Consider the following 1,108,092-nt stretch of genomic DNA (forward strand, 5'->3'; position numbering starts at 1 on the left):
CACCCCTTCATCCTCTACCACAAATTTATGTTTTGTTCCAACGTCACCATTGACATTCCTCAATGAGCAACTTAGATGGGAGCAAAATCAACTCAATTCATAAGCTGCAATGTTGGACTTTAAATTAAGGCTATGTGAGACTATAATGAGTTTGTGACTTAACATGAGAACGTCCAGTGCTGTTATTTCTTAAGAAGAGAATTTAGAACACCAACAAATGTAGGAAGGAATGCAGAAAGACCTGTGGCTTTCCTCAATTCCTAGAGAATAGTTAAGGTAAATGATGTTCCCAAACCTTGGATAGTTTTCTAAAGAAAATGGAAACAGTTTTGCTTTATAAAACCTTGAACATGCTACCCCGAGAATCAGGCTTCCTTGCTGAATGCTAAACTTGTAACTCTGTTATCTAAGGAGCTATAACAATACCAACAAGCCTTGGGATGCATTTTGCACTTGTGGGCTGCATTGCCCCTGAGTCCCTGGGTTTCCTGGTTCCGTTCTTCAGGCATTAATCAGGAAAAGCTGTGAACCCAGCCTCTCACACCGCATTATGTTTAAGCTCAGTGTCCAGGCCCTCCATGCTTGGCAGGCTCTTCACTCTTACAGTCATTTCTGATACTTTGCTACCGTTTCCCTGCAAGTGGGAGGCTCTCCATTATCAATAGGAGTGAATAACAATAGATCGCCCTCCTTCAAAGCTGGTGGCCAGGCTCTGGATCAGTACCAACAACAGACAGTGACCAGAAGCAGCTCTGAAGAGCCATCTCCAAAGAAAAGATTTATACTCAAAGATGGCTCAGCAGTCATTTACTTGAAACTAAAATGGTCAGCACTCTTCAACTGGAGATAGTAATGAAAAGGGAGACAGAAAAGGTGGAAAGAAAGAAATATCAACTCAGATACATCAGTGTGAAGATGAGATTTTATTAAATCACTCACCTTGGGGATAGGGAAATGGCTCATCAGGTAAGGATCCTTGCAGCCAATCCTGAGGACTTAAATTTGATCATTTGATCCCTGGAATGTACCTCTGGTAGAAGGAAAAAAAAAAAGCAATAAAGGCAAGATGTCCTTTGACCTCTAAATACATATTTTGGCATATGTACACTAATGCACATAACCCCAATAAACCAACGATGTTTTTAATCACTTTTTAATAAACAAGTTTCTGTTTGTTTCTAATCATGACATACCAGACAATCCAGACAAACCAATTCTCCCATGAAGAAAATGGTCCAAACTTGCTCTGTCATTCCAGAACATCCCATCAGAGTCATTCCTACCTTGACATTCTAACTTACATTCTAACTTACTTTCCATTTCTGCCTTCCTTTTTTTCTGCTTGCCTGGTAGACACCACACAGGACTAAGCATATCTTTTGTGTTCTGCAGCCCCGCAGGCCAGGAGAAGGAGGAAGGGGTAAAAATTAAGCCACAGAAAGGAATAGACTGCATTCTAATGAGGCTGTGGGCCCTGAGGAATGGAGGAAGGGAAAGAACTACCTTCTTCCCTGGCAATAGTGTCCATTTTCCTGGGAGCATGTCATTTCCCTTTTCCTTAAGTAGAATTCTCTCCCCTGCTGCAGCAGGAATAGAAGGAGGGTTAGGATCAGACACAGCCCTACCAATTAACATTTATCTTCATACCCATGACCCAAGAGAGACCCAAGAGACCCTATTGCAGATGTTTCTGTAATAATTTTTTATTAATGACACTTTATTCACTCTGTATCTCCCCTGTAGCTCCCTCTCTCTTTTCCTCCAATCCCTCCCTCCCCCCTCTGCATGCATGCCCCTCCCCAAGTCAACTGATAGGGGAGGTCCTCCTCTCCTTCCTTCTGATCCTAGTCTATCAGATCTCATCAGGAGTGGCTGCATTGTCATCTTCTGTGGCCTGGTAAGGCTGTTCCCCCCTCAGGGGGAGGTGATCAAAGAGGAGACCAATCAGTTCATGTCAGAGGCAGTCCTTGTTCCCATTATGGAACCCACCTGGACACTGAACTGCCATGGGCTACATCTGTGCAGGTTCTAGGATATCTTCATGCATGGTACTTGTTTGGAGTATCAGTCTCAGAAAAGGCCCCTGTGCCCAGATTTTTTTTTTTTTTTTTTTTTGATCCTGTTGCTCTCCTTGTGGAGCTCCTGTCCTCTCCAGGTCTTATTATTTTTCATTACTCTGAAAATCTTGTGAGGAAATTTCACTCTCACGTTGCTCTAAACTGTTTCCCAGTAATTCTTAAGATGACAAAGAAAAACGAACCCAGGAGCCCAGCTGGTATCTCTTTAACCAGCCCCAGGTTACTAGCTAAACTCTCAGCACTAAATTAGAACACACAGGTAATAGAATGTCAGAGATGGAAAACAAAGATAGCACAGATGTTAAGCCCACATGCATGTACATTTTTGGACATATTCAATATAGCATAAAAGCCTACGGGTTTGTTCACCTTAGGGCAGCCTAAGGTCAAAGACATCATTCAAACGATGGTTGTTCACAAGCTTTGGAAACTTGGATGTGTCAAGACTGCACTGGGAAAGGCTTCTATTTTCAGAATCCATCACATGTCAGCTGCATGCATGGTTTATGTGAAGGTACACCTTTGACAGGCTGGCTTGGAATACTAAAGAGCAAAGCAAAGAAATGTCAAGAGTCTGACCGTGTATCTTTGTCTTCTTGCATAAGGTAAAAATCGGCCAGTGAACAGACCAACGGTAAGCGTTACACAGGTTGCAATTAGGAAATGTCAAGCAGAGACGAGGAATGAGGAAATACGGTAACTGGGAACAGACAAGCTCCATGTGTTGGAGCCACCCAGATTTCACATAGGAAGTTCAAGATGTGTTCACTTTGAAGTGCTGTGCACTTGCTGACACGCTGCTGGGGTTGGGAGAGGGGGCTACTCCTTCTCCTTCTTATCCAGCTCTGTAAGGATAAAACACAAAGCATGGCAGATCAGCGGCCATGACAGAGGAGGACTGGGCTCAGTCAGGGCACTAGGGTCACAACTGTGCTGTAATGTGAGTTCTTCAGTGGCATGTGGTCAAAGGTCAAGAAGTCAAAGAATCAGCATCTTTGTGCTTGAGAAAATGCTTGAACTGTGCAAAAGTGCCATGAGCTCATCATCTGCTCACATGTCCTTGAAACCCAGCCATTGCGGTCACTTTGCAAGTTTGACTATAATCTCCTTGATGCTTTATTTCCCAAGAAAGCCAGAGAGACTGGGGTGAGGGGGAGGAGAGAGATGGGGTATGGTAGCTTCTTTTATTTCATTGAATGAGTAAAGGCAAACAAACAACAAAGAACAACAAAGGTCAGAGGGCTGGGAACTACGACTCAGCGGTAAGAGCCAATGCTGCTCTTTCAGAGGACTTCAGTTCAGTTCCTAGTACCAGGTCAGGCATCTCACAGCCACTTGCAACTCCAGCACCAGAGGATCTAAGGACTCTTCTGGCCTCTAAGGGCTCTCCCCTCTCCCTTCTCCTCCCCTCTCCTTCCCTCTCTTACCTCCTCCTCCCCACCACCCACCCCCAATCTTTTATGTAGTTTTCCATTGTGTCTAATACACTCCCCTCTCTCTCTCCCTCTCTCTCCCTCCCTCCCTCCCTTCTTTCCTCCCTCTCCCCCTCTCTCTCTGACACAGACAAAGGCCAAAATAAACCAGATTAAAAGCAGACAAAGGCAGGTTTATTATGCATTGCTCCCTGAGCAGGTTTATCAGTCCCAAAGGGGCTAAGGAAGTCTGCTGCCCAGATTAGAGCAGGGAAGTTTTATAAACTGTAGCCAAACGGTGATGACATGTCAGCCATAAACTGGGTTTGTGCTCAAGTATGGTCAAGAACTGACCACTTAGGCCGCAATTTAGGTGTTGGAAGCATCAGGGAAAAAGCTTTCGGTAGATAACAAGAATGCAGAACTGGGGCTCTTGTGTCCTTCTGTTCTTAGGAGGTTTCTTAGTGGCAGGGTTTGGGGAAGGAGAGCAGGGGAGGTCTCCCAGCTTGTACAGGCCTGAGCAGGGGTTCCAGCCAAATACTCTCCTGAATGGGGGCTCATTAAGACACAGGAAGTAAATACATCCTCAAGTCACCCAAAGACCTCTCCCCAGGTTTTTGAAGCAGTAGAATTGCCAGTGAAAGGAGACTCTAGCATGCAAATTATGCAGGGAGCTCCAGGGATGCAGCTTTCCTGAACTGGCATCCATGCTGGCCTAGGATTTTCAGTGATACAGCTGCATTTGAGAATGAGCTTTTAAAGAGCTCCCCATAGCCCTGTGAGTAACCACCCCCCCCCCAAAAAAAAAAAACTCATTCATGAGTTCACTAGGTTCAGCTTTTATTGACCATAGCAACCCAGTTCAGGTGAATAGACATTTGTTCATGTCTCCCTAGGTAAATTGCATGGCAGATACCCATTTTTACTCTTCTCCCTTCTTGCCACCCACCCATCTCCACCCGATTTTGACTCTCCCACCTACTGACTGGCTACAGATTCAGGTCCACTTCTGGTCTTTTGATGATTCCATTGTTAAAGGCCTCACTCTTTCCAAATGATGTAGCAACCTCCTCCTAACTGGGCTGCCTGAACCTAATGTTTCTTTCTTCTAATCCAGTGGTTCTCAATCTGTAGGTTCTGACCCCCTTGGGGGTGGAAGGACCCTTTCACAGGGGTCCCCTAAAGAGCATGGAAAACATAGATGTTTATATTACGATTCATAACTGTAGCAAAATTACAATCATGAAGTAGCAACAGAAATAATTTTGTGGGTGGGGGATCACCGTGACAGGTGGGACTGTATTAAAGGGCCACACCATTGCGAAGGTTGAGAAGCATTGTTTTCATCCAGCTTCTGTCTACAGTACTGAATGCGTGATTCCTGCACTGAGCTGTGTCTGGAAACCAAACCCGGCTCCTCTGACACTGGCTGTCACCTTCATCTCCATCCTTCTGTGTCCTCCTCTCAGGTGCTCTTTTCTTCCACACAGTAACACTACTATTCTAGCCCCAAGGAAATCCCAATTCCTCTGTCACTAATGCTCCCTCTGCTTTGCTCTGAAATATATAGTTTGTTGGGGATTCAAAACCTTTCTTGCATCATCCTAAGTCTTTGAAAAGAGGTCTTTGGCTATTCTTCCATGATCATGAGACTTTTAAATCACTTTACATTATACTCGTCTATTTTCAAGCTTACCTTTTTCATAAGCCTGTGGTTCAACCACATGCCACTGAAATGGGATCATTACACAGTTTACTGTTCCTAAAAGGAAGCACTTAATATTGTCTAATTAGCTGAATATTACTATGGAGGGTAGAGAAAAAAATAGAACAATTGATTTAAAAAGCACAAACCTTGTTTTCATTAGTTTTCACTTACAACACATTTTTTGTTTTGTTTTGTTCTATTTTAGATACAGCCTTATGTACTAACAGCTGGCCTCAAATGCAATGCGTAGCTGAGGATAACTTTGAACTTTGGACCATCCTGTCTCCATGTCCTGAAGGCTCAGATGTGTGCTACCACACAAAGCTTTACGTGTTCCTTTAATATGCTTAGGGCTGGAGAGATGGCTCAGTAGTTAGGAGTACTTGCTGTTCTTGCAGAGAACCTGAGTTCAGTTCCTAATACGCACTAATAGGCCACTCACAAATGCCTGTAACTCCAACCACAGGGGGTACAATGTCCTCTCCTTGTCTCTGCAGGCACTCCATACACATAGCAAACACACAGACACATACATGCATACTCTCTCTCACACACACACTCACACATATGCACACCCAGTACACATGTAAAGAGATAAATGTAGAAGTATTTCTTTGTAAATTTCTGAACAGATGAAACTCACTTAGTGTACTAGTTGCATTTTTGTCAGCTTGACACAAGCTCCAGTCATCTGCGAAGAGGGAACCTTAGCTGAAAAAGTGGCTCCATTACACTAACATATAGGGAGGCATTTTCTTGATTAATAATTGATGTGCAAGGGCCCATCCCACCGTGTGTTGTACTACCAGTGGGCAGGTGGTCCTGACTATAGAAGAAAAGCAAGCTGAGCAAGTCATGATGAGCAAGCCAGTAAGCGTTGTTCCTCTAAGGCCTCTGCTTTGGTTCTTGCCTTGAGTTCTCGCCCCGACATCCCTTCATAATGAAATAATCCATTTCTGCCACAAGTTGCTTTTGGCCATGGTGTTTTTATCGCAGCAATAGGAAGCAAACTGGGGCATTTTTGTGAAATATTCTGCAGTAAGAATGAAAGCCGATTATACTCTGTGTTGTAAGAAGATAGATAATGATTCACAATTAAGTTTCAACATATGAAGAAAGCCATGTTCAAAGAAGAGAAAACGATTTATACAAGAAATAGATTTTTTTACTGGGAAAACTGTCTCTTGCCGTAAACAGCTCCCTGCTTTCCACTGAGTGGAATAAGAACACAAGGGACTTGTAATTTCTGCTCCTCAAACTAACACCCACCCCCCATTGGAGCATATTAAAGAAGATAGCATCCCTGTAGCCCATGCTGCCCCTCTCTTTGCAATGATATATTTTTTTAACCTTGTTATGTTATATGAGTACATTTTTTGTATTCCAAGGTATGGGATATGGAGCTGCTTCAGATTGTCCACAGCCACTAACTGTGATTCCTCTGGTGTTCTCGGGTGAGATGGCTTCTGCCAGCTGTAGATAGTTTCTGTTTGGAATCCTGAGGCTCTTGAGAGGGTATAAAATCAAGAGCCCTGAGAGGGCCTGTGGTGGCTGTTGTCCCCCGTGCTGCTGCTGGTCCCTGCTGCTGCTGGTCCCTGCTGCTGATGTTTGCTGGTTGCTCATTGGAGCTATCCTAAGGACAAAGATTGGGCTTGCCCCCAAGGAACTCAATGCCCTTAATGAGCAGAAAGTAGTCTAAAGAGATCTATGTACACTCCCTTTCCCCTGTAACCTTCTTTGTTACCTACTTAGTGTTGGGGTTGGAAAGGATTGGAGTGAAGGGTAGGAGATACAGGAACCCAGGAAAGTAGCCAAAAAGACCAGTTACACCTCCCAAAGCATACTCTTTCAACAAATATCAGTGGCCAGGATTCTGATCATACCACACTTCATATTTTATGGGATTTTTGTTGTTGTTGTTGTTCTATACATACATATAAAAGCAAAATTTCCCATAGGAACTAAGAAAGCTCTCATAAAACTTAGCTGTACCTCCTCACTTCTCCTTCAGAGGGTGACAAATTCCACCCTGAGTCCCTGAGCTATATTGTCTGTGAATAGTTTATGGCTTCTTCCAAAATAGAAATTTATCATCTTATTTCCCTTTTGTCACTGGAAACCATCGGCATTCTGTACGCTGAACTGAGAGTCACAAGTATTGGAAAAGTGGCCTCCGTTGAGCTCAGGTTATTTCACCCAGCAGAAATGGTACCATCAGCCAGAGCGAGATTTGGATTAATGATGGCTTTCCCATTACATCTGGATTTTATATTGAAAATTCTTTAAAGCAAATTATCAGAAAGTTTATTGATGACCAACAACATTTGTAAAATCATTTTTAAGCAGGGAAAACACTTTCTTCTTGACTTGTCATACCGTATAAGCCCCCTCCCAATTGCTGACAGAACTGCTTGACGTGAGATCTGTTTCACACTTTACCTCATCGCTCAAGATGTGAAATGTGATCTCCTTCCTAAAAACCAGTTGTTTCCTTTCTGACTCCTACACTCTAAAAATTTAAGGTACTGCATCCACAGAGAAGATAGTGTCATTGATTTTCACATTAAAAGAAAATAAGTCCTAGGAGGCAAGTAAGATGATAAAGTGGTGGATCAATAAGAATTTCAATGATGAGAGATTAAAATAAACAGGCAGCAGAGAGCTAAGAGTGAGGCTATGTATTTCTGAAAAGATAATTGTTTGTAACTTGAATCTAACTAATCATGAAAAAAAAAATGTCAGACCTATGGAGCCAGAGTGAAATTCTACAAAATATCTGACCAGTCCTTAGAATAGCCAAGGTCAGAAAAGACCAGGGGATGCCAAGAAATTGTCACAAACAGGGAAGATGCTGAGAAAACTTAGGTGATATGTGGTATCATGAACAGGCCCTGCCAGAGAAGGAAGACACCCATAGGGGAAAAACAAAACAAAACACCTAAATAAAATCTGTCATTAAATTGACAGTAATGCATCATTGGTGATTTTTTGTCAGGGTACATGTGATGCTGAACTGACGTTGGTAGATACTTGAGAACACATTGAACTACTTAATGTAATTAGGTCTTCTCAAAATCCAATACTATATCAAGATATAGGAGCCTACCACAGAGGGCTTCTGAAAGATTCTATCCAGCAGGGTATCAAAGTAGATGCTGAGACTCATAGCCAAACTTTGGGCAGAGTGCAGGAGATCTTATGAAAAAAGGAAGAAATAGAGAGACCTGGAGGGGACAGAAACTCCACAAGCAGAGCAACAGAACCAAAAAAAATCTGGTCACAGGGGTCTTTTCTGAGACTGATACTCCAAACAAGTACCATGCATGGAGATGACTTAGAACCCCTGCACAGAAGTAGCCCATGGCAGCTCAATGTCCAAGTGGGTCCTCGTAAGAGGAAACAGGGAGTGTCTCTGATGTGAACTCAGTGGCTGGCTCTTTGATCATCTTCCCCTGAGGGAGGAGCAGCCTTACCAGGCCACAGAGGAGGACAATGCAGCCAGTCCTGAAGAGACCTGATAGGCTTAGGGTCAGAGGGAAGGGGAGGAGGATTGCCCCTATCAGTGGCCTTGGGGAGGTGCAATTGGAGGAGATGAGGAAGGGAGGGTGGGACTGGGAGGGGACAAGGAAGGGGGCTACAGCTGGGATACAAAGTGAATAAATTGTAATTAATAAAAATAAATAAATTTTAAAAAGATACAACATTCAGGACTGGCTGTATGTCTGCTCCCAACCAGCGAAGTGACTTCAGGTACATTTTGTGCTTTTAATAGCTGTGTGGTTTGGGAACTTAAAACTGCCTTCTCTCTTTAGTCTGGCCAATCTACATTACTAGATTACTACAGTACATGCTTCAAAGACAAACATTTTTTCTACTTCCCTTGAAAGGAACACTTCCTTCTCAACTGTGTCTCTTAAAAATCACCATTAACCTCATAAGAATCATTTGGACTCAAAGCTAGACTTACAACATGTCGTCACAGCAGGAGGGACAGCAGTTGAATTACCTGATAGACAGCATCTCATTCTGTCACCTCCCTTTGGTATGCTGGCCTGGTCACCAGGAGAAAGCGCTGCCAAGATGGCCTCTTCCAGAGCTATCTGAACTCTGCTTCTTTTTCCTTCTAATACTCATCTGCATATATGGAATAAAGAACCTCTAGAGCAGTGGTTCTCAACCTTCCTAATGCTGAGACCCTTTAATACAGTTTTTCATGTTGTGGTGACCCTCAACCATAAAATTATTCCATGGCTACATAATAACTATAATTTTGCCACTGTTCTGAATCGTAATATAGATATCTGATGTGCAACCCCTGTGAAAGGGTCTGTCAACCTCCTAAATGGGTCACAACCCCACAGGCTGAAAACCACTTCCCTAGGGGACCAGGAGGCCTTGATTCTAGGATAGAGGAAACCAACCTAGGCCTGCATGAAGAACCTCCAGATTAAGTGTCATTCCCCAAAGTAACAGCAATACTAGGTCTGCCTGGCTGGTGCCTGCTGAAACTAGAAACTCCAGGGACATGAGAAGTATCCCAGTCAACGCTCAGGATGCGAGGCTAAGCACTGCACTCAGGGTCAGCCGCTTTAGACCCAGAGAAGAGCATGTCTGATTGCATGCGGGTTGATGTCCCAGGTCCCGCCTCTGAGAAAAAGGTACCAGACGGGTCTGATGCTCTTTGGGTGGATGAAACCTAAATGAACATCAGTACAAAGTCCCAATTTATTTCTAATATCAGAGATCAGACCTCTACTCTTGCCTGATGCGTCTAAAACAAAAAGGGGGAACTGTAGAGAGCTGCGGAATGCTATGCCTTAAAGATGGAGCTGGTTTCCGCCTTCCACCTTTCCGATGGTGAGTGCTCTCTGTCACAAACAACTTCATATTTGGCTAAGGCTGAGGATCTGGCTTGCTTCTATGTATGTGGACCTATCTGCATTGCCCACGAGGCACGCTGGGGTTGGCTACCCAGAGGCTATTTAAGCTGTGGGCTGGCTTTCCCCAGGGTCAGAAGATTGTTCAAGGTTCCTGAATAAACTGCATTGAGAAGAACAAAAAAAAAGATCAGAAAGAAGGATAGGAGGATCTCCCCTATCAGTGGACTTGGGGAGAGGTATGCATGCAGAAAGGGTGGGATGGGAGACCAGGAGGGGAGGAGGGAGGGGCTTATGGGGGGATACAAAAGGAATAAAGTGTAATTAATAAAAGTTAAATAAAAAATTTAAAAAAAGAAAAAGATTGCCAAGCCTGGTGGGACAGGCTTGCAATCCCAGCTACCCCTGAATCTGAGACAGGAGGATCACAGGCTGAGCTCCTGCACTGGCCACAGACTGAGCACCAACTCAGCCTGGACAACCTCTGTCTGAAAACAAAGAATTAAAAGAGGGCTGAGCCATAGCTCAGTGGTAGAGCTTTTACCCAGCAGGTATAAGGTCCTAACTTTATTCCCAAATAAATAAGAAAATGATGAAATAAACCCCCCTTGTGATCTCTGCCCCAAGCCTCACATCTCTAGCCTTACAATTAGTCACAAGAACCTCTTTCTTTTTTTTTTAATCAGTTACATTTTATTAACTGTATCCCAGCTGTGTCCCCATCCCTCATTCCCTCCCAGTCCCTCCCTCCTTCCCTCATCTCCACCGTGCCCCTTTCCAAGTCCACTGATGGGGGGACCTCCTCCCCATTCATCTGAACCTGTTTTATCAGGTATCTTCAGGACTGGCTGCAAAGCCCTCCTCTGTGGCCTAACAGGACTACTCCTCCCTTCGGGGGTGGGGAGACCAAAGAGCCAGTCCTTGAGTTCCTGTTAGAAATAGTCCTTGTTCCCCTCACTTTGGGAAACCAATTGGTTACTGAGCTACCACAGGCTACATCTGAGTGGAGATTCTAGGTTATATCCATACATGGTCCTTGGTTGAATGTCAGTCTCAGAAAAGACCCTGTGCCCAGATATATTTGGTCCTTGTGGAGCTCCTATCCTTTCCCCATCAGACTAACTCCCCTTCTTTCTTATGATTCCCTGTACTCTGCCAAAGGTTTGGTCATGAGTCTTTGCTTTGAAAACACTGCTAGTTAGAATCTTTCAGATGCGCTCAGGAGACTCCTGTCATACGTTCAATGCACATCCCATCTGTCTTTCTAAATGAGGATTGATCATCTTACCCCATGTCCGCTCAATTGATTATCTTTTTTAGGTGTATAGATTTCATTATGTTTATCATATCTTAGAGGTCTATATAAGTGAGTATATCCCATGTTTGTCTTTCTCCTTCTGGGATATTTCACTCAGAATGATCTTTTCTAGATCCCACCATTTGCCTGCAAATTTCATGATTTCCTCCTTTTTGATTGCTGAGTAGTATTCCATTGTGTAAAAATACCACAATTTCTGTACCCATTCCACCGTTGATGGACATCTGGGTTGTTTCCAGGTTCTGGCTATTACAAATAAAGCTGCTATAAACATGGTTGAGCAAGTATCCCTTTTGTGTACTTGAAGGAGCTTTGGGTATATACCAAGCAGTGGTATGGCTGGATCACGGGGAAGCACTATTCCTAGTTGTCTGAGAAGGTGCCAGATTGCTTTCCAGAGTGGTTGTACCAGGTTACACTCCCACCAGCAGTGGAGGAGGGTTCCCCTTTCTCCACAACCTCTCCAGCATGTGTTGTCGCTTGAGTTTTTCATCTTGGCCATTCTGATGGGTGTAAGGTGATATCTCAGGGTCGTTTTGATTTGCATTTCCCTGATGGCTAATGAGGATGAGCATTTCTTTAAGTGTTTTTCTGCCATTCGATATTCCTCTGTCGAGAATTCTCTGTTTAGCTCTGTTCCCCATTTTTTAATTGGATTACTTGGTTTGCTGCTTTTCAGCTTCTTTAGTTCTTTGTATATACTGGATATTAGTCCTCTGTCAGATAAAGGGTTAGTGAAGATTCTTTCCCAATCTGTAGGCAGTTCTTTTGTTTTGATGACGGTGTCCTTTGCTTTACAGAAACTTTTCAGTTTCATGAGGTCCCATTTATTGATTGTTGCTCTTAGAGCCTGTGCTGTTGGTGTTCTGTTCAGGAAGTTGTCTCCTATGCCAATGAGTTCTAGGCTGTTCCTCACGTTTTTTTCCAATTGATTTAGGGTATCTGGTTTTATGTTGAGGTCCTTGATCCACTTTGACTTTAGTTTTGTGCAGGGTGATAAATATGGATCTATTTTCATTTTTCTGCATGTAGACATCCAGTTGGTCCAGCACCATTTGTTGAAGATGCTGTCTTTTTTCCATTGAATGGATTTGGCTTCTTTGTCAAATATCGATTATTCATAGGTGTGTGGATTTATTTCTGGGTCTTCTATGCGGTTCCATTGATCCTCCTTTCTGTTTCTATGCCAATACCATGCAGTTTTTATTACTGTTGCCCTGTAGTACAGCTTGAGATCAGGGATGGAGATACCTCCAGATGATCTGTTGTTGTACAGGATCGTTTTGGAGATTCTGGGTTTTTTGTTTCTCCATATGAAGCTGAGAATCTTTTTTTCAAGGTCTGTAAAGAATTGAGTTGGTATTTTGATGGGAATTGCATTGAATCTGTAGATTGCTTTTGGAAGGATGGCCATTTTCACAATGTTAATCCTACCAATCCATGAGCATGGGAGATCTTTCCATCTTCTGATATCTTCTTTGATTTCTTTCTTCAGAGACTTGAAGTTTTTCTCAAACAGGTCTTTCCCTTGCTTGGTTAGAGTCACACCAAGGTACTTTATGTTATTAGTGGCTATTGTGAAGGGTGTTGTTTCCCTAATTTCTTTCTCAGCCTTTTTGTCTTTGGTATATAGGAGGGCTTCTGATTTTTTTGAGTTGATTTTGTATCCTGCCACTTTGCTGAAGGTGTTTATCAGCTGAAGGAGTTCTCTGGTTGAATTTTTGGGGTCGCTCATGTATACTATCATATCATCTGCAAATAGTGACACTTTGACCTCTTCCTTTCCGATTTGTATTCCCTTGATCTCCTTTAGTTGTCTTATTGCTCTGGCTAGGACTTCAAGTACTATGTTGAAGAGATATGGGGACAATGGGCAGCCTTGTCTTGTCCCTGATTTCAGTGGGATTGATTTAAGTTTCTCTCCATTGAGTTTGATGTTAGCTATAGGCTTGCTGTATATTGCCTTTACTATCTTTAGGTATGTGCCTTGTATCCCTGATCTCTCCAAGACTTTAAACATGAATGGGTGTTGGACTTTGCCAAATGCTTTTTTGGCATCTAAGGAGATGATCATGTGGTTTTTCTCCTTCAGTTTGTTTATGTAGTGGATTACATTGATGGATTTCCGTATATTGAACCACCCTAGCATGCCTGGGATGAAGCCTACTTGGTCATGGTGGATGATATCTTTGATATGACAAGAACCTCTTTCATTAAACTCTGGAAAGCAAGCGAGGAGACCAAAGAAGCATGAAGAATTTGAGAAGAACCACCAATCATTGCAGGAGAGGCCTCTGAGCCAATAAGGAGAAAACAAGAGTTGGCAGTCAGAATTAATTAATAGGAAAAAAAATCAATTTAATTTTCACCCTCACATCACTGACCTTCAAAATCTCAAAAGCAAGTATGCAAGGATAAGCCCCCTCTGTCCTTCCACTCCTCCTCTCCTCATGGGAGCGTTAGAATCACAGATCCCTATTTGTCATGTCAAGACTTTCGTGCATTGTGAGGACTGAACTCAGGTCCTCGCACTGCTGTGGCAGGTGCTTCAGCCACTGAGCCATCTGCCCAGCCCAAAAAGTTTCTTATAGCTCTAACAAAGATAGGCAAAATTGTTGAGAGACTGTCCAGCTAACAGTCTGGGGCTGGAGAAGTGATTTGGAGGTTAAAAGTACCTGCTGCTCTCGCAGAGGAACCCAATCTCAGTTCCCAGTATCCATGTCAGATGACTTATAGCAACCAGTAATTCCAGCTCCAGGGGTGTCCAGCATGCCCTTCTGGACTTGGATGGCACTGCACTCACATGAGGGCAACCCCTGGCCCACCCACCCACACAAATTAAAGCAATAAAAATAAATCTTTTTCTAAATGAGACTAATAGTCTGTTTTTTAAACTGCTTGTGTGTCAGGGTCCATGCAAGAAGAACAGCAAACGGCTTAAGAACTCATGGAATACAGCCCACCAGTGAGTAGCACAACCATGATGAGTATGACTCAGAGAGGCGAAGTTCCAGGACTACATGCCCTGAGAACCTCACGCTGTCATGGAGTTTTGCTCTGCTGTTGTCCTTGACGTCCTCACATCCCTCCTAATCTATGAGTTGTATGAAAACCCTAAGGGGGTTCTGAGTACCTCCCCGGGCAGTGTTTCTGGCACTTACGATATTAGTGATTGTTCTTTTCCAAGTATTGCTGCAGGAGCAGATTAATAATCATTCAACCGCCGCCCTTAGAAAGAATGTAGAGATGTAGAGTGCAGTGGCCATTCACAGGTGAGATCCCTACTACTGAGCAGCACTGGAGTTTTGACCTGCTCCATTTCCAACCTGTGCTAGTTCACCCCTCCTTAGGCAACGTGGTGGTCCCCTGATACTGGGAGGTCACTGTATGGATGCCGAGCTTAATGCAGGCAGCTTATCAGCAGAGTGCACTATAGCAGAGAACTCCTGAAGTCAAGTTAGCCTCCTGTCTCAGCCTCTTCAGTAACTGGGACTACCGGCACGCACCAGCCTGGGCAACAGAGTGAGATTATTCTTGTTTCAGGACCTCAAAAAAAAAATCCCTCATTCATTTATCAAGAATGTGCCCTTCTGAACTTCTAATCGTTCCCCAAGATTTTCTACATCAAAGCCGTTAACAAAAACATCTTAACCTAACTTTCCTGACAATCCACCTCAGCTGATCGCTGATTTTCTCACATGGCCCCCAACACTTGTGAAAGAAGACGTACACATGCCATAGTGCCATGTGTGGACCTCAGAACACAACCTTGGTTGTAGAACCGTGTCTCCTACCTTGTTTGAGACGGGATCTCTCATTGTTCGGTGTCGCACGTGATAAGCTAATTAGCCAAAGAGCTTGCAGGGAGTCCCCTGGCTCTACCTCTCAACTCATCATATGGGTGTTGGAATTACTGGTGGCCACTTATATCAAGCTTTGTATGCATTGTGGGCACTGAACTTAGGTCCTTACACTTGTGTGGCAAATGCTTTACTCACCAACCCATCTCCCCAGCTCAAAAAGTTTCTTATAGCTCTAACAACGACTGGCTAAGGAGTGACCAGACATCTTCTCGCTCTCATGTGCCTGAGACCCGATGGTCTTGTTCCCACGAATACACTCTTCAACACTATGAACAACAGGGATCTACTCTATCTACCTGATCTGTATTTTATTTGTGATTTAGAAAGCCACTGAAGGTAGTGTGGAGACAGTGATATAGGTTCTAAGAGTCCATGCTACCATGCTAGCAAAAAAAAAAAAAAAAAGGAAAAAAAGTCAAAAATTGAAAGTGCTTGCCATTTTTTAGGAGGAATTTGTTCATCCTTGACGTTATAAACAAAAATAACATCTAAAAGCCAAAAGTGAAGTGTAACTCAATAACAAACATTTCAAATCGCATGACTCCTCACTGACATAACACAATCAGTCAATTACAGTGTCTATGCCCACCTCTGTGTATTTACCAAATTAGTTTGAAACCATGTGTCATTTTTATGCTTTGACAGAAATATCTACTTACAATATATCTTTATTGTCCAGCGCCCAGAACAGTATTATAAATAAATTTCTGGCACCTCATTTGTCATAAAAACAAATAAATCTTTGTGGAACAAAACAAAGATGGAGAGATAGAAAAGACTTGAGAAAGGAGAGTGACAGGGCACAAATTCAAATGACATATGGCTTTCCCTCTGGCCCCATCACTCTGGGGCAGGTATGTATTTTCTCAGCTGGAAAGCCAAATCATAAGGGCAACTGTTATGCATTGCCACTGTCATGAAGATTTAAAAAATTATTATATTAGGTAGTCCAAAACCAAATGAGATGGCGTTATCTTAAGCCCAGTGTTGGGGCTGGACAGATGGTCTGGTGGGTCAGAGTGATGGCTGCTTCTGCAGACCAGAGTTAACTTCTTAGAACACACACTGGCTGACGCATAGGACATTGCAATATACTGAGTCTTCGCAACTCTAGGGGAGGCTGAGGACACGCCACAGTATGCACGCGGAGGTCAGAGAAGAGCTTAAGATGTAGCCCTCTGCCTGCCACCCTGTTTGATGTCATCTCTTGTTTGGCACTACAGCCCAGTTGTCTCATGAGCTTCCAGGGATTCTCCTGTCTCTGTTCCTTGTTGCAGAAGTGCTTAGATGACATTCATGCCACTGTGTCTGGCTTTCCATTTTCAGGGGATTCAAACTCAAGCCCTAGTGCCTGCCTGGCACGTGTTTTACCCACTGAGCCATCTCCCAAGCCCAGTCTTTTCTATTTAAGTTTCAGTATTATTTAGAACCAGGGAACTCATGGAAGTAAAAATACATGAATCCAAAAGCTTACGTAGAAAACACAATTTAAAAATGTATCATTATACATTATACAATGTATATCATTATACATTCACAAAGCTCCTGGTACACATACCTATTCAATGACCACCAGGTACTTTGATTAAATGTGATACAGTATCAAGGCAATCAGCAAAGTTTACAATTAGTATCTTTTGTTCTTTTATCAATGACACTAGGTAGAATCCAGAATTGGCCACAGCAGTTCAGGAGCCACCTTTAAGTTTTCATTTGACAAGTGATGGAATCTAACAGAAAAAGGAAGATCCAGTGGTGCAGGCAAGCTCATGTGAATAACACAGGGCCCCCCGAGCACTATTGTGCTCTCTATCACTCTCCCAGGATCCAAAGGCAAAACTAGGAAGAGCTGATTTTGAGCTCAGAGGAGCTCTTCCCACCACAATGGAATGGCAGTGTCGTGGCTCCTGAGAATAGTAAGAATAACAGTGCACCGGGCACAGTGGAGCATGCATTTAACCCCAGCACTCTGGGAGGCAGAGGCAGAGGCAGAGGCAGACGGATTGTTAGGAGTTCGAGGCCAGCCTGGTTTTACAAAGCCTATACAGAATCACCAAGGCTACACAGAGAAACCCTGTCTCAAAAGAGAGACAGAGAGAGAGAGAGAGAGAGAGAGAGAGAGAGAGAGAGAGAGAGTGAAATATTGTACATGATGCTGCAATTAAGCTTAAGTTTCGGTGTGCACATCTGGGAACTCAAGGGCAAATCTGCACCCATGTCCATGACGCTGCTATCCAGACAGTGGAAGCATCTGCCAGGGGCCTTCAGCAGATGAAAGGCACTTACTGCCAAGCCTGATGACCTGAACATGATTCCTAGTCCCACATGGAAGAAGAAGAGAACTGACCCTTGAACTACTGCAAGTTGCCCTCACAAGTCATCATAGACACATACACACACACACACACACACACGCACATGCACACATACACAAACACATACACATATACACACATGCATACACACACAGATAAGAAAGAATAAATAAATATATAAATAACCATTAAATGTAATAAGAATTATAAAGAATTGTTACAGAGGAGAATTTTATGTGCTGCAGAATTTTAACAAGAATCTCTTCCCTCTTCAGATCACATGATCTTCTACCTGTACCGACTAACCTTTTGCTGCAAGCTAAGGAGACAGTGATGGCCTGCTGAATGTAATGAACTCCTAAGAACTAAGCACAAGTGTTGGTTTCCTAACTATAGCTCAAATACAGGCCCTCTCCAGCAGTAACAGAAGTCGGTACTGGGTTGCTAAATGAATTTACTCCAGTAAACCAGATGCTCACTGACCTAAACTTACAAGCCAGGCTTCCTTACGGCAAACACATTCCCCTCAAGTGTCCATAGAATTATCAATAGAGGCTGCCCTGGCTGTCCTTTGCATAGCCACGCATCACTGCTGAATTCTAGAACTGAGTTTGTGATGTTTTAAAGAGAGAGAAATTGCCTTATGCAATATAAACACCCACAGGGCAACATCCTAGCCTAAGGGAAGGGAAGGAGAATATTTCTAACGTCTAAGTTCTCTTTCTAACGTCGATTTCAACTTTCGACTTTCACAAAAACTTGAGAATAAATGTAGAATTATGCAGATACACTTTGAACATCTCTGGCTGATATATCCCGTGGAGAAAAGAACTCTAGATTCCTGACTTCATTCCCTCAGAACACAAGTTTTGTGTTCACTGATGAATCAATCAAAGACCTCAGCTACTTATGGAGATTTTGTATACTGTGGGCATTGCTCTACAGGCTGGGGTCTCGAGTGGGAGCAAAACCAAGTTCTACTTGCCTGGAACTTGCATTTCAATATTGAACAAGACACACAAATAACCTGGGGAGATTTATAAAGAGGAGACACGCTGTGATGTTCTCCTCACATCTCGGCAGTCTAGGACTTTTTTAAAGTCCTAGAAAACACACCCAAACTGTAGAACATTCCCTCATCTACAATGAATTTCTGTTTCCATACTGAGAACTATCTTTCCTCACCCTGCAACAATTTTTTCTGATTTTTTTGTTGTTGTTGTTGTTCTTCTCAAAGCAGTTTATTCAGGAACCTTGAACAATCTTCTGACCCTGGGGAAAGCCAGCCTACAGCTTAAATAGCCCCTGGGTAGCCAACCCCAGTGTGCCACGTGGGCAATGCAGATAGGTCCACATACACGAAAACAAGCCAGATCCTCAGCCTTAGCCAAATATGGAGTTGTTTGTGACAGAGAGCACTCACCATCGGGAAGGTGGAAGGCGAAACCAGCTCCATCTTTAAGGCACGGCATTATGCAGCTCTCTACGGTTCCCCCTTTTTGTTTTAGACGCATCAGGCAAGAGTAGAGGTCTGATCTCTGATATTAGAAATAAATTGGGACTTTGTACTGATGTTCATTTAGGTGTCATCCACCCAAAGAGCATCAGACCCGTCCGATACCTTTTTCTCAGAGGCGGGACCTGGGCATCAACCGGCATGCAATCAGACATGCTCTTCTCTGGGTCGAAAGCAGCTGACCCTGAGTCACCCTGCAACTCTTTAGATCTGAGGTGACAAAAACAAGTGCAGTTCCCATGTTTCTGCACACTCCCCTTTGGACAGCATCTCCTCTTTGAAGAGAGCCACACAGACCCTCCTGATGCCCAGGGAGGAGTGGCACTCTTCACCCTGCTCTGAAGCAGGCTCTTGGCTGTGTGTGGACACAGTCATCTCCACCCTTCCTTTTGGTGCAGCTCTAGGATTTAGCTGTCTGTCTGCTGGGATTTCCTGGCCTGTAGGATCGTTGCTCAGTGACACATGATCAGTTCTTCCAGAAGTCTTACTTACATTGTATCATTTGTTCCTCTCCATGCTTTGCCTATGAAGGGACTTTTCTGGGAGGGATGGGGGAGACTATGCTTTTGCTCTGACACCATTATACTGGCAATTAAGTTTCAGTTTGAGTTTGGGGGGGTTGTAATTTATGTTTAAATATTCTTATTTATTATTTATTGCAGTTTATTCACTTTGTATCCTGGCTGTGGGCACCTGCCTCATCTCCTCCCAATCCCACCCTTCCTCCATCTTCTCCCCAATGTCCCTCCCCTAGTTCACTGATAAGGGTGGTCGTCCTCCACTTCTATCCAATCCTAGCCTATCAAGTGGTTATTAGCCATATAATATAGGATAAACATACTAAAATCTATACTAAAGAAGCTGAACAGGAAAGAGGGCCCTAAGGAAGATACTCAGGTCTAACGCAGAAAGCAAATGGGATAGACATCAGAAGAGGGAGAAAACAGGGAACAGGGCATGAGCCTACCACAGAGGACCTCTGAAAGACTCTACCCACCAACGTATCGAAGCAGAGGCTGAGACTCATAGACAAACTTTGGGCAGAGTACAGGGAATTTTATGGAAGAAGGGGGAGATCGAAAGACCTGGAGGGGACAGAAGCTCCAAAAGGAGAACAACAAAGCCCTCCTCCCTAAAAAAAACTGAGTCCTGGGGGCCTTGCAATACCCCAACCAAGGACCATGCATGAAGAGGACCTAAAACCCCTGCTCAGATGTAGCCCATAGACTCAGTCTCCAAGTGGGTACCCTAGTAAGGGGAGCAGGGGCTGTCTCTGGGATAAACTCAGTGGCAGACTCTTTGATCACCTCCCCCTCAGAGGTACAGCCTTGCCAGGCTACAGAGAAAGAAAATGCAGCCAGTCCTGATGAGAACTGATAGGCTATGTAGGGTTCTTATGAGGTAAAAAAAAAAAAAAAAAAAAAAAAAAAAAAGTACTAAAGAAAGTGTTCTCTATGATTTTGAATTCATAAAATGAAGACTAGGTTATTAATTGCCAAAGAGTTACTTCCAGTATTACAGTGTCTCACTTTACCAATAAAATTCATTCATATAGATCTGGAGAAATAGCTCAGTAGGTAGAATACTTGCCTAGAATGTAGAAGGCCCTAGGTTCTAATCCAGCACTTCATAAAACAGGGATGGAGGAGCATACCTGTAATTCCAGCACCCAGGAAGTGGGGATAGGGAGAGGGCAGGAGACTAAGCAGTGAGTTTGAAGGCAACCTGGGATGCAAATGACTGTCTTAAAAAAAAAAAAAAAAACAGAACCACATCAAAACAACACATATCCACACCCACTTGTGCCCATTTAAGAAACAAGGTAAAGTTATCCCTGTGTGACTGTGGTTTGTCCTTCAAAGGGTCATGAGTAAGAAAGTCTGCCCTGGAAGTGGTAGAGCTGAGGTGCAGGCCCTGAAAGAGGTGGAGCCTGCTGGCGGGTTAAGGCTGCTTGCTAGAAGTGTGTTTCTCCCAACAATTCCATCTGTTTTTCAAGGCACGGAATGATCTTTTCCTCCGGTAGACTGAAAAAAAAAAATCACTGTTTGGAGATTAAAGTTATGAAGAGATTTAGAGGGCTTGTGTGCTTTTCAGTTCCACAGAACATAATTCCTTCTAAGTGGGGCTTTAGTTTTGCACTTCTCTGCCTTCCCAATGTAAGGCTCCTGTTCCTTCAGACTACTGGAGTAAAATGAAGAGAATGAGAACACTGCTGACCTCCCAACTACTTTTTATTGGTTCTTTGTGAATTTCACATTATGCACCCCTATCCCACTCATCTCCCCCTCCCCTAATACCCACCATCCACCCTTGCAACCTCCTCGACAACAGAGAAAAAAAAATATCATTATAGAAGCTGTAGTATGTCACAGTGTGTCCCACAGCACACCCTTCTGTCTATATGTCTTTGCTTGCAAATGTTCATTGCAATGATACATTGGTCTGGTTCGAGGCTTCTGGCTTCTGCTACTCGATCAATACCGGAACCTCACTGGGATTCTTCCCAGATATCCCTTTGTTGCCCTGTGTCATGGGTGTCCTGTAGTTTTGGACCTGTAGGAATGGCCAGCTGTAGGGTTGATGTTGGCTGGGTCAATTCAAAGCCCCAGATCTGGGCCTGAGAGGTATCTGAACTGGTCAGGCCACCATCTCTCCCACTCACAAACCCTCGGGACTGGTTCCCCACAACCAGGGCCAGCTCTACCCTATAGGCTGGACAAGATGCAGGACCCGCTCTCCTGAGTGTTACAGCTGGTGAGAGACATGGAAATTCTGCCACTCTCATGACCCAGGGGATAGCTCTCCTACTTGCCGTTAAGTGTCGAAGGATGCGGAAGGGGAGGAGGGTATCTCCCTCTTCTCTGACCTATAGCATAGCAGACAGGAGGCAGGGCTGGCTCTCCTGTGCTCTGGCCCTTGTGGCAGGCTCACCCTCAACCCCCACTCTCCAGGGCCAGCTCTACTGTGCTGCCCAGGCAGGGTACAGGTCCTGTTCTCTCAGTGTTGCAGCTGGTGAGGGGCAGGGATGGCTCTCCTGCTCTCATGACCCCAGCAGGGAATGGGGAGGAGAGTATCTCTTCCTCATCCCCATCACTGCAGGGAAGACAGTGGGAGGGCTGTCTCTCCCATGCTCACATCCTCAGGGCGGCTCACCCCCAATGAGCAGGGCCTGCTCTCCCAAGTACCTCAGCTGGCTAGAGGCTGGACAGCTCTCCTGCTCTCAGATGTTGCCCCTGCTACCCACATCGGGCTGTTCCTCACTACCCCCAAGTCTCCAGTTCTGCTCTTCATTGCACCATATCCTTTTCTTTCTCTTTCTCTTCCATTTCTCCACCACTTATTTGCTTCCCTTAGTGGCACCCAGGATCTCTGAGTGTCTGTGGTAATCTCAGGAGGGACCTTAGAAGTGCTATGGCCTACTCATGCATTACGGTACTGGGCAGGGGTCATGTCAGGCATGGCCCCACCCTCCCAGATTGCAGGAAGATGGACTGGTTGTCATCTCAGGCTAGCTTCCTGTCAGGGCCCCATAGCTTTGGTCTGGTGGTTGTCTTGGGTTCTCTCCTCATCCAGCCTGCCCAAGTGGCTCCTTGCAAGGGCCATCAGTCTTGGGCTCATTCCCACTCTGGGCCCAGGCAGGACTTTCTATCCTGGGAGCCTGTCCAAGCCTTCTTGGTGCCAGACTTATGGTCATCTCAGGCTCACGTTTTTCAGGGAACGTTAGGCTACTAATCATTCAGGTGTTCGTAGGTCAGAACACTGAACATAGACATAGCCTCTCTCCTCTCTGCCACCTACTGACATGCATGTGACACAGCAGCCACACCTGCAAGGCCTCTAGGCCTCTAGGGGCCGATGCAACCACCTTTATGGCTAGCAGGAACCTCCCTTTATTGCAGCAGCCAACAATGGGTCTTAAAGCCCTTTTCTTATGAATCATTTGCCACAGATAAGAACAGTGCAGAACTACAAACTGAACTGGACAACACTGAAGGGCAGCTGCTACCGTTTGATTTAGTTTGTCCTTGTTCATGAGTTGAAAACTCATTCCCTAATGTGGTAATGGAGTCAAGGTGAAGTCCTTTTTAGAGTCAGGGCCTGCTGAAAGATAATTAGGTCATGGGGTTTGGACTTTGTGAACGTATTAAAAGGGTCCCAAGGGATAGTAGTAATAGAGTAGTTCTAAGAAAATGGGTTATTATAAAAAAAAGAATTGTTAAAGGGGGCCTGCTCCTCCGTGGTATCTTTCTTCCTTGTTCCTTCTACATGTGGCTTCTTTCTGGTCCCCTTTACCACTTCTCTGTCATGTTGAGACACATCCAACTGGCCTTTGACAGACACTGACAGCATACCACTAGAATCACGAGCCAAATGCATCTATCTTCTTTTCATTACCTGAGTAGAGTATTTTGTTATAGCAACCCAAAACAGACGAAGGCAGTGACATTTACATTAAAAATTCTGTTTTCTTTGAAATTTTAAGAATGAAATTTGGAGGATGACATGATAGAGCAAATGGTAAAGACACTTACTACCCAGCTTGATGACCCAAAGCCCACATGGTGACAGGGAAGAACTAACTCCTGCAGGAACATATACATGCACACAGACATACAAATATAAACAACTTTTTTTTAAAAAGTAAAACAATGAAATTTGGAATTTTCATAGCAAGGTCCAGCACACCCAGATGAATGGTCTGTTAGGTAGAAGCTGCTTAGATTCCTTCAGAGAGTTAAGAAATGGAGACCAGACCTTGTGGAGCATGCCTTTAATCCCAGTTACCCAGGAGGCTGTGGCAATAGGACCGCAAGTTCAAAGCCTGCCTACGTTACAGAGTAAATTCAATACCAACCTAGACAACTTAGTGAGACTCTATCTCTGGAGGGGACTGGAGGGCGATTCAAAGGTAGAGTATTGTCTAACCTGTACAAGGCCCTATGTTCATTCCCCATACTAAAAAATGAGTGAACAAATTAGTAAATGTTCATAGGAATAAATGAAATGGGTGCAATACTCTCTCAGAGGAAGGGCAGAGGATTAAGCATATCCAAACTTCCTGAGATAGCTTTTAAAACACTGGCCTCTGCAGAGCGTGTGTGAACACAGGACTACACACACAAAAACATGTGCATGAATGTATTCATCACACCACACATACATGTGCATGTGCCATAGTAACACAGATGTTACTATGCATGTATGATGTGTACATGCATGTATGTACCACATCACACACACATGTGCACATATAAATGCATGCATCACACCACACACACACACATATGTACACACAGAGGTAAGTAAGTTCTAGCTGAGGCAGAAAATATGAAAAGATTACAGGTTTCGATTAACAAGGTGACCTTTAAGCAGGATCTGAAATTTGACAGGATTTTCATTACAAGTGCCATATTCATAGGTGGAAAAGAGTAGCAGAGGCAATAGCTAGTGAGGTTGTTGGGGGCATAAATATTTTACAGTCTGCCTGTTGTTTACTGAAAGCAGTGTGCAAAGGTGTCCGCCTAGCTCAAAAGTGCAAATAGGCCAAGATTCTTATTTCACTCCAGATAACAAAGTTGAGAGTTTTCTTGTTGAGAGAAAAGAAAAAGAAAATCTATACATGTATTCCCTCTCTTTGTGTCTTCCTCTATCTTCTTCTCTCTCCTTCCCTTCCTTCTTTCTTCCTTCCCTCTCTCCCTCCCTCCTTCTCCTTCTCTTTTTTCTTCTGTTCTCCGCTACATAACTGAAAAGGAATTTTAAGATGAAAACATCTACAGAGTTTTTGCTGTGAGAGGCAGGCAAGAGCAACGAACCCCTGCCTAACACAGAATGCTGACTTGCAAGCAGATGCATTAATCATAGGACTTTGGCTTTGGCCAGATACAGAGACTCTCATCTTCAAGCCCAAAAGCACATTTCACATTCCTCCTTGAAGGCCAAGTTCAGACTTCACCAGTGTGCAGAAAACTTTGTTCCAGGTCAGAATCAGCAGCTTCACCTTTGTGCTTCCACAGTAAGCCCAGCCTCCGGCAACTCTCATACTGCACTGGGCTAAGTGCTATGCTCATTTTCTCATTGTTATAAGACCTTCTTTCCCAGGGAGACATAAACAATGCTTACCCCTTCCTCAGAAGTTCCCAGTGATGAACCAAAGAATGATTCCACTAACTGGTCCCTGAGGAGCCAGTGAATTTATCGGGCTTACTTATAGAGCATGAATGAGGGGTCCAGGTCAGAGCATTGAGGACCCTCAAGCAGCCAAACTGGAAAATCCTCACCCAGCATAGGTAATGACATCTCCATAGCTACACAGACAGAGCCTCATTAGGTTAACCTTCTCCAGCCTGTATAGTCTAGCATTGCTCAAGACCCCAAAGAGATGTGCAATTATGGCAGAATCACATACAAACATCTGGAAAGAATGGCTAAAATCCAAGGTTAAGGTCCAATGGGCCTTCCTCCTCCTTCCTTCCTTCCATGAGGGAACATCAACAAGTGTGGCAAGCAGGAACAGCTGATCTGTTAACAATGATGGGGACTGTTTTGCTTGGAGGACTGTGCTCTACAGCAATATCTAAACTATGAACTTCTATGGTGTCAGGGTCCATCCAAAACCTTTACATCAGACATACAACAAGCAGTTAATAAATGCTTGATGAATGAATGAATGAATGAATGAATGAATGAATGATTCTGGGAAGACTACACTAGACACATGTGCAGGGAAGGAAGGAGAATTCTTGACTCTAATGCCTATGGTCTCCAAACCTCTTTTCAATAATGTCTGTCTTGCTGTTTCCATCTCTAATTGCAGTCTGCGTTCTCTTTCATCTGCCTATAAGTAAGATGAAGCTTCTTCAAAGTGTAAAATTACGCTTTCTGATTGCAATTAGAAAACACACCCCACCACCACCCTGGCTGTATTTCCCATCCACCATATCTTAGATGGTGTTTTCTCGAAGAACTTACAATGAAAATTCATGTATAGGAGATTTAGAGATGTTCTGAAAAGAACCTAGAAAAGAGACAATAAGAAAAGCTGGGCTGGAGAAACACTGAGCCAATACATCTCATCATACGTCTAATCTCGGGGCTTGAGAGATGGCTCAGTGCTTAAAAAGCACTTGCTGCTCCTTTTGACGACCACACTGCCCTTATCTGGAAGCTCACACATGCCCATAAGTCCCAATCCAAGGGGTCTGGTGCCCTTATCCGACTTCTGAAGGCACACATGTGTACACACACACACACACACACACACAGAGAGAGAGAGAGAGAGAGAGAGAGAGAGAGAGAGAGAGAGAGAGAGAGAGACTGGCAAGTGTGGCAAGCAGGAACAGCTGATCTGTTAACAATGATGGGGACTGTTTTGCTTGGAGGACTGTGCTCTACAGCAATATCTAAACTATGAACTTCTATGGTGTCAAGGTCCATCCAAAACCTTTACATCAGACATACAACAAGCAGTTAATAAATGCTTGATGAATGAATGAATGAATGGATGGATGAACGAATGAATGAATGACTCTGGGGACTACACTGGACACATGTGCAGGGAAGGACAGAAAATTCTTGACTCTACTGTCTATGGTTTTTAGACACAAAGATAGAGAAACAATCAGACATGCATACATGTGTATATAAATAAAAATGAAACACAAAAAAGAAATATTAATTTCAGACACACAAGTCTTCACATGGAATTAGTTATTAGAGCACTTTAAAAATTAAATCTACCTGGCTTCAAGGAAGCTGAGCTTCTACATACCTGCCACTGGAGAAGCCTCGGAGGGAGAGGTATCTCTCAAGCATGAGCAGGAGGCTCCTTGTGTCGCAGACAGCAGCATCCACTTGTTTCCAGACTAGAATCCTTGAGGAGCTTCAGAAATATGTGGATGCCTAAATCCTGCCCAGACACTGCTTTCATGAAGGTGGGTTTTGTCACTGGGGTTTTTTAATTTTCCTCAGTTTTTCTAGTATGTCACTACTGCGCTCAGTTCAATCAAGAAGGCCTCATCAAGGTCTGTGTGTTCACCCTTTCCCCCAGAAGCAAGGAAAGGGGTTCCACTGTCTAGAGTGAGGCCCCATTAACATCTGCTGGAAGAAGGAGATCCCAAATCTACCTAATCCCTCAGAAGGGAACTCCCTATCTCCAAATGGCATCACAAACTCCCCATCAGATGTATTTTGTTCTGTTCCTGCCTCAGTCAAATGATTTAGTGTAACCTTTCCGGAGGAAAAAAAAGATACTCTAATCAAATACTTGTGCACTTTGGCCATTGAAACAATGGTCCCTAAGGAATTGAAATCCGCTGAGGAATCTCATGCTTTGCAAAGGAAAAGGCTGAAGCCTGATGTCAGCTGGAGTGGTGCTAGTCTCCCAGAAATAGATTTTACATACCTATGACAACCTGTCAGACCACTTTGCAGGAGGCAGAGGAGCTGAAACAATTATGAGACGATGATGGGCAGGAGTGCATACTGACCAAGATTGCTTAGCTATGTATGCGTCCTGCCTTCCATTTAAACCTAAACTTCATCCAGTGACCCCAAAGATGGCTTGTCAAGTCACTGGCCCTTGCTGCTTTCTTCCCAATGTGTCCATATTTAATGATGTCGCTCTTTGCTATCATTTGTCTATTTAATTGGCCTGTTTAGGACAGGTGACTGAGCCTAGCTTGTTAGGACTTCCAGGGCCCAGGCTCTGACCTTCACAGCTCCAGGAACATTAGCATTTTCCCAGTGTCACAAACCGCTGTCTCGAAATCCATCTGCAAGTACCACTTCCTGTATCCTCATCCAGTTAATCTCCAAACCATGTTCACAGTCTGCTTCTCAAATGTTTCAGAGACATCTCTGACCCCCATAATTATCTGTGGGTTTGTGCATGGGGAGTTCTCTTCGGTGAGGCTGTAGTAGATTCTGTGTGTCTGCTACAGTGGGCCCTTCCACTGACTGGGATGTCCTTGCCCATCACAGGGGTGTACGTATCAGGCATTACTGGTACCCACGTAAGGCCAGCCAGGAAGGATGAAGAGGTGATCCAAGCTGAGAGATTGTGAATGGGGAGTGGGGGTTCTCTCCTGCTGGTTGGAAACTTTCCGTGGTAGATTTGTGCACAATACATCCAAGGACACAGCTTTGTGTGCACACAGACGCGCAGTTCGCTGAATATGGAAGCTGGTCGACCTGCTGAGATCTGAGAGCAGGGCTGAGGCAGAGGAATCAGGATCCTGGAGATGCTGACCTTGACAAGTCCAGATTCTGTTGGAAGAATTCTGCTGTTTGAGGTTGCGGTCCTCCCAATCTGGGTAGCCATTCTGAGCTTGGTGTTAGGGTGCAGGACTCCCTCTCCCCAGCCTCCTACTCTCTGCCCGACCTCATATGGAGAGTGTGTAGACATAGATGCCCCTATCCATATTTGGTATTTGGTGTTTGACACAGCTCCCTGCTAGATCTCCCCTCCCTGCTCCTGTAAGATAACTAGGTACTGTGTTCCCATTCATATGACAGGATCATTCTATTTAATGAAAATCAAGCATCCTTGAAGTGCCTAGTTTTAACCAATTATGTACAACTATCCTCAGAGCCCCTCCCCCACTCCCCAAGGGGTATATAGTCTTTGTTCCCTGAGGTGGTTCCCAGAGTGTCTGATCTCCATCATGCTCACTGCCAGCCTTCTAAGCTCTGCACCTCATCTTCTGCCTCTCCTGCCTTCGTGGGCTGGTGGGAAACCGTCCCCCACGCAGGAAAAGAATCACAACATTCGCAGCATGATGCATGCTGCCCTGGCTGGACTCATATCTGCTTCCTCTACACTTACTGATTTCTCTTGTCTGCTCTCAAGGCTCCAGCACTCTTGGCCCACTGCCTTCCTCATGCACCATGCCTCCTCAGCTTTGTCTCTTATATCCTCTTCTCTTCCTCTTTCTGTGTTTGTTTGAACATAGCTGTCTTTGAAACAAAAACTTAGGTAGTCACTCTTCCAGCAGACATCCTGCCATGTCAAGTCAAGAGTAACTGCCTTCCAGGTCCAGACTCCCATCCCTCTCTCTCACCTCTGCTTTGGAATGGTCTGTTTATCTGAAAGGGAATAAATAAAAGAAGCAAAGTCCCAAGGCTTCTCTGTCCTCTGCAAAATACCACCTGCTGCCCTTCTTTCTTGTGCCCATGCCAAAGACAGCATGTTCTCCTCTGAGGCATGGTCTACACATCATTGTATCCACAGCAATGGCCTCCACAGCAATGGCCTCCACAGCCTTTAAACTGACCCGTAAGGACACTGAGCTGAAAAGTCACTGTTCATGTCTCCTTCTATTTCCCCTTCCTCTTTGCAGCATATGAAGTTCCACCACGAAACCAGGGAATTCCTCTCTGCCAAAGAAAATAGAAAGAGAAATCATTGTTTAACCACAACAAGACTCAACAGCAGGAGCGCCAAAAATATGTATTAATTCCAGATGCAAAATTAGGAACCATATCTTTCAATGGGTATGCCCAGATCTCACCTAGAAGGCACTACATAGAAGAAAAAGAACAGCTATATCAGGCCCAAACAATGGGAATAAAAGAATTGGAATGCAGGCAGCAGACCTTTATCATGGACTGGATGCTGAGAGAGGGCAAGGGAGGACAGGTGCTGGGCACTGTCGGCTAGAGAGACACCTTGCCACAGGCCAGCAGGTGTGGAAGCATGCAACTCTCTCTTGGAATGAGAAACAGCTCTGTGTCAAGGTAGCACAATTATCTCATTTCTTTGCATGTTGGTGACAGGATACAGACGCAGTTCCGGCCAGTATCTAATGGAACCCAGCTGTTCCTTGAAGTAGTGTGGAGCCTTTCCAGGTGTTTAGTAATCATGAGGACAGGTGGAGCAGATTCACACTGAAAAGCCACCTCATCAGACCAAGCCAGTGAGGGACTGGAATGCAAAGAGCTAAGTCCAGGAAGCCCATTCAAGGGATCAGTCTGATGTGGGGATGAAGGGTGACAAAAAAAGGATGACAGGGAAGAAAGCAGATTCCTGGGACAACACATCAGTATGATCATCAAGACATAAACTGAGGAACAGGTCTTAAAGGTCCCTGAATAGAGCCTCCTGTTACGGACTGCAAAGACCAGGGACAGGGGAGTTGTGGGTTCCAACAGAGACTTGAAGGTTTTTGTGTTCTGGGTCTGAAGCACTTGCACAACTGACTCAGTTAAGAAACAGCAGTGCAGCCTCCAGTGTTCTTGTTACAGATACAAAATGGCCAGTGCAAGAGATGTATTTTTAAGAGCCTGTGCTCTTCCGTGGGGGGAGAGGGGAGAGGGAAGAAATGTTTTGCTGCACCGCCAGGGCATTCACAGCTTCAGGGTATCCAGCGCCCTCTTCTGACCGCTGCTGGTAGTGCACTCACATGCGCATGATAGAGACATACACATAATTAAAAATAAATAAATGTTACTTAGCTCAAGGGAGGGTGCTGGAATGTCACTCAGAATGCAAAACAGAATAGAGGGCAGAAGTGAGTGAAGAGAGGGAACTTGGCCAGAGATGGAATGGGGAGGAAAATGAGGGTGGGGATCAGATGTGGGAAGAACTGGGGAGAGAGGTGAGAGGGCTGGGAACAAGAAGGGAAACTGAGGGAGGCATCTCTTTGTCAAGCTGAAGGCCTGTGACAGGTTAGGCTCCTGGGAGGATATGGCTGTGACTCAAGCTGAGACTCCTAATGGGGGAGAAGGGGACATGAAGACTGAAGTAAGCACCTCCTAGCCAGGCAGGACTAGTGGAGGAGGGGAACAACACCCCACAAACAAAACCTTTGATCCAAAAATTACCCTGCCAAACAGAAGTTCAGGGATAAAGACTGAAGGAAAGTCTAACCAATAACTGGCCCAACCTGAGACCCACCCCACAGTAGAGAGCCAGCCCCTCTCCCTGACACTGTTACTGATGTTCTGCTGTCCTTGCAGACAGTAGCCTAACTTGACTGTCATCTGGGAGACTCCAGCCAGCAGCAGATAAAGACAGATGCTGAGACTTGCAGCCAAGCATGGGGCAGAGCTCCAGAGGTCCTTTGTTGGAGGAAAGATGGAAGGACCTGGAAGGGACAGGAACCTCACAAAAAGACCAATAGAGACAACTAATGCAGTCTCATGGGGACTTACAGAGACTAAGACATCAACTAAAGAGCATGCGTGGTCTGGACCTCGGCCCCTGCACATGTGTGGCCGATGGGCGACCTGGTCGTCGTATGGGGCTCCTGTCGAGTGGAAGGGAGAGCTGTTTCTAACGTGGACCCTGTTGCCTGCTTTTGGATCACTTCACCTGGCAGCACTGCCTTGCCTGGCCTCAGAAGATGAAGATATGCTCAATCCTGATGTGACTTGATGTGCTGGGGAGGGTTGATACGGGAGAGTTCCCCTTTCTGGGGGAAAAGAAAGAGAGGAAGGGGAAATAAGGAAAAGGAGGAAGGGGGCAGGGGAAAGGGGGTACTCTTGGGATGTAAAGTAAATACACTGAAATAAGAAAGAAAGTTTTATATTTTGCGGGGGAGTTTTTTTTTTTTTTTCATCATCTCTTGTTTGTATTTTTGCTCTTGAGACAGGGTCTTATGCAGCCTAAATTATCCCTAAATTTACTATGGAGACCCATTAGTGACCTTGACTTTCAGAGCCTTCTACCTTCTCAGCCTGAGTGCTGGGATTGCAGGCATGCATCAGTATGCCTGGTTGATGCCATGCTAGAGGTCAAAGCCTAAAGCTTTCTGTATGCTAGGTAAGCACTGTACCAAATGAGAAGCATCACCAGCTCAACGTCAACTCTTTTTTTTCAGTAAGAAACTGAACTGATACAAAAAAAAACAAATGTCTTTCATAATCCTTGGTAGTGATGTGGGTATTATTGTTGTTATTATTGTTGTTGTTGCTGTTACCTAATAATTTCTACACGTTCCTTTACTCCTGGTGCACTTTCCTTAATGTATCAGACCAAGTATTCATGCTTTCAAGGGAAGATGAAAAACAGACAGGGAAGTCACTCGATCCACATAGACCAAAACCCTAATGGTGCTCAGAACATACAGTGTAGACCCATGAGAGTACCTGATGAGTCAGGGCAACAATTCTGTACCTTGAGATGAGAGAGAATTTCACAAGTTGGAGAAGAGTCAGGAAGAAGATAACAAAAGAGAGAGAGAGAGCTTAGATTCAATCATGATCTAAAAGGGACTGCATGTCTATTCTCAGAGAACAAGGGGGTATTCCAAAATTTTAGGGGATGTAGGGGCTTAGTTCCAAGCAAAGAGTTCTAAAGCAGGAACCATGATGTCAAATCTACAGGAATGAGGCACAGGCTCTGACCTTCAAGCCCTGTACAAGAAGATATGTATGTATATAGAAGGCCTTGATGTCACACAAAAGTGGAAAATTCCTGGGGACAGAGCTGGGACCAGGGAGCACAGGAGGTTTCTCAGAGGACATCTAACAGATAAGGATAGAGACTCCAGTAATTCCATGATTAGTAGCCCTACAATCAACTCCCCTGGATGGGTAGGATCTATACTCCAGCAGCTGATACCGTGGGAAGCCACAATAAAATTAAATGATTGAAAACAACGTTCTATTTCTTATGCAAATGAGGTTGTAGACTAACAAGAAACAGCTACGATTTATCTTACTTGGGCATAGAGCTTGAGCTGGAAGGAGCTTCCTATCAAAGAAGGATGGGAGTCCAGGGGCTTGGGCCAACATTCAAGCCAACCATGTGCTTGGATGTAAGCTTGAAGATGGGCATGCTGACTGTGTTCTGCATTTGTGTGTACTGGAGGTGGCAGGTGCCAGGTTAATGGGGACTCGGTCTTATGCCTTGGGGACAGCCTGTAAGACAGGAAGGTGTTCAGACTAACTGAAATCAGAACATTTTGCAAGTCTCTTTGGTTCTTCGGATATGACTGGGCTATTCAACACTTAAATGTAAAACTCCCTCCTCACCTCACAGTTACATGTAAATTCATCACTTTAACCATAAACTAAATAGTGTTAGAAATGCGAGCAGATGAGAAGCATTTGGTAGTGTGATTACAGGAAATTCACTGATTCATTTTCTCAGAGATAGCATGTTCAAAAAGGTTCAAGACAGGTCTTTAAGGACTGCATTACTATAACCAGTCACCATCGCTTCAAAGGCAGATATTAGTGTAACTGTCTATGTCTTCAAGGGAACAGAAAGGCCTGATATCATTCAGAAAAGTCATTTTCAATTCTGGAGTGAGCCTCCCTGGGGTTCTGGCAACTGAAATGTTCCCCTTGCTATTAATTGGTTGCCCTCTGTTTGTTGTTGTTGTTTTCCTCACAGATATTCACAACATCATGGGCAGTGATATTATAGAAAATTTGAGTTTAGTTCATCACTTCTGAGTGCACTTTCTATGTAAAGATCCAATAGAAGGGGAAACAATGCCTAGAAACAAAATTAAGAAAGTTAGATTTAATCCAGCTCACATATTCCATGCTTTGGAAATGGATATTGCTGTCCTAGTCAATGCTGTAAAGAGACACCATGACCATGGCAACTCTTAAAAAGAAAGAAGGAAAGAAAGAAAGAAACAAAGAAAGAAGGAAGGAAGGAAGGAAGGAAGGAAGGAAGGAAGGAAGAAAAGAAAAGAAAAGAAAAGAAAAGAAAAGAAAAGAAAAGAAAAGAAAAGAAAAGAAAAGAAAAGAAAAGAAAAGAAAAGAAAAGAAAAGAAAAGAAACGATTTAATAGATGGCTTGCTTACAAGTTTCAGAGGTTTAATCCATTATCATCATGCCATAAAACATGGTGGCACACAGGCAGAAATGATGCTGAAGAAGTAGCTGAGAGCTACATCCTTATCTACTGACAGAGGGGGGGGGATGAGGCATGGGTTTGGCATGGGCTTTTGAAGTCTCAAAGCTCACCCCCAGTAATATACTTCCTCCAACAAGGTCATACCTCCTAATCAAGTATTGCCACTCTCAGACGACCAAGTGTCCAAATCTCTGAGCCTTTGGAGGACCACTTTCATGCAAACCACTACAATTGTCAAGTTCTCACATCTGGAAAAGGAAGAATTGAAATGAGATGACACCTTATGTCCCCTCAAATCCACATATCTTAAGCTTGAGCTTACATAGGCCCTCCTGTTCTGCAACCAGGTGTGAGGGAGTGTAGTATGAGATGGATCTCTGTTTCTTCACAGGCAGGCTGATTGCCTACAGCATGCCTCAGATTTCCTCAAGTCTGAGCTACAGGATGGGGAAATCACCTCCCCAAGCATCAGAAAATTAGTCCTAAGACAACATTCTCCGGTTTAAAAAAAAATTCAAACTATCTTAATATCTACTTGAGTGTTAAATTCCAACCCCACACATCTCAAACACACTGGAATCCAGGTTACCCAGATGACTCAGGATCCAACAAGTGGGAAGGCAGAGAAGGGAGAATCAGAATCTTCCTGCAGCATATCCTGGAGGTCTGAACAGAAGGTGGTCTTTCCTCCAAGAAGAGTCTCTAGAGGAAACTGCATAGCAACTGTTCCTAACAGGCAGCCAGCACCGGGCTATTTTTATTTAGAAAATAGTGTGGAAGAATATAAACAAATGGAGTGTTCTCCTGGGAGGCATTGCTAATGTCCTTCCTGCTTTCTATTACTATGATAAAGATCATGACTAAAAGTGGCTTGAGGAGCAAAGGGTCGTTTTCATCTTACACTTACAGTCTTAAATGAAGGGAAGTCCGGGGAACAAGTTAGGAACTTGGAGACAGTAGCTGGAGCAGAAGCTATGGAGGAACATTACTTAGTGGCTTTGTTCCTCAGGGCTTGCTCAGCCTGCCCTCTTTTACCATCCAGGACTACCTCCACAGGAGTGGCACTACCCTCAGGGAGCTAGGCTCCCACGTGAGTCATTAATTAAAAAAAAAAAAAATGCACCACAGGCTTGCCCGTAGGCAGTGTGATGGAGGCCCTGTCTCAGTTGAGATTCCTCTCCCAAATAACTCTAGCTTATGTCGAGTTAACAACAACAACAAAAACAACAGGAAGGATACTGAATTCAGCTCTGTGTATAATCTCCACCTTGGACTTGCACTCTGCAAAATGGGGCTATTGGAACATAGTAAAGAATATTTTGAAAGAATTTTTTGGCACACCTTGTAGATATGTAGTTCTAAGATGTATATGGATAGATACAAATATATATTATGCATAATATATTATGCATCATTTGTATATAAATAACATGCATATTATCATATCTAACATATAGGTTATATATGTATTATTCATATATAAATTGGATTTATATATGTCATAAGTTGTCGTGTAGGTCTATAGTATACCTACCCATATATTTATTCTTGGATAAAAATTTTTTTATAATACATACATATTTTGCGGGCTGTTCTCTAGGGTTGAAAAGAAACACAGAGAAGTTTCCATTTTTTACTAACAGTTCTAGAGATGTAAACACTGATAAAACAAGCTTTTTTTAGTTCAGGTGCAAACATAATTGTAAAATCAAAGTAGTTGGATAGAAACTATGTGATACTAAAATGAAATTGCAAAGTGTCAGTGTGAGCTCTTGAAGTTCAGAAGTGTCATCTTCCTGGTTCTACTCCAAGGAAAGGTATCACAGTGTCACCAGTATCAGTGACCACCCTTTCCACCAGATGTGGTGCCTAGTGCATTCATCCTTAGTGGGCTGAATCTTTTTGGATGAGTGACTAATGTCTCACCTAAGGCAGAGAAGGCAAAAGCAAGCAGGTGCAGGATGTATTTAGCATTCTGGTATCCCACGTGGCTTGGCCTACATAGCTCCCTCTTCTGCTGATACTATAGTAGGGAGCTTCGATATCTTCTCTGCCCATACTGTACCCACACATCTCTCTCCAAACAATGTGTCTAGCAATCTGTTACCCGTGCAAGACACCCACCTTCATCAAACTGCGTGCACACCCCTTTCTGGACGATAGAATAGGTTTCTCCTCCCCTACCTGCAATCAAGCATACAGTTTCTCCCTAGATTCACTCCACTGTGCCTGCGTATGAGGGATAGATATGTTCATGGAGCCCAGAATAGGTTTGACATACATGCACAATGAGGTAAAATCCTATCCCCAAGTGGACTCATAAGGAGAATTTCATATTTACTACATTATACATATGCATAAGAGGGGGGGTGTGCATGACTAAAATCATGAGCAGTAAACAAGGGCTTCAGTGCTCACATGTATCAATTAAAACAATCACCCAGGTATACCCCTAGCAACCAAAGTCCTCCTCTTGAACGTCAGAAAAGGCACCTCCCGTTCATCATGGTCTTGATCACTTTCTCACTGTTATGACCCACTGCTCTCTAGCAGTGTCTCTTTTTAATCCGCACTGTTGCTTTGCTCCTCAATTAATTTTTCTCTCCTTTGCAATGTGTGTGAGTCTTTATTTCAGTTCTTTGGATAGGAAGCCAAGAACCTGGAACTGCCTGGCCCAGTCTCTGATTATAGATTACAGCTTCAGAAGCCAAGGTGATTTCCATACTATGTCAGTCCCTCTGCAAGGCTCTTGCTTGATAAAGTAACAATTCAAAGGTGAGAAAGAGTAACGGGAGAACAACCCACTGAGTTTGAAAAATTGATAGATCAATAATGACTTTCATAGGAGTTGGGGTGGTCCTATTTGTTTCACCATCTAAGAGGCCATTCATTAAACACGGTCTTCAATCTGAATGCAGGTACTTAAGGCAAAGAAGAAAACAGGTATCCAGTAAGCATTTTAATGCAGGAGAGCCATATACTTCTACTGACAGGAACCTGTCAATAAGCATATGAAAAGTGGTGCCATTTCTTGAACTTCTCATGGAATTATTGGTGAAGGCAAGAGTCATGATGATAGCATCTGCTGACTATGTGATGGGGAACAAGAACAAACTGGATTCTGAGAGGAGGGGAAGAAGAAAAAATTGGACAGAGGACTTGAATGAAGTCAGTAGTGACTTGTACCGTGAACTTTAATGATAATCCAGTAAAGACAAGTCTATTAATATAGACTTAAGTGAGAAACTGCAACTTTCTAATGGGTGCTTAGACCTTAATAATTAGTTTAGAATCTCTACAAACAAATTAATACAAAATTCTCATCAGTGATTAGAATCCAAAGAAAACTATCTCTACACAGACTTTTTTTTTTTTTTGGAGACATGATTCATGCTTTTCCCAATGGAACTCTGAAAGTATAACTTTGTCTTTAATCTGCTTTTCTTTGATAATTGGTAGAAACTCAGTTCAGAGAAATGTTATAAAAGACCTAAAACTTTTTTAATACAACAGGAGCTGATGTTTACAGCTGCTCATTTGTAATAAACCCTACAAGGAATTGGCAGCAGCTACATTGAACTGCGGCTGCACTCTAAGGACTTATCCAGAAAAAAAATTACATCCATTTTTTTTAAAGAAAGATTTTACTTTTAATTCTTTTCATTCTCTCTCTCTCTCTCTTTCTCTCTCTTTCTGGTGTGTGTGTGTGCATCACTGTGTGCATGTGTGTGTGTGTCCACAGAGTCCTTTAGAGGGTTTGAGTTTTTCAGAGCTGGAGTTACAGACGGTTGTGAGCCGTCTAATGTAGATTCTAGGAACCGAACTCTGGACCTATGCAAGAGCAGAACATGCATGTTCTCAATTGCTGAGCCACCTCTCCAGGGCCAATTATGTCTATTTTTGTGTTATAGAGCACACTAAGATTTTTCATTTGACTTTGCACGTAATACTTGGAGTAAAAGACCCAAGTACAGTCTCTTCTTGGTGAGGGCAACTACTTGCTAATGTAGCAGGAAACATCATTCATTCATTTATTTTATTTTTTTTAGACAGGGTCTCACAATGTAACCCTGGATGGCCTTAAATTCACTATGTAGACCAGGTTGGCCTTAAACTCACAGAGATCTGCTTGCTTCTGCCTTCACCTGTGCCTCAGGAGTGCTGGAATTAAGAGCACGCACCTCCACATTGGGAGATTTTTTTTTCAACCTGTCTTCCTTTCCAGAATGTTTCTCTTATCTTCCCTTCTTCTTACAAATGCTAATCTATAATACCAGGCATGGACATTTTTGTAATGGCCCACCCAACAACCTCTCCCACCATGTGGATCAATGTCTGAACATTGGACAAGGGTCCAATGCAAACAAGATAGAAAAGGAAAAAAATAAGAAAGGAAGCTTTTCAAAATATTAATGCAGACCATGGGAAGAGGAACTACGTGCCTGTTACAACCCTTGGGAGGTAGAGGCAGAAGGGTCAGCAATTCAAGGCCAGCTTTGGCTACATAGTGAATTTGAGGCCAGTGTGAGCTGAGATCCTGTCTCAACAACTTAAAACAAACAACAAACAAACAAAAAAAAAATCAACCCAATGATAAGCTTTCCAGTAATTGAATCTCAGAGCATTATAACCACTTAATGTCAAGATGTGATTTAAAATAACCATAAAACCACAATGTATGGAATGGTGTATGGATGTCATAATGAATATGTTTTCAATTTAGCATTTACATTTCACTTCCTGTTGCCTAACATTTAATTCCATGATGCCAAAATAGTGGCATTATGTCAACCAGTCAGAGTTTTCAGAAATATTTCCTCAGTGGTAAAATCAGTGAATAGCATTAATGTCTTCTCAACATTATTCTAATTACGTACCTTGATCCTCAGGATAACAGCAGAGTCAACTTCATGCCAGGATGCTTCTGTGGATGGTCTGTTTCTCACAAATGCTGATCAGCAACAATATTGATGAGAAAAATTGTCTGGAGTTCTGGCAGACGACAATTTCTCATGGATTCATTGTGTAGCCTCAGGATCTTTGGGTTTGGGGGAGTATCTCCTGTGTTGATCTCATTCTGGTCTCTCCTTGGCTCAAGGATCATATAATCCCCACCAAAATAGTTCTGATGAGATACAGAGAGAAGAGTGCAGAAGAGAGATGGAGTTTATTGAGACTAACATTAACACTCCAAAGGGGTGAGAGTAGACGCTGTGTTGATTCACAGTTTACTCAAGTGTTACGCTGTTGCTAAGGTTTCTATAACAGACTGCTTTTCCCAGGTCTGTTTCCTGCCCATGTGATGACTGGCCAATATGGTCTAATTTTAATTTTGTTACAACTATTTCTTTGTTTATTTATTAAGTTGTGTGTATGGCGACAGGGGGCACAGGCATAGCGTGGTTCATGTATGGATGTCAGAGAAAAACCCATGAAAGTCTCCTTCCAGCATGTGGGTCCCCGGGATTCAACACAGTTTGTCTGGCTTGGCAGCACTTGCCTTTATCAGGCTGAGCCATATCACCAGTGGCCTAGTTAATGCTTACAGGATGAGATAGCCATCTGGTATGCCTTGGGTTTTTTATCTGAAAGTCTCTGGTTGGCTATAATCTTGGTGTCATATCCCAGCCAGAGCTAACGGTATAACACACACCCCATTCATGTTAACACACAGAGTCCTGCAGTCTCAGCCCCTGGTTAATGAGCTTCTGGTACTGAGGGGAAGATGCGCCTCAGCGCCCTTCAAATTTGCTGGTATGTGACTAGCTTTTTCTGTTCATCCACTGTGGCCTATGGGTCAGCCAGTAACATACAGTTCTGGAAACACTTGTGTCTCTCTGACACCAGACACGCTTCAGCATTCCTACAAGCCAGGTTAAAGCGTAAATAATAGGCCACGGGCGTGCAGAAGGTCTGCCTCCCAGGGGCAGAGAGAGGGACACCCTGGAGCAAAGTCATCCGTGTCCAAAATGAAACCTAAAGAAGATCCCCTTATTTGCTGACATTTTTCTCTTCTGTTTCCCCATTTAACTCTCATAAGTATTGTTATGGTGAAAAATACCACTCCTTCACCCTACTCAGGGTCTTATTTCATTTATTTTCATCAAAGACACATAATTACTTAGTGTAAGAAAGAGTGGAGCAGACAAACTTATCATATAAAATGATGTTCCCCACTTCCCCTCACTCAAGGTTATAGAACTCAACGCTCCTGTTGATTACCTGCAGGGATAGTAAGCACTTCCTCCCTCTAAGTCAGAATTACAAGCACAAATGCCCCAAGAACCCAGGCAGGGGATATAAACTTCAGAACGGGATACGCACAAGCCAGACCTTTTAAAGACAATAAAGTCCAGCAAACTGAGAGCCTGTCTTGTCTCTGCGGATTTAAAGTTAGTTGGTACACCAGCAGTCCCAGTGGACCAAGGAACCTAGCCCTAGCTAAGCTATAGCTACTAGCTCTCCACTTTGGAAACAATTCACATTTTTTTTTTTTAACACAAGCATCCTCTTCTGCTATCCCTCTTCCCAGATTCAGACAATTATGTTGTTTCTCTGTATTAAGACTCTAGTTTACGGTCCATCAACTGCTGTTACTTTTCTTTCTTTTGTTTTCTTGGAGGGTGGGTGGGTTTGAAACAGAGTGTTACTGTATAGCCAAAGTTGTCCAGGAGCTCAATGCTTGCCCTGAGCTTCTCCATGATTATTCTCCTACCTCCACCCTAAGGCCGGGATTAAAGGTGTGAGCCGCACCCACTTGCTACTCTTTATAATAGATATTATTTGTCTTAGTTAAACTTACTATTGCTATGATGAAACACCATGACCAAATTCAAGATGGGAGGAAAGGTTTTATTTAACTTACAATTGCACATCATAGACCATCACCAAAGGAACTTGGAACAGGATCTCAAACAGGGCAGAAACCTGGAGGTAGGAGCTGATGCAGAGGCCATGGAGGAGTGCTGCTCATGGCTTGCTCAGCCCTGCTTTCTTACAGAACCAAGGACCACCAGCTCAGGGATGGCCCCACCCACAATGTACTGCACTCTCCTACATTAGTTACCAATTACGAAAACGCTCTGCAGGCCTGCCCACAGCCCAATCTTCTGGAGGCAATTTTTTTCAAACAAGGAGGCTCCCTCATCTCAGACAACTATAACTTTTGTCAAGTTGACCTAAAACTCGCCAGCACACCATTCCCACCTCCTCTACACCATCCTGCCATTTTTTTCTTCTGTCACTGTGTTTGCAATTTTTATGTTGTGGACATTCACACTGACTTGATTTTTGATCATATCTAGATTTGTCATGTTTGTGTGATAGGCTTGTGGTTATTTACATGCCAGTTTGGCTGAGGCACAGGATACAAATAAATTGGGCAAACCCCAGGCAAATAAAAGTATTTTTAGATGACATTAACATCTAAACATGGAAGCTTTGAATAAGGCAAGAATGTGCTACAAGAATGTGGATGGGCTTCATCCCATCTTTGAAGATTTTGGGCAAAAGACTGAGGTGCCAAGGGAAAAAAATCTCTGCTTCCAGGTATCTTCAGGATCTTTCTATTCTCCTCACCTAGCTGAAGATTACCCACTTCCTCAGTCTTCACAATCATGTAAGCCAGTTCCTTAAAATAAATCCCCATCTTCATTTCTTCATCTATACACACAAATGCACACACACACACATACCACATAAATTATTAACTATGTATATTCCCCCTTGGAGAATCTGACTAATACAAACTTGTGTGCATCTAAAATAATAATAATTTTTTAAAAAACATTCTAAATTGATGATTCCTATTGCATTTCCAAATATTCATGTAATTTCCAGAGTAAGGACTGAAAATAGCATTTGCCGTTAAACCAAATTATACACAGAGACCACAATCCTTTCACACAGATCAATGCACATTGCTCCTGTGTTGTTTGAAAGAAAGCATGCTTGCAGCCCCAGAATGTAGAGATTATATTTTATAATTGCCTATCCATGACTTAATACCTCATTTTAATATGATTAACCAAAGTACATATGCTTTCTTGAAGCTTACGACATTGCCTTTCTTTTTAGTAACTGAAGACACGTCTGTTTCTTCTCCTCCCCAGGGATGTCCTTGGTGAGAAAAGCCTTGGTCACTCCTTGTTTATAGTGACTCTTTTTCTTACATATGCACTTTGTAGCCAAATGTTGTCCTCTTAGCATTTATACCCCTTATTTCCATCCCTAAAATTATGGTTTTCTTTGAAATCACTCCTGGATTCCATCAAGTGTTAGAATTATTTTTAGTTTTTCAGCCCTTCTTTCTTGCTCACTCCCCTAGCTTTGTCTTTTCAGAGAACAAGCATAGATGAAGGCCTTAAAAGTGAGATATTTATATATTTCTTGTTCTTATTGTGTGATTCTATTTTTAACATTTGCTTTGCATCGAGTATTTCCAAGGAATTCTGATGCCATCTTGAATGTTTGTGTGAATGTCTATAAGAAACCATTGTTTTTGTTTGTCTGCTCTTTTCTTGTCTCCAGATAAGGTTTCATCACGTATCCCCTGCTGATCTCCAACTTGGGATCATTCTGCCTCAGCCTCCCCAATGCTGGCATTACAGGCATATGCTATCATGCCCTGCTGAAACCTCTGCTTCTCACTGGATTCCTACACTAAGCCCAACAGTCCAGGCCAAAGAAAAGTTGAGTCACTTTACAGAATAACTCCTTACTAAACTGCACTTTGTAAGAAACCAGTTTAAAGCAAAGAGATGAGGTTCTAGCCAACCTGTGTCAAAATAACCAAGAAGGTCTCAGGAATCTATGAAACGGGCACTACATTTTTAGCTGCTGCTTCCGCTTTCCTCAGCCTTGTCTGTACTGCTCTTCAAGGGGAAAAAAATGATCAAATTGAGGTGTGGGCCTGGGAGTACAGATTGGGAAATGTCCCCTCTTTTGTTCCCAGCAATGCATTTGCATTTACCCGAAAAGTATGCCATTTCCCTTCATCTGCAGTGAGTTTCTTTTCCACTATTATACCGCATAGAAAAGACAGGGTTGGGATTCATTCTGTCCAGAGACAAACCACAAATGTCTCTGCACTTGTGCACCAAGGCAAGGGCCCCCTGTTACAGTTTATTCTGAGATCATACACCCAGATAGAGGTCTTATGGCAATTATGTTCACGCTCATGGACAGAAAAAGAGCCTCAGTCTTCACATGAAAAAAAAAATCTAAAAACACTGTACAACCAACCAACCAACCAACCAACTAGCCAAACAAACAAAAAGACAACTAACCAAACAAACGAAAAGGAGAATAGAAATTTCCATGGAGGGAGATAGAAATCTGAAAAAAATCCAGGTCCACCTAGAATCAATGCCACCCAACTCTAGTACCCACTTCTTTGCCCAGGAAGTCTAAATTTACTTTCACTTTGCTCTGACCTATTTTCTGTCTTTCAATTCATTAAACCACAGGCACAAAAGACCCACAAAGCTTGCTAGGATTAGTTATTTGTTTGTTTGTTTGTTTGCTTATTTATTAGGATGCAGTAGGCTGTTTTTAACCAAATCTCAAACATTCAATTTTGCCAAAAGGACTCAGGAGCCAAGCTCTGGGATGAAATCTTGCTAGCTCAGAGCAGCAGAAAAACTACCTAGCTGACCTTCCTATTTAGCCAATGTCCCCAGGAAATTCTCCTTCCCATGCCATCTCAAAAACCTCTCAAACTCACTGCCCCTCTTTTCTGCGTCCTACGCACCTTTCTGCCTTCCTGACTTCCTCTTATTCTCTATGGAGTTGTTCTATGTTCACTTCCTGTCAACTGGTTGTTTGCTCCGCCTCTTGACCTAGGGCTGACTTCATTTAACCCTGTTTACAATCAGCAGAAAACTCTTAAATTAAAGATACATGCTCTGGTTGAGCAACATCACGACTGGAAACAGGTTTTTCCAGTATAAAACACAATCTCCGGGTTCACAGTGTGATCAAATATCCTGCAAGAGTGGTGTTGCCTGAAAACTAACCTGGTTACAATTTTGTCTCTAGACATCCTCAAAGAGCCATTTCTGAAAAAGATAAATCTAACACAACCCAAATTCTCCTTCTTTTGTGGGTTACTATCTTGTCCAAGCTAAAACTTAAATAACCTATGTATTTGGTGTTCTACAAGTTTTTCAGTTTTTTAATATGGAAACTCTTCTCTCAACTCAGGAAAAAATCTATTCTTTCTATGATTGTTTCCTTATTTTCTAGAATTGTTACTCTTGTGTTTGGTCTGTAAACCATACCCTTAATCTTTATTTTTCCCAAATGTTCTTCAGATTCATGTTTTTGTTTTGTTTTGTTTTTTTACCCCAATCTTTGCATGCTCTATGTCTGAAAATCTCTTCCTATTCTCTCATGTTTTTATGGATTTCAGGGCTTCTTGTGGTTTTTCTAAAGATGGGTGATGAGAATTGTTTATTTTGTGGCTTTTAAGACAAGGTATGACTATATAACGCATCTGAGCTTCAAACATGTAATCCTCCTGCCTCAGCTTCCTGATTGCTGACTTCGAGTCTGTGTACCAAAGGTCAACCAGTTGTATGTTCCTTAGATTTGATTTCTTCCTGAATCAATCCTATCTTAATTTTCTCTTTGATGGAGGCATTTTTCTTTATGTGTCTGTTAAGTCTTGATTCTAAGACTTAAGAGTCAGGAGGGAGATGTAGTTTTCTAAGGATCTGTACTGTTTTCCTCTATGAACAATGCAGGTCTGTCTTCCCTTTAAGATCTCTGTCTAATTGGGACATTGACACTAACTGCCTTCAAACAGAGGGCAGACAGTCCTCCCATTTCTCACACCACCCTCTGCTACCCCCGCGAGTCTGCAAATTCCACTTTCCACTAAACAGTGCTCATCTCCTACACTTCACTTGATGACTATTCTTGGGTGCCCTTTTGTTTTTAGGTTTTGTTTTGTTTAATCTAACAACAAACTTCCATTACCGTCACTTTCTAGAAATTTCTCATCTACCATTCATTCTCTTCACTCCATGGCTTATTCCTGAAGATAATAATGATAATAATTATTAATATTATAATAAATAATAATATCATCACCTGGATAATGAGGAGCAGGTATCATAGCTGCTCATATTTTGAGGGCACAGTCCATCACTGTAGGGAAGGCATGGTAGCAGCAAGTGAGAGGCTGGTCCACCTTCCATTCACAGTCCAAAATCAGAAGGAAATGCAGTCCAATGTTCTGCTCTCTTAGGCTTTTTTTATTCATTGCAGGACTGTTATCTATGGGATGGTGCCGCCTACATTTTTTTAAATCATTTTTATTTTTTTACATTAATTACAGTGTATTCACTTTGTATCCCAGCTGTAGCTCATTCCCTCCCAATCCCACCCTCCTTCCCTCTTCTCCTCCCATGCCCCTCTCCAAGTCCACTGAGAGGAGAGGGCCTCCTCCCCTTCATCTGACCCTAGCCTATCAGGTCTCATCAGGACTGTCTGCATTGTCTTTCTCTGTGGCCTGGTAGAGCTGTTCCCCCCTCAAGGGCAGGTGATCAAAGAGCTAGCCACTGAGTTCATGTCAGAGATAGTCCCTGTTCCCCTTACTAGGGAACCTGCTTGGACACTGAGCTGCCATGGGCTACATCTGTGCAGGGGTTCTAGGTCATCTCCATGTAGAGTTGGAGTATTAGTCTCAGAAAACACCCCTGGGCCCAGATTTTTTGGCTCTGCTACTCTTCTTGTGGAGTGCCTGTCCCCTCCAGGTCTACATTTACAGTAGGCCATTTCACCTCATTCAACCTAATCTACAAAACCACTCGCTGACATGCCCAGAGACTTGACTCCCAGGTACTCTCAGATTCTCTCAAGCTGACAGTTTATAATGACCCATCACATATTTTTAGTTTTTCTTCTGTTCTTGCCTGTGGTGTATACTTCAATTATTACAGAAATAAAATGGAAAAGCCAAGCAATTAGCTCTCAATTTCTCCCAGCCTTTTTGTCTCTCTCCCCTCCTCTCTGATATTTTAATTTATTATAGCTGTTTGGTGGACACAGAAGACCTTTTGATATATATTTTAGAAGGGAAATCCATGAATCACGAGGACAGTTTTTATGGCCAACATCAAGTTCATTTAAGTCATAATTTCTGGTAAAATATAACTAGAAGTAGCTATAAATACAAAGGTTCCAAGAAATTGTTAGTAATAAATAAAACAAATTTCTACAGTTCAAGTAAAGTGTAGTTAACACGCTTTATCTGGCATCGAGGCTTCTCTATCACACTCAGTATTCCACCCACCCAACCGTATTAGTACGTAAAAAAACCTTATTTGATTATCATTCCATAGATACCATTTTCCGTGCCTCATAAAACCAGAACATGTACCTTTTGGTTTTTCATTTTGGGGATAAAGTTTCACTATTTTGCTCAGGCTGGCCTTGGACCTGGAATCTTTTGCCTCAGTCTCTACTGATCTGGAATTACAGGTGGGCCACCATGCCTGGCTCAATTTTGAAGTCTTTTAAACTCATTCTCTTCCGCTGTTTCTGTTTACTATCATTAAAATGCTATTGAAAGTAAGCCATCTTTTACATCTCTTTTTGGTATAGTGAAACACAATTAATAAACTTCATTAACACTTTGACATGGTTCCTTCAAGGTTATTTATTTTGTTACTTGTATACTAAAAGAATTTTAAAGAAATACATTCTAATGTTAATACAAAAAAGAATGTTAAAAGACATAAATTGTGGGCACGTAGCAGAAGCTAGCCAGGCCACCCTTCCACCACTACAATGAACAAATATGCGATGGAGAGATTGGAAGGGTGGAAAAATGAAGTGGTATGTGTGCTGTGGAGAAAGGCACAACTGGTGGTGAGACCCAGGCTGATGTGAGTGGCCTATGCTACCGCCTGAGGCGCTGGCGATATCTGGGCCCATGCTGCCATGGAGGGCCATGTCTGGGCCCATGGTCCTACCACAACCAGGGTCTGTGTTGATGTCTGTCGCCTGTGCTGCCACTGGGACCATATCGGTGTGAGTGGCCTGCGCTGCCACCTGAGGTCATTGAGATGTCTGGACCCATGCTGCCCCCAGGGGCCATGTCTGAGTCCAAGACCCCATTTTTCTGGAGGCTCAGTCTGTTGTCTGTGCTGTTGCCAGAAACTATGTGGAAGCCCGTTATCCTAGCTCCCAATGACTGTAAAGAGCAAAGAAACTACGTTTGCAGTGATAGAGATGATTGCAGAGCCATAGTTGAGAAAGAGGGACATGAAAGGATTCTGTGACAACCTCTACCCTCATCCCAAGCCCCAGCGCACCCCCAAATGTAGCAGCCTAAACAGGAAGCCATCAAAGAGAACTGATAAGAATGCTGAAGTGTAGCTCTCCACAACTGATGGCCTCTGTTGGGGGTGTCAGAGAGGAAGGAATCAGTTCTGTTTAAGGAGCAGACCACTGAGAGTTTGGTCATGTGAGTACACAAATAACACAGATATATAGATATACAAATATAGGTAAGGCAGTGAGTATATAATAATACAAATCGGACTTTAATTTTTTAATTTGCATTTTTAATTTCTTATTTTGGGAAGATCGTGAGGGTGGGGGTGGAAATGGGAGGAATGGGAAATGAGTGTGATTGGAGTGCATGATGTGAAGTTCCCAAAGAATCAATAAAAATATTATGTTGGTTAAAAAAAAAGAGAAAAATAAATAAATTGTGCTGCAGAGCAAGGCTGCAGATTGTAACAGCCCATGTCCTGTTAGAGTAGCCCAATACCACAGACTGGGTGAATTATAAACAAAAAGGGTTTATTTTGGCTGAGGTTTGGAAGAACTTATCAGGCCGTAGACTTGTTGGTAGTACAGGCCAGAGGAATTCCAAGACATGGGGAGAATTCAGTCATGGGTGCCACTCATCAGTTCCTCAATGTCTACCTCTAAACACTTTTGCAAATTAAGTTTTATTCTCTTAAAGCATCAGTTTGGAGATTCATTCTTCAGCCCATGAAGTCCTAGGGACACACTCAAAACATATATGAACCATAGAATGGATTTAAGAAACACCACCATGTTACTCGTTCTGAGAAATGTAAAGAAATGTTTAATTACACAGACGGAGATGACACTGAAAGACAAAAGGAAGGATTCCATCCAAGGCCAGTGGGTTCACTACGGTAACATATACGAGCACGGATGACAACACCAGGAATCCCCACACACAGCATATCTAATATACTACCAGTCACATCACTGGAGAGTCATCCATCCCCAGTCAACCTTCTACCTTCTGTACAGTCAAGAATGTATGAAGGCTACAGGCAGAAAGGGCAGGAAGCACTCGCTGGTCACAGGAATCTCAGCTGGGAAAATCAAAACCATACCTTCCGCCTTGTAGGAGAGAATGTTAGACTCGCTCCCACCATTCCAGCCATCACTGTGTTGTTCCACCCATTCTCTTGCCTTGGGTGTGGACTTTTCTATAGGTCAGCTAGGTAACACCTCTGCATAATAGTGGTGACTATGTCTCTCTTAAAGAAAAACTCTTCGATACAACTGGACCCTACATAAGACGTGTGTGTGCGTGTGTGTGTGTGTGTGTGTGTACATATACATGTGTTATATGTGTGTGTGCATATACAAACTAAATAACCCAATTAAAGAATGGGATATAGAGATAAACAAAGGATTCTCAACAGAGGAATCTCTAATGGCAGAGAAGCACTTAAGAAATGTTCAGCATCCTTAGTCATCAGGGAAAGGCAAATCAGAAGGACTCAGAGATTTCATCTTGCACAGGTCAGAATGGCTATGATCAAAAACTCAAGCAACAACACATGTATGTTGGTGAGGTTGTGAAGAAAAGAGAACATTCCTCCATTGCTGGTGGGAGTGAAAATTTGTACAACCACTTTGGAAATCAATCTGGTGATTTCTCAGAAAATTTGGAATAATTCTACGTCAAGACACAGCTATACCACTCCTGAGCATATACCCAAAAGATGTTCTACCATACCACAAGGACACGTGCTCAATTATGTTCATAGCAGTTTTATGCATAATGTCAGAAACTGGGAACAACCTAGATGTTCCTCAACTGAAGAATGGATAAAGAAACTGTAGTACATTTACACAATGGAATACTACACAGCTATTAAAAAAAAAAGACATCATGCAGTTTGCAGGCAAATGGATGGAACTAGAAAATATCATCCTAAAAATGAGGTAACCCAAACCCAGAAAGACACGCATGGTATGTACTCACTTATATGTGGATATTATCCATAAAGTACAAGATATAACCATCCTACAATCCACAGACCCAAAGAAGCCAAGGAGGGCCAAACGGGGGATGATTGAATCTCATTCAGAAGGGAAAATAAAATAGACATCTGAAGTAGATGGATGAAGGGACCTGGGTAGGAAAGGAGGTAGGAGCAATGGGGGTGGGAATCACATGTGGAGCCAGTGAGGGTGGGGGGACAACTGGGAGAGAGAATGAAAATTGGTGGTGGGTGATCTCTGGGACAGGGGATGAGCCAGGAGTCTATGGGGTGACTCTAACTTAGACTCCTAGCAATGGGGGTTAAAGACCTTGAATTCACCACTTGAAACCTATCCCATGGGAGAGAGCCAAGCTCCCTCACTATTAATGATACTCTGCTATGCTTGCAGACAGGAGCCTGGCATAGCTGTCTTCTGAGAGGCTTCATCCAACAGCTGATGGAAACAGATGCAGTGACTCAAAGCCAAAACAATAGGCCGAGTTTCATGGAAGAGAGGGAAGAAGGATAGAGGGAGGCAGAGGAGTCGAGAACACCACAGGAAGACCTACAGAGTCAACTCACTGGGCCCACGGAGGCTCACGGAGACTGAAACACCAACCAAAGAGCATGCATGGGCTGGACCTAGGCCTCCTACATATGTGTAACAGATGTGCTGCTTGTTTCTTCATGTGGGTCTGCTAGTGATGGGAATATGACTGCCTCTGACTTTTATGCCTGCCTCTGGATCCCTTGTGCCTAGCTGGGCTGCCTTGAAAGGCCTCAGTGGGAGAGGAAACACTTAGTCCTACTGTGACTTGAGGTGCCAGAATGAATTGGTACCCCTGGGGGCCTCGCCTTCTATGAGAAGAAGAAGAGAGAAGGGTGGAGAAAGGGACACATGAGGGTGGGACTGGGAGGAGAAGAGGGAGGAGGCTGGGATCAGACTGTAAAGTGATTCAATTGAATTCTAGGATCTTCATATTAATATATATTTTCATTTATGCATACCATGTATCTGTAAGAGGAAGAAAAGACAGAGACATAAGAAAACAGAAACACAAAGAAAACTGTACAAGAATATGGGAAAGATTGAAAATGGATTTCAAAGATTCCATTATTCGGGTTAGAACAATCCTGTGGACAGACTGAAAGTTTAAAATATTTTCTCCATAAATTGCGTATGCTGCCTATAGAAACCAAAGGCTGGATATAAAAAACAAAACCACAGATTTTAACACTCCATGATTATTGGAGGCCTGACAGCTCAAGTTATGTGATTTGCTGACACCCGGAGCCCTGCCTCTAACAACCATGGAGCCTTATCCAAATCCAGTCTCAAGGCAAACGACTAATATTAAAAAAGAATTACTTAACAAGCAAATGAGAGAGTCGCTTGTTCCCCCAAGTACAGGCTTACTCAGTTCCACAATGGCAAGAGCAAGTCAATTCCCCATTTAGCTGCTACACAGGAACCGCCATCTCTTCTCTGAGAACTGACTCATTGCTCCGCTGCATGGTGTTTCAATACACTCTCTTTTGTTTTTATGTGTCTTTGGAGAATTCTTTCTACCACTTTTATCACCAGCTTTCCATATGCCATTTTGTATGGGAAGACTTCCTAGGCAATGGGAGTGCTTTTTAGAAGGAGCCCTGCAAAGTATCTGTACTCTTAAAAAAAAAAAAAAATAATAAGCACGGAATCAAAACTATTCATTCTCTCCTGAGAGAGAACAGATCAGCCGTGACTCCCTTCTCCCGAAAGTAAGCGAAAAAGCCAAGACTTCAAACAGAGCTTTAAAAAGTACAGGAGGGTGGAGAGCTGGATTCTTGGGGAAAGTGCTTACAGGGCAAGCGTGAAGACCCGAGTTTGGGTCCCTGTAACGCACATGAAGCCAGGCACTGTAGCGTGCAAATCTGTAATCCTAGCACTCCTTGCCTCAAGATGGGATGAGGATATAGGAGGATCCCTATGGAAGGTGAGAACACACACACACACACACACACACCCCATGATGTCGTGCCTGTACCCCTCACCTGCATACAGAGAGTGATTTAAAATGAAACGCTAAGTTGATATGTTGTGAGGAAAGAGGAAGCTGCTGTCAGATGAACGAGAACTAGAAAGAGTTAATAGAGACACTGACTCCGGGAGGAGCTGGCCACAGCTGCTTCTGCCACACAGCAATTGCTAAATCTGGGCATAGACAGGTGATGATAATAGGGGCTTTGATTTTCACAGGACTGCTGCCCGGGAACTCACAGCCAACAACAGTACCTCTGGCAGAGGCAGCCTCAGTCAGCCTTTTTTTTTACCCCTAGGTCCTTGGGCAAATACGTGGCAGTCCTTGGCAAAACTCTCTGCAAACCAGAGCGAAGTTTTGAGTGATTTTCTGAGACGCAGACTTGATTTTTTTTTTTTTTTTTTTTTTTGGCCTGTAGAGAATGGATGGAGGGGATGTTTCAGAAAACTCTCCAGACTCACAGATGGAAAACCTGGAGGGCCAGGGCAAGTCACCTCATGCACAGAGACTTAGCATGAGCCCGCTCTTAGGGACACACAGTAGCAGCCTGTTTCCCCACGCGATCTTTATTGTGCACGTGACAACCCGGAATTCCAAGTCAGGCTGCACCAGGCTACTTTGAAGTTCAGCTGAACGCGACTGCAGCACAGTAATGTTCTCTGGCCTTGTTAGGTACTGTCAACACAGAAAACGCAACTGCCACCTCTTACCCCCCGAAAGGGATAAGAAATAACTTACTTTGGAGCCAAATATGAGTGACCATGGCTGGGAACATAGTGACAAGTTACTCCAAATGCCAAGTTTTAATGTGGAAGCAGTTTCGGTGGGTTCTTAAAGTGACAGAACAAATACATTGGTAGAAACATGGAGTAGGAAGTCCTATCAAAGCTTGAGAAGGCTCGGCTATTGGCCTCAGATACTATTTGACCCCACTCTTCCCCTGTTAGGTTGGTGGACGCTTGTTAGGTTAATACATTGGTTTACAGAGGTTTTCATCTGTTAGTCACAGGATGTCAAGGCTAAAGATAGCTCAATGTAAACTCCAATTCTGCTCTGTACCAGCAATATTCCACCCTCTCCTCAATCGCTGGTGTTCTGTTCAGTCCATCAGCCTTGCAGAATGTGGCAGCTTGAAGGTGCTTTCATTCATAGAGCTCACTGGAAGGAAGGGCTGGCCATTCTCCCACATCCTAGAAGCAAACATAACAGAGCTCTTTCTTTTCTGAGTAGGTCAGTCATTTCACAACACTGACCTTGTATCCAACATTCTGGGACCATAGCTTTCCCATAGCGTGCTGGAAAAAATGAGATTTTAGGACAAAACCTAATGAAGCTCTGTGAAGTGTACTGTCTGAGATTCACAGCTACTTATACCAACAGTCATCACATTTAATTCAGTGGGGTACTCCAGGTCACAGTGAGAATGGAGGATGCTGTGCTTTGTAAAATGGAGCTAGCTTCCAGCTCTTGAAGGCATACGAAGCCTTAGCTTTCTTTCCTTCAGAGGTCTATTTTTAAATACATCATATGCAATATATATGTGCAAAAAATGTTGATTGTCTTCCTAATTTCTTTTTTTTTTTGGTTTTGGGTAGTGGGTATGTACACATATATATATATATATATATATATATATATATATATATATGTGAATGACAATGAAATACATTTGACAATGAAAGAATAAAATCCAACGTGAAATTCTAGCTTCAGAATAGAGAATCTCACTGTGCAGGGGTCAATGTGACACCTGGACTTTGGTCTGCTTAATCGTGGTGTGTGTGTGTGTGTGTGTGTGTGTGTGTGTGTGTGTGTAATCTCTAAGCTCCTTACAATAAAGTTTTAATTAAAAACTTTGTAATTAACTCCCTACGTACACCAAGCTCACCTCAGCTAACAGAGAGCTGCCTGCATCCCTACACTGAGATTTAAACGTGTGTGCCATTAAACCTGGCAGTGTTCAGGCTTCAATTTCCATTTTACATTTGCTTCTTCGTTTGTGTGTGTGTGTGTGTGTATGTGCTGTACATCTATTCCCCAAGGTCCTGGTGTGTCACTCGAGGACAACTTGCAGGAATCAGTTCTACCCTTTCACGCTGCAGGTCCTGGGAATTGAACTCAGTGGCCAGACTTGGCTAAAGCACCTTTACCCACTGCGCCAACTCACTGGACACAAGTTCTTACTTTTAGATCACACTGCACTGTCACTTCAGCAGACTGATTTGGGAACCATTTCTCTACTACACAGGCCAGCCTTCCCTGTAACCTTGACCCTCCTCACTCTCTGAACAATCAGAGTAAGAGCATGAAGCCCTGGGGAAAGATAATTGCCTGTGTCCAGCAGAGTGAAATTGTCTGCTTTGGGGGATTTAACCTATGAACAGTGGCCAGGCCTCTGAATGCTTTCATCCCCACAAACCCGAAAAATACTGCCTGACACGCGACTGAGCAGGCAGCGCCAGCTTGGATCCTGAGTGCTAAGACCTTGCCAGCAATTTATTTCTGCGGTGAGTTTAAACAACGGGACTCCTCATGCATGATGTATGTCCCGGATAAATAATGTAATCAGGTGATGTGCTTGGGTTCCGAGGAGTAGCTCAAATCAGCGATAAGGCAATTGACGTAGGAATTGTTTTGTAGGCCTGAAGTGAAGTCTTTCGTTCCCTCCATGGACACCTGCTGAATCTAAATAAAATCTCATTGTCAGAGCCAAAGACACCACCGTTACCAGACAGTAGCCGTGCCCTGCAGGACCTTGGTTATTTCCTCTATGTCTGTGCTATAAAGGAGGAAGACAGGAAATGGAAGGCTTGCAGTCCCGTATCATTCAGTCCCCTCCCCCTTCAACTGCTGATCATCTGCTTTTTACTCTTGAAGACTCTTATTTGGGGCTGGAATCGCTTGGAAGTAGAAGCTCTCAGTACTGACAGCCTATGTCTCTCATAATCATTTCCTGGCATTTTCCTCTGGATTTCTTCATTCTCTCAGCCAAATGTTTAGTATACTGTTTAGCCTCTTCACTGATTTCCACAGTGTCCACACTAATTTACATTCCTATCATCAGTGAAGAAGGGTTCCTCTTTTTCTGTATTCTCTATGGAATTTGTTATTTGTTCTTTTCAAGGCGGCCATTTTTGTCTAGGATAAAGTTCATAATGATGTTTTAACAGAGTCCAGCATTTTAGTTTCACAGGGTTCCACAAGTTGCGTGGTTGATTCTGAGCTATGGCTGATGTTTATGAATGGAGTCAAGGCTCCAGGACAGGGTAGAAATGGTAAACAGTAGGGATGAAAACATTAAAGAAAATGAGAAAGAGAGAGGACTCCAGGATGGTCAAGTCCAGGTAAATCTGTCTGGACTAAAGAACCTTTCCCTCCCTCTCTCCCTTTAACTCTCCCTCTCCCCTACCCCTTTCCTTTTACCCTTCTTCTTCCTCCTCCCCTCTCCCCCTCCTCCCCTCTCTCTAACCCTTTTTTATTATTTATTTCTACTCTCAAACAGGAATGTCTCAAAATTACTACACAGCCAAGAATAACCTTGACCTTGTATTCCTCCCTAATGTGGGGACTGCAGACATGTGCTACCATGACCAGTTTATGAGGAACTAGGAATTCCAACCTCTTGTTCTGTGAATATTGTACAGGTAGGCCGTCAAGTAAGCATGGTTTTATTTAGCTCATATTAACTGTTGAGCCAATTCTCTTTCACTCTAGGCTAATTTATATGACTTTATGATTTCTATACTGTTTTAAAATATTTACCTTTTAATTAATTTATTTTGTATGTGTGTATGCATATATGTGTGTGAGTGTATTTGGGCATACCCATGCCACAGTGCACATAGGAAGATCACAGAACATCTCTCATGGGTTGTTCCTTTCAACTGAATTCAGGCCATAAGGCCTCTACACAACCGCTTTTATTTTTTGCTTTGAATTTAATTATTTTCTTATAAGACATTATTTGTCAATAAGTCATTTAACATTTTTTCCAGAAAGTTATTTGACATTACTGAAACAGTAATCCACAGAAAACTTAGAATTTATCTATTTTTTTTATCTTATCAATGATTAGTTTCAGAATAACTTAACATAAGAATAAGAATAACCTCTCATTATCTGAAAATGAACTTTTTCCATTAAGAAATACTGTTTTCCCGGGAGGCCGCAATATGTCACACCTTCATTCATTTCCTCATACATCTAATAAAATGAGATTTCAAATTGTATTCATGCTTTCTCCCGGTGCTTTTCATTCCTAACCATAGAAGAGATGATGATACTGGGATGTTTACACTCCTCCAGACCCCTCTCTTGATTCCAACTAATAGATGTTAAATTAAGATTTCTCTTGCAGTATGCCTCTTTCCTTTTTATCCAAAACTTTTGTTTTCTTTTTTAAAGCTGTCAAGCCCACAAGAGGGATTGAAGCCTTGCATAATGAGCTTCCACTCTACTGCTTTCATCTAGGTCATGGATCACTCAGTGAGCTGCTATCATATGGGTGTTACTGCCCTTCAGTGGTCCTTGTCAGGCTTGACTTGAAAGCAAGAGGACCTCAGTTCAATTCCCAGAACCACTGTTAGAAGAGTTGAGTTTCATGGCACATGAAACTCAGGTCAGTGAGAAACCCTATCTCAAGAGAGAGCGAGAGAGAGAGAGAGACAGAGAAAGAGAGAGAGAGAGAGAGAGAGAGAGAGAGAGAGAGAGAGAGAGAGACAAAGACAGAGAGAGAGAGAGAGGCAGAGACAGAGAGAGAATGGTATCCGAGAATAACAACACACTTGTCCTCGGAGTCATCTTGCATTAGCACACATATGCATCTGCATACACAAGTGCAGTTGAAGACAAATGAGCATGTACCCCAAGTGAACACTCACACACACACACCACACACACACACAGACACACAGACACACAGACACACACACACACACACACACACACACACACCCTACTAAAGCTTGTTTCTCTAGATGTTGCTATTGACAGGTGCTGAGACCCTAAGAGATGAAACATCACAGGGGAGGCTCCAGGTCATTGAAGCCGTGTCCTTAGTGGGAGAGTTAAACTATTGGCTTCCACTTCCTTTCCCTCAAATTTTCTAACCATGACAGAGCGGTTTCCCGCTGGGAAACACTCTTGCTATGATACGTTAATTCACTACAAATGTAAAAATACTTGGTTCAATCAATAGCTAAAACTTCCATTACTTTGACTCAAAGTAAAACTTCCCTTTATAACTTGTCTCTGTTGTCTTTTACAGTAATGGAGAGCTAACTGATATGTATGCTTTCTCTTTTTTGTTTTTCACTTTTCTTTCTCTATATGTAAGATGCATGCATCCCATACATTAGTCTCTGTCAAATTACTTTCAAATCAGCTCTACATCTAAATCCCTGAACATTTATTCCTTAAATATATTCTTTTACATACCAAAAACATCAACATCATTCTCCAGAAATCCAAAATTTTACTAAACAGTAATATCAAATACACAGTCTTTATAATAAGTCCCTAACTGGCCCTCAAATGGTCTTACACCTGAGAGACTATAAGGCTAGAACAAATGATGGCCACTGTGGTTGTTTGAATGATACATGTGTCAAATAATCTCTGAATTTTAAATATTTGGTCCCCTAGTTAGTTATGCTACTGGGGAGGCTTGAAAGGCCTGGCCTTGATGAAGGAGGTACATCACTGGGGGTGCGTTCTGGAGTTTAAAAACCCACACCATTCTCAGTTTGCTCTGTGTTTCCGGTTGCAGTTTGAAGATGTGAGCTCTCAGACTGTTGCTCAGGCCACCATGCTTGCCTGCTTCCATGCTCTCCCACCACAATGGTGATAGACTCTAACCCTCTGGAACTATAAGCCCAAATAAACTCTTTTTTTCTACAAGTTAGCTAAGTCAAGGTGTTTGATCAAAACAATAGAAAAGTAACTTAGACAACCCATCCTGTAGTTTGTCACTTCGTCTCCTTAAGACAGTCCATTTGCCTTCTTAGTTTTTGGGTTTTTGTTTTGTTTTGTTTTGTTTTGTTTTGTTTTTTGCCCCAGGAGCAGACATTTTATTAATAGAAACTATCCTACAACGAAGGCCTGTATCTTATACTCATGAATAAAGCCAAGTTGAACATTTTAACAAGGACTTGCACAGGTGACACTGTGTTTCTCTGCATTTAACATTGTGAAGCCCATGGGCAAAACTGAGCCAGCAGTTAACTGATATCTCAGCTCTTCAATGTTTACATATGGCTGTGTGCAAAGGCGTGTCCATGGGCTGCACACATCACAAGACAGCTATGAATATGGTATAAACTCAGTTATGTTATATAAATATGTTTTTGTTTTAGTCCGAAGTGTGGGATTTCAGTTGGGCTATAGTTTGTCCACAGCTGATAATTGTCTCGTATGGGGCGTGACCTTTGACGGATGATAAAGGTCTGCTACCTGTGGCACAAAGAGGGGTGTGAACTAAGCTCTGAGAATATAAGTATGAGAGAAAGAGAGGGTGTGGAGTGCAGTGTTGGCATGTGGCGTGTGGCAGTTTGGAGGGACCCAAGAGATGAGACGACATGGCAGTTTGGAGCAGACAGAGGGAGAGAAATGCTTCCCTCCAGGCACAGCAGCTTGATGGACGCAGTGGCTCTGTTTGCTGTTGATGGAGATTGGTATAGCTCTAACAGAACCCACTGACACTAAACAGCTGAAAGAAGCAAAGGGGTCTGGCCTCCCTCTCCCCACTCACCTTCTCTCTCTCTATCTCCTACTTAAGGTTGAGGGGTTGATGGAAGGGACATAGAGGCCTAAACACCCCAAATAAAGTAGAGTTTTAAAAAGGAGCGCTACAACACGGTCCAACATATTTGTAGGCCACAAGGACATGTTACGTCACAGAAAGGCTGGGCAGACTTGTACTTGAAGTTTCAGTTTCCCTTCCCAGTTCCTTCGCCTGAGCATCCACCACAGCTTGCTCTTTCATCTTCAGAGGCATCAACCTCTTGCTCCTGCTGGGATGAGGATCCCAAACACAACTGTGTCTTGACATCTCAGTGAACCGCCCTTTACTATTTTCCCCTCCCGGTGTGACCTGAGTATCTCAGATCTGTCTCTAGAGTCACATTTTGTCCCTGCTATGAGATGATCACAGACATCTGCTCTCGTTTCCAAATGTCTGCCTGGGAACATGATTGCCTGCTCTACGGATGCCTCTAGTTCTGTCCTAATGCAAAAGTCTAACTCCAGATACCTGTGCCCTCTGTCTTCAGATGTGTGGATACAGCTTTGGCATTTCCATCTCCCTCCTCCTCAGCTCTCCTCTAAACATGTTACCCTGCATGTATTCCATCGTATTTCCTCTTCACACCTCGGTCTGCCTCTTCACAATTTAGCTTTCTGAATAACAAGAATATGGGCTAGGATCATGAAGACCTCAAAAGCATACCCCTTAGAGGGATTTGAAAGAACAGCTGGTGTTCAGGGAAGATGGGTTGGGTTCAATATTCTAGGCACCTAGATGAAAGTCCGTGATAAAACTTCAGAGCAGACAGTTAATTCATGGCATCAGAGACCCATCTCCAACCCCCTCTCTGCTCTGTAACCTGATGAAAGCAGAGGCAATAAACAAAGCTTTGAAGACAAGAAAAACACCTGCTGTCAGAGAGAGCAGAACAGCAGCCACAAGACATGCCAAAGGGTAGGAGCCAGGTCCCTGTTTAGTCTGCAAACAACCTTGAGGGGACATTGAACTCCTGTGCAGAACTCAGATTATTCAGCTGGGGATCCCTGTGCCCTGGAAACTCCGCCATCATCAATCACCCTTAACCTGCACAGCTCATTTTTCTCACAGCAGCAAGTGTAAATAAAAAATAAATCTTCCCCGAAGGCAAAGCTAATGGCCGACCATTAAAATGAGCCTGCTTGGCCTAAATATACAGTGAGGGGGATGTATATAATTCTGCACGAAATGAAAACAGTGTTTCTGAAACAGCCAGGGTGCTAGCAGGATCGTTATTGGGCTGTATTTAATAATGGTAAATATAGCTTCAGATTCCGAGAAGCCAATTTAAATTGGTAAGAAAAAAAAATAAGTCAGGGTTAGAGATGACTGATTTGTACATTTGACACAAAACTTCTGTTAGTTGAACTGGCAAACATGAATCAAGAAGGGATGCGGCATTGTAGCTGTAATGTCAGATTGCAGGGGCTGGTATAGGTGGCAAGATAGCCATTTGAGTTTTGTGCCCAAGCTGATGTGAGCTGCCTCATTGCCTGTGTCTATGAGTCCTAGTGTCCCGCCGTTCCAGTGCCACACATATTTGGTGGAGATGATCAAATTCAGTTCCACCTAAAAATTTGTATGAAATGAGTATGCCGAGACCCCAGGAAGTGAGGACACCAGCCCAGCCTCCTGTCATCCTTTCCAGTTGCATGCTTACAAGTTTTCTCTTTCTCTGTAATCAACTGTGTTTTCTACCTGAGCCTCCAGAGAGCTGCCACCTACGCCCATGTTGTGATCTTAGCCTCAATTGTCCCCTTACTGTGATTCAGAATTAAAACACATTTTTTCCTTGACCCTGAGATAGTGTGGTCAGAAGACCTTGGAGGATCTCTTTTAGAGTAAAGGTGCCAGAAGGTCCCAGAGCCAGAGATCACTGGGTTCTCATTCCATGAGTTCAGCAGACTAAACCCACCACCGACAAGAGATGACTACAAAGGAGAAAAGTTTGGTAAGCATCAGGGCTACCAGGGACAGGACAGAGTGATGTTACAATTGGTACAAAGGCCTGATGCTTACCAGAGCTCCGGCTCAGCAGAGCAGGTCCCAAAAGTGGGTTGCTGTTGCCTGGCTTAGTGGCGTGTTGAAAGAGGAACTTTGAAAATGGGGAGGGGGGGCTATAAGGAGAGTGACTGTGAGCTGCCAATCAGAACACTGTCAGTACCGCTGCAGTTTTTAAGGAACCAGGATGTCTTTAGCCTCAGTCAGCGAATGGAAACCTTTGGGTCAGAACCACTTCCTGACTGCCTGGAAGGGTTGAACTCCTAACCTCAAAATCAGTATGAAAGTAAACTTCTGGATATGTAAGGAAGGTTCTGGGCTGGGTTAACTGAGGTGCAAAAACCCACCCAAAATGTGGATGACCCCACACTATGGGCTAGAATGTGGGACTGAGTAAGAGGAGAGCTGAGCACCAACATTGATCTTCCTACTTCCTGACTACAGATGTAACGTGGGCAGCTGCCTACATGCCTGCCACCATGCATTCCCCGCCATGATGGGTTGTGTGTTCAACCTGTAGTCCAAAATAAGTCCTTCCTTCCTTTAGTGGCTTTTGTCAGGTGTTTTGCCAGAGTCATAAAAAAAGTAATTAGTTCACATACATGTCAATGACCACCATGCACATAAGCCCTACGACTTTCTGCTTTAATCCAATGACTCATTATCATCTACAAACAGCCATTGTTCTTTCCATAACATATTTTTCTTTACCACACTCCTCTGTGTGTGTATGCATATTTTGGGAGTGATTTAAATTTTCATCTACATTCTAAAATTTTTTCCCTTCATTATTGTTGTTAGCTATAGCATGATTGTTTTATTATTGAACTAAAACTATTGTTTTACAGAATTGAACTAACCCTTTTTCTTGACAAAACCTTTATAGGGTTTAAAAACACTTTCCATAAAACATTTTATTTCTTTCTCACAAGGGACAGCATCTCCATATTCTACAGAAGGACTGAGTCTTTCTCAGACTGTGAGACACAGCAGAGGGCACAGCACAGTTCATGTTGACCCAGGAGTGAAGGAAGGCAGGGAATTTGAACTCTTTCCTCTGGTCTTATCCTTGGTCACTGTGGCCCCTCTGCAAAGGCTTTATGTGTTTACTAACAGAAGTCACTTGCCATGTCTAAGAGAGGTGTTGGAGACAGGAACAATAGGCTCTAGAAGAACAATGAAGTGATATGAGAACAGTAGGTGCAAAGAAGAAAGGAAAGGATCGACGGTGATGGAGAAGTGGCAGGTTATAACCCCTTCGGTGAACAAGAGCATCAAGGAAATAACAAGTGAGGCGTTTCTCAGTAGCTTCCAATAACATTCAGTGGAGATGACACACAGCAATTCATTGATCCAGTTACTACACTCAGTGTAAAATATATGTGTATGTGAGAGAGACAACACCAGTATATCCAAGTCAGAGAAGAGACAGAGATGGTGAAACAGTATATGTTCACAAGCTGCCTCACACCCCATGATTATGATGCCTCTTATTTATTGGCACTGAGGGCATATGGAGTGATCAAACCTAATCACCTGTGTCTGCATAGATACACTTTGTGATGGTGCCACAATGCTCAAACCACCTAATGGTACTTTTTAGACTGTATCATCATCAGTAAGTGATGCACAAATGTACTTACATTCGCCAGAACATTCTGGACACTATTGAGGTCTGTGGGATTCTAAAAACATATTCTGCTGTGTAAGCTAACAGTGTTACAGCATAAGAAATTTTGAAATAACCATCTTGTTGGGAAAGTATGTGCGATAAAAGCATGAAGACCTGAGTTTGATCCCCATCTTCATGTAACAAGCCAGGCAAGCCTGGTGTGGTGGTATGAGTCTGTAATCCTAGCAAAGGCTGGGGGTACAGGAGGACCCCCAAGGCTCTCTGGTCAACTGCTCTGATGAGCAGTGCCAGATCCTGTCACAAAATGAAATGGGGGGGTGCTTCAGAGATGCCTCAGTGGTGGTTAAAAGCTCATATTACTCTTCCAGAGGACTCACGTTCAGTTTCCAGTACCTAGATGTTGGGGCTCACAGTCATTTGAAGGGGTCTAATAACCTCTTTTGATCTCTGAACACACCAGCACATACTCATACACAGACACAAACATACATGTAAGGAAACTAATAAAAATAAATTATAAGAACTTCAGAAAGTGGAGGATGATGCAGAAAGACATTTAACATTGGCACTTGGTCTCCACTTGAGTGTTCACTCACCCCTGTATACCCACCTTCACTCACACACATGAACTTGCACATACTCATACATAATATACACACAGAATCTTATTTGCATATATATTTGCCTTTTTACATCAACAGTTTTAGTCTTGTGGGGTGCATCTCTCCTGGACCCCTTTTAATACTGAAATATTTTAATTACAAAATGTCCCCATAGGCTCATCTGCTTGAACACTTTTTCCCAGTTGGTGGGATAGTTCTGGCAGGCTGTAAAACCTTAAGAACCTTCAGGCCTACCCAGTAAATATGGGCCAGGAAAGTGAGGCCTCAGAGAATTCCTGATGACCTTGATTCAAGAAAGCTACACTATAATGCCAACTATTGGCCCTGCCCCTAGTCTGACCTGGGGTGGCTGAGAAAAGAAGAGATGGCCTCCCCCATCTGTCTCTCTCTGCTGTGACAGGCAGGAGAGTGGATCTGCTGCAGCACCAAGAAGAATGGCCCCTGCATCTCACCTGAGCAGGAAACGCATGGGTGAGCTGGTTCCAAAGGCGTGAGAGCAGAAGAGCTGACCCTGCCCCTTACCAGCTATCACATTGGTGAGCTAGCCAGGGCAGTGCTGGAGAGTTCGCCCTAATGGTATGGGAACAGCATCCTCTCAGGCCCAGATCTAGGGCTTTGAGTTGGCCCACCACAACATGTACCCCATCTGTGATCTGCCGGAGTATGTCAAAGGACTGGTCCTGCAAATCAAAAGCTGAAGGGTCTCCATGACTCAGGGCAGCAACAGCATATCCAAGAGGAGTCCCCTTGAGGATCGGGTGTTAATAGTGTAGCAGAAGCCAGAGTCTTCTAAGCAGACCAGTGTGCAATGATCACTTGCAAATAAACATGTATGGACAAAAAGTAGACTGTGTGACACACTGTGACACACTACAGTTTCCACAACAAAATGTTTCTTTGTTGTTGTTGTTGCTGTTACAATTATCTATTTGTTTGTTTCCTTGTCTTATTATATCTTATTTTGTATTCTTTTTGGGAGAAGATTGCAAGGATGAAGGACAGATACGAAGGGACAGGGAGATGAGTTGATTGGGGTGCATAGTATGAAATTCACAAAGAATCAATCTAAAGGTTTTTAAAATTTTTATTTACTTCATTGTATTTTTTTACCATTTTCTAGCTTGAAAATATACACTCAGGAAAAAATGTGTGGACTATATACGTAATAACTAGAAAAGAGAATCCAACATTCATACTCAAGTGGAAATACTTGCAATATCAGAAACTCCCTTGAGACTCACTTAAGCTTCTCCTTCCCAGAATCCCATCATCCTGAATTATCACTTTATTGCTAGTGTTACTACTCATATATATATATATATGTTAGCTTTATGAAAGTATTGAAATCTGTGTCCTTGTGTTTAAAATCTCAAAGCTACAGAAAAGTAGCCAAGCAGTACAATGAACTTTTCCACACTCTCTAGCTTGATTCCCAATTTTAGTGTTTTACTATGGTTTGTATGTCTGTCTCTCTCTGTGTGTATATTAATCTCCATGTACGTAAATATGACATGTATGTACATGCACATACATGTGTATATTTATTTGCTGAACTATTGAAATTAATGTGAAACCCTTGTTTTGGAAAAAAATGTCATCTGTTAGCAACTCTGTCATACTTCCCTACATTAAAAAACTGAAACTATGGCCCAAATAAATCCCTCCTTCCTTAAACTGCTTCTATCAATGTTTTGTCACAATGAAGAAGAAAGTCATTTATACACTTTTCCAAAAGTGTTAAACTAGGGTCAAAGTTCTACACCTAGTTCAAAGAATACACCATTAAAGGCAGTGTTTTGAGTAGATGTCCTCATGTCATTGAGATCTAATATACAAAACTACAAATAGTGAGCAAAACACCATCCCTGCCTACAGAACACTCAGTCATGAGGGACAATAAGAAGCTTTCAAATGACAGTGGAGCAGAGAGATGATCTCACAAGCAAGAGTCCACCCTGAAGGTCCCATTACGCTACCAGAATGTTCAAATCCTAATGAAAATCATCCCCTGGCCCCACTTGGAGGCCATCCTTGTTGTATATCACTCAGCCTCCAGCCACACAGAAGCATCTCCATTTTTCTTAGACAACCAATGACATCTCTCTCCCTGGAAAGAGTGATAGTATAAAATCATATCCATCCAACTGCTCTATCGTAGAGGATCACGTGAGTTACAGTCCAAGCAGCTACACATTCGGGGGCATAAGAGTGAGAAGATTAAAAAAAAAAGAGTGAGAAGATATGAGAGTCACAAAACCAGACAATCTTAAAAAAATAAAATAAATAAATAAGTACAATAGAGAAAAACACATTTCCATACTTAGAACAGTAGCAGTGATCACACTGTAAAATGTCGACCAATGCTCATTGAACAGTAAGTGGTGTAAGACAAGATCATGATCACTTCTGTAGACATTATACAGGAGAACACATGTGTCTACTGATGATATCATAGCTGAGGCCCTGGCATGTCCATATGGGATGGAAAGCTAACCGTTAGCCTTTTCAGGATGGTGTTTATTCATAAACCATAGCCGTAATAATTCTAAAAACAATGACAGTCAGACTGTTAAGGGTTCTCGGGTAAGAAACTGAAGACAATTTTTTCTTTTTTATTTTTTATTTTAATGTTTATTAATTACACTTTATTCACTTTGTAGCCCCCCTGTTCCCATTACTATGGAACCCTCTTGGACACTGAACTGTCATAGGCTAAGTCTGTACAGGGGTTTTAGGTTATCTCCATCAATGGTCCTTGGTTGGACTATCAGTCTCAGAAAAGACCCCTGTGTCCAGATTTTTGGTTCTGTTGCTCTCCTTGTGGAGCTCCTGTCCTCTCCAGGACTTACTGTTTCCCACTTCTTTCATGAGATTCCCTGCACTCTGCCCAGAAGTTGGCCTAAGTCTCAGCATCTCCTTTGATACCCTACGAGGTAGAGCCTTTCAGAGGCCCTCTGTGGCAGGCTCTTCTGAGCACAATTTTAAATCATCTGGCAAACAGGAACTTTACAGTGTCAGGTATTTCTATTTGAACAGTATATGCATTCATAAAAATCTTTCAGATCCATTTGAGTTAACTAACCCAATGTTACTAGGAATCAGCCATCTTCCTATGGAGGCAAAAATCATGTTCCCTAGCTCAGCACTTCAAATCTTTCTTTCTACATAGGTGTGAGAGTATTTTTTTTTTGTAAATAGGGGAGAGGGACTGTGAACACAATAACTTTCATCTAAGTAGCATCAGCAGTGTTGACAGCAGATCTGTTATGCTTAGTGGCACTGTGGTTTGTCTGCACATAGCTTGAACATCTTCCCTTCAAAATTTGCCTCATCAGGAAAAAAAAATCCTGTTTTAGAATTTTAAATTGCTTTCTCTTGCCAAGTATAGAAGTTCTGTCTTCTCAACAACAACAGTCTAAGACAGGTACAATCTACAAATCACTCTGTTATCTGACTGGGAAATTTTCTAGGAAAACTTTAACAGGAACTCCACCAAGCATTAGTGAGAAAAGAATCCAGAGACAGTGAACTTCACAGGCTTCATCCTAAAGGACAGCCAATAAAGGAAGAGAAACAGGAGCCCAGTAGTTCCTGTCTCTGATGCCACTACTCATGAGGCTGAGACAGGGAAAAAAAATCTGAGTTTGTGGCCAGGCTGGGTTACAAGGTGAGTTCCAAGTCATCCAAGGCTTCAGTGTGAGATACTATCTCCTAATAATGAGGGGGAGGGATGGATGGATGGGGGGAAGAGGGTCAGAGGAAGGGAAGGGGGTTAGGGAAAAACAGAAGTAGCACACATTAGATCACCAAAGTGCCTGAATCATGAAGAGGTGAACATTTTTCCAGACCTCAAGAATGATCACAGATCACATGTCTTGTTTTCTCCCTTAATCCCGCTTTATTACATGTGACAATAAGAAAATGATGGTCTGTTCCAGGCAGATTAGGCTCCTTGCGGATAGATGCCTCTTTCAGGACAGGTATTTCAGAAAGACAGTATTGATTCTTAAAGTCTGTTTAAGAGTCCCATAAGGCTCTTGTCCACACACAATCTCAAAAGTCTCTGAGTCTGAATCCAGGGGCGTCTCTTCTCATCCCAGTTTTTCTCTCCCTTTCTCTGCTGATAACAGATGTTTCCACATCGTCAGAATTGAAACTCCTACCATCTCAATTAATTTCCAGTGAAATTTGGAACCTCACATTCTCTGGAGTGAGTCTCAAACATCTAGGTAATGTTGCTAATTTCGAATGCAGGCAATATTGACTCAGTATGTTAACATTTGAGAAAAGTTACTTGTAGGCCTTTTTTTTCTTCTTTTTTTTAATATATATATATAATGGCACCAAAAGTCTTTTGAAAATAATATACTCTTCCCTCTCTGCAACATGTGTAATTTCTAAGAATTTAGATGCCTAAGGACATACAGGGAGGCTAAAGGGAACCCCTGAAGTTTAAATTAATGTTCTTCCACTTGTAGCTAACTGTCTACCAGGAACCAATTGAGCAAAAAATAATTTATTTTAAACCCAAGTATTTTTTTAACAGGAGTCATAAATAATGTTTTCATTGAGGACTTGCCATAGGTTTGTATTTTTAAGATGATAAGTAGTCTTATAGAATAATTTACACAAACTCAACTGAACCATTTATTTATACCTACTTAGTATAAGGCTAACCAATGATTTGACTTTCTTCTTCACTGGCTGTTAGGTTTAATTGCATGGATCTGACTGTATAATGTTATAGTTTTCTTTCAGTTGCTGTGATAAAATATTCTAATTATAAGCAGTTTGGGTGAGGGAATCTTTGTTTAGCTTACACTTCCAGGTCATAGTTTACCACTGAAAGAAGTGAGGGCAGGAACTCAAGCAGGAAGCTGAAGATGAAACGATGAGGAATGCTACTTACTGGCTGTCTCATAGACTCATGCTCAGCTAGGCTGGTTATACAGCCCTCCTGCTTAGGGAATGATGCTGCCCAGAGTGGGATTGGTCCTGCTATCTCAATTAACAATCAAGGCAACCCATCCACAGACATTCCCAGAGGCCAAACTGATGTAAGAACTCATCATTTCTTTTCAGATGACTCTAAGCTGTGGGAAGTTAACAATTAAGGCAGACCAGCACATATGGCATTGCATCTGCTATCATCATACCTGGAGCTTTCCACCCTGAGTAACATGAATTCCTAAGTGCCTTCTCCCCTCTCTGAGAGCAATGAGTGGTAATGTGAAAGTTTTCTTTTTTTTTTTCTTTCCTTTACTTGACCTTATCTAAAATGTAGGAAAGACCTTTCAAATGGAAAAAAAAAAAAGGAGGAAGAGGAGAAGCCAAATTCTATGCGCTTGAAAGACCGAATGTTGACTAGCAGCTGTTATAAAGCATGCTTCCTTCCAAGCAGAGACAATTTCTAGCTCATATCTGCTCAGCACCTAATATAATGTAGTTATTCAAGGTGTGCTTATAGAACGGACAGAGAAAACAAATGAATGAGAGAACAATAAACAATAAACTAATTAACTAGTCCCTTTCTTTTGGCACTTCTAAAGCTGCTGCAAACCTTCAAAGAGAAAGTAGAAAAAAATGTGCAGCTCTAACACAGTGAGTAACAATTAGACGCTTATTCTTTTATATTATTTAATAATTTGCCAAGTACCAAAGAAGTAGTCGGGACTCAGAATATTCTATGATGGGACTGGAGAGATAGCTGGGCAGCTAAGAGCACTTAGTGTTCTGGCAGAGTACCTGGGTACAGTTTGCAGCATCCATGTGGTGGCTAACGTTATCCATAGCTCGAGTTCCAGGGGATTCAATGCTCTCCTCTGGCTTCCATGGGCACTAGGCAAACATATGATCTATATGCATACATGCAGGCAAAGCAGCCACACATGCAAGATAAGATAAATCTAAAACTCCAAGAGTATTCTGTGGCTTTGAACAAGACACATAGTGACTACACAACAGAATCAGACTTGAAAACACATGATGTCTGGCTTCTATCAAGCCTCTAATCACTTTACACAATCATCTTGCACTCTATGTCATCACATAGAGTAAAATGCTACATTTTAAAAGATGGAATCCATCCTTAAAAGCTGTGTGGTGACACACGAAGCCTGGTAACTCCAGTGTTGATGGGGCATGGGGAGGAGGATCACTCGGTCATCTACTGGCACATGCTTGGACCTCACAGAGTCTAAGATGTCCCTAAGATTGTAGACAACAATTGCTTTGTACTTTTAAGGATGGTATCCATCCTTTACAATGTACCGTTACTCTGTGAGTGAGGACATAGAATGGGAAGAAGTACCTCAGTTGGTAAGATCAGTTATGTGCAAGCATGAGGACCTAAGTTGGTATGTCCAGACCCCACGGGAAAGACTGTATGTGACACATGGAGTATGCGTCTGTAACTCCAGTGTTGGAACAGAAAGAGGAGGATCACTGGGGCTTTCTGGCTGCCATAGCTTCATGTTCAGTAAATAGACATGATCTCAAGTAACTAAGATGGAGAGCAATAAGACATGGCATCTGATATCCTCCTCTGGCCTTCATGTATGCCCACATACAGGTGTCCCAGCACACACGTGTGCCTATACATTATACAAACACACACACACACACATTTATACCCAAAATATTATTTAAGAAAGAAATTTGTATATTTTTAAATATTCTTGGGGACATTAGTAATCACAGAAGAGGAAAAGATGGGACAGGAGGAAGAAAGACTGCAACATTTCGTACCTACTGAATTTTTTACAGACAGCAATCCCACACAGACTGTGGTTCAAAGTGAAGCCCCATTGCCACGATTCTGCAAAAGAGTCATCAAGACCAACAGTCGTGTTAAATCATTTGTCCCAACTTTGGGGAAGGAACTGTGTTTGCACTGTGACTGGCCTCAGTTTCGTTCACCACACAAGTTCCTAAATTCAAAAGCTGGATTTCCTTTAAGAGTCTTTATACCGAAGAGGAGGGACATCAACCCTGTATGACAAGTCTTCTTAGTTATTATTCTGTAAATGATTATATATCTTAAACGATGATCTTGGTAGGGCCCCAAGGGCATCCACTGGCACATGCTTGAAACTTAACAAAGTCCAAGATGTTCCTAAGATTGTAGACAACAATTCCTGTGTGCTTGTATTTAAACATTTGTTGAACAGTCACTGCTCTACCTATTAATTATTTGATTCTAAGGTGGTTCAAGAAGACTAGAAATTCTTGCATGAGAAAAAAAAGCCATGGCTGCTTTAGTCTTCCACTATAACTTATATTTGTGTTTGCATTGCTGTCCATGCTTTGTGACTGCTCTTAGCAAATTTTTGCAGAAAGACTCAGAAGCATGAAGGAATGCATTGAACAGAAGCAGAGATGGGAAAACGTGGTGGGGGGGTGAAAACCTTGAGTGGACACAGTTCATTGTTCAGACTTCCTCTCTGGGGAAGGACCTCACTCAGAGAAATACAATGGGGCCTTAAAAGATGCTCAAGTTCATGCAAGGCACACTCCCAAGCACTGCCATACACAGAGCAAAAGCACCGTTAAAAAAGACGTTCAGCACTGATAGAAAAGCGACCACTTTGGGATAACATACAAGGATTTTCCTACCTCACACGCACAAGGTTGAGAGTTTCAGACACGAGCAAGGCCCCAGTCGTCATTAGTACCTGCTGTCGCTCTGCTTATATGCCTCTGTATAACATGTAGTTCTCCTACGCAGCCTCTGTTAGGAACTCAGCAGCCAGGCAAGCAAACAATATGGGATGCCCCATCAACACTGCAGCTTGCAGATTTCCCTGGATTCACAGTTTAAAGACTTTAATAGAATGTTGGTGCTTTGTCAAACATCTATGTTAAGCATCCTTAAACAGACACATAAAAAGAACACATTAGAGGCCTTTAGAGGCCACTAGAGGCCATTTTTCAGGCTAGTCATCTAAAGCTCATGTTATAAGATGTTGCTGGGGGGAGAGAAACTGGAAGGGAAGGATACTGACTTTTGTAAGATTCAACAGAGTCTGGTTTGTTATTATAAATTGTCAAGACCCTCAGTGTTCTGAAACGACTGGCCCCGTTTTAGCACCTTCCCAGATTGTAACACTAAAGTAAACAACACAGAGCTGGTTGGTAGTGGTGCATGCCTTTAATCCCAGTGCTTGGGAGGCAGAAGCAGGCAGACTTCTGGGTTCAAGGTCAGCCTGGTCTACTGAGTGAAGGCTACACAGAGATATCCGATCTCAAGAAAAAAATAAAATAAAGACAAGCCAGTCATCTTCAAAAGTTTGTATACTGACTTGATGCTCCCAACTCACCGTGAGCCACTAAAATCCATTGGTGGCATAAGAGGTTAGTAAGGAAAGGGCTGAGGTTTGAGTATTTGCTCACTTAGCTTTGTAAAAGGCTCCACTAAAGGGAACACGCTCAACACTAAGAAAGGCTTAACAGCTCAACCCTGACCCCACTTGTGGCCGGTTTCCACCAGGTAATGGGTAGAAAATAGCCTTCCTTCACTACCAATAAGAAAGGTCAAGGATTACATGGCCCTGTATTTTAATACTATTCACCACTGATTAGATCGAGAATGAGACTCCAAACTGAGTCCCAACCTCTGTGTCTTGTGCATAGCTGGTGAAGCAGCTGCGATTGGACTGTATGCTCCCGTGCTATGTCACTGGACACTGGACACTGGTCTACTGATATTGGAGGATAGTTAGATATCTAAAGCTGCAATAACTGTGCTCATAAACATGGGAGAAATCAAAGCTGTATCCCACAAACCTTATCTCTGCATCATCTGTGTATGAGCGCATGTATTTTCCAGAGTGATGAAAATTTCTGTGTGCATATGTGTATAAATATATATAAATATATGGGCATAGAGAGAAAAGCTGTCCCATCATACACATTTCTCTTGCCTTATGCCACACACGCCAGATGATTTAATAATTATAATTCTAGCCACCAATATTATTGAGATTTCGTGGGTGAAGCTTACTAAGGGGAATTGGGGTAGAAGACATATAAGCAAAAATAACTAAGGAAGAGGTCATGAATCTGGGAGGAGTGAATAGGTCCGTAGGAAGAGCTGGACAGAGGCTAGGAGAGTACTGCCAGATAATTGAGCACAGAACAAGCAGTATTCCTGTCCTGGACCTGCCTTTCTACTCAATTTCAACTTCTTCTGTACTGGGAAGCGCAAGTACAAAGTCAATAATATGCCTTCACTGCCAACTAGTGGTGATGTCCAGACTCCGAAACACTGCTCCTCTCTCACAATGTAGCAGCCCTTTCCCAACGCCACTGTGACCAGAAAGGACCTCTCAGGTTTCTCTAGAATACTACTTTAAGATTTTAAGCCTTGGCCTGGCATTATCCTTGTGAAATCATTCATTCATTCTTCATTCATTCATCCATTGGAACTCAGACCCAACAATTCAAACATGTCAGGCAAATGCTCTACCCCTGAGCCTTCAATTTTATTTTAGAAGTGCAAGAAACAGAAAGACAAATATCAAGTACATCCCACGAAGGAAACGCAGGATTGAATAATGAACACATACTGTGAATCAGGTGCACATGTTTTCTCGTGTCACAAGATAAAATAAACACTTTTTAATTAAACACAATTCATCTAGAGCAGGAATCCATTAGAACATCAGGGTTTTCAGCTTCCCCTATAATTCCTCTGTGCATAGAAAAAAAAATTGATGGATTAAACTCATCATGCCAAGAAATCTTCCTGAGCCTCGGTGCTTGCAGTGGCTGGCTGCCACATCTGTTGGAGGGACAGCCTTAGACAGATTCCTAGCTGCCGGCTGCCGACTTCTCGCAGGTACAGATGAACAGTGGGCAGCCTGACCTATTTTAATCATAAACCTGGGCATGTTTCGGGAATAATGAACCCTCAGATTAGAGGCTGCAAAGTTCAAAGACTCATTTTGGCTGCGGGAAATAAAAAGATTTGAAATTATAGGTGAAGGAACGGAAGCGGGTGAGATGTGGGGCAGCTGAAAGGGCCGCTGAAAGACAGCTTGTGCCTTCTAAGAAAGCTCCAAGAAAGAGATCATCAGAAGAAGGGACGTGCCCTGGACGCATTCCTCAGCCTTTGGGGAGCGTCCATCAACTTCAGGGCATGAAGGAAAATTTCTCCTTTGACTTCAGAAAGGTGACAACTTCAATAAAGCGGACTTAATGGAATCCAAAGTGGACTGTAAGATGGGATATTCAATCATTAATATAAAGCACAGTTCAGAACTGCACTCCTCTACACGGAGAGTTTGAGCTGATAGGCCAAAAACTTTACTTGGAGAAAAAAATTGAGAATTCTCAGCCAATATCCTTTAAGGTGTTCTGTTTCTTGTGAAGATCATGATTAAGGTTTATCTATATAAGCCAAGAGTTGCATCTTCAATAAAGCCTTCTAGAGCATTCTATGTTTTTCTTTTTAGTGCTTATATCCATACTTCAATACCACTTGAATACTTTAACACTGATTATTATTTATTGGGTGGAATTTTAAAAAAGAATACTGGTTTTTCTATGGAGAGTAGAACCTTTCCTGTGACTTATTCCCCAGACTACAATATTGACTGTAGCCAAGTACCTCAACAAAGATTGCTCAAGAGCCAGAAAGGAAATAAAAGCGCATCGGCATTTACAGGATAGAAAGTAAGTGCAGGGCCCTTACACACACGGCCACTTCATACCCACAGTCACGCCGAAAAGAAGAAGAAATGTGTACTCTAAAACAAAGAAGTCCGGCCAGCGGGGTGGCTCAGGCAGTAAGAGCACCTTCCACCAAGTCACATGGCCTGCATCCCATTTCTGGAACTCACAGAGTAGAGAGTGAGAACCAACTTTTTGTAAGTTGTCTCCTGACCTCCACCCATATGTCCCCAACACAAATAAGTATTAGATGTAAAAACATTAAACGTGAAGAAGCTGAGGTCATTAAGGCCCAGCTACGCACACAGGGTGGAACCTACCAACCTAAAGATGCGGTCTCGGCATCTTACTCAACATAGTATCTTGGCTTCATCCAGCTGATCACCACCTGCTCAAAGGAAGAGAACAAATTGTAGTTGCCAAATTTCAGTCTAGGGCCTCCAGGGACCCTCCTGGACTGGATTTTCTAAACATCCCACCCATACTGTTTTAACGAAGAGTTCTGCCATAATCTATTCAAGAAGGCCAAGTCCTGCCTTCTGAAAGCTAAGCCCCAAGTTCTTATTTGTTAGAAGGATTGAACTGCTGGTGAGAGCTGTGAAGAATGTCCTCATGCCACCTGAAGGGAAATGAGCAGAACTGGGATTTATTGTGTTAGTAAAATGTGCAGACTCAGAAAAGTGAACACTTTGTGGTTCTCTCGTGAGTGGAGTCAAAACTAACTATCTAAAAAGACCCAAGGGATGGAAAGATGGCAAGGCAGTTAAGAGCACCGGCTGCTCTTTCAGAGAACCTGGGCTCAAGTCCCATAACCTTTCTGGGTTCGTGTCTTTCCTTATTATATAATACCCCCAGTGCTGCCACAAGTCTGCAAACAAGAGCTGTAAATAATAGTGGGAATTACACCCAAAGGTTAGCATGCATACTCCTAGCACAGCAGCAGCTCTTACTCCTCAGGGTCAACAGTTAGCAAAATTAAGTTGCCATAGGAAATGTGACTCCAACTGCCAAAGCAGAGGAAGTGCCGGCAAGATGGCTCACTGGGTAAAGGCTCTTTCTGTTAAGTCCCCAGAACTCACATAGTGGAAAGAGACACTAAAGATTTTTGCAGTTTGTCCTCAGTCTTCCACATGCATGCATGCATACTTACACACACATACACACATAGTACCACCACTGCAACAACAATAACACACCCACACAATTAAAAACTGTGTAAGCACAAGAAAACTGCTCTGTGCAGTAAGCCAAAAACTGCATGTCAACTTTTACAATAGAACATAAAAGTAAAACTTTTTCAGCATAAACCCGTATATTATGAAAGGAGAGGGGGAAAAAATCGGTTTGTAGTAGCACACTGAGACCTCTCACTTCAGAAGACTCCCCTAGTAGCAGTAGGCACACCTACTCTCTAAAAGCGTAGTCTCCCCAGTGAATCCCAGGAGGTTTTCTTGAAGCATGTAAAATTGTGACGGTTTCTAGGCCCAACTTGTTCTTCTTCCCCAGCTACCTCCTTCCTTTCTCTACTGCTCACCACACTCCTCCCCTGCTATGACCACCAGGAGGCCTTCTTAGGCTACACTTCCTCCATTCAGTCTGTAAATAATCACAGGTCCTGTTCTGCAAAGTAAGAAAGTTCACTCAGACCTATGATTCTCAGCCATTCTTCCTCAGCTACAGAGGCCCCTACATCAACTCACAGACTATGGCAAAAAAGCAGGACAATAGAGATCCACATGAGGCAGAAGGACACCCAGAAAACTAAGACGTGATCTATAAAGTAAAACCCAAAAAGAGAAGGAGGGAGGGATAGAAGGAAGGAGGGGAAAAGGAGGAAAAGAAAAGAAGGAAGGAAGGAAGGAAGGAAGGAAGGAAGGAAGGAAGGAAGGAAGGAAGGAAGGAAGGGAGAAAGAGAGGGAGGGAGGGAGGGAGGGAGGGAGGGAGGAAGGAAGGAGGGAAAGAAGGAAGGAAAGAAGGAAGGAAGGAAGGAAGGAAGGAAGGAAGGAAGGAAGGAAGGAAGGAAGGGGCAGGAGAGAAAGAGAGAGAAGAGGGAAGGGAAGGGGAAGAAGGGGATATAGAGGGAAGAGAACACCTCTAGAACAACATGGAGACTGCCAGACTTTTGATCCTCAGCCATTCTTTCTCAGCTACAGAGGCTTGTACACAAATTCACAGGCTATAGCATGTATCAGGAAAAGAGGAGAACCACACAAGGCTGTCAAAGCTGCCTTGGTCTACAGGAGCCATCAACTCTTGCGATAAACCCATCCATAAACACATTTTTTCCATCACAACCAACGTGCCTTTCTAAGGCTCATAAGCTGCTCGAAGGCCAAAGCATGTAGGCTCCACCAGAAACTTAAGCTGCAGAATTGAATTTAAAAAAATTCAAAAGTAGACAGTGAGCTGACCACCAATCTCAATAGATAGATAGATAGATAGATAGATAGATAGATAGATAGATAGATGATAGATAGATGATAGATAGATAGTAAATATAAATTGATAGAGATAGAGAGAGAATAAGAGAGAGTTAAAGATAGAGATAAAAGAGATAGAGATAAATATATATCCTGGCTGCAATTGTGAGGAGGTGTCTCCTGATCTTGCTGCTCAGCAAGATTGCCCTTTAAGATTGCCCTTAAGGTATATTGACACAGCAAAGATCAAAGTACACAATACAATGATCTAGTATAAAATCAAATATTATACCAGCTATGACCATCTTTTTAAATGAGTGATAAAGAGCCAAAAGCAAAGTGTACATAATCAAAGTGATTTTGAGTACATAATTTAGCTATAAATAATCATTGAGTGACCTTAATCTAAAAGTCCTAAATATTCTAAGCTCTCAAACTTTCCAGAGAATCAAAATGACAATCCATGTGGAAAAATTACAGGGCTAACTTCATGTGACAGGTCACAGCCAAAAAAAAAAGTGTCTTTAAAATACTGAATGAAGTTGCTTTTCAGACTTTAAGTAATACAAACAGATAAACAAACTTGGGTTTTGGACTTCAGTTTTGTCTCCAAGATAGGTGCATCACAATTGTAGTGATTTGTATAAGATGTCCTCTATAGTCTGGGGCATTTCAATACTTGGTCCCTGGTCAATGGCTCTGTTTGGGTGTGTTTCAGAGGTGCAGCCTTGCTGGAGAAAGTATGTCACTGGCGGTTAGGTTTTGACTTGTACCATTTCTGGTTCATTCTCTGCTTCCTGCTTGCTGTTGAAGACATGAGCCTTCAGGTCTGCTTCAGTCACCATGTCTCCCACTTGCTGCCATGATTTCTTGCCTTGATGGAGTCTAGTACTGTAAGCCAAATAAGCCATTTTTCTATACCTGGATCATGGTATTTTATCACAGCAATACAAAAGTAACAGATATGAAAGTACTGCAAAGTAGTAAAGAATTTAGACTTAAAACCACTCTGATCCCAGGCTTAGGAAGAGGAAAATAAAAACTTGGACTTGATAACCCAATGTCTCTTGCAACTTTCAGCATCCCATTTCATTTAAAGTATAACATGAATCATAAATTTGGGATGAGAGTTTAACATTTCTAACTTAAATGTGACTTTATTCTTATACATACAGCAATCAATTTGAAGATGTGTCCTTGAAAGACAGACTAGTCCCTTTACCATGGCTCTCTTCCAGTCTCCACAGAAATTAGCCCTTTGTGCATTCTAATAAGAACATTCACAAAACTATAGCACTTATACAACTTGAATAATGTCAAGCAATTAACAGTTAACTTAATACCTACCGTTGATAATAGGCAATCTAAGAAAACAGGGATTTTATGTTTAATCAGGGACTCAATAAAATATCCTTTGCCTCAAATGAACCAGAAGTAAAAGAAGAGAGAAAATTTAAAAATGAATCTACAACCTTACCTCATGCCTTAGACTTTCACCAGCTACTCAAAGTCCATATTTTGATACCCAAGGATCACTCTCTCCTGTTGGTTCATGGTCTGTAAGATGCCCCTCACCTGTTTGCTCTTGCCCCCAACCCAAGATTATTTGGAGGAAAAGCCAGTATTTGTTTGCACTTTTTCTGACATATAGATTTTTTTTTATTTCTTTCTAAAGTTGAATATGCTACCATGGAGAAAAGAAACACAACATGAATTCTACACTAACAATAACACTGATCACAATGGCCCTTGGGGATCTCCATCCATGACCTAAACCACTACTTCTTTTGATGAAAAGAAATAACCACTAACCAGTTTTTACATGAATTCAGCCAACTCAAAATACCAAGTCAAAAAGTTACACCTCATGGCTGAGCATGTGTGGTGCTGGTATTTCATTTACCAATTCATGGTAGATGAAATAATTTTAAATGTGTGTTTCTGGCAGGAAAATCATCAATTTTTAAAAAATAATGATCAAGGTACTGTTTTAGTTTCGGTTTTCATCTCAAAATATTTTACTTCCTAACTTCTGGCTAGATATTCATACACCCAACTTTCTCATCAGCCTCCAGGACTCATGAGTAAGGACAAGCAGAAGAACGAATGAAAAGGCTGGAATAAGAGGAGACAGAGGATGAAGAACAAAAGACATGGGAGGAAGTCAGCAATGACTCCTGAGACCATAGGACTGCCAGCAAAACAGCTACCTTCCCCTGCCAAGACTCTAGCTTTCCAGAACAGCCTTCAGCCAGTGCAGACACATGGCCCAAAAGGCCTCAGGACCAGGAAATACCACCCACATCTGGTCCTAAAAAGAAGGCCTTGGACCTAAGTCTGCTTTCCCAGGAAAGTGAGACAGCCATACTGACATGGCTGACAAGATACCAAGGTGCTTGTGTGCCCCTACTGGGGAGCAAGATGTTCTATCACCCCCTTATCTGTGCAACTTGAGAGCATTGTCCAGCCTCCTCTTCCATAAAAAGGACTTGGAACAGAATTCTTCCTCTCTGGTGGCCAGCCAGACAGCCAGGGCCCAACCAGAGCCCGAGGCTGGAGCCTTACAAGTTTCCCTGGGGCTGGTACAGAGGCAATTCCAGGACAACCCAGCCTACCTCCTGATAAAGACATGTTTCCTGGTGATCTTCTCCTTTCCTGCACTTCTGGCTACTCTGCCCCCCAATGGTGTCCCCACTACCCTGTCACCAGCCATGGTGCTGGGTTCTGAGAACGACAGAGAAGGCCTTGGTGACCCAGAGCTCAAAGAATGGGCCAGGCAGCTGGACTGCATGGCCTGCGGAATGCAAGCAAGCCCAGCAGCCACAGACACTGTACCTAGAGCTCCAGTTCCTGGTGAGGATTCTGCCCCATCCCACCTGGATGCTTCTAATGACCTTGACATGCTCAGGACTCGACATGTTCCTGGAAACAGAGGTTGCTGTGAGCAGCAAAGGACAAGGACTGAAGGGGTCCAGAAAGCCACTTATACCAGGCCTGACCAGAAGGCCACAACCCTCTGCAGGAGGAAGCTGTAGACCTGCAGACTAACCTGTCTGCAGCAAGCAACAGGGGCTCTGATAGCAGCGGCTGTGTTACCAAATGCAAAGCCACATTTTTGAAGGACTAAAGTAAATGCCTATTTTTTACGTGAAGAGCAAAAAGAGAGAAGGGTGCGGAGAGAGAAAGATGGGAGGAGGCAAAAGATGAAAAGGAAGATTTAAACTTGAAGGATCAATGTGTCCTGTAGCTTTCAGCAACCCATTTCATTTTAAGTATGACATGAACCATAAAACACTTCAAGTGTTACCCATCTCAATGTTTTAAATTTTTTTCCATTAATTTATTCACAGAAACCAGAAAAACAAAGAAAAGGTCATCCTTAAAAGGCACCGTCTTAAATCTCATCTCAAAGTTTTATTATTTTTCTTAGCGGGAAACAGACCAGAAATAAAGTCGTTCTGGAAGGAGAAACATTTTGCCTTCTTGGTCATTGGCTGTAATTTCATGGCAGGACTTGCACAAGCAGAATATTCTTTGTCCGTCTTCCTGGCTAGGGAGATTAGTACGCTACACATATGGTCACCCAGAGGAACACCATTAGCAGCCGGGATATATTTCTTGTTGAGTCACGCAGTAGTGTAGCATTCCCCTTGGGGAATCTTCCACCTTCTAGTGGTTGTCTGATTACCCTGAGCTAAGTGTGGGCTCACCTTCTTGTGGGTCAGGAAATCCGTTGCAATAACAATATCTGACCATTGTCCACCAAAACAGAGCCATATTTAGTATTCAATAAGGTCACAGTAAATGTGAGGTGGTGGATAGTAGGTATGAGAAACCTTCCCAAAGCTCCATCAGGGAAAGAGAGAAAGTGAGTCCTGATCACAGGAAAGGCCTTCTAACCTGAGAGAAATCCACCACCACCCCCCTTCACGTATTGTGGTGCAGCAGGCAGGTCCTGACAGGGGCTGAGCGTTGGTAAAAACCATTCGCAGGCAAACTAGGCGAAACCAATTTCAGCTGGCTGAAGCTATGAAGACTTCATTATGAGAAAAGATGTCAGCACGAGGAGGGCAGGGGAGGCCACTCGGTCCTGGGGAACCATAGGGGCCCTAAACAGCAAAGCTCTGAACTTCACACCCACATCACTGTGTCTATTCCCTCTGCCGAGAGTCTCCTTTCTTGCTTCTCTTTTGGTAGCTTCGATGTCTTCTGCTTTATCCTAGCTTTCAATGGATCACCTCGTATCTATGAAAACTGACTTAGTCCCTGGACCAAGTATTTTTTTTTCTTTTGGTTGTTTTTCACTTTAAAAAATTCATACACATATATACTGACTTTGGCTATTTTTATAAACACACACACATGCTCCCCTCTCAATCACAAATTCTTGAGAAAAAATCTAAAAGGACATTCTCATTCAAGAGTTCCTCTGGGCCCGTTAGGGGTATGCACTGAAGTCGGACTGGAAAGAAGCATAAGATAGCCATTAGAAGAACCTGGTTTGGTTTAGGCAGGAGGTATTCAGTACCCACCTCAAATGTGTTCCGTGAGTCACCAACAAGACAACCCCCCCAAATTTATACCCTCTGAAGTGCAGTCATGAAACGCAGGAGGCAACTTGGTTCTTTGCAGATATGAACATTTATTAAGTCAAGGAACATTGCATTACCTTGATGAATGTCTATTATAAACTAACATCATTTAATATTCACTGACTACATTAGGTAAAAGTAATACAATATCATTTATTATCCATAATGCTTTTTAAAAGGGAAAATTCATGGCAGAAGGCCAGTGTGAAGAGCTGGCTTTGTCTTATAAGGCATCTCACACACACTGAACCATGTTCCCCTCCTAATTTTTTAAAAATGTGAGCATATGTGTGTACCTATATGTGGAAGTCAGAGGAAAACTTGTGGGAGTTCTATCTTTCTCTTGTATGCAGCCCAGGAATTAACTCTGGACATGTAGCTTGGGGACAAGCATATTTACCAACGGAGCTATTTGCTATACCCTTTCCACACCACATTCTTTAAATCATCTTCTATGATGAGGAGCCAAAGTCTGTGAATTCTTGTGTGTCCTGATGTGGATCCTTCTGTTGTCAGTATTAATAGTGTCATTGCTGTGCTTTGGTGGGCATTAAGCAGAGATTAAAATACGTAAAAACATATTGACATCTCTGAATTTTACAGAATTCAATCTAAGGACTGTCTTTAAAACTTCCAGCATTCCAAGCCATCCACATAAAGGATGGGCTGCCTCACAGAGTCAAGTACTGAGCAGGTAGTCACTGGTGACTTTGGTCTCTTTGACTGATATTATTTATGCTACATCTTTCAATGTATCTACAGGCCCAATATCTGAAATCCAACATGTCTAAAGCCAGCAGGATCTCTTTAAAATCTGCCTCTTACTGTTAACACCTGAGTCACTTTTCAGACTCCTCTTAGGTCTTTGGTTCAATGGTTCAAATCCATCATGCTTTCTAGACCTGGTGGTATAAGTTTAGCTACTTTGGATTGCTGAGGTAGGAGGATCACAAGTTAAAGGCTATCTTGGGCTATAATGGGAGTTCAAAGCAACTTAGTAAGATCATGTACCCCCCCCAAAAAAAAGAAAGTGAAAGCAGAGCTGGAGATGTAGCTCATGGGTGAAATGCAAACTCAGCTGTGAAAGGCCCTTGGTTGAATCCTCTGTATCACACTCCCATTAAGAGTGTAAACTAGTATAGGTACAATGGAAACAGGACAGAGTTTTCTCAGAGAACTAAACTAGACCAAGCTATATGATCTGGTTATGCCTGCTGGCTTTCTCCCCAAAGACTCCAAGTCAATTTGTCTCAAAGATACTTCCTTGCATGTCAGCATTTTCTGCAGCACTATTTCCAACAAACATTGTTCACTAACACACGTAAGTATGGAAGTAAACTAGGTGTTCACTAATGAAGAATTGGATAGGGAAAATATAATGAATATAAAAAGTGGACTTTTCTTTTTTTAACATTTATTTATTTTATGTATGAGTTCTGTATATGTATGTACACCTGCACACCAGAAAAGGACATCAGATCACATTATAGATGGTTGTGAGTCACCCTGTGGTTGCTGGGAATTGAACTCAGGACCGCTGGAAGAGCAGACAGCAGACACTGAGCCATCTCTCCAGCCCCTAAAATGGACTTTTCAAAGAGCAAAGTTATGCTGTTTTCAAGTATGTGGATATAACTTCTGTGGTACCCATCTAATTAAGTCAGTCTTAGAAAAACAAATGCTGCATGGCTACTAGACTTTATGGTTGCATAAAACTGAGTGGACAGACGAAGTGAATGAGGAAGAGAAACTACATAGGGAAATACAAGGGGCTAATAGTGGGGGCTAATAGTGGGGGCCAGGGAGAAAGGAGAGAGCACCAAGGCATGATGGGAACACAGAAGACATGGGAAAGGAAGGAGAGAAAGGTGAGAACCCTAAGGCATGGTGGGATATGCTCAAAATACATTATTATCTACTTGCATGAAAATGACCTTATATCAGCCTGTGTTGGAAAAAAAAATGTTTCAAAGATGGAAGAAATAAAGGCAACAATGTTAAAAATCGGGCAATTCAGATAAATGTATCTAAATCTACTAAATTCACCTTACCTGGCTTCTGAGAAGCAACAGCCCAAAGGGATTTGCTAGCATTGTTTGTGAGCACCCGTTATCTGCTCTGATCACAATCGCTTTTTAAAAAAGCACATTCTCTTAGCTTAAGCTATTCACTTAAAAAAAAAAAAAAACAGTTGAGCTTGCTGTGACCTCCTGAACACAGGCAGACAAGTTTTTTAGGTGTTCAAGAAAACATGGTTTAATGTGCAAATGTCATATCAGTGTTGTACTTTTTCTCTGTTTGCATTTTGCATTGTAATGCTCTGAAAATACTTTATTTTCTGGAATTAAGTATGATGTGGCTACAGATCTACAGGTCCTTTGTGGTGAGGTAAACACATGCTGAAACCTTTCAGCGAACTAGCTTAGAAACACAAACAGCAGATCCCAACCTACCCTATGAGTCTGGAGCAGTGGTTTTCCACCTTCTTAGGGCTGCCACCCTCTAGCAGAATTCCTCAGGTATGGCGATCCACAACGATAAAATTATTTTCACTGTGACTTTGTAGCTGTAACTTTGCTACTGTTACGTACTGTAATGTAAGTATCTGATATGCAGGATATCTGATGTGCATGATATGACCCCTTGCAAGGGTGGTTTGACCCCTCCCACAAGCTTGAGCATCAGTGAGCATGATATTCCTGCTGTGTTAGGAATTAAAACTGGAAGCATTATTCATCTTCAGTGTTAGGGAACCCGGCAAGATAGATCATTGGGAAAAGGTGCTTGCCAGAACTGAGTTTGTTCCCCAGGACCCAGATGGTGGAAGGAGAGTACTGAATCCTGCAAGTTGTCTTCTGACCACCCTGACACACGTGCACCTATGCCTACACACTAAATGCATCAGTTAAACTTTATAATCTTTATATTTAAAAACCAGCAATTCTTGAGTACTTCACAGAGTCGGATGTGAGTGATGCGATCATCCCCACTTACTGATGATGAAAGCTACACTCAGAAAGGTTAAAGTGCTTGCCTGAAACTTTGTGACTTGTAGGTATCTCCACTGTGGTTGTGCCTGGCCACCTGGCTTCCTGTTCTGACCAACTCTGATGCTCTGTGACAAAGCAAAGAGTGATTCCCCAGAAGTCCACAGAGACACCATCTGTCATCAGGTATCACCTGCCCCTTAAGTTCAGGGCAGATCCCAGAAGCACACTTGGCCTGGTATCTGGCTTTTAAGACAATGAGATCTGGGATGCAAAACCACAGGGAAAGTGTAGTAGGGACTGGGAAAATGGAATTCCAGCTATGTTAGAAATGAATATTGACATCAGCATTAAACTCTAGCATTTGGAAGGCAGTCAAGATGGCTCAGCCTGTAAAGGTACTTGTTGCCAAGCTTGACAGCTAGAGTTCAAAACCCTATTGTCCACATAGTGGAGGAAATTGCTTTCTTGGATCTTGCAACAAGCATGTTACACACAGTCTATAAACTGAGGATGTTTAGAAGCCAATACTCCGGTTCCTCAAGTAGATTATCAATCCTGGGATATGCTCAGCACACATCCCATTTATTGGGCTGTGGTCTTCTTCCTGGGGTAAGTAGATTCCAGCTCTTCAACAATACAGATGTTTTCCTATTCATTTCCTGTAAGAAAACCATACATGGCAAAACTAAGTAGTCATCTGAGGTAGTGTTAATCATTCCTTTGCAAACTTAAAGAGAAGAAATTTAATTTTAAAATCATGGCTAGGAGTGAAGTTCATACTACCTACCCAGTATTCACAAGGCCCTGGATTAAAATCTAGCCCTGGAAATTGTTATATTTTCTCTTTTATCTTGTTTTTAATTGTCAATTTTAATCCTTTTTTTGCAACATATTTTAATTATGTTATCCCTTTTCCCGGAGTCTTTCCAAATCCCCCCCACCATTCTACTCACCCAATTTTATGTTGTTCTTTCCCTTTCTCAAAAAAAACCCAATAGACAAAAGAAGCAAGAAACAACAACAACAACAAAAAACACTCAATAACACAAAATTGAAAATTCAAAACTAACAGGCAAGCAAGCAGCAAAACAAACAAAAATGCCCAAACAAAGAAAAATGAAACAAAAAGCTCACAAAAATATCATTGAGGTCATTTTCTCTTGGCCAATTACTCCTGGGCATAGAGCCTGCACTGGTATATGGTAATATATTCTAAAGTTATGTCTCTATTAGTTGTTTGTGAGGATAACTCACTATGAGATCATATAAAATTTTAAATATATAATAAAAGAGTACAAACTTGAAGACTGGAAATTAATAATAAACTTCAAAGTCAGATTATGGCTGAATTGATACATTTGAAGTCTATACTTTAGTAAAGCTCTGAGCACAGTTACTTTATTTCTCCTTGTCCAGATGAAGAATAAATGTAAGAGGCTGGATAGATAGCCCAGCAGTTAAAAACACCTACTGCTCTGGGAGAGGGCTGGAGTTTTGATTCCCAACATCTGCATTATCATCTTACAACCACCTGTAACTCCAGCTCCAGGGTTAATGATGCCCTCTTCTGCAGTCTAAAGCCACCTGCAGTCACCTATGCACACACAAAGACATACATACACATAAGCAATATATTTTTTAAATCTTTAAAAAGGTTAAACCTCAGCTAGCTGTTTTTATCGATGTTAAAAATCACTTAGCAAGTGTTGATTCTAACCAGAAGAACGAAATCAGTGATCTCATCTCCTAAAGGGTCTGTCTGTGGTGAGTGTCACATGGATTAAAATAAAAATTACATGATCTCAGCTTGATATGCCTCTGGAGACAGCTGATAAAAGGAGCCACTCTAACGGTCTGAATTCTCAGGATGGTTTGGAAACGTCACAGCAAATAATGGGCAGCTTTGGAGGGATGGAACAAATTGATGAACCCTGTCAGAGTTGAGTTGTGTTTTTTTATCAGTTTCAAAGGATTTGCTGAGGGTATTCCCATGGCTCTAATCATTCTAAATAATAGGTCTGGCCATTTTCTCTCTCATTAAATGAAATTAAAGCTCCCTGAAATTTTCAAAGCATGTTGTGCTTGAGAAAGCTGATTTTAAAATCTCCAGTTTTTAAGGAGGTCTCTAAGAGAGTTGATGCTCTCTAGAATATCCGATGCTAACATATGAATAACTTTTGAAAACATTGGACTGCTCAGGAAAAAATGCTGGGATGTCAGGCTTTGTTAAGATGTTGGGTTTTCTCATTAGCACTTGTGAGAGTTTGGGCTTGACTCATTTCCTCTGAGTTTAATTTTATCTACTCAGTGGGTGATAGGCTGCACAAGGGTGTCCTAAACTTGAAGCACCACGTTTGAAGAAGGTTCAGCATCATTGGTGATGCTTGGGGGTGATCTCAGTTTTGCTGGCGGCTACTTATGCAGCATGTAAGGTTTCTATACTACTGTGACCCCAGAAGAATTAAAGTCGGGACACCGTAGGGCTTTGGTGACTGCTATGCCTCAAACAGGGGCCGGGATTTGTAAATTCATAAGTATCTGTCAGTTAAAAGATTGGCACTTCATTACTGCTCACAGCGTAAGGGCCTCTTATTCTGCAATCTAAGCTTTTATATACTGGCAGATCTGCTCGCATTACATATTAGAACAAAAACTATAAACCTGTGGGCATTCAATGGGTAATATGGAAATATTAAGCATGACTCTGCACCTACTCATTTCGTAGGTGAAATTAATACATTCTGAGAAACATAGAGCCTACCAAAATCCATGCAAAGAGAAACAGCTAATGCAAATCAGAATCACACTATGGCTTTTGAAGATGGTGAATGGATAGCTAACAACTCCCCAACAGAAAGCGACAAACATAGATGGCCTTCCTTTAGGAAGAAATGGTACAAACTGTCTGCATTTTAATATCCTCCAGAAAATGAAAGCAGAAGGAATATGTCCTAACACATTCTATGAGATTAGTATTTCCCCAATGCAAAACCCAAATACATTCCAGAAAGGAAAACTGAAGCCTAAATCTCTCTTAAACATAAAAGCGAAGATCAACAAAATATGTGCAAATAATACAGCAATATATTAAAATAATTATGCAACATGACCAAGTGGTAATTATTCTAGGTATCTGATGCTTGTTTGAAGCTCAAAATCAATTACTGTACTGTATCTACAAGGCTAAGAAGTTATTGTATCAACAGATACATTAAAATATAAAAAAAATCGAGTGTTGATTTGTGATTTTTAAATAACTAATAAAAAGTGCAATAGAGGACAATTCCATTTTAATTTAGGACATTAAAAATAAAACTTGAGCAAACATCATACTTCATGAAAAGAACTGACAATCCTTCCTTTCATCCTGACAACATGGCATCACGTGTCCTCTCACAACTCCTATTCAACAGAGCTCTGAAGGTGCAGCCAACGAACAGGACAAGAAAAGGATAAAGTTGCCTCTGTTTCTAGATGTAAAAGAACCCCAAACTCAGTAACAAGGAGGCTAGAAAAGTCAACTGATTTTTTTTTAATAAGTCAACAGTGACTGGATTTTGAAATCAGAAGCACAAAGGGCAGGATTGTTATCTTGTTCTTTATGGCTAATATCCACTTAGAAGTGAGTACATATCATACATGTCTTTTGGGGGTTAGGGTACCTTACTCAGGAGGATATTTCCTAGTTCCATCCATTTTCCTGCAAGTTTCATGAAGTCCTGGTTTCTAACAGTAGCTTGATCTTCATGTGGGTCCCCCAACAACTGGAGCATAGAAGGGGCCGGGGGAAGGGTGTCTCTCTGATTCTGATGCTTGCCTCAGTGGGAGAGGATGTGCCTAGTCCTTCAGCACCTCAGTGTGCCCAGGACAGGTTGGTACCCAGGGAGGATCTCCTCCTTCTCTGAAGAGAAAGACAGGTAGAATGAGAAAAGAAGTATATGAGGGGAGACTGAGAGGAGAGAAGTCGCTGTCATCGGGATGTAAAGTGAATAAATAAATAAATAAATAATGGAAAAAATAGTTATACATGTATCAAAATATTTGTAAGATATATAGGAAGAAAACTTTAAGAACTCCATTGAGTCTAACATTTGTTTAATTTTCTTATACCCCATTTGCAGAGGTCCATTCATATTGCTTACATTAGTAATATGCAAAATAATCTTGGTCCAGGGCGATGGCTTAGTGGTTCAGAGTACTTGCTGCTACTTTGGAGATGACCCAAGTTCCACTCTCAGCACCCACATGTTGGCTTATAATTATCTGTAACTCCAGTTCTGGGAGATCCGATGCCCTCTTCTGGCTTCCGTGGCACCAGACATACCCATACGCGCAGTCAAATATTAATTCACATAAAATTAAAATAAATATTTTAAATGTCTATTCCCTGATGATATTATAAAAGTATACTTGCAGATAACTTGGGCATTCCCAGCAAAGGGCCATTTAGGGCTCAAGGCCTGGGGCAGCCTTCGCTAACATGACTACAGAAGTAGCGGGGCAGAGAGTGTGTGACCTGACCTTAGAGAGTCTGCCCTGAGACGAACAACCAATGGCAGGCTCGGAGATGGTGTGGAGGAACGTGATTGGTCGCCCACAGCTACATAATTTGCTCTCTCTTCTGGAATAAATGAGGCTGCAGTCGCTCCTCTTTGGTTTGCATTCACTCTACTCCTGATGTATGAAAGATCTTTTAGGTAGTATTATATCTTCTGAGAAACACCCTCAACCATCCATGTGTTCATTTCTGGGGCCACAGCTCTAAACCATATGACCCCGGAAAAGTTTGTCAAGCTCTCTGAAAACGTTTCTGTTAAATGGCGTGTTAATCCTGTCTCCTTCAGTGGTTGATAATGAACAATAGCTAATATAGCACTTCCCCTTTAGTACCTTGTATATGCTGAATACTTAGTAGCCACTAACTGTTCTTTGTTTTTCTACTCAATCTAATATGTCCCACGAGGGCAAAATTGTCGCGCCATTTCTACAAATAACATATTACACAGGATGCTCTGGCAGAGCTATCTTTGTACAGTTTCATTAATAGGTATTGGTGACACCCCAGGTCAAAGAAGATTATAGCAGAGCAAGTTTTTGAACTTTGAAAGTAGACATTTATCATTGACAAAATCCTTGCACCCTGCCAAAATTATATAAACTGTTTCTTGGCATTGTAATTGGAGAAAAAGAAAATGGAACTGAGAAAATATTCAAAACTGCATCTAGTGGCAAGAGCGATGGCTCAGCGTTTGAGAGAGCTTGCTGCTCTCACTGAGGACTGGACTTTGGTTCTCAGGACCCACCTCAGACAGCTCACAGCTACCCATAGGTCCAGCTCCAGGGGGATTCAATGGCCTATTCTGGTCTCTGTGGGCACACAAACACAACAGTTAAAATTTAATGAAGTATTTTATAATAATAGCCCATATTCACATATTAAAAAACAGTACTGTTAAGGTGGCCATAATCTATAAATAGAGCCATAGAACCAATGCAGTCCCTCTTCTTAGAAGTTCAGCTCACTACTTTGCATCAGTTTAAACCTCGCCCAAAAATAAAAATGTAAAGACTTATGAAAAGGTAAAGAAGCATAATAAAAAAAGAAACAACCAAAAAAAAAAGGTCTTAAGTAAAAACCAAGCACAATTTAATTTGATTCACAGCAATGAAGATCTTGCTCTGCTGACACAGTACAGGCAGACAGATTCATAGACAAAAAGGAGCATGCCAGAAATAACCCTCACATACATGGCCAATTTATTTTAGACAAGTATATGCAATTAACAGTTCAATGGTGTGGTAGAGAAGAAAAGTCTTAAGGTCTGGTTTATCAAATGGAACTGCAATGTCCATGAGACACTGAATAAGTAAATAACTGGTATGGAATTCCCACACTCTACAGGTAAAAAAAAAAAATCAAAGACTCAGAAATGAGCCCAGATACCCATGAACACTTTATTTTTGACAAAGAAGTCAACACCATACAATGGAAAAAGAAAGCATTTTCCACAAAGGGTACTCATATAACTGGATGTCTGCATGTAGAAGAATGCAAATAGATTCATATTTATCACCCTGCACAAAGTTCAGGTCTAAGTGGATCAAAGACCTCAACATAAAACCAGATACACTAATTCTGTTAGAAGAAAAAGTGAGGAAGAGCCTTGAACTCATTGGCATAGGAGACAATTTCTTGAACAGAACACCAAGAGCAGTCTCTAAGACCAACAATTAATAAATAGGAACTAATCAAAATAAAAAGCTTCTGTAAAGCAAAGGACACTGTCAAGAGAACAAAATGACAGCCTATAGGCTGGGAAAAGATCTTTACCAACCCTATATTCTATAGAGGACTAATATCCAAAATATGTAAAGAACTCAAGAAACTAGATACCAAAAAGCCAAATAATCTAATTTTTAAAGTGGGGTAGAGAGCTAAACAGAGAATTCACAACAGAAGAATCTCTAATGGCCTGAAACACTTAAAGAAAAGTTCAACGTCCTTAGTCAGGGAAATGCAAATCAAAACAACTCTGAGGTTCTATCTTACATCCCTCAAAATGGCTCTGATCAACACATGCTGGTGAGGTTGTAGAAAAAGGGGAGCCCTCCTCCCTTGATGGTGGGAGTGCAAATTTGTATAACTGCTTTCTAAATCTGGTGCTTTCTCAGAAAACTGAAGTAATTTTACCTCAAGACCCAGCTATACCACTGCTTGGCATATACCCAAAAGATGCTCCACCATACAACAAGGACATTGCTCAACTATGTTCATAGCAGCTTTATTAGTAATAGCGAGAAACTAAAAACAACCTAGATGTCCTTCAACCAAAGAACGGACAAAGAAACTGTAGCACATTTATACAATGGAATACTATTCAGCTGTTAAAAACAAAGACCAGGGTCAGATGAAAGGGGAGGAGGTCCTCCCCTATCAATGGACTTGGAAAGTGGTAGGAAGGAGATGAGGGAGGGTAGAATTGGGAGGGAATGAGGGAGCGGGATACAGCAGGGATACAAAGTTAACAAACTGTAACTAATATTAAAATAATAATAATAAAAACAAAGACACTGTGCAATTTGCAGGCAAATGGAGGAAAGAAGAAAAAGTCATCCTGACTAAGATAACCCAGACCCAGAAAGACACACATGGCATGTTCTCATTTATAAGTGAATATTGGTCATAAAGTACAGGATAACCATGCTACAATGTGCAGATCCAAAAAAGCCAATGAGGGCCCAAGGGAAGATGCTGAATCTCACTCATAATAGGAAATAAAATAGACAGCTGAAGTAGATGGAGAGCAGGAACTGAGTGGAAAAGAGGGTGGAAGGTAGCAAGGAAGAGATCAGGTGTGTGGTGAGCAGGGGACGTGGGTTAAGAAAGGACCAGAAATTGATGGGGGAAATCTATGGGACAGGGGGGCTCCTGGGAGTCTATGAGGGTGACCCTATCTAGCAGTGGGAGATAAAGAGCCTGAAGTTGTCACCTCCTGTAACCAGGTGGGACTCCCAGTGGAGAGAAGGGCATACCAACCCTCCCATAAAACCTTCTATCCAAATTTTTTCTTGACTACAAGAAGTGTAGGGGTAAAGATGGAGCAGAGATTGAGAGAATGACAAACCAAGGACTGGCCCAGCTTGAAACCCATCCCATGGGAGTGAGCCAAACCCCATCACTGTTAATGACACTCTGCTATGCCTGCAGACAGGAGCCTAGCATAACTGTCTTCTGAGAGGCTTCATCCTGAAGCTGATGTAAAAAGGTGCAGAGACTCGCTGTCAAAGAATAGATGGAGCTTGGGGATTTCTGTGGAAGAGAGGGAGGAAGGATAGAGGGAGCCAGAGGGGTCAAGGACACCACAAGAAGACCTACAGAGTCAACTAACCTGAGCCCCGCGGCACTCACAGAGACTGAACCACCAACCAAAGAGCGTACATGGACTGAGCCTAGGCCTCTTGTACGTATGTAGCAGATGCATAGCTTGGTCTTTACGTGGGTCTCCCAGCAACTGGAGCGGGGGCTGTCTCTGACTCTGAAGCCTGCCTTTAGATCCAGTTCCCCTAACTGGGCTCCCTTGTGTGACCTCAGTGGAAGAAGATGTGCCTAGTCCTGATGTAACTTAATGTGCCAGGCTGAGTTGGTGCCCATGGGGGACCCCCCCTTCTCTGAGGAGAAGGAGAGGGAAGAATGGGGGGAGAGGTGTGTTGGGGGGGAACTGGAAGGAAAGGGGGAGCTGAGGTCAGGATGTAAAGCAAATGAATGAATGGATAAATAAATAAATAAATATATATATATATAGATGGAGGGAAAGTCCATTGAAGCTATAACCTACACTACACGTAAAAATTAACTCAAATATACAGGCCTAGATGTAAGAGGTAAACCTACTAAAGAAGAAAACAGAATAAAATGTTCATGATTATCGACCAGGCAATAGTGTCTTAGATATGACACACACACACACACACAAAAAAAAAAAAAACACAACTGTTGTACAACAAAAATTGCATCAAAAGACATGAAATTTTTCCACCTGGTATGACACTACAAAGAAAGCAGAACAATACTGGAGAAAACACTTGCAAGTCACATATAACAAAAGGCAATCATATCTGCCATGTAAGAAAAACATACATGTGTGTGCACCACAAACATGCAATTGAATCATAAAGAGACAAGCAGAAGTTGTAACATGGACAAATGATATGAGCATACACTGTTCCGTTGCTTAAATATGGGTGACCAATCACACATGAGAAGATATTCAGTGTCATTGACTAGTATGCAAATCAAAATCACAAGAGACCACTTCATGCATGGGAGGATTACTATAGACAGGCAGACAGACAGACAGACAAGAACCAATTCTGGTGAGAATGTAGAATGATGAGAGCATTCTGTGCTGATTCTGCAGTCAAGTAGTTGAACTTTCATAGAGGTGAGCGCTTACTCAGACATTGGCAGAGGTTGGCCTTTGCCCTCTGTGGCAGGTACTTTTTTTTCAGTTTATTTATTTTACAGCCCCTCCCTCTTTTCTTCCCGGTCTCCCCCTTTTCCTTCTTACCCTTTTCCCTTTCCTTTTCCTTCTCCTTTTCTCCCCAGGAAAGGGGAGTCCCCTCCCCCCTCCCCTGTATCAACCTTCCCCAGCACATCAAGTCACATTAAGACTGAGCATATCCCCGTCCCCTGAGGCCAGGTAAGGCAGCCCTGCCAGGGGAAAGTGATCCAAAAGCAGGCAATAGAGTCCATGTTAGAAACAGCTCCCCCCCCTCCACTCGGCAGGCACCCCAAATCTTCATTGGTCACACGTGCAGGGGGCCTAGGTCCAACCACGCATGCTCTTTAGGTGATATCTCAGTCTCTGAAGGCCCCCATGGGATTGCATCAGTTACCTCTGCTGGTCTTCTTGTGAGGTTCCTGTCCTCTCCAGGTCCTTCCATCTTTCTCCCAACACTTCCACGGGACCTCTGGAACTCCACTTCATGCTTGGATGCAAGTCCCAGCATCTGTCTCTATCACCTGCTGGCCGGAGCCTCCCAGACCACAGTCAAGCTAGGCTCCTGTCTGAAAACACAGCAGAGCATCGTTAATAGCGTCAGGGCCTGGCTCTCTACTTTGGGGTGGGTCTCAGGTTGGGCCAGTTATTGATAGGGCATTCCCTCAATCTCTGGTATCTTTTTTTTTTAATTATAAAGATAAAGAGTCCAAAAAGGACACTTCTGACTTTTATTTATAATTTTTTTTAATTTTTATTTTGTTCTTCACATTTTATTCATTATATATTCTGATTAAAGTCCCTTCCCTCACCTCCTCCAGGTCCTCCCTCCCTCCCTCCCTTCCTCCCTTTTCCCCTCATCTCCTTCCTCTAGTGCACTGAAAGGGGGAGCTCTCCACTATTGCCATCTACCCATAGCTTGTTAAGTCTCTTCAGGACTGCTTGGAGCCTCTTCCTCCGTGGCCTGGCAAGGCTGCATCATCCCTGCACTTCTTTTAGCCAGGGTAATTTTTGGATCAGAGGTCTTGTTAGTGGGTTGTAGTTCCCTTCCTTCCCCTAGTCCTGCCTGGCTAGGTGGTGGTCACGTTAGTCTTCATATCTGTCCTCCTCCCCCCTGTTAGGAGTCTCAGCTAGAGTCACACCCCTATGCTCCCAGGAGCCTACCCTGTTTCAGGCCTTCAGCTTGACAAAGAGATGCCCCCCCTCAGTTTCCCTTCTTGCTCCCAACCTTGTCACCTCCCATCCCCATTCTCCCCACAATTGTTTCCCTCCCCATTCCATCTCCTGTCCAGCTCCCTCTCTTCATCCACTCGTAATAGCCAGAAATTGGAAACAACCTAGATGTCCCTCAACCGAAGAATGGATACAGAAATTGTAGTACATTTACACAATGGAATCTACTCAGCTATAAAAAAAAAATCATGAAATTTGCAGGAAAATAGATGGAACTAGAAAAGATCATCCTTAGTGTAGTAATCCAGACTCAGAAAGACACACATGGTATGTACTCACTAATAAGCAGATATTAGACCTATAGTATAGGATAACCATACTATAATCCACAGACTCAAAGAAACTGAGTAACAAGGAGGGCTTAAGGAAGGGTACCAGAATGTCACTCAGAAGAGAAAAATAGAATACAGAGCAGAAGTGGCAGGTACTTTTGAAGCAAGAAGTCCAATACTCCATCTTTCTAAATTCAAAATAATAATGAATTCAGGCATTAAAATGTTACAGGCTACTTTTATGCCTATGCAAACCATCAGTTCGATGAGGCCACATGCTCATTGCATCTTGACTAACGTCAACACTGGCCCGGTTCACTTTGTCATTGTTATTTTCCCTGCTCAGAAGATTGTCAACATAGACTTGCACATTGGTATTTGACACTATATCTTACCATTTTGATAAACGTGGGGCAGTGGTTGAATTTACTTTCCTGGGAGAGTATAGAGGTTTCCTTAGGCAGTTAGATTTGGGGGTAGATAAAACCTGTATACTTCACAGGTCTCTCTGTACTCTGACCCAAATGCCTGATGCTTACACTTCTTGTTTTAGATGGAGAGATGTACTTTGATTCCAACATACTTGCTATGCCCTCAAGGAAATTTGCCCACCACTCTGTGTAGTTCATACTGTTTATGAAAAGCTCTCAGTCTACCTTTACCATCTCTGTTATCTATCTCTTCATCATCTCCATCTCTGCCATCTCCATCTGTAATGATTTCTCTGTTCTATATCATTTCTATATCTGGTATTGTTCATCTTTTGTCATTGCTCTGGCATCTTCATCTTTCCATATCACCTTTAGCTCTGCCCATTATCTCTGTTCATTTCTTCTCTACATGAAGTTATTTGCTTCTCTGCTATTATCTCTACATGAAGTTATCTCCATCTCTGCTATCATCTCCATCTCTGCCATCATCTCCATCTCTACTATCATCTCCATCTCTGCCACCATCTCTCATTATATCTGTCTGCCTGATCTCTTGTTATTTCTCTGTCATCTTTTTTCCATCATATATATTTCATTTCCTTTTTAGTATATCTTCTCTTTTCCTACTCATCAAAATCCATTACCACACTTTAACAAAAACAACACAAAATTCATATTTCATTACATATATATATATAATATGTTATATATATATATTTGAAATTCCCAATTAAAAAAAAATAAGCTTTAAAATGGAAGCTAAGGTACATAGTACTTGATTCATGTCTGTGTAATTAGGTCACAATGGTGTTACTATGGGAAACTACAGCCAACTTTATTTGTCCAGGACGGCGTCATAATAGACAGATGAGGTGGTAGCTTCCCTGAATTCCCTTTTCAAATGTTGTGGTATTTGCTCTGTTCTACAGTGGGAAGAGAAATGGTTAAAACAGAACTCTGAAGGTCTGCTGCATGTCAAGCCAGCTGCTGGACACCAGAGATCACCCTATTCAATGTCCCTGATTGTCCACACAATGATGTTTAAAATGACCCAGATGTATACAGGAAGTGCTAGGAAGGCACACGTTGTCATCTGTAGAGCTGGAATCCACACGCTGCCTCAGTGAGCCGCAGGCCTGCCCTAAACTCATCCCTACCTAGAGTTATATTGAGGCCACAGCTTCTCTGTCTAATCTGCTCATGAATCCTTGTGTTTATTTTGGAAATGATGTATGGTGGTGATCAAATTGTTCTATTCTTCCTTGTATCTTTTCAGTCTCTGTCAGGGTGGCTAGGGCACATGGTGGTTGGTTTGATGTTGTGGCATTATGTTATTGCATTGTGCCTATGGAAAGCTACAAACAGCTTAAGGATAAAATTTCAAATTTGTCCAGACATGTCTTATAGTAGAAAGATTAAACATGGCCGAATATACTGTTTGTTTACTCAGTATCTGGAATGTTCTTCTGCATTATCATTCTATTCCCCAGCATCCATGGATAGAGTAGAATGTCAGAGCACTGGATAAAACCACCACTTGATCAGTGCAGCAACTGGAATCATGAAAATGATAAGTGTGTATTCACCTATTGCTCCATAGGCAAATCAAGATTGTGAAAACAAATCAACACCCAGAAAAGCTGAGCCATCTTCCAAAAACTCAAAAGCAATAACAAGACTGAACCTCAGCTCTCTGACCACAGAACTCAGGCACAGGAAAACTCCCAGTCTGTTTGCTGTGGCCTGGAAGCCAGCATCAGATCAGAGGCGAGCAGCTCCAGGTAAACCTCTCTGTTAGTGGAATGTCTTCAAGGACCTGGGAAAGTCCGAGAGCACCCACCCCACAGACTCATCCAGGGTACTCCACAGACTGATCCATCTGCTCTTAAACGTAGGAATTTAGGGGAGGGTTGTTTGCCTCCAGGACCAAATCACAGCAGTATGGCACAGCAAGTGACTGGGCTAGCTCTACTGAAGTCCATGGTGTGGAGTACAAAGTCCAAGGCTCCCAAGCCTTACGGTTTCAGACTACTCCCCCTGTCTACACCTTCTTCCACTGGCAGTTACTTGGCCTCACTTTTGATTGTATGTGGCTTCTTCTGGCAAATGAGTAGCTTCTGTCTGTTCCCTCTTCCACTTTGATGTCCCTCTGCAACATGTCTACATTGAGATTTCCGCATTGAGGAAACATGATGGATGGTCATCAGACACAAGGACAGCTCTGCAGGGATAAATCCCCACAAAACTGCTTATAGGCTGCTGGTATCTGAGAACTCGGTGAAGACTCTTCACGGTCTTCCTCAAGTTCAACCCGTAAAATACCAATGCTGGCTCCAGAACTGATGCCCCTTCCAGTCAGTTACTGCAATCACTGGGCTGCATGCAGGATCCCAGGGTATACCAGGGAGCATTTTTTGGGCTTTATGCACTGAACTGTGCTATATTATGTTTGTTTGTTTATTTGTTTAGTGTGTGTATGTGTGTGTGTGTGTGTTGCCATGATGCACATGTGGAGATCAGGGAACAATCTTTGGGAGTCTCCAGGATCTAACTCAGGTTTGTCAGGCTCAGAAGCAAACTTGCTGAGCCACCTCATCAGCCCAGGGCTGAGCTATGGATGGATAAATAGCTCAAGCATTTCAGATTCTTCTCTCTGAATTATGCACATAGTACTTGGAGTGTTCTGCATCTGTCCTTCCTTCCCTCCTATGCCCCTCCCTTACCTTCTCTTCACTTCTCCCCCACCCCTCCCTTCCTTCCTCCTTTATCCTCTCTGTATCTTCCTCCCATCTTTTCTCCCATTTTTTTCTTCTATCCCCTTCCTCCTCCCTCTTCTATTTTCATCCTTTATCCTTTTATCCCACAATGTAAAATATGTTTGCTGCTATTTTCACTCACAGGGACCTAGCTCTCTCACTTTACTTAATTTTCAGATTCCTTTGACACTTTCATCAAATATTAATAAACTACTATTCCCTCAGCTATTTTATAAGCCCTGTGATTTCAGACCAGGATGGTTAAAATACCACCTGCTCTTTTCTCCTGCTTCCATTCTCCTGGTATCATAAAAGCTAAATAACAGTGACAGTGTGCACTTTACATGTATAAATCCACTTAATCCTTACTAGAGCTCCTGTGAGCTCCAGTACCGTTCCTACCCCCCTTTTGCAGATGAAGAAAGCGAGTGATTGTCAATCACTCAGTGACGGTACTAATAAAATTAGGCTCCCGATAACCTGAGTCCAGTCTCCAGAAACTAGGTGGTAGAAGAAGAAATGAAGCCTTCCAGGCCTTCGTATGTGTGTTGTGTTGTGCACACTTGCACACCAATAAATAAATGTAATAAAAGTTTTAATGAAAACCTAAAAGAGAATATGCATAAAAGTGCTTAATACAGTGTCTGAAAAGTAAGTGGCCACAATTAGCAGTCCGTTGTTACTGTCCGAGCTCTATTCAAAATGCGAGTACCATGTCAGCCTTCAATATTAAATAAATAACCACTACTTAATAACACTTAAATAACAGCACACTGAACACTAGCCCACACAACATGGAGGCAGATGAAGCCTAAAACCACCCTGCCATCTTGGAGTCTCCCGGTGATCTAGGTTTCGAAATAAGAGCGCTACAAAACAAGCAGTGATGTCAGCCCTGAGTTTAGGAGGCACTGGGCAAGTCAGTCACTCTGAAGAAGCAACATGGGGATGAAAGAGGCACAATGCGGGCCTTGTCTGGGGTTTGTGGAGGCTGAATATGGGGAGCTGCCACCTCACCCATTTAGAAGTAACTTCCATGAAGAAGAAAGGCGGATCTGACAATGGGGAAAACCATGCAAATTTGACAGGAAAAAATAAAAAAGAGGCAGCATCTACATGCTTTGGTGAACAGCAAAAGCTGTGGGTTTTCCGAGCTTTGCTTACTAGATGCTTGGTTTCAACCTCTGCTGAAGTCACATAGTTTCTACTGTGTGCCTTTTTAAGTTCCCAGGACTTGATGAGCTCTCTGTCCGCTTTTACAGGTTACCTATTTCCATCCTACTTTCCCAGACCCACAGAAGCCAGAATGAGGTGAATATTCAATAAATACTTGATATATTTTAGTGACCAAAAACAGATGGGTGCCTACATTCTCAACAAGTCCACACGCCTAAGAAAACACGACCAGTCATGAGCTGTGGAGATTGCTCAGTGAGTGAAGCACTTGTAAAGAGGGTAAAGAAGGTGAGGACCTAAATCCCAACCTCTGGAACCTATGTAAAAGGTTGGGCATGGTGACACACACTAAGGATCTCAGCAATGGGTAGATGGGAGATGGAAGCTAGTGAGACCCAGGGGATGGCAAGCCAGCTAGCCTGGGCTACCTAAGGCCATCGTCCAATTTCATGTGGTCCAGACTATAAAGATACTGACTTTTGTTCCTGCCCCTGAACAAAAGCAAGCTTCTTCTAGTAATGTGATTGACGAGAATGCACACACACATGGATGGAAGCCCCTGGTAGAAAAAAAGAGGGCTATCAGAACGGCAAGAAAAGACTTGCCCTCAGGTTTCAGCAAACCAACTAAAAATCCATTACATAATTGTTTTATTGGCCAAGAAAAGTAATTCTGTACTGGTATGAGTTTAGACATGATTAACAATAGATTCCTCAGCCTCCAATTTAACTTCAGGACATTTGCATTAAGACAAATGGGCAATGGATGATTTGAAGTTTAAAATACAGATCTATTCTGCACGAATGGAAAATTGTTAAATGAGAGGGAAAGAAAACATTTGGATGCAACTCTTGTTCCAGTTAATTCAGGTCCAAGAAAAACTCATTTCTGAGTTACTTCATCTTTATTCAATGAATATCTAAATTTTAGTTGTTTTGGAGGAAAAGTCAGCGATCCTGGCTGGCCTTGAACTTGATATGCAGCCATGATAGACCTTGAACTTTTAATCCTCCTTCCTCTACTCCTGGAGGCAGCTGGGGTTACAAGCACCTGTTTTCCTGAGGCACTGGGCACTGATCTCAGGTCTTCATACATGCCAGACAAGCACTCTGTCAAACGAGATCCAGCTCCTCCCTAACTTTTACTTTTCTAATGAAAACTGCTATTTTCCTTATAGTTTTATAAAGAAGACATTTTTAAGAAAATACTCCAAATAAATTATATTTTGTTCTTTAACTGTGATTGCCCATGTTCTTAACTTTGCATATGCTACTGAAAAATTCATTCTACTTCATTGGATTCGAAGAATAATTTCTGTGGCTGACAATAGCTGCCCATCATTCTGAAGCATGAAGGGTTATGGGAAGACACTCTGGAGGCTACCATAACATCCTGAAAAGAAAATCCCTTTTCCAGTATACTTTTTTAGCTGTATGATCATAATATTGATTATACTTGAGGACATATTCAATATCTTTTATTAGATGGATGCATTGCTTGCAGAAATATCATAAGATAAGAAGTTTTGAAAAGAGCCAAATGCAAACAGTGTTCATATCAGAAAGATTTTCAAAGTGGAGTCCCCATGGGGTATTCTGACCATCCATTGATACATCAACACACCTGGTTCAGGGTGACCCCTCTTCCTGGCCAGGAGTATTAAACAGCAAAATTCACCAAGTCTGCACTCTCAGAAGATGAAGAACCTCAGCCCCCTTGTCTTGGGAACAGCAGCGCTGTCAGATCTGGACTTATTCATGCCAAATGTACATGCTGGTGGGAACCACAGTGCTTCCTGTGTTTGGGTGGAGGCATCATCTTTTTGAAACTTTTGTTGAAACTTTTGTGAAGCCTCTATTTGGATGGACATCTTCCTGCTAACTCAATTACTGCAGATGTTGGTATCCCTACCCCTGCCTACACTTTCTTCACGCATGGTATGACACTGCAGATGCCATATACCCAGTCAAACCTTAGATACACAGTGTGACACTAGGAACTATAGGTCCACTTAGTTCCCATGACTCTCCATTCTCTGTGGTTGAAACTTTGTAATCCCTGACCAACATCAAGCCATTGCCCTCCCCACCCCTGAGAGCTGTTACTCCATTCCCCCTTACCCAGGGCTTTGCTCTCAGCTTCCTTTATCTGCTGGCACTTTGACAACACTCCCTTTCCTTGGCTAATCTACCTAGCATGGTAAAGGTGACTCTTTAGGAATTAAACACACGCTCCAGCCATTTCCACCCCATCCTCTTTGTCTTAGGCAAGCTCACAAATCTGAACCCAACCAAGTCTGCAGGTTTGAATTTAAGGGTCTTTTTGATACCTCCACCCCCACACAGAAAGCTCTGAGGCCACACTAAATTTGAAAGGTCACAAATTAAAATGAGGCTAATCTTCCCTGAACCAGACCTTCCTCAACCCCCGAACCCCATAGCTCAGAGATTGGCACCACTGCCAGCATGTTACGCAAAATTCAGATCCCCGTTCCTCTTTACTAGTCCATGAAACACCAAGTCTGACCATTCACTTCAGACCTAATTCCGTGTTATTCTTGTCTTTTTGGCTCTTGTACCATCACACTTGACCAAACTAGAATACTGTCCGAACTTTCTAATTGATTCTTTCTCTGATACGGATCCATCCTTTACAGTAAACTTTTAAACCTGTAAATCTGCTTCTTTCACTCTCTAGCTTAAAAGTCCTGTAATAGACACAGGGTGGTGGTGGTAGTACATGCCTTTGATGCCAGCACTCTGGATCATGATGAAGAGCAAAGCACTCCAAGAAACCTGTAATTTTCCTGTGATCTGGCCTAGGCCTGCTGTCATCTAGACAGGATAAAGAATTCTCTAGGAAACAAACCTGTAGGCATATCTATGTAGGAGTTTCTATGTTGGATTAACTGAGGTCAAAAGATTTACCCTAAATATATACAGCCCTGTTCCACGGGCTGGAGTTCTTGGAATGAAAGAGTAAGTTAAGTACCAGCATCTGTCACTACTGGCTTCCCGCCTGCATTGTCCATGTTATCTGAATAAGTATTCCCTGTGAAGGCAGGATGTCCTATTGACTCAAAGTTGCCCAGAGAATCACTTATTTTTCCATTAATGGTTTCAGCCCTGATCTGCATCAGGGGAGGAGTCTCATTATTACCATCCTGACAAGCATAAAGATATCCCGAAGAAACACTTGTATTTATCTCTTCTGCTGTTACACATTTAAACAATGAAATTGGAATTTTTCTCAGGCATCTCATGCTGGAAGAAAGAAAAGGCTGAAAATCCGGAACCAGTCAGCGTGTGCTCTTGTGTCCTGGAAAGAGATTTTACACTCTGACAAGGGAAACTTCAGCAGAGATGATGCTGGGTCAGCGATGTATGGACCACACCTTGACCAGGACTGCTTTCCAAAGTGTGCCTCTTGCCTGCTATTTAAACCCAAACCTCATCTCAGAACTATTAACATGGATTTGGGAGGATGGCTTTATCTCTTTGGTCCTCTTCCCAACAGAGCCACATTGAAAAAATCTCCTCTTTCTGTTTTTCACTATTATTGTTTAACTGGTTTGGTCTATTGGGAATGCGTAGCTGGGCCTAGTTTGTTCAGGCTCTGGTCTTAACATCTCTAGTAACACTATCTGTACCCTTTGACCCCTGAATTGTCCAGGTACTTTGGTAGTCTAGGAAAAGGGGAAGGTAAGGAGGCCAGAGGGAACTATACCTAGACAGGGACAGAGCAGATGTCTCCTCACAGCCTTCTGTAGGCTCTGGCCCCATGAATGGAATGTGGGTACCTTTCACCGTGAGGAGTACACATGATAATTTGAGCCACATGAATAGATGTCTACCTGTGCTTGTGTAGTACTCTAAAACAGCAGCCACATGCACCATTAGTGCTAAAATAACCCAATGTTTCCCCAAATGTATATAATTTAGTATTAAATCCTTAGTATTAAATCGTCGTCTTAGACTAGTAATAAGCACACATGAGAAGAGGCTTGTGGGGGGGGGGGGGAAATCATGTCAAGAAAAGAGAATATCTTGCCTGGGCAGAGACAAGAGATTGTAGTGGGACTATAAATCATCTAGCCAACAGACTAACCCTGAAAACATAAATTCATTTTAAGCCATGCTAGAGATAGGTAAATCATTTTTCCTTTCATGAGACACTGTATTTGTCATTCCCAGAGTCCTGCTCCTAACACAATAGCCCTTGCCAGGTAGCTTGGAAGTCTGCCCACTTTTCTAAATTATTCAGAGAAAGTGAAATTTCTTCTTTTCTTCCTTCTTTTTTTTTCTAACTATGCTTTCTTTAGCCCTGTGCTCTTCCCAAACATTTTGAACTTAATTACTTTCTGTCTCTAAAGCTCCCTTCCCTGTTATGTGGCTGTTCATACACCCTGGGTCTGACCTCCATGCTAGCATACATGCCAGGGAATTTTTCCTTCTGTCCTCCATTCTCTGTCTGAGGGAAGCTGCTGAGATTTATAGCTTGCCTGCCCTGGGAGTTTTTCTTTTAAATTCTAATGAAATTGTCTTCAAACTTTCACTTGAGTTCATTCTTAAATTATGCTACTAATGAGACTAAGAACCACAAGAGGGACACTCATTTTTACTTGTATTAACTGACAACCACAAAGGAACTTTCCAAAAATCTAGTAACTATGTTCTCTCTCTCTCTCTCTCTCTCTCTCTCTCTCTCTCTCTCTCTCTCTCTCTCTCCTCTCCTCTCCCCTACCCCCCATGTATGCCTGTATGTGCAGGCCAGATGACAACTTCTGATGTCATTATTTAGGCAACACTCACCTTTTCTCTGAGACAGAATCATTCATTGGCCTGAACTTTGATTAGGTTAAGCTGGTTGGCCAGTAATCCCAAAAGATCCTCCTATCTCCACCTTCATATGTTTGACTACTTGGTCCCCAGTTGGTGGAAATCTTTGGGAAGGGTTAGAAGGCCTTTTGGAGGAAGTATGTCTGTGGGAATGAGCTTTGAGGTTCCAAAAGACTCATATCATTTCCTAGTGTCTCTTTCTGCTTTGTGCATCAAGATGTGAGCTATTCTTTCACTCCATGATCATTGACTCTAAACCTTCTTAAACCATAAGCCAAATCAAATAAGGAGGACATGTGTTTACAAGTAAATGCCACCATGCCCCACTGTTTGTACGTGTTCTCGGCATTGAAGTAAGGTGCTTGTGCTTGCATTACAAAGACTTTACTGAGTTGTCACACCAGCCTCTGGACATTCTCTTCAAATACACATATTATATAAGGATCTGAGTATACAGTGGCCTATGACAGGTTCATCCCTATGAAGGGTTCCATGTAACAAAGGGTATGGGAACATAGCCATCCCTCTTTATCAGAGTTTCCAAGTGTCCAAGTACACACTGGCCCTCTTTTTTATGGGTTTCATGTACCCAGTTCTACTTTATGTGCCAAAACCATTTTAGTAACAATTTGTACATGTTAAATACATACAGGTATTTTTTGTCACTGTTTCCCAAAGATGCATAACAATTACTTTCATTGCACTATATTTATAGGTAATCTAGAAATGACTTAATCTTAGAGGGCATGTGTAGATTCTATACAAAGACTGCTTATGCCATTTTATAAGAGCCCCTGGTAGTTCCTCATGGATACCAAGGACAGTTACTCTGGCTTTACCTTTATCAGCAAAGCTACTCTTCAACCCAACTCTTCTAAAGGCTCCTATTCTTCAGGGACTTCAGCTTTTCCCAGAACACCAATATTTATCCTTGAGGACTGCTACCTACCCCCTTGGGAAGTGCCAAGGCACTCACCTGGATCTTCTTGTGAAAACAATACAAATAATGTAATTTCTAGAAAAATATCCCAGGACACATTAATAAGGTAAAAACTCATCCCAAGCATGCATCTCACCATGTACTAGATACCTGCTCTAAATTTCTTAAGCCTCATGTGAGCAAAGTCTGTATATCATTCCCTCATCTTATCTTAGTAACACCTAGGAGGGCTGAGTTTTGGTTTTGTTTGTTTGTTTGTTTTTGTTTTTGTTTTACTTAATTGAAAATAAAACCAAAGAGACCAAGATCATGAGTCATGTCTTAAACATTCATCCAAAACAACTTATTTTTAAGGAAATAGTATTTTATTTTTGGACCATTGGAATGGCTCAGTGCAGATAGGCTCTTATCACCAAGCCTGATTTTGCTCCCTGGTTGGAAGGAGATAATAGACTCATACAAATTGTCCTCATACGTTGACATGTATACCATGTCGTACACATGCCTTTACACATGCACAAACACACAAAATAAATACATTAAAAAATGGGATAAAAATTAAAAATATTTATTGGTACTGATATTATCTCTTCTATACAAACACTTCATTCATATTTCCAGGTGATTTTTATTTTTATTTTTTAGTTGAGGTTGTCTTAGATTTTTCATCATGGACAGAAGTCAGTGGAAAGATTTTCCAATGTGTATCAGTCCACAGATAGTATTTTTATCAGAATGAGGCAAATGATAATTAAAGGAGATGAACTCCCCCAAGGCTTGTGTTACAGACTTTAGTGCAGTTTAGGGACATACGTGGTGCTCCATAAACTTGTTCTTATTTCACAGCTGAGAAAACTGAGACCCACGTAGGCAAACATGCAAAGTCACACAACTAGCACATCACCTAATTAACACCACATTAGTCAAGGCTATGCTTTCAGTGTGATTGAGGCTTGGTCTCCAAATAACAGTACTGAAAAGTGGCGTGGCCTGGAAGAAAGCCCTGGGGTAGCGAGGGACTCACCAACATGCATTTGTCTTAAGGTACCAGATTATTTATGTTAGTCTCAAGGGACTAGATTGTATTTCTAGTGGACTCCAACAGTTGTATCTTGAGTGTGGATTGTTTTGGAATTCAGCTTTCTAGGCTTATTGTCTTTCTTCTCTTCTCATCATGTTAAAAAACTGCTTAAACCTACAGGAATGTTGTCAGAAACCAACGATAGTATAACTACATCAGTCCCCCAGAACTGTGAACTAAATAAACCCCTTTTCTTTATGCATTACCCATCCTTAGGAGTTTTATTATAGTAATTCAAAATGGACTAGGTCGGTTGACAACTTTTATATGCCAACCGTGATAACATTAGGGAGACCATGCATGAATACTTTTGTATACTTATGACTGCACAAGATTTGTTGACGTGTGCCCCCAGGCTTTCTCAATCTTGAGAAAAAGCTGTTTTTCTTCTGAAGCAGGTGACCTTTTGGAATGACCTCTGCTCTCTTTGGGAATGGAAGAGGAATGATATTTAGTGCTTGGTGACATAAGCAAGTACCCATCAACTCTACACCCTACGAGTCACTTACACAAGAGTATATGAACAACCTTTTCTGGAAATAATGAAAGTTTGGTAAATCAATCATTGCCAAAATCATACAAATAACATTCGACCCAACCATATTACCCAATCCCCACATGACTTCAAATGCTTTCTCCTTCACTTCCAGCCAGTGCTGAATTATCTATGCCTGAGAGCATGAAAATTCAGTGCATAAATCAAAAACAAGTTAGGCTTTTTTTTTTTCCTTCATGCTGTTGCAGAAATATCAATTTGCCACATCATTTAGCAGCAAAGGAGAAAGCTCCAGATGGATCAGAGAAGTGTGAGCAATGAGCCTGATGGCTTGGGAATAATGCTTGGAATTTCTGACCAAACTGAATTTTTCACAGCTTCAATAAAAGATATTAATATGTACAAAAAGTTCATGGTAAGAGCACACTCGAACACACAGACAAACATACACAGATACAGAGAGAGAGAATTTAGGACAAATCCAGTTTTGTATCTGTCTTCCTGCCCTGGCTTTTTTTTCTTAATTGACAGCTTACCAGCTTAAAGGGGAACTTCGTTTGAAGAATTGCTTCCATCAGATTGGCCTATGGTTGTGTCTACAAGACATTTTCTTGACTGCTGATTGATAGAGCCCAATGTGGATGGTGCTATGCCTCAGAGAGTGGTCCTGGCTCATGTAATAAAGGCACCTGAGAAAGTCAGAGAGGGAGCCTGCAACACCCCTTCATGCTTAATACTTCCAGGTTCCTGTCCTGACTTCCCTCAGTGATGGACCTTGACCTGGAAGGAAAGCCAAGAAAACACTTTTCCTCAAGTCAATTTTGGTCAAAACTGTTTTATTACAGCAAGAGAAAGAAATCAAGACATTTGCAAGCATGAACCTGAGGCTCTTAACCACACAGAAGAAAATTCCTGCGCACATATCATAGAAGACGCAGCTTCCAGAGACTCTCTGCTCCATAGAAAGCCTTTGGCTACAGGAGATGGCTCAGCATAGGGGACTCAAGGCCCTCTTCTGACCTCTACAGGCAACTGTGCTCAAGTACCCAAGAACCATCCTATACACACACACACACACACACACACACACACACACACACACAAAATTAAAAAATAAACTTAGATCTTTAAAAATGAGAAAGGCTTAGGACTTAGGAGAGTTGCATTCTGGGTCTGAGTCTGATGTGTGACCACAGTGTTCATTCCTGTGGCCCCATACCCAGGGCCTGTACATATGGTATCTTACGTGCCTTATCCAGGAAATACATCTCCACAGTGAGCTGATATGTCCTGGCATGGACTTGCCACCTCCTGTCTACATCCTGCCTATTCCATGCTCTGAGTGCTTGCTGGTTGCCTTTCATTTAGTTGTCATTGGTCATTCATTCATCAGTTCCAATCTCCCTGATGGTAGACCATCAACTCAGCTCCAGCTTCGCCTCTGGATAGCTTACATTCCACTCTCACTGTCTCCTTCCACTCTAGCTCCTGCTCCTGTGCTCTGGTTATATAGAACATCCCAGTGATATCTATAGTTTTCTTGCATTTTATTTTAATTTATTTTTATTTTTTTCTTTTTTATTTTATTAATTACACTTTATTCATTTTGTATCCCCCATAAGCCCCTCCCTCCTCCCCTCCTGATCCCACCTTCCCTCCCCTTTCTGCATGCATGCCAATCCCCAAGTCCACTGATAGGGGAGGTTCTCCTCTCCTTTCTGATCTTAGTCTATCAGTTCACATCAAAAGTGGCTGCATTGTCCTCTACTGTGGCCTGGTAAGGCTGCTCCCCCCTCAGGGGGAGGTGATCAAAGAGCAGGCCAATCAGATTATGTCAGAGGCAGCCCCTCTTCACATTACTATGTAACCCACTTGGACACTGAACTGCCATGGGCTACATCTGTGCAGGAGTTCTAGGTTATCTCCATGAATAGTCCTTGGTTGGAGTATGAGTCTCTGGGAAGTTCCCTGTGCTCAAATTTTCTTGTTCTGTTGCTCTCCTTGTGGAGTTCCTGTCCTCTCCAGCTCTTACTATTTCCCACTTCTTACATAAAATTCCATTCACTCTGCCCAACAGTTGCCCATCAGGCTCAGCATCTGCTTTGATAGTGTGTAGGGCAGAGGCTTTCAGAGGCCCTCTGTGGTAGGTTCCTAGTTTGTTTCCTGTTTTCTTCTTCTGGCTTTCAGAAGCCCTCTGTAGAAGGTTCCTAGGTTGTTTCCTGTTTTCTTCTTCTTCTGATGTCCATCCTCTTTGCCTTTCAGGATGGGGATTGACCGTTTTAGTTAGGGTCCTCTCTCTTGCTTTGTTTCTTTAGATGCACAGATTTTAGTGGTTTTGTCCTATGTTGTAAGTCTATATGAGTGAGTATATACCGTGTGTGTCTTTTTGCTTCTGGGACAACTCACTCAGGATGATCCTTTCCAGGTCCCACCATTTACCTGCAAATTTCATGATTTCCTTATTTTTAATTGCTGAGTAATACTTCATTGTATAGATGTACCACAGTTTTTGCATCCATTCTTCAGTTGAGGGGCATCTGGGCTGTTTCCAGCTTCTGGCTATTACAAATAAAGCTGCTACAAACATGGTTGAACAAATGTCCTTTTTGTGTACTTGAGCCTCTTTTGGATATATGCCCAGGAGTGGTATGGCTGGATCTTGGGGAAGCACTATTCCTAGTTGTCTGAGAAAGCGCCAGACTGATTTCCAGAGTGGTTGTACAAGTTTACATTTTATTAATGGTTGCTAGGTGGCATATTACATATGTCTTTCCAGAATCTTCTTCAAAATTATACAAACTTAATTATTATAAGACATAGAGACATTGCTTTTATATACTATACTTAGATACATGGCACCTAGATATGTTACTGATACAATTATATGCCACTGTAACTATTATATTTCAGTTTTAAGGCTACCAAGCAGAATTAGAAGGAAAAAAATTATACATTTGCAGTTTCTTATGTTAACCTTATTTTGGGAACTGTACGCATGTGGTATGGAATTAAGTCAGCATCTGTAACATTTCCTAAGCTCAGGATGTCCTTACTCCCGTCTTCCTTCTTTACATTAAGTTGATTAGTACCTCACATTATTTTTTAAGTATTATTATTATTATTATTAATTACAATTTATTCACTTTGTATCCCAGGTATAGGCCCCTTCTTCATCTCCTCCAGGTCCCATTCTCCCTCTCTTTTAACCTCCTATATCCCCCTGGTGAGGTGGCCTTAGTAGGAAAGAGGATCCAGACAGTCCTGATGAGATCTGATAGGCTAGAGTCAGATAGTAGCTAGCGGAGGAGGACCACCCCTATCAGTTACTGTATTTTATTTACAGAATCTCACTGTGTAGCCCTGGCTGGAACTCAGGATTAAAAGCGAAGCCATTAGGCACAGCTTTGCCACTGTTTCTTAACAGATTCAGTGTTTGCCTCAACCTATCTAAGCTTCTCTAAATGGTCAGAACTACTTTCTGGCTCATTTCTCAATCAGGTGCTTCCAGCCAGTCTAAACAAAGCCAGTGGTCCTCCATTTTCTAACTATGAAAACTTGAGAAATGAGGAAGACATCACACTGCTCAGTTACAACTAGTCTGTGGGCCTTACTGCTTTTATTTAAAGTGCAAATATATATATATATATATATATATATATATATATATATATATATATATATATTTGTCCTTTGGGTTTTATCATGATTCTTTACAAGTGCTAGAAATCTGTACGTCATAAAAGGGGCCGACCACAACAGGAAATTGCAAGCAACACTAGTGAGATGACTTTTCTGTAAGTGCCCAGGATTTCAAGGCAAATAACAGAGGGAAAAAAAATCAAGTGTCTTTAAAACAATATCAGGGTGATGACTCAGCTGTCTCAAACACAAGCATGAAAACGGAAGGTTTAATCCCCAGAGAGCCACATAAATGCCTAATGGGCTTGGTAACCCACCTGTAATTCCAGCTAAGAAGGGACAAAGGCGTTCCAGAGCTTGCATGCCTGAGAATAGTAATCTCTGGGTTTGATTGAAACACACACACACACACACAGAGAGAGAGAGAGAGAGAGAGAGAGAGAGGAACAGGAACAGGAAAAACATCTCTCAGTGACTGAGATATTTGTTAGTAAACTAAAGGAATTATAAGTCTAATCACCAAAAAATCAAAAATGCAACCATTATCTATTAAAGGCAAATCTTATTTATAAAAGAGACCATCCTCAAAGCTTACAATTCTCAACCAAGACGCAACCATTCGTGAAGTCGGCATGATAGCTGAGTTGGTGTATTGCTTGTCTTGAAGGCATAAGGCCCTGAGTTTGAGCCTAGAACACATAAACATGCTGGGTATGGTGGCTCATGGTTATAACCCCAAACTAGACAGCTAGACACAACAGAACTCAGGGGCTCCCTGGACAGCCAGCATAGCTTAGTCAGCAAGGTCCTGGCCAGTGAGAAATTCTTTCAATAAAAACAAGGTAAACAGTGCCTGAGGGACTACAGCTATGGTTGACCTCCACTTACATGAAAATACATGTTGTGCAGAAGAAAGCATGCACACACACACTTTTTTTTTTTTAAATCTTCAATGAACAGGAGTCTTTTGGGCTGTAGAGAAATACAAGGCACGTCACAGGACAGTCCAACCCAATTTGAGATGAAATGACCCTCAGTGTCAGGTTGCAATTGGAAAAACAAGGGAGAGGTCTGATCACCCTGGCCAGTTCCTCATTTCTGCTTGAGGATAGGGAAAACAAAGGACACTTTTGAGAACTGTCCTTTGCTATTAAAAGTGAGGCGATTGCTTCAGCCCTCCCAAAACTGTTTTGTATTATTAATTTTTCACTAATGACATTTTGAAAATGCTATGTTAAATCCCGGCCAGAGCCTTGCTCTCAGCAGTGGCCTTGTGGGGGACTCTAACAAGCATGACCCCAGCCTCTTACACAGATTGGACTCATTCATTACTCGGTGCTGTGCCCAATTCCCATCTCAAATTCACAAGAGATGTTTCTGCAGCTGTTAGCTCAATTTGCCCTTGTGATGATTTCCATCATTTCTGGAGGTCTGCCTGCAATGGTTTAAGTATTCGCAGAAAGCAAGAAGCAGGTGTGGGTTGCCACTCAGAGAAGGAGCCCAGAAGAGGCCCCAAAACAGCTCCAAGAAAACACTCTCCTGGAAAAGCTCTGCAAGGCTACTTGAACTGGAATTCCTCCAGCCACAGATGCTATTCTAAAAGCTAACTGCAGGCAGGCTTCTTTAGAATTTGTAGGCACTCTACATTTTGTCAACATTGGGTCATTTTGGTGGCCCTGTAAAACTAGTGCTTCTAAAAAGTTTGGGGCCCAAAGCTCCTACTGAAATATTGTTCCAGGGCATATTATGTTAAGAAGTTAAAAAAAAAAAAAAGAACCAAAACAAAGTGAAAGACTGGGAGATAGGTCATTACAGAGAGCACGGAAAATGCAAGAATAAGTCAACTCCTGATATAAACAGTAATGATAAACATTTCTGTGTTTATAAAGGCTTAATCAAATATTAGTTGATAACATGATGAATGAAGAAATTCAGAAAAAAATTAAAATGTGGTTAAGGTTGTTTGTTTTGTTTTGTTTTTTACTTATTCTCATTTCTATAAGAAATGTCTATATAGTTTAAAAGGAAAAAAAAGATAAGAGTATGTGGAGCTCAGATAGCCAGAGTGGACTAGCAATGGCAAACTGGCCTAGGCTTTTGGTGCATCCATGGTGTAATACACAAAATAAGGATGCTAGGCTGCCGTGGACTCAGGTCATAGAATGGTTTGTGTTAGGATAGCAGCAGAATCCAGACTCCACAGGCCATGTGCCCTGAGCCAGCTTTATTAGGCTCCTGCAGAGAGACCAAAAGCTCTGAAGAGATAGTCTCAAATAGGAAGTGACATGATCAAGACCTAGTGCAGATTCGCATGTGCTCAAGGTGTTCATGCCAGGATGGAACAGGTTGTCCTTGTTGAGTGTGAAGATCACAAACACACGGTCAAGGTGATTTTGTTTGTGTGTTCTGTAGGTTTTGATTTTGATCTCCTATAGCCTAGCCAGACCTCGAACTCTCTATGTAGCCTGAGGTGAACTGTAACTTCTGGTCCTTCTGCCTCCCGGTATGGAAGAAGGACAAGTATGTACCCCCAGACCCAGTATATACAGTACTGGAGATTGAACAAGGGGCCTCACACATGGAAGGTGAGCCACCTATCAACTGAGCTACATTCCCAGCCCCAGGATGCTGTTTCATTGTTGTGTTGTTTTGTTTATGAAATCTTCTAAGTGATTAAAAGTCAAAAATTGGGGAAGGGGAAGTAGTTTACTTATTTAATCAACACTGTCTTAGTACCTGAGGTTAGTGAAGAGCAAATCAAAGGGGAATTAGATCCACCTTCAAACACAGTCTCAAAGCTGACCCCAGCAGGAGCCACCTCCTGGGTATGTGGTGGAGGATGGGGACGGGTCATCCAAGGTGAGTTCTACAGAGAGGCTTCCACCCACCCTGGTCATTGGCAGCATTTCCTCCAGGTAGAGTGGGATCCAGATCACCTGGAAGCCCCAACCCCATCCCAGCTTCTTTTTGAGTCACTGACACAGGGCCAGACTTTGCATTTCTAACAAGCCCCCAGGTGGCCCTGGCTGCTTTGATCTCAGGGATGGGCCCTTTTGAACCTGTGTCTCAAGGGAAGGAGAAAAACTGGCCAAATGAAGATTGCCAGCAAGCATGTGCCCACACTAGCAAGACCACAGCATGGTTAAAACAGGCACATCTTGAGAACAACATGGATCAGTATGAGACATATGGCATGTCAGAGGCCCTGAGACAGCTAGTTAACTCTAGCTAGGTCAGAGCAGCTGTGAAAGAATAATGGTGTAAGCACAGGCAATGGCCACCTTTTCCCCCCAAGTCCCCTATCTTTGAACTGTCCTAAATCACTAACCACTAGCAGCCATTGGATGCAAAACTGATCCTCTCCCTCAAGAAACAAAGAAATTATAATCCCTTCAGTGCAGTCAAGGCAAGGATGGGAATTTTAACAAAGAAAATGGCACTTTCTTTTTTTCTATCTAACATCTAGTCTAAAAGATTAGCTTGACTGGCATGTGTTTATAAGTCCTCAAGATGTTGTAGTCTGTACCATAGCTCCACCTTCCGTGAAAACAGGTTGAATCCTAGAGCCCAGTGCCTCAGAACATGGCCTTCTTTATTTGGAAATAGGGTCTTTATACATAGTCAAACAGTATGACCAATGTCTACATTTTTAAAAGGCCATATAGACCTAGAGACAGACACAGAAATAAGCCAGTATGAAGACAAGCAGGGAACATGGCTTGTGAAACGAGATGAGATGAGAACACCATGTCTACAAGGACAGCCAAAGGTTGCTGGTAGCCAGTAGAAACTGGAAGAGACAGAAGCAACCTCTCCTGGGTGTTTCTCTGTAACCCTGTAGACACCTTGAGCCCATGCTCCTTCCTAGTGTCCTCTTTTTCATGCCAATAAACTATTCTGAATCCCTAAGGAGAGGCACTTATTAGTCCAGCCTTAAAAGCTACTACGGGGGGGAAGGGACTGTCTCCTCTAAAACATACACACGTGTGCGCACACACACCCACCCCTACCTTGACATCTGACATTAAATATCATGTCTTTATATTGTCCTCCAACATTAAATAGCCTGTGTACTCAGTGAGATGGACTGTCATTTTCAAACCACAACAGCACGGATAAAGAAAGATCTGTTTGATTTTGAGGGAAAAAAAAATGGTAACGAATACAAAGAGAGTCCCTGACTCTTTGGGAATATGTATAAAATCACCCACAGCCACATGAATAGCTTAGCTTTGTTGGAGTCACACCTGAAAATCAAAGGTCTACCCAGCTGCCAATCATCTGGCCATTAACCTTATCACTTCCATTCTCTTGGTCTTGCACAGAAGCTTGGAGGAGGAATTCACCACAGGCTTTCAAAAATAATAGTAGCTAGGAAATGCCCACCATGTCTGCAGAGGGCATAATGTAAATCACTTGAACTCTCTAGAGTTAAGGGTCTTTCACTTCCTGTTAGTGTTTCAAATGTCACATTTAGAAGCCGTGATAATTGCCTACTTTTATGACAATAGAAGAGATGCTGGGAGACAGTCCACTGGTTGATAATGCTCACACTTACTGTGTTACATGCAAACTCAGCATATCCACCCATTTGGGTAGATAAGCACAAAGCACAGGAGAAGGAAGGTTCAAAATACCCTACATTAAATGCTCGCCACAAAGTTTGAGTTTAAGCTCCCACTTTCTTTATTAACTTAATTTACTCTTCTCTTTCTTACTCTCTTTTTCTATAGAGAGACAGAGATTGAGATTAATATACACAAATATTCCTCTAAAAGTCAGGCTACCTAGCTGGCCTCCTGGCCCTAAGACAGAGAAGGGTGGACTTGCACCCCTGGAGGCCATCACAGAGAGAATGAGGGCAAACAGATTACCAGAGACAAAGCCAGAGGGGCAAAAGGGCTGCCCCTAACAGCTCCTAACAAGCACATCCTGGGAACCTGTTCAGAGAGAGGGGAATGAAAGAGGAGCCTGCTGATTGGAGTCATCACCTCCAGGTGCCTCTGGGTGGCCCTTCATTCTGGCTTGTTGAAAAGAGTTGCTTCCCTCTTCCCTCAGAAAAGTCCTCACTCTCACACTAGGAAAGCAGATGGATTCTTGTTCATATTCCCTAGTTACTAACTGGCTCACATAATCCTCTAATTTTTCCTCCATAGTTTGAGGGTATTTTTTTTTAGATGGGGTATAATATAGACCAAATAAGACTCCAATTTGATATGTAGCCAAATATGACCTCAAATATGACTTCAAATTTGTTCCCCTTCTTCCATGTCCAGAGTGCTGGGATTGAAGATTATAGACCCCTGGTGGGATTCTCTCTGAATAGCAGGGCAAAATTCTAAACCAACTTGACTCAGGAATCAGGTTTAAGTGATTTTGAGATTTGGAGCCAAGAGTAAAGTGACTTCCCATGAAAGCTTAGAACCAGAGGAGAAAGGAAGAAAGGTTCTTAATGAAGCTAATCTCAACCCAAGGATATTACCTACGCTCTTCCTCCTTGGCCAAGCATGGTGCTGCGTGTTTAACTGAAACCTCTCATGGCATCCTTAAGAACAGTACTGCCAGGACTCTCATTCTCATTTTTTTTCCAGATAGAAAACCCAAAATTAGGAGAGGTAGTAACCTACCCTGGCCCCGGTTCCTGTCACTCATCCTTCACCATTCATTGAGCCATTGCAGCTAGTATCCTTTCTTGAATATGCAAAACTCTAGAAGGCAGACACTCTCTTTGTTCTAAAGACAAGCTGGTAGAACTTGTGTTACAAGTAGCTAACCTATGAAGCCTGCTTTTGGCCAAAAGGAACATGTCAACCCAGCTCTGGAGACCAAGGGATTAATACATGCAATGGACACATCAATAGACTGTGCCCACAGAAGGAAGAAATCACCCTTTGCAAAATCCTTCCACCTGCAGGCTGTAAAACTATTTGCCCCAAACCAAGCCTTCCTCATACATATACAAAGAGCTCTCTTTCTCAGTGGATGTGGGCCAGTGAAGGAGAAAGGATGGCGAGGCAGTCTCTGAAGAGCACTCTGGGGCTCCTGCCAGGCATCTTACTGTGTTTCCCATTCTGTCCTCCTTTGAGTGGCCAGCATGTGGCAGAGATGCCTGGTGTGTTGCACTGTGGGCTACAGGGCTTCCAGTTCACTGTGAACCTCAGCCTGGAGGCCAAGAGTCTTATGCTAACAGCTTGGGGTAAGGCAGACTCAACCAGGAACCTACCCTTAAGCTTCCTGCCTTGACACTTTCCTCCTTCTAAAAACTCCTCGGCACCTGTCTACAGAACGAACGGTCAAAACTGTGCCACTTCCAAACCTGCGTTGCCTTGTATTTTTCTGAATGATGGAAGATCCTTGGGGGGGGGGGGTCAGGCGGTGGGGCTAGATGTCCACTGATGGGTGATTAACCACTGGGTTGCTCACGTTCCACCATCCCTAGATAGCCAAGGGCTGCCGCACAGGCTGAAGAATGATTCCGACTGTGGTACGTGGGTGATGGACAGTCCTGGTGGCTTTCTGGCATTGGAAGTGAACTATAGTAGCTGCTATGTCACTCTGGAGGTGAGCAGACCCCAGCTGTAGGTACAGTAAGAATCCCTCCTACCATAGCCAGGCTGATTGCTGTTGCTTGGCTCTTCAGGGCTCCTACTACGTTATGACGGTTGGACTTCAAGAGGCAAATGTAGCTGAAGATATGGCAGGAACAAGAAAGAGACTGCTTAAGTGCCCTTTGGATCTTCGAGGTAAGCATAGAAAGCATTCAGGCTGGGGGAAGGTCTCTCCTAGAAGGTGCTTTTGGTCCGCTGCTGCCTACACTGGTAGTAGCAACAACTTCTCCCTAAGAAGGACTTTTTCCAGCTCTTCCTTCCATGTCAGCCCTTAGGAAAATTAGTCGTAGGGGAGACTCGAGCTGTTGGCAGGGCATGCCTCAAGCTTGGCACCTTACTTCCCTGACCCTGATCTCACCATGAAGCTTCACCTGTTAGTTACCAAGTTGGAATTCAACTGAGAATTAACTCGGCTAGAACCAGGAGACCCCTCACCCTTTGAAAGAGGCAGAGAACTCAAGCTAGCATTGGGAAGTAGCCGAAGGAGCCATCTCAGCCTGCAGACTCCCACCTCCATCTGCGATCAGTTAATCACTTAACTAGGAACCTTCCCTGGTGGTCTGCGAACCTATTACCATGATTAGAACAGATTCAAACTCAAAATCTCTCTTTCCACTATCTGGTTACCCAAAACAACAGACCAAATGAGTCACAGGCTATACTCAAAACTACCTGTGATTCGAAAAGCTCCCGTGGTATCTCACACCTGTGGCAAAGCTTGATCAGTCTAAAGAGCCAGAAAGATGGTCATTGGGAGGCATGTGTAGAGTCTCGCTGCTCCTACACGTGCTGGAAGAATTCAAAGGAGATCCATTTTGGGGAGACTCTGGCAAGCTGATTTAACATTGATCTTCCTTTGGGATTTAAACTATAGTGAGCAGAGTCAACTATAGTGAGGCTCTCTGGGTGTTCTGAAGTTCAAAGCCCAGGCTTTGCATCACTGATGGTTCATTGAAGGACCATCCTGCTGCCTAGCTTGAGCTCCTCTTCCCTTCTTAATATCCAGCCTCAGATGTTCCAAGTACTGAAGTGTGCAGTGCTGTGCCAGTAAAGGAAAGACTGTCCTGTGCTCCCTCGCCAACATCTCCACAAGACTGTGAAGAGCTGGGCTGCTGCTACAGCTCTGAAGAGGAAGAGGCAGGCTCGTGTTACTATGGAAACACAGGTGCATGCTTTCATGTCTGAAATCAGTTGAGAAAAGGGGCTGAGTGGCTTCTGATAACAGGGAAAGAGAGCAGGGAAAGCTTTATTCAGATAGCAAATACAAAGCAACCGGTTGCTCATGGATGGGCAATGCTGCTTAGAACTAGAACTTTCTATAGTTTTTCATCATCTAATCTAGAAGCCAAACATCAAGTAAACCTGAAGGGACATTAGGAAATTAAGCCTTATACGGCAGGTATTACTAACTGATGAACTTGTTTTCCCAAGGGAGAGCCACTTGGGTAACTGATAGGCTGAGTGTTTTGGGAGAATCGTCCCCAAATGGTTGCTTTTCACAGGCCTCATATCATGCTCAAAAGTTTCCTAGCACACTGAACACTGAGAGCCTAGTTCTAAGCAGTTACACAACGGAGGTGCTTCCACACCTGCCCTATAAAGCAGCTGTGGCCAAGGTACAGCCTTGCCTCTGTGAGGGTGGCAAGACTGAAGCAGGTGGTCGGACCTGGCTTGCTTCCAGGTCATCACTGGGAATTCCAACCTCGCTGTGTGGACATCTGAAGCAGCTGAGTCATTAAAGTCCAACTGTCACCCATCTCTGGTATCCTAGTGACCTTCCATTGCACCAGAGAGGGCCGCTTCTCCATTGCTGTGTCCAGGAATGTGACCTCGCCGCCCCTGCACTTGGGTTCACTACACTTGGTCTTCAGGAATGACAGTGAGTGTGACCCTGTGATGACAACACCCACCTTTGTCCTGTTCCAATTTCCAGTTACTTCCTGCGGGACCAGACGTCAGGTGAGAAGAGCACCTTGGGGTACTGGGGTGGAAACAGTGCCTTGCTGATTGGGAGAGGAGAAGTGGAGATATAACAGTCATGAAGAACAGTCCTCACCACTGGCTGGTTCCTGGACCAGTCTATGGCAAAAGGCACTTAGACTTTGGATGCTTCTGTGAGCATTCAGCAAATGACTCTGCTGTGATCCAGCTTTCCATTTACCGTTCTGTAGAGAGAAAATATAAGGAGCAGGTTCCTCATGCTTCCGGGATCTTGGGTAATCATGGGGAGGATGCTGACTTGGATTGGGGTGGTCCATTTGCCTGATCTCGGTACTTGAATCATCTCATTATCCCTTGGTTCTGCATCAAACATAAGCCGAACTTACCCCAAGTTATTCACAGCCAGAACCTCCTGCCTCTCTGTGGTGATCAAAAACTAGAATACAGAAGAGGATAAGACTAAGTACTTGGTCTGGGAAACATGAATGCAGTATTCAGCCAAAAGACTGAAGTAAACTGTCATCTTTTCACCCACTGTACAGATCACTGGAGACCAGGCTGTATATGAAAATGAGCTAGTGGCCATTCGGGATGTGAGAGCTTGGGGAAGAGGTTCTATTACCCGAGACAGCATCTTCAGGTAGAGTCAATTTTGGCCTGAGAGGCCAAAAGGTCTTTTCCTCATAAGGCAAAAATCCTGGTGTAAACTGAGCTCACAGGAGAACACTTCTCAACAGCTGGTGAACTTACCTGCTCCCTTGGTTGCCACTGCATGTACACCAACTACTGCTTACGTTTACCTAGGCCACTACTCCCAGCCACACAGTCACGTGAGACTTCCTCCACTTGGCAGAGATTTGTTTCTCCTCTGTGGCCGCCTTGTACTTCGTCTAGGCTGTGGCCAAAGGAATTCCCTCCAGTCCTGGTTTTGCCAGGTCTCACTCCTGAGCTTCACTTGTTAAAGCAAAAAAGTACTGTCGTTACCTGAAATGTTACCTTCCCCTCTCAAGGCGTGATGCTCTCGATCCCTCCAATCCTAGGCTCTTCCTCACACGGAGCCTCTCACCTGGGCTTCTTGGCAGCTATTTTCATTCTTCATGGCCCCTCACCTGTAAGAGGTTCACTTCTTTTGCACTAGTCTGCCATTTCATCCAACACACTTGTTTCTTAGTTTTTCTCACCAACTCATACTGGACCTATTTGCATGGTGACAACAGAAAATAACTAACTCTACGGGCAGAAATCACCTCTGTTTTATTTATGAACTTGAAAAAAAAATCACCTGTGACTTGATCCTAAGAAGTTAAAATTGGCAGGTGTGGCCAGCATGCACAGGCTACTAAAACCTTGTTTTCCTGCAGGCTCCGAGTCAGCTGCACTTACTCCGTTCTCAGCAACACATCCCCAATTAACTTGCAAGTGCTGACTCTGCCACCACCCCTTCCTAAGCCCCAGCCTGGATCTCTCTCTCTGGAACTTCAGATTGCCAAGGGTAAGCTTTTCTTAGTTGGCGAATCCTGCCTTAAGTCTAAATCTGTCAGTACCCTAACTCGGTAACATGTCACTCTTATAGGCATTTAGGAGATGAGGTACACTAGGACCATTCAGCTTCCTATTTCTGTTTATACTGGTTTATCACTGTGTGTGTGTAGAGGTTAGAGATCAACCTCAGAACAGCTCCTTGTGTGCCGTCAACCTTGTTTTCTGAGGCAGAATCTCTCATGGGTCTGGAGTTTGTCTCTGCTTTACCAGCTCTAGAATTATAAGCACAGAGCATCAAACCTGGTCTTTTTACATAAAGTTCTGGAGGCTAATTTCAGGTCTTCATGTTCATACAAACAGGAACTTCACCTACTAAGTTATTTCCTAGCCTTACTTCAAGTCTTGTTTTCTTTGTGCAGATAGAAACTATAGCTCCTACTATGGTGCAGATGACTACCCACTGGTGAAATTACTCCAGGATCCTATTTATGTGGAGGTCTCCATCCTTCACAGAACAGATCCCTCCTTGGGGCTGCTGCTAGATCAATGTTGGGCCACACCTAGCCCTAACCCTTTTCATCAACTGCAGTGGCCAATCCTGGTGAAGGGGTAAGTGGATCCACCATGTACCTGTATGAGTGGGTCCCCCCAAGAAGTCCATCCCAACAACTGTGTGTCTTGGCTTAGATGCCCATATGCTGGAGACAACTATCAGACGAAAAGGATCCCTGTCCAGAAAGCACCAGATCCCTTTCCTTCTCATCATCAACGCTTCAGCATCTCCACCTTCAGCTTCACCAATGCTGGAAGGGAGGGGCAGGATTTTGGTGGACAGGTATGGTATCTCCTTCTGTGCCCTTGAAAAGTTTTTAAACCCCCCAGAGCACAGGACTGTTTAACCCTCTGCCACCTCTCTAAGCTGGCTCTTTGACCTTTGACACTGGCTCCTGGTGTTGAAGGCAGCTTCAAGCTCCAAGAACGTAAGTGGCGTCTATCACTTAGACTCTGGCTCTTCTGGGCCATGGTGACATTAACTTAGCCCCATCAAGATGGCTTTAGCACTTTCTCAACTTGGAGAGATGAGGCATGAGGTTGGAAGGTTTCTGCTATGAAAGAGGTTTACAACAGGACATGTACTTGTGAACCTCCAGGTCTATCTGCACTGCAGTGCATGGGTCTGCCAGCCTGCTGGGACACCTTCCTGTACGGTCATATGCCCTGCTTCCAGAAGTGAGTACCGAAGCTGTCTGCATCATAGACTGATGTGAATCCTCATGTCCTGCCCTATCAGCCTTGGCCAGTAAACTTAAGCTGTTCATCTTATCAGTAAAGCTTCCAGGGCTGACTACATTGCCAGGATCTCAGATTTTCAAAAATATAAACTATAATTCAAGTTACGCAAAATTTGATTTTTCAGCCAGAAGCCAACCATGGCCCAACATCTGGCTCAGTTTATACAAGCATACAGCATCAGATCCAGACTTAAACCACGTGCTCTGGGGTCAGACTCAGGTCTACATGCTTGCACAGCAAGCACTTTCCCGACTGACTTAGTTCTTCAGCCAGCCACATGTCAGCTTTTCCCCTTTACATTTGGTCTGTTATCAAAAGCAGATGTCTGGACCTACCTTGGAGGCAGATATTCCATGTGCCCTGAAGGCACACAGGTGAAAGAACCATAGATACACAGTATGAGCTGAAGTTAGCCAGACCCAGACCTCCGTATATGTAGATACTTCTACCTGATCCACTCCCACTTGACTGGTCTCTGGACCATGATTCATGATTCTCGAATCCTTCAAGTTTTATATAAGACAGAAATCAACTTCTTAATAGTTCAGTGACGACATGGTGTAAGAAGCAAAGACAAAACTATTCTGCTTATGCCCATTATTCCCACTTGTAATGACAACAGATTATGAATTTTTCCAGCTCATTTGACTGAAACATAGATGTAGGATTACAACAGCTGTGTCTGCTCTTCCTGTTTGAACAAATAATCTTGGGAATATAAAAGTAACCAAACACTGTCATGGGTGTTCTCTTTGCTAGGAGATGATAGTAGTTGTTGGGGAAAAGGCGGTTATTGAATGTGTTTATCTATGTCCAAATCTTGATGAAATAACACTACTGTAGGATTTAACAAAAAATCTTAGACTTGTTTGGGTTTGTATTAACACACAAGCAGGTTTTTACAAGGTATGGAATGGCGACATGTGCATCAAGGCACTTGGCCTTCTACCTTACCACCTTCACCCTTGGCTTGTATGTACAATGGAAAATTTTTAAGATATTACAAGCTCTCATCTCTCCACCAGGAAAGAGAAAATCTGAGCTTTATTTTGAGAACAGCACTGCCAGCATATCTAGCAAGGGCCCCCTGATCCTTCTCCACACCACTGAGGATCCTGCAGACCTGCTTCACAGATACCCAGGTGAGTGGAAGGGCATCAAATTGCTATCTACTTCTTAGAAAGCCACAGTCTTGCATGCTTGTAATCTCAGCACTTGAAATGCTAAGGCAGGAGAATTATTGCTAGATCAAGGACAGCTGTGCTCCATAGCAAGACACTACTCTTCCTCCTCTTCTGAAATGTTGTTTTTTTGCCCTGTTCCATACTGTTCAATGTAAGTTTTCTCCCCAAAAGAAATCCCCATTTCTGAAGAAGATTACCTCTGTCAAAATCAAGAATTGTTTGTCTCTCTCAGTATACACTAACCTACCTTTCCACTCCACAGGCACCTCCGTGGATTCTCCTGCTCTGTGGGTGGTAGTACTTTCTGCAACCATGATCATCGTTGGAGTCTTGTTCATATCCTACTCGGCCCTCAGAAAACGGAGATAAACTGCCCAGGCCAAATGTCTCAATAAAACAAACTACATTGCTGGCATAGGCTGAGTTAGTCATTTGAAAGATAGTCAAAGACTTCATTTAGAATCACTGTCTGAGCATCACTTTGCTTACTTAGGGAAGAGCATCTCACCTCACTGAGCAAAGAGTAACATGTTGACCTCTTATTTTAGCTCTCTTAGCTGATCAAAACAATGTTTTAGCAGAATACAATTCAAGGGCATTACGTGTACATACCTAACTACGTGTCTTGATTAACTAGGTTTTATAAGCTCAGGATATAGAACAAGGATCTGGGAAAGAAAAAAGTCAGAACTAATCTTCAGGTAGCCACAACACTCTGGGACCACTTTTTTTTTTTTTTTAAAGGGGCCAGCCAGCCAGCCAGTCACTATATATAGCTGCAATCACAGCACATGGGATTCCCAAGATGAATGACAAAGGCCAGTCTAGACTATACAAGAGACCCTGTCATTAAACACAGAAAAGAAAAATGTCAGAAAGTAGCTCTGTATTGGAGCACCTGCCTGGCCTACACAAGGCTATGGGCTCAAATCCTAACACTACCCTAAAGTTACCATCCTCGGTTCTAGAAAATGATTTTAAGAGAGCTGAGCCAAGGCTTATAATTGCATTTCTAACTAGTACAGCCTCTAATCCTAGGGGAGAGCCTGGGTATTCGTGGTGATAATAGAGGTCAATTTGTCTATGATGGAACTAACTCACCTTGGCTATCACAAATAGAACAAAGGTGAAAATGTATCCATTTCAAGAATACTCATAGCTGAAACTCTCACATTTGCTTCTGAAGATGAGCATATTTTATAGCCAGTCTTGTGAACACTAGTGGAGAGTACTGTGGACTGCCAGATGTTAGGCTTGAGCTGTTCACCAACTGCTTTTCATTATTGTCGTTCAGGCTGGCTTCACCATAAATTTTAAACTTCCTGCCTCCTAGTCCAAAACTCTGGGATTACAAGCAAGTGCCACCATTCTATTTTGGCCTTGCTGGGGATTGAACTCATAAATTTGTAAATGCCGGGCAAGCACCCTACCATCTGACTATTAGCCCCTGACTATTCCTTTCCAACACACATACCTAGATAGAGGTATACCTAAATAGCAGAATTATCACTAAGAATATTAACAGGAGGCTGTAGATAAACATAGCAAACATTTACCTCAGGATAAGATCAATGAAGATAATAGGTGAGATTTAAGTTAAAATATTTTATACCCTAAATTTGTTGACTACAATGCCCAAAACTCCAGAGAAATGCTACCTTAAACTAAATTGAGTATTCACTTTTCCTGTACCACCCAAAGTTCAAATGCTCAATTACCTCTGACTCAGAGCTGACAGCATGGTTCTGCAGTATGTTAACTCGGCCATGCTGTCTATGGTATGTGACAGGCACTGTGCAATACACAGGAATAAGAAAGCAGAAAGCTGCCCAGAAACAGCAGTAGAAACATGGAAGGAGATATGCAGAATAAAACCGAGGAAAGGGAGATTGAGATCTCAAAGGGCAATCGAGTCACTGGCTCTTTAAGAGAAACAGGTAGCCATGGCCAGGCATCCTCAGTTTACCAACTAAGCCACACAACTTTGTATAGGGTGCTCTAAATAGAATTTTCCAAGCAAGAAACCTGGGCTTCGGCAGGAAGGCTGGCCCAGTTCAGCCCTCATATGGAGTCATTTAAAGCTTGCCCCTTTTCAGCTTACAACTTATTTCATCTTGCAACTCTGAGGTCACACTCCATCACAGAAGAAAGTCGAGGCAGATAGATACTCAAGACAGAAACCTTAGAGGCAGGAGCTGATGCAGAGGCCATGGAGGAACACTGCTTAATACCCTAATTCTCATGACTTGCTCAGCCTACTTACACAACCCAGGACCGTCTTATTTCCCTTCCAAGGGAAGTAAGGCAACTTGTACTTAATATGAGATGTATATCCAAAGAGAACAATCCTGATAGATAAGGACCCCCATATGAAACCTTCCAAGTTTTTCCTAGAAGGCTTTTAATGTCCTATGGGCCACTGAAGAGGGAACAATTCATATGTTATATGTTGTGCCAGGAATCTCCCTTTCCATGGTGTTTCAGAAATAACATCTTGTAAAACATATTTCTGAAGATATGTTTTTGCTGATGTCCTAACCATGAAATCCTTAATGTTGATCAGATAAAAGGGGATGCTTCTAAAGGGAAGTGTGTTCACGATCTACCACTGAGATGAACAGTTCCTTGCCAGAATTTGTAAGAAGCCGAATGACTGAAACATCAGCTGGGACCCTGTTATAGTTCGTTGTTGCTAATTTGATACAAACTTGGGCCATCTTGGAAGAGGAATTCTCAATTGAGAAAATGTCTCTATCAGACTGGCCCATAGGAAAAGTGTGTAGGCATTTTCTTATTCATGGTGTAGGGATCCAGCCCACTGTAGGTGGTTCCACCCTGGGCAGATGGCCCTGGGTTGTATAAGAAGGCTGAGCAAGCCACGAGAAAGAGGCTAGTAAGCAGCATTCCTCCATGGCCTCTGCATTGTCTCCTGCCTCCAAGGTTTCTGTCTTGACTTCTTTCAGTGATGGAGGGTGTTGTGAGATGAAATGAACCCTTTCTTCTCTCAAGATGCTTCAGGTAATGGTGTTCATCACAGCTACAGAAACCAAACTAGGACAGACCCACAAGCTGATAAACTCTTCAATAATCCAATGATGGAGGGAAAGCCTTTATTTCTATATTTAAATTAAAGGGCAAAGGCAAAACTCTAAGTGTGTAACCCATTTGATTCAGTATCACCAGAGTCTATTCTTTATTTTACTTCTATATATCTGCCTTACAGGCATCTCTATGATCCCTTCCTCTACAAACCATATTGCTTGAAACCAGAAACTTTCTACCAGGACCTCTTCTTGTCACCTGATTGGGTGTTCTGGGTGTGGCAGAAGATGAATTTGTTTATGTCAATGTCTACAGCCCCTGTCAGATCATCAAAGGCAGGAGAAGAGGCATAGAAGACAGTAGTCTAAGCTTGATGTCGAGTTCTTTATTTTCTTTCTATATTTCTTTATATTATCCAGGTGTGTCCATTCACACCTTTCATTACAGTACTTAGGAAGCTGAGGCAGTAGTGTCGTCATGAGTTTGAGGGCCATTTTGGACTACATAGTACTAGGCCAGCCAGCACTACAAAGTGAGATGTGGACAGACAGGCTTAATAAGAACGGTTTAAAGAAATTTTCTCTCATGCTACAGTGTCCTTTGCTTTAAAGAAGCTTTTCGGTTTCATGAGGTCCCATTTATTGATTGCTGATCTTAGAGTCTGTGCTGTTGGTATTCTGTTCAGGAAGTTGTCTCCTGTGCCAATGAGTTCAAGGCTCTTCCCCACTTTTTATTCTAACAGTTTTAGTGTATTTGGTTTTATGTTGAGATCTTTGATCCACTTGGACTTCAGTTTTGTTCAGGGTGATAAATATGGATCTATTTACATTTTTCTGCATGTAGACATCCAGATAGGCCAGCACCATTTGTTGAAGGTGCTGTCTTTTTCATTGTATGGTTTTGGCTTCTTTGTCAAAACTCAAGAATCTGTAGATGTGTGGGTTTATTTCTGGATCTTCTATTCTATTTCATTATCCACCATTTTGTTTCTACGCCCATACCATGTAGCTTTTATTACTTTTTCTCTGTCAATCCTACTGAAATCAGGGACAAGGCAAGGCTGCCCACTCTCTCTCTATCTCTTCAACATAATACTTGAAGTCCTGTTAGAACAATAAGACAACTAAAGGAGATCAAGGGGATACAAATTGGAAAAGAAGAAGTCAAAATCTCACTATTTACAGACAATATGATAGTATACATGAGTGACCCCAATAATTCAACCAGAGAGCTCCTTAAGCTGATAAACACCTTAGGCAAAGTGGCTGGATACAAACTTAACTCAAAAAAATCAGAAGCCCTTCTGTATACAAAAGACAAAAGGTGTGAGGAACAAATTAGGGAAACTACACCCTTCACAATAGCCACTAATTAACGTAAAGTACTTTGGTGTGACTCTAACCAAGCAAGTGAAAGACCTGTTTGAAAAAAAAAGTTTAAGTCTCTGAAGAAAGAAATTGAAGATATTAGAAGATGGAAAGATCTCCCATGCTCATGGAGCAGTAGGACTAACATAGTGAAAATGGCCATCCTACCAAAAACAATCTACAGATTCAATGCAATTCACATCAAAATACCAACAGAATTCTTTACAGAACTTGAAAGAATAATTCTCAACTTCATATGAAAAAAAAAAACAGAATTGTTAAAACAATCCTGTACAACAACAGATCATCTGGATGTATCTCCATCCCTGATCTCAAGGATGTTTTGTTTTTTTTAATTCCATTCATCTGCCAGCAAATTTCATGATATTATTTTTTAACAGCTGATTAAAACTTCATTGTGGAAGTGTACCACATATTTTAAATTCCATTCTTCAGTTAAGGGACATTTGGGTTGTTTCCAGTTTCTTGCTATTATGAGTAAAGCTGCTGTGAACATAGCTGAGCAAGTGTCCTTACGGTGTGATGGAGAATCCTTTGGGTATATGCCCAGGAGTGGTTTGGTGGGGTCTTGAGGCATTTCATTTCCCAATTTTCTAAGAAACTGCCATATTTATTTCCAAAGTGGCTGTACTTTGCACTTTCACCAGCAATGAATGACTAGCATGAGGTGTCACTTGTGTTTTTGCTCTTAGCCATTCTGACAGGTATAAGATGGAAGCTGTTTTGATTTGCATTTCCCTGATGACTACAAATGAACATTGCATTAAGTGTTTCTAGTTTCTTGTCCTTTAGAGATTCCTCTGTTGAGAATTCTGTTTAGATCTGTACCCCCATTTTTATTTGTACTATTTAGTTTGTTGATGTCTAGTTTCTTGAGTTCTTTATATAGTTCAGATATTATCCCTCTGTCAGCTGTGAAGTTAGTGAAATCTTTTCCCATTCTGTAGGCTGCTGTTTTGTCCTATTGACAGTATCCTTTGTTTTATAGAAGCTCTTCAGTTTCTTGAGATCCAATTTATTAATTGTTGATATTAGTACCTACACTATTGGTATTCTGTTCAGAAAGTTGTCTCCTGTGCCAATATCTTCAAGGCTATCCCTCAGTTTCTCTTCTGATAGATTCAGTGTTTCTCATTTTATGTTGTGTTATTTGACCTACTCGAACTTGAGTTTTGTGCAGCATGATAAAAATAGTAAATCTATTTACATTCTTCTACATGTAAACATCTAGTTAGACCACCACCATTTATTGAAGTTGATTTCTTCTTTTAATGGTATTTTTCTGGCTTCTTTATCAAAAATCAGGTGTCCATAGGTATGTGAATTTAAGTCTGGGTCTTTAATTCTATTCCATTGATTAACCTGTCTTTTTTATGCCAATATAATTTTTTAATTACTATGGCCCTGTAGTACAGCTTGAAATCAAGGATGGTAATACCTCTGGATGCTCATTTATTGTATAGGATTGTTTTAGCTATCCTGGGCCTTTGTTTTTCCATATAAAGTTGAGTATTGTTCTAAGTATTGTTGAAATTTTGCTATGGATTGCCCTCAATTTCTTCTGCTTGAGAGACTTTTAATGACTACTTCTATTTCCTTGGTGGTTACAGGTCTAGTTAAGTTGTCTATCTGATATTGATTTAACTTTGGTTAGTGTTATTTATTGAGAAATTTGTCCATTTATTTTAGGTTTTGCAATTTTTGTGGAGTACAGGTTTTTGAAGTATAGTTTTTTTTTTATTTCCTCAGTGTCTGTTGTTATGCCCCCCTTTCTGTTTCTGATTTTGTTAATTTGGATATTTTCTTTCTGTCTTTTAGTTCATTTTGATAAGGTTTTGTCTATCTTGTTAATTTTCTCAAAGAACCAACTCTGTCTCATTGATTCTTTGTATGGTTTTCTTTTTTTCTATTTTATGGATTTTAGCCCTGAATTTGATTGTCTTTTGTTGTTGACCACTCTTAGGTAAGTTTGCTTCTTTTTGTTCTAGAGCTTTCATGTGTGCTGTTAAGTTTCTAGTGTGAGATCTCACTAACTTCTTTATGAAGGCAATTAGTGCTATGAACTTTCCCTGTAGCACAAATTTCATTGTGTTCCATAGGTTTGGGTATGTTGTGTGATCATTTTCATTGAATTACAGGAAGTCTTTAATTTCCTTCTTTATGTCTGTCCTGAGTCAGTAGTCATTCAATATGGAATTGTTCAGTGCTCATCCGTTTGTAGGCTTTCTTTTGTTTATGTCATTGTCGAAATCCGGCTTAAATCTGTGGTAGTCTGATAGGATACAGATGGTTTTTTGGGGTTTTTTGTTTATTTGTTTTTTAATTTTCTTTATCTGTTGAGATTTGCTTTGGGGACCAAGTATGTGGTCAGTTTTGGAGAATGTTCTGTGAGGTGCTGATAAGAAGTTATATTCTTTTGTGGCTGGGTGAAATGTTCTGTAGATATCTATAAGATCTATTTGGTTGATAACATCTGTAAGTGACATTATTTCTGTTTAGTTTATGTCTGTTTTATTTCTGTTTAGTTTATGTCTGGGTAACCTGTTGGTGAGAGTTCAGTGCTGAGGTCTCCCACTATCGATATATGAGGATCAGTGTGCGATTTTAGCCTTAGTAATGTTTCTGTTACAAATGAGGATACCCTTACATTTGGGGCATAGATGCTGAGAATTGAAACATCATCTTGGTGGATGATGTTTTTCTTTGATGAGTATGAAGAGTCCTTCCCCATCTCTTTTGATTAATGTTGGTTTGAAGTAGATTTTTAATAGATTTTAGAACAGCTATACCAACTTGTTTCTCGGAACCGTTTGCTTGAAAACCTTTTCCAACCTTTTCCATTGAGGTAATATCTATCTTTTTTGATGTTGAGGTATGTTTCTTGTAAGCAGCAGAAGGAAGAATTTTGTTTCTGCATCCATTCTGTTAATCTGTGTCTTTTTGTTGGGGAAGTAAGGCCACTGATACCCTATGACCAATGATTGTTAACTCCTGTTATTTTATTGTAGTTGGTGGTGGTAGAATGTGTGTGTGTGTGTGTGTGTGTGTGTGTGTGTGTGTGTGTTTTCCTTGTGTTTTTCTTCTTTGGGTTATGCTCATGTAAGATTATGTATTGCTTGTAGTTTGTGGGTGTGGTTAACCTCTTTGGGTTGAAGTTTTCCTTCTAGTACTTTCTGTAGGGAAGGATTTGTAGATAGGCATTGTTTAAATTTGGCTTCATTATGGAATATCTTATTTTCTCTATTTATGATGATTGAAATCTTTTTCTGGGTACAGTAGTCTGTAATGGCATCTGTGGTCTCTTAGCACATCTGTTCAGACCCTTCTGGCTTTTAGAGTCTCCATTGAGAATTCAGGTATACTTTTCCTAGGTCTGCCTTTATTACCTGGTCTTTTTCTTTTGCAGTTTTTAATATTTTGTTGTTGTTGTTGTTGTTCTATATGTTTAATATTTTGTTTATTATGCAATGATGAGACATTCTATTTTGGTCCATCTATTTGGTGCTCCACACGCATCTTGTACCATTATAGGAATGCCTTGTTTAGATTAGAATAATTTTATTTATGATTTTGTTGAAAATATTTTTAGGATCTTTGAACTGGGAATTTCTTCTTCTATCCCTACTATTCTTAGGTTTGGTCTTTTTATAGATGCAGGTTTTCTGGATATCTTGTGTCAGGAATATTTTAGAGTTAACGTTTTCTTTGACTGACATATTACTTTCTTCTATTGTGTTTTCAGTCTCTGAGATTTTCTCTTCCATTGCTGGTATTCTGTTGGTGATGCTTACATTTATAGTTCCTGATCACTTACCTAGATTTTTCCATTCCCAGATTTCCTCATTTAGTGGGGATTTTGTTATTGTTTCTATTTCCATTTTCAGATCTTACACAATTTTACTCATTTTCTTTAACTGTTTTTTTTTTTCTTGGCTTTCTTTTTTTCCGTATATATTTTATTTATTTATTTTTAATTCTTTATTAATTACACTTTATTCACTTTGTATCCCCTCTATAGTTCCCTCCCTCCTCCCGTCCCAATCCCTCCCTTCTTCCATCCTCTGCATGCATGTCCCTCCCCAAGTCCACTGATAGGGGAGGTCTTCTTTTCCTTCCTTCTGATCCTAGTCAATTAGGTTTCATCAGGAGTGGATGCATGCAGGGAATCTTAGAAAAGAAGTGGGAAACAGTAAGATCTGGAGAGGACAGGAACTCCACAGGAGAGCAACAGAACCAAAAATTCTGAGCACAGGGGTCTTTTCTGATACTGATACTCCAACCAAGGACTATGCATGGAGATAACCTAAGACCCCTGCACAGATGTAGCTCATGGCAGTTCAGTATCCAAGTGGGTTCCATTGTAATAGGAACAGGGACTGCCTCTGACATGAACTGATTGGCCTGCTGTTTAATTACCTCCCCCTGAGGGGGAAGCAGCATTACCCGGCCACAGAAGAAGACAATGCAGCCACTCTTGATATTCTTTAAGGTATTTATTGATTTCCTCCTAAATCAGCCCCACCAGGTGGGACCAAGTGTCTAAACACATACACATATGAGGGGGGAGTTTATAACCAAACCATAAGAAATATCAAGTTGCATGAGCAAATTAGAAAAAAAAAAAAAAAAAGACAAGCATGAAAGCGCATGTGAGTAAGAACTCTCCCTCCCTATTCCCAGTCCCTCCCCAAACAGTGAGTGGTAGCGCTTTGTGTATCTTCTACTCAGAAACAAGCCTCATGTGTGTAGGCTTCTTAGTTTATATGAAAGAAACAATTCTGCCCACCTTTCCTGTACTCAGCTATTTTGGTTGTCTTCTTCTACAGGCACAGAATTCCTGTGTCCCAACAGAGCAATGTCACATTGACTGAAGATACTACAAAAAGACTTTCAGAGCCCTGAACTCTTTCTCCCTTTGTGTCTTCTTACAGGACCAAGGAAAGTGCTCTTGATATCAAAAGAGCTACTTCTGCAAGAAGACTTTGACTTGATTATCATGAGATGGAGTAGCATATGGTTGGGTTGCTTTTATTCAGTTCTCTCAAGTATACACAGGGATGAGCAGAAGGCTGAGCCCTAGAACAAGAACCTTCTGTGTACCTACTTCAAGCTCTGCCTGTGGCTCCAGGCTTTGGTAACACTGCATGCCCTCTCCTTCAGTTTAGGCCTACAGGCATGGTGAGTCTGGCACTTGCTGTTACTCAGAATGCTTCAAAGAGATCATGGGAAGGTTTCTATAAACAAGGCCTTTTGAAATAAAAACCAAGGAGGCAGCTCTCTGTCAAGGTCATATTTGAATTCCACAAGGCAACTGCTTTGGCAATTACCATGCAGAAGCTGTTTTTAAGCAATCTACTGGAGTCATTTGTGTGAGATGACACTGAAGCCCTGAGTCACCTCTGGAATGACTCAGTGCCCCTGCTTTGGGGTCAATCAGATTGAGGCTCTGTATTGTCTGTGAAAAAGTCCTTCAGTTATTTCCTCTAATAGCCTTTACCTCATGACTTTGATTAGCATTCTAGCCTTTAAAGAGTATTCTCTGAAATTGTACATTATAAATTAATAATCATAAGATACACATACAGAGGAGAGACAGAGACAGAGACAAACAGAGAGGAACAAAGAAGGAATAAAGGGGCCACAATCTTGCCTATTAAAAAAAAAAAAAAAAAAAAAAAAAAAAACCTAAACATCACTTTGAGGCCATAAAAATTTAAACACATTAGAAAATGTATTATGTAAAGTGCAGGAGAACACAGAAGGAACTTTCAAAGATCAGGTCAGATGGAAAAATATGCCAGAATATACTCCTGAAAATGTAGAGCACAAAAGCAGAATGATTTCAGTTATACTTATGACCAATCCTTATGTCATGTTGTCAATGAACCGGATCTGCCAACTTTCTTTGTCTTCTTCCCACCTCCGGTGTGGTTCCGACCTTTGCTTGGTGATGAGTGGATGCCTGGAGGAGTATGTTCCTTATAGTGGTCTAGTTTCTAGTAGAAAGCCCGCCAGCAAACTTGCGCTCAGCTCAGCCAAGGATAAAACAGCCCTGCTTCAAGTTATGCATGGAAGGAATAGATTATGCTCTTCAGTGACCAGTTAAATCTGCTTTCCATGAGAAAGTCCTATTTACATAAACCTCCTCACTCTCTAAAACATAGGAGCAATAAACTAAGCTACTGAAGAACACACAGGATTTTGAAAAGCAAACTGTCTTCAGTTTACCTAAGGTGGGGTCTGTCACACTGATAAGCGCCAAATCCTTCACCCTGACAGAGTTCCCAGGAGACAAATGAATGTTTTACTCACTGTCCCATTTTAAATAACTAGGCAGTGACTCCATGAGTTGAATCCGGTTGCACCAGGATAAGGGACTAGAGAAAGAAAGAGAGTACTGTAGTGTCACAGGACTCCTGGACAAGACGAACCCTTCCCATGAGGGGGTGAAGACGACTGTGTTCCCTTATTGTCCCTGTAGCCATGGTTTCTTGTGCTCTTCTGAGCAGGAGTGGGTCATCATAGATACACAAATGCCCAGTAAGCTTGTGTCACAGCAGGTCCTTACCACAGGTGTTTTTCTCAGCTTGTCATGGGTCATGTCTTTCCTCTGTCTTCTATGATGGCTCTATAAACAGACAGCATCACCCAGAGTTTTTCTTTCACAATGAGAGGATGCCACAAGCCATGTGTTCATCCAGGGATCCAGTTCATGGCAGAGCCCGCAGTCAAAGTTACATAAACTAATCTCCTTCAGCCTCCATCTAAAACTTAAGCACATCTCCCTTGTCTTAGCAGGCAAGATCAGAAGTGGTCTTCCTAAGGCCAGGTCACTTCCAAAACCTAAGGGCTGTAAGAATCCTCTTGATTTAAGTACAGGCTTGAATAAGGACTTCATAAGAAAGGTGGGAAGGAATGGCACATATACATGTATACATAGTTACAGAAATCATGAAGCAAATAGCAATTCTATAGAAATAAACCATCTGTTTATTCTAGAGCCTGGATTAGGCCTGTCTCATAAAGGTCATTTATTCAAGTACAATCCTATTTAAAATCCAACTTTGGGTTGGTTTATATTACATATGGAAATTGGTTCGCTGAATAGTCAACTACTTCTAGGTTAAGTACATCAACTTTCTAGTTTTCTCTACAAAATGCTAGTGCTTTAGAAAAGCACAGAATTATATCCTCCTAGTGATCTTCAATTTTCTTCTGGGAAATTCCTGTTAGGGATCAAATAGTTTTTGACTTGTTCACAGTGGGTAAAGCATTTGCTACACGAATGTGAGGATCAGAGTTCAGATCCCCAGCAGTGACATGAAGTTGGGAGCCCTAGTGTGCACCTGCAAACCCCAGTCCTACAGGGAGACAGGAGAATCCTTGGAATCACACAGGCCCAGGAGTCTGGTGTACTGTTCAGTAAACAGCAAAAAGATCCTATTTCAAACAAGCTGAAAAACAGGATTGAAACCCAGCACTCTCTAGCCTGCAACATGCACCATGGCATGCATGCACCCTCACTCAAACACAAATGCATGTGTGTTCATGCGTGTTCACACACAGCATTAAATAAAGTAACCATTATTTATCTTCTTTACAGAGACTAAAAACCACTCAAAAAGACCAAGGCCAAGGAAATTAACAAAAGCCATGCATTTCCCAGCTGCCATCACAGTAGTGTCATTCCCTTCTTTCTTTTAGAATATTTATAACAGCAAATGAGGGTTTTGTTGTTGCTGCTGCTGCTGTTGAATGTATTCCTTTCACAGAATGCATGGGTAGAAAAGCTGTGGCATCACTACCTGTTCAAGTACATGTTTCACTGTCTGCTGCCTTAGCGTAGACTTCATCAAGGAGACCTGAAGCAAAGTGGTATGTACATGACAACCATAGTAGCCAGTCCTAACCAAGAAAAATCAATAAGCAAATACGTCAGGCTCATCCGTCCGACTGTGACTGGGACCACACAGAGGATGGCAATCATGTGCCTCCGTAGCTAGCTCATAGGGTGAAGCTTTCCCTCTGTCACCTGCTCCTTTGTCCTCAGGACTTCCTGTGGTTCCTGCTTCCTTACCAATTCTCCAGCCTCATATTTCTCCAAGCAATCACAAATGTCCAGCCAATATATTGATAAGTTTACAGTACACAGACCAGTACATTCTTCATGGCTTGCAAGCCTGAGCCATGACTTAATTCTGCTTCTCTTTCTTTTGTTTATTATGGGTCACATGTAGAGCAGGCTGGCTTGGAAATCAGGATCCTTCTGCCTTTACCTCCGAACTGCAAGGGCGTGGGCATGAACCACAACTGGTCTCTACTTCCATCTTTGCTCCTTACTCCAATGGGGATCTGATTTGGTTTGGCTTGGATTTGCTAGTCATTCCTCCTCTTCTTCCTAAAGAGATTTTCCTTTTAATTTCTCTCTCTGCTGACACTGCCCTTCATTCCTATCATGTATGAACACATCAAGCTGGAGAAGAAACTATCCATTTCTCCTGAATGTAGACTAATTTGGGGTGATCATTTAAAACCCCTTCCAGGAGGCCAGGGTAGTTTTCTATGAGATCTACAGGGAAAGAAGAAGCTTTGAGCACAAATGTGGAAATGCTCAAGACCATAATAGCCTTGACCTGCAGGTTATCACTCCAATGAATCTGGAGAATTGGAGAATTGGACTGAAACAGAGAACAGAGATACAGAGGCAGAAAGAGAGGAAGGGTGAAAAAACAAAAGAAAGAAGAACAGCAAAGTGAGGAAGAGGGCAGGAAGATGTCAGGGTTTAGAAGAGGAGGGGGGAAGGAAGGAGAAAGAAGCAGGGAGAGAAGAAGAAGCAAGATTCACAACATGTTTGCTCTGTGCACCCTTAGGTCCTAGGTTATATAACATGAGCCATTTCCTTTTGCCTGGATGGCTCTGACTCATGTTTTCTTCACTTGCAGCCAAAGGAGTCTGTTTCTTCCACATCTTAAAGCCAACTTATGATAATTAAGATAATGAACTAACTTAATTCATACAACATGGTAAGTTACCGGTGGCTGGATGTCTGAGCCACACACTCCAAGGTCATTGCTGGATTATGAAAGGACACTGAAGTCCTCTTTCGATAACTCTGTCTGTACTATTGTACTGTGGTTTTAGGTTAACAGAAAGATTAAGCAGTGTGCGGGTTAATTTGAATTGTCAATTTGATAACTAGGAAGAGTCTCAAGGAGGGATTGTTGACATCAGGTCAGCCTGTGAGCATGTGTTTGGTGGTTTATCTTCACTGAGCTGTTAAACGTTGTGGAAGGACTCAGCTCATTGTGGGTGGTACCATTCCTGGGGTCCTGGGCTAGATAAGGGTGGATAAAGCTGGCTGAGCACTAGCAGGTGGGTATTTTCTCTCTCCCTGCTCTTGACTGAAGGCATGACTAGATGCCCCTACCACTGTGACTTCCCTGCTATGATGGGATATAAGCTGGAACTGTAACAGGACTAAGCCAACTTCTTCCTTCCTTTGTGCTTTGTCAGGATATTTTATAATAGTAACGAGAAGAAACAAGGTCAAACAGAAAACATGGAGCTCTCATATTCTTCCTCCTTGCATATGTTAACATTTTTCCTTAGTAAAATATGCATAAGGATAGATTAACCAATGCTCATTAATTATTGTTAACTGAAGTTTGTACTTACATCGGAGTTTAATATCCACCAGCACAATACCCTAGAAGACAATTTCACTTCTCTAAATCATCCTGTACACCCCAGCAATTCACACTTTTCTGGAAGCCTTTCTCCAAACCTTTCTACTGTCCCTTTCTTTACTTGCCTGCAGGGTGTCCATGAAGTTGGAATTACATAATGTGTCGATTTGTCAGACTGGCTCCCTCCCTTGAGGATAGGAATTCAAGGTCCCTCCATACGTGACCACGGCTGACAGCCTATTTCCTCCCATTATCAATAGGGCATACTTTCATTTAGACTGGATTTTAATGTCCCCTCTGCTGGAGACTATCACAGTCACTCCAGGAAGGAGCAACGGAGAACAATGTTGCTGTGGGTTAGATGACTTTCTTGTATGCCTTGCCTGTCCTGTGTCCAAAGCTCCTCTGATTTGTCAAGAACCTGTCTAATGCCACTGCCTGACGCTGCCTTCCGTACTCATCACACCTGGCTTATCACCTTCACACTCAGTCACCTCCCACCTCCTCACATGAGTTCAATCACATTACCTATGGTTTCCTTTTGTTGGTTTCTCAGCAGAGTGAACAGGGATGTCCTGCCCTCAGAGAGCTGGTGAGGTGGCTGCTTAGCATTATTATTATTATTATTATTATTATTATTATTATTATTCTCCTCATTCTCATTCTTCAACCGAGTCCATCTGTAAAATGAAGACATGACATTTATTGAAATGAAAAGATCAAGAAATATATTTACATGTATGTATGTATGTATGTGTGTGTGTGTGTATGTGTATATTATCTGGAAGAATGAAGGTTGTTGCATGAAGTCCTGAGTTCAGATCCCCAGTAGCCACAGAAAAAGTTGAGCATGGTCATAAACCTAGTGCTCAGGTTTATGGGGATCTTGGTGGAGACAGGAGAACCACTGGGGCTTTGTTGTCAGTCAGCATAGTAAAAACTCAAAATAGCCAGCCGTACAACAACCTCCCCAAACAAAATTCAAAATAAAACAACACAGAAATTTAGGTTCACAGAGAAATACTGTCTCTAGGAATAAGGTAAAGAATGATAAAGGACACTTGACATTCCCTTTCTGGTCTCTGCATGTGCATGTGCATACACGGACATACATACATGTGTACTTATAAACATACAACATATACAAACACACAAAACACAAAGAAGAAGTGTATATGTAGTGCCTGGCACACAGCATGCAGTGTACTAATATAACTATTGCTCTTTTGTAATTAACATTGATCTCCACACCCATAACAGATCCCACTCAGCTAACTCTTTACATTAAAAAAAAAAAAAAATCATCCAGTTACAGGCTTTGGTATGACATTTCCATGTGTGTAGCTAAAATAGTTTGCTCATACTGGTGTACCTTAAGCTCTTCCATTCCCCTTTTTTCTTAGTCTATATTCCTAACAGTCTTCTTTTTCCTACCACACCCTTGCCTCCTCCTAGAGGCCATGCATGAGGGAAAATGCTCTCAGGGTAGCCGTTGTTGTGTTCAACCTTTAATTGGTCATTTCTTTCTGACCTTGGTTGATAAGTGCAGTAAGTTCTATTTTACAATAGCAAATCATGTGAGAATATCAACTTCTACATCGTTGCCAGGGTCACGCATTGCTGCATCAGGGATACCCTGATACCATTTCCGTGGTCAGATGTCACTGTGAGGTTAAATGGGGAAGGCCTGTGAAGCAGCTAGCAGAGAGCCTGCTGCCAGATCTGTTTTCTTCGCCTCATATCTCACTTGCCAGGGCAGGAAAGGCCCCAGGGCACAAACATGTTCCTCCAACTGAGCACCCACCCCAAACCATCTGGGTTTCCAAATGCAGGCTACATCACTCACAGCTAACTTGCCCAGGGACTTTCACAAAAATCGAGTCAAAGATTAAAATAAAATTTGAATTTTTTTTTTCTTTGAGCAGTATCAGCACTTGGGATTTAATTACACTTTAAGTGAGCTTTGATCTTACAGTCATGGCCATCTTTGCACCCCCTACACAAACACACACACAGAGTTTAGTAGAGTCTACCTAATTATATTATTTTGCTAAGTCATTAACTATGCATTTGCTAAAGTCATTCCCTGCTACCTCCTATGATTTTTATCCTAATGACTTGCGTGTCTCTTATTATCCCTTGTGCACCTTTTGTGACCATATCAAGGTAGTTGTGTGGCTCCAGGTACCCATCTCACCCTTTTCTTCTCTCCTTCTAAAAGACGAAGTTGGTAGAAAGGCAGTTCCGAGCTATGTGTTTGTTCTAACAGAACAATATCTGAGCAAGTTAAACACCTGAGGCTGAGACATCACCTTGGACAGGAAAGGCATCATTATGGAGTAGTTCTACATTGACAAAGATTGAAGATAAGTATGTGAAGAGGCTACTGCACAAATGGCAACTTACCAATGCAGTGTCATTTCAAAGATGGTAGAAACATGCCTCAAGTCCTCTCATACCTCATACTCATTTCCAGCTGTATCGTAGAAAGAATATCAATGGTACTCTGGGAATTGTCAATCATCTCATAGAAAACCATAGATGTCTCCAAAGCAATTTGAGTGTGATTTCTGCTTTTTGAAGTATGATAGAACACAGTGAGGAGTAGTTCTGAATTGGGAAAGATGGGGAAGCCTAAGAAGCCCCAACGATGGAATGAATGTCTTGCTTATAAACACTGATTACTGCCCCGTGGAATTAAATGAGATACTTAAACACCTGAGGCTTGGACTGATGCCAGTTTTGCTTTTTTTTTTTTTTTCAGCAAATTTGGGTCACTTATAATTGGGATTATGGCGTCAGTGAAGGAATGTACCCTACAAAACTGAATGGTAAATAATTTCCTTCCCTGGAAGCCTTGGAAGTTGTTTAAATATGTTTTAAATGTTTTAGAGCATTTTTTATTTCTTCTCAGTCTGAAAAAAAATAATTTCAGGGACAAATATCTTCAATTTTTTCCATAAATCAAGACCTTGACTCTGGCTAAAACCACTTCCACCAGAGTGCCTAACAGAACAGAGTTTATATGTAAATCTGTAAAAATGACCTCCACCACCCAAGCTAATGAAAGGCTGCTGTGCACTACTCTGAGGAAAACCCCACCAGCATACAGGCAAGAGGCCATTCAACATGCACGTGCCATACATATTTGAAATTTTCATCCATAACTCTGAAGGTGATTTTAAGAAGTGTCTAAAACATTATATATATTTAAAAAACAGGACGATATCAACTTCCACAGACTCACCTTAGAACTCATAAAAGCTTTCAAGGTTTTTAAATATTTAATTATGTGCTTGAGTGTGTATCTATGTATGAGTATGTGCATCTGGATGCGAATGCCCTCAATGGCCAGAAGAGGGCATCATATTGCCTGGAGCTAGAGGTAGAGGTAGGTATGAGTCACTCAGTGTGGGTTCCTGGAAACTGAACTTTGTTCCTCTGAAAGAGCAGCAAACACTGTTAGCCAATGTGCCATCTTTCCACCTCTGAGAAACTCTTAAGTATACCCTAATTTATGGAGAATAATAAATCTCATGGTATTAAGATCTGGGAAAATTTGATATCCCAATTGACCCCATGAGATGTTGGCAGAAGTTGAGAAGTAAAAAGGCAGGAACTGTATCTCCTGAGAGCTTCTCTAGTGGAGCCCCAGAGGGAAGCAGGCCATGATACATTGATGGAGGTAGGACAAAAGTCAGGAAGGAACATTTGCAACACCAGCCATCTTTAGACCAGACATAAAGCATAGAGAACATATGGTGCTGATAGAAATTGGGCAAGGTCAGTGCATTTAGAAAGGGGTTGCTGGAGAGAGTTTATTTTAGGAGATGTGAGAAATATGTCAAGAAGGTTATAATACAGGCACATCTTTATGAATAGGAGATTTGACAGCAAGCTATGGATATATTTGGCTGTAACTCAATAAAAATTATGAAGGACAGAAAAGGAATGTTAGGATTTTACTCCCCTGAGACAATAATGACTCAGAAGTTTTAACCTTTGCTGTGGGAGAGTTGAAGATGTGACAGAAAGTTCAGGCTACACTTGACAGTATCTCAAAAACTAAGATGGGATGGAGGAGACACCAGAGGCACCCACAGAAAGTCAAGCTGCCAGTATGTTTATAAATGTGAAATGCTTCCTTCTCAAACTCCTCATAAAAGGATTTTAAAGGCAGTCAAGTACTATATAATTGATATGGGCACATTGGGCAGAAGCCATGTGCCAATGACACAGACAAGGAATTACAGGGGAGGAACACAAGGAAAAGCTTTTGGAGTTATCAAGTGAGTGAAAAACATCCTAATCCTGCTTTCTTGCCAGAGGGAAGTGTCATTTCCAGGCACAATTTATTATGGAATGGCCTGTTGTAAAGACTTCAGTAGTGTAATTACATCCTGAGCACAATTAGAGCTGGTAGTGTTTCAGACTACCTAAACAACAAAGAGTACCATGAGAAGGCATTTGCTTTACCGTAGTCCTGAAACAATAGTATAAACCATTAGTAAATGTAATAAAAGGCTAGTAGCTAGAGCATGGCATGATGGCAGGTCAAGGTGTTTTCCCCCAAGTCTGATGACCTGAGTTCAATCATCAGAGCCCACATGATGGAAGATAAAACCAAATCATACAGGTTGTCTTCTGATCTCCAAACTTGCACCATCTCTCTCTCTCTCTCTCTCTCTCTCTCTCTCTCTCTCTCTCTCTCTGTTTTGGATGTTATTCAAGTGCATATTAAATGTTTGGTACTTTAATTTTCCTGATGACACACTGAGCCGAGATGTGCACATCTTCATCTAACAGAGAAGAAAGCTGGGCTTTAAATTGATTAGATATTTTATATTTTGTTTGATTTCCATCTATATTCAACAAACCTAGCCTAGTACCTGGCAGAAAAAGATATCTAAAGAATGCATGAAAGAAAGAATCTGGAATGCCTAATCATAAACATTTTAATGTCTTTTCTACTTTTTATCAGAAACAGGACTGTGAAATAGAAATATGTGGTTCCCAATACTCAAAATTCTCAGCAGCCAACAGGGAAGGCTATTTCTTTCCCTTATTCTGAACCTGTTTTTCTCTTTGTATATGTCCCTCTCTGCCTCCATTCTCCTGTTGCTCTCTACCACCACCCTCTGTGAATGTGTATGTGTATGTTAACTGGCTCTCACTGTGTAACCCAGGATGGCCTTGAACTTGGGAACGTCCTTCTTCAGACTCTCAAATGCTGAGATTACAGGTCCATGACTTTTGTCAGTGTTGCTGGATAACTAGATAGAATATCAGCCAGAATAATCTGAAAGCCTATAGAGAGATCCCCAACTGCCCTTTCTTCATTTTTCAGAAGAAAACCTAGACCTGAATACAAGATAATCTTTTAAAAGTAAGCTCACAAGTACAGGTAGTGCACATGAGTGCAGTAGCCACAAACCCAAAATCTATGAATAAATTAAACTGCAAAATGATAGCAAGCTTTAGTGCTATTAAGGATTTAGAAAGGGGGGGCAGGAAAGAGAAAAGGGGAAATAGAGAGAAAATTAACTCGCAGGAGGCAAGAGTGGAGCATCTTCAGAGATTCAAATTGAGGACTGAGAAAGGGTAAAGTCAGAATTGTGTAACTCGGACAATGCACTTCGTACCATACATAGCCAGGGAATGTCCTGTCCTTTATTTGTGTGTTTTGATCAGCTAAGAAGTCAAACTGCCTCTAAATGTACTAGAACACATCATTCTGACACACAGTGGCGGAGAAAGCATCAGACTGGCATGGCTGTCTTGCAACTGGCTAGGGCTCACTGATTCCCAGGGGCACATGTGCCTAAGACTCATAGCCAGGGGAAGCTCGGTTCACATTTTTTCTCTGCACAGCTTCTTCGTGCAGGAGCTGGTTATGCCTCCTCTAGTGGTTCCCATTAGTTTTGCAACGCGGAGAAAGGCATTCAGTACCATGGAGAGTTCTGCAGCCTCTTTACTATACTGTGCAAAGCCTCAAGACCTGAGGTATCAATCCACACAGGAAAGCAGGCAAAGCTGGAACCAATCTTATTGGCAGTGCCTTTGCGAGACAGCTAAAAGATCATAGTCAATCCGAAAACGTGTTGGCCAAACACACCATAAAATTTCATCACAAATTCAAACACACTAAAAATCCTTTATTAGTTGATGTATTAGACTGGGTTCTGTAGAACAGAACTGGTAAGATAAATGTACACACACACATACACTAAAAGAGAATTTAGTAGAATGGCTTGCATGACAGGGGCTGAGCGTGTGGTACCTACTCAGGGCATGAAGAGTGAGGTCTCATCGGGAATAGCCTAGTACTGAGAGATACCTGGAGTGGCTAATTTTCAGTCCATATTGGAAGACAGAACAAGCTGGAAAGGCTAGCTAAATTCACCAGTAAGAAGCATAGGTAAGTCAGACATGCTACCAGAAGGCTTTTTGCATGAACCTCTCTGCGTGTGGGCCGCCCATCAGAAGGTATCAGCTACGCATGGGGACTGTTTTCCCTCCCCAGTTAGTCCTCCCTGTGCTCACAAGGATCTGTACAGAGGCATGACTATTGGTTGACAGCAATCAAGAGTAATCAATATTAATCAACATAATAAAAATTTAAGAGCTGGTCCTAAAACTAAAGTCCTGTCCCCCCACCTTTATTCTTCCCTCCCTCTTTCTCCTTTCCTAAAGCAATCTAAAAAGCAAGTGAGGGTTCAGAGTAAGACTGTGGTTAGAGGGATCAGAAAAATTCATTAAAGATATAGAGATATAGAAATGTAAATATATGTGAGCTAAACACACATCCATTGTCTCTATTGACTCTACAGAGTTTTGCTTTAGAGTCTGGATGTCTTCATATATCTTGCATCATTTTCCTGAAAGGGTTGTTGAGAATAAAATGCAAGAGGCAACAGTAGACAGTTTTGGTGATTGTTTGTCCCTATTGCTGCTGGGGATTGTGTATTCCTCAGCATAGAGTATTTTCATAATTTAGGGCTTGTGAGGATTCTGTCTTAAGAACTGAGAAATTTCATTACTTCTACATTTGTTTCAATCACAGGAGGGTATTATAGTGGTGGGTTGTTTTTTGTTTTGTTTTTCATCTATTGAGGTTACTTTCTTATGCTTTGTGTTTAAAAGAAATTCCCCATTTCATGACACTTTATTTTCCCCTATGGGTTTTGAGTAGCTTTTTCCCCATATTTTTAAGTGCATTTATGCAATTTAAACTTCCATTAGCTTTATCTCATGTGTATTTCATCTCAGACACTGTACTGTTAGATTATTCTGTTCATTTTAGTTTTTTGTTGCTGGAATAATAATGTACCAATACTCATTTGTTATTTCATAGTTTGGGAGGGCAAGGACCCTGCATCATCTTTGGGGTTGGATGGTGTAGGCACAGCTAGTTCCTTTCTGGGGCCCAGAGGTGAGTACATTTCCTGCTCATTCAGGTCACAGGATGATTGGATCCCATTAGCTACAAGAGCTGTATTTTTTCTGGCTGTCAGCCAAGATCAGTCACAAATCCCAGAGGTCAACTGGACACCCCATTTCCTGGCTCTCTTCTTCCATCTTCAAAGTCAACAACAATGGCTCACTTTTTGTACTATGAATTTCTTTGCCATCCCTTCCTGACTCATCTCTTTTCTGCTTTCACCCTGATGAAATTGTTCTAAGTGCTTCAGTGATATCTAGCTACAGAGCATGTTTTCTCTTGTTCATTCTCTCTCTCATTCTCCTCTCCCCTTTGGCCTTTCCAGGCTCCTAGAAAAAACAAACAAACTCCATTTTTGTTTCAAGTAAGAAAACCTAATCATCAGGAACAATTTTGGTTGATTGTGAAACAAAATACTAAAATGTAAATCCTTTCAGAATCTCTGCAGCAAAAGTGACTCACCCCCCCCCCTTTTTGTGAACTTCCAGGACCAAAAGGTAATAAGAATTACCTAGTAAAAACTTTACAGTTACCATGCAAGTTTTTTCTAATTTGTGTTTATTCTTTAGACACTTGGTAGTTCTTAGTATCAGCCATGTTTGTTAAGGAAACATTTTTTTTTATTGTGTCACCTTGTTGACTTTCATATTTAGTCTTGACATCTCATTTTATAAGGCCTTATCTATACATTTTTTCATTTTTTTCATTCCAATGTTTATATCAATTTTATTATTTTTCTTGTGTTATTAGCAACTAACAACTATCACAGCCTGTCGAATGGGCAAGCTAAGCCATATGATAGTGGTAAATAAAGCCAGAGCCAAAATTTAAATCTATCTGTTATTCTAATTTCTCCATTTAATTTGTAGATTTACAAATACTGAACATAGCAGGGAAGGGGTCATTCTTCCTTCCCGACATGGGCAAGAAAGCCAAGTGTTAGTTTTTCCTTTGCTATCAAAACACCTCTGTGAGCTGATTTGACCTTCTAAAATCTTCTTTTGTAATGTTATCTAAAAAGTTTAAGAAAATAGGAACTAAAGCCATGCCAATCATGATGAGTGTCACAACAGTAAAAAAAAAAAACTGATAGTTATGAAAACCAAGCGTTCATTACAGAAATGGGCTCAACACCAAAGCAAACTGTCTGATGGGCATCCCTTATAGCACGGGATTGAAATAGACTTCGTTTCTTCATTCATAAGGAATGTGTTCAACTGTACATATATTGATGACCCTGGGGAAATCCCCTTGTACCAAAATCAGCGTGTAGTCAGTGAACATCACTGATATTTACCCAAAACTTTCCTAATGGTTTCCCATTATAGTCTCCAACGTCATAAAGACTGTGATGATTCACACTGTCCTGGTTGATACAGTGTAAGAAGCAGACAAAAAAAAAAAAAAAACAGAACAAAACAACGACAACAAATTACATTTGGGGCTGACAAATGGCTCAGTGGTTAGGAACACTGTTTGGGAATAAAAATAAGGTGCATCATGTCATTGAAAAAAAATGCCAGCTGTACATCTAAGGAAGGCCATGTATGCTATGTGGGCAGTGGGCATTTGGAAAGCTTTAGCTAAAACCATTAATCTGAACATATTAAATGGATCATAGAGAAATTTGTTTTCAGGAAGAAAATAACAGATGAGACTTGATGAAAATCTTAGTGATTTCTGTATGTGTTGTAGCTTGTGAAGGGATCAGGATGACCATAATAATGTTCCTGTTAATGTCTGAATGAGCAGAATCAACTGTTCCTGAAAGGATGAATGTCATGCTTTGAATTTAGATTGCCCCCCAAAGGCTTGTGTTTGAAAACTTGGTCCACAGCTTATCATGCCATTTCCAGAGGCCATTATGGTACCTTTCAGACATGGATCCAGCTGGCAGATGTGGAGCCTCTGCAGTCAGGACTGATCTCTCTGCTTACTGACCAGCTGAGATATGAGCAAACCATATAACAGCTTCCACTACTATGGATCTGTTGCCATCATACCTTTCTTCCCCTCATACAAACACATTTCTTGAGTTTGAGTCAGGCAGCCTGGTGAATCAGAGAGGTAGAAGGTCACTTTATGTTTGAGGTTCCCTGAGGTATTTCCTGGGAGAATAAACAATACTGATAAGTTTGAGTTCCTTTTTCCTTTGTTTTTCAATCACTGTCTCACCTATCAAAGGCTGACCTTGAACTCACTGTGTAGCCTAAGGGTATCTTCAACTTCCAGCCTAGGGCTTCCTCCTTGGAGTGGAAATTGCAGGCAGGCACCACCTTACTTTGATTTATTCTCTTTTCTTTGATGGTCTTGGAGTGATGCCCTGCTTTGTTGGTCAATGAGGAGAGGACTGGCATGACTTCTACAAATGGCCCACCTTCATTTTTGCTTTTTTCCAATACTGATGTGTGTGCAAAGCTCACTGGCTAAGGGAAGCTCCAGTTCCCCAATTCTAGTGTCTCTTAGTATTTCTATTGCCCAGGAGCTGTCAGTCAGTATAGTGCAAAAGACCTTGACAAATCTATGACTTTATTTCCTTTGTCACTTACCTGGACTGTTGTTTTGTGTCAACTCCAATGTGGACATTATAAACAGAAGACCCAAATCTATCCACAGAATTTCTTTCTTGAGTAACGGGTTATTCTCCAGTGAACCTTCCTCAACAGTGTTCATGGCACAGAGCTATGTGTTCTTTGATATGTTAGAAAGCTGACCTGATCTCTTTGACTCAGACTCTTTAGGGCATAAGATTTCATCTCTGAGAAGGCTTGGAAGCAATTTCCACAGTGCAGCAAGATTTAATCCTTCCCCCAAATAAAAGTGACACAAAGAAACAAACACAAAAGCCAGGTTCTGTAGCTCAGATGGTGTGATGATTAGGCATAATAGAACAGGTGATGTGTAACTGACATCTCTGATGGTCCACGACACATAATACATGTTTAGTTTGTGTCTGTGTGTTTAATTAATTGTTCATTTGTGTTCCCTGTCTCTTTTGTATGAAGATATAAAGTGGATTATAATTATTATAGAACACTTCCGTGAGCAAGGAAGAGTTCTTTAAAGTGAAAGGAGTATGAAAATTTTAAAAGTGGAAAAAGTGGAGTTCTATCATTGAATGATAGCACACGATGTAAAGGGCAAGTGTGGGACTAAGTGCCTGGTAGCCCCAACTCTCCACAGTTGCAAATACGGCTCTGTGTGTCTGATTGTAAAAGGTCTCAGTGGTGTCTGGGTTTGTCCTACACTCAGCTCAATTAAAAACTTAGGATTCTATGATTTCCTGGTACAAGAGAAATGAATAAAGACACAAGGAAGACAAGGATTTTAGTTAAATAGTTTAATTAGAGCCATTTTACAATTCTAAAATTAACAAGCAGACTTGTAATAAAAGATCTCCAATGTTTGCAGAATGACCTCGCTTCCATTCTGAGCCTGTCTTTTTAATTGTAAAGATTAGCATTACATTTAAAAGGACTCAAAATGGAAAAAAAAAAAAGAAGAGGAAAAAACAACATAAAATGAATTGATGTACCTGGTCACCCATGTCTCATTATGCAACCAATGAAATCTCTGAATGGATATTGCTTCAGCTTGGATATCAAAATAATGGCCCCACAAGGTGTCCTTAACCAACAACTGATCACAGGTGGCCAAAAGAAAGCGGAAAACCCAAGACCGCTGTCACATTGGTGATGGATCCAGTGGCTGGTGGGTGACACTGACTCCAGATATATGAAAAAGCCCACAGCACTCTGCTACTATGGATGCAATTATCATGGAAGTCCTCCTGCATTGATCAACTTGTTCCTGAAGGCTTTCTTTGCTCATTTAAACTTGCATAATAAACATGCAATGAATTATTTCTTTTGAAGGTTGTATTTTTTTTTTGCAGTCTTTTTGTTTTCATACAAAGATTTCATAAGTTGCCACGTTGCATCAGTGTTTACCAAAGTGGGGAGGGTAAATGTGACGCAGCTGAATGAGAAGAGCCTCCTTCCGTCCTGAGACACACCACCCATCTTTCGAAAAGGGTACAGACAGCTTTTCTTACCCTCTCCCACCAAATAAAAGAATACAGGAAAAAAAAATTTATATATAAAACCAAAATCGCAAAATCAATCTAGCAAAGAAAATAAAGTTGACATAAAGAAAATAAAGGTGTTTGTCATGCATATTATCTTCTGCATAGCTCAACCCACTTATAGTAAGGCACTATTTCCCTTTGCAACTGGTGTCCATTGTAACCCGTTAAGTGCTACAGTGCTCTATGACCCTCAGACACTTCCTTCTGGGATGGCAAAATAAAGAGCCTGGGTGAGTATGGCTGCCATGCTTGGCTGCACAGGTCTGGCAACTTGTGGAGACTCCATGACCCTCAGGGGAAACTGTCCATGGGTAGGATGGTAGAGTGTCCATGATGAATTTCTTTCCAGAGTTCCTGTTTTGTCTGAGTGTGGATTTGGATTGTTCTTCAGTCTTTATTTCTCAATGAAGATACATGAGGTGGGGGAGAACAGTCAGGTCCTTTGAGACGAAGCATCGGTGCTCTCAGCACAGGATGCTGGCTAGTGGAAAACATGAGTAGGTGTTTCCAAGGGAACAACAGAGAGAGACAGAGGGAAAAAGAGAGAGATTGCTTTTGGTTTTCAGAGACAATCAAGGTATGATGTTAATTTAACTGGTCTTCATACTGTTTCCGGAAACAGTCCCCTGCTGGGAAAAATTCCCAACACCTTTCTTGGTACATCTTCCAGACATAAGATTCCTGTAAAGCAGAGGTAATCGATGTGTTAACAAGGTCTCCAAAGTCTGTGTTATAACAAAGAGCAGACTAGAAGATGCTGAACTCTGTTGCTTTATCACGTAAAACTGGCAAAGTCCAATTGCATTCAGATAGCCCCATTTAAATAACCTTCAGTAATAAACAATCTTCAAATAAACAAAATGTCTTTAGCATGAGCATAATATAATAATGATAAAAAATGTATCTGTAAGTCTCTAAGGATTTCATGTATTATCACTACTAATTTTACCCAAGTTCAAACTATTATCCATTTGTGGTGAGTAACTCGGAAGGGAAATTTCAAAATTTTCTGAAAACCTTAGGCATGAAATTTTTTCCAATTGTAATATTGTAAGTGGGAGTTCATGAGAAAGTATGGGCCATATAATAAACACACTTTTTACAAATGAAAAGAGATGGGATTCACAAGTAAACCCATTGTTAGGAGAAAACAAGAAACAGGACAGGAGCCTACCATAAAGGGCCTCTGAAAGACTCTACCTAGCAGTGTATCAGAGCAGATGCTGAGACTCATAACCAAACCTTGGGCATAGTGCAGGGAATCATATGAAAGAAGGGGGAGTTAGTAAGAGCTGAAAAGCTCCACAAGAACCAAATATATCTGGGCACAGGGGTCTTTTCTGAGACTGAGATTCTCCGACCAGGGACCATGCATGGATATAACCTAGAATCCCACATAGCCCATGGCAGCTCATCATCCAAGTGGGTACCCTAGTAAGGGGAACAGGGACTGTCTCTGACATGAACTCAGTGGCAGGCTCTATGATCTTCCCCCCACCCCAACACCGAGGGAGGAGCAGCCTTGCTAGGCCATAGAGGAGGACATTGCAGCCAGTCTTGATGAGACCTGATAAACTAGGGTCAGATGGAAAGGGAGGAGAACCTCTCCTATCAGTGGACTTAGAGAGGGGCAGGGAGGAGATGGGGGAGGAAGGGTGGGATTGGAAGGGAATGAGGGAGGGGGCTACAGCTGGGATACAAAGTAAATAACCTGAAATTAATACAAAGAAATAAAAATTATATAAAAAAATGTGAAATTAGAATTTTGCTGTTTCATAATAGGCAGCATCTTTGATACTCATTTCACACAAACAGTGTTATCTGAAGGTAACATAATTAATATCTAAAAAGAATGCTTCCTTTTAAATCAAATGTGTATGTCTGAGTGGTTACGTACCCATGAATGCAGTGCTCACGGGGGCCAGAAAGGAGCACTGGATTCCCTGGGGCTCGGGGTCACAGAGGGTTGTGAGCTACCTCACAACCTCAGCTTCCAGAAGTATCCGGCACTCTACTGCTAAGCCATCGCTTTAGCGCCTGAAAGTAATTCTTGCCCTGAGCGTTAAACATCTACATCTCACTGTATTATCTATTGCCTCCCTTCCTACAGTTTCATCCTAAAGATGGTGCATGTCCACTGCTCACCCACCTGTCCTGTGTGTTCTGTTTCATCCTTGTTTATGAGATACATCAGAAAAAACCTACAGAGACAGAGAAAAAGTCAGGAATAGACTACAGGAAAATACAAGTATAAGCAGCAAAGATAGTTACATAGTGTATCTTGGTTGCACTAGGTTATGGAAATAGAGTAAACATTACAAATTCAGTTTTTGAAAAATCAGTTACAATGTATCAGGAAGAAATAAGGATGTTCTCTGAAATGACCTGTCTAATTTTACACACAATTTTATATCTGAGTTACTTTAAAAACAAAACAGGAGTTTCATTCTGTGTTCCTGGCTAGGAAGAAACTCGCTCCATCTACTTCTGCCTCCCCAGTCCTGGGATTAAAGGTATGTACAACCATGCCTGGCCCTTGAATATACATTTTTTTAGGTCAGGCTAGGATCAACACTGATGAATTTTAATTCAAGGCTAACTTCATAAAATTCTATTTTTATCAAGTTAATTGAGTATAGTTTAACCACTTTTCTTCCAATTATGTTACTTGATATAACTTGTCTATTTGTTGCTAAAATTGCATCCAAAAATAAGAATGATATTTTGATAAAACCCAGTTTTAGTTAGTCCCAAGGAAAGGTCATATTTTCATTTAATATGCATGCACACATATGTGTATACAGATATGATAAACCTATATACACTTACATAGATATAAATATACACATACATATATGTAAAACCCAGTGTAAAACAAAACGGAAACAACTGTATAACTGTTAACAAAAACAGTTTTTAACTGAATCTTATGTAGTACCCAGAAAGACATATAGGTCTTCAAAAAGGGTGTAAATGAGAAAATAGGGATGTGGGACGAGGAAGTATCCACATAACTCAGGCTTGCATCTAGAGGGTTCCTGTTGGAAACAGGAACACGGCCAGGCATCTCTGCAAGGCTCTACACCATCCCTACCCTATTCCAGATTCTTCAGTATCATTCATGCAAATATAGACAGTTTCTGATGATTTAAGTCATCCTCCTCCACAGATGAGAGGATCAGTCTTTCTCTCCTGGAGTCCAACCGCTGCCCTGTTTCTGGAGTTTATAGGAATGGTAAGGAACTGGTTACTGGGGAAGGGAAGAGCAACAAGAGGGGAACTCACAAGTAGTTGGCCAGGTTGTGCTCCTGTAGAGTATGGGTTTCAAAGCCATGTGGCACTGTATCAAAGTAATCATTGCCTATCCCACAGATGAAGCACTTGGTCTGGAATTCAAAGGGAGACAACAGAATAGCAGAGAAGTCACAGGATAGCAGAGAATTAAGACACAGTCTGCTGGGTTGTATAGTGTTGCCTCTGAATATTGTTCATTGCTTCTGGAGGAAGGAGAAATGCTTATACAACTCAGGAAGCTCAGAAAACCTACCAGGAACTTACTGGACACAGGCAGTTTACCAGGCTCAGGAAGCTGAACCAGTTACAGGTTCAGTAGGCCCCTCCCTTATGTTAAGTGAGCAGGAAGCGACTCTGGTGCAGCTGTCTATAAGGCAGGATGGAAGCTCTCGGGATGCACCTCTCCCGAGTCATCATCCAACTTTGGTGGGTCTTTCAGTAATGCAACTACTGTCAGTCACTCATGCTCTTATGAGTAACCCCTCAACCATGCTGCTATATCAAATCCATCACCCATGCTGCCATAAGTAACCTCCCTATCCACAGTCCTGTAATCAACCCCTTTTGTAAATAATCCCAAAGCATCCACTGATCCAAGTTAGACTTGGGTGGAGCCAATTATTTGGCCTATCTGGGACAAAGAGTCATTTGTTCAAATTTCCCCAGAAAATGCTATATAACACATTGTTGGAAGAAAGCTTAATATATGATTTCCTCAATATACACCAGACATCACCTTGTGATATGGTCCCTCAGTACAAATTTAACTATCACAACTATATCTTGGGGTTTTCTTAAGTGATATGGGATCCAGAAGGAGGATGGGATATTGATGGCTGATCAGAAATGTCTTTTCATTTTTTACTGCAGCCTACATGCACCCATCTGGACTACGTGATTGATCTGTTCATGACACCCAGTAATTAGCTAAGCAGGATTAACTGAGTCCTCAGAAGAAATTGAAAACTTGCCACCTATCCAAACATAGTTCAGTACCCAAACAAAAGAGGTATAAATCTTAGACCAATTATGAGATGTTTCATCAGTGTTTTGGAAAGGTCCTCTCATGGTCAGGTGCTGGTCCAGGTAATTAATCAATCAAAGGACATCTCTAGGACTAGGCTAATCTGCATTGCTCTCCTCGGGATTTGCCTTTATGCACAGTGCCAGGTGGTTTATGCTTAGGACTGAAGGCCTGTACTGTGAGCTAAAGTGAAGCAGGGCCTTTCCTCATGCCAGGGTTTTAAAATTACAGTGACCATGTACAGCTTCAAGTGAATTCAGTTACCACTGAGGAAACTGGGCATCACTCACAGCATCCCCACCACCAAGCCACAAAGGCCTCACCTCCATGTCTTCCTTGACTTGTTCCTGCTGGTCTCTGAGTTCTCCAAAAGCATCAATGATCAAACCTAGTGTTGAAAAGAGAACATATATGATCAACTGTGATCAACAGTTCAACTCATAACTCCTTGGAAATTTGGGGGTAATTAAATCTGTGTTCCCAGGCCATGATTCTCAAACTTGGCTCAAGAATAAACTCTATTCCCTGTATGGCAAAAGCTGGGAGGTTTATTTGTTTTACATCAAAACACACTTCTTTATTTTCCCTCTAGAGATTTCGCAAGGAAGAAATACTAAAAGAAAAAAGTTCATTTGGCCTTGGCAAAAAGCACGTGATACAAAAATCCCACCTTGCATTTTGGCTTCAGCAGCAGATGGCTCATGGTCAAGATACCCAGGAGCCCCTGGTGTGTGTGTCTCACCTTGTATGATAGCCAAGAGGATGACAATCACAAAGAAGAAGAAGGTGATGTCAAAGATGATACGGTAGATCTCATACTCGTCTCCCGCTGGGTCTTCAATTTCATCACCAATGCCTCCTCCAGCGCGGACGCCCACATACATGTGAAACATGTAACACTGGGAGGCAGAAAGAGAGACACTTCTGAGGGTCCCCGCTAACATGGGGATTTCTCCCCAGTGTCTTATGCTCATTCTAAAGGAGAAGAATCCGTGTGCTTTGTGTCATCACTCTGTTTTCATCCTTCTTCCTGTGACGTGAACGTGTGCCTCCTACATGCCACTGTCTCCTAATCAACACTCCACACTCATCCACCCTGTTCACTCTGCTTAGATCTTCTGTGTTTCTGTGTCACTTGGGGAAATAGAAAAGTGCTTCATTAGCCCCTTGGCCCCTCTACCCTGAACTTTCCAGCCCAGGGAATGGCCTTTCTTCCCCAGAGGCTCTTCACTATATAATCCAGATATTGTAGTTCTCTCTCTTTCTCTCCCTGCATTTCTCTCTCTTTGTACATGCTCTTTCTCTCTCTCTCTCTTCCCTCTCCCCTCTGTCTCCCTCTGCAAAGTGACTTCCCTGGCCTTGTTCCTTGGGACCAGTGAACCTGCCCATGATCTGCCCCCAATAAACCTGTCTTTACACTTTAATTTGAATTGGCTCATTTTGTAGGTGGAAGATAACCTATCACACATGCCCACAGTCGCATCCCCATGTCGTCCTGTCAGGCTCAGAATCCGAATCATCATGCTCACAGAGGTACTTTTCTCAGCCTGATATACATTAAGCCAAAACCATTATGACGCCTGCCCTGAACCCCTATTACTGTAAAAACCCAGCTGGACCCACCAGCACTATTCTGGAGCCTAGAAAAGCTGTTTGTGGCAGCACGGCCAAGAGAGTTCTCCGGAGAGAGCTGGTTTAAGGCTGTAGTACCCAGGCTGGTTTAGGCCTATTTGCACAACCTGTCTCCTTGGAGGCTCAGATGTCTGGATTGTTAGTACCATTTGCTGAGCCTGTGTCTAGATGTGAAATTTTGGAGACAGTCACTTTAATACAACAAAACAAAAAAAAACCAGTATCTTCCTTTCAGGACACTACATTGATTTCTTAAAACTTGGTGGCTAAAACTGTCCATAGTGCCTTTTAGAATAAAGGATAACTTAGTTTCACTGTATATTTTTGTTTTCTTTATAAATTCTTCTTTTTTAAAAAAATTATTTTTTTATGTGCATTGGTGTAAGGGTGTCAGATCCTCTGGAACTGGAGTTACAGACAGTTGTGAGCTGGTATGTGGGTGCTTGGAATTGAACCTGGGTCCTCTGGAAGAGCAGCCAGTGCTTTTAACCACCAAGCCATCTCTCCAGCCATTCTGTCTAAATTCTTTAAATGGAACACGTTGCTTATTTTCACTAAGGAAACATGGTGTCCCGTATTCTTTTCTGAAGGTGAGTCTTCCTATGTGGAGGGCCATGGGGAGTGACAATGGTGGCCTCAGCTGGCCTGGCCTGGCTGAGGAGCTGACAGGGTTGTCTTTGGGAGTACAGAGGGGAGTTTTCCTAGCCTCAGCTTTCCAAACAAAGCTCAAAATGGCTGCATTGGTATGTGAACATTCATTGGTGTCTCGGATTCAGAAGTCTAATTATTACCTTTTCCTGAAAACCAGACCCCCTTTCTCTACTTTTCTTTCCACAGACCAAGCCTAGTTAGGGCAGAAGTACAAGAATCAGTTTTGGGAGCAGAACACTACACTTCTTTCACAGAGTCTTAAAAAATGAGGAAAAAAAAAAGAAATCAATAGGGAAGGAGCATGAGACAGAGGTAGAGATGGAAGGAGGAAGTATGAGGAGGCTCAAAGGGAAGTGTCGGGAGAGGGGGGTGAAGAGATCCAGGAAACAGGAGCCAAAGACCTTGATGGAAAGGTCAGGTCAGATGTGTGAGAACAGCTAATTAACTGAGGTGATCTCCAATAACTGCCTGAGCAGCTAACTTCCTCAAGCTGCTTCTTATTCTCGTTTTCTGAAAGGAATGGTTGAGGGAGGGGGCATCCACGGGTCCTCCAGGTTAGCAAAGCTTCCAGGGAGATGATAAGACTTCTAGGCAAAAATGTCCCTCTGGGCCCAGTCTCAGCAGCTACCACGATCATTTTGCCCCCGGCTGAAGACTTTTTTTTTCACTTTCTCTACATTTTCAAAGAGTCTGTTCAAACCCTATCAGGACAGAGTTGGCTTAATTAGATTCTTAGAACAAAACACCTTGATCTGGGAAGAAAGAAATCCCTGGTGAGCCATGGTTTATAAAACTTTGGCTGCAGTGCCACCTACTGGAAGCGACAGAAGCCAAAGATTGAAGTTTCTGCTGATGACTGCTCTCCACACACAGACATAGCCTGAGAAGCAAAGACTCAGTCTCTCTCCTCTTGCTGAAAGGAGACATCTGACACCTTTCCTCACAGAGTAGACAAGCTCATCACGGCCAAAGATAAGATAAAAACCTTATGGCGATGTGCAGAGAAATGCCTGAACCACACATAGCCACCAATGGTCTTGCTCATGACTCTCAGAAGTCCCTTGAACTGATGATGTCCAGGCTCTGGCTAAGCTAAGAGCCCACTTCTCCTAAAATGAGACTGTAACCTTATGCATACTTGTCAACTTAATTTGATAAAGAAGCACTGAAGATACCAGTACAAACTGTTAGTAACTAACTGTTCTGACTTGAGAAAGATTGGCATTCATTTTCACCATTTTCCCCTTAGGGGCTTGTATATGTTGTCAATATGGTATATTGAATTTGTTTTTGTTTTGCTTTGTTTTGCATTTGATGATTAGTTGGCATGAGGGTGCTTCCAAGACAAGTAGGTCATGAGGGCTCTAGAATGGTAAAATGGATGAATCCTTGGATGGATCTAAACAGTACTGGGATATAGTGGGAGTAAGAGGAAGGGGCTTGATGGAGGAAGTAGGTCCTGATGACAAGTCCTCCAGGATATCTTGCCCTTCAGAACCTCGTGGTTTCTGCTTCCTAGCCACCAAGATGAAACCTACTCTGCTTCATCATGCATCCATCATCACTGCTGTCTGGCACCTCTGAAGCCATGAGCCATGATACACAATTTATGCCTTAAAGTTGTTCTCAAGCATTTTAGAAGTGGCAAGGAAAAAAGTAAAATGGAGACCAATTTCTCTGCCTTTTATACTCACACACCAAACTGCTAGACAAGCCCAGCCAGGAAAGGCTGTGGTATTCCTAAAAAAAAATTAAGGAACACAATGGAAACATTTATGGATGTTTAGTGAAAACTGGGTCATCTTATTGCTGAATACAGTGAAGAATCACACAGGACCCCCTGATAAGAGCAACTAACTGATAACAAATGGACTTTGATACATATGGACAATCTCTTTAAAGTTGTATAAATTCAAATTCCCAGGAAGAGGAATGGGCTGATTTCCCCCATTACTCCACTGGCTGGGATTACTGCGAGCTTTAAATTTTTAACAATAAAATGTAGTTTTCCGTTATCCTGGCCCAAATTTCTTTCTTTATAGTAATAGTCAGGCATCTTTTAGACTTATGAGCTGAATGAATTAATGCTACTATGCATTGCCTAGCCACATAATTGACTTTTTGTCTATTGTCTTATTTCTTATAATGTTTTAAAATTACTTAAATTACATTTTATTTGGTGTGTGTGTGTGTGTGTGTGTGTGTGTGTTGGAGGTTCCATGGCAAGGATGTGGAGGTCAGAGGATTCCTTTCAAGCATCTCTCCCTCCAGCATGTAGGGCCAGAGGACTGAGCTCATATTGGCTGGCCCCAGTTTATGTCTTTTAAAGGGTATAGTGAGATCTGTGCCAATGGAGGAAGCTGTCCCTTCCTTATCATATTGAATATATTTTGGCCAGTTTATCACTTGTCTGTAAGACTTGATTTGTATTTGCTTTTCTCAAAAAGAATACTTTTTTTCTTTTACAAGTTTCTAGGTTTTATATCATCTACAGAAGACCTTGTATCCATTAAAATTTGTTATTATTTTAATGACCTAAACCTGTCCTAATTGCTACCGACTTGAATAGAAAGATTGGTATTCATTTTCATTATTTCCCCCTCAGGGACTTGTGATTTATTGATTTTTTTTTTTTTGCAATTTTTAAGGCAAAAGGCAACATTATGGTAGTTTAACTTCTTTGAATATTTCTACGCACTCCACCTTACTCCAAAAGAGGTGCAAAAATACCTAACTTGTTATTCATCAAGGTATCAGTCTCTTGTTCACATCACTCTTCTGGGACATTTCTTTTTCTAGAGAAGTTTCAGAAGCATCCTGCCAGCGCCCTTGACACTCAAATACAACCCCAACCGTGTACATATTCCATTGAAGGGCCGACAAAAAGACCTTGCTCTTCCCAGCTAGCAACAGTTACTCTCTTATTTCCCCCCTCACAAACTTCAGTGCTCAAAGATAGTAATTTTCTGTGATTTTCATATAAAATGTTCCCCATAGGCTTATGTGTTTGAACACCTCCTCTCCAGTTGGTGGTGCTCTTTGGGGAGGTTATGAAACCTTCAAAGAAATATGCCACTCGTCAGGGGGAGAGGTGAGGTCAAATTGCCCAGCTTTACTTGCTGTTCTGTTTCTTGAGTATGGGTGAAATATGACCCATCATCCTCCTGCTCCTGCCTTCTTGACTTCTCTGCCTGCTGCCTAACTTCCCTGTCATGAAGGACTTTATCCCTACACAACTGTAAGCCAAAATAAACCCTTTTTCTCCTAGGTTGCTTTTTGCCAAGATATTTTATCCCAGGAACACAACCATATCAGAGGCAAGTTGTACAATAGTTCTTGTGTTGTGACACACAACAGTGTGAAAGCTGGAACATCTGTTAACTTTAACAGATGTTAAAGAGTTAACATCTGTTAACTCTTAAAGGACCAAAAGAGGACCTTTAAGAGAAGATATTCAGTATAAAAGCAAAAGTATCAGTTCTGTAAGATATATTTTTGCATTTGAGTAATTTCAAGTAAAGTCAGGCTTCAGAACGCTCTCCAGAAGGACATTCTACCTGCTGTCCTGGAATGTGTGAGCAGCAGGCTAACATGACTGCATTTCTCCCAATTCTAACTACATCACTCAGCATATCTACTAATTACGGAGCTGAACAAACATGGGTAGGAAGCCACCAGAAACAGTACTTTATGCCTGGCTAAACTCAAAATGGCTGTGTTTTGAAGAACCACTCAACCTTTTGTCATGCCTGGGACCTCCTCTCCTGCCCTGGGGATGAGAAAATGTACAGTGGCTTAGATGGAAGGTGTGGGGTGACTCAGGAGCTTACCGTCAACATGTCATCACACTTCATGTCTGGCGTGTCACCGTCTTCACTTTTATTGTAGAACTTTCGGAAGAAATTGAAAGCCACGACAGTATACAGGTATACCACGACTGCTAGCAAGCCAACAGTTAACACGAGCTGAAAACAAGGTGACAAGTTTATCTGCACATGTTCTTTAATTTATCCAGTCTGTCAAAGCAGTTTATGCTAAACTTGACTACTTAATTGACTAATAAGCACACAACACAAATAAAGAACACAAAAATTCTGATTTCATTTTCATACTCAGATCAAATTGATACATATTAGAAAGCAGTTTCAGTGCTCACTTTGCTATTATCTATCTGGCAGAAAATACAGTGTAACATACTCTCCTGCAATAGAAGTCAAATTCTTATATGTATGTATGTGTGTGAGCCTGTTTACATGTATGTGCACCAGGTGGGTGGGATTCCATCGGACTGGAGTTACAGGCAGTTTGGGGCCACCCAACCTGGGTCTTTGCAAGCGCAGTAAGTGCTCCGACCTGCTGTGCCATCTCTCTAGTTGTTAAATTAACCATGTTGGGAGCTCTGTCCTAGTCCACTGTCTGGCAAAGGAGCAGCGTCCACAGAGGTTCTCTCAGAGTGCCTTTGAGCTGCCATGAAGATCTTAGGTTTATTCAGACCCCTAGGTAACGTGTAGGAGCTTCTTGTGGACTTTAGAAAACAAGGGATTATGGTAACAGTAGTAAAAGCAGATATGGTTCCAGTGGTTGGAGGAACACTGATTATAAAATGCAACTAGGCTAGAAGAACTGTTAATCCAGATGATTAGCACAGAATTGTTACCACCGACTGAATGCTTGGAACTGCCAATGACTGAGTAAAATGTACACTTCTGCACTAAGTCACCAGGAATGGAGAGCTCCAGCGTGAACGGCTGTTCCATCAGAACGCTAGTGGGTTTTCTGGACCTAGACCAGCTGTCCCCTATGTCAGCATGCCCTTGTCAATGGTACCTAGTGACATAGAATATCAGTAAGATTTTTTTTTTTCAGTTTGAAAAAGAGAGAGGCTAATAAATTTAAGTGTGACACCTCTCGCTATCAATTCAACCAAGGCATCTGGATTCTGCAACAGTTTTGGACACAGCATAGTATCAGGTGGAACCATATGTTTTCCCTTAAGAGCTGGATTTGTTTTTTGCAGGCTCACTTCCTGCTGTTTTTAGTTTCTCTAAAGGAAGTACGACTTTTTACCTGTTTTCCATTGTGGGTAACTGAGGACAGGATGGTCCTCAATGTTTTGAATCCCATCGCGATGTCAAGGAGGTGAGCAGCAAAAAAAAAGTTGTTATAGTGTCCAAGAACAGACATGGTCATATACCAAGCCAGGTACAGGAAGGACTGTTGGGAACAAACAAGGGGAAAGGCATGTCAGACACGAGACTGCGCAAGAACCAGCAAGAGCCACTGCCATCTCACTCCATGCTAAGCTCTGCACTCACCTCTTCTGACTAGACAGTAATTCTTCTGGATTCATTTTAGTACATTTTACCTTTATTTAGTTTGTTATGAAAGGCTCGGTGTAATTTCTTCCTCTACACCAACTCTTCTTATTCTTCCTTTTACAAATAAGAGAAACGAGCATGCTGTATGCTAAGAGCAGGGTCTCAGCTTCAGCATCGTGCTCGCTACATCACACAAAATAATTCTTTGCTATCGAGGCTGCCCTGTGACTCCAGAATCCATTAGACTTCAAAGACTACCCAGCCATGATCAGTTAAAAAAAAAATGTTACTCAGGGACAAGACTGCCTCTGTTTTGGAACTCATGTCTACAGTCCACCCAAGAATCCACTAACTTTGACTCCTTCCTTTTCTCTTCTTGTCTGTTCTTCATTTGTCTACACACTAAGTTTGTTAGGATCCATTAGAATCTATTGCGGGATAGTTCCTAAACAGTTTCACTGAGGCAGAGTCATACTTTGAGTGAACTAAAGTAAGCCCAATAGCAACCAAAGTATTTCTTGATGTCACTGACATCTGTAGTGACTGTCACTGCATATTTGGTGCTGTTTGTAGAAGCCTCCTAAATCATAATTAAGGAATTACTTTTTAATTAGCCATACATATGTGTATTCATGTCTAGGTATGGGCACACAATGCAATGGCCTCAGAGGCCAGAGAAGGAATCAGCCACCCTAGAACTGGAGTTGGAGACAGTTGTGAGTGCTGTGAACCAAACACAAGTCTTCTGCAAGAGAGGAGGTGCTGTGAACAGCTGCTGAACCATCTCTCCAGTTTCCTGAATTATAACTAACGTAAACGATTCAGTTCCATTACGGTGTAAGTGTCCATGCTTGGTGGACAGTGAAGATGCAGGACTGAAGCCCACTGGTTGCCTTAGCTCTCTGGAGCAGAGCTTCTCCTACAGATGCTGGGTCTGGATGACAGCCACTCCTAGGGGAGGATCAGAACTGTTGTTCTGACTCTAATCTTAGAGGAAGAAAAAAGAAGAGGCTGGCGTCATGCAAGCTTCCGTGAGCATCAAGGGACTGAAGTTAGGAAAAGAAAAATGGCATTTGAAAAGGCACTAAGGATCTAGTGGGAAGGGTTTAGAGGTGACACACTTGCTAGAGGACAGTAAAAAGGAGACACATCAGAACCTTGCAAGAGATGCAAAGCCTGAGGAAGAGGACACTCATGGGAACCTCAAGAGGAAAGAGATAAAAATGGCTTACAAACTAGTCATGGCTGCAGTATTGATTGACAGAGACATACCCTGTTAAGCCTGAGTGACAGATGAAGAAAGAGCAATTCCTAGCAATGGTACTTTGCTCACTTTTATACTAAAAATTACTCCTTTGAATGATAAGAAACACTCTTCGGAATCCCATACTTAATTTGATGACCCTCATTGCTCTTCAGAGATGAACTAAACGATTGAAGACCTAGCAACAACTTTCCGATTCCTCCTCCCACACATCTCCTCCTTAGTACAAATAATTTTTCTTTTTTAATTTTTATCTAGGTGTGTGTTTTGAGCATCTGTACGCTTACGAAGTCTACTATGGTCCCACTGAATTATAAATGGGAATCCATACAAATTTTCAAAGTTTTTCTTATACCAATATATAAGATAGGGTGGTTAAAGCATCTGTGTTCAGGTCTCTTTCAGAGCAACTTCCTCAACAACCCCCTCTGTTGGCAAGAGGCCGCAGTTCCGGGCAAGCGGCGCGCAGGAGGCTTACATTGTCTGTGAACACAACTCCAAGCTTCCACATCTGGTACTTCACATCGATAGAGTTCAGCCTGGAATGACAGAGAGAAAGTGTGGGTGTTCGCATTAACAGAAGATACTGGCTTGGGAGAGTGCCCGCACCTGTCGTGGGCAAAGCTGGACACCTGCTCTGGGGACCACTTGTTTCCAGGCGGAGGGGAAGACCTAAGACCTGCTTGGGGACACACTCCAGGGCTCTACGATGACCTTGGAAAGAAAACAAAATGTCACCACGTTCTTTAGTAACTTAAGTTTACCATCATCATTATTCTTGTACATAGCTTTTATGACATATGTGTATTGCATGTGTCGGGGGGGGCGGGGAGTAGGAGAAAGATGGACAAAGAGAGTGATAAGAATGAGCGGTCATATGTACAGGTGTGTGTGTGTGTGTTGGGTATGCTCTTGTATGTGTATGGCATATGTGTGTGCTCGCATGTGTACAGGGGCCGTACTCTCCGTGCTTTGATGTGAGACACTGAATGGTTGCCTTCATCCATCACTCTCCATCTTACTCCGAGACAGGGTATTTCAGTGAACCTCACCATTTTGGCTAGAGTGGCAGGCCAGCAAGCTCCCAGGATCCGCTTGCCTCCTCCTCCCAACACTGGGGTTAACAGACACGCTCATCCCGACCTGGCTCTGTGTAGGCGCTTGAGATCTGAATTCTGATGCTCATGCTTACACAGCAAGTGCTTTTACCACTGGGCCGTCTCTCTAGTCCTATTGTCCATTCCTTACTGCATTTCAGTAGAAAAGCATCTGATTCAAATAAAAACGTGCATAAACGCACACAACTTACAACTAAGTTTTGTGAACAAGAGCACTGTTTGGCTCCTCTTCTTGGTTTCTCTCTGTAGTGCTGGGGCATGCATGTACCAGGGACCTTGCGCTTTCTGAATGAATGCTCTCCCACTGAGCTGTGGTCCTAGCCCTGCTTCCTTTGCAGACACTCACCTGCCAGCTCCCCCCATTGCCCTTCAGGCAGGATTTAGCCTTGCCCTGATTCCCAAGGGACTCTAGACCCTCCTCCCATGATTACTTCCAGCAAGTCTCTCAGCCACTGCTAATGCTGAGAGAGGCCTGTGAGCGTGTCTCTGCCACTGATCTGCGACCTCCCCTTCCCCAGGCACTACTGCACAAATTAAATGTCTCTCGGTGAATAAATCTGACCACAAACATTCATGAGCTTTGGAATTTTTAAAACGCAAATGTTATAAAAGTCTTCATTTTTTTTTTCAGAACTCGCCACTGATTTGGCAGTTAGACATGACTTGGTCAGCCTTTCCACACCCCAGTTCCAGGCTAGCTGGCAGGTGAGGAGATGGACAGACAGAATACAGTGCGATAGGCTACAGATCTCAAAGTAGCCTCTCCAGACATTAAGATTTCAGTCTAATTACTTTTTAAAAATGATCGCTTTTAAACAGGCCACTCTGAAATTTGAGGTATGAGAATGAGCAGTTTCCTAGGTAAAGCTGATGAGGTATAAGTTTGTTGTTGCTGACTGTTTGCTTTGCTCTGTTTTTCCTGGAAGAACGAAGGTTCCCTTTTCTTAGCTGAGGATTTTCTGGTCTCTTGGTTTTTGTTTTCTTTTTCTGAGGCGAGGGCATTGCCATTCTGCCCATATTCCTCTTAAATGCTTAGGCCCGGCTAACCTTCTTGCTTCAAATTCTCACATGCTGAGATTGTGCACGGACAGACCCAGCTGCATCTCTTTTCTTCTCAAGGCAAAAGTTTGTCTTTGAGCTATAATTATTTTTTATTAACACAAGACCCTTCCACAAGCAGCCCATCAATATCTGTGATAGGTTTCAACATCAATTGTTTTCTAAGTAGGAAGGGAGTTGGAAAAGATCAGTGACTTGGTGATCTGTGTGAGAGCAGCATTATTTTCTGTAGGAACATCTAAAGGAACATAAAGGTTCCAAAATTCAGGAATCCTGAATTTTGCATTGTGGCTTCTTAAGTGAGATTTTTCTTTTACGGTTATTTTCCATCAACCATACATTTGACTGGCGCTCTCACTGGCACTGTCATTAAGCAGTGTTTCTTTTTTAAAGTATGCAATACTTTGTCGACAGAGAGTAACCATGCTGGGTGGAGTTGATTCCACTCCCAGGCGGGGCCCTGGTTGACAAGGGTGGCTAATGAAGGCTCAGGATTGCTCAGGAACAGGTCTTGTTTCAAGAAAACCCTATAAATTAGAGAGAGGGGTGGGCAGTGGCTGGATGTGAGGAAGGTTAAGGATTCTGACCATAAGCTACAAATGTGGAGCATTCTGCCTTTTCTACCACAGGGAGGAAGCGAAGTACTATTTAAATGTGCACTTTCCAAGTTGCATGGGTGGACAAATACTGTAAATATTCCCTGTTTATAAATAGGTCTCGTGATAACGGAAGTTTATTGGTGAGTAAATACCACACAGACTGTTTTGAATCTCGGTGGACACATCAAGGTGGCATGCACGCAGAAGCCGGCTAAGCTTGTAAGTCTCAGCCTTCTAACGGTTTCAGTGAAGACACAGAACACGGAGATCCTTTTCCCAGGCTTGTGTATTCCTTACCGATCTTCATTCGGATTTCCTTATCCATATCTGAAGGCGATAATAACTTAGACTTTTTTTCCGGCCCATTGCTAGCAGTCAGTCTTGAAAATATTTATTATATAAAACAATGAAAGATTTTGCCAATTAAAAGATTGCTATACTTATGTGTGTATGTGTGTGCGTTGTGTATGTGTAAGTATGTGTACCACAGTATGGGTGTGGAGTGAATTCTCTCCTCCCATTGTGGAGTCTGGGGATGGAACTCAGGTCATCAGGCTTGGCAGCAAATACCTTTACCTTCTGAGCCATCTCACGAGCCCATCACCTAATTTAAAACTGCTCAGTGAAGAAATAATCAAAACAAGGCTTTCCTTCTGTCCCTCAAATGCTTTTGTTATTGTTGATGGTGTTACAAATGTAACTAAAGAAATGTGTAACTCAGTAAAACTATATACTTTTCTGCTAATAATAAGTGACCTGAAAACACTCCTGGCAGGTGGCTTTCATACCCCACTTCATGTTTCAAATGACTGACCTGAAAGGCCTTGGCTCCTGAGACTCTCAGCACACTTCCTCATGTATGTGACACAGGGTCTCATGTGACTCAGGCTGGCCTGAAACTTGCTGTGTAGTTCAGACCGGCTTGAACTTCTGATCCTCCTGTCTCCATATTCTAAACTGAAGTATTATAGGCATGCACTACCATGCCCAGCTTGAGCACGAACACACACATGTGTACTTACACACGTACACACACATACACGCATACACCCATGCACATGAGCACACAGCATAGTATGTATGTGCTTAAGAGGACAGCTTGTAGGAATCAGTTCTGTTCTGCCAAGTGGGTCTGAGAGACCTAACGCAGATTGTCAGGATGGACGGCAAGCACCTTTTCCCCCTGAGCTATGCTCCAGATACAGACTGTTTTTAAAGACTTAGAAAACTTGTGATGGGGGCGGGAGAGGTGGCTCAGAGGTTAAGAGCAGCGGCACACACCTGTAATCCCGGCACTCTGGGAGGCAGAGGCAGGCACATCTCTGTGCTGCAGCACAAACAAACCAAAACAAAAACCGAGCAAAGCTGAGCTCTCAAGGGAACGTGACTACGGTGCTTCTTCTAAAACAGTGAAGTGCCTGGGCAGTAAAATGTCATGTAGGAAAAGTGAGTGTGCTTGACTTGACAGCTGCTAAGTGGACAGGGACACACACACATGCTGACCATCCATATGGAGAGAGAGCTGGGCATAAACTGCTTCGGTCTCAAGGGAACTCAACCCAACTCGTTTACCTTAATTAAACGAGCATTATTTCACAAGAGTGCCATCTAAAGAGCACTTCAATTTGAAGGAAAATTTCATGGAGGAGGGTAACATCGTGTTTCGGCACACTATTGCTTTCCGTTTAAAACTATATATAACACAAAGGCAGAAACTTTAGGTACTTTTAAATAAAGGATTACACAGCTTCTGGTTCCAAAGCATGGAATTTAACTTCCCTCCAAAAGAGATTTCTGTAAAAATGCCGTTCTGTATTGTGCCTTTGTTCATATTTGACTTTAAAGAGGATCTGAGGTTACAAAGGGTGATTTAAATTCAGAATAGTGGGTTTTCTTGTTGCTCTCCTCTCACTGTATGTAAATAATAAGGAAGGAATCTCCAAATATTGATGGGAGCCATGTGTGGTGGCTCAGACCTAAAATCCCAGTACTCCAGAGGCCAGAACAGGAAGATGCTGAGTTGGAGGCCTAGGGAGCTGCCAGGTAGTCCAAAGCCTACCTGAGATATTATCTAACGACTTTTAGGTCAGCCTGGACTACACAGGCAGACCCCATTTCAAAAAGGAAATAATAATAGCAATGACAAGGTTAACGGGAAAATAGCCCTTCATTCCAAAGTTCCAAACACTTACATCCTGGCTAGTTCTATGTCATCTTAACACGAGCTAGAGTCATCCGAAAGGAGGGAGCCTCAGCTGAGAAAATGCCTCCATAAGATCCAGCTGTAGGGCATTTTCTTAATTAATGGTTGATACGGGAGAGCCCAGCCCATGATGGGTGGTGCCATCCCTGGGCTGGTGGTCCTGAGTGCTACAAGAAAGCAGGCCGATAAACTCATGAGAAGCAAGCCAGTAAGCAGCACTCTTCCACAGCCTCTGCATCAGCGTCTGCCTTCTGCTTTGAGGTTCCTGCCCTATTTGGGTTCCTGTCCTGACTTTCTTCGATGATGGGCTATGACATGGAAGTATAAGCCAAATAAACTTTCCTTCTCAACCTGCTTTTGGGTCATAGTGTTTCATCACTGCAATAGAAACACTAAGAAAACCCAAAAGTATACAGGTCAGCGTTTTCTGCACTTGCTGTTTTCCTAAGTGAGGGGAGGGAAATCAGTAAGTTAGCTAGGTCAAAAATGCATCCCTTATTTCCATGCCAACTGTAGGGCAGAAGTGTTACTCACACAGCAGACAAGGAGCTGTCTTTCTTGGGCTTCTTCTTCTCTCTTGCATCGCTGAAATCCAGTGCAGCCTTATCCATGCCCAGTAACTCACTGATTCTGTCTCGCCCATAAAACTCTCCATATTTATCCATTACCTGTGGTCAAAGGAGAAGTATGTTATTGGCCTTAACTACTAAGTAGCAACACTTAATACACATGTACAAGAGTAATTTTTTCTTATTTCTATTTTTCCTTACTATGTATTTTCTAGATTTTAAAGAAAATGTGGCCATCTAGTTTACATTCATCTTCTGGGGTCATGCTGTTGAAGTTCTAAGTAAATCTAGAACACTTTGAATAACTCATCTCTGAGGAATGAGATTTCCCTTCCAGTGAGAGAGGCCCAGAAAAGACTGTTCTACAGTACAAAGTGAGAAGGTAGAAGAGGCAGCAGGAAGGTGACCTTCATTCTTCTACCAGGAATTTTGTCAGATTACTTGTGATTGTCAAAGTATGTAAACTTTGTCCTTATCTCACCTGACTGTCGTGATTTACCAGTTGTGTATTAATATTTGTAGCCCATGATGCAGGTTGAGAAAGTGGAGTGATGTCTCAGTCAGTGAAGTACCAAGTAAAAAGCCATGTATCGTAGCCTGTTCCTGTAATCCCAGCACGTACCTGCATGTGGGGATGAGTGCATGTCTGTGAGTGTATGTAGAGGCCAGAGATCAGCGTCACATGTCTCCCTTAGCCCCCTTCATCTTGACCTCATCCTTGAACCTGGAGCTCACGGCTTCTGTGAGAATAACTGGCCAGTGAGTTCTACAGATGCTCCAATCTATGTCCTCCTGGTGCTTGGGTCACAAGCATGTGCTGGGCCAGCTTGTGTGAGTGCTGGGGGTGGAGACTCAGGTCCCACGTCACACAGCAAACGCCAGCTGTGTAACCTCCCTGGTCTTGACCCTGCTGTTTATGTTACATAAATCTATAGTTTTCTCTGGAAACACTCCAGGTTTTATATTTTATAAACTCCCTCTTTATTCTACTAAAAACTTCATAGATATAAGATATTCAAATTGTCTACTTATTTTAAAATAGTCTTTGAAAACTTTGGTACTTTAGATATGCATTTATGCATTAGTCTAATGAGGTCAAGGTGACAATTCACAAGGTAACAAAAAAATGTGCAAAGGTATACACAACAATCAGCAATCACAGATTCTTTCCACCACAAAATATGGACATTCACACACACACAAACACACACACACACACACACAGTGTGTGCTTAATTACAATTGAATTACGTTTAAATTCTTAGTGTATGCCCCATCTCTGCATAAGGTGGTAAGAAAGACTCTCACTGTCCCTTGACAACCACCTTTGGAGAAGCACTGAATGGATAAAGATACAAAATATCTCTTCATAGGACAGGCACGCCTGTGCCAGCACACACCAAGCTGGCATTCACCAGGAAACAATGTGTGGACTGAGCAACTCAAAGAATCGGCAAGGGGCAGAGAGCAGGGACACATGCCTGTAATCTCAGCATTCTCGGGGAGCTGAGAGAAAAGACTCCAGTTTGAAGCCAATTTGGGGGCTACCTGGTGAGTTCCAGGCTAGCTTCAGCAACATTCTGAGACCCTGTCTCAAAAAGAAGAAAGGAGGAGCAAGAAAATACAAAAGAGTGAGCCCTGCACAGCAGCCTTCAGCACACAAACACATATGATATTTTAATTAAAAAATGTGCTCAGCCACATACAGACCCTGTGTGGTAGGGAGGGCAGGGATATACATATATATATATATATATACATACATACACACACACACACACACACACACACAGAGCCTGTAGCCAACGTGGGCAACCCAGACAATATCAAAGCAAATTCTTCTGATTCTTGTCACAGTGTCGACCTCACCGTTCCCTAAAGAAGGACAGGTAAGGGAAGCACCATCTGTCTATTTGGGGGCAAGAGAGTATGGGTTTCTTGGATGCTCTTTTGGAAATGCCTATTCACTTCTCCTGTCACTATGAAATAACAGCAGCAAGCAACTAGAACATACCTCACATCCCGTTCTACATCCAAACCACATCACACTCAAATCTGGAAAACACTGAAAAACTTATTCCCTCTCAGAAATATTACCTTTCTTTTAACAAATTTATCCCAGTAGTTGTTGGGAAACGACCTAAAAGATACAAAAGATGCAAAAGCAGAGACATAAGGGTAGTATTATTTGTTAAATGGCAAATAACATAACTTGAAATCAAGAGAATACTGAAATAAGATGCATGTAGGTATCCTGACATCTACTTAGAAATACAGTGACTCGCATAACCACTCTCATAATTTTTCTAGATCATAAGTGTATAAAATATCATTTTAAACAATAGCATATAAACATATAAGTAGGTAAATCAGAGTAGAATACGCGATGATATGCTAATATAGACCATATATGTATATATATATACACATATATGGTCTTGTCAGTTATTTTTAAAACTAGAACGTCTAAGAACTGTAGCTTGGGCGGTGGCTGAGATGTAGGGTGTTGTCTAGCATGCTCAAGACCCTGGGTTCAAGTCCTGCCACGCCAAAAAAAAAAAAAGAACAAAAACAAATTAGTAGAGTAGAAACATGTCCCTGTTTTGCTATAAAGTTAGAATCTTATTCCCCACTGCAAAATTCAGAGCTGACTAGAAATGGTAACATCAGCAATCCCAGGGCTGCAGACACAGCTCAACACCAGAGTGTTCGCAGAGCATGGGCAAGGCCTTGGGTCCAATCCCCAGCACCACCAAAAAAATAAAAAAAGAATAAACAAACTCAACCGTGATATAATATTTGACTCTTGCAGAGTACGAACACTAAAGAAATACACAGTCAATAATTGTTTCTGTGGTGGAAGTCAGAAGTTGGGATGGAATTATATGTGACAAGTAGCTGTCTGTCTGTTTTCATCTTGACCCCCACAGCTAAATGATCAGGTTTTTTTTTAGGTGTTTGTTTCTTCTCTTACAAGTGACTTCACACTGTGACACTTGTTAGGTTTGCGTGAGGCTGGTTGGTAGTGTCCTCTGAAAGTTCAGACACAGCAGTGCGAATTCAGTATGTTTGCCTTAGACTCTATGGCCCCTTCCGTGATGAGAAGTTTCTGTTTCCTCCACACTTGGATGAGAACACGCTGCACTGTGGGTCGTGAGCCTAGTGCCATACCTCCTCGAGCACTGGGTAATGGGTGTGTGCTCCATCAGCACTGTGGCAATGGCGTCAAAGAACCTTTTAATTAAGAGACTCAGATCAGAGGCAGAAATGGTGGCCTCCATTAGGCTTCTCAAGGCTCTCAGGCTTTTGATTTTCTTGGCTGAATATAAAACTGTTATTCATTTAGGCTAAACTCATAAAGAAACCTTCAAAACTCTAGCAGGGAATTTCTTTTGTCATCCTGAAATTCCTGAGCCCAGGGATACCTCCCATAATCCCCCACTCACTGTGTGTTGATGACGAGTCTGTCCCATTGGCCTTTGATGTCATCTTCTGATGGCTGCTCAGTTATGTAAAGACCATCAAACTCCAACTTCCGTGCCACCTCCTTCTCTCGCTTAAAAATAACCAATGGGACCTGCAGACGGGAACAAACGTGTCGACATCCACTTAGCTGGACTGACATGATCTCTTTCTCCATGTAGTTGCAGGAAGGCAAAAATTGAGTGAAAAAAAAAAAAAAAACAATCAACTGCATTAAGGCAGAAAGAAGCATCTAGAAGTTTTTGGGAAAGCAGCACACGTGTGTAAGTTTTAAAAACATGGGGGTTAATGTCTGACTGGATTAATGGCAACATTCTAAATATTTAAAGAGACAGGTAATTAAAATAATAACATATTGAAATACGTATTATTACAATGTATCAATATGAACAGGTATGAAAAAATCTTATGTCCCTGAATGCATGCTTTTTAACCTCTTTAATCACTCTGTACAGCATGGCTTTATTATATAGAGGTAAATTCAAGTTTCAGTATTGGCAAAAATCTTGGTGCATAAAACAAGCTGTGTCTGTCATCTGCTGCCAATTCCCTTTTCTCATGGGCAGATTGTGCAGGCGTAGGTGGAAGGTATTCATACTGAGGAATATTCACCCCCACAAGGCTTCATACCCAGAGGCATGGAGCAGTGAAATAATAACAATAAAAAAATCAGCATATCTGCCTCGGTGAGGACATCCTCAAGCACTCAGACAGACTATCTTACCATCTTGAATTCTAGTCACCAAGCCTTACTGTTATCCCCGCTAGGGACATGGGGATGAAGACAACTTATTTTGGAGGTGAAATGGCAGGAACTGTGAGTCTTCAATCATGGATGTTGAGAGCTATGTACCTCACAGCAGAACAGTCGTGCCTGACAGGTGTTTAATTATGAGGGACTGTGGGTGGTGGAGGGGGTGGCTCGCTTATGCGTGGTCAAGTTGTACATGCAAACGTTGGCAATATGAGTAATCATCAATAGGCAAAAGCAGACTTGCAATCAATGACTGATCAGTGGAAACTCAGAAAGGTCAGGCCCTCTGGTCCTAGCCTCAGAGATGGAAGCCTATGACCACATTTTGCTCTTCTGCCCTTACTCCTTCATTTCCCTCTACCCCAACCTGCTTCCTGCCCCAGAGGTGTGAATTCCTAGAGCATCCCAAATAAACACCACACTTCTAAATTCCACCCCGGCACTGGCTTCCCCAGAAATCCAGACTACAAACAGGCATTCTAAATATGCAGGTCCCTGGGGACTTACTTTCAAGCAATAGTATCCAATGATGCAAAAGAAAGAGATGACGGTGTGAAGGATGGCTAAGATGCGCAGGGTAGGTTCCATGTAGCCACTGCTCTCCTCCAGGACATAGTGAACTGCAATGATTCTGTGTGGGTTGCTGTCCAGGCTGGTGGTCACTTTAGCAGTGTCGCTGGACGTTCGGGTGGGCAGCTCCTTTCCTTCAACCACAGAAGACGTGGAGACCTGATTCAAACCATTTAAAATACAGTCAGTTCTCTGCTGCTCACGTAATCACAAGCAGAAGGAAGTAGAAACACAACCTTGGTAGACACTTGGATTTGATGGCAGTGCCCAATGGTATCGTGGAAAGACAATCAGGAAAGGATAAAGAAACACCTTTCCAACAGCAAATACAAGTAATAAATACGCTTCTAAAGTTTACGCTGGGGGTCCTGAGAGATGGCTCCGTAGGAAGAAAGCACTTGCTGCCAAGTTTTACGACCTGATGCCTATCTCCAGGAATGACATGGTGGAAGAAAAATACAGACCCTTGTAAGGTATTCTCTGACCGATACATGCACACCGCACTCACTCACACACACACACACACACACACACACACACACACACACACACACCACCACCATGTTAATTGTTTTAGTTCAGGCTAATCCAACCAAGGATTCCAATCTGTGCAGAAAAATGCTAGATACTTTTCTTCTCAGTTATCCAAATAATGTCATGTTAGGGAGGGTTCTGTCACATCCAGGCATCAAAACAAGTTAGCAATTCAGCTGACTCATCCTGGGAACACTGAGGGTGAGCTCTCTGCCTCACTCACCCTCCTAGTCCCAGGCATCTGAGGTTCATCCCACTCACTTCTCGGGAGTGCACGCACCCTGCCTTCCTGGTAAGACTGGGCTTTGGTTTGTCTCTTTTGTCAAGATGTCCTTTAGAATTGGTATACATGAATGCACTTGCAGCTCACAGGGGAATCTCTCCATTGGTATCCATCGCCTCAGACGTTTAGAATGGTCTTTTACCCTCCCCCCACCCCCGCCAACACACATCTATACCTTGTAGAAGAGCAGGATGAAATTGATGGCGAAGGCGACAAACAAGGCCAGCATTCTCATGTTGTAAAAGTTGCGAGCAAAATAGTTCTGAAGGGAAAAAGAATTAAGAACAGGCCACCTAGTAAGAGATCAGAAATGTGCACATGTTTTAAACAGAGCATTTGTTCATTTACTCCGAACTACAGATTGGGAGCCTGTTGTGTCCTTGGTGCTAGAGACACACAGCAAAGGACAAAGTTTCTACCGCCACAACTAGGCAGCTAAGAATAACCACACTCTCGGATACAACATATCGTTCAAGAGCTCCAAATGGCACGTTGATACACAGGTGACGGTTTAGTGGGTGCGATGACAGTTTGGAATAGACGGCTAGGAAAGACTTATCTCAGGAGCTGAGCATGAGCACAGGCCTGGGGGTGGCAAGCTAAGCCAACTGAGACAACACAAGTGGATGGCATGGATACTGAGGACAGGGCCCGAGTTCAGAGTAATGCTGTGGGGCTGGAGAGAGGATTAAGAGAATTTGCTGCTCTTGCAGAGGATCTGGGTTCAGTTTCCAACACCCACACACAGGACGTTCACAACTAATTCCAATTATGGGGAATCTGATGCCCTCTTCCGGCCTCCAGAGGAATGGGGGGTACGTATGCGCATCCACTCACATGTGCAGTGTATGTGCACGTGTGTGTGTGTGTGTGTGTGTGTGTGTGTGTGTGTGTACATACATCCATTCATGGATGTGAGGGGTGGCGGTGGTTATTGTGCTTGCGCCATAGAAAGAAGCAAGTAGAGGGGGAAGTGGGCTCTGGTAGGCTGAGTTCTGGGGGCTTCTGGTGAAGACTTGAGTTGTCTGTCACAGTAAACTGAACCAGTGATCTTTAAACCCATTTTTGAACCCTAGGACTAAACTGTAGGGATGTGAGGTCTCTCCCAGCATTTCCTGGATTTAGAATGTGGTTGAATGACCTAATCCTTCCTGGAGCACCATCTTGTCTCTTCTGTAATGTGAGCATAACAACAGAACCAGACTCTTACATTTGCTATGAGAATTAAATGAGAAAAAATGAGGAAGTCTGTTATTTATTTTTATGTTTAGTTATACTTAACTATATATGCTTCACATGCTGCCACTGTTGTAATGGATAGTTTACTCGAGATGGAGCAAGGTGCTACTGGAGAACTAAAAAGCACAGGATGTAGCTAGATGATGACTTAGAAATCCCTCGGTGGAAACAGTAGAAGCAACGGGGACTGGTTAGTAAGCATGGCTGCAAAAAGAGGTGATGTTGGCAGTGGGTTGACCTCCATGGTGGCTGTAAACCTGGAACAAACTGGGTAGAGCCTCAAGGCACTCTGAAGCAAGAACTGAGATTTTTTTTTCTGTATTGTGTTAGAGGTAAGAGAGAAAGGGTTAAATAAGTGACTGGTTGGCATGGTATATTGAATCGGAAGAAACCAAAGCAACTCAGCAGAAGAGGATGAGGAAGAGGCCACAATGGAAGCAACTATTATTTGCTATAACACAAAGCGAGCGTTAGCATGATAGAGCCTAGTCATAGCAACAATGCCTCTCACTACCCTCTCCATGGACATAACCCCTCTCTGTGGCAGTCTTTGCCCTACAATGGATTCTGGTTTTATTGCCACTTTTGGTTGAGCTAGGACTGAATAACATATTCAAACTGGGCCAGTTATACTGTCTCTCCTAGAAAGTAATAAAATGGGTCACAGAGACCAAGTTCTTTAACTATGGCTATTGAATGAGAACTGTCACAAAGACACGGAGGACAGGGATCTGTGGGGGACACCATGTCCATTACTGGTCTTGTGTGTGCAAATTGGCAAGCAGATGCCAAAGCTACAATTGAGGGAGAAAGGTGGAAGAGTTACAGAGAGATAGGGAACATAGGAACCCCGAGGCAGAGATAGCACGACAGCTTCAGTTTCTTTCCTTATGCAACTGCAGAGACAGGCTCTTCAGGACCCACAGGGAAGCTAGAGTGTACTGCACTGCGGAGTCCTACCCAACCTCAAGAGCATCTACAAAGAGGGATGCCTGCTGCCATGGCAATCACTGACGCATACCAAATTAACAATTATACATAGTTATCGCAGAAACCTTTTTGTCCAATGGACTCTTTAGCAAACATCGCAGAGAAAACACAAAATTTTTGAAATATTTCTATAATATACATATGTAGAGGCTTTGGGAGTATCAGATCATGTGTCAGTGTGTAGAGGTCATGGGGTGTCAAGCAGTTTGAATTGTGTAGAAGGAGCATTAGCTAAAAAAAAAAAAAGAAAAGACATTTTCTCTCAATAAAACCAAATACATGGGGCTGTAGAGATGGCTCAGCAGTTAAGAGTGCTGAGTGCTCTCACAGAGGATCTAGGTTTGGTTCCCAGCACCCACATGGCCTCTCACAACTGTCTGCAATTCCAGTTCTAGGGTATCATATGTCCTCCTGTGGCCCCCTCTGGCACTGCATACATGTGGTATACATCAATGTATGCAGACACTCACATGGACACTTAAAATAAAGATAAACAAGCTGTTTCAAAAATCCAAATACACTAAAATGAGTAGATAAAATATCTGCTTAGCCCTCTGGTTCTGAAGGCTCTGTCTTCATATATCAAACCAATTGCTTAGAGATAATATTTGGGGGGGAAAACCTTGTCTTTAAATATAGACATTTTCTCTTGCTATTTGTCTCTAATTAATACACTGTAACAAACATTTCCATAACATTCACATTGCCTTATAGATCATAAACAAACTAGATAGGTCAAAATCCACAATCTATCAGGCAATGCAAACGTTATAGAAATGTTTGTTACTTGCAAACACTCCATCATTCTTTTCTGAGGGAATTGAGTTCTCTCAGATGTGGGTGGTAGAACTGTTTTCTGGGACCAATGGCTACACATAGGCAGGGACAATCCATCAGCACAAAAAGCCACAGCAGGTGGAAAGCCTCACCAGCAGCTTCTGTTGGTAGGCTATGATTTTCTTCCAGAATGCTGACTCGGGCACCTCTGGTTCCCCGTACCGATGTGTATGAAGCTGCCTCAACTTCTGTTTGCCCTTATCGTCTTTGGCTTTTTCTTCTTTTTCTCCATCCTCGCCCCTGTGAGGACAAAGGAAACACAGGCTGTACAGGAGGTGAAGGACCAAGCAGACACTTGGAAGAAATGCAAAAAGGACAAATAAATCATAGTAGCCATTTGGAAAATAAATTTCGTATGTATGTACATACATGTTCTTGAGTAAGCATCTGCACGTGTGTGCATATACATACGGAAGCCAGAAGACAACCTTTGTCTTCAGGTACTATCCACTTTGTTTTGTGAGATAGAGTCTCAGACTGGATCACTCGTTAGGCTGGGGTGACTGACCGTCAAGGCCCAGGGACTTGACCGTCTCTAACTCCCCAGTGCTGGGATTACAAGAGCAGGCCATCACACCCAGCCTTCTATGTCGGGTTTGGGGATCAAACTCAAGTACTCATGTGAAGCACTTTATGAACTAAACCAGCCCTTTTAGCTGCCAAACCAAGTTCTACCCCAACGAATCATAGCATTGTAGATTTTAGATTAAGGAGAAGGATTTACTGTCCTCCCCACAGATGAATAATTCTGTGGAATTCTAATAAAAAAAATATTTTCTTTCAGGCTGGAAGACATTTTGTACCCACATTTTAGCAGATTTTGTTTACTTGTGTAGTAAAACATTTGATTGTAAATCAGTACAACAAAAAGGACGTTTCTTGCCCTCCCCCTTTCAACACAGCTTCCTTTCTTTTTTTTTTTTTTTTTTTTTTAATTTAGTATTGTGGAGCAAAGCTAAGGCCTCATGCATGCCAGGCAAGCAATCTGCCATTACGTTCTCCAGCCCTCTTTTTCACCATATACTTCGAGACAGGGTCTCACTAGGTTATCTAGGCTGACCCTGAACTTCCTCTATATAACCTAAGTCATCCTTGAACTTGTAGTCTTCCTGACCCAGCCTCCCAACTAGCTACAATGACAGGATTATACAACCAGGCCCGGCAACATACCTTGCTTTTAAATTTGGGTTATCATAGCATAATTCTACTTTTATATTTTATTACACTTGGTCTTAGCCCGAAGGCTGAGAGGTGATTGTTTTATTTGTGTTGGGAGTGGGGCATGGTATTTGGTGGTGAGGGGGCAGGGCATGCCCTTTGTGTATGTAGGGCGAGGTGTGTACCAGAGTGTACTAGTGAAGAGAAGGGGGCAATGTGCAGGAATTAGTTCTCACCCTCTATCATGTGGGTTCTGAGAATCAAACTCAAGTCCTCAGGCTTGGTGACAAGTGCCTTTACTTGTTGAGCCATCTTGCTGGCCCATAATTCAAATTTAACAGTCTCCAGCCACTTGGGCTTAAAATCAAAGTCCCGTACATTTGGCATTTCTCACATATAAAGGACACTGATATGCTAATACACTGATACAGATAAGATTCATTTGATTTTATTAAGGAAAATGGACTAATTTTAATATCGATGTAACCACATTATGTTATTTTCAGATGGCAATGGAGTTAGAACTAGAAATTTAATACTTTTTAAAGAATTAGAGTTTTTATTTATGTTGTAGGTGTAACTTGTGCCTGTGTGTGTGTGTGTGTGTGTGTGTGTGTGTATGTATGTGTCAGAGGACAAATTGAGGGAGTTAGTTATCTTCTTCCACTGTGTGCGTGCTGGGGATCAAACTCAGGTCACCAGACTTGGCGACAAGCACATTTACCTGATAAACCCTATCTCCTGTCCCAGGGCTAGAAGTTTACAGCATAAACGCTCTAAATGTAAAGTAAGACTCCTTCCTACAAGGGTGCCAATGCAACACTCAGTGCCCACCAGTTCTAGGCAACCCTGCGCTTCCCAGCAGGTGAGAACTGAGTGCCTACTGGAACCTGTCACATGGGCCACCTTTTCTACCCTAAATGTCATTTATTGGGCTGTATCTAACAACAGATCCAAGATCTAAGACAATAAAAACAGGCTAATGAAACAGTAAAATAACTGGGGAATAAAAAGGTAAAGCGATTGTTCTGTGAGAATGGTAACGGGACGGGAACCTAAGGTTTTCTTCCAGGCATTTTCCAAAGTCTCTTAGAGCTCTCTAGAGCTCTCTGATTAGGCCAACTTCGCTGCCCAGGATGCCCCAGGGGTCTGCCTGTCTTCACCTCCTCAGTACTGGGATTACAAAGCTGCACCTCGCACCAAAAACTTTGTGTGCCCTTTGGGGATTGAACCCAGGTCCTTAAGAAGCTTATGCAGCAAGCACTTTACTAGCTAACCTACCTCTCCAGCCCAAAACTTTCATTTTTTTTAAACAATCTCTAAGAGATTTCTATGGAATGTGGCCTCAGACATTCCAGAACGTACTAAGCTGGATTTACCACACTGGTTTCTTCCTATCTTTAAAAGGACACACATTTACATATAAGCTTTATCCATCAGAGACAGTGGGATCTCTTGTGGTGATGGAGAATCACACACACGGAATGCCCGTGCAAGACCCCGGGTGGGGGCTAGGCCAGGTGGCCCTGCATGGGATGAGGTCCTGGATTTCACACAGAGGTGAGACTGCGTCACGTGACACCTGTGTAGGTTAAGAGTCTCTATCCAAAAGCGCGGGGGCTACTTGGAGGGGTTCCGGGTCATAGAGGAAAAGCATGCGAGGTGCTACGTACTCAGCCTTCTCAGGTTCAGACTTGCTTTCTTCTTTCTCTTCCTTTTCCTCTTTTGCCTTCTGCTCCTTGAACATGTCAATAGGGAACAGAAAAACAGGATTATTTCAATACTCTTGTGTGTGTGTGTGTGTGTGTGTGTGTGTGTGTGCCACCTGTAGGTACACACATGTGTGGCCACACATACGGAGATCAGAGGACAACCCAAGCCATCATTCTTCAGAGTACTTAGACCTTGCTTTTTTGAGACATGGCCCCATTGGTCTGGGATTCTTCAATGAGGCTAGCCTAGCTAGCTAGTGAAATCCAGGGACTTTGCCTCCCCTCACCTGAGACTATGAGCCTGCACTACTCCACTTGGATTTTTCTTCTTAAAATGCGGCTTCCTTGGATTGAACTCCAGGCCTCCTACTTGCAAAGGGCCATACTTAGACTCCTATTGTTGTAATAGAACACCACAAACAAAAGTATCTTTGGGAAAAAAGGATCTATTGTACCTCACAGCTTACAGTCCATCTCTGAGGGAAATCAGGGCAGGAATCTGGAGGCAGGAACGGAAGCAGAAGCCAGAGCGGAACACTGTTTCCTGGCTTCATCTTCATGCCAGGACTATCTGCCTAGATGTGGCACTGCCCACAGTGGCCTAGACCCACATCAATCGTTAATCCAGGCAATGCCTGGCATACTTGCCTACTGGCCAGTCTTAGGGAGGATTTCTTTTTTCCTCAGTTGAGAGTTTCTCTTCTCAAATGTGTCAACTGGGAAAATAACCAGGACACAAAGCAGGCATTTTACTGCTCTCTAAGCGGGATGACATATCACCACTGAGTGGATTTGGGGAGCTGTGTAGCCACCGGCCAGTTCATAACCCACACAGGAAACTTTTTATTCATACTGAGATAGCAGTTCCATGAACACTTCCCCTCCTATCCCCCATATTTTATGCACACCCTCCTGGCCAAAGGCTGTAGATTGAGAACTCCCTAGGCTCCTTTACAATGGGTTTTCCCATTTTCAGAAGCAACCCAAATGTCTTTATCTTATTCACTGGCTCAAATCTTTATCATTCAAGACCAATTTAAGTCTTACCTCTTACTATCTCCATCTAACTACTAATGTTTGCATTATATCAGCACATAGAAATCCACCCTTTGACAAACCTTTTGGCTTCAAATATCTTGTCCACTCAGTGTTCTCAGATACTTGGAAAATAAGCACAAAGATTAGGGGATGGAAAGATGGCACAACTGACTGTCACCAGCACAACATGACTTTATCTCCATGAAGCATACATCTTAGCAGTTTCTTGTAACAATTCATATAGTCCTTACAGGTCTAGTTTTGCCTTCCAAAGGTCATTTTTTCCAGAAATTCAAGATAAAAGCAAGAGTGAGTGAGAGAGAGAGAGCATAAGAACAAGGAAGAGCCAGATCACATATGTACGCAGGTGGAGGGAGAAAGAGGCAGGGAGAGGAGAGAAGGAGGGAGGAAGGCTAAGATCGGAGAGATAAATGGCATTAATAATTATGACCTAAAGTACCTGAAATTTTTCTTGTACCTCAGGAACAGGGATGGGGTTGGTCATGAGGTCACTGAGGCCGGCATTTGGATTGTGAGGAATTAGTTTGTACTGCCCTCCTTCCCTCTTCAGATCCAAGCCAAAAATGTCAGAAAGCAGGTCACTTTCCTCTGTCAGTTCCTTTAAGTCCGTCAGATCCTCAGAGGGCAGAGCTGACTCTAAGGGCTTCCTCTCTCCCTCCTCTTCATCTCCTCGCACCTCATCCTGAGTGGGGTCTGGCATGTTGGCCAGAAGCTCTGCCACTTTGATTTTCTTAGCACCTTCCACTAGACTACCCCCCAGCAGCAGGCTGGAGACAATGCGAAAAAAGCCCCTACAGACACTGGCCACGAAGTGTAAGAGGGTCACAAGCACACTCCAGTAGGACAAGAAGAAGGCTGTGACCATGTCTTTCACCGTCATCTTCTTCATCCTCTTCATCTGCTTCTTCAGGCTTTTCAGGCTGAGCATCCTAACAAGTGTTAGGACATTGTACCTGAGAGCAAATAAGGCCGACTGGATGGTAAGGAGGGAGAAGAAGCCCATGCGTGGGGCCTGCTCTTCAGGCCTCTCCTTCTCAGTCTCTTCTTTGTTGGCTGACCTCTCATTGAGATCAGACTCTGAGATCTGAGCTGCCAGCTGCATCTCAAAAATGGTGTCTTCACAGAAGTTTACAAAGAGCTCCATCTTCTCCTTTTCCCCTCCCTCATTGACCACATCAAATATGAACTGCCTTTTGGACTCCTTGACCTGTGGCTTTTCCCACTGGGTTCGGCTGGATTCGCTGATCTCAAAATAGACCCTCTCAATGCGCTTGGCACTGCCCATGATCTCAATGCGACCTAGGAAGGGTTGGAAGTAGTTGAGGACGCTCTCTGCCAGCTCCAGGAAGGTCTGCAGCCTCGTGTCATTGGGCATGTGCTCTGAGAGGTTGGTCAACAGAACAGCGACATTGAAGCCAATGTCCTTTGCAGGCTCGTGGAACCGTTTGACAAACTCTTCATAATCCAACGTCTCGTTTTCATCTGTTTCTGCACAGGACAGCAGGAACTCGGTCTCCGACTGGGTATAGTGCTTGTGGCTCTCCATGGCTTTGTGGAAGTCTCTCTTGGAAATGACGCCTTTGCCATCAGGGTCATACTCCTTAAATGTGTCGGAGGATGTCAAGTCCTTTAGTTTCAAAAACATGTCAAAGAACTTGAGAATCATCTCCACATTGTTGGATGACTCCACAAGCATGTCCACCATCTGTTTGCCTATTGTGCCATTCACAACGTTACCTGGTGGAGAAGCATTGGTAGTTGTTTTAAAATGAGCATCTTTGACAAAGCTTATATCTATTTAAAAAAAAAAGTTATACAGACCTGGAATTAAAAATGAGCTAAAGTTAATGATTTAAATTTCCTCCCAATGTATGAGGCCTCAAAAACAGATGTATAATTATTTCTAACCTAACATCTCAAAAAGTGATTATACAAACACGGGGAAAGCCTTAATTACCAAGTAATTAGGTTCCATGCACAAAATCATATTCCTAGGCCTGGGAGGTGGCTCATCAGATAAGGACCCTTACTGTTATGACTAACATCTTGAGTGCCCCCTCTCTCCCCCTCTTTTCTTTCTTATTCCTCCCTTCTTTCCTTCCCCTCCTCTGTCTCTCTCCCTCCCTGTTTCCCTTCCTCCCTCCATCACTGACTTACAATAGAAACTACTGTCCTGTTATCTCCCTATCATCCAGTGTTTGGAGTTTATGAAGCCCAAAACAGATAGTATGCTGTGTGTGGCAAGGGGCTGTAACATCTGTTTGTAAAATGGACACATGTGGTTAAGAGCCCATGGTGGGCTTCCTGGAATGCTGTGAGGAAGACCCATCTCGCTTGCAGCAGGACTGTTCTCTGGGGATGGGATCCTGGTGTGTATAAACTAGAGGAAAGAGCTGAGCATTAGCAGGTGTGCGCTCATTGCTCTGTCCTCTCTGACTCTGGATGCAACAAAACCAGCTGCTTCAAGCTCATTTCCCCGGAACAGAACGGGCCACGGAAACAACCATTTCTCCACTAACTTGCTTTTGTCAGGAACTTTCATTACAGCAACAAGAGAAGAGACTAAGACACCTGGCAATGCATCAGAGCCACTGGGCATTGCTTCTTGGTGTTATATCTTGCTGCACAGTGATGCCAAATACAAGCAAACTTTTGTGGGAAAGGAACAAAAGAGAACTTGAAAATATACATTTAAAGTCCTACCTTCTAACATGGACAGTAGCATGACCACCATGTCCTTCTGGAGATCCATTAGTTCTTTCAAGAGCTCAATCTGGCTAGAATCCTGGAAACATTAATATATTGCATTTGGGATAAGGAGAAGAGCACATGGGAAGTCCTCGCAGAAAACTTCCTGCTTGCTAATACTGAAACCCTAAGGCATCGTAGAACGATGAAATACTTCAAATATAAACACATGGCTTACTGAAGATAGACACATGATGAGGTGAAGACCTTCTACTGCTCACCTGATGTGTGTGTGCTGGCGTGCCTGAGGACATGTGCCCAACAGGTCTTGGGGAATGTGCTAATGCTACACAAGATTCAGCTGCTTCTGCATATTGACACATCTTCACTTGAAAAGACTATAGTTTTCCTTCTCTCTGACTTCTTTGTTCTTATCTTTTTTACATGCATTTATTCCTTTTGAGAGAGACTGTGCATGTGCACGCATGTACACTTACACATAATATGTGCTGATATGCCACTGCAAGCATTTGAAGGCCATAGGACAATTTACAGGGAGTGGCTCTCTCCTTCTACCATGGGGGTTCTTGGCACCAAACTTGGTCCCCAGGCTTGGCAGCTAGTGTTTTCACCTCTGAGTCACCTGTTTTCTGACTCTAACTCTTGTATTCTTTTTTTTTTTGTCTATCACGTGGTAGACACCCATTGCTAACAGATATGCCAGGTCATTAGATACCACCAAGATTCCCTGCACCAAGGCGGCACATTTAGCCAGGGATGACATTCATATTTTCTATTCACGTGTCTTTAGTTTGAAATGGGACATGCATCGTAGAAGGAAAGCAAGAAGCTGATGTTCCCAACAGACATTGTGAATTAACATCAACTCCTTGTTTATCTCCACAACCATCATCTTCTCTCTGACTTTCCTGGTAGTGGGTGAATGTCATCTTTGCTTGTGTGTGACCCTCTAAGAACTTCCTCTCCTTAACAAATTTATCACAGGCTTCAAATCCCTTTTCAATATCCATAAGCGGGAGGAAGACCAGAAAATGAGTCAGAAGGCCGTGAAATGACAGTCTGCTCTCTCCTCATTCCTTCACCTCCTTTGTTCAACCTCTATGCTCAACTTGCATCAAGTGTTCTGGGAGCTGGTTTTGGTGGTGGGGTACTCAGCAGGAACACATCTGGCATGAATTCAGTTGTGCTGCTTTTCAGTTTTCCATGTCAGGGTGGGAGACTTTAGTGGTAGAGCTGTCCATAAGTAAGTCATCCAATGAACTTTCTGATGATGTAGTTGCTTTTAAGTCACTCATCCTCCTATAGGTAACTCAATCAACTCATTGGTTCACCTAAATTGAACTCTGATAGAATGCTTTCTTCAGTCAGTAGATGACCTCTCCATCAGAAGCATAAAGTGTTTTTATTAAAAAATTTGATGTATGGGATAGAGAAATGGCTCAGTGGTTAAGAACAATGGTTGCTCTTGCCCAGAACCTGAGTTTAACTCCTAGCTCCCACATCAGGTGTGTCATTACCATCTAACACTCAGGGGAGCCAATGCTCTCTTCTGGACTTTTTTTCTGCAATAACATACACATATCTAACATAGATAGTCACACAAAACACAACACACACACACACATCTTTTAAAAATCATCTACCATAACTAGCTATGTGATATTTCATTTGTAACTTCATTACAATAAAATGATTTTATTAAAAAAAAAATTTGACAAAAAACATTTGACATATGGTAAAAGAGCCATAGGGAAATGATGTAAAGAGATAATATCAACACATAAGGAAGCAAACGTAGTTGCTGGCAGCCACAGTCCTTGTTGTACCCACTCAGCTAAAGGCCACTGACGTACCTGAGACAGCTTCATCTGCATATGAGCAAATACATGGAGAAAGCCCACAACAGCGTCCCAGAGCCTGCTGTGTGCCAAGCTCTGCTGGTTTCCAGTGCAAGGACCCTGTGGCACGAACACAGGGACAATGATCACTTGGGATTGTTTATTTGGCCAAATAAGCGTTGGGGAAAGAAGAAATTTAACTCCCTGTTTGCATACACTGACTGTCAGCTACTTGTCTAAGAAGAGAGAGACATAAAATGAAAAGAGACACGACAGGGATAAGGTGCCCTTGCCAGTTAGTGTCCTTCCTGAGATTGTCTAGTTAAGCACCCCTAAAAACATCTCTGAAGTTTTGATGGTTTGTTTCTGTATGAACACTAAAACACTGGACATACTGATTATTTCTTCTGTTTATAAGAAAAGGGGAGGTTACCGATGGTTAACCCAGAACTCACTCTGCAGCCCAGGCAGGCCTTGAATTTCAGATTTTTCTACCTTACTGTTGGGTTTCAGTCCTGGGACAAGCATCTGAGGTGCCTATTTAACATACCAAAGGAGGCCCAGCTTCCAGGTTCTCCAGCATTCCGCACTCTGTTGCAAGGAATGGCTTGGCATACCAGCCCTCTGCCCTGAACTTTCCAGCTGTGGGCTTCACCTCTCAGAAGCTCTTCCCTATGTTCCAGACATTTTGAGCTCTCTCTCTCTCTCTCTCTCTCTCTCTCTCTGTAGAGAAAAGGTTTGGGCATTTACCTGGATGTACTCCGTGAGCGTGTTAAACACTTGCTTCGCCACTTGGATGGCTTTGGAGAAGTTGCGCTGGCCCTGCTCATCTATGATGTCTTTCCCAGAGTAGTACCAATAGAAATCACTAATGGATTCCTGGAAAACAGAGACTGTGCTGTGGAAGGGCACTAGCCAGTTGTCACCGACCCAGCCAGGCATGGAAGCCAGCACAGAGGAGAACTTAGGTACAGTGGCATGGGGAAGCTGAGAAGTAAACCCCTCATCAGCACCATGTGAAAGTGCACCATGTGAAAGTCCCCACCGTCCCCAGAAACACCCCCATCAAAATGACTAGCAGAGAACTTAGCTTTGAGAATTATTTTCTGATGACCTTGAATTTAACAAATGTAATAATTCAGGAAGAATAATGTATTTTTCCATTGAGTGAAAATGGGTGTTTATAATGTGGACCTGGCAAGTAGGCAGGCCATGGAATAATGTTTTTAGGGTTACAGACGGCTGCCACCTTTTCTTCCAGAGAAGCCAGGAGTATTTCAGCAAGATGATTCCATGGTGCTTCTAGCTTTTATAGCTAAAGACAGCGTGTAGCCTGCTTATGATCACTGAGAGCTAAAAAAAACCAGCTCCTGTGAGACTCATATTCACCGATATATTCTACATCAACTCACACTTTGATGAGGTCTTTATTGGTTAATTAAATAATATAATTTTGTTAAATATATGAACTACATCTGAGTTTGGTGACATAATCTTTAAGAACTTACAAATATGTGTTCAAGAATGGACTTTTCTCCCATCAAGGAGAGGAAGGATGGGAAGAAAGAAGGAATGAGGGAAGGGGAGAGAGCGTGAGGGACAATGGAAAGGTGGGAGGGAGGGAGGGAGGGAGGGAAAGAGGAGGAAGAGGTGAAAGAAAGGATAAAAATGAAGTGAAGAGTAGAACAAAATAGAGGCAGAAGGAGATGAAGAGAAGAGAAGAGAAGAGAAGAGAAGAGAAGAGAAGAGAAGAGAAGAGAAGAGAAGAGAAGAGAAGAGAAGAGAAGAGAAGAGGAGGAAAGAAACTGAAATGGCCATACTCCTTTATTTTTTCAGAGGACAACAGATCTGTCCTGGTAATGTCATGCTATAATCCCAGCTATTGGGGGTGGAAGTAGCCTAAGACAAAACCCACAAGTTTAAGGGCTTCCTGGGATACAGTGAGAGTTTAAGGGTCAGAATCCTGGTAACAGGAAGAATCATTTTATTTTTAAAATATTAAAGAAAAAGCTGGAAGTTTGAACTTCCATACTGGGTCTGACTCTCTTACAGGAAATGAGAGAACTAAAACCTTAACAGAGCTATTCTCATTGTAGAGCTGCTCCCCGTTAGCTCCAACCTGGTCAACAGGTTAAATATAATTATAGTGTCTGAAGATATCTGTTTTGTTTTTGTTTTTGGAGACAAGGTTTCTCTGTGTAGCCTTGGCTGTTCTGGACTCGCTTTGTAGACCAGGCTGGCCTCAAACCCACAGAGTTCTGCCTGCTTCTGCCTCCCAAGTGCTGGGATTACAGGCGAGTGCTACCACACCTGGCTGTGTCTGAGAAATTTTTAAGCCACAAGGTGTTAAGGTAAAGTTCAAATCAATGAAAATATTAAAACAATTGTAAAACTCAACTTGGGTGTAGGGAGCCAGTGGGAAGAACTCTCTTTTCTATTCTTAGGAATGTCTCAAATACTCTCCCCTGTTTTGTATCAACTGGAGAAGCAGGAAACATGTGTCAAAGTACTTCACAAAACAAATGTAAACTAGCACTGACCTCAAATTGAGAGGTGACAAAAAGCACATATTTACAAAAAGAAAACAATGAGCATGTTAGGGGCCAGGGTCGGAGGTCAAGGTGCTGCCACTCTTCCCTAAGAATTGTGGGAAGGTTGTAATCAACAATTAAGCCCATACCTTATCTAGCCATAATAAATCCACACACATTCAAACCCACTTAACAGCACTTCTGCGGTAGGTCAGCTGACCCCAGTGTCACTTGTGACTGGCAAGTATGACCACTTACCTGCACTCGGAGGAGGTAGTCCACGGTAGAGATGATGATATTGACAGTTGTGTTGTTGCCAGTCTGAGTTCTCAGGTAATTCTGAAAATCTACATAAGACCAAAATCCTTATTAAGACCCCCCTCAGAAGTACAAAATAAGGTGACCCTATAAGTCATCGATGCCACCTAACACTAACATTAGGGTGGCCAAAGGCAGTACTTTGTCTGATGGTTTGAGCATGACATCACTGGCATTTCCTATAAACTACCAGTTAGATAGTGGTAGAGAGTCTGCCTCTCATGTGTCAGAGCCCAGTTGATTTCCAGCCACACACATGAAAACCAAAGTGAGCAATCATCTCCTAGAACATAAGCTTCACAGAACACCAATGCTCCACTCAGACTGAGACATCGCACACATCATCTTATCTCACATTCCAGAGCTCCATGCTTATAAGGGACTGAGGAGGTTTCTATTGTTCAGGACATGAAATGGAATCTTTCGCTCAGGCACCTGACATCACCTCAAGTACTACACCCAATTTTTGGAAAACAAAGACAGTGAGGTGTGAGTCCTGCCTTTTTGGACCTGCAAGCTGACCAAGAGCTCGGTGTGAAAATCAGGAATAGAAATATGCAAAGCTGTAGGCCCAAGGTCAATAAAACTAATACAAAAGAGACAGTCGTCCACATTACTGTGAAGGCATTATTGTTATTGTTGTTTATTAATTTTTACATTCTTTGTTTTCACTAACATTACAATAGTGGGAAGAACCAAGCAAAGCCGGCTATACGGTGCACACCTGTAATCTCAGCACTTTTGGGAGGCAGAGGCTGGAGGAGGCTGGTGTACAGAGCCAGTTTGGGGCCTGCCAGGCTATACAGTGAGACTCTGTCTCAAAAACTGGAAGGGAGAAAGGGAGGATTAGTACAAGGAATGAGGGAAGGGAATAAGTAAGAGTAGAAGTGGGAGAGGAAAGAAATGGAGAGAAAGGAGAGAGAAGAAGGGAAAGGAAGAAGGAGAGAATGGGGGAGGGAGGGATGGAAAAGCTATACAAAGTCTTTGAAAGCATCAGTGGCACCTACCAATTGCCTCAGCCCAGTGTTCAGTGCCTGCAAAACCATGCTCAAGAACGCCCCACCAACTCAGAAGCTGAACCCCAGTTGGAAGCCATGGGTGTCTGCTGTCAGGGCTGCAAACGTCACTTCCTTGTTATCATCAGCCAGGGCTGCAGATCACCCACCTGAGTTATGGCCCTCACAAAGCAGCTGCAGGAATCGGAAGAGGTCACAGGTGAACTCATCATCCTGCAGTACCTTCTCTCCTGTGGGAAGGGCAGAAGATGAATGTGACGGACTGTCCCCAGGCGCCCTCCCTCTCACCCCCACCTCCAGCACTTGCATATCCAGCCAGTAGCTTTCTGCACTCAGAACAGAACCAAGTCCCAGCCACCGCGCTTCTATCTGAAGCTCCTAGATCATGCGCTTGGCAGATACATGTACTTTTTCTGTATCAGAAAAGAACAGGTAAATCTTAAAACTCAGGTTTCTCTCTGTTAGAAGCAGCAGCATGGGTTGGCAACATTTTACAAATAATCCAAAAGTTGAAACTTCCTTCCCTGCTTCCTTGTGTTGTGAATAGTAATGAACTCTTTTATCTTTTATAAATGTTACACTAGCTTTGCTCTCAAGGCCTGGTCATATGGCTCATGACAAAGCCACTAACATATTCACAAAACAGCACCAAAGGTTTCTTTTAATAAATCATAATTAAAAGATCTTTATGGATACTGTCAACTGCTGTAAACTTTTTCTTTTCTTTCTTTCTTTTTCGTTTTCTTTTTCTTTTTCTTTTTTTTTTTTTTTTGCTTGTTTTTTGTTTTTTGAGACAGAGTTTCTCTGTGTAGCCTTGGCTGCCCTGGATCTGCTTTGTAGACCAGGCTGGCCTCGAACTCACAAGAGATCCACTTGCTTCTGCCTCTCTGAATGATGGGATTACAGATGTGCCATCAACTTGTTAACTGAAAACATCAGTACTTCATGTGTTTTAAATAGAGAGATGTCTATTGGGGAGGTATTTTCAGGTAGGGAGCATAATCTATGTGAAACCCCAAGAAAGGCTTGAGGGTTCAGCTGAGAGCTCATCACTAACATAGGAAGTTAAGAAGACAAAATGGATAGTCCCTGGGCAGAAGCCATGTTGAATTACAAAAACTACAAATACTTCATGACCAAGGATGAAGACTCAGGAAAGGGCTTGATCCCTTACCTATTTTGCAATTCACAATCACAGTTTCCTTCGAGACACAAAAACACAAGGAAAGAAACAAACACAAAACAGCATCACACAAATGAGAACTGATTGTTGAAGCAAAAATGTGTAACTGGGAAAAATGTCAAAGTTATGAATGTCTTCTTGGGAATGTATATTTGTTTAGAAAGCAAAATGACCAAAAAAAAATTAAAAAAGGAAAGAAAAAAAAAAAAGAAAGTTGTTTTGCCAGTGAATGGATATACTAACGTATTTAAATAAAATGATAACTTCACAGGCTGGAAATAGTTTGGGTTGAAAAAGAACACTATGCAACCAATGTTCATGTGCTCGGCTAGAAAAATGAATGATCATGGAGACAAGAGAGCTGATGGACTTACCAGTCCGCAGTCTGTGACTTTCAAAGTGAGAGGCTTCATATAATGGTAGGGGTAGGAAGCAAAACCATTTTGATAACTAATGTAAACATTAAAAAGGTATATATAATCATTGTACTTGTTTCCCTATTGACCCCCAAGATACGATAAAATTGACACATATACCAATCTAATAATGCAGCAAGTTCAAAGATTAAGAGGAACCTCCACACATGGCTGATAAGTCCATTCCTCAACGCTTAGTCCATGATAGGAGAACAGTTTAGGCTGATAGACAAGCTAAACTCTCCATTGATGGTTCTGAGTATCATTTTCATGAGCCATGTCAATCAGAAGACTCTTCAAAATGATATTGAAATCAAAAAATCATGAGTTCATTCAGACATATTGATTTCTTTCCCTGTGAGTCCAATAATATTTTATTTCAGAAAGTGGAAAATAGCATATGTATGTATGTATGTTTTTTCAATGTTCAAAATGTCAATGGCAAATATTTCAGCCTTGTGGAAAGTATTCAGAAAAATTAACTCTAAAGTAACAATACTGAGGAAGTCTACCTGCGTGCCTTATGTGCAATAAATTATAACCAATCTTTCATTATTGTTAGCATAGTGATGTTTTCTTGACTATAGGCTGAAACACAAGGAACATCACTTATTTAAGGACACTGCACACAGCAGAAAAATGGGGAAGAAGGGAGAAGGATGGGAGGGGATGGGGGAAGCCTCTTTTCTATCATTGATGCCAGGTACATACCAAGATACTTCTGCCTCCCGAACTCACTCAACTAAAATGCTGCCATCACCCATGCTGCCAGTATGTGGTCTAGTAACAGAGACAGAAGATGGCTTTATGTCTGCAGGTGGTGCACAATCAACAAGTCTGTTTTGTGATATGTGCAAAAGAAATTCCTCTGTCAGATGCAGGCTAAGATTAACAATAAGTAATGAGATGGCGGAGTTAGATGGGGGTGAAATTGCTTTTACAGCATTGGGATATTTACAGTGGTCACATGGGGGCTTATATGAATATGATGCTTAAGATGTCCAATACTATCACACAGAGGGAACAGTTTAGATGCTGTTGCTTGTGAGGAGTCTGTTCTTTGCATCTTAGCTCTTTCCATCTATAAAATGAGACTACCATGTACCCTGCCAGCAGCTCTTCTTCATCCTCACTATGCTTATAGATTGTAAAAAGAATAATTTTTTAAAAGTTTGCATGAGGAGGGGGAACAACGTGCCTGTCCAAGAGATTGTTATTTGTCTATGTTTAATTGTATTTATAGCTTACGAAAATTGCCTTCATTGAAAAGGAGTTATGTATTCACAGAGTTCGAAGTTTTTATTGTGAAGAAACCACATAGACCTCCTTTGTGTAAACTAAGAATGAAACAGTGATTCCACTTTTATGTCACCTAATAAAGTTAACACACTATGATTCTTACAGCTGGCTTACCTGGGTTATACAACAAAGGAGCATCCGTTCAAGTTCAGTAAGCCATGTGGTGCTAGGGGTGGAGATGTGTGTCTGTGTGCCTGTGTCCATGTGTAGAACTAGGGAAGATTCAGAATGACCAGGACACATTGTGAAGTTCTTAGCCTCTTTCGCAGCTAAAGCTTGGTTCAGTTGCTACTAAGATGAATGTATAATAAATTGGCAATGCTTATAATAGAGCCATGAAATTGAATGACATATATAAAAATTCTACACATTAAAAAATAATGGAAAATGGATAGATCCCAAAGACTAGTGTTCCCATTATTGTAGGGTTCTGTTATATCAATAACTCTAATAATAAGCCGCATAATATTGTCCACATCAAAGGAGTTCCCCTGCAATCTCTCATTTAAATGAATCCCAGAAATGCCCCATGGCAATGGAGAAAATTATATTCAAATTGATTTTCAGAGATTTAAATATCCGTTTTGTGTGATGTTAAAGCTAAAAAATTCATACTGAAAATACTATTAAATAGTAGAAACTTGGCTATTTTATTGCATGGCTTTAGTTCTAATACTACTTTTTAGGCAGCTTAATCATAACTTCTGTAGTAATCTCACAATTCAACTAGCAAATAACTTCTTAAAAATGGGATCACAGCTCCCATTTAGTGAGCATGAGTTTGTGCTGGAAACATAATTTTATTTGAGATTTGTAATAATATAAGTTAGGTAGGTATAATCTTTTTTGTAATTCAAGAAACAACTTGGAATGTTGGGAACTTGACTAACACCATATAGCCATTTACTTGTAAAATATCTGAGTCCAGTGACTGTCAATAAGTATCCAAATGACTCCTCTAGGCCAGGTGCCTTTCCAGGTGAACAGTGCCCTGAATCTGAAAAGCCCACAGTCTGATGGAAGAACCAGGAAGGGAACAGCATATTTCCAGATTTCATGGTCTTTCTTGAATCCAATGTATCTTACCATCTAGTCTTTGTAAAGCTAACATTAGTCACCATTAACATCTTTTACTAGCAACCATCATACATACTATATGTTCTTCACATTATGAACTTATGTTTTAAAACCCAAGGAGACCATTTTCAATATGTGGCTTTGGGGAAGTGTGATAGTTAGCATTAACTGTCCATCTGACAGTCTGAAATCACCTACAGCGTGGACTTCTTGGCATGCCCTTGGGGGAGCGTCTTGATTACATGGGAAGACCCATCTTGACTGTGTGCAAGACTGTTTCCTGAGTAAGAGATCCTGGACTGTATGCATAAAGTAGAGAGAGTGAGCTATGCATAACATCCAATGTGCTCTGTTTCTTGACCATGACATCAATGTAACCATCAATTCAAGCTCCTGCTGCCTTGCCTTCCCACCATGATGGGCTGTGCCCTTGAACCGTGAGCCGAAACTGAGCCCTTTCTCCCATAAGTTGTCCCTGTCAGGCTGTCTGATCACAGAAACAAGAAACTAATGCAAGGAGTCTTTCATCTTGAATTTTTTTCATCCGATTTTGCTATGGAGAAGAACAAATTTCTCACCTCATTTTGTGTCTGGCCAATCAAATTGGTTCAAACTCATAAAGGTGCTTTGAAATTTGCAAAGCACAAAAGGAGTGTGCTGGTTGACTCATGTCATGGAGTAGGGAGAAGATATAAGAAACGTAATTAAAAGAGTTTTTTTCTTTCTTTCTTTCTTTCTTTCTTTCTTTCTTTCTTTCTTTCTTTCTTTTTTTTTGTGTGTGTGTGTGTTTAAAGAATGCCAACAAATGGCGCCCAGATGTCCAGCTTAACATAATGAGTAATGCTGTACAGGAGACAGTAGCGTATGGAGAGAATATGCCGTTTCAGGATACAAGCACAAGGTTTACTGCTATCGCTGGTTTTATTCCTGCTTTTCTCCCAGAGGAGATTCTCTGGTTTTGTTTCATTGCAGAGTGGGCAATGCAACTAAGAAATTAGTGGGTAGAGGTTGAAATGTTTGTAAAGCCAAAAGCATCACTAGTAAAAGGAGAATACCTGGTAACTAAGAGCTGGAATTCTCCATAATTGCTACCCAGCCCTGCTCCATGCGCTTTTGGTGTCAAGTTCCCACAGCCTCCTGGGTAGGCTTGGGAGCCGGGAGGAGCAGAAAGCTGTACAGGACAAAAGATTAAAGGCAAAAAGCCTGTTTCAAGAAAACAGGTTCGTCTTGAGCAAACTAAGCTGTCAGAGGAGCAGCCTCAGGTTAAGAGATCAACAGATATTAGCTTTCCCAGTCGCCACTAAAAGTTTTAGATATCGATATGCTCAATGCTGCCTCAATGCAAAATGGTTGGTGTGTTAACTCAAATATATGGTAGGTTTTGCCAAAGAAGCAAATGAGATGTTTCTGGCTGGGTCCTCTGCAAGAACACCTGGGTAACTTCTGGCCATTAGGAATCTAGCTCGAAGCCCAACAGCAAAAAGTATGAGTCAATCCAGAAAAGAAAAGCAGAAAGTCATCAGATTATAAAAGAAAAGGGTTTGGGTCCTTGATTACCTCCTTTTACAAAAGCAATAGCAAGTTTTGTCTATATTAAAAAGAAAATCCATTTTTTTTCAAACAGAAAAGGGGAAAATATTGTGGATATAAACATGTTTTTGTTTTGATCCCAGGTCTGAGATGTGAGACTGATTCAGATAGTCCACGGCACTAGATTATTTGCCTCACACAAGCTCTGAGAGGAACTCTTTGCCAGCTGCAGATAGTTTGAAGTGGAGAACTCTGGAAAGAGAATAAATGCCAGAGCCCAGAGTGTGGAGATCTGAGAGAGAACAAGGCTGCTCCTGCTTCTCCCCTGCTGCTCCTCTGCTTCTCCCCTGCTGCTCCTAGTTGCTGTTGTGAAACAAAAAGATGAAGATCTCCTGAAACAAGGATTGGACTGGCTCCAAGGAACCTGTCAACCCTGACCAGCAGGAAGCAGCTAAGAAAGAACTGTGCTCCCACCAACCCTTTCTCTCTCCTATCTGGTATTGGAGTGTTGGAAGGGATTGGGGTGGAGTAGGAAAAGAAACATTTAAAAAAAATGAAAAGAGTTCCAAAAAAAAAAAAAAAAAAGAAAAGAAAAGCACACCAATCTCAGACATTCAGATTCCACCAAGTGCTTCAAAGGTTTAAAAGAAAATTTGTTTGGTTCTGTGAACCAACATCAAAGTCTTCCCTAAAAGCAAGGGGCAGAATAAAGTACATAGGACACCAAGAGTCACTTGGGAATGGAATTTGAAAAGAGAGAAAGCTAGCACATGGTGAAGCAATAAAAAATTTTGTGTTAGAGTCAAGGTAGCCAGTCCTTCAAGATTAATAGACTCTTCTGTTTAATTAAAAGTTAATCTCTGTTGCTTCAACATCACGGGAATTTGGAAGTTCCAATAAATGTTTAAAACTTCAAGGTAAAATAAATTTTAAAGAGAGCAGAGACTGGAGAGGTTTGTTTTGCAATTTAATGTTTAGGGGGGATTTATTTTTAATCAAACGAAGTCTATAGAATCAGATTGACTCAAAGTTTTATTTTGCCCATGACATCCACACAACGATCAAAAATGAAGCACAGTCTTATCTGCTATTCTCCAGAAGACTTTTTGAAAGGACCAACACTACACTCTCAAGATCCCTCATGATGAGGTTAAATGCTTCTGATAGACAAGAAGCTAAAATTCCAAGGATGGGATGGAAATATTCATATAGGCTCTGTCTATTCTTTCATCTGTTCGTTTTTCTGAGACAGGGTCTCACTATACAGCCCTGGCTGTCCTGGAACTCACAGCCATAGGCCTGCCTCTGCCTCCCAACAGCTGTGATTAAAGGTGCGCACCACTATGCCCAGCTGGTATAAGGTGATTTGTAAGAACCTATATAAACATAAAATACACAGATAGGCACAAAGGGCAGTACGGAGTAGACTACACAGCCACAAAACAAGATTGCTGAAGGTTTTCTGATTTTATCTGGCTTCTATTTTAGTTGTTTTCTTTTGTTTGTTTGTTTGTTTGTTTGAAGGTTTTGTTTTCTGTTGTTGTTCGTTTGCCTGTGTGGGTTTAATTGGGAAGTAGAGGTCTTTGTCAGAGTGGGAGACATTCAGTAGGAAGCAGGAAACAGGAAGCAGGAAACAGGAAGCAAACTAACACGGCAACAACTGCAGTAAGAACCGAAGAATGCACATCCTCAGTCCCAAATCCTGACATACAAACCTGAAACTACCCCCTGGTTCCTAATGCCATTTTCCTTTTCAGATTAGGAATAGCACAAATAACAGTAAAATTTCCAAAAATAAAAAATGAAGGAAGGAAGGGAAAGGAAAGGAAAGGAAAGGAAAGAAGGAAGGAAGGAAGGAAGGAAGGAAGGAAGGAAGGAAGGAAAGATTGATTTTGAAGCTTTACACAAGAAGTGCAAAAATGGGTTCTGCTCATGGAATTCACAGACTCAGCAGAAGGAATCAGCATGCTTACATTTCCACCTTGGCCTTGCAACACAGCTGTGTGGTGTCCACTAAGTCTGGCCACCTTCCTGACTTTCTGACTCATCTGTCTCCTCACTCATAACAACCAGCCCACAGCTTCCCTTACTAGAGGATCTGTGGGCACCAGAACCTCCGTTCATGTGAGCTGGTGAATTCTGTAACTGTGGTCATATTCTCTCCATCAGGATTAGGTACCATCAGAAGATGGGATCTGGTCATCGCTTCCCCAGGACTGAGCCTGTGTGGTGTGAGCTTTGGAAGGAGGGTAGAGATTTTCAGAAGGATGACAAATTTTCCTTCTCCAAAGAGGTGTAATCTTTTCTTCACTTTTAGAGAATATTAAACTAGTGGGCTGAACATGGCAAAGATGGCCACATACCCAAAGTGAGTCACTACAAGAACTCTTCAAGAAGAGTTGGAGAGGGGTCACTTGCAGAGATCTAGGATCAGTGGAATGTTCCAGTGTGTCTCTTGGTTCAAAGAGCCTTGTGGACATACTAGGCACCACTTAAAAATAAATTATATATATATTTCCCCCCATTTTCCTCCTTGTTCCTGCACTTCCCTTCAGAGGTTGCAAACACTGTCTCTTTGAAGAATAAAATGGTGACACTGTCTTGAGTTGTTCTTTAAATTTAGTTCCAAGCATGAAAATTAGCTTTTATGCCAAAGGGTTTTTAAAATCTGTGATATTTTCAAAGGAAAAGAAAAAGAACCTGCTGGCCTCCTGTGGGAAGGCCAGTGGCAGAGTACACTTGACTGGTCACAGTTCATTACTTCTGATGTGTCACAGATTGCCATGCACTTGATACAGTCATAAAGCCACAGTATGTTCATGATGGACACACAACAGGGGGATGGGTGCATACATTCTAGGACTCCTTCATTCACAAAACAGTTGCAAAAACTGGGCCCTTGAGGACCATTGTGTGAATAAAAGAAACACAAGAGAACAAATCAAAACAATGTTATTTAAATCGTGTGCTCCTTCATATCTTGTATATGAATACTTTTTCAACTTCACAGAAATAAGACACAAAGAAAGGAAGACAGCTTGGTTTATAAATGTTAAACAAAGTAACAGGATGCAGGGTAGACATTAAGTAATTTAGCTATCCAAACAGACAATACAAAGGAGAAAAAATGGACACAAAAGTCACTATCAAGGATATATACACAGGTAACCCCAGACATAAAAGCAAACAGCCGCCTGGTTTAATAGTTACCACGCTCATGAGTGATGACTGAGGAAAGGAAGGTGGTACATGACAGTAGTTGAAAGAAAAGAAAATGGAAAAAAGAAGTTGAAAGTAGGGGTTTTTGTTTACTTGTAATGAATTAGAATAGAAAAGTGATTCATTAATCTAGGTAATTCGTGTGTGACATGGAAAATAACGAAGAAACAAAATCAACCTCTGAATGAGAGGTGTACATACCTCTTCACTGTCATGGCCTCTCTGCTTGGGAACTAAAAATCTGCTCTTCTAACCTACATCTGGATGACCCACGAGGAAGCTCCCTGTGTGTCTAATCCACATCTGGATGACCCACGAGGAAGCTCCCTATGTGTCTCTCTTCCTTTTGTTGGAAATGATTGATTTTTTTTTCTTCCTGTTAAGTATGTGTGTGTGTGTGTGTGTGTGTGTGTGTTTGCACATGTGTATGTATGCAAGTGTATGTGGAGGCCTGAGGTTGACGGTGGGAATCATCGCCAACAGCGCCTCCATTTCACTGAAGTAAGGTCTCTCTGTCAAATCACTATATGGCTTGTCTTGCTAGCCAGCTTGCTCTGGGAAGGCCCTGTCTCTCCCTTCTGAGGTTATAATTATAGGTGTGCCACCGTGATCACCCAGCATTTAAGTGGGTTTTGGCTATCAAACTCTGGTCCTCACACTTGTGAGATGAGCACATTAGCCAATAAGCCATCTCCCCAGTCATTGAGATGGATATAAACAGAGAATGAGATTGAAAAACTGGATTTGTTAAGGAGCTAAAACATCCTATAATAAGTTTAGGGGAAACTAAATTAACTTCAGATTCTTATCTGGGAAGTGAAATTTGGACAGAAAATTCATTTACTTTTTGGTATTCTACAGCTGAAAACCACCCAGTACTCTGACATGCTAAAGGCCGGTAGGGAATTGCCCTGATGTTTCTACTATCCCTTTGTCTTCCCATGGGGCCCTGGGGCAAGAAAGTGTCAGATTGTTTAGAATGGTGCTGGTGAGCCTCTTGACAGGAGGAAACTAGACTGAAGGACCAGATGGCTTGAAGGTGATGGCTGAATCTACTTATGAAAACATCACCCATTAAATAATCCACATGATCTCGGCACGGTTACAACAAGCCCAGATATAAAAGATAGGGGATAGTAAGAAAAAATGGCTCTTTTTCCTACTGGTGAGGACTAAAATACACAGGCATAAAAAGATTAGTTCATTCAATAATATTTCAGAATGGCCTGGAAAAGCTATACATGAGAGATGGCACAATGTTTGTTTTATTTTATTTTTTTGAAATAAAATTAACCCAAGAAAGGATGCAATGTTCCAAAACTAATCTGCTGCCGCTGTGCCAAGTCTAAGCCAGGCCAAGCAAACAGAAGCAGAAAAGCAGGCAGGGCCCCACGGACACTAAGATGGTTTAAAAATCAGACGGAAAGAAAAACAACTGAATCAAAAAAATCGAAGATTATTGTTCTTAATAAGCATTCCTAAAATGAATGGGGCACTGCTGATGACTCCCGTGTTCACAGCATTACATGGCAATCTTTCCATTGATAGAAACAGTCTAAGATGACATTAAGCCTGGGGTATGTCTAAATAAAGCAATCACAATTATTCAAGTATAAGAACATCTCTGTTTTTTTTTTTTTAATGAAACAAGATCTAGACTTGAAGAGATGAGAGAAGGATAAATGTGGGGTGGCTAGGGTGGGTAGGGAGGGGAGAGACTGAAGGAGATGAATGTGTGATTGTCCTAAGGAGAAAAAAATGAGCCTGCAGCTTGCTAAAATGGCCAAAGAAGGAGAAACATTATCTCTCCTGCAGGCACTTTGATTTTGCTGATAATTCCCTAATAAGGGTCTTTATTTCTCCTTAGTCTTTTATTTCTTTGTGACTATCCAACTAGGAGAAAGGGCATTGACAGAAGTGTCAGGATTCGTGTGGAATATAGGTTTTAGAGGTACGGCCCCATGTGAACTTTCAAATGAGCTCGTAAGCATGTTATCTATTGAAAAACAGCTCTGGCTCTCCCTGCTTGGAAATGTGGCTGCACGTAAGTACATCTGAGGCAGAGCAGAGGCAGGATCCCTTTCCAGTGAAGTGGTCAATACCTGATCCTTCCTCAGTCACCATCCCAAGTCCTTCTGCTTTGTTTTGCCTCTCAAAGGCATTCAGGTCGAGGACACTACAATAAAAAGGAAGAAGACATTTACAGGACAAATCTTTGCTCAGGAGGGCAAATGCCCTCAAACCCGAAAGGCCGTCATGTGTACTACAGGGCGGTGGCATATGCTGAAAGCATTTCCCAGTCCACTGAATTCCATTCTTGTTTTCCTACAAGTTGATCAGCCATCCTTCCCCCAGGGCCCACAGTGAATCATCTGTGTACAAGGGTCACAGATCTCAGTTCAGAGAGAACATTACTGTCAACAAATGTACAGAAATACAACAGTTGTGTTTCTGCAAGTGGGACTGCTTGGTTCAAGCTCCTATCAGGCTTGTCAGTCAAATGTTCTCTGAACATTCCTAAATAATGTAAAAAAAAATAGAAAATGACTCTTGCAGTGAGATGATTAAAGGTTAATATTAAAGAAAATGAGAAACAGCCCCATAGAAAATTGTCCTCCGTGATCATGGTATCTCCCCTGCCAGGTAAGTATGAATATAATTCTTTAAAGAATATGAAAAATTAAAAAAAAAAAGAAAATTGTCCTCAAAGTTCTCAGATAATACTCAATAGAATTTTCTCTTGTCTTAAGACAAACTAAAACTGTTAAGGCTTATTTTCAATATGGAGAATGTCCTTTATCCTCAAAGCACCCAATTTAAGCCCACAGACTCTGAAAACACCTACCAACGTGGTACGTAAGACATTATTAACACGTCTAAAAACCAGACAGGCCACAAGACACCACCAGCCAGTCTCTCAAAGTCTTTGTTCACGAACGATTCTGGTTTGTCTAATAACTGCAGTGCCAAACAAATGCTATGAATTTCAGCCACTCGGCAAAGCAGGACCAACCACACATCCTTACCTGCAGGACTGCATGAGGCCCGCCAAGCTCTGGAAGAAGCCTACATCCTTCTTCTCCTTCAGGTAGTCCAGCATCTTCTACAGAAACAAAGAAGCCATGTGGCCACTGAGCACAAGAGTGCTGTTAGCTTTTTCGGTAAAGAAACATGTAGAGACACATAACTGGTTTGAGTCCTGAGAATACGTGACTTTTGGACGCTCGGCCTTCAGTGAGAAACCTCTATTACCCCATCAGGGAGCATCACAGAAGAGGGGACAGAGAGAGTGCAAGAGCTATAGGAAAGGGTGTGTTGTAGAGGGCCATCTTCTGGACATGCTGTGGTCTTGCACTCTGGCTCTCAGGTGCTGTGATTACTTACAGAGGCCCTGCACAAAATTGGGACAGTCAACATTCCACCATAGAGGAGGCTAGGGTCTGACAAAACCCCATCCTTCTGTAAGGCTACAGGTAGTTTAATGGTGGCTGGAGGAGGAAGAGGAGGAGAAAGAGTCATTTTCTTCCGTGGTGCAGCCACTAGCAAGTTGCCTGTGTTCCTGTGAGTAATTAAACCCCAAATAAAATCACTGGACCATCAAAAGAAAAAAAAAAGCAGAGGGGGGACTAGTTGGGAAGAGGAAGGGGAACAGTGAATGAGGAGGGGCCGAGAGAGGGTAACGGTGCTGAATATGGTCAAAATATGTTATATATGTGTATACAAGTGCCATAATGAAGCCCACCATTATGGGCTTCATTAATAAGCATTAATAAAACTTATAGAAATAAACAAGCAAGTTATGCTTTATAGTCTCAAACAAAAGAAGTCTATGCACACAGATATTACTGTGGCTGTCTTTCCTGTGAAATAATGATGACCATTTAGAGCAAAACTGTTGCACGCTGGTAGGGTGGCTGTCACTGAATGGGAGCCACCAGGAGCACCATGTTGGGAGAATGGTGCTGGCAATTCCTTCCTGCCTCTGCTTAAGTATGTAGACATCTGGATTTCTTTTTTATATTTTATTATTATTATTATTATTATTATTATTATCTGTATCCCAGCTGTATCCCGCTCCCTCATTCCCTCCCAAGCCCTCCCTCCCTCGTCTCCTCCCTGCCCCTTTCCAAGTCCACCGATTGGGGAGGTCCTCCTCCCCTTTCATCTGACCCTGTTTTATCAGGTATCTTCAGGACTGGCTGCAAAGTCCTCCTCTGTGGCCTAGCAGGACTGCTCCTCCCTTGGAGGTTAGGGAGGTCAAAGAGACTGCCATTGAGTTCCTGTCAGAAATAGTCCCTGTTCCCCTTACCATGGGAAACCAATTGGTTACTGAGCTACCACGGGCTTCATCTGAGCAGAGGTTCTAGGTTATATCCATACATGGTCCTTGGTGAAGTATCAGTCTCAGAAAAGACCCCTGTGCCCAGATATATTTGGTCCTTGTGGAGCTCCTATCCTTTCCATGTCATACTAACTCCCCCTTCTTTCATATGATTCCCTGCACTCTGCTGAAAGTTTGGTTATGAGTCTTAGTATCTGCTTTGATACACTGCTAGGTAGAGTCTTTCAGGGGCCCTCTGCGGTAGGCTCCTGTCCTGTTACTAGACATCTGGATTTCTAGCACACATAAGCCTGCATTTGGGCACTGAACAGGTTTCCAGGCAATAGCTGGTTCCGTAAGCAGCATCAGCAATGGAGCTCTAGAGTAGCCTTGTGCTGGCGTGCTGTCTCAGTCTTAAAATCTGAAGTAGAGCAGACACGGTGGCCCATTTGGTGATTTTTCTTCATTCTCAGAGGGATGTTCAGAGACCAAAATCAATATTTTGGCTAATTATGAATTCAAAACATGCTAATGCCTAGGTCTGTCTCGTTAGCTGCTTATTACACCACATCAGAAAACAGCTATGTCTAATAAGGATATCATGTCTGAGGGGTTTCCAATAAAAAGCACAGGTTGGATTTTTTTTTTTCATTTATATTGCTGCAATAGGGATACACATTCCATAGAATACATACCTTGAGTTTAAGATCTTTATTCTCTTCCTAGGATGGCTATGTGCAGTGTGATGTTCTCACACAAAGCTAGGGGGAACCAAAGAACTATGGTTCTGCCTTCAAGGGACTGGGACAGAGGGCAAATAGCTCAGCCTCTAACCACAAGCTGGGTTGTGGAGCCATCCCATCCCATAGGACTAGGGTAGTAAATAATCCCTGGCTTCAACATGTGATGAATTTAGCAAACAAAACCCCACTTCTAGTTCCGAAGCATCTGTATATATGAGATAACAGAGGCACACTCACGGGTTTAGGGGAAGGTAATGCTTTGCTACATAAAAGTCCAGGGAATGTATAGAGGAAAGGATACTATTAATGGAAAGGGCAGAGGGGACAGGAGGGGACAATGGGAGGGCAAACGCCGTCTTGTAATATGAAGTATTTGAATAAAAGTGTCAGTATGAAACTCTGTGCTTCATATATGGATACATGCTGATAAAGTTGTCAAGGCAAATAAAAAATCCTATCACACGGCTTCCTCAGTGATATCCGTTACCTGCTGTACCGTGGAGTTCCCACCATTTAAAATAGCAATGCCCAGTTTCAAAGTAGCTGCCACCATTGGTCCGGTTTCACCTTAAAAATACAAAAACAACAGAGTTCCCATCATCTCATCTCGCTCATGTTATTACCTCACATTACCACAAAACAAAAACAAGCAAACATAAAACATGTTTTAAGTCCCTTATGATCCCACATAAATCTCTGCTATGGAGAGGGGGTTGATAGATTGATGTGTGTGCCAGAAAGCACAAATGTACAAATGCAACCACACCAACCTTCTGCTGCTAACATTTTACTATAATCTGTGTAATGTGTTCAAGAAGATATACATACATACATACATATATATATATATATATATATATATATATATATATATAATGGGAAGAAAACTTGATTCTGAAGTACTGAGACCTGAAAGCACTAAGGTTCAAAACTTACTATTTTAAAATACTACTTAAATGAGTAGGAGCTACCTAAAGCTCCTCTGAGAGAAAATGTTCTGCCGTCTTTCTTTCCAAAGTATATTTTACCTTTTGTCATTTTCACTCATCACTGCTAATATATGCATGCACTATTTCATGAATATTTTCAGGCTTAAGCTGGAAGGATGACAAAAAAATTAGTTGTGTCTCATTGGTTGTATTTTAATTGTATACTTCTATCTCTACTTGGGGCAGAAGTTTTAATAACATATATATTACTTTAAAAATGGCACTACTTTTTCTACTTTTTCGCATTCCCTTTTCCAGTTGAGCACAGATAATATTAAAAGTGTTGTGCTCGTGTCCATACTGCAGTCAGTCCTTGCTCGTCATTTAATACTCAGGCTTTGGTGTTCACTTTTCTACGTGTTATACTGTGCTCACATGTACATTTGTTTATATGTTACAAAATATATAATCTAGAAAAGTGGCTGGATGCCGTACATGAGGGAGGGCATTCTTTTTTTCTTTCTGAGATTATGTGACCTCACTTAAGTCCACACATGGACACAAGTTATGAAAAAAAGGGATATGAAACTAATTGCTTTCCTAGTTCTAACTATGATGTTTTTTTTTTTCTGGTGGCAGATAAGTGTATAAAATATATCTAATGATGAAGGTATAAAGGTGTGATGCTCCACCCTTGTGTCCTAAGTGTGTATTCTAACTATACTGAAGTTCGTTGAGTTGTGTGTTCTTTGTGCCTGGTTACTTTTATTATGTAATTTAATTTTTACAACTTCTTATTTTCCAGACAGTAGCCCGGCTACTCTGTGTAGCCCTGGCTGTCCTGGAACTTGCTCTGTAGACCAGGCTGGCCTTGAAATGACATAGATCCACCTAAATCTGCCTTCCTTGTGCTAGGATTAAAGGCCTGCACCATCATCCGGCTAATTTTTGCAACTTTTTAACTATATTTAGAAATTTTAAAATGTTTTCCCAAAGATGTATTAACATGAAATAAATAGTCTTGAAATGACTGGTTAATAAGAGGTGGGTAATCTCTTATTAGTTTCAAATGATTCATTTTAAAAGTCTAAGCGTTTCTATAAAAATTCAGCGAATTATGGCCTGAGGACCAAATATAGCCTCCATCTACACATGTAAGTAAAGTTTTATTACAACACAGACTTTGCAATAAATAAAATGCAAAAAAAAAAAAAAAAGCACAGACTTTGTGTTTGTTACAGCATCTATAGAATGGCACGTGTGTAGGGGATGTGTGCATCGGGACAGCGGGAATGAACCTCACTCTTGCTGGCTCTGAGGAGTGCTCCTTGTGAGGTAGGAGCTAACCTCACCCCTGCTGGTGCTGAGTGGCATCCCTGGGGAACAGAATCAAACCTTACCTTTGCTGGCACTGACCGTCTGAAGAACCATCTCAGCTGCCCCGCGGTCATGCAGTCTGGCTTGCTGGTAGAGAAGTTTCTGCTTTTCCATTTCCTTTTCCTGAACACAAATCCCAACCATTTATGTAGCGGCCATCAGACATCACAGCAGCTCTCTACAGACCACATTTCTACTTATCTCTCCATGTATGGGCTCTATGACAACATTATGGACCATTTCAATACCAACAATGTTTTATCAAACAGATAGGCACATCTTCAACTCATGGTTTTGTTTTGTTTTGTTTTGTTTCCCTTGATATTTTTCCCGATATACTTTTAGTATTGGTTTATCAGGATGCGTTTTTTTTTTCTCAATTTTAATTGGTTGATCAGTCCAAAGCCTGTTTCACACTTCATCTTTGAAAGTTGCACGTTCCGATTGGTACATCTGTGCATAGAGTTGGTCAAGTACTTTTGGCAATCTCCTAGGTCATGGCCATAACTTGATACTGCTCAGCAAATGGCTCGAGTTGCAAGTTACCAGTGAATCACAGAAAAACAAAAAAACGAAAAGAACATTAACTTAGACATCTTGGAGTTTAAGCAAAATTGAAAGCTGATATGGATAAAAAAAGGTAGGCTTCAACTGAGTCGTGGATTTATGACACAGATCACCCCGATTGCCACCCCAAAGAATAAGAGAAGCAATGTGCCTTTATATTTTTTTTTATTCTCAGGAGGTAACAAAGGGGACTGCATGGTGCCGCTAGAGCAATGGCTGGTGTTTGTTCTTTTCCACTTAAGCTACCGCTGCGAACATAAAGAAGGACATCCAAAGGAAAATATAAAGGCACAGCAAGTTCAAGGCTGGTATGATCATTCACTTGAGCAATCCAGTTCGCTGGAGAATTGAGACGGAACTAAGCAGTATAAATTGCAGAATGCAAGTTGCATAGAGCCCTGTGACAGCGCGTCCATCAAATGGCGTGGTAGGAAAGCTTAGTCAATGGGACATGAAACGCTCAATTAGTATCATGTCCGTTAACACAACGGCCAAAACATACGTGACCTAGGGCAGTAGGCACCGCAGCAGTAGCCAGGATGACAACTGTGCTGCCGTCAACTTTCCATCCAAAGTACGGAAAATAGACATTGAAAGATGGAAGAGGTTTAAAAAATGAAGGCTTGCTCATTACAGAATATGAGAAATAAAGTGAACTAAAAGGAGGGGGCAGGGGAGAAATGGGCTCAAACAAATGAAAAAAAAAGAAAGAAAGGAAAAAGAAAAGAAACCTTCAAATCAAAAGCAACCGACACAGACATTTATGCTGTTACCAGAGAGTTCTCGCCGAGGCTGGCAAATTTGTTTCTTAAATCTTTGATAATATCGTGCTGCAAAAACAAAATTGATCAGGTGTTTTTGTTGGTTTTTTCCCATGCTTTAGTTAAGAGCTCCTGTGATAAAATTTTGTTTCTTAAATTATGTGATAGGCCTAAATGGAAGCAGAGAAAAAGAAAAAGAGGCCGCTGTGCTTCATCTGTAGCCATGCTAATGCCTAAAAGGGTTGCCTTCATGTTTAAACCTCTTCCTGAGAAATCAAAAACAGAACAGAAACGAAACCACACAGACACACAAAACCATACTGTCATTACAACACGGGTTTGAGGAAACAGAAAAAGAGACCCTTTTGTCTGCTCTTGGTTTAAAATTCATGATCAACATTTGATTCTTCCTTTTTGACCCAACAATCTTTTATTTTCCTCCTGTCACCAGAGCTGAAAATAAAGCCTGTATGTAATAGAGCCTAACCAGCTCCATCTGCAAAGGAGGCTTTTGGGAAGACAACAATAAGAAATGATCACTTTGGGGAACTGTTCCCCTAACCAAAGAGGCCAGAAAGTTAGAAAGAACCATCCTTCTACCAAATGACAAAGACAATCCTCAGAAAACCATGAAGAGGAGACAAATACTGAGGAAAATAGAACCAACCATCTGCTGTTTGTGCTCCCAAAGTGCACAGATGGGCTCAGAGACCTGCTCAGACAACTCATGAAGCAAATCAAGCTCACTGCTGCCATCTTTATCACTGAAATCACACAGGCCACTTGAACTCAGGGAAACCAGGAGTTGACAGGAGAGCAAACCAACTTCTTCTTTAAAAAACACACTCCTTAGACAAAGACCAACCTCCCATTTTTCATATCTGACAACTAAACTTCAAAATAGTAATATATATATTTCTAGGAAAAACTGAAAATATTGAAAACACTGGACAAGTGAGAAATACTTTTGTAGAAACAAAACAAACAAATAAAACCAACCAATCAACAGCAACAACAAAACAAATGCAATCCTGCTTCATGAAGAAAGTTGCAAATTTTCTCTTGGTTCCACTGAGCTTGGGGGCTGGACTCTCTTCAGATCCATGTAGAATTAGGTTTTCCTGGTACATTGTCTTTGGGAACTGCTTCCAACTGTATCACATTAAGTTTTTCATTGAGATATTTTATCATGTCGTAAGAGAAATAAAATCTAGATAACTAAGACAGGAAGATGGATTACATGGAAAGAAATGATATTTTTCCTTCAAATTGATCATATTTGAGCTCTCCTAAGCAAATTGAAATATTGAAACAAATTTTTTTACTCTATCTTTCCTTCTTTCCTTTATTCCTTTCTTTCTCTTCTTTCAGACAGTATTCTGACATATATACATATATATATTATATATATTATATATATATTATATATATCACAGTCTGCCCTGGAACTTGAGGTCCTTCTGCCTCAGTTTACTAAAAACGGGGATTCCAGGTGTGCTCCATTATGTCCAGCATTTGAGGTAGGCCTTTTAAAACTCTCTTACTCAGAGACACAGAATCTTAGGCTTCCTACCTCTTGCAGATTCCATTCACTTCCCTAAGGGTCCTGTAGAAACATCATTGCAGTAGGTCTTTAGTTATTCTCAGGTCCCCAGTGACTGGAGAACAAAACCAGACCAGAACCTGAATATTCTTTGAGGCAAACCATTCTGATTGCTATAAGCTGCCTCAAATTATCAGCTTTCTGCCATTCTAACCAAACTAGTGCCCTTTCAAGATCCACTGGTGTCATAAACCAGACCCCTGATCAAACTGTAGGCCTCTGATGGAAGTAGCAGGTATCAGGAACACTTCCTTCTCGTGTAACTGCAGCTCATGACAAAGTGACATCTTCTTTAGTGGACTCACAAGCTTCCTCCTCCGATGGGAAAATAAAAAGCTTCAGAAAAGGAAATGAAGACACATACAGCTCTTCAACAAATTTTCTTAGTTGAGAAATGAAATAATAATGAACTTCAACTGTTCCTTGATCCTTGAGGGAGAAAATAGTACATCTCCAAAAATATAGATGACAGCATATTTCAACCTGAAGATAGCAAACACCAGATGGCTTAAAAAGAATGTTCTCAGTTGCCTGGACATAGAGCAGCAGAGGCCGCAGCTGACCAGCCAGCAACCCGTGCATCAAAACAAAGAGCTCAGTTGCGTTGATTTTTCTTTGTATTTCAAAGATTCCAATAAGGTCTTCATGTGTTCCTCTTTAAACAGCATGAGAAAGCTGCTATAATCTAAGCAAAGAGAAATTTCCAGACACAGAATTCTTCTTAAGAATGTCTCTCATCATTTAGTGCAAATATCCTTTTGTATCTTAAAATACAAGATAGGGTGGTGCTAGTAATCAAGATTACTTGCAACTAAAAAAAAAAAAAGATGAAAACTAGAAGATCAGTTGTACAAACCAAGTGACAAAGACAAAGGGGTTGAGAAGCAGAGAGATACATTGGTTTGCCATGCAAACAAGCCAGATTAGATTAAAGAAAACCACCCGAAGTGTGAGCCTTATTCTCTTCTGCAGCTAATTGTGTTGCTTTCCAGCTTTAGATTGTTCTTTATATAGAGTTGGTTCACAGTTATTAAAAAACATTTAAAAGATTATAACTTTACGTAATGATATATGTTTTCCAATTACTTAACAAAAACCTTCTATGTGTTTACCATTAAAGGGGGCATATAAGGATGGGAACTTGTTTATATATGTTTTCCAATTAATTAACAAAAAAAATCTTGTTTGTACTTACTAACAAAAGAGGAATATAAGGATGAGAACCTATTGTAATCACAGAAACAAGAAATACTTATAATATTACATTTGATGATAGAAATTTAAAAGTGTTCAAAAAAATCTGAATGAGTGACAGAGAGGATTGGATAGTGAGACACCACAGTGCTATGTAAGTATGATTATAATTTAAAATATTACAAAGGATGTCATCTAATTTCACATTAGCTAAATGTCTAGTGCATTCTGAAAATCTATGTAGTCACTTGCACAGAGCCAAATGGGACTTCAGAATTATTTTAATTCAAGTAAGTAATAATTATCAGATGATACACTTTAGTTCATTTGATATTCTCTTTCTAACTTGCATTCTCTTTGTGGCTGAACTTTCAAACAGTGTGACAATTTCACAGAATCCTACTTCTCTATGGGATGGGAATAATGTCTAAAGTTCTCTATTTAATAAGGAAAGAAAAGAAAAATATATACATTTTGTTTCAAAGCATATATTCTTGAAATAGAAGATTAAGTCGAAGTCTCACTAACATAGTGAAACAAGAGAAGTACCAAGCCAGCAGTGAGCTCTCCAGCTAGTGTCCACATGGTTCTGGCGGCAAGATTGATTGCATCGTGTGATTTTAAAGTTCACTTCTTTCAATATCATTTGTACCTGGATTTTAGGGAGAATAAAGTTCCCCCCCACAGATTCAGCATATTCAGAACCACTTTAGAACAGATGTATTGAGCAATACAACCAGCTCAGTTAAAACAGTTTCTAGCGTGTCTAGCCAGTAGAATTTATTCTCCATAACAAAAAAGCTCCACTAATCGGCCCATTAAAAGCTAGGTAAAGAATAATTCTAAAGTCAAGATGTATCAAATTGATAAGAGTAAGACAGCATGGGTTATCCTGAGCACAAAATTAAATTAAAACTCCCTTTATTTCCTACTTTCTTCTGTTTAAAATATCTTGAATACAGCAAGGAAAGGCCACACAATCCTTTCTCTTATGACCAAGCCTAACAAAAGGACAAAATGTTGAATCACTAATAATATAAAACCATGGATAGATCATGTGATGGTTCTTCTCCACTGTCAACTTAACATGATTTAGAATTACCTCAAAGATAAGTCAACAATTTATGTGTCTGTGGGAATTTTAACAAAAGGTTTAACTGAGGAGGGAAGGCACACCCTGAAGTGTGGACAGCATCATCCATGGGTTGGGGCCTCAAATTGTATAAAAAGAAGAAAATGAGATGAGCTGTGGCATTTATCTCTTTATGCTTCATGAGTGGAGATGCGATATGACTGGGTGCTTCATGCTCAGGCCTCTATAATGGACTGTGCTCTTCAACTGTAAGACAAAATTAACCCTTCCTTCCATGAGCTGCTCTTGTCAGATCCATGAGAAAGGAGTCTAATACAGATCATGAAGGCATTGACATCAGATTCATTTGTGGGAAACTGGGAGTTAAAATACCTTCAGCATTGAATGCTTCAACAACTCATCTCTTGATTATTTAGAGGCCACACCTCTCTAACTTGAGAGAGCATGGTTCTCAGTTCTCAAATATCATTCTTAATCTAATCTAGACTAAGTCTGTACAAATAGCTATATCTTAGATTCGAGTCTCTAGATCCTAACCAAGGGTATCCTTCAGCTTAGAGAGAACATTTTCTACAGAGTACCTTAGGAATGTGCATGTCCCTTCCAGTCTTACCTGAACATAGTACTAATCCTCAGTTTGTACACACAGCCCTAACAACCTTGAAAGAATTGTCAAGGACATTTTCATTATACCCCAACCTGTCCTCACAGAGTAAATTCATTAAATTTAAAAATTCTGTTTCCCTACAAAGACTTTTTGCTTATTGATCTAATTAACAATTGCAATTTCAAGTTGACTCCTAGAAAGCTTGGAATCAAATGTGCCAATCATCGCAGCATACTGGCAAGATTCTGACATGCATTTGTTTGTGAATTAAATTTATTGTTGTGATTCTTTCCTCTGTGGTGTATACTATTTTATCACTTCATCTTACAGTATTATATATCATTACATGATATTTTAAGTATCAAATGAGGAAAGACAAGGATACGTATGTATATACTCAAGTTAAATATTTGTTTCCATATAATATTTTACTGAAAAGTATGTATATTCATACCAACAGAAATTAATTTTCTTTTCCATTTTCCCCAAGTGCTCAGATAAAGAATAATAAAGATTGGCTGTCTTGACCAAATAGTTATCTGTTAGTATTTCTGAAACTGTCCTCAGAAATGAAAAAGAATATGTATGTATAAATAGAAAACACAGAAAAAAAATAAAAATTGATATGATCCTCAGATTTACAGGACAGAGGTCTTCATTTTAAGAAGCTTCAACACAGAGCAGGCCATCATGACCTGCTGTAGGCTACCTAGCACACAGATGAGCACTCAGGTCTCTGGCCCTGTGTAGATAGACAGTTATGTAGGTCTCTGGCACTCTATAGACAGTCCTGTGGGTCTCTGGCAGTGCATGGACACTGTACAGCAGGCTCACCCTGCAGCAGAAGCTCCTCTCCATGGACGTCTATGACTTTCTTTGGAGAAGGTAATATTTATAAAACATAACAATAACACCAAAACCTTTGAGGAGTTAGCCATATGACAGCCAGTGTTCTGAAAGTTATATATATGTGTTGACAGATGAAGTGCTTTAAACACCTGTGTACAGCAGTATCTGTAATCTGTCCTGTCTTTTAGACAGGACAATTCAAGATTCACCTACAGGTAGGTGGTAGAGCCGGGATGAAACATGTACAGTTCATCCAAGTGTCTACACTCTCATTGACTCCATTCTTCCTTATTTGCTCTTCATAGCTCAGTCAAGGAAAACCTTTATCCAAGATTATTCACTAAAAGCCTGGACATGAGGTCAAGTTATCATACCTGTGAAGAACAGGCCCTTCCAACTACAAGTACATGTCCTCTACAGTGTGGAAGGGGCACATGTTCATATGCATGAGTTATATACCATGTAAAGAACTGTACTTCCTGGGGGCTTTCACATATGAGGTTTAGCATCCCTCATCCACCAAACAACTCTCTCTCTCTCTCTCTTTCTCTCTCTCTCTCTCAAAGCTTTGGACTTGATTCTGAGCTCTAAAGGCCCTCTAAGTGACCACGATTATGAAATCTGGATGCCACTATTTCAAGCGTCCACCAAGGAGACTCCTTCCTGATGGAAAAGGGCAGGCATCGAGGTTAGGCTCTGGAGAAGCTGGAGCTAAGATGGCTCTGGTTTCCTGAGGGTTGGCTGGAAAGGCCAGTGAATACCAGGAGGCATGGAGAGATGGGCTTCTGCTACCAAAAAAAAAAATCACTGGAGACATTTTTTTTTCTCCATCCTGCAGAAGCCCATATACACATGGCCTCTTTGGAGGCATCCACCACTAAAGAGCCAAAAGTACCGTTCAATGGTTCAATGGTTAATTCTAATATTTCCTTTCTTCCCTCTATCATTTCTCCTTTTCCATAGCTATTTCTTCCCTGGAACTGTGATACTCCCAATGCAAATGATATGTCAGCACACAAGCCTGTGGTTTTTGTTTTCCAGAAAATCTGGGCTAGCAACACATTGCCAAATAGTATTTCAGTCAGTATAACTTAGAGAAAAAGTACTCCACAACAGAAATTACATCAACCAATCAGACACCTGAGTGTAAACAGTTGATAGATCACTGAACGGATCAAGAAAATAATCGACCAGTTGTCTAGTTAAACTTTATTCTTGGTCAGCCTCAGAGTAAATGGTTTTCATAGGTGACAAACTACAAACAACTTTTTAAACTTAAAAAAAATTTAGTAACACTACTCATGTAGCATGCATTTTGTAAAGAGCAGCATGTTTCTAAATTAGACATCGATCTTTGAAATCACAAAGAAATCATAAAACTACTAGTGTATAACTGAAAACCCCCAAACATGGCTGACTGTTTCACTTATGAACGTTTAGCAATTTCCAGAAGCTTTAAAATTCTGTCTTGGGCTGGGATGGTCAGAGCTGCTGCCTGCTTCTCCTATTTGGGGATCAACAACCAGGTCTCACTGTCAGACAAGCTTGACCATCACTCTAAAGCTAAAGGCAGCCCTCCTTCCTGTCTGCCCCAGCTCTGTAACTGCAGCTGATTCTTCTCCCCAGCTTGACCCACATCTTATACTCAGAACATCACATTTGTCATCTCAGCCTTTCCCAGGAACCTCTCCAAAGCCTCTAGGTTTGGGCCTGCAAATAAATTCCATTGGCTTTCAGATCTCCCCAAGACTGTGTTCAACCTTCCCAATCATTTCTTGGTCCAGAAACTCCTCATCCTGCTCCATCCTATCCACTCCTCCTGGTGCACTGAACACTTATACCAACCAAGAAACCAAGTGTTTGGTTAACGTTTGAATGTTCCTTTATGTTTTCATCACTTAATAACTCATAGGAGTTCTACCTAAGGTGAAAATCAAAATGTAAGAAGTTATGACTAAAGCCACCACTATTTATTATGGAAACATATTGTGTTTTTACTTGTAATGTCTACTATATGCCATGGGCCATGGTGTCTAGCAGACTGGAGCTGAATCTTATATTGTCATCCACTTGGACTTTTAAGATTATAGTGATCCAACACATAACAAAAACATCATTATCCATTGAGCTAACACATTGCAGTTTGTTTTCTTCTAAATAGATTCTTCATAACAATCATTTAAAAAGTAAAGCCATTAAGAGCATTGCTTCCCAGGACGTTTATCATCAACTTCCCTGTTAAAAATAGCCTCATAAAAATAAAATTCAAACTTAACTGAAACCATACAAAGTGAAAATATCTTGTGATTCTAGGTCAAAATGTCTTCTTTTGCAAAATTTTCAGATGAAGTATTTAAAATGCCAAGAGGCAGAAATAGTCATCCAGAGTCCTTTCCTTTTAATGACGTGCCCAAAATCAATGTTAAAATTATGATACATACACCCCAGGTACTAATTAAATGGACAAACAATAGAAAAAAAAAAGAAAGAAAAAGAAAAAAGAAAAGGGAAAAGAAAAAGCCAAACTCACTAAGCGCACCAGCAATACCATTGACCATATTTGACCTGCATAAGTAGCAGTCAAACTGCTGAGGCAGAGCTCTTCCTAGACGAGACAGTCTCTACTTACACATTAACCACTAAACGGCCGGACTCATCCAGCACAGTCGCAACTCAGAGATAGCATGGAGGACACAATTTCAAATCGTGAGTCATTTAAATGGCAAGAAGAATAAACCAAAGAAAGGATACTAAGCACTGCAAACTCACAGAGTGATTCTGAAGACCTTTTCTTACAAAAGAGTCCAAGACTTTGGGTCTAATACAGGTAAATGCCACAAGAAACTGAAACTCAGACCCAGACAGATACACACATACACATGTCTTTACCTTGCTGCGTTGGGATCCTGTGACCTTAAGGAAGGATGAGGACAAGAAGCAAAATAGCAATAAACAGCTGCTCTGGAGACAATGGATAACCCGCAAAGGAAAACAGTATCATTTGCTGCTCATGATCTGTTCTAAGTCACCTGTCTCCTTACAGTGAGGATGGACTTAAGACTAGAACTCACGCATGTTAGCAAGGATTATAAAGGAAATTACACAGGACACTTTGCTCAGCCAGCAATAGTCATGGGTCATTCTCAAATTAGGTGGCTCTTTTATTTGTTTGTTTTTTTAATACACTGATTTCAATACTGCGGAGATGGTCACAACGATTATTTCTGTAAGTGACATGGAATAGTCTAAACTCATTCCTTGGTTCTGTGTGCTGTGTTTCCACCATGAATTAGGAACTGATTGCTGGCTACTCATATTTTTCCAGACTTCTAGCTCAAAGTCCATATTTATAAACTAACAGGAAGAATCTACCCTCCACTTCTTTCTACTTTATTCTCTTTCTAAAAAATAAAATAAAATATTGTAAATCAGAAAGTGGTAGCTAACAACAGCTAGCTAGTCTCCTAAAGAAGCAAAAGTACACTATAAGCAAAGTGGGGAATGAAATTAACTTTCTTTAAAGCTAATTAACATTAAGCAGTAATTAAAACCATAGGCAATATTTAAAGGTTGATAATGTTTGGGAAAATAATCATGAAATGGAATCTAGCCTAGAAAAGATGCGCCTCTACTTCATGCAAGCAAACTGCACCATGGCAACCACTTACATATGTATACCGAATGAGTGACCTAATTGGGCAGAAGTCAAGAGGTCAATTGATTTAGGAAAAAAAAAAAACCCAAACATATCCAATACCAATGGAATCATTAAAACCTAGATACTATGTCAGTGTTCAATAGGCATTGTCCTCATGTGTCTATTGGCAATTGTACCCACAGCATCTCTGAGATGCGAGTAATTTGAAGTGGTCTCATCTCTGTGGGCTGCCAGGTGCACTCATTCTGGACATATGGGTTTTACTATAGTATTGAACTGCTCTAAGCTCCTTGCTTTTATCTTAGCAAACATTAGGACTCAGGTCTGTCCATCCAGCTCTAACATGCAATTCTTGGACACAATAAGCTGCAATAAGCCATGAAGCAAGAAACACAAAAGTCCATTATAAGCTATGAAACAATGTCTCCGAATGGAGAAAAGGCAACTCTAGAAAGATCCATCTTACTTCAAAACTCTTCACTTCTTCCTCACCATCATCGTCTTCTTCATCGTGACAACTCTGATTTGAGAGAGAAAAAGGGAGAGGAGGTTATGATGAGGGAGAAAATACAAAATGTTTGTTTAACCTAAATTCCAAGTGATTTTTGTTAATGTTTCATGAGCACTACTGAAACCAAGTGAATGTAGAACTTACACAACACCGTCAGTGAATCTGTGAGCTAAAATAAAGCTGTTTTCTTTACAAGACTTGACTTTCACAAAATTCAAAGACAAAATGACCAATTTCATCCCCAACAGAGGTGACTAAGGGGTCCATATGAAGGTTCTCACACTGTCTGCGCACTTGACTCATTCGAACCCGGGTGCAAACCTTAAGTAGCGGCAACAAGCCTGTCTTTTGTAGGCTACCATTGCACGCATTAATTAATGCAGATGTACACTGCTGTTGCTATTTAAAATCAACACAAACACTATGCACTGAGTATAGTAATGTATTGCATTAGCAAGACTCTTCTAATCCTTTTGAGTTCATTTTTATCATATTTCACCCAAGGAAGGAAGTAAGTGTTGTTAACAAGACTTTTATTTACGCATAGACATTCACAGTTTGGCTGTTCCATTTTACCGAACCACGGGCATATTCTTAGCTAAGGGTGGCTGAGACTGTCATAGTTTGAGAAGGCAAATGGGGATGGTGACAACAAGAAGGACTCGGAGGAAGGAAGATGGAGGCATGAACTCGGGAGGCAGAGGCTGGGTTTCATCCTGATGCTGCCAGCCGTTAGCTAGTCTGGTTTGACAAGTTACTTCTCTCCGTGTCTCTCTTTCTTCATATTGGCCATAAGAAAAAGCATGAGGGTTCTTAAGGAAAGCGTATGCTTTAATATTTGTAAAGTATTTTCCACCTGGGAAAACATGACCTGCACGTACTGAATCACAGCTAAGAATTCAGAATACAAGGGTGAGCAAAGAATCTGCTCATTAATCAAGGCCTGTGGTGGGAAGAAACTCACTGCCCACTGATGTTAGACCTCGCCTACTGTTCTACACGACTTCTTACATTTGACCAGTGCTCAGTAACTTGTGTAGTGCATAGAAGCAAATGGTGAAGTATGAGTCACAAATCAGAAAAGCACTTGCAATTCAAGGAGACACAGTGCTTTGGGCACAGAGACAGAGATGGCTGAGAGGGTACCAAATAAGATCCTGCCCCTGACTCCAAACTAAATTCTCTCTCTCTCTTCCCAGTTTTTTGAGACAGAGTTTCTCTGTGTAGCCTTGGCTGTCCTATACTTGACTTTTTAGACCAGGCTGGCCTGGAACTCACAGATAGAGATCTGTCTCTATCTCTCTGCGTGTTGGGATTATAGGCATGAGCCACTATGCCTGGCTACAAGCTAAATTCTAAAAGGCTTGTCGGGGTCTCTGAAAATCCCATGAAATATGACTGAAACTTCACTTTTTCTCTTTGGAACAGCTGACATATGAATAAAGTTTATGAAAGGAATATGGGACTGTACACAGGCTTGAGCCAGTCTTTTTTATTTTTATTTTTTACAAGGTTATTTTTTTTCTCATTTATTTATTTTATCCACTTTACATCTTTGTAGCCCCTTCTTGCAATGGGGATCTAACACAGGGGCCCAAGGCCTTTTCTTGTAGATGAGAGGCTGTGGGTCAACTCATAGCCATGAAAAATGAATGAAAATTAAAAAAGAAAAAAAAATAAAAGAAAACGCCTCATTCCCTCTCAAATTTGAGACTGTCCTCATCTCTCACAGTATGGAATTTCCTCCTCCCCTGGTTCTGCTTCATCTCATGAGTGCTCTGGAGTTTTCACTCTACCTACAGATGTTTTCTTCATGTCTTAAGTGCTCTGAGAGTTTCACTCTACCTACAGATGCTTTCTTCATCTCCTGAGTGCTATGGGGTTTTCACTATACCCACAGATGTTTTCAAATGCTTCCCTTGTTCAGACTTGCAGCCCAGTATGGATTTGCTGACCACAGATTTACTCCTCTGTGAGCTCACATTAAGGCTCTCTCCCTTCCTTTTTTCCTAACCATCTCTTAGTACCCCTGCTCTTTCAGACTTGATCAAAGCTTGAATCCTCTTTGAAGTAAGATCACTGAAGCCCACAGCTTGAGCTGCAATCCAATTCTGATGAAATGGAAGAGTGTACTCAGAAGATAACTGAGACACCAGACCCAAGTCACAGATATCCAGTCATCCATCTAACATTTTGCACTGTTATCACTGCTGTAACCAATTATCCGACAGAAGCAGTTTGAGGAGGAGAGTTTTACTTTGGCTCAAGGGTATGGAAGGCATGGTATTGAGGCTGATCCTACCCATAGCAGTGTGAAGATGCTGGTCACATCATGCCAACAGACAGAAAGCAAGAAAGTCTGGGCAGGAAGTGGGCCAGCTGATAATCATGCAAAGGAAAATTTCTCAGTGACCTACCTGTGCCTTCCACCCACAAGACTCCACAGTCTCATCCAAAAGCAACACCCTCTGGGGACCGAGTTGAGTCACGTGTGTCTGTGGATTACCTTCCATATTCAAGCTCGAACAACCCTCCGTGTAACAGTCTCAGTCATCGTTAACATGTCTAGAATTTGATCTATCATCTACCCTCTTCACTCAACACTCGTGATTATCCTGGGGCTCTCCTGTCAGTACAGAGCAACCAAGGCTGAAACCTCAGAAGAAACTGGACTCCAGTTTTACACGTATCAACTCTTGTTAAGAGATAACAAATGAAGTTAACAGCAAATACTACTACTCTACTTAACGCCAGCCCTTCTACAGTTATGGACTCCCAAGAAACCTCACCACAGGCTAAGTAACCTACCACAATGCCCTCAATTGTTCCTCTACCATTTAATTACCATATATGTAAATTGATTTACATTAATTATTTATATGTGTGATTGTGCACCTACATGTGTGTGTATACCATTTGTATGCAGGCACCAGTGGAGGTCAGGAGAGGGTGTTGGGCTACCTGGAGCTGGAGTAGCAAACAGTTGTGAACCACCTGGGGTGGGTGCTGGGGACTGAACTCCAGACTTCAGCAAGAGCAGTAAGTGCTCTTGACCATGGAGCCATCTCTTTAATGCCTAACTAGCACTTTTAATATAACTGTTTCCTTTTTTAAATATTTACTTTATTTATTTACTTATTTATTTGTGTGGGGGGGTGTTTGTGTGTATATGTGTGAATATATGTATATACATTCATGCAGGTCTCCACAGAGGGCAGAAGTGGGTGCTGGATCCTCTACAGCTGCAGTTACAGGTGGTTGTTAGCTGCCTGAGAGATGTGAAGCATGGGGACTGAACTCAGGACCCCTGGAAGAACAGCAAGGGAACTTAACTGCTGAGCCATCTCCCCAGCCCCTAATTCTATCCCTGTTATTCCCATCACATGTTAAACTCTACAAGCATACAATGTAAAAGTTTAGTTATTTTCATCTTGTCATCTTCATGACCTTAGTGGCTAATGGACGAGGGCTAAATAAAAGAATGTTGGGAAACTGGTGACTCCCCGGTCATAAAATGCTAAGCAGAAAATGATCTTGACCTATCCAGGAAGTCAGAGCAAAAATTCCTGAAATCACTGAGATGCTAGGCTCTATGAACTTCACACTTCCAAGATTTAACAACAGCTTTTATGCAGATTCTCACCCTTTGACAAATAAAAAGTTTACTTTTTATAAATGTTAAAATCAAGAAAGATTTATATTTACCTTCGCCATAATATCTGCATACGCCATATAGAGAAAATCTTCCTCCAGTTTGCTATGAAACCAAGGGGGAAAGATCAAGTTTTAAGCAGAAGGCATGTCATATGTAGAGAAACCATCCCCATCTCTACTAATTGCCGTTTTCAACCCATATTCTTCTTCACAGTTAAATGAACACAAAATTTAGACAACGGTAAGGATCCACAAACAAACCACTTTACAATCGGAAAGCAAAGGCCTTAGCACTCTTCAGCAAATGCCTCTCCTGATCTTATAGAAGAGTCCTTCAAGTGTGAGAGAACAAAGGTGCCTTATTACGTACATGCAGGTAAATGGAATAACTCATTTTCTTCACATCACAAGACATGAAGAAGAAAACAAAAGCACACTTAAGTGGCACCGAGCTTTTGCCAGCAGAGTTATATTTGTCATCTAATGGGAGAGACTACGCAACTTACGTCACAGTTAAAAATAATAAGGTGCCCAGAACAATGACTTTTAAGAACAGGACAAAATATGTTTACTGTTCTTTTTCTAAAGAAGTATGGAAATGATTACTACATGAACAATTAAGTTTCTAGGAGGAGTGTCTAACATTTACAAGCGTATTACAGCAGGCCCCAACCTCACTTATGAGAAATACCTCATTACCTGACCAGGCCAGACAGACAGTTGTTCTATGCTTATAGGATGAGATGGTTTTGTTAGAGGGGAATAATAAGAGAGAGAGAACATGAGTGAAAGGATGGACCACATTCAGTGTTAGGAGACAGAGAACAAGGTTGCTGTGGAGTACAGAGACCACATGATGCTTCAGACCCGTGTAGATGTGTAAGGATAATTAAATGATCTCTCAGGGTCTGAAGAGAAAGGAGAAGACCTCAGGCCAAGGGCAAGAAATCAGACAAAGATTCTGTAACCTCCACCACATCCCACCCACAAAGCCAACACCCTTCAGTGTCCCTAAATAGGGAGAAGGAGCCAAGTCATCTTCCTTGTCTAAATCTACAGGAGTTTGCTCTCTAAGGCTTTGGTGCAGTTGTTAGACCAGGAGTGAAGGCAAGAAACATGGGCTGAAACAGGTCTAAGAGATGCTATCCAATGCCTCATCCAGCACCTGAGGGCTTCTTAAACCTCACCTAAATACACTCTAACGGGATGCTGAGGGCCATTCTCACTAGTTTTCATGTATTCTCGCCATGGATTTTGCTTTGAGTTATTTTGTTTTATTTATTTATTTTGTTTTATTTGTGACAGTTTTTGATAGAGGAAGACCTTTTGTAAGAGTCTACAAAATCAGTATAATACAGAGTTAAGAAAACCCAGAATTCCTTGATAGTTTGGGAGAGGGGGTCCTGGAGGGTAACGGTGATGGTGATTGATGTGAGCACACATATGCACATGTGGGTGTGTGCAGAGGTCAGAGGTCAATCTCTAGTGTCATCATTTCTTAGAAGCCATACACTTTGATTTTTGAGACAGGGTCTCTCTCGTTGAACCTGGAGCTCACCGATTAGACCAGGTTTGCTGGTCAGTGAACCCCAGGAACCAGAATCCTCCCCTAGTGCTGAGATTACATACACGTACTACCATGTCTGGATTTTTTATGTGAGTTAGGGCAAGCACTTTACTGACTGAGTCATCTTCCTGGTTCCTCACTAATGGATGCTAATCTATAGGTTTATGTCAGATAGATCATGTGATGTGTGAATAACTCCCTCTTTTGGATAATAACAAGATGAAACTGAGACATAGATAAGTGACAGACAAGACTTGGATATGGATCTCTTTATCCCAGGTCTGCTCTTAACCCTCCCCACCCTACCATTTCTCCGTTAAAGCCGTGCGGCTGAACAGGAGAATGAGCTGATGGAGAGGATCAACTCTTTTCGTGGCTTCATCTTCTTCAGGAGGTTCAGCCCCTGGTTTCTGAAAAAAAGAAAAAGAAAAGCAGACGCATAAATAACTTTTCTCATTTAAAACAAATGCTTAAGACCAGCAATGTGGCTTGCGTCTGCAATCTCAGCTCTTAAGTGGTGGAGGCAGGAGGATCAGGCTTTCAAATTGAAAGCCAGCTTGTGCTACATAGCAAGACAGTGTTTCAATAACTAAAAACCAAAATGAGGGAAATGTAAGTGTTCACCAATTCCAGGAGCAATAGGATGGTGACAGAGAGAACAGAAAAAAAAAAAAAAAAAAAAAACCAAAAACAAAAAACTTTGTTTGCTTGGCAAGTTGTATGTCTGCACATACATACTTTGCATAATATGTTATATGTTTCTGGTCTGGATATATTGCATTGGAACATATATGCACATGTGTATGTGTGTATGTGTGTGTACAGAGGGCAGAGGTCAATCTCATGCGTCATAATTTCCACTTTGTTTTTTCAGACAGGATCTTTCATTGAACCTGAAACTCACGGGCTAGACCAGGTGTGCTGGCCAGCAAACCCTAGAAGTCAGTATATGCTATGTATATGTATGCATATACAGGTATGTTATATGTGGTTGGTATCTCTATAATATATAATATAATACATATATAAATCTAACAGGTGTGCTGATTAGACTACTGGTGTAAAACAGAAGAAGCGTTTGGTAAAAAACCAGTTGAACAAGGATAACCCACAAAATTAAAAAACAAACAAACAAAAAAAAAAAAAAACAAAAAACAAACACTATTCTTATAAGCCAGGATTTAAAACTAACAGAAAGAACATTTTGGACAGAGGAGACTTCAGCTTTAGAAATGGCCAAACATATTATTTTAAAATAAAATGTTGTCACATAATGCATGACATTTAATTCCACACAGCAATATTTATCACATAAAATATTTTCTTGTGTCCACCTCACTTACAAAAAAAAAAAATACCTCAGTACCTGAGAGACAGTTGTTCTATGCTTAGGAAATGAGATGGTTTGGGTAGAGGGAAATAACAAGGGGGAAAAACATGAGTGAAAGGATAACCCCCATTCAGTGTTAAGAAGGAGAGATGCAGGTTGCTGGGCCATGCAGAGATCAAATGGGGCTTCAGGATCTGTGAGAAGACTCATATGAATGTATCATCCAGCCTGTCTGCTTTTGAAAATTGGCAACCACGTATTAGTCTTCAATTCACTTTTCAATTTTACCTTGGCTTTAAGGTGGAAAGGGCTTTGAGAAACAGTTTAGGAGACTAACTTACTTAGTTAATAAAACAACTTACACTTTTCCTTTTACATTGTGAATCATTTGATACTGGTAGCTATATATTTTGGAAAATAAAAGAGGGGGACTGTTGTCATGAATGATGAATGCGGCAACAACTGAAATTAAATTCCTAAGACAAGCATGCAGTGTAATGTTTTTCTTCCAATCCTTTTTCATTGTATAACCCCATTAAAAAACTTACCGCTAAGTCTTCAATCAATTTATCCTCAAAGTAATGCTCTTCTGTTTCAATCCAAGACTTTTCATATCCTTGAAGAAAAAGATTGACAGCCCGATGCCTAAAAGATAAATACAATGTCAAACAAGGGGATTTTTAAATATTTTAACAATAATTCAATAGTACTTTATTACCAGGTTACCTGTGTACTAAAATATGTATATTAAGTACTGTTATGGTAGTTCTCTTCACAGACAATTCCTGTGTCAAATAAAAGCAATTTTCTCAGATCACATATTAACTTTGGGTTTAGTCCTAGCTTAGCCATTTCTAAGCTCTGTAATATCAGTGAATCTTTCAATTTTCACAATTCTCAAATACATGTAACAAGGATAATTGTATCTATATCTCAATCTTATAAGACTTAAAGTGTAATAAATGGTGGATAGTACATTAGATAGACGTTAGTAAAATGGTGGCTGTTATTTCCTGATGGGATTCTTGCTAACATTCAGTAAATACCAACAGAAGAATTAGCCTATATTTAAGTGAATGTTCAAGTTTATATTTAAGTTAAACTTTAAAGTAGAATGTATTAAGTGAAGTTCTTACAACTGTATGAATGAAGACGAAATCTTAGAAGGCTGATTTAAAAAACAATGTTCACCTGAGGTTGAAGAGGTAGCTCTGTGGCTAAGAGCCCTGGCTGCTCAAGAGGACCCAAGCTCAGTTCCAGCACCCTGGGCAGGTGGTTCACCACCACTTGTAACTCCAGTTCCAGGAGGTCTAATACACTGTTCGGGCTTCCGTGGTTGCATACATCTGCAACCCCACCCTGCCTCCACACATACCACACACATACACGTACACACAATTAAAAATAAAATACATATCAAAAAGACGTTTGCCTATGAAAAAAATCAGTGAAGACTAGAAGGGGCAATGAAACTCATCATGATGCTAATGAGAGAAATGAGTAAGATTTAAGTGAGAAAGGACAAAAGAATAATAAGTGATTATCATATTAGAAGTAACAGAACTATACCATTGGATGAGGGAAGTCTGCATTTAACAATAACGGAAGTGTGTTAGGAAATCGTGAGGTGAAATAGCTAGATGGGTTTAAGAACCTTGGAAGTAGGAAAGGAACTTAACAACATGTTTGGAAACACTAGAAATCACTGTAAATTCCTGTACATGAGAAAGGCAAGCTGAAGGATGTATTTAACTATTTCTAAAATCCTCAGTCTCCACACAGCATTTAGACTTGTAAACAGACAATACGTTCAGCCCTCAGGGAAATTCAGGTTCACGGAGCTCAGCTCAAGATGTTCATGAAATGGCTGTAGTGATGTCTTTGTAAAACAAATTCTGTCTCTAGTATGTTAGAAATTTACTGAATGGCAAGGCACTGGTCACTGTCCAGGATTAGGAAAATAAAACCTTAAAATTATATTAGACCTTAAAGTGGGAATCAGAGAGGCCAGCAGGCTGAATGCTAGACACAATGTAACAACCAGAAATTGTACAAGCATACAGAGGGAAACAGCTGACCTACAAGGAGATCAGAGATGTTCCAAAAAGAGATAGAGTTGAGCTGAGCCCTGTTTACAAGACATAAATTTGGTAGTTTAAATGAAAAATATCTCCCACGGTCTCAGGCATCTGGATACTTGTCCCCAGTTAGTGGAGCTGTTGGAGGAGGTGTGGCCTTGTTGTAGGAAATGTGTTACTAGAGTTAGGCTTTAAAAGACTCACAGCATTTCCAGTTTGCTTTCTGCTTTGTGTCTGCAGTTCTAGATCAAGCAGCTCCCAGCTTGATACTCCATCTGCTTTACTGTCACATCCTTTCATGGCGGACTCTCATACATCTGAAGCCTTACACCACATAAACTATTTTGTGTTTTATCACAGTAATGCAAGGTAACCAACACCGCAGAGTTATGGTTACTGAGCCCAGTGTCTTGGGAGATGTTGGAACAACACTGCTGTTTGAGGTTGCAGTCCTTCCAGTCCAGATAGCCATTCTGAGCTTGGTGTTATGTGCAGGACTCCCTCTCCCCAGCAGGGCCCCCTATTCTCTGTCTGACTTTATCTGGGGAGTTTCTCTAGACACAGATGCTCCTAACCACATTTGTTATATGGCCTTTGACACAGCTCCCTGCTAGCTCTCCTCTCCCTGTGCCTATAGGATAATTAGGTACGGTGTTCCCACTCATATGAAAGCCATTCCAGGCACGCTCCTTGTCTCCTGCCCCTCCTGACTTGGTGGGCTAGTGGGAGACAGCCCCCAGGCAGAAGGAAAACCACAGGAGGATACCCAGGAAACTATAGCAGGTCATCAAGCCATACTTAAACGCACCAAGGTATATCTCCATTAACTATATTGCTACACTCCTAAGAAATAAGTGATGCATCTGTTGGGTTTATTTATGTCATTCCTATAAGTCAGGAGTGTCTTTTATTTGCACTGTATGAGAATAATTATACAAATAACATCCATGGCTAGCATCTACTGTGATGAGCACAATGACAAGCACTCTGAATATATGTGTTCATCAGTCTGTTTTAATACTCTATGGGGTCAATCCTGCCACAATCCACAGGCAAAAACTATGTGAGGTAATCCACTTGACCAATGCCATGCAATCCAGAAATTGAAGCTGAAATCTAAGCAATCAGACTTTTAAGAATGTTTCCAATCACACTATATGTCCTTCCCTATGGGAGGAGATATTCTTCAACATATATCATTTTTAAATGACAGGACAGATCACAGTTCTCTACAAAGCAGACAAAAACATTCAACAAGGGAAAACAGACTGTTGAGCTGCAAGAACTGATAACTCTCTCCCGCTCTTCTCTTGATAGATTATCGTTGTCATCTATTACTGAGAGAAGAAATTTAATCTCTTTCAAACATTTAAAAAATTCTGACCTTGGCAGATTGTACAAGGGGGCCATCCGAAAGCAGGCAACAACGGCTCTCTTTCTCTGCTTAGAGAGAAGCTTATGCCACACAGCCTTCTTCGATCTCTGAGGATGCTCCACCTGGGGTAGAATGGGACAAATAAACACACATTTACAGCCCCAACCTGCCCTCAATAGAATGGAATCAATCAGCTGCAGCCTTTAAATTTATTTCAAATTAGCTAAGGATTATTTTGGTTGGGACTATATCCTCAGAGTTACCCAAAGCTAAATTTAAGATGCTTCCAAGTCGTACTTGGTAAAATTTACCAATTTTCCAAATAGCCTGGAGCTCCTAAGCCTTGTTATCTTCAAAGTCAAAGAACCAGAAAAGAACTCTACATAAAAAAAAAATCATTTCACATCATTCTCAAAAATTTCAAGTACTTTAAGTTCTTTTCTTTAAAAATGTCATGCATATGTGTGCATATTTGTGCATAGGTGGATATGCACACATGTGGGTGTTCATATGGAAGCTAGCATACAACTTTGGGTGTCATGCCTCAGTTGCCATCCACCATGTTTTTTTGAGACAAGGTCTCTCACTGGCCCAGAACTCACCAATTAGGACTGTCCAGTCAGCCTGTCCTAGAGATCTGGTTACCTCTGTCTCCCTACTGCTGGAACTACAAGCAAGTATCTCTAGCCTCAGGTTTTTAAACTGGGCTCTGGTGATCAGACTCAAGTCCTCGTTTCGTTCCTCTATTCCCTTTGTGGGTTTTTTGGTTTGGCTTGTTTTGTTTTGTCTTATTTTGTTTTCCTGCATAAAAATGTACTAACTTACATATCCATTGAAATAACTTTTATTGTAAATATGGTAACTAACAACAAATATAAATGGTGTTAATGAAAAGCCCACTGCTCTTTAATAAAAGAAGATAACAAGGCTTTGTGAACTCAGTACGAGGAGTAAATAGACAGATTTAATCTTATAAATGTATTAAAATATGTAGCAATTTTTGTTAGATAAGACAAATGAGAATCTGAAAGTTACAAGAAAGGATGCAAACAGGCTATTTATTTGAATAATGGTGCTTGAAACTTCAAGAGAAAAAAGGAGATTAATCATAAGTATTAGAAAGAAGATAAATTCCCAGTATGGTTTTGTCAATTAATTAGTATTCTCTAGGCAATGGAGCACAGTACTTCCCAGACTGAAATATCGCCGGCCAGTATACTTAGATTTCTGGAAGAAATGAAAATGTTATGTTAGCCCAAAGTAAAGCCAAATATATCATGCTTTGCAGTAAATTCTCAGAATATGAATACAGTGATTTTTGAAGAAAACATTAAGACTGACTGAGCATTGCAGACATCTCAACAGGGCAGTCTGTCTAACTGGCAATAACTTCTCTGACCCTCTCTCCTCCATAAGAGCAATGTAACTAACTAGCAGATGTCTTCAATTATCTTCTTGATGGGTTTATTAGGTAGTGCAGATAAAAACGGAATCAAGAGCCAAGCTGTCCAATGAGACCCAATGTAGCCCAATATAAAATTACGCTTTAGGCCCTGACACTTTAAAGGCAGCAGCGTTGATCAATACATGGCATTCTGCTGAATATGACGACAACCCATAGATGTATATGAAGCTCTTGAGCACTTGAGATACAATTGTGAACTCAAAAGAAAAGGATCCAACTGGCATCTAATCTAAAAATTTGGCCGAGAATTATACAAGGAAGAATTCCAGTAGTGGGAGCGACTACTTTAAACCTTCGCCACATGTTCTTTAAAAAGCCCAGGCAGGATTAGATGTTCCAACACTATCTAGCATAAATCAAAGCAACAGGTTTATTAATGCTCTGATTACATATTCGTGTACGCATGTTTGTGTGTATGTCTAAAGGGGATAGAAAATCAAAATGAATTTTCTAGAGCAGACAGGTAGAAAGGTTCTGGGAACGGTATAAGCCATCTTATTATTCCAAATTCAGTATTAAAGAAACCTTCTTGTCTCTGGCCCACCCTAGTGTTGGACTTACAGATAGACATGTGCCACCCTATTCAGCTTTTACACAGGTGCTGGGGATCTGAACTTAGGTCCTTGTGCTCGCACAGCAAACCCCTCACTGACTGAGCCATCTCTCTAGCCCTCTAATGTTACCTTGCCGACTAGATGTCACGTTAAAAAGAGAACATGTTTCTGTGCATATAGTATAAGTTTCACTTAGTGTATCTAAACTTCACATAAGAAAAGTTAGGTATGTGTATGGAAACCAGGCAATTGCCTGGATATATGCATTTCATAAAGGAATACTTTAAATATAACATAAATATGCAATATAAACTTCTAACTGAGGGCTTCTCAAGAATTACTGCTTTGAAAACTCTTGAACAAAGGGGACAAAATAAAGAATAAAACACATAAGAACTTGGTAGTTAAAACAGGAGATGATTGAAAAATGACACAGAAACATTTTCCTCACTTAGGGTTTTACTGTATTAGTCTTCTATAAATGTAATTTGCTCCTTGTCTCGGAGGAAAATTGTTCAAAAATCTCATAAAACCAAAAGTTAATTCAGACATTAAACCAGTAAAGGACAAAATATCTCAGACATTTTATATTTAAAGTCTTGATACACAAATAAAATGATATATAAACAAAATATTTGAAATCAGATATCACTCTGAGATATTTTTGACAGAAATATTTAGAATAAAGTCTATGATACTAAGAATCTATAGAATTTTAGAAAAGCTTGAAATATATAGTAAAATGAAGTCCTTGACATCCTAAAACATAGTATCTACAAATGTCTCCAAAAACCACAGTCTTGGAAATAATGAACTACATCTTCATTGTAATGAATATTCTAAACATATATGAAGTTTGGGGGACCACAGTTAAAATTTTTGTGCATTTTAAAAATATTCAATGTGTTTCAGGCAATTGTGATTTAATTAACACAAAAATCTGACCTGTTCAAGGTGGAAAAGTACATTTGCTATATCCAGGACACGCTCTACTGTCCTCTCAGGGTCTGACGTGTCTTCTGTCCTGTTTGGCAAGTCTTTATACAGAGCCACTTGCCACCGGATTGCAGGATCTTCCAACTATGTGAAAGGAAACACAAGAAGGCAGCTGAAGAGAGAAGGCATCCAGCGTGCTCACTAACTGGATCTAGCATGGCCACTAAGCAAACATAGCACATACAGAAACCACAGCTGCACCACAGGGGTCTAGGGAGCCACTAGACTGCATGATAGCTCATTTAATAAGATGCTACTACATTACCAAACCTTGCTGAGTAGATTTCAAGCCTATATACAAATACACAAACAGGCAACTGTGTGAGGAAATGGAAAGCTTAGTTTTGCTTGACTGTTATAACCATTTCACTGTGTATGTCTATGTATCTCTACATTTTATGATGCACACCTTAATGTATCACTAAAAAAGCAAGCAAACGCAATGCAGAGATCAGAAAAATAAAACCTTATATATTCATGAATTTATCATGTAGAAGAGAATATAAGAATTACACTGTTGTTCATAATTTTAATCAAGCCTACTGGGAAGACATATAAGGAACCATGAGATGTGACCTAATCTGTGGGTGATTGGGAATATTTCCCCAGAGTTGTTAAGATGCAATTAGGGGAGAAAATATGGGGTGGGCAACTGGGGCCTCAGGACACCAGACTTAGCATCACAGGGATCTTAAAACTCCCTGCAGCCACAGGAGCCTTTTGGGGTAGCTTGGGAAAGTCAAGGAACAGGGACAGGAAACCCCAGCCAGGAGCCCCTGGAACTTCCCAGGATTGTGTTTTTGATACCTTGAAATGAAATGTCAACAAGAGTTCCAAGCTTTTGTCCCGAGACAGAAACTCAGAGAAGCGCAACCGTGAAAACTGTCTCTACTAGCTGCACTCCAGGAAGAATCATAAATGACACTTGTCTGTGTAACCTACAACCTTCTCAGACAATTGAACTCAAATACTGAAGCAAAGAACACAGGAGAAATGTCAATACTTGGCCAAAAGACTGCCTTCAGAGCCTCTCTGCTCTTCATTTTCCCAGGAAACCCAGTCCCTCAGGTACCTCCCTAACACTACAACAGAACACCAGCTGTGGCCTTCCTTCCCTCTTGTCTGGGTATCCTTTGGATCCTTCCTGACCACCCTGATCCTATTTTTTAAATTTATTTATTATTTTATTAATTAGTTTATTCACTTTGTATCCCAGCTGTAGCCCCCTTCCTCATCCCCTCCCAATCCCATCCTCCCTTCCTCTACTCCTCCCAAGCCCCTCCCCCAGTCCAGTGATAGGGGAGCTCCTCCTCCCCTTCCATCTGACCCTAGCCTATCAGGTCTCATCAGGACTGGCTGCATTGTCTTCCACTGTGGCCCAGTAAGACTGCTACCCCCTCAGGGGGAGGTAGTCAAAGAGCCAGCCACTGAGTTCATGTCAGAGACAGTCCCTGTTCCCCTTACTAGAACACCCACTGGGAGACTGAGCTGCCACAGGCTACATCTGTGCAGGGATTCTAGGTTATCTCCATGCATGGTCCTAGGTTGGAGTATCAGTTTCAGAAAAGACTCCTGGGCCCAGATTTCTTGGTTCTCTTGCCCTCCTTATGGAGCTCCTGTCCCCTCCAGGTCTTTCTATCTCCCCCATCTTTCATAAGAGTCCCTGCATTCAGCCCAAAGTTTGGCTATGGGTCTCAGCATCTGCTTTGATACCCTGCTGGGTAGAGTCTTTCAGAGGCCCTCTGTGATGGCTCCTGTCCTGTTCCCTGTTTTCTCCTTCTTCTGATGTCTGTTCTGTTTGCCTTTCTGGATGAGGAATGAGCATCTTACCCAGGGTCCTCCTTCAATCCAGACAAATATAAGCATCTGGGTTGGAGAACAGCCTTCATCTCAAAGAAATAAAATATAAGAGCCACACCATTAAAAATAGACTAAACAATATCCATTTCCTTCTCCTCCACTTTAGAATTTCCATTGAATACGAAATTGCATGTTATGAAACAGAAATGAAGAGAGATCATCTAAAACTTCTAAACTCCTAAGAAGGCATAGTTCCAAATGAAAGAAATAGCTTTGAGGTGGAGATAAACTTAGGAACAGAATTTCAAAATATACAAATGATTTTTAAACACTGCCTGTCCTTTGTTCAGAATAAAATGCTTTCCTCTGTGTGTTTTTTTTTTCCCTCAAAGGACTCTGTGTTTCATTTTTGTCTATATTCACTAAACAGGTATTTTTGATAATGCAAAATCTTTATGTTCTCTCTCATATATTGACTCCCTCAAGGCGTTTGCCGCTAACTAGTGTTCCCACAGAGTGTAAACATGAGGTAGAGTGAGGCTGCTTCACAGTTGGGCCCCTTTGTCCACCTGGACTTTATTTTTTATTTAAAATTATTTTTATAATTTATTCATTTTATATCCTGACTATAGCCCCCGCCCTTGTCCTTTTCTGGTCCCACCCTTCCTCCCTCTTCTCCCTACCCCAACCCCTTCCCTAGTCCTCAGAAAGGGGAAGCCCTCCTCCCCTACCATCTGACTCCAGCCTATCAAGCCTCATTAGGACTACCTTCGTCCTCTTCCTCTGTCACCTGGCAAGGTCCACCCACCAGGAGGAAGTGACGAAACAGCAGGCAACAGAGTCCATGTCAGAGACAGGCCCTGCTCCCCTTAATAGAGAACCCACATGGAAACTCAGCTGCCTACTGGCTACATCTGAGCAGAGGGTCTAAGTCCCCTTCATGCTTGGTCTTTGGCTGGTCTATCAGTCTCTGCAACACCCCCCCAGGCCCAGATTTGTTGGTTCTGTTGGTCTTCTTATGGAGCTCCTGTCTGTTTTGGGTCCTTCTATTCTCCCATTCTCTTCTAAAACTCCCTGCTCTCTGTCCAAAGTTTGGCTCTGAGTCTTAGCATCTGCTTCGATCCCTGCTAGGTAGAGTCTTTCAGAAGACATTTATGGTAGGTTCCTATCCTGTTCCCTCTCTTTACCAGCTTTCAGTGTCTATTCTCTTTGCCCTTCTGAATGAGAATTAGTCCCAGATGGTTTTCAGTGAAGAATTCTACCAGCTGTTCAAAGAAGAGCTAATACCAATACTCTTCAAAGTATTCCACAAAATAGAAATGGAAAGAACATTACCAAACTCATTCTATGAGGCCACTGTCACCTTGATACCTAAACCACACAAAGACCCAACAAAGAAAGAGAACCTCAGGCCAATCTCTCTTATGAACACTGATGCAAAAATACTCAATAAAATACTCACAAACCAAATCCAAGAACCCATCTGGACTTTAAGAGTGGTTACCAGAGGAGAGAGAAGCCAGGGAGAGGCCCTACACAGGCGGCCCTCACATTAGATGAGGCAACAGCACTCTTTCTTCAGAGCGCATGAAGGTTTTGGTGCCACAAGGAATGGACACAGCAGTGAGCCTAGGGAGAGTGTTAGCATGGCTGTGTTACTGGTTTCCCCAAACCAGGATTTGATGGGGAATGGCACTGCCTAGGTGGCTACCATAGGCTCCCAGAGGAGTATCAGGATCTCAAAGCCTGAGATCCATGTGACCACTTTGTGGCACAGACCACGAAGACAAAGACTTTCAATGGGAGCTGTATAAGTTGGAAGACACCAGGAGCCCTTTCCAGGGGTCATTATTTCATCTAAAACCTGTGTCTATGAAACAATTCGTGTCTCTCACTGCATGGGTGCTTATTATATAAACTCTTGGCCTGAGATCAGCTGGAGGTTTTATGATGATTTTCATGTCTCTTGAAAGAAAAGACTCTACTAGGAATTATTATTTTCCTTCTCGATGGGTGAGTTCACATCAGGTTCACAGAAAACTTGCTTTAAAGGTAAGCATGAGTACTTAGAATACAGAACTGTGTTCTACCTGTGCCACATGGCCTAGATTTCCTGTTTGCTTTAACTCACATATTCTTAGGGAAGCAATTCTCATTACCTCCAATAGATGAATAATTCCTAAATAAACACTTTTGTCTGAACAGTAAAGGAAAAATTTTAACTTGTTACAGATATCTGTTTTCATGCCTCCCAAACCAAGAAAAACAGTTATAAAATGTATATGCAATACTTACTCAACCTGTGACACATTCTTTTTCAATTTCAAAATTTATGACCCTCTACTTTTAAAAATACAACATTTATTGCCGCTAGGCAATAAATAATACAAGGTCTTTTAATACAGAAGTGGCCAATTAAAACAACCTTATTTGGTAGTATGAGATTATTTGTATGTAACATTATCCTAAAAATACTAAACATGATTTGGAATCAAAGCTGGCTTACCTTGCCTTGTAAGTGTATATTACTACGGATTACATCTCGTACTTCCTCCTCGGTGTCTTTCTGTCAAGAAATACATGTTACCTAAAAGAAGTCTTTCATAATAAATGCATCAACTGTCACAGTCAAAGAAGAAATCAAAACCCCATTAAGTAGAGTGTGTCTGAAAGGCATCTTTATCAAAATGCATGCTACAAATTTGAAGAATTCTCAGATCCTTTAAAAATCATGCGTGTATGTGTTTGTGTGTATGTGTGCATGTGTGTACACAGTTGTCCATGGATGCCGGAAGAAAGTGCCAGATATCCTGGAGGAGTTGTGGGTGGTTTGTGAGTTGCCATGGTTGGTTTTTTTGGGAGCTGAACTCAGTCCTTTCCAAGAGTAGTATATACTGCTGAGCCACATTTCTACCCCTCAGAAAATATGCTCTACACTGAAAGCACTTTGAAACAAGGCTGCCATCTACTTTACCTACTCAGTAAGGAGGTCGAGGGTCAACAAACAAGAATCTAATTCATAAAAAGAAAGAAGACAAACATATTCTTATGAGCTCACATGGAAATAAATCCATGGCTTTCAGATTTCCATACTATGGCTTTGCATGTCACAACATACTCCATAACGGAGCTGTAACAAGAAGCGTGTACGTGAAAATCAAACATCAGATAACTCTGCTTAAGCCTCCCTCCATTTCACTCATTCCAGGCCACAAAACAAGGCTCCTAAGCATTTCAAGGTTAGTCTTTGGCAAATAGGACCAGGAAAATGTATTCTCTATTTTGCATAAGTACAAACTCTCAATCCCAGAGCACATTTCTGAAAGCTTACATAGTCATCTGCGATTATGCAAGATAAAATTAAGAAAATAACATTAGCAAAATTAAATCCTAATACTTATAAAGGACCACCTGAAAGCTAACACCTTATCTAGCTACCACTGGCATAAAGTGTTTGGTTTCTAATGTTGAAAAATCACCTCTCAAGAATCTGACCATAGCTCTCATAGCAGATTTTATAAAGGAGCTCAATGTAATCTATTTTACCCCTATGGCTTGCTATCCATGTTTGCTTCCAGAATATGGCTTGGAGGTGATTACCATCACTTAGGATAAAAAATGCGCTGAAAATAATAGTCATTGATTTAAGTCCTAGGGTCTGCAGAAAAACTATTTACTAAAAATATAACCATAAATAAAATACTGATAGAATTATTCAAAGGGTGGAATGCCGAAGTCTGGGGGTCTGATGACTAACAGCCCTGGGTGACCAGGAGACTCACCAAGCTAAATCGATTTTTGGCCAGAGCAATAAGCTCTTGGTCCCCGGGGGCACAGATGTTCAGCCCAATGGGCAGTAATCGCTTTAGAGCTGCCACGATCAGAGATGTCTGTGTAGAATACCGGTCCCCTTTGCGCTTCATTTTCTTTCTTTCTTGATCAGAAACGGCTGCCTGTGGAACAAGGATGAATAATGGGATGCCCACCCACATTTCCACATTTCTTTCATTCCAACGTACTACTCTTCTTAAAAGTCATGGCTCCACTGTCCTTATTTTCTCCTGGTCCTTATTTTCAGGAATCCCAGCCATTCTGAAAAGGTTATCTTTTCTTCTCAGCATTTTTTTTTACTTTTAATTTTTCTTCTTCCTATATCTTTCTAATTAACTAATGATATTTTATTCCCATTTACTTTTTAGAAAAAAAGACACATCATAATATTAGGAAGGAATTCCATATAGTAATTTCATATAAAATATTCTTTCTAATTCTCAATTTTAAAAGAAATTTAAGTACAGAAATCTTATTTTTGTTTGGATAGATGCTTTACAATTTACATGCATGTGCAGGATGTTTTTTTGTTTTTTGTTGTTGTTTTTTTTTTAGATATGTACACACTGTCTGGATTGTTTCTAAACTATCTTTGCAGTTTATACATAACTATTACAAAATACATTTTCCTCTTTCGTTATACCTTTAGTGTATCTCCTGAGACACCAAGTGGTATATCAGTCTCAGTAGTAGAGAAATAGTCAGGGGTTTCAGTGTAAAACTGAAGTATCTGGTGACTCTTTTAAGAACTATGCTGGTGCTTTAAGGGTACCTCAATTTTATGATAAGTTCTGATGGGCAGAGAGTGGTCTTCTAATAAAGAAAAAAAAAGTTTTAACCTAGGAAAATAATTGCCCCATATCCACTTCAAGTATGCTGGATTTCTTTTGTAGCAATAATTCTAACCTTAATCAGTTCCATAACAATGACAGACCGACCGTGAGAAAACAAACAACAGGGAATTTAGCATGCAAGTGATTGGCATTGCTTAAAAGAAGGTGACAGTCTATACCTTTAATCTCAGCACTTGAGAGGCAAAGATAGGTGAATCTCTGTGAGTTTGAGGCCGCCTGATATACACAGTGAGTTCCAGGACAGCCAGAGCTAAACAGAGGAGCACTAGCTCAAAAACAACCAACCAAAACAAAACAACAACAAAAAAAAATACGGAAAAAGGTAAAACTTGGTACTGCAAGAGTTCTTAGCACAGGGATAAGTGATGTAGCAGTTGACTACTTTTTTTTAACATTTATTTTTTTTTATGTGTACAGAGTTTTTACTTGCATGTATGCCTGGTACCCACAGAGGCCAGAAGACATCAGGTCACAAAGAACTGGAGTTACAGATGGTTGTGAGCCATCATGGGATGCTGGGAATTGAACCTGGGTCCTCCACAAAAGTAGCTAGTATAGTTAACAATTGAGACATCTCTCCAGCCCCAACAATTGATTCATTGTAAAGGACTGGTAAATACTAAGTCATCATATTGCAGTATATTATTCCATACAGTTGTGCTCCATCAAATCTATAACTTTCTGAATATTAGAAGCAAGAATATTTACATTCTGAAGACATATACTTATTGTATGGATCACATTTTTTATATGTACCAGCTTATAAGAAAGTATTTTTAGTAAGTTTAGTTACTAGAAATCTGTAATCCTTCAGAAGTCATTTTTATGTTTCAGCATTTTACCACACCTGATTCAAACTAATGCTAGAAGGCATCCAAATAGCACAAATGTTTTTTTTTCATCAGTAAGCAATATTATCAAACCAATATAATGATCTTTATGAACTTTCAAGAAAAAACATCTCTAAAATCTATCAACACATAAAAGAACATTGAGACAGATGAGAAGACTCGATACCTTGGACATCTTAGACTTTGTGTCAGTGATGAGGAAGGACATGTTGTTGATTTCATTCTGCACCACAAAGTTCTGCTCTTCTCTTTTGAAATTCTAAGAAGTTGAAAAGAAAAATTCAGTTAAAACTACTTGGAGAAAACAATACAGTCAGAGTTATTCAGGAATCCAGAGTGTCTTCAAGGGCAGATGCTGCTTTGGGTGTATGACATATGCAGAGACAGTTAGAGACAACTGACTCAAGAAACATATATGGAAACGTAGAAATAAGTTTGATTCTATGATATATAATAATATCCCTACTATTGAAAGTACCATTAAGTGAGCCTGGTGATTAAAATACAGAGTCCTCATTCCAAAATATCCTTTAAGACAAAAGTTTAAAGACATTTCATTGGTGTTTGAATGATTTGTGATTGGAATATAGATGCCAATTTTCCAACAGTTTTCCACGTCTTAAAGCATCTAATCCTGGACCCCTCCCATTTGTCCCCTTGGCAAGTATAAATTGGGTTTCCCATGAAAGAGAGGAAAAGGTAAAAAATATACACTTTTCCCAAAGTACTCCAATATGCTAATGTATCATTTAAAATGCGCTGTACAAAAGAAGGAATCATATATCAGGCATGGTGGCACGTGCCAGTGGTCCCACAAAAGCAAGAGAATTACAAGCTTGAGGTCAGGCTAACTCCAAGGCCAGCTTAGGCTATAAAGTGAGATCCTGTCTCAAAATGTGAAGATCAACATCAAGGCAGATCTCTAGGCTACCATGCCCAACCTCTCAAACAAACAAACAAAATACCTCATTTGAGTCACTTAGAAGAGCAGAAACAAACTAAAACAATTTCCAACGATGTCACCGATAACAGACATCAATGCAAATATGCAAATGTATATGTTTCAAAAGTGGTTTTAAATTAGGCAAGTCGTAAATGATCCCAACATGTGGAGGTGAAGCAGCCGCTCAACACCAGCCTGGGCTACATGACACACTGTTTAAAAGAGGGGGGTATAAACAATCATCTTGATGTTTATGGAACGCTATAAAAAATTTATCTTTGGGGAAGAGCCTTGAACTCATTGACACAGGAGACAACTTCCTGAACAGAACACCAACAGCACAGGCTCTAAGAGCAACAATCAATAAATGGGACCTGACGAAACTGAAAAGCTTCTTTAAAGCAAAGGACACTGTCGTCAGAACAAAATGACAGCCTACAGATTGGGAAAGGATCTTCACCAACCCTATATCTGACAGGTGGCTAATATCCTATATAAAGAACTCAAGAAGTTAAACAGCAACAAAGCAAGTAATCCAATTAAAAAAATGGAGTACAGAGCCAAACAGAGAATTCTCAATAGAGGACTAATGAATGGCAGAGAAACTCTTAAAAGAAATGTTCAACGTTCCTAGGTTGTTTCCTGTTTTCTTCTTCTTCTGATGTCCATCCTCTTTGCCTTTCGGGATGGGGATTGAGTGTTTTAGTCAGGGTCCTCTCTTTTGATTAGTTTCTTTAGGTGTACAGATTTTAGTAGGTTTATCCTATGTTATATGTCTATATGAGTGAGTATACACCGTGTGTGTCTTTCTGCTTCTGGGACAGCTCACTCAGGATAATCTTTTCCAGGTCCCACCATTTACCTGCAAATTTCATGATTTCCTTGTTTTTCATTGCAAAGTAATACTCCATTGTGTAGATGTACCACAATTTCTGTATCCATTCCTCCACTGAGGGGCATCTGGGATGTTTCCAGCTTCTGGCTATTACAAATAAAGCTGCTACAAACATGGTTGAGCAAAAGTCCTTATTGTGTACTTGAGCCTCTTTTGAATATATGCCTAGGAGGGGTATGGCTGGATCTTGAGGAAGCACTATTCCTAGTTGTCTGAGAAAGCACCAGATTGATTTCCAGAGTGGTTGTACAAGTTTACATTCCCACCAGCAGTGGAGGAGGGTTCCCCTTTCTCCACAACCTCTCCAGCATGTGTTGTCACTTGAGTTTTTGATCTTGGCCATTCTGCTGGGTGTAAGGTGAAATCTCAGGGTCATTTTGATTTGCATTTCCCTAATGGCTAATGACGTTGAGCATTTCTTTAAGTGTTTCTCTGCCATTCGATATTCCTCTACAGAGAGTTCTCTGTTTAGCTCTGTAGAAACCTGCCACAGAGGGCCTCTGAAAGGCTCTGCCCTGCAGACTATCAAAGCAGATGCTGAGACTTATGGCCAACTGTTGGGCAGAGAACATGGAATCTTATGTAAGAAGTGAGAAATAGTAAGATCTGGAGAGGACAACAACCCCACAAGGAGAGCAACAGAACCAGAAAATTTGAACACATGGGTCTTTCCAGAGACTCATACTCCAACCAAGTACCAGATATGGAGATAACCTAGAACCCTTGCACAGATGTAGCCCATGGCAGTTTAGTATCCAAGTGGGTTACATAGTAATGGGAAGAGGGACTGCCTTTGACATAATCTCATTGGCCTGCTCTTTGATCACCTCCCCCTGAGGGGGGAGCAGTCTTACCAGGCCACAGAAGATGACAATGCAGCAACTCCTGATGTGATCTGATAGACTAAGATCAGAAGGAAGGAGAGGAGGACCTTCCCTATCAGTGGACTTGAGGAGGAGCATGCATGAAGAAGGGGGAGGGAGGGTGGGACTGGGAGGGGAGGAGGGAAGGGCTTATGGGGGAATATAAAGTAAATAAAGTGTAATTAATAAAATTAAATTAAATTAAAAACAAAAAAAAGAAATGTTCAACGTCTTTAGTCATAAGGGAAATGCAAATCAAAACGACCCTAAGATTTTACCTTACATCCATCAGAATGGCTAAGATGAAAAACTCAAGTGACAACACATGCTGGAGAGGTTGTGGAGAAAGGGGAACCCTCCTCCACTGCTGGTGGGAATGTAAACTTGTACAACCACTCTGGAAATCAATCTGGTGCTTTCTCAGACAACTAGGAATAGTGCTTCCTCAAGATCCAGCCATACCACTCCTAGGCATATACCCAAAAGAGGCTCAAATATACAATAAGGACATTTGCTCAACCATGTCTGTAGCAGCCTTATTAGTAATAGCCAGAAGCTGGAAACATCCCAGATGCCCCTCAGTGGAGGAATGGATACAGAAATTGTGGTACATCTACACAATTGGAGTATTACTTTGCAATGAAAAACAAGGAAATCATGAAATTTGCAAGTAAATCGTGGGATCTGGAAAAGATCATCCTAAGTCAGCTATCCCAGAAGCAGAAAGAAGCACATGGTATATACTAGCTCATATAGACATATAATATAGGATAAACCTACTAAAATCTGTACACCTAAAGAAACTAATCAAAAGGGAGGACTCTTGCTAAAATGCTCAATTCCTATCCAGAAAGGCAAAGAGGATGGACATCAGAAGGAGAAAAGAGTGAACAAGTCAGGAGCCTGACACAGAGGACCTCTGAAAGGCTCTGCCCTGCAGACTATCAATGCAGATGCTGAGACTTAAGGGCAACCTTTGGGCAGAGTGCAGGGAATCTTATGAAAGAAGTGGGAAACAGTAAGATCTGGAGAGGGCAGGAACTCCACAAGGAGAGCAACAGAGCAAAAATTCTGAGCACAGGGGTCTTTCCTGAGACTGATACTCCAGCCAAGGACTATGCATGGAAATAACCTAAGACCCCTGCACAGATGTAGCCCATGGAAATTCAGTATCCAAGTGGCTTCCATTGTAATAGGAACAGGGACTGCCTCTGACATGAACTGATTGGCCTGCTCTTTAATTACCTCCTCCTGAGGGGGAAGCAGCATTACCAGGCCACAGAAGAAAACAATGCAGCCACTCCTGATGAGACCTAGTTGACTAGGATCAGAAGGAACGAAAAGAAGACCTCCCCTATCAGTGGACTTGGGGAGGGGCATGCATGCAGAGGGTGGAGGAAGGGAGGGATTGGGATGGGAGGAGGGAGGGAACCACAGGGGGGGATTCAAAGTGAATAAAGTGTAATTAATAAAGAATTTTAAAAAAAAAGATTAATGGATAAAAGAAAAAAAATTGAGTTTAAAAGAGGTCCTATTTTCCTGAAGTCCCCAGAGTCACCTACCATCTGTTCTAAGCTATCAAGTGAAATTCTAGGAGACAAATTAAAGAAATGTCATGCTGGCACTGACTTCAGGGACCAGACAACTGGTCTACCTTTACAAGCCCTAATCACACACCAAACAGTAGATACTTCTGAACGGCATTCTCATACTTACATGGGATTTGGACCAGTAGATGAAGACTTCAGCTACCATGCGAAACAACTCCTCTGCTTCTGGGTTAGGCTCCTTCAGCCACTTTGCCCTGCAGCACATGATGAACAGGTTCTAAGTTAAAGTTAATAAATAAAACAAGCTTTCTCCCACCATCCCCCAACTGTAACTGTCCAAAAGCTTCTTAAAAGAAATTAAAAATTAAAAGTTTAGTTTGATTTTGATAAACTATTGCTTTAAATCTATATCCACACTTATGTATTGTATGTCTTATGTATGTGTACATATATGTATATATACATAACAATTTAAATGTTCTATTCTGTATAAGCTGCTTATACTTGTTCATCTACAGCTCCAATCTCTGCTGCAGAAACAGAAACAATATAACAATAGATGTGCAAAGCATAGAAGGTTTCAGAAAACAAGATCAGTGGTAAGCTGAAGATGTCCAAGATAATTAATGTATACATTAATATTTTGTTATATTATGGCCATGAACAAGCTCACAGGTGAGGAGTCAATGAATCAAATGGTTTACATGAACAGCTGAGACAAGCAGATAATGAAGGACTGAGTGGAGTGATCCACTTTTGCACATTGTACCTGTTATAGTCCACAAATCGGATCAAGAGTGGGTAGAAGGCATAGAGATCCCTGGCCAGGGTGGTGAACTCATCTAGAATGAGCAGCTCAGCCTCAGACATGTCTCCTCTGGCCTCAGCTTTCAGATGATCTTCTTCAGACACTACCATGGCAGCCTTTTTCTTTAGCTTCTCCATCAAGGGTAAGAAATGAGTTTTCAAGAGCTGAGGTTTCACCTTGTTGATGATAGGCTGTGAAAAAACTGTTTGGAAATAGACATTATTGATCTGATGTGAAAAGCACCCATAAAATTGCTGGTATGATAATGGGAGTGAGATCTCCACCTCTTCTCTCTCATGGCTTCTTTAAAGATAGAGCCCATGTCTCTATCCTTTTTCTAGCCACAACCCTAACTACATAATTGATGCTTAAACATGATTACTGAACTCAATTAACGTGCTTACTTTTAACAAAAAAAATTGATGATTTAGAATAAAATTTTTAAGAAGACTTGGAATCATATTGGAAATCAGGAGTAGCATACATAAAGTCCCCAAGTGGAAATGAGTCTTCCAGCCCTTTCATTTTTAGAAGACAAACACTCTCTGCAATGTCATCACGTGGGACCTGCAGTCTCCTCATCTCATCCCGTCCTCAGCTCCTCAAGATTATACACAGCACTGCTGTCCTACTTAGCGTTCAGTGGTAGTTCCTAGGCTTACACAGGCAATTTCTAAGATGGATTATTTTTACCGTAAAGCTATATAATATGCACACATATACATAAATATATTCACATACATACATAATACATTGGGTGATGCATATGTGAGAAAAGTTAAAAATACACCTATTTGATCATTAAAACTGGTATTATTTCTTTTAGTTTTCATCAACAGATAAACTCCTTAACTCATACTATACACAGATCATTCTTCATTCCTTTTAAAATGTTGCATACATATATATGCATATGGATGTATACACACACATATATGTGTATATATATGTGAGCATGAGTATTTCCCAACACACAAAGCATGCTGAAACATGAGTGCTTGGGGAAAATACAATATTTAATAATAGGGTATATAGAAACTATTTACCCATCCTGCCGGAGCTGTGGGGTATTTAGACATCTTCCAGAATTTGAATAGAAACACTGCAATGATAAACTGAACTGTACGCGCTCTACTTCACCTTCGATTCCTCAGCCCATTGCCAAATAATATGAAGGTAGTAGGCTGTTTCAAAATCCTGCTTTATTTTTGTCTCTGTCTGCACAATCATTATTGATGTTACTGGTCATTATTTCTTGTGCTTGCAAAATAATCTTATATAGAAATAAAGAATTTAGAAATCTGCTTGAAATGAGTAACTATGTAATGAGTTGCCCTAATTGTCAATTTCATACAACCTAGGATTACCTGGGAAGAGAGTCTCAATGAGGAACTGTCTACATTGAGTTGGCTAGTGGACATGTCTGGAGGGGGCTTGCTTTAATTAACTTAACTGATGTGGAAGAGTCAGCCCAGTGTGGGTGACACCATTCCCTAAGCAGGAAGTCTTGAACTATATGATGGAGAAATTGAGCTGAGTAAAACAAAGCAGGTGAGCACACATGCATTTGTGTACTTTTGTACTTGATGGATTTGTCAAGACTAGCTGCTTTATGCTCCCGCCATAGTTCTATCATTGCAGCGATGTACTCTCACCTGGAAGTGTAAGATAAAATAAACTCTTTCTTTCAAAAGATGCTTTTGGTCAGAGTACTTTATCATGGCAACAAAAATGAGACCAGAGCAATTAGCAAATGTCTGATCTGATCCATATCTTTTAAAATAGCATAACAGGACTAAGCAATGATAGTTCTGAACACAGAAGAAATCACTGAAGATTTCTGTGGGAAATTTCTTGCCTTCATTATGACAAAGCTTCACTGGAAATAAAATGGTAGAGTAGATTCTTTCCAGCTCTTACCAGCCAAGCGCTTCATCCAGGCACCTTCGTCAATCCCCAGGTTGTTGTAGATGATTTTGAGAATGTTGCCCAGCAGTGTGTTCATGTGCTCTGAGTTGAGGGCTGTACAGCACATCTCCGCTCTTTCTGGGTGGTTCTCCGGACCATGCTCCCACCACCGTGACATGTAGCTGCACAACATGGGCAGCACAACCTCCATCATGTGTGGCATCTGAGTGTAACGGATACCAGACTCTGCCAGCTCTATAATCTCAGCCATGAGCTTCTCCAGGGATGGAATATTTGGGCAGACATCCTCCACATTTGCTGGTAAGCTGAGGGCTGAAGAAACGCAGACATAATTGGATCATGCTCAATACAAGAACAGGTACCATGTGACAGATCTGACTGCCTCAAAAGAACATGTTATTTCAGTTTTGGCTTCAAAGCTCAAACCTGTCTTCCTTTTATCATGGCTGTTACTTCAAAGTTCTTTCTTAACCCCAACATCCTACCAGGCCATCACTCTCCCATTCTAGTGGACATCTGCTCTGCCTACTTCACAGCAAACAAGAATAGCCATGCTCTCTTTGTCCTGCTTTTCACACTCACCATTTTCAAGCTATCTCTGTGTATACCTATTCACTTCCATACCCTCTTTTTAGAGGAAGGAGATTTGAGGTCTGTCTTTTGTTACCGACTATCTGTCTGAATGATTTTCCCACCACAGGACCTTGCTCAGGTCTCTATCCCCAGCCTCTTCCTCTCTAGCAGCTCCTGGCCAGCCATATCTACAGATGTGCAAATGTCCCCAGAAGCTCTAATTCCTAGGCATCATTGTTTGTATAGCAACTAAACTCAACTTTCCAGCACACAGGAAACTCATGACTTTATATCCATAGCTCACTGGTTGCTAGGCAGCTTCTCCCTTTTCCTGAACCACCTCACCTAACCTCCTTCCTTATTATCACCATCTCCAGTCCCTACTCATTTACAGCATTGTCCTTAACTCACACCTTTCTCTTTGCTGAATTAGGTGTTGGCTTCTTTGTGGATCCATTTTTGGCCCCTCTCTTCCTCTGCTTACATATTTGTCTTGACAACTATACTCACTACTGCTGGCTTCCGTTTGCTATAGCTATGAACATTTCAAGTTTTATTTATTCATCTTTTTTTTTCCTGACTAATCCTGTGTTCACTGAAACACAATAGGTTTAAACTTTTCACTTCTTCTCCAACATATTTACTCAGAGAAGGTGTTATCCAATCAGTCGCCCTAGCTAGATGCAGAGGAACCTTCCTAGGCTCACATCTGAGACGATTCTCCCTCCAGGAAACCTCGTAACCACTTCACTAACTGTTCTTTCCAATGGGCATTATCTGGGCACTTGGATTTTCCAGGTCTCAACACAGCTAAACTGTGCCTTTTTCTCCCTTACTGCTGTTAGGAGAGATCTCTAAAATATATCAATCCCTCTCTGTAGTTAGTAAATGGATCTTCTTTGCTATTTGCTTCAGTCCCCATATTTGCTTTTCTCCTAGCCTTGCTTCATGTCTGCTCATCTCTCCTGAGAGCTAGTTCAAGTCAACATTTTCCCTAATGAACCAGAGTGTCTATCCTCCCAACTTCAAGACCCATCCTGATATCTGTATTGGGTCTTCCCAGAGACTCTAGTATAACATCACTTTCTGGTACCCAGTAGTCTTTACTCTGAATTCAACTGCCCATGTCTATCAGTCTCTCTCTCTCTCTCTCTCTCTCTCTCTCTCTCTTTCTCTCTCTCTCTCTCTCTCTCTCTCTCCTACAGGCCAGAACCTCCTGAGGGAAAGAATCAGATCTTAGTCATCTTTGTATTGTATCTCCTCTATCTGCCATAACCTAATGCTACAGAAATCATGAAATTTAATTTGCTTTGATATGCAAATGAGCAGATAATCTGTATGCACAGTTCCTTATCTGTACAGAGGTAATAAATCTACTTTGTTCTTGACTTGTGTCCAAATAGTAATGGATTATAAAGCCTTAATAAGATTATTACACATAAATGAACAACCTTTTGAACTGAACCATTTTCACAACTTACAAATATACAGAAATTATGTCAAAATATTACTATTGCACATTCAATACTTTCATTTATTCATAAGGTGAGACTGACAAAATAGATGAATTAAATGATAATTATTCAGGGTAGTACACATTGCTTGGTAAGATTCACTTAAAAAAAAAAAAGCAACCGTGTACCTAAGTCATTGAGGAGTAAGTTCATAAATGGAGAGGTGTGCAAATTCCATAGACTTAGAAAAATACCAAACAGGAAAAGTCTTCTCAGAGGGCATCTGTGGCACATTTGAGAATTGGTCAACTATTCTAAGAGGTTACTAGAACAATAACTGGAGTCTACTTTCTTTTTATTGACCTCAACTCACATTCCTGTTAGTAAATCTCTGAAATTACCAACAGGGGAGTAAATATCTTTTTCAGTTGGAATCATAAGGAAATTAGGGCTATCCACACAATCAATACTCAGATTGTCCTACACGGAAGAACACGCACAGATCTGGGGTCTGTGCTACACTGAATATACACACAAACTCTTGGATTTTAAGGAGACACTCCTTATATTTAGAAGTAAACTAAAGGTGTTGGTTATGTTTATCAGAATTCCAATTTTAAGCTTTTCAAGTGATAAATCAGCTAAAGAAGAAACTTTATAACACATGAAATAGGACAAGCAAGTTATCATCTGACATTCATATGATCAGTGTATGACATGAACATGTATATACACATACGTGCACACACGCAAACATCTACCAATGAACAAATAACAATACCAGAGCCCTTGTTGACTTACCGTAAGACTAGTCAATAAGAAAGCAGATCAAACTACTTTTTAATATTTGCTGATTACTTTGTCTGCTTTAGTAGAATATCCATTTTTGTCTATATTTCATTAACTTAGGAGCAATTAAACAAATCTTCTTTCAGAAGCATCACAGGAAGCACACATTAAAAATGCTAAATTATAACACTTGAGAACAAGGAGACTCAGCTATCATAAACTGAAAGAGATAATTAAAATCCACTGCTTTACAGAAAACCCCCTATTTACCATCTATGTCTATTCATGATTAAAGTTATGGAATGTTTAGCCCACATATGCACAGATTGCATCAAATTATGGACTACCCCTTCTGTCAATTATGGCAAGAAATCACCTACACCCTGCCCTCTGTAATCAACTCCTCCTCCTCCTCCAAAATCCAGGACAAAGAGAAGCTTCTCTGGTAACCTGGACTCATTCCATCCCACTGCTCCCTTACAAGATCACTACCATGCACTTTCAGAAATAAAACTTCTGGATAAATTATCTCACTCTCCAAAGATCAGAAAACACTGCAGGAAGAAATCAAGACATCAAGACATGGCTTCACTTCTTAAAAAACAAGCACAGTTCTCTATGTTACCTGCTCTTTCCCGTGAAGACCTGGTGTTGTAGATGGAGTAAACATTGTGTTTGTCCAGGTGGGTTTCTAAAAAGGCAATGGGGAAGGCACCAGCAAAGGCGGCTAGGCATTCTCCGAGGGCAGATCGTTGCCTACAAGTGCAAAAATGTTTACTGTTCGCAGACGAATAACAAAGAAGTTACATTAGAATTGGTGAATTTAACCTACGAAAGGGATATCGATATTGCTACTTAAAACAAAACAAAACAAAACAAAACAAAACAAATCCAGGGTTGATTGGAAAAAAAAGAATTACAAATCTTGATCCATTAAGTAAAAGCTAAATTGTTTATCAGCAATAGCCTTAAAATCAGATTACCAAGACAAGCAAACCATGAAAATAACAAACTCTGCACCTGCACTCACAAATCTAAAGGTTTTCTTCTCTTCCTGGCTGCCTCTTCTTTTCTTCCACTTTTCATTTTTTAAATAAAAATAACAAAGAGAGAATTTCTGCTGCTGACTTAGTGAATTCACAAGAGTAGAAAGCTGAAGTAATAATATTGGCTGTGTTTTATGAAAATATACCACATAAAAATAATTTCACAATAGCTATGAAATGTTAAAACGTCAAAATGCTAAAAGCCACCAGTATCACTTGAAATTGATTTATTATTTATAAGAAGAAAGTATCTAAGCAGTCAAACTATGTTTCATTGATTGGGGACAGATATTAAATTCTGATAGCATCTTCTTCACTCTTCCCTCTTTTATTAATAATTTACTTAATTCATGGCTTTGTTGGAATCTTAAGCTTTTCACCAAAGGAACAACTTAAGCATATTATAAATTATAATATAAATTATTATAAATTCCCTAGAAAAGTATACAAATACTATAAGGGTGACTTAACTAATACAAAATATTACATTATTTTACATTTAAATATTTTAATGTTTATTTTAACTGTGTGTGTATTATACATACATACATATATATATATATATATATATATATATATATATATTTGCATGTAGGGCCCTTGGAGGCCAGAAAAGGATGCTGGGCCCCCCAGAACTGTGTAACAGATGATTATGAGCCAACTGAAGTGGCCGCTGGAAAGAGAATGTGGGTCCTCTGCAAGAACAATCTACATGGCTGAGATCTCTCTAGTCGCTACATGATATTCTTATTAGGTAGTTTAAAATATCCCTGAAAATAAACATGCCTAGACACTTAATGACAGAGATTTTTTTTTTGAAAAGTGGGTCCATCATGTGAGTTTGGAACTATGAATTTTTATAGTCATAAGATTTAAAAGCCAGGTTCTAAGTGACCTATTCTTGGGTTCTCTATGTTGCATGATTACACAAATGTCAAGCACAGTCCACCACTATCCTCATCAGTTCACTTGTTTGTGGGTGCTGGCTTCTCTGAGCAGATTCAAGACTCTCCCATGATGGTGGAGAACTAGCCTTTTCACTGTTGCATCCTTGCATCTGGCATTTAACTACTAATTAACAAATAACAAATAATAAATGAAAAGCTAAATCTGAGTAATAGAAAACACATCATGAAAAACTAGACCTGATATATGAAGTTTCTCCTACTAAAAAAAGTATGATGAAAGCTTTTGACATTATAAAGTTAAGGCGAAAGAATATGTATGAAGTAATTGACAAATGTCATTGCACAAAAATCCAAAGTCCCTGTGTAGTCTAGAAGACTACATGCATATAACATGCAAGAAAAGAAAACAGGAAATTAAAAATCATAAATGCCAAGAGTATACACAAAAATAATAACAAATAAGAAAGAATTAAGAAAATGTCTTTGGGAATAAAATTGGGATCCTACTACTGTGTCTACAAAGTCGAAACAAAAAGAAAAGCTGAGCACGTGGGTTAATTATGAGATTTAAGAGTATAAACCAAACCAATTTTGTGAAAAGATAGTGATTAGTCATAACTATTTCACATATGAATGCTTTTAGCTGAGAGTTTCTGAATTTTGGGATTATTATTGGTTCGGAAAATAATTACAAAAAGACACCAGAATCCGTGGGTGCAGGTCAAATGCTGACCGGGAGGTCTTAGTTAACCTGTTGATATCATTTGATAAAGGTGAACCACTTCTGCATGGCATGTGAAAAAATGGAGCTGGTTTTAATGAGCTTCCATCTTACAATATATTTCTGTGTGTATGTGTGTGTACGTCCACATATGTATGTGGGTGTGCAGGCATGTGTGAGTACATCAGGAGACCAGAGGTCAACAATGAGCCGCTTCCTCAGCCATTCTCCAGCCTAGTTTTTGAGTCAGGGTCTCTCATTGAATCTGGGGCCCACTAATTCATCAAGACTGTGCAGTCAAGCAAGCTTTATGGATTCTCCTGCCTCTGCTCCCCCAGCTCTGAGATTACAAGCTCTGTGCTGCTGCACTGGGCTTTTTTGGTTGGGTAATGTGGGTCTGGTCTTCCCTCAGTAAGTCATCTCCTCGGTCCTTACTTGACTTTTCTGGTACACAGAAACAAATAATGCTAGCAGACTGCCTCCTAAGACTTACAAGCTATAAGCTTATATATTTATATTTTATATACTATCCTGCTATGCGAAAGATAAAACATTCAATTTTAGACACTATGTCACTCTACAAAATAAAAACCATTATTTGTGTGTCTTTTGCATAACCCACTGTGCTTTGTAATAATACTTCATAACTTAAAGATTGTCGAGTTTCAGTTGGGAAACTAAATAGGTTAGCCTGGGTTGCTTCAAAAGTAAGAAACATGTATAAGATGAAGTTCTGAGGTGCCATCGCCATTGGTACCAGGCTGTCCTCAGCTCTTACCTTTCCACATAGATGCTCTTGCTGGTTCCCAAGGCATACAAGCTGGTCAGAATTCTGTAACAAGACACCTGCACATCCTCCACTGGGAACAGAGAGAGTCTTCATTGAGAAGTAAACACGGACATAACAGATGACCCTGAGAACGTGTATGCCCAACCCAGAATTCCTCACTAGAGTCATTACAGTGTTTGAAACTTTGGAAAACACAAAATTAGAACACATTTACAAAAGAAAACATAAACGTTCCTTTTCAAAATTTCTTCCTTGCTCAAAACGCTTTAGAGGATGTGTTGTGATTATCCAGAACATTCTCAGAAGTATTTTTAATATTCTTTCTCAGTATGTGAATAAAAAAGAACTTTCCCAAGAATAAAGTAAATTACAAGATTATCTAGAAAGAGAAGGAGTAAATGACAGTTTTGAATATCATTCTGAGGAGAAATAAAGATTCTGTGTCCTACAAAGGTTTGCATGAAAAAGGTCTTTTAGTTCATGCAATGTTGAATATAATAACTGTTTGTTACCATAACTCACACATGATATCTCCAATGATCTGATATTCAGATATGTTTCTTCAGGAGATTTTTAAAAATTGGTTTTGGTTAGATATGTGCTTATCTGTCTATCTGTGAGTATGTACAGGTGCCTACAGAGGCCAGAGGCCTGGGTCCCACTCAAGCTGGATTTACAAGGGATTGTACACCATCTAAAGTGAATTTTAGGATCCAAACTCTGGTCCTCTGCAAGAACAATACATGCCCCTAATCACTGAGTCATCTTTCTATCTGTCCCTTACTAAAGTATCGATGTTAGGAAAATTAAACAGAGTATCTGTGAAATAGCTTCAAATCATTGAATAAAACATGTTTGAAAGCCAAGAAAATCTGAGAAATGTGACTTTCTCATTCCAACCCAGGTAGATATGCCATGCCATGACAGAATAAATTATCTTTGACATAAGACCTATTTTCATCTATAGTCTGGGCCTACTGGTAAAAGTAAAGGTTTTGCCAACGCTAGCAGAAGAGCCACTGAACCCCAGAGTGGCCTCACAATGCACTGTCCATCACCTGGGAAACCCACACTATGAGAGTCTCCGAAGGTGTGTCAGCTCCCTCAAAGTTCCTTGCTCATCCCAAGTTCTCATAAGCAGCCCTGCAAAAGGTCAGGACAGCTCAAGTGTTAATTTTCCACTTAACCTTAGATATTCTGAGGACAATTTTTTTAAAGTAACTTAAGCGTTCTAGCCCCAAACTAGCTAATTAAATATCTTTTGAAATCAGACTTAAACCTATCAGCAGAGCTATCTTTGCTTGTCATAGTCCAATGATGCATTTGGCTCAGCAGAGATAATGTTATTTGGTTGAATAACCTGTGGTCCAGTCAGCAATCTGTGTTGGACTCAGAAACAATTTGGAAGCATTTAATGTGGCATGGCTTTATGCTCTAAATCCACTGAAAATAAGCACTTGAAAAGGTGCAACGGATTCAGGGAATTTGATGGAAGCTGTGCTTCAACATTGCAGAAGATTCAACCCAAAACTGTGACCTTAATTCTGGGTCCATTTGACGTGGAGATCTGTCTCTGTAAGAAGTTTCTATAATTCATACACCCGTCTATGCTACTTGTAATAATCAAAGCATCTGCATGCAGAAGCACGTGGGGATGGCCCTGATGGTCCTAGCTCAAAAGCCAGCTTTGAAGGATCAGGTTTACATACATATCAAATCTTCTCCAAACTGATGCTGGCCGACGTGCTCAAACAGGGACGAGAGCATGGGCAGCAGGGCCACGGTGGTGTAGTTGATGATCTGAGTCACCCCTTTGGGTTGGCTCCTGGTGTGCGTAAACTGGCCCTGCTTAAGGTTTTCCATTGTCTTTTCCAGATCCTCCGCTGCATTGTCCAGAAAGGCCCTGAGAGCACTTTTCACACTGTCCAGGCCCGTCTTCATTACAGTCCTGGGAAGTCAGGAAGGAAGAGATTCGACCTTCTGACAGCAACAAACAGAAGGAGAAAACCTGACCATCTCTCCCCATGCTACATTTCTAGTACAGGATCCACTTAGAATACATTTAACTTTTTAATTTTTTATTGGCTTAGACTAATTACGTATAATGGTTTCATTATGACATTCTCAAATATGCACATAATATATTATGATCATGTTTACCTCCAATTACCCTCTCCTGTTCCCACTGATTCCTCCCTCTTTCCAGGAAGTTCTACTTTCATCTCTTTGTATGTGTGTGTGCTCAAACATGATATATTCATATTTGATAACTGTTTTTAAATCAGCTGCTAGAGAGATCCCTTGAAGATTAAATAATCTTCTTATGATTGTAGAGACTAAGAGCAACTGCATCAGTAGTTTCCAAGGTTTCTTTTCACTTGCACTAAACTGCTCATAAAACCACAAAAATAACATCAAGACATGGGGTCTTTTTTAAAAAAAAAAAACATTCTTATATATCATAATTATATTAATTCATTTAGATAAAAAGGCACCTATTTACCTTGCATCCAAAGTCTGGCCCAAAATATGAAGGCAGTTCACAATTGAAGTGGCATCATTCCCTGAAGGAGAAACAAAACACTATATAAATATTCAGGATTTCCTAACGTTTCTGTGTCCCATGAACACGTGTCACAGATATTTGTTAATTCACACAGCTCAATCATAACTTAATAAAAGAGACTTTTGAAGACTCAAGTTTGAAATCATGCAGTTTCTCTGCTCAAGAGTGGTTATGCAGATGTAAGTTGACAAGCGGTGAAGCATGTCTCATCAGGTAGCAGACATGCTCCAGAAGCATTCGAAAGCATTGCACAAAACTAAAGGAACTTTTGCTGAAATCCTCAGATACACTCCTCTCCCCACATAGCTCACTGTGATGCCTACGGTATGCAAACCTTTAAAGTCAGTGCATACGCTTTCTGAAATGAGATGGGCTAAATCTCTGCACATTTTAATGCTATTTTAATTATTTCGGGAGCCTCTGCCTTCTTAGTCAACTGCCTCAGGGTGAATTATTATGCTTGAATTCTAAGGTAGCAAGGTGGACTGATTTATCCAAACTTTGTTAATCTTTGGAACAAAAAGGAAGCTGCAATTAAACTCATTTAAAAAAATTAAAACAAGAGGTTGGAGATTCTAAGTAGAACTCTTGTTTTTAGAGATTTATTTCATTTTTAATTATGATCATGTGGGTGTGTGTGTGCTTATGTGCATGCAGTGTCTGAGGAAAGCAAACAGAAGGTGTCAGATTCCCTTAAGCTGAAGTTACAGGTGGTTGTGGGTCTCCTGATGTGGGTGCTGGGAACAGAACCTAGGTCCTCTGCAAGAGAAGTATTTGCTCTTAGCTTCTGAGCTACCTGTCCAGAACTTTAAATGGTGTTCTTTTACACAGCTCAAATTGTAATGCTTAAAAACAATGAGATTCATGCATTTTGACTGGATTTTGTATAATTATGAGTGACAGATACAGTGTGTGTGTGTGTAATGCTTAGTGATGTATATTTTTAAAGTAAATAAATAAAATGATAACTCCATTAGCAAATAATTTCAATACCAAAATATGGCCAAACTATACCAGTCTTTGTTCTATATTTTCCTCTCTCTCTCTTTTTGACACACACACACACACACACACACACACACACACGAATGCACACACACACACATTCTCTGGATCCTTAGGATAATGAATCATTTCAAAGTAAGTTTTTGTAACAGCAGAATGTTATTTCTTTAAACAAAAACACATCCTAAAATATCTCACTTACACATGCATGGAACTGGGTGTTCATCCTGGAACAGGAGCAGGCCAACTTAGATACATCATAAGACAAAGACAATCTCAGTTCTAGACAGACACTGTTCTCAGAGACGCTTAGGACTTCAAAGGGATTTCTTTTTCATTGTCTATACCATGCCCAACAAACAAAGCACAATCTGAACCTTCCAGGAATAACATACACAAATTAATTTTCCCATATTTCCTGATAGAGAATAGCAGTGATTATTTCAATACGTGAAGTATTTTGAAAAACTGTCAACGTAAAGCTAATCTGCTAGCAGGCAGAAAGAGATTACAGGTGAATTTTCACTGAATTATGTCACTTAGCATTTACTTTTGAAACTTATCCAAATATAAATTTGAGATGCATGCACTAGTGAAAATTAAATATACTCAACTAGAAAACAGAAAAATTTTCATAAAACAAGTAGCTTTCTTTTAAATATCTGATATTTGTGCTGTGCCAGTATCCTCACAGTTAACACTGTAGTGAACTGTAGTGATATTGTATGTTCAGGTTTCAGACCTCTGTGAGGCCAAACCAAGAGAATTTTGGACAGTATGCTTGTCATGTAAAAAAAAAAAAAAAGTTTACTTGAAAGTCTCCATGTGAAAAATTTGAGAGATTCTCCACTGGCTCAGGGGTGTATTTTGGGGTACTGCATGTCTTACTAAGAAAAATATTTTTCCTTAGGAATTTCTCAAAAAATAGAAACAAAATTAAAGATTGGGTTATTTGAATGCAAACAAAAGAAAGAAAGGAAAAAAAAACTTGCCATTTACAGCACTTACTGATTTGAATGTCTGTTACTTGTCTTCGCCATTAAGATCATAGGCTCCTTGAGCTCAGGATCTGATCCATTCATTCATCCCTTCACTCCCCAGGTATTTTTAAAAGGCCATTTTAAAAATAAAATAAGCCTTCTGCTTAGCCTTATAGGGATGAACGAAAACCAGAAGGGCAGGAATTTACTGCATTTAGTGAGAACTAAGAAGGCAAGTATTAGGGGAATCTCATCTCACGCAGTAAGGATGGCACCAAAGCCCCTAAGCAGAAAGGAACATGACACACTGTAGAGGCAGAGTTTGCGGGGAACGCTGAAGTAGCCCGGTGAGCAATGGAAGGCATGGTGACAACGGATGGAATCCAGCACACAATCAGGCTACTCTACAGAAACGGAAGGCACTGGGCACACAGCAGCAGGATAGGAGGCTGGTGTCTGAGGAAGACCTGGCTGCATGGGACACAGAGTGGGAAGGGGGTTCAGATAGAATGGGTTCTTTGATCTTGGAGTGGCACAGGTAAAAGGGTTTGTAGATTGTCTTCACAGCCTGAGAGAATGTCTCTCACACAGCACAAACACAACTACCACATATTCAATAATGCACTTAAAGAATTAGATTTTCCTTGTGTGTGCAAATAATGCCCTTAACAGACATTACAGGCATAGACCTGTACCATCATCCCTGAGACTGATGTACTTTTATATTCTGCTCTCCCCACAATGACTGAAGGATTTAATATAATGGGTAGGCTTGGGAAGCTCTTCCTGCCTTGAGTTTAGCAAATGGAATTTATATCTAGCAAAACTGAAGAGTAAGAATGAAAATAAAAACAATATTTCTTTAGCCAACATTGGGGTCTTAGAATGGCAAATGAGATCTTCTGTGCTTGTCAAACTGTCTGAGTACTAGTCCCATCCTAAACTGAATTTCCAGAACTCATGTGTGCATCAACTCAGAGTCACAAGGATGCTCTTCAGAATTCACATGGGACAGCATAGATTTGAGCAAGATGGCATTTTATTTCCCTCCCCGCCACCCCACCTACAAAATATTTTCTTTCTTCACCAGGATTCTATGGTAAAAGCATCCATCCTTGGAAAAAGTAACTTCGCCATTTTCCCATGTAACATGAAATGCTTTAGAAGTCTTCAGAAGAGCAGTTCAGAGTGTGGGAGATATGGGTTTCCTTGGTTCTTTGGATGTTTTGATGTAAAGAAAAGACTTTTGAAGGAGATTAAAGACACACACAAATGTGGGAAGCTAACTTTTGGTAATTCTCATGGTGTAGATGTCATAACAATCTTGAGACTACCCAGAAGAATTGCAGATGTAAATTTAATTTGGCAGATAATACAGACTAAATATCCCCAGTCCCTACCAGACTCATCACAGTGACCCCAACTTGTCTGTTTATTTTTCTCCCCTGGTCTTCAAGGCCTAACTATGGAAAGTTAATGTGTATCTTTTTGTGTCTTCTGTTTTGGTACTAATTGTAAAACATAGAACTGTCTCAACTGATTCTTAAATGAAGTCATAAATTATTTTCAAGTATTATTTTTATGCTAATGTGTGTCACTTATATGGTGGTGCCATTACAACCCAGAAGAGGGATCCCTTGAAGCTGAAGTTTCGGGGGTCATGAGCTGCCCAGTGTGTGCACTGGAAACTGAACCTGGGTCCTCTGTTGGACAAGTACACACTCTTAACTGCTGATCCATCCTTCTGGCTCCAAACCATGATATCTTTCTGAACTAAGGAAGTATTTATTATAGATTTAATAAACAGCTTTTTTTCCTGCCAGAATGCAGAAAAATAAAGTGCAAATATAAATGAGGGAGCATGAAGGTATTAAAGGAAAGATTAAGGTGACTATATGCAGGCATCTGCTTAACATTTGCTTAGGTCTCTCAAGTGAAACGCATTTGTGATGTACTTCTGAAGTGGGATATACTTGTACATATACTTTGAATAGCCACACCTTGTACTGTATTTTGAATGTAAATTGATTTGCCTGGGTAAGCACTAATAAATAAGATATGAATAAAACCAATCAGTAAAATCTAATGGATCAAACTAGGATAGGAACACAGCAAGTTCACAGTTTCCACGATATTTTAGTATTTATCAAGTCACATTAGGTTTAACATGTATAACAAATCTCTAAGATTAGTGGTGATTTGTGCTGATCACAAACACAAAAAAAGTAAAAGTTTAGGCATCCAAGTCTCTTGACCAAATCATTCAGATGGTTAATCCTCAAAGGCAGCATGTCCACAGTCAAAGTCCAGTGTTCCATCCTGGTCATCACATGAGTCTAAAGGCAGGCTAGAGTTGTGTTATACAGTTTGTGTGCTAAGACTTAAAGACTCTATTAACTAGACGAGTCTGTATACAGCATGTTTGACTGTTAAAGAAATCTTCTAGCTTAATGGATTTCAAACACAGCATCTAACTAGATATTAATATTACATTAAGAAAGAATAATTTACCCCCTGCATGGCAAAACCAAACTGTATTACACATGTATCATCATTTACCCTTAGATGATATACTTGAAGAAAAAATATGAATCTAAATAACAGGCAAAAGGAATCCTTGCTGATGGAAGAACCATGTAGTATTCCTTTGAGAATGGTTATCATTTTTGAAAAATGGCATAATGAAAGTGTCTGGAATGTTGGAAAGAGTGTCTTGACCCAACTATTGATTACCCAAATGTATAATTCTGAAACATTTCTGATTCTTAAGATGTATGTACTTTGTCATATATGCGGGATACGTTAAATTTTCTAAAAAGGGAATTAGTTAGATATAAGAATAATATTTCATAAGAATATGGAGTAAGTGACCAGTTACAAAGAGCATAATGCTTTTAGGTGAGTACATAAACCCTAGCAGTGACAGACAAGCCCCCATCAGAGCTATCCATAATTAGACAGTACTCTCTGATGACAGTGTTTGGACCTGCTGTCACTCTGGGAAAGTTGAACAGAATATGAGAATCTTGGCAGAAGAATTTTCACATGAATTGTTGTCTATTGATGAGAGGCTAAGCAATAATAGTGAAACCTAAATCATTCTGAAGAAACATCCCTGAAATTTTTAGCTATCTTAAGTAATAATGTAAAAGCTCAGACAATTTATATGGCATATGAGTTAACAGATAAATAGAAGTGTACTAAACATTCCAGATACGAGAAATATACAGTACAATAATGGACAGCTGTACCAAAACCTATCAGTTCTTAAAAACTTTAATAGGAACTAGAATCTGTGCCTGTCTCCATATACTCTATATGTGTGTATTTGTTTGTAAGCCCCTCAGTTTATTCACTGTGATTTTTACAAAAAAGGACTTAGTTTTCTAAATCTATGGTCTTTCATAAAAATATAGTTAAATTAAAAACATTTCTAGCCACATGTCTATAAAAACTATCCCAACATTATCCCCAAGACCTGAAGAGCAAAGGGTTTGAATTTGCTTTGGCAATTTATATAATCAGATAGTAGAAAACTGAGTGACTGGTTTCTGCCAGAGCTGAGGATTCCTAACACTCCAGGTGGTGAGGTGAGGACCACGCTGTACAGCTGTCCAGGAGCAGGTGCTTGAGAGCATGGCCTTCGCCCACATGGACCCAGAGACACATCAGAAAAAGGCTGGGGTATGAGGGAGTGGTGTAACAGGAAGCTACTTTGACCAAGCGAAGCTCTTGGGCACTATGGTCCCAATCACCAAGCTCCAAAGTTTGGAATGCAGGAGGCAAACGTGTCTGTAGTCTAGAACATTAGCAATAAAAAATTTGGATCGATATCAGCTTATTATTTAATCTTTCAGAGAAAACCGAGCAAAAATCCAAGAGCCTGGTTTCATTTTACCCCTGAAATAAAAATACGGCAGAACTTGCCATTTTCATTAGTTCGCTTCTTTAATTAAACACCCTTCGGTTTTCAGTCACAAGCTGGACTGGCTTAGGAAAGACATAGCCCTCTGTGGTGCCAGAGGTAATGTTACTTATATACAACCTCCAGGAACTTGTCTGGCCTATGACGGCCATGCATGCAGCCGTGCAGTCATGCATTCATGCAACATAGCAGCACACAACACAGTGCGAAATTAGCAAAGAAAAGCCCCTGATGGCCATGCTCAGAAATTTCCCAAGGGTCTCCTTACCAAACAGTGAGATCCTATGCCTGACAAGAACTCCAAGTTTGCAGAACAGGCTGAGGACAAAAGAAAAACAAAAGGAGAAAGGGGGTGGGGAAGGGAGGTAGAAAAAAGACAGGGGGGAATTAAAATAAATTAAAGATGAGAAGAAAAGGAAAGAAAGAAAGAAAAACAAAACAGCTGACCTATGAGCCGGAAAAAAAGCAAACATGATGTCACGCAGAAAGGATTGGTTCTCGGAGCAGGATATGGAGTAAGATAGTAAAGAAAGAATTTCTGCGTATCTTAACAAACATGGTTAAAAAAGCACATATTATAAGTAAAGAAACAAAAATAAAATAGAAAGCAAAGCTCATTAATACAAAAGCCGTCTCTATAAACCTCACAAAGAACAGAACTGCAGGAAAACCAAGTGGAAAGAATTTAATTTCCTATGCCCAAACGCGCCTGTTTATTGTCATGGGCACTATTTACAAACAAAAATATGGTACTTTGGGCATAAACATTACTGTGAGTTTTAGTACTCTTTTATTTGGTAAACCATCTCTTCCAAACTCCACTGTGCTCCTTATGTAAATACCAGACATCTTTTGGACTTAGACTTCATGAATTAGAAATCGAATCTGAGCTGATTATCTGATGATCAGATATTGGTAGGTTTGATAACCAGGGGAGTTGGGTATCTTTCTTATCTCCCTACATCAGGTCCCAGGAAATTCACCGCAATTATCAATGGTACATTCCAAATAACCATGGCTTGTATTCTACAATAAGTATCACAACCCCAAATCTACCACCCCTCAGTGGAGATGCCAGAGCTATGAGAGCAAGTGTAGGCTCTGCCTCTTCACCCCTTCCCAGACTCCTGGCCTGCCAAGGGCTCCTCTTGTAAGGAATCCTTTGCTGATGTTGCTCACTCCCTTCTCACTGTCCCTAACCCTGTCCTCCAGACCCAGTCCAGGCTGTACAAACCCCAAGAAGCCTCTCCTGATATCCAGGTCTCACTGCCACTGCCATCCCCAGGTGTTCCTTCCTAGGAACCATCTGTGGAGTTCTACTATGGCACTTAATCACCAGGTCACAGCCTCCACTATCCTACCATCCTCTCTCCTGAGCCCTCCAGGGAGCAGCTCTTGTCTCAGCCCATAACTTCCTGGCACCCTTCCCTGGAGGATTGTAAAGGTTTACCTAAACTGTGTTCCTCCAGCGGGTGAACCTCACTACCCATGCTCTCTGGGGAAGCTCCTACCACCCAAACCCCCCACCACCACATCCCCAACACAGGTGGTATGCAAACACTGGAGACCAGCCACACAGAAAAGTACATTCTGGCCAGATGGATCTGTACTACTTTATAACAACATGGATTAATTGATTGTTAAAATTATATTAATTGATAATTTTTTTTTCTTTTGAGACAAGGACAAGCTAAACATCTCAGGCTTGCCTCAAACCACTCAGAAATTCCAGGCTAGCCTTGAACTCCTAATCCAATTGTTTCTGCTCGTAAGTACTGAGAATATAGGCAGGCGCCACCACCACACCCAGCTGGATTCATTCATTGGTGAACACGGATTACATAGGGTATTTTGTAGTTTTCCCAAGAAAATGTTCATCTGCGAAGGTCTGAGTCAGATTTGAGGAAATCATCTATCAGAGCAAAATATTTCAAAAATAAAGACCTCTGCATGTAGCTCTTAAGTGTGAGATTTGATGTTGATATCTATATTATTTGTACTCTAATTTTATTTACTACTTTTTAAACAAAAGCTACCCTGACCAAGATTCCTCATCTACTGAGCTTCACAGTGGCTTCAAAGTGCCCTTTTTCCAGAGACAGGTTTGTTTCTCTACAAAGACTGACAGCTCAAACCTAAGGTGACACGCTATGTGGCTGCATCCTCGCCTATGTTAAAGGGCTTTGATCACTACCCTCTAGCATTCCAGTGAAGCATTCTGAACTCTCCTGGACTACTGAATTTATAATACTGGCTATATGTAAACCTGGCTACTCCTGTAGGATTCACACCTAGACTGTTGGGCTCTTTCGGAAACAGGACAGTTCTGCATCTCCTTTCACTCAATTCTATTCACTCAAGGAGAATGTGCTAGAAAAAGGTCATTCTTCTCCATCTTACTGCTCCCTAACAATACAGCCTCAGTGAGAAAGATGGGCATCAAAGACTAATTCCTCCCAGAGGGTAAATTTAATATCCCCTTTTATGTCATCTGATTTTGGAGACAGAATCTCTGGGCAAACTAGGATCTGTGATTCTAACAAACCAGAGCCCACATGCCCCCTAAAATACTGCTTGTTACTCAGCTGTTCCAAATCTTACTCCCTGAAGACATGATGACCCTGACTTTAGACATAATAAATGCTTAGGAAAGAATTTTGAGTGCTACGAAATGAGTAAGTCTCTCACAGAATCAGGGGAGAAATTAACTCAGACCCAGAAAACTACTGCTAGGAGCAATCATTAAATATGAATCTAAACCAGTATTACAGTACTAACAATGTATTTCAATGTTTCCTTGTCTAGTCTTAATAGCAAGGTCAGTAGTTAGGATTTCATCTACTTGATTTTGCTCTTTCATGTCTGTGTGTCTGTGTGTCTTTCTGTCTGTCTGTCTGGGTGTCTATCTGTCCCTGCATGCTTGAGTGCACACACAGAAAGAATTAAGTGCTGGAAGAGACAGAAGAAGGCAAAGTTACAGATGAATGTGAGTTATCTAATGTGGGTGCTGGGAACCAAACCCAGGTCCTCTGCAAGAGTAATACATGCTTTTAACCACTAAACCGTTTCTCCACCCCCTTGATCTTATTGTTTGTTCATTTTACTTAAATATTTAGCTCAACAGATTAAAAACTCAGACATCTGAAAAATCTCAGGTGCGGCCATCCTTGCCTCTCAAAGAGATTAACTGCTCACTAGTGGCTGCTTCTAAACTTATTTGGACCATCAGATTTTCATTCTCATTTTTAAAACAGAACACATAAAATGCTACAACGTATCTATAATACACTGTGCAAAGAAAACAGCTGTTAAAGTTGTGTTTACTTCTTACTATATGTGATAAAGTAGGTATTTCCACAAGTTGGGTTAATAATATTTTAAATGCTTTTTTTTTTCCATTTTGGTCATTTCCCTAAGTTAGATATCTCTAGTCATCGTTATTTTTAGATACACAGTGTATTGATCTATTTATCTTCACCTCATCTAGCTAAAGTGAGCCCAGAAAAGCAGGAGATTCAGGGTCCATCATGCTTTGTGGGGTCTGTGTGTCTCAGGGTTTTCTAGCTGCTTGTGTTCTCCCAGTCCACATGGACCTGAACCCAGAGACGTGGATGAGCACCCCTGTGAAATTCTGCAAAACTGCCCTTTTCCTTTCTAGGGAATTCGGGGAGAAAAGCCATGCCCAGGTCAGAAGGGGTGTGGCCTCAGCTGGATGTGACCTTGCACTGCCTCCTGTGCTCACAAGCGTGTTTTATCAACCTCACAGGGAGATCAGTATTTAAGGAGGAGAGAGAGAGTCAAGAGAGACAGAAAGAGACAGAGACACAGACACAGACAGAGAGACAGACAGAGAGTGTGTGTGTGTGTGCAGTGGCATTGGTAGGCAGGGAACTAGATAATAAAAGTTACATGAGCTGGACATTCCAGCCAGTTCTGCCCTCAGACATTATTCCAGCCTGGACTGTTCAATCCTCCCCACCACTAATGAAGGTTCCCCCTAGTCATGCCTCACTCTACTTGATGATATGGCATGATCATTCCACATGGCAGGGAAGTCCAGGCCAAGAGAAATGCTCTTCATGTTGTTTACCCTTGTTGATGAAAATATTGCCCAGACACATTCTAAAAGCTAGGGATGGTTGTGAGCAGTGTTCTGCCAGAAATCTTCATGGCCACTAAGTCCTAACAGAGTTTTAAGAAAGTACATTCCAGAATCACAGTAGACCCACACATTTAACCAAATAAGGCATTCTAAAATGCCAGGTTGAAGGACCCAAGAGAATACCAGAAAGATATGTTTTATTTTGTTTTTTTTTCATTCCATTATCATGATGGGGATATGGTTTATTTTTTTTTAATTTAAAGTGTCTAAGTACGGCATTACCTTTCTTAAAAAAAATAGGAGCTATCAAAAATATTAGATTTTCAAAGAAATTGATGTTCAGAACATTGTTTTCCATACGGAGATTCCTCGCCAGGTTCTGACTGTCACTTTGATTGGTTTTGTACTGATGCCTGGAGATAACACCCTTACTACTTTGTCTTGAATGGTATTTTATTTTGTTTGTTAGTGTTGCCTTTAAGCCGCAAAATAAAAAGATCTGTCTCTAACATACACATGTGTTAACTTGCAGAAAGTCTTCACACCTAGTGTTAGGCTCCCAGGACAGGGGAGGAGATTCTTCTCCAGTCCCTGCTCAAGGTCCTGGAGCTCTCTGACCCAAACAAAACACAGAGAAATAAAACATAAAACTTTAAGGCCAAAGCTCTTTACCTTGTCACCATCTCCTTCTCTTTGTTGGATGCATGTCCTCCAGTGCAGAGAGGCCTGCTTGCAGCAGACAGGAAGTACAGGCGATGGTTTTTGAAATACTGATCAATTAAAGGAAGAACAACCTGCAAGAGAGGAAGGGAAAACAGATCTACAGGGTGAACTACGGGGGGTGAGGATGACAAGAGCTCGGAGCCCACAGAGATCTCTGCCTGTGCAACACTGGACCCATGCTGATTCCGTGGGTACATCTAGATCCCTGCTGCCATCTCCAGCTCATGTGTGTGCACACGTGTATGTATCCATGCGGGCATGTGTGTGAGCATGTGGGAAAGACAAAGTCAGATGTGCTGCGACATAGTTATGAGGAACACAGACATTTTCAACTCAACAGTTCAGAATTATTTTCCTTATTTTCTCAAAATGAGGTATACATGATAGTGTTCATACAGTCCAGTTCAGTGGCCCACAGGCTCCCAGATTCCAGGGATAACCACACACTGAGTTGCTATTATCGGTGAGAGCTCCCAAGGGTATGGTATCATCCTGTTTTCTCACTGTCTACCATGTGTGGTAGCCCCATCATTTCTGTGAAGTGGAAAATGAAACAAGAGGCCCACTCAAAATGACCCTGCTGCCTGCTTCCCTCCACAATGTTCAAGGTGTCCTCTCCCAAAGCCAAGGTCCCCATTCTGTTCAAATTTGGCCCTGCTGCCCTGGACTGACTCTCTTCCTCTGTGTACTCATGCCCATATCTTGGTACACACACTTTCCTGCTTGTGAAGAGCACTTCTGACTCTCCGTGCTCGTTACTGGCAGACCTCAGCTCAGGAGTGCTCCCTTGGATGGGCAGGTCTCTTCTGACCTACTTCTCAGAGAAAAATCTTATATTCTCTGCCCCCCAAGGCATTTGTATACATAATTTTTTACAGAACTCTTTCTTTTTCTCTCTCTCAAAGCCTTTCAGGCAAAAGACAGCAGGAAACGAGGTTGGATCTTTAGATCCATATAGACATTTTCTGGCCTCTAGAATTGTTACTTACTCTATTTTGCTGGATATGGTGTTTTTCTCCTATCTTGTGGCCTGAAAGTTATATACTGAATGACGACACAATTTTATCACTCTCTTGAAAGTCATAACAGAGCCTGAATATACTGGCTGACAGACAGTAAATACTTGATCAAAATGGAGGATGAAATTAAGTCACATTTAACATCTACAAGCAACAACTAGGGATGCTTGGTAAGTGTGTATGAAGGTATTTTAGTGGCATGAATACGTACCTTTCTGATAACTGGGTAACCAGGGAAGCTTGCCATAATGTAGTGGCTAGAAATGATTGATGATTTATCTACCAATCACTAACTGTAGTCTATCAATCTACCATCTATCCATCTATCACTAACAATATGTATCCTCATATAAACCACCCTTTTGGATGGCTAGAACAAACTCTGAGTGCTATTGAGTAGAAAAAAAAGAGGACCAGTAAAATGTGTAATTCTGAAAATACAACTGAAGGCAGTCATTAATCATTCAAAAGGCATGCCATTTGAGAATCTATCAAATGTGGTCTTTATGTGATCTGAAATATCACCAATACAAGTAGATTGGAAGGAAACTTTGAGTAACAATGAGCCTCCAGCTTAACAGCATGGTGTTGTTAAGAGGCACACTTAGCCAAGGGAAATTAATGTATCTGTCACAGTCCCCGTGCCTGTCTACTTCCTGACACACCTAAGGAGGTAAGTGACCCCAGTGGTTAGCTGCACTGTCCTTAGTCCTTGGCTAAAAGAAGTGATAAGTCCCTAGCAATATGCAGAACCCTGACAAGTCCTTACGAAATAGGGTTGACAATGAGGATGGGCTATACTCTTTCTATGAGCAATTTATCCTCTGAGCCTCAGCTTGTGAAAGAGCAAGATCAAGACCCCACAACACAGAATTTATAGCCAAAGCAATATATTCATTCATAAACAGCTAAGCCCTTTAGGTAACAGAAAATGTGTGAAATGTTAAGAAATTGGGCTATTTCTTCCATCTCACACAAGAAAGCCACTAGAATTAGATTGGATTTTGGGGGAGCATAACTAAGTCATGGGAGAAACATGGTGGGAAGAACTGAGCAAATGTAGGGTAAGTAGTGACCAAGAACCCCAGAAATAGCCCCATCTCACGTGAGTCATGCAGGTATTTCTGTAGTGAGAACAGCATTTATGGACAAGCGTATTCTAAAAAAGTAGTGATGACCCGATGAGTCTATTTTGTAAACACACACACTGAAGCAGAAACAAGGCGCATCGTATACTGTACTTTGGCAAAGAACTTGATTTCTTGCTCATACGGGAAATGTTCTCCTTTGCTTCTGCTGCTGCCATCTGTAGACAGGAAGAGATTTTAGGTCCATGTTGAACTTTCAACGTTATAAGAGATTCACCCCCCCAAAAAAAAAACACATAGCGTAGAACACCTTCCTAAATGTATCATCCCACCAAACAGAAGAGAAAGTGCCAACCAGAGGATAAGGGCTAAATTCAGCAATGTGATGAAAAGTCCCAGTTCTTTAAAAGCAACTGGGTCCAGATTAGACAGTCGCTGTGGGTACTCATATGGAGAGTTAGGAGCACAAATAAACCTTGGACCATCCGTGCTGGTTAATGGGCAGCTTGGCACGGCCAGACGTCCCTGAGAAGGGAGTCTCAACCGAAGAATGGCCTAGATCAAGTTGGCCGGTGAGGGTGCCTGTAGAGGACTATTTTAAAGGTGACCTGATGATGGAGGGCCCGGCCCACTTGGGTAGCTCCACACTCCAGGCGGGGTCGCATAGGAAAGCTAACTGAGCATAAGCCAGCCTTCCAACCAGCAGGCGCCATTCTCCATGGCTCCTGCATACCTGTCGTTTGTAAAGTTGGCTTCCCGATTGGGGGGGGACACTGTGCAGAATGGCAAGTCTGCTTTTGAGTTCCTGCCTTGACCTCCCACCGTGATTAATTCCTGTGGCCTGGAAGTAAAAGCTGAAACAAGGCCTTTCCCCGCTTAAGCCGTTGGTCAGAGTGTTTGTCATATCAGAAACAAAACTAGAACATTGTCATTGAGATACGTCAACAGAAAGTAGAAGATCAAAATGCCACATCTTCTGGGGCTCGCAGTGGTGGGGAAAATGGGCATATATTCTTTTTTAATACTATTAATTAATTAAATTTACATCTCTACCATAGGCCCCTCCCTCTTCTCCTCCCAGTCCTACCCTCCCTCCTGTATCCTCTCCCCCCTGTTCCTCAGAATAGGAGAGTCGCCCTACCCAGACACCCAACTCATCTATTCACATGAGGACTGAGTTTGTCTTCTTCACCTGTGGCCTGGTAGAGAAGTCCCATCAGGAGGAAATGTTCAAAAAGCAGGTAACATAGTCCATGTCAGAGACAGCCCCTAACTAGTGGGCCGACATGAAGCCTACGATGCCCATCGGACTTATCTTCTTGGGGTCTGTGCGTTGTAGTATGATTATCTTCTAATATATGACTAAAATCCACTTATAAGTGAGTATATACCATATGTGTCTTTCTGGGTCTGTTACCTCACTCAAGATGATCTTTTCTAGTTCCATCCATTTGCCTACAAATTTTATGATTTCCTTGTTTTTAATGCATGAGTAGTATTCCATTTTTTTTTTAAATGTACCACAGTTTCTTTATCCATTCTTTGGTTGAGGGACATCTAGGTTGTTTCCAGTTTCTGGCTATTACAAATAATGCTGCTATGAACATGGTTGAGCAGATGTCCCCTTACATGGTAGAGCATCTTTTGGGTATATGCTCAGGAGTGGTATAGCTAGGTCTTGAGGTATGGCTATTCCCAGTTTTCTGAGAAGGCACCAGATTGATTTCCAAAGTGGTTGTACAAGTTTGTACTCCCACCAGCAATGGAGGAGGGTTCCCCTTTTTCCACATCCTCTCCAGCATGTGTTATCACCTCCGATTTTGATATTGGCCATTCTGATGGGTATGTTATAGAATCTCAGAGTCATTTTGATTTGCACTGCTCTGATGATTGGGGACATTGAACATTTCTTTTAAGTGCTTCACCACCATTCAAGATTCCTCTACAGAGAATTCTCTGTTTAGCTCTGCAGCCTCTTTTTCCCATTGGATTATTTGATTTGTTGGTGTTTAGTTTCTTGAGGTAGGTTTTACAGCAGTTTTTGATAAAGATGGGCTTGAACTCTAAGGCTTCTGATATTTTCAGTCATTTTTTTAAAGTTAACTTTAAAACTAGCATGCAAAGTAACAGTTCCATTACAACACTTCCACACATTAGACTTTGTTCTCATTTCTTCCCCTCTCCTACTGCCCTTCCATATCCTCCTTGCTCCTCCCTTTCACAGGCATATTTCATTGCTCTTTTTCACTTGCACATCTACCAACTCTGAGGCTACTGACCACTTGGGCCAGGAATGAGGAAGAGAGTCAGGATGTTAATACTCAGCTGCAAAATTAGGATTCTTCTACAGAGCAGAGGTACCCTGACCTATGTCAAAAGAGGATTTTCTGCGAGAAACAAAACCACTCTGATTTCCCCAGGGTTTAGAGCATAAAAGACACAGGCTCAGAATCGATTGTCCTTAGCGTGTTTGCTCGGAAGGCAGGCTCCTTTACCTCCTTCACGTATGCAGAGGTCTGTGCAGACACACACAGGAAAGGTAGTAAGAATCTAAACAACCCTGTCAACATGCAGCACTTTGTCTAGAACTAAAAGTTTCAGAGATGAACATCAGAATCCAGACTGAATAAGGCTCAAAGTGGCTTGTGCTAGGAAAAACAAAAAAATTTTGCTATCAGAAATAAGAATGATGATATATGCTTTGGCAAATCTTAGGTATAAATTCGGAGTAATTTTTTTTGGAAGACAGATGGTATTTTACAATATCAGGAGAAGAAAAATGATGTTATTTATTTTTGGTGTTTTGGAGGGGAGTTAGTTACAACTGTGCAGCGGCACAGAAAGGCCCCTTGAAGAAACTCTCATCACCAGAGGGTTCAAACTTTCAGTACTAAAATGCTGTTCTTAGCTGGGTGTGATGACACAGGCTTTAAAACCCAGCACTCAGGAGGCAGAGGCAGGTGGATCTCTGTGAATCCAAGACCAGCCTACTTGATATAGCAAGCACAGGGCTAGCCAGAGCTGGCGACATAACAGGACCCTACCTCAAAAAACAAAATAAATGAACAACAAGAAGAAAAAAAAAATCCCCCTTTTATTGGAAATATGCATCACCAAAAAAGTTTTCGAATACAGTGTTATGTTAAATACCAAGAAGCTCAAGCGTGAACAGTCCCTGGTCACCCCAATGCTGAAGATGTTTGGTTCAGAAAAAAAAGGCCCTTTGTGCCAGACAAGTACTGGAAGTAACCAAACTTCCCATCAGGGTGTGAGAAACGTGTTGTACACTCAGACAAATGTGGATTTAAAATTCTCAAATGTGATGCATTTTCCAGCAACGTGATGGCTACCAGCTGTTACACACGCCTTTGCACTGAGATGGACAGGACGTGGAGGCAGCCCCATCTTCTACGCTTTGGACGCCCTGGTACTGAGAACGCGGGGCAGAGCAAGAGCTGAGTGAGGAGGAGCAAGACCAGCTACGCTACGTACCAAACTCCAGGATGTACTGATGGGCCTCGTCCACGTAGCGGATGAGCTGCTGCAGGAAACTGTAGGCAAATCGCTTCTCGATGGAAGGTGTGTCCAGATCCAGGTCCTTGAACCCTCTAGGACAGCAAAGGTAAATATAAGAGGGCGCATATATGTATAGATGTGATCTCTCAGAAAACAAAGTTGTACTTCGAAAGCTACACATAAAATTGAAGGGGACATAATACTCCTGCTACTTATGACAAAAGGCGGGATTAGCTATAAAGAATATGTGCATCCAATATAAAACTAAAGAGAATCACTCCACCGCTGGGTGTTAAAATGTTGCATTTATGCAAACAGGAAGTGGTTCTTTTTTTCTTCCTTTTTTTAGTTAGAGATTTTGCTGAAATGATGGAAAGCAGCTGAATGACGTTACGAAAATAACTTAGGGAACAGAAGGCTAAGGGCATTCATGTCTCTGGCATGAGTTGTGATGGTTCAACTGTCCACTTGATACAACACAGGACCACCTGGGAGAAGAATCTCATGGGAACTTCTAGACAAGTTTGGCCTATGACCACGTCTGTGGGTAACTGTCTTGGTTCCCCTAACAGATGTGGGAAAACTAAGCCTGAAAATGGGTGGCCTCATTCCAAAATGTTTGGGGGCCCTGTGTTGTGTAAAAGGAGAACGTTTGCTGAGCACGAATCGTACGTGCATTCATTTTTCTCTGTTCTTGACAGTGGTGCGACCAACAGCTTCAACCCTCTGCCCTTGTGACTTCTCTGAAGATGGACTGCAACCTAGAACTGTGAGATGGAATGCATGCCTTCTCCTTTAAGCTGTTTTTGTGAGGTGTTTTACCACAGCAACAGAAGGGAAGCTAGGACGTGTACTTTGAACATGCTAAGCAGCGGCCCCCAGTCAGGGCACTGGGCTCATTTTCATTTGGAGACCCAGTGAACATTCGGAAAGAACATGAGATGGGCGTCCACTTGCCTGGATACAGCGTAACCACTGATCTGTAGGAACTTGAAGATGTCCTGGGCCTTCTCTCTGTCTTTGGCTTTCTCTTTAGCTGTCAGTGTGTCATAGGGCACTAGGAGGGGGTGGTTTCCTCCTCCTAAGAGATCAGCAAGAAAAATAAATAAATAACCCACACACTCTTAGATGACATCCAGCCAACGGTACATGGGCCTTCTAACAGGCATTTTAAGCCTGAAAATACATGTATTTGAAATATGAAAAGCTGATTACATCTGCCTTCACCGCGGAAGGAAAACAAAAAGCCAAGGGGCATTCTTTATGTAGGCAGAGCCTTAATTTGACAAGCGATAATAAAGAATGAAGCAGTTCAAAACTGGGGAGAGATTTTTAAGACAAGCTCCAGGGTGATGGTTCATTTTTCTGTTCTAAGGAGAGAGGAAAAATGTCTTCAACAAGTAGTTCTTGTGACACCTTCTGGATCACGGTATACATATAACTACACGCAAAATGCATGTAAGCTTGCTAAGTTAAAAGTTGGTCGCTATTGGGTATCTGATATTTGAAGAATTAAACGCTTTCAGCCAGTAGCTTCTAGCAAGATCCTGGATATCCTATACATTTAGAACTTGTAGAAAACAGGTATAATTTTAAAAAAATCATAAGAATTGGCCAGCTATGGGACTACATGCCTGTAACTCAGCACCTGACAGGTGAAGGCAGGAGCATCAGGAGTCAGAGGTCATCCTTAGCTATATACATCGAGTTCAGTTCCACTCTGGGTGACACGAGATTTCGTCACAAAACAAGATAAGAGAACTCATAAGGAGGGGCGAGGGCACCGCTAAATGGCAGTCTGACTCTGGGGACCCCACCTTGCTCTTCCATCCCTCATTTTTTCCCCACTGGCCACATAGGTGTGGGTGCGTTGTGTGGAAAGAAAGGATCTAGAAGAGTTCCCAGGATGCTACTTGAAACATGCCAACAGCTTGCTCTGACTTGTGAACTTGTTCATATGAAAAGAAAGGAAAGCTCAATCCTTGTCTCCACAGTGCAGCCCCACGGCTCAACATATTCCGAGTGATGGTGAAAGTGGAGAGGGAATTGCAAGCCAAAACCTTGTCACTGGTTTGGGGTTCTGCCACTAATTTCAGGACTTTAATTCTGATTCTATTTTTTTTTCTTCCTCTCTCATCATTAGCACATCTCAGTATTAAGCCCAGGGCCTTGTGCATCCTAGGAAGCCCTGAGCTGCAATCCCAGGCCTCATTCCTCTTTCTCCTAATGATGCACGTTTCTATTATGGCATCTTCTTCTCACTTAACCTTCCATACACTTCTCCAGGGCACCAAACACCGGTGTGCTCAAAATAAAACTTTCTCCAGGTTTTTCTAAAGTAAATTCATCTACAGATATAATTACACAATGGTGTAAAAAAAAAATCAGAATGGGCAGAAATGAAACTGTTGAGGTTCAATGTTGAATCACCGGGCGCTGCCAAACTTCACTGCTGGAAGTGACACACAGAGAGAAACACACACACACACACACACACACACACACATCGACACATAAAAATAACATACACAAATATGTATACACATATACAAACATACACAAAAATGTGTACAAGTTAAGGCCAAATGAATAACAATGCAAGAAAATCTTGGTACAGAATTCATTAGCTTGAATAATATATTTATGTAAGTAAATTATAAAAATATTTCATTAGTATTTTGGTACTTTTTAAAGAGAAGAAATGGGAGCAAGGCAATGACTCAGTGGTTAAGAACACCCACTACTTTTCCAGAGGACAAAATCGGTTCCCAGCACCCACACCACAACCACCATCTGCAAGCTCAGCTCTATAAGATCTAATGTCCAGTTCCTTCCCCTGTGGGCACTGCATTCACATACACAAATAAATAATAATGTTTTAAAAACACTATTTTACAAACATTTAAAATAAAGAGGAGAAAAGAAAGCCAGTAACGCAGGAGCCTGAGTCAAGAGGGTTACAGCCTAGTTGGGCTACAGAGAAAGTTTACAGCCGGCCTCACATCTCATAGTAACTCTGTCTCAAACTCAAAGGTAAAAGGAGGGCTGAGGACATATGTCCCTGGAAGAAGGTGTCTCTAAGGCCTAGAATGCACAAGGCTTGACTGAATTCAATCCCAGCACTAAAAATAAAGCTAGAGAGAGTGAGAAAAGAGCAAACACAAGCATGAAGATGGTATAACATAACTAGTGTAAACAAAAGGAGGAGTCTGACATGGGGAGGCATGAGACAGGCAATAGTTTGGCTAAACATGAGGATCGTGGTCAGAGGCTAAGGAATATAACACACTGACAACCAAGTGTCTAGCACTTTGATACTAATTCAGATATTTGAATGGTAGTATAAATCCAGATAGCATTAAGAAACAAAGAAGGGGGAAACATCATTAAAATACAAGGAATACACACTAACAGTAAGGAAATTGGGTTCTTGTTGGAATCACATGCAAGCACATTTGAAAACATTTTTTTTACAAGGAAAGCATGGTGAGGTTTTAAGCAAAAGCGACAACCTACTTCATGGGCATCCTTCACTCCTATAGTAAAATAAAAAACTCTCGGTGTTTTTAAAATATACGTCTCTAGGAACTACTACCTTTGGATTCCAGCTCTATTTTCTTCTTCTTGGCCCATATATTGTGGTAGTTTTCAGCCATCATTTCTGCCATAGCCTACAATGTACAAAATATTGAGGAGTCAACTGACACTTCAGTGAAAGAGGACAAAGCTGTCTTCTCAGGTGGAGACGTGTCTTAGAGGAACAGAGCAGACTATCAGTGCTGAGATGAACCTAAAAGGTACTCAAATGCAACACTCTTCATAGGGAAACCCAATCCCACAGAACTTTAATGATCTGAGAAATTACACAGTAAATATCTCCACACCGTGGATTTGATGGGAATAGCCTTCGTTATTCATTATGCTTAAAATGTATCATTTGCTAATTCAACAATGAAGCTTTATATAGCATGTGGGTATGTACAAAAAACACACAAATACAAATTTGTGTTTTAGCTCATAAAGTTTTATAAAACAACCTGTACCTTCTTAAATAATGAATAGTAACAACATCATATGGACAAAGATTTTACTTATAGGTCATTTGTGTCTAACCCAAGTGAGGAGACTTAGAAGAAACAATGTGATCTTTTCTGGGGCCTTGTGAATTTTGAGGGAAAAATTCTAACATTCGTATGCTCTCTCATAGTCAAGATTACAATGTCATTTTAATTGGTTCCTAATGAGCAAGAGTTTTAAGAGTACACCAAATGTTTTAACATGTGAAGTTAACATTTTAGCACGTGAAGTTAATCCTTAGTTATCTTGAACGAACACTAATCATACCAAGAGCAACATTCTACGTTGACTTGATCACTTAATCTCTACGGAAATAAGTTTTCACCTTTCATTCAAATTCCAAGATACATTCCCTAATGATACAGAGCAGACAGGGCTACAGATGGGACAAATGGAATGCAATCATTTCCTTAGCTGAACACCTTAAACACGCATTCTTGAACACGAGCAATTAAGGTGGTCATCGCACAAAGTATTCATCATTACTTATTTATCTTTCCTCATGCAGTTTGATATCTGTGTGTGTTGGTAGCTCTGGTGACCAGAAAAGAGTGTCACATCCTCTGGACCTGAAGTTACAGATACTGTGAGCTGCTGATATTACAGGAATAAAGTCAGTTCCTTCAGGAAAGTAGCAAGTGCTCTTAACCACTGACCCATCTCTAGAGCCCCAAAGAAACATCTTTAGAAAGCTGAACAGTAGCAGCTTCATCCTGTGTGGTATTCACCAAGGCCCCCGTGAAGGCCTGAAACCTCAGATAGTCCTAGATCCTCAGTACAGTGTATACGTCTTCCCCCATGTACCCTGCAGTCCTGCAATGCTGCACTAGAGTTCATCACCCCTCCCACGCTCCATGCCTCAGGCCTCCTCTGTACCACTGAGCTTGCAGTCTGGGACCATCATAACACAAGGATAACAGAACACAAGCGCTGCCCTACTCTTACAGCCAGTCTGATGACACTGACATCTACTACATGGTTTAACCGAGGTCAATGCACAGAACATGAAGATACTGAATGCAAGATAGAGTCATGTCCAGGGTGAAACGGAGCAGAATGACAAGCAGTTCCATCGTGGGACTCAGAATCAGAAGGGTCAACTGCTGCAGGTACCCATTTCACGTTTCAGACCACAGGGAGTAACAGAAGGCATGAAGGACAAAACCAAGATGGGGACTTATGCCATCACCTTTCAGGGTGCTGGAAGGCCAGGTATGCAATAACCATAAACTCTACAGACTTTTCATATGATCGCCATGATTACAGTGCATGCTATAAACTGCACAGGAAAGTGTTTTAGCTTGCTTCTTATAACTGAAAGTTAGAGACTATTCTGACACCCTGAATACTTACATGCAGGTCTCGAGACAGGGTAACGTTGCTCATGTCGATGGCACGAGGGCTGTACCCATGTGCAGCGTCTATGGACACCTGGATGAGTCATTTAAAAAGGAAATAGCATCTCAGTAAGAAACTGCAGAAAGAGCCTTCAGAAACACATTGCAAGAATCAAGCAGTATTTTCTGAGGTAAGAGCAACAGGATAACTTCAAGGACACTTAAATTTAATTTTATTTGAAAGTCTCACACTCATTTATGGTTAAATAGTGAATCTTATTACCTCAGGGACAGATGGTCTAAAAAGTCAGCAGTATGTGATAAAACCCAATTCCAGCAGTGTTTCCCCGGCCAAGGGTCACTATGACCGTGAGCTTCCTATCAACCTTGGTTAGGTTCCTGGTTAGGTACCAGGAACCAAAGATTCCTTTACAAGCATGTTTGTGGGTCAGTTTGTGAAGATACGTAGGGGAGAATTCTGATTAAACAACTGTACCACGGAACATTTAATGGCTAACAAGAAAATCTTCAGTGGTCAGACTTGTCTCCTTTTCTACATTTTTGCTTCAAAAGCGCATGTAAATTTTTATTTTTACAGCTATAGATTTCTGCTGCTGCCAGCTCTCGTCAGAGAGGCTCCTTTTACAGTGGGTAGTGTGGCTAATACATAGATTCATGATTGATCTAGAACTGAGCCTCCTACACAGTTGTCTTTTGGACCGGACTTGGCCATTGCATACAATCACTCTCAGAGGATGTGGTTACTGGCACAAGATCAAGTGTGTCAACATCGCAGAACAGAGAGATTAAATACATGCATGGAATTTTCAAAGAATAAAAAAAAATTATTATTTAAAAAAAAGAGAGGCTAGAGAGATGAGATGGCTAGGTGCTTGCAGAAGCCCTGAATTCAGTTCCCACCACCCATGTTAGGGTATTGGGTAGTTCAGGATTGCCGACAGCTCCAGCTCTCAGGAGCCTGACATCCTCTTCAATTCTGTGTGTGTGTGCATATGTACACAGAGACGCACACACATAAAGATAAGCCAGAAATAAAGAGTGCATCTCTTTATCAACTTTCCCAGTTTCACTGTCATTCCATGCCTTGTCTCCATCTAACCAGGGAGGGAGACATGAACTCTGGGCCTTCTTTCAAATCTTAAGCTCCATCTTAAAATATTTCATCATCGTGCTATTCTCTTACCAGAAATAGTGCACGTGAGTCATGAAAGAAGACAGACAGCTAACTGATCTTTTCGTTTTTAACTCTATCATTGATCTTTCTCTGGCTCTTTCTGTGTCTGAGTGCCCCAATGTGTGCAGGCAGGCGTGCTTGTGTATGTTCATTAAGTGCATGAAAACATAATTGATAGTGAAAGTGTAAACTCCAGTATGACTCCACAGCTCCACAGGAGCTGTTCTCACTGCAGTGTGTGGAGACATCAGGCTGAGCACAAGCAAACAAGACAGCATGCTTGCATTCGTCTCTCTCTCTGCTCTTGACTATGGGTATGAGGTCATTTTCTCTCTCTCTCTCTCTCTCTCTCTCTCTCTCTCTCTCTCTCTCTCTCTCTCTCTCTCCTGCTACGACTTCCACAGTGATTGCTTGCAACCTGGAATTGTGAGCTAAGGTAACTTTTTTCTCCCTAAATCATTTTGTGTCAATACACTCTATCACAGTGACAGAAATAAAAGTGGATCAATCACCTGGCACAATCAGCTTCTCTTCCTTCCCCACTCAGCTGTCAATCCTTGTCATTGTTCGTCCTCTTGCACAGGTGTAATACAGATGCTGTATTGCATTGTAAGTGACATCTTGCTTGTATCTGAGACAACCTACATGTCCCAAGCCAAGTCACTTAACATTTTCAAAACTGTGTTTGCTCCCTACGCAATGGAGCTAACACTACGTACACAGCCTAGCTCAAAGGTGGGTGTGGCTTAGACAATGGGCAACAGCCCCTCACCACAGTGCTGGGCATACATAAGTGCTCCAGAACCTTGGCTGAGGGCTGCCCCTACTGTCCATTACCTCCGCTATCATTAGCACTGTTCTGATCAGTGAACACAACCAGAATATGAGAGTCACTGGGAGCCACAACTCAGCTACCTCAGTGACACAGAAGCCACTTTAACTATTGTTTCTTTGAAGCCCCCAGGACTCCTGAGCTCTTTAGCTCACTCAACAAAACTATGGTCTTACTGACACACCCTGGAATCCATGGCCACGCCAATATTTCATGGCCATTTCTCTCAAAACTCCACCCATTCTACCTCCGTGAGTTCATCTGACCTGGAACATGTGCCCCTTGAAGTCAGCAATGTTGATGTTAACGATGAACTTATTAGCAAGGGATAATCGTGGGTTAAATTTATAGCTCCTCTCGTTGCACCACCAGACTGCTTCAGAAAAGAGATACTACCGTTTGCTTGTTTGTTTGTTTGTTTTGAGACAGGGTCTTTCTCAGTTCTTTATGGAGACATGGATGCCCTTGAACTTCTGATGTTATGGCTCTGCCTCCCAAGAGGCAGATGGGTACATAGCTAAAGGGCAGAGTGCTTGACTAGCGTGTGTGAGGCCTTTAGTAGTAGTGTGGGAAAATGTGTGTGTGTGTGTGTGTGTGTGCACAAGTGCATAAAACCATAAACATATATGTTTGTGTGCATGTGCTTAAATGACACAAATAATTCATTTCTCGTTGTGATTGTCACCTGGCTTGTCTGGGATATGCGCCGAGTCCGGTTATAGAGGGCCATACTGTCTCCCTCCCGTGTCCTCTCAACTCTCCAGCCCCAAGCCAGCATTGTTTTCAAAGATTCCTTGATGGGCCAGCGGTAAATTTCTTTTTCCTAGGGGAAAAAAAAATCAAACGTTAGTGGTATTATGAGCCAAAAACGAAAATTCAAAATATTTAATGATTTGTTCTGAAACAAACTGCCTTCATTTAAAAATAAGCTGATTATCATTGGATATTTTTAAATAAAACCAAAAATAAAAACATTCAGGAGACGTGTAAGAAGCTGAAGTGTTACCTGACTAGGACTGCTAAGAGGAGAATTGACTCTCACAAGTTGTCTTCTGACCACTACACCACATACACACATAAAAGCACGCACGCACACAACACACACATACAAATATACGATTAAAATGGTTGAGAGAAAATAATAAGGATTTTAATAATAAAATACGAAACAAAAATTTTCCAAACATAATACTTTATAAATGTAAGGGAAAAAACAACAACAACAAAAAATAAAAAACCCTCTCACCTTTTCAGACAAGAGTTTAAATGGCTTCATTAGTGGCTGGATCTTGGAAGAATCTGAGTATGTTTCCCCATAAATCCATCCATTCGCCAACTAAAACAAATAAAATGTTTTAAAAAATAGTTTTACATGTAATTAATTTTGGTGATTTTAGATGTGCATGTGTTTAGCCGATGTTGGGTAAAAATTACCCTGAAGTGGATTACACCCTGCTAAATTGCCTTGAGCCCACTCTGCATCCCAAGGCAGGCCTTGGAATAAAAATTCTCCTGCCTCAGTATCCCAGGTACCTGGAACTACAAGCCCGTACCACATTGGCCTGGCGGAGGTCTAATTGTTAGCCAACTTAATTCAGAGCCCCCCTCTCCATGTTACTTCCAGTAATGTGTGCTAGCTAGTACATCTGGCCTTTTACATCGGTGTTGGGGATCCACACTCAGATAGTCATGTTTGCACAGCTAGTGCTGTACCAAATTAGGTCTCCCCACCCCTTTGAAGAGTCTTAAGCTTTGGTGAGTTTGTACTTTGTATACAGCTGTCCAAGCAGATCTGTGTAGCTTATTAAAATACAGAACACATCTACCAACATAAAAGGCTGGATATGGTAGCCAGCACATGTTGGTAACCTTAGCACTTGAGAGGACAGAGGCAAGAGGAATCTTGGATCTCCCTGTCCAGTCTGGCCAGTCTGACAAGTTCTGACCTCAGGGAGAGACCCCATGTCAGAAGCTAAAGTAGGCAGTGGCCCCTACATGCATAGACACACACATACATGTGCACACATGTTCAGGAGCACTTACAGGCACATGCACCCAAGTTAACAAATACATACAAACATGCACTCACAACACACACACACACACACACACTTTCAGTATTCATCTAATATAAATCTATCTATAAAAACCAGAGTTTGGATAAAAGGTAAATTTTTATTGTGGAGTCACCACTTTCTCCTGAAACCCCACAAACCAACACACATTTAGAAATGATGCTCAAAACTTAACAAACTGATCTTCAGAAATGCTAAAATTTCTAGAGTATGCCATGCTTTTACTACAAAGAAACTAGCAAAGTAGTAACACGAACAGCTTTTAAATAAATGTCCACTGCTAACTTGAACAATGTTCTGTCTTTAAAAGAGAAAGTTGGGGCTGGCAGTTTAGCACAGTGAGTACAAGTGTAGCACATTTGTAATCACAGAGCTTGGGGCAGTGAAGATGGGCAAATCCATCTAGCTGAAATTTCAATGTCTAGAGCCCCTGAGAACCCTAAAACAGAGAGTGATACAGTCGATGAACTCAACCTCTGACCACTCCCCGCATACATGTAAATGACTAGACACACATACACAGAAATATACACTATACACACACAAAAAGGAAGTTGGCATAACTGGGTAGATTTAAGCAGCACCCAGTCATTCACAATGACAGCCTTGAATGGTTAAGATGGCACTTGTAACCTTTACCTTGTCCATGGACCATTTATCATGGGAATGTTCTGCATATTTGTTAATGAAGTATTCTAACTTCTCAGGAATCGTGATGCTATGAGAAAAAGATAAAGGAAAAGAGCTTGGTGTATTACAGAATTCACAGACAATTTTATTCATAGATACTCAAAGCTGAGTAATACTCAAATTCCATTCAATTCATAAGTGTTAAAAAAAACAGTAGTAACAAACGATTGCTTCTTTGCATTTCCAAACAATGTAAGTCAAGCAGATCATGTTCTATCTATTCATCTCAAACTGAGACACCATTTATTGTGTTAATATAAAAAATAAACATAATAAGATATGTTAGTTAAGCTATATTCAAAGATGAAGACAATAGATTATACAAGAAAAGTGAAACAAACCCAAACCAACAGTCAGTAATTTTTAAAACATGCTTTTCTTTATACTTTTTCTTTGGAGTTACTCTGTCTTGAAAAACTGTGTTTGTTGAACTATGAATGAACAATGCTGTTTATTTCTGATCTGCCACGTTTTTTAACTTAATTTCGTAAAATCAGTTATATATGAATGCTTTTTTATATTAGTCCTCCATATAGATAACATTATAAATGTTACTAATTTGGGCTGTAGGAAAAAGTAATTAACAACTTATGCTTTATTGTTTGACAATATTTATTCTTGATTCTTTTCTTGTTTCAATGAGAATTTATCCCTTCGTGTCCAGCATGTGCAATTGAAGAATGGGTCTACTAATAAATGTTAAGACTTGTGAGCATCAAATGTGTCCAGGAATGAAGAACTGAATACATGTGCCATTCCTTAATAAATACAACTTACTAGAGCAGTTAACTTTGAGAATTGAGTTCTAGGTACAACCTAGAAAAATGAGATACTTTTCTGATCTTTAACGACAAAGTTATCAGTTAGTAACTGACAAACACATACCCAAGAAGCAACACTTTAAAGAAAAAAAATCATACCCAAGTAGAAATTACTCAAACCAGCATCTAACCCTATATTGAAGACTCTCCCTAGGGAGCATGCCAGTGTAAATTAGCATGCATGCTAACACTTGCTAGTTCATTTGACTTCATTGATCGACACCCAGACCACAATGTGGCTCTTCTGAAAACGCTAGGTCATTCTGTGTGTGACCAGACACTTACCTATGGAGTCATGTGACCCTGGGATGTTTTGGTGACTTACTTTGAAAGAGATATAAAGCACCAATTACATAATCCAAACACTTAGGGGTGGACTCTTTCCTCACAGGACTATAAAGTAGTATCAAGCATGTACTTTAAAGACATCCTTAGATTAATGGCACATCCCTTGGGTTGATTTTCTGATTGGTGTAGGGAGCTGAACCAGCTGGGAGCTGCTCTGAAGCCTCAAAGTTCAATCTCAGACTGATTCAGAACTGGTAGTTAATAATAAGCACGTGACTTGACTGTCTTGCTAACTAGTCTTGCCAAGTTACCACGAATCAGTAAACTAAGTGAAGAGGCAGCTTTTGAAGCTGTAGCCCTACTTGAACTTCAGACACATACATGAAGCACCCATGTATCCCATTTGTGGAGAACTAAGTGCATTTATGAAGGTTTATCGAGATCCTACACTTGATCTTTACCTAAAGCTATCAGCTCTGACCACATTCTGGCTTATATGCTTATTTCTTTGTGCCAATTTTCACTTGATATTTTGTTCACCTCTTGGTGATATGGAATACATCAACGAAGCCTGACCCCAGCCAAGGTGCTGCGACGGGTGAAATGATCCTGCCACTCACAGAAAACAGCATTACAGTAACATTTTGGAACTATCCTTGGCTAGACATAGCGGTTGATTGTAGTTACCGACACACATTTCAGTTAAATTTTCAACTGAATAAGGCTCATGTACTTTGTTTGAGTCTCCTTCTTCCAGATATTGCAATGTGGCTATCCACTGAGACTCCTCCTTCAGCAAAGAGTACCCTGGAGGGCACACATCTATTTCTGATATTGGTATAGTCACCGTTATTTTTACTGCCATCTGACAAATTCAAAGGAACTCCTATTCAAAGGGGGCATGTACCAGAGAAAGTTCACTTCAGTACCTTCTTCAATTTCAGACTTCACACATCATTTACAATAAAAATCTGCTGCAATAGAAAGAGTCCATACTTTGAGGTATCAACAGGTTGTGGGTTAAAGTTCCCTTCAGAATCCATGGATGACTGTTTTTCCATCATACTGACATAGTTTGACTCCATGTAGTCTGGAGGTAAAGCTCCCGCAACTGCACTCAGGCAAGGCAGGGCCAGTTTGAAAAGCTCTTGTTCATATTTCTGGGAAGAGAACAACAATGGGAAACTATCATCTATGTGACTATTGTTGTGGCTTGCCAACAAATATCCCCCATAGGCTCATGGGTTTGAAACTTGATTCCTAATTGGCGGCGCTGCTCTGGAAAGTCATGGAACCTCTGCAAGGTGGTGCTCTGGTGGAAGAAACTCACTGTCTATAGTGCCCTCGCTCCCCTTCCTTCTCTTTCTCCCCCTTCCCAAGCATCTTGACCGCCCTGTAGACCGTGCTCCAGCTGTTATGCTTTCCCTGGCATGATGGATTTTATAAGTCACTTTCTCTATAAGTTGTTTTGTGTCAAGGTATGGCATCACTAATACCAACAAACCACGTGCCTGGTTTCCTACATTCCTCCACTATTTTAATTTCAGAAACAGTGGTATGATCACAAAGAGTATGTGACAATGTTGATTACTGAAAACCAAAGTATAAAATATCCTCAATGTGCATTATTAAGAAAGGGGGAAAACAAAACTAGGTAACTTCCCATTGTCTTGCTTTTTTTGAAACAGGATCACAACCTACAACTGTGACCCAGCTGGAAACTCCATCTATGCAGCCCAAGCTGTCGTTGGACTTGAGGTCCACCTGCTTCAGCCTCCTCTTTGCCTGGAATATAGACATTCACCGTCACACCTGACACTGTTCAAGTCTTGATTAGTAAGCACATCCCTCCACTATATAGCATCTCACAGAGAACCCGAAGCTTTTTGTTGCTTCAATAAAAACAATGCCCGCCCTCCTCCAACCCCAGTCTTCAATTACCTTTTGAGACAAAGCATCAAAAATGCCCCAAAATAATTTTCTTGATAAATGAAGTTCTTCTTCTGAGGCAGCACCAAAGTTTCCCCACCCACTGGGCAGGCAGTAGTACTTCCAACATCTTTCATAATGATTTGTCAGCAGCTGTACGGGGAAACGGTCATAATATTAACAAGCTAAAATGTCTTTTCAATGTTTCTATTCCTCTTCCACGGCATTCTGAATTCTATAGCATCAGGTCCCTGAAAGGAAAACTCTCAAACACGTGTTAGTTTTGAGGGGAACAGAATTAGTTAAATACTATGTGTCTTTCAACTTGGACACTGATCACAATACAATGTGTGGACCAAAGCTTCAACTTTGAAAACGTATCTTGAGGCAGGCTAGAGAAATGGCTCAGTGGTCTAGCGCATTTGCTGCTCTTGCAGGAAGCCCACATTTGGTTCCCAGCACCTACATCAGGCAGCCCACAACCGCATATAATTCTAGTTCCAGGTGATCTATTGCCATCTTCTTGCTTCAAGTGTTACTGCACTTACATACACATAACCAAACACATACAAATAATTAATGTATCTTGAATAGCATTCGTTCTGAAGTTATTTAGATAGTCATACACCCAACTGTTCTACTTCCTTTAATTTCATTTATTCACAACTATGTGAACTGTTATCTACTGGTCTCCATGCACAATTATTTCCTAGAATCCAGAGATATTAAGTGGAAACCTTACTTTTGTGTGTATTTTGGTTTCCTCTGACTTACATAACATTTATGATGGCCTCAGACCTTAATTCTGTGAGTGAACTCTGAAAATGATTCTATATTTGTTTGCTACCTGCAGATGCCGTCTATGACCATTTTGATTTCTACTGATATGAAAAGATCTATCAGTTATTTAGCAGCTTTGTGGAAAATCTGCTTGTGATCTATATCTGCCAAATTTATAGAATCAGTGTTCAGCAGTCTATGATCCTGTATTGCTTATTTAAGGGTCTCTCTCTCTCTCTCTCTCTCTCTCTCTCTCTCTCTCACACACACACACACACACACACACACACAGAAGTGAGTGCAGGGAAACAGAGACCACACAATGAATCCCTCATCCTTACCTTAAGAGGCATCTTCGCATGCTCATTCAGCAGTGGAACATCGAATACCAGCCTTCTGAGTAGGTGTTGCATCATAGAAGGTCGTAGTTGGCTGTTGGAACAAGACCAGTCATAACAACAGAAACAACCTCAAGATTCAGACATCCTTATATCAGACTATAAAAATTAATTTTTGATCTCTAAACTGTTCGTGAATTTCATGATAATTAAAAAGGACCACGTGATAAAGAAAAATTGGCTCAGAGAGCTGCCCACTTACCCACATATAGACAGCAGACACACTTCTATGGAGTCCCGCTGAGCTTTGGTGAGGGAGCATCCCTTAGACAGTCTATATACAGTGTGCAGCAGAGAGTCAATGAGGGAAGCATGGTGCTCTGTTCCAGCAAACAGGGGAGCACATCTCGTTAACAAAGGCAGGACAGCTGTGCAAAGGTACCGATTGAGGGCCAAGGCCATGTCTGTAGCACTTAGTGCAGCCTAGAGGGAACAAGAGGACACAGCCTTATGGGACCAGCAGAGAACTCAATGCATCACCACACAATCTCCCCGTCTGGAAACAGCAGCAGGACATCTGGGAATACAGTTCTTAGCTCAGTTTACCCACAGGTCATGTGATACTGACCACTCAAGACCATCAATAGTTGGCTGAAGGGAATCTAATAGCATCTATCTTCTTAAAGGGCTCAGGAAGTCCAAGCTCAAGGATCGGTTATGATAAGGTCATCTCCCCTAACACCTATGATGGTACTCTGAAGTTAATAAACAGCCCTATCCAACCTCAAGACACCTAGAGAAGGCCTGGAGGAATACTGTGAACTTGATCTGTAGCAAAGCTAGTTCTGAGAAGACTTAGACCTCAGTAGGATAAGTCATAGTAGAAAATGCCTACAAGAACTTCAATGTGGGCAGAAGAGATGGAAATGAACATATTCACATACCTCATCTCAGATTTGTACATGCATTTTGAATTCAACTGATTAATGTCATTCATACTTCTACTCATATCTCCAAGTATCACTATAAGTATCACTATGTTGACATTTCTACTCTTCAGATTCAGAATGTCAAAGAAGATAAAATTTCCACATTGTTTTCATGATTTTTATAGCTATGGATTTCTTAACTCAAGATCTAAAGTAGTTCATTTAATTGATAAGTAGTAAATAAGTCAGGATAATCTTGATGGAATTTGGTGCCCCACTTTATTCCACCATGTTTCAGACACTAGCCTGACAACAGTAATGGCAGATCCTCCCTGGGGCCACCTAATATACCAGGCAGATACTACCCAATGAGTATTTAAGAGAATGATAACTTCAGGGTGCCATAGTAACTGACAGAACATTGTAGTCATGTTGAGAGGTCTACAATGATAGACCTTTTAATACTCACTGGTTTCACCAAGCAGCAAAAGTGTGTAGGCGAATTGAATTTTTAGGTATTATTTTGTTTTTAGTATGTATGTATTTATGTGTGTATGTCTGTGAGCATGTGTGTATACATATGTAATGAAGTGAGAGGTCATTGTCAGATGTCTTCCTATCTCTCTTTACCTTATTTTTTGAGATAGGGTCTCTCACTGAATCTAAAGCTTACTGGTTCAGCTAGACTAGCTAGTGAGTGATCGCCGGGAACCGTACTGTCTCTACTACCCAGTGCTTAGGTTTTACACACACACACACACACACACACACACACACACACACACACTCCTGGGTTTTTTCTTTGGGTGGAAGAACAAACTAAGGTGTTTTTGCTTATGTGGCAAGCATTTATCAAATGAGCCATCAATCTCTAGGACAATTCAGAGACTCATATGAACAAGCTTTAGTAGACATCCCCATGACCTCACAAATTAAGTTCAGGAGAACCTCTTGGCTCCCACTTATCAGATTTCTTTCCAGTCTTTTGAGGCAGAAAGTTTCACTAGTCAATGAGTTTCCTTTGGGCACTGTCTGTTTGATTTTTTATTTACTCACTACTTCATAGATATACTCACTACAACATAGATATACAGTAAATGTTAGATGATAATGAGCAAAGGAGTGAGCCCTAGGAGACATAGACTTCAGAATCAAGGGTGCAAGTTCACTTCCCATAACATACCGTGTCTAGAGAGGCAGCAGCTCGGAGATCTGGCAGAAAGCCAACCTCAAGGAGATGGAGGAGGAAATCTTGCACCTCAATTCCATAGACCCTGTCAAGGAACAAAACCATGGCTGCCTTGTGATCTGGGCAAAACCCCGCGGACATGTCAGGCTCCACCACCTTCCCATCTACAAGAGAGAAGGTGACATGTTGGTGTCAATGGCCTGGCCATATGTGGGTTGATAATATTTGGCTTTTTGCCAACCATGCCATGTTTTAAGTCAAGTATATTAATAAAATGTTTTCCTGTTTTACCCCCCTCGCACAAATGTGTGCATGGCCAGTGAATGGGGGCAGTTTGAATCCAAGGTCATTTAGATGTTATTTGGGCATCTGTTTGTTCACTTCATATTTGTAAAGGCATAGTATCTGACAGATGCCAAGAAGGAAACCAAAGGCATCAGATAGTCCTGGTAAAATGTGGAGTGGATACCATGAAATGTTAAAAATAAGAAGCACAGGCTGGTCCTGGTGGCACACGCCTTTAATCCCAGCATTCAGGAGGTAGAGCCAGGAGGATCTCTGTGCGTCTGAGGCCAGCCTGGTCTACAAAGCAAGTTCCAGGACAGCCAGGGCTGTTATACAGAGAAAGAAACCTTGTCTCAAAAAACCTAAATAGGAAGCACATACTTCTACTCTTTCAAGGACCATCTCTTTAAACTTGTGTACTACCGTGTGATAGTCAGGGTACCTTTCCACTGCTATGGCTTAGGATAATTATAATTATGGATGAAATACCATAATAGAGAATATGATTACACAATAATCATAAAGTGACAAAGCAACATAATGACACCAGCATAGATTTTATATGACATAGACTTCATTAATTATAACATATTTGAGAGTCATGTCATTTTCTCTCTCAATGCCTAATGCTTGAAGCCTATGTAGACTGGTGCAAAAATGTAATAATTCCTTAAGTTCAGGGATTGGATACCATTAATACGAAGAATTATGAGACTAGTGCCAACTTAAAATACTAGGAGCCTATTTGCTCCCTAGTGGATCACATGATAATTATGCCAAACTGGTCCTGGTAGCACACAGTAAGATTCTATGAAAGGCATCAAAGAATTTTTTTTTCACATGGATGAATGTAATGTTGAAGGAAGCAGAACCAGGGAAAGAAGACATGTGACTATGACCACCCTGAAATAGATTTGCATTTGGAGCCAATAAATGAATTTCATATTTCTACCATGAAAACGAACAAATAGTATTTTAGATAAAATTAAGGGGTGATATTCATCAGTTCCTGTTTATTACTATAGAAATCCTTAATATGACTAATATTTTCATTGCTTTACATTATAAGAAAAGTAGTTCTTAGAGCTTTAACTGCTAACAGGTACTCTGCTGGGAATATGATAGATATGATTTTTAGGTGGGAGACCTGAATCTGGGAGAAGGAAGAAGGTTCTGGAAGACAACCGAAACCCTACATCTATCTGTACAGACAGTCAGGCTATTTTAAGACTTTGTTCCCTGTCTCCATGATGAAGCATCAGTTTGTAAACAGAAAGCTCTCTTATCCCTGGCATGAAACCAACCATGGTATCTTGACTAGTTCCAAAGGGAGACATGATGAAGGCAGTCTATAAAATGGCAGCAAGGACCTGGTAGTTGTAACTCCTGGGGGTTGGCTGCCTTCTTCTCCTTCTGTAGACTAAAGATGGGTTGTTCTCACTGTATCAAAAACTAATGTGCCAGGCTATCTCCCTACACATGGGCAATGATGAGGAGTCCTCATTCACCAAAGGGCTTCATTACAGTAACATTTGCATTGTGGTTTCTACTCCCTCTGGGAAATATGCTGGATGACCATAAGATGAAACACTCTTAAAGGGAGATCAGTCTATCATGATCAGGAGGAGAAGGGTAGTTACCTTATATCACAAATATACAACCTGCCTCATAAATATTTGTAAAGGGGTCTTTAGCATTCACAGTGCTGAACCCACCACATTGTCCTTTTTAGGGACAGTGCACTCCAGACTCTTTCCAGTGAGCGTTTGCTTTGCTCTGCCGGATAAACTTCTGAAAATGTCTGCACCTCTTGACATTTATTTATATTTATTTCCTTCAAATAGTCTAGAACTGAGAGGTCTCTCCATAATAGGATCACAGACAAGTTCTGTGGTCTGCATGTGAAGTGAACACCGTGACGCTTAGTCAACAGGTGCTGTGCACTGACTTCTGGGAAGTTTCTGAAGGTCAACAAACTTGTTCAAGGTCACAACCCAGTGGCTGGAAGAGCCAAATCAGAAATCGCTAAAATGGGTTTAACATTCAACCCAGGCCGACCTAACTTTCAGTTTATTTACATCTGTATGGCATAGTTTTTCAAATAAATAATGATGTAAAGTTCCCATCTCATTGTTTAAAAAAAATACACACACATATTACTGGGATTTAAGGTCTCAGGGTTCTACAATTTTACTATCTAACTGTACTTAAATAAAAAGGGAGCCACTCAGAGGACCAAATGAAATTTTGCTTTTCATACACTTATCCAAGTTGGGACTGATTTTATTTTACTTTAAAAATGGGTGTTACATTTTTTTTTTATTTATGCATGGCCTGTGAGCCATGACCTCAAGCGGAGGTCAGAGGATAGCTTGCAGGAGCCACTTCTCTCCTTCTACCATGCGGGCCCCAAGGATTGAACTCAGGTGCTCTTTGGCATTGACTCTGATATAATCACAACTGCCTGGGACACAAAACCCACAGATGTGCAACCGCTTCTACCGTCTCCACCTCCTCAAACACACAGGACATGGTGCAGTTAAGGGCCTACCCACTTCTGCACTTGAGCAAGCTTCTGACTGGATGGAGGTGGGAGAAGGGATATGAGCATGGATGGAATTTTCACAAAGTACTGTCCTCCCAGTCCTGCTGAGTCACACAGGGTAGACCTTGGTCTTACCTTTGGCTATTGTTGGCATTTGAAATGCAATGCTGATTACGCCCACCAAGTCTCCCAGTGGAATCAGGGATCGCAAAATAGACCTGATTCGGATGGCTTCTCCCTTTCCAGCATGAATCAACTAAACAGGAAGAAGATAAAGAAAGCTTAGAACCAGCTGTGGGCTCTTGTCTATAGTTCTGTTAGGAAATTTTAACATGTGAGAATCCATGTTTCAAGCAATTGTCTGTCCTGCAGATGCATAAAGCTAGCTATCTCTCAGAAACTGCTATCGTGGACATACAGGGAGGCAATCACATCTTACAGTTCCCGTAAACATGAGAAAACACTGCCTTACAGACAGTATAGTCTAGACCACCTGCTTTCTAACAAAGGCTGTATTTCTTTAAATAATTTTTTGGGTACCAAAACAAACTGAAAATCAGAGATACCTATAAATAAGTACCCCTAAAATTACATACACCTACCTATCACCAGAGAAATAACACAATGAAACAGACACTATTTTGAGCCACTAAAAATATGCTAATATTTGTTATTTTTTTAGCCTCTTTCTTGTCTTGGGAATTAATTTTATATCCACTCATATTCCACCCTGATTTGTGGAGGAGGGCTCAGTTTACATGAATCCTGACATTTCATTTAAGACTTCTGGCTGAGGAAGTTTCCATGATGCCAGTGGATCAGGATAGTCAAGAATCTCAGTGGGGTTCTGGAATAAGCCACAGACCTCCAGGGCCAGAATCAGCATCTGTTCCATTCACCACAAGGCACAAGAAGCAAGTATTATTCATGGCCTAGTGGAGGGCTCAACTAACAACTGTAAAGATGGCCGAACTTCAGAAAAGGCAAGGCGAACAAAGTGGGTCATCATTAATCTGCCCAAGTGTTTCCAGACCCTTAAGATGGGCATGACAGTAACACTAAAAGCTTCTATATCTTAACATTTCTTTCTTAGCTCATCTGATCTTTTTCCTGAGACAGGCAATGGTACAAACTGTCCATTTGTCTGTTTTTGTCTGCAGCCACTTCCGGCACTCAGATCTTCCAATATCCCTTCTCAGTTACCAAGGTGAAAATTCACATGAGCAGCAGAAGCTGAGTTAAAGGAAAAAAAAAAAAAAAGATTCTAAATTTTCTAATATTCTAATGGTTCTCTACCTTGTAGTCCTTTTCTGTTTTCAACAGAAGAGAACATCAAGTAGGTTTTATCACATAAGTTTAAAGGAAAGACCACAAAAAACAAACACGGGTATCAAGGGTAGGAAATGAAATGTGCTGCAAGCCATGTGCTCTAGCTTCATGTTTATCCCAACACAAAAGTAGATTTGCAGGTTTGTTTATTCTTTTAACACTTCATACATGTATATGTCAATCATATTCACTACCAACTTCATTCTGCAAACTTCCTCTGCTCCCTCCAACAATCTCACTCAGAAATACGTTTCCTTAAAGAATTAGTAACCCACCTGTCCTTATATGTATGGTTGTAGGGCCATCCACAAAGATATGGCAAACCTCCTTGCCAGCTCCCAAAGAAAAGTGATTCTCCTTCCCCTACTAGCCATTAATTGCCAAGAGCTCCTCAACTAGGGGGTGGGGCATGAGGAGCCTGGAAGCCATTATAGGGGATTACAACTGGTCAAAGTGCAGAGAATAAGTGACTATGGAGTACCTATCCCCAAAATGGACATTATAATACAAGCCTTATACTCAAGACTCAAGGAACATTGTAGAAGGGGTAGAAAGCTTCTAGGAACCCGAAGACCAAGAAGCTGCTGTGAAATAGGTTTTTCTGGACATGGCAGGAGTGCCACATAATTGATCTTTCAACAACTATATCTGCTTTTCAGCTATTGCACAGCTCTACTCAAGTCAAGATAAGCATTATATAAAAGAAATCAATTGTTGGTGGAAGTAGTGGTTTTCCATCAGAAAAAGAAGAAACTGCAGGGAAAATACATTCTCTTCTTAACATGCAAGGGGATCACGTGAGTTTTAAAGACATATGGATGACTACATATCCCATTAATGTCTTGTACTGAAAAGTCTTATTACCAATTTTTATAGCCAATGAGACATTTCCAACTAAACAAACATTCCTTCAGCAATTAGGCTAGAGCTGTTATTTTTAATGGAGTGTGGATATTACCAGTTTGGGGTGCTGCTGTGAGCCCTGCCAGCATACTGTTTTAGCGCTAATGACTGTATCAAGTTTGCTGTCCTCCAGCCCCCCAAAAACACTCACGTGCATTTCAGGAGCACAGCGACCAAGCAGGTCAATCAAAGCTGCATAGAAGGTCATGATTGCATTCCCCATGTGGATGGTATCATCTTCCTCCTCTTCTGTATCACTTTCAGGGATTTTTTTTTCCAAAAGAAGCAGAAAGTAAATGAAGTTGCAGTGCTTGGAGGAAAGAAGGTAGCCTTTCCCTATCGATACGTTTGTGCTTCTCACATTAATAAGGAGTTAAGGATCAGAATTGGGGATCTCTCACTAAGAACACACTGTAAGAGCATATGACAATTCCTGCCAAGGAGCGAAGTTTGCTCATTTGGTAGATACTGATCATTTTCCTTTATTCAGTCTTAAATATTTTATTTACTTTTTATTTATGAGAGTGCGTGTTTGTGTATGTGCACACAGAAGAAGGTGTCAGACCTCTGAAACTTGAATTGCATACAGCAGTGAGCTGCTTGATTTGGTACTATGAACCAAACAGGAGGTTGCTGGAAGAACAGCAAGCGCTATTAACCATTGATCTCTCTCTCCAGCCCCTTGCTTCTTCCCCATTAATCTTTTTTTAATTTTAATTTTTATTAATTATAATTTATTCATTTTGTATCCATTCTGTAGCTCCCTCCCTCCTCCTGTCCCACTCCCCCATTCCCTCCCCCTTCTTCACCCATGTCCCTCCCCCAGTCCACTGAGAGGAGGGAGTTCTTCCTCTCCTTCCTTCTGATCCTAGTCAATCAGGTCTCATCAGTATTGGCTGCATTGTCTTCCTCTCTGTCCTGGTGATGCTGCTCCCCCTTCAAGGGGAGGTGATCAAAGAGCAGGCCAATCAGTTCACATCAGTGACAGTCCCTGTTCCCATTACTATGGAACCCACTTGGACACTGAACTGCCATGGGCTACATCTGTGCAGGGGTTCTAGGTTATCTCCATCAATGGTCCTTGGTTTGAGAATCATTCTCAGAAAAGACCCTTGTGCCAAAAATTTTTGGTTCTGTTGCTTCTCTTTTTGGAGTTCCTGTCCTCTCCAAGTCTTACTATCACCCACTTCTTTCATAAGATTCCCTGCACTCTACTCAAAGGTTGGCCATAAGTCTCAGCATCTGCTTGGATGCCCTGCAGGGTAGAACCTTTCAGAGGCCCTCTGTGGTAGGCCCCTTGTCCTGTTCCTTGTTTTCTCCTTCTTCTGATGTCCATGCTCTTTGCCTTTCTGAATGGGGATTAAGCATTTTAGCCAAAGTCCTCCTTCTTGAACAGTTTTTTTTAGGTGTACAGATTTTAGTAGGTTTATCTTATATCTTTTGAGCTAGTGTACAACAAATGGCTTTCATTGTGGTATTTTTCACATGTTTACATTATATTTTTCTCATATTCATTCTGCCAGCACCCTGCCTTTTTCCAAATAGTTCCTTTTTGCTTTATGCCATACATAAAAAATGCACACACATATACAACATATATATATGTGTGTGTGTGTGTGTGCATCTGTATAGATAGATAGATAGATAGATAGATAGATAGATAGATAGATAGATGCAACATACATATATGTGAATTTTTTTTCATTGCTAGTAACAGACAGCATATTAACAAAAAGTGGTGGGAAGATTATTGTGAAGTAAGTTTAAGGGTGCTTTTCTAAGTAGCACTCAAATAGAGAAAGGGTAACCAAAGACATCATGTATAACATATGTCAGACCCCACATATTTAGAAATGTTACTTCATGTATTCATTTATCCTGATACCAATTACCCTACCCTCACTCCATCACCCACAGACAATCTAGTCTGTTTCTTTCTCTCCCTCCTCAGATTTTCTTTCTGAAAACATTCCATTATCTTGCTGAGAAAATGCAAATATGGCTAGCCTTTGGGGCTCATGTCTTTCCTTCTTGGTGGCTTGAAGGAGGGATCCTCCATTGGATTTAAGAGTCTGCAGAGTAAGAGTGAGTTGCCTTCTAGGTCTACCAGGGAGGTTTCAAGCCTTTGCATGCACACAGGCTAGCATCATCCTGGTCTGAGCTCTCTGGTAGCATTTCTGTCTATGAGAGCAGCTAAGAACTGTCTTAACCATGTATGGCTAACTAATAAACATGCAAGGTCTGTGCCTCTTCTGACTGTGGCAAGAATAAGGCTTCCTTACTTGCAACTCTTTCTCCTCTGAGCCCTATGTTTTATCTTTACATTTGCACTAGCAGTATAGGTGCCTGACCCCTTCAGAGAACAGTTACCTCCACAGACTAAAATCAGGCCCATCTGCATTGCCTCACGGCCCAATTAGAAACCAGTATCAGTGTCTTCTGCCACACATCTGTCTCCAGCACATTAACCAAGCATTCTGCTCCTCAGAATTGTGACTGTTGTCCTGGATGCCACCATCATACTCACCTGAATGAGACCCCACCCCCATTACCCAAGGTCTAAAGGTCTTTCTCTAGCTAATAACACTGTAGGCACTATAAGAACTCAACTTGGAAGGCTAGATAGATGGCTCAGCAGAAAAGAGAGAGCGCATCACAAGCATAAGGACCTCAGTTCAAATCAACAGAACCCACAGAAGAGGCCAGGCAAGGTCACGCATTTCCGTAACCCCAGTTCTTGGGGAGGAGCAGACTCAGCAAGGTTGCTAGGGCTTGGTTGCCGCTAGCCTAGTTCCTAACTCAGTGAGTGATTCTGTCTCAGAGAATGAGGTGAAAAATGACAGAGTAGACCTACATAATCATCACTACCAGTGATTCCAGTTTCAGAAACTCACCTCCCTTCATCTACACTGTACAGGTATGGCCAACCTATGGCCTATACCTATAAAAGTGGCCAAACACTTTGTTGATGACAACATCATGCCCCGATGTCAAGGTTACAAACTTCTGACCTGTGTGTGCTCTTTGCCTAGCTCGCCCCAAAATACCCACAAGATGTGTGTCCTAATTCCACACAATCCCTCCAGCTTATTTCTTGATTCACCCAGTCTATCCCCACAGCCAGCTCCACAGTCTTCCCTTCTAAGACACCCAGTTTCCAAGGGAGAAACCTTTCAGTGCCAGACAGTGTAATGACAACCAACAGAACGTCAACTACATGCTGTCAGCCTGAGTGGGGTGAGAACAACTGCTGAGCATGAGCACAGTTAGACCTACAGGGTTTTGCTGGATCCACTCGTCGGAGAGGGGCCATCTCTAGAAGGATCCTCGGCTATTTTTATGGCTTCTTCCATGGCTGCAAGGAGGCCATTGCCACCTTCTCCTCTCAAGGCAGGGCCAAAGCACTCGGGCCTCCGGATGAGCAACCTCACCACAACATTTGCATTCTCTTCCACACTCTCCCCTGCATTCAAAAGAGGAATGTATGCAAAACAGAGAACTTCTCAGCATTTCTCATTTCAAGAAACAGGCATGCCTTAGAAATACACTATAATAGCAAATTCAAATTCCAGATTACATTTTGGCAGCAGTGGGGCGGTCCGTTCACATGCCACGTGAAAGCCAGAGAACCACTTACAGGAGTTGTTTCTCTCCTTCCACAACATAGATTTCAGGACTAGAACTCAGGCAGTCAGGCTTGGTGGCAAGCACTTTACCCACTGAGCCATCTCAATGGCCCAACGCTTTGCACACATCACAGCTTCGTAGGAGTATTGTTATGGATTGTAAGCGAAACGATCCTCAGAGACTTGTGTGTCTAGATACTTGTCCCCAGAAAACACTGCTGCCTTGGGAATCTGTGGTGGATGACTGGGACCTGGGGTCAAGCTGGGTATTACAGCCTGTCAGCAAGGGCCTGGAAGGAAGTTCTACCTCCAGCTATATCCTAGCTGTCTCTCTTTACATCCCAGTTGGTGCCATGCTAGAAGCTGCACTGACTGCAGGCTCCTGCCAGCCACAGACTAAGCCACCACCGCCACCTTGCTTGCAGTGTGATGGACTGACTAACTTCCTCTCTCAAGGTGCCTCTGTCAAGTAGCAAAGAGAAAAAGTGACAGATGTACACATTATGCAATGTAAGTTGCTTTCTTTGGTAATTTTCCAAGTGAAGGAAAATAGTACAGAAAACTAGTTGCCAAAGGAGAAGATATTGTAATCTTAACCCTTAAGACCCAATTGCAAATATCTAGACAGTGCATACAGATTTCAAGTTAAACAATGGAAGTATGATCCACATTTTAAAAAAGTAGTATCAGGGTTTTTTTTCCCCCTGTGGAATGAAAACTATTAAATAAAACATATAATCTCTTTTATTCATTTCCTTCATTAAAATGCTGTGATGAATATTACTTTTCTTTTCATTTTAAAGAAGTATTAATTTTTACTTTTAATTATGCATATACACATCTGTATGTGCACGTAAGTGTAGGTACCCAAAGAGGCCACAAGAGGGTGTCATATCTCTTGAAGCTGCAGTTATAGGCTGCTATGAGCTGTCCCATATAGGTACTGGGCACTGCACTTGGGTCCTCTACAAGGGCAGATAAGTGATCTTAACTCTGAGCCATCTCTCCAGCCCCCAAACTCTTTATTTTCACTCAGTTTTACAAATCCTCAAGTGGTCATGCCCTACCGTTACAGAAGACAGCAAATCTGAGAAAGTCAAGGTATCGCTCCCCTTCAACTGGGTTCCACCCAATGTCTGGGTAACCCTTGGACACCAGCATTTGACAGCTCTGCAGACCACAGCCAGCCAGGTAGCGAACTACCTACAAACAGATGATGAGCAAGAGAGGTTAGCCTTCACTTAGAAGCAACATAAGCCTATGCTAAATCTGGCGAAAGATCATCGGGCGTGGTTTGAAACACATGCATTTCATTTACTTATGTGTATGTATGTTTGTAGGTGCCCACGGAGGGCAGAAGACAGCACTGGATCTCCTGGAACTGAGTTCTCTGGAAGAGCAACCATCATTCTTAACTACTGAACCATTTCTCCAGCCCTAATAAATGAGTTCTTTTTGCAATTATTTTTAACATCATGATAACTCATGTAAATTTCCTCCCAGAAAGCTTTAATAATAAGACATACTAAAACATAACAGTGTGTAGTCATCAAAATTATGAATGAATTCTATAAGAGAATAATGTTCTTGAATTCCATACCATATAACTCAAGATCCTTGCATACAAGAATTATAGTCCCTGACACACCTCTGAATGTCTAATGACCTCTGGCCCAACTCAAAACCACCTGAGTGGGTCCTCCCATAGCTCAAGCTGGTCAGGATGGGGTTGTAAACCATCTGAACACAGGAACTCCCACCTGAGACGCAAAGGCACCTTAGAGTGAAGAACTGCCTCCAAATGACTCATCCATTCAACGGCCAGGCAGGTGTGAGGAGGTGCTTAAGTGGAGTGACCTTAACTTAGAGGCAGATCACCTCAGCTCTGATCAGACATGTCTCACTAACGGGGCACATCATTTTAAACAAGTTATTCATGCTCCTTTAGTCAATGTCAGTGTTCATAAAACTTGAGCTATACACTGAGTATTCCCCAAATCTAAAATCCCCAAAGCTGTGAAATCTAAAACACTTTTAGTGTTGACATGGTGTCACAAATAGAAAAGTCTACATCTGAGCCCAGATGACAGGTGACTTTCAAAAGGCAGGGGCAGTAAAACACTGACTCAAATATTTTAGTGTGTGTGTGTGTGTGTGTGTGTGTGTGTGTGTGTGGTACCTTTTCACAATCCAGAAAATGCTAATGTCTGAATCGCAATAGCTTCTAAGCATCTTGGACTAGAGATACTCACCCTGCCTTTCAGCAGTACTTTTCAGTGCTACTGGAGATTGCACATGAAAAAATGTCTTCTTGGTTTATCTTTTAATATACTTCATTTCATAGGCACACTAACAGTATGCAACATTTCTTGTGACATAAGAAGAAATCCACCCCCCAAAAAAGCCATAAGCAATGGTGACAGAGCATTACGGGAATAACTTAACAGAGTTCTATCCATCTTAGAAATGAATGTTACAGCTAAAACTTTTATGTCTGTAGCATTGAGGCAAGTGATGTTCAGGAGAAAGGTTACTTAAGGTACTTCAATGAACTCCAAAACATTACATCTTCCTTCCATGGTACACTGCGCCTTTGGCAGCCCCTCTCTCTATACTCATCTATCCCCAGATGAACTGCTTTCTCTCAGTACAAATTTAAAATATATCTTCAATACTACTCACAGGTATTTGTGTGGTATGTACCTTCCTGTACCTGACTTCTCTTACACAGTGTGATAATTTTGAGAACCAGCCACATTGTAGCATCAGTTAACATTGAACTGTTTTGTATTGCTAAATAGCAGTCCATTGCATATGAATGGACAGCCCATAGCTTCACATACCAATCTGTACAGCGATGGGTGTTTTTTAGATGTGGACTATGATGGATTCCTTTCCACTGAGCAAATCCCTAGGAATCTGAAGGCTACGTGTACAGTTCATTGTAAAGAGTGCATGTTTAAACTGATAAACTGTTATGGACCTTTACAGACTCACCATGCTACACTCAATTAACAACACCCTGGCAGGGGTGTCCAATTGCTCCGCATTCTCCCTTTATATTTGGTATTATCAAGGGCTCAGATATTAACTATGTTAAGGGATTTTAAAAAAAATTAAAATAAAAGGGTTTTAAGTGAAATATGGAAGTAACATCTCCATAAGGCAGAGATGTGAAACTTCCTGACACTGATCTGGCATGTCAGGGTACTGGGGAAGAGCTCATTGCCTTACACCTGTAACAAGTACCTGAAGGTGTCCTTCGGAGCCCAACACCTACTCTGAAGCTGGGCAAACATTTGTAAAAATACTGATGTCACCAGGAGCAGTATCAGTAAAAACTGGATTTTTATAAACGTATAAACATAACAATGTCAACCTGCAATGTCAACTGGTGATGGAGCTCATGTATGATCTTGGTCCCCAAAGACCACAGCCTCTAAAGATGCCACACATGTCTTGTTTGGGGTGGGTATAGTCTGTGATGTTTGCATCACAAAGACGCTAACTAACTGCATTTCTCAGAAAGTTTTCCTGGTAAATGTTGTATGACTATATACATTATGTATGTATGTATGTGTGTGTATGTATATATACACATTAATATTAATAAATGATCATTAATAAAAACCGAATGAAATGTTCATTATATATGATGCGCAAATATATAAACTTCCAGTGAAAGAAAATAAAGCCAGAAAGATAAAAAAATAAAAGATGAAGAAGTATAGACTTTCAACATTAAATAATGGGACTTGGAAGAGATGACCATAAACATGACTTTGGAGTCCTGATAAAAGCTATATCTGACAACGAGCCACAGCTCAGAGGGGTAAGGACATGGCAGGGTGGAGGGAATAGTGAACACAAAAGGCCTGAGACAGACACATGTTCTGGCATGTTGGCCATAGTGAGATCTGTGTTGCTGGAACAAGGTGAAGGAGCGGGAAGGACACGGGAGAAGAACACTTTGGAGTGCATGGCGCTGTAAAGTGTGTCTCCCGCTTTTACATCGAGTGGCATGGGAAGCCATTAGGAAGTCCTGGGAAGAGGATGAGGGGATCCTTTTAGGAGGACTCACGAATGTAAGGGAACAATAGGCAGGGACCAAGTGGCCACAAGGAAGGCTTCTGCAGCCATGTTTTCAGGAACATTTCATGCATGCTGGTCAACACACGGGGCTAGACATGCTTAGGAACACCCAGCCTTACAACTTCACTGACATCCTCACTGGGACACATAAATGTTCATATGATATAAAATATACACATGGGAGAACCAAAAAACCCTTAGGGAAACTAGAACTCTATTATTAGATTTCTTAAAAAATCAGATATTATGAAAAAAAAAAAAAGTCATGGACAGGCGATTCCTGTTTCACAGAAAATACTTATGGTAAGATAGACAACCTTTTAAGCGTCTTCATCATCATTACACCTAACTGTTATAGAGTGGGGAACAGAATTACGTCAAATGCAAGAAGACATGTTACGGAATTACAGTCACACACCGTTATTTGGCTATCACCACAGCCCAGGTGTTCAGACTGAAGCGAGCCCAAGAGGACTCCACCAAAGGAACAGCTCAGAGACACTCAGGGCCAGAAGCATAGCTCACCTTCTCCAAATCCGGCTCACGTAGAGCGAGGGCAAGTTCATTGTTGTCCATCACGGAAGCCGCTGCCACATCTAACGGAGTTGAGCCTCTCATGGCTGGCGAAGCTAATTCGAAAGAAGAGGAAATAATGCCTGGATTGTGCTGGAACTAGGAGTACAGCGTAGGAAAACACACCTCCCAACACTTGATTCCTAAATACTACATTATTACACCAGCCTAAATCAAGGTAAGACCTTTGACAACCAAAAACTTTGACTGAAACAGGCACAGACTTTGAAGGTGCTCGGTTGGATAAATGAACAGGCACGACTTCAGAGTCTTACCAAGTTTTGTGATGAGAACACGTCAGATCTACTATGTTTTACAAAAAAAAAAAAAGAAAGAAAGAAAGAAAAAGAAAGAAAAACAAGCAGCAGCAACAACAACAAAAAATGTACTGCAGCAATCATTGCATTTGGGTGTTTGCACGTAAGATCATTAAAACAGACTCTAAACTAGACAGTACAAAAAATAAAATAAAATAAAATCTCTCAGGTGGCAAACCTCCAGGCCTGCCTGTGAACAAGATTTTAGAGCGGGTTCATTGAAAGACTCACCCTAAATATGGGCAGGGGGCTCTGCCGGGAGCCAAAGCTATTTGCTGAAACCAAAGCCAAATAGTGAGCCAAAGCTATTTAGTGGAGACAAAGCCATTTACTGAAGCTGAAGCCAAGTAGTGAGCAAAGATCATTTAGTGGAGACCTAAAGCTATTTAGTGAAAGAGTTATCTAGGACCCTAAGTCATGGGTGATAAATTTGTGAGGACATCTGTTTGTTAGTTTTAGAGCATTCGTGAGATATCTTAAGAAAACATCCTTATGGTATCTTGCAGGTGCAATATTCAAGCCATGAAAGCACTCTTGCTATCTCCCACAGCAGTAATTAAGCCTTCCCCCCTTTTCCTGCCTTCTCCCTATATAAGTTGGGTAAAAATTTCTAATAAAAGAAGCCTTGATCAGACAAACAGACTTGGCTTCCTTCCTTTCATCTCGTCCTACCTCATTCTTTACACACACACACACACACACACACACACACACACCTTTAGGAACCTGTTGAACTCCCGCTGGTCGCTGGTCAGGACAGGGCTCGGACTGAATTTGCAAGTAAATGAAACAGCTGAATGCCACCTGCACCTTCCTTTCTCCTGCGTCTTAATTTGCTCAGATACTAGCAAAGACCCTCACTCTCCCAGCTAATGCCACAGCAGAGTGTGGCCACTGCCACCATTCCTTCCCCACAAGAACGCTTTAGACCCACAAAGTTTGAGCCGGAAGAAACCCTCCCTTCTCTTAAGTTTCTTTTTGTCAAATATAAATACAATAATGAGAAAGTTATGTGATGTGCCTACTATCTAAGTCAAAATTTGTAGCTTTGTCTGGGGTGAGGTTACAAGCAGTTGTGAGCTACCGAACACGGGTACTGGGAACAGAACACCAGTCCTCTGCCAAAGCAGCAAGTGTTCTTAACCACTGAGCCATCTCTCCAGGTCCTGGACAGCTTATTTCTCCTTTAATGATTAAATTAATATCACACATTAACTTACCAAGACCAACGCTGCTGTTTTCCAGTAAATAACTGAGATGATCAAACATGGCTTTCTGATTCTGCCTACTTATCCGACAGAAGTAACAGAGAAAACGGCAACAGTTGGCCACCATCTTGGGGAAAGTGATTTCCTATAGAAAAGGGTATCTAGTTAGTTACTGGATCAAATGATTAGATTGAGCTCTGAAGGTGAGGCTGAAATGGCAGTGTCAACACATCCGTACCCATGAAAACCAAGCTCAACTACTGAAAACCTTCAAACACGCAACCTGCGATTCACTCAGTCCTCAAGCCACTGAGCATCAAGCAGGACGCTGACCTACAAACCCCACCTGCATCCTCAGGCTGCACCTTCAGTTAGCCCTAAACTTACAGGTAGCCTGAGCCTGGCTAAGGGATCAGACTGACAGAGACACAGCTGTGCTACCTGGCTCCACAAATGTCTGGTCCTTCCTGGGAAACTACATAAACCCTGCTGATTATGTTTTATACGACTCAGAAAATATGGATGTTAAGAACTTAGGAGCTGGGCTGGAGAGATGGCTCAGCTGTTAAAGGCTAGGCTCACAACCATAAATATAAGAACTTGGGAACTGAAAGGGACGTACACTGAGTTTGGAGTCTCCTAATGAGATGTGTTTATCAGCATCAATTGTTGTTGACTTTCCAGGGCTTCACAGCCAGCCTGGTCTAGACACCACTTCCTTGCAAAGGGTCCAGCCAGATGGTCCATCTGGTCGGAACACACACATGCATCTCACCTTACCCTACAAAACAGGGTAAGTTCTCAACCTTCCTAAATCTTCAACCCTTCAGTACAGTTCCTCATGTCACGGTGACCCCCAACCATAAAATTATAAAATGAAAGTCTTCATATGTCTTTCTATCCACGGGGCATGAAAAACCTAGGCTTTACATATGGTAAAGAATACACGTTGTGATTTAAATTTAGAGAAATGACTTTTGCATGTCAATTTATAAAATTATGCTGGTTTACAAGAAGTGGTGAAGCTCTTTGCTGCGCTCTTCTAGATAAATGGTTGCTTCATACTTTGCTGTAAATTTTATTTACTAAAGGTTAACAGGTCTTCCCATGATCCCATTCCAGAAAAACCTTTTCACACATTGATTTGGCTCAGAAATTTAGTGCATCCAACTGTTGTCTGAACCCTAGCAATGGCTGAGTCTGAGGAACAGGTGTGTGCCTCGTACTTATGATGGAATGGGATGTAATTTTAAAACACTGATATGCTCTTTGTAAGTTGCTAAACATCCTTTAAAGAGACTGATTTAGGAGACAACAAATGACAAAGCATAATGTAGAAATTTCTTTTTTGTTACTAAGGAAAATTCAAACAGCCAGCTATAACTCTTAGATTCAAGGGTATGTGGGTATGTGTGTGTGACTATCAATGTTCCTTAAACACAAATTGAATAAACAAAAGTAAGAAATAGTCATTCTTGTAGTTTCTCTGCAATCCATGCTCTTAAGAAGGCTATGCCCAACATGGCTTCTGAAGTCAAGGCTTTAGTTTACCTTGGACTCTCCACCTCCAAGGACGTTCACCATGACTTCCATCACTGTTTCATGCATCCCGAGGGCCCTCATGAGATTGGGATGCTGGTAAAACACTTTGTTATTCATGATATCCCTAGAAAGAACATAATTACAACAGTATTATTTTCTACTATATAGTTAAGACTGTGACATGCCTAAAAACAAAGCTCATTATTTAAGAGAAGCTGGATGTATGTGAGGTCTAGAGTACAGAAAGCTCCCCCCCCACTCCAATTATGATAGACAATTAAAAGAAACTTCAGTAGAGGCACTTTGAAAGATTCTAACATCATTTCTGTCTTAAACACTGAAGCATTCCCCAGGATATTTATCCTGAGAAAGAGCATCACTAATTGTAAATAGAAGAAATTCTGTTGACATCTATTTCAGGAGTAATCAGTCAACACAAGAGACTTTTCTAGGCAATATATTCTTGTCCAGGCTAAAGCAATAAGACTCTCTAAGATTCTCTCTGTCTGTCTGTCTCTCTCATGTGTGTGTGTGTGCATGCATGTCTGAAATAAATCTCTCTTTCATTTCTTTTACTGTATCACTCATGTAATGATTTGGTGATAGTATATATTTTCATCATTCTTTTAGACAAATGGGCTGCCACGTAGGTATGTTGGCATTTACTAAGCATATCTTTCATACCACGAAGTATGATTTTATTCCCTAATATAATTTTCAGTTATATTACTAATTAACAATTTAGTTGTTACTGGAACATATTGCTGCTGATATGTTCATTTATCAAGTAATCTCTTAACTACTAGAAGACTTTGTTTTTCATTAGCTTAATTAAAAACACACTTCTCATACATTAAAGGCTTCCTTAGGTTATATTCAAATAGTAGGACCCAAATAACACTCATCTCATTCCATTATAAGTAAAGACCGGAGATCCCAATGTTTGCTTATTGCCATAGACTCTTCTGTTTCAGAATTTATCCCATTAGCACACTTATGGTTTTAGTATGTATCCGTTATGATGAACACGAAATATAATCTTCCAATTCATGCTGTAAATTTAAATATGAATAGGCTCATGATCAATGCACTGTATTGTTCTGTGAGATGAAAACATATATGAGTGATAATGGTGACATCTTTAACCATCCTTTTAATTCCTCTGGATTGTGTTTTAGTTTCATACAAGAGAAAGCAAGTTTATCTGATTTTTCTTCATTGTGTGCGTGTGTGTGGGTATACACTTTGGATGCAGGTGCCCTGGAGGCCAGAAGAGGACCTCAGACCACCGGGAGTTATAAGCAGTTGTGAGCTGCCAGACATTGGTGATGGGAATCCAATTTGAGTCCCATATAAGATCAGCAAACACAGGTAACCACTAAGACATCCTTCCAGCCCTAAGGTTAATTATTTCTTTGTCTTTTATTTTATTCATGCAGCCATGCCATTTTTAGCTTCATTTTTCCTGATATTTAACTCATTATATTCTATTTGTTTTTGTTTGAGATAGAGTTTCACTACGTAGACCAGGCTGGCCTTAAACTCACAAATATCCACCTGCCTCTGCCTCCCAAGAGCTAGAATTAAAGGTATGCTACGATGCCTGGACCTCTTATAAATTTTCATGAATATTTTTTTCATTGCCTTCCACCACTGTACATCCAGATATCTACAGTTTTTCTACATTTTTCTATTGAACCTCATGAAATCTACAATGACTTTTTTTTTTGTTACTACTTGGATTTCTTAAATTAGAACCCTAACTTTAGAATAGCTTCCTGTGATCACTGGGAAAAATGTGGTTGCTTTACTCTCACTCCTAAAGATGGGGCATCAGTGTTAACCCCTAATGTTCATGAAATATAAACTCTCATGACGTTGAATCATCAGAAGTTGGTCCCCTTTCTCCTCCTTTTCCCAGCATTCAATGGATGGAGGCAAGCTTTCTTATTACCTCCTGCTGATAAATGTTCTTCTGTAAGTGTCACAGACTTAACGTGTTTTTATAAATAATGGTGCATTATTAGAGGGCCAAAAAAATGTAGCTGCTGTGTGTCTGTCAATACCATATTACCATCTCCATCTGTCAAGTCAGTCAACTTTTGTTGCTTATCAAATTTTTTCACATAGTATTCAATGTGAAAAGGTACATGTCAGTCCATTCGGTGCAAAATGTCTTCTGGACACCATAGGGGTTCTGTACTCATGAACTTTCAACAGCTGTGATTGTCTGTACAAGAGCTATATAAGACTATATCTGGTGTGGATAGGGGAAGGCTCGCAAGGCCAGAACACTAAGTGAGGTGCTCCAGGCAGTAGTGATTCCTGGGGAATAAAGCCAGTTTTCTTCAGGGATGAAACTTCCCACCCCTACCCCACTCCCAAGTTACCCATGACTCAGCGAGCAACTTTCTAATTTGGTTGAAAAACTTAATCTCTAGGGAGAAAAAAATACTTGACATCATCTCATAAACCAGTCAGAGTTATGGTCTTGGTGTACTTATGGCATCGCTAACTTGATGAAAATAAGAAGAAATGCATAAGCTATGGCTACGTATTTACCCCAATCCACGAATCATTAGCTTCTCTTCTTCTTTACCCATCCTCACACTCAGCAGAGATCGGATCTGACCAAGCGATGCAAGCAGGTTGATGGTGTCTTCCACAGAGACTCCATTGATGGTGTAGGTCTTTGGCAGTGCTCGGACCAGACCCCCAATGCCATCGTACTGTCGATGCAGCAACACAAACATGGCCCTCACCAGCTCAGGGTCCTCGATGACAGACTCTTGAGCCCACCGTACCATCGTCTCGGAAATGAGTTGCTGGAGACTGGCTGCATGTGGCCGTTTGTATCAAGCAGTAAGAGAACACACATAAGTTAGACATTTTAACTCCATAACCTCATAGCCTCACACTGGCATCACAAAAGTTAGGGCACTTTAAGGACACTTGAAACTATAAATTCTTTATAACTGCCACTTAAATATTATCATTCTTTCCATAGATACCATATGTAGTTTATTAAGGATATAAAATTATTACTTCCCACTAAATAATATTTATTATAATTAAAATGAACTATTTCAAAGTTACAAGCTGTTGGGGTTTGAATAAGGCTCATATGTTTGAACACTTGGTCTTAGTGGGTGGCACTGTTTTGGAAGGATATGGACCCTTCAGGAGGTGGAGCCTTGTTAGAGAAAGTATGTCATTGGGGTTGGGCTTTAACCTGGCCCTGCATCCTGCTCCTGTTTCCAAGCTTCCTCACCATGATGGACTCTACCCCATTGGAAATGTAAACCCAAATATACTCTTTTTTTTCCCTAATTTGCCTTTTTTTTCTCAAGGCATTTTTATCAGAACAACAGAAAAGTAGCAAAACTACTATTGAGAGTCCACAAATCTGTCAAAGAGTACAAGGTACTCAAACTTTTACTTTTTTTCCCCCGACTTTCTCCCCAGAAGGTTTGCCATCACTCTATCTCTAAAGGTCCATTTTGCTTGGTTATCCAGCTATTTCCTCAGTTAAGTGGTCTGCAACATGAATTGCATCCATGTGGTTTTATTTAAATTTGGATCTAAACTGTCGCTTAGAATGCCCCTTAAAGGGTTTCATTGTTTCATTTTAACTAAACTAAAAATTCATATCAGACACACAAGACCATATGTGGCATAACATGCAACACAGTCAAACATCTTAAAGTAAAACAGAAGCCTCTAAGGTAGGAATGTGGCTAAGGTGTAATGAGGCTTAATTTCTATCATTACTACACTGGCTGGCTCTCAAAAGAAATTATTTACTTTAAGCCTATATATTATTTAAGAAAAAACAAATCTACCAAATGTATCTAAACAAAAATAATGTGAATAAATGCCAATATATTCCCACACATCTCAAAATCTTACTGTCATGACAACAGGTAAAAGCCACAAATCTTTTAGCAAATGTGACTGGTTAGGAACTTAGAACACTGGCCGAAGGTGGCCTACCTCAAAATTTGTTGTGTCTCTAAAGGATAATGTCATGAATAAGATTTCTACTTTTTTTCTAAAAAGTTATTTTACGAGTACTCTATCTTAAAATTGGTAGCATCTTAGAAATGCAGTAATAAGAATGTGGGATCTGATGGCTCTGCTCCCTGACACCTTCACAATTAAAGTACACTTCTGAAGAACTCAGAGCCCCTGCCTTATTTTGTTCCATGAGCTAACAGCCATTGTTCTTGATCGGATGGTATACAATTAACCAGAAATGTTTCTAAATGTCTAGAAATGGTTTCTAAAACTTAGAAAAGGTTTCAGAACCAAATGTAGTCATAGTTATAGATACCTATTTAATGTTAAAAGGAAAGGTTTAATTTTGCACAATCATTTAAACAATAGGTACACTAACCATGCAAGCTAAGTTATTCCCTTTACAATTTCTCTGTGTGTATGAGTCTGTGTACATGTTCACATGTGTCCACATGAATATGTGGTAATGAATATGTAAATATGGTTGGAGGCCAGAGACTGATGTTGGATGTTCTAGGCTAGTCCTGCATTTTATCTTTTTAGTCAGGGTCTGGCAACAGCTTGAAGTTCACCACCGCAGACAGATTGGTTAGAAAGCAAACCCCAAGGATCTCCCTGCCTTTGTCTCCCCAGCACTGGGATTATAGGTGTGTACCACTGCTTCTCACATGGGTGTAGGAATACAAACTGATTGTCGTGCTTACACTGCAAAGCGCTCTACTGAGCCCTCTGCCAGGCTATGCTTCCTCTCGATAGTCTGCGACCAAATACCTAAGATGCTGGAAATGCAAGGAGCCCATGCCCTCCATGGTGCAGCTCCTTCTCAAGCTGGCTGCTGCTGCCTACGTCTGGGTTCTACAAGCACTGACTTAAAAAGCTGATCCTTGGACGTTAGGACCTCCTACTGAATGTAGTGTTTGTTCTCAGTATGAATAAATATCATGGCTGGGCACTAGAGCAGGGCCCTTTCAAATGCTTACAGGACTTTCTGGAGTCACTTGCAATTGGTTTTTCAGCTTGCTTCTTCTTCAGGTAGGTCACCTTTTCTACCAGGGACAGCAGACGTCCTCTGATTGTTAAGTCATTGCTTCCATCCAGGGATCCATCTTCATCCAGCTCAATTCCTGGCATAAACAGCAGGGGGAGCAGACAAGCAAACCCTTTGAAAATAGGCTCTGCAGCTTTTCCATCCTTGCTGTCAAGCTCCTGGCAGCACCTACTAGGCTACCTCATCCCAGAGCACTCAAACATGACCCACTTCTCAGCCTCTCTCCCTCCTTCCTCCTTTCCCCAGTTCTTGCTATTCCAGGACCACTGACAATCAGAATACACACTGAATGAAGAGCAAAAGCACATCATCAGGAGTAAAGATCAGTTCTGCTCTTTGCCTGACCTTTTCAGCATCACTTTTAGATACTATTTGCCTGAACCTTAACCTACCTGTCTAAAATTCATAGGACTTCTATCCCCATCTGTTCCAAATATGTCAGTGTTTTAAATGAGAGGCAGAGAGAAAAGGCATAACTATATGTCCTAAGCTAGGGAATGTTTTATACCTATAGTGCTAATTCTGCTCTTTGAAGTATATTTTATTGATATTATACAGATAGCATATGCACATGTAGGCAAGTGGGCTTTCATTCACAAAATTAATTAAGATACAATGTGATGTTCTTAATCTCTTCTAGACTAAGATAAGCATAACCTGACTGGTGCTAATCTGTCATCCACGTTTCTCTCTCTCTTTCTCTCTCTCTCTCTCTCTCTCTCTCTCTCTCTTTGTATATGTGTTTATGTATAGATAGATAGATAGATAGATAGATAGATAGATAGATAGATAGATAGATAGATAGATAGATGGATGGATGGATGGATGGATGGATAGATAGATAGATAGATAGATAGATAGATTAGATATCACCTTTCTAGCTAGCTCTTATATCTGCTTGTCTATCCATACACTTCACATCACTGGAAAGATTACAAATTAATTTTCTGTCATTGAAACTCAAACTTCACCACAACATTTCATAAAGAAATACGGGTTTCTTTTCCTTTGATTACTGTTGCTCAACTGAGTAATTTCCTTATCAGGTTAGTCTGTGGGCATGCCTGTGAGGGACTGTCTTGATTTTCAATTGACATAGAAATGTACAGCCCACTATGGGTGTTACCATTCCCTATGAAAGTAGTGATAGGTTATGTTGGAAAGCTAGCTAAGCATGACTGAGCAAGCCAGCAAGCAGCATTCCTACACAATTGATTCAGGTTCTTCCTTGGGTTCTGGCCCTGACTTCTCTCAATGACGGTGTGTGACATGGAAGTGTAAGCCAAAGCCAAATATATATATATATATATATATATATATATATATATATATATATTCCTCTCTTAAGTTGCCGTTGGTCACGGTATTTGACACAGCAACAGAGATTATAGGAGAACAACGAGTTTACCACAGTGAGTCATCAAGTCCTCATGGAAATCCAGGAGTTGGTCTCGGATTTCTTCAGGGCAGGGACATTCACTTTTGTCATCCTTAAAATTGAGAAGCATGTTAATCTAAAAGAAGAAAACAAGACAGGAAGAACGAGGAAGGAAAGAATGGTGAGTTTCAATTCAGGAGCATTCAAAATCACATTTCTAATGTGTACAAATTACTCCCCTCAGTAAGGGAAAAGCCATTGTTTATTATTAACCCTACCAGCATCACAAAATAAGTCAATTCTCTGAGTGTAGGAAAATGGAAAGTAGTTATAATCGTGTAGAATCCTCCTCATGGCTACTAAATGTTAGATTCATACACGATATACTCTTTAATTACAGGAGTTCTTAGGGCCTTAGCAGGTAAGAATATTTTCTGCTGCTCTTCCAAAGGTTTAATTCACAGTGCCCATATCAGGCAACTTCTTGGCACCCTCTCCAAAGGATCTGACACCTTCTTCTGGCCTCCACAAGCACCCACACACACACAGTATACACTCTAACACATTCATACATACACATAAAAATCTTTTTGAAGTATTTTATATTTTCTACAACTTACTATGCTCCACGCAGCCATTATTTTCTAATATTGGCAATTTCCACATATTTTAAAGATAGCTCTTGAGAGGGACACCAATTCAAAAACAAGAAAAGGTCTAAATACAATAGGAAAGTCACATGATAGCTATGCTGACACTGATGCTCACACTTCATTCAAAACTCATGGCATTTCTTTCCATCTGCTTAAGTTTTGGTACCAGTAATATTAAATTTACAAACTAAGATAAGAGGGCTTTGATGTCCTTCTATATTTTCCTTTTGAAAATTCTTCGTTTATAAAGTGCTTTTATTACAGATTTGAGGTAATTATAGATTCACATGCTCTTAGCAGACATAATACAGAGACCACATATGCCTTTGTATAACTTAGCTACTGATACCAGCATTTTTGCCAGTTGAGAAGTATTTTATCTCCATCCATGTCCCTTTAATCTCCATTTACAATACAGTCATCTTAAATTCTCCATACACCCAGTTAGACCCGCAAAAGGCAGCTGTACAACATCTACTTAACCCCCAAACAATATGTGGATAAATCCAGGGCGAAAGAAAACGTGTTTTTATTTACTTGTGCAAGCCTAACACTTTCCGTTGCTTTTTTTTTCCTTTCTGATTTTCTCTGTTCTCTTCTGTCATTTTGTGTTTAAAAAATCTTCTTAGCTTTTTTTTAACAGCATGTTCGAGATAGTTTAATTCCTATAACTTCTCTTCCTTTCATCGCATTTAAGTGCATGCGCGTGATGCCTTCAAGATCAGAAGAGGATATTGTATCCTCTTGCACTTGCACATGATGCCTTCAAGATCAGAAGAGGATATTGTATCCCCTGAGGCTGGAGTACAGGTGTTTGTGAGACACGAAATATGGATACTTCGAACCAAACTTGGGTCCTCTGGAAGAGGAGCAAGTGGACTTAAGCTCTGTACCAGCTCTCCAGCCTCTTCTCTTCCTTTCAAGTATTTTAATGCCCACTTCCTCTTTGGAGGTCTTTTCCACAGCGTGTAGAACTGAGCTAAAGGGTTTTCTTTAGCTGGTTGGGACACACCTTCTTCTCATGCTGGCCCCAATCTTCTCTGATAACAACCTGAAGCTATTCAAACTTATCTTCCCTCTGCAAGTAAGATTTTATTTTTTTCAAGACTTTTTCCTTGGCTGTAATTTTCAGAAATTCGGCTATCCTATACGTTGGTGTAAAATCCTTCAGATTTTCCTGTTGAGAGTTTTGCTGGCTTCTTGAATCTCTAGTTGTATATCCCATAGAAAACCTGTGGGTCACAGTGCCTTTGGGAGTCAAATGACCCTTTTACAGAGGTCGATTATCAGATATCCTATGTATCAGATATTTAAATTACAATTCATAATGGTAGCAAAATTACAGTTATGAAGTAACAACAAAATAACTGTATGGTTGGGGGGGTCACCACAACACAAGGGACTGTATTAGAGGGTCGCAGCTTTAAGAAGGCTGAGAACCACTGCCTTAGAGACTTTGATACTTTAAGACATTTCCTTCAGGGAAATTTTTCAGTTTGCCTATTACAGCTCCTCTTTTGTAGTTCAGTGTCAAGGTGCAATCCTTGTCTCTCTTAGCTTTTCCCCTGGCGGCGTCTCCTACACTGCTCTCTTCCCAGTTAAGATGACACCCTCTGCCCTCTCCATCATGTTCTCCAGCCCACTTCTCATCCAGCCATTGTATTTTCTAATCTAAAATGTGCTGCATTCCTCTGTCTTTTTTTTTCTTTGAGGAGATCCTCTAATTTCTTTCCCCTATTTTGGAGAAGTTTAGTGAGAGTAGTCTTGTCATAATATTAAGAGCTGCAGTCTCCGTGTATTTTCTTTGTTCACTTAAGCCTTTCTTGGCTACTGGTAAAAGACAAGATTTTTTTTTTAACTCAAATGTGAGCATTTTCAGTGTTAGGCAATGAAGTCTGGACCTTATTCAAACTCCTGTCTTAGCCAGCTTTCTCTGACACTAGCCAATGGAAGACTTAGAGAAATGACCCTGTGGCTACTTGCCGATTCTTTTACAAGGATGCCAACGAAAAAGAACCTAGTGTCCATCCCTAGGAGTGGAGGGTTTTTATCATTTGAGGTGACAGAGGCCAGTCAAAGTTGACCCATCTCTGGATGAATATTATCACTATTTGTGGAACCTCAAGTTGTAGCATCCTGACGTTCTTAAACCAACTATGCTTAACCTGATGCCTTTTAGTGATTAGTTATTTATCAAAGAGTATAACAATATGTCATTGAATAATTGATAATAGTTTAAAGTAACCACATAGATTCTTTTGGTGAAACTTAGAATATTGACCAAATGACCGTGGCTAATTTCAACAGAACAGAAAAGAAAAAGCCACTCGTAATTTATCCTACAGTTTTGTAATGTACAGATTCTGAATGCTCTGAAAATACACAATGAAATGGGAAATCCCTTCAATTCTACTCTGGTACCTGCTCTTGCGGTGGTGACCGGAACTCCTTGGTCTTCCTGGCGGTGAGTGCGGCAGACATGTTTAAGGCTTGCATTACTTCATTATATCTGAACCGTTGATTGTCTTGGAGTTTAGCTACAAAGTCATCTGAAAAGGCTACGATGGCTTCTATCCGGTGCCGGACCTGGCAGTCACAGAGGTACTGAAGCAAGAGGCACATCTGAGAGCATAATTTAAAGGACATACCATTAATCAAGTCATAACTGGTGCTAAATATACTTTGTTGCCTATTCTTTCTACAACACATAATCCTAATACTTTGCAGGCAGAAAATTTATTTCATCTTATAGGAGATACATGTATCTGGAGTAGGTAGGTAATCATTTAGAGGCAGAGCAGCCCATGGATAAATAAGAAAACGTTTACAAAGGGGTCTTCTGGAAGGGTTTTCACCACTGGTAAGAAAACAGAATGTCTTTCTTTCAAAACAGATGTAACTGGGTTATAATTCAGCTGTTGGAGGAAGGGGTGTGGTGGTGTACCTTTAGAAGAAAGGACACAGAATAAACATTGCTGAGCAGAAAGACATCACTGAAACGCTGATCCAGGGCCAGAATATAGGGTTCTTATGTTCTTATACAATTTGATCATGAAGTAAGAGCTCACTCCTTAAGTGGCTAGCTTGGTGATTACTTATTAAACACACACACACACACACACACACACACACACACACACACAGATTTTAACCAGTAAACTATTTGTTGATAAATGTGTCTGTAAAAGGTCTGAGGATCGAGTTTGGTGGTAGAATGCTTGCCCCGGAAGTGTGAGACCATGGGTGCAATCCCACGCAACACATAAAAGCAAAACTAAACGAACACACAAAAAATCCGGGGCTGAAGAGATGGCTCAGTGGAGAAGCTTGCTGCTCTTCCAGAAGACTTGCATTCTCAGCACCCATGCGAGGTGCCTACCAATTCCTAACTCCGCTCCAGGGGATCCGAGCGCTATTCTGGCTACTGTGGGCACCTGCCCTCATAAGCATATATCTCCATACAGATGCAAACGTGTAAACAAAACCAAATATTTTAGAAAGTTTCCTAAAAGAATGTAAGGCTAAATTTAGAAAATCACTAATATGCTTAACACCCTTTGTGCCAAAAACACAGGGGCCCGAAAGACCTTAAAATCTTGCATGTCAAGGTAGCATAATTATTTCAGCTCTCCTCAGAGAATTTTCTCTCAATCTCATCTTGTTCCTTCAAGTGTTTTGTCAAAGTACATCACTATCCCCTTGAATCTAGACAAGTCTGACTGCTTGTTGGACAGCCAGACTCTGGGCTGCTATGTTTATCTTCCCCACTCTGCTTCCTGGGAGCAACCCCCTGACCTCTCCAGTTGATGGATTTGGGCAATGATATTAAAAAGAAATTCATGAAGAGGTACGAATTTCCCTAGAGACTATGTACACTCTGGAAGGCAGGTACCCATTTCTTTTTCTCTGCACCAGGTTCATGGTCCAGAATATGACTTCCTTTGATGCTGACTGGGCTGATGAGTAAAACTAATGCCTGTGACTCGAATGTCTAACTAAAGCACGGAAGAGGTATGATATGGATTAAGTAAATTCCTCACACTGTGATGAACACAAAGCCAGGGAGTGTCTGGAATCCTTATGGACACGCTGGAGGAGGAAGCTCTTGCTGTCTAAGAAGAGGTGCCTGCACATGCTCTAACAACAGAAGAGGCGGGGACTGAAGGGGACGCCTGTGCCTCAAATTCACACAACTATCACGTGGGTGAAATGCTTACGCAGAAGCCTGGGGAGACGCACAACTAAATGGGTAGCGAGCTGTGATGGTGACAAATGGAAAGTAAATTCGTAAAGAGCCATACAAGAGAGAAAGGAAGCTAGGTGGGGTTTTGTCACTTTAACGCTTGGCAATTCAGGAAAGCCCCTCCGTTTCTTCCCCAGTTACCTGTAGTTTAACTGGCTCAGGGAGTTTCATCTGGAGCAAGCCTTCCTTGGGCCTTTTGCTCCCTTTGGCTTCTTCTTCACCCATCCCTTCCAGCTTAGAGTCTTCCGCACTGAGCTCCTTCTCCAGGACTCCTCCTTCCTCCTCTGGAGCGGCAGCTTCCTTAAACACGCTAGGCTCGATCAGCTGCAGGATGTGCTTCAGATCCTCGTTGTGAAAGACGCCCATGATGAGCAGGGTGTAGAAGAGCTTGATGAGGGGGACAAAGAGGAACTCTGTGGTCCCACCCACAGGGTCCCGTGCGTGGAGGCTGCCTTCCTTCACTGCCTCTGTGAGCATTTGGATGGTCTTGGCCTTCAGGATGTCCAAGGGGAACTCGGGACTGTACTGATAACATTCATTGCTGATGCTCACGAAACTAGGGGAGGAAAACTGCATCCGAGGCCGGAGAGAGGTGCTGAGGCCTATGCCCGGGAGGCCGTGCTTCTTGTTCTCATCGGGGAAGAGGGTGATGCTCTTCGTCTCCTCTGTCATGGGGACGATGAACTCACTGTTCATCATGAGCCTGGCGGTGGCGTAGGAGCTGAGGTGGATATCAATCAGCAGGTCATAGTAGCCAGTACGCAGCAAGCCGGGCATGTACTTGTTCTCAATGGCATAAAGCAGCTGAGGTTCGTCCACGTGGCTGCACAGCGCATGGGCCACCCGATGGTTCCCAAGGGCACAGACGGCAGAGTAGAGGCGCAGGGTGTGATAATGAAACTGCAGCAACTCCTCCTGCTCTGTCAGCTCTAGGATATCGACAGATCTGTGGAAGGGAGGAGAGGAGAGAGTTAAGGGAGCAGACACAAACATCTTCTAATTTCTGACACTTAGCGGCTTCAGGGTATTTTGTAGATCATTTCTAGTTGGCTTACATGTTTTCTCAGTGAATTTAAGCTTAGCGTTTCAGCCCTGAGATCATCTAGAACTTGCTTCATCTTCCCTGGGAGTGAGGCTGTGAGCACCCTTTCAGATAGGGGTGTTTCAGAGCAAGCCTGGGACTCCCCAGTTTCAGAGCCTGAGGATTCTTGGGGCAAATCCTGGCTTTCCTTTTACAACAAGCTAAGGTGGTGTGAAAAAGAAACCTTTTCCTAGGGCCATAGTGCCACTGTCTCTGCACTATGACCCAGACATGTCAGAAATGGGTGGGTGCACAGAGCACTCGTCCTCTGGTGTAAATTATCCCCACATAGCCTGCACAGGCCCCAGCATCGCCCACCAGAACGACTTATGTCCCCACAGGGAACTTGCATGCAGCTCATGAAACAAGGGATGTGAACGGCATTTGGCTCTTAGCTAAATGAAAGGGTAACTCTCTGACCTCCTTTTTTAAATTACTTATTCTTTGAGAATTTCATACACTCGTGAGTGTGAGGGCATCCTTCCGGGCCTACTAGGGTGTCACACAGCCTTAAATAAAACCGACTCTCCTGCCCCCAGTAGCCATCAACTGCCAATAACTCTGCTAGAGGCTTTGTGAGGCCCTTTCCCACGTCCATCCCAAAATGTGGTTGGCTTGACCTCATGCGGGTCATATGCCGACAGCTCAGCTGTTGCTGGGAGCGTATAAGTGCAGCGATTCTGTCATGTGCAGGAGACAATGCTTTGTCCCATTCCTCCCTGACCTTCGGCTCTTACAATCCTCCCACACCCTCTTCCACAGCGTTCCCTGAGCCTTGGGGGAGGGGCAACCAAGGTGTCTCATTTGGGGACCGAGCACCCCACAGTCACAGATTCTCTTCACTTTGACTAGTTGTGAGTATCCCAGACCTCACCATCCACTGCCGTAAGAAGCATCTCTGATAATGGTACCCTCATCTACATCACCCTGGATTCTTAAGTCAGGTCACTTTGTTCCTTTTAAGAAATACACGTCCAGATAATACCCGACACATCATTTCCGCTAAAGCACCTGTTTTCTTGAATATCTCGATATGTCTTACTGAGTTTAAATCATATAGAAAGTACACAGGATACACTAGCATTAAAAGCAGAAGCATGGCATGAACTTCATCAAAAGAAGGACCTGCTTGTCCAGAAGGCCTTCCTCCACTGTTTTCTTCCTCTACTGTCAGCCTAGAAGAGCAAGAGGGGACCCATGACCCATAGAATTCAAACCAGAAACAAAGGCTTATTTGAGAGCTACTGATTTCTCTAGGTTGTTATGACATCGAAGTCTGACACCTTTAACAGCCCCTGAGGGAGGGACTATTTCATATCACAATAATAACCACTTATTCATTGGACGTTGTTGTGTAGGACACAGTAAGCACTGCATACAGACAGCGTGAAGAGTACAAGCAAGCTTGCAGCCCCGTGAGGGGAGTGAGTCCCTCTCACTCGCCAGATGAGAAGACCAAGACACCACAGAAGAAAATAATAATTGCAAGGCTGGAGAGACAACTTAGAAGTTAAAAGAGTGCTGGAACATGGTGGTTCAATAGCAGTACCAGGGAGGCAAAGAAAGGCACATCTCTGCCTTTCAAGCCGGAGTGGCAAATTCCAGGCCATCCAGGTCTTTACATTACATAATAATTATGATCTCCATTAGGAAAAAACACAAAATGCTGGTACATATCTACAACCAGTCCCAACTTGTAATGACTTCTTAGGTCACTGCGGCTCTTCCCCTCGGGAAATCAAATATTATCAGATTTCTCTGTGGCTACAGGGGAGCCTGGCACAGGCCAGATCCTGGCTAGTCCCTAAGGTCAGTAAAGAGGGTGGTGTGGTCACTTGAATGAGTGTCTTCATTTGTGGTGGTTATCCTGGTGCCTTGCCATCTCAAGAACTTAATTCCAATTACTTTTTTTTTTAATGCAGCTGTGGTCCTCAGGTTTAGGAAAATCTCAAATCATGCATGAAGCTAGTGAAGGTTTAAATTATGCCCTCTCTTATATGATGTATTTATCACAAACAATATTGATAATAAAACACCTGCCATTTCTGATCGCAGTGTACAGCTTAAGAATATTAGCTCCTAATCCACAACAAAGATGGCTGAAGTGAAACCTCTGATTTTTAAGGGAAGCCACAGGAGAACGCAAGTCTCCTCTGAGTCAAGACATTGTGCTTACTGCCCAGAACACACCTAAGTTTGCTACTAAAGTGGTCTTGTTGTCTTCATGTTTTTGCTCTTTAAGCTTCTTGGTCTCAGTTTTTCACATGGTTAAAATGAAGAATTTTATACTGTGGTTCCTGGGATCTCACCCCCAGGGTCCCCCAGATCTGGATGTTATTGCTTTAGCAAGTCTCATAAGTGACAAAGCAGTTGAAAAATACACTTGAGCTAAGTGGGCCACTGTGTGTGGGGGGAGGGGTGCGCATGTATGTGCACGTGTGTAGGGTCAGAGGCCAGCCGTGAATACCATTCCTCAGGAGCTTTCTCTCTCTCTTTCTTTCTTTCTTTCTTTCTTTCTTTCTTTCTTTCTTTCTTTCTTTCTTTCTTTCTTCTCTCTTTCTTTCTTTCTTTCTCTCTTTCTCTCTTTCTCTCTTTTTTTCTGTTCTTGTTGTTGTTCGTTTGTTTGAGTCTAGGCTGACTGCCCAGTGGTCCCCAGAGATCCCCTTCCTGCACTGGGATTCCATGCCAGGCTTTTTGCATCTGGGTTCTGGAGCTCCAACTCAAGTCCTCACATTTTACCTTCTCCTGCCCCAGACCGTTCTTTGGAAGCTCATTTTATTTCCCCAACCCACACCGTATGGACAGTCTAATTCCAAATGGCACATCAGTGATGCATGCCTGAGGCTTACCTGTTCTCCTCTGGGATGTGGAGGGACATGAACTGCAGAGGATCAAGACACTGTACCAGCCAGCCTTGGCGTTCACTGATTCGAGACACATCCACCTTCAAGAACTGGTTGGGCATCCGGCTCCACAGGACATGTGAGAGGAACTGCACGTGCAGACGTGGAGGACACTGAGGCACGGGGTTTTTGTGCTCGCTTTTAAACAATCCCGCTGAGAGAGGCATCACATTCTAGAGCATGGGAAGATAGACAGGGGAGAGGGGTTATTCTGCATAGGAAAGCTAGTGTAAATAAGATGCTCAGTGAGTTAAGATCAGGCAGATAATAGAGAACTGGTTTTAAATTTCCTAAAAGGACAAATGGAGGAAAACGTGGTAAGAAAACAGCTAAAATTTCAGGATTTCGGGACAGGGGAACCAGTGAGAGGATGTGCCTTCCCCATGCATGCCATGCAAGTATGACCAAATATGACCCTTCCTCCATCATGCTGCTTCACAGGGCTAGGCCCAAAGGAAACTGGCAAGCCTTTTGTGTACCAAATATTTTGACAAGAGGAAATTCCACTAAGCTCTCTTTCTCATCATCCACTCTATCTAGCCTGCAGTATACAGAGATCACTGAGTGGATATCACCCATTAAAGCCAAAATTATTAACTTTAATATTCTTATTCCTATGTGATATTCCATTGCATAAATAAGCTTATGATCATTTTTTATGCTACTCTTGTTGAACACGTAAGCTGTTTCCTGTTTGGGACTATTATATATAATATTGATATAAACTTGCCCACATCAGTATTAGAAATTATGTATATTTTTAATGTAGAATGTCAAATCCTCATTCTGATTTTTAAGTAATTTTAAATAAATTAATCTTTTTATGAAAGAAAGAAGAGAGAGAAAGAAAGAAAGAAAGAAAGAAAGAAAGAAAGAAAGAAAGAAAGAAAGAAGAAAAAAAGAAAGAAAGAAAGAAAGCCAAGAACTTGACTTTAAACAGCACAGTTTATTGTTCCTCAACTGGAATGGACTGTTTTATCCAGTTAATTCCTCTAGTTTCAGAAGGAAAGGTCTCTGCTTTGCTCAGAAGTATTCGATCATGTACGATGCTAACACCCTCCCTGTTTGCCTCCAATGCGAGCCTATATAAACATCATCTCTGACATCTCTGTCCCAACATCAGCCTTTCTTTTCCTTTGGAGAGCCTTGGCTGCTTTCTATAGGCAGCTCATTTTCTTATTTCTTATTCCCTCTCATGACTAGAAAAACACATTTACTAAAGAGCTCTGGCGCTGTTTTAGATGCTAAGAATATGTTAAGGAACAAACCAAACGAAATCCTTACTCTCTTACAGCTTCCGTTTTTCTTGTTGGAGATGTAATGAAAAGTAGGAGGGGAGGCTACAGAGGAATCCCAAGACAGAGCCAGGAGAGAGGGGCAGGAGCAGAGGAGAGAGGAAGGGCAGCATGGGAGATGGAAGAGAGGCCACAGAAGGGAAAGAGTCTGGTTTTAGAGATGAAACACAGTGCCCTAAGCAATGGGATGCTAAGACCTGACTCCTGATTTAAAGCACTGGGGATCACTCCGATTGTAGTGTGATAAATCCAAGAGCAAGGATAAAGGAAACCTCACTGGGAGGCTCCTGGAGTCATTCCCTGAGAACTCACAAAGCTGGGGTAAGAGGGAAGGAGAACTCCTGACCTCCATCCACACCTCTCTTTCCACTCCACCCTAGCATCCCTCCTTGAATCCACCATTATATAGCATCTCCTATCATTTAGTAGAAATTCTCCTGGTCCCTTCACCAAAAATCCTCCTAGCTAACATATCTGCATGCTTCCTCAGTTCATGCTGAATTGGTCATTTTGTGTCATCTTTGGTCTGTGACCACTGCCCACTCAGATTCTCCACATGCTATGGCCTCTGTAACATACCTCCTCAGTTCTCCTACGTTCCTGGTGGCTATTCTCAACCTCACTCACAGAGACCACTTCCTTAGCCGATATAATCAGATTCTCCATCCCTCCATCTTTCCCTCTCTATATTAGCTTTTTTCCCCCCATTAACTCTCAAAGTCGAATCACACCTAATCTCTGGATCACTAAAATTCTTAATTTTCAGCACAGCATGTATTTCAGTCTGTCTCCCTGTCTTCCCTCACTCTCTTTCCCTATCCCTATCTCCAATTATAGACATGTACATGCAAATACATGCATTATACATATGTCATTTTATTGAGAAAATATTAATCATTAAGGATGGTAAGATTCTTATTTATGCTGTTTTCACTCCACTCAGCAGGAACTGAGAACCACATTTTACACTTCTGTGCTTGTGCAGTTTAACAAACTGCTAAGCAAGCTACAGGTAACTGGCTCAGCAGGAAAATTTAATCAACCACATCCACCTAGAGTGTGCCTGGTACCCCAACTTTACAGTCACAAGATGAAATCCAATTTCTTTGCTCAGTTTCAAAAGCTCATCTACCTGTGGCATGAACATTCCCAAACCACCCAGACAGGAATAAACTTTAAATAACAGCCTTGCTTCCTTTGCCAAAATCCAATTAACTAATCTTATTAAACCAATTTGTTGTCAAGTCCTATTGCCTTCTCCCGGGAAGCAGTGTGGATCCTTCAGTTCATCTCCATTAGGATTCTCAAGGACCTTATCACAGTTCCCACGTAGACAGTATCAGATCAGCTGCGTACACTTACCAATGCCTGCTCTCATTCCGCATCTCCATGCTTCTATTAGCACGCTATTCCAAGACAAATCTCACTGCACTCAAGACCCCTCTTCACATGTCAGTAAACCCCTCTACATAATATATTTTCATCCTATCACGTGCCATGTACCTGTTAATCTGAACTTCTCACCCTCTACCCAGGCCCCAGCAGCATTCCTTGAGTGCACCCAGAACGAACCACCCAATCCCCATCACCTTCACTCTTCAAACTTCCTTTTCTCTTTCTTTCTGTTAGGGGGACCTTCTCCTAGTGAATGCAGCACGAGAGCACTGGTTAATAGGAAAGCAATCAGCCCGAATACATTCTCCACCCCCTCCACCCAGGGCCTATTCGCTTTCCTTCCATTTATGTTTCCAGAGAACCCCACAGATCATGCTCTCTGTAGAGCACAGGTTCAAGGACTGGCATCTGGTTACCACATCAACGCTTCCTTTGTTGTGTGCAATTTGGTGAGGTAATTTTTTTTCTCTATAAGCTCTGTTTTATTGAACAAGATATTCCAAACAAAGAAACTCTTGAATTATGTGATCAAGTGACCTGAAAGAGGTTTTCAAATATGGCTTTTTCCCCCCTAAAGAATATCTATATTGGTGATAATACAGTCCTGCATCCATTTTGGAAAGCACATGCTAGGCACTCATAGAAAATAATAGGATGCATTCCTATGAAGGAGTCCCTCTTGGTTAGTTTTTATTATCATCCTGAGAAAACCTAAAGTCACTTGAGAAAAGGGAACCTTAGCTGAAGATACTGACACCAGGCCAGGAGTGATACCAGTAGTCAAAGCACTTGGGTTTGTTTCAGAGAGCCCGGTCTTAGTGCCCAGTATTGGCATAGTAGCTCACAACCATCTGTAACTCTAGTGTCAGAGGATCTGATACCTACTTCTGGCCTCCATGGGCACGAGGCACATGCAAGTATTACACATACATACATGCAGCCAAAGCACTCTTATATGCGTGTGTGTACATATAAATGTATGAATAGTTGTCTCTGCAACAGGCTCATCTGGTGCAGGAGAGCCCAGCCACGCTACTGTGGATGGTAGCAGCACTAGGCTTCTGGCCCATCTAAGAAAGCTATCTGAACAAACCAGAGAGGGAGTCGGTAAGCAGCATTCCTCAGTGGAATTCCTCCCCTGATTTTGCTCAGTAATGGACTCTTCTCCGGAAGTATAAACTGAGATGAATCCTTCCGTCTCCATGCTGCTCTTGGTCACAGTGACAACAATGAGAGACAGCTAAAACAGAGTCTTTCTTACCTTTATTCTGCCCAACTCAAACTGGAAAACATTGGGACTCGTAGCTTGTGCGAAAACTGCAGGAAATAACTTTGTGCTTGGCTCCACCTTAAAAAACAAGTGAGTGTGTTGACTATTGGTAAAGAAAGGAGACAAAGAAGAAAAGCATTTCCTCTACAACAACCAAGAGGCACGTTCAGAAGAAGACTAAAGGCGTTCCCATCCATCTTGTGAATAACCTGTCAGTAACTGCAGGATTCACAACAGCTTTGGAGGGAAATGCTGTTAACTTTAACTTTGAAAGGTTTGTCGTTCTGAAAATACTCAACAGAAAATTGCACATGTAGTAAACGCATTTCTGCTTTCCTTCTCTCCCACTTTCTGAGTTTTTCACCTTAGAAAATGTTTCCCTTCAGCAGGAGCAAAAGCCCCAGGGCATCTCTGACCACATACCTGATAGTAAGTGCTTAACTCCTTGCCATTGGCAATGAACGTGAGCAGCCCGCTGGCAGCATCCACGACACAGCCGATCTCCAGACCATTGCTGTTGTTCCGTCCTTGTCCCGGGCTCATGCTTTCTCCTGCACACACCATATAGCAGTTGCTGCGTTTGATGCTGAATGAAAGAGAAAAAAATAAAAATAAAACAATCCACATTGGTACCCTTGTACAAACACGGGTGTGAGAGAAAGCAAGTGTATCTTGAAAACTAAGCCTAAGTTATGCTGTGCAAGCAACAAGCTCATGCTGTAATGGGAGAGATGCAAAATGGGCCCGGGTCTGTGATTCTGCGCAGTGCTTCATTGACTTCAGGGGACAGTCTGCTTCAAGTTTATCACATATCTAAACTTTACACCTAACGACAGGCCAACGAGCCTGGCACCAAATAAGAACTGATCTGTGCTTCCTCTGCAAAACAAAACAAAACAACTTAAATGAAGCTGGACCTTTTTTTTTTTTCTGGGTTCAAAAAAAGTTTAACTATTGAGTAATCATCCAAATTTGATTTTTACCCCCCAAACGCCACTACTTGTCCTAAAACTGAAAAAGAATCTAAACCAGGCAAATCCTACATAAGCCATGAATGCAATAATACATCTGATTGAAATGGTGTGCCTTTATGGACAATTTCTGGCAGTGCTACAGAGAACAGTTAAGTAGATAGTGCACACAGCAATGCTGACGATAAACTCCGCCTGACTCCACCTTCAGCAGAACCTTCATTGGAAGGTTCTACTCCATTCTCTTTGTTTGCACTACAGCCAACACATCACAAGAACAGCAAGGAAAGGCCAGAGGCAGGCAGGAGGGGGGACAAAAACAAAAAGGCTGAAATAAAGTCCTTTTCGGATTGTCCAAATGCAAGTTGCATTTCTTTGCGCCAGGCACCCAGTATTCAGTGATTCTCCCTCATCCTGTTTCCAACTCTAGTAACCTGTTAGAGCATTCTCATATGAATCAGTGTTTTCCTTATATTGTTGCCCTCTTTGAAAATTAAATACATGCCATTTGGGATCCCATGCTGCTATCAAATACTCTTTGCGGCTTTTGCAAAAGCCCTCATCTGTCTGCGGTGCTGAGGGAGGGACAGCGCATTTCCCAGGTCACCAAAAAGGATGGCTCAGCTGAAGAAGAAAAGCAACACTATGGAAGACTCTTTCTGAGACCTGTCATAGCAGATCAGAGAGGATCGCATGGGCGCACAGGGTAGAAGCAAATGGGAGGATCTTCTCTTGTCTTATTCTGCAAGGAAGATGGCCTTCTTCACTTTTTTGAAGGTTTTGGTTTGAGTTCAGTGTTTTACAAATGAGAAAGGATGGTACAGAAAGTGTAACTGACTTACCCGAGGCCACACAGCGAGTCAAGGGCAAAGCTGAGGAAAGAATCCACTGGTCCTCAGTCGGAGTTCAAAGGTGTGCCCCTGGTCTAACTCTAAGCTACCAGCCCACTGTCTGCAAACTCTCCTCCCCACCACACAGCCAGTCCCCAAGAGGTTTATCAGACCATAGGCACGCCACCTCAACTCACCCATTTCTCATTTATAATACAAAGGCCAAGTATTGGCAACCCAAGTCCTTAGTTGTATAACCTGAAGAACATATGATTCTTACCCCAAAGGATGTTGTATTTTTATTATATGACTTTTGCCCTTAATATATTTAGATTACTTGCTGGTTTGTATGAATAAGAAAAGAGGACATTGACATCAATGATTTAATTACATCCTCCTAGAGTTGGAAATATCCTGAGCACAAAATCTAAGAAACAAGAATATCTGGGCCTCTTGATATTTTTTTCCAGACATTATTCTGTGTAAAACCCTGTAAGAACCAACCTCTCATGCACTTTTCCTTTTTCATCTCCTAGAGTGACAGTCACTGTGCGTACTCTGTCCAAATCGAAGCCTGTGTCGTACTGGTGAAAGTCAGATGTAATCCAGCCCACCCAGACATTAGCAGGCTCTTGTCCAGGAAAAATCCTTACTGAGTAATAGTACTGTGGAGACAGAGGAACCAAGTGAGAGCAAGACAAAACAAAATGTGGGTGACATCTGAGCCTCTGGATTGTCAAAGAGTACACTTCTTTATTTAAGACCACTTGGCTGAATTAGAATGGTACAGACAAAGGGAGTAGGAGGCAAAAGGGATTAAGATTAAGTGGTTCTGAGTATTTTTCTCCTCTTCCAGAGGACCAAGAACCCATATTGGATGGCTTACAACTGTCCATCACTGCAGCTCTGAGGGATTTCATGCCTTCTTCTGGACTCCAAGGACATCTGCATACACACAGCCTTCTCCTCTCTCTCTTGGTCTCTCTGTCTCTCTGCCTCTTTCTCTGTCTCTCCCTCCTCTCTCATACACACACACACACACACACACAAATTAATATTATCTGTGACAACATGACAAATAATGAGAGGCTTATACACTCCTAGGTATGTGTGTGCACATGTACATAGGAATACATATAAACAGGTATGTGTATATATAGATATATATGTACATTTTCAATTCTTCAAATGTCTGAGAACACTTCAGAGTTTCACTCGGTCATGGGCCTCTGCATATGTGTGGATTCTCCTTTCTCTTATAAGTAACATTTCAAAATTTGAAGTCACTGGTTTGACTCTAACGCATGAATTTCAAACTCAAACATAGAGGCCCTCAGGGGCTAGAAAGACAGCTCAGCAGTTAAGAGCATGTGCCAGTCTTGAAGAGGTCTTGGGTTCAGTTCACAGCACTTGTGGTAGATTACAACCACCTGTAACTCAGTACCAAGAGACCCAATGCCCCTCTTCCGATGTGTGTCCCTTGTTGCTGCATGCAGATCATGCACACACATACATACAGGCAAACATTTATACACATAAAATGAAAACAAAAAAATGTAAACACAGAAGCACTCTACAACAGATGCAACTATAATTTCTCCAATTTGGCATTCTAGATACATAGTTCTGAAAATTTAAAATGGCAGAGAACAAAAGTTGGGCTCCCTGAAAAGTATAATAAATGACCTTCTCTCGACAGTTTGTTGAGACAAACTAAACTCTATCAACTTTGAAAAGTCCAGTGAAATTATCAAATTTCATTAAGAAACAGGATATCAAAGTCTGTGTGATAGCTGTAAGGAGCGTCACTTAAAATAATTCTCATTTCTTAACAGATATTACAATACAAGCTTTGCTTCAAAATTTCTATCCCCCCAAATATGCCTAAAAATATAAGCAAATACTTATTTTTAAAATGTTATTCAGCGGGCTATGGTGGCACAGCCTGTAATACCTGTACTACGAAGGCAGAGGTAAAAATAATCATTCGTTCAAGGTCAGTTTGACTACATAGGGAGATATTGTCTCAAAAAAAAAAAAAAAAAAGCTGGGAACAGTTGGTAGAGTGTTTATCTATCTTGCAGGAAACCCTGGATCCCATCCCCAGCACCACATAACCTGGGTGTGGTACAATCCTAGCACTTAGGCAGCAGAGGCAGGAGGGTCAGGAGTTCAAAGTCATCTTCAGCTACAAAGCAAGTTCAAAGCCAGCTTGGGCAATAGGAGACCTGACTACCATAAAGTAAAATAAACAGAAAAATAAGCAGAAAGAACCCTGCCAATAACACTGTATCAAAGCAGAGCATTTGGAAAGTACATTAAGTGCCTCTGACACATACCGTGGAGGTCTGCATCAGGTACTCGTAGTCATCCCGGTCATCAGCAAGGACATCTTCCGTGAGTCTTGCAGAATGGCTTGTGCTGTAATCTGGCTTTGTCCTTCTAAGTAAGAATCTGTAACATGTGAGAGGAGCAATAAGCAACGGCAACACATTCCACCCATTTCACACATGACATCATTAGCCAAAGAGTCTCCAAAGGGGCAGCTTTCTTTCCATGGAACATCTAGCAATGGTGCTCACAGCTTGGGGAAGGAAGCCCTCTGACATCTAGAAGGCATATGTGAAGAGAATTGCTCAGGGCCCTCCAATCCCTATAATAAAAGATGGCCCAAACAGAGCGGCAGTAAGACTGCATTTGAGAAACACTGATCTCTGTCTCTGACCACAGAAAATTGTATTAAGAGGGAACGCTCTTTAAGTCTCAACCAAGGACGTAAATATAGATAACTCTGAAGAGGTGACATTCGGGTGCTTACAAGCTAGAAAAACACAAGTTGTGTTATGTTCCTCTGTAAAAATCTTCTGTGGGTGGGTGGATGGGTGGGTGGATGGGTGGGTGGATGGGTGGGTGGATGGGTGGGTGGATGGGTGGATGGATGGGTAGATGGATGGATGGATGGATGGATGAATGGCAACCAAAATATACTAAAAATCATTATCTCTACAGATTGGGCCACTTGATAACCATATTACTTTAAAGCATGCTGTAGCTGAAATGCGGGGACATAGAAGGCTAAAACAAATTAGTATGAGTTCCAGGCCAGCCTGGCACATAGGGTGAGGGTCTGTCTTAAAACATCCAAGCCAAAGGCTGGAGCAGCGGCTCAGTAGATAAACTGCAATACAAACATGAGGACCCCAGTTCGTGTCATCAGCACCTATTTAAACAGCCAGGTGCAGAAGTACATGCCTGGAGTCTTAGAACTGGAGAGGCAGAGACAGGTAGATTCCTGGAGCTCACTGGACAGCCAGCCTAGCAGAATTAGCAAGCTCCAGGTTCCCTGAGAGGCCTTGCCTCCACAAATAAGGGTGATAGTGAGAAGAGTAATCAATCCGGTACCCACCTCTGGCCTAAACACACACACACACATACACACTCAAATGCAAGTGGGCCCACACACAAGTGTGTAAACACAAACAGAACTGCAAGCCCAGACCAGCCATCACCCCGTCTCTGCCGATCACCTTTGCTTTAGGCGTGAGGGTTTTTCCTGAGCATAATCTTTGTGGTTATTGAACTCTGGCTTGGGGGTTTCCTTGTCCTTGTCGATGCGGTCAGGCACCAGATGACCGTGAGCTGTCTTCATCAGAACCTCAAAGTCAGAGTCCACATCGTAGTCCTCTAGGTCACTCTTGGGCCCGTATAGGCCGGCACCAGGGAGCCCTCCCGTCCTGGAGAAGACCTCGGCGCACTCAATGGGCATGCTCAGGCGGTAAAACATGATGTCAGTGTTGCTGTTCTGAGAACCAAAGGACTTCTGAGTGACCTTCAGACACGGGGAACTGTCTATGGTGCCATCTATTCTGGTCACCTAGCAGACAAAGAAGCCAGTTAGTTTTAACTGTCAACTTGACACAATGTGGAATCACTAAGAAAAAAACAATTATCTAGATTATATTGGCCTGGCGGGGAGTGTCTATGAGTGGTCTTCACCAGGTGAATTGAGTTGGGAAGATGTGCCTGCTGGGGGTGACACTATTTCTTAGACTGGGAATCTTGGGTTGTCTAAGAGTGGAGAAAGTGAGGTAAGCAAATGGATGCATGCGACCATTGCTCTTTCTTCCTAACTATGGGTGTGATATAACCAACTCCCTCAAACTCCCACTGTTGGGACTCTCCCTCTGTGATGAATTGGAACATGGCACCTGAAAACTGGAGCTGTGAGCTAAGATAAACCTTTTCTTCCCCAAGTTCTTTTTGTCAGGGTAATTTTATTATTGCAATGAGAAACAAAGCTAAGATATTGTAATTCACATTCTAATCAACACTGTCAATTTCCTGTCTTAACAACAAGCAATGTGTTTCCTGTAGACAGTCTCTGAAGATCTACCCCAAGCAGCATTTTGTAGGAGATGATGAAGCTAGAGCACTGTGTTATGGCTACACAGTCAAACCTGTCTTCTCACGGGTTTCATGTCCGTGATTCACTTGAAGGCCCATGCAAAATATTTGAGGAAAGCTACATTTGTGCTGAATGTGTCTTGTCATTAGCAATATAATATAAGTATTTATATAGCATTCACGTTGTATTGTATATTATAAGTAATGTAGAGGCTTCTGGCATTGCATAGGATGATTTGTATGGATTCTGTGGGAATACTATCATTCTGTTTGAGGAACTAGGGGATCTGAAGATGCTGGTACCCAAGGGAAACATACAACCAATCCCCTGTGAATACCTAAGGATAACTATAATGATCAAGTCCTGCCCTAACTCTAAAGACAGGCTGAATAGTTCATGTCACAGCTGTATACATCAGGATCTATCCCAACATTGTCTTACATAAAATTACATCCTCTATCAGCCTAACCAGCTACTGGGTAAAGTGACTGAGGAGAGGTTAATCCTTTGCTTAGATCCCATTACTATGTAATACATACCAGCAGGCATTTTAGTGATGTAACAATCACTGTCCACATACAAGTTCTCATACATAAAAATAATCTACTTCTAGTTGTGACAAAAAGGTCTGATTATTAAAGGAAAGGCAAACCTCGATGTGTTCATGGTTTGATGGGACCTGGAGGAACTGAGGAAGCCGCTTGCTCAGCCACATGGTGATGTCCCTATTTGTATTAACGGCAAATGGCTCATAACCTTCTTGTAAGCCACAGATGGTAAAATATTTCAAGGTGCTGACATCCTTTCCAAAGTTCATCCTGCCTACTTGCGCCACCCCGAGACTACACACAGGGATGAATCCTGGAAGAAAAACAAGTAACAACCTTAAGTAGTTAATATGAGATTCTCTAAGCGTGGCATAAGAAGCAGATTGCTTCCCAAGTCCTAGCCTTGAGAAATCCATCAACCTACAAAGAGCACAGAGTGCAATGAAGAAGCTACTGAGATTATGAAAAATAGAAGTCCTGACATTGTGATTTGCCAACTACGGACTTCTTAAGACGTCCATCCCTCTACTTGACCTATAAACTACACTTGGTCCTCCAGGAACCTTGGAGTGTCCATTCTAATGTGGACCCCCTCCCCACAGCCTCCACAATCAACAAGTGCCCATCCCAGTGTCACAAATGAAAGTGAGGAAGGACTGAGGACCAAGGGGAGTGTGGCTCCCTTTGCTTTGCTCTTCAACTAGCCAAAGGGCTCAATGTGGCAAAACACCACACACAGTCAGTGCTATTGGCTTTTTCATCTGTGTTATCAAGGAGAAAATGGCTGTAGGTAAACATTTTAAAAGGTTTCTAGGGCTGGAGAGATGCTTCAGAGGTTAAGAGCACGTACTGCTCTTACGAGGGCCTGGGTACAGCGCCTAGCACCCACAGGGAAGATCACAACCATCTGTGATTCAGTTCTAGGGGATCCAGCACCTGATTCTGGACTCCTTGAGCAACAGGTACATGTGGTACACTGACATACATGCAGGCATACACACATACAATGAGAATAAACAAAAATTTTAAACTGTTTATAGCTACTCTGATATTTGAAGAGTTTTTTTTTTCCTCCCAGGAGTTAAAGACTAGGCAGGCAAAAAATAAATATAAATTTGTATGATAAAGCATACCTGTACTTATACTATACATCCATATATGTATATATTATATATTATACATAGTCATATATATGCATGTACAGATATAATATGCCAAAGTTATATGAACACATATAAAAATCACAAAAACATACATAGTCACACACATAGCAATGACTAATGGGACAAAAGTAATAAAATACTTGATAAGCTAATTTGGTAAAAGGAAGAATCAGCTAATCTTTCTATTAATGGACAAGAGACCAAATTATCTTAATACCGCTGTTTCTTTGAGATCTTGGAATCAACTGTTGAAGATGTTATATGCTATTATAATTATTTATTTTTTTTTACAACAAATGAGGGCTGTCACTTCCAAAGAGGAAAGTATTCTTTATACTCCTCATTTCTCTCCATAATGTTTCACGTTAATGTTGGGCAGCCAGCACTCAAGCAAAGCCTGTTGTATGTAGAGTACAGCCAAGAGGGTCCAAGTAGATCCCACAAGAAAACGATGTTTTGCTAATTCTGTCACTCGGATTCACTTGTTGGAGGTACTAGCAGTGTAAGCATTAGATAATCCTTCGATATCAGAAGACAATGAAAGTCACATCAAGGATTTCCCCATATTAGATAATCCATTCCCTGTGCCAAGAGACAGTAAAGGTCATGCCAATAATTCCCCAGGTGCTGAAGAGATGACTCAGGGGTTAAGAGCTGGCACTGCTCTACCAGAATACCTGAATCCAGTTCATGCGGTCACATGCCTGTATTTCCAGCTCCAGAAACCCAAATGCCCTCTTCTAGCCTCTGGGAGCATTGGCACACTCTTTCCTCACACACACATAAACATAAACACATATACACATAAAAATATAAAAAAACAAATTTAAGCTCAGTGTGGTGGCAACATGCCTTTAATCTTAGCACTCAGGAGGCAGAGGAAGATCTTGAAATTTCTGTAACTTCAAGGCCACCCTGGACTACAAAGAGGGTTGTTGGACAGCCAAGACAGGTACACAGAGAAACCATGTCTCAAAAAATAAAATAAAATAAACAGACACACAAACAAATAAAATTTAAAATAATAATGTCCAATGTTTTCCATTTGTATAAATATAAAGGAACGGTTATACAATGGTGCTACCACCAAGGATGGGGGAAAGGATACATCCAGCTGAGCACTGAGGAGTGTTAATGATCAGTTTGTGGTTAACTTTGAATCAGCTGCAGCTGTGCCTGACAGGCCATGCTCCAGCAGTCAGGAAAGTTGTGACAAATAAGGGTCCTCAGGGAATCAAAGGGATGGACAGGATAAATAGAACAGACGGAAGACACTTGAAAGTCATTTGTGCCGATTAGAAAGCGAACTCTCCATCCGACACCACTTAAGAGACAGTAAGGCAGAGTCAGCTCCTTGGACACCAAGCCTCTATTTATTTCTGATCACTGTGTTTATGGAAGAATTATGGGCTGATAAGACACTAGAGACTTGCAAATATCTCCACAGTAGACCTTCAGATGTCAATTCGGCTTCTCTGACTTTTGTTGTACATTTAAGGTACTTACATTTTTTGAAAATTAAGCTAACCAGTGATACATACAAAAAGTTATACATTGAACAAAACACTACATCTCAGGTCACAATTCTACATTGCTTTAATAATGTATATGCCTCTCAGATGGAATAAATATCTAGATTTTAAAAATTCATTCTTCAAAGGTTTATTTGTACATAGGAAAACAGTCACATACATGCATTTCATAAAACAAACACTGTTTCCAGGCAGGAAAACACCAGAATGTTTATCCAAAAGATTTAAAATAGAAAGACTTAATACTTGGTGTCTCTTTTCTTATGTCCTCAACAAATTTCTTCCAATCAATGTGCATTCTTTTATGAAAACAAGGGACAGTTCCCATCACTTTACTAATACAGTACATGACAACATCCTTTCCAGGAATGAATGTGCTGGGGAGCTATGTACACAACGGCTTGCATGCATGTTCTTCAAGCCTAACGCTCAGGGCTGTGTGTGCTAAGACCAGTACCAGAACCCTGCACCAGGAACCCTGCTTATCTCCCTGAGCAAGAGGGAGCTATATGTGGAACATCCTGCTCATATTCATCAAGAAACCTCCAACTACATGTTTCTTTACTTAACAAGTATCAGCTGCCATGTGCCCCAAACTAAGAATAGCAGAGATACCAGCCCCAAACTGCTCACCATCTACCGAGGGCCCGAAAGATGTGAAGAAAGGTTAGCCAGACATTATACCATCCTTCTAAGGATGAGGTATTTGGAACAGAGGAAGGAAGGGAAAGAGGATTCAGTAGCACCTCCAGAACAGTGAATATCTAAGAGCGTGCGGGCAGTAGTCCTGGAGAGGGTTGAAAACAGTCTGACACTCAGCTGACTTAGATCTAAGTCTTAGTTCCACTCACTCCAGCTCTGCTTCCGGACCCTTTGTTTGCTGCACACATTCCCTGAGATTCAGCCGCATTTTCCTTTAACACATCTGAATTCAGATGGTCTCCATTTACATAAGGAAGCCAGGTGTGACATGTCTGTGAGCCTAGAGCTGTAGGAGCAAAAAGAAGACAGACTCTGGAGCTAACCCGCCAACCTGTCAGAGAAGTGAGGGAGCTCTGGGATCAGTGAGAGATCCTGCCTCAAATGATACGGCAGTGAACCATAGTGGAAGACACCCAGTGCCAATCTTTGGTCTCCACAGATACCATAAATACATACGTGTAAACACACATTTGCATACGTGCACACACACATGATTTAGACCCAAATAAAATAAAACAGGAAAGGGCAATAAAACTAATATAGCCATGTTAAAAAAATACAATCTTTTTAGGTGAAGAGTACACAAGACGGACTGTACTAGTTCTTACACTGTTTTAGCGTTAACATTTCTCAAGGAGTTGGTAAAATAATTAAATTCCATTTAAAATGTTGATGCCTTTAAATAGCGTTCATAATAAGATGGAAAGAAATTTCTTTTCATAACATCATTTCAACTTTTTATGAAGGTAAATACACGAAAACGTCAAATCTCTCTTGGTTCTTACATCATTTTATAAAATGTTTAATTTTTAATATTATGAGTTTATGTGTGTGCCTGCATAGAAGCATGTGCACCATGTTTCCAGGTACCCACCGAGACCAGAAGAGAATGTCAGATCCCTCAGTACTAGAGGTACAGATGGTTGTGAGCCACTTACTGTGGATGCTGGGAAGAGAACTCAGGTCTTCTTCGAGAGCACTAAGTACTCTTAACCAATGAGTCATTTCTCTAGATCATTTTTACATAATTTTAATTATATCAATTACAAAAGCAACAAGTGAGTGTAGGTCAATGGAATTTATACTAGTAGATAGAATATAAATTTTAATGTAAAATTATTTATAGACGAAATGCAAATAACTTAGCATTGCTATAAAGCAGTAAAATAAAACTTTATTTGCAAAAGCAGATAGTCAGGGACTTGGTCTAAAACCCTTAGTTTGCTAATCCCTGATCCTGGTTACCTTCTCACTTCAAGTACTTGTCCCTGCAAATATTTAGTAAATGCTCATGATCTACACATTGGTTGTATATCTGTGAACAAATGCAAAAAAGCCCTTAACTGAGGGCACTTATCAATGAAAACAAAATACATAAAAAAAAGAAAGTCACAGGGGTGGAGCTGGGAGGATGGCTCAGTGTCCAGGGGTGCTAGCCGCAGCAGCATGAGGAACTTAATTCAAATCCCATCGTTCACAGAGGAAGTAGGCAGGCCTGGTCACACACACCCACCTATAAAGCCAGAGCATTAGAGACAAAGACAAAACGATTCCTGAGACTTGCTGGCTGCCAGCTAGCTTCCAGCTCAGTGAGATACCCTGTCTCAAGGGAATAATATCCCAACACAACAAAACAGATTTCCATAAAGCTTCATACACACCCAACATCTGTAAATGTTGGTCCCACTTTCCTGTCCTTTATATTTGTTATCTTATAGTCAGTTACCTTAACTGACAATGTACCAGTAATGGAGCCTGGTGATGTATTTCTGAAGAAAGTCTTTCAGGCAATGGGTCTTAGCATAATTAATGCAAATGAGCTCAACTGATTATATCAGTCTGAGCCACGCCCACCCTATTTGTAAATGTGTTCCCTCATCTCCTCCCATGCGCCTCTCCAAGTCCACTGATAGGGGAGGTCTTCCTCCCCTTCCATCTGACCCTCGCCTATCAGGTCTCATCAGGAGTGGCTGCATTGTCTTCCTCTGTGGCCTGGTAAGGCTGCCTCCCCCCTCAGGGGGAGGTGATCAAAGAGCTAGACACTAAACTCATGTCAGAGACAGTCCCTGTTCCCATTAATATGGAACCCACTTGGACACTGAGCTGCCATAGGCTAAGTCTATATAGGAGTTCTAAGTTATCTCCATGAATGGTCTTTGGTTGGAGTATCAGTCTCAGAAAAGATCCCTGTGCCCAGATTTTTTGATTCTGTTGCTCTCCTTTCGGTACTCCAGGTCTTTGTATCTCCCACTTCTTTCATAAGATTCCCTGCACTCTGCCCAAAGTTTGGCTATGAGTCTCAACATCAGCTTTGATACCCTACTGGGTAGAGTGTTTCTGAAGTTGTGTCTTGTGGTATAAGACAGATGGCTTTGACAAGATTTTACTTTCTCTGCTGTGAGCCTCTGGCACCAAAACACAGCCTGTGTAATGAGCACACAAGTACAGCCTAGAAGCTAGCAGTCTCTGTGATGTGAGATAAAACATAGCCATAAAAACCTAATGCTGTCAAAACAACCCTGAGATTTCACCTGACACCTAACAGAATGGCTAAAATCAAAAACTCAAGTGACAACACACGCTGGAGAGGTTGTGGAGAAAGGGGAACCCTCCTCCACTGCTGGTGGGAATGCAAACTTGTACAACCACTTTGGAAATCAATCTGGCACTATCTCAGACAATTAGGAATAACGCTTCCTCAGGATCCAGCCATACCACTCCTAGGCATATATCCAAAAGAGGTTCAAGTACACAATAAGGACATTTGCTCAACCATGTTCGTAGCAGCTTTATTCGTAATAGCTAGAACCTGGAAACAACCCAGATGTCCCTCAGTTGAGGAATGAATACAGAAATTGTGGTACTTTACACAATGGAATACTACTCAGCAATTAAAAACGAGGAAATCATGAAATTTGCAGGCAGATGGTGGGACCTAGAAACGATCATCCTGAGTGAGGTATCCCAAAAGCAGAAAGAGGTTTTCCTGTCTCAGTGGACTTGGAAAGGGGCAGGGAGGAGATGAGGGAGGGAGGGAGGGAGAAATTGGGAGAGAAAGAGGTAATGGGATACAGCAGGGATACAAAGTTAACAAAATGTAACTAATATTAAAAAAAATAAAAAATAAAATTAAAAAGAAAAAATTAAAACAAAACAAACAAACAAAAAAACCATGCTGGGGCTGGCACCAAAGGAAGCTAGAAAAGACTATAAGCATTTCCTAAGGATTAGCAAATACCTCATTTTTTAACCTTCCTGAAATGCAGATAGGTATCCACATATACAACTAAATGGGCCAAATTTTATTTCATATAAATTTGAATTTGGGGGTTAAAAGAAAAGGAACACTAACGCTCCCTTGTGTCGAGAGTGTGCTGATAATTTGTGACAGTTTCCCTATATGTTACTTAAAATGAATCCCATTTATCCTGGTCAGATAACAACCAACGTATAAAATCACTTTCTGGGGCCTAGCAATTAAGAGGATGTCATGAGCTGTGCACTAATTAGTATGAATACTGAATTAGGTTTCATTGCAGCACACATCCTCCTGCCCAGCCCTGTGCCCTTCCAGGCCCTGTATGCTCCTTTTGTGTTTCATGTCTCATGTGTTTTATGACCCTCAAAACCTCTTTTTCCCCTTCTCACAGTTCCTTTTCTAGTTTCAAATCATATATATATATGATATATATATATAATATATATATTAGAGTCTTGTTCACATGTATGCACACATACAAACATTAAAAACCAGGGCCCACATATGAGAAAGAACAAGTGTTATTTGTCTTTCTGTGTCTGGGTGAATTTTCAGTTCTACCCATTTTCGTCCAGAACTCATTTTCTTTAACATCTGTATAAAATTTCCTTGTACATATATGCCATATTTTCACTATCCATTCATCAATTGATGGACATGTAGGCTGATTCCATTTCCTAGGTATTGTGAATAGAGAAGCAATGAACACGTCTGAGCAATCATCTCTGTGGTAAGACAAAGAATTCTCTGGCAGATCCCCAAAGCAATATAGGTCTGGTTCACATGGTATTTCTGTTTTTAATGTTTTGCAAAACCTCCACATTGATTTCCTGATGGTAGAATCTACCAACTGAATGGAAGTGTCATTAAATTAAAAGTGTCAGCCTCCCTGAAAAACTGCAATCTACATGAAAATAAGACCTGGCTTTAGTTGTCTTTGTCACCCCAGACTCTGAAAGAAAGGGGGCCTAAACCATGTCAGATTCTAATTCCTTATTTGTGAAGTTAATGAACAAGAAAACGCTCTAAGCCACCGATAAACCAGTGACACCCTGAGTGAAAAGTTAATGCTGTGGGATGCCATCTGAGTGGCCACCAGTTGCTTTGTTTTATGCATAGATGTCTCCACCTCATCAAAACTCTACCTAAGTAGGATGGATGTCGTTTCTGCTGGGATAATCTCTAGGATGTCTGATCAGATCAGCCACATGACACCCAGCAATTTACAGCCGCCCACTTACCCTAAAACCACCACCAGACCCAATCATGAACCAAGAGAACAAACAGCTTCATTGTACTACAAACACGAATGACAGGAGAACACCATGGCTCTTACCATCACCAACATCAAAGTCCTTGAAGGCCAGCTCAGAGCCTGAGTCATCCAGCAGGATCTCGCCATTCAGTGTGAACATCATGGTGTGTTCATTCATATCAACCATGCAGCCCACGACATCACCTGCTTGCCAAGAGCGCCCATAGTGTTCATTGCCCTGGTGCCACCTCTGGGCCTGCGGAAGGTAGAAGAGTTCCTTGTCACAGAGTCAGACAGATGAGCAGCAGTAGGATAATCTTGGTCAGAACTACTAGTCTGGGGCCATTCTTCAATAGAGGAATTGTCTGAGGAGTCTAAATCCTTAATGTGAACACAGGGTGAGGGATTATGAACAAACCAGGTGCTATTTCATGCTTTTGAGATTTGATATAACCATATGTACTATGGCTTTTAGAATTCACTTTTGCAAACTACAGTGAATGCTTCCCATGATATAGGTTTTTTTGTTCACTCCCGCTCGTACAAACAATTAAGAACTGAGAGTCAAGCTGGGTGCCAACCATAAGAAATAAAAAAGGAAGGAAGGAAGGAGAGAGAGAGAGAGAGAGAGAGAGAGAGAGAGAGAGAGAGAGATAAGAGAGAGAGAGAGAGAAAGAAAGAAAGAAAGAAAGAAAGAAAGAAAGAAAGAAAGAAAGAAAGAAAGAAAGAAAAGTACAGAAAAGATCATGTTTGCCTCTCCAAATAAAATCCCTCTTCTTAGGACCACTGTTGATGCTACTGAAACAAAAATGGAACTCTAGAAACATCTCGGTTTCTTTCTAACATCAGCAAAGCTTCAGATCACACCTAAAAATACTCTGAAGATATCTGTGAAAATAACAAGCCCCAAACCAAACGTGGAAACCAGCCCATTTATATACAAAGCAAAATATCTAGTATAAATACACTTTGAAAAAGAGTTTCAATAAACATGAGCTTGGGGTACAATAATTTATAGGTACAAAATTAGTCATATGAGTTATTTTGTCACATGAATCCTTTAAATTTATTTGGAAGTCCAACCTCCATTGTGAATTGTATATAATGTTAGTGCACTTGTGTAAAGTACTGATACAAATTATTCTCAATGTAACAGATTGCTTTTCAATTTCAAGCTAAATTATGAATCAAAAGGCATTACAATTCAAAATTCCCCTAGCACCTCTATTGTCTCCTTACCCCACCTGACTCCCCCAGATTGATCATCTTTCCTTGTCTTTGGTCTGTTGGGTGCAGAGAGAATGGAACTTCAATTTCTGAAGGCAATTTCTTCCTCTGGTTCACCATGTCTGGTCACCACAAGAATGAAACCAAAGCTGCCTTGCATGTTTGTTAGTTTGTCTAGATAAGGTCTTCCTATATGAAGCCCAGGTTGGACCTGAGCTTGTAACCCTCCTGCCTCAGCTTCCTTGGTGCTGGGATTAATGTATGCACAACAACACTGGCTTCTTCACCACTTCCAACAGACAAGGAAGACTTGTCTCTGTGACAGCCTTTTTGTAAATCTCAGCGAATCTGAAGGACAGGGAAAGAGTCCTGAGGTAGCTACAAGGACATGTCCAAGGTCTGCTGTGAGCCTAGCAAGGAGCCCGGGGGTTCCAGCATCCACACGTGCAAGCAGAGACAGGCCATGTTTCATCAAAGCTACTCACCTTAAAGCCATCAAAAGCAAAGGCACGTTCATCAGAACCCAGTTCCAGGTCCGGTTGGCAGCCTGGCCTGCTCCAGCCCACCCGCATGTCTCCAGCAGTGACAGCCTCAAATTCAAAGTACCAGCGCCCGGCCTTCACCGCATAGGTCTTCTCTGCCCTGAAGATACGGAACCTCTCCCCAGTGCCACTGCACACCTCGGCTCTTGCAGCTGTGGGGTGAAGAGACTGGAGATCATCGAGTGGGAAGTTAAGAGAAGAGAAGGGCTTGATCTAAACTCAGCCATAAAAGCCACGGGGAGGTTGACTATTCCGCTCCACACGCTCTCCTGCTTCACCACCCACCCTCAACTCTGTCAGGTAGAACCATCCAGCACAGAAGAAAGCAGGCAGGGCTTCCTGGGAAAGTTGGGAAGGAACTCTGTGAATGACTACACAGGTGGGCTACTGCCCCTTTCAGAATGCAGCTATCTTTGGGAGAAAGAAAGCCATCAAGTCCTGGGTTTAGGACTAGAAATGGAAGGTAAGACCACATGAACTTGAAGTCGTAGGTGGGAAAAATACGTTAACTGTATCAATTGTATAATAAACTGTTCTGAAAAAAAGGGGGAGACATATAACTGTCTTGTGCCCCTCCCTTTGGCTACCACACTATTCAAACAATAGATCGCAGGAAATGAGGATATCCTTATCTCCTCCTAGGAGAAGAAAAAGTTCTGGGGGCAGCCAGGAGAAGAACTTCTTTCTGGGAGAAAAATTTACGACCTATCCTGGAATCCTATTGTAGGGACTGGACTAACAGGATAGCATCCTCAGCTTCCTTTGGAGGAGGTTGCACCTTCCTGGGACTAGCAAGGTCAAGGAGTCACAACCCTATCAAAGACCCAGAACTCCTTTACAAGTAGAAAAGCCACAGGCTCTGCTTGATTCCGTGGACACTCAGTAGGTAGCTCTAACTTGCGCAAGTTTGACAAGTAATGTTTATATTGAAATAAAAAATAGAATAACGTGACATTAAAAAAATGAACCCTTTAGCAGGTACCTTTCTCCTGCACATAAATAAAGCTATTGGGACTCAGATTAAGAGACATGGAAAATGGACATGATCAAAGACTGTGTTCCCCGGAACTCAACGCTGAGACAGAATGGGCACATGCTGACTGACCAGACAAGCTCAAGGAAGGATCAGATAAGATCTAATGTTCAGTTTTCTCAACAGGCTACAGGTTTAGAGGCTATCAACCACTAGAGGGCAGTGAGAACCCAGCTACGTATGAAAATGACCAATTACACTCGGCAGCACAGAAGGCAGCTTTAGTTTCTGAAAGTCTTACACAGTACCCAGAATGTGCCAGGTGTACGTACATCAGACTTTAAAAATAATTGGTACCGAAGCAGCCACTCTTTCAACTTCCTAGTATTACATCTAATAAAGTCATTCAAATCTCGATGAAAACCTTGTAATGAATAAGATCACATTCCACTTTCAGACATTTCGGTACATCATGGAGAACAATACTTCTAAGGTAGCACAACTCAAATACCGATGCGAGTTTCGTTCATAATACGCGAGCCTTCTCCGAAAATGGGGAATAAATTACAGCTATAACCAATTACACAGAGTCGGGCTCATTTTTTTTGCAACCTGTTCTGCTTCTAACTTGATCAAATGTAAGCCACAACAGAAAAATAAAGATTTAAAAAAAAAATCCTTATTTCCTGTTGCTAGTGCGGGGGGTATCATGTGCCACATTGCACATGGGGATGGCGGAAGGCAGCTTTGTGAGTTCTAGTCCCTCCTTCTACCTTTACATGGGCTCCAGGGGCTGAGCTGCTGTCCTCAGGATTGCCCAGCAGATGGCTTTACCCATGGACTACCCCTCAGGCCACAAACTAATGCTTTTAGCCATATCTAAGGAATCACCAGAATGATTTGGTCTTATACCAGAAAATCATTCACACCTTTTAATCTCCACCTTAGGAAAAAAAAAAAAATCACAGTTTTTCCCAACCAGTCTCTCCACCTGCCAGCATCCTCCAATCTGTCCCCTCTCTGTGTTACCATAGTTATATTTCTATGGTAAGCTGGGATGGCACAGCCAGCTCCTGGTTGACAACTTCCTGGGGCTGGTACTCCCTCCTCAAGTAAGTCCACATTTAGTAGCCAGGGTTTCAATATATTCCATGTAAGTATTTAGGAACCGGCTTCTGGGTTGCCTAGCAACCTATGACGTCGTGTGTCGCCTGCCAGGTGGCCACACCTGGAAGGCATGGTTACCTTCCTCCTTAAAGGGACCAGCCCGCCCTGTGGTCCCTCCTCTTGGCCTCTTCTCTCTTGCCTCTTGCTCCCCCTCTTGCCCTCTTGGCCCTCCCGCCTTTCTCTGTCGGGCATCTCCCCTCTTTCCCCCCTCATGTCTCGCTCTCCCTTCTCTCTTTCTCTCTCTCCATCTCCATCTAATAAACCTCTTTCATATAAAATCTGTTCTGCGCCTCATCATTCATTAATTGTCCCCATCATTCCATTTTTGCATTAATTATTCTCCTATCATCCACGAATGTTGTCTCCTGGCCTGTGCTCTATATTTCGCCCAAGGTTAGAACTATTCCTCAGGTTTTTCCATGAGCAATAATGCCACACACATAGCAACCTCTGTTATGACAATGTCTCACTGTGATCTCTAATTGCTGATGTTTTGATGTGTTCAGTATTTAATTCAGAAGACAGTGTCTCCCCTCAGTGATACCTCTAACGGGTGAGTTGACCTTTTGCACCTACTTTCTGTAAGGTGCCACTGAGGCTCTGCTAGGAGGGAGGCATGTTGTTAGGCTCGAGGGTGTAAGCAAACACGGGAAACATGATCTCACCTCCTATGGCAGCATAACACAACCGCTGCCTCGCTGATCACGGCTCCTGTGACTTCAGAAAGACAGAGAGCTGTTTTCCTGTGGGTTTGCATGTACTCACATGTAGATGTGATGTGCCCATTTTCTGACACAGGGTGTTGTGCAGAACCTGGACCTCTCTGATTCAGTTAGGCTGGCTGGCCAGCAAGCTTCTGGAACCCATCTGTCTCCATCTGCGGGCACTGAGGTGACTGTCACACGTGCCGCAGTTCCTGCCTGTTTTATGTGAGTTCTGGGGATCATACTCGGTTTCTCTCGCTTGTGTGAGAAGTATACATCACCGACTGAGCAATCTTCCTAGCGTTCAATCAACCGCTAATGGCTCCATCTCTAAATTCTTGTGAGACAACTCATTACACATCACGGTTTTCCTCCTCTTTTTTTTCAGTTCCTTGTATGGATATATACATTTATAAAATCATTAAGTCTCTTCTATTCTTTGTCCCTTTTTCTACATTTGTGCGTATTCGTGTCTCTGTGTGTGTGCACGCGTGCGTGCGTGCAGGCGTGTGCACCACAGTGCCCCTTTAGCAGCATGTAGGTCCCAGGTACTGAACTCAAGTCATGGGTCCTGGAAGCAAGAACCAGCTCAATGGCCGCAGTTCCTTCTTTCCTTCCTGGCCTGTGCAGTGTTCTACCCTTTCTTGCCTAATGATCTTCTCCCTACCTGCTGTTATCCCCAACTCTAAATCAGTTCCCTGCTCTGCTGAGCTTGCTGAAAACACACACACACACACACACACACACACACACACACACACACACACATTGTCACCTCTATTAACAGTGTCTCTACTTTTCATCAGACCATGAATGTTTCTCTAGAATCTTCTCATCTTTGCACTCTTTTCTACCTTTGCTGCTGAATGCCATCATCCGAATAAAGAACACTCAGAATCCTCTGCTCCACAGAGCAATGGCACAGTAGCAGCATTCACGTCCCCAAAGTCCTGAGAAGTAACCCAGATGACTCAGTCCCTGGAGCGCGGACACAGTCCCTGTAGCACGGACTCGGTGACAATTGTAACATGTCCATCCTCAGGCCCCTTTCTCCAGCTCCAAGAAACACTGAAAAACAACAGTCCTGCAAGCACAATGCAAAATCAGCTACCCACAAGTCTCTGGGACGGGCAGAATAGGGCTGAAATTCCTCCAAAGGCCAATTCAGAGACAGATAACAATATTTTACCTCCTGGGCCTTCTTCCCTGGATAAATCTCACTTGCAAATCTGTCTGTATTCAACATGCTTTAAAAGTTAGCTCCATGCAAATACCCTTCTCCATGGGGACACTTGTTAAAGCCAGCAGGGGCAGTTCTTTCACATCGCAGCTGCTGAAGGTAGCAGTAACTTTGAGATAAACAACAGCTGAACAAATAGTCTGTCAGAGACACCAGGCCCAAGCTAGCCACCGCAGGACGTGTGGGGAAATAACTCTCGTTTTCCTAGAAATCTACCAAGTTGTGCCTACGCCCCGAGGCTATGAATATAATTCAGGAGAGATCTGAGCAGAACTTCCATCTGGCCTTATCTGTGAAAGACCTTGATGTTAGGTTACAAGCCTGGGACAAATAGCAGAGGTGCCTATTTAACACATCAAAGCGGACCTGCAACCCCTCAGCCTCTACCTGTGATTGGATCCTCCTGGCTGGCATATCCCACTCGCTACCCTGAACTTCTCCAGCCCAGCAGGGGGCTGTGCTGCTCTTCCCTATACAATCCAACCATTTTGGATACCATCATTCTTTGTACCTTTGGGATCTTCTGGCTGACCTGGCTCCCTTCTGTTCCTTCTTCTGCCACTCCCCATCTCCCCAGGTGGCAAATCTCAGTCTGGTTATATCCACTCAGAGGTTCCTGCCTCTGCCTATGCTCTCCCACATATAAACTTTCTCCTCCACAATACTTAGGAGCAGTCATGTTCCCTTACCTTTTCCTTTTATTTCTTTTTGTTTCCATTTACCTGAAGCTGTACACAAGCGGCAAACAAATGCTAAAATGAAATTATAAACGCCTTGGTAGGATGCTAGTAGCAAGTCCCAAGAAGCAGTTTCAGCCTCTCCCTAGAAAGGAGTCTCAGATGATCACTAGCTGGCCACACGTGACAAACAAACTCTACAACATTAGCTCAGAAAAATCCTTAAAAAAAAGTCACAGCACACATAACAACTAAATCAAGAGATGCCATAATATATGATATATGTCCATAATATATGTCCAGATTCTAAACAAAAGTGCTAAGGTGTGCAGATACCACAAATTATAATACTGTATACAGGAAGAAAGAAAACTGATGACAGAACATGGCTCTAAAAAAGGCTGGGTCCAAAAAAAAAAAAAATGAACTAGCCACTTCAAAACAGTTTAAGAAAGTAAACTACGTGAAAGAACTAAATAAAAGTATAAGAGCTAGCAAGATAGTCCAACAGGCAAATTTTGGGAGATATAGCTCAGTGTTAGTATACATGGCTAGCATGCTGCAGGCCCTAAGCCCAGTCTCTAACGCTAGCAAGAACAAGGACCCAACAACCATCAAATTGAAGAGGTAAGGTAGTATTAGCAATAAATCATAGGATTTTAGACATTAAAACAATGACAGGGAGACATGTGGACAATTCTATGCTAGTAAATACAGCTGGTTCAATTGAACAGTAAAGACAAAAAATTCTTCTCCTAGGAACAACGTCCAGGCTCAGAGAATGTCAGCGAAACACTGTTAAAGCCTACAAAAAAGAAAAAAAAGCAGTAACAAAGCAGATGATTCTTTCAGAAGATAGGTGGATGGAGAAGAAGCATCCCTACTTTCCATTATGAATCCAGCTTTAAAGCCTATCAAAACATAAGGAAATCATTACAAGAGATTTCTACATCAACATTTCTTGTGACAACAGATGTGAAAATTCTGAAGAACATTTTAGCAAACAGTTTTAGCTGTACATAGGAAAAGGAGATGATGCATCAGGACTAAGCAGGGCTATACAAGAAATAAAAAACTTGGCTTAATGTCCAAATATCAATACTTTATAGCACATTAGAGAAAATAAAATACTCTTTCTTGCAGGTGGCAAAATCATATACATTTAATATTAACAGCCATTCATGCCAAATTCTTGCATAAACTAGACTATCTCTCCATTGTGATGAATGATACCTATTTAAAAAAAAAAAAGGATATTCTTAGCTAATGTGAGTCCCTAACCCAGGGCTATCTCTCACCCAGAGGAGGCATTCTGCAGCTCCTCTGTCTTCCACTCTGCTCCCTGAGCTTTAGAGAGCACTTATCCACCACTTCTTTTCAGCACTGGGTTTGCATAAGAACAAGCCAATCAGCAGTCCTGTGTAGATGGAGGAAGAGCCCACGGGCATTATCCTCTGTTGGACTATTTGCTATCAATAGATTCCAAGAAAGGGAGGACTACTGCAAAAAGGAGGGCTACTGCCCACAACTCTGTACCCACTGAATACTCCACAAGCCTCCAATGCAGAGTTCTAGTCCATTTATGGCAAAGATGGCCCTAGATAATCAAAATGGGTCACAATGCAAAAGTCATGAACCTAGAACAGGAACTGAGGAACCGACAGCCAAAGCCTGAGAGTGTTGGTAATGGTGAAGGTTGGGGAATAAGAGGGCAAGGGTAATCCAAAAATATCACATACATTTATGACATGGTCAAGAACCAAAAATCAATCAATTAAAAAAAAAAAAACAGGAAGAAAGAAAAAAAAATCTATGATCCAGGGAAGTAGTTCAAGCAAGGAACAAGGTCCTGAGTTTGGTTCCTAGAATGGGAGAAAGAAAGACCCAAACAAAATCCTACTTATTATTAATACCATGTCTAACAGTGAAGTGTTAAAATGTTTCCCCTCAGACTGAGACTAAGCTGGGTCCCTTCTCTCTCCACTTGTATTTCACGTTGCTCTGAATTCCTCACATACTCAGTCAACCAAAAAGTAAACACAATTATTGTAAAAGGAAAAAATATGAGACTTGGTCTTATTTACATAGAGACAAAGCTATGAAATTTATAAAAATAAACAGAAGACACACATACACACACACACACACACACACACATTAACACACCCCTCCGATCCGAGGATATAAAATCAACCTGCAAGTATCAACTTGTATTTCACATTACAAAACACCATACTAAACAAAGTTAAATAAAAACTAATTTTACCTGTAATATTATGAAATTGCCGTAAGAAATAATGTATATAGCCTTTATTCCAAAAAAAAAAAAAAAATCACTGAGAGAAACTAACAAGAAAGCATAAGGTATACCGTGTTCACAAATATGTGAACTGCTGTTAAAAGATCAGTCTCCCCCTACCGATCTTTAAATTTAATTATCATCCGATCAAGATTAAACTGATAGGTTGAGGATAAAAATAAAGAAATGCCGAAGGGGAAGAGCAACAGCAAGCACCTGCATGGGCAGGGGAGGCTTACAGAGATGAAGGATAGCACTGAGCCACCCACTGTGAGGTAAGTCTAATCTTCCCAGGGGTGGGGTGAACCACCCAGACCAGCAGCCTCAAGTGGACACCTCAAGTAGAAAAAAACTGGCATTCTTTACCTTTTCAGGCTTTCCTTTGGCTCTGAAAACCCACTACACGATTTTGCAACCAAGAGGGAAAAGGCAAAACCAGTACCGTGGTCCTGATCAGGAGCTTCCAGGTGGTAGCCGTAGCCCAGGAGCGTGCGCACTGCCTCTCGGAGGCTATCTTTGTTGGACTTCTTGGTTCTGTCGTCCAAAAGAGTATAGGGAACGAGACGAGGGTTTCTTCTGTTCTTCACATCCTGTATTGGGGAGAGGGCTTGAAGTCACCTGAGCCATGCAGCAGTGGAGTCTTGGCACAAGTGAGCCGAGCATTGTGCTGGCTGAGCTACGACCCACAGCCAAAGCCTTTGCATCTGAGGAAGCACCATCAGTTCTTACACCATCTCAGTTTAGGAGGAACTGTGAGGTAGTGAAGGCTCTCCATCTCTCTCTCATGCACACACATGCACATGCACACACATACAAACTGTAGAGTTAAGCTTGGAGACTTGGAAAGAGGAGGCATGAGGACTGCAAGTTCAATACCAGCCTTGGCTACACAGTGAGACCTTATCTCAAACACACAGAAAACAAAACAAAAGAAAACAAGCTAAAGGACTGGACAGGTCCAAGGAGCTCTGCGTTGTCTCTTCTTTCTCCCCTTCCTCCCACAAGTTTAGAATGAATGCCTGACCATTCACTGCTACCTGGAACCAAGTCATATAGATTGATTGTGGAAACAGTGACATTCCAAAGCTACTCTCTCTCAGAACAAGCCTTCCCACCAACACAGCTTCAAACCCTACTTCCTGTGTGCCTCACTCCTGACGTGGTGTTGACTTCCTCCATCCTAGCATCCCAATCCAGAACCCTGGTTGCTTCCTGGTGTCATAGTCTCCAGAATGGCACACCAGGAGTCTGACTGCTGGAGAAGTTCCCCTGGCTGCTCTGCATACTTGTGTTGGAGACCAACTGTGAGAGAGCAAAACAAGAGAGGAAACTACCAGGCAACTCTCTCCAAGAGTTCACAGCCTATTTCTGAACCAAATAAGGCCAGCGAGAGGAAGGTGAAAACTCAAAAACTTCGTCATTTAGACGATAGGCAGCAAGCTTGAGGAAAGTTCAATCACACACACACACACAAACACACAGACATAGACACATACACACACAGAGACACCCTCACACAACATAAACACATATACATCACACACACACACGCACATACACACAGACATAGACACATACACACACAGAGACACCCTCACACAACATAAACACATATACATCACACACACACACCTCTATTTTATGGAGGTAAATAAAGGCTATTTTTCATTATTTTTCAAGATGGTAAAGACTTTCAAAATACATTTTAAGCCATGTGTTAGACTTTAAATGGAAACATATTCTAAGTTTTGAGCAATTATCCATTTGTCTCCTGAAAGTCTTCCAAAAAGGGCATCCCACCGGGAGCTACCAAGAGACATTCTAAGACAGTGACGAGTGTTGGCTCTGGAGTCAGAGAACCTAAACTAAGTCTGTGACCTACTGGCTGGCCGCTACTGGGCAAACTCTTCTCCCTAAGGTTCTGTGCCTACTATGTATGTGTAAAGTGGCAGTGAGACTCTTTCTTCCTTGGTGGAAATGTTGCGAGTTAAACACGGTAACTACAAAACCCTAAGCTTGGTGGCAAGCATCTAGTAAAAATTGGTTGCAGAATTTGTGAGGTGCCAGGCACTGCTGTTGCCTTCTAGGTCACACGAAGAGGTCAGGTATTTTGTTAATGAGGGAAACAGTGGCACACAGGACTTTGATATCAAGACAAAACTAGGATGCGGTTAAGGGGCGAGGCTATATTTTGCTTTTACCCTCTGCTGCGCTGCCTCCGCCTCCACTCAAAGGCTGCCAGCTACTCCCATGAGTCCCTCTATTCAGGAAATAATCTATGACCATTAATCCATACTCAACGCCAAAATCTAGGAACCTCTGAAAACTTGTTTTTCTCCTACATGGAACAAAAACTCATTTGGTGCCCTGAACAGATGCAAGGCTGTTCACAGACTTATTCTTCAGAGGGTTGTCATGCCTAGATTGCACTGGAGGAGTAATTCACAGTCTACTGCCCCCTGAGGGTGTTCTGTAACATGTAAGATATCATCTGATCACTCTGAAAAACAACACAGAACAAAACTTTAAATGGAATTCTGATACTGTGAGTCGTAGTTTCAGGAAGTGTGGATCTTTTTTTATTATCGCTGCAGGTTAATCTTCACATTTCAAAAGTCTCTCCTAGACAGTCTCAAGGTAGGGAATGCCTCATACCGTACCACAAACCCCTCTTGTGATATGATCCACTCGGTGCAGGTGAGGAGGGACGGTAGCTCAGCTCGCACGTGCTGTCATGATATCACACAGAGCTACATGCACCTCATTTCTTTTGTTACGGCATTTATTCTTGCTGTAGATATGGTTGGAGGCGGGGCATTGCATTCCACAGTCTACATGTGGAAGTTGGAGGCCAACTTCACGGAGTTGGTTTTCCCTCTGCTTTTACATGGGCAATGGGTGTGAGACCCAGGTTGTGAGAGGAAAGCAGGTTACCTACTACACCTACCGAACCACCTCAGTGGTCTGGAAGGGCAGAGCTGCCTTGCCCAGATGGATGAGCACACTAACGTTTACAGACGAGATGTAACTGTGAAGAACCACAGCTTCTCCTCGTCGGTTGGAAATGATGACCATCCACACTCAGAGAGAGAAACCCGGGTACCTGCTGGATGCCGTAAGTCCAGCCCTGCCGGATTCGGTCCCGGGCCCACACGTTGTGAGCATTTTCAGCCAACTTGTCCACCATCGCTTCCTGAGAGGGGGTGAGTTTTATAAAGCTCAGATCCATTGGGGCAGGCTTGTAGCCACTGGTCAGCTGGTAGCTGCAAAGCAAACAGAGAAACTTCAAATTGCTCTTTCTCTTGAGATCCTGTGACAGAACTGTCCTTCCCAGTCCATCTAGTCCCAGTTGTTCTGTTGAAGACTGTGGTGACCAGACCTACAGGGCAGTCAGCAAGCTTGAGCCTCTTTTGCTTCAGTTGCTGCCTGGGTAATGAGGACAGCCATGGGGTCCTTTAGTTTATGTCTACATGCAAACAAAACATAAACAAATACCATTTACCTGTATCTGAAAGGCACAAAGGACCTACAGCTGTGTGCTCCTAATAGCTGAGGCTTTGGGGGGGCTTAAAACAAAAGTATTATTTAAAATAAGCAATACCTAAGTGCTTTTTCTTCATGCAATTTTTTTAAAGATTTAGAGAGAGAGAATGCACAATGACAACAGAAGCCAGAAGAGAACATTAGATCCCCTGGAGCTGGAGTTGCATGGGGTTGTGAGCTGCCTGACATGGGTGCTGGGAACCAAACCCAGGTCTTTTGTAAAAGCACTATGTGTTATTAACCATAGAACCATCTCCCCAACCCTAATACTGGTTTTCTTCAACTTTTGGTGTATGTGTGTGTTATGTTTCTTTGTGTGGAAATCTATGGTGATGTCAAGCGTCTTCTTTATCTATCTCCATATTGCTTTCTGAGACAAGGTCTCGACCAGAAGCCCACTGATGTAGCTAGACTGTCTGGCCAGTGAGCGCCCAGGGATTCAACCATCTCTTCACCTCCCCACTGCTGGAATTACATGAGTGCACCAGCATACCCAGCATACTCACTGGGCACTGAAGGGCCTGCTGAGGGGCCTCTCCCTAACTAGCTATCATCAAGTCCCCCAGATAGTAGAGTTTGAAGATTAATCTATAAGTCATTGACTAAGGCCAACACCCATGCAAGTCATCCTCAAAGAGAAAAAGATGCCTCTTGGTGAGCAAAGCCAACTAGAGGCTTTCCTGCCACCTGTAATGAACCAAGGAGGCACCTTGATAGCTTAGAGGAGGGAGGGAGGGATTCTTAATAAAACATTACAGGCAATTCTATTCATGCGAAACAAGATAATTCTGACATTCTTAGTCCTCTCCCTACATAGAGTTTCCCCCTAATTTGCTTTGATCTGTGAATGATCTCAGTGAGAGCTGTGAAGCTGTGCTTATACCTGTTAATTTGAAGTTGGGTTGTAATTAGATGATGCTCATTTTCTGATGTAGTGTGTGTGTGTGTGTGTGTGTGTGTGTGTGTGTGGCCTGTGCAAATGTACACGTGTGGAGGACAGATGTCATTCCTCAGGTGCAATGCATCTTGTTTTTTTTTGAGACAGATTCCTCCACTGGCCTGGAAATCACTAAGAAGACTAGCTTGGATGACCAGGCAGCCCCAGGAATCCAGCTGTCTCAGCGGCCCAGGACTGTGTTTATAACTGTGTTTATTCACCTGAGTTTCTATCACCCTGCGCAAGGAGAGAAAAAAGGAAGTTTTAAAGTTAACTAATAACCTCACCAAAACAAAAGTGCCTAACCCTTCACCCAAACCTCTTCCCATCTGCTCCTTAACTTCAAATCACCTCTTCATTTGTGAAGACAAATGTAGGTGCCTTTGAAAGTCAAACATTCCGGGATGCATTTGAGGCTGCTGGCCTAGTGAGTGCCTCACAGGGAGCTAGTCATTACTAAACCACATTTCTGTGTGTAGTACATCCTAAGAAAGAAACTAGGAATCAATCCAGGATCTAGGGAGATGGCTCCATGAGCTAAGTGCTTGCTGTGCAAGTGTGAGGACGCACGTGTAGATATAAAACCTTATAAAACCAGTGATAAAACTGGACATGTCTGTAATCCTAGCATTCCTAAGTAAACTGACAAGCAGAGGCAAAAAGAGTCCCCGAAAGCATGGTGGATGATAAAAGAGATCTTGTCTCAAACAAGGTGGAATATAAGGACCTGCACCTGAGGCCATTCATTTGACCTCTACACGCATGCTACAGCACATGCCAGAGTCATACACATGAACATACACAAGAGTAAAATCAGCAAACCAAAATGTATATTTTAAAGAAACATATAAATGTATTTTGGTTTTTAAAAATGCCATTTCATCATACTAATGCTATTTAATAAGGTACACAGTGATCAACCAATGGCTCATATGAAGTACTATCTTGAAAAAATAAAGAGCTGAGGCTTTTCAATAAAAGGAAACTGATGTTATTCTTGGGATCTAAACAGCTTGAAATAAAGCTTTAGATTGATTCCTAAGAATTCACAGGAAATAATGAATAATTCCTGTAACAATTCTTGAAGAGCAAAATCCAGTACCCTTCCAACAACAGACACACCTTACCTTATAGAACTTTCTGAAAAAAATCCTAACAGAATCGCCTACTATATCGCCTTTCATAGATTTGTTAGTACACCTACTTGAACATCCCTATTCTCGGTGCCAGTAATTCTACAAAATTAGATCATCAGGTATATACACATATATTTATTTTATATATAATATATAATTAAGCACACCTGTAACTCAAATACAATACCAAAAAAAAAAAAAACCAATACATTCCCTTGCAATTATTATCTTACAGATTTATTTTGCCAAGTATATAATCTGGTAAAATAAAGTTAAAAACTATAGTCTGGGTGTTGGTTTTTTTAAAGTACATTTTTTAATGCTCTGTGAAAAAGGAGAACAAAAGTAATCCACACATATCCTGCTGAACTGCCTGCTCCATGTGCATCAAAATCCCTGAGGGTGTAAACCACAACATTCATATCACTGTATGAGCAGAGGAGGTTCCTGTTAAGCGACAGACCAGTTTAGCAGTCCATTCCCACAGGACCCACAGACTTCCTAAGGGGGTACTGTAAATGAGCCTAAAAAAGACCAACTAACATGTTGTAGCCAAAGCACTCAAGAAACCCCTTTTTTCCCAGCCACTCTTACCCTCCTTAGTATGGATCAAGCTAAATGAAGGTGGGAAATCACTGTGAAAGATTCATGATAAACACGAGAAGATGAAGTCCGGATTACAGAGACGTTAGCTTTAAATTTGCTCGGCAAATCAGCCCTCCCAGGGCCTTGGAACAAATGGGGACACTTCAGAGAACCAGACAGTGGAGAGGGGAACAGCATGTCTTGCTGGAAGCATATCTAGAAATGAACACTTACTTGGCTGACCTTTCCATGGAGAGGGTAGGGAGAATACTCAAACCACACTCTCCAAAAGACAACTAGAGCAGAATTAATTTGAAACAGAAATTAGAATTGGGAATGTCGAGGCTTATATTCCTTCTATTATTTCACACATTTTTGTTTGTTTTAAAATAACTGACTGACAGGGTGCAGGGCCACACCTCAGTTCCTTTTGGGGAATTTTCTTTTGCTCCTCAGCTTTCTTGAATCAAGACAAAAGATCATTTCAAGAGAGGAAGAGCGATCACTAAGTACACTCAGTAGACAGCATCTTTTCAAAGAGAGGCAGAGAACACTGAGTAGTGTGAGGAGATGGGTTGAAGATAAAGCTCTGGAGGAAAATTCCTCTGTGGCTGTCTAGTCACAGAGGATCCGTTTTCATTAGAGACACAAAAAGCAGGTAAGAGGTGTCACTTCAAAATGCAAACACAGAGGACTGAGGAAATGAGGACTCAGTGGGCAAAAGTACTTGCCACATAAACCTGATGACCCAAGTTTGGGACCCTCCCCAGAACAGGCAGAGTGGTGTAAACATCTGTAATTCCAAGGTTCCCTACTGGGAGATGAGACATAAAGAGTCCCTAAGAACTCATGGACCATTTGTTTATAAGCATCTGGACACCTAAGATTGATGCCCAGAATGATCCTCCATTTCTCTTTCATTTTATTCATGGAGTGAGGCAGGATCTCCCAACAAAAAGAATCACCCACCACCAATATGACAAGTCTTGCTAGCCAGTTTGCTTAAGGGATCCTGTCTCTACCTTCTCAGGCAACAGGAAGTCATCACGCCCACTTGGTATTTATGTGGATCCCTAGTAATCTACACTCCTGACTCCACCGTTGCAGGCAGGTGCTTGGCTACTGAGCCACTTCCTCAGTCTGTTCAATATTTCATGGTGTAGCACAGGCCTGTCTGTCTCCTTCAAGGTTTATTCCAGTGCGCTGAAGATGCATGTCAGTGATCAGGCACAGGTGAGTCATTCAACTTACTTCTTGGGCAGCTTCATTTTTTTCACCTTCTCTTCAGCGTGTTCGTCTGCTATACCCACGTGACATCCTAATGCCAGCAAAGTCCTGGAAAAAAACAGAGATGAGCCTGAAGAACAACTTCCCTACATCTGAAAGCACCCGGACAAGAATACGTGGGAGTGAGATCTCACCGTCCACCTTGCAAGAGAAACCCAAGGCTCTGCTTCAAAAGCTAAAGGAAACACAGCTCATTTAGTTCCAGGTAAGGGCAAGGACGACAAACACTAAAAAGGCACAAACCCTTAGCATTAAAAGTTGGACCCTCCCTCAAGCCTTTTCTACACAACTATGTTTCTTTCTCTAAACACCTAGCATTTCCAGTTCTTCTATGTTGTACTGGAGTAGAGGTCTCTGCATTTGGAAAATCAGATACACGGGTCTGCACAGGAGTGCTGGCACTGATCCTTTTTACCACAATGAGTACGTGCAGGAGCTATTTCACTGTAACTTGCTATTTTTTATATTCTACTACAACCTTCATGGCATCGCTATCACATATAAAGCTGATTACTTAAAAATCCCCAAAGAGATTTATATATTGTACTTTAATTTTTTTTAGATTCATTTTATGTGTACAAGTGATTTCTCTAAACATATGTCTGGGTGCTGTGTGCATGTCTGGTGCCTGTGAAGGTCAGAAAGGACATTAGAGTCCCAGGAACTGGAGTTACAGATGATTGTGAGCTATCATGTAGATGATTGGAGCTGAACCTGGATCTTCCACAAGAGCACTTATTGCTCTTAACTGCTGAACTCTCTCTCCAGACCTATTTCTTGTGTTTTTTTAAATATTTTATTAATTTGTTTATGTATTTTTTTATTTATGCGGAGGGAAACATATACAAGTGGGGGTCAGAAAACAACCTGTGAAAGTCAGTTTTCTCCTTCCACTGTGTAGGTCCTGGGGACCATCCTGCTTGGCGGCAAGTGCTTTTAACTGCTGAGCCATTTCATCACTGAAGTGGGTTATTTGTTGTTATTATTGGAACTGTCAAAGTGTTTTAACCCATTTTCATTTAAGAGTCCTTCAAGGCTATTTTCATTCCTTAGCTGTTTTAAACAATGGTATAATGAATAACTGAATACATAGAACTCGTAAGTGCCTGGGTCTCCATCTGCCTACATAGACATCGACATACATGATGTCTGTCTGGATATTTTATCTAGCCATCTATTATAACTTCATGGATGAATGGGTGAATGGGGAGATGTTATTAATAAAATAAAGAATTTTCCAATCAAAACAAGGCTAACCAGCAACAGAAGAACAGAAAACTGTCTTATGGAATCAATCCAAGTTGTATATACTCAAGAACAGGGTCCTGGGGAAGAAAGCACGTTAACCATTGTCCTCTGTTCAACCATCCATTCAGTAAGAACTTGTTAAATGCTTAAGTGCCAAATCCTGTACAATGATAGCAGGAACTTCTCATCCGGGTCTTGGGATCAATGAGACATGCAGAGGGCTATGAAACCATCAACTGAGAATGCCAAAGCCAGCTCTGAAGTGATTAAAGGATGACAATAATGTTTGGATTTATTTTAAATTTAGATAATAAGCCTGTGAATGCGTGCCCACCTAGAAAACTGATTATACCATAATTCCTAAGCTGGTGTGTGTGTGTGTGTGTGTGTGTGTGTGTGTGCGTTCTGCATGAATTTTGACAGTTCTTACATTCCTATCAAGGAAAATTGGTGCCTCAACATTACACTTTGCAAAGGTAGGGACTGTGAATCTATGCTGATAAAGTCACATGGACAATGATACCATAGGTAAACCTAAAGCACTGAAAATTCAGTTGGTATATATAATCTTTTTATGGGCTGTTTGTTTTACCATTTTATTTTGTTTTAACTGTGCGTATATGTGTGGATTTTCCATGAGGACAGTGACCAGAGGTGAACTTACAAAAGGTTGTAGATTTTCTGAGAAAAAAGTAGGTACTCTTAATCACTGGGCTGTCTCTCCAGCCCTTTCCTATGGGTTCTAAAGAGAGCCACAGGGTTCTATAAACTGTAGTGTGACCCTCTCAGTACAGATTCATGCAGCCTTTTAACCTTCTTCCCAACAAACACTTCCTAGAAAAAGTGTGGCCTCATCTCACACAGAGAGTGACCATCACAGGCCAGGCCTGAACAAAGACACAGGGCAGTGGAGATCCACCAGGTGACTGCTGTGAAGAAGGCATGCTGCAAGGTACGGAACTCCTGAATCCATCACAGTGTGAGAGCGAGAAGGTACTCACAAGCAATTTCAGTAAAGTTCGAACTATGGCAAGTTATGCTTTTCATAAATAGTTTTGAGATCTATTTTAATAAGAATCACTAATACCTCAAAAGCAAGGCTCTGTTGGCGGAAAGGGTTATGGAAGAAGTGAAATCTGCCAGGCAGACAACACAGATGTCCACAGGAGACAGGGATATTTGTGGTGGGGGGGTGGAGCTGACTGGAGAAGATATTCGTAGGCTACAGATAAAAAGAAACTCAGGACAAGCTTGGCATCTACTCTCAGCTCAGCAAACATCTCTTGATTATGGTGACTTGTTAGGTCAATGCATAAACTCCAGTGAGTCATAGTATGCAGGCATTTGGTCAAACATTATTCTAGATCATTCTATGAAGGTGTTTTTTTGTTTTGTTTTGTTGATTGAGAGTAACATTTAAATAGATTGACTTTGGGACATGTGAAAGCCCAAGAGAAGAGACTGACTGACCTTCCTCAAGCCAAGCGCTATGTTTCAGGAAGAATCCATTCTGAGAACTGCTGTTTGGTTCTGTGGGCTAGCCCATCACAACTTCACACATCACCCAACCCAATGTGTGTCTCTCTGTCCATGTCTCTTTCTATCTCTGTATATGAATATGCCGGTGCCTCTGTGTGTGTATGTGTCTGTCTGTTTCTCTGCATATAAACATATCTGTTTGTCTGTGTCTCTGTCCATCTGCCTCTTTGTGTGTAAGGAGAGTTTGACTGGTCTATCTGTCTTGTCTGTCTCTTCGCATATGCACACCTATCTTTTTCTGCCTCCTGCCCCACTCCCTCTCCATGCACATATATATTTATAAGTATGTCTGTCTTGGACAAGTTTCTCTCCCTGTCATCCTCCTATCTGTGTGCATGTGCTCTCATTCCCACATGTATTTCAAGAACTTGTTATGCCTGACAGTGAAAATGTGCATAGGAACAGCAAGCTTTCTCCCCTCTAATCTGACTTTTAAAGAAGCAGGTAAAATCAGTGAACCCTAAAACCATGTACATGAACACTAGTTAGCTGAGAGGAGCAATAAGGAAACGTTCAGAATAAACTCATGAGCAGAATCGTTAGCATTCCCTTCAGGGCAAAACACTACACACGGCGTCTACCGATTCATCACACCAGCCAGCAGGGGCTGTTAGAAGGGAGATCAGATCATACACAGCAGTCAAAGGTTTAGCGCACTCCATGCAAATTTGTCCATTTCTACACTCAGATGGCCTAGCTGTCAATTGTTAGAGTGACAAGGAATGCACTGCAAATTTAACTTGTAAAACATGGGGAAAAAACAAGCCACTATGAATTATGGAATGAAATGTATGAATGTTATGCCATGACTACAAAGGAAGGACAGAGCTGCAGACTGTCAAAGCTGGTCATGGTGATACAGAACACATTCCTTGGCCCAACCCGATCACCGGCTGCCTTCAGTAGGTTCTTCATTGGCCTATTGTGACCTTCTAGGAGGGTCCAGCAGAGGCTAAGCTCACTCTTAATGTGTTTATTTCCATGACATTAAGCTGTCTCTGCAAAATGCGGCGTGCCCCGAATCCCTAGCCCAGCATCAGAAATGTCATCAGGTTTTATCCTCTGCGTCTGTGGTAAAGTAGCTTCAGTGTGAGTTACTCCTTGCTCTTAACAAACAGGAAGCAAAGAAAGGGGGCAAATATAGAAGCACATCAATATAAGGAACTAATGTGATGAAAACCATTTTTATAAAACACTAAAGATGGATATGGTGGTGACAGGGGGTTGTAGGGGCTGGAGGGATGGCTCAGCAGTTAAGAACACTTGCTGCTCTTCTAGAGGACACAAATTTAGTTCCCAAGGCCATGTCAGGCCTCTCACTACTACCTGTAACTCCATCTCCAGGGAATCTGATGCCTCCTCTAGCCTCCACAGGTATGTACTCACACACACGCTAAGACACACACACACACATACACACATACTACAGATAATAAAAGTTATAGGATTTTCAAAAAAAATTAATATTTTAAAATAAAATCTGAAAACATATTCCTTTATTTACTCTGCCCAGCCACACTATTTATTCACAGGAGAGATGGCTGAGTCAGGTGCTTGCTTTGCACGCATGAGAACTTCAACTGGATACTTGGAACGCACATTTGAAGAGGCCTGTGTGGCAGTACATGTCTGTGAACCCGGCCCTCATTAGACAGAGAAGGGCAAGGAGCCCTGGGGCTTGCTAGCCAGCCATCTATTCAAACCGCTGAGCTCCAGGTTCAGAGAGAGGCTCTGTCTAAGAAATAAGGTGGCAGACACTATAGGGAGACACTGGTGTCACACTCCACTTGTGAATGTAAGTGTGTGAGTGTGTGCACACATTCAGCCACACACACTCAGGCACACACACACACACACACACACACACACTTGTACAGTATCCGCATCATGTCTAGCTCCCTTTGGAGATGGCATAAATTAGCTGACAGTAGTTATTCTCAAACTTTCCTGCACTAGTAGCCTGTCTCCCATTATGCCCCCAACAGAGAGCGCTGTTGTTACATAACTTAGGAAACAGCATAACTTGACCCTACCCACATTTAGAGACTGACAGTCCCCAGGTACATGCAGGGCCCATCATCCAAAATGAGTATCAAGTTCACTCTGATAAGTAGCTCTTCCAAATACATTAAGTCAGTGCTCTTTAAGATAACTGTGGTGAAGGGTTAATTTTCTCTTCACTATTTTGTCAGCCAGATGCTCTGATAAATAAATAATAATAAATAATAAAACAATTATGTAAATAATAATAAATAATAAAACAATTATGTAAAATTAAAACATTTAAATCAAGGTATATAATATAGGTGCCTATATTTTTAACTTATCACATTTATGGAAATTTCTCTTTTCTAATATTTATCTAATATTTCTAAGCACTTAATTTTCATATCTGAAATCAGCACAGACCAGTAAAAGTTTTTGACCAGCCCAATACCTGGTACACACTCCAAGCAGTGCTGTTAGATTCTAGAACTCTTGTATTCTTTAATTCCCTTAAGCAATCATAGGCTTCTCTTTGGGAAATATTGATCTATAGCAAGGATTTATAAACCAAGAGGTCCATCACATTTTGCAGAGGCTTCAGTAGAAACTGTGGAGGCAGGTGGGACCAGATCTGACCCAGGTTACGACGCACAGGCCTGTGTGGACTTTCATAGATCCTAGCTGCCTGCCGAGACTGTGGACCCGGGGAAGAATGCCAAGTGGTTCTGAAGTTAGGCCCATGGGTCCAGCTCATGCTGCAGACCCAGGCAGGATGCCACAGCTGATGAGCACAGTGCTTGACTCTCTGAGAAAGACTAGGAATAGAGCTTCTGATGATACATGTCAATCCCACAGAAGAAGAGAACACCTCTACCCTACCAAGACTTGCCCTTTTAGGAACACTGAAAATAGATGATGATGAAGATAGATAGATAGATAGATAGATAGATAGATAGATAGATAGATAGATAGATAGATAGATAGATATAGACAGACAGCTAGGTAGATAGATGATAGATAGAGGTTAGACAGAATGATAGATAAAGATAGATAGATAGATAGATAGATAGATAGATAGATAGATGGATGGATGGATGGATGGATGGATGGATGGATGGATGGATGGATAGATAGATAGATAGATAGATAGATAGATAGATAGATAGATAGGAAAGATTCAACCATCAAACAACTCCAGAGACATGTATACCAGCAAAGGAACAAAACCAACTCAAAGTCAAAGTTTTCAACAAATATTGATCCAATCCACCTACACCTCATGGAACTTTCTATCGGCAGAAATAGCTTCCAAGCAGAGTTAAAGTGGATTGTGTCAATGCCTGGCAACCTGAACTTCATAAAATATGAAGGCACTCACTTGAGGGTTTCTAATGACATCTGCAAATTGTAGTTGCGTTCCTGTTCCGGCAGCTTGCAGAACTCCACCAGACATGGGTGCTGTCTCTTGTTGTCATCTCTAACCTGAAACAGGATGGGAAGTCAGCATAGAGGAGCTCCCAGTGTGAAACATAGCTGTGTGCAAAAAAAATGGGATGGTGGAACTCCCTGACAGCTGGCCCTGGGAGGCTTCTAGAATCTTCAAATGTCTACTTGCAGAGGCTGTCATTGTCTGCACTCCCTACCCTCTTCCTGTTGGCATGGCATAGTTCTCCGCTCCCACATGCTTCTGCCATGCTGGCTCATAAGACCTATAAGCATGCTCACTGATTCCTTCCAGAACCTGCTCAAATCTCCTTTTGCTCACGAGGTTTACCCCATTGCATTCTTAATGTTGTAGTCTGCCCACTAGCCCCACTGTCAATTTATTTACATTGTATATGATACAATTAAAGTTATTACATAATATTACAAAATAGTATTATTTGGTAATAGATTAGATCATTTGGGAGGGAGGGGTTTACTTAGTAGCCCCAACTGATCTCAAACTCAGGATCCTTCTGTCATAGTTTTCTTGCTGGGATTGCAGGCCTGCAACCCTCATGCCCAGAAGACTAGATCTTTACTTGATTTATTGTCTATTGCATGTATTCTAGCCCTTGGATAATATCCATGCCCCTGACACATAGCAATAACAGAAATGAATTCTACACTCATTTAGTGACTTTAGCTTTACTTAGTACTCACTTAGTACTTACTTAGTACTTTTTCCATCTAAGATTAATTTACTCAGGGACATGAAGAAGCAACATGACTGACACACATATAAACTCCAAGGTAGTTTGGTTGCTCATCCAAGCCTTCATAATCACCTTCTGAGATCACAAATGAACCCGTGACCTTAACAGATTGAAGAACACAATACTTTCTTCACAGTAACTCTTGCCAGTGTTCCTTGGTGTCCACTGGGGTCTGTGTGCAGGACTTTATCAATCTTGCTATAACGTAGATCCAAAATAACTGACGGATGCTCAAGTCCCTTCTCTAAGAGGGCCATGTCTGCACGCAGAAACCATGAAATGCCTCCCGTGAAATACACAAGTCTAAATGACTTCCAACACCCGAAGAACTGAAAGTGTTGGGCCAATAGTTGTCATGCAATCTTGCTTAAGAACAATGACAAGAAAAAGAAGCCCATCCATGTTGGTTTCTGATGGAAATTGTTTTCTGAGTTTTGTTCTTTTAAAACTTACATGTGACTGAACCCACGAATGTAAAATCCAACAGTAAGAGCCAAGTGCGTTAGCAGTCACTCTACATTCTAGATTACGAATGTAGATATCTTGGCTTAGTAATTAAATTTTTGTAATCTTTGTAAAGACCTAAATTACATAGATACCCCTGCCATGGTGGAACCCTGATGACAGCCATGAACTGTGAGGGAATGAATTACTCCATGGGAATTATAACCATGCTCCATATATACCATTGAAAAAGTGTGTAAACATGAGTATTTTTTTTCCTTTAGAGCTAAATCAGAAATCATGACTTTATTCCTTTCTTTCTCTGTACCATTAGAAATGAATACGAATTACAAATGAAGCAGAGTTACAAAATTAAACTGAAGACTCCAGTTTTTGAGTCCTAAATTTTAAACATGAAAGCAAAAATAAATGAGCCTGGACATAACCCCCTGTTTATGTCATCTCCATCTACTTCTCTACCCTATGCCTGGGAAGAGCCAGTACCCCCATGCTTTCAAGGTAAACAGAATGAACCAGAACCCCACCTTATCCCTTCCCTCTCTTACCATATCCTATTCTGGACTTTAAAATCACCCCCGTAATGTCTCACCACCCGTACTTCTAGGCACCCAAGGATTAGAAACCCAACTCTTCTCCAATACCTGTTTTACTCTCTCTGCCTCTACCACATTATCCTCATGTCTTTTATACTATCAGGGTTCTCTGGGCCCCAGTGTATGGACAAAAGCTTGCCACCTCTCACTACTTTAGTCCCCCAAAGCCCAAAGCTCTTATGTTTGCATGGCCAGACTTATCTTTCTTCCTCTGTACCATGGCCCCTTGGCGCTCTATCTTATGACTTCACTGGGCCACTAGCAGGTCACTGGAAATGTCCCATTTCTTCTTCTTTCTTCTTTGATGCATGCTGAATCTCTGTCTAGACCACAACCCTGATCTCGGGATGCCTCTAATATTTGTGCTCACCTGAAAGCTTTCTTTGATTTCTTAAAAAAAACCAAAACCCTACATATTCCATTTTCACCTTGAGGTTGTTTGTATGTCTATCACTCAACTAAACACAAAGTTCCTAAAAGCCAGACAGAATCATACCTAGTGGTTCATGGCTGTCATCTCAGCTACTCAGGAGGCTAAGGCGCGGAGATTTCAAGTTCAAGGTCAGCCTGGTCTACAGAGTGAATTCAAGTTGAGCCTGGTCAACTTAGTGAGACCGAGAAAGTAAAAAGTGGATGGGGGTATGACAGGGATGGGGCATACACCTTAGTGGGAGAACACATTGTTCCCTTAAATACCTGGAAACTATGAGGGCTTTGCATGGACCATAAAGAGCCTATGGAACTAGATTTGACCAAAGTGTAATGAGAATTATTGCATTCTGTTGTTAACTGAAACACACAACTGAGACCTCTGGAAAATGTATGTCTGGGGTCATCTTATGACCTTGTAACAAACCATCATATCCAAGCACAGGCACAGTAAATGGCTGCTACTCTATGGGAATTTCTTTTGTCTTTTGCACAAACTCCTTTTTAATCTTCTAAGCCTATAACCATTCTTGTCTCACCTTTGGTGACTTTTGTCTACGATTCCTCTGGCAGCTGACATGCTGACAACCTCTCTGCCTGGTGACTTTAGCCAATCTTATAATTAGCACGTATCTACCTCCCTGGATTTTAAGTGTCAGTGAAGCCAAGCAAGCTGGGTGACTCACATTCGTAAGCTCAGCAAATGGGAGGTTGAGGCAGGAAGATGGGCATGGGATTCAGTGCCAGCTTAGGCCACAAAGTGAATTCCTATAACCTCACAAAAACAAAGAACATGCAAAGAACAAAAAAGCCAAAGAATGACACCCAAAGGAAGGTATCCAGTCTTTGCCAGCTGGAGCAATGTCTGAGCATTATTTTTAGTGGAGGAGGGGATCTTTATTTGGGACTGAATTCCAGAAGTTATACAGTGAAAAACTGAATCTCGTGTTTTGCCAACTAAGCTAGCCCAGCATGATACAGGACTGTCCAAGAGTGTCCCCAAACATCCAGCCTTTTGCTCTTGTCCTTGCTTGACCCCCAGAGATAGAAAGTAAGCCCACTGCTGAAGACACCATGCACTTCAGAAACAAGGCCCAGAGACCTCTGAGCTGGAACTGACCTGAATGTCCCCTCCTCCAGGACTACCTTTCATGCTACCAGAAGGCATCACACAAGCTCTCCAAGTAGGGTGGTCACCAACAAACCTACTCAGCTATCACACCTATGAACTAAATCGACAACCAGCATTGCATGATAAACCCAAGGGTACAGTAGTCGCACTAATACACTGGTAGTAACTAGCAGCTCTGTGATTAGATTTAAGGTCTGTCCAATAAGAGCAAAACCATGCCTTAGCTAACTTCTCAGTGCTGGTAAAGTCATAGATATGGAAAGAGAACCTACAGCCACTAATATACTAAACCAGCACAATCCCTAACAGTAATCTAAATATTTGTCTTTGTACCCAGAGATAACTGTAGTCTTTACCCTTCATCAAGGACACTTTTCTTTGCAACAGATGGAGACCGATACAGAAAACCACAATCAAACAAAATGCAGAGTTGTGGAGCCCAGCCCCAATGGACACATCTACAAAACATGCTTGTATCTAAAGCTCAGGAAACATTGCAGAGTAAGAGACAGAAAGGTTGTAAGAACCAGAAGATCAGGGAGTTTGATATGAGTTTGTATCTCTTAGTAATCTCAGAAGCCACTACCATCGTGACTGTTCAAACATGAGTTGAACAAGGCAAATACCAATAGACATGCCAAAGTGGGTAGGGAAAAGCCCATTAGGATGTAACATTACCCAAAGAACTACAGGCAACTGAGGAACACTGAGATCTGGACAAATAGTCAGCCTTGAAAACAAACGCTCAAGTAACATTATACAGACTGTACAGGTTATACTAGGGAATATATATGTATTATTCTAATCTCAAAAAGCAAAAAAGAAAAAGGAATGGAAAAATTCTCTAAAGTGGAAGGCAGAAAATGTGCTCCCAAGTTACTGAGGTGTTCCGTATTAACTATGCAACTTCTGCCAAGACAACTCTATCAAAATTTTCCACATGGTTCCCACTAGGGAAACTAAAATAATGATCAGAATCCAGTGCTCTGTAACGACAGTCCAAGCTGAGAGTCTTCACATGAGAGCTCATGTCAAAGGACAAAACACTACATACGTATGAACAGTTAGCATGACTACCAACACTAATCCTATACTCCATTTGGAGATCAATGTGCCATGTGTGCCATGTGTGACGTGTACTAATTTCCAGACTGAGTCAATCATGAGAGAACACATCAGTCTTCAGGATGCTCAGTATTGTAGTATCCTAAAAGCACAGCATCACCAAGCTCCTGTTAAAATACCTTTACCACAAACTGAAATGTCCACAGAGAGGCATATGCTTAGGTTAAGCAAAGCTTTGCTGACACATTGTAAAGTCAAACCCTCAGTAAATAAAGTATTTGGAAACATATACGACTATTATTGGCCATATTATCCTCAGATCATGGAGCCAAATGTGAGCATCTACCCACAGGTCTCTGCTGCTACACATTCTGGGACGTGAAGAGAACATCAGAGACAAAACAAAGTGACTTATTTATTTTGATTTTTGTTTTTGCCGTTTTCTAGCTGGGAAATAAAGGCTCGTTATTTATATTTAACTTGATTTTCAAAGCAAAACTTTCAGTCCATACACGAGTAACTTTCGAGTCAGAGAGTCTGCCAATACTGCCATTCCCTTTGGCTTTTAAAAAGACTTGCAGGACTAAGAAGCCTCAAAATAAAAACCAATTCTATTGATTCATGTCCCACCACAGCAGGCTGAATGAGAAAATGTTATCTTTCCAAGTGATATATGAACAGAATCTGAGAATAAATTTCAAAATCATATACCGGACCATACTGCCAGCCAAGTTCAATTTTATTCATAACCCAGAGCTCGTGGATATTCTCTGCCAATCTTTCTCTTATCCTCTCCAGGTGAGGAGGCAACACAATCTAGAAGAAAGGAAGAGAAAATACTCATCAGAAACAAATGTGGAAAGGAATCATGCCTACAAGCCTTACCAAGAACCAAAAGAAATGCCTGACAGACAATTAAGATACAAAAAGAAATCAGTTTCTAAACCAAACATTTCATGGTATTTATTAGACAAACGTCGGTGTATGTTTGTATTTGTGTGTGTGTGTATTTATGTGTATATGTGTATATGCATTTGTGTGCGTTTAGGTGTCTGTGTTTGTGTGTATGTATTTGTGTGTGTGTACACTTAGGATTGGAAGAAAATGAATGGACAAAAAGAACAGAGTAAAGTATAATAAGGTAGAAAAGAACAGTCATTGGGTACTGACTGATCCCTTGATTTGTTTAGTGATTTACTCAAAGCATTGCTAGTACTGCCAGCAAAACATTGGCCAAGCATGATTTCACTTGCTATCTGGAACAGAGTGACCTGGAGAAATAGCTAAAACAATGGATCGTTGCCATTAACAACCTGCTGTCTGCCACGCAGGCTTCTGTAAAATCTCACACCTTGCGATTTTAGAGCATAAAATGAAAATACAAGCTAGACCCAGCCTCGAAGCCTTTCATGAGCTGTCCTGGCTTCATTCCACTGATGACTTCTCCTCTCTTACACTCTCACTGGTGTCGGGGTGCTTATTCCAGAAAGATTATTCCAGGCATGCCTGTGGTGACAACTGAGAGGTGCTGAGTAGATATGGACCGATACCAAAGTGCACACCAGTCATGAAGAGGAAGCATCCCAGCATTCTTAAGGACACCTGGCCAGTGTACATGGGCCCAAGTGCAGGGCGAGTCAGGAGGCTGCAGATAACTCACTGGCTCCATTAACCTGAGCATCTAACAACAGCGACTACCACGACCTCTACTGTGCCCCTTTCAGTGTTTTCCCCAACGTATGCTCAAGGAGCTGGGCAAGCCAAGCTTTACACTTTCCTATTAGAAGGAGAAAGTGTTTAAGGGTTTCTTGGTGAAGACCAAGGTAGTTGACCAAATGAGGAGATGATGACTAAATGAAGTTTCTGAGACCTGATGCTAAGTCAACTTTAGATTCTAGAAATGCCTTCCTTGTTCCAAACTAACAAACTACCTGAATGAACCAAAGTCACAGCGCTTACTTGTTTATTTGTGGTGTAATGGATAATCCCTTAGACCAAACGTTCCATGCATCCTAACTGGCAAGGTACCTATTGTTCCCAGAGTAAGGTTTGTTCACCCTGAGCCATGATCTCAATCTCAACCCCAAATAAAAGTCATTTAAATATCTTCCACACTATAACTGTACCTATATGGAAGAATACTTAAAACTCTGCACCTGCACTAAAAAAATAAACACATCTGCTCCAAAATTAGAATGTCATGTGGTATTGGTTCATGTGTAATACATTACTTCAGATATTAAGTCACCTTACCTCATTACATCTTAAAGTCACTTATATAATTTTGCAACTAACTCCGTCTTGTTGCTATACCTAGTTTTTAAAAGTATAATATGCATTTAGAAACTAAGGGATATAAATTAGTTTTAATTTCTTTCTTACTTATTTTTCTCTCTCTTATGTGTGCACATGTGTGTATTCAGACACGCATGTGGAGGTCAGAGAACAATTTGAAGGAATCAGTTCTTTCCTTCAGTATGTGGATACCAAGGACTGAGATCAGGTCATCCATAGTGGCAAGTGCCTTTACCTGCTGAGTCACATCTCCAGCCCCAATATTAATGGCTGTAATAAAACTTTCAAAACAATCCAGAACACAGACTGAAAAAAAGAAAAGGAGAGAGAGAGAGAGAGAGAGAGAGAGAGAGAGAAAGGAAAGAAGGAAGGAAGGAAGGAAGGAAGGAAGGAAGGAAGGAAGGAAGGAAGGAAGAAAGAAAGAAAGAAAGAGGAAGAAAACAACCTCACATTGTGATACATTGGAGCATTATGAAAGCAGATCAGTAGGTTGAAACTCTACTTTACAAAAAGCCAAAACACAGAATAGAAAATAGATGAATGGAGAGCAGAAAGGGGAGTACTAGTTTATGAGTTTATTTTGCTAGTTGAACGGCTAAAGAGTTGATTGTTGTGGGCTGCAATTCAAGCTTGAGAACCATTGCATATCAACAGCTATCAGGGTCCCTTTCTGTACCTGGCTGGTGTCCACAGGAACAGGTGTGAAGGCAGCTTGGGTCAGGGACACTGTGGGCCCCAGCAGGTCTCGTGTGTATGTCCGCTCTTGCTTATATTCTCTACTGTGTTCCACTTTCAATTTCTCTTTGGGCAGAACAGCTTCATAGCAGGCTGCATAGCCAGGTGGAGGGAGGAACTTGAATTCTCCATGTCGCCCCCCAAGCAAAAAGCGAACCCTAAAAAGGAAGCAAGTTTGAGTCAACCAAATCTTTGATATACATAAGAGCTTTCTAACTGAAAACATTAGGGGAATTTATTAATACAAAACTAACTTTATCATGAGCCACACACTTCCCAAGAATGGCTTAAATGAAAAATGTATCTGAAGACATGGTCCCCAGCAGGTGGCGCTGTTTGGGGGGGGGAAGGCTTTAGAACCCTTAGGAAGTGCAGCCTTGGTGGAGGAAATACATCACAAGGGGTGAGTTTTCAGGGTTGGTAGCCTCACCCCTCCTCTTGCTCTGGCTCTGCTTCCTGTAGAGGATGGAAATGTGACAGACCACCCAGCTTCTACTCCAGCTGCCATGTCATACTTTCCCTGCCATTATGAACTCTAACCCTTTGGAACTATAAGCCAAAATAAACACATCATCACTTCTGGTCATGGTATCTCATCAAAGTACCAGGAAAGTAACTAATACAATATCACAATAGTCTTATCACCTAGGAATCTAAGAGCCTCTCCCCCTACAAGGCTAAGCAAAAGAGCATCAAAAAGACCAAAGAAGAAAACTCAGCTCAAATATATTCACAGGTCAGTGATGACCTACCACTTGATGAACTTGAAAGAAAAGTTTCATGATGCAAGGTGCATTATCATATTTCCACGGAAGAAGAACACATTTTCAACACCTCAATGTCCCAAGGTACCCAAGGACTAATCAGACACAGTGAGGATGAAACCTAACTGTGTACTTAACATGACAGGATCCAGATGAGTTACTAGAAAAAAGTAGCCACTGGCCTGAATCTAATTTCCTAAAGAAATTCCTTAAAGAAGTCTCCTTGCTCTCTTTGCTAGAGAAAGTAGGTGGCCATAGTTCCAATATTTTGTCAGTTTTAACAGCAAAGTACTCACTAAGATTGTATGCACGTTACACTCAATTAAATATAAGGTGAGTTTTATTGAAGGAGCTTTGAAACAGTGACATGACAGTACTGATATAGGTGTTCAGCTTACAAAACAACAATTAACATTTTTAACTCCTTGTAATTAATTTTTGAGTTGTTTCATTTCTGTGCCTCCAAAAGAAAGTAGTAAAAATATAAAAATAATGCAAAACTTAAATATCCACAAACTTAGAGAAAGAAACATAATTTGTATAAATTAACCAGAAATGCCCATGTCTGCATGAATAGCTAATGTCTCTGGATCACTGTTCTTTGATATGGTGCCTTATAATAGAAATATCCCTGGGAAATTATTGAAACTAAAAGAACAACCAAAGTAAAAAGACAGTTGGGAGGAATAAGAGAGTTTCTCCCATTATGGAGACACACAAATATACTAGCAGGTGACAACAAGGACAGTTACTATGACAGGCCATCGTGGTTTAAAATATTCTTTGTAGTAATTTGAACCATGCCCCTTTGTAGAATACCAGAGTAAAGTTCAGAAATGGATGTGAAATTTCAGGACACTGAAAGCAGGGGAGCCCTAAAGTGTTCCACAGGGCAATGAACAGGTTGGCAAAGCATGGGGTTCAAGGGTGGACCTCACCTCTTCCTTCAAGGAACAGGCAATACATGAGGAAACAGACATCTCAGAGGGAAGTACTCAGGCTAGTGAAGCAGGGGAGAGCCCTCTGTGAAAAGCATGAGAAATGAGAATGGAGACAAACCAAGCGGCAGAGAGGTACTAACTTTATCCCGGCAGAGAAGCTAACAACAGGAAAGAACAGGCCATCGACGTTGAAGTTCTCGAACATTCCTTGCACGGGCTGTCCGTTGATGCGGAACGAGATGCTCGGTGCACTTAGATCCAAACAGCAGCTGATGACATCGTCAGTTCTCAGCAGGTGCTGGTTAGGTGAGCTCACAGTTCGAGCTATACAACCTGTTAGGGGAAGCGGTAGGTAAGATGAGGTTTAACCCAGAGAATCAGCCTCCCAGTCAGAGTGAGCGTGATGGGGCAAAGCGCAAGGGAAGAGCACACACCATGGAGGTTAATGTCCACTGTCAACTGTGCAGGACTCAGAACCACAAAAGTGACCAGCTTCTGGGTTTATCTAGACCTTAAAGGTGGATGGTATTATACCATGGGCTGCAATCTCAAACTACATAAAAAATAGAAAGAGACCTGACACTACAATGGTACTTGTTACTTCCTGGCTGTGCACACAGCTGCTTCCTGTTCCTGCCATCACGCTTTCCCCACCATGATGGACTGTATTACCAGGAACAGTAAAGCAAAGGAGTGCTTCCTCAATGATTTTTTTTACAAGGATCTTTTCGATGTTACAAGATGTGACTAATACATGGACTGTGAGTTTCCAAAAGAAATATCATGTACTATAAACTCTTAGTCAAAAAGAAAGCAAACATTTTATTTTTTTTCAGGAGCTAGAGAGCTTGACTGGAAAAATGGGCCTTGTCATGTCTAGAAATTTCTGCATGTATATGGATGCTATTTGATGCAGAAATAATCTCAGAAAAAAACATTATAATGATGCCAGAGGATATCTAGAAAATCAGATGAGTGATGTCCTTTCTCTTACATACCCTCTCTATTTCATAAACCCAAAGTACATTCAGGATAGTGAAAGAAGAGACTGTCACTGTTCTTGCAGCATATTGCTTGTTGTGAGAGAATTAAAGGCCATTTTGCTTTCATTTTATAATGAAACTTATTTTACACATGGTATTGTTTGGCTTCTTAGGTACAGCAAGATACAGAGGCATGATGTTATTTGACAAATGTTATACTTTCCCTTGGATAACCAATGATAACAGTCCATTCTTGATGACATCACAAGTCCTCAGCTAATTAGTCCCAATGGGCATCCCCTACACACAGCATACTACAACAAAAGGAAGAAATTGGTCTCCTCAAAACATAGGCTGACAGGCACAAACATACACACAATTAGAGCAAGGATAAAGACAGACTTCATGATTCATGATTTGCTTTAAATTTTTATTACATCTACTTAATATGTTTATGGACATTATGTGATTTGAATTAAAAAATGACCTCCATAGGCTCATATATTTGAATGTTTAGTCATCAGGGAATGGCACTATTTAAAAAGGATTAGGAGGTGTGGCCTTGTTGGAGGAAGTGTGTCACTAGGGCTGACCTTTGAGGTTTCAAAAGCCTACCCCAAGCCCAGTGTCTCTGACTGCAGATTAGAATGTAGCTCTCAATGGCTTTTCTAGCACATGCCTGCTATGTCTGCTGCTCTGCTTCCTGCCACAAGGATAAGTGACTAAACCTCTGAGACTGTAAGCAAGTCCCCAGTTAAACGCTTTATGTTATGAGAGTTGTCGTGGACTTGGTGTCTCTTCACAGTGACAGATCAGTGAGTTAGACCGGAGCATATACATGCATGCGCTCAGGTACACATATGTGCCATAGTGTGCTAGAGTTTAGAGGACAACTGTGCACATCTGTTCTCCCCTTCTATCATGTGTGTCTAGGGGATTGAACTCAGGTCTTCAGGACAACAGCAAGTGCCTTTACCAACTTAGCCATCTCTCCATCCTCTAGGCTTTGCATAAACACAGACACACAGACACAGACACAGACACACACACACACACACACACACACACACACACACACATTTTATGCCTAGCATACCAGGAGTTCTAAGCAAGAGCACATTTCAAACACCCGTGATAGACAGTTTCTGCTTTCGAAAATGTAGACACTGTTTGGATCTTATCAGGGTCATTATTAGGTACATCTTCCAGAACACCCTGAATATTATAAAAGCAGCCTCAAAAGGAAGAAGAGACAAAAACACGACAGCAAAGCAGCCCCCGAGAAAATGCTGATCTCCTTGATAGTGTCGAGATCCACAGTTAATAAGAACGTTTCTATTTTAGCCATGATACTAAAATTACACACTTACTACAATCCAAAATATTGTTCAGTTTGATTGACATTGCTGTGGGGAAGCTAATGAAAACCTAAGGGTCATCCGTGTCCTCTGCTCTAGAAAGCCTATAGGAGCCAGATAAGACGGAGAGTGTGTGAGGAAACTGCAGGCCATGGTTTGGATGGCCCACACAGTGTGGAAGCGGCATGATCACGTCTCCAGGGAGAGGGCTTCTCCTTGCATGCTACTCCATTGCACCATTCTTGTTTCTGCTTTAGTCCACAGGGACGAACAACAGGTAGATACACAACCGTGGGTGATAAATCCACACTGATCTTTCCTGTATTGTTCCACAGCCCTCCTCCAAACATTTTTTATTTTTATTTCAATTCTCTTAAAGTACCCAGAGTTTTGTATTCTGTCCTCATCTGGGATGCTTCAATAACAGTGGTGTAGATAGTTGAGTGTAAGAGAATAAATGAAGACGTCACTCAAAACTTGACTCGGAGCCAAGTCCCTGTTCTGAGAAATACGGGTCTCTAATTACACAATGTTTGGTGGTAAAACATGTGTTCTCTCCTAGAAACTGCCAGCTTGATGCTTTAAACCCTACAACAGCCATTAAAGAGAAGAAAAATAAAAGAGCAACTCCGCGGAAGTTGTCTCAATTCATATGAATGGGATGCAGAACTTAGGCAAATTCCACCTACTTTACGTTGGTCCTTGTTGACTGAACCCCCAATTAGTAAAGCATGCCATCAGGTCCTAAGTGGAATAAACACAGCTTTTAACTAAAACTATATGACTCATTGTTTCTTGACACCTTAAATCATGGACAAGGGGCCAGGGAAATGGCTCAGTGTTGACAAAGGCTTACAGCACATAAATGAGGACACGAGTTCAGATCCCCAGAACCCATGTAAAAGACAGACATAGTAGCATGCATTCCCGCACCCCTATGATGAAACATGAAAATCTTCAGAGTCTGTGGGCTGGACCAGAGGTGGTCCCCTGACCGTCTCTCTCTCTCTCTCTCTCTCTCTCTCTCTCTCTCTCTCTCTCTCTCTCTCTCTCTCTCTCACACACACACACACACACACACACACACACATATCTCACACCTGGAAAATATTTTAAAGTTTAAAAATAAGTCCTCTTGACCACAGAGTTTCAGAATAATTTTCTCACGGAATTCTGTGACCTGCCATCTTTGCCATGGCACATTTATACGTTCATGATGCTCTATCCTTACTTGTCACCTTAGCACTTTATCATAAAGGCGTAAAGCACAGGTTTCCATTGCAGCAGCACGAAGCTCTTCTAATATGTCAAAAGGAAAAGCTGCAAGGTGAGTGTAAGGTGAGAAGTAGTGGAATGCCCAATAAAGCAATTCCAGGCTGTGTCACCTGAGGAAAACTTTGCCCCCAACCACCTTATTGTCAAGACAAACACCTTATTGTCACTCATCATCCAGCAGGAGTCCTATTTCCTGTGAAGCAATTCTCAAAAGTGAGCATAATGAAGTTCAGGGCATCATAGACCAAATACACCATAAAACAGAACTTAGCCCTGTGTTCGGCTAAGTGTTCTTTTTCTGTCCTTGGGTCCACAGAAAATTACTATGGGAACAAGGAAGTACAGTATGGAATTACTATGGAAACAACAATACAGTATGGCTCTGACCTGACTGGATCATACACATAGACGGAGGCAATATAAGCTATTCTGAGACCCCTGGCCACAAGCTCCAAGAGTTAAATCAGGTATCTAAAACACGGCTCCCTCATGACATCTGAACTACAGGCCCTGGATTAAGGAGATCCAATAACTATTATTACATAGACATAACTCTACAGGGTGCCCTGAGTTCAGTAATCTCATTATCATCAACTCCTGGATTCAGTTCACTTAAGTTTTTAAGCCCCCTTTCCCAGATTGTGTTAGGCTTCTACACTATTAAACACCACTCACAACCAAGAGAGCAAGTTCAGCTTCTATAACTTGAGGTGATTTTCTGCGTCTTCTACACAATAACTGTAAGATATGTCAAGGTCACCCCATAACTATGTCATAAAAGCAGCCTCGTGAACCGAACATGCCTGTGATACCCAGGTGAACCCTGGCCTCTGAAAACAACAGTACTCTGCAAAATTAACACTATATTATTATGCAAGAACTAACCTTCGAAGTAAACTAACATACTTATTTGTGATCTGGAGAAAGAAATACACACAATTTTAACATATAGCATTTGCAATAGTAAATCAAAATCAGTTCTGAGAATTGGCAGCTTATCTTGACTATACATGTAGTTTTAATCTTCCACACCTATCAAGCCAAGGACTACCATGCTATGAATAGACTGGTATGTACAGCTACCTTTTCACTGGCTCCTGCTGTTACACTATCTCACAGGAATGTAAACTAGTCATTGTACTGCACGATTTCTCCGATGAACATTAAATCTTTGCACACACCAATTAAAGTGAATCAGAAACACATGAGATCTTTGTGGTCTGTTCATGCACTAGAATGTTGTTTTAAAACACATATTCATGAGCTTTACAGCCCTTTGAAAATGTACCATGATTGCAATTCTTTTTCTTTTTTTTTTTTGTAGTAAAAACAAACAAACAAAAAACAACTCTTGCATTCATTGTCTCAGTGTTGAAGTTCTGAACAACAACATGTGACATGCACAACAGGGTCACAAGACCTCCATCTGGAAGTTGTTTAAGGAAAAGCGACAGTGCCTACCTGACCAGAGGTGAAGGCCGTCGAACCCATAGGAGAAGAGGTCATCACCAACACCATTGCCACCCCACTCTTCACCGCCACCGGGGTATGGTGAGTACCCTTCGGTGGAAGCCCAGCCCACACGCAGGTGAGTGGCTTCCGCTGTCACAAAGGGTTCCGTGTGGTCCACCATGAGCTCGTAGTACCACTTCTTATACTGGGCGGATCCCTCGCTGACACCCAGGAAAATATTAGGCCTCATGCTTTTAGACAGAAAAAGACAAAGAAAAGTTCCATTGGCTTCTTTCCTCGTTATCTTAACTGTTATTCCTGATTCTCTATAATGTACATCTATGATAGTCAATGTTGTCCACTTGACAGGATCTGGGATCTCCTTGACAGGAGATCAGCTTCTGGTCATGTCTGTGATTATGTTTCTAGATTCAGGTCACTGAGGTGGGCAGTGCCATGCCACGTGCCTGGGTCCTCGGCTAAACGACGATGAGAAAGGAAGCTAAGCACCAAGGTTCATCTCTTTGCTGCCTGAGAACAGGTGCAAAGTGCCTACCCATCTCACACACCTGTTGCCTGCCTTCCCCCACTGGTCCCCACAAATCACAAGCCAGAATCAACAACCCCTCCCTGCACTTCATTTGCCATGTATTTTTTTCATGGCAAGTAACTGATCCAACATCCTACATCTACGTTTTAAAGAAGATTACAAAATTGTAAAACCACCACTGAGACTCAGGCAGACGGTAGACCAGTTCACCTTGATCTTCTCAGCCAAGTCATCCAGGGTCTAATGCTAAACTGATATTTTGAGATTTTCATATCATTCATTGGTCAAATATAGATCACAAAATGACATACTTGACACAACAGGACCCCGTAATAAGTAGAGCTGTGACTAATCCAGGACATGTGACTCTTTCTAGCACATGTGCTGTTTCACATGGACTACGATGTGGTCAATGGTAACACAGGACAAAGGAGTGTTGTTGCTATCTGCTCCTTACTTGCTGTGAACAGAAGACTTTTTGGCAAATTTCACTTAAGATCATTTGTAGACGACCCTGCTTCTATTCCCAGAACCCTATAACTGCCTATAACTCCAGCTCCGGGGGATTTGATGCCCTCCTCTGTCTTCCAGGCACACACATGGCACACATTCATACCACCCACTCAAGCTCATAAACTGAAATTAAATAAATCTTTTAGAAACTGCTGCCTGTCTAGATGCTGGACATCTATTTACAGAAGAATAAAGTAGCAGGAAGCTTCTGCAAAACCCTTAGCTACTCTACCACACAGAACATTTTGTTGGTTTTTGTTTGTTTGGTTGATTTTTTTGTTATTATTTTGTTTTGTTCTCTTTGTTGTTTGGTTTACTGATTTCTTTATCTAGAAGAATAAGAAAGACAGCACGGCATGGTGTTCACTAGCTCAGCTTCTGCAGACAGACCCCCATCCCACCCTATTCATCTATAAAAGATAGGCAAAGGCAGTACCAAAAAAAAAAAGCCTCACATAATACAGACGGCATGAGCCACAGGCAAATCACAGCACATAGTAGCTTATAGGTGACACTCATGGCTGTCAGAGCCGCTAAAAGGCAGAGCCAGTGGAATATGCCACTTCATTGGCTATTTGGTTTGAAATGTGTTAGACTCGGAGCACTATATTTTTATCACCTGTAGCAGGCACATTCGCAGAGTACTGAAGAACAGTGCAACTTCTAGCAATGAGTCTACAGCCTGCTCTGAAGATACCAGCAATCTGTCTACACAGGGAAGCGAACAAACCCTCACACACATGTTTTGTTAAGTCTGTATTTTTCTCAGACTATCTATTGCTATTTTATTAACCCATCTGCTTCGTAACAACTCCTTATGTAAAACAAACAGACCTTCTGCTGACTTCCTAGAGAGAGTTCCTCGCTGTGGTGTGGGAATTTACCTGCTGACGTGATTCACAAGACGGGTCTGCAGTAAGAGATCTCTTCCTGGCAGGAGATTGTCACAGATGAGATGCTGGTTAGAGCGGACAGCCACTCCATGGCAAACACAGAGGGAACACAACACATCCAGGACCTAGGGAGAGAGAGACCATTTGGAGCTGACTCTGACGCCAGCCTCAACAGCACTTTCTACAAGGCAAACACAACCCCAACTATGATTGATCCATCATTTTTCATTTACTTTTCTTTGTCTTTCTTTCTCTCTCTCACACCCATTCACTCTTTCTCTCACTCCGTGTGTGTGTGTGTGTGTGTGTATGTGTGAAGTGTGATATACATGTGTAGGTTTGGTGTGCATGTGTGTATGCATGTTCAAATGTTTGTGGACACGCATGTGTGCTTGTGTATGAGGAAGACAGTTTGATGCTGGACGTCTTCCCGAAGCATTCTCTCCTCCTAACACATTGAGGCAGGGTCTCTGGCTTGCACCCAGAGCTTAGCAATTCGACTGCTCTAAGCATCCAGCTTGCAGGAGGGGGCTCCGAGATCTCTGCCTCCCGAGCACCGGAATTACAGGAAGCTGTCCCCGTTTCCCAGCATCCGTGCAGATGAAGGAGGGCTGAACTCTGGTTGTCATGCTTTCACAAGCACTTTATCGTGCCTCACCCACAGCCTCAGCCTGATCATTTCAACATGTGTGTTCCAGTGACTCTCCAGCTTTCTTTCACATGTTAGAAAGAACTGTCTGTGTTCCCACAATTTACTAATTTATTTTTAGCTGATACATGGATACAAAAAAACCTATACAGGTATGTAAGCTATTAGGTACAGCGTGGACGTATGGACATGTTGTATGATGTTCAAATTATGATGAATAAATCCACCTCCTCATTTATTATTCATTTTATTAGTAATGTTGTGTTTTCTAATTATAAAGTAGAAAATTGGTAAAATGCTCAAAGTACCTGCTATATAAGAAAAAGTATTATATTTTCTTTTGTTTTAAATCATTATATAACATATTATATATTTGGTCCTCTCAGAATTTTACTTCTTTTTTTTTTTTGCCTTGTTGCACATTTATTCTATTTTTCTCCCTGGTTTGCATTTTGAGTAGGCAATCACATGCAAGTGGCTCAAAATTCCCATTATTTTTATTATGGTGAAGACATTTTAAATCCCCTCTTCTAGCCTTTTGAAATGTATGGTCCACGCTTCACCATTTAATGACTCTAGCATTCACTCCTGGGAAGCAAAGAGCTTCCTTACCTTGTGGTTTCTCCCGTGCTTGTCCAAGAGTGAGATGATGGATTTGATGTGTCCCTCTTTGATGATATTCAGGGCTTCTGGACTCTCCACCAGCACACAGTGAAGCACCTCCAGAATCCCTGCGAACAAGAGAAAGGCCAAAGAAGGTGGATGCTTTGGGAACCGGTTCCTTCCTCCCCCACACCCTCCCCATCAACTGCACCCACCCAGTCGGCTTGACATGTAATTACTCTGTGCTCAGTGTGTTCGCCACGGGATACTGTGGGAAGCGAGGCAGGTGCGTGTACCTCGGGAGTGTGATGGAGGGCAGTGTGGCGGGCTTGGGGGACTCAGCAAATGTATTCCCCTCCAGATATTCATGGAGATGGCGGGGGTTGGGGGGCACAGAACAGAAGTACAGGCTTGAGCGGCAGGCACGCCAGGGCGGGCCAGTATTCGAGAGAAGCATGGATGGCCGTGCTTAGTCAGATACTGAAGCTTCCTGGCATTAAAACCATAATCCTATGCCAGCAAGAGAGAGGAGTGTGCAAAGCTCAACAACTTGAGCTGGGTCCCAAGGAGGGGGGGGAAATTGATTTTAAAAAACAATAGGAATAAACACAATAGTACAGAAGTGAAAACATATAAACTACAGCCATCACAAAAGTAGAATATATTTTTTGTGTTTTCATAAAAGAGCAAAGACAAAATGGGTTTCATTGTGTGAATGTTTAGTGTAAACTTGAGAAGGGAACGGAAAACCACGTTCCTTTTTTTTTTTTTTTTCTATCATCCTGTCATTGGGTCGGCAAAATGGCCCAGGCTGATAAAGGTGCTTGCAGCCAACCCTGACCATCTGAGCACGTATCCCCAGGACACACATGGCAGAAGCCTCAAGATGTCCTCTGACCTCCACAAGTGCACTGTGGCACACTTGGACACACACATACACACACACACACACACACACACACACACACACACATCTGTATACACATGAACACAAACAAATTAGTTGAACAATTAATAATAAAGAAACAAACTAGCCACCATTATTGTTCATCTTCAGTCAATAATAACGGTGCCTGTTGTCTGTAACCATGACAAGCAAAGCACTGGCTCTCTTGGTCTCTCTAAGAATTGCACAGAACTGGGAAGACACTTCTAAAGCCCTGTAGAACAGGGTTTTTTTTATCCTTTTGCTTAAAAGAGATTTTTATTTTTATTTTTACAATTTATTCATTATATACCCCAATTGAAGACCCCCTCCCTCAACTCCTCCCAGTCCCACCTTCCCTCTCTCTTCTCCCCCCATCCCCTTCCCCTAGTATACTGAAAGGGGGAGTTCTCCTCCTCTGTCATCTGCCCATAGCTTATCAAGTCTCATCAGGACTGCCTGCATCCTCTCCCTCTGTGGGCTGTCAAGACCGCATCACCAGTGATCTAAGATCAGGCAACCAAATTCATGACAGATGCAGTCCCTGCTCCTCTTACTCGGGAACCCACATGGAGACTGAGCTGCCAGTTGGCTACATCTGAGCAAGGGGTCTAGGTCCTCTCCATGCATGGTCCTTGATTGGTGCATCAGTCTCTGCAGGACCCCCCTGGGCTCAGATTTTCTAGCTCTGTTGGGCTCCTTGTGGGGCTCCTGTCCACGCTGTGTTATACAATACCCTGACCCCTTCTTCCATAAGACTCCCTGTGCTCTGCTCAAAGCTTGGCTGTGAGTCACAGCATCTGCTTTGATCCAGTTGGGTGGAGCCTTTCAGAGGACCCTCTATAGTAGGCTCCCATCATTTTCACTCCTTTCTACTGCTTCTGGTATCTATCCCGTGTGCCATTCTGAATGAGATTTAACCATCTTCCCTAGGGTCTTCCTTGTTGTTTAGCTTCTTTAGGTCTGTAGATTTTAGTATGGTTATACTATATTATACAGCTAATATCTGCTTATAAATGAGTATATACCATGTGTGTCTTTCTGTTTCAGGGTTACCTCACTCAGGATGATCTTTTCTAGTTCCATCCATTTGCCTGCAAATGTCATGATTTCCTTGTTTTTAATAGCTGAGTAGTATTCCAAGTTCTTCTGTGTCAAGTGGAATTCACATTCTTTAAAAAAGATGCTTGCAATGTCAGGCTTACAAAAGAGTATGCAATGTCAGGCTTACAAAAGAGTATGCAGAAATCATTCTCTCAGGTCCTCAGGACCTACACCTGACCCAAATCCTTGTCCTCTGTAGATGAGGGCAGTGGATGCTGACCTTTCACTGTGAGTTAAAATATCCATGTACGCTCAATTTATATAGTACCTCAAACTCTGGGCCAATTTAGCAGTTGTCCGACAGCCTGATGATAATGAAAATAAAAAAAAAAAATCAAAGAGAACAGAAATTCCAAAAGCCAATACTCGAGATAAAGATGTTGACATCAATGTAGTGAATCTGCCCGGTGCTATCACTATCATCTAAGCTGGTGCAATCAGATAAACTCCTCATCCTGAGCCCATATAACATACAATACCGGTGACAGGAAGGTACTGTTAGTAGATTTTCCACACTGTCCTGATGTTTGTTGTATTTTTAATTTCGCTCCATTATTTATTACTACAGAGCACATGAGTGCCTACTTTCATTAATAGAGTTTTACTGTGCTGTACGAATGCATCCATTCACTGACTGCGGCAGCTCCCCGCTACAAATCAGAACGGAGGGGCCGCACTTGACACCTCAGGCACGCAGGCTCTGAAATATTTATCTGGATGGTAGAACCTGAGGTCAAGAGAGCTAGTTCCTTCCCAGAGAAGGAAGGCTACAGGGGCCTGTTCATCCCTGCCACCCAAGAAAGGATGAGCTGTCAGTGAGAGAGGAGACCCATACACCAAACCTAAAGGGCCCTTTCCTAACCCCTCCAGGCTTGAAAACAGGAACCCATTTCTGGGGCTTGTGGTATTTTGAATAAGCAGCCCAGACTGAGGCGTTAGTTAGCCTTTTACGGAACGTTGATAAGCCTTTGTCACACTCAGAAAGAGAAAACAACAAGAAATGGAAGACAAAGAACAGGTTCTCTTAGCAAATAATGGCCCTCGAAGGCTCATAGCATGCTCAAAACTGAATGCATCAGAAAAGGAATGCACTACAAAACAGCTTACACTCTGAAGCAGAAGAACGGTGATGTGATAATGAACCACGGACAGCAAGATGGACACAAAGACAGAGAATCATTAGAAGCCAATGGGTCAACTACATTTGTACACCCAGCATTGAACAGCGAGAAAGACTGTCTCCAACAAAGGCAGAAATCAAGGAGCAACACCTGAGGAGACTCTCCTCCAGTCTCCACATGAATGTCGTGTCAGGTGCATACTTGTGCTCTCTCTCACACACACATGCAATATACATACCCCGAGATTAAAATAAGAAATGATTTGAGTTTCAGTATAAGATAAACGACTAATGTATTTTCAAGCCTTCTGACAAACGAAAGAAATGGCATGGAATTTTCTTTCTTTTTTGTAAACAAGGTCTAAGTCATAAAGCAAACAGAACTTATCCTAAGTTGGGTTTCTAGATCTTGTACAAATGGGGAAAGAAAAACCATGTATATATCACATTAGCATTCAAAGGCATAAAACGTGATAGCAAGAGCAGTGTCTTTGAGCCTAACTGAAAAAAAATATAAAATTATGTATATTTTGAATTTTTCAGAATGCTTTTGATGCCAAAGAGAAAAATAAACTCATTATTTCTCAGGCTCGTGTGATATTGAGGAAGGAGAAAAGCTGACAAAGGTAAAGTCTGAAAACAGAACACAGATCTATGAAAATGGGAACCAGTGCGCAACACTCTCATGCATGCATCAAGTAGCAGAGCACACTCTGGGAGAAGTGTCGGCAAAATAAACAAGCCAAGAAGAGAGACTGAGGTTTGGGATTGGAGGGTGAGTGTGAATCCAAAGTTTCCTGGGGTAAATTAACTCAGAAAAACACAAACAGAGAGTAGTGCAACGGTAGTGTACAGTTGAGCCCAATTAGGCTTCTAGTGGCTGCTCCCTTCAGTTTGAGGAGCGAGGATTTATGGAGGACAGAGAAACCACAGTTGCCAAAGGACAGTGAAGAAAAGGGAATGCCAGGTCTAGACAGTTCATGACTTAACAACCAGATAAGCACATAAGAAATTTTATACTATTCAAAAAATTTGTGGATACATTGTTGTATCTACAAAAGGCAATAGAGATTGGAGATGTGGTTGAGGACATTGGTAGAGTGCTTGGCTAGCCTGCATGAAGCCCTGGGTTTGATCTCCAGCACTGCTTAAAACCAGCTATGGTGGCACACATATCTGGAATTGGAGACTACAGCATCAGAAGTTCAAGGTCATCCTCCACTACACAGTGAGTTAAAGCTTGCTTAAGTCATATAACACTCTGACTCAAAGAACAAAAGCTAACAAAATACTCAGAGTAACCTGAATCATAAACATTACAAGACGTCCCTATGCTGTTTTGACTTTAGTTATTTTTTTCATTCATCAGTTTATCACTGAGTGCATCCAGTACCAACCTCTGTAAGTATTTGCGCTAGCCTCTGTAAGCTCTTGAGGAACATCAGCTCTAGTGCTGACACAGGCTCAATCCTCCTCTGCTTTCCCTTGACCTCACACAAGTGGCATGCCAGCGCTTGGCCTTGCCTACTCTACCTTTGAACGGAAATCTGATGGTAGGATGGCAGGAATTCAGAAAAGCAGAACATTCAGGATAAGCTTCCCTTTCCTGAGACACAAGGACCAGATTGTTTTAGATTCAGGAAGTTCCTCATTGTTGTTTTAGATTGGCATTGCATATGCATAAAGATATATTTTACAAAGTCCAAGTCTGAACACAAAAACCCCATATACCTTACATACACAGTCCAAAAGTAATTTGATTTACTTTAATGTATAATACACGTGTTTATTTATTTACTTGCTGTGTATGCAAGTGTACATCACAACATGTGTTGTGAAGGTCAGTGGACAACTTTGGGAGTTAATTCTCTCCCACTATGTGAATCAGGAATAAAACTCAGGTTGTCAGACTTAATACTAAGTACCTTTATCTGCCGAGTCATGGTGCCTAAAGGCTACTTCATACAATGTGCTAAATAACGTTTTACATGGAATACTGATAGTATGTTACAGATGAAGGGGTACAAGGCTTTCTTCTACTAGACATTGAGTAAACTATGCAAAACACTGCATTCTGGCTGTGAACCAATACATAAAGTCACCCACCCAACTCTCTACTTGTAGTGTGTTGTTGGTGACAAAAATAGGGCCTAGGGGACCACTTACCCTCAGTTATCCGTTGCTTGTCACTGCTCTCCAAGAGATGTGTGTAAAATACAGTCACCACAATTGCCTATGTCAGATCAAGTCTTCACAGCTTCATACATTATCATATCCACCCCCATTTCCTCTCTAACTCACCACAATCATTCCGGAACAGTCTCCTCCTAACCATGTTTGACTATATGCACAGATGTAGGGCCTTCTATAAGTACATGGGAAATTCAAGGAAGGGAGGAAGGAAGGAAGCAGCTGCTGGGGAAGTGACATGTCTATAACTCCTTTGGTAAGCAATGAGACTCGGGCAGCACCTTCACCCTCTATCTGAAAATTTGGGCTGGGTTGATCTTGTGCTGGTCTTGTGCAGGAAACCACAGCTACTGCGAGTTCATGAGTATACCGGCCATATGCAGGGGTTCCTGCCACACTAACAGTTCTGGAGATTATCTGTGTTGCAGTACACATAATTCTCAGGTCTCAGCCTTGCATCAATGTTTAAATAGACAAGGCCCTTCCTTAATAGGGCTTGGAGAAAAATTGACAGTCATAAAACAGAGAAAGTTTCCATGCTATATGCTCAGGTAATTGTTACCTCAAGAATCCAGTGGGCTGCAAACAGCATATTTGCTATTGCTTACCCCAGTGTCCTTTGTAATATACTGAAGAAATTTATTTATTTTTTTCTAAAACTATCTAGAAAAGAGAAAGAACCACCATAAGATAATCATGAAGGAGGCCAATAAGGCAGAAGTAGAAACTGTGCAGATATAATAACTACACAGGAAATCCCTGCCCATTTGAGGACTTGTAGTCCTAACGAGGAACAAAGTACATGCTAGAAGCCGTAGTCCTATCATCCATTGAACAGTCTAGGGTGCATCACCCATGACTGAGCCAACCAGGAAACATCCCCGTCTGTAAGCCAGAATCCAACCAGCCTTGCTATCCCATCATCCTTAGCACTACGGCTAGAAGTGAACAATGGTCTTCAAGTAACCATGGGAAATGATTATAAAATCACTCAGCTACATGTTGTGTGTGAAGCAGGGCACCTTTCATTCCTCATTTTAAAGTAGTTAAAGAACTCTTTCATTGTAAGAACCATTTTCTAGGAATGTAATTTCCCATCCATCTCCTCTATCTGCTCTAAGAAAAGCAGTCTGAAGAGGATAAAGATGTCAGGAAACATAGTAGCTTTGAATATTTCTTTTACCTCCTTTTTTTTCACATTAAAGAAAGGTTCTGTTTCATTTGGAGTCTTTTTTTGAGGGATACCCCCACCTGCTACATATCATCTTGTTGATAAGATACAACGAAATACAAATGCCTTTCAAATGAGCTCCACTAATTCTCTACCTCTGCCTTCCTAGTGGAAACTTACATATTTTGTGCAAAAAAACCCCAGAGCTACTGTGAGGAGACAGGAGCTCCACAAGGAGACCAACAAAGCCAACAAAACAGGGCGCAGGGGCTCCTGCAGAGACTGATGCACCAACCAAGGACAATGCATTGAGAGGACCCAGGCCCCTTGCTCAGAGGCAGCCAATAAGCAGTTCAGTCTCCATGTGGGTCCCCCTCTGATGTGGCTGAGGAGTGCTTAATTTTTGAAAGGATCAAATCTAAATTTAAATTTTGACAATAGCTAACTACTAAATTAGGAACCTTTTTATTAATACTTCATTTCAAGCACTTGGAGTAAATAGCTTTACAAAATGCATTTTATAGTTTCCTGCATTCATAAGGGATTTCAAGACAAAGCATGGTTTATGAGTCTTGACCACCCAAGACTATTGCATAAAAACACCACTTTTACAGACCAGAATAACTACAGATCAGGGTAAGGACACATGACTGACAATGGCATGGGCTATTAGGGTATAAAGAAGTACTGGCCCTTTGGTGGCTGTCACCAATGATTTTCTTTTGAAAATGTCCAATGCTCTTGTGATTGATTTACTGTTTTGTGTTTTAGAGGGAAGGAAATAATCCCTCTATTATCCCATGATGAACTTTCTGTGAAATATAAAGCTTTGAATCAAAAGCTAATATTGATTGGTTCACAAGATAAACTATATTCTGTGTGTGCTCATGAATTTATACCCTCAGAATCTATGTGAAAGCCAGAGGCAGTAATAGGCATCTGTAATACTAGGGCTCCCGTGTGGGTGGGACAGAGCTGCAGACAGATCCCTGATGATCCCAGGTAATGAAGAAATAAGGCAGAAGGTGAAGACTGATGTCCAACTTTGTCCTATGACCTTCACATACACACGTATGTACGCACAAACACACATATCATACACACACATGCACACACCACAAGAATTTTTTAAAAGCTAGAACCACTGTCTCCAAGGGAATAGTCTTTTTCTCTTTCTCTGTGTCCTAAGAGTTGAGGTGGTCTCCCTCAAGTAACTGTGATTTCTCCATCAGCAACAGTGGATCTTGAAAAAGAACCTAGTCTCTTTGATTCAACATGTCACATCTAACAATGTTATCAAGGAGGAAGTCTTCACAGGGTACCAGAGGCTGAAATACTGTTACCCAAGTGGTGGAAATATTACCTCTAGACTATGAAGAGCTTTAAAACTCCAGGAAATCATTAACTCTGATAACTTCAGAGTGTTTAAAGCTGCCTGTGTCCAGGAACTGAAATATTGCATTTCAAAGCTCTAGCAGCTGAAGCCCTGAGAACTTGGCTCTGCACTGGAGGGGAGTTGGCAGGATTCTCAAGTTAGGACTCTTCCATCACTGTAAAGCTGTGCAGGTACGGAGTACTCAAAGGACTCAAAGGACGATGCTCAGCGGAAGCCCACCTGACCCCTGACTAATGGGCTGTCTTTCTTTAGCTGACTCATGCTCAAAAAAAGCACTGCAAGAGCTGAGATCACCTACAGCAACGGTTCTCACCTGCAGGTCATGACCCTTTTCAGGGTCGCATATCAGATATCACATATCAGGTATCTACATTACAATTCATAACAGGAACAAAATTATAGTTGTGAAGTAGCAATGAAATAATTTTATAGTTGGGGGTCACCACAACATGAGGAACTATATGAAAGGGTTGCAGCATCAGGCAGGTTGAGAGCCACTGGCTTAAAGAGGAGCCTGGCCATGGAAACACTTCACTTTGACCCACTGTACTTGAACAGGGCAACCTGCTATCTTGTTGACGAACTATGGCCTCCTAGGCACAGCCGTACATTGTCATGGTTTAAACGTGCACTGTCTCCCACAGACGGTGATATTTAAATCCTTAGATCCCAGTTGGTTCCCCATATGAAAACTATGACAACCGAAGTAGGAAGAGAGAGGACAGTTATATGAGAGTCTGGGGACAGGGAGGAGGGGGAGTCACTGGTCAACGGTGAGGGATTTTCAGAGTTCATGCACGGAACGGATGTCCTACTTCATAGACAACCTTCGGGTGTTTATGAAACCTCTTTAAATACACTATGGTGCTATATCATTTGGGAAGCTAACATTCCACATCCACCCAAATGTCCTGCATCTCTGAATTCTTTTGATTACAAAGGAAAAAGTAAGAATTCTAAAATCTAAAGATTTTGTCAATTGAGTGTGTCGCGAAGTCATCAGTATGAGGAGGAAGAAGAATCCCAGCTCTTTAGTTGACGTCAGGACTTTATCATTAGACTTATTTTATAAATGTAAGTGGACAAGGCTTTGCTAGATCTCTGCTGTGAATTAACCTTCCCTGGAAAAAAGTTTCACCCATCCACCCTCCCCGACACACACACTAGCCCTTCTGCAAGGCTGAGTAATTCACCGTGACATCAGTGAATGTGGAGTGGTGCAGGTCCAGAGATTAATTGTTATTTATCTTGTGCTATCTTTAGCATCCTTAATAGCCACTCCTTGCCCTCTGCTGTGTCTGACTTAACATCCCTGTAACTAACAGATAAAACCTCTCATAATGTAGTAACTTAACAAATCCCTTGTTTCCACCAATCCGAAGGCTGAGTGTCATTGGATAGCTCTGAGGCCTATGGCTGAGCTTTCCTTATTCTGCTGTTAATTCATCTACTCCACTTTTCCACTAAGCGTTTGGGAAGTGTTCTGATTCGCAGCTTTCTTAGTTCTGTTATGATACAAACTTCGTGAAACTGCTTCTACATTGGAACATGGAATTTGGGGTAACCTAAGTCTGTGTTCTCAGGCCATGGTCACTCATATTTGGCCCTAGAATGGATTCTTTTCCTCTTTCAGGAGTTCTGTTGTTGTATCAACACTCTTAGGGGACAACTAAGAATAGTAGTGGCTCAATCAGTAAATTAAAGCATACTCAACCAATTAAGAAGAAAACACAAGAAACACTGAACATGCACACTCATTTTGTCTTTAAAGAACAAGAAACAGGTAAACAGGAAAGAAAACTGCACACTTCAAGGTAAAAACCAGGAACATACCAGAGGATGCTTCCAGTCTTTCTAGTCTGCTGATCAGCCAGTCGAGGGAGCCAGAAAACTGAGCACAGTTTTTACGATTTCCTCTAATTAGAGCCGCTGCAAAAGAAGAACTCACATTAAGGTGATTTTTCAAGTTCAAGGACCAACGTAAGGTCACAGGAGGCATAAAATATGGGATGGAGAAAACAAAGCACCTCCCGTCATTATCTAAACCATATGCAAATGCAACTAGGAACACATTTGCGCACATGAGACTGAATATTTTGCAAATGCCGTAGCATCTCTGGGAGAGGACTGAAAACTTCTCATTAGAAGGCAAACAATTCCAGAAAGCAATGCTCCATACCGGGAAGTGATAATGAAGAGTAACAGAAACCAGCTCTCTGGAAGTTTCCCCTCTTGGATGCTAACACACATTGCTTTTAATTAGCCATCAGACTGAACTATTTGATCTCTCCAGAGCCCAATTTTCACACGCATACTCCGAAGAAGTTAAGAACATATCGGATTTCCTGAGACAAAATAAAAGGACCCACAACTAGCAGCTATGATTATAACAGGTGTGCTGGGAGAGGTAACTAAATGAAGCATGGGGAAAAGATGGCAGGGCCAATCAGTAATAAAGTCATAAGCCACTCTGTCTGTGGACCTGTCTTTATTTAGAGACTCCCAATCATATAGAAGACAGAAATGGTTTAGAGAAACCTATTTTAACTTTGCCTAGCGTTGTGATTTCTCAACTTCTTTAACCGAAGATCCTTTCTCATATGAAATTCTGAAATGACATTTATTTCCGCCCAGATTATATACTCAAATAAAAAAAATCATTTTTTCCCATTAAAAACTCAGCAGATTCAGTTCTGTGACAGCAAGTCTAGTAATTTTTTTAAACAAGAGTTCTATGCTTACACCTGTTAAGACGGTTCAGAAACAGTGTAAATGCTCACAGGTGCGGGAGACATTTTTGAACAGCAGGACGTTTAAAGGCAGAAAATATGTCCCCAGCAGGGAAAGTCATTATTCACTGTCTAGTCACGCTAGGAAGTAGATTGAAGGACTGAAGTCTGAGGCTCTTGCCTCGAACCTATTGCTTAAGAATGGGAAGGTGAAAAGCCCATGGTTAGACTGTGCACGCCACCCTTAAAAGATGCCCTTCACATCTCCTTCCAAAGTAAGTCAACACATAAAAATGATTCCTGCTCTGACAGAAAGATAGAAATACACAAAAGGACAAGAAATGTTCTCTCCCTCTGCCTAAGGGGGGACTTCGGAGCCCCAGGAACAGGATAAAGAAAGTGCACACAGTAACCAAGCTTGCCAACCCTCAAGACCCATATATGGTGGAAGGAATGACTGAGTCCTGCAAGTTGTCCTCTGACCTCCACATGTGTACCCTGGCATGCCCATGCCTCTCCTACCAACAACATACAATGCATACGACATCGTAAAAAAAAAAAATCAATGAAAAACAATGGCATCCTTATTCATCATGCTAGTCCTAGGATGACGGTTCTCGTGTTCAAAGTGCAGTGTAGGTTTAATGTGAGCGCAACATTACAGTATAGAACCCAAGACAGCACTCCTTCCTAATAACAGAAAAACACAAGTCCAGCCACACGCGTTAACTGCTGCCTCACTGGCCCTAATCTCTAAGGCTTTTCATCTTCCACACACGCTGTGTCCCCTAGGTTATTTAACAATTGTTGACATCAGAGTACTGGTCCCTGTGTGTGGCTCTCTGAATGCAAGGGAGAATAAAATGTGAACAGAATACAGTGTCTTGTACGTCTTCCTGTGCTGGACTTTAAGTTCTTTTAAATCAAATATTCTTCCTTATTAAACCTCTTCACAGCACAGAAAGCTTACAAGAGAAATGATTTCTCAGCTGCACAAATGGATAATTGGTTGCTAGTGTAGGCAACAAGAATATTGTTGTGTTACAGTACTTAAGTAACTGTAAATTAGCTTCTGTACAATAAAAGCATTCCAACTAAGCTCTTAAGAAGCAAATGCAAACTCATGGAACTAATTTTTATGAACGTTGAATAATTGAGTCTCTTTAAACGTTTATCTAGCCAGAATGTGAAAGTAAGCATTATTAGTTCTGTATGTTTGTGTCTGTGTCTATGTCTGTGGAAATCAGGGCTATGTCATCCATGTAGGTATGGTACTTGTTGCTAGCTTCTAATTCACCACAATTCTCAATCCTTGGCCTCCTGAGTGCTAGGGTTGTAAGCGTGTATCCACATACTCAGCCTCATTACTGGAAACCGATCTTTAAAAAAATTATCATTAGGTGCTGGTGAGCTGGCTCAGTGGATAAAGGCACTTTTTGTTGAGCCTGATGACCTGAGACTCACACAGGGATCCCAGGGACTCACAGGAGAGGTGAGAGTTGTCCTCTGATTTCCACATGTGCACTGTGGCACATGAACCCACATGTGCTCACATGAGCCCACATGTGCCCACATGCACACACAATAAACAATGCAATAACAACGTTCTTATTTTATCACATGATTTGGTGGCTTGAACAAAACATCCCCCATAGGATGATGTATTTGAACCCTGTCTCCAGCTGCTGGTGCGATTAGAGGAGGCTCTGGAGAGGTGTCTTTGTTGGAGGAATATGTCACTAATATGGGCTCTGAGAGTTTATAGACTTGTCGTTTCTGGCTGGGTCTCTCAGCCTCATGTTTGCAGCTCATCCTCCTGCTCCGTCAGCCATGTCTGCCACTTGCTGCCATGTCTTGCTGCTGCGATGAACTCTTATTAACCCTCTGGAACTGTAAGCCCAAATAAACTCTTCCTTCTATAGGCTGTCCTGGTCGTAGTGTTTTATCATAGCAACAGAGAGGGAACTAATCTGTACAAATACTCTACTCAAGCTATTCACTTATTTTATGTGAGACCTGATTTAAAATAGTGAAACTGACTGACATATATATATGTGTGTGTGTATATATATATATATATATATATATATATATATATTCTTTACTTAAAAAAAAAAAAGACAAAGTGAATTTCATAGAAGCAGTGCTTTGGGTTATGAGCCCTGTTTCGGAGCTATGGATATCCAGACCATTCTTTGTTCTCTTAGTTCCAGTCCATCATGTCATCATGAGGGCTAGTGGCTGGTGCTCAACAATATGTTAGATTAACAGCCTTTGGGGGACACAAGTCCTTAATAAATTACATGAGGCTTTCTTCCCTTAAAATAGGCTTCACACTAGATGACTACATCCATTTGTGGGGTAACATCAGTGCTCTGAGCACGTTAGGCAGCCTGTACTCAGCAGCAATGCCTGGGAGGTTAACTGCATCAGACACGTGTTCAGTTTACTGTATTTTCAGCTTATGAAGCGCTTGTGAAGACGTGGCTGTCATGCACTGAGGAGCACCTGCCGTATTGTGACATCCTGTCTTCATACTCACATGGCTCTAAGCTTTGACTCAGGCTTTCCCAAAAGAATGACAGACTCGGAGATTTGCCAATGGATTGAAATGTCAATGTCAACCCGGGAAGCTCTGTCACCCATCCACACTAGTCAGCTTGCACTGAGCACGTGATGCATCCCATACACTGATGAACTAGGCAGATTCTGGGAAGCAGCACCGAGCTAGAAGCCCTCTCACTAGCCTCTCCTGCTCACAATCAGTAAATGCACAGCCAATGGGTTCTCCACAGCACAGGCAGCAGGGACTGAGGGAAGCAGACTCACAAAGATTTAAAGAACATTTAGATTACTAGGAATTTAGATTACACTTCAAGAGCCACTAAAAACTGGAGCTGAAGAATTTAAGAGACTTTTAGAGATTGGGACGTTGTCCCTGAGGACGGGGGAACTTGGCAACTCTTTGGGTGATCCTGCCCCAAAATGCTGGAAACAGGGATGTGCTATGCCAAGGACATCAGGAAGGAAGTGCCATGGTGCGACTGCCCTGTGTCTACATGTAGCAACATGTAGCAGCATGGCTTTAAGAAAAAGAGGCTGTGCTGATGTCACCAGGTGCATATAGCCAAGAAAGGGACAGCAAAGAGCCACTCAGATGAAGGTAGTTACTGCCTCATCACAGGAACTGTAAGACAGACGGGCGCTGCTGGGAAGTCCCAATATGCCTGCAAGAGAAAGAAGTTCTCAGCCACAGCTAAGCCTTGGGGATGTCAACCATGTCCTCCTGCACTAGGGAAGAATGCATAGCCATGTAAGAAAATACTAATAGTGCAGTCTCCATCACCATCCACAACAGATCAGGAGCAGCCTTCTAAATAAAAAGCTGCTTAGAAAGATGACTTCCAGGCGATGCAGGCTTACAAACACAGGGCCAAGCCCAAATATACGCAGTGGATTCCAGGATCTATTGGCTTGCAACAGGCTATGTGATCTTCTTGCCCAGCTTCCCAGCCTTCTGAAAGTGTTAAGATAGTGGCTTCATGCCAGCATGATGGCTCAGCAGGTAAAGGCACTTGCTGTCAAGCCAGACACTGTGTTTGATCTGAGACCAACTTCTATAAGTTGTCCTCTGGCTTCTACTGGCAAGCTGTAGCATGCATACACACATGTACACACACATAAACATAAAAGGTAGACGATAGATAGATAGATAGATAGATAGATAGATAGATAGATAGATAGATAGACAGACAGACAGATAGATGGCTAGATAGATAGATTAAAAACTTAAAGAGATGATCTGTACAAGTATGTAACCATTTTCAGAAAGGCAAAATGACACTGTTGGCAATAAAATTAAAGTCCTATGAAACTATCTATGATTGTCATTGCTATTTCATGGAGATGAGACCATAACAAAATGGAAAAACGGGGAAAGAAGCAAGCCTTGGTTTGAAGTACAATGCCTTTCCAGGACTTTGGGGGACAAGACAGGAGTATCTGTTCAGACAAGCACTCCTATGCTGAGCACTTGGGAAGGCCAGGCGCTTGGTTTTCATTGCTTGCAGCCTTTCCCAGTGTCCTGGCATCCAGGACGATCTGCCTGCCAGCAACACTAGGAAAGGGTCTGGAGGCACTGAAGTCTCTAGCTGCTGCATCCTCCTGTGAGAGCCACTATCCATCACTGTGACAAAATGTCAAAGAAAACAGTTTGAAAGGAGGTAAGATTAATTCTGTGTCATAGGTTCAAGCTAGAGTAGGCTGACTCCTCTATTTTTTTGTGCCTGTGGGAAAAATAGAAGCATAGTAGCAAATGGGCATGGCCCAGGAAAACTGCTCTCCTGGTGGAAGCCAGGAAACAGAGAGAAAGAAGGAGGGGATAAGGACAAGGTATGCCTGCCTAGGACACACTTCCATTGGCCCACTTGCTCCCAGGGCCTCACCTCATAGCTTCCACTACCTTAAATGATGCCCTTCTAATGATCAATGTTATCAGCTTAGCTGGATCTGGAATTAACTACAAGGCCAAGGACTAGGGACAACTGTGAGGGATTTTCTTGATCAGGTAATCTGAAGTAAGAAAAGTCATCATAAATGTGGGCAACACTTTCCAATGGCAGCCCAGTTAACTGGGAGTTTCTCTTCGCTGCTATCAGAATCAAGAAGCTTCTGGCTTCCAACCTATACTGAAGACCACCAGCTCTACAGGGATCCTTCAGCCCCAGACTGGGATCGCTGATGTATACAGCCTTGTAGACTGAACAGCTATTGGGTTTGGGGACTCTCCAGTGTGAGGCAGCCATTGTTGGACTTCAAACCTGTATCGTGTGAGCCAACATGATAATCGCCTTTCAAGATACACTCATTCTGTTGGGTCTCTTCCTCTAAAACACCCATTCCTAATACACAAACAAATTATGCTGGTTATAATCCATTTGATGAGTCAACTGATTAGGTCAGAGCCCCTGCAGCCCAGACATATCCCAAAGGCCCCACTTATAATGCTGCACTGGGGACTAAGCCTTCTCCTTCCCAACTCTTCAAGGGTTCAGAGACTGGTCACATTTCCTAAACAAGAAAGAGAGGCAGTCTTCTCTGTTTGTTTTATGCTTCGAATCTTCAGCAAATGAGTATTCACAGTTTGCCAAAGGGCCACTTCTCAGACATCTTCAGAAAGCCATGCTGGCTTGTCTGCATCCCACAAATTAATTATGTGGATGTCAGAAAAGATGTATGAATGAGGGACACAGTGATGCTCTTCCAATTCCAAGTACAGGTGTCTGTGACATCCTGACGTCTTCCCAATGGCAGCTCATAAATCCACCTTCATCAATCTCTACCTAAGACCCAGCCTCGCTAAGTCTATGTCAAGCACCAAATTGTTACAGATTATCCCTCTCCCTTCCCTGTTTGCTTTCCATACGACAAGCACCCCAAAGAAGAGCAGCAACAGCAGGCATCTACTTGCTGGCAGCCAGGTTTGTTTTTATTATGTGCTTGTTTTATTTTTTCTGTCTATCCCTTCTCCATCCATCAGTCGCTGTCTCCTTGTCTGTCTCTGTCAGTCTTTGTTTCTCTCTCTCTCTCTCTCTCTCTCTCTCTCTCTCTCTCTCTCTCTCTCTCGTGTGTGTGTGTGTGTGTGTGTGTGTGTGTACACACTGAGTGTAGGACCCAGGCCCTTAATACAGGTCATACAAGCATGCTACCCAAAAGGTATGCCCTTGAATCCTGTTTACCTCTTTGGAAGAATCAGGGAGAAAAGAGTTCATGACTCTTTGAAGTTGATATTTGAAGTAAATCTTTTGAGACCTGAGGAAAATGAGCTACCTATGAGTGACATAGAAATATATTATAGAACCCTAATGACTGTGTTAGCACTGAAACTCTTCTAAACTGAAGTATAAACTCAGATGGGCTTAGTCTGGAGCCAATGGAAACTGAAAGTCTCTGAAAATCAAATGGTAATCCATGTTTTCACTTCTTAAATTTTCCCTGGTCATGAAATCAGTGGTCACTAGAATAACAGTAAGAATGAAAATAAACCAAAGAAATGTTGTAAATTTAAAGTTTGTCATAATCCCACCCAGCTAAAATACCTCTAAACCATTTAAACTACTCTGTGTACAAGAGGAAGGACTCTCATTTTCCCTAATACATAAATGCTTTTGAGTTTTTAAAAATTAAGTTGGAACCAATATACAGCATTTTTTTTTCTTTTACCACCACAAATCTAAATTAAGTGGCATGTATTACCACTTTGGTCAATTATAAAAGTTGTGCATGACAACAGATTATAAACAAATGTGTCACAGAAGTAGAAATACAAGCTAAAAATCAGGAGTCCTCCTGTCAAGAAATGGCCATGCAGCACTTTTCCATATATTCTTACAGAATTTCTGCCTCCTCTACACAACTCTAATTTTATGTAGTTGGGATCTTTTTAAAAATAAGATTTTATTTGTGTGTGTATGTGTGTGTGTGCAGATGACTTCAGAGATCAGAAGAAAGCATTGGAGCCCCTGCAGCTGGAGTTACAAAGGGTTGCTAGCCACTCAGTGTGGGTGCTGGCAAAAGAATATGGGTCCTCTGCAAGGTAGTGCACTCTTCTACTCACTGAGGTAAATTTACGACCCTACAGTTGGGATTATAATCTACACATAAGTAAGCCTTTTTGTTCCTTCCCAGGTAACATCACACTGCAGGTTCCCAATCAGAAATAGAGAAACAATTGGGTCTGCTTCATACGGTTTTCCAAATGACAGATTTATTTCAGTTTTCAGTGATTCCACAGAACTACACTACATAAGTACACCACAAGCTCGGCAGCCAACCCCCCAGAGGTACAAAGATTGCCTCCAATTTTATGCTATTTGCAAGTAATTCTACTGTGAATGCTCTTTTCACACTCACATAAATACTCCTATAGAATACGTTTCTTAAAGTAGAGTGTTTGAGAGCAAAGGCTCTTAAAAGTCCATCATTCATGTTTCAACCCAGAACACATTACCCAGCCTTTCCCCAAATGATATCATCCAAATTATTTTCTGAGCCAACATAGTCAACACGTAGGATGCCTAGTTATGTTTTAATTTGCAGTTATTTGCCATGGTAAAAATCTTTCATTATTTCATTCACATGTTAGCTGTTATTTCTACCTGTTGACCATTTTTTTATTAGCTATTATTTACTTTTATTTTGGATATATAAGACTCCACATTTTAAAAGAACTAATTAGGATTTGACTTTCATGGAAACTCTTGCATATTTCTCCAAGTCCCAGGGCTTTTTGATTTTTGTAATGATATTATCTATCATACAAATTCTTTATTTTATGTCGGTGGCGCTTAAACTTTCTAACACTGTGACCACTGAACACATTTCCTCGCGTTGTGGCGACCCCCGGCCATAAAATTATTTTCACTGCCACTTCATAACTGTAATTTTGCTACTGTTATGAGTCATGATGTAAATATTTTTGGAAATAGATGTTTGTCAAAGGGATTGTGAGCCATAGGCTAATAACCTCTGTTTTATGTTACCCTACTTACTGGTCTCTGGTTAGTCACATACTACCATTATTTAATGATAATGGAATGAGATGATGAAGGCAACACAATCACCGTCCTTGCTGGCTTTGTGATTTCTGCTGTCTGTCTTCCCCCATGCCACCCTAAGCTCCTTGAAAGCTTACATTGGTGCTGTATTTTTGGCCACCACTGTACCCAGTGCCTGAATCAGAGCATCTCCCAAAGTAGGTATTTAACAAGTAGCTAACCAATTTATGAAATCTGTGCAATGATCTGAATATTGGGATGAAACAGTCACATGTTGCAATCCTAATCCTTAGGAGTGACAATAGCAGAGGGAGTCATTGGGTTGGAATGAGGTCATGGGAACAGAGAAATTATCAGCAAGGTTAGATCTCCTTAGGAAGATCCTGGAGAGATGTTCACACCTTCTGTAGAATATAGTCAGAAGACGCCTCTAGTAAATTGTCTCTCAATGGCCCTCTGTAGACACATAATATGCTGATGCCTTGAACTTGGACTTGTGCCTCCAAAATTATGGGAAAGCACCATTGGTTGTATGTAAGGCATCTATCTACCTTAAATATTTTGTTACAACAACTCCAACTTCATGAGAGCTGCTATTGGCATGGATACATACCAGCCTCTAAGCCCATGTTCCCCTGGCATGAACATCTCTGCTGTACAAGGATGCCTCATCCAGAGACCAGACAAGAAGCTGAGGTGCTTAGGGAGGCAGGCAGAATGAAAAAGAAACCCTTCCTGAGATGAGGCATTTTAATAAATATATATTCGGAACAATCTGGAAGAAATAGGTGTGGAGGTAGCTTAATATGAACACATTGGAAAAATACCCTTTCAGACTTTATCTTTGCTGTTTTAAAAAATGAAGTGTTTTTTTTTTGTTTTGTTTTGTTTTTTGTTTTATTTATTTGTATGTATGTGAGGCGCTGGTTAACCTGAGTGCAGCACCCAGAGAACCCAGAAAGTGTGTCAGAGTCCTGGAGCTGTAGTTACACTCAGCTGTGAGCTGTCTAATATGGGTACAGGGAATCCAACTACGGTCTCCTGCAAGAGATGTGCGTGCATCTTTTCATCCAGAAAATTAAATTTAAAAGTAAAATATATTCATGAGTCTGAAACAATGGATCTTAGTAACATAAGCTATTACACCACCAAGATGTAAAATTTTAGGGAATTCTAATTATGTCAATATTAAGTAATAGCACCATCAAATACTTTCTTAATCAAATGAGCTATAGATAATTAAGGAAGCATGGATAGACATTTTAAAATATTCAAATCTTGCAAATATTAATTAACTATAGATATTCTGGAAGTATAATTCTTGATTGGAGAAAGTAGTGGAAAGAGGCAATATAGAGCAGTTATAAAGAGTGATTGAGGTCAGGCTTGGAAGGGAAGAGGAAGGCCAGACATGGGATGTCATGTTCTAGGAAACATAGAGACCAGTGTTAGAGTCAATGAAGATCCACGCGGAGTGAGGGTAGTCTCCCTGAGCTCTGAGACTATGATGGGAAGACAGGAGGATCCGAGTTAGAGAGAGTAGCCAGAACCTTTATAGTATTTCATCATCCAAGAGGTCTCAAGCTCAGTCACACCGGGTGATCCTTGGCCAATCAGTGCCACACATCCCAAGACCCTCAGACATTCAAGATCCTCACACAACGTGATGTCATTTTTGTAAACAACCTGTGCACCTCCTCCCACCCACTTTACATCATCCCTGTATCACTTTCATCAGACTAAGTAAACAGCTAGTTTACTTAGTTCTTTATTGTTCAGGGGATAATGACAAGAAAAAAAATCCAGCCATGTTTAGTTCAGATGAAGTGGGTTTTTTTTCTAACATTTTCAGTCCACGGCCATTCAAGAGTGTAGGTGCTACACCAGTGAATATGGAGGGCTTATTGTATTTGCTGTGAATCATCTAGACACGGGATGCTGTGGGTGCAGATGTGTGAAGGAGAGGTGCTATATTTAGAGAGAGAACAGAGTAAGAGAATTAAAAATCTTCAGTGCGGCAAGAAGTGTAAAGAAACTTTTTCCCCTCTTTTGATGTGAAAACCAAACAACTTATACTTTCTAAGAATAATCTGACTATTATCCTCTACAAGCTAATCTAGAATTTTCTTTGTCATATCCAGGATATGTACATAAAGTTTCTTTTCTAAGGCATGTTTGAACTACAGCAGAAGACAAAGACAAAAGCAATACTGTGTTAACAGGGGAAGGAATGACTATAGAAAGTCGACAAAAGGAAAGGGATGCTGGGGACTGAGGAGAAGGCAAGAAGAAAAGTCCCATCCTACTCTAATCATGTGATGTCAAAACCAAACACCAGCTTCTCAACAACCTACAGTGAAATCATCACCACTTCACAGACAGCATTCAAAATGATAAATGTCAGTCATTTTCTGCCTGGCATGGTAACTCATGGAATTAGCAGAGTAACGCCAGAAGCAGGCATCTTTATTTCCTCCTTTTCTCCCATCAGGATACTGAGATTCATCTGTGTCCAAAGTCATGTCAGAGGAAGAGGCTGGGGTCTGGGGAGAGGGAGAGATATTGTCACAGAAGCTGTTGGCTACAGATGAGACAAGGCTTCTATTTCTCAGTGAAAGGGGCTAATGGAAAAAGGAGTAAGAAGCCCGTTGTTTTGGATAAGGCAGATCAATGGCTACATCCACCCTGCTACCAAAAATCAATGAAAATCTCTGCAATGGGTTTATTAAATAAGTTAAATTAATGTTGATTGAACATGACTGCCCAGTGTGAGGCAGAAGGTAAAATCACTATGCTTAAATTCTTGGTTCATTCAGCCATTTAGATGGATGAAGCACATGAATCAGCATCTATAATAAAAAGGAGGGTTTCCCCTGTAACCTCCACCCCCCAGCTGAGAGCCATGAAGTACAGTGGCTTAACTTGAGCTTCAGGAATTGGCTGGTGCTGGTAGAATCCCACCTACCCACCCCTTTGCCAGACTGTGTGCAGTTTGGGACTGTGTGCTGGCAGGTGTGTTTCAAAGGGATGAAGGAAGCAGTGTGCTCTTTTTCTCAAGACAAAATTTCCTTTACCTCCCACCATCAAACCAGAAGTACACTGCAAAGGATGTAACACGTGGGCCCGGCAAGATCTAGCTCAGATCATGAAAGGAAACCCAGACTGTGGGACGCTGACCACACAGAAAGTAGACACAAACACACACACACACACACAGAGACAGAGACAGAGAGGTGGAGAGAGATGGAGACAGAGAAAGATAGACAGAAGTTCTCTGTCAGACTTACATTATATGACATTTAAGGCATGAGTTTGTCACTCAACCCATACGACCTTTGCCATCCCTCTCGACAGGGAAAACTAAGACGTCATACTGTGTGGATGCATGTGCAAGCTGTTCCATCTTCTGACATGCCTCTGGACAAACACCCACCTTGTCTGAACTCAGTCCACGTTACACCACGTAAAGAAGTTACACTGAGCTCTTAGAGAGCTACCAAACTAGGCCAAAACCACACCAAAATGAAGTCGTTTTTCCCTCTGTCTCGTCTCTCTCCCTCTTTTAAAAAAAGAAACTCAGTGCCATCAATCCCATATTTGAAAGTAAAATTACTCTCAAGAATTTTGGTGCCACAAAATTTTTATCCTGATAATAGCTTTGATATCTTTGGTCCTGTTCAGAGGAATGTGAACGCCAGCGCCGAACTGCAAGTGCTTAATTTTAATGGCATATCAAAGTGCTCACCTCCCAAAAAAAAAAAACATTAAAAATTCTAAGAAGAACAATTATGAATAAATTCTCTTATGACTCTATAAATTTTAATGAAGTTTAATTATATTTTAAGGGATTTCCAAATATTTTGACTACCCTTTCTTCTTCACATTACAAGTACTTTATCATTATTCTTTATTCAGGTAGACGTTCCTCTTCGTCAGAACTCAGTCACCTAATTAATATCGATGTATGAATAGGTATTGGGTATCTACTATATGCCAGGCATTAAACCAAATCACATAGGCACACAACCCGGAAGCTGATAGTCTTGCCTTTGAAAGTAACCTTAGTTACCAGTCACTAGGAATTGTGCTGAACGATATCATACAGGTAACATGTTAGCTGCTGTAAAAGCGGTTTGCGATGGGGCAAAGCCGGTCTTGGCGAGAGACACGAAGAGACTACTGAAAAAGTCTGGGTCAAAACCAAGGAAGAAACATGTTTGTGCAGAGCCAATGGGGACATGATACAAACCTCCTCAAGTGTTGCTCAAAATGAAATATATCTAGAAGTTGGTAAATCAGAACTTATGAACACTATAGAAGGATAGTAGACCAAGCCCTGACAAACCAGAGCTGAAAGAAGAGGGACTTTGTAATACTAACCTGGGAGCCAAGAAGGGAATAAGTAATACCGATTTTTATAGGAGGCCTGCAAAAGCCACCTCCCCTAACCACGGCACAGCTACTTCTGCAGCGGCCTTCCTCACTCGCAGAAGGAATTATGCACAAAGCATTGTTGGCTTTAGGTTATCCTCACTAAAAATTAAAAGTCCTGACTAGGAGGCACACTGCAAAACTGTTGTGGCTATCATAAGATCTTGTCAAATTTGCCATAGAAACTCAGCCATGGTCCTTACCCAGCAACTCGTACAGAGAATTCAGGATGGATTTCCAAGACTCCCCTGCTTCCCGTCCCGCGACGTCTGCAAAGTGGGCTGCGCTGCTGTATACATGCAGGCGGTCTATGCACTCCAGAACCAAGTTGATCATTCCCTGGAAGAGGGGGTAAAAAAAAAAAAAAGCACCATCTGAAATTAACTCACCAGTACAATCCCAGCACTCAGGAAGCTGAGGCAGGAGGATAGCTGCAAGTTTAAGGACAGTCTGGGCTACAGTGTAAGCTTCTGTCTTAGGGGAAAGAAACTAATTGTGCTCAGACCAAGAAGATTTTAAAACGGGGGTGGGGTGAGTGGGTGGGTGATGACTTGATTCTGAGAGAGGCCTAGCTTAACATTGTCAGCTCACTTTAAAGGAAACTAAGATCATTTAATCAAAGGATAAAAAGAAACACATTTGCCCAAGAAATTAAATGTTCTTCAGATAACTTAGGTTTTCAGTCTTGGTTTGCATTCTCAAACAGAAGTGAAAGAAAGTTGTATAATTGTGTTCTTCACACTGGCCTTTCAAGGTTTAACAGTAGTTGGCATGAACAGGTCCTGACTGGCATTCTACTATTAGTACCTCATCCTTATTTTCAATAACCATTATTATAACTACTACATTAAAGACATACTAAATTAAGTGAAAGAAATCCACTAAAAAGAAAATTTCAAACAAGTGAAAAATTCACTCATAAAGTTCTGCAGAAAGCAGCCTGCATTTGAAAATGCACCTTCATGGTTATTGTCAGGTTGAGCCTCTCAAAATGAGGCAGGGCCATGAAAGGAAAAGCTATGAAACATTGAGTAGTCAAATTCACTCATTGGACAGAATTTTAGCAGCAGCCATGGGCCTTAGAACACTCATGGGTTCCTTCTGGATGGTTTTGTATAACCAAATGACAAAGAAAAAAAATACCTTATTCACATTAGACTGAATATGTCCAAATTCATATTTTAAATTGCTATTGCCTAATATTTAGATTGAATTTCCTCAGATATGAAATAACTGCTGTACAGCAATCAGGCCAATGATCTGGCATATGTGATGATGTGAATTCCTTAACTTAACCTCTCTTGTTCTAATTATTGGCTTACTGTGATTTTTGCACCTTTATGATCATAGAAAAATTTTTTTATTTACAAAAAGAAATAGTTGCAAAATTTAGTATCAGTTTCAAAAGCACCAAGAAAAAAAGACAGCTTTAAAAGTATAACAGATTTTGAGATTATGGAAACTAAATGACATCCTCTACACTTTTCCTCAGATGCATATACAAGGTACTTCTGGAAGGAAGGAAGGAAGGAAGGAAGGGAGGGAGGGAGGGAGGGAGGGAGGGAGGGAGGGAGGGAGGGAGGGAAACAGAAAAAGAGAGAGAACATTTGTTTTTAGTCATATGCATATATACATGTCTGTCTTTGGGTATGTGATGTGCACATGAGTGTAGTACTTTGAGAGGACACAAGGGGGCACCTCATCCCTCAGAGCTAGAGTTACAGGCAGTAAGCCTCCTGATAGGGGTGCTGGGAAGCAAACTCAGCTTCTAGATGAGGGCAGTACATCTTCTTAACCTCTGAGCCATATCTCTCCAATTTAATTCTTTCTTGAAAAAAAAGATCATCACTCCTATGTTAAGAACACAGAATTGAAATGCCTGCTGAGCCCCTACCTGGCTCTATCATCCCCAATACCCTTCTCCGAAAGGCTTGAAACCTGTCAGCTAATGTTGACACTAGACATTAGGCAAACTGGTTGTTGTTTTACTCTGGCATAAAGTGTGGTACATGAGGTGTTTTGTTTGTTTGTTTGTTTGTTTGCAGTGGGACATCTGGTTAAATAAATCATACACACTAAGGCACGCATGACACTAGAAGCAGCTCAGGGACACATCGCTCGCTTGTACAACACACCTGGGTTTGTCTGCAGCACCACAAAAAGTAATATATGCAAAATGAAAGGCTGGAGGTACTCTGTTTATGCAGGGACCCAGAGCTCATCTTCATCCTTAGGAGTTATTGCTCTTGTTGCTTCTACTCCAAGCCGAAACCTGAGGCTCTTTCAAGTAGTTTCCTGTAGCCTGCTATATAGTTTGCAAGGCCCCATAAGGGTGTGTGTGTGTGTGTGTGTGTGTGTGTGTGTGTGTGAAGCCAGGCCTATTTTCTTTTTCTGTTTTTTTAAAATTAATTTATTTTTTATTAATTAGTTTATTCACTTTGTATAACAACTGTAGCCACCTCCCTTATCCCCTCCTAATCCATCCTCCCTCTCTTTTCTCCTCCCATGCCCCTCCCCAAGTCCACTGATAGGGGAGGTCCTCCTCCCCTTCCATCTTAGCCTAACCTATCAGGTCTCATCAGGACTGAAAGCATTGTCTTCCTCTGTGGTGTGGTAAGGCTGCTTCCCCCTCAGGGGGAAGTAGTCAAAGAGACAGTCACAGAGTTCATGTCAGAGACAGTCCCTGTTCCCCTTACTAGGACACCCACTGGGAGACTGAGCTACCACAGGCTACATCTGTGCAGGGATTCTAGGTTATCTCCATGCATGGTCCTAGGTTGGAGTATCAGTCTCAGAAAAGACCCCTGGGCCCAGATTTCTTGGTTCTCTTGCCCTCCTTATGGAGCTCCTATCCCCTCCAGGTCTTTCTATCTCCCCCATATTTCATAAGAGTCCCTGCATTCTGCCCAAAGTTTGGCTATGGGTCTCAGCATCTGCTTTGATACCCTGCTGGATAGAGTCTTTCAGAGGCCTTCTGTGGTGGCTCCTGTCCTGTTCCCTCTTTTCTCCCTCTTCTGATGTCTGTCCTGTTTGCCTTTCTGAATGAGGATTGAGCATCTTACCCAGGGTCCTCCTTCTTGCTTAGCTTCTTTAGGTGTACATATTTTAATATGTTTATCCTATATTATATGTCTCATATCCACTTTTTTCTTTTTTTAATATTAGTTAGTTTATTAACTTTGTATCCCAGCTGTATCCCACTCCCTCATTCCCTCCCAATCCCACCCTCCCTCCCTCATCTTCTCCTTACCTCTTTACAAGTCTACTGATAGGGGAGGACCTGCTCCCCTTTCATCTGACCCTAGCTTATCAGGTATCTTCAGGCCTGACTGCAAAGTCCTCCTCTGTGGCCTAGCAGGACTGCTCCTCCCTTGGGTGGGTGGGGGAGGTCAAAGAGCCAGCCATTGAGTTCATGTCAGAAATAGTCCCTGTTCCCCTTACCAGGGTACCCACTTGGATACTGAGCTACCATGGGCTACATCTGAGCAGTGGTTCTAGGTTATATCCATACATGGTCCTTGGTTGGAGATCTAATATCCACTTATAAGTGAGTATATACCATGCGTGTTTTTCTGCTTCTGGGATACCTCACTTAGGATGATCTTTTCTAGTTCCCACCATTTGCCTGCAAATTTCATTTCCTTGTTTTTAATTGCTGAGTAGTATTCCATAGTGTAAATGTACCCCAATTTCTGTATGCCAGGCCTATCTTCATGGAGCCAAAACAAAACAGTTGGATTAAAGAGTGCTCATTTGTTCAGCTTATTAGGGCTGTGTTTTTAAACCCGTGGCTTTGAATGTAGCTAAGAAGCACCTTCAAATAATTTGCTGCAAATCTAAAACCATGAAAGTCAAGTCTGGGACAATTACAAAGCAGAGAGCATTAAATAACATGGCACTACCTCCGCTGGAGTCCACCCAGCAATGTTCTTATGGCAGTGATAAAAACGGCTCACTGAAAGCTTATGGTAAAATGAGTGTCCCTTGCCAGGGGAGTGACACATAAATAAAGACAATCACCATGTTTCTTCCAAGCCTGACCCTCTGCTCAGTAACAGCCTTGTTATTCTCTACTGGGATGTGTAAAGATGTGGAATGGACAGATAATTTTCTTCATTGCAAAGTCATTTTCCCAAGGGGGTGACAGAAAAGGAACAGGTGTGATCTCACCTCTTCCTGGAAGAGATTCTGCCTATTCTTCAGTGCTCGCAGCCTGTTCTGCTTGTCCTCGTGCTCCAAATGCTCGTCTGGCGGGTGGAAGTAGCCGATAAGGTCCTGCAAACTCAGGCTCACAGACTCGATGGGCAAGTCAATGGTGGGTGGCTTTGCTTTCTTGCTGAGAGTGTCCAGGCCCCTGAATCACAGCAAACACTTCTCTAGGTTAATGACCTACAATTTCAGTTCAATGTATTTCAACTGGCAGGTGATTTGACATTGATACCCTCTCTAAAGAAGGCATAGTCAAAAGAATGTGGGAAGCATCCTTTCTACCAGCCAAAATGGCCATATTCATACTACAAGTGTGTAACATGGCATCCACGTATCTAAGACTGCAGCATCCAGAGTCATGCCTCTACAGCAAACCCTATTGGGCCAATGAAGAAATGGTCCAAATACAAAGCCAGCTGATAGCACCTCATAGTGCTAGGTACCTTAGGACGTGAGGCCACATCTTCCTTGCTGCATTGTGGTATACAGAGACTAACAATTGCAGCAGCTTCTTCCTGGATGTTTACAGCCTGACACTTCTGGCCTGCAGAGAACTCCTATAAAGACTAGCTAACCCTCCCTCTGTGCTACACCTAATAAATATAGGCTGGGGTTCTCGTTTTCAGTAGCAGATCCCATCTGACCTCAACTTTACTGTCTGCAAGTCTGTGTGTCTGTCCTTTCTTCGTTCCCTTGATACACAAGCCAGGGTTTCAGAACCCAAGCTTCATAGGTTGTGTTATCAACCAAAACAAACTGGCTCCTAGTTTCATCACCTCTACATGTTTTCCAGATCAATATAATCAATTTGTATTGTGTAGACTGCTACAACAATATAAATGATACCAAATGGAAACCCAAATAATAATTTGTTTCATGGGTAAGCAACTATTTCAATTATTAAGCAGAAAAAAATTATTCATTTTAAGAATCACAGTATTTTTAACACTGCCCGGAATTTACCAAGTATCTAGATGTCATTATCCTTGCTACAACACAGAATTTAATAAGTCAACCAAAAAAATGATTATAAAATCATCATGACCGATAGCTGTCTATCACAAATTAACATTTCCTAAGATGCAGGTTTAATCATATTCTGTGAGCCTGGCAAAGCAGATATTTATGAGGACGGAGTATTTTAGGATGATATGCTTGTAAATCCAGGGAGAAAGCAAAAAACAAAGTATCAAACAACTATCACTGTACAAATCACCTTATGAATCTGTTGAAGAGAAACACTGTGCTCCGGATAACGCGGGCCGTGCGGGACTCTTCATGCTGAGATCTGGATAAGTTCAAGCCATCATCCATGTGGCCTTCGTGGTGCATAATGGCCTGCAGGAGCGTGGGAACAGAGTCATCTTTCCAGCAAGGCATCCTGAAGGAGATACGCTCTTGTCCTGTGTGCAGGCACGACCCTGTAACCCTAGATACTCAGTGGGTAGACAGGAGGCATGCAGACAGAGCGCAAGACCAGCCTTGGTGACCTAGTGAGACTCTATGTGAAACTAAAAGAATAATGAGGGCTAGGGGTATAGATCAGTGGTTGAGTGGCTGCCTCGCTTTGGAAAGACCACGGATTCAATCACAAGAACTCCTCCTTGACAAAAACTGATTTCAAAAAACCCTCTTGAAAGCTGAGCCAGGAGAACGGGGCCTGGAAGGAATTAGAGTCAAAGGAGTGAAGGGTAGATCTAAGTACAATGAAATGCATTCATGCATGAAAGAAAAAAAATAAATCATTTTTTAATTGAGCCATAATAATAAATAGAATCAAAACCAGGCAAAGGGATACCATTGTGTTCAGAGTACATGAGAAGCAAGGTCCCTGCACAAAATAGCCATGGCGTATGCTGATTATGCTATTGTTTTAAAGACGGTTTAATAAATGTTTTAAGTTGAAGGAAACAACAGTAAAACATTGGCCCATATCTACATTCAGTGATTTATCCACAGTCAGAAAACTGTAAACCAACGGAGAAGGCAACATTATACATCCTTTGTATTACTCTGTAATATCACCAGCTGTACTGCGGGCTGATCACTATGCACTAACCCCTGACGTTGAGGTCTCACACACACACACACACACACACACACACACATTAAGATCCCCATAAATGCATACACTCACCCATATACACACATGTACTCACAAACATATGCACACAAACACTCACATATGCAGACCCACACATGCATGTTCTTTGTTAGTTTTTATATCTTGAACATTCCATATAAGCATAGCACAGGGAGAGAAATGCACATCTCTTCAGTGCACGAGCAATGAATTTGCCAAAGAGATCACACGCACGGGTGACCAACATACACACCACAAAAGAGAATACTAGCATAGTTGCAAATCTCCCCGGGGCTTCTTTTCTGTCCTGTCCGTCACGGTACTCACCCTTCAATGGCCTCAGTCAATCAGCTGCAGAAAATATGTGAGGAGCCAGTAGGGCCCTTCAGCACCCTCCATTCAACACTTACTGAAAGGTAACCAGCACCCTGAATCAACTGTATGAACTAGAATTTATAACTGGGACTAAAATTATTAAATATCTTGAGTTAAGATATCTAGTATCCTGAGTTAAGGAGGAACCCCTGAAGCAAAAATCAATGAGACACAAATCTGTACTCAAAGGCAAGATGCTTCTCTTGCTTGCCTTTATTAACAGAAAAAATACGAAAATAATGTATAAAAAGTCTCACGAAAAGGACACCTAACAAAGTGGAGAAGTGAAATGATGAAGATAAAAGTTGAACTTAATGAAATAGAAGCAAGACACTAGAAACGATGAGTAAATCCAAAATTCGATTCTCTGGGAAGATACAAAAATAAACCTCACACAAATTTGGCTGGAAATAAAATAGAAACAAAAACAGACAATACAGGAAGTTGATTATGATAATATAATACTCTGTGAATATCAACAGCAAAAATAAACAGCAAAAGGCCTGGCTAACCCAAAGGAATAATCAACAGAGATAGCCATGGGGGCACATTTCTATAGTCCCAGAACCTAGAAGTTGAGGTTTGAACCCCAAAGTTTAGCCTGGGAAACAAAACAAAACTCTATCTCAAAAATAACAGTAATCCCCAATATTCTAAAGGAGTTTCATTCAACTAGGTATAAAATTAATTACACATAGCTTGTTTTTAGAAAACACTGGAAGGATAATTTAAGGCTCACTAGCTAGAGGACCTTAGGGCTGGATGGTTGCCTACATGAACAGTGTTACAGTTTCAGAGAGCTGACATCCTAGACCATGGGTTGGCAAACTATGTCTTCTCATCTGTCTTTATAAGTCCGTGGTCTGGGAAAAGTCATTTCATTTTCACGTGGTTGAAAGGAGACCAATGAAGAGTGATGTCTCAGAACATGTGGAAATTAATAAACATGCAAATTACATGAAATGAAAACTTAATGACTCATAAAGAGAATTTAATTTTCCTCATGAATATATGTAATAATCCTGAATAAAATGAGCTAATTAAATATAGTAGGATTTTACCAGAATAATGGGCTATGGTCAAGTAGGGTTTAATTCTATGAATGTAAAGATTCCTTAGTAATTAGACGTCTGGTACCTTAATTATATGAACAATCTAAAGGAAGCTAAAACATGGTTTTTATCAGCTTTAACTGATAAAACTCAGCAATCACTGTTAGGTGCAAAAAAACTAACAAAAAGTAATAAAATGATACTACTTGAAAACAAAAGTCTCAGTAGTTCCAAGGATGCAAAAACCCATAACACCTACAAAACAGGAGTAAAAATTCACAGTAAGAAAAATTTGTAGTGAATTAAATGAAAACAGCATAAAATTTTAAAAAAGACAGATGAAGATTTTTAGAGAAAAGGATATAATTAATTAATAATAATAATAACAATATAATAATAATATATAAGGAAACTTAAATCTCAAAACAACTGAAAGAAACACAGAAGTTTACTGAGGGGGAACATGGCCAGACCACAGAAGAACAAGCATGTTTATAAGAGAACCATAGTAGGTGCACGGACCACTCAGCATGTCTCCTGCGTTCCTTCTGTGGCTCTCCAAACACAGCATCAGCAATTTGGACTCTGTGATACTTAACTGTGATTATAACTTTGCATGGATTGAGAAGCACCTAGGGGATTAAAGAGGCACAGTTTTAAGTGTGTCTAGAAGGGCATTTCCAGAGAGGATTAACTTGTAGGACATTTCTCATTCAAAGTGCAATACAGAGTAAATCGAACTGCATAGGGAGTGTCCTTAAAATTCAGGAAGCTCTCTATGAATGCCTTCAGAGGACAGAGGGCATAGAGTGGACAGGCTGTGAAGGCAAGGACTTCAATGTGATCGTTTAAGTTTAGGCTGTGAAGAATGGATAAACCTTCAGCTGCACTAAAGAGAAGAAACAGCCCACCCCGAAACTGAAAAGCTATGGTTTTCTGAGGGATGGCAAAAGGTGTGCTTAAAAAAACACACTGGCTCTAGAAATTGGGCAAAGGAGCCAGGAATGGTGGTACAGCCATTCCTTTCATCTCAGCACCTGAGAGGCAGAGGCAGGCAGATCTTTGTGAGTTCAAGGCCAGCACAGAGTAGTGTGAGAACTGCCAGAGCTACACAGTGAAACTCTGTCCCAAAAAAGAAAAGAAACAATGGAAGGTTTAACAGAATGCAGGCAGGCCTGGAAGGGTAGCACCACCAAGGAGAACGACTATCTCGTGAGCAAGAGGGGTAGAATGAAGAATGAGGGACGAAGAAAACTGGGAAGAGTAAGACAGAACATGGAAGACAGAGTGTTTATTCCCCTAATATTTGAATATGTAAACCCCCAAACCGTAATCCTATACATCACTGAGAAAATCCCAGCAAGGGATCACCCTAAAACAAACAAACAAACAAACAAACAAACCGAACTCTATTATGGCAGGATTGTTGCCCAGGATTCACATGGCTGGAAATCTCTTAATTCATTGATAGTAGTTACTATCACATTCTCAGATACACAAATGGGATCTGGAAAATGGGGCACTAGGGATACACGCACGGGCAAGCAAAGCGATCTTCAGAATCTTTTGGATGAAATACTAAAGAACAAATGGTGGACCTCAACCTTTAGAGTGTAAAACGATAAACCCAAGGCAGGTGGCTGACACCATTAGTTTTTGTGTTTAAATTTTTTCGTTGTTTCTGCCTTCCACCTTCCCGATCGTGAGTGCTCTCTGTCACGAACAATTCCACATTTGGCTAAGGCTGAGGATCTGGCTTGCTTCCATGTATGTGGACCTATCTGCATTGCCCACGTGGCACGCCTGGGTTGGCTACCCAGAGGCTATTTAAGCTGTGGGCTGGCTTTCCCCAGGGTCCGAGGATTGTTCAAGGTTCCTGAATAAACTGCATTGAAAAAAAAAATTTTTTTTTTCGTTGCAAATATGGCTGCAATAAGGTGCATTTGTGTATGATCTTACCTTTCGCTGTATGGATCCCATTCGTGCTGATTTCACATCCACAGACTGGTAGGTTAGCCACAGGCCTGTGTCTACATGTTGTATATAGCAAATGGAGTCTCCATACTTGATTTCTGAGGTTCCCATGCCATCGACTTCTTTTCTCACCCCCACATCCAATTTTTCCTATGTATAAAATGAGAGTAACATATATTTAAAAAAAAAATCACTAGTCTATGTCATTAGAATACTATCTTATAAAACCATTCCTTAAAAATGTCAGTTCTCTAGGTCCCCTGAAGTAATGGCAACGGCCAAATATTATTTTTATTGGCTTTTTGGCTTGGGTTTTTTGAGCTGGCTCTTTGGGGCTTTAGCTTAGGTCTTGGGTTTTTGGGCCTTTTCCTCCAGGTCTGTCAGCTGAACTCATGAGCCTTTGGGTTTTTTCCATCCAGACCTGAACTGAGAAGGAAGGTCAGCTGGGTGCTTTCTCTGCCTCTCTGAACTAGCAGGTTTCCACCCCAGCATCTGGTTCCTACATCTTGATTGGTAAAATAGAACAGTTGGGATTTTCATTATTTAAAACAACATCCTGGCACCCAGCATGGGCCTTGAACCCTGAACCCTCAGAAATAGTGAATTTTCTAAATATGATCCAAAAAGAAGGCCCCAGCCTTCTGGAGTATGCTGAAGATATACCTAGTGCAGGCATTGGACTAACAAGCACAGATCAACAAGACATGGCAAGGTAACCCTTTGCCTTCGGGAAATACCCAAAGGGACCTGGCACAGGCCCCAGCATCAAATTCGATTCCGTCGTTTCCTGTCAGCGTAGGAGAAACTCATCCACAGAGCAATTAAAAGAGTTAATGCCTGTTGTTAAAAACAACACTGCTCTGGATTTAATCAAGGACAGAACAGCTTCAATGGATAAACAAAAAAGTTCAAGAAATACCACAAAACAATATATTAGCGAACTGCTCTAAATGATCAGAGACCTAAGCTAAAAATAAAAATAAATGGCATTGTAATTAAAGGTCTAGCAGACACAGGAGCAGATGTGACAATAATTTCACCAAAATCTTGGCATCCAGATTGGCCTCTTCAGGAAGTAAGTATTCAGCTTCTACGGATTGGATCTTTATCTCAGGTAAAACAAAGTGCAAGATGAGTCAAGTGCATAGGGCCAGAAGGACAAACAGGAAAATTACAGCCATATGTGGCTAATATAGCCATGAATTTATGGGGATGCGATTTGTTACAGCAATGGAAAACACAGATTAACATTCCCCCAATCTCAGAAACAAACTATAAAATAAAGACTGCTTCTGAGAAAAATATCGAAAGGTATTATCCGGAACAGTCGGACTGTCCAGGTTGCCTATAAGCAGGACACAATAGGTGTTAGTCTTTCAAGGGCACCAACTGCCCTACCTGTAAAAGGGTTAAGCAAGCATAAAAAAATAAGTTAATGAATAGTAAAAGGTGGGTGGGCTGGAGAGATGACTCAGAGGTTAAGAGCACTGTCTGCTCTTCCACAGGTCCTGAGTTCAATTCCCAACAACCACATGGTGGCTCACAGCCGTCTATAATGAAATCTGGTGCCCTCTTCTATGTGGGCACACACATGCAGGCAGAGTACTCTATAAGTAATAAATAATAATTTTTTTAAAAATTGTTTTTAATAATTTTCATCTATGTGTGTCTGGGGTGTGTGTACAAGTGACTCTGGAAAACAGAAGTATACATCAGAGCCCTTTGATATGGAGTTACAGGGGTGTGGGGCCCCTGACTGGGTGCTGGAAAGCAAATTGGTTCCTTTGGAAGAGCAGCTGGGCTCACAATGGCTGAGCCATCTTTCTAGCCTACGGCTCAGTCTTGTCATCTACAAATAAAAGTATCTCTTTAAAGGGTCAGAACAAAAATGAGACAGCACTTGAACATATTTGGAATTTAAAAATAAAATCCCTTCAGCCAGCCTGAACGACTTTGGCCATAATGCCTGTGAGGGTGCTGACATTCATGCAGTTGTCAGTGATAACGGAATCTTATTTCCCTCAAACTAATTAAAGCTGTAGTTTCTGCTCCTGCAGTTTCCAAAACAGACGGCAGAGTTTTGTGTTTTTAAGAAGGGCTGAGATTCAGGAACTCACTAGGTCAAAATTTTCGAAATTCCTTCTTTGAAGGTGTATGTGCATGTGTATGTGCATGGGTGTGTGTGTGTGTGTGTGTGTGTGTGTGTACACATAGCTACAGGCACTCTGAAGCCAGAACAGAAAAAGGGTAACATATCCCTTGGAGCTGGAGTTACAGGCAACAGTGAGCCACCTGATGTGAGTGCTGGGATCTGAATTCTCTCTCTCTCTGCAAAATCAAAAAGCACTACTTTGGTTGTTGCTGTTGTTGTTTTGTTTTACCTGTATGCATGTCTATATACCATGTGCCATCCCTAGCATGCTTGGAGGCCAGATGTGGGCCCTGGATCCCCAATAACTGAAGTTACAACAATTGTAAGCTGCCACATGGGTTCTGGAAATCGAACCCTCAATCTCTGGAAAACAGCCAGCGCTCTTAAGCACAGAGACCATCTCTCTAGTCCTGTCATGTTTCTTAAAATTGCAGTCTCAAAGCTGAATGGATGCCTTCTTATTCCTCATTCATGCTTTCACCGAATAACTGCACTTGCTAAGTTGATGTTATGTTGTTTCTAGGTCTTTGGTTATTTGATTATTGATGAAATTGGGGTGTGTGGGTGTGTCTGTGTTTACTTGCTTGTGAAAGCCAGAAAATAGCCTTGAGAATTATTTCCTAGGCACTGTCCCCATTTGCTCTCTGAGACAGGGTATCACACTGGGAAAGTTTACCAAGGATGCTAGGCTGGCAGGGCAGCAAGCCCCAGGGATCTGCCAGTCTCTGCCTTTCTAATACTGGGATTATAAAGACATGCCGCCACACCCAGATTTTTTACATGGGTTCTGAGAATCAAAGTCATGTTCTCCTAATGAAGGCAAGCGCTGAACTGACTAAGCCCATCTACTATATAAATGTTCACTGAAGAATACCTTGAAGTAAAAATTATTTGAGTTTGTTTGTTTGTTTTTTATCTAAAGGAACCATTCAAACAAAGCAAAAGTGAAGGCTAAGTATGGTAGAACATGCCTATCATATCAGTTCTTGAGATCCACGTGAGGTAGGATTGCTTCAAGTCTAAGGCCTGCCTGCTCTACACAGCAGATTCCAGGCTAAACAAGGCTACGTAGGAAGGCCCTCTTCTTGAATTGCCTTGTCCAGACTTAATATGAGGGTTTATGCCTAGTCATATTGTAACTTGTTATGCCATGTTCAGTTGATATCACTGAGAAGCTTGCTCCTTTTTTTTTTTTAACAGGGAAATGGAGGAGGAGTGAATCTGGGAGAAAGGAGAGGTAGAAGAGGGTGGCTGGGGAAAAAAGAGGGAGGGAAACTTGTGGTCAGCATATAATATATGATAGCTAAATAAATAAATAAATAAATGACTGCAGAGAAAAAAATTAACACAAAACAAAAAAGTCAGAGTCTTTATCCCATCTGACTTTTTTTCTCTTTCTTTTGTACTGATAATTAATGAACCTTTATGACCCTAAAGTGAATGAGCAGATAAACTTCAAATTTAAATAAGTTTCAATTCTCAGTACAGAGAGGTCAAGGTCACCTCAAAAGCATACAACTATCAACTAAGTTGAATGAACTATTATGCAAATAACTTGCAACAGTAGTCTAAGAATCAGCAATAAAACAGATAGACTATTGTAATTTCATTCTATCAGATGAGATGGAGTGCTGATCTACTTACGCCAACCCTGTCGATGGGAAAATTAAATTCTGGAAAATATAACAATGTAATTATCTCTTCAGAAGAAAACAATGAGCCTCTCAACATTTTTGTTCTTTTATCTGGGAAATTAGTTTATGGTCTAATTATTTGTGTTTTGAGAAGTCCTGCACTCATTAGCTGTGCACAGAGGTTTTTTGGCTCTTTATTGTAATGGGCCACAGTCACTGCAAGGGGTTTTAATGAGGAGATTTCCAAGGGACTGTGTTCTGATTGTAATGGCAACCTTGAGTCAGGTAAGAACTTGCTGAAATGACATGAGACAAAGAAAGCTGAAGGAAGCACCCAGGGTCCTGGCTGTTCTTTTCTTTGTTCATTTCTTATAGCTCTGGAGTAGGAGAAAATCAGATGAAAACAGTCAGGCATTCCAGCACAGGGTTGGGGCTGGGTATCTCAGGGTTCTTGGTCTCTTGCTCAAAAGACTGAAACAAGAGCTCACAGGGATTTGCAAACGTGTAAAGTTGTCTTTAGTCACGGGGACCACAGATCAGAAACACTCTGTCTGTGTGGAGGAATGAGCCTGTGACTGCAGGTGCTGGTGGAGGTCAGGGAGGGTGTGGATCGCCCCGAGGTGGAGTTACAGGCAGCTGTTAGCCTCCCAGTGTGGGTGAGTCCTGGGAATTGACCGCCAATCCTCTGTAAGAGTAAGGTAGGTTCTTGACTGCTGAGCCATCTCTTAAACCCAAGGAGCTTCATTTATTTCTCTTTATGTATTTACCTATTTATTCACTTTACATCCTGATTGCAGCCCCCCTCTGCCAATCTCCCCTTACACACCTCTCCTCCCATTCTCCCCTCTCCTTCTCCTCAGAGAAGGGGGAGGTCCCCCATGGGTACCAAGCTGCTCTGGCACAGAGGTTGAACTTCTTTTTTATGGGACTAAAGGAAGGAATGGTTTGTTTACTAGGGGCGTATTTTGAGAAGTTCTCTATGTTGCTTATTGAGAGATCAAGCCTACTGTGAACTTCCTGTCACACAATGCTTCTGATTGTAATCAAATGCACGCCCGATTATGCACAGACATAAGATGGAAAAAGAGTTTCCCCCTGAAAATTCACTAAGGGACACTGTTTGGCTGATTGTACACATGCTTCAAACCTGTCTGGGCTGGACTGATCTTCCAATCCTTCTAGACTCTAAGTTTAATGGTTGTTAAGGTGAGAAAAAAAAAAACTTATCCCATATAAAAAGGGGGGTATGCCTGTAGCTCACTGGAAGTAGGGGTTCCAGGCTGCTAAGGCATCGCTGGACACATTGTTTAGAAAGGGATGTGCTGCATTGTACTTCCAGGTAAAGACTCTAGGCTTCCGAGAGCATTACTGGAAAAAGAGTGTGTGTATCAAATCCATGCCCTGTGCTCAGCTGTCTCAGATGTGTTGAACAACAAAAAGTACAGAGCATCATGAGCCAAGTGGATGACATAGATAAAAGCCTCCAGTAAAAAATGAGCCTATATTCAAGTAGAGTAAGCAGATGAGGGAAGTGGTAACCGCACAAAAACTCCCGACTTCCTCAAATCGGGGCCTTTAATTGGTCTCATTGAGTCTTGAATGGTATTCCTTTCGATCAAATTACTATGCTTTAGAAAACTGAGATTGGTTGTACTTCTCATGGCTCACTATCATAATTTTTGGAAAATCAGAACAGCAGAGAGGAGTTGGACAGTAGAACTCTTTAGAAAGGCAAACGACATTTAGCCTGGCTTACAGATGCCGGCCTTTTCCTCAGGGTGTACCTGGCTCCGTAAGTACCTTTCAGGCAAAAGGAGAAAACTGCCTCTGTGGCTTGAGGTATTGAAAGAGACACACTCAGAACCAGAGGGATCCAAAAATCTTTATAGAAACCAATCCTTCTCGACCAAAAACTTGTGTACACGAGGAGGAGGTTCAGAATGATGCGGCAGGTGGAGCCAGGAGAACTGAATAGAAATATAAGCAACTGCTCACTGCCAAGGAAACAGGTTTCAGTTTAACAGTTATCTGCCTGCAAAAGTGAAATACGTCTTAGGGCAGGGCAGGGCAGGGCAGGGCAGGGCAAGGTGGGCTAGGGTGGGGGTGAGCAAAATTCAGTGCCCAAACTCTATAATTTCTGATATCAAAGTAAACGTCAAAAAAAGAATTGTGTATGTGGGGAAGCAATGTAAATGTTGATCCTGATCACACAGCTAGAAGACAAAGACCTTAAGACAGCTATTTTTATGTTCCCATTTTCATGTGTTTATATGTGCACATGTGCATAATTTTACATGTGTACGTGTGTGAGCACATGTGTGGGTAAAGTTACACGTGTTCTTGTACATGTGCAAGCCCAAGTTAGATGCTGGGAATTATTCTCATTTCTCTTCTACCTAATTTACTGAGGCAAAGCTATTTACTCAATCAAAGCTCTAGCTCATTGATAAGGCTAGACTACACAGCCACCTTGCTCTGGGGAGCCCTGCCTCTGTCTTCTAAGCCTGGAGCTCCACATAAGTTCAGGGGATCCAAATGCTGGTCCTCATATTTACGCTCCAACCACATTAACCACTGAGCCATTTCTCTATTCATTAAAGCTTCTATTATACATATAAAATATATTTAAAAGCCAGGAGAAAAATCCTTTATACACACAAGGAATATACAGATAGGCGACTACTGTCAACAATTACAATGTGTATTTCTTTCAAACACACACACACACACACACACACACACAAACTGATAGCAATAATCAGAACACTGGGTTGGCTGAAAACCACAGGAATTAGAAGACAAAAAGTCAATGGAACTGAAATAACATCAGAAGGAATACCCAATCTGAAAATTACACAGATACCAAAAGTGCTCTTGCGGCCAGACATGGTGGCTCATGCCTGTAACCTCAGCAATGGGAGGATGACTTCAGCAAGGGGACTGCTATGAGTTTGAGGCCATTTTGGGATGCAAAGTAAGTTCCAAGCAAGATTTGGGGTTTGGAGTAAGACCCCATTTCATATAAAGCAAACCAAAGCAAAACAGACCAAAACACAACACACTCTAAGATAAACATATTTTCTGCTGTTAAATAGAAACTTGGCTCAAAAGGCCACACAGTTTAATTTGTATAACTGATCTACCCATCAGGTTCCTGTTATACCAATCAAAGAAACCCTGAGATCATTGCTATCATCTTGCCATTTATTCACTCATAGCTATTTTTGTCCATTTTTAGATCTTAGGGACTATAAGTTCTCAAGAACATATTTTCAACCCATCACTGTGCAGACATTTATATACTGGCATGAATACTGTCTTCCATGATTGATCAGTGTGCTATTTGTTGAAATTATTCTATATCCTTGGGATCTGAACCTTGTCTGCAAATATCAAGCTCTGGAAAAAGATTTGTTTTTAATTATGTCCATTTGTGTGTGGGCATGCACACCTGAATGCAAGTGTCACAAAGGCAAGAAGATGCATCAGGTACTTCAGAACCGGAGTTAGAGCTGTGAGCTGCCCAAACTGAGTCCTGAGAATGTCGCTCCTGGCCTTTCGATAGCATCACATGCTCTTAAATGCTGAGCCATCTGCCTAGGTACACAAAAGGCCACTTCTCAATGACAATATGTTATGTGAATGAATTAAGCAAAGACTACATATTCCTACCCCTGATCCACAGAAAATATGCCAACAAGACACTCAGATAATTCCTTTTAGGAAATGGCTTTAAAAGTAGAAAAGAATGCTTCCAAATGGGCGTGCTAATCTGGCTTGTTATGAAGTGGAAAATATTTCTGAGCCAACAGTGGCCTTAGTAAGAGACACAGAAGCACTGTTGTTACCAAGCTAGACTCAGGCACACACTAAAACTAGTGCTGTGGATCTGTTATCTGGACTCTTCTAGTACTGGCTGGCATCAATCATCTTTATCCTATAGAAGTGCTGGGTGACTAATTGATGGAGGAAACTGACAGGTCTTTAATCTTGAACAAGGATAGTCTTGACCATTTTAAATTACACATTAAGTTATTAATAATATTTAGTTACATACCTTAAGACAAACAACAGCTAAAGTTCAGAAGAACTAAAAGGTCAAAATAGAATGTGCAGCATTAGAAACAGGCCAGCAGCTAGAGGCGTCTGCTGCCAAGGCTGAGGACCTGGGTCTTAAACCCGGCACTTCTATGGTGGAAGGAGAAAACCAAATGCCCCAGTTTGTCCTGTGACCTCCACATGAACTCTGTGACAAGAAGATTTAATGTGCTTCTTTACAATGTCCTAATACAATGAGAATAGCTGGTCACTGGAAAAACAGGCCTCAAGGTTCTCCCCTTGGCCCGGCTGCACTGTGGGTGTCCTTCTCCCACAGGCAGCCCTTAGGTATCAGCAGACAAAGCTCCACAGTAAGTCCCTGAACGTGCAGGTATCGCCGTACTTCTGCTTCTCTGGCCGGGCCCTGACAACAACTCTCAGCACCATGGAAGGGTGAGTGGCGCTCCCATTCATGCTGACTGCTATTAAAAAGAGAATTGGCATGCATGCAATCGAATTTGTCTGTTTCCTAGGAAAACCGTCTTCTCTACCACTTTTATTTTCTCAGCTCCTCTCTTGCAAGGTCATTATATGCAGCGCCTTTGAATTTAATCCTGATACAGGCAAAGTTCATCTCCATTTAAGCTGTGAGGTTGGGGCTTTCTGTTATTTTTTTTTTTTTAGTTAGCATGCCAAGTACCAGGTTTCATTTAGACATACACTCACGCGTGTGTACGCGCACACACATGTACAAACACACACACTTACACTTTGTTCTTATTTCCATCTCTCAATGTCCGCTCCCATCTGTTATGCTTTAATTCCCTTCCTGGCTGCCCACTGATAATTTTGTATAGCTGTTTTTATGAGAGAAATAATGTAAAAATAAATCTACTTTAAAAAAAAAAACTGTTTACCCCCTTACTCACTGGAGAACTCTGAAATGCAAACAAAGACAAGTGAGTGACTTCCCTTCTCTGTTTATTAAGATTTATCACCGAGGGTTAAGTCTGGATCAGTTTAATGAAGCATCAGTTTCTACAACTGCCTAATGAAGATTGAAAATAATCTTTAAATGCCACAAGCTCATTACTAGATCAAAATGACAGAGAGCATCAAATTTGAAAGGCAGATTATACGGCACACTACAAACTGCTAAGCTTTGCTCTTCTTGGTGTGAGTGTACTCTTTGAGGGCTGGAGACGTGGCTCAGCTGAGAGGCTGCTTTTCTAGCATGCCTAAAGCCCTGGGCTGGATCCCTAGCAGCAAATGCATATACCAGGCACGGTATTCCTAGCATTTGGGAGCTGAGGCAGGAGGATAAGAAGTTCAAGGTCATACCCAGATACAAGGCAAGTCTGAGGTAAGGTGAGGGAGAATGGGAAGGGAGGGAAGGAGGGAGGGAAAGAACTTCAAATCTCATATTTTCTGAGCCAAAAATAAAAATCTTAAATAAAACAATACACAAAGAAGCTCTAGAAATGTTTCCATCTATTTTTGCCCTCATCTCCAGAGTCCTTTTAATGGAATTGCTAGTCTCCTTTGAGACTGTCATTCTATCACCTCAGTGCCAAAAGACTTCTATTCGTGGTGCACGAGGGAGGGAAAGCTGCGAGTTCACCTACCAAGGAATATGTCAGTAGCATTTTAAACTACAAGAAAATTACACTGGTGTAATATATATATATATATATGGCAGGTCCTACCTTATGATTAAAAGTGACATCTAAAGACATCCATGAGAGGAAGTTAAAAGTTCTAAGTGGAAAGTATACCTTATAAAACCTACAGGCATGAAAATCCATTCTTCATTATTTCGACTCTTCTTTAACAGGGCGCCCATGTGACTTACATTATAAACTATGTCCTATATCTGATTCAATTTCTACTGAATTCAACTGGGGATTTTTTTTTGTCAACTTCTAAACTTGAGATTGGCTACTGAGCATTCATTCACATCAGTGTCACAGGCACCCCTGCGACAACCTCAAAATACGTCTTTGTTGTCAACTAGTAGCATTGGTTTATTTGTTTTTATCTTCTGTAACATATTTTAAACCCTTGTTATCTATGAATCCTAAGGAAGAATGATCTTCCAGATATATAAGTTTTGAGAATATGGCCTCAGGGGATAGGCCTTCAAGTACAGCTGCTCGTGTGGAAGGCAAGGCAGCAAGACTGCCAAGTCCAAGGTCTCTATTCAGTGAAGTTCAAAGGCAGCCTGGGAAACTTATTGATACCCTTTCCCCGAATTAAAGGTCAGAAGAAACCTGGGAATGTAATAGTGCCCAGGGGAAGAATTTGGTATGACCAAGGCTGTTTACTCACCAGAACCACACGATGAAAAGAATGTCTCAACCAGAAACACTGAAGGACTGCTGATATAGATACAGAGCTCCACCAGAGTAGAGGCAGGGCAGTGATGGAGCCCAGGGCCTCATGCATGCTGGGAGAGTGCCCCCCTCACACCACCACTGAGCTATACGACTGGTAGAGCTATGTAACCTTTTCACATTTTTTATGTGTGAGTCAGGAACTTACAAATTTGACCAGACTGGCCTGGAACTCACTCTGTCACCCCAAGATGGCCTTTAACTTGTGCTCTCCCTTCCTTGGTAGCTGAGATAAAAACCTCAGGTTTGACTTTCATTTTGGAATTCATAAAGCTCAAGATACCAATAGAGTCTAAAACAAAAAGTTCAGCATTTCCACTTGCCAAAAAAAAAAAGAGGCTCTTGAAGGCACACTTCACGAATACCTGAGTCAAACACACACCGAAAAGAAGGCACTTTTGTCTTCCAGGATGAAAGTGCTCATTTTTCTTACTGAAAAGAAGGAAAAGTGCAACATACGGGTCCTATCCATCACTGACACTGCCCGGGGAAAGAAAATGGCACATCGTTCTGTGCGTGTAGGGGCAGGGGGGCTCGAGTGAAAAGTCGGTGGTAACATACTTACCTTGTAAGAGTGAGAATCTGAGTTTTATCCTTAGAATCCACATTAAAATAAAAATTAGACAAACGCTTGTACTTCCAGCTCTGGGAGTAAAATTGGGTAGATCTCTCAGGGGCTCGCTGGCCAGCTAGTCTAGCTTACAGGCCAGTGAGAGACCCTGTTTCAAAAAACACGATGGATGGCTCTTGAGGAAGGACATCTGAGGTTGACTTCTGTCCTCCTCAGGCATATGCACACACATTCCTGTGCATCTGTGCCAGCATGAGCCTGCACATGCGTTCAAGATATTTCTTTGTGCCTTCATGAGTGTTCACATATATGTGTTTGTTTGTGAGCTCAACATGCATTTTAAAAATACAGAGCTAGGACCAAATCACCAATAAAGAATAAACCTGCGTATTCCATTTCTCTAAAATAATATCAACACTCTAATTTTATTTTGTTTCCCTTGGCTTAATATGTCTTTATTATATAATAGCAGATAGCACTTTGCAGCATGAATGAATTTTAATATCATTAGGCTTCTTTCCAATTAAAATGAGGCATTTTAAACATTACAATCAGCACTATTAACATGTTTAAGCTTTCACAGTCTATGTGTGGGGAATATATTTTTATATGTGTATTTCTGTGACATTTACTTGGTCCTAAATTCTCATTTTTACATTGTAACTTATTTTAAATAAAACTAAGCTATCAAGATAGCATTTACTACCATGAATGCTGCTGTATACCTCTGACCCCAGAACTTAGACGGATAAGGCACAAACACCATGAAGTTGAGGCCAGCCTACAATACATACAGAGTCCCAAGTCAACCTGGGATATATAAAGAGACCCTGTTTCAGAAAAATTTTTATACAAATATGGCGCACCAATTTCTGCCCATCAAACAGAAGCACGTAAGTGGATTTTCTTCTTAAATATCAAGAATACCTATTTTAAAAATACGTTTTGCCAATCAAGATTACATAAAACATTACCCAAAAATTATACCCTGATTTATCCTTCTTCTACAATAACACACGAATGTATCCATACCCCTAAGTGTGTCTGTTAGACAAAGCTCAATTCTGATCACAGCAGTACTTCCCATATGGTTACTGATAAGCTTCTGAAAGTCTACCATCTGCAAATAAAATATTTAGACTAAGTAATACCATGGAGAGACTTGAGAGGTGGCTCAGCAGTAAAGACCACTGTTCTTATTCACTCCCTGGTTCCACAGTGGGTGCTTTACAACTGCCTGTAACTCCAGGGACTCAACTGCCCTCTCCTGGCACCCATTGGCAGCCTCCTCACATGAAAGCATATACACACAGACTCATAAATAAAAGTAAATCTTTCAAAAAACATATAATGGACAGTGTGTTCTGATAGGACTGCATGATCCAAAAAAACACTAATATTTTGGTAAAGAGGAAAGAGAAGCGGATGCGATAACAGAAAAAGAAATGGGACAAGACAAAGTCACTTCCCTACTTTTGGATAACACAGAAAGAAAAATCTCAGTCATCCGGGGCACACCAGAGTCTTGGAAGCGAGGAACTGAGGTGAGGGGGAAAGTCATTTTCATAACGCTTAAGTCGATATTCAGAGACAGGCTGACTGGGAAGAAGACACCGTCAGGGGAGCCTCAAGGCTAGGCAGGTGCGAGCTATAGTTTGGAAATTAGAGAGCCCCTCTTTCTCAGGGAGGAGGACAGGCAGGATCAAGGATTTGAGATCCTTCTCCTAGCAATGTGCCCAGCTTTGGACCAAGTACTCACCGTCTGGCAGCTCCTTGCCCCAGAGTTAACTCTGTTTCTGTCAGTGTACATTGGAAATGAGAATACAGTGGAAATATAGATGAAGAATATACATACAGTGTAATCCCACACATAGAGAAAAATCTGAGGCGGAGTCCAGACTAACTGCTAGGTGACCCCAGAGCCGCCATTCCTGAAAACAAACAAGGGGCAGGAAGGTGTGGTTGGTCCACATTCACTTTCTCAGGGCAGCCATTCTACATTCTACAAACTGTCGAGTGAGGACTATGCTTCTCTCACTGGAAGACTGCAGATGTTATAAAATGTCTTTAAAATGATGCGCTTGGGGCAGGAGAGATGGCTTGGCTTTTAAAGTCACTTGCAGCTCAATCCCAGAAACCCACGTAAAGGCGGATAAGGCAGACAGAGAGAACACACTTAAAAAGGTTGTCCTACACCCTCTACAGGCATACGCACCCCCCATAGCAGCAAGTGGAAAGTAAACTTAAAAACAACCAGTTTTACAGCCAAAAAGAGTAACATCCATACACCAGTCCAAAACATGAAAATTGATTTTTATCAAAAATCAACTGTCCATGGTTTCTGAGATCAAAATCCCCTAAAATTTTCTTGTCCTTTAATCAAAAACAGTTTCAGTTTTAAAAAGGAAGAAATCATCAACGGTTTTAGAGGCAAAACGGTTCACTTTAAATGTGAAAATAGCCTAAAATTTCAGATGCAAAGCAGTAGCTAAATGCGTTATCATCAATCTACACTGAAGAATATCGAATTGCCAACATTTCATTATGAAAGGAATGTTTTAGAATAAGGCATTTTATTAAATAATGACTAAAACCAACAGAATATATAATCAAGTTTGTTGACTGTCAACATTTCTTAAAAGTTGCAATAAAGACGAAGTTATTTTTGAATGACAGACTGCAAATTATCTTAATTTGCTCCTGTTTTAATTACTGCATACTCTACTTGATTTTTCACAATTATTTATTTAGCAGCGGTTGAGTGTGTGCAAGGGCACTGGAGGACAACCTCTGAGCATCATTTCTTTCCTTCTGACATGTGGGTCCAGAGGATCAGACTCGGACTGTCAGGCTCAGAAGCGACACCTTTACGTGTGGAGCCATCTTGTTGGTCCCTCTTTTTTAAGTGTGCTATGCCAGCTGAGTATGAACCAGCATGTGGAAACAGGTTCTCAGCAGCTGGCAGGGTTGGGTGGTCCTGTGTATGGGGTAGGAAATGAGCTTCAGAGAAAGAGTTCATCACCATCATGATCAGACAGCATTATTTGACTGTCAGCTTCCAGAATGAGAGTCCCTGAGCAGAAACCATGGAGGACCTAGGCAGTTCAAAGAATGAAGCTGCAAGCTCAAATCCAACACTGACAGAATGTTCAGAGAGGACTCCGAGGGGGAAAAAAGCTACAGCTGTTGGCAAAATGTACCAAGAGCTTGCAAAGTTGTTCTCAGCTCTAGATTTGGCATCTCCATTTCTAGGAATCTTTCCTAAAGAAGTAAGTCAGAACTGTGCACCAACCATCATTCTAACAGTTGCCACCCTCCAACTGATTATGTGCTTACCTCTGTCTACTGTGGTGAGCAAAGCACTCCACACACTTGCTTACTTGTCTTTTTTCTTCTCTTTCTTCTCCTTACTTCCTGTCACTTGTTTATAGACTATTTATTTATTTTACATGTATGTGGCACACACCACACACACACTCACACATATGCATGTTCACATGTTTGTGGGTGCAGATATGTGTGTGCATGGCTGTTGAGTCCCAAAGTTGGCAACGTTATGTGTCCGCTTACATCCTTCTCCACTCTCTCTTACTAAGGCTGGATCTTTCACCTGGACTCGTTCGTCCATTGGCCAGTCTGGCCTGTCAGCTTTCCCAGGGATTTTCCCCCACCCTATGCTGAACCCCTTACTTGCCTCCTGAGAGCTGGGATTATAGGTGTCTGGTGCACAGACGGTCAATATAAAACCTCCCCTCCCCCACTCTTATTTTCTGATCTCTCTAAAGTTTGTGAACTTAAAGATCAGATTCTTCCATAGCCTACACAAAGACACAGACTTTGTATTTGCTTTATCTCCTGAAGAACTATGGTTATCAAGACTGCATTAGTGATTTGGTACATAAATGCTGTAACTTACATCTTCAGTGATTTTTCACTCTTTAATGCCATGAAATACATACCTCTTGTCGCCTGCAATGCTTTCATTTGCTATTATCCCAGGGTCTATTCCACTTAAGCTTCCTTCTTGCTTTCTTCTCGCTCCGTCCTGCTATTCCAGTAGCCATCCCCTTTTCCCAACCTCTCCAAATAAAGTTTCATTATGGGTCTCTATCATGGCTTCTATGTCATTGTCTAATACAAAATTATTTTCGCTTTAAATTGCAGTTCTTTGACTCATATATATTGATAAAGCCGGAGTGTTGGGCCCATGCCCTACTATGTATTAGGTTCTCTAGTTTCCTTCTTTGACAGTCTCTCCTCTCTGTGGCCTTGGCTCGCTGGTTGTCTTTGGAAGTATCTGTGCTTGTGGTTCTTCCTGGGAAGTTTCTCATTCATGTCAGGCGGGAGGGTGAACACAGCACCTTCTTGCTCATCAACTTTACTTTAGTAAATACTGTACATAAATGAATATTTACCTTGTCACTGTTATATCTGTGTTTCTAGGGAATGGTTTCTCAGGGTTGTTGGTCTATTTGAAGAAGGTCTCTATGTAGTCAAGGTTAGCCTTGAACTCATGATCCTCCTGCCTACCTCTCCCTCAACATCACTCTAATTTTGACTCCCAAGTATTGGGATTTTAGGTACAAGCTGTGGTATCCAACTTGATTTCTGATTTTCAAAAAATTAGAGGGGACAATGAAAGGTAATACTGGAGTGGGTAGCAAATATGAAGTGGGTGGCAAAGAAAGGATTATTATGTAATATATAAAAATGTCATAATGAAACCTGTTACTTTGCATGCTAACTAAAAAAATCAACAATTCTAAAAGGAAATATATCAATGACATAAAATATCACTATGATTCTATTTCATAGGAGGTGACCATATCATTCCATGTTCTTCTTACTTTTTCCTCATTCCCACCAGCTTTGAAGACATGGTTTTTGCATTTTAAATGTTATACTTTGGAAAATCGTTTTAGTTTTTCCCAAGTAGTTGTTATGTCTATCTGCACATGTCTGTGTGTGCCCAAGACACATGTTAGTGATGCATCTATATGTGCAGATGTACAATCACACATGTGGAAACCATGTGTATCATTCTCCAGGTTCTCCCCACTTTGTTTCTGGCAATAGGGTCTCTCTCTGGGAGCTGGAGTTCACCAATTCAGCTAGCCTGGCTGGCTAGTAGCCTCAGCGATCCACATGTCTCTGCCTACTGACTGTTGGGGTTACTAGTGCAAGCCACCAAGACTTGTTTTAATGCACAGCTGTGCTGTCTGAACATGAAAGGCTGCACTAGGATAAGCATAGGAAAGAGGAAGTTTGGGCTATATCCTGACTTGAAAAAAAAAAAAAAAAGAAACAAGTGTAAGCGTGTGTCCTTGATTTCTTAAATCTAGGTGACTTTGGTCTTGTTTCTAGACATGGCTAGATCCCCTGGTGGTGACAGTGTTCATGCATAAGGAGACAAGAAGGTGATTGTGGAACAACCTTGTAGGCCCTTTTGGCTTTTAAAATCTCCATTGAGAGAAGTCAGGTGATATTCAAAGATGTCTACCTTTATATGTGACTTGGTCTTTTTCCTTTGCAGCTTTTAATATTTTCCCTGTGTTCTGTACATCCAGTGTTTTGATTATTATGTGCCATGGGGAATTTATTTTCTGGTCCAGTATATTTGGTATTCTGTATACTTTGTGTACCTTGATAAGAATCTCCTTTGTTAGGTTACAGGCATTTTCTTCTATGATTTTTGTTGCAAATGTTTTCTGTGTCTTTGACATGGGTTTTACCTCCTTCCTCTCTCTGTTCCTGTTATTCTTAGGGTTGGTGTCTTAGTGTCCCAGCTTTCCTGGATATTTTGTGACATGATTATTTTAGATTTAAGATCTTCTTTGACCAGGGTATCCATTTCTTCTATTGTGTCTTTGCTGCCTGATATTCCTTCTTCCATTTTATCGGTGAGGTTTACCTTTGGGTTCCTGTTTGAGTTCCAAAACTTTTCTCTTCCAGGTTTCCCTCAGATCAGGTTTTCAGGTTTTTGAAAGGTGGCAGCACAGAATACCATACTTAGCAAAACTTTCAATCATAATAGATGAAGAAAACAAAACATTTCATGCTAAAACCAAAATTAAGCAAATATCTAGCTACAAATCCAGTTCCGCAGACTGAACTAAAAGAAATACTCCAATAAAGAGAGGTTAAGCACAGCAAAGAAAATGGAAGAATAAATAATCCCAGACCAGCAACTCAAAAGAGGACACATACCGCCACCACCACAACAACAAAATAATAGAAATCAACAAACACTACTCACTGATATCTTTCAACATCAATGGTCTTGATTACCCAATAAAAAGACGCAGTCTATCAGAATGAGTGTAAAGATAGGATCCATCCCTCTGCTGCATCCAAGAAACACACCTCAACATCAAGGATAGACATTACCTCAGGGTAAAAGGTATGAAAAAGATATTCCAAGAAGATAGACACAAAAAAAAAAAAACAGGCCATTGTAGCCATTTAATATCTGACAAAATAGACTTTAAACAAAAACTAATCAGAAAACATAGGGACAGACACTACATATGCATCAAAGGAAAAGTTCACCAAGAAGACATTGCAATTCTTAATATCTATACACCATACACAAAGGCACCCAAGTTTATAAAAGAAACACTAATACAGTTTAAACTATATATTCTTGCTTACTCACTGATAGCAGATGACTTCAATACCCTACTCTCACCAATAGGTAGGTCATCCAGACCGAAACAAACAAACAAACAAACCAAAAAGCTTGAGATAACAGATATTATAAACCAATGGACCTAACAATATTTACAGAACATTTTACCCAAACACAAAAGAATATATCTTCTTCTCATCAGCTCACGGCACTTTCTCCAAAATTAACCACATACTTGAACACCATGCAAACCTCAAAAGATACAAGAAAACTGAAATAACACCCTGACAGTACAGAATAAAAGTGAATATCAACAACAGAAACAACAGAAAGCTTAAAAACTCATGGACAACTCTCTACTGAATAAAAATCAGGTCAAGACAGAAATTAAGAAAGAATTTTAAAACTTTCTAGAACTGAATATTAATGAGAATTAACACACAACATACCCAAACTTATGAGATACAATGAAGGCAGTTCTAAGAGGCAAATGTATAGCACTAAGTGCCTACATAAAAAAATTGGCAAGATCTCATACTAAGAACTTAACAGCACATCTGAAAGCTCTAAAACAAAAGAAGAAATCACACCCAAAAGGAGTAGACAGCAAAAAATTGCAAACTCAGGGCTGAAATGAATAAAATAGAAACAAACAAACAAATAAAAGCAATACAAAGAATCAATAAAACAAAGAGTTGTTTCTTTGAGAAACTCGGTAAGATTGGCAAACTCTCATCCAAATTAACTAAAAGGTGAAGAGAGAATATCAAATATAACAAAACTATAAGTAAAAATGGGAACATAACAATGGACACTGAATAAATCCAGAGAATCATAAGGACATACTTTAAATAAACTTATATTGCATCAGATTGGAAAACCTAAAAGAACTAGATAATTTTCTTGGTATATGCCACCTAACAGAGCTAAATCAAGATCAGATAAGCAGTGTAAACCAGCATATATCCCTCATGAAATAGAAGCAGTAATTAAGTCTACCAACCTAACCAAACCAAAACACCCAGGGCCAGATGGTCTTAGCACAAAATCTTACCAGACTTTAAGAGTTAATATCGATATTCCTCAAAATATTCCATGAAATAGAACAGAAAACACATTGTCTGACTTTATGAGCTCAAAGTTACCGTGATAACCAAACCACATAAAGACCCTGCCCAAAAGAAAGATTTTCAAACAAATTTCTCTTATGATCATATACGCAACATTATCAATAAAATACTTGCAAACTAAATCCAAGAACACACCAAAAAATCATCCACCATGACTAGGTTGGCTTGATCCCAGAGACATAGGGATGGACCGACATACATAAATCAATAAATATAACCCACAATATCAACAAACATAAAGGCAAAAACCAAATTATTATCTCATTAGATGAAAAAAAAAAAAACACTTTGAGAAAAAAAAAAGTAGTACTCCTTCATAATAAAAGTCATGGAGGGATTAGGGATACAGGGGGCATACCTCAACATAATAAAGGCAGTTCACAGAAAGCCCATAGACAACTTAAATGGAGAGTAATTCTAAGCCATTCCACAACAAGCAGGGATGAGATAAGGTGTCCACCCCACAAACAACTGATATCATGGAACCGTTGCTGAAGACAACACCAACACAACTCACTGGAGATGGAGAAGTCAAGCTGCTGTCTACCTCTTGGGTAGAACCTTTACCCCTATGGGTTGGCATCTTTGGTACAGTTAGTTACTTTGCATGTGACCAAAGGAGAAATGTAAACACCAGTGTGCCCAGAAACCCTTTGATCTACAGTGCTTTCCTGCCTGCCAGATATCTAGTAAAAAGAAGGCACAAAGCTTATAGGAGTAACCAACAAATATCTGATTTAACTTAAGGCTCACTCTACAAGATGGAATCTATATCCACAAAACTGAGACTGAATAATTCAGGGACTAGCGTAAAATCAAATAATGCTGTCTTAAAAAAAAGTATCAATGCTGAGAGTGGTAGTGCAGGTCTGTAATCCCAGTACTAGTTGGGCAGAGAGAGGTGGATATCTGTGAGTTCAAAGCCAGCCTGGTCTACAAAGCAAGTTCCAGGACTGCTGCACAGAGAAAACAAAATAAACAAATAGTAGCAGTAAAATTACTCCTAATAAAATTCTGCTATACATATCAATCAGTGGGTTGCTCAATCATCATCAAAGAAGTTTCCTCCTGCACCAGGTGGGAACAAATAAGAGCCCCTCAACCAGACAAAATACAGATAATGAGAGACCTTGGAATACTCTGCTCTAAATAGTCCTCTCCATCAAGTCCTTCCTCTCATGGCTCAGGGAACCCTGTGGTAAAGGGGGTAAAAGAATGTAAGAGCCATAGGGGCTGGAGGACACCAAGAAAACAAAGTCCTCTATATCAACATGCTCAAAGCTCATACAATCTGACAGAGTCGGAGGTGCTTTACATGGGGAATGAACAGGTCTATATACCAGATGGGGTTCTAGAGCTGTAAGGAGAAGTCCCCATCCCTAACCCAGAAGCTATCTCCAGTTGATAACCACTTGTAGATGAAAATTTAATTTCCTCCAAGGGAGTCTCACTGGGCAAGCAAACTATTCTTAAAGGTAGGCTGCACGCCCAGCAGAGATGGCCAACAGAAAAGGAACTCAATGGCATCATTGGAGGTTTTTTTTTGTCTCATAATGTTCTGTCAGGGCTTGTCTTTTTTTTTTAATTCTATCTTTTTAAAATTCCATTTATATATATATAGTCTCTCCTTTTTGCCCTTCAGGTCCTTTGCATATATATTATGGCTTCCAGTTTAATGTTTTTATGGAATTCCTGAGGGAGCAAACGAGTGAGCTGTTCTTGGGTTCTTTCTTTCTGTTTGTTTTGTCCTATTCTGATGTGTTAATTTTTATTTTAACTTATTATATTTTATTGTATACTATTATCCCTTAGAAGCCCACTTATTTTCCAATGAGAGACAGAAAGGGAGTAGATCTGAACAAGAGAGGAGGGGGAAGGAACTGGGAAGAGTAGAGAGAGGGGAAACCATAATCAGGATATATTATTGAGAAAATATATCTTTTCAATAAAAGCAAAAAATATAGAACTTTATATTTAAAAAAAGAAAGAAAAGAAAAGAAATTTAAAAAGAGCTGAGGGTACACTTTACCTAAAAATGGAAGCTATGAAGCCAACAGGCTATCCCAGCCAGTTCCCACCTTAAGGAAGAGAGAGGCTGGGAGGAGAAGCTAGGGATGAGAAAGCTGCATCAGTTCTTCCTGTGTTCCCAACATCAAAGAAACAGAGCAGGGACACATGGTCAGAAATCTCAAAATGACACAGTCCATCTTACCTTGGAAGACCGGAAGGCAAATGCTGTTGATTTTACATCAGCTTTTTCTTTGTCCATGAGTAGAAGGTTCTTGTCTTCCATGAGGCTTAAGTATTTTCCTGTTGTGACATGTCGGAGTCGGAATGGCTGGCCCCATCTTATGTGACTTCCACTCCACCTGACAAGACAACCAGAACTTGATCACATCAACATCAAAGAAGCAGCCACTGAAATGTGTAAGTGTGGCTCTGTATGTGTGTGCAACAAATGTGAATAAACACTCTAACTAGCATGTGTAGGCATATGTGCTACATGTCTGTATGTACAAACATCTTAGAACCAGGTATAAAGGAGGAGACAGATGGAGAAGCCTGAGGGTAAACTCACAGCTTTTATACATATAAGGGAAAATGACTTTAAATATATAGCTGTAATATTTCCCTTGCTTTATATATTACAAAAAGGCAACTTAATTTTATGCACATAGATGCACATTTAATAAAACTTTACTTTTTACTGTAATACTTATCAAAAGTATTGCTATTTAAGTGGATTTAATCATCTTAATATACATATAAAAGACAATTTTTAAATTATTAAAGATTATGAATATGGAATTTTGATGTTATAGACCAAATGAACAATATAAAAGTTTGCAAGAACATCTTATTGCTAAGGAGAATAATAGAGGAAGAAGAAAAACTCAGGTAATCGCAAAAACACACCACCATGAAGTAAAATCTCTCAAGAGATAACACAAATGAGAAAGAGGAATACAAAACACTGTTTACCCATGAAGAAGAATTTGAGTATTTTTAAGTAAATGAAGGTGACTGTTGACTCAACACAGTATTTATTCTCACTTGTTTGTTCGGAAAGCAGAGATGAAGCCACTTGATTTTAAAACGTCGCTTCTTGAGGCTGGGTGTGGTCATATATGCCTTTAATCCCAGCACACAGGAGGCAGAAGCAAGCAACCTCTGAATTCAAGGCTAGCCTACTCTACAGAAAAAGTTACAAGACAGCCATGGCTATACAGAGAAACCCTGTCTCAAAAAAATAAAACAAACAAAACTCCCAAAATATTGCCCCTTTAATACACAGGAAACTATTTTCTAACCATCTGTTAAACTGATTAGGATAGTATTAACTGAGAATATAACAAGTTTTCTAGGATTATAATTTGGGATACCTGAGCAAAATGAGTTCAGATGCTAAATTTTTGTATTCATTATTATATTGGTAGATAGCTCAAATTTAAAAAAATCTATAGACACAGATGCTAGTAAAACTGTCTTGTCCCTCGTCCAAAAAGTTTGTATTCTACAGCAATAACTTTCTTTAAAGTGCAATATTATAGGAAAATACATTGACAACACAGTCCATCTGAAACAAAGACTGAACCTTCCAATTATTTTTTAAAGTTCTAGCTGATATCTCAGTTTTGTCTAATCAGTTTAAAGATAGATAGCATTCATTTAGATCAACTAAAAGGCACTCTTTAGATAACTTCTAAACATATCAGAAACATGTGCATGTATGTGCATCTAAATTCATACTGCTACAATGAATACTGTGGTGATTTTTGCAACTACCCAGAATTTTCTGCTCCAGTATCAAGTGACTTGTGAGTAAATTCAATGGTCTCTGCTATTTGCACCTTTAGAAGTTTATGTCTACAACCTTTCAGACTTCAGATGAGTAACAGACGTGCAGATAACTTGTCCTGCTTCCAAGCCTGACATCACTCTGTCCTAGCAGCACTTTATGCCAGGAAGATGCTGGGTGTGGGGTGAGATAATGTTACAAAAGCAGAAGAGACCAAAGACAAAGGCAGGCTGTAAGAATGTATGAAATAAGACTATTCTCAGGTCGCCTGGTGAATCGAGACAAACAGAAGAGGCAGAGAGAGACATGAGGAACAAAGGGTTGAGGACCACATTCGTTCTCCACATTGCTTGCTGGAATTGTTAACAGGACCATCTCACCCTGAGTTGGAAGCCAAAGGCACTGACCATTCTTTACATCGGAACCTTGGGCTGGGTTGAGTTCTACTTACGCAACTCTTAGAGTTTCCAGTCTCCAGAGGGAGCGTGCGTGAACTGAGACAGCACCACCTTCATAATGAACTGTTCTGTTGACATAAACAAAAGAAATTAAGATTGAGCTTAACAGGTTTAATTCCTTTGAGCTCTATCTTTTGAACAAATTGAAAGAGAGCACGGTATGAAACAGCCTTTGAATGAACGGTTAAAGATCTATTGTGATGCAGGGGATAACACAGCTAGAAATAAAAATAAGTGTAACAATGATCAGCCTAAGTTCTTTTGAAAAATAATTTATTTCATTTTATTTTATGTGCATTAGTGTGAAGGTGTCAGATCCCTTGGAATCAGCATTACAGACCGTTGTGAGCTGCCATGTGGGTGCTGGGAATTGAACTCAGGTCCTTTGGAGGAGCAGACAGTGCTCTTAACCACTGAGCCATCCCTCCAGCCCTCCTAAATTCTTCTTTAATAAGCACTTATTTAAACATATTTTCTCACCATTATTTCCCCCTATAATGCTAATGTTTTTCTCTACAGGAAACATTTTTACCAAACCTTGGTTTGTGGGAGTACACACCAGTTTAGGCGTTGTTTTATACATTGTTGTGTAAAGATGTGCATGTAATTGTTCAGGGCTCTAAATTTGGCTTTAATTATTTAAAATACTCCCAAGAAATGCAAGAATACTGTTTCTTAGTATTTTAATACAGTCATTTGTAATTTACACCAAATTGGCAATGTATGACAAAATATAAACAGACGGGGCTAGAACAGTGGGTCAGTGGTTGAGAGTACTTGTTCCTCAGAAAACCCAGGTTTGATTCCTAGTACCCAGGTTGTATGACTCACAACTCCAACACCAGGTGAGCTGACACCCTCTTCTAGCATCCACAGGCACCCCCCCACAAACATCCACATACACACAAATACATAAGTAGAAATAAAATCTTTAATACATAATTCACGCATACACATGAACAAAAAAAAAATCACAAAGAGTACATCTTGGGATGTGTATCACGAGGGCCCAAGTACCAAAACGTTCCTAATAATTTAAGATGTCAAGTAGTTTACATAACTTAGTCAAACTGGTCTCTGTGACCACCCTTCAACACTGTTTCAAGGAAACCATGGCTTGTGAACACATCCTGGCTCTTTCCCCAAGCCTTCAGCATCTCCTCTAGAGTATGTCCTCATGATCTAAACATAGACAGGAATGTTTTCTTCCAAACAGAACACCGGCACCTTGGTCCTCCTCTCCAGCCACCCTCTCTGTCTCACTACCGCCGACCTCCTGTTGGCTCTCCTTGTGCTCCCATCTCATTTCCATCCCTATTTCTCTATTGAAACACAGTTTGGTTCGGCCATCAGACAACCTTTCTGTCATGAATTCCAATAGGCTTCTTTTGAAAAGACACTGTAAAAACCCTTGCTGCCTAGGCCATGCTTCTAACACCATTCTTTTGCCTGAGTCTCATTCTTATCACTTTTGACATCCCTCTTCATTCTATCTTTATTATGGAATTTCTCAAGTACACACAAAAAGAAGAGTAAATAAGCCCTTGCTCGCCCAGTTCAAAATGTCAACAATGATAAAGATAGGACCAACCCAGCTTACAGCCTATAATTACACCTTCTCAGACAACCTGTAAAAATATTGATATTATGAACTATCTAGCAGGTCTGTGTGGAGCTGTGATTGCGGGTGTCTGGTCCACAGGATGGGGTTCATGAAAGTTGTCAACAAAAAGGTCTACTTTAAGAGATAACAAGTGAGATTTAGAAGGTGTCAAGAGGATAAAATTGACTACTGTGCTTGGAAACAACTGGTGATCCAGGACAAAAATAAGTACAACACACCCAAATACAGGATGGTAGTCCATGAGACTAACACAGACATTATCTGCCAGATTGCATATGCCGGTATAGAAGGGATATAGCATGTGCTCATGAACTGCCAAAATATGGTGTGAAAGTTGGCCTGACAAACTATGCTACAGCCTATTGTGCTGGCCTACTGCTGGCCCACAGGCTTCTCAGTAAGTTTAGCATGGACATGATCTACGAAGGCCAAGCGGAGGTAACTGAGGATGAATACAATGTGGAAAGCATTGATGGTCAGCCTGGTTCCTTCACTTGCTATTTGGATGCAGGTCTTGCTAAAACTACAACTGCCAATAAAGTTTTTGGGGCCCTGAAAGGAACTGCGGGTGAAGGCTTGTCTATCCTTCATAGTTCCAAACAATTCCCTGGTTAATGACTGTGAAAGCAAACAGCCATCGCAGAAGTACATAAGAAGCACATCATAGGTCAGAATGTGCAGACTACATGCATTAACTAATGGAGGAAGATGAAGATGCATATAAGAAACTGTTCTCTCAGTAGATTAAGAACAACCTAACTCCAGACATGATGGAGGAGGTGTACAAAAAAGCTCATGCTGCTATCCATGAGAATACAGTCTATGAAAAGAAGCCCAAGAGAGAAGTTAAGAAGTGGAACCATCCCAAAATGTCTCTTGCCCAGAAGAAAGATTGGGTTGCTCAAAGGAAGGCTAGCTTCCTCAGAACTCAGGAAAGGGCTGCTGAGAGCTAAAGCAATTTTCTATGAAAATTTTTTGTTTTCATAAGACAATAAACTTATTGGCCAAACAGCTATTTCTGTGTAAAACTGTTAATTATGAAACTGTAGGAAATAGCAGGACATTACAAAAGCAAAGGAGTGAATAATTTTATTTTGCTTTTTTTTTTTAATAGAAGTGTCTTACTGTGTACTATCTCTGGGTAGCCTAGAACTCAGATCCACCTGTCTCTCCTAAGATTAAGGGCAAATATCACCACACCTGGCTGAGAATTTTTCATCCAACAAATAAAAAGCTTACTTTTGTCCAGAAAAGCCATTTTACATAGGTTACAGCAAAGTTCATGACTGTTTTCTGGGCTTGTAGTTTTTCCTGGAATGAGTTATCCTCCTGATAGTTGGATCTGGTGAGCAGCAGACCCATTATCCTAGGACATAGTTCTTCCATCCATTTTATTACAACCAGATGATTAATGGGAAGAAAGGACCTCAAAGTCAACCTTAAAATCAAACAGCTGGTACTAATCCATGGCTTTAAGATTTAAGAATGGCAATGAAGTTAAGATTTATGTTTAAGCAAAAAGGGCAGGACATTTTCTGTGTTTCATTTTATGAATATGTTGAAAGGTACATGCCAGACCTGAATACACATAAGGAAATAGCTTGAAAGGGTCCAATATTAAACCTTGCACATGGGAAAGTGCTGGGTGATGCATTTATGCCTCTTAAGGAACAGCCCTTCATCCGACAAGATGCAACAACTGTCTTCCATGATTTAGTCCAGTTCTAATAGTCTGTATCCAGCAAGATTGTGTGGGTTTTGATCACCTCTAACCTTAAAGTGATACTGTGAACTCACCAAATAAACAGTTACTACCTATCTACACCACAGCCTAAAATACGCCTGTAGGCTGGATGATACTAAGATGAACCTATCAGATCTTCAGGTAATTAAAGTTCACCTCATTTCAGTCACACTCATAACTGCATGTTAAGTTGTGGGATAAATGCTGAAGCTAAAGGCCACCTGACAGTTTCCTCCACCTGAAATTAAAATGTAAGTATAATACAATAAACCATGCTAATTACCCAACTTTCTAATAAAGGAGTCATTTTTTTAAATATTGATATTATAAACTATCCAGTAATTTATCAGATTTCCTAAATTATCTCACAAAAACTTTCTTCTGTGGCTTTTTTTGTGGCTTTTATCAAGATTCAAACAATATGTGCATATTGGTTATCTTCCCTTTTATTCTAAACAAGTGCCCACTACTTCTCTCTTTCTCTCTTCTTCTTGGGCCTATGTGGGGTGTTTGTTTTGTTCATGTTTTGTTTTTCCCCCTTCTTAATATTTATTTCATAAAAAAATTCTCTCCCATTTGTCCCATATAATTTTCTATATTCTGGATTTTTCTAACTGTATCCCCATGGTGCTAGAGTTTATGGGTGATTGTGTGCTGCCCAATAGGGATGCTGGGAACTGAACTCAGATTCTCTACAAGAACAACAGCTCTTACCATGGAGCGATCTCTTCAGCTTCATGGTGTCTTTTATTTCTAAATCTACCTCTAACCACAGTTGCTTACTAAACTCAGATTTTTTTAATAATATTTCAGAAATATTCATCAACTTGCTATGATAACACAACCATCAGGAGAAGCACAGTGCCTGGCTGTTCACTTCTTAAGACATCTCAACAGGCTCGAGACCAGAGGGTTTTAGATGCACTACCAACTGCAGCAACTTTCTGACATGGCTGTAGACAATAATCATGTACGAAACCACCAAAAAATGCTATGCCACACCCTCACCGATGGAAAATAAAGTAGATGTGGAGTTTGGCTCTTTTAAAAGTCTTCAGTTGAGTCCAACGAGGAGATAAGACTTGGATGTCATGGTTTAGAATGGTATCTCCTTGGCAGTACACCTGCTGTGTGGGGTTGGGCATATCTTTGCTGAAGGGGATCTGCCTCCTAAAATGCCAAGATCAGCCTCCCACAGTTGGGACAAGCAAAACTGCCTCTCACTGTGCTTAATGTCCCTTATGAAACAAAAGCCACCCTAATACAGCATCACTGACGCAGGCAAATGAATCTTATCCTTTAGTGAGATAGAATGTTCCCAAAATCTTCCTAAGGCCCAAGCTGGCCCCACGGGTAGAGTTTCTGATTGAGGTAAAGGGTGAAACCCGGGCCTCTGCATTTCTCGTAAGTCCCTGGAAAAAGTACATTCTTCAGATTGACATTTTGAGAGGCAAGGAGCTATAGTAGTTATTTCACTGGGGCTCTTAACCTTGGTTATGTAATAGGAACACTTCTGCAGCTTTAGGAAAATTCAAGACAGAGACAACGCTCAGGCTAAAAAAAAAAAAAAAAAGCCTTCAGTTATAAGTTTAAAAAAAGAAATGAAAAATAATCTAGACATTCTTTCTACTTCACTGTGTGTACATACACAAATGATGATTATGATGATGGTAATGATAGATTATTGCTGATAAATGATAGATAGATAGATAGATAGATAGATAGATAGATAGATAGATAGATAGATTCAAACAGAGGTTGATAGATGACAGAAATAAAATAGATTGAGATAGGTAGGTAGAGAGAAAGATGACAGGCTGGCAGATAGATAAAGACCAATACATGGCTGATGATAGATAGATAAATAGATAGATAGATAGATAGATAGATAGATAGATAGATAATATATAGATGACAGAGTTTAGATAAGTTTTATTTTAACAAAAAATCTTGTGTTTCACCATAAAGAACATGTCCTAGATACATTTTTTAAAGATTTGTTTAGTTTTGTTTTAGGCATATGAGTTTTGCCTGCTTATATGCTCTGCATCATTTGTATTCCTGATGCCCACTGAGGTCACAAGAGGGCATAAGATTCCCTGGAACTGGAGATACAGAAAGCTGTGAGCCAGCTTTGTGGGTGTTAGGAATTGAACTTAGGTCCTCTGCAAGAACAGCCAATTCTTGAGCCATTTCCCCAGCCCCCCTAGACTTCTTGTCATTTTGTTCTGATGGTTAACAATAAAAATTTAGAAATGCAATTTTAAAAACCTAACCTTTTAGAAAATAAAATTTAAAAAAAAACTTTACCAGGAATAAAAGAAATCAAAGAGTTACTGTCCCTGGCACAAAAATGAAGATATAACCATCTTATAACATCTGTTCTTCACATGGAGACTCTGGAGACCTTTAGTCTACCGTTACTCAATTATTTTAAAAAAAGAATAATAAAAGGAAAAAATTCTTGTTGGAAGAGAAGAACAAACCAATACGGGGCTCTCGGATGCATGTCAGTATAAAGAAGACAGGAGTTACCTTCCTTTTTTCTCTGTGAGAAAACACACTGACTAAAGCATCTTAAGTGGAAAGGAGGATTACTCACAAGTCCAGGTACAGACCATCACTATGGGAAAACCAAGGAGGCGGGGACTTGAAGCACATGGCAACATCACAGCCACAGTCAAGAGGAAGAAGAATTAATTAACATATGCTTGCACTTATTGCCCTCTTCTGTAGACTGTGGAAGCAATGTGACCCATTCCTTCAAGTTCCCGCCACTGTGACTTTCCTGACATGGTGGATTAGAAACCGGAACTGGAGACTCAACGAACACTTTTCCTTTCCCCCAAGTTGTGTTTCTTAGTGTATTTTTCACAGCAACAGAAAATAAAACTAAGACAAAAATATAAATGATACACATTTTCTGTGCAACAATAAATCATTGAGTATGTCCCAAATATGCAAACATGCAGTTCTAAATGAGCTTAGAAAAAGGTGCTGAATAATGAACTGAAAATATTGTTTGAACAGAGTGATACAGAAAAACCTCAAGGTTGGAAATAAAATGGGCTTTAAGATATAAATAGTATAGCTATGGTTGTGTAAAATTATGTATCTATGTAGAAAAATTGCTCAAAAATTTTCTTTCATAACTTAAAAAAAAAAAGATTTATTATGTATATAGTGTTCTGCCTGCATACCAGAAGAGGGCACCAGATCTCACTATAAATGGTTGTGAGCCACCATGTGGTTGCTGGGAATTGAACTCAGGACCTTTAGGAAGAACAGCCAATGAGTGCTCTTAACCTCTGAGGCATCTCTCCAGCTCCTTTCATAACTTTCATTTCAACTCAATAGTAGTTTTTTAAATTTGTGTAAGAGTGGAAAGCTAAAGGTAAATTTTGTTAAGATCTCTAAAATACAAACATAAAGCTGAAAGGAAAACAAATCCTACTTCCTTTCTGAAATGTTTTGGCTTTATCCTAACAGTCCCTCTGCACTGAAGTCTGTGTTTGCAAAGTGTTCCAACAGCAGGCATAGAAACTTGGGGTCCCTCGCAAGAACTGACTGCTGACCAGAGGACTCTGATCATTCACTGGACTCCCCCATATAAACAGATAGAATGCGTAGAAGTTGGTGTTTGTTAAGCAAGTCTCCATGGGCTACTTCAGGCTAAATGTTGACTCCAGGTATCAAAACCCTAAATGAAACAAGGCTTAAGGTCCATCCTAAATGACCCAAAGGGCAGTCAAGCTTATTTAAAATTTGGTCCACATGGAGGCATGCCCCTGTTCTATGAAGAGAGTATGTATCACTTATGTCCATCATGGATCTCAGGCATCAGAATCTAGAAAAACTCTTTTTTTCAAAGTCTGTTGAAGTTACTTTCCTACTGCCTTGAAGAGACACCATGACCATGATGTCATGTAATTTGAGGGCTAGTAGTTTTGTAGGGTTGGAGTCCATGATCATGGTGGCAAGGGAGCATGGTAGCAGGCCCGTATGCCTGGCACTGAAGCAACAGCCGATAGCACGTACGTCGAGACTGCAACCCATGAGGCAGAAAAACTGCGCATGAAATTGGCTATAAAATCTCAAAATGAGGTTTCACCCCCAGTGACACACTGGGCCACACCTCCTAATCCCCCACAGAACAGTTCCACTAAGTGAGGACCAAGCATCAAATATATGAGCCCAGGGAGGGCCATTCTCGTTCAAACCACCACGAAGTCCAGCAGGTTTTACCAAATGGCATTAATGTCTTTAAACTCAGACAACCCAATGATTAGCTCATGGCAACTGTCCATTCTACAAGGCAGACCGAAGGGGGGAAAACTCTTCTTTAAGAAGTTAAAAAGACTCATACAAGACTACCCTTGGAGCTACCACTGGGGACTTCAGTGCAAATTGCAGCCATTTGCCAACATTCAAGAAAAGTGAATGGATGCTGTGCTGGCAAGTTTTATGTCAACCTGATACAAGCTAGAGTCACTGGAGAGGAAGGAGGCTTCCTAAGATCCAGCTGTAGACGAGTCTGTATGACATTTTCTTAGTTAGTGATTGAGGTGGGAGGACCCCGCCCATTGTAGGCCCTCACCCCTGGGCAGGTGGTCCTGAGTTCTGGAAGCATTCAGGATGAAGATGCCATGGGGAGCAAGGCAGAGAACAGCACGTCTCCATGGCCTCTGTATCGGCTCCCGGGACTCTAGATTCCTGCCCTCACTCCTTTTGATGATGAACCGTTATTCAGAACTATGATTGATATAAAGTCTTTCCTCCTTCCACTGTTACAGCTACTTGAGGGAAAAGAAAATAAGTAAAAATAATACAAATTGATAATATCCCTAACATCCTCAAAATTATTATTGCAATGCAGTACTATTGATGGAACCCAAGACTTCAAACTACTAGGCAAACACTCTAGCACTGAGCCGAATCCCCAGACCTCTTTCTATTTAACTTACAACAGACCCCACTAAACTGCTCAGGCTGACTCTGAACTCACGAAGCAACCCAGGCTAGTCTTTGGCACCAGATCCCCCTACCACAGCTCTTTAGTAACCAGGATAACAAACCCAAGCTGGTACTAACCACACATTAAAGCAGAAACAAAAATGAATTTAAAAAAAAACCCAGAAACTTCTAGATCATAGATCAGAAAAGCTGAAGTCACTGCAATTTCACAAAAGAAACTTTTAAAGTACACATGTAAATATCCAATCACACAAGCTCATTCAAGACGACTTTAAAAACTCCCAGGCTTCTTACTATACATTATGTTTCCAGAGCACATTCTCCTCCAATATGAGACACTTCATTAGGGAACATATATTTCAGGCTTGCCATGGAAGAGGAACTTTAAATGTATTCTAAGCACAAATTCTCCCCACAATGTCATTAATTCAACTTCTCGTGGTTATTATAACATTGTCCACCAAAACATAAGTAGTTAGCTCTTTTGGTTCTGGGAGTCATAAAATACAATTTAAATCTTATCTCAATTGTTCAACCACTCATTCTCTGGGTAAAAAGCAAGTGCTGTGACAGCTAGCGTATTCATGTTCAGAATCTGAAGCCCAGAAAAATACTACATTAGCATGCTAATGAGAGCACAAATCATTACAAGCCTCTCACCACCTGACACAGGGGTATTTATTCATAATAAAATTTTACAGGGTACACAATTCTAATTAGTGAGCTTTAGGGCATAATCATAAAGCATCATTAATAAAAGACTGGCTGCTATAAGGAGAGCCCTGATGGCTACAAGAATGAGTTCTGGCAGAGGGCACCTTCTCTTGATGACGTTACAGCCATGAGCTCACTTTTTTTGTAGGGCACCAAGAATTTGGCAAGTCACTTTCATATCTCATCATTATTAAATTTCTTAGGGAATCATCTCATTGTACAAACTTGGGCAGGTTGGTAAAGTCAGTGCCTCCATTTCTTTTTATTTTAAGACGTGTGTGTGTGTGTGTGTGTGTGTGTGTGTGTGTGTGTGTGTGTGTGTTTGTGTATGTGTTCCCTTCAAGCCCAGAGGTGGGTATCAGATTCCCTGGAGCTGGATCTACAGGCAGTTGTGAATAATGCAACATGAGTGACGGATATTAAAATCCTTTGCAAGAGCAATATGCACTCTTAATTCCTGAACCATCTCTACAGATCCTGACTGTGTTTCTTTATGCATTCCTTATGTTACTGTGAGGAAGATAGGAATGATACAACCTCTCTCTACCACTGGGAAGAGCCACCTAAGGATTCAAATGATAATACTAAGAGTTTGGAAACAGTCCTTCTGTAGTGATAAGCAAAGACTCCATCAAGTTGGCTTGAACTGAGTTCCTACAGTCAATCAAATCAGTAGCATTATGGGCTTCCTGATATTTTTTATGCCTTGGATCTGAAATAACCCCCTCAGGCTTTGGTTTCGAATGCTTGGTCTCAGAATATGGTTCTATTTTGAAGGCTGTGGAGCTTAAGGGAGGTGGAAACAGACTGGCAGAAGGAAAAGCTCCAGCAGTGGGCCTTTGAATGGACCACTCATTTCCAGCCCTTCCTTACTTTCTCTCCCCCCATTCTACAGCTAGAACTTGCTGAGTCTCCACTACATGGTTCTGCCAACCTGCCTGGCCTGCCAATGATGATCCTTGAAACCATGAGCCAAAATAAAACTCTTCTCCCACAAGTCGTTTCTGCCAGGCATTTTGTCACAGTCATAAACAAGTCACATGAGTCATCTTCTGTTATAAATACAGCTTGAAACATCAAATTAATCTTTGCCTTTAACTCAGCCAACCCCATGTCAGCCTCCTCCTGGGGGTCAATGCTGGAACTGTGTTTCAACATATTCTTGTTGAAATCTTTATATAATCCATCACATCAATAATAGCATAAAATCATGAAACCAGTCACCTACATTATAGACAATCTCCAGAATATTCAGTTAACACAGAAAACCAATTGCTTTGGTATGGTGGGTGGCTCATTCCAGCACTTGGGAGCTGAGGCAGAAGGATCAGAAGTTGGGGGTCATCCTTAGTCATATAGTGAGTACAAGGTTAACCTGAGCTATATGAGATCTTAACTTTCAAAAAAAACATCCAAAAATTAAAAACAAAATTATACATAATGGGATAAAGAAAATAAAACAATCTTTTTTTTCTAACCTAGAAACGGACCCACACAAATATAGTCTACTGATCTTTCACAAAGAGCAGAGATACTTCAATAGATTAGAGGTAGTTTTTTAAGTACTTGATATTCATTTGCAAAATCAAACAAGTAAAAATACCCAGAAAGATTATCCACCTGTCACAAAGCTGACAAACATGGGTATCTTCGCCCTTGTCTGTGCTGGAACACATGAGGTACGTCCCCCCCACCCCTGTAGCAGTAAGCTGGGAGTAGTATTCTTCAGCAACTGGGTCATATAGCTGCGCAGGGTCAAACACCATGTACCTCTCTCTAAACTAGAGAGAGAGAGAGAGAGAGAGAGAGAGACTCAACTCATTCTATGAAGCCCGCTCATGATCTATCAGTTAATCATAATGACAGCTCCTTGAATCATCTTCATGTTACAAAGACCATAGAAGTAAAAATATTGTCACGCATTCCTGCCACATAGCTCTTGTCTACTGAGTCACATCCTAGAAAGCAAATGTAGCATTCATTTCCATATCGTGTCTTCACTGTCCTGCTCAACGGGAACAAGACAACATAAGCAGATTCCAGAAGGGATGCATGCTCAGATGCAAACACAGCACCTTCCCCCGCCCTCTTCCTTTCCTCTACCACTTCCACAGAACACGTAATACCAAACACTCTTGATTCCCTTCCATCCTTTTATTTTTTTCCCATAACTTTTATTCTGTGCATCCAGCTTCTGTGCACATGGCAATGTGTGAATAAACATGTGTGCTTTTATTTTTACTATAGTGTGTAGCCTTCTTGAGAGGAGACAATATCTCTTTTGACACAGTTCAGAGCCCAGAATACGACAGTCACTCACAACGCTATGTAGAATGAACTCAGCTACTCAAAAGATACCATGTAAACCTGTTTTCAAAATAAAAAAAATGATGCTTTATAAACAACATTCACCCCATATTGATTTTCAAACCAGAGATTCAAAACAACATCTCCCAACATAACTGCTTTAAAATCTAGTAACTTGTTGGACATGTCACTCAATGGCAGAATGCTTGGGTCTCAAGTTCAAAACTAGGGACAACCAAAAAATAAAGGCATGCACACTTAATTCCCATAGTGCACTTTGCACTAAAAGGGTCTTGAGGACATTTTATTACATTCACAAAGATTCGTGGAAGAAGATGAGGTATATCCAGAGACAAAATCTGCAACGACAACAACAAAATCTATCATGCTCCAGGTGAAATTTCAGCATTAAATTTGAAGCCTCGACAATGAAAGTCTATGTCAAAGCAATATTAAATCACCACGTGGCACCTGATTCTCTTACTGACTACCAGAACCGCTTCCTCTCTAAAATATCCTATTTCCTAATCTGGAGAGCAGCCTCACAATTGACCCTGAGACACCTACCTGACTGCACACACCCTCTGCAGCCTATACCTTCATTGCTGGCCCTGCAAGGTGTACACTGGAAGTCCTGCAGCTAAATGCCTACCTGAAAAAACTCGAGAAACTTAAAAAGAAACAGTGATGAATCTTTCCTGACCCTGTCAAAACTCTGTCCATTACATAAGATGAGAAGGAAGTGCAGGGGAATATCTATTCAGCTAAACCTTGATGGCTCACTCTCCAGTTCCATTTTGTGTACTTGAATAGCACACTGGCGGCTATTTTTCCCACAGGTCTTATTAACATTCTATGAGAATGAATAGGTAACTTGGAGGATGAATCTCATTGCGAAAAAGCTGAACCCACTCCATTGGTATCCAGAATTACATGCCCTGTCACTGAACTGCTTCCTCTATCACTACAGTTATATTAAATACCACAGTAGAGCAGACCACAGTAGAGCCAACAGTCAAATCTGCTGAGGAGCCCAGCACAGATGATCAAAATGTTCCTGAATTGCTCAGAAGCAAATATTTAGCAATGGACATCTCCTCAGTCATGTCTACCACTTAGAACAAAACCTATGTTGACATTCTATCTTTAATTTTAATAACAGGAAATAATCAGTGGGCATGGCCAAATCAAAATTACAAAGGCCTGTAAGACAAAAATGTTATGTTTTGTTTTGACATACTTCCCTGCTTAAACTCACTATTTAAAAATAATCAAATCATTTTTACTTCTTTTTTCTAAAAAAACAAAATAGATGCTTAAACTATCATTATGCATTTCTTCACCTCAAACAGACTGATAATAACTTAAGAAAGTGCCGCCTGCAGGCTGTTGCCTTCTCTGGTTCTCTTAGACACAGGCAATAGCTTATGGGGGAGAACAAAGGAAGCAGTTTTGAAGGTCTATGTAATGATACCACCAAGATTCAAAATCATAAGGCTTTCCGTAAACCTAATTTTAAGGAAGTCTTTTTTTCATTATGTATATATAATTGCTCTGTTTCACAACTTAATCAAGACACATAGAACATTTCTTCCCCAAGCATCCCCCCTGAGGCTCCATCCTGCCTAGCTGACTCATGTTCTCCCTACAGTCATGATCTGACATCCACGTTCATCTAATTGCACCATGTCAACATGCTATAAAAAGATATGCAAACAGATGTATTCTCGCTGCCTCCATGACCTTGGAAGAATCTCTCGCTATGTTGAGGTGAACACACACTGAGTCTCAGTTGGCAGAAAAGTTACCACGATTCAGTCAAGGTCAGTACCTAGAGCTACATTAACACAGTGTCCAAGCTTCACAGCCTACTGAAGGCAGTGGTAGATTAGAACTGGATCACACAGTTCCTCTCTACCTCAGTGAACACATGATTGATGCCCTTTCCTTCAACCGCCCTCATGCCTTTGTGATTTATATTCAACACACATTTTTTTTCTGAGTCAGACTCAGATACCCCGATTTCCTGCCTGATGGGCAGAGACCTTCTGAATTCACCACACCCAGTTCCCACTTAACCCTCATAACAAACCAACAGCCACCACTGCCATCCTCTGCCCCAACTGTCTCCCCTGAAACTGTGAGCAAAAATCAGATCTTCCCTCCTTGAAGTTGCTTACGATGGGTCTTTTGCCATAGTAACAAAGAACAATGATGGCGAGGGCCTTGCCTTCTGTCACGTGAATTCCGTGATATCCTTCTTTCTAACGGCTTCCCCGACTTAAGATCTCACCTCTAATCCAAGTGTCTTTTGCCTATCACAGCTCTGATGATTGCACCCCCGCCCCACGAATTCCTCCTAGGCATCGCAGGAGAAAAGCCAGGCGATGAGCTGACAGACAAATGACTGCAGTGGAAGCACCTAGCTTCTAATCTTCCTTTATCCTCTCTGCATCACCGAGGGGGAAAACCTGCTTTTTCAGATCACACTTTCATCACTCATATTGACTCTTACGTTTAGCCTTCTGTTTGCAATTAATTCTACAAGCCAACTGCTTTTTTTTTTAATGTCCTCCTCAGCATTCTATGGCCCTCTGGGTGCCATCTGCATCTTATTCCTAACTCACTGCAAGCAGCATGTACTGGTTACATTTTTATCACTGTAGTACCTGGCTTGGGCCACTTACATGGTAAAGGCACTTGCCATCAAGCCTGGTGACCTGCATTTGATCCTTGGGACCCAGACAGAAAAGACTGACTCCCCCATGTTGTCCTCTGACCTCTACATGTACATTCTGGCTTGCAAGTGCACACATGCACACACACACACACACACACACACACACACACACACCAAAAAAAAAAAAGAATAAGTGCAATAAAATATAATTAAACAAATAAAATACCCGGCTAAAGCACTTTAAAAGCCGAAAGCATATTTTGGCTCCCGATTGGAGGGATACAGTTTGTCACGGTGGCAGGAACAGCTAGAGAAGATTACAGAGCTTACCCACATCTGAGCGGATCAGGGAGCAGAGGTGGGACAGAGTGTGACAGACCTAGTAATCTCAATGCCTACCCCTTAATAGACCCTTCCTCCAGCTAGGCACTGAGGCGGGAGAATGGAAAATGAGGAGGAAATGTCATAGACTAACGTACAAAAGGTAGCAGCTGAAGGACCAGCAAGCAGCCTTTAGTCTAGCTGAGCTTAACTCAGTTAAGAGAGCGTGCTCTGAAGAGCTTTTATATTATATGAACGTGGGAGAGGCAGGTACTAGGCTAATGACCCAAAATGGTCACTGTAGACCTTAGCTTGCCCCTTTCTGCCTTCTTGGAGCCAGGTCACTGGAAAAATGTGACACTCCTTCGACCCCTGTGAATCTTCCCCTTAAAATACCATCTCCTTTCTTCTAACTGGCTAGGCTTCTCTGTACAATTCTTTGTAAAGAGTCACAAGCACCTGGAAAGTCCAGCACTTACTGACCCCCCCCCAACTCAGAACCACATCTGTGATATCACCACCTCCCTAAGATACAGGCACATGCACACACACACACACACACACACACACCACACACAGAGAGATAGACAAACACACACACAGACAGAGACAGAGATAAACACACACAGGGGGTATAGACACACAGACACAGAGAAAGAGAGAGACAGAGACAGAGACAGACACAAAGAGAGAGGCAGAGACAAACAGACACATACACGAGGGTGGGAAGGGGACAGACAGACAGACACACAAACACAATAGCATCACCGAGGACTGTGTGGCCAAGCACTGGGGGAAAGGGGTTTCACAGTCACAGGTGACAGCACCTGTAGCTGAGAGAACTTCCCTACAGGCTGTGCTTGCTCTTGACCTTAAGCTAAGGCAGCCTGTGACAGGCAAAACCTAGGAGCAGCTTCCTAGCCAGTCTTCCTGGGCTACTGAAGTGATGGCTGATTTTCTAAAGACCCAGTTGTCCCTTTTTAGGAAATGGGAGTGATGAACATCTATTGAACAAGCTACCCGAATGTGCGGGTTAACATCATGGGAAGCCCCACTCAGAGTGCATAACAAATCACCCAGCGAGCTCCCCTCTCCCAGGTGGCCTCTTCTTTGTCAACTGATTCACAAGGCAACCCTCCAGCCTGTGGCGAACACTAAGTAGTGGCACATTTGCATAATACCTGTACACTTCTCCCACGACCTGCAGACAATTCCAATTTGGTCTCTATGTAAAATTTGAGGAGAAGTAGTCAACTTCATGATTTTTCAGTAAGTGAGAGATGACAGAAAGAAATCCTGAGGACACTGAGACTGGGTGTGAGGTTAAATCTTCCAGAAGCATCATTGCAAATTAATGGGCACTTAATGGCACTTTAAATAGTTTAACTTCATGTATTCTCTCCTCCCACTCAGTTTATTTCGCTCGATGCGTCTTATGTGTTTTAAAGAGATGAAGATGTTCAGTTCTTCTTGTGGTAGTTAAGAAATCAGAGAAAAGCCTTCTCAGGAAGCCATGAGGTAGAAGGTTTCAGTGGGCAATGAATGTATGTGATATACCTTTGGGGATGTTCATGCTTGAAACAGACCTATGCCTAGAAAAGGAAAATTCTTTCAAAGCAAAGAAAACAGATGTGTCAGTCTGTAAGAAATGTTTCTTGGGTTTTGTTTTATTTTGTTTTGTTTTTCCCTATCAAAAGCAATCAGTCCAACAAGGGCCAATATTTCCTTAACCCTACCCCACCCTGCCTTCCCCTTTTGCCAATTAGCCAATTGTAAAGGCAAGCTCTCACCAATGGGATGAGACACAGCCACGACCTACTTCAGTGAGGAAAGACAGAGGTCACTCTATCCAGCACACAAAAGGAAAATGCCTTGACAAATTATTTTCAGCTTGTTTATGTGTTCCTTTGAGCAACACCAAGATTACTCTTTTCCCAACAAATGCATCAAAGCCACTGCAACATGCCAGGCCTGAGTACCAACCTCCGCTGTTCTTCGCCATGTTCTCCTGAAGGGACGGTGAGACACTCATCCATGTGTCCATGGAGCAGCCGAAGAACATCGCCGCCAATGAGATAGCCTGTAAGGATTGAAAGTCGTTTGTGTTCATAATACCACGGCCAGATGCTAAGGGCCTGACAGAGCATCTGACGCAATCATCTACTTGCACAGACAGAGAAACATTGGACTAGAAAATGATCTTGGACCTGTGACCAAATCACAGACATGAATGCTATTGGCTGACTCCTTCCATCCTGCAGTTTGATATTTTCAGCAGAGGGTGTGGCCTCGGCCTATAAACATCACCATTAAATATATAAACTGTGAGCTACGGAGACTGTTCCATCATTAAGTGGGTCCCTGGGACTCACTGGCTGGCCAGCCTCCACTAAGCATCATGATACAGGCCAATGAAAAGACCCAATCAAAAGATAAATACATAAAATAAAGTGAATGAGCATGAGCATGTGCACCTGTACACGACGCATATGCAAACACACACATGCACAGAAACATATGACAGGAAGTAAACAACACTCAACCCTCTTGACCTCAAGCCTCCATATGCATGTAACATGCACATGCACCCACACCCAAACACATGTAGACACTCTCACACACAAACAAGTGGCTCAGATTGGAAGCTGTAAAAGTGAGAGCCAGCACACAAACATCATGGTGAGCCAGCCACTAGGCGCAGGAATATGATGAAAAATGATGACACTAGACTCACTGAGCGGCACCCCGAGGTCTCACAAATGGGGTAAACAGCCCTTAGAGAGCTAGCACATGAAATCACAGAAACCAGCCAAAGCTGACAACACCATGAAAATAAGGGGAGATGAAGTCTAGCACGGGCTTCACTTTTAAATAGCAATTTAGGCAAGATTCTAAAAATGTCATGTTTCTGCATGATAGAATATCAGGACATGAAATGTCTCTAATTAAGCATCAGCTCATTATCACAATTTCAGCGATAAGCATCAACCCTGTATCAAGGACAAGCCTTTTAATTCAAGTGGATCTCTTACCTTGGGCTGCTTCGCTTCCTGAGCTGATAGGGGCCACGCTCCAGAGGGTCTGCTGGAAGGCAGCATCCACGTGCCAGCTGCTGTTTCCATAGGACAAGTGCTGCAGCAAGAGGCAAGAGGAGGCACGGCTGTAAGCCTGGCACAGGGAGCTCTGTCAGCCTGAGGGAAACACTGCTGATTTGGAAGTGTGCATAAGGAACGCGCACCTCAGTCTGTTCTTCGAAGACCGAAACACTAGACGGCCATGGCGGCACATACCTGGAATCACAGCACTCAGGGAACGGAGGCAAAAAGGATCCTGAGTTTAAGGACAGCCTAGACAACATACTCTGACTCAACAATAAATAAACGAACCTAAGCAAGATAATTAAAGCCAGAGCAGGAAAAAGAATAATAAAAGTTACTATTTGTTTTAGTTTCCCTTCTGTTGCTGTGATGAAACACTCTGACCAAACGCAATTTAGGGGAGGGAAGGGTTTATTCAGCATACACTTCCAGGTCACAGTCCATTATTGAGGAAAAATGGCACAGGAACTCAAGCAGGGACCATGGAGGATGTTTCCTGGCTCACTCCCCAAGACCCGTGCTTGGCTAGCTTTGTTATATAGCCTAGGACCGCCTGCCAAGGGAATAGTGTTGCCCACAGTGGGCTAGGCCCTCCAACATCAATTCCAGAGCAAGGCAATCTCCCACGCCTATAGGCCAATATGTTCTAGGCAACCTCTCCAATGAGGCTCTCTTCTCAAGAGATTCTAGGCTGTGTCAAACTGGCAGGTAAAGCTAACTAGAACACTACGTAACTTTAGATACTTTTCGATTTCATCCTAAACGTTACTGATGAACCACCAATCAGAAAACACACAAATGAGTAACAGATACACTGAGAAATATATTTGTAGGAAGAAATTTTCTCTTAAGGCTTGCTGATAGACAAAATAGTATTAAAGTGGATGCTTGAAATTTCACTCACTTTTCTCCATATGACACTGTGATAATATATTGACAACCCACAATATGAATAAGAGCCTCCAGTGACTGTTAGCTGCAGTTTGGTATAAGAGCCAGGAAATGGTGATGACAATTCTCAGCAGCAATTTTACTATTTCTCTTAAACAGAAACCACTGGATACAAAAACACAGTTCACATGGAGAAGAAAATTTTATTCATCCATAATGAAGACTGATATTATGGTGACTGCAGGAAAAATGGATCATTATGAAGGAGAAATAAGATAAACTGGAAGATAAAAACATATCATGTTTTCTCTGATAGCAAAAAATGTGGACTGAAAAGTCGAAAGTATCTGTGCATACATATATGTACGTATGTATGTATGTATGAGTGACTGAGAGAGGAGGAAAAGATCTAGAGGGAGGAAAGAGAAATGAACAAAAGAGTATAGGAATATGTGTCTCATGAAAGCATAAGGGGAGGGTGGAGGAGAGGAGGAAAGCCAGCAAAAGAAGAAATGAAATCAAAGCAGATACAAACAGAAGAATAACTTATAATAAAATGCCTCATATCTATATAAATGTCACAATGGAATCCATTTCTTTTTTTCTTTTTTTTATTATTAGTTATGTTTTATTAACTCTGTATCCCAGCTGTATCCCAGCTGTATCCTGCTCCCTCATTCCCTCCCAATCCCACTCTCCCTCCCTCATCTCCTCCCTGCCCCTTTCCAAGTCCACTGATTGGGGAAGACCGCCAGTCTGACCTTTCATCTGACCCTGTTTTATCAGGTATCTTCAGGACTGGCTGCAAAGTCCTCCTCTGTGGCCCAGCAGGACTGCTCCTCCCTTGGGGGATGGGGAGGTCAAAGAGACTGCCATTGAGTTCCTGTCAGAAATAGTCCCTGTTCCCCTTACTATGGGAAACCAATTGGTTACTGAGCTACCACAGGCAACATCCGAGCAGAGGTTCTAGGTTATATCCATACATGGTCCTTGGTGGAGTGTCAGTCTCAGAAAAGACCCCTGTGCCCAGATATATTTGATCCATTTCTTTCTATACTAACCAAAAATCAATTAAAACAAAAGACGTTTGAAACTGACACTGTAAAATACATGTATTAACTTCATAAGTAATTGTACCAATCAATAGATTTCAAAGTTTCCCAGGTGATCACTGGGTTTAGCAATCGGTTCGTCCCCTCTCTCTAACTCCAACTGTTAACTTGCTTTCATGCAACCCCTTAGTCACCTTTAGGACATCATTCCTATGCTCAGTCCCTGCTGAGACTCCTTTACTGACTCAGTTTTCTTTTTTTCTGATGTGAAAACACTTCTGGTGTTCACCGACCATGCCATTGGCTCCGTAAATAAGAACAGCAGGTTATCCGTGGTGATTAGCACACGACCCAGTTCTTTGATTCATTTCCTTCTCCCCCTTTAAGCTGCTGACAGCGGTTCACAGAAGTGTCTCTCACCACCCAGAGTGCTACCCACTAAACGAGTAAAAGATGCCAGTCGGACCTTTAAGATCAAAACGACATAACTTTTATCATTTATTCTGTGTGAGTGCTGGTGTGTCTGTTTGTGTGCCTGTGTGGACTTTCATGTGCGTGGAGGCCAGAGGCTGATGCTGGATGTCTTCTTCAGCTGTCTCTCCATGCTAGCTGTTTGTCACCGAGCCTAGCCCTCACCAATTTGACTAGACTGGCTGGCAGGGAGCTTCAGGGTCCCTCCCACCCTCACCTCCAGCTCCAGAACTGCAGCCCCATGCCACTATAGGCTCTTTTTATGGAGCTGATGAAGACTGTACTCAGGTCCCCTTCCTTGTATGGCAAACACTTCATTCACTGAGCCGTCTCCCCAGCCCCCAATACAGCTTTAAAAAATCTGGGTTATTGCTATGTCAACGAGTTAGTAAAGAGAATTGTCCATATCTACATACATATGCACACATTCTATAAGTAGTTGAAATACACACACAGACACACAGATATATATATACATTTCACTATATACACACACATTTATAAAGTTCACTATATATAGTTCACAAAATCTTCTGAAAAGAATTCACAATACTAATGCTAATATTCTATTTTGGTTTTAAACCAAGTAAAAGTTCATATACATTCATGACAAACAGATAACCATTTGTTAATCCATCACAGATTCACTCAATATGTTGCCTAAAACATTGCCCTGACCCCGATGGTGTTTGTAAACCTGTAGGGGGAGACAAGTGAGCAAAATAAAATACCATTCACCAGAATAATTTTCTTAAATGTGTAAAGTACAATCAAAATGCTCCAGGAATTATCAAAAGAGAATATTGCCAACTAAACAGCCAGAGCAGGCTTCCTTGTGCTAGGTCTGGGGGGCACGTCTTGGCTCCATGGGGAAAAGTGGGAATTCTCATGGCAAAGGCCTTGAGACAAGAAAGAAGATCACATGGCCTTAGAATGTTGTCTCTAAGTAAGTAGATGCACACTTCATATTTATACATGTATAAATCATGTCAATGGTTTGCCTACAAACGTTTTAAAGATAATAAAATTTTTTTATGAGCAAGTTTGGATTTTTCATTGTAATATATCAGACTGCTCGGCATGGGTCCCTCTGGCTGCGTAAAAAACTCTAATAAAGGAAAAACATGGCCAAGAAATGACCATAACCAAAGGACAGGGTCATGCGGACAGACATAGAACCCTCTCTGAAGCTTTGAATATACACTGAGGAGGGGCGTGAAGGACAGACCTGCAGACAAAGGTGGATTCCAGCTCAAGGAGCTCACACTTCAGGTAACCAGGAGCAACTACAGCAAAAAGGCAATGAGAGAGTGAGGGACTGAAATGTGATCTGTAAGTTATACCTGAGCGTAAGGGTGAATCACACACAACAGACACAGGAAAAGGGGAAAGTGCTCGTCCCGACTATGTCTGTCAGACCCCACTGAAGCGCATTGCCTCTTGAATCGTCCATTTAAATTTGCTGCTTAAGCAGCAAAATAGGAATCTGAACAGGAACAGCACCAAGTTAGGCCTGTTGACATTAAATATTCAGAAGGCAGCAACAGTCCAATTACTGAAAGCAAGATGAGTTGTCCTTAAAGCAAAGATGGATGATGGCAAGAGGGTAAAAGTAAAATCAGCCTTAGGCTCAAAAATACAGCCTTTAGGGAATCCAAGTGTAAGAGGGCAATGTTAAGCCATAGTATCGGGACTCAGGGCACTGGGCTGCACTCAGGTCTCACTCACTCTTAACCTAATGTTAATCACTTCAGCCTTTATTATCTGTTTGTTGGTTTGTTTTTTTGTTTTGTTTTGTTCGTGTGTGTGTGTGTGTTGTATCACGGGCATGCCTAGTTTCCACAGACATCAGAAGAGGGTGTTGAATCCTCTGGAATGGAGTTATAGATGGTTGTGAGTCACCACATACATGCTAGGAATCAAACCTGGGTCTTCTGCAAGAGCAACCGTTATCAAAACCACTGAGTCAACTCTCCAGCCCATGACTTTTCTCACATGTCTTCTAAAGGATGGAATTTGGGTCCTGATGTTTGCCTGGCAAGCCATTTACCCATCTCCTGTAGCCCATGAATTTTAACTTTTAAAATACACAACAGTCATTTGAGCAATTTAAAAAAAAAAAAAGAAAGTAGTTTGTAATTTAGGAGCAGTAGAGCAGGACCCCTCATAACTGCTGATCCCCAAAATTATGGGGGAATAAGATATTAGATGACAGAAACAAAATCTCAGAGGCCTGAGTGACCCAAAGCTCTCTTGGGGATTTTAACCCAAACCCCATAGAGCTATCATCTGACCTTTTAATTTCCTTTCGAATCCTGTGAATTTATTTGTTGCATTCTAAAAGCCGCCTTTGACAGCAGGTCGGAATGCCTTATCAGATTGCCAGAAGGTTCCATGGCCCAACATTTTTTCTAAGATTCCCTGAATTCAGCCCTTGTCTGATGAAGTTTTTTCATTCGTTTATTTATCTCTTATTAAATGTCAGGAACTTGGGCCCTGGTGATACAGCGTTCCAAATAAATTAGCATCCAGGGACAAGTCACATGGGTAAACAAGCCATCTTAACCCTCGGGCTGAAGCTTTTTCTTTGGGAAAAATAAAATAAAATAAGAAAAGATAAATGGGAGACGAAGACATGATGCTTTTTCAAATGTAATACTCAATGGCCCTCACACCTAGACCACAAGGACAGAAAAGGTGGCTCAAGGTAAATAAGGAACTGGGCCTGATGGCTCACTGGCAAAGCATGTGCTTAGGGTACCCCTCCCCCAAAATTGAGCTGGCTTGTAATTACTAATGATCCCTGCCTTCCATCGATGCATTTATGCAGCTTCAGGAAATTCAGCAGCTTGTTATGACATCAAAGTACCTTTCTTATTTAAGGCTCTAAGGCAAGGGTCACAAAGATGGCGCCGCTCGTGTGTGAAGGCTCACGGTGCAAAGCCTGGAGATGCGACTTCTGTCCCTTTTGGTGGCATCAGCATCTCATTTCTAACCCTCTGAAAGCCACGTGTGTTAGTTATTTGTTTGTCACTAATAAAATAATAAGCTAAGGCTGGAGCGGTAACTCAGTCCCAGGGATTGAACTCAGGTCACCAGTCTTGGTGGACCCACACGGTGGAAGAATGGAACCAACTCCTGAAAGTCATGTGCCTACAATGACACGTGCACAGAGCCTGGGTCCCCTGCAAGGGCAGAAAGGGCCCTTAACCACTGAGCTATCTCTCTAGACCCCCTGATTTATTTTTAATCAGATATTGGGCCGCCACGGTTTTATGGATTATAAGATCTCTGCATGTCTACAAAGTGACCTGGAGAACAGAAAAATCAACGTTTCCAAGCGAAAATTAAATAAATAGATCACAGAAGGGAGATCTTGTGCAGGTTTTACAACTGACACATTAAAAATGAAGTTTCATGTGGCTTACCCTGTTTTTTTCCGTTCGAAGTGGGTTCTAAGTCAGTAACACCCGCTTGCCCTGCTTTCACTATGCTTTTTTTTTCTCTTTCTCTTACACATAAGCTGCTTTGCAAAAAGCCTCTTTAAAAGACAAATTGCCCAATAGGAGCACAGGGAAACCCTTCTGGAAAGATTAGGATGCTGTTTCATATTAGAACACCAAAAGGCAGAAGAAAGACAGCTTGTGTGAGCAGTTTACAACCATTCTTACCAAGACACTTTATTCCTTGAGAATCGACCTGTGGCCAACTCGTAAAGCTGACAGACTGCTGATTCCTGGGCACTGCCCCCTCTCCTGAGGCGCGCCTCTGCAGATGGGAGGGAGGAAATCAGCTGCCCATCAGTCCATCACTGCAAGGGCTTCAAGCCTCATTAGTGTTTCAAAGGCAAAGTCGGATTAACCTTTACTGAGCTCAGGAGTGAAAAAAAGAAAAAAAAAATAGCTCAACAGTCACAGACCCGATAAGAAAAAGTCAAAGGCTGGAATTTTAGTTCTCTATGGCTAAAATTCTCTATTTTAACCAGTGTGTTTTGAAACAAAAGTTCTAATTCGTTTTTAATCATGTCAGCATCTCAGAATACAGACCGTGCTTTCACATAATAGATCTTTATTATCTGTAATCGTTCTCTTGCGACCAGGTTTCTCTTCCTCAAGCTAAATATCAGCAGCTTCTTTAACTATTGTACAGAGGCACAAACTTCCCAAGCAAACCATAGCACCTGCTGACTATGGAAGGGCAGGTGATCTGACTTGGATTTCAGCGTTTGATTCTCCTCATGCCCCTGTGTCAGCTGAATTATTCATAATTCCCATACTGCCAGTGGCTGAGGACTCAATAAACTACACACGGGACCTGGGGATGTGACTCGGCCAGCAGAGCCCTTGTCTAGAACGTACAAGACCTCAAGCCCAGATGCCAGCACCTCACATACCAAGCCCAGTGCCACATGTCTGTCACCTAGCCCTTGGAAGGCAGAGGCAGGCAGACCAGAAGTCCAGTGTCGTTCTCGACTTCACAGTAATTTCAAGGCCAGCCTCGGTATCCAAAGTTCATTCACTACTTTTCATCTTCATTTTCAGTTGCTTTCTAAAAACCTTTGAACCGAGTACATCTTATCCATCCTTGAACTCATCACCATAGTCCTCTGCCCATTACTAATCAGTCATAGCGGAATTGTGAGACGGTGATGAGCGATCCCTAGTGCGCGACCGGGATGCAGCCAGCATCAGCATCTTTCCCCTGTCCTGTAATACGCCCACAACTGTTGGGAGGAGACCTTTAGGTGGTGGAGCCTAGAGAGAGGGAGTTAGGGGATTGGGGCTGTGCCTTCCAGAGGAGGATTCTTAGCTTATTCTACCCATACCCAACTGCTATGAGCTGAGGAGTCTTGCTTCTCCCCTGACATGATGCTCTATCACACCCTAGGACCCCAGCAATGGGGCCTCGTGGCCACAGGATAGAACCTCCAAAACTCTGAGTCAAACTAATCTTCCCTTAAATCGCCTGTTTCGCGTATCCGTCACACTGTTGTCAGAAGCCTGACAACATGGTTTGGCCTCGGCACTGCTTCTCAGGAAGGCAGAAACCACGAACCAGTGTGTTCCTGGAGTTTCTTTCTTTCTATGATATGTGGGACTCTGTGGATGTGACCAATAAAAACACTGGAATCCTTAGCACATGAGAGTGGAATCCCAGCCACATGGCTTGCTTCTCTGCTAACCAGTCACCGGAACCGGTGTGTTGGCTAATGCCTGTGACTCCAGCACTCAGGAGGCAGAGGCAGAAAGAAGAACCACTATAAGTTTAAGGCTATCTTGAGCTATGTGGGCTACACAATGAGTGCAAGGCTAGCCTGGGCTATAGTATAGTACACATATATACATATATTTGTTTATATTTATATAATTTTGTATTTATGAATTTATATTATATAGCTTTTATATATTTCGTTTTACATCTATTTTAGTTTTATATCTATGTTACATCTGATACAAATTATTTATGTATTATATCCCTAATATATATATTTGTTGTATATATGTATAAAGTCTACTCAGGAAAATGAAGTTAAGTACTTGGGAATAATGCAGCTCGGAAACTAGTAGTAAATTTTAATGAATCGGGTTTGTTTATTTCCAAAGTTAATAGGCCATGAACTGCACATGCCATTTTTTTTGGGGGGGTCACTTATTCCTGTAGTCTTTTATCACTCAGTAAGCATTCAAGTGCCTCACCTCATTGCCTCTCACAGTAAAGTCTGGGCTGGCTGTTCCCATTAGCATCAGCCTTACTTTACAAACAGCTTATACAGAGGCCAAGGGGCTAGTTCCAGAGCTGGACACGTTGATAGCTGTGGAAAGGAAGTTAGAGGCATGGTTCTTTGAGGTTCTGAATATTCCACTCCTCTGATGCATAGTGAAACTACCTAAGAAAGTGATCCTGCTACACAGCACAAAAGCACCAGCCGGAAAACCACAACAGACATGAACTGCAAGGTCCAAATCAAATGGAGACAGGTGTGGAATGTTGTGCTGAAGAGGGCATGAGTTGTTTCTCTTGCTATTGGGTGCCAAGCACAGTTAAACTTGACATGCATCTTCTGATTATCTTCTGTGTGACACAGCCCTGCCACACACCATGGGTTTAATAGTGTATATTTTAATAAGCTGCACAGCTGCATGGCGTTAGAGATCTACACAGGGCCAATGTCCAAGACTGAAGTGGAGACCCTCTCCAGGCCTCTGACAGCTGTCTGGGAGCCGACTCACCAAACTGCCCATGACAGGAGGCCCTGCTAAGCCATTCCCCGGTCTCTAGCACCACCACTTTGCAAGCAGGAAGCCAGGCAAGGTTCATCAAGAAATTAAATGCACTGGTACATTAAAAATGACCTTATTGCCAAGTGCACCCTGTTTCAGTCTTGGGTGTATGCACATGTCCACATGCCCTTATGTGCGTATGCAGGTACATGTGAAAGCCAGAAGTCAGCTTCAGGAGTCACTCTTCAAATGCCGTCCACTTTGCTACTGTGACAAGCTCACACTGACCCGAAGCTTCCCAAGCAAGCTAGCCTGGCTAGCACCAAGAACCTGCCTGTCCCTGACTCGCCATGATTGGAACAAGTGTGCTACCATATGCCCTACTTTTTTATTTTATTTTTTTTTTATTTTATTCTAGAATCTGAACTGGTGTCCTCATGCTTGCGCACAGCGCCTGATGAGCTGACCTGTCTCTCTGTGTTCTGTTTCCATGTTTAAAGAGTCATAGGGTCCCCTAAAACCTCTTTGATCTACAGTGCTAGAGGCATATTGCCTCTCACAGTAGGCCCTTTAATACACCACTTATTTCCCAGTGACCTACTCTGCCCCATCTTTCTTTTCCATTATCATTGACTGTTTCCTCTTGGATACTTTATGAAGATATTCATGGAAAAAAAAAATTTGAAGATGCCTTTTCTGTTTCTCCTAGTTGGCACCAGGTGCTAACTTGGCACAGCTCTGAATCATCCAAGGGAATCCCAACTGAGAACTGCCTTGTTCGGATGGACCTGGGATGTATCTGAGGGGCTGACAGAGGTGGGAGGGCCTAGCCCACAGCAGGCAGGTCCATCCCTACACAGGTGGTCCCGGGTTTGTATAAGAGAGCAAGCTCAGCTTTAGCCCGTGGGAGTGAACCAGTAAGCTTTTATCCTTTGAGGTTTTCCTGCTTCAACTTCTAGCCTTGACTTCCCTCAATAATGGGTGGGTAACCTGTAAGATGAAATAAACCTTTTCCTCCTCAAGTTCTTCTGGCTATAGTGTTTATCACAGCAACAGAAAAGCAAGGTAGAGCAATGTCTAATTAGTTCTTCAACATTTAGAGAGTTGCCTGGGGTGTGGCTCAGCGGTAGAGTGCTTATCTAGCATGCACAAGGGCTAGGTTGAATACCCACTACTGCGAAAAGGGAAGGCAATTTTTAGCTGAGCATGGTGGTGAAGACCTATCACACCAGCAATGGAGGGTAAGGTAGAAGGATGATGAGTTCAAGGCTGGCCTGAGCCATGTAGTGAGACCCTCTCTCAAAAAAAACAAACAACTAAATAAAATCACAAAAACCAAAGAATGTTGTATACTCTTCCCTTCTACCCTCTATGGATTTCATTCTTCTCTGAACTCCTGTACAGGATTACTCTTTAGATTAGAAAAACTACAACCTATTAAATACGTTAAATTAAATCCATAATTGCCTCACCACAAAAAAAAAAAAAAATCCAATGACTAACGGCTTCATTTCCCTACACTTAGTCCCTCCCCTTTGAATCTAGGCAGTGATGATAACCGACAAGCTGCTGCTCAAAGGAGTCTCTCACACAGTCAATTAGTGTCTTAAGTATCAAAACATGGAACAAGAACCCACTTGACAGAACCTTTATGTGGGGCACAAAATAAAGAAAGTAGACTCCTTTTACATTCTACCAATAAAAGAATCCAAGAGCAGGCACCATCAGCCTCATGAATATGCATATCAAAGTCTTAAGGGATGTCTGACAGACCCAGGGAGCCACCCTCCCCCTTAAGGCCACAGAAGTCTCCCTCTCAGGAGTTACTAACAACTCACCAGCCGAGATGCAAGCCTTTATGAGACATCCCCCTAGCTTTGCTTGTTCCTAAGCACATTTGCTATCAGTTCATCTCTGTCTCTCAGCAGAGCACCATGTCCCCAGTCTGGTCCTGTCCCCAGACTTACCAAGTACCTTTCCGAGGACACGCTGACCAAGATGAGGTCATCTCCAACCCGCACTTTTTCTCCTTCTGATCTCTGCTTAGAGGCAGGATGTATGGTCCACCAGCAGGCTTCCCCTGCAAAGGACAGAATTGAGACATGGAGAAGAGCCAGTTAAGACCCGGTTCCTCTGCAGGTGATGTCACACCCAGCCCAGGACTTTTAGAAAGATGAGATATCCTGCGAACTAATCTCTTGGATCATGAAAATCAAAAGAACTCAGCCAAATTCACTTAGGGTAGGACACATTGAAATGCAAACGTTCTCCCAATGGGGAAATCGGTGTGACAGTTTGGTGTCTCTTCTCCAGCGAGAACTGCTGGAGAAGGACGTTTATTTACATATGTTGACATAAGCCTAGATATGCCAGTCAGCCAAGGTGATTTCATTCCCTAAGCAATCTTATTAAAAAAAAATCTTCTTTTTACATGATTCTCATCAAAAGGAACTGAGGTTTTCTGTTGGGTTAGTTGCTTTATAAATGTTCTTTTGTCAATTCAAAAATGACACAAAGGATTGCTATCTCAAAAATTTCATTGCCATGTCTCCTCTGCTTTGTTTTTTGTTTTTTGGGGTTTTTTTTCCTTGTAAAATACACCAGACCCTCTTAATCTAAGAGACTCTTAGTAGAGAAAGATGCACTGTTTAAGCTGGATGTCGACTGAAACAAATCACTCTGAAGTAAGACAAGCAGCAGCACAAAGCACACATCCATAAGTCTTTGGTAGTACCATCACCCAAACCAGAATCATAAAGGCAGCCAACACACAGTCCTCTCGAAGCCCTGAGCTCAAGTCCAACTGTGTTCTGGTGGTAGCATTCATTTACAATTGTCGTTTTCCTCCTTTACCAAGCTTTATTATTTTTCTTCTCTGAGCACACTTCACTTGTATTGACTCGTGTGTACATGCCACAAACCATAACATGTTTGTGAATACTGAAGGACAGCTTGCAAGAGTCAATTCTCTGCTTGTGCCATGTGGACTCTGGAGTTTGGACTCGGACTCTCAATCTTGCTAAGGCATCTCACCAACCCTTTATTATTTTCCTATAGTATTTCTTTTTGCCAGAACATGTCTACCTTTTGTCCACGGGGGGGTTCTCCTAGGTCCTGCAACCACACGGTAGTACTCAATGATTAATTTTGTATGGATGTGTAAATTGATCTGGGATACATCTTAGGAACTCATGCAGTCAATGTAGAACCTGGGCATGAGCTGTTCTTGCTCAAGCCAGTCTCAACTGCACATCACCAGTTAAAGTTCTTCATTTTCATTCCCTAGTTGCACATTTTCACTTGTCCGCCCAAACACTGACAGCTCGTCCACTATCTCCTATTCATTGCCTCGGCAGTTGAAAATCCATCAACATAAAAGAGAGGAAAAGGTCATCCGCCTTGTGAGTTTAATTCTGGTGAAGGTAAACAGAAAACAACAACAACAACAGAAAAAAAAATCAAATACCATTATGCTTCAGTAATTCACAAAAAAGCAGAGAGCTGGTGGGAAGAGGGACTCCCGGTGTAGGGGAGGATTCAGGGCGTGGGGCTGATAGTTGTGTTAGTCCACTGTGAAATCAGCTCGGTGTATAAAAATGCATGTTCTAGATCACGTGCTTTCGTCTGCAAACTTAAGACTTTTTATTTTACTGTTTGCTAAAATATATTAAGTTTAAAAAACTGAGAAACCAGAAAAAAGTTAAAAACTGAGCTAATAGAAAATGACGTATATATTTAGATACTATATTTATGTTTTAATGCCCAAGATTACCAAAATTATCAAAAGTTAGGTGAGTTCATTACATATTTTTTCATTACCTTCGTTGTTATTTCATGAAAATTTAGTTGATAATGAAAAACCCCTTTTAATGGCTAGATAGAATATAAACTTGTATCTTACATGTGGGTACCATGTGCTCTTTTGCTATCTACATGGAATGCATGAACTTCACATCAGGGTGAAGACCTCTCTAATCAAAGAATCATAACTTTCGTGTATGGAGGAAAGATTTCAGTTCTTTTCCTCTTGCTTGCTGACATTTGCAGGATGTAAAGCTGTTGTCAGTAGTTAACTCACTGCGCTGATTACTGGCCCATGTGTGTTAACGTGGTTTTTGTTTGTCTCACGGCGTTGAGGATAGAATGCAGGGCCTCGCACACATCAGCACTCTACCACTGGGCTACATCTTCACTTAGAATGTATTTTTAAAAGAGATAAAATGGGGTCAGCGGTGGACGGAGGGATGATCCCTATCAGGGAAGAATAACGCAGTAAAAGCGGGCTTCTGTCCTTTCGTCTCGTTTTCTACTTGATACCTAATTTTATTTTATTTTAGTGATATTTAGACGTTAGCCCAAGGCTCCTCGCACAGTTAGCGTGCTTTACCAGTAAGCTACATTCCCAGCCCTGTGACTAGAGCTTCATCCAGATGCCACTCCTGCTCGTCGTAAAGGACAAAATGGTCCAATCGGGGTACAACGAGCACACGGAAATGCAGATGACAAAGACTGAGAGCACAGAGCACAGAAGGCATCAACAAGTTTCATACAGCCTGTCCATCATCAAGTATGGACTGACTTTTCTTCTCTCCAGCCACAAGAAGAAAGGATCTGAAGTCAAAACTCTCTACATCCAATTACCTGTGAATGAAGAACCAAGAGGGAAAATAGACTCTTACTCTACCAAAAATGCCAAAGACAAAAATCATTTTCCTTACTGTACTATAAAAACAGCCATCTCATGTGTCTCTGACCTGACCATGTCTAGCCACCCTCTCTCTGAACAGAGTTTCATTACAGTACCCGATACTCACCTGTGGTATCCTCTTGAAGGCCAACATCAAAGGCCAGTTTGTCAGTGGAAGACCGGGAGGTGGAGAGACAGCACAGATACTAAAAACACAAGATCAGTTGTCACCAGAGAATGTTGATAGTCCTACTAACGGCTTCCACACTTCATCCAGCAATAGACAGGATGAGCAAGTACATGTACGGTCTGTTGACTTAGAATCTTATGGGCATGTAGCCACACATGAGTCATATGGTCATTCTATTTTTAGCTTTTTGGAGGCGCCTCCACACTGATTTCCACGGTGGCTGAGTAGGTTTACATCGCCACAATCAGCACATCAGGGTTCCTGTCTCCCCATATCCTCACTAGCGTTGGCTGTCATTTTTTTTTTCTTGACGATAGCCATTCTGACTAAGGTGATGGGTGATGCTGGAGGGCAGGACAGTAGAAAAGGGACTATAAAAAGGGTTGGGGAGATATAAATGGAGAAGGGAGGGGAAATGAGAGCAAGACAGGATCTATGCAACATGAAAGCAGAAGAGGGGACAACTTAGGGGAAAGAAGACAAGCCCAGTGAGGGCAGAGGAGAGACAGCAGAGAGAGGTGAATGAGAACAAAGCATAATGTACATGCACACACATATCGCAATGAAACCTATTCTTTGTACGCTAACTAAAATCAAATTATTATAAAATAATGTGTACGGTCATATCAGAGCCCAACTGGGCAAGTAAGCTGCTATCAGTCTATCTCTGATTAGTAGTTTGTGTTTTTTTCTAAAAATACTTGATGCTTCTGTGAAGAGTGGAGCACTTCCAACATCTGAGGCAGAGATTGTGTGTGCACAGCAGGACTTGGAAGCAATGGGACAAAGGAAAAGCAGTCCTTTGCCTCTCACAAAAGACTAAGAAATGAGCTCTGTCAGTAGACGAGGAGACAAGTGAGTCGGGACATGTCTGTGTATCTCTCCCTTCATGTGATATTCATAGTCCTTTGCAAACAAACGACATGATCTGACATTAGAAAGCTGTCCCCGAAAGAAACCTGAAAACTACTCACTTTTATCTTCTACTTTTGTTTTCATTAAAAAAAAAAAAAAAAAAAAAGCACACACACCCAGAATGTACTTGGGCGTGCAGTTCTTCATTCTGCTAAAACGAGGGCACCATGAATATACATGTACACATTTCCCTCGGGGAATCTGACTATGGAAACTGCCATGTCTCCTCCCCTCCCCCATCCCTGGGTTGTCTCAAGCATATCTATTCTCAGATATAAATTTTAGACCATTTTCATGCCAACCTCCCCCAACTTCAAACACCTTGTTAAGTGACATAAGAATGAGGACACTAAGATGAATGTGGCGTGAGCTTAAAAATACCGAACCATCTGCGTGAAGCAAGCCCTCTGCCAACAAGAAGGGGAGCCATCAGAGGAAACTCAGAAACAATGGTGGGGATTAAGCAAGGCTGGGCCCCTCTGAAGACCCGGATGGTCCATGCCAACACTCCAGCAACCCTCTTAGGCAGTGTTTCCCAACCTTCCTAACCCTGCCACCCTTTAATACAGTCCCCTGTGTTGTGGTGAACCCAATCATAAAGTTACTTTGGTTGCTACTTCCTTACTATAATTTTGTTACTGTTAGGGATCGTAATGCAAATATCCCTGTTTTCTGATGGTCTGAGGTTACCCCTGGGAAAGGGTCATTCCGTTCTGTCCCCCAAAGAGGTCGCAACCCAAAGGCTGAGAACCACTGCTCTATGGAATATTCACATCGAGCTAAATGGGTGCACGCAGGTTTATGAAGAGGGATGAAGGAACAGGTTGGATGATCAAGGACAGGAGGTGGAAGCCCCAAGGTCCTGGGGCTGTGGCATCAAAGTGACCTGGAGACTCATTCTGCGAAGCACTCACTCTCAAGGTGACGAACCAGAGAAAGATATTTTATAAGTTATTTTATTTTTATCTTCCATATTATGTACATGTGTGTGAACATGAGTGAAAGTAACTTTGGAGGCAACAAAACAGTGTCAGACCCCTTGGAGCATTTTTAAATTAATAATTTAAAACCAATTGGGAAATGGAAAATATTTAAAATTTGGCTTTTATACTTGCCTCTTCCTAGAGTTCTATCAAATGTATTACAGGTATTAAAAATCTATTAACAGCATTAAAAATAGAAACTACACCTGATATGTACGGATCTAACCTTCTTATGAGTGAGAAAACTGGGCCCAAGGGTATTAAGCAACGCATCTATTCAGACTCATTACTATCGTTGCTGAAAGGGTACCCTCAACATTCCAGACAGCCTATCTGACCCCAGATCAGTGTGGCCACGCGAGAGATGAAATCGAGATGTCCACTCACCATACCACTGTAGGAATGGCGTAGCAGTATGGCATGCCCATAGAGAAGTGTCCGGTGGCCTCCGCCTTGAGCAGTCTGAGGAAAGGAGAAAGGGTAGAGAGGAGGAAAGACACGGGTGAGCAAACAGCTGAGCTAACAGAGTGCTCTTCTGTCTTCACCAGAACATTTAGTAGGAGACAAGAGTACTGGTAAGGCAGAGCCCTACTGGTAAGGCGCCCTAGAACAAGTTCGTAAACCTGGACGAAGCCGGACAGAGTTCACCTTCCGCGCGGCAAACACCTCGTGATCTCATCCAGCTCCAGAAAGGTGAACTGCGCTTCAGCGAGTAATCATTACGACTCTAACCGTTCAGTCTGCCTGGCCACTGCCTGTGCCTCCTTTGAACAGGGTACCCGGGTTACCTTTGTATCCAGAGACCTGCTAAGTGCCCAACACACAGCAAGCACCAGGTAAGTATTAATGTGACAAAATCTCTGGGGTTTAAAATTTGTCCTTCTTTCCTCAGGCATAAGTCAAACGCCTTTAGTGATTGGAGAACTTTCTAAAACATAGCTTCTTGGGCCTCTGCTGTGATTCTGATTAGGAAGGATTGAAACAGATACGGACACACTTCATTTGGCAGATTTCCCATGGGGTCACTGTGCCAAGGATCATGGATGGAGAGGGACACACACAGAGGACCTTCTGTCTCAATCCTCTCTGGTGCCATTCCTCTATGATAAACATAACTATTTTCCCCCACCGAAAGTCATGGTGATATATCCTGAAATTCAAAACTTGCTCTGTTGTCTTCTCTGATGTATAGATGATGTATTCAAATTCAGTTCATTGGCCACCTCCCATGAAGGTCATCCAGGATCTCCAGCGTCATCCCATCCCCTTGACCCTTTGCAGCTCTCAGTTACACCTGGACAGTAGCCTCATCACTCTGCAGGCAAGAAACACCTCTCCTTGACCAAACTCGAGATCCCAATGACAGGGACTTTTGGTTCAGTTCTAGCTCCAAGAAAAGGTAAGTAGACAAGAGACATTTGTAAAGTGAAAATCTGGATTGGGTGGGACATTTCAAATTGTGGAAGTGGCTGTGTTTGTGAACAGAGGCATAGTGCCCCTATCTCAATTAAAATGCTTAAGGAAGGAGGTGGGGCAGGGTAATGAAATTCTCATGTGGGGTGACCCTTGTCTCTTCACCATATATTAAACCATCTATTAAAAAAGCTGAAGGTTTGTTATTTAGGAGGGCCTAGGATTTTCATGAAAGGTAAAATTTGACTTTTAAAAATATCAGTGAAAGTGGTTACCCCAGTTCTGTGAGGGAAGGGGACTGGCCTCCTTCCCATAGAGATGACTGACAGAGTTAATATTACAAAATAATGTCAAATAAATCCATCAAAGATAAGTGGATAAAAATGTCCGAAGTTTCAAATGAAATCTAAGCGATATTACTGAGTGTCATCTAAAAAGAGAAAAATTCTCACGTAATGTTCACAAATCATTGTAAGGCACATTTACTGTCGCTGGGCATCCTTTAGATTTCTAGAATCATGGAACAACAAAAATGTCCACCCAGTGAAATCACATTGTAAGCTAAGGTATCACTTTCTCTGTGCAGAAACTCAGCTAGCCTAATACAAAGTTGTCATTATATGAGGTTTTCGTGAAACATGAAATCAGATCTTGAAAGTATCTCACTGAGTCTAAAGTGTCAGTGTCCATACTTAGGTGTAAACTCAATGTACATTCTACACTTATATTTCTTTAGAGAAATAGTCACAGGGGCTATCTCTCTCCTGTCCTTTGTGAGACAGGGACCAGTTGGATTTCTACAGTGGCACTTGAGGTATTCCTGTCATAAGCTTAAATATACAGACCAAAAAAAAAAAAAATCCCACAGAAATATAAAATCTGAATGGTAATAATGAAGACCAATTACGGTAGTTTACCAATACATGAATATGGCTGGTTCTATATTCATATTCATTCTTCACTGTTGTATTTTAGGCTCTATGTTTTTAAAATATATGATTGCAATATATGCTGGCTTGTTAATCTGTTTTTATACTATTGATAATTAAAGTCATTAAATTCACTAACTATAAAATGTCTAAACATCTTAAGTATGGCTGTAATGTGTCATGTCACTTTAGAAGTTGTGGGATAATAAACCAGGATGTGCAGAGAACACTTTCTCTGTGCAGAAACTCAGCTAGCCTAATACAAAGTTGTCATTATATGAGGTTTTCGTGAAACATGAAATCAGATCTTGAAAGTATCTCAGCGGTAGAGTGGTAAGGGTTGTTACCACATGTAAGCCCTGAGTGTGATTCTGACGGAGAAGGGGAGAAAAGAGTGAAGGGGATGGCGGTGGAGAGAGGGAAGGCAAGTTGGGAGTGGAGAGGAGGGATGAGAGGAATAGGGCAAGAGAGGAAAGGGGAGAAGAAAGGAAAAAAGAAAGAAGGGAGTGAGGAAAACAAAGGAAGGAGAAGGAGAGAAGGAAGGAAAGCTGATTAAATAACTTTCCTGTACCACTTGGAGGCTGCTGTGTGTCTTTAGAAGTCTATGATTCAGAACCATAGCCTCAGCAACAGACTTTATACACAGCAAGGAGAATCTGTGATAAGATTTCTCTTGTAGGGTCCAGATAGACAAGTGGAGAAGCTTTTAAGTATATGTACAAATAGTAAGTATCTGGAACAACAGAAAATTAGTTGTTTCATGGAGAAAGAAATCAGAGAAATGCCTCTCTGCCCAACCTTCCCTGTTATCTAAGAAGGACTGAAGGCAAAAACAAGCAGCACCTAGCACCCAGGGACATCGGAGCCTGGTGGGACCTGGCATTTCCAGACACCTACAGAATCCAGGCACAAGGAATTCTCTGATAGTCCTGTATTCCTTATCCTAAATGACAAAAAAATAAAACATATAAAGAATGATCCTAACAAGACAAGACACGCGGCTTGGCCAGCCCAGGCAAACCTTAAGCAGATAACAACCTAACGGTGAGTGGCCGGCCTCTCACTTGTGCTGGTGTGGAAACCACAATCTCCTGAACAAACTACCAGGCTTTTGGCATCACCAACACACGACTCTTAGGGCCAGCAATCACAAACAGGCTCCCACAATAAGCAGGCATCCACCTGGCCATGAATTAAGATTACAAGATACAAACTGATCCTGTGCAGCACTCTCTTCATACTCAGTGGCTCAGACTATACTGATCACATGCATGTGGCCTGCCTCGTGAGGTGCCAACCTTCCCTCAGTAGCCAGTGTGAAGAGCTCTGTCCCACACTTAGCAGAAACCAGAGCCCAATTCAATAATGGAGGTATGCGAGGTATATCATCTGGAGTTAACTGGTTGACCTACCTCATCTTTCTATCTGCATAATTTTCCCCTGCAAAGGAGCTGGGGCAACTCCCCTGTGCATAAAGCACTGTTTAGGGGCTAAGGTAAGCAGAAAATGATTCGATGAGCATAGTAAATGCATATTCAGCAAGAGAAATCGAAATTTTCAACCTAAGTTCACAGTTTATTAATATCTGCAATAAAATGGCATATTCATATTTTCATGCTTATCATTATCTACATAACACAAACATTTGTCATTTGTATGTAATAGAGCACATAGCATTTTCTGCTTATCATATATACCAGTGTTTTCATCTGAAAAGTAAGAGCTGAGTTACATAATAGTTTGTAAGATGTCCACATCTTTGATGAGCAGTGGCTTCAAACAAATAAATTTTAGGCCCTGTCACCTGATCAACAGTGTCAAGTTCTTTACTATTGGTGAATAGAGTCCACCTGGGAAAACCCATAATGCACGTGCCCTGGGATTTGCAATGGGTATGAAAACCTTGACTAACTCATTCAGTGGATGGGCAAGAGGATTCTGTTTTATTTCTTTCCTTTTCAATCTATACCCAAAGCGTTTATTCATATTTCTGAAAGTTTCCATCTTTTGGAATGATGTTCTTTCAGATTACAAGTTGTATTAAGCCTTTATTAAGTGAATACAAATAAATGTCTTTATTGTTTCAGAAGTTTGAGAATAAAAACATCAAGCTTCTTGAATATCATAGGATAATGTAGCTGAAACCACAAGATTTTTTTTCAACCTCACTTTCCTCTTTCTGTATTCAGTTTCTTCTTGCAATGACATTGCCATGTGCTTTCATCTCTTCATGTGTCTCCCTTGAAGGGCTTCTAGTTTCCTACTTCAGTTGAGAAATAAAGTAGGGCTGAAGTATTTTCACTCCTAGAACAACAAGAGTAGTTGTTGATGCCTGTGGTGGTTTGAATGAGCAGTGCCCCTAGGCTGGCGTATTTGAAGACATGGTCGCCAGCTGGTGGCACTGTTTGAGGAGGTTTCAGTTATGCAGCCTTGCTGGAGGAAGTTTGCCATTTGAGGCAAGCTGGGCGAGTATATATTCTCGTCCTACTTCCAGTTAAGTCTCCTCTGCTTCATGCTCACGGTTGAGATGTGATCTCTCAAGTTCCTCCTCCTGCTGCCATGCTTGCTTGTCACACCTTCCTGCCACGATAGACTCTAACCCTCTGGATCGATAAGCTAAACGTACTCTCTTCTCTGTAGGTTGCTTTGGTCGTGGTGTTTTATCACAGCACCAGAAAAGTAACCAGTACGGCACTTCTTGTAATTTCCTAACGTTAGTTCCTGTTAGATTCACACAAGTGTCCTCCAAAGGCAAACAGCTGACATCCCTACAAAGTGAGCAATCTAAACAGGTAGCCATAAAACATACTCTATTGAAAGAATCCCCAAAGGTGACTAGCTAAACTTAATTTGGTGCTATGTAACCAAAAAATGTCAAAAGTTGTTTAAGTTATAAAATCAAAACAGGTGATTTACATTTAAATGTTTAATATTTGATTTCATTTCAAAATTTAAAGGAAAGGTATTGTGGACCCAAATATAAAGCAAATTCATATAACCATCCTAAAATTTATGAAATATAACATATAGCCATCTTGAAACATGGGATTTTGCCTATGACCATACATAAGAAATAATACAGTTGGGCATGATGGTGCACACCCTTAATCCCAGGACTGGGAAGACAGCAGCAGCCAGAGCTCTGAGTCCAAGGCCATGTGGTCTACAAAGTGAGTTCCAGGACAGCTAGGACTACATATAAAAACCCTGCTCAAAAACAAATAAACAAACAATGGAAAGAAAAGGGAAAAAAATAAATACTACATATAACCAAACTAAAATGTAGGAAGTATTACATATACCCACACTAAGGCACATGAATTATCACATATACCCACACTAACACCTGTGACCCATCACATATACCCACACTAAGACAGGAGATGTAACATACTCAGCAGAGGGTCAAGGCCTCACCTTCATCATGAACTTCTGTGGAGACATAAAGAAAAGAGAAAAAAATATTAAATACAGGTCATTTCAAGGATTTAGTTTTAAATATCTTTTATTTATCAAGGCTCCATTGTTGTAAGTGGAGCTATGTCATTGATAAACAGAAAATTCACACTGCTGTTGCAACAGAACTTATATTCAACTACATGCTAGAAAAATGCTATAGCAAGCAAAGTCTTTTTAAAAGAATCTTTACATTAGTTCAGCTGTTTTCTACGAAAACATGCCATACCAAGAAAGGCCTGACTCAACTTACAACCTCCCAGCACCGAGGAGGCATAATCTTCATTTATTCTCTGAAAGTGCTTAAAAAAAATAAGTCATTCCATATAAATGCAGTGATACAAGACAACCCAGCTAATTTTAGTAAAGCTGGTAGGTAAGAAAACATGGTTAGGAGGATCTGAAACATGGAGCCGAGCATCCTTCATGCAAGGAGCAGGAAGCAGTCTTGTGGAGCTGCCTATGGTGAGAGATGCATTCCAAAGAGAGGCACGTGATAGTTCTCCTTTTCTGTCAGCGCAGCACCTCCCTCGTACAGGGCAAAAGGTCTTTTCTACAAAGCGTTACGGATGCATACCTCCCTGTTTTTTATTAGACGCCCTCCAGTTTCCTGGATTTGTTTCTGGATTTTGTTTTCTGGATTTGTACACAGATGATAAACATTCAAGAAGAGGGAAAATGTTTGACTTCCAAATTTAGGGCTGAAGTAAGTTGTTATGAACAGGTATAAAACACATTAAGAAAAAAAAATCTACATATCTCCATTAGGTTTAAAGAAAGCAATGCAGATGTTTGTAAATGTTACAGTTGCTTCCCTGAAACACACAGAAAAAGAAACATGTATACAAACGAATAGAAATTCCACGGTATGTTTTTCATTTTCAATATTATAATTCCAAGGGGAAAACTGTAGAGAATTTTCATTCCTGCCTAGCTCTGCTTGACATTACGGCAGCTTCTGAGCTGTCACCACTGGCGCTTACAGTAGGTAGCAGCAGGTAACAGAAAGAACCATAACAGGTCATACGTGATGGTGGTATGCTCAGCTCTAAATGAACAGGTTTACAGCGACCTCCCTGCCCCCCAGAACTCAGGAAACCTGGCGGAAGGAGTGATGAAAATGGTGGAAAAACTAGAAGATGAAGAGTTGTGAAACAAAAAGATGTCTTCTGGACATTGCATGGCCACTATGCTCATAATCTCACTGTTGCCATGGGACTCTGAACAAGACCTGCACAGGACTGGGTCCATCAACATTTCATTGTGGATACGGAGGGGCCCATGTGGTTGTCATTTTATTCAGTGCTGTAGCCACTGGTTAAGTTGTCCTTGATCCATTAAATAACCTTCTACCCAAGCTCAGTTAAGGAAATCTAATTAAGCTCTGTGGGGCCACACACTAAAGGAACGTGTGTGTGTGTGTGTGTGTGTGTGTGTGTGTATGAATAGACATATATATGTATATTATGCATACCTTTCTTACTGAAAACCTTTTCCATATATGATATAGACACATATGTATATTACATATACATATATACACATGTATTACATATATATGGAAAAGGTTTTCAGGAAGAAAGAAAGGTAGAAAATGGGGATGAAATAGACTTAACGAATATATATACACGTGTGTGTATAGACATATATATATGTATATATATATATATATATATATATATATATATATATATATATATGAGAAAAAGGGTTTCAAAGGGAAAGAAAGGTATAGGAATGGGGGTAAAATGCGAATGTGCTTGCCCTGGAGAATTCTTTATGGTCTAATAATTTAGTCTTGCACTTCTGCTTGATTTCATTCTTAATCTCTTTTATCAGTAAGACTAAGAGCACTCCAGAGGAGACCCCGATTTCCCTGATTATCAGTTGTAACCCCACCGAACTCCCCAAGATTCCTTCCCTGCCACTTCCCATTTCTAGACCCTTAGAAGGAAAGTATCATACAGAAGTAAGTTTGATTCCTGGAATTCACATGGTAGAAGGAGAGAACCAGTCCCCGCCAGTTAACCTCCACCCATGCAGTATAGTGCTTGTACCCCAAAACACACACACACACACACACACACACACACACACACACACACCACATAGAATCAATCAATCCATCCATTGTTTAAGTTATTATTTCTATCTAAGAATCCCTCTTACGATTTTTAAGTAAATTTTTCCTGGGAGATACCCCCAAAAGGTGTCGAGACAGAGAATTGGCGACCAAGGAACATGCACTCGGGAGCCTTAGTATCCAAAAGATCTGACTGCAGAACTCTGGGGGGGGGGGTGTAGGACCCGGAGCAGGTCTAGCATGAGTTCCCCATTAAAAAAAAAAGAATAAAATAACATCCTGTCCCACCCAGAAAATGCTCGTTCAGAGTCAGCCCCCATGACATCCTGTCTCTCCATGTGGTAAGATGCAAGGGTTTTCCACAACGTTCCATTTGCCACCTGTCCCTTATGAGTGAGGCAGCTTCACTGTATCAAGGAGTTCCTTCTCATCAAAGATCTGAGCACATCAGCAGCTGTATTTAATTAATGATGCTCACAATCTATTTTAGAGTATAAACGTAGTCTAACATGAGTAAACCCAAGCTCAACATTTACTCCTACAAAATAAAATCTCTAGATGTATTTGTGGGGAAATGTCAACCTCTGCTCTTATAATGAACAGATTTTGTATGCATGGTTGACTTTGTAAGGCTTCCCTACTGAGAATACCTAATAACGCATGATGAGAAGGGCGCGGTGACTGTAGATCTAGAGAGCATCAGAACGGGGCTCAGGGCTCAGGCTTCAGCCCATAAAGAACAGTTACACACAGGACATCTCCCACAGACACACTCACGTGCCACTCATGTGGCCAGAACTCTGTGTCACTTCTTGTCATCTGGTTGAGCACACATGTGTGGGTAGGCTTCAAACCAATGCAGCATATTCTGAACCAGATGTGTGTCAACCACGGTCTTTTCCAACCTATCAATAACTCAGTACTGACGGTATTTAAATGATTTGTTTTTACTTCTAAGTGAAATAGATTTGACATATATATATTGTCATAACTATCTAGTTCTGCTTCAGAAGGAAACAAATGATGCTGATAAGCTAGAGGAAGCCCCGGTATCCATCTCAGTGACACGCATGCACATTAGAGTGCTGAGGAATGCCTGAGATATGAAGTTAATAGCTACCCAGAGCTTTCTTCTTTTTCCAGCTTGTCTCAAAAGAGAATTTTTCTTGATACAAAACATAACAGTGACTCTTACAGGAGACACGTGCGCAAACCCTCATATGACAGCTGGGAGTAGAATGCATTATACTGTTAAGTTAGAGAACATTTGAAATGATTTTATATTTTAACATTTATAGCAACATTATGATTTTTTTAAGTTGAAGGAGTCACTTGATCTACAAATAATATATCATAATTGATAATTTCAATATTTTTTCGATATCTTTTTTCTTATCCCTCCCACAACCTGAAATCCTAGGCTTTCATGTTGGAAACCAACACCAAGGTTAGGAAAAGGCCAGAGTAGGATGGGGTAGGTGAAAATAATAGTTAAATATTCTTTATATCAAGACTCAGAAGTAGCATTCTCTTCATAAAATGTGAAGAGTTATATTTATACAGTTATAGCTCAATGGATTTATGTTTAAGCAAAGATGCTCCAAAGGGACATTAGTGAAAGGGAGGAAGTTGAGGAAGGGAGGGAGAAGATAGGGAGAAAAGGATGAAGGAAAGAAGGATAAGAAGGAAGTCAGAGTGGCAGAGGCAGGAGAAGAGAACACAAAGGGAGGGAAGAAGTGGACAGAGGATAGAGATGAAGAGAAGAGGCAAGGACAAGAGAAAGGGAGAAAAGAGAGAGAGAGAAGAAAGAACAGAGGAAAAGAAAAGAGAAGGGAATAAAAGAGAGAAGAGGAGGGGGAGGATAGAGAAGGAAGCAAGAGAAGAGAATAAAAAGAGGAAGAAGAAAGAAGAGAGGAATAGAAAGAAAAGAGGAAAGGAAGGGAAATGAAGAGAAAGAGTCAGAGCAGAGGAAAATAAGGGAGAGAAGAGGAGACAGGGAAGAAGAAAGGGAGGTGAATATAAAGGGAAGGGAGGACAGGTGAAAAAAGATAGAGGGAGGAAGAGGAGAGAGGGAAGGGAAAAGGAAGGAGGGAAAGAGAGAAGGAAGGAGAAAAGGAGAAGGAAGAAGAGAGAGGAAGGAGGGTGATGGAATGAGGAGAAGAGGGAGGGAGATAAGGATAGAGAAGAAAAAGGAGGAGAGAAGGATATTGAAGAAGGGAGGAAAGGAACAAGGACAGGAGGAAGAAAGGAGAGGTAGAGAAGGGGAGTTTGAATCTTGATGAAACTACCCAGATTTATGTACAGTACAAGAAAATCCAGAGGCACCATTTTAATTTCTTATACCATATATATATATATATATATATATATATATATATATATATATATATATATGCACTATCTGTGCATATGAATATGTTTATGTTTTAAGCTTTATGAGGTTCCCAAGAACTTTATCTGGCTTGCTGAATGCATGCCATGCAAGCCAGTGAAAGACATGTGAAGATGGGGAACCCATGTCAGAAAGGAGCCATGGTGCACACCCCAGTATGGAGCACCACCTAGGCAGGTGTCAAAGGAGCAGGGCGAGAGTCCATCTGCCTCCATCAGCTGACCACCCACTCAGAAGGCTGTAAGCCCACAACAAGGCAAGAAGATCGCTTTGCAGAAAGAGGGGCTATTAGGCTGGGGGTCTTGCCTCCCTTCACAAGCATCACAGTGTCCCCCCACACACAAGCCTCATGGAGGTACTGCTGGGATCACTCCTGTCCCCAGGACCTGGAACCCAGCAGACTAGTGACTCCTGATGACCAAAGGCTGAAAGGCTACATAGAGCTCCCATGCAGCAGTATCTGGGAAGGAATCACACTACCCACAAATAACTTGGGCAGCCTGGGCAGATCTAGCCTAAGACACCAGGAGAAGGTGATCATCCAGACCAGAAAGAGTAGCTGCATCAGTCTGCACCAGGAGAATCAATATCCATAATGGAAGCTCCCCAAAGTTACCCAAAAAGGCTCTGAATAATTAACTGACTCTGGAATCAGAAGCCTTCCAGCCAACCTTGAGCTCTTCTCTTCCCACCACACCTGGAGAGGACACAGAACAGGATCCTGAAAATCTGCCAGGCACAACAGAACTTACTTCCAATACCCATTGCCTCAGGGATGTGGCCACAGTGGTCTGGGATCTCTAAGCAAAACTTCAGAGAACCAGGGGTTTGGCCCAACAGGGCGCCATGATGAGACTGATGTGACAGAAATAATCATGATACACTATATCTGTCAATATGAGTAAGGCCATTCTAGTTGGGACACATAGAAGAATGCACCCCACAGAGAAATGTGAGGAGATCCCAGGTGTTGTGCATAGCAATTTCCTCTGAGAAAAAATACCCACCCCGCACGCGAAGCTGATTAAAAGGCAGAATTTCCTAAAAGGGAATTCATCCTGCAGAGAAACACCTTAAAACTCAGTAAACACCTCAAAGCTTTCAGGAAGTTCCTAAAACTGACCAGATTCCCTAGGTCCCTCCATTCCAAAGCTTATATAAGCAGTAAAGCTTGCTGTGACTCTCCTATCAGCTGAGCTGCCTGGAAGAGACTCTCTGTAGTGTTTTCTGGGTTTCTAGCTTTTCTGAAGCTGTCACCCATGCTCGGGTGGGCTTTTGGTAATGCATCAGTCTTTGAGTCATTTCTGCTCTCCTAAGTAATGCAATGACACTCCCTGGCTAACCGAGCTGTACTTTGCTACAATCTCATTTTAGTCTGACTTTAGTTCTCTGCCTGAGGTGAACAGATATTTGTTCACGTCTCCCCAAGAACAGTGTCACATAGCACTAGGGAGTTATTTCCAACTGCACTTCCAGTATGTCCGTCACGGTAGAATTTCAAAGTTCAGATGACCAATGGATGAGATTTGAATTATACAGAAAGAGGTCAAAGAAAGTGGTAATCACAGTCTGACCTACACTGACTCAGCAGAGGCTGCTTCTAAGTGAATGCACATCTCAGCAAGAGTGTGTTTGACTCCTGACAGGACGCTAACATTCAGGAACCAGAAGAGACTACCAAACTGGCCGGTGGCCAAACAAAGCCTGGTAATGTCCAGTTTGGTGGTGTTTTCATGACCTCCTTAGAATTAACAAGCAATTTCTAACATAAGAATCACACCAGAAAGACAATTTTAAGATAAGAAATTATTATGGGAAATGAAGAGACATGTGAGCTGGTGAGGCAGATTAAAAGCAAATGAGCACACAGAGCCATGATTGCAAATGCTTTCAAACAATGAGCAGCAGGTGGTTTTATTCATTTATATTTCTCTCTCTATTTTTTACATACACATCTCGACTTTCAAAAGGTTGAAGAGTGGCTTGAGTAGATATTGAAGAAAGTACAAGTCTGGATACAGCACAGAAATGCTACAGTGGAAATGAAGGGTGCAGATACACACAGAAACAGAGAAATGTTTTAAAATGCTGGTATCGAGTGAGTGAAGGTTAAACAAAGAGGTACCATAGCTGTTTTTAGAAAAACAAGAGTCAATAGCCCACCAGGAAAAGTTTGAGCGTGGATCAGAATTTTAACTCTGGCCACGGAGGAAGGTGTATAATTTAAATTAAAAACAAAACAAACAAACAAACAAAAACAGGCAAGACACCGGTAGTTTAAGATATTTGAGCTTTCCTAGGATTGTAATATGGAAGTTCTCAAAGACCAGTATGGGTGTTGTCACCACGGAAACGGTAGGCCTTATCATTAGAAATTGCTCAGATGTAAATGGCTGAAAGAGGATCAAAGGCAGGAAGAAATGCAAGCATCCACATGGACGTACAGTTGTTTGAGGATCAGTTTGAAAGGCCCCTGAACAGTGTCTGTGGCAGGGGAGGTGAGGAAACATCAAACACTGTGTTAAAAGAAGCAGATCCCAAGGATGGAAAAGGGTTGGGCCCCAAGACACAGATGAAGAGAACCAGGCCCGAGATAAGGATGAATGACGATGGTAAAATGGAGGAGCAACTTCAGTCTGTCTCAAGGGACTCCTCCTATGAGGTTGAAAACAAGTTAAAGCAGAACACTGAGAAAGTTGTCATTGGTTTGAACCCGGGGACAAATCGAATGGGGACATAAATCTGCTATGACTGATCTCCACTCAAACGTTGGAGTATTAACATGAGGGACCTGGATATTTTGGTAGATTGGTCTAAACTGATCCCCCACACTTTTTTCCTCCCTCTCAACCCCACCTTATTTTCCTCTCTCTTTTCATTCCTCACCAACTTTTCCTAACAGATGAAGAAATAGTACCAATGCCATTGTACCATGACACAAGCCACTAATAGTGTGGACCTCAGACTTGGCCTCTAGACACCTGTAACTATCCTTCCAATGTGGCAAAGCCATTTGCTTTTCACCTTTGGTTATCAAGATCAAATGGATACAGGAGAAGCCTTGAATTTTCTCTATGACATGTGGAACAACATTGAGGCCGCACTGCAGCATTTTTGAGATGGAACAAGGCATATTGAATATTAGTAACAAACCCTTCCTGTGGCCAGAGACAGATCGACATTTGTATAATTAAAGCTAATTACATAAACCGATCTGGGTTGGGAGTAGAGAGTCCTTTGATGGAGCCCGCTGAAGGTTATGATAATTCGGAGACACAAAAGGTTCTAACTGGTGACCTGTAAAATGTATCCATTGTGGCTGAGCAGTTAGTTCAAACACTAAAAAAAGAAAAGAGAAATAGCTGTGCTAAGAAGCAAAATTAAAAAGCTCAGAGGCAGCAGCGAGCATGCGCTTTGCAATCACAAGTCCTTTGTAAATGCAAGGAAACACATACCCATTTTTCCACATCAACCTGCTGTGGAAAGAAAAAGCCAAAAGAAATTTAAAACAAAACAAAACAGAACAGAATCTCCTAACCATGCTTCTGATGGTCATCCAAGTCAACTGAAATGTGACCCCCCCTGACCCCAAACCTCCCTCCCATTTTAAGGAATGGACAACAGTGTTCAGACTTTTCATTAACAGCGGTTCACCTCAGTAAACAAAAGCAATCCCAGGTAATAGAGCAATCCCACAGGTATTCTGCTGAAACTGAAGCAGGTCCGGAAGACAGCCTGATGCACTAAAGGAGTGAGTTTGGCTGTGATGGAATTCTCAAGCACAGCCCACCATCTTGATGGTAAGAACCCCCCCCCCCCACCCAGCTCCATTTACTTACAAAAGGCAGCAACAATCTGCAGACACAGTGTTCATGGCAACTGAAACACTGAAAGCAGAACTTCTCTTACCTCATTCTTTTGAGCATTACATAAAATTTCACAATGGAAAAAAAAGCATACTTTGTCGAATAATTCTGATAGGACACTCAGATTAATTTCAAGTCTTTTTTTTTTCAGTGAATGCATGGTGTTCCAATCATAGTGTGATTCTTTTAAAAAAATAAAGTAAGTGACATGAGTATTATATTCTCAGTTGAAAAAGAACAAAAGCAAAAGCAAGTCAATAAGAATGCCTTTTAGAATGTTCTTAGATTCCATTATGAAGGGACAAACTCAATTTTAAAAGTAAATCTCCACCACTCACCCCTAGAATAGAATGCATGATTTGTGTCCTGTGAAAACCGATGTTTACTTCATACTCTTTGTGCATAAATTAATTTAGTTTTTTTTTCTTCTTAGAAAATTTCATCAATCAGATAAAAAGCTAAAGCAGTTTAGGAGGAAATCCAGGGTGTAGCTAAGTATCTCCATGTCTTGTAAGCAACATTTATTAAATGTTATAAAATGATATTAAGACTGAGCATGATGGCACAGTCCTTTAATCTCAGTACTTGGGAAACACAGGCAGCCAGTTTGAGGCCAGTCTGAGCTACATAGTGAACTCTAGTCCAGCCAGAGCTACATAGTGAGATCTTGTCTCCAAACAAAGAAATTAAGTAATAAATAAAAAGAAAAAAAAATCAACCTAAACACAGCCCTTATGAAATACCAAGGATCTTTGAGCACAGAGCATCCTGGCTGTCTGAGGGATGTATTTAGTCACCAGCGGCACCTGCTGTAAGGCAACTCCCTTACACTCTAAAACACACTTAAAAAAAAAAAAGTTTACTTATTATTTATAAGGTATTCTGTACCAGCAGGCCAGAAGAGGGCACCAGATCTCATTATAGACGGTTATGAACCACCACGCTGTTGCTGGGAAATGAACTCAGGACCTTTGGAAGAACAACCAGTGCTCATAACCTTTGAGCCATCTCTCCAGCCCCATTGAGAAGGAGCTCTTCACTCAACAGAAAGGCCTGGTGCTCGCTGTGCATGTTTGCTGTCACGTAATTCTAAGTGTTCATTTGTAACATTAGACAATTCTAAAGATGAATGAGTTTCTTTAGATCTAGAGTACATGGAAGCAAAATTGGAGAGGGAAAAACTCCAATGTGACAGCGAAAACGGAAAGGCAGTTCCTGGGGATAAAGGGCACAAGAAGCAGGGGGATGGGAAAGAAAGAAAAACAACACAATAAGGAAATTTTGTTTGAAAACCGCCATAATGAAACCCAATTCTTTGTAAGCTAACGATGAAAGAAAAATGCGTCTCAGTTGTCACAGACTGTCCTGTCCCCAAATGGACAAATCTTATATTTGTATTCTTACGCGAAATTTTTTTTTTAGACAGGGTTTCTCTGTGTAGCCTTGGCTGTCCTGGACTCACTTTGTAGGCCAGACTGGCCTTAAACTCACAGAGCTCCTCCTGCCTCTGCCTCCCACGCTGAAAAAGTATTTTTAAAACATTATTTCTTTTCCATATTTATCAGGAATTTTTAAGTAATATATTTTAATAATATAAACAATTATCAAGATCTATGATGTCATCGTGTTCACGTTTAAATGCTAGACATTCACACAGCACACAGGCTTATACACCATAGCAGAGATAAGCACTGAAGGATTTGTCAGAGGGCAGACTTGGGAATCAAGCCGCAGTTAACTACTGTCAGCTACAGGAGATTTACTAATCATACAGCAGGAGTTAGCGACAACAACACGACACCCCCTCTCTCCAAATACCCAGAGACGCTTAGCAACAGCAAGGGCTAGGCAGTGAGCTGTCAGCCAGACACAGAAGACAAGGACCACAGGTAGGGCTTTAAACACACACAAGCCAGGCAGAGGATTTCATGACATGGCTCTTGTCAGAGTCAACATGAGTCACTTTCCACAATTCCTATAGATAGTGGGGATTAAAAAATAAAACAAAAAAACACATTCTCATGGGGCTAAAAAAAAAAAAAAATTCACAGACACGAAAGAAAAAATCTCCAAAAACTCAGTCTCAGAATCGCCATAAAAAATAAACATTTTCTATGAACTTATCATATGATGGGGGGGGTTTCATTGTTTTCTTTTTCTTGTTGTTTTGTTTTCTTTTTTAACCAGAGCCGTGGCTAAGGCTTGAACTCCCCACATAGCTGAGGATGACCTTGAATGGCTTATCACCCTGCTTCCCTTACAGTCCCCCCATGCCTAGTTAATACAGGGGTTGAGCCAAATTCAGGGCTTTGCGCCTACTAGACAAGCATTCTAGCAACTAAGCTACATCCTGGCCCTGGTTATGTGAGATTCTAAAGAAATATATCTATTCTATCGCGTAGAGAAAAGAAATAATATAGTAATTGTAGCAGATTATGCCAAATGTGTTATTTTATGAACACTATTAAAAAGATCAACCTCATTCTCTTTTTTCTAAGAATATAAATCATTTAATACTGCTAATTTTATAGCACAAAATAAAACAAGCTACCATCTCCAAAAATGATTTTAAAAGATTACATAGAAAATATTATTGCCTGGTGATTATGATCTTTAAGTTATTACATTCATTAACTTCTTAAAATGAGTGAATTCTTGATTGTTTTAACACAGTACCTAAAACTAATGCTTTCTGTTGACTCTCACCATGGGGCCAGAGAACTGCATCCCTGGTGTCCACTGTGAGTATGGACACTGAGCTGCTTGTATATTCTAAAGGATCAAGATGACAGTCCTCTGAGACAAGAGGAACAATGGCCTTGCTTCTAGATGGTCTTCACTGTTTTAAAGTGACATAAAGGCTCCTTAGTCTTTATTGGTAAAATTGAATGGTATTTTGTTTGTTTGTTTGTTTGTTTGTTTGTTTGTTTAAAATACTGGCTCTTTGAGCACCTCCCCCTGAGGGAGGGTGGGTAGCCTGGAGACAATGCAGATAGTTGTGATGTGACCTGATAGGCTAGGGTCAGATGGAAGGGGAGAAGGACCTCCCCTATCAGTAGACTTGGGGAGGGTCACGGGAGGAGATGAGGGAGGGAGGGCATGATTGGGAAGGGAAGATGGAGGGAGCTACAGCTGGGATACAAAGTGAATAAATTGTAATAAATAAATAAATGAGTGAAAAAAGAAAAAGCTATGCAAACATAGTCAGCAACTTATAGTTGTAATAAAAATTACCTTAACATGAATGAACAGAAAACCAAATATCAGTAGCTCTGTGAAGGTAACCTCATTCTTAAAATAAACCAAAAAAAAAAAATCTTAAGAGAAATTCTCATTTAAACACCAGCCTGATTCACCAGAAGACACAGTCCAATAAAAAAATAACTGGTGCTGAAATTATATCATTACATGAAAACAGATACTCCATATACCATTTCTGTTTTGCATTTATGTTTTAATTATAAATTAATGCATAAAAGTATGGGAGTTCCATAACTTTACACTGTTTGCTGTTGCTGCTTCTTGGAATTGTATGTGCCATTTTGGGTTTTTTGTTGTTTGTTTGTTTGTTTGTTTTGAGAATGGTGTTGTGTAGTTATTTCTCCTACCCAAACATCTCCTTCTCGAGAGAAAGGTTCAGGAAGATGGTGAAATTTACAGGACTCAGAAAGTCACGAGACTGGAAGGTCCTCTCCCCCGAGAGTGTAAGAGGCTGCTGGGAGGAGAGCCTTGGGGAGCTGCCTGCAGACGGGGCAGACCTTGCATACCATCAACCTACTTTCTGATGTACGGTAACTGTTACTACGACAGTTGTTGTCGTACACAGATTGTTGATGGGTAAACTTTTCCTTATCATTGTTCCTCTCTTGACTTACTAAGTGTGTAAGCCCTACTGTCAGGTTTCGTATAAACGTATCATTATTGAATTTGTCTTACAAACTGGCTGTGCTTTATAATGAAATGCCCGTCTTTATTTCCATATGGTTTCCTGCCCTATTCCTTTTCAGGCAGTAACTGCGCTACTCCAGCCGCACAGACACATTGCCACACTACCGCTTTTATTCCTGTAATTTAATATACAGAATATATCTGCTAATCAAGCAACAGAAAAAGTGGGACTCGGGACTCCTGAATGCTCAGCCTTATTCATGAATTCTAACCAGAATATTCTATTCATTTATTGCTGCCTTGTATTTGTCATTTTATTTGTATTGTTGGTCTCCTGGTCTTTTTAAGCTGTTACTGAAATATAATTTACAGGGTTAGGATTACATCTCAGTGGCAGAGGGGCTTTCTAGTGTCTACACAGTCCTTAGCTTGATCACCTCCTACCCTACAGCAACCATACCCCCAGAAAGAAGGGAAGGGAAAGTAGGGAGAATTAAAATCGATGGTATAGGAGGTAGGGAGGAGCAAGCAGAGAAGAGGAGAGGAGAGGGAAGGGGAGCAGAGAGTAGGGGAGGGGAAACAATTTACATTTCACAATTTTGCCTATGAAAGCACAAAATTAACAAATGCTTTTTGCCATATTTAGAGAGCAGAAATTCATCACCATAATCTAAATTCAGAACAGATTAAATCCCACTATGTTCTTATTTATTTTCTCTTCATTCTTCTTTTTTATGTTAATGAAATATTTTTATTTCGTTTCCTCTAAAGGCTGCTGACGATACCAGTCTTTTCCATGCTAAAGATTACATTGATGATATTTAACACTCTAGTACAAATTAGTAACTTCAGCATGTTCCGGAAAGAACAGTTTTCAGTCTTCCTGCTTTTTGTGTTCTCTTGGTATCCATTTCAATAGCAGGTATTTACTTACTATTTTCATTCACGTGTGTGTGTGCATGTATGAAGTGATATGTGCCATGTACACACAAGTGCCTGTATCAGATCCCCCTGTGTGCATTCCCACCGGTTCTGGGAACTAGACCCTGGTCTTCTCCAAGAGCAGCCACTGCTCTCAGCTGCTGTGCCCTCTCTCATGCCCCACATATTTAAAACCCCGAGTTTCTGGAAGTGTTAAGCATACCTCAATGTACTTCTTTTGTGCAGGAATTCTGGCTCCACATCCCTAGCTACTTTGACAATTTCCCTTGTCTCAGTAACATATTATTTTTACTTTTTTTTATTTTATTGATTGCAGTTTATTCACTTTGTATCCCAGCTGTAGCTCCCTCCCCCAGCCCCTCCCAATCTCACCCTCACTCCCTCTTCTTCTATGCCCCTCCCCCAGTCCAATGATAGGGGAGGTCTTCCTCCCCTTCCTTCTGACCATAATCCATCAGGTCTCATCAGGACTGGCTTCATTGCCTTCCTCTATGGACTGGTAAGACTGCTCCCTCCTCCGGTAGAGGTGATCCAAAAGCCAGCCCATGAGTTCATGTCAGAGATGGTCCCTGTATTACTGGGGAACCCTCTTGGATACTGAGCTGCCATGAGATACTTCTGTGCAGGAATTCTAAGTGATGTCCATGCATGGTCCTTGTTTGGAGTATCTGTCTCAGAGAAGACCCCTATGCTCAGATTTTTTGATTTTGTTGCTACATTTGTGGAGCTCCTGTTCCCTCCAGGTCTTTCTATCTCCTCCTTCTTTCTTAAGATTCCCTGAACTCTGCCCAAAGTTTGGCTATGTATCTCAGCATATGTTTTGATACCCTGCTGGGTGAAGTCTTTCAGAGCCCTCTGTGATAGGCTCCTGTCCTGTTCCCTGTCTTCTCCCTCTTCTGATGTCCGTCTCATTTGTCTTTCTGAATGAAGATTGAGCATCTTACCCAGGGTCCTCCTTCTTGCTTAGCTTCCTTAGGTGTACAGATTTTAGCATGATTATCCTATATGTCCAATATCCACTTATAAGTGAGTATATACCATGTGTGTCTTTCATCTTCTGGGATACCTCACTCAGGATGATCTTTTCTAGATCCCACCAAATTTGCCTGCAAATTTCATGATTTCTTTGTTTTTAATCTCTGAGTAGTATTCCATTGTATAAATGTGCCACAATTTCTGTATCCATTCCTCAACTGAGGGGCATCTGGGTTGAGAAACATATTTCTTATGTTAACTTAATACCTCTTATTAGAGGAAATGAATTCTAAATTAGTCATTTTCAAATCTTTAACATTTTAACACTTAAAACTTTTTTTTTAATTTTGAGCCTTTTAAAATTTTTATCCCCAAAGTTACAATACTGGTCAACTGTTCTCTGGAAACACAATTACTGACTGTTTTTCCCCTCTCCAAATTTTCCTGCAATCTGACTCAAATGAGAAACAATGTAAAATTAACATTGCTTGGGTTTGTAGGTTTCTTTCCCTACAAACTTGCCATGCATTAAATGTGGACTCAGTGATACCTAGTATTTATTAAGGGATCAAACTGACCAATCAACAAAGAACTTTTAAAAAAATCAACACAGCTATGTTAGATTGTTAGTACTTAACACAGTTCAAGTTCAATGTGAGTCTTTTCCCTGAAAGGAAAGATGCTAATTCTTACGGTGACTCTGTTGTTGAAAGCACTATAGCAGTCTTTCCTTAACTATTAGACATAATGGTCACCAAGAAAACTTTCAATTCTTTTGCAGTCATCTTTTTAACAAACGTGTGTGTGTGTGTGTGTGTGTGTGTGTCTGTGCTTATGAGTTCAGATGCCCAGCAAGGTCAAAGGAGTCACAGGTAGTTATGAACCACATGCTATAGATGGTAAGAACTGAACTGGGGTCCACTGGAAGACCAGGCCCATACTTTCTTATAGGCTGAACCATCTCCCAACCCACCTCTTTCTCATATTAGTACATACTTTATTTTTTTAAAAAATATATTCACTTTAATATGTATGGATGTTTTAACTGTATATATGTCTGTGTACCACATATGTGCTTGATACCCACACATTCTAGAAGTGGGGGATGGATCCCCAGGAACTGGAGTTACAGATAGTCATCGGCCACCATGTGGGTGCTAGGAACCAAACCTAGATTTTCTGCAAGAGTAGCCAGTGCTTTTAACTGCTGAGCCATCTCGAGCCACTTAATGCATACTTTCAAGTGACAGAATTACAGAATCTTTAGACCTCAAACTGAGGTCTCTGTGTGTTTCCAGGAACAGGCCAAGTAATTTCAAAATGGAAAATAAAAAGCAGTCAGTGAGGACACATGGACACAGCATTCTTATTTAGAGAGATTATAAATGCTAAAGCCATATCTACTCATGAGAATAATGGCTGTGGTGTGTATTTTTAAACTGCATGACATTGCAAAATTTTTTCTGCTGTCAGTTTGAAAAAGAAATTTCACCATAAATTTAATTAAGCAAATGAGGCTACAAATTCAAGTCCAGTAATTTGTTGAATTATATGCATTGGCCCAACTTTCCTTTTTACTCTTCTTTGTATTAAATGACCCACATGCTTCCATTTTGTCAGATCTGTCAGTCATGAATCCAGTCACCTCAGAAGTCCTGGATATTCACACGTGACCTAATTCACCAAAAAGTACTTATGATTTTTTATTCAGCAACTCCATTTTTCCCCTCTTAAAGCTTAAAGAAGGCAACAGAACATTGAGATCTCCTCAATTATTCCTCTTATAGAAGCAGGATCTTGACTTCATTGTTACTTAAATGATTCCTCAATTTGTCCAAATTCAGGAAAATATGCACACTTCAGGCTCAAAATTACCAGCACTTCATCTCACAAAAAGCAGAGAGTATGTCAAAGTGGCTCTTACATAAGCTTTCCTTGTTAACAAATTCAAATAATGGGTACCTGACTTAATAACAGGCATTTGGCTGCTGGGTGGGCAGTTTATCAGAATTACTGAGCACAATTAAATGCCTCAAGGAATCCCATTTGAGACAATAAAAAAATAAGAAGAACATAAACAATGTGTGGAGGGGACAATGCAACCACTTAGGACAGACCTCTCTGGATGGTGAGACATTTCTATAATGTATCTATAATCATTCTTACATTATTATGATCATTCTATAATGTATCTATAATCTAGAATCATTGTTATTTAGGGGGACAATAGTAGACCTACTTGTGTGGCAGAAGGTTTAACTTTGAATCTCAAATCTGGGACTGTGTATAAATTTAATGTGTTTTAAAAGACTTAATAACTGACACAAAGGGAAAGAGAATCATGGATAATGATGGGTCTGTTACCTAACTATGAGGAGAAAAATCCTAGATGCTAACCTTAAGGAAACTTCAGATTGACTTGAATACCCCTCGACTTCATGAAAAAAAAAAAAAATATCCTTAAACTCCAGCTCTATATACGGTGAAGAAACAGTGTATACAGAGGTAAACAGTGGTTTTAGAAGAACTCCAGCCCTCTTCCTTTTTTACTATGGTCCTACACACGCCAAGGCAGGTCTGCCATGGACTGAAAGATGACTCATGAATTCACATTCTATGCTTACAAGAGTGCTCATGGGATGTGAACAAAGAATCAGGACCCTCAGGCACTCCAAGAGATGGGGACATGTGCGTGAAGGATATGGGGACTTCAGATGTGTGCACCAGACACCACACAGCTATATGGCTTTGTAGGAATAAGAAATGCCCCCTATAATGCTCACATGCAACTGTCTAGAAAATATAACTAAGATGAGGAACCAAACAAACTCTAACTTTGGTTATTGTGTTCCTGTGAATACTTCCAAAGACCTGCCACCACCATGAGTAAGAACTAGCTAGTAGCGATCAAATAAAGTCAAAAAACGTAAAAGGCACTGCCAACTGGCTCAGCCACTCAGTGCTATTCTAGCAAAAATCCCCAGACAGTTACAAACATTCTCTTCCTTAATGAGTCTTTGGTTACAATGTTTTATCACAGCAATAGAAATGTAACTAATTCTGCGAATAGATCATCACACACATTCATAAATAAATAAATTTATTTCATTTAATAGGAAATAGCTATATGTTAAGAAAAAAAACCTTTTGTATTGTAAGCACACAAGAAATCTGAGAAAACGTCCAAATTGAATGATTCTAATCAAATCAAATAACCTATACATTCAGGGTTCATAATCTAAAACAGCCTATAACTCTGCCACTATGATTAAATTATACTCTGATTAAATTGACCTCCTTATTGAGTTTGATGCTGCGGTCTGTGAACTACTTCAGTCAAATGCAGCCCTTGCTCCTGAATATACAGAAAACAATGTCTACACATAAAAGATGCACATTTCAACCACAGACTTCCACATTGTATACACGATAACAAAACAGGTGAGTTTCAGCTGGAGAACCTTTAGAAAATTATAACCCCATTTATTTTTAATTAAAGTTTCAGTTCTGTGTGTGAAGAGAAAGATTCACACACACGGGCTTTAGACACAATAATGAATAACACATCCATCAGGAAAATTTCAAGTTACTGGCATCCTGGGCTTCTTGGAAATGGTCATCTTTAAGTTTTAATTAAAAGGGGTGCTCCCAGAAACATACATAAACAGAACCCAGTCCCTCAAGACAGTGTCAGTTATAGTAGACATTTGAATATAGCAATTTCTCAAACAAAGAGGTAGTGATATCACACTGCCTCCTAAATAAGGCATGAGTCCATTAGGCATTTCACAGAGGTGAAGGCAAGCTGGAGGGGGCCATGCTGGCTATTAGGAGCTTCCCCTTGCATTCTGAAGCACACGTGTGATAACCACTATTAATTGTCAGCTTGACCAAATCGGGAGTCCCCTAGGAAACAAGTCCCTAGGCATATGGTTGGTTATGACATTTGGCCATGAATGGGATGCGTTAGTTATATTTAGTTATATTTTTCCACGTTTATTTTTTTTAATTTTTATTAATTACAGTTTATTCACTTTGTATCCCACCTTTAGCTCCCTCTTCTCCACACATGCCTCTCCCCTAGTCCATTGATAGGGGAGGTCCTCCTCCCCTTCCTTCTGATCCTAATCTATCAGGTCTCATCAGGACTGGCTGCATTCTCTTCCTCTGTGCCCTGGTAAGGCTGCATCCCTCTGAGGGGGAGGTGATCAAAGAGCAGGCCAATCAGTTCATGTCAGAGACAGCCCCTTTTCCCATTACTATGGAACCCATTTGGAGACTGAGCTGCCATGGGCAACATCTGTGCAGGGGTTCTAGGTTATATCCATGAATGGTCTTTGGTTGGAGTATCAGTCTCAGAAAAGACCACTGTGCTCAGATTTTTTGGTTCTGTTGCTCTCCTTGAGGAGCTCCTGTCCTTATCTTAATTAGATTAAATTAAGGTGGGAAGATTCACCCATTTTGGGCGTCACCATTCCCACGGCTTAAGTCCTGGACCGTACAGAAAGTGAGATGAACATCAGCACTCATCATTCCTTGCCTCCTGATTGTGGATATAACATGACCACCCACCTCCCATCCTGCCACAAAGCTTTCCTTGCCATGGTGGACTGTACCATAGACTGAATCAAACAGACCCTTCCTCCCTTTAGGATGCTTTTGTCTGGTGTCTTTACATGCTAAGGAGAAATTTAACTTACACAGCTGCTTACATATACCTATACTCCAGCTCACAGGAACTAATAAATATGTGAGTTCTACAAACATGAGATGATATTGCTTCAAGCCACCACATTACAGTGATGGTCATTTGTTTTAAGAGGTAGAGGAAAGTGCAGCTAAAACCTGTGTGTGTGTGTGTGTGTGTGTGTGTGTGTGTGTGTGTGTATGCAGCTGTGCAGCTAAAACCTGTGTGTGTGTGTGTGTGTGTGTGTGTGTGTGTGTGTATGCAGCTGTGCAGCTAAAACCTGTGTGACTGCAGTTGTGGATATTTGCTGTGCTGTAATGATTCAGATGTTTTTATATTTAGTCCACAGTTTATAATAGCTTTCTTCTGGGGGAGGGAATACGGACAAAGCTATTCAACCCTACTCAACCCCGTGAGAAATCATAACGATGATGCGAAGACACACAGAATGCCTCCCCTGTGATGGCTCTGTACTATGTTTGTGACCGTATTAAGTGTCACAACTCCATGAGGAAAAAAAAAAATGCTATTGTTTTGTCTCACTTTTTAAATAAGGAGACTATAGTGTAGAGAGATTGCTCAATGGCCTGCCTTACTTTGCCAAGGTTTGGACTTGGGGAGAGTGCTGTACAACCTCAGCATGTGGCCACTACAAGACACAGCATCAGACTCCCTGAAGTTCACCTTTTGTTCTTACACAGGTACAAGATCATTTTTTAATGCAGTTACTTGTCTGAAATCAGAGCCTCAAGGCTCAGTACATGTACTCATAAAAACTCATTTATGGCACTTTGATGTTGTTCAAGTGTATCTTTAAAAACTCATGTACCAGTGAATTTAGCTAGTAGCCTTTTGATGTACTTTTGAGTGTTCTCGGAGTACATGACTCAAAGAGATGGAATTTTAAGAGAATGCTGACAAGTGTGTTAATCTTTCACATTCTACAGCTCTCAGTTTTCACAAAAAAATATAGAACCAACTTACATCTGCTAGCTCTACAAACAATTAAGCCACTGGGGAATCCCTGCCCTTTTTATTAGAAGACGAGGCTATTCAGACACAAGCAATATTCTTGTAGTATCATATCAAATGACAAACTATTTTAGTAAATGGAACCATTCAAGTCACTTTAAGAATACTTCTGAACAAGGTGTGGTGGCTCTAACCTGAATCCTAACACCTTGACTCAAAGGATTTCTGTGAGTGTCTGTTATACAAAGTAAGGGTTCCCCCCGCCTCAGAAAATAAAGAATACTGATGAAAATATCATGTATTCTCATCCTGGAAGTTCCATTTTCTACCTGAATTCTAAAGAATAGCCCAATAAGATCAAACTATTCCTGGGAACAAATGTGAAATGAGATCATGTGACTAGTTTTCATATTAACCCTACACATGTGGAGGACTAAGTTTTAAAATTATGAGAAAATTCTGAGTAGTAAGAAATCCTGCACACTTAACATAGTCCTCACAGGAGCAGCATAACTGTTTTTCTGACCCTGAAATCATAAAAACCATTGAATGCAAAACTCACATTAGTTCTCATTAGAGCCACAGAGACTTTATATGACAGAGCTTATTTCACCAATGTTTAAAAAGTTGGCATTGACTAAATGGATGACTGCATTCAATTCACTCAAAATTCAACTTGATACTATTTCTTCATGACATTTTATCATATCCCAACTTCTATTTACTTTAAAGGCGTCACTCATCTATAGTAAACCACTAAGATCCACATTGACACACACATATCACGAATTAAAATGAGTGACACAAATACCAACATACTTCCCCATCCGAGAACAGGCTATAGGGCATGCCTTGATCAATTTTAATTACATCTTTCTGGATTAAGCTACAGTTAGTTTTTAGTGTCTAATTTTAATTATTGCTGAGGACTTCATACATGAATACTGCATCTGCCTCACTCCCCTGTCTCCTGCCATGTTCCCTCCCTCCCAGTTCATGCCCTCTTCTTTAATTACTGTTGCTACATGCATAGGTAAATATGCACACGTGAATACACCACCTACTTGATTCATTTAGCATTGCTGATAATGGACCCAGGGCTGATCATTTGAAGTTGGACAACCTATGTGAGAGCTGGTGCTCTGAAACGAATCAACTATTCCTTTCTTGGTAGCCATTGATCACCTGTAGCTATTCATCTACGCCCTGCCAAGCTTGTCATGTCAAATGGTGTTGCCATCATGTTGGTCTTGTTCAACCATCCGTTTAGGATTTCATGGGTGCCCTGGAGAGCTGATCCAGCAGAAGATATCTTAGGCCTCAGGCTCTAACTTCTGCAACTCTCCCCTACATATAAAGCTTGGGGAAAACATGATAGTATCTTTTGTATTCCAAACAGCTGTCAAAGAGTCATAAGCCAATGTCAAAAGGGACAAGGTTCCACAGTCTTCCAGAAGCTAGCATACCAAAAGACAGAAAGGACAGGCAATGCCAAGTGTTCCTTTTTAAAAAGTACATGCTCCTAAATAGGTCATACAAGTTGTGTTTTGCAATTATGGCATTAAACAAAAGAGAAGGCTTCATAACAAATCAGTACTTCAAACATTATTTTAGAAAGAAGCTTAAATAAATCTCTTGAACACACTCCTTCAACTATCCTGCATCGCTTTTCACTTGGCGTACAGAATAATTAGATTCAACTACATGTTTAAAAATAAAATAATGTAAAGAGAAGTGTATGTCAAACATTTTTGGTAAGTTAACTAAGATAAAACCATGGATGTCTACTTTATCTGTGGCAGAACTGTTCTAGCTAGAGAAAAATTCAAAACTAAATTCAACTAAGCAAAAGCATTGCAGAGAGGAGTCCAGAAGTCTAACAATAAAACATTAAAAGCACAAATCCCTAAATAGTATTGTAAATTGATTCCCCTGCGGGTATGGGATATGCAGAGCTTTCCTAGTTCAACCTCATAGATTCAGCTCTTTCTAAAGTTAACTTTAGAAAAAGCAGCTTTGCAATTAAAAAAAAAAAAAAAAACTAATTTAGGGCAATTGAGGTAAGCCAGAATCCAGAACACTAGGGAAAGTAACAACACACATTGTCCTGCAAGCAAAAGCAAACTGCTGTTCAGGGTTATTATTATTATTATTATTATTATTTGTTTGTTTTTGTTTTTTGTAAAGACAGAATCAAATTTCAGAACTGGTATGCTTCTGTGATATTTAAAAGCCACAAAAGTTGAATCCAGATAGAAACTACTGTTTCAACAGAAAAAAAAATTTACTTTTTTATAACTTCACTCCACTCCAAGAGAATGGTAAACCTTGTTTAAAGGAAAGATAAATTCTAAAAGAAACTTCATGCCTGTTGATATGGGAAGTTTGTAGTTGGTAGTCACCACAAGTGATTTTAAAATAATATAAAGCGTGTAACATGCTCGAGGGCTGGTAAAACAGCCTTCTGGATAGTGGTGAATAAAATCGCTACTCGCCCCCACATTTAGTCATTATGTTAAAACTTCTGTCTCTTCAACATTGTCATTTTATTTTCTCTGGGTCCACATCTCGCAGTGGAATTTCTAGATCATGTGATAACTCTATTTCTAATTTTTGGGGAACCTTAAAACTGTCATTACAGTAACTTACACTCCTGCCAATAACGTACAAGCAGATTCCCTCACAGAATTTCTTAAGATTTCACCTTAATATTGTGAGATGGATGCGTGATGGTCATGGTGACACTCGTGCTCTGACTTGCACCTAGCAAGAAAACTAAGACACGAAATCATTCTTGCTAGACTTTAGCTTTATTTTCCATTTCATTTTCAAATAATTTCAGACAAATGGAAAACTTTCACAAAAATTACAGTAATCATAAATGGCTTGTCTATATTGGTCACATACACATCTCGTATGTGAAAATCTAATTTATAATAAATGAAAGAAAAAAAAGCAATTAAAGTTTTAAGATGTGTTTAAAAACCTTAAGGCTAAAAAAAGTTAATGTAGCAGCATAGCTGATTAGTCACTATATGAAACTTTTTGACAATATTTCTTAATCTCTTTATTTGTCTAAATTGAAAAAGATAATAATAGCACATTGCCAGTAATGACAAAAGAAAGTCCCAGTTGAATTCCTGGAAACAAAGAGTTTATTAGACTCTGAATCACTGTGGTAACTTGGAAGGTGTGGGGTGGCCATTTATCCTCCTGATTATCTGAAAACTTTGATGAAATGAACAAGAGCAGTCAATAGCCCCAAAAGCAGTAATCCTGTGTCTCCTGAAAAGAAAATGCTTAAAATAATCCAATAAGATTTCAAAGAAAAATACTAACATTAGGAGACAGGACAGGAATTATAATTTTCAGAAGATGGTCTGCTGTCTTCAAAATTACAATTTGCTGAAGCTGTACTTCTATAATTTGATTATTTAAAATACAAAATGGTGCCATGAAATTGTATTAGTTACAAAGATGCTTCAGGCATGGTACTTGGGAAAGGGCATTTGAAGATGACACAGAGCTCAATGACAAACAACCAGGCATAAAGCTAGTAGTATAACTGTGACATGGGGACATGAGAGGAGACACACAAACACCCAAAACCACACACATAAGCATGAAGCAGATGGAGGCTGAAATAAATGTATATGTGTGTATATATATATATATATATATATATATATATACGCACACACACACACACATACATATAGCTTAAGACATCCTAAGCCTGTTAGATAAAGTAGAAGATCAAATGTAAGAAAGCCACATGAAGAAGCCATTGACTTCAGAAAAAAAAAAAAAAAATCACAGTACCCAGGCAGGCAAATATTCACACACAGCTAAGTCCAGTAAAAAACCACAAGTCTACAGAAAGTGGGTACTTACCCCTTCTGACTTCTCCACCGTGTTGGCCAGCATCTCCTGCAGGGCCCGTACAGACAGGGACTGCTCCAGCACAAAGGTGCATATGGACAGGTCCGGGGGCACATTCTATGCAGAGAGAGGAAGAGCCATCAGGGAGACATCCTCCTCAAGTGTGCAGCCAGGTGAACTTCTAAAGCTCCATTTCCCTTCCCCTCTGTCACTTCTCACCATCTTCTTCCCATGTAGGATGGATGGTGCTTATGGTTCATAGGTAATGCCTTATTATGCCCTTGCGAACGTATGTGTGTGTGTATGCTTTTGAGTGTGTGCTAGGCGCAGGAGTATGTATGTGCGCATGTGTGTGGAGGTCAGAGGTCAACAGTGTCATTCCTCAGATGCTGTCCACTTTGTAAATATTTATTTTTAAATAAAATCACGCTATTTTAAAAATAAAGTAGCAAAATGTGTGTTTTGCCTGTGGCAATGCACGCGCATCATGTGTATATCCAGTGTCCTCAGAGGTCAGAAAAGGACATTTGATCCCCTGGAACTGGAATTAAGGATGGTTGTCAGCTGCCACATGGATGCTAGGCACTAAGCCCCGGTTGTCTGCAGAAACAGTCAATATTCACTGACACAGGCTTCTTGCCTTATATAACATAAACACTTATATTTCTGTAGCTGGATTCATATTTCGCCTCTAACTTGGGATTTGGCTCCTGTCTGCAAGTAAGTGTGCACTGTGCTTTTCCGTCTTATTTTTATTTATGTGTATGTAAACTTCATCCGTTTCCAGAAAGCTAAGCGCATCTCTACAGGGACAGAAAGGGCTTTGGTTTCCACAGTGGGTCTGTCTCACTTTGTTTCCTGTTAGGATTCCTAGGCTCCCATCAAGATGGCAAACTTGTTTAACTTTTATGTCTCCTTTCAGCATGCTTCAAGCGACCTTCAGGGCAACATGGAGGCAACTCAAAACGTGTTTTAAAAATGGATGCTGTTTTCCATCTTGATAACTTGACGGCAAAGAGAAAAAGGGGACTTGGAATTTAGTTCTGATAGGTGATCAGGCAAAAGCCACATGGAAAAACTCCTGGGCTTCCTATCTATGGACTGACTAAACACTCCTATTCCAAAGAATTACTGAGACTCAAGTTCTTAAAAATCTGTCTCCCAAGCTGAAAAAAAAATGCCAATAAAATACAATTTTATCTCTCCGAATTAAGAAAAGTCTATGCTCTCATGAAGGCTCTGAATCTCAAATTAAGAGAGCAGCTGCTAGTTGGCCAAGACATAGGAAGAAACCCATAGCAGAGCAGATGGCCTGTGGCTGAGGTGGGCTCGGCAGTGCTTGGCCACCCATCTGCTGAGCAGCTTTTGGCAAAGTATCGTGACCACTGAGGGTCAGCTCCTCCTTGCATTAGAGGAACGTCAAAGAGGAGCAATCAAGTTGCTGCTGCTAATGTCCTGACTGGACACAGGAACCCGGCAAGATTTCAGCCACCAGCTGGTGAAAACCATTGTTCTGATGCTTATAAGTTCCCTCAGTGACAATAGAACTCTGGTCTCATGACCAATGACCTTTCCTGCACACTGTGGGAGGGAAATACTAGCCAGGATACACAAACAACTCAGTGCGTGTTTTCCTCTTTACAGGGCCTTAAAACCTCAGTCATATTGCCAGCCTGGAAACACTGTTTCAGGGTTTTCATTTTCCACGGATGCTCATCATTCAGGGTCTTTTTACAGTCATTTTTTACTATACAGGTAAGTCTATATGGTACTGTGTGTGCATCTGTGTATGAGGATACGTGGAGCCAGAGGCGGATGTCCGTTAGATGTCTTTCTCCATCACTTTCCACATTAGATTTTGAGACAGGATCTCTCCTTAAATCTGGAGCTCACAGACTGATACTAGACTGCTGGCCCATGAGTTCTGTCTCAGACTTTCATACCAGGAGTCTATCTATCTATCTATCTATCTATCTATCTATCTATCTATCTACCACAGCTCCTGAATGTTTAACAGGAGGGCTGGGCATCTGAACTCTGGCCTTCACATCTGCATGGCAAAGACTTTGTCCACTGAGCCACCTCCCTGGTCCCTTTTTTTCCTACCCCTTTCCTCTCCACCCCTCTCTCTTCCACAGAAGTTAATATGAGCACCTCAGCAAAGCAACGATTGTTCCTGTATCAGTGCCTGTCACCTCTGTGAAAGACAAGGGTAAATATTGGCTAATTAACGAAGCTGGTACACCTGGGTGTCCCCAGGCATTGAGATTGTTCTGAAAAGCTTGGAGGCACTGAACTTGACATTCTGGACCATAACAGGGTCCAGGTAGGAGAGAGTAAGCATTAGTAGGTATAAATGAGGAATGATTTGCAGGACATTGCCACTTCAAAGGCCACAGCTGTGCCAATTTAGCGCTTAATTATGAAAATCTCTTGTGAATTAAAAGAGCTTCCAAGGGTTTCCACTCCTCAATATCCATCTTTTAGAACGCAACACCGAAGGACTTCAAGTTGCTACAGAACCATGTTTGAATCCATAATACAGCTTTTAAATCTAATAGTACGTGGGTAGACCAAGCCACCTCTTTAAACTATTTTTTTTAAATACCAAAGACCAACTATGCCCATGCAACACTAGAAATATGCCTGTATGTCACATCCTCCCCACACCCCTCTCTCTCTCAACAGTGTATCTTGTCAACTCTGTCGACATGCATCTTGAATGGGAGTCATTGCTAACTAGCATACATGAAGTTGTGAGGAGCAATACACACACATGAAACCAGAGAAGAGGCTGCTCCTATGGAAGAGGAGTAATGCACAGGGGATGGGGATGGGGCTCAGTCCTTGGCCAGCATGCACAAAGTCAGTAGCAATAACCAAGGATAGTAGTACAATTCTATAATCCCAGCACTGAGGTATTGGAGGCAGAAGATCAGAAGCTCAAAGCCATCCTTGGCTACTTAATGAGTTCAAGGTGAGCCTGAGCGACATTTGATCCTGTCCTACAGAACGAAAAGAGTAATACATCAGGTCTCTCAAAGTCACCAAAGTAGCATATGCCAACACTTAGGCAAGCCTCTGTGTCACCTTGCTTCTAATACTGCCAACGCCAGCCCACTGCAAGCAAGTTGATTTCTACCCTATTAAATGTGAAACAGCAATGATTTTGTAAAGGTTTATGTTGCTGTTGTTGGTAGCTATGTGCATATTTGTGCAAGCATATGTGATGGTATGAAGTTGCCCTCAGAAGCCAGGAGACAGCACCAGAAGCTAAAGTTATGGGCAGTGGTGACCAACTCCATTGGCATGCCGGGAACTCTTGTAAAGGACATGAGTTCTCTATAAGAGTAGCATGCACTCTTATCCATAAGCTCCTTTGGAGTTACCATCAAGCTGTTCATGATTCATGGTTTTCGGGGGATGCTTATCAGACAGAGCTGAGGTCTCCCTGATCACAATATTCAACACCTTTGGTGCTCTGTGTTATTTCTGCCATCTCTCCAACCCCACCCCCTATTACTTATCATCTCAGATAGGAGGATTATATGCCAACCATTTAGACTAGGTATGACCCACATACTTACCGTACCTAACACCCATAGTTTCCAGTCTGTTACATGCATATTAGAATGCTGCTGTGAGAAGGGGAATGAAGGTGAAGAAATCTATTACCGAAGCATTATAGAGTCAGTGAGATGGCTCAGCAGGTAAAAACTCGTCCCCCCAAGCCCAGTGATGTGAGCTCAATCCCTGTGACCCATATGGTAGAAGGACAGAACTGATTCCCAAAAGCTGTTCATATAAATAAAATACAAAATTTTAAAGTTATGGTTATAACACTGAAATATCAGAATTTAGAACACTTTGAGTAAAGATATAAATACACGAGTAAATAAATGAAAGGGACTCAATAATGAATGAATGAATGAATGAATGAATGAATGAATGAATGAAAATGTTAGCCCATTGCCATTGTTCAAACAACTTAATTGACTACAAGGCAATTTCACATGCTGCTCAAAGGCTAGGTTTTTTAATGACTGCATACGCAGCAAGCATCTGGCCTTGTCAAAGTAATACAGAGATAAGAAAAGCAGAAATAACACAGGGCACCAAAAGGTGTTGAACATTAGGACCAGAGAGACCTCAGCTCTGGCTGATGAGCATCCCAACAGGCCATGAGCAGCTTGATGGTAACTCCCGGGGAACTTGTGGGTTGGTAATGTTGTCTCAAGGGAATTTTGTGAAAAGGCGATTTAGACAGAACCCATTCATAGGTGCACTGCCCCAACTTAGTGGCTCTGAAATCATGGTCATTTAGAAGCTGTTGGCCTGGGACAAGCCCTCTGTGAAAGACCAAACAGGAACACGAGTGTCAGCTATAAAAAGAGCCATCCTTTGTGGTCGGCCGTGCTGTGGGGTTATCTGCATGCCCAGAGCTCCTTCCCTTGCTATCTGTAGATGAGAGTCACGATTGCTGGAGAAGGGGCAACATTTTCTGATTGGAAACTCTTGATGGGAGAGGTACAGTGTAGAATTACAGTGCAAACAAGGCCTGTTATATAGAATTAAACTTGGAGCTATGCCTGGGACTTGATTTTCTTTGACTACAGGTGAGAGATCTGGTGTTAAGACTCAGAGATAGAAACCTGAAGTTGTATCTGACAATCCAAAGTGCAGTTTGAGTGATCAAACATTTCACCCCCTCTACCGAATAAGCTGGCTCAAAAAGGGTCAATGGGCAACGTAAAGAAAACAAAGGTGGCTTAGGGATTAAATTCTTACAGAGGACCCAAGTTCAGTTTCAGCACCCATATAGTGGCTCACAACCATCAGTCACGCCAGTTCCAAGGGATCTGGCATCCTTTTCTGACCTTCAAGGATACTGAGCACATCCATATGTGCAGGCAAAATATTCATACACATAAATTAAGATAAATCTTTTTTTAAACAGATATTTTAGGAAGATAACTCTAGGGGGTATATGATGAATATGACTCATGGTTTTATGTATATGTATAGTATGTGTGCATAAGTATATAAAGTAAGTGTGTATATGTGTATATAATGTATGCTCACGTATACTATGTATGTGTTATCTATTTATGCATATCTATATAAACACTCATACATATTTTAAAGGTCAATTGAGGATACATTAAAGAAAGATTTATGGGGATTTCCTTCCCATGGCTGAGGGAAAATGCTAGCATATCCACTATCTAAAATAGAAAACTGAGTGAAAATGGCAATAAATGGGTAACCCAACACCTTCAGAGCCACGAGAGCCCACTTTAAGACATACAGAAGTATGAGAAATATCTTTGGTTTCGATGGATGCTGAACTTTGAGTGAGACATCTCTGTTGTACCTTCCTTGCCTCTGCTCCCCCCGACACACAGACACACACAGACACACAGACACACACACACACACACACACACACACACACACACACACACACACACACCACCTCCTTCTCAGCACATAAATAGGTTTGTCAAGAACACAGCACCCTCTAGGCTGTAAAGACCAGCAGCCCTGACACCCTGTCCAAAGAGCTGACGCAGCAGGTAAGGTGTGAAGGCGGCTAGTGTAGGGAGGCCCCGTGTCCACAAACACTCACTGAAATCACACACGTGAGACACACAGATGGCCTGCAGACTCAGAGACGACCAGCAGTCCTCACACATGTGTTCTCCTCCCTTACGTAGGAGGTCCATTTACAGGGTGTGGGCTCCTGCCTGCTTAAGAGGCCACACAGCCTCTGCACCATTGGTGCTGAACTCTAAGTGATGCATACACAAAGACCCACCCAGGAAACTCTTCTCAAAATAAAAAGAACTTTTTCAGATTTAGACCAGGGACATTAATATTCTCAAATTAAAGATTTAATCCGAGAAATTTACTCAACAATGAAAACTGCATATAAAGATCTAGCAAGAACAACCTTCATCAGGGAAGTACCTGAGTTTAGAATTGCTATATTCTCTAAAATGTACAGTCAAACTTTTCGTATAGGCAAAAAAAAGAGAGAAACAAAGTCTACTCTATACTGCAGTGATAAAACGATCAGGACAACTAATCTCGGACTTAGACCTAATGGGAAAGCACTTGAAAACAGCTATTATTTTCTTACCAATACAACTTAACAATGAAAGACAAGGCTGGTGTATACTTCACTGGAACAAGTATTCCCTCACGTGGGTGGTTCGTCCCCAGCACCAGAAGGGAGGGTAAAGCTGGGGGAAAGTTGCTTTGGCTTGATACCATTTGTAAATGTACATAAACACATAAACATACATAAGCATATACACATGTAACCATCTATGATATGATCTCACACAGAGCTATGGCCCATTCTTTGATATTCTGTATGAAGGGTAAGAAAAGGAACAAATGCAAAACTAAAGAATGGAGAAGATGAGGGAAGGAAAGATCAGAGAGCGGGTAGGAAGGGAGAGAAGACAGTCACACAGGCTGGCTTAAAACATTAGAATATGACACATTTAGCAGCCATTTAAAAATAATGACGGCAGACTGCAGAAATGGCTCAGCAGTTAAGGGTGCTTGCTGCTCTACCAGAGGACCTGAGTTTGGTCCCCTGCGCCCAGATCAGCTAGCTTATATCGACCTGTACTTCCAGCTCTAGAGAATCCAACAGGTACGGTACCCACATGCATGCATGTGTGTATATGTGCGACCACACACACACACAGGCAAAAGTAATTTAAAAAATAAAAATAAGAACAAATGGCCAATGTCAATAAAATACTGGTATTTATAATTAATGTGCATATTCTAAAAACTCTAACCAAAATCCAGAGGATCTTTTTTTCAAATAGTATTTTTTCTCTACATTTTCAATGAATTAATTTTACATCCCGATCGCAGTTCCCACCCCCACCCCCCACCCCTGATCTCCTCCCGGTCCCTCTCTCTCATTTACCTCTCCCCCATCCTCCCATCTCTCCCTTTCTCCTCAGAAAAGGCTCAGAAAAAGGGAGGCCTCTCACAGATATCGACTCACTTCGGCACATCAAGTTGTAGTAGACTAGCCGCATCTTCTATAGTGGCTAGGCAAGGCAGCCCAGTCAAGAAGAGGCAGCCCCAAGGCAAGAGAGTCAGCTACAGCTCTTGCTGTCAGGAGCCCCACATGAAGACTGAGCTACACCATGGCTATATATGTGCAGAAGGCCTAGCTCTGTCCCAGGTATATTCTCTGTTCAGTGGTTCAGTCTCCGTAGGTCTCTATGGACCCCTGTGGGCCCACATGATCTAACTCTGCACCCCCAAGGGTGCACATCCCAAGAACTGAAAGCCAAATAGACTTAGATATAAAATGATATTTATAAAAGGTATATACGTGAAAGCATCAACCGTGAGAAAGCTGGAAAAGCTGTGTCAGTATCATCCAGAGACCAATGGGTTTTAAGATAACAATGTTATGAAAAATACAACTAAAGAAAAAAAAACAAAGGGAGACAATAAAAGATAAAGACAGATATATTAGAAAAACAAATGAACTGAGTTTACACACTATCATGCACCCTTGCATGCCCAAGTAACACACACACATACACACACATGAATCCACAAGGAAGACAGAGATCAACAAAGAAAATTCAACTTTCTTTATTGTGTATGCATAGATCTGTGTGTACTGCAAGTGGTGATGCCAATTATTTCATTTAAATATTTGGTGACCCCAAATATTTCAGTTAGGAACTAAAATTGACCCCAATTTTATTTTTATAAAATTATTTCATTGCTACTTCACAGCCGTAATTTTGCTAGTTAATTAATTATAATGTAAATATCTGATATGTAACCCCAAAGGAGGCACAACACACCGGTTGAGAAACACTGCCTTGGAGGCAGGATCCTCCACAGCTGGTGTTATGGGCATTTGTGAGCTGTTCAACATGGGTGCTAGGAACTGAACTGTGGTCCTCTCTGGAAAAGCAAGAAGCACTCCCCAGAACCACAAAACTCAACTTTTACACTAGTAATACATATGAAATGGAGCTGGAAAAAATATCATTCACAGCAACATAGGTAAGAAACATACTTAAAAAATAACTAGTAAGTTCCATTGTCCATGCACCTAAGCTCAAGGATTTGTATTTATCCTTTGCCCATAGGCTAAAAGTCAGAACACCTAGGTGACTGACATAGCCCAGGAGTCTTCCTGGACTGACACAGTCCAGGAAGGATCTGGCCATTAGCAGGATTCTTCTGAGACAGGTTTATCAGGTCTTATTTTGACAATGCATGCCAGCAAATAGCCAAAAGCTGTTTGACTTGATGCACTCAGTAATGAAATGTTTTTGCTGTAGATAAGATGCATCAATACATGAAAACTTTTCATTTCCATTCAAACACATCAGCCATTGGGGGAGGCATAGGACTCAGGGTCTTGACAAAGCCACAAGGATATTCTAAATTTAGATATTTCTGTGTCCTGCTATGACATGGACAAGGTTTAAATGGAGTCTCCCACCAACACACCAAAAATTCATGTGTTGAAACTCTGAGAGATGGTGCTAAAGGGAAAGGAAAGCAGAATTCAACAAGCAATGGGATAGAGAAGGTAATACAGGAACTAGCCATTAATCCAGAGTTTGACACACAAAATGCCAAGAAAGGGCCACTATTGACTGAACTGTGGATCATAGAAAGCAGTGGTATGAAGAAAGTGATAGTACATTGTGTTGAGAACACCCTAGGCTTCAGAATAAGCCAGTCTTCATGGGAAGACATAAGACATTCTGAAGCGATGCCTTTCTGGTCCAGAAGGAGATGTGACTATCTCACACACTGAGATGCCAGCAGGCTAGGTGATGCTAACTCAAGGGTAGCTGCTGTTTTGGAACCCTGTCCCCAGGGAATGTCATGGTTTTGGCCATCTTTCAGCAGAAGAGCTATGAAATCAGCAGAAGGCACTCTCAAGATCATGCCTGGTGACCTTCTTGGGAGACAGGAGTCAGAGTAAGGCTGTCATGAGACAGCCAGGGTAAGGCTGTCATAAGGCTGTGTGAGACTCCAGCCACTCCTTCCTTCCTGCCCATTCCCAGCTTACATAATATTTCTCTAACTGGGTACAGTCTTGGGAAGAGTTAGGTCATATGAGGGGAAGGTTAACTGCAGATGTCAGACTCCTCGATGCAGTGCCTGTGAGTCGTCACTCATGCTGGCTAGAAGGCTGAGTGATGCAGCTGACCAAGATATTCATATTCCTGTCAGTAACTCCAATTAGCCCAGGGGGTCAGGTCAGTACGTGTCTTAGTTAGGGTTTCCATTTCTGTGAAGAGACACCATGACCACAGCAGCTCTTATAAAGGAAAACATTTAATTGGGGCTGGCTTACAGGTTCAAAGGTTTAGTCCATTATCATGGCAGGAAGTATGGCAACATGCAGGCAGATATGGAGCTGAGAGTTCTATATCTTGATCCACAGGCAGCAAGGAGGAGACTGGAGTGTTTCACACTGGGCATAGCTTGAGCATTTAGGACCTCAAAAACCCACCTCCACAGTGACACACTTCCTCCAACAAGGCCACACCTCCCGATAGTACTACTCCCTATGCCTAAGCACCCAAACACAGCACTCTGTGGGGGCCATATCTATTCAAACCACCACAGTGTGCCAAACTTAGATTAGTTTTAAATGCCAACTTGCCCCAACCTAGAGCCACGTGGGAAAAGAGCCTCTGTTGAGGAGTTGTCTAGAGCAGGTTGGCCTGTGGGCATGCCTGTGAGGGGTTGTCTTGACTGCTGATTCCTATGAGAACACCCAGCCCACCGGGGACTGCAGCATCCTCTGGCCAGGGGGTCCAGAACTGTAAGTGAAGAAAGCAGAAAGTATGTAACCATTCACTTCTCTCTGCTCCAGACTATGAATGAGATGTGACTAGCTGCTTGACTTCCTGCCTTGACTTCCCATCAGTGATGGACTGTCACCTGGCTTTATAACCTGAATAAACCTTTACATAAAATAGCTTTGAGCTGGCTATTTTATCACAGCGACAGAAACAGAACTAGATTGGATAGAATCATTTATTTATAGAACCTGTTACTCCCTTTCTACCCAAAGTGAACAGAACGACAATCACCGGGAAAAGCCAGGCAACATTTCCTACCTGAGATCCTACAAGACAACCTTAGGAAACAGAAGATATTCTGAGAGAAAGAAAAGGGAGAGTTGACTTAAAAGAGGCATGAAGAAGCTGGCTGGTGGAGTGACACGAAAACAATTTTAAAAAGGAAAAAAGTAGGTGGGAGACAGTTGTCTTGGTCAGTAAGCAATTACCTCACAGTGTGAGGATCTGCGGATGCCTGAACCCACATTACAACACACATTCAGGAGACCCTGGAACAGGGCGTAACTGAGGAAGACATCTGACATCAGCCTTTGGCCTCCACACATGCACCCCCATGAGCACCCATGTGCACACACACACACACACTAGGAAGAAGAAGCAAAAAAATGCACCAGGTGGGTACACAAACACAGAAAAAAAAGGCACACCCCATTTTCAAAGGAGCAAATTCAAGAGTGAGGTTAAGCAAGGTGAAGAAGCCAGAGACTGTGAGTCTGATGACTAAGATATCACCAAGCATAGTTAGGGAAAAAAATTAGTAGAAGTAACATGAAAGGATTCTATTTCAGATGTTCCAGGAAAAAAACAAACAAATGGGATTTTCTGTACCACAGCAAGGAGGGATGGGAGTGACAATATAAGAAACTACAAGTTTCAATGAAGAAAAGAGAGAAAGAAAGAAAGAGAGGGAGAGAGAGAAAGAGAGAGAGAGAGAGAGAGAGAGAGAGAAAGAAAGAAAGAAAGAAAGAAAGAAAGAAAGAAAGAAAGAAAGAAAGAAAAGTTAATGCAAGCGACAGGGCTCAGTGGGTAAAGGCACTTTCCACGGAGCCTGACAGTCTGAGTTCAGTCTTGGGAAGCACACAGTTGAAGACCAGAACCGACTCAAACAAGCTGTCCTCTGTCCTCTCCGCAGGTGCCATTCGTGTCCATACTCAGATAATTTCTAAAAGAAATCGAGTAATATCATCCTCCATTACAGTAACTACCCATCTGATTTCCCCCAGGCTAAGGCCGTTTTATAGTCATTCCATCCATGTTACAGCCCAGTTTGTGTTTGGGGCTATCTCTGGTTGATAAAATAAGAAGGAAGCACATTTCTGGGACTTGAATAAAACGCCTGTTCATTCAGTCTCATTTTCTGGAAAAGCTGAACTTCAATTTCTTCATTACCCAGTACCAGGCCATGGAGAAAAGAGAGGAGCAGACCAGTAATGTGGTAATGTGCTAGCAACTGGATGAACCACCTGCCTCTCTGTCCCACACACCAGCATGGGTATCCCCCTTCAGCATCTTGCTGCTTAACCCTTTTCAGTGTCACACACCTCCAACACTAACCACCTCACACTGCTCATGTGGAACTCACACATGTTCAATCAAGTTATGGTGCATTTCATAGCACAGGTGAACCGACCCACGAGAGCTGCCTGAGAAGCCAGAAGCGGGTACCTTCTGGTTTTGCTTTCTTTGTAATGTCAAACTTGCTTCCATCACATCTTTAGGAAGAGATTATACAGCCTCCTTTGCCCTAGAAATAAAGCTGGCCTTGAAAGCTACAAAACGAAGATCTGTGAAAGCAACTGGCCTTGAAAACCACACACTGAAACACAGGGCATCTTTTTGCTGAGTCATCATCCTTCCAAATAGAATTTTAGCTATTAAGCTCTGTGTGCCATCTCTCAAAAGAACCGAAAATTGTATTTGCAATAGAACACTGTGATCTGGTCCAGACACTCCTGAAAATCTGGTAGACATCCAGAAAAGAGGAAAAATTAAGTAAATGGAAGAAGAGGACAGAAATAATGGAAGAGGAGAAGAGAGGGAAGAGGGAGAAAGAGGAAAGGGAAATATAGATGTGGGAAGAAGAGGGGGGGTTGGAAATAAGAGGAAGAGAGACAGAGATGCTAAAACAAAACAACTTCTTAGCATGATTTCAGCCAGTTTATGTTAAGTTTTCCAAAGGCCTTCAGTGTCTCTCTTCCACCAATAAAGGCCCCAAAGAGGTACTGAAATACTTTCTCAAGGATAGCACACATTACCTAAGACTCCAACTAGGTATTCAAATACTTGGTTCCCACAAGAAGCTTTCTAGTTTTTTCTTGCTGCACTGGGATTAAGCCTATGGCCTTGAGCATGCTAGGCAATTGGCTCTACTTCTGAGCTAAACCCCTGGCTCATGTCTTAAGCCCCCAAGTATCTCATTGACCCTGACAACTTTATGTGTGCATTGGCCTCTGTTGTGAGGCATAGATCCATAGGCAAAATATGTAATTAACAACATAATCTCGCATATAGCTTTCCAGGAGACCTGAATTCTTGGCCAAGCCCATGTCAGATCTCACTACAGTCAAGATCTGATCCCTCGTGGTTCAGATGTCAAAAAGTTGAGGGGGTAGAAATTACAGCGCTTTGATTTTTTTTCATGTGTATTTTACTAATGCTGTATTCAGTGTGAGTTTCTCCACAGAGTCTCATAAAATGAGGTGTGTGCTCTTGAGCACATCTGAGTAACCAAAAGGTTTAAGAGTATCCTCAAAAATACCTCATAATACCATCACCCCCGTTTCTGCCTCGTCTGCCAGTGCCTGGTCTGAGCACTAGACATCTGTCAACTTAGTTCACACAGGAGCTTGTTCTCAACAGATCCCAGCTAACCCAGATGAGCATTTTGTTGTCATACGTCAGAATCTGACACGCTTCCAGTGTGGGATTGCCACTCACCAGCAGAAAGCCTTGGGCCACTTCCACAAGGAGTGTTGTGTAACCAAATGTCACTCAGACCGAACTAAGAAGGATAAATTGGGCAAGAAATGTTCACTTACTGATGAAAACTCATTCCTTTCTTACCTATTTTCAGATGAGAATGCTTAAAACCTGTTATAATCTTATCTTCTCATACTCTGGATATAGACATAATTCCACATAGGTGCAAAGGGAAGGAAGGAAGCAAGCAAGGAAGGAGAGACAGAAAGACAGACAGAAAGACAGGGCTACAGAGATAGTTCAGAGGTTAAGAGTGAGTACTAGTCTTGCAGAGGATATATATTCAGTTCCGAGCACCGTCAGACCTCTCACAACCCCCCAGAAGCCCAGCCCCAGGGAGATCTAACCTCTCTGGACTCCATGGGCAACTGTGCTCATGCGGGTAATACCACACACACACACACACACACACACACACACACACAATTTTAAAAATAAAATAAATCCTTAAAAAACTAAATATATAAGAAGCTGTAAATTATTTGTTTGGGTTCATGTTTTCTGTTTGTTTGGGGTTTTGTTGTTTCTTTTATATTTTGGTTTTTTTTAAGGCTGGGTCTCTCCTTATGGCCCTAGCTGCCCTGGAACTCACCGTGTAGACCAGGATGGCCCCCAGCTGAGAAATCTACTTGCCTTTGCCTCCCCAGCACTGGAATTTATAATCATGTGCCACCACTCTCAGCCAAGTGCTGAAATTTCAACTGGAGGCATTCTGGCTCCAGTGTTGCTGCCTCTGACAAGCTTTGATTCAGTTCCTCCAGCATAATGGCTTTGTGTTATTGCCTAAGCTTGAAACCACCAAGGTAACTTGTGGGTATACTGTGAGGAATGTAGTGAGATCAGTCTGTATGAATCAGGGGCACTGGTCACCGGGACAGAGAGTGGCTGTAGGGAAGATGCCCCAAGACAGGAAGGCCTGTCCTAGGTCACTTACATTCTCTCTGTCGCTGCACCTGTGGTCAGAATTCCTAGAGCAGCAAAGTTACTAAATGCCCTTTTTGTGTTCTTTGACCAAAACACCGAGTCACAATACCATGGTCTACTGCCGTGATCTAACCATGAATGGTGCTGCACGGGCCCCTGTTTGAACACCTGTTCCCAGCAGAGGCAGTATACATACATGTGACATAAAAGTCGAAGGGGGCTTGTTGAGAAGAAGTTTGGTGGGAAAGGGAGGGAGATGAGGGAAGGTCACGTGGTAAAAACAACTAAAATGCATTACATCACATGTATTAAACCACCAAAGGATAAAAACCAAAAATTAGTCGTGAAAGTGTCAGTGAAGACACTGCTTCAGGTCTGAGAGTCATTCTGGCTCATGCAAAGAGCCCTGGTAGCCTTCAGTTTACAAACAGATATATCAGTGTCAGCCTGCTGCCGGAACCCGGCATCTGACATCCCGTCCTGTGAGGCTGAGCTCTCTCGATCTGAGGCCAACCCAAAGTAAAGAGAGTAAAAGCCGAGGTAAATCACGGGTTGCTTAATTAGCGTCACCGGAGAAACAGCAGGTGCGCTGAGACGGACCTCCGTCCATCTGTTACATAAAGCGCTGTGTTGAATGAGGGAGAGGCAGAACAAGGCAGCTTCTGTTTCTTGTTTCTTTCTTTTTTCTTTTTTTTTTTTCCTATCAACTCTTGTGCCTGACTTGGTCATGGGCTTATGCAAATTGGAGATTTTAATTAAAATACTGGAACAAACTTTAGTTACTAGTCATCAAAACAGCTCACACTGCAGCCTGCTAGGACTCAGAGCTACAGGGTAGGCTCCAGTGCAAATCTCCTCAGCTCACCATTCTATTTCTTTTCAGCAAGCTGGCTCCCTTACCTCAACACGAAGCTTTAAATCGCAACGAAATTCCAGGAAAGTGACTTCTTCTGAAAGCTTTGAAGGTACAACCTTGAACGTGTAGATCTAATACTGCAAATATATACAAAATGTATGTGTACATATATATATATATATATATATATATATATATATATATGCATTAGAGCTTCCTAGATTGAGTATTGCTCCTTTAAAAATATCTAGCCGCAAATTAAATATTGTTATCCAGAGCTGTTTTGAATGGAGTACTTCAGAAGTAAAATATATACAACTTGTGGAGCTGAAGAGTCAGTCAGAAGTTAAGAATGCTTGCTGCTCTAGCAGAGGACCTGGGTCTGGTTTCCAGCACCCATGTCAGGTAGCCCAGAACTGCCTATAACTACAGCTCCAGGGAATAAGATGCTCTCTTCCAGCCTCTGCAGGCATTATACTCACCTACACACATATATACATAATCTTTAAAGTGTTCACATACATACACAATTCAATAATCAGCATCTATGTCCTAACAGCCAGCTAAAAATTAAATCTTTCATACAGAAATGAAGCAAGCTAAGCGCCCGGCCTTGATTTAATTCCATCCTGAAGAAATAGCATAAATTCTGCTGAAATTATCGCTTACCATTAGGTATGCTTATTCAAATATTGCTATATACATATCCTAATTGCTTATATAAAATTATCTCACATATATTAACACAGCCTATATACACTTTGGGTTAACTTAAGAGTTGATTACTATTGACAAGTGTGCTTATGGCTTCAATGTGCATGACTTAAATACACTCTATTTCCTCTATGGTGATTATTTAGAGGCATCTACTGGTTGTTTAGCTTGTTTTACAAATAGATTGATTTTCTGTAGCAATTTTACATTGACAATAACACCAAGAAGAAGGTGGAGAGAAGTCCCATGTATTTCCTGCCCCTATCACTTGCACCTCACTATCATCAGCATCAAATGAACAGTCTTACTGCCCAAGCCTCCCGGGTTCTTCCTGTTCATCTTACTAACCTCACGCAACTTCTGATCTATTCTAGAGTATCATGTAGCATCATGTAGAGTAGCTTTTCTAGAGTATCACGTAACTGGCAACACATAAGGTGCAGCCTTTTCCAGACTACCTTCTTTCACTTAGCAACGTGTGCTGGAAGTCCTTTCATGTCTTCTCTCAGATTAATGGTTCATTTCTTTTTAGTGTGGAATCCTACCCCACCCACTGTGTGGATACACTGCAGTTCATCTGTTTAAAGCTGCTGAAAGGCATGCTGGTTACTTCCAAAGTTGGAGCACTATGACTTAGGTAAGTTTTTATTAGCATTGACGTGCAGGTATCTTTGCAACCTTACTTTTCATGTCATATGCCCAAGAACTGTGGTAACTGAATCCCATAGTGAAGGCATATTTAGCTGATATAAAGGTGTTACACAGACCTTCAACACACCTGTTCTATTTGCCTTCCCACCAGCAATAGACAATAACTCCCAGGGCTCCGTAGCTTTGCTAGCATTTGCTGTCATCATCATCTGGGCTTGTTCCTTCTAATAGAGCTTGGTTTTCCATTACAAATAAATTGACATCAACATGATATGCGCGTTTTCACAATCACATATTAAACAAGCTGGCCCCAGGACAAATGTGCGTGTAGGAGCGTCTATAAACGACTGTGGAGTGTTTAGCCCTAACTGAAACAGGTACCACACATATTTCCCTTCGCAAGGCTCAGGGAACTGTCAGAGCCAGAGCTTGTGGCACATGGCTGTGAAGCAGTGTCTTCTAGACATGACAAGACCGTTACATACATGACATCACAACAGCTGTTGCTGCACACACAAGACCTACACAAGATCAAGCAGGTCAGTATTCCACGTGGATGGGTGAGGGGCTCAAGAGGCCCCATCTCTAGCTAAAGGCATGTTGGCATTTGATGGTTGCTGGGTAAGAATAGTCAGTTTTCTTCAGGAACCGTGGCCCTGGGTAGGTGGCTGCCCACACTCCAATAGATGGCCTCACACTCATGTGTATATAAGCAGCTCTAACTGAGCTCAGCAGGTTACAGAAAAGAGGGCACAGAGGGGAATGCAATGAGGGTTACAAAAAAGAATGGAGGGGAATGCTGTGAGAGTCAGGGAGGAGTTGGTGAAAAGTGGGAGAATGGAGATTATCAAATAAATTGTAATCATTCACAACATTCTCTCTCTCTCTCTCTCAGTGTGTGTGTGTGTGTGTGTGACATATTACTTTCTAAAGAGGTTGTATGGACTTACAGTCCTATCATAAATGTACGGGACTCCCATTGTCGCCAAGGTACGTAGCCACCCTTGTAACCTTCTCATGGACCATCACAAACACTGCCAAACATCTTCTAAAACATTAGGAAGCTGTGTAAGCTTCCTCTCTTAGAGACATTTCAAATGCCTGAAGTAGTTTGTTTACTTAGATGCTCTTTTCTTGTCATAAACCCAGGAAATATATCTGTTTATTCTCAAGAGTGAATTCTTCATGCCTTACCTGCACAATTTTTTTTTTAATTTTTAAATTTTATTTTATTTATTACACTTTATTCACTTTGTATCCCCCCATTTACCTGCACAATTTAAAACCCAATTTATTCCCCAATCTGAGCTTCATCCTGTTGTTTTGCTTGTTTGTTTTAGGATGTATTACGTTATCTGTCGATATCCGAAGTCTCTCCTTTTGATGTTGTTTTAAGTTTGTTTTGCTTTGATGTTTGTGATTCTTGGAACTTTTTTAAAAATCCGTTTCACTTAAGTATAATTTACAAGCAATAAACTTTAGCAATTAAAGTATACAATTTGATGGGTTTTCAGACTTTTCTACTCTCATTTAACTATCACCACAACGCTGAACTATCAAGTGTTCATCTATTTCGTGGAAGAAACACATCTACAAATGTCTACAGCAAATTCCCATCTACTTCTCCCAACCCTTCATGTTCTACTGCTTCACCAACAAAGAAGTGTTTGGGCTGTTTCTATTATTTTTGTTATTGTTGCTTGCTTGTTGGGTGTTACTTCTGTCTTTTTATCTAGTGATTATTTGTTGTACAGACTAATAAATCCAGAATTGAAGATGTCACTCTGTGCTAAGAACCCATGACTAGGACACTTGAGGCCCTGAGTCACAGTACTGTAGTAATTACAGAAACAAATGAATAGTTCATTTTTCTTACTACATAATGGTCCTTTGTCAGCTGATGTGTCCCACATATTATGTAGTATGTAGGCAACTGGCTGCTTTTTAATTTGAGGCAGTTATGAGAAAAAGTACCTGAGCACACAAGTACAAGGCTCTGCACAGAAGAAGATAAATAACTCTTGAATAGATAACTAAGAGTGGATCACTATAGCATAAAAGTTTAATTTTATCAGAAATAACAAACTATTTTTTAAATGATTGCTCCATTTTCTGTTAAAATGTAATTTCATGATCTTCATTATCGCATACCAAAGTTTGCACCTGAAATATTTTTATGGAAAATATTAGAAAGTTATATTAGCAAAAGGTATTAGCATTTTAATCATGTGAATTTTTGTAATTACCCATTTTCAGAATTGTTCAGTAAAGTCTTTGATTCTTTATATTATGTGTAAATATGACAATAGAGATTCATACTTTATATCACTCCAAGTGCACTGCATCAAACTTGTTAGTATTTTGGCAGCCTGCTTCTGGGTTGCCTAGCAACCTATGATGCCATCATGTGTCACTGGCCAGGCATGTAACCTGGCAGGCATGGTTACATTGTTCCTACAGGGACAGGGACCAATCTGCTACTTTGTCCCTCTCTTGGCTCTTGTCCTCTCCCCTTTCTCTGTCAGGGCGGCCTCCCTCTCTTCCCCCTATCACTTCTCACTCTCTCCTTCTCCCTCTCTCTTCATCTCCATCTTATAAACCTCTTTCATATAAAATCTGCTATATACATCATCATCATTGTTTTATTTGGTCCTAACAAAACCCATAGAGCCAATTAGCACAGCATTAAACATTATTGTATCCACACATGTCATGTTAAAGACATTCAATTACCTCCATAAAGCAAGAAGGCCATCTCTGTGTATTAGAGGGAGTATAGGAGAATGCTTCCAAAGCCAAATGAACTGATGAACTGTAAAAATAGATATCTCAGTATTGTTGTGGGTCTAAAGAATGAAAGGCAAGTAAGAATCAATATATACGCATTAAGCATCTACTTTCCTCAAAAGTATGTTAGTTCCAGAGAGGTGAGACAGGAGAGTAGTTGTCTCTAGCAGCAGATGCTTTCTGGGCTAGAGAAAGCAGAAAAGACCATATAACTCAGTAGCAAGGGAAACAGGAGAAGGAGTTCACCGTGCTTGACATGCCTAGAAGACCAAAGATGGAGGGAGAAAGAAGCTGTGAACAAATGAGAAAAGGAAGAGACTGAGGAATGAGGGAGAAGAAGAAGGAAGGAAGAAAGGAGCAAGGATCGGGAAGAGAGGAAAGGAAGCAAGAAGGGGAGTGGGGGAGGGGAAGGAGAAGATGAGAGACTTTACCTCTCAGAGAGGAAGGGCGTGCAGTACTGATAAAGGAAAGCCTTACAAAGGAAGTCCTGATTAACATCTGAATGAAAGAGGAATGAGCTTGCAAGTGCATGCAAGGGTGCTCTAGGAAGAAAGAAGAGTGCAGCATATTCAAAGGCACCAAGTTTTGTTTTGTACAATGAAAGCAGTACTTAGAGGAAAACTCATAGCACTAAGTGCCTTTAAGAAGAAATTTGTAACATCTCATACAAACAACTTAATGGCACAACTGAAAGCCCTAGAAAAAAAGAAACAGAAATACCCAAGAAGAGCAGACAGCTGGAAATAATCAAACTCAGGGATGAAATCAACCAATTAGAAACAAATAAAACAATTCAAAGAATCAATGAAACCAAGAGCTGGTTCGTAGAGAAAATTAACAAGCCAAACTAACTAAAAGGCAGAGAGAAACTATCCAAATCAGCAAAATCAGAAAAAAAGGGGAACTACAGACAATGAGGAAATCCAAACAATCGTTAGGTCGTACTACAAAAGCCTAGATGCCACAACGTTCAAAAATCTAAAAGAAATGGACAATTTTCTTGATAGATTCCATCTACCAAAATTAAGTCAAGACCAGGTAGAAAGATTGAACAGCCCTATATCCCCCAAGGAAATTGAAGCAGCCATCAACAGCCTGCCTTCCAAAAAAAGCCCAGGGCCAGATGGTTTCATTGCATAATTTTACCAGACCTTCAAAGAAATGCTAACTCCAATTCTCTCCAAATTATTCCACAAAATAGAAACAGAAGGAACATTACCAAACTCATTCTATGAAGCCATAATCACCTTAATACCTAAACCACACAAAGATCCAACAAAAAAAAATTTCAGACCTATCTCTCTTATGAACATTGATGAAAAGATACTCAATAAAATACTTGCAAACCGAATCCAAGAACACATAAAAGATATCATCTACCATGACCAAGTAGGCTTCATCCCAGGCATGCAAGAGTGGTTCAATATATGGAAATCCATCAATGTAATCCACCATATAAACAAACTGAAGGAGAAAAACCACATGGTCATCTCCTTAGATGCCGAAAAAGCATTTGACAAAATCCAACACCCTTTCATGTTTAAAGTCTTGGAGAGATCAGGGATACAAAGAACATACCTAAACATAGTAAAGGCAATATACAGAAAGCCTATAGCCAACATCAAACTCAACGGAGAGAAACTTAAAGCAATCCCACTGAAATCAGGGACAGGGCAAGGCTGCCCATTGTCTCCATATCTCTTCAACATAGTACTTGAAGTCCTAGCTAGAGCAATAAGACAAGTAAGGGAGATCAAGGGAATACAAATTGGAAAGGAAGAAGTCAAAGTTTCACTATTCTCAGATGATATGATAGTATACCTGAGTGACCCCAAAAACTCAACCAGAGAACTCCTTCAGCTGATAAAGACCTTCAGCAAAGTGGCAGGATACAAAATTAACTCAAAAAAAATCAGAAGCCCTCCTGTATACCCAAGACAAAAGGGCCAACAAAGAAATCAGGGAAACAACACCCTTCACAATAGCCACTAATAACATAAAGAACCTTGGGGTGACTCTAACCAAGCAGGAGAAAGACCTGCTTGAAAAAAACTTCAAGTCTCTGAAGAAAGAAATAGAAGAAGACAGCAGAAGATGGAAAGATCTCCCGTGCACATGGATCGGTAGGATTAACATAGTGAAAATGGCCATTCTGCCAAAAGCAATCTACAGATTCAATGCAATTCCCATCAAAATACCAACTCAATTCTTTACAGACCTTCAAAGAACAATTCTCAACTTCATATGGAGAAACAAAAAACCCAGAATTTCCAAAACAATCCTGTACAACAACAGATCCTCTAAAGGTATCACCATCCCTGATCTCAAGTTGTACTACAGAGCAATAATAATAAAAACTGCTTGGTACTGACATAGAAACAGAAAGGTGGATCAATGGAACTGCATAGAAGACCCAGAAATAAACCTACACACCTATGAATACTTGATTTTTGACAAAGAAGCCAAACCATTCAATGGAAAAAAGACAGCATCTTCAACAAATGGTGCTGGTCCAACTGGATGTCTACATGCAGAAAAATGAAACTAGATTCATATTTATCACCCTGCACTGGACTTTAGTTTAAGTCCAAGTGGATCAAAGACCTCAATATAAAACCAGATACTCTAAATCAATTAGAAGAAAAAGTGGGAAAGATCCTAGAACTCATTGGCACAGGAGACAACTTCCTGAACTGAACACCATCAGCACAGGCCCTAAGAGCAACAATCAAAATAAATGGGACCTCATGAAACTGAAAAGCTTCTGTAAAGCAAAAGACACTGTTGTTAGAACAAAATGACAGCCTACAGATTGGGAAAGGATCTTCACCAACCCAACACCTGACAGTGGGAAATATATAAAGAACTAAAGAAGTTAAAAGGCAATAATACAAGTAACCCAATTAAAAAATGGGATATGGAGCTAAACAGAATTCTCTGTAGAAGAATATAGAATGGCAGAGAAACACATAAGGAGATGTTCAACATCCTTAGCCATCAGAGAGATGCAAATCAAAATGACCCTGAGATTTCACCTTACACCCATCAGAATGGCTAAGTTCAAAAACTCAAGAGATAACGCATGCTGGAGAGGTTGTGGAGAAAGGGGAACCCTCCTCCATTGCTGGTGTGAATGTAAACTGGTACAACCACTATGGAAATCAATCTTGTGCTTTTGCAGACAATTAGGAATAGTGCTACCTCAAGATCCACCTATACCACTCCTAGATATATACCCAAAAGATGTTCAAATACACAACAAGGACATTTGCTCAACCATGTTTGTAGCAGCCTTATTCCTAATAGCCAGAACCTGGAAACAACCCAGATGTCCATCAACCGGAGGAATGGATACAGAAATTGTGGTACTTTTACACAATGGAATACTACTCAGCAATTAAAAACAAGGAAATCATGAATTGTGCAGGCAAATAGTGGGATCTAGAAAAAATCATCCTGAGTGAGGTATCCCAAAAGCAGAAAGACACACATGATATATACTCACTTATATAGACCTATAAGATAGGATAAACATACTAAAATATGTACACCTAAAGAAGATAAACAAGAAAGAGGTCCAGGGGTAAGATGATCAATCCTCATCTAGAAAGACAAAGGGGATGGACATTGGAAATAAGAGAAAACAAGTAATAGGACAGTAGCCTACCACAGAAGGCATCTGAAAGATTCTACCTAGCAGTGTATCAAAGCAGATGCTGAGAGCCATAACCAAGCCTTCGGCAGAGTGTAGGGAATCATATGAAGGAAGGAGGAATTAGTATATTCTAGAGGGAGCCCCACAAGGTCCAAATCTATCTGAGCACAGGGGTCTTCTATGAGACTGTTTATCCAACCAAGGACCATGTATGGATATAACCTACAACCCCTCCTCAGACATAGCCCATGGTAGCTCAGTATCCAACTGGGTTTCTTAGCAAGGGGGACAGATATTGTTTCTGACATGAACTCATGAGCTTCCCCTCCCCCTGAGGGAGGAGCAGCCTTGCTAGGCCACGGATAAGGACATTGCAACCATCCTGAAGATACCTGCTAAGCTAGGGCCAGCTGGAAGGAGAGGAGGACACCCCCTCTCAGTGAACTCAGAAGGAGGCAGGGAGGAGATGAGAGAGGGAGGGGAGGATTGGTAGGGAAAGAGGGAGTGGGCTACAGCTGGGATACAAGTGAATGTATAAAATCATTTAAAAATAAAAAAAATATTATTATAAATAAAGAAAAAATAAATTAAAAAAAAAAGAAAACTGAATTGGGTTGTTTATACTTTGGGGTATGTAGACACATGTCGCAAATTACCCAATGAGTAGGTAGCAGCATATGACATGCAACTCAGTATGCAAAAACTGCTGACTGTTCCTTGTCATTCAATGAACACTGTGGAGACGGGGAGTCTGAAGGCCTACCACACCCCTCAATGGAACACTCGGCATTTGCCTGCCTCTGCAACACGCCCTATGTATAATCTATACAACCCAATTTTTACCCGCTCGGTCCCTTTTGGACTTCAGAAACATTAACTCTTCAATGGCCACCCGTCCACACGATTCACCAAGCCTGCACTGTCGTTAAGAGTCGACTACGACCTTCAAGCCAGAAGTCTTCTCTCTCTCAGCTTTAGGATGGGGTGAGGGTTTTTTAACTGACAGAAAAAGCTTTCCCCTGCCACACCTTCGAGTGCTAGCCTCATGGCTTTTGTTCCAGCGGCTTCTTGTGAAAGGCAAAGCTTCGTTTGTATCACACCAGACATCGTCATGCAGTTTCCATGCACCAGATCTGGCCACTGCATTTTTTTTAAATAGCTCATGAAATGAGAGCAGTTTCCTCTTTGTGTGTCGGGGGTAAGGGGATGCCTGGGGAGATACCTCAGTCCTTGCCATGCAAGCATCAAGGCCTGAGTTCGAATCCCCAGAAGACCATAAGAGCTAGGGGCAGCAGAGCACACCTGTAACCCTAGCACTGGGAAAGCAGCCACTGGAGGAACCTTGCAGCTCACTGGACAGTCGGCCCAGCCAACCAGGGAGCTCCTGGTTCAGCAAGACCCTGCACAAAAAAGAGAAATTGGAGAACCACAGCGGAAGACAACCTTGACATCTGACCTCCACCTGCACGTACACACATCAGACACACCCTCAGGAACATGTACCCACATGTGATCAAGACACGAACAGATACACACAAAATGTCCGAAATTCACATTTCAGTGCCCATCAATACAACTTTCAGGCTCACGGCCAGGCTTATCTATTTGCATACGGTCTACAGCTGCTTTGGGGCTAAATGTCAGGGTTGAAAAGAAAACATGACCCAAGATATCTAAAATATTTACTCTCTGGCTCTTCCCAGGAAAAGCTGCCAAGCCAGCTCCACTGGATGCCATGTGTCTACTGTAGTTAAGCTACCCTCTCAGATCTAGAAAAAGAGAAGCATGAAAGCTCCAAGCACAACAGTGTTCTTCAAATTCAGGTCCTAGTGTCAAAGACTGGCAACTTTGGGACAAGGGGATAACAACACCAGTGGTTTAGAGCTCCCCAGGACTGTGGTCCTGAGTTCGGATCCCTGGAGCCCATGTAAACGCTGGGTGGGCGTGACAGTCAGGCTGTAATTCCAGCCATGGGAGGCAAAGATGGGGCTTACCCACAGCATGCTAGTCATGATGTACATGAACAAGCATCTAAAAAGCATGCTTAGTACACATGCACAACACCCATGCAAACTGGAAAAGAGTGTGGGACTAGAAGCTTCTCTCTCCCCTACAAATGTCTGTTCTCTGGCATTGGGTCAAATACCCAGTCCCACCCGAGCCTCTAGAAGGCTGTTCCCAAAGCCTTCAGCACCTGTTGGCCAGAAGGCTACCAGTACCTAACAAGCCATCCTCATCTTCCTGTCAGTCACAGACCACACCTCCAAGCAGAGACCGAGCCGGTAGCTGAGTCAGCAGGGACATAACCCTGTCATTCACTCCACTCGCCACATGACACCTGGGTGTGCAGCAGACAGACCAGGTGGGTTACAGCACCTGCCAATCTCGTTCTAGTGCCTGGACAGACTCCATGGGCAAAGGGAGAGCTCCGCTCCACTCCTGTGCGGATCTGCTCCAGGCTGTCCCATCTGCCCCACGCTTAGTCGAGATCTCTACCAGATGATGGGTAAAGGTTGTTTCTTCTGACAACATTTCGTTTCGTTCTCTAGATCTTGCAAGAATCTTACTAGGAAATCAGACAGCCCTTTCTTAACCACGCAAGGGTTCTTTAAAGCCTTTACAAGTTCCTCTTTACAAGTTCCTCAGAATGAGATCTGCTCATAAGGCAAAATACTGATGTCACATTTATTATCTAAGTCTTCCATAAAATGCTTCCTGGGTGGAGAATTTCAATTATGTCACCTTACTCTACAGTTATGTCCCTTTGTAGCTTCGTAGCCACTCTTTCCTAACTGGGTGGCAGCATCGGTGAGTGTTTAAAGACTAGCAGCAATTATCCATCTATAACTTATGGAAACACACAGTTCTATTTTAGTCTGTCGCCCAAATCAAATGTAATAAGCCATCAGCATGCTATTTAAGCATACAATCACTTATTCTAAATTTTCTTGGGCATGTGCGCGCGCATACACACACACACACACACACACAGTGACCAGAAGACAATCTTGGGCTATCATTCCTAGGAAGCTGGCCACCTTATTTTATGAGACAGGTTCTCTCTCAGGGGCCTACAGGTCACCACACAGGCTAGTTTAGCCAGCCAGCAGGATTCAGAGTGTGGCCTGCCTTTGATCCCTCCGCACTAGGGTTGCAAGGACGTGCCACCGTGGCCAGCTTTTTCCCCATGGGTTCTAGGAATCAAGCTTGCAAGCTCAGCACTTTGTTAACTGTGCCATCTCCCCAGCACTCGTGGAGATATTTTCTCCGTGCCAAACCCACTGCCTACTTTTCTTTCCTCTTAAAATACTGGCAAATAAGTAGTGCATAACAAGACACAAGGACACTGGTAAGCAAAAGTGATTATTAGAAAATTCGCTTTCTTCCCCAACATGCTGGTCTTTCTTTGGTGTCCCTTCCGCCCAAACAAAATCCCCTAAAAGCCCAAATAAACAAACAGAAGGACAGTAATACTAGCACTTGTTTGCCTCTAACATGTTTTATTATTTCAATTAAACGTTAGAGGAAGCACGCTGTGAGGAAGCGTCTGAAGTTTAGGATGTTGCACAAACCTTATTTTTAAAGCCAACCTTTCTTACATCATCTGGCATTTATCTCATGCTGACATTTTTATTCTTCAAATTTTCCCACTTGAATAAGAAGAGCGGTTCATCTGGAATAGCACAACTGTCATGCATCATTGATGCCCCCATGCATTATTGATGGGGTGAATAATATCCTGAAATGAGAAGTCGCCAGAGATAAAATTTTGCTTCTTCATGTCCCATTATGGGAAGATACTTGTAATTAAAGTGATGCCACAGAAACTGAAAGGAATGGAAAGCTTGCTTTCTTTTCAAATGTATATGTATGGATGTTCTGCCTACATTGTGTGTATGTGATCACGTGTGCAGTGCCAGCAGAGGCCAGAAGAGGAAGAGCTGGAGTTACAGAGGGTTGCGAGCCACCACACGGGTCCTGGGAATCAAGACCGAGTCCTCTCAAGAGCCACAAATGCTCTTTACCACCGAGCCATCCCTCCAGCCCCTGAGAAGAGCTCATGGACAACTCTTGAAGGTTAAGAGCACTGGTTGCTCTTCGAAAGGTCCTGAGTTCAGTCGCCAACAACCACATGGTGATTCACAACCATCAGATCTGGTGCCCTCTTCTGGTGTGCAGATGTACATGCAGGCAGAGTATTGAGTAAATAATAAAAAAACAAATCTTTTAAAAAGAATTAACAGTGGTGTTTATTCGTGCTGTGGACAAGGGCTAGCTTAGGTAACACAGCCTGTGACATCTGAAGCTCCAAGTAATCAGTAAGACCCTCACACTATCTCTGCTCACTAAATCAAACGCCGGGTACATGCTTTGTCACGATAAGACCATTAAATAAGAGTGGGTCTTTGTTAAAGTGAATTTTCTTAAGATTGCATTACTCCCTAAACTATGGATTAGATGGTTATATTTTTATATAACAGTGTCTTCCAAACTGTGCTCTTGTGGAGTCCTTGGTTTCCATAAGACCTACTGTGTTTGAGGCGAAATTATTTCCTAGTTTTGTGCTCTTTGTTACTGTTTTAGATTTCTATGTAATCAAACTTTATCAAAAATTATCCTTTTTTTATAATATCATTTAAAACTTGGACTGCTTTGATACAAAATTAGGTATATCATTATGATATTTTAGTTTTTTGAGATAGGGTTTCTCTGTATAGCCTTAGCTGTCCTGGAATTCACTCTGTATACCAGGCAGGCTTTGAACCCACAGAGACCTGCCTGCCTCTGCCTCGCCAGTACTGGGATTAAAGGCATGCACCACCACGGCCCAGCTTAATTATGGTGTTTTAAATTTATATTACACTTATTTTTATGTGTACATGTCAGAGTCATGACAACTTTCCGGGGTCATTCTCCACCTTCTACTGAGTCCCAGTCCCTGGCCAGCTAGCTGGCCAGGTTTAGATGGCAGCAATCAATTTAGCCATGAGCCATCTCACCAGTCCTGCTTCATCAAGGCTAAAGTGCTTGCTGCTATGGGCTTAGATGCCTGAACAAGGTGAAGACAGCAGCACATGGCTCCATATGAGAAGATAGGTATTCACTGTGGCATATTACTCAAAACTGCCCCTGTCAGGAACTGAAGAGTCAAATAATGAAACTGTAAAACCAAATACTACAGAAAGCTTTCACAGAGGGTCCGGGAGGGTTGGCTCATTTGAGTTGGCTACTGTTATTCTGGTCTTCCTATGTGTAAGCACAAAAGAGTGTTTGTTTTTAGTTTTCTCATGGTTAACTATACCTGGTTTCAGCTATTAAACATCAGCGCTGAGTAGTCTCTTCATGTAATTCAAGCCAGCACCAGGGAGCAATGCAAATTTACCAAAGGCACATCCGGTGAACTGGCTATCGTTCAATGAATTATCTTGCTGATCATAAAGTCGTGATAAGCGAGAAGAAGAATAGAACAATCAGAATATCACATTTCCTCCCTGTGCCCATCTATAAGCCACTCCGGTCAGACACGCGTTTTCTATATTATAATAACCAAGTCATCAGCAAGGCCAGCCAGAGCAGGTCACTTTGTACAATAAAGTCTATACTCTACATGTGATTGTGTATTCTTTTTAACACGTGTGCCGAGGACTATGGAGATTGCTCAGGCTGCAAAGTGCTTGCGTTGCAAACTCAAGAACCTCAGTTCAGTCCCTAGTAATCTGCACCTTTGCTGACTGCACCTTTATTTTTATCTTTGAGACAGGATCTTACTCTGTAGCCCAGGCTTTCCTGGAACTTTCTATGTAGCTCAGGTTGACTGGGAACTCTGCAATCCCCAGCATCCCAAGTACTAAGCTTTCTAGTAAGAACTATCACACAGGCCCATTTTATTTATATATTTAAAATGATAGACTAGGGCTCTAAGCATGATTGTGAGTATCTGTAGTCCGAGACTCAGGTAGAGGCTGGGGAAGTAAGATCAGCAGGCTGAGGCTAGCCTGGGTTACAAATTATTCATTTCATGAAAAATTTAAAGCTCATTTGCATACAAGTAGGTAAATGTCTCCTGGGGTTTGGTTTCCTCTATTTGGCTTATTAACCCTTCAATCCATTTGAATCCATGTGAATATCTGAGATCTTATCCCTTTTGATTAAATCTGTTACTGGTTTTTCTACGGATTTGTTTTAAAGAACTAGCTTTTTACACTAACCCATCCTTTAACTGCTCCATCTTGCTGCTTTCCTGTGGGTTATGCTGTTAATCCTTACTCACCTGTCTACTTAGCTGTTTCTTTTTTCACTTTTGAGAAAATGTAAATTTAATGCTATAAATGTCATCTTCACTACACCACACATACTCCAAAGCACCATGCTTTAACACTGTGTTCAAGAAACATAATTTCACATTCCTTTTCTTCTGATTATCCTTCGGCCCAACATTTATTTCCTAGTTTATTCCTTAGCTATCAGGTCTAAGAGATTTTTGTCCTGGGGGAGGGTATGGCTGCTGCTTCACGTAGGTATTGGTAACCCTGCTACAGCCCAGTCCAGAAGCCACAGACTCTCTCTCTCTCTCTCTCTCTCTCTCTCTCTCTCTCTCTCTCTCTCACACACACACACACACACACACATATACAGGTACTCTTAACCACAGAGCCACAACTCTGGCCACCTACTGTCTAAAATTTTAACAACTGACTTCTGCCTCAAAGTTGCTGATGCCCCAAAATCAAAGTCCAACTTCCCAAGTCTATAGAGGCAAAGATGAGATGCTGTTTGTATAAGGAATACCGAGGAAATACCTGTCATGTTGGATGAGGAATAAACAATCATGTCATCAGATGTAAACATTTATATTTTCTTCTGGAAAATCTATATTGATCTTTCAAACCTTTCCTTCCAGGAGAAGATGAGCCTGAATAAACATCTTAGGAGTATAATGCATAAACTCCCCAAGAAGGCAGTCCTGTCTTTGATGGAAAGATGCTATGGTTTGAGCTATTTCTGGGACTGCTTCCAGGCATTCATATATAATTTATAGAGTCTGACTGGTTATTGCCGACAATCATTCTAAGCTCCTTATTTCATGATAAATGCAGGAGACACCAAAGGGAAACTACATCCCATTTTTCTACTAGTGAAAGTCAAATCCAGCCACATCCAAATGAATTACAGCATTCCAGCTGTGTTTACATATTAGAATCATGAGCTGAAGCCTGGAGCTTTGTCCCTTTGTCATTACACGTTAAATTTTTCTAGTTCAGGGCACAGTGCTTGTCACAAAAGAGTTAAATCTGGTCCCCAGAGGTCTAAGGCCTTGTGTATAGAGGCAAGAGGAACACCAGCAGAATCTCTAGAAAGGATCATCCTATAAAGATTTTCAAGATACAGACTAAATGCTACACCCTAGAAATACAGACCCAAAAAAAAAACAAAAACAAAACAAAAAAAAAACATTCAAGTGGGGACTACAGTGGCTACAGTGGCAGTTTGAAAAAGGTGACCCTGAAGAAAGGCTGTTTTATGGGGCTCTGACGGAAAAGTCCCTTTCCTTTATTTCTAGTAGCAATAGGCATCTGCCTCAAAGTTGCTAAAGTCCTAAAAACCAAAGCCCAGAGTCCCAACTGTACATGAAAAAGGCAAAGAGAAAAAGCCTCTGGAAGAAAAGAACAAGGGAGCATGTGCATATCAAAATGAAGCAAGGGAGGACAGGAGAAAGACTAAGACAGTGGGGTCATCCAGCCACCTGATGGGTGGACAGGAAGCTGACTTACATTGTAACACAATAAAAAAAAAATCTCAGTTGCATTCTTTCATAGAAGAAAGAACTTACAACACTGAAAGTAAAAGGGCTACATATTCAGTTCATCTAGGAATCGATAGCAAACACAAAGTCATGTCCACTGCTAGGAACTAAACAGTTCAAGTGAACATCTAGGCCTATATGACTCTAGGCTTGATTGTCATTTAGCATACCCACTGTTAAACTAGGAATATTAATATGAGTGTATATTACTATGTGAGGACAGCAAAATTCAACCTTGGATGTCATTCCTTGGTGTTGTCTAAGTTTGAGACTGGTGTCTCTTACTTGCCAGCAACTATTTACGTAGGTTAGGCTGGCCGGCCAGCGAGTCCCAGGGATCTACCTGTCTGTGCTTTCCCAAGGCCTAGGCTAAACTTTTTTATGTGGATTCCGGGGAATGAAACTGAGATCCTTGTGTGTGCAAGAATTTTACCAAATAAGCCATCACTCTAGCACAGAATATCAATTTTTAGTATTAGAAACCAACTCCCTTAGCAAAGAATCAAAACAAAGTCATCTAATATAATGTTCGATGTAATGAGGCTGGTCAAAAGCCAGGTTACAAGACCGGAGAGATGGCTCAGACGTTAAGAGTGTTGATTGCTTTCCCAGAGGACCTAGGTTTGGTGTCCAGTACCCACATAGCAGCTCACATCTGCCTGTAACTCAGTCCTACAGGAGCTGAGGCTGGACTCTGAGCACACCAGGCACACACATGACAAGCATGCTCACATGTAGGCAAACACACACACACACACACACACACACACACACAAATTTTTTTAAGTCAGTTAAACAGAGACACTTGTTCTAGTTACCACAAAAGAAAAGGCTAAATATGAAGACGCTTGTTCTTGGAGACTCATTCTCAGAGCTGGACCCATCACGGTAAATTTTACAAAGGGAATGTTCCAATAAAATGTGTCAAATTAAAGTAAGTGTAGGAAAAGGGTTGGGATAAAGTTCAGTTGGCGGCTGAATGTGCTCCCACAAAGCCCTCAGATCAAATCCAGCCCCTCGGAAACCAGGTATGTTGGTGCACACCTGAAATTCCAGCATCAGGAGGTAGAAACAGAAGGATCATAAGTTCGTAAGGGCATCCTTGGGCTACATGGCAAGTTCAAGGCCAGCCTGAGCTACATGAGAGCTTAAAAAAAAAAAAAAAAACTAAGCAGGTGTATAATACATCTAATTGGCTGTTATAATGATAAGAATTTCACCTGTCATAAATGACTATAATAAACACATCACATATATACTCAATTGTTAATTTAAAGAGTAAAAAGGTGTTGTTGCATAAAGGACTAATCAAATACTTGAAGCCAAAAGTTACACTTGAGCACAGCCTTTGCCAACGTTATTGTTGAAGCCATGTTGAGCATTTCAAGTCTAGGACATGATGTCTACTTCCACATCTTTATCTGTACAATGAATGTGATCATGACACATATATTCTCTTATGATGGAATTGAAATGAGATTGTGCACACCAAGAACTATATAAACAAAAAGTGCTACACAAGAGCTCCAGGGGCTATTTTCTCATTCATTTGATGACTCCCAAGAATACCTCCTTCCTCCCTTTACCCAATTCTGATCTATTAACCCAGGTGTTCTTGAAGCACAGTTCAAATCCAATCACAGTTCCCACTGCCATTGCTCCTAGTGAGAGGAAGAATCAGCTGCCATTCAGACTAAGCAAGTTCCTTCCTGCTCATCTCCCAATTTCCGCTCTCACTCTCCATGGTCTCAAACCCTATAGGAGCCATGAGAGTCTTTAGAGCCCTTCAAACAAATGGACTCACTGCCCTGCTCCAGTGCCTCACACCACTAACTCCCTTTGCATTACTAAGAAACCTGAACCATCCCAGGTTCTAGGTCATCTTCGGAGACTTCCTCTACTGTAGCTAGCCACTTTGTGCTAGTTAAGCCTTCTGCCCACTCATTCCACCCAAGAAACATTGCATGACTTGGTTCTTCTTGGTTGAGCTTACATGAGCTTAGTCACCACCTCAAAAAAAAAAGTTCCCAGAAGCACTGCAGAAGAACAAGACCTCCCCTAAATGCCGTTTCCCTGATCACTCTGCTTTCCTTCCAGGTCTTTCTTCATTCAAAAACCATGTCATTTATGCACACATTTGCCTCTCCACTATAGAACAGCCATCATGGGTCAAAGCCTTTTCCACACCTGTGAGCCTGTTCATCCCAGGTCTCTGCAACCCATAAAGACTCCATGTTTTCAGGTTAAGAAGTGAAAACATTTTCCTACCCCATTTAGTTTACATATTGCCTGTTTCATAGAAAACAGCAGAGTGCTCCATGAGTGGAACTTGCATACTCCATCAGCCTTGTAAGCTTTCGACCCACCTTGGAATTGGAAGTAGACTCCAAAAAACAAAGTCTGTTGCCAAATCCTTCCGCTGCCAAGCACAGCTTCTGCTGCTCTTTGTGGATGGTTGCGGTGCACTGCAGAACCACCTCATCGTCCTGCAGAAAGAAGCAGAAGGGAAAGTGAAACTCCACGTGGCCAGCTTAGGCGAGATCTACAAACACGGGACTTTACTTTCTACCCATTAAAAATCGCAGCTGTGGGGTGCTGAAGAGAAAGCTTAGCAGTTAAAAGCACATACTACTCTTGAAGAGGACCCAGGTTCCATTCCCAGTTCCCACATGGTGACTCACAACCATTTGTAACTCCAAATCCAGGGGATCTAGGGAGTTGGATATCATCTTCTGACTGCCATAGGCACCAGGCACATTAATGGTCCACATACCTCCAGGCAGGCAAAACACTCATACACGTAAAATAAAATATCTAAAAGAAAATGATTAAGTATGAGCTATGCTAGTTAGTTTTGGTCATCAACTAGACACAACCTTGAATCGCTGGGGGAAAAGTCTTTATTAAGCATTACCTAGAGCAGGTTGGCTGGTATATGGGCATGTCTTTGTTGTTAATTGATTCACAAAGAGGCAGCCCATACAGGGAAGCACCATTCCCCAGGCAAGGGGTCCTCAACATTATAAGAGGGGACAAAGCTACCTAAAGAAAACAATCAAGGAAGGATGTGTTTATTCTTTCTTTGCTTGACCTTGAATGTGATGTGACTAGCTGCTTGAGATCCTTCCTTGACCTCCCCCAAAAGATGATCTAAAACCTTGAATGGAAGGCCAATGAACTCTTCCCTCCTTATATTGCTTTTTGTCAGGGTTTTGTCTTTGTTTGTTTGTTTGTTTGTTTTTAATCACAGGAGCAGAAAGGAAACTAGAACATAAGCTATTTGTAATAACTGCAACCAAAAAACAAACAAACAAACAAAACCTATACTGTGTCAGTTCCTTGGATGTTTCTTTTATCTGTAAGAAAAAAGCTACATGCTGGAGAAAGGAAAGGGCCAAAGCCATTCAAGGTCATCAGTTTTCATCAAAAGGTAACTTTATGGATAAATGAAAAGCAGGATTTTGTGTGTGTGTGTGTGTGTGTACATTCTCACACACTACTTCAATAACCAGAATTGCCAAGAATCCAGTTTTTCAAAGGACATCAGATATCCTCAAGAATGAAACAGGTCCTACAAGCTGGCATGTATGTCAGTCCGAAAGTAACACAAGGAAACACAGCAATAACTGATGGTTAATCACCCTAGTTCTACCACAGAGTGACAATTTCATTCTATCTGAGAAGGTCATCGGATGCTTAAAAAACACAGAAAGACCATTTGTTAGTTCAATACTTAGAAATACAAGAAGGGATTCAAACCAATTACTGAAGGAGAATTACAGACAGATGTGTACATAGGAAAAGGTGATCAACAGGATGACTTGACACAGAGACTGTGACTTAGCCAAGAGGAGGGGGATTAGAGTTGAGCAGAATCCTAAAACCAACCTGGGTTACACAGTAAGATCAATAGCATCCCATTGTCCCCCACAAAAAGAAAAAAGAATGAGCAGAATCCGCCATCCTGGCTCTTCCATGGACCAGGTCATGTGATCTTAGGCAAGACCTTTAATCTCTGAAATGATGATGCAAGACAAAATGCCAGCACAATGACTGAGAGAATGAACAGACACAGAGGAAGAAGACAGAGGGCTGTTTTGTAACAAAGAATCATCATTTAACAGGTTATATCACTAATGGCAAGTGTCTAAAAAAATGCAACTAAGACTTGTAGGATGTGTGTGTGTGTGTGTGTGTGTGTGTGTGTGTATGCTTGTGTCACACACGTGCACACATGTGTGGAGGCCAAAGATCCGATCCCACCATGTTCTCTTCTTTAATCCCTCCTCACTGTTCTTTTGAGGCAGGGTCTCTCAGTGAGACTGGAGCTCACTGACTCTGACCGGTGAATCCCAGGTTTCCTCCTGTCTCCAGTGCTGGGGGTACTGGCATATGCTACTGTATCTGATTGTTTTTTGTTTTGTTTTAACATGGGTTTTGAGATATCAAAGACAGTCCTCATGTTCGCATGACAAGCACTTTATTGACACATCTCACTCCCACCACTTGCATTTTGGCGTTTCAACCCAAAGTCGCAGAAGAACACATAACAGAGGGTAGCATAAAAGCACCCATCGATCTATTCAGTGAGACGTCACATGAAAGAGAGTTGTCCCAGAAGCCCTGCGTGGAGGACTGCATGGGTACTGCATTCCACTGTGGGACGGGAAAGTAAAGATAAGTAAGTAGGGTAAGCCTCAAGAAATAGAAAAGAAGCTGCTTTGGTTAACTCAGAGCAAAGGCTGTGTTCATCTGAAAAAGCACAACTCGACTTTGCATTTCCAACCTTTCTGATGTTTATTGTTCGCCCTCATTTTCCGTGTGGTAGCAGCGCGGCATGAACCGCCAGCAGAGAGCGTCCGCCACAGGCTAAGGCCGGTTGTTGGCATCCGTGCTCTGAGTTCACCTCTGGGTGCTCATTAATTTGAGTGAACATTCATTTTACTTGAAAAGCCATTTCCTGAGGAACAAAAATAGACCGATCTCCCTATAAGTAAGAGCAAATGTAAAATTCATGGGCTGCGTGGCAAAATAAAGGATCATGAAGTGCTTTACATAATCTACTACAAGATCAAAGCTCTATGGCGTTTCCAAACATGCAGTATAATGAGAAAACTGGAAATGGTGCTGATATGCTTACGGGCCTAGAAGACCCCGGAGGCCTCTTACTATTTTGTCTTACATGTCCCATGGACCCAGCCCTAATATGAAAACAACACTCTAAGGTAAAAGAACCGTTGGGGAAAGCCAGAGACTGTCCCGCTGTTATCTGGATAATTACTTGAGTGCATGAATTAAAGATGTCCAAGTGAACAGAAGGGAAGACAGTAAGAGTCAAGAGTAGGTAGGAGAACGCAGAACACAGCATAGGAGGTACATGATAACAGCAGCCCTGCTAAGTAACTTGGAAAATAGAGAAGGCATCATAGTTCCCAAAGACATGAGGCATGCCTGTCCCTCACTATTCCCATGTGATATAAAGACTAGTCGCATACATAGGAGGAAGAAACTGAGGCACAAAGTAACTTTTTCCTCACTACAAGTTGTCATACATGTTCCCATCATTAAAGCTGATGCATTTGAATCTAAAAACCATCTCCCCATTGTTTCAACAGTGAGCTGATCTTTTTTTAAACAATGCTTGTTACCAATAGATTGTTTCTCCAATCCCGACATGCATCCTAGCACCAGAGAATCTTTCTAAAATAGGCCTTGGGTAGTACGAAGAGAGCAGCTCTAACAAATGCCGATGTTAAAAGTCACTCTCAGATTATACAGAATACAGAAAGAGTCCCACAAAGGACATGGATCACAGGAAACATGAGTTCTTCTCCACGAGTTAAAGAGGCCAGCGATAATCAATGGGGTTTTTAAAGTAAGCCTGTAGTTTGGAGATGTAGCTCAGCTGGCAGAACACTTGCCTAGCACGCACCAAGCCATGTATCAATCTCTGGTACTTTATAAACTGTAAGCAGTGGCACACAACTGTAACCTCAGCCCTGGAGAGAAGCAGGAAGAAGGGTCAGAAGTTGAAGGAAATCCTGGAATGTCCACAAACGTGGTGTCAACACTAATTATGTATGGAAACAAATGAAGCTAAACAATTCACTCAAGAACACTGTTGAACACATACAATTGCCATTTATGACAATTTCTCTTCCATGTTGCACCTTAAACTTGGACGTCAGAGCAACCCAGAAACCACGTAACACGATATTCAGAAAAGCTCAGCAACACTACCAAGGAGTCACGCTATAGCCAGGAGTGCCAATCACGACTTGGCTTGAAATGACAGAGCCTAACTTGATACGGCCATGAAGCTTTCTCTAGTATACATCAGAACAATCTCTATTTTATAGCCCTGAAAGTTTCCTCTTCTGACAAAAATATATGCCAAACACTTGATGGACCAAACGGCAGAATGCAAGCCACCTATCAGCTCCCTTTTATTAGCCCATCACTCATCCCCATGCAGATGCTTTCTCCTGTGGTAGAGGGGCCTGCAAACTTTGCACCAAGATCTGGTAGGAAGGACTTGTAGTTTTCTGATTATTGCAACCCATGTGCAGCAACTTTGGTTTTGTTTAATATGTGTATTGATATGTGTATGATGATCTAATTTGAATATGCATATATATATATATACCTAGTATCTATTCCCAACATGAAGACAAACATTGCCTAACAGTGAGGAGCTACAGACTGCTAACATGACCAACATACGTTGGAAGTATGTCTGTGTGGGTCATCATAAGGCCTCTTCCAAACTAGGCTTTGAGACTTGGCTCCTGATGCTAAGCCTGGAATCCATAGTTCTTCTGAACTTGGTCATATGAATCAATTGAGTGTGTAAGGCACACAAGTGATGGCCATCCTGCCTTCTACCTTAGCACATAAATCTAAAAGCTTAAACTTTACATCCACTGTACTCTTTAAAAAAACATTTTTAAACACCAGCTTTTATATTTGATAATTTCATACATTTATACAGTATTCTGGGGCCATATTGACCCCATCACTTCCCCTGCACACCTGCTGACATCATTCTGTTTAGCTAACCCCATCCCACCTTCCTTCCTTTTTCCACATGTATATTGCCTGAATTTAAACATTGGCAGGTGTTACTAAGGGGAAGGACAAAGGGTGTAGAGTGTTAACAAGGCCTGTGGGAGCTTCAGAAGGCAGGAGGTTGTTTGGAAATGGCTCCCTGGCTACAAAGCATGGGACATCTGCCCTAATGCCTTGCTAGAGCAACACTTATGCTCAGTTCACCATAAACCACATTTCATAGCTGAATTTCTACACAATGGATTCAGTGTAACCTGTTGCTTCATTATTTCTTCCTATTTTACAGCATAGCTATCAACGAAGCACAAATGACGAGCGTCATCATATTCTCTCGCTGCTCCTACAGAGGCTTGAATTTATCATTTTCTATTTTGTAAAACAAACTTCGAACACTAAATTTACTTTTAGGCAAATACTGGGCAGAACAGAAAAACACTTTCAATAATTTAGATAAATGTCACCAAGCTGGGTGTAGTAGAACAAGGCCAGTAATTTCATGTAGAGTCGGGAGACTCATAAGTTTGAGGCTAGCTTGGCTGGGGAGTATAGCTCAATTGGTAGATTTTTTTTTTTAAGAAAAAACATACTTTATTTTATGTGCGGTATACAATTTACATGTAAATGATACTGTCATAGAATGTTTGGATGCAGTTTTAAACATAAGAAAATGGAAATTTCAGATTACAAGACCCGTCTTCCCAGAAAAAAAAAATATTTAAAAAATCACTTTCTCTAAGTCAGTTGATGTGACAAATGTAACCACTGAGCAGTCATATCTAAGTCCTACTATAATAACAGTCAGTAGAGTTAAAAAGAAAGCTCGCTCTCCTCAGAATGACACCCGTTCGGTTCTTTAGGAATACAAAATGGATCTAGCTGCTTAAATAAATATACAGATGGCTTGAGCCACATAAACTGGCATCGTGACATACACCTCTAACCTCAGGATTTGGGAAATAGAGGCAGGAGGATCAATGGTTCAAAGACATCCTCAACATACTGAGTTCAAGGCAAGCCTGAGTTACAGGAGAGTCTGTCTCAAAAACTGAAAGAAAAATGAAGGCAGGAAGGAAAAGAGGGAGGGGGAAACACTGAATAAGAAGACTAACATTAAAGAAAACCCTGGAACGGCTTTCTAGTTCGGTAAAAACAAGGGCTCAAATATTGATTAGTTTTTAAGACCTTGTGTCTCAGGGTTTGCAGCCAGGGAACCACGTCCAACCAACTTCCTGTCTTCTGATGCTCCCACAGGTCTTTTCAATATGCTGCCCCTTTTGTCCCTCCTCCAGCGAACACCTGTCCATCTTCCAAGTTCAAATTCAGCCACTGGTTACAGACACAGGCTTCCCAGCTCCACCAGGCTGTAAGTTCTTGTGCTTTGCACTCCCGTCACTGTTTTCTTCCCTTTAGTTTCTTTGGTCATTACGCATTTGTTTCTGTGGCTATTAACGTCCAGTTATTAAATTGAGATTATTGTTACTTAGAAATATAGCTCTCAAACCATAGTGTCAGGAATGGAAGAGGGAGCCAGTAAGCATAAATCAATGAACACATTCATAAGTATGTCAAATGAAGAAATGAGACAAAAAGTCAAAATGTCTAATGGGCAAGTACCATCCTTTCACTCAACTCATGGAAGATACTGCAATTCAAGAGCCAAGCATGAAAAGTTTCTCTCGGTGCTGAAGGAATCCTGCTTTCCCAAACCACAAGCACAGCCTGGGAGAGAAAGAGGGTAAGACATTGAGGAATGCCTAGGGACCTCACACTGAGGTAGAACACACACAGGCTGATCCCAGAACCAAGGGATATGAGGGTACCTCGGAAGGGTCAGGAAATGCTAAGTGTCCTAGAGACTACAACTACATGACAGCCAGAAAGGGAAGGGAGAAATCTCAAAGTTAAGTTTGGAACTAGAGACTCTAGAAACTGATGTACAGGGGAGGTGATGGTGAGGGAGGGGAGAAAACAAGAAGAGACTGAAGGGTGAATTCTACAGCAATGTGAGTAAAACAAAACAAAACAAAGGCCCCTTACCAGGTAATCCAGGTTACCCTCAAATTCACAATCCTCTCAGCTCTGCCTCCCAAGTGCTGGGATTATAGGTGTGAACCACCATGCTCAGCTAGCTTTAGCAATTTTGACCAAATCTACCTTGGATGTGGCTCTCCCATCCATGGGACACATGGAAAGAAAAACACTTCCTTATACAGTGTGTCAGTCTGTCACAGTAGCCCCTGACACCCGAAATCCCTCTTCCAGCTATTCTTTGTAGGGACTGCTGCTCTGGTGTAAGTAGTAAATGCAAAATGAAGGAGACTCAGTTTTGTTTTTTTGTTTTGTTTCAATAAAAATGCTCATGAAGAATTCAAAGACAAATGTAAATATGTGATCATTCCTCAATCGTCCATATTCATTTCTCAACTGCTATTGAATAACCAGAAGCAGAATTCATAAACCATGAGAATGATAAGCTTCTTGAGGATAAGAATCAGTTCTTTTCAGCTCCTCAGGCCACATTCTGCCTGTCAGCATATGCGCGCCATAGCATGAACAGCTGCACGAGAACAAGAACAAGACCTGACCTGCTTTGAGTCTGTCCCCAGGTCTAATTCTTTGCTCAATGAATGTAATGTATGCCTGATGGATGACTGTGGGTCCTAGACCATCTCTGCTTGTTCACAAATGCATGCTGCTGTGCCGACACGTGGAATCACCTTTTAATATGGCCAAGGTGAGAGCCTACTTAAACTGCGCAGTAGATGACCCTGGTAAGTGATTTCATGACTTAGGGTAGTGATTCTAACCCATGGTTCTCAACCCCTTTGAGGTTGTGTATCAGATAGCTGGCATATCAGATATTTACATTACGATTCATAACAGTAACAAAATTACAGTAATGAAGTAGAAACAAGATAATTGTATGGTTGGGAGTCACCACAACATGAGAAACTGTTTTAAAGGGTCACAGCTTTAGAAAGGTTAAGAACCATGATTCAGGGGAAGCCAGGAAATAGGGCGACCCTGGAGGAAAATTACAGTGCCCACATATTAGAGATGAAAAAAAGAATTGTAATGTAACATATGGATCTACAGCACCGACATAAACCCAACACAGCCACTTGAAAACCCCAGGTAGTCCCTAGCTTACCTATTTCCACATAAATAGAATGAAACTTTGATTAGAATTATCTTTCACACAATCTACGCAAGTCAATTATCAAATACCTTTTAAAATATTTATTTTCTTTTTCCTGGAGAGGGTTGTGGCCTATGTATACACGAATGCAGGGCCTGTGGAAGCCAGAGGGTGACAGATCTGAGAAAGGTAGAATTATGGGCAGTCGTGAACCACCCAACATGGGTGCTTGGAACTGAACTCAGGTCCTCTGCAAGAGTAACAAGTGGTCTTAACCTCGGAGCCATCCCTCAGCCCATGTGGGATACTCTTTAGAGATGATCTATATTATTTTATTTATATAGTTGTTTTGTCTGTGTGTGTGTGCGCTATGTGAGTGTCTGGTACCCATGAGGCTGGCAGAGGCACTCAGGTCTACTGGAACTGAAGTGACAGATGGTTCTGAGCCACCATATGGATGCTGGAAACTGAACCCAAAGACCTCTACAAGAGGGGCAATGCTCCCTACAGTTTAATCTTGAAAGCTCAACAGATATCCTTAATAATGCTGGGTGACTCAAAGCCATTCATCATGCCAAGTACTTTACACAACCTCGCTATGGTTGATTTGATTTTACCCAGGTTTAACCTTTTGATTATAAGTCTTGTCTCTGCATTACTTCATAAGGAGGTCTCCAGGGTTGGTCAACTAAAAAACTTACCCTATGACCGAGGAGATGGATCAGTTGCTAACTGTTTGCTATGAAAGCAAGAAGATCCAAGTTCAAACCCCCACAACCTCATAAAAAGCTAGGCTCAGTGGCAGGCACCTATCTTTCTAACACTGGGTGCTGGTTGAGGTGACTACACGTAGATGAGGCCCTAGAGGTTGATGCTCAGCCACTCTAGCCAAATCAGCGAGCTCTAGGACATGTGAGGTATCTGTCTCAAAAAATAAAGTAGAGAGACTGATATCCCAATGTCAACCTCTGGCCTCCACTCACATATACACATGTACACACGCTACACCACACATATACAGACACGTGGACAAAGATACAGACAGAGACACAGAGCCTGAGCATGAGAGGACATGCATGAGTGCTTACACTAGGTGTCTTATCTTGTAGCTCTCTGTGCAGGAGATAAGTAGAAACCAGGTACCCCCTGGAGATGTATGCCTTAGGGGCTGGAGAGATGGTTTAGTGATTAAGAGTGCTGGGTCTTCTCCCAGAGGACCCAGGTTCAATTCCCAGCAACCACATGGTGGTTCACAACACACAAGACAAAGGGGGAAAACTGAAATATGCACTGCAAAACAATCATGCTGTTGTCCATTTTAAACTGCAACATGTATTTATGGCTCAAAAAAATAAACATGGAGTTGGATTCTCTCTGTTCAGTTCTCCTGGGACTTAAAAACTTATCCAAATAGCACCAGCAAGATGGCTCAGTAGGAGTGCCTGCTGCCAAGGTTCACACACAACCTTAGTTCAGTCCCCTGAACCCATTTATGCAGGAAGGTAATAGATTCCGGAAGTTGTACTCTGACCTTCATGCATCCCAAGGCCTATGAGTCCTATACCCAATAAATAAAATTTAACTTTCCAAAATGGAGGCGTGATTTTTATGGGGAGAAAGGCCAGAGCTAGAACCATCTATTGCAGGCAAATTTGTGACGAGTTAATAAGACAGGACTTCTCTAACAAATGATGCCAAGGCTGCTGAAACAGAACTGCACAGAAAATAATTCTCAAATGACAGCATCAACAGCCTCCTTCAAATGTTCATTCATCATTTAACAGATACTTGCTTAGGACACAAATATATGCTGAGAACTGTTCTAAGTGCTTGAGATAAATTGCCTGGTATACCAAAGATCCCCAAACTCATTAGGCTTACATGCTGGGAAGGGAAGAGATCCAATAAACAGAAATACAACGCATGTATAATTATGTTAGAAGATGAAATGTTCTGTAAGAAAAAAAAAAGACAGCAATCTAAGGGGATGGTAAGTGCTGGGTCAGGACTGTCAGGGACTCGCTAAGGGGTGACTTCTGAGCAAAGACTTGGACAGAAGGATAGTGAACCTGAAGACTGTATGGAGATGGAGCCCAGAGGGAGGGGGTTAGGGAGAGGTGATCAAGCCAGAGAACAGGGTCTTAGCAACACCAAGTAAGGTACTGACGTAGGGAGCAGCTCACAGATACACTGCAGGCCTACCATGCTTGAGACCCTTAATTTAAGCCCTAGCACAAGTAATAAAAAGGAAGAGATGTGTAGAGGAGTAGAGAGAGAGGCAACAGAAGGGAAATAAATGGGGAGAGAGGCACAGAGAGGGGAGGAAAAAGGAAATTGAAAGAGGGAAGAGGGAAGAAAAGAAGGGAACAGGAGTGAAGAACCTTTTAGCTAAAGTGAACTCAACCAGTAGGGGAATGGTATGTTAGTCCATAAGGAAGCCAACAACGGAGCCAGAATAGAAAAGGCCTTTATAGCCTACAGACTCTTATCTGTCCTGTAGGAAGTGCTGTACCACTAGGCCAGCCCATGTAGCCAATGGAGAGCACAGGACAGCCTAATGAGGGTTATGACTACCCACACAGTGAGTGGTTCCAGCCAGGGTGGCAGCAGAGGAGGTACAAGGAGACCAGATTTGACAAAGACACTGCCTGGGTGCCTGTGCTGGCTTGAGCTCCGTGATACATGCCTGTCACTTTATTTCATTTTTTTTTCTCATTGCATCAGGCTGCTCTGGCATCTGGCCAAACTAAATGTTAACTTCATATCCCCCCCCCAAAGAGAGAAACACATAACACAATAAGTGCATAAGAAAGAAAGGGGGGCAACAACACTGGGGTTTTGTTGAATTTACAGTTTCTGTGTTAATAAAGGCTTATTTCTATTAATTCTTGAGAAAATTATGATTGTTTACATCTGTTCTGTGACCTTTAACATTTTTAGCCAAAGATTAAAACCTCTTACAATATGATTTATGAATGTATAGAAAACTGAAAGGAAACAGTGGGACTAAAATCAATTTAGTATACTATAACTTAAAGCATTGGAGATATTGAGAGTCGGGGTATTTCATTTCTTTGTGAAAACACTGATCAAGAACAGTTGGGTGGAGCTCATCTGTCCGCCATTTAACTTCCCGTGACCTACAAGCATCAACCGCAGGCCTTGGTGAGAAGACATACTCCCTCTCTGTCGGAATCAGCTTCCAGAAGTTTCCCTGTGCTTCCAACAGGAGGAAGTCCCTGTGAGATATTTCACCCTGTGCCACCTCCTCTGGGACACTGCCTTCCTGCCACCCTGACTATCCTTGTTTACAAGAAACCCACCTTCTCTGTGTTCCGCTGGCTGTGTGTGGAGTCCTTCCAGAGGAGTCACTGTCTCCAAACCTCTTTTCTTTCTTTAACTCCCTCGCTCCACTGGAAATGTTTTTCTTCTAGGGGTATCCCCCTTTTTCCTGGATTTACTTTGTCCATGCCAGCCATGGATTTTCTTGTTGATTTTTACATCTTCTCTGTGCACAAACAAGCAGGGTTGCCCCCACACTCTGCTGCCTATGTGTGATCTGAAAAACAGATGCAGGGAGATGCCACGGACGAAGAGCAACCTGAAACCTCATGACACTTGTACCTGTGGTTCGACAGTGACTGGTGTTCACAAGTTAATGATGCTGCAGAAACCTTAAGGAAAGCCTAAAGTTTCTAACTTGGGGGGGGGCTTTTTGTGTGTGTGTGTGTGTGTGTGTGTGTGTGTGTGTATTGTTTCTAGACCTATTCTTGGGTAGTCCACATATCCAGATGACCTTGATCTTCTGTCTCCATCTACCATGCACTGAGGTGAGTGTGCCACTGTCTCTGGCTCTCTTCAGTCGTTTTTATTGGCAGCAATGTCACCCTGTTTAGACTATGGTGTGACTGCCTAGTTTCAGTCTTCTACCAGCAGATGAGTGCAAGGTCTTCCGACATTTCTCTCCAGTGCTCACATTCTGTGGTTCTGAGAGAAAGGGAAAATGAGGAGAGAGATGCTCCCCTGTACAGTTTCAGTGGGAGAAGTTCAGTGGCCTTTGATGCTTTACATTGACACCCAGGTCTGGCTTAGTCTTCTAGAGAGGGGACGACAGGGTTACTAGCTTTCCTGACTCCAGGCGTGATGTGATCTGATGCAAGGTGTTCTGGCTTCAATCTTTTGCTGGGACGAAATTGGTTGGGGAGGCAAGAGTTTATTTAGCTTATGCCAGGAAAGGGAGGGTAGGAATTCAAGGCCTACCCTGGAATAGAAACCATGAAGGAATGCTGCTTGCTGACTCACTCAACTCACTTGTGCTCAACTAAATTTCTTATCCAGTCCAAGAAAACCTGCCTAGGGACAGTACTGACCATAGTGGGCTTGGCCATTTTACATCACTCAAGACACTGGTGCACAGATATGGCCCACGGGGGGGAAATAGATTGAGGCAATTATTCAGTTGAAGTTCTCTTTCCCCAGACAACACTAGATTGTAACAAGGTAACCGCAATGTTTTTGATCTCATAGACAATAAGCTGCAGAAATAAGGGCCTGCTCTATGCTGGTGATTGGTATATGAAAGCTTATTGCAAGGGAGCATGTAAAGGATTACGGGCTAAAAGCCTGCAGTCACCCTGGGCCTGAGTAATGTCAGCCAAGAAGCAGCTAGACAGGAACATCCCACTCTCAGGCTGGACGGAGACGCCAGACCTTATTTTCTTTCCACCACCCAGAGATGGCGACTGGCCAAACAGAAATCTGAAGACCGCATTGTGTCTTAACATATACAGGTTCTAGCAGGGCTTTTCTAGTCTATCTTTGAAGCAAATGCTTCTGTCAGAAAGGAACTTTGCGTTTTCTTCCCTAAATCAGAGCATTCATCAGGGCTGGGAAATTTTACTGTACCGATAATACCCAGGCAGACATATTCCGCCAGCTACCTCACTAAAACCCTGATGGTCTCATCATGCACCATCAACAATTTCCAGAGAGGAGAAAGCTCAGTTTCCTGACATCAAAGACTTAGCAAACTGAAAGGCTGAGATGTCAACAGAAAAAAAAAAAAAGTCGTATGTGCCTTTTTACAAAGATCAGAGGAACGGAGAGAGACAGCAATGAAGGCTCAGACACACCATCTTGTCAGCACCCACAGATTGTGTCATTTTAGTTTTTATTTTTGTTTTTTTGTTAGAGACAAGGTCACACAGGACCCAGGCTAGCCTCAAACTTGTCATGCAGGTGAAGGCTGGCCTTGAGCTCTTGATTGTCCTGCCTCCACCTATGAGTCCTGGGACCAACATACCTGGGAAGGATCTATATTCTCCTTTAATATGCCCCAACATACAGATCTTTCTGCTATTCCTCAATACGCTGCCGTTTGTCCACTCTTCCTACCTCAACAAGCGATGCTGGCAATCAAGCAGTAATCAACACCAGACACTTAGGAGCCTTCATGTGTATTTCCTCTTAATTGTCTTCAGGAGTGTGGATGTGAATGCCCCTCCCCCCCACCATAGGCTCATGTATTTTCACACATGATCCTCAGTTACGTTGCTGTAGTTTGGAGATATTATAAAAACCTTCAGGATTATTTTACTGGAGGAAGTGTGTCACTGATGGTGGGCTTTGAGGGTCTGTAGCCTGGTCTCGCTTCCTGTTTTCTCTCTGTCAGCTTCTTGTGTGCCGAAGAAATGTGGCCAGCCAGCTTGCTGCTTCAGCCACCATGTCATGCCTTCTCAGCCATTAAGGTCTCAGCCCCTCTAGAACTGTAAGTCAAAATAAACTCTTCCTTCTGTAAGTCGCTGTTGGTCATGGTGTTTTTCCCAGCAATAGGAAAGAAACTAACGCACTGCCTATGCCCTGCAGCCTGCACTGTCTGCTTTCCAACGGCAGCACAGGTCAGCTCCTGCACCAGCCAGGCTCTATGGGAGCCATCGCCTCCTCCATTTCAGCATCCATTCACATCATGCTCCAGGGGCCATCACAGGGAATGACCTTCGTGGTGAAGGAAATGAGGAGATGAGGGTGGGGCAGGCTAGCAAAGAACAGAGAGTACTGTGTATGAAGACCCCAAAGAATGTAGGAACCAGATGGGCAGAGATCTGCAGAGCAGCATTTGCAGCAAATGGGGAAACAAGGTCCTGAAATTCAAAATTCCTCAATCGTGTGTGTAGCTGTATGGCTGTGAACTAGGTGGGCCTTATCTAGTATTCCAAACTATATGACAGAAAACTGAAAACACAATCATGAAGCCATTTGAAACATAGCAAACAGCACATCTCCATAGACACCAAAGTAGAAGAAAGCATCCCAGAAACCTTGAGTCAAAGGGAATTTCTTCCTTCTTATAAATTCTTGAAACTATTTTACACTTCTGCAATAGTATAACAGCTGTGGAAGCATGGAACTTAGGGTTAATAAAAGGTAAGGGAGGGCTAAGGAGATGAGTTAGTGAGGAAAGCACTCACTATGCAAGAATAGAGTTCAGATCCCCAGAACCCAGGCAAGAGCTGGATGAGTGTGACAACTCAGCTGTAGTGCCAATGCTGAGGCAGAGACAGGGGATCCTCAGGCAAACTAGCTAAGACTAGCCAACATAGCAAGCTCCTGGTTCAAACAGGAGACCCTGCCTCAATAGATAAAATGGAGAGCAATAGAGGAAGACATCCAATGTCAACCGCAGGCCTCCACATACATGTGCTCACATATGCACATAAACTTCAACACACATGTACATTTGCATAGCACACACATACATATGCAGATACACACACACGCACAAGCACACACACAAGATTAAGACCTAAAATAGATTAGATAATACCTGTCAGTTAGCCGAAAGTAGCTTATAAAAATGAGCAATTAATCTGATCTTTGTAGAAAGAAGTAAGCTTTCAATAGTATTCTACTATAGGAGAATGAACACCAAAGGGTTTTGAGCAAACAGTGGAAAACTGCTAGACCAGATAAAAATAAAGGACAGATTTTAGGGAGTCAGACTCCACATCATTCAAGAGAGAGAGGGGTTTGGCTTTGATTGGCATATTCACCAAGAAATCACAAACACACACTCCATCTATTTCCACTTTCCAACTAAAAGCAGTATGAATAAAGCAGACACCTGTGACCCTAGCCCTCAGTGGCCTGTATCTCTCACATGGCGCTGAAGACAGGCCCATTTAGCAAGACCTCTGTTACACTCATCTTCATAAACATGCTGAGGCCAAGAAAGTTATCTGACCCTCCCACACCGACAAGTAGATCAAAGAGATAACTACCACAGAAAATGTTTCTATTCACGCATAAAAGAGCTACAGCCACACAGAGCCAAGCCAAGCACTTTAGCCACCAATGGTGTCTCTATCCCAAAAGAGCTCTAGCATAACTTTTAGTTTTTGAGATAGGAACGAGCAGAGTAATGCATTTGCAGGACAAGAAGCAGGGGAGCGTGTGGCTACAAGACAGTGAGAGAGATGTGGCCTGTATCCAAGGCTTGCCTAATACATACATAGCCCAAGGATGACCCTGAACTTCTGATTCTCCTGCCTCTACATTCAAAGATCTGGTGCCTGAGCCAGCTACCATCCCAAGTTTATGTGATTTGCAGGTCGAATCCAGGGCATTCTGGGTGCTGGACAAGACTACCAACTAAGCAACATCCCCAGATCCTCAAATAAAGTATTAATAGACTAAAATAAATTCCAAATTCCCTTAGCATCTGTACTGGCAAAGCCTAGTCTACAAACTGATCTATGCTTCTATACACTTAAATATATTTATTCATTGTAACTTGAAGTATTTAGTGTCTAGACAAAGCAGATGGGACATACATATGGGATATATAAGTATGAATATATGTACATATTATACATATTGGCTTATTTATATTTTAGAGAAGACCATGTGTTCAGGGTGGTATGGCTGTTGATATACGCATAGTTTAGAATGTTGGACACTATCCTCCTTCTCCTCTTCCTCTCCCTCTCTAAATAATAACAGAGCCCACAAAGAGCAAGTGCCAGTCACATGACACAGTCTATGTTAAAATTCTAAAAAGAAAACCACAGCATACTAATTAATCCGGCATTTTGAGTAAGGATTCTGAGAAGCCTTCATTTTAATAAAGAATGCTAAAAAGGGCCTGTTTTAAGGAAGGATACTGAAAAGGCTGCTTATTGCCTAAGTTCTACAAGAGGATATGAAGAGATTAATTTTAGAGGCAATTTTTAAGATCTGAATCTATGCATCCAAAACTCATTATTTCAAGATAAGGCAATTTAACTTTTGAGAACACCATCCTTTCTCGTGTGATGATACAGTGACCTTCAGCAAACATATTTCTCTTAGACTGTATGAAGTAAGGACAAATTTTCAGGATGCAGTAAGGTAATGTAAAGTACTCCAAACAAATACACAGTATCCTACTGTAAGAGGGTAACTAGCAGAGGGCTTTCAACAAATGCAAGGAGCTTGATCTAATACGCATGTTATGTAGACTGTTATGTAGAATGTTCATGCTCTTCTCTCCAGGGCATGTTTTGATGTCTGTCTCCTCATTGCCATGCACGAGCATAGCATCTATCTGTGCATGGGCATAACACCTACCTATGCATTCACAGCTGTTTCACAAGCACAGCCTCTATCAGCATCCATAGCTCTGTGCTAGCTTCTATCAATGCATCCCTACTCTGTGCATAGGCATAGCTTCTGTCTGTGCATTCATGAATTTGCTTTGGGGAAATAGAACAAGATGAAAGTTTTCCCATTCCAACCTTCCATGCATTTCTGTTGCTGGTGAAACTATTAAATTTTCTCCTTTCTTGCTAATGATAAATCTAATTTTTTAATTAAAATGATAATGACCATCCAGTGTAGCAGACACTACAACTCCCACAGTTTCATTGTCTTTTGAATTGATTCTCTTTTCTTACAAACAGTAAACAATGCCGATGAGGGCTTTTCTCTGGCCTGGAAATCCATCAGTGAGCCAGGAGTTTATGCCCAACCATAACGTATTCATGCTAAGAATCAAGATGGGCAATGGTGCAGTAAAAACCAGTCCCTGCAGAAAGGCAGGTTTCTGCCCATCTGTTTTTCTTGAGTATATACTGATGCTGTAGAGATCCCTACAGGGTAACTTGTACCACAAGGAAAATTCAGGGTTTAGGTTTTAGGACTGGATTTGAAAAAGCATGGCCTTGAAATCACAAGAAGTATCAGCCAGGTAACAAAGGTCAAACCAAATGGATAGAAACATAACAGACTTAGTCACACATGAAAAGGAAGATGATTCTGTGTCACTGAAATCTTGTAGCTGGGCACAAGGAACCTCCTGGGGCCAAATCAGGGAACTGGGTTTCCAGCCTTTGTCCTGTGGGGATCCATGGGGCTGTCCTGGGCAGTTAATCTCCCACTTTGCCTTAGCATTCTCACATGTCAGGTGGAAAGCCAGTTCACGATAGTAATTTGTAGTCATTTACCCTCAAACTATGAGTTAACAACAACACAAATTAAGTAAAAGGGGCATTGCTCTTGAGTGAGCCACACCCAGGGTTCATATCCCAGCATTTCCCTTGTCCCTTTGTAGTCACAGGGGCTGTCTTTTTTTTATAATCTATAAAAATAAATGAAACCATATTATAAAGGATTGTTTTAAGGAACTACATTAATCATGAATATAATTTGTACAAAGTACCTAAGAAATGCTGCCCAGAATATAAAAAGATGATAAATAATTGTTCCCTTCTCCTTCCTATATCTGAAAGGATTAAATTCATTTATAAAACACAAGACAGAGCCAATTGTTGCAAATGAAGAGGATTTTGTACTCAGTTAAGGTATTGACAGTAAGAAAACACATGGTTATGAAATTGATTCAAGTATAAAAGGAGCAAAATGTGGAACTATCAAGAAAAATAGAGGGATGTGTTATGGGGTGGCCAGAGCTGAGCCCTCTAAAGACATTAATCATCATCTGTACAATTCTACGAGTGACTGTGTGAAATATCCCAGCTAGAAAGCACAACAAACAGTGTCCAGCAAGGAGAAGGGCCTGGGGTCTCTAAAAGAAAGGCACTGAGATGAGAGGAAACAGGACAGAGATACAGCAGTACGATTCCAGAGGCCCCTGCAGACTACAGAAAGGGCTTTAGCATGCAGCCGAGCAACATGAAAGCCAGTTGCAATCAGCGGACTGCAGATTTTAGCATATTCCCCCTCCAAACACCTCACTTGGGCTGCCATCCTATGGATAGAACTTTTGCTGTGGCCACATCAAACAATGACAGTATCACTGTCACCTGTGTAAGTGTTGGGGAAAAGTTGTTCAAAGGTAGAGCCAACAGGATTTGCTGATGTGGGGTGGACAGGGAGGATAAAGAATGATCACAAGGTTTTATGGCCAAACACCTGGGTAGACAGTGGCACCAAGAACGGAGATTAGTAATGCTAGGGAAGAGGCACTTTGCATTTGGGGAAGGGATGAAGGTCAAGTTTGCATGTGTCTGACTTGTGAGGCCTTTCATCCAATGGAGAGGTCAAGAAGGCGTCTAGATTCACAAATCTGGAATCCACAGGAAATGTCATGGCTGATGATGAGTATTTCAGTTTCTTCAAAGTGAAGGATATATCTAAAGACATAATACTAAGATTGCTGATGGTACAGATAGATAAATGAGACAAAAGGGCTAAAACTCAACCTCACCTTGCAGCTTGTCAACATTAGGAGTTCAGAAGGTACAGGTAATTCAACAAAAAAGAGCTGAAGAGGATGGCCTGTAAGGGCAGAGGAAAACCAGGGGCCAATTAAGAAAAAGACATAGCAACCTTGAGCTACAGGAGAATGTTAAACAGATACCAACTGAGAAGAAGGCTGAGGATTCCCATGGCATTTGACAGCTGGTGGTCATTTACTGGACTCATCAGGTGCCCTTAAAAGAAGACGGAAAGGAGATCCAGAAGGAAAAGGATTTACGATGGAACGGAAGGGGAAGATGCAGAGTGGTGCATGCGGTCAGAGCTTAAAATGCACCCTCAGCAAACAGAACAGTAAGTAGCTGGAGAGGATGAGCAGCTAAGAAAAGAAATATTGGATTGGGGAGGGGAATCCTTTAATATTTCAAGCACTCTTAGGAACTATGGAGAGAGGTACAGAGAGGATATACTCAAATAGACCAAACTGACCTCATGTAAATACAAAAATAGATGGTTAAATACACACACACACACACACACACACACACACACACCAGGATGGGCAATGAGGAAAGGCACCTGAACTTACCCTGTAGTCTTCACACTCAAGCATAGACACGCGCATGTGTACCTGCACACACGTACCCATACTTGAACCAGCACACATCACTGCACCACACATATACACATACTTGGCCCCATACACCAATGGGCCAGCATACACATGAACTTGCATACTTGAACACACACATCTACACAATGTACCTGCACACACATGAACACAATACACACATCCACACAAAGAAATAAAAAATTAACTTGTTCTGTTATCCACTTCTCCTACGTATCATAAAGCTCAGACTAAACAGATCACACGAAATCATGAGATGTCATCCAGTAGTTAATAACCATTACCGTCTGCATCAACAATGAGGACTAGCAGCAGAGATCATGAGCAAAGTCACAGGCGCTCTGTGCAGCATGGCCAGCCAGCAGCATTGAGATGGGATCATTCGCAAGGGCCATGAGCAGTCAAGGCCAGCAGACAGGCACTAAGGAAGACGTCACTTGCAATTCAATATCTGATCAAAGACATGTAATTCATCAATCATTGTTTTATCTCGAGGTTAAGAAAATTGTCCATCAGGACATTTCATGTTTGGCCATCTTTCTAACTCCTTAAAAACACAAACTGAATTCTTTAGAGCTGCCTGTGAGAAGGTGAGGTCCTATCTGCCTCCATCTCTGTCATGTAAACTAAATTCCTCCCTTTACTGATTGACCTGGACAGCAGATCAAATATACAATTCTATTAATTCATATTTCTCCAGCAATAGGAAGGTGCATTTTAAGCTCACACATTAGCTACCTGAGTGACTATTGATGGTGAGGATGGGTAATAAAATGAAGAAAATATCCTAGAGTTCATGTCACAGCTGTCTTTGCAAAAGATGCTATCGTGGTTGATGACCAGTACACTACCTCAAGTCTGATTTTCCCTCTGAAATGGATGGATTTTTTTCAAATGTATCCATCCTTCATTTTAACTTCCACTGGGCCTATAAACTCTGATGCTTCAGGACCTGTGTTTACGGTGGGTGTCAAGCCTTACAGAACCTATGGGTCCGCTCTGCTCAATGGACTATTGGCACTTATAGACCCACCTAAAATAAGGCAGGTTCTTCAGGAAGCAGCCACAGGTCTCTCTCAGCAAGGCTTCTCTCCCTTTTCCTTCCTCCCTCGCAAGTTTGGCTCTTCTTCCACCTACCCAAAAGGCTCCCAAAGAGAGAGGTCTTTGTTCCACAAAACCTTTCTCTTCTGTGTGGCCTCCCATGGTGCTGTCAAGGGCTGCCTATTAAGCTGTCATCAGAGCCCTTTCCCCAGTCAGCTCTGGAAGGTGGAAGGCTCTGCCACAATGGAGCTTGGAACCCACCAGCAGCTCACTAGACCGTGACGTCTGAGTGGGCCCGAGCTTTGTTTCTTTCCCTGTGGAGTTACTGTAAGGGCCTTATTCAAGATCAGCTGTGACAGGAACCCTTCTGCAATGAATGGCTGAGGCAAAGTGGGCACGGGAACTGTGCAGATCTATTATTTAAGACCCGAGAGCAGGGAGGGAGAAATAATACAAAACCTGAGATAAAAAGAAAATGACAAGAAAAGTGTAACTTGGCTAAAAGGATTTTAAAGAAATAAATAGTTTTCAAAACTCTGAGTGCTTCCTCTTCTAGGACTATTTAATTCTTCTAAGTAATTTTTTTTCTTTTTCTTCTTGTTAAAAATATGAAAGAACTATTTATGACAAGGGACATGGTGCTAAATATCTTTTCTTTAAAATTTAAATAAGGGGGTGCGACTTAGTGTTCTTGCTAAGAAGTACCAGGTTCTGAGTTCAGTCTACGTCCCCACCTCCCCCAGCATTGCAACTAGGAAAAGAAACAGAAACAATTGTTCAAATTAAAATATGAAGCAGATGAGAGTTAAAAAAAAAAAAAACTTATACTAGATACAGTATGAGGACAAAATTTTAAAAATGTAAAGGTGGGTTTTGGTTAATAACCAATGATCATTTGCAAAATAATGTGCAGGATCATAAAAATAAAGTCATAAGTTAAACAAAATTTTATATTCATGTTCAGCTAAAGCTGGCAAACAAATGCCTTAGGTTCTCGGTTGCCTGGCTGGCTCTACTGATGAAACATGCACTCCTTAAATCAAGCCATCCAAATGTACACTATTTTAAGAAGAGAGAGGTGCACTTGGACTTCAGTTTTGTGCAGGGTGATAAGTATGGATCTATTTGCATTTTTCTACCTGTAGACATCCAGTTAGACCAGCACCATTTGTTGAAGATGCTATCTTTTTTCCATTGAATGGTTTTGGCATCTTTGTCAAAAATCAGATGTCCATAAGTGTGTGGGTTTATGTCAGGGTCTTCTGTTCAGTTCCATTGATCCACCAGTCAGTTTCTATGCCAGTACCATGCAGTTTTTATTACTGTTGCTCTATAGTACAGCTTGAGATCAGGGATGGAGATATCTCCAGATCTTTTATTGCAGAGGATTGTTTTAGCAATTCTGGGTTTCTTGTTATTCCATATGAAGTTGAGAATTTTTCTTTCAAGGTCTGTAAAGAATTGTGTTGGTAATTTGATGGGAATTGCATTGAATCTGTAGATTGCTTTTGGTAAGATGGCCATTTTTTCTATGTTAATCCTGCCAAGCCATGAGCATGGGAGATGTTTCCATCTTTTCATATCTTCTTCTAATTCTTTCTTCAGAGACTGGAAATTTTTTCATACAAGTCTTTGACTTGCTTGATTAGGTTCACACCAAGGTACTTTACATCCTTAGTGGCTATTGTGAAGGGTGTTGTTTCCCTAATTTCTTTCTCAGCCCTTTTGTCTTTTGTATACAGGAGGGTTACTGATTTTTTTTAGTTAATTTTACATCCAGCCACTTTGCTGAAGGTGTTTATCAGCTGTAGGAGTTCCCTGGTAGAATTTTTGCAGTCATTCAGGTATACTATCATTTCATCTGCAAATAGTGATACTTTGACTTCTTCCTTTCCAATTTGTATCCCCTTGATCTCCATATAAAACCAGACACACTAAAGAAGAAAAGTGGGAAAGAGCCTTGAACTCATTGGCACAGGAGATAACTTCCTGAACAGAACACCAACAGCACAGGCTCTACAAGCAACAATCAATAAATGGGACCTCATGAAACTGAAAAGCTTCTGTAAAGCAAAGGACACTGTCATCAAAACAAAACGACTGCCTACAGATTGGGAAAGGATCTTCACCAACCCTATATCTGACAGAGGGCTAATATCCAGTATATATAAAGAACTCAAGAAGTTAAACAGCAACAAATCAAGTAATACAATTTTAAAAAATGGGGTACAGAGCTAGAGAATTCTCATTAGAGGAATATCGAATGGCAGAGAAACACTTAAAGAAATGTTCAATGTCCTTAGTCATCAGGGAAATGCAAATCAAAATGACCCTGAGATTTCACCTCACACCCATCAGAATGGCTAAGATCAAAAGCTCAAGTGACAACATATGCTGGAGAGGTTGTGGAGAAAGGGGAACCCTCCTCCACTGCTGGTGGGAATGTAAACTTGTACAACCACTCTGGAAAGCAATCTGGCGTTTTCTCAGACAATTAGGGATAGTGTTTCCTCAAGATCCAGCTATACCACTCCTAGGCATATATCCAAAAGATTCTCAAGAACACAATAAGGACATTTGCTCAACCATGTTTGTAGCAGCTTTATTTGTAATAGCCAGAAGCTGAAAACAGCCCAGATGCCCCTCAGTGGAGGAATGGACACAGGAATTGTGGTATATCTACACAATGGAATATTACTCAGCAAAAAAAAAAAAAAAAAAGAAATCATGAAATTTGCAGGTAAATGGTGGGAACTAGAAAAGATCATCCTGAGTGAGGTATCCCAGAAGCAGAAAGACACACAGGGCATATACTCACTCATAAGTGGATATTAGACATATAATACAGAAAGAAACTAATCAAGAAGGAGGACACCAGCTAAAATGCTCAATCTCCATTCAGAAAGGCAAAGAGGACGGACATCAGAAGAAGGAGAAAATAGGGAACAGGACAAGAGCCTGCCACAGAGGGCCTCTGAAAGGCTCTACCCTGCAGGGTATCAAAGCAGATGCTGAGACTTATGGGCAACCTTTCTGCAGAGTGCATGGAATCTTATGAAAGAAGTGGGAAATAGTAAGTCCTGGAGAGGACAGGAGCTCCACAAGGAGAGCAACAGAACCAAAAAATCTGGGCACAGGGGTCTTTTCTGAGACTGATACTCCAACCAAGGACTATTGATGGAGATAACCGAGAATCCCTGCACAGATGTAGCCCATGACAGTTCAATGACCAAGTGGGTTCCATAGTAATGGGAACAGGGACTGTCTGTGACATGAACTGATTGGCCTGTTCTTTGATCACCTCCCCCTGAGGGGGGGGCAGCCTTACCAGTCCACAGTGGAAGACAATGCAGCCACTCCTGATGAGACCTGATAGACTAGGATCAGAAGGAAGGGAAGGAAGACCTCCCCTATCAGTGGACTGGGGGAGGGGCCTGGAGAAGGGGGAGGGACTGTGGGACTGGGAGGAGAGGAGGAAGAGATTTACAGGGGAGGGATACAAAGTGAATAAAGTGTAATTAATAAAAATTAAAATAAAAAAAGAAGAGAGAGGTGAGGTGAGATAGAATTTCTATGTAAAAACCAAATCAAACATGGTAAGAAAACAAGAACTGAAACCCACCAGGCTAAAAAAGAAATGCAGAAAGGAAGGTTTAGCCGCTGTACGGGCAAATAGGAGACCACTGACATGACCGCAAGATTCAAGTGCATCATGACCCATGCTGCTCTGTGGAAGTGATGGGTGCCACTTGCCTTCAGAACAGCAGCAACAGTCCCCGGACAACTGAATGATGTACTGGCATGGAAAAGGTCACATAGAGGAGGAAAAAAAATTGAGAGCCTTTTGGAAGTGAAGCTAGTGACAGAGCATTTGCCTAGTACTCAGCAGGCCCAGAATGCCATCCCCAGCATGAAAAGGAAGAGGGTAATCAAAATTTTCCCAGCACAAGGAGACTTCAGACAAAAGCCACCTCTGGCATTAAAGAACCAGTGGACCACTGCTGCCCAACACACATGTTCAGTTTCTATCAGGAGAGATTTTTCAAGTTCTAAAATCATCCACAAATCTCTGATCAACACTGCTCTTTGCTCGCATTGTATTTCTGGAGAGTTGTCTCTGGGTTTGATACCTGGTTTGTGTTTTTTGAACCTCAAATCATATAAAGCCTGAGTCTTCTTGCATGTAGGCACTTACTGTCCACAGCTCTATTGCTGACCTTCCTCTGTTCCTAAGTTTTAACAGTAATGAATGTTGCCCCAGATGTTCTAAACTCCTCCTTGCTGTCCGTGGGTCCCACACACTAGCAGGTGCGTGGTTTCCTCTAAGCAGTCTGTGGAGACCTCAGATAACTGCTCGGTGAGCACAGTGACACACTACCATTTGTTAGAGAACCAAGAAGGCTTCTCAGCAGGCCTATTATGATACACAACAGAGCATCTTTCAGAATCGCTGATGCAATAGGCAAACAGTGAGGGCTGAAATTCATTTTGAACGGGGAAAGCCTGGGTTTTTTTATGAGACAGTCATTAGTTAAAAGCTGTTCTAACAGTGCGAGTCTCCGCAGGGATCCTGAGACTTCCCTAGAAGCAAAGAGACACGGATGCAGAAAGGTGAGGTTTTTCTAAACTTCTAAATGGCACCTGACACATGATATATGTGACCAGCAACAGCCAGGCAGAAGGAGGAATCCCTCAGTGGTTTGGACGGATAGGCTGCTCAGCACTGCCTCTTCTTGCAAGAAAGCTCAATATTCATCTTCAAGGGGAGCCACTCGGGCTCTACAAATGATGTGAAGAAGGATGGTGACACCCGAACTCCTCTGGACCATGATCAGAACCTTCCTCTTTATGATACACGTTTCTTCTTCCGTGGCAGAATGCCTGACATATGACACTTGACAGCTCAAAGCAGTGAGTTAAAATGAGGTAAAGAACCCAGGTTTCACAGATAATAAGAAAATGTGGTTCCTGAAACATAAAGTGCAGAACCAAATGCCATGCCTCTGTGAGCTCTGCCTCTGCCCTCATGGGGAACCCTAGACGTTTTCTCTCCATTCACCACTATGTGTTTAGTGGGAATGGTTTTCTTCCTTGCATTCCTTTCCCTGAAGGGTGAAACCCATTTAAAAAATTTCAAGAGGAAAATTGTAGACTGCTGTTATCCTTTTTGAACTAACTACTGGGCAGTACCAACGGCTCTCCATACTGCACTCACCACTAAGACAGATGAACATGATGACCAACTCAGCATTGTGTGTGACCACAGAGTGATTCAAACTCCACACTGCTACCTGACAACTTCTAACAACCAGCTTTTGGGATAAATCAGATTCCACGTGTCCTAAGACACATCACATGCTGACGTACGCGATGCCTAGGATGCTTCACGTATGGATGACATCATAGACATGCTGACACACAAGAGCACTGACCCCAATCTCTGGCACACTGCAGCTCAATGTTCTAGAGAAGACAGCACTCCATTCAAGCCCTGCCCTGCCAACAATCCATGTGACTTCTCTTTCCATTATTAGGTTCGTAGAGCAGTATGTTTTTCTGGTTAGTGATCTGCCTCCTTCTTCAAATGCTGGCATCCCTCAGCCTAATGGTTAAAGCCTGATGTATCCCACCCTGTTCATTTCATTCCATTTCCATCCTATCTAAAATGATATCTGTAAATGTTCTTTGAAATGCTGTGTCATCTTAAGACAGTGGCCATGTCAAAAGCAGTACTATTTTGCATTTGTTTACTTGCATAACATTGAACCATTTTTCCACAGGCAGTGAACCCGCTGAAAAATAATACTCTAATTTTAGAAACGATGTTTAGATGAAATCTTGGGGTTGGAAGGAAACTACAAGGTTGTTGCCCACCTTACCCAGGAACGTCATGGTTCTCTCAGCTCCTGAATTTGGACTTAAGGAAGAGGTATCACTAAATCACTCAGTGATGAATGGAAATAAGAAATGTTAGATTTTCCTCCAAAGCACCAAGAAGAGCCCTCTATAACCTGATCATTTTGTCACTATAGACCTAAGGTTTGTTTTAGCGTAAGACTCAAAACAACCACACTATTTGGTAACAGGACCATCGTTACTATGTACATTTTGTAAGTTTTCACCATAATTTTTTTACCTTAATGCAGTTTCAAGACTTTTTAGGCTAATATAAAAGTATGTAGTTGCCACTTAAAATTATATTTGGATTGGAGTGTTTTGAAGAGTTACATAATGTTCAGAACTCATTCAAGAATTCTGTGCCCTGAGAATATATCCAGAGATGCTTTGGGGGCTTTTCCCAATGTCTCTGAAAGAATGATAGATGTCTCAATATTAAGCAATGGAAGAGGTGAGGTCTGAAGGAGAGTGGATAAGGGCTGGCAAGATGGCTCAGTGAAAAACAGTGATGAAAAACCTTCCACTTAATATCAACATACCTAAATATACTGGCTGGTTTTATGTCAATTTGACACAAGCTAAAGTCATCAGAGAAAAGGGAACTTCAAGTGAGAAAATGCTTCCTATAAGACCCAGCTGTAAGGAAGCCTGCGGACACTTTCTTAAGTAGTGACTCATGGGGTAGGCGGGGATGCAGCCCGTTGTGGGCGGTGCCATCCTTGGGCTGGTGGTCCTTGATTCTGTAAGAAAGCAGACTGAGCAAGCTATAAGAAGCAGGCCAGTGAGCAGCACTCCTCCAAAGCCTCTCCATCAGCTCCTGGCTCCTGCCCTGCTTGAGTTCATGTTCTGACTTTCTCTGATGATGAACAGTGATGTGGATGTGTAAGCTGAACAAACCCTTTCCTCCCCAAGTTACTTCGGTCCTAGTGTTTCATCACAGTAGTAGCAACCCTAGATAAGAAACTAAGCAAAGTCTGAAAACTACCTAGAGGTATAACCTAATGTCCAGAAAACTAACTTGTAATTACCCCATCACCCTCCTATTCTTCCCCCAGTTCAATTCTCAGAAAAAAGAAAAAGAAAAGTCAATTTACAGTTAGGAGTCTGTATGCAACATTTCAATTTACATATTTTAACTCATCCCCTGAAGTTAAGAAACTTGAAATTGTTTCAATGTGAAATATGTAAAGAAGCATTTTAACACCTAAAAGTCAATGACCCACCATCCCCCACAAACTTATTGCAGATGCAAACCTGTATGTATTTCATTAGCTCTCTGTTTAGAACATCTCATGAGGGTATTCAACACCAGCATTACAACAGTGAAACCCACCAACTAGAAAGGCTGTGAATTTAGTCTACGTGTAGCCAGGTGGAAAAGCTAGGGGCCAGGGACTGGTGGATGAGGGGGGACTAAGGACCATTTCCAAGCATCCATCCAGCAGAGAAGAACAGCATCTTATCATCTAAGGATGTATATTTTGAGAATGAAAGCATGTGACAGATGGGAGTCTTGCTTTTTCCCAGAGCCTAAAGAGTTTCACTTTTAGATCAAGGTCACTTCAGAGAGCCAAGGAAAAAAAATGTTGGCAGCTCAAATAGTCAAGGAAAACACCTTCTCAGTGTTTCCCCTGTGAGCTCCCGAAGGCACTTCTGTAGTAGCCCTTGGGAATATCCCTAGAACTGACCAATATGCTTGGCATCATAGGGTCCTTAAAGAGGCTTAATTTAGGGATACTTTTCCATTTTTGAATTTTTTAAAAATATGAATCCAAGATACATTCTCTGACAGCAGAAATCATAATTATGGGAGAAATTAAACATAATAAACAAAAATTTTGCACATTAAGCCATAAACACATAAAGAGAGAAATAAAATGTAAAATACTGTAAGTTATCAAAAATGGGCACAATATTTTTTATTTTATTTTATTGTCATTGTTGTTGTTACTTTGCTCAAAATGTCAGGATTTGAGTCCTATGGTCTTTAAAAAGTGTAAAATTGAAGACGATGGTAAAGTCAGCTTTTATCACAAAAAGTAGATATACTTGTTAAAATAATGCAATATAAAATTCAGTGGATCTTTTGTAGCCTCATTTCTGTTTCTGCAATTAAAACAAACAAACAAATCTGACAAAAAGCAATTCATGAGAGAAAGATTTATTTTAGCCCACAAATCCAGGTTACAGTCTGTTAATGTCGGGAAGTCAAAGCAGCAGAAACTTGAAGCAGCTGGTCACCTTACATCCAGAGAGCGGAGAAAAATGAGCGCATGCTTTCCTATCAGCTTGCTGGTTCTTTTCCTGCACCCTTACACAGTGCAAGACTCTCTGTCTAAGGAATGGTACCACCCACAGTAGGCGGGTCTTCCCACATCCAGCACTTAAGATATTCTTCCATATGCCCACAATCCAAGCTAAGGTAGACAAATACAGCCTGCATTCTGATACAACTCAGGACCCCCACAAATGCCAGGGTGGTTCCACCCACAGCGAGCTGGGCCCTCCCTCCCATTAGTCAGGAAAAATGTCTGAGAGACTTCTTTACTGGCCCATCTAATGGAGGCATTGTCTCTCTTCCTTCTTTCCAGAAGACTCTAGGTAGAGTCAGGTTGACAAATCTAGAAAGAAAATCTGGCATGCCTGAAGCCTTAAGTCTGCCCCCCCCCCCAGCAAGAAACAAAGCAGGCAAGCACCTATAATTCTAGCATTAGGGAAGTAGAGATGGGAGGACCACAGGTTCAAAGTCAGCCTGGAACATGTGTGACACTGAGTCTGTGACACTGTTCATCTCTATCCAACCCAGCTTGACTGTAAGATTTGCCTACATCCATGTTTACAATCCACATTACAATGGCTGGCAGAGTCACACTGAAGCTGAAGCTTGGGTTTGCTTAATGTCTTCATCAACTCACTTTTAAAAAGATGTATTACCCCTCAGAAACACTCCAAGAAATTCTTGCTAAGTTTTTAAAGTATATAATGGTCAGTTTGGGAAGAGCGGACATAAGTTTTTAAAGTATATAATGGTCAGTTTGGGAAGAGCAGACATACTCACCATTAGTCTTGGGTTGACACGTGATCATGCTAAGGTCTAGTTATGTGATAGCACATAACACGCCCACCCAGAAAAAAACCAGCATCAACAATTGCACAAGGGCTGCGGAGGTGGCTCCATGGATAACAGCGCTTACCTCACAAGCATGAGACCATGACCTTGACCTCACCATCCACGTAAAAAAGCAGTGTCACATGTATCTGTAGCACCAGTGCTGTGGGAGGCAGGGACAGGAAGATCACTGAAGCTGGATGACTGCCAGCCTGGCTCCAGGCTCAGAGAGAGACCTTGTCTCAAGAGAGCACGTTGGAGAATAATAGAACAGGACAGCTCTGACCCTGACACAGACATGTGTAAGCTCACCGACACACACACACACACACACACACACACACACACACACACAGAAAGAGAGAGAGAGAGAGAGAGAGAGAGAGAGAGAGAGAGCACATCAAAAACAAACCAAAATTTACTGAAAGAAGCTAGAAGCTATCTGGAACTGTCATTTATACCATAAAAAATTATTTATTGCTCAAAAATAAAAAGATTTGCTCAAACAAATGAAGTTTGCACAAGAAAAAAAAATTCCAAGAAGGAAACGGTGCCCTCTGGATCTGTATAAACAGCCTAAGTTTGCACAGTATAATTAAACGCCTTTTAGGTATTAAAATGGATTGGAGCACAGACACAGACACAAAGTCACAATCCACTGGAGTACAGGAACGACTCCAGCAAACATGCCATAACTGCAAGGCAGGGGCTCTTCCATCTTCGCTCTCATTTCCCTACAATCCCTGGTTTTCTCCTGTATCTTTTCTCCCTGTATAAGGGATGAAAACTGCAGCTACACGCAGCTTAAGCTACACATCCCCATCCTGTGGGGGACGAGGTGCACAAGAATGCTGAAGGATGTCCAGCACAACTTTCAGTCATGCCAGCACCCAAACCCTTCCTCTGTGCACATTTCTTCACACAGAATAAAGAAGTTACTGCAAAAATAAATTCATTTTAAGCAAGCTAGGGAACAGTAGGGTGTGTATGGCTGGTAGTAAAAAAAAAAAAACAAAAAAAACAAAAAAACACATCTTTGAAGACACCTATGGGGAAAAAATAAGCCAGTTTCACACTCACTCACAGCCCTGGAGAGTTCTAGAAATGCTAAGAGAGTGCTCATCACACCTACATCTACGATGGAATCAACAGTTATTCACAATATCTCCTTTTGAAAAGAAAAGTGGAAAGTGGTTGGATGGGAGTGGGAAAATCTTAAAAGCATGGGGCTACTTAGCCACAATGACACCATTATTAACACAAGCCTCCTTGGATAGGCTAGTTGGTCCAGGTTGCCTGTCCATGGATTCTAATTCCATAGACATCTCCCTTCACCAAATAACATGAAAAGGCACTCTGTGTCTATACCCCTTTGCTATATTCTATTTCAAAGTCTTAGCTGGTGTTTGTGAAACAAAATCTAAGAAGGCACAATATTTATAAAACTCATGTCCATTCTATGAACGCCAACGCTGGGTTCTCTGCCACAGACCCACACACATGTAGCCAACATGAACTGTATTTTCTGAAGAAATTCTAAAAAGTACTCATTTGTTCTCTCCATACTTCTTCAGGAAAACATTTAACTGGCTTTCAAAAATCAAACAAGGCAAAACAGACATTAAAATGACAAAAAAAAATATGGTTCTTTATGTTTTATGTTCAGCTGCTTAGAGACTAGGCAATTCAGTCAACTACATAAACAATCTTGCCATGCCCATGGATCATGCTAAAATTGTACTCTTAAAATGTGTGTGTGTGTGTGTGTGTGTGTGTGCACAAAAGCAGTCACAGTACAGCTTTTGGGAGTTTGTTACCTCTAGTCACCTTGTGGGATCGAGTGATTGAATGGGGATCAAACTTGGATCATGGGGTTTATGCTTAAGGTCATTTACCTACTCAGCCATCTTAGCAGCCCATCAGCGTGTTACCATCAATCACATAACTACACTGTGCAACAGATCAAGAACCCACATATCCTAACTAAGATGTCCCATTCTTGGGCCAGCCTCTGCCAATTTATGCTTATAATGAGAAATGGATACAATGTGGCCTCCACCCCACCTCTTCTGACGCCCTGTCTGATGGCAATGAGAATGAGATAAGGCCTCCCTTCCTTCTGCCGACTTTCATCAGTTTCAAATGCCATAAACGTCTCCACTGATCACTTCTTTGCCGTTGGTGAAGTAGCATCCCAGATGCTCTTCAATGACCAGTACAACTGAAACAGGCTAGATTCTGCGGGCACACCATTATCTCCTTCTGGAACTGCTTCCCGTGGGTGCTAAGGTGGCCAGAGAGTGCCTTGGGTGCTTTCCTAAGAAAAAAGAATTTCCATGTGCACTGTGTGTTACTCTCAAAGGCGGCAATCTGTTTTGAAACACAATGACTTCCCCTTGTCAGTATTAAATATACAAGCCATGCCACTAACAACATGGGAAAGTGCAGATGTCCTTCAGAGTAACAGAAACAAAGCACAAACACCTCAGTTCAGGAGAAGACGTCTTGAAACTCCAGGACCCAGTGAGAGGGGACATAAGCAGCAAGCAACAGGAACCCAGGAGAGGGTTCCCGCCTAGACCAGCAAATTTCCCACAGAATTACAGAACTGCTGCTGAGCGCCACATTCCAACCCGTCGCATTCCCTACTCTTAAGGTAACATAACGTTTCACTACATTCTCAACATCGTCTACTCATTCTGCTGCCTTTACTGGGAGCCCTTCCTGCCCACACCTAGAGCCTGGCTCGAAAGGATTCCATCAGCACCTACTCTGGATCTTGTTCAGTCCCTTCCCTCCCTCCTTGTGAGATGACTTCATCCATCTGGTAAATTTGGGAATGAGTGGGTGTCCTCGGCTCAGCTCTGCCTTTTCTTCCTATTGGGAATGAGAGCATTATCCAGAGAGAACAGGTCACACCATCAGGAAAACATAGTATTATTGCCTGACTTTGTTCTGTTCTTTTCCAGGTTCTTCAGCATTTCGGGGGGAAATACGGATGCTGTTGACATATTCTACCTAAAGACTGTACCAGGTCTCAGGCTCGTTTGCATCCATGGTAATGATGCTGGTTTCAAAATGGTGCCCGTGTCCTTAAATATGCAAACGAGGTACGCACTACATTCCAGCATGTATCCTCAAGGAGATCCAGTCTTAAGGGCTAAGCATTGTTCCCCCCCCCTTTCCCCTAGCTAACGGGATCTTGATAGCCTTTGGTACGGGTTCTTTCCCCATAGCTATGTGCCTCGAGGAGAGCCACGACCTCACTCCCAACTGCACTGGATATTTTTACTCTGCTAATAACAATTATTTTAGTAATGGGCATTTGCCCAAAGTCTGGTTAATGAGACATAAACAGAAGTCTTTTGGGGAGAAAGGTTTTTGGAAAAACTGTTCCTCTCTTCTATTTAAAAAAAAAAAAGGTCTTTCTACTTCCTCTGGATAGTCTGTCTGGATAGGGTGTCTGGAAGCCCTAGAGCCTTCTTGCTACTGGTTACTAAATGGACTGCATCAAGAAGAACACAGATGAGCCACTAGCATCTAGCATCGGGCCATCCTGGGTCAGAACTGTGATGGAAGCTGCCAGGAAAGCATGATGATACATACAAGCCAACACTTGGTAGGCTGAGCCAGTTCAAGGCCGTGCTTATGTACCACATTGAGCCTCATCTCCAAAAACAATAATGCGGGGGGAGGGAGAGTAACAAAAATAAATCATCTTTGGGCCTCTCCCCCCTACGATGGAAGGCACAGAGGGACGTTCACACCCCACCCACAGCAAGAGCCAAAGCAAAGGCCCTGAAAACCACCTAGGCAGGTGATGACCAGGCAGCCACGCCTACAAAATCCAAAGTCAGGCCTCCTCCTCCCATGTCCTCCCCAGACGTCAGGCCCCAGAGGCTTCGAAAGTACACTTAGAAGAGCACCACCCCGAGGAGGCCCATTCTTGACCACCAGCCCCTCTGACCACCAAAGTACTAGAAATGACAGAAGAGAGTGTGGATGTCAAAGCAACAGTGCAAGGTCAGAAAGGCCTGGACAAAGTGATGAGACATCCCAAGGACCAACACCAACAGCCTGGTGGAGAGAAGAAGGCATGTGTCACGTTGCCTCCTGTCTGTGATGTTCCAGATACCACCAACCAACCGGGTCCTCCCGGCTAACATTAAACACACAATCTTTAAATGTATGGTATACACATATATACATACCTATCTATGCATAAATATATCTACATGCACACAGTCCAAGACATACATGAAAAACAGTCTCTCACTTATAGCCAAACAATCCCTGAAGAGGCAGCCCTCAGAGATGGAAGAGGCCATATTCAGTCCCAGGTCTACTGACTCCCCCGCCCTAGCCTGTTCCCTTAACTGGTGCATTCATTTCACTGGGGCTCAGAATGAACACTAGGAGCCCAAACCAAAGCCTGCTGTGAACAGCGAGAGTAGTGGCTTTGTGACCGTGACATGTCCCCTCTGCACTACTGGGCAGGTATCACATAACTTAAGCCAGCAATTAACTTCAGCATTGAAAGACCAAATTCCCCATTGCAGATGCCTTCGAGAGAAGGCTAGATTTCACTCACATTTCAGAGAAAGATTCTTTAAAAAAAAAAATGTAAAGCGCTGAGCCATTAGGATCCTCCCTGCAGCTTCCCCAGCCTACATTCCCTCTGCAATAAAAGCTAGCTACGCCGAGAAGCTGATGTCAGTGTCAAAGATAACACACACAGTCACATACTCAGGGATGCCCAGCAGGTGTCCAGTAAATAATAAAACACCATAGGTAATGGACAACAGTGCCAGAAAACAACCTGGGGTCATAGAAATATCTGTGTGGCCTTATAGGAATCCTATGATTGCAATCAATAGGCCAACACTTCTACTCAGCGAGGATCCCTCTTAATGTTTACCCACCGTGAAAATGAAAACTACTGCTTTAATAATCCACAGCCATATTTATCGGCTCGGAAATGACAGAGAATTATTCAACTCTATTGATGTTTCCTCGATGGAAGCGAGAAATGAAGGATGAATGTGCACCTGACAGCATCTGGCCGACTTTTAAACAGCTTGGAAATGTTAATAGGATGGCCACCCTGCATATCAAGGTAAAAATTCTAAGCCACAGAGTTATTAGTCACTAAATGATTTTAAACTCTGCTATTAATCCTCCTGTCTCCGTTAACTATCACTTCACATTCAGAATGGCATAGCCATAAACCCTTTAAGCAAAACAAATACAGCAGAGTCTGTGTTTACAGTGGACAAATCCCTGGGCTTGTGTCATGGGTACACTCCCCACCACCAACAGCTTCAGAGCAGACTTCTGCAATGAGCAAAACCTTACCTCCTCAAGGTGGCCCTTTGTTTGCATAAGCATCTGTATACCTACTGTGTACCTGATGCACTCATTCAGTGCTGTGCCAAGCCCTACATTAAAGGATTCAAGTAAACTGGAGCGACAACCTCACGAGTCACACTGGTACCCACAAATATTTCAGTACCTCAGACCTGCACCCACAACTCCTACACAGTCCTCACAGGGACTGGCTTTCCATTCCAGGCAACCTGCTTATGACTTACAGACTTGGGGAGACGAAAAACAAGCGCGGTCTTCCATACTCATTTTCCAAATCTGAAATCTAGCATTACTTTCTACTCTCATAGCTAAGTGAATTTTTAAAATTACATTTGTTGCGGCGTGTGCACTGTATGCACTCACAGGCCACAGTGCACACCTGGAGGTCAGAGGGTAACTTGCACGAGTTGGTTCTCTCCCATGATGCTGGTCCCAGGGACTACACTTAGTGTTCCGTGTTTGGAGGCAAGTGCCCTCACCTGATGCTCCATCCTGCCAGCCCCATTTGGATTTTTAATGTAATTTATCTGAAAATGATTTACAGTAGCAGTCTCACTGTCCTTTTAAAAGATGTAAAGAGCCATGGGAAAGTCTCCTTGTTTATCTAATCTTTCAACGTCTTATTTTATTTGTGCAGTGTCCTGCCTAGTTTGTTGTCAACTTGACACAAGTCAGTGGTCTGAGAACAGGAATCTCATTCGAGGAAATGCCCCCACCAGACTGGTCTATAGGCAAGATGGTAAGACATTTAATTGATTGACGACGGAGCTTAGGGAGCAAGCCATTAAGCTTGCTGTCAGCTCTGCTTCAGGTCCTGCCCTGACTTCCCTCAGTGCAGCCTGAGAATTGTGAGCTGAAATAAATCCTGCCTCCCCAAGATGCTTTTGTCCATGGTGTTTTATCACAGCGATAGAAACCTAACTAAGACACACAGTAAATGAAACCAACACCTAGAGGAAATTCTCAGGGAAGGAAATTGTGCCTGGACTAAAGGTTTTCTCCACATGGGCTTCTAATGCCTAGACAAATGCCAGGACTTGAGCCCAGGTTTAAAAAAGCGGTGGGGGGGGGGGGGAGGACTGGGCAAGATGGTAACACACCAGAGATGTCCATGTAGAGTGAGTCACTATCCCATGGCATCCGAGAAGTCTGGGGCACCATCTACAGGGCCTGCGGGAACCAACTAACCTCAGATACTGAAGTGGAATGGCAGAAGGGAGCCGCCTCCTCTCTTGCAGCTCTCTTGAGAAAGCAGCGCTTCACTCAGTTCCTGACAAGGCTACAGATTTTCTCTGTGGACAGACTTTTAAGTGACTGGGACATGGACAGTGGGGAGGTGGATTCAAAGTCACTTTGCCCTAGTGCTCCTGGCCCAGTGTTTGAGCCAAATGAAAAGGCAAGGGATGCCAAAGTGAAGCTGCCAGTTCCCTCGTATAACAGGATGAACCACAGCACATAGACCCCTTCTCCACACTGACTTGTCTGGGGTGAGGACCACCTTCCGTCCATTCTTCTCCTTCTCTGGCTCTGGAATGATCAAGCCTTGTATTTCCAAGGTCTATTCAAACGTCTAGATATATCTGTGCCCTGAGATGCCTCTTCTCTTGGAAGCTTCTCATGCCAAGCACTTCATTTCTCACATTGATTTTGCAAATATATTCAATGAAGATTTTTATATTTAAAGTTCATCTGCAAGAATAAATTCACAAGAAAGCAAAAATAAATTTCGAAAAGGAGTGTATTGGATTTGGCTATCTCTACTACATATTAAAATTAAATATAAAGTTGTAGTAACTAAAGCAATATGAGACATACAGTAGCAAAAAAAAAATGTTTAGGGCCTCGTGTATAAACATTAAAACACCAAAAGTCAGCCAGGTAGTCAATGTGCTGGGACAACTGAGTACCAATTTGGAGGAATAAAGCTAGCATTCTCCTTTATGCTTTGCCAGAATAAATTTTAGATGGGGTTAAAAATCTAAGTATTTCTTGTTTTTAATTGCTGAGTAGTATTCCACTGTGTACATCTACCAAAATTTCTGTATCCATTCCTCAACTGAGGGACATCTGGGTTCTTTCCAGGTTCTGGCTATTATGTATAAAGCTGCTACAAACATGGTTGAGCAAATGTCCTTCTTGTATACTTGAGCATCTTTTGGATATATGTCTAGGAATGGTACAGTTGGATCTTGAGGTAGCACTAGTCCTAACTGTCTGAGAAAGCACCAGATTGATTTCCAAAGTGGATGTACAAGTTTACATTTCCACCAGCAATGGAGGAGGGTTCCCCTTTCTCCACATCCTCTCCAACATGTATTGTCATTGAGTTTTTGATCTTTATTTTAATGAGCTATACTTAGAAGTAGTCAAAGGAAGTGATAGAGGTGTGTGTTTATCTATAAATGTAAATACCCTGTGCTATAAAACCAGCTAAAGCATATCACAAAGTAGAGAAATCATACAGAATTCATGAAGGTCAAAAAATCCTAAATCTGGCTTTCAGAGATGTATAACCATGTTCCTAGAAGAAAAACAGACAAGGTATACATTCGGAAGACCAAATGAGTGACCCGCACAAACACAAGTTTGGCACCTTGGCTAGATCACCAAACCCTAGAAATAAGTCAGTATGTCACTGTTCCTACCCACAAGCCTAGCAAGTGGGAAAAGGTGACTGTAGCCCACTGTGGTAATTTAGGGATAAATAAACATTATTCAGCATGGCTAGACATGTATATTACATTACATGTTGACTAAATGTTTCCAAAAACTTGTAAAATGTGTATGACATCTCAATACTATTCCTAGGAATTATTTCTTAAGAAAATAATCTAAAAGCCAGGTGTGCTGGGTCATATGCCTGTAATCTCAGCTCTTGGGAGGCTACTGCAAGATAGCCAACACTTCAAAAGTAGCCTGAACAAAACTACGTAGTGAGTTCTGAGCTAGCTGGGACTAGAGGGAGATCTGTTCCAAGAAAGGGGAAAAAACGGGAGAGGTGAAAGGAGAAAAGGAAAGAGGAAAAACGACAGGAAGGAAAGGGACAGGAATGGGGAGCAAGGGAATATGAGAACAGGAAAGAAAGGGAAAGAAGAGGGGATGGAAGGAATAGGAGAGAAAACTGAAGAATATAACAAGTTCTCAAAGGTATGTGTTCATGTAAGTTTACTCCCATACATTATGTTCAGCCAAAGACGTGAGGACTTGCAAAATGCTCACTAATAAGAGTATTGTACAACAGAATACTGTAAAGTTACTGAGTATGGATAGCTGGATTGATTAGTGTCCATGACATCCCAGAAATAGTCATAAATGATAAAGGAAAACTAATATGTATAATGTAAAAGGATGGAGGATGTTCTAGTGACTTTCCTTGCTATGCCCAGCACCACAGAAACTAGGTATAGCAGCCCACCTGTAAAACCAGCACTCAGGAGGTAGCGGCAGGAGGATCAAAAAGTTCAATGTCATTCTTACCTACAGAGCAAGTTCAAGGCTAGCCTTTGCTACAGGAGATCCTCTCCCAAGAAGGAACAAGCAAAAGAAAGTAAGAAGAAAGGAAAAATGAGAATGAGGGGTGAAGAATGCATGCCATGGTTGCGATGGATATAGCTTAGCAACATGCAGAAGTCAATCCCCAGTACAAATAAATAAGTAAACAAACAAACAAACAAACAAACAAACAGTGGAGACTGCATTAGACACAGCACAGGAAAACCTCAGCTCTCATCCCAGAGGTAACCTCAACAAACTAAGTGAACTCTGGCAATCCCATCTATCTGAACTTTAATTTCTTCCCCTGAAAGAGTACTTATTTAAACAGCAAAGGATGGGCTGATGTATGAATACAAACTTGCCATCCTAGCAAAGATGCCTCTTAAAGAACATATGCAATTTTCATCATCAGCACAAAGCCAGATGCAAGCCGTAACTAGCTCCTTGAGTCTGTGCCAGGGGTATGTTCCTGTCCTTTAAATGGGATCCACATGGCACCTCAAAAGTGGGGTGTTCTGCAGGAGACGATGCTTAGTTTCCTGACCATATTTCCACTGTGTTCTCTGACAAAAGCTGCGCTCAGGAGCACTGGAGTCTAGGCTTCAGTCTGAGTTAACCCACCCCACAGCAAAATACACTGAACAGAGGTATTCCTTTGTTCAGTGACAACTACTCTCTGAGTCCTTGGCCTGTCCACCCCTTTCAACAGAAATAGCCACGGCAACACATAAAACATAAGACAATGCAGACATCCTGAAAATTAAGAATATTAATGATCCATATGAATATGCATCAGTTATTAATCTCTGAGGGACTATCCTCAACTTCGGTCTGCTATTCTTAGCCCTTGCTTCTCCTCTTTCAAAAGATGCAATTCTCTTCACAAGGACTTAGCCTGTCATCGAACACCCACTGAATGCCTTGTGCCTGAGGGGATGCAATCAAGCTATGGTCAATCAACCTGGAGGATGAGCCTGAGCAAAATCATCAGGACAAGAAGATACATACATACAGAAGCCAACACTTCTGGGGTTCCCAAGAAGTGAGGGGTTAGGGAAAAGGGGGAGATGCTGGCCAAAAGATAATATATATATGCCACATATATATGTGTAATGTAGTATATTCTAGAATGAATATATATATTCATATATATATATGACACATATATATATAATGTAGTATATTCTAGAGATACTGATGCATAGTAGTTAATGGTGGTATATTGCTCTAAAATTGAGTGAAGCAGTGGATCTTCTGTGCTTTCATTAAGAATGCAGTTAACTATATTGCGGGGAATAGTGTGCTGTCTGCATTGCGGTAGACTTCACAATCTATTTGTGCATTAGGCTTTCACTTATGCATTTAAATTTAGAAATGTTTATCAAATAATAAAGTTGGAAAAATGAACACGATTTCTGTTCTAATTTCCCATTTGTTGCTGTGATTTAAAACACTCTGATTAGAAGCAACTTAGTGGGGCAATTTTTATTTAACTCACACTTCTGGTCCATATTCCATCACTGAAGATAGTCAGGGTGGGAACTTGAAAAAGAAACCATAAAGGAACACTGCTCAATGGCTTGATTGGGCTCATGCTTAGCTAGCTGTTATACAGCCCAGGGAATTGAGCCACCCACAGTGGGCTAGGTCCTCCTTATCAGTTAGCAATCAAGACAATCAACCACAGACCACCCACAAGCCACTTTGATTTAGGCAATCCCTTAACTGAGACTCCCTTCTCAGGGGGCCCTAGGCTATTTCAGATTGATACCTAAAGGTAACTATGATAATAGCTTTTCCAAAGTCAAGACCATCCAAACAAGTATGACAAAAATCATCCTAAGAAAACGCATTCAGCATTTCTAGTTCAAAGCTCTCCTATTCAAGCACTATGCAAAGAAAGCAGCCTGCTTATGCATCTCAATGTGTTTGCTTTGTACAATATACAGTGTTTCAATGGAGGAAATCATTCAGCAATCCACATTAGCATGAACTCTTAGACACTCTAGATTTTCACTATTGTCAATAAACTGTGTAGTCAGCAAACTCCAGTGACAACACCTGGTTTTGTCTGTATCTCAATCATTACCAGGAGAAAACTGTAAAATTCTTCAACACCCAAACAAATTCTACAAAGCGCACACTTGCAGCAGACCAAATGTGCCCAATGCAAGAGCTTCTCCCATAGCCATAAGCAAACCTAGCACCAGATCACTGGGATGCCTAGATCACACAGGCCTCACCTAAAGCAAATCTGAGCTCTTCTGCTTCCCCTGGAACCTAACACCCACTCAACTATTTTCCAAGAGCCATCTAAGGCAAAACCCAAGGAAACATTAGCAAACTACTATAACTTTGTCATTAAGGGCAACTCTGGAAAAGTTAGAACGTTTAGAGCACAGTGGTCCCACTAGCTATGTCTTGGTGGATGTGAGCTACTGTAACAAAGTATCTAAGACTGGATATTCTGTTTAGTAAAAACTAAAGTTATTTTCTCACTTTCTAAATGATGGGAAAACCCAGATCAATATGTGAATATCCCATTAGGAATTTTACTCTATTCTGACCTGGCAGAAGGCAAATTAGAAAGCAGAAGGCAGCAGAGGACAAAGGCTGCATGAGGTCTCCTTTCAAAATCATCAGTCCCAGCTTTGAGAAGTGACTCGGTTGATTATGTGACTCCTCTGCAGGCATGAGTGACAAGCTGACATCAATTCCCAGCACCCACATATAAAAGCCAAGTGTTCTGGTGCACTCATGTAACGGCAGTACAGGAGAGTCCCTGGTGCTCACTGGCCAACCAGGATAACCTAAAAAGCAAGTTCAGGTCCCTCCCAAAGAAGGACCCTATAAAAACAAGATAGATGGTACCCGAGGAGGCATAAGACTCAAGGCTGACCTCTGGCAGACTCATACCTACACAAATAAATAGGTATGTGTGTGTGTGTGTTTGTGTGTGTGTGTTTGTGTGTGTGCGCACGCGCGTGTGTAAATGATAACTATCCTTATCCCACTCACAAGGAAGACACCCTCTAAGATCCTACTTCTTAACATCATTATATGACTAACACCTGGTTTTTTAAACCCCTCAACTATACATAAATATCAAGTGTTACACAGATTTTTTCTCTATAGTTAATGCTAAAAAAATTTATAAAGCTTTGGCAAATAGGTGTGGGAGCTGCTAGAAATGAGTACAAAAAGGGCCAGCAAGATGGCTCAGTGGGTAAAGTGTTTTTTACCACGCCCAAAGTGAGTTCGATTCCCCAGAACCCACCCTGTGAAAGGAAAAAACTGACCCTCGAAAAATGTTCTCTGACCACTACATACACACCATGAGGCACACGTACACACGACACACAAATATATATATGTGCATGCATATATATCTTACAAAATAAATGCAATAAGTTTTTAGGTTTATCAAAAAATAAATGAGTGGCAAAGAAACAAGAACAGAGTGTCATCAGACATAATAACATACAACAGGCATATGCAGATCTTGAAAAGCTTACAAACAAATATAGATTTTGATAGAGAGGATAGGTTTTCCTACATCCAACCTTTCCCTCTATATCATAAATACGTAACAGATGTATCAGTTACTTTTCTGCTGCTGAGATGAAACACCATGGCCAAAAGCAACCTAAAGAAGGCAGAGTTTGATTTTGCTTACAAATCCGGAGAGAGCAAGCAAGGCACGGTAACAGATGGTGGAGCAGGACACTGAGAAATCACATCTCTGTCCACATTCGCAAAGTAAAGCAAGCAAGCTGAAGTGGGGCAAGGTGATAAGCTCTCCAAACCCACCCCCACTGGTGTACTTCTCCAGCAAGGGTCCACATCCTAAAGGTTCCACAACCTTCTCAAACAGTGCCACTGTGGGGACCAAGCGTTCAAATATCTGACCCTATGGAGGATGTCTCTCACCTAAACCATCACTGATACTCTCAAGATCTTAATCCCACCTTCATGTTTTTGTTCGTTCCATCCTTATTTCTCCGATTTCTCTATGGACACTCTCTATTTTGTACTCCCATTCACACAGAAAACCCAACCTATGCTATAGCTTATCCTTTAGTCCTCTGGTGGACCAGTCAACAAGAATCAGTAGATAAGACAAAATAGATCAGAATCAAATGGCCCTTATCGAACTGATCCTGAGTGCACTGCATATTTTTAGCCCATCCGCTGACACATAGTATCAACCAGTACAAGAGTCTTCTCCAAAAGGTGAACCTTTTGAACCTCAGAGATGACAATAGTGGAGGATGGTGAGTGAGGCAAAGAAAGACGCTAATGCCCATTACAGGAAAGGCACTTTTCTAAATGACTATAAGCACCAGGGTCTAACGATTGACTTCACATCTAACACATCAGGTGCTTGAGGAAAGATGGGGCATTCTTATCTGCTTGCAATTTCCCTTTGTAGGAAGACTTACTAAGCTATTTCTGCCCAGGTTGACAAATGCGCATCTCATCAGCTGCTACAAATCAACATGTCTGTCCAGAAGTATTAGGATAGGAAGAAGACAGCTGTCAAGGCTGAATTCTGCAGTGAAATGAGACCTTGAATAATAGAAAGGGCAGAGTCACGACCTCAAAGTGGCATTAATGGACTGAGGGAGTAAATGAGCACCTGTCAGGTTGATTTTCTGCCATTCAGTAGCTAGCAAGGAAGGCAGAGACAACACAGCCTAAAGGTGTTGTGGCCCAGCTATTTTCAGTTTGCAGAGAGGGGCTGGTGTGTGTGTGTGTGTGTGTGTGTGTATGTTTATGTGTGCATGTACGTATGTATGTGTGTACATGTGCATGATATCTTCCTCTATTACTCTCACTTTATTTTTTGAGGCAGGATCTCTCTCGCTCACTCGCTCGCTCGCTCACGCTCTCTCTCTCTCTCTCTTTCTCTCTCTGAGCCTGAGCTAATCAATTTGACTAGACTATTCAGGCAGAAATCACCACAGATCCCCAGATTCCCCGCTATGGGACTAAAGCATATAAATCCCATTTCTTTTCATTTCATTCTTTACACCCAAATCTCCCCAGCCCTATAGCCAATCAAAGACCTGTAACTATATGGCAGTTTGATAAATGTCAGGGTTCAAATATAAACCACCAGGGTAAAGTTGAATAATAAGAAATCACCAATCATGGGGGGGGGGGGGAATAAGGTTAATTTCCTAAAGAAAATCTAAGTGGATACAGCAAGTAATTGTGAAAAATGAAACCTAGATAATTTTTATGTTATGGTAATTTTATACACATAAAATTTGCACTCATATGCTTCTCTTCCAATTCCTCTCAGATACCCCACCATTACCTTCCAAGTCCTCCAAGCTTCATTTCCTTTTTTGTTTGTTTGTTTGTTTGTTTGTTTGTTTGTTTTTGAGACAGAGTTTCTCTGTGTGGCCCTTGCTTTCCTGGAACTCACTCTGTAGACCAGGTTGGCCTCAAACTGAAAGAGATCCTCTGCCTCTGCCTCTGTCTCCCTAGTGTTTGGATTAAAGGTGTGCACCACCACTGTCCAGACCCTTCCTCTTTTTGTTTTTCCTTCTCTCTTTTAATTTATTCACTTTACATTATCCCTCCCTCCTCTCCTCCCAATCTCACCCTCCCTTCCTCTTCCCCTCTCCCCCCTCCCTTATTTCTCAGATAGGGGATCCCCACCCCCACCCCAGCTCATTAAGTTACAACAGGACTGAGCTCATCTTCTTCCCTAGTGACCTGGAAAGGCAGCCCCACAGGCGGGGGTATCAGAAAGCAGGCAAAAGAGTCCATGTCAGAGACAGCCTCCACTCCCCTTACTAGATAGAGAACCTACATGAAATCTGAGCTGCCCATCTGTTACATCTATGTAGGGGGTCTAGGTCCAATCATGCTTGGTCCTTGGTTGGTGCTTCAGTCACCACAAGCCCCTCTGGGCCCCTGTTAGCTGGCTCTGTTGGTTTTCTTGTGGAGCTTCTGTCACCTCCAACTCCTTCTACCCTTCCTCCCATTTTTCCACAAAACTCCCTACTCTTTGCCCAATGTTTGACTGTGAGTCTCAGCAACTGTTTTGATCCACTGCTGATGGGAAACTCTCAGTGGACAGTGATACTAGGCTCATGTCTTGTTCCCTCTCTTCAGTCACTTCCACTGTGTAATCTATTTCCCTTTCTGAGTGAGAGTTCAGCATCCTCTCCTGGGTCCTCCTTTTACTTATCTTCTTTGAGTCTGTGAATGTAGTATGTCTATCTTGTACTATATGACTAAAATCTACTCATACATAAGTACATACCATGTGTGTCTTTCTGCTTCTGGGTTACCTCACTCAGTTTTCTAGTTCCATCCATTTGCCTGCAAATTGCATGATTTTCTTGTTTTTAATAACTGAGAATTATTCCATTGTGTAAATACCACAATTTCTGTACCATTCCTCAGATGAGGGACATCTGGGTTGTTACCAGATTCTGGTCATAATGAATAAGCTGCTATGAAATAAGTTGAGCAAATGTCCTTGTTGTATCTTTTGGGTATATGTCCAGGAGTGGGATAGCTGAGTCTTGAGGTAGAGCTATTCCCAGTTTTCTAAGAAAGCACCAGACTGATTTCCAAAGTGGTTGTACAAGTCTGCACTCCAGCCAGAAATGGAGGAGGGTTCCCCTTTCTCTACATCCTTACCAGCATGTGCTCTCACTTGAATTTTTTATCTTAGCCATTCTGATGGGTGTAAAACAGAATCTCAGAGTCATTTTGAATTGCATTTACCTGATGACTAAGAACAGATGTTGAGCATTTTTTGTTTGTTTGTTTGTTTCTTGGCCATTCGAAATTCCTCTGTTGAGAATTCTCTGTTTAGTTCTGTACCCCATTTTTTTAATCGGATTATTTTGTTTGTTAGTGTTGAATTTCTTGAGTTCTTTTTACGTTTTGGATGTTAGCCCTTCTCGCTGAGTGCAGCTCCTATGCACATGTGTGGGGGCCATCCACTGACCAGGGCATGAGCAAGCAACCACAGGCCACATCCTAAAGAAAACTGACTCTGGCTACCAGCTGCCATAAAATGTCAGTACAAAGCTCAGCTAGGGATTTTGTTTCAAGAAGATAATAAAACAAAAATTTTAGGTTAGAGAATTATACTTCTTTGTTCTACCTTAGCTTTGTAGAGAGAAAAAAAATCAATAAAATAATAAATACAGAAACTCTTTGAAAATCCTAAACACAAGCATTTCTCGAGTGCTCACAGTTGTCCAGACATCACAGTAAACTTTTTCGTGCCCTTTCTCTTTTGCTCTTCAAGTCCACACAATGCAAATCATCTCCTTTGGGGAAGCAACAGTGTTAACTCATGATTACACAATGACTACACTGAAGCGGTGCCCATGGGATGCCCAACCCGGTACTTTCCCTACTACACACCACGATATACGCAGCATAGATACAAATGCATAACTTGCGAACACGCCCCAGCTAATGTATAGAAGAGACTGAACATGACACATGAAACAAACACTGGTGACTTTAAGGGCTAAGATGCTAGTTGATTTAGTTTTCACTGACTATTAATGTCAATGTAGAGTCTACTTTTTTATATTTTCCATGGTTGATGCTTTACAAGACGTAGAATGAGCATTTTAAACTTTTATAGCAGAACCAAACATACTGGAAAATGAAGTGGCTTTTTGTTTTTAAATTATGCATGAGTCATCACTTGACACATCTCAAGGATTTGGAGAACTCTTCACATGTCCGTTCTCAGCTCCATAAACATGCCTAATGGGTACCAGGGGCTTCGTGAGCCACTTACACCTACTTCACGTTTCTTCCTGCTTGCATAGGCTCCTACTTTTCCTACCAAAAAAAAAACAAAAAACTGGGGTTTGGTAAATTCCTAGAGAAGCGGAGTCCAGCCCAGTGCTTCCCCACTGCTGCTTGGCTGCCGGTTACAGTTGCTCCCTTTGTCATGGTTTCACTCACCATAGTTTCAATTATCCACCGTCATGCTAAACAGAAAATACCAGAAATAAATCACTGAAATGTTTCAAACTGCTAATTATCCACAGTGTATAGGCTATTTACCCAGAGCCTATACTTAGTATTTAGCCGCCATCTTGATTATCAAATAGATGACTGTGTCAATATCACAAGTTTCATGGGCAAGTAATCCATTACTTACTCATGGCTCCCCAGGTCAAAGTCAGGACCTAGTAAAGTTATTGTTATCCTTGTTAGCTCTAACTGTTAACTTGACACAGCCTAGACTCATCTGATAAAATAAAAATTTAAAAAAGGTCTCACTTGAGGGATAGCCCAAATTAGAATGGTATTAATAATGGAACCACAGCTCTTGTTTATCTAATGCTCTGGCCCTGTCCTCCTTCATTGTCCTGGACAGTCCATCACCACTCAATGGCTCCATACCTCCCCACCTCTGTAGTCATTTCAGGGACTATTCCAAATGCATCCTGTGGCCTGTCTCTCTGCTATGTATATTATATGGTTTATTACTTGTGCAACTAAGATCCCAGAAGTAAATACTTCATTAGTGATAGGGTCTCTGTGCCTGATAGACCTGGGACAGACATAGAACCTCCTTTCTTCTCTAGAATTCTCAATCAACATTCCACCAAGCCAGCACATCAAAGCCCCGGAAATGAAGGAAAGTCAGTGCATGCCAAGAAATGCTAATATCGCGTCCATACTTGAGAGCACCTAGATCAAAATCAAGACAAGAAGAAACTAAATCTGTTTATGAAGTAATTCGAAAATGCAGAGTAAAGACTAATCCAAGCAAAATTCCTTCCCAAGTGCTCTAGTCAATGGCAAGTGTGTGAAGACTGCAAAAGGGCTCCGCTCCATCAGAGTTTGGATTTAAGAAAAAAAGTTAGAGATAGAGTGGCAGTTAGAAGATATATGGCTCCAGGGGAAAGAAATCTCCTCTTCATTAGAAGGCATTTTCTACTACCCTATTAGAAATACAGTGAGAAAAAAGTGACAGATATAACACACACATTCCCCTTGAACTTGGTAAAATCCTGGTGCCTGCAGCTTTGTTTCATCATGGGCTCTCTACATTCCTATGGATCTGTCAGTTTTGACACTAGTAGAAAATGTGCATCTTGTTTCCAGAGTTTCCAAAGCATAAAACAGTATCAATTGCATTGAAAAGAGACCCAGAGATTGGGGAGATGGCTTGTTCAGTAAAGTGTTTGCCTTGCAGGCATCAAGACCTGAGTTTTATCCCCTAGAATCTCACATAGAAAAAAAGCAAGACCCTGGGCAGATAGAAATAGGATACCTCAGGTTTGTTGGCCAGCAAGCCTGGTGAATTTGCAAACTCTATGTTCATGAGAGACCCTGCCTCAAAACACAACGAAACATCTGACATCAACCTCTGGGCTCTACACAAACTGTGCACACACATACACACACCTTACTCCAAACACATCAGCTTGGGTGACCATCTTTTCCCAAAATCATTACTCAGTGCTTAGCAGCCCATAGAGTAAAAGGTTGGCATAAAGGACCCCTGTTCAGTTTCATCTTACTTAATGAACATCATTACTGTGTCAGGTTCAAAGGAGTCCTTCAAAACTATCCCCAGAAGGGAAATGGCCATAAAATGTTCAAACACATGCCTTGGGCTTTGGATTTGGAAGAATCTAGAACACACCTGATTCACCCTTCTCCTCATGACTGGATCCCAAATAACATCAAATAACTTCATTGTGTATATTCTCTAGAATTTCATCGCAGATAATGCACACTGATGACTACTTATTCCATGCTGAACGTGAGGACATGATTACAAGAAGCAAAAGGAAAATTAAGAAAACCAAACCTTCCTTAGCAATACTCGATGTGTCTGTGCTGAACACCTTAGGTGAGGGTACAGGGTCTCTTGCAGCCTCCCTCCCTTTGTTAAATGTTGAGATGATGAATGTTTCCCATGATCTTCTGGCTCCTGGCTAAAGGCGGTGCCCAAGGATGGCTGAATGTGTAGTTTCTCTTGTGGAAGAAATTTCACAAAATATAAAGTTACTGATAACATATTAAAAACCATCAAAACAATTTTGTTCAAGGACTACATGGGCTATTGTATGCATGAAGCATGGGGTTACGCCATGATTCATCCTGTGCATGTCACCTACCCTTAAATAAACCACATGACTCTCCTAAATGTAGTCTCCTAATGCTATTATTCAGAAACTCTGTTCTACCTACCTCACCACAGGTGGTAATATTGCATAGAAAACAAGGCAGGTATCATCATGGCTAATTAGGGATTTGAACAAGCCTTACCCATTCTCACTGAAGGGGCTAGACCCAAGATGTAGCAAACATTATTCATCTAGGACCAAAAACTGTAGCAATAATCAGAGAATTTCTATCACCTGCTTCCTTCTCTACAAAATATTTCCAATGGTCATCTGACATAGTAAATTGTTAATTAAGAAACTTTTATTTTATATAGATATTTCTCAATGAGAATAATGAATTCTTAGCCTTCATACTGTCCAATACAATGTTATTCATTCATCATTTTTTAAATATTTATTTTTTCTGAGTATATGTACGTGTGTGCATGTGCACCTGTGCATGCACAGAGAGTCCAGTAGAGGGCATAAGGTGTCCTCCTCTATCACTTCCTACCTACTCCTTTGAATCACAGTCTCTCTCTCAACTAGGCTGGAAGCCAGAAAGCCCCACTGATCCTCCTGTCTCCATCCCCTGGTTACAGGTATGCACAGGCTGCCTGGCTCATTACATGAATGCTAGGATACAAACTCCATTCTTCATGATGCATAACAAGTGTTCTGAACTGCTGAGCCATCTCTTCTGCCCCTATTTTCATCCCTTAAAGGTAGACACAAAGTGTCTCTGGACTACACCATAACACTTGATGGTTCTGTCCCTTTATATAGTCTCAACCAGAATTCACAATTGACATCAAAGCCTTTCTGCAGCCAGAGGAAAGCTTTACAGCCAACAGCTCACTCTTCTTGCTAAGTTGGGCTTAGAGAGGTGGTTCAGAGGTTCAGAGCTTACATTGTTCTTGCAGAAGAACAAGTTTGGCTCCTAGCATCCATATCAGGTGACTCACAAACTGCCTTTCACTGCAATTTCAGTAGATATGGTCCCCCTTTCTAGCCTCTATAGGCACCTGCTCTCACATGTAATATGTCTACACAGAGATATACACACATACACATAAATAAAAATGAGATAACTCTTAAAACTATCTAATAGATTCAAGACTCAGTGCAATCCCCATCAAACCCCTATTTACATTAAAACACAAAATTCTCAAAAAAAAAAAAAAGCCAACAAACCAAAAAGATAATCTTGGAAATATGAACATGGAACCATGTCTCTGATAAGAGTTTAACATCCAGAATGTGTAAGGATCAGACAGCCTAATTAACATGGTCAAAAAACTTGAATTGACAGTTCTCTGAAGAAGATGTATAAGTGACTAATGTTATGGTTTCTGTGTGAAATGTCTCTTACCAGCCCAGGTCGAGTCTGGCTAGAGGAAATAGGTCATGGGGGGGGTGGAGTCTTAGAGTTCTATTGCTTGGCCTCACTTCCTGTTCTCACTCTACTTCCTGTCTATGGATACAATAAGACTAGCTGCCTCACTGCCCTGTGACCATGCCTTCCCTGTGATTATTATACTGTATTTCTTTTTGAATCATAAGCCAAAATAAATCCTTCTTTCCTTAAACTGCTTCTTGACAGGTACTGATCAAAGCAATAAGTAAAAGAACCAATAGTGCTTTACACATATGAAGAGATGCTCAACCATACTATGAGAGAACTATAAGTTAAAACCACAATGAGATCACACCTCATGGTTATCAGAACATTCAGCACCAGAAGAACAAAGAACAGGTCTTTCATGAGGCTCTGGGGAAATACTTGCACTCTTTTGATGGGAAGATAAAGTGGTAGCCATTGTGGAAAAAAGTATGTTCCTCAAAAAGTTAAAAATAACGTTACCATGTAATCCAACAAACTCGCTTTCAGTTTGTTTTCCTAGTCTATTCTTCACTAGAAAACTAAAGACAATGACAACAAACAAACATGGGTCCTGTAAAGAACAGAGATGTATTTCTCATAGGTATGGAAGCTGGAGATCTAAAACAGGAGCCAGATGGTAAGGGTCTGGTGAAGGCACCTTCCAGACAATAGCTTTCTGCCTTCTCACCACATTTTCCCACGGAATATAGCTAGTTCTGACCCTTTTTTAAAAATAGGGATGCTAATCTCATTAATGAGGGTCTACCTTTATTATATAATTATCTCCCAAAGCTTAAAACCCCATGAGCTTGATGATTATATCTCAACTTGTGAATTTTTGGATAACCTATATACACATACACAAGAACACACACAAAAAACCACGTGTGCATATACATGAACACATGAACATATGCACATATACTTGGCCATGATCATGAACATGCATGTACATGCATGGAAATACACATGAACAGACCTATGTGCATACTCAAATGAACATGCACATACAAGAACATTATTAGGCTTTTTTAAAAGAAGGGAAATTTGTTACATGGTACAACATGAATGAATCTCTAAGAATAAACAAAACATATGTTTAGTTTTGCAAAGAGGAACAAAGCTAGAAATAAAAGATGCAGAACACAGATAGAAATGATTTCAGGGATGTGACAAGAGACAGTGGGGTAAGTCAGTGGGAAAAGGACAGTCAAGGTATAGTTCTAACCCATATAAAGCATGTGAAAAAGTCAACATCACAGAAAATGCAAAGACAGTTGCCAACTGCAGAAGGTAGAAGGGAAGTGGGTATTAGTATTTTAGAACCCTCAATTTTGCAAAAGAAGAAAGTTCTAGATCTCTGGTGTCCAACCATAAAGTAGAAAGAGAAAGGATATCATACCAAAACCTTATTTTAAAAATTCTGAAGATGAGGGATAGCTCGTTGGTTAAAGCATCTGTCATGAAAGTACAAGGACTAGTCTTTGGAGCCCTCCCAAACACATAAATACCATGTGGGTGTGGCAGCCCAGCTATAATTCTAACTGTAAACGCAGAGACAGGATCCCCATAACAAGCTGGCTAGCAAAACTAGCCATACAGCATGTGTAGGATTTGATTGCCAGATCCTGCCTCAATGAATAAGGTCAAAGATGATTCTTTTTTTGTGTGTGTGTGTGATCTACCATTTGAATATTTCTTTTTTTTCCTTTTTTAAATTTATTTTTACAATTTTTTCTTTATTAATTACACTTTATTCCCTTTGTATTCCCCCTGTGGTTCCCTCCCTCCTCCCGTCCCAATCCTTCCCTTTCTCCACCCTCTGCATGCATGCCCCTCCCCAAGTCCATTGATAGGGGAAGTCTTCTTTTCATTCCTTCTGATCCTAGTGAATTAGGTCTCATCAAGAGTGGCTGCATTGTCTTCTTCTGTGGCCTGGTAATTAAAGAGCAGGCCAATCAGTTCATGTCAGAGACGGTTCCTGTTCCTATTACAATGGAACCCACTTGGATACTGAACTGCCATGGGCTACATCTGTGCAGGGGTCTTAGGTTATCTCCATGCATAGTCCTTGATTGGAGTATCAGTCTCAGGAAAGACCCCTGTGCTCAGATTTTTAGGTTCTGTTGCACTCCTTGTGGAGTTCCTGTCCTCTCCAGATCTTACTGTTTCCCGCTTCTTTTATAAGATTCCCTACACTCTGCCCAAAGGTTGCCCATAAGTCTCAGCATCTGCATTGATAGTCTGCAGGGCAGAGCTTTTCAGAGGCCCTCTGTGTCAGGCTCCTGACTTGTTCCCTCTTAAACTTGTACAACCACTCTGGAAAGCAATCTGGCGCTTTCTCAGACAACTAGGAATAGCGCTTCCTCGCTTCCTCAAGATCCAGCTATACCACTCCTGGGCATATATCCAAAAGATTCTCAACTACACAATAAGGACATTTGCTCAACCATGTTTGTAGCAGCCTTATTTGTAATAGCCAGAAGCTGGAAACAGCCCAGATGCCCCTCAACTGAAGAATGGATGCACAAATTGTGGTACATCTACACAATGGAATACTACTCAGCAATAAAAAACAAGGAAATCATGAAATTTGCAGGTAAATGGTGGGATCTGGAAAAGATCATCCTGAGTGAGCTGTCCCAGAAGCAGAAAGACGCTCAGGGTATATACTCACTCATATGGACCTATAATAGAAGATATACCTACTAAAATCTGTACACCTAAAGAAACTAATCAAGAGGGAGGACTCTTGCTAAAATGCTCAATTCCTATCCAGAAAGGCAAAGAGGCTGGACATCAGAAGATGATTCTTCACATCAAACTTGGGCCTCCGCATGCATGTGCACCCACTCACATGGGCTGCACTCATGTAAATACGCATATACATACCACACATGCACACACAAAATTGGAAGTGGAAAAAAATCTAAAATAGTCAATATCAGGTCTATAAAACATTGATGCAAAATGGTCTGCCTAAATCATCACCTAAGAACTATTTTAAGTTACATAATGCTAATCACTAAAATTTAGTGAACAAAGATGGCAGGTACTGAGCTAAAACTTGTCCAAGTGTTGATTCACTTAACAATCCTATGAGTTGCATCAGGAATAATTATCCTCGCTTTATATAGGACCTTGAGCTTAGCACATCAAACCCTGTCAAGAGCCCCATGAATCCAAGTCCACGTTACAGTTAGTTATGTAATGCAGTAGCTACAACCGTCTAATTACACACTAACCTAGACTGGAGAATAAAACCCCCAATAGATGCCACCTGTTCCAGTGACACTGCTGTGTGGCTGTGATAGAGCACTCTGAACAAAATCAAGCTGGGAGAACGAGGTTTATTAGGCTTGCAGATCACATAGTCCATCCTCCAGGGAAGGCAGGGCAGGAACTCAAAGTAGGAGCTTGAAGCAGAAACCATGGAGGAATGCTGCTTACTGGCTTGCTACCCCTGGCTTGCTCAGCAACCTTTCTTATACAGCTCAGGTACACCAGCCCAGGGATGGCTTTTTCAAATGGGCTGGGTTTTCACACATCAATCATCAATCAAGAAAATACCCCGGAGTCATGCCCACAGGCCAATCTGGTTGAGACATTTCTCAATTGAGATTTCCTCTTCTCAGGTCTGAGCAGACAAAAGCTAAAATACCACCTTTTCCTAATTCAACAAAAACCTGTAACAATAGCAACATTAGCAAGTGCCCAGAGGCACCTGGTGTCCACTCCCTACCCTCATCACAGATAATCCACTGTACCTACCAAAGATGAAGATGAAAAGTCCCTCCTGTCTCTCTGTCCTTTTGACCTACGTTTATAACTAAATGCCAGAACACCAGCTTTGAGGAACTACCCAGCTGAAATGAACCCACCTTCTGACCTTCCCTAGCAAAATTATACCAGGCACTCCTGTTCATGGTCATGGCCATGGTCACAGTCCTTGCCCACAGCAGAATTTCTAGAGTGATGTCAGCTTTCTCCTCTGAACTTGCTGCTTAATCGTGAGACACCACTGTGCCATCAGCAGTCACACAATTTTAGCAATCTGAAGAATAAATTCTTCAAGTCTAAGAAGAAGAGAGCAGGAGCTCGAAAGATAGCTCATTTTGTAAAGTGCTTGTCAAATGAACATGAAGACCAGAGTTTGATCCCCAGGACCTGTATTAAAGTTGGGTACAGTGAAACGCAGTTATAATCCCACACTAGGAGGTAAAAATAGGAATCTACTTGACAGGCTCAAGCAAGTGAGTGATCCTGGTTCCAAAAATAAAAAACAAACAAACAAAAAAATGTGGACAGCAGCTGAGGCATGGCATCCAAGGTTGTCTATGTACTTTATATGGGTGCACACACATACATGAAGAAAGAGGAACAGGCATGGTGAGGAAACCAGATTTAGAATTATGCACAATGAGTCAAAATGCATAGTGGTTTAAGACAACCATAACTCAAAGGCAAACCATAGCTAGCACCACAAATATTGGAGGCAGCAGGGATGCGGGTGGGTTGTCTTCTGTAGTAGATGTAGTCTGGAGAGAGCTTTGAGTTCTTAAAATAATGCCCAAGTCTCTCAGGCCGCAGAACACGAAATGATGGTGCCATCTGTTTACTGTCCAGAGAGCAATTTCAGGATTGGAAAGTTATATGACTCTGTCCCCACTGGGCTGTTATTGCAGCTCTAATCCGAATGTGGGAAATGGGGGTGCAGGCCAGCTATCTCCCCAGTCACTCTGGTAGCTCAGCAAGAGCCAGGCTGCAGCCAAGACTGCCTCTCACTTGGGGAATTGGCAGAGAGCTGATCTCCCTTCGCCTGTAGGTGCCCAACCACAGAGCTTTTCCACCCACCAAAGCCCCTCAAGATCCTGCAGTGGAAGGAGGCATGGCCTGCACAGAAAGGCCCCAGGGAGGCCTCTCCAAATGGCCAGCCTCCTGTGCAAACTCCAGCTCTGCAGCAGCTTGATACAAATGCATCCAACTGCTGAGAACTTAGTGCAGCCTCCCAGGAATACTCAAAGCCGCGGGGGAAGTGAGTCTTTTTGTTTTTTTAAGCTTTTCTCTGTATTCTACAGTAAATCAAGATGATGGGGTTTCTGGGGACATGAGCGAAGGACAGCCTATGCTTGCCTTCACAGCGATGGGGTCACTTATGCAAGCAGGTCCATTAGGAAGAAGGCTCACCACAATTTCCCAGGAGACATCGTTGGGGTGTTGGTAATCCAAGTGGCAAAAACACAATTGTCAAATCAAGGAATCTGGCCCAAACTGAAAATGACTGACACCTTCCCATTTCCATATCAAGCCTCTTCGATCCTTGGCTTCACAAGTTCATTAGGTGGAGTTAAAGTGAAGCCCCCAGAGGGACAGTAAAATGTAGAGTCATCATTATCACCCTAAGAACTTAGGGTTTGTTTGTCTTTTATGTATGTAACTGCTGTGAAATATGCAAGGGTAAACAGCATGGTGGTAAAATAAATTGTTCTGAATGACCCAAAGAAAGGGTGGTTTCTGCCAAGGGTGGTAGTTCTATCTGTGAATGGAACACAAACGGAACATAATGGGACACAAAGGGAAAAAAGATGGATATTTCCCTAGCTCCTTGCTATGAATCTCTCCAAGACAAGATCCCATGAAGAAGCAGGATGTAGGGTTTACCTGTGAGAGGATTTCAGATCCCAAGAAACTAAAGAGTTCCTTGCGGATGCCCAAGGACCTGAACAGCAGCCCTCTGACCCTTGAAGCTAAAAAATTTAGGAGCCCAGACCCAAAGACTGATCTGTGTCCATGAACTATTGGAAACCAGGCCCTGGAACCAAGAACGCAGGAGTTACACTACCCACGGCAAGAGATGAGCTGCCCTGGAGTCATGCTTAGCCTAACTCGTGTGTGTACCAAAGCAGCAGAAGAGCAATGAAGTTCACATGCCTGGAATCCTGCTGCTGACCACACCTCCAGAACTCTGTCTCTGTCTCTCTCTCTTTGTCTCTGTGTCTCTCTCTGTGTCTCTGTGTCTCTGTCTTTCTCTTTCTCTGTCTCTGTCTCTGTCTCTCTCTCTCTTTCTCCCAAAAAATCAGACTTTGACAATTGCCTGGAAACTTCTGGGGCACAAGTCAGAGACAGTCACTTTACCCTGAGAGTTCACAGCTACACACCACCACTTTCTGTCCCCAGAAGATGGGTAGTTCCCGGAAGATGACCTCTGCCTTCCATCAGGTTGCATCCCTACTCCACAGGAACACCCAGTGGGTGCTCCTTGGTTATGTAACTGACGGCAGGAGCAACAAGATCGTCCAAGACCCTTGTTTTGAGTCTAAACAAGGCATCATAAAGGCCACACATAATGGAGCTAGAAGTAGAGATGGGCGAAGGTCTCTGGTTTAGATTGTGTGCTGAGGAAAAGGCTGAGGAAAAGACCACTGCCACATAAACCTGAAGACCGGAGTGCAAATCCCTAGTGCTTGTGTGAAACCCGGGTGTAGTGCATATCCGTAATGCCAGCGCTAATGTTGGGGAGAGACGCGGGGACTTCTGGAGCTCAATGGTCCTCATCTGTCTAATCAGGGAGTTCCAGGCTCAATGAAGAAAAAAATAAGGTAGAGAACCTTTGAGGATGATACCCAACATTAACCTATGGCTTCCACATGCATACATACATACACATGTGCACATACTCATGTACACATACACAGACAACATAAGAACACTTACTTAAAGTCAATTTTGTAAAATAAACCAAGATCTCGGGGCCTTCTGACCACGTGATATTAACAGCTTCAAAGTGCAGAACTCTTCTGCAGGGACTGAAATCTTTCAGTACAACCGAAGAGGAGAAGAAAGCAACCCACTTTTCAGTAATAACACAGAAGGATCTGGAAGGGAGGGAGGGAGGGAGGGAGGGAGGGAGGGAGGGAGGGAGGAAGGAAGGAAGGAAGGAAGGAAGGAAGGAAGGAAGGAAGGAAGGAAGGAAGGAAGGAAGGAAGGAGCAAGCAAATGTACTTATCATACAAGGAGACAGTCTATGATAAATACTAACATACAGCACGGGTCTGCAGACTGCACATGATGGATATCCCCTCCACTGTTGACACGCAGTACCTCAGTGAAGGCTGAAGCTTGACGTTATATAAGTTTTAAATAAAAGCAGGCCACATAAACACTGCTTTTGTCAAAGATGATGTATTCTGCCAAGAACGTATGAGTCCTGCAATTCTGCCTATTATTTATCAAAAAAAGAAAAGAAAAAAAAATAAGTTATGTAATTCTCTGAAAAAGAAATGCAGTCTTGATTAAATTAAGGTTTAATGGCAGTTATTTATGGTTCCTGGAAAGTCCTTCTTTTCTTTTCTTGTAAACTGTATTCCATAATTTGAGCAGACCTGAAAGTTACATGGGGAGGTGAGTGCACGGCGGAGTCAGCATCTTCGCATCTCTTAATTGGGAGAGGGCAGGAGCTACAATCCTCCCGAGGCAGCAGCCTCATGGACTACTTTTTCTGGGGCTTCTCATGCCTGCCACCTCCTCTGCTTCTCAGCACCAGCATCCATCTTCACAGCCTCCGAGTCTAGCTTAGACATGGGCTTTTCCTTGAGTGGGGTCCCCACGGCAAAGGTACCTGCCAGGGTAGGCAGGTTCATGGGACCAACTCTAAAACTCAGGGATATTCCCTGCACCCACCCAGCCTCCCACCCACTGAGTACTGCACTCTGATGTGAAGATGGGTCCTCCAAGAAGGCAGCAGTGGGACAGAAAGCTTTCTACTTGCAACATAGGACATGCCCTCAATCCTGATCAATTTAACTAACCGCAAGCTTTTACAGTATATGGATCCCCATTCTTTAGGTAGTTGGAGCTTTGGATTTCTAAACTGCTGACTCACCAAGGAATTAAGATGCAATATGAAGTTGTCTTCGGCTGTGGAATAAACTCAAAGACTTACGGAAACTTTCACTAGTATCAGCCGACCTCCTTAAAAATCCTTCCTTCCCTTTGGCCATTGATCTCTTATCGCTGTGATTTGAACAAAGACAAAACAGAGATGTGAAATGTAACAAAGGGAGAGGCAGAGTATTGAGACCATGTTCAGGAAGGTCACTGAAAGGTCATTTAGTTGTCTCCATGCCCTGGATCAGTTTCATATACCACTGTGATATTTTTGCTTTCTCCAAGCTCTCCACACCTCATTGATTGCCGCTTTCTCTATCCTCACTACCAGGATGATTACATCATAGTAACATCCAGATACATCCATGAAGTCCCCAGTGGCTCCAAACCCACGACTTTCCTAACCCATTATCAGAAAGCCACATGTAATTACCAAGCGGTAACTCCACATGTAATTACCAAGCGGTAACTCCAAAGGACTGGTTGCAGTTCTCCACCCACAGGCTTCCTGTGATCTCACTTCCGCTTGGAAGTGTGCACCTCTTCCCTCATCCAGCCCTGTAACATATCTTCCTTAATCTATTTTCACACTTGGGAGGCTCAGGAGGATTCTGAGTTTGAGGCCCCCCTGGAATGTACAGTAGAGAGCTGCAGAGTCGGATTTTTATCTCAAAGTGAAAACTAGAAAGAAAGAGGAGGAGGAAGAGGGGAGGAGGCGGAGAAGGAGGAAGATGAGCAAGAGGAGGAGGAGGAAGAGAAGGAGGAGAATAAATTAGACAGAGTAGCCAGTTCCTACCACTCAAAGCTGGCCTGCAACCATACCACAGTTCAGTTTAGTGTGCATCAAGAGCTGGTCATGACAAGCCATGGATTTTTTGGTTGGCCAGATTCTGGCTCTGGTCATTATGGACTCATCATAACACACACTCACTCACTCACACACACACACACATACACACACACAATCAACAAATTAAGAGAATCACAGATTTTAATACAATTATCTCTCTACTAATCCTCCTGCTCAGTCCACATCATAACCATGCTATCCAGTCTCCCACTGCTCGGCACACAGCACCTGCTTCACATCTAGGCTTCATGTGTGTTAGACCTGTCATTCCATCTGGCAGCTACTGTGCAGAGTCATTTCTGCAAGGCAACCGCTGGGTTGGTGGCTTTGGTACTCTAGTTGTGGCACACCAGAGCCAACTTAGACTGTGTGTATGCATCCAACTGTCCTCAGCTTGGCTGCACCTTGAAAACCATCTGCCTTGACACACTTCAGGGAGCTCTGGCATCTCTTGAATAACTCCAGACCGTCCTGTGGAGATGCCAAGGAGCCTCTGCAGAGATCCCAGACTGGATTACAGTGCCCACCATTCACTAGGAGCTTGACACTGAGAAAATGGCTTGACCTTCCTACACCACTTGATGGGCCATTGCTATTTCTTCTTAGTCTTTGTGAAGCTGGATAAAGCCATGGATAAAGTTGCCTACAACACTCCTTGGTGAGGGTTGGTAATTATTATTATGTGTTCACATAATTATTGACTTAATCATATTGCATCAGTTACTTTTTATTGTTGCTATGACCAACTACCCGACAAGAGGCAACTTAAGAGAGGAAGAGTCTATTTTGGCTCATGGTTGAGGGGATACAGCTCATCATGGCAGAGAAAGCATGGCAGCAAAGAGTGAACCAACTGGGCACACTGCATCTTATCCACAGTGAAGAAGCAGAGATGGAATTGGAAGTTGAGCTGGGCTAAGAAACCTCAAGTACCCCAATGACCCACTTCATCCAATTAGGTTCCACCTCAAGGCCTACCTGCAGCTGGGGGCCCAGTGTGTTCAAACACATTGGCCCAAAGGAGGCATTTCACATTAAACTTCCACATATTTAATATAATACTTAAGTAATACCGATATCTTTGTGATAGTAAATGAAACAAATAAAATTAATTATAGAATTAAACTTAATTAGGCAGTCAATTGATATAATTAATTTAGCCAGTTAAGTCATTATTGTTATTATTATTATTATTATTATTACAACTTTATAGCTGAACGTAAAGTCAAATCAAAAAAGGAAGAGTTTCTCTAAAGATCAAAAGTCAGGAACATCGGAGAGAACCATGGATGAGGTAATGAAGGAGGTACAGGGTTAGTGGCCAGAGAGAAATGGAGAGAAATCAAAGTCCAAAGTCACAGCAAAACTGTGAGCAGAGCAGCCCAGTATCCAAAGCAGAAGGGGGGAGCTAGTGACAGGCATCTGTTACTTGTGTCGTGCTTCCCCACTTCTGTCCAGGCAGCCCCCCAACAGTCCACCTTCCCCGGGTACTAGAACAGAGCACCCCACTGCAAAACATGGTAGGAGGGTCTAGCTCCCAACCTATCTTTCACACCAGTGACCTGAACTGGAGCCACTCTTTAATTTACCTGTGCCTCACCATAGAAAACAAGGACATTGTACAGCAGGCTAGGGCTCCCATCAACAACTCTCCTGGCTAATTAATCAATGGGTTCAAACACACCCAACCACAACAACAAAAACATTTTTTAAAAGAGGGAAGAAGGCTCAAGAAGGAGGAGAAGGTGGGTAAGAGAGGGCTGGGGTATGAAAATTGCTTGAGTTTATTATCCATGTATGAAGCTAGCAAAGAATTATAAATAAATTTAAAGATAGAAAGACCCTGGAATTAAAAGCCTTAGCACTCCTGTGTCACATTCCTGGAACTCAGTAAGAAAACCACTTGGGAACCTTGCACTGTCCTGCAGGCTCATCAAGGGCATGCTCTCTCCTTTGACTTGGTCAACCTAAGAGAATTCCACCCCAAGATAGACTCTGCTGAAACCATGACAACCCCTGCTTGGGGCCAAAGATCCTCATATTCTTCCTGGTGCACCACCTGCAAACACTGCCTTTCAGTATGCAGAGTGGTCCTCAACTCTAACATCCATCACTCTATAGTGAGACCCAGAACAACAGCAGCAATACACAGCTGCAAAAACAGTGGGTGATACAGCTCATACTAGGCAGCAATGACAGAAACATAGATTCCCATCTTGGAGATGCTGGAAAGTTAAATGTGGTAACACAAATAAAGGGCATAAGAAATCATTGGGTTCACTGGCATCAGGAACTGTGAGCCATCCCCTTGATTCCTTCTCTTCTGTCTTAGACCATCTCAAGGTCTTCTGAAGGGCTTCCTACTCTCCTGAATTAAAAAAAAAAATGCTGGAGAAACCACAAGCCCAATCCAATCCTAGCCTCAGGATCCTAGCTTCAAAAGATGTCATAATGACAAAGGTGGAGTTCAACCAATGTCATTGGAGACAGCAGATTAATGAACCTCTGTTCAGTCTGTTTCAACTGTGTCTCTTAATATCTGAAGCATTTCTGAGGGTGAATGAAGGCAGCATCAAGACCACACACGGTCTTGTTTCTTCTCTGGAGCACAGACAGGCAGTACAGATAACGTGTGCTAATTAGGATGGTCATGAAGACCAAGGACAGCTCTAAAGGACATCACACTTGTAATAACTGTAATAATTCAGGAGAGAGAACATGCAGAAATAGGCTCAGAAACAACGATACCACAAAGACAGCGAAGCAAGTGCAGCCATCCAGTGTGTGATTCAAGAGCAGCAGGCAAGAAGTACTTTGAATATATTAAATATATTTTCCCATACTATACTGTATGCAGAAATGAAACTCTCAGTGTACTAAAACCCCAAGACTAATAGTAAAAGTTTCGATATTTTTTAAAATAACTTAGAGCAATGGCAATAGTCAGTATTGTTTGGGGACGGGCTGCTTACAACTCAAAGGGAGGTAACCAATACTTGGCACTGAGCTTTATATTTGTAAACTTACAGAATCTGGGATAGAGTCATCAATCCACCCACACAAGATGACTCCATTTGAACTCTTAAATATGTGTATGCATATGTGTATGCCCATGTGTATGCCATGCCTATGCCTGTGTCTATGCCATGTATATACATATGCCATACCTGTACCTATGCCATGCTTATACCTAAGCCATGCCTATGCCATGCCTATGTTTATGAATATTGGCAACTAGAGGAGGAAGAGTATCTTCCTCAGGAATCTAAACCTGTAATCACCAACATAGTTCGATTTTAGGAAGGCACATACTAAGGATTTAAAATTACTTTAAAGTTCAGACATAAAGTAAGTCTTCTGCTCTTTAAGAAGACAGGAAAAGAGCAGGGAAATTAGAATAGGGAGTGTTGGTTTGGAAGGAGAAGCTACGATCAGGAATGTGCCCACTGGGAGGTGCTGCATTGGCTTCTCAATTTATGCATGGCATTGTTTTAAATATTTAAAGCTCTTGATCACTCTCTCTCTCTCCCCCTGATTCTTTGTGTGTGCCCATGTGTGTATGTGCACACACACATATGCTTCCTTTTAGTATTTGTATTGACTTTAGCATTGCAAAGCAATGGGTCTCATCATGTTATGACCTATTACTCCTTACATATATCACTACTCCTTGCTTTTATTCACTCCCCGCTTCCATCTCACCTTTGTTGGCTCCCTTCCTGCCCCAAGTAGTCTCCCGTTCTGCTTTCATGACACCTATATCTCATTTTCCTCTCTTGACCCCCTCCCTTCTTTTGAAATCTCTTCTTCTCCACTCACAGTCCTCCCCTTTCCATGCCTTAAATACGTGCATGTACGCTGTTGCGGAAACTCCTTAAACCACATCTTAAACAATGTCCTCCCTATCCCTAAGGTCCAACCAGAAGCAACAGTACATGTTCCACCAGAGTTCATTCCGGGGAACCAACGAGTTTATCAGGTTTACTCACACGGAGCAACTGATGAGGGCTTATGAACAGGAATTAAAGCAGCTACACCCAGCATGAATGATGGCTCCCCATGGCCACCTAGATGCCACCCCAACACCAGTCTTTGACTGCCTTTATTCTTGAAGCCTCTCACTGAGGCCACAGAAATAATTGCATATACCTGGTTTGGGAGAGTGTCTGGATATGGCGGGGGGGGGGGGGGGGGAGCGTCCATGACATCCCCACCTCGCCTTCTGTAAAAGAAGGTCAATAGTCAGCAAAGCCCAGTTGTGACAGATCATAATGATGGTAGCAGTTTGGCTTGGAGGACAGTCCTGTACATCATACATGTGTCTACGTGTCTTTAAATGTAGGCTCTGTATGAAAGAAAACAAACAATACATGTCTGAGTCTGGCTTCTTTCATTTTGTTTGATGGTCTCCAATTCCATCCATTTTCCTGCAAATGTCCCAATTTCACATTCCTTTTCATGACCCAATAAAAGTTCATTGTGTATACATTCGACATTTTCATTATCCACCCACATAATCATGGATATTTTAAAGAGTATTTAAGAGATTTGGAGATCAAATCCACTATGTCACATGACCTTCTAAAAAATCACCCTCCAATCCTGAAGCAGACAGCTGACTTTATCCTGTAGTAGCAAATCCAGAACAACCTGAGCATCAATCCCTCTAGCAAAATTAAAATGCAAAATACTCTTAATACTCACAAAAGTCCCCCACAAGCCACTCGGATTTATACGTGAGACATAACATAGGCATTCAGGCATGGTGCTGCATGGCGGGAGCTGCAGCTCAGCGGTCGAGCACTTTTGCAGCATGTGTGAGGTCCAAAATTCAACCCCTCACGCTGCAGAACCAAGTGGAGTAGGAGACTAGCAATACACATCCTAAGAGTTCACACCCACTGGGTCCTCTAAGCACAGCCAAAGCAATCACAACTCAGCCACTTGTCAAACACACCGCAGGTGCACATACCCGGGCAAGCAGGGTATGTGCACAGGCAGATACATAAGAATACCTGTTGAGGAAAAGCATTTGAGGGTTGTAAGTCTAAAGCAACACTTAACTTTCTATTTGTCTCCCAGAAAGACTGAAGAAAAAAAAAAACTAGAAATATTTCCCCAAGCCTGGCTTCCCCCCAAACTGAGGCAAAGCCATTATTTCTGCTAGCTTAAAATAGATAAAATAGTTTTAGAAATATATATGAAAGAAGTCCAGTTCAACATGTAGTGACAGGACCCTCAGGGACACCATGCCAGTAGAATGTGATACACAGAGATTTTTCACTATGTAATACACCCATGAAATCTAGTGGAAATGAGACAGGACAATTTTAGATAAACACCAAAATATGAGCCTTCAGTGTCTGAGTATTATAAATTTGCATATTCAAGTGTTCTGCCTAAGCTCGTGATTCATTAGGCAGTTATACATTATTAACAAGGCTGAAGCTCTGCAATCATAAAAGCAGACTCAGGATGACACACCTATTCTACAGAATGAATTTCCAGAGGCTGAAAACAGAAAGCCTTGGTTAGTTAGCATGCAGGCTTTTAATCCTTGCTTGATCAATTTGAATAAACCCGTGACTTAGTTGTTTGCAAATCATGAGTCTCTCAGATCCCTTTTCCCTTCCTAGTGCTTCAAAAATTCTACTTAGTTCTGATCTTGTGTCAGTGCTGGCATATTTATGAAGAGCTCCATCCTGGAGTTTCTCCTGAATATTTAATACAAATTCAGAGTCCCCACACTGTGCTGACTCCTGTGTGACACAGGAGTGAGGAGTGCACAGGAGACCCCTCAGCCCTCAGAAGGTCTGAGGGAAAAGCAGAGGACTAAGCAGGCAAGTGCCACCCTCTGCAGTTACCACAGGAAGAGCAGAGGGATTCGAGAGGAGACCTCAAAGAGGGAAGTGAGATCAGGGGAGGCTCCATAGAGGAAATGGCACCCAAGCCCCAGGTTCACCTAAGTTGAACCTGGCAGGATGAGGTGTAACAATGAAAGTTGGCAGGTAGCATATCAGTAGTGACAGGTAGGATTTATAAACACCCTAAATAAAACATCTATAGTGTAACCCTTTCCCAAGGTTCACAGGGAATATCACAGAAGAGAGGGAGGAAAGATTACAAGAACCAGAGGTTGGGCAGGACCCCTGTGAAACTGTGTCATGTCTTCTGACATGACAGGACCACGGTACTTATGAACTCCCAGTAGCTGTGATGGCCTGCACAGAGACTGTAAAAGATCAAGCTAGTCAGAATTCCAGCATGAGTGGCAAAAGTACTCATGAGGCCCCCATCCTGCCGAAGATACTATTGGCAGTGGATAGCTGCTGCGGGAGGGAGAGTAGATCTTTGTAGATTGCCAGTAGATGGTCCCATACCTATGAGCATATGGACAGCACTGATTAGATTCAGTAGATTATTTTAAAGATATAAAGTTGTAAAGGAGGTAGGGGTGTGATGGAGGAGAATATGAGGAGTTGGGATGAATATAATAAAAAATACATTGTATAGGGTTGGACCCAGGAGCACACACCTTTAATCCCAGCATTCAGGAGACAGGTAGATTTCTGGGAGCTCCAAGCCAGACAGAGCTATAGAATAAGACCCTGTCTTAAAGGCAAAACAAACAAAAAGTACTGTACATGTGTATGACATTCTTAAGAAAGAAATATATTTTAAAATGTGATGAGAAGTGAACCTACATTAGATGGAAATGACTAAGCGTGATGCCTTAGGGAAGGCAAAAAACTGGACCAATCAGCGCCCTCAGCCAGGCTTCTGTCACTGTCAATAGAACTCAGTCATTTTGTTAGCACTAATGTGAGGATGGATTAGGACTGAAGGTACTTAAACCTCCAAGGCACTGCTTAGCATAAATTCACCCCTCTGCAACCCCATTAAATACTTCTGTTCAAATGCTAAGTTAGATGGGATGAAAAGAAATGAAACTTTTTTAAAGTTTCATAATGTTGAATATGAAATATGAATATGAAATTGGGAATGCTTGGAGCTATGTTTTTAAATTTTAAACTATGTTATTTAATCAACTTCATCTTTTATCGCCAAGGACAAACTCCTTCCTAATGCTTCTGTTCTGTAGGTCCACAGCTACAGGAGGACAGATAGGCATAAAAATTGTTTGTGTACACCTGCAGAAAGACATTCATGGTAACAGTGTGCACACACCTATGTCCCCACCCACTGATCTGGAAATCTGCTATTCCAGGAAGAAGACCAAGCAGCTGAGGGTGAAAGGGCGCCACTGATCCAGCTACTCCAGTGCTCCCAGACACACTTCTGAGGTTGCACATACATCCATCCCCTGTGGTCTTTGACAGGCCGGTGAAGTGGGTCAAAGGCTTTCACTGTTTCATCCCCTTGTGGTATAGTAAGAAGAGACACAAACTGGAATGCTTGAGAGATGATTGGTCCAGAAGAACTCTTCTCTCATGACTGACAGGTACATTCCTGGATTGATGCATGCCTGGGTTACTGAGGAAGATGTATTGCTATAAAAGCAGGCGTCCTCTGTCTCGCCATGTGGACTCTCTACAATACCATGAGCCAGAAGAAACACACTTGCCGCATGGCAAGAATTGAGCACCATGTTCTTAAAATCCCTTTATTTATAAATCACCCAATCTGGTGTTCGGTTATAGTAACTGAAGACAGGCAAACCGGGCTGGAGATGCGGTTTATCAAGTCACACAGATAATGAACAGCTGAGGATCTGATGCCAGGACTCAGAGCCACTGTCTTCTGTTCCAAACCCAGTGGAAGGAGTTAGCTATGAAGCAGCACATGCTCAGTGCTCAGAGCACACTCTTCAGTTCAGATCTACATATGCCTAGCCCTGTCTGGATAAAAAAAGCTGAAGATAGAGCAGTTCTTCATCAATAGCATCACCATCCAGCCATCAGTTGCACATTAATCTTTCTACAACCTTTTTTTACAACTGAAAAGTCAGAGCAATAATCCCTTAATACCAATGGTGGTGGTGGTGGTGATGATGATGATGATGATGATGATGATGATGATGATGATGGCAATGACCTTCACAGAGTAACTGAGCATCTGTGGGCTAAATCATTACCAGAATAATCAACAACGAACTAGAGTTTATATTGAAAGCTTTTTGCTTGGATCCTTCTAGATACAGGTTTTGGCATTTCACACTCTGAGTATTAAAAGAAAAAAAAATCCACCACTCTGAGCCTGATGAATGGCATCAGACAAATGACTCTACATGCAACAGGAAAGCCTGACTCTATGTATTAACTCCTCACCACCCACAACACAGTCTCATTTATAACAAAATGGCACCACAGTTTCTAATCTTTCTACCATTGTATGTATGTTGAATGGGGGAAATAAAATCAATAAAACAGAAGTTACAGAAAATATGCAAGCACAAAAGAATTTGTAGGGTGGCAGGGAATGTCCTTAGCGTCCACAATTCTTCCCTTCCTCTCCTAATAAAATCATGCTATCCGTCCTACTGTGTGACACTGGAGATGTGAGTTTCCTCTTTAAAACCCAAAGTCAATTAACAGGTAGTGAAAAGTTAGCTAATAGTATTAAACCATCAATTCTTTTCTCTTCCTGTGCAGTGGTCTGCATTCATTGTTAGGTTCTAGAAATGACATGATGATGTTTTTCCAAGCTGATAACAGTTCTCACACTGTTCCCACGATAATAAGTATTATGATTTGGACGAGAAGTGTCCCTCACAGGAACCTGTGTCTGAATACTTGTTCCCCACTTGGTGTCGTGATTTGGAAGATTGTGGAATCTTTGGGAGGTGGGGCCTAACTGGTGAAAGTGAATTGCTAAGGACTGGACTTAAGGGCTACAGCTCAGGCCCTGCTTGCTGTCAATCCCTGACAGCTTCCTGATACACCAAGATCTAACAAACTCCCATGACTATAAACCAGCCTCCACACCTCGTGTGCCATGACAGCCTGTAATCCCTTAAGCTAGGAGTCAAAATAAGCCTCTCCTCTTTTGGGGTGCACCTGTCAAGTATTTGTTCCCATCAGCGTAAAAGTAACTAACAGGATGGGAGAAAGGTATCTGCCAGGACCTAGGACTGGGAGGCACAAAGAGTCCCCCCTTTCCCAGCAGCAAACAAAATCCAAAGCCTAGAGAAAGAGCTCACTAATTAAATCCACCTTTTATGACTGCACATTAAGAACCTGGTTAAAGGGAAAGTGTTCTTCCTAACAGAAAGAATTAAGCTGTAATATAATTATACCCAATACTACTGGCGAGAGGGGCCATCGTTGAAGCCAGGCACTCCAATTAATTTGCCACTCTCATTCAAAATTGTTAAGTATTTTTAAAGGCACAGCCAAGGAGACTTCTTAGCAGACAGTAACAATCAGACACACACAGTAATATCTAGGAAACACATAATAAGTGCAAACTTCCTTCAGAACACCATTTCCCCAGCACAATAAAAACAAGAGCATGTACATTTATAAAATTTGATTCGGGAAATAATTAACCCTTCCAAGTATTAAAGTAATAAACAGTATAGCAAAAAAATGAGTAACTGATTTTACACATACATGCATACATACACATACACACATTCATGCACACACACACATGTGTATGCACACACACACACATATACTTTTAGCCTCTTGGGAACCAAGCAGAAAAAGCCATGAATAATAGCCTTGCCATCCTAGCTACGGAACTGTATGCGTTTGCAGAGCTTCATAAGCCTCCACCTGTTTGGGAAGCCAACACACAACAAAACTGAAAGCTTCGAGACATGAGCACACAGATCTACTGCAGCCCATTCTGCAGCATTGCACTGCATCATGTGAGTGTCATGGTGAAAGCAGAGGGAGGAACAAGGCCCAGAGGAGTCATACAATCCCACTTGTCCCCATATCATTCGTGATTTTTTTGATGATGCACATGGCTAACGGTGAAATTCTCACCAGGAAGGCACCGAGATGGGAGTTCTGGCACACAGTACGGGGAGCGAGCAATGGGAAGGGGACGATAAATCCTAGCTCTGCCAGTCCACTGACTCAAGCAAACTCTAGAGGTGCCCACCATGCATGCTAGAACGCAGTGGGGGGCTGGTGATGTGGCTGAGTTGTTAGAGCGCATGCCTGGCATGCACAAGGGTTCAGTCCTCAGTTCTTCGTGAACTGGGTTGGGAGGGGAGGGGGGCCGCAGCCCAGCGGAGAAGGGTTTTCACAGATAGGCAGTGAACAGGGTTTGAAATAAGAAGGTCTCCTGTCTCCAGGTTATCTCTCGTGCCCACACTACTCCTTGGTAGTCACTGCCTGTCATCCTTCGTGTTGCTGCTGACATTTCAAAGCCTAGTATTTTAAGACCTCTTCCTCATGGAGGAAGGACTGATGTTCAAGAAAAACCTGACCATCTGCCTGCATCTCCTCTGTACCACAATCAATACCTTCTGGAACCTCCAGGAATGAAAACGACTCAGAACACAGATGGAGAATCAAGGGTGTCGTGCACACACCTCCACCACCTCTCCACCCACACCGCCACACGGCCCTACGCCTACTCGGATTCTGCTCTCCAGAACCACTGCTGGGCACAGCCAGGCTGTCTGCATCCTTCGCTTTTTCCTCCAGCTCCACAGCATGGGCCCGACTGCAACAAGCCAGCCACATAGTCCCCATGCATCTTGAAAGCAGCTTGTAGCCTGAGCTGGTTTAGAACTCACAAAGTAGCCCGGGCTGGCCTTGGACTTGCAATTCTACTGCTTCTATCTCCTCGGTGTTAGAATTACAGGCAGGTGCCACCTCAACTGTCCAGATCTTTGCATCTCTGAGTGACTTTAAACTGTAATTTCAAATTCCAAGGATGTGAGTGTGTGTGTGTGTGTGTGTGTGTGTGTGTGTGTGTGTGAATTTTTTTATTTTTATATGTACGGTGTTTTTTTTACCTGCATGTATATCTATGCACCACATGCTCTCACAGGCCAGAAGAAGGTGTCAGATCCCAGAGACTAGATATACAGGCAGTTGTTATCAATCCTTTGTGTGTTGGGAATTGAACCTGGGTCCTTTAGAGGAGCAGCCCATGCTTTTAACCACAGAGCCATCTCTCTAGCCTTTCCAGGTTATATTTTTAAAATACCCATTCTCCCTGGGACTTCCTATTTGTGTTACTAGCACATTATATAACCAGAACAAAGTGAAAAGCTCAGCAGAGGCTGCGTCTCAGTTGTGCCAAGCACACGGGCTCATGCTGCAACACAGGTCCAGTCTCCAATACTGCAAAGTGCAAAAGCCAATTGCAGTTAGAGGTAGACCCACATGACTGTCCATGGCTCCTGACGGTGGCTCTTTAGCCAGCTGCACTGCTCTTCCTGGCTGACTGGAGAAGGTTAAGTATTATAAACACATATGCAATCATGAAATAAATGCACACAGAAAAACTAAGTTGTTTTCCATAAAAAAAGGAAAGGTTTGTACCTGATGAGAGACACTAGCAATGGGATGATAAAAACCTTAGGAACGTTGCAGTCACTACCAAGGACCCAAGGTGGCATGAAAGCTTAGGCTTCCTTCAAACAGAAAATGTATTCATAAGCTCTTTGACAGTTTTTACAGTCGTTTAAAAAATTAAAAACAGAGCTGCCTATCAACAAAACTATTTTCTCTTTGTACATTGCTTGACTTCATCATGTAATAATTGCGCGATCTTTGTGTATTTTTATGCTGCCCCTTTCCCCTGTGTAAACATTTTTTTCATTTTGCTAGGTAAGTCAAAGAGATACTTTCCCCATTTTTAGTGTGTTTATGTGTATATAAGTATGTGAAAATGTAAGCATTAGAAAGCGGAATTCCACTTCCTCTTATTGTACTGAAAAGAACACTTGTGAAACAATTGAGAAGTCTATTCTGATAAAGAGGCAGAAATTAGTTTCTGCATATCAGATACATTGTGACATATTAGCTAATATAAAATGTCATTCTCTAAATGTATTGTTTACATTTGTCAATATTTTATATTACTGTTAATGTTTGCAAATAATGTCATCTGTGGAAGTGCCGCTTTCGATTCTCAGTGTCCTGTACTACAGAAGCATCCTAACAAACATGTATTTCAGGTACAGATTTTTTTTCTCGATGTAACCCAGGTCATCTTTGAACTCATGACCCTCAGGCCTCAGCCTCCTGAGTGCTGAACGTGCAGACAGACTTCTCATGTCCAATTCATCAGACAGATTGCTAACGGCTTGTCATGAGGGCAATGTGAAAAGTTGCAAAGCTCAAAGTTGCTTCTGTTAATCTCACCACACTTAGTCATTGCTCTCCAGTCTTCTGTTAGCCGGGGTTGTGGGCTGCCTAGACTGTGTGGCTGGGACCCAGAGAGCTTAACTGCCAAGCCACCTTCAATGTCTCATCCATGATCCTATCTTCTTCCCCCAAACTCATACCTCAGTTGGTGAAGGAGCTTGCTGCACAAATCTGGCAGTCTGAGTTCAATCCCAGGAACCCACTGTGGAAGGGGAGAAATGATTCCTGCAAGTTGTCTTCTCCCTTCCACATGTACACTGTACCCCTCTCCCACAATACATCAAACACACAGAAATTTAAAAATAAAAAGGTTAAAGAGAGAAGCACTTTGTCTACTTTTTTGATTGTTGTATCTCATCATCCAGAATAATGAATGTATACAGCAATCACTCAATACATGAATAAAAGATTTGAAACAATATCTAACCCATAGCCATATACATATACATAGCCATATACATATATATCAAGTTTTGTGCATTGCATAATAGCTAGTATAGTTGTAAGCTTTGGTGGTATGCATTTCACCAAACTGGCTCATCACTTTCATCAAACTGTGCCTGTAACTTACTCAGGTACAAATGGTACCCAAAGCATTTCTAAAGTTCCAAGTAGATTCTTTACCATTTTCTTTACCATTTTTCCCTTCAAATATCACACATCTGTTAAGCATTTACAAAAGTGAAAGCACAAATTCAGTCATTTTTGTTCTTGAGGTCCAGAAGAAAATTAAAACACACTTCACCCAGTAAAATGGCAAACACACATAGGAGCCCAAGCCTACCCATCCAAAACAAAAACAAAATGACCTTTTGTTGCCTGAGTGGGAAAATAAATTAGAATCTGATGAGACAACATTTGGAAAATGGTGAATTCATATTCAGTCTAACTGAACTTTAATAGCGTTTAATACACTACACAACCAGAGGCATTATGTTCTGACACCACTCAAAGTAAAGAGAAATCTCTAGGACCTGTCCAAGGAAAACTTTCTACTCTTATGGAAGACCCACAGATGAAAACACCAGAGCTAAGGCAATTTAAGTAAGACAACTTTGTTGCTTTTTGGTTGGCTAAGAAAATAAAGCCAATAGCAGAGTTGATAACTCTATGTTCTCATGTGTCTCCTCATCGGCAGCCAAGACCCTAATGGTCCTTCTGAGTTTAAATCAACATCCAGAACAACCAAAAGAGAAAGCTCCCTTCGCTACCAGATCTCAAAGCAAGGCAGAGCATCCAAGGCAGAAAACAACAGGACTTGCTCTGCTCTCCTTACCCACATGCAAAACCAGGAGACTAGAAGAGAGTAAGCGTATCTCCGTGGCAAAATGCTTAGCCAGCAAGCACAGGGCAGGAGACCTTATCCCTAGCATGGGAAGAAAAAATAACTTCCTGGTCCGTTCTCTAGCAGCAAGTGCACTCTCCAGCTAGGATCTATTGGCTTGTTAAGTCCTTTTAAACAGAGATTAAGACAAGCATAATCTAAAAATTTTAAGTTACAACCTCAAAAGTTGTTTTCCACCAAAACTATAATTCATATATTATCAGACAAACCTGTTTTTCAGCCCCATCCTTAGGAAGCAGGAAGAAAGGGCTGAAGAGAGTCAGGAGACTTAGAGACATATCAGCTTCAGAAAACAAAACAAAACAAAACAAAAACCTCTTAAGAAGTAACAGACTACAAAATTCTACCATGATCTGGGAAGCTATTGGCATTTCACAGCAGCTACGAGAGGGAGAGTGAGTTTTCTTTAATGCTGTGATCCCTGGTAAGGGGACCACACACCAGGGGAGGCCCTACACCCTCAGACTATCTGGACAACAAACAGAACTCAACAGGGAAAGAAGGAAGGAAGGAAGGAAGGAAGGAAGGAGGGAGGGAGGGAGGGAGGGAGGGAGGGAGGGAGGGAGGGAGGAAAAAGGAAGGAAAGAAAGAGAAAGAAAAAAGAAAAAGAAAGGAAGAAGGAAGGAAGGAAGAGAGGGAGGGAGAGAGAGAAAGAAAGAAAGAAAGAAAGAAAGAAAGAAAGAAAGAAAGAAAGAAAGAAAGAAAGAAAAAGAAGGAAGGAAGGAAGGAAGGAAGGAAGGAAGGAAGGAAGGAAGGAAGGAAGGAAGGAAAGAAGGAAGAGGAGGAAGAGGAGGAGCTGGGGAGGAAGGGGAGGAGGGGAAAGAAAAATAAATCTCTCAAAGTTGGGTGAGAAGGGATGGGAGGGTGAACCAGGTAGTTATGGAAGAAGTTGGGAGAGGGGAATATATTTAAAGTACGTTGTATGAAGTTCTCTAGTTAATGTAAATAGTTAAAGAAACGACACACTATTTCTAACAGGCAGTTACAGGATGATTTAAAAAAAAACAGTAAAGCTAATAACTGTCAAATAAAGCACTCAAAAAAAAAAAAAAAAACAGCATAAAGCTCTCAACCCATCCCCTCTCAAGCCCCTTAAGGGCCATCTCTGTACCCAGGAATGCAAATTCATCAGCAAGAGCCACAGTCTCCTCCGCCCTACAGCTGCCCAGACCCCAAACCCAGTGAACTCCAGCCTCCCTCCCTGATCTCTGATGAGTCCCCCAGCACATCAGTGTGTACAGGGTACTGGAGAGTCATCCAGGAAAAGCAGCTATTGCTACTGCTTGGGTGTTTTGTTTTAAGAGCTACATGGCTGGGAACCTACTACAGCTGTCAATTATGGGCTCTTCACATGCAAACTTTCCTTCAAATGGATCCAAAGAACCAACTGATTTCCAGCCTTAGAGAACCCTCTAACTACAACTGTGGGCCTTCCTTCTTTGCCCTACAGGCAAGAAAGCCCAGGCTAGCACAGCCATCAAGCTGGAAAGTTATTGCAAACCAAAGGATATCCTCACCATAGTCCCTGGAGACATTACTCAGCAAAACAGCTCTCACTGGAGCACGCACGGCTACAGCTCCTGCCCCTCTGTGCACCAGAGGACTTCTGGGATTTTTATTAGAAGGTAGGCAATTGTGAGGGTCCCCTTACCCATTTAGGGCCTGCTACACTGACTGACATCAGCATGCTTCTTCTCCATACCCCCTCACAGGGAATCAAGTCAACTCCTGGCAATCTCCAAAAGGACAGGCTCCTACAGCTGCCAGCAGGGGCTCACGGAGAAGGCGCTGCAGAGAGCTGCAGTCAGTGTCATCAAATATTCAACAAAGCACAAGCTTTCAAAATCAAATTAAAAAGCTTGGATGACAGCCTCTTGGGGAAACCATCTCGAGACACTAGGCATTCGTAGCCAAATTGCAGTGGAGAGGGGGTTCTCGTTTGCTTACTTCATTATCTTTCAGCCTCTTCTTGTGCAAACCTAAAAAAGACAATTAAACTTTGTGTCATGTTTTCTGGCACCAAGAACACTCTCCAGCAAGGGTCCGTCAGCTTGTTGCGTCCCTCTGCACAGAGACCGAACCCCAAATCCCAGCACTGACGGCAAATGCTGACATGTTTTACTGCCCAATTTCCACACCGACGTGGGCATCAACAATCACTTCGTGAACCTTTCGGCACTGTGGTACAATCCATAGCAAGAAGTGCAAATGTTCTCCTGTGTCCAGTTGCCAACACAGGGCCTGGGAGTTCAGGTTTTTGCCCTCACAAATACTGCACTGTGTGACTCGATTTTGAAATACAGCTACTAAATAAAGCAAGCCTTAGATTTTACCCGCTTCTTACGGCCAACTCGTTTTATGAATGCTCACACATTTTTTTAACCCTACAGCTGATTCTGCTCCCTACAGTTTCACACTACGAGAAAAAAAAAAAAAAAAAAAAAAAAACTTACCACTTTAAAATCTGGACTCCATACCCCTAGCTGAGGAGTTGTTGATAGATGCATGTCAGGGAAGGGCAAATATTTCTTTCAGTGGTGTAGCCCCCAATAAATTGTCCATAATTGATTACATAATCCCACACCCATGCACACGGAAGCAAGCCTAATTAAGCTCAGTGGGTCATTAAAAAAATAAGATATAAAAGAAGAATGTATTGGGAGGAATAAAGAGTCTAAGGGAGGAAGGGATATAAAACAGGGTAAGGAGGGAATAAATGCAATCAAAACACAGGTATGAAAATGAAAAAAAAAGAGTTAAAATATTTTTAAAACATTTATGCCACAGCCCTGAGGTAATTTACTTTTAAAACCACCAACAGTAGCAAACCACAAGTTGTGCAGTGACTATCCACATTTACCGAGATGCCGTGGGCAGCTGGGTAGAAGGCTTCACTGACCCCTTCCTGCCTCGTCACATTCATCCACAGAGTATCCACTTTGCTGCCGGTGCAACCCGACCTAGATCCCTGCGGAGCCAAGCGAGTGCAATCCCTACAGGGCTCACGGAGCCTGCAGCTGAGAGGGGATGGAAGCTCTGCTCCCCATCAGCACTCATCAGTTGTTCCTGCTCCTTGACGGCTCTCCAGCTTGGAGGCAGCAGTCTCATTAACTAACTCCAGGACACTAATGAAATTACACTTCAGACCATGTACCAGGCAGAGGCAGACTTCAGCCTCCATCAGCTACCCAAGTGGGAAGGCTGGAAGCAGACATAGCCCTGTCCCTCAGATCGCCTCCTCAGTGGTGGCCAGTGAGTGGGGCCAGTGTCCCCAGGCAGCCTCCAAGGGTTAGATCGCCTGTATTTATTCCAAGTCTTGGTGCTAAGGCTCACACTGAATCTAACAGGAAGAGTAGGGTTGCTCTATCTCCCTCTTCAGTCTCCTGTTGAATCAGCTTTTCCCAGAAAGACAAATGTCTGCTCATCCTAAGGTGGGCTTTTAATGACAACTCCAAATGAGGACTCCACCCAAGCCCAGATTGGTGACCAGTGGGTTTATTGGGCTTGTTCACACAGTGTGGGTGAGGGGCTGCTTACAGTTCTTGGGAGACCCCCAAAGCAGCTACATCACTGAAAAGTGAATGACAGCACCCTCCATAACTGCAAGCATGTGGTTCCCCCTCCTTAGTTGGCCTCCCACAGCCTACATACTCTTACACTTCCCCAAACCATGACGCCACAGGCAGGCAACAAAGGAAGAATTATGTATGGCTCTCAGGGAGGGGTAGGAACAAATACCTGGGCTCTCGGGTGAAGTATGGGGACCCCACCCTCTACTTCCATGAGGGATCATCAACAGGCCAGTCTTGATCTGCTACGATAATGACAGCGATGCTTGTTACGCTGAGAAGACAGTGTTTCACAACTCTCTCCAGCTTTCAAAAGGAAAGACTGGTCCTCCAACCACACACTAGTATTAGTAACTAGCATCCACATAAGTTAACAGTACCCTCGGGCAGCAACACTTGATTAAAAGAGGTAAATGGATCTTCTGAATAAGCATTACTTTCATTTTAAAACACTTTATTTTCCAACTACATGTGTGTGGGGAAAGGAGAATCTACCTGTGAATGCAAGTGACCATTAAGGCACTGGATCCCCTGGAGCTGAAATTAGAGGGTTGTAAATCACCCACCATGGCTGCTGGGAACCAAACTCAGGTCCTTTCATTGTGTATGTGTGCATGTATGTAGAAACAAAACAGCTGCTAATTATCAAAAGCACATCCAGATATTAAGACCCTTCTGCTTACCTTTCAGACTGCTGAAACGCAGTCCTGTGGAAATGGTACCTAAGCTCCACCATGCCCTTTTTCTCCTAACTTAAAAACATCGTCAACACTTGTCAACACTGTTCCCTGTTACAGACAGAGGACCTGAATTCTATCCTACACTACTCAGAAACTGATCAGAATAAAGGGCTTCCATTCATTATGTCCTTTGTATGTATCAAATCTGGAATTTTAAGGAGGGGCAACTTTTTGTCTTTTAAAGTTCAAAAATGCAGTACTCTGTAAGGCTAAAACCATGCTGTCTGCATTAGTTCTAGGGACCCCTAGCAGCCACCCCTCCTCTCAGGAAAGATTTTGATGGGGGCAGGGACTCTTCATGGACTTTCATGAAGTAACCACATTAAATAACATACAATGGGCTGAAGACAAGCATGAGAATTTGGGGTGGAAAATACAATAATGTCATTCTCGTTTACTTCTATTTTTTAAAAGTTGCTTATTATAAAATGTTTTTTTATTTTGAATAAAGTAAATGTTAAAGAGTCCCAGTTTTAATTTGTAGCAGGGTAAAAAGAAGCACTGATAAAAGGCACATCAACAGCATCTTTTCAGAAACCCCAGGAGTTTCTGAGCCTGGATGTTGAGGGGCCATTAACATGGAGCATCTCCACAGCCGGCTGACCACAGCCAACTCCTGAATCTCTGGTCAGAAAATTAGACTCAGACACAGGCAAGCCAGGAGTGCTCATGAACCACAGCCAGTGGTTGCTTCCCTCCCTCCCGTCCTTCTTTTTAATAGGAAAAAAAAAAAAACTCTCAGTGAGCTGCTAGAAGTGGGTGATTGAAAGTGAATTCTGGTCCTCTGGATGAGCAGAATGTACTCTTAACAACTGAGCCATCTCTCCAGCCTCTGTCAAAGGACTTCTAGAATACTTATGCAATATAGGTGCCAAATCAAACCAAGCAAAGTTAAAGCTTTTCATTATACAGTAAGGTAATACTGATAATAAATTTCACATTTATTTAAATATGAAAAAATTTCGTTGTCCATATCATACATACCTCGTGTCACCACTCAGACAATAATGCATCCTGATGCTTTGTAAATAGTTCAGATTTTCAGAAACAACTATTTTGCAGTTGGAGGCAGCAGATTATAGCATGAGCACCTGTTCAAAGAGGCTGCTCAAGCCAGGGTAGCCGGGAAGCAAACAGAGAGAAAGAACCTGACATCCTGTAATTCCCTTCAAGGGGGCATCCCAGAAACCCAATCTCAACTAAGCCTCCTCTTTTAAAGGTTCCAATACCTTCCAAGAACACCAAGCCAAAACCAAACCTTTAACATATAGGTCTTTAGGGGAAATTCCAGATTCAAACTACGGCATGTCTGTTAAATTGAGGGTGGGTTTGGGGACAGGGAGATCACTCAGTAGGTAGAGGAGGTTGCCACTAAGCCTGACAGCCTGAGTTCAATCCACAGAACCCACATGATGGGAGAAGTAAACCAGCTCCTGTAAGCTGTCACCTGACCTCTACATGTGCACCATGACACACATGCTCCCACACAATAAGTAAATAAATAAATGTAAAATTGGTTTTGAACATGGCATCCCAAATTAACTCCATCTGACCTTTAAAGCTTCCTGAGACTAGGGAAATATTCACAGGGGTTCAGGTGAAAGTTTACTGACAAAACCAAAAACAATCTGTTGGATAAGTCATGTGATGACTTCATTATTCCATATCAGTGTTCTGCAGCACGAAGCTCCAAGTTCCTTATGCATAAGTGATTCATGCAAAGAGAAAGCAGGATAACCTGTTGCCCAGACCTCTGGATCAGTATTGTTCAACTTGTGGGTTGGAACTCCTTGGAGGGTAGAACAACCCTTTCACAGAGGTCACCTAAGACCCTCGGAAAACACAGATATTTACATTATGATTCATAACAGTAGCAAAATTACAGTTCTGCTAGTTATGAAGTAGCAATGAGAATAATTCTATGGCTGGGGGTCACCATGACCTGAGGAACTGTACTAACCGGGCGCAGCAGTAGGAAGGTTGCGAACCACTGTTCTAGAGAAAGCCGCACGGCACCAAGTCAAGTGCAGAACACTCCACATTTCACAACACAGTGAACTAACAGCACATCCTGCCCGGTCTCTGTTCCCCCAGAGGACGTTCCAAGCAGGAGAGGCAGCTACATAACCAGGGCCCTTTGTTGGCCCTTTGTTCTCCTCAGAAGCTCCATTATCCCTTAGCTGTCACTGGAAGCACCCTGCATGCTTTAAGAACGGCTTGGCCCGGTGTCCCCACTTCCTCCTTCCGTATCTGATCTGGGACTCTTGGCCAAAGTAAGAATAGCCTCAGGAAGTGTGTTCCAGGTGGTTCCTACCAACTGACTGGAGCAGGCATACTCCATGGAACCCAGCTCCACAAGCCAGTGGGAGCTTGGGCAGGAAACTGTATAACCTCCATCCAAACTCACAGCTTCATAATCTGTGGCCATCAGAACTAACCTCACTAGGAACCTATAACACAATTTCACAGAAATGTTTAATGCAGAGAGAACTGTCCCACGTATTCCTATGTATCTATCACCTAACTTTAATAATAATTAGTTCATTGCCAGCCTTCCTTCTGCCATGTCCTCCCCTAAGACTGCTATAGAGAGAGGACATATCACGTCATCTCTAAGGTATGCTTAATGATATTGTTACTGCTCCTCCTCCCGAATCCACAATAATCCCTTAAATCCCTGTTTACATGAGTCCCCTAAAAGAGTGCAACCTCCCATCCCGCACTCCCAGGCTCCCATTTCCTTCAACGCTCCAGCTGAGAACATAAAAAAGCAATCTTCCCTACGTGAAAAGAAATAAATCTGTCTGTAAGTGCTCAATTTGAACTATTTAGGCACATATTTACATGTAAAGGCCACCCAACCGTACCCTTCCTTTGCATTCAGAGAGCACTTCTAGATTAATTGTAAATGAAAACCATTGCAATGGCCAGTAAAATGAGGAGCTCCCAGGTGATACAGGGGCAAAGTACTTCCTCCAGCTGTGTCAATCCACTGTCAAGTCTGTGCACGTGACATTTCTCATCCTTTCCCAAAAATCTCAATAGCAGAGCTGTCTTCTACCATGTGAAAGGTCCAAAAACCTGTTGCATCTTTATTGGAAAGATGTGATCCAAAATAACATTTGTTGTGTCTTGATTGGGGACTGGAAAGATTACTTTCCAGTTAAGAACATTTGTTGCTCTAAACTTGAGTTCAATTCCCCGCATCCATAGTGGATGTTCAGTGAAGAGGGAGGCAGATGAGACAGGGTAATGGCGTGAAAAAAGAATAAAACCCACTGTAAGCATGGATGACACTGTCTGGAAATAAATAATAAATAAATGCAAAGTCCACGCTTTCTTCATTAACTCATTCATTCATCCACAATCATTCATTCTATACCTAGTTTGGGTTAAACATGATGCTGAGCACAGAAAGATAGATAATAGACATGATTCACTCATACCCTAAGGAAGATCACAGCTACTGGGTTAGCCATTAGTGAAAATGGAATATTTTTGTGATACATAAGGCATGGCACACCTATGTTCTAGAGCCAAAGGCAGGGAAGGTAACAGTGGGTTGATTTTAGGGATGAGGGCAGGGGAGGGCATAAAGTTGCATGGGTTAATTGTGAGAGTTTATATGTTTAATCTCCAATTTTCTGCTCAGAAGTCAAAGATAAAAAGCACAAGAAAAGGGTACAGTGTTGGGAAAAGCATGGTACTCTCCTGATCATATGCCTTCTTTACTGGCCTGCCACCAGGCACCTCTTCACCTTCTTCTGACTTGTTTTACTTCAGCTCTACCTCCACCACTCTAAATTATTCCAACCCCTTAACTCATGAGACCACAAAAGCTTCCCCATGTCAATGCAAAAACACAACTCTCACCTAAAAAGGAACAAGAGGTGGTTTATTCTGTAGCCAGATATGAGTGGCCATGACCTGGGTAACACAGACTTAGGTCATCCCAAATTCCATGCTCTAGTGAGGTAGCAATTTTGTGAACTTTTTATAGTAACAGAACAAAGCAGGTCATAAATCAAGACACCTTTCAAATATGCTGGTGGAGGCATCGGGTCGGAGGGTTCTGGCAAGCTGGAGAGCATTGCTTTAGGCCTTGGATGCTGTCTGGCTACTCTTGGCCCTTTGACTGTTGGAAAACTAGGCTTTTGTTAAGTTAATACATTCCAAAATGTTAATCTGTTTGTCAGGACATAGGGTCAGTTTGTTCTGTTAAGTCAGACATAGAAAATGGAAGGGGGCAGGGCATAGCTATTTCGTAGACTATGAATAGCCCAAAATAAACTGTCTCATTGTTAGGCTCTGGACTCTAAGCACAACCATTCCATGTCATTGAAGTTTCAATCAGCTTTTGTAGGTAAGGCTTCTCTCTGGGAATTCTTGTGCACACCAATACTCGCAGCTAGAAGCCATCACCATAGACATTCAACTCATGTCATTACAACAAACACATGACAGTTTATTCCTATTGGCAAGGAAAGTAGTATTTACCTGGTATGTTCAATAACACATCACCTCCTTCAACCCTCACACCAACTTCCTGAGGCTTTTATGTACACTTTCAAGGTAAAAGTTGACTGCAGCGCAAAGTTCAAGGAGCTAACTTTCGGTCCTTATTACTCCACCCCTTTTCTTACTATCTGAGGGGAGGGGGGGTGACACATTATTGTATTCCTTCCAACAGAAACTTCACTGAAGACTTGCTCTGACCTCTAGCCCAGGAACACAACTGAAGTGCTCCCATCTCTGCCATTTCATTAGTAGGAGAAATTCAATGAAGCAAGAAATTAGAACCCTGTGTTCCAGAGAATACTAACTAGCTGGGCTTTAATAAGTAATTGTGCATTCTTTTTTTTTTTTAAAGTCCACCAACAACTTTGAGAGCTATTGAGTCAAGTAAAGTTAAGCAGGTTTCTGTAAAACTTTTCAGATTCCCTAACCTGTTAATGTGCTATAAAACCTCCAAAATGTAGTCAGGAATGCTTCCCGGAGTGTCATCCTCATGTTTTATATATTATTTTAATATGTTATATGTATATATATATGTGTGTGTGTGTGTACATACATATATCATAAAAGTAACAGTCTAATTCAGGGTATAAAATAAATTGACAATATAGTCCCAGGAGCCATTCTAGAACTCTCTGACCATGGCTTCTCTGTAGGGCAGCACTGGTGTGAGCCTCCACAGAGTAGTTTGGGAAGCACTGTCATGATAAGCAGACTGATGGCAGGTGAAGGAGGGGGACACAGAGCCCAAACAACTGAGGGGCCTGATGGGTCCTTCAGGCAAGAGTTCCTGGACGCTGGAGCAGACAGCCACAGGAAAGAGGTGTAAGTGTGAGCGTGGACACGCACACAGAACTGAGCACTAGGGAACTATGAAAGGACTCAGAATCTCTGAGGGATGACCCTCGGGCACAGTCACACGGAGAACCAAATTCCACAGGTGCCTGAGTCTTTCTCTAGAATGGCAGCATGCATTTATACCACCTGGACATCTTCTCATGCACTTCTAATCAGCTTCAGAGTCTTGCTTAGGTAGTCTGTCTGTCCATTTTCAAGGCAGCTGCTTTGTCATTTTCTGAACATTTGTGTCCCATAGTTGGCTGAATAGATGGATACAAATCCCAGAATTCAGTCGCCCAGGGTTAAGGAACAGCAGAATGGGCCTCACTACACTATCCCTCTCAGTCAGATATATTAATAAATGAAAACCCACTAAATAGTCAGCCACATCTACACAACTAAACCAATCACCAGAACAATTTAATGACCAGTTGCATTGTCTACTACGTGTTCATTGGACGTTATTCTAATATGAAACTGGTAATATCCAGTTTCAAAACCATAGTCCTTCTCTTAAATAAAATTCCAAAACAGAAACCTAATTTCTTTTTATCTATTTTAATAAGCTATTATTCAGCAGTGGTTCTTGGCCTCTATAAACATTTGTTTCACTTCCCCTATTTTATTAGATAGTTTAATTTAAGGAAACAATGAAGTAATGTTACTGGGTCCCTATGGATCCTGAGGCTGAGAACACACAACTGGTCCTACTGGTATCTGAGACTTAGAGGAAGCTAGAGCAGCCATCAAGTATCCTTCCTCTGTTGGGGATATTCCTCATCCCCATGACTGACAAGGATGGTAGCGCCAGGGAAATAGCTCAGCGGGAAAAGGGTCTTGCCCTGAGCTTCATCCCCTGTCCCACATGGTGGAAGGGGAGAATAACCTCCTATAAGATTTTCCCTGATCTTTACAGGCACACACGCATGTGCGCATGCGCACGCAGGCACACGCACACACACACACTCACACACTCACACACACACACACACACACACACACACACGAGCATTTAAAAAGAGCTGGGCATGGTGGCACATGCCTGTAATCCCATAATTCTAACACTTGGAAGGGCAGAGGCAGGGGAATCTTTGTGAGTTCCAGACCAGCCTGATCTACAAAGTGAGTCCAGGACAGCCAAGGTGACACAGAGAAATACTGTCTCAAAAAAAAAAAAAATCTAGAAGGTTGTCTTACTACAAGTATGAGTAAAGCAATGTGCATATCTTGAGATCTGCGGAATTTCTCTCAAGACAAAGAGAGAGCTCCGATCCACACAGGCCACTGAGAATGCTTTAGCTAAATCTAGCATGTGTGAAGATTGTAACACCAGAAAAGAGAGCGGGAGAGAAGAAGGAAGAGATTGTAAAGTAAAATGTGGGGGAGGGGGAAAGACACACATGGACTAAAACAGAAGGGGGCTAATGAAGAAGAGGAAGGGGCCTAGCAAGAGAGGAATGAAGGAGGAGGAAGTGAAGAACGGGGTGGATAAGAACGAAGTATGTCTGAACAGGCCACAATGAAGCCAACACTTCAGAAACACTATCCGGCTCTCAGAAAGCAAAGGGGGCATCTGTGGGTGTTGCACTGACCAGTGAGAATGAGAAAAGGAAATGGTTCCTTGCCCAACGCCTGTAATCTTTGCTCTCAAAGGCTCTCAGGGTGCTCACAGCAGTGCAGAACCACCCAGATGTGTCACTGTAAGACGACAATGAAGCACCAAGCCACCCTCTCTAGGAGGGCTCAGAAACGCAAATCTAAAACTGATGAGAAGCCCAGTTCAGCAAAACTTCCCTGCACAAAACCTCAAAATCTCCATCCACGGCCCCTGCAGTCGCTCAGCGTTAGAGCTTCACCAGAGGTCAGCAACAGTGTTCTTTGGGCGGGGTCAGAACAATGACACCTTTTCCAGGCTACGCGTCTCTTTTCCCACTATTCCTCTTCTTCAGCTGTGTTTATCAGTTTATGACCAAGGTGAGTCCTTCCGTTTTACTGCCCATTGGAATAAAAGATTCTAGTAGTATTAAGTATCAACCCAGAAAAAAAATTTGAAGGCATATATTACTTTAATATGCTTCTTTAAAATCAAAAGTCACTCTGCCTAGTGGCAAGATACTATTTCTACAATGGAAAGTGGCATCTTTATTTCCAATGCAAACACAGCCTTGGGTGACTTAAAGGAAAACGAGGCAACAACTCCCAGGGGCATCTTTGAAATTTACAGCATTCTCTTCTACCCATGGCTTAAAATGTTCAGTTTTGCAGGTTGTGTGTAAACTTATTGGAAAAGCCTAAAGATATTTCTTGAGCTGTGGTTTATAACCTACAGGAAATGCCAAAACAAAAGAAGGTGTGCACACAGGAGCCTTATGCTGTCTGGGGGAGCCTCATCCTAGCTGACTCATCCCAGTTGACTCACCACTAAATTATGATTCCAAATGTCTAAAGTATTTTACAGAAATACTACAGCCTAATCTGAATAATGTCAGAATAATGACACATGACAAAGGACCATCCTTGCTCAAAAAATAGCACAGTACAATCAGAATTCAATTAAAGGGTTTTCCTATGAAAGATATATTCTCCTTTCCCATCGGCTACCATTGTACATTTATATGTCCTGTATTCATTCATAGTCACTTGTCACTCAATGGCCAGCACAAGTCACTCTTAACTCATTCATGCTTCGTTCCTCCCCCTCCCCCGACATTTCTGCAATTCAACTCTTCACCATTCTGTATTCTGTCCATTTCTACTCTATGGCCCATTCCATCTATCTGTTGTTGCTCCGGCCCTCCAGTACCTCTCATCCCAGGTCAGAGCACACTCACTGCTCTGTTTCCAATCTCTCCACACCCTGCCTTGTCCTTTTCAAAGACAAATATGATTCATTGGCCAGAACTGTGTTGCTTCCAAAGCCCCCAGGTAGTGTTTGCTGAATCAATGCTAAGTCCTGTCCTTCTGAAAAGCCTGGGCTCTGCCTACAGTCCACCATGACTTCTTCCAGTATGGACTTCTGATCCCTCCCCCACTCTATGAGGCATTACCCTGTGTTCCTTATTATCCACAACAGTAACAAGCAGTCACAGATTGAGCTCAACATCTGTATCTCAGAAGCTCTTGGAGCATTCACCTCTTCATGTGGGAGGTGGGAAGATCAGGGTTTTATAAAGAAGCAGATCAACTACAAGCAGGGAAATCTGAAATTAGGTCTTTCTGCCTGGATCCTATAAACATGTCACTGCCGTGCTGAAGCCATTTTATTTGAATCATTTCAAAACTGACATGAGTAACATCCAAAGAGCATTAATGGCTGGAGCGATAACTCAATAGGTAAAGTGGCTGACAGACACACAAGCATGAGGACCTCGGTTCAGATCCCCAGCATCCACAGAAGGCTGGAAGCAGCAGCCTTCTGCATCAGTAACCTCGGCACTTCTACAACAAAAATGAGAGGCAGAGACAGGACAGTCAAAGGCCAAGTAGTTGACTTGAAAAGCAGTGATCACCAAGACTCTATCCTGAACTAACTGGAAGGCAAAGACCGACACCTAAAGTTGTATTATCTCTCTCTCTCTCTCTCTCACACACACACACACACACACACACACACACCACAACATGTGTGCACACACCATGGCACACACACCTGCATACAGAAAGAGAAAGAGACAGAGACAGAGACAGAGAGAAGCAGCTTGGGGAGGAAAGGGTTTATTTCGTTTCCACCTTCATGTCACAATCCATCACTGAGGAAAACAAGGGCAGGATCTGAAGCAGAGACCATGAAGGACTTTCTTGGGTAGAACATTGAGCGGGTGTTATAAACTAGAATGACAAATGTTTCACATTTGAAATGACTACTACCTATCATCTTGCTTATCCAAAAACTCACAGGGACCCGGAAGCTCAAGGTAGTATTAGAGCAGCTGGTGAACCATATCATGGACTAACCAAGGTAATAAACTCTATCAACGCAATAGTGAGGTTAACAGAGAGAGCAAACTGAAAGTGCAGAAGTACAATATGGAGAGACCTCCCCACACCTTCCAGGGATGGTAAAACCCTCATGCCATTCTAAGTGAGAAATAACAACAAATAACCCTCAAGATCTTTTACAGCCTCTCTTATGTATATGTGTCACTGAGCACAGAGTAATCTTGATCTTCGCTTGCGTTTTCTTAATCTCAGGTAAAAAGAATTGCCTTGGATTTCAAACCTACAGTTGTCAAGTTGTCTGTCCTACCCCAAAACTCCTCCCAAAGAGACCAGTTCAGGCATTTATCACCATTAACCAGAATAAAGACCGCTTGCATCCATCCCCAAACATTAAGGCTGATGTAAAACGAAGGGCAAGTGAAGCCTTCAAGCAACACACACCTATAATCCTGGCACTCAGAGACAGAGACAGGAGGATCACTGTGAGTTTGAGGCCAGCCTGGTCTACATAACAAGTTTCAAGCCAGCCACAGTTTCATAGAGAAACCCTATCTCAAAAAAAAATCTTATATATGGAATTATACATATTTTCTTTATAAAGCACTGTATCATTGGAGACTGAGCCCGGTGTAGAATTTCTCTCTACTCACTAGAATAATCACCTGCTCTGCATCAGATGACATAATATTTTAATTGTTTATTTATTTACTTATTTATTTAATGGATGCATGCACCATGACATACTTTTAGAGGTTAGAGAACAATTTACATAAATCGAGTTTCTCAGAAAAACCCAAGAAACCATGTGATCTCTCAATTTGGGTTAAGAGCAATGGTTAAGAGCACTTGCTGCTCTTGCAGAGAACCCTTGTCCATTCCCCGGCATGGTGCCTGACAACCATCCATAACACCAATTCTAGCAAACCGATGCCCTCGCCTGACCTCCAAGAGCAGCAGGCATGCATGCATGTACAAGCAAACACACACACACACACACACACATGCAAGCAAACACCCATACACATAAAATGAAATAACCAGATCTAAAATAAATACACTGAATCTGGAGCCAGCAAGATGCTCAGGGAATAAACACATGTGACTCACCCAAACTGAGAGCACACATGGTGGAAGGAGAAAGCTGACTTGTGAAAGTTGTCCTCTAACCTCCAAAAGTGTGTGATGGTGGATATGCCACAACACACATACAATAAGTAAATAGATGCATGAGACTATTAAAATAGTATGTCTGATGCAGAGCAGGTGGTTATTCTAGTGAGTGGAGAGAAATTCTATACCAGGATCAGTCTCCAAACCCCTGTTTATTTTTTTAAGTGACTGAAGAGAATGATGAAATGTAGTTTAAAATTCAGAAATGAAATGACTAGAACAGATGAGCGCCATACTTAAAATGCATCCTGGAACTGGGCAAACGAATACGTTCTCCAAGTGAGAAAAGAAGCTGGGTAAATAACAATTCAAAAAACTAACTTCCAGTAGAAGCAGGAAGAGCCTTTTTACTAGCGGACAGAAATTAGGGAAAGGTGAGTATTAAAATGATGGAAAGTGTCACTATTTATAGCTTAAAGATACCACCCACTAAATAAACACATGGAATTCCAAATACTGGAAACAAAGAAATAAGGTTTACACTTAGGCTCAGCATCTTTCTAAATTCTCCAGGAAAAGTGTCACCGTCCTACAAAATGTGGTTCGGGAAAGAAATGGAAGAAGGTAGTGGTAGATGTGATCAATGTGCCTTATATAAATCAATGAGACTATCGGGGAATTAAAACATGATTTAAAAAATACATTTTAAGGATTTTGTAAGGAGAAACGCATCCCATCAATAGAGGGACCACTGGGCCCAGCAACAACAGTGACTGCGAGGGCCACACCTTGCAGTGGGCCGGAGAAAGTCATTTGTGAACCTCGGGAACCCAGTGCCCATACTTTCTTCCCCACACCACCAGATAGCCACCAAGACACAAGCCACACAGTTCTCTTTAGGTATCTTACTATTTAGAGCTTAGAGATACCACTTGCTAAATTAGGATATGGGATTCCAGATACTGGAACCAAAGAAATAAGGTTCTCAATTAACAGCTCCCTAAATTTCCAAGCAAAACTCCCCTCACTCTTTGTAAAGAGTTGTTCCTTCCCAGAGAAAGTCAACAATTGTGTTTTTGTTGATTTATTTGATACAACACTTATCATTATTTTCCAACTGACTGCTAATCCCACATCCTTATGGAACCAATGTCTCTCTTATTAGCACACCGTCTCTGGTCGATCTTTAACTTTCTTACTAATAGTGACATGATTCTGTTCGCTGGTGCTTTGAAGCCTTCAGTTGGTTTTTGTTTTTTCAAACACACCTACAGCTATGAGGGAAAACCCCTTCAGCTTTAATTAATAACAGACACTGGCAGTGAGAAAACCCCACATTTAAAAACATTACGACCAAGGCCTATTTCTCCAGAAAAAAACTATTCTAAGATTAGCTGCCAGTTTCCTGTTGCTCCTCTTTTGGTCTTCATTTCCACCACCAGGCTGGAAAGTCAGTAGTCTCTTGAGGGAAAGTAGTCATGGGGAACTGAGACCTTCGTTTGCCCTGGAGCTCTAGAGCCAGCATGTACTGAGGTCCTTAGGTTGAGAAAAAGGCTCACGATAACAAACCTCACCCTGCCTCAGAGGAGGGAGACAGGCAGGAAGCTAGGGATCCAACCATGGACAGAACTCTCAGAGGCATTGGTGCCACAAGGGGAAGAGTGTCCAGTGAGTCCATTCCACTGGAGAAACTTGTGTGTACACCCCAGGAACTGCTTTAAGAATGTTCATGGATGCACCATCCCACGACGAGAAACAACCGTGATGCCCAGGGGCAGGAATATGGGAACATGCCTGCCCACATAGCCACATGATGGAATGATGGATTTAGTAAGGGAATGCACAGAGCTGCACACAGCAATGTTCAAGTCTAAGAAATAATGGTGATCCCAAAGGACTGGGCCCACGCCCTGCCTACAGATGCTACTGGCTTTTCGTGCAATCATACCTTATATATACAAAACACATTTTATGAACTGACATACTTTTAAGCAGAGGACAAAGGGAGAGATTTGCAGATTATAAAACGCCTCCCCTCACAACAATTTTTAAAAACACATTTACTAAGTGGGTCAGCGTGATAAATGTATTCAGTGACTAGTCATGTCCAGTGCACTAGGGGTTGAGGGAATTGAAAGCAAAACCCAGCTCTCACAGTCACTGCCTCAACGGAATGAGATATCTTGAATTCTTTTGGGTGCAAAAATGGTTCAGGCTACTTCAGTACATAGAAAGTTGAATTCATGTGTCCAACAAGGGGGAGTGCATAACACAGTTTAAACTAGAAAATAAAAAGTTTATATCTTCTTTTATGACCTTTTTTTTTTGTCTGCACTCCATTCCTTCTTGTCACCTAACATTACTTGTTCTCTTAGTAGGCAAACGGCAACATGCAGAAATCCATCTTCCTTCTACCATGTGAGCACAGTATGAACTCAGGTCCTAAGGCTAAACAGCATGTGCCTTTACCCACTGAGCTATCCCACCAGCGGCACCACAGGGTTTGTTAAAAGTAGTGAGGATGGCTTACAATCACTGGCTGGGGAATTAAGCCTATGTGCTACAGATGGGGAAATAGAAAACAGGGAATTTAGGGAACAGGACTTCTAAGAATGGAGGAGGGAACCAGGCTGGTTCTCAGATTCACTGCCAAGCTCACAAGCTTTGACTGAACTCCATAACCAGGCGTGTGCTGCGCATAGAACTGACTATGAACCAGAGACCCCGGAGAAAAAGCTGCAGAGAAAATAACACGAAGGGGGTGGCAGAATCTCTACAACTGAAACGTGATCTACAAGTAAAGACTGAAACCCAAGGAATTCTCAACGTTGAGAATAAGCAAAGAGGCACTCCGTTCCCCTTTCTAAGAGTATTTTCTATGGAGATCTTCTGAGTTCTTTCATGTCTCCGAAAATAAGTGTAAATTCCTTGGAAAGCTAAATAAGGCTTCAGTCAGTTCTGTGACCCCAAAATAGGTTTCTCAAGGACCTGGGAACCATCTCTTTGGAATGTCAATATCCAAGGGAGATAGTGTCCCTATCTATATCTCCCAGTCTCCAACAGAGGCTAGAAGCCCAACTGGGTGGGTGCCTGGCTACAAGCTGTCAAACTGTCTCCTGCCACACAGATAGGAATTCATTCACACCCATCATCAGCCTGTATCCTGGGTGTCCTGACTCAGATGAACTGCAGGCAACCCTGTCAGGTCAAATCCTCTTACCTGAGACCTAGTTGTCTGTCCTGAGAATAGAGATTGCTGTCTGTCTTGTCTTTCAGTTGATTGCTTACAATGGGTACCCTAGTCTGACTGAATATTCACTTGCCAATAAAACAGTTATCCTTCCCTCTTCCTTCATAGAGGGAGTTTTTCAGGGGAGAGAGAAGACTGTGTTTGTAATAATACTTCCCCAACAGAAGTGAGAGAGAAAGCACTTAGATTAGGTGACATCTAAAACCAGTTTCTCAAGCTACAGACCCTAAGAGGAGAGCTTGGCAAGAGGATCAATAAAGAAGTCCTGAGGGTGTGGAGTGTGAGTAAAGCAATGGAGTGGAGGGAGCCAAGCAAGAAACCCATGGCATACTAACATCCCTGATTTCCCTTCAATGAGTAATCTCTGCCTCAGAAGAAGCTGGGTTTTCATGCTTCCATACCAGATGGTTATGGAGTACTCGGAGACGCAGGAGCGCACACACACTGGTACCAGATGATGTCAGAAATTTATCTAGTGTCTAGAGGGAGCTCTAGTGAAGGCCAGCTACAGAGGTCTTCTCTGCAGTACGAGGCTCTCCGAAGCTAGAGAGATGAGGTCAGAAGCAAGGTAGTGGGCAAGACTAGCCTTACCAGTGAAGTCTGCGCGGGATCAGGAGACTCCCTCTTCAGTGACTAAGGTGGAAGTTCAATATGAGATGATTCTATGATTCTTGACATCAATCCACATGAAGGCATATCCACAAACATGCAAAAACATCCATACACACACAAGCACACCACATACATAAATAGATTTAAAAAAAAAAACCCAGGGACGAAAGAAAATAACTGATATTTGCCCATCATGAAAGAGGCCCATCCCCAGGCAAGGGCTGAACTCCAGGGGTCAGGCTACAGGCTTCTTTTGCTACAGACCCTCATAACTGAGGATTCTTTAGTCCTACCACATCCGTTCCAAATTTACTGAAGATAAGTGGAGTATGAGATCATCCTGGTTCTTGGCATCAGATCTAGCCTTGTTTGACTTTCTTTAGATCATCAGGGCCTTGGGGAAGCAAATGTCAGGCAAGACACAGCCTTGGCCTATGTCCATGGGTAAGAAACACCAGCACTCTGGTCTCACACAAGCACCTGGCACACCATCCCTTCACACCAGAGTGAGAGAAATGAAAGAGAAGGAGATTCAGAGCCCATTCAGGCATGCTGCTCTAAGGCTGCTGGAAATAACCTGTACACGCAGGAGGCTACGGAGCCTACCGTGCAGCGCAGAATCCACCTGACTGGCTGGTGATAAGGAGGGTCCTGCTGTAATCTCACGAGGGCTTTTATGAAGTAGGCAACCCTCATCCACCAGGGGTAACTGAAAGATGTCTGATTCCCCAAGATGCAAAAGCTAAATTTATGCTACTGCAGCTCATACACCATCCCATAAACAGGAAACAGAATTGGGAGACAATCCTAAATTTCAGCCCCACCTTAAAAATGTTGCTTCGCTGGAGAGTTAGCTCAGCGGGTAAAGGGTTTGTTATGCAAGTCTGGGACTCTGAGCTCAAATCCAAGCACCCACATTACCACTTCTCTCTTTCTCTCTCTCTCTTTCTCTCCCACACACACACCTCACACATACACACACACACTGACACACACATACACACACACACAAAGCTGTCCAAAAGACATTTAATAAAATCCAGCCATACTTTAATTCATGAGGAAAAAAAAAATCTCACAAAATAAGGAATAAAATGATGTCCTTTGCATAATAAAGAAACTCCACCACCCTACCCCCAAAGCATACATTTTAATTAATTACAAAATATTAAAAGCCCACCTTTGGGGAAGACTCCTCTATTACTGGCAGGAGTGCAGACTTGTACAACCACTTTGGAAATCAATCTGGAGGCTTCTCAGAAAATTGGGAATAGCTCTACCTCAAGACCCAGCTATACCACTCCTGGGCATATACCCAAAAGATGCTCTATCATACAACAAGAACATTTGTTCAGCTATGTTCATAGTAGCTTTATTTATAATAGCCAGAAACTGGAAACAATCCAGATGCCCCTTCACTGAAGAATGGATAAATAAACTGTGGTACACTTACACAATCAAAAGTTCAAAGACATCGTAAGCTACAGAGTGAGCTGGAGGCCAAACTGGGCTTGAAAGACAAAAATAAAAGTATATTAATTAATCGCAGAACATTTCAACAAAGGAATGCCCCACAACATAGCCCACTTTTAATTTCTTGAGGCAGTGAGAGGACCTGACTAACTCCTTTTTGAGACTGGGCCTTAAGCCTGGCCAAAGTTCTTGTCACCATGCCCCCTTTCCTGCTTGAGGAGTTCCTGGAGACACAAGAGACAGGTAATCAATCAGAGGCTGCCCAATATCTAGCCAGAAACTAATTCAGTCCAACAGAAAAGTCCCTATACAGTAATCCTCTCTCTCCCCAAAGTGGAGACCAATCAAAATCGTACCAATACATCCCTTCCTGGGCACTGGCCAATCTCCACTGAAGTCACGTAGCTGTAGCCACAGCTGAAATTCCCCTAAAAACCTTTCAAAGAGCCTGCAAGTTTAATTCGTGCTCACCATTTTGTATGAATGGTCAACTCCGGAATGCTGATTGTTTCTGCAGAATAAACGCTCTTTGCTTTTACATACTATTTGAATATGGGATCTTCCCTCAGCAATTCTCAGACTCTTACAATAGCGTCTCTCACTGACTCTAAAGCTCATCAATGTCATTATGCCAGCTGGCCAGTGAGCTTCCTCCTGTCTCCACTGCAGGACTAGGGTACCAGCACACATCACCACCTTCAGCTTTTCCACGGCTTCTGAGCTCAAGCTCAAGCCCTTGTGCTTGTACAACTGACATGTTACTGACTGAGCCATCTCCCAGCCCCACTGTTAATCTCGAAGAGCCACCAAGCACTGTGCAGGATGGCCAAGTCCCACATGTAAATAAGCACCCCCTCCCAAAAGCTCCATCCCAAGCCCACTGCTGTATTAGGAGGTGGATTTGAAGGGTGTGTCTCCTGGCTTGCCCTTGTACAATGGCTGGGGATCTCAGTCATTCCTATTGCTGGGCTTAGTGTCCTGGCCATGAGGTGAGTGTTTCTGTCATGTGCTGCCACCATGATGTACTTTCTCACCACAGGCTCAAAACCAACAGGGCTATATTAACAGGAACTGGAGCCTCCATGGGGTGGACAGAAGTAAATCTTTACTTGCTGGGTGCCTCTCCCAGACAGTTGATAGTCATTGTCAGCCTGACAGGATTTAGAATCATGTAGAAGACGCACCTCTGGGCACGCCTGGGACAGCATTTCCAGAAGAGACTAGGTGAGGAGGAAAGACCTTCCTGAATGTGAGCGGCAGCACCCCATGGGCTGGGTAGTAGGATGAATTAAGGAAAAAAAACAAACAAACTTAAAAAGGCAACCTGATCACCGCCATCCAACTTCCTGAACACAGATGTGGGCGCAGTGTGACCAGCTGCCTCACGGTCCTGTCACCATGTCTTCCCTGCCACGAAAAGGCTGCACCCTCATGCCAGAAGACATAGGGCAAACCATGCTGCAGAGGACATGAATGCCTAGCGAGCTCCAAGTGACATCACAGAAACTGCCACAGAGCATGGCAGCAGCACTGGGGCAATCCTTACCGCGCTGGTACTCGCTCATTATGTAACTTCATAGGAGACAGGAGCGCATGTTCATCTGAGATGCCATGGAAACTTAATTTTAGCCCTCCTATACATAACAATTTTTATTATTTTTTTGAAAGGAGAAAGTATGTTAATTTTGCAATAAAAAGTACCTTGAGAAAAGTAGTGGCACATGTCCAAATTGTCTATGCTTATCTGTAACTCTCTCTCTCACACACACACACACACACACACACACACATACACACACACTTCTTCAGGACCCAAGGAAAATCAGGCTGCATGAGCATATGTGGGGTTATGTGTGCATATGTGTGTGCGTGCACATGTGTGTGTGTGCACATGTGTGTACGTGCATGCTGAGGCCAGAGAACAAGCTTGGTTAATATTCCTCAGGATCTTTCCCACCTTATTTTTTTTTTTTTTGAAACAAGATCTCTCACTGGTTTGGATCCTGCCAAGTAAGCGATGCTGGCTGGTCAGTGAGCCGCAGGGATCAGTGTTTTTCTCCCTGGTGTCTGAACCGTAAGTGTGCACCACCAAACCCGTACCTTTCTAAGTGGTCCCAGGGATCAGGTTTGTGTCCTCATGCTTGCAAGGCAAGCACTGTCTCTGTCTCACTAAGATTGCGATATCCCCTGGCTGACTCCTCATTTAGCCTTTATCCACCATCATTTTTGTGTTAAGTCCTCTTCTCACTTTTGGCTTTTGAAAAGAAAATGCCATCATTCTGTTAAGACTTCTGACTTGGGAACTAATTTTTTTTTTTTTTTTGCTTTAGATCAGCAGGCAGCTTCTATGGGGTACATCACTGTACATGTGACCCTGTCCTTGAGATTCCCTCCCTCCCTCTCATCTAGAAAGTCTGCTCCCATCATCATCATCATCATCATGACCACCACCAGCATCATCCCTGGCCTTGACCTTCAGCACCAATGTCTCCCACCTAACATTTAACTGGCTTTGAATTTCCCAGCAATTTGATAACCCTGTCCTCTGAATCCCCATTTGAAGCACAGATGACAATTTTGATCTCAAAAGGAGTACAACAAGCTCTCTAGGGTGAGCTCAACGCTCAGGGTCCCCACCCATAACTAGAGGGAACAGCGATGGAGCTAATTTTGTCTCCACACCCATGAGTCATCACCCTGATGTTTGTTCTTGAATCTCACAGCTTAATTTCCCCAAGGATACCAAGAGAGACTATCAGATATACTTTGTCTGGATCTATAGCTTCCATATGGACAATATTCCTTCCATTTCTCCAACAATGTGATCTAATTTACAAGCCCCACAAGGTCACCCATCATGCCTGTCTATAGGGACTTACTGAGGTCTCTGGTGATTTATTGCTTCATTCTTTCTAATGGAGTGTGCATTTGATTGTCAGTCCAGGGTGTCAGCTGGGATTAATACTAAGAACACCATTTTAGACTGTGAAATTCCATTCTCTGTCCCCTGCTTCTCGACACAAGAGTATGGTACTCTCTGCTGAAAATTCTACAAAATCATAAGCTCTTTCCAAACCTGTACCTTCTTTTCCTGGCTTTCAGCTGTTCCCTTTCTCAAAACAAAGAGAAAGGTCCTTTGCCTTGACCGACTCAGTATCTTCCACCACCCTTGCAGTGAATGAGAATCTTTGTAAAATGCAGCCTGGGTGCTTAGCACTGAGTTGGTACTCAAAATAACCTCATTCTTCCTTACCATACTCCTTTGCCTGGAGCCAAGGTAAGCTTCCTCTACTTTCCTCCATGACCTACATGCAACTATAAAAAAAAAAAAATGATGGTGCTTGCTGTTTGCTTGCATTTTTGCAAACTGCATTAAGATGCACCTCTGAGGATATTAATCCTTCATTTCACTTCCATGCCCTCTGTACACCACACCACCCTTGGGCCACAGCAGTCTTGCTAAGCATTAATATATGTGTGTGCACACATAGTGTGTTAAACCGACGGCTGTGAGTCCTGAGGAAGCAGAATGCCTAGCTTTCTAGCCCTGAAGGTGGCCCTAAAGCTTTGAGAGGGGTTCACTCCTCGTGAGAGGAAGAGGTGGCATGCAGCTCTCCAGACACCTGGCCGTCAGCGAGTCCACTGCACTGTGAGGCTGCCCTTGTTGCCCTTCAGAAAGCCATCTGGAAGGCCCTTATCCTCTCAGCAGCCATTAGAGTCTGCTGAGCCAAATCAGAAGGCGACCACGCGAACAGTCACAGCCCACAGCCAAGTGAAGTTCCAGGAAGCACTCTTAAGCTTCAGAACAAGCCCTTACCAACGAGGAAGCTGAGGCACAGAGTTAAGAGAATGTCATGAGAGTGCATGGAGCGCTAGGCGGGTGTGCTAGCCTGCGTCCACAGCATGTTTTCATATTCCGCCACCGTTTCAGAGCCATAACAACTTTGCATTTTTAAAGATGAACTGGGTATGTCAAATCGACTGTGTTTCTGACAGGAACTTAAGTGTAGTTAAGTTGTCCAGAGCTCTTAGAAGTCAAAGTATAGTTTTTAATTACTATGATTCCTAAGGTACCACTAAATAAGATGCTTAACTAATAGTTGGAGCATTTATCAGATATCTGCTGTGTCAGATAATATGAAAAAAGCTACTGACAAAGGATCTCATTTTCTTTCAACACCTGTATGATGAAAGCAATAATTACTAAACCAGAAATTGGGGTTCTGAGAAGTCAGCAATTCCATAAAAATAGACATCTGGCTCTGGGGAGATCATTCGGTCAGTAAAATGCTCATTGCATCCGCACGAGGCCCTGAATCCAATCTCCATCAACAAATCAGAAAGCCCAATGTGATGCTGCACACTTGTAATCCCAGTGCCGGGGAGGTGGGAATAGGAGGACCCCTGGGGCTCACTGAGACCAGCCAGCCTTGCCACATCAGAGAGACACAAGCTAAGTAGAGATGCTTCCTCAACAAACACGGTCCTAAGGAACGGCATCCAAGGTTAACCTCTGACCTCTGACAATGTGCCCCTGTACCTATGTGCCCCTGCTCACACATGTTCATTATAGCTACACACGCTCACACACATGAACATTCACTATCCAATTTCTGTATTAAAGAACAGATAGATATCTTGGTGGAAAAAGAAAGGTGACACTCGTGTCCTTTAACTTTTGAATGTTAAAATGAATCCGTTCTCACTGAATAACATCTCCATGGTGAACAAAGCTCAAATCTATGGGAAGTGATCCAGCATGAGACAAAGGGATTTGAAGTTGAGAGGTGTGGGGCTCTACTGGATAAGGCTGAAGTCTGACGTCTCCAGATAGCCGTTTATTTGTCCTCAGTCTATTACGACAGAGTCCATTTTCTTAGCGGGGTTCTAAAAGTCTCCCCTGATCTGGGTGACCCCAGGTCTTGTAAGGTGCATTATAAAGCCCTTGGGACAGATTACAGGCCAAACCCTTTGCTGATAAGAAAACCACTCCAGCAAGCATCTGGAAATTCCTAGAAATGCTCCACCCTGCAAAGGATCTTAGTCCAGCAGAGACCTTCATTGTATTTGGAGATTTTCCCCTCACCCATAGGATTAAGTAACTGTGTTCTCCTTCTTGTGATAGGACCATGCTACTGCAGAGAAAATGAGGCACTGTACCACTACATGCAAATCAAGTATCCCTGACCCCCTGACCCCAGAGAATCAAACACATTCACCCTTGAAATCCCTCCCACTGCCCAAAGGTTTATCAATCCCTGATTTCAAATAAACGTGCTGGGGTTGCATGCTGCATGATACCATTAGCCTTCCACCATGTCTGCCTAAGACTCCTCATTCATTCTCCACCATCCACATCTCACCAGTCCTCCCGCCCAATGGACCTGAGCCTCACCGGACCTGGATCTTGGCTGCAAGCCAGCCAGGCATGGGCTTCTGCCTGCACCTCTGCCGTGCTCAGCACAGCAGCTTAATCAAGAGCTGTAACACTTTGGTATCGCTACAGGCTTTAGAACATCCAAGCTTCCATTGCCACAGGCCATCTCATGCTAAAAGGGCTAAACTGTAACACTCCATGGAAAGCCTTTTCCACACCCTGGCCTAGCACATGAGCCTCACTCTAAAACGCTCTAGCTGCCCCTGAAAGAAACTAAACACCCCATTCTCTGTCTGGAAGCCAGTTGCAGGCCCATACCAAAATCCAGGCCCCACACTGAAAGAAGGACAGAGAGAAAAGCCAAGGAGCCAACACCCTGACCTGTGACCAGGTTGAACACTTCCCCAGGTCTCCTAGTCCTTCGGTGCATCGCAATCTGTCCCTCTGGCTGACACAGAACCACAACCTCAGTAAAGAACAACCCCACAGCCGGGTCAACAGAGTTTTCCTGCCACTCATACTGTCTAACTGACCCTTCTCAGAGAGGGAGGCATCTGTGGAACCTGGCAGGCCCATCTGGCACTGCACCTGGGCATCTGTCCCCGGACACCTGGAGCCTGGGCCGCCACGACCAGCCGTGCATTCAGATGAAAGCGTCAAGGTGAGAGGGTGAGGAAGGGGGTGCACGCGCCTACAACTCCAGTAGTGACCCCTTGGAAGACTTCGCTAGAGTTCCTTTAACAAAATGCCACAAACTAAGTGAGCTAAAGCACAGGAAATCCTAGAGGCTTCACAGAGGAGGCTGGGTGTCAGCAAGGCTGAAGGGCCCTGCCTGGCTCACAGATGGCCCTTTCTGTGTGCATGGGTACCCTCAGGATTCTTTCCTCGTGCAGAGAACAGTCCCCGTTGACTGGGCCCCACTGAATGACCTAGTCTGACCTTAATTCCCTCTCTATAAACCGTATCTGGAAGTAGTCACCTTCTCAGATACCAGGTTAGGACTTGAATTGGGATCTGAGGAAAACACAGTTGAGCCCATCGTGTCCTTACAACCACCCAGAATAGTCCCATTCTAGATGCATCTTTCGTAAAGGGGTAAACTTATCTCTTTTTTTGTGGGAATCACATTTCTTGAAACTTGACTAACAAAATAATTCTCCTTCAAGGGGTAGAGTGATGACTCAGCAGTTAAGAGCACTGACTGCTCTTGCAGAGGACATGGGCTCAGTTCCCAACACCCACATGGCAGCTCACAGTCCTCTGTAACTCATCTGGCCTCCACAGGCACCAGGCACATACATGGCACCCATACATACATGTAGGCAAAATACTCAGGATCCACATGATGGAAGGAGAGAGAAACTCCTGCATGCTATCCTCTGACCTCTACCTACGGGCTGTGGTACACTCATGTACCCACACGTACATACAATAAATAAACAAATGTAATTTTAAAATCAATCCTTAGAAATAAATAAATGAAAACAGAAAAGGAGTGAGTAAGCTGCAATCAGTTTCAACTAAAAAGCCACCTATAAACGTGACTATAATCCTCCAGTCCAGGGCTTCTCAACCTTCCTAATGCCGTGACCTTTTAAGACAGTTCCTCATGTTGTGGTGACCCCCACCATAAAACTACTTCATTGCTACTCCATAGCTGTAGCTTTGCTGCTGCTACGAATCATAACGTAAATAACTGATATGTGGAATATCTCATATGTGACCCCAAAGGGATCTTGACCCACAGACTGAGAACCTCTGCTCTAGCTGGAAATGAGAGAGGGGTACTGTAGGGCATGTGTGTGAGCGCTGCCAAGCTCAGACTCTGAGAACTGAGGCAAGAACCACCTGCCTGCAGATCCCAACCCCTCCACAGACCACCAGTGTCCCAGCCCAAGCTTCAAACTTCTTTTGAGAATCTAGAAATACACAGTTGAAGTAAAAAAGTAAGCAGAAATTACTTCCCCACCTAACTTGTCCATCGTCCCCACTGCTGCCACGCGTACCTTCCTACAGGGGGAACGGAGTACTTCTCCTCCACCCTGCCCCACTGCTGCAGAGGTGGGTCAGAGTATCTTCTAATGTTATAGAGGTTTCTGGCCACCTGACTACCACCCCCGCCATCTTCTAAGGCCACCAAACATGGCCCTGGGGTCCTCGCTGCGTCCTCAATCTGCTGGTCATTTCCTCTCCCTGCCTTCTCATGGGTTGATTTCTCCTACTCATCCATGAGTGTCTGTTGTTGATTTTGCTTCATTTCATAAGAGGGGATCATGCCACACATCCCGGGCTAGCCTCCAACCCACAGTCCTCCAGCCTCGGCATCCCAAACACTAGGAAGACAAGCTTGACCCACCACTCCTAGCTCAGCCTCTCATCTACAGGAAGAGCTTCTGCTTCTCTCTGGTTAGCTCCCCACAGTCCAGGCTTTCCTCTACCCACATGCTCTGAGGTTACCCCTCCTGCCTACTCTGACCTCAGGTGCCTGTACTACAGGATGGTTAACTTTATGCAACAACTTGATGGAGGCCACAAATGTCCACACAACACATAAATCCCAGGCTGAGTGTGAAGCCGTTTCCTGATGAGACTTGCTTTTGAGTCAGTGAACTCACTAGACTGACCTCCCTATGAAGGTTCCAACCAACCTACTGAGCCTCAACAGAAAAAGAGCACACAGGAAAGAATTTCTCCCACTTGTATCTACTTCATTATCTCATCCTGTTTTCTCCTGCGCCACAGTTGGTCTGGAATTCACAGGATGAGCTTCTGAAGGTCCTCAGATCTTCAGCCTCCCACTGGACACCATAATTTCTACAGGCCTCTACTTTGTAACTTCTCAGCCTCCATAATCACACAACGAGTTTATCACCCCTAATCATCTCACCGAGACACACACTAGAATTCGGCTTCTAAGGCAAGAGGGACAACTCAGTGGGTAAAACACTTGCTGTTACAAGCATAAGGACCTGAGGTTAGACCCTCCCCTCCCCCAGAACCCACAGAAAGCTGGATGCAGTAGAGTGTCTATGGCAAAACCGGAGACAGAGATAGACGAATCCCTGGGAAACTTTCTGACCAGCTAACTTTGACTACACAGAAGTGGGCATTGCATCCCATCTCAGACAAGACAGAGGTTGAAGACCAACACCCAACGCTGTTCCCCAAACTCCACACACTTATCATGGCATACATGCACCTACATTAACATACACAAATGTCTGCACACAGACATACACCACACACACACACACACACACACACACACACACAGGTTTTAAATATTAGAAAGTTGTTTCTATGTCATTTGTTTCTCTGGAGATGATCCCATAATATAACCAAGATAGGGCACCTCCTCCACTGCATCAGAACTTTCTAGAAGGCAAACAAGGCATGCTGATGACTGTGACTCCCCACGTCCTGACATATTTCCTGGTGTACACAGTAGGTCCCTAATGAAAGCACAAAAGCACTTTTACTTCCTCAGCCTGCCCTGCTGACAATAATGTATACCACGTTGGTACACTGCCAACAGGTCACTCTGCCAGGCTGGTCTTCTGCAGAACAGGGAACAGCAAAAACAGGTTCTCCCTTCTTTGTAGGGTTTCGGAGAACTGTTAAGAAAAAAAAGCGGGGGGCTTGCAAAGTCACCATAAGAAATTACAATTCTGAAACAGGAAAAGTCCACATTCTACTCTCTTAACTTCATGAGTTAAGATCTGAAGTCGTATTTCAACCTGTTAAGTCATCACTGCCTTCTCTTTTTCACGTGTCCATGTTGTTTTCACATTCTAACCAAAGATGAAAAAAAACTTAAGAATAGAATTGTTCAGGGGTTGGAGAAGTGGCTCAGAGATTTTAAGTGTTTATTGTCCTTGCAGAGGACCCAAATTTTGTTCCCAGCACTCACATCTTGTGACTCACAACTACCTGTAACTATAGCTCCAAAGGATCTGACACCCTCTCTGGTCTCAACACACACTGCACTCTTGTGCACATACACATAAACACACACACACACGCACACACACACACACACACACACACACACACACACATATATATATATATAATTAAAAATAAAAATCTTTTATAAAAATGCATTGACCACAGCAAGGTCCTAAATGGTTTCATAAGACACAAATCACATTCAATCTTATCATCTACACTCCATTTAAAAGCAACCATAATCACCTTTGGAAGGAGGTTTCAACTTTCCCAAGTTAGTGTTGCAGTCTCTGAGGTAACATTTCACACTTGTTAGAGCCGCTAGGCCTACGAGTCTGCTCTCACTGAAGGGGGAAGACGCCATCTCATCACATTCTAGAGCCAAAGCTGAGCTCACATCTGTTGTGTGAAGTGAACCGTTGTGAACCCTGCTTGGCTGCTGAGGAAGAACAACACACTTTCCTCACAGGGAAGAGGTGATACCACACTTCCTAAAAAGATTCCCTCGTCACTCTCCAGTATTTCTTTTCCAACACGATTATAACACACTTGTGTGTGGGAGTCCAGTTGAGATGGGGTTCTGAGGGCATGGGGGGTAACCTCAGTGTGTGCAAAAGCCCCACTGTGTGGAATTACATTCTACAGTTCCCCGTGTCTCTAAAGGAGAAAGATGGTTACTCCTCCACACCTGGAGGAAAACCCTACATCCCATTAAATCAATACTGAGCTGTTCCTAACCTGAAGCCAGGCTCGCCAGCGCTGAGCTCCCATCCCTGCCAGCAGTCAGAGGTGAGCCCAACATGGCAGCCTGCGTGCAGATAAAAATGAGGCTGCCATCATATCACTTCCTTCCTGACAGCTGCCTGGGCTCCTCTTTCCTCCCCCTGGGAAGTTAGACCTCACAGTCAGCACGGGAACTGCCCCACACTTGGCAGTGAAGACCTTGCTCCTCCTCAGTCCTGAATATTCCTTACAGCAGTGAAGCCCATAGTGACACATATGAGTTCATTTTCACATCCTGTTCCAAGATGTGTTCCTCCTCCTGAATAGATATTATCCTGTTGTTATGGTTTAAGTGTGAATCTGCTCATCACCTCAGATCCCACCTGACAGACTAAGGGAGCACGCAAGGCTCAGAGACGTTGAGGACTGTCTAAGTTGACCATGTTAGATAGGAAGGGTAGAAGCCATACTGCCCAGTGCCTTTACTCACAAGGCTGGGCTGCCTGACCCCAGTATTTCCCTAAGTTAACATTTCTCCCGGGAGACGTATTTTATCCACCTTAGACTTTCTTCCCTTACAAGGAAGATTTTTAGAGAGATTCCCAGGGTCAAGGCAATGGGACAGCAGCAGTTTCAAAATCTAGGTATTTCCAAGCTTCTGTGAGTGTTGGAGGATAATGTGTCTGAACTCAAAGCACTTATACACATGTATACCACAATTAGAGCCTCCTTCAGAACTAGCTCTTAAAGGAAATGTGTGTTCCGTGACTTCTGAAAGCTTTCATATGCTAGACTTTCCTGGCTAGTCAAAGGCTTTTTTCTGTAACAATATTCTTTGAATTAGCTAAAACTTTAGAGAGAGAAAAAAAATGGGGGAGGTAGCAGAGAAGCAGGTGCAGCTATATAACCTAGTTCCTCCCGGCACTCACTACCAACTCCTGCCAGACATAAACTGGCAGCCCTAGCCCTTTGGCCTCCTCCTGACCGCTGTGATTTCAGGACAGAGTCACCACTTCTACCAAAGAGAAGTGAGTGTTTTGTTTTGGGTTGGTTGGTTGGTTGGGTTTTTTGGTTGGTTGGTTGATTGGTTGGTTGGTTGGTTTTGTTTTTTAAGACAAGGTTTCTCTGTGTAGCCTTGGCTATCCTGAAACTCACACTGTAGACCAGGCTGGCCTCAAACTCAGAGATCCACTTGTCTCTGCCTCCTGAGTGCTAGGATTAAAGGCGTGTGCCACCACTGCTGGAAAGAGAAATTTTATATATCAATCTTACAGATTTCAGTAAGTTAAGGAAATAGAAACAAAGAAAACAAGAATCATCTATACCAGTCTTGATAACACTAACCAGGTCAAATTTATTCTGCGGGCATTGATCATTCTTTATTTACTTTATAAAACGGTCCAACAACAACAACCAAAAAAGAAGCATTTCAATGGGGTTTGCTGCAAACTTATATCTGATGGATTATTACTCATCTTGGGGACATATGTATTTTTAAAACCCTCCTTATTTATAAAACCAAAACCTTTCCCCTTTGTACAGAAATGCCTGTTGGGGATAGGATGTGGCCTATCAGACAATATATTTGCCTAGAGTATGTGAAGCTCTGGGTCCAATTCCCAGCATAGTATAAACCAGGTTTTGTGACATAAGCCTGCAATCTCAACTTTAGGGAAGTAGAGGCAGGGCGATCAGAAGTTCAAGGTCATCCTCAGATACACAGTCAGTTCAAGGCCAGCCTGGGCAACTTGAGAACAAATGTGTGTCAAAAAATAATTTAAAATTTTAGTTGAAAGGAAGGAAGGAAAGAAAGAAAGAAGGAAGGAAAGAGAGAGAGAGAGAAAGAAAGAAAGAAAGAAAGAAAGAAAGAAAGAAAGAAAGAAAGAAAGAAAGAGAGGTGTTGCTGACTATGTAGTACTTGGAAAGCCAGCTGAGTGCAGAAGATGCAAGTTTTGTACTTCAGGTAGGAAGGATACCAAGTAAATGTCAAGCCATAGACACCATCTCCACCTCGGCCTAGGGCCTTGAATCCTCCATTTCCCTTATGACAATATTAACCACACAGCAACACAAGATGGCGTGGTCTTGAAAACCAGTACACTGGGAAATGCTTCCACGCATGTGACTGCAAGTCACACTGTTACCCTCTCCGTCTTCACTTGCAAAATAAAGGGTTCTGGTCTCTCCTTTCTCAAAGGTGTGCTGTGTGGATTCTCCAAACTATATTATGGTAGTCCTTAGTTCTTCCCAAACACATATAACATGTCAAGAATAGGCCAGAATTGTGAGAAGATGGCCTAAGCTAGCTTTAACTGTCAACACAGCTTAGGGTCCTCTGAGAAGGGAATCTCAGTTGCTGTAAGCGACCCCAGCATCCTTTGAGGATACCATCCCTAGGCAAGGGGTTCTGAGCTATATAAGAAACCTATGTAGGCATGAAAGTAAGCCAGTAAGTGTTCAGTAAGCCAGCAGTGTTCCTACGCAGTTTCTACTCTAAGCTGCTGATTGAGTCCCTGCCTTGACTTCCTCCATTATGGACTGTGACCTCACTTTTTTGTGATAGTGCTTTATCACAACAACAGAAACAGTTATCAGTGAGTAGGACATGGTTCTAACATCGGGGAGCAGTTGTGTCCCATGATTAAAAGACCATATGACAAAGCCATTATACAAGGGGCCAACAGTGTCACATGGCTGGCTAGGTGGGAGGGAAAAGTCCTCTTTCTGATATAATGGAAACTGCACTAAGAAGTCATTTGCATCTAAAAAGCAGGCATTTGCCCTAGATTCCTACCAAGTGTTGCATTCCTAGGATGCAACAGAGAAAGGAGTCACTTCCGGGATTCTATAAGTTCCTTCAATAAATATTTATGTAGCACCAAGGATCTCCAAGGTAGGGGACTTAGAGCTAAAAAAGCAAATGACTACAACACAGAATTAAAGATACACCAGCCAAACATAAGAATGACAGCAAGTTACACAATGGACTATAAACTAAACATGAGCCAGGAACTCGTGGTATTTTCAGAGTTAGTACATGTCATCAGAGAATCATGGTCCCTGTTCCTAAGAGGTTTATTTCCTCGTAGAGATATTAAACCCATCAACATGAGGCCCCAGAAACTTTTAAATGTAATTACTACTATATGTGGGTTATAGAGGGGAACCACGTATCAAAAGAAAAAAAAAACATTTACCCCCTGAGATTTGTCTCGAAGGGGTGAGCCATTAACTGGTTTTTCTTAATACCATAATTTAGAAAGAAGTGTGTGGGACTTCCTGTCCATGCTTGAGCAAAACTTGTTGGTGGAAAAGGTAAACAAATGTAGCCATTTAAACTAAGATGCACAGAGACATAAAAGAGGAAGGAAGATCTAAAAACAGGGTGGGTTGGGCCCCTACAACCTCTGTACAGATACTGTCACTCTTAATGTTCTCCCTACCCTCTGGGATCCACTCAGCTGTCCACATGGCATTAGTTGATTTTATCATTGCTCTGACTCAGAACCTGACAAGAAGCAACTTGAGGGAGAAAGGCTTGATGGTAAGATCCATCATCACAGGGAAGGTATGTCTGGTGGCAGAAGTCAGAGGGAGCAGGGAAAGATCAGGGCTGGCACTCAGCTTGCTTTCTCGTGTTTTGTTTTACCCAGGACTCCACCCCAAGGAATGGTTCCCTTCGCACTCACAGTGCATCTTCCCTTTTCCTTTCAACCTCCCTGGCCCTCACAGACATGCCGAGCGCAATAACTCCTAGTTGACTCCAAATCCAGTCAAGTTGACAGTGAACATTAAGCATCAAACTTAAACCCCCAGCTGGTGTCCATCTAACAGGCTCTGTGTAGGAACAATAGATGTCAAAGAATGCCAGATGAGACACCCACTCTTCTGGAACTTTCCATGGAACGGATCACATTTTGTCACCTCGTTGTATGGGCTCAGAAAGATCCAAATCTACAACCACACAAGTCCTTCCTCCACTAGAATGCACATGGTGCAGAGTTAGGATGGAGTCACACAGGTGTGTATACTTCGATACTCAAGAGCTTCCAGTAACCCTTACAGAATGGACAAAACTGAGCAGAAATTACAAAGCATGCCGGGGACAGGAGCATTGTCCATCTGATAGCTTCCTGTTCTGTTTCTACTGCACATTCGTGGCTAGATGCCTTCACTTTTCTTCCAAACCTCCCATGGAGCCACATCTTCAAGACCACACCACCTCCAGGGGACCACCTAACTCTCCACCACCCACCAAAGGTTCCCGAACATGAAGAAAGAGTCAAACGCAAACTGTCAACAGACATCCCCCGACCCTTACTTTTTAGAGAAAGGGAGATGAAATACAGCAATTGAAAAACAGGCAGTCATGAAAGACTATCCGTGCTCGAGACAGCCCCCCTAAGTGTTCTTTCCTCTGTTAATAGCCTGACACAAAAGCATGAGAACATTTACCAAACACAGTGCACTTGATTCATCTCTCTTCCAGGCAGTTTCACACAGGACCCAACTAGCATCTGAAGCTGCAAGTTTGACTCAGCATTACATTTGACCTTGTCCGTGTTGGAGAACCTGAGAGTCCACATAAAAGAACATCAAAACCAACCCCAGGAGTCTGCCAGGTTAAACAATCTCTACCAACGCTTTTGAGCACAGAAACCAGTTCAGCAGAAGCACTCCAATGCTAGCTGCTGCCGCCTCTGATACACCCGGGCTTCAGTTTTTCACAGAGTGCTCTAGTCCACAACGAGAGGATTAAGACCATGAGCACAGAGGCAGGAACAAAGATGTTCACAGACAGGTAAAGAAATTCTGGTCACCTGGCTGGGTAGCAGGTGGGCAGCTATCTGAACTGGACTTGCTGCCTTTGCCTAGAGCACTGGCCCTCAAAGCATCACTGTCTGAGAACCTGCTAGAAATGTCTGTCTTCAGCTGCCACTACAAACTCTGAGGCCCAGCAACTTGCACTTTAACAAATCCTTCGGGAGATTCTAACACGTGCTTGCGGAACACTGTCCTTCCAAGCACAACGCCATCACCATCTTCCTCGGAACAGCTGGGACTACCCACAAAAGACTCTCAGGATCCAACCTGTTGATGTTCTCTCACAGAAGCAGAGTGTGTGGATGGTCACTAGACCTTCCTGTGAGTTCACTCCCACCCAACCCATGCATGCTCCCTCCCTTCCCCATGCAGGTAATTCTGCCCCAGCTGCCCATGGTCTAGGGATCTAGAGGGCAGAAGGTCATCTGTGCAGCTATAGAGAAGTCATTATCCATGCTGGCTTGAGACTTCTATGTGGCAGGGCTGCTTTGAGGGCACCAACATTCCTGTAAGTGATCCTTCACCAATGCCCCAGTAAGTCCAATAAACTCATTGGTTCACCAACCTAGATGTGGGTGGAAGCCCACCACTGATGCCCTATCTGGGTTAAGCATCTGTTTGTTCACTTAGAAGTTCATATAATATCACTCACTATCACCCCTGGGTGGTCAGTTGAGAAAATTCTCTTCTGCGGCCTCCAAGCACAGGACATATAACTTGTTTGAAAGCATAACAGGAACATCTAAATTCTCCAATAAGCAAAGGAGATACAGCTGACCGCACCATACCAGCCCAATGTCTGCCTTCTGACCCCAGTTCGGGGACCTGTAAGTTGAGAAACTGTCTTGGTGTTCAAAGCCAGGTCACATGCTCAGAAAACACAGCTGAACGCCACCGAGATGACATTTAAAGCACAGAGCCCCGCTGACACAATCCTCCCCAGAAACTCCCCGTCACAGGACTGCACCCAGTTAACTTCACCAACTCTACCCGCCCAGCAAATGTTTCTGTTCAGTCTCTCAGATCAACTGCGTGATACCCTGCTGCAGGGTGCTGCAGGGAGGACGCGCCGCCCACTCTCCACCCACAGGCAACAGATGCCTCCCTGGGCCAGGGTCCCTCATCTGGTGCTCCCACAGAACCAGCCATTTCCGCACCCTCTGGGGCTTAGCGCCGTAAGCACTGTCCTCAATACTCGCTCTTAGATTTTTTTCCCAGAACAAATAGATAACATCTAGGGGAGAAATCAAGGCAAAAAACCAAGAGTTCCTTTCAAGGTAATCACTTGTTGAAGTCAAATAGGTGAGCTTCATGATCAGTGGGAGAGACCCTATCTCAAAACTAAGGTGGAGAGAGTAGAGGAAACCCCTGACATCCACCTTGGGCCATGTGCAAAGACACCAAACACATGCACATACAATACACACGTACAAACACATACAAAAGTTCACTATATTATATGTTATAAAACAATATATTAATAATAATATAAATTTATAACAGTACATATTTGTGTTATGATGTAGTGTTAGGAAATTTTTATATCCTTTTTGGTACATATGTAACATAGCACTCAATTTTCCCCATACACATACATACGCATTCAGAGTGAAGCCACAAGCTGCCGTTCAGACACCTCTGTGTGTCATGACACCCCACACAGCCACATGGGGGGCAAGTGAGTACATGTCTCCTAACAAGCACAAGAAATAACGCCTCCTCTGTCTCCCATAGTAGCCACGGCCTCCATCTCTGGCACCCACGCATACTCAGACTCCCTCCCAGGGAAGAGAGAACCGTAGGCCCTGCGCACCCCCACGCTGGCTGGGTCTGGGGTTTGGAAGCCCACTGCTTCACTCTGAGCTTCACGGATGACCCTGGAGAGAGCTCTGCCGGGGCCTCTGCAGTAAATCAGCTCCATTCCAGGAATTCAATTAACAGACCTTGCCTCAAGGGCTGGTGCGGGCAGACTCCATGCACCATCCTCCAGCCAAACCAAGACGCTCTGACCTCCCACCCATGTCAGCCAGCCCCTGCACCAGCTCAGACCCCGGCAGGAAGACATCACCGCGCTTATGGCTCTTCTTCCTGCAACACCCAGATTACAAGGTCCCTTCCCCACAGCTTCAGGCCAGAGGTTTCCACGGCCCCCCGAAACTTGGGCGAATAGCCTGACAGAACGTTAAATGTGGGGGAAGCACTGCACTAAAGAATGTTCTAGCGTCAGAATCCTTATTCCACTGAGGTTTTGGGATTTCACAGAAGAGAGTTAGAGAAACTGTGAGCTCAGTCCCGGGGAAGGGCCACGTGTGTGCCAGCAGGTACTCTTGAGCTCAGTCCTGGCAAAGGAGCTCAGGGCCATGCGCGCATCCTGCAGAATCTCTCCCACTGGGCGACAGCCCAAGTCTTTGGCTGGAGTGTATCCCCTCTTAAAGGGATATTTTGTATTTTATGTAGAAACTTTATTTTAAAATGACACATATTTTCAAATAATGTTTTTAACCGAAACACTGTAACTGCGACAACAGAAGCAGACCAAGTCCTTTAAGGCTGGGTAAACCAGCCCCATGATGAAGTAGAGGTTTTCCAGTGCCCTCAGAATAACAAAGAAGATTGTAGACATGAGGTTCAATCCTCAGACAGTTCAAGGACCACCACCAAGAAAGAGGGAGGGGTGTATTGCACTAAAGGGACAGCCATTGCAGGTGTCACGGGAACCCAGGCTGCATGACACTGCCACAAACAAGCATCTCTGTGGACTTGGGACAAAACCTCAGAGACAGAAGTCACCGACCTGAATCTAGCAGTGCCGAGCATCCCAGAGTCGTAACAGAGCAAGGCAACTTTCCAAGTGGTATGGGGAACCCGGAAGACAAGGAAGGGAAACCACGTGCTATTCTTTAACTATAAGACGGCACCACCTACCCCAATCTTCCCCCACACGCACACGCACACACACACACACACACACACACACACATAGGCTCACGTGTTGGAACAATGGGTTTTAGTTAGTGACACTGAAAAGTTGCAGAACCTTTGGGAAGTGGGATTGTGCGGAGGAAGCAGGCCGATGGAAGGTAGGCCTTGTGGGTTAGAGTCAGGTCTCAGCTCTGCCCTGCTCTCTTGCTTTCTGATCCACAAGATATGAGCAAGTTATGTTGCCACGGACCTCCTTGCCTCCCCAGTACGCTGGACTATGTTCTCTGACCTGTGGGCTAAATTGACATCTCCTTCCTTAAGCTGCTTATGTACAACATTTTGTCATAGCAACAAGAAAAGTAACAAATGCACTCCCATGTTTTCCAATAAGGCAAGGAACCATATGGGTGTATTAGTTACTCTGCTCAGTGCTGTGGCAAAATACTTGACAACAAAAACTGAAAGGAAGGAAAGATTTGTCTTGGCTCACAGTTCACAAGGGTACAGTCCATCACGGAGGGGAAGGCATCGTGGGGGGGAGGAGCTTGAGGCAGCCGGTCACAGGGCATGCACAGTGAGGGACCAGAGAGAGATGAATCCCAGGGCACAGCTCATGTTCTCTTTTCATTCAGTCCAAGACCCCGGTCCATGAGGTAAGGCCACCCACAAGTAGGGTGGTTCTTTCCTGGGTTATTCTCGATCCTGTTGAGTTGACAATCGATATTAACTGTCACAGTGAAGTTCATAGTATACACATGTAACTTCTCTGTTAAGACACATAAAATACAAAGTGTTGTTGATGTGTGGATGTCGTTACTTAATTGCTGTATGCCTTACTTTATTTAGCAAATATCATCCTTCCTTGTCTTGTAAGCTTTTCCCTTCATATTGTCCTAATGCAAACCAATCTTCCCTATACTATTGCATTAATTCATTTGTTCAAATACTGACTCCCATGATGATAGCATTAGAAACTGAGGTCTTTAGGAGGCAATTAGATAATGATGATAAAGCATGTATTAATGGCTCTAAGGCCTTCTTTTTTTAAAACAGAAAAGGGATGGGGATTTTATGGAGTGGTACCTCAGCAGTTAAGAGCTGACATGCTCTTGCAGAGAACCTGAATCTGGTTCCCAGCACATGTATGTTAAGTGACTCACTACTGCCTGTAACTTTCACGCCCTTTTCTGGCCTCCAAAGGCAATTACATTTACGTACATATCTACACAAACAAATTAAAAATACACTTAAAGGGGGCTTGAAATACCTTTCCACTATGTGAATTCACAAGGAAAAGATGCTGTCTATGAGGCAGGGAGCAACCATAATCAGATGCCAAATCTATGGATTCCCTTGGGCTTGACCTTGACCTTGGGCTTTGCATCCTGTAGAAGGTTGAAAAATCAATTGTTTCATAGACTACCCAGTCCACAGTGTTTTGACAAGCAGGCCAAAAGGACTAGGGCTGCACAGAAAGATCAAATGAACATACAGCAAGAAACCCATTCCCTCCCAGTGTGCCCCATCACCAGTTCAAACCTCTCTCCAAACCTCATATTCACACCTACCAGCAAAGCCCTTTAACTGTAGCAGCTATGTCTACCCCCACCCCACTCCCACCTCTCTTCCTTCCTTCTCTAGCTACGAAGCTGGAAACACCATACCTGCCAGGGACCTAGGGTGACCCCTCTCTCCTCCTCTTTCTCCGTCTGCTTCTAAAACGTGGGCGATCCTGCTGGCTGAACACAAGGCACCCCCAGAGTTCTGATGCTCTAGAGTGTCTATTCAACCTGCCACTGCCTGGGACAGACTGCAGCAGATTCCAACTGCCTCCTTGCTCCTCCCTACCTGGCTCCAGTCTAGATTCAATCCAGCAACCACAGGAGCTTTCTAAAAGGAAAAATTGCAATACTCTCTCAACTCAAAGCTCTGGCATGATTCCCTAATGCTGCAGCATGAATCCCCCAGTCTTGTGGCTGCTCTCTAGACCCTGCATCAGACCCAGCCCCTTGGCATCCCCTTGGCTGTTTCCTGCCCTCCCACACCCTTCAGCCACCCACCCACACACACATACACACACACTCTGTTGTTGTCCTCTGTCAGCCCCCAATCCACCCAAGGCCAGGAGGGAAACCTACCAGTCTAAAAATGCCCCACTTGCTGATGACCTTAGGCAGCACAGCTTACCCTCTCCTTCAACACCCTTACCCTCTTCTCCTGATGTGTTCCCGGGTATTTATGACTTTCTAAAGCCCAAGCAGATAGTAGGTGCATATTCAACCCTTGAGACTCCCCAAACACCCATGAGAATGGCAGCTGGGCTGGCTCAGGGTTCTGTTCCACCTGGCAGACAAGTTTGCCAGAACTGAGACTCTCGGAAGAAGCCACGCGGGACTCATGGGCTGCGGGAAGCAGCCCTTGCCTGTGAGGTTACAGAAGGCCTTTCTGTACCAAAACCTCTCCGCCGGCAGTCTGCCTGCGTGCCTGACATTGCCAGCAGCAGCAGCAGCAGACCCAGAGCCTCCAGGGAGAAGGGATGTGGTAGAACCTTCGCAGCCATTACCACCACACAGGCACAGACTGACAACAGCATGGAAACCCACATGGGTCCAGTACTTAGAATCTCATTCCCTACCTCCAGCCGCACTGAAAGGTCCTCACCCGGCAAGGATGACTGGCTTCCCATCAGACCCGCCACTGGCTATGTACTCCAACCCCTCCCTAAGTCCCATGAGACCACATGCAATTGTGGCAGAATCATATGGCACGTGACTCATAGGAACAGCGGGATCCTCAGGTGAGCGTCCAATGCTCCTCCATCCCCTCCTTCCATGTGTGAATGCCAACAGTCCACAGGCCCTAGGAGGACTGATGCTCGCAAGCAGGCACAGCTGAAATGATGACATTTGTGGCTGCTGTTTTTCTCGGAGAACCACGTTCTATAACAAGGCCCTCACAGCAAACAGAAAGAGGAGATGCCAGGCTCTGAGAGGAGAAATAAGCCCTACCCTGTCAGGTGAGAGAAGACTCGGCAGGGTGCCTGGCTGATTAATGTGCACTGAAGGTCTCAGAATCCCTCAGAATCCCTTAAGGAACTTCAGCCCAGCCCAAGATGGAGCGGTCTAGCAATTGCTCACTGACAACAGGCAACCAGACAAGAGAGAGAGCCAGTTCTCACAGTTCTCAGCCTTAGACAGCCAAGGCCAGCTAAGCTGGAGACCCCAAGACAACAGAGGATATGACCCAAAACATGGGCAAGAACTAAGGAAGCCATTCGCTTAGGACAGATGGTATGAACTAGCAAGAAAATATGGCCATGTTTGTATTTACTGATACCCAGTCTCCTGCCGTGACCTCACCACTTCCTCAAATGAGCATCCATACTGAATTAGCACCACCTGCACCCTGCTTGTCACATGACCTATTGCTCAGATATGGGCCAGTTGTGGTAAATGGGGGTCACTGACCAGGAGAAGCCTATTGGAAAGCATGGTGGAGCTTCTTGCCTCAGCATGAGGAAGCATCATAAGGCTCACTGGGCGAGGTCCCTGAATAAGGGCAGGGCCCAGCTGCCACGTACCCAAAATACTTTTCAAAAATGTCCATACGCGGCCACTGAGATATCTCAATAGGCAAAAGCATTTTCAGCCAAGTCTGATGACTAAGAGGTCAATCCCTTGAGACCCAGGAGACTTTACAAGCCGTCCTCTGGCCTCGTGCAGGCCACGGCATGCACACACTCACACACGTATACACAATACAGGTAGTAAAAATGTTCACTAGGCACTTTCTGACACTAAGCTCTATTTCTAATGGGCATATTTAGCTTGAATGGCCTCTCAGCACGTACTACTATAAGCCAGCTTCAAGGCCTGAGAACAACCAGGAATGAGCTTCCTGTTCTGCCCATGCGTAAACAAAAGCACAACTCTCAGGTGTCCAGTTTGTTTGGTTTTTTTTTGGGGGGGGGAGGGGTTCAGTTCCTGTTCTGCAAGACCAAGACATCTAGCACACAACAACGTGGATATACTTAACACTAATTAACAGTGCAAGAAGTGAAGTTTAGAGGGCTAGGGCAGATGGCTCTGAGGTTAAGAGCACTAGTTGCTCTTCCAGAGGACCCAGGTTCAATTCCCAGCACCTACATGGCAGCTTGCATGCCTATAACTCCATTCCCAGGGGATCTGATGCTCTCTTCTGTCCTCTGAGAACGTTGCGTGACTGTGGCACACAGGCATGCATTCAGGCAATACATAAAATTAAAATAAAGAAAAACCATTTCTGGGTAGTAAATCTGAGCCAAGGTAATGCATGTCCAGATCAAGAATTCCGGGCTAGCCTGTGCTACACAGCGAGCACCTGCCTCAAAACAAAGGAAACCACAAAAAAGGGTAAATTTTAAAAGTGTACTTTATGGCAATGCAAAAGCTTTTATTTTTTTATTTTCCTCTGTCAAATAGTTTTAAAACCTCCCTCTTTGGACAGCTGGTGGAAAAGCAAGAAAACACCCGCGTTTGTATTTGCTGATGTTCGGCCTCCTGCCGTGACATCACTCTTTACTAAATGAGTCCTAAGTGCACAGCCCCAGGGTGCAACTTGTATCTGGAAGGAAGATAACACTAACCAGGGAAGGACTGCTGTGGTGTTCGTGTGTGTGCCTGCTGTGTGTGTGTGTGTGTGTGTGTGTGTGTGTGTGTGTGTGTACATTAGCAGGTGATGATGGGATACCTGTAACGTGCCCTCTCATGCAGAACCACAGCCTCTCCCCTACACAAGCCCCACCTCTAGGCAAGCTAAGCCACACCCTCTTCCACCCTTACCCCAGTGTGCTTTCTCCTCAACCATCCAGTCCACACTTAGTTGCCTAGTCCTGGCCATCTGCAAGGGCTCAGCTCAACCGCATCTGGCACACCCCCACAGCCCACGGCCATTTCTCTGACCTCTGAACTCCTGTAACCCTCAGGGCCAGAGGCCCACGGGGCACTCATCCAACACCCGCTCAGGTTATTCACTTAGTGGTTGTAAACACACATAGACAAGACGAAAATCATAAGCACAAGCATGATTGCTTTCTCCACTTCTCCAAACCTCAGCCTAGAGAGAGAAAAGCATGTTACATATAGGAAGCTGTTGATTGGCCAAACAGTAAAATAAAAGACTGGAGTACAGATGAAAATGAGTTTGAATTGTTGAGGCCTCTATCGGGGCTGGGGTAGAGAGCTCTGCGGTAGGACGCTTGCCTGGCATGGGCGAAGCCCTGGGGTCTAGCCCCAACCTCAGAGAGAAGGGATCCCTCCTGGGCCTCGGTCAGTGCTGTTAACAGTGCCGTCATCTCTTCCTGCTTAAGAATTTGCAGGATGTTGCCATGCAGTCTTCCCTGTGTTTGTGGAATATGTGAAACTGCCCAACACAGCTAATTAGTCTCCCATGTGTCTGTGACCTCAAAACAGCACTGAAAATTGTATGGACAGAATTCTCCATCTTACTCCCACTGTGTGTGTACGAGAGAGGTGGGTGGGGGGAGGGAAGGGGGGAGGGAGACAGGGAATATGGTGTGTAGTGTGTTATGTAGTATGTGTGGTGTGTATGTTTGTTTCTCTGTGTGTGTGCCTATGTGCAGGAATGAATGTGTGTGTGTGTGTGTGTGTATGTGTTTGTGTGTTGCTACTGAATTGTCTGATGATCATAGAAGATGAAAACCAGAATGACTACAATTGAAGATTACTTCTGCAAGGAGACAGAAGCTCCCCACTACCATCAGGATGCGGCCATGAAACTAACTGACACTGTGAAATGTTGTGTCTAAACTGAAATGTTTTTGTGAGGTTTGTTTCTTTTCTTAAAAACAAAAACAACAAAAAAAAAAAAACATGAAAAGTGGTGGCTGAAATCCGGCAGGATATTTCTTTTTAGCATCCAAGAGCCAAAGAGAACCAAACGGCTGGAGTCAAGAGTGAAACTCACTCCTTCACGGAGCCAGCGTCTGTGCATTCTTCTGCAGTGCCAAGAGGGAGGACCACCCCTCAGACAGACAGCAGGGTAGGGAGCAGTGTGACAGGCTAAAAAGGGAGCTTTCAGTCCCTGTCACACAGCTCTGGAGCTGGTGGCCCCTGCTGATGCGTGTGCCAACTTGGAAAGTGGGATGGTATGGTGGTAGATCTTGCCAACTTCAAGTTAACGCCCACTTTGGGAACACACATCTTGGCATGTCTGTGAGGGAGTCTATTGATTAGTCAAGGTTGGAGGTTTATTGATTAGTCAAGGTGTGCACCACCATCCCAGGGCCTGGGGTCTTGACTGAATGGAAAGGAGGAAAATGGCTGAGCACCAGCATTCGCCTCTCTCTGCTCAGGCTGTGGGTGCAGTGTGACCAGCTGTCTCATTCTCCTGCCACCAGGCCTTCCCCTCCACGACAGACCTCACTCCTCAACTCCTCACTCCTCTTAGCCAAAACAAACCCTTCCCCCCTTAAGCTGTTTCAATCAGGTATCTTGTCCCATCTACAAGTAACCAACACGGATGGCAAAGAGAAACTTTGGGACCAAAGGGGAGAAAACTAAAGAATAGGGGAGAAGTGGTAGCACAGAGCCAAAATGATGAAGCATCTTCCTTTCTCCAGGACAATTTCAAAGGAACCCTAAGGATGTGTGGGACCCTGCTAGTAAGGTCCAAGTCTGGCATTTCCAGATAGCCCCTGAGCTCAGTATATGATGATGGATTCTCTTTCTCAGCTGGGTTCCCTCTCCACACAGAATCAATAGATCTTGAAAAACTCATTTTATACCCTTTGGCCAACATCTCCCCCCTCACCGTCACCCCCACGTCTCTGAAAACCATCATTCTCTGTGCTCACAGGAGTTTTAGATACCATATGTAAGCAAGATTGCACATTGTCATCTTTCAGTGCCTGCCTTGTTTCGTTAGCATGATGTCCTCCCGGTTCATCCTTACTGTAAGAAGTGACAGGATTTCATTCCATTTTAAGACTGAACAGCTTCAGATTCTCGGTATACATATAGCACACATTTTCCTTATTTGTTGTCCTGTCCTTAAAGGCCTGGGTTGTTTCCTTTTATTTTGTAATTTATTTTTATTGTTTTTATAATTTATTCACTTTGTATCCTGATTGTAGCTTCCCCCCCCCTCCCGTCTCCTTCTGGTACCACTCTCCCTCCACCTTCCTCCTCCCCCTCCCCTAGTCCTCAGAAAGGAGGAGTCCTCCTCCCCTACCATCTGACCCCAGCCTATCAAGTCTCATTAGAACTGCCTGCATCCTCTTCCTCTGTGGCCTGGTAAGGCCGCCCCAACAGGAGGAAGTGATTCAAGAGTGGGCAACAGAGTCTATCTCAGAGACAAGCCCTGTTCCCCTTACTAAGGAACACACACGGAGACTCAGCTGCCTATTGGCTACATCTGAGCAGGCACCCTAGGTCCTCTCCATTCATGGTCCTCGATTGATGCATCAGTCTCTGCAGGACCATCTGGGCCCAGAGTTTCTGGCTTTGTTGGTCTCCTTGTGAGCTCCTGTCCTCTTTAGACCTAAAGAAACTAAATAACAAGGAGGGCTCTGGGTTGTTTCTGTATTAGGTTATTGTTACTATTGTTACAATTTCAGAGGAACCCTAATGTCCAAGTCTGGCATTTCCAGGTAGCCCTGAGCTCAGTGTATGATGACGGATTCATACCTGGTACAGTGGTATTATCTGTAGTAGGAATATGCACAGCATGTTGGCACTCCTGTACTATATACTTGAACTTTGCTTAAAGAGACCTTAAGTATCCTCACCACACACACACATGCAATCGGGGTAACAGTTGTGTTAACTACATTGATTATAGCAGTCAGTTCACAATAATGTCGAAGCTTCTCCTTGTACACTCTGAATACGTGCGTGTGTGTGTGTGTGTGTGTGTGTCTGTGTGTGTGTTTCAACACGTAGACCTGTCAGTTAGGTCTCAATAAAACTGGCAACAATAAAAGATATAAGCTAAACAATCAATGACAACTGAATCACTGGCAAATCTGCTGCACCCAGCAATTTTTTCATCTACTTTTGTGTGTATGAGTGTTTGCCTCCATATATGTATTGCACCAGATGTCCAAGGAGGTCAGAAGGGGGAGATAGATGTCTAAAACCAAGTTCTAGGTGTCAGCTATGATGTGGGTGCTGGGAACTGAACTCAGGTCCACTGCTAAGGCAGCCAGTACTATTAACTATTGAGCCACCCCTCCAGACCCTGTGCTAGGAAATTTTATAAAGCAAATAGCTTGACAAAAATTTCTTGCCTTTTTTTTTTTGAGGTCTAAAAATGGCATTTTTGCATACAAATTGGCTATTTACTTGGGAAATGAATACGAAATTGAAGTGACTGCAAGTCTGTCTTGATTTTATTTTCAAGTAGAAACATTTTAAAGCATACATTTTGATAAAGAAAATGTTTAAAGGAAGTTAAATTTGAAATCCAAACCTTAACTCAATATATTTATCTAAAACACAAGATTTTCCAAGGAAACTAGAACAGTACCAAGGCCAACAGGGAGGGGGCATTGGCTTGCCAAGGAATTACAGAATGTAAGATTCGGTTTTCCTCTCTCTGGCCCAGCCATTCCCTGTGGGTGATGCTGACTGGTCCTGACTGGCATAGGCTAGAAGAGGAAGTCAGATCCCCTGGGACTGGAGTTACAGGTGGTTGTGAGCCACCATACGGGAGCCGGGAACTGAATCCATGTCGTCTGCAAGAGCAGCAATGCTCTTAACTGCTGAGCTGTCTCACCAACCCCACAGTTTGCTCTGGTCGCACTGCAAGATGTTTTCCTGTTGCCTTATCCATTCCAATCTGTTGCACTGTAAGTCGGTATCAAGGGGTGCCTAAGAAACAGCAAGAGGTATTAAATCAAAAATCTATAAACTTGCCAGAGACCCAGAGACCAGACTGACAGAGCATCCTTCTTCCTTATTTAACCTTATTTAAACATCGTCACTCAACAAAAGCGGATCAGCCCTGCCATCTGGGGTTCACATCCTAATTAAAAATGAATGCCAAGGAATGATAAAGAACAAACAGGGCAGAGTCTCCTAGATCCTTCAACTCAAGTATTTTAGTTTCTTCAACTTTTAATTTTCAGGCCTTAAATCTCTGTACCTTTTTTGTTTTGTTTTGTTTTGTTTTGTTTTGTTTTGTTTTCAGAGTATTCAGTGGTGATTAAAAAGGAAGAAAAAAAAAAGTCAGTCTGGCAGCAGACCAGAATTCAGAATTCCACCCTATATCTACCTAAGGGACATAGTTTGTATCCTTGACTACACTGAAATAGTTGATTCACAGTCACTGGAACATAAGCATTCCAGAAACTGAGGGAAAGAAAGAAAACATATAGTCAAGCTAAGATCAATCCAACTTGAAGAGGGCCATTAGTCAGACCCAAGTTTGGTAAGGTTTTGAATAAACAAGCTACACTAAAATAGCCCAGAGTCATAAGTGCAACTTAAGGCCTTCAGTTGGGACGCCTGTCCCGTGGAGAGCCTGTGGGATCAGCCAACAGTACCAGTTTCTGCTGGGTGTAGTGCTTCTCATTCAGTGCCATGCAGAAGAAAGGCATGTAGGAACAAAACCCACAGGCTTAAAGAAGGCATGAGAGGGCCGGAACACAACCCCTGCCCTCTTCTGTAACTTTTTCATCTTTCATCCAGGCAGTGAAGTCATTATATCCCAGCTAAGAATCTTGGGGCCAGAGAGATGACTCAAGTCTGTAAAGCGCTTGCCTCAAAGGCATGAGGACATTATTTTGGATCCCCAATCCCATATAAAAAGCCTGACACAATGGCATTGGAGAAATGGGGACCAGAGGGTCCCTAGAGCTTGCTGGTCAGCTGGGCTAGCCAAGTCATTAAGCACCTGATTCAAGGAAAGACCGTATCTTAGTTAGCTTTAATTATCAAGTTGGCACAACTAGAGACATATGACAGGGAAGCCTTGATTGAGCTAGATCAGATTCACCCACCAGGCTACAGATTCACTTCTGTGGGCTACTGTCTTGGTTAGTAATTGTGCCAGAGGTCACAACCAGCTGTGGGTAGGACCATCCCTAGGCAACATAAAAAAACTAACTGAGCATTAGCCTGTGAGCCAGAGAAAGCACCAGTTAGTAACACTCTTCCATCCTGCCTGTCTAGAACTCACGCCCTGACTTCCCCTCAGTAATGGACTGTGACCTGGAAGTGGAAGCCAAACAAACCCTTTTTTACCCAACTTGCTTTGGGTCAGCGTTTTATCATAGCAACAGAATGAAACAGGAACAAAATGGGTGCAGGAGCTATGACTCCTAGGTTAAGTGTTCATACTTCACTTGCAAGGGACCTCAGTTAGGTTCCCAGCACCCGCACTGGGCATCTCATAACAACTTACTAACTCCACCTCTAGGGAGTCCAAAACCTCTGGGCTCTAAGGGCACTGTATATCTGCACTCACATATATACACACACATATACACACAAGTTTAAAAAAAAATTTAAGGTGAATGGTCCTTCTTTGCTCACTTCCCCCTGGCTGGGAGGCCTTGCCAGGCCACAGAGAAAGAGGTTCCAGGCATTCCTGATGAGACTTGATAGGCTAGGGTCAGATGGTAGAGGAGAAGGACTCCCCCTTTCTTCGGACTAGGGGATACAGGGAGGGGAGAAGAGAGAGGGGGAGGGGATTCGGAAGGAACGAGGGAGGGGGCTACAATCAGGACATGAAGTGAGTACATTATAAAAAACTAAAAATTAAAAAGAGGTGGAGAATGATTGAGACACCTAAAGTAGGCTTTTGGAATCCACATGTTTTCATACACACAAGCCACACGTACCCACGCACATATACTCACAGCTGAACACCTATGTACAAACCACATACACACAGACTCTCGCAAGACATCTGGAGGAATGAAAGCTAACAGAAAAGTTCAGACCACATTGAGACAGCTGTTGCTGGGTCTGGACTAAGCTACCCAGAGAGAACTGGAACCTGCAAAGCCTCTGCCCTTGCCATTCTAGGGCCTGTTAGCCCTCATGCAACGCTGCAAAGAAGCCATTTTCATAAGAACAAAAGCTCCAAATGCACAATTCTAGCTTGAAAAACAAAGGCAGATGAAAGGTTCACAGTTTACGAATGAGGGGGAGGAGTAGGAGGGACGCAAGTATGGTGACAAGAGCTGAAGAACAGGGGCCATGTGACTTAATCCCCAAGTGAAACAAGCCTGGGGCAAGATTTCCCAGACTGGCAGCAGAGCTCGGAGCTCGGCTGCAGTGGAAAATATGTGGAGTCAGGCATTGCTCAATGACATAAACTAAAAGGCTGGTTCCTCCTGCTGAAGGGAGAGACTGTCAAATCTGGATTATAATTTTCCTTCCCATGAATCCAGGACCATGAAAACCTATGAGGTCACAAAATAACATCCAGGGGCCATGGCCCTGCTCACTGTTTTTCTCTGATAGTGTCTAAGTCCAATTCATTGAGACCCGGGCTTCTTTAGAAGTAAAACTGTTCCAGGAGAGAGAGTCTTTGCTTTCTCAGGGCTCACTCCTGTCCCTCTAGAATGCCAGACTTCAAGGTCAGCCTCAGGAAGGAATCCAGCTGACATGCCTGTCTAGTCCTGTGGACTCCTCCTGAACCACACCGAACCGTGTGATGAGTGGCCTATTAGAGGCCATCTTGCTTCTTGTCTGGTCTTCTTCACGTGTAATTCTCCCCAGCAAGGAGCACCTGTTCAAAATGGCCTCCAAGAGTCATTCCCAAGCCCTCACAGACACAGCAGAATCCAGAGCTTAGCTGCTCCCTGCAGTCGAGGGAACTACCGCAGTTGCCTCGTGGGCATGTGCATGGCATAAAAAGGGGTCTCAGCCCTCCTGCTGTCAGTTGATGTCACCAGCCATGACCTGATCATATTGTTCGTCACGTCTTGACTACATAGCATTTCCGGGCACGATTCTAGTAAAGAGATTCGCTTTTCATAAAACACACAAGAGTATGGTTATGCTGGGACTTTAAGATTGCCCCTGTCAGAAGGGTGTTGCCCAATCCCACGGCCCCTGTTGTAGAAGTATCCAGGATCCCAGGGACTACAGCCTTCACTGCTCCTTTCATGACAGTTTGTAAGTGTAATGAGATCCTAGAAATGTGCAGAACCCAAGTTGGCATTAATAACTCCAAGTTTCACAACAGAAACAAAGGCGTCTCCTAGCAAGATGAAAAAAGACTGAATAGGGAAAATTTGTCTTACATTCTCGTGCCATGTCTTCTGTGCCTTGTCTCTCTCTAAAACCGTAAGGTGAAAAAAATGCTAAAAGGAAAAAAAGTCTTGATAGACATGTGGTGTGGCTTTTTGAAAATTTAATGCACATCTAGAGCCTGAAGAAACTCCTTAATCTCTCCAAGCCTCGTGAATACACTTAAGACGGTCCTCAGTTCAGACCACTTGTGCTTACTGAGCAAGCCCCCAGAAAACAGCTGATATATAACCCAGAGTCTTCCTAATGTGTGAGACAATGAAAGAAACAGCGTGCTTGCCGAACCAATATTTGTTCAGCACCTTCATAGTCAGATGTTGAATCGGTGAATACTAGATAATCCTCTCCAACCCCCGCAAAGAAGATAATGGCCTTTGTTCGTAAGGATGCCATTACTAAATAAAGTGTCAGTTTGTCACTGTGACAGAATACCTGAGCAGCACTGAGGAGTTATTTGGGCTTACAGTGTTAGAGGGTTGAATCTGTGGTCGGCTGGCTCCCTGGCTTTTAGCCTAGATGGGATATAATACAATAGCAGGAAGTATGTGGGAAACAAGCTGCTTACTCCTAGCAACCAGGAAGCACAGAGGGTGACAGGCAGGGGTCAGGCATAAAATATTCTTTTCTAAGGCCTGCTCCCAAAGTCTCATCTCCTAACCATGGAACATTCAACTATGAATTTATGAATGGACTAAACCATTGAGAAAGTTAGAGCCCTCGTGCTTCAGTAGCTGTTCCATAGAAGACCAGCTGGGAACTCAGGCTTTAACACATTAACCTTTGGGGTCATAACCAAACCCTGTCAGGAGACTAGTAATAAATGAGACCTGTTTTACAAACATAGGGGAGGTCAGGCATGGTGACACAGGACTTGGTAAGTGGAGGCAGAAAGGCAAATTTGAGGACAGCCTGACCGTCATAGTGACACCCTGTCTCAAACTAAAAAAGCAAATACATGAATGGAAAGCTAAATCCCTTTTCATGACCATTTGTCCATTTGGCTACATTCTGTCCTTTATATGAAAAGGGATTTAAAGTTAATTCTTTTTCTAGATTCAACTCCACCATAGGGATTGTGTGTGTGTGTGTGTGTGTGGTGGATAAGCATATAAAAATGTAACCGAGAGTGAAAATGCAAAACCCTGAGCAAAGCTTAATGTCTTCAGAATAACCATTTTCAGCTATACAGAAGTTCACTGAGATGGATAAAGTTTTAGACTAGGCACCTGTTTGAGGGGACACCTTAACAGAACTGTGTGATGTGTTTATCTGTGAGTTCAGCACAATAATGGGGTTTTAATGTATTAAGAAAACAACAAAGTGAAAACTCGGAATGCACAAGCACATGTGTAGTTACCCAGCCCTCACATGGAATCCAGAGTGTAACTGAGCCCTAGAGGATTGGCACATCAGAAGGAAATTACTTTGAAACAGAAGGATCCCCCCCCCCCACAGGGAGCCTGTGTGAAGCAAGTTCTCCTAGAAGCCCTTAAGAGCTGCATGTTGGTTTTCCGTATTTATTGGGTTCCCCTTTGCAGAAACACTCCTGTCTGAACAGCCAGATATGTTTGTGTCGGAGCTCAGAGTGGAAAACAGGTCTTGTGTGAATTAGCTCGGTTGTGCAAAAGCACTGCCATTGATTGGACCCAGTGGAAGGGCCCAGTGGTCTCTCTGGCTGCTCATACTATGCTCCATTTGATGGTCTGCTGCCCTTTAAGCTCTGGTTCCAGAGAGCCGCTCAGTCCCTAATCACTCCCAGCCCAGGGCCAAGCACTTGTCCCAGAGGCCACAGTTCCAAATATACCACCCAATCTTTCTAAGAGGCCTAAGTCCACAATGCTGAAGGTGCCCTCCCCTACATCAACCGGACCTAGCCCAGGGCCACCTGGGCTCCCAAGGACTCCCACTCTGCCTTCCTCTCCCTTCCTCTGACCTGAGGACACTCTACACTGCTGGACAACAGCAACCCACTGTTACTAGGGGCATCAGCAGGCTACAACCGATTATACAGGCTGTCCTGACGAAGCACTCTCTGCAAGAACTTTTTCCCCAACACCAGCGTTGTCAACATGCTTAGGTCTAAGTGGATGGGGTGACAGTCATTCCAGCTGACCCAACTGCCAAATCAAGGCCAAAAAAGGTCAGGAAAAATATGATTACGGAGAAAGTGGTGAGGATGGGGGATATGACTCAGCGGGTGAGAATACCTGTTGTGCACACAGGGGAGGGTGTGAGCACAAATTCCCAGAACCCACATAAAACACCAAGTGGAATAACATACACCCGTAATCCCAGCACTGACCAGTAGGGAAGACAGGAGGAAGACAGCCGGGACTCGATGTCTGCCAGCCAACCTCGTCAAAGAACCATGAGCTCTAGGCTCAGTGAGAAATGAGAGATCCTACCTCAAGGGAATACAGCAGAGAGTGATAGAACGAGACACCAGGTATCCTCCTCTGGCCTCTCTGTGTGTGCAAGGAGATGCTTGTACACACAGGCATGTGTGCACAGAGACACACACAAAAGGGATGAAAAGATATCTGAATGGCTGGGAGTGGTAGCGCATGCCTTTAATCCCAGCACTCAGGAGGCAGGGGCAGGCTCAGGCCTGGCATTAAGGCTGTGCTTTCCACCTCCAGGATTATATTTTATGGAAGCGATACTGTGGGCAGGGTTTGGTATGCAAGATGGTACAGGTCTGGGATTCAAGGGCAAGTGTTCAGAGAAAGAGGGAGGCCTCCTCTCTGATCACAATTCAGGTCTTGAAGAACAGTAAATCTTAGAAAACCAGGGCCCCATATTTGTGAGTCTTTGAATCCAGATTAACAGGGGCTAAGGAATGAATGACACCTTCCTCCTTACATTTTTTTTCCTGTGGGACCCTCTGAGCACTATAAATGAGAATGTGCCCAGCCCTCACATGCAATTCCAGAACAAGCTATGCCATGGTGGACATCATGCCACAGCAGCTACCGACAGCAGAGCCCCCCAGCTGACAACTGATGTGGCCAATCTGGATGTCTTTCCATGCCATCCATTTTCCAAGCCAGATTCTCAGAGTGAACCATTTGATCCAATCTCTATTAATATCTTCCTCCAGAATAGCAACACTCCTCCATCAGCTCAAACTTACCCAACATAAATATTATGTGAAGACTTGTCCAAAAATAAATGTATGCAATTAAATGCAAGTCTGTAATCTTCATTTAACTAGCTTAATTTATTACAAAATAACTGACTCTTCTCAGCACACGTGCAGGGTGGTTTCATACCCTCCTCAACAGTGGCATAATCGGCCTCACCCCCTTGAGCTTCACAAGGACTTCCTCAAACAGGAGTCCTCCTCTTTAAGTGCCTGCCTGCCTCAGTTGGGGTTTCTACTCCTGTCTACAACACCTGGCCAAGAATAACTTGGGGAGGAAAACATTTCTTCGGCTTGAACTTCCACATCACTGTTTATCATGAAAGGGAACCAAGACAGGAACCCCAACAGGACAGGAACCTGGAGGCAGGAGCTGAGGCAGAAACCATGGAAGGGTGCAGCTTACTGGCTTTGCAGCACATGGCTTGCTCAGTCTGCTCTCTTAGAGAACCCAGGACTGCCAGCCTAGGAGTGACACCACCCACAACGGGCTGGGTCCTCCCCCATCAATCACTAATTAAGAAAATACCCTAGAGGCTTGTCTGCAGCCTGATTTTATAGAGACATTTTCCCAATTGAGGCTCCCTCCCCTCAGATGACTCCAGCTTGTGGAAAGTTGACATAAAACTAGCCAGCACACTGCCCACATAAGCAATTTCTCTGCTACCTTTCTCTAGCTAGGATTCTTTTCACATTAAAAAAAAAAAAATCAAGTAACACAGTATCATTTGGTCTTCTAAATCCTTATCTCTCTATGCATCAATCAGTGTGGCTCTCAGTCTTCACCACTGAAGTCTCTCTGTGCAAAGGGCGGGGGGGTTGTTAGCAGACTCAGACGTGGTCAACTGCAGAGTATAATTGTCAGTGGAGTGCTCTGCCCTAAGTGGGACTTGTACGTCCATACCATATCACTTTTCATAAGGCCAAGGAACACATGAAGAAAAGACTTTGAGAGCCAGGGGCCTAGAAGGCCTGGTCGAAAGAGCATCTTCTGAATATGACAGGATAGCTGCCCTCATGACGGCTGCATGAGGTCAGGCCAGGCAACAGTCCAGCATGGATGGGGAAGGACACACAAACTGACACACAAAACCAGCCAGAAGAGTCTGAAAGGGAGTTTCCTTAAAGTAACCTATCAGTTCTGGCCTTTGTAAGCTTTTTTTCCCCTTTTCACATCGATCACTGAGCTCTTAGAGTAGGGGTTTGACATAGAAAACCCATTTAGGATTAAGCAGCTTGAAGTAAATTGTTCTCTGAACATTGAACATTTATATTTTTTAAATCCTGATTTTGCTAGACTAACATAGATTCATCACGGAGAGGTGACCAGGTTAGAGGAGAAAGAGAGGCAGAGAAAGGAAGCAGGAAGAATATAAGACTTGGAAGCATAGTTATACAACAAAGATGGCCCACATCCCCCTTCACACACACACACACCTCTAGGACAGAGTCACAGGCCCATTACTCCACTGCTATCGGTTCCATCAAGTTCATAATTTATGGCTGAAAGCCAACATAGTCTATCTCATCTAGAGAATAAAAGCCCATTCAACCTGTAACCCTGAAGTGACCTTCCCTCCCAAAATTCAGACTCTTCACCATGATGAAGTGACATAGCATGGTCCCAGTCACACTACTTGCCCTTGTGCAGGACTTGTGGAAATCGCTAAGGTGGGTAGGGTAATTGACTGCAGGTATTCCCCTAAATTTATAAGTTGGAGCCCTACTATGAGGTATCTCCAAAATGAGATCAGATTTCAAGCTGACATCTTAAAGAATTTCTCAAGTTAAAATGATATCGTTGGGGTCACTGGACCCCAATCTTCTTGCTCTTTTAAGATGAAGACACAGAAACACTCAAAGGGAAGACCTTGCCAGCCAGGAAAATAGGGCCTAGTCAGAACCATCTTTGAAGACACATTGTTATCAGACTTCTAACCTCCAGACTGCCTTAAAATATATTTCTCTTGTGCAAATGGCTCAGCTTACAATCTTTGTTGCAGCATGCAACAAGCAAATGTCGGGGCATGGGTCTAAAGGAGTTTCTAGACAGAGTTAAACAAAATGGGAAGATCTGTCCCAAATGTAAGCAGCACCGCGCATGACGCAGAGCAAGCTCCCAGGCTGAACACAAAGGAGACAGAGAGCTGAGCGCCGCACGGCAGTCGCCTCTGCTTCTGGCTATGGATGCTGTGACCAGCCGCCTCGAGCTTCTGTCACCTTCCCACCATGGGAGGCTGTACTTTAGGAGGATGAGCCAAAATCGATCCTTTCCCCCCCTTGAACTTGCTTCTTGTCAGGTGTTTTGTCACAACCACGAGAAAAGTGACCTCTGCTCCCCCTCGCTCCAACTCTCAGGGACAGCAGAGTGGACACCAACGTTAACTGAGCACATTCAAAGTTTTCTCTGCTAGGGATTAATTTTATTTTATGCAAATGGGGGACAGCAAACTGAGAAAGAATGAGTAATTCTTCCCACAGGGGAACCGAGACTTGAACTGAGAGGATTCTGATCCCTTATTTTGCCTTCGCCCACCAAATCAGTTTCTTCCCCATAGCTGAGATGGACAAGATTTTTTTTTAACAACACAGTTCCGGAGGAGGGGCCACTGCAAACACCATCTTAATACCCCTAGAGAGTGCTTTTAAATTGGTTTTAATTTGAGGGTTTCTACTCTGTAAGCCTGACAGAAATTAAATTATAAAACATTTGAAGCTCACATTTTACAAACCACGCCAGAATTGAATATAAATGACAACATTGCTCGTGGATGCTTTTTGCTAAAAGACAACTCAATAAAATACATGTGAGGCAAGGCACAGATGAGGGCACTCTGAATTCTGCATTTTCTTATTGTCATTCAGCAAGAGAGGATTCACCTCCCAGGACAAGGTCATTCTGCCTCCCTATGGTCACAAGCTACCAGGGACCAGCCTTGGCCCTTCAGCAGGCTCAATTCACCATGCTTCCTGAATGGGTGCAGAGGGTGAAATCGGCACTTAGCTTCGCGTTAGGTTGAACCTAAATCAGCTTTTGATTTTGCTCTTTGGAAAACGGACAGGGACCAGGCCATTCGGGAAAGTGCTCAGCCAAAACTGAAGCACCGAGGCAGAAAAACAAGGAACAGAGAAAACTACAGGGAACTGCAAGGCCAGCCTCTGGGAATAGGAACAGGTTAGGAATGATAGGAGCCAACCTCAGCTCCTCCAGGCATCTGCATTGAGGAGGAATCAGATTGAGGTCATAAGATACCCGTACTCCACTGTTCCTTTTGCTACCGGAAAATGCTTGCCCTGCTCGTGAATAACAACAATAAGAAGCTTAATGCTAGCTCTCAGCTCTATGGATATCTTCATCTGGTGCCTGCAAGAGCTACACACTTTGTTAGCTATTCAATCTCCTTAGCACCCTTAGCTCATGGGTTCTGGGCGTTCAGGCTTCCTCTTCCTCTTTTTGCCTATGTGGCTAATTGTCCTAACTGCTCTGTGAAGTTAGAGGGAACCTTAGAATCCAGGAATACTGGATAAAAGCAGAGAATACCAGCCTCAAATGGTGAAATTTTTGAAAATGCTGAATCTGAGATCCCATGGGGAACCAAATGAAGACAGAGGTGAGAGAGTGGGCTGGCACTGGCTCCTCCCCCACCCTACCTGACGAAGTGGTTGTAGGTGGGACCTTCTTAAGAAGGAATGCACAAGCAGATAAGGGAGGGCCAGGGACAAACCTGGAAGTATGGATGCAGGTAGTGAAGACACAGGGTGAGGAGGGAATCAGTCATTACGCAATACGGCAGCCGCTGGCCAGCTACGACTGCTGAGCGTCTGGACAACGGTAGCTCACACTAAGAGGGGTACAAAATGCACAACGCGCTCTGGGGGCTAAACAAATAGCCGCCCCATCTCCTTCAGGGACACCCGGGGAGGAAAGCATTCGAGAGCTCACTGGAAACCAGTCACAGAGCCGGTTCAGAGAGCAGTCGGAGGACAACACAGGTAGGCTCAAGCGGAGAGTGAAGACAGAGAAGCAGAGTTGGGGGCATTTTGTTTCATGGTTTATGACAAGGGACACCTGCCTATGTTTACACGTGACTCTGATGGTTCATCTCGGGCGTCAAGCTGATTGCACGGAGAAGCTCCATGTGGAAAAGTACATTCCTGGGGGCGTCTGTGAGGGTGACCCACACAGATTAACTAAAGTAGGGAGACCTGCCTGCAGCGTGGGGTAGTGCCCTCCCACAAGCTGGGGGCAGGAAAAAGCCCTCAAGCAGGCTCTCTCTCTCTCTCTCTCTCTCTCTCTCTTTTTCTTTCTCTGTCCCCATGTCTTTGTACCTCTGTCTCTGTCTCTCTGTCTCTCTGTCTCTCTTTCTCTGACTCTGTCCCTCCATATCTGTCTCTCTCTCTCTCCCTAACCCAGTCTGTACTCAGATCTGTATCTCTTTCTTTTCTGGTCACCAAGATGGGCGCCTCTCTGCCCCACCGTGCTCAGTCCACCACGATGAACTGAACCCCATGAAACTGTGAGTAAATCCCTCCTTCCACAAGTTGTTGATCCTAAAACAACAACATCAGACCCTGGCATGCCTACCACCCCAATTCACATTCTCAAGTCCTCTGAGCTGCTAGATAGCAGCTCACAGGACCACAGACAAACAGGGGTGATCATGGAATAAGAGGCAAGCTATGATTTGTCAGAAGAGGAGCTTTGGGCGTCTATGGTACAGCTATTATCTAAATCCTAGATACCATCAAAAGAAAGCCTAGGTCTGGGGAGATGGTTCAATGTGCAACAATTCAGGCTGTGCCAGGCATGGTAACACATGCCTTTATTCCCCTGTACTGGGAAAGCAGAGGCAGGCGGATGCCTGTGTGTTCAAGGCCAGACTGGTTTGCATAATGAGATCCATGCCAACCAGTGCTATACAGTGAGACCCTGCCTTAAAAAGAGAAAAAGAGAAAGTAAAAGAAAGGAAGGAAGAAAGAAAGAAGCTGGGCAGTGGTGGAGCACGCTTTTAATCCCAGCACTTGGGAGGCAGAAGCAAGTGGAGCTCTGTGAATTTGAGTCCAGCCTGGTCTACAGAGAGAGTTCCAGGACAGCCAGGGATATACAGAGAAACCCTACCTCAAAAAAAACAAGGAAGGAAGGAAGGAAGGAAGGAAGGAAGGAAGGAAGGAAGAAAGAGAAGGAAGGAGAGAGAGAGAAAGGAAAGAAATGAGAGAATCCTTGCCACACAAGTATGAGGACCAGATCTGGTTCAGATCTCCAGGAACCATGTAAAAAGCCAGGCAAGGCTACTCTGTGTGCTTAAAACCCAGCAATGTGGGAGATGGGGAGGGGGGGTGCTGGTAGAACTTGCTGGCTCTCAGTCTAACTCCATAACACACACACACACACACACACACACACACACACACACGCACGCACACACGAAGAAGAGAGGGAAAGAGCGAAAACCAACTGCTCAGGCAGAGAACAGAGCATGGCACCAGTAAGAACACACTGTATCCAAGGACTGCCATGACTCTATCCAGGGCTTTGGATTTCCAGCTACCCCCATAAATTGATCAGGGGAAAATTCCACATGGCTCTGAGGAATTTTATCACCAAATAACTTCCAACAAAGAAGGCACCAAACTGCCACTGGAGAATTTCATCTGCTCACACCTCCCTCCCCCTAGCCCCAGATAAATGAACTCTAAAAAGGTAGCTGTTGACAACTATCCGTGAGGCCTCAAGGGGCGACTCATGGCAAAAAGGAGCTGTCCTTTAGTGTGCCCGATGCAGGATGAGGCTATAATTCTGGATTAGATCCAGGTCCTTATAAACACTCGCAAAACAGAAAGTATGTAACTGCTTACAGAAGGCAAGTCATCTGTCAGCTTGTTAAAAAAAAAAAAAAAAAAAAAAAAAAAACATGTACTCCAGTCTCCGCTTCATAAAAAAGAGACATTGCCCAGGCTCTGTGACTTCTCCAGCACCGAGGGAAGAAGACTGAATGTTGCCTCTCGCTGCCGTGACAATGAGGACTTCATGCATAGACCACATAACTTAAGCGCTCCCTCTGTTAAGCCCACAGAAAGAACCGCAGGGAGAGTGGGTTCCAATTTAACGCTCTTTACATATAGAAAGAACTCACAGAGAGACTTGCAAGCCCTCAGCCCACACACATCTGCTTATCTAAGTACTTGGTGGGCTAACCTTATGATCCCGTGGATTTGAAAACTGTGGGATTCCAGGAGGGGCAGCCGTGAGTGATAGCTCTCCCCGATAGTGCATCTATCACTAATTTTTGTTTTTCTTAACTGGGGGGGGTCATAAAACGGGGGATTTGATTCTGCCAGGATAATAAGTCAATGCACAAAAGCAACCCTGAAAAACTGAAATGAAAGCTGCTTTTACAGGCTGAGGAGATAGCTCCATCAGTAAAGTGTTTGATACACAAGCAGAGGATGAGGATCCAAACATACACACACACGCACACACATGCACACGGGAGGGTATAATACTAATACTTAATTTCCACACCATAAGCAATACTTAACATTTAGCTAGTGAAAGACTTCTGTTTGACCTTTGTTGTGGTCATGTGCGGTCACATGGTCATGGGCTAGAGAGCAGGCTCTAGCATAGGTTTTGAGTCTTGGTTCAAATGGACAAAATGCATGCTTTAAATTCTCTTTGCCTCTGTGAAAATTGGGTGACAACTGTCTGTACCTTGCACAGAGCTTCTTTGCAAAAGTGTCTTCCAAGGGCCCATGGTTAGAGGCTTAAACTTCAGAGTGGGAACCACGGGAGGGTGGTGGAACCCTTCAGAGGGGAGAGGTCTTCTGGTCATTGGGAATATACTCCTGAAGGGGAAAATGGAACAGGGACCTTCTTCCCACGCTCCCATATTAGTCATGAGCTGAGGACTTCAGCTCTGCCGTGTATTCCAAACCTGATGCGCCATCTGGCCATAGGTCCAAGACATCAGTCCATTCACTGTAAACTAAAATCTCTAAACTTCTGAGCCCTAATAAACCGTTCCCCTTTATAGCTAGTCCTCTCAAGTACTTTGTTACAATGAAGGAAAACACAGTCTTCCTTGAGCATATGAATACATGAGCCAATAAACACACCTACCTGATCTAACGCACGTCTCCAGCCTTGCCCAGCTTCCTACCCACACTGTCTGTTACCACTAGATCCATCTACCTTGACACCATTGACCTTCCTGTTTAAAGTCGGGGGCAACCTAAAATAGGAGCCCTATTTGTTTTTCTCAACACCAACAATACAGTGAAGATTCCTATAAATTGTATCCTTTAATATCAAAAATGATAATTATCCACATCCCCACCATACTCACTGGCAATATCTTTAGATATTGAGGTGCTGTCAAACTCATGGTACCAGATACATGATTTCCATAATTCTTTCACTTGAAATGCTGAAATGTATGACGGATCAAAAAAAAAAAAAAAAAAAACTCCCTTCCTTTCCATGAAATGACAGGTTCACTGGTTATACTTATTTTGTTAATAAATTGTAACTGTTTTATCGTTACTATTAAAATATTATTTAAATTTTACAAAAAAAATCCTTAAACAGACACTCAGTCCAGGATAAAATCCACATTCTTTGAAACAACATCCAGGGTTAACCTTCATGTTCTACAAAGATCCTCTCTGTAAATCCTCTCGATCCCAAATGCAGTGGGATGAGGGAAGAAATGGATCATGGGGGGATAGGGGAGGATGGAGAGATGGCTCGGCGGTTAAGAGCTCTTGTTGCTCTTGCAGAGGACCTGGGTTCAGATCCCAGCATTCACAGCAGGCAGCTCACAACAGCCTGAAACTCCAGCTTTATGTACGTGGTGCACATAAAGATAAGCAAATGAGCAGGCACATGCAAACTAATTAGACAAATTCTTAAAAATAAAAGAAAGAACTCCTCGGGTGACTATGTCATGTGCTCCTGATGCATCTGTGCATATTTTTATATTAAAATGCTCTGCTATCCATAGAACAAGGGGCTCAGAACCCCTTCCAGTTCTTTTTTTTTAAGATTTATTTATTTTTATTTTAGGTGTGTGAGTGTTTTGCTTCCATGTACACATGTGCCCCACGTGTGTCTGGCAGCCTCAGCGGCTCGAGGAGGGCATTGGATTCCCCTGGAACTACCATGTGGGTGCCGGGAACTGAACCGAGGTCCTCCACAAGAACATGAAGCACTTTTAACTGCTAAGCGAAGTGCCCAGTCCCCCTTTCCAGTTCCTTTTAACGTTACATGCGAGTCAACAAGTGTGCTCTGTGCTTGCAGCCAGCCACGTGAAAGCTGACAGTCCAGAAAGCCTCCGCTACCTTCACCTCTCAGGATGCCCGTTGCCACATTAGTGGAAATACTCAGGACACCAGACCCCTAGTGTCACCTGGTCATAGCTCACAGGTGTCTTCATTGAAGGCACAGGATGGAAGGTTTCCAGCACCTGTCTGTCCTTCATCCTCTCTGCCCATCCACTGAATGGCAGGAAGTCCACCTTGACCAGTGCAAAATACAATGTCCTGCCAGACAGCAGTCCCCAAAGGCCACACACTTCCCCACCATGAATCACGCCCTGCTGTATTCTACCGCTGTGACCAAATACCTATCAAGGTACAAGTTAGAGAGAAAGGGCTTGTTCTGGCTCACAGTTAGAGTCTAATCCAACATGTCAGAGAAGACATGGAGGCTGGGACACGAGGCGGCTGGTCACAATGTGAAGTCAGGAAGCAGAGAGAGATGAATGCTGTGGGACTTAGTTCATTCTCTCCTTTATATTCAGTCCAAGGTCCCAACCCATGGAATGGCACCACCCACATTCCTGGTGGGCCTTCCCACCTTACCCCCTCATAGACACACCCATGAATGTGTTTTCATGGTAATTCTTAGCCCAGTTAGGTTGACAATAAAGATGAAGCATTGTTCTACTTGTCACTGCCAGTTCTCCTCCCATATCTACATCCCAAGACCCATAAGGACAAGGACTATTTGCCCACTCCCATTAACACACTGGAGAGATTGTTGTTGATGGATAAGTGATCACAGGACAAGGACACTGCCCATTCTGCTTCAAGTCAACTTGAAAGTTAAAAAAAAAAAAAAAGTTAACCAAACAGAAGGGAAGATAATTAGAAATCATGCCCCACTGACATCTGTAGACCAGATAATGCATTTATAATAATACAAGAAATTTATAGTCAGCATGATGAGCAAGGGAAAAACTTTAAAAAGGTAGGATGGAGGGATAAAGGGAAATGTCTGTTAAAGTCATACATTCCACTTTGGGCGTTAAGATTTTAAGAAAAAGAATCGTAGGCTGCAGAGATGATTCAGTCAGTAATGTGTTGCCTTCCAAGAATGAGGACCTGAGTTGAAGCCCCAGAACCCATATTTTAATTCAGGTGTTATGGGTAATGCTTGTAATCCCAGAACTGGTGAGATGGAGACAGGTGGATTCTTGGGTATCCCAAGACAGCCAGCCTAGCCTAACTGGCCAGATCCAGGCTGGTGAGGGATCCTGTCTCAAAACAATGTGGAGTCAGGCATGGTGGTGTGCTCCTTTAATCCCAGCACTAAGGAGGAAAAGCCAGGGGGATCTCTCTGAGTCTGAAACCCTTGTCTACATAGTGAGTTACAGGCTAGGGAGGGCTACCTGGTGAGACTGTCTCAAAAAAAAAAAAAACAACAACAAAGGAATCCACCTGAGGAATAACACTCAGGGTCATCCTATGTCCTCTATATGAGCGTGCACACATGTGTACATGCACGTAAGCCAGGCAAACGGGAACATACACACACACAGGAGTGAGACAGGGAGAGACAGAGACAGAGAACACTTGATAATATTCAAAGGTTAGGAAAAGCTAGTATAATGATGAAAGACAAGCAAGTAGACAGATTAAACAGCATAACGAAAATACCTGAAGGAAATAACCTTGAAAATAAAACATTACAAGAAATGGTCTGAGCTCTTGTCTAACACTACACAGAAGACAAAAATGGGCTTTGCCAAAGCACTAAAAGAAATCATTGCTCATAACTCGGTGCCTCACTGGGTGTAAACATTCGTGAGAGGTGTCTGTCTGCACCCCTGGCGGACATCTTCAAACATTTCCCTTGGAAAATACTTCTCTCCTAAGCTAAATGTTACATAAACATTCCTGAATCTCACAGATTCCTTTAGTCATCTGAGTAACAGGCATTAATAATTAAATCCGTACGAAGGTCCTCTCTGTACCCATAGTACAGCCGTAAATGTCTGATTTGCTGTGCCTAGTTTGAAATTAATTAGTTGTACTAGATATAAATAATGTTAGTCACTAAATCTGTAAAGAAGTAGATTTATGTATCAAAATACACACAAAATAATGACCCTTCTAAAATCATGCCTTTAACCCCCTGTGGCTGCTCCCAAGCGGTTTGCTGTAATGCCATTCTCATCATCACTAGCCCTACCAGATTATCAAGAGACAGCACCGCTGGGCTAATGCAGCACCCAGCGCGGACTGTTCTCTGACCTCTAATACTCTGTCACTTATTTTCTTTCTTGACCAAGAATCTGACAAGAAGCAACTTAAGGGAAGAGGATTTATGTTGCCTCGTGGTCTGAGGGTAAAGTCTACCATGGTAAGGAAGGATGGTAGAGGGGAGCTTGCTTTCGTCTGGGTGGATCAGAAACCAGAGAAAGCATAACACTGGTGCTCAGCTGGCACACTCCTTGGGTACCACAGCCTATAGGATGGTGCCACCTATATTGACCATGGGTCGAGTCTTTCCTCTACAGTTAAATCCCGCTAGAACCACTCCACAGATGTGCCCAGAGGTGTGATTTCTATGAGATTCCAACTCTGGTCAAGCTGCTATCCCAAGAGTGAGTTTCACAAATAACCTTCATTGACATTTTCCCCCAGAAAAACAAAAGAAAAGGCTTTAATTTCATTAACAAAACAAACAAACAAACAAAAAACAGAGATTATAGCCAGGGGTAGTGATGAGTTCCTGTAATCTTGGCACTTGGGGAGGCGGAGGCAGAAAGGTCTCTGTGAGCTTGAGGCCAGCCTGATCCATAAAGTGAGTCTAGGACAGCCAAGGTTACACAGAGAAACCCTGTCTCAACCTCCCCCCCCAAAAAAAAAATAGAGATTATGGTGTCTGGAGCGATGGCTGAGTGGTTAGGAGCATGAACTGCTCTTCTACAGAACCCAAGTTAGCTACTTAGTGGCCATGTAGGTTGGCTCACAACTACCTATAACTCCAGCTCCAAGGAATCTGACACCCCCAGGCTCCATGGGTATGGATATGCAGAGAGACACACATACATACACACAATTAAACATAAAATAAATCCTTAAAGAAAATAGAGATAGTGCTGTCCTAAGGAGCCATTTTCCAATCCATTGTTATATTTCTCTTATTTTTGTAACCTTCCTTCTGGAAAAGGGAATTTGTCCCAGAGTCAGATATCATTATGCCAAACATGACACAGTCCAGAACATTTTGCTCTGTTTGACATCTCTGTTATATGGGTATTTTCCCCCCTCAACTCATTCACATAAGAGCAGCTTAAAAGAATGGCATAGCAACTTTTAAAAAGAAGAATCGGAAGTAAGACGCGAAGTTGATATCCAGACTCACACACACACACACACACACACACACACGGGAGAACACGTAGTACCCAGAGGCACAGGATTTAGAAATGGCCCCACTCAAGTAAGCCAAATAAGTTCTGTAGGTGCAAATGCAACCCTCATCCAATGCTGCTGGAGTAAGTAGAGAGCATCACACCCGTATGAAGACTAACCCACAGTGGGCCACAGGCCTTGGTGTGAAGCTTAACACTGCAAAACCTTCAGAAGACAACAAAGGAGAACAAATTCAGGGCCAGGGACCTGAGGAAGCCTTCTTAGACATGAGGCAAAAAACACAATCCTCAAAAGAAAAGTATTATTAATTAACAGTACTTCACCAAATTAAAAATTTTGGTTCTGCAAATAAATCCACTAGGAGGGAAAAGAAGATAAGCCATGGACTGGGAGGAAATGTTTGTGCAGGTCGCACAGCTAACAAAAGACCGATCTTCATTGAACTCTCAGAACAGCAAGACGGGCTGGAGAGATAGCTCAGCAATGAAGAGGTTAGGCTGTTACTGCCAAGGTCTCAAATTCAGTCCCCATCACCTATGTCAGGTGGCTCACAACCACCTGTTAACCTAGTTCTAGGGGATCTGATGCCCTCTTCTGGCCCCACCAGTTCCCACACACAGATACAAATATTACACATGTTTTGTTTTTGTTTTTGTTTTTTTAATCAACAGGCAAGTAAAAGAAGTGAAGGAAGAAGAGAAAGAGAGATACACATGCTTTGAAAAAAAACAACAGGAAAGAAAAAGAGGTGAACAAAAAAGAAGAGAAAGATTTTAAAATGGGCAAAAGACATGACCAAAAAGTACTGCACAGATGGCAATAAGCACGTGAAATTATGCAGATGTATTCGGCATCACCAACCATTCCAATGATGAGATATTACTAGGCACCCAGTAAAACAGCTAAACTTTTAAAACAGTGACAATCCCAAAGCCGGCAATGATATCCACAAATTGCCTATGTCACAAAAGGCTGGTTGTCATGTTTCATGGGACAGACATTGTGCAAACTGACTTAGCAAGGGTGTCTTTTAAAAACGTAACAGTATACTTATCAAATAACCTAGCAAACATTTCCCCAAGTACTTACCCTAGAGAAATACAAATCATTCCCACCACTAGAGAGCTACCTCAGCTGGTAAAGTGCTTGCTTGGTAAAGACCTGAGTTTAATATCTAGAACATTTGTAAGAATTGCCAGTAATAGTGATGTACACTTGTAATCCAAGCCCTGAGGAGGGTAGATGGAGGCTCCCTATGCCTCACTGGCCAGCCAAACTAGTATATTAGGTGAGCTCCAGGCTACTGAGAGAACCCTCAAAGGCAAGGTGGACCATGCCTGGAAATGACACCCGAGGTTGACCTCTGGCATCTACAAACAAATGCACCCACACATATAAACACATACACTCACACCAAATAAAAAGGTTAAAATGAAGCAACAGTATGCTGTGTCGGCCCTCAAAAGTTACCACCCAGTGGAAGACTTGGCTTCAAACCAAGAATAATGAAACTATTCCTGAGAACACCTTCCCATGGTGTTCTGAATATAACCATAAAACTAGATGAAATGGAAGATTATCTGAAGATACTGGGGACAGGAAGCTCCTCTCACACAGAACATCTCCCAGGACAGTGGAGAAGCGAGGCTGCATTGTGCTGACCGAGATGTTCACATTCAGACAGAGTCCCAGAAAGGTATTTGTAAGATTCATTTATTTGTGGTTTATCAGGGTTCGCCTGCACATATGTATGTGCACCGTGTACATGCAGTACCCGCAGAGGCCAGATGAGGGCACTAGAGTTACAGACCATTGTCAGCCACCAAGTGCATGCTAGGAATTGAACCTGGGTCCTCTACAAAAGCATGTGCTCTTAACCACTGAGCCACCTCTCCAGCCCAGGTATTTAAATGAGACCTAGAAGGAGGCTTGCTTTTGAGAACACAGTCCATGTTGGGGAGGGGAGTAGCATTAAAACACATGACCCCAACAACACAAAAAGAGGGGATAAATGTGGCCCAGAAAAATATAAAGCTACTACTTAATGTGGATATGAGTAAGTTAAGAGGATGTGCCATCATTTCTGGTATAAACACTAAAACAACAGCAGAAAAATAGATATCTTACAAACAAATATAAATACTTGATTAATTTAAAAGAAAGCAAAATAAAAAAAAAAGTGCAAAGAGTGTACAGTCTCAGTTTGTTCGGGCTGCTGCCACAAACAACACAGCCCAGATGGCTTATACACAACAGAACGGCTCAAGCCATTCATAAGGGCCCCAACCTCATGACCTACTCACCTACCACAGGCCCTGCTTTCTGATCCTGACACTGTGGGCTCAGGATCTTGATAAGTGAGTGTGAAGAAGACACTTTCATTCTGTGCTCTGTTTAACATCAAACACTGTGAGATAACAGGCTTCAATCTTATTTTCAAGCTACATATGTATAAGGCAAGATTCCCAACATCAGGCAGAATCCAGGAGCCAAGAACAACAGAGAACTTTTTGGCAAAGCACAGGTAATCTCAAACACGATGGGCCGTCTCTTTTTCCTGAAATTGAGGAGAAGGAACAAAGATCTAGTACCACACTTTGTAGTCAGCGTTTACGGGAAGCCACAGGAAACAAAACAAGGCGAGAACAAGACATGGAAACTGAGGAGCCAAATTAAATGGCCAGTGTGGGACCAGCACCGAATGAGGAGCAGCCGGTGCTCTTAACCTCCGAGCACAATTTTTAAATACTATCACTTGCATTAACATCAATAAACATCAAGTGCCTATGCGTAAATCTGTCCTCCAAAAATGCAAAACCTCTCAGGGAATAAAAAGGTCTAACTGCTGAGAGAAATAGAAAGGCATCTCTTTATAAAAAAGGGACACACTGTGTTCACAGCCAGGAAGGCCGAATACTGTAAGGAAGACATTTCTTCCTGACTGATCTCTGTGGACACGGTCTTATACAAAATGCCAGCATGGCTATAGACCATGGACAAATATAATCTAATCCCAAATTTTAAGCTAAAACGAAAGGGGGCAAGAATATCAAACCTGTTCTTGAAAGAGTGCAATACAGTTTGGGAATGAACACCAAGGCTTGACTGGGCGGCATCAAACGGCGCAACACTTAAAAGTTACAGCCGCTGCAGCAAGAAAAGTCAAACAGACCAACGGGACAGAACACAGACTTCGGCGAGAGCCGCCACCTGTTTCCCACATCTTACCGCTGTGCTGTGTGAGGACGCAGTCTTTGTTACAACCAGGAGGAATCGGCTAGACATCCCGATGAGGGGTAGGGAGAAGGACTGACCACCAACCCAGACTACGGACAGAAAATAAACTCTACATGATTCACAGAAATACATGCTAAAGTTAAAAGGTAGTAAAGGCTGGTGGGGGGGAGGAAAAGATACTGTCTGCAGCCTTTGAGTAGGCAGAGAGTGAAAAAGGAGCAGAGGGCTAGCAAGATGGCTCAGTGGGTAAAGGAGCTTGCTGGTAAGCCTAAAGAACTGAGTTCAGTCCATTAGACCTACATGGCGGAAGCCGAGAACTGTCCCATGACCTTCACACACATACACTGTGTCAGAAGTGCAACACACACACACACACACACACACACACACACACACACACCAAACAACCAAATAAATGTAAAGGCGTAAGGGGTATGGAGGGAGAGAGCAGGACTTCATTACCTTGAGGCACGACTGCTCATCATTATCAGGCGACCAGGAAGAGGGAAAAGGCTGCTGCTTTTGCCTTGCCTGGGCTTGCACAGGTCTTACACGTGCTGTCACAGCTACTGTGAGTTCATGGGCGCAAATGTCCCGCGGCATCTAAAACTGTTGTAAGAGCTAAAGGTGGTAGATGGCCGCTACAAGGAAACTTTGGGAAACTGCCTGGAGAGTTATGCATAGGCGAATACCCACCCGTTCTTTCACGGGAATGGACATGGCTGGAGTTACTTTCTCTCCCTCCTGTGCTAAAAAGCAACTCATACAAGGTCTGTTTTGGCTCATGGTTTCAGGAGCTACAGTCTGTCACAGCGGGGAGGGCAGTAGACAGCTCTATGGAAGAATGACACATGGCAGCTCATGGCGCCAACTAGAGAAGCTGAGCCACTGTAAACTTCAAGGCCCATGCCCCAGTGATCCTCATCCTCCAGTGTAGCCCTACCTCCTCGGGGTTTATAGTCTCTCAAACAGCACCAGCGGTATGGACCAACTACTGATTTGGTCACATGAGTTCAAACGCATGAGCCTGGGAAACAGACAGGTAGATCTCTAGGAGTTGAAATCCAGCCTGGTCTACATAGTGAATTCTGGGCCAGCCAAGGCTACATAATGAGACCCTGTCTAAAAAAAAAAAAAAAAAAAAACAATATCTATCTATATGTGTGTGTGTGTGTGTAATTTTTTAAAGACCAAGAGGGAGTTGGATATGGTAACCTACAATCCCCACACTCAAAAACCTTGGGCAGGGGAGTCACTATTTCAAGGGTAGGCTGGACTACGTAATGAGTTTCAGAGAAACATTAGTTAAGTAGCCAGAACCCCTCAAAAAGAAAAAGGAACAAAGCATGGAAATGAGAAGAAGAGAATGGAAGAAGGGGAATGAAATCATGAAAATAATGGCTATACTTAATATTTCTACAGCTATAAACATAAAAAGTTGCAGCCAGCATTTTATTGAACTCATTAATTTTCTCTTGGGTAAAATAGAAAAGTGTGCAATAGAATATTACACAGAAGTGTGGGGCTGATTTGGCATAGACTTTAATGGAAATCTTACCCAGGTGGCCATGGCTTCTAGTCTCAAATGTTGTTTTTTTTTCCATTTAAAGTCTTCCTAGTAACTATGTGGAAGCTGTTTTGAAATACACATGAAAAAGAACCACTGGAATAAACCAACAGCAGGCTGCCCACACATGACACACCATAGACAATGACTATATCTTTGCAAATGTAACAACATGACATCTGTGTGTCCGAGTTTCCCTCTGTTGCTATGATAAAAACACCCTAACCACAAGCAACTAAGGGGAAGAGGAGTTAATTTCAGTTCACAGCTCTGAGTTAGTGGATCACTGAAGGAAATCAAGGCAAGAACTTGGAGACAGACCTGCTTGCCATTCCACAGAGCATTACACACCACCAAAGACATTCAGCAAGAAGCACGGATGCACAGAAACAAGCAGATCCTTGCTAGCTTTCTCATACTGCAGAAGACCACCTGTCTAGAGCATGTTGCCGCCCATAGTGGGCTGGACCTTCCTACACCAGTTAACAATCAAGATAGTCCCCCAGAGACATGCCCACAGGCCAATCCGACCTAGGCAATTCCACAATTCAGGATGTTCTCTCCGCTGATTCTGCCTTGTATCGAGCTGACATTTAATACTAACCAGCACACCAGAAAGCAATGGTCTTACTTAGCCATATAGATCAATGCTGGACAGAGAAAACATTAGCCTGATAGACCATCCATCCACAAAGCTGATCATAAAGGCCAACAAAAACAAATGTCCCCAAACTTAGCAACTAGCACCCAAATAAAAACCACAGACATAGCCTATAATTTATCCTCACTTATCTTTTCCTCACCTCGCTCCCATGATTAACCATTATAATCTCACTATTCCAGTCCATGGCACAGAAGGATCTTATCAAAAACACTTCAGCAATAATTTTCCCTGCCCAAAAAAGAGAGAGTGAGAGAGACCGAATTTATCCAACCTAAAAATAGAGCATACTTCCACAATATCAGGGCCCTTCTTGGAAGCTATGCTGCTCAGGTATGCAAAGTTCTTGACTCTTCATGGTATGAACAGCAAGCAGAAGAGGATACCACCATTCATCTCCCTGACACTAAGATTTGTGAGTGCTCCTTGATTTCCTTTCCAGATTCTGTTTGGGTCAGATTTTACTAGGCTCCATTATTCAGGCTCCAGGCAGTCCACTGTCGTTGTTAGCAGGAAGATTTAACATCCATTTCTGCACCCTGCCAAATCCTCACATGATCTTATGCAGCTGCTCTATACCAGACTGCCAGGAACAGAGGGAAAAGAGATGTGTGCTTGCTGAGCAGTCAGTCCGTCCACACGGTGCAGCTGCATGAAGGGTAACGCAGGAAGCCACAAGTGCCATTTTCAGGTGACAGTCAAGTCCTTGTCTTCGACCTCCAAATCAGTAGGATTACACATACATATAGGGGTCAGAGGTCAACACTGGTTATCTTTCTCAGTCACTTTCCACCTTCTTTGTTGAGACAGTCTCTCCCTGAACCTGGAGCTTGATTGGCTTGACTGGCTGGGCGTCAGGACTAGGGATCTCCACTTACCTAGTGCTGGGATGACGGACACATGCTACCACACGCAGCTTTCTCACTAGGGTCCTAAGACACCAGACTCAGAGCCTCATGTTTGCAGAGCCAGAACACTCTCCAGCCTCCAGAGCAACATTTTGTTGGCTGCGGCATTTGCCATGTTTCTTGTGCTGCTAATCATGTGAGACTCTCCCGTGACATTTTGTTCTCCGGAAAATGTCCTAGGCAGGACTCAAACAAGAAATGTGTCACAGCAGACATGGCCGTGAGTCGTCACTCTGCAATAAAAACATTGGAAGGCCACCCTTCCACCCACTATGTGTGCCCAAGTGTTACTATGCACACATTTTCCCCTTGTCTCCTTCACCAGGTGAGCAGATGGCAGAGTCTCTCTGAGTTTGGGAAGAGGCAGGTGAGTCCTTTGCTCCACTCCTCCCTTCTCTCCCTTTGATTCTCAATTCTCCCTCACCAACACGAACAAGAGCAGGTTCATGTTCTTCCAAGAGGAGAATTGGGTGTGTGGCCTGGTCAGCCTGAGCTACAGCTCATTCTAAAAGGTATTTTGGCACAAGGGGTGTAGAACATAGACCTTCGCCTTCTGCCACTGGTTAAAGAAAGTTCTTAACAAGATACAGAACAGAGACAGGGGAAATGGCTCCATCGGTAAGAGCACGTTCTGGGCAAATATTAGACCCTCCCTACAAGGCTTGGGGGGCATCAAAGAAGAGAGGAAGGAGAAAAAATACAAAACAAAACAAAACATAAGAACCAGAGGTTGGGAAAAAATGCTGTGAAATGCTGTCTTCCAGACATGTCTTCCTGTACTCATGAACTCACAGCGGCTGATCAAGCCAGTCAACAGGCAAGCATGGATAGGGAAGGGATTATGAGGCCCCACCTCTAGTTGAAAAATGACTGCCAGTTGGTAGCTGCCAGGGGAGGAAAAGTTCTTCAGAGGTATAGCTGCGGGTGCATTGCCCAAGCTCAGGTGGTTGGCCCCACACCCAAGTCCAGGCAGGCAGCAATATTTCTTTTTAAAAAGAAGAGGAGGAGGTTGAGGATGTAAAGGTGGGAGGGGAATCTGTTGAGAGGACTTAAATTGTGTGGGAAAGGGGAGGTGGGGTAGATAGGACCAAGATACACTATACATCTATGATGTTGTGGGGGGGAAAAAAACAAATTGTAAAATACTTTTTTTTTACGTTCTTTAGAAGATACAGGATAGGGGCTGGGAAGATGTGTGAGCAGTAAGAGCAGTTGCTGTGCAAGCACGAAGAACTGAGTTCAAATCCTCAGCACCTTGCATTAAAAGCTGGGCGTAGCTACAAGTGGCTCTTGGGCCTCACTGGCCAGCAGGTCTAACTGAAATGGTGAGCTTCCGGTTCAGCAAGAGACTCTACCTTAAAGGAATGAGGCAGGTGGAAATAGAAGAAGGCATCTGACATCTGCCTCTGGCCTCCACATGTGCACACACAGGAACATACAACAACATACACGTGTGTGTGTGTGATACACACTAACACACACAAATACAGAATGTACAGTTTTTATTGACGTGCCCATGCATTCAGGCAAGGTAAGACTGTACCCCATCTGATATAGCCAGTTGGTAGGTAATATTTTGTCCGGTTGTGTCTTTGACACATGGGAAGCATGTAGATTAGTCTCAGGCAGTATAATAATAACAATAATAGTCACCTCAGAAGTAGATCCCCAGATTGGGGGGAGGGGTAGCTCCGTAAAGTCCCTGGCACACGAACATGAGGACTGAGTCCCAAACCCAGAACCCTTGGAAGAATTAGGTGTGGCGACTTACACTTGTGACTCCGATACTGGAGCGGCAGAGACAGGCAGCTGCCTGGGGCTTGCTGATAGCCATCCTGGCCTACTCAGCAAGCACCAGGTCCCAGTGAGAGACCCTGGCTCAAAAGAACAAAGTGGAGCACTTTGAGGAAGGATACTTGGGGTTGACCTTTTACCTCCATACATATGTGTGAACATACGTGAATGTACATCTATACCTTCCAAAATTCTGGGAGCGTCAACATGTCTCTCTAGGCGGGAGTTCAGTCCATAATAAAATTCAGTCAAAAGCAACCCAAAACCCCCCCTGGCTCCTCAAAAAGCCTTCCTCTTCATTTCAGGTCAACCTCACCTCATTTCTCAAATCTTCTGAGCTCATCTGTGTCTCCCTTCTGTCCTAATATCTACTCAGCCATCAGTCTATTCTCAACAGGATCCCCTTAGAGTGCCCACAACAACCTCCCCAGTGTAGACCTTACTTACCCTGTACCAACTCCATGATGGCGTTCTCCTCATAGGCTCCTTACTATTGTTCTCTGCTCTCACTCTTCCAAATTATCTTATTTAAGTCGCTGCTTCACCAGTTTTCTTAACAGACATGTCTGATTTACTTTCCTCCCTCCAGAGGGAAGGAAAGAACAAGTGATTCCAAGGCCCTTCTTACCTTACAAATACAATTCACACCCCTGACCTTAGTCTCAAGGCTCCCTGCCCTTCTGCAACTGTCCACACTGTCACTTTGTCTATTTCCAAAACATGCCCCCTTGCATTTCCTGCCTGTTCCATCAGAGCTCTGCCATTGAGTGAGTGGGCACTCTTGTGGGATTAACTGGAAATAATGAAAGGATCATTTGGCAAGGAGTGGGCTGGAAGCAAGGGACAGAATCAAACAGAGGGCATGGCTCATGTAGAAACCAGTATCAGCTTTCCTAAGCTGCAAGGGGTCCTGTTGTTTCCCGGGACCTACAGGCAGAAGTCAAATAGACATGGTACAGGGCAAAGCAATAAAGTGTTCCTGGGGAGGAGGGCACTGAAAAGACACCACAGTATCCCCTTTGCCTGTTCTCCTTCCCTGTCCTTCCACCCTCCTCACCCAAACTCCCCAAGTCCCACCCCTTTACACACTGGTGATATGAAAGGTCACTTCTCCAACCAGGTAACCAGATGACTCAAAGAAACACAAAATGAAGCCCATGACCAGGGCTTCACTTCTGTAACCAGAGGACTAGGATGGCATCGTAGCAGCTTGGAAGGAAAACTCAAAAACAAATGTGGACACATAAGCCCACCAGGTGACTGATGCGCTCAGCAAGCACGAGGTCACCAGAGAGAGACAGGACACAAACACAATCCGCAGTTTCTAGCATGAGGAGGTTCAAGAGGTACAAGACTGGATGGTGCATCCTCCAGACACAGTCTGACTTTCCAGAATCATTACTACAAGTTCAAGGAGTTTTAAACAACTCAGAGACCAGAGAAAACTCTATGGGATGGGTGGAGCAGAGAGCACAGCCACCATTACTTCCTATTCATCCATGTCAGTTCTTGGCAAGTTTTCAGGCAGAGGAAGGCATAGGAATAGAAAGAAGAATAGACAGAAAGGAAAAAAAAACAAAGAGAAAAGGGGAAAAGAAGAGGGGGAAGAGAGGAGGGAAGAGAAGAAGGAGGGGGAGACTAGGAAGGAGGATTTTGGCATCTGGAAAAACCTAGCTCACCAGCATCAGTCATAAATTGCCCTTGAGCCAGTCTTCTCGCCCCTCTGCAGCTCAGTTTCCTCATGTGTAGACGTGCAATTAATGGCTTTAAAGACTAAATGAACTGTTCCAGGAATCAAATGAATTATGGCCCTCTTGTCTGAGCTGAATAAATGGATCCAAAATCCTTGTCCTTCCATTTCCCTTCATGATAAAATTGGAGAGTTGGACCAGAATTCCTGAAGCTCCTTTCCAGCCTGAAAATTCTTAACCATAGATCCTGCCTGCCCCACGAAGCCTCAGACAACATACAGGGGGATCAGGTCTCTCTCTCCTCACCAGACTTTTCTGTTATAGTATCTGTTCCCAATCTCCATCCCCAATGTTCTCCAAAGAGGACATTCGGTTTCCCCTTCTCCACCCCTCCCAACAGAGACAGTACAAACTCTCTGAAGGAATAATGGCAGAGGTATCTGTGTCTAAGTGCTGGGTACCATGTCCTGCACATGGCAGCTAGTCAGCCAGTACCGCATGCATGATAAACAGTGCCACACACCTGCTGTCCCTTCTGTGGAGGACAGACTCCAATGGGACAGCTTCTGCAGGCTGCCCTGGGTGACTCAGTCCCTCAAGACAAGAACAAGAAATCCACACTCAAAAATGCCGCCTCTTCAGAAGACAACACGCTCTACAGTGTTCTGAAGAGGACAACAGTGGGACTCAGTACTCAAGTTTCTCTGACAGTCACCAAAGGCATTTAATGGCAGCTTTCCACTGCCTGTGACCGGAGATGAAATACTCTCCAGACATTCCCATGAACAACACGCAAGGACTTGGGAACCAGTCATAACTCCCAGTGATGCCATTGTCCTTGGAGACACATGTAAAGAAGTATCCTGGATAGAGGAGAGAGATGCTCCCTCTGCGTTATTATCAGGTTTAATGTGAAATGAAATGTGCTCTTACTGCCACTAGCTCCATCTGGTAAGGATCACAGCCATGCCCACCACCTCTTCACCTCTGTCCCCCATACATGTCACAGTCCTCACAAGAAGAGCGGATGGCTCCTACCTCTATGTACAAGGTCCGATTGTTTCATCATTCCTACCCTGAATGGCCTATATCGTCTCATAGCTTCCCTGCCCGTCATAGGTGCCAGGCACAGCACCGTGAACAAAACACACTTTAAGTACATGCCTCCTGCATGAGTGACGTTCATGACACTGGAAGCCAATTACTGGATACAAACAGCTTAAGAGAAGTTCTGTCCATCACAGCAAGGAAGATGCGGCAGGGTGGCAGAAGATGGCCACATCATGACAGACCAAAAATGGAGACTAGAAACCAGGCTAAGCTACAGCCTTCAAAGCCATCGGGGCTCATGTGCTAAAGGTTCCACTACCCAAACTGCACAACCATGTAGGGGATGCATTCAAAGCATGAGCCTGCGAGGACATTTCAGATTCAAGCTGCAGGCCTCGAATTAAAGCACCTAACCTATTTGGCAAGAAATCACCCCTCTTTGTATTTATTATCCAGCTTATCTCACAGGGCGAGAACAACGTGTATTAAACCGTGGGCCCTACTGTGTGGCAGGCAGTCCCATCAGGTGTTAGTCATGCAAAATATTCACATTTGACGGTGTCAAGGATATTGCTAAAGAGAGGAAGAAGGGCTGGGGATAAGGCTCAGGCCTGAGGACCCGAGTATAATTCCCCAGCACCAGGTTTGATGTTGTGTATCTGTAATCCCACTGCAGGAGAGACAGAGATAAGAAGATCCCTGGAGCTTGCTGGCCAGCCAACTTAGGCTAATTAGCAAGCCCCAGGTTCCAGTGAGAGACTCTGTCTCAGTCAACAAGGTGAGTGGCTCCAGAGGACTGAAGAGGTTGAGCTCTGGCCTAGACCTAGACACATACACACACACACACACACTTATATACTTGTAACCACATCTATGTCTATGCATACACATGTACATGCAACCACATACGTATGTGTATACACACACATGCATACATGCATAAGTAGCGACATATGTGTGTGTGTGTACACACACACACTGGCACACATGCATAAGCAACCACATATATGTGTGTGTATACACACACACGGGAGAGGGAAAAGCAGGAGCCACGTCCTGCTGTCATTTTAAGTACAATCTCCAGCAGAGAGGCACCTGTTTCACCTTGAGGATGAGTGAGGGTTCTTGAACAGCCAGCTGGAGCTACAACGCTCTATCCAACCCTGTATCTCCCAGTCCTGGCCGACGGCTTGACGTCTCTGTACCAAGCTCCGAGGCTCTCGGCAAGAATCTCATGAGGAAATACACAACCAGCACTTAAGAGTCCTACAGTAGACAACACAGACAGACAGGTCTGCCAGAAATAAAAACTGCAGCAAGAGCAGGAAGGATGGGCCGTAAAACACACTGCCTGACAGCTCACCAGACAGGTGGGCGGGCATTCCTCTAGGCCGACACTGTATGTAAGACCCCAAGAACTTCCACCAGTGTCTAGAACTATTCAGATGTGTCTTCTGGGTGCCCTGAACATCCTCAAGGGGCACATGGACACTGTGTTCTCAACCCATGCCTCTGGCCACAATCACAACAGGACCCCTCACACCGTGCTTGCCTCCTCTGCCCTCATCTCAGACTCTCACCCACCAGACTCCCCACTCCACTGTCTCTACAGGAGGTCTCACCTCCACGAAGGCTCTCTTTCTACTGGTGAACGCATTTGAGTGATTCGCACACTGGAGAAAGGTGTCTATTGCCTATTTACCCTGTTGCTGCCATTGGCATAGATTTCGCTCAAACCCATCCTCGGTAGCTGCCGTATTAAGCATCATAGCAAACTAATATCTGACAACACGATAAACTCCCCACGTGGAGCATTAGATAAGTGAGAAAAGCATATAAAACAGATTGGAGGCTTGGGAGAAAGGTCAGAGAGTAAACTCAAAATTAGCTGGCGTGATGCCCAAAAACTCTAGAAGATGGAGACAGTAGAACAAAGAATGAACAGGTAGATGAGAAGAGGCTGTGACTGAAAGGGGAGAGGTGAGCCTGTGTGGGACAGTGCTCTGAACTGAGAGTTGGGAATGAACCTTCATTAAAAGGTAAGATGTGCTCAAAGGGGTGGGACACATTTGTTAGGGGTGAGGGATAATGATGGATGGCATACACGGTGCTGGTTCTCTGGTCTTTTATGTTCCCTTCGAATTCATGTTGAAATCCCAGCCCTCAAAATGATGGTGTCAATAAATGGGGCCTTCAGAAGGAAATTGGATGGACCCCTTGCAAGTAAGATCAGTGCCCTCATTGTAAAGGAGCGCACAGAATCCGTTTCAGCTCTAGCCTTTGAAATGAATGATGTCATGGTTATATTTTACCCCCAAAGATCCCAGGTTTTGAGACACACATAAACTCATGAAGGCAGAAGAGCCCCAGGAGAAAGAAGAAAGTGGGGTTTGGGGGATAATCAATCGTAAAGTTGGAGCAGAATAAAGTGAACCCCCAAAACACGCTCAAAACTATATACAATAGCCCAGGTGTGTCCTGCTTCCACAACCACATGACGTAGCTTCAACACAGAGAGCAGGTAAGGAGCTTCTAAACAGAGTTTCAGAGGGCAGATGAAGAGAGGAGGTTGGGTTTGGTAAGCAGGGGTTCCCAGCATGTTCAGGAACAAGAAGGAGACGTTAGGAAATTGCAAAGAGAGGTGAAGACTGGGAGAAGAGGTCACGTTTATAGGAGTTCAGCAGTGAAATAAGGCATCAGGCTCAAACCAAGAAGAGGAAAATCCAATAAGGGAGGGATTAATAGACTATAAGAAAAAGCAAAAGGAGAAGCAGGGTTTGGACCAACAGCAAAGAATAGAGTGCTGCTTCCTGGCCTGGGATCCAGGGTGTGTGAGGGCTGTGGCTCAGAAAGGAGGACAGAGACTGTCCTTTCTGAAGCAGGAAGGACAAGGGTGGGAATGGGCAAGGATACTGCCAAGGTCAAGATAAGGACAGAAGGAATGCCAGGCAGATGTGTGGACCTCGAGCAAGGCTTCCGACATTGCCACATACTTCAGTACCATTCTGAGACACTAAACTGTAGTGTGACACCCACCAAGTCCCTTGGGTACTCTTAATCCTCAGTTTCATTCTCTATAAAACTGGGGAGAGGTGGGCAGGCTGGAGACTGTTTCGTAACCGTCTCAACCTACCTAAAACTAAAGCTGGTCTTTTTCTTTTCCTTTCAATAGTCCCGTAAGCCTCAAAGCCTTTTACAATTATAACTTTATAAAAAAGAAAATTTCCTCTAGTTATTCCAAATGATTCTTCAACACCCAAAATCATAGCAATGCATGCAGAAGATGCTCAGCAAATGAGCTTCTGAATCACCAGAATTTCCCCCTGAGTCTCAGGGGGCCACATGTATGCCTTCGCATCCCTCCCTCTCATGCAGACGCTCTCTGCAGCCACCCAGGAGCCCCATGCTGTCATCTTTCTTCAGGAATTCAGTCTTGATTTTAAAATTAAAAGTTAACTAAAGCAAAGTAAAAATAAGGCAGAATGTAAAAAAATAAAAAATAAAAAAAATAGTGTCCTGGGTGTTTTAGATCCTGCCCTTCTTGCAAAGTACACACAGTGATGTCTAAGTGTTTGGGTTTGTTTTGTTTTGTTTTTCTTCTAAAGTCTAATGACATATCACAGGCAATGAGGAAGGGGTTCCATCATTTCCTTGAGAAAGTACCACAGTGCACTTTTATCTCAAGCTCTCTGTGGTTTCAAGACCAAGAAAGCAAAAAGCACAAATACCCACAGCTTGCTGGATCCTCTCCATTGACACTCCTGCAGCTGAAGGAGGAGCCTGGGGTTGCTGTCTGCCTGGAGGTACTGTTTTCACACTGGCAATCTCCCTGCCCTTCTGCAAGCCATGATGAGACATTCCCACCCTGCCTGCACAGCACTGATCATTGACCTTAATGGTTTCTCTTTGCCGCGATGAATTGGTTGGCAATTCCTATGATGCTCTTTGTCGCTGTGGACAAACATGAACAAGCACAGAAAGATTCTCCCGTGAAAGAGCTACCTCTGCAAAGGCTTCTAGCCTTCTTAGGAGAATGATCTCTGCATCCAGGGCCTAAGTTTAAAATCTCTTTGTGTACATGATACTAACTACATGACCCAGCGTGCCACCAGAGTAGCTCAGCTATGTCTACAAAGGTGAAAGAAAAAGTAAAGGACTGAAAACGGAACCCTCTGGCAAGGTCATTTAATAACACATATATTCTTAAGTCGAGGGCATATCCTATACTGCCTGTGAAATAATACAAAAGTGCTTCAGAAAAAGAGTAGTGTTCGGCTGACAGGATGTCCCAGCCAGTAACTGTACTTTCTGCTGGGCCTCCCAACCTGAGCTTGATCCCCAAAATACACATGATAAGAGGAGAGAACTGGCCTCTGCAAATTGTCCCCTGACCTCCACCAGAACACCAAAGAGCTTGCACGCATGCACATACATATACACACACTAAATAAATAAAGTTTTTTAATAACAATGATCTACGTTTTTAAATACAAAAGTATAATCCACTGCTATGTTAGCAATCCCACACAAGTTTTTAAGATAAAAGAAGCCACACACTGAAGCCATGCATGTTTCTGGACATGGTGGGCAAATCCATTAAATGCTAATGGTTTATCTTATGATATGGTTCATCTATCTCCTGGGTCAGGCACATCCACAGCATCCTCTCAGCTCCTGTAAATATAACCAGATCAGAGGGATCATGTCTCCTGCTGGTAGGGAATCCACGTGCAGGGAAGGACAACAAAACCAGCACCAGCACAATGGAAAGGGAGGAGAACTGGATGGATGATAGGCTAACAGTGGGAAAAGCCCTCACAAATGAAGACATCCTTGATAGCAACAGAAAACATTCCCCATGGAAAGACTCCGTTAAAGATGTCACCTCTACGTCTCTTCGCAGTGCTCTGAGAGCTCTTTTCAGAAAAGAAAGGAGGAGGAGCTGAGGATGGTAGAGAGATGCTTCAGTATGCTGGAATGCAGAATCCAAATCTAATTGCCACACTAATAATCAGGGTATGCTAATCAGATTGTATAAATGTCTGGTCCAAAGCACAGTGATGGTGTCCCCATGACTGATTTTTTTTTTTAATGTACAACAGCTCCATCTATTACTATCAGAAAGTCCTCAGTTACAACTATTGTATCAAGATATGCAGTCTTAGTGCTCCTTGGTGCATGTGCCTTTGAAAGACAAAATGAGGCGCTGGGGATGGGCTTGCCTGGCACATGCAAAGCCAGGGGTTCAGTCTCCCCGCACCATATCAACCTGTCATGAGAGTACACGCCTCTGATCCCAGCACTCAGGAGGGAGAGGCAGAAGTTTCAATAGGTCAAGATTATCCTCAAATACAAAGCAAGTTCAATGCCAATCTGGGATTTAAAAAAAAAAAATTTAAAAGGAAAGAAGAAAAAAAAGATAAAGCCAGGTATGGTGATTCCTGTAATTCCAGCCCTCTGGAGGGTGAGACAGGATCTCCATGAATTCTATACCAATCCTGTACTATACAGAGAGCTTCAGGCCAGCCTACGCTACTAAGTGAGAACATAGATAGATAGATAGATAGATAGATAGATAGATAGATAGATAGGTAGATAGATAGATGCAAAATGAAATAACTCATCTTGACACTTGCACATTTAAAAATTGCCCCCTGTTGGGGGCTGGGGATAATGAAGGACTGGCACACTTGCCTTTGCTAACCTCATTAACATCACTGAACCATTAGCATGCTCAGGTTAAAGAATAAAATGGAAAGGATCCAGGGCAGCAGACAGGGGAGCTGGGGAAAGACTTGAAAATTATCATATTAAAATCACAAGCTAAGAAAAAGATGCATTCCTTTCAGATACAAATGGTACACGTGTTCTCTCTCTCTCTCTCTTTTTCTCTCTCTCCCTCTCTCACTGCTCTACAGTGTTACTCCTTCAAGGTCATTTATCATCAGCACAACAACCTACCAATGTTTTATTAAAAGAAGAATCTCCGCTAGGACTGCCAGACCTTACCCAAGCCCTACTTATCAAAGGTGTTGCTCTGGCTGACAGGCAGCTGTTAAGTGGCACAGAGTTAACATGACTGTATATGTGGAAAGAAAAAAAAAAGAAAAAAGAAAAATCCTACAGGCAAGCACAGTACCTCAGTCCCCATTAAGCATTCTGATAACACCACCTCCATAAGCTGGGCTTAACATTTAAGCCTGCAGGGAGCCCTTGAATGCACAAAACCAGCCAAATTTCCTGGCTAATTTTAACCCTGTAGAGTCTGATACAAACTGAATTTTAAAGCCATAGAGCAGCTAAATGTGAAGTCTGGCTTGCTTGGTTTTTGAGGCTACAGCTTGACTTGTTAAAAGCAAAAAAGAACTTTTAGACAATTGTCCACTAAGAAACGTGATGAACCGTACTGCTGGAAAGCTTCAGATACCCTCCTAAACAATGTCTTAATGAAGATGTTCTCTAAAGGCCTGCGGGCTCTAATCCGTGTTCCCCATTGGATCCTCATCTGTACTCCCAGCCCTCTCCGGAATGCCCTTTAATGTGAAAATGACCACCCACAAATACTAGGCAAGACCAAAGAGGGCACGGGAATGGGCTTTTACTGCCACACTCCAGGTTTTATCAAGGTGATTTCACACGTAAAAGTTATCTTCTAGTCAGTATTTCAAAATTTTCCCGTCCGTGGGGTTTTTTGATTATGGAAGGAGCTGTACCTGGAAGCGGGATGCTTAGACTGCTAGGAACAAATCCCAGCGAAAACAATGCAGTCTTAGGCTGAAAGTCCAGGAATCCTGTCAGGGGAATATTCTTGGAAAAAGGGAGGAGATGTGCGTTAGGAAAGACTGGGGTGATGAGGGGAAGGCTAGCCGGGTTGTTGTAACACCGAGTTCCTGCGTTTCTTCGGTCCCTGGAGGCTCAGTCCAGGTTTGGAGGCGAGCAAGGGACTGGGAAGAATCTGCAGTGTTAAAACAAGTCAAGGAGGAAGCAGCTATGCCAGGAGGCACTTACGGAGAAGGAATCTTATTAGAGTGAGGCCAGTCTTTCCCTGCCTGTCACACAGTGTGGAAATTCCGGGCAGCCACTCTCTCCTTGCAGACACACACACACACACACACACACACACACACACACAGGCTTGCTTGCTTGCAGGCATGCACTTTGCTGCACTCGGTGTTCAACAAGCCAGCGTTTAGAAAAAGACACAACACGTTCATAATGCCCACCCTCTGTAAATGCTCCCTTGCGGGGCACGCGCGCGTGCGCGCATACACACACACACACACACACACACACACATACACACACGGTTCCCATGCGCTCTGCAAGCCGTCATCACAAAACCACCACGGCACCATGCCGGGAACCTTGGGGACCACTGGAGCAAGCCCTCCTGGCACTGGCATCAGCCGGACTTGGGGGAACCCTCGGGGCAACCTCCTCAGCCCCTGACCAGTCACTACGTGAGCTCTGCCAAGTACGCGGATTGCCATGTCTTCGCTCTGTGACAGCGCGCAGACTCAGCTCCAAAACCCCAGGGACGGCGACAGCCGGAGTCCCCACGCTCCGCGCGCCCCACGGAACACGCAGCTCTGCTCCCTAGCCAAAGGCTGTCGGAGAGGTCCCTGGCCAGTCCTGGCTCCCACAGCTAGGTAGCACCCGCCCGGGTGCCTGCCGCGGGCTCGCCACGGTGTCACCGCACTGGGTCCTCTTGGCTTTCCACATGCGCGCACAGACACGCGTTCTGCCCTTCCCCGGCCAGACACGCACACCTGCACACATGGTGGTGATGCGGACCCCTCCGGCATCCCTGGACGCTCCTGGCAGACCCGAGGCGGCCCGGCAGCCAGCTGTCACTCTACCGGGACCCGGCTGACGGTTACCACGCGCCCCTTCCCCCGGGAGGACTCGCGCCGAGACGTGGCACTTACAGTTCTCAGGAACTGGATCTCGTCCTCGCCTTCGCCCGCATCAGCCATGGCTCCGCGCTCCTGGCCCGGCCGTCTCTGGAGCCCGGCGGAGCCCCGTGAGCGCGGCCACTCACGCTGCTGCTGCTACTGCTGCTGCTGCGGCTCCTCTGGGCGCTCTAGTCAGTGCCACCCGGGAGGTCCTGCGGGCTCCGGGGACCGCTGCTCAGGTCGCTGATCCTGCGGCGGCCGCAGCCAGGAGCCGGACCGAGGCGCCCCGGGGCCGCGCTGCTGGTGCCGAGAGCCCGGCGGTCCCCTGCAGCGCGGCGGAGGCGGGCGCGCGGGGGCGGCCGAGGCGCGGGGCCTCCCTGCGCCGCGCGCTGCGGGAGGAGGGCAGCCCGGCCCGAGGACGCAGGGAGGAGGGCCCTCTGCCCGGCGCGCTCGGCCCCGGCTCCCGCCAGCTAGTGCCCGGAACCCGCGGAGCTCGGGTAGTGCGGCGGCGGGGGCGGGCTGGGGGCGGGCGGGGAGGAGCTGCCAGCCCCGGCTGCTGCAGGTAATCCGCAGCCCGCTCCTCCGGCCGCCAGCGCCGGGGCCCAGCGCCGCCCACTGGCCGCTCGCGGGATCGGCTGGCGCGTGCCAGAGCGTTCAGCCTTTCCCTGCGCCCCTGCCCCTCCTGACCCCAAGTCCCGGCAAGGAGCTGCTTCCCGCTGAGGCACGCCACAGCCCTCGGCACCCATTTCTAAGACCCCTCGTATTGCACGGGGACGCTCTCCTTCTCCCCGGGTGATATCTGCATTTGGACTCCCTCCATTCTGGTTTCTTCGCTGTTGAGTCAGAGTTGATGCACCACACTCGCCACACATACGCTCTCATCGCAGGGGGCCTGGTATGGATGCATGAGGAGTTTTAACAAATTATTCCGCGACGGAGAGACGGCTGGCTCAGTAGTTAAGGGCACTCTTGTAGAGGACCCCGTTCGGTTGCTAGCACCCACACCGGGTGGCTCACCACCACCTGTAACCCTGGTGCCAGGAGCCCCAATGCCTCTGGCTTCCATGGGTACCTGCGCGTACTCGGTGCACGGAGATTTATGCAGGCACATGCACGTAGGTAGACGTGAATATAGAAAACGTATTCAACGACAGCACACCTAGCACAGCAGGCAACGACAAAGCGGGCATCTTGTCGTGCGCGGTGGTACAAGACACAACAGTTCGCAACCCACCTGCACAAGGAACTGTAGCAAACTGTGGAATGATAAGGACCAGTTCGAATCATTGCATGTCCCTGAACTCACACTGTGGTATCCATTATCCTCCCTGGAAGATAAAATTTGAGCATTCCTCCACCAATGCCATTTCCAAGCCCCACAGGGCTCCGTGTAATCACAGGCAATCAAATCCCCATTTTTTTAAAAAAAAAAGAGCCGTGGGCCAGCTAGATGGCTCAGCTGGAGAAGGCACTTGCCACCAATCCTGACAACCTGAGTTCAGTACCAGAGACCCGCATGGTGGGAAGGAAGAACTGACTCCTACGAGTTCTCCTCTGCCTCCCCGTGCATACACTGTTCGCATAAATAATTTAAAAAACTATGCAACTGTGACTAAGAAAATAAAATGTCTGAAGCAACTGGGACAAGAAATCCAGTGCCTCTTTTTCTTATTTCAAAGTCCTTTCGTTTATATCACTAAATATAGATAGATAGATCCATATCTATATCCATATATATATATATCCATATCCATATATATGGAGAAAGAAACTTTCCCAAGTGCCGAACCTATACATGTTCGAGAATTATAAGATAAAGAATTTTGCGTTCAATTATCTCTGCTGCACATGCCACAGCATCTGAGATATGTCATTAAGATTGACTGGAAAGTTCCACGTGGGTTACACTCCATTTCCGCCTTTCCTAACTTGGTCCGTCCAGAGTAAGGGTCTGGCCTAGTTAAGTCTGTCTTCAAATGTCCTCACTCTCTGGTGGGATATCTGTACTGTAGAAGCATTCCCCATCATCTCACCTGAAAACCTGGCAGGTTTTTGTGTGGCTAGAGGAAGAAACTAGAGACTCGTAGCTGAGTCATCCAAAAGGTAAGTTAGGAAAACAACCCTGTAAGTGAGAAAGATTTCAGAACTTTCCATGTTAAATATAATTTTATTTTAGAAAAAGAAACATAATATGGATATAAATTTTATGTCTTGGGTCTTTAACTCTAGACTTAAGTTAAATAGAACTAGCAAGTGGATATTTTGATAGGCACAAAACTACCATTTAGAAAATTGGAAGGGGAAAGCTATTTTGAATTATTATGAATATTACAACTTTATGTGTTTTTCAGCTTTTATGAAAATGTTTCTTTTTCCCTAGGTTCATATTGCATATATTTCATTTTTATGTATGCTATTGAAACATGTTTTCTTAGTGTTGCTTTATTTCATTAGACTCCTTTTGTAATTTATTTTAATATGTTTTAAATAAAATTACATCACTTTCCTCCTCCTTTTCCTCTCTCCAGTTCCTCCCAGCTACCTTCCCTCAAACCTCACCCACATCCTTCCACTCCCAAGTTGATGGCCTCATTCTTATTGTTACATAAATGTATGTACGTGTGTGCGCATGTATTCATAAATACATATAAACATAAGTTGCTTAGTCCATTTTTTATGTTTTTTATGCTATGGTTTCAGGGCTAAAAACTCTGCACTGAGCAACCAATGAGGGAGCTCATCCATCTTTGTATATTAAATAAATAGCACTCTATTAGATCTTTGTTACACTACAGTCCAAAAGAGGGAGTCCCCTTTGTATTTTCAAAAAAAAAGAGGGAAAACTGTATTTTCTTTTTCTTTTTGTTGTTTTTATTTTGTTTGATCTTGAGTTGGTTTTGTTTGGGGAACGAAATATTGCTATGTGGTCCAGGCTGCCCTCAAACTTCCCACCTCCACTCCCTGAAGGCTGGAGTTACAAGGCATATTCCACTATACCAGGCCAAATGTGCCTTTTTTCCCCATGTGTGTATAGTATGCACGTAGGTATGTATATATGTGTCACTGTGTGGGCGCATGTGACACACCCCACACGTGTGAAAATCAGAGGGCAGTGTGTCAGAGTTGATCTTCCCCTCCCTCCACGTGGGTCCCAGGGAGGGATGGAACTAAAAGCATCAGACAACAAGCACCTTCACCTGCTGAGTCGTTCACTGGAATTTAAATTTCTTTGGGTTTTTTTGTGGGTTTTTTTTTTGTTTGTTTATTTGTTTGTTTAATAAAGAACTTTTCTGCAGTCACCTACTTCAGAATGGGACAGCATAGCTTACCATTAGCTTGTCAAGACTCGAAGACGCAAGATTCTTCGTTGGACTTACTGTTTATTGGTTGCAATGATATTAACTTCTTTCTCAGTTGTTGAAGGCTCTCTAAGCTTCCACAATCTCTATGTGCACCTGCCCTAGGACAATATGCCAGGAGTTCTGCAAAGATATCACCACAAGTCAGTCTTCAGGTGACATGCCTGAATCTTTGGGCCTGCATCATGATAGGGAACCAGAAATGACAGGAAGGATAATAATGGTTATGAAGATGATGAAGATAAAGAGGATGGTAAGGATGACAATGGTGATCAAGCTGATGATAAGTGAAGAGGAAGAGGAAGAGGAGAAAGAGAATGGAGATGAAAATGACAATGACGAAGATAATGTTGGTGAAAATGATGATGTTTTCTTTGTTGAATATTTACTATGACCCAGACATTTGACTTTTATTATTTCTTTTTATCTTCACATATTTCATTTTATGAAAAAGAAACTGAGTCTTTTTCCCCCCTTGGTTTTTCGAGACAGAGTTTCTCCATGTAGCCTTAGCTGTCCTGGACTCACTTTATAGACCAGGCTGGCCTCAAACTCGCCAAGATGCACCTGCCTCTGCCTCCTTGAGCACTGAGGAGTGCACCAGTGAACCTGGCTGGAACCAAGTCTTAAATAACTTACTTTGTCCATGACCATATAGCTGCTGAATTGTGAGGGAGGATCTGAAGATGCCGTGACCTAGATCTTTGTCATTATTTTGTGTTCCTCACATACCCTGATCCCAAAGTAGAAAGTTCAAAAGTCTAGATTAGCATGGACTATAAAAGGTTGCAATCTCTCCCTGGTTGCAGGCAAAGCCAAGGTCCTGATAGCTCCTGGAATGCCAAGTAAATTCCGGAAAAAGACAAGGATTACTCTGTGATATAAATAAAATCCCGCCTATGCTTTTCTCCACACTTCAGATGCTTAGGGGAAATTGGTTTTCTAAGATTTTAAGGTTACTCATCGTTATCTTATCCATTCCTTTCATTGATCTTAAAATTAGTAAGCTCTAACTGTGATCAGCACTCAAGTTTAGAGGGTAAGAACCAAACTATACGTGGAAGAGAAAACTCAACATGATGCACATTATGGGATCAGAAGATCCCTACCTGTCAAAGAAAAGAGTGACTCCCCGTAAAGGAAAGCTCACCAATTAATCACCTTCTCTACTGAGGGAAAATGTGGGTTCTGAGGAAAGGAGTGTTCCTGTGGAGCCGTACACTCTTGAGGAGAAGTGCATTCCTACAGAGCCGTGGGCTTCTGAGGTATGTATAGATTCCTGAGAAGTCTAAAGAGATGTGATTTTCTGAAGAGGTATACATTCCTGAGGAGACGTGAGATCCTGAAGAGACTTGGGTTACTGAGATGTGGGATACTTAAGAGATTTGGGTTCCTAAGGAAGTACAGGTTCCCAAGGAGATGTGAATGTTTGAGTTTTGAACTGGCATAATATGGGTCCCTGAGGTAAGCAACCAGCAGTTTGGCCTTAACTTATGTCTATACTACAATGACCCCTAGATACCAAGAGAGCATGGGTTCCCGACTCCATGAAAATACAAAAATCTACCAGTGATCAAGTCCTTCATATAAAATGATATATTTTGATTTATATTAAGCTTATTCACTTCACTATACCTACACATATAATCCTACACTCTTTTTATCTTCTTTAGATAACATAACTAATTAATGTAACTGTTATGCTACTTGTGGATGTATTGTTTAGGGACTAATGACAAAAAAAAATGTCTACACATGTTGTGTGACACTTCCCGTGGAGACATGAACAAAGGCTTACACAGATCACAATCAGGGCACCACCAAAGTCCAGCTTGAAACCAGTGAGGAATATGGGTAATGGGTTAGTAACAGGAGCAAAAATAACTTGAAGGCAATTCTATCATCAAGAGCCCACCCCCGCATGAGTTACGGCTAATAAAAGCTAAAAACCTGAAGCTCACCACACAAGTTATAGGCATCTCTTCAGATTGGATTATGTCTTTTCTAAGCAGCTTACTTGATCTGAGCCTCTTCCAGGCAGCTTAGCTGTTCTCTTCCAAGCACTCAGGCTTGTCTGGGGGATGTTTTTCAGCAGTACTTACTGTTTATATACATTTGGGAAGGGAGGAGTCTAGTAGATCTGGTCAGTTTCAGGAATTTCCTGAATCTATTGAGTTTACTTCCTGAGATGTAAGGAACTTCCTGCAGGATGGATGTTTAACCTGCATTAGAATATCTTGAGTCTTAGCAAGCTTCTCTCTAAGATATAATGTTTTTATCACAAAGGAAATTGCTATACAATACATCTACAATAAAGATGCATTTGTTCTCAAATAATTTTAATGGACAATTGGCTGGTTTTCAAATAATCCTGATGGACAGTTGGCTGAATCTATGGAGGTAGAGCCCTCAGATATTAAGGGGCTCTCATGGTTGTCTTATACTTAAGGTGGAATCTCAAGAATGCCCTGCCATAATTTAAAGACAGAGGAATATGTTGTACTGTCAAATAAAAAAACTTCCATTTTGTTAATCCACAAGTAAAGCTACATTAAGTATTCTTCAAAAGTCTATAACCTCTATGAAATTAACCAAAATAGCCTCCTCTGTTTTCATCTTCCATTTTACTCGGTTGCCCCATACATTAGATGTCTGCAACTACAGTAAACCATTGTTCTTGTTGTCAACCACAAGGTCACATCAGTCCTAGCTTCACCTTCATTTGACTACAAGTGATCCATGTGTCTCTGGTTAATGTGGTGCTGGTAAATGTAGGTTATAGATATCTCCTACAGTGCTGTGAGGAAGAGCAGAAAGTGCAGGAAGTAGTTGACACTGACTGCCACCATGCTTAGCTGAGTACAAATGGGATAAGGTTTTTTAACTAAAAAAATAATTTTAACACGGTTTTAAATTTTTATTGAATGTCCTAAAGGTGATGGACTACAGAAAGTGAGTTTGAGAAAAGACTCCCTGAGCTTTAAGATCATCATGCTCTAGCCAGCTCTAGATCATGACACTTGGCAGGATTCTAGACTTACTTTCAGGTAGCAGGCTTACTGAGCCACTAGCAGAAATTCACTCCAGTTGTGGAAGACAAAGTTGCTCCAGTCAATACCTCCCCTTGACCCTGTGTTCTAAGAGAGCTGAAGGGACAGGCCAGCGCAGAGCCACCCCAGCATTCCAGTCTGCTTTGCAGTTGATATTCTCTCTGTGCATCCAAGCATTTAGTATGCATTTGCCGTCATTACTGCCTGGCTCGGTGCTCCTCTCCCAGAATACACAATGAGCAAGAACGTGCTGGGTTCCTGGAGCTTACAGTGGTATGTCATGCAGAAAGGTGAGTGCTATGGCGGACACACAGTGTAGAGACGTGAGAACAGGATGGTGAAGGACATAGGGAAAGGCTTTTGGGGACAAGTGATTTGTCAACTGCATGGTAACAAATTATCACCCATCATGTGGAAAGGGGGCAGGTCCAGGAAGAGCAGTGGTCTTTGTTATTAAAGGACAAAGGGGAGAATATCAAGGCTAAACCCCAGAATCAAAGGGTGCCTCATCCTCAGAATATCAACTCAGACCAAGACATGCATTATACAACAGATTACTCTGACTCTATGTGCGTGTGTGTGTGTGTGTGTGTGTGTGTGTGTGTGTGTGTGTATCTCATGCAGGGCTTAGGTGAACCATGACTTTAGCAAGCATTTTTGAGTTCCCCTAAATCCCATCTTAATTCAGTTAGGAAGTTGCCAGGTCCTTAGAAATATTTCTCCTGGGCTAGAGTAATAGATTTTCTTAGTAATGCTTTATTTAAAAACTAAAACAGTCATCTAGTGCCTACTAATCACTGGGTTTTGAGGTAGGTAGAAAAAATGTAAGTGTATTGAGGCTGAGATAGTCAGTACTCACTCGGCTTCAGGGAAGGCACCACAGGCCCGGATACAACAAAACGGGGGACAAGCACTGGCCACACTCTGGAGGGAAGTCTGGAACATCTAGGTAAATATTTCAGATAAAATGCTGGACATTGATTTTTGAAGTTCACCCTTTTGAGGCTATATGAAAGACGAGAGCCTGAGCAAGGCCTTTCACTCATCTACTGTTATTTTTAACTAACTCACAGGCAAATCACGAGGCCTCAAATGAAGCCATCCAAATCAGATGCTTGGGCTGTGACTTCTAACTAGTTCATCTAGATGCTAATTGGTGCCCCACTCCCACCCCGGAGGTCCAGAATAACGTCTGCTTTCCTCCTCAAGTCTCAGGTGAACGGCCAGATAGCAACTCAGTCATGACACTTCCCAGGAAGAACCCCACCCCCAAATCACATTCCCACCCATCTTGTTTCAAAGCCTTCCCAGTCACCGGTAATGGCTGGTCAGGCCAAAGACTCAGATGACATGCTTTGATTAACCCTCTTCCCTCACTGCCCACAACCAATCCACTGGCAACTCATGCCTACAAATAGATCGCAAACCTAGGTGTTCTTTGTGCCATTCTAAGCTGTCTGCATACTTACTCCACCTCAGCAGCCTCTTCTGCCTCCGCAGCCACCTCCAATCCATCCCTCACCCCTCTTTTGCCCTTGAATAAAAGCCAAACCATTTATACCACCATTAGAAGAGCCTTCATTCTCATTCTCAGACCCTTCCCACTCACTAACCATATCTACCCTCACTTGTTCAAAGCATTTCAAAGACACTCTGGTCCTTTTTTTCCCCCACCAGCAAACAGCCCAAGGCCACTTCCCTGGAGACTCCCTCCACCAGACACTCTTCACAGGATTGTCATTCTACAGTCAGGCCACCTTGACCACCCGTCTGTCTACCTTCACCCTAAGACCTGTCTACCTTGACCCGTCTCATTCCTTCTCGGTCTGTTAGCACCATCGTAATTCCCCTACACAGTCACCTCCCAAGCAGAAGCAGGACTCTTTAGTGAAGTCACTTTAGGGCCTATCTCCTACTTCCCTCTCAGTCAGCTTGCCTGATCGTCCTGTCAGATGGGAGGGTGCCATCCTCGGCCAGGCTCTGTTCCTTACGAAGGCACACTGCATACTGCTGCTCTTATTACAATATTCATAGGATGGCTTCTGAACCATATTCTTCCAGCTTCTTCCGTGATGTGGAGGTTGCTCTTATCGGTTGAGTTGGGGAACTTCCAGGTCGCTCTTTTATAAACATGTAACTTACTATTTTTGTGACTAGCTAAACTTCTCCCCCACAGATTCTCTAAAATGGAACCAATGCTTGCTAAGTACTTACAGTGGCAAATATCCAGAGCTTGTGGATACATGACTCAGATTTTCCCCTCAAGGTTTCCATCCAGACCTCCAGAACAAAAACCACATGGTGCTGTTTCAACAAACAGGCGGATGGATGGACAGATCAGTAGACAGATTTTTTTTAACGTCTCAGCCCTGTAACATTTAAAATCAGATTCCTATGTATATCTAACAAGGAAAAAAATACTTTTCTTCTTCTTTCTTCTTCTTCTCCTTCTCCTTCTCCTTCTCCTTCTCCTTCTCCTTCTCCTTCTCCTTCTCCTTCTCCTTCTCCTTCTTCTTCTTCTTCTTCTTCTTCTTCTTCTTCTTCTTCTTCTTCCTATTCTTCTTCTTTTTCCTGAGATAGGATCCCAGATGCCCTCAAACTCACTGTGTAGTCATCATCCTTCTACTTCCACCTGAAGAGCAATGGGATTAAAGGCCTGGTTTGTACGCAGTGCTAAGGCTGTAACTCGGGCTTTTGTGCCTGCTACACAAGCAATCTACCACTGGCTTGGCAAGCCAGCCCTTTTCTATATTCTGTAACGAAAGCATTTATTCTCTTCCTGTTTCACCTTGTGAACTTACTTTAGGTTTTGTATTTTATCTGCTTACGTTTTGTTATTTTTCTGTCTCTCCTAATCAACAGCCCCACTTCCATTCCTGTGATGTTCCATTTGATTCCCATCTCCTGGAAGACCATTGCTATATATATATATATATATATATATATATATATATATATATATAAACCATATATGAGAATTACTTCTTTGTTCTTAACGGAGTTCACATAAAAATGTTCAGTGCTCCTGCTCCGGCTTTGTTTTTATTTTCTCTTCATTTTCAGCTAATTCAATTTGCATACCCTTTAGTACATTTTAATTATTTGTTCTTCGGTATAAGATATCTCCAGCTATCAGGGGAGAAAACAAATAAAAAAAAAAAAACCCTCTTCATTTCAATGCCCTGAAAGGCTTTCAGCAGCAGCAACCAAAAGCCTGTCACAAAACATACCTGACACAGTCTCTCCGCCTCTGTGGTCCCATATCAACTTCAGCAGAAGGCAAGAAACTCCAGAGTCTCAACCTCACAGACTCTAGACATGGAAGTTTAAGGTCAGCCTGGGCACAGCAATAATGCCCTGCTCCCTTGTCACGGAAGGGACAAGACCCCTAGAGTCTTCCTGAGACTTTACCTCACATGCGTTAGGCCTGCCTCTGAGCTTCATTCTGTCCACATATTTCTGATTGTGTCCTGCAGATTTACAGTACTTTTTTTCTCATTGCTGTAAACAAACACCTGACAAGAGGCAACTTCAGGAGGAAAGATTGCTCTTGGCTCAGGGATGGTAGAGTCCACCATGAGGAGAAGCCATGGCAGCAGGAGAAGGAGGCTACTTGCCCACAGCTGGGCAGATCAGGATGCAGGGGGCCCGTGTTATGCCACTCTGCAGGTTCTGCCCTATTTACGCAGTTTAGTACTCCACCCACAGGATGGTGCTGCCAACATTCAGGATGGTCCTCCCTGATCAATTAATCCTATCTGGGAACATCCTCGAAGACATACCCAAAGGTTCACTTCAATAGCCACCTGGGTATTTCTTAATCCAATCAAGTAAATAATCAAAGTTAATCAAAATTAATTAAAAAGACACTCTTGCCATTTGTTTTGTTTCTTAACATCTATCAGCACTTTCTGATACATCATGGGTCTCTTTCTTCTCTGCCCTCTTTCTCCACCATACATCCCCAACCCTTAACACTAACAGGTATTTGCAATCGCCTATCACTGGATTCTGATGATCTCAGGATGTCAGAGCTGCTCTACTGACCAAGGCCACTCACCTTTAGTCTAACCAAACTTTCATATTAAAAAAAAAATGTAGTTTGTAGTATTATGTTATACATGTTTGTTCTCCTAACCTTTATACTCTAATCCCAAATAGAAATACAAAACTAGAAATAAACAGGTATTTTAAGAAATACATATATATGTTTTCTTTAACTTAGAATAAACAGAAACATGAACCTCAAAAATTACAAGATGTGGAATAACATCAGATACTATTACCAAAATGGTAAGGCAGAGCACTCACAAATCAAGAACAGGTATCAGTGCAAAAGGATTAAGAAGAGATTCAAAATGTTAAGCAAAAGAAACTTTTCAACAGAGGTATATAGCAAGTCAAAGTTGAGAAAATTTTCTAGAAATAGAAGTAAAAGATGGGTATGGAAATCAGGACAAACAGATAAAACACTTTGAGCTTTATCAGTCTAGAAAATGTACCAGCTGACTCCTAGTTTCAAAAAGAAGAAAGAGAACAGAGGCAAGAACAGGAGTAACAGAACAGAAGCCTCTGAGGCAAAAGAATTGAAGTGCGTGAGAAGGGCATCTCCAGGCAGCATCTGTGCTCTCTCTGAACTCAAAGAAGGGAGGAGCTGCTCCCCTCCTTGCTGCTCAAGCTGTTTGGTCAGTAGCAGAGCTCCAGAAGAAGACAGTGAGGGGACACAGTCGGGAGGGGTTCACAAACAAAGAGCGTGTCAAGAGCACATCAGCCTTTATTCATGGGCTCAGCTTTTGCTAGACGCTGATGACCTTAGTAAAGCAGAACAGCTCTGCTGACCTGAACCACACATCTTCAGTCTAACCCGACTATTAAGTTTCATGTTAAGGACACTCTAGGGGCTGGAGAGATGACTTGGTGTTTAAGAGCACTGGCTGCTCTTCCAGAGGACCCAGGTTCAATTCTTAGCATCCACCTGGAAGCTCACAACTGTCTGTACTTCCAGTTACAGGGGCTCCGACGCCATCACAGAGATAAACATGCAGCAGAACACCAGCACACACAAAGTAAAAATACATCTTTTTTAAGGAAACTCTGTTGCAGAAGTATGACCTTGAGTCCCAATTTTCACCATTCCTTAATTCAAAATAAGAATACCAAACTAGACCACAGGGGATTCATGGAACTCAGATGGCAGCCGCCAGCAGACACTGCACAGAGTGGGCTTTCCTCTACACTTAATGCTGTGACAAACTCTGAAAGTAAAGTTTAAACTGAATTTTGTAGATTAAAGACATTCCTTGACATACATCCAAAAGATGTCGACCATTCAACAAGGACATTTGCTCAGCAATGTTAATAGCAGCCAGAATCTGGAAACAACCTAGATGTCCCTCAACTGAAGAATGGATACAGAAATTGTGGCACATTTACACAATGGGATATTATCAGCTATTAAAAACTAGGAACTCATGAAATTTGCAGGCAAATGGATGGAAATAGAAAAGATCATCCCAAGTGAGGTAAGCAGAACCAGAAAGACACACATGGTATATACTCACTTATAAGTAGATATTAGCCATATAATATAGTATAATCATACTACAATCTATAGACCTAAGGAAGCTAAACAACAAGGAGGACTCTAGGGAGGATGCTTAATTCTCATTCAGAATGGCAAACAGGATAGACACAGGAAGCAGTAGAAGAGAGAGAACAAAATGGTAACCTACCATAGAGGGTTCTCTGAAAGGCTCCACTCAACAGGGGATGGAAGCAGATTCAGAGACTCACAGGCAAACTTTGGGCAGAGGACAGGGAGTCTTATTGAAGAAGGGGGGAATAGAAAGACCTGGAGGGGACAGGAGCTCCACAAGGACATCAACAGAGCCAAGAAATCTGGCCCCAGGGGGACCCTGCAGAGACTAATGCACCAACGAAGGACCATGAATGGAGAGGACCTAGACACCCTGCTCAGATGTAGCCCGTGGGCAGCTCAATCTCATGTGAATAAGGTGTAAAAAGCATCATGGAAGTGCACACTTCCTGACAAACTAACACAGACTAAGATCACACCCCAGCTTCACTGAAGCCACAGGGAACCAGTTTGGGAAAAAAAAGCATACATGGTTCTGATCACTCCCAAAGCTCACAAGTGGAAATAAAGAAATAACCAGCTGAACAAAACAAAACTGCTCTAAATTTTTCTCATGAAAAGATGGGTTAGCATTGAAGTTTAAAAGCAAAATCTTGAAAGACATCAACAGGTTAAAAATCTTCTCAGGGGATGTTTTTGAAATGAAGAAGTCCTTCAGGAAGAATGAAGGTGGCCTAGCTTCCCACTGCTTGTCTCAGTGCGCTCACAGGACACAGTGGGGGGTGGGGTGGGGGGAGGAGTGTGAGCCAGGTGTGGACAGACTGATGTGCTGGGTTAGCTAGCGCTACTCCCCATGCCAATCCTACATACAGTGCAACTGGCTGCCTGGTACTCAAGTACCTTTATGGAACAGCCACTACCAGCTTTATCACTGGGATAAAAAACTGGCCAAAGCAACTCAGGGGAGAAAAGGCTTATTTTAACTCACAGGCACATTGCGGTGATAGCCCGAAAGTACTTGTGGTGGTGAGAATGGCTCTTTTATTTGGGGACACAGGCATGAACAAGGCAGCTCGTTTACTCTCAGAGGAACAGGAAGGAGAAGGTATGGGTCAGAAGCAGGCTACATTATAATCCTCAAGTTCCACATTGCCACCCCATGAACAACTTCCTCCAGCCGAGGCCCACCTCCTCAAGGGCTCACAACCTCCCAAAATAGTGACACCCGCTGAAAATCAAGTGTTCAAAGATGTGAACCTCTGGGGGGGGGCATTTTATACTTGAACCCTAATATTGTGTTAAGCAATGATGAACATGCCTCCTCTCTTAAGAGGGACTTTTGTGAATGTGAACATTGGTTGTCCAGCTGATTGGATTAAGAAAGGTGTTAGAGGTTAGGAAAACGTATTTTTAGGACTGCAGAAGCTAGCCCTCTTGGGCCACACTGCTAACTATCTCCTGTGTGCCCTGAGCCAGCTCTATCTCCTGACACCAGGGGGTGTGGACAGTTATGACCGAAAGTCAAAAAAGGATTAGTATACATAGCTGCAATGAACACTTTAAACCTTCCAGTACTTCTGCCGTCCTTGGCTGTTTAGCAGTGAACTGAAAGTCTACACAGAAAATCACAAATGACCAAAGTGCAGAGTCTCAGTAACTATGTAGCATTCCTCTCCCAATGAGAACCTACATCACCACCACCCCTTACCCCACAGCTCAGGGAACAGAACACGGTGGAAGACTGGGTACAAAGATTTGAAGAGTCAGGGGTTATGGAGGATAGCTGTAAAACGGTGTCTTCAGGACATGACAGGCAGTTCTAGTCACTGACCCTCAACAACTGGTCGCCTGCACAGGGCAGACACAAGATCAATCTAGTTAATAATGCTCCGGCATGAATTTGGAGGTGGCTTGCTCCTAGATGAAAAGCTACAGGCAGTCAATGGCTACGACGGGAGAGGGACTTTTCAGGGGAGGGGCTCCTGGTAAGTTGCCCGTGCGGCAGTGGCTAACCCTCTACCTATGTGAACAACAGTAACTGAACTCAGTTATAGCTGATACGGAGGTGGAGGAGGACGCAAGGAAGCACCCAAGGGAGTTGGAGTGAAGGGGGTTACGCAAGCTCCTAACACAGGGAAACCACCAATATCCCTACTATGAAACCTGGGAACTACAACAAGGACCAGCCCTGCAAGGCATGCCTCGAGAGTCAGTAATGGCACTCGTGTCTCGGTGGCAACCAAGAGCTCTCTAATTGGACTCATAGGAGGGAAATCATGCCTGGCACTGGAAATCTAGGTAGTGACGTAGATCTAGTGAGGTCACAGATCTTATAGGCGAGGCTACGACACTACGGCCACTCTATTACAACAGCGTTAATTCCTAACTGAATTCTAAATACTTATCCTTAGTCCCACAGATAAGCTCCCACCGCTCCCCAAAGAAGCTTCTTTTTGCAGAAGACTAAGACCATCACAGAAAATCGCAACTGGTCAAAACACACAGGACAATTGATTGTGGGCTGCCCAGCCCCAAAAGACAGATCTACAATACAATTCCTTCCTGTACCTTAGATTAAGGAAACATAGAGGAAGACTGTGGGGGAAGATTTTAAGAGCCAGAGGGTCAGGAAGTTTGCCGTTAGGTTGTGCCTCCGGGAAATAATAGGGAAACTACACTCATAATATACTGCAACAATATGGCTGCCTAAACAAGACCAGAACAATGGCAACTAATAGACATGCTAATGTGGAGGAAGGAAATCTCCAGACGCTCCACCTCTAAAGAAAGAACTATAGGAAACTCGGGACTGCTGGGAGGGGTAGAATTAATATTTCCCAGGGATAAGATCCTAAGTGGTTACTCAATACCAAATGGTCAACCCTGAAATGGTGTATATACAAGCAGCACTAAACAGACTGATTAGATATGTTTATATATTTGTGTATTTATGCACATATATAAAACAATAATAATCAAAGAGAAATGTAAATGCAGTTTTTATTTCCTCAGATGATGGGATGAGATGAGAGCCGTACACAAGCTTTATGAATACATGGCTTGGGCTGAGCCCAGAGCATTTCAATCTAAATTTCCCTAGGCCTAGACCTGGAAGCCTCTAGCCTCTGCACAATCTAATCTTCTAGAAGCCCAGACCTTGAAGGCTTCAGCTTCCATCCTCAGTCTGCTAAACTAAGTCTAGAATGTTTTCAGCCTCTTGAGAATTATTGCTGAATAAGCTCACCCTTTCTAGTTCTGAGCTCTGGCCGGCTGGCTCGGTTCAGCTGTTCTGGCTCAAAACTCCTCTCCAAGCTGACTGATTCAAACCGATGTCTCTCCACTTCTCACTGAACTGCTCTGCTCGGAAAAACTGACCCTGAACTCCGTAAACTGATCTGCATGAATTCAACTGTACTCAACCGTGCCAAACTGCACTGAACTGTAAGGTACTCTCTTCCTCGGTGCTGTACTGTCTGCACAAACCCCTCCCCACTCTCTCGGCACTGCTCTCAAGGGGCTTTTCTTTCCTTCTGTTGGGCTATCTCTGACTCTTTCTGTCAAATCTTTCTCTGATTTTGTCATTTTGTCCCTCAGTTAGACACCCTTGTTTGGGATTAAAGGTGTGTACTACAGGCGTGGCAGAGAGTGATCTGGCAGGGGTTAGATTTGATCAAACTAAAACACATTCATGTATGTAAGGAAAACAAAAAGATGAAAAGTCCTTCTGCATCCCTGACACCAGGAAATCCACAATGACCTTTGACTTGTCATTTTCTAGTGTCCTGGTGTCTGTCTCTGTTCCCTGTTCCTTGTATTCCTTCTGTGTCACCTTCACTCCAGTTTTGGAACACAGCCTCTTTCACCTTTGGTGCTATATGACAGAATTCCAGGTCTTGGCACATTCTCACATAGAGAAGTTTAACTCTTTTCTAAAAAACTCGGACATCTAGACCAAAGTCAGAAGTTTGATTATGACCGACAGGATCCTGTCTCTAATAGGAATTCTCTCTTCTTCTGGAGCCGGTCAGTCCAAATATTCAGTTGTTTTTCTTTGCATTGCATCTGTACGCTGAGCAGCTGGAAACAAATATGTGCCATAGCACACTTTCCCACATACCTTGAGGATTCATAATACACCACCTTTAATTATAAAGAAACACCTTGGTTTAGTTCTCCGGGGCTGCAGCAGCAAATAGTTATAACAAGGTTTCTTTTCTCACAGTGTGAGTGATCAAAAGTCTGAAATCAAGGTGTCCAAAGGCCATGCCATCCACCAAAAGAAATGCCACCTGCCTTTCCTAGCTCCAAGTGACTATTAATATTTTTCTAAATTCTTGCTACTCTCTCCATGGTTTCTGCTCTCCCCATGGTCTCCATCCTCCCATGATCTCTATCCTCCCATGTTCTCCACCCCCCCCCCATGGTCTCCACCATTCTCATGTTCTCCACTCTTCCCACGATCTCTTCTGTCCCTGTAATCTCCATGCAGCCATCTGTATCTCCCTCTGTTCTCTCTTATTCTCATAAGGGCACCACTCACTGGACTTAGAGCATCCTCTAAGCCCAGAACAATTGGGATCATACTAATTAATTATATCTACAAGTACCCCTATACCCAAACAGGGTCACATTTGGAGGCTCTAGGGAAACAGAAATTCAGTTTGAGAAGGAAATGCTGTTCAATCCATTACTTCTAAAAATCTGAAATTGGTGAAACAAGTTGGCTCAAGTGGGTAAAGTGCTTACTGCCCAGGGCTGACAACCCGAGGTCAATTCCCAGAGCCTGCCTAAAGGTGGAAGGCAAGAACAGACCCCACAAAGCTATCCTGTGACCTTTACATCCACACCACAGCATAGGTACTCCATGGTATGTGTATGCCCAGATATACACATTTCTCTCATACACACACACACTTTGGTGGTTTGAAAGAAAATGGCCTCCATAGGCACTTAGGAAGTGGCACTATCAGGAAGTGTGGTCTTGTTGGAGGAAGTAGTCACTGGGGGGGAGGGGTTTCCAGGTCTCATAATCTCAAGCCACGTCCAGTGTGACAGTCTTTTCCTGCTGCCTGCAGATGCAGATGTAGAACTCCCAGCTCCTTCTCCAGCACCATATCAGCCTTTATGTCACCATGCTTCTTGCCATGACTAAATGGACTAAACCTCTGAAACTGTAAGCCAGCACCAATTAAATAAGAGTTGCCAGGGTCGTGGTGTCTCTTCACAGCAATAGAAATCCTTACCAAGACACATACAATAATACTAACAAAACTAAATTACTGAAACTTACATGGCTGGCATCCAGAAATTAGGAGTTTCACTTCCAAATTCTTATGTGAACACATACATATATGCATGCTCACAAACATTTGTATGTGTGCATAAGTTAATATAAATATTCTTAAACGTTTAACTTTATATCACATGTCGGTTATTCCTTTATTTAAGAAGCATTTCTAAAGCACTCATCACGCTAAATGTAGGAATTTGGCTCTTTAATAAACCTAAGTGTCATTGCTCTGCCTGCCCTCTTCACACTGACTCCAAGCCTTTTCTCCTAAGGGAGCCATGTGCCAGAAAGGGAATTTCTTCCAGGCCAGAGTTATTTTCACACATTTGTTTTTAAATTAAAACAATAGTAAAGCGTACTGACATTTTGTTCCTGGAGCATGTGGAGTAATATTTTTATGGTTACTCTGGCAACCACCAAAGCAGGGGTGGCAGAGGAGAAGGAGCAGAAGGGCTGGCCATGGCCACCAGGAGGTGGACGGAATACCTCTCTGAGCTGAGCTGGCTCGGGTCCTAATAGAATAGAGCCCTGAGTCCAGCTACTGGCCAGAAAATGGCCTGGATCCCTGGCCTGGCTCACCATCCTGGGACAGACAGATTATTTTCTCAAGAAAGTAATGATAAACTAAGGAGGGTAGGAATTAGAGTAGCTCCAAAAAAGCAATGTTTACACAGGCCCAGACATCCTGTCAGCACAGAAAGGGCACTTGCTAGTTGAACTATTTGTGGACAACCGATACACATGCTGCCAAGACCACAGTTCAGTGGTGCTAATGTGTATCGAGGGCCTAATTATAACCAAGTACCAGATTCTGGGGCCCAGGCTGAGATAAATGGTATCACCTCTACTGCCTTAGAGCATGCTTAATGTGATTAGACTGAAACACACCCGGTATTGAAGAAAGGCACCTCTGGGTGCGGTGTGCATGAAGGCATCTCCCAGGGATCAGCTGAGAAGACCCACACTGAATGTGAACAGTGCCTTCCAGACTGGAGGGACACGGGAACAGAGAGAAAGTGAACTGAGCACAAACATTCCCCTTTTCTGCTTCCTAACCTACCCAGGTTTGAGCAAGCAGCCTTCTGCCACCAAGGGCAGGAGCTAGGCCTATAGCCATGCCTTCCCCATCACGGTAACTACAGCCCCTGAGCACAGAACCAAACTAACCCTTTGTTCCCTTTAGCTGGTTCCTGTCACATTATCTGGTCACAGCAATCAGAAACACAATTAATATCAACTTCCATAATGGTCCTACTCTTACTGTTCTATTGACAGCCTACTATGTGTGCACACCCAGGGGCTTTAGAGCTATCTTTGTATCTCCTTATTTGTCTCAATAGATTTGTCTATCCCAACCTTAATATAATTAATAACATATTATCTGGTATTTTGTGACTGGGTTCTTCTATTTGTCATAATCATTATTCAGCCTTATCATAGCACATATCATTAATTTGTTCTCTTTTTTTTTTGTGGTCGAATACTCCATTGTATGGGTATACATATTTTGCTAATCCGTCATCAACGGATGGACATTTTGTTTATTTCTAGCTTTTGACTACCATAAATGATTTTGCTGCAGATTGTACCATATGGAATCTAAACCAGCCAAAGACACACCAGGAAGTAGGAGTGACGAATGATTTTAATTGTCAGCTTGATTGGACTGAACATTCCAGGCAGTAGTGGGGCCCACCTTTGGATGTGTCTGTGATAGTAAGAGAGAGGACTGACTGTCGGAGGGATCCAATCCACCCTGATAGGAGCAAGCAGCCACCGCAGAGAGGAGTTACCCTTCCAACCAAACCTTCCCCACTATGACAGCCTGTCTCTTTTGACAACGGGCCCAAACAAACCTCTCCTCCATGAAAGTGCTTTCCTTAAGCATTTGGTTACAGCAATGAGAAAATTAAGTCAGTAGGTAAGTAGACTTGTGTACACGAGGCCGACATATTTTCCCATCCTGAGTCTTAAAAATCAAAATAGGTGTAGGAAAAGGAAAAAGATTCAAAATCCTGCGGAAAGTCAGTATGCCCTGATGGCTGGGTGTAAGCCAGCTTCCTGGGGCATTTGCTTTGACTCCAGCCTTGTGCTTCTAAACAGATAGCCTCACAGCTTCCTTGCATCACAGATCTTGTTTTCTTACTCGTGACAAGGAAGGGAGAGTTCTGCTTCTCAGCTTTGTGGTGAGATTTTAAAAAGACAGCATATAATAAATACTACTGTAGTGCTACCATATGGAAGCCATGGTAGCGATTCAATCTCCCCCTGGTGAGAACTTAAGACATGGGCATAATGACTGGGAACACTGAGAGGCTGTGGAAAGGCCACATCTGAGGCCCAGTCGTGAGGACACAGAAATCACCCTAGTCCAGGCGTACAAGACTAGAGTCTGCTGGACTCTTGGTCATAAGCTAAAACCTCGATGACAAACCTGGTTCCAACCACCCAGCATAACCAGTTTCCTTCTACTCTACCGAGTATCTCATGCTTCAGAATGAGAACAAGAGCCTAGGTGGAGTCAGGGCTTTGAAAAGAGGGCCGCCATCAAAGCCTGCTCCACAGGATTTCCCAGCATTGGAGAGCACAGGTATACACAAGGAGGAATGTCGTGGTCTATCGCCTGGGTGTCCGGGGGAACCCTGGGGCCTCCTGAGGCCTCCGTGACTAACCACTTCCTGCCTCAGTGTGTGTTAACTGGGAAAACAGGAGCTGGGTCAGGACTTCAGGAAGAAGACCCTGACCAAGTGGTAGGAAAAGTGGTGGAAAAGAAACTGGGTTGGCTAGCCACATGACCTGTCCCACTGTCCCCAGCTGACTCTCCAACGTAGCGAAATCGACTTGGGTGAAGGAGAAATTGTTTCACTCTTCTGGTAGATTAGTCACACAATTAAAATTATTTTAAGATAATGCTCTATTTATATACCAAGTATACCAAATAGCTAAGTACAGAACTGTGTGACTCTACAGGCACTTGAAAATATTTCACATTTACTAAAATAAGAACATGAATTAGAACACAAAGCCAGATGGATAATATCTAGGTGATATTATCTAGATCATATCTAGATAGCAAACATTATTGACATTTATGTTTTGAATTATAGAACCACAGACAGGAGCTCATATTTATTAATTCATTTTGAAAGCACCTTGAACATTTTTCAAGTATGGTATTATTTCAAGTATAACCAATTTTTAAACAAATATTGCTCGATTGGTTGTAAGAGCACCTAAGACCAGATTGATTCCATCTGGTTTTTAGGGAGTGGAGGGAATTTTGACATATCTTGACTAATGGGGCTGTCCTGTTGTCTATCTACACATAGAAACTATTATGAAACTGAAACATAAATGTTATCACTTTTAGAACAATGGTTTTCTGGAAAGAACTGGAGAATAGGGCCCCAGGTCTCCTGCCCTAGCCAAATCACTCAGCAAACGTGAAGAATTGTCTCAAAGCAGTTCTAAGTCAGGGGACTGAGAAGGGAGAAGGTTGCTCTCTCCCTTTGGTGGGTAACCATCTAGCCCCTGTCACCAAGTCAAAACAGGAGAATTCTGGGGACTGTCAGCCAGACAATCTAGCAGAAAGAAGGCTCCAGGCTCAGCAAGAGACCCTATCTTAAAAAAAATAAAAGATGACTCTGTCTTCCCACTTATGCACACACACACCTACACACATGTGTTCACACACACACACACACACACACACACACACACACACACACACAGGTTTTTAGAAGTATCCATCAGATGCAGTTAGCCCATAGTTTACTTCAAACCCTCACAGGTAGGCTGCTGTCCTTTGGGTAGTAATTCCAGCTCTTTATTATTCACGTCAGCATCCAAAGTCATCTTCTAACTCTTTTTTTAGAACTATTACCCAAATACCGAATCTCTGGCCCCAGCCCCTGGTGCTTACGTGCGTAGACCTGTTCTCTGAGCAGATATTGTGCGTGAAGCACTTTCTATTTGCAGCGTTATCTCTCTAGCTTGTGGACTCCTAATCCCAACAAGGGCCTCTTCAGCTCTGACTGGTCCTGTCCAATTGTTCCATATAATTCCGTTGCTTATTTGTAGTTCACGGACAGCGTGTGATAGATGTCCAATATCAGTACTCTCCAGAATTCTCGCCTTCCTGCTTAGACCCTCAGGTAGGCTAAGCATTCCATTTATTTTGCATTATCAATTTTGCATAAGCAAATTGATTTTTCAGTAACTGGATATGTGGGGTGTTGTGCATACAGAGGATGGTAGCATGGAAGGATGACATGAACTGAAAAAGAAGCAGAGAGAAGAGTGAAAACTGAAATCATTGAAGAACCAAGCCCTTCCTTCCTACATTCTCTGTTGGTGGCTGAACACTCAGCCATCCGGCGAGACTGTCTTCTACTTCCTGAGGCTGGTATAAACTTACAACGAGGGAGGTGATAAAAAGAGGGTGCAGGAAATGGAAAGGAGGCCTTAGAGTACCACAGAAATGGGGTGACAGTGACAGCCCCCTCACTCCCAGCTCATGCTCTCTCCCACATTGTTTCATTTTTGCTCAGTTGAGCCAGTCCTTAGAAGGTGGTTTAGCAAAGCCCTTTGGTCTCATAGAGTTTAAAGCTCTGTACAAGGACTGTCAGTTTTGTTTTGTTTTGTTTTCTCTCCTTTCTCCTGACATTCGGGCAGATCAGGTCTCTGTGGAGGGTGAAACCCAGATGGGTGCCCTCACCTTCAAATGACTGAGGCATGCTGCCTGAGAAAGGGAAAACTGGCTATCAATCTCAGTGAACATCCTAAACACTGGAGATTTGAGTGTTCTCAGAGCAATTTGTAATCTTAGAAAATGCTTACACCATTTTCTTCCATTTCCCCCAATTTTTCAGCTTCTGATGGCAGATCACTTTTTACTAATCAGAGATATTTGTTATCTCTGAACTACATACAATGGTTAGCTCTGAGGAGTGTAATGAGGACGGATGTCTTGTCACATCTATTCTAGAAGGATGGCTTAAAGTAAACCAACACAGTTAATTATACAGTGCTAGAGAAACAATGAACTCTCCACAGCAACCAGAATGACGGACATCGATAATACTTACATTGCACATTTCTCAAATACATCCAAGACTCTACACAATGTTTTATACCTTGCTCAATAATAATTGTTAAAATTATTATTATTATTATTATTATTATTATTATTAATGCTGTGAGGACTCAAAAGCATTAAACAATGTACAAAGAAAATGTCAGTGCTTTTTCCATTTCTATGCTTCAAGCATGGTCATTAACATCCTTAACACTGATATTCCGAACTGCTCACAATATTGAAAATGTACAGCACAGTACAGCAAAGAATTAACTTGAATGATAAAGCAGTTTAAAAACAGAAACAATCTTCCTAAGAATGGGGGAAAATGTCATTTATAGGAGATCAGGATTACAGTTTGCTTAGAAAGAGGAAACCTGTTAGAAGCAAAGCGTTCTGGGCCCAGGCTGCAGCTCAGGGTTAGACTGCATGCTTCGCATGCCCACAGCCTGGTTTGTCTGATACCCAAGCCTCCCAAAGGAAATTAGCTGTTTGGATATATTTCAATTTCTTTATCTCTTTTGGCAATAAGTCGAAGCAGCAATGACTGGGGTCTCTCTCTCTCTCTGTCTCTGTCTGTCTGTCTCTCTCTCTCTCTCTCTCTCATGTGTGTGTGTGTGTGTGTGTGTGTGTGTATGTAAAATTTGCCCATTTATTTAGCTATTGAGAAGACTAGACATCTAATTCATAAAAAAATGGGAAAATAAAACAATAAAGACAAATTGAAGTTTCTCCTTCACAAACATATATGCTGGGGGATATCATATAAGCAAATATACAAATAGCCTACTTACCTGATTTTTGGAAGCATCTAGGTGGCATATGATGGCAGCTGGAGGTATGGCTCAGAGGTTGCAGAGGACTTGAGTTCTGTTCCCAGCACCCATATCTGGCAGCTCACAACTTCCTGTAACTTAGCTCCAGGCGATCAGATACTCTCTTTTGGCCTTCATGAGCACTTGCACATACACACACACACACACACGTGACATATATTCATGTAGAAACACACACGTACACATAAATAAAAATATCTTTTAAAAAAACTTGCTGTAAGTCTGAAAGGTGGGGGCTGGAGAGATGTATCAGTGGTTAAGAGCATTGCCTGCCCTTCTAGAGGACTCAAGTTGGATTCCCATTCCCAGCACCCACTTGGTATCTCGCAACCATCTGAAACTCCAATTCCAGGGAGCCATTGCCCTCTTGTGACCTCTGTGGGAACTGCAGGCACATGGTGCACAGACACACATGCAAGACAAACATCCATACACATAAAAATAATAGCTTTTTACAATCTGAAAGGTGTACATATTTATATACATCTACACTGTGTTAAGACACTTGTCTTCATCCTGGTGGTATTATGGTTGTTGTTCACCTTCCCTGTGTTTTCTCCTCTCACGCATCTTTTGATCTGTCCTCAGTGATGATCTGATAAAGCTGTATGGTTACCCCATAAAAGGAACCTTCAAATTTTTCTTTAGTTCTTCTGTTGTTGTTGTTTGCTTTGCTTTGCTTTGCTTTGCTTTGCTTTGCTTTGCTTTGCTTTGCTTTGCTTTGCTTTGCTTTGCTTTAGGTTTAAGACCGTGAAGTCACATCTTAATTCTGTTCTTTCCTCTTCTGGTTCCATGAAGTTGTTGGAGATGGAAAAATACAAGATGAAATAAAACAAAATTGGGCAATAAAGGGGATGAGTTTGCTGTCAATGGAGAAGGTTCCAGAATGAGGAATGCGTGAGGCATTTTACAAAGAATGGACAGTCAAGGAAATGGTCGTCCAGGCTTTCAGCAAGAAAAATGAAGAAGGTGGCTACTGAGGGAGTTCCATTAAGGCCAAAGACCATATGAGAAAAAAAAATAGAAACCAGGGAGAAATTTGCTTCTGTCGGGTTAGGCTGGGTTACACCACTACAACAAACAGGACCTAGATTTCAGTGTCTGCCCACAAAAGGTTTTTCTTATCTCCATTGATTGTAAGCCGGACATTCCACTCTGTGCCCTTCTCAATTCAGTACTCAGGGTGACCAGGCATACAGTATCAAGCATTCCCAGTTCCACGGCTGAGAACACGGAACAGTGACCTCACAGCGGTTGCTGGCTCATACTTCATTAGACGAAGCAAGCCATGGAGCAGCATCTACTTTAATGGTCAACAGTGTATGTAAAGGAAGCAAACTTAATAATCTGGAAGACTTTTATATGTCAAAGTGTTCCCTTCTCCTATGAGTCCAGCTCAATACTACATTTTCTTTTACTATTTGTGTGTGTGTGTGTGTGTGTGTATGTGTGTGTGTGTGTATGTGTGTGTGTGTGTAAATGGTGTATATCCATGTTTTTCATATGTGAGATCCAGGCCAGCAAGAGAATGTAGCTCCAAGAGTCAAGGTAGACAGCATCTGAGCAAAGACACTCCACAAGCATGCGTAGAAAGTGCACATGCGCCTGCGTAATCATTTACGCCAGCCACATACGAACATGTACACGCATGCACGCACACAAATATACATATGCACACAAATAAAGTAAACAAAATAAATATAAATAAGAGGCTGATGCCAAGGCTTGTCACTGGACTTTACTAATAATCATGTGATTTATCCTCCAAAGAAGCAGCCCGGCAGGCAGTGGGCTCCCTGAGCAGTCCCTGGGCTCCTCTTTGTGCTTCTAGTGAGTCTGAGGGCAGAGGGTCCCAAAGGAACACGGGCTACCCCAGGAACAAGATGAGCAACTGCTGGGTTGACAGGACAATCATCACACACCTTCACTTGTTCATTTTCACTCTCCTCCCTGGGACCTCACACATGCCTCAACCTTACCCAGCAGCAAGAAGCCATTTGCATTATCAGCGTGCTGAGCTTCCGGACCTCCCTGCTAGAGACAACAAGACAATTCTACCAGCTGATTTCTAAGGCTTATTTCTTGCTTCAGTGTCTACTTTTTCAGCTCCTCTGAGAAGTCAGGAAGTGACGTCACAGATCATTCATGCCAGAAAGACCCATTAATGGGATAAATGTATACTGGTTTCCTTTCGTCACTGTGGCTAAAATAACTGGTACAAACAACTTAAAAGGGAAACTGCTGGCTTCCAGAGCCACAGGCTTCAGGGTATAAAAACGGGGCAGGCAGAGAAGAGAGGCTCAGTCCGTGGCAACAGTACTGTGTAGAGGAGGTTGTTTGTGTAGTAAGAGACAAGGAACAGAGAATGAGGCCGGAACTCTGGTCCAAGTATTACCTTTAAGGGCCCACCCCTGTTCTACTTCACCAGTGGTTCCATGTCCCCCAAAAAATAGTACCATCATCTGAGGAGCAATCATGTAAAGCATAAGCCTGAAGGGGCATTTTATATTCAAATCATGATACCCCCACCATACCCTGTGTCCTGCATACATAAAGAACCAACTTCTAGACACCAAGAAAGACCAAGCCTGGGACCCCCAGAGAAGATCAAAGTTGGTGTCTATTTATTTTCTTTATTTCTTATGCATTAGGGAAGTGGCTTGGGGGTTCATTTGGATAGGACCCCAAAAACTAGTTCACTTTTGAAAGCACACACGAGTCAATAGAGAAATAGACATCAGCAAAGCCATGGCAGAGAGACACATGCTTTATCTAATGACATACAGAGAGGCTGTGCCCTGCCACACACCAGAGCCCTGCAGAGCAAGACCCATGGGACCTTCCTGATAAGAGAGAAGAGGTTCGCTGATGACAAACGGTGACTCACATCACTATCTCCATGACCCCGTGGTGCAAAGCAGCTCTACCGCACTGAAGGAAAATCACAGCTCACACCGTACCAGTACCATTTGTCGCTGAGAGGCCCCTGGTGGACCCCCGTGGGCTCCCGTGATTCCCTGTGATGAAATGAAGGTCACACTGTCTTCATCTCAAGAAGGACAACTGAAATTTGACTATCCAACCCTCCCTGTGGGTCTCTGTGACTTTGTCTTTGTCCCAGCATCTCAAATTACTTTCAGAACTATCATCCATGAGAAGATGGCTATGTCGCCTCCCTGGGCAGTGGCTTGGGGGTTCATTTGGATAGGACCCCAGAAACTAGTTATAGGGGACAGACTGCCACTTTTGAAAGCACTCACAAGTCAATAGAGAAATAGGAGGGCTGTGTCCCCTCCCGGGGCACTGGGTATGCTGGAAGAGCAGGAGGCAGAAGGAGTCTGCCAACATCTAGAAAGCTTCAGAGAAACCACTGCTGGCCTTCGCTTGTCTGTAGAGACACTGGTGGTCATGGAAAATGAAAAATTAATTAGGAGAACATGACTGCTGGGTTTCCTTTATTCTTGAACCAAATCAAATCAATACAGTTCTTAGCTCCTGCCAATAAAAGGCAAAACCTAATTGTGTCTGACTTGGGGACTGTCAGAAAACAGAATCACAGGATATCTGGGGCAGAACAGAGACAAGGCAATCCTCAGAGCCCAGGGGCCAGCTGGACTAGCTCAAACAGCTTGAGGTTCAGGGAGAGACCATGTCTCAAAAAAAAAAAAAATTAGGTGGATGGTTGTGAAGATGACTCAGTGAATAAACACAAGTGAGGACTAACGCTTGGACCCTTTCCTTGGAAAGATGCCAGAGAATATTTTCAAACTCGGGGTTTGATTGAAAGCCCTGACTCATTGAATAAGGTGAAAGAGTGCTTGAGAATGATTCCTGGCATTAGCCTTGGACCTCTACATGTGCACACAGACACACACACACACACCACATACATACCCAAAAAGTAAAGATAGGAATGCTTCCTATTTAATCCTCCGTGTTTTCTTCTTCTTTCCCAGAGCTGAGGGGAAAAAAAAAAAAAAAAAAACTGTTTTTTGTTGTTGTTCTGGTTTTGGTTTTGGTTTGGTTGGTTTTTCGTTTGCCACCTGGTGCTGAAAGAACACACCTGGTGTTAGACAAAGTGCTGTGCCCCATCCCCACCCACGTGTGCTGCAGTCACACAGTGTGACTGGGAATATCATCAGTCACCTCGGTCCATGCAGTAAACAAGGATACCGATGCGTAAAAGGCTGACAGCTAAAGAGGAGATAAGAGGCCATCCTGCGTAGGTGCTGCCTGCGAAGTGACAAGAAGCTGGTGTCTCCTCATCAGCTTTGTCAGAATCTGTGAGCACAGTCCTGTCAGCAGACAGGGCTGAGAGAGGACACGGAGCAGCAGGCCCTCCCTGTGAGAGGTGGAGTGCTGCTCATGACAGCTTCTGCCTCTCCATTTAAGGAAGTGTCGGGCAGTGGTCACCTAGCTGGTATGACTGGCCAGGCCATCCAGAGGCCATGGCGTTAAAGAGAAGAACATCAAAAAACTTTTTATGGAATCTGGAGTTTGTACAGTAGCTACTGGCCCTGCCCCTGCCTGGCAAAGGGCTTGTCCTCAATGCAAGAAAACTCTGTGTTCAGTAACTTGAATCTGAGTAAGATTTTTCCGAGGTAATACGATGGTTAATTTTCACTGTCAGCATGACTGGATGGAGAATCAGCTGGCTTAGTGAGGAACACTTCTGGGCAAATCTGGAAGGGTATTTCCAGAGAGGATTGGCTGAGATGGGAAGACGCACCCTTGATTGTGGTTGATACCACATTCAAGGGCTGGGGACCTGGATGGAGCAAAATCAGGGGAAGAACAAAGACAGCTAAGCCAAGACCTCTTTGCTTCCTGTCTAACCAGAAGTGAACTGTTATATTCTCCCACCACCATGACATTTTGCCTCAGTACATGGAGACAAAAAAAACATGGACTGACTCCTTTGAAACCAAAATAAATCCTTCCTCCCTCTCTGGCGTTTTGTTCGCACCCCTAATAAAAATCAACTAATGCAGGGTGATATCTGGGTGTGGAGGACGTCACGCTGTGAGTAACTGATGCTCCCATCATGCCTGTGGGTGAGTACATGGACTGTGTGTGCAAGTATGCAGAGACACATGCCTGAGGTCTGCGGGGTGACCCAAACTTTCCTTCTAGCAGGCATGCCCAACCTTTTGACCTTCAGATGTGATATTGTCATCTACAAAGTTCATACTCAAAAACCACAAAGTTGAGCTAAAAAGAAAAAACTGCAGAAAGATCATAACGTTTAAAGCAAGTTTATGATTGTGTTATGCCACATTTGTAGATATACTAGGCTGCACATGCCTGTATACCTTGGGTCCCAACCCACACCTCCCAGGGCACCGTGGGAAGGCTGTGCTCCCTCAGTGTGCTTGCTCCAGCAACATTTCCAACCCCACAGAGCCCCTGCTAGCTGAGGGATCTGGGGGAGATGGTGACTTCAGAACACATGGGTCTGCTCTGGCAAGCATCTCCCAACCCACAGCAGAAAACCACAGACCAGAGGTTCCATAATGCTCAAGCATCTGGCTCTGGCCTTAATATTTGACTCATCGTCTCACAGTACAAAAGCCCACAGTACTCATGCCATCAGGCCCCTGATGTCCTCCTCAGACATGAAGACTGGAACTTCTGCTCAGCATCCCTGATCCCTTCCCACCTGGCTTTATCCCATGTCCAAAGCAGGCTACTCTCCCATACCTCCTGAACCCCCAATCATCCCACTGAGTCTTTGGAAATCTCAGCATGTTGCCATAACATTCCTCCATCTCATGAGCTTTTCTGAATTGTCCCGTGGCCTCTTTGTCCTGACTAGGAGCCCCGACTGTCTGCACCCTCTCAAGCACACACTGAGAACAGAATCTCAGACAGACCTTTCTTGGGCTGCAGGGACCGCTCAGTAGATGAATAACTCGTCAGACAAGCATGAAGGACCAGAGTTCAGATTTCCAGAGTCCATGTGAAAAAGATGGCAGCCACTGACAGTCCCGGCACCCTGGAGGTAGAGACAGGAAATCCCTGGGCAAGCCCGCTAGCTAGACGAGCTGTAACTGAAGGCCCCTAGGGTGAATCTTGCCCCGATAAAATAAACCACAGAGCAATAGAGGAAGCCACTTCATGTTATATTTGTGTATATACACACACAGAGGAACACCCCCACATACGTGTGCACACACACACAAATAAAGAGCCTTCTAAGTCCCGTGGTAGACCCGGATCCTGTCTCTCCTATCTCAAAACTCTTTATCCTACACTTTGTTTTATTTCTATCCCAACAATTTTTAGTATCTTGTTTGCCTGGTTCGGTCTTTATTTCACGCCTAAGCATGCTTTATTTCACAACAAAGCATGGAGGCTGTGTGTTAGACACTCTGACCAGAGTCTGGCCCTCAGTAGGCGCTTGCTGCAATTTACATGTGAAGTTCTCCCCCAACATTTTTGTGTGAGTGCTGTGTGTGTAGACATGTGACGTTGAGTTTTTGTGTGTATATGTCTGCATGTGCGTGAGTGAGGGCATATGCATGTATAGGTATTTATATGTGTACATGCAAGCATTGTCTAAGTGTGTGCTATGGGACTGTATGTCTGTAAGTTACGTAAATGTGTGTTTGTGTATCTATGTCTATGAGTATGTTAAAGTGTATGTGTTTATCTATGTCAGTATGAGTGTGTGAGGGTGTGCAGGTCTGAGTGTAAGTGTATGTGTGTGTGCATGTGTGTGTCCATGTGTGAGTGTATGCTTTCTGTGTATGTGCATATGTGCATGTGTTTCTGCTTGAGCATGTGTGTGTATGTGTGTGTGTGTGTGTGTGTGTGTGTGTGTGTATGTGTGAACCTAAACTAAATGAGGCTCAATTATCTACATGAGCTCTAACTCCTGGTTTCCCACATCTAGGGAGAGACTGGTGGTTCATTATCTAAGGAGAATCCTGTAGCTCACAGGCCAGCTGTGAATGAAGACACCACTCTGAAAGCAAATGGTTATTTTCCTTTTTCATAGAAGCTAGGAGTTTCTCAGAATGCTGACATCAAGTCCTTCCCCATAGCCCTCCCCCACTTCCGACACTCCCCCACCCAGGAACATGAGAAGGTCCTTTTCTGAGGAGCCTAACATGCTTCTCACAGAAAGTTTCATACCTCTGACAGTCTTTCCCCCTTACAATATCCCAGCATAGCCTCACAAATCCACAGTGCCACTAGGCGATGAAGATCCTCCAACAGACTTCATAGTACACTATTCTGAAGTGTAAGCAGTTGGTCCAAATCACTAGATATGGTGGAAAAGTCCTTAATATGGGCACTGAGCTCCAAAAGAAACTAGAGCAGCAAAGGCTATGTAGGAAGAAAACTCTAAACATTCTCTAATGTCAACATAGAGAAAACACATTGCTTCTATAAAACTACAGGCTGCTTCCTGAAGGGTACATCCAAAGAACAGAAGAACTCTTCAACGTAAGAACAGAAGTTTGGCAGCGTAATGAAAGACAAAATTGAAGCAGTTTCTGAGAAAGTAACGCAGGGAGAGTCCAGGAGAGAAATGTAAGAAAATTGGAGTATTGATCTAGGCGTTCTGACACTCAGAGAGTAGTTCTGACAGAGAGAGAATGGAAGAGATGATCAACACAATAACATAATTTCCTAGCAGTCAAGGACATGAGTTTCCCTTCAAGGGGGACAAGGAAGTATCTAGGAGACTGTCATGAAAGTGCAGAATATGAGGGGCAAGTAATGAAGCAGACAGAAATCAAAATGACACAGAAATTCAGAACGATGTCAAAAATGTCTTAGTTTTGAAAGGAATCTTATTTCCAGCACAGAACACTATGCTCATCAGATGACTAAGCTGGCGGTAAGGGAGCGTAAATGTTCCCAGTTTAGGATGCTCAAAGCCTTCCAAATTTACCTGCCGGGGCCCTGAACATCAACCTCTAAGGGTGCTGTCTCATATGTGCCCCATCAAGACAATGAAACAAGAAGTCCCGGCAGCAGGGAACCCGGAAGGCAGAGAGCAAAGTGTTTAAGCCTGAGTGTCCTCCATGGGTCCATGTGTTAAGCGCCCGGACCCCAGGTGGTGGTGCCATGTGGGGGAGGTTTTGGAAATATCAGGAGACGGGTCCTATATCTTGCCCTGATGACTCTCTTCCTTCTCTCTCTTCCTCTCCATGTCTTTCCCTTCCCCTCCATTACCCTTTTCTCCCTCTCTCATTCCTGTCCGCCACGAAGCAAGCAACCTCTGGCACACATTCCTGCTGCCATGGTGTTCTGCCTTACTGTGGACCCAGAAACAACAGAGCCACAGATCATGGACTGAGCTTCTGCAACCATGAGCCAAAATAAATAGTTCCTCCCTTTAAACTGTTTTTCCTCTGGTATTGGGTCAGAGTGTTGAAAACAAAACAAATAAGGGGAACAAGAGCCAACATAGCAACTAGACTCCAGGCACTGAAGAAGACGCTCCATCCAGACTGGAGTGCATCACAAAGAGTGATGCTCTATACAGATGAAGGAAAACTGAGGCTTTGCAGAGAGTTCAGTAAGAAAAGGCCTGAATCGATCAAAGTTAAGCAAACAAGGCAATAATCTTAGTTGACTAACAAAAGGCAAAAAAAAAAAAAAAGAAAGAAAGAAAAAGAAAAAGTTCTCATGATATTTAAAGTAATTGTTTTCTACATGGCTCATTGAATAGCATTTAAATATTCGTAGAAAATTCCAGTCTAAATTGTACTCCCACCAAAATTAAGGTATAAATTGGTATTTGGAGAGTTGGAGTAAAGAGCAGATGGGCAGATGTTAGTGGTAGAGGAAAGGAGTTAACCATCATCATGTTCCACAATGGAGTATGAACTGATGGTGTTAAAATAGAAATCGAGAAATGGCCATTAATTGTGGTCTCTGAAGACATGAAAGTAAATACTCAAAGAATTATTTAAAAGAGTCAAATAATTACTGTTATGTGGTCTCTGGCAATTTTGAAGGAAAAGTTTATGAGAATGGATAGACTCTAGGTCCATTCCTAAGATAAAACCTAAGAACACTGAGTGCTGCTCCCATACATGACTACCCACTGCCCTAAACCTCACAAATGAGCAAAGCCAGCTTTTTAGTGATTATAGACTCATAACCACGACAACCAACCAGTCATATCCCATAATATTTCAGTATTCAAGCCAGGGCCACATTAAAGAAGGCTCTGTGTTTCTCTAAGGCACAGAATGTTGAAAGGTCTAGGATACACATGGTCCAACTTTCTGGGAATTTTAGACGTGGAAAATTTACATTTCCCATGCCTGGCTGGATCCAGTTCTCAAGGATTTTCAGCCCCTGGGTAGCTGTCTTAGGGTTTCTATTGCTGTGATAAAATGTCATGACCAAAAGTAACTTGGGGAAGAAAGGGTTTGTTTCACCTTACAGCTTATAAGAGCACCATAAAGGGAAGTCAGGGCAGAAACCCAAGACAGGAACTCCAGCAAGAACCTAGAAGCAGGAACAGGAGCAGGGGCATGAAGGGTTGCTGTTTACTGTCTTGCTCCTCCTGGCTTATTCCACCCACTTTCTTACAGCACCCAGGACCACAGCCTAGGGTTGACTCTGCCCACAGTCAGTTGAACATTCCCATATCAATTATTGATCAAGAAAATACACCACAGGTTTTCCCCCAGACTAATGCAATGGGGGCATTTTTTTTAAATCGAAGTTCCCTCTTCCTAAATGACTCTAGCCTGTGTTGACATAAAATTATTCAGCATAGTAGCAGACACAAATTCTACAAGCCAAGAGTCTTTCATACCATCCCAAGGCATGCCTCTGACGTCTTGCGCCTGCCAAGAAAACACCGCTTACCTTTGTGACAAAACCCATGATGCTCTCTAAATAGCAGCCCAGGGAAGCAGTGACACATGAAATCTGGGAAAATCTGCTTCATATACAAGCCTGGTGGTACACACCTCCAATCCCCTCACAACATTTCTCTGGCAGAAGCCTCTCATCATACTGTTAAGCGGCAGGTTCTAGAATCACCTGGCAGACAAACCTCTGGGGGGTGTGTGTGACTGGACTGTTTCTAGACTGGAGCAACTAAGATAGGAAGATGGACCCTAACTGTGGGCAGCCCCATCACACGGACGGGGGTCGTAAACAGAATAGAAAGAAGAAACGGAGCTCAACACTAGCATTCTTCTCTGCCGGTCAACTGCAGATGCAATGGGACCAGCTGCCTCGAACCCCTGCCATGGCGTCTTTCTCCACCGTGATGGACTGCACCCTGAAACTGAGATTGGTCATTCCAGACAGTTCTCTGCTTCTGGGGGGCCTGAGTGATTGGGAGACAAGCAACAGACCCTCGGCAAAACAAACAGGCTCCAGCTTTAGAGTCGGACTTTCAGTTTGCAGAGTGTGGCCAAATCTATCTGCAGCAGCCTCCCAGGCCCGTGGTTTCTGCAGATGTTTAGGGAACTAGATTCGCATGTTCTCGCGTCCACTGTGGTGGCGAAAATGTGAAAATCCCACTTACAAAGAAAATTGGAGTTTAAGTCCAAAATAAATGACATCAAATTCGCTTTAATCTTGAAGCCTAGAGACAAGATTGAGGGGGAAGGGGATCAGATTAGAGAAAGGATTAAAGGATCAGGATAAACATAAAGGGGCATCCATTCATTGCCCTCTCTCTCATCTTTCCTTCCTCCCTCCCTCCCTCCACTCTTCTCACCCTCTCTGGCTTCTCTCCTTCCTTCTCTCAGAGAAAGCTTGAACTTGGTATATTTTTTTCTTTAAACTTTTACCAAATTAGATAAAGTTAGTCTGCCATCTGTATCTTTGGGTTCCTCATCCATGAATTCAGCCAATTATAGACCAAAAATACCCAGGGGAAGAATTACATCTCTACAAAGCATGCACAGATTTTTTTTTTCTTGTCCTTATTTCCTAGATTACATGCTATAATTACTTACACAGATTCTCGTTTCGTTAGGTATCATAAGCTATCTAAAGACAGCTTAAAGTGTACAGAAAGACGGTACAGGTCATACGCAAGTACCCTAAGCCCTGTTCTAGAAACATCTTCAGCATAAACAGCCTTTAGTCCTGGAACCAGTCTCTTCTGGATCCTGAAAGTCACCTGTACATTTTGCAACTCCATTGCATGCTTCTCCAGTATGAACTTTGTAGAAGACATCACTGTGTCACAATGTCAAAAGGTTAAGACACATTTGCTTAATTTGAAGTCTTAAAAGTAAGACATGGGTTAAGTGGTTTTAAATATGTATACATTTTAATTAGTGCATTGAAATTATTTTTTAATTATTTTTTATTAATTACAGATTATTCACTTTGTATCCCAACCTGTAGCCCCCTCCCTCATCCACTCCCAATCCCACCCTCTCTACCCATGCCCCTCCTCCAGTCCACTGATAGGGGAGGTCCTCCTTCCCCTCCATATGATCCTAGTCTATCAGCTCTCATCAGGAGTGGCTACATTGTCTTCCTCTGTGGTCTGGTAAGGCTGTTACCCACCCCCCTGCGGAGGTGGAGGTGATCAAAGAGCAGGGCAATCAGTTTGTGTCAGAAGCAGTCCCTGTTCCCATTGCTAGGGAACCCACTTGGACACTGAGCTGCCATAGGTTACATCTGTGCAGGGGTTCTAGGTTATCTACATGAATGATCCATGGTTAGAGTATCAGTCTCAGAAAACACCCCTGTGTCCAGATTTTTTGGTTCTGTTGCTCTCCTTGTAGAGCTCCTGTTCTCTCCAGGTTTTTCTATCTCCCCCTTCTTTTGTAAGATTCCCTGAACTCTGCCTAAAGTTTGGCTATAAGACTCAGCATCTGCTTTGATACTTTGCAGGGTAGAGTATTTCAGAGGCCCTCTGTGGTAGGCTCCTGTCCTGTTCCCTGTTTTCCCCCTCTTCTGATGTCCATCCTCTTTGCCTTTCTAAATGAAGATTGAGCATCTTAGCCAGAGTCCTCCTTCCTGATTATGTGTACAGATTTTAGTATGTTTATATTACATTATATGTCTAATATCCACTTATGAGTAAGTATATGTATATATGTCTAATATCCACTTATAAGTGAGTATATACCCTGTGTGTCTTTCTGCTTCTGGGATACCTCACTCAAGATGATCTTTTCTAGATCCCACCATTTGCCTGCAAATTTCATGATTTCCTTGTTTTTAATTGCTGAGTCGTATTCCATCATGTAAATGTACCACAATTTCTGTATCCATTCCTCAACTGAGGAGCATCTGGGTTGTTTCCATATTCTGGCTATTACAAATAAAGCTGCTATGAACACGGTTGAGCAAACGTCCTTGTTGTATACTTGAGCATCTTTTGGATATATGCCTAGGAGTGGTATAGCTGGATCTTGAGGTAGCACTATCCCTAATTGTCTGAGATAGTGCCAGATTGATTTCCAAAGTGGTTGTACAAGTTTACATTCCCACAAGCAATGGAGGAGGGTTCCCCTTTCTCCACATCCTCTCCAGCATGTTTGGGGTACAGAGCTAAACAGAGAATTCTCTGCAGAGGAATATCAAATGACAGAGAAACACTTAAAAAAATGTTCAACATCCTTAGTCATCACAGAAATGCAAATCAAAATGACACTGAGATTTCACCTTACACCCATCAGAATGGCTAAAGTCAAAAACTCAAGTGCCTTAGCAGCATTTTTTTTAAAGAAGCCTTAGCATTCAGGCCCACCTTTATTAAAAAAACAAAACAAAACAAAAAAAAAAAAAACACTGTAAAACCTAACAGCAAACCAAATAATCCAATTTAAAAATGGGATACAGAGATAAACAGAGAATTTTCAACAGAGGAATCTCAAATGGTGGTGAAGCACTTAAAGAAATGCTCAGTGTCCTTAATCATTAGGGAAATGCAAATCAAAACTACTCTGAGATTCCATCTTATATCTGTCATAATAGCTAAGATCAAAAACTCAAGTGTCAACTCATACTGGCGAGGATGTGGAAAAAGGAAAACACTTCTCCATTCCTGATAAGAGTGCAAACTTGTACAACCACTTTGGAAATTAATCTGGCTCTTTCTCGAAAAACTGGGAATAGCCATACCTGAAGACCCAGCTATACGACTCCTGGGCATACACTCAAAAGCAATCGAGTTTAATGTAGAAAGAAAACTAGCCTAATATATAACTACAATTCTCTATGAGATAGAGATAGATTATCTAGATAGCTATGGATTAGATAGAGATAAATATTACAAACTGAGAGGAAGTGAATAGAGAAGATAATTGTCCAGGAAGCAGGGAGTTAAGGGTGCTGAGTTCAGGATGTATTGTATGAGAGAGGAACCGACAAAAAAGAAAAAGAAAAAAATATATAGGCTCTCTCTACATCAGTGCTGTTAGGAAGCAAGGACGATTGCATGACTGGGTTTCTCAATAAATCTTGTCTGTAGGCCAGAATAAAATAAAACTGATTGGCAATGAAGAAAAAAAAAAAAAGATGTTCCACCCTACAACAAGGACATTTGATCAACCATGTTCATAGCAGCTTTATTTGTAATAGCCAGAAACTGGAAACAACCTAGATGTCCCTCATCTGAAGAATGGATACAGAAACTGTGGTACATCTACCCAATGGAATACTCCTCAGCCATTAAAAACAAAGAAATCACAAAATTCGTAGGAAAATGAATGGAACTAGAAAAGATCATTCTGAGTGAAGTAACACAGACCCAGAAAGACACACATGGTATATACTCACTTATAAGTAGATTTTAGTCAGATAGTACAGATAGACATACTACAATGTACAGACTCCACAAAGATAAGTAACAAGGAGGTCCCTAGGGAGGATGCATAAATCTCAATCAGAAGGGGGAATAGAATAGATTGAGGTAATGGTGGAAGAGTGGGAACAAGAACCATCAGAGACGATCAACCAGGACCCAGAGGGGCCTCTGGAGTCTGAAGCACCAACCAAGAACAATGCATGGTCTGGACCAGTGGGCATCTTAGGCTTCATGTGGGGCCATTAGTCAGGGGAGTGGGGATATTTTTGACATGGACTATGTTACCTGCTTTTTGATCCCTTCCCCTTGAGGGGATTGCCCTACCTTGCCACAGAGGAAAAAGGCGAACCCAATCCTCCTGTGAATAGATGAGCTGGAGTGTCTGGATAGGGAGACTCCCCTATTCTGAGGAAACAGGGAAGGGAGGATTCGGGAGGGTAGGTTGGATTGGGAAGAGAGAAGTGGGGGGAACTATGGCCAAGAAGTAAATTGAAATAATTAATTAAAAAATTAATAAATAAATATTTTTTTTAAAAGTCCTGACATGACATTATGAGAAAAGGAACCTCCAGAGGCTGCTGCTGAGCTTGTTTTCTGTTGGCTGTCTACTGCTGGGCATGCACCCTACCCTCAAGAGTAGTCTGTTTCCCCGGTGAGACTCCCTTGGAGAAAACTAAATTTCCATTTGCAGGCGGTTATCAACTGGAGATAGCTTCTGGGTAAGGCATGGGAGCATGTGTCCACTTCTCCTTTCAGACCTAGGATCCCACCTGCCACAGACCCATACAGGCCCTGTGCATGCTGCTTCGCTGTCGGTGAATTCTTATGTGCTTTGGTCCTGTTGTATTCAGAGTGCTTTGCTTTTTTTGGCCACCTCCATCCCCTCTGGATCTCAACAATTTTTTTCTGCCTCTTCCACCTCTTCTGCAGGGTTCCCTGAGCCCTAGTGGGAAGGATTTGATGGAGACATCTCAAGTAGGTCTGAGTGTTCCAAGGTCTCTCACTCTCTGCATATTGTCTGGCTGTGGGTCTGTAGGCTTAGATTTTTCACCAAACCTACTTTATTTAGGGTTCTTTACCTCCCTTCCAACAACCCCCACACACACACACACGTTAGGTAGGAGATTAGTAGGGAAAAGGGTTGTAGACCTGTTTTATCTACTTCCTGCTGATTAGGGTTGATGGGTTTTTAGAGGATTGACAAACTCTAATGTCATCAGAATGCCAGCAGTCCAGTCCAGAGGCCAACACCAAGCAGCAGCACAACGTCAGCAACAGCCACAAGACTCAGTTGGATCGCCCCAGGACGTTCTCTGGAACGTTTCTCTCCGAGGCGTAGTCAAGTGTCAAGCACAAAGAGCAGCACAACCGTGTCGATCCAAAGAGCGATGTCTCACTGTGCATGGGCCTCTGTATATCTCCTGTCCTCAGATTCCACCACAGACGTTCTCAGCTGGCCAAAGTCATGCCCCTCGCACGTGAGAGCTCACCGCAAAACGTCACGGGCCATCTCACAAGCCAACCTCCAGCAAAACATCACGTGCCCAGCTTGCAGCAAAACTGAGTCTTCAAAACTGAAACTTCCTCTTCATCAGTCTCTGTATTTATTCCTATCTGCTGTAGGAGAAAGCTTCTCTGATGCTGGCTGAGCTAGGCACTGATCCATGTGTTATAACAGAATGTCATTAAGGAGTCATTACAGTGCTACATGTTTTGTTTTGTTTTGTTTTGTTTTGTTTTGTTTTGTTTCTCAGAACAGTATTGTTTGGTTTTACCTGAGGTCCCTGGGCTACCTAGTGTCAAGTTCTTGGTAACCCAAGCAGGGTCAGTTATGGATTCCATCTTGTGCAATGAACCTTAAGTCAACTCGGATATTGGTTGGTTACTCCAGAAGCAATTGTAGCTGACTAGAGAATGGCAAACAAGGCTCTGGCTTGTCCTTCTCCCCAATTCACTTTGCTTTGCTAAAAACTATTAAAAGACATCCCTAAAGCTAGCCACTAAGCTCTATTCCTTACTTGGCTGCTTCCTCCTCCTGAGGCCAGCTACCAACATCCAGCTAACAAAGGATTGTAGTCTGGCAAACAAAAGCCCCCTTTGGCTCACCTAATTAACATGCCAAATTAAACTTACACACCTCATCCTAACACGGGGCTTCCCCCTTTACCTTTATAAACCACCATTGGCCTATGGACCATGTCTCCCTCTTTGTCCTTTGTCCCCACCATCCCACTCTGAGACAAATCCCCCTCTCTCTTGTTCCCTTCCCTTTCTCCCTCATTCTCTATCTCCTGTCATTGTTCCTTATTCTCTGCCTTCTGTCCCTCTGGGGCAAATAAAACTCATTTGTGCTGAGAACTTGGTCTTGTGGGTCCTGAGCCAGTACTGATCCTTTCAACGCCTACAAGCCTTATTGATTCTATCTCCACTTTCAGGTCTTTCTTGAACAGTGTTGTTCATTTCATTCCACCGCTTGTTTGTGATGTCATAAATTTCTTTAAGGAACTTATTCATTTCCTCTGAAGGTCCTCCATCGTATTCATAATGGCTATTTTCTGGTCTTTGTCTTGTGTTGTATTTCTCAAAGGACCACTCTAGTAGGATAGTTGGGCTCTAGTAGAGACAGATTGTCCTGGCTATTTGATTGTATTTCTATGCTGACATCTAGGCATCTGCTTTGGGGATGTTTGTAATTCTAGGTGCTGACACCTGATCTTATCTTAGGTGGGTGGGTGTTTTGTTCCTTGGTTTCTGTTGTCCTCTCAAGTCCTTAGGAAAGTGTGGTGGCTGTGTGTTATCCAGTAGAGAATTCTGGAATCCTGCCTGGTGTGGTCACTGGGGATTCAAGATAGAATGTGTTTCTAAGTGTAGGGGAGCTGACACTTAGGAATGAGGATGGGGCTGAAGGGGTCCACAGGAGAGAGAAAAGTAGGGTGTTCTACCAGGATCTGCTTAGTCTCGTAGGGATAGAGTCAGAGAGTAAGGGAGATCACAACAGGTAGTCCACTACAAAGCTGGTGATGAGACTGGGGTATTGGATTTGGAAGAAAAGAGGGTGTGGACAGATCTGAAGCTCAGACTTGCTTCTCTGGCTGGATTGATGGGTTCCCAGAGAATACCTGCTACAGTTGGGGGCTGAGCATGGAGTTGGTGGGGGAGAGGGTTGGTGGAAAAGACTTGCCTGATCCGCTGGAGATAGGGATGGGGGAGGGGGGATGCAGCGCGTGGTCTGCTGCAGAGCTGGAGGTGAAAGTTGGAGGACCAGGTTTGGAGAAAAGAAGGGAGAGGTAGACATCTGCAGTTAGCCTGCCTGCTTCTCTGGCCAGCATGGCCTGTTGGTATCTGGAGAATCTTCCCATTTTCTTAACAGCAACTTTTTTCAAGAGGTTTTCAAATGTTAACAATTTGTCTATGTTTTTTTTTTTTTTTTTTAACTTTCAAGAAATGTTTTTAATGTATATAACACTGATCACAAAACCCAAAGACCTTAAATGTTTTCTTCTTGAAGTTTTCATTTTGCTTTTTGCAGTTAGGTCTGTAACATAGAGTTAATTTGTATGAAGGAACCGGGCATGGCAGCACACTCCTTTAGTTCCAGCTCTCAAGGAGGCAGAGGCAAACAGATCACTGTGAGTACGAGGTCAGCCTGGTCTGTAAAAAGAGTTCCAGGACAGCCAAAGCTACACAGAGAAAGCCTGTATTGAAAAAGAAAACTAAAACAAAAATTGTGTGAAGGTCTATGTTTTGGTTTGGTTTGGCTTGACTAGGTTGGGGCATGTTGACATTAATTTTTCAACAGTTTACTGAAAAGACTCTCATTGTTCCATTGACTCACCATTAACTATTGATGTGTTGTGTTTGTGCAGTTTCTACTCCTAAGTTTTCTGCTGTATCCTCTGATCTATGTCTCCAGCCTTTACCCAGTGCCACTCAGTCTTAAAAACTGCTGGCTTAGAGCAAGTCTTGAAGCTAGGTAGTGCCAGTCTTCTATCTTGGTTCTTCTTCAACACAATATTGCTATTCTGAATCATTTGCCTATTTATATAAACTGTGGAATCAATTTGTTAAAATGCACAAAGCAACATGGTGGCATTTCAGTTGAGATGGCACAGGATCTGTAGCTCACATTGGCATCTTACCAGCATTGCGTGAGGAGGTGACACGCATGAGGCCATGGAAAAATGCCCCCTTTCAAGTACACTTTAGGAAAATATTCTCAAAATAGGGATGAGCCAGACCCTGTCATATATCATAAGCACACAAAATCTAAAGAGCTCATTTGATATTTGGACAAAACATTTACTAAGCAAAGGCTCTCTGTTCAAGGGATTTAGTGCATATGAACAGTTGGGGTGTATAAAGGGCCATGAGGATAAATCTAAAGTCTCTGCTTTTTAAAGAGGCAAAATGAAAACTCCATTTACTTGTCATTAGCTAGGCAGCGATTCATGACTACATCCAGCTAAAATCTAATTTATCTCAGCAAACTAGGGCGTGGTTGCTGCTGACAAAATGAGGAAGAAAATTGAAGCAGTTCTTGTTTTATTTGGGTCAAAATAGAGTTTGATTTCAATTTTCCAGGTCATTTACTTAGAAGTTGTGCATGGCTTTCAATGACTCAGAAACTGTATCATATGTCTCTGTTCTTTAATAGGAGATAATTAACACAAAAGCTCTACCTGAAAGTATCTCTGTATTATTTATGCATATATGTTTGCTATTTATTCATTTATCTATTTAATTTTGCTAAGTACTATGTCCCAAAAACTGTTCTAGGCAGAGAAAAGGGAAATTTCCTAAAGAGAAATATAATAGAGGAGGAGGTCCTGATAGCTCAGGTTGTCACATGCTCATGTGCAAGCATAAGGACCTGAGTTCTATGCCCAGCACCAACACTTAGGGGAAAAAAGCTAAGCATGGTAGGGCATGCTTGTAATCTTGATCCTAGGGAGACAGAGGCAGGTACATCCCCAGGGTTTGCTGGTCAGCCACAGTAGATTATTGGCAAGTTCCAGGCCAGTGAAAGATTCTGTCATAAAAGAGGGTGGGGTTCTTCTACCAATAGCTAAAAAGGGGCAAGAAAAAGAGAGAGAAAGAAAGAAAAAAGAAAGAAAGAGAGAGAGAGAGAAAGAAAGGAAGGAAGGAAGGAAGGAAGGAAGAAAGAAAGAAAGAAAGAAAGAAAGAAAGAAAGAAAGAAAGAAAGAAAGAAAGAAAGAAAGAGAGAGAGAGAAATCTTTCAACCTTCTTGCCTAAAACTAGACATAGACAGCAGGCTCTGTCTAGGGACCCTTTCTGAAGTGTGTTTCCTATAAATAAAGGCCTTAACTGTCTTTTAAATAAAGCAAGGTAGACAACTGAGAAACCATCCCTGAGGTTGTCCTTCGCAAGCATGTGTGAATGCACATGTACACACACACATACAAACACACAGGTACACATACACAGAACAGGCCTGTTTTATAGGAGGTGATGGAGGGGAGCAGTCTGTGAGGTGATGCTGAAATATACATGAGCCTAAAGGATAAAAGAGAATGAGCCCTTGAGAATACCTAGAGGAGAATGCTTTTGTCCAGAGACAGGGACATGCTTGGGGTTCTGAAAAGTTAACAAACTGTAAATGGAAGAGCATGAGGACAGGAAGGGATGGAGTTGGCATGAACCCAAATAGCAATCCAGACAATGCCAGGTGGAAGAGATTGAAAGAATTGGAAGAATCACTGCTGGACCTTGAGCAAAAGTTTAAATTGGTCTGATTTATGTGTGTGGGGGGGGTTTAATACTTTTTTTATATTGTCAAATAAAATACAGATTCAAGAAATAAAAGGCACACAGGTTTAAGTTATCAGTAGCACAGCTTCAAGTACCAGCCAAACCCAAAAGTCAACCCCCTCCAGGCAACCTTTCCAACCACAGTTATCCTCCTCACCTTCTCTGTGGTGGGATTACTTGATGCTCCGGCTTACCCATGGCAGCCTTGGGTGTGTGGACAGTGAGATCAGAGGGCAAAGAGAAATGCATAGAGACTCAGGAGGAGGCTGCGCTGTGTCATCAAGCCAAGTGATATTTCAACTACTAGAGGTAGAGAAAAATGACCTGGGAAAATGTAAAGAAAAAAAAAAACCAACAACAGGATTTGCCCTCGCAGTGGAAATGAGACATGAGAGAGGGGGGTCTGTCAGACCAGAGGAGACACTCAGGAAGTCAGTTCAACTCAAGTAGCCATAAACGTAGAAACTAGACCATCACCTGACAAATGCTGCTGCTGTGGCTTTTCTACTTTACCACTTCAGAGAAGGTCCACAAATACACACAGATAAATTGTTTTGTTTTCTAGTTCATATTATAAATGTCCACATTATAAATGTGCTTAGCAATCTGCATGCTGTGAGGGTTAATCATCATCCGCTTAGCTGGATTGGAGATCACCTAGGAGACACACCTCTAGGCATATCTGTGAGCGTGTTCTATGAGGTTTAATTGAGGATAGAAAACTCACCCTGAACGTGGGTGGCACCATCCCAAGGGTGGGTTTTCAGACCAAGGAGAAGAAAGCGAGCAGAGGACCAGCATCCATTTCTCTCTGCTCCCTTATTGCAGACACAGTGTGACCTGCTGCCCCACACGCTTGCCCATGCTTGATGGGTTACACCCTCAAATTATGAGTCAAATTAAACCCTTTCTTCCATAAGTTGCTTTTGTGAGGCATTTTGTCACTGTAACAAGAAAAGTAACATACGTTTATTTTAGAAAATTTAGAAATTTAGAGAAAGAATTTTAAAAAATAAAAATAAACTGCTGGGTGGTAGGACACATGCCTTTAATCCCAGCACTCAGAAGGCAGAGGCAAGCAGATTTTCTATGAGTTTGATGCTAGCCTGGTTTACAAAGCAACAGGACAGCCCAGGCTACATAGTGAGACCCTGTCTCAAATAAATATAAATTTTTTTGAAAAAAAAAAAAGAAAGGAAGGAAGAAAGAAAGGAAAAGAAAGAAAGATGAAGAAAATCCCCCTTTTGGCTTTTAGAGATAGGATTTCTCTATGTATCTCTGGCTGTCCTGGAACTCACTGTGTAGACCAGGCTGACCTCGAACTCACAGAGATCCACCTGCCTCTGCCTCCCAAGTGCTGGGATTAAAGGCATGCACCACCATTGCCCAAGCAGATACTCCTCTTTTCACCCATGAGTGATGGTAAAACATTACTGGTAGTCTACATATATTCTAGGCCTTGGCAAATATCAGGACTCCAGGGATCAGATCTAAGTCATCAGACTTGGTAGCAAGCATGTTTATTCCTGGAGCCATCTCACTGGCCACACTCAATCCTTTGACGTTTTAACTTTAAGCTGAGCAGTCAGGAATGAACTCTTTTGCTGAGCATACTCAGGAATGGGCTAACTCTTATATGGGTATTTATAGAGTCCCTGAAAAGCATCCCCATATTGTTTTTGTCCAAGGAAGCATTACTCTGGAAGTCACTGGTATGCCCCTTGCCTTAATTGGCAATAAATATTTCTCTATTCTTTCATGTTTGGGCTGTGTTTATTTGAGTTTTGTACTCGCCAAGACGTGAACCCATTGTTCTCCACTATACAGACTCAATTGCTGCTTGGTAAATGGTCTTTCCTTTTTGGACTAGAAGAGCAAAAAAACACTCTGTGTCTCCTTCCCCTCCTTATAAAATTAGGTCTCCAGACTTATGACCTCAGTTTACATTAGCTGAGTCACCAAAGCTCTGTCTTCAAATACAGCCATATGGGCATTAGAGCTTCAACATATAAATTTGGGATATTGGAGGAAACAATCTATATAACTGAATGAAAAAGTAATAAGGAAAAGAAAAGATTTTGACTGGTCCTGGGTTTTAACAGCAAATGAATGAAAAAAAAAAGATATAAAGAAAAAATAAGAAAAGAAATGACTATTCCAAGTATGATGTGGGAGAAAGTTTATTATAGATATGTGAGAGAGCACAGCCAGAGTCAGGAGCATCTGGGAGAATCCAGAGTGGACAAGACCAGACTGACCCGTGCCATGTGAGGAGGGGGTTAGGAGGGAGGGGCGAGAGGGGAGTCAGGCACAGCAGCCAGGAGGCCCAAAGCTACAAAGAGAGTGGGTGACCAAAATGGAGGAACTATATAGGGAAGAGTGGCCTAGCACCCTGGGCTAGAGAGTTCAGACTCGGGGGTGGGATATGCTGGAGTGGAAGACCCTGTAACAGGTAGGAACTAAAGATGAGGGTGAACCTGGCAGCCAGGTCCACTTTGATGTGTTGAATGGGCACCTTAGCCATTTGTGCTGGGTTTGAAACCAGAGGATACCAAACCAAGAACATTCCTAAAACTTTAAGAATCCCTGGGCTAAAGCCGGGAGTGGTGGCACACGCCTGTAATCCCGGCTCTCCCGTACACAGAGGCAGGTGAATCTCTGTGAGTTTGAGGCCAGCCTGGTCTACTCAGCCAGTCCAGGAGAGCCAAGACTATACACAAAGAAACCCTGTCTCGCAAAACAAACAAACAAAAAGAATCCCTGGGCTAGGGATGTGGCTCAGGTGGTAGTGTTTACCTAGCATGCACCAACAAACTGAGAGCGGTGACACATGCCTGTAATTCTCACTCTCTCGGGAGGTAGAAACAGAAGGATCAAAAATTCGTTATCTTCTACTGCACAGCCAGAGGACAATATACATAACACCCTGTCTCAAAAAGACAAGTCTAAAAATTCTAATAACAAAAAAGTATTAATTGGAATAATTATTCTATTTTCATTAATCACAGTCAGATGTAAAACTGATTAATTTGTATACAGTTTAATCTTTGAGGTGGATATGCAGCTCCTGATGTTCCATTTGGATCAGCACTCCTGAGTGCCTTCAGAGTTTTACAGTCTTCTACTATGTGATGATTTTTCATATTGTTTATCATGATGTTGTTTTAGTCGTTTATACTTACTGTTTTTAAGAAGTGCCTCGCTATATCGTTCAGGCTGACCTTGAGTAGCTGGGGCTGCAAGAAGATACGATTGCACCATCCCAAACATCTTATTTTAAAATGCACTCAAATTTGGCCTCTTTGGTTTCTTCCTGAGTCTCGGATTCATATAAAAACTACTCATCCTTAAAATGAAGTCAATGAAAAATTTAGAAATAAAAAAAACACCAATTATGTTCTGATAAGCTGCACCAGCCAGATTCAAGCCCATAAGACTTACATGTTAAATCATTCAAGTTCTTCTTTTCTCCTTTTCTCCTGCAATAAAAGCATCACTCCACTCCACCATATGACCTTTTACAAAAGTAGATCCGAGGCAGAGATAGAATCAACGCCACAGTACACCCAGAGCCTTCAAACATAGAGCGCTGAGGAGCCACTTTCCAACAAATGAATGTTTCTTTAGTAATGTTTTTTTTTTATGATTTATTTATTTTATGTAAATGAATGCTCTCTTTTCATGCACACCAGTAGAGGGCACCAGATCTCATTACAGATGGTGGTGAGCCACCAATGTGGGTGCTGGGAATTGACCTCTGGAAGAACAGGCAATGCTCTTAACTGCTGAGGCATCTCTCCAGCCCGTTCTATTTTCTGTATGAAAGAAATCTTATATTTTCTGGCTAATAAGGTAACGTTTGCAGAGCCCAATGTGTTGTCAAGCTATGTAGAGTAGTTTCCGCCTTCCTCCGTGGTTTGGGAACCTGATCCCTTCAGAGAAGAGCTCAAACTCTCAGGATGCAAAGCACTAGAATGTGAGCCTCAGCGTCGGTGGCATTACGAGGCGAGCCACACCCATGTGGTCTCATCAGAAGGTTTCCAAAGTTCCCAGAACTGATCAGCAAAGTAATAAAATAGATTTGAATGGATCAACCATATTTTCTAATAATGGCATTTGCAGAAAGGACACTGTCTCTATTCTTAGCACAAAAGTGGAGTGTCTGGAATTCCACAGATGTGAGTGACAACCACTAATCAGCGAGGTGACCTCAACTGAGTATCTCCAGTCTCTCTGAATCTTGTCTTCCTTCCTTCTGCAACACAGGAAACTTTGGTGTTGAACCGAGAACATGTAAGGGCTTAGTGTAGAACGCAGCCTGGTACATGCTGCTAAAATTACTAGCATGTGTGTGCACGTGGAGCTGTCCATCTCCTGGACATATGGACATATGGTCTAAGTACAGACAGAGTCTCACACTGAAGCCCTAGGGGTCTGCCTGTCTCCACCTTCCCGGTGCTGGGATTAATTACAAAATACACACCACCATATCCACCTTTTTTTACGTGAATGCTGGGGATGGAACTCGGGTCCTCATGCTTGCAACTTTTCCTAACTAGGAAGTCTCTTTAACCCTGGAGTTATTACACTATAGTTATTTCCATCCACTGTTAACATTTAACATTAACTTGTGTTTAGTCTTGACAGTTGATGCCCACTTGCTTTTCCCCACCTTCAAGTTTCAACAGACCAACAAACACCTCCTTGCTCTTTTAGTCTTCCTACAATGTGGCTTCTTTCTAGCATTTTTCAGCTCACATCCTCCTTAACTGACCCGCAGTTAGCCACATGTGTCCAGAAAATAGTCTTCCAATTAGAGAGTTCAAACCTTTGGAGAGGATTAAACTAAAGAACAGAGACAAGACAGAGACATATCTAGGATGATCTTTGAGGTTTAAAAGAAAAGAAGCGGTTGAATTTTCTTGAACATCAGAGACCTGGGGCTGCCGGATACTAAATAAAACACCTAAGAAGCTTCCTTAAGGCTCTCCACCTCCTCGTTAGGAATACACCATACACCCTGAACAGGGTTGTGCTTTGCATGTGAAATGCCCCCTATAGGCTCATGTATTCAGATGCTTGCTCTCCATCTAACAGTGCTGTTTTGAGAGGTTGTGGAAGCTTTCAGATATGAGGCCTAGCTGGAAGACATAGAGATGCAGAGGTGGTCTCAAAGAAACAACAGAAAAAAAGAGAGAGAGAGAGAGAGAAGTAGGCTTAACGGTTGTAGGTGGGCTCTGTATCCAGTTGGACCTCTGTGCTTCCTTACAGCTAAGAGCTGAAGAACATACCATGTTGCAAGCTCTGGCCCCATGCATGGAGTCCCTGCCTCAATGCCTTATCCACATGGTGGACTCTGTCTGCGGACTGTGAGCCAAAATAAATCCCTCCTCACTTGAGTTGCTTCCTCCAGGTATTAGGCCACAGTGATGTAAAGGTAACTTACACAGTGTTATGAAACACTGTACACAAAGATTAAAACTAGCAGGGCATTGGCCCAGGCCAACAATGGTCCCTGAAAGAATCCATACTAAATCCCTTTAATCTGTTTACCACGTGAAATCTCTGGACGTAACTTGAATAAAGATTCAAGAATGAAGATTCTTCACAGCTGTGGTTAAGACGTGAAAAATCGAACTTTTAAAAACACCGAGAAGGACCGCTTTGTGCATTTCGTTATGGGAGCATCAGTCCTGGCCCTCTGTATTTGGTGACACTAGAGTCTGTTTACAGTTACCAGGCTCCTACCTTCCTTGTCATCCTTACCTACATGACTACCGGAAATGGTAGCAGGGACAATGGTAGAAACAACAGGGGCATGCCCTCTTTCTTGGCCCTTCTATTTAGGACCACAAACACCATTTTCAGAGGACACGGTGTCTTCAGGAGAGTCAGGACCAGGCCACCTCCATCTATTATAAGCCTACACAAAGTAAAGTTATGTCAGAAAGTTACCTACACTGATTTAGGTTCCCATTCAAATTCTCACTGAATAATCCCATCAAGGCTGGGGAGATAGTTCAGTCAATAAGCCTTTGCCTTGCAAGCAGAAGGACCCAAGTTCAATGCCAGAATGCATGTAGAAAATGCTGGGTGTTACACATCTTAGTGAGACCGAGAAAGACAGATTCCTGGGACCCACCAGTCAGCTAGCCTAGCCTAATTGGTGAGCTCCAGGCTGAGACTCTGCCTTAAAGAGGGGGGGGAGGCATTCCCAAGAATGGCATCCGAGGTTGTCATCTGGCTTTCATGTACATTTACACACTTAAGCTCAACTGTACATACACAGAAAATAAAAAAGAATACAATCCCACCATCACTCCCCCGCCCCAGTTCAACAACATCCACGGGAAGCTCTTGGAGCTTGTACTAATGCAAAAATCTGTGCAAAATCATCCTAATTTGCTAATTTATCATCACCCAGCCATGTCCTCCCCAACTGTCCTTTGGCATAGATGCATCCTACTAGATTCACTAGATTAGGTTTTGTGTTCCCCTCCTCTCTTGTTAACTACAGTCAAAAGACAACCAACCCCTGACTCAATCTTCTGTAATGTCTTCATTTCCCCTAGTGCTGGAAACTGCATTAAACTGAGGCTTCCTGCACTGTCCTTTGCAGGTGACCCTGGAGCCCTGGTGTTTTCCCTAGAACGCCAAGTTAGCCCAGACCTAAGGCAGCCTCTTCAGCAGCCTCATTATACTCTGCTGAAAATTCATTTCTCATTTTAATTCCTTTGAACTAAGTGGCTGCCTTCGTGCTTGCTTCTCATCTCCAACTGGCTTGTCCTGACAGGAAGGCCACCACAAAATGCCAGCCCTTTCCCTCTCTCCAGAGCCCTTCAATAGATCCTACCCTGAGGTCAGAAAACTTAATAATCATCCCCTCAGAGACAGGGCTTTAACTCTCTCCCTGACGGAGTCATATTAAAAAGTAACTACGGTCAATGGCTGTGTTTTCCCTGCAGTAAGCGCAATCCTCTTATAATTTCTGTGAGAAAAATCGGAGAGACAAGTTCATGCTGAAGATCAATGTGTACCCTACCTCTCTGTACTCACTGACCCAGAAGTAGCATGTACAGGACTCTGCCTGTAAAAGCATAGAGAACAAAGTAGCAACCATATTTACACAGGATAACTGGACAGGGCAGATTTTGCCAGGGATCTGGGGCTGGTACGGGATTTTGTACTGCAATCTATTTAGCAGACAGCCTAACCTTGGCCATGAACCATGCCTACTCCTTAGCACTCTCAATCTCTTTCTGCTGTTATTGGTTCCTTCTGCTCAGACTCCCATCTTGTATCACGGTTCTGTGTCCCTCCTTCTCTAGCAGCCTTCTAGATCCTTCTTACATGCCTCCCATCCACTCTCTGAAACTCTTATTCAAAGACACATCTTTCTAGCTCACTCTTTCCCTAACCAAGACATACATCAAGGCAAACATTTTATTTGCCAGATGAGGGAAGAAAGATCTTCCCAAGATTGGCTGTAGGAAAATGTTAACACCTGATGTCATGAAGTCTTGATGTCCTATAGGCACAGCCTATCACCTTCAGCCCACATACCCTCAACTTTAAAATCATGGCTACCCCTGATTTCTTAATGTCATCTTTACAAAACCGTGTTTGTTTCTCAGTTTCTCTCTTAACCCAGCTATCATGTAAATAATTGAGACTCTTATATTTGTTTAATAATAGGGTTCACAGCAGAGAACACAGCCGTTATTACTCTATTGTTGATCCTCTAAGACAGTCTGGTTTCCTCCCAGGGTGTATCCAGAGATACTTGCACTTTGTAGCTCTCCTGCTCCAGGTCCTTCTCCTGATGCCACCTGGACCCCTCCCATGGCTGAATCCTCTATTTCCTCCTCTTAACTCCTCATTTCCTGGCTGGCAGGAAGTCCAGCCCTACTCTTTCCCCTGCTCAGTGATTATCTGTAAGCTGCTTTATTGGCATATCAGGGGGCAATTGGGGAGCAGAGTTTACACAATATTGAGATGAGAGATTCTCAGAATCAACCAGATATGGGGTGGGGACAGAAACTAGCATTTGAATTACACAATAACCTCATGCCTACACTGATCCTTTACTTTGCTCTCACTGTCCACCTCTTTACTTAGCAGCTGACATATATTCAGGGATACCTTTCCTGTAGGTACTGCTCCAGGTTCTGTGTCTAGCAAAAGAACAAATACATCACCTCTTTTAGTGGCGCTTCTGTTAAAGAGAATAGAGAATATAAAACGTGTTATGTAATACCACAAGAGACATACAGCAATCCCAGAAGGCTCAAAGGGCTGATGGCAGGAAATGTTATTTACTCTGAAAAGCCCCCTTTCTGGGCCTATGAGTTATGGTTTTCTAGATGAACAGAGCTTATAAAATGACTATATGAGCTTATAAAATGATATATATCATATATATATACATGTGTGTATATATATATCATATATATATGAGTTTATTAGAATGTCTTATACACTGTATCCAGCTAGTCCATCAATGGCTGTCCACAAACAGAAGGTTCAGGAATCCAGTAGTTGCTCGGTCCATGAGGTTGGATGTCTCAGATGGTCTTCAGTATACACCAGAATCCTAAAGAAGTAGATTCTAATGCCAATGAAAACACGGACTTGCCAGTAAAAGCAAGAACCAGCATGCCATGGCCTTCTTTCATGTCCTTTATACAGGCTGACACCAGAGATGAGGCTCTGATTAAAGGCGGATCTTCCTACTTCAAAAGATCTAGATTAAAAGTAGGTCTTCCTGTTTCAAATGATTTAAGTAAGGAAAAGAAATCCTTCACAGGTATAAGCAGCCGCTTGGGTTTTAGTTAATTCCAGATGTGTAATCAGGTTGACAAACAAGAATAGCTATCACAAATGCACCCATCGTCAGCTTCACATACAGCCATATCTCCTTATGTGGTGCCTGGCACCAACTTCTGTCTTAGTCACTGTGCTTTTGCTGTAATGAGATGCCATGACCAAGGCAAATCTTCTAAAAGAAAGCATTTCATTGGTTCAGAGGTTTAATCCATTATCATCATGATGGGGAGCATGGCAGTACGTAAGACACTGCAGCAGTAGCTGAAGCTACATCCTGATCCTCAGGCAGCAGGAACAGAGAGAATGGGCCTGACATAAGCTTATGAAACCTCAAAGCCCACCCCCAATAACAAACCTCCTCCAACAAGGCCACGCCTGCTCCAACAAGAACACACCTCCTAATTCTTCTAATCCTTTCAAACAGTTCCAGTTCCACTACCTGGTGATGAAGCATTCAAATACATGAGCTTATAGGGGGAAAGGAGCATTCTTATTCAAACCACCACAGTAGGAAAAAAGGAGGTGAGGTCAGCCATGTGAGAATGTGACAAGCAAATGTCCTAAAGATAGGCAATTGCTGAAAGTCCAAGGCCAGGGTGCTGTCAGGTTTGCTATCTGTTTAAGGCCTGTCTCTAAGAGAGGTCTTTGCATCTCATGTGGAAAAGAGAAAGAGATATTTTTAACAGTATGTTGTACTTTTTTCTTTTCTTGTTATTGATTCTTTGGGAATTTTACATTATGCACACCAACCCTACTCATCTTCCCATTCTTTTGTATCCACCTTTCACCCTTGCAACCTTACCACCATAAGAAAATAAAATAGAATTTAAAAACAAAAAACTTGTTGTGGAAGCTGTTGTGTCATAGCATGTCACACAGCTTTTGTCCACAGCTTTTATCTTTACTTGCAAATATTGATTGCAATGAGTCACTCTAGCTTCTGCTATTGGATCCTCACAGAACTCCTCTAGGATATCCTGTTATTGCCCTGTGTCATGAAGCTCCTGCAGCTTTGGATCTGCAGGACCGGTCCTTTCACATGCTCCAGCAGCTCACAGTGGGACAGATGTTGGTGCAAGCCAACTGGAAGTCCCGGGTCTGGGCCTGAGGTAGCTGAGTGGGTCAGCCTGCCAGTTCCCCCACACCTGCACCACCAGGGTGAGCCCTCCAGCACTGCCTGCTCTCCTGAGTGCTGCAACAGGTAAGGTGGAGAGCCAGCTCCCCCATCTGCTTCAGGTGGAAAGGGATGAGGGTGGGATGGCATGAGGGTAGAAATGGCATTTCTCCCTCGCCCAAGCCACCCCACAGCAGACTAGGGGCAGGGCCAGCTCTCCTCCCCTCATGACCTTAGGCTGGCTCACCTGTTCCTCACCATCAGGGTCAACTGTACTGCCCAGGTGAGGAGCAGGGCCAGCTCTTCTGAGTGTAGTGGCCGTCAAGGGATGTGGCCATCTCAGCACAGTGCCTCAGGCGTCAGTCCAGACCAGGAACATTCCACATGGCCTTTGATGGTAACATGGACCTGAGACATCAACACAGACCCCGGCTGCAACAGACATGGCCAGATATGGCCCTTGGCTGCAGCAGCATGGGCCCCGGTGTCCCCATGGCCTCAGGTGGCAGCACAGGCCACTCAGGTCAGCATGTGCCCCCATCCATCATAGTAGTGCCTATAGCAGGTGCTTGGGTGTCTTTCTTCGGGCCTCTCTGGCCATTGGGACCAGAGAAAGTAAGGAGATAGTCTATAGAAAAAATAACACGATCAACCATTTAACCTGCAGTTTATAGCTGATTTAAAGTCTTTTCCTCTACCCCAAGTCAGGGCCTAACTTACTCTGTAGGTCAGGCTGACCTGAAACTCACTATGTGTCTTAGTTTCTTTTCTGTTGATGTGATAAAACACTCTGGCAAAAGCAACTTAAGGGGAAAAGGGTTTATTTGGCTCACAGTTCCAATTCCAGTCCACCATTGCAGGAAAGCCAAAATGCCAGGGTACTGAAGCAGCCAGTCATATCATATTCAGCCAAAAGCAAAGAACAATTAATTAACGTATGTATTCTAGTTCTCAGTCATTTTACATTTTTATATAGTCCAGATCTTTTCAATTATGCAATCAAGATAATCCCCAAAGGCATGCTCAAAGCCCATCTCGCAGGTAATTCTAGGTTTTGTCAAGAATATAATTAATGCTGATTGTCACACCATGTATTCTGGGATAATCTCAGCCTCACTTCCATTTTTTCCTCGGCCTTCTGAGTGTTGGGTTGCAAGTATGAAGCACCATGCTTAAGTTAATATTTTTTAATTCTGTTTTATAGTCATTCATTCAAGATTTTTTATTAATAATTTATAAGGCTCTACAGACTCGGGAGTAACAAAATACACAAGGGTACATTCTCCTGAAGTATGCAGGTTCTGTGAATAAAACAAAGCACAATGTGGAGTAGAAACATTGGTGCTAAGAATTATGGAGACAGGAAAAAAAAAACAGGGTGGTGGTCTAAAAAGTGAGGGGTTATCTTATCAAAAAGGGCAGCCATATGACTTGGGCTTTCTTGTGATGACTGGGTTCATGAAGGACAGACAGCATAATGAGCCTCAGAGTAGGCAATCTTACTCGTGTGGGGTTCTGGGAGGAGAGGAGTGGGAGCCTCTTTGGGAAGCCTGGGTTTCCCTCCTCACTTCTCAAGATGGAAAAGCAAAGGGCAGCAGAGACCAGGAACTGTAACAGGTGAACCAGGCTCTACATACCCTCAGACAGGATGAAGGGCCTCCAACGCCTGCTGGATTTTTAAGCTGGTAATGCTGTGTACATGTCTATGTGTGGAAGCGCATATGCGTACAGGTCCGCATCCACATATGTGACGACCAGAGGTTGAGGTCAGGTGTCTTCCCTGATCGTTTCTTCACTTTATTGTGTTACTATTCTTTGGCAGTTTCATATGTGAATACAATGTATTTAGACTGTATTCACCTCAATCTTCAACTCCTCCCAGACTCCTTCCATCGTCCTCCTAACTTCATATCTTCTTTTTTCTTAACGCAGAATCTTGTTAGTACTGTCCATATGCACGTGGGTATAGGGCTGCCTACTGGAGCACAGGCAACCTACCTTGGATCATCCCACTGAATAAAATGGACTCTCCCTCCCTCAGTAGTCATCACCCACTGAACTGGCTCCCTAGACCCTCCGTTAACAATTTCTTATGGGATAAACTACCCTCCAACTGCACACGCTGAAGCCCCAAAGTTCCCCAAGATGTGACTGGAGTCAGAGACAAGGTCTTTATGGAGATAATCTAGTTAAAAATGAAGATCAGGAATGATGACACACCCCTCTAATCCTAGCGCTCTGAAGGTTGGGGCGGGAAGATCACAAGTGTGAAGCCAGTTGGCCAGCACGCAGATCTACGAGAAAGCTAACTTCTGTCATCTGAGCCCCAAGGTCTGGAGTAGGTTGTTAGGGATAAGCTGATACACACCCTTAATGCAAAGCAGTTTGTCAAAAAACTCCATTCTTTATACTCAGTTGAAGTCTGGAGTAGAAATGGAAAGCAAGTGCTTCTTAAGGAGGAGAGGTTTGCAGAGGATTCTGGGAGAGTAAGAGCTGAGCACGTGGATATGCTTGTGAGCCCAGGGGCTGGTCAGATGAGGGAGGGGAGAGAAGGAGAGTCTCGTCACTAGCATTTGCTCTATAGACAGACACAGGTGGGTTCTGGAGTTCCATAACGTCATCATAGCATTCTCTCCTGTTTGAAGGAATAATGTCTCCAGTTGTTGAAAAAGGAACCAGAGGTTCAGGGAAAAGATGTGAGTGCCTCACAGTGAGCTCCAGAGTGGAGACTCATGCCCAAAGCCATGAGTTCTGACGATGGCAGACTGAGGTGGCCTCCTGGATTTGCTCTGCTTACCCTGTGCCTGTTATTCAGCTCCTGACCCTCAGGGCCTGGATCTTCCTAGGAACAAATGACCAGGTCAGTCCTTGACCTGTTGGTTTTATGTTACAACTTTCTGAAACCCCTGGGGGGCAGGGTTATGTCTTCCTTCCCATTCTGTAGTCACTACATCACTTGAAATGGGCACTGTTGAATGTTTGCCAAGTAAATCAATAGGAACCCTTTCTTTAGTTCCTGCGAAAGTAGGAAGAACACCTATGAATTCTTTCAGAAACCCTTCCAATGATGGCCTAAAGATGATTAGTCAGTTATTCATCAACTTCGCAAGGTCCACTGCTGCCCCTCTAGCCATTTCTGGCTTGTGTTATTCAAGAACAAAGTCACACATTCCCTAGCTCCTTCTGTAGTGGAAGTACGCCTGTCACTCCAGTTAAACCCATCTGCTGAGGCTTTCATGGTGCCAAGACCTGAAGAGGCTCTCAGTGCAGGGCCTCATAGCAGCAAGAGGACCATTCACTAAGGGCCGTGTCTTCACTGTAAAAAGATCTGTAGAGTCACTCAGAATGTATAGTAACATACACAGCGTGTGCCTATGAAGAAATACCACCACACTGGAGCCCGGAGAGATTAGCTCTGGGGTTACGAGCAGGTGCTGACCTTGCGGAGGGCCCTGTTTGGTTCCTAGCACCCACAGAGTAGCTTACAACTGCCTACAATTCCATCTCTAGGAGATCTGACGCCACCTTCTGTCCTCCAAAGACACTGTGCTTATGTGTACCAACCCAATCCACACATAGACACACACATAATTAAAAATATAAATAAAAGATTTTTTTAAAAGTCACCACAATGTCGTCTCAAAGTAACCTAACCACTTCTTACTGTCCAGGAATGACCCAAGACATCTGGCCTCTACCCAGACCCATGCATCTAGCTCAAAGCTGCGCCCTGCAGTTTTGTGTTTTCTCTCAGCAAGGACCAGCCCAACAAAGCCAAGGCAGCTTCAGGGACATCCACCTCTGCAGGGGCTCTGAGCTCAATTTAATGCTGCACTCTTTCCATCTTGAGGTCCTTGATACTTCCTGCACCAGGGGCTCTTTCTACCACTGGGCGTGGGATAGCCTTGTCACTTACTGCACTGGCTACTGATCACACACTGCAGGGACTCTTCTGCTACAGCTGCTGTGATTTACAAAGACAGAGAAGATGTCTCAATGCGTGTTGAGAGCCCGCCTTGTCAGGCAGGGCCTCCCAGTGCTTTCATTCACTGAAGTCACAAGAGAGGCCACCGGGAGCAGCAGGATGCGAAGTGAGCTCTGGAAAAAGACTAATAAGCAATGGCAGGGGGTCCTACTACCAGAGCAGAGCTGGGCCAAAGCCAGAAAGCTCTGCCCAATCTTGCTATACGATAACTGGGAGCAGGGCTCAGGCCCTGGGGAGCAGGCACTGGCAAAGAGTGGCCGAGGCACTCAGAGACCGTAAAGACAGAGCCAGGGTTGGAGGAACAGAACCTCATCTCAGCAGGTGGGTCAGGCTGCAGTGAACTCCAGCAAACATGGAAGAAAAGTCATTGATCTGTGTATCCCCAGGGCTCCCGGAGGGCTGCTGAGGAAGGCCCAGAGCCTTCCGACACCACTATCACTATCCGTGCGACAGCGGCAAACTGCAGGCAGGGAAAAGACGGTGCCAGGAGGCTGGATGGACAGGTGAAAGGCTTTTCACTGGAGTTCAAATACTCAGGGTTAGCAGCCCTGGTATCTGATTTTTGGTTTTGTTGTTGTTCGTTTGTTTTTTGTTTGGTTGGTTGGGTTTGGTCTTGTTTTGTTTTGTTTTGCTGCTATATAGTTTTTGTCAAACTCCCAGAATTTAAGATACAGCTCATCTTCAGTGTTTGTGCTAAAATTAGCACTGCTCCACCCCATCTATCTCTGTCTTCTCCTTCCCCCATCTCTCTCTCTCTTCCTCCTCCTCCTTGTGAATAGTGTCAGACCAGGGCAGAGACGCACATATGTATACATGCCCAAACTCGTCCCTGTGTGCCTGGGCATCCCATCTTCACTATCACCTGATTATAAACTATGGAGTCTTCCTCAGCTTCTTTGCCTGTACTCGCTCACGTGTTCACACACCTCTCTCGGTAGCGTGAACATTGCCCTTGATCCCACTGCCGTCTTTCCCAGCTAGACTCTGGCCTCTCTGATACCTTCACACGCATGCCTTTCAGTGAGCTACATTTCAAGGATTCTCCGACCTCTATAGGAGTGAGACTGTCAGTCAATACTCACTGCAATTGCACTTCAAGGCCTGCAAATCTTATGACCAACCCCCTTACCCACTGCATCACACATCTTAAAATCCATCCACCTATGTGTAAAAGCAACAGGAGGGAGCTTCGGCCAGAGCCCGGGACTTGGTCACCTGCTGAGGAACCTTTGTAAACAGGACAGGAGCGCACCATTAGTTCTGCCAATGTTCACCAAGACGGCATCCTGAGGCCATACCAGGATTCTGCCCAGGCTGTTACTTCTTCCTCAGTTTGGGTGGCCCTGCTCTCTTTCTTGCCTGTTAAAATCATTCTTGGGGCTAGAGAGATGATTCAGAAGCTAAGAGCATTTGCTGCTCTTATAAAGTACCCCAGTTCAATTCCCATATCCAAGCTAGGCAGTTTACAACTGCCTGTAATTCCAGCTCTAGAAAATTCAATGCCGCTGATGTACACTGAGTTCAAGTACACATACCCAATACAGATACACACACATATATGCATAATTTAAAAATAGAAAGACATATGCATACATATATACATACATACATACTCATACATAAACATATGTAAAATCATTCTCCTCTTTCTGTGATCTTTCTGGACTTGTGAAAGCAGATGCATCCTCAACATGCAGAATGACACCAGTCAGTTTGTGCTACGGAAATGCTCCAAAACCAACCACATCATTCATTGGTACCAAAGTCCATGCATCCATCCAGATGACTGTAGCCAAAGCTGACAAGGTCACAGACAGGTTTAATGTCCAGTTTGAAACTTAAGCTCTCTGCAGGGCCATTCATAGTACGGGTGAGTCAAATGATTCTGCTCTCTGACTGACAAAGAGGCAAAGACATCATCTCAAAGAATTTCTGACCAGCAGAAATTGTGGAATCCTTGTCATAAATAAACAAATCAAGAAAATATTCTCACCTCCCAAGTCACCCACTGTGACTTTGACCCTGATCCCATACAAATCCCCTTCTGGGACATCAGTTCCTTAGTTTCTATGATGACATCACTACTACCAGGTATGTGACTCTGGGCATCCTTCTTGACTTCATTCACAGTCTTAGTTTCCTCACCCTGAAAAGCAAGGATGATAATAATATTAAAATTGGACAGATGGCTGCTGAGGAGTCTAGGTAAGAGTTTGTTCTTCAACATCTACAGCAGGGTGAGATGCTCTCTTCAGTTTCTTAGCTCCTACCTGTGCTTCATTCACCCTGTGGGTTTTGCTCTGGCTGTCCCGTCTCCTCATTCCATCTGTGTTCTCTGGTTGATTTTTCATTTCTGGGGCTCGGGCATAGTCATTTGTCTTTGCACTAGTGTTGCCTGGCAGAGAGCTTTGCTCACAGTCGGTGTGTAATAAATATTGCTTCGCTGCATTTCCCTGCTGCACAGCCATAGGTGTCTTGGAATGAGGACTGGAGAGCCATCTCTCTCCACACCACTCTTTAATCTGTTCTAGCTTGTTCAGGATTCTGGATGCCAGACAGAGAGCCCACAGACCCAGCCACACACTCAGTGTTCTTTCTGTTGGGGGAGTGGGAATGAATTAGTCAGGGCTCTCCGGAATGTATAGACTGAATCTATATTACCAGGGGGATTTATTACATTATCCTACACAACACAATCTGGGCAGTTCAACGGGACTGCGTGTGTGCTGGAGAGGCAGAGAATGAGGTAGCCGTTCGGTCCACAAGGCTGGATGTGCCAGCAGTCCCAGCAGGACACTTAACGACTGGAGTGTTCTTGGGGAGCCAATGGTCTTCAGTTGACATTGGAAAGCCAGAGAAACTGAGTTCAGATAGCAGCAGCCATGGCTACAGAGTAGATGCACTCACCTGGAAAGAGCGAAAGTGGGCAGACAGAAGCTGTAGCTTTTCCCCTCAAATCTCTTTCTGCTTGGGCTGCTGCCTGAGAGGTCCGGACCACCACTTTAGGAGATCTTCTTCCCCACCCTCGACTACTAATCCCTCCTGGAAATACTCTTCCACAGGTGTGTCTCTTAACTGAGCTCAGATCGGATCAAATTGACAGACACGCCTAACGGTTGCAGGAGTAATGCTTAACCCCAAACCTGAGCTTCTGCCGGTCGGAGAGCAGAATAGAGGCAAGCGTTCCCTGGAATCCGAGGGATGCAACCTCACCCAGTCTGCCCTGGTCAGACCTTTCTCGTTGCCCAGGAAGGAACTTCAGCAAATACTGTGGGCCACCGAGGTGGGGGCCCGGTAGCAAAGAAGCTGCCTAAGAAGAGAGCTCCATCTAGGAAGAAGGCAGAGCTATGGAGGCAGGGGTAACGGCAGTGTCTGTGCTGCCCACTGTTGCTTTGTGATTGGTTGGCACGTACCGATTTTCCTTTTCTTTGTTTTCGTTTACATTTTAGTTGGAGCAGCCCAGCCGAACTCCAGTCTCGCAACTATCTCCCTGCATCAGCCTACCAAGCACTGGGCACGTACAGCTAGGTCGTAAGACACATCTACCCTTAGCGATTTCAGAAGCCACCACACCAATTTCCACAGTGACTGCAGCAGTTCGCAGCCCCACCAACAGCGAATGAGGGTTTCCAGCTCCCCACATCCTTGCCAGCATCTGCTTTCAGTTCCTACTGTACCTTAGGCATTTTGAGTGGGGTGAGATGAAATTCCAAAGTAGTTTCATTTGCCATTTCCCTAATAGCTAAGCATGTTGAAGACTTTTGGGGATATTTCGTAGCCATTTTTATGTCTCCTTTTGAGAACTCTGTTCAGAGTTCTGTAGCCCATTCTTTAAATTAGGCTTTTATTTTCTTGACTCTGCTTTGAATTGTTTTTATATTCTAGATATTAATCCTCATAGGATGGAAGATTCCTCGTACTCTTTGGGCCTCCTCTTCCCTTGTTTCCCTTGTTGCTCAGAAACGTTTTGGTCTGATGGGATCCCGTTTATCAACTGTTAGCCGTAACTCCTGAGTGCATGGAGTCCCGCTTCAGAAAGCTCTTTCCTATTCCGTATTTTGTAGGGTACTGTCTGTGTTATCGTCTGGTCGCCTCAGTGTTTCAGGTTTCACACTGCGGTCTCTGGTCCATTTGCAGTTGATTTTTGTGGTGTGTTACAGATAATGGGTCTAATTTCATTCTTCTGCATGCGGACACCCAGCTTTCACAGCGCCATTTGTTAAAGACTCTATCTTTTCTCCACTGTGTATTTTTTTTTACATCTTTGCCAAATGTTGGGTGTTTGCAGTTACATGCATTCATGTTTGGTTCTTCTGTTTTGTTCCATTGTTTTGCATGTTCTGTTTTTTTACCAATACCATGTTGTTTTTATTACTATAGGTTTATAATACAGCTTAAAATCTGGTATGCTAATCCAGATATATAATCCAGACAGATATACAATCCAGATAGATAATCTGGTATATTAATCCTAAATATTACTTTGACTACTCAGGGTCTTTCGTGGGTCCACAGAATTTTGGGATGGCTTTTTTTCTATTTCTGTGAAGTATGTTGAGAAGACTCAGCATCCTACCCCACAGATTGCTCAGCCATGTTCATTGTTGTTCTGTTTACAATAGCCAGGCAGTGGAAACAACCTAAATCTCCTCAACTGATGAATGGGCAATGAAAACATGATACATATACACTGTGAAATATTATTCATCATAAAGAAAAATGAAATCAAGAAATTTGCAGTCAAATGGATGGAACTAGAAATGTCACCAAAATATCAAGGTAACCCAGATCCAGAAAGACAGACACCACATGATCTCTCTTATTTGTGGTTCCTAGCACCCCAAGTGAGTATATTATCTGAAGTAACCTCAAAAGCCAAGACAGGACCGTTAGGGGAAGACCTTTTCAAATTACTCCCCTAAGAATTCTATTAATTTTGTACTCTCAAGTGCAAGTTCATTATGTTTGCAGTTCTTTTCACCGGGCTTTTTCCTCCGGTGCCTGGTGATGCCTGTGTACACTCTCATTTCATTGGTGAACTGCTGGGCTAGTCACATTTCTGCTGCTGTGTTAAAATGTCCTGACCAAGAGAAAGTTCAGGGAGAATGCGCTTGTTTTGGCTCACAGTCTGTCATGGCAGCAGAACCATGAGAGCTGTCTGCCACGCAGGAAACAGGCTGGCCATATTTCACCTGCCCACAGGAATTAGAGAGAGAACAGGAAGGAAGGCCAGGCTATGAAACTTCAACGCCTCCCCCAGCAACAGACTTCATCCAGCTCCTAAAATGTCCATAACCTTCCCAAACAGTGCCACCATCTGAGGAGCAAGTGTTCAGGTGTGGAAGATCTCCCCTCTCTCTCTCTCTCTCTCTCTCTCTCTCTCTCTCTCTCTCTCTCTCTCTCTCGTTGTTGTTGTTTGAGACCAGATTTCTCTGTGTAACAGCCCTAGCTGTCCTGAAATTTGCTTTGAAGACCAGGCTGGGCTCGAACTCACAGAGATCTGCCTGCCTCTGCCTCCTGAGTGCTGAGATTAAAGGTGTGCACCACTATACCCAGCTGACATTTCTTTTTCAAACTGCAGCAATAACCCATATCCGGGCCACTCCAAAGAAGGGGAACATGTTTGCTTCTACTCCAATTTGTTGCACCTTAGCAGGTGTAAGAGGAGAGTCTGAACCACTAGACGTGGTACCCAGGTCTCTCTTCAGTCACAGAGCGTGGCTGGGGCCCTGCTCTCTGCCCCGCCAAGTTCTCAGTTACCACTCCCGTTTAGAGACAAGGGCTCCTGACTGATACTGTTTGGACAGAAGGAAAAAAATAAAAACGGTATTTTAATAGGGCATGGAGGCAGGGCAGAGGTACTTTTGAGGCAGAGCCTCATGTAACCCAAGCTGATCTTGAACTCCTGACCCTCCTGCTTACCACTCCCAAGTGTTAGGATTACACGTATACAGCACTATGGTGGTACTGGGGATAGAACCTGGCATCTACAATGAACTAAATAGGCACTGTACTGCTGAGATGCCTCCCTACCCATTTTAACTTTTATTAGTGTACATTCATTGTACAAAAAATAGGTTCAAGAATGACATTCATGTTTAAGAACATCATGTACTTTCACTGTATTTATTTTCATCACCCTCTCTTGTCTTCCTTCCCCCTTCCTGTTTATTCCATTCTTCTTCCTAAATATTCCTCCTTCAACTTTCATGGTGTGTGTGTGTGTGTGTGTGTGTGTGTGTCTACATATCACCCAGATTCCACAAGAGAAAAAAAAATGTTAGTTGCTTTCTGAATCTAGTGTATTTGGCTTAATAAGATCTCTAGTTATATCCATTTTTCAACAAATGGCAGCATTTTGTTCCTCTTGATGACTGAATTAAACTCTATTGTATGTGTGTATACTACATTTTCTCTATCTGTTCATTTGCTGACAGGCACCTAACTTGTCTGTAGAGCCAAAGTAAACATGAATTTGCCAGGATCCCTGTGGTATGCTGACTTAGTAATCATTCGGGTATAGTCCCAGGAGTGGAATAGCTGGGTCAAATGGTCATTCTATTTTTAGTTTTCTGAGGAACCTCCACACTGATTTTCTGAATAGCTCATTGACATTACCCCACACACAGTATAAAAGGTTCCGTCTTCCCTAGCATCTTCTCTAGTATTTGTGGTTGTTTGGTTGGTTAATGATAAGCCTTTGGTTTTGAAGACAGTGGGCAAAGCCACACATACACACACACACACACACACACACACACACAAATGTTCTCTAGGGCCTATGCTGTATTAGTCTAAGAGTGGGTGCTCATTCCGGGTATTACTGTGCTGAGCTGAGCCTGAACGCTGGACTCCAACACACAGATATCCTCTAATCAGTGTGTGTGTGTGTGTGGGTGTGTGGGTGTGTGTGGGTGTGTGTGTGCACGCGTGCTCCTGTGCATGTGTTTCTTCTAAAGGGAACGCTCTGGTTCTTTAAAGAAAGAAAAAGAAGAAAAAAGCTTTTGGGGGGAAAAGATGTAGCTCAGTTGGCAGAGGGCTTGCCCAGTACACAAGAAGCTCTGGGTTTGATTCCCAGCATGAACTGGGTAGGTCACACACACACACACACACACACACACACACCTGTAATCTCAGTACCCAGGAAGTAGGAGAATCAGAATGTCATGATCAGGCTTGGCTAGGTGGTGATTTCAAGGCCAGCCTGGTCTACATGAAATTTATCTTCCAGAAAAAAAAAAAAAAAAAAAAGGTTTTAAAAAACACTTTTAAAATGAGATTTTTTTTTTTCTCAAGTGGGGGCTGGTCTGGAAGAGGGAGAAGGAGGGGAGGAAAGGAGAAATAGAAGAGGAATTAAGGAGATATTGGTACCGTCCTCCTTTCAACCTTTTTCTGGACACATTTGATGGCAGCCTGGCTGGCTTTTGAAAGTATCTGAGAGGCGGCAGTGGGCTCCAGTGAGAAAATCCAATCTCTGCTCCTCCAGAGAACTCCATTAGCAAGCTATTTCAGCAGCGGCTTCACCTGAGAGAGGACCGCCAGCAGCCCAACTCCTCAGCGAGCTCTCTGAAGCAGCTGTGTCCCGCTTCTCAGCCTTGACAGCGCTTCCTACTCCTTCCGCCTACTGGAGTGTTCTGGAGAGAGACATCAGTGCAGACGCTGCCTCCCTCCCATGCTCTACCCCAGCAGCAGAGTGGAGCTGGATGCCCTTGTTAACGCTCTCTGCAGGTTGAGAACGTCCTGAGAACAGAAGGGGAGCAGGAATCCTGCCCTCCGAGCAAAATAGCATGGCTCTCCAACACAAAACAGAGTCCTAAGAAGACTGAGAAGAAAGTTAGTACGTCTCCACTCAGAAATACAAATTTACATAACGCAAACAAATACCAAATAGTTATTAGCAAAATTTTACAGCAGCAACTCGAGACGATTACATTTGTGTAGAAGTTTTTGAAAAACTCAGAGTTCATTTTCCCATGAAACAAGAGTTATAAATACATAGAAAGAAGCCATTGATGCCTCTCTAACGTTGAGCCTGGAATCCGCTTCAGGGAATGTGTCCCCAGAGACTAGTGCGGTGGAGAAAAAAAGAACCAAAGATAGCCAATGGCTTGCTGTCGTTAAATTCAAGAACTAAATACTGATCACAAGCACAGAGTGAAATATTTCAAATTTATTTAGAAAAATGAGTGCTTCTGCAGATATCAAGAGTGGTTGTGACACAAAAGAGATGGCTCGATAGTTAAGACATTGGCTGGTCTTCCAAAAAAAAAACAAAACAACCCTGTTTTAAGACCCGGAAACCACAGGTCAGCCTGCAACTCTCTGTAACTTCAGTCTCAGGAGTTCCATTACCTTCTTCCGGCCCCCGAGTGCACCGGGCACACACTTTGCGCACACATATGCAGGCAAAAATAAAAATAAATTTAGAGCTGGAAAGATAGCTCCAAGTGATAGTGGTTAAGAGCATTCGTTTCTCTTGCAGAGGACCCAGGTTTAGTCCCCGGCACCCACATGGTCATTCACAGCCATCCGTAACTCCAGTCCCAAGGAATCTAATGCCTTTTCCAACTCCCTAAGGCACCAGGTATGCAAATAGCACACACGCATTCATGCAGGCATAGGTCATAATTAGAAAGGGGACCACAAGAAAGGAAAAGAGGTTGAAGAAGTGGGGAAGCGCTAATAGAATACCCGTGACATGAAAACAGACCAGAGGTGAGTGGGCAGGTGAGGAAGTGCAAAGAGGAAATCTAGATATGGAAGAAAATGGTGGGAGGAGGACCAACTAAAACAAATTATGCCGAACCAAATTATGTCCTAATGAAACCTAGAATTCCGTATGCTAAGGTTAAAAAACATTAATTAGAAATAGAATAAACAAGCCAGGTGGGGTAATGCATGTCTTCAGTCCCTTGGGAGGCAGAGGCAGGTGGAGCTCTATGAGTTTGAGGCCAGCCTGGTCTACAGAGCGAGTTCTAGGACAGCCAGAGCTGTCCTAGGATAAATAAATGAATAAACAAACAAATAAATAAACAAATCATCTCCTAAAACAGACAAATACACAAAGGCGTTTTTAACATTCTGCTTTTTAATTGTGTCTGTATATGTGATATACAAGAGCCATGGCACCTGTGTGGAGGTCGGAGGACAACCTGCAGGACAGAAGTCAGTCCTCTCTGTCCTCCATGTGGGGCCTGGGATCAAACTCAGGTGAGATCCTCAGGCTAGGGTGGCAGGAACAAACCTACTGAGCCATCTCAGGCCCCACATTCTTCTTCACAAAGGCAACAGTCTTGCAAGCAGGTAACAAGCTCAGCACAGGGTCTCCTGAGCAGCTGCTCTCTCCTCTGCTGTCATGTTAACCATCCAGTCCAGAGGACGAAGGCCGTCACTCCTGCTGGCCACAAAGACATAGCAAGAGGTGCTCACAATGACTACATCGAAGGACAATCCTGTGACCTGACCTCTGCTATGGCCGAAAGAATGAGCCTCAGGGAGTAGGTAATTTCCACTCAGAATCTTTATGTTGAAGTCCTCACACCACAGTTCAGACTGTGGTGTTCTCAGAGCAGGGTGAGTGAAAGATTATCAAGTGCTGAGAACACAGCACAGTGGCAGAGCACTTGCCTAACGTGAATGAGGCACCATCTCTGTTCTCTCCTATTCTAAGAGAGTACTCTGGCAAAGCAGCTTAAGGGAGATACGGTTTATTTTAGCTCACAGTTCAAAGCACAGTCTATCCCAGTGGGGAAGTCAAGGCAGGATGAGCTCCAAAGAGCTGGTCACATCATATTTACCGTCAGGAAATAGAAAGAGGTAAATACTGTTCAGCCCAAGAAAAGGTCCCACCTACAACTTAAGACGGGTCTCCCTACATCAGTGAGCAACACCAAGGCATGCTCAGAGGTCCAGCTCCAGAGGGCTCTAGATTCTGTCAAGTTGACAATTAACACTAACCATCACAAGTTCAGTTCCAGCTACACACACACACACACACACACACACAGCTGAGGACATAGCTGAAGGGGGTAAGGTGTTTTATAAGCATAAGGGCCTGAGTTCAATTCCCAGAACATACGTAAAGAGCCAAGCATGGTGGTACATACTTGAAATCGCAGTGCTGGGAAAGTAGAGACATACAGATGCATAGATCTTCCTGGCAAGCCAACCTAGCCTACTTGATGAGCTGAAATCCAGGCTCGTGAGAAGCTGCCTCAAAACACACGGTGGACAGCCCCTGAGAAATAATACCCTCCAGCATCCACATGAATGTGTATGTTACCTGCACACGTGTGCGTCCAAACATGCATACATACACACACACACATATGCAAATTACTGAGCTCACGCCCCAATTCAACATTGTGGTGGCAAAACGGAGCTTTGTGGTGAAACAATGGAGCACAGTAATGTCACACTGCAGTGCTTTGACAGCAAAATAAAGCACCGTGGTGGCGCACGGCAGCATTGCTATGTCACAGTGCAGCCTTGTGATAACACAGTAAGCGCTGTGAGGGCGCAGAATGTGATTAAACAGTGGCGGGTTGTAAGGAAATGGCGGAACTGTGATGTCACAGTTCAGCATCATGGAGCTACAATATAGCACCATCATGAAGACACATGCAGTGTCGTGATGGCAACGTGAGGACAACCTGGTGTCCATGAAAAAGAAGAAACTTTGCAAAAGGTTGTCCCGTTTGTTTTGATCTTATTTGGTAGGAATGATACATGTTATTTTGGTTGATTGGTCGGTTAGCTGGTTGGTTGATTTCTTGGTTGGTTGATTTTTTTTTTTTTAAAGACAGTTTCATACAGCCCAGGCTGGCCTCCAACTCACTGTATAGGTTGCTGGACTTGAACTCATGGTCCATCTGTTTCAGCCCCCAAAGTATTGGGGTTATAAGCATGTCCCACTACATGCAGCTACATGCTCTAGAAAATCTCTCCTCTATCAGGAGGAAAGGCCATTAGCTTAAAACCTTTCCAGCTGACAAGCTAAAGCTTTGACTATGAAATGTTCATTGTGACCAAACAAGCAACAGTTCTTTAGACAGAAAGGCAAGTGCAAAATTTATAGATGGGTTGTCGTCTTAGGAAAGTCCTCTGTGTTACTCAGGATTCTCAAGAGGAACATAACTTATAGAATGAATGAATATATATATGAATGAATGAATGAATGAATACACACACACACACACACACACACACACACATATATATATATGTGCTTACAGGCTGTGGTCCAGCTAGTCCAACAATGGCTATCTACCAATGGAAAGTCCAAGAATCCAGTAGTTGTTCAGTTCACAAGGCTGAATGTCTCAGCTGCTCTTCAGTGTAGGCCTGAATCTGGAAGAAGGCTCTAATGCCAGTGAAGGAATAAAGTTGCTAGAGAGTCGGCGGGGGGGGGGGGGCGGTGGAGGGGGGAGGCAGGCAAAGAAGGAACAAGCTTTCTTCTTCCATGTTTGTTACATAGGCTGCCACAGAAGGTGTGGTCCAGATGAAAGGTGGCTCTTCCCACCTCAAAAAATCTGGACTAAAAGTGTGTCTCCCCTCCTTGAAGATCTGGATTATAGTGCCAGGCAGTGGTGGTGCACCTGGGAAGCAGAGGCAGGTGAATCTCTAAGTTCGTAGCCAGCCTGGTCTACGAAGTGAATTCCAGGATGGCCAGGGCTACCGAGAGAAAGCTTATCTCAAAAAAAAAAAAAAAAAAAAAAAAAAAAAAAAAAAAAGATAAGTGGGTCTTCCCACTTCAAGTGATTTAGTTAAGCCAAAACCTCTCCCAGTTGTGCCCACCCATTTGGGTTTTATTTACTTCCAGATGTCGTCAAGTCAAGAACTGCCTCTTAATGGAACTTTTCCTGTAAGGAGTGTCAAAGTGCAGTTTATAACAATTCCCTTTCAAGATCTTAATTGGTCTTATTTTTTCACCTCCATAACCGGATAACACAACATTCCACACACTAGTGTAACTGTTGTAGGGAGGAAAAACTGGAGAAATAAATAAAGAAAATAGTGTACTGGTCATTTCAAAGTTACGCTCTTGTAAATCAGGGACAGAAGCAAGGGCAAGGATGGAATGGTTGTTCTTTGGGTCATATCTTTGTGCGTAAGAATTAGGAAGAATGGGGATTCATCACCACGCCAGCTGAAAGCAGTCCATGGGGAATTTGGCTGTTCTCTCTCATTTCTCCTGACTTCTGGGAAGGTTAGATAAGCAGCTTAGTTTCAGTTTGCTGATGTAGAACTTTAGCATGAGTGACTCCATTGTTCTTTTTAGTCTCATCTGTTCAGTCCCAAATGATGGTCTCCTGGAGTATTTATTTAATGGGACCTTGGGGAACTGTCTGTCAACCATTTATTCCCATTCCGTATCATCAGTGGAATCGATATCCAGGAACAGTATCCAAATAGTTGTGGAATGGGAGATAACTTGGATCTGTGCAGGTACGTTCACGGAGGTGAACTTACTGGTGCAGGAGAACTGTGAAAGCCGTTGTGCCTCAGGGCATCACCTAAGCTCCAGTCTCGGCAAGTCCCTCCTCTGCTATCACTCACCCTCTGTCCCTTTATGTTTCCTCGCTCCCTAGAACATGCACACCACTCCCACTCCAGCACTGAGGTAGGCACGAGCGTAGGCGCAGGTACACAAATGTACACATATGTCCTCGCTCCAGTCCACTCACATCATCCACAGACTCTGAAGAAAATTCTCCCTCTCTGATGAGAAAAAAATCTTAAAATTTGGAAGATACTTTGCATTATCACTGCTGTTCTACACACACACACACACACACACACACACACACACACACCTTCCAAGAATGTTCCAGATGTAGTACTAAGTCATCTCAGACTTAGTAATAAGTCCAACTGGGGTCCCATCCCTACTGTCAGTGGACAGAAAGTTGGCTGACTAGAAGGTGAGGCTCTGTCTTGCACTAGCTCCTATAATCAACAACTCCAATCTTTTAATCTACGTTTTCCACAACTCCCTTGTGCTTCACTCTACTGACTCCACGTTGGTGCTAGACAGGAGCAAGGGCGAGCTGCAAAGTTTCCTTCTCTTTTCAAAATAAACCTCTGACTTAGAAATGAAGATTGTTTTGGTTTGCACGTGAAGCGTGTCCTAGATTTTACTGTCAGCTTGGCACAACCTAGAGCCGCCTTGGGAGAAGGACTGTCACTTGAAAATGTGCACAGATGATGCTGGGCATGGTGGTGCACACCTGTGATCCCAGCACTCTGGGAAGCAGAGGAAGGCAGATCTCTGTGAGTTTAAGGCCAGTCTGGTCTACAAAGCAAGTCCAGGACAGCCAAGACTACACAGAGAAACTCTGTCTTGAAAAACAAAACAAGAAAGAAAGAGAGAAAGGAAGGAAGGAAGGAAGGAAGGAAGGAAGGAAGGAAGGAAGGAAGGAAGGAAGGAAGGAAAAGAAAGAGAGAGAGAGAGAAAGAAAGAAAGAAAGAAAGAAAGAAAGAAAGAAAGAAAGAAAGAAAGAAAGAAAGAAAGAAAGAAAAAAGATTGCATAGACCAGACTGGCCCATAATATGTCTATGGGGCACTATCTTTGACTGTTAATTTTTTTGATTTTTCAAGACAAGGTTTCTCTGTGTAACAGCCCTAGCTGTCCCGGAACTCACTCTGTAGACCAGAACTCAGAGTCTCACCTGCCTCTGCCTGGGATTAGAAGCATGTGCCACCACTTCCAGGCTTGACTGATGATTGATGTAGAATCTGGGGCCATTCCCTTGGCAGGCAGTCTTGGACTGTATAGTGCTCTTAGGCATGATCCTGAGAGCAAGCCAGAGTATGAACCCGAAAGCAGTATTCTTCCAAGGTCCCTGCCCTGACTTCCCTTCATGATGAATTGTGACCTGAAAGTGTAAGCCAAATAAATCCTTTATCTCCGAGTTGCTTCTGGTCCGAATGTTTTATCACAGCAACAGGAAAGCAAACTAGAACAGAGTGTCTCCCCACGAGGCTCATATAAATGTCTGATCCTCAGTTGGTGGCACTGCTTTGAGAGGGGACAGGATGATGAGGATGCTAGTTCCATTGATGAGTTCAGAGCTGAATAGGGTATCAGGAGGAACTGGGTCACTAGAGACACCCATAAAAGGCTGTATCTTGTCCCTGGTCATCTACACTTCTACCCCCTCCCCCCCCCCCCTCTACATATCCTGGCCAACATGAAGTTAATAGCTTTCCACTCCTCTTTTTGCCGTGTTACAGGACAGAAAACAGTAGAGGGACATAACCACAGACTGAGACATCTGAAACCGTAATCCCACATTAACCTTTCCTCCATTAAGTTACTTTCCTCCAGTATTTTTTTTTTTTTTACAGTGATAAACTAGAAAGGATATTCTGCTCTGCTCGTAGACCGGTGCCTTGTCCAGCAGTCCTCAGAGAGGCTTCTCCAGCAGCACATGGGAGTCAGGGCAGAAACCCACAGCCAGACATTATGTAGAGTCTAAATCGGAGGTCTCCCTCAGGTCCCTCCCCTCAGAGCTTGGAGAACCCTGCAGAAGAGAAGGAGGAAAGATTGGAGGGGTCAAGAGGGGATGGAGGACACCAGGAAAACATGGCCCACTGAACCGACCAAGCAGAGCGTACATGGGCTCACAGAGACTGTGGCGCCAAGCACAGGGTCTGCAGGGGTCTGCACCAAGTCCTCTGCCTGCGTGTATGTTGTGGCTGTTAGCTTGGTGATTTTGTGGGGGCTGCTAACAGCGTGAGCGGGTGTATCTCTGACACTTTTGCCTGTTCCCGGGACTTTTCCTCCTGTTGGGTTGTCCTGTCCAACTTCGATGTTAGGGCTTTTGGCGTGTTTGCTTGTTGTCTCTCGGAGGCCTGCTCTTTTCTGAAGGGGAGACAAAGGAGAGGGTAGATGGGAGGAGGAGAGAGCTGGGAGCAGTGGAGGGAGGAAAACTGCAGTGGAGATGTAGTGTATGAAAGGAGAATGTTATTTGTGTATTTCTTATTTATTTATGTATTATTTACTTAGTGTGAATGACACTTTATTCAGTCATTCTCTTTACAAGTGAAACCCTGAAAATTCAAAATCAACACTGTTGCCCATGTGTGCTCCATGTTGTTCTGCTGCACTTTGTCTAAATGAATCTTTATGAGCCCGCTGCCACCCGGAGACACACAGATCCTCTCACCCACAATTTCACCCGGAAGACCAAGGCCTCAAGGATGGCATCGTGCTCTGCCATCAGGGGAGAGCTTCAGAGCGCTTTTGCTTAGCTTTCATACAGCTCTAAACTCGTCTGAGCAAAGACTACATGCTTCCCATTAAATTTTTTTTCTCCAATTCATGAACTGGCTGGACTTTGATCTTCTGGAAAGATTTCTGCTGAGGAACTGATACAGAAGTTATAATAGCTTTCCGGACCACCAGCTTCAATTTCCTTGGCCACGGTGATGTTGAATTCCTTCAGCTTAGCCTTGAGATCTCAGTTTCTACAACTCAAGCAGCGCCTGAGAGATGCCAGACTCAAACTCATCCGACTTCTCACCAGTGTGATTCCCAATCTTAGTACTTGAGTTGAACACGGGCTCCTTCTTACCGAGTGCTGGTTTAGAAAGAGGAGAATCTAGTCCAGCATGCCTGTGATCCCAGCACTCAACGAGGCACAGGAAGGAGAATCTCTGAGTTCAAGGCCACCCTGGTCTACAAAGTGAGTCAGGACAGCCAAGGCTAAACAGAAAAACCCTGTCTCGAGAAATCAAAGACAGAGACACACACAGAGGGGATCTATTTTCAATTAAAAAAAAAAAAAGAAGTAAAAATGCTTTGATATTGAAAAAAAAATCCTCCCCGATCAAGAGTGTAAAGTACCTAGACGGTTTCGTAACATCACACACTCTGGACACTTTGTGAACTAATATGCATGGAACCAGAAGAAGAAAGAAGTTCTGTTCTCTTCTCAATAATTCAAGTAATATACGATACTGCTAGCAAGTGGAGAGGTTGTGAATTGTGTTTTTGTTCATGGTTTACCTAAATCTGTTTCTTCACAATTTCTCTCACAGGAAAGATAGATTTCCAGGTATCCAGCTATAGCTATAAGTTTGTTATGTAATTTTTGATTATATGGTTCTTTCTCTTTTCAGGGTGAAGAGCAGACTCTGAGTAAGGAAGCTGGAAATTGATTTATGAACTTGAGCATACAAGCCAGCAATGTTCTCATTATACTTTGGAGATGCATCCTCAGATGATCTGGACAGTCACCTTTGTCACTCTGTGAAAGATGGATTAAGGAAGGACAGAACTTCAGAGCTCACGTAATCCACTCAATGAAAGGATGCTGGCCTGGCAATTCAGATGCACCCAGAGACAGGCAACTCACAACTGCTAAGTAAATGTCTTCTGTGCCTCTGCTGAGTCTTTGTCAAAGGGAGTTGCCCACATAATTATTTTTCCCTTGGAGCTCTTGGCGAGACCACCCAAACTGAGGGGCAACAAGAAAGATGCTTATCCATAAGTCTGCTCTCCCCTGGCATCAGATATTCCCCAAAAGCTTGCTCTTTAGCAATTAAGAGATTGCAACCCTTGTTTCACTACTGTTTGTTAGGCCAGTGTTTTGAGTCATTCTTGTATGCTTTGGGATGTAACTTAAATTAAGATCTACTTTTTTTTTTTATCACAGCAGTCTACAGCTTCACTTATTAAATTGTAATGGCTCTAAGTTAGCTATGATAATATCTGTTATGTATAGTCATCCCCAATTAGAACTAATTTGTACAATAAGCTCCTGTTTACAAAAAAAAAAAATTACAGTCTACTAGGGTGAGAGGCCTAAATAAATCATTTTGACAGGATGCTACAAGGATCATGATAAAGTTCAACTCATTCCCTTGACTTTCTTAAAACAATGTGTCCAGGAAATCTCTCAGAGGCATTAGGGCCTCGGACATCAAGGGGGGAGGGAAGTGAATGAAGCCAGTCATTTGCCAGAGGATCGCTCGAGGATCCTTAACCAACACCCTTCATCATTCTTAACCACTCAGGTGGCACAATTAATGAGAGGCCTGCTGGACTGCTTAATTGAAATGATCCAACTGTAATTAGCACATTTATTAGTTTAACCTGAATCAATGCTGCTAAAGCCTCTGGAAAGACTTTAATCTCAAAGATAAATTAAGACCTTCCCACACTTCTTCATTCTATCGGGATATCTATTCTTACTTCTTGGTATAAATCACTAGCAGGGCCCTCAAAATATTCCAATCAGAGCAGATCTCAACCCATCAGAAGAAATGTAATTAAGTTTCATTGTGAGTTGTTTTTCTGAGGCTTCCTGAAATCCCAAAGGAAAGTCTAGGAGGAGCCGTTTCCCAGCCAGGACCAGATCTGACAGACAGTGACAGGAAGGAGGTGCATTTTCAGAAAAACTTACGGCAGTGTTTTCCAGCCACATCCTGCCTGGTGTAGCAGAATAGGGCAGGTGGCCAGGTCCCTACTCTCCACCATCACTTGTTGCCTTTTGCCTCCTTCTATCAGGCCACACACAGAATCAATCAATATCTAGTTGCCTAGCAGGTTTTTTTTTTGAGCTTATCGCTCCAGATCCTTCATTTGATGGATGCATAATATTGATCAAATTGCCTGAGTGTTGAAAAGCTGTTTTCTGTCGCAGTTTGATGAGTTACCATTTTCTGCCAGATAAAGAAGTTTCCACAAAGCAAGAGAAATTACTTTTCTGGGATCTGCCCTTGGTCTATAGGAACAGACCCATAGTTAAGAGGCTTAAAGTGGAAACAGCAAGACAATTCAGGCTTGGCTGGGGACTGTGCTGCTTTTGACAGAGAATTCCTCCATTCTATGAGTGTTTTCAAAAACCACTATTTCTTTTTGTAGGAAAGAATATTTAAAAGCATTCTTTGGAAACTTCGAAGTAAAATCTATTAAATACCTAAGATGTGGTCTTTGAATAACGCTAAGTGAGAAATAACAGTTTTCAAAAGATACAGCTACCAAGGTCTGATCTATTTTATGATAAATGTCCACTTATCCAAAATGTTCCTGAATTCTGAGATTAAAAAAAAAAAAAGATTTCAGCAGAGATGCCAAAAGATACAGGCTCCGGCGATATGCTTTCCTCATTTTCATATTTATAGTTACTTTCTCCAATAGCAAGAAGCATATATAACAAAACTACTAACCCAAACTAGTGCAAAAATGTTTGCTAATTAGGGTTTACTATCTCTCGAGGCTACATTTCCCCCCATGCTGCACAATGGAGAGATCTTGAGTGTAGAGTCCACTGGGGTCTGAGGAACACTCCCCTTAAAGAATCACCACCCCAGGCCACGTATATAGAGGGTTTCTACAATCTCAGAAATTGCCTTCCTGCCCTCACGCTCGCTGCCCCGATTAGCTGGGTGTCAGCTTGATACCAGTCAGCATTATCTGGGAAGAGGAAATTGGGAAGTGTCTTCACTGGGTTGGCTGTAGACAAGTCTGCAGGGCATTTTCTTCATTACCAATTGATGAGAAAAGTCCCAGCTCAGCGTGGGCGCTGTCACACCTGGGGAGGTGTATAAGAAAGCTGGCGGAACAAGCCAGAAGTAGTAGCCACTTAGCAGGGTTCTTGTGGTCTGTTTCATTTCCTGCCTTGAGCTCCCATCCTGACTTTCTCGCATGACAGACTATAAACTATAAGCTGAAATAAACCTTTTATTCCTTTTTTTTTTTCAACCTTTTTTCCTTCAAAAAAAAAAGTTGCTTTTGTTCATGGCATTCTTATCACACCAACAGAAACCTAACTAGAATACTTACGGTTCTGAATGTCATGAAATCCTTCAGCCTGTACTTGAACTTAGTATGAATGAAATCATACTACTACTTGTCTGTCTGTCTAGGTTACCTGGCTCAACAGATGTGGATGGCATTTGTGCAGCCATGTCTATGAATTATTCATTTTTACTAGTGAATAATATTCCATGGCATGAATATTGTACAATTTGCTTACCCAAGTTGTTGATGGAAACTGGTTTTGCTTTTTTGTCTTGTTTTCAATGGGCTAAGAACACTTAATGTGAGATCATCTCTTACAAAATTTAAATATTTGTGTGTGTGAAGATGTGTATATGTCGGACAAAGGTCAATGTCAGGGGTCTTCCTTGGGAACCATCACCTTATTTTGTGTGTTCTACATGTGTTTGTATGTGCAGTGAGCACAAAATGCATGTGAAGGTGCAGATACACGTATGGACACATGCACATGGTTGACATCAGACATCTTCAATTGCTTTCTACCTTATTTGTTGTTGTTGTTTCATTTTATTTGAGACAGGCTCTCACTATGTAGCCCTGGGTAGCCTAGAACTCACCATATAGCTCATGCTGGCCTTGAACTTAGAGATCTTCCTGCTGTGCTTCCCCAGAACTGAGATTACAGGTTTACACTGTAGTCCCTGTCTAAAAAAAATGTACCTTGCCTTAATTAGAAAGTACTGTATTGCTAAAACAAAACAAAAAAAGGTGCAACATCCATGTGGACATTTGAGCCTTCAGAGAGCTGCATTCTTTTAGCTGAGGGGTATTCCTTCAATGCTGATGGCTACTGTTTGATGGCGAGGTGGTTGCTGGAAAGTGGGACTGTGGCAGTTTCTTAAAATAAGACAACAATAAATCAACAATGAAGTTTTCTGCATTGCCTGCCTGCCTACCCTTTTATGACAGATTTCTCTGTAGCATGTGACACTGTTTGACACCATTTTATCCTCAGGAGAACCTGTCAAAATAAGAGTTTCCAGGTGGAGAGGAACATGCGCACAGACGGCCGAAGTAGGAAGACCATCCGAGCCAGAGTTTGGAGTTATGCTGTGCTACACGTTGTTCATTCTAAGTATTAGTGGTGGGGCCATACCGCGAACTTCACTCTGGCCTGGGCAACATGGTTAAGAGCCAGTCTGTTTAAATACAGAAGTTAAAACACTGTGACAACTACAGACCTATAAAATGAATTTATTACTTAATTTAAATATTAAAGCTGTATGGTCAGATTACTCCTTGGTCCACGACTGTAAAATGGATATTGCATTGGAGGGCATGACAAACCCACAGAGTGAGAGCTCTGTGGCACAGGACTGCAATCCCAGACACCTGGCAGGCCAAGGAAGGAAGAATTCAAGTTTCAAGTCTAAGATAAGTAGCTTCAAGTCCAGCCTGGTGACTTACTGAGAATCTGTCTCAAAACAGTAAAGGGTTGAGGAAATTGCTCAGTGGTTAGAGTACCTGACCAGCAGGCATGAGGCCCATGAGGGCCTGTCCCTCGCTGAGAGATCACAGGAGTTAATGGGTACTGGAGGAAGGTGGATCATTTTTGCCAGCAGTGTGGACATTGATAAGCTGCCCATGTTCCAATAAGGAGACCTTGTGTTCAAATAAGGAACCATAAATAAAGTCAGTGAGAAAAAACCCCAACAACGTCAAAGTAGGAGAGTTACTGTGAAGAAGGGCTTCAGTGGTAGAGAAAGGGACATTGACAGTGAAAAACAGAATGATCAACCAGTATATGCATGTGTTAAACCTCTAAATAATAAATAAATGCTTCTGAAATAATTATGGGTAAAAATTTTTATTGAGAAATTTTCTAAAACTGCCCCCAAGGCCAACAATAACTAAAAATAATTGAGAAAAATATTAAAACAAACATTTTAAAGCATGACTTTGCAAAATAATTGAAAAAAAGTAAACACTTCCCAAGTTCCCAAGAAACTTTTGTGTTTTTAGGTCATGATGTGACAACAAAGATCCCTGAATATCAGTTCCTGCCCTTTGCTGTCTCCGCTTCCAGATGGAGAAACTGCAATGTAGAGCCTTGTAAGCTGCCCGTGTTCAACCAGTAAACAACTGTTAGAGCGTAACAGGGGAAGCCTGTGTGGAGTGGGATATCTGTACACTACAGCTAACCCCACACGAGAACAGAACCAAAACCTGATTGAGGACTCATCCAGAACCACACAGCTTTTAGGCAAGGCTATTAACAAGCATCACAAGAATGCCAGGGACTCACTCATGAAATAACTAACCAGATCCTCTGATTAGTCCATTTATCAAGTTTGTGCAGAGTCCAACAGCCCAATCACTCTGTAGCCCAGGGTAACCTCAAACTCGTATTTTTTCTAGTTCAGTCTCCCAAGCACTGGGATTTCACTATGTCTGGCTCTACCCACCCTATAATGCTCTTACAATGACAATTAAATGTCAACATGGAATGCAGGAGAAACAAACATTCAGAGTGTAACAGACAGTAGGGGACACTGAACGGGATAGTGATTTAATGTGAGTCTTTCTACAGATTTTACTCATAAATAACACGAATAAAAAGCAAGTCTAAAGTGAGTTGGGAGGTTTGAAGGGTTTTCTTTTTCAAATTTATTTTTGTTATTTCCTCTTGTGTGTGTAGTGTGCATTCATACCACATGTGTGCAAGTCCTTGCAGAGGCCAAAAGAAGCCATCGGATCCACTGGAACTGAACTTACATGCAGCATAATACACATGGCAAGCTGCTTGACCTGTGCCTGGAACCAACCTCAAAGCGGTCTCTCCAATCCCAGCTATTAAGAAAAAAAATGTATGTGAAATTATCGACCCCATGGAAGCTGTACTAATGCTCAAAACGTATGCTGTTGGGAGTAAGGTTAGAGGAAGACACAGAAGGGAGGCCTAATTTACAATGAAGGCAGGAAGGGCGCAGTGTCTACAGCTCTCTAGGGAGCAGAGTGTTGACGAAGCCGGTTCTCTTCAGAAGGCAGATGTTTATCCGTAAGTACTCCCCAGAAACACAGGTTGGTAATCTGCAGGGGAGATGGCCAGGCACTTCTGTTCCCAAAGGTTACGGTGAGATAGAGGGAGCCCTGAGAGCTGCTCCTGCGTGTGCATTCATGAAGCAACCCTCTTATTTATGCTCATGGCTGACTACAGACCTCCCCCCCCCGCCCCCAGACATGATGCAGTCTATGTTCCCAAGTACTGGGATTTCACTACACCTCTGAATGTGTATGCATTTCACATGCACACACATAACCTGATTCTGGTATAACAATAAAAAGATTAACATTCAGCTTAAGATACGTTATCAGGTACCACGTTTTTGTTACTGTTGTTGTTTTTACAGGCGTGCACTGCACGCTGGTTAACTAGCTTAATGTCTGAACTGTCAATACGGACTTTGAGAGAACAGCACCCTCCAGGACACCTGGGAAACTTACTCTGGTGAGCCTTCTGTGTCAGTCTTAGTACAGGATGTGGACCAATAAATGTTTGATGAACATAGGAAGCAATGTGTAGATTCATGTATTCATATTATAGAGCATTTCACCTTTTGAGGATCTCAGCCAAAGCAACAGTAGAAGGCATCTGCCTCACAGGCAGGTCCCGTGTCTGATGACACCGCTATGTGAGCCTTCTGCAAGAGTAGTTCAAAGGGCAGATTGATATAAATGGGTTTGCTCCTATTGGCTCTGCTCTGCCACAAGATCTCACCCGAATTCACAAGTTTCCTTTGAACTGAAGGAGGCAATAGAATTGAATTCTCGAGACCAGAATAGGTGGCAACAGTACAGCCAACTAAAATGAGCATCCACATTCTACTCCGCCATGTTTATCCCTCCAGTGCTGGCATCAGACACCCAGGTAAGCTCTCTCCCCTCCCCCTATTTTTAACTGTCATGTCTTCACTTTGTCCCACTTTTTCCTAAAAGGACCATACATGTTTACTGGTCAAATTACTAAATACTTGATAAAATTCATTCTTTCTTTTCTCCACCATCCAGAAATCTTCACTTCTTCAATCCTACATCCTGAGTTTAAAAAAAAAAAAAAAAAAATTGAGGGTGACATTCAAAACCAAACCTTACTTCTCATGATAAAACCTAGTAATTATTCTGCTTTCTCAAGTCAGATAGTCCTGCTAATCTGACACGAATGATGCAAAATTAGCACTTTCCTTCCCCCTCAATGCCAGTGAAGTTACATGACTCAGCCCTGCCCTGCACCAGTCCATTGTCGCAACGCCCTCCCTCCTCCTGTAACCACTCCACTCCATCTGCCCTAACAAACTATCTTCTCTGCTGTGGTGGCCCTCCCCAGCTTAGGTAATGTCAGTGTTCATTCTTTTACTGCATGACAACAGAAGAAGATGCTCAACTGTGTGACATAATAGGAAAGAATTGTACTTAATCTTTATTTCAGTTAAAAGAGACAGGTCATACTTAACCATACTTGGGTGCCTAACCTTCAAGTACAGTAAATTATTTGACACTGAGATTATTCAGAACTTTAAGGAGTCTTTGATGACTCAAGAGATACTTCAAGAATGTTGCAGTGCTCATAAGCCATCACTATGCCTAGTTTTGGGTAAACTTGATGAACAGACCAGATTTGCCTGATGCAACAAGTCTTGCGCATGACTGGAAAAGGTAGAGAACACGTGGCTTCCTGGTTCTGTACAATTTTATTCATCAAAGAGAGGCTTATGCTCTTACTGTGTGCCTGGCAGAATTAAGTCTCTGGTTCTGGCATCAGTTACTGAATACCATGCTTGTCTGTGAGTACCTTAGCAATTAGGATGGGTTCCTTGCCTCTGTGTCTAATATTTAAGTACAGGTTTGTTCTTATTTTCCCAGTGTTACTTTTAATTAGGCAAAGATATTTCACAGGTTCTTTCTCTTGGGCTCATCTGACCTGTTAGGACTAATACAATACTAAGTGTGATTTGGCTTTCAACTCATTTGCAGTTTTAAATTTTCTAACTACAAGAGAATTTACTCCAGACTTCTATACACAACTGACAATTAATACAGGTATATCCTCACTACTTCCTTCCCTCTATTTGCCCAACTTGGAGAAGGGATGTTAAATTCACTGATTCATTTTTAATTCCAAACTTTACTCATTTTTTGTTGCTGTTGTTTTTCAAGACAAGGTTTCCCTGTGTAACTGTGGCTGTCCTGGAACTTGGTAGACTAGGCTGGCCTTGAACTCAGTGATCTGCCTGCCTCTACCTCCCTGAATGCTGGGATTAAAGGCGTGTGTCACCATGAATTTTATTGAGTTTATTGTATAAGTACGGGTGTTCTGTTTGCATACCTGTCTGTGTACCATGTGAATGCTTGGTGCCCACAGAGGCCAGAAGAGGGCACTCAATACCCTGGGATTGGAGTTACAGATGGGTATGAGCTGCCATGTGGGTGCTAGGAATTAAACCCAGGTCCTCTGGAAAAGCAGCCAGTGCTCTTAACCACCAAGCCACTTTTTTTCAGCCCCTTTTTTCAACATTTAATTCATTCAAAGTCTGCTGGCTCAGCCGACCAGATACCTAACCTACCTCTGCTATATCATAGACTGCTGTACAGACTTCACCTTTTTAAATGGTTTTTAAATGGATGTTAGTATTCACCCAGAAACATGAAGGGAGAAATATGATAACTAGAAAAAGGCTTTAGATAAACCACTGTCGTGTAGCAAATTACTATTTTTTTCTGAAAAGGATCATTTGTTTTGATGCTAATATATTTCACCTGGAATCCTTGAACTTTTTCATGTACTCATCTAGAGAGAACTGTTCCCCGCCCAAGACAGGGTTTCTGTGTAGCCCTGGCTGTCCTGGTACTCTTTATGTAGACCAGGCTGACCTTAAACAGACTGGCCAGCCTCTGCCTCCTGGGTGCTAGGATTAAAATGAAGCACTAGCACAACAATCTTAAAGAAGAATTTGTACCATAACAGGTCAGAAAAGTTCTGCCACTGCTAGAGATTTAACCAGGACCTTGCACATATTAGAACAAGTATTTTTAATCAATCACATTTAACATTATCTACAAATAGTAATCTTCTTCTTATCTGAGATTTCACTTCCCATGGTTTTGTCATTCCTGCGAAAATACGGTCCAAATTTTAAACTTGATACCACTCTGAATAGCATGAGGAACTCTCACACTGTTCAACGCTGTCCTGCCAGGGACATGAATGACCTTTGTCCAGTGTAGCAGCACTTTATATGCTGCCTACACACTAATCACTTGGTAGTTGTCTGGGCTACCAATCAATTCCCATGACTTTGCACAAAAAAGTCAGAGTGGCGGTACTAGCAATTCAGCTGTATCAAAGAGAAGTTGTACAGTGCTTTTCTTTCAAGTGAAAAGACCAAAATCATCAACTTAAAAACAAAAAAAAATTATATGCTGGTCTAAGATAAGAACAAGTCTATTTCCAAAGCTGTCAAGAAAGCGAAAGATTTTGCACTCATTTTTAAACTATTTTATTTGGAGTATTTACGCCTCTCCCTCCCTTCCAACACCACTTTAACCCTAGGTAAGAGAGAGAAGGCTAGCGGGTAGAGGGGTACAGACCCTTTTACTCCTCCCAGCTGTTTAGGGTCAATGGGTTCTTTTGGGGGCTATACCAATGTCTGTCAACAGCAAAGACAGCAAGCAGCCTCCTCCAAGCCACTACACTGAACCATTTCTCCCTGCCTATCTCCTCCAAGCTGCCATACCTTCTTTCTGGGCCCCAAATCTATGTCCCACAGAGTCCTAGACCACACTCCTCTCTGTGCAGCACGAGGCAGGTTGCGACTAGCTGGCAAAGACCACACCTCACAGGAGGTAACTATCAGCTGTGGACAAACTAAAGCCCAAACTAAAATCCCACACTTGGAATTAAAACAGAAACATATTTATATAACATAACTGTTTTTAAAGAAACCAAAACTTCCATTACAAAGGATATTCATACTAGTTTTGCTATTGTGCTTCAAAGAACAAAAATTACAGCTACAGTAAGTAGTTAAGATAGAAAACCATTAAAAGTGGTAATGTATAGGGGAAAGGGGACGGACACACACACAAGAAACAGAAAAGTACCACAGTGGTTTCATATATCCATGGGTCACAGAACAAAGGGTGACTACTATTGTCACACTTAAAAAGCAAGGTCTGAAGAAAAAGATGCCTTTGATAATCACATTCGAGGACTTCAAAGTACAAAGAGAGCTTGAGGACCTGCAGACCTTTACTGAGCACCCAGCACTATTTTAGACACTAGACACATAACAGGGGATTGGATTCCAAAGCTGCAATTCAGTCTGGTCACATTCCATCCTTCCAAAACTCACCTCCTCCCCTCATCTCTCTTAGCATATGGTACCACCCACTCATCCACCAAAACCTAAGCTCTGAGAGATGTTAGGTGCATAAATACATCTCTCTTGTCCAACTGGCTTCATCCCTGCTCTTCTGGCTAGAATGTTTTTCCTTTCTTCCAAAAGTGTGTTTGATACACATATTACACACAAAGTGACCATACCAGACTCGAGAATACCATTTTGCTTTATCTTTATTGTTTAAAATATATTAAATACACATTAAATAGAGCATATTTAAAATGTACAAAATGCATTTTAGTAAACAGCCATAAGCCTACCACCCAAGAACTAAAGCAGTTATTCATAATTCACCTGTGTGCTTTTCTCTGGCCCTTTTAATTCCTCCTCCCACAGGCTACCACTAAGCTTAATTTTGGGATTTCTGTAACTTAAGGTTTTGATAAAATATGTAGCAACCATATATATTCTTTGGTCTCCTTTTTGAACTCAATAAAAACCTCTTGCCTTTAAGTAGTCTTAAGAAACTTGTTTTACCCCTATTTTCTTTGATTCATTTTTATTGCCAAGTGAGGCTGCAATTTGCTCATTTTCACTGCACCATGTACCTCAGGGTACCTTATAAAACCACTGTCCCATGAACAGAATTTCAGTTGTTGCTATTACTAACATGATTACACTGCCATGACCAAAATGTAAGACACAGCTGAACAAGAGTGGGAGTCACTTGTTCATATCCCTAAGGTCCAACTGTTCTTAGTTACGTGTTACATCATGTGACTAGCTATAGATCTGCGGGTCCCACTCTTGCAATTGTTACAGGTAGGAAGCAGAACCTCACACTTCTGATCACCACAGAACATCTGTTTACCAGCCTCACAACAATGCCTTTCTCTCTTCTATGTTTTACAAATAAAAAACTTCTAGCTGGGCATGGTGATGCATGCCTTTAATCCCAGCACTCTGGGAGGCAGAGGCAGGTGAATTGCTCTGAGTTTGAGGATAGCCTTGTCTACGGGACAGCCAAGGCTACACAGAAAACCCCGTCAGAAAACAAACAAACCCCAAAACAAAAACAAAACAAAACCCTTCTATACATTATAGTTACTAATTCCCTAAGTCATTCATTTGCTTAGCAGAAGTCCTTACTTTTTTAATTAAAAAATTTATTATTATCATTTATTACAATTTATTCAATTTGTATCCCAGCTGTGGCCCTTCCTTCGTCTCTTCTCAATGCTCTCCTCCCTCCCTCTTCTCCCCCATGCCTCTCCTCTAGTCCACTGATAGGGGAGGTCCTCCTCCCTTTTTATCTGACCCTAGTCTCATCAGGACTGGTTGCACTGTCTTCCTCTGTGGCCTGGCAAGGCTGCAAGAAAGAAACTTAGGCACTGAAGATACATTTGCAGAAACTGATACATCTCTCAAAGAAAAAAATAAAATCAGAAAAGTTACAAACTCAAAACATCCAAGAAAGCAAGGACACCATGAAGAGGCAGAATCTAAGAATAGGAATAGACGAAAAAGATTCCAGGCTCCAAGTTCAAGAAAATATTTTCAAGAAAATCACAGAAGAAAAAATTTTCAACTTAAAGAAAGAGATGTCCTTAAACATACAAGAGGCTTACAGAACAACAAATAGAACAGACCAGAAAAGAAACTCCTCACAGCACATAATAGTCACAACACTAAATCTATAGAACAAAGAAAAAATATTAAAAGCAGCGAGGGAAAAAGGGCAAGTCTTTACTTTTTGGCAGCACTGATTCAAGTCATTTCTGTACTATACCTGACACCATTTCTGCAGTAAAACTTGGTGTATTGGCAGACAAGTTCCCTAATCCTCTTTCTTCATCTGCAGAAACATCTGGTCACTTTTGACCTGTTGCTATTCCACATTAATTCTCTGCTTTCCTTTAACATGACATCAGTTGGTATTGCTGCTGGAAATCTTGACTTTATAGTTCAATTCGGAAAGAGCTGCCATCTTTATAACCTTTCATGTTTCTATTCATGGTTCCTCATCTGTGCCTTCCCTGCTGCTCCATCTCTATTCTTCAGGTCCTAAAATGGGGGTCAACCAGAGTCTTCCCTGAATACTTCTACTACCAGTTCAACACATTTTTGGGCTAACTGTCCTAAAGAAAGACAATATGGGATAAGCTATGCCGTCCGCTGACTAGGCGGTGCCAATTGGTCTTTATTATTGAATATACGGAGATACACAGAAGTCTGGGACACTCCACTGTCAGATGCCTCAGGAACTCCTTCAGGAGCTGAGTGGAAACCTTATTAAGGAGCAAAGATTAAGGATAGAGGAGCCTGGAGTACTGAACAGATGAGATCACCCTCTGAAACAGGCTGGGAGGGCAACTAAGGACAGAATGTAAAAAGTTAAGTAGGTAGAAGGAAAAAAACTTAAAAAAAAAAATGGCTGAGAAATGACCATAAATGTAGAGGCTAACAGAAAATTATCCCAAGGGAGGGAGGGAGGGAGGGTAAGAACGCTGACCAAACCAAAGAGAAGATAACCCCTAGGAAAGCCTCTAGCTCTAATGAAGAAGTCATGAGCGGTAAGAGACGAGAAACACTGATTTAAGATAGGATAGGAGAAAAATAACAGGTACATCAAAGAAGCCCAAATCTGTGAAGAGAACACACATGAGAAAATCAACTGGAAAAAAGTACTCCCATGTGTGTTCATCATGAATGGAGGCAGACTGCTGGCAAAACAGCTCAAAGGAGAAACAGTTACCAACTCTACTAACCCGATTCCCAGCCACTGGTCTACAAAACTAGCCTCTACAGCAGTTAGCAGAGCAAGTAGCAATATGGAGACAATCCCTCTCACCCTTTTTAATGTGTGGTGCTGCATACTGCATGTGAGGTCAGGAGTTACCTCTCTTCGACCATGTGGTCCCAGACTCCTATCTTGCTGGACCTGTTCTTGGTTTTGGTGACAGTCTATTTAACTCAGGGTGGCCTGTTACTCATGCAAGTTCTCCTGCCTCAACTTCCCAAATGCTGTGATTACAGGCATAGGGTAGCACATCCGGCTTCAGACAATTCTTAACTGAGAAAAAGTACAAACATACAAACATACAGCCATAATGCATGTGCAAGCCCCAAGCATGAATCAGTTCATGTCAGAAACTCAGATGCAACAGTGAGGGAAGCTGCTGGGTGCATTCCATCATACACACAAGAGCCCAGTTTAGAATGTTAGCCTTTGGAGCCTAGCTTCTCTGGAATACCGAAAATAAATCAAGAAGAATGCTTTCAAGTTTTCCTTATATTTCTTAGTAAATATCTATATAACTAAACTTGCAAGAAGAGGAAGGAAGAAAGGAGATGAGACAGAGGAAGAGCAAAGGAGGAGGAGGAAGATGATGATGATGATGACAATATGTCAAGTGATTAGATCAATGACATATTCAGGAAAGCCAGCTGAAAGAATGGCAATGAAGTAAAAAGAATATTAGTAACTTTTCAGATGAAATATATTAAAATATTTGAAGGTTATTCTCTCTCACAAATGAATGTTCCAATGCCTAAAAAATATATTTGCAACAGAAATATGTCCTAGAACTAAGTGACTCAGGCTAACGAGTCCCATTTACAATCTAGTACAACTTAAAGAAACTTAAAATAAGTAGACAATTCTTTTCACTCTAAGGGCAAATGATAGTACTCTGAAAATCAAGTTGGAAAGATTACAAATATACAGGATTATCATTACACAACTGTTCTCTTCTTCTTTTCACCTCCAATATACCAGAGTACATGTTTGGTGTAAGTGCTTGGGGGCAACATATGCGGCAAGGGAGGAGTCTCTCTCACAGGAGATGAGTCCTAATGGTGTGTATAACACATGAGAGGCAACTGCTCTTTCTCAGGTAAATGTAAATTGTAAGTGACCAGTCACACCCCAGAAACATTTCCCTACATAGATCGACCTCCTCCCTTGACCTTCTCATTCTTTCTTTGGGTACTCTCAGTGCTGAGACTATAGAGCTCTACAGAATCTCCACTTATTAAATATCTGTGTGTACCCAAACTATGTCCATGCATAACCTTGTTTAAATTTCTTTTCACCCCAATAAGACAAACATATATGACAGTTCTCATTGTTGGGACGCCTAAGCACTTGGCTACATCACAGGGCACCTACACAGCAAGGTTGAATTCTGAGTCCATGCTTTCACAGCCTGTGCTCTGAACAGGTTCTCCGGAAATAACAAAGAACAAGTCAATTTAGCGTATCTAAAATATATCAAGTTTGGAGTCAAAGAACTGAGTGGCTTTCAGCCACCCACAGGTCCAGCTCTGCACAGGACATAGAGGCTCAGTCGACAACCTGCTCAATTCTAAGAATGGCTGGATGTTAACACCCGTGGTAATCACTTTCTGTCTTCCATTTTTCCCCTTAGAGCAAGGGACGGTGAAAGTACAGCGGACAAAAAAAAAAAGCAGCTTGGAAAACGTGACCTTGCCTAGCCATACTAGCATGACAAGGCAAACAGTTCCAGTATTTCTGTCCAGCAAATAGTAAGCCTGCCTTTGCGAGAGAGTTCTACAGCCATTTAGTTGAGCCTCAGAAAATGAGGTATTGCAGGAGACAAAAAAAGAGAGGCACTTTTCTCTCTATCCAAGTCTATTGCTGAAACCACTCAGACTGAAATGTCACATTTCTCAAGATGACACTTTTCTCAGGGGCCACATTTCTCTATACATTCCCATATACAACTTATTTTCAGAATCTTTTTTTTTTTTAACTATGTGAGGAAACAAATAAAAAACTAAACCAAACCAAATAAACAAACCCAAGAACAAGTGTCCTCCAGGGTCAAAGGCAAAAATGGAAAAGAGCTAGTTGACCTGTTTTGAAATGCATAAGATTGTCCTAAAGGCCCAGGGACACCATAAGCCTTGGCACCTTTTTGCTCCTCATTTAAAGTCCCTGAAAAGGTGCTTATTTTCCAGGACCCCAGAAAATCTGCTCTACATCACATGCCACCAGCCAGCCTTCTAACCCTGGCAGCAGGGCAGGGCAGGCAGACACAAAGCTGCTTTTGTTGTTATTTCTAAGGCACTCTAGGTTGTACACCTCGAGGTCAACAAGCATAAAAGTTTAAAAGAAAAAAATGTGAGAGAGAAGTCAATCTGTATCATATCCCAGAATGGGGCCAAGCCATTTCTCCACCTCAGCCACAGGCATGTTCTTCCTCAAAGCATAATCCTCAATCTGCAAAAGACAGAAGCATCTTATTAGAACAAAGTGCTAAGAGTGTCTGATTGTATTTCCACAGGTTTTTCCAATAAACAGTAAGTACCTGGCATTATCTTGTCTTAATAGCAATCTACTGAGGTAAACAAATACAGACTATTTTCTGTCCGCCTACTTGCCTTATGCTCTTGGCAGACAACAACATGTAGAGAAAAAATGCTGACTAAGCTAGCATGTTACACATGTATGCAAGTGTGTGTGTGTGTGTGTGTGTGTGTGTGTGTGTGTGTTCATGTTTGCGAACATGAATTGTGGATAGAGAGGGAGGACTGATTCATGAGATAGAAGCACAGTAATGGGCTGAAATCAAATTAAGACATACACTGGGGTGAGCTTACAAACACAGATATTCATATACACAAACAAAGCACACGGTATCACTTTATTTTCATTTAAAATGGGTCCTCTGGGTCTACTTTAAAGACAGTCATCTAGAGAAGCCACATACTTACCTGATCTTTGGAAATTTTCCCCACAGCAAAATATCTGGACTTTACATTGGAGAAGTAGAGGCCTGATACTGCTGAAGCAGGTGCCATTGCCAAGGATTCTGTCAACCTGATGCCTGAAGAGAACCACAGGAAGCCATCAGTGCCTGGGCAGGGCACTGACAGCATCTGAATAAACCGGACATAAACTCATTCCTTCTAACAATAATAGAGAAAAAAGCTCAGATCACAAGGTATAGCCAACTTTTACCAGGTAGAAAACGCAAATTCATGACATGCATATTCTACCCAGTGGGAGCAAGCCTGGAAAAGACTTCACTCTTTTCCTCCAGCTACTGGCTCCAATTTGTCCCTGAGCCTGAGCCTTCTCAGGTAAGACTGCAAGCCCTGTGTAGTCAGTGATAGCAGGAATGAAGAACAAGTACACAAAAGCACTGGGAAGGAAGTGTCCTCAGGACTCCCATTCTGCACTACTCTATGGACAAAAGCATGAACTCAACAAAGGCTGAATATGTTCTAAGGACCTCCAACTAGCCCACAGGAAATGGGACCCACACCCAGATGTTATGACTCCAAGAGTTGTTTCTGCAGACCCAGAACCAATGCGACTCATAGTTTCCTTTTTTTGATATGATAGTTTTGTCAGCTAATTTTAATTACATCACTGGGTTTGTGATTCAACAAACTGCACATGTCACTGGTAAGTGTGTGTACTCAATGAGCAAGGACAGGATCCTGCTCACTGTCGCCACACACCTGTGGCCGGCTCGATGTCAGCCAGTCTCCACATAGTGAGCTTCTCAGTATGGTCAGGCTGGCTAGGGTAACCAGGAGCTGGCCGGATGCCCTCATAGCGGAGTTTGCGCAAGTCTGTGACACCCAACTGCTCACTACTGGAATAAGCCCACAGTTCGCGGCGAACTCTCTCATGGAGCTCCTCTGCAAAGGCCTGTGAACACAGAAGAGAGAAGGACACAATGAAGCAGAAGCAACCTGTGGCCTCTAGCCCTGCATCACAGTGGCACAGACCTGCTTTCCCCACCTGGCCACAGTCCAGAAAAACTGGGCACTTTCACTGGTGGCCCTGAGACAAAAGGGTGTCTTCAGTCTGAGTTCTGCAGTATCATACTTAGTAATCTGAGAACTCTAGGCCATTTCCTCAAGTCAATGGGACGATAGCTTCACCAGAAGACTAGTGGGACCATGTAGCTGTATTCTCCATGGCCGCTGAGGAGAAAGGGGTCAGGATTTCCCACAGCCTGGGCTGCCCCACCCCACATGCAGCAAGATAACTAGACACAAGTTGCCAACACTAGAGAGAAGTCTGAAAAAAAAATCTGATTTTAATACTGGGAGTTATCAGTAAAATGATGTATCACAATAATCAAAGACTAATTCTGAGCTAAGGGCAAGACTCTAAAGGCAACAACCAACTAATGCTGCAATGAACGTTTCTCTTTGCTCAAAATGAGAAGCATTTGGGAGATACAGAACTTAAAAATATAAGTCGTGTTAAGGCCAGCAGCATCTGGCTCAAGTACAAAGAGACACAGGCTCTAATGGTTGCTAGGTTTTTTTAACATTGTCACGGGAGCTCCAACACTTAGACTCTGCTTCAGCACCCAAGTTATCTGCCAATGCCTTACCTCTGCCAGCCTGTCCCCTAGTGCCTTCACCATGATGCTGTTGTAGTCATCGCCATCATCCTCATAGGCCTTACTCAGCTCTTCAACCCCAAAGCAGGCAACAGCAAACAGACCCAAGTAGTCTCGGACACCAGAATGCAGAGGTGCAATGAAGTCTGAGAGGCAGTGGTAGGGGTCTGTACTGGAGGAATCCTTCTCAGCCTTAAAACCCAAGCATCCGGCAGAGAAGCCATTAGCATGGCCATGACACCAGATCATGGTAAGGAACAATGAAAAGTCACAGGTCATAGGGATGCCTGCCTGCTTCATTCAGCTCTACCCCAACACTCAGAACAATGTCTGGCCCACAGTGAGTATGCAATAGGCACTTGCTGAATAAACAAGATCCTATGGTTTGTGCACGCTCATACACTAAACGGCAATTACTCACCTTGGCCATGTGGGACCAGGGGGGTCTGCAGCATACGAGGTGATGCTCTCATGACCTGATCAATGTCTTTCTTGCAGGATGGGTTGCCCACCACTGGAGTACAGCCTTCTTTTCTCACTTGCACATGTGCTTCTCCCCTTTTCTGACTTTTACCATGTTACACAGCAGCCTATAGCTCTCACTAGATGTGGCCGTCTAATTTTATACTTCTTAACATCCAGAAAAATGAGCCAAAATAAACATTTTTATTTATAAATCTCCAGCCTTAAATATTCCATTATACAACAGAAAACAGACTAAGACGCAGATGAAATAAGATTTTTTAAAAAGAGATGAAATGATGTAACATATATAATCAGAAAACTAGTTGATTTGCTCATTTACACACTGACCAAACACTTCTGAATACCTGCAGTCACTGTTTTCAATTCAGACGAGCATGTTTGAAATGAACCTGACAAAGCTATTAGCTTTCAGTGTACATTGACAGATGAAGTTTAACAAACTGCTGAGGTCAAAAGCATATGGGCCAGGTATTGTCGCCATGGTTTGTTACAAGACAAGTCCATATACAAATAATCTGCTCAGGGCCTAGGAATCACGGTTGGAAGAATGCACAAACCTCTATGTTCGGTCACCAGTACACATAAGCCAGGTACAGCCTTGCAAGTCTATAATCTTAGTGTTCACATCATGAGGACCAAAAATTCAAGGTCCTTTGGTGACACCTCAAGTTTGAGGCCAGACCAGGACACATGAGATTTGTCTGAAAACCAGACACACACACACACACACCATGCACATGTGCATGCACACAAGAAGAATCTGTTTTTTCCTGGGCTCTCTCCACTGCCGGTAACTGCTTCCCTGCTATAAGCTACTAATTTAGCTCTCAGCAATCTCATGAAGAAATTGATCCACAAGCTCCATTTCATAGGTAAGAAATCTGAGACATGAAGTTTGACCCTCTAAGGCTGGGCACTGGCAGGATCCATCAGTTCTAAGAAACCAATGCTCCTTGATATATGGTACTGCTCTAGACTAATCAATTAATCAAAGAGTAGCCTACCCAGAATCTTCTAAGCCATTTGATAGCCATGAGAGCAAACGTAGCTGACCCTGGGCAGAGAATGAACAAGCAACTGCAAGTCAGAAGACAGCTGATAAAAACATAAAGAAGTGTCCCAGAGCTCAGGGACAGAGGTGAATGGTGAGAGAGAGAGAGAGAGAGAGACAAAGCTACTCTGCAGCACAGGACAGAGAGGTCGCTGGTCCCACTGTGCCTTAGAAGGAATGACAATCAGAGCTACTCTGAACAGTAGGCTCCCAGAGTAATGAGGTGCTCAGCTACAATTTTTCAGTGCCCTGCAGATCACCTGCTAATAAAGAGCTACCCAAGTAGGCAATGTGTCCATGGTTCAGTTCCCCTTTCTAGGGACTACTGAAAGGGTGACGTGAGCACCCATTGTAGCAAATGCCCTTATACAGCATGTCCAGACTTCCCAGACACAAAGGTATTTAGTTCACTCTGAAACTGAAAAGACAGCAGAGGAAAACCACAGGCAGGAGGATGAAAGAACAGGCCCAGCAGGTTTTCAGCCTTCGACGCCAGTCAAAGAAAAGCTCCTGATTCACTAGCAAGGAAGGGCCAGAGCTTAGCACTGAACTCCCTGATCTGTGTCCTGTGGTGTCTGACCCTGAGCACACAGAGTAAAGCTATAATTGTTCTCATATAACTCCTTACAGCACTAAGGTCCAAATTTAAGAATCCCATCCTATGTTAATATTAAAATCCTATCACTATGAACTGCATTATGATAAAAAAAAACACAGGGAATTTTAAATTACTAAAAATGTTAGTAAAACTAAAAAGAGTAATTTACTGCAAATTATAAAATTCTAGCTCTCCTTTTTAAATTTTTTTTTATTAATTACACTTTATTCACTTTGTATCCCCCCATAAGCCCCTCTCTTCTCCCCTGCCGATCCCACCCTCCCTCCCCCTTCTTCATGCATGCCCCTCCCCAAGTCTGATAGGGGAGGTTCTCCTCTCCTTCCTTCTGATCTAAGTCTATCAGATCTCATCAGGAGTGGCTGCATTGTTGTCTTCTGCAGCCTGGTAAGGCTGCTCCCCTTCAGGGGGAGGTGATCAAAGAGCAGGCCAATCAGATTATGTCAGAGGCAGTCCTTCTTCCCGTTATTATGTAACCCACTTGGACACTAAGCTGCCATGGGCTACATCTGTGCAGGGGTTCTAGGTTATAGTTCTAACTCTTGACTGAGACAATTGTGTCTATAGCAGCTAAAGTCCTTACATGGTGCCTGCATTTTTAAAGGAGAGACAAAAACAAAAACAAACAAACAAAAAGAAACAGAAGGTATGGGTAGGCTCCTGGAGGATATGGCTGTGACTCTAATGGAGACTCCTAACGCGGGGCGCAGGTGGAGGGGGAGGACATGAAGACTGAAGTGACCTCCTCCTATCCAGGCAGGACTAGTGGAGGGAGGGGAACAACAACCCACCCACAACACCTCTGATCTAAAAATTACCCTGCCCACGAAAACTGCAGGGATAAAGAGGGAACAGAGATTGGGGGAATGTCCAACCAATGATTGGCCCAACCTGAGAGCCACCCACAGTAGAGCCAGCCCCTGACACCATGAATTATGCTCTGCTATGCTCAAAGACAGGAGCCTAATGTGGCTTGTTTGGGAGGCTCCACCCAGCAGCAGATTGAGACAGATGCTGGGACTTGCAGCCAAGCACGGGATAGAGCCCCAGGTGTCCTGTGGAAGTGTTGGGGAAAGATGGAAGGAGCTGGAGGGAAAAGAAACCCCACAAAAGTACCTACAGAGACAACTAACCGAGACCCATGGGGGCTTACAGAGACTGAGGCGTCAGCTAAGGAGCATGGATGGTCTGGACCTAGGCCCTGAACATATACGGCCAATGGGCGGTTTGGCCTTCGTGTGTCGCCTGTTGTGGGGAGGGGAAGATAGGGCTGTTTCTAAGATGGATTCTATTGCTTGCTTTTGGATCACTTCCCCCTGGCAGGGCTGTCTTGCCTGGCCTCAGTGGATGAGGTTACGCTCAGTTCTAATGTGACTTGAGGTAATGGAGAGGGTTGATATGGGGGGGACTCCTCTTTTCTGGGGGGAAAGGGAGAGACAAAGGGGGAAGGAAGGGTAGGGGCTGGGAGAAGAGAAGGGAGGGGGCACCTTTGGGATGTAAAGTAAATAAATTTAAATTTAAAAAAAGAATATGCCATTAAAAACAAAAACAAACAAAAAAACAGAAGGTGTGCCAGGCAGTGGTGGAGCACCCCTATAATCCCATAACTCTGGAGGCAGAGGCAGGGGGATCTCTGTGAATTCAAAGCCAGCCTGGTCTACAGAGTAAGTCCAGGACAGGCCAAGGCTACACAGAGAAACCATGACTCAAAAAACAAAAACAACAACAACAACAAAAACAGGTGTGTACTGAGGAGGACTGTTACAAAGAAAAGTACAGCCAGAGTGCCCTCAAAGGGGCATGCCTCTCTGTATACAAAGCTCAGTGCTAGCTCCCTCTGCCCATGCTTTTTCCTCTGTGAGACAGACAAGCTACCTGACAACAGCACCACCCAACAGTTATACTTTAGCTACCTTACTCCCTCTTTAGCACCCAGAAGGGTGACACTCTTAAGAAATTTGTCCCCATCAGACTTCTCTTTGAGACAGTAAGCCACATAACAGTCTTTAGTAGCACACTCCGATGAAATGCAATTGTTGGGGAAAGTAAATGCCTCCTCATTTCAAGATATAAGATGACTAAAGGACTGAGTATGAGACTGTTCCTTGTCTATCTGCAAACTCTACAGTGAGCCCCCGCCCTACCTCATGGACACCCATGTTGGTGCCTCCTCTCCATCCTCACAAATGTTGAGGACTCAGGCCTATGGAGGGCTGTTTGGATAAAGTGGTACATATTTCTAATTCTCAATGACATTTTGTGTGGTTTCCAAAGCTGAAAGTCAAAGCAGTGTCCTCGCTGTCCACATTCCATACCTGCTGCCTCAGCCCATAGAAGGTGGCTATGGGCTCTGAAGCCTGGGGCACCACGCCTTCTGCATACAGGTGGATGTCATCTTGAACACTCTGTGCTGGCCAAAATCCAACCACACCCCTAGCCTGGAGTTTCTTTTGACTGATCAGTATGTTCAGCATATTCTGAGCATCATCATATACTTTTCTGGCTTCTTCACCTATTAAAAATATATAATAAGAATGTATTTAATGATGACAATAATAACCTGTAAATAACAGTTCTTTTTAAAACACTGCTGCTTCTCCTTCCCCTACCACTTCTCCATTCCCACAAAGACTCTGAGATTTGCCATAGGGACAACCTGCAGCAGAGCACACAGCAGCTAGTGGGTCTATGAAATAAACCCCACTGTGTGCTTCCTCTGAAGCTAAATCTAGGGCACTCCTTGTCAGAAAGAGGGCGTATGACCCCGCTAACTTCACAGTGATAGCTGGGGACAACACAGGGTAAGCAGTGATGTGTGGCCTAAATCCTCTTTAATGGAGCTGTACCTGGACAATTTTGGCACCTGCAATGGTAGGCACCAGACCAGCTCTGGGACTCCTTCCATCGGCTCCCATTAGCTTTCAGTGGCCAACAATGTACTGCTCTACCTGTGTGAAGGGCAATACTACAGCCCCTTCACAGGGACAGCAGTAAGAAGCCCCTTGCCCAATCCTCCTGACCACCCATAAGCAGTTGGCTTTCAGCCTCCTAACATGTCTGGGACCCTCCAGAAACTGACAAATATCCGGTTTCCGAGGCTCCCTCCAGTCGAATCTCAGGATTCACCAGTACTCTTCCCATGCTGCTCTGCTCTGGCCTCCTCTTGCTGTGATGCCATGTCTTTAGGTCTTGGGGGTTGGGTTGACAACTCCTCATGACAACTGAGGAGAGCAATTTCTTGATTTACTCACTTCCCCACTTTATCTTGCAAATTCTTACTCCTTCCTTGGATGTTCTGTGTACAATGAAATCTGCAGTTCCCCACATGGGCACCCATGTCCAAGGCTTCTCGCTTTCCTTCTCTGTTTGAAATGTCCTTTACTTCTGCTTCCTACCCTACACCCAGCCTCAGCAATTCTCATGAACTCTTCAATAACATTTCAAGTACCACAACCACCAGGAAGCCCACTCTAACCTCCTGTCAGAATTCTAACCCCTCTTCTTATGTGAGTGAGATCCCAGGCTGAGCCCAAAGCAAGAGGCCAGCATCAGACCAGTGCAAACCTAGTACTGTCAGCTGCACCAGTGAGTCAGGTACTAAATCACCTGTTGTTTGTCTCTGTGCCAAGCACAGAGACCAGTATGTAACTGATATCAGTAAGTACATTTATTTGAAGAATAAGTGAATATAAGGCCAAGTTTACCTGACATAATAAGGGCAAGCAAATAACGAAATGCTCATGTGAAAGTTGAGTGGGTGAGCACTATATCCAGAAGCAGCTATGTCCTGTACAAACTAAACACTTAGCATATCCTCTTCAGCCACCTTTAGAGTCACAACACCACACCTGAATCCCAGGCAGGAAGGACTTACTAACCTACTGTTTTGTCATTAAATATCTTGGGAAAGCCTCGATTCGGGTACTTGCCCCGGAGCTGCCATACATCAAAGAAAGGCTTCCAGTCAATGTAGTCCACCAGCTTTTGCAGGCTGTAGTTTTCAAAGACCCGGGTCCCAATAAATGTGGGCTTCACTAGAGGAAAGAGGCAGAGCTGTCAGTGTCACACCAGTGGGGAGAGCACTCACACTGACAGACAGAGATGTCCTTCCCTGTTCTTCACTGTGCAACTTACTCCCACGCCTGCCTCCCTCCTGTCACCCGTAGGAGTTGCCTTACGAAGAGCAGAACTTTAAATTACCGCAGAGAAGGAATTTTCCCATGCAGCTGACTGACTACCTCATGCTGGAAACTCTTCCCTCAACCCTTCCATCCCCACCATGTCCAAGAAAAAAAGGAAGCCTTGAGTTCATCTCCGAGCATACAGATGGTGGCAGTGTTAAAAGAAGAGTACTGCCCCAGGGCATGTGTAGTATACTACTTATATGAAGTTTACAAAAACAAACTGACAGCCTTCACTCACACCCACACACTAAGTAAAAAAACATATACAGAAATGATGTAACAGCCTTCACTGCATACTATACACACACACACACACACACAAACAAACAAAGTGTAAGGTCATATACAGGAAAGAAGCAACAGCCTTCACTTCACATACACACACACACAAAGTGTAAAGGCATGTACAGAAATGGCATTTACAGAAAAGTAAAAGCCTTCACTGCATTCTCTCTCTCTCTCTCTCTCTCTCTCTCTCTCACACACACACACACACACACACACACACGCATGCACACAAAATGTAACGGCACATACAGAAATGAAGCCCCAGATTCCAAACTGTGGCTACTTCTGGAGGTGGGGGACAATGGACTGCAATGGATAAATATCTTTGATTTCTTATAAACAAGTAAGTCGTAAATTGTTTCTTAGACTGGGTAATGGAAATACACAGGTGTTCAGAAATTGTCCTCTACATAGGAAGTCTAAACATATCGTAACATACATAATTCTGGGGGCTCTATAGGTAGACTGCTCCAGACATTTCAGGACACTAAGAACACAATGCCACATGGCTACCGGGCCAGGGGCCAAGTCTAGTACTACTGCCAACTCTGAGTGCCTATGTCTCCATATGACTAGGGATCTGAGGACTCGCTGTTCCACTGTTGGCAGCTGCTCTGAAGAACACAGGCCTCTCAGGAAGCAAGAAGAGAGCAGAGGAGCTCTTAGCTGAGCTGGAATCTCTGCCTTCCTGCACTGCAGTGACTCTTCCCATCTGTTCTGCTGTCTTCCTACGATTCAGGACTGGCCTTCTTAACCACCACTGAGTAGGTTTGTTTGTTAACAGAGAGAAACTGAAGAGAGACCACTGGTACCCCAGACTAAAGAGGTCTCTTACTAGAGGCAGGCAGTGACCTGCAACTGTGGAGTTGCTGTGGGCAGGGCTACTCTTGACCAAGCTTCATGCTGAATTCCAGGGTTGCTTTTAGGTCCTACTTCCCAGGGCCGGCAGAGAAGCCCACCCCCACCCCATCGCCCTTCTTACTGAGTTTCACTTCCTACAGCTCTCTGAAGACAAAACATACAAAGGTCATACCTTGGGACCCTTATATCCCTCAGGCAGCAAGTAGAGCCTAGTGACGTGTCGTATCAGGGTCAAAAAGCAACCCAGGAAGTACACCATTGCTAGGCATCAAGGGCCTTCTCAGAATCATTTCTAGCAAAATACATTTTGGATGCATGACTTGCCCTGGTGCCTCTAGACCAACGTCAGAGTAAAGGATAAATAGTGAATAAGCGCAGCATGGACTCTGTTATACCCTTTTAACATTCCCATAAAGTAATCCCCCTTTACACATCAGAGCTTTTCAAATGTAGAACACTTAAGGTCACACAGTGAATCAGAGCCAGGAACCAAGAAGGGATGAGCACCCAGGCTCCCAGCTCCCAAGCCTGTACTCTTTCCACTAAACCACATGAATCCAGCAGGAATGAAATTAGAACCAAGCACACCTACACTTCCAATTTAATCCCCTGATTCTGCAGAACACGTGAGGAACACAGATGTCATGAGCACTGAAACTGACTCCACACATTACCTTGGAAATACAGATTCTGTTAACAGAACCCCCTCTCACCCTGTCTCGGTTTTGCATTTGTACCTCATGTCTCTCTGAGCCTGTCAAAACATCTTACACATATTATTCCCTTGTGAACACCTATGTGAGGTAAGAAAGGTGGCTAGAAATAAAACAGGAAGAAACCACATAACAGAAATTAAAAGAGAAGCATCCTGAAAAAGAACAAAAAACTGAAGTGAGATCCAGCTTTACTGCAGAGTTCTTCAAGAGCTGTGAATGCAAAGTTATTTTATGTTTCAGACATTTGGCCTGCATGCAACTCAGGTCAGTGAGGAGGTGCATTCAAGCACAGCACAGAGAAGGAGCAGAAGACAAGCCTGACCCAGAACCCTGAAAGCCATTCAAGTTATTATCCAGAATTCTAGTTTCTTCAATTAAAATGGAGACAATAAACAATACAGTCATCCACCGGCCTCAGTAAGCTCACTCAGGACATCTCACAGCAGTGTGTGGCACTCAACAGCTCTCCCTATCTACTTTCTTTTCAGTCATTAGAGTGACTCTGTTACACACAACTGAGAATTACTCGTTGCAGGTTCATTCGTAGCCAAGTAACTGCAAACGTCCTAGACAGTGTCAGTTACCACACTTAGCTGTCTCCAGCAATAGCCACAGACCTGGGTGAGGTTCAGACAGCCAATCAATATGGAAACCATGCTTTCTGGCTTGACTCAGGGTTAAGTATTTTCTCTCCTGTTGAAGAAAATAGTTATTTAGTCAGAATCTCATAGCTTTTCTATCTCTAGAATGAAAAAACATAACCAAGAAAACCAAACAAGATAAATAACCAAATGAACAAATCTAAACTCTTTTAAAGGAAAATTCTTATCATTTCCCATCCAATATGGCTTCACACTGCACCAGAATAGGAGATGGTAAAGACTGACGAGTGTTCATTAGCTTCACATTGTGATTTTAAGACTGATCCTGCAGAACTGACCAACTCTTTCAGGACACGTGGTCTTGGAGTTGACTGCCCCGCCATAATTACCTTGAGGACCAGACCAGGGGAGACCCAAGGAACTGTCAGCTGCAGAAAAATGGAAGGAGTAGAAAGAAGGCAGCAGCAGCACCTGGGGCTCTTGAGCACCTCAGAAACAAATCAGCTGTCTATTGCCTCATTCACACTCCTAGCAACTGTTCTAATGCCCCACACAGAGATGGAAGGCAGGCCATCATGACTTCAAGAAGATAACAGTAGGTTTCTGAAAACTAGAGGGGCCATTCCTGGCACATTATTCTGAATGGCAGACAAGGTTGGGCCAGTAAGGACAGGAGGGGCTTGAGAACGACCTGATTTATGCCTCCATTTTCTTCCATTTTTCCCTCAAGAATGAGTCTCAAAATACCATTTTGGAATGATTTACCTCATATTTTTGGGCTGTCTATGAGTTCTTGTTTTACTCTTTCTCATAGGCCTGGTATCTGGCATAGAGCCTAACACCTATTGAGGATCCAGAATGTTTGGCTCTATACAGAGGGGGGAAAAATCCAAGTGTTTTGTGACATAGTCTTACTACAGTTGCCCAGGCTAGCTTCAAACTCATGATCCTCTTGCTCCCACCTAAATGCTAGGATTACAGGTCCATGCTATACTTGAATTTTATTATAACGAACAAACAAAAAAAAAACCAAAGAACTCAGATTTGAACTGGGAAATAGGCGTCTCTCAAAAACTTCACAAAACAGTCAATAAAGCCTACGAAAAAAACCACGTATCCCTCTGATCTGAAATAAGCAAAGACCTGCTTTTATCACTTACTTTGAGAGACTCATAGTGGTCTTGTCTAATATCTTCATATTCTTCCAGTATTTCTTCAAAGTAGTCATCTTTCAGATTTTCATCTAACAGCTGAGAACACTGAAAAACAAGATAAAGTTCAATAACCATAAGGCAGCAAAGGAAGAAAAACTCTACTGAAGCCGGGGAGATGGTTCAGTAGGTAAAGATGCTTGCTGCCAGATCTAACATTCTGACTTTAATCCCTAGGATCCAAGGTAGAAGAAGACAAACAATCCCCACAAGTTGTCTATGACCTCTAAACACATACTGTGGCATTGCACGGCCACCAACCACCCCTGACCCGGGCAAGGAAACTGTCTATGATAGATTCAACTCAGTTTAATAGTGATTCAGTATAATAGTGATTATTGTATAAACTCCACATAAAAAATACACATATCTGAAAACTTTCCTTTCAGAAGATAGCTCAGAAACTGTGGTCACTGTCATCCAGTCTGCATGTTACTAAAGTCTCCCAGATCACCAGGCCCTTCCGTAGATTTCTCCCCTACAAAAATGTCCGTGGTTGTCAAACCATGCCCTTCCACTGAAAACTACAAATGGTTAAGGACAGAGGGAGTTGCTTAGCTCTCTTCTATCTTACACTGCATTTCTAGGTGAATAACTTGGAAATTATAAGACCATGCGGTCTCTCAGATGTCCTCTAGCTGTTGCAGCCTGTAACTCAGCAAACACATGAGAATGACATCAGGATTCATTAGAGGACAAAGGCAAGGAAAGATACCTGGGCAAGGTTTTGTTGTATTCATTGAGAAACTATCTATTACTCTGGGTTTTGACTATCTGGCAACTGTTCTGCTTTCTGGTTGAGCCAGTTGGGCCTATCAAGTTATTACATCTGGAACAAGCTCATTTAAAAAAACCCTACACTCCAGTTAATTCTAGCAATGGTCAACAAAATCTACTCATATTTGTAAATTAAAGGCATCTGTCAACCTGATCAGATGTCCAAGTGCAAGGCATCTTGGTACCATCCTCCAGCTGCTGTTCAGTTCTGTCAATATCCCTGAATGCACAAGACATGCTAACAGAAGTTACTTCCAGCAAGGCAAACACAGCAACAGCATACCATGAACTCGCCTGCTCTTTCATATTTCGCTATGAAAACTGGCCAAAGCAAAATGTACCTTAGTGATACCTCAGCTCTTAATGCTTCCTTTGTTTTCTTCACAACACATTTAAAATAAAGGGAGACCCCCCCCACACTCACCACCACCACACTCTTGGATGCATCTAGGACATGGATTACAGGCGCACTGTATCGTGGTGCTATTTTAACTGCTGTGTGGGTTCTAAAAACAAGGGTCAAGAAGAAAAGCATAACCATCAGTGCTGACAGCTCCTTGCTCAGACACCATGTTCAGAACCATTACCGATATGTTTCTATATTATTTTCAAAAGAAAGACTTCAAATACTTACTTAATTTTTTTTATAAACTAAGAATGCTTTTTCCCCATCCTGAGATGAAAACAAGGTGAAATGATATGAATTAATAGGCCTAGGTTCCAAGGGAGTCTGACAAAATGAGAAAGGTTTGTTCTTAGTTATCTGCCAACAAGGAATGAGTCCCAGCCCAGGTCTGCTTGAGCCAAGGGAGAAACCAGTCCCTGGCAGTCACAGCCTACTGTCATCAAGGTCAAGTTCCTTCCTCCAAATGAGCTGGGAGACCAGCCAGCACCCTGGGGAATCAGGAACCAGGAAGAAGACACAGGACACAGATCTGACTGCTGCCTCCTCTTTGAGAGAGACATCTATACCACTGGCCTCAACTTCACCTTCTAATTGTAAAAAGAAACTCCAGATCTGAATTTCAACAAAAAATAAAATAAAAAGAGGCTAGGGGTAGAGCTGAGTGGTATATCTCTGGCTATAATGCAGAAAGCCGTAGGTTCAATTAATCCCTTATATCACAAAAGTGAATCAATTAATTAAAACAAAGCATAGAAGTAACAAAATTATTTCATACGACCATTTGCTCAGCCCAAGTTTCTCCTGGCAAACTTTAGCATATAGATATTAGGAAGAACAACATTTAATTCTTGTTTTGTTTTGTTTTGGAGACAGGGTTTCTCTGTGTAGCCTTGCTGTCCTGGACTCACTTTGTAGACCAGGCTGACTTCGAACTCACAGAGATCTGCTTCCCTTGCCTCCCAGAGGGCTGAGATTACAGTCATGTGTCATGGCACCCAGCCAACCTTTAATTCTTAAATATCACATTTAACATGTTAAACATATTGTCCTGATTGCTACGCTCTTATAGCAACAGTGTAGGCTATGTATTTGCAATTTCATTAAGAAATATACAAAATTAAAGTGAGAACTGGAAATATACATAGCCTCCCTTCAGTGTTTAAAGTGAGGCCTGCAGATGGAGAGAAGCATCTCACAGGATGGCTACCATGTGTTTCCTGCTCTTTCCTTCTTCCAAATCAGGCCTTTGTACATTCTTTGCCTCAGCCAAAGTATATTGTTACCTTTTACACCATGGCCTAGTGTAGAATTAAAGTATTTTTATATAAACATTGCATGGCCAGTGCTTTAATGAGGCTGGTAAGATGGCTCAGCCAGTAAATGTGCTTACTGCACAAAGCTGACAACCTAAATTCAATCCCTGGAACCCAAAGGCACCTGCTGCCAAGCATGGTGACATGAATTCAATCATTTGGACCCATATGGTAGAAACAGAAACCCTTGTCCTCCAACTGCATGCACGCCATGATATAGGTACACCCAAAAGAACCAACTCCACAAGGTCATCCTCTGCATCCTCTGACCATCACACACACACACACACACACACAAATTTTTTTAAAAGCAAGGAGGAAAAAAATAAGATTGGGGAAATCAAGATGGATCAGAAATAAGAACAGCATCTAAATGCATTCCATGAAATCCTACACATACCCCTACATTCTAAGCTTCCCTATGGAAAGGAAGTAAATCAATGTAAAAAGGAAGGTAATATCACTTAGCTAACTTCTGAGCAATTAGACAGACACAGAAAATTATCTGTAACTAGAGCAATGTGACTTTGTTAAATTTAAAAAAAAAAAAAGTAACTGCCAAGTCTACTTTGTAATATTTGGCTATGCATTGTTAAATTTAACAGCTGACTTTCAGAATGTATACCTTGTGAAGCTCTGTCTATAGCAAGGCCAGATTTCCATATGTGATACCACATCAGCCATACCGCAGAGAGCAGTCGGTAACCTTCCCATGATGGTCATACCCTACTCAAATGTCTCAGAAGCACAGGTCTGTTTCATGCTATTACTGGCTCAGAAATCTGTCTCATGAAAGCTCACAAGTCCTGAGCTGTCATCTGGCGAAAGGAAGAATTAAGCCCTGCTGAACCCTCAATCATTGAGGAGCAGCAACCGGGTCTGAGGAGAGCTTTTCTCTTGTCCAGTGGCTCATATAATAAAAACAGACCATGAAGTTAAATTCAAATCAGCACAAGTAGCAAATTCCTGATCTTAGTGAAGCACACTATGCTATAAAAATATTTTAATTATGAATCCAATGTCCCAGGTACACAACTCCTAATGTAGAGATTTGTTATATTACATAATCTCAATTTTTAAAAGTATTTTGACAACAATTCATAGGTCTTCTTGCCACTTCCCACACTAAGCAAAAGACCAAGTTAAGTTCATGAAGCCCAAGTAACTGACCAGGTCTGGTGGTCCAGACATACAATCCCAGCTACTTGAAAGCTGAGACAGGGAACTATAAATTCAGGGCCAGCCTGGGCTACAGTGAGTTCAAAAGTAGCCAATTTAGTGAGACCTGTCTCAAAAGTAAAAAAAAAAAAAAAAAAAAAAAAAAAGATTTTAAGTGAAAAGGGGGCTGCAAACACAACTTAGCCGGGGGGGGAGGGGGAGAGAGAGAGAGAGAGAGAGAGAGAGAGAGAGAGAGAGAGAGAGAGAGAGATCTTGCCTAGAAAGCACAAGGCCCCAGGTAAAAATACCATTAAGAGAGAAAACAAACTCAAAGCTTCTTTATCAGTGGCCAATGAGATCCCATCAAAGTAATTCTTCCATCTGGTTAGAAAGTGAGCCCTTAGTGGAAAAGAAACCCAGTTCTCTAATACCAACAACAGTGGTAGAATTGTCAAGTCAGTTTTAGCATGAGAAGTCATTAACAGATAAAGATGTAACATTCTGTTACTTGTGGAAACCTCCATTCACAGTGTAAGGACACGATGGTTAGCTCTGTGTGTGAGGCTGGGTATGCCACACTACCCAGTTTCCGGCCCTGCTGCACGCAGTCTAAATGTTGCTCTGAGGATGCTTTTTAGATGTCATAAACATTTAAATCTATAGATTCAATAGATTATTCTCCAAAGTTTGGATTAACCTCATCAAGCAGCTAAAATCCTTCAGAAAATATAAAGCAATCTCATTTAACTCCTGCTTTTTGTGCAAAGAACTTGTGCCTGAAGACTGTCCTCAGATGTGGAACAGCAACAGTAGTTCTTGCCTGTGTCTCTAGCCTACAGATTCTATGTCTTCCAGGCCCAAAATCATAGGAGCTCATTCCTCAAAACAAATCTCTCACTCTCTGAGTAGTTCTAGAACACCTATGATCTTACTAGTATTTCACTTTTGCACTAGGAAAAAAACAAACTGTACACTGTGGAACTCCCAAGTTCAGTGCTCCAGCTTGATACTATATCCTGCCAACCATCAAGTATCTGTGATGTCAGGAATGCTGCAAAAGCCTAGTGTCTCTCGCCATGACCACCATCCCAGAAGAATGTAAACAACACTGCCTATGTGACTCAGAGTGAACCTTCTCCTCCTTATCCCCTTTACACTAAAGTTTCCCCTAAGTCCTCTTCTCAGGAACAATTCCTCCAACTGACAGTTTAGCTCACTTTCATTAGCCTATCTCTAAACTATTACAAAGTTCGAGTACCTTCCAGGAAACTTATAATTACTTAGCCAAACTCCCGCAGAGTAGAAGTAGGAAGAAATGCAAGCAACATCTTCCTAAAAACACAACACCACAGTTCTGCTATTCAGTCTAATTTCCAGAGGGTTCAGAGAACATTTTAATTCTTAGGAGCTGCCTGGAGGATGAGAGGATTAAAGAAAAGATAATTACAAAAAAGACAGAATCCAAAACAAGGCAAGGGGAAGGAAGCACAAAGGAGTTTCCAAGATTGAGATCTAAAAGTCTTCTGACACTTCCCCAAGGAAAGAACGGAAATCTTGTGCAACAAGGAAACTATATGCTAAGCAAAAGAGAGAACAATGGCAAATTTCACCTCTGTCTTAAACCCTGGCATTCAAGAGACTTCAAAGTAAGCATAAGCTCATGCTGACTTACCTTGAAGTGGTTGCGCCTCCTATCAACAATGGAATCTTTATTGCCAACCTCTCCATTTCCTTGGCAACAAAAATCATTTCATCCAGGGATGGAGTGATAAGTCCTGACAAGCCAATTATATCTATAATCAAAAGAGAAAAAAAAATTGACCAGTGAGAATGAAAAAGACAGAGAAAGAAGTAAAACATTTAAAATATACTAAAGATCAGAAAACCTAACATGTCAACTTCTAATTCTAGGAATTTACTATTTGATTTGGGTAATAAGAAGTGTAACTTAAATTTAAATTTGAAGTTACATATTTCAAACAGATTTAGGAAGCCACACAATAAAAATGATCTCTAATTCATGATTACCTCAGATTCGACCATAAAAACAACTATACATGGGGGGAGGGTCCTAACCCATCTGTTTTGCTATGGAAGCCAGTTCCCTCCATCACTAGAGCTCAAGAGGCCACAGAACTCACACACCTCTTTCAAGCCCCAACAGCCTGCCCCTTAGACTCCACATGAGCTGGGCTTTACCACTCTCCGACAGTCTTAAGAGAGTGAGAGAGTGATGCTGAATGCTAAGCCCAGATGACTGTGGCACAGTACCTGCTTTGTGATCCAGAGCAGCTTGAAGTATCTTATCACAGGGAGTCATGACTCCTAAATCAATAACTCTGAGGCAAGAAATGAGATGTGAGAAAATTAACAAGAGTCCATGAGAGACAAAGCTGAAATGAACATTTTAATTTTAGTTACTAACTGTTGCTCTCATGTAAACTGGAACCACAGTATCAAAGGTCATCCATAATATTCTATTGTACAAATGCACTGCATGCTACAGTTCAGGTCTGAAATGCCACCCCCCACCCAAACACACACACCAAAGGCCAGGGTTTAGTTCTCAGATTGACATTTTATTTACTTTTTATTCTTGTGTTTTTGAAGCAGGGTCACAGTGCTTTCATTTCTTTTTTTTTTTTTTTTTTTCACACCCCAGATACTATGAGGCTTTTATCTGACACTTATCATTATGTGCTATGTTGTCACAGGACCAAAAGCAACAGGGCCAACAAGGGGCTGAAATCTCTAAAGTTATCAGCAGAAATAAACCTTTCTTATAAATTCTTACAGGTATCTACAGTGACAGAAAGCTGACTGACACACTGCATTCTTTCCCCCATTCATCTTCTGACAGACACCTGAGTTGCTTCCACTATGCTGTGATTGTTGAGTGGCTCTTACATTCTCAACTCACTTCTGTTTTACAAGTATTGTGTCACAAGAAAAACGAATCAGATAGGGCAAGGTCCCATCACTCAATTAATTGGCAGTAGAGTTGGAAACTAACGCAATCAATCAGATACTAACACAAAACTCATTGCCTTATCTGTCAAGCCAAAGAGTGCTGGTAGACGCCAGTAGAGAGGATGAACAGGAAGAAGCTAGTCCTTGAACATGCAGAACAGCGCTGGGCAGAGCTTGTACTTAAGACAGGAAGAGAGAGTGACTCAGAGACAGCACCAAGAGAGGTCAGAAAGTCTCAGAGAGAAAGAAGGCTCTGAGTGGGCACATGAGTTGGAGGGCAAGCACTGAGACAAAATAGGGAGCAGGGCCTAGGAAAATGCCTCAGCAGTTAAAAGGCCCTTGCTACTCTCGCAGAGGATCATAGTTTAAATACCAGCACCCTAATGTGACACACAAGCCCCTGTAACTCTAACTCCAGGGAATGTAATGACCTCTTATGGTCTCCAAGGTCACCCAACACATACACATAAGAAAAATAACTCTTAAAAAAAAAAAAAACGGGAAGAAATAATGCCAAATTTCAGAGAGGTATACATCCTGAAGCTCTTAGAAACTAGGAACACTCTAGGATGTTCTACCTTTTATGCTTCCATTTTATGTTGAGAAAGTTCCCATTATGTATTTTTAACTTAACCTTATCATATCTATTACGTGATTTAAAAATTAGAGCATGTATTTCCATTTATTTTATTGTCAGAAATTCTTAAAAACAAAGCAATTTGGCATGATTGATGGTACATCTCAGAATTCAGAAGGCTGAGTCAAGAGGATTGCCATGAATTGGAAGCCAGCCTGGGCTATATCTAACAAGTTCCAAGATCCTGCTTCAGGGCTACACAGTAAAATTCATGTATTAAATGAGTCAAACAGAATGCATCATTATTTTTTTAAGTTCACTTAAGAACATCTATAGACCATAACACCAGTTGTCAACAGTGAGTCTGAACACTGAGATAGAAAGCAGGCTTGCTTATTGTTCTTATAGTGACAGATTTGTATCTTGATCCCATACTCTTTTTTTTTTTTTTTTTTTAAACAAAGAGGTGTGTTTTCGTTTTGAGTTAACACTATGGAACCCTCAACAAAAATCGAAAGAGTATCAAGCTGACAACTATTACACTGGGCTCCATCAGTATTAACCAATAGCAAACAGACACTGAAGGTGTTATTTTATTTTGTAATATACTGAAGAAAATCTGGTAACTAAAGATCTCTTCTTTAAGATGACTAAGTATACACTGCTGAACATAAAACTAGGCAAAAGAGCAAATAGCTTCTAAGTCAAGACAAAAAGATATGCTTCTCACAGCTGATTCTTTACACATTGTATTATGTTTCTGACACTTCTGTTGTGAGCCCAGGCTTTGATGACTGAACTCTCTCTCCAGCCCTGTATTATGTTCTTAAATCTGATTAAAAATCATCAGAACAATGACAATAATATTGCTCTCACTGTTCTCTCCTGTTTTATCTTGTTACATTCAGGTACAGCTTACACGCATGAGGAAAATGGAAGTGACTGCTGTGGCTGAACAGAAACAGCAAAAGAGAAGGTTGTAAGGAAAAGGACAGAGACTGCACACTACTCAACTAAAGCAGCAGAGAGGCTCCTCCAAATCCAGGGTCAAGGCCCACCATTACACAACAGAACCCACACATTTTTCAACTGAGCCCATCTGGAAATTGGCTTGTATTTCTCAGAGATTGTGACTTCACTGGCAGAATGGGATCCTGGTAGCTCTTAGACAACGCCCTCAAAAGAGACCTTGTAGACTAGGACAAGGACTATGAGCTCTCCTGTTAAGAGAAGGCACTGCAGCGGCTGAATGGAAGAGTATGATCAGTTCCAATCAACCAGATTCACTTTGAACCAGAAAAGCACAACAAAGAAACAGAGACTGGTTAGGTTGCTCATAAACTGAGACATCAAACAGCAATGGTCAGGCCCAGTACAGAAGCAGTGCAGGTGGTGAGCTGGTAATCCCTTATAAACACTGTAAGTGGAACTCACTGTTTACATGCAGCTCGGGAGAAGAGAAGCTAAGAACACCTATCAGTTTGGTAGGACCAGTGTTTTGAAACAGCGGTGAGTCAGGGAGATGGTCTTAAGATGATGGCAATTAATTCCATTTCAAAATATTAGCTTGCAATTTCGGTTCAGATGGTGCCCTTTAGGCAGTTACATGAACATGTATGTCTGGAGTCTGGGAAGAAAGAACCACATGAAGACACTGAGGTCTCACCAGAATGGTATCTTATTCCAAAGTCAAAACACTGGATAGATGATGTGGTTGAGCCTGTCTTCGGCCTTACTTCTTGAGGATTCCTGTGTCTGCAGCGCCAATGTTACCAGACAACTCCCTGAAAATGCAGGACTTGAATCCAGCCCTACTCTCCACCATCCTGAGTCTCAAGATGCCCAAAGGGACAGGAAAGGTTAGGAAGCACCATCCTGGACAGAGGAGACGCCCAAGGGCTGAGCCTGGACACATTCCTGTGTTTGAGGATGCTCAGAAAGGGAGGAACCAAAAGAAGAGTGACAAGTGGTGAGTGAGACAGACTGAGGGCAGTGAGCAAGGGGACTGGGAAGCAATGTCAACCTGCTGCTTCTTAACCTGTCTTCAAGAAGTCTTGCTGGGAAATGACTGAAATATCTCTAATTTTCTACACACAGAAAGTTTAGGGCCTCACAAAGGCAGTCACTCCCAGCCTTGAGTACCAATCTAGCACCAAGACTGTCCCACAGCATCTTTAAGGGCACACAGATGAACTTTCTGCATACTTGAGAAACGTAAGCTCTGAATTAGATTCCTGCATGACAAGTGCTCCAGTGAGAGCATTTTTACTGTGTCACAAGACCATTAAAGCTAAACAAACAGAAACATTTCAGGGGACACTGGAGCTATGTTTTGAAGAAACTAAGTTACTGTTATCAAGCTAGAGGTAGGGAAAGGCAGCTAAGGCAGGTCCTAGACCATGATGGTACAGGGTCACAGTCAACTAAAACTCCATGAGGTTCCTGGGCCTAGGAGGGTATGACTAGGTCCATCCCTGCTCTGTGTTGCTTGCACTCCCCTGCATTTCTGCTTACTTCTACCCGTGTCCTCCCTCTCTCCCACTTCCTTCACTATCCCTCGCTCTTTGTAAGTGTATACATCCATGTCTGCAGCCTCTCCTCGACACATTACTGTTTTCTGCCATAGGAGAGACTAAAAACGAAGAAAAAAATGAACATTTAGCTAAGCTTTGTGGTACACATCTGTAATTCCAGCACTTGAAAGGCTAAGATAGAAAAAAAAACAAAACAAAACCAAAAGAAACCCCTCAAGTTCAAGGCCACCCTAGACTACACAGTAAAACCTTGGGGGGGAGGGGTGATGAGGAAGGAAGAAAGTTGTAAAAAATGTGAATTTTACAATGTTCTTCCTAAGTGTTTAGAACAGAGCTTCTAAATGCTGTTGAGAGGCTCGGTGGAGAAAAGTTATTTACCACCAAGCCTGTCATCCTGATTTCAATTCCTGGAACTCAAATGGTAGACAAAACCAGCTCCTGAGCAAGCTGTCACCTAACTTCCACAAGTATTTGTATGTGTATACATACATATTGGTTTGATAATATGAAAAAAAGAGAGCTTTAGCCGGGCATGGCGGTATGCACCTTTAATTCCAGCACTCAGGGAGGCAGCAGGAGGATCCCTGTGCAGGAGGATCCCTGTGAGTCTGAAGCCAGCCTGATCTACAAAGCGAGTCCAAGGCAGAGAAACCCTGTCTTGAAAAAAACAAAACCAAACAAAAGAGCGAGTGAGAGAGTGAGCTTTAAGTATGCATTGTACTTGGGATTCAAATTTAGAAAAATCTGTTAAAAAACATGAGTTACTAATGACATCCTGATATCCAACAGTATTTTAAATTACACAGAATTTAGAAAAAAGACAAAAACAGTTCTTTTACTCTTCAGAAGAAATCACAAAGTGAAATTGTGCATATATAGCAAAGATGATATAAGCCTCCATCAATTGATAAATGGGTAAGAAAATGTAATATACACAGGGAATTAAATATTACTCAGTCATAAAAAGAATGAACTATGTCATTTGCAGCAAAATAAATGGAGCTGATGGCCATTATGTTAACTGAAACAATCCAGACACAGAAATATGATCTCCCTCTCCCTCCCTCTCTCTCTCATATGAAGAAGCTTAGAAAGTTGACTTTAAAGTATGAGAATGTTGAAGAGTAATTAATGGAGGCTAGACAGGATGAGGAAGAGGAGGATAAAAGGCTGAACAGCAGGGGCTACAACAGCTAAGGAGAAGAGATGAGCTCTCACGCTCCACAGTCGTACAGGTACTGCTGCACACAACAACCCTATGAAGACCTGTGGCTGAAGAATGAAACCTCCACGTCAGTAAGAACACAAAAGGAGACAAATGCGAGACCAGCATACACTGTATACATGGGTTTCAATGTCACACTTTATACATATGTAACTTAGGACCTGTGGAATAAATATATATTCCTTGTTAATTAAAAACAGGAGAAAGAGGCGGAGGAGGGTAAGAGGAAAGGAGGGGGTACAAATGAAAGAAAACTCAGCTATACTAAACTGTAATTCCTTTCAGGAACTTGATCTTAGCTGTCACTCCCTGACTGCTGCCCCTGCCGGGGTAGCACTTCCTGATGCTACCACTAGATGGAAGCACCCTACTAGTCTAGCCCCCAGAAGTGTGGTCCTGCCCTCCCCACTTTAGTCTTTCCTCCCAACCTCCCAACCTCAATCGGGATCATTTGAGATCAGAAGGTCCATCCTTAATCTGAGCCGTACCTTCCTGTGGCAGCCCACACAACAGGACAGAAGGAAGCTTTTGCTCTCTATGGGCTTGCCTAGGCTAGCCTGGACTCACTAGGTTAATCTACCCACCTCTGCATTTGAGTGCTGGGATTAACTGCTTTTTCCATAACTGAGGGAGTATATCTAAACTCAACTGTCATGCAACCAGTTATCTGATCAAAAATACTTCTGAATATTCTAACTCATTTCTCAATAAAAATTTGAATATCAATGCGGCATTACAGTTAAAGTTGATGCAGGTCAAAACGACACTGGCAAGTAAGTGGTATCACAGAAGAAAGGCTGGGATTTCATTTTAGTGAATAATAAATAGGTGGCGGGAACTGCAGTCTTGATTTTCCAGGCTCAGAAAGAATGCTGTCTTCAAGATACGGGCTGAAAAGAAAGGCAGAAAGACTGCCATGGGGAAAGCTGTCCTCCTGATCCGACTAGCCTCGGCTTTCCTGAATGGAATCTAATCAGGAATCCAGACGAGGGTCAAGTATTGAGAGGAGAGAGGCTGGGAAGGCTCACTGTTAACTGACAGCAGAAAAGAGAACATGAGAGCCACAGCTCCAGCAGACTTCCTGCCAGAGAAAGGCACAGGGAAATCAGCCCATGACTCCAAAGGACTGTTGGTTAGACATGGACCAGGACAGGCAACAGTGACTTTTTCACCAACATAAAATTAATATAAGCCATTAGCTTACCTTAAAATAACTGTTATGAATATTTTTGTTGTGAGTTATCAAAAAGGGATTTTTATCTGCATATATCATTCCAAAAACTACTTCATCATCACTGTGATGGCAAACCTTGGTTGTCAACTTGACTACCCTTGGAAGTGTCTAAAACCCAAGCAGCTGAGAGTACTTATGACGGATTTTTCTTGGCTGGATTATTTGAGGCGAGAGACCCACCCTAAATCTAGATCATTTGAGGTGAGGAGATTTACCCTAAATCTTAGTGGCAGCCCACATAAAAGGACATTGAAGAAGAAAGCTTTTGCTTTCTGTCTGCTTGCCCTTACTCTAGACAGTTAGAACCTACTTCTTTGGGATTCCTACATGGACTGGAAACTGGCAGCTCTCTAGGACCTCCCTGGGACTCCAGCACCAACTGGGACTGCTCAACATCCAGTCTCACTGACTGAAGAACTACTGGCCCCTTGGCCTTTCTATCAGGGAATAGTCACTGTTCACTATTTGGACCACAGCCTGTAAGCCTATCTAATAAATCCCTTTCGGATATATATTAGCTCATTCTCTCAGTTAGAGAACACTAATATAATCATCAAGAGACACAGAGGGTGGTGAGACTAGTAAAGACAAAGTCTTCCTAGAAAGCCCCATGTAACCAACTCTCGTAAGAATCTTGGTCTAAAACCTGACAGTTCACTGACTGGAAAATGGTACATGCTAGCCATGCTGGCTATAAGAAACCTGATGAGCATTACAGACTACGCCCAAAATACATTTTCAAGAAGCCTCCTGGCTGCTTAACCCCTAGGGATTACTTTCTATTCTCTATGTCCTTTACCAAATATGTAAAGATGCATAATTATGAACCTAAAAAAATAAAAAATAACTAAATAAAGCCCAACCCCATCTATGGCCATACCCTACCCCATCCCTCTCAGTAAAGGTTTACACTCCTTTTTAAAAATGAGGCGTTGGAAGAAGTGAGGTCTCAGCTTACCTGAAATTGTTGCAGCCCAGTACCACACCAACTATGTTCTTGCCTATGTCATGCACATCACCTTTAACAGTGGCCAGCACAATGGTGCCCTGGTAAGGGTCCTGCAAAGTGAGGCAAGCAGCTGAGCATGGGGAGGGGTCACCACAGAGGACCACCTGGCTTCAAGAGCCACACAGGTGTTGGCAGAGGCATAAATACCATAATCACTTCAAGGGAGGTTGGAGACCCACAGAACAGCCTCTACTGAGAGTTCTGTGCCTCCCAGAAGTGCAAAGGAGGCCTCCCTAGAAGGTTAGTTAGCCCAGGGATTTCAATCAAGCTCCGGTTCTAGCATCTGAAAGAGTCGACAGCCACACATAGAAACAGTCCTACAGCTGAAGATCACATCTGTAACCCTGAAACTGCCAAGAGTTGGAAGAGAGAAGGAGTTGGCCAATTGCAGATTTCCTTCAGGTTTTGAAAGCTCCAGTGAAGGGAATGTAATTCTCTGAAATAGTTCTTCTGCACACTGAGAGGAAAATGGAGAGGAAATGTATACAAGGCAAGCAACATTTTTTTAACTTGGCCAATTACAAATTTAGATTAAAAATTTAGAACTGTCGGGTTCAAAGTTGTCTAACTTCACAAGGGCTGTAAATAAAGTAAAAAGGCTAGTGGCTGACTCTGATGGTGTAATCAGCAAGGATGAATGGACTCTACAAGTGGTACAGGGTACCACCAAAGACTTTTTGGGAAAGAGCTTTCTAAAAGTAAACCTGTTTCCTCCAAAACATGAACATGGCCAACAAGATGACACAGCAGAAAAAGAAACTTGCTGTGAAAGCCTAAAGACCTGAGTTCAATCTCCTGAGCACACATAAAGAGGGAAGGAAAGCACCAACTCCCTAAAAGCTTTACTGACGAGGCTCCTAACCCCACAAAAACAAGTGTTCCAGGCCAGCTCCTGAAAAGGCTCCAGGTCTGGACTAAACAACTTGCCTCTTCTTCAACCGAACCATTAAGCACTCTGGCTTCTTCTCTTTCTTTTTCCATGAAAGGGATGAGGTGGCCAACAGCCTTCTTCATGACACGGGCTGACTTTATAACCTGGAAAAAAGCAGTCAGACATCATTAGCAAACCATCATGACTGCCAATGTTGACCTGTGAAGCTTCAGAACCAATTAAGAATGGCTGATTTGACCTTCCCAGATTTCTACAGTGAGCAGGATAAGGAATTAGATCCATGGGGGACACCAATGAGGTGTTCAGCAAATGAGACTCAGCAAGAGGAAAACCGAACAGAAACCAAAGGTTATAATTTCTGTTTCTGAACTTTTGCTTAATAGGTTGTTTTTGTTGCTGTTGTTTTTCTGCCTAAAGTCCTCTACTGTCTCTGAATTCTATGCATCTTTTAACTTCCATGTTTCAACACAATTCATCCCCAGCATTCCATAAATCCCCAGGTTTTTAACTCATTTAAAAATGGGGTTTATGAAGAGGTACTTCAAGTTTTTATATGCTTCTGAGCCCTTAATCTAGATGTTCAGCAATGATTTGTTAAATGATAGTTTTAAGTAGTTTCTATAATAAAAAGTTTTGTTTTTACTTAAAATGTACCATTTAAAGTCCCAATATGTTTTCAAGATATACACTCTTAAAGATGACCACGCATTTATTTTGATAGGCACTACAGTATGAGGTTATGGAAAAGCAGAACGTGAAAATTATGGTATTAAGAAGGTCTGCAAGTGTTCTAACCCCTACACACTCAACAGAGGGTCTGGCCAGGGATGGTTCCTAATATACCCAGAGAAGGAGTGACCAGATAATGCTCTCAAGCTCTGTCTATCCTGCAACCTCAGATAATACTCCAACTCAACTATTTACTGAAAACAGAAAAAGGAATGTGCTAAAATTTCTGTTTTACCAACCTGAGGTAGAAACATTTTTCCAGCTCCAAAAAGATCACCAACCACTTTCATGCCATTCATCAAAGGACCTTCAATTATATTCAAAGGCCGGGGATATTTTTCCTGGTTTAACCTGGCTTCTTCAGTATCTTCAACAATGTGTTTTTCGATGCCCTAAAAGAAAAAGGAAGAATGAAAAAGAAGTAGGGGGAAGAAAACAAACAGAAAATATGTATTAAAGCCAAAAACAAGAAATGAATCACAAGGATTCGTAAGAGCATGAATTCCAGAATCAGGCTGACAGAGTTTGAGACCAGGGTCTCATCACTCACAGGCAATTTATTAAGTTTTGGTTTCCTCACTTATAGGATCACAGAAGTGCCAACCTTATGATTTTTTTGATAATCACTGTGATAGAACTTATTTGCAGTGCCTAGTTATTAATAGGAAGTAAGCACACATGGAAAAAAAAGCATTAGTGAAGACTGGGAATGCAGAGTGGTAGAGTATGTGTTTATCATGTGTGAGGGTCGAGGTTCAATCCTGCTAATAAATAAACAGCTCTATGAAATCAGTATCTGCTCAATGGGGTGTAATGGCACATGACTTTAATCCTAACACTCAGGAGGCATTGGCAAGTGGACCTCTGTGAGTTCAAGGCCAGAGTGATCCACATAGTAATTTCCAAGCCAGCCAGGAATACACAATGAAATCCTGCATCAAATAAATAAATAAATAAATAAATAAATAAATAAATAAATAAGTTTGCATCTTCTCTCACTGTAACATTGTTTGGCTAGAACAGGGTTAAGTACTAGAAAGGCTCCCAGGTGAAGTTAAAAACAACAATAAAACAAACAAACAAAAACCTTGGACCTTTCCTCCTCTGACTTGTCTGGCCCTTGCTGACAAGTCTTCCTCCAAAGCCAAGGATCTTCTCAGAAGGTCTAAGAATTAAAAGTTAAATCTAGAGCCAAAAAAAATCACTCTGGAATATTCCAGACTCACAATAGAAGAAACAAAGACTAAGACATTATTTATCTTACCTAAAATTCTATCTATTATAGAAGAGCCACTGCCTGACCAAGAGCTACCTGCTGACTGACCAAAGAAACCTCGTATAGAGAGGATTCTTTACCTCAGAACTACTAATTGAGCCAGGCAAGTCCTTGTTGTGTATGTGGGCCTACCCTGTACAATAACCACTGACTTCCAGAGCATCTTCCACACCTCTATGAAAACTGAACACTGTCAAATGAGCTGAGGGCATAAACAAACAGAAAGATCTCTCCAGGTTAAAATTCAATGGTCAAAAGTCTAAGGCATCTCCCCCTCCAACTACTGGCAGGTAGCAATGGCCAGAGAGACAGGCTCTGGTACTCACCTTCACAAGGGCATACTCAAGGCGTTCTTCAATGGAGCCATTCCTCCACTCATCTGTCTGGATGACTTTCTTCCCTCCTTTGCCATGAGTCTAAATTAAAATTAAGACCAAGAAGTGGGTACAAATGGCATATAGTGAACTATTTGCAGCAAATAGAGAAAAAAAAATCAGTGTCTTTCTTTAAGTTTCCAGACTCCAGTGTGTTCAGCATTAATCAAGTCTGAAGTAAATGTTGAAAAAGAGAAAGAAATCTTTTAAAATCTGAACTTTCAGTAGAGAAAAGGAATGGCTGTTATTTTTTTCTTTCCGTCTTTCCTAAAAATTAACAACTGACATCAAAATATTTCTAGCGCATATGGTTGGTCTCTAACACTCCAGCCCTCAGGAAGGAACAACATCAGCCACAGACAACTGCTGAGAGGCTGGAGCCACGAGCTGCAGTGGCATGCTCCTATAATCCCAGCACCTGGAAAGCTCAAGTAGGAAGATACTGAATTCCAGGCCAACAGAGACTACATAAGGAAACCTTGCCTCAAAGAAATTCAAAGGGAAGAAAGTCTAGAGTGAAGGCAGAACGTCCCTGGAGGTGGACACACTAGGCCGTGTAAGATCACGCTTGGTGGAAACCATGGCTCTGTTCCAGGGAACAGCACCTGAGTGCTTTGGGGATGGCTCTCCTGGTGGAAAGCACCCAAAGAGAAGCTCCTGCACACCTGGCAGGGGCTGCTGTGACAGAATCTGCAGCCTTGGCTGCATTTCCTGGGACTGGCCATAGGGTGATCCCTTTCCTCTGGCACAACACTATATATGCTCTTGGTAGCGTTTTCTTTTTCTTTGTCTGTATATCTTCATAATTCTATGGATTTATTAAAAATACATGACAGGATTGAGATGATGATTCCTGAAGCAACTCAAAATCCGAGAAAGTTTTAAGAAAGACAAAATAGAGATCATACAGTCTCTTGAAGCACATAATTATTCTCAGAAGAGCACATAATACCTTCTGACTCAAAAAATAGTCCTTGCAAGAAAGAACAGATCAGAGAGTACAAATGAGTACAGATAAATATGAGAAAACAGAAAGGGTGGGCCAAGAGCCAACCAGTTCTTGTGCCAACAGAATAAATTTCCTTACCTTGTCTATGGTAGTACAGGAGAGAAATATAGACACTGTCAGAATAGATTCAGATAAAAACTTGTAAAGTTCATTACACAGGCTGCACCTAGGTGTTTAAGATACAACATGCTAACCAGACACAGAAATGTGGTTAACTATGAGCCCAAAGGTTAAAAAATAAAGCTTATGAGAAGGAAACTTGTAAAAAAAAAAAAACAAAAAACTTTCAGAATCATTATCTAGTTTCTTAGAACATATCTGAGAAAATAAAACTGAAAGTGTATGATTTGTGACTTTGAAGTGAAATAAACAGAGAGGTTCAAGCTACCTGGGACCATCTCCTTAACAACAAATTGATGGTTGGTCATCTTCATTACACTGACACCACATCTCTGCCCTTGAACCCACTGGAGCTGGATTCCGGCACATGCTCATCAAGATTTTACTATATACTAAGGGCGGGAAGAAGAAAACATAGAGAAGGAAAAGCTCTAAGAGTGCACGTCTGGGGCTGAATACACGTGGAGGATGCATAAGAGCAACATGGAAGTTTGAGGGAATAGAACCGCCAACCCAGATAGCAATGAAGAGCTTCAGAGAAGCTGAGTCTTGGAGGAAGAGACTCAGAAAAGGGATAAAAGCACAATGTACGCACCCTGGCACACTAGGTAAATTACACTACCTTCATGCTCTCCCCCTCCACCAAGGGTACCAAGTGCCCAAATCAGAAGTCTCAGCGTTTTGTAGCCAGATGGCTCAAAGGACAAGCACTTTCTGTGAAGCCTGATTGATCTGAGTTCAATCCCTAGAAACCATGTAGACGCAGAAGGAAAGACTGACTCCAAAGCTGTCAGATTACCACATGTATGTCTGCAGGCTCTGGAAGGCGGGTTACCACTCCTACCACTCACACCCTCAAAGTCAGGCAGAGCACAGAGAGGGAGGGCTTGGTGAACTTTAGGAAATGCTTCAATGATGGACCAGAACTGACACTGCTGGAGCAACCTCTATGCAGGATAGGAGAGGCCAAGTCACAGAAATTCATTCTGGATGTAAAGCTTCACACAAAGGTAGGAAGGGAGAAGACAGTATTCAAAGTCCTGTAGCCAGAGTCATATTCAAAGTACTGTTTTTAAAGGAAACTCAGGAGAGAAATATGCTCATATTTATGATGAAGGCCTGATCACAGGAAGAGAGGACAAATATAAAACCATTACATTACAATGAGAGTGAAGGACAGACAAAAGGAATTAGGAAGAATGCCAAGGTGCCAAGGTGGTAAGGAGAATACTGATTAATAGGGTACTTCAGAAAATCTAGACAAGAAATAATTAAAGAAAAGCCCACTTAAGGCTCATATTCTCATCACGGATACATATAACAACACAGTCAAAACAATTCCTGACTTGGGGAAGTTTCCTTATTAAAACAGGACACTGTTCAAACATTCTAGAAAAAAATAGCTTACCACATTTGTAAAGGAGTAAAGGAAATTTGGATGCAGACAATGGTAAGTACAAACACAAAGGCCAGTAAAGATTTCACTCAAGTGAAAACAACTACCCCACACCTGACAGCTGTTACCTATTACCTGATTAACTTGATCCAAAAAAATCAATACTTAGAATGAAGCAATCATTTCAGAAGTACATGGAGCACACCAAGACCATCTTACTTTTAATCAGCTATTTAAAAGGACATTCATAATGCAAAGACAAAACTGGGGGACTGGGGATATAGCTCAGTGGAAGAACACTTACCTAGCTGGCATGTTCAAATGCTGGAGCTCAGTTCCCAACACACACACACACACACCACAAAGATAATATAATACATTGCACAAGTTTTATGGTGCCGAACTAGAGTGTTCACCCCTTCTAGTGTTTATAAACTGGAAGGAACTCTACTTGCTACTGGAGAAGAAAGGTAATCGCCAGCCTAGCCACAAGCATTGCGATCTACAATGGCGACCCGCCGGTGTGATTTACCGGTGCAGCAATGGCACAAGCGTTATGGGTAAGAGAAAGCAGCCATCTTTGCTTAGATTTGAAGGCCTACTCTTTGAGATGGAACCCACGCCTGGGTGGCCAACAACCTGAAACTAGATGATAAGAAAATACTATGCTTCTTCTTTACCTGAACCAAAGACTGTTCTGCTCAGTGTCTCACTCAACCACCATCAGAGAGGATTTCTCCTGCAGTTGATGGGAACTAACACAGAGACCCACAACTGAACAATGTGCAGAGTGAAAAACTTTGGAACACTTAGTCCCTAAATGGATTGTCTTTATTAAACCCTCTGCTCAGGGCTTAGGGAGCTAGGAAGAGAAGGCAGAAAGATTGTAAGAACCAGAGGGGATGAACGAACAGGCCTGACACACAAATGAACTCATATAGACTGTGGCAGCATGCACAGAGCCTGAATAGGGCCAAACCAGATGAGATCATAGCACTGAGACAGGTTAGTGGACACAAGATCCCATCCCTAAACAATTAACAGCTGTTTGCAAAGGAAAAATTAGTTTGCTCCAATGGAGTCTCACTGGGTATATAAAGCACTTAAGGATAGGCCCCATGCTCAGCAGCAGACACAAAACAAATATTACCGTTATAGATTTTGTTTTATTTTTGTTTCATATTGCTTTTTTTTTTTTAATCTTACTGGTAGTCTTTTGCTTGTATATTATGGTTTCCGATTTTGTGTTTCTATGGGTTTTGTGTGTGTGAGTATGTGTGTGATTCTTGTGGGTTTTTTCTTATTTAGCCTTTATTAGTAGTATTTGTATGCTTTCTAAGAGAGAAAGGAGGCACGAAGTTGGACAGGTGAGGTGGTAGAAAAGAGCTGAAAGAAGTTGGAGAAGGGGAAACCATGATCAGAATATACTGTATGAAAAAATTATTTCCAATAATAAAATGTACATGTGCACATGAAAGCGTATATATTAAAAATGACTAGAAGTTGTAATAAAACCTCATCATACAGTGGTTAACTTCAGGTGGTAAGAGTGTGAGTGATTTTGATTTTCTTCTGATTGCTTTATTCTGTACTTTTCTACAATTTAATGTGAAATAGTGCACATTAAAAAGAAATCAATTTAGAGAAAGAAGTCTGTTCAGAATACTAAAGTTGCCTCAACAAGGTATATTTCTCACTCCTAATGCTGTTGCAACAGCTTCTCTAGAGAGCTTTTAAAACCATGATGATGATTAATGATCCAGAAGTACAACTCTACACTTGCTCCTATTCTATAATACAAGTAATTACCAATGAGTAATATATTCTACGCCAGAAAAAGCCACCCACTGGACAACTTTTTCCTTTACCTGAGCATATCGTAAGAGTTTCTCAGTAGCTTCAGAGTCTTTGTTCCAGATGAGATCTTCACAGAGCTGAAGAAGGTCCTTATGGATATCATCATACACAGGAAGGTTGCCAGCATTGACTATCCCCATGTCCATACCAAACTAAGGGAAAAAAAAAAAAATGAGGATTTCCACTGATATCCTAAATCACGGATCAGAGAAAATATTCTACAAGATAGCTGGTCACTATTTAACTCTGCTATAGTCTAAAAGCAGCAGGACACAGGTGACGGGGTGAGGGCGCGTGAGGGCACTTGTTCCACTGAAGCTTCATTTAAAGGAGACAGAAGCAGGTCAGTTATTCTGCAGGACTCAGCTTGTAAGCCCTGCTGTAAGTCAAAGTTAGCGTGACATCACTTTTGTTTCAATTCTTTGAAAATTCTTGTGCGTGTTTACAATGTATGGGTACACATATACCATGGTACGTGTACAGAGGTCAGAGGACAACTTTCGGTGTTGTTCTTGCCTTTCATCTTGTTTCCGACAGGGATGCTCACTGAACATGCCACACTAGCTGGCTCTACAGTCTTCCAAGGATTTGTCTCCATCTCTCCTTCCACAGTAGGTGCTACTACTACACCAAGTTTCACACAAGCTCTAAAATTTCAACTCAAGTCCTCAGCCTATGCAGTGAACACTTTACCCACCGCCACCTGCCCAGCACCCAAAGTTGGTTTCACCATACCTTGATTGCATGGTAAAGGAAAACACCATGCATTGCTTCCCGAATGGCTTCCATCCCTCGGAAGGAGAAGGACAAGTTGGAAAGACCTCCACTTATTCTGACTCCTGGTAATGTGTCCTGGCAAAAATGAAAAAGCATGAAAAGATTCTGTTTTGCCAAAAGCCACATGTACATAATAAAATAAAATAAAATAATAAAATAAAGAAAGAAATAAAATAAAATAAAAAGTAAGAAAGTCCAAAGTAACTCTTGCCATTGCACAAAGCCCAGCCGGCCACATACTGTACGTGTACCCTGGCTCCTCTTTTATCACATCACACCTTTACAGTGTCAGGGAGGCACTGTTCATAAACAGCGTTTTCTGCTGAACTTTCATCTCTGCAGAAAAAATACAAAATCCTCTTTCATCTCTGACTACCTCTTTAATGGCCATGGTAAGGTATAGCAATAAGAGTTACATAAAATATTTTCTGGATAAACGACGGGGCAAAGAAACAGAAAGTAAAAGACTGGGTACATGCCTCTACAAATGTGCATGTGCATACATTCCCGACCCTTTCAGAGCTGGAAGGCCTCAATAGCTTAAATAAACAAGCTCTCTAGTTCATCATAAATCCGACAAATCCAGAACAAGGGCAGCTGAGAGCCTATGACAATACCAAGCATTAGCCACGATAACAACAGTAACTCTCACTACAGGTATAGGCCTAAGTGTCCAGGGAGACAGCTTGCCACTGTCTATCTAGCTACTGCACCCCAAGATACATGCTACAGAGAAGCTCAGGCATGCCTAACATGTTAGGTTGGTGCAAAAGCAATGATAGGTTTGCACTGTTAAATTCTGTTCCTTAATGCTGATATACATTCTTGATAAAATTTGGTTACGTTATATCCATTTTAATGTGCAGTCCTGTAGTACAGGTTTCTTGCTAAGTATTTCTTACTTGCTTTTAAAAATAGTTACTTTCTATTATGCATGCCTGAAGTTAGTTCTGGTCAAAAGAAAGGGTCCAGTTCTTCTCCATGGCAATGTCTTACATACAACCAATGCTTCAAAAGTCAAGAACTGAGCTGCAAAGTTTTGACTTGTCTGCCATATTCAACTGATCACTCGCCAACATACTGCCATTTTTCTAGCATCTTCATTAACTTTTTGAAGGAAAAAAAGTCTTCAATCAGCAGGACAGACAAAATTTTTTCTAAGCAGAGTTACTGAATCCGGAAGCACTGACTTCTAAAAAAATGCTTATTAGAAGCTGGGCACATGCCCAGCACATGCCTTTAATCCCAGCACTCAGGGAGGCAGAGGGAGGCGGATTGCTGTGAGTTCTGGTATACAAAGGGAGTTCAGGACAGCCAAGGCTACAACGAGAAACCCTACCTCGAAAAACGAAGAAAAGTTTGTATGTATTTACTTGGAGGAGTACACAGACAAGCCACAACGTGTGAAGAAATCCCAACAACTTGCAAGAGCCAGTTCTCACCCTCCCTAATATGTAGGACCTAGGAATCAGATTCAGATCATCACACTTGACCTTTACCTGCTGAACTATCTCGCCAGCCTGCAAAACACTTATTTTTTAATTCGGAGGATATATATATATATGTATGTATGTATGTATATTTTTTCATTGGCAAAAAAAAACTTATAATGGTTCCTCTTTTAATTAATGAAGATATGTTTGAGCCTAGTTGTGATTTAAAATTCACTATCTGTAACTGTATTTTTGCACCAACCTAAATACAAGAATGCTCACAATACCACTGTTCAACACACGAATTTTAACAGTAGAATGGCTAGTTGTGATTCAAGGAAATAGCAGAATATTATACACTAATAAAAATGAACAAAGGTAGCTATAGCAACACTGATGGAATTTAAAATTAGGTTGATGTGCGCCTGCTGGCACTGCAGAGAGGGTTGGAGGAAGCCTGTAAATTTAAACCAGCCTAGGCTACATAATGAGATCCTCTGCCAAAAAGAAAAAAGTTGCATAGGGAGAAAACAGCTTAAGCATTTTATGACTTGAATTTCATTAAGCTTATGATTTGAATAACATTAAGCTCAAAAAGAGGCCAATTCATACTATGTGGACGTACAGCTGATCTTGTGATTCCCTGGTAGTTCTGTCCTCACAGTAATTGAGGACTGGATTAGAACTATGAAGGCTTGTTCCTAACATAGCAGCTGACAGTCTCTGGTACCACGTTTATCATCTCATCATTTCACAACCTTGTTCTGTGTCTGTTAAAGGCATTGGTTAAGAGCGTACACTGCTCTTGTAAACAGACAACAGACCATTGCATCAGATAGCTCACAATAATCTCTCACTCCAGTTCGAGAGAACAAAACACCCTTTGGCTTCCTTGGACATTTGAATACATTTGTATGACACAGACTCAACCAAGCGCACATGCATTCTCATGTACTCATGCACACACACACACACACATACACAAATGAACAGATTGTTAAAAATACCTATCAGGTACACATATCTTAAATATTAACACTGAATTCATGGCTAGCAGCCCTGCAGCTTATGTCTGAATGAGGCTTATCCAAGAGCCATTTCCTCCATGAGGCACAACACAGCTGTCCTGCACTCGTGAACACTAGAAAGCATGGGCACCAGGACTGAAGGGCATTTTCAAATAGGAAAATCACAAAACTCAGAACAATATAATAAAAGCTCACTGGACAGAACTAACGAGACAGCTGCTTATACAGTAAGAGCTGACTGCCTCCAAGGTCATCCTCATCTAAGGATGTATGAGTCATGGACACAAGGCCATGTCCACAGGTAACATAAAAAGCAGCGTGGGGATGACTGAGGTCAAAATTAAATTTTAGAGCATATACTGGCAAGCACAAAAAGCAATAACTAATTAAACTGAACACGTATGTAAGTACTAAAGTTATTAGCAAAAAACAATAATTAAGTATCAGAATGAAAGGCACTTCATAAAACTGAGAACAAGGTATACCCAGAAAATGAGAGACATACACGGGGCAGTGGCCTTATGTCACTTCAGGAAAGTGAAAGCTACTATATAGTTCATAACTACTAGAGACTTTATGTTTTGTATATTCTTTTTTTAAAGATTTATTTATATTATGTATATGAGTATTCTATCTGCATGTATACCCGCATGTCAGAAGAAAACATCAGACCCCAATACAGATGGCTGTGAGCCACCATGTGGTTGCTGGAAATTGAACTCAGGACATCTAGAAGAGCAGACAGTGCTCCTGACTGCTGAACCATCTCTTCAGCCCCTGTTTTATATATTCTCATGAATTTTACACACCACAATTAAAACAGCATTACATGAAAGATAAAAGTCCCTACATTTTAGAAAACAACTTACCAAGAGAAGGAATGTTACTATTCTCAGCAAATCAGTGTGTGTTAGTTCAAAGCATACACTAAACCAAGCTGATAAACGTGTGCTATGCCTTGGGGAAGACAGCATATACCCAGACTTACTTTAATGACTCTTGTTGCATGAATAAAATTGACAGCATACAAGTTATGTTCCTCCATCCCAGTGCCAATGGTAAGGATGTTGGGGTCAAAGATGATGTCATTTGGATTGAAGCCCACTTTTTCCACAAGCAGATAGTAGGCTCGGGTGCACACACTGACTTTAATATCTGTTTCTGTTGCCTGAGGAAAAAGTAGAAATGTAATTTACAATAGTAAAGCAAAGTGTTATCTATGAAAACTGCATATGTCACTTATTAAAAACACTCAAATTTCAATGACTGGATTTCTCGGAGACCCAAATGTCAAACTTCTAAACAGTCATCAACTTGTCTCAGAACAGAATCAGTGAAAGACTTTATGTTTTCAGTATCACAATTTTATTCCTTACATAAAACTTCATTCATATCTGGTATACTAACAAAGTGGCTTCCTAAAGACAGATATGATTTAAAAAAGCAAACTCCACTAAAGACAGATTAAAAAATCAGCAGCTGAGCATCACACCTGTAATTCCAGCACTTGAGAGGGTGAGGCAGAGCTGTGGCAGGTCACTGTAGGCTACGATGGTAAAAGAGTGCCTCAGTGTCCCGCCCCTCCTGACCTGCCTGCAATGTGCCAACCACTCACACACTCTGCTGTTGTCTTCCCGCACAGTAGACTCAAGGACAAGCACTTACTCCCCACACCCACCTCCCAACACGCTTGTTACCATTTGTCTCAAGTTGTAACCGCATAGTGGCACGCACCTTTAATTTCAACACCCTGAAAGGCAGAGACAAGTGGATCTCTGAGTTCAAGGCCAGCCTTGGCTATATAGTGAGTTCCACGTCAGTCAGGACTACATAATGAGACCCTGTCTCAAAGCAAAAACAAAAGCTAGAAAGATGGCTTATTGGTCAAGAACACTTCCTGAGGACCCGAATTGGGTTCCCATCAACCACAAGGAGGCTCACCTCTTAAATTCTAGAAGACCAGACTCTTTCTTCTGGTCTGCAGGCACTGCTTGCATATGGTGTACATACACATATGCAAACAACATTCATACAAAAAATAAATAAACTATCTTTTAAAAACTATAAATTATCATCATCCTTTTAACAGAATCCTAAAAATACAAAACACAGATTCTAGCATGGCTCACCCTCCCTACTCCTGAGACCATCACACTCAGCCAGGGCCTCTCCTCCACCACTGTCCCACCATTGGCCCTCTCTACTCACTGCTCCTATGATGTTCCTACCTTGCTGTTGCTACCTCAGAGCCTTTCCATTTATCGCTGACCTGCCCAGAACACAAGGCCTAAGTGTCTTCACAGCTCACAGAGTCAACCATCCCTTCAGAGTCTGCCTTAATCACTTCCTCCAGATCAGCACACTACCACCCTCCCCACCTGCTTCTTTCCTGCTTCTTTCTTGGGGCATCTCTTTCCAGATACATTAGTTTGGCAATTTATTATTCTTGGTTGTTTTATTATCTATTATTATCTCCATTGCTAGAATGTCAGCCTTACTGTCTCACAGAGTAGGGCTTGTTAGAATGTGCTTAATACCATGCTGAAGAGATGAGTGAGTGAAGGAATGCCACTTTTACTCAGTGTTTCCCAACTTTGTCAAGGAAGCTGTCTTCAGCTCTCCCTCCATACCCATTAAAATTGCACTCTAGATTTCTGACTATTGTTAGCATAATGTGCTCTGGGGGTGAGCAAAAGAAAAAACCGTAGTCCTTTCTTGCCCACGTTTTCATATTTCATGATACTAGTTACCCACTGTCACTTAAAGAATATGAAATTGAAGAATCCAGAAATTATAGGTCTAAAGTTTCTAATTTCATGCCACTCTAAAAAGTGTGATGAAGCCTCATATCTTTTAAACTGTCCTGCTCTATCCCACCTGGGAAAGGAGTCATCTTTTTGCCTAACGTTCACTCACTGAATACATGCTCTCATGATCCTTTTTCATATACTTATTTTGAGACAGGGTCTCACTCTGCATGACCTGAAACTTGAGGTGCTACTCTAGAACCCTCAGAGAGCCACACACCTCTGCCCCTGAAGTGCTGGAAATAAAGGACCTGACACACCTGGCATGTAATCCCTCTATTCTCAAGTGGCTCCTGAGCACTGGTGGTACTGACATTCAGGCTATACCAAACAGAAACTGTAAAGCACCCTCTGTACGTGAAAAGTCAAAAGCACAGCACGGTATTTTGAGAAGAAATGACATTACGGTATAGTGTTAGCTAAATTCTTACTGTTCCTAACCAAGCTTTACTACATAGGTAAGCATGTGTAGAGAAAAGTACGGTACAGAACAGGTAAGGGTATATTACTATGCTTGCTATCACTCCATAAAAATACATAGCAACTGTGAGGGTCAATTCTAAATCAAGGTGGAAAAAGATGTTCTTGAAAAATAATTAATCCCACTGAAATATCTACTTCAGTCTTGAGAAACCTGAGTGGTAGGAGGATCCCACTGTTAGGATGGAAACCTGAGGCCTACTAAAGTACTGGTTTTGACCAGACACTTCCTCAACTTGAGGGAGCTAGTATCAGTAACCTCACTTGATTGGCAAATAAAAAAGGCACAGTCTGGTAATTTCTATTCGAGCTGCTGTTCCAGAACCATGTCTGCCTGCCTGCCTGGTACCATGCTCCTTACCACTGTGGACATGGACTAACCCTCTGCAACCATGAGCACCATATAAATTAATTCTTTTTAAGCCGCCTTGGCCAGGGTGTCTTGTCATAACAATAGAAAACTAGTAAGATAGTGGTATTCTGCAGTAGCACGAAATGAACTAAGTCAGGACTCTTTTTCTCTTTCAAATGCAAAACCAGCTGTCTGTCCCAGTAGCTTTGTGAATATGTCAACCATTACCCATTGGTGTAAAGACTGTACAATATATCAAATTTCCAGAAATATATTACCTATGTGTGTGCAAATCTGTATTTAATGATAGCACACGTACATATATAAGAGTGTACTGCTTTCTCACCTGAGAAAGCAGGAGGAGGAGCTAGTAGACGCCCCCTCAAAAAAAAAAAAAAAAAAACAACCCACTTACCTGCCCTTCCTCATCGAAAGCCATCACCACCACAGCAGCTCCAAACTTCTTGATCTTCCTGGCCTTCTCCAGGAAGTCCTCCTCTCCCTCCTTCAAACTGATGCTGTTGACTATGCACTTTCCTTGGCAGCACTTCAACCCAGCTTCAATCACAGCAAAATTCGAAGAGTCTATGCACAGGGGCACCTGAGAGAGAAGAACAGGAAGATCACAGGTCACAAGTCACCACAAATCCCTTTTGAAGGGTTCCAAAAAACTCTATTTCTTTTTTAAGGAAAAACAAATAACTTAGGGTGTTAAAAGTGGGGTTTTAATACACTTAATTAGGCTTGAAGTTCAAATATAGAGGAAGATCAGCTCACAACAGATTGTGCATGGGCCATGATTTATAACTCAAAGTTAGGGACTCCAAGAGAGCAAGCAGTTCAAGGTCTTAGGCCTAGTTTACACTTCCAAGCACTTAAACCCTAAGGCAAACGTTTTCTAGCTTCAAGCATTCTACCCTGACTCATATGAAGGTTAAGCCTCTTCCTTTAGGAACAACCCTCTGGCCAAGTTACTCAAATTAAATCTTCTGTTTATAAAAAACAATTCCTGAGCAGGAAAAAAAAAATTTATTAGGAAAAAACATATCTTATCCTCCTCCCTCCAAAATAGTAATTGCTAAAATTCAAAACAAACAACTAAAATGAACACATGAGAGACCACATCTAATACAGCATCTGCTCAAGACACATGAAAGGAATAATTCACTGCTACAAAGAAATAAACATGGCAGGATAGTTGACTTAAGACTATTGTTTAGGCTGGTCAGTCAGTCAGTAACTGACTGCCCCTCTCTAAGGCAGACAGGTCCCTGGCTTTACCATGCTCACCAAGGTAAATGAATAAACAAGTAATGACAAACATGCAGGGAAGGCTAGAATGCAAGACAATAACAACAAAACAAACAAAAAACAAGGAATCTATCTCAGCAAGAGTGCCTGACATCTATGAGGCCAATACCATCAACAAACACACAATTATTATTAAATTGTTTTAAAAAGAGGGTTGGGAGGAGGGAATAGGGAAGTAATACTATTGTCCTAAGTTCATACACGGGTGGCACAAACCTGTAATCTCATTGTTTAGAAGATGGAAGTAAAAGAAGAAGAGGTTCAAGGCCATCCTCAACTACATAGTAATTTCCAGGCCAGCACAGGGTAATAAGACACCATCAAAAAAAAAAAAAAAAAAAAAAAAAAACAAACAACAACAACAAAACCTCTGTCAATTTTGCTTTTCCTTAGCACACTGTAATAAAAACATTTATCTGAAAAGGGTTATTTTCCCTGTTAGGAATAGAGCCAGTGTGGCAGCAACAACTGTGTCCCTCTGAGATACAAGAGTCGGCTCTCAGACTGTGCAGACAACAGACAAAACTCAATCTCTTGAAACCTACTTTTCCCAGATGCCTGTCAACAGCCAAGCTGAAGCCCTATCACTCTCCAAAATCTGCTTCAGGTGGACAGACTGCTGAGTTGGGAAAGCTCAGAATCAGAATACAGGAAGAAAAAAACCAGTTCCCGAGAGGACATACAGACAATGCTAAATGAATGGCAACAAATCCAGTAAACATTCTGGATTATAAACCTTATACAACCTTGGCAATGTCAGGCTCAGAAGCAATGAAGTTGCAAAATCTGGTCATTGCACTGGGACCATCTAGCATGCCATCATCCATGTTGATATCCAGCACCTGAGCTCCCATTTCCACCTGCACTTTGGCAACACTCAGGGCTTCCTGGAGGAGGAATGGGAGAAACATGGTTAGCAGATGACTAGGAAGTCACAGGAGCTCTGTTACTGAAACAGACATGTTGGTTGGCTCCCTGACTCTGGGCCTGTCCCCTGCTCCCCAACACTAACTATGGATTACTAACCCTTTCCACACATCATCTCACTGCTCGGCCAAAGGCATCTTCCTACCATGAAGGATCTAAACTGCTCAGCCTCTAAGCTGACGCCTTTCTTGGTTGGCCCTCACTGGACACTCTACCCAGCCAAGTATCACCTCTGTGTCACAGATCACGTATCACTGCTAGCAACATAATCCCCTTCCCTTACATACTGGTTCAAGCCCAACTCAAGTCTATCTCCTTCAAAAAAGTTCTCTAGAGCAACCATCCAAACTCATTTAATCCCTCAGTGTTTACCCAGACAAGTAAGGATTTTACTTTGCATATGAACGTGTGTCTGCATAACTATATGCTGTGTGCACACAGGTGCTCATGGAAGCCAGTAGTGGGCCCCTGGAATAGAAGTACAGAGAGAACAGAGGGGCCTTCTGTGGGTCCTGGGAACCAAACTGGTGGTCCTCAGCAAAAGCAGTATATATATACTCTTAGCTTCTGAGCCATCTCTCCAGACCCTCAATGATATTTTCTAACTAACATAACACAGATGTTTGTTTGAATCTTCATCATAGATTTGTAGCTCAATAAATGAGCAAACGTAAAAATCAATAATAGATACTTTAGCCTGATTTTTCTTCGCTGCTACCCCTCCCCGACAAAAGAAAAATAGAATGATTTTGTCATTCACTGTGATAAAATATGGAGACATAATTGGGAATATGACAGAGGGAACAAAGATATACAAAGAAAAAGGATAACTACACTAAAACTGAACTAATACTCCCAACCCAAAGGATCACAAATAGAGTAATTTAAAAAAACGGCTTTAGACAGGGGTGGTGTATGCCTTTACTCCCTGCACTCAGGAGGTAGGCAGATCTTAGTGAGTTCAAGGCCAGCCTGGTCTACAGAGTGAGTCCCAGGACAGCCAGAGCTGTTAGAGAAACCCTGTCCCAGAAAAACCAAGAATTAAAATTAAGACTGGTTTCCAGGCTGGGCATGGACAAGCCAGGGCTACACAAAAAGAGGGATTTCAAGTGCTTAAGGGTGCAGCTTAGTGGCAGTGCTTCCCTAGTGCACTCAAAGCCTGAGGTTCGTGTGTGTGTGCGTAGCAGTAGTGGGGTGGGGAGGCAGAGCGAGGGCTGCAGATCAGAAGCTGTAGCACTGGCTTAGCAAGCATGAGCTCTTGGGTCCCACTCTCCACAGGGGAAAGGGATGTTGTTTTTTGTTTTTTGTATCTGGGGTGAGTTAAAAAAATAAAAAAGTGTATCGCAACCCTTGTTCTTGAAGGGCTTATATCTAGTTGGAGGCACACAAAACTGTCATATTAAAAAACAACACAAACAAGCACTAGTACCAATGTGGGGTCAAATACCAAGACTATCTAAATCAGAGAAGATGAAAGCTGACCAACTTTTAACAAAGGTGGTGTATCCTGAGAGGGAAAGTCTTTATCCCACCAAAGCAGGAATAGATTGGAGGAAGCAGAAGAGATAGAAGGTAATCAGCAGAGGTTCCAAAGATCTGAGAAAGAGATGCCAATATCTGATCTATTTCACCAGTCATAGCATAGGTGCTTAAAGGCGGAATGTTCCCAAACTAGCTCAGTTAAGGCATTGTTCCTTTAAGGGCAGCTCTCTCCTTCAAAGTACAGGGCCTTGAAGATCACCTAAGTCAACGAAGGGCTCATCCACCCATTCTGTGCCCTCCACCTCCACTTCAGCGGCATCTCCCTAAAGGTCCCCATAGGCAAGAGAGCACAAGGCAGTTAAGTACATGGGCTTCAGAGACTTCTTTCTATCAATTCTATGTAAAAACAGCCTAAGAGTGTTGGCCTTCCCAACTCTGCATTACCGTATTTGCAGGTGACAACAAGCAGCTGGGCTTCATGGGACTGTGCAAGTTTAGTGAAGATATAATGTGCTTAGCACAGTGACATGGCACATAAGAAAACCTTAATATTATGTCTACCTGTGTACTTCTTCCTAAAGCAGTATCTGCCCTCACTAACAAGGCCATCAAATCTCAAAGCCCAAACAGATATCCAGAGAACAGACAGAAGAATCAAAATACAAGTAGTTCCTCTGACAACTGAAAACACCATCTGACCATTAAGGGTCACAAAAACTTCGAAAGGTGCAAGCAAGAGGCAAGGCATGATGGTAGAGCAACCTTTCAGAATGTTCACGGAGCAGACTGTACTGCTCCAAGCACAGGTAGAAAGGACAGAGTGATGGTCTCAAGAAGTTTAACTGTACCCTACTCACAAAAAGAACTTTGAGACTCCATGGAGGACAATCATGATGGAAGTCCATGGCAACAAGAACAGCAACAAGATGAAGGGGTAGAGGACTGCAAGCACCTAGCACCTGCACTAGGAAAGACAACTCTAGGGGATGCCATGAAACAATAATTAGCAATTCCAAAAAGGAAGATAATCCCAATATTTGGGCGGTAGAGGCAGGTGGATCACTATGGGTTCAAGGCTGGCATGGTCCACATAGTGAGTTCCAGGATGGCCACGGCCACATAGTAAGAGCCCGTTTGGGGCAGAGGCAAGAAGAGGGGTAGTGGTGGGAGGTAAATCCACAGGCTAGAGAGATGGCCCAAAGGCAAAGGTACTTAATGCACAATCACAACCTGAGTTCAGGTCTCAGCACACACGTAAAGCCAGGCATCCCACAGAATGCCTCTAACTCCATTTCTAAGGGATTCAATGACCTTTTCTAGACTCTGCATGCGAACACACATGTACATAAACTCACAATACACACACAAATAAAATGAGTATAATAAAAAAAAACCTGAATCTATTCAGATCCTGAATTGTTTTTTTAAAAAAAATCATTAAAATTCAAAGGAGAGTGAAATAGCTCATCTGGTAAAGATGTTTGATACCAAACCTGACAATCCGAGTTCGATCACCAAGAAGTAAATGTGGAAAAGAATCAAATCTTGCAAGTTGCCCTTTGACCTGCACATGCACACAGTGGCTTGCATATGAACATCCAGGTACAAATACATGCACATGCACACACAATCTTAGTGAAAGAAATTTCTTTGAGGCAAGGTCTAACTATGTAGACCAGGAAAGCCTAATCTCAGAAAGAAAAAAACAAAAATCTACCTGCTTATGCCTTCCCCAAGTGCTAGGATTAAAGATATGCACCACCATGCCTCAGTTAAAAAAAAAAGAAAAAGAAAAAAAAATTAAGTCACAGTAAAAAAACAAACAAAAAAGTCAACTTAAAACCTCAAGCTATCTTCTTCCATTTTTAAATTCATATTTATAGAAAAATTAATTCTATTCCTATTTCTTGAACATGCTCTGTGTTGATTAAGCTTGACTCTATCTTTAGTATTACAAAGCTTAAAGATGCAGACTTCTCAAGGCAAGGGCTTGTTCATTGGTTTTGACCTATAGATAACAGGCTCAGCAGTACCTTCATCAGTTAGCATCTGATGTGGTCAGATGAGTAAGAATTCTCTTTGGAAGGGGCAGAAATAACTTAGCACCTAAAAATATGTGTTCCTATAGAAGACCCAGGTTCAGTTCTAAGGACCAACACGGCATTCCACAACCAGCATGTAGATCCATTTTCTGGGGACCCAATGCCCTCTTCTGATCTATGTGGGCACCAGGAACACACATCGTGCACATACATACATCTAAGCAAAATGCCATATACATGATACATAATTTTTAAAAAACAGGATTCCCTTGGCTTTCACTTCCTATAGAAAGATTTCAGACAGGCCAAAATGGAGTGTATTCCCAAATATCCAAACTTATTCAACAATGAAGGACTAGAAGCTATATCACTCCATGCCCCAAATGTAATGTTTTTTGAGCATTGTCAACAACAGCTTCAACTCTTCCAGCAGCACACCAATGCTGGCTGCCACCTGCATCCTCACATACTTCCTAGGAGCCCTGCAATAGCCAGAACAGATCACACTTTGCTGACATGCAGTCCTCCCAGAGGCATGGCAATGACCCGGGGGTCTCATAAGGATGCTCACTTCATAGTTTCCTGCCATGATGAGTTTAGCAAACTTCTTGGATCCTGCCACGTTACAGCGCTCTCCAATGTTAACAAAGTTGGTGTATGGTCCAATCCTGAAGGGCTCTAAACCTTAAAAGGAGAAGCATTTTGAAAAATTCTTGAAAATGCACATGGATGACATGAAACAAGCGAAATATCTGCAGCTAGAAGATTCAAGTCCACCTGAGCAGATAGACAAGAGATCTGATAGGGAGACAGGGTCACAATCTTCCATTCTCTGAACACTAAAGGGTTCCTGTGCAACTGTGCTCACAACCAGAAGGAACACCTCAGAGCTCTGCGCTGCAAATGCCCCTAGTGAGCTGTACCATGACATGACGGAAATGTCTGAGAATGAAGGAAAGTCATCATCACTCATATTTAACTAAGGGCAAGGGGCAAGAGCCATGAGGAACTTCAAATCAAAGGAGGACTGAGCTTGAGCGGGTCTTGTGCTGCTTCAACTGCTGTGAGTTCCTATGTACAACTACTCTGCTGTGTCTGGAAAACTCTGCTTTTTTTTTTTTTTTTTTTTTTCCAAGACAGGGTTTCCCTGTGTAGCCTTGGCTGCCCTGGACTCGCTTTGTAGACCAGGCTGGCTTTGAACTCAGAGCAATCTGCCTCCTCTGCCTCCCTGAGTGCAGGGATTAAAGGTGTGCACCACCATGCCCAGCTTGGGAAACCCTGCTTGATGCTACCCACAACCTCTAACAGTTGTGGGGTTTCTGTCCCACTTTCCCCTGAAAATCCCTGAGCCTTGGAATGGGCCATATTATGTCTCACTCAGGCCTAGACGGTGGGCAGTGGGCACAAAGTCCCATCATAAGCTGTAAAACTACTGGCACCTGATAGGTGCTGGGATATAGGAAAACAGGGAGGAACAGAAGGAGAGGGAAATACAGTGTGTTACTTTACAAAACTAGTTGGGTGACACCAAATGGACCTGAAAGGTTGGGGAGAAAACTGAAATTGGGGAGAAAGGGACAGCAGAGTAGAAATAGTAGTTATTGGAAGAGCTGGGACATGTGTAAATATGTTCAAAATATGTTCTATAAAATTCTCAAATAAAAAGTAATTGTAAAACAAAAAACAAAAAAACTGTTGAATCAGACATAGTAAGTAGTTCATGACTATAATCCCAGCACTCTGTAGCCTGTAGAAATTTGAGGCCAGCATATATTATGCCATAAAATTCTATCTTTAAATTTTTTTTTTCTTTTTGGCTCCATGATGCTCTATCAGAAATCAGCTTATAGCTGAATAGAGCAAATCTCTTTGCCACCCCATCAACAATGTATGTGGAATGTTACTTCATCTCTCTCACTGAGAGACCATGAGCCTGAAAGTAGCACTGCCAAACAGGGCAATGAGGGAGGACCCAGATGGAGATCCAGAAATCACTGCGGCAGGCCTTCCACCATGACGTGCCCAAGGCAGCCACTAGGCTTTCTGCATATTATCATCTTATTTGCTAAGGAGGAATAGAATCAGAGGTGAATCCAGAGGCAAGTATCAGATAACGCAGGCATACACATTACTCTTTAAAACACAAAGGGTCTGAAGTATCACTGCAGAAAAGGTTCTCAAACTGCCTTTGTTTTTCAAGTATTATAAGAAACAGTCTCCCTGAATAGCCTCAGGCAGGCTCTATGATCACACAACATGAGACAACTGCCCACACCACCTTTCAGCTGAGAAATCAGGTACAGTCAAGTGTTTCTGCCACAGTTATCATAAAAATGAAGCCCAAAACCAGCACCAGCAATCAGAGCTGTCATTAAAAAAAAAAAAAAAAAAAAAATGGCCTTTGAGTCCTTTGCCAAAGCATTTTATTAAGATATTAGTATGAACAAGAGGAAGATTATGAATATGAACTGGGTAATTATACAAGTACTACAGGCCATTTGCTCACGAACTCAGGAAGGAATTACTTTCTATGGTTTCAGCTGATGACTGTTACCATCAGTAATGAGCCTTGTGCCCCTGATCTTTCACATAATCTGGAGGTTTATCTACCAGGCAAACAGGGATAACAACCATCAAATGGTAAGGGTGCTTGGATAGAGAAGGAGTACTTCTCTTGTTTATACACAAGTTAACAAAATTTTCTTCAGGTTGGACATAGTGACACATAATGTAATCCTAGCACTCAGAATGTAGAGACAGGAGAATTGCTAGTTTGAGGTGACCTTTGGCTATACAGTGATACCTGTCCTAACACACCACCATTTCAGAAAAAGAATAAAATAGCCAAACATGGTGATACACGATTTTAATCCCAACACTCAGGAGGCAGAGGCAGATGGATCTCTGTGAGTTTGAGGCTTGATCTACAGTGAGTTCCAGGATAGTCAGGGCTACACAGAGAAACCCTGACTCAAAAGAAGAAAGAGAGAGCAGGAGGAGGAAGAGAAGGAGGGAGGCACATAGACACAGAAAATAAATACACAAATAGATGTAAAGTTCCAAACAAATGGCAAATGTAAAATTCTAACATTAATGTTAAAAAGCAATTAAGATTTTCCAGGAAGATGTTGTTGCCATTACAAAGCATTAAACTTTAACTAAGTTTTAACCATTTGGAATTTTCAATAATTCATACCAATTGGCCATTAAAATTGTTAGGCAATGAATAACAGGTATGCTGTTACTGTGCAGAAAAGACAAGCCTACAGATTCTCCTTGTAAAGAAAAGATAGAATGAGCAATCATTCATTTTTACTCTGAAATTAATCTTTCCACCCCATCCCTAGAAAAAGAGTTTGTTAGTAAAATTTACCTAAGTGCCAAGAAAACTAGAACTCTTCTTTGACCTAATATGCTTCCTGGCATAAATATCACTCACACTTAGAATATGCATGTTAAATACATCCTATGAATGATTTTTTAAATCAAAACTACATCCTCATGACTTACCAGATAGTAACATATGTCCTTCAAAAACACTAGCAGGTGGAACTCTAGGCTTACAATTTTTCACAGCTTCAGCAATTTCCCTAAATGAAAAGAAAAAACACTATATTCATTAATTCAAAGTAACATCAATTTAATTAAGCTAATTTCCAGCTATGAAATTAAGTCTGAATCAATATTACATAATGATATGCCTACTTAAACGTACAGCAGCAGTTACACTGTCAGCTTTCTCAGCAACAGGAAGCTCATCAGTGCTGACTGAGCTGCTTCTGCCATCACAGACTTAAGCCTGAAGCTATGTGGACCAATTGCAAACCTTTTCCCTTCTCCCAGCCCTCAGACAGTCTATACAAATCCACACACAAACTTGGCCTTTCTACCTATTCAACAGTTAACAACCTCAAAAAGAAGTCTGTAGCTGAGAAGTAATAGTAAAGGGGGGGGGGTTGCTGGCAGTGGGGAGAATAGGGTCCTGTGAGTTTGTTTGTTACAGCATGCACACAGCAGGGAAGGTACAGAGAAATAGAGCTTGAATACTTCAAAATAGTTGTTTCTCTCCTCAAAGTTTGTTTCAGTTATCCACACTCTCTTCCACATTGTCAACTTTAATGAATCATATGTTTAGTAAATCATAAAAATCTAGCTTCCTGTTTATTTATGAGGGCCTGTAGTCACTGCTCACTCTACTGCCCCCAAACGAGTATATAAATGAGTAAGTAAAAGCAGGAGTTATACAATATAGATAGGTATACATACAAATACACACATTAAAATAACTTCTCTTTAAACAGAAGAAGTGATCTAAAAAAAGAAAGAGTTAGTCTATGATCCAAAGATAAGATACTTCAACTACTGACGAAACTATAACATAAAAGATGTACTTAAAACTGCGGATGTAGGTATAGTGTGCTGGAGTAGACATTGAGTATGTACAAAATCCTGGTTTCAATTAACAGAACCAAAAGAGACAAATGCATCATAACTTTATAGTTATTAAGAGTCTATCACAGAAACCAGGTGTGCAAGCACACACCTTTAATCCCAGCACCCAGAAAGCAGAAGCAGGCAGATCTCTGTGAGTTCCAGGCCTGCCTGGTCTACATAAGAAGTTCCAGCCACAAATTCTATCAGAGAAGTCAACAAAAGCAGTGAGAAAAAGTATTTGGTAATTCAGTTGAAGAAACATATTGTGTGGGCACACAGAGAACAGTGAGGGCTGGCTGAAAGTACAATAACTCATCCTCTGCCTGAATTCCAATCTTTCTGAGAGCCACAAAGTATAAGGATAAATGTACCCATAGCTGCACTGTGGGTTTCCTCCTCCTTCACAACTGCCCTTGGAAGCATGGGTAAAACAATGACTTCAGAGGACCAGGGAAGAGATTCCTCTGGACCTCAAGATGCTAGTCACCTGGCTGCTTTTTCTCTTCAGGAAAGAATCTAAGGGAGGCATGTGCTGCACCCAAGAAAACATGCCTGTCCTTCTGTTCAAATTATTACTTCCAGGTAGAGTCTTATGTATGGAAATTACAATGTTCCACGGGGAGAAGTTGAGGGTCAGACAAGAGCAATGACAAAGCAGGAAACTGTGGCAGTGATGTGGCAGGCACATGGCAGCACACTGTATTTTTCTATACTACTTTCATTTTTAGAATGTTTCTTAATATAAAGCTACTATTACTCATATTTTCACAAGAAACAATATTATTGACACAGCGACATGGCTTAAACAAAGGAACAGTCTGTGACTGAGGTGTTGACAAAATGGTTCTTTTCTAAGGCCGCATTCCCTGCGGCTTTCAGGCTACTGACTTCTTGTGTCTACATAACCTTCCCTTAACCCCTGCATTGTATCTCATACTTACATGACATGGACACTGATTATGTAGGATTATGGGTGGGTCCACTCATTCTTTATCTGACACCTTTTAAAGGTTCATCTCCAAATACAGTCACATTCCAAGTACTAAGTGTTAAGATTTTAACAGACAAGCTTGTGGGTAGAACAATTTCATTTAGTTAGTAAGTACAGAAAATATTAAATTGGACAAAATGGCTCATACCTGCATTCTCAACATTCAGGAAGCTGAGGCAGGAGGTACCAAGAGTTTGAGGCTACACAATGTGTTTAGCCCAGTCTGGGCTACAGAATATAAGATTTTAAGCCAGATGGAGCTACACAGTGAGACCCTGCATTAAGGGAGGGGAAGGAAGGAAAAGGGAGAGGAGATGAATAGAGGGACAGAAGGGGAGAGGAGAGGAAAGGAGGAACAAGCAAACAAAGCTATCAAGATGGCTCAGATGCCAGCACCCACAAACTGTCCAGTTTACAAATAGCTGTAAACACAAACACACCACACACACACACATACACACACACACACACACAAAATAAAAGGACCTAAGGGTATATGCTATAATCCCAAAAGTTGTGAGGCGTTTTCAGGAACACCTCTACAGTTTCAAGGCCAGCCTGGGCTATATACAATGAAGAGCAGGCCAGTCCTAGATACAGAGAAAGACCCTGCCTCAAAGGCACATAGAGGGAAGGAGTGTAGAGTAAATATGATCAAAATAATTATAGACATGTATGAAATTCCCCCCACAAAATAATAAAAATATCATTAGAAATAATAAAACTAAACCAGTTTTGAAGCAGGAAGAAGAGGTGACCATTACCTGATGTGATCAGGTGTTGAACCACAGCATCCACCAACTATGTTCACCAAGCCATCCACAGCAAAGTCCTGCATTTACGAGAAGTGAGTTCACCTGAACTCTAAAACTACCACAACAGAAGAGCGTTTACTTCTACATTTCCTGAATAACTAAGATTATACTAAAGAGAAATAAATACACATATTTACTTTAGATACAAAAACTTCACATACTCTAGGTAAAAGATACACATGAGAATAGTTGAGATACTATGAAAACTTTTATGCTGTCTGAAACACAGTAGAAATTTTATTTGCCTATATGATGAAATTACTTATGCTTGTGAGAATGAAATGGACAATGGACTTCTAAATAACATACAAGTATCAGCTTTTCAATTTAATTTTAATTTTTTTAAATAAAAAAAGGCCAGGCAGTGCTGGCACACGCCTTTAATCCCAGCAATCAGGAGGCAGAGGCAGGTGGATCTCTATGAATGTGAGGCCAGCTTGATCTATGAGGCATGTTCCAGGACAGCCATGACTACACAGAGAAACCCTGCCTCAAAAAAAAATCAATAAAATAAAAAAAAAAATGAACGTCCTTTTTCATATTAGCCATTATTCAAGTGTTCCATCAAATATGTGGTAAGAACCATACTGATCAGCAGCATCTGGAGGAGCCAGAGCCCAAGGAATAAACGGTAAGGTGAGTAAAAGAGCTAAGAAAGAAAAGCAAGACTATCTACTTCAGATATCTAAAATTATTATCTCAGTACTGAAGAGACTGAGGCAGGAGAATCTTGAGCTCAAAGACAGACCAGACTGTAGAAAAACCCCAACTCAATAGAAACAGAAAAACTGACTCAAAAAAGACTTTAGTGAGCCAGAAGCTAAAAATCAAAAAAAAAAAAAAAAAAAAAAAAGAAGGAAAACAGAGGAAGCATTAGAAGATGAAACACTGCAACAGTAGTAACAGTCTCATGACTCAAAGATGGCAAGTCCACTCAAGAGAAGGAGGCTTTGCAGGGACAGGGAGCCGTGTGAATGAAAGAGAAAGTCATTGTTTGGTAGTATGGCAGAAATGACAATGTAGACATGAGCCACGTCTCATCTAGTTTATAGAGGACCTTACTGGGAATTTTCCAACAGCTAGCACTGATAATCAATAAGTAATAGACAGCTAAACCGTGAATTATGCTTACACTTCCTTGACTCAGAGTACCTAAACTTTACTCTGTTATGTATATACTGTATCTTGAGGAAAAATTCTGCTTCTAAGTATGCTAAAACTAAATTGGAGGATGGCCTCCATTAGGCATGGTGGCACATGCCTATATAATCCCAACTATTCAGGAGGCTGAGGCAGAAGGATAACAAGTTTAAGTGCAACTTAGGCAAGAGAAGACAGATCTCAAAGTAAATTAATTAATGAACGAATTAAAATAAGAATGTATCTATCTGTCTATTCAAAACTGAAATAAAAGGATTCCTGACCTTCAGGTGCATGGCCATCATGGACGGTGTTTCATCATAGTCGCCAAAGGTATTGGGAAGACCTGAGAAAGAACATTTCAACCATTACTCAAAACTATCTTAACAACTGCTTTAAAAGTACCTTAAAGGGTAATTTATAAAATTCTGTATTGATAATAAAATAACTGCTTGCAAAAGTAAGACAGTATTTATATAACAGAGATAGCATAGAAGCAGCAAAATCTGGAGAGCATTCACTCTGCTTTTGCTTTTTTTAAAAATTTATTTTATATGCATTTAGTGTTTACTCTGCATGTATGTCTGTATGAGGGTGTCAGATCCTGGAGTTATTGACAGCTGTAAGCTACTATGTGGGTGCTGGGAATTGAACCAGAGTGCTCTGGAAGAACAGTCAGTGCTCTTAACCGCAGAGCCATCTCTCCAGCCCACTGCTTTTGCTTTTAAAGAGAAATTCACTCCCACTTGGAACAGAGTGCCCCAGTCTCCAGCTCCAAGCACCTTACTACAAGACAGTTCATTCTTTTTACAAAACTGCTTGTATGGAAAACAGCCTGTACACACTTCTATCACCTTTGAACTAATGAATATTTGATATTCAATGCAACCAAAAACAAGTAAAACCAGTCTTCTTTCAAATTAGCAAATATTTCTACTGTGTTTCAGACAGCATAAAAGGTTTCATAGTATCTGAACTATGTGTATCTATTACTTACAGCCTATTAAGGTTGTGTATCTACAATAGATGCTTATCTCTCTTTAGTATAACCTTATACTTTTTCCTCTGACAATCTAGTTAGATTCCTGTTAGATTCATGCCCTGCCCCTAATTACTAAAGGAAAATGAAATGTATGATTCTTTTTTTTGAGACAGGGTTTCTCTGTGCAACCTTGGCTGTCCTTAGACCGGCTGGCCTCCACCTGCCCCTGCCTCCCTAAATGCTAGGATTATAGGAGTGCACCACTGGCACCTGGGTATTATGGATTTTTAAAGATTTATTTATATATATATATATTGTGTATGAGTGTTTTGCTCACATTTATGACTGTGCACCCCTGCATGCCTGGTGCCCACAGGGGTCAGAAGAGAGTGTTGAATACCCTAGAAATGAAGTTATGAATGGTTACAAGCCAACATGTGGGTGCTGGGTATTAAACCCAGGTCTTCTGCAAGAACATGGGCTCTTAACCACTGAATCAACTCTCCAGACCATTATTATATATTTTTAATGTATATATTTGAGGTGAGATGTCTGAGCAAGTAAAACCATTTGCTACACAAGGCTGACATCCTGAGTTCAAGTCTTAAAACCCACAGTGGAAGTCAAGAACCAGTTATTATATCCCAAAAGTTATTCTCTGACCTCCACATGCACGCCATGACACACATGCAATTGCATTCACACATGCAGGTCATATACATATATACTAATAAAACTGTTTCAAAATGCTTAATGTATACATATAGATTTTTTTTTAAGTACAGAAAATGAATTTTAGCCCTAAGTAGCTGACCAGTGCTCAAAACATTCCCGGGAAATCTGGCCAGCCCAGTACAAATTATCAATATTTACTGAATAGTTTGAGATCTATAAATATCTTTGAAATTTTTACGTGCCTTCAACCAGAAATCTTAGCCTTTAGAACATAACAACATATAATATTACCCTTAATGCTTTTCTGCTCATAAAATGAAATGGGAAAGGGCTCCTTATTTTGGCATCTTTCTGGTTATATTCACATGGCAAATTTTCTTAGTGACATAATTAGACTAATTCCCTGAAGTTGTGCCCATTTTGAAACTTCAAGCTGAGCAAAACTATTCTTTCAGGTCTAAGTCAACTGGTATAGACCCAAATACTCTTTTGTTTTTTGCAAAATTTATGTTGCGTTTCAAACAAACATATACACTTGAACCCACTGCCTCTTTCCTTCTCCCTTCCTCCCCTGTATGTATGTACACATATCTGTTACCCTATTTACCATGCCTTGAATATAGAGTTCTTCATGTGCAACCCCTCTACAACATACCTGCATTTGGGTAACAGAGGACATAAGCTGTTGTACATTTTCCAATTGTTTCAATGAAAGGCCTCATTTCAGCTGCACCAAGAGCACAATTTAATCCAATGCTGGAAAAACAGTAAGTGATGTCAGAATCATCATCTTTCATTCAAAATATTTATATGTAAAGGCTATAATAAAGAGAAGAATATGTATAGAAACTCAGATTTTTTTTGGTGAGTAAAACTATCCATATGATTTTTTGTTTGTTTAGATTTTTTTATTATTTATTTAATGTCTGTGAATGATATATCTGCATGTACACCTGCATGCCAGAAGAGGGCATCAGATCCCAGGATAGATAGTAGTGAGCCATCATGTGGTTGCTGGGAATTGAACTCAGTACCTCTCGATGAGCAGACAGTACTCATAACCACTGAGCCTTCTCTCCAGCCCCCCTCCCCCATATGATTTTATAATGGCAGATATTGTCATTGCACACCTGGAGATATCCAGAGTATACAAAAGTAAGCTGTAATGTAGACTAGTAGTCAGTTAATAATGTATTAATACTGAACCACACCAAGGCAAGATGTTAACAGGAAAAACTGGTGAAAGTGGGGACGGGGAGCAATATAGAACACTCCGTGCTTTCTGCCTTTATTATTATTTTTTAATAAACCTGTACCCAATCTAAAGCAAACATGATTCTCTGGTCACCAATTTTCAGATCTTCTTTAAGACTGCTAAGTCCAAGGCCAGGCATGATGGCAGATGTCTGTAATCCCAGAATTTAGGAGGTGGAGACAGAAGACCTCCTTACTGCCACAGCAAGTTTAAGACCAATCTGAGCTCCATGAATGCTGACTCAAGGAAAAAAAGGAGATTGCAAGGTTCAATGCATAGTTAACTTAAACCTGAACACACCTTTTCAGTTTAGCTATTTTCCTAGTACATTTGTTAACTTTCATCTTAGAACACTGTGGTGGTATGAGCGAGAATGGTCCCATGTTTCAGAGACACTCACATGTTTCAATTGGCAGAACTGACTGGGAAGAAATAGGAGGTGTGGCCCTGTTGGAGTAGGTGTGTCACTGAGGCTAGGGGGCGAATGCCTTTAATCCTAGCACTCAGGAGGCAGAGGCATATAGATCTCTTTGAGTTACAGGCCAGCCTGGTCTACAAAGCAAGTCCAGGACAGCCAAGGCTGTACAGAGAAACCCTGTATCGGGGGGAAAAAAAGATTTAAGACTTGCATCATTCCCTGCTTAGTGATTATGTCTTAAGACATGAGCTCTCAGCTACTGCTTCAGGGACATTCCTGCTGCCACATTCCCTTACCATGATGGTCATAAAATCTAAAATTAAGTGCTTTCTTTTTTTTTTAAGGTTTTATTTATTTATTTTATGTATGAGTGCTCTGTCTGCATGTACACCTGCATGCCAGAAGAGGGCATCAGATTCCATGTATAGATGGTTGTGGGTTACCATGTGGTTGCTGGGAATTTAACTCAGGACCTCTGGAGGAGCAGACAGTGCTCTTATCCACTAAGCCATCTCTCCAGCCCACAAATACTTTCTTTTAAAAGTTGCCTTGGTTATGGTGTTTTATCACAGCAATAGAAAAGTAATAAAGGCAACTGCTACCTGGATTTATACTTAAACAAACAAACAAACATTGTAAATCACTGTGTTATCACTAGTAAGGATATCCGAATGTTTTCCAAACTTAGTTCCAATGCTAACTTGTCTTTTCTAGACTTGACATTACCCAGCTAAGCAGTCTTCAAAGCAGCAAGCAATGCTCATTCAGTTCTTAGGGACCTACTAAAGCTCAAATGAAATAGCACATATGGACATCCTTCATCAACTATACAGTTCTCAAACTGACCTTAAGCCACTCTGACCCATACACCTATCCTGTCTCCACGCTTAGCAAAGTCAGCTAAAGTCTTCTAACATAGTTCAGATATTAGCATCTCTGAAGAGTCATCTCTGAATTGTGCAAGGACTCACTACTACATATAGCCAGATTTCTTCCATTGTTTCTGTACAGCACCACATTTTACCATCCATATTTGGGGAAAGGGACTATGAGGGAGGCTTGCATATCTGGGAGTCAGAGGACAACTTGCAGGAGAGGATTTTCTCCTTCTATCATGTAGGTCCTTATGATCAAATCAGGTTACCAAGCTTAGCAGCAAGCGCCTTTACCTGGTGAGCCATGTTTTACATTCTTAATTAATGAAGCATTTCTTCTTCATGTGGACTATTTCACTTGGCCAGTAACAGGGCATATAGCAGGATTTCAATAAATGATGAAGTAATAACACAGGCTTCTACTTGTTACGTTGTTGCAAGCAATTCAACTGGCCTGCCCTCAGAGGTCTCTAGGGTCCTCACAACATCTTATGTCACCACCTGCATCCTATGTCATCACCTGCGCCAGGCATATAACCAGCCATCCACCACGCCACCATCTCTTTCTTCTTCCTCTCTCTCCTCCTCTTCTCTCTGCCTGTTCCTGTCTGTCCCTCTGATTCTGTCTGTCTCCCCACTCTGTATTCTCTCTTTTAAGCTCTCCCACTGTCTCAATTTCACCTTTCCCGTAATAAACCTTTGTAACCACAGCCTGTTGCACAGTGTGTAATTTATATCATAATACTACTGTTCTTTGTTAACAAAGAGTCTGTAATTACGTTCAATGATTAAACAACAGTTTCTCATATATTAACTTTATCACATAAGATTGTTAACTTCTATATACCCCTCCATTCTTAAAAGATAACACTGCTTCTTTATTTTATTCTGGGATGCTTTTTTGTCCCACAAATAATAGGGAGGGACACTGCATTAACACTTGCAATCACTGTTCTGAAAATGTAAACTGTTAGTAGCCTGCACTGCCCAGTGAAGCACAGTCTTAAACTATAAGCACCTACAGACTCACAGGCAAACATTTGACTGCCCAAAATGTAGCCAGCTCTCCTGATATCAACATGGCCCATTTAAAACAGTGGCTTCAAGCCCTTAGAGTCAAGTCTGAAAGACTGGAGGAAATCCAATGCACCGTGGAAATGGCACAGTGGAAACACAGAAGCAAAGCCTCTGGGGCCACATTACAGTGCCCCCAGTAAAAGCACCCAAAAGAAGGAGTCACTTACCACAGTGGATCTGAATGAGACACGCTGATGACAAACGCCTCTCCTGTCTGGCCAGAAAGAGTCCTTCCACTTTTATCAACAATGGTCCCAGAAATCTGGAATAACAATGTAAACAGATCAACAATATAGACTATGGTAAGAATATGATCACAAAGACAAAGTGAAACCAACGAGTGCAAGCTCTTTGCTCTTTCATGAAGAAAAGAACTGAGGACTCAATCTCGAAGTCAGTGTCTGTCTGAGGATCAGAATAGATGTATGCAAGTGACTGGTGAAGAAGGAATCGCAGAGTGACGGAGGCAAGCAGCCTTAGAGGTCACACAGCCAAATCCATCCCTCTGTAAGCCCTAACAGGGCAAGTCCTAAAGCCTTTGTTCAACAGCCTGTCCTCCACCAACCACTTCTAGGCTCATTTTCCTTATTTCTCCAAAGGTAAGCTGGTTATTGACAGGAGTGAGGTGAACAGAAAAAGGTGGTTTCTAAAAGATTACATCATTCTACTATTCCAGGAAGGGGGGAAAACCCGCATTAAAACTTCTAATTGTAAAGGGTTTCTTTAAAGGCAGAGGAGTTATCATGCACACATTTAAGAACTCACAAAAATAGGCCGGGGAGGAGCATAATTCTCTTCAAAAAGTTTCTGGAGTGCAAACAAGGCTGCCTGTTAAGGAAAAAAAAAAAGAATGCCTTTATTTCTGAGAAAGGTCCAAGATCAATCTAGCAGCCCAATCAGAATAACCCTCTCCTAAGACCTCTTCAGGTAGAACACAAGCAAAGCTGAGGAAAGGAAATCCTCTGTAAATGCACAGTCCTAATGCCCCTTCTCAAGTGTAACACTGCACATGATAACGAATGCTCAGGTGACAGGACAGCTCAGAAGTGGAGCCCTTGCCTGGCATGATGCACAGGTCCTAGGTTCAAGCCCAGCACTAGTAAAGAAATATATAAATAAAGCCAGGCATGGTAGGGCATGCCTGTAATCCCAGTACTTGAAAGGCAAAGGCAGGTGGATCTCTGTGAGTTCGAGGACACCCTGGTCTACAAAGCAAGGTTCAGGACAGCCAAGGCTAATACAGAGAAACCCTGTCTCAAAATAAATGAATACATAAATAAATAAATACATAAATAAATAAATAAATAAAATAAACCTGAGCTCACCCAACAAGCTAATTATTTCTTTTGAAGAAGAACTGAAGGGTTAACTTTCCTCCCTGCTTCAATCAAAACAAGAGTAAATAAATAAAAATGTCATGCCTATTTCATTAGCCTTTCACATACATCAAAGGTAGGTATATGAGCCAAAGATGTGCATCACTAGAAAAATCACGGTGACCTTGGGTTGTAAAACTACTTTACCCTGTTAAAAGTCCATGCTTTCAGTACCAAGCAACGATCATCTATTTCTTCTTTCCTTTATCATAAGTCACTCATTTGAAGATTAACACATCTGACATTAAAATATCTTTGTCACTAATATTGTCACTAATGTGAACTTTCCCAGTGATAAGAGGGTTTTTTTCCTGGAAAGTTAAGTCAACAATATTGAAAGCTGGGTGTAGTACGGCACATTTGTAACATCAATACTTGAGAAACTGAAGTAGAAGGACCTCAAGTTTGAGAGTGGCCTATCACAGCATTTCTAGGTCAGCCTGGGCCACCACACAGCAAGACTCTGTTACAAAAACAACAAACTGAAATTTTTCCTACCTTAGAAATAAAAAAGTTGGTCCTTACAATCTTTTTTTTTTTTTTTTTTTTTTTTTGAGGGGGTATGTTTTGTTTGGTTTTTGTTGTTGTTTTTCAAGACAGAGTTTCCCTGTGTAGCCCTGGACCAGGCTAGCCTCCCATTCAGAGATTTGCCTGCCTCTGCCTCCTGAGCACTGGGAATAAAGGCACGAGCCACCACTATCTAGAAGACTCTTAAAACCTTATGGAGAACAAATGCATCAGAATAGCCAGAAAAGTTCTGGGTGAAAGGATGGATTAATAAAAGGAGCTAAGCCTACCAGTCACTTACCTCATTCTAAAACTGCAGCAAACAGCATAGTAATGAACAGAACACATGAACAGACCTCTGTGAGTGTCTTGGTCAGGGTTCCTAATACTGTGCTTGAACGCCATGACCAAAAGCAACTTGAGGAGGAAAGGGTTTATCTGGCTTACAAGCACAGGGACTCAAGACAGGAACTTGGGGCCAGGAACTGAAGCAGAAACCATGGAGGAATACAGCTTACTGGCTTAATCCCCAAGCCTTACAGTCTCCTTATTGTGCAACCCTTCACCATGCATACATAAGTGCAAATGTACTCTCGCACATGCAACTGCATAAAGAATGTAGGCCATACATTTTAAGACCTAAAAATTCAATAATTTTTATCTTCTTCACCAAATAAAAAAGCTGTCCTAATGCTTTATATTCTTGTTTAGCACCCATGTTTCCAATAAAAACAGTACTGTGCTTCTTTTCAGTTGTGTATCTGCCAGTTCAGTAGTTAAGAACACAGACTGCTCTTCTAGAGGACCCAAGTCAGATTCCCAGCAACCATTATCAGGCAGCTGAAAACCACCCATAACTCCAGCTATGCTTCAGGACTCTGTGGGCACCTGTACTTACAGACATATACCCAAACACACAATTTGGAAAAATCCAATAGAAAAAAAGAGCAGAGGACATAAATCACAGAAAAGAAAATAAGGTTTCTAGGCTCAGGTGCAGTAGTATATGCACATGAAAAAGTCAATAAGAGACAGGAAAATGGAGCAAACACAAGAAATTTATTTCACTTCAGTAGTAGCTACTACTATCTTCTAACAATAGAGACTCTTCACAGCTCTCCACCCCCCACTCCAGTTTTCCCCTTAACTTACTTTGGCATTGGCTGTATCAAAAATAGTTTCAATGAGCAAGATATCAACCCCACCATCCAGCAGTCCTTTGGCCTGCTCCTGGTATGCTTCAACAAGCTCATCAAATGCTGCAGAAAACAAATCAAGTCAGTGCATCAGAAACCTGTGCCTTCTGAATGATACCAGGGTGTGCAAAGCTCAAGTCTGGCACTTGTGAATCAATATCGGTTAAAAATGCAATTTAATAGTGGTATGGCTGGATCTTGAGGAAGCGCTATTCCTAGTTGTCTGAGAAAGCGCCAAATTGATTTCCAGAGTGGTTGTACAAGTTTACATTCCCACCAGCAGTGGAGGAGGGTTCCCCTTTTTCCACAACCTCTCCAACATGTATTGTCACTTGAGTTTTTGATCTTGGCCATTCTGATGGTGTAAGGTGAAATCTCAGGGTTGTTTGGATTTGCATTTCCCTAATGGCTAATGAGGTTGAGCATTTCTTCAAGTGTTTCTCTGCCATTCGATATTCCTCTATAGAGAATTCTCTGTTTAGCTCTGTTCCCCATTTTTTAATTGGATTACATCTACACAATGGAGTATTACTCTGCAATGAAAAATAAGGAAATCATGCAATTTGCAGGTAAATGGTGGGACCTGGAAAGGATCATCCTGAGTGAGCTGTCCCAGAAGCAGAAAGATACACACGGTATACACTCACTCATATAGACTTATAGGATAAACCTAAAATCTGTCCATCTAAAGAAACTAATCAAGAGAGAGGACCCTGACTAAAATGCTCAATCCCCATCCCGAAAGGCAAAGAGGATGGACATCAGAAGAAGAAAGCAGGAAACAACCTAGGAACCTGAAACAGAGGGCCTCTGAAAGGCTCTGCCCTGCAGACTATCAAAGCAGACACTGTGACTTTATGGCCAACTGTTGGGCAGAGTGCATGGAATCTTATGTAAGAAGTGGGAAATAGTAGGTTATGGAGAAGACAGGAACCCCACAAGGAGAGCAACAGAACTAGAGGATTTGAACACAGGGGTCTTCCCAGGACCCATACTCCAACCAAGTATCAGGCATGGATATAACCTAGAACCCCTGCGCAGATGTAATCCATGGCAGTTTAGTGTCTAAGTGGGTTACATAGTAATGGGAAGAGGGACTGCCTCCGACACAATCTGATAGGCCTCCTCTTTGATCACCTCCCCCTGAGGGGGGAGCAGCCTTACCAGGCCACAGAAGAAGACAATGCAGCCACTCCGGATGTGATCTGATAGACTAGGATCAGAAGGAAGGAGAGGAGGACCTCCCCTATCAGTGGACTTGGGGAGGGGCATGCGTGAAGAAGGGGGGGATGGAGGGAGGGGTCGAGAGGGGAGGAGGGAGGGGCTTATGGGGGGATACAAAGTGAATAAAGTGTAAAAAAATGAAAACAAAAGCAATTTAAGGATAATACTCCCTGTAAAACCAAATACAGTAGCAGAAGGTAAGTAACTAAGCTGTTCCTCAACTGCTGCACCATGTGCCCTCCATTTCTCATATATGAGCTAACAGTGGGAAGATGCATTAATTTGTTGAACATGAACTTTATTCTCAAAATCTTTAAAATAAACACATCACTATTCCCGTAGATCAACTTATCCCATTAAGAGACAAATATAAGAAACGGGATTTAGGAGCTGGAGCAGTTACCAGTACTTGCTACTCTTCCAGAAGACCAGAGCTCTGTTCCCAACACCCACATCAGGCAGCTTACAACTGCCTATAGCTCCAGCACCAGGGGATCCAACACCTCATACATATACACATACACACACCAAAAACAACAACAACAACAAAAACCAATACAATAAAATAAGTGAGATCTGGATGCATCACGGGTTAAATCTCTAATAAGAGTTATGACCCCATAGATTTCACCCTCCCTCATTTCAGAGAAGATGCCTCTCCAGGAAACAACGTTTGACTCAACCAACAGTGTTCAATAACAACTAGGTAACCTCTGTTAGAAATGCCCTGTGGTGTCTGTTTCCACTGAGAAGTCATCTGTCTTCTCACTTTATCTCCCAACTAAAATGAAAAAATGGCCAGCTACTTAATAGAGGCCCCTATGTAACACCTTTATGTTTGCTATGTAGTTACACCTGACATCATACAGTGTGGAAACAGGCTCCCCATTGTCACATCTAGTCCAGAGAGCAGGGACCATACATCAGCCTGGGAAGAGCCACTCTTAGTAAAGAAGCAGGGTAGCACAACACACACAATTCTGTAAATGAAATCCCATAAGCTGAACTTGCATGGACTTGTCACCTACACAAAATCCATTACCACAAATGGTATAATTAGCTCTAGGATTTTAAGTCCTTTTTATACAATATAATGCTTGCAGATTGACCTATACTCTTTAATTTTGTCAAATCTTAACAAAGCAAGTTCACATATTATAATTTATATCTGTAAGGCTATTATGTTTAGTAATGTGGAGTGCTTCCTGATCAATTAAAAGGTGATAACCTGGCATGGTGGCTCACACTTGTAATCCCCTCACTCAGAAGGCGGAGATGAAAAGAGAATCTGAGAACAGCATGGGCTAGACAGAGTTCTAGGCTGCCTAGTCTGAACTGTTGTAGCAGATCCTGCTGTCTTAAAAAAAAAAAAAATTCCAAAAAGTTGAAGGATAGGAAGTGAGAAGCAACATAGCAGTTATTTTATAATAGACCAAGTGCTGAAATCCAAATTTGCTTCCTTTTTCCTTTTAAATACTATTTCAGTTAGCTTTATAGAAAGCACTGACCCATCACCAAGAACAGTGAAAGCGAGCCCAAATAAGAACAGCAGCTAACGTGTGAGTATTACTGGCACTACCATAAACACATTTATGGCACAGTCACACATTTATTTCTGAGGCCTCACTGTCTAGATTACTGAAGCATCTCCCCGAGGTCCACGCTGTATGTAAGGAATACTCACTGATGTTCCTATAATCTGGCCTTTCCACAGATGGGGAGACAGAAAGTGTCTTATTAGTTGGACCCAGAGCTCCAGCCACAAATCTCTTGATTCCTTTGGGAAAACAGAAAAAAAAGTGTGAAATCATAAGTTGCTCAACCTTTTGGCATGAATCAACAGACTTCAGGGTCCAGTTTGGCAACACGCCTACAATCTCAGCACTCAGAAGCAGGAGGACTGTGAGAGCGAGGCTGGCCTGGGCTACACAGTAAGACTCTTATCTCAAAATAAAATAAGGGCTGGGACTGTGACTGGCACAGTTCCTGCCTAGCACAAATTAGCACTTATCCTGGTTCAACCTCCCCAGGGAAGGAAAAAGAAGGGGGTTAGAGAGACCTTTCCTTGAAAAGAAGACTGTAAACTCTACAACTCAGAAAGCTAAAAAGTCCTAAAAGCCTAAGTTTTTTAGAATTCATTTGAAACAAAACTTATATTGAATAAAAGGCTATTAAGTTTTTAAATCTGTTAGTTACTGAGGTGACCGACAGATTTTCCTAACATTTGTTCATGACTAGGAAATAAAAGGGATATATATATATATATATATATATATATATATATATTGCTATACAATTCAAAAGAACTCTCAAATTTCAAGTCCAACCATTTCTGCATGCAATCTATTACAGCTGTGTGTTGGCACACTTTCTCCCTATTCTTAAGAAAAACTCACTGGTGAGGTGGGAAGGCAGAGGCAGGCAGATATTTGTGAGTTCAAAGCCAGCCTGGCCTACAAAGTGAGTACAGGACAGCCAAGGCTACACAGAGAACCCTGTCTCAAAAACCAAAAAACCAAAACAAAACAAAAAAACCCTCAAGGTCTTGAATTTAACAAGATGCCTCACATGAGAACATAATGTGAACTGCTCTATAGTACTACCCTGCAGGCCTTTCACTCAAGTAAATATTAAATCATAATTAACAATTATAAAGCCTGAAATTCTTTCGATGAAGCAGAATGAATATTACTCGAGTTTGCTCTTTAAAAACTTTTGCCTCTAGGCCAGAAGTGAACTTGTTTCTATAACAGCCTGGGAAGTTATGCTCATATACATATCATAACAAAAGCCAGGAGTCCTATAAGTAACATAGTAACTTTGGCTGTGCTTTACAACTATACAGGAGACTACCAACCAGCTGATAATCTACCCTTACATTGGCATGACAGCACACAACTGTGATTCTACCACTTGGGAGGTAAAGGCAGGAGGATCAATAGTTCAAGGTCCTCCTCTGCAACACTGGGTGAGACCCATCTTGGACTCTTAAGACAGTCTCCAGAAAAAAATTATTTTGCAGCCTGTGAAAAGGTAACAGGCCCAAATGTTCTTTACCTTTCCCAATGCTGAATAATAGTGTTGATAGGTGTAGGAAAAATGTCCTTATCTTTACCTGTTTGCATTGGTTCAATAGCCTACCACTACCTAACTGTTGGGATAACAGGCTCTACAAGTCCATGAACTCAAGTATTATCTCTCAGAAACGGATTTCCTTGTAAATTGCTTTGGTCTTCATTAGTAACTTCCCAGTAACTTGCCAACAATTCCTTCACATCTCTCCTGACTTCACAGGTCCACATCTTTCAGGCTAAACGTAGTTCTTCTACTTCTTTCCCCGTCTCAGAGCCTCCCAACAGTCCAAGTGTTCTTATGGCAGCTAGCCAGGAGGTTAGTTATTTCAGGAACCGCTTTCCGAGTCCCAGCAAGACTGAATCTAATGCTACATCCTCTGTCATCCAGGAAGAGGTCATCAGCAGTCTACATGAGAAAATGCTCAAAAGGAAGTCACTGCTTAAATAAGCCAAGCGTGGATAGCTTTATGAGGATAAGATCAAATACTCTAGTAATAACCAAAATCAAGCAGTTGCAATAGCAATTTAATAACCCAATGATGTCCTTCAAAGGGGAAAAATTATTCCAGTTTAAATACACAGAACATCACGGGCCTATCTACCAAGTCAGGCTGTAAGGATCAGCAGGGTAAAAGAATAAACCCTGAACTGGAGGCCCACAGGGACAGTGTCACTTCAGAGACACTGAATGGTTCACTATAATACTATGGAGAAGCGTCCTGCTAGCAAGTAAATTACCTGCTCTCAGGCCAAAGATCATATAAAAGAAAACTGTACATTACAGTTGAGATCAAAGGACTTGTGTGTATGCAACAAAGAAAGGAGATTGTCCCTTACCTGTCTGCAGAGTTATCTCCTCAGCGGCTTTTCTGGCCACATCTGCAGAGCACTTGTTCATCCGGTAGGCCTAACATATCAACCACTGAAGTTAGTCTGTCCTGCTTTTCCTCCATCCAGTCAGGGATCTATAACTAGCTAATTCTTAGTTGAACTTACCAAGAATGAACTAATGAGATTTGAGCAAAAGCATACTCTGTTTGCATTGGTTCAATAGCCTACCATTACCTAACTGTTGGGGTAACAGGCTCTACAAGTCCATGAACTTAAATATTATCTCTCAGAAACAGATTTCCTTGTAAATTGCTTTGGTCTGAATTCCGGATATCGGGCAAGTCAAATAAGCTGATAGACCCAAAAATCCTACAAATTAGTAAAATATACTAACCCAGGAAGTGGTAGCCTATAATCCCAGCACTGGGGAAACAGACTGAATTCAAAAACTTGCCAAAGCTATATGATGAGATCCAATCTCTAAGGAGAGAGAAAAAGAGAGAGGGAGGGAGGTAAAGAAAGAGAAAAAGAGAGAGGGAGAAAGGGAGGGGGAGAGAGAGAGAAAGAATATCCTAAGGGGAAAAGCACCAACATCTGAGGCAGGAAACCTAAGATCTACGACTGCCTCAGTCAGTGCAGAACCAGCTGGCAGTTTTCATGGCATCTTAGCCTGGCCCTGATTTTCTTACTGGACAATGGTGGGAAAAAGCAGTTCTGAACACCTTAAAAATTACACCTTAAAAATCTTTCTGGGAGGGAGGGGGCTACAGCTGGGATACAAAGTGAATAAACTGTAATTAATATAAAAAATTTTAAAAACTTAAAAAAAGTCTTGCTGGGTGGTAGTGGCTCACATCTTCAATCCCAGCACTCAGAAGGCAGAGGCAGGCAGATTTCTGAGTACAACGCCAGCCTAGTCTACAGAACAGAGTCCAAGACAGCCAGGGATACACAGAGACACCATGTCTGGGGGCGCGGGGGGGACAAAAAAAAACAAAACAACAGCAAAAACAAAAAATCTGATAAAGAGAGCTAGAGAGATAGACCAGTGGTTAAGAACACTGGATGCTCTTCCAAAGGACTTGAGTTCAATTCCCAGCACCCACATAGTGGTTTACAATCATCTGGGAATCCAGTTCCAGGAGAGTCAATATTCTCTTCTGGCTTCCATGGGCACCAAGCGCACTCATGAGTGCACAGAGATACATGCAAGCAAAACATTCAAACATACAAAAATGATCTGTCTTCATCTGAGAAAGGATCATGGACCTCTCACTGGGAAAGAGCAAGCAGGTGAGTCCATACATGCGGAGCAGCTGACAAGTGAAGGGGCCTTCAGAAGCTGTCCACACACCAGGCAGGTGTTCCTAGATTTGTGATCTGCATCAACTCCTTTAACTGCCGAGGCTCCTCAAATTATGCAATTAGCAAACCAGAATATCCTAACAGGGCTTGGTGCACTGTGATGCAAGCTCATCTAGTAGGCCACTTCTGCACTGGACAGCCACGGCCACCTTCTTACATACACAGGTTAGCAGTCAGTAGTGCTGCCTTTCCAGAGCATATACTGTTATTTCACTCAAAAGGCCAGCTGCAACTGAATAGCTGCTACCCTCATAAGCACAAGAGGTTCAAGCCATGATCCCTGATAATAGGAATTAAACTGACTGCTGCTTGGGTGGTTCTGTCACTAGCAATCTCCAGTGCAGCAAATACTAATAAGCACATTAGACGTGAAAGTCTTACCAAGTGTTCAAGGCCATAGTCAGCCTGGGCAATACTAGTGCTGCTAAACGTGTTTGTTTCAATGATATCTGCTCCAGCCAGCAAGTATTCCTGCAGCAAAAGAGAGTAAGTCAGCTATCGTGAACTTAGTGCACTCGGCCCAAAAACAAATATGCCCTTTCATTTTTGTCACCGACAACCACCTTTTAACCAACATGTAAGACAATACACTCAAGACTAGAGATGTAAGCAGACACAAGGATTTCACAAAAAGGGATGTGATTTAGTACATTAGCATAGAACATAAATTCAGACAAAAATTAACACAGTAAGTTGTGTAAATTTAGTTACACTCCTTAAGCTCACTTTGTAGAACAAGTTGGCCTTGAACTCACAGAGATCTGCCTGCCTCTGCCTCTCAAGTAGAGTTCCGAGATTAAAGGCATGCACCACAATGACTGGCTTCTTGCCATTTTTTAACAAATGTATGAGTGCTCTATCTGCATGTACAACTGCAAGCCAGAAGAGGGCATCAGATCACATGGTGGTTGTAAGCCACCATATGGTTGCTGGGAATTGAACTCAGGACCTCTAGAAGAGCAGCCGGTGCTCTTAACAATTGAGTCATCTCGCCAACCCTGTTGTTGCCATTTTTAAGAAAAAAAAATAAGATAGATAGATAGATAGATAGATAGATATACATATATAAAGAGCAGTGGGTGGGCAATAACAAGAATCCTGCCTATTGTGTTCCTTAAATTTTCGGAGCACCAGCGTCTTCATTCAAAGCATTAAAGCCATTTTCTGCCAAGAGGAAGTCTGGATGACAATATCAGCCAGCTATAAGTGACTGGCACACCTATGCACTCAAAAAACAACAGCTCTGTTCCTGAGACCTTCCTACTTTAACTGATCTGCACTGAAAACGCTCCACCCTTAACAGATCAAATTCTGAGATCAAAAGTTTCAGTCTGCATCTCCTACTCCTATATCTGTGTGTGCGCATGCACACACACATACACACACACAAAAACACACACCCCAGATCCCCAGATCCTCTACAACTCTGCTATTTAACACCTGCCTTCTTAGTTTCTCTGTCTGGACAACACTCCATCTCAATCCGACTCAGAGCCTGAGTCCCTTCTCTGATTTTCTAACAATCAGCAAACTCAGTCTTTCCTAAGCTGATGAATAATGTTTGCAGAACTAAAAATGAAAACCAATACAAACACATTTTTAACAGCCATCATCAAGGAGGGAATAACTTAAGCAACTTTATTATGTGTCACAGGATACCTAAAAAACTACTGTGTGTATGTATCTGTGACATGGAGAAGCCACCAAAGCACCATTAAACAAAGAAACACAATGTATAAAGCATATTGCTATGGTCTGAATGTAACATGTACTTAGGTTCATATTTAAAGACTTGGTCCCAACTGATAGCACTGCTTGAGAAGCTTGCAGAAGCCTTGGGAAGTGGGCTGAGCTGGAGAAAGGAGCATATTACTAGTCTCTCTCTGCTCTCTGATTAGCACAATGTAACATTATCAATGCCATGCAACAGCAACTGCTCCCTCCACTGTAAATACTACCACACCTTTCTGCCACAATAAACTGTACCCTCTCTATGAACTAAAATAACCTCTTATTTCTGTTAGCTATTCCAGCAGAGATGACAAAAGTAACTTATACAAACAATCATTAAATTCAAAACATACATAAATTTTACTCATTTAAATGTAGATACAAATGTGTAACAACAACATAATTAGGGCTGGGAGGTGATGGCACACGCCATTAATCCCAGTACTCAGGAGGCAGAGATAAGGAGATCTCTGTAAGTTCAAGGCCAGCCTGGTCTACAGAGTTCCAGGACAGCCAGCGCTACACAGAGAAACTCTCTCTCAAACAAACAAACACACCAAACAAACAAACAAAACAAAACAAAACAAAACAAAAATTTAAGAAGAGAAGCATCAAATGACAGTAGTTATAAGAATAGCATTTATAGCAGTAGTCAAACAGAAATTTATTCTTATTTTTAAAAAAGCAAGACAGGAGGGCTGGAGACATGAACCATTGTATGATTGTATGAACCATACAATCTCAGATATCTATATATTTTACAAAACATATATAATATATACACATAATTAATTTATATTAACATATATCAATTATATACAAGGGCTGTAGAGATGGCTCAGCCATTAAAGGCTAGAATCATAAACAAAAATATACACTGTGTGTGTGTGTGTGTATGTGTGTGTGTGTGTGTGTGTGTGTTTAAAGAAAAACTGAAAACAATCCTAAGGGCACCTCGCAATGCCATATAAAAATTTAAGATATGAATCTTGGCAGGGAGAGACCGTACCCTACTAGAAGAAACAGATCTGTGCTTTCTCTTGCTGTACCCCACCACACACTAAGAACAACAATCCATGATAAGCAGAGTAGGGCCCTTAGCAGACACCAGATCCAACGGCATCTCAATGATGCGCTTTCCACTGTTACGAACCGTAAAAAATAAATGCTGGGACCTGAAGAAATGACTCAATAGTTAAGAGCACTGGGTGCTCTTCCAGGAGATCCACATTTGATTCCCAATTCCCACATGGCAGTTCACAACCATTAGAAATTCCAGTTCTAGGCCTGGAGAGATGGCTCAGAGGTTAAGAACACTGGCTGCTCTTCCAAAGGTCCTGAGTTCAATTCCCAGCCACAACCATCAATAATGAGATCTGGTGCCCTCTTCTGGCATAAGTGCAGGAAGAACACTGTGTACATAATAAATAAATAAATCTTAAGAAAGAGAGAAAGAGAAAGAAAGAAATTCCAGTTCTAGAGAGTCTGACAGCTGTTTCTGGCTTCCATGGGCACCAGGCACACACATGATGCACATACAGTCAAAACACCCATACATATAAAATAAATAAACAGATGGATGGATGGATAAAATGATACACACGCATACATACATACAGATAGAATATACACATGCATACATACAGTCAAAACGGCCATACATATTAAATAAAAAAAAAAAGGAAATGCTGTTTGAGCCACCCAATCTGAGAATTTTTATAGCAGCACAAACTAAGAAACCATCTTTCAGTATTTCTTTTCAAGGCATTATTAGGCAAATATGAAACTACTAATTTGTTCCAGGATTTTTGGTTTTTCAACTGAAGTTTAAATGCCAAAAGGCCAAAAAACAAATAAACAAAAAAAAAAAAAAAAAACCTACCTTTATCATCTGCTTATCGCAAGTGTCCAACATAGTATGGAAATTTTACTTGGTTTTACTTGGTCACTATTATTTCAAACATACCACATTCTTTTTCCATATTCTCTAGAGCACAAGCCATGACAATATGAAATCACCTGAACGAATGTTTAAGAGCCTGGAAATAACTCACCTTATGAATTTGGTAAATGACATCAGGTTGAGTTATACTTAAGATGTCATTGTTGCCTTTCAGGGGCCTCGTGTGATCTTTAAATTCTTCACCTTGGAAATTTTCTTCACTCAGTTTGTACCGCTGGATCATGGTCCCCATTCCACCATCTAGCACCATAATCCTCTTCCGAAGAATGGCTTCAATCTCATCCCGCAGGGTTTTCTTCATCTTTCCTTTAAAGAAAGTAAAAGTTGACTTCAAAAAAATCAAAGATATAAGGGAGATGCAGGTAAGTGGTATACACTTGCACAGTATGTGTAAGATTTCTAAATCTGATCCCCCAGCACCACAAAGGGATAAAAGGGGAAGAGGTGGAACTTTGAACTCACAATACAGAATAAGCAGAGCTCATAAAAGATGTAACTACAGTATTAGAAAATTGCTGTTATTGTCATTTCTAATACAATAAAACGTTTTACACATCACAAAGCAGTGATGAACCCCCAAATGAAGGTGAAATAGGCTCAGCTAGCTTTATTTCAGAGTTCAGAAAAAGTCAACAATTGTTTATGGGGCCTAAGACCATGCCAGGCTACACAAGTCCTCAGGACTTTCTTTGTTAATTCTATAAAGCTATTACAGTTGAAAACACTGGTAACTCCATTCTGACCTGTAAAAGTGTTAGCTTCAGCTATCACTCATTCATCTACAGCCAGAATCAATATCAGTCACATCATGGGGATTGCCTCACTCACCTCTACTGTCCATGAAATAAAAACTTCCTAATACCCTCAACCCTCACCTCTCTCTCTGCCTGCTCCCAGAAAAGATCCCAATCTTACTTCCTAGTTTCTTCTGGAAGGCCACAGACCTTCAGACTGGCATGAACTCAATTCAAGCCTGTTTTCCAGCTTATCATTTCAGTACCTCCAGCATCCGCTGATTCAGCCTCTGCTCTACATCCTTCTCATCCTTTTTACTCTACAAGTGATTAACCTAATCCTGTGCAAATGTCTTCTGTTGCAAGCACCTCAGATTCATCCTGCAGCTGAGCCTGCTGATTTAAATGCAAAGTGTCCCTAAAAGCCTCAGGTACTTGACCCTTGGTCCCAGATGGTCTTGCTGTTTGGGGAGATTTGGGAGCTGCTGCCTTGCTGGAGTTAGTATGTCTCTGGGAAGGGGATTTGAGAATGTATAGTCACATTCTACTTTCTCTGCTTGCTGCTTGTGGTTGAAATGCAAAATGTGATCTTCCAGCTCCTACAGCCACACCTCCCACTTACTGCCATGCTTCCCCACCATGATGGACTCATTATTTCTGGAACAGTAAGCCTAAATAAAACCTTCCTTCTGTAAGTTGTCTTCATCATACAGTATCTTATCACAGCAACAGTAATAATATACAGTACCAACAGAGTACATGATCAGTGACACCCCAATACTTCCCATGGCCCCAACCTACTCTTTCCCACCTCTGCCGTGCGGATTTCTCTCTGCCACTCTTCAGAAATTACTCTCTACAGTCATCAATGACCTACTTGCTACTGAAGACACCAATCTTGGGCTCACATTTCAAACTATCCACCTGACATCTTCCCCCAGAATACCCAAACACTCAAGCTAATTTTCAAAACCAAACTTGCTGTATAGCCTCACTTCCCTATTTCTGGGAATGACAATGTCCTTCCCAGAAATGTAAACGCCAAGTCTCAATAGTATCTGCCTCCCCTCGTCCCTGAAAATAAGCACCTGCCTATTCAGATCATAACCCCTAACAGTGTGGTCTCTAAAATACATTCCACTCTACTAGACATACTCGCTAATAGTGATTTCCATCTTTAGGCCTTTTTCAGGAAAGTCACTTTCATTAAAAAGAAAAAAAAAAAAGATTTCTTTCCTAGAGGGAATATCACGTTCACTTCCTTTCTGAAGCCAATTTACTAGCTAAGTATAGTTGATGAACCTGTTTGGTTTTTAGAGACAAGGCTGTGTGGCCAGGGCTGATCTTGAGCTCACTCACTATGTAGCTACCTCAAGTTCCTGACCTGCTGCTCCTATCTCTCAAATACTGGGATTATGCATGTGCCACCACATTTAGCTGTATTTACTCAGTTTAGGAAGTGGTAAAACACTTCCTCAGAACAAAGTTACGATCCACTAAGCAAAACAGCAGTTTAAGTACCAAAGGAAATCGCTTCCTGAACATATAAAGAAGACGAGGCTGAATGAAGCTTATCTAATAAATGACAGGCAGTGGCCTGGTCACTCCAGGCTATAAACAAAGCAAATTCCGATGTAGCACCACTCTGGCCACCTCAGAATATGAATGTCCCATCAACTGAGTCTAGCATGATTAAGCACTGAGTCTAGCATGATGAAGTTGTAAATGTCCAGGTGACAAAAGACGAGTCATCTGGGTTTTAGTCTCAGCTCCCTTAAGCAGTTACAGGGTTTTGGATAAAACTTTTGTGGTACAGCAAAATAGGAAAACATCATCCCTGCCTTCATCAACGAAAGTGATAATAAAAGATCATGTGTTAATAGCTGGACCTCTGCAGTTACATGTCATTAAGAGATCTGTGCTTGACGTATAATGAACATTTATTAGCTATCCCTACTATTACACTGTTACGATCATTAATTCTAGACTTTCTAGTAACAAGGCCAAAGCTATGGAAAAGGAGTATATATTTTATGTGCATTCATGTTTTGCCTGCATGTATTTCTGTGTGAGGGTGTCACATCTTCTGGAACTGGAGTTACAGGCAGGCTTGAGCTGCCATGTGGGTGCGGAGAATTGAACCAAGGTCCTCTGGAAGAGCAGCCGGTGGTCCTAACCACTGAGCCATCTCTCCAGCCCCGAAAAGGGTATATATAGCCTAGAGGTCCAGATTTCATCAAGTTTCGGCAGAAGCGCCTTATTTTCAGGTTTGGAAATGAAATTCATATCCAATAGAAAGAAGACAATAGTCCATGAAAACAACTAAAACATATCCCAAATGAGGAAAACAAGGAACAAAAACTTTAATCCATAATATGCCAGAATGATAAAGCTGTAATCCACCCCTGGAATGACAGACCATCAGAGCACAGGGCATGACAGTGGGAATGACAAAGGTCACCCATTTCTCTTACTAAGAATGATACTCAACTTTCTAGGGGGAAAAATGCAATGTTTTCCACAGATAATGAAACATGGCCTTTGGCATCAAGCTAAATAGTCAATCCTTATTCCATTATTTACATGTCTTTCTCCTTACAACTCAGCCACTGAGCAAGTAAGTGTGGAGAGTGCCTCCATTCCTCCAATTTTCGTAAAAATACTTGGAGCCAGACATTGAGGCACACACCTTTATTTAGTCTCAGCAGATGGTAAGCAGAGGCATGTGAATCTCTGATTTAGAGGCCAGCCTGGCCTAAAGCATGAGCCCTTGGAAACCCTGTCTTGGAAGGGTGAAGAGAGGAAGGGAAAAAGTGTTACTTTTCAATGCTGTCTTCACTGTAATCACGTTTCAATCAAGAAATACAGACTTTGTTTTCAGTCTTAAACCATTTCATTACAATTCCATCTCCACACATAAAGATCCTGCGATCTTGTTTGCTGAGTCACCAGATAAGCATGAGACCACAACGTTCACATGTTTTTCAAAAACTGAACAAAGCATGATTTTTTTTTAGAAACTTGCTAAATTTGTCCTATCATTTATATGGAAAACTTCTCTGACTGAACATAAAGAAATTTAAGTTTCAAAAACCCAACTTGGAGGGATGAGAGAAGAGTCAGAGAGAGAAGGAATGTGAGTGTGTGTTTGTGGGTGCGTGCTGGGAACTGAAACCAGGGACTTACATATGATAAAATAAACTACCAGGCCAGGACTTATTTTTTTGTTTGTTTGTTTTTTATTTTGTTTTATGAGAAAGGGACTAACTATAGTCCTGGCTGTCCTGGAACTCACTATATAGACCAGGTTGGCTTAAAATTCACAGAGATCTGCCTGCCTCTACCTCCCAAGTATTGGGATTAAAGGCATGTGCCACCATGGCCTGTCCTATAATTTTTAGAGTGAGTTTTATTCTATAAAAACTAAAACAAAAGTACAGATAACAGATTGAGAAAAGATTCATCTATGTCAAAAACTAAAAGAGATTAACATCTAGAATTTTCCTACAAAAATTCCCCTGTGTAATAATACTACGAAGAAAAGAACAATAGGCAAAAGACAAATATAGCCAAAGGAAAGAAATGCTAGGCCTTGGTGAAGCATTTAAAACATGGTGGCAGAAGGATCAGGTTGTTTTCAGCTACACAGCAAGTTCAAGGCCAGCTGTACTATGAGACCGTCTTTAAACAAACAACAACAAAAAAATAGTAAAGAGGAAAACTAGGCAAATAGATAAACAAATTCTTAAATTCAGTAGCTATAAAAGAATTAAAACAAGTTGATAGATAGCTATTATTTTCAACAAATATGTATTCAAATTAGTGACTAATGCCAAAGAAAACCTGAACTGTCATGTTTGCTAGCTAAAATTTAACAGCTACAGACATTCAGAAGAGCAGCCTTGCATGCAATGTAGACAACAAAAAGCACTCTGAAAAGCACCCTTACAGGGCTCAGTTAAATTGACCATGCAGAAAAACTCAGGAATTTCACTCTTGGATATATTTTTCCAGAAAGAATCACCCTTGTCCATGTGAGAATGCAGAGGATACTAGTAAAAGTGGAAAGTAGAGGCAAACTCAGGAAAATTTCTTCCTATATAAAATGTGTTGGATACTCCCCAGGGAATAATACTACATGGCAATAAATAGATATACTATGGCAATATAGCTGGTTCTTTTTTTTTTTTAAGCTTTATTTATTATTTATACAACATTCTGCCTGCATACCAGATCTTACTGTAGATGGTTGTAAGCTACCATGTGGTTGCTGGGAATTGAACTCAGGACCTCTGGGAGAACAGCGAGTGTTCTTAACCTCTGAGCCATCTCTCCCTATAGCTGGTTCTTAAGAAAGGAACAGTGAATGAAAATAAAAGGCAGAAACAATTAACTACCACATTTATGGAAATTTCCATTTACTATATACCATAAATAACTAAACCACCACACCTACAAATTCTGAGATCTACAAGGAAATATATAAATATATGACAGAGTCTACGAAGCAAGAGAATCATGATTAGCAAAATCAAATAAATAAAGAGAGTACATATAATAAATGAGTGAGAGCTGAAAACAAAACTCTGCAACTTAGGTCCTTAAAAGTCTATTGCTGGAGCTGGAAAGATGGCTCAGATATTAAGAGCACTGGCTGCTCTTCCAAAGATCCTGAGTTCAATTCCCAGCAACCACATGGTGGCTCATAACCATCTATAATAAGATCTGATGCCACCTTCTTGCCTGCAGGCACAATTGCAGGCAGAATACTATATAAATAATAAATAATTCTTTAAGAAAGAAAAAGTGTATTGCTAGCAGGGCATGGTGGTACATTCCTGTAATCCCAACACTGTCAGAAGCAGGAGGACCAGGACTCTAAGGCTATTCTTGGCTATGCAGGGAGTTCAGAGGCCAGCCTTGGCAAAATAGGACACTTTCTCTCTCTCTCTCTCTTTTTTAAAAATATTTGTTTATTTAATTTATATATATTGGTACTCTACCTGCTTGTATGTATGTGTGTGAGGTTGCCAGATGCCCTGGAACTGGACCTACAGACAGTAAAGTTGCCATGCGTACACTGGGAATAGAACCTGGATCCTTTGGAAGAGCAGCTAACCTCTGAACCATCTCCCCATCCCAAGATCCTTTCTCAAAACAACCAAAAAAATCTAATCTCACATCATCCATATGTTTATTATCCTTAAAGAATAATGTACAATTTATCATGAGGCCATTGCTTTTTTTTCTAGTAGGTTACGTTTTACTAGGCCTAATTACCATTAGAGAGTCCAGTATTCCTAATTACCACCAAAACTTCTCTTAAATGTCATCCCTTGGAGCCAATGAGAAGGCAAAAGCACGTACTGTGTAAACCTCAAGACCTGAGTTCAATCTCCAGATCTCCACGGTGGGAGGAAAGAACGGTTCTCCTGAGACTGTGACCAGCATGTGCAATTCAGCATACCTGAACAACCGCACCACCACCACTCCTCACATACAAAGCAATAAGAAAGTGTAAAATTTAAATCCTCTTGATGATTATCCTTTCCCTTAGCACAGTGTGAGCATTCACTGAAACTTTACTCTTCTGTGCAGAACCAACCCTCCACCCAAAAAACAGTATCTGTGTTCAGTTCACTAGGTCTAGAATATCTGTATATTTTACAAATGACTAAAGCTGATGCTATACTTGATTTTAGCCAAAAAGTAGAGAAGTGATGATTATTCTGACTCTAAATAGAACAGATTCTTTGACATATCTTTTAGGGTGAATAAAAGAATACATGGTTTCATAATAATCTCCAGTAGACTATCAGAAATGGTTTCATGTGTAATATCTATATGCATGTAAATAGGTGCAATGTAGAAAAGAGTCCAGGAACTTCCCTAGGGAATAAGCCCAAGGAGACCACATTGTATTTCCCACAGTTTGAGTGGATCCTACTGTATTTTGGGGGTGTGGTTTTCTTTTCCTGACTTGAAATATTTTTTAACCAGTGCTATTTGCTATTTGCATTCACAGCAAATATACCAAAAGATGAATAAAGGTAGGACTAACTGGTCACAGAGCCATCAGACGATGAAGGGTAAGTGAGGTGGCACCTGAGAACTGTGTCAGACTGGGACTACAGCTCCGGGTAAATCACTTGCCTAGCACGTACAAAGCCATACAGCAGATCCCCAGCATACCAGCACTGCAAACAAACAAATGAGAAGCAAGCAACTTAAAAACTAAGACAAAGATATCAGAATGGTAGTTTCTAACGTGTGAGTGTAAGTGACAAGCTACAGTGTCAGAAACACAGCCCCTTTGGAGAATGGCCCTAATGAGGGTCTGCAGTAGGACTTCCCATTTGCACAGGACTAAATGGAGTAGAATAAAAACATAATGTTCTTTTCTGCACTATAAGCAAACTACCTCAATGCTTTCTCAGCAGTTTTTCACATTAGCTATTTTAATAATCTGCCACCCTTGCAAGATACTTCTTTCATTTGGGAGCCTCTAATCTCTACTTTGAACTAACTTGCTACATTTTATAGCAAGTTATGTATTATCTGTTTCTATATTATCTCATTTTTGAAATATATACTTCCTCCCACTAATTTTTAAAAGCCAGAAGAGAATTGAGCTGCTATCAATTCACTGGCTCATTTTTTTTTTTTCATTCTTCCACTAAGCATTCATTAGCTATGCTCCTAAAAGCATGCAAGGAGAAAACCAAGAAAACACTAAAAGTTATAGTTGAAATTTTCTCACACAAAGGTTTTGCTGGCCCTCAAGTCTCCTTCCCCATAGGGACACAATCAGGGTCTGAGGTTACACTCTCCCTGCCCACCTGCTGGAAGGATTCACTCGTGGGATCCACACCCAAGCATTCTACCACCAAGCTATCTCTACATCCAGGACACAATCTTGAAGTTCAAGAACCTTAGTTCTTCCTTAAGAACACCTTAAGACTTGACAGTATGATAGGAAATAACGCAGAGGGGAACAACAACAACAAAAAAAAAAGCTGGACACCAGTGACGAAGGGTTTTTAGGATGCTAAGACCTTGGTTGTAAAGCCACTCACTGGACGCCTGTAATCCCAGCACTTGGGGATGAAGAGGGAGGCGAATCGCTCTGAGTTCAGAGGCCAGCCTGGTCTACCAAAGCAAGTCCAGGACAGCCAAGGCTACACAGAGAAACCCTGTCTCGAAGGAAAAAAAAAAAAAAATCAGTTGTAATCCCAATACACAGGTGAGAGAAGAAGAAATGTTTCTAAGCCACAGGTAAGGTGGTAAGGGCCCTAGAACTCGGTTCTCAACCACGGAGGAAAGTGGAGAAGGGGGCAGGGCCAGGGGGAAATAAATATTCAACCATTTTCTTTCATTGCCTGCAAAGAGATCACTCACTACTCAGCCTACTCTAAATTTTCAGAGGCTTTCTGCTGACAGCAGTAACTATAGTCAAAAGAAGTAATCACTCTTTTTCTGAAGCCCGAAAGATGTTATTCAACTAACTATGCCATACCACTGTGAAAAAGAGCAATCTTATTTTACTGCACCAGCGATGTGCTGTTAGGAACTGTCCCACTAGTTTCAAGAGCAGTTTTACCCGCCCTATCTGTCAGATACTCGCCGTCTTCCTACGGCTACACAATGCTATACCACAGTCACTTTCTGTCTTAAAAACAAAAAGGATCTCATGTAACTACCCAGGCTGGACTCGAAATCATTATGTAGAAGAGAATAGCATTAAACTTAAGAGCCTTCCTTTTACTTCCGTGCCTAGTTTTATGCAGAGCTAGGGCTTAATTTTAAACCAGGGCCTCTGATTCTCTCGTATCACCACAGACTTCCCACACCTTTCTTTTTTTTTTTTCCTGACCAGGCTGGCCTTGAACTCAGAGATCCGAGTGCTTCTGCCTCCCCACGTGCTGGGATTAAAGGCGTGCGCCACCACGCCCAGACACCTCCCTCGTCTTAAAGGAAATCTCTGCTCCAATGTTTAAGACACTCAAAATGAAATTACACTCCCTTTGTGTCTTTTCTCATTGTGGAAGCCGGCTCCACCAACATCAGAATTACTCGCAGGTACTATTGCACCGTCCATCCCCATTCCTAAGTACTGGGAAGTCCGGTCAGCCCACGGTCACGCTAATGCTAGGGTTTGCAGAAGAGCAAAAAAAGGGAAACTGAAAAACCATGTGGTTCAACTATCCAGACTGCCTTGGGGCAACCTCCCAGCATCTGAACTCGTCTCCTGCAGACAGCATTCCGTAAATATTTACTGGACACGAGCTTTACATCACGCAGAACTTCTCGGGGGCAACGCTCGAAGCCCCGGGACCGAGCGCGTGCGGGTGGGACCTAGCAGAGACCGCGGCGCCCCGGGCACAACAGAAGCACCCGAGGAGCTGAGGCACCGACTGAACAGCTGGACCGGGGCGGAGGCGTTACCGGGCTGCAGCAGCGCTGGCGACACGCCGCCAAGCGTTCTCCTCCAGCCGGGAAGGCGTGATCGCCAAAGAATTCCACCGCGGGCGGCGCCAGCCAGCGCGGACCGGCCTGAGGACCTGACTGACCAGCTCCCCGATGCTCCAGGGCCGACGCGCGAGGCCTCCGGGTGCCGCGCCGCGGGCACGAGCTTCTCCCCGAACTCCCGAGCGCAGAGTTCGCCGCCACTGTGCAAGGCCGCAGCCAAAGGATAAAGGGGAAGAGAACGTAGACACGGCCACCCGGGACCACGGGGCTCAGCCCCTGCTCCGTTAGCTCGCGGCTCAATCTAGCCTCCCGCGGGAGGGCCCGCCCCCTCCCCGGCTTGTGATTGGTCCTTAACAGCTCCTCGCCGCTGCGTATAGGCTGTTGGTCGCAACCAATCGCCCGGGGCTTTGTTCCGTGGCCCTATGGGAGATGTAGTCCCGGGTACTCCGTCCTTATGGAAACCAGAGCGTCTCTTCTATGGATTCCGGAAATGCATCGCAAAGTCCTTCTCCAAGTTCTAGTCTAGGAATCCATACTATAGCATCGGTAGGCGACAGTGGTGTAGTAGCAAGGGCCAGGAACCCAAAGTCAGAAAATTAATTGTAGCCTAGTTTTGCTGACACTAAATATCTAGTCTCCCTCATCCATAGAAATGAAATACTAGGATGGAAGTGACTATTAGTTTATAGAATTGCAGTAGGGATTAAAATAAAAATTTGTGTGTGCACTGTGGAAATTCTGGGGTAGTGTAGTTGCTAATAGTCACATTGCTAATAAACATTTATTGAGTACCTATATGTAATGTAAAACGTTGATATGCACACTTGGAAAGTACAAGGGGGTCAGTAAGGAGAACCCTTCGCATAAATAATTAAACGTGAGAAAAGAAATGCCTCAAAGGACTTGTGGTAGTCTAAAGCATATAAGCACCTGGGTATTTTCTGTGAGGCACAAAAACAGGAAGGTTCTGGGTTTGGCTAGCTGCCAGCCTGAATGAAAAACTGGTGAGCTACAGGTTCAGAAAAAGATCTTGTTCTCAAGGGAATACGGTGGATAGTGATAAAGGAGCATACCAAAAGTATGATAAGCTAATAAAACAAAGGTCCCAAATCGAGATGCTTTATGAGTGAAAAATGAGAACATGACTTCTCCAAGGTAAGGATGAGGGGGTTTATTGTAAATATGAAGGAGAGTGCAGCCGAAGGCATCTCAAAGAATGCATACTGAACTGGGTCAAAAGAGGAAAGAGAGAAGAGGAGAGCAAGAGAGGAAGAGAAGGGAGAGGGGCAAGAGAGGGGTCCAGGAGCCCAGAGTGGAGGCCCAAAACACTTGTCCAAAATGGCAGGTTCATAGAAATAAGAAGCAGAAGGAAGGGGAGCCCTTAAGCTGGAGAGGTTAGGTGGGGACATGGTGAGAAGTGATGCAAGAAGCCGCAGGTGCTGAGCGAGCCTCGTTCCGGGTCTCTCTGAAATCTGGCACTCTATAAAAACAATGGTAGAAATATCAGAGGGGGAGGTTACAGCAAAGTGGAGAAACCTCAGCTATGGGCCTCAGAGGCTGTCTGAGGGGGTTAGACCTTGGAAACCAGTGTCTTGTTGATACAGTCCAAAGGTTTTTACCTTTTAATCGCAGGGTGTTAGGTCTGACACAGAGGCTGGCATGAATGGCTATTTAGAAGATTAAAATAGTCCAAGATAAATTTAAGAAGGTTGCAGACCTGCAATATTTCACGCTCTAATTCATCACCCAAGCTCTAATGAGTTAATCAGCCTGCAGAAGGTTTGGTTTGAAGGTGCAGCTCCTGGGAGCTGCTATTCACCAGACTTAATCAGCTTAAAAGTCAAAGAGCCAAATTTGATAGCTGTTAATTCCTCTCACCTTTCGCAATGAGATTTAAGAAGAAAAAGAGAACCATGATGGCCATCTTATATTAGAGTGAGATGTTGCTTAAAAACCAAGTATAAATAACTAAAAAAATCCATTTCTGGTACTGATTTTAGTTCTTCTTTTGCAACTTTAGTTCTCTTTTGTTGCCCTGTTTGATCTGTCCTTAGTTTCTTTCCAGTGGTGCCTGTCTTAGTTTCTATTGCCATGACCAAAAAGCAAGTTGGGGGGAAAAGGGTTTATCCAGCTTACATTTTCACAGCGCAGTTCATCATTGGAAGTCAGGTCAGTAATTCACACAGGGCAGGCTCCCTGAGGCAGGCGCTGATGCAGAGTCCATGGAGGGGTGCCTACTGCTGTTAGGTTAAGAGTGGAAGCCGAAAAAACTCACTTCAGAGACGGAGGCTTAAAATGCAAGCTTTATTTTCTGCATGCGCAGGGAGGCAGCCGGTTCAGAATCTGAACTGCATCCCCAAAGGGAGATTGTACAACTGTTTTAAAGGATGCAAACAGGAGTGGAGTGGGCTGTTGAGTTGACCAATCATATTTTGACACAAGGGGTTGAGCAAGGAAGTAAATGTGGGTGACTGGGCCTTTCCAGGTCACCTGATTTCAGGATCCTCCACTCAGTTATTTGCAGTCATGTCTGCTCCTGGACTCTGAACCAGAATTTAGGATGATAAAGGAACAAAGGAGTGAGCAAGCTTTAAATCAAGACAGGCAACACATTTACAACCTGTGTGTCTTAGCTTAGATAACAGATAATGGCACCTTCTCTTTTTACATCCTTTACTGATTAACAGACAAAAATGAAACATCTGAAGAAACAAGATAGGCATTGGGTTCCAGGGCCTGGAAATATGAACTCAGTTTTGACTGCCAGCAAGATGGAACTTGTTCCTGACATGGTTAGACCCGGAAAATTGTCTCTTAACACTACTTGCTGGCTTGTTCACCCTCTTATATAACCTGGGATCACCAGCCCAGGGATGGTACCACCCAAAATGAGCTGGGCCATCCTCCATAAATCACTGAAGAAAACACCCTACAGATGGATCTTACAGAGGCATTTTCTCCAACTGGGCCAGCATAGAGCTTATGGCCTGCTACTGGGTCAATGCTCTATCCTCTTAACCTCTAAACCTCATTCTTAGTCTTCCCTATCCTCATTTCAATTTTTTTTATGAAGTTCTGCCCATAATACCATTTCCTGGCTTTTGCTGAGTATTCACAGGGACATTCTGCCTCCTGTGTAACTACTATTTGCAGAATGAACCATCCTCTTCTGGTCTTGTCTTGCAATGGACCATACAACGCACTCCCTATTCATCTGCCAACATGGCTTCCCTTCCAGGAAGTTCCTAGCCATACAAAAGGAGTTACATATGTGCCTCATCCTTGAACTCCCAAGCTTTTCTTCTGTCCTTTTGTTTTCTCAGTAAAGAAGCCTAACCTGCTGTGGTGTGAACTTGTTTTGAAACAGGGATTCACACAGACCCAGACAGCCTGACTCCCTAAGAATGACCTTGACTTTCTGATCCTCCTGACTCTACCTCACAAGTGCTGACCATACAGGTATGAGCCATCATCCCTGGCCACAACCAAGCATTTTTGTACTGCCCAACAGACAACACAAAGATCAGTCCTGGCCACTCTTATTGTCCAACTTCCTATTAACCTTTCCAGTGAGGGCTTTTCTAATTTCTAGGGATTTTGATTACTAAATGGCCGTTCCTTTATGCCACAGAAATCTCGGGTGAGGGTTCAGAATTTCTTTGATGTTTATAAAAACACAAATGTCCAAGTCATTGACTAGACCTTCATGCTGTGAAACCTAGAAGAAAGAACTGGATGTATACACGATTAACACATGTTTATCTCCTGAGAATTCGGGACTGACCTGCTGTTTAAACATTCCTCCTGAGTCATGCACTACGCACCCTGAAGTGGGTCAGTTCCGACTCCCCATCTCAAGTTTGCCCCACGCTACATACAAGTTTCCCCATCCCTCCTTTTCTTCTTCTTCTTTTTTTTTTTTCCTTTCTTCCTTTCTGAGGCAGAGTCTCATTTGTGTAAGCCAAGCTATCCTGGAACTCCTTATGTAGGTAAAGATGACCTTGAACTTCTGATCCTTCTTGTTTCCACCTACAGAATACCAGGACCATAGGCATGTGCCACTAGACTTGGTTTACTCGGTGCTGGGGCTGGGAACCCAGGGTTCTGTGTGTGCTGGGAAATCATTCTACCAAATGAGCCACATCAGTCAGTCTCTGACTCTTTGAGGAAGGCAAATATAACACCAAAATGAGTGTTTTCAAATACGAGAGGTTTGCTTACAGTTAACCCAGTGTATCCTTTATGATATGATAAATCATATGATAAATGATAATATGATTTAAAAGAACAGATGCTTTTTCTTTGACAGGTTTAATTGATAACTCATGATCAGAAATAAAAACAACCTCTAGGATGACAGTATAAATATTTTATTGTTTCTCATGGCTTATTTCCCTTCCCCATCTATCATTAGATAGTACTAATCCAATCTCTTGCTAAATATTGTAGAGGGGTTAAAAGTTTTTTGAGAAATGAGTTGACTGTGGACACCCTAAAGTACAAGTTCTTAGTTAAGAAAAATTACTTTCGGGATTCTTTTTCACATTTCCAGTTGGAGCAAAGCACCCGCTTCAAATGCAACAGTCAAGGTGAAAGGTCAGTAAGATTATCAGCAAACACTGGTAAATGAAAAAGAACAAATTTCTCATTGTTTGTGGAAACTTTTCAAAGCCAAGGAAACAGATGTAGTCAGAAGACACATTGCCCCATCTCCATTCACACTTTAATGGCAATTAGCAACTGTTTTTGTTTGTTTATAGCTCATTTCCTGATCATTAAGGACCAACATTTAAAAGGAGTTCCCACTTTGTTTGCTACAAGCTGTCAGCATGATGGCAACTCTCTCTTGGGGCGGGGTGTGTGTGTGTGTGTGTAGTTTTGGACAACAGTAATGGAAAATTAATACACACTGAACAGACCAGACACCAAGTGGAAAGTACAGATGATGTCCTGTGTCCTTGACCCAGACAGCCACACGGTGACTCACTGCCCCATTCAACTTGAACTCCTTCCCTCTAGTACTGTTGACTCACAGGAGTGAAGCAAAGGAGTGCAAAAGGGCCTCACCTCCTGCAACCGAGAATGGCACCCCTCTCCATGCTAAGGCATGACAGAGCTCCACCTGAGACCCTATACTGCTGCCTTCTTGTCTTACCGGGAACGGCTATGGTCAGGTCCTTCTTTAAAAACAAACAACTTCTACAAAAAGCTCTGGGGGAAAAACATGAGCATCGTGAATCAAGAGACAGCATTTCCTTCTTGACTCCACCCCCATCTCTGGCAATGGAACTCACTTCCCAAGGAAGATTCCCGCCCCCGCCCCCCAAATCAGACTGTCCAATCCTCTACCGTGAAGAGATGACTGAAAACTCTACTTCAAAGACAGTGAGAGAGGGAAGAGGATGGCTCAGCAGTTAAGGAGACTCACTGCCCTTCCAGGAGACCAGAGTTCAGTTCGTGGCACCTGTGTCTGGTGGCCCAAAACTACCTGTAACCCCATCCCTGACCCTCTCATGCACTGCACTCACATACACACACCTACACAAACACACACATTTGCATAATTGAACATGATAAAAATTAATTATCCAGAAATGTTAATGAAGACCAACAGGATGGCTCAGGAGGTGAAGGTGCCTGCCACCAAGCCTGACAGCCATAGTTGGATCCCTGGGATTCACATGGTAGAAGAGAAGAAACTCCCAGAAGTTGTCCTCTGACCTCCATACACATGTCATCACACGGCCACATACATACACAATGGATTAAAATGTAATAATAGAATAAAAACCCATTTTTTTAGATTTTAATGAGCCTGACTTTGGGGACGCGCTGTAATCTCAGCATTTTGAAGGTAGAAGAAGGAGCATCAGGAGTTTAAGGTCATTCTCAGCGATATACTGAGTTCAAGGTCGACTGGGGCTAATGAGTCTCTCAAAGAACAACAAAAAAGCTTTGTTTTAATTATTAAAAGGGGGCCATACTGACATATGCCCATAATCTCCCTACAATTAGGAAGCTGAAGCAAGAAGATCATCAGTTTGAAGCCAGCCTGTGCTACCCAGAGAAATACTGTCTCAAGAAAAAAAAGTTTTAAATGTTAAATTATCTTTTGCACAAACTATTTTTCCCATGGGCAGGGCCATCTCATAATGTTTAATTCCACTAATGACATTACTTATATTTAAGTCCAGTTGATCTTTAGATAAGCAAGAAAAAAAGAATCCTAGAATCCCAAACATGCCCTCCCAAGGCCAGCCACATAAACGTAAAAGGCATACAGATGTATTTCAAACATCAAACCTTTACCAGACCTTCAGGGTACCAATTTGTGATTGCTTCCCCAGTCATAAATCCTGAATGTTTTGGTTTCCATACTTTCACTAACCACCTCTAGATCACCCTGTTTTCATAGGATTTAAGTGATCTGGTTCACTTAATTTAAAAAAAAAAAAGAAAAAAGAAAACCTACTCTTTCATTTCATTTAGCTAAAAATTCAGAAAGAAACTCAAGGGAAAAGAACCAATACATCACAGGCATTGAAACTGCTTCTGCCTGACACAGGATGGGAAAGAATGAGCTGCAAGGAAAATCCTCTGAGCATGTGCACGATCATGTATGTACAGGGGCACATGTGCATGTACACGATCATGTATGTACAGGGGCACATGTGCATGTACACGTGGAAGCCAGAGGAAAACTCGGTTCTCTCCTTCCACCACATGGGATCCAGGGATCAAACTCAGGCTGTTAAGACTTGCGGCAAGTGCCTGGACCTGCTGAAACATCTTACAGGCTCCTGGGCTCTTCCTTCCCTCCTTCCTTCCTTCCTTCCTTCCTTCCTTCCTTCCTTCCTTCCTTCCTTCCTTCCTTCCTTCCTGTGAGCTCTGAGGCTCAAACTCAGGTCTTTAAGCGCTTCATAGACTGACCTTTCTTCTTAGCTCCTCCCTTATTCTATCTTCTGTTGTTTGTTTTTGAGACAGAGTCTCACTATGTATCCCTAACTATCCTGAAACTCTCTAGGTAAATCAGGCCTGTCCTTGAACTCACAGAGATCTACCTGCCTCTGCCTCCCAAGCTCAAGGAGCAAAGGTGTATGCTACCACATCCAGCTCACCACACCTCTTAATAAACTTTGTCAAAGTTTCCAGGAAACAACCTATACTTCAGCCTTTATTGCATTCTGATAGGGTCAGGGGTTACAGAAACAGCATCAGAGGTCGCTTTCCCCGTAGAGGGCAGAGGAGAAGGCAGTGTAATCCAGGGCCCCGGGAACACTGCCTGGGCCCGAGTAAGGGGGCATTCTCTTGATGCAGTACTGAGCCTGATCCGGGGGCAGCTCTCGGCGAAGTTCCTCTGCCAAGATGTAGGGCTGGAAAAAAAAAACACACACACACACACACAACAAGGGGTGCAAATTAAACAGGGAACACTAGAATATAAGCCATCTTAATATCTATGCATTTCTTATATTGGCAAGGCTTACATGTAGGGAGTCTACTACTCAGTGTCCCAGTTAATGAACAAACACTGGGTCCATATAGAGTGAGTCTACAAGGTGGCCAGCAGGAAATTCAGCATGCTTCGTAAACACACATGGGAATTATTGCCCATACTACTCATATGTGAGTGATAAATGTTCCAACTTAAATTTCCCACCTCATAGGTCAAGTTGGTTTACATCATAAACTGAGGAGAACATAGGAATGAGTCACTTGACTTCACATAACTTATGTTTTTAGAAACACCTTTTCATGCTCTTGTCATTAAAAATATGAAAATATGTCACTGCTAGGAAAAACACTTCTCTTTAAAAAAGGTTAACATTGACATTGGGGGACAAAGCTTTAAAAACATATGGGAACTGTCCTTTAGAAAGCCCTCACCCATGTTCTGGGATGAGCTTTGCTCTTTCCCTGAGCTTCTATCTCTCTATAAACCCCTGCTTAATTCATATTAAAAATATCCAGCTGGAGAATTGGCTCCGCAGGTAAAGGCTGCAGAAGCCTGGAGAACACCGATCGTCCCTGGAACCCACATAAAAGGGGAAAAAGAGAACTGACCACACACACACACACACACAGGAGAATCCCTTGAAAGCCTGCAGGCAAGCTAGCCTTGCATACACAGCAGGACATAAAAGGGTCTCGGTCTCAAACAAGATGAAGGACAGACTGACATCTGAGGCTGTCCTCTGACCGCCACATATGTTAGGGCCCACATGCATGCATGCACAGCCCCTAGGTAGTCAAGATTAAAAAAAAGAAGAAGAAAAACATTTAAAACAAAAGAAAAGCTATGCAAGCAGACCTTATCAGAAGCCAGGATCCGGAAGGAGGCGATGACCTGCTCTGCGGTGTCCGTGTCTGCAGTCTCTCTGGTCATGAAGTCAATGAAGGACTGGAAGGTGACAGTGCCTTGTCCGTTGGGGTCAACCAGAGTCATAATGCGGGCGAACTCAGCTTCACCCTAAGGCAAGGGGGTACAGAGACAGTGAGGGCTTTGGGGTTGGAAAACCTAATGGAACTTCCACATGGTTCTTTTCACTCTCTGGAAAGGGTTCCCCTTGTGGGTGACTGAGGTGCATTTCCGTCAGTTTCACATGTTATTCTGGCATCAAGCATGTCAGAAGGCTGTCCTTTCTGTAGCCCCTGTTGCCCTTTGGGTTACATGACAGCGAGGGAAGAGTCATCAGCCAGCACTTGTTCTTTAGTTTAAATTACCAGAGGAATCAAAGCAGGTCATGTTCAAAATACTTATTAAAGACCAGAAGTACAGCTTGGTATTAGAGCATTTGACTAGTATGCCGCCAGCACCACAAAAACAAACAAACAAACAAAAACAGTGCTATATATATGCATATATATATATATATATATATATATGTGCATATCTGGAATTCTGGTGTTCAGGAAGTTGAGGCAGAAGAATGGCAAATTTGAGGCCAGCCTGGAGTATACAGTGAGTTCCAGGCTAGCCTCATCTGGGTTACACGTGATATCCCAAGTGCTGGGACTACAGGTACATGCCACTCACATGATTTTCTGGATTGTTTTATAGATTTATATATTTAATTTATTCTTACACTGCTGGAACTCTAACCCCTGGGTTAGAGGCAAAGGCAGGAGGATCTCAGCAAGTTCAAAGCCACACTGGGCTATCAAACAAGACACAGTTTCAAAAATAGATAAATACATAACTTCTCAAAGGCTAATACAACGCTCACAGAATGTATTACTATAATCTGTCATCTTTCTTTCCTTTTTCTTTTCTGAGGCAGAGACTTCCCTATATAGTTCTGGCTGGCCTGGAACTCATGGAGATCTGCCTGCCTTTGCCTCCCATGAGCTGGGATTAAAGGCTTGCACTATCATGCCCAGCCTTTAAAAATCTCTTTTCTAGCTTTTAAAATATTAAAGAAAAACACACTTAAAAACTCAGGAAAGTAGATGCCATTAAAATTGTACACTTTAAGTGGTTTCATTGAAATATATGAGTTATATTAATAAAACTTTAAGAAATCACCAGGAAATTTCATATCCTCGTTGCTTTTACATTAAAAGCAAAAACAACAACAACAAAAAAGACAAACAAAAAAACCTTGCTGGGTACAGAATGAAATGCATTTTTAACTCTATAGCATTATTTTCATGTAGTGATAAGCAGATTTTAAAAAAGCATTGCCCTGTGATATGAGAATGAACCACCGGGAAAAGTGTCACATCATGTCCTACGGTCCAGGCTTGACATCATAACAGAGGTTGGTAGAATTTCAGCTCGGGTCTTACCAAGTCATAGCCCATGGAAATGAGGCAGGCTCGGAAATCCTCGTGATCCATCAGGCCATTCTTCCTCTGTGCAAATGCAAAGAACAGAGAGAGAGAGAGAGAGAGAGGGAGCGAGAGAGCAGTTAGGGATGAGATGAACAGCTCTGCTTGACCCAGTGAGCAAGGTGGTTAGGAAAGGCTGACTTATGGCCCAGCTACAATCAGAGGTCATGCCCGATTTATAGGAGGACAAGCCACCAGTACAAGAATGTTAGAAAAATAGTCTATTTAAACAGGGAAGAGGAGACTGGACTGTGACTCAGTGGGAGAGCGCTTGCCTAACATGCATGAGGTTCCAGGTCTGATCCTCAGCACTGCAAAATAAAATAAAAGAAAGGAAAGGAAAAGGAGGCAGGTGCTATAAAGACTAGTTAAAAATGAAGAGAATCCACATTAAAGCCAGGAAAAAAAAAAAAAAAAAAAGAGCCCATCAGGTGCTCACTACTGCCACCTACTGACAACAGCACATACTGCAAACATTTTAGAAACTTCTGGCTTAACCAATCTTGGAACCCACTGTCCAGACACAGTGGTAGGACTGAATCTAGCCAGGGCTAGATGTGGTGGCTTCATCTGTGTGGCAAGCTCAGCTTCTCCCCCAGACCACTTTTTCCTCTCACACAGATCACACAGTGATCTCAGCTCTGTAGAAGCAGGGTAACTGACGTAGAATCCTGGTTGGGGTGGAAAATGTTCCTGTGTACACGTCTGAGGGTTGTAAGGGGGACAGCTCATACCAATATGTCTTTTTTGGCAATTCAGCTGATTTTGTTCACCCAGGAAATGGCGGGTTTAGAAAGCCCTCCTGCGAATGGAACCTGTGTCGCAGCTCTCAGGTCTGTGGTCCTAGCCCGCCCCAATGCCAGCCACGCTGCAGCCCTGCGCGCTGCCTTATAGCTGCCCTGTCCGCTTCCCGTGGTGCCCTGCTCTGGCTCCTGCGCCTGCTTCAGAGCAATGACTCCAGGGGTCAGAACCCTTCTCTCTTTCCCTTCTCCCTTCTTTCAGATGGGAGCTCATGGCAGAGATGGTTACGTGCAGGCTCCCTGGCTTCGCTAAACTAGCTCCCACTGCCAGGGTAGGAGGACGGGCTTTCCGCGATGGCGCAGGAAAGTACTGCTTCCCTATTGCCCTCAGAGTTTGCAATGACTGTGCCACTCACTGTTTCCTCCTCCCACACAGCGCTCGGATCTTGATGTTAAGTTCTGCGGTGTTTGCTCCATCTCATATCTGCCCTTTTCTTCATTTTTATCACTCCTGTCCCTGAACCCAAAGTTCCTTCCTAATCCCTTTCCTTCATTTCTCCAGGAGCCACATCTGGCCTTCTGTTCACTCTCTTCACCCCAACACCCCCACCCCCCAGTCCCAGCTGGCATCCTAACGAGCTTACTGGAAACACAGCTCCTGTGCATTCAGCAGCTCAGATGTCCACTGGAGGAATCTCTCCGGCCACACCCCCTATGGAGCTTCCATCCCATCTGACAGTCCTTTTTCTTATTTATTGCTTTCTCTTTTTTTATTTTTATTTTTCTTTTCTTTCCTTTTTTTTTTTTTTTGAGACAGGGTTTCTCTGTCTAGCCTTGGCTGTCCTGGAACTCACTCTGTAGACCAGGCTAGACTCCTACTCTCATATCTTCCTGCCTCTGCCTTCCAAGTGTTCTTTTTTATTTCTTGAGAGAGGGTCTCACGATGTATTCCTGCCTGGCCTCAACTTGCTATGTGGACCAGGCTGGCCTCAAACACACGGGGATCTTCCTGCCTCTGTTCCCTGCATGCCAAGATTAAAGGCCACCACACCCGCCCCATTTTTCTATCTAGTAAGAACTCTAGAACATCTAAACATCTGATCTTAACACCAACAAACCCCAAGAAAACTTTGTTTCCAGTGCTTAATGTAAATAAACCTTTTCTACATTTAAAAATATTTTAGCTGCACTTGCTTACTTAATCTTTATGTTTGTATGCCTGAGTGAACGTGTGTGTGTGTGTGTGTGTGTGTGTGTGTGCGCCACATGTATGCACAGGCCCTCAAAGGCCAGGGGCCTGAGTTACAGGTGGTTGTGAGCCACTGTGTGGGTGCTGGGAACTGAACTCAGTCCTTTTCAGGAACAGCCAGTGCTTTTTACCACCAAACCAGCTCTCCAGCCCAAGCAGGCGCTTTCCCTAAAGAGAGCTAAGCTTTGATGTTAACTACAGTGTACTAGATCTGCAGGAAACATAGCAAGCTATGTTGGTTTTGTTCGTTTGTTTGTTTGTTTCCATCGTTTGTTGTGGATTTTGTCTCCCGCCCCCCTTTCTCCCAGGCTGAGGACCCAACCCAGTGCCTTGTGTTTGCTAGGCATGTACTCTTACCTGAGCTGATTTCCTAGGAAACAAGGTCAAAGCCTCGATACAGCTTCACTTGACGTGACACTGAGACTTACCACTGCCTGTTTGATAGCTAGTTCCCTTGGGATCACTCAACCAGTCTCCTGTGGACTTTCTGGAGCAGCAAGATTTAAAGTGACCAGCAGGGCATGATGGCATGCTCCTGCCGTCATCTCAGTACTTGAGAAGTGGGGGTGGGGGTGGGGGTGGGGCAGGAGGACCAGGAGTTCAAGGTCATCCTCAGTCACATAGAGACCTCAAAGCCAGCCTGGGATACACGTGACTAAAACACTCAGGGTGACAGTGGGCCTGTTACTCCAGCTATAACTGCCTTTCAAACAACTAGAGAGAGAGAGAGAGAGAGAGAGAGAGTGGTACCCTGTCAAAGTGGTTGAAGGAGGCTCTGAACTCATTCATCTGCTCCTGGGTGATGCCCTTTGCATCTCTCGTCAGGATCTGGGTCTCCACCTCATTGATGGTTCTGGCGATAGTTGTCAGCAGCAACTCCCATCCAACACGGATATGCTACCAAGGGGAAGAACGAACAATCAGCTAGGCCGAGGGGGTTTGGTGCATCATTGTCACAGAAGGAGGGTGACTCAAACAAGCAGGAAATAAGCAGGGCTTGGCATAGGTTTCCTATACTTATTCTATTTTTTTTATAGTTATTATTATTGCCAGTGTGGCAGAGAGGGCTGCATGTGCAGGGGTGATGGGAAATGCTGGAATTGGTTCTCTCCTTCTACCTTCACATGGGTTCCTGGAACCCAGCGCAGGTTGTTAGACTTCATGGCAAGTGCCTTTTCCTGCTGAGCCTCCTCACCAGACTCGCCTACTTTAAAAAAATTTCCACTGCTTCAACTTTTGTGAGATTCAGTAGTGCAGGAAATATTGAGACGTGAGACTAGAGCTTTAGCAGTGACGGTCTACAAAGTGGCCCTTTGCATATTAATGCACAGTTACTTATTTATATTCCATATATTTGGGATTAGGATTTAAACCTAGGGCTTTGCACATACCAGGCAAGAGATGTACCATTAAACTACTCTCCGGTCCACACTTGTAGATTAAATATTCAACGCGGTCTATTTGTCACTAAACACATCTTCCCACTTGCCAAATAGCTGGATGGGTGCTGTGTTTTACCCGGTGGCTCCCAGGGAGACCAAACTGAACCAGAATGGTGGAAATGGGGATGGTCTTGACTTTATATACTAATTTTTAAAATAACGAATAAAGAATGGGTGTAGTGGCACATGCCTGAGAGTTTGGGGTACATGAGACCATCATGAGCAACAACAACAACAGCAAAACCCTAGCCAAAAAACAATGGGAAGAAACGAGGACAATTTAAGTTCCCCTCCAGAGAAGTGTAATGACATCAGTGTGACGATAATAATAACGTTGACGATGAACTATTGTTTGGTGCTTGAAATGGTTCATGGTGTTTAATATCCCTAGTGTTCACACGTACAGAATCTACCAGAAGCAGGGAGGGAGGCGTGCAAAGGAAACCCCTGAGAAGGTGTCAAGGTCAGCAGCAAGAGCAGCCTGCCCGTCTGCCCCCCATACCTCCATGGTGTAGTTAGTGTGCTTGTTGTCGAAGACCAGAGCTTCCTGGATGAGTTGGTGGTCGCCCTCCAGCTTGTCGATGTTGTTCTTGTAGTTGATGATGTTGTGCTCGTACTGCTTCAGCTGGTTCATCTGGTCCTCCAGGGCCCCTGTGATCTGGATGGAGCTTCGAGCGATCTCCTGTGTGTGGGAGGCAAGCGGGGTATGGGGGGCAATCAGTGAGTGGGGCAATCTCCCAGGGAGGCCAGTGGGGGTGGGGGAAGACATGAAGGCAGATAGTGATAGACTGGGCCTCTGGCTCCGTGCCAATGGCCACATCCACATCAGGGAGCCCAAGGCACTGGATGTCCCAGACAGATTAATGACAAGACCACAGGATGAAATAAGGTCAGGTCATGTCTGTCTACGGAATGGAGGAAACACACACACACACACACACACACATGATCCAAAGCAGGAGTAAGGAAAGAGTCCTGCTGACATTTTTAAAGGGTCATGTCCTGAGCACAGCCACCCTGATCTAGTGCTAGAGGCACGGGAACTGACAGACACTGGCAGAGCTGCCAGACAGATATGAGACCACTGAGGAGAATTTCTTATAATTTTAGATGTTTCTACCTCTGAGATAAAGTTAACATTTTACCCCCAAAGAGAGACAGAAAATGCCTCCTGGCTATTGTTGAGAAATCAATAAAATGAAGCCAGATCCTTGGAGCCATTCCAATGCCATTGTTCCTTGAATATTCTAGAAACACAAAGTATGTGTGAATCTTCACCTGTCCTCATCAGGGATGGATGGCTTAAAAATCTAGCTCCAGATTAAAATCAAACCTGAGAAAGAACTTCGTCATTGACAAGAGATGGCGGTGGGAATGTGCCTCTCCCTATAATCAATCCAACCTCTCCAACAGCTTTTGGCATGGAGAGATAAAGGCCACAGACAATGGCGTGGGTAGGGCAGACAGAAGCCAAGGCAGGGACGTGCTGTTCTGAAGCTCAGTATTGATTCCAGGCTCCGGAAGCCCCAGGAAGGCTGCCACCTACCTCCATCTTGTTCTGAATCCAGGGCCCAATGGCATTGGCCTGGGCAGCAAACTGGCGCCTCAGGCGTTCATTAGCATGTTGGCGAGCCAGCTCCTCCTGCAGGGACTGATCCCGGATGGGCACCAGCTGCTTCACCTGTCAGGGCAAGGACAGCAGGGTGAGAGGCCATCTCTAGTCTCATAGCATTGACCGTGGGATGAGCTCACCATCAGATATAGGCCGCTTGGGTATGGAGAAGGAAGAAGGGGAAAGTGGAAAGAAAAGGGAAAACGTTTAGGGAACAGAGAGGAAAGGGAGTCCCCTGATCAAGGGACTAGTTCTGACTGTTACCTTGTAACACCAAGGGACTGCTGCAAGAACAGCTTAGGGTTTTTAAGAGTCTATCTAAGCACCACTCCTCTATCAGGAGTTCTCTCGCTGCAGCACCAAGCCCATGGCGGCTGGGACCACAGTACAGAATCATGAACTTGAAGGTGGCGAAAACTGACATCTTTACTTTCACTCTCCCTGACTGGAAATTAGCGTTTCCTTCATTATGGATGTGGGCATCAGATACACACAGGATTCAGTAGAACCTGGAACTCTCACAACAGCCACCCGGCATTCAGAGGGCAACTCTGTGTGCTTGGCTCTCTCCTTCTACCTCTATGTAGGTTCTGGGGACCAGACTTGGGTCCCCAGGCTAGGACAGCAAGTACCTTCACCCACTGAGCCAACTCAGGGGAGGATTTTAAAATGTTTTCGTGACAGTATTAATATCGTAACCAATATTTACTTTGCCAAATTTTATAATATTTTCTTTAAGGAAAATAACTTCTATTGTCTTTCCTCACAAGTCACAGAAGTTGCCAAACAGCATGACAATTCAATGCATCTATAAAACCTGGAAGGAAGGAAAGTCTGAGGGTGATGCTAAATTAGCTCATCCTGCATCCCAAGGTCTCCCTTCTTCCCTCAACCCTTTCTCCACATCCCACACCCAGCCGACAGCCAGCCACCCACTTAATCCTTCCCTCATGCCATGCCATGGCTGCTCATTTCCTCCCTCCCTCACCCATGCCCCTCCCCCAGCCCCCAGCTGCCCACCTTGTCCCACTTGTTGCGCAGCTCATCCATGGTGACCGTGCTGTAGGGGTTGCTGGAGCTGATGCGGATGTTGTAGCTCTGGATCACCTTCTCCACCTCGTTCTGGATGGCCAGGATGGACTGCCGCTCCCCGTCAGCCTCGGGCAGCGTGGCCTTGAACTGCTCATGGGCAGTGATCAGACTCTATGCCGGGGAACAGCGCAGAGAAGCAATCTGATGAGAGTGTCCCGCTGTGTGTTTATTTGTTTTTAGGGAAGGTATCAAGTAGTCAGACTGGTCTTGAACTTGCTAGGTAATCACACGTGACCCTGAACTCCTGATTCCCCGTCTCCATTCCCAGCCTCTGGGATCAACACATGTACCACCACAACAGACTTTAGTGTAAACCTGGTGTGTGTGTTCACGTGTGTATAGAGGTCAGAGGTCCACCTTGTCTTTTTAGACAAGGACTCCCACGGCCTGGCTGCTCTCTGATGAAGCTAGTCTGGATGACCAACTAGTCCCTGCCCATCTCCCCTTCCCTAGCACTGAACTACAAGCATAAGCTATCATTCCCAATTTGTTCTTTCTTTATTTTTTTTAACATAGATTCTGGGGATTGAACTCATGATTTCGTACCCAGAAGGCAAAACTTCGCTGACTAAATCCAGCCCACATTATCAATTTAATTGGAAAAAGAATTACAAATGTATATTTCCTTTATATTCTGTTCTATCTCAAATTCCCCACAAATGGATTTTGAATAAACTAGGTCCTGGGTGCTTGACAGTAACTTTTCTCCCCAACACCAAAGCCGATGAGTCTTATTTATAGACTTATTTGAATGTTCTGAAGAAATATAAAGCTGAGACACTTTCAATTGGCAGGGAGCAGGTGCTATTTTGGAGGTTCTTTTGTGTGGGTGTGCTCGTCTGTAGTTACATGCATATTTGTGTGCACATGGGAACCAGAGGTCAACATCAAATGTCTTCCTTAATCTAGAACCTTGTTTTCCTTTTTTAAAGATTTATTTTATTTTTATTTGCGTGTGTGGGCATGCATTTGTGTGTGTGTGTGTGTGTGTGTGTGTGTGGTGTGGATATGGGTTTAAGCATGACATAGAATCAATGTAGAGGTCAGAGGACAACTTATGGGAATCAGTTCTTTCCTTTCACCACGTGGATTCTAGTGATTGAGCTCAGGTCAATCAGGTTTGGGGGCAAAGGCCTTTACCAGCTGAGCCATCTTACCAGCCCAGAACCCTAAGTGTTATACACATATTAAGGTATGTGCATGTATGTGACCTGAAGACAGAAGGAAGGAAATTAGCAGAAGTAGGGATAGAAGAGGGTAATGCAGAGTAAATACTTAAGTACAGGATATACTTGGACAAAACGCATCACTTTATACAACAACTATACGCTAATAGGAAGAGTGCAAGTTCAAGTCCCCTCACTTGGATCTCTTCAATGCTGTGGACAATGAACATGTCCTGCAGGTCCTCCATGGCGCCCTCCATCCAGTTGTTGAAGGGTGCAGCTCTCTTGGCAAACTCCAGGTGCAGCTGGTCAATGGTCTCCAGCAACTTCTCAGTTCTCTGAAGATTGAATAGAAGCAAGTGTTACCTCGGATTAAATAAGCTTTTTAAAAATCTTGAGACGTGCAAACACGTGCAAATGTGTATCCAGATCATTAATGTAGGTCCTGTTATTTATACTAGCTGCTGCTGGAATGATGGTAAGCCCTGCTGGTCTCCGAGAGGCCTTCTGTGTTACTTTAGTTTTGGTGCTGGGGATAGAACCCATGGCCTCAGTTATGCTAGGTAAGTGCTCCATTACCGAGCTTATTCCCTGAGGGCCTTTTGAATTAAAGAAAAATTTAATACCATCCAGAGCAGCCTCACATTTAAATTATCTGTACCACTCTCCTTGAAAATTCACACAGATATACAACTTCTTTCAGCTAAAGCAGTGATTTTTCTTTATTGAGACAAAGTCTCATGTAGTCCAGGATTGCTTAAACTTCCTTCCTTCTCTTCTCTTTTCTTTCTTTCTCTTTTAAACAGGGTCTGATATAGCTCTGGCTGTACTGAATTCACTATGTAGACAAGGCTGCCTCTGACTCCTAAGTGCTGGGATTAAAGACTCACACCACTCAACTTTCTATACAGCTCAGGATATCCTTGAACTTTGATCCTTCTATCTCTTCCTCCTGAGTTTTGATTAGTCACTGATGGCCCCAGCACAGTTTTATGGGGTGCTAGGGAGTGAACTCAGGCCCTTCTGTGTACAAGGCAAGTGTTTTACCGATCAAGCTACATTTTCTGACTTATTTTCTGGCATTTTTTCCCTTCCATATTATGTTGGCATTTTCCAGGTACACATCTCAAGCTGTGTCACCCTGAGTCAGTTATGGGCACAGCAGAGCTTTAGTGGAAGAATGGCTCAGTGGTTAAGAGCTCATACTGTTCTTCCAGAGGACCTGAGCTCAATTCCCAGCACCCACACGATGGCTCATAACCATCTGTAACTCCAGTTCCAGGAGATATGATGCCTTCTTCTGGTCTCCTACAGTGCCAGGCACACAAGTGGCACACAGGCATGCATGCAGGTAAAATGCTCACGCACATAAATTAAAAATAATATGTAAGCCTTTAAAAAATTTCCAAAGGATTTTGAGAAATTTACAGTGATTGCTACTTAATAAACAGGGCTTAGACTGTGATCCCCCAAACGTTTTAAAGTTGTGAAGTATGTTTTACTGCTGACTTGATACATTAGAGTGCAAAGCTACCAGCCTCCCTTGGTCCTCTGACTCCCACTTTTCACGTTCTTCTTAGGTCTCCATTTACTGGACAGTGTTTGGTTGTCCCCACATGAGGCCATGCAGAAACACAACTAACACCACCGATTAATTATGGATTCTCTAGTAGTTTTCAGGTCAACAGAGCTTCAAGCTTTTCACCTCCAAGGCCTCTCTCCGCTTCTGCGTGAGTGTCCCCAATCTATCCCACTGGTCACAAATTTTCTGGCACCGATCGTTGACGTTCACAGCATCATGATAGTCCAGTTCACTAGGAAAAGCAAGAAATAAAGATTAATTCTCCCAGATGGTTTGAAGAAAATGGATAGAAGCTGGAAATAAATAAGGAAGAGGTGTGTGTATATGTTCATAAATACACATGCGTATACAAATGTATGTGTGAACCAATGTACACTCATATGTGACTACCTGAGTATTTTTATCTAGCAACCCCACTTTTTTGTGGGGGGATAGAGTCTTCCATTGGCCAGGGCTTTACATTATTTAGCTAGAATGACTGGCTAGTGAGCTCTAGGCATCTACCTGTATCTGTCTTCCCAGAGCTAAAATTAAAAGAACATACTGTCATGCTCATTAAAATATTTATTTATTTATTTGTTTATTATCTATCTATTTATTTATTTATTTATTTAGTGTGTTTGTGTGTGCGTGAGGAGGTCAGAAGATGGATCCCCTGAGCAGGGGCTAATGGCAGCTGTGAGCTGCCAGACGTGGATTCTGGGAACTGAACTTGTGTCCTCTGCAAGATAGGTCATCAAGCTCTCTTAGCCACTGAGTCATCTCCCAGGGCCCTGTGTCAGGGTTTTGAGCATGGGTTCTGGGTGATCAGACTTATATCCTCATGCTTACACAGCAAGCAATCTCTGACAGCCATCTCCCGTTACCTGCCCCTATCCCCACGCCTTTTTTTAAAAAAAGACCTAATAGAAAACTGGTGGGGAGGCTAGTGAGATGGCTCAATCACTAAAGGAACCTGCCACCAAGTTTGACAGCCTGAGTTCAGTCCCTAATGTTGCCCTCTGACCTCCCCAAATGTGCTACTGTAATTACTGCCTGGCTCAGACAAGGGGATCCGTGGGGCTTACTAGGCAGCCAGCATAGCTGAATCATGCAAGCCCTTTCACATTAGGAAATTCTGTTTTGTTTTGTTTTTTTTAAAAAAAATGTGGAGAGTGACTGATAGAAACATTTGAGAGTGACTCTCAGGGTTCCCCACCCCCACCCCACACATACACACATACAAAATACATATGTAACAGAAAACTGGCAGGGCATTTCAGGGTTTTCTGAATTGTCCTCATTGAAAGTATTTATCACTTGGAATAAATGATAAGAATTAACAAAAGTCATGTTAGTCAACACTTTTCAAAGCAGACAGCACTACTGTCTTCTTAATGCCTCTGGCTAGCTTTCTCCTCCTGTGTCCTCTGAGGCCTCCTGACAGCATGACTTTTATATGGAAACTACTCCGAAAGCCAACTATGTGACACAGGTCAGTCCAGCCGAGGCGGCTGGGACAGTCACATGAGTCATGGGGAAGGAGGTGTCCACTTGCAGAGTTCTGTGTCCTTGGCTCCTCCAGACAGGCACGCAGCTTGCTGCCTACTGGATGACCAGTCCAGAAGGAGGCCGTGACTTTACCCAGCACAGAAAGACTCCTAAAACTGGGCGGGACGGAGCTCATCCATTTAGGGACAATAACCCTGTTGGATGCCTCCAGTGTGGTAGAAACAACAAAATAAAACAAAAGAAAGGAGCTTGAATGAAAGTTAACCTCGCCTCTCCTCTGGGATGAGTGTCTGAGTCCTGCATAAAAACCAACCACCCTACTAGGCTAAGAAAAGAGCAAGAACTGTGGCCATCAGGAGACACGTGCAGGGCGGTGCATCTCTAAAACCAGGCTGAGATGAGAGAACTTTCTGGAAGCACCTTCCTCCCCCGCAAACCACTTCCTTGAGGCTTCAGTTTGTTTCCCAGCTTATTCACCCTTGAACTAAGGCAGTAGCTACGCTATGCACACAAAAGTGCATGGAGGTCAGAGGACGACTTGCAAGGGTCAGTTCTCTCCCTGTGCCCTGTGGGTCCTGGGGATTGGATTCAGGCCATCAGGATTAGCAACAAGCACTTTTATCCTCTATGGATTAAAATAAATAAATACAAAGGCATGGTCGTCCCCCCCCCCCCCCGCTATTTCTTTCTTTCATATACTCATGTTTATTGACTTTACTGTTGCTTGGCAGAGGAAGTACATATAATTATTATCTTAGTGTTCTTCCAGAACATTCTGACAGGGACAGAAGCTCCCTGTCCAGTTCCTAAGAGCAGCCCCCAGCTATCTACAAGCACACACTTTTCATGGAACAAAGGCTGACTAAGACTTATGTCTGCTTTGATTGTAAACCAAAAACCAAACCTGCCATCTGTCCCTGAGCAGCTGTACAACCCTGATACAAAATGGAAAGGCAGCAGATCTTTAAAGTGAAAACATTAAAGAGATAAAGGTCTGCATGTTTTCATCTGATATGTCCCTTATGGCCTTGTGTTTTGAATGCTTGGTTCCTGGCTAGTTGCATGAATTTGAAGGTGATGGAGCATGGTGGCATAAGGGAGTCACAAAAGGGGGCAGGGGTTAGAGGTCATATTCATGTCTGGCTCTACTCTGGATGTGCTGGCTACTGTTATATCAACTTGACACAAGCTAGAGTCATCGAAGAGGAGGGAAGGACCTCAGTTGAATAAATGGCTCCATAAGATGGCCTGTGGGCAAGCCTGTAGGATATTTTCCTTCTCTCTCACAATCTCTCTCCCACATCTATCTCTCTCTGTGTGTCTCTCTCTCTCTGTGTCTTTTGTTGGGTTTGTTTGTTTTTGTTTTGTTTTGAGACAGGGTTTGGGTGATTTTGTGTGTATGCAGCCCTGGCTGTCCTGGAACTTGCTCTGTACCAGACTGGCCTTGAACTCACAATGATCCACCTACCTCTGGCTCTTGAGTGCTGGGATTAAGGGCATGTACCACCACTGCCTGGCTGTATTTTCTTGATTAAAAATTGATGTGCAAGGGCCCAGCCCATTGTGGGCAGTGGTTTTGAGATGCATTTAAAAAAACAAAACAAAACAAAACAAAAAAAAACAGAAAAAAAAAAAAAACTGAGGGTCTAGAGGGATGGCTCAGCAGTTAAGAGTACTTGTCCCTCTTACAAAGGACCTTGGTTCAATTACCAGCACCCATATGGTTGTTTACAACCATTCCTAACTCCAGTTTCCAGGGTCCAGTGCCCATCTTCATGGTCACCAAGCATGCAAGTAGTACATATACATACACACAAACAGAACACTCACACATAAAAGATAAAAATCTAATAAAGAGAAAAGCTGAAAAGGAAGAAAACAAACTGAGCAAGCCAGAAGGAGCAGGAGAGTAGGCAGCACTCCTCCATGGCCTCTGTAACAGCTCCTGTCTTCAGGTCCCTTCCCTGCCTAAGTTTTTGCCCTGAATTTTCTTCACGATGACCTGTGATTTCAGGATATGTGATCAGGACATATATGCTGAAATAAGTTGTTTCCTTTCTAAGTTCCTTTTGGACCTGGTGTTTCATCACAACAACAGACGCCCTAAGAAACTAGCTCTCCCTGTTTCTTGGTTTTCTCTATCCTGACTGACTGAAATCCTTATGAAACCGTGAGTAGAAATAACCCTTTTTCCCTCAAGTTGTTTCTGTCAGGCATTTTGACAACAGAATGAAAAGACAGTTGGGGAATGTGGGGAGATAGCCCCCTAGGTAAAAACATTAACTATGTAAGTCTGGTAGCCCAAGCTCAATCCCCAGAAGCTACACAAAAAGGCAAATGGCACATGCAAGCAATCTCAGAACTCAGAACTCAATGGGAGGCCAAGACAGGAGATAAACCCAGCAGCAGGAGTACACATCACAGTGGCAGAAGCCTGCCTCAGCAAGGCAGGAGGCAGCTCCTGAGAGTTCCCCTCTGGTCTGACACACACAATGGTATGCCTATGTCATCCTCCCATTTCCAGAGTAATATTTTTAAAAAAATCATTATTTTAAAAAGGTATCTCTGCACCTGTGAGTTCAAAGGTCAGCCTGGTCTTCCCAAGGAGTTCCAGGACAGCCAGGACTACATACATAGAGAGAGCCTGTCTCAAAAATGAGTGAATAATGCAAGAACTTTTTGTTAAACCACAATGGAAACACCAATGCCTACATTATTTCTAGGGTTTCCCTGTTTTCCCTTATTCTTATACAGTGGTTCCATATAAACTCTGACTTATTCTTAGTATGAGCAGGAAGGAAAATAAGGTTAGTAATAGTCAGATTAACATAACCTAAATCTCATGTTTGGTTACACCTTGGTAGTGTGGAGCAAACAGCACCAAAGATGCCAGGAATAATAGTCATAATAATATAAAATTATTGCTTAAAGTTTATGGGCAACACTTAAGAGTGCTACAAATTACTCACAGGAGCCATTACAGTCCACTAAATAACTTGAGTCCTTTTCAAGACCTCATTTTATTGGTGAGTGGCTGTTAATTAGCAGAGAGCCAAGATTCAAGAGGTCTAAGACTGTGATGGAAGGTACAGGTATAATGTGAGGCTGAGGAAGATAAAGGATTTATATGGGTAAACCTGAGAGGTGGTGTGTCATGAAGCCCTACCTGTTAATTAAGGGGCTCGTGCTCCTCAGAAGTGAGGAACCAGGGACTAAGGTATTGAAGTATATTTTAATTACCGTGTTTTTAATTGTTAAGTGATAGGCAATAAAAATTCCGCAGATGTGGAGCCGGAGAGATGGCTCAGCAGCTGAGAGCTCTGGTTACTCTTGCAGAGGACCTGAATCCAGAATCTCACAGACATCTGGAACCCAATGCCAGGGAATCAACACCCTCTTCCGCCCTCCACGCACACTGTGCCCATACCAGGAACCACAGGTGTAAAGCAGAGGCAGCAAGCCTCTATGCTATGATTAGCCTCAGCACCACAACATCTGTTCCCACAGACCAAAACCCAGAAGGGTGAGGCAGCCCGCTCCTTCAGGGCTCAGGGAGGGACTTCTCCTTGGCCTTTCTCTCCATGTGAGCTATGGGTCCTGCCTCCTGCGCCAGCCTGAGCCAGGCTGCAAGGCCTTGCCCTCCACACTACTACCTTTGAAAGCTGAATAGTTTATGTGGGGTCAGGAGTGAGAGACGGAAGAACCCGAGGACTCTGGCTCACAGCAAGGCTTCAACCTGTTTTTACATTTCTAGACACAAAAATCATCATCCCTGGGGCTTCAGCATGACCCTCTGAACTCAGCAGGAAAGAGTGTTCCCTGGGGACCCTGCAGAGTGCCCATAGCCCACTACGGTCTTCAGCCAGGGTACCAGCACACACTTGAGCTCCTGTGCAATGGCAGCGATCTGTTCCACACGGTCCTGGTGTGCAGCCAGGTCACTCTCAAAGGCTTCATGCTTGCGAAGCAGGGCCCGCACTTCCGTCAGGGACGCCGACTCATAATCCTTCTGCAGCAAGATCTGTTCTTTGCCTGCAAAGGGGACAAGAAGACGCATGAGGCCTATAACTGTTGTGTCCGAAGTCACACAGCAGCTTCCTCACACCAGAATGTGCTCAGAGAGCCCTGGGATTTCAAGGGAGAAGAGGAACCAGCCTGTAAGCAACACCCCACCCCTCTAGATGCCCACAGAGGAGGTGCCCACCAAGAAAGGTGTGGTGCATGAAGAATGCATTTTACAAAGTATAGTCTGCATCATTCTGAGTTACAACTGTTTACTTTCCCAGCGTGACACTCAGTTCAGTTAGAAATTATTTCTACCCATGAGCCACATGGGCTAGTTGAATAAAACCCTCGAGTTAACTGGTGCAACCATGCTCAGTCATGGTGGTACAAACCTGTAATCCCAGCACCCAGGAAGCTGAGACAAGAGAACTGTGAATTCAATTTGAGTATGAGTGACACAGCAGGACCCTATCTCAAAAAAAAATCCAGGCTTCCTTTATGCTATGTGTTTGAAAACTATAGTCTGGGATGAAATGTGATCTGTGTTTTGCTTGTTCTGCTTCTAAACATTAGAAATTTCCCTCTTGGAACCTTCACTCATTCCTCCATAGGTTTTTCTTTATTATTTGTGGGGTTTTTTGTTTTGTTTTGTTTGCACAAGGGGTCTCCAGTGAAGGCTGGCTTTGAACTCAGTGTTTAGACAAGGATGGTCTCAAACTTCTGATACTTTTGCCTCTACATCTCCGGTGCTGGGACTAGAGGGATATAGCACCACGCCCAATTTATATGGTTCTGGGGACTGAATCCAGGGCTTTGTTGGTATGTGCTAAAGCAGCACCCTGCCAACTGAGCAACATTTTCAGGCCTCTCTATAAACATTTCTAAAACCTAGGTACTGCTGTGACTGGACATCCAGATCTGCATCTCCTCTCTGGCTAGTGGCCTATAACAATTGAATTCTGTCAAGCTGGAAATGGAACACAAATGTCCACGTGTCAAATGATGACAACATCGTAGCTAGGATGTGTCAGATACTGACTGAAATATTTATCATATGAACTCACTGACACTTCCCATAAGCCTTGTGAGGGAAACAGTTACAGTATATCCATTCTTTGTTGTTTATTTTTAAGATTTATTTTTATCTTTAATTACATGTACAGGCATGCATATGTCTGTGTGTGGGTATGTGCACATATGTGCAGGTGCCTGTCGGTTCCAGAAAAGGGCATCAGATCCCCGAAGACCTGGAGTTACAGGTCTATGAGCTACCTGATGTGGGTGCTGGAAATAGAAGGAAACAGCACACTTGTAATTGCTGAACCATGTCTCCAAATCCGTGGTTCTTGGTTTGAAACAAGACCTTACTACATAACCCTGTTGAGCTTTGAACTCAATGTGTAGTCTAGGCTGAACTGGACTACATATCTTCCTGAATCAGCCTCCTGAGTGCTGGGATTACAGGAATACACGCCACCAACCCTAGCACAACCTAGGTGGAGGACAATGTGCAGGAGTTGTTCTAACTCAGGGTGTCAGGCTTGGCAGCAAGCATCTTTTCCCACTGAGCAATCTCACTAGCCCACAACCTACATGCTGACAAATCTGAACTGGAGTCTCACGCCCTTACCATAAGCCCATGTCTCGTGCGTGGAGGCCTTCTGCCTGAACTTCTCAGCCAGATGCTCCAAGCGCTCCAGTCTCCGAATCTCATTCAACAGCCACTCCTCATAGCCCTTCTCGGCCTGCTCCAACCTCTGCCAGGCACCAGCAATGTCCTGAGGAGTGGAGAACATTCAAGGTCACAGGTATGACATGTGGGCTTGCAGGGCTCCTGCAGACCCTCAGATTCAAGTCTGACAGTGGTTGTCCTAGGCTTTCCTCTTCCCTTGCCTCTTCTGCTCAACTAACCATTCCACCAGTGTGGTTTCCGAATGTCTAAATAACTACGGTGACCTTTTAAATTATCGCAGCTGTTCTCATCAGCCATGCAGACTTCTCCAGATGTGGACCAAGTCCTACAGGGTAGGAAGGGCGGTTGGTACCAGCAGGAAGGTGAGTGCACAGGGAAGATCTAGCTGTTGTAGATTATAGAGGAATCTCTCTAGCTTGTTGTAGATTATAGAGGAATCTCAAGCTTAAGGCCACAGTCTGTGAAAGCCCGCAGGGCACCATGTCAGGGCACTCACACCAAGAGCTGCATTGTGGAAGGGAGCGGAGGATCAGTAATGAAGCCAGGCGTGGTGGCACACACTGAGAATTCCAGCTACTCGGGAGGCTGGGGCCGGAGGAATGCAAGTTTGAGTCCAGCCTGGGCAACTTAATGAGTTCAAGGTCAGCCTGGCAACTTAGTAAGACCATTTCTCAAAAGAAAATTTTGTAAGACTTGAGGTAGCTGAGGGGCAGCACACTTACCTAGTATGTGTGAAGTCCTGGGGTCCCGCTCCCCACCCCCAGTCCCACAACCCACAAATGGGGCTCCTACAGGGTCACTCATCGTTGCATTGACTGGCAGTCACACTCAAACCAAGGGCAATGGGGGCAATGGACTGCGCTCACTCACCGACACCATCTTGCCCTCGGAGGGCATGAAGGCGGGCCGGTTGCTGATCCGGAGCTTGGTCTGCAGCGTGTTGAAGTTGATCTCCAGCTGGCACTTCTCCTGCACCTTGGGAGGCTTGTGTTTACGACGGTAATCCCGGAAGTCCTCCAGCTTCTTCTGCATGGCCTGCATGGTCTTCTCGGGCGTCCTGTTCTCCAGCCAGGGGATTGTGCGCCGAATCCATTCCAAAAGCTATTTCCAAACACAAAAGCGAGGCTGAAAATGCTAGCAAACTGTTTTTTCGGCTCAAAAATAAAGGGGCCCTCCGATAGGCGGAACCAGTTCTCCCAAATGGCTGAGCATGGTTGCAACTGCACTGACTTAAAGAGGGGACGGCAGCTCTGTGCATGGTGCAAGGAATGACATCGCCCACCCCCGCCCCAGGGCCACAGTGACCACCCCAAGGAGACCACACACAGGTTTAACTTGAACTTCAGGTCAGCACATGAAGTTGTGTTTGACAAAATGTGACATTTACAAGAAACGCAGCAACCAGACATTAGCAGACAAATGCTGGATGGAGCCTCCAAATTCTAGAAGGGAAAAAAAAATCACAAAGGAGGGACACTCAGCAAGGAACTGGGCTGAATGTCAAATGTGTTGTTGGAAAAAGAAAAAAGCTCTAATTTAATAGAGCTTACTCACTAGAGAATTGTACTATAAGCCTAGGACTGATTCTGGGCCAGAGGAGGCTTTATCTTCTAGTTTTTATGCTAATCCATAAGCGATAAGTGAAAAGGGTATTGAATTCCCCAAATCTAGTGTCTGCCCTTCCCCTGAGTCAGTACCCAGGTCTCAGAGATGACCTGCTAGACACCTAGTCATTTATTTACTCTTTTATTTTTTTTTTTGTTTTGAAAATTTACTTATTCTTATTTTATGTATATGGTGTTTTGCCTGCATGTATTATCTGTGCATAACATGTGTGACGTGCCTTCAGAGGCCATAAGAGGGTGTCAGGTCCCTCCTGGAGCTGGAGTTACAGACAGTTGTTAGCCACCATGTGGGTGCTGGGATTCAAACACAGGTCCAGACTCTTAGCTGCTGAACCATCTTTCCAGCCTCCCCCAGCACACACACCTGTTTATATACTCTTATGTCTACTGAATCTTGGGAAAGCGCCAGCAGACTGGAATGAAAACTAGTTAGAATGATGATGCCGCCACAGTCAGCATCTCAGAAGAAAGAATAAATGAAGGACTGCTGCAGATTGAGTATGAATGTCCCTCTCAGGCTCACGTGTCTGCACACCTGATCCCCAGCAGGTGGCGCTGTTTGGGTGGGGCATTGTGGAACCCTTAGGAAGAAGCAACTCACTAGAAGAAGAGTCACAGGAAGCAGGCCCTGTGGTTTTTACAGCCTGGCCCTGCTTCCTGTTCTCTCTCTGCTTCTCGCCTGCGGATGTAGCATAATCAACGCCTCAGGATCCTGTTACCATGCCCCCTCTGCCATAATGGACCATATCCCTTTGGGACTTTGAGTGAGAATAAACCATTTCTCCCATAAATTGCTTTTGTAAGGTTGTTTTATTGCAGCAATGAGAACAAAACCAAGTTAATGACAAGTAAGAAAGTTCTTGACAATTAACCATCCTTCTGTGCTGAATACACTTCCCTCTTGAAGTTTAAGACTGGCCTTAATGGTAGCAGATGAGATTTTTTTTTTCACAGCAATAATAACAATTACAGAAGAAAAAAAACAAAAGAGTTATAGGGAATCAAACAACTAAAGCTCCCCCGTGTCAGCAGCATGAAGGTATACATTCAGTTTATTTTGATCAAATGCTATCAAGTTCCTATTTGGGATGATTTATCTCACCTATGCTGATCATTTTCATATCACAGACCAAATATCAGCTAAATCAAGTTAATGCAAAAATTATTTATTTTTGTATTTATTTTTTTAACCTTGTAAACTAGTTTTAAAATTTAGTTTTAGCTATCCAGTCTTGAATATGGATCTGTACTTGAGTTCCATCTCAGAGGACACAGCTCTGGGGTCCCTCAGCCTGGGTTTGTGTTACAAAGGTGACACAGGGGTAGTGACAAGGAAGCCTTGGTACTCTCTGTGCTATGATAAGGACCATGCAATGCAAATGCATTGCTCAAACCAGGAATCTGAATGAAGAGCTACAGAAATGTATCCGAGGCTCAAAGGATTTGGAAGCGAGCTGTCTTTCCAGATCCTGTCTGCACCTGTGCGCACACATTCACCACACCTCCTCCTCCCAAGAGGTTATGCAGATTCCCCTCACATGGGCTCACAGTGCCAAGCAGGGCCCTTGACATGAAGAGCACCCACCATGATGCCAGCAGCCCACAAGTCAGGGGAATAAACAAGGCGTGTGATGCTGCCTTGAGGGTCTGACCTTTCGGGGGCAGAGCTAAAACTAGAATCCCCTTCCTACCGCCTCAACACATGCAGACTGTCACTGAGCTTTGGAGTCTCTGCACAGGCCACGGAGGGCTCGGGGGGGTTGGGAGGGGACACTGGCACCAGGCATGTTGCTACAGGATGAACAACCTCTGAGGCTAGGTGTGTTTTCTGCTTTTGCCCTCTCTGAGATGAAAAGTGCAAAAACTAAGCATGGACAATCTGTTTGCAGTCTCTGCCTCACCCCTGGCCCCGGGTGCACAGAGCCGGGGCCACCCATTTCCTTTACCTCACTCGCTAGCCTCTCATATTCTTCCATCAGCCTCTCATTCTCTTGATTCACAGCAAGAACCTTACATATCCTGTTAGCTGCTGTCTCGGCCTGCAAAACACAATCGGTAAACAGGATGGCTGGGCGATGAGGGTATGCACGCAAACACACATCAAGCTCAACGCGGTGGGGTGAGGCATGACAGAGGAGATGGTGTGAGGAAAATGGTACAGTCTGGGTCAGGGTGGGTAGGATAGAGGGGATGAGTCAGTTCACACCTTTTTTAGTTTTCACACAGACTTACACGGCAGGCTGAATGTACTGTAGGGAATAATGGGGAGATATCATTAGTCTAAAGCACAAGCTTTATAAAACATTGAGCAAGTTAGTAACAGAAATATGTGGGCCAAGGAAACCAAGATCTCGGGTCCCTGGCTGTCCTCAGGTCCCTGGCTGTCCACCTGGGTGCTCCTGTATACTGACCCTGGCCTTCAGAAAACAAAGCTGACGAGATCTTGTCCTGAATGTATCCATGTCACTGACTTTGAGTGCATGGCAAGACCTCGGCTCTTTTCATGAACATGGAGAACTTCATAGATAGGATACTAGAGACGGGCTTGCCTTATCATGTTCTCTCCCAGCTTCGCTCGGGCTGTTCTGAGGTCTGTGAATGCTTCTGAGGTTGTAACCCTTTTGTCCCTCTGACTAAAAATACAATTAGTATTGAATGATGGGGCAAACTGCTGAATAGAGGACATTTCCAGGCAAATGAGAACAAGCATAAAGGAGGCATTCGCGTCTCCTGGTCGCCTCCGCTTTGCCACTCAATGCATGCGGCACACTCTTCAAGGCACTCTGATCTCCAGAATTTACAAATGTTTCTAACTATTTTCTACTAAAATAGAAGAAATATGTTGGGGGGGAATAGAGAAAAACACACTGATTATGGTCTAGAGCGGTTTGTTTGTTTTTAAAGATGCCTTGCAGTTGGGAACTTGTGTTAGGTCATTATGAAACACTGATATTCCAAGGCCAGATGTGAAGCACACAGACATACGCCCAGAAATACACGCGCACACAGCAGAGCAGCGCAGCCCGCTGCCTGCACAAGGGAGGAGTACCTGCTCCGCTCCCGCAAAAGCATGGTAGAAGCAGGAAACGTAAGTCATGATGGCTCTTTCATCGGGTTTGGGAGTGTTGACAATGTCTGAGGGGGGAAAAAATAACACGGGACACGGACACACACAGGTGAAGAGGAGAAACCACGGTGAACAGAGGGAACCAATCAGCTTATACCGACCACTTTGTTTCATGTTTCATGGGCCCATGACCCTGAACCGTGGGGCAGCTGAACAGCACTGACATGATCCCAGAATAGGAACTTCGGATTACATTTTTGCCCATTTGTTCAGTATGTGAGTGTGAGTGTGTGCATCCTATGGAATGCATGTGGAGGTCAGAGGACAACTCTCGGGAATTAGCTCTCTCCTTCCGCCAGGTGGAGCCCAGGGATCAAGCTCAGCTCGTCAGGCTTGTGTGTAAAGTGTTTTATCCACTCAGCCATTCTGCCAGTCCTTAGGTTAGGGTGTTAGCCTGTGGCCTGCTTCCTTCAGTGGGGTTTTAAATGTGTATGTAGTATGTTAACATGGGGATTTATATGGCATGTATCAGGATGATTACTCCATTTTTGTTGCTTTGTTAGTCTTGTGTGTGGCTCTTACAACCTTGGCTCTGAGAAAGACAGGAAGATGCTAGAGACACAGCAGGACTGTCCTCCTACTTCCCAGCTCTACTCTCACATGCCTTGGGAGCTCTGTGCTCTGGAAACCACCCTAAGAGAGAGGTGAAACTCATTGTGTGGGGGAAAGGGTTGTTTTTAACACCTTTGAAACATACTTACCTTCCCACCAAGAGTAACAAAACAGCTCAAGAAAGGGGCTGTGTATGTGGCTGTGCTGACTACTACCAACTGTATTAGCTGCTGCAAGAAAGACCAACCAGAAGAGGAAAGAAACCAGGTGACGACACAGGCTTTTTTCCTATCAGATCAGTTTTGGTAAGTGTTTTTATTATTATTATTTTTTTTTTTTTAACCTGTCCATGAACTTGGTTGGGTCAGTGAATGATGGGAGCTAAAGTGATACTCTGTCATTATTTACAGTGAAACTCTGACCTTGAGATTGCTGAAGCTATGAATGTAAGGAATATGGGATCCTGTAAGCATATAGAATCTTCTAGAAAACCATGTTGCATGTAAGTAGAAAGTTTTAAAGAAAGCTAGACTAAAAGAGACCAAAGACTGGCTCCTCAGAACCAGGCAGTCTTCCTGCTGAGGAGCAGGAGCAGGAAAGGAGAGCTGCTGAGTGATAGAACATAAATGAGATGCAGAAGGTGAAAGGTGACTTGTGTTCCACATTCTCCCGTGTGTGCGCACCAGCAAAAGCATGATGGTAACAGTTCATATGAGTTACTGTGGCCTTTCGGTCTGGGAGGCTCTGCCAGTGTATTCTAAACCTGTGTGGGGGAAAGACGGTTAAGTGCTTGTGTGCTCCAACCACAGGCTTCTGACGAGCGCTTGCTTGTCAAGAAGAGAGCCTGCCCTACCAGGCAGCTGCTGAGACTGGCTCAAATCAAGGAAGTCGCTCACACGTGCAAAGTCTCTGTCCTGGGTGCTTGTGAGAACCACCATGGGAAAGGAAAGGATTGCAGAGAAGAGGGTATGGCTGCTCCAGAGAAGCCTAAATCACATGAGGCTCCTAGAATTCTAGCACGTTCATAAGGGCTGAGGTCAGGAAGCCTGTGTGCCGGCAGATCTAATCTCAGAGCTCCACTCCAAACAGGTTCAAAGTGGCTACAGTTTCCACCACCTGTTGAAAGTATGGTAGACAGGAAGGGAGGAATGCTTCCAGTTTCCATTGCAAGGGAAGTTCATGGCTAAGAAAGCCAGTTAACCTCAGAATAACCCACACCTGGATTCAGAGACTAACACAAATATCATAGTATGAGGCCAACAATAGAAGGCGGGGAGGCAAAGATTTGCCAAGTTATCCCTAAGCTGACAGCAGGAGATGTGACCCTATTAGGGCAGCGAATGAGTAGAGGAAATGATACTGGAACGCTGTGGTGACAGCAAGGCTGACAGTAGACCGCCCCCCAAAGAAAAAAATCATCCACGGTAAGGTATGATGATCAGCAATGGTTACATCCCAGCATGCTCTGCACCCAAGACCGTCACAATCTTAACAGTTACAAGACTCCTGTACAAGACTGTTCTACAAACTATGGTTAATACAGTGTATAAGCATGCTAGATCATTAAAGGGGAAGAGGAAGAAAAGACAGGATGGCACATGCCTGTAACTCCAGCACTTGGGGGTGCTGAGGCAGGGACCAGGGGTATTACCCATGGTTCTGGGCCAGCCTGAGTTACATAGCGGACTCAAAAACCCTGCCCAGAGAACTGGACAGAAGGGAGGGAGAGAGCTGAGGAGGGAGGGAGAGGGAGAGGTGAAGACTGGAGGGAAAGGAGAAGGTAGAGAGAAAGGGAGGAGGAAATGACAAATGAGCTAAAGCACTCCTTCAGCCAAAAGGACAAAGTGAAGGATAACGGCACACCCGGCCCAGGACCCAGAGACTCAGGAGAAACCCAAGAATGGAGGAGAACGAGAGCAGAGCCAGGGCAGTTGTGGTGGTTGCTGATCCTGCTGACAACTATCAATACATTCAAAAGCAATCCTGGCCTTCCACTTGGGACTAGCATCTGAGAGGCATTAATGAACAGAGAGATGAACCTGTTAACCCACCCTGGATACTAATTCAAGAGCCCTGTGTAGTTCATTACCACAAGGAAGGGTCTGTGGAGAGTCTACATGAACACAAATGTAGTTTGGAGAGGACACTGTAAAGGAACGTTTCTATGCTCCCTTTTGGCTTTCTCCTTCTAGGGAGCTTGGGAGAAAGCACAAAGGCAGGGAAGGATCTCCTAGCAGCTGTTGGCCCAACCAACACGCTGAGGCCAGACTTAGAGCTGTGAGGAGAAAGATCTCTGGTGCTGTAGGAAACCCAGCTTGTGGTTGTTTAGCCCCAAGAAATAACTATTTAGAATTCCCACTGGGGAATAATGGTGCTAACATCAACAAAAGTAAATGGCAAAGCCAAATCCACAGAGGGTGGCAACCTACACAATTCAGGATTCCTCCAGCTCCCAGCAGAGACGATCTTGCTCACAGTAAGTGTTCAGTAAACGTCTGCTGAGGGGTAAGTGCTCGCAGAATAAATGAAATGCACACACGCACGCTCTCTTCAAACGACTGTGCTTTAAACAGTGGGCCACAGGTACAGCCCACATGAATTCGCCACTCCAAAGGGTCACAGGAAGTATTTGAAACAAGTCCCAGAAGGAGAGCTGGTAGTGTGCAGGAGTCCTCTTGGGGCTGTCAACATTACGTTTCATTTAGATAAATTAAAAGCAAAATATGAAGGTTTGGTTAGTACACTGGTGGCCAAATGTTCTATAATTTAAATTTAATTCTACAGCTCTTAGCTGGAAAGATGTGTTAAGTGGTAATCTCACAAAGAGATTTATTTGCTAAACTTATCTCTACACAGGGGAGAAAAAAAGCATAAGTGGTGTTACTGAAAACAAAACACAGGAAGTCTTTTTTTTTTTTTTAAGAAAACATTAAACCAATGAAGTCTGGTGGTAGAGACGTACAGTCTCTGCTACTAGAGAGGCTGAGAGAGGTAGAGCAAATCTGAAGACCTGGCTGGACTATGGCGTGAGTTCAAGAACAGCCTAGGTAAACAAAGGAGACTTGAAACCCTGGCTCAAAATAGAAAGTAAAGAAAGGGCTGGGGATAGCATTCCATGGTAGAGTGTTTGCGTAGACTGAGTACAAGGGCCTGCATTCATTCTCTGGGACCACAGCACTATCTGTGTAATGTGTGTAAATATGTATGCATGTACATATTTATACACACTTGGGATATGTATTTGTATTCTCTGTGCGTATAGGTATGTATGTGTACGTACACAGACATACACACACATACATAATCACATGCTCCTATCTAGATATCAGTCTACCTACCAAAGCATTCTGCTTCTCGGAAGCTAAAGCTGAGATTTTTGGTCAAATCCCGTCTAAAACTCTGCTGGCCTGTTTTTTTTTAGCAACAAAACTCTGACGCTCATGTGTTGAGGGACAGAGCTTCATCAGAGCCGTAAGTAGTTCGGTGTACCATGCCTGTGGTTCTGCAAACTTCCCATCCTCAGCCACTGAGTCTACGGTCTCTAGGTTGTCTTCTGTGACTCAGTAGGCATGCTTTTCGTCTCACCTTCAGCATCCAGCATTTTAGGAATATCCAAGTGCTTCTCTGCTATTTCCATGGCCAGGTTAATGTTTCCTATGGGGTCATCCTGTGTGGAAAACAACATGAGCAGGTTTTTAAAATACCAAAGCAAAAACAAGACACACACCTCACCCCAGAAAGGACACCTTCCTGCTCACACTGGACTAGAACTCTACAATGTTGCTTCTCATGAGACACGGAGAGAAACGTCAAAAGTCACAGAAAGCACAGGACCCATGCAGCTCCGCCTCCCGTGACGTAAGCAAAGTTGAAGGGGGATGCTGGATTAGCAGGTGAGCAGTCAGATATTTTGCACTGGGAAGAAAGGACACCCAGGTACACAACTGGGCTTAGTTTTCAGACTATAGAAAACCCTCATCCGTTCTTAATCACAGAAGCCATTTTCCAGATGTGGAAGGTGATCTCGGAGGGAGATGTTCACCCCAATTATCAGGGGGGGTGTTTGTTTAACGCATCTTACAAAGCCCTACCTTGAGCTGACCCTCCTGTTTCTACTTGCCAAGTGCCAGGTTTACAGGTGTGTACCTCCACACCCAGGGTAATATGTTGGTTCAGAATATAAGCAAGTTGAGGGTAGGAAGACAAAGGCAGGTGATACTGGGTGAAATGCTTAGCTTTCTAGAGAGGTTACAAGGTGGCTGTAAAGAGCAGAAATGATGTTTCCATTAGGTTAAGGGGAAGAAAGTATTAAAATCTCAAGTGAATTCACAGTAGTCATTTTTTATAGAAAAAAAATTATTTTTATAGAAAAATTATGGTTTCTACCTGTGAAATATGCATAACAAGGCCTGTGTAACTGAAGTACTGAAAAACTAAAGACTTAACATAAACTATCTTAATCTATTAAAGAGGTGAATTATGATGAATCTGAAATGGATGGAGGTAAGAGAAAAAAAATCCAAATGAACAACAGTACTAGTTCAAGGACAACTTCAATCAACTTTTACTGCAATGTTTTTTTTTATTATTATTAAATATTTTAAATTTCTTTAAATTTATTATTGGTGTGTGTGTCTTTTTAGGCACATGTGTATCATAGAGTATGTGTGCAGGCCAGGGGGCAACTTCCACTTTTTGGTGCTCTCCTTCCACCATGGGCCCAGAGGTTGAACTCAGGTCGGCAGGCCTGGCCACAAGCACCTTTACCTGCTGAGCCATCTTGTCTGGCCCGTCTGGGCATCTCAGAAACTGCATGGCTTTGCAGTGTGCCGTCCGCTTACTACAAGAGAATATTTGAAAGCCTGGGACTGGGAAACACATTCCAGATGTGCCCAGTGAGAGGGCCAGTGTCATCTCCTTTACCGCACAGAAGACATGGGCGCATCAGGTGAAATGGTTTTTAACTAACTATTGTTTTAATAAAGCATATAGTCATTTGATTGATCTCATTAAGCAAATCCTACTTGCCTGTTTCATGGCTATGTTTATGAAGCTTACTAATCAAGTAAAAGTAATTTTCAAAAAATATATAAGAAAGATTCTGGTGCTCAGAACGGAGTGGTAATTTTGAGACTTCCTGACAACCATTTAAAGAGATGAAATGTAGCAAGTTAGTACTTCCTAGTACACGTAGGGAGTCACGTGACCCTGGACAAGCTCAGGCTCTCCAGCTTTGTAGGTCTACAAAACTAAAATAGTAAGTACTGAAGCCTGGTGTGGCGGTTCATGCCTATAGTGCAAGCACTCAAAAGGCTGCGGCAGGAGAATCACCATGAGTTTAGGGCTAGTCTGGGCTATACAGCCAGACCCTGTGTCAAACTTACAAAACCTAAAGCACTGACTTTAATGTGATGATTCGATGAATATGTATCCATGATTTTACACACACGCTTACATATATTGAGAATATATGGATATGCACATTCATTTATAATAGATTCTGACATGCAGAATGTAAAATACTACTTGTCATTGTATTACCAATTTTCTACCCACTACAGATGACCAATTCCGTAAGTCTTTTCACTTTCAAAATAAAAACTGATCGCTCTAAACTGATAATGAAACAGTCTATTTGGAACAAGATCTTCATTTTATAAAATCCGATAAATATTCATGGGGAACATGTACATATGCTTTAAATATTTCAAGGTAACTCGGAGGACAGGAAAATATGTGCATTGGTGAGCCTGGTAACTTTCTATGATGGGGCCTCCTCCCTCATTTCTGGGGAACAAATCAACCTTCATGGGCTCTGAATGGATGAAGACAGGCTGGAGCGGGAGTAGGGAAGGGGTGGGCAAGTGATAACTGAAAAGAGTGAGGGAAGCCAGGGGGCACTTGCCCCACACTGGACATGCCACACACAGGAGGGCAGCATGCAACAGAGCCAGTTTCCAAACCAAGACACACAGCACACGTGAATGGCCAGCTCAGCACACCAGCACCCAGGAGAAAAATCTGTGGCCTACAACCTAAGGCACACATATCAGGGATGGTTGTACTCTTCGTGGTCCCAACTCTGCCTGGACCATTATTTCTGAAGTGTGGCAATTCCAGAGGAAGGCCATATTTCTCTTTGCTCTACCACCTACATTTTAAAATGTCCTTTTTGTTTTTCTTATGAGACAGAGTCTTACTGGATCGTCCAGGCTGTCCTCGAATTCACTACTCCCTTGCCTCAAACTTCCAAATGCTGGGCACCGCACTTGGCTCTAAAGCTGCTTTTAAAGATGGAGTCGGGAGAGGAGCACCCCTGCAATCGTGATACTTAAGATGTAGAGGCAGGAGATGAAGCGTTCAAAGCCGGCCCCAGCCATGAGAGACCCTGCCGTGACACCCCTTCACCCAACACCAACCTCATCTGAGACCTAGTACACTGAATTGTTTTTCAAGGTTAATCACCTCAAAAAAAAAAAAAAAGCTTCTTTTGTAAGATAAATAACTAATTTCTGCGATCCACAGTGACGTAGTTGTGATGATGCTTTATGTGACTTAAGTATTCTCAGATACAGGAGAACACTCCAGAAAGAAAGGGAATTTAAGGGCTGGGGATACAGCTCAGCCATAAACTCTGCCCTAGCATATACAACCTCCTGGTGCCACATTAAAAAGGGGGAAAGCTGTCCATCTCTGTAGAGGCATGTAAAGCCTTCAACATATGTAAAGCCTTCTGGGCAGCCCACATCCATGCTAGTCAGTGCTGATGTGCTCATTCTCGGGGTGACATGCTGAGTGTGATGGGTGGGGTACACTGAAAGCCACCCCAAATGAATGACCTTGTTAAGCTTTGAGTAGTCAATGAGGTCGGGCCGGTGTCTGTGGATGAGGGCACAGAGTCCAAGGCCATCTTTCCAGCTTCACAACACAGAGGAGAAGAATGTGGGTTAATGTAGAGACCCCGGGTTCCCCTGGGTGAGACACCAGCTGTTCCCAAAGTCATGTACCAAAGGGTCTTTGCCCCTCCCCAATATGTAACACCAATGGATGGTTCAGCCCTGTACTTTCCCATACACACTTCCTTCCCTGTTCCCTTCCTTTCTGATTTGAGCAGGCCCAGCCTTGCCAGGGACCCTACACCTATTCACTGGGTGCTGACAGAGACAGCAATGGAAGAGAAGATAAGCCTGCCACTGCTCTCCTACTCATTGGATCCTGGGGTTTCCTGTTCATCCTTTACCCATTCTCCATTCTCTTCCTTCCCTGATGCTTCCCAGTAACCTCCCTCCCCAAGGACACTGACCACGGGAGTATCTGGGTGATGCTCCCTCTGAGAGTTCTTATAGTACTTTCTGAGCCACTGCCAGCTCCCAGATACTCCGTCTGTCCTCAGGGGGATTGCCTTTATTGGCTTCTCTGTTTATTTTGAGACAGGGTCTTCAGCATGGCTCAGCCTGGCCTCTCAAACCTCCAGCGGCAGCCTAAGTACTGGGACTGCCGGTTGGTGCTACCATTCTGAGCTCACTTTTACTTTTTAGAAGGCCAAGGCCTGTAGGTGAGGTCACAGGGCAGACTTGGATGTCAGCAGGGGCATAGACATCACCTCTAATGGCTCCTTGGACGCTCAGCTCTGAGTGTACTGCTGATGGCAGGGCCAGTGAGAGTGGGGAATGGGAGGCGTCCCCAAAAGAGTTAGAAATGGAAGAAGACCCTGGAGGAAGTATCACTTGGAAGGGCTTGAGTTCATCTTGGCCCAGTGTGAGAAGAAGGGAGAGGTGAGTACAGGCAAACATGGGGACTTGACTTTCACCCCAGCTGGCCATCTCAGTCCTTCCTGCCTTCTTTGGGACAGGATATGCTATATTGGGCCTCTACTTGCAAGGCACAGTTTGGAGATATTCTAACATATTTTTAAGTATAATTTTTAAATATTTCTTTGAGAGTTCCATATAAGTATACAGTACATTTTTAAACATATTCATCCCTACTCCTCCCTAATTTCTCACAATCCCCTCCCCTCTCCTTCGCTCTGTTTCTTTTTAAATAATCCATCTGTGCTATCCATATATTCATGGGCATAGGGCCATCCACTGAAGCATGGTTGACCCAACAAGGGTTACACCCTTAAAGAAAATTGACTCTCCTTCTCCAACAGCCATTAATCTAATCATTTCCTAGGCAGAAGCACCTCCCAGTTGCTCCCTGTGCTGGGACCTGGTCCTTCCTTTCTCCTGCTATCCACAGACCCACAGGAACTCACCATCCAAAGGATGAAAACATGGCCAAGCCTCTGCTCACATGTGACAGGGCTAGAAAGCCGCCTGGGAGCTAAGCCTGCAACCAGAGCCACAGTGTGCTCTCACGCCAAGCCTGGGTTTCACTTATCCTGTTCCCTGTCATTTTTAAAATGTGACTTCCCCATTTATCTTCAGTGTTGGAAATTAAAGCTGGTGGACTAAACAGGAAGAGGTCAGGGTGCAGGAGTGCCTGGAGTGGTTGCAGAGTCTGCTGGGGTTTCATGGCCACAGGTAAGAGAGCACCCCTCTTGCCATCTTGTCCTAGAGTTGGGGCAAAGGAGCCACCAGCTAGGAAGAGCTGTGGCACAACACAGCCTCCACTTACAAACACGGCCCCTTGTTTGCAAACCCTAACAGACTGTCTCCTGTGGGAGACCCTAAGCACTGGGAAAATACAGCTTCACTTCTCCTGTGTAAATCAGCCCCTGAACAGGAGAGATACTGATATAAGCCCATGGCTTCCATGGCCAGGTATAGGCTGACCTTGAGGGTCCTAAGGCTTACCTGGTGTGGAAGTTCTGGATGTTCACATTTCTGTATGGCGCCGTCTTCCTCTGACACCATAGCAACAGGCCTTCTTTGGCAGATGTTTCTATAACGACACCAAGAAAAGGCGTGTGTGTGTGTGTGTGTGTGTGTGTGTGTGTGTGTGGTAGGGGGTGGGGAGGGAGGGCCACTCAGAAGAAAGGTTAGTTTATTTTCTACATACAAGAAATCATTTAGGGGAAACACAGATAATGTCATTCTCATAGCTACGCCTGAAAAGAATTAAATTTAAAATTTAAATTTTAAATTCACTGATCACTAATTTCAAAACCAGGGCTATGCGATGAAGCTCAGGAGTAGAGCACCTGTGTGGTTAGTGTTCTTATGGCTCTGAGTTTAATATCTAGCAACCAAAAACCAAGTAACAAGAAAAATATGTAAAGAAAAAAAACAACCAGTAAGAAAAAAACCAAGGCCTAGTTCACTCCTGCCAGGCTGACTAAAGGAAGATTTGCTGGATTTCTGGTAATCCCCTACTCAGCATAGGGCAAAAGGGGTTCTAAGCCAAGCCCAGCTCTGAACAAAGCATTCATGGCTCTCAGTATGTACCAGGCTGGTGTGCCCATGACCTCTCACCTCCCCTGTCTCTGCCCCTCATTATTACTGCTCTTTTGTTTTTAATTTTACTTTTAACAAAATTTATTACTATGCCTTTTAGTCTAACAACTGTTTGATCACTGTAATTAAATCTTTTTCTTAAATACTTCTTTAAAATTTTTAAAAAGTGTGTGTGTGTGCTTATGTGTGTGTGCGTGCGTGCGTGCATGCATGGGAGAGCACGCGTGTGTGCCACGGTGCACATGTGGAAGCCGGAGGACAATTTTCAGGAGTCAGTATTCTTTTTCCACCTTGTGGGTCCCAGAAATCCAACAACTCACGTTGTCAGGCTAAGTCACCTCACCAGCGCCTCTTGTAATTAAATCTGAATTCTGTGCTGTTGACAGATGTCACCTTGACATTCTGAAGATTAGACCTGCCTGCTCATCTCTCCAGGCACGGCAAGTGCATGCGCGGAACAGGTTCGGGGGCAGGCGGGGCTGCCGGTCAGAGGGGCTGCCTTTACCGTGGCAACTACCAGCTAAGCTAGCCTGAGTGGTGAGGAGCGGAGTGTTTCTTATCGTTCTTCCCAGGCTAGAAGAGGCTCTGATGTTCCTGCTGGTGGTTTTGGTGACTCATCAGCCAGCAGTCATTAAAAACCACCCGGCGGGGCTGGAGAGAAGAAAAGGCTCAGGAGTTAAGAGCGCATACTGCACCCGGCACCCATAGTGGGCAGCTCGTAACTACGTATACTTCCAGCTCCAGGGGGCCTGACTTAAGTCTTCTTGCCTCCGAGGACACCTGCACTCACACACACACATAAATAAATCTTTTTAAAAAACCTACTTCCTACTGGGTGTGGTGCACCCAGTAACCCCGGCACTTGGGAGGCAGAGGCAGGCGGATCTCTGTGAGTTTGAGGCCAGCCTGGTCTACAAAGTGAGTCCAGGACAGCCACAGCTACACAAAGAAACCCTGTCTCAACAACTAAATAGATAGGTAGGTAGGTAGATAGATAGATAGATAGATAGATAGACAGACAGATAGATAGATACCTACTTCTCTGCCTACTGAACTACGTGACAAGACGCCTGCAGTATATGTCCTTAGAGAACTTTGTAGTTCACTGAAGTGATTCCCTTTTTAGGACCCATTTGTGTCATCTAAAACATCAAAGCAAGATATAATGACATTTAAACCTCAATTCAGACTCAGAAATGACAGCCAGTTTGAAGAACACAGTCGGCACTTGAAAACTCCTGCACAATGTGGTTCTATTAAAGTGCATTCCTTCATGCTAATGAAAATAACAGGATGCTTCCTAAAGGTTCCCAATTTATTTAAAAACAACAGTAATTTGTCATGATTGTGGCAGTTTTTACATACTAAATTTAAATACTACAACAGTTAAGCCCACTTTACAGAGCAGATACTATTTTGAAGACTGTTTAACACCATTGCACTAGCTCAGCTAGGAAATCCTGGTTTTGTTTTGTTTTCTCTTTCATCTTTATTTGGAGGGATGCAGAGGATGTTTGGGGGCTAAAACAGAGTCTTATTATGTATCCTTGGCTGGCCTGACACTGTGAAACCTGAGGTGTTTGCAAACTTGTGAACCCCCTGTCTTACCTTCCTGAGTGTTTGGTTTATAGGTGTCAACGACCATGCCTAATATTGTTATTATCATTATTATTATTATTATTATTATTATTATTATTATTATTAAAGTATTCTAGCTGCAAGCCTAAAGGGTCCTAGAGCTAAAAGAACTTTGCCCTAGGGTGTTGGGGGATAGCTTTGTGGTGAAACACGTGTTTAGCATGTGCAAGGTCCTGCTTCAATACCTAGTGAAGAGAGAAAGAGAAGGAAAAAAGGAATAGAGAGGGAGGAAAAGAGGGAAGGAATGAGGGAGAGAAAAAGGGAGGGAGGGAGGGAAGGAAAGAGAATACAAAGAAGAAAGGAAATCCCTCTGCCTATTGCATTAGTTAATTTCTGAACTTCCTAGTACACTTCACAGTAAAGAAAGTCATGTTAAAAACACCATCTGCTCTAAACATGTGCTCATCTTTTGCAAAGTGATTCTACCCCAAGAATAGAACAGCACTGCCAGGGTCTTTTCCCATATAAATATATACAATTTTTGAAAACTCAGTTTAGATACCTCTCCTTTGATCATGTAAGTGACTGCTCGAAGTCACAATATCCTACTCAGATTTTAATTTACAAGCTCGGTTTCCACACGAGGCAACTGGATCGCCATCCGTGACTTTTACCTTCCACTGAGATGTCCTGAATGGCGAAGCGGAGGATGATGGTCCAGATCATACCCAGGGTCATTTTCACGTTGCCATCGACTATTTCTGTGGGCGAGAAAAACAAGTGAATGGGCAGATGACACAATCAGCAACACAACCTGTTGGCAGGTTTACGCAGGAGAGGAGCCGTCTGTTTAGACAAGCGTTGCAGAGTGTCTGGGTGAGCGGTACTTGTGAGCAAATGCCTCTGGTTTCAATGAATTCTAGGTTAATAATATGCACCAGTATCACATACGCTTTGTCACTGCAGACCACCTCGGAGTTCTGGGACTCCACCGGAGGGAAGGCATCCTAATCTCCGCCCTGCCCCCTCTTGCAGTCTTCCCTAAGCAGCAGTGGCAGGACTCAGCATCATCACGGTGACATGCAGCTGGCCCAGCTCCTGGCTTTGAACTCCCTGTGCAGCCCAGACTGAACTTAAACTTATAATGGACCTTAGCCTCCTGGGTTAAAAAATGACCGGCATGTCTCAGGACCACATCTGTCCTGGTGATCAGTTCCTAACCCTGAGTCGTTCAGGTTACCATGAGTCTTCCTTCTCATCCCAGTGACACATCTGAAGAAGACCAGGTGTGACACTTGGTGTTATTTTTCTCACCAATAAGTCTAGAACCTGGTCCCCATTCCTGGCACATGGGTTCTTACGTTGATAAGCAGCGCCTAGAAGGGGTCATGATACAGGCAGGCATGGAGCATGGAGGGAGGGAAGAGAAAACGGAAGTCACAGGCCATCTCCTCCTTCTGAGGCCACCTCTCACCTACCTTCAGCCCCAATAGACACCAGTTTCACTCCCTTGCTGGCTATGTAATCCAAAGCCTTGTTGACATTAGCAATCTTGTGGAACCGCATTTTGCCCCGGTCAGGTTTAGGCAGCCTTTCCCCTGAAGGAAGAAAAGAGGATTATGCAGAGTGCTGCTTGGTTCTGAATCAAGGGGTTGCATACTAGAGTCCAGGCTTTCTTTAAGAGGAGATGATCGCTCTACTGATTCTTGTATGTTCCTAGTTTCCATAACTCACAAGGAGGGAACACAGCCAATGTGGCCAAGAGAACTATACCGTTAGGTCCACCACACCCTTTGCAGATATTTACCGGTGTCTGTTTGGTCTGGCCATGAGCTAGCTGTCACACTCATAAAGAGAGAAGCCAGTTAGCAGCCCTGGACCATTCCGATGCTGGCTGGCTGTAGGAGGAAGTTAGTAGCCTAAGTCACAGAAGTGGTGGCCAGAGGTCTTCCTAGACATCTGGTTATGAGGCTCTCTGGATTAGAGCAGGCTCGCCATCTCCTCAAGGGCCACCCAGCTGACAAGCCCAGGCTGATCTTTGCACAAGTTTCAGAGCCATGTGAAACACGAGCACTGGCACCAGAGGTCATTTATGTCTGTATCTATGCTAGGTGGGCTAAAGATGAAGCAGGTGGCTTGGCAGGTAGCGAACAAGTGTCCACTTTTCTCTCTCGTTGAGAGCTGCAGTAATCTATTTTGTTGGCAGGTACCAAACAAGTGTTCTCTCTCACTAAGATTTGCAGGATACTATTTTGTTTTACTGGGTTATTTTGTTTTTGTTTTTTGAGACTAGATCTCACCATGTACCCTAAACTGACCTGCAACTCCCTATTTAGCGTAGGCTGGTCTCAAACTCATGGTGATCCTTTTGGCTCAGATTGCAATAATAGAGATGCACTGTCACATCCACTCCTAAACATTTTAAGTCCATTCTATACAGAATCCATTCTTCTAGAATAAGAAACAAACAAACAAAAAAAAAAAACAAAAACAAAACTCCAGCTAGACTGCTCTTTGAAAAAGTTTTTCTTGGCCTTGTTCTTTGAGACAGGGTCTTACTGTGTAGACCTGGCTCGCCTGTAACTTTCTGTGTAGACCCAGGCTGGCCTGGAAGTCACAGAAATCCACCTGCCTTGGCGTTGGGATTAAAAGTGTGCACCACTGCACCAGCTTTTCGCCATGCTGTATTCAGCCAAGTTCAAAAGGCGCGTTCGTGGTGACAGATATGGCCCTGCGTATTTCATGTTAGGCTCGGCCTGGTGCCTGCACACGCTCGCACCTGAGATGACTTCCAGAAGCAGCATGAGCTTGAGGCCGTTCCTGAAGTCCTCCTCGATGTTCTCAATCTGCGTGCCAGCTTTGCGCAGGTGTGAGTTGCACCAGGCAGTGAAGGTCTGCAAGGAAAACCAGACTCGGTGAGCACAGGCCAGGCGCCTGGCAGGCCTCTTCTCCCAGGATAGCCCCTGGAACCTTCTAAGGGGTCTCTCAGAGGCTGGGGCTACCTGGGCCTTCTACAGGAAGCAGAATGTGACTTAGAGAAGAACTGGAGACACAAAGGTGAACGCTTGGTAAAATCTTTTCAGGGACAAAATTCATTTGTTTGTAATTACAACTTGAGGAATTTTTAAAATTTCACATTGATTTACTTATTTGTTTTTGTGTGGGAGAGAGGTACATGAGGGCCAGGATGAAATTGTAGAAGTCAGAAAACAACCTATAGGAAACCCTATAGAAGTCCTATAGGACAACCTATAGGAATCCATTCTTTCCTTCCACCATGTGGTCCCAGGGATAGGACGAGTGCTGTCAGGCTTGGCAACAAGCACTTTTACGTGCTGAGCCCTCTCTCCCACCTCTTGAGGAGTTTTTACCTTCCATGTAAAAACTCATGCTGACACTCCATGGCTCCATGCTGACACTCATACCTGTGCCTGCTGAAGGACTCTTAGACTTTGAAGGAAAGAGACTGAAAATAAGGACATGCTTTTATTCCTTGCATTCAGCAAAAGTAAGCTTGCTTGCCAAACAGATACACAAATAAAGCTGAAGGAATGCTGAAACAGTTTCTGTAGAGGGTGGGTGACATTGCATAGCACAGAGCAGAGGAGGGGAGGGACCCAGAACCACTAATTATCAATGAGTAGTTTATCTTGAAAGAACAATAATTTTTAAGTTCTTAGCTAACTCAATTAAAACAAATTTGTAGTATAGTACATCATTTAAAAAGCAAAAATAGTAATAACCTCCTACTAGACTATTCTAGGCCTTGAGCTAGATTCTGTATTTTTTGAAGGTTTATTTTAAAGTGTGCGTGCATGCGCGCGCGCGTGTGTGTGTGTGTGTGTGTGTGTGTGTGTGTGTGTGTGCTTGTAGTACCCACAGAGCACAGAAGGAGGTGTCAGATTGCCTGGAGCTGGAATTACAAATGGTTGTGAGCCACCCAGTGGGGATGATGGGAATTGAACGTGGGGCCTCTGGAAGAGTAGAACACAGCTATGAATCTCAGCCTCTGCTTTGATACCTTGCTGGGTAGAGTCTTTCAGAGGCCCTCTGTGGTAGGCTCCTCTCTTGTTCCCTGTGTTCTTCCTCTTCTGATGTTTATCCCATTTGCCTTTCTGAATGAGGATTGATCATCTTACCCAGGGTCTTCCTTCTTCTTTACATTCTTTAGGTGTACAGATTTTTAGTATGTTTATCCTATATTTTATGTCTAATATCCACTTATAAGTGAGTATATACCCTGTGTGTCTTTCTGCTTCTGGGACACCTCACTCAGAGTGATCTTTTTAGTTCCCACCAGCAAATTTCATGATTTCCTTGTTTTTAATTGCTGTGTAGTATTTCACTGTGTAAATGTACCACAATTTCTTATGAAAGAAGGGTGAGATAGAAAGATCTGGAGGGGACAGGAGCTCCACAAGGAGAGCAACAGAACCAAAAGAAACTGGGCCCAGGCGTCTTTTCTGAGACTGATATTCCAGCAAAGGACCATTCTTGGAGATACTCTAGAACCCCTGTACAGATGTAGCCTATGGCAGCTCGGTCTCCAAGTGGGTACCAAGTGGGAACAGGGACTGTCTTTGACATGAACTCAGTCACTGGCTCTTCGATCATCTCCCCCAGAGCGGGGGGAGGGGAGGTAGCCTTACCAGGCAACAGAGGAAGACAATGCAGACAGTCCTGATGACACCTGATAGACTAGGGTCAGATGGAAGGGGAGGAGGACCTCCCCTATCGGTGGACTTGGGGAGGGGCATGGGAGGAGATGAGGGAGGGGGAGGGGGTTTGGAAGGGGATGGGGGAGGGCACTACAGCTGGGATACAAAGTGAATAAGCTGTAATAATTTTAAAAATCAGGAAAAAAAGTAGTACGTGGTCTTAACCCAGAATCCCTGTCTCCAACAGCTAGATGTGGATTTAAGCTTGGCTACACATAGTTCCACTCCCGAGTGGTGGTCCTGTCGTGTTAACAAACTACTAATGCCGTTTGCCGAAGAAAACAGACGGCACGTTAGTGGTGCCCTACGTTACTCTGTTACTTTTCAAGCTTCTTTTATTTTGGCTTTCACTTGTATGGTATTTCCTGCCAAAACCAGATTAGAAATGCTTTGGGCAGCTGCCGTCTAAGAATGCACACTGTCCCCCTGTCACAACAGCTGCTGGGCTCAGGAATAAAGTGCCTAGCACAGTAAGTGGTGGGGCGGGGGGAGAGGGCAGGCAGGAGACACACAAGGAGGGTCTGTCTTCAGGATGAGGAAAATCAACCTCTCTCAGACAGGCTGCTTTCAAGCAGGCCAAGAAAAAGCACCATGCCCTTCAAAAACAGTTTTCCCCGGTAATAAAGAGGATTTTTAAATTTAGCAGTCACTTGGTTCAAGAACTTCATGAAGCTGATATAGATTCAATGGAAGAAAATGTGTATGCATTTTCTCAGGTTTACAGAAGTCAAATTTGCCCCAAGAGTCTAAATGAGTAATTGCTTCTCCTAAACACTCCTGAGCTTTAGACATAAACATGGAACCCCAAATGCAGACCGAGCACCTACTGAGGAGTCCTCTAGTACCAGGTAGCGCTCAACACTTAAGCTGATTACAGGGAAAGTAAACTCAAAGGTAGCCTCTGGGTTGCACCAGCCATCCTTCAAAGGCTCAATGTGGGGTGGGCGCAGCCATGGAGCTTTCCCAGATCACTCTAGACAGGAAGGCTGGCTATCTAAAGGGAAGACAGCTACAAGAATATTACTTAAGAGTGAGCCATAGGGGGCTGGAGAGGTGGCTCAGCAGTTAGGAGCACTGGTTACTCTTTCGGAGGAACTGGGTTCAATTTCCAACACCCAAATGACAGCTCACACCTGTAACTCCAGTTCCAGGGAGTCTGACGCCTTCACACAGACATACATGCAGGCAAAATACCGATGAACATAAAATAAAAATAAATCATAAAAAGAGATTAATCCATATCAAGCATATGTCCTTGGGGGCTGAAGGCATAGCTCCCTGGGTAGGGTGCTTAAGCATTACTTCTGGGCTTGGCCTCCAGTTCCAGATAAAAACAGGATCTGACCCTAGCACTTGAGAGATAGAAGCAAGAGAATAAGGAGTTCAAGGTCATTCAAGGTCATCGTGGCTACATCAAGAGTTTGAAGCTGGCTTGGGCTACAAGAGACTCTACCAAAAAACCAAAAAAAAAAAAAAAAAAAAAAAAAACCAATAAAATTAGGACCAGCAATATGGCTCAGTGGGCAGTGGGTAAAACAGTATGGCCACCAAGCCTGATGACTTAAAATTTCTGAGATTTTCTGAGATCCATGTGGTGGAAGGAGAAAAATCAAGTTGATTGGAAGGAGATGAGGAAGGGGACTACAATCAGGATATACAGTGAATAATTTATGAAAAATTTAAAAAAATACGTGGAAAAAGACGTCCTTTGACCTCTACATATGCGCCATGGCTTGTGCACATGCACGCACACACTTAAAAAAAGATCAAGAATTTTTAAGAACCAACATTACAGAGCAACAAAACTTCTTGAAAGATGCTCTTGTTCATTTAAGTAACAACATCAAGATCAATTACATATGTGTGTGATCTTACAGAACACCAGATCACATGAAAACTGACAGAGAGAAAAATAAAACAACGTGAACACCGACAGAGTTGCTTTCATTTAGGCTCTACTTAAAATAGGACAAGCTGTGGTACTTGATGTCTTATCTACATCCTTTCACAGTCAGAGTGTCAGAAGCACTTCTGGAGATAGCCCCAAAGCTGCTCGTGACATCAGCACAGGCTTCTAATCCCCCATGGAATGCTGGGAAAACCACTCTGATAGTCCTTTCATGGGTATACCTACCAGTGGAGGTTTCCTGGCTCATATTAATGTCGTGTAAGTCCAGAGGACGAGTATGAGCTAAACAGCCAATGTGTTCACCAGGGCACAGCCCCAAGAAGCTGCTACCCTCTGTCTTTAATGAGTTCCTGAAGCACCAACAAAGGGCATGATGGGGTACCATGGAAAGGGGCTCAGATGGTGCCATGATAATGCCTAGCAAAAAAAGACTAATGCATACTGAAATGGAATTATAAGGCTTCTTAGAATGTTTAACTTTCATTCTATGTACAGTTTTAATTGTCACAGCCTAGGAACACCGTTCCTATACTTTTCTTATCACAGAAGCTTCCAGAAAAAGTCTTTGGATCCTTAGGATACACAAGATAGCAACAAAACTCTGCAACCTTCTGATGCTCTCTTTGTAAGCAGTCTTGCTTAGTGATAAATATACAGCAGCATATATATTTAAGGTCCATGAGAAATGAACCTTGGAGAACTCAAATAGCCACAAAGATAAGACCACCTTACTCCAGGAGCCACCTCAGAACTACATCCCCTACCCAGACGCCGTCTTAAAGGAAAATGGCACTCTAACTGGACACAGGCCATAGAGGAGAGACTCCGAAGTTTCCCACCCCAAAGCTCGCTCTAGAAGCTGTCTGGCCAGTCTGAGATCCTCCACCACCTTCCCTCCAGCTCAAACACTTGTCCACCTTGCTATTCCTTTGCACCTAGTGATAAGTCCAAGTGTTTTAGATATCTCAGTGATAGGTGCATAGCTAAGCACCACGGCATGTGATTGCCACCCCAGTCACTTGTGAGGCTGAGGCAGGAGCATCTGAGTGCAAGGCAGTATGGGCTACACACCAAGGACCAGTGTCCAAAAAAAGGAGTGAGGCAGACATTGAAACATGTTAGAGGAGGGTTTGGCAAGACGGCCCAGGGACTAAAGCAGTACCTATCAAGGCTGGTGATCTGAGTTTGATTCCTGGAATGGTATGGTAGAAGGAGAAAATTCCTAAAAGTTGTCCTCCAACTTTTCCCCCAGGCCCCCACATCACACACACTCACACACACGTAAATGTAATATAATATTAAGAAAAAAAAAGAAGACTTCAAAGTCACCTACAAAGAGAAACCCCAAACCATCTATCCCCAGAAAGGAAAGATAAACGAGTCTTCACCTGCCCCAAATAGACTAAGGTTGAAGTTCCAGAGATAAAGGATAGAAGAGCGGGGACAGACGGTGCCTCTCTGGTTATGAAGATTAATCAACGTGACTGGATTTGGAATCACCTACAAGACACACTACTGGGCATGCCTGTGAGGGCCAGGAAACAAGAAAGATACACCCAGACTGTGAGTGACGCCATCCCATGGGCTGGGGCTCCAAACGGAATAGAAAGAAAAGGGGAGGGAGAAAGCAAGCTGAATGCCAACATCCCCCTATTCTTCCTGACTGAGCACACCATGTGACCAGCCACCTCCTGTTCCTGTCACTGCAGCTAGAGCTGCTCTCCCTGTCAGGCCTTTGCTGCCATGATGAATGTTCCTGAAACTGGGCGTGGGTCAGATATTTTGTCACAATGACAAGGGAAGAGATGCTAGGTGTGGTCCTTAGACAACTGGAGTAAATTCAGAATCCCTTCCCAGCACAGAGAATCACAACCACCTCAGAAGCTTTGTGGGTAGTCTATGGGCACAAGCTGGCTTCCCCTTCCAGTGGTCATCATTCCTGGATTCAGAGAAGAGTTCTCCAAGCCAGAAGAGGGGGGCAAGATTCTGGCTCTGTTCTGGTAACTTGCTGGTCACTCGCTTTCCTTTGGTAAGACCGTGTGAGACACTCAAACCACCTTGGTCTCTCCTTCTGCCATAGTCCTGAACATGACCCAGAGACTCCTCAAACCTTGACACATGTCAGCCAAGGACCAGCTGAAGAGGTTTTCCAGGAACACATGTGAGGTTTACTTAACCTCAAGAAAGGTCATTCCATCTTCACGAAGGACATAAACCCATTGCTTTTCCCACAGTGAAATTAGAACACAGACCAACGTGTGTACTTAATGGTGAGCATTACGTAGGTCTGAACTGAGGACAGGAGCCTGTCCTGTGCTGCTCAGCTGCTCTGTTTGGTTCCTGGCTTCATCTTTTAGTTAATTATACCTGTTAACCTTCCATCCATTTTCATTAATGTTTCATTAAAATTTCTTTTCATGAGGAAATTTTTAAGTAAAAGCAGTTACACCTGTGATTTTTTTTTTTTTTTTTTGTAAGTGTGTGTAATTATTTTTATCATTCCTCTTTGGCTACATGTGTATCTTTTGAGATGGGGACACAGATGTGAACCCAAAGGCTAACCATGAACCTAGCAAGAGTCTGTTTCACATCCCTCCTACTCTTTTGCTAGTACTTGGGACTGAACGTAGGACTTCCTACATGCTAGGCGGGCAGGCGCTCTACCACTGAGCTACCTCTTCAGTAAAAACAGGGCCTAAGTTACCCAAGATGACCTTGATTCACTCTGTAGCTCAGGAAAATCTTGAATGTTTGATTCTCCTGCCTCAGGCTTCTAAGCAACTGGGATTATAGGTTTGTGCCATAAGGTTTGGCTTGGTTACTCTGAGTAAAAAGGTTCTAAGTCTGCCCCAGATCTTTCATGCAACCTTCACCATTCCCTCCTTGTTCTCCACAGAGAAAGTGTGGCAATGTATTAATACATTTCTTTTCTACTCCTTTGCTCAGCTTTTCTGACAATAACTACATATAATACACATTCCAGACATGTCCTCTAAAATGGCAGCTCCTTAGGGGTTTTCTGAATGCAATAGGCTGGACTCTACAGAATGAAGGTCAAGGGAAGGGAAGGCTTCTGAATTCAGCAGTGATAAGACAGCATAAGGGCATCATCAGGGACCATGAAAGCATGCGATGACTCTGAAGTTTCTGGTCACTACCTCTCCTCAGGGAGTCGACAAGTACACAGTGTCTTCTAAGTGTGCCCTGACACTTGGCCTAGCCTGAGACCTTCAGGTGGGACAGCCAAAACTTCCCAGAAAGGAGCAGGGAGAACGGGCAGGGAGCTGAGTCCAGCCTGAAGTCATGGCTCAGAACTCACATTCTATTTCTGACTGTGACACTGTGCAATTATTTGTCCTTCACATCGTGATGGTTGCCCAGCTACGAAACAGGTATAGTCGCTGCCATGGTCGGCATTATGAAACAGTTCAAATGGTTATCAGGAAAAGAAATATAGGAGTGGTTGGCCAGTGCTGGCATTCTGAACAAATTCTGACAAAAAAAAAAAAAAAAAAAAGAAAGAAAAGAAAGAAAAAGAATTAAACACTGTTAAGCTGTTTTTTTTTAAATGCTCCATTTCCCTTTCTATTTATAAAAATTGCTTTAATAATGTCTTCTTTTTAAATAATGTCATCTTTTCTACTTCATAAACTCCTAATTTGTCAAGATCACTTCTGACCAACTTCCTGGTTCTTGAACAGTACTGCAGAAGAAAAGTAAGTTTTAGAGAGCTGCCCATGAGTTCAGCATCTTGGGTGAAAGTAGAGGTGGGAGGACAGAGCTCATTCTTGGAAAGCCATGTTTGTCCAGCACCGCCACTAAGGGGGGATACTCTGCTCCCTCAGAGAGAAGGTGGCCTAACCCTCTGAGGGTGAAAACCCTTGACATTCACCCATGTGGCTGCTTCAGAGAGAAGGGCCTGCCTCACTATGACCCTGCCTGATGCCCTGATAGAAAAGCCTTGATAGTGTATACCCCACTCACAGAGTGACACTATGTGGTCCATATGAATGCTACGGTGCCAACCCGGTCAGTAAGTACCTGGAAAGCCACACTAGAAGCCAAAGTATCAAGGAAAATGTTTTTCTGGGTGTTTGTTTGTTTGTTTTTCTGGCCTCTGCTTCATTCAGGAAGTCTCTAGATCCAGAAGGCATTCACAATAGTGACAAAACATCAGCCATGAGACTCAATCCAAATTGAAAAAAAAAAAAATCCACACCTTCAAAGTTGCACACTTTTCAACTGTTTACAGAATCTTAAAACTTCACCAAAGCAGGACTGGGATGTACCCTACTGGCCAAGTGCTTGTTTAGTTTAGTACACACAGGGTCCTGGGTTCTATCCCTGGTGTGAACATAAATTAACAGAGAGTATATAACATCAGGGACATTAACCCTAAAGACCCTGCAAGCCACTTACTATCAACCCCCGGGAAAGCCTGACGTCCATTCAGAACTCTGATGTTCTCGTAATTTATATAGCCAGGCATCTAGCTATACCCTGGGGGCAGTTATTTTGTTCTCTGCCCACAAATCTCTGCTTAATCTCCAAGATCCTGTTAGACACTGGGGCACAGGGAAGCACAGATCAGCCACCCCTAACTACAGAGTGAGTTCCTGGCCAGCCTAAGCTGCAGTGAGACCCTGTCTTAAAGAGAGAGGGGGAGGGAGGGAAAGGGGAAAGGGAAGGAGAGGAGAGAGGAAGGGAAAGAAAAAGAAAGAAAGAAAGAAACAAAGAATATGAATCAAGCCACTTTAGATTCTTGCACAAATAGGGAAAGGTGTCTCAGATAAACAACCCCTAGCTGTGATTTAAGACTGCCTGTGCCTGGCAGATACCCCACCTGTGAGATCTAAAGATAAACACACTGCTGCTTTGCACAGTTCCTGGGATGTTGCTAGCCAAGGATACAAGGTCTCTGAGCCAAAGATTTCCGACAGGTGTCAAATCTTCATCTTTTTTTAGATTTATCAAGAGTACTGACACCATTGTTACTATATCTTTGTGTTTTTTTTTTTTCCAAGACAATATCATACAGCCAAACATGCTGAAAACAGGCGTGCATTACACTGCCTTGTCCAGTCTGTACGATGCTAGGGATGGAACTTAGGTTTCATGCATGTTAGGTGGGCAGTCTGCCAACTGAGCCACACCTTCAGCCCCATAATTAGCATATCTTTACAGATTAACGAGTGTGAGTGTGCGTACATACATGTGTGCATACCATGGAGATCAGAAGACAACTTGTGGGAGCTGGTTCTCTCCTTCTGCCTCATGGGTCATGGGAATCAAACTCAGGTTGTCAGGCTTGATGGCCAATATTAGCATATCTTAACCTTATCTGATAAAAAGCATTCTGATGATCAGTTTTGCTGATAAGAGGAATCTTTACCTATATAATTAAAAAAATAACCTTATTACTGAGGGGCAATTAAATAATAAAGCTATATTTAAATCAGGATGTGGCTGTACTACACTGGATATACCCACTCTGCCTTCTTCATATTACCCAATGGAGCAGAGTCTGCCCATCCCACTTCAGCGTTCCAACTTCCACACAGAAAAGCAGAGTCCACCAATCCCAGTTGGAGGCAGTCATTAGAGTATAATGGCATGCTTTGGGGGGTTGTTTGTGACAGGGTCTCATGTGTCTCAGGCTGGCCTCAAATTCCCTATGTGGTCCAAACGAAACTCAGGATGCTCTTGCCTCCACTTCCCAGGTGAGTCTGGGATTACAGTAAATCCAGTGAATGAAGTCCTACAGGTGGAGCCCGAGGGCCTCTGAGCAAGCACTCTCCCACCTGAGATACATCCCTAGCCCACGTTTTTTTCTTTCAGACGGTGTTGTGGATGTAAACATGCTCTTGTTTTGATCCCAGGTGTGGGATATGGGACTGATTCAGACTGTCCACAGCAAGCAAAGTATTTGACTTGTGTGGGCTCTGAGAGGGGCTCTTTGCCAGTTGCAGATAGTTTAACTCTGAGGACTCTGGAGAGGGAATAAAGCCAGACAGAGCCCAGAGAGTGTTGGGGGATCTCCGAGAAAGAAGGCTGCTGGTGCTCCCCCTGCTGCTCCTGGTTGCTGTTGATGCAGTTTGATGTGAAGAAATTCAAGACATCCTGAAAGAAAGATTGAACTTGCCCCAAGGAACCTGACAACCCTAACCAGCAGGAAGTAGCCAAAGAGAACTATGCCCCATATCCCCCCTAACCTGCTTTCTCTACTACCCAATACTGGGATGCTGGAAGGGATTGGGGCGGAGAAGGGAGGAAGAGGCATTAAGAAACATAAATAAAATAGTTTAAAAAAATAATGCCAACAAGACAGGGTTTCACTCTGTAGCCCAGGCTGACCTCAAATTTGTAATCCTCCTGTCCCAGCTTGCCAAGTGCTGAGATCATAGGCATAAACTACCACCATGCCTGGAAATTTGTTCCTGAATATGATATCACTCGGCAAACTTTGAAGGTATAACCAGGCTTTTTTTTTTATCCCAAAATGCTAAGAACATGTATCTGTTCAAGTTCTACATTAAAAAAAATTATGCCAAGCTCAACTACAGAATTCTCAAACATTAAGAAAGACTATGTAAGCAGAAAGAGCAGAGAGGGAGAGAGAGACAGAGAGTGAGAAAGAGAGCCAAGACAGCAGAGAGAGAGAGAATGGGAGAGAGAATAAAAATAACAGGGCAACTTCACTGGAGAGGGTGTGTAAAAATAGAGTCCACTCATGGATGATCAAGTGGGTAGGCTAACCACGGCTCCCTCAGCTCTTAGACAGACAGCCTTATCCAGACCTAGCCTTAATCAGAAATTCTGTCCTGGGGATTTGAGGCTTCAACTGCCACACTTACGAGTCTGCCTTCTGTCCAGCCCTCAGACTGCTCAAGATTCCAGACACATGAGTGCTGAGAAGCTGTGCAGCAGCAAATACTGCTTTTGGGGGTTTCTGTCAAAGCTGAATCCACCCTAGATGAGTTGGGGTTTGAGGAATGACCTCTCTGATATGATACTCAAGAAAAAAAAAGGGAGTGGGGAGCTTGGTCAATGGTTAAAGTGTTTGCTGCACAAGCCTGAGGACCTGAGTTCGAATCCCTAGCACCTACCTCTGGGGCCTCACTGACTGCCAAAATAAAAATGGTGAGCTCAGTTTCAGAAAGACTCTGCCTCAAAAACTAAGAGGGACAGTGATGGAGAAGACATATGATGTCCTCTGGCCTTCACACACACACACACACAAGTGGACTTTTACACACACACCCACGAACACACCCCACACACCCGCCCTCTCCCAACACATACAAATAAATGAACAAATGATAAAATAACCTCCAGAAGAAATTATAGCGATGGAACATAGAGGTGGGAAAGGCTGACAAGGTGGACCTCCGCAGGGGGAGAGCTGGGCTTCCGTGTGCCCCCTTGCATGCTCGTCGGCCACCTACGCTCACAGACATGACAGCAGTGGAAATGTGCCCGTCTAAGCTGGGCATGGTGAGTCACACCTGTAATCAAAGAACTTGAGAAGCCAAGGCAGGCCGCTGCCAGCAGCTCAGGGCCAATGAACATCTTTAACATGGATTCACCCTTGTGTGGTTCTAGTTAAGAACTGTCTTTACTGATGGAGGATTTCTAAAGATGTGCAGGCAGGCTAAACGCTCACTACCCCAGTCTGAAGTGTAATCCTTCTTAAGGTTTGTGTGTGCGCGCGTGTGTGCGCCTGTGGGTGGGCGTATGCATATGGAGCTGGAATGGCAGGCAGTTCGAGCCAACCGCCGTGGATGCTATGGACTGCACTCCGTCCTCTGCAAGAGCAGCACGTGCTCCTTATCACTTGAGGCCTAATATCTCTTTTACGTATGAGATGGATATGAATGGTGTGTGTGTGTGTGTGTGTGAAGGTGGGGAGGTGCCTGTTATCGGAGAATCTGAGTGCCCCGTTCTATCTCTCTCTTTCCTTGATCCTTTCACACGGGGTCTTTCACTAAGCTTGGCAGCCAGCAAGCCATACGATTGCTCCCATCTCTGCCCCCACGCACTGCTGGGGTTACAGGTGAACACAGTCACACCCAGCTTTTACACGGGTGCTGGGGATTTGAATGTGGGTCCTCAGGCTTGCACAGCAAATGTTCTTACCCACTTCCCAAAACTTAAACTTGGTTGATTTTGATGATGATAAACAGTAATTAATACAAGAGCAAGGCATCTATCGCTTGCTGACCCTACATCGCAATACACCCCTTTTGTTTTGCAAAAACCAGTAACTGTCTTACATCATGGTTTTCTACATCCTTTTCCCATGTCAAATTTTCCCTTAACGGACAGCATGGTCAGGCACAGTGGTGTGTGCCTGACATCCTAAAAGAAGGGACAAAGAGGCAGGGGGATCAGGAATCTAAGGCTGAGCTTAGACTACAGAGTGATTCCCAGGCTAGCCTGGGATATACAACGAGTCCCAGCTATATGATGAGGCCAGGCTGAAAAAGTCAAAAGTAAGTGAAACCCGATCTGTGTCCCCACATCCCCGCTGAAGCAATGCTGGACTTAGGCTGAGCTGCTTAGCATTTCTCTCTGCCTCATAAAGATCTTACATGATCAAGAAGCTAAAGCCATTTCCATCTGTTAATTTCCTCCCTGCTCTGGAGAATTCCCCCACAACCCTTCATCACAGGAGTCCATTACTCATGCTCCTGATTCTTGCTTTTCAGCTGGGACTACTCATCTCTACCTCTGTCCTCCTTACCTTGGAGTCAAACTGTCTAATGAGAACAAATACTATGAGGCTCAGAGTCTAGGGCTGGCTGACAGTGCAAGCTCACTCAAGGAACACTGTTAAAATTTGCAAGACAACATTACATTTTTTTAGTTAATTTTACGTATGTGGGTGTTTTGCCTGCATCTATGTCTGTTCATCATCGCCTGACACCCATGGAGGTCAGAAGAAGGGGTCACATATAGTTGTGAGCCACTGTGTGGGGGCTGGGAATTAAACCTGGGCCCTCTAGAAGAGCATCTCTTAACAGCTGAGCCATCTCTCCAGCCTCTGAAAGCAAAATTCTGTTTGCTTTTGTTTTCGGACAAAGTCTCACTAGGTAGCCCTCATTGGCCTGGGACTCACAGAGGTCCTCCTGCCCATGTACCACCACACCTGGTGGCTTCAAAACAAAATTTTAATTAGAACAAACAAACAAAAGGCTGGTGACACAGCTTAGCAGGCAAAGGGCTGGCTACCAGGCTTGACAACCTGACTCTTCAGTGTCATCCTCTGACCTCCATCTGCACACCCTGGTACAAGTGCACCTGCACGCGCGCACACACACACACAGAGAGAGAGAGAGAGAGAGAGAGAGAGAGAGAGAGAGAGAGAGAGAGGCTCTAAGCTGTTATGTATCATCTTTTCTATTGTTTTTTTTCAGTGCTGGGGATGGAACCCAGGGCCCTGGCACATGCTAGGTAAGCATTCTATCACTGAGCTATAACCCCCCCCCATGAATTCCCTCTTCTAAAGAAGGGTAACAGCTGATCTCCTGGAAGCCCTTCCTTTTAACTGACTGTCAAATCCAACAGTGAAGAACTGTGATTCTTCCTCAACTACTGTAAGGCTAGAAGCATATGTTAAAGAAAGCAAACCAAACATCTTCACAGTGAAAGTCTACTCCATTTTCTCTGTAAAAGATTAAGGGGGTAGGGGGTGGAGTCAGCACTGAGGATCATGGGAAAGCTACTGGGGCCTGAGCCTTTGAGCTTTATTGTTGTGCTAGGCCAGGAGCCCAGCTCAGGCACTGGCTTGGTGTTCTGTGGGGTCACACCTGCCTCCCCACTCTGGCATGAGATGGGTGGAGAATTCCTCCAGGGACTTACTGGTAAGCAACCATATTAAGGCTCCATCTGATCAATCCTGAGCTACGCTTCCTAAAATAGCCTGTATCCTAGGAGCCAGGGAACCGTGTGTGACATGCAGCTCCTGGCAGGGCATGCCCAACTGTTGCTCAGTTTATTGTACTTTGCTCATTCTCTTCCTGAGGGTGAAGTCAAAGTGTAAGGAAAAGCACCCTGATGTCTCCCACCCCTCAGCCTATCCAGCAACTGGGGAAACAGCTTGCACCACACAGACAACAAAATAAATATTCTTTAATTCAAGTTCACCATACTGTTACTATTTTGGGGGGACCCAAATAAATGGCTGCCCACACAGAGGGATGAAGACACTCATTTGGGAGGAAGCAGCTTTCTGGAACACACCATACCATCTGCATTGCTGCCCCAGACCTCAGGCAGGTACAGGAACAGCTTTCCTTACATATGAGGGGGACGCAAAAAACTCGGGCAAGTTGGGCATTTCCAGCATCCTGCTGCCTCCACACGGCAGGTAGCCAGGCTGGGATTTCTTCATTGAGAAGGTTCCCTCGGGCGAGACGGCTCAGAGATTAAGAGCACTGCCTACTCCTCCGGGCAATCTGGGTTTGGTTCCCAACACTCGCGTGGTGTCTCACAAACAGTCTGAAGCTCTAGTTCCAGACGACCTTGATGGCCTCTTCTGGCCTTCACAGGCACCAGGTATACATGTGGTGCACAATCCTACATGTAGGCAAAACACCCATAGGCATCAAACACTTTGTAATATTTTGTAGAAAGGCTCATGAAAGTGCAGAATGAAGTCTTTGTGGTTTTCAGCCGTCTCAGACATTCCACATTGGGTATAGAACAGGTAAGCATGTGCTACTACGTCACTGCTTTGAAATGTCAGGAAAACTAACGTATGGCCAGCATGTGGCTGGGTTCAGTGGTAAAGGTGCTTACCGCCTAGCCTGACGGCCTGAGTTCAGTCCTTGAAACTCATCCAGTGAAGAGAACCAGCCCCTGCAAGCTGAAGTCCATAGCACACAAATACAAGGTAAATGCAAAAAAAAATAAATAAAACAAACAAACAAAAAAATAAAGTAATTAGAGTGCTGAGATGCAGCACGTCTTGACTATATCAGGCTCTGAGCTGGTTCAAAGCCAGCACCATAAATGGAGGGGGAAAAAATTCTCTGAGGGTCTCTTATCTCCCAGGCTGGCCTTAAATTCCCTGTGTAGCTGAGGCTCACCTTAAGCCAGTCCCTGATTCTCTCAGTTCTACCTCCCAGGGGCAGGGTTACAGGAATACACCACCGTGCTTGGTTTTATGAGGTGTGAAGACTGAACTCAGAGCTTTGTGTACGATTGGCAAATCTACCAACTGAGCTTTCACACCAAACTCAAAATGATACAAAATGTGTTAGCCCAGATGAGCAATGTTTCCCTTCCTTCTTTATCTGTAATTATGCCAAGTCACTTTACTGTACTAATAATCTTCCACATTCCCAAACTAGTGAGAACCCAGAAGCCTTAGCTTTCTGAAGTGGTCCTTTCTTTAGAGGTGGAGTCATCTGTAGCCCCGTCTGGCCTTGTACTTGATATGTAGCTAAGGATCACCTTGAGCTTCTGATCCTACAGGCATGCACCACCAGGCCAGATGAAGGCCCGAGGAAGATAAGTCCTTTGGAATCCCACAGATCCAGTTACCAGATGCCAGCCCTAGCAATAGAGGCCACTGTCACACACCAGGCATCTCTGACACAGTTTTTCCTGCTTCCTGACCAAGTCATTAAAGAGATCAAAGAGAATACCCCACCTGTGTCTCATTAGGGAATTAACAGGAAATGCCTCCTTAAACACAATTTTAGGACACAGTAAATATACTTATCACCACTTTATCTGGAATTTTTAAGCACCCAAACTTAGAAATAAATTCCTGTAATTCTGAGAACTATTACAAAACAAAGCAAGGTGTCTGGCTTTGCTATTGATTTATATATCTATGGATTTATTTTTATTTGTGTGTGTGTGTGTGCGCGTGCGCGCGCACATGCCTTGTATGCAGTTGCTTAAGAAGGTCAGAAGAGGGCATCTGATCCCCTGGAGCTGGGGTTACAGATGACGGAAAGCCACCCAAAATGGGTACTCAGAATTGAACTCAGGTCCTCAGGAAAAGCATCAGAAAGCCCTTAACCAATCAATGTCTTTTCTCCAGCCTCCTGGTTCATATGTTTAAATGATATTTAACTTTTAGCTCTTCAAACGTTCAAGTAAGCAATACCTGGCACAGATTTATATCAAATTGTCTAAAATATGAGAATAAAAGCTTATAGAGGACCCAGGTGCAGTTCCCAGCATCTACATGGTGGTTTCTAAGAGTCTATAACTCCAGTCCCAGGGGATCAAACCCCCTCTTCTGGCCTCCATGGGCACCAGGCACCCACATGGTGCACAGGCATGCATGTAGACAAAACGTGTGTGTGTGTGATCTTTAAAAATAAAACAAAATACTGTTTTTCCCAGAAAGGTAGGTAGGTCTAAAAAGGCTTTTTTTTTTCCATGAATAAAATATCATGTCAAAAGAATAAGAAATTAGAATGTGGGACTTAGGAGTAGTTGGGTGCAGATAGAACACAGAGGAGGCCCATCAGGAAGTCAGGATCTTCAGGGGGAGATGCCTGGTGTGTCATCTGAGGCAGGAGAATCATGACTTCAAGGCCAGCCTGAGGTGCAGAGTGAGCTCCAGACCAGCCTGGACGATGTGTTGAGACCCCGGGTTAAAGTATAAAGTAAAAGTGGGGCTAGGGATGTAGCTCAGTGAGTGAAGCTCTTGGTTCAAGTCCTAGCACTGAAAAAAAAAAATCAAAGTAGAAATCCTGGGAAAGCCACCAGTGCCTGTTGCACAGTATCTAATTGCTTTCCTACAAAGTATTTGTAACCATAAATATCCGTTTCCCTTTTAAATTCAAACAGCCCCTACTTGTGAAACTTGTCTCTTCCCCATGATGAGGGGGACGGATGTATTCTCTCTGTTTCTGCACATTTTTGAAAATTTTTCATAACAAGAAGTCAAATAAATAAAGGCAAGATTTATTTACTTAAACATAATGTGATTCTCTATACTATCACTTTTCAGCACTCTAGGCTGACTTTCCAGGGAACCCTGGCCTCAAAATGTGTTCCTGCGGACAGACAGACATCTGTGGGAGGACAGCTCTAACCTTGGCATTGATCACACCATACTTGGCTCCCCTGAAAGGGGGAATTCCACCTGGGGGTTCTGTGTTATTGATCAAGGACCCTGAAGACAGCAGACAATGCTAACTAACAAAGCCGTGTCTCACTGAACTAGAAGCCAGGCACAGTGGCACCACTCTTAACCCTGACACTCGAGAAGTCGGGAATGGGAGAATTTTGAGTTCAAAACTAGCCTGGGTACATAGCAAGATGCTATCAAAAAAAGTGGGGAGCTGGGATGCTGAAGGCACAGCTCCGTTGGTAGAGTGCGTAACTGGCCTAAGTCTCTGAATTCAGCTCTCTGTCTCTCTCTCCCCCCCCCCCCCCCGCCTCTCACGCACACGCATACACACACAATGCAGTTTGGGAGTCATTATTGAGAATTTCATGTAGGCTTGGCTGTACACAAACCACTGTCCTCAACTGTGGAAGTCTGAAGGAGATGGTTCTTCCACCATCTGGGTCTCAAGGGTTAAACTCAAGTTGTGAGGCGCACGGTGGCAGGCACGTTTATCGGCTGAGCCAGCCCTCTGGTCTGGAACTTCCTGTGGTCTCACCTACTGCTGCATACACGTGCTCAAACGCTTAGGCCCTTGGCTTCTGCTCATTCAGGAACACGCCAAACACGTAATCCCGCACACCAATTGTGTGTGAGATAGCCTTGAAAACTGTGCAACAGGCTGGTTGGCTTCTCCTGGGATCCCTTCCTCCTTCTGTGACATTTCTGTTGCATAAAGCAACCGCTAGAGCTCTGCTTGGAAAAAAAGCCCTAGAGTGACAGTAAACTCCAGAGCTTAAAATGCAGGCTTTTCATTCTCATCTCATGTTCCCAGTTGGTAAGTTTAGGAATTAAAAATGCACAGACACATGGGCCTACCCACAGAGGTAGGAGGTTTCAGACAAGTGAAAAAAAAACAGACATACTGAATGCTGAACTTTTTTTTTTTTTTTTTTTTTTTTTTTTGACAGAGTGTCATGTAATTCAGGCTGGCCTTGAACTCTCCACATAGTCTGATTCTCTTGCCTTCACCTCCTAAATGTTGGGATTATAGGTGCCATCACAGTGGGTTTATAGTGTGCTGGGGATCAGACCTGGGTTTTCTGCATGGAAGCAGCCATTACCAACCGTGCTATAGCCCTAGCTAAATCTCTTTTGTTTTGGGATGTTGGTTATGGATGTGAGCAGAAACTGACGAAAACAGAACTAGTTGGATGTCTTTTTTCTTTTCATTTTTAATTTACATGGGTATCTTGCCTGCGTGTCTGTCTGCACACCACTCGAGGGCCACTGCCCGCAGAGACCAGATGAACTTCAGGTTCCTTAAACTGGAGTTACACGCTGCAACGTGCATTTTGTGGGTGCTAGGAACCAAACCTGGGTGTTTGTAAGAGCATCCAGCACTCTTCACCACCAAGTCACCTCTGTAGCACAACCCCCCTTTCTGCCTACCCTGAAGGTTGGATTTGAAATCTAGTTTTACTACTTATAGTCCAAAACTATGCAATAAAGTGACCATCAACTCTTTTACAAAATTTCAATTGTAAGATAAAATGCATCTTTTTTTCATTAAGACAAAATTCCTTGTGCATTTTCCAGCCACCAAAATCCCTACCTTCACCAGCCACCCGGCAGGCAACTCAACATCTCTGTCTAAAAACTGAACATAAAAACGTGTGTCTTGTACAATTTTTGTGAAATCTAGCGGTGATGTGTATATGGTTAAAATGGTGTCTAGAAATTCTCCTAACAGTTGCTCCTCCGCTTCACACAGTGAAACATTGAGGGAACCAGGGAAGATGTGCCAAAATCCCTCCCACACACACCTTTTAAAAACCTACTGGCGAAAGGAAAAGAAACTCATACATTAAAATATCACTTTTTTACTGTCTGCTTGGGTTTTGTCTTTAATTTGGGGATTAGTGCTATATTGAAAGAAAAGAAAAAGTCCTTCTCCAAAAATCTATTGTACATGGCCAAGATATTCAACAAAATCATCAGTCAATCAGTCACCTCAAACTGCATAGAACTGAAACAGCAGAACGGAAGAATCAGTGTGTGAAATGTAAACCCACAGCTTGTATTTTTCCAACTCACCTGTCTCTCATCAGTATATTTGCTTCCTTTTTAAAACAATTTAAAATTACATGTATATATTTATGTGTATGTGTGCTATCGTGTATGTGTGGGAGTCAGAGAACAATACTGGGGAGTTGGTTCTCCCCTATCATGTAGATCCCAGGAATCAACTCTTAGCGGGACGTGCCTTTCACACTAAGCCATCTTATTGACCCAATGTGTTGGTTTTCAAATTTATATATAATATATGATGTGTATTATATCTGAATATATAAAATATATTATATATAAAATTTTCTGTAGGTGAATTTCTGAGCTGACAAAATTCTGTGTATCATTTACCATTTTCATGACTGAAATTATCCAATATGCAAAATAGTTGTGTTTCTTAATCTTAGAATACCTATATAAGGACAATCCATCTCCTTAATGTTTTAAATGATGAAACAAGAAGTCTGAAGTAGTGGCACATGCCTGTAATTCCAGCATTTGGAAGCAAGCTCCTTCTTGCAAGAAGGAGCAAGAGTTCAATGCAACTGAAACTGTGCTCACTGAAAATTTGTTAAGATTACTGAAGAAAATAGATCTTTGTTTCATCTTAACATACCAGATACAGAATTAAAATTCAACATTAATTTTCACATATATATATCATATATTTATTTTTTCTTTTTGAGGCAGAATGCTCAGCGTGTAGTTCTATACTATGGCCGTTTTGTGATACAGTGGTGACCTCTGAATACAGTCTGAATCTGATAATATAGACAGTGGCTTCATGGGATTGAGCCATAGCAATTTTCAGTTTAGAAAGTCAGAACCATCAGTTCCACCCAATACATACGCCATATCTCAAGAGAAAACAGCAATTACTGTCTTTGAATCTTGCATCACTGTTACAATGTCCCTTGAGAGGCCTTTTGTTGCTGTTCTGAGATAGTCAAGCATCTCACATGAAGCCCAGTTTGGCCTGGGATGCAGGGAAGAGATAAGGGCGACTTTAGACGCCATCCTCTTGCCTTTACCTCCCCAGCCTGACAATTCCTTGTGACTGTCAAAGATGATATTTCTTATGCACCCCCTGTGGTCTCAGTTACAATTACCTGCAGAACTCAACTGCAGCCCCTTTCTGCATACAGTTCCCATTTGCCCAAACAACCTCACGCTCCTCCATGGAACCATGTTTAACTATCACTTGAGAGTCTGTTCCAACCTCCTACACACATACTAAACACCACAAAGAATCCATTTTCGACGTAGACAGCAATTAGTACAAACCATGATGAACAAATTTATTTCCCACCTTGGCAAAACAAACGAATCATGGTAACTCAGTCATGCTAACTTTATGGCCTCAGGCATGATACACACCAGTGCTGTGCAGGCCAGTGTGGCATCACTTATATTTATTCTTCATTTTCTTTTATGAAAAATACATTTTCAATTTTTATTATATACTAGTTATATATAATAATGGGTTTCATTATGACATTTTCAAATACAAACAAATACTTTAAAAATATTTTTAAAATTTTGTGCATAGAAGTATGCATATATACGTATTTGCCTGAATGTATTCTTTGCACCACATGAATGTAGTGCCCACAGAGACCAGACAAAATTGTTGGATCTTCTGGTACTGGAGTTATATACAGTTGTGAGCCACCATGTGGGTGCTGGGATTCGAACCTCAGTCCTCCGCAAGAGCAGTAAGCACTCTTTCCTGCTGAGTCATCTCTTCGGCTCTATAAATTTTGGTCATACTCACCCTCCATTACCTTGTTTTATCCCATTCACATTCTTGCTGATCCCTTCCTCTTCCCAACATGTGTGTTTCTAACTCTGTGTGTGTGTGTGTGTGTGTGTGTGTGTGTGTTGTGTGTGGGAGAGTGTGTGTGTGTGTGTGTGTGTGTGTGTGTTGTATGTGGGAGGGTATACGGTGTATGTGGTAAGTATTTGTGTGTGTGTGTGTTGTGTGTGGGAGGGTGTGTGTGTGTGTGTGTGTGGTGTATGTATGTGTGTATGTGATGTTTCTGTGAATAGGTGAGGGTCAGAGGACAACTTTACAGCTTCACCTTTGTGGATTCTGGGAATCAAGCTCTGGTCATCAGGATGTACAGCGAGTGCTTTTACCCTTAGTGTCATCTTACAGGCACCACTATAGAATCTTAATAGCCCTACAGAACAAGGTTAGTTGGAATTCATTTGTAGCTCAAAGAGTTAAAAACTGTAAAAACAAAACAAAGAAAAAACAGGGAGTGGGGTTGAGTGCTTTCCTAAATGCATAAGTTTGGGTTCAGTTTCCAATAGTGTTAAAAAGAAGAGGAGGAGGAGAAGGGAAAGAGTGGGGGGAGGAGCCACAGACACCTCAACTAAGCTCATGTCTTTCCAAGATCGCTCTTACCAGAGCCATGGGAAAAGGCTGACGATAAGCCAGTGCACAGGGAAAGGAAACTGCACGTGAGGAAACATGGAAACCATGAAGAACTTAGAAATGACACAAGGAGAAGAAGGAGCAGGTCCAGAGGACTCCAGGAAGTGACTATGGAAACTGGGAACTGATGAACCATACATGGAGGAGATGGAATGTCAGTTTGAGACACAGTAATCAGTGGTGGCCAAGCGAATGTGACAGAGTGACATACATTCGAGTTACATACATTTATCACCTGCTCACCATCTGGGTAGAGGTGCCCATCCCTGCCACTTCCCAGCTTAGAACCCTGGGGAAAGAGCGTTTATGCCTGTGTGTGAACTTAGGCTCAGATTTGTATTTGTGCAAAACATAACAACAAAACTACACGAAAAGTTTTCTGGGACTTCTCTGGAAAGACCACATTCTAGTCATTGAAGAGCTTGCTGTTTTAACATGAGGATCTGAGTTCAGATCCCCAGCATAGACACAAAAAGTCAGTGGCAGGAGCATGTGTCTGTAAAACCAGTGCTGTTGCGGCTGAGACAAGGGGATGTCAGCCAGGCAATCTAGCTGAATCAGTGAGTCTCTCACTGATAAAATAATTTCAAAATAATCAGGTGCAGAGAGACGGAAGAAGACACCCATACCAACCCCTCCCCCAACAGACACACCCAAATGCACCTGCAGGCACTGAACACACAGGAGGCCACATTCCTGCACTTTGGAGACCCCTTCCTTTGAAATCAGCAGAGCAGAGCATTTAAATTTACCTCCCCACCATTTGCTTTCGCTTCTTTCTGGAAGAGGTAGTCCCGTTCCCAGGGAAACGGAGGCAGAGTTCTGACTGTCCTCCAACGGATTCCATACCCACTCCTCCGCATTGCACCGTGGCTCCCCACCCACTCCAGCCTTCGCCTTTTCCGCCTTTTCCGTGGGCGTCTCCTAGCTGCAGCAACCAACTGCAGGGCTTTCTGACAGCTCTCTGATGCTGTGTTAATTAAGGTTCCCAGTTAAGACTGCTCTTCCTCCTCCCACGTGCATAGAAAAACGTATTTAGGGCTCACGTTTCTTACTTGGTGAATCTGACTAAAAGGACTGGGCATATCCTATTTCCAGTGACAAACCACAAAAACAAAACAAAACAAAACAAAACAAAAGTGATTGGGGGCATCTTAGGACCTCTCAGGTAAACTAAGCATGTATTTGTAACAACTGTTCCCTTAGGTGGGGTGTGTGGGCTTCCTAAACCTCACGTAAGAGCCTGTCCTCACCCCTTCCTTTATCCTTCCACTCCCGAAAGCTTTCTCTGGCCATGTAGGGCTATCTAGAACTCCAGGCTCTCCTCCCTAGGCGTGGGGGCTACAGCCACTTTGGGCATAGCTGTTTGCTCCTATGATGACACATCCTGTAAGGGACTTCCCATCCAGACAGTCCCCTGCTGATAAAGAGACGCTCTTCATTAGATGCTACAATTGTCAATGCCTCTGCCTCCAGCCTCAGCCGCAGGAACTCACTGGGAAGATCACCTCTGCTTAATTAGATTCGTCCAACAGCCTACCGTGTTTCAGGCAGTTTTGTGGTCCTTTCTAGTGGATGCCTTCCAAGACAATGTATCCCCGTTAACTATTCGTTCTAATGGTCATCACTTTATCCTTGAGGCCCCCCAGCAGGCTTCCACCTCAGACCCTCCCAATCTGAATCAACTTTCAAACAGTCAACTTCCTTAAGCAAGGCTCTTCCTAGCTCAGACCTCAGAAGCTCTGTTGCCTGGAGAATGAAGTCCACATCACCTTGGCACCCGAAGACTGCTGCCACCCACTTGATCACGTTTTCTCCCTCCATTTGTCTCGGCGTCTTCAGCTTTGGTGAAGCTTGTCTGCCTTCACACTTCCTCACACAGTGATCTCAGGAGTACACAGCTAACTTTGATGACCAAGTTGGTTTGGTAGCTTGTTTACATACCCTCTCTGCACATTTAACTCTGAAATTGTCCCCTGTTCCTCTAGGAAGGAGTAAAGGGAGGGGGCTCCCCATAAAATCCTGGGGAGAAGCTGCCTTGTTGGTGCTAAAGGGCTGAATAAAAATCAGTTACATTTCACTGATTGCCCCTCCAACACCTGAAATGGCGTCTCACATCATTTCCTGACACGAAAGGGCTGTTTCTCTGCCCTCCCCACTCCGCCAACAGTAATTACTTCAGTGCAGCCCAGTTCAACTTCTACCCTTTGTAAATTCTCTCCTTATTATTCTCCACCCACAATGATTCTCCTTATTTCACTTCCTGAAGTTTTAAGCTTTAAATGAGCATCCAGCATTTAATATAAAACAGTTATGTGAGGGGGCATGTGTGTGTGTGTGTATTTGTGTATATGTGTGTATTATGTATATGTGTGTGTGAGTGTGTGTGTGTGTGTGTGTGTGTGTGGTGCTGGGGATGGAACATAAGTTTCGCTCACACTCAGCAAGTGCTCTACCACTGAGTTATATGCCCAGCTCATGTTGTATGGTTCATGGTGTATACATTTTACTACTATCAAAAATAGTGCATCTCCATCACCAAGGATTGAATCTTGTACTTCATTCTCCCCCCCAAGTCTAAGCATAGTGCTGATAACTATAGGAGCAATTGGTAAAAACAAACAGCTACTGCCTTACAAGGCTGACAGTAGAATTCAACACATATGGCTCACTTTGCAGCATACAAAGCCCCTTCACCCTAACTCAGTTTAAGCGTGTGACTGAGGCACAATCCAATGATGTATGAAAGAATTTTATCTTTGTTTCATAAACGAACAAACTGAGGCTTGAGATATGCAGGGACTCAACTGCAGTTCAACAGAAAGAACCAAGCAGCAGGGTCTCCTGAATCTGAGAAATTCCATAGCCTGTTCATCTGTCCAAACAATTAGCTCCTTTTTCTCCTGAGAAAAACTTCACACAAGAGTACATGTCACAGCTGAGGGTGTAGCTCAGTGGCAGAGCACTTGCCTAGTACGGATGAAGCCACAGGTTCAATCCCCAATACTGCAAACAAACTCCATGCCCTGAAGTGCCCTTAGCCCACAAAGGACACAGGAGAAGCAGTCCAAAGGCTCCTGACCTCTCAGTCTAATCCCCACCCTGTAGCCAGCTGCTCCCACACACCTATCATTCCAGGCTGCCTGATCCAACATGGACACATGTTATGGAGAGGCCAGGCTGACAGGACAGCTCCACAGAGAATGGGGCCATCTAAACTGGAAAGAATGCAGTCAAACTGGAATGTCCGCAGATTAGAAATGGGTGTTGATCACGGAATCAGGTAGAGATTAAGATAGAAAGACCCTTTAGGTATGGAAACACCTAAGTCTTTTCTTTAAAGATCTGCTCTCGGTTTCAGGGACAGGGCACACTCAGGATTGCTGCTGTGACAAGTTTCCATCTGCCTAGGCTTCCCTGGAGGTTAAGGCTGAGCACACTGCTTGATCCAGAAGAAGCCTGTTTCTACTTGCGTGGAAGACCATCAGTGTTAAAGGTTTTGACAGTCCCTGGAAGCAGCCTAACTTACTCTGGAAATGAGAATCCCTAAACTGCCCTGTATGCTGAAGTTTCTCTCTAACTCCAGGTAGAAGTCTGATACTTTCAGCTGCCACTGCTGTTTCCTGTTTTGTTTTGTTGAGACAGAATCTCATATAGGCCAGGATGGCCTCAAATTCACTATGTAGCTGAAGATGACCTCCAACTTCTGATTCTCTTGTCCTCACCACCAATGGACTGGAACTGGGACCTTTTATGTAGCACTAGGACCTTTTGGATGCTAGACAAACACTCCACAAATTGAGCGACATTCCTAGCCTTTATTACTGTATTAAATGTTCCATCTCTGACACTCAGGAGCTGTTCTCCAATCCTTGAGTTGTAGTTACATTTAAAACACAATCTTCTTTATAGACCATGTAACACCTACCCCATGAACCCAAATACCCCCTCACAGATAAGGTTATCAGGCTAGCACACACATACATCCTAAGTCTAACATCTCTTGAGTGACCTTTAAAAAAAAAAAGCACTGTTCCTGAGGCCTTCTGCAGCAAGGCATTCCACACCAGGGGGCAGGGATTACCACAGTCCCAAGCCTCTAAACTGTGGGTATAATTAGGCACCACATCCATTAGCGCGCCACCAACGTCACTGAGAGCCACCAGCATCTGTTGACAGATTGCATACCCGGCATATCACTGAAATGGCAAGTGCAGAGAAGGTGGCCCACAATAGAAACAATGGCATCTTGTCCGTTCCTGGTTCCAACGGTGGCTCATAGGACAAATATAGAGGCCACTGCCCTGGCTGCACTGAGCTCATGGTTCCACACAATTTCACTGACTGCAGCAGGTTCTCTACCAAAAGTGGAAAGAGCTCTGTGCACATCCGTTTAGGTCTGTGTTCTGAGGGAGTTAGGACTTCGCTTCCCCTACCATCTCCAACACCCAAGCTATCTTGTTTCTTTTTCTTTCCTTCTTTTCTCCCTCCACCCCCCAACTAGTGTTCCAGGCTAGCCTCCAACTTGCAGCAATCCTCCTGGCTCACTCAGCCTCTTGGTGCTGGGATTATGGGTATGTGATGCTACATTCAGCTCAATATATCTTAAAAGGAAAAATGATTGTTTTATACTTTCCAGCACTCTTTTGAACTTAGTTAATATTTCAACTTTTGAATAGCATACTTCAAGTGCTATTATAATAATCGGTCACACAGGAATCCTAACATTAAAAACAAATCGGACAATGCCACTTACACAAAAATCTTATAAATACATTTTAAAATTAAATATGTCACAAAGCATAACAAAACAGCCTCATAAACTGGTGATGTCTCTACCTTCTTTGTACTGTGTTTTCTTAGAATCAACAGAAACTTCTGGAATCAGACTCTAGCTTTCAAACGTGATGGGTAATCTTCCTGTTCCAGCCCTAAACTATGTTACTGTTCCTCATAAGAAACAACCAATCTTCAAAACAAAAATACAGATGCTGAGTTTTTTTAATCCATAAAAAAATGTAATCAAACTTGTTGAGAAAATTTTTTTAAAAAGAAAAGAAAAAAAAAAAGAAATGAGACACTCATTGCTAGAATTAAAGCCACTTTTCAACTTCTTACCAATTAGTTACACACCAATTACAGCCAGATGGCACAAGTATAGCCTTTGGGGCCATGGGCACCTCTCTTGGTAAAGCCCTTTAACTAGACTGTTTCTAAATGTTTCTGTCTCAGTCCCTTGTTCCCAAGAAAGGTGGTGATGACAGACACCTCGAAATATGAGGCAGGAGTGGAAAGGTAGCATCATTGAGGCTTTAAGGCAATAGTAAGGACAGAACTGTTATTGGGAACTTAAGAGAGAGTAGACAAACAAAGAGGAATACTGACATAAAAGTTGTGCTTGGTTATTTGATAATTAACCCAAGCTAGAAGCCTTTTCTCTTCTTGATCACACCACCATAGATTTCCAGCATTATACACACTGTCACAGAATCGCCCACAGGAGCCTCTATAGAAACTCCCATGCACCCTTGCAGTCACACATACTTTCAAGTATCTACTTAAAAGTAGACTCTTAGAAGGGAAATCCACCTTGCCTCATGCCCAGAGAAACAAAAATAATAAGAAGAAGAGAAGGCATGAGGCACTGGCTTAAGGAACTGGCTCTTGTCACAGTGCTGGGTTAGTCTGTTGTCTTGCCTAACCATCCAGGCTATGTGACCAGTGAAACAGAGGTGGAACTCAGCCTCCTGGTGAGCGCCCCCTATTTGTTTTAGCCAAGAGGATCAAGAAGAAACCCTGAAATAGTGGAATGTTCCATTAGGCCCCAGAGAGCACCAACCAAGATGGGGAGGGAGCTCTTGGGAGCTGGCTGTCTCCTTCATCCCTGTGTGCTTACCTCAATGAACTATTAATAGAGTGTGAAATAATTCTTACTTTGTGGGTGAATGTCTAGGGTTCTACAGCATCCCTCTCTAAGCTAAGGAGCGCAACATGTTCAATAACTGGTTTTCAACCACTCTTTGGGCCAGACCTCTAGAGGTTGAGATAGAGTAGTTTTTATTTTGTGTTTTAGTGAGGGGACAGGCTTCGGGCAAATGAAGACACCGGGGCCTGCCACAGAACAACTTTAGGCCAAGGTCATAGACAAGAGTTATAAAGCGGAGACCCAGATTCTTGTCTAACCAAGTCTTTTGGACGCCGGTAGTTTTCCGATTTAAGTTAATTTGAACATACACACACACACACACACACACACACACACACACTCGCGGTGCCCTGCTTGTCTCTGGATGTGCTGTTCTTTCTGACGGGGCGGGGCAGGGTGGGGTGGGAGGCTGGGAGGACGGCAGCACTTCCACTAGGAAGGGGGCTCTTCTAGTGGCCACAGCTGGGAACGTCTCCACCCCATGGGAACCCGGATACAGACACGGGTGAGGGACCCCGCTGACCTTCCTCTGCTGCTTCTCCCAAGCCGGGTCGAGGAGCAGGTCGCGGTCCCACTCCTCCTCCTGGATCATGTACTCATCTTCGTCGTAGACGTAGTTGTACTGCACGCCGGGCTCTATCTGGTTCATGGCGCTGGGTGGCTGGGGCGGCTGAGAAGCAAGCGTAGCGCAAGGGATCGACAGACGGACGGAAGATGGATGAATGGATGGGTAGGCGGCGGGCAGCGGTGACCTTCGCGCGGTTCCTGGGGCGGCACGCCTGGGCGCGGAGTCTCCGGCGAAGCACCAGCTCGCCGGCTGGCAGCGCCGCGCGGATTAATAGCCGGCTGGGAGTCACGTGCCGCAGGCCCCGCCCACAGGCCAGGCCCCGCCCACTCCCCCGCTGCCAGCACGTGCGGTTGGCTGGCAGGATAAGCCCGCTCCGATCCCGCTGCCTTCACTCCGCCCACCCCCGCCCCTCGATGCCTCCGAGGGATGACCTAGGGGCACCTCGGACAGCGACGTGGAGAACGGGAGGAAGAGGACTGGGAAGAAGACACCTGTGAACCTGCTCCGGCCTCGCGCAGCGCACCCACGATTCCAAAGATGCGCTGCAAAGTCACGTTTTCCATGTCTCCAGGAGTCAGCTAAAAAAAATTTCCTTCACCCTCCTCTTCCTTCCCTTCTTCCACGTCCCTCCTCCTCCTTCTTTCTCTCTCTCTCTCTTTCTCTCTCTCTCTCTCTCTCTCCCTCTCTCTCTTGCTCTCTCTCGCTCTCCCTCTGTTTCTCACTTTCTCCCTCCTTCCCTCTCCCTGTCTCCTCCCCTCAGTCTCCCTTCTGTTTTCCTCCTCTTCTTTAGTTCTCTTTCTGCCTCTCTGCCTCTCCTCTACTCCCTATTCCCCCTCCTTCCTCCCTTTTTCCCCTTTCTTTTCCTCTAAAGCTTCTCCTTCCTTCTTTCTCCTCTCTCTGCTCATCTTTCCCTCTGCTAACCCTCAGTCCTCTCCCCCCCTTCCATTCCATCCTTTCACCCTTCATTTAAAAGTCCCTGAATACCCGTTTCTCCTTCCCACCCTCACATGAAGGACTCAAGGCAAAGAACTTGAACCAACTTTCAAAAGCTCAGTTACTCAGCCAAAGCAGGAAGTGTCCATCACTCACCTGCCAGCCATAAATTAAGAGAACTGACAAATGACGGACTGGTGGCCAGTTTCTCCTTACATTTTCATTCCTCCCTGCGGTGCTGCACTCGTGCCCTCTCATCCACTAGTCCTGCTTGGCTGTTCCTGGTGAGTTAAGCCAGCCAAGGAAGCAAAGCCAGAGCAATAGGACGAGAAGGCTGGAACTTCAGATCAGTCATGTATTAACCACCCGCTGCGAGCTGAAAACAGCATTAGGCACCGAGGCCATCTAAGAGGATAGGTGCTCCCGGTTAAGTTTATATCCCAATTTAGTAAACACTGCCAGCAGGTGCTACAGGACAGGACTGTGTGTGGCTCAAGGCTACCAGTTTGCTGCCATGTCGAAAGAGGAAATATGTATGCCTAGAACTGCCAAGTTCCTTAGACGTTTAACATCTACTCTCTTTTGCAGAAAAACTTACACAGTTGGCAAATGCAATGCATTAGTATTTTTTAAAAAACATTCTCACCCCCAGACAAGCTTAGATTTTCCCTTTTGTTCGTTGTGCTCCTCAGTAATGCTATCATGTGTAGCCCAGGCTAGTCTAGAACGGGCTGTGTAGCCAAGGGTGGCTTTGAACTCCTGAGTACCACTACATGTGGTACTTGTGATGCTGAGGATCAAACCTAGGGTTTTGTATATGCTTAGCCAAGTGCTCTAAAACTGAGCTATCTCCTCAGCCCCTAACTTGACATCTTAAAGTTCCCTTTAGATTTAAAAACCAACTCTCTGAACACGTTTATCAAAGTACTACGGTACTTGTCTTTGAACATTTTCCAGAGACCTCAGATTCCAGTTCAAGAGAAATAAGCAGCTCCAAGATTGAAAAAGCTGACACCTGGGTGAAAAACTGTAGGAAGCAGAGGTGGCGCTCAAGGCTCTGTCTCTACTGAAGAACTACAAAGATTACCAAAAGTCAGGAAATAAACAACAACAAAGAAAAGCTGTGACAGCCTAAGCTTCCGGCCTGGGGGAAAGTTTTCAAGGGAACTTAGGCACAGCTCAGCCCAGCTGTCTCCCTAAACTGGGAGGAAGGGCAGTGGGAGAGTAGACATTTACTAGAATTTGCAAGACCAATGACAGAAAGGGAGTTGAGAAAATAGACATTATAGAAATTCACAGAGTTCTCTACAGTCCAATCAGTGAAAGCATGGAAGGAAAACACCTGCCCCTAAGGCATAGATGTCAAAAGGTTCAGAAGGAATCAATACTGGAGCTCACAAAGGGCCAATAACAGTTGTTACTTTACACAGCCGGAGTGAAAAACAGACCCTCACAGAGCATCGGGGAACTCAGAAGTGGGAATTAGTATGTGATTAAATGCACTGGTCCTGCCTGAAAAAAAAAATCACAAAAGAAAAATAAGAAAGAATAGAATAGTGTCTGGGGATTTAACCATGTCCCCAAATAAAACACAAAAATATCTATAGTATTTTAAAAACATTTGACGCTCATCAAGGTGAGGTGGGACTGGTAAGTTTAGGCCAGAAGATGCTCTTCTAGCATGCCCAAGGTTCGGTACCAAGGGCCATAAACACTAAGAGAAAAAAAACCCATCTGTAATACAGACTGAATACAACCTGAAGAAGAGGGAATGTTTTCCAAGTTCCTCCATACAGTAGCCAATGACAGCATAAGAAAAGAAAACTACAGATAAGGATCCATGGAACTCTCACATGTTGCTGGTGGAAATGTAAAATTTCAACCACTATGGAAATCAGTATGGAGTGTTTTTCAGAAAAACTAAAAACAGATCTATCATAAAACCCAAATCTCCCACTCCTGGGTGTGTATTTGAAAAACTCATCATCACAGAGATACCTGCACATCAGAAAGACACGTACATGCTTTCTTTCATTTGTGGATCCCAGACTTTACACAAACCGATAAAAGCATGTGCGCATAGAGGACATAGAAGTAGAGTGAAACTGCCTAGGGGAGTGAAGGGGACTAATAGGAGAGGGGAGAACAGCAAAGGAGACTGGGAAATTATGGGGCAAATAAGCTCAAAGTATATTATAGACTTGTGTGAAAATGCTCTTATATAACCCAACACTGCATATAATGCACATTTAGGCCCATATATAGCTCAATACTGTAGATAAAACCTAGTACTATATGTAATATACATATTATTCCCCCAAGGTCTTTCAGGAAAATAAGTTATAAAAAGTTTTAACACAGGTTTAGTAAACTGGGTTGATGATCATCAAATGGATTTATTCCATAAATGAAGCATGGGTTTAATATTTAAAAAAATAATCTGCCATATTAACAGCCCAAAAAAGAAAAAGCATGTATGATCATCTCTATAGATAGAAAATAAACAAGAAGAAAAATCTTTGACGGAACTCAGAATCAATATAGACACAGCTCTTAGGAAATTAGGAAGAAACTCTGTGAGCCCAACAAAGAGAATCTTACCAAGAATAAAACAAACAAACAGACAAAAACCTTTCACTAACAGGCCTGTCTATTGCCAGTTTCTATTCTACTTTACACTGGAGGTTCTAGCCAGACAGCTAAACAGAAGAAAAAGCAGTCATTTATGGTGGAAAGGAACAATAAAACTGTGAAACTGTGGTGTTGTGTGCAGAAAAACTGGTGGAATCGTCAAATAATCCACCAGGACTAGTTAATCTGACTTCTCATGGATGTAGGATACAAACAAAGCCAATATACAAAAATCCATTGTATGAGATCTTCAGCTTTGACGGCCCCTCCAGCAAGATTCACCAAACAATTTAAAGAATAAAAGCAAAACGACAAAACCTATAATCCTACACAAGTTCTTCTAGAAAACAGCTTTCCAACTCATTTTCTGAGACCAGCATTACCTTTGCACCTAAACCAAGGACAGTCTCAAAAACAGGAATTCTGTTCCTTCTTCAACAGCAATGCAAAGATCAGCAGAGATGTGAGCAAACTGAACCCAGTAATGTATAAAAACAATTTTAAATCTTGCAAAGCATATTTCCAACAGAGGACTTATATCTAAATGTATTCCTGGGTATGATGGCTGATGCTTGTGATCAAGCTCTTAGGAGGCAGAGGCAGGGGCATTGCTTCAAGTCTGAGGCAAGTCTGATCTACCAAATGAGTTCCAGAAAAGCTAGCACTACATACAGAGACTGTAAAAAACAAAACAAAAAAAAAAATATGAATTCTAGGCTTTTCCCTACTTTTTCTTCTGACAGGTTTACTGTGTCTGGTTTTATGTTGAGGTCTTTGATCCACTTGGACTTTAGTTTTGTGCAGGGTGATAAATATGGATCTATTTGCATTTTTCTACATGTAGACATCCAGTTAAACCAGTACCATTTGTTGAGGATGCTATCTTTTTTTTTCCCCACTGTTTTGGCTTCTTTGTCAAAAATCAAGTATCTGTATGTGTGTGAGTTTATTTCTGGGTCTTCTATTCGATTCCATTGATCCACCATTCTGTTTCTGTGCCAGTACTCTGCAGTTTTTAATTACTATTTCTCTGTAGTACAGCTTGAGATCAGGGATGGAGATTCCTCCAGACGATCTGTTGTTGCACAGCATTGTTTTAGCAATTCTGGGTTGTTGTTTTTTTTTTTTCCATATAAAATTGAGAATTGTTCTTTCAAGGTCTGTAAAGAATTGTGTTGGTATTTTGATGGGAATTGCATTGAATCTGTAGATTGCGTTTGACAGGATGGCCATTTTCACTATGTTAATCCTACCGATTGGCACAGGAGACAACTTCCTGAACAGAACACCAACAGCACAGGTTCTAAGATCAACAATCAATAAATGGGACCTCATGAAACTGATAAGCTTCTATAAAGCAAAGGACACTGTCCTCAGAACAAAACGACAGCCTACAGATTGGGAAAGAATATTCACCAACCCTATATCTGAAAGAGGGCTAATATCCAAATATATAAAGAACTTAAGAAGTTAAACACCAACAAACCAAGTAATCCAATTAAAAAATGGGGTACAGAACTAAACAGAGAATTCTCTGTGGAGGAATATTGAATAGCAGAGAAACACTTAAAGAAATGCCCAAACATCTTAGTCATCAGGGAGATGCAAATCAAAACAACCCTGAGGTTTCACCATACACCCATCAGAATGACTAAGATCAAAAACTCAAGTGACTACACATGCTAGAGAGGATGTGGAGAGGATGTGCTGGTGGGAATGTAAACTTGTACAACAACTTTGGAATTCAATTTAGCGCTTTCTCAGAAAATTAGGAATAGTACTTCCTCAAGATCCAGCTATACCACTCCTAGGCATATATCCAAAGTATGCTCAAGTATACAACAACGACATTTGCTCAACCATGTTCATAGCAGCTTTATTCATAATAGCCAGAATCTGAAACCAACCCAGATGTCCCTCAACTAAGGAATGGACAAAGAAATTGTGGTACATTTATACAATGGAATACTACTCAGCAATTAAAAACAAGGAAATCATGAAATTTGCAAGCAAATGGTAGGAACTAGAAGAGATCATCCTGAGTGAGGTACCTCAGAAGCAGAAAGATACATATAAGTGTCACTTATAAGTGGATATTAGACATATAATATAGTGTAAACATATTTAAAATCTGTATACCTGAAGAAGTTAAGCAAGAAGGAGGACCCTGGGTAAGATGATCAATCCTCACTCAGAAAGGCAAACAGGACGGGCATAGGAAGAGGAAGAAAATAGGGAACAGGACAGGAGCCTACCACAAAGGGCCTCTGAAAGACTCTACCCAGCAGGGTATTAAAGCAGATGCTGAGACTCACAGCCAAACTTTGGGCAGAGTGCAGGGAATCTTATGAAAGAAGGGGGAGATAGAAAGACCTGGAGGGGACAGGAGCACCACAAGGAAAGCAACAGAATGAAAAAATCTGGGCCCAGGGGTCTTTTCTGAGACTGATACTCCAACTGAGGACCATGCATGGAGTTACCCTGCACAGATGTAGCCCATGGCAGCTCAGTCTCCAAGTGGGTACCCTAGTAATGGGAACAGGGACTGTCTCTGACATGAACTCAGTGGCCTGCTCTTTGATCACCTCCCCCTAGAGGGGAGCAGCATTACCAGGCCACAGAAGAGGACATTGCAGCCAGTCCTGATGAGACCTGATAGGCTAGGGTCAGAGGAAAAGGGAGGAGGACCTCCCCTATCGGTGGACTTGGGGAGGGGCATGGGAGGAGATGAGAGAGGGATGGTGGGGTTGGGAGGGGATGAGTCAGGGGGCTACAGCTGGGATACAAAGTGAATAAACTGTAACTAATAAAAAAATAAATTAATTTTAAAAAACAAATATGTTAGAAACAAAAACCCTCTAATTGCAACAGTAGAGAAACCATAGGTCTCTTATACAGAGCTATACAAAGACAGTGCCGAGGGGTCCCAACTGCAGTCTGACATTCCGACAGATGCTCAGGGCAGCAGTCATCAGGAAAATGCAAATTCGCACACACTGTGGTGGGAATGATACAACAAGGGCATGAGATGGCTCAGCACCTACAAGCCCTTGCCACCCAAGCTTTATGACCTGAGTTCAGTTCCCAAGAGACCAAACGAAAAGCCAGATGCAGCGGTAAACGTCTGTAACTCCAGCATGCCTACAACGAGATGGAGACAGAATCAGCTGGAAGTTCATGTATGCATCTCAGCAAAAACCAAGAGAGACCCTTCACCCAAAACAGGTGGAAAGAAAGAACAAACTCCTGAAAACTTGTGATACCTCCCCATGTGCGCGCACATGCACGCATTCACGTGCATACAAATAAATAAACAAATGTAACAAAAAAATTTATGGAAAACATTCGTGGGTGACAGATGTGTTCATTATCTTGCTTATACTGACAGTTTCACAGGTGCATACGTATATCAAAATTTAACAGATCGTACATTTTACATATGCAGGGTTCATTTTACACTGATTATACCTCAACAAAGCTGTTGAAAGACTCTGTATTTCTCTGCTCCCCTAACAATTTGGATGGGCTCAGCACCCACAGATGGCGCTTCTTTCAGCATGTCTTACAAACGCCAATGTTTAGCATTCTGCCCATGCTGAAAGTTCAAACCTTCTCCTCTAGCATGACTCCTGGTGATGTCACTCACCTCAATATTCCAAAAGCATTTAATATCTGTAATTAGAGCTTTTATGGCCAAAGCCTGGCTTCCAGCGGCTGCCCCCAAACCAGGCTTAGGCTATAGGCATTGGATCCCCTAAAGCCAGAGGTACAAGCAGTTGTAAGTCTCCTGATGTGGGTGTTGGAAACTGAACTCAGGACCTTTAGAAGAGCATCAGGTACTCTTAAGTGCTAAGCCCTCTGCAGGGTTTGTTTGTTTTGTGTTTGCTTTTGCTTTAATTAATAACTATAGTTGACATATATTGAACACTGATCTTGTGCCATGCGTTCCTGGGAGTGTTTTGGATGTTAACTAATTTAATCTCACAATAACCTTGTATTAGAAGCAAGATAATCACCCCCAGTTACACAGGAGAGAAGACAATATGAAGATAAGTGATTTCCCCACCATCGTCCCACTAATAATTGATGAGATGTTTAGTATTGGTTGTCAGCTTGACCAGATGCAGGGATTCCTAGACAATCAGTAAAAGCCACTTCTGTTATGTGTACAGATTAGCATGTGGCCAGAAATGGAGGGAAAAGGACAAGAAGAAGTATATACACATGTACACTTGATCCTCAAGCAGATAGGTTTTTTTGTTTTGGGTTTTGTTTTTGAGATTGTCACATGTGGATGTCAGACTCCAGGTTCTCCAACCTTAGAACATGGACTTGTGTCAGTGGCTCTCAACATACTCCATATGTGTTGAACACTAGCGTAAGGGAGCACATGGGTTATGTCATTTAGCACCTGTTGCCACCTAGGAGGGAGCTGGGACTCCCGGTTTGTAGAGGCAGTAAACTGACACTGGGAGGGGTATTGGACATGACACGCCCAAAGTCACTCTGATCAAATATGAAATAGATTATTATAAAACCCTCATCCACGGACAAGAGCCATGTCATGCCGCTTTCTTATTTTTTTCTTAACACACTTCCTGTTTGTATAGATTATTTTTCTATAATGTAATTTCCACACAATCTTTTTGTAAAGGATTTTTTTATTACCCTCTCCAAATTTGAATTGTCCCCTTTGACACAGGAACTTTGTTTGTCGTTGTTGTTTGCTTTGCTTTGTTTTGACTTTTCCAGACAGGGTTTCTCTGTATAAACAGCCCTGGATGTCCTGGAAATTGCTTTTTAGACAAGGCTGGCCTCGAACTCATAGAGATCCACCTGCTTCTTCCTCCCTAGTGCTGGGATTAAAAGTATATGCCACCACTCTTGTCCAGGAACTCTGTTTTTTAAATCTACACAACAAATACAGCAAATATCCACATGTAAAGGGCCAATTAAGGAATTTATAGAAAATCTCTAAACTTAGACACCAATGACTTAGAAATGAAAAGCAAATTATGAAAGCCATTTTGTGTGTACGTTCACACATGAGCATATGTATCAGTCATATAATCACTTAATCATATCCATCAAGTCCTGCATTTTATTTCATGTCTGTAAACTCAGCACTTGGAAGGCTGATGCTAGAGGGCTTCCATGGGTTCAAGACCAATGTGGGTTACATAGTGAGTTCTAGGCCAGCTCGATCCACGGAGTGAGACCTTGTTTCAAAAAAACAAGAGAAAGAAAGGGGCAAGGGCTAAGGTTCAGTAAGAACCTTAGGAAGAGGAAGGAGAGAGAGAGAGAAGGAGAGGAAGAGGAAAGAAGGAAGGGAAGGTGCGGTAATAAAATTATATCCATCTATGAAAAGTCTGTATTTGAAAGAACACATCCCAAACTCTTCAACAAATCATGGGAATTGGGTAGAGGGTGGACAGGTGCTGAGGTTTCACCACTGATTTCAAACGATCTTTACTGTTTCCCCCCCTGTGGTGATCACAGGTAGCATTATACTAAATGACAACATCTCTCACTCCATCTGTGGCCCTGCCAGCTCAGCGAACAGTGCTTTATTGAGACCTAGGCATCTGAGTAGCTCAATTTGCACTTGTTATTTCATCCACCCACAGAGGCTGCTATTGAACTCACCATCAGTTAATATACCTGGGTCCTTTTCCCAAACCTAGAAAGAGCGTGGGTAAAATAACAACAGTTAAAACCAATTCAATGATTGTTTTTTTACTGTTGAGAACAACTTTAAAATAACAGGAAATCCTTGACATTTCCTGAGCTTTTGCTACGTCAACCCACCTTCTCTTTTCTGTTGATGATGTTTATGATTTTTCTCAAGCTGCTTCTGGGTCCACAGATCCCTTTCAAAAGATGAGAAAGTATAGGTGGGTGGTGTGCAGACCTGATTTTCATTGCGTGTGGAGGTACTTTAATTTTTTTTTAATAATTTTATGTGTAGATGGAATGCTTTCTCTAACCCCACAAACATTCAATGTTAACAGAGACTTGTAAATGCTTCCATATTTTTTTCTATGACTACTCAGGCATAAATATTATTTTTGTAAAACCTAATTGATGTTAAAGAATATTCACTATTGTGCAATTTCCTTTTGGGATGTGGCTGTGTATTGGTATCATTTTATGTCATCCCACACAGGTCATTACGCTTTGTGAAATATGCTTCAGGGGCTCATGTGTTTGAGTACTTGGTCCCCCAGTGATGCCCTCTGAAGAAGACTTAGGTAGTGGGGTCTCACTGGAGGAAGTGAGTCACTGAGGGGGTGGGCTTTGAAGGTTGTAGCGCAAACCCACTTCCGGCCCTGTGGCTCTGCTACCAATAAGACAGAGTAGACGCTACTGCCACCATGCCTTCCCCAACAGGATGGAGTGGTACTCCAAGAACCCACATAGAGGAATAAACCCTTTCTCCCTTTAGTTGCTTCTGGTACTTTGTCACAGAGACGGGAAGAGTAGCTAATACATAGGTCACTCTTCCTGCAAGCAGCACTGTCTCAATACTTTTGATTGGCTCTTTTACCATTGGCTCTTGTGTGGAGGGAAAAAGGGAGTAAGATCAGTGGTGACAGAGAGGAGAAAGAAGGAATTACAAATCTAAAGTTTCACAAGTCAAGGAGCTTCAAAAACCCCTCTGATCAAAAGTTGTGTTCCAAAATCTCTGTTCTGGTTTGGTCTTCAGTTTCTTTAATAAGCTCTCCAACCTAAAGAAAGTGAAGAAAGGGTTTATTTGGTGCACACTTCTGATCACAGTCCATCTCTACAGGAAGTCGGGGCTGGAACTGTGGAGGAACACTGCTTACTGACTTGTTCCCTGGCTATACTAGCTAACCTTTTTATATAGCTCAGGCCACCTGCCTAGGAATGGCACCGCCCTCAATGGGATGGGCCCTCTGGGCAGTCAAGAAAATGCCACAGAGACGTGCCCACAGGTTAATTAATAGAGGCAATCCACCAACCAAGAGGTTCTCTCTTTCCAGGTGTGTCAAGGTGACAACAAAGATTATAGTCTCTCCTATGCCTGGAGAGCCATCTGAACCAACAGATTCTTCGCAAAGAATGTTGCTCTTGTTTTTGCATCTGAGAAAGGGCCTATTCCAGAGACTCCCAGAAGTCTCCTTTATTTTCTCAGCCTGTCCAGGTACTAGCCCATCCATGTCCCGGGTTCCTGCATTCCTTGTAGTCCCTAACCACCTCCATTCCAGTATCTTTGTTAGTCTACTAAAGCTTTTGGACTCTTCATTGCCATCTGGCTCTATTTCTTTGTTTGCCCAATTTGTGCAAACTTGAATCTCTGTAGAGAACACCTTGTCCTTGCTGCAGTTGTCCAAGACCTAGCCTGGCCAGGTAAGCCAAGGAGAGTATGTTTGTTCCTATGGGCTTGCAGCTATGTGTATGGACTGTTAAGTTTGCCCACTCAAAACCATCTGATTTTGTTTCTGTTCTGTTGCCGCGATGAATACCCTGGCTAAGGTAACTTATAGAAGGCAACTTATTTGGGCTTATGATTCCAGAGGGATAAGAGTCCATTGTGGCAGCAAGCAACAGGAATGGCAGCTGGAACAGACCCTGAGCTTCTATATTAGATTCAAAGTCGGAGCTGAGAGCAAACTGAAAATTACACAAGGCTTTTAATCTCAAAGTCTGTCCCTAGTGACATACTTTCCACACCAGTACCATACCTCCTAAACCTTCCCAAATGGTGCCACCCACTTAACACCAAATTTTCAAGACTATTCCCAAGACTATTGAGGGAAGGCCACTTTTCACTGAAACCACCATACCATTCATTTGTGCCAATTGCATTATATGGGCAACGTCTGAGATGGACGTGGTAGATTTTTGTTTGTTTGTTTGTTTGTTTGTTTAGTTTCTAGGTAATAAGGATTGTTTTGTTATAAAGTGGAAATTCAGGAAGTCAGAAGGTTAATGACTAAGCATAACGCCAGAAAAGAAAGAGGAAGTAAGGGAAGAGGTTGAAGAGTTTTACCTAGCCTCACAGGCTGTTTAATAGGAAGGCGCTTCTGAGAAAAGGATCTGCACATGATTTCTCGGGCTGTATGGATGTCACAGAGTACACTCATACAGGCCAAGATGGACAAGGTCACTTGCTCGGCATGGTTTTTTTGTGCAGCCAAAAGACCCAGTGAGCATAAGATGCGTGAGTCTGCCGCTGTGTAACGCGGTGCACTGTTTCGCAGTGAACCATCTTCCTTTAAGTAGAGGTACACTCTAAAGTAACAACAACAGCAACAACAAAAACAGTCGGGCAGAAAATACAGAAACCAGGAGTGCTGCCATTGTTATTGTTATATCCCGTTCGTAATTATATGTTCTATTCTTGACATTATTGATAGCACAGTTACAGTATCACAGCGCTATCATTACAACACATGCCAGGAATGAGCTTTAGGTGAAAACGCCACGACGGCTATTGTATATAAACTAGGTAGAGTGTAGTGAGACGTTTGTGTTCTTTAAGAGACCAGTTATGTTGGGAGTATGCTTTTGTTTCAATTCCAGCTGTGGGATATGGGGCTGCTTCAGATTGACCATAGCATCTCATGCTCTATCAGGAGTGTGCTTTTGCCAGCTGAAGATAGTTTACATTTGGAATTCTGGGGACTTCAGAGGGTATATAATGCTAGAGCCCTAGAGGAACTCTAGAAGCTACTGCTACCCCTGCTGCTGCTGCTGCTGCTGGTGGTCCCTGCTGCTGCTTTTGTGGTTTGCTGGATTGTTGGTTGCTGGTTATAGGTTATAGATATCCTGCTGATGAATATTAGACTTCCCCCAAGGAACTTGGCACTTCTAATTGTCAGGAAGTAGTCTAAAGAGATCAATGCCCCGTTCCCCCTCTATCCTTCTTTCTCTCCTACCTAGTGTTGGGGGGTTGGAAGAGATTGGGGTGGAAAAAATGGTAAGTAAAATAACCCAATAAAGTAGCCAAAAGCTCTGGATACCGGCCACCATACAGTGAGGAGCCGCCGATATGTCCACCCATCTTCAATGGATGGTCATTCAAAACTGCTCCAGTTTCCTAATCTAGAGGAACAAGCAGACATACAGCATGGAGCCCAGTACTCTGAAGGCCGGCAACTCCTTCCGCTATAGCCGGCTGATTCATTGCGAGACTGTGGGAGCGGAGCCCACGCTGATGGCAAAGGGGTCGTGGAATGCAGATCCAGTCAGTGAAAACCTGACACTTCTTATGTGAGGACCACCATCAACAAGAATGCTCCAACCACCCTCAGCAGCATCAGACACATGATCCGAAAGAACAAATACAGCCTGGATCTTCGAATGGCGGCCATCCACAGGGCCAGTGCCATCCTGTGAAGCCAGAAGCCTGTGGTGGTGAAAGGGAAGACCCGCCCCACCAAGAGTTCCTGAGCATATCTCAGAAACAATAAAGAATCCACTGACTTTATCAACTACCAAAAAGAAAAAAAAAAAAAAAAAAAAAAGAAGAAGAAGATACGTGGTCCATTGTTGGCTAGACTATCTTTAAGTGGTACATACCTGTATTTTGTAATTTTGACTAGGACATGGGTAGTAACTAGAATAATTTCTCAAAACATCCTAGGAGGGTGGTTGAAGAGGATGGAAGGAAGAAAGTGGGCCTGAGTAACATTTGGAAGGTGGAGAAAGAAGATGCTTTGATTGATTCTATGGAGGTGTAGGAAGACAGAAGAAGGTCCCTAGGATTCCTTCTAAATTTTTGACATGCACGGTGGGTGGGTGCAGCGCTTCTTGAGATGACACAGGGAAAAGAGCACGCTCAGAGGTAGGCAGAAGGTCGGGGGAGACAGAGAATGCAGACTGCAGATATCTTCAGCAGTTGCACCCTGAATTAAGGAGCCTGTCCATTCTCAATGAGCAAGTATATTAAGGGAGTATTTTCTCATCTGTGATGCAATACCTGAGAACAGCAACTTAAGGAAAGAAGGGTTTATCTGGGCTCATGTACTTCATCACGGGGAAGGCATGACAGTATGGCTGGCTCGTGCTTGTGGCAGCAGGAATATGAGGGTGCTCGTTCACATCTTAGCAGACCAGAAGCATCGCTGGCCTATAACCCTCAAGGCCCACCCACTTCTTCCTTCCTTCCTTCCTAAAGATTCCACCACCTCCTTAAACAAGCACTGCTAGCTAAAAACCAAGTGTTCAACATGAAACTGTGGGGGCATTTCACACTCAAACCATGACCAGCCCAGCTTTAACCAGGAGAACAACTGGGCTAGAAAGAGGGGTCAGTTCTGAGGGCATCAGGAGAAGAGATGGCTCACTGAAAACAGGCTGTTCAGGTATGCCCACATGCATGAGACTGCAAGCTCAGGGCACGCTTGTCACCGGTGAAGACTGAAAACTGTCATCATGTGCTCCAATGATAAACAGGGTGCGTGGATCTACCGAGCGTACAGGAAGACGAGCCGCTTCTCTTCGGCAGGAGGTCTGAAATTTTTCTTTTCTGTGTTAGTGTCTGCATGTATGTATGTATGTATGTATGTGCCTAGTAGCCTCAGAGATCAGAAGAGGGTGGTAGATCCCCTCGAAATGGAGTTATAGACGGTTGTGAGAAGCTATGTGTGTGCCGAGAACTGAACCCAGGTCTTCTGCCAAAGCAGCAAGAACTTTTTTTTTCTTTAAATATTTTTTTATTAATTACACTTTATTTACTTTGTATCACTTCTGTAGTTCCCTCTCTCCTCCCCTCCCAATCCCTCCCTTCCTTCTCCTTCTCCACGCATGCCCCTCCCCAAGTCCACTGGTAGAGGAGGTCTTCTTTTCCTTCCTTCTGATCCTAGTCTGTTAGGTCTCATCAGGAGTGGCTGCATTGTCTTCCTCTGTGGCCTGGTAAGGCTGTTCCCCCTCAGGGGGAGGTGATCAAAGAGCAGGCCAATCAGTTCATGTTAGAGACAGTCCCTGTTCCCATTACTATGGAACCCACTAGGAGACTGAACTGTCATGGGCTACATCTGTACAGGGGTTCTGGGTTATCTCCATGCATGCTACTTGGTTGGAGTATCAGTCTCAGGAAGGACCCCTGTGCTCAGATTTTTTGATTCTGTTGCTCTCCTTGTTGGAGTTCCTGTCCTCTCCAGATCTTACTGTTTCCTACTTCTTTCATAAGATTCCCTGCAATCTGCCCAAAGGTTGGCCATAAGTCTCAGCATCTGCTTTGATAGTCTGCAGGGCAGACCCTTTCAGAGGCCCTCTGTGGCAGGCTCCTAACTTGTTCCCTGCTTCCTCCTTCTTCTGGGGTCCATCCTCTTTGCCTTTCTGTATGGGGATTGAGTATTTTAGCCAGAGTCCTCCCTTTTGATTAATTTCTTTAGATGTACAGATTATAGTAGGTTTATCCTATATTATATATCTATATGAGTAAGTATATACTGTGTGGGTCTTTCTGCTTCTGGGACAGCTCACTCAGGATGATCCTTTCCAGTTCCCACCATTTACCTGCAAATTTCATGATTTCTTTTCTTTTCTTTTTTTTTTTTTTTTTTTACTGAGTAGTATTCTTCTCCTGAAGAACCTGAGATTCTAAAAGGAAAGAAGCCAGGTGTTAAAAGAACTCGGAAGAACACTAAAGGGCTATTAAAGTTCCTTCCGGGGAGATTTGGCAATGATAAAGATCCGGATAAGATAATTCGAGTTTGAAGTGGCTGTCCTAGTAACAGAAAGCCATGTTCTAAGTCCCCCTAATTCAACTGAACTATGACAAGCACTAAGAAGCAAAAGACTTGATAGAGTCTGAAAACAAGAGGATTCTTCTAGCAGTGAATAAGGCACATTCCCATTTGAAAGTTATTTTTAAGAATAAAATATTTTATGTGTCACAATATGGCTTACATATTAAATAATACTATAATAGGGAAATTGGATATATTTTAAAGCAGAAGAAAACAGAGAGAAAAAATTCAAGTTACAAAATCCCTTCCCCAATAACAGATTTAAAAAAAAAAAATCACTGTTTCTAAATGGCTCCATGTGACAAGTGTATCCAGTGCCTAATCATGTCTAAATTTCTGTTGCTCTAATGGCTGGTGGAATTTAAAAAAAAAAAAAAAAAAGCACCCAACTCAAATAGTTGCTGCTTCAAAGGGTGATCCATGTTGGGCTTTGACATTTGAAAATGTCTCTAACTTCTTCAATACACAGAAAGTTGAACTCATATATGCACCACGTTCAGGAAGGAGAAGGAGGAGGAGGAGGAGGAGGAAACAATGACAGAGTCAACTGTTTCTTTCAAAAGGTTAAGTGAAAAATACTCACTGTCCTTTTTTCATGACCCATGTATACTTTTCCCTATACTCTGCCCTTCCCATGACCTTACATTACCCTCTTACAGGCTCCGTTCTAGATTCTGCTTTATCCACATTTACAGCGTTTAAATATGGCGTAGGCTTGGACTCACATATGACGAAGAACACGCATTGTTTTTGTTTCTGAGTTTGGGTCACCTTGTTGAATCTTATAGTTTGCATGTCACTGAAACAGCACTTTGCATTAGGGTTAACTGACATGGGCCCAAAGTTTTCTGACAGCCCAGTGGCCTATTATTGCCGTCTGCTAACCTTTTTCTGTGTTAGAAAGTAAAATATTTACTACTTTTCCTGTCTCTGGGACAAAACACCCGACAGAAACAACTTAGGGGGAAGATTTACTTTAGTTCACAGCTTCAAAGCAGGGAGGATGTAGCAGCGTTTGTGGCACCAGGAGAGGCTCACAGGTGTGGCAACAGGATCCGGAAGCTGCTAGCCCCGCCCCCAGTGGACCAGGAAGACCGGAAAGATCCAGCGGTACCTGGGGCCAAGCTATAAGCCTCTAGGCTCTCTGGCCACCTCAAATCTACTTCCTTCCGCTAAACCCTCTTTTGTTTCCACAACCTCCCCAGCAGCACCACCATCTAGGGGCCAAGTGAATCTGTGGGGGACAGACCTTTCCCATTCAAAGCACAGCAGAGCTGAAACCGCTGGGTTGTGTTAGAGGAATCATAGGGACACATCCAGCTCCCTCACTGTGAAGATAAGAATTCTGAGGATGAGCAGTTCAGGAGCCTCGTCTAGCTCTAACTGGAGCGGAGAGGCAGGATGCGGTGGCAGAAGGAAAACTGGCATTAGACCAGGCTAGCTCAGTGTCTGGTCCGTCCGGTGGGGAGATTTCAGGGAGCTTTTGGCACCACTCTGGGTTAGCTAGCCATACGTGCGGAAAATAAAAGCTCAGGCTTGAGAAGGTTCTACTTCGGATTGAAGTTCTAGCATCCCTGCGAGCCCTTTGTGAGGGTGAGTGTTTCCTGACCTCTTCTAAAATGATTACCTCAATACAGCCATTCATTTAGTGTGTGAGTGTGTGTGCGCGCGAGAGCGTGTGAGAGACAGACAGAGACAGAGAGAGAACATGTAGACAACTTTCTGGGGGATGGTTCTCTCCTTCCATCATATGAGTTTCAGGGATCAAAGTCAGCTTGTCAAATTTGGCTGCAAGTGCCTTTACTCACTGAGCCACTCAGTCCTTAATCCAAAAGTGTGTGTGTGTGTGTGTGTGTGTGAGAGAGAGAGAGAGAGAGAGAGAGAGAGAGCGGGATAAGGGGGGTGGGTGTCAGAGGACAATTGTGGGAATAGTTTATCTCTTCCTACCACGTGGGTCCTGGAAGCCAAACTCAGATCCATCAGGTTTGCCTTTACAGGCAGCACCACAGCTCTGCCTGCTTTTGAGACACACACTTTGCAAATAGTTTCTCCTACGTGCTGGCTCACCTTCCTGTGTCTTCCACAGACCAACGGTCCTTACATCTTAATGCAGCCCAACTTATTTTTTTTCCTCAGTTGTTTACAGTTGTGGTGATCTGTCTAAAAGGTGAACCCTCAAAGCCAATATCACCTAGATTTTCTCCTACTGCATCTTCTAGAAGTTTTACAACGTAATGTTTTCTTCTTAAATATTTGCTGCATCCCATTTTCGCTGACATTCACCACAATTTCCCATATTAATTGTTTCGTGGGTGATTTTTTTTTCCCTTTGGCATTTATATTTTGTGCTGCACTCTGAGAATTGGGTTTCCTTCTTATTTTTAGCCTGGCTTGCTTTTTCATTACTTCCCCATAGCTATTTCTTTGATAACAAGCTACTGCAGCATCTGCAAACTGGCTGCCTGCGCTGACTTCTTTAGTCATTAGCATATTACGCAATTAGTAAGAGATTACACATCCCTCATTTACAAACGGGAGCGGCTCAGGCCCTCAGAGAAGCACACTCACTGTGTGTATCTGACACAAGGGAGCCCGCACAGCTGAGAAGCTGTGAAAACCCATCCAGGGTCCCTGGAGTGGAGCCCTCAAAGAAAGCACGGTGTTCCCGGCGAGTTTGCGCTGGTCTTATGCTATTAATGAAGCTGCCCTCGGCCTTTTTTCGGACTAACACATATGGTGACAGGTGGAGGGACTACAAATAGCCTTGGCCTGAGAATGGAAAAAATGATAAGCCATGGCCACAGCCTTCAAAGTGACTTCATGACAGGAATGCTAGAGGCAGACATGGGGCTTCAGTGCAGCAGGCCTCCCGGAGAGCAGCGAGTCCTCTGGACTGACGCACCCGCAGGCCTTCCCCGCACTGAGACAGACAATCTCAAGATGCCAGTTATGAGATGCTGAGTTCAGTGTGTTTCATGTATGTACTTCTTCAAATAACACGTTCCTAAGTCCCGGTGGTTCCACCAAAATTGGCCACTTTGTGTGTGTGTGTGTGTGTGTGTGTGTGTGTGTGGAGGGAGGAGCACATGTGTGTGCAAGCATTAATGCATATCGCTCTGCAGATGCTGTCAGCTTTATTTTTCTTCCTTTTTCTCCTTTTCTTTGTTGAGGTGGAGTCTCTTACTGGCCTAGAGCTCATATATTAGACAAGACTGACCCAGGCTAGGTACACCTGGGGTCCTACCTGTCCTTTCCTCCTCAGCTCTGCGATTACAAGGACATGCCACCACGCCCAGGAGGGTTTGTTTGGTTGGTTGTTGTACATCTATCTACCTATCTATCTATCTATCTATCATCTATCTATCTACCTATCTATCTATCTATCTATCATCTATCTATCTATCTATCTATCTATCTATCTATCTATCTAGTGTGTGTGTGTAGCTCAGACAACAACAAGAAGGGAAGTTGATTTCCTTTTTCTACTGTGTGGGTTCCAGAAACCAAACTCAGGTGATCAGGTTTGATGGCCAGCGTCTTTCCCATTTGGCTATTTTTTTCCAGTCCCACTGATTTTTTTTTTCCACATGGGTTTTGGAGTTGGAACTCAGATCCTCATGCTTGCAAGACAGGTATTAGACCTATGGAGCCTCCCCATGCCTAAATGAGCCACTCAGGACCTTTCCTGACAGTGAGCAGCCCGACTGCTTAGAGCTGGGATTTGAGGTACAGGAGCTGGTGGAGCACAGCTTGGCCTGCCTGACAGCCAGCTCCTTTTCTCGGCTGGGCGAGGGGAATGGAAGAGGGATTTAGGATCCCTGAGTTTAAATCCCAGATCCACTTGCCAATTCATTTGGATTTTTTTTTTTTTTTTTTTAAAGCTGGGATATGATCTGGCTTTTACAGGCAAGGTGACTGTGAGGCATTAACCAATGAAAATGAAGCATGCGGTACTGTCTCAGCAGGAAGAAGAGCTGAAAACAAATCCCACGCTTCGCATGCCTTGCCACGGTCCAGTTTCCTAAAGTCATCTTCAAGACCGCATGATACCGAGGCCTGATTCTATTCTGAAATCCGTCACACTAGCTATTGTCTGTGGCGGGTATTGTCAAACCTGAATGTGAGATAGGATTACACGGGAAAAACGTACTTGTTAAAGCATGGTGGAGCTCTTCCTGTGTATAACTGCATATGTGTAAGGGATTACATGTATAAGTGTATACACATGCATGGCAGTGCACACACATGTGGAGGCTCCTATTCCTCAGGAGACACACACAATTTTGCTATTTGTTTATTTATATTAGTGTTCATGTGTATGGTGTGGGCAGGTGAAGGTTGGAGAAAACTTTGGAAAGGTTGGGGAGGACAGCTTGGCCTGCCTGTCAGCCAGCTCATGTCACCTGAAGGCTGGGTGAGGGAGATGGAGAGGGGATTTAGGATCCCACCTTTGTGTGGGTTCCTGGGATTGAACTTGAGTCACCAGGCTTGCACAGTAAGCCCACTGAGTCATCTTGCTGGTCATTTCCACACCTGGCTTTTATATATGTGGAAGACAGAGAGCCAAACGTGAATCCTCATGTTTGTATGGCAAACACTTTACCAACTGAACAGTCACCCAACCGGAAATTGAGCACTTCTGTCAAGTTCCCAACATGGTCCATACTCCTGTCCTGGAATCTGCCTTGAAAGCCAGCAGATTTGGGGAGAAAAACTAATCAAAGGAGAGGTGGCTTAGGGTACTTTCTCCTGTTCCAGGCCTCCCTTGTGTGTGCAACTGGTACAGGTCCACAGTTCCCTCCCTCCCAATGACACACGACACTACGGTAAACAAGTACTTGAAATATCTCTTTTACCCCCAGGGCTTTGCCCCTTAACCCTACAGCCAGGCTTCTCTGGAACTTTATATCCCAGGTTAGACTTCCCTGCCATACCCTCCTGATTACACCCTTCCCCATCTCACCCTTAAAAATCCTTAATCATTAAATCCCTAAAGTAAGGCATTCTATATTTTTATTATACACTCACTGAGCCCTGACAGTTAGATAGCTCGTCCTATCGATAGCTTTAACTACTAAAATAAACAAATAACAAAAATTACCCTTAAGGCAAATGAGCAAATGTTATTTTCAAAGGGATCCTTAAACCTAAGAACCTTCTAAGCTACTTCTACACCCAAAGAGATAAACTTTCTTGGAAGTTGTTCTTTTAGTCACAAGTGTCTTATCTGCTAACCCACCAGGCCAAGCTGTGGATGAAAACAGTACAAGGACAGGGTGTAATCTAGTGAATGATCTAGACTCTCTCCTCCCCTCCCTCCCTCCACTCAAATACCAAATTCCTTCCTGTCTTCAGCTAATAATGTTTGAGCAGGATCTCCAGCAGTCTGCATTTTAAAACAGAACACCCCCAGGAAGGAAGCCATAGTATTATATTTGAAGGTGGAGGGCTTCACCCTCTGACTCACTGAAGGGAGAACACTATTCACACAGCTTCTCTCTTGCCTGGCCCCAACCTTGTCCTTAAGAGCCTCAGTGCTTAACCTGGAAACATACCAAGGAAGACTCTCACAGCATGGCCGAGCTGACGTGAGAAGTCAAGATTGGAGGCTCTTACCAACAAACTAAAGACATCCATATCTTTTTTTAGGATGGGTTTTCCTACGCTGGCACACCTCTCTGGCTTGTTTTCCCTTCAGTCAGAGCTGATAATAGCGCTTGGTTTTATATAGCCCTGTGATTGTGAGTGTCGACAGAATAGGGAAATGCAAAGCCAAGATTTTCTTATATTGCTTCTCTCTGGTGATTAGCATTTCATACATGGAAACAAGCAACTTCAACAACCTTTACCAAGAGGATGTAAGAGACAGGAAGTGTATGAGCCATTACCTGAGGTAACATTTATTAGGTGGAAAGAGGGAGAGTCTGATACGATAGCCTCCGTTCACTGGGACACACTGAGAACTAGTGAACCTGCCAGTGTGTGAGAATTCTGACTATAGTCAAGACTGCCAGAATGAGGCGGTGTTAGCAGAGTAAAGAGGAAAGGATGCTAGCTTTCATCCACCATGGGGAAACCTCTAGAAAAGTAACAAGTGATGGCACCCTCCCTCCCCCACAGTTCCAGTTTGCACCAAGGGAGACAGCGTAACTAGAGGAGGAGTCCCCTTCCTTGGGTTGCTTCACAGTGGCAAGCCAGAAAGTTGTCATCGTCCCCATACAAAGCTGACATGTCCCTGAAGCAAATGGTGTTCCTTTAAAGAGAGGCTGCTGTCCCTGAGGAGCAACAGTTGGAAGGAACTTAGACCCGTCACGTCACGTAGCTGCCTTCTCCTTTCAGAAAGCTGCTACAGACCCTTGTCAAGAATTAACACGTGCTGGGGCTGGAGAGATGGCTCAGCTGTTAAGAGCACTTGTTACTCTTCCAGAGGACCTGGGTTTAAATTCCCAGAATCCACATGGTGACTCACAGCTGTCTGTAACTCACCCTCTTCGGGCCTCCACGGTAAACAAGCATATGTGTGGCGCACATACGTACACACTTGCACATTTGTCGGCAAGTGTTGCCACACGTTGCACGATCACCTTGGCAGGACTGTGGAAGGACTCAAAGAGCAAAGGACTGATATTCACTGCCATTTCTCAAAACTGTCAACTGAAATTCTCTGAGGAACCGATTTCCATGTTAAAGATCTGCAGCTGCTGACCAGAACTTGTGAGGCTGTGAAGAGACGGAATGCTGGCGCAGCTTGCGTTTGCTGTGTTTCCTGTTAGCTGTGACTGACTACCTGACAAAAGTGACCTAAGGAAAGGAGGGTTTTGCTCCAGCTCACAAACTGAAGCTGTTGTCCATCAGGTGGGGAAGACACAGCAGCAGGAGCATGGGGTGGCCCTACAGTCAGGAAGCGGAGGGAGGATGCTGGTGCTCAGCTCTCTCTCTCTTTTCTTCCCTTTGAATTCAGTCCTGGACTCTCTCCCATGAAATGATTCTGCCCACCTTCAAGATGGGTCTTCCCCCCTCAGTTAAACTTCTCTGGAAATGCTCTCACACACATGCCCGGAGGTGTGTCTCCTAGGAGATCCCAAACCCAGTCAAATCACAATGAAAATCGTTGTGAGGGTCCAGAACCAAAATTATCTTGGCCGTCTTTAGTTCCCTGCGTAGTCGCTTACTCTCAAGCTCTGCCACTAGTGTTTTTGTGACAATGACGTAAAATCTTTGGAATAGTACTTAGCAGACTAGTAAATCCTACCAATCTTTTGTTTGTTTTAGGATTTTTTTTAAGACACGGTCTTACTATGTAGCTCTGTCTATCCTGGAACTCACTATGTAGACCAGGCTACACAGATCCACCTCCTGGGGTTAAAGGTGTTCGCCACCACACCCATCTGTCCTAAAGCTAAGAATTCAATTGGATAGCACCGGAAATCTATGGGAGCGATTGGGTGGAAGTAGGCGTCACAGACCGAGGCTAACAGTTGACGAGGGCCACAGGCTTGTAGGCCTGAGCCCTTAATTGTTGGGTCTGTGCCAGCTTTGGTTGGCATCCAAACAGCGTGAAACTGCAGGGTACTATATTGTTTCTTATTGCTGTGCCAAGTCACCTAACAGAAGCAGCTTAGGAAGGGAGAGTTCATTTTTGACTCACTCACACAGTCACTGGGGGGGGGTCATGGTGTCAGGAGCTTACAGCAGCTGCTCATGTTGCGCCTGTAGTCAGGAAGCAGGTAGAGATGGGCGCTGGCGCTCAGCCTGTTTTCTCCTTTTTGTCTTCAGACCCCGGAAAAGTGTCACTCACACATACGATGGCTCTTCCCACCTCACTCTTCCTAATGTCGATAATCCCTCACGGCCTCACCTAGAGGCTTGTCTCAAGTCTAGATTCTGTCAGTCCCTCATCAATATTAACTATCGCAGGCCCTCAACTGCTGTAAGCAAAGTCTTGGAGAGCCAAGTAAGTGCAAGGTGTCAAACCCACTACATTTGGTCACAGAAGTGTTCTATGTATTAGTAATGTCTAAGGATGTCTGTTTATAGATGCTCAAGTTGAGGCAGGTGCCAAGGTCAAAGGCCCAGGGTGTGTACTTAAGGAGGATACTATTGTTTCTATTATAGCTAAAAGGAGAATTCTCAGACTCTACTGTTTTCCAAAAATAACCATGCTTGGTTTAGAGCAAAGTGATATCAACCACTTTCAAAATAATTAAGGCAATATAATCCCAAAATCACATTGCTTTGGTGGGTCATATCTTAATGGGCTATAAGGAGTAAATAAATATTTAGCTTCTTACTTCTTTGCCACCAATGGTAATCGATATCTGAAGATGGGCACTCACTAGAAGGTCATGGCAGTTTGAATGAGAAAAATCCCCCACAGACTCATGTATCTAAATGCTTGGTTTCCAGTCGGGTGCGCTGTTTGTGAAGGTTATGGATCTTTTAGGAGATAGAGCCGGAAGTACATCACCGGGAGGCCGGTTTTGAGGTTTTATTGCTGGCCCTGCTTCGTTCTTACTCTTTGCTTCCTGTGTGGGGTTGAACTCTTTCCTATTCAAACATTCTGAAACCTGGAACCGGTTTCTTCACAAGAGCTGAAGCAGGCCGTTACTGGTGCATCTTGAAATGTCTCCCGCAGACTCGTGTGTTTGAACAATCAGTCCCCAGCTGTTTTGGGTCATTGTGGAACCTTTGGGTGATGTAGCCTAGCCAGCAGACGTGGTGGTAGTCTGAGCCTTCGAGATTGTGACAGCCTCTAGTTCTGGTCTAGCTCTCGGCTTCATGATCTGCCAAGGTCCAGCTGCCACGCACGCCTCCATGCTTTCCGAATGACAATGGCTAGAAACCACAGGCTGAATGAAATCATTTTCCCCTTAAGTCTTGTTTTGTCAAGTGTTTGTCACAGTGATAAATAACACATAGACTAAGGCAAATAATGTCCTAGTATTTATGCCAAGATAGTCCAAGAAGGCTGGAGTTGTTGTTCGGTTGCTTATCTAGCATTTAAGAGGCCCTGGGTTCCACCTTTGCAGCATATAAGATGGTGTGGTGACAGATACCTGTACTCCCAACACTTCAGAGGTGGAGACAAGAAGATTAGAAATTCAAGGTTTTCCTTGGCTAGCCCGCACTACGTGAGAGCGTGACTCAAAAAAACATAGATAGGTAGGTAGTTCAGACCCTGGGGTCCATACAATGGAAGGAGAAAACTGACTTCCCCAAGTTGTTCTTTGACATCCATAACTTCCCTCACCATAGATATCTCTCTGTCTCTGTCTCTCTCATAAACACACACACACACACAAATCATGCAGACAGCCAGGAAACTTCTTCCCGGCAGTTCTGTCCTTCTCTGTGGAGATTTTTTTCTTCTTCTCTGCTTTAAGAGTTCACATGCTGTGGCTCAAGCAAATGTCTGCATTTTGTGCTTCGCCTTCTCTTCAGGATGTTGTCATCCTGAGCTCACAGGTAAGGGAGGGTGTGGAGCATAAGGAAGAACTAAGATGTGGGTGGCTCCAGGATGTCTCTACTTCTGCCCTGAAGCTTTGCCCCAAGCTCCGTGTTTTATAAAAATCATTATTTATTTATCACTTTTGTGTGTGTGTGTATGTGTGTGTGGTGTTCATGTGTATACATGCATGTGTCTTTGAGCACACAGACATGTATGCACATGGATGTGGAAGTCAAGGTTGACATCTGTTATCTGCCTTGGTTGCTCTCTACTTTAGTTGTTGAGACAGGGTCTCTCCCCGAATCTGGGGCTCCTCAGCTAGCTAGACTGGCTGGCCAGCAGGCTCCAGGGATCCACTCGTCTCCACCCTTTCCAGGGCTAGACATGTACCGGGTCCGACTTTAATGAAGCTTTTAGAGATCTTAACTCAAGACTTTGTGCTTGTGTGGCTGAGTGAGCCATGCCCAACCCCCCCCCACACACACACACACACGCACCCTGCCTTTCGTCTGCTTAGCTGTCTCTATTTTGATGACATGCTTGTCAACATCCAAGTTTACCCTCTAAGTCTTTGGCAGCCCCAAGACTCGGCCAGTCCTAAGGTTCTCAGCCGGACTGTTGTCAGCATTTAATTATGTCCGCATCATTCGCCTTTACTCTCTAGCTGCTTCCTGCTAACTGTAAGAAAGTTCACAGGGGAAGCACTGGGCCCAGTGGCCAAGAACTTATGACACCTCCCTGTCTAATTTTCCCTGAGAGCTTCTAGGCTCCTCTCAAAATGTCAGGGACACAGTGAGCACATGAGCAAAGCATCCTTTGGGATTTGGAGATACTGAATCTGCTAGTGGTTCCTTCCTCCAGCCCTCTAGAGCTACATCTCCCTCTCCCCCGCCCCACCCTGCTTGAAAATCTCTGATCCCCGTTGTTGTAATGAAATTTAAATTTAGCATGTGAGGCTGTGGATCACCCTACCTCTGTTTCTGAGAAACAACTGTTTACTATTCTTATACTCCAGAAACCTGGCAACGGCTCACGGCTGGCCAGGGTAAGCTCTCAAGCTCAGGAGCAGCTGTGCTTGCAAGCGACCCCTGCCCCGTGGATCCTCCCAGCCGCACCAGCGGCGTGTCTGAGTTAGGAGGGAGTCCAGACCTAGAACTTTGCAGGGCCTCAGAAGACAGACAGACCCTATTTTTGATGATCCTGTGGATTATTGAGAAAGGAAATTCCAAACAGTCCATGCAGCTCTGAAGAAGCATTCCCTCGCCCGGCCTTCTCTCCTTGTCTCTCTCTGATTCTATTTCTGTATTTCCCTCCGAGGGGATGTTTATGGAGCTGAAACTGAAAAACCGTGAGATGGAAGTGGTGATCCTAAGGAGATGTTCCTGGGTGGGAAAAATGGGAATCGCCATGCTTGCTTCCACCTCTCAGATGGTGAGCGATACAGAGCACCAGAACACCTAACACTTGGCAAATGAACAGCTAAATACTATTGTCATTTTCAACGGGGAATTTGGGATGTGGGCTACAGCCACGTGGAGATAGATGCCAAGTTTGTCACTGAGCACCAAGAAACTGCCTTGTTTGCATTTGCTGCTGGCCACACCAGCCCCAAGCAAAGCCCTCTGCTTAAATCCTCTCAAGTCACGCGCACAGCACGTGATGCTCTGTGCTGGAGCAGGATCACTGGACAGTAGGGGCAAACAGTAATGTTATCTCTACAAGTGACATTCTGGACACTCCATGCCTCGTGATCCCGGAGGCTAAAATGAGACTCTGGCAGTGGGAGGGAATGGAAAAGTGGTGACGTGAGCCACCTGAGTGACATTGTAACCTCAGATGATGCCGGTGGTCAGGGCTATATAAGCTGAAGAGAACAGGTCTGAATGCCTATGACAGTGCCAGGAGCTGAGGATGCTAGGCAACTGTGTGTGAGGACACCTTCCCTGCTTGAAGGTGTCCTCCCTAGCAAGCCTCATCGTGGAGAAAGTGAGGGAAAGCTTCCATCAACGTTTGACATAGCAGATATGCTTTAGAAGAAAATGCTTATGCATTTAAACAATGAGTTTGTTCATGGAAAACTTATCCAGCACAGCACAGCCTGAGCCTACGTGCTAATCATGAACATTTGTACCATGTGTCCACTGTCATAATCACTATGATCAAGGCACTGAGATAGGATCAGATAAGCACACAACACAGAAACAGATTTGAAACCTTTCCAAAGAAGGCTCATAAGCTGGTCAGAGGACAACCATGTGAAGAGTCATTTCATGCAGACACACACATGAGTATTTGCAGGCTTGTCTCACAGAAGAGGGGAAACATTATGGGATACTTATATGAACCATTCTTATGAAAGATACACAGTAGCATTTTACTAGACCCATTTCCCACCCAGGATTCTGCAAAACAAGGCAGGATTCTACGGCACCTACTTTCTAAGAGGCAGACATTAGTTGTTAATATAACAAAACTAGGGGCTGCAGAGATGGCTCAGTCCTAAGAGAACTAGCTGGTCTTCTAGAAGACCCAGGTTCGATTCCCAGCACCCACACGGTGGCTCACACCATCTGTAAATCTAGTTCCAGGAGATCCTATGCCCTCTTCTGGTCTGTAAAGGTACCAGGTGCCCACGTGGAAACCAGACATATATGCGGGAAAAATATCCAAACATAAAACAAAATTATATATATGAAAGAATGGTGAAATCATTTCTGCAAGGTTGTTACAGATTTTTTTATATAACTAAAGGAATCATTTAAAAATACATTATTTGTGTGTGTGTGCACAAGTACACCATGGTAGGTACAGGTCAGAGGATAAATTGTGGTACTCCATTCTGTCCCATCATGTGTATGCAGTCCCAGTATTGAACTCAGGCTGTCAAGCTTGACAACCAACACCTTTACTCACTGAGCCACCCCCCCCCATGAATATATTTTCAGCCCTTTGCATAAGGTTGACAGACAGTGCTGTCTTGTTTCACAATAACTTCCACTCACGGTTCAGACAGACTTCGACATGAAATGCCCTCCACAGGTCCGTGTCTTAAGAGGCTTGGTCTCCAGATGGTGGTGCTGCTTTGGGATATTGGGGCTGAGCTGGTGGAAGAGCTGGCAGCCCCTAGCAGAATCGTTCTAGAATCACCTCGAAGATGGGGCCTCTGGGTAGGCCTCTGGAGCAGTGTCTTGACTGTATTCACTGAGGTGAAAGGCTCTGCCCACTTTGGGGTGGCACCTCAAGGATTGGTGGCAGTCCTCAAGCCTGACCTTAGTGCTCTCTGCTTTCTGGTTTGTTGGGGTGTAAGAAAAACTTGTTGCACATCCCTGCCATCCTGAATCCCAGAATGCCTTTCCCACCATGGTGAACCATACCCTCTCGTACTGTGGGTCAAAATCCCTCTTCCCTTAAGTTGCCTCTGTCAGATATTCTGTGACTGGCATAACTAACACACATCAGGATCAAGAAGGCATGGTGACCAGGGCTTACCATAGGTGAAAGCTACTCGTGGCTCAGCTTGCTGCATCTTGGAGAAGTAGGGAGCAGAGACAGTGCATCACAGGAAGTGAGGGTGGCCTGTGAAGCTCAAGGCCTGCAGCCACCAAGTGGGCTCATGCCCAGAAAGTTTCAGTTTCTTTAAATAAGAATTCATGTCTCCTTCTTCCCCAGATCCAGGCGACCTCAAGTCTATACCTGCTTTCTCTCAATGAATTCGATTCCTGCAGATGCTCTTGTGAGTGGGCTGGCAGGATATTTTTTTCCTGTGACTGGCTTATTTCAGGTAGCACAGTATCGTGGTTTGAATGTGAAATGTCTCCCATAGGCTCAAGTGTTTGGGCACCTGGATCCCAGTGAGTGGTGCATTTTTGGAAGGCTTTCTATGAGGTGGAGGCTCACTGGAGGAAATAGGTTACTGGAGGGGGGTTGTCCTTGAAATTTGTTTTGGCTTAGCCTCACTTCCAGTCCACTTTCTACTTCCTGTTCTGACAAGATGTGAGGAGGTAGAGAGTCCCAGATGCACACTTTTCCATAGTTGTACTATCCAGGTTCTCAGCTAGGGGATGGTGCCACCTAGAGTGGGCAGAGCCTTTCCCCTCAGTGAATACAGTCAAGACAGTCCTGCAGGGGCCCACCCACAGGCCCACCTTCGAGGTGATTCCAGAATGAGTCTGTCAAGTTGACAACATTAACCATTCAACGTAATGTGACATGCCAACCCCAAACCTAACACAGAAACTATTTATTATTTCTTATGCTTCTGTGAGTTGAATGGACAATTCTGCTCTATAAGAGGTCAGCCAGGACCTGATTATCAGTCTGGGTTGTGTGGGTCACTGAGCTTTCCTAAGAGGAAGGCTTCTCTCATATGCTGAGGGTCTTGGCCCTGGTCCTCGGCTGGAGAACATTGTCTCTCCTCATCTTCTGTAGCATCTCCGTGTGCTGTCTCTTTTTAGGAAGGAATCCTGCACTTCCTTACAGTATAGCTGGCAGCTGGGCTCCAGAAAAGCAAAGCAAAAATGGCAAAGAGTAGTATCATGTCTGTCTTGACTGTATTGGTTAAAGCAAGTCTCAGGGCCAGTGCTGGCTTAAGAGGGGATGGTTGCAGAGACAGTTTAGTGGTTAAGATCTCTTCTTGTACTCACAGGAGACCCAAGTTTGAATTCCAACACCAATACAATAGCTCACAACATCTCTAACTCCAATTCCAGGGTATCTAACACCCTGTTCTAACCTCTGCAAGCACACAGTGTGGTACACAGACATACACGCAGATAAAACACTCATGAGTATATATATGTGTGTATATATATATATATATATTTACACACACACACATATATATATATAACAATTAATTTAAAACAGACTCCATTATACCTAATGGAAGAAGCATGCCAAGACAAGAGAAACCATTACATGTTATATTTGTGGACAAAATACCCTCTCAGGTCCAGCTCCCTCTCTTTTCCCATCCTCTCCCCTGTCCTGATACCTTGCAGAGTCTACCCCCTCAACTTGGAGCATCATGATCCCAGGAATCAGAAACACACTTGGTGTGTCTTCATGTTCTCTGTTTGTGGGCTTCCATATTGTTCATGGAGCCTAAGCTTGACCTCTTGTCCCTGTTGCTGTAAAGGGACTATTACTATAGCTAAAACTGTGTAAGCTCATTCTCACTGTCCGTATCAGGCAAGTCTTGGGAGCTCTGTATGATTTCCATCTTTTACCCGAGGCAGCTGAGATCCAGGATGTGCCGTTGGAGGGTGTGAGAGGGCGGGGACAGAGCGGAAGATGGCAGCTTTGGACTTGAGTTGGCTGTCTTGCTAAAGCTGTCGGTGCAGTTCTGCTCTGTTCTCCCAAGCAATGCCTTTCTTCCTGGGCTGTGGTACTGCGTGACTTCCATTGGCCACCTTTGCCCGAGGCTCCTTGTCACTCCTGGGCCTTCTGCCTGGCATCTGGCACTTGCATAACAAGTGCTGCCTGAGGCTGGCTCCATCTTCTTTTTCTTTAACAAAACAAAACAAAAACAACTATTCAACTAGCATATGCCTTGTTATAAAAAAGTAGAATGCATAGCTTGAAGTTTTTCCCCTCCCCCCACAAAATGAGCACATCTTTATCACCCAAATCTAGAAATAGACCATCTCAGGAGCCCAGAACCCCTTACCCTGCCCAGTAACTTCTTATGCCTGCTGCACAAGTCAGTTCCTTGATGAGGCACGAATTCCAGCAACCTTTGACCATATCGTATGTAGAATCTCGGCATGCCCATTCCATATCCGGTGTCTGTTGCTCACTAGGATGCTTGTGAGAGTCTTATCCCAGTGAAGAGCAACAAAGGGTTGGTTCATTGCTGAGGAAGAGTTCAGTGTGTGGTGTTCCCAGCACACGCATCCATTTTTCTGCTGGACCTCTGGCTTGGCTTCGGGTTAAGATGTTCAAATCATGCTCTTGAGGGCCTTCTTGGACATTCCTTCTGTTGCATACATCCAGATTTCTATTGTGAACAGCCTACCTGGGAGCTTAATTAATTGTGAAAGTACCTGTACCAATTTATACCAATTTGCATGGGTGCCAGCAGTATATTTGTGTTTGTTTGTAGTCCTGGCTAGCCTGGAGCTCTCTCTGTAGACCAGGCTGGCCTCAGACTCATCAAGACTTGCCCGCCTCTGCCTCCCGAGTGCTGGGATTAAAGATGGGAGCCACTATTTCTAGCCCCTATCATGCTTGCCTGCCTGTCTGTATCTTCCTCTTCCCCTCCTTTCTCTTTATCTCCTCTTTCCCTCTCTCCCCTCTTTTTTTCCCCCCTGCCATGGAGATGAAAACCAGTGTTTCATGTATGCCAGGTGAGCCCTGAGTTCTACCATCATACGCAAACAATTTCTCTTGTATCAGCCATGCTGGCAATGTGTTGTGAAACCTCACAGGGGCTTTGATGAACTGCACTGAATCTGGATAACATCATTGTTGTTTTAATGACTGTTCAAGTTTCTTGCTCATTTTCCTATTGGTGTGTGTTTGTGTGTGTGTGTGATAATGTCTCAGGAAATGCATATATTCAGAAATGAGCTGAAGGTAAACTATAGAAGGATTTCTGGTAGTTAATTAAAGCCAGCATTCTGCAGGAATTTGTTTTCTGTTTGACAAAAGGAGTCATTTCCCTTGCCTGTGGCAGAAGAAACAGGTAACTCTCCAATGACATGTAACTGTGGCGCCTATCAGCATATCAAAGTCCATGCTAGCCTCCAGGGTCCTATAGTCCCTATTCAGCCCCTCCACTTCTGTCCTAAACTCCCAAGCCTGCTCCAGCTCACAGGCTTCCCTCCTCATAGCTACTCATCCTCCTTATAACCCACATGAGTTTTCCATGTCCCACTTTCCTAGCCCTGGCCACATTCAGTCTGCTTTTATTCCCTCTGCTCTGGGCTCTGCCAGAAGCCTCTGGATATTCTCTCCCTCTTACTCACAATGAAAACCTTCCACCCTAATAACGGAACAGCCATTCCAGTAGTTTCTTTACTGTACCCCCTCAAATACATGCATACATAGATACATACACACATATGTGTATACACGAGCATGCACGTGTACACATATGAATATATAATTTGGAACAAGTTCTTGCATATTCTCCTTATGAGTCATTTGTTAAGAATATGAATTTTATGTAACTATTTTCTGTATCCTCTAACTCACCCTCATATACTTTTTTTTTTTTTTTTTTTTTTTTGAGATAAGGTCTCACGTACCCCAAGCTGGTCTTAAACTTACTGTGTAGCCAAAGACGTTCTGAAACTTCAGAACCTCCTGCCTTTAGCTTCCAAGTGCTGGATTTTAGGCGTGCACTAGCATGCCTGATTTATTCAGGGATGGAGACTGCGCCCAGTCTCATGCATGCTAGGCAAGCCCTCTACCAACTGAGCTACATCTTCAGCACCCCCTCTGTACGTCTCTTCGTGGTGTTTTTGACTAGCTTATCTCCTAAGCACCATCACGTTTAGACTGTGAACTGTGGGTGTCTACTTCCCAGTGGAGTTACAGCACTTCCTCTGGGCCCTCCGGAACACTCCTGGATGCCCCTGTCTTCAGGACAACACCCCCTAAATGCACTGAACGCCCTTGGCATTCAGTAGGCCTGTTCCTGTCCTTCCAGGGCCAGTTTTCCCAGGGGGCAGATCTGGTCTCAGGTCCTGGCACCTTGCAGGCTTCTCAGGCCTCTCTGAAGTTGTCCCTTTGTGGCCAGTGGTGTTCTGGAAGTAAGTTTAGGAGGTCCAGCCAAGTGAATTCTAGGAGTGACAGACCAAAAAGATTAAAAATTAGCAGCTATTATTAAGGCCTGAACTAGGTGAGTGGAGAAGTCCAGTAATGCCCTGAGGGGAAGGACCACCTTACTGCATTCTTTTCCCACCCACTAGAGATAACAGTTGCTAGGAAACTGGTCCATCCCCCTAGGGAGGGACACCGGGTCATTATGGTCTGGGAACCTTCCTCTAGCCAATCAATTCAAATGTAGCATGTTGACCAATAGATGCTTGCCACGCAGTAATTGCCCCTGCCTTGGGCATGCTGGGAGGGACCAGAATCTATATATCACCCAACTAACCTGGGTGCAGGGCGCTCGGCTCCCACCGCTTCAGCGGTGGGGGGTGTGGGCCCAAGCTGCAGCTTGTAATTTACAATAAAAAGAACCTCATGTATTTACAGCGGAGTCTAGTTATTCCTGGTCTTTTGGGGTTCGTGAACTGGGCAGAACAGAACATGTGGAATCTTTAACTGTGCCTTGGATCCTCCCACGTGTTCTAGCTCTTTCTGTCTTGCTCACCTGGAGTCAAGAACTTGTAGCCAAAAAAGACCGAAGCATTAAAGCAGATTTGTGGGTCCCCTCTACAATTTAGTGCCACCTTGTCAATCTGGGCACGAGGGTTGGGGGATTGTGCTATGGAAGACTCAAACACTGTTGTCAAATTGATAAGAAATTCAAAGAGTAAGTATTGAGTCCCTGATATGTCAGTCAGTGTTCCAGACACTGCAAACGTGACGCAAGAAAAAGCAGGCCCTTCAAGGCCTCTTCAAGCGTTACAGCCTTTTAGCTCAGTGCTCTCCCAGTGAAACAGCAACTCTCAAGTGATAGTTGGTAAAACAGCTTGTTCATTTTGTTCAGGGTGAGTAAACTAGGGGAGTGGTAAGGGATTCCCAGGGTGAGCTCGTATGTATCGCTGGCTCGGGCTGGGATGCTGACAATGCTTTATTTACACGGAGATGAATCCCAGCTGCCAGGCTATGTGACCACTCTGAGACTTGAGGAGGTAGGGGGGTCGAGACTACTGTTCTTTTTTTCAGAAAAGAGGGCGTGGTGGCACAGCTTTAGTCTCAGTACTTGGAGAGGCAGAGGCAAGTGGGTCTCTGTGAGTTCAAGGCCAGCCTGATCTACATAGTGAATTCCAGGATAGCCAGGGTTACAAAGTGAGACCCTGTTTTAAAAAAGAAAAAAGAAAAAGTGCTGGAATTAAAGTCATGCACCACCTCAGCCAGCTTAAGGGCGTGCTGGCACAGAACAGGGAGGGCGTGATCCTTATTCCTGCTGACCTCAAGATCGGTATTTCCAGGGTCTCATCACATTTCCATCTAGCTCCGTGCTGGCTTCCTCTGCCGCATAGTCCTCGTGCTCCACACGCTTTTGTCAAATCGATGAGAAATCCAAAGAATAATTATTGAGTACCCGACATACGTCAGTCAGTGTTCCAAACACGGCAGACGTAACATAAGAAAAAGGCAGACATCCATTTTTGCATGCAAAGCACGTGTATTTCGTATTGACAGACAGGCGGTAAACGAGTCAGATGAATACACTCAGCGCGGTGAGCAACATGTGCTAGGGGAAAGGAGAAAGAACGCTATGACAGTGCCCAAGGCTTTTAGCTTTTTGTGAGGTCTTCAGGTAAGGGCTCACCAAAACAAAAGAAACAAACAAACAAACAAACAAACAAAAAAACCCGGGGGGGGGGGGGGGAGACTCAGACAAAGGCCTGCAGAGAGGCTGTCCTAGTTTCCTTTCTGTCGCTGTGATGAAATAATCTGGCCAAAAGCAATGTAGGGGAGATAAGGGTTGGTTTCTAGGTCATAGTCCTTCACCGAGGGATATCAAGGAGTGAACTCAAGGTAGTGAAAGGATTAGGCTAACTTTGTAACCTATATGTCCTCTAAAGCCTATAGTTTTGAGTTTTAGGTCCAGGTTAAGCTAAAGCCTCTTAGTACCTTTCCAGAGAGTGAAGGAATGTGACCCTATCTGTGAGGACAGATATAAAAAAAGGGCAAGCAAGCAATGACCTTCACTCAGCAAAAGAACCACCAGACCCTTGTCCTTGAGATAGCGTTTCTTAGCAACAAACCTAGACTTCTGAGTAGCTTTTGACCTCCAGCCAAGAGCCCGCAGCCCTAATCTTCAAAGATGAGCTAACCACCCTCACCTTCAATTGCAGCTGCATCCACACTTGGCAGGACTGGCCAAGCTTGAGCACCTAAGACTAACCAATTATCTTACTTTATAGCTTCCTCATCCAATCCTAAATTGCCAAAACTAGAACTTCAAATCTCCGCAATTTTTCTTTTAAAAACCTAAAGGCCTTTGTCTCCCGGTGCCACTCTTTGCTGACCAGCAAGGGTGACCCCGTTGTACAATGGTTAATAAACCTCTTGCTTTTGCAACGAGTCTTGGTCTGGGGGAGTTTCTGGGAAGGGTGCGATTAAACTCCTAAGCTGTGAGACCCCAGGTCTTACAGTAGGAACTTGAAGGCAGGCCTGCTCGGTGTTCCACACGAACAGAAAATAACTATCCCTTCCTTTCTGCCTGTTATGAAGCAGAGACAAACCTCAGGATCTCACCCGAAGAGATGAGGCTTCGTAAAATGCAGCGCTTGTCAGAGACTCGGTAACCAATGTTCGTAAGCGTTCCTGTGAGGCCATCTCTTCTGGCTAACACTGCTCAAACTTCCGGTTAGCCTTAGGGGGAAAGAAGAAATTCTGACATCATGATGACAATTCTCCCCGGAGAAGATGGTTTTCATCGATGGGCCCTGCTGGCATTAGCTTCTGTTCTTTCATTTAGGTTTACAGGTCTGTTGATGGACACCACAGAAGCCTTCTCCGACAAGTACAGGCAGTGGAGAGCCGCCTCTGTAAAGGTTTGCTTTAAATGTCCCGGTAGTTTTTGAGAACACATTCTCTGTTCTGGTATCTTTTCAACGTTCAGAAAATCTTTGCAAAGCTGTGAAATTTTTCTTTTAAAAAGTGATTCGTTAGCCTTGATTCCAACACTTAGGAGGCAGACGCAGGGGGGATCTCTGAGTTCAAGGCCAGCCTGGTCTACAGAGTAATGTGGGGATGCCCAGGATCTGTCCTGTCTCAAAAACAAAACAAGATTTTTTTATTTATTTACTTTTTTTTGAGACAGAATCTCATTATGTAGCCTTGAACTTACAGAGATCTGCCTGCGGTTGCCTCCTGTGTGCTGGAATTAAAGCCATGGACCTCCTCACCCAGCTTAAGTGATAATTAACAAAAACAAAAGTTCTTTGAGGGCTGGAGAGATAGCTCGGAGGTTAAAAACAAATGTTGCCCTTGCAGAGGATTTGAGTTAATTCCCAGGTTCAATTTCCACTACCCACATAGTGGGTCACAACTGTAACTCCAAACCAGGGGATCTGACACTCTCCTGTGGCCTCTGAAGCCACCAACTATCCTGCATGATATACACACAGGCAAAAACACCATACACACAAAATAAATAAATCAAGCAAAAACAAGCTTAAAATTTTTGCCTGGATGATACTGTTTTCTTTGTTTGTTTTCTTTCCAGGAGGCTCCTCTGAAATACTGAATATACAATTTCTCAATCTCTCTCTCTCTCTCTCTCTCTCTCTCTCTCTCTCTCACACACACACACACACACACCCCTAGACCCATAGCTTGGCACACTCAAGACAGGCAGTCTGTTACTGTGGTGTGTCCCAGTCCCCAGGGTCTTTAACAAGACTACTCTAAAAGCCTTCTTCAAAGGATGCAATTATTCTCCAGATAAAGAAATGTCATTAAAATTGTGTGACCCACCAGGCAGAGGTGGCACACTCAGGGAGGCAGAGGCAGGTGGATCTCTGTGAGTTTGAGTCCAGCCTGGTCTACAGAGTGAGTCAAGGACAGCCAAGGCTACACAGAGAAACCCTATCTCAAAAACAAAAACACCAACCACAAAACAAACAAAAAATAGTGTGACCCAAGACATGCACTATTGAAGTCCTGGTATATTGTCTCCAGTAAGTTACTTACATAAAGTTATCTATGGGAAGAATCTTAACTTTACATATTAAGCTTTAAAATCTTAGAGGCTGATTTAAGACAGAAAATGAGGTGACACAAAATATTGATTTGCATAGATAAATTAGGAAACTCTTTAATTGCTTTTGTTTAAAGGTATCACACTACAGTTTTTGAAGTATGTATATGCTTGATGTGGTGGCACACCTTTAATTTTCAGTACTTGGAGAGGCAGAGGCAGGTGGGTCTCTGTGAGTTCAAGGCCAGCCTGGTCTACATAGTGAGTTCCAGGACAGCCAGGGTTACATAGTGAGACCCTATCGAAAGAAAGGAAGAAACAAAGAAAGAAAGAAGGAGAAAGAAAAAAAGAAAGAAGGAAGGAAGGAAGGGAAAGAAAAGAGAGAGAAAAGGAAAGAAAATACATATTTCTATAACAGTATTTATACTTAACATATTTTAATTTATTTTACATGTATGGGCATTTTGCTTCGTTCATACATGCATACATGTATATGTACCACTTGCATACCTGGTGCCCAAAAAGGCCAGAAGAGGGTGTTGGATCCCAGAACTGGAGTTATAGATTATTAAAGGTGTGAGCTGCCATGTGGGTACTGGGAAACAAACCCTGATTCTGTGAAAAATTAGCTAATGCTCTTAACCGCTGAGCCCTCTTTCCAGCCCCTATAATTTAAAAAATCTGTCATCCCACACAGTAGGATGATAACGGTCTGTCCCTGGCTCTGGAATGTTGGCTTGTTAAAGACTTCCAGAAATAGAATTAGTGCATTAACTGGAATGCACATATATCACGTTCCAGACATGTTTCCAAATTGCTTGCTAAAGGGTGGGAAGGCCTACCGGGTGAGTATCAGTAATGTGTTAAAATATGTCCTTGTCAGAAACAAGCAATATTACTTTGAATAATATTATTAAATATTAAATGATTAATGAATATTACTCTGTACATTTTATGACTTTAATGTTTTCTTTTTTTCCTTTTTCTGGTTTTTTGAGACAGGGATTCTCTGTGTAGCCCTGGTTGTCCTGGAACTCACTCTGTAGACCAGGCTGGCCTCGAACTCACTGAAGAGCCCCTCCTGCCTTTGTTTCCCTAGTGCTGGGATAAAAGGAGTGTGCCACCACTGCTCAGCTTCTTAATGGCTTCTAGTTTTGTATACATGATATGTTCATAAGATTCATGTCTTTCACATTCTCTTTAGCGTGTGTGTTATTCCCTTGATACAGGCTCTCTCACTGAATCTGGAACTAGGCTGGCAGCCAGGAAGCTCCAGCGATTCTCCTGTCTCCACTGACTCTGTCTTGGGTTATAAGCATTTAAGGCCATACCCAGCTTTTGTTTTGTTTTGTTTTAACATAAGTCTTGGGAATTTAGACTCAGGTCTTCACACATGCACAGCAAGCGCTCTGACCTACCGAGCCATCTCCTCAGCACCTGTATTTAACTTTTAATACTATGGGATACAGATAAAATAAACCATTTATTATCCTTAGATGCCAGTTCTAAAATCGATGTTAGTTCTGGTCTTTTTCAATTAACAAACAATCAATATAGGTGGTGGCAAATATTCAACAAAAATAAGCTAGCATGAGGCAGAGAGAAGAGCAGGGACCTGGGCTACCCCCAGCTCTAATTTAATGCATTTAGCTAAGAACCGCTAAACGTTTTAAATTTCTGTCGCTCCCTAAATGGCATTTGAGCACTGTTTTAGTAAGTTTTACTACATGTGCAGGGTTAATGGATCGATATTTAGACAACAGTATACGCCTTCCTAAGCTGAAACCCAGGGCTTTCAAAAAGGCGCAGGGGGAATTCTACTGACCACTCCAGCAGGCCCGGGAAAGGTGCTTTAGTGCCACCTGCTGGTATCTAGAGGAATACAAGGAATACATTTTTTTCTTTCCTTCCTTCCTTCCTTCCTTCCTTCCTTCCTTCCTTCCTTCCTTCCTTCCTTCCTTCCTCCTTCCTTCCTTCCTCCTTCCTTCCTTCCTTCCTTCCTTCCTTCCTTCCTTCCTTCCTTCCTTCCTTCCTTCCTTCCTCCTTCCTTCCTTCCTTCCTTCCTTCCTTCCTTCCTTCCTCCTTCCTCTCTCCCTCTCTCCCTCCTTTCCTCTCTCTTTTTCTTGTTTTTTTTTTGTTTGTTTGTTATTGTTTTGGAAACAGTTTCTCTGTGTAGCCTTGGCTATCCTGAAACTCACTTTGTAGACCAGGCTGGCCCCAAACTCACAGAGATCCGCCTGCCTCTGCCTTCTAAGTGCTGGGGTTAAACGCATGTACCACCAGGCCAGCTTCCAAAATTTAAAAGTAAAATATTATGTGGGTGTGATGGGAATGCCTTTACTCACAGAGCTTGGGAAGTAGAGGCAGGAGGATCAGGAATTCTAGGCCAGCCTGGGCTACATAAGACACTGGGGGGGGGGGGGGGGTTGCTTTGTTTTGTTGAAGTAAAAAAAAAAATTTTCTAAAGTTGGGAAAGATTTGCTTTGGCTTTCCCATCTTCAATTTATTTTATTTGGATTAGAAAAGTCCCAATATAACAAGTGATCCGAGCTTTGAAAACTGATATCCCTGGGTTTATTGCTAAGATCTTGTTTTAGCTATTGCTTCTAACTCTATTACATTTTGAAATATGAACCATTATATTATTTTTCCCACTTTAAGGTCCTTTTTATATAGTTCCCTAAAAACTAGTTTCCAAAAACTTCTTTTTTTTTTTATATTTTTTTAAGATTTATTTATTTATTTATTTATTTAATTATTTATTCAGTGTTCTGCCTGCATGTGTGCCAGCAGGCCAGAAGAGGGCACCAGATCTCATGGTTGCGAGCCACCATCTGGCTGCTGGGAATTGAACTCAGGACCTTTGGAAGACCAGTGCGTGCCCTTAACCTCTGAGCTATCTCTCCAGCCCTCTCCAAAAACTTCTAAAAAGCAATTTTTAATGACAAGACAATATAGGTACTCAGATTCATAATAATGCGAATAACTTTTCAGTCTTTTAGTTACACATACTTAGCACTTGGCCAAAATCTAGACTTTACGGTTTAAGTTTACTTTGCTAATGATATTCCTATGTCTCTTTCCCTTTCCCTATTTTTCTCCCCTTTCCTTCCTTTTTCTTCTCTTTCCCTCCTTTCCTCTCTCTTTCCCTCCTCTTGCCCCTTCTTCCCCTTCACTTTTCCCTCTTCTCTCTTTTCTTTCATTTCTTTTTGAAAACAGTCTCGCTGGGCAATGGTAGCCTTTAATCCCAGCACTTGGGAGAGGAGACAGAGGCAGAAGGATCTCTGAGTTTGAGACAAGCCTGGTCTAGGGAGCTAGTCCTAGGATAGCCAAGACTGCACACACACACACACACACACACACACACACACACACAAACATATACACACACACACACACCACCCTGTCTCAAGAAACCAAAAACAAAAACACAAACAAACATACTAACAAAACAAAAACGAAAGCCCAATTTTCGGTCTTTCCTAAATACTCACATTCAGAAAGGTCCACTTTCACAAAAGTAGGTTTTTGTTTTTTATTGCTTGCTTTAACCAGCGTTAAACCAACGATGGAAGAGTTCGTTAATAAAAAAAAGGAGAGAAATGCAGGAACTTTGCTGAGAGTGCTTTCAAAAGGGCAGCTGTGTTTCTCACATTTCCTGTCGAAGCCTGAGGCCGGCTCATCTGTGAGCTCCATCTCTGCAGAGAAGTAGATGCTTCCAGAAAAGACAGGCAGAGCACCCAGTCTCACCCGTGTGGGCCACACTGTGTAGCATTTGGCCACAGCAATCTTGAAGCAGGTTTGTTGTGTGGTTACCCAGTACTCCTAGGGCCAGGATGAGGTGTTGACATCATCACAGAGGCTGTGGGGAAACAATCTGTAGGGGTGCTGAAGTTCTGTTTGGACTGGGGACACAGTCACACCCGCATGCTCATTTGCTAAGGTTGCCAAGCAGTTTCACTGAAATTGGTGCATTTATTGTTTCTATATTATGCCTCAAGTAGTCTCATTAAAAAAAAATTACTATTTATGGGGTTGTGTGCAGAGTCAGAGGACAACTTGTGAGAGTGGGTTCTCTCCCTCCACCATGCGGGTCCAGGGATGTAGCTCAAGTCATCATCAAGTGCTTTTGCCCGCTTAGCCAATTCTCTGGCCCAGGTTTGAGTTAAAAGAAAAATGTGATTCCCGAGGTACTGTGCAGACCTTCTCCTACAGCCTTTCTTTCTTACCCTATCCCTTTGTCTGACCCAACACTCTCTCTGGAAACCCGCTAAACACACCAGGGAATCAGGTATACAAACTGAGGCAACACAGCGAAGGGGATGGAGAGATGGCTAAGCCATTATTGTTCTCACAGACAACCTGAGTTCAACTCTCAGCACCCGCACCAGGAAGCTTACAACTGCTTGTAACTCCAGTTCCAAGGGATGATCCTAACCTCAGACACATGCACATATTCAGCTGTATGCACATGTACATATAAATAAATGACAATGAAAATATTTTTAAAAGAACACGTCAAAAAGATCATCCACCATGATCAAGGAGGCTTCATCCCAGAGATGCAGGGATGGTTCAACATACAGAAGTCAATAAATGTAACCCACCCACCATCTAAACAAACTGTAGTACAAAAACCACATGATCATCTCATTGTGTGCAGAAAAGGCTTTTAACAAAATCCAGTACCTTTCATGATGAAAGTCTTGGATAGACAAGGAACATACCTCAGCATAAGAGGTTGAGAACAGTCCAAGATGAGAAACGCTACAAGACATTCAACATCCTTGGCCACCAGGTAAATGCAAATCAAAACTACTTTGAGATTTCATCTTAGACTCGTCAGAATGACCCAAATTAAAACAAAAACAAAAACAAAAACAAAAACAGCTCATGCCGGTAAGGATGTGGAATAAGGTGGGGCACTCATCATTGCTGGCTGGTGGGAGTGTGAACTTGTACAGCCACTGTGGAAATCAGTGTGACAGTTCCGCACAAAGCTGGGAATAGATCTGTCTGAAGACCCAGCTAGAGCACTCCTGGGCGTGTACCTAAAGGACTCTACATCCTACTACAGAGACACTGCCTCAACTATGTTCATTGCTGCCTTATGCATATGCCTTATGCCAGAAATGGAAAACAGACTAGATGTCTAGCAATGGATGAATGGGATAAAGAAAATGTGGTATAACTACACAACGGAATATTACTCGATGGTTTAAAAAAATGAAATCATGAAATCCTCAGGTAAATGTATGGAACTAGAAAAAAAAGAAATCACCCTGAGTGAGGTGAACTAGATAGATCCCCAAAGGAAAAAAAATGGTATATTCACTTCTATGTGGCTGGTAGCTGTTAAATTTTCAATAAACAGGGTACTACCAAAATAACTGTAAAGGCTAGGTATAGAGTAAGGGACTGGGAAGGGGGGGTTGGATCTTCCTAGCAAGGGGAAATAGAATAGTTATAGATAAATGGGGCGAGGAGAGACTAGAACAAGATCAAAAGGGGAGAAGGAAGGGAGGTGAGAGGGAGGAAATACAGAGAAGGACAGCTAAAAGTAAGAGCCATTTGAGGGGATGCATGGAAACCTAACACAGCAGAAGCTTCCTAAAATATATACATATAGGAAGATGATCTAAATGAAGTCACCGAGTAATGGGGGAAGATGAAGCTACAACTGGACATCTTTCTTTACCAAACGAAGTCTCCAGTTCCAAGAATGGGTTACATCTAATCAAATTGTTGGCCAAAAGGGCCCCACAGGAAACCCCAAACAGCTCTCCACAAACTGACAGTAAGGCCCTGTTGCTGAAGACAGCACTTACACAACTCAGTGAACACGGAGATGTTGAGCTGGTGTCTACCTAGAGCCCTCACCCCTACTGACTCGTGTTCATGGCACTGGAAGGCACTCTGCACGTGACCAGAGAAGAGAACACAAACCTACACGACTTTTGTGCTGTAATGGCCACCTGCCTGCAGGATGAGCTGCTGCAGTAGTGGCACAAAGCTCTCATGAGTGACCAACCAATATCTGGTTGGATTTTCAAAAGTCCATGAGATGGATCCCATGCCTGACACTGCTCAGGTGGCCAAGAACCTGAGGAACACCAGGGAACTAGGGGAAAACCAACCACTCTTATATGTAAATGACTCCCAAGGACTTTCTGCTGTAGTCAAGATCAGTGTTGCTTGCTCAGACATCATCAGAGAAATGTCCTCCTGCAATAGAAGACAAACACAGAGACCCCTAGCTATGTGTAGAGAGCGAGAGAGCTCACACTTCTAAGTAGGATGTCTCCATCGAATCCCTCCCCTCAGGGAATCCTGTGGAAAAGGAGGTGAAAAGGTAGGAAGCACCCAGGGGTATGAAGGCAAACAAGTCCTTCCAAACTCAGCAGGAGGGCCTGTGGCAGCAGCGCAGGGCCTGCACAGGTCTCAGGCAGATGGGCTTCCAGCTTCTTCACTCACAAATGAAGAACTCGTTTTCTGCAATGAAGTCTAACTCACTACACAAACCACTCTTAAGGCCAGGCCCCATGCCCAAGCAGTAGATGGCCAACACAAAATTAACTCGGTAGCATTTTTGGAGGTTCTTTGTCTCATAATGCTTTGTCAGGGCTTTTTGATTTTTTGTTTGTTTGTTTGTTTGATCTTACAGGTCCTTTACATATATAGTATGTGGTTTCTGGTTTTGTATTTTTATAAGATTTCTGTTGGGGTGAGTGGGTGTATTTCTGTGTCTGTATGTGTTTCTTGAACTTTTTCTTTGGCTCTTCTCCTTCTGTTTCTTTGTTCTGTCCTGTTCTGATTTGTTTGTTTTTACTTTACCTGCTATTAGTTTGTTTGCATTCTAATGACACATGTTTGTTTGCATTCTAATGATGGGGGGGGAGGCTGTGAATTTGGGTGGGTGGAGTAGTGGGGAGGATCTAGGAGGAGTTGGGGAGGGAAAACCCTTAATCAGAATACGAAACCCTGTCTCGAAAACAAAACAAGATTTTTAAAAGAGGCTATTTTCTTTTTTGTTTTGTTTTTTGAGACGGTTTCTCTGTGCAGCTCTAGCTGTCCTGGAACTCAGGCAGTCTGCCTCTCCCTCCCGGGTGCTGGGATTAAAGGCGTTCGCTGTCGCCTCCCATCTTGAAAAAAACTAGTCTCAATTAAAAAATAAAATATCACCTTTCAAATAATAATAAAAAGGAACAAAGAAAATGCCAGCTTCTAGGAATGCAGACAAAGCGAAAGAGATAAGGTTCTCACTAGCCTCCTGTGGCGAGTGTTCAACACTGGAGTCAGCAGCTCGTTCTAGGTTTGTCCCTGCCTGGTATAGCCGGTGACAAACTCAGACAGGAGAAGCCTTAGAGGAAGTTCCTACAGCGGAGGAGGGGTGCAGAGATCCGAACCCGGCAACGCGGCTTGCTTCGGGCGATTCAGTCAGTCCCTAGCTGGCTGGCTGGCTGGCTGGCTAGCTAAGTACCTTGTGAAGGAACCTTCCGTGCTGCAAACACGCCAAGCTCCAAAAGGCGGGTGCAGAGACTGCTCCCCAGACTTAACCCGAAGGGCACATAACGACAGTTTGCGTGACAGCAAGGATCCGAGGCGCGGCGGGGGCGGAGCTCCGAGGGAGGCGGGCTTTTATAGGAGTGGTTTGTGGGGGGCAGGGGTAGGGAGACTCCAAGGGACAGAGATTGTGGGCGTGGCTTAGGAAATTGCTGCGCGGGATGGGCTTAATGGAGGGTCTTGAAAAGAGGTGTGGGCGGGAGAGCGAGCTCCAGAGAGGAGCGCGAGCCGAGCCGGGGGCGGGGCCTCGAAGGTCAGGCCCGCGGAGGGGGAAGTAGGCGGGGAATTAAGAGACCCGCAGGAGGAATAGGTGGAGTCTGGGAGGTGGGGCTTTTGGTCCGCATTTCCAACAAGCATGTCCCTCGTCTCTTGCCGTAGCGAGAGATAGGAAGTTCCTGTGAGAGTATCTTAGAGTTCCGGGACAGAGCCGGTACCATGTGGGAGCCGCTCTGAAGAGTTGTTAGCCGTCGAGTCCTGCCGATATTCCGAGTTCAGGGTGAGGAGGAGCTAGTTGCGGCCGTGGCTTGGGACGGGTGGCCGGGGTGGGCCTTGAGATCGTCGTCCCGGGCTGGGGAAAGCTTTCGCTGCCCACGTAGAGTTAATGCCGTTGCCGTGGTGATTGCGCTTCGCGGCTCCTGGTGTGCCGGGGCAGCAGGTTTTTGTGCCCTCGAAAGTACCGAGTGCCTTGTTGCCAGTGCGTAAGGCCCGTGCCGCCACCCGCTAGCCCGCTTGAGGTTTCACCAAAACTCTTCACGATGTTTGTTCTTAGCCGGTGTGTCGAGACAGCCGCCCGTGCGCGAGATGACATCCTTAGCCCAGCAGCTCCAGCGACTCGCCCTCCCTCAGACTGATCCCAGCCTTCTGTCTAGACATGAAGTTGCCTCTCTGTTGTTTGACCCCAAGGAGGCGGCCACAATCGACAGGGACACCGCCTTTGCCATCGGTGAGGCCCCTTGCACTGAGCAAAGCTCCTGGAGCAGTGATTTTGATTTCGAGGGCCTTCTCTGTGTTTTCTTGTCTTTTGCGCCATTCCCTTCCCGAGCAGTGCCTGACTTGATTTAGGTTGTTAAGGGGAAAACAAGTCTTACTAGATGTTGAATGTGTTTATAAGTAGTGGTATCTGAAATTTCACAAAATATGTATGAAGGAAGGAAAGTCAAGAGACTGACGCAGTGATTGGCATGTGAGAGGAGTCTTCTGGAATTAGGTATGGTTATAGTAAGGATTAAAAAGAGTGGGTCCGGGTGGAGTTCTTGGCGTGAAGTACTTTCTTTTCTCCTGGTAAGTGTGATCAGATTTACCCTATATGTTAACAACTAAAGCCAGTGTTTGGGAGTGCATTACACATTATAACAAGTAGAATATTTGTTGATTTTGCTTACAAAGAAGTTATAAGTGACTCTTTTCCTAGGATGCACTGGCCTGGAGGAGCTTCTTGGAATTGACCCTGCCTTTGAACAGTTTGAAGCACCTCTTTTCAGCCAGCTAGCAAAAACCTTGGAGCGCAGCGTTCAGACCAAAGCAGTGAACAAACAGCTGGATGAAAACATTTCGCTGTTTCTCATTCACTTGTCTCCTTATTTTCTGCTTAAGCCGGCACAGAAGTGTCTGGAATGGTTGATTCGCAGGTAGCTACCCATGTTCAGCCTTTCAAAACTGAAATAGTTGCAGACACTTGCTAAAGCTGGATTATTAGCATAAGCTAAATTATAAAGTTAATATGATGTCTAGAATGTGAAGTAAATGTGTATTAAACTTGCTGATCTTGAGTAAAATGTCATTAGTTCCTGTTTAGCGTGTTCAGGGTTTTTTGATGTTTGTGGTTTGTTTGTTTAGCTTTTTTTTGAGATGGGGCCTTACTGTTTATCTTGGCGGCCTCAAACTTCACTGCCTCTTCTTGTAACTTTTATTCAACAGACATTAAATGTGATAAAAATATCTGTGGGTGGTCCTTGGTTACTGTCTTTAAGTAAATATCTTGTTTAGTTTAGGTCTTGTTTTTTGTTTTTGTTGAGACAGGGTTTCTTTGTGTAGCCTTGGCTGTCCTGGACAGCCTATGTAGACCAGGCTGGCCTCAAACTCAGAGATCTACCTGCCTCTGCCTCCCCGAGTGCTGGGATTATAGGTGTGTGCCACCCACCTGGCTTAAATAAATACCTTTAGAAAGGTTCACACAAGATTTAGGTAGCTGTTGGAAGATGTGTTGAGGAAAGCTTCATGTAAGTAGTATAAAACCTGTAGACCGCAGGGGCTAAAAAGATGGCTCAGTGGTGAGGAGGGCTTAGTGTTCTTGAAGAGGGCCTCAACTGGCTTCTCTGCACTCACATCAGGGGCCACTTAGAGCAGCTATCTAACTCCAGTTCCAGGGGATCCACTGTCCTTTGACCTTTGTGGGCAAGTGTATGCATAGGCTCATGAAGGCACTATATATAATAGATCTTTTTTTTTTTTTTAAGTACATGTAAAAGAATAGGAGAAAATCAGGAATAAGCACTTGCAAGAGCTAGATTATATAGACTGGAAAAGGTTCAATGGCCCTGACAGAAATAATAAATCTTTCTTACCATTTTTAGCATAGAGAGACTGACAAACAGCTTTCTCAAGTTCGTGTGCAGATTATGTATGACTGTCATTTTCTTTCTGTCTGAAGAAATTAATGTAATTTTATTAATCTTTTGGTTTTTGCTGGGTGGTAGTGGCAGAGGTAGGCGTATCTCTGAGTTCAAGGCCAGGCTGATCTACAAAGAAAGTTCTAGAACATCCAGGGCTACACAGAGAAACCCTGGCTCAACCCTTCACCCACCCACAATCTGTTGGTTTTGGAAATACAGTAGTTAGGAAAGGTGTACGGGGCACAAATAAGCCCAGCAATTGTTGTCTTGTTAGCCTGTTAGCTTTCTGTGGCTTTGTTATTGTGACCACACAATTTCATTAAGTTTGAAAGAAACTGAATAGAGTATAAATTTTGATACTGAATACTGAAAATGCTATTGCCTCAGAATTGATTGAACCATCTTGAATCAAACTTGAATGCAAATAGAGGGTTTATTATCCAAGTACTCTTTATCTTGTGATTGGTACTTAGTCTAGGTGTTTGTACTTCACTGAGACAGGGTTTGGACCTTTTAGAACATGTTGATGTACTCTTGGGAGCAGAGGCAGGTGCATTTCTGTGAGTTTGAGGCCATCCTGGTCTTGTATACACAGCAAATTTCTTGCCAGGCAGGGCTACACAATGAGACTATGTCAAAAGAAAAAAAAAGGATAAAAAACAAAGACCTGTGGATTTTGTATTTTGTAAATCTTAATTGCTTCATATTTTTCCTAGGTTCCACATCCATCTTTACAATCCAGATAGTCTCATTGGTTGTGTTCTGCCATACCATGAGACACGGGTATTTGTGCGGGTGATACAGCTTCTAAAAATTAGTAATCCAAAGAACAAGTGGTTTTGGCTGTCTCCTGTTAAGGTAAGATTGTTAAGTGACATATTCATTTATATATATATAATTCTTATAAATCATAATTGGGATTTTATGTTTTGGGTTGGTTTTGTGTATTGTTTTCTTTTTGTCTTGAGACAGTGTCTCACTGTAAAGCCCTGGCTGGCCTCAGCTTACAGAGATCCGTCCTCTTCCTCTCTAGTTGTTTAGCTAGTTTTGGGGGTACAGTCTCACTTTACATGAAAAGCTAGTCATGAACTTTCGGTTGGTGTTTGAGAAAGGGTCTTGGTATAGCCCTGCCTTGCCTGATACAAACTGTGTGGACCAGGCTGACCTCAAACTTACAGAGCTTCCTGCACCAAGAGCTAATGACAAATGTTAGTGAAGCTAGCAATCAGAACAAGAAAGAAGGAATGGGGAGGGAGTTTTGAATTCAATTTAACTTAATTTGGGGAAAATAAAGCTCTTAATGATCCTAGGGATAGTCCAGTATTACCTAATACCACTAATTTCATTGCTTCCTGCTGAAATTCTTTATTAGTGCCATTTAGTTTATCTGTTTAGTACCCAACATTAGACTATTACATTATACTCTGATGGAGTCTCATAAACTCTGTATACAGTGAGGACAGACTCAGAAAATTTAAGCCACTTGCTAGAGTGGCCACAGTTACTATATGAACCATATCTCTTTAATTTATGCAAGTATTTTAAGCGTTCCAGTCCCTCCATCCTTTAAAAAATGTCTTTGGTACCACAATTACAAATGCAGACCAGTATTGTACAGTGCCAAAAATAAGGATTGGAGAGGATAACTTGAAGAGTATCAGGAATTTCTTAAAATTGTATAAGGTGTTTGGAACGAAGGGCTGTTTACCAGAGGAAAAGGCCTAGTAAGACCTGTTTGCAACAGGAGCTAGAAGAAAGTAGGTGTGTGTCATAGGCGGGAACTTTCCTGCACATGAGCTTGCTGGTGGAGCTGGGAGAAAGGCTGATGAGGGTGAAAGTAGACTGACAGATATATGGGCCTGCACTAGCAGCTAGTGACAGGTGATAAGGAACTTAGCAGTCAGAAGGAAGCAGAGGGAAGGAATCCTTAGTTTTGAATTCCGAAGAAAACTTAACAACTTGGGAGTTTAAAAAGTGCAGCCTGTGTGATAGAGCTGCTGCTCAAGCTGCCTTTTCCAGCATTCATGCTGCTCAGAACATCAAACCATTTTCTCCTGTCTTCCACAGACTTCACCATTATCTAGAAATCACCTCACTCTCCCAATAAAGTTCACTCGCAGTCTTCATTTAGTTGTGTTGTTAGTGATTCCTTACAGGCCATGTGCAGTAATAAGTGGGACTAGCAGTATGGCTTGGCCCGGGTCTGCTTCTGCTGTGAGGATGTTGTGAAGCAGAGTCAGAACAATGTCATGTTGACTCAAAACCCAAATTCTACTAGTAGAACCATTACGAGCTATAGAATTGAGGTCAAATATACATAGTGGTACATAGTGAATGTTTTATACTGAATTCTGCTTTATTCATTGTCATCTTGATCCGTGGAGATTCTAGAATTTCTCTGAGCTTATGTGTTAATTTCAACACCACCAGTTAGAAGGAGAGATTATATCTGTGTTGATGGCCTGCCACAATATACAGATCTAGTATCTACTTGAGGTCATGGTCAGTTGGCAATTGTTTGTAATAGTTCGTTCTTTTTGTCAATAATAGCGATCTGGAGTGCCTTTAGCTAGAGGAACTCTGGTCACCCATTGCTACAAAGACCTTGGATTCATGGATTTCATTTGCAGTCTAGTAACCAGATCTGTGAAGGTGAGCCATGAGCATGTTGCTGAATGTGTGAACTCATAAAATGATTGCTTGTTCTGAGAAAGGAAACATTCAGTGGAACTTGGAAGAGGTCTCTGTGTGGAATGACCGGTCTGCCGTAGGGGTGCATGGACAGGTGGGGAATCATTCTTTTCACCAAAGATATTTCTTACAAAAATAAATTAGCCTATTGCTTGTCAAATTCTAGCAACAGTGATTGTTAAGTAGAAACTATCTAAAACTCCCAGGAAGCTTGTCAGGCAAGTCATTCTTACTCAGTGTTGTGTGAGATACTGAAAGAGCCAGAGTGCTTCAGGAGAGACCATGTGAGCATTGTGTTCCCTGTTTCAGGCTTTCGCTGAGTATCCAGGAAGCTCAGCACAGTTGAGGGTGATCTTGGCCTTCTATGCTTCTACCATTGTATCTGCTCTAGTGGCTGCTGAAAACCTGTCTGACAATGTCGTTGCCAAACTGTTTCCGTACATCCAAAAGGTTGGTCAAATCATTTTATACAAAAGGAATTTGCTTATTTTTGAAAATATAATAGAGGAAAAAAGTGTTTTTAAATTGATAGTTTATTTTGATGGTTGATAAGAGTCAATCAGGTTAAAAAAAGCCTTTTCAGTTCTTAAACAGGTGTCTAATAATAAATATTTACTTTCACTGTGTCCTAGATTAATAATAGACATTAACTCTTATTGGGTCCTAGATTAATAATAAACATTAATTCTCACTGTGTCTTTCTTAGCTGTATTTTTGTCTTACACAAAGGGAAAAGAGCAGACTGTCCTCCAAGCACAGGCTGTGTCTTTCCTGGTCTAGTAGCACTGTTGTCTTCCCAGACACCTGGGAGAGGCTCTGCTTTTGCTTCTAATCCCAGATTACTGTCTTTATTACAGTACAGTTTTTACCCCCATGAGGAATGAGATGGACGTGTCTCTTGCTCACAGGTCAGGCAGAGCTTGCTGTCTCTTGTTGGGATGTCTGGATTAGGAGGCTTTTCTGAGGTCCCTCCCTTCTCAGCCTACACACTTGTCTCATCCCACTTCTGAAGAGTCACTGGTTGTCAGTGTAGATTAGGTTTTATTGATCTTTCTAGATTTACAATGTGTTTATTTGTTAGGTGTTTTAAAAATTACATTTTGCTTAAAGGGCTTAGCTTTTTCACTTGTTTGTTTGTTTGTTGTATTTGTGCATGTGTGTACTGGTATGGAGGGCAGAGGACATCTTCTGTGCGCCTGTTCTGTTCTACCATGTGGGCCCTGAGAACTGAACTCAGGTTGTCAGGCACGATAACAAGTGCCCATACCCACTGAAACATCTTACCAGCCTTAGTTTTTGTTTTTGCTTTTGTTTTGAGGTAGGCTTTTGCTGTGTGGTCTGTACTGGTTTTGAACTGAAGTTCATCCTGCCTCAGCCCCCTGAGTGCTGTGACAACTTGCTTAGAATTTGTTTTTTATCTTATACATGGAAACATAAGGACTGAACATAACTGTGGTAAACCATGCGATAATTCAGTATGTGTGTTTACTTTACTATGTGTAACATTTAAATCTGGGCAAACATTTCTAACTTGTTGTAGTTAAGTAACACGTTAAGTAGAAGAACATAATTCTCTATTTTGTCATTTTCTTTATATTTTAAAAATGTTTAGGGGTTGAAATCATCTTTACCAGATTATAGAGCTGCCACATACATGATAATATGTCAGATTTCTGTGAAAGTAACGATGGAAGATACCTTTGTGAACTCACTGGCATCCCAGCTCATCAGAACATTGACCAAAGTTCCTTCTCAAGTCAAGGATGGATTAGGTTGCCTGATAATTCTCTTACAGCGTCAGAAGCCAGAGAGCCTTGGGAAAAAGTACGTATTGTTGAATAGTTAGAGGCCAGTGAAGTTGTTTTGAATAAGTTTTGATAAGATGTACTGCTTTTTAAACGGCTCCTTGTCTAATTTGTCGTATTGTGTATGCTTGCTTCTTTAAAGGCCATTTCCTCACTTGTGTAGTGTTCCAGATCTTATAGTGCTACTTCACGGGATCTCTGAAAGGTATGATGTGAGCCCTCTTCTGCGCTACATGCTTCCCCATCTGGTTGCCTCTGTTGTTCAGCACATTGCAGGTATGTGGCTTACAGTTGGGTCTACAAACTTCTTAAGTTCCGGTTATCTCAGATAGGACAGACACCTGGTTGATAGTTTCAAACTGTTTCAAATGCCTTATGATTAATTTGTTCTACGTAACTTGCCTATTAAGTGAAAAATCTGTAGGGTTGGAGGTGGGTTCACTGAAGGGAGAACCTGTCATTCTGAGAAGTTTCTCGGGATGCTGGTATTTAAATAGGCTCTGTAGGAATGAAAGAATTTGGCCAAGTAAACCTTTGCTTTCCTTCCAGATACTTAATGATCTCTAGTGTTTGGGTCACAGTAAATATCCATCTGCCAGAAAGCAAGCCAAGAAGACTTAACACATAAAAATACAAATTATGAAAGAAAATGATAATTTGCATTATTTCTCTTTATTTCAATAAACAGAAAAAGTAAATACGTGGTCCTAATGCTGCTTAGAGAATATTAACAAAAATATCTTAAAATTACGCTAAATCTGATGAATACTAAGAAAAGCATCTCTAAAATTAGGTTGAGTCAGATGTAAAAAAGGTTTGCACAACCCAGTTTTAGCTTAAAGCTTTCATTTCAGTAAAGCCTAGAAGATGGCAACCTTTATTTTGTCAGGAGGCATTGACATGAAAGTTTAGCTTGCTCTCAGAGATCTAGGCTGTAGCCCAGTTTCACTAACTTTTAGTGTTATCTGGGGAAACAATAAATAATTTTTGCACTTCTGTTTTATTGTTGAGACCTGTATCATGGTTATACTTACTAAAGTATGGAGAATTTCAGGTGAAGGACAAATGAGAGTAATGTACACAACTGCAAATTACTCTAGACAAAATATGCCGTTGAATATCAGTAAAAGGAGGCTGATGGCTCAGTTTCAGGAGTGCTTACTGCCCTTGCATAGGACCCAGGCTAAGTACCCAGCACCTATATCGGGCAGTTCATAGCTGTCTGTGACTCCAGTTCCAGGGGATCTGACACCCTCTGGCCTCTTCAGGGCCCCGCCTACATCTGTTGTACATAAGCTCAGTGCAGGCACACAGTCATAGGCATACGCACAGCTTTTTAAGAAAGGAGAACAGGTAGAAATGCTGGATATTAGTATATATGTTTAAAGTCATTACTGGAAAAGTTTTCCTCTTTAAGTAAATTTAATCATGAGCAAGCCAAAAAGAATATCCCTAACTCTGTTTTCATGTGTTACATATTAAGGAGAAGAAACTGAAGAGATTGATGGTCAGATCTACAAGAAACATTTAGAAGCAATACTTACAAAAATACCTCTGACAAACAACTTAGACCACCTACTGGCTAGGTAAGGTTTTTGACATGTTTCTGATTTTGCATATTTATGGCTAAGTATACATTTCGGGATTCATGAGTAGTTTTCTAGAATGCTTTTTAATTATTTTGCATTCTTAATATTGTTTTACTAGTTATAGATATTGAATCTAACAATTGACAGTATAAAATATAAAAATAAATTTTTCTTAATTGTCTTTAATGCTTATAGAAGAAAATGAGAGGGTCAGAGCCCAGCTATATTTGAGTTGTAACTAAGTTTACAAGTGTTTAAATTCTTCCATTAACAAATGGGCTGTAGTGCCAGAAGTAGCACATCAAAGCCGATACTCAGTAAATGTTACCTAGAATCTTACTATTGAGAGTAGGTGTACAGTGGAAATTACCTCCTCCTTTCCTCTGAAAGGCATTTCTCTCTCCCCCTTTTCATTTCCTGTTTGAAGGACCATTCTGTGTGATGAGTAGACTGTTGAGGTGTTGTAGTATGCATAGGTTAGAATCTGGTGAAGGCCATTTCAGTTAGAGTACTAGTTTTGAAAGCCAGCCCTCCTGGGTCTGTTGTTGCCATCAGTTAGCTAGAAAGCGAGCTGCCTGCAGTTGTTTACACTCTGGAACCAGGACGCTCTTTAAAGCTCTTTAAAACAGAAAGCCCTCCTCTGCTCTTCCTGGCATAGAAAGGGTTGCTACAGGTTTGACCTCTGTTGATGTTTTATTTGACCTCAGCAGATTGGAAGGTTTTCTATGCCCTAGTTTTTTCATCAGCAAAGTCAATATAATTTCTTTCCTATGGAGGTGTGATTGTTAGAGATATGATTTGGAAAGCACTTAGCACATAGCTGGGATTCCATGAATGATAACCCATGTTTGCTGGTGTTGCGCCTTCTTTTGCAGCCTTCTTTTTGAAGAATACATTTCATATAGTTCCCGGGAGGAAACCCACGCTAATGGAGTGGCTTTGCTTAATGAGCAGTTTCTTCCGCTCATCAGGCTTTTAGAAAGCAAGTAAGTTGAGTGTGTGTGGGTGTCATCTTCAGTGTTGATCGCTGTTCTGCAAAAAAAAAAAAAATTAATTATAACTTGCAGGTTGTGTCTTAAAGCAATGGGTTATGGGTTCTTTTCGTTATTTTTTTCTTTTTCAGAAAGGGACAGTATATTTAGAATTAGATATATTGAAAGACAAAATGAGAGACTTTTTTCTTGTCTTCATACCAACAGACTTGGTCATTATTAGCTTTTATGTATAGTATGTGTTAAAAATAAGTTTTACTCTGAGTAATTTTAAGATTCTTCTGTGTTTTGCACATGTGGGTGAATGTGGTTAACAGCTATATCAAATGTAATTTCTTCTTAGATACCCCAGAACATTGGATGTTGTATTAGAGGAACACCTGAAAGAAATTACAGGCCTTAAAAAGCAGGAGCTTTTCCACCAGTTTATTTCTCTTTCAACAAGTGGAGGAAAGTATCAGGTGGGTTCTTCCCCAGCACAGCCAAGACAAGGCTTGGTGATGTGGTTATTTGAAGAGTCCAGGCAGTAATTTCCTGCGTCCCTCCCTCTTTGAAAACCTTCAGAAAGCTGAGGATTTATACAGTTTGTGTAGTTACTAGAAATAGAACTCTGGGGCAGGAATTATAACTGGAGAAAAATGTAATATCAGGAAAATATTGGGAATTCCATATAATGTTGGGCTTCCAGCATGCCTTGTCCCTCTTGGTGTGTGTCCACCGGTGCAGGAGTGCAGGAGTGTGATCATGACCATGATAAATTGTAAGAAATTTCATGGTGATTCAAGCCTAAGTACTGAAAATTCGATGTTTAGGCGGAAGTTCTTATAATTAGCCTTGAAAACTAATATTATGAAGAGAACTGCACTTTTTCTCCTGAAATTGGGCTGTTACTTTCAGTGGTATTGCATTTCCAAATCTAGTTGATACTTGGCTGTCGTTTGTAGTCTGATTGTATGTGTCAGTTAAGCTGTCAGCAGTTGGAGCATCCTTTGTTATCTAGCTGGGTTGTGTTCTGTCTTCAGTGAAATACCAGTTCAGTACTTTCACTTGGAATTACATATCAATGAAAAGTACTTCATAACAAACGCTATTTCACTGAACCACACATTTATCCATACAAGTATACAGAACATACCGTGTATAGCGTAAGTTTTTCTGTGTTGTAACTCATACTGTGTTCTAGAAATAAATGTACGCTTTTATTTCTGCATTTAGATAGTTATTGTAGAATATATTGAGAAGTGTAGAGTGTTTTGTTCTCATTTTTGGTTATATTTTGTCCACATTAAGGGATATTAATTATTATTATGTTGTACCTACAGTTTTTAGAGGACTCTGACACCTCTTTGATGCTGAGTTTGAATCATCCACTGGCTCCTGTGAGACTTCTGGCCATTAATCACCTGAAGAATATCATGAAAACATCAAAGGTTTGTGTCAAACAGCTTTTGTGTTTGATTTTTTTTTCCTACTTATAATGACTAGTCTAATTATAAGGAGGAAAAAAAATCAAACATAAAAGAATAAGAAATTGCAGTTTTCATCAAGTACAATTGCAGATAAGTCAAATTTTACTGTCTTTTTTTTCTTTTAAGTTTTTTCAAAATCTGCCTTGTTGAGCTTTTGGTTTTGGGGAGGGTTGTTTTGTTTTCTATTGTTATATTTTAAGGGTTATAGTTAATTTATAAAGTTGCATTTATTTAATTATGTATTTATTTTGCACCTGTGCATGTAGGCACACGTGCTTGCACAGAGGTCCGAGCAAAACTTGTGGGTCAGAGGACCTCCATGTCATATGAGAGAGTGAACTCAAGCTGCCCAGGCTTGGTGGCAAGGTTCTTCACCCACAGAGCCATCTCGTGGGCCTATCATCTCTCTGAGCTCTCTATGTTAGCAAGGTCAGCTCCTTCATTAAGAGATTCATTTAGATTGTATGTATTACATGCAGTGAGACTGGCAGAGGATTGCAGCTGTTACCTGTCCCAGAAGGTCTGTTGGAGATGACCCGATTCTGATATGCTCCGCTCTCAGAGCTGGTCCTCTCCACACTGGTGTTCTGAGGTGTCCCTTCCAGTGTGACCGCTTGTGAGTTTTGTTGCACAAGTTAATTTGCTTTTCTTTTGCTCAGGAGGGCATTGATGAGACTTTCATTAAGGAAGCTATTCTAACCCGATTAGGCGATGATAATCTGGATGTCGTTTTGTCGGCTCTGAGTGCTTTTGAGGTGAGTAAATGTGGATGTGCACATTTTGTTTGTAAATACTTCGTTGTTCTCACGTGGTCCTTGACTAGGCAGGAATGTGTTTGGAAATTAGTTCATTGAGTATAGACTTATGTCTGGTGATGAGTCTCAAAGGAGTAGCTAGCCTACACAGACTACTGGGTAAGGAAGTACTACAAAAAGGAAGCAGTGCTCTGTGAGTGCTTATGTTGTTTTAAGAGGTTTGTGTCAATAGCTGGGGTCCCAAGACCATGGCAAATTGGGTCAGGAATGCAACTTTGAAGAAGTTCTCGTAAATGAAAAGTCCTATAAGATAAAAGTTCTAATAGAAAAAAATGTTACTGAAATTCTTTGGAGAAATTTTTAGTTAATCATGTTTTCAGTTTCATTTAGAAATGCTTTACATATTTGGCAGTAAATATTTACTTGTGGTATTTTTCCCTTTTAGATTTTTCAGCAACACTTCAGTGTAGAAGAGACTGTTTCAAATATTCTGAATCTCTTTAAAAGAGCAGACCTTTCAAAGAACAAGGGGTGGTATGTGTTTGCTTCTTCTGTGTCCATGCTTTTGGTAATCAATGAAGTTCTCATTAAGTTCACATTACTTCTCTTCCATTGACTAATGACTTTAATAACTTAGTGATTGACTTTTTGCTCATGATTGTAGAACAGCTTTAAAATTTTTTATTTATTATTGCCATGTGTGTGTCTTTGTACATGTGTTGTGCACATACCACTGCATACACAGAGTTCAGAGAATTGTGGGTGGAGTTCTGTTTTCACCTTCCCGTGGGTCTGGGAACTGACTCAGGTGTGAAGGCCTGTACAGCAAACTGCCTTGACTCAGTGAGCCATCTCCCAGTGCTGTTAGAACAGATCTTAATTGAGTTCTTTCTTGAACTGTGAGACATCTGTTTGGTTTTCTGGTATTTGAATGCTGTTTTCTGTGCTCGAACTTCTCAAAAATAAAATAGTGTGTAATGAAGGATGTAATACTAGAGCCGGGCATAGTGCCACCTGCCTTTAACCCCAGCACTTAGGACACAGAGGCAGGTAGAGCTCTGTGAGTTTGAGGCCAGCCTGGTCTACAGAGTGAGTTCCAAGGCCGCCAGAGCTACATGAAAAAAAAAGAGAGAGAAAGAGATGATACTAGATTTTGATATCTGGGATTGAGTTTTCTAATTTTCTTACTTGTAATTAAATGCAAATAAACAAGCTCAAAAGGTTGTAACACATTCCTGAGTATATGATGAGCTGTGAGCATTTTAAGTTCCTAACAGATCTGGAGTACATGTAACAGATCTGGAGAACATGAGACAATGTCTTAACTAGTTTTCTATCTGTCCTGTCTATCAGTTGTTGATACATAGTAGAATTTAGATTTGATCACATAGGTGAGGGAGTGTGTCTGATTTTATTGTATGAGAATTTCATACATGGGTACAATGTGTTTTAATTATATTCACCCCAGGTCCTTCTAGGTCCACCCTTTACCTGCTCACCTCCTCCCAATTTTGTGGCTTCACCTCCATTTGTGCTGCCCATATAAGTATGGGTATAGGGCCATCCAGTGGAGCATGGTTGATCTACAAGGGCCACACTCTTAATGAAAATCACTCTCCCTTTCCCAGAAAGGATATGCTTTTGATTTATTTATGTGATGTGATACGTAGGGGTGTTTTGCCTGCATTTTTTGCGTGCACCTCATAAATGCCTACTGTCTGTGGAGGCCGAAGAGGCCGTCAGATTCCCCAGAAGTGGTGTTACCACTGGTTGTTAAATTGCCATGTGGGTGCTGGGAACACAGCCCAGGTCCTCTGGATTGGCAGTGTTCTAAACTGCGGAGAATCTCTCCAGCCTTGGAATATGGTTTTTTGATGTTGTTATTGTCTTGTCGTTGTTTTTATCGCATGAGTGAATCTCTGTTGTCTAATGGAGATGAGGTGTCTGATGTAATATATTTTGTTACAGTTAGAGGTTTTTTTGTTCTTTTTTTTTTTTTTTTAAAGATAATTGACAGAACAAAATTATTGGCTAGATAACTCCTTTATTGGCATGGATTTGAGGTTGTGTCTTGGTGCTCTCTGAGCAATATTTTTGGCTAGGGGACCAGGCAAGCTCTTGCCAGTTGAGCCAGAACAGTGTAATAAAAATGGATTCTGCTGACCTGAAGTCTCTGACATATCTCTGTGCTTTCCTGTTTTCCAGGTACCGGGTGCTTGAGTTAGCAGCAAACATCCTAACTAAAGAAGAAATACTGAGTAAAAATGACCAGTTGTCAAATCAGGTGGTTGTCCAGTTGCTGCCTTTTATGGTCATTACTAATAATGACATAGAGTCTCTTGATATGAAACTTGCTATACATTTGTCAAAATCAGGAGTTTGCTCTCTTCATCCTCTATTAAGAGGCTGGAAAGAAGGTAAGAAAGTCAGTTGTTAGAGAAAACATATCTATTATATAAGGAAAATAAGTCATTTCAAATTTGACTGCCTTTGCTGTTTACAGTTACATTTGTTATATGTCAACAATTTTTTTTTTTTATTTTTACCAAGACAAGCTTGGCTCAGACAAATTCAAAATTGTATTAAAAAGAAAAAGAAAAAGCAAGCCTTTGAAGAGAACTAGTAAAAATTTTATCCAAATTGTAACTAGTTCTTTATATGGATGCCAGTGATATAGAACTATCTATATTCAAAAAAATTTTTTTACAGCTCTTGAAAATGTTATTAAAAACAGAGAGTTGAAAGAAATAATTGGTGTAGGAAATCAGAAGATGGTTCAGTTGCTGGCTGGCAATCTGAGTTCCGGAGACCGCTCCTCAATGTTGAAGCTGGTAGGTGTGCCCTCCGCCTCTCCTGAGCTCTCCTCCTCATGCTTATTAGACACCCACCTCTTTTCCCAGACTCCCTTCCGTCTTTATTGTTGCCTCATTCTTAAATTCTGTTTTGCTGTAAACAAACACAAAAGTAGTATTACTTTGGGGCCATGGCTAAGAGCTCCAGCTCAGCTGGCCTGGAACTCGCTGTGTAGCCCAGGCTGCCCTGGAATTTGTGATCTTCCTGCCTCAGCCTCCCAAGTGCTGGGGTTATAAGCTATACAGCTAATATCCTACAGACTGTCTAAAGTCCTTACTATTTTAAACCATTTTTTGGACTAGTGAAAGTACTTTGTTGTTGTTGTTGTTATCTTTATTTTTTCTAATTTATTTTTAAAATATTAAATTATTTTCATTGTTAACCTAAAATGAAATTAAAAGAAAAAAAAACTAAAATGGAATTAGGTGTCCAATTTACTGAATTTTGTTGCTGATTTTATTTTTAGATGTGTGGTTTAAATGCATTAGCTTGTCACGCGTATCTATGTGCATTATAATTTCTAAGCGTTTGTGTAATTACTCAGTAGTCACTGTTCCCTGCTGTTTAAAAGACTGTTTGTCTTCTCACTGCATACATGCTACTGAGATAGGCATGCTTGTGCTAAGAGGATCATGACCAACCAGTAACAGCATGTGCTTATTTCTCAAGGTGGAAGCTTTAGTACATGCTGGGGAAAAGGAGTCCTACAACCTGAAGCAGAAAGTGGCATTTCACGTGATTGTGTCTGTGCTTATCTCTTGCTGTTCATCCTTCAGAGAAACCTGCTTCCCATTTGCTATTCGGGTGTTCAGCTTGTTACAGAAAAAAATAAAGAAGCTCAAAAGCATCATTACTGCTGTGGTAAGGAGTGCAGTGCCTGCACAAAGTTGAATGTGAAGTAAATAACAGCATGGCTCGATGGTCACAGCAAAACTGAAGGCCAGAAGCTGCGCCGCTGTGTCTGGGTCCAGCTGGGAAAGTGGGTAGCAGCTGGTTTCAGACAGCACTCTTAGCTTTTTCAGGAAGTTTATTTGAATTGTAGGATTCCAAGGCTGGAAGATTTTATGTCATAACTGACTCTTTTCCTTACTGTTTTTATCAGCTCATTTTCCAAGTTTCACTCATAACTACTCTGATAATGACAAACTCACTTTCAGAGTTAGTGCTTGAACAAAACTTGTTCTCGTATTTACTGAAAGAATATCCTGTATATTTAAAATTGTTGAGTGTTTCAGTTGGTCTGGGTGTCTCTGACCCACAGTTGTTTCTGACAGTGTCACTAAAGATCAAGTTTTCATTTGTACATAGTGCCTCATTTTGAGGTAACAAGATTATTTTTAATATCTTCTGTTTACAGCAATATCTTTTATTCATCTTCTAAAGTTCAAAGTGCTGCTCATTACAGGATTTGCTAAGTGAATTACACTTTCTTCATGTTACATGAACTTACCATGCTTCTTTATACTTTAGAAAGTGGCCCCACGTGCGCCCCTCTTAATGTCTGGCTCTTAATGAGGTGCAGTAACTGGAGCTCTGCTTGTCCTGGGTGCTAGCAGTATAGTGCAGTTGTGTTTCATTCAGTGTAGGCAGCCGGTTGTTTCACGTTGCTCTATCTATGCCCTTTCTGAGGACTGATTATCTTTCTAGCTGTGGCAGCCTATCCATGCACACACCCAACAATCTGTGAAATTGTTGGTCCACTCTCCACTAGAATGTGCACGTCTGTTACAGTCTACTGATAGAGCTCCTGTTTGGAACTACTTTCAGGATGTACTAGCTTGTTTTCACTAATGTTTCAGGAAATCCCCTCAGAGTGGCATCTGGAATTGATGTTGAACAGAGGACTGCCAGAGGAGCTGTGGGTGCATTATGTACAGCAGCTCCACAGTGCCCAAAGAGTGGCTATGGAGGACTCCGTTTTACTTGTGTTTTCCCTGAAATGTTTTATTTTTGCACTGAAGTCTCCAAAATCTTTTCCTACAGGTAAGGCATGGCCATAAGTCTTTGAATATGATGCAGCACTGAATTCTTAAGTCCATAGAGTTCATCCTCACTTGAATGAAAAGCTCCCCTAGCACGCTCCTGAAGGTGTATCCATTACTTCTCCTTATCACCATGTCCCTACAGGTGCCACGTGGTGGAATCCCGAGCAGCTGGATGAGGACAGCAGGCACTACCTACACTTGCTCATTGGCATCTTTGAAATGCTGCTTGAGGTGTCTGAGGCCATGCATTTCAGGGTTCTGATGAGGCTTATAATGAAGGTACCTGGCTCGCGGGCATTTCTGCTATAGGCAGTAGGTTATTTTACTACTGCAGTTCCAATAATAAAGTAGGTTTTGCAGCAATGAAGAGTGTGCTGATAAACATGTCCTCTAAAGCAGTATAGGAATCACAGCCAGGCAGCACGTTGAATAGAAAGTAACATTGCAGAGTCCCTGTTGATGGGCTATTGTGTTTAAGAATAGAAAGAGTTCAGCCTGTTTGTGTTTTAAATATCACTTATAGATGAGGAAACTAGCCGAGTGTTCAAGGATAAATATGCAGGAGATGCAGAGTGACTAATGAAACTACCCCGGGCTTCATTGCCCTCAAGCAGTGTGCTCTTATCCTTGTCTGACTCACTCTCTGCACGGCACTCAGCATTGTTGGCATTGCTCACTCCTCAAGCACTTTTACTGACACTTCCCCAGTCCCACTCTTGTCTTGGTTTTTAGTTATGTCTCTGTCTTTTTTTTTTTTTTTTTTTTGTTCAGTATTTTCAAGTGCAAGGTTATAGTGAAGCTTCTTGAATAGCATTCTTCAGTGACACCATTCCTAACTGGTTAAAGTTCCAAGTATTGAAGAAGTGCTCCAAGAAGGCACATGTCATTAACTCCCTCCTATTTTCTTACCATACTTTAGTGAAAAGATCTGGGGACAGCTTACCTGAGTCAACTGGGCTTCACTTTGTTTTGCTTTCTTTTGGTTAGGTACATCTACAAGATGTTCTTCAGTTGTTCAAGTTCTTTTGTGTTTTGTGGACCTATGGTTCAAGCCTTTCGAATCCACTGAACTGCACTGTAAAGTCACAACTGCAGACTCAAGCTCTTTACATAGGCTCTGTGATGCTTGCTTCTCAGAACACACAGTATAAACAGAAGCTGGCATCCACTGCTTCTCCAGGTATGGAAGTCACATTTTCTATTTTAATTAGTGCGTTGTAAGACATCTTAATATATGAAGAAGTGTAGCATATAATCTTCCATTTGATTGTGTAGAGATAACATAATTTCAAGTTTCATGATGACAGAGTGGAAGGGGAGAACTGACCCTTGAAAATTGTTCTTTGACTTTTGCACTTGGCAGAGCACAGTGCTAACTGCATCTCCACCACATATAGATACAGAAAATATCTTTATTTTTATTTTTTAAAAATTAACTTAAAAATGAAGAAGCCAAATATTGTGGTGCACACCTTTAATCCTAGCACTTGGGAGACAGAGGCAGGTGGATCTCTGGCTTCAAGACCATCAAGGTCTATGTAGTGAGTTCCAGAGAATACATTTATACTTTGGTTATAAATCAGTATTTCAGCTGTCCAGTTTGGCATTGTATATTTTCCATCCTTTGGTATCAGAGGCAGTGGGCTGCCCCACTATCCTCTGCATAGTGTAGATCACTCTCCACAAACAGCAGCACTGAGGCATTTCACTTTTTCTCAGGGGCTACAGTAAGAGGTCCTCCTGCTCTTCTTGCTCCTGTGTGATCTGCCTCTTGCCCTGTATAAGTACTCCTGAACGTCAGCTGTCTAGACCTGTCTCAGAACTTCCCAGTGTTCTGGGGAAATGGACTTGTTTCATTTCAAAGCTTAAGTACTGACAGTAGAGTCTTGTGCCTCAATAAAAGGCTTCTTGGGACAGCACCAGTCCTCACAGGTCAGCCCTGGAACTGAGGTGTGCTTCTAGACATGTCTGTCTGTGAGGAGTCCAGGAAATGCTGGCTGGCATCTTTTTGCTTTGTCCTTTGTTTGAAGGAGCTCTATCTTTTGGGGTGTCCTAGAACTCACTGTGTAGCCCAGGCTTGTCTCATACCTACAACAGCGTTCCTGTGTCTCGGCCTCCCAAGAGCTGAGATGATAGGTCGTGAATCACTACAGCCAGTCTTGTTTTAGCATAGTTACAAAAATGTTATAACGTTCCAAAAAAAAAAAAAAAAGTACCATGTGGGCTGGAGAGATGGCTGAGTGGTTAAGAGCACTTGCTGCTCTGGCCGAGAACCCAGGCTCATTTCTCAGTACCCACAAGGTGGATCACAAGTGTCTGGAACTCCAGTTCCAGTGGCTCTGATACCCTCTTTTGACCTGTGGGCACCAGGCGCATACATGATGCCTCATATAAACTTGCAAGTAAAATACTCATACACATGAAGTAAAAATAAATAATAAATCTAGAAAATTAATCCATGAAATATGCTCCTTTGAATGCAAATAAGATTAATTGGAAGATTATATCATACACATTGTTAAATGGGAAAGAACTGTTTTCTTAAATTGTATAGATTTAACATATTTTGGATTCAAGGATTTGATTTATATTTGGGAACCTTTGAAAAAGTACATTGAATTTGTTTTAATATTTGAAATTTTTTATTTAAAAAAATTCAGGAAAATTGGTCTTTTGGCTTGAAGCTGCCCCTTGAATGAATTTTAGCTTTTCAGTTGTTTGCTTCTGTCTTTGTTTTGTAAATTAACTTTGAGGCGACCAAGAAAGATTTATAGCTTTCATAGGGTAAGACATTAACAGACTAGTATAAAAGCTTATCGACCTCTTCCTTGCATTCCAAAATTGGAATATGCACACTGACTATGTCTAAAAATCATAAATAGCCAAAGTTTTCCCCAGCACATAATATAAAAGGGATTTAGATAACTTTTTATCCCAATACATGATTGCTTGTTAAAGTAGGGTTCCCCTGAAAAGCCCTGACTGGCCTGGCACTTGATGTGGTAAAGCAAGCTGGCTTTGACACTCACTGCAGCCTTTATATCCCACATGAGAATGTTAGAATTGCAGGTTGGGCCAGTGCCTGACTAACATGTCTTTTCTAAACCTAGTATGATCGGTCTCACACAGAGATGCATCTAGTAGACCTTCTGTCAGTGTTGCTGAAAAGGGCAGGGTGTAAATGAGTAGTTTCTAGATTTGTTCTTGAAAACCAGTAGAGCACTGGAAGTTTACAAAGCTTACATCTAGAACAACACAACCACGAGTCCTTACAGTCTGTGAATGATGCTCTATAAGAACCCTGTGAACAGTTTTAAATAGGAGACATTGCCAGATAGCGTTTATATGGAAAATACAACACTGGTTTAATAAAAAGAACTCTGTGTTGAAGGAGAAGCATTATATAATGTCCAAAAATCTGAAAAGGTATTAGGCAAAACCAATAAATATTTCTTGTTCCAGAGGCAACAAAATAAAAGTAAAGTAAAAATATTCCTCAAATCAAAGCTAGCAGTTTCACTGCATAATTGAGGTGAGGGGCCACTCTTAGTAAACTCACTGCTATGAACTTGCTGGCAGGAATAGATAAACTGTTGGTGTGTACAGAATGAGTGGATGGAATTGAAATCCTCCTGGGTCTGGAATGCTTTTGTGAATGTTAATAGGAGAGTAGGCTGACCACTAGAAAATCTAATGCCATTTTTATTTTTTGTACAAAAATTCCACCTAAAATGAAGATGTAACAAAATGTAGCTGGAATTAGAAGAAGATAGAATACATGTGGTTTCTCTCTAAAAAGAGAGATTGATACTTTCTGAATGAATTCTCAGGGTGGGCAGTATCTTACCCAGCTGAAGATAAAAGTAGGAAAGAGACCAACCTGGGCTCTTTTGCAACCTTATCTCAAAAAAGGAAACAAAACAAAAACCCAAACAAATAACCCTAGAAGAAAAAAAGTAGATTGTAAGATTTCTGCACTAAAAATAAAATCAAGTATCAGTCAGGGAGCCAGGTTTGATTGACTAATGCCTGTAATCCTGGCATTTAGGAAGTAGAGGCAGAAGGAATCTGAAGTTTGGGCCCAGCCTGGGTTACCTGGTGATCCTTCGTTTCAAAACAACCCCACATGTTATCCTTTGAAAATGGTAAAACATTTTCAAAGCACCCATAGTAAACACGGTGCCTAACTTCCTGGTGTTCCTAATGCAGCAGCATTGTTCTGAAATGACCTAGCCTTCACTAGCACAATTTAGGATACATGTGTACCTGTTGAAGAACATGCATCTTGAAATGAGATGACAGTTGACAGAGAATAGGTGTTCTTCGATCATTTGTATGCTTTGAGGAAATATGGCCCATATTTTTCTGAAATGATTAGGCAGTGAGCAGTCTTCAGAAGAGGGAGTCTGTGAGGGAACCTTTGGTGTGTGTGATGGCTAGGGTGGTGTTAGTGTTAGGGACGGTAGCCCCAGATATCGGTCAGGCCAGATGCATGCTGTGTGACTGAGCTTAGCTCCCAGCCCCAAAAGGAAACCTATCTCTGTCTACCTTTGACACTAAGTTTTGTTCACTAGCATATCGTTTCCCCTTTGGTTTTAGTGGTGACGTCTCTACTCCTCAATCTGGGAAGCCCTATCAAAGAAGTCCGTAGAGCTGCTGTGCAGTGTCTCCAGGCCCTCAGTGGAGTAGCCTCGAACTTTCAGCTGCTGATAGATCACCTGGTTCCTAAGGCAGAGGAGATCACATCAGATGCTACCTATGTGGTTCAGGTAGACTACTGTGAAAGAAGGTTGAGATGTGAGGGCCTATTGGAACAGTTTTCTCCCTTCCTATTACCTTGTAGGGATCTTGGTGGACTAGGCCACTAATTTATTTTGTCCGCAACTGCAGTCTTTCTGCCATATTTTAAAAGGTCATAAACTGTGTTTCAGTTCTGCTGTCCTTCTCTTGCATGAAAGAGTAACATCCAGCCTTCTATAGTGAGCTTGCTGTTGGATACTGATAGTCTTTCCAGTTGGAACTTTATTTGAAGAGAAGTTAAAAGGTGTAAGAAGTGTCATGTCATTTGGAAAAGAATCTTCCATGATTAGAACATTTATTTAGCCCTTAAAGTTTCTTTTCCCCTTCTTAAACACAATTTTCTTTCTGGTAATCTAGGATTTGGCTACGTTATTTGATGAACTACAAAGAGAAGAGAAACGGAAATCACATCAGAAGTTGTCTGAAACCCTGAGAAGCCTTCTTCATTGCATGTATGGCTGCCCATCGTACATTGCAAAAGACTTGATGAAAGTACTTCAAGATGTGAACAGTGAGGTATGACTGATTTTCACAGAATGCAGTGGACTCTGTGTCCCTTATATCTTTCCTGAGGAGTAACAGTAATATGGGAAGAAGCAACTGTGTGCTCTCAGGGGGAGAATGGGAGAATGTTCTTCACAATTTGGAAGAATTATAGAGGAAAGAAGGAAACAGGATGCAAAAAAGCACATATCATGAATGTCCATTCATTTTCAAAAGTATGGTATCACATCATCTGAATTTCAGATAGGTTTTGATTTGTGTCCATTTTTTCATGGAGAAATCCTCTACATAGAAATACATAGAAATTGTTTTTTTTCCCCCCTTATTTATTAAATATATGGACTCATGCATTTTTCTGGAGAGAAGCATAGGTCTGTGTCATCTAGGAAACCTGTGATGCAAAGGAAATGTCTGCTCTGACCAGCAGTGTTTTAAGTACCTTCCTTCCACTGCCTTGAAGGCCCATGTTCCCCATCACTCTTGACTGACTGCAGACTCAGAGAATTAAAATGGAATAAAAATTAATTGATTATATTTTATTTTTTCAGTTATTAGCCCTGAGTTATCGCTGGTGTCATTTACAAGTTGACAAACCTTGTATAAAGGAGTACCTAGTGAATATGGTCCATACTGTGGTCCATACTGCTCTCTTGAGGTTCATGTCTTCTCAATCAAGACATGAGCTTGGTTCAATCAAGCTCAGTTTGGAAATGTTTAAGAGAAAACTGTCTGTGCACTGTTTTTTCCTTGTCCTTATTTCTTAAAAAATACAGCATTATTATAATAATTAATCATTATGGGGTGATTTTTGGAAAGTGGTGACTAGATTATGTGCACAGGTCATGCCATGAGGGGCTTGAGTATCCAGGATTTTGTTTAAGGACTGGCTTAGAGGCAGTACTCTGCAGATACCAAGATGGGCCCTGTGGACCATTTTTCTTTGCAGCTGCTCAGATCTGCCACTTTTAGGAAAGCAGCTGTAAACAGATGATTATGGTTACTGTCAATGAACAAGTTAAAAAGACAGGACATTGCTAGATTTGTCAGCTAATCTGTGATTTGCTGACCTGTGGTTTAATCATTAAAGCCTTCACATACCTCGTTTGAACTAATATTAATCATCAGACCAAATTAGAAACAGTGGTTGAGGGGAATGCAGTGCTTTAGTAAATGCTTCACTATTGCTATACTCATATTTTAGTTTGTATTTTCTGTTCTCAGAGTGTCTTTAGCTCTAGTAAAAAATTTTAGCTTTAGTAAAAAATTTAGGCACTGTCAGATGAGCTGTCAGTAGATCTGAGGAAAACATGAGCCTCAGTTGCTGCCAATAACCTTCTGTATCTTTAGATGGTGCTTGCCCAGCTGTTGCCTATGGTGGAACAACTCTTAGAGAAGGTGGAGAAGGAGCCCACAGCTGTACTGAAAGATGAGGCCATTGTTTTGCATCTCACTCTGGGAAAATACAATGAGCATTCAGCTTCCCTTTTACATAAAGACCCAAAGAGTCTAGACCTGTTCATAAAAGCCGTGCACACAACAAAGGAGCTTCACCCAGGAATGCCAACTACTCAGATCTCTGCGCTTGAAAAGGTCAGTGGCCTCCTTCAGAACCCAAGCCTGTAGAGAGCTCTAAGTTATTAATGGGTTGAACATGCTTTTAAAGACACAGATATATTTTACCTACTGTACAAAAATAATTGCATGTAAAAGCTGGCAAGACGACTCCACGGGTAAAAGTTCTTGCTGCACAAACCTGACAACTTGACTGTGATCTCCACAACCCATAGTGAGAGTTCTTCTTTCTTTTAAGTTCTCTGACCTCCATCTGTGCACATACATGCATTACACACACACACACACACACACACACACACACACACACACACACACACACACTAAGAAGCAATAAACACCCCTTCCTTTGCATTTTAAATATTGGAGAAAAAAAAAAAAGCAGAGTTGTTTTATAGTGAGGGAAAGTTTTGAGTTGAAGCTTGTTTGCTCACTCCTGGGTTTTTCTACTCCTAGATTACAAAGCCATTTTTTGCAGCCATATCAGATGGAAAGGTTCAGCAGAAGCTTCTGTGCATGTTGTTTGACTTGTTGGTGAACTGCAAAAACTCAAAGTGTGTTCAGATGGTTGGCAGTGTTTTTAAAGGGGTAAGTTGCAAACTTTGTAATTTGTGAATGTTCAGTCTTTTCCAGTTGAGAAAGTGCATTTTACAGTGTTCCTTTGGAGTCAGACCTAACTATTAACAAGACTCATTGAAAATATGTATTAGAGAGGTATAGAACGCAAATTTTATGTCTTCACTTTTTTTTTTGCATTTTTGAATTCATTCTTTAAAATTTTCAAAGATTATATATAGTGTATCTTAATCATTTCTACCTCCTTCTCTTGCCTCCACCCCAAACCCTGCAAATATATTTTCTTTTCAGTTTCAAGCTCTCTTTTTAAAAAGAAACAATCCACTTAGTCCAGCTAGTGCTGCCCTCTGTGAATGGGTGTGGGGTCATACACTGAGGTGAAGGCAGCCTGCCAGTTAAACCCCTCTCTCAGAAGCCAGCAGCTATCAGTAGATCCTCAGCCAGGAGTAGGGCCTCAGGATCCTCTCACCCATTCATGCTGAAAGTTTTCAGTGTTTTGAGACAGGGCCTCTCTGTATAACAGAGCCCTGCCCTTCCTTTGTAGAGCAGGCTGGGCTCAAACTCAAAGATTCACCTGTCCCTCCTCCTGAGTGCTAGGATTAAAGGCACGTGCCACCACCCTTGGCTCATGCTGACATTTTTAACAGGCATGGTAGTGTGCAGGTAACCACAGCTGCTATAATTTCATGTGTTTAACAGCCTTGTCATATCAAGAGGATAGTATTTCAGAGCATTTCTCCATCTTTCTGGCCTTAGATTATTTCTGCTCACTCTACCACAACATTACCTGAGCCTTATTTGGTATAGATCCCATCTATGGCCAAACATTTAGTCACTTAGTCTCAATAATTTGAATGGTTAGGAGTCAGCAGTAACTACTACTCACTGTATAGGGAGCATCTTTGAACAAGATCGAGAGCAGCACAAATGACTCAAAAAAAAAAAAGTCTAGAATGGTAAGGCAGGCATGGCAGCAGGCAGCTGGAGCAAGAAGCTGAGAGGTCACGTTTCCGTCCACGGGCAGGAAGCAGGACAGACTGAACATGCAAGGCTGCTCGGCATTTTTCTCCTATGAAGTATACATTTGCAGTGAGTTAGGGTATATGGTTGTCTTATTCCTGATCTTACTCATTTTAGGTGCAGCTGCCTGTGTCATGAAAGGAATAGGGAATCGTGAGGGGCTTAATGTTGAGCAAGTGACCTTATTTTACTTAGATATGTGATGTATACAATGGAATTGGGGCCCTGCTTGTTTCTTTTGTATATATAGTGAAACCTAGCCATCATTGGAGTGGGTTACTCTATTTCTTTAATTGATTAAATCAGAGAATGGTAGGGGCAGTGGGTAAAGTGACTGCTATGCAAGTGTGAAGGCTGGCGTTGGTAGCCCACATAAATTCTGGGTATGCATCGTAGCCCGCCTGTAGTTCCAGCACTTGAAAGGTAAAAACAGGAACTTGAGATCAAACTGGCTAGTTAGCTAGCTTTCTGGCTGAGCTCTGGGTTCAGGTGAGAAACCCTGCCTCAGTAAGTTAAGGTGAAGAGCAATCAAGGAAGACGCCCGATGTCTCTGGAGCTCCACATGAGCATATGTGTGCACACAACAGACACAGTATGCATGGCGGCTAGAGATATGGCTTCAATAGTTGAGAGTACTTGTGCTCTTCCAGAGGACCTGGGTTCAATTCCTAGCACCCACATTGCTGTTCACAAGGTTCTGTAGCTCCATTTCCAGGCCATCTGGCACCCTCTTTGGCTTACAAACACCAGACATGTAGGTGTGCACAGACATGTACAGGCAAAACACCCCTATACGTAAAATACCTAATTTGAAAAATAATGAAAATTTAATATCCAGATTTAGCTTTAACAGATTTTCTTTTCTTTTTGTTCAAGGAAGTATTTTAAAGTAAATCTGTAACATTTAATTTCCATCACTATGTACTTGAGTTTTCGCCTTTTAAAAATGGCTGTTTCTCACATAACTACAACATACCTGAAAAAATTGACAGTAATTCCTTGATATCATTTACTATTCAGTCTATAGTCATGTACATGAAATATTTGCAAGCCAGGGGTTGATGCACACCTTAATCCCACTACTTAGAAGGTGAGTTAGAAGGATCACAAGTTCAAGACCAACCTGGGCTCCATGCTGAGATCCTATCTCCAAAAATTCAAAACCAGACACACCAAAGAAGACATATTTTCAGACATGCTACATTAGCTAAAGATAAGTTCGGCCTCAATTGTAAGGCAAGTGTGATTAGCAAAATACTCTGTTATATTGTACATGTCTTTGTACTTAGTGACAGTAAGTGGATACCCGGTGATGAAATAAGTACATACTGAGATGAGTAGATTTCCAAGATGTCAAATACTTAACTTAGTATTTGAAAACATCCTAAATGATGCTTAAGAAGTCATTAGTAGTGTTTGTATTTGAGGATTAGGCAGGCTTCTAGTGGCATAATGACATAAAAGTGGACTGAAATGCTTTCACTGACCTGTGTAATCCTGTTTATTGCAGTAATGTTTTTATTTTATTTTAAAGTTGATAATTTAATTACATTACAACTATTGTTGTCTTGTTCTAGTGACTTATCACTAGCCATTCTTTCAATATTTCAGATTTCTGTTGATGCTGAACAAGTCAGAATAGAACTGGAGCCACGAGATAAAGCTAAATCTTTGGGCACAATTCAGCAAACCAGAAGGCAGAAAATGCAACAGAAGTAAGAGTTAATGAGCACACCAAGGGGCCTGCTCTTGTTCCTCAGGCTCCCGACTACTCTGGTTGTAGCTTCTAGATACCCACCAGTTTTGCATAAACAGGCATGTTGGTGTTTGCATTTTCAACTTTTTGTCCTCTCTGTTTTCCCAGAAAATCACAAGATGTAGAGTCTGTCCAAGAAGCTGAGGGCCCATACTGGCAAAGAGTCACCCTCATCCTGGAGTTACTGCAGCACAAAAAGAAGCTCAAAGGCCCTCAGATACTTATCCCAAGTCTTTTTAACTTGCTGTCAAGGTAATAGCACTTAGACTTGGCCTGTGAGATAATGGGGTGGTTAAAAATTTGCCTGTGTTGATTTGTGGATACTCTTCTTGTTCAGATCATCTGTACAACAGAGGAAGTTAAAGTACTGTAGTTGAAATACCGAGAATGGTGTCAGTTACCATTACCAATGTCCTAAGCTGACTTCCTCCAGTGTTGTGTAGTAGCTGACCTCATCTCTCTGCCTGCTCTCCTTCTTAACTTTCAGGGTCATATCTGAGCCACTGGCATTGTATTTTAAGGGTGCTGTGTGACACCTGCTATATTTTAGTTGTAAATTATTAGAAAGCTTGGCTGTAGAGGTTGGTATTATGTTGAATATGCTGTCATTAGAAAAGTAAAGTCATTCTCTGCATTGTTAGAAGATTGCAAGTAGGTTAGTGAAAAGTACATAGAGAGGAGAAATAATGTGATGTGGTGTTTGGCTGTATGAGAAAAAAAACTAGAGTTAGAAATCTCTTAGACTATGTTTAATGGTAGTATATTCCTTATTGAATAAGTTCTGTACAGTGGTCATTAATGTGAGTGGATTAACTTATACATTTCCATTCTCTTCTGGGGTTCCTGAAGGTGTTTAGAACCTTTGTCATCAGAGCAGGGGAACATGGAGTATACTAAGCAATTAATTCTGAGTTGTTTGCTCAACATCTGCCAAAAACTCTCCCCAGATGGTGGCAGAATACCTAAAGGTATGTGCTTGGTGGAAAGGAAGGGTAGGAAAACTACCTGCTTTGCACATGAGTGCATCATCCACTTAGGCTTTTCCTTTCCCTCCACTGTAGATGTCGTAGATGAGGAGAAGTTCAATGTGGAGTTGATAGTGCAGTGTATCCGCCTCTCGGAGATGCCGCAGACTCACCACCATGCCCTTCTACTTTTGGGTACTGTTGCTGGAATATTTCCGGTAAGTGAAAGGTGTAAGACTTCGGTGGCTGTTTTAGGTCTTTTGTCCATGGAAATGCATTGGTATGTGTTGATTTAAATTCAGTAGGCGGAGGGTTGGGGCTCAGTGGTAGAACTTTGGCCTGGGAGATGTACGACCCTGGGTTCGATTCCCGGTGTTGGAAAAAACAAGAAGAAGGGGGCAGGGAGAAGGAGGAAGAGGCAGCTTCAGTTAGTAAAGCAAAAATAATGTAACTTTTCTCACTGGCCTGTGATGAAGCTTCCTGGACAATGTGTGGTTAGCCCTTCCTACAGTATCGGGACACCCTGGAACTATCCAGAAAGATCCTAAACAGAGAAGACAAAAAAAAAAAAAAAAAAAGATTTTGATTATCATTTACCTCATGGAAGTGACATCCATCCTAGTAATAGAACTTCTAGCCATTGTAGTGGATGCAAAGTGTGTCTTGTCATTTTGATCTCACAGTCCCCTAGTCATGGGTGATGCTGTGTATCTTGTTTATCTGCCTTCCTGGTATTCGTATGCACTTTGACCATTTGTATATCTGCAAAATTAGGATCTGCCCATTTTTATTTTACTTATTTTTGTTTGTTTTTATCTCTGGTAGTGTAGGATCTGAACCTTAAGGCCTGTGCATGCTAAGCAAGCTCTCCATTGTTGAGCTATACCTAGCTCCAGCCCCTTGCTGTTCTTGAGGAAAAATAGTTCTATCTTTTATTGGTGATTTTAAATAAATCTTCAGTATTTGAAACAAAAATGGTGACAGTTTTACTTTATTTCAGGATAAAGTTCTTCACAATATTATGTCTATTTTTACATTCATGGGAGCCAATGTCATGCGCCTAGATGATGCTTATAGTTTTCAAGTTATTAGCAACACGGTGAAAATGGTCATTCCAGCACTTATTCAGGTAAGCTATTTGGAGGCCACCATCGTTGCTGATCTTTTTAATTTCTACAGTTTTCATCCAAATGCCAGTCTGGAAGCACTCAGAGTCGTCTTTGTTCTTAGTTTTACAGTGGTGAAGCCAGCAGGTGGGCTTACAAGTTAACCACATTTTCTGACACTACCATCCAATATATTAAATCTGGTTCCCCTCAGCTACAGTAATGTAGCCTTGAAAGCATTTTGACACATTGATGAGTAAATTTATAATGACTGTCTTGTTTCATAATTTGATAAGGAACTTTTCAGATCAAGAAAGAGAAAGGAACTTTTACAGCTCCAATGTCAAATTCATTAGCATGCAGCTTAACACCAGTTTCCTAAGCATGCTCTGAGAGGGAATACTCAAAAAGAATATTGTCTATACCAGTGGGAAACAAATACGGGAAGTGAAAAGGCTAGTTATCCGTAACACCCCCCACCCCTTGTGGATATCATTTGTTACGCTTTTGACTGTTCTGGGGATAATAATGTTCACACTGTCTTCCTTTAATTCTTGAGGTTAGATCGGTATTTCCTGTGTTTAATAGTTGGTGGCTATAGGGCATGTGCCTAAAGTACGTTTCTGTGTGTGTACATACGTTTTGTGCCGAAGAAATAAGTAAATGCTAAAGAGATGAGGATAAGGAGACATCCACATGGTCTAAGATAACCTTAAAAATTCCTAAGAACAAGATTTGAACAAGTAAAAGGGAGGCACGATTTATACAGAAATACGGCAGAGCCATCTGTAGCATGGGAAAGAGCATGTGCACAGTGAGTGAAGAGGGCGATGCAGGCTAGCGGGGGACTGTTATTGATAGAGTGAGAGGGCATGGGGGTGGTCAGTCTTTCAGTTCTTTAATCATCCTCTCATTCTCTCAGTCACTTTCATTTGATCATAGGTACCAGACTATAATGAGCCAAGCTTAGCTCTGGAAGCAAGGGGGCGCTGTTGTCCTTCTCTGGGCTGTGCTTGCTTTGATTCTGCCCAAAGGATGCTTGTTCATCTGTCTTTGATTTCCTGCCTCCGGATGTCCTTTATGTGTGCATCTTGTTTTATACAGGCAATAACTCCAGGGAGGCAAGGCTAGCACCTTGCACTGTTTTTCCCTCAGAGCCAAGTCGTATCTGAGATAAGATAGACACTGACTTTTCATCGAGAGGCCTAATCCCTCTGCTAGATGGTATTGACGGTTATTTGTGCCTGCTCAAGTTTCTGTGTGATCTTTTGCAGTCTGATAATGGAGACTCTATAGAAGTCACTAGAAATGTCGAAGAGACTGTGGTGAAGATCACCGGTGTGTTTGTGGATGCACTTCCACACGTGCCAGAGCATAGGCGCCTGCCTATTCTTGTTCAGCTTGTCGACACACTAGGTGCAGAAAAATTCCTATGGATTCTCCTCGCCTTGCTTTTTGAACAGTATGTCACTAAAACAGTGCTGGTGGCTGCCTACGGAGAAAAGGTCAGAATATCGGGTGGGCTGGTAAATAGGAATGGAGTGAGGTCACATGGGCTTTGTGATATTGTTCAGGCCAAGAATGGGACCAGCACAGCTCAGTGTGCATTATTTGACAGGGCTTGCCCAGAAGCTTTTTCAAGATTGTTTCCAGGATGTTTTTTGTTTGTTTTTAAAGCTTTCAGAATGTGTAAACCCAGAACATCTTTAAATAGCAACAAAACATCTTCTAAGCTCCCTTAACTTTACTAAGAAACAGGTCTAGAGCCCCGGCAGTGGTTCTAGGTTAAGCCCAGCAGAGGGGATCATTGAAACGGGGCCTCTGGAAACTGCCTGTGGACACTATATGAGGGGAGGACTGGCCAGTTGTTTGGATGAGCTAGAGCTTACCAACAAAAACTGACAGGGGTCTGGGAAAAAACAAACACCTCTTGTACCTCAGTCATCCTGTAAAGTTCCTCTGATGTCTTACTGCACAGTGTCCTGGGCGCTGTTCTTTGAATAGCTGTTTCATTGAAGGAATTCAGTTTTCTCATCTGGTGACAGCTGAAGGGAAAAGCACACATGGCTGAAGGATGTGGTCCTTAATTTATGCTTACTAATGTGCTTGTTAGGCAGTTTTGACATCTTCTTCCTTCTTTCCGAACAGGATGCTATTTTAGAGGCAGATACTGAGTTCTGGATTTCAGTCTGTTGTGAATTCAGTGTCCAATATCAGGTCCAGAGCTTGATGCATATCCTCCAGTACCTGGAAAAGCTGCCAGAGGAAAAGGAAGGTGAGCCGAGGTCAGGTGTTGCCGCCTACCATCCAGTCTGAGAGCTGAGGCAGAGCAGAAGGGAACGAGGCAGTCCTTGGAACCCTAGTTAGTGCATCCATAGAAGATGAACTGTGGTGTGGATTTGAAGTAATCCAGGAGAGACACCTGACTGCTGAACCTCTAACACTCTTAAGTTCTGGAATACACATCTTCAGCTTTCAGACAAGCATTTTGAGTGGAGGTGTCCTCCTTCAGCCTCTGGGCTTCAGCCCTCAGGAACTCAAATCTAGAGTTAGAATGTCTGAGTGTCTCTACTTTCCATTTTGTTGTGTTGTCTGCCTCGACTGACCCATTCTTCTCAGGCCTGTGGGTGGCTGCTTGCTTGGTAAACATGTTCCCATCGCTTACTGCTTTGAGGAAAAGTTTGGTGTCCCAGCTGAGCACAGTTCTCCCTGGGGTACTGTCCTGCCCACCAGGCTACACCTGAAAGTTCACTGTGTACATTAGTTGTTGAAGATGAATAAAGTTGGTTTTTTTTGTTACTGTTTTTCAGAAACCACTTCCAAAACAGTGTCTAATAAGAATGAAGTACAAGATGAAATGTTAGAAGTTTTTAAGGTGGACGCTCATACAAGCAAACAGCTCCGGCATTTTAAGTATTTGTCAGTGTCCTTCATGGCCCAACTCCTTGCTTCCAATCACTTCCTCAAAAAGGTGTGTGTTCTTTTAAGTGTGTTTCTGATTTAAAAAAAAAAAAAAAGATCTTGATTTTGCTGAAAACAGTGTTTTAGACTCATGAAAAATAGCTGAGTCAGTGTCTTGTGAAAATGTAAGGTATACTTTGAAAGATAATGACAAAGCAATACACTTCACCATGCGGATCTGTTGCGACACTGTCCACCGGAGTGAGACCCTCTGACTTCTTTCTCAGGCAGTATAGACCCAGTGGAAGCACGTGAGCATGTACAGTACCAGTCATCTCCCTACAAGTGGAAGGTAGCATTATTCATTCCAGTCCCAGACAGCGAACAAACCAAGGGTCTGCCAGTGGCTAAGTCACCTGCTTCTGAATGTGGTGAATAACACAGCCACCTGATGAACCAACCTCTCGTAGAAAACTATGGCTGATGACGTGGCTAAAGTGTTGGCACCTCTCCAAAATTGAGAACAGAGGTGCCTTCTGTCACCACTTCAACGTAAGAAAATAAATGAAGAGTGAGAACCAGGAAAAGAGACCTAACCTTTAAGCTCTGCAGCTTCCTGATAGAGGGTTCTCAATACACTGCTATCTTTCCAGTATAGAATATTACTGTTATTTTCAAATTGTAGGGAAATTTTTCCTAAGCAATACAACATGAGTAAGGTACTAAAAGAGAATTTTTGAGAGATTTCCGGGATTTTTTTTTTTTTTTTTCTCTTAAAGACAGGGTTTCTCAGTGTGACTCTGGCTGTCCTGGAACTCACTCTGTAGACCAGGCTGACCTTGAACTCAGAGATCCATCTGCCTCTACCTCCAGAGTACTAGGATTAAAGGTGTGTGCTACCACTGCCCGATAATTTCCAGGGATCTTGAAAAGAGGACAAAAGAATACTTGAAAAGCAGAGAAAGTGTTCGTGCATACGAAGACACACTGTTGGGCTGGCTAGATAGATCAGCAGGTAGACCCCTCCTGCCAAGCCTGATGACCTGGGTTTGATCCTGGGAACTTGCATTTTGGAAGAGAACATACTCCTCCAAGCTGTCTTCTGACCTCCACACTTACTGTACCATGCATGAGGCACATACATAAATTATGTAACTTTTTAAACTCACTGTTTAAAGATTTTAGTTCCCTCTAAATTGACATAGAAGTTCAGTGCACCCAGTTAACTTTTTCAAAAATGATCTTGATGTGCTGAGGGTTAAGCAAATGGCAGAGAGCTATCAGAGGAGTCTGTGTGACTCACCACCAAGCTGAGAAACACTTGAGTGGAGGTAGAAGGAAAGTGGCAGAAGGTTTACAGAGCCTCGAAGAAAGTACATTTAAATACTGATGGGTTTCTCTTTATGGAGTGAGCCTACTTTCACACTGTGTACAGCAAATAGTTTTAAGCTGAGTAAAAACTTCAATGTGAAAGCAAAACTTGTAACTTTTAAAGGAAAATCAAGGAGAACAATATTATGATCAAAGGCGAAGTAGATTTTCTTTCAAATTTTGCCACCGTACTGCAGACTTTGATTGCTGCTATTTCATGGGTAAAACCATCTCCATTGCAACACTGGCAAAGAACAGAGGAACCAAAAATGGCTAGTAAATACTCGATATAAGTTAAGTGCCCTAGTGAGCAAAGCAAGAAATGCTGCCCATCAAAATGGCAGAAATAGCAAAGCTGTTCATACCAAGGAATCAAGGATATGAGACATGTATGGGGGGTAGTGTGTGTGCAGCCACTTTAGAAGGCACTTGGCAGATTGCAATGGGATCAGAGAGCTGAGTAAAGCTTGCCCAGATGCTTAAGAGACGTATAAAAATGTTCTTAAGCTGTATTAGTGCAGGACAACATCTCCCCAACCTGAACTTGGCAGAAATGCTTGTCCAAAACTTTCAAACTGCTTTACTTGACACCTCGAGGGAAAATTGCACACCTGTCCTCATGTGTCAGGTCCCCATCAAAACAGAAGTGCATGAGAAACATGGCATAAAATTACCTTAGGACTGTAGGGTAATGTCATGGTTTATACATGTGTCCTAGCCTCACTATTATTATTTGTTTGCAAATCCAAAATAAAATCTGAAGTTGACACAGGTCTCATCTCAAGCATTTTAGGAAAGGGGTGGTATTCATCCTATGAGAGGGTTATCTAATCAGTTATCTAGCAATAGGGCAAAGTGGTTAAAAGTGTCTCTAGAGGAACAATAAGTATCACTGGACTGAGGGAACTGGAACAAGATAGGTTTCTATACTCTGGTCTCAAAAGGCTGATGTGTGTCCTATTTAGAACCTTAGTGGCAGATTCAGGCTATCTTTGGTGGTCTGAGGTACAGGAAGGATGGACCAGGAAGCAGTTACATGGTGAACCACAGGTGTTTTCATAACGTCTGGCTTCTTAACTGTATGAGCTCACAGGGTCAGGCTTTCATAAAGAAGCATTGCTCGCTACTGTTTTTTGACTCTTGCAGTATTGTACATACTACAGATCCAGTTAAATGGCTGCAGCCAGTGAGGGTGCTCTGAACCTAATTAAATTGTAATAGAAAATTTTCAAGGGCAGGTTTGTGGGAATAGTCTCTTTCCTTTATTTTCCTTTTTTAAATATTTATGTACTCATTTTACGTCCTGATCGTAGACTCCTCCCACCTCTCCTCCTGGTCCCACACTCCCTCCCTATTTCCCCTATTCTACACCCCCTACTCTTGAGAGGGGCCCTCCTCACTGATACCACCCCCCCCACACACACACACACTCTAGCACATCAAGACTGAGCGCATCCTCTTCCCCTGTGGCCTGGTGAGGTAGCCCGACCAGGGAAAAGTGATGGGAAAGCAAGCAGCTGAGTCCATGTCAGAGTCAGCCCCTAATTCCGTTTACTAGGGCACTATTATTTCTTTAACCCACATTAAATGACTTCGTTATCAGTGTCCATGCTGTTCTCACGGAGCTTCTTTCATTTGTAGGTGGTGGAAAGCGGTGGTCCTAAGGTCCTACATGGCCTTGAACAGAGGTATGTTTATTCTTTTTTGACAATAATTCCACCTTGCAAAGGCACTGGAAAAACGTAACATACACACAGTCACGTTCACTGCCACTCTGTACCTGTGCTTTGTAATTCTCACTGCAAACATTTGTGTCTCAGCCACTTGAAAGACTGCCAGGTTTGTTTCTTTGCCTTGAACACTTTGCTCCAAGCCAGAGTGAAGACTCTGGAAGCAGAGGATACTGGATGGTGCTCCCTCCTCGCTCCTTCCTGTAACTCCTGAAGTAACTGAGATGTTTTACTAAATGGACTTTTCTGAGTGTGCCTCTGTTTTAGGTTGCTGGAAACAGTTCTCGGCTACATTAACACAGTAGCACAGTCCGTGGAAAAGAATGCAGACAAACTGACTGTGAAGTTTTGGCGAGCCCTGCTCAGCAAAGCTTACGACATGCTCGATAAGGTAGGCTTTGTACCTGCCTATAGTCCCAGCACTCAAATCCAGGCCAGCCTGGGCTACATAGATATGCTTTCTGCCAAATAATAAGTCTCTCTTATGGAGTTGATTTTTTTTTTCCTTTTTTTTTGTGTTAAATGTCCCCTTCTTTAAATATAGGTCAATGCCTTGCTGCCCACAGAAACATTCATCTCTGTGGTTAGAGGGCTGGTGGGCAACCCCCTGCCATCTGTCCGTAGGAAAGCTTTGGATCTTTTGAATAACAAGCTACAGCACCACACATTCTGGAAAAGGAAAATGGTGAGTGGGGACCCTCTTGCAAACCCATATGTTTCCTCTACTTGTTACAGAGCTGCTCTTAGTTCCCCAACAGTTCTCAGGTACTCCATCTAAAATGGAAGGGTTGCGATCTACATTGACATTCTGTGTGTGATGTTTGAGAGAGAGAGAGATGTCTTATTGGTTCTCGTGCTGTAGATGCTATGTTAAGGAAGATCCAAGGATTGAATTTGCCCTAATGCCCTGCTTGCTGTGACCCAAGCAGCCCCCAGCTAAAACTTTCCTTACTGGGATAGTGTATGGATCAGACAGCATATGCATTTGCTTAGCAGTAAAGAAGGCGGATGGACTAGGTGTGGTGGCACTTAGGAGACCAAGACAGGAAGTTCTCAAGTGCAGGCCCTGTCCCAGACTGCAGTGAGTTTGAGGTCCGTCTACATTGCTTAGTGAGACCCAATCTCAAAAATCACAAGTAAAAAGGGTTGAGACTATAGCTTTGTGGTAGAACACTTGGTTAACATGACCAAGGCCCTAGCTAACTTTTCTACACTAGGAACTAGGGAGAAACAGCTTGAAAGTGGTTGTGTGGCTTGTGACCCTGTCTGGATTTCCAATTAGATCAGACAGACCTAACCAGAGGAAAAGGAAACTGGCCCTTTTTGTAGCTCTGATTATTGGTGATTTTGGCTGCCTTTTCTTCAGGTTCATCGCTTTCTAAAACTGGTTCCAGTGCTTCTGGCCATTGTGCAACATAAGAAAAAGGAGGAGGAAGATGAACAAGCAATTAACAGACAGACAGCGCTGTACACCCTAAAACTCCTATGCAAGAATTTCGGAGCGCAAAACCGAGAGCCTTTCATACCAGTTCTGAGCACTGCAGTAAAGCTGATAGACCCGGAGAAAAAGGAGGAGAAAAATGTCCTGGGAAGCGCACTGCTATGTATAGCAGAGGTGACCTCTACTCTGGAAGCGCTGGCCATCCCTCAGCTACCCAGGTACCTGAGAAATGGTACCACTGCAGCAAAGAAAAGGAGAATGCCTTGGGGACTTTTGACTTCTTGAATTGAAAGTAGACTTGTGAAAGAATTGATCTTTTCTTTACACTGGAAAATGCGCCATTGCTTAGTGATGTTCTTCCTGTGTGGGGTCACTGTGCTTAAGAAGCAGTGGTTTAGTTCCCTATTGAGAAGCATGGCCAGAGCAGCCTGTTGCTGCCGCAGAGGGCAAAGCTCCTGACTCCGCTGTTGGTTCTGACCATAACCAGCTGTGCAGCTGCAGCAAGTTACCTACCTTAGAGCCTGCTGTCTGCAATCCAGGCTATCCCCTACATTCCTTTTCAGTTACCATGTGTCTGCACTGTTTGAACCAGAGTTTCTTGGACTGAGTGGTGTGAAGTGTGCAGGCAGTATTCTTCCCATTGTGGGTTATAGTGTTGTAGAAAGCACAGCTGGCTGAGTCTTTTTCTTGCTGACCCCTGCTCCCTTCTTCAGTGTTTGTGTCTACGGCTTGAAGCTGCTCTAATGCACTTGTTCCTTCTTGCCAGCCTGATGCCATCACTGCTGACAGCCTTGAAGAGCACCAGTGAGTTGGTCCACAGCGAGATCTGCCTGCTCAGTGCCCTGACTGCCCTGCACAAAGTTGTTGAGACTCTCCCACACTTCATCAGTCCCTATCTGGAAGGACTTCTGACCCAGGTGGGCTTTGGTCAGCTATGACCCAGGGTGGCAAGGGAAACAGTTTTACCATTTTGTCCTCTTACTGGCTCTTAATTCATTACTGTTTGTCAGATGGTTCTTGTTTCTGAACAGAGGTGTTTTTGTTTATTGATTGTGTATCTTTTTTTCTTCCATTCTCCCTTCTGCTTCATCATGGAGCTAATGTTTTCAGTAGGGCGGCTCTGTTTTTCAGCTGTGTAGAATGTTGCACTGTGTTTATTTACCTTAGATCTTTGGGGATGGGCAGGTAGAGTTGCCTACTGTCACTTTTGGAAGCTAGCATAGCTGTGGTTTTTAATGGGAAAACTTCCTTAACTGTGAGGTGTTTCATATGGTGGGTTCCTCATTTACAGGTGAGTGGTTGCCTCAGCACACTGTAGGCAAGTGGCATTTTTGCCTGAAATACACATGATTGATTGTCAGCCCATATGACAAGGTTATTACTGTTCTGATGTGTAGTTGCTAGCCATTAGTGAGGCTGAGTCTTGATTGCCATCATGCTGGTGACTTGACATCCACTGACTACAGCTAGTCAGCTAGGCTGATGGAACCTTCAACCGTTTTTAGCAAAGAAGAACCTGAGTTGCAGGAGAACCATCAGGCTAAGAGCCCTTTGTGCTCATCGTTCAGCGTTTTTACTGGCTCCCAGTCAGAAGCCGCATCTTCCCAGTATTACCTGCACATAGTCAGAAGCATCATCTACCCAGCATTACCTGCAAGTAGTCAGTCAGAAGCAGCATCTACCCAATATTACCTGCAGGTAGTTTGTTTTAAAGAGTGCTGTGCTTTGGCATTTGAGCTGCTGTATGCTATCACCAAGCCTTTCTGTAAGTGTAGTTGTCAGCACAGTCCAGTGCCTCAAGCCACCATTTTTCATGTTCTGACAGGTGATCCACCTAGAGAAAATCACTAGCAAAATGGGTTCTGCCTCACAAGCTAACATCCGCCTGGCATCTCTTAAAAAGACCTTGGCCACCGGACTCTCACCTCGAGTCCTACTGCCAGCCATAAGCAAGACTTTCAAGCAGATCCAGAAGAACTGGAAGGTGAGGTCATGTTGACTGTTGGACTTTGGACAGGGGAGGTGGTACTGAAATATGGGATGTCCACTCCCTGGAGCACAGCATCATTCACTTCCTATGAGGATGCTTGAGTGCTAAGATAAAGCAAACTACTGTTCTCTGTTGCATTCATGGTAGAATCACATGGCCCCATTTATGAGCATCTTGCAAGAGCACATCGGAGTGATGAAGAAGGAAGAGCTCCTGTCTCACCAATCTCAGCTGACCACCTTTTTCCTGGAAGCACTGGACTTCCGGGCACAGCACTCAGAGGTGAGTTGTTCCCCACTCCCCGACCTGGAAGCTGTCATCTCACTACCTGAGCAAGATCCAGAGAAAAATTAGCTGTGTGGTATATGCCCTTGTCAAAGCATTAGTCCATGCTATCTAATTATTCATTTTCAGGATGACCTAGAGGAAGTTGGGAAAACAGAAAGTGGTATCATTGACTGTCTAGTGGCCATGGTGGTGAAGCTCTCTGAGGTCACATTCAGGCCTCTCTTCTTCAAGGTGAGGATTTCCTCCCTGCATCTCCTGCTCACTGTCAGGAGCAGGATGAGTAGATGACATCACTGTTCTCTTGTGATTGTAGCTATTTGATTGGGCCAAGACAGAAGATGCCCCGAAGGACAGGCTGTTGACATTTTACAATGTGGCCAACTGCATTGCTGATAAGTTAAAAGGCCTTTTTACTCTGTTTGCTGGCCATTTGGTGAAACCTTTTGCTGACACCTTGAACCAAGTAAACATCTCCAAAACAGGTCAGTAGCTCCTTTGGACCAGTCCATACCCTTGTCCACATGTCTGACACAAGCAGGAGACGTAGAGCTCAGAAAAGACTTTCATGATCCTCGACTTTTCTGCTGAGGATGGTGAATTTTTACTTTGCTATATTTTCTGTTACGTTAGAACGAGAATAATCAGTTGACAGAGGAGGAAGGGCAGAGTGAGCATTCTACTCATTTTTGGTAGAAGCTCTGTAGAGTAAATTTGGGGCTAGAAAAGCCCATTAGTAGAGTGCTTCCCTGTAAAGGCGAGACAGTGGGTTCTATCCCTGGCTGTGGATTGGTCTGCCTCTGCTAATAAGCAGCTGAAGTGACTGAACTTGGCCAGTCTTGGCTCTGAAGGAGAGCCCCACTTCCGAGAGACCATTGTTCAGTGTGCTGCCTTTTACAGCTTCTGGGTTGTTCCCGAAATCTTTTCTGGCTGTAATTGTGGCAGTGTCTATGAGCCCTGGGACTTAGTGTTTTCCGCTTGTACTGTTTCCCTGTGTACAGATGAAGCATTTTTTGACTCCGAGCACGACCCTGAAAAGTGCTGCTTGTTGTTGGAATTTATTTTGAACTGCCTGTACAAGATCTTCCTTTTTGACACCCAGAATTTCTTGAGTAAAGAGAGAGCAGAAGCCTTGATGATGCCCCTGGTAGATCAGGTAAGCCACTGGATGGCCTTCTGTCACTGAGGCCTCCAGATCTGTCTTTGCAGGTTTTATGTGTGCCACATGGTGGTTTGAAAGGCTTTTTATAAGGTATTGTTTATGGGAGAGGTCCTTTCTGAAAATGTTATTCAAACCCGGGTTTTCACGGGTATTATTTGTCTTCATTGTGGAGTTCGTTGAGTTTTACTTGGGAATTTTTCAAAAGAAAAGAAGTAAGATCCCACTGTCAGTGTGTTCATTGACAAGGTATGTTAACTGTTGTCAGCTGGGCCTCACTGGACATGGCTACCACCACAGTAAGTACCCCCTCACGCAGGACTTCCAGAGGGAGAGCTCAATGCTAAGGACTTTTGCAGCTATTTGAGCTCCAGGGGGAAGAAATTGGCCCTAGTGACAAGATTCAGGTCGAAGAACCTACTTTTTGAGCCTGCTAATGTTATGAAAGCTGGTAAAGCACACATTAGGGATGTGTTCAGGCACAGGGAAAATGTGACCTGTTGCTGACAGCCCATGTGTCTCTTCCCAGCTGGAAAATAGGCTTGGAGGAGAAGAGCAGTTTCAAGAACGGGTGACAAAGCACCTGGTGCCCTGCATTGCACAGTTCTCCGTGGCCATGGCAGATGACTCCATGTGGAAACCCCTTAACTACCAGATCCTGCTTAAGACAAGAGACTCCTCCCCTAAGGTGAGCCTTGCAGGCCAGTCTCCAAAGCTGCGTTCTCCATAGGTGTGGCCTAAATGCTCAAGAATAGTCATGGTGTCAGCCCCAGGACACAACAGGAGAACCTGGCCCTCGGCCTGCACTGATAGAGGTCAGATCTACTGTCTAATACAGAATTCTAGCCTTTATAAAAAATAGTTGGGCTGGGGAGATGGCTCAGAGGATGAAGTGCTTGAACAAGCACGAAGTTTGAGCTCCAGAACCCCCATAAAAAGCCAGCATGCTGGGGCTGGAGAGATGGCTCAGCACTTGGAGCCTTGGCTGCTCTACCAGAGGACCCAGGTTAGATTCCCAGAACCCACATGGCAGCTCACAGTGGTTCATGGCTCCAGTTCCAGTGGATTTGACCACCTTACCCAGACATACATGCAGACAAAACACCAAAGCACAATAAACAAACATTTTTTTTAAAGCCAGCATTTTGGTATGTATGCCGGAGTTCCGTGTAAAAATGCAAGACTTGCTGAAAAGATTGAAATGGTGGCACCTGAGGAAGAACACTTGAGATTGGCCTCTGGCCTTCAGATGCATGTGCACACAAGTGCACACGCCCAGCACACACCCAGCACACGCAAACATACAACATACAGTAAAGAATTCCTTATCCTGCAGGCTTTTCTACATAGCTATTTTCCAATCCACTAGGTATAAGCATTGAAACACTTTCTAAATACCTCTGGGTCTCAAATAGTTAGAACTTCCAGACCAGTCTTTGTTTTTCAGTGTCACTGTACCCTGAAATAAGTGGCTCTGGTGTATGCATAGAACACTCCTTGAGTTAGAGCAGAAATAAGCACTGTGGTACCTTGAGTAACGTTAGCATTCCTTACCTGGACTTGTCTGGCAGTTTTATTAATAATCACCACCTCACAAACTATCATATAAGAGCCTCACTGGGTAACAGCCCAAAGCAGACTTTTAGTAGGAGTCATTCAGTTGATTACATTTATTAGGAGTGGAAAACAATAAAGCTATCATAGGTTCTTATATAGTTGTAGAAACATTTATTTTATTATTTTGATTATGTGTGTTAAGAAAATCTTGATTAAATGTAATTATAAATAATTTCTCCAAAGTAGAATGAGGACTGTTTGTTTCAGTGGCCCGATACTGATACCTCATAGCTACTTGTGTTGCTCGTGATAGACAAGGTTCATGGAGAAACACCCAAATTTTTATCCAGTGCTGAAGTGAGACTAGCCTAGTGGGTGTCTTGGCCAGAGATGGCTGAAGCACTCTGCTCCATCACCAGGTTGGCACCATCTCAGGGAACCTCTTAAACGACCTCCAGTTTAGTTACATTTTGTGATTCCCTTCAGTTTGTATGTGACATTTCTTGTTTTGGTTTCCATTTATGTATTAAGGTAGGGCATGTGCTTGCTGTGGTGCATGTGTGCAGGTCAGAGGACAACTTGGAAGACTCAGTTCTCTTCCCCCTATGATGTGGGTCCCACCATCTTACTAGCTCTTGCTTTTTTTTTTTTTTTTTTAAGTAAAGGAAACTACCATAACTTGTTTCCTTCCCATTTTAAAGAGCTGCAGTTCTAAAACACAGTTTGAAAAACATTAATATGTAGACTACCCTTATTCTAAATAGCTCTCAAGTGGCTGCATAATTGGGTTTCTCTGTGGTGGGTATCGAGTGATCACAGTAAGGATGTAAAATAGTGCTCAGTGTGGAAAGAGCCATCCCCAGCCAGGTCAGGTCTCACAGTAATGAGCAGCAGTAAGGGACAAATGAACTGCTCTCACGCTCGATGCCTCTTCCTTCCAGGTGAGGTTTGCAGCCTTGATTACTGTCTTAGCACTGGCTGAAAAGCTGAGGGAGAATTACATTGTTCTGCTTCCAGAGTCCATTCCTTTTCTAGCAGAATTGATGGAAGGTAAGTCTGCAGCTAATTAACAATTATGCAAAATCCCATGGGCTCTCCGAGACAGACTTGAATGTGCTTTCTAGTGCTCGGTTCTGGTATGCTAGGCACAAGTCAGGAAGCCGAGAGCAGCTACAGTGAATTACTGGTGTCTCCCCTGCAGTTATACTGCTCATGTGGACCACAGCATTGTCTATTAGATGAGGTCAAATATCTGCATGAGTCATTGTCTATGCCATTAAGGACACAGTCAGCTGTCCTCTGGAGTACTCATTGCTTAGGACTCACAGCGGGTCTCACTACCTCCATTAAAAGACCTAAGAAGCTTAGAAAGTCTGAAGACTTTATAATAGCACTAAGTGGCAGGTGTGGCTGGCTTAAACAGGAACATACCTCCTCACTGACATGCCTTCACATTGTCCCACCCAATGCCCTTCATAGTAATTGAGGATGGTGAGGAAGGAGAGGTACTTTTGTATCTGACAAGCTGTGTATCTGGCCAGAAGCATGGCTTTTTATGCCCAGTGTCTGGTGAGGGCTGGGAGAGCTCCTGGAGCAGAGGGTCCCTCCAGAGCTTAGATTTGAGTGTGTGAACCCTTTCTTATGGCTTGGTTCTCTAAAGCAGCCAATAACAAGAACATGCCTGGGGGGGGTGGTCAGTGGGTACGCACCTCAGGTCATAGCCTCTAGGTGCTTCCTGCACCCTGACAGAACAGTGGAATTAGGCGGGATGGCCCACTTCTGATTCTGGTTCTCGTTTGTTAGACGAATGTGAAGAAGTGGAGCACCAGTGCCAGAAGACCATCCAGCAGCTGGAGGCTGTGCTGGGGGAGCCGCTCCAGAGCTACTTCTGAAGCAGACAGCGTGTCACCGCAGTGTTATGCTCTGTTAAGAGTTCAGATTATTCTCGCGTTTTAATTGGAGGTGTGGTGCCATGTTACTTTTGGTACTTTCACATCTGCCGATACTTAATGTTTCTACAAAATCCCTGCCTTTCTGGGCTACCACAGAGCCCTACTGCCTTTTGTACAGAATTGCTAAGAAGTAAATGGACAGTGTTTTTATACAAATTGTCTGGTATTTGTCTTTATCTTGGTGTTCCGGAAGAGACAGGCGTTTCAGTATCTAAGGCCTAGTGCTGTCACTGTTCTCGGCAGCACCTCATGTGTGGTGAATGTGATGCACAGTACTGGTCTCAAGAAAATGACATCATGCAGTAGCATTGAACAAAGTTTCTGGTGACAGCCATTTGGGCTTTTGCTTTTCATTTGGGGTAGACGGACAGTGGGAGCAGCTCCTCGATGCAATTTGACTCAGGGCTGTGCTTGTCTATTCATCTCTCCTGTTTGAAGGAGGGGATGCTGCTTGGGAAACAGCCTACACCTGACTGACAGTAGGCAGGAAGGATAGCAGTGCTAGTGATGGCTTTGAAGTTCTCTATCTAGTACTGTTACGGTGAGGCTGAAAATAAGAGTTCAAACAATTAAACTGGTTTGCCTTCAGTGTGTACAACGTGCAACATGGAAGAACTATTCATTCTAATTTAACATAAAAATTTAATGCAGAATTAGGACAAGCAAAAAGGCCATTTTGCAGTTTAGAGATAAAACTTAGAAATATACAGTGAAATGTCTCACAACTTAATAAATCCCAGCAGCTTTTTTAAGAGACCAGAATCTAAGAATTAAGACTGATTCTGTTCAAAATCAGTCAACAGCTTTGTGTAAAATAGAAGTGCAAGTAAGCTTTCATATGAATGGGTTTTTTTTCCTTAGTGCCTTTCAGCCTCCAGCATCTCAGTTATGCATTCTTAAGGAAGAAGTGACTCTAGGGGATTCTGAAGCCTCCGGCTCCTGATAGACTGCCCAGTTCCATCCACCAACCTCATATCTTGAGTTTTTTGAGAGTAAGCATAGTAAATTTGCATGAAAAGCATGAAGGACTAGCAGTTGCTGCACTCAGTACTCCCTAAAAAGTAAGGTTGGTGATGGCATTATTTCCCATATGGATACAGATAATCTGTCTGAGGAAAGTGGCTGTGAATACTTCTAAGCCCTGGCAGAATTCTAGCCTGTGGTTTAATACAATAAAATGACCTGATGACATGAGCTTTTCCCCATCCCCACACCAGAATCTTTGAAATCTGTAGCAAGCTCGGACCTGTGAAGAAAGATTACCTAGAGCTCCCAGTTCTGTCAAATAGAAGCTACAGAGTACAGCAGCTAAACTTGCCGATGCTAACTGACACAGCTATAGACCAAAGGGGCAAGGGCTGATCTGCACACCAGCTCAACTTTATGTTACCCTTCTGTGCAGGTTTTGCTTTAATAGTGCCTGTTTTATACAGTCACTGTCTCTTCATCTTCATGTTAGTTACCCAGGGGGTTTACAAACTGCATTTATCCAACCTCTATCTCATTTTGCCGCAGGCATGCACACAGACCTTGGACTTGAGGGCCAATAAGCAGAAATCAGTTTGGAGCAGGACACTTGTTCTAATTCAGGTGTTTTTGGGTTTGGGTTTTTTGTTTTTTTTTTTTTTTTTAGAGGGGGGGTTGGTCTCAATTTTTCTGCTGTGTCCAGCATATTATTTTATAAAGCTTAAAGCAGTGAGAGCTAAATAAATGTTGTACAGTCTTCAATTATGAGACATGACAGAATGCTGATTTTGAAAGGATCACCGGGGAAGTACATATCCGTTAGTATACTTTTACTTTTCTGACTTTAACTGCAAAGGTCCCCTAATAGGGTTAATGCAATGCCAGTAGGAAAACCCCAGAGTAGGAGACCATGGGCATGGGAGTGCCAGAAAACAAGGACCACTGACTCTGGGCACTGCCATGTCTATGCCCAGCTCAGAAAATATACGTAGGAAATATGCCTTCCATCCCTATTAGCTAGTACATTAGAGTAGGCACTTAAATATTTGTTGAGTGTGGTTTTACAAGAGGGCCCCCAGTGTGCAGAGCCTCGCTGGCAGTAAGCTGTGACTGCCCCAGATTTGTTCTTCTGAATGCAGAGGTAGCCCCACTGCATGGCCAGGCCCGAGGACACCAGTAGGACTTGCTGTTGGATGATCTCAGTTTAACAATGCACAATGTGGTGAAAGCGAGATGCATTTGACATGGCCAGTACCATATGAGCCATTTTGTATTTCAAGATTTTTGGCAGTTATGGTAGCTACCAGCTCCTTACATCCAGCAAATGAATATCACCATCAACTGCTAGTGTGTCGACACTGTTTAGCTCTTTAAATCTGTGCTTATACTCCAGGCTGTGCACACCATTTACCGCAACCTTGAATTCTCGGACATCACAGTAAATTATCATCTGAAAAGAAAGGAGAGGTACCATTAGTAGCTGCCCCTCGGTTTAAATTTTATGTTTCCTGTATACTATCAGAAGGTCAAAAGGAAAACCATTTGGTTTGCTTTGAGCTTGGAGAAGTCTCCCCAGCCTTCTACCATTGACTTGCCTTGTGAGTGATTTCAAAGACGACCCAAATCCCCAATATATTATGGTGGTATCTTCTGCTTCAGCCCATTTGTGTCTTATCAGGTCCTTCCCTCAGTAGTCCCCTACCCTATTCTGCTCCTGGTGCTCAGAAGACTAGGAAGTGTCTCTCCTCAAATTTGGGGATTAACAGAAACCTGCTGATCACCGCCCCCTTGCCCCATCACTGAGAAGCTGAGCCTTGGGCCCTGATTAATCTGCCACAATGCCCGGGTCTTGGCCACGTCAACCAATGAGTTTCCGGCAGCCTGGGACACTTGGTGAAGAGAGCAGTTACTTGGTAATCCTAACTCCGCCCTCGCTCTACTGAGAACATACTGGCCTGTACCTGTTTCCAAAAAGCTTCTCGGGGCCAAGTTCCCAGGATCTGTGCAGTAAGTGGCACCCTGGCAGATTCATCACTATCGCCCACCCTTCAGAGCACTTTGCTAAGAGTAAACCTGACCTCCTGTAATGCTGCCTGTGCACCTAACCCTAAACTTTGCCGCACACTCCTAAGGCCAGTAGGGCCATTGACTGTACCAAGTGAACCCTTGCTGAAAAAGCCAGTTTGGTGGCCTGCACTGTGCTCCTTGCCACAGTGAAAGCATCAGAAGTCAGATGGAAGCATCAGAGTAAGAGGGAAGTGAGCATGAAACATAACTGATAGAAATTAAAGTAGCTACACAGAGAATTGGGGAATTACCTATTACTTGAGATATCTCCCCAAGAATGGGGGAAATCCCAAGTTTAACTAGCTGGAAGGGATCTTGGGTGAAGTCTATTCAACAATCTCAAATTATAATACATGGTCTATTGTATGGCTCGGCAGGAAAAAGAGGTTGTAGGTGCAAGGCAAGAAGCCAGCTGTAATCCCAGTAAGTTCCCTCTGTTGTATCAAATAAATGCAAAAGCAACAAGTGAGAACACTGTGGCAAACCAGAAACAAGGCATGTGGCCTGCAGAGTCTAGGCGCCTGCCTAAAGGAGAAAGGCCAGATAGCAGAGACGCTCCCTGAGGGATTTCAGAACAGTGGAAAACAGACTTCGCTGGCTAAGTTTTGACTGCCCCGCCACCCAGCAACCGGGAGATGTCACCCTCCGATCAGAAAGCACCTCAGAGAGGCTTTGAAAAGCCAGGTGTTAACGTAGTGCATCCCGGGGACCAGAAACTGCATGCTTCCTGGTTCCGAGGGTCTTGTATACTGGTCCTTGACTACCTACCAACGGGACCAGCTCTCAGAAATACTGCCAGCTGGAACTGTGGAGGCCGTGGACAGTACAAACACGCAATGTTAGGGTTCCCGTGTCTCTACTTACAAGTACCTATGTGGGACTGGGGAAATGATGCAGTGGATAAAGTGCTTTCACAGGAGCGGAGGTAAGTAAAACTCCAGGTGTGGTGGTGCGTACCTTTATTTCCAGTGCTGGGATGCAGAGATGGATTCTAGGCCTTGTTGGCTGGTCTAGCTAACTGGTGAGCTCCAGGCTCAGGAAGAGATGTGGCTCAAAAAATGGGGAGAGTTAAGGAATACACCTAACATCGTCCTCTGGCCTTGACATGTGCGTGTATGAGTGTGCACAACTGCACACACGCACGAGCACACGTGCATGCACCTAAAAGGAGTGTATCTGTAGTTCAGAACCGAGACAAGATTCCTGCCAGAATTCCTTGGGGCTCCACAGCTGTTATCACAGTGACAGATGACGAGTGTTCTGCTACGTCAAGTGTACTGGTCCTGCAGTTTACATCAGAGGCTTGTGTTCAAATCATAACCCCCACGGCCAGTGAACAGCATACCATCTCTACAAAGCGGCAGGGTTTGATTTAAATAAAAGTTATTTTACTGTGTCCTCAGGATTCTTTTTCCTGTCCCATTTCAAACCAAACCATCATCTCACCTCAAAGTACATCCCAGGACTAAATGGGAAGCAGGTAATATTTTTCTCCTCTTCTCCCCAGGCATCCTGAAGAAAGGAATTTCTCACAAATGCTTTCACATTCAGGCGTGGATTCAAGTGTAGAGCAATATCCTTTGATTTTCCTGCCACCAGGTCAACGTTAAAGCTTTAGGAAAAGAAAAGAGCTCAGATTTGAACTGCATGTGCAGGGGAACACAGGGGGAGGCACTTCCATCTCCAAATTTGCATGCCACTGACTCATTTGCAACAAGAGTGCCAAAGCTGAGATCTAGCAGAGCAACAACTTTGGATACAGAACAAGTGACTCCCATGAGTACTTCTGGGTGCAAGCCTGGGGGACCCTCAGTGCAAACATTCTCAATCTGTTCTACATGCCCCCTTTTCTAAAGCATGCTACTACCAAGGAAATGCTTTCAAGAATATGGCAAATATGGCAATGTTGGAAAAAGGGTGTGTGTGTGTGTGTGTGTGTGTGTGTGTGTGTGTGTGTTACATGGGGTGACATTGGGTATCTTCCAATACTGCTTTCTAACTTATTTTTTAGTGACTCATTTTACTATTTTTAACTATGCATACGTGAATATCTATATGCATACGAGTGCAGGTGCCTGTGAAGGTCAGAGGAGGGTGTCAGATCCTCTGCAGCTGGGGTTCCTGGAGGTTGTGAGCTCCTTGGCATTGGCGCTGGAAACTGACCTCTCCAAAGGCAGTATATATTTTTAATCACTGAGCCAGCTCTCTGGCCCCTCTGCCTTATTTTCTGAAACAAGGTCTGCCCTGTGATCCTCCTGTCTCTGCCTCCCAGTTCTGGGGTTATAGCTGCATACCACTGCATTCAGCTCTTTCACACGGATACTGCTCATCTACCTAGTGACCCATCTCCCCAGCCCCACCCCTGAAATTCTTTTTTTTTATTTATTTTTAATTTTCTGAGACAGTCTCACTGTACTTCAAGCTGGCTTCACAGAAAGTCACCTGCCTCTGCCTCACGTATGCTGGGATTAGACAGATGTGCACCATCATGGCGGACCCAGGAAAGACTCTAAAGGCAGTGTTCTGTATCACAGGAAGGAAACCTAATCTGGGGCTGACCTGGTTTAACTGGCCAGGCAGAAAGGAAGACATTGTAAAGAGAGCTGTGTCCTGCATCTATCAGACTGTTGAAACAAATGAAACCCCCAACATGGGGATTTCCCAGGACGCTCGCTCTAGGAAAGGGAAACAGCACCAGGGTTAACGTGTCACCTGGAAAAATATTTACAACTTGTCAGAGCACCTAACCAGATGAGACAGACATCCAAATAGTAAGAGGCCAGTGGCGGTGGTGGTGGGGACGCGTCTTGACCAGGACTGCTTAGATGGCCAGATCCTTGGCCCTCTCAACTTTAATCTTGCCACAGAGCCCTGAAGATGGACTTGAGGGGTCATTGGCTCTCTTTGTCTCTCTTCCCCTAGTGGCCATACTGACTAAATCCTTTTTCTGCTTTTCACTATGTGGCTGTTTTCATTGGCTCCTTGAGAATGGATAGCTGAACTTGGCTTCTTGGGGTATAAACTATAAATTTGGTAACACTGAGGCTATCCTAGGCAAGAGGGGCCTCATGGACAAAAACTTCACATACCTGACCAAAAGATGCCTCAGCCAGAACTTGCCCTCAGTACTGACTCTGCCGACAGCTCTTTAGTGGGGCCTTGCACTGCCATGCTCCCTCCTTTCAGAAAAGCAACGCCAACCCCACCCACACACCCCAAGCCTGTAAGGCCCTGGTACAGCAGCCAGACTGACCTTTTGGCGTTTGTATTCACTTCCCCTTTAATGACAACAGTTCGTCCAGGGCCCATGGGGACGTTCAACCTTGCTTCAAATGGCAGGCTCTGAAAAGGAGTCACAGGCAGAACGAGCTATCTTCAGGAAAGGACCTTGTGGGAAAATTCCCAACAACATGAAGGCTGGGTTAAGAGTCCGTGAACCCCGGGAGGGCACAGACCTTTGCTTTCATCTCAGCTGGGGCCCCTGAAAAGCATAGCCTGGCTCCCATCACCCACCAAGTGATTGTTCTACACTACAAAACGGGATGATGGCATGGGTGGCCCCTGACACCTTCTGCATGTGACATGCCAGCAGAGATATCAGTGCACGGGGCCTAAGGTCTTCTGCCTAACGGGAGCAGCAACCCACACGAACGGTTTACATGCTGAGAACATGTCTGTCTCAGAGAGTACAATATGAGGAGCTGTCTTGGGCTTCTCCTGGGAGTGGAGGTTACGTGTTGTGGCTAATTTAAAATGTCACACAGGGTTCAACTGTTGGCTCTTCAGACAAATAGCTGGGAGGTAGGATTTTTGCGTGAGTGACAGTTGATGGTGTGGATGGTTCCGGGTACAATTTTAGAATGTCTCCTCTATTATGAGGTTACAGGAAATGGTTCTCCAATAAAGCGTGGAGAGAACGTAGCTGCCTTTGTTTCAGCTGTTGACGCTCTGGGTCGCGTTTACAAGATGTCCCACACACAATAGCCAATGAAAGTACTCACCAACTGGGCCTTGGCAGACTTTTGTATCTGGTGGAAGAGAAAGAGAAAGTGAGGACCGCCTAGTGGGCAGGCTGACAGGTTTGCAAAGGAGCAGCCTGCTGTGGTGTGTATCAGTGTATCAGTGCCCTCTCTGCCTTGGCGAGGGGCTTGCCACGCACCTATGTAAGAGCCAGGCATGGGAGCTGTACACAGGCACTGCGCTTGGAGCTTAAGAAGAGCAACGTGGTCCAGCATCCTTCTTTGTGTGAATACTGAGTTTACATGTGAGCTCAGGCACAACTTACTTGTCTCCACCAAGAACTCTCCAAACACTGATGTGCTCTCCTGCCTACAGGCATGGATTTGCAGGCCGGGGTAAGGCCTTGCTTTCTTAGCAACAGTAAAGCGTCAATAGTAAAACTACTCTTGTTGTCTCAGAGAGCAGAGAGTTCGTTTGCAGTCCACCTGATGCCCGGTATTTCCGGATGCTTCATGCCAGTACCTCTCGACAAGCCAGGGAGACAGGGTGCTTTTTAAACGACACAGAGTGGTGGTCATTTAAACGGATTGGCTACATGTCAACAAAGACAGTGCCCAACACCAGGAAGCAGTAAATCTTGGTTCTTCACTGCTTCTGTCCTGACCTCACATTAGAAGCCTATGGGAAGCTGGGGAGATAGCTCAGGAGGTAAGGTGTGGCTGCGCACCCATGTGAAAGCCAGGCATGAGGGTTGAACATCTGTAACTCCAGCACTGGAGAGGTAGAGAAAGGAAAATCCATCGGGCTACCTGACTAGCCACTTTAGCCAGTGGACGAGTCCCAGGCTCAGTGAGACCCAGTCTCGAGAAAATAAGGTGTCAGAGTTGAGGAGATGGTCCAGAGGCTAAGCACTTGAGGCCAGACATGAGGACTCAGCACCCACATATATGCTGGGCAGGCATGGAGGCCTGCCTGTGATCCTCACACATGACAGACCTCTAGAACAAGATGGCTACTCAGACTAGCTGAGTTGGCAAGCTCCTGGTTCAGCTGAGAGCCTCTGCCTCAAAGGTGGAGCACAATTAAGGACGACATCCAATGTCTACTTCTGGCTTTCACGCACGTGCCAACACACATGTGAATACGTGTATACACATTACACATACTACAGATATGTACGTGCAAAAACAAATTTTTAAAAAGATGTAGGGCGATTGATAAAGACCTCCAGAACTGACTTCTGGCTTCCACACACATGCACACACACATGTACCTGCACACACATGAAGGCATACAGAAAATAACTGAAGAAGAATGAGGAGGAGGAAGAGGAGGAAGACGGGGAGGAAGAGGAGCCTTCCCTCTACTGATGATAACTAGGAAAAAGTTTAAACTGCTGGTTCATAGAATATTTACATTTTGTCTGCTTATGCTTCTCAGTCCCATAGTAGATGGTTCCATACTCTGTAAATCCTGCAAAATGATCATGGATTAGTTTCAGCATACATCAGAATAGATTTTCTAGAGACTAGACACAACAAAAATGATCAGTGCTGCTGAGCATGGAAAATGATTGAGAATATGCTAAAAAAAAAAATGCACTGGGTTCCCATAAGTCATCAAGAGCATGTGAGAACAAGATCTAATGTTCCTAAGCACATGAGCAGCTGGCCATAGCTGTTGAAAATACAAACTGTTCATATCATTGGGAAAAGCTAACAGCGTCCAAGAAACTTAAATTCAAATACTTCAAAAACTGTCTTGCAGAATTCACGCCCACGGACAAGGGATACACACTAACCTGCATTCACTGTGGTAGGCTCACTCTACATTTGAGATCCCACCAACAACAAAAGCCTGATTAGTGAGCAGGACCCCAGCTGGTGTGAGATACTTATATTACTTTTTTATCTAAATAGAAGATGACAAAATTTCTCCTGTTTGTGAGCACTCGCAGAGGCCGCCGGGGCCGAGGGGAAGGGTTCTCACCGAGCTGAAGCTGAACCCAATGGAGTGAATGTTCACTTTGCCATAAATGCCGAGTGTGTCTATCTTCTCCGGGCCAATTCTGTGGGCGTAGAGCAGCGTGTGCTTTCCATTCACAGCCACCTGGGGAGACACGGACCGCAGCGCCTTGGGGCACATGAATACCCCCAACCCCGTACCCAGACATCAGCGGCTCCTCATGGGCAGGGAGTGGAGCCCCAGGTTTCATTGCCAACAACACAAAAATAAGTGAGTGAGAGAATGAGTGACTGACTGACTGAATGAATGAATCAGACGTTTTCTCAGGTTTATTTTTCCCATGAGTCTCTGATCACATTGTAGCTGAAAGTAGCCACCACATTAGCAGAAATCCTGAACTTTTTCGGTCCTGACTGGTTAAGTGCCTGGGTCATCTCTCCAGGCACATACATTTGGAGATATGTATCCGTGTGTGTGCCCAGGAGACAACCATGCTCAAGGCCCAAGAGCCATGCATTAGGTCTGGAATCCTGGGGTGCAGGTTAGCTTTGCCTACGCGCTGCCCCAACCTCCTTTCAGGGCTGCACTCTGACAGAGCCCTTCTACATGCAAGGGACAAGCCTGTGCCAAGCTCACTAAGTGAAAGCACATAGCAGCTCGGTGGTGGTGGTGGCGCACATCTTTAATCCCAGCACCCGGGAGGCAGAGACAGGTGGATCTCTGGGTTCAAGGCCAGCCCAATCTACAGAGTAAGTTCAGGACAGCCAGAACTACACAGAGAAGCCTTGTCTCAAACAAACTAACAGAAACCCAAAAAGCCCATGGTGAGCTTATCTGAGAATTCTTATCTCGAGGTTGGTACAGCCCCCCTAGGTAGGCTACAGTTGTACTGTGAGTCCTCTACGCAGCGCCTCCAAACGCCAGGTGGTATGTCGGGAGATGTGAGCAGCCCACAGTAGGGCTTCTCAAGGTTTAAAAATCCCCATATGCAACAATCCCAGGGCAACATGGCAGGTGCAGCCATCCTGACCAAGACTGAAAGGCAGAGAAAAGCCAACTAAAGAGCAAAGAGGGCTCCAGCGAGCAACGTCCCACGAGGACCTAGAACCAAAGTGTGCACCCGCTCCTGGAGACGCAGGATCTCCGGTTTGTAAAGCTGTAGGCCCTCTATGGGATTGAGGCTTGGCACTCACGGGAGCCTCTGCAGCCTCTGCAGCTCCAGGAAGTCACCGGCTGTGTTCACAAGGTCCCCCGGGGCCCTACAGCACTAGCCTGCCCTGTGGGCCTGGGCATGCCCCTTGGAGGGGCACCCTGGCGGCCAACAGGCTGCTCCTCACGCAGATTTTCCCCACGCTTCAGGTGGGGTTTTATTAGTCATCCCCCTACCAGTGACACGGTGCTGGTCCGTCCAGCACTTGGCCCTCCTGGAGGAAGGAAGACCGAAGCAAGCGTATCTGCTCTAGATCTGTGTTTCCACCTGAAGCCTGCAGGAGCTTCCGTGACGCTGCCATGCTTGCGCGCGCGCACTCTCCCTCTCTCGGCACCTACCTGGAATTTGTTCTTTAGCACCATGATCACGATCTCAAAGGACTTTTCTTTTTTGAAGGGCATGTCGTGGGTGATCTCCTCCCAGCCCCATTTCTCATTTGTCAGCGTGTTACACACAATGCAGTTGGACCTTTTGAAGCGAGGGTTGAAGTGGAAGGCCACGTCGGCCCTCGGCTTCAGACTGTTGCCCTGCTGCAAGTCCACCTGGAATCTGGGCAAAGCGGAACCACGTGAGCCTGCGAAGGGGAGCCGGGACGCCCCCCACAGCGCCCCTTCCTTCCTCGACAGGGCCTACAGAGCAGCCTGCCCCTCTCCTCCTTCCTCAGAAACAGAGCCCCGCAGCCTGAGCTGAGCTGCATGGGCCCAGCTCATAAGACCCTCCCTCTCCTGCCTGTCCCGGATGCTAGGCGTGGTTGTGTGGGCACAAGTCTGCTGATGAACAGAAGGCCAGTGCTGAGGAGCCTCCCGGTCTGGGATTCTGTTCAAGTAAGCTGCACCTGATCTCCACCCACTCCTGCCCCACACCTCCCCGCCTGCTGCACACACACCTCCAGCCTTTCAAAGCATGGAAGTGACGCTGCCTTTCTAGCTGAGGGTCCTGATCATGAGGCCTGCCCCTAGGTGTATATGCAAGTCACAGACTGACGTGCAGAACTGACTACAAAGATCAGGAGTCTCCGTGAGATCATTTCCACACCTTAAAGATGTCGGCCACTCAGAACTGAGCCTAGCTCTGACTGACATGACCTTCGTTATGGCATTTAAGGTGCGTGTGCCTGTGAGGACATTTTCCAGAGAGGTTTGACTGAGGAGGGAAGACCAACCCTGATTGCAGACAGGACCATCCAAAAACTAGAGTTCCTGACTGAATACAAAAGAGAAGAGGGGAAAGTGAGCTGAGCCCCGGCCATTCATCTTTCTACTTCCTGACTGGGGACACAATGTGATCAAGATCCTGCCACCAGAGTAGAGTTACTCTTACTGCCAAACCTTTCCCCCACGAGGATGGACTGTACCCTCAAATCATTAGTAACAAGAAAAGTAACCAACATACCCTGAGTTTACACCCAAAGCAGACACTCAGAGAAGCCACCAAGACTGTCTTGAGAGACACTGTGACCGTGTTGAGACTGTACCAAGACATCCTATTATCCAACAAACCCCTTTCTATCAGTATATATTTATTTTTGAAATAAGACTTACAGGAATGATATTAAAAAAAAATTCCAGGAACCAACTGGGTATGGTAGCAACGCCTTTAATCCCAGCACTCAGGAGGCAGAGGCAAGCAGATCTCTGTAAGTTTGAGGCCAGCCTGGTCTACAAAGTGAGTTCCGGCTGGAAGTGAATTCTGTCTCAAAACAAATAGGAAAAAGAAAAAGAAAAAAAAAAGTTCCAGTAATCTTCACCCCATTCCTCATTCTCCTCATGCCTCAGCAGGGCTGCTAGCAAAGCAAAGCAGGCCTCAGAGAATCAAAATGGCCTCTCCACAGTTGCAGAGAGACAACTGGTCTTCCCTACACAGTGATCTTACCTGTCCACGTCATTAGGAATGTGACCCCGGATTACAATCAGAGAGCCAGGCGTCAGCTGCTCAGCAATGGTTCCGACATAGGGGACAGTCTAAGGGAAAGAAATATACAAGTGTATTTTAAGGGACAAGACAATTGTGACCAACCTCAGTGACAAATGGTGACTAAGAAGAGAAGACTTTGATCTTCTGACTCTCTGCCTCCCTGGTACTTATTACTGGCAGTCACCGTGCTCAGCTCACAACTCATACTTAAAAAGTAGAACAGAGATGACTGATACTGAAGAGATTAAGCAAATGAGAGTGAGGCAGAGTGCTGCCCCCTACCTGAAGCCTATAGTTGGGTCTCCAAGGAGGCCCTCCTCAAGCAACAGGAGAATACCTGCAGCTCCTCAAGCCTGTGGACTCAAGCCTGTAATCCCAGCACTCAGGGAGGCAGAAGCGAGCAGATCTCTGTGAGTTCAAGGCCAGCCTCGTCTACAAAACCTTGTCTCGAAAAAATAAAAACCCCAGACTCTTCAGTTTCCCCAGCAGACAGCTCCACATGAGTGTCCCACTGGAGGACCTCAGAGACCCTGAATCACGTGCTGCTCCTCCTCAGGTAGATGCCTCTTCCTCAGGAAACAGCTGCTCCTTGTGCTCTGGCTGCAGCCACTCAGCAGCCGGAAGCACAGCCCTGCACTGGTGACTCACGGGTGGGGCCTTAGGAAACTGGGTTCCAGAAGGAGCCATTCCTCAGATCCGGCTGGGATTCATGTTGATGAATGGTTTACTAATGAGGAGTAACAGCCGAGCCAGACAGTAACAGTCTACGAGCCTCTTGGCCAGCCTGAAGTCAAGAGTGGCTTAAGCTCTACACAAGTCAGGTGTGACAGCTCAACTCACACGTGGGAAGCTGAGGCAAAAAGACGGATGTAAGTTGGAGGCTAGCCTGGGCCACAAAGTGAGGCACCTGCTCTCATCTCAACCAAACCAAAGCAAGAGTGCCAAAGAGAACGGCAGCTACGGAACCTGTGGGAGATAATAAGTGCCCACGGGTTCCCCTTTACAGCGTTTCTGCTATAGAATGCAGGCAATGCCTTCCAAATCACTCAGTTTGAATGGCGAACGACGACTCTGGCTTTTAATTTTTCTAATTCTTCTAGTGGAACTAATGAAAGAACTATTCCAAGTTAAAAAAAAAAAAAAAGACACCACCGGGTATAATGTGTACTTTATCTGTTCCAAGGAGTGTCACCACGGACGGGGTGTGCACCAGTTTGGCCCAAGAACACTGCAACATTCATGAGGTCAAAATAAAATGCTCACAGTTCTTGTTTGCGTCTTACCAAGTACAGAAAAAAATCACAGGCACATACACTCACAAACACACACAGTCACTGACCACACACACACACACGCACACACACACGCACACACGCACACACGCACACACACACACACACACACACACACACACACACACACGTCTAGTCTTGTTGGATGTTTTTAGTTACAACATAGAATCACTTTAAATGTCTTCACTGGTGTCAAATTTTATAAACCTTCCCTTGTAAGCCCGTCGCCTCATGAGGCTATTTCTCCCCAAAATTCAGTTTGTTTGACATGGTTGTTAAACCTTTTTCTTTCACTACAGCACTGAAGGTCAGGCAGATTACAGCTATCATGTCCCCAACACACACAACTGGTTTAGCACCTCACTTCCATGGCTTTTGCCATTTCTACTGCCCAAGAGTTTCCTGGGGGGTCACCAAAAACCAGTGACCTTATGCCGGGCCTCTCTTCACACTGTGGCAGGAAAAGGAAATCGGGCATTTCTAGAAAGCCTCATCAGCACAGAAAACCAAAGCAGGCTCTTCACGGGCTTTCAGAAAGACCAGGATGTTGACTGCATTTTCCAGCAGTTAGTCAGAGACTCTTAACAACAGCCTCAACTGACAACACGCAGTGTGGGCTCCTCACCACTGGACTTGTCCCTGCTTCACTACCAAGCGGTGTTAGGAAAATAGAGGGGAAGCCTGAGGCATTAACTTCCTGTGGACAGGTCTCATTTCAAAAACACTGCAGAAAGCCAGGTGTGGTGAAACACAGTCTGTAATCCCTGGACTGGGGCTGAGGCAGAGGATTTCAAATTTGAGGTCAGACTGGACTACACACAGCAATGCCTTATTTCAAAACAAACAAACAAATCTAACAAATGAATGGGCAGTGAAGGGGTAGCTGGACGGTGTGGCTTAGTGGTAGAATACACCCAAATCATGAAGCTAGATAGACAGACAGATGGATATTTGAAAGAAGGAAAAAAAGGAAGGAAGGAAGGAAGGAAGGAAGGAAGGAAGGAAGGAAGGAAGATAGTAAGATAGAAAGCCAGTAAGATAGCTCAGCAGGTAAAGGTGCCTGCTGCCCAATCTGACTACCTTAGTTTAACTTTGGGACACAAATGGTAGGATAGAAGAACTTCCCAAAAGTTACCCCCAGGATTTCCCTTCACATGTGAGTTGTGGCCTCAAGGTATAGGCACATATGCGCTTGAACACACACACACACACACACATATACACACACACACAGGCCTCAAGGTATAGGCACATATGCACTTGAACACACACACACACACACACACACACACACACACACACACAGGCCTCAAGGTATAGGCACATATGCGCTTGAACACACACACACACACACACACAGGCCTCAAGGTATAGGCACATATGCGCTTGAACACACACACACACACACACACACACACACACACACACAGGCCTCAAGGTATAGGCACATATGCGCTTGAACACACACACACACACACACACACAGGCCTCAAGGTATAGGCACATATGCGCTTGAACACACACACACACACACACACAAACACACAGGCCTCAAGGTATAGGCACATATGCGCTTGAACACACACACACACAACCCCATACACACAGTAAATAAAAATATAATAAAGTAAAGAGGCAAGAAGGAAAAACTATGAGGGGCTGGAGAGATGGCTTGGGGTTTAAGAGCACTGGCCTGCTCTACCTAAAGATCCAGGTTCAACTCCCAGCACCCACATGGCATCTTACAACTGTCCAGTTGTATTGGCGCTCACACCCTCACGCAGGTGCATACATATACGTGCAGGCAAAACACCAACGCACATAAAAATACAAGTAAGTCATGAAGTTTTGTAAAAAGAAGGAAAAACTATGCATGTAGAATAAGAAATCCATTTTCCTTTAAAAGTTGTGATTTTAGGGTCTGAGCCACACTACCCGCCTATGACCCTCAAATTCTCCGTTCCAGCCTTCTCATCGTCTTGTACTGTCATTGTTTCCCCCTCCATCTGAGAACAAGAGACCCACCTACTTTCAGGAGCACCCATCACGGAATCAGTCTCTCAGTGGGAATATCCCACGCGCTAACTAAATTGTGTTCGTGCCTGGTCCCACTGGATGATTAGAACTTGAGTGCATCTGCTATCAATCCTACTATAGGCAAAAAAAAAAAAGAAAGCCAAAATTCTGTTACCGGGTTATAGATGATATTTTGCAGGTTGTTTAAGGACAACATGTTTCTTTTCCAACTTATTATTGAGATTGCTGACTGGCGTCTCTCTTCTGTATATAAGGCTTTACCCACGTTTCATTTAAAGATTACTCAAACTGAAACTTGCCCTGTGTAAAAGCAAGAAAGAAAATCAAGCATGAACAATTTTTCTTCACATCAAACTTTCATGTGCAAATTATATTACTTTACTGATAGTTAACAAATAACAGGATGTTAGTATAACCTAAGGCCTACCCTACATTCTTTTTGTTTTGTTTTATTTTTCGAGACCAGGGTTTCTCTGTGTAGCACTGGCTGTCCTAGACTCACTTTGTATATCAGGCTGGCCTTGAACCCACAGAAATTTGAATGCCTTTTCCTCCTGAGTGCTGGTATTAAAGGCGTGTGCCACCACCGCTCAGACTCTGCATCCTTAATAACATATTTATCCACGAAAAAATTTAAATTATTAGTGCAGGAAATATTTTTCAAAAACGCAAGCAGGAAATTACATGGGCTTTATTATTAAAAATACTAAAATTGCGAGTGTGTTGGCACACAGCTGGAATTCAGAAAGCCACTTGGGAAACTGAGACAGGAAGATCATAGATTGGATGCTAGCCTATGTGAGTTAGCAAGAGCCTGTGAGGCAGCCTGAATAAAAACAGCTTCCATAGGCTCAAATATCTGAACGCTTGGTCACCAACCAGGGGCACTATCTGAAAGAAATTTTCCTTGCTGGAAAACGCGTGTCACTGGAGGTGGACTCTGAATTTCAGACGTCCCCCTCAGGGCCAGAGCGGCTGCCTTCCTGCTGCCTATGGACTGGGATGTAGAGCCTTTGGCTCCTTCTCCACTATGTCTGCCTGCGTGCTGCCAGGCTCCTCACCATGATGACAACGAACTTAAACTTCTGAAACTAGAAGCAAGCGCCAGTTAAATGCTTTCCTTTGTCAGTGTCCTGTGGCCATGGTGTATCTTCACGGCAATACAATAGAGACTAACACATCTTGTCTCAAAATGTTTTTGTGTTGTTGTTATTGTTTTTCGAGACAGGGTTTCTCTGTGCAGCCCTGGCTGTCCTCAGGAGCTCCATCTGTAGACCAGGCTGGCCTCGAACTCACAAAGACACCCCCCCCCGCCTCTGCCTCCCGAGCACTGGGATTGAAGCTGTGCGCCACCACCATCTGGCTCAAAATGCTTTTTTAAGGGCTAAGGGCATGGAGATGGTGCCTAGTGTGAATGAGGCCCCTGGGTTCTAGCCCAGGACTGCAAAACCAAACAAACCAAAAGCCACTAAAACACAAGCTAGGAGATCCGTGGTCATTTACACTGTGCTCAGTATGTCTGAAACCTTGGCTTCAATCCTCAACACCAAAAAACAAAACAAAACAAAAAAACGGTGGGGAAAGGATTCGGGGTGTGGTTCAGTGTACAGGGCTTATCTAACATGCTCAAGGTCCTAGGTTCAGTCCTGAACACAAAACCCTAACCTAAAACAATAGCAAATACCACTCAAATAGTGCTATGAATCAATGAGAATATTCATTTAACTTTTCCTATTTGTAGAACAAGTGGGAATCACACCATACAATCATACTGAGGCTTACACTAGCTTAAGTTGTGGGAAACAGCTCAGTACGTGTTAGCTGTTATTAACAGAAAACACTGCTCTTCTTCCGCCAGCCAAATTAAGTCGGGGCTGGGGGGAGTACAGCCACCCCTCCGAATACTAGACGCAATGTTCTGCATCAGCCCCATTCTGAAAGACAAGCGTGACCTCCGCACTGCAGTGATGTATTTGCTACCTCTAGGTCTGATGACTCAAACAGGAACCAAGCCAGAAATGAAACTAGAGTTTTTTTGCAGTTTACTTCCTACTGTTCTGTCACGCTGTGAGACAACAGGCACTCGCCCAATCTGTCCATTTTTACCGGGAAAAGAAAAACTGCATCTCTCTTGGTTACACCCCTTAAGACAACCCTAGACCCTCCAATCTAGTACTTATCATTAACTTTCATTTTATTCAAAACCTTTGAACCTTTAGTTCTGCTCCGTGCAATTCTGGAAGCACGAACCAGAGCAAAAAGGAGACAAGAATTGCCATCACCACATCCATAATTGATATCTTGTCCAGAGAGAGAGATCAAGATGGCCTGGGCTGGCGTTCAATAACTAGTCTCCTAAGTCTCCAGGCTGGTCTCACCACCACCACAGCCACAACAAGCCACGGCAGAGAACTTGCGTCTCCCCGTGTTCAACCCTGAGGTCGAACGACACAGCATTCTAAAGCGCGTGTCTGGGATCACGGAGGGTGAGGGAGCTGTCAATCAGCTGCCCCGGGGCCTGTCACTCTTGAAACCAAGGTGACGGTCGCCCCTTTCCTGGCAGGGAACGGAGACCACCGCCGGGGAGCTGCTGCGTGCGGAGGCTTCATCACACTCCGGTCCGAGGACAAGACACAACCCACCACAACCCATCCCGGTACCCGGTGCCTGGTGACCCGTGCGACGTCGCGATGGCGTGTTCGTGGTCTAACAGTGACGTCCCGATGCCCCCGAGCCTGGAGTCGCCCGGACTCACCCCAGCACCGCGGTGGTAGACGCTGCTCTCAGACGTTTGTCCCTTGCGGGACGCCGTCCCAGGTCCTCGATCGGCTACAGGCTGAGGGCGGGGTCAGTCCGCAGCCGTTTCCAAGCGACGGACCGCAGAGGCGGGGCGTCCGAGCGCGGCGAGCTAGGGCTACCGGCCCCTCCTGTCATCAGTGCAGGCCACGCTGGCTGCCGGAGTTGGGTGTCTGGGTAGGTTCAGGGCTGGGGTGTGGCTCACCTATCGCGCTGGAACCCCCCAGGTTGGCTTCCACCCAGCTCCGCACGAATTGGGCCGGGTACGCGCCTGTAATCCCAGAGCTTGCGAGGATGGAGGCACGAGGATCACACATGCAAGGTCATCATGGAGACCTTAACGGAGAGAGCCTAGGGAGTTCTGGGTCACCCTGGACAGACACCCTATCTTAAGGGTGATAAAAATGCACTTAAAAAGTAATTGTGGGCGGAGGTGGCTGGAGCCGGGGCCCTCCCGTTTATGCCTTCTCGGGTCAGAGCCGAACAAGGCTGTGAGCCAATCGGATTTAGCAGCCGCTCCTTCTTTTGCCTGTAGCTCTTTAGTCCCAGGAGGAAACCCCACCCTTTGAGCTGGTCACCCATGTCAACACTGGGAGACTTGCCAGTATTCTGCGCTGGGGTTTGCTGAGTGGGACCCTTTCTTAGGAAACAGTTTAGATAGTGCGGTGCTCGACTCTGAGCAGAATAGAGGGTCAATAAACATTTAACTGCACCGTCATGGGCCTGCACTGCTGACAGTTTGGCCTGGTTTGTACAAACAAAAAAAAAAAACAAGTACCCGAGCGCGCGCGGTTTCGCATGCCTGAAAGCCCAGGCAGAAGCAGGACCTCTGTGAGTTCGAGGCCAGCCTGGTCTACAAAGCGAGTCCAGGACAGCCAAGGCTACACAGAAAAACCCTGTCCAAAAAAACAAAAACAAAAAACAAACAAAAAAGAAAGAACAGAAATACAAGTAAAAAAAATGAAAAAGGCAGGGTACTTTGAACAGCTGACTGAGCTACCTAGTTTTGATGCACTAATGGGCCCACAGTTCTTTTTCTAGACTTTTGTCCACGTTTGTTTTTGATGGATGGGTTTGACATGGCCGTTAGGCTTTTCCTCTGGTTTTGTGGGTGTTGTGGGTAGTTTTTTGTTTGTTTTGAACATGAATTTATTACAAGCCTTTCAGGAGCAACTTTGTGTCCTGATTCATTGTTACTCTTTTCCTCTTTCTTTCTCTTGTCCATTTTCTAAATTTGATTCACTCCTCGAGATTCTGGAATAGCTGGATTTAACCCTTGATGTGCACTGCTTGGCTTTGTTGTTGTTGGGTACAGCAGGCTTCTAACTACAATTCCTGGGTTGTTAGACTGAGATAGGAAATTTGCCTTACACATTCCCAGCACCTAGTGCAATGTCTCTAAAGAAAGAGGTCCCTAAGAATTAGATTGACTCCTACATTATTTGCCTGAGTCTAGCACTTCTTTACAAGGTTAAAATAAGATGAATTCACCCCAGTGCTGGATGCATTCCCCGTTGTGGGAATAGCTAGTGCAAAGTCCTGGGGCTCTGGAGAGCAGCTGCGTGTTCTCAAAACCAAAGCCGTCAGCATGCTGAGCCTGCTGGATGGGAGGAAGGTGAGGTGGGGTCATGGGAACAAGGCCCCCTAGGAGTGCAGACAGGAGGAGAAAACAGCCTTGGCCAGAGCCTTGGGGAGAAAAAATCCAGGGAGAGAGAGAAAGAAATGTCAGCTTTAGAGACCTGCTGGGAATGGCTACATGTACCCCAAAACAGAACATCCAGGTTGCTCTGAAGGATCAAAGACCACAGACAGGATCAATGGGCACAGCAGCAGAAGTCACTGACTTTGAAGTAGTGAAAAAATAAGAGCTGTAAAAGTGGCAGAAATAATAGTCATAAACATCGCAAAGCATTTAGTTGGGAAGGACCAAGAAGCAAGGAAGTGGAAGGTTAGAGGATGGTTTTCACCGAGGCTGGAGTGATGTCCAAGCAGTTTAGAATGCATATGGTGCTTTCAGAAGCTCTGAGTCTAGTTTCCAGCACCTACGCTTTTATTCACCTGATGTAATTGTAGTCTCAGAGGCTTAGTGCCTCCTTCTGCTACCCTAGGCCTCACCCTGGAAGCTTCCTGCCTCTGTACAATATAATCTAGGCCTAGAATATTTTCAGCCTTACTTACTTGAGACTTACTACTGAGTAAGCTCACCCTTTCTAAGCTCTTTCTGACCTCTGGCTAGCTGGTTCAACTTAACTGTTTTGGCTCAAACTCATCGCCTAGCTTTTCTCAGCTTCTGACTGAATCGCTCTGCTTGGCCTCAAGCTAACTCTAGCAATCTGTTCTAAACCCCCAGCTCCTTCTCATTCTCTGGCTTTTAACTGCCTCTGCTGACCTGCCCTGAACTCACAAGAACTCCAACCTTCCTGATTCATTCTACAAACTAACTTTACCTTCTTTGTTTGGGATTAAAGATGTGTACTAAGGGCGTGTCTATATTCCATCCACGGTAGCTGTGTTGCTCCAATTAAATTTCCTCTATACTAGGTCCAAAGGTTGACACCCTCTTCTGGCTTCTTCAGCCTCCTCTACTCATGTGTACAGACATACATATCAGACACACAAATCCTTTATTTTTTTTAAAGGTTTTCATTTTTGAGGAGTGGGTGTTTTTGAGACATTATGGTCCTATGTAACCCAGACTAGCTTTGAACTCTTCAGTCCTGCATCATTCTTCCACATACTAAGATTACATGTGTCTTCTGCTTTGCTTTTTAAAAGACAAATACAACAGACTTCAAAACCACAGCTTTTAGGCTTTGTAACCGTGAGCCACAATAAGAACTCTTTCCACTGTGACTTAATATGTTTCAATGAAGAAAAAAGTTTTTATAAAACTCTCTCTTGAATTGATCTGTCCATTTTTTTTTTAAATGCCATGTTGTATGGCAGCCAGAGTGGATTCATATTAGCCAAAATGGAGTGCGTATCTGGTGCTGAGCTTGAGCAGTGGTCTTTGGTAAATAAAATTTTGCCTTCTGACTTTAGCAGTCAGTCAGCCTCTGAAAGACTGACCTCGGCACGCTTTGCATTAGGGAGCTCTATTCTTGGGAACAAGATAGGAACAGAGCTCTGTGCGCTGTTCCTGGGAACAAGATTAAGCAGGCTTCGCTCTACCCTGGGAACCAGATAGCTGGTTCTGTGCAACCTTGAGCTACCCTGGGAGCCAGATAGCTGGTTCCGTGCAACCTTGAGCTACCCTGGGAGCCAGATAGCTGGTTCCGTGCAACCTTGAGCTACCCTGGGAGCCAGATAGCTGGTTCCGTGCAACCTTGAGTGAGTCCTCGGAGAAGCTGCCAGCTGACACATATATGAGGTTACAATAAAGAAAGTTCCTTGTTTTCTCCTGCTTTTATATAGTTGGCTCTCCCTTCAATAAATCAGCACCTTGATCAATGACTTGGTGTCCTTCTCTGTGTCGCCTTGTTCTATCTCCCAGCCCTCTCTCAGGCAGTATCCAGGTGTGGCTGCATGTTGGAGGTTGGTCTGACACTAATTACTGTCCCCTCTGTGTAAACCTGCCTAGGTTATTGTACCTAATAGCCTATACCTGGGCAGGGCAGAATGGGGTAGGCATGGCTAAGGTCCCTGGGCTTTGGAGAATCCCAAGAGGAATCACAGGAAGGACAGATGGGCAGGATGAGAGAAAGGAGGAGGACACCAGGATGGGTTAGCCTGGAGAAAACACCACGTGGGTTGAGGAAGGACTCAAATAATGGCATGAAAAGGCCTAGATGAAGAATATAAACAAGTACCATGAGATTATGGATGAAAGATAGTCCAATTAAGGAGGATTAAGATGGGTGGCATTGGATGGGGGATGATGGTGAAGATATTGAGACAGTATAAGTGAAATATCTGTTCTGCCCAAGGAAAATAAGACAATTACAAACCTAACAGGTGTCTATGTCTCACTATTTGTAATAGTGAGTTAAATAATGCCATGGTGATAATCTTAGGGCTAATAACAAATAATATATAGCCCAACACTCATCATTTTCTTTTAATTTACTACAACAGTGCTATCACAGGTGAATGGTAGTGGCACGTGCCTTTAGTCCCAGCACTTGGCAGGAGGCAGAGGCAGACAGATCTCAGAGATGGAGGCTAGCCTGATCTACAGAAGGAGTTCAGGACAGCAACAGTTCACAGAAAAACCCTACCTCAAAAAACCAAAACCAAAACCAAACAAACAAACAAACAAAAAATGCTGATCTTGTACACACTATAAGAGCCAATTTGTGCTTCCCCACTCGCAATGATTCCTGGGCCAGGATTAGACTCTCTACTAACAGACAAGTACTCCCTCTCAGGATTTTTCTCTCTTCAAAGTCAGACTTGAAACACCATCGTGTGACTAACAACCAGATGCAGGTAGAGGCCAGAGGCTAACTTTGGGTCTGGTTCCTCCAGAGTCAAAACCACCTTGCTTTTTGAGATGGAATGTCTCACTAGGATCTGGAACTTTTGGCTTTGGCTAGACTGGCTGGCTTGCACGCTCCTGGCATCCTCCTGTCTCTGGCTCCCCAGGCCTGGGATTACAAGCACACACCACCACACCTGGCTTTTTATGTGGATACTAAGATCATACGTAGACCCTCATGTTTGGGATGCACCTGTCTCCCGGCCCTGAATTCTTTCCCCTTGACCTGATGTCTCCCACACTTGAGCGGCAGCACCTAGGAGCACTGAACCTCTTCTCCCTTGAGCCAGGCCCCCTCAACAGTCACAAAGCTTACCTCTTATGTTCTACAGGTTTCATGTCCCACGCCTTAGTGTTTTAGCTGAAGAAGCAAGGTTCTAGAACTGCTTATATCATAAAATAATAGAATATTAGTAATGGGAGAGATCTTAGGAAAAGAGTAAATTAGAGCAACACATCTTGAAGGATGACATACTGCTCTATTTCTTAGAATATTTTCCCCTGAAAATAACAAGCTAGTGCTGGAAAATATTGAAGTATTTGATATATGAAAAAGTATATATATATATATTCTCTTAGTATATATACACTATATATAGTATCTATATGTATTAAGTATATATAATATACTATATATAATATCTATATATACATACATATATACATGTATACACACACATATATACATATATATATATATTAAAGGGAGGAGACCAAAGATATGTGCTCACTAGAGGTAGACTAGTACAAAAAGTTGACTTTCTTGTAGCTTAAATTCTCTTGAAGTCAGACTGTCATTACACATAACATTCGCTTGTTCCTGCCCAATAGCTGAGATTCACTAAAAGGATTCCCTCAGGGGCCCAGTCTCAGCACTGAAGCAGACCTTCTGGCTCTGCTAATTTACTTCTAGCATGTGTTTATACAGCTCCTTAAAGTAATAAGTAAAACACTAATTATACATTCAGTGGTCGGTTGAAGTGGACCAGAACTAAAGGTGATTTTTCAAACACTAAAGTATTTTTAATTTTCTCTTCATTATTTATTTTGTGTGTGTGGGAGGTATGTGCACATGGGTGTGGGTACTTTCTGAGGCCAGAAGAGGGTGCTAGAGCCCCTGGAGCTGAAATTACAAGTGTTACTGAGCCCACTAAGGTGGATACTGGAAACCAAACTCCGGTTCTCTGAGAGCCGCAAGCATTCTTAACCACTAAGCAATCTCTCCAGCTCCCTCCTGGAGCTGATACATTGTTGATACATTGTTATGTATAGTGTGATGGATGTCTGTGCACTCACGATCCAGCTGTGGCAACAATCAGTGTAGCCTGACATACTTCAGACAAATCTCACTAACAAACCTCACCCACCTCATGCCCACCACTGGCCACTTCACAAGCAAATCCTCAAAAACTTCACTCCATTTTCAATGTTCTTTGACAAGAATTCATAGGGACCACAACTTGTAATTGTATCTCATCAGGAGACAGTAAGTTTCCTCATCTTCCTTGTGAATCTAACCTGAAACTTGCATCTAGACGTTGCTAGACTGATCCACCTATTACAAAGTGTCCAAAGTGCCCATCCGCTTTTTTTTTTTTTTTTAAGAGCTTCTTGTAGCCCCGTGGGCCGTGCTTTCTTTGTAGCTGAGGAAAATCTTCACATTCCAATCCTCCTGCCTCTACTTCTCAAGTCCTGAGTTTGAGAGTGTCGGACATCTCACCTGGTTTATGTGGTGCTGAGGATTAAACCAAGGGCTTCAGGTATGCTGGCAGCATGCCACCTCTAGAGCCACACCCCCAGTTTTTATGCCGGCTTTTGATCAGATAACTTTAGTATATAGCTACTGTAGAAGAATTTTAATTCAGAACATGGCTGTTCTGGCAAGAGATCACATCCAAAGACCCTGTAGGTCTGTGTGAACCAGCTGGAATACAAACACACCTTTAATCCAGGAGACAGAGGCAAGCAGATCTGAGTTCAAGGACAGCTTGGTATAGAACAAGTTGCGGGTAAAGAAAAGCTTAGGTCTAGGTGTGGTAGTACACACTTTAATCTCGAACAATGAAGATAAAGTTAGTTTGTAGAAGGAAGCACCCATGTTTGTAAGAGATGTCTAATTGTGTGGCAGAAACAGTGAAACCAGAGAAAGACTTGGCAGAATAGGAAATGCCCAGAGGAAAGGGAAACTATTTAAGGGGCAATGAGAGAGAGAGGAAGCGGTTTTACTGTCCCAGTAATAGACAGGTTGTAGAGAGAAAACTCAAGTGAAGACTGAATGAGTCAGAGAATGAGAAGGAGCCAGAAGATTAGAGCAGATTGCTGGAGTTAATCTGAGGCCAAGCAGAGCAATTCAGAGGCTGAGGGGCCAGATTGAATAAATTAGCTGAGAGGAATTTGAGCCAGAACAGCTAAGTTGAACCAACCAGCCCAGAGCTCAGTAAGAATAAGAAAGGATGAGCTTAATAAGCAATAATTCTCAGAGGCTGAAAACATTCTAGGCCTAGATTACATGGTATGGAGGCTAGAAGCTTCCAGGACTACATTAACAGAAGGCGGCATTAAGCCTCAAAAGACAACTGAAACAGGAGAATAAAAGTTCCTTTCACAAGCTGTTGATGGTCATTGCTTAGAATCACTATTTCAGTAGGAACCAAAAATCAGTAATTTTTAATGTATCATTTCTACCATCTTTACTTGTGGGAACTCTTTCATAAGAAAATACTGTTACCCCCACCAACTATATGTGAAATTTCACAGAAGGGTCTGGTACTGGACTTTTCCCCATTCGCTGGGGTTTTCAGAAGAGAAGCTGCCTCTTCTCAGTCTGCTAAAGGTTAACCAACTTAGCTCCCGTTACCATAACAAAGACCTGAAACCATTAACTTGGAAAGAGCTACAGTTTATTTGAGCTAACTGCTCTGAAGGTTTGAGGCCACAATAAGTTGGCCCCATGGTTTTGGTTCTGTGTCAATGTAGCACACCCTAGTGAGAGCATGTGGTAGGTAGACAGAGAGAGGAGAGAAAGGGCTACCTATGCGGATTCACTTAAAGACTGGCAGATGGCTGAGTGGATATAGGCACTTGCTGCCAAGCCTGGTGACCTGAGGCCTGGGGCCTGTGTGGTGGAGAGAGAGAACCTACTCCTGCAAGTAGCTGATCTTTGACTGCCAGCAATACACACTGAAACAATAGATAACAAAGAAGTGACCGGAGATATGATCAGGATTCGATTCCCAGCAGCCACATGGCGGCTCACAAGTGTCTTTAAGTCCAGCTCCGGGGCATTGGACATCCTCTTCTGCTCCACAGGATCCCAGATTCACCCGGGGCACAGAAACATGCATCCACGTGCATACACATACAAATACAAGATAAATAGAAAATTAAAAATAAGTAAATCGTCCAGCTACAGTGGCAGGAAGGATGCTGAGAGAGCAGTGAGGCTGTTACTAGGAAACCTCTCATTGGAACTCAGAGGGGACTGAGGCCAAAGATGTGAGCAGGATCTAGAACCACATGGAAATCAGAAGTCACGGGTCCAGAAAGGAGGTCTAGGGAGGGTCAAATGGGGGTCAGGAGAAGATGGGAAAGTTTCCATCCAAGAGCTGGAAGATGAGAATAATGAATCCTAGTAAGTCTGAAGTAATGGGAAGAGTGAAGCTGCTCCCCTGCCACGCCCCCACCCCTACCCCCGCCACCACTGATACCAAGGCTTGCACTCGGGATTTGTGCACACTGAGCAAGCGCACTCTGCCACAGAACTGTATCCTTAGCAACCACAGACTTGTTTTCACATTTGTGAATTCTTTTGAGATGCTCTCAATAAGTTGTACAGACTGCCTTTGAATTCAGTCCGTAGCCCGGGCTAGCCCGGAATTTTTGCTCCTCCTGCCTCAGCATCCTGATTAGCTGGGATTATAGGCCCCCGGCAGAGCAGCTCTTTATTTATTTATTTATTTATTTATTTATTTGGCAGGTTACATGTGACTGTGATGCAGGAATATGGCTATCTGAAGGAAGACATGGCAGCTCAGCCAGTGTGTGCAGTGTGCTTTTTTGTGCTGAGGTTGCATCTTCCTCTAATTTGCACAGAGGCACAACTGCCCAGACCCGGCCATGCTGAACGGACAAGCATTATCCCCAAGGCTTTTATTGCAGAGAAGGCATCCATTTGTTTTCTCTAGGATTCGCCTGTAGTTTTCACTGTCGTAAGTTGCTACAGACACCCGTTTGGATCCCCTAGTTATTCCTTAGAGATGAACGAACAGTCTGGACAACAGAAGAGACTCTGCCAGTGCTTAGACTAGGTGGACACGTCAATCATGAGGACAGGACAGTCGGACGGTGGAGAGATGGATTCCTGGTAGCAGAGAGGAACTTGAATCTCATGACTAGGCAGGAAGTCATCCTGGTTTGAATACGGGCCCGGGAGCCCAGTGTCCTCCATGTGATGTGCGTATCTTCACTTTCTTAATCTGTAGAACAAAATGCTCCAGGAAGCTGTGACTGGAGTTGGGCAAAGCCGCTGGTGGCCCAAGTCACACCAGGGCCTGACTGTTGGACATGGCTCTGTAAGACTCTGGAGATGGAGCCTCTAGGAAATGAATGGGTTGTTTTCTTTTGGTTTGTTTGACACAGGGTCTCATTCTGCAGCCAAGGCTAGCCTGGAACTCACTAAGTATCTCAGCCCCCTGAGAGCTGGAATTACAGCTGTGAGCTACTACACCCAGCTAAGAATAAATCTTGAAAAGAAGAAAAACTTAGCCCAGGGGTCAGCATTTAAAAAAAAATTTTTTTTAAATCAATCTTTCTCTCTCACTCACTCTCACTCTCTCTGTGTGTGCGAACACCTGCCATGGCGCATACATAGAAGTCAGAGGAAAGCTCTGCAGAGTCAGTTCTCTCCTCCTACTTTTCCTCAGGTTCCATTGATCAAACTCAGATTGTCAGGCTTATTTGACAAGGACTAGCACCTGCTGAGCCATTTCACTGGCCCTACTTACTATGCATTCATTCCCTCTTCCTCCTCTCTCCTCCTCTCTTCCTCCCTCTCCCCCTCCTCTCTCCCTCCTTCTGTCCCTCCTCTCTCCATCTCTCCCTCCTCTCTCTCTCTTCTCCTCTGTCCCTCCTCTCTCCCTCTCTCCTTCACCTTATTCCTCCTTATCTTTTTATTGAAAACCAATCCAACTTTCTCAGCAGCACACCCACCTATCTAGACACTTGGGGCGCAGGCGTTTGCAGATAGCAGCACCACCTAGAAGCAAAGGTCACATCTAGGTGCTTGTCCCGTCAAACTCTGCCTAGCACAGAGTAGTCCCAAGAGCTGCCTCAACTGTGGACCTTCTGGGAGGAGAGGCCCTAACTGAAGGCTGTGCAGTTTCTGAAAACAGGGCCATTTGTTGGAGTAGGGTTTGGGGGTAAAGTTCCAGCTCAAGATGACCTTTAGCACTTCTCGCAGTTGGTGTATGTGGTAATCTTAGAAGTTCCTCATTAACAGCCGGATGATTCCAGATCACTTGCACATGACAGCATCCACCAAGGGATCCAGACTGGCCTGTCCTGAGGGTTCTTTCCGAATGAGGCCCTCAAGGTTGGAAAGACAGAATGACTGCACACAGTCCCAGCATCCAGAACTGGACTCGTTCACAGGCTAGGGAGACAGCCCGCCTGACAGAGTACTTGTCACTCAAGCATGAGGGTCCGCAGCACCCACAGAAAAGCCACGCTCAGGGATGTGCGCCTGTGACCCCTCAGGAGGTGGAAGGCAGGTGGCTGGCCAGCCAGTCCAGCTTCCCACCATTCCTGTGGGGAAGTCATGCAGCTTTAAAAAGGACTCTCTCCCTGCTCAGGCTTCAGATAGGTGTGTCCCAGGACTGGGGCGGGGTGGTGCCGGAAGCTTGAAGTGGAGGCACATTTGCTTAATTCAGATCAAAGATGAAAAGTGTAGGTTTGCCACGGTTTGTATATGACGTCCCCTGCGGGGTCCTGTGTTAGGACTCCTGGTTGCCTTCTGGCGGCACATCTTTGGGGAGATTGGGGAGCCTTGGGGAGGCAGGGCCTTTTTAGAGGAAGCGGGTTGCTGGGGGTGGGGAGGGAGTCCTTGGGGGTTGTTAGCTTTACCCTGCGTGCCTCCTACACGCACAGACACACACCCCTTAGATACTTGGAGGCACAGCTTTGAGAATTCCCTTTAAGAAGTTACTGACATTTTGAAAGAGTCAGTATAGAGTTAGTAACTTTTTAAAATGACTTTTGCTTATTGATTTTACATGTCCACACAGCAGTAACAAATGTGGAGGTCAGAAGACAACTTGGGGAAGTTGGATCTCTCCTCCCACCACGTGGGTCCTGGGGACTGAACTCAGTTTATTAGGTTTGCTGATACACTGAGCCGTCTCCCTGTCCTATGTTGGTATTCCTTTAAAAACCCTTTTAGTGTTAAACATACTGGCACGAATTTTGCAAAGCGTCTTTTTTGCTGGTTGCAATGGGGGAAACCTGGCTCTGTAAGCAAGCGAGGCTGGGGGTGGGGAGGGGGAGATTACAAGACCTGAGAGATCACAGGTGGGGCAACCCTTGGCAGGGATCTCTCTGGACTAGCTCCTTGGGAGTTGGCGCTTTAGAGCTGATAGTTGCTTTGAGGGAAGGGTGAAGGAATCTCGCCCCATCTCTCTGAAATCTTCCCAGTCTAATATTTACGTATTAAGTCACCATCTTGGTTACCCTGCTTGTTCCCAGCGCAGGAGGCTTACCAGGAGCAGGGAAGACAGTGTTCATTATGTACTTTCTGTAAAGTGATGTGTGAAAAAATCTGCCTGTTTTCATGAACAGCCCTGAAAGCGACTCCATCATGGATCTCTATGGACCTCTGGCCGGGTACAGGTACCAAGGGTGTGTTTAACTTAGGCTGCATTTTTTTTTCTTAGTTGTTCTGAAATTGCGTTTTACGTGGAGTTTCTGAACTGCAATTAGGCAACCATGATAATAAGGCTTCATTGTTAATGATGTTTTCAAATGTGATATTTTCAAGACAGGAATTCAAGCAGGTAACATCTGCTTTTGCTTTTGATTCTGGGTCATTCTAGTAGTCACATAAAATATGAGATGTGGACTGGAATGAGTCTAAAGAGAGAGGGCCAGACACAGGGATCCCCGTGTGTGTGTGTGTGTGTGTGTGTGTGTGTGTGTGTGTGTGTGTGTGTGTGTATGGCTTGCTAGGCAGCCAGTTCGGTCTAACACCTGAGATCCAGGTGTAATCCTAGTGATTACTAGGCAGACACAGGTGTGTGTGTGTGGGTGGGTGGTGTGTTGCTAACAGCCAGCTCAGTCTAACACTTGAGATCCAGGCCAGAGAGAAACCCTGGCACCAGAAGAATGATGCTGGAAAGCTGGAGATTGACCTCTAGCGTCCACATGCATGCATAGCCCACATCATGTGTACCCATGTGTGTGTCTGTGCTCTCTCTCTCTCTCTCTCTCTCTCTCTCTCTCTCACACACACACACACACACACACACACAATCATTGATTCAGATGGCAAAGGTTGAAGTATTGCTTTGGAGAGCAGCCAGGACTACACAGTGAGACCCTGTATCAAAAACAAAACCCAAAACAACCCAAAGGGAAATAGACCAGGAAGAGAAGAGTCTTAAGGATGCCTGAGATGCTGGTGGATGAAGGACATGGAGAACTCTGGTGGGACACAAAACTGTAAGAATGAATCATGGGGCAGGGGTGTTGATGAGGCTGCAATCAGAGGCGGTAAGCCCATGGATCTCTAACAGTTTAGAGGTTGGACTGAGTGGAAAGAGGCAGGCAGTCATAGTAAGGTGAGCCTTCACATACAGACACAGTACACTGGAGACCCTCTTGGAAGGCTAACTGCTCATCTTTCCTCCTGCTCAATGCATCTTGGGCCTATGCCTGGACCACCTTTGCCCACATTCCCTAGTCCCGTTGGTCCTTACCTTCAGCGACTTTGTCTCTGCACAGTGGTGCCCTTCATCTCAGCATCCCCAGCATCTGGGACTTATTTCAGAAAACCATCAAGTGCTCAAATAAGGGATGATGGGCTAACAAGACATGTGAGCTGATGACCACACTGGAATCTGCACGAAGTAGTTAGTAGGAGATGTCTCAGTCAGCAAAGTGCTTTTCGTTCAAGCATGGGGATCTGAGCTTGATCTCCATAACCAGTGTACAAATGCTGGGCGTGGTGACATGCACCTGTTATTCCCACGCTGGGGAGGCAGTGACAAGAAAATCTATTGGGCTCATTGGCCATCTCGCCTGGCCTGAATCCATGAGCTCCAGGCCAATGAGAGACCCTGTCTTAAAGAAGGTGAATGGTGTGTGTTTGTGAGGCCAACACCCAAAATTGTCTTCCGGCCTCTACATGCATGTACATGCAGGCAAAACACCCCTTCCCAGAAACACATACATGTTTAAAAAATGAGGCACTGGAATAGTAGTTGACATCAATCTTTAATTTTGTAGCACCCATTATTACAGTTATAAAAACATTTCCTTGTTCTTAAGAAAAACAGAATCATACAGAAGATGAGAATGTAGACAGAGCCAAAGAACAGCACCAAGGTATGTGGACAGCATCCCGGAGATGCAGGGATTTCAGAAGCTTTGCCTTTTCAGGTTGGAATGGCTTGCATGTGTTCCCAAGGGGGTGCTGCAGAGGACAGCGGTCCCTGGACTCTCACACAAAATGGAAAAGCACAGAGCACCCAGGAAGTATTGAGGGGCTTCAAGAGAGCAGGGCGACTTCCTCATTGCATTTCCAGTCACATCGCTGACCACTTCAGTCCCTTTAGTACACCTGATCATCCGGGAATCCCCTGCCAGACGTAACTCCCAGAGCCATACTCCTCGGCAGCCTCAAGACCTGACCCACCAAGTCTGGGTCTGGCGTACCCACAGGCGTTCCATCCGCCAGTGCTGAGACTCCAGTAGCCCCAGCACTTGGCCCAGCATCTTGGCTTTTATTCTCTCTAAAGACAACAGAAGCAAGACTCATCCTTCCTTGTGCACTTATAACCAAGTACCCAAGACTCAGGGGTGGGATCCGTGTCCCAGGCAGGCAATGAGACAACAAAACTTTCTCAGTCGCTGCCTGGGCAGAACTAGGTGTGTGCCTTTCAGTTACTAGGGTTGATATTATTGGTCTTTGGTTTTAGAGCACCCAGAGTAGAGAGTGGTTTGGCATTGCTAGGCCTATGGCATTGTTGTTTCTGTATGTATACGTGAGAATGTGAAGCAGATGTTTGCTGCCAGCTCAGAGGTGGGGGGATATTGTTGGCCAGTGGAAAAGGAGTGATTTGAGACATGCATACTCGTATGACTGGCTCTGAACAAGTGGCATAGACAGAAACATCATGGCTTCAAGTGGGAGAAAAACTATAAATCAGGGGTAGCAGGAGTGGTTAAAACTTAAAAAGACATGGAGGGAAGTCTCCACTCAAAACCCAAGGAGATCTGTTTAACTGCCTAAAAAGGAGGAAAATGGAAGAGAAAAATCTGTTCGGTCTCTGTTATTAATCTTGTCTTTAAAAGTACATCTCTTTGTAAAGTAGATGGTTGGAGACAGGGGAGGGCAAGACCACTGCATCCTGGCATCCTTGGGTGTTAAACTGGGAGAGGGAGAGACACAAACAGACAGCAGTACCCTCGGTCCCTGAGGAGAAAAGCCCATTCGTGCTAACGGATGAGTACCAGACCATGAGACCCCCTGCAGCCACTGCGCGGGGCACATCCTGGAGACAAAGAAGCTCCATCTCGGCCAGGCCCCCCTTATAGTGTCTGTGGACAGAGCAGTCATACCCTTTTTGTCTTCGCCTTGGTGGCGCAGCCTGGAAGGCACCTACCGGAGCCAGACTCTGAAAGGAAACTGATTTAGAGTGTATCTTCCAGCAGGGGGCAGCACTGCATAAAAATTATTGCACAGGATGAACCACACTGTTTTACGTCTAGGGCTGGAGTTCCTGTGTTACTGAAGAATTAATATTCACGGCTACAGAATTAAGTGGCTGCTTTGTACGGTCTTTTAGAGGCACGGGCCGGACATCCTAGTACAGCTTAAAACATTGCCGCGCTAACATTGTATCCCACGTTTTTGTCTGCTCCTCTGGTGTGGGTCCCCAAGAGTGTGTGTCTGTCCCTCTGCATACAGCTGTCCAGTGTGGCTTTGAGTCCTCCCCTTTCATCTGACTATTCACGAGTGCAACCAAATAAAGTATATGCTATACGGCCTCAGCACCAGAACATTACAGATGGAAATTTTGCTTAAAGAAAAATATTTTGGGAAACATGGCTGGGGAGATTTCGACATTGGAATTGGAAAGCAACCTCATCCCAAGCAGCTTATATCATGCTCACAGGTTCCCAAGAATGGAAAGTCCTCAAGGGTCAATGATGATGGGATGGAGAAACGGCTCATCAGTTAAGAGCTCATACTATTCTCGTAGAGGATGTGAGTTCAGTTCCCAACTCCCACAACTCACAACCACCTGTAATGACAGCTCCAGGGGACCTCACGCCGCTGGTCCCCACAAAGGCCTACACTCATGTGCACACACTCACACGCAGACACATAACTCAAAATGATAAAAACAGATACTGGTGGCAAGGTGACCTCCTTGCTCACTGCTCTCTGCCCCGTGAAGCGCCAGGGTCCGCATGTCTCTGTAGAACTTACTGGTTATAAAGTTAACTTCCAGCAAGCCGATTTGTACTGCAGCCAAGACTCCTCCTTGGCTTTGTTTATGCAACACAGATCAAAGTTGTTTTACGTTTAGAGTCGGAGTGAACTTGAAGAAACCTCCCAGCACATTTCTCTCCGCTGATGCCATGCTCCCAACAAGCCTCGCAAGGAAAATGCTGGGGTGACGGTCACGCACCAGCACACGTGGCTTGCATGGCATTTTTGTTTCTGAAGCAGGGTCTCATATATCGAAGGCTGGCTTCAACTCACTTTGTAGCTGAGGGTGACTCTGAACTTTCTGATCCTCTGCTTTCACTCCCAGGGGCTGGAACTGCAGGCATGTTCCGCCACAACGGTTTGTGCCAAGTTAGGGATCAAACCCAGGGCTTCTGGCATGCTAGGCAAGCTCTCTACCAACAGAGCTACATTCTCAGCCCTCACTTGAGATTGCCTCTCAGAGGTTCGCTTGTGTGTGTTTGTGTGAGTGTATTCTATGTGTTCGTGGGTATCACGGGAGGCTAGAAGAGGGTGTCAAATCCCCGGGAGCTAGTATTACAGGCAGTCCTGAGCCACTCCATGTGGGTAGCTGAGACCCTAACCCAAGTCCTCTGGAAGAGCAGCAAGTGCTCTTAAATGCTGAGCCACCTCTCCAGCCCTGCTTGACAGTTTTGATCTAGTTTTGAACTTGCCTAGAAAGGCAAGTTCAGGGGATGCCTAACAACCAGAGCCGTGTTCTAGAGATGCATCATGATGGGTTCAGCTTGGAGGCTGAATTGCTGGAAACTTTTCCTCAGAATCGGCTGCCCCAGGCCAGGTACGGAAAATATTCATTCTGGAAGATTGTGGTATATGGGACTCAAGTTTGGGTGGGCATGGTAGCACATCCCTGCAACCCCAGCATTCAGGAGATGAATTCAGGAGGATCCTAAGCTCAAGACCAGCCTCAGGTATATATCAAGTTTAAGAAGAATCTGGGCTATATGAAACCCTATTGTAATACCCTAATCCCCATGAATGAATTGTGGTGGTTTCTATGGGGAGATTTTTTTTATCTTAGTTCCTGGTTTAAAAACCATTAGGAATTGGTTTTTGTTTGTTTCTGTTTTTTGTTTTGTCCCACAGAAGAGAGTTGGAAGCCATCATTTCAGCTGCTGGGTTCCAAACCAGAGTCCGGCCTGAGGCTTTAGGTGGAGCAGGGCTTCTACTGAGCTGAGGACGTGGGTAGAGAGGCACACCCTTCCTCCCTGCGCCTTCTGGCCTTCTGAGGCACCTCAGCCCATCTGGGCGAGGGAGTGTTTAGGAACAAAGGTATTTTAATATCTTCTCACCAGGCACAAAGAGTTGGAGTTCTTCTCCTCCCTTCTTTTCTCTCTGTCAGGGAAAGGCAGGCTCAGAGAAGGGGTAGGAGGAGGCTGATGAAAGGGAACAGAACGGGGGTTCCCCACGCTCCATTTCCTCTGTGGTGGTCACAAACTGGGATGAAGTGACAAGTCCGCTTGGGTGGAGCTGGGAGGGAAGGGGCTTTCTGGAAACACCTGACCAGACAGTGTCAACAAGACATAGGTCAGCCCTGGGGAATTATTAGATACACTGGTATGCTAGGGCTGGCATAGCCTAATGCTCCATTGTCCCTCTTACCTCTGAGTTCCTTCCTGCAGAGTGATTTCCAAAGCCCTCTCATTTCCCTACAGCTGCTTCTGCTCTAAGGATCCAGAGCAAAACCAGACGTGGTGCCCCAGCACTCGGAAGGCAGAGGCAGGCAACCAGAAATGTAAGGTCATCCTCTGCTACACAGTGAGTGTGAGAGCAGCTTGGGCTGGGAGAGCCCGTGAGAACAGCTTAATGAGAAAGCAAGGCAACCAATCACATCTGTGAAATGTTAGACGGCCCCTCCCCCTGTCAAGTTCTGCAGGTAGCCTAGATCAGGTCCACAATGCACATGACTTCTGCAGTTAGGGGTTGGGGAGATCGGCTCTGCAGTTAATGGCTGCTCTTGCAGAAGATGAGTACCCAGCACCTGCACGGAGGCTGATAAACGCCTCTGACTCCAGTTCTAGGGTGTCCGATACCCTCTCCTAACCTCCCCATGCGTGTTCATGGCGCACAGATGTACATTCAGGCAAAACATCCAAACAAAATTTAAAAAGCATTTAAATGTCTGCATTTGATCATTAGCTGTCACTTTTAACATATGGGGCTTTAAGTAAAGTGGACGTGTGATAAATCTGAGCAGGGAAGCTGAGTAGGTGTGATTAGAAGTGAACCAGGGGTGATGGACAAGCATCATTGTAGACTTGGTTGATTAGAGTTCACAGTGGGTGAGAAGCTGGTTTTACTTACCAACAACCTAAGGGGAAAACCTAATCGTTATGAGGAAACAAAACAAAACAAAACAAAACAAAAACCAGGTGGTTTAGAAAATCACCTTCTGCGTTCATCTCTCCCTTTCTGTTTATTTTAATGTAACAAGTGTATCTGCAGATAGGTCTGTGCTCTTCTGAGCACTCGTGCGTGCGGAAGCCAGAGCACCACCTCTGACGCTGCTCCTCAGGACACTGTCCAGCTTGTTTGCTTTGAGACAGGGTCTCTCACCAGCTTGTAGCTCACCACCAGAGGCTAGGCTAGCAAAGAGAGAGGACGGGTAACAAGCAGGCAGTGTGCGCGCGTGTTGTTGTTGGAGCACGTGTATGAGCATGTGCGCACACAGACCCCCAAGGCTGATGCCGGGAGTTTTCCTCAGGGGCTGTCCACGCCGTTCACTGAGAAAAGAGTCTCTCGGGGGGAACCTGAAACTCACCCACGTGACTAGTGTAGCTTCTGAATGCTGGCATTACAGGCGGCTGCCACATCATCCCCTCATCTCGGTGGCCGTCATGCCTGGATGGTGAGCACTCTAACCACTGAGCCATCTCCCCAGGGCATATTGAATACTATGGTCAATACCATTCCCATGACACTAACCCTCTCTGCTCTCCCACAAACCACACACTTTGCATTTCTTTTAAAAATACTAAGTCCAATGATGGCCCATAGTTGACAAAACTGTTTGAATAAAAGGGATGACCCTTGAACCCGGGCCACCTCATACAGTATCTTTTTCATCTCCTAAGCCTTTTACAACAGAAACAGTAACCATGCACAGGCCAGGGCGGCTTCTCCACGCCATCTTTCGCTTGGCTGGGAATGCAGAGGTTCTGCATTGTATAATGTGGCCATATCCAGAGCCATTGACAGTTTGGGATCCCACTGCAGTCTTTGACAGTATTTAAGGAGAGGGTCATTTTCTTTCCACCTTGGCATGATTCTGGTCCCAAACATAGGCTTTGGCCCTATGTGACCTACAAAACATCCTCCCCCAACTCCAGGTTCAAATATTAAATTAAAACAGATGTGCAAAAAAGGAAACACCTGCCACCGAAACAGAACCCATCCTTCCACAAGCCACCAGCCTCAGGGACAACCGCTGCCCATTCCACCTCCTCGTCTGAAAAGGCACATCCTCCCAAGTGACTCATGCTGGTCCAGCAAGCCAAAGGCCCGTGATGGAAGGGGATGCTAGAAGGGCATGGAACTGTCCGAGGGTCCCCGGTGGGGCCACTCCTCGTCCACCCACCTGCGCAGGATCTTCTCCACGTCAGCCCTGTGGTAAAGCCGGCAGAGCTCCATCAGTTGGCCCACAGTCCTCTGGCTGTTCCGGAATAAGAACTCCAGTGTGGGGCTCTGGGGCCTCTGTTCCAGGAAGCACAGTTCATCGTAGGGCATGCCCCATTTGCTGGCAAAATTCCTCCAGTTCTTCACGGTCGGGTGACAGGGATCCAGCTTTATCCTGATCACATCTAGCAAGTCCTGATCATTGAGCAAGTCGCTGATGGTGGGGACCCTGGGGGAGCAGGAGGAGCAGGAACAGCCTTCCTTACACCGCTGGTTTCTGCTGACACCTGCAGGAGGACAGAGAGGGCACAGCTTGGCCACTGGCCTGTCTCTCTCTCTCTCTCTGTCTCTCTGTCTCTCTGTCTCTCTCTCTCTCTCTCTCTCTCACACACACACACACACACACACACACACATGCAATGCTCCCTTTATTTTTCTACCATATTGGTGACATCATCTAGCTGTCACACAGCCATCCTTGGAATCGTCCAGGATAGTCCTTTCTCATTGCTCTCACACTGTTATTCTGTGTGTATATAAGTGTGCATACAAGTGTGGTAGGTGTGTGTGGAGAAGAACCTTGAGTGTCAATCCTTGGGTGCCACTCCCCCCTTCCCCCACCTCTCTTTGAATGCAAGGATTCTCACTGGCCGGGAATTGACAGAATAGGCGAGTCTGGCCGGTCAGGAAGCCTCAGGGACCTACCTGATCATCTGGACCCCACTGTTCATGTTACCAACATCCACTGCCTCCGAGGCACCCGGCTTTTACTGCTAGGAAGGTACACAGCAAGAACTTTACCCACGGGGCCTATTTTGTTTGTTCTGTTTTTTCAAAAGACAGTTCCTCTCACTGGTTTGGAGTTTCTTAAGTAGGGTAGGCTGGCCGGCCAGGGATCCCCAGGGACCTCTTCCTCCTGAGTGTTGGGGTCACAGTCATGTGGGTGACTACATGGCTGCAGGCGACAGAGCTCAGGTCCTCATTCTGCAAGGTTGCTAGTTGAGCCATCTCTCCAGCCCCCACAGTGTTACCTTTATAGCTGTGGTTCTCAACCTTCCTAATGCTGACACTCTTTGATATAATTCACCATAAAACTCTTTTTGTTGCTACTTCATAACTGCAGTTTTGCTACTGTTATTAATTGTAAATAGCTGATATGCAGGATATCTGGTATTCAGCCCCTGTGAAAGGTTCATTTGACCCCCCCAAAAGGGGTCACGACCCACAGGTTGAGAACCACTTTTTTAGTGGCAGCGGAAGGCTGTCCACCTGGGAATGGTAGCAAGAGCTGATAACACCGCCTTCCTTTTTCACCCGTGGTTTTCTCTGCTCTCACATTCGTATGTAGTGCCACTGGCCAGACTGAGGGTTCCAGGACCAACTCATGCTTATGCACACACCAATCACCTGCTCCTGACAGCTTTAAAAAAAAAAAATTACAGTTGTTGCTGTGTGTGTGTGTGTGTGTGTCTGTGTGTGTCTGTGTGTGTATGCATGCATGCTCAGGTGTGTGTGTGCCACATCGAATGAAAGTTAGAGAACAAATCGCAGGAGTCCGTTTTCTCTCCGCACGTGAGAGCACTTTCCCCTACTAACCCATTTCACCGGCCTCCCTACAGCCCTGATGCCAAACTTAGCGTGTGGAGATGTCATCATGACTGCACAACCCCTCAGCACTTCTCGAAGGGACAGAAAACTGGTCTGCCTGCTCCATGCACATATTTGAAAACACGTGTCATGGGGAATGGCAGGGAGCTCTCATTCAGAATTTATAGCCTCCTTATCATTCCTCTGCTCTATCTGCTTTCTTCCCTCACAGAGGCTCCGTCTGAAGTGTGGCCAGCAGCCTCGGGGGGTGTGCAGGGAGCTGGAGGCAGGCCGAGGAGCACACCGGGCTCTCGCCTGGGCCTCACCCAAGAACCGGCTCCACCCCAGAAGGGCGGCCTTCCCCGCTTCAGTCCTCTCAGCAGTGTGCATAACCAGAAGGCAACGACATGAGTGGGAGGTGAGGTGAGTGGGGAAGGGTTATCAGGAAGCCACTCACTAAAGCCCTTGGTGGTGCCATGCTGTGGACTCGGCCACATGCAGTGTCGATTACACAACACTGGCTCTGGAGTCTGGATTCGGGTTTAAAGATCACAGGCTTGGAGAGTCGTGGGGGTGTGTGACCTTTACGATAAGATGACAGGTTGCGACATAGGATGTCACTGAGCAGCGGCTGGAAGAGAGTAAGGAATCTGAACAGAGGCGGGCTGGGGAGCTGTCTCCGCTGGTAAAGAGTTGCCATGCTAGCCTGAGTTCCAGGTCAACCAGGGCTACCTGGCACGACTCTGTCTCAAGGATAAAGTAGGGGCCTGGGGAGATGGCTCAGTGGCTGAAGTAATTGCCAAGCAAGTGTAAGGACTGAAGTTTAGACCCCCAGACTTCCTGCAAATGCTGAGTGTGACAGCCCAACTCCGACCTCAGTAGGTGGAGAGGGGATCCACAGAGCAAGCTGGCTGAGAAGATTAGGGTTTGATTAAAAGACCTGCCTCAGCAAAGAAGGCAGAAGAGCAATGCTGGAATCCACATGAATTGCTACACGAGGAGATTTCAAGCTGCCTATTAAAATCACAAGCTGGGTAAGGCACCGTGGTGCCTACCTTTTACGCCAGCACTTGGAGGCAGAGGCAGGCGGATCTCTGTGAGTTCCTCACCACCCTGATCTATGTGGTGAGTTCCGAGGCCCTGTCTAAGGAGGTCAGCCCTGCCCACTGCCACAGACATGCACACAGTTAATACACAGAGCGAATACACAGAGCAGATACATGAGGACCCTGCTTCTCCAGGGAAGGGGGTAGATGGGTCGCTCCTGAGTACATGTGTCACTTGTCCTAACTGCACTTCAGAAGCGGCGGGGAGAATTCACAGTGAGGGAAGGGTAGACCCGTTGCCATCTACAGGGAGCACACGTTGCTGGGAAACAGTGCAGAATCGGTCTCCGCACACAAAATTATGGGCCGGTTCTGGATTTGGAAAGAGAGGAGATGATTGAGAAACAGATCTCTATGAAAATTCATGCAGATGCCTTAGGAACTCTTGTCCTGTTGGTTACTTCCAAGGAGATGTAGAGATATCTCAGTGGGTAGAGTGGAAGGAGGATCAGAAATCTGGGGGGCATTCTCAGCCACAGAGCTAGTTCAAGGCAGGCTTGGATCACATGAGGCCCAGAAAGGAAAAGAAAGATAAGAAAGTCTTGTTATGGAGAAGGCCTCCTGTGGCCATGCAGATTATCTGCTGCACAGGTGAGTGGTTTGGATGGGCAGAGAGGCAAGCCCTGCCTCCCTCTGTGAACACAGGTAATGACACCAATCTCAAAGGCAGCTTCAAGGACTAAAGACACATCACCCGTTAAAGCCTGCTTCTAGCACACAGCCAGCACAGCCCAGTGGACAGCCTCGGGTGTGGGATAATGTCTCTTAAGAAACAATTGTTCCTCTATTTCCCTAGAGATAGAACCCACTGAGCTCCTCCAACCCCTGGGGGAAATCCTCCTTACATCTAGGGGGCCACCAAGGTCTTTACTTCAATTTAGTGTGGAGTGCCAGCAGGGCATGGAGGTTGGTCACAGCTCCTTTGGGGGCGTCAGATGCAGGGCTGAGATGGAAACCACAGTCTCAAGGGGCAACTACAGGTCAGTGGCTGAGAGCACAGGAAGTGTGCAGGGTCCCGATGGTGGCACAAATAGTAAACCTTCCAATCAACCTTTCACAGACAAGGGGGCCCACGCCAGAGAAAAGCCTCTCTACTCATCTTTCAGGTGGGTGGGGGAAGACTTAGATGAAGACACACCTTGCCGTGTAGTTGGTTGTGCCAAGTCGGAATGGACAGTCTCTCTACTCTGCACGCAGGCTGTAAACAGTTCTCATGGGCTCTTCCCTCCCGCAATCTCTTGCCCTCTCTGGGGTAACTTCGGCCTTTCAGAAGGGATTATACGGAAGTGACTGAGAATTCACCAGCCAAACACATTCGATAAGTGAACCCCTCAGGCACACAAAGAGATTGGGACAGATCCATGAAAGAGGCAGGGTTCCAAACGTGTGTGCCAACACCAGGCTCCTCAGAGGTGTTTGGGTCACAGGAATAAGCAACATCCCCTGCAGACTCACACACAAACATACACACACTCAAAAATGCACACACACTCAGACACATACACACTCACACAACTCGCGTGTACACACACTCACACACTCATCAACACAGGTGAAAGCTAACTGCTGACTGTCAAATAGCTATGAAGCTACACTCAAGATATACACATTCGCTTAATAGTGTTACTGTATCTGCCTGGCTGCTGCTGAAGCCTGGTAACTGCTCAGTCCTTTACCTGAAAGGGGATCTCCAGTGCTGTCTGGAAAGTCATTTTCTTCTCCCTAAAAAAAAAAACAAAACCAAAAAACAACCTTCATAAAATCACAGCCACAAGTAGTTGCAATATCAACCTTTCTCATTAAGTTTCCACCGACGAGGTGTGAGAGTCTTGAGTGATGCTCAGAGATGGTTCTTCGGGGGTGCTGAGTGAAGTCTGAGACTCAGCCTGGAACGTGGGGCATGCTCAGGGTCCACTCTGGTGATGGATGGAATGGCATCTGCGGTTAGGGCCTTCTCACTCCAGGCCCACACCAGCTACACGGGCCTCCCATGTACGTGCAGGCTCTGTTGGATTCTCTGCGGGGCTTTTAATAACTGGGTGTCTAGGCACAGTGGCGCACCTGTGATACCAGCGCTCAGGAGGCAGATGTAGGAGGATTCCAAGTTCAAAGCCAAGGTGCGCTTTACAGCAACACACTGTCTTAGGAGCAACCAGAGAAAGCACTAACTCTCTGGTGTCACCACGTTTAGTGCAATTTAAGTAGTGGCTACTCTTCTCCTCATCCTCTAAGAAGCCTTTTTCACTAGCCCCACACTCACCGACCCCAGCTCTTCAGTGTACATCCCAAGACTTTCCAACCACCACAGGAACACTCCTATTCTCCCAGCCAGGCCTTCCCCTAGGAACGGAGAGAACTCTTGCTTTGGTTTTCTACTTTCCTGCCTGTCCCTGTCTCTCCAGGGCAGCAACAAAGCCAGCCGGCTTGGGAGCCACAGGATTTCTGCAGTGTTTTCTTCTCTTAGTGATGGGGGTGGGGAGGATATGAAAAAGGAGAGACAGAGGTAAGGAGAAAAATAGTGTTTGTGCACCAAGATACGTATGCGTGTTCATGTGTGTGCATTTGTGTGTGTGTGTGTGTGTGGTGAGAGAGAGAATGTGTGTGTGAGAACTGCAGGAGGCCCCTGAAGGGGCCCAAACATCTCTGCACAGCCTCACACAGTCCCAAGGTAGAGCCCGGGGAGCCACATCCCCCAAAAGCCTACAGACACTCACTACCTCGAGGGCCCTGTGGAGACCTGCCCTTTCCTATTTGCAGAGTTTCCACAGGCCTGGGCAGGCCTGCTCACTCTCACATCAACACAGTCAATTCTGCTCAAAGAATCGGAAGTGTGGGCCACAAGGACAGAACAGAAACTCCAAGTCAGAAAGAGAGAGTGAGAAAGAGAGAGAGAGAGGTCAAAAGTTTATAGATTTCATGGTATAGAGGACCCTGCTAAGACACAATGTTTCCCAGAAGTCAAAACTCTATTGCCTGGCTCATTCTACTTGATTTCTCATCACCTAAAGAATATCAGACCAACACCAGTTGGTCAGAGTCACCCTCAGGATGTTGGCAGTGAGCAGGATCCAGAATTACTGTGAAATGGTTGAAGACAGAAGAGTGACAAGGATGGTCAGGTACAGTGGCCCATGCCTGTTGTCCTAGAGTTCCAGGCCAGTCCAGGCTACGTGGCATGACCCTGCCTCAAGAATAAAATGAAACAAAAATCAAGCCAGGACCTTTGTTTCCAGGCCTGCTAATTGTGCCACTTTAATGTGAAATCTTCCAACAGGGAAATCAGAAAAGTCTCACTTTGTGGTGTATTTTATTTTGGTCTTGTTGAAACAGCGCCCCTGCCTTTACTCCACATTGCTTTATTGAGCTGTTAATGTGCAGAAGCTGCATGTAGGAACTCACGTCCACAGGTCCAAGGACTTGAACCCCTGACCTGAGGTTACTGGGGGAGAAGAACCACAGGCGTAACCAAAAGGCCAGGCCAAACATTGTGAGAACCCCGGGAGATGCCGATGCAGCCCCAGTGGACTGAAAGTACCAGAGAGGGTTGGGGATGTAGCTCAGTGAGGGGGGTGCTTGCCTAGGATGTATGGGTCCTAGGCTCAATCCCCAGCACCACAAAAAAGTTAAAACCCCAAACTGGGTGCGGCGGTTGGCAGCTGGTAAGTCCCCGAACTTGGGAAGCTGAAACAGGAAGATTTGCTGATTGTAAACATCAGTCTGGACTCCAGTGAGAGCCTATCTCAACACACACACACACAAATACAAATTGGGTGTGGTGGCGCATACCTCTACAACCCCAGCACTTGGGAGGTGAAGGTAAGAGGATCAGGAGTTCAAAGCCAGCCTAGGCTATAGGAAATCTTCACTGTGGAGGCTGGGGGTAGGGGAAACAAGGCAAGGGAGTAGGGGGCAGGGAATATAGTTTAGTTGGCAGAGTGCTTGTCTAGCATGTGTGAAGCTCGGGGGTCCGTCCCCATAAAACCAGAAGCATTGGTGCATGCTTGTAATCCCAGCACTTGAGAGGTAATTGCTGAAGTTCAAGGCCAGCCTGTCTTTGAAAAACACAAAGCAAACACCAAGGCCACAAATAATTCCATAAAAACTATAAATAAGATAAAGATAAGTCAGAGGCCACTTCCCAGACACAAAGATGGTTGAGCCTTGTCCTGTGAGGGTCTGGAAAGTAGACAGTTGCAGAATAGGGCATTTTCTCAGAGCCTACGGCAGCTGACAAGGACACTGAAAAGCCAGAAATCCCTCAGAGTTACTAAGTATTAGAAGTGAGGAGCAAGATAGCAAGTAGGTGCTGGACCTCATTCACAGACAATAGGGCTCAGCACAGGCTCTTGCTGGAAGCAGGACACTCCCAGAATGGTGTAAAATTAGCCGGGGAAATACCTGAGTGGTGGCAGGAACACAGGGAAGGCAGGGGCTGAGGCTTGAATACAGACTTTGTCTTTTTCTTTTTCTTTTTCTTTTTCTTACATCAGGTATATTGCCCTGTAAATTGTGGTAGTGGTGCCAGGAATAAAAAATTAAGGAATTCTCAACTTATCAATATTTGTGTAGTTCAGTTTTTCTACATTTTAGTACAGAAACTTTAACAAAATGCAGTTTTGAAGGTGTTTCCTTGTGAGTCAACCAGTAAAGAAGATCATTGTTAATTACTATTTTGTATGAATTTGGTGAAGTTAACTGTAAAGAAACACCTACTGACTTGCAACTGAAGGGGAGATCCAGTCTCCCCATTTCCAAAACCATAATGAATGGGCACTGACACGTGGAGAAAATAGAAACTTGTATGTTTGCGATGTGTGTTTCAGACAATTAGGATTGGGTAACAAAAATAGCCTTTGTGAATTTAATAGCATTAAGATCACCTTCAAATGAGAAAGATCTCAAAAGTTAAAAAAAAGGTTTACAGACCTCACACATTCATGTCATCTCGCTGTTCCCCTCTCATCCTCTGTGGGCTTCTGCTGGACAAGGCTGAAGTCTGCCGTCTCCAGATAGCCATTTAGCTGGACTCTGTCTATGATGACAGACTCCCTTTTCTCAGCAGGGGTCTAGAAGTTTCCCTTGATCTGGGTGACCCAGGTCTTGTAAGGAGCATCACATAACCCTCAGGGCAGGTTAGAGGCCAGCCCCTTTCCTGATCAGAAAATCACTCCAACAAGCATCGGGAAATTCCTAGAAATGCCCCACCTTGTAAGGATCTAGTCCAGCAGAGACCTTCAATTGTACTTGGAGATTCCCCCCCCCTCACCTAAGTACTGTAGTCTCCTTCCTGTGATAGGACCATGCTGCTGCATGGAAAATGAGGTGCTGTACCACTATATACCAAAACCAAGTGTCCCTGACCCCGTGACCCCAACAAATCAAACACAGTAGGAATCCCTCCTACTGTCCAAGGTTTATAAATCCCTGATTTCAAATAAATGCGCTGGGGGTTCATGCATGGTGCTGACTGGCTATACCATCAGCCTTCCACCATGACTGCCTGAGAGCCCTGCCTGAGGGTTGTCACGGCTGCAAGCCAACCAGGCCTGAGCTTTCATCTGCACCTCTGCGGTACTTAGCACAGCAGCTTAACCAAGAGCTGTAACACTTTGGGATCACCATAGGCTTTGGAACGCTAGAGCTTCCATTGCCACTGGCGACCTCATGCTAAAAGAGCTAAACTGTGACACTCTGTGGAAAGCCTTTTCCACACCCCAGCCTAACACATGGGCCTCACTCTTAAGTACTCTAGTTGCCCCTGAGAGAAAAGCAACCTCGTTCTCTGTCCGGAAGCCAGTTCTAGGTCATGTTCGAAGTAGGTTTAACTCAGTGCTAAGGATGTAATTCGGTTGGTAGAGTGCTTGCCTGGCATGCACAAGGCCCAGGATTTGATCGCCAATCACAGCACAAAATGGGTGTAAGTAACAACTGTGTAAGCCCAGAACTCAGGAAGTGGAAAGAGAATCGGATGTTTGAGGCTAGCCTGGGTTACACAGTGAATTCCAGTCAAGACGGATTCTGTCTCAAAACAAAATAAAACAAAAAAGTAAAAAGGTTAGCTAACTAGGAGTGGAGATATTGGGAGGCAAGAAGCATATACAAGGAAGAGGTCCTCAACAGAGGGGAAAGGTTTTGAGTGAAATGCTACCCGATGAAGCATGAAAGAGGGTGGAGGGGAATCCAAGAAAGGAGCCAACTGCATTCAGACAGCTAGAAAGACAAAGACAGTGCATTCCATAAAAGGACTGAATAAATGTATTTGAAAATTAAATAATATAAATCTAATTTTATTCTTCTGCTGCTGGAGGTTCAGTTTTATCAACACCATTCATTAAACAGGCTATCTCCCTCTCCCCCACTTTGCCTCCTTTGTCAAGAATTAGGTAGGCATGGCTTTATTGGTTTATTTCTGGCCCTCTATTCTGTTCCGTTGATCTGTTTGTTTTCATCTAGTCCCAGGCTGACTTTGTCACTCTGGCTGTGTAGTATAATTTGAAGTCAGTATTGCGATGCTTCCTACAGTTTTGTTTGTTTGTTTACTCCTTGGTTTTGCTTTAGGTATCTACAGTCTTTTGTGGCTCCTTGTGAATTCTTGGTTTTTGTTTTTGTTGTTTTCTTCCTAGACCTGTGAAATGTGACATCAGAAATTTGATAGGTTTGCATTAAATCTGTAGGTTTGTTTTGGTAGTATAGTAATTTTCACAATATTAATTCTGCCAATCCGTGAGCATAGAAGGTCTTCCCATCATCTAATATCTTCTTTATTTCCTTTTTCAGGGTCTACAAATTTTCATTGTAGAGGTCTTTTTTTTTTTTTTTTAAAGCTAGTTGTGTTCCTAGGTACTTTTTAAAAAAGCTACTTTGAATAAGATATATTTCCCAATTTCTTTCTCTGTGGTATATTGTTGGTTATATAAGAAAGTTATTGCTCTTATTTTTTTATATTTATTTTGTATCTTGCAACTTTACTGTGTTTATTAGATATCGGAGCTTTATCTAGTAGATTTCATGCCACCATTGAAGTAATGTCATGCTATCTGTAAATAGGGATAAATTGACTTTTTGTTTCCTGTTTTTATTCCCTTTATGCCCTTCTCTTGCGTAATTGCTATAGCCAAGACTTTGAGCACTATATTAAATAAAAAAGGGGAGAATGGACATCTTGGTCCTGATTTTAAAGAAAATGCTCTCAGTTTGTCTTCCTTCAATATCATGTTGGCTGTACATATAAACATCAACATCTCAGGAGTCCGTGTTAAAAGCCCAGATAGAACAAAGACAGCACAAAGATAGGCAGGGATTCTAGCGAGGCCAGGTGTAGGAATCTCTTCACTGTGAATGAAAACCTAAGTACAGAAGAACAGAAATTTGAAAGAAATGTCATGGCAATTGCTCTGATGAGAAAAAAAAATCTGCAGATTAGTTCTTTTTTTTTTCTCCTCAGTGGGTTTTTTTTTTACTATAACATAGGCCTGCCACAGCTGGAGTTGAAGTGTGGGTCAAAACCTTAGCTATTGCTGGAACTGAGAAGTCGAGACGCTGAGTGAAATTCCAAACTCATGCTACAGGTACAGAGATGAAAGACCACGGATTTTCCCTTTGTACATGGAGGAGAGTTGGTTATTGTTCATAAATATCACAGAGCACTTCACAGGTGATTACAGTTGGCACATGCAAACACAGGTAGACCACAGGACATGGATATTACAGAGGGTGGGAGTATTTCCTTAGATCCCTTTCATTCACACACACCAGTCTGGTAATACCGGTGATGTTGGAAACAGAGGCTTTTCGGCCATGTAGGGGCGTGTGTAACATCACATACCGATGGCTCTGTGATCTTTCTGAGCTGGACTTGAACTCCTGATTTTCTGGCTAAGTGCTGGGCTTACAGGCATGAGGCCCCAGGCCTAGCTTTCTCTCATCTTTTTAATGGTCTTACACAGTGCGAGTGTGCCATTGCTCACTCAGTCAGTGCCAAACAACAGACACGGAGACGGCTGTAACTCCTCAATTTCTAGTGCCTCTACGTGTGTCTTGCACTCTGCCTTCTCTGGGGTCCTGCCCTTGAAGTGAGATTGCTCACTCAATTAGCAATAGGTACAGCTGGATCATTTTCTATAAAATTACATCTGTCTCCACTGTCCGCAGTGTAAGAGGGTAGTTTTACTAGACGCCTACACCAACTGAAGCCCACAGGAAATTCTAACCCAATACAGTGAAACCAACTGTATTGTGACAGTCAACAGAGCTCTGAAGCGATGAGAAGAAGCCTGGACATCGGTCAATTAGAAAAATGTCCGATATCATTGTTAAGGAAAAACTTTCAGACTATCACAGGATAACAACTAAATTATAGACACCTTTGACTCCTTCATGCCTTTCTGAGAATTTATATACATGTATGGGTACATGTCTATATGTCATGCATGTCTATATGGGCACACACATATACCTACGTACACCATATGTACATATAAATACCTACACATATATGTGTGTGTTTGTGTATGTGTATATTTACAATGCATATATGTGTATATATGCACACGTGTGTTTATGTGTAAACACACACATATAGAGATTGTGTGGTGGTTTGAATAAGTGGGCCCCATAGGTTCACAGGGAATGGCACTATTAGGAGGTGTGGGCTTTGTTGGGATGGGTGTGGTTTTGTTGGAGGAAGTGTGCCACTAGGGGGTGGGTTTTGAGGTTTTAGAAATCAAGCCAGGCCCAGTGGCTCGCTCTCTCTTCCTGCTGCCTGTGGCTCCGGATGTAGAACTCTCAGCTACCTCTCCAGCACCATGCCTGACTGCATCCTGCCATGCTTCCTACCATGCTGATAAAGGACTAAACCTCTCAACTGTAAGCCAGCTCCAAGTAAATGTTTTCCTTTATAAGAGTTGCAGTGGTCATGGTGTCTTTTCACAGCAATAAAAACCCCTGAACATATGTGTATACATGTATGCATATATATTTTTAGTACAAAGGGTTAAACCTAGAGCCTCACACATGCTAGGTAAGTGCTCTGCCACTGAAAAATACCCTCAGTTCTATTTTCATCATTTTTTTTTTTTTTAAATTGAGACAGGGTCTCACCTAGATACCTAGGCTGGCTTTGAACTCATTTGGTAGCTCAAGCCAACCTCTAACCTTTGATCCTCCTGCAGCAGCCTCCCAATTAGCTAGGATTACAGGCCCTAACAAGGCCTGGCTTAACCACAAATATTTAATCTTGACTTGGTCCAAAAAATTGTAATAAGTCAAAGCTGTTGGCCATATCGTCAAAATACTACAGTTTTCTTTTAGATGTTTATTTCTGGGAGCTTCATTATAGAAAAAAAGTCCTCCTAGCTAAAAAAAAGAAAGAAAGAAAGAAAAGAAAAAAGTCCTCCTGTCTCAGAAACAATGAGTGGCATTGGGGAGTGTGGGTTTATTGTGGTGCCAGCGGGAACCAAAGTTGGTATTCTATTATCCCAACCATCAAAAAGAGCTCAGAGCTGACAAGGCAAATTCCATAAATGTATCTGATATTATCACCAAAATGCCTGACCAGGATCAGCATCAGGCAACTGGAGGGCTGTGGGGGCTGGGAATGACAACATCTTTCTACAGCCCCGAGCAGGTTCAGAAGGCCAAACAAGGGAGGTGTGGGGAGTGCCAAAGAGGAACGGGACCTGCAGAGAGAAAGGCAGGGAGGAAAACCACAGAGTATTAGCTGCAGGGTTTGTTCCAATGAGGCCATGATCCAGGACCAGACCATCCTGTGGGCAGTGCACAGAGGAGGGGAAAGCCATTGCAAGGTCAGGGTCAGGAATACACAATTGCGGTCTAGAAAAAGCAAGCTGATGTTCTCTAAGGAAGACAGAATCAGATGGGTTTTGGTTTGGTTTGCTTATCAAAAGATGGAAAGAGAAATTCTATTATTCGCTTTTTAAACACACGTTTATTGTATTGTTTTTATTTATATGTATGTGCATGTGTGTCTGTGACTGCATGCCACATGCGCATGCCCACAGAAACCAGAAGAAGTCATAGGATCAGCTGTAATTGGAGTTACAGATGGTTATGAACCACAATGTGGGTGCTGAGAATCGAATCAAGCCCCCTGGAAGAGCAGCTGGGGTTCCTAACCACTGAGCCATTTCTCCAGCCACCATCCTTGAACTAGCTATGCAGCTGACTGGACTGGACTGAGCCTGGACTGATTCTCCTGCCTTTATCTTCCAAACGCGAGGATTACAGGTGTGAACTATCACACCGTGTTTGAATATTTTTATTTATTTAACGTTTATAAAGTTTTAAAAATTATATCTACTTGTGTGTGTGTCTGTGTGTGTGTCTGTGTGTGTGTGTCCATGTGTGTGTAAATGCCAGAGCATGAGTGTGGATGTCAGAGGACATGTCTGAGTTCTCTCCTCCTGTCACGTGGGTCCTGGGGACTGAACTCAAGTCCTCGGAGTAGTTACCAAGCCATCCTGCCATCCAGCTTAAGTATTTTCAACATCAAGTGTTTACCCAAAGGTATCATCTTCAGTCTCACATGAAATGCTTCCAACCATGAGAAGCTGAGGGAGGGAGATGGCAAGACCAGGTGCGTAGCGCTGAGCGGGTGATTTCCAAACTGGTGACATTCTTTCTCTCTCCCAAGATACCCAGACAACTGGGTTCAAGAGGCCTTTTTTTGACCTGGCTTAAGGGAAAACATGGTGTATTTGGACTGGCAGTAGACAGGACACCTCTCTTATTAGAGTTAAAGATACCACGTATCTAGTCTAAGCAAATCTGCAGTCTTGTCTGGTAGCGCTGGTTCCTTGTTCTATAAACTCCGCACTAGAGGTAAAGTTAAAAATTACCAAATAAACCAGAGCTATCTGATCTTCTCCCAGAGGAAAAAAAAAAGCTCAAGGACCCACCAATCTATGAAACAGATCTTGTTGGAGCTTGAAAGGATTGTTGCGTGTCCAGAATTGCAGGCAGAGGCCTGCCAGGCTGATGGATGGCAGCTAGCATCTGCAGCCTGGATGGTCCCTGCCATGCCCTGTTATTACCTTGCCCTTAATGGCTTCAGATCTGCATATCTTCCAGTGAGCTCGGTGGCTCTGCCAAGGCAACGAGTTCTACCCAGTGTCTCACAATCCAGTGCAAAGAAAGGAGCAAACCCCTGTGTAACAGTTCAAATCTAAAATGTCCCTTCTGGGCTCACGTTTGCATACTTGTTTCCCAGAAGCTGGCCCTGTTTGGGGAGGTCGTGGAGCCTCTGGGATGTGGGGCCAGGTTTGGAGGACTTAGGTTATCGTGGGTAGGGCTTTGTACGTAGTCACCCACTTCTGCTGCTAGTCTTTGCTTTCTGATCTGCCATGACGTAGGGAGCTGTCACCATACCCCCCTCCACCAGGAAGTCCAGCACGCCTTCCCTACCCTGGCAGTGTGTATCCCTGAAACTGTGAGCCAAAACAAAGTCTTCCTCTCGTAAGATGTTTCTGTTGGGTTCTTGATCACAACAAGAAAGGAAGCTCATATACCGTACATTTACCAGCTGAGTTCCATGCAGCCTGTCCTTTCAGCCCCGTGCCCTTCGGAGCCAGAGAAAAGGTCTGCTGCTACCAACTGAGAAATGTCAGGCTGCTGGGCTCGGTGTGGGAACTGCAAAGACAAGCAGGATGGGCCACCTCTAAAGAGTTTGGGTCAACCACAGGGTCAATTTTACAACAGATGATGCCATCATATATATAGACGTGTGTGTACACACACACATATATATGAGTCTAATGTATAATTAACATTAAATTCTCATTTATTAGAAATTATTTACTACATAGATATCAATGAAATAATTTTATAGATAGTCCATTTTTCTATTCTGCCATCCTGCATTTTTGTTATTAGTAGAAAAGCTGATAAAGATTTAACAAATCCATATGGCTTTCAAGCCTGGGTCATCATGTGGAGTTTGCAAAACATACTGAACTATATAGCCAGGACTGTAAGAGGCTCCCTCAGAACAGGGTGCCTGCCATTTGTTTTGTTTTGTTTGTTTGTTTGTTTGGTTGGTTTGGTTTTTGGTTTTTGGTTTTTCAAGATAAGGTTTTCCTGTGTAACTGCCCTGGCTGTTCTGGAACTCGCTCGCTCTGTAACCAGGCTGGCTTCAGACTCAGAGATCCACCTGCCTCTGCCTCCTGAGTGCTGGGATTAAAGGCGTGCACCACCACCAGATGGTATACCTGCTATTTGTAAGAAATCAGGAACAGTAATGATTGATACAGGCCCTCGGTTCTCCCCAAGGTGACCTACGGAGTCAACTCAATCCAACTCAAAAGTCCCAGCAAGCTATTTTTGAATATTGACAAATTGACACAGAAAGTGGATTTCCTCCAATCCAGAATAGCCAATTGGAGGAAAGCAGTGGATGTAATTGCCTAACTTTAAAACACACTATGAAGCTACCGTTATCAAGAGAGTGTGGTATTGCTAGGAATCTAGTCCCAGATAATCGGGCTTCAGAGTTGTAGTCAGCACTTTATAAAACCAGAAATGGTGGTGGCCCTGACAAGGTACTCACAGACAGAGTGGAAAACCAGATGGACTCCAGAAATACACATATGTAAACACACTCAACTGACTCGCATCAACAAGGTGACACGTGGACCTTACGTCTTCTACAAACTTGAAACAGATTACAGACCACAAGGTTGAACACGAAACTGTGAAACTCTGGGAAGAAAATCTGCATGATCGAGGTGTGCTGATGGCTTTCTCCATGCAGCTCTAAAGGCACAGCCCATGGAAGAAAGAGCTGACAGACTGGACTTTATCAAACATGCTGTCTGTTTCATGTCTGTAAAAGACCCTCTCAAAAAAACAGAGAATGGGGCTGGAGAAATGGCTCTGAGGTTGAGAGCACTGCTTGCTCTTCCGGAGGTCCTGAGTTCAATTCCCAGGAATCCCATGGTAGCTCACAACTATCTGTAATGGACTTTCATGTTCAGGTGTACATGCAGGCAGAACATTGTATACAAGATAAAATAAATAAATCTTTAAAAAAACAAAACAAACAAACAAACAAACAACAGAAAAAAACCAGGGGGAAAAAAAAACAGGAAAAGTATTTGTAAAAGATATTTTGAATAATGAATTATCTAAAATATGTTTAAAACAAACAAACAAACAAACAAACCTTGAAACACAGCAATAAGGGCACAAAGAACCAATATTAAAAACAGGCAAAATAGGGCTAGAGAAATGGCTTAATGGCTCAGAACTGTTAATTCCAGTTCCAGGGAATCCTATGCTATCTCCTACCCTGTGCAGGGACCAGGAATGCTTGTGGTATCCTTACCCACACATAGGCAAAACACACATAAAATAAAAATAAATTCATCAATACATCTTTAAAATATGAGAAAAATCCCTAATTCCCCCATATAAATGAAATATAAATATAGAAAATTAACATATTAAAAGACACTCCACCCACACCACCTATCATCACAGAAATGCAAACGCAGAGAGCCAAATGCTGGAGAGAATGCAGGGGCTGGACTGTATTGGCTCCTGGTGAGAGCTCAGAGAGGAGCTGTCTGCCACTAGGGAAGCCACACTGTGGCTTTTCACAAAACTGAACTTTCTCACCCTGCGAACTGGCAGGCACACTCCCGGACACCACTCACACCCAAGCCTGCAACACGGGTGCTTAGAGCTGTTTTTTCCTAAGTGCCAGAACGTTGAGGCCAGCACTGTGAGACACAAGACCCTCACTCTGCAATGACATATTCGAGAGACTAAAGGCAGTGAAGTAGTTTTTATTTTGCACTTCTGTAGAGCTTGACATCAACCTGAAGAATGGCTAGCACCGCAGACTTAGAGCAGAGCGATAGTTTTAAGAAATACCCTGATCTTCAAAAAGTCCTGCCTCCTTTGTCCTATAGTCTGGTACTCTAGAGAGCAACATTATCCCATGCTCCTTCAGCACATCACTCCCACCCTCACCCCCCACCCCACCCCACCCCAATATTCTATTCTATTGGTTCAGGATGCAAAGCTTTATCTAATTAAATGTCAGCCATGTAGCAGACTCCCTGTAACTTTTCAGCCTAGATAAACCTGCCAACATCTAGACAAGCTGGCACCAGTGGCCAGCTAGAGGAAATGAGGACCTAGAGCCTCCTGCTTACCTGTGGTTCCTTGACAAGCTCTAAACATACCCCATGCTGAAAACAGAACGAAATGATTCACTTCTTACAACCATGGTATCCTTTGGTAGGTAAATAGATAATCAATCAGTGGTATGTCCAGATAGTGGAATATTACGCAGCACAAAAGAAGCAGTGAAATGTCAACCCTCAAGGGAGGCAGACGTTTAAACACATATTACTAAGTGCAAGAAGCCCCATGGTGTGATCTCAACTCTGTGACGTTCTGGAAAAAGCAAATTACAGAATGATGAAGAGCTCAGAGGTTGCCAGGGGACAGGGGAGGGAGTGGTAAACAGCTGAGCGCAAAGGGTTTTGAGCTCAGTGAAACTGCCCTGTGTGGTTCTGTCATGGCGGGAGCATGGCATTAGCTATTTGGCCAAAGCCACAGAATGTACACCACCCGGAATGAGCACGCTGGTCTGCATTTGGTGAGGTGTCAAGGTAGGTACACGGGCAGTAACAGCTGTGCCACTGTGGTACAGGATGTTGGCCTCGTGGGAGGCCGTGCGTGTGGGGAAGGTGTTAGGTGGGAAATCTCTGTGCTCCCAGCTCCATCCTCTGGAGAACCTAAAACTGCTCTAGTAAGTAAATGATTCCGTTCTGGAAGAACCGATCGGGGGTTATTCCCGGGGAATGGAAAAGCCAGAGTTAGCTAATCCGCAAGTTAGACCCTCTGTCCTCAGAGCGGAGGAGGTCTTGAAGTCCTCAGTTCCCGTTACCACTTCCTTTTCCCACAGCCAAGAGAAGCCACTTTCCTTCTTCACGGTGGCCCCATCTGCAGCCCAACTTAACTGAACCTTTAGTCCTTTGCCTTGACAGGGCCTTTTCCCTCTCTTCCTCAAAACAAACAAAACTCGCTCGAAATCAGCTTGCTGTGTGAAGGTACAGGCCTGAGTCAGCCTGTCTGAAAGGTACGCTTTCTGAGACGCCAGGTGCTCTAACTGTAGCTTGGGACACTCACTGTAAGCAAGTTTGCCAGTGAGCACTGAGAAAATGAGCAGACGCGATGCCAATAGGATCAGGCACTCCCCACCTTACTTTCTGAGACAGGGCTTCTCACCAGGGGCTTCCTGATCCACATCCTTCTGCCTCCCAGAACTGGTACTGTGGGCACACACTTTGGTGCTCGGCTCTTTCCGTGAGTGGTGGGATCTGAACTCAGGTCTTCATGTTTGCACAACAAGCACTTGACTCACCAAGTCATCTCCCTGCCCCCCCCTTTTTTTTAATGATAAAAGGTTTAATAGTTTAAAGCTTAGTTTGTATGACTAAAACAAGAAAAACAACCAAATGGCCGAGCACTACTGCAGTTCCACTGTTCACCTTCGGGCGTTCGCCTTTGTGGGGCGTCACTGAGAGCGTGTGAAGACCAGAGCTTGACATTCGATGTCTCCCCGCCATCGCCACCGTCCTCCCTCTATAGCAAAGCCTCTCACTTGCTCTCACACCTTTACAATTGCACTAGTCTGGGACCCCTCATTTCTGCTTCCTGTCTCTGGGGTTACAGGCAGGCCACCACATCCGTCTGCATTAACCTGGGTTTCAGCGACCTGAACCCAGGTCCTCACACTTGTCTGGCAAGCTCTCCACTCACAGAGCCGCCTCCCCAGGGCCTCCTAGTCTGGTCTTGGAGCCAGGATCCTTGCATCTCTGCCCTCTGAAGGCAGGATTACAGGTATACACTGCTACATGCCTGTAGCATCCTCGTTTTTTCCTTTCAGATCACTTCTATTAAAGTTCTAGATGTTTACAGTTAGTTTAACCAATAAATCGGTTTTTAAGACTTGATTCTTACCTGATGCTGATCATCGGAATTTGACGGACAGTTGGAAGTGACTGCGTCACACTCCTTGGCTGGTGGGGCAAACAGAACAACACGCAGCTTGGTAAAGGAAGCACACACTCTAGTCTAAGACCCCAAAGTAAAACGTAGCAGTAAGAGCTGCCCCGACACTGCTGAAATTGGGATGGATTTGAATGAGGATGAGATCAAGTCCCAACTCTTCTCTCCCCAGCTCCTCTTGGGAGGGGTGAGCATGATTCTGTTGGTTTTGGAGAAGTGGGGTTCCATTCACTGCCAGCACATAGAATTATTCAAACAAGCATCGGGCTTTTCAGGGGAAGCAGAGAAGCCCCACCCTGCAGATTCCACAGAACCTGCCTCTCACAGCCCGTACTCTGAGTACCCTGTGTCCCTTGGTGCAACCTGGGGTGGCTCCGTCCACTGTGACATGTCCTCGTTCCCCAGGCTACAGATGTATGTGATTCCTTACTGCACCCCATTTCATCTGTCCAGTCAAGCGCTGTGTTCAGCCATCCCCATCACCTTAGGAGAGTATCCTGCCATCCTCGACAGGGTGCAGAGAAGTCCAGCAAAACTACTTCCTGACCGATACTGTGGCCAAGAACATTTGGTGAGAATGAATTATCCACTCTTGGCTAACTCACTGTTCTGTCGACAGCTGCCTGGGGGAGATCTGAACTTAGCCTATGCAGAACAATACGGCCTTCTCTTGTCTCAGGATGAAAACTATTGTTGAGTGTCTAGAGAAGAGGGCTGGCAGGTTAGTCTCTGGATGCCCACTTGTCGTAGGAGTCAGAGCATAGGACCCTGGCTGACTGCTGCTTGGTCTCCACTGGCCGAGGGGATCCTCTGGTGCTTCATGTGCCTGGTCGCCACATGAGACACCTGTGTGTGGGGGTCTGTTCTAAACATGATCTGTAACTGTACAGCTGCAGCACAGATGAGGTGCAGCTCTTATGAGGCCCGATGTAGGGAAGGCCTTCTCCACCCAGGGAGAAGCCCGCTGGGCACCTTGGTCGATGTGATATCATCAAGGGTAGTGAGTTGCCTGCCCTTTCATTGCTGTTTCCCTTACCACTGTCGATTGCTCCTTTGACCTCTCAAGGGCATTGAAGTGGGCAGGCAAGGTAAACTGGGGACCCTGTGCTGATCAAGAAGGAAAAGAGGCAGAGCACTGGGTACCACTGCTCTCCCAGACACTGCGCCCACGCTTTGCTCAGCGTTGCTGCTTCCAACACACGAAGAGCAAACCTTGCCATTGGGGAGCTGGATGGCCCCACCTAGGCTACAAATACAAGCGCTCAACTGGATGGAGGCCAGACCCCAGGAGATCCATGACTAGTCCCCGGAGGAAGGACCATCAAGGGTTTGTTTAATTTGAGCATTCCTCATAGAAGGGATGTTCAGGTGATGCTGAAGTTGTAAAATGAACATTCCAGAGGCGGGGAGGAAGCAGCTTGGCAGCAGAGTATTAGCCTAGCATGTACAAGGGTCTAGCTTTGATCTCCAGCATCACAATAATTAATATAAAAAAAAATTAAATGGAGTGCATGTGCTGGGAGCTTTAACAAAGTTCAAATTCCTTGGGCTAAGGATGTATCCCTCAGAATGCATGTGTGCTCAGATTAAAAACAAAAACAAACAAACAAACAAAAAAACATTAACATAATCAATCCACATCACTTTTCTTTGCATTTTAAAAAATTTTAATGATTTTATTTAATTTTTTTTATTCGTGTGTGTGTGTGTGTGTGTGTGCTAGAGAGAGAGAGAGAGAGAGAGCGAGAGAGAGATCCCTTGGAGCTGGAGTTACAAGCAGTTGTTAGCTACCCTATGTGGGTGCTGGGAACAAAACTAAGGTCCTTTGAAGAGCAGCAAGCATTCTTAACCACTGAGCCATCAGCCCCTCCCTGCATCTTAAATTTACTATGACATTTCTTGAGCAGAAAGAGAGAGACATTCCAAAAAAAAAAAAAAAAGATCAGACTTTTTTTGTTTGTTTGTTTGTTCAGGACAGGGTTGGAGAACTAAGTAAGGTCCTCACACACACTTAGCAAACACTCTATCATCCAGCTTGTCTCTAGGCTCCTTTTCTACTGTGTAATGTGACAATGTCTTACTAAGTTTTCCAGGACAGCCTTGACCTCGTTCTGTAACCTAGACAGGCCCTGAACTCCCCATCCTCCTGCCTCAGCCTTCCAAGTAACTTGAATGCGGGCCCACACCACCAGGTCAGACAAAGATGAAATTTTTTCTTGACCAACATGAGGGCTTATCTGTGTGCAGCTGTCTTCTGTGAATACTTGCTCAAAGATCAGAACTATTTTTCCCAAACATGTGTGCAGCTGTGACAGGCAGATACATTCCCTTCTGGATGCACAAGTTAGCAGTTTCTGTGAGCAGCCAGAAGATTCCTGGTGAAAATGTAGTAAGTCCCTGTAATGAGGCCGAACAGCTTCATCATCAGCTTGGTTGGCTTGTAATGGCCATGGGAACACCCCTTTAAGAGAGTTTGAGAATTTGTCTAGAAAGGTCTGAGGAGGGAAGGACATCCCTGAATGTCGGCAGCACCGCCCTATGGGCTGGGGTCCTGGAGGGACAAAAGGGAGAAAACAGTCTAAATGCCAGGACTGTTCTCTCTCTGCCTCCTGACTCAGATGCAGGGAGACCAGCTGCCCCAGTGTGCGGTTGTGCCTTCCTTAAGCGGTTTTTGTCAGGGATTTGGTCTTGGCAATAAGAAAAGTGACTAATCCATTCCCAGCTCAAGGAAGTCAAACTCCTGTGGGGGTGAGGCGTAGGGGGGGGGATCACAGTGGAACTGCTGGGGAAGAGGCCCAACAGGATGCACCCCAGAAACCCAAGAACCCAGAGATGGGGACTGACTGTGGAGGAAGCTATCTAGGCCTTTGTCCCTGATGAGAAAGCAGGTGCGATAAATCATATGGTGATGGCTGAAATTACCCTAGATTTCCACATGACTTACAGCAAAACCACATCATTAAAAAGCACTTGAGCTCGGCCTGCTTTAAAGAACATCTCTAAGTCGCTCACGAATAATGTAGGACTCTGGTGACAAGAGAGCAGACGCTAGGAAGATTGCCTAACCTATTTAAGAAAATGAGTCTTGAGTCCTTTTTCAACTGTAGAGAAATTGTTAAAGCTAATTACCCATGACTCCTGTATTAAGTAAACTAGACACCCCCAATTCACTGGAATGCCAGAATCCTAGCTGATACTTAATATAATTAGATTGTAGCTTAGATTATTTTTAGGTCCACAAATTAGTCTCTTAAATTATTTTATATGGATTTTGCATCCCCCAAAATAACTCTTTCCTATTTAGTTGTTTGTTTATTTATTTGTGGAAGCCCAAGGTCAATCTGAGGTCTCTTCTTTGTCTTCTTTCCACCTTATTGCTTTTGAGACAGGGTCTCTCACTGAACTCCATTGCTCAGCAATGCTGGCTGGCCACCTAGCTCTGGGGATCCTCTGCACTCTATCCACTAGTAATAGGATTTGCAGACTCAAATCCCTATGCCTGTCTTTTATGTGACCTCTGAACTCTGGTCCTCAGGCACTCCGTGGACTGAGCCATCTTCCCAGCCCTATATTAGCTCTTAGTCAGTATATAAAGGGACAGATTTCACTGTGGCACATTTCCATACATAAGCATCTTATGCTTTGTTCTAATCTCCCCCCTCAGGCTGTCCTTCTCCACTGCCCTCTCTTAGAAAAACAAATCCCCTGAGAAAACGATTAGAAACCTCTACTGCCAGTCGTCCTCATTGTCCTCATTCAGGAAGGTAAAGGAAAACACTAGCAGGCATTACATCGCCTTATTATTGAATTCAAATTTCAAAACTCCTAACCAAGATCCGTTTACCTACAAAATGGTACATGTATCCGGAGCTTTAAAAGTTACGCACTTTAGATTATTCCCTGTGACACGGGACAAAGGGAAGGTCTGTTGCCTGGTTTCAAAGCTTCTTCTAAAGGCCTGAGGACTTGAATGAAAGTTGTATAAAGCTCAGATTCTAGGAGAAGCCTGACGATGTTTCAAGTGTAGAACAAGGTTGCTAAGCAGCAATCTTTTCCTTTCAAAACAGGAAATCACATTCAAGGGCAAAGAAGAAAAGATCTTTACAACATGCATCCAAGTGTTGGTCCTCCAACCCCCAGCCATTCTTCTTAGCAGCTTTAGACAGTCCCCAAACTGATTTCTGTGGGGTTTTGGCCTTCTTTTCTTCCATCCCTGTCTGGTGCTCATGCTTGTTAGACATGCTTTAGAACACGAATCAAAAGTGTGTGTGTGTGTGTGTGTGTGTGTGTGTGTGTGTGTGTGTGAAGGAGAAGAGGTTAATGGAATTCGTGTGACATGAAATTGGGAAGGGGACATCTGGGGAAAAGAAAGAGAATTAGCCAGAAGGAATGGGGGAGGGGGAGAGGCAGGTTCGGATAAAGTATAATGACACGTATGTAAGGCAGTGCCGTGATGAAACTCATCGCTTTGTGTGCGGACTTTAAAGATTAATTAAATAAGCTAGAAAATGGGAGCTCTAGATGAGGGGCAGGTTACCTGTGGTGAGAGAGGGTGCAGGGGAAGGGAACTTGCTGGAAACTTCCCAGAGCTGCCATGGTTTGTGCTCAAGCCAGGGTTTGGCTTCTCCCCGGATCCCACAGTCACCCTGGGAATGTGCATATTACAGAAGAGGACCAGCACATTAATGGTGTCACTCCAAGGGACAGGAGAGTCTGGGGCCAGTGGGGAGAGAGCAGTGCGTTTGGTGACACCTGAACTTATCCACTGACGGTTCTGGATGATCTGATTGTCCCTGTCCCCTCGGCTCTGGGTTGTCCACAGGGTACAAGGTCTGAGAAAAGGGGCAGCATGATACCTTTGTATACACCCCATGGGGCCAAGAAAGGCTAGAGTCATACCACTTTTTGAGCCTACCGTGTGTGAATTTGAGGCTATGGATTATAAAAGATAACTTTGGGGGTGACTTTTGAGCATGACAGGAATCCATTGGTGTTTGGCTGCAGAATGTCACTGGGGTTTCAGTGAAATCTGCTTCAAGCCTTCCCTAGCTGGAGCTCAGGACTCACTCACATCCCCCATTTTTTTTAAAGAGGTTTCTCTGTGTAGCCATAGTTGTCCTGGAACCCACTCTGCAATCCAGTCTAGCCTCGAACTCACAGAGATCCACCTGCCTCTGCCTCTGCCTCTGCCTCCCAAGTGCTGGGATTAAAGATGTGCCCAGCCACTGACTGTCCTACTTCCCCATTGAATCATCCATTGATTCAGGGTTGGTCATGTGACCCACACTGCCTGTATCCTGGTTCTTGGGAGGCTTTCTGTCCACCACCATCTTGAACAGTATGGTGAGATGCTGACATTGCTGAGACCTCTTTTCTTCCTCAGCAGGAAGTCCTACCAAGAACAAGGCCAGCACTGAGGAAAACAGAGCCAAGAGGCCAGGGGCTGAGCCAAGAGCATGCTTAATTGTGTGGATTCAGAAGCCCCTTGAGACCCCTGAACAAACAAGTCTTTTCCTTCCTTCTCCTTTCTCCCCATGCCTCTCTCTATCTCTCTCTGTTTTTCCTTTTGGCTTTTTGAAACATAGTCTTACTCTATAGCTCAGGCTGGCCTAGAGCTTATTATATAGCCCAGTCTGACCCCAAATTCCTAGCAGTCTTCCTGTCTCAGCCCTCCACATGTTGAGATTACAGGCATGAGCTACCTTACCCAACCATTCCCCGCCCTGTCCCTCCTTCTTAAACAAATATGAATTTGTTCTATTACTTGAACACGGAACCTGGCTAGCTTTGTGTCATGCCTGGTGAAAACAGCATATGAAATCCAAATTTATAATCTGATATAAAATGATTGACACATTTTAATAAGAAAATTCATTTCTAAGAATAATTGTGTAGTTGGTCTCGACCTAACCGATCGGTCCCTTTCCGTTTTAACCATCTTCAAAAAGGGAAACTGTGCTTTGAGTAGCGCTTTGTTTCAGATCATCAATTAGTCACAAGTTGAAGTCCTTACATTAACTGTTCTTACCTTTAGGGAGGCCGGTGTCTTGAATAGGATACTTGTCTGACTGCAGAAACGGACAAAAGCAGAGAGTTATTTTTAAATGTCAGTTTTGAGATCAAAGTGAAAAGAGAGCTTTGTGCTGGGTTTCAGTTTAAAAACCTTGGAGGCAGGCTGGGGTGAAGCTAGCTCATGGGCAAAGTGCTTGCCCAGCACCCCGAGGCCCCAGGTTCCATCCCCACAATTGCAGCATAAAGCAAAATTAAACCTTCTAGGTCTTTAGCCTCAGGCTTATCAGCAGGCCTGACTCACTGTCTTTCTTCTGAGCTGATAGGAGTGAAATCAGAGTCGACAGGTTAATGTCAGAACATGAAACAGAATAATCCCCCTCTTAACTTCCGTGGCTCTGACCGCTAAACCACACTTTCTCCCTTCTTCTGTGCTGTTCTTCCTCTCAACTTCCTGCAGCTTTAGGCTCAGATTTGGCCTTTGTGCATTCTGGGAGTGCATGTTTCTTCTCGCCATTTCTGTGACAATGTCACATATGTGTGTTCACCACTGTAGGACTCTGTCCTGGGTTTGAATCCTGGGACAGGACTCCATTGTAGATATCCTGAATGTTGAAAGGAGGTTAACTGAAAATAGACATTATTAAAAGTCGACACCAGACAAAGACCTAGGAACATCTAAGAAGGTCACTTCTGGTATGCATGAAGCAAGAAAAGGATCTAACACCACTTTGTTGCTTTTTTGGAGATGGTTTTGTGTAACCTGAGTTGGTTTTAAGCTTGCTACAGGACTGAAGATGACTTTAAACTCCTGATCCAAATGCCTCCACCTAAAGAGTGCTAGGTTTGCAAGTGCATAGCACCTTACTGAGTTTGTGCAGTGCCAGGAATCAAACCCAGGGCTTCAGAATCAAACCCAGGGCTTCATGCGTGCTGGGCAGGCACTCTCCTCTCTGAGCCACATCCCTAGCGCAAAATCTAGCACTGCTTTTCAGCCTGGATGTGATGGTGCTGCAGAGGATCCCATATGAAAGAAGTGTATATTCGGAAAGCCTTACTTTGGGGTTTCTGTTCTGTCCTGGAAATTTTTGGTGACTACAGTGTAATATAACAAGGCAGGAAGAGTCAAAATCCGCCACCTACCATGGCAAAGGATAAAGTGCTGGGGTCTGTGTCCTCCACTGGCTCCTTTGCCATGTGATCTGGGGAGATACAAAAGGGACAGGATTGTCTTTGAGACAAAAGCACAAATGAGGCCTTCCCTGCATTTTCACATCTGAATGAGCTACCTTTTCCAGGCAATATAAATGCACTGTCAGTCAATGCACTGTCAATCATCTGTGCAGTCGGAAGAGAACTGCTCATGTCAAGAGAAAGGAAGAGACAGAAAAACAAAACCACAATGCTCAGGACTTCAAACAAACAAACAAACACACACACACAGATTATTTATAAATATGCTCAAATACTGGGGGTTACAACCAATCACAAATCATACAAATGTGACGCCAAGCCCTGCAGGTGTGCGCATGTGTGTTTAGGCCAAGGGACAACTTGACGTGTTGTTTGCAGCAGCCATGCACCTTCTTAGTTTATGACATGGGTTCTCTCACTAGCCTGGAACTCACCAAATAGGCTGGACTGGCTGGATAGCAAGCCCCTGGGATCTGCCTATCCCTGCCCACCTAGCCCTTAGATTGGAAGTAGGCACGACCACAGCTGGCTTTTGTACACTGGTTCCTTTGTACACGGGGGTCAAATTCAGGTCCTCAGCGCTTGCAACGCAAGCATTTAATGACTGAACTGTCTGCTCAGGTACCGACAACTCTACCTGTTTGATTGGGTGTTAACTTTAAGGATTTTATTCTAAATCCCATATATTTACTTGTTTTCTAGTCCCTTGCTTTTTTGTGTTTTCACAGGAAAAAAATTTTTTGAGGAGACTGGGGTGATTGGCTCAGTAGTTAGGAGCTCTTGAGGCTCTTGCAGTTTGGTTCCCAGCATTGGAGGCTCACAACCATTTATAACTCCAGTTCCAGGGATCTGACAGCCTCTTCGGGCTTCTCCAGGTGCCAGGTATATATATGGCGATTACACATGCATGCCTTAAAAACACTCATAGACATAAAGTAAACAAATCTAAGAATTTAAAAAGCAGTTTGAAAATATTTGGATTCTTAGACTGGGGGAGGGGGCTCAGTAGAGAGATCATTTGCCATGTGAGCAAGAGGACCAAAGTCTGAACCCCCTGAACCCATACAGGAGCCAGTCACATAGAGCTGCTGCCTGTAATCCCAGCCCTGGAGAGGCAGAGACACAGCAGCCCCAGGGCAGGTGGCTAAATAGACAACCGGAATCGTCAAGCTGAAGGCTCAGCGAGGCTCTCCCCCGTGAACAAAAGGAAGACCCCTCCCTCAATGAACAAAAGGGCAGCCCTCCCTCAGTGAAGAGGAAGAACAATAAGGGGACATTTCTCAACATCAGCCTTAGGCCTCTACCTGCATACATGTTCACGTGCACGTGTGTCCACATATGAAAAGAAACACGAATACATGCAAACATACCTCATACACATGGGGGAGAAATGGTTTGTTTCTGAGACAGGCTGAAATAATCTAGAGCAGTGGTTCTCAACCTCCCTATCGCTGTGAACCCTTCAACATAGTTCCTCATGTCGGGGTGACCCCCCCCACACACCATAAAATCATTTATGTTGCCACTTCATGACTGTAATTTTGCTACCGTTATGAATCGTAATGCGTTTTCTGATGGCCTTAGGTGACCCCTGTGAAAGGATCGTTGACTTCCCCACCCCTAAATGGGTCACGACCCTCGCGTTGAGAACTGCTTGTCTAGACGAGGTTAATGCATGCGTTGATGTCTGTGCAAGGATTCTCCTATAATTAAAAAAAAATATTTCATATGTGGGAAAAGAAACAACTCCTCGGGGTGGTAATACATGCCTATGATTCTAGCACTTGGGAACTGAGGCGTGAGGATATGAGTCTGAGGCCAGTCTGGGTTACATAATGTAAATACATATGTGAGAAAAGAAAGGCACAGGAGGGGGAAATGGTGGTGACAGCTGGGAAAGGATCAACATCAGCCACAGCATCGATGAGGAGTAAGCAGGGTCAGTAAAAGAACAGAGCACCGGTCAGCTGTGGCAGAGGCCTGGGGCCTCATCTACACACATGTTGAACTTGGGTAAGCCTTGAGGTGTGGCCTTGGGAGAGCCTCTAACTGACCTCAGATGAGCCCTGAGGTGTGATGTTGACATTAGATGGGCCTTAAGCTGCTTATGCCTTGGACTCTTCCTCTGGGACATGAGACCAAATTCAGGTCCTGGTGTCCCTGGATGCCACAAGACCGATGGTCACCATTCGGGCTTGCATGGAGGTCACTGGGCAGCTGACCTCTGACCCTGAGAACCTCACTGATGTCCGTGATATAAGAGCGTGGGTCTGGGAGAGCTTGAGGCCAGCAGGGCTTTTGCTGGTTTACTTTCTGAAGGCTGCACAACAGGGTCCCAGGAAACTTGGGAAAGGAATGTTGTCAACTCGTACAAGAGGTATATGTTCAGGTCTTCGGTTGTTATTATTTTTGTTTTGTTTTTGGAGACAGGACCCCACAGAGTCCAAGCTGGCCTTGAACTTTTGATGTTGGGGAGAATGACCATGAACTTCTGATCCCCCTGCTTCTACCTCCCCAGTGCTGGAATGACATGCGTTTGTCATTTCTCCTGGTTTTGGGGTGCTGTGGATGAAACTCGGTGCCTTTGAGCTCGGCAAGCTCTCTCCCAGCTGAGCTATACCCTCAGCCTCTGCTTTTCTCTTTCTCTCCCTCTTTTCCCTCTAAACGCTCTAACTGCCTTGGCCTTTGCTGTACATTGGGCTGCAGATTAAGCTCTTGTTTGTATGTCTGTCAATGTGGTCATGGACACACGCTACCTCTGATCCAGTGCCTTCTCCCGGCAGCTGTTGTAGGTCAGGCCCTGCTGCTTTTTGTTCACACAGGCCCAGGGTTGTGTGTGCCAAGGAGGCTGTATGGGGGAGGGCTGTTCCTGGTTATTTGAGACAGATCTAGAAGCAGAAAGTTTTCCAAAAGCCTTACCTGGAGGCCTTGAAGTTGAATGTTTACAATACGATTAAGTATAAAATCAAATCGTTTATCTAAAGCTTGAAAATGTTTGTTTTTACAAGCCCCAGGTATCAGCAGGTTGAGCCCACAGGCAAAGCTCCGGTGCCAGATGGGATGTGGGGCACCAAGGGGCCTGAAACAGAAAGGGGAGGGGTACATGAGCCCCAAGGAGGGCATAGCTAGCAGTTCTTCTCTGGGGTGATAGGGACATTCCCCTGCTCCCAGCTGTCACTCACTGTCTGGCCAAGTTTTCCTCCCAAAGCTGCCTCGACCACTCCACACAAGCTCAGATCACCCTATGTCACCCAGCAGCTGCCCGAGGCATAGCTGATGCTCCGTCCTCACAAGTATAGAATACTAGAGTATTCTACCCGGTAAACCCATGCATGGGTTACCCTGGCAGGGTACCTCAGCACCATGATTCATACAGAATGAACAGGCTGCACTGTCATTCAGAATCTCTGAACCGCATGTCCATAACATGTAATATTGGGAGTCAAAGAGAGCCAGGTGTGATGGCACATATCCATAATCCCAGCGTTCCAGCAATGGAGGCAGGAGGCTCATGAGTTCAAAGCCAAACTTGGACAACGTAGTGAGCTACAGGCCACCCTGAGCTATATAAGAAAAGATTCTAGCTCAACAAGCCGTGACGACAACAACAACAAAAACCCACCTATGTCCCCTTCCCATATCAGTCTGTGACAGTGACTGTGGAAGCCCCACAGTGAAAGGCGTCTTTAAGCTAAAAGTCCCTAACCCTTCAACCCGAAGAAATAGCTCCAAGTTCTCCTTCTCTCCTGTCCGCTCCACACTGTGCCATGTGTATGGTCTTGACACGAGTGTTGTTTTCTCCCCTCAGACCCTGCTTGAAAGTCCCTTCCCAAGGCATGCCATCAAAACTCAAACCTTCCCCACCTGTCTGGGAGCTGCACCAGACAGCTGAGCTAGCTCATCTGATCCGTACTGGGGAGGAGATAAGGAAGGTCCAAGAAGACGTGAGCTGAAGCCTTAAGGAGGACCGCCTCAGCTAATCAGCATTAGAATAGCCTCTTTGTCGAGTCTTATTTTCAATACACAGGGCTGTTCAGGCTTCAATCAAGCCCCTGCAATAAAATCACCATATAAACTGTAAAGAAGGGTTTGGGAGAGGCAGCTCAGTCAATAGAGTACTTGCCCTTGCATCCGCAAAGCACTCTATAAACCCAGTATAGTGGTGCATGTCTGTAATGACAGCACTCCAGAGGTGAAAGCAGGAAGAGGTGGAGTTCAAGGTTATCCAGCATAGCTAGCTAGGGGGCAACCTGGGCTACACGAGGTACTGTCTCAGATTCAGATACTGTCCCTGAACAGAGGACCATGTTCAGGGAGCTCTGGTCAGCTAAGCATATGGACACCGGATATTGGCACTTAGGGAGGCCTGGGAAGCTTCATGCCCCTTCTTTCCCACACCTCACTGTGAGCATCTGTCTCTTTATCTGCATCCTTTGTAGAATCCTTCAAGGGCTGAAGGGGATGGAGAGCTCCGTGAGAGAGTGATGGGTTCCATGCTCAGCACCACAAAAGCAAGCTAGTAAAGGTTAGGAAACGTTTTTTCCCAAGCCGACTGGTCAGGCTTCATGGAATTCTCAGAAGCACAGGCTCACTAATATGGGACGTGCAATCTTAAGGGAGGTGGCAGTCTTGGGGATGAGCCCTCAACCTGTGAGATCTTCCATTGCCTCCTTGGAGTATCAGGATTAAGGTGGATGAGGGGAGCCCCTGTTGGCACCCACTGAAGGCTGCTTACCTTGAAAGGGACCCTATACTCTTCATGGTCACAGAAGTGACTTGTGTGGCAGGACCTCAGCTAAGCCTTGTAGCCATCCTGAGAAAGGTCTGAGGGCCCTCCTCTCCACACTGTGTGCTCAAACTCGCAGACACACAGAAGAGGCAGGCTTTGACCCGGAGACCTCAAGGCTGGCTGGTTTTTCTAGAACTGGCTCAGGCCGAGTTCACCAGACAGACTCAGCTGGGGATGTCGTGTCCAGACTTGTCTTATTTATTTTCAATCAAGCTTTGCATCTTTAAAATTTCATTTATTCAGTGTGTCCTCGCGCACACGCCATAGCACACCCGTGAAGGTCAGAGGACAACTTTGTGCAGTTGGTTCTCCCCTTCCATCTTTATATGGGTTCGGGAGTTCAAGCTCAGGTCACCAGGTTTGTGCAGCAAGCTCCTTGACCCCCGGAGCCATCTCGTCGGCCCCATACCTTTTTTATAAAGACGTCTTCATATTGGAGAGCAATCCACTCGCATGACCTCAGCTTAACTAGACTACCCTAGTAAAATCTCTGTTTTCAAAAAAGGTGACATTCTGAGGTACCAGGTGTTGACTTCAGCGTATCATTTGCTGAGCTGAAGGGGGTTAGAACTCCAGCACGTCTTTTCAAGCATGACAGTTTGGTCCAAATCTATTCCCGTTCCGATCCTTCCCACGTGTGGAGTACTCACTCTCTCCAAAGCCACGTTCACTCTAAATCCAGAATCTCATCTACTCATCCTCAACTCAGGGACCCAACCTTTTCATCTCCAGTGCCAGCTTGAAGGGGCAGCGCTCAGTGAAAATAAAGAGGGAACCATGCTCGTCTCCCAGTTCCCCAGGCAAGAGTGGGGCCCTTTGTGCGTTCTAGGGCCAAATCGAGGGCGACTCCTTGAACCTGGAATTTCGGAGGTAAGTTTTTTCTTTGTTTTCTTTTTTTACCTCCTCCCCTAAAAGCTCTCTCTCACCCACAGCTGTTTTCATTCCTGTTTGTGAAGATTTAGGATCACAGGCACGCTCAAAGGCGCAGGAAGGTGCAGACAGCTCCTTTCTGGCCTGTCACATGGCTGAACTAGTTGGGGAGGGGGCTTGTGTCAGACAAGTGTGATCATATGGGGTCCTTGGAGAGTGGTCTTACCTACTGACCCCAGAGACAAGAATGAAGCTGATCAGGGAAGAGGTGAAAGGATGTTAGGGGAGATTCAGAAGTGGGAGCATATAAGAAAAGTTAGGACGCATCCTAGGTAAAAGAAGCAGGCCTAGTAGTGCAGGCTTATCATTCTAGATACTTGTGAGGCTGAGGCAGGAAGGTGGAAAGTTCAAGGCTGAGCTGTAAAGTGAGTTCAACATCAGTGCGCAACTTAGTGAGACCCTGCCTCAAAACATAAACAGAGGACTTGCCTAGCATGTACAAGGCCCCACGTTCAAGTTTTAGTGCCCCCAGGATCGTAACAAAAGGAAAACAACGTGAAGGACACATTAGGAAATCCCCCCATGGTGGGAGATGGGAACATCGCAGAGGCTCACCTACTACACACTTGCTCCCTATTGTGGCCCTGGAGGCTGGACCGGCTGGACCAGCTTTGCACCCATGGCTGATTTTAGAAGTAGTTCATCCTGGATTCTGGCAGGACTCATATATACCTATAGGGGGAGAGGGAGGGCTGAGGACAGGTGAGACACACCTTCAAAGGGACAGTCCTAGGCTGATGGCCAGGACTAGAACCAGGGCTTCTCCAGAACACCCAGGATATGCAGGGAAAATGGGACCTTGAACAAAGGGAAAGCCACAGGACTGTACTCTGCCACCATGATGCTTAGGTAACAACGTATCCCACCTCTTCACTTGGGCCTTCCTTGTTCTGCCTTAATAGCCACATAAACATGAACAGCCAGATTTTAGTCACATTTGACAGCCAATGGCAGATCAGTGACGGAGGCTGAGAACGACAGCTACCCCTCACCATCACCACCACCATCTCTCCCTGGGACCGCAAGCATCTTGTGAAGCTCCTTAATATGCAAATTGTTTGTAAAAATTAACCTCATAGGGACTGGAGAGATGGCTCAGTGGTTAAGAGCACCAGCTCCTTTTCCAAAGGACTGGGGTTCTATTTTCAGCACAGACATGGCGGCTCACAACCATCTGTAACTCCAGTTCCAGAGACTCCAATGCCCTCTTCTGCCTTCCGAGTGCCCAAAGCGCACAAGCGGTGCCCGCAAACGGGGGCAAGACATCCATCCACATACGCATAAAGGAAAACAATTTTTAAAATGAACTCCGTGACCTGGGGAAATGGCTCAGGGCTTACGAGTACTCAATGCTTTTGCAGAGGACCCAGTTTCAGTTCTCAGCAGCCAGGTGGTGGCTAACAATTACCCATAACTCTAGTTCCAGGGGAGCTGACACTTCCATCTGATTTCCACAGGTACCAGGCATATACATACATCCAGGGAAAAACATTCATACATATAGAATAAAATCAATAAATCTTAAAAAGATAGTTAACTTCACAATACAGCATAATACTATATTTCTCTCTGTGTGTGTCCACGTGTGTGGACAGAGAGAGAGAGACAGACTATGAATTGAACCTAGGGCCACACTTGTCAAGCAAGCGCACCCTACCACACTGAGCTACACACCTCAATTGTGTGTGTGAGGGAACAGGTCGTTTTTCTCTTTTCACTTTGCAAGTTTCACTCTGCGGATGTGTTTTGCTTGATGATTAAGTTCCTCAGGAACAAATATGGAAAGGACATCCCCCTCCCCCGTGCATTCACAGTTCAAAGCAATTTTATTAAATTCTGTATCGTCATTCATCCATTCATTTCTCCACTCACTGGAGTGAAATGTGTCTATGCGGGGCTTTGTGTGTGCTGAGCACTGTGGCGGGAATTAGGGAGACAGGCAAGACAGATTTAGGTCCTAGTTGGAGTGTATTCTCCAGTGGAGAGAGTAGTGCTAGCCAAACAGACCTTGAAATATGAAAGGAAAAGTCCCAGGAGAGCTGAGAGGGTGCTCTCAGGCTGAGTTATCTTTGAAGTCTGGAGAAATAGAAGGTAATGGGCAGGGAAGGGTACAGGGAACTTTCCAGGTAGTAGAAACAATCTTCCCAGGGGCCAGAGGCCAGGAGGCACATATTGTAGAGCCTTTCAAAGGAAAGAAAGAAGCCAGTGTGGCTGTCATACCAACAGCAAATGACCAAAGGTGTTGAAAGAGTAAGGATGTATCAGGATGGATGGCCCTTCTAGGGCCTGAGAATTTGCCCAGAAGTGAGTCTAAGCAGGAGGGTGACAGAATTTGGCTCAGGAAGAATTCTCTCTGACTACCTTTTGGGGGACCACTGACAGGAAGCACGCATCAGTGTGGAAACCCCAGTTGGGAGGTGGGTGAAAAAACCCTAAGAAATGGAGTGGTCTGAGGTGGAGAGGTGAACTTTTCAGTCAGCCAGCTGTGCACCTGCATTGGCCCTTCAGAAATGGAAGGGCCATGTGGGTCGTCTGGATGGAAGTGCACATGTGTCAAGACAGGTATTGCACGGAGGGACCTCTTTGACTGACATTCCCAGAATGGGAAAGGGTATTCATAGCATCCCCCAGGCCCGAGTATGTTCTTCACCGCTCCCTGCCAAAGGGATCCCTGAAGGAGGCCTCCTTCCTCTTTGTGGGGAGCCCCAGTCCGCCTCTCCTTGAAGACCTCACCTGGAAGTTTAGGCTCTACCTCATGAAGTGAGAGACAGATTGTCTACAGGACTCCCTCTCCTCACACTATTCCACACACAAAGTGATTTGGTTTGCTGGTTCCTTTACTGCAAATTGTGGGCATCTGTTCCAGATGGGCCAAGCTACTTAAGACCGTAGCCGAAATTCTAGTCCTAAAACGCTGTAACTGTCTTCCAAGATCATACAACTACCCCCACATCCACATGGCTTTGTGTGCATGGATATATGTACACGTTCACGTGGGTACACACACATGTGTGCAGGTGGTCATGCAGGTATGTGTGCACAGATTAGAAGTCACCTTTGGGTGTCTTCCTCAATTATTCTGTGTGTGTGTGTGTGTGTTAGTGTTGTGTAAGCACGTTTAAGAAGGTATATGCATCTGTGTATGCATGAAGTCCAGAGGAGGATGTCAAGTACCCTGCTTTATCATGCTCTACCTGCTTGAGACAGGGTCGCTCACTGAAGCTGGAGCTAAGCTTGTGGCCAGAGAGCCCCAGGGAGCTTCCCATCTCTGCCCCATGGGTGCCATGACTAAGTTTTTATGTGGGTGCTGAGAATTTATACTCAGAGCTCATGCTTGAGCAGCAAGCTCTCCTTACCCACAGAGCCATTCCCCTAACCTTTCTCCACATTATTCTTTGAGACAGAGGCTTTCCCTGACCTGGAACACATCTGTTTGCCTTGGTTGGCTGGCCAGCGAGCTCCCGGCACTGGGGTCCTAGATGGGTGCCACCATATCTGACTGTTAATATGGATTCCAGGGATCAGAATGCAAACCTCCATGCTTGCTTGCTTGGCAGGAGCTTCGCCGTCTGAATCATCTCTTCAGCCCGCCCTGCGGCTTTTTATACTGATGTCACTACTGAACTGGTTTCTACGCCCCTCCCCCCCACCTTATCTGATGCCAGTGATGTTGGCAGCTCAGGTAAATGTTACCTCATCCACTGAATTCCCTTTCTCCACCTTTAAAATCTCCCACCAGTATCATTTGATAAGTCTGGGACCATTACAACTAAAATCATCCCTAAACACCTCTTGGCATCTTACTAATTTGGTTCTCAGCACGGGGGGGGGGGGGGACAGAGTTAGTAGCAGGACCTGGATGAGAGAATTATTCCCATCTGTTCTTGCAAACAATGAGAGGGAAGGCCAATTCATTTTAGTTGATAGCCTGTGGACCCTGGCACATTTGAATAATTTAGTTCTTTCTTTGATGTCACTGGTAAACAGCCTCCTCTCCAACACTTCAAGATGTCAACATGGCCTTTCCAAGCTTAACCTTCTGGCCACTGTCAGACACATGCTATCTCCTCAGTCAGGTCCGGGCTGAACAATTGAACTCTGTCCCTGATCCAGCTCAAGAAACGAAATATGAAACACAGGCAATCTCATCTATCCCAGCAGCCGGGTCCGGTTCAGTGTGGTTCTCACCAGAGCTTTCAACCGCACCAAAACCCGGAAAAAAACCCTAGCGTACGCCGAGGGACACATCATCCATCCGTCATGCGTGTCCCACAAACACCGATGAGGCTTGTAGCTGAGTTACAGGAGGGACAGAGGGAGGGAATCCCTGGAAGAGGAGGTTTAAAGAGATTTTACTTAAATGCAGGGATAAGCGACAGAAAAATCTAGATGCCAGCCTCAGGTTATCAAAGCACAACGTTTTTAATGCACTAAAGGCCTCCACAGGTGGGGTTGTGCAGGTAAGCGCGGCCTCGCGGCTCTGTGGACAGTAGAATAGTTTATAAAAGAGCCGCTAAGACTCATACAGAAGCAACACCATCTCAGCAAAGTGAAGCCAGGTGGGAGAAGGGGAACAGGACGCATGAGTGGAGGGCAAGGGAGAGCCTGGGATGGGGCGCACGATCCTCCCTCCTATGTTCTTTTCTGCCAAAGGTTTGCTGACTTGTTTCAACCTGGCACCCGCGTGGCCCGGAACAAAAGCGCTCGGCCGGGCCTGCGCGTGGGAAGAAGGGCCACGCAGCACCTCGCGGGGTGCAAGAGGCCAGCAGTCAGCAGCTGCTCACAGAAGGGGACGCACCGGGATAGGATTGGGAGAGGCAGGATTCGTGCCACAGCTGTCCCCATGCAGCCCGGCACACATCTGGCGCGAGCCCTGGCGTCCTAACGCGCTCTCAGGGTAGGGGTGACTGAGGTTCGATCTCAGGAACCCAGTTGGTGAGTCACACTCCAAGGGAGGGCGCGGCACCGTGTCACTTTACCTGAGCGCAGAGGGTCATCCGGAGACGCCATGAGAGGAGGAGACCGCGAGAGGACAGCAGGGATGGGCCGCGTCTGGTACCCCAGATAACAGCAGGATCCTTGGGGACCCAACCTCCTGCCTTGGCAATGCGCGACTCTCCGGCTCTGCGCTCTGCCCCGCTGCTCCTCCTTCTTCTTTTCCCTCCTCCTCTTGATCTCTCTGCCACTTCTTTCCAGTGCTCACTTCCTGCAATTAGCAAAGCCCCTTCCCGGCGTGAGCGTCTCTCCAAAAGTATGGAGAGGATTCCGTAGGTTGCGGTTGCGCATGAGAGGACCTGCCAGGGGGGCCCCCCAGAACACGTGTCCTGCCAGTACCTAGGACCTAGTACGCAGGTCCCACCACGGGGGTCCCACGCGATCGCAGCTGGGAGGGCCTTTCAGCCAGCTTTGTACCGGCTGCCGCACGCGGGTGGCTTTCCTGATCCCTAATCTCTCCCTCAGCTGGGACACCAAAGCGCTCCCAGCGTGCTCCTTGCACAGGCCCGGGCTGAGACGCCTGCCGGCGATCTGATGTTTGAACAGTTTCCTAATCTTCAGGCAGCCTGAACGGCTGCATGACCGCACACGCTAGCACTTTCTATTTTGATGTTTCTTTGGCATTAGTTACTGCCTGACCTCCTGGCTGAGCACTGCACAAAGGAGCAGGAAGAAAAGCCAGTCGCAAGGTCTCTTGCACACTCTTCCAGAGATGCGGGGGAGGGGAGAATACAGTGGCGGGTTCTGTCAGAAATGCAGAACCCGTTGGTCCTTAAACGAATTAAGGTTTAGTTTAAATGGGATTTTATGCTAATTAAGCGATCAGGTAATAAGTTCGTTTAAAATGGATATTTTTATTTTATTTAAAAACTTTTAAAAGTATTTCTATTTTAAAATCATATGTGGGGTGGGTTATGCATACATGAATGCAGTGCCTACAGAGTCCAGAATAGGGCGTTGGGTCCCCTAGAGCTGGAGTTGTGGGTGTTTGTGGCCATGCTAGGAACTGAACTTGGGTCGTTTGCAAAAGCAATAGCACTCTGAATGCTAAGCCACGTTTCCAGCTCTAATGGCTGAATTTTCATTCACTGTATGCCCTATACAAAAGGTCACAGACAACTTAAATTTAATAGGAATCTCTGAAAGGTCTCACATAATCTGTATATGACCTTGGACATAAGCATAGAACCATAAAAAGGGCGTTTAAAGGAGACGGCAGCCAGGGATGTCGGCCAGTGACGGAGCCCCTGGCATGCATGGGCTCCAGCCTGATGGCATGCGCCGGTAATCCCAGCACATAAGAGACTGAGGCAGGAGAATGAGACCAGCCTGAAATTTATGGTGTGATAAATTTTATCTTTAAAAAAAAAAAAAAAGAAAGAAAAGAAAAGAAAAGACAGTATTTACCGCACAATTTTATCAACAAATTACCCAAATCCAGACTGAAAACTCAAAATTGTCAGGGAAACAGCAAATGCCTACCTACCTTCGTGGTGACTCCCAGGTTGCTTTGTGGTCCTGAGGCTCATGGCCCTCTTGGGTTTCATTTTTATTCCTCGTGATGCCATGGAAAAAGCAGGTCCTCAGAGAGGGGGACACATGGCTCATGTGTAGAAAGAGAAATTATTTTAGAAAGGGTATTTTCTCAGGGAGCCTATTTTGAGGTTTGGTCTGTGGTTCCCGCTGTACTCCACATTGAAATGGGATGCATTTCTGAGGTTTGGTTGTTAGAAACCACATATCAAGTTGGGCCGTCTTGTCAGCGCAAGTTCAAGTGGTTTGTTTTTCAAAAGGAAATTGTGAATGAGTCTTCTTATGACATCTGTCCTTCCACTGGATGGAAAATGATTCCAGAAATCCGCCTTGTCTTTTTCTCTTTCTATGTGTGTGCACACGGGTGGGCTTGTGCAATGGAAGCAAATGTAGAGGGCAGAAGGTAGCGTGCCCAAATCAGTTCTCTCCTTCTGTGGGTCATGGAGACCAAACTCAGGTTATCAGGCTGGGAAGCAAGCCCCTTCCTTTACCTGCTTAGCCTCACTGTTCTCTCTCTCTCTCTCTCTCTCTCTCTCTCTCTCTCTCTCCCTCCCCTCTCTCTCTCTTCTCTCTCTCTCTCTTCCTTCTTCTTTCTCCCGATCCTCCCTCCTTCTCCTTTTCTAATCATCATCATCATCACCATCATTTCTCCTCCTCCTTTGAGATGGTCTCACTCTGTTAGACTCAAACTCATGACAATCCTCCCAAATGTCTCAGCCTCATGAGTGCTGGGATTATAATGACCTTTCACATCTGACTAAGGAAAAAAAAACACTTTTTTTAACCTTTATGTTTTTATGTGTGGGGAATATGTTTGCATGCTCATCTGTGCACAACATGTGTGTAGTTCCTGCAGAGGCCAAAAGAGGGCGTCTGATTCTCCTGGTACTGGAGCTACCACGTGGGTGCTAGGACTCAAACCCAGTCTTCCAGAAGAGCAGCCAGTGCTCTTAACTACTGAGACATCTCTCCAGCCCATGGTTAATTTTTTTTCTTTTTGTTTTTTGAGACAGGGTTTCTCCATGTAGCTCTGGCTGTCCTGGAACTTGCGTTGTAGACCAGGCTGGCCTTCAACTCAGAGATCCACCTGCCTCTGCCGCCCAAGTGCTGGGATTAAAACCCGCTCAAGGTTTTCTCTTGTTGTTGTTTTTTCTAAGAAAAACCCAGTATTTTGGTGTGGTTTTTCTTATAAACTGTAGCTGCTGCTATTTCCTCTGTTCTTCCCCACATGTTTTGTGATCACTGAAGTATAACGAAAAATAGGATCTACTATTTTTCAGTGTGCAAATAGCAGTTAATAGTATTTCTCATCCTGACATTTCCATGCAATCTGCTTACTGTCATATTAGACTTCTCAGTGTCTGCTTCTGTTGCTCCCAGAGAGTGTCATACTTGGTAGTGGTGGTCACATGACCAGTTCAAAAGTATTTTTCTAAGATGTGCTTTTATTTGTAAAGTATGTGTATATGTGTGGGTATGTGGGTGTGAGTGCAGGTGGCCACAAATGCCAAAGGAGATGTCTGATTCCTCCTTCTCCTCCTCCTCCTCCTCCTCCTCCTCCTCCTCTTCTTTTCAAGACATCATTATTCTGTGTATCCCTGGCTGTCCTGGAACTCACTTTGTAGATCAGGCTGGCCTCACACTCAGAGATTCATCTGCCTCTGCCTCCCCCCACTTTCAACCCCCTATCACTAAAGAGAAAGAAAAATAGAGAGCTAGAGATCCTTGAATCTAATTTCTTTCTTTTTGTTTCTTTGTTGAGCACAACTATTAAGAAACTACCAACAAACCCCAATCAAAGCTCTGAAAAGTTCCCAGAATTCCAAATATCACACCATCTCAGAAACTGTCTGCAGCTGGCAATACCACTCCTCTGCTAGAGCACGAGGCAAATCACAATCAGTTACTACAGACTGTCTGAGGAAGCCCTGTATCCCCACACCTGGGATTAAAACAAAGAAAATATTCTTATAGTACATCCGTTGTTTTTTTTTTTTTAAGAAACCAAAATTCTAGAATTGTTACTACTGTTCTTTGTTAAGTTTGCTATTTCCCTTGCTTTCATGCTTTTTGTTTTGTTTTTGTTTTTGTGTATCTGTGGTTTATTTATGTGTGTGTGGCGGGGTGGGCATTGTGTGTGTCTGTTTTGTGCTTGGACATGAGAGGCCAAGAAAGATGTCAGGTTTCTTCTTCTATTGATCTTTCTCTCTTTCCTTGATCTAGCCCTCCCTTTCTTCTTCCTTCCTTTCTTTTCCTGAGAAGAGAGTCTCTCTGGAACTGAAGCTCATCATTCAACTGGCCAGGCTGGCTGGCCAGCAAGCTCTAGGACCTCCCTGTCTCCACAGACACTTGGTGGCCTTGCCCTGCTTCTACAGGAGTGCTGCAGGTTTCAATCCAGGTCCTTCTGTTTTCATAGCAAGTCTTCTTACCCGCTGAACCATCTCTTCAGCTTGTTTTGTTTTGTTTTGTTTCGGGGTTTCTGTTTGTTTGTTTACATATAAAGAAAGTGTCTCCGGTAGCCCGGGCTGGCCTTGAACTCTCTGTATAGTTGAAGATGACCTCAAGTTTCTAATTCTCCTGCCTCCACCTCCAAGATCACAGGCATGTGCCCCTAGGCCCAATGTTGTTGCTATGGAACTTTTAAATTGACCTCCACTTTTTTAAAAATTTAATTTTATTTTATTAATTACACTTTATTCACTTTGTATCCCCCCATAAGCCCCTCCTTCCTCCCCTCCCGGTCCCACCCTCCCTCTCCCTTCTTCACGCATGCCCCTCCCCAAGTCTACTGATAAGGGAGGTCCTCCTCTCCTTCCTTCTGATCTTAGTCTATCAGATCACATCCTGATAGACTAAGTGGAGTGGCGACCTCCACTTTTTAAATGACCTCTGACTTGGTCATCTCAGAATCAAACTAGCTGACTTTGCCTCTTGGGCATGAAACCACAAGAATGGAAAGCAAGGGGTAGAGAGAGAAGGTAAAGGGAGATCGAGAGAAGGGAAAAACAGGAGAATAAGGAAGATGGAGGAAGAAGAAGAGTAAACCAGTGACTGTCACACAAGCAGATGGCTGTCCCACAGTACATATTTTCCTTACAATTTAGACCGCTGATTTAAAAATTAAATATAGTTCATCATTTCCCCTTACTTCCCCTTCGTACAGCCCCTCCCCTTCCCGTGTCCCCACTTTGCTCCCTTCCAAAGTCATGCCTCCAATTATTATTGTCACATATAAATATATAAGCACGACCTGCTGAGTCCTTCTAGTGTTGCTTGAATGAATGTGACTTCAGGGCTGACCACTTGGAATTTGATAATCAATTAGTGGGCTCCTCCCTGGGGAAGACTATTTTCCCCAATCTCAGCATTCTTTACATATAAAGAAACTAGTTGTCTTTAGTTGTTTATCTAGGGGTGGGGGCCTATGAGATTTCCCCCTTCCATGTTAGTGGGTCTGTTGGTGTTACCATTATTTAGGGCTTGATTAGGCCACCATCTTGCTGAGGTATCATAAGTGTAGCTTCTTTGTCACTTCTAGGAGACAGAGACACAGTCTCACAGCAGACTTAAGCAAATGGGACAGAAATCAGAAGAGGGTGTAAACAAGGAACAAGACAGGACCCTATCACAGAGGGCCTCCAAAAGACTGCCCAGCAGGGTATTAAAGCAAATGCTGAGCTTGCCCCAAAGCCACAAATCTAATCAAGCCACATAACCTTTTCTATCTCACGCCACCCTGAAAAGCTCCCTCACCCCCACCCCCAATAAACCCTATCTAGACCCTGTTTTTTGCCCAGTTCTCTGCTGTTTCTCACCCAAGCAGAGGCAACCACCCTCCTGGGTTTCCCCCTCCCAATAAATCTGTGTGAGGTTTGTTGTTTTGTATGACTTTATGGTATTCCTTGGCTCCTGACTGCCAGGAGTCCGTTGCTCTTGAGCTTCAATGTTTACAATAGTGTCCCAGCTTTCTTCTGGAGAATCACTGTCCCATTCGGCCCATGCCTTTGATAGCACAGATAGTTAGCTGTCAACTTCCCACAACCTTGAATGCCCTGGGGAGAGAGACCCAAGGGGGAGTTATCTAGATCAGGCTGACCTGTGGCATGTCCATAAGGGCTTCTCTTAGCAGGTTTAATTGATGTGGGAGGGGCCCACCCACTGTGGGCAGCACCATTTCCTAGGCAGGAAGTCCTGGACTGTACAAGGAAGAAGAAAGCTAGCTGAGCACTAACATGTAAGTACGAAGGCATTGATTTCTCTCTGCCAGCTCTGATGGGCCATAACCTGGAGCAATGGGCTGAAACAAATCTCTTCTCCCCTAAGCTGGGGGAGGGTTTTTTGTTTTGTTTTGTTTTGTTTTGTTTAGGGTATTTTTATCAGAGCAACAGAAATGAAACTAGGTCAGTGGTGGACAGTATCACCCCTGACCCCTGACTCCTGACCCCTGACTCCTGACTCCTGACCCTGACCCTGACCCCAGGAGGTGGAAGTTGAGTTTATCAAAGCTTCTCAGAAAATGGCTTCAGTAAGACAATGGGCTAAGGTGGGGAATTGGGAGAGGCTTTTTGGATAATCAGACCAGGATGCACAACTGTTGACAGAAGAAATAAAGCTGGTGAGAGGGGAACATTTTGGAGGATCTCTGCTGTGGAGGATGCTAACATATGGGAGGATCTTGGGCAGCAGGCAGAAGCACGTAGGACTCATTTTTAGACAACAGGAAGTCAGGGAGCTGGGTTTTGAAGGGGCAGAAGAAAATTGGTGTTTTGGAAAGATTAGTTTGGCAGCTGTGGGGGGAGTGGATAGAGGGAAAAGAGAAGGTAGGCAGGAGACTAATCTTTCCAGCACACTGTAATTTTTAAAAAAATTGCATTTGTGGTATCTGTCTGTGTGTGCGCACACACACACTCTAAGTGTTTCGGCCCTGAAGGGAAAGCTTCTCCTACAGCAGTGTTCCAGCTCTGCCCCAGCCAAAGCTCTGCTCCCTGAGGTATCTTGGCAATTGGGAGCTAAGAAATACCACGGTCACACAGCACAACAGACCTCACACACGAGATTTATTGGGAGCAGAAAACCCTGGAGGGTGCCGGAAGAGAAGCAGCGGGGAACTGAGCAGAAGGCAGGGTTTATATACAATTTCTTGGACATGGGGACCTTTCCAGGCTACCCTGGAAAGGTATTATATGGCCTGATTTTGAAGCTCAGGGATTGGTGAGTTTTCCTGCTCAGAGACTGGTGGGTTTCTGTGGCAAATTTAGGGATCAGTAAGATTCTGTTTCTTGTCCCTAGCCTTGGGCTTGGGATCAAGTCTGGGTCAGGGTGTTCTTTCTTTGGCCCTGGTCTTGGGGTCAAATCTGGGTTAGGATGTTCTTTCCTTTGTGCTTTTATCTTACAGACATGACGGGGGCAGAAGCCAGAGGAAGACTGCCTCAGACATTTGAGACAGTCTCATACTGAATTTGGAGTCAGGCAGGTAACCAGCAAGCTTCAGTGGATCCCTGTCTTCACCCAACATTCTCCTGGGGTTACAGGTCAGTACATAGCCCTATATGGGCACAGCCGACTTGACTTTTTTTAATTATTTAAAATGTATTTATTTATTTTTATAGGGGTGCTGGAATCTCAAGTCCTCATGCTTATTCAACAAATGCTCTTATCAACTGAACCATATCCCCCTCCCCTCGGGATGCTGTGGAAGACAAAAATAGAAACAAAGCAAAGACACTGAACAGAAAACTGGTATGGTAGACAGGAATGCAGTTACACCAGTGATCACTTGAAATATCAGTTGGTTGCAGCTGAGGAGTTCGGCGCCCTCTAGTGGACAGGTGCAGCATGTGTGAATGAGTTAGGAGATCGTTGAATGGGATAGATAGCATATACCATTGCTAAAATGTCCAGTCAAAAAAGTAAGCATTTGGGGAAGAGTTGCTTGTTGGGTAGAGTGCTTGCATAGTTTGAATCCTCAGCACCCAGATAAAAAGCTGGGGGCACTATAGCCCTGTCTGTAATCCTGAGGACAGAGACAGGCAGATCCTGCGGACTTGGTTTCACTGAGTCAGTAAAATCAAGGTTCAAAGACACTGTCTCAAAAAATAATGTGGAGAGTGACGAAGAAAGCTGATGCTAACTCTGGCCTCTCTGTGTACACACATGAATGAGGGAACTCTCTCTCTCTCCTTTTGAAATACAGTTGGTGCTAGGAAAGGCATTATTATTATTATTATTTTACATTGTGTGTGTGTGTCATGCGGATTGGGGGAGCAAGGGCATGTCACCGGGCACATACAAGGGTTAGCGAGCAACCTATGCAAGTCAGTTTCTTCCTTCCTTCCTTCTACTTCTGTGGGTTCTAGGAATTGAACTCAAGTCACCAGGCTCGGCAGCAAGAGCCTTTTCCCACTCACTGGCCCAGGAGATGCACTTTTGAAAGAGTGAAGTAACATCAAAGCAAGCTTTCTATCCCGAAAGCACTATATTGAGTGTGTGTGTGTCGGGGTGGGGGCTCACCAACCAACTTGACGTAATTGACATCTCTTGGCTACTTTATCTGACAGCAGAATGCACACTCCTCTCAGGAACTCTTAGAACATTTACTATGACAGGCCATACTCTGGGTCATAAAACATGCCACAATGGGGGAGGGGAGATGACACAACAGTTAAGAGCACTGGCTGCTCTTCCAAAGGACCCAGGTTCAGTTCTTAGAACCCGCACGGCAACTCACAGCTGTCTGTAACACCTGACACCCTCATACAGACAAAACACCAATGTACTAATAAGTTTATTAAAAACAAAACAATGTTTTTAATTGTTTAATTGAACCCAATGCTGGGTTCAATTCCCAGCGTCCACATGCAACTTACAACCAACCAGGGAGTAAGTTCTAGAAAATCCAGTGCCCTCTTCTGGCATCTTCGGGTGCCAGTCACATATGCAGTGCACATTACATACATGAAGTCAACACACACACATTCCCACATACATACATACATGTATACACACACATACATACATTAAAGCATACAGTATCCACTCTCAGACATGGGAATGGAAGACAGAGGAAGAACATGACTAATGAGAAAGTTGAAATATGGAGGGTAGTGAGGGGTACAAAATAGTACATCTTTTCTCTCTCACTTAATATAGATTAAATAAATGTGTGTGCTAACCTAAAACTAATACATACACACACATACACACACACACACACATATGTACTTTTAAAGAGTAACTCCTATTCTGAGACCACAAGACCAGTGTTCTGTTTGATCCAGGATTTTTTTTTTTTAAGATTTATTTACTTATTACATATACAGTGTTCTGCCTGCACGTACGCCTGCAGGCCAGAAGAAAGCACCAGCTCTCATTACAGATGGTTGTGAGTCATCATGTGATCGCTGGGACTTGAACTCAGGACCTTTGGAAGACAGCCAGTGCTCTTAACCTCTGAGCCTTCGCTCCAGCCCGATCCAGGATTTTACACAATAGCCTTATGAAAACCAGGCCTTCATCACTTGGTTACTTCATGTTAGAGTTGAGCCTCATCCGAAGCAGTCTGATCCACTTTCTGCTTTCATCACACACACACACACACACACACACACACACACACACACACACACGCACACACGCACACACACCTATGAAATGAAAGCAGAATAATACTCTTTAGGGGAAGGAAAGGGGCCAGTGGGGGAGGGAGGCAGGGGAGGTCATGGAAGGGAATAAAAACAAGTTACATTGATTCATATCTACAGAAATGTCATAAAGAAGTTATTCTTTTGCATGCTAAAAAGTTATTTTAAGTCAAGAGAAAAAAAAATCCCTGGGCTTTCCTGCCACTTTGACGTGAGTTGTTTGCACATAAGCCAGGGTTTGCATCCTGGGTAGGCACGGCAAACCTACTTGGCATTTGAGGAGAGCACATTAATGGAATAAAATACGCCATGTCTAGGCTTTTAAGCATCTAAATGACTTGGAGTTAGTCTTCAAAGGAGGCAAATAACAGCCTTATAAAACAGGATTACAAAGGCAAAACTTAGTGTCTTAGACGCTCTAAGCCTGGCAACCCAGGGAGTTGAAGAAAAAATGTCTGTAGCTCTGAGGAGAGTAACGAGCCACTCACTCTCCTAAGCAACGCTCAGAGCTGATTATCTGGAACTGCTGGAGGAAACGGCAGAAATGCTGGGAGATAAAAAGACGCATTGTCTTTTAACAAGAACTCAAACAGAGCACCGTCCAGTGACTTTACCAAGAATAGTGTCCATTCAAATCACAGACCTTGGTTCTAGGTTTCCGTCCGGTTCCTCGTGACAACGTGATGGGTGATCTTGATTGTCTACTTAAGAGGATTTAAGATCTCCATATAAGGATGCTTCTTGGTGTGTCTGTGAGGAAGCTTCTAGACTGAGTGAATTGAGGTGGATGGTAGCATTCTATGAACTAAGGTCCTTGGCTGAACAAAGAGGAGGAACTGAGCCAAGCAGCAGCACTCTATTCTTTTGCCTGTCTATCTGTCTGTCTGTCTGTCTATCTATATTCATATATATGTACATAAATACATATAACTGCAGTGACATGTTATATATATGTAACAGCTGAACAATCTCACTAGCTCCTCTCTCTGCTTCCTGACTGATGCAATGTAACCCACCATAGTGACTTCATGATCCTGCCACTACGTCTTCCCTGCCATAACAGACTGTACCCTCAAGACATGAGCCAAACAAACCCTTCCTTAAGTTGCTTTTGTCACAAGGCAAAAGGTCGCTGGTGCAGTAGGCATTCTGAGTGAGGCAAGATGGAATCTCAAAGTGGTTTTAATTTGCATTACTTTGATGGCTAAGGAAGTTGAACGTATTTCAAGTATTTAATAGTGAATTGTATTTGAGACCTACATGTTCAGTTCATAAGTCCATTTATTGATTGGGAAATTTTTGGTATTTAATTTTTTTTTTTTTGCTATTCTTTATATATTCTACATATTAACCTCTTACTTGATGTTTGGCTGATAAATATTTTCCCATTAGGTAAGCTATTTGCCTTGTTGATAGCTTCCTTTGCTGTATAGAGGCTTTTCCGTTTCACATAATTCCACTTGTCAACTCTTGGGGTTGTTTCCTGAGCTGTTGAAGAGCCTTTCAGGAAGTCTTTACCTGTGCCTGTGTCTTAACGAGTTTTTCCAGTATTTCCTTGTAGCAGTTTCAGGTCTTGGAACCATTTTGAATTATTTTTGTGGCAGGGAGGGAGATACGGATCTAGTTTCATTCTTCTCCATGAATATTGTGAAAATTTAGCCATAGTGCTAAAAGCAGTCTACAGATTCAACTCAACCACCATCAAAATCCCAATGATATTCATCTCAGAACTGATGATCTTAAAACTCACATGGAAACAAAACAGACCCCCAATATCCCTTAGCAGGAAGAGTAATGCTGGGAATGCCATAACACACCATCAAATTATACTACGGGCTATAATAACAAAACCAACGTTACTGGCACAAAGACAACCGTGAAGACCCACAAGTAGAACAGAGGACCCGGAATAAACTCACACAGGTATGGCCACCTAACTTTTGACAAAGGTATTCAAAGGGCATACGTTTGGGGTAAAGACCGTCTCTAAGAAATGCTGCCATCGGCGAGCTTTTCTCAGACAGACCCCTCGATGACAGTGTGCAAATGGGAGTTGTCTTCGCTGGCGCTGATCTGGGGCCTGAGTGGCTGTCGGAGCTGCAGGGCACTGCACTCTAGCCCTGGGAGAGTTACCCCCAACTCCATTAGCACAAACCCTTTTCTCTCTGCAGCCAGCCAGCGCTTTTATCAACTGGGGGAAGCTGCGGGGCCCTGTTGTTTGTTGGACACCAGCCCAAATGAGAAGAAAGCTACAGGCAGGAGAGCAGCTCTGAGGCAGGTCTGGGAATGCGTGTTTGCACCTGCGCAGCAGGCAAGGTAGCCAGTTTCTGAAATCAGCTTCAACTGAGGCCCAGATCTCAAGAGCCTGTATGTCTGAACAAGGAGAGACCCGTTTTCAGAAAACCTAAGCCGCCTCGGTTTGGAGAGCCAGGGTGCAGCGGCATTTTGAGATTCCAACAGCTAGACGCTGGGAAGAAGGCCAGAAGAGGGCGAAGTGGCCACAGAGGGCGGAGGAGCATGCACTTGCTATCACACTTTTACCCTTGTTTTGGAACTCACGTGGTTTATAGTCATTGGTCGCGATGGCGCCGTGGGCGGGACAGCGGAGTGGTCTGCTCAGCTTGAGGGTGTGGTGATGCGGAATGGTCGAGGCCTCTATGCAAATAAGTTTTCTAGCTGCCCTGCGTGGGTGAGGGGCTCCTTTGACTCCAGAGTAACTAACCATCCCAGAACTCCAACCTGGAGAGCGTTAAGTAGCTTGCTTTCACGTGTGGGCTGCGCAGGCACAAAGCTGTGGGCTGGTGGCTTTAGAGCTGCCGGGAAGAAGAGGAAAAGGAAGGGGGACAGCGCGTCCATAGGATGCCTGGGGACTGGTCTTCCCTGATGCTTGATGCTTTACTTGCCTCCCTGGGTTTATCCTGTCATCCCTTGGGGCCCCTTCTGGGACGAGTCCAGCTGTGGGTTTGCTTCTGCAGCTGTTTCGATTTCTAAGATCTTTGGGGAATGCTTTTTTTTTTCCCTAACTGTCACTTCTTGATGGGATATTCTTGCTGATGCCTGTTCTTTAATTATGCAGGGTTTGTTGGCTGTTATTATAACTGATGTTCAGCGCTGTGCTTTGTGTAGAGAACAGCCTGCAACCAGGAGGAGGAGGAGGCATGGAACTGGCTTTACCAGTCACTCCGTTTACTTCAGTTTTCATCCTAAGAATAGCACTCATTAATCGCTAGCCTACCCGGCGATTGTTGCGTAAACAAACTTTCTCCAAACTGACAGCTCTCCTTTTGCACCCCTTTTTTGAACCGTTAATCATTTTAAACTTCATCCCGAATTTATCTGATTTATCTTTCCTCTCCGTCTAGCAAAGAAAACTTGAGCTTTATAGCTCCGCAAATAGACAGAAGGAAAACAATAGGCTCATTCTGGTTCCCTTTATCTTGAGAGCTTGCCAAGGAAAGGAGAAAAGAAATACCAGCAATCTTATCACCTACCACAAATTACAAGTTATGCCTAAGTCAAGATGTAACTCAGGACATAAATCATCAGCCTCCTCAGAAGCTGTCACCCACCTCATGGTATCTGTATTATGTATACCATGTAAATAAAAACGGTTCCCAGACCCCTGCTGGCTTGTTAAGCACAACTGAGCCGCCTTCCAAAAACTACAGCTAAATTGCCTGTTCCACTTTAATCCCATGCCACTGACACTAACACAGATGACTCCTAAGCCAGTAACCCACAACATTCAACTGGCAACAATACCCTTGATTGTATCAAGGAAAAGTAAGTTGTCAGTGCAATTTTCTTAATTGTACAATTGCTTAACCACTGCAGTGACATAGAAAGAACCCTGTACTTAATGCTGTCTGTCAAATAGGCGACGACTAAAAGAATTTTCTTTTGCCCTTTAGATGGCAGATTCTGGGATGGCAAAGCCACGCAAGTTTAAAAACCTGACAGATGTTTATACAGGCTTTAGCACCAGAAGCCTTTCTTTTAAATTTACTTTATTATTTATTTATTTGTGTGTAGGGGTGGGTGTGTGGGTGCCCACATTTTTTTAATGTAAGATCTCCTGCTGGCATGGAACTCACCAAATAGTCTAGTCTGGCTGGATGAGGAGCTCCAGGATACACCTGTCTCTATCTCCCCAGCGTGGAGACTATAAACAGGCCCTGCCCTACCTAGGTCTTTTATGTTGGTTTCGGGAGTCAAACCGGGGCCCTCATGCTTGTATGCTAGCCACATGAATGATGGAGCTATCTCCCTAGCCCCTCCTTCCTAGTTCTTGTCAAGTAGTCAAGTAGGCAGTTAATTTACAAGACTATAGAGTTCACAGGAGCAGAGTGGGAACATTCCAACCTTGCAGGTGGCGGATATGACCATGGATGTGAGCAATTTATCCAAAGCTGGGGCCAGGCTAGCACAAAGGTGAAACTAGAACCAGATTCTGGACACTTATTGGACCTGCCTGGTTGTGACGTCAGACCTCCTGGATTCAGATCTTGCTTCTTTTCTTTGCTATTTCTTAGCCTGTAGCCCCGATTCATAAATTATGTACTGAGGTTCATAACAGTACCTGCTTGGAGGGCCACAGTTAGTGTTACATGCTTTTGATCTTGTCGGGCAGTCATCAGGGATCTTAGCGCCTGCACACACCACACGCAAACGCCTGGCAGTCCTGAAACGGCCCAGCAATGAGGTCACTTATCAGTGCACTTTGACCCCATAGCTGGTGGCTCTTGTGTCAAAAGATCATTAAAGAAGATTTTTTTTCCCCTGTGAGACACTGAGCTGAACTGTAAACACCACAGGAATGCAACACCTGGGGTTTTGTGACAGCTGTGCCTTGAGATTAAAAGGTGGCATGACAGGCTTCAAGGTAGCTCCTCACCTTCGCGAGCGCTCAGCGAATTAAGGTCTGCTCTCCCAGAGAGCATCTATGAAAGGTTGATAGACTAACTCAAGCTACTTGTTTATTTGTTTGAAATTTTCCCCTTTGTATGTGTTCTCCTGTGGGTATGGGTACAGCAGAGCCACCGGTGTGCACGCGCAGATCAGAGGTCAACCTCAGATGTCAGTCTTCACCTTCGACCTTGTTTTCCATGAGGTCTCTTCTTTGCTGCTCAGCACCGCCCACTCAGGTTGCCGGCCTGTGAGTTTCTGGGGATTCTCCAGTTTCACCTCCCACGAATACTGGGATTACAGATGCAAACCGCTTTGGCTTTACTTGGGTTCTAGGAATCTGAACACATTCACCCACTAAGCTGTCTTCCTGGCTCAGATCAGTTATGTTGACTCAAGATGGTGAGGTCCATGCTCTTTAGGAGCCACAGAACCTTTTGCCAGGCCTGGGCTCCCCTGGAGTCGGAGATCGGTCCTGATCGTTGTGTCTGAGGTGGCTTCCTGGAAATGGGGACTAATCAGGACTGAGATGTTGTCCCAGGGCCATATTATCACAGGGGCTGGATGTCCTCAGCAATAGATGGAATAGCAGGGCAGATCTGCAGATATGGTCGAGGAAGGAGCAGTAATCACCCAAGCAGTGGTCCTTGTGGCAAGTCAGACCTGTGCTTGACCATACAGACACGGTGGTTCCTGTGATGGTCATGGCTGTAGGGCTACGGTGACTCCTGGGACTCAGGCAGCTGGCTTTCCTAGTGCCTATGCTCTCAGCTTAACAAAAGAATTGCTGTTCAGTTTTCTAGTTCCAACTGCTGCCCGCCCTCTTTGTTGACAGTATGTACATTTTACAATTCAAAGGCAGTATGTACCTTTTGGGGTGCTTCTATAGGCAGTGGAGAGTGGCCAAAGGTCAGGGACATGGGTCTCTGAACCCAGCCTCTATTGTCCTTTATAGGCTAGGAAAGTTGGTCACATCCTGGACCCCTTTGTGGAGTTATATGAATACAGTGGTTTGAATGAGGATGGTCGCTTAGGCTCAGCTATATGAATGGTTGGCCCCCAGTTTAAGGAACTGTTTGGGAAGGATTAAGAGCGTGTCACGAAGAGTAGGAATAGCTTGCTCTGCCTCTTGACTGTGCCTCAGGATGTAAGTTCTCAGTTACTGCTCCAGCACCATGCTTGCCTGCCTGCTTGCTGCCATGCGGTACACCATGATGGTTGTGGACTCACCCTCTGATATTGTAAGTCCCAATAAATTCTTTCTTCTATAAGTTGCCGTGGTCATGGTGTCTTATCATAGTAGTAGAAAAGTAACTAAAACAGTGGTCTTGGAAAATTTGCCTGTTTCTGTTATTCACAGCCTGATAAAATAGTCTCCTCCCACAATGTGTGTTCCTGTGTGTGCATGTGTGTGAGCACATGCTATAAGTGCATGTACCATGTTGTGTATGAGGAAGTCGGAGGAAGTTGGCAGGTGTCTTCCTCTAAGATTCTCCATCTTAGTTTTTGCTCTTCGCAAGATCTCTCATTGAACCTGAAATTCACTCTTTGGATTAGGCCGACTGCCCGATGAGCCCCGGGGATCTATCCGTCTCAATCCTCGATGCTGAAGTTACAGGCACATGTGGCTATGCCAACTGTTTAACCCAGGTGACTGGTATTTGAACTCAGGTTCAAATTTAAACTCTCACTCACTGAGCTTATCTTTCCATCCCCTGGTCCCTTATTCCACTAAGCTTTGTATTTGGATCTGCACCAGGCCTCTGTCTAGTAAAGGGCACAGATTGTGGGCCCAGTACTGAGAGGACTTAATTCCAAAGAGCCAGCCAGTCCCAGAGTCTGAGTCAGGTAGCCTCCATGGGCACCAGACAGTCCCAGTCGAAGTCATGTAGCCACAGTAAGAATTCCCCTTTCTGGCCTTAAAGGAGACCTGCACACTCCCCTTGGGATGGCTGCCATTTTGTGAAGGTGGTGACGCCAGCATACTGGGATTCTCTGCAGAATAAATGCTCTTTGTTATCACATACCATCTGAGTCTGGGGTCTTTCTTCGGCGATTCATGAACCCTGACAGTACCAGACGAGATGGTTCTGAAGCCTACTCTATTTCTCCTATGATCCTAACATCTGCTTTAACAGTAGCTAATACTACTAATTTTGTGCCTCTGTATAAATTAGTTAACCTTTGCTGTTGTGTGTCCTCAAGGTGCTAGGTGCTGCGGGTTCAGTGGAACAAGACTGACATTGTCCACTTAAGGAAACCTGATAGAGCTCACTCTCATCTCTGTCCTTGTTTGTTGCTTTAGGGTCATTACTTAATGCCATTGGGAGTGCTCCAGCTGGCACATGGCTGATGGTTCTGCTGTTGCTTATTCCGTGAACTCAGCCCAAGTTGAGTTCAGGAAAAGGCAGGGGTCCAAAAGGTACTTTTCCTACTTGAGTTTCTGTGGAATCTAAATATAGCTGGGCATCGTGGCACACCTGTAATCCCAGCACTCAGGAAGCTGAGGCAGGAAGATCATGTGATAGAGAAAACCCCATGAGAGAGATTTTAGTATTAGAGTCTCGCGGACAGGCCCATTCCATTAAACTTCATTGCAGAACATACTGGTTATTTTAGACTGATCTTACAACAGAAAACATTACTTGTTGGGAATGTTAATGATTCGAAGGCTAGCTATAGAGGTGGATCAGTGGATAGAGTGCGTGCCAAGCATGCATGACACCAGGATTCTATCCCCAGCACCACATAAACTTTGGAGCAAGCCTGTAATCTCAGTACTCAGGAGGAAGAGTCAGGAAGATCCAGAGTTCAAGTCCATCCTTGGCTACATAGGGAGTTTGAAAACAACTCGAGAAAGAAAGAACTTCTTTTTTTTACTACTTTGTTATTTTTTTAATTAAACTGTTATTTTTTTTATATTAATTACAGTCTATTTTCTTTGTATCCCAGTTGTAGTCCCCTTCTTCATTCCCTCCCAATCTTACCCTCCCTCCCTTCCTCATCTCCTCCCTGACCCTCTCTATGTCCACTGATAGAGGAGGTCCTTCTCCCCTTCCCTGTGACCCTAGCTTATCAGGTCTCATCAGGACTGTCTGTAATGTCCTCCTCTGTGATCTAGCAAGGATGCTCCTCCCTCGGGGCAGGGGTGAGGAGGGAAGGAGGTCAAAGAGCCAGCCATTGAGTTCATGTCAGAGACAGTCCCTGTTCCCCTTACTAGGGAACCCACTTGAAGACTGAGCTGCCATGGGCTACATTTGAGCGGGGGTTCTAGGTTATATCCATGCATGGTCCTTGGTTGGATAATCAGTCTCAGAAAAGACTCCTGTGCCCAAATATATTTGGTCCTTGTGGAGCACCTGTACTCTCCCCTTCTTTCATATGATTCCCTGCACTCTGCCCAAGGTTTGGCTATGAATCTCAGCATCTGCTTTGATACACTGCTAGGTAGAGTCCTTCAGAGGCCCTCTATGGTAGGCTCCTGTCCTGTTTCTTGTTTTCTCCTACTTCTAATGTCCTTCCCATTTGTCTGTCTTACTCGGGTCCTCCTTCTTGTTTAGCTTCTTTAGGTATACAGATTTTAGTATGTTTATCCAATCTTATAGGTCTAGTATCCACTTATAAGTGAGTATGTACTTATACTCACTTTCTGCTTCTGGGATATCTCACTCAGGATGATCTTTTCTAGCTAGACACCACCATTTGCCTGCAAATTTCATGATTTCCTTGTTTTTAATTGCTAAGTAGTAGTCCATTGTGTAAATGTACCACAACTTCTGTATCCATTCCTCTGTTAAGGGACATCTGGGTTGTTTCCAGGTTCTGGCTATTATGAATAAAGCTGCTACAAACATGGTTGAACAAATGTCCTTTTTGTGTACTTGAGCATCTTTTGGGTATATGCCTAGGAGTGGTATGGCTGGATCTTGAGGAAACGCTATTCCTAATTGTCTGAGAAAGCACCAGATTGATTTCCAAAGTGGTTGTACAAGTTTACTTTCCCACCAGCAATGGAGGAGGGTTCCCCTTCCTCCACAACCTCTCCAGCATGTGTTGTCACTTGAGGTTTTGATCTTAGCCATTCTGATGGTGTAAGGTGAAAGAAATCTCAGGGTCATTTTGATTTGTATTTCCCTGATGATTAAGGATGTTGAGCATTTCTTTAAGTATTTCTCTGTCATTCTATATTCCTCTACAGAGAATTCTGTTTAGCTCTGTACCCTATTTTTTAATTGGATTGCTTGATTTGTTGCTTTTTAACTTCTTGAGTTCTTCATATATTCTGGATATTAGCCCTCTGTCAGCTGTAGGGTTGAGTGAAGATCCTTTCCCAGTGTGTAGGCTGCTGTTTTGTTCTGATGACAGTGTCTTTTGCTTTACAGAAGTGTTTCAGTTTCATGAGATCCCATTTATTGATTGTTGATCTTAGAGCCTGTGCTGTTAGTGTTCTGTTCAGGAAGTTGTCTCCTGTGCCAATGAGTTCTAGGCTCTTCCCCACTTTTTCTTCTAACAGATTTAGTGTGTCTGGTTTTATGTTGAGGTCTTTGATCCACTTGTACTTTAGTTTTGTGCAGCGTGATAAATATGGGTCTATTTTCATTTTTCTGCATGTAGACATCCAGTTGGACCAGCACCATTTGTTGAAGATGATGTCTTTTTTTTCCATTGAATGGGTTTGGCTTCTTTGTCAAAAATCAAGTACCCATAGGTATGTGGGTTTATTTCTAGGTCTTCTATTTGGTTCCATTGATCCACCATTCTGTTTCTATGCCAGTACCATGCAGTTTTTATTACTATTACTCTGTAGTACAGCTTAAGATCAGGGATGGCGATATCTCCAGATGATCTGTTGTACAGGATCGTTTTGGAAATTCTGGGTTTTTTTGTTTGTTTGTTTGTTTTTCCATATGAAGTTGAGAATTTTTCTTTCAAGGTCTGTAAAAAATTGTGTTGGTATTTTGATGGGAATTACATTGAATCTGTAGATTGCTTTTGGCAGAATGGCCATTTTATGTTAATCCTACCGATCTATGAGCACAGGAGATCTTTCCATCTTCTGATATCTCCTTCAATTTCTTTCTTCAGAGACTTGAAGTTTGTTTCAAACAGTACTTTCACTTGCTTGGTTAGAGTCACAGCAAAGTACTTTATGTTATTAGTGGCTATTGTGAAGGGTATTGTTTCCCTAATTTCAAGAAAGAACTTTTAATGCTTCTGAAGTATCTCCTGTTTTTCTATGCTATACAATAATATATATATATATATTTGATAAATATTTCAGAGGGATGAAGAGCATGTTTTTTTTCATTTTGTTAACATTGTGTTTCTATGACTTTTCAAAAAGAAATAGAAATGGAGAGAGAATAGAATGCTCACCCTCTAATCCCAGCATTAGGGAGGCAGAGGTAGGCAGATCTCTGTGAGTTCTAGGCTAGCCTGGTTTATATTGTGAGTTCTAGGCCATTCGTGCTATGGTGAGACCGTGTATAAAAAAATTCAGGGAAGGAGGGAGAAAGAGAGGAGAATAAAAGAAAGAAATCATAGCAAAAGGTCAGAAAATTTAATTGGAAACAGGAACTCTCAGATATAAATCCAGAAAGCAAATCACCATCCTGTTCTTTTTAACACAGACTACCTAAGGTTCAATATGCAGTTGGCTCCTCAATCCAGTGCATCTTGCTATTTAAAATGCAAATTGGGTTATTATGTTTTCAAGGTAATGCTTTCATGTTGAAATAGAACTGTTCTTCAGCCATTTTCTCCTTCATTAGAATGACAAGTGAACCAAAACACAGCCTTTTAAATGACCCTGCATTGGCTAGCACCAAGCAAATGAGAATACTCAATGAAATTTAATTCACACTTGCCCTTGGGCACAGAGTATTCTAACAGCAACTCTGAAACCTCTGCCTCAAATAACATACCCCCTAACCAGGGGAGAAAACCCTGGAGGCTGTTGGATCTCTTGGCCTGGGGTTGTACCCCATTTAGGAGACTACTCACCCAGCATGTACAAAGTGAAGTCCTGGGCTTTAAAAAAGACTTTTATTCTCATATATATATATATCTATATCTATATATATATATATATATATATATTTTTTTTTTTTTAAAGAAAATAGAATTCATTGTGTGCCTTTGAGGTGTTAAATAATGTTATGGGATACGTATAGTGAAGAGATTGGAAGGAAACTAACATATCCACAAACATGAATTATCCACACACCACATAGTTACTCATTTGGCTTCTGTGACAAGAGTGGCTAAAATCTATTCATTTAGAATCGATCCCAAATGGTAGATTTGTGTTATCTGGTCTTCCCGAGGTAGGTCAGGTGTCTACACTTGTTTGTCTCACGGACTGCTTTGTGTTTGTTATTCTTTCCATGTATTTCGCTTCCCTCCCTCCCTCTCTTCTTCTCTTCCTTCTGTTTAAAAAGCACAGCTCTCATCCTAAAGGGAACCAGAGATAATTTATACTGGAGTCATTTTGAGTGACTGGAACACAAATTTAGATTGCTCCAAATTCTGTGTTCCAACATGGAAGCAGTTTCATGAAGTTTTTGAAGTTTTATAGCTTTTACAGTACAAAGAGAGTCATAAATCAAGACAAGTTCAAAATACATTGGTGGGTACATCAGAGAGATAGTTACAACAAGATGAAGGAAGCTCTTCTTATAGGCCCAATGTGCTATCTGATGATATTCTTAACTCTTGGGTTAGTGGAAGCTAGTGGTCTGTTAAGTTAATAGATTCCAAAAGGTTTTTATCTATTAGTCACAAGATATTAGTTCAGACTTGGGCAGGGTGGGGATGGGGGTGGGGAGGGGTTGAGAAATGGCTGGAAAGCTAGAACTAGCCCCAGATCAGATAATTAGCTTCTAGGCCTGCAACATGCAAGTCTCTCCACAGTACCACAGTTCCAATCAGCCAGTCTCAGCAGGTGCAGCTTCTTTCCAGGAGTTCTCCTTCCTTCCTTTCTTCCTTCCTTCCTTCCTTCCTTCCTTCCTTCCTTCCTTCCTTCCTTCCTTCTTTTCCTCCCTTCCTTCTTCTCCCTTTCTCTCTGTCTGGTTTTTCTTTCCTTATTTCTGATTCCACCACCTAGAATCCCCTAAGAAGGGAGTCTTAGTCAAAGGATTGACAAGTTCGAGTTGATCTGTGGGCGTGTCTTTTGGGCATTGTTTTGACTGCAGGTATAAGAAGACCTGGCCCTTTGTGGCTAGTACCATTCCTTATGGTCCTGAACCATACGAAACAGGAGAAAGCTGGATGAGAGCGAACAAAAAAGAAGCATGGGTGCAGTCACTTCTCTCTGCTCTTAGATATGCTATAACTAGTTGTTCTGGGTTCCTGCCACCTTGACTTCCCCTCAATAATGGACTGTGACCTGGAACTGTAAGCCAAATAAACCCTTTGCTCCTCTAAGTGTCATTTGGTCACAGTGTTTTGACACAGCAATAGAAATGAAACCAAAATATTTGGCTTATTTCACATCCATGTTGTATGTTGTATCTTAAAGATGTTTTATTTATTTTTTTACTTATTTAGTTATCATTTATTAGTATCAAGTAAGGTCTCACTATGTTAAACCCAGGCTGCCCTCATTATTTCGAGTGCTGGTATTATAGGTGTTTGCCACCACACTACACAGCCGAGGGAGTGGAATTCCTAACCATCTTGAGGTGAGCTGTTGCAAGTCTTAGCCTGATAGCATCCATGCTCTATTAGGTGAGAACTTGGGCAGAGTCTGCCGGCATGTTTGAGTCTCACCACTGGGACAGGGCTTGAGACCCAAGCAGGCAGGGCCCAGTGAGCAGGATGCTCTCTTCACCCAACCCCCACCGTGTCAGTGTCAGCAGACATGTCTGACCCAGAATAACCACAGAGCTATGAGAGAGACACTGTCATAGAGGCGGGAACGCCAAGGCTTGGAAGGATGGGAGCACCAGCCATGTGTGTGGCACTCTCATTCCTGTCCTCTCTATGTCCTCAAGGTTAGGATGATTCGTTATATCTCACTCTATGGGAAGGTTTGCATTGAGGGGCAGGGCAACTGCAGTCCCATGTGTCTCGCCTGTCCCTCCCCAGGGTGCTCATGGGTGTTCTCTTCACATCCTAGGAAAGCTCAGAATTACAGTGGGAAAAAAAGGACGGGACGAGCTTCCATCACCCAAGCCGCTGCTCCTGGTGGCGGGGCCCAGCTCTCCTGGTTTGCCGTAATTCACAACGAACCTTGGGATAGCATTGTGTCTTGAGGTGGACAGCACTCTGGTGGTACGGCAGGAACCTTGGACTCTCTCTTCTGGGAAAGAACGGGATTTTTTCTTTCCCCAGGAGGAACCCTTTCTGCAAGTAAATCTGTGTTCTCTGCCCTACCCCTGCCAGCATCATGGTCTATGAATTCTCTTTCATTTTGTGTTTGCAGGTGTGTGTGTGTGTGTGTGTGTGTGTGTGTGTGCGCGCGCGCGCGCGCATGCTTTAAAGAGCATGCATAGGTGAGCACACATACCTACGTGTATGAAGGCAAGAGGTCATAGATTCAGGTCCCCTTCCCACTACAGCAAGCATTTCACTGACTGAGCAGTCTCCCCACATTGGTATTTCTTTTGATGGAGAAGGAAGCAATGTGACAACTCATTTGGGGCTGTAAAACCTAGTGGGACCACAGTAGAGAGAAAGATCCAAAGAGTTTTAAAGAGCCCCAGTTTGATGGTGAATTGTTTTATGGCAACAAAAATTAGGTTACTTACGGAAAGTGAAGGTTAGGGAATCTGCAGGAAATCTGTGACATTGCCTTTGGGCATCTGAAATGTTACATAAGAAAGAAAGTTTTAAATTCTTCTTTCTTCTTTTTACAATTTAGAAAAATAGAAATCTTCTTAGCACAGTGAGCTTTCAAAATAAGTTAGAAATGAATTGGTTAGGTCTGGGGATATAGCTCAATTGGTAGAGTGCTTGCCTAGCATGCACTGTCCTGGGCTTGACCCTTAGCAATTCCATAAACTGGGTGTGATGGTGCATGCCTGTGAGTCCAGTACTCAGAATGTGGAAGCAGAAAGATTAGAAGTTCAAGGTCATATGTGTGTGTGTGTGTGTGACATCAAAGTAGATGTGAGACCATGTATCCTAACAGGAAAAAGAAAGGAAAACAAGAGAGGATAATTGTACTGGCTGGTTTTGTATGTCAACTTGACACAAGCTAGAGGCAGATCATCAGAGAGGAAGGATCATCAGTTGAGGAAATACCTTCATGAGATCCAGTTGTAAGGCATTTTCTCAGTTAGTGACCAATGGGGAGGGCCCAGCCCATGGTGAATGATGCCATCCCTCAGGTGGTGGTCCTGGGTTCCATAAGAAAGCAAGCTGAGCAAGCCATGGGAAGCAAGCCAGTAAGCAGCACCCCTCCATGGCCTTTGCATCAGCTCTTGCCTCTGGGTTTCAGCCCTGCTTGAGTTCCTGTCCTGACTTCCTCACATGATGGATTGTGATCTGGAAGTTTGAGCCAAATAAGCCCTTTCCTTCCCAACTTGCTTTTTGGTCATAGTGTTCAATAGAAACCCTAAGACAATAATGGTACAGAAAAAAGAAACATATTGTATTTTTTTTTCCCATAGAGAATCTAGATTGTGTGTGTGTCGGGGGAGGGCACAGACAGACACATAAGGGAAACTATTTAGGGAAAGGAGAGTGGCTAGTAGGGGAGGGGAGGAGAGTAATGAAAATATGAGGAAATATAATATCATACACATGTATGAAATGTCACAACGAGGCCATTATTTTATATGCTAACTAAAGTAATTTTTAAAATTCTCATAAAGAATTTTCATGAAGTGAACTCTCTGTTGGGTGTGGTAGGTAGTGTGTGTGCCTGTAAGACTAGCTTTTGGAGGCTGAGGCAGAAGAATACCCAGCAGGGACATCAGAGCAAAAACCTGTCTCTTTGGGAGAAGATGAAACTCCCTCTGAAGGATTCTATCTCATCACGTTTGTATGTGCTAGTTCAGGAGTTTTGGAGAAACAATCCCTTAGTAAGTCAGCAAAACTGGGTCACAGCTTTCTGCAAAGCAGCCATTGGAGTCCTGTGGTGGTTTGAATAAGAATGCCCCCATATCCTCATATATTTGCATGCTTAGTTGCTGAGAGAAGAGTTAGGAGGTGTGGCTTTGTTGGAGTGGGTGTGTCCTTGTTGGAGGAGGTGTGTTGCTGGGGTGGGCTCTCAGGTTTCCAAAGCCCACACAAAGCAGAGCTGCTACGCTTCTGCTTCCGGCTAAGCCTCTGAAATTGTAAGACCCCAATTAAACGACTTCCTTTGTAAGGGTTGCCTTGGTAATGGTATCTCTTCAGAGCAGCAGAACACTAACAAGACACGTATTTTATCTACACAATTCTGGCATCTTGATTTAGCTGTTTCTCAGAAAGGTCATTTGCGAAATGAAAACTTAAAAAAAGAACCTTCAAAAATAATCCTACAGTCCTAAGAAGTGCATAACTTATGTTCTGAATATGATGTGTTGCAAAGCAAGTCCTGCCGAAAGGTCATTTGATAATAGCCCTTCCAGGAGACTGGTCTTCACCGTTTACACTGGGTTCTTTACAGCCTCTAAGGAGATGTTTGCATTGACGTGAGCCTGGGGTGTTTCTGTCTTACACTAGCACATAGTCCGGAATTGGCTTAATGAAGTGACCGGTCATCACCGAGAAACCTGACAGGCATCTAAGGAAAAAGAGCCCATGTCAGTGGGAGGACTGGGGAGGTTACAGTCAGGGCAGCCACTTCAGCTGCTATTAGGACCTGGGAGGTAGGGACACTGGCTGCATGAGCTGCTGGGGTCAGAGGGGCCTGTGGGGAAGTGGTGTGAATCCTCGTGCAAACGGCACAGTGACTGCTGGTTTGGCAGCATGGATATTGATGTAAATTGCCCTGACTGCTGAATGTTTGTAACTAATTCAACATTTTAGCAATCAGGGAGCAGCACTTTGTAAGCTAAACAGCATAGTTCTGATAGGAGGCCGTGGGTCACCACCAGTCTGAGACCCAGTGGTTAGGGAAGTGGAGGAACCTTGAGAGCAAAGGCTGTCCTCTTCTCCACTGATGGTGCCGATGACGAAGGGTGTTCTCACCTTCATTTTCTGTGGATTGTCTCTAACTAAGTTTTATGCAAGGAACTAGGCCAGCTCCCTCTTCGCAGCTGGAGTTCAAAACCACCTCAGTCCCTCAACATTTGTGTGTGTGTGTGTGTGTACATGTATGTGTGCTCTTGAGTGTACATATGTGTGCACTTGTAAGTCAGAGGTTAGCATCAGGTGTCTTCCTCAATCACTCTTCACTTTGTTTTTGGGACAGGGTCTCTCACTGAAGCTGAGAATTGGCTAGACTGGCTGGCCAGAGAACCCCAGAGATCCACCTGTCTCTGCCTCCTTGGTGGCCGGGTTATAGGTATGTGACACTGAACCTAGCATTTTCATTTTTTAAAATTTGTTTTTCTTTTATGTGTACTGTATGTATGACTGTATGAAAGTGTCAGTTCCCCTGGAACTGGAGTTACAGACAGCGGTGAGCTGCCATGTGGGTGCTAGAACTTGAACCTGGGTCCTCTGAAGGAGCGGCCAGTGTTCTTAATCCACAAAGCCATCTCTCCAGCCTTGGGCCTAGCTTTTTATATCAGTGCTGAGGAGAAAACCCAGCTCCTTATACTTGCACAGCAAGCACTTTACAAACTAAGCCATCTCCCCAGCCTTTTTTTCTTTCTTAAAGAAGGACTATCCTAGTCTCTTATTTTTAAAAATAATTTATTTAATTTACTTCTCTGTGTGTTGGCATAAAGTTGTCATAATACATGGGACTGGCGTTATAAACAGTTGTGAGCTGCCGTATGGTTGCTGGGAATTGAACCCGGGTCCTTGGGAAGTACAGCGAGTGCTCTTAACCACTGAGCCATCTTTAAACAACCAGAGACTCTGACTTTTCCCAGGAGCCTCTAGCCAGTCTTCTGAGTTGGATTAAATTATAGGGAATGTGGACGTTATTTCTCCAGAGGCTTCTAAGCGGGGCAGACTCTCTATCTCTCTGCCGTGTATTGATCCCAACATGGCTTCTCAGTGGCAAATGATGGGACTGTGGAGCTGACAGCCAAGGTGGGGTGTCTGGAGCAGATGTCAGACCCACTAGGATTCAACAGTGGTCTAGAACAAGAGCTCCGGGAAAACGCCTCTTTCAGCTTCTGCTTCCTCCATTTGCTCTGAAGCTGCCTGAGCTTAGAAAAGTTGCATAAGCCATCTGTGACT

General features: G+C 42.9%; 7 protein-coding genes, 1 long non-coding RNA gene and 4 pseudogenes across 13 annotated transcripts; 5 read left to right on the forward strand and 7 right to left on the reverse strand.

The window, feature by feature from the left end:
• Positions 1-22,803: 22,803 nt before the first annotated feature.
• LOC132649422 (small nucleolar RNA SNORA17) lies at positions 22,804-22,943 on the reverse strand (annotated as a pseudogene).
• Positions 22,944-114,764: 91,821 nt separating this feature from the next.
• Zp4 (zona pellucida glycoprotein 4) lies at positions 114,765-121,635 on the forward strand. Its single transcript, XM_021663194.1, has 12 exons — positions 114,765-114,954; positions 115,198-115,319; positions 115,399-115,501; positions 116,373-116,531; positions 117,138-117,325; positions 117,850-117,947; positions 118,669-118,799; positions 119,209-119,398; positions 119,477-119,624; positions 119,941-120,019; positions 121,108-121,224; positions 121,529-121,635. Exons 1-12 carry the CDS (start codon positions 114,765-114,767, stop codon positions 121,633-121,635), a joined length of 1,632 nt encoding a protein of 543 aa, XP_021518869.1.
• A 24,519-nt stretch (positions 121,636-146,154) lies between these two features.
• Positions 146,155-679,256, reverse strand: Ryr2 (ryanodine receptor 2). The gene is made up of 104 exons (XM_060372656.1): positions 678,794-679,256; positions 523,087-523,206; positions 490,476-490,580; positions 466,738-466,752; positions 461,366-461,440; positions 459,018-459,096; positions 456,171-456,283; positions 445,503-445,602; positions 444,454-444,550; positions 428,100-428,174; positions 426,062-426,218; positions 405,289-405,453; positions 401,036-401,157; positions 399,781-399,964; positions 395,814-395,949; positions 382,728-382,823; positions 372,998-373,116; positions 371,728-371,861; positions 369,790-370,031; positions 364,853-365,045; positions 362,949-363,165; positions 360,689-360,793; positions 355,474-355,577; positions 349,287-349,370; positions 344,938-345,097; positions 342,277-342,424; positions 334,718-334,926; positions 333,087-333,261; positions 325,199-325,407; positions 323,669-324,015; positions 322,481-322,595; positions 320,646-320,806; positions 318,764-318,926; positions 318,332-318,418; positions 314,327-314,553; positions 310,538-311,342; positions 308,575-308,775; positions 305,531-305,636; positions 304,055-304,198; positions 301,620-301,893; positions 299,067-299,181; positions 297,528-297,660; positions 295,943-296,046; positions 292,393-292,528; positions 290,976-291,162; positions 287,851-287,956; positions 285,603-285,723; positions 282,632-282,801; positions 280,782-281,002; positions 280,523-280,613; positions 279,414-279,554; positions 278,469-278,632; positions 276,313-276,391; positions 274,845-274,934; positions 274,284-274,421; positions 271,588-271,665; positions 269,753-269,828; positions 267,115-267,238; positions 266,134-266,249; positions 262,795-262,859; positions 260,484-260,605; positions 255,978-256,027; positions 249,737-249,797; positions 248,943-249,181; positions 247,222-247,303; positions 244,394-244,524; positions 240,944-241,264; positions 238,985-239,225; positions 238,382-238,469; positions 234,131-234,223; positions 232,211-232,381; positions 230,935-230,994; positions 226,578-226,712; positions 223,623-223,735; positions 220,709-220,805; positions 219,137-219,240; positions 217,315-217,366; positions 213,565-213,618; positions 212,330-212,353; positions 202,790-202,889; positions 200,948-201,027; positions 198,423-198,499; positions 197,499-197,572; positions 186,822-186,902; positions 185,597-185,685; positions 183,558-183,686; positions 182,823-182,927; positions 180,964-181,045; positions 178,700-179,997; positions 177,163-177,227; positions 174,424-174,571; positions 171,441-171,527; positions 170,386-170,607; positions 169,088-169,218; positions 167,739-167,781; positions 165,607-165,740; positions 160,572-160,632; positions 158,579-158,725; positions 157,342-157,476; positions 151,971-152,127; positions 151,552-151,616; positions 150,196-150,296; positions 149,060-149,111; positions 146,155-147,591 (listed from the first exon to the last, which is right to left on the reverse strand). Exons 1-104 carry the CDS (start codon positions 678,839-678,841, stop codon positions 147,496-147,498), a joined length of 14,868 nt encoding a protein of 4,955 aa, XP_060228639.1. The 5' UTR covers positions 678,842-679,256; the 3' UTR covers positions 146,155-147,495.
• On the forward strand, positions 429,810-430,683 carry LOC110550804 (large ribosomal subunit protein uL18-like; annotated as a pseudogene).
• A 70,723-nt stretch (positions 679,257-749,979) lies between the features above and the next one.
• On the reverse strand, positions 749,980-754,340 carry LOC132649335 (small ribosomal subunit protein eS7-like; annotated as a pseudogene).
• Positions 754,341-761,764: 7,424 nt separating this feature from the next.
• Mtr (5-methyltetrahydrofolate-homocysteine methyltransferase) lies at positions 761,765-847,888 on the reverse strand. 2 transcript variants are annotated; one of them, XM_021655641.2, is made up of 33 exons: positions 847,559-847,888; positions 838,471-838,685; positions 835,067-835,156; positions 833,327-833,396; positions 831,100-831,192; positions 828,148-828,254; positions 825,878-825,940; positions 825,280-825,374; positions 822,143-822,243; positions 820,115-820,176; positions 818,640-818,707; positions 815,961-816,040; positions 813,022-813,134; positions 808,746-808,886; positions 807,104-807,289; positions 804,038-804,217; positions 800,547-800,663; positions 799,823-799,963; positions 795,382-795,471; positions 794,019-794,171; positions 793,086-793,193; positions 792,108-792,208; positions 784,881-784,948; positions 784,282-784,402; positions 780,157-780,238; positions 778,905-779,003; positions 777,760-777,835; positions 774,972-775,127; positions 773,409-773,605; positions 768,932-769,132; positions 768,042-768,234; positions 767,289-767,401; positions 761,765-766,794 (listed from the first exon to the last, which is right to left on the reverse strand). In XM_021655641.2, the coding sequence occupies exons 2-33, from the start codon at positions 838,678-838,680 to the stop codon at positions 766,708-766,710; spliced, it is 3,762 nt and encodes a 1,253-aa protein (XP_021511316.1). In that variant the 5' UTR covers positions 838,681-838,685; positions 847,559-847,888; the 3' UTR covers positions 761,765-766,707. The 2 variants fall into 2 exon arrangements, with proteins under 2 accessions (XP_021511316.1, XP_060228869.1); XM_060372886.1 differs by lacking the exons at positions 813,022-813,134; positions 818,640-818,707; positions 820,115-820,176; ... (7 more) ...; positions 838,471-838,685; positions 847,559-847,888 and having other exon boundaries at positions 815,961-816,015.
• Positions 847,889-849,894: 2,006 nt separating this feature from the next.
• Actn2 (actinin alpha 2) lies at positions 849,895-920,761 on the reverse strand. 2 transcript variants are annotated; one of them, XM_021655642.2, is made up of 21 exons: positions 920,430-920,760; positions 892,548-892,662; positions 891,247-891,366; positions 890,443-890,529; positions 887,591-887,678; positions 885,629-885,707; positions 882,375-882,456; positions 878,160-878,245; positions 877,057-877,149; positions 874,356-874,586; positions 873,423-873,570; positions 871,669-871,819; positions 866,420-866,528; positions 864,912-865,052; positions 863,477-863,659; positions 862,391-862,525; positions 861,347-861,526; positions 860,153-860,299; positions 857,372-857,437; positions 855,894-856,052; positions 849,895-854,955 (listed from the first exon to the last, which is right to left on the reverse strand). In XM_021655642.2, exons 1-21 carry the CDS (start codon positions 920,553-920,555, stop codon positions 854,797-854,799), a joined length of 2,685 nt encoding a protein of 894 aa, XP_021511317.1. In that variant the 5' UTR covers positions 920,556-920,760; the 3' UTR covers positions 849,895-854,796. The 2 variants fall into 2 exon arrangements, with proteins under 2 accessions (XP_021511317.1, XP_060228301.1); XM_060372318.1 differs by lacking the exon at positions 877,057-877,149 and having other exon boundaries at positions 920,430-920,761.
• A 12,293-nt stretch (positions 920,762-933,054) lies between these two features.
• LOC110559976 (large ribosomal subunit protein eL28-like) lies at positions 933,055-933,455 on the forward strand (annotated as a pseudogene).
• Positions 933,456-964,955: 31,500 nt separating this feature from the next.
• On the forward strand, positions 964,956-1,008,191 carry Heatr1 (HEAT repeat containing 1). The gene is made up of 45 exons (XM_021655374.2): positions 964,956-965,095; positions 965,369-965,542; positions 966,011-966,227; positions 967,928-968,069; positions 969,762-969,863; positions 970,212-970,352; positions 971,515-971,726; positions 971,850-971,983; positions 973,191-973,293; positions 974,172-974,282; positions 974,632-974,749; positions 975,611-975,718; positions 976,417-976,512; positions 976,958-977,046; positions 978,718-978,929; positions 979,222-979,343; positions 980,035-980,226; positions 981,165-981,348; positions 981,493-981,629; positions 982,338-982,530; positions 985,950-986,119; positions 986,508-986,666; positions 988,002-988,244; positions 988,683-988,814; positions 991,434-991,537; positions 991,687-991,830; positions 992,428-992,546; positions 992,640-992,761; positions 993,544-993,672; positions 994,924-995,154; positions 995,798-995,924; positions 996,460-996,620; positions 999,563-999,609; positions 999,919-1,000,042; positions 1,000,196-1,000,336; positions 1,001,018-1,001,310; positions 1,001,859-1,002,009; positions 1,002,918-1,003,076; positions 1,003,230-1,003,364; positions 1,003,497-1,003,601; positions 1,003,684-1,003,852; positions 1,004,369-1,004,523; positions 1,005,056-1,005,214; positions 1,007,025-1,007,133; positions 1,007,887-1,008,191. The coding sequence occupies exons 2-45, from the start codon at positions 965,401-965,403 to the stop codon at positions 1,007,973-1,007,975; spliced, it is 6,432 nt and encodes a 2,143-aa protein (XP_021511049.1). The 5' UTR covers positions 964,956-965,095; positions 965,369-965,400; the 3' UTR covers positions 1,007,976-1,008,191.
• Positions 1,008,192-1,008,657: 466 nt separating this feature from the next.
• Positions 1,008,658-1,026,327, reverse strand: Lgals8 (galectin 8). Of its 2 annotated transcripts, none has more exons than XM_021655375.2 (10): positions 1,026,202-1,026,327; positions 1,023,601-1,023,746; positions 1,020,076-1,020,164; positions 1,018,542-1,018,752; positions 1,017,018-1,017,137; positions 1,016,445-1,016,501; positions 1,015,070-1,015,096; positions 1,014,322-1,014,410; positions 1,012,515-1,012,680; positions 1,008,658-1,010,451 (listed from the first exon to the last, which is right to left on the reverse strand). In XM_021655375.2, exons 2-10 carry the CDS (start codon positions 1,023,640-1,023,642, stop codon positions 1,010,302-1,010,304), a joined length of 951 nt encoding a protein of 316 aa, XP_021511050.1. In that variant the 5' UTR covers positions 1,023,643-1,023,746; positions 1,026,202-1,026,327; the 3' UTR covers positions 1,008,658-1,010,301. The 2 variants fall into 2 exon arrangements, with proteins under 2 accessions (XP_021511050.1, XP_021511052.1); XM_021655377.2 differs by having other exon boundaries at positions 1,026,107-1,026,242.
• A 12,857-nt stretch (positions 1,026,328-1,039,184) lies between these two features.
• Edaradd (EDAR associated via death domain) lies at positions 1,039,185-1,082,273 on the reverse strand. Of its 2 annotated transcripts, XM_021655379.2 has the most exons (6): positions 1,081,714-1,082,273; positions 1,070,965-1,071,023; positions 1,069,841-1,069,880; positions 1,063,765-1,063,823; positions 1,049,451-1,049,496; positions 1,039,185-1,045,368 (listed from the first exon to the last, which is right to left on the reverse strand). In XM_021655379.2, the coding sequence occupies exons 1-6, from the start codon at positions 1,081,742-1,081,744 to the stop codon at positions 1,044,986-1,044,988; spliced, it is 618 nt and encodes a 205-aa protein (XP_021511054.1). In that variant the 5' UTR covers positions 1,081,745-1,082,273; the 3' UTR covers positions 1,039,185-1,044,985. The 2 variants fall into 2 exon arrangements, with proteins under 2 accessions (XP_021511054.1, XP_060229110.1); XM_060373127.1 differs by lacking the exon at positions 1,063,765-1,063,823.
• LOC132649361 (uncharacterized) lies at positions 1,081,522-1,090,913 on the forward strand. Of its 2 annotated transcripts, none has more exons than XR_009587806.1 (3): positions 1,081,522-1,081,669; positions 1,088,658-1,088,793; positions 1,088,872-1,090,913. It is a non-coding gene; the product is annotated as an uncharacterized LOC132649361 (long non-coding RNA). The 2 variants fall into 2 exon arrangements; XR_009587805.1 differs by lacking the exon at positions 1,081,522-1,081,669 and adding an exon at positions 1,088,234-1,088,473.
• The last annotated feature ends 17,179 nt before the right edge of the window (positions 1,090,914-1,108,092 follow it).

Source organism: Meriones unguiculatus, chromosome 19 (assembly GCF_030254825.1).
Source record: "Meriones unguiculatus strain TT.TT164.6M chromosome 19, Bangor_MerUng_6.1, whole genome shotgun sequence".
NCBI classification, from domain to species: Eukaryota; Metazoa; Chordata; class Mammalia; order Rodentia; family Muridae; genus Meriones; species Meriones unguiculatus.

Excerpts from the sequence above, each read along its gene's own strand:
- Zp4 (XM_021663194.1), top strand. The coding sequence starts at position 114,765 with ATGGCGAGGCAGTCTCTGAAGAGCACTCTGGGGCTCCTGCCAGGCATC. Across the intron at positions 114,955-115,197 it reads TCTTATGCTAACAGCTTGGG|ATAGCCAAGGGCTGCCGCAC; the intron begins GTAAGGCAGACT and ends CACCATCCCTAG. Across the intron at positions 117,948-118,668 it reads ACCCGAGACAGCATCTTCAG|GCTCCGAGTCAGCTGCACTT; the intron begins GTAGAGTCAATT and ends GTTTTCCTGCAG.
- Ryr2 (XM_060372656.1), bottom strand. The coding sequence starts at position 678,841 with ATGGCTGATGCGGGCGAAGGCGAGGACGAGATCCAGTTCCTGAGAACT. Across the intron at positions 382,824-395,813 it reads TTCTCTGTACGAGTTGCTGG|CGGCTCTAATTAGAGGAAAT; the intron begins GTAAGGACCATG and ends CTTCTTTTGCAG. Across the intron at positions 217,367-219,136 it reads ACGGCTTTAACGGAGAAATG|CAAACTGGAGGAAGATTTTC; the intron begins GTAGGGTGGGGA and ends TTGGTTTCATAG.
- Mtr (XM_021655641.2), bottom strand. The coding sequence starts at position 838,680 with ATGAAGAAAACCCTGCGGGATGAGATTGAAGCCATTCTTCGGAAGAGG. Across the intron at positions 835,157-838,470 it reads TCATTTACCAAATTCATAAG|GAATACTTGCTGGCTGGAGC; the intron begins GTGAGTTATTTC and ends CTTTTGCTGCAG. Across the intron at positions 831,193-833,326 it reads GGAGATAACTCTGCAGACAG|GAATCAAGAGATTTGTGGCT; the intron begins GTAAGGGACAAT and ends GTTTTCCCAAAG.
- Actn2 (XM_021655642.2), bottom strand. The coding sequence starts at position 920,555 with ATGAACCAGATAGAGCCCGGCGTGCAGTACAACTACGTCTACGACGAA. Across the intron at positions 885,708-887,590 it reads ATCCAGAACTTCCACACCAG|CTGGAAAGATGGCCTTGGAC; the intron begins GTAAGCCTTAGG and ends TGTGTTGTGAAG. Across the intron at positions 882,457-885,628 it reads ACTACTCAAAGCTTAACAAG|GATGACCCCATAGGAAACAT; the intron begins GTCATTCATTTG and ends TTTTCCACACAG.
- Heatr1 (XM_021655374.2), top strand. The coding sequence starts at position 965,401 with ATGACATCCTTAGCCCAGCAGCTCCAGCGACTCGCCCTCCCTCAGACT. Across the intron at positions 976,513-976,957 it reads CGGCTCTGAGTGCTTTTGAG|ATTTTTCAGCAACACTTCAG; the intron begins GTGAGTAAATGT and ends TTTCCCTTTTAG. Across the intron at positions 986,667-988,001 it reads TTCAAGATGTGAACAGTGAG|ATGGTGCTTGCCCAGCTGTT; the intron begins GTATGACTGATT and ends CTGTATCTTTAG.
- Lgals8 (XM_021655375.2), bottom strand. The coding sequence starts at position 1,023,642 with ATGTTGTCCTTAAACAACCTGCAAAATATCATCTATAACCCG. Across the intron at positions 1,015,097-1,016,444 it reads GAAGCATAAGCAGACAAAAT|ATACAAAAGTCTGCCAAGGC; the intron begins GTAAATATTCTA and ends CTCTTCCACCAG. Across the intron at positions 1,014,411-1,015,069 it reads AGTCTGCCAAGGCCCAGTTG|AGCCTGCCATTTGAAGCAAG; the intron begins GTGAGTACTTTC and ends ACTCCTTTTCAG.
- Edaradd (XM_021655379.2), bottom strand. The coding sequence starts at position 1,081,744 with ATGGCGTCTCCGGATGACCCTCTGCGCTCAG. Across the intron at positions 1,063,824-1,069,840 it reads AGACACCGGCCTCCCTAAAG|CCAAGGAGTGTGACGCAGTC; the intron begins GTAAGAACAGTT and ends TTGCCCCACCAG. Across the intron at positions 1,045,369-1,049,450 it reads CACTGGAGATCCCCTTTCAG|GTGTCAGCAGAAACCAGCGG; the intron begins GTAAAGGACTGA and ends GTCCTCCTGCAG.